We start from the raw sequence: 1,109,562 nt of genomic DNA on the forward strand, positions 1-1,109,562 counted from the left end.
TAACAGTTAGTCCGGCCTGCCTGATGCGCTCAAAGACCTTTTCCAGATTTAGACCTTAGCGTCCAAAATATGGGGGTTAGCATGAAAACCTCCAAGCTTAGTTACCAGCTTGGACCTGGTACCTGCTGCCACCACCCAAAAAATTAGAGTGTTTTGGGGCACTCTGGTCCCTCTGAAAAACCTTCCCTGGGGACCCCAAGACCCAAATCCCTTGAGTCTCACAACAAAGGGAAATAATCCTTTTTCCCTTCCCCCCTCCAGGTGCTCCTGGAGAGATACACAGACACAAGCTCTGTGAAACTACACAGAGAGACTCCCCTTCTCTGTTCCCAGTCCTGGAAACAAAAAGTACTTTCCTATTCCCCCAGAGGGAATGCAAAATCAGGCTAGCAATCCAACACACAGATCTCCCCGATTTCTTCCTCCCACCAATTCCCTGGTGAGTACAGACTCAATTTCCCTGAAGTAAAGAAAACTTCAACAGGTCTTAAAAGAAAGCTTTATATAAAAAGAAAGAAAAATACATACAAATGTGCTCTCTGTATTAAGATGACACAACACAGGGTCAATTGCTTAAAAGAATATTGAATAAACAGCCTTATTCAAAAAGAATACAAATCAAAGCACTCCAGCACTTATATTCATGCAAATACCAAAGAAAAGAAACCATATAACTTACTATCTGATCTCTTTGTCCTTACACTTAGAAACAGAAGATTAGAAAGTAGAACTACTTTTCCAAAGCTCAGAGAAAGCAGGAAAACAGACAAAAGACTCAGACACAAACTCCCTCCACCCAGAGTTGAAAAAATCCGGTTTCCTGATTGGTCCTCTGGTCAGGTGCTTCAGGTGGAAGAGACATTAACCCTTAGCTATCTGTTTATGACAGGCTGCACCCTGGAATATATAAAGGCATTAGACTCCAGTCCATGCCTTATGCGTCCCAGCACCTTGTTTGCTGTTTTGACTGCAGCTGCACATTGAGCTGCTGCATTGGCACCCAGGTCACTTTCTGAGCTGGTAGAGCCCTGTACAGTGTATGAGTAGTTCTGATGTTCCCCTCCAATGTGCATTACTTTGCATGTATCTACACTGAACGTGGGCAGACACTTGTCCCCGCATGGTGCACGGTTGTGAGTAAGAAGCTGTGCCCAGTGTGGTGGGGTGTGTCACTGGAGGAGGAGGGGTAAAGTTTGGCCAGGATCTACCAAGAGGCCCTGCTGACAGTTTGCACTGGGGCAGCCCAGCTAACACCTGCAGCATGTACTGCACAGACTGACAGCAGAGATGTATTTAGTGAGTATTTAAACAGGGCTTTGCAAAGCAGCAACTAAGAACTCAGTATCATTACTTATTTCACTAGTGCTGCCGGGGCAGTCAATACACCACAGATGCACTTAGGAAGTCAGCATTGTTCGAGAGCTTAGCTTTTCCAGCTGCACACCCCCGTCCATCTGCAGGAACCCACCAGACCTGGCCATCCACCAGCAAGGAAAAGCTTTCTAAGTTCTGAAGGTGTGAGCCGAGCCATCCAGACAAGAGCCTCCCTCTGAGCGCTACGATGGAGGCAGAGGCAGCAGGTGCAGACACACTGAGGATGACTGGGTGCGGTAGCTGCGGCATGTACATGGTCCTAGAGGGAGCACCTGAAAGGAGTTTCATCTGCATGAAGTGCCGCCTGATAGAGCTACTGGAGGAAAAGGTAAGGGGACTGGAGATGCAAGTGGAAACTCTGGCTGAGTTTAGAAGGGGATTTGAGCAGATGATGGAACACAGACATGATGAGGCACAGGGGACAAGCTCAGGCGAACGGATAAAAACAGGACCTAAGGACTCTGAGGAGGGACTGCTGGGTGAGGAAAGTGGACGGTGGAAGCATGTCACTAGGAGAACCAGGCAGAGGATAAGACGGGCCAGCGATGGACAAATAGAACTCAGGAATAGGTTTGCTGAGTTGGGAAATGAAGATGGAACACAGCAGGCTGCTGAAGGAGAAAGGGCGAGGAAGAAGAGGCAAGCAGCTAGTCCTGCAGATGGAGGGGAGCTGTCAGTGGAGGCGACATCAAGTACGAGCCCTAGGAGGATTGTAAGGGCGAATTCAAATCGAGAGGAATCGCGGCCAGCTGCTGTGGGGGATAGACCGGAGAATCGCACTGTCGCCAGGAAAAGGCAAGTCTACGTGATTGGAGACTCTTTACTGAGAAGAGTAGACAGGCCTGTAACTAGACCTGATCGGGAGAACAGAAGAGTGTGCTGTCTGCCAGGGGCTAAGATACAGGATGTGGACTTGAGGCTGAATACGATCTTAGCGGGAGCGGGAAAGAATCCGTTGATTATCCTTCATGTGGGAACGAATGACACGGCTAGTTACTCGCTGGACTGTATCAAGGAGGACTATGCCAGACTGGGGAAGAGGCTTAAAGACATCGAGGCTCAGGTGATCTTCAGTGGGATTCTGCCGGTTCCTAGAGCGGGGCGACGAAGGAGTGACAAGATTATGACGATCAACAGATGGCTCAGGGAGTGGTGTTATAAGGAGGGCTTTGGGATGTACGGTCACTGGGAAGCATTTACGGATAGACAACTGTTCGCTCAGGATGGACTTCATCTCAGCAAGGAGGGAAATAGAATTCTAGGATGGAGGCTCGCCGACCTCATCAAGAGAGCTTTAAACTAGGAGGTTGGGGGAGATGGTTGGGAGATGTTCGGGAGATCTCCACGCCAGAATATAACCTGGAGAGGGAAGTAAACAAAGTGAGAGGGGATACCCTTGCGGACCAAAGAATTGATCCAAGGAGGAATAGTGGAGTAGAAACCAGAGTAACGGGTGATGCTGGTGGTAGAAAGTTTGTGCACGACGGGGGAAAGAATGTCACTGACGCCAAACGCCGAAAATTAAAAGGTCTGTACACTAATGCGAGGAGCCTAGGTAACAAGATGGAGGAACTGGAGTTACTCGTGCAGGAAGTGAAGCCGGATATTGTAGGGATTACCGAAACCTGGTGGAATAGTACTCATGACTGGAGCACGGGTATTGAAGGCTATGTGCTGTTTAGAAAAGACAGGAAGAAAGGCAAAGGTGGTGGAGTAGCCTTGTACATCAATGATGAAATTAACTGTAGCGAAATAAGAAGCGATGGAATGGATAAGACAGAGTCTGTCTGGGCAAAAATCACACTGGGTAAAAAAGCAACTAGAGCTTCCCCTGAGATAGTGCTTGGGGTGTGCTACAGACTGCCGGGATAGGATTGGGATATGGATAGAGACCTCTTTAATGTCTTTAATGAAGTAAACACAAAGGGGAAATGTGTGATTATGGGGGACTTCAACTTCCCGGATATAGACTGGAGGACTAGTACTTGCACGAATAATAGGGGTCAGATTTTTCTGGATGTGATAGCAGATGGATTTCTTCATCAAGTAGTTGAAGCACCTACAAGAGGGGATGCCATTTTAGATTTGGTGTTGGTGAGCAGTGAGGACCTCATAGAAGAAATGGTAGTAGGGGACAACCTTGGTTCGAGTGATCATGAGCTGATTCAGTTCAAACTAGATGGAAGGATAAACAAATGTAGATCTGGGATTAGGGTTTTTGACTTCTCGAGGGCTAATTTTAAAGAGTTAAGGAAATTAGTTAGGGAAGTGGATTGGACGGAGGAATTAGTGGATTTAAATGTGGAGGAGGCCTGGAATTACTTTAAGTCACAGCTGCGGAGACTGTCGGAAGCCTGCATCCCGAGAAAGGGGAAAAGAACCATGGGCAGGAGATGTAGGCCAAACTGGATGAGCAAGCAACTCAGAGAGGGGATTAGACAAAAGCAGAAAGCTTACAGGGAGTGGAAGGAAGGCAGGATCAGTAAAGAAAGCTACCTTGCTGAGGTCAGAACATGTAGGGATAAAGTGAGGAAGGCTAAAAGCCACATTGAACTGGAACTTGCAAAGGGAATCAAAACCAATAGTAAAAGGTTCTACAGCCACATAAATAAGAAGAAAACAAAGAAAGAAGAAGTGGGGCCGCTATACACTGAGGATGGAATGGAGGTTAAGGATAACCTAGGCATGGCCCAATATCTAAACAAGTACTTTGCCTCAGTTTTTAATAAGACTAGTGAGGAACCTTGCAATGATGGAGGGATGATAAACGGGAATGTGGATATGGAAGTGGATATTACCGCAACTGAGGTAGAGGCCGAACTTGAACAGCTCGATGGGACGAAGTCGGAGGGCCCGGACAATCTCCATCCGAGGATATTAAAGGAACTGGCGCGTGAAATTGCAAGCCCGTTAGCGAGAATTTTTAAGCAATTGATAAACTCGGGGGTTGTGCCGTATGACTGGAGGATTGCTAATGTAGTTCCTATTTTTAAGAAAGGAAATAAGAGTGATCCGGGTAATTATAGGCCTGTTAGCTTGACATCTGTAGTATGTAAGGTCTTGGAAAAAATTTTAAGGGAGAAAGTAGTTAAGGACATAGAGGTCAATGGTAATTGTGACGAATTGCAACACGGATTTACTAAAGGTAGATCGTGCCAAACCAATCTGATCTCCTTCTTTGAGAAGGTGACGGATTACTTAGATAAAGGAAATGCGGTAGATATAATTTACCTAGATTTCAGTAAGGCGTTCGACACGGTTCCACACGGGGAGCTGTTAGTTAAATTGGAAAAGCTGGGAGTGAATATGAAAGTTGTAAGGTGGATAAGGAACTGGTTAAAGGGGAGACTCCAGAGGGTCGTATTGAAAGGTGAACTGTCGGGCTGGAAGGAGGTCACCAGTGGAGTCCCTCAAGGATCGGTTTTGGGACCGATCTTATTTAACCTTTTTATTACTGACCTTGGCACAAAGAGCGGGAATGTGCTAATAAAGTTTGCGGATGACACGAAGCTGGGGGGTATTGCTAACACGGAGAAGGACAGGGATACTATTCAGGAAGATCTGAACCACCTTGTAAACTGGAGTAATAGAAATAGGATGAAATACAATAGTGAAAAGTGCAAGGTCATGCATTTAGGAATTAATAATAAGAATTTTGGATATACGTTGGGAGCGCATCAGTTGGAAGCGACGGAGGAGGAGAAGGACCTTGGGGTACTGGTTGATAGCAGGATGACTATGAGTCGCCAATGTGACATGGCTGTTAAAAAAGCAAATGCGATTTTGGGATGCATCAGGCGGGGTATTTCCTGCAAGGATAAGGATGTGTTAGTACCGTTATATAAGGCGTTGGTGAGACCCCATCTGGAATACTGTGTGCAGTTCTGGTGTCCCATGTTCAAGAAGGATGAATTCAAACTGGAACAGGTTCAGAGACGGGCTACAAGGATGATCCGAGGAATGGAAAAACTGCCTTATGAAAGGAGACTCAAAGAGCTTGGCTTGTTTAGCCTGGCCAAAAGAAGGCTGAGGGGGGATATGCTCGCTCTATATAAATATATCAAGGGGGTTAACTTTAGGGAGGGAGAGGAATTATTTAAGTTTAGTACTAATGTAGACACGAGGACGAATGGGTATAAACTGGATATTAGGAAGTTTAGACTTGAAATTAGACGAAGGTTTCTGACCATTAGGGGAGTGAAGTTCTGGAATAGCCTTCCAAGGGAAGTAGTAGGGGCAAAAGACTTTCCTGGCTTTAAGACAAAGCTTGATAAGTATATGGAGGGGATGTTATGATAGGATCGTTAATTTGGGCAACTGATCTTGAATTACTACCAGACAGGTCTGCTCAATGGTCTGCGGGGAGATGTTGGATGCGATGGGTACTGAGTTGCTGCGGAGAATTCCTTCTTGGGTGCTGGCTGGTGACTCTTGCCCACATGCTCAGGGTTTAGCTGATCGCCATATTTGGGGTCGGGAAGGAATTTTCCTCCAGGGCGGATTGGCAGGTGCCCTGGAGGTTTTTCGCCTTCCCCTGCGGTGTGGGGCACGGGTCGCTTGCTGGTGGATTCTCTGCAGCTTGAGGTCTTCAAACCATTTTTGAGGATTTCAATAACTCAGTCCTGGGATAGGGGTTGTTATAAAATTGGATGGGTGGGGTTCTGTGGCCTGCCTTGTGCAGGAGGTCAGACTAGATGATCAGATTGGTCCCTTCTGACTTATGAGTCTATGAGTCTATGAGTGTGACGGCAATGGGGACACCTTGCCAGAGAAGTCAGCCTGCTGCAAAGGGTGAGGCCTTTGAAAACAATTCTCCTCCCGTGTAATTCTAATGTAGTCACTTCCTGTGGGCACAGTGGATTTGAATGAGGAATAGGGGGTGCCTGTCTGAGGCTCATAAACTCCCTGCGGCTGGTATCAGCGTTCTTCAGTGGTGGGGAACGCCAGGGAGCCTGAGTGCCCAAGTAGCCATAGGAGAGCAAGGTGCATTGGAAGATTTTAACATCAGACGAGAACATAATCATTAAATTGTGCATTATTCCTACTCTGAATATGTCTTGCTCCAGCTTCCAGCCCTGAGATCTTGTTCTGCGTTTGTCTGCTAGGGTAAAGAGGCCTGTGCTATCAGAAATCTCCCCCTGTAAGTACTTATAGACCATGGTCAAGTCACTGCTCAACCTGTCTCTCACTCTAAGGCATGTTTCCCAGACCTTGAAACGTTCTCATAGCTCTTTGCCTAATACTTGCCAATTTATCAATATCCTTATGGAAGTGCAGGCCCAGAACTGGATACAGTATCCAGCAATGGTCTCACGAAACCTGTATATATAGGTAATATATAGTCCTGCCTGATATCCCCTTGCTAACACAGCCAAAGATCACATGTACTCTCCTAGCACAGCATTGCCCTGGGAGTTCATTTCAGTTGGTTTCTACTGTGACCCGTAAGTCCTTGTCAGAGGCCCTGCTTTCCAGTCCCCCGCTGGTACGTGTGACCTCCATTCTTTGTTTCTAGCTCTGCAGCTGATGGCAGTGTGGGAGGGGACTGGGCCGTGATTTTGCTTTTACCTCCCTCTCTCCCAGCTCCCCAGACTCATTCTTTCCCATCCGGCTGGCTCTTCAAGGCAATTGCCCATGTGGATCCACAAAGTCAGGGTGAACGCTCGCACAACAGGCAAGGTCGGAATCCCTAAAAACAGCATCCTTTGGGGCCACTCATCCAGGCTTTCAAACGCACAAATGGACCCCAAACATCCTGTATGCCCTCCTACTCTGCGAATGCTTCCCCAAGACTCGGGAGGAAGGGAGCAGGGTCATAATTACTCCGGTGAGGAATCATTTTTATTCTTTGAGAACTGTCCCATAGATTCCCATGCTGGGCAATGGACAAGCAGTCCTGGGCCTCTAGGAGCACTAGCTACAAAGCGCCTGTGCCTTTGGCATCAGCTTGAGGGAGTCGCACTGCGTAAGGGGGGTGTAGCACTGCAAAGTGTGGCTTTGTGTACATCAGTGAGGGAGCCAATGTGGAGGCTTTGGCCCTAGCTTAGTGTGCACTGATCTCCTCAGGTGGCTGAACAGCAGCCAGGTGAGAACAACTGAGGTACAGTCCAATTCATTTGTACCACCTGGGAGTGACTGAATTGGCCTCACCCCTCCATGTCACAAAGGGGTGAGGCCCTTGCAGATACATTTGATCCCACATACAACGTAACTGAAGCGCTGCAGGCAGGCCCAGCCTCCCTGGGCGTGAGGCTTTTGAGAAACACCAAGGGGCTAATGACCGGAAAGAGCCCAGGTAGCTGAAGCAAAGGGCTGCCACTCAGGAGCTCTGGATTCAATTCTGGCTCTGCCACAGATGTCCTGTGTGCCTCAGTTACCCATGGCAACACAGGAGCCAGACTGTCTACCATCACTCCTTTCCCCACGCCTCACATTGATCTTGGCTGCAGAACTGTGGTTGCAGGAAACCAGGGGCTGAAAGGGACTCACAGGAGAGCAGGACACTGCATGCTCCCCTCACCATCCTTGTCCTTTCAGTCGCCACCTCTGTGGGGTTGCAGATTATTTGAGGAAGGTGCATGCAGCGGGGGATGGATGAACATACAGATGGGCCCCTATGAGCAGCCTCTACAGGGCCTCCATGTGTGTGACGTTGGCCTGCTGCCTGAGCAGCGCTGAGACATCTAGGCACATGCCTCAGTTCCTGGGGAGAAGCCGGGACACTGGTGCCTTCCAAGGGCCCTAGGCTAAACAGACCAGAAGGGCAGCCAGAGGGAAATTCAACACATGTAATGCATACGTGGTCTGGGTCACTCAGATCACTGTCCCTCAGTGCACAGGCTCTGCTGGTCCCCTCCAGCCACTACATTCCCCCCCCAGAGGTGGAGTCAAGACCCTTCTTCCCAGTTTGTCTCAGTCATTCTTTAAGTCCTAGGCAATTCCAGGCCTCTGGGGTGCAGACAGGGCCGAGACAGCTGGTGGGGAGGGGCTGCTCTTTTTGTGACGGGTGTGGGTGTATATCTTTGGAGGGATCAGTAGTTTCAGAACAATTACTGGTCTGCGGGGATAACTGGCTTTGGGGAGATTAATTTGTGGGGGATAAATGGCTTTGTGGGTGAGGGATGGTCTGTGTGGGCTCACTGGTTCTGGGAGAATGGCTGGCTTTGGGGAGATGTAGGGTGTCTCTGGGGGTTCGTAGGGTGGTTCAGGGGGTATGTAAGGTGGCTCCAGGGGGGCAACTGGCTCAGGGGGTATGTAGGGTGGCTCTGGAGGTATGTAGGGTGGCTTCAGGGGGGCAACTAACTCAGGTGGTATGTAGGGTGGCTCTGGAGGTATGTAGGGTGGTTGCAGGGGGATGACTGGATCGGGGGGTACATAGGGTGGCTCTGAAGGTATGTAGGGTGGCTCCAGGGGGGCGACTGGCTCTTGCAGGACAGGGAGAAGGACAGGTGCAAGTTTGGTGGCAGCAGCAGGAGACTGGAGGGGCACGATCTGTGGTGGCAGAATCTCCTCAGGCGTCGTCTTCTCCTCAGGCTCCAGGAACCCAGTGTTCGCCAGGATCCACTCCAGAAAGGGCTGGGTAGAGGTGTATAGGACCAGCTTGTAGGCCTGGGCACAGTCTTGGCCCCAGCTGGTGATGCCAATCACGTAATATCGGGATGTGACCTCATCTTTGCACATTAATGGTCCCCCACTGTCCCCCTGCAGAAAGAGGAAAGGAGTGTTACTGAGGGCTTGTGACCTTCTCCAACTCCTTAGCACCAGCTGCAGCCCCTCAAGCCCACGCAGCCCTGATATCTACAGAGCTCAGCTCTCCCCCGGCCCTGTGCTCATTTCTGGGGGAGTGGGTGTTACTTGGGGGGCAGGGCCTGTGTACCTGGCAGCGGTTGCTGGCTGGGGACAGGCTGGTGATGCCCAAGGAGGGCAGGGGGAGAGGGACTAGAGCTGGGGTGGGGGCTGTGCAGTGAGAGGGCTCCAGCCTGCGTACCTGGCAGCTGTCGATGCCTCCTTGCTCATACCCTGCACACAGGTTGTTGCTGGCGATGGCCCCCTTGTACCAGCGGCTGCTGTTACAGGTTGTGATGTCAATGAGCTGCACCTTGGCCTCCTGCAAGATGTCGGCTGTCTCCACGGCTACAGGGAAGGAGAAGGTTTCAGCTCTGTCCCTGTTCATCCAGCCCGGATCCCGCTCGCAGCTCTGCCCCTCCCTTGTGTGCCCTTGCACCCCCTCCCCTCCCTGGCGTCGTGTCTCAATGCCCCGGCACAGGCCAGTTCTGGCTCCAGGAGTTCTCCCCATGGGCCCCAGGAACTGTCATTCTGACTCCTGTTCCAGCATGGAACCATAGAAAATCAGGGTTGGAAGGGATCTCAGGTCATCTAGTCCAACCCCTGCTCAAAGCAGGACCAATTCCCAACTAAATCATCCCAGCCAGGGCTTTGTCAAGCCTGACCTAAAAACCTCTAAGGAAGGAGATTTCACCCCCTCCCTAGGGAACCCATTCCAGTGCTTCACCACCCTCCTAGTGAAATAGTGTTTCCTAATATCCAACCTAAACCTCCCCCACTGCAACTTGAGACCATTGCTCCTTGTTCTGCCATCTGCCACCACTGAGAACAGTCTAGATCCATCCTCTTTGGAACCCCCTTTCAGGTAGTTGAAAGCAGCTATCAAATCCCCCCTCATTCTTCTCTTCTGCAGACTAAACAATCCCAGTTCCCTCAGCCTCTCCTCATAAGTCATGTGCCCCAGCCTCCTAATCATTTTTGTTGCCCTCCCCTGGACTCTCTCCAATTTTTCCACATCCTTCTTGTCTTGTGCATCCAAAAACTGGACACAGTACTCCAGATGAGGCCTCACTAATCTCAAATAACGGAGAATGATCACGTCCCTTGATCTGCTGGCAATGCCGCTACTTATAAAGCCCAAAATGCCACTGGCCTTCTTGGTAACAAGCGCACACTGTCGACTCATATCCAGCTTCTCATCCACTGTAACCCCTAGGTCCTTTTCTGCAGAACTGCTGCCTAGCCAGTCGGTCCCTAGTCTGTAACAGTGAATGGGATTCTTCCATCCTAAGTGCAGGACTCTGCACTTGTCCTTGTTGAACCTCATCAGGTTTCTTTTGGCCCAGTCCTCTAATTTGTCTAGGTCCCTCTGTATCCTAGCGCTACCCTCCAGTGTATCTACCACTCCTCCCAGTTTAGTGTCATCTGCAAACTTGCTGAGGGTGCAGTCCACGCCATCCTCCAGATCATTAATGAAGATGCTGAACAAAACCAGCCCCAGGACCGACCCTTGGGACACTCCGCTTGATACCAGCTGCCAGCTAGACATGGAGCCGTTGATCACTGCCTGTTGAGCCCGACGATCTAGCCATCTTTCTATCCACTTTATAGTCCATTCATCCAGCCCATACTTCTTTAACTTGCCAGCAAGAATACTTTGGGAGACCGTATCAAAAGCTTTGCTAAAGTTAAGGAATAACACATCCACTGCTTTCCCCTCATCCACAGACCCAGTTATCTCCTCATAGAAGGCGATCACGTTGGTCAGGCATGACTTGCCCTTGGTGGATCCATGCTGACTGTTCCTGATCACTTTCCTCTCCTCTAAGTGCTTCAGAATTGATTCCTTGAGGACCTGCTCCATGATTTTTCCACGGACTGAGGTGAGGCTGACTGGCCTGTAGTTCCCCAGATCCTCCTTCTTCCCTTTTTTTAAAGATGGGAACTACATTAGGGCCCAAAGGCAACGGCTGCGGGGGAAGGGGTGGCAGCCTAGGCCCCTCTCAACCACTGTCCTATTCCCCCTCCCATTGCCATGAGTAACTGTCAAGTCATCACTAGTCGGTCACCCCAGGGATGGCACGCCTCCCAGCCACGGCACCCAACAAGGCCAGAGCCAACTGGCCACCAAGACCCACACAGGGCACCTGGGGATTTTAGTGATTGTTTCCATCTCTTTCTCCCCACGGCAGCTGGGGTGAGGCGAAGACGTGACTCTAACTCTTGAGGCTGCTGTGAGATCTGTGCTCATTTGCCTTTCCTCACTAATGGGCCACAACACCTCGTCCCAGCTGCCCAGAAAGCCTGGCTTCTGCTTCACAGGCTTTCTCCGTGTGGCTGACAGCGCATAGGTGTCATGGACACGTGCTCTCGGCGGTATCTGGCACCAGTTCTGTGGAGGACCTTGAAGATTAACCCTGAGACCATGAAATGGGCTGGGCCCGCCAAGGTAGCCATGCCGTGAGCATAGCATGAGGCAGAGGTGTGTGCATACGTGCATGGTGCCTGATGCATGCTGGACTGAGGCTGAGTGCGTGTAGCTCTGTACAACAAGTGGTGAGAGCCCAGCCTGACTCACAGAGCCTGGAGCACCGCAGCCAGGTTGGTTTGGTGTAGCTGAATTGGAGCATGTTTGTGGCCACGGCTGGCCTTGTGTCCAGGCTGAATGAGGCGGACAAAGGATGCTGGCTACTGTGATGCTGTGTGAGTAGCTCCCATCCATGGAGGGCTCCAAGCCCTCTGCCTGCCAGCTTGGCCCTGCTTTTCCCAGCTCTGGCTTCAGCCTCCTCTCTGGTGCTCTCTGGCCTGGATAGGGGTTGTTGTGAATGTGGGTACAGAGCTTTATGGGACAGCGCCAGGGCAGCAGGACAGTTACCCATCACCACTGTTTGTGAGCGTGCTCACCGGCAGCAGTGGAGCTATTCTCTGACTTTCCGTCACCCCCTGCTAGGTCTCCAAGGCAGGTCAATGGGCCATGGTCCTGGTGTTAAATCCCATTGGCAGATGAAGCCGAAAGTGCTGTCTGAGCAGGAGGCGGCCATCCACCAGTGCTCCCGGCACTGTGTCCACTGCAGGTAGGGCCTCACTGGGCCGTGGACCATGCAGCCATTAAGCAAAAAAGACAGAAAGTCCCTGCCCCGGGAGTTTAACGCTGTTATTGCTATTTATGTGAACGGTGGGAGTGCCTATGCATGCCAGACCCAGGTCCGGGTCTCACTGCCAGGTGCTGTTCAAATGCAGACCAATGAGCCAGTCCCTGCCCCAGGAGCTCCCCCTCTAAGACCAAAAGACAACAGGTGGCTTCAGGGAGAGCAGTGAGACAACGCTGGTCAGCAGGACGAGCCAAGGGGCCAGTTCCCCCACTGCCTAGCTGATGCTGAGGGTTTGCAGGCCTCCTGGCAGAAGAGAGGTTTGATCTGCTGTCAACTGGCAGGGCGGGAGGGTTGAAGGGAAAAGGGGAACTAGAGAAGGTAACAATTGTGTTTCACACTAAGCAGTACTCCTGGCAGGTCAGCCTTCCAACAACCTATCCTCTGCTGGCTGACAGGTTTCTCTGTCCCAGTCATTCTTCTGAATCCCTCCATGACTTATATGTCTCCCCTCTAAGGCAAGAGACAATCCCAGTCTCTCTTCACAGATCTGCTGGTTCTCGGCCCGTCTTTGAATGTCCCTCCCTCCCAACCCAGTGACCAGTATAGCACAGTTCCCGGAGGAGGGCACTCCAGTTGCTGCACTAACAATCCAGTTACGTGCTATCCCGTACCTTATGCACCCGAACAGACCCTTTGCGGCTGCGGTGGCTGCTGCACATTGAGCAGAAGTTTCACTGGGCTGCAGGGCTCTGTGGTTACAGTTAGGTTAGAACCCAGCAAGGCGTGAGCTGGTCCAGTTAGCCCTTCCACCGTGCAGCGCCCAGCACTGACTTCCATCTGCCTTCGTGCTGCCCATGCCCAGCTGGCTCCGGTCCCTCTGACGGGCCTCACTGTCTTCTCTGGAACTGACTGTGTCAGCTGCAAGACCTGCCCCTTGCTGCACAGCCCCCTTTCCAGAACCTGCCCCAGTCCTGGTACAGCTCCCTGCTGCTCGCCTTCAGCCAGGATGAAAGATGACCATTTAGTTGTTCTTGTCTCTTAGCCAGTTTCTCATCCAAGACAGCACTCAGCCTCTCCCCCCAGGACTGGCTGACTTTCCCTAACACTCTTTCCAGAGGACCCCATCAAAGGCCTCTGGAAAGTCCAAAGAAATCAGCTGGTTCCTCATTATCCATTGTTTTAGTGTCACACAGAAAGCATGTTAATAGCCTGGAGAAGTGCACTTTGCTATGTAGAACCTGCAGACGAGAAAGCAGAGACACTGGGGAAAGCGGCTAATGCTCTATGGGCAGGTTAATGCCACTGAAGAGCCAGGGGTTGGAGCTGCAGCTGCCAGATGCAGGGAGGAGGCAGCCCTGGCTGGGTAGGGACTGGTGCAGAGGATGGCACAGTGCCTCCTCACCTGCCCCACCCCTAGTAAACAGACTTGTGGTGTCTGGTCAGTAGATGAGAAGTGGGACTATGGGGAGTAGCTTAGGTCAGGTCCTATATGGCAATTTCAGTAATGACCTACAGCAGGGAAGCAAACATGAACTTCAAGAACTAGGCAGAAGATACTCAATTCCCACGGACTCCGATAGGGCCAGGCCTTCACCTGCACTGGAAGCAGTTGCAAATACTAGTGTAGAAGGGAGGGGGAGGGGAAGAGCAGCGAGTGACAGGGAGAGGGGGAGAGGAGTGAACAGGGGGTGAAGACTCAGGAGGAAGGGGCGGGGTGGGGCGAGACCTTGGGGGAAGAGACAGGGCAAGGTGAGACCTGGGGGGAATGGCAGGGCAGGGGTGGGTCCTAGGGGGGACAAGGCAGGACTGGAGTGGGGCCTCAGGGGAAGGGACAGAGCTTCTGGCACTACTGCTAGAGTGTCTGTGTTTTATCTATTAGAAAGTTGGCCACCCTAGTGTCTGTCTGCCAGCCACATGGTTTTAGGGTTACCTTACTTCCGGATTATCCCAGACATGTCCGGATTTGGGGGGTTTAAATAGCCGTCTGGGAGGACTTTGTAAAAATCTAAAAAGGTCTGGGATTTCCCTCCCAATGCAGAGCGCGGCGCGGCTGACAGGGCGGCCTGGCCGGATTGAGCCGCTTGGATTGGGGCCTCCAGCAGCCAGACCCCGTCCCCTGCTCCCCGCTCCCCCGCAGCCTACCACAAGACACACAACAGGGACAGAAGTTACACCCGTAACTGGCACATCACTCGGTGCTCGCTTTGTGAAGAGCAGCACCCTGCTAGCTTTTCTCCAGGCTCCCTTAGAAGGAGCTGGCACGTGTTCAGTCAGTCCACTGGCTAATTCTGCTCCAGCCTGCAAAGGCCAGTGAGCGGCGCAGACAGAACTGCTCTCTCACATGGGACCAAGTTCCCAAAAGTCACCATCGGAGAGGGCTCCAGTCACCATGCGGACAGTAGCTCAGAAACAACAACCCCAAATCTCTTCTCCAAACCCTCTGCTTCGGGTTTCTCACAGGTTCCAGTAGCCCTTCGCCATGGCTCCATTGGGCCATTCTGTCCTTTGGCACATTCCCTGCCTGCAGGGCCATCTCTCGGCGTTGTGGGGCCCGAGGCAGAAGTGATCGATTCATCTTTCTGGGACCGACCATGGTGGCCAATCGCACCAGCCCACAGGGCCCCACAAAGCATGGGACCCAGAGCGGTCACCTCGATTTGCCCTATCCAAGAGATAGCTCTGCCTGCCTGGGCTTCTTGTTCCCAGACAGGCTGTTTAACCTGGCCCCCGACTGACCAACACTATCCTCCCCAGCCAGCTCCTCCCTGAGCAGTGGGACACCCCTGACAGACAAGGGGGTAGAAAAGGGATTTTCTAACTCTGGCCACCCCAACCACAGTCACAGCCCAGCTCCTTTCATATAGGTTCTTTGTGCGGCCTGTTAAGAAGCTAACAGCACCTGCTGGCGTGCCTTGGCAGGTGACTGTGCCCAGAGCAAAATGCCCAGTGCAGACTCCTGACCAGCCAGCAGCTTGTCTGATTCCTGGCGTGTTAGGGGCTCAGTAGGATTTGGTACTGCAGGATGGCACGGTACAGGAACCCCCTGGTGTCACTGCCATGCAAATTCACCCTGATGGACAAATTGACCATGAATGATAACACCCCCCACCAATAACGGCTGCAGCTCCATGCCACTGCCCAGCACTGTGTGTCACCTACACCTGTGCAGAGCAGGTGGCAAGTATTCTCAGCCCAGCATTCACCATTCACACCACTGGAGTAGCTGGCCAGCAATAGCTCAGGTACAGTGCCAGGCAGCACCTGCCTCTCTGTCCACACAAGAGGAGTAAGTGAGCCTCATCCAAGGGGCTACTGGCAGTATGGGGCAGGAGGGACGTGCAATGCATTTTCCAACCCCTGTGTGTGCCCCCATTCATAACTGCAATGCATGCATGTGGCCATGAGGGTATCTGCATGTGTGGTACCCGCACATGTATTTGCATGTGCATCCCCATGCAACTAGCTGAGTGTGCGTGTCCCCGTGTGTGGCTGATCTAGGGCAGCCCAGCAGTAAGGGCTGGGTCTGTCTCTCTCCTAGACCCCCCCAGGGTAAGAAGGTGGCACCCGCGCACACAGCCCCTCACTGTTCTGGGTGGTGGTGCCCCAACCACTGACGTAGCAGGGGGAGAAGGTGGTGACAGCCATGTGTGCGCTGGGCAGGCAAGCCGGCTGTGTGAGGTCATCAAAGGTCACAGGACGGTCAAGCTGGATGAGGGCGATGTCATTTGTCTCCTTGCGTGGATTGTACTCCTGATGCAGCACAGCCCTGTGCACTGAGCGGATCTGCGCTAAGGCTGACAGGTGGGAGAGCTCTGAGATGCCAATCACAATCCTCCACCGAGCCAGAAGCCTAGACATGCACGTACAGCTGGGTTAGTGCACAGACCTGGGCACCACAAACTCCTAACACGCGCTGTACATCACACACACACAGCTGGTTAGTGCACAGACCCAGGCCTATGGATTCCTAACACCCACCGTACGTCTCACACATACAGCTGCTTAGTGCATAGGCCCAGGCCTATGGATTCCTAACACCCACTGTACGTCTCACACATACAGCTGCTTAGTGCATAGGCCCAGGCCTATGGATTCCTAACACCAATCGTATGTCTCTCACACAGCTGGTTAGTGCACAGACCCGGGCACCACAAACTCCTAACACCCACCGTACGTCACACACACAGCTGGGTTAGTGCACAGACCCAGGCCTATGGATTCCTAACACCCATCGTACATCATACACCCTGTGACAATGCGGTTCTGGTGGGACCCAACTGAGAGTGCCAATTCAGGACCAATTTCAGTTACAGCCCTAGGCTGGGGTTTTTCCACTTCTAAGGCAAACCAAACCAGCCAGACAGAGAGGACTTTGATTTCACCCCACTGGCTAACCACAAGTCACACAAGCAATTTCCTTAGACACTCCAGTTTCCCAGTATGACCACCAGTGCCACCCGTCCTAGGGATGAACGATTATGAAAACCAACACCCCAGTAAACGAAAAAGGTTCTCTCGATCCCAAAGGACCAAGCCCCAGACCCAGGTCAATATACACATCAGATCTTACCCACAAATCACGCTGTTGCCAATCCTCTAGAATCTAAAATCTAAAGGTTTATTCATAAAAGGAAAAAGATAGAGATGAGAGCTAGAGTTGGTTAAATGGAATCAATTAAATACAGTAATGGCAAAGTTCTTAGTTCAGGCTTGTAGCAGTGATGGAGTAAACTGCAGGTTCAAATCAAGTCTCTGGAGTACATCCCCCGCTGGGATAGGTCATCAGTCCTTTGTGCAGAGCTTCAGTTTGTAGCAAAGTCCCTCCAGAGGTAAGAAGCAGGATTGAAGACAAGATGGAGATGAGGCATCAGCCTTATATAGGCACTTCCAGGTGTAAGAACACTTCTTTGTTCTTACTGTGGAAAATTACAGCAAAATGGAGTTTGCAGTCACATGGGCCAGTTCCTGCACACCCTGCTGAGTTACAAGACGTATCTGCCTCCTCTCAATGGGTCAGTTGTGTAGCTGATGGTCCTTAATGGGCCATCAAGCCGGCTAAGCAGAGGTAACACCAACTTGTCTGGGGTGTTTCCCAGAACTGCAGCACCAATTTGAAATACAGACAGTATACAGCCAATACTTATAACTTCAACTACATAATGATACAGACATACAGACAGCATAATCATAACCAGTAACCCATAACCTGGTCTTAGACACCTCATATGACCCCCTTTACATAGGATCTGGTGCCACTACAGGACCTTGGTTGCAACCCATGTTCTATATGGTCCCAGTTTATATCAATAACATCACACCCCCAACGCAAAATTGATGCAGGAAGGGATGACACAAACATCACTGACTGCATCCCAAGAGCCCCCTATCCTGAGTTCTGTCTTATTACAGCTTGTCCTGGGTTAGAAGCTATATCAATGTATAACAGAAATGCTTTACCAAACTCATGTTCAATAATATGATTGAATCTCTTTACAAACTTAAGGTAAAACTTGGTTAGAACAATAGTGGATTGGATCTGCTTTTGCAGCAGGATTCCTGTATGTCTCATATGATCTTCCCAAGAGCTAAAGAAACTAGCTATTTTATCTATACAAGCTCTGGCAAATGTTTGGAACCAAATTAACGTCAAATTAACATAGATATTAATGTTGTTTATAGTGTAGGAATCTTGGCATTTAGCCATGAAAGCAATATGGTAGTGTGCCTCAGTTTCCCTTTTCATACAGTACATCCGGTCTGGAATGTCTTTTCTTCTGTGAAAAGTTCCAAGACTGTTTACAGGCACTAGCAGTGAAACATCAGTATAACAAGGCCTTTTAACATAAAGTATGTTCTCATGTACTGCTTTCAACATGTTCAAGGGACTTTCCAAAGGATTGGGCACATGGTACATTCTTACAATTCTTGGTAATAGCAACACATTAGTTACAAAAATCACCATTAGCAATAACAACAAATTCATTGCAAGTGTCCATTTACAATTATGTTTGTTATGCCAGACCTTTGGCTCAATACCATTGGAGTTTGGGAATTTTAGAGTTAACTTTTGGCTTCTCTTTGCAAAATTCAGTTTTCTTTTTTCTCCTTGTCCTGCAGGATCAAACCCTGATTCCTCTTGCTTAACCACATTCACTGGCTGATGGGGTGGGCTCTCTGTGCTAACAGCTATTAGCAGGTCTTTTTTCTCCCTGCCAGCCAGGTAATTTGCATTAACACAAACCCCAGCTTTTAATTTCTTAGCTGCTACCAATTCCAAGGCTGGACTCTGTCTTACAGTGATACCACACAAATCCAAAGGGTCTGACAGTGAGAGTTTGCTTGCTCTTCCCTGCATCCTCAAGCCTTTATCCATAAAATTATTCTGCTCTGAAACACCAGTAACCCAATCTGTTCTCAGATCCTGAAGCACAAACTGCTCGCTTACAGAATTAGCATGGAGACATTCCAACACCATTGTCATCCCAACAAGCTGGCTACACACAGCCACGCGGTTATAGGGCTGCTCAACTTTCTTAACAGCTTCTACTCCATCTGAGACCTTTTCAAAGCTACCCCCACTGGATCTTTCAAAAGGAAAGTCAGTGGATCCATTCACAACAGAAAAGTTCTGGCTGTTAGGAACTGAAACTTCCTTGATTAAATCACTTTTACACCCTTCAGTTGCAGTAAACTGTTCGCACAGATTACCCTGAGGATTCCTTTCCCCAGGAGCTTTTCTAAGCAGCAATTCATCCCTCTCAGAACTTTTGCCCTTACCCTCTTTACCTAGGGCTTGCTCTAAAGGAACACTTTCCTGAGCAACCACAGGCTCTTTTTGGGCCTCACTTACATTTAGAATCACCTCAGGCCCATCAGGCAGATTCCTACACAATTCCTTTTTAGGAAAACTTATAGACTTTCTAGATAACAGGTTAGAAGCATTCTCCTTCCCTTGGCCATGAAGAAGTTTAGGAATATTTTTCTTCTTACTACAAGTCGTCAAACTGTCAGTAAGTAACACAATTAAATCACCTTTTTGCTCTCCTTGTGTCCTGGCTAGGGTATCACCCTGATTAGACAGAGTTGCTACACCCTTTTCCAACCACACATTAGCAACTGGCAAACTACAAGCACCAGATTTATCTGATCTCTGGGATTTTGCTAAGACACTAACTGGATGCAACCTAGTCACAGTGCCATTCTTCCCAGCAGACACAAACTTAAGACCATTCCCTTCCTGGGCTTCAGCTGTATTTACAGCCTGTGACGAACTGGGAAAGTTCTTAATGTTTTCTCTGAATACTGTGTTGGTGCCTCAGTGTCCCCATGGCAGTTCGTAAGTATCTGGCAGAGCAAAGGGCCAGTGCATCTAAATGCCTGACACTCTGTCTCCTAGCAACTGATGGCCTGGGCCCCTCCTCTGCAAAGGTGCCAGCTGAAGGTGTTGGAGACAAAGGGATCAGGTGACCTCCTGGCCCGGGAAAGGGGCTGAGGAGAGAGGAGGGGCTGGGAGGGGTTGTTAGTCTGGAGCTGGCTGGGGTCAAGGGTGGAGGGCAGACCTGGGGGTCTGGCTCACTGCCCCCTAGAATGGACCCGGCCGAGGGGTCCGGTTCGCTGTATCTACAAGCTCTGTTTTAGACCCTGTTCCTGTCATCGAATAAACCTCTGTTTTACTGGCTGGCTGAGAGTCACGTCTGACTGCAAAGTGGGGGTGCAGGACCCGGTGGCTTCCCCAGGACCCCGCTGGGGTGGACTCGCTGTGGGAAGCGCACGGAGGGGCAGAGGATGCTGAATGCTCCAAGGAGAGACCCAGGAGGTGAAGACGTGTGAGCTTCTTGCCCTGAACAAGTCTGCTCCAAGGGAGAGGAGGCTCCCCAAAGTCCTGACTGGCTTGGTGGGGAGCAGTTCCAGAGCATCGCCCGGTGACTCCGTGACAACTGGTGGCAGTGGTGGGATGTACTGCACCCCGTGAATGGCGCTGCTTGCAGTAAGTGACTGGGGAGCAGTAAAACAAAGGAGGGATAATGAGGACCAGGCGTGCTGAAGGCTCAGAGAGGGACGGTTTCAGGGGGCAGTTAACCTCTGGGAGTGTGTGACCAGCGAGAAGGACTGTTGGAGTAACAGGGTCCCCCTGAGGACTGCAGCGAGCAGTCTCAGGGGCGGAGGAGCTTGCCGCTCGACCCTGGGAGAGAGAAGGATTTTTGCAGTAGCAGGGTTCCCCGGGGGATTGCAGGAGCAGTCCCAGGGGCGGAGGAGTCTGCAGCTCGACCCTGGCAAAGAGGTGGTGATCACAAGAAGGGCTGGCACACCAGGGGTTCTTCCTGGAAACCATGGGGGAGCCAAGAGCACACAGGCCTGTGAGTCCAGAGCCACTTGGGAATGGTGAAGTGATGGCCTATCACCATCTCCTTGAGAAGGACATTGTGATCCTGTGCACAAAGAGAGGGTTACGCATGGGGAAATTCACCAAGGCACAGTTAATCGTGCAGTTGAAGGAGAAGCACCGCTCTGAGGAGCAGATTCCTGGCCCAGATGGGGCTACAAGAGGATCTGAGAGCAGCTGGAGCATCAGCCAGGCATCCCCGGGAGTCTGGTCCCCAATCAGACGAGGGTCTTCACGATTGGGTTCCCCATCAGGAGATTGGAGACGGATGGGATGGGAGCAGAGCCCGAGAGAGCGAGAGGACCGTGAAAGAGAGCAAGAGCCCGAGGAAAAGCTGCAGGAGAAGCAGCAGCAGCGTGGACTGGTGATGGTGGAGCAGACAGACATAGGGGGCTGCCCAGGGGTCAGTGGGGAAACACACCTGCAGGGGCGAGACCCTAGGACAGAGAGAACTGTGGTGGTGCAGCCCCAGATGCTGAGGGACTGTGGAACCTGGGTGAAGGTCCCTGGGGTGAAGCCCCTCGCCCTGCCTATGGCCCAGATCCCTGTACAGACCCAGAAGGGGTCGGGCTGGCTGGTAGTTGGGGTTCTCCAGGATATCGGCTGGGAGGCCCTGTTGGGGGGTGACTGTCTCCCCATGGGACAGGATCCAGGCCCCACTCCTGTAACGGCCGAGGGTTTGAATTCAAATCCAGGGAACCAATTGGCTAGGATGGAAATGGTCAGTGAAAATGCAAATGACCTGTCTGGCAGGGGGGAGGGACTGCTGGGCTCAGGATACCTGCCTACCTGTAACCAGCCCCCTGGGGCTGAGTGGGAGGGAGAGATGCTCCCCGCCCCCCTGCACACCGGAGACGGGGCTCACGCTGGCTCTGATGCTGTGACCAGAGCAGAGAGCTCGCAGCCTGCCCCCACTGGGACAGCAAGGGCAGTGCTGAGCACGGGGGGAGCTGAGACCCCAGCTGAGTGGGGGGACACCCAGGCAGGGCAGGTCAGCTGCCAAACAGGTTTGCCTGGTCCAGACGTGCTGCTGGGAAGTGATTACACAGCAGGGAGGGAGCTACCAGGGACAAGGCTCAGGTGGGCTGTGACTCCAGGCCCAGCCAGCGAGAGGGAGCAGGTCCCACTCCCTTCCCCAGCCGCTGAATCCCAGACTGAGCTGCAGAGGGATCCCTCCTTGGAGAAGCTGAGGGAACTTGCTGGCCACAGCACTGCAAACCCCCTTGGGGAAGGCTGCAGGGACAGAGTCCTGCAGGAGAAGGGATTCCTGTACCGGGAATGGGCTCCCCAAGGGGAAGTAGAACTGGGGGGAATCGGGAGGCAGCTGGTGGTACCCCAGGAATCCACAGGGTTCTTCCCGTTCGAGCTCCTGGATGGGAGGAGAGTGAGGGGACCCCTGGACCTGAAGAGGGAGGATTGGATGGAGAAGGGGGAAGACCCCCAGGGGGATCTCTTCCCTGAGGTGGGAGCCAATCTCCCCATCAGGTGTTCCCCATTCAGAGTCACTGGGAAAGCAGCCCAGAACCTGGAGAGAGAGGTCAAGGACCTGCTGGCTTTAGATGGGATCCAGCCGTTTTACAGCCCATGGGCCTCACCCGTGGGGCTGATCCCCAAGCGAGACAGGATGATCTGGTTTTGTGGGGGCTATCAGAAGCTTAAAGCCATCACAGTGTCCGATGCCGACCCCATGCCTAGGCCTGGGGAGATTCTAAACAAGCAAAGGGCAATGGAGAACTTGGCCCTGGCAGACACTGATAACATGTGCATCTTTAGCCAGACCTGGGAGGAACAGGTGTCCCAGGTGAAGAGGGGGCTGGGCTGCCTCAAGGAGGTGGGACTGACGATAAAAGCTGGAAAGTGCAAGGGGGGACGGCAGAGGTGTTGTGTCTGGGCCACAAAGTGGGAAGCGGCTGCCCAAGCCCAGAGCTGGCCAAGGCCAAGATGGGGGCTCTTAACCAAGAGACCCTGAATTGCAGCCCAGAGTGCTGGGAGAAGACCCCGTCCCAGTTTGAACCCCAGGGGTATTGGGGTAGCAAAAGGGTTCAAGCCGCATAAACCTTCCCACATGGGGCCTGCAAGTGCCATCGAGCACACCCGACCTAAGGGAGGGCGTGAGACTGGACTGTCCTGGTGTAACTCACACCGAGGAATGGGAGAGATGCTGGGGCATCCATGGGAACGTTGGTGGGTTCGAACTTCCCCAGGTCACTGGCTGGAGTGACCTCGCTCAGTTCGGTCTCGAAGGAGGGAGAGATGTGACGAACTGGGAAAGTTCTTAATGTTTTCTCTGAATACTGTGTTGGTGCCTCAGTGTCCCCATGGCAGTTCGTAAGTATCTGGCAGAGCAAAGGGCCAGTGCATCTAAATGCCTGACACTCTGTCTCCTAGCAACTGATGGCCTGGGCCCCTCCTCTGCAAAGGTGCCAGCTGAAGGTGTTGGAGACAAAGGGATCAGGTGACCTCCTGGCCCGGGAAAGGGGCTGAGGAGAGAGGAGGGGCTGGGAGGGGTTGTTAGTCTGGAGCTGGCTGGGGTCAAGGGTGGAGGGCAGACCTGGGGGTCTGGCTCACTGCCCCCCAGAATGGACCCGGCCGAGGGGTCCGGTTCGCTGTATCTACAAGCTCTGTTTTAGACCCTGTTCCTGTCATCGAATAAACCTCTGTTTTACTGGCTGGCTGAGAGTCACGTCTGACTGCAAAGTGGGGGTGCAGGACCCGGTGGCTTCCCCAGAACCCCGCTGGGGTGGACTCGCTGTGGGAAGCGCACGGAGGGGCAGAGGATGCTGAATGCTCCAAGGAGAGACCCAGGAGGTGAAGACGTGTGAGCTTCTTGCCCTGAACAAGTCTGCTCCAAGGGAGAGGAGGCTCCCCAAAGTCCTGACTGGCTTGGTGGGGAGCAGTTCCAGAGCATCGCCCGGTGACTCCGTGACACAGCCAACTCTGAGACAACTGCACTATACTCAACCATCACAGGCTGCAAGGCACCTTCTGTCTGCTCCACAGACACAGAAGAGCCGGAGACACATTCTCCTTCACCAGACACACAGCTTGGGATCTCATTTCCCTTATCCCAGCACACAGGGCTGTTCACAGACAACTGCTTGGAGACCAGGGTAGCTTCCTCCATAGGCAAGTCAATACCCCTGACAGACACAGGCACATTCCCCTCACTGTCACATTTCTCCACACAGGAAACAGGTAAGGGATAGGGACACTCATCTTCCACTATCCTTGTCTTCCCACACTGCTGACTAGACAAAGCCATTAGCTCACAAGGCTACCTAGGCTTCTCCAAACTTTTCCTCCCAGGCACATTGCCACGCCCAACAGATAAGCTGCTGCTTTTTTCACTACACTGAGCTACTTCCAGCAAACCACAGTTACCCATTTCAGGTTCACTTTTACAAGCTGCACTAGCCACCAATCCATCACCCATCACCAATCTACCCTTTCCTTCCTCAGTTAGGGCTTCCACCTGACCATTTACTTGAATCTGCTCCTGAGAAACATTTTCCTCCCCAATGAGATCTTTCTGCACTTGATCTAACTCCAGATTCACTTCTGAGACATTAGACAGACATTCAGAAATTCCACTCACAGACACACTGCTTTCTTGCACAGACAAACCTTTGGAGCAACCCTCCTCAGGCATTTCAGACAAACCGTCACCTGATTCATCTTGAGAGACACTCTCTGTCTGTTCGCCGTCCCCCTCACTGCCATCAGTCAGGGCATCTACCACAGACCCAAACTTCCTCTGTGACCTGGTCACCACATTCACTTGGCCAGGCACCCCCAGTATGTTATTTCCTACCAAAACATCAGCCGGAATTAAATCTCGGACTGCAGCCTTCACGTCCCCTTTAAAGCCGTCCCACTCAAGGTGGATTCTAGCCATCGGCAGGTCCACAGAGTACGCAGATAGTGCCACTACCATTACATATTCCCCAGGCAACATGTCCTCTGGCTTCACCAGATGTCCCTTGACTATAGTTACACCCAAGCCAGTGTCTCGCCATCCCATGCATTCAACACCATTGACCTTTGCCTCCATAATAAACCTCTCACTTCCTTGCCAAGCCTCAGTTCTGACATAGCTGGTGAGCTGATCCCCTCCTCCCAGAGCACTGGAGACGAGGGGGTTGGCATTAGCCACTGCTCTGCTTGCCCCTGGACTTAAGGGGGTGCTGTTGTGGCTTGGCTCAGCCTGGGTGCTCAGGGTAATGGAATTGGAATCTACTGTGGCTTTTGGGGTTGCTGGTTTTCGGCTGCCCTTTAGGGTTGGACAATCTGGTCTTATGTGGCCAAGCATCCCACAGTGATAGCATGTAATCTGCTTATGTTTGGGGTGAGAGTTCCCACCCTCTGCGCCCCCGTGAGCCACCTTACAAGAGTCAGGGCCAGGTTTACCTGTAAATCCTTCCCTCCTCTTAAACTGGGGAGAATGGTGACTGCTTTTCCCTTGGGGTTTATACCCTTCCCGAGCCCTGTTTCGGGTATGGGCATCCGCAATCTCTGCAGCCCGTAGGACTAACTCGGGGTCCCTATCACACACAGCTGCTCTCATGTGGTCAGGCACAACATTTAAGAACTGTTCCAAAGTGATTAAATCCAGCAGCTTTTCAAAACTCCCATGTGCCTTGGCTCCCATTACCCACTTTTTAACAAAACCCACCAGCTTATGAGCACATTCTACAAAAGTACAATCATTCGACATCTCAAACTTTCTAAACTTAACTCTGTAAGACTCAAGAGTCACCTTGAACCGCCTTAACACTGAATCTTTAAACCGCCCGTAATCCAAGGTTTCTTGTTCCCCCAAATCATTAAATACCTCCCTGGCTTTTCCAGTCAGTCTGGTCAGCAGGACAGGCATTCGCTGATCATCAGGGATCTGGTACAGATTGCAGAGGCGCTCAAAGGTGGACAAAAACTTCTCTATATCCTCCGTATCATTGTAAATGGGACACATCTTTTCCCAGTTCTTCTCCTGGCGGTGGGTATGTGGAGTACCAGGTGGCAATGACTTTCTCCGCTCTTCCATTACTCGGAGCTGCAGTCTGACCGTCTCCTGTTCCATCTTGTGAGTCTCCTGTTGCCTCTGTCAAGCTCTCTCCTCAGCAGCCAGTAATTCCAGACGCCCCTTACGAGCTTTTTCTTCTCTCTCATCAGCCTCCTTCTTTCGTTCAGCAGCTTCTTTCTGTCTTTCAGCAGCTTCTCTTTCTAATTCAGCTATTTTCTGCCTTTCCAGCAATCGCAGGTCTGCTAGTTTCTGTTCATGCTCGAACTGCAGTTTATTCGCTGCCTCTTTCATTCGAATTGCTTCTGCAGTCTCTGTAGTATCAGGTAAGGGCTGTGCTCCTGCCTCCTGATCACTGGCCATTAACAGCTCTCTCAGTTCTTGATTTGTAGCGTCTTTCTAAAGCTTATTCCCTTTTCTGAACACAAATCTTCCAGGGCTTTTTTGTCAAGACCCTCATATGCTCCTTGCTCACCCATTGCAACTGCTCTTCAACCAACCAAACTCTCAATCCCGAATTTCAAATTTGGATACAGTGGGGTTCTGACCCAAAGCTTAATTGACCTGGTTCTGTGGATCCTGCTGACTATGCCACTGTGATGATGCGGTTCTGGTGGGACCCAACTGAGAGTGCCAATTCAGGATCAATTGCTCAAACAGGGCAGTCACAGTCCTAGGCTGGGGTTTTTCCACCTCTAAGGCAAACCAAACCAGCCAGACAAAAAGGACTTCGGTTTCACCCCACTGGCTAACCACAAGTCACACAAGCAATTTCCTTAGACACTCCAGTTTCCCAGCATGACCACCAGTGCCACCCGTCCTAGGGATGAACGGTTATGAAAACCAATACCCCAGTAAAAGAAAAAGGTTCTCTCGATCCCAAAGGACCAAGCCCCAGACCCAGGTCAATATACACATCAGATCTTACCCACAAATCACGCTGTTGCCAATCCTCTAGAATCTAAAATCTAAAGGTTTATTCATAAAAGGAAAAAGATAGAGATGAGAACTAGAGTTGGTTAAATGGAATCAATTACATACAGTAATGGCAAAGTTCTTAGTTCAGGCTTATAGCAATGATGGAGTAAACTGCAGGTTCAAATCAAGTCTCTGGAGAACATCCCCCGCTGGGATAGGTTATCAGTCCTTTGTGTAGAGCTTCAGTTTGTAGCAAAGTCCCTCCAGAGGTAAGAAGCAGGATTGAAGACAAGATGGAGATGAGGCATCAGCCTTATATAGGCACTTCCAGGTGTAAGAACACTTCTTTGTTCTTACTGTGGAAAATTACAGCAAAATGGAGTCTGGAGTCACATGGGCAAGTCCCTGCATACTTTGCTGAGTTACAAGGCGTATCTGCCTCCTCTCAGTGGGTCAACTGTGTAGCTGATGGTCCTTATTGGGCCATCAAGCCGGCTAAGCAGAGGTAACACCAACTTGTCTGGGGTGTTTCCCAGAACTGCAGCACCAATTTGAAATACAGACAGTATACAGCCAATACTTGTAACTTCAACTACATAATGATACAGACATACAGACAGCATAATAATAACCTGTAACCCATAACCTGGTCTTAGACACCTTATATGACCCCCTTTACATAGGATCTGGTGCCACTACAGGACCTTGGTTGCAATCCATGTTCTATATGGTCCCAGTTTATATCAATAACATCACACACACCCAGAGCTGGGTTAGTGCACAGACCCAGGCCTATGGATTCCTAACACCCAGCGTACGTCACACAGACAGCTGGTTAGTGCACAGACCCAGGTCTATGGATTCCTAACACCCACCGTACATCTCACATACAGCTGAGCTAGTGCACAGACCCGGGCACCACAAACTCCTAACACGCACCGTATGTCTCACACACAGCTGGGTTAGTGCACAGACCCGGGCACCACAAACTCCTAACACCCATCATACGTCACACACACTGCTGGTTAGTGCACAGACCCAGGCCTATGGATTCCTTACACCTACCGTACGTCACACACACTGCTGGTTAGTGCATAGACCCAGGCCTATGGATTGCTAATACCCATCGTACGTCACACACACATATCTGGGTTAGTTCACAGACCCGGACACCACAAACTCCTAACACCCACCATACGTCACACACACACACACACAGCTAGGTTAGTGCACAGACCCGGGCACCACAAACTCCTAACACCCACCATACGTCACACACACAGAGCTGGGTTAGTGCACAGACCCTGGCACCACAAACTCCTAACACCCACCATACGTCACACACACACACACACACACACAGCTAGGTTAGTGCACAGACCCGGGCACCACAAACTCCTAACACCCACCATACGTCTCACACACACACACACAGCTAGGTTAGTGCACAGACCGAGGCCTATGGATTCCTAACACCCATCGGTACGTCACACACACAGCTGGTTAGTGCATAGACCCGAGCACCACAAACTCCTAACACCCATCGTACGTCTCACACACACACACAGCTGGGTTAGTGCATAGACCCGGACACAACAAACCCCAATACCCACCGTACGTCGCATGCACACAGCTGGTTAGTGCACAGACCCAGACACAACAAACCCCTAACACCCACCATATGTCACACACACAGCTGGTTAGTGCACAGACCTGGGCACCACAAACTCCTAACACACACAGTACGTCACACACACACAGCTGAGTTAGTGCACAGACCCGGGCACCACAAACTCCTAACACCCACCGTATGTCTCACACACACACAGCTGGTTAGTGCATAGACCCAGGCCTATGGATTCCTAACACCCACTGTCCATCACACACACACAGCTGGTTAGTGCACAGACCTGGGCACCACAAACACCTAACACCCACCACACATCACATACACACGGCTGGTTAGTGCACAGACCCAGGCACCACAAACTCCTAACACCCACCGTACATCACACACACATATCTGGGTTAGTGCACAGACCCGGGCACCACAAACTCCTAACACCCACCATATGTCACACGCACACAGCTGGTTAGCGCACGGACCCGGGCACCACAAACTCCTAATACCCACTGTCCATCACACACACACACAGCTGGTTAGTGCACAGACCCGGGCACCGCAAATGCCTAACACCCACCGTACGTCTCACACACATACATCTGGGTTAGTGAACAGACCCGGTCACCTCAAACTCTTAACGCCCACCTACGTCACACGCACACAGCTGGTTAGCGCACAGACCCAGGCACTGCAAACGCCTAACACCCAACGTACGTCACAGGCACACAGCTGGATTAGTGCACAGACCAGGGCACTGCAAACCTGTAACACCCACCGTACGTCACACACACACACAGCTGGGTTAGTGCATAGACCGAGGCCTGTGGATTCCTAACACCCACCGTACGTCACACACACACTTGGTTAGTGCACAGAACCAGACCTATGGATTCCTAACACCCACAGTACGTCACACAGACAGCTGGTTAGTGCACAGACCCAGGCCTATGGATTCCTAACACTCACCGTACATCACACACACACACAGCTGGTTAGTGCACAGACCACGGCCTGCAAACCCCTAACACCCACCATACATCTCACACACACAGCTGGTTAGCCCACAGACACGGGCACTGCAAACCCCTAACACTCACCGTACAGCACACACACACAGCTGAGTTAGTGCACAGACCCGAGCACCACAAACTCCTAACACCCACCGTACGTTACACATACACAGCTGGGTTAATGCACAGACCAGGGCACCGCAAAACCCCTAACACCCACCGTATGTCGCGCGCACGCACACGCGCGCGCGCACACACACACACACACAGAGCTGTGTTAGTGCACAGACCCGGGCACCACAAACCCCTAACACCCACTGTACGTCACACACACACAGCTGATTAGTGCACAGACCCGGGATCTGTGGATCCGCAATACCCACCATATGTCTCACACACACACAGCTGATTAGTGCACAAACCGGGGCCCCGCAAACCCATAACACCCACCGTATGTCTCACACACACACTGAGCTCAGTTAGTGAACAGACCCGGGCTCCGTGGATCTGTAACACCCACCACATGTCACATGCACAGCTGGTTAATGCACAGATGTGGGCCCCACAGACCCACAACACCCACCATATGTCACATACATAGAGCTGGGTTAGTCGCACAGAGCTACAGGTGTGGGTCCCACAGATCTGTAACATCCAATGTACGTCACACACCCACAGCTATTGACTGGGTTCTGTCAGTGTTACAAGTGAGATTGAACCTGGGACATCTGGAGCTAAATGCATGAGCCTCTACTGCATGAACTGAAAAACACATGGCCCTTAGCAAAGGCTGTAGCAGACTCGTTAATCTCTAAGTGGTCTTGGTGCCACTAGAGGGGAGAGAGCACCACCCACAGGAGGTGTGTGGGGTACACATGCACAGCGAGCTTACTGCACAGACCAAGTTTGACACAGTAGCTCAAGCTACCGGGACTCCCACCCCTAGCTTCAAGGGTAGATGGATCTTTGGAAAGAGACAGCCTGTTTTAATTTAAAGACTCCAACTCATGGAGAATCCACCACGTCAGTTCTTCCAGTGGGTCATCGCCCCACTCACACAGCTGCACCACATGTTTAGTTTCAATTTCCATTTCCAGCTACTGGGGCACCACCCCTTGGGCACTTTGCTAAACCTAATGACAGCGAATAATGAGTGCTTAATTGGCACAGTATAATACGAGCTAGTTGGAAGGGACATGGGAATTTCCAGCAATATTTTTATGACCGATTTGTATGACTCCATACCTGTCACCGTGGTACTGCTACCCAGTGGGTGCAGCAGGGTTAAAATGCTGCTCCTGGGACAAAGCAGGAAACACAAGGTGTTTTCTTGGGGTGTTATGAATGGATTGTCAGGGACTGGCTGGGACCAGCCCATATAGCATATCGGGATTAGGGACTAACCTAGTGAGGAGGCCTTTAAACTAGGATTGGTGGGGGCAGGTGACAAAAGCCCACAGGTAAGTCAAAAGCATGAAGACCTGGGAGAAGGGTCAGAATATGGGGACGGGGGGGTGGGATGGGCCATTACAGCCATGATAGGGGAGAGACAAGAGAGAACATGGGGGGAAATCCAATCAAATCTTAGGTGTCTGTTAACTAATGCGAGAAATATGGGGAATAAGCAGGAAGAACTAGAAATGCTAGTTAATAAACACAGCTGTGACATAGCTGACATCACAGACTTGGTAGGATAATACACAACTGGAATATTGGTGTCGAAGGGTACAGCTTGCTCAGGAAGGACAGGCAGGTTAAAAAGGGAGGAGCTGTTGGACGGAGGCTGAGATGGAAACAGGAGACAGACCTGTTGAACATCGATGGTTTAGGGATAAAAGGGCTAAAAAATAAGTGTGATGTCATAGATGCTGACTCCATGGGTGCTCCAGGGCTCAAGCACCCATGGAAAAAAATAGGGAGTGCTCAGCACCCACCAGCCAGTAGTTACAGGCCCCGGGGCTGGACACTGATCAGCTATTTGGTGGCCCTGGGGCTAGCCACAGATCAGTTGTTTAGGGCCCTGGGGCTGACCGCAGATCAGCAAGCAGCCGGCAGGAGGCACTCGGGGAAGGGGAGGAGACAGAGAGGAACAAGCAGCAGGTGGATGGATGGGAGCCCGCGGGGGAGGGGGTGGAGTGGGGTTGGGAAGAGGAAGAATGAGGGCAGGGCCATGGGGGAAGAGGCCAAATGGGAGCAGGGCTTGGGGTGGAACACGGGTGGAGCACCCACTGCACTGGGAAAAACAAACATTAGTGCCTGTGGTCTACTACAGACCACCTAACCAGGAAGAAGAGGTGGATGAGGCTTTTTTTAAACTAACCTCTCGAAGTCCCTTCCAGTCCCAGAGTCTATGAATCTATGAATCTATAACAAAATCATCCACAGCACAGGACTTGGTGGTGATGGGGGACTTCAACTATCTAGACATCTGTTGGGAAAACAGTATAGCAGGGCACAGATTACCCAACAAGCTCTTGGAATGTATTGGAGACAATTTTTTATTTCAGATGGCGGCAGGAGCGGCTGCAGGCAGCAGCACGCCAAGTGCGTGCCTGGGGTGGCAAGCCACGGGGGGCGCTCTGCTGGTTGCTGCGAGGGCGGCAGGCAGGTTGCCTTCAGCGGCATGCCTGCAGAGGGTCTGCTGGTCCCGCGGCTTCGGCGGACCTCCCACAAGCATGCCGCTGAATCCGCGGAACCGGGGACCTCCCGCAGGCAAGCTGCCAAAGGCAGCCTGCCTGCCGTGCTTGGGGCAGCAAAATATCTAGAGCCGCTCCTGGAAGGCAGAGAAAGCTGCTGGGGGAAGGCTGTTCTAGATTTGATTTTGACAAATAGGGCGGAACTGGTTAAGAATTTGAAAGTGGCAAAGGCAGTTTGGGTGAAAGTGATCATGAAATGGTAGAGTTCATGATTCTAAGGAATGGTAGAAAGGAAAACAGCAAAATAAAGATAATGGATTTCAAGAAGGCAGACTTCAGCAAACTCAGGGAGTTGGTAGATAAGATCCCATGGGAAGAAGTCTAAGGGGAAAAATAGCTGAAGAGAGTCGGCCATTTTTTCAAAGACACATTATTAATGGCACAAAAGCAACTATTCCACTCCATAGGTAATTTAGAAAGTATGGTCAGAGACCACCGTGGCTTAACTAGAAGATCTTCAATTATCTGAAACTCAAAAGAGTCCTAAAAAAAGTGGAAACTAGGTCAAATTACAAAAGAGGAATATAAACAAGTAACACAAGTATGTAGGGACAAAATTAGAAAGGCCAAGGCACAAAACAAGATTAAACTAGCTAGAGACATAAAGGGTAACAAGAAAACATTCTACAAATACATTAGAAGCAAGAGGAAGACCAAGGATAGAATAGGCCCATTACTCAATGGGAGTGGTGGGGGGAGGGAAACAATATCAGAAAATGTGGAAATGACAGAGGTGCTTAATGACTTTCTTGTTTTGATTTTCACCAAAAAGGTTAGTAGCGACTGGATGTCTAACGTAGTGAAATGCCAATGAAAATAAGATAGGATCAGAGGCTAAAGTAGGGAAAGAACAAGTTAAAATTTACTTAGACAAGTTAGATGTCTTCAAGTCACCAGGGCCTGATGAAATACATCCTAGAATGTTCAAGGAGATGACTGAGGAGACATCTGAGCCATTAGCAATTATCTTCAAAAAGTCATGGAAGAAAGGAGAGATTCCAGGGGACTGGAAAAGGGCAAATCTAGTGCCCAACTATAAAAAGGGAAATAAAGACAACCCGGGGAATTACAGACCAGTAAGTTTAACTTCAGTATCTGGAAAGATAAAGGAGCAAATAACTAAGCAATCAATTTGCAAACATCTAGAAGATAATAGAGGTGATAAGAAACAGTCAGCACGTATTTGTCATGAATGAATCATGTCAAACCAACCTAACAGCTTGCTTTGACAGGGTAACAAGCCTTGTAGATAGGGGGAAGTGGTAGATGTGGTATATCTTGACTTTAGTAAGGCTTTTGATACTGTCTCACATGACATGCTCATAAACAAACTAGGCAAATGCAACCTAGATGGAGCTACTATAAGGTGGATGCATAACTGGTTGGAAAACCCTTCCCAGAGAGTAGTTATCAGTGGTTCACAGTCAAGCTGGAAGAGCACATCAAGTGGGATCCTGAAGGAATCAATTCTGGGTCTGGTTCTGTTCAATATCTTCATCAATGATTTAGATAATGACATAGAGAGTACACTTATAAAGTTTGTGGACAATACTAAGATGGGAAGGGTTGCAAGTGCTGTGGAAGATAGGATTAAAATTCAAAATGATCTGCACAAACTGGAGAAATGGTTTGAAGTAAATAGGATGAAATTCAATAAGGACAAATGCACAGTACTCCACGTAGGAAGGAACAATCAGTTGCACACATACAACTGGGCAATGAATGCCTAGGAAAAAGTACTGCGGAAAGGGATCTGGGGATCATAGTGGACCACAAGCTAAATATGAATCAACAGTGTAACATTGTTGCAAAAAAGCAAACATCCTTCTGGGATATGTTAGCCGGAGTGTTGTAAGCAAGACACGAGAAGTAATTCTTCTGCTCTACTCCGTGCTGATTAGGTCTCAGCTGGAGTATTGTGTTCAGCTCTGGGTGCCACATTTCAGGAAAGATGAAGACTTATTGGAGAAAGTCCAGAGAAGAGCAACAAAACTGATTAAAGGTCTAAAAAACATGACCTATGAGGAAAGATTGAAAAAATTGTGTTTGTTTAGTCTGGAGAAGAGAAGACTGAGGGGGAACATGATAACAGTTTTCAAGTACATTAAAAATTGTTACAAGAAGGAGGATGAAAAATTGTTCTCATTAACCTTGGAGGACAGGACTAGAGCAATGGGCATAAATTGTAGCATGTGACGGTTTAGGCTGAACGTTAGGAAAAGCTTTCTAACTCTCAGGATAGTTAATTACTGGAATAACTTGCCTAGGGAAGCTGTGGCATCTCTGTTATGGGAGATGTTTAAGAGCAGGTTGGACAAACACTCCAGAGCTGATCCAGAGAACAGAAGGGTGTGCTGTTTGCCAGGTGCTAAGACACGGGACGTGGACCTGAGGCTGAAGAGGATCCTAATGGGAGAGGGAAATAATCCACTGATTGTCCTTCATATGAGAATGAATGATACAGCTAGATTCTCACTAGAACGTATCAAGGAAGACTATGCCAGGCTGAGGAAGATGCTTAAGGAAATCGAGGCTCAGGTGATCTTCAGTGGGATTCTGCCTGTTCCTAGAGAAGGACAACAATGGTGTGACAAGATTATGACGATGAACAGATGTCTCAGGCAGTGGTACCATAAGGAGGGCTTTGGGATGTATGCCCACTGGGAGGCATTCACAGAGAGAGGACTGTTCTCTTGGGATGGACTTCACCTGAGTAAGGAGGGAAATAGACTTCTAGGACAGAGGCTGGCACAACTGATTAAGAGAGCTTTAAACTAGGAACTGGGGGGAGATGGTTGGGAGATGTCCAGGTAATCTCCACGCCGGATTTTAACATTGAAAGGGAAGAAGACGAAGCAAGAGAGGATACAGCCGTGGGTAGGAGAATGGACGTATGGAGGAAGGGGAGTGTAGATACCAGTCTAATAGGGGATATTGGCGGTAGAATGTCTGTGCCTAATCGGGTAAATGTCAGTGAAGCCAAACAGCAAAAATTAAGATATTTGTACACTAATGCGAGGAGCCTAGTAAACAAAATGGAGGAACTAGAGCTACTGATGCAGGAAGTGAAACCGGATGTTATACGGATAACAGAAACATAGTGGAATAGTAGTCATGACTGGAGTACAGGTATTGAAGGCTATGTGCTGTTTAGAAAAGACAGAAATAAAGGCAAAGGTGGTGAAGTAGCACTGTATATCAATGATGAGGTTAACTGTAAATAAATAAGAAGCAATGGAATGGATAAGACAGAGTCTGTCTGGGCAAAAATCACATTGGGGAAGGAAGCTACCAGAGCCTCCCCTGGAATAGTGCTTTGGGTGTGCTACAGACCGCCGGGATCTGATTTGGATATGGATAGAGACCTCTTTAATGTTTTTAATGGAGTAAATACTAATGGGAATTGTGTAATCATGGGAGACTTTAACTCCCCAGATATAGACTGGAGGACAAGTGCTAGTAATAATCATAGGGCTCAGATTTTCCTAGATGCGACAGCTGATGGATTCCTTGCTAAATCAACAAGAGGGGATGCAATTTTAGATTTGGTTTTGGTGAGTAGTGAGGAGCTCATAGAAGAAATGGTTGTAGGGGACAACCTTGGTTCGAGCGATCATGAGCTACTTCAGTTCAAACTAAATGGAAGGATAAACAAAAATAGATCTGGGACTAGGGTTTTTTATTTCAAAAGGGTTAACTTAAAAAAATTAAGGAAATTAGTTAGGAAAGTGGATTGAACTGAAGAACTTGTGAATCTATTGGTGGAGGAGGCCTGGAATTACTTCAAGTCAAAGTTGCAGAAACTTTCAGAAGCCTGCATCCCAAGAAAGGGGAAAAAAAATCATAGGCAGGAGTTGTAGACCAAGCTGGATGAGCAAGCACCTCAGAGAGACAATTAAGAAAAAGCAGAATGCCTACAAGGAGTGGAAGTTGGGAAGGATTAGCAAGGAAAGCTACCTTATTGAGGTCAGAACATGTAGGGATAAAGTGAGAAAGGCCAAAAGCCATGTAGAGTTGGACCTTACAAAGGGAATTAAAACCAATAGTAAAAGGTTCTACAGCCATATAAATAAGAAGAAAACAAAGAAAGAAGAAGTGGGGCTGCTAAACACTGAGGATGGAGTGGAGGTTAAGGATAACCTAGGCATGGCCCAATATCTAAACAAATACTTTAATGAGGCTAGTGAGGAGCTTAGGGATAATGGAAGGATGACAAATGGGAATGAGGATATGGAGGTAGATATTACCACATCCGAGGTAGAAGCCAAACTCGACCAGCTTAATGGGACAAAATCAGGGGGCCCAGATACACTTCATCCAAGACTATTAAAGAAATAGGCACATGAAATTACAAGCCCATTAGCAAGAATTTTTAATGAATCTGTAATCTCAGGGGTTGTACCGTATGACTGGAGAATTGCTAACATAGTTCCTATTTTTAAGAAAGGGAAAAAGAGTGATCTGAGTAACTATAGGCCTGTTAGTTTGACATCTGTAGTATGTAAAATCTTGAGAAAATTTTTGAAGGCGAAAGTAGTTAAGGACATTGAGGTCAATGTTAATTGGGACAAAACACAACATGGTTTTACAAAAGGTAGATAGTGCCAAACCATCCTCATCTCCTTCTTTGAGAAGGTAACAGATTTTCTAGACAAAGGAAAGCAGTGGATCTAATTTACCTTGATTTCACTAAGGCATTTGATACGGTTCCACAGGGGAATTATTAGCTAAATTAGAAAAGATGGGGATCAATATGAAAATTGAAAGGTGGATAAGAACCTGGTTAAAGGGGAGACTACAATGGGTCATACTGAAAGGTGAACTGTCAGGCTGGAGGGAGGTTACGAGTGGAGTTCCTCAGAGATCAGTTTTGGGACCAATCTTTTTTAATCTTTTTATTACTGACCTTGGCACAAAAAGTGGAAATGTGCTAATAAAGTTTGCGGATAACACAAAGATTGGAGATATTGCCAATATAGAGAAGGACCAGGATATTACACAGGAAGATCTGATGACCTTGTAAACTGGAATAATAGTAATAGGATGAAATTTAATAGTGAAAAGTGCAAGGTCATGCATTTAGAGATTAATAACAAGAACTATTGTTATAAGCTAGGGAGGCATCAGTTGGAAGGAACAGAGGAGGAGAAGGACCTTGGAGTATTAGTTGATCACAGGCTGACTATGAGCAGCCAATGTGATATGGCTGTGAAAAAAAGCTAATGTGGTCTTGGAATGCATCAAAAGAGGTATTTCCAGTAGAGATAAGGAGGTGTTAGTACCATTATACAAGGCAAACTGGAACAGGTACAGAGAAGGGCTACCAGGATGATCCGAGGAATGAAAAATCTGTCTTATGAAAGGAGACTCAAAGAGCTTGGCTTGTTTAGCCTAACCAAAAGAAGGCTGAGGGGAGCTATGATTGCTCTCTATAAATAGATTAGAGGGATAAATACCAGAGAGGGAGAGGATTTATTTAAGTTCAGTACCAATGTTGACACAAGAACAAACGGATATCAACTAACCATCAGGAAGTTTAGACTTGAAATTAGACAAAGGTTTCTAACCATCAGAGGCGTGAAGTTCTGGAACAGCCTTCCAAGAGGAGCAGTGGGGGCAAAAGACATATCTGGCTTCAAGACTAAGCTTGATAAGTTTATGGAGGAGATGGTATAATGGGATAGCCTAATTTTGGCAATTAATTGGTGTTTGACTATTAGAGGTAAATATGCCCAATGGTCTGTGATGAGATGTTAGATGTGGGTGGGATCTGAGTTACTACAGAGAATTCTTTCCTGGGTGCTGGCTGGTGAGTTTTCCCCACATGCTTAGGGTTTAACTGATCTCCATACTTTTCTTCCGGGGCAGATTGGCAGAGGCCCTGGGGGTTTTTTGCCTTCCTCTGCTGCGTGGGGCACGGATCAGTTGCTGGAGGATTCTCTGCACCTTGAGGTCTTTAAACCATGATTTGAGGACTTCAGTGGCTCAGACATAGGTTTGATACAGGAGTGGGTGGGTAAGATTCTGTGGCCTGCATTGTGGAGGAGGTCAGACTAGATGATCATAATGGTCCCTTCTGACCTTAAAGTCTATGATTCTATGATTCTATGAAACACCTGTCAAGGATGGTCTAGATAATACTGAGTTCTGCAATGAGTGCAGGGGACCGGACTAGATGACCTCTCAAGGTCCTTTCCAGTCCTATGATTCTATATCAGTGGAAGACCCTACAGAGACAATGGGAACCCCAAGGGCTGAACAACTGACACATGTCTGTGGGATGCTCCAGTGGGCTGAACATGTGAATTTAGCCCAGCATTGCAGCAGGAGAACAATGGGGGAAGGTGACAGGAAGGGGCCATAAAGAGGTGGGCTCACAAAGACGTGGGTCTCTTACCTGGAACTGAGACACAAGGAACAGAGAGAAAGCGAAGGTGGTTCCTACAGCAGCATGGCTCAAGGGAGCCCTAGCCTTGGCCAGTCTGAACTCTTCTTATCCTTTGCCTCTCTGTTAACCTAATGGCTTCCCAATGCTTTGCCCAGGTGACTAATAAACCCGACTGTTTTGAAAAGGCTGCATGGAGTTGCGGCAGATACCTGCTAAGGTGCCTTGATCAGGAAGACTGGAAGAAAGTTAATGTTGTGCCAAGATTTAAAAAAGATAAATGGGGTGGCTCCGATAATTACAGGCCTGTCAGCCAGACATCAATCCCAGGCAAGAAAATGGCATGCCTGATACAGTCCGATTAATAAAGAAATAAAGGGGGGGCAATATAATTAATGTCAAGCAATAAACATAAGAAAGCACAAAATCATCAGTGATCAAGTTTGCAAATGACATAGATGTGGGGAGTAGTCAATAGTGAAAAGGCAGGTCACTGATCCAGAGCAATCTGGTTTGCTTGGTAAACTGGGTTCAAGCAAACCATATGCATTCGAATGTGGCTAAATACACATCAGGGAACAAAGAATGTCGACCAGATGTACAGGCTGGGGGATGCTCTCCTGGGAAGCAGTGACTGACAAAGATTTGGGGGCAGAGGGGGACAATCAGCTGAACAGGAGCTCTCAATGTGACACTGTGCCCAAGACAGCTAATGGGATCCTGGGCTGCATAAACAGGGGCATCTCAAATATGAGCAGAGAGATTATTTTACCTCTCTATTGGGCACTGATGTGACCACTGCTGTCATCCTGTGTCCAGCTGTGCTGGCCACAAGTCAAGAGGGATGCTGACAAATTGGACAGGGCTCAGAGAAGAGCCACAAGAATGATCAAAGGACTAGAAAACCTGCTGATAGCAATAGACCCAAGGAGCTCAATCATTAGCGTAACAAAGAGAAGGTTCAGGGGTGACGATCACACTCTATAAGTACCGATGGGGGAACAAATATTTAATAACAGGCTCTTCGATCTAGCAAACAATGGTCTAACGTGATCCAGTGGTTGGAAGTTGAAGCTAGACAAATTCAGAGTGGAAATAAGTGTAAATTGTTCACGGTGACAGTAATTACCCATTGGAAAAATTTACTAAGGGTCAAGGTGGTTTCTCCGTCAGTGACAATTTTTAAATCAAGATTGGAAGATTGTCTGAAAGCTCTGCTCTAGTCTGTTAATCTATAAGGTGCCACAGGATTCTTTGCTGCTTTTACTGCTCTAGGAATTAATTTGGGGGCAGGTCTCTGGCCTGTTTACACAGGAGGTCAGACTAGATTCTCCCAGGGACCCTTCTGGCTTTGGAAGCTATGAATCCCTGACTAGGATAAAAGTCTCTGAACAGGAGTCTGCTTCAGGCAAACTCTCCGGGCAGAGTTCACAGGGAGGAGCAGGAGTGCTGCAGCCTGGAGACATGGTCTGGCAGGCGCTGAGGCTGCATGGCCTACCCCTATGGAAAGGTGTGACCTCCCGGGGGTCTGGCACACTCAAAGCGTTCTCCCAAGGGAGCGCTGACAATCCAGGGCATAGGGGCAGGCCCTGTCCATCTGCAGCACTAGTGCCAAGCAGCTTTGTGGTGCTAGCAATTTCCAAATACACTTTCCAGGAGTCCGCTTTATCCAAGTGCCCCTCAGCCCACAGTTCTGACCCTCACTGAGGCCATGTCTGCATGAGTGGAGTGTGTCATTCAGAAAATGTGTTGTCATGACTTAGCCTCCAATGTAGACCGAGGTGGGCGACAGTGAAAGCTTCATAGCTGGTTGTGGCTAATCTGGGGCACCCCTTTCTAAAATGTTCCACTTTCCCAAGGCAGGCATGGCCTGTGTGCAGAACCGCAGCGCTTGGCAGCACATCTCATGTGAACAGTGAATGAGGTGCAGCAACCAGGGAAAGGGGTCCCCCCCAGATCCACACCCTTCCCCTCACCCTCTTTATGCAGGCTTGAGGGGAAAGAGATAGCCAGCAGCCCACAGCTAGCACAGCGTCAGATCTACAGTAAAGGTGAGTGAGGAGCTCTTCCCCGTCTCACTCGCCAATGCACCCAGGCCTTCCCCCAGTACTGGGCCTGATGCCATTCACCATTTTCAGCAGTGCTCTGGTAGTGAATATCAAATCGCTGCTGGTACAACTTAGGGATGCCCCAGAGATGGGTGGAGTGGTAAATAATGATGAGGCAAGGGGAGCCATACAGAGCGATCAGGATCGTTTGGTCAACTGGGCCCATTCAAACAACATACATTTTAATACAGCCAAATGGAAAGTTATGCACCTAGGAACAAGAAATGCAGACCATAGCTACAGAATGGGGGCCTGTGACATTGAACAGGATTTAGGGGTCATAGTGGACAAGTAATTGAACATGTGCTCCCAGTGTGATGCTGTAACAAAAGGGCTACTGTGATCTTTGGATGTATAAACTGGGGAGAAGTGAGTAGGAGCTGGGAGCAGATTTTACTTCTGTTTGCAGCATTGGTGAGTCCCATGCTGAACACTGCATTCAGTTCTAGTGTCCGCATTTTAAAAAGAATGTTGAAAAATTGGCGAGGGTGCAGACAAGAGCCACAGAAGTGATTCAAGGGCTGTAGAAAATGCCTGACAGTGAGAGACACAGAGCTCTGTGCTCAGCCTAGACTGAGAAGTGACTCAAGTACAGTGCATATAGGCCTTCAGGGAGAGAAAGGACCAGGCAATGACACCTATTCAATCTAGCAGAGAATGGCAGAACAAAAACTAGTTGCTGGAAGCAGAAGCCAGACAAATTCAAATGAGAAATTAGGCCCAAACAGTCAACAATGAAGGTGACTAAGAACTGGAACAAATTCCCAAGGGCAGTGGTGGATTCTCCATCTCATGGTGTCTCCGGATCCAGACTAATAATAACATATGCCTGTCTCACAGAACTGGAAGGGACCTTGGAAGGTCATTGAGTCCAGACCCCTGCCTTTGCTAGCAGGACCAACTATGGATTTTGCCCCAGATCCCTAAATGGCCCCCTCAAGGATGGAACTCACAGCCCTGGGATTAACAGGCCAAGGCTCAAAGCACTGAGCTATCCTTCCCCCCACAAAAACATGTGATGCTTCTGGAAAATGTTTTAGCCGAACCCAAGTTATTGGGCTTAATACAAGGGGTCAGACTAGAGGTTCTAATGGTCCCTACTGTCCTTACATTCTATGGATCAGCTGCTCATGCTCCCCAAGTGTCTTCCAGCCTCCCCCCCCCACCCGCACTGTCTCCCTAAGGTCCTGGCACAGACTGCCCCTGTCTCACCTTCTCTTGACTTTGAAGCAGTGAGCTGCTGTGAGGACCCAGCGAGTGCTGATGAGGGACCCACCACATGAATGCCGGGGGCCCATTCGGGTGGGGATCTGGATGCTGACGAGCCAAGGCCAGGCCCCCGGCAGAGCATCTGCACCACCCACGATCCGCATCCCGCTGTAGCCAGACATCAGGGGGCGGCGCCCACAGGCTGTGGAGAAGATCAAAGACAGGGTCTGTGTGTGAAAAGGAATTGCTGGGCTGTGTGAGCCTGAAGGGACCCATCAAGGGCATGAAGGAAATATACACCCCCAAGCAGTTCTCCAGAGCCATTTCCACTCCCCGGACAGCAGAGATTCAGTCAACAAAGAACCCGAGATCAGAGGTGCCTCCACACCTGAGTTCTGCCAACCTGCAGCTCCTTAATTTCCCAGGCCTGGGATCCATCACTCCTGCCCCCAAGCTCTGCCAATGCCCCTTAAATCCAACCCCCAGCCCACAGCTACCCCTGCCCTCAGCTCCATCCCCCTGCCCCAGCTCTGCCAACACCCCTCAATCCAACCCACAGCCCCCTGCCACCCCTGCCCTCAGACCCATCCCCCTGCCCCAGCTCTGCCAACACCCCTCAATCCAACCCACAGCCCCCTGCCACCCCTGCCCTCAGCTCCATCCCCCTGCCCCAGCTCTGCCAACACCCCTCAATCCAACCCACAGCCCCCTGCTAACCCTACCCTGGGCTCCATCCCCCTGCCCCAGCTCTGCCAACACCCCTCAATCCAACCCACAGCCTCCTGCCACCCCTGCCCTGGGCTCCATCCCCCTGCCCCAGCTCTGCCAACACCCCTCAATCCAACCCACAACCCCTTGCCACCCCTGCCCTGGGCTCCCCACCTCTGGCACAAGGGCCTCACGGGAGTTAAAGCTGCTCAGATGAATTAGTGGGAGGCAACAGCGTCCCCTTGTCTCCCTATGGGCAAAGGCCTCAGCCCCTCAACACCTCCCTCTCTGCTCTCCTCCCCTTTCCCCTGTAAAGGAAGGGCTTGGCCTCACTGCCTCCTCTCCTGCTTGGAGCACGGGAGGGGCTGGGGCTCCCCCACGGAGTGTGTCTGGGCATTGGTGCATGGGCAGGCCCCACCATGCGGCTGTGCTCATGGCATGAGTGGGGGCAGGAGCCCCTGGCCACCTCCATGGGAGCCCCTCACACATAGGTGCTGGAACTAAGGTGCTGGGGGTGGTCCAGCACCCCCTGCGTTGAAGTGGTTTCCATTACATACAGGATTCACAATTTGGTTCATTGGCTCTCAGCACCCCCATTATACAAATTGTTCCAGCGCCCCTGGCCCCACATCCCGCTCACACTTCGAGCTGTATCCCTGCGTCGCCAGGAGCAGAAGGGGCAGGAGCCCCATGGACAGCCACGCCAGGGACCCCATCGCCAAGCCCGGCTCCTGGGCACCATTGTGACATCACCAGGCCTTGCCTTGGGCTAGAGGAGCCACATTCTCCCACGTTATGCTAGGAGATGGTTGGAATGAGCTGAGCCCACAGCTGGACTTTGCCTCCCCGAGGGGCTGGGCCAAGCTGAACCAGCCTGGAGAAGAGGCCGGGGGTACAAGCCAGCCTGGGATGGGGGAGCTAAGCAGACCAGAGGGCAGGGTCATAGATTTTTTAAGGCCAAAAGGGACCATTAGATCATCTTGTCTGACCTCCTGTAGGACCCAGGCCAGCCTCTGTTACCCGTTACCCCGTATGATGAAGTGGCAATTTTCTCTAATATTTTCATTAATCCAAGGCATGCCTCAGTTTCCCTGTGCTACCTGCTCCTGGAACAGCACAGGGACAGGAGATGAGTGTGTGTGCCCTAGCAGTCCGGGTGGAATGACTGGGTTTTTAAGGAACTTGTTGAACCTGACCCAGACCTCCAGAGGATCCAGTAAGACAAAGAGACACACACACACCCCTCCAAGTGACTGAACAATCAACATGTAAGAGCAGGAAACCGTGGCAAGCGGGATGTGAACTAAACTGTAATCAGGCCTGCCCCTGAAGGACTTTGGCTCTCTCACCTGGGAACTGAGTGAAAGGAAGGAAGTCAGAGAGAGCACCAGAGTCTGAAAATGGAGCGTGCCGCAGCTTGGCTGCTGAACTGCTCTGGGCTGATCAGAATGGACTATGCTTTATTTTGCCTGTCTCTGTGCTGACCTAAGGACTTCCAATGCTACATTCCCGCTGACCAATAAACCCGACTGTTTTGAAAATGCTGCTTGTGTGTCACTGCAAATATCTGCTAGGCTGCATTCATCCCTGAAGTCTCTGCTGAGGTCTGTCTCAGCTGGAGTAGCTGGCCAGAGCTCACGATGTGAAGCAGGAGGTCTGAAGCCCCAGAAGTTTAGTCTAGGGGGGATGAGGCTGTGTGGCTCACCCTGTGGGGGTTCCTCCAAGAGTCTGTTCCGAAACTGGGGTGTAGCACTGAGCCTGTGGAACTGTGAAACCCTCTCTCAATGCGTTTGGCTAAAGCATCTTCCAGAAAGGCATTGGTGTCAGCTCAAAAGCATGAATCCCAACCTCGGGGCAGGCTGCTAGGAACTAGGGCACAATCCCAGACTGGCTGTGAGTGCTAGATTTTGATTTCACCAACCAATTATCCAGTGTAAACTGCTCAGACACCATAACAGCTGTAACGGAGTAAGCAACAGTCCCCTCGGTATGCCGATCTGCCTGCTACCCACCTGAGCCTGCCCTAGGGCTTGTCTACACTGGCAATTTACAGCGCTGCAATTTTCTCACTCAGGGGTGTGAAAAAACAGCCCCCAAGAGCAGCAAGTTTCAGCGCTGTAAACTGGTAGTGTAAACAGTGCCCCAGCGCTGGGAGCTACGCCTCTCATGCAGCTGGTTTGTTTAGATCACTGGAAGAGCTCCCCCCCAGTGCTCTGCCGTGACGACACAAGCCACATTAAAGTGCTGCCACGGCAGCGTTTTAGCGTTGCCAGTGTCGACTAGCCCTTGGTGATAGATGGCCCCTTGTGCCAAATATCAGAGCAATATTCAGGCTACTCTATCCCAAAAGATTGATCACTCACCCCAGGTCCAGTGCACTTCAGATCTCACACCCCAGACAACACCAGTGTAACCAACTGTATAATAAACTATCTAAAGATTTATTAACAGGCAAAGGAAACCAGAGAGTTATTTACAAGGTTAAAGCAGGCAGACATATGCATACAAATGAGTTACAATCTTAAGTTTCCAAAAAGTAATAGATGTTTCAATGATAAGCAAACTCTACGTGTCCTTTAGGGCTAACCCAGGCTAAGCAGTGGGGACTTTTGCTTATGCCTGTGATGGGTTGCTATCCCCGGGGTGCAGTCTGGGAGCCGTGAGAATTGCTGTGTCTCTCTAAGACACACAGCTGGGCTGGGGACACAGCCAGCCTCACCCAGGCCCTGCTATCACCCAACACGGCAGCAGGTGGTGCCACTCACCCAAACTGGGCTACCTGAGTGCCAACAGCAGACACCAGCCAGTTTCCCAGGCATGCACCCCCCTTCTGGAGTGTAAACCCCAAATTACATCATTGTGCACTGCACAGGGATTTATACAGTGTAAGCTCACTAATATGTCTGCCCCCCTCCCTCAACATGGAGAGGAATAAGCACAATGCGCTTGCATTAAACCACGCTGAGATTTTCTCCAGACACTTCAGTCAAAGTCACACTGGTTTAAATTAAAACATAAACCAGTTTATTAACTACAAAAGGATAGATTTTAAGTGATTATAAGTGACAGCAAACAGTTCAAAGCAGATCACCTAGTAAATAAACAAAACTGAAAACTAAGCCAAAGACACTAGAAAGATAGGATATGAATTAGCAAATTCTCACCCTGGCTGATCATAGAATCATAGAATATCAGGGTTGGAAGGGACCTCAGGAGGTCATCTAGTCTAATCCCCTGCTCAAAGCAGGACCAACACCAACTAAATCATCCCAGCCAGGGCTTTGTCAAACCAGGCCTTAAAAACCTCTAAGGATGGAGATTCCACCACCTCCCTAGGGAACCCATTCCAGTGCTTCACCACCCTCCTAGTGAAATAGTGTTTCCCAATATCCAACCTAGATCTCCCCCACTGCAACTTGAGACCATTGCTCCTTGTTCTGTCACCTACCACCACTGAGACCAGCCGAGCTCCATCCTCTTTGGAAACCCCGTTCAGGTAGTTGAAGACTGCTATCAAATCCCCCCTCACTCTTCTCTTCTGCAGACTAAACAAGCCCAATTCCCTCAGCCTCTCCTCATAAATCATGTGCTCCAGCACTCTGATAATTTTCCTCTGCTGGACTCTCTCCAATCTGTCCACATCCTTTCTGTAATGGGCAGCCCAAAACTGGATGCATTACTCCAGGTGTGGCCTCACCAGTGCCGAATAGAGGGGAACAATCACCTCCCTCGATCTGCTGGCAATGCTCCTACTAATGCAGCCCAAAATGCCGTTAGCCTTCTTGGCAACAAGGGCACACTGCTGACTCATATCCAGCTTGTCGTCCACTGTAACCCCTAGGTCCTTTTCCGCAGAACTGTTTCCTAGCCAGTCGGTCCCTAGTCTGTAACAGTGAATGGGATTCTTCTATCCTAAGTGCAGGACTCTTTTAGAAAACTGGACGAGCACAAATCCATGGGGCTGGATGCTCTGCATCGAGGGTGCTAAAGGAGTTGGCGAATGTGATTGCAGAGACATTGGCCATTATCTTTGAAAACTCATGGCGAACGGGGGAGGTCCCAGATGACTGGAAAAAGGCTAATGTAGTGCCCATCTTTAAAAAAGGGAAGGAGGAGGATCCGGGGAACTACAGGCCAGTCAACCTCACCTCAGTCCCTGGAAAAATCATGGAGCAGGTCCTGAAGGAATCAATTCTGAAGCACTTCGAGGAGAGGAAAGTGATCAGGAACAGTCAGCATGGGTTCACCAAGGGCAAGTCATGCCTGACTAACCTAATTGCCTTCTATGAGGAGATAACTGGGTCTGTGGATGAGGGGAAAGCAGTGGATGTGTTATTCCTTGACTTTAGCAAAGCTTTTGATATGGTCTCCCACAGTATTCTTGCCGGCAAGTTAAAGTATGGGCTGGATGAATGGACTATAAGGTGGATAGAAAGCTGGCTATATCTTCGGGCTCAACGGTAGTGACCAACGGCTCCATGTCTAGTTGGCAGCTGGTATCAAGCGGAGTGCCCCAAGGGTCGGTCCTGGGGCCGGTTTTGTTCAATATCTTCATTAATGATCTGGCGGATGGGATGGACAGCACTCTCAGCAAGTTTACAGATGACACTAAACTGGGAGGAGTGGTAGATATGCTGGAGGATAGGGACATGATACAGAGGGACCAGGGCCAATGCAAAGATGTTTTGCGCCCTAGGCAAAAATGCCACCTTGTGCCTCCCGTGCCCCCTCCCTGAGGCGCCCCCCTTGCGGCAGCTCCTGAGGTACCTGTCCGCCTCAGCTCACCCCTGCTCTGCGCACGAGCACCCCGAGAACGCCGTGGCTGCTTCACTTCTCCTGCCTCTCAGGCTTGCAGCTTCTAAGTTGATTGGCACCGCAAGCCTGGGAGGCAGGAGAAGTGAAGCAGCTCACCCCTGCTCCTTCTCCTCCTCCTCCTCCTCCCCGAGCACGCCGTTGCTGCTTCACTTCTCCCGCCTCCCAGGCTTGCGATGCCAATCAGCTTAGGTGCCGCAAGCCTAGGAGGCAGGAGAAGTGAAGCAGCCACGGCGTGCTCGGGGAGGAGGAGGGGCAGGGGTGAACTGGGGCGAGGAGTTCCCCTGAATGCCTTCCCCCCCACACACTTGCTGCAGGCGGCCCTCCCTGCGCTCCCCTGCCCCAGCTCCCTCCGCCTAAATGCAGGAGGCGACTGGGGCAGCTGAAGATCCAGTCGCTGCCAAAGAAAATGGCACCCCCACCAAATCTCAGCGACCTAGGCGACCACCTAGGTCGCCCAAATGGCTGCACCGGCCCTGAGAGGGACCTAGACAAATTAGAGGATTGGGCCAAAAGAAACCTGATGAGGTTCAACAAGGACAAGGGCAGAAGGGGAGGGATAGCTCAGTGGTTTGAGCATTGGCCTGCTAAACCCAGGGTTGAGAGTTCAACCCTTGAGGGAGCCACTTAGGGATCTACGGCAAAAATCAGTACTTGGTCCTGCTCGTGAAGCCAGGGGGCTGGACTTGATGACCTTTCAAGGTCCCTTCCAGTTCTACAAGAAAGGTATATCCCAATTATAAAAAAGAAAGAGTTCTGCACTTAGGATGGAAGAATCCCATTCGCTGTTATAGACTAGAGACCAAATGGCTAGGCAGCAGTTCTGCAGAAAAGAACCTAGGGGTTACAGAGGACAAGAAGCTGGATATGAGTCAGCAGGGTGCCTTTGTTGCCAAGAAGGCTAATGGCATTTTGGGCTGTATAAGTCGGGGCATTGCCAACAGATCGAGGGATGTGATCATTCCCATCTATTCAACATTGGTGAGGCCTCATCTGGAGTACTGTGTCCAGTTTTGGACCCCACACTACAAGAAGGATGTGGAAAAATTGGAAAGAATCCAGCGGAGGGCAACAAAAATGATTCGGGGGCTGGAGCACATAACTTATGAGGAGAGGCTGAGGGAACTGGGATTGTTTAGTCTGCGGAAGAGAAGAATGAGGGGAGATTTGATAGCTGCTTTCAACTACCTGAAAGGGGTTTCTAAAGAGGATGGATCTAGACTGTTCTCAGTGGTGCCAGATGACAGAACAAGGAGTAATGGTCTCAAGTTGCAGTGGGGGAGGTTCAGGTTGGATATTAGGAAAAGCTTTTTCACTAGGAGGGTGATGAAGCACTGGAATGGGTTCCCTAGGGAGGTGGTGGACTCTCCTTCCTTAGAGGTTTTTAAGGTCAGGCTTGATGAAGCCCTGGCTTGGATGATTTAGTTGGGGTTAGTCCTGCTTTGAGCAGGGGGTTGGACTAGATGGCCTCCTGAGGTCCCTTGCAACCCTGATACTCTATGATTCTATGATCACTGGTCCAAAGGCAACCACCTGCTTCCAGGCCAGAGATTAATTCATCTGTACATGTCACAGTGAGGTCCGAAGCAGAACTTCCTCACGGCCGGTGCTACACTTTTAGTATTAGAAAATTGTATCTTTAACGTTTAGAGACTCCAATGCTGTGTTACTACTGGCTGCACAAGACATCCAGCCTGTCTCTCAAACTGCAGGCCCCCATAACATCACAGTGTTTTTTTCCACGCATTACAGACAGGTGCCTGAGGAGAGACTCATCCTGTTTTCTGCTGTGATTCAGTCATCTGTAACAGACCCCCACCAGGTCACTCTTAGTGAGAACCTTGATCCATATGTATTCGAGAGCCCATGGTTTGACTTATCAATAATCCTAAAGCAGGTAATGGTGTCTTTAATGTAGAAAGTCACCTTCCCCAGCCCTTTTACGCAGTCTGCCCTTCCTATAGGACCGGAGAGTTTAACATTCCACTCAGGAATTGTCCTTCCAGGTTTCAGCAATGTCAGTTACATCCAATTTCTTCTCAGATGTGAGAATGACTAGTTCTGCTTGCTTATTACCCTAGCCCCTAGCTTTGGTATATAAACAACTGACAAATGTATTCCTGTCTCGTCCTTTGCCACTTCAGTTCAATTTGTTCATGACACAGAGTGTGAATTAAGCGCCCTCCCTTGCATTCTTAGTGTAGAGCCCCTCTCTACTTGGTTACCTCCTTTAATGGCAATCCGCTTACAGGTTTTGAGGGACAGGTCTGGGTTCTTTTGGATCCCGCCACCCACTCAGCAGGGTGAATCTTTTTTCTTTTTTGCTATGAAATTATTTGGCGGTGCCTCCACCCCCCTCACTCCTTCCTGGCAGGGTCACCAGGGCAGCTTGGGTGGAAAATTCTAACTACAGAGTAATCCCCACTTACTTGCCAGATAGTTGGAGACTTCCAAGAAATAACACAACACCTAAAAATATATTCAACACAATATTTATATTAAACAGGCAACAAATACAACATAACAGGGTGAAACATTATTTTTAGGGTCACCAGTGCCCACACTTAAAATACCCGTGACTTGATGTAAAAAGTGTAAAATTAGTGTCCTGTTGGTACACGTACTTTGCTGGGGCCCTTGATGACCTATAAAATTCTCTGTGGTGGTTTAGCAGTATGGCTGACTGGGTTCAGTACAGCTCAAAGGACTCACAAGTGGGAGGAGGTGGTGAATCCCTCCACAGGTGTAATAAGCAGCAGGTTATAAAATCCTCAAACCCTCACTCCCTGGCTTGAGGACACCGATCAGGGAGTTGTGGGGGGGGGTCCCCAAAACAAATTCCCTGACTGACTAACTAAAATCTGGTGCACTCACGAACTCCATGAATGATCTTCAGGTTTGAAGATGACGCTGGACTCCTCAGTCACTGCAAAGGGGCTGCTGTCTACTGTCAGGGATTCTCCTCAGGCAGGAGCCAGGCTGCATCGGTCCCAGGATCTCCCCTCATCACAAAGGGGTGCAGGGTTCAAGGTGCAGGTTAAACAACTACCCTCACATCCAAACTGTCGTCTCCTAGTCCAGCCTCCAGTCACACACTCAGCAGGCAGCTTCCCTGGACTAGCAGAGCTGACCATGCGGGACTAGTCTCACCAGGGGAGCTGGAGGTGAACCCAGCCTGGCTGGGGAAATTTCTCAGCAAACATAACAATTGGGAATCATCCATGGGGAAGGAAAACCCAGCTGGGGGATCTGCTGTCAGGTCCCTAGAAGCCAGTTCTCAGGAAGAACCCTGCTTGCAGGCCTGGGACTCCCCAGCTCCCCACACAGCCAGTCCTGCCCTTGCCCTGGCTGGCTCCAGCCTCTCCAAAAATGGCTTCTCCCCGGGGAGGGGCATCTCACTCCCTGTTGTTTGGCAGGCAGACTCTGAGTTTGCTTTGGCTCCCCCTCCCTGAGCTGACAGCAGACAGAGCCCCAGGAATCTATGTAATCTCCTTGGGGGTACATTAGTTTAACTCCAGTATTTTCTGCTTTCTGCTTTCTCTTGCTCGTGGGACTGGAAGGATCTCTGAGGAGATCACATGGACCTGCCTTTTCTTCAGCTCCATTCCTAGATCCCTGAAGTCTTCAATAATCTGTGTAGTTCCACCTGATGCCAACCCTGTGGTTCCACAATGTATCGTCACCAGTGGAAACTTGCAGCTGGCTTCACAGTCCTGTCCAATCTTGCACTTACATCTTGTGTCTTCACTCCCGGGAGACAGCACCCAGTCCTGCTGTCCTTGCATCCCATGCTGAATTCTCTCTCCACTCTTCTTACTATGGAGTGCCTTCAAGGGATGGGTGAAGAATGGCTCTTGGTAGCTGCTTGCTTCATACCCCAAGGACACCCATCGGGTACATCTCCTGTAGCTTTCTGCTCAGTTCCTCTGGAAGACAGTTCCTTGGTAGATGTCTCACTGAGTATCTTCAGTGCTGCTTCTTCACAAGCCCCAGGGCCGGGCAGAGAGCCAAGTGGGCCTGGAGCGGGGCAGCAGGCAGAGAGCTGAGCAGGTCTGCAGTGGGGATGGGGCAGGGGCCAAGAAGGCCTGGAGAGGGAAAGGACAGGTGCCAAACTGTCTGCCCACCTACATCCTTATTTGGACCCATCCTCAGCAGCCTGGTGCAGCCCATATATATTCAATAATGGTAATGACCTTATTCGCTCCCTGTGCTAAGCACCATGCAGGGAGGGTATTGGTAAGAGGGCTGGGTCTGGGGGTAGAGGGGAAGGGAGCGGTGTGTTGTGGGTCTGGTTCTGCATGAACAGCTTAATAATGCTCAGCTAACCCTGGGCTTGTGTCAGGATTCTCAGGCTCAGATCCCAGTTCTGCCACGTAGGGTTGCCAGATATCCGGGTTTTGACCAGAATGTCCGGACAAAAAGGGACTCTGGTGGCTCCAGTCAGCACTGCTGACCGGGCTGTTAAAGGTCTGGTCGGCAGCACAGTGGGGCTAAGGCAGGCTCCTTGCCTTCCCTGGCTCCACGTGGCTCCTGGAAACAGATGCCAGGTCCCTACAGCCCCTAGGCACATGGGTGGAAGCTCCATGGGCTGCCCCTGCCCCAAGTGGTCAGGAACTGCGACCAATGGGAGCTGTGGGTCAGTGTCCGCGGGCAGCACGCAGAACCTCCCTGGCCGCCCATGCACCTAGGAGGCTGCAGGGACCTGGCAGTCGCTTCCTGGGAGCCTCAGTAAGTGCCACCGGGAAACCCACACCCCAAGCCCCCTCCCACATCCCACCCCCTGCCCCAGCCCAGAGTCCCCCTTCTGCACCCCAGACTCCTCATCCCTGTCCCACCTTAGAGCCCACATCCCCAGCCAGAGCCCTGAAGCCCCTGCATCCCAGCCCTCTGCCCTGTCCTGCACCCCAGACCCTTCATCCTTGCCCCACCCCAGAGCTCATAACCCCAGCTGGAACCCTCACCCCCCCACACACACCTGAATCCCCTGCTCCATCCCAGAGCCCTGTCCCTCATTGCTGGCCCCACCCGGAACACCCCACACACACTGCCTGGAGCCCTCACCGCCACTCCCACCCTAGACAAGAGCCTCTCCCATACCCCCCACCCCAACCGCAGAGCCCTCACCCTCACACACACACCCTAACCCCCCACCCCAGCCCAGTGAAAGTGAGTGTGAGGGAGAGTGAGTGATGGAGGGAAGGGAGATGGAGAAAGCAGGAGCAGGGCCCTGGGGAAGGGGTGAGGAAGGAGGCGGAGCAGGGGTATTCAGTTTTGTGCGATTAGAAGGCTGGCAACCCTACTGCCGGGCACCCTTGGACAAGACACTGCTCTTCTCCGGGCCCATAAGAACGGCCGTACTGGGTCAGACCAAAGGTCCATCTGTCATAAACAGATAGCTAAGGGTTAATGACTCTTTCACCTGAAGCACCTGACCAGAGGACCAATCAGAAAACCGGATTTTTTCAACTCTGGGTGGAGGGAAGTTTGTGTCTGAGTCTTTTGTCTGTCTGCCTGCTTTCTCTGAGCTTTGGAGAAGTAGTTTCTACTTTCTAGTCTTCTGTTTCTAAGTGTAAGGACAAAGAGATCAGATAGTAAGTTCTATGGTTTCTTTTCTTTGGTATTTGCATGAATATAAGTGCTGGAGTGCTTTGATTTGTATTCTTTTTGAATAAGGCTGTTTATTCAATATTCTTTTAAGCAATCGACCCTGTATTTTATCACCTTAATACAGAGAGACCATTTGTATGTATTTTTCCTTTCTTTTTTATATAAAGCTTTCTTTTAAGACTTGTTGAAGTTTTCTTTACTGGGAAATTTCAGGGAAATTGAGTCTGTACTCACCAGGGAATTGGTGGGAGAAAGAAATCGGGGAGATCTGTGTATTGGATTTGCTAGCCTGATTTTGCATTCCCTCTGGGGGAATAGGAAAGTGCTTTTGGTTTCCAGGACTGGGAACGGAGAGGGGGAGTCACTCTGTTTGGATTCACAGAGCTTGTGTCTGTGTATCTCTCCAGGAGCACCTGGAGGGGGGAAGGGAAAAAGGATTATTTCCCTTGGTTGTGAGACTCAAGGGATTTGGGTCTTGGGGTCCCCAGGGAAGGTTTTTCAGGGGGACCAGAGTGCCCCAAAACACTCTAATTTTTTGGGTGGTGGCAGCAGGTACCAGGTCCAAGCTGGTAACTAAGCTTGGAGGTTTTCATGCTAACCCCCATATTTTGGACGCTAAGGTCCAAATCTGGGACTAAGGTTATGACATGGTGTAGCAGCGGGTGGGATATAGACAGAATCCAGAAGCCAGTAGGAATATTATATTTTTCTTTTCTCTGCTAAGGGCTTTTTAGCAGAGAGAAACAGTTTGGTTTTAAAAGGGAACCAAAGAGAATTTTTTTTCTGCTCTCTCTGGCAGTCTGTGGCTTGCATGTTAAGCAAGAAGCCATTACCAGACTGTTAAGGGTCTTTTGTCACACAATAGCACTCCCATTGAGAGTCATTACCAGCACTATATATATGCAAATAAAGTGGTTTTTTCAGGTTTACTTAACATTGAAAATTAGCTAAAGGCACTGTTGCTAGGCAGACTCCAGGAGGCAACAAAGCCTGCAGTTCAGAAGATAAACACCGGAGGGCACCCTAACACAAGAAAACAGGAACCATGACTTCTAAGGCAAAAATTGAGGCCGAAGAACAAATCAAAGAAGCTGAACACAGGCGAGAGATGGAAAAACACAAACAGGAACTAGAAATAAAACAAAAAGAGATGGAGCTGAAAGAAAAGGAAGAAAGCATCAAACTGGCAGCCTTCCAAAGAGAACAGGCAGCCAAAGAGGCAGCACACAAAAGAAAACTAGAAGAAGAAGAGGTGGCCCACCGCCGAGAAATGGAAAAACAACAAAAAGAGAATGAAGAAAAGGAAAAACAGAGAAAACATGAACTGGAGTTGGCAAAAGCTGGGCTGCATGTGCCAGCCAACCCTAACAACCCGGCGCCAATTATTGCTCCACAGCACAGGAAATTTCCCACCTACAAGGCAGGTGATGACACCGAGGCCTTCTTGGAAAATTTTGAAAGAGCCTGTCTTGGGTACAGCATCCCCGAAGACCAGTACATGGTAGAATTGAGGTCACAGCTCAGTGGACCTTTAGCAGAGGTGGCAGCTGAAATGCCTAAGCAGCAAATGAATGACTATAAACTTTTTCAAACCAAGGCCAGATACAAAATGGGGATAACCCCAGATCATGCCCGTCGGCGCTTCAGAACCCAAAAGTGGAAACCAGAGGTGTCATTTCCCAAACACGCCTACTACATTGCAAAAAACTATGAGGCCTGGATAACAGGAAACAACGTTCAAACCTTGGAAGAACTGCACCTCCTCATACAAATGGAGCAGTTCTTGGATGGTGTTCCTGAAGACATCACACGGTACATACAAGATGGAAAACCCAAAGATCTCGCTGAGGCGGGGGAGATTGGAGCCAAATGGATGGAACTGGCAGAAAGCAAGAAAGCTACTGTCAAGGGGAACGATTACCCCAGGGGGCACACAGACCATAAACCCTACAACCGAGGACAGCCAAAGACCCCACATACCACCCAAGTAAAGCCACAGACACCCTACCCTTCCACCTCACCAGTCTCCAGTAACTCACCTCGGCCCAGTGACCCATCAGATGGAAGATGCTTTAAGTGTAATGAACTGGGACATATCAAGGCCAACTGTCCAAAGAACACCATGCGAGTGCAATTCATTACACCACCATCACACCAAAGATCCCCAGGCCCAGATGCCTCTCAAATACCCTTGGAGCGAAGGGAAAATTTGAGAGTGGGCGGAAAGAAGGTTACTGCGTGGAGAGACACTGGGGCACAAGTGTCAGCTATCCACCAATCCTTTGTTGACCCCAAATTCATCAACCCAAAGGCCAAAGTTACAATTTACCCCTTCATGTCACAAGCTGTAGACTTGCCTACAGCTCAACTGCCTGTCCAGTACAAAGGCTGGTCAGGAATGTGGACTTTTGCAGTCTATGACAATTATCCTATCCCCATGCTACTGGGGGAAGACTTGGCCAACCAGGTGAGGCGGGCCAAGAGAGTGGGAATGGTTACACGTAGCCAAACCAGGCAAGCTTCCAGACCCATTCCTGTTCCTGAGCCGTCCACAGAGGCCCAGACAGAGGTAGTGGACCCGGATTCCCTGCCTACCACTGAAACAGCCACAGCATCTCCAGTCCCAGGCCCAGAACTGGAACAGCAATCAGCACCAGCAAGTGCAACCACATCTTCAAACTCAACCCCAGAGGGCACCAGCGAGCCAGAACTGGCAGAAGCAACAGCCAGCCATACCCAAAAGGCTCAGCCAGAGCCTGAAATACCCTCAGGTGCACCAGCGGAGAGCGGTTCACCAGCAACGGAAACAACCCCATCACCTACATCGCTTCCAGAGGGACCAAGCCCAAGTCCACAGTCTGAGAAAGAACGGCCGTACAGGGTCAGACCAAAGGTCCATCTAGCCCAGTATCTGTCTACCGACAGTGGCCAATGCCAGGTGCCCCAGAGGGAGTGACCCTGACAGACAATGATCAAATGATCTCTCTCCTGCCATCCATCTCCATCCTCTGACAAACAGAGGCTAGGGACACCATTCTTTACCTATCCTCGCTAATAGCCATTTACGGACTTCACCTCCATGAATTTATCCAGTTCTCTTTTATTCATATTCATCTAAATTCAAAATTCATCTAGCTCAAGGGCAGAAGGTACCCCTGTGCTCACCTGGTGCATTACACAGGGCAGAGACCCTCCCCCAGTGAGTCCAGCCGCCAGCCCATCCCTGCTGGCTGAGCTATGGAGTGACTTGTAGACAGATGGCCAATCCTGATTTAAAGATGCCACATGACAGCAAATCCATTGTGTCCCAGGTCAGTTAACTCCTCTCACTGTAAAGAAAAATTGCATATTATTTCTAGCAGAATGTGTTTCACGGCAGGGTCCAGCCACTGGATCTTGTGCTGCCTTTGTCTGCTGTACTGAAGAGCCCTCTGCTATCAGACATCTTCTCCCCTGCTAATCAGCTGTGATCAAGGCACCTCTTACCCAACTCTTTGACAAGCTAAACAGACTGAGGTGCTTTCTGGGAGACAGATTTTCCAGAATCAGAGGGGTAGCCGTATTAGTCTGGATCTGTAAAAGCAGCAAAGAGTCCTGTGGCACCTTATAGACTAACAGACGTTTTGGAGCATGAGCTTTCGTGGGTGAATACCCACTTCGTCTGCTGCTTTTACAGATTTTCCAGAACTCATCTTGTTCTTGTCTTTTCTGGATCTTATTCTTCTCCAGTTTATCAACATCCTTTTTCAAGTGGGGACACCAGCTCAGCACACAGGCTGCAGTGATGCCATATACAGAGGTACTTGCATCTTTCTGCTCCTAGGCAGTAGGATCCTGCTTGTACCGGAAAGGATCACCTCTGCTCTCTTAGCCACCGGATCACACGGTGAGCACATGCTCACTTGGTTTCCACCTGGAGCCCCTAAATCCTTTTCACATGGGTGGAGATGGGGGAAATGGGGGGGGGCGTCCTGTGCTCCCCAACCTGCAAGTCTCAGGCAGACAGTGTGCAGTGTAATGAGTTCTGCAGAGGAGACAGGAGTTGTGCTGCTCCCAGCTTGTGCCTCTCAGGCAGGGAGTCAGAATTTTGTTTATAAACAGAGGAATTAAGCGGTGATTAAGATAAGAAAGGGCTGTTAGGATGTTTCCTAAAGTTAAACAATCTGTTCCAAGCCTGGTGAACTGCAAAAAAGAAATAGCCTAGATGATAGAAAGTTATTGTAGATTTTTCTACAATAGTTTCAGTTGTATTCAAGAGGTAGTAACAAAGATACTAATATCTTTCTTTGAGATGATAACTGATTTATTAGACAAAAGAAATGCAGTATATCTAATTTACCTGGATTTCAGTACAGCATTTGATACAGTTCTACATGAGAAATTACTAGTTAAATTGGAGAAGATGAGGATTAATGAGTGAACTGAAAGGGGGATAAGGATCTGGTTAAAGGGTAGACCACAACCCGTCACACTGAAAGGTGAACTGTCAGGCTGGAGGGAGGCTACTAGTGGAGTTCCTTAGGGATCATTCTTGAGACCAATCTTATTTAACATTTCCATTCACGAGCTTGGCATAAAAAGTGGGAGCGTGATGATAAAATTTGCAGAGGACACAAAGTTGGGAAGTATTGCCAACACGGAGCAGGACCGGAATATCATACAAGAAAATCTGGATGACCTTGTAAACTGGAGTAATAGAAATAGGATGATATTTAATAGTGCAAAGTGCATGGTCATGGATTTAGGGACTAACACAAATTTTTGCTATAAGCTGGGGACTTATCAGTTGGAAGTGACAGAGGAGGAGAAAGACCGTGGCGTATTGATTGATCACAGGATGACTATGAGACATCAATGTGATATGGCCGTGAAAAAGGCTAATGCAATCCAGGGTGCATCAGGCAAGGTATTTCCATTAGAGACAGGGATGTGTTAGAATCATTAAACAAGGCACTGGTGAGACCTCATATGGAATACTGTGAGCATTTCTAGTTTCCCATGTTCAAGAAAGAATAATTCAAACTGGAACAGATGCAGAGAAGGGCTACTAGGATGATCCAAGGAATATAGAATCTACCTTAAGGAGACTCAAAGAGCTTGGCTTGCTTAGCCTTATCAAATGAAGGCTGAGGGGAGATCTGTTTGCTCTGTATAAATACATGAGAGGGATAAATACCAGGGAGGGAGAGGAGTTATTTAAGTTAAGCGCTAATGTGGTCTCCACAACAAATGGATATAAACTGGCCATCAACAAGTTTAGGCTTGAAAGTAAATGAAGGTTTCTAACCATCGGAAGAGTAAAGTTCTGGAACAGCCTCCCAAGGGGAGCAGTGGGGGCAAAATACATAACTGGCTTCAAGACTGAGCTTGATAAGTTTATGGAGAGGATGGTATGACAGGACTTCCTGCAACGGTGTGTGGCCCAACAGCACCAGCCTGTAACAAAAATCCTGAATGGCCAGAGACAGGACATTCGATGGGCAGGGTTTTCCCAGGTGTCTGGCTCGGGGGGGGAGGGGTCTTGCCCACATGCTCAGGGTCTAACTGGTCACCACATTTGGGGTCAGGAAGGAATTTTCCCCTATATCAGATTGGTAGAGACCCTGGGGATTTTTTGTCTTCCTCTGCAGTGTGAAGCACTTGCTGGTCTAAATTAGTGTCAGTGGTGTGTTCTCTGTAACCTGAAGTCTTTAAACCATGATTTGAGGGCTTCAGTGACTCAGCCAGAGGTTAGGGGTCTATTCCAGCAGTGGGTGGGTGAGGTTCTATATCCTGCGATGTGCAGAAGGTCAGACTAGATGAGCATGATGATCCCTTTGGACATTAGGAAGAGTCTCTGAGTGAGAATATACATTACAATGTTAAACCTAACCAGTGTAAGCAGAGTCAGGATGAGCTCTACCCTGACATCTGGTGGTGAATTATGGGGAGTGCAGAAAGGAATTTCAAGTATTTGCATTGGCACACCCACCTCACCTAGCATAGCCCACGGCAGCCTGGGATGGTTATTTTGACAGCACTGGGATCCCCAATTTCTTTGTTATTGGGGTAGGAGGAATAAAGTGTTGTCACTCTGATTATGTGAATGAGGAACTATGAGACTGCTTTATGACAGAGATGACTCAACCTCAATTCAGTAGTACTTGCTAGACAAGGGACATGGGTTCCAAACCTCAGTGAACTGAGAGAGGTTGGGGACTGGTGTGTGTGTGTCTGATGGTATGGGCCCCTTTTGAGGGCCTGGAACACCAGTTGCACATCCGCCTCTCTCCACTGTTAAAGAGTAGAGCTTATTTTGATTCTATTAGGAGTCCATCTAAAGGCTGCTGAGCTGAATTCATGTTGGGCCAATGGTGCACCAGCACGGGGCTCCCCTACTACAAGCTGAGATCACTGAGTGCTGTGTTAACTAGTGGGGGGAGCCTGAAGACCTATCGCTAAGCGGCTGGCAGAGCGGAGCAGTTTGCAGCATGTTGGAACAGCCCATGGAACAGTGAGCGGAGTGGAGCAGTTTGCAGGGAGGCTGGAGTGGCTCAAGGGTTGGCTGGAGGAGTGGCACAGCTGGTGTAGTGGAGCTGGTTGTGGTGAAGGCTGCAGCAGAACTCCATGGAGAGGCGGAGCAGTTGGCCTTGGCCTATGTAAGATGCCTCTTACCACCGTGTGTGGGCCCCATCACCCTGTGTGGCCCCCCCTCATTTCCACCCAGGCTGGGGGGGGTAAAACTCTTCAGATAAACTTCTGAACTCTGGGGTGGCACTGACCAGAGACTTTTGGGTTGTTGGACTTTGGGCTGATTGGACTTAAGACCCTAAGGGGGAAAGGACATTGCCAAACGTACTTGGAGGTGGGTTTTTGCTTATGGTTTGTGTTATAATCCTGTTTGTGGTGTTTCTCCAATGTGATGCCGCATTGTTTCCTTCCTTTATTAAAAGGATTTTGCTACACTCAGACTCCGTGCTTGCGAGAGGGGAAGTATTGCCTCCTAGAGGCACCCGGGGGGTGTATGTAAGTGTCTCAGGTCACTGGGTGGGGGCTCGAACCAGTTTTGCGTTGTGTTATTGAAACAGAGCCCCTGGATACTGAACCCGGCCCTTGTTGCTGCCAACTCAGAGGGGCAGAAGGGTTACACCAGTGTCCCATACATGACTTGCCACAAGATGTCAGAACGTGTTACTATTAGAGCTGAGTGGGTCTAATGTTTATTTCTTTCTTGATATAGGAATTAGATACAATGCTCCTGTTGATAATTTTTAAGTTATTATCAGCAAAAAAAAAACCAACCAAACCTAGAGTGTTCGGGGCATAAGTAGCCCCTGGAATCATGGTTTCAATTGCCTCCCACATCCTAAAAATTTATGAAATGGCACCTCTGTGGGCAGGCATGGAATCTGCAGCCCCTCCCCCCCACACTTGGCCCCATTGGCCTGAGTGGAGCCACACCCACGAAATAGAGAAGTCAAACTACACCTATGGTTTTTCAGAGTCTCGGTTTTCCAAAGTACTGTCCACCATCCTGTAACTGTGACCTATACTCTGGGTGTCCCCTTCCAGTTAGCTGCATTTGTTCAGCTGAGCGCAGAGTGTGCAATCCATCTGACACTGTGTAACTGACTTGTCTCATCCTTATTTATCACACAGCCCATTTGTTTGTCATCTGCAAACTTTACCAAAAAGGATTTTATATTTCCTACACAGCATTAGTAAAGGCTCTGACTAGCATTGCGCTAAGAACAGATACCTGCGGGATCCCACTAGAAATACCTCCAATGGCTGAGAAGTCCTCACTTACCATCACTTTTTGAGATCTATCAGCCAATTCATAATGTTTAATGTAGGCTGCACTGATTTTGTATAGCGCTAAATTTAAGCAGAATAGCATGTGATACTAAATCAAACTTGTAAGCTTGTGAAAAAACCACTGTCAAGACCTATTTTCCATTAACTGATGTTTGCTTAGCACTAACTATGTTGACATCCTTTAACTCTTTGATTGCATCGAGTGTCAGTCTTTCCATGATTTTATCCAGGATCCAAGTCAAGTGGTCTGTTGTTATCTAGGTCATTTCATTTACCGTTTTTAAATATTGACATTTTTTCCCAAGTCTTCTGGGACAGGCCCAGCGTTCCAATATTTGTTAAGAATCAACAATGGCTCAGCGAGCGCCCCAGCAATTTCTTTTAAAATGCTTGTATGCAAGTTACCAGGTACCACAGACTTAGGAAGTGTTAGTTTTAGCACTTGCTGTTTAACGAAATTAGTTAGAATTGAAGGGATTTCATTTGTACGGTAAGCTGGGAGTTTGTCTCAGAGAGGATTATTTCTTGAGCACGTTTGCCTTTTGTGCATCAGGATGGACCATTTTCCTGGGCTGCTCCAATTGCGGCCCTAGACCATGGTGGCATTTTGTTTGCTCCCTGTTTATTTTTAAAACCCTTATTGTCCGGGCTAGTTACATTGCTCAGTGCATGGGGGTGTTCACATGCCGGTAAGGAGCACGAGCGAAGCACCTAAGCCTGGTAAGATTCCATAGGTGTCGTGCTGGGGCATGAAAGAGCCCCGTGGAGCAGCCCAGCCCAAGGCTTAACCCCATTTATTATTGTTTAAAAGGAGGAAATTTCATTGCTCTGGGGTAAAAAGGTCTAAGTAGAGAGCGACAGGGACACAGCTGGGCAGTGAACCAGGGAGCTGCCCATGTGCCTTCTGTGGCAGGGGAGGGGGTACTCACCCCTCACCTGCAGCATGGCCCCAATGCAGCGCTAGGGTGGGGGCACAGGAGGGGTGCGGTCCCCTGATAATGCAGCACAGGGGCCTGCTATACTACATGGAGCAGGGGAGGGGGCTCAGCTCTGCTTTGAGTTCCTACAGGGAGGCAACTATGGAAATCTCCCCCCTCCTGGTTATTTTGCCCCCTTTACTCACAGGAGCCCTGGGGGTAGGTGTTGCACCTTGTGGGTCCAATAGCCCCCTGTGAGCACCAAGGGATGGGGATGACTCTCCATCCTCAACCCCTGCCTGGCGGGTCACAGAGCTGTGAGCTAAGCACCTAAGCCTCCCCCCTACCCCTTCCCAGCATTTCCAGCCTGGCTGGCTTGGGCAGCTCCCCACTCAATAGGCTGGTTTCTGAGTATTATTCCAAGGTGCCTAACTTGGGGCTGTGAGTCCCTCCAGGCAGTCCCAGACCTACCTGGGAGGCGTTGCACTACCCAGGTCCCCTTTGTGGATCCAGCCCCAAGGTTTGGGGCAGTGAAACACGCTACGACTCAGCCTGGCCACGCGTGTGGAGTCACTTGTAACAATAGACGCACGGGCCGATAGCCCAGCTATCTCGTGCAGAGGGCTCCCAAGGGAAATTACCTATTTGGCAAGTGGCTCCCGTTTCCTGCAGGGGGCGCTGCCTGTGGGGGAGGTAGGGCAGGTCTCGCATATGCCCAGGCTGCGAAAGGTGTGCCCTGAATTACTCCAACACTTTCCAGCACAGCTGTGTAAACAGTCTATCCCACCGACTGACGGATGTATTCTTTCCAAGGCTCAGAGGCATTAAAGGTGGATAAACTCTTTCACGGCCCAGCATGATACAAAGAGGTCTGAGGGTTTTCTATAGAGACGCTGGTTTACTCGTTTCTTGGCAAATGCCCAAAAGCAGAGTCACTCCAAAGCTGAACCTGTGTTGATCAAACAAGAAATTAAAACAAGCATTTGTATTGAAACTGAAATTGAGCGATTATGCAAACAATTAAAACCTTTACAGTCTCTCTCCTTTGGGAGGCAAAATATCAGTCTCTTATTTTCAAAACACCCTTTCTTTGTTGAAATGGAAGGATTAATTTTACTTTCCATGCTGGTGTGTGAAGGATATTCACCTCTGTTTCTAGCAGCCAGCCAGCAAGACACAAGGTGGAGGAGAGAGAAAATAGAAAAGGTGGGAGAATTACAACTTTTGTCGATGTCTTTGGAACACTGGATGCCTGGTCAGACATGAACAGATGCTTTGGCTGGCAGGCCAAACGCAGCTCCTATTGCTTCGACGTGGGGTCACTTTCCAGTCAGGAAGGTCACCTGGTTGGGTTCTTTCTCCCCAGACAGGGTGGACTGGGGTGAAAGCCGTTCAGTTGGTTTTTAAAAGCAGCAAAGAATCCTGTGGCACCTTATAGACTAACAGACATTTTGGAGCATGATCTTTCGCGGGTGAATACCCACTTCGTCAGATGCATGTAGTGGAAATTTCCAGGGGCAGGTATACATATGAAAGCAAGAAACGGGCTAGAGATAACAAGGTTAGTTCAATCAGGGAGGATGAGGCTCTCTTACAGCAGTGGAGGTGTGAAAACCAAGGGAGGAGAAGCTGGTTTTGTAGTTGGCAAGCCATTCACAGTCTTCGTTTAATCCTGAGCTGATGGTGTCAAATTTGCAGATGAACTGAAGCTCAGCAGTTTCTCTTTGAAGTCTGGTCCTGAAGTTTTTTTGCTGCAGGATGGCCACCTTAAGGTCTGCTATAGTGTGGCCAGGGAGGTTGAAGTGTTCTCCTACAGGTTTTTGTATATTGCCATTCCTAATGTCTGATTTGTGTCCATTTATCTTTTTCCGCAGAGACTGTCCAGTTTGGCCGATGTACATAGCAGAGGGGCATTGCTGGCACATGATGGCGTATATTACATTGGTGGACGTGCAGGTGAATGAACCGGTGATTGTGTGGCTGATCTGGTTAGGTCCTGTGATGGTGTCGCTGGTGTAGATATGTGGGCAGAGCTGGCATCGAGGTTTGTTGCATGGATTGGTTCCTGAGCTAGAGTTACTATGGTGCGGTGTGCAGTTACTGGTGAGAATATGTTTCAGGTTGGCAGGTTGTCTGTGGGCAAGGACTGGCCTGCCACCCAAGGCCTGTGAAAGTGTGGGATCATTGTCCAGGATGGGTTGTAGATCCCTGATGATGCATTGGAGGGGTTTTAGCTGGGGACTGTATGTGATGGCCAGTGGAGTCTTGTTGGTTTCTTTCTTGGGTTTGTTTTGCAGTAGGAGACTTCTGGGTACACGTCTGGCTCTGTTGATCTGTTTCCTTATTTCCTCGTGCGGGAATTGTAGTTTTGAGAATGCTTGGTGGAGATTTTGTAGGTGTTGGTCTCTGTCTGAGGGGTTAGAGCAGATGCGATTGTACCTCAGTGCTTGGCTGTAGACAATGGATAGTGTGATGTGCCCGGGATGGAAGCTGGAGGCATGAAGGTAGGCATAGTGGTCGGTGGGTTTTTGGTATAGGGTGGTGTTGATGTGACCATCACTTATTTCCACCGTGGTGTCCAGGAAGTGGACCTCCCGTGTAGATTGGTCCAGGCTGAGGTTGATGGTGGGGTGGAAGCTGTTGAAATCGTGGTGGAATTGTTCCAGAGTCTCCTTCCCATGGGTCCAGATGATGAAGATGTCATCAATGTAGCGTAGGTAGAGAAGGGGCGTGAGTGGACGAGAGCCGAGGAAGCGTTGTTCCAGGTCGGCCATAAAGATATTGGCATATTGTGGGGCCATGCGGGTGCCCATAGCGGTGCCACTGATCTGGAGATATATATTGTCATCAAATTTGAAATAGTTGTGTGTGAGGATAAAGGCACAGAGCTCAGCATCCAGTTGTGCTGTGGCATCATCAGGGATACTGTTCCTGACAGCTTGTATTCCATCTGTGTGTGGGATGTTCGCGTAGAGAGCCTCTATATCCATGGTGACTAGGATGGTGTTTTCTGGAAGGTCACCAATGCATTGCAGTTTCCTCAGGAATTCAGTGGTGTCACGGAGATAGCTGGGAGTGCTGATGGCATAGGGTCTGAGTAGAGAGTCCACATATCCAGACAGTCCTTCAGTGAGAGTGTCAATGCCCGAGATGATGGGGCGTCCAGGATTTCCGGGTTTGTGGATCTTGGGTAGTAGATAGAATAACCCTGGTCGGGGCTCTAAGGGTATGTTGATTTGTTCCAGTGTTAGTGTAGGGAGTGTCCTGAGTAGATGTTGCAGTTCCTTAGTGTATTCCTCAGTGGGATCTGAGGGAAGTGGCCTGTAGAATTTGGTGTTGGAGAGTTGTCTGGCGGCCTCTTTTTGGTAGTCAGACCTGTTCATGATGACAACAGCACCTCCTTTATCAGCCTCTTTGATGATAATGTCAGGGTGGTTTCTGAGGCTGTGGATGGCATTGCGTTCTGCACAACTTAGGTTATGAGGCAAGTAATGTTGTTGTTCCACGATTTCTGCCTGTGCACGTCGGCGGAAGCATTCAATGTATAGGTCCAGACTGTCATTTCGACCCTCAGGAGGAGTCCATGTGGAGTTCTTCTTCTTGTGCTGTTGGTGGGAGGGTACCTGTGTATCAGTGCACTGTTCAGTGTTGTCCTGGAAGTATTCTTTGAGTCGGAGACGGCGAAAGTAGGCTTCCAGATCGCCGCAGAACTGTATCATGTTGGTGGGGGTGGCAGGGCAGAAAGAGAGTCCCTGAGATAGGACAGACTTTTCTTCTGGGCTGAGTGTGTAGTTGGATAGATTGACGATATTGCTGGGTGGGTTGGGAGTACCACGGTTGTGGCCCCACGAGGCAGGTAGGAGTTTAGACAGCTTACCGTCCTTTTTCCTTTGTAGAGAGGTGAAATGAGTAATGTAGATCTCCTGTCTTATTTTAGTGAAGTCCGTTTGTATGGAAGTTTGGTTATTAATGAGAGTCTCCAGGTTGGAGAGCTCTTTTTTGATGTTTTCCTGTTTGCTGTATAAGATGCTGATCAGGTGGTTCCTCAGTTTCTTTGATAGAGTATGGCATAATCTCTCACTGTGGTCTGTGTAGTATGTAGATAGCAGTGGATTTTTTACCTTTAGTCCATTTGGTATGATGTCCATCCATTTGCATTTGGAAAGGAAGATGATATCTGTCTGTATTTGTGCAAGTTTCTTCATGAGGTTGATGGGTTTCCACTCCATACGGCTAAATGCAGTGCCTTGCATGGTGTCAAGAATCAGAGGGTTGGTTTTTAGAATTTGATCAAATGCTGAGAGAGAGAGAGAGAGAGAGAGAGAGGATAAGAGGAAAGAAACAGTGGAGCAGAAAGTTACACAACAGGGAAGGGTGGCAAACCAAGAACTTACATGTTTCTGTAAGCTGGCGGAGGGTAGATGTCATGATGATTTTCAGCATGCATGATGAAAATACAGCTCCTTAAACCAGACCAAGGCCAGCTGCCATCCTCCTCGGAGAAAGTTATTCTGGCTGGTCTGTGCCCTCTAGTTCATGGTCAGAGCTGGGCTGAGCTAGGATGAAAGACAAGACGAGAGATGAAAATGTTTTTTTCCAATGTCCTTTTTTAAGTAAACCACAAAAGAGGGAAAGTGGCTGAATAGTTCATCCTCCACCTTATTTTGTCCACCAACTAGGCTTAATATCTGTCACACCGATTTCGGTCCTGTAACTTCTGGCTTCCACAGGGTCTGTTTATACCAAGCATGATTTCAGCAGGTCATTTTCATTTGGCCACTTGTAGGCCCAACTATCCCAATGTGCCCTTCCTTGAGGGACATGGGAATGCTCACAGAAGACTCGTTACACATCACAGTGTTTATTGGTATGATCCCATCCCCTGAGGGGCACCACGCTCTTTACCAAGCAAGCCAAAGCCAGGGATCTGCCCCTGGAACTCACAGCCAAAGACACCCAGGGGCCAGCTTGGGCAGTATTTAAAGTCCCAGCGCCTAATGTCCTAGAATTACAAAAGACTCTCCTTCTGATAGGAAGCAAGGCAGGTTCTGGCCTTCCTGCTTGGGGAGGAAAGCTGGAAATCGTGAGCCAAGTGCAGCCAAAGGCGCCAACACCAGTGTAGGAAAGAAGCCAAAAAGTTTATCTTTAAACATCACATGACTGTGGGGATGGGCTGACGCGCGAGTTCTGAAGTGCTTGGGATTGGCAAGGCTGGGCACCGTGAGCTAGGGGACAGGCAAGCCAAAGGGGCAGAGTGGACAGTTATTTGGCTGAGGCCACATGCACCCTGAAGAGGGGCATAACCCCACAGCTGAAATCAGGGCTGTGGACCCCCTCCCAGCATTAGCTGAGATGCTGCCCAGAGATTCCGAGGTCTCTTCCAAATAAGAACAAAGCCACATTGCAAAATATCTAAATTCACAGCTTCAAGGCCAGCAGGGACCATTGTGACCATCTAGTCTGACTCCCTGCCCCACAATAATTCCTAGAGCAGATCTGTTAGACGAACATCCAGTCTGGACTTTAAAATTGTTAGTGATGGAGAATCCACCACGACCCTTGGTAAATTGTTCCAAGGGGCAATTACTGTCACCAGCAAAAATGTACCCCTTATTTCCCATTTCCGTTTCTGCCACTGCAGAGAAACTAAATGAATTCTTTGCGTCGATCTTCACAGTTGAGAATGTGAGGGAGATTCCCAAACCTGAGCCATTCTTTTTAGGTGACAAATCTGAGGAACTGTCCCAGATTGAGGTGTCATTAGAGGAGGTTTTGGAACAAATTCATAAACTAAACAGTAATAAGTCACCAGGATCAGGTGGTATTCACCCAAGAGTTCCGAAGGAACTCAAATGTGAAATTGCAGAACTACTAACTGTAGTCTGCAACTTATCATTTAAATCAGCTTCTGTATCAAAATGACTGGAGGATAGCTAATGTGATGCCAATTTTTAAACAGGGCTCCAAAGGTGATCCTGGCAATTACAGGCCTGTAAGCCTGACTTCAGTACCAGGCAAACTGGTTGAAACTATAATAAAAAACAATATTGTCAGAAACAGATGAACATAATTTGTTGGGGAAGAGTCAACATGGTTTTAGTAAAGAGAAATTGCACCTCACCAATCTACTGCTGCATGGGGCAGCACAGCATGGGGAGGAGGTGACCAGCCCTCTGTGGAGAAAGAAGTGGTTCGGGACTATTTAGAAAAGCTGGACGAGCACAAATCCGTGGGGCCGGATGTGCTGCATCCGAGGGTGCTAAAGGAGGTGGCAGATGTGATTGCAGAGCCATTGGCCATTATCTTTGAAAACTCCTGGCGAATGGGGGAGGTCCCGGATGACTGGAAAAAGGCTAATGTAGTGCCCATGGTGACAAACTGGGAATGTTCTTAATGTTTTCTCTGAATACTGTGTTGGTGCCTCAGTGTCCCCACGGCAGTTCTTAAGTATCTGGCAGAGTAAAGGGCCAGTGCACCTAAATGCCTGACACTCTGTCTCCTAGCAACTGATGGCCTGGGCCCCTCCTCTGCAAAGGTGCCAGCTGAAGGTGTTGGACACAGAGGGATCAGGTGACCTCCTGGCCCAGGAAAGGAACTGAGCAGAAAAGGGCAGGGGTCTGAAGGGGTTTTGAGTCTGGAGCTGGCTGGAGAGGAGGAGTGAAGTGCAGATGTGGGGGTCTGACTCACTGCCCCCCAGAACAGACCCAGCCAAGGGGTCCGGTTCACTGTACCAAGCTCTGTTTTAGACCCTGTTCCTGTTATCTAATAAACCTCTGTGTTACTGGCTGGCTGAGAGTCACGTCTGACTGCAAAGTGGGGGTGCAGGACCCTGTGGCTTCCCCAGGACCCTGCCTGGGTGGGCTCGCTGTGGGAAGCGCCTGGAGGGGCAGAGGATGCTGAATGCTCCAAGGAGAAACCCAGGAGGTGAAGATGTGTGAGCTTCTTGCCCTGAAACTGTCTGCTCCAAGGGAGAGGAGGCTCCCCAAAGTCCTGCCTGGCTTGGTGGGGAGCAGTTCCAGAGCATTGCCCAGGGACTCTGTGAGAATTGGTGGCAGGGGTGGGATGTACTGCACCCCGTGAATGGTGCTGCTTGCAGTAAGTGACTGGGGAGCAGTAAAACAAAGAGGGGATAATGAGAACCAGGCGTGCTGAAGGCTCAGAGAGGGACGGTTTCAGGGGGCAGTTAACCTCTGGGAGTGTGTGACCAGCGAGAAGGACTGTTGAAGTAACGGGGTCCCCCTGAGGACTGCAGCGAGCGGTCTCAGGGACGGAGGAGCTTGCCGCTCGACCCTGGGAGAGAGAAGGATTTTTGCAGTAGCAGGGTTCCCCTGGGGATTGCAGGAGCAGTCCCAGGGGCGGAGGAGTCTGCAGCTCGACCCTGGCAAAGAGGTGGTGATCACGAGAAGGGCTGGCACACCAGGGGTTCTTTCTGGAAACCATGGGGGAGCCAAGAGCACACAGGCCTGTGAGTCCAGAGCCACTTGGGAATGGTGAAGTGATGGCCTATCACCATCTCCTTGAGAAGGACATTGTGATCCTGTGCACAAAGAGAGGGTTACGCATGGGAAAGTTCACCAAGGCACTGTTAATCGTGCAGCTGGAGGAGGAGGACGGCTCTGAGGAGCAGATTCCTGGCCCAGATGGGGCTACAAGAGGATCTGAGAGCAGCTGGAGGAGCAGCCAGGCATCCCCGGGAGTCTGGTCCCCAACCAGACAAGGGTCTTCACGATCGGGTTCCCCATCAGGGGATCAGAGACGGATGGGATGGGAGCAGAGCCCGAGAGAGCGAGAGGACCGTGACAGAGACCAAGAGCCTGAGGAAAAGCTGCAGGAGAAGCAGCAGCAGCAGCATGGACTGGCGATGGGGGAGCGGAGAGGCATGGGGGGTTCCCAGGGGTCAGTGGGGAGACACGCCTGGGGTGACGAGACCCTGGGACAGAGAGAAGTGTGGTGGTGCAGCCGCAGCTGCTGAGGGGCTGTGGGACCTGGGTGAAGGTCCCTGGGGTGAAGCCCCTCGCCCTGCCTATGGCCCGGATCCCTGTGCAGATCCAGGACGGGTTGGGGAGGCTGGTCATTGGGGTTCTCCAGGACATCGGCTGGGAGATCCTGTTGGGGGGGTGACTGTGTCTCTTTGTCTCTCTGCCACTGGATAAGAGGGAAGGTTCTCTCATGGGTCGGTAACTGGTTAAAAGACAGGAAATAAAGGATAGGAATAAATGGTCAGTTTTCAGAATGGAGACAGGTAAATAGTGGTGTTCCCCAGGGGTCTGTACTGGGCCCAGCCCTATTCAACATATTCATAAATTATCTGGGAAAAGGGGGTAAACAGTGAGGTGGCAAAATTTGCAGATGATACAAAATTACTCAAGATAGTTAAGAGCCAGACAGACTGTGAAGAGCTACAAAAGGATCTCTCAAAACTGAGTAACTGGGCAACAAAATGGGAGATAAAATTCAATGTTGATAAATGCAAAGTAATGCACATTGGAAAATGTCATCCCAACTATACATATAAAATGATGGGGTCTAAATTAGCTGTTACCACTCAGGAAAGAGATCTTGGAGTCATTGTGGATAGTTCTCTGAAAACATCCACTCAGTGTGCAGCGGCAGTCAAAAAAGCAAACAGAATGCTGGGCATGATTAAGAAAGGGATAGGTAATAGTACAGAAAATATCATGTTGCCTCTATATAAATCCATAGTACGCCCACTTCTTGAATACTGTGTGCAGATGTGGTCGTTCCATCTCAAAAAAGATATATTGGAATTGGAAAAGGTTCAGAAAAGGGCAACAAAAATTATTAAGGGTATGGAACCCTTCCTTATGAGGAGAGATTAATAAGGGTATGGCTACATTTGGAATTTCAAAGGGCTAACCCGGCAGCGCTGCGGGAGTGCTGCTGCAGCAGCACTTTGAAGTGTGAGTGTAGTCGAAGCGGCAGCGCTGGGAGAGAGCTCTCCCAGCGCTGCACGTAAACCACATCCCTTACGGGTGTAGCGTGCAGCGCTGTACAGCGCTGTATCTTGCAGCGCTCAGGGGGGTGTTTTTTCACACCCCTGAGAGCGAAAGTTGCAGCGCTGTAAAGTGTGAGTGTAGCCATGGCCTCAGTCATATTCTCCCCCGCTCCCCCAGTCTCTATTCCAAGCTTAAAAGTCCCAGTCTTAGGCTAAGGCTACACTTGGAGATGTGCAGAGCTGGGAGTTACAGCTGTGTTTGTACAGCTGTGTAGGGAAAGCGCTGCAGGGTGGCCACACTGACAGCTACCAGCGTTGCAGTGTGGCCACATTTGCAGCGCTGTTGGGAGTGGTGCATTGTGGGCAGCTATCCCAGCGTTCAAGTGGCTGCAACGTGCTTTTCAAAAGAGGGGAGTGGGGTGGAGTGTGACAGGGAGCGTGGGGGAGACAGAGAGAGTGGATTTTTGGAGCTGACACTGTTCTCAGCTCCCTGCCTTGCAAGTTCTAAGGACTGGAAGATACACAGTGCCTACCTTCAATCATTTTAAAAGTTTTGACCTTTCCCCCACCTCTTATTCACTAAATGCAAATTATGCACTCCTAAATAGTCTTTAGACCATATAAGCAGCTGCTCAACACGGACTCCCCCCTCCCCTCAAGCAAACAGCTGTGAACATTCCAAAGCAATTCCCCTGCCTCCACTCGCTCGCTCGCTGGAGCAAAGAGCAGCTGTGTTTGTTTTTTAGCTAAGTAACTACGGGGAGATGGAGTTCAGCCATTCTTCCGGTTTGTTGTGGACAGGAATTCTGGGATACCTCCTAATACCCTGGAGGCCAATAACAGCGCTTTTGGTGGCTACACTTGATGACCAGCGCTGCATCACCAGCGCTGCAATCGTTACACCCCAAGCAAACCAGGTGTACAGCCAGCGCTGCAACCAGGGAGTTGCAGCACGGGCCGTGCTTTGCAAGTGTGGAGACAGAGTGAGTTGCAGTGCTGTAACCCCATCACCAGCGCTGCAACTCTCCAGTGTAGCCATGCCCAAAGAAAAGGAAGTATTTCTTCACACAACACACAGTAAACCTGAGTAACTCCTTGCCAGAGGATGTTGCGAAGGCAACAACCATAACAGGGTAAAAAAAGAACTAGATAATTCATGGCAGATAGCCATTGATGGACCTATTAGCCAGGATGGGTAGGGATGGTGTCCCTAACCTCTGTTTGCCGGAAGCTGGGAATGGGCGACAGGGGATGGATCACTTGATACCCATCTGTTCATTCCCTCTGGGGCACCTGGAACTGGCCACTGTCAGAGCACAAGATACTGGGCTAGATGGACCTTTGGTCTGACCCAGTCTGGCCATTCTTATGATCGTCCTTTGCTAGATTGAAGGGCCCATTTTAAATATTTCTTCTCCATGTCAGTACTTACAGACTGTGATCAAGTCACCGCCTAACCTTCCATTTGTTAAACTAAACAGATTGAGCTCCTTGAGTCCACCCCAGCAAGGCAGGTTTCTAATCCTTTACTCATTCTTATAGCTCTTCTCTGAGCCCTCTCCAACTTACCATCATCCTTCTTGAACTGTGGACACCAGAACGGGACACAGGATTCCAGCAGTGGTCGCACCAGTCCTCAATGCAGAGGTAAAATAACCTCTGTGCTCCTGGTCGAGATTCCTCTAGGCATGCATCCCAGGATAGTATTAGCCCTTTTGGCCCCAGCCTCACCCTGGGAGCTCATGTTTAGTTGATTATCCATCACGACCCCCAAATCTTTTTCAATCACTGCTTCCCACGATAGACTCCCACATCCTCTAATTGGGCCTTTTCTTTGTCCTGGATTTATACACTGGAACACATATTGTTTGCTTGCACCTCATTTACTGAGTGCTCCAAATCGCTCTGTACCAGTGACAGGGCCTCTTCCTTATTTACCACTCCCCCAATTGTTGTGTCATTTGCAAACTTTATCAGTGATGATTTTATGTTTGCTTCCAGGTCACTGATACAAATGTTAAACAGCACAGGGCCAAGAACCAATCCCTGCAGGCCCCTACTGGAAACACAACCTGTCAATTCCCTATTTACAAGTAAATGTTGTGACCTATCAGTTAGCCAGTTTTTAATCCATTTAATGTGTGCCATGTTAATTTCATATTGTTCTAATTTTTATTTAAAATGTCATGTGATCCAAGTCCAATGGCTTCCAGAAGTCGAATATATTCATCATCACTACATTACCTTTACCAAACTAGTAATCGCATCCAGAAAAACTATCAAGTTAGTTTGACAGGATCCGTCTGCCCTAAACCCATGTTGATTGAATCCTCCATGAAAGGGATGCACCTTTCTCGACAGAGCCCTCGTCACGTCTCCAGCTGAAGCCACAGTAGCGTGAGCAAATTCACTCCCTTCCATCCCATCAGCACTACCGTCTTGGGGACCCCTTTTGGCTGGTCTCCACCCACAAGCTGCACTAGTTTCACTAAAACTGTTTTATATTGATTGTAAGTTTCACAAATGCCTGCGTGGACACTGCTAATTCAATTCAAGCCTGGCTTGAATCAGTTTCAGATACCTCAGTATAAACCAGGTTGAGATCCAATTAGTGTAACACAGGGGGTTGCACTGGTGTAATCTGCATCCATTCAAAGCCCACAGCTTGGCTCCAGCCCCAGCCCCAGCCCCTGATGAGTTCCTGTTGGACCCAGCACCGCCTGTTCTGTGGAGAGCTGCACAATGCCCTGCTCACATTGTAGCTTCACACTGACATTAATAAGTGCTGCCCACGCCAGTACAGCTCCTGGCGCTCTCTGAAAACGCATCAGAGCTCCACACGGCATCTCCCGTCAGAAGAACGGTACAAAATGTGAGAAGAAAGAGCGCTAGGAAATTAACCCAGGAGCAAGTGCCTTGTCCTAGCTCCCAGGCCTGGCATGGAGCTTGAGCTTTCACCCACATCTCCGTTTGCAAGGCTCCGGCCCTACAGCACCTGCGTTTGGAGCACAGTTCTCACCGCCTTTCCTACCCAGCATCCAGCCACCTTCTGCTAAGGAGTCAAGTGTTTCGGTAATTAACACTAATGCTGACTCAGCCTCTTAATAGTCCTTCCCTGCGCACCAGCTCTGTGCTGGGCTCTGCCCAAGGAGCTGACTGTCCCTCTCTCACATGCATGCGGCCGCAGGATGCCATGGGCACCCAAGGGTGGGAAGGATTTCAGGTTCAGGAGTCTCCTCCCGCAATGATAAGAAATGGATTCAGTAACACCATGTTTTAACCATTATTTATGAGGTGCCAGGCACTTTCTAAACACTCCAATACGGTTTGTCCCTGCCCCAAGGACACAGGTCAAACCCAGACAGACAGACAGAGCCTGTTTAGGGAAGGTTGTGCATCAGGAGGAGTCACGGTGTAAAGCCCTTCCCTCCCTCCCCATATAGATCCCCATCCATCCAGCTCAGGTACCCACATGGCGCTGATCCCCGGAGCACAACGCCTAGGCACAGACACACCCAAACCCCACAGCGCATCACCCAACAATAGTGGCCTCTGTTCTCACTTGGCCAGGGTCTAGCTGCCTGTGTGACAATTGAGGGGGTTCCCCAAGGTGCCTGGGGCGAATCGTTACCCTGTTACAGCATGAGGGAGTCCTGTCCGTGCCCACCAGGGATGTGCTCCCAAAGCTACCAGGGGCAGGTTACACAAGTTCTCTATGCTGGGTTGTGAGCGTGGCGGCGTTTCTGCTCCTGGAATGTTGACGCCAGAGGCGCTAGCAGGGAATGCAGCTCGCCTATTCAGCAGACCATGATGTTGTCATAAGGAACGACCAAAGGCTCGGTTTGGTGGCGACGGTGCTTGGCCAGGTTTATTGTCAATGAAGCATGGTCCTAGCGCCCCAGCCTGGTGGTGACAGGTACACTAAAGTGTAGGCCCATGCCAGTGGCATTGGCTCAGTCAGGACACCAGGATTCTGGCACAAAGGTGCCCCTCCTATGACTTCTCCTTTTATACATTGATATAAACAAGGTACATATCACGCTCCAGATGTTGTGTTACCAGCCTTCTCCGTGTACCTGCTAGTTCCTTCTCCATTATCCTGCCATTCCCTCCTTATCTTACAAGGGGGCAGTGCATTCCTGTGCCAGTCTGGAAGGTGCTGACTTGGTGTTAGCTAACACCACATAAGAACAGCCATACTGGGTCAGACCAAAGATCCACCTAGCCCAGGATCGTGTCTTCCAACAGTGGTCAATGCCAGGTGCTTCAGAGGGAATGAACAGAACCAGGAATCATCAAGTGATCCATCCCTGTTGCTCATTCCCAGCTTATGACAAACAGAGGTTAGGGACACCATCCCTGCCCCTCCTGGCTAATAGCCATTGATGGAACTATCCTCCATGAACTTAACTAGTTCTTTTTGAATCCTGTTATAGTCATGGCCTTCACAACATCCGCTGGCAACGAGTTCCACAGGTTGACTGTGCACTGTGTGAAGAAATACTTCCTTTTATTTGTTTTAAATCTGCTGCCTATTAATTTCATTTAGTGACTCATAGACTCATAGGTCAGAAGGGACCAATCTGATCATCTAGTCTGACCTCCTGCACAAGGCAGGCCACAGAACCCCACCCATCCAATTTTATAACAACCCCTATCCCAGGACCGAGTTATTGAAATCCTCAAAATTGGTTTGAAGACCTCAAGCTGCAGAGAAACCACCAGCAAGCGACCCGTGCCCCACGCTGCAGGGGAAGGCGAAAAACCTCCAGGGCCCCTGCCAATCCGCCCTGGAGGAAAATTCCTTCCCGACCCCAAATATGGCGATCAGCTAAACCCTGAGCATGTGGGCAAGACTCACCAGCCAGCACCCAAGAAGGAATTCTCTGCAGCAACTCAGTTCCCATCCCATCCAACATCTCCCCGCAGACCATTGAGCAGACCTATCTGGTGGTAATCCAAGATCAATTGCCCAAATTAACGATCCTATCATAACATCCCCTCCATATACTTATCAAGCTTTGTCTTAAAGCCAGGGAAGTCTTTTGCCCCTACTACTTCCCTCAGAAGGCTGTACCAGAACTTCACTCCCCTAATGGTTAGAAACCTTCGTCTAATTTCAAGTCTAAACTTCCTAATATCCAGTTTATACCCATTCGTCCTCGTGCCTACATTAGTACTAAACTTAAATAATTCCTCTCCCTCCCTAACGTTAACCCCCCTGATATATTTATATAGAGAGAGCATAGCCCCCCGCAGCCTTCTTTTGGCCAGGCTAAACAAGCCAAGCTCTTTGAGTCTCCTTTCATAAGGCAGTTTTTCCATTCCTCGGATCATCCTTGTAGCCCGTCTCTGAACCTGTTCCAGTTTGAATTCATCCTTCTTGAACATGGGACACCAGAACTGCACACAGTATTCCAGATGGGGTCTCACCAACGCCTTATATAACGGTACTAACACCTCCTTATCCTTGCAGGAAATACCCCGCCTGATGCATCCCAAAATCGCATTTGCTTTTTTAACAGCCGTATCACATTGGCGACTCATAGTCATCCTGCTATCAACCAGTACCCCAAGGTCTTTCTCCTCCTCCGTCGCTTCCAACTGATGCGCTCCCAACGTATATCCAAAATTCTTATTATTAATTCCTAAATGCATGACCTTGCACTTTTCACTATTGTATTTCATCCTATTTCTATTACTCCAGTTTACAAGGTGGTTCAGATCTTCCTGAATAGTATCCCTGTCCTTCTCCGTGTTAGCAATACCCCCCAGCTTCGTGTCATCCGCAAACTTTATTAGCACATTAACGCTCTTTGTGCCAAGGTCAGTAATAAAAAGGTTAAATAAGATCGGTCCCAAAACCAATCCTTGAGGGACTCCACTAGTGACCTCCTTCCAGCCCGACAGTTCACCTTTCAATACGACCCTCTGGAGTCTCCCCTTTAACCAGTTCCTTATCCACCTTACAACTTTCATATTCATTCCCATCTTTTCCAATTTAACTAACAGTTCCCTGTGCGGAACCGTGTCGAACGCCTTACTGAAATCTAGGTAAATTATATCTACCGCATTTCCTTTATCTAAGTAATCCGTCACCTTCTCAAAGAAGGAGATCAGACTGGTTTGACACGATCTACCTTTAGTAAATCCGTGTTGCAATTCGTCCCAATTACCATTGACCTCTATGTCCTTAACTACTTTCTCCCTTAAAATTTTTTCCAAGACCTTACATACTACAGACGTCAAGCTAACAGGCCTATAATTACCTGGATCACTTTTATTCCCTTTCTTAAAAATAGGAACTACATTAGCAATCCTCCAGTCATACGGCACAACCCCCGAGTTTATCGATTGCTTAAAAATTCTCGCTAACGGGCTCGCAATTTCACGCACCAGTTCCTTTAATATCCTCGGATGGAGATTGTCCGGGCCCTCCGACTTCGTCCCATCGAGCTGTTCAAGTACGGCCTCTACCTCAGTTGCGGTAATATCCACTTCCATATCCACATTCCCGTTTATCATCCCTTCATCATCGCAAGGTTCCTCACTAGTCTTATTAAAAACTGAGGCAAAGTACTTGTTTAGATGTTGGGCCATGCCTAGGTTATCCTTAACCTCCATTCCATCCTCAGTGTATAGCGGCCCCACTTCTTCTTTCTTTGTTTTCTTCTTATTTATGTGGCTGTAGAACCTTTTACTATTGGTTTTGATTCCCTTTGCAAGGTCCAGTTCAATGCGGCTTTTAGCCTTCCTCACTTTATCCCTACATGTTCTGACCTCGCCAAGGTAGCTTTCCTTACTGATCCTGCCTTTCTTCCACTCCCTGTAAGCTTTCTGCTTTTGTCTAATCCCCTCTCTGAGTTGCTTGCTCATCCAGTTTGGCCTACAACTCCTGCCCATGTTTTTTTTCCCCTTTCTTGGGATGCAGGCTTCCGACAGTCTCCGCAGCTGCGACTTAAAGTAATTCCAGGCCTCCTCCGCATTTAAATCCACTAATTCCTCTGTCCAATCCACTTCCCTAACTAATTTCCTTAACTCTTTAAAATTAGCCCTCGAGAAGTCAAAAACCCTAATCCCAGATCTACATTTGTTTATCCTTCCATCTAGTTTGAACTGAATCAGCTCATGATCACTCGAACCAAGGTTGTCCCCTACCACCATTTCTTCTACGAGGTCCTCACTGCTCACCAACACCAAATCTAAAATGGCATCCCCTCTCGTAGGTACTTCAACTACTTGATGAAGAAATCCATCCACTATCACATCCAGAAAAATCTGACCCCTATTATTCTTGCAAGTACTCGTCCTCCAGTCTATATCCGGGAAGTTGAAGTCCCCCATAATCACACATTTCCCCTTTGTGTTTACTTCATTAAAGACATTAAAGAGGTCTCTATCCATATCCCAATCAGATCCCAGCGGTCTGTAGCACACCCCAAGCACTATCTCAGGGGAAGCTCTAGTTGCTTTTTTACCCAGTGTGATTTTTGCCCAGACAGACTCTGTCTTATCCATTCCATCGCTTCTTATTTCGCTACAGTTAATTTCATCATTGATGTACAAGGCTACTCCACCACCGTTGCCTTTCTTCCTGTCTTTTCTAAACAGCACATAGCCTTCAATACCCGTGCTCCAGTCATGAGTACTATTCCACCAGGTTTCGGTAATCCCTATAATATCCGGTTTCACTTCCTGCACCAGTAGCTCCAGTTCCTCCATCTTGCTACCTAGGCTCCCTGCATTAGCGTACAGACCTTTTAATTTTCGGCGTTTGGCGTCAGTGACATTCTTTCCCCCGTCGTGCACAGACCTTCTACCACCAGCATCACCCGTTACTCTGGTTTCTACTCCACTATTCCTCCTTGGATCAAATCTTGGGACCGCAAGGGTATCCCCTCTCACTTTGTTTACTTCCCTCTCCAGGTTATATTCCGGCGTGGAGATCTCCCGAACATCTCCCAACCATCTCCCCCAACTTCCTAGTTTAAAGCTCTCTTGATGAGGTCGGCGAGCCTCCATCCTAGAATTCTATTTCCCTCCTTGCTTAGATGAAGTCCATCCTGAGCGAACAGTCGTCTATCCGTAAACGCTTCCCAGTGACCGTACATCCCAAAGCCCTCCTTATAACACCACTCCCTGAGCCATCTGTTGATCGCCATAATCTTGTCACTCCTTCGTCACCCTGCTCTAGGAACCAGCAGAATCCCACTGAAGATCACCTGAGCCTCGATGTCTTTGAGCCTCTTCCCCAGTCTGGCATAGTCCTCCTTGATACAGTCCAGCGAGTAACTAGCCGTATCATTCGTTCCCACATGAAGGATAATCAACGGATTCTTTCCCGCTCCCGCTAAGATCGTATTCAGCCTCAGGTCCACATCCTGTATCTTAGCCCCTGGCAGACAGCACACCCTTCTGTTCTCCCGATCAGGTCTAGTTACAGACCTGTCTACTCTTCTCAGTAAAGAGTCTCCAATCACGTAGACTTGCCTTTTCCTGGCGACAGTGCAATTCTGCGGTCTATCCCCCACAGCAGCTGGCCGCAATTCCTCTCGATTTGTATTCGCCCTTACAAATTCCTCTCGATTTGTATTCGACCTCTAGTTCTTGTGCTATGAGACGTAGTAAACAACACTTCCTTGTCTACTTTCTCTATATCGGTCATGATTTTATAGACCTCAATCGTATCTCCCTAGCCTCCCTTTTCCAAGCTGCAACGCACCAAACGAAAACTCTAGTCGACGATGCGACTGGGCAAGTGTCAGATTTCTGCTCCCTGCAGCACATCTGGCCAGCTCCAAACCGTGTCCACACCTGACATGGAAGATACACACTGTAGTGGTGGCTCAGTCATCCCTTCCTCTCTGGGTCGGAGGGAGAGCACACTGCATCACTACACACATACTTACACCAGAGATGGAATTGAGAGAATCGCAGAACTGCACCTGTGGCGGGGTGCAAACTGTCAGACAAATCACAGATGACTGTCCAATCTATGCTCATCCTGGAGGCAGCAGAGCCCTTCACATGGTTACCCCCTCAGCTCTGGATAGGATAAGAACCCTTACGATCCAGCCGTTGCGTTTACTGATTCACTATCGCCACACGAAAAAAGAATTCCACCTAGTGTGTTGTTATTCTGGCCAGGCCAGGCCTGCGCTGGTTCACAGCCTTTGTTCACACTGCTAGTTATGCCTACGGATCCAGCAAGACTACATGGGCTACTGCAAGCCCCACTCTTCCCCCTCTGTGGGCTACAATTTACACACCCCACCGCCCAGTCCCTTATCTTCTGCACATGCACAATGGACACCTATTAGCTGCTTCCCGTTTACTGGCATTGCTTCAGTTCAACACAAGGCACCTGGACGTGTCTACAGTAAAACCACATTTCAGTTTATTTAACAGAGCTCGGGTTACAGATTTGAATAAAAGCAAGGAAGAGAGTTTGGAAACATGAGGTTACAGGTAGAAGAAAAACATAAAATGTAACCTAGAGTCTGTACTTGTTAGCGAGTCCCTTTCCTGTCTAAGCAGCCATTTGTCATCCTGTAATCAGTGTGTCCAGTTCAGAGAGCGAGGATCCACTTTTCAGGGGACGCTCCCCTGGCAGAGAGCCCTCCGTAATGGATAACATCTTGTGCCCTTTCTTCTTCTCCTATACATCCCCCAACTTGGTCTCTCTTCATGATCAGCAGCTCAGTCCTGAGGGTCCCCGTGGCAGTTTCTCTCCTTGGGGTTCTTTCGTCTGTCAATGCTGCGGCCTGGATCCAGTCCAGACTGTACATACAGCTCTGAGCTGGGTCGGAAAGCGCTGATTGGTCTCAATCTTGAGTTTGCCAAGACCCATCCCACCACAGACAGTGTGCTTCTGCCCCAGTAGCTGTGGAACGTTACATCTCAGAATATTTCCAGTACAAATGTCCTGCAAGACCCATGGCAATCAGCTACCTTAGCTCAGCAGTGACCACACATGACCCGCCCCCTTCGGTAAAGCATGGAGAAGCTGGTAAAGCCGGAGGGATAACATGCCTGTCTGGGCATGCGTGTCACAGCTCGTACCTGGCCCTTCTCTGCAGGATGCCAGCAGCTTCCTCCTTCCCTGGGTATCCCAAGCAGCTGCTTAGGCCCTCCTTGGCTGGGCCTACCCTGCTCTTCTCACAACTCTCACTCCTCGGGCAGGAGCACTGCCAAAGGGGCTCAGGACCAGCTCTGGGTTGGGAACCCTGGCTCCTTGGCCTGCCAGTGCACATAGATCTGGTCACACCTGCCCAGGGACTGCAAACACCAGCTGAGCCTGGAGGGCAGCCACGCCATGGACTCATTTTTCCTCATTTCACCCTTTAAACAAGCACAAGTCGTCTCCCAGAGCCACAGGTGGCTGCATCCACGCAGCTGAAGGGACCTGCCCCGGAGCTCTGCACAGCTACTCTCCTGACTGCAGAGTCATTTGTCAGTCCCCCATCCACAGGCTCCAGGCCAAGCACCCCAGCTGCTGCTACTGGCCCTGATCCTAGCGTCACACCCTACACTCCACCTCTGCGCCAGTATTGATACGGCTTGGCCCTCACTGCTGTGCCAGTCCCCCAGAGCTAGCCATGCTCCACTCCCTGGCCGTCCTGCTCCAGCCGGCTGGTACTGCCGGGCCCCTAGCTGGCTGCATTGGGGCGCTAGGCTCTGAGGGCGTGCCTTTTGCTTTGTTCCAGAGCCCAGTGGACTCCAGAGGGCTCCCTGCACTCAGTGCACCCCAGGAGAGAGCTGCGGTTTGTGTCAAATAGACAAAGACTCCCAGTGCAGAGGTAAAACACCCCACTCCCCAGGAACCTGAATGAGTGCCCCTTCCCCTCCTAGCAGCTCACCCCCACCCCCACGCAGCCAGCACATAGGGACCTCAGCATCAGGCCTGAGGAGCGGGAGTCTGGGGGCAGCTCCAATGGCCAGGGAAGCACCCCAACGCAGCGCACCCAGCTGCAGGCAGGTTTGGGGAGAGCAGCGGGGAGGCCAACGCAGGGACTTTAGAGAGTGGTAGCAGAGAGATGGGCACAGCAGCAGGAGGCTTTCGACAAGCAGGGGGGTTCCAGGCCGTGGCAAGAGGAGAATTAGAGGGTGCAATGCAGCAGGCAGACTAGGGGCAGTGGCAACAGGAGGGCTTGGGGGTGCAGTGGGGGGCACAGCAGGGCTGGAGGGCAAGGTCAGTGCCCTTCCCTATCTGGCTTTCCCCAAACTCCATGCGCTGGTCAAAGAGCGCCTTTTGCAGCTTGATCTCCTTCAGCACCCACAGCACCTCCAGCCCCACAGTACCACCCTGCAGCAGGTTATAGTTCTCTGCAGGGTCAGTTTCCAGGTCAAAGAGCAGTGGGGGCTCGTGGGGCGTCAGGGGCGTCAGCCCATGGCAGTCCGGGTCGGGGGTCGTCCCACTGTGGAAGGCACCTGGGAGACAAATGCAAACAGCAGCTGAAGCCACCTTCACTCAGCCGGGATCCCCAGGGCTCGGCTGGAACCACAACCAGAACCCTGACAAGGATGCAGGGACCGGGGGCCTGCCCATTCCACCCACATAGAGGTAGCTACCTTGTGTGAAGAAATGGGCCTTGTGCTTCCCGTATCTGACGGCAAAAACGCCAAGCAGCTCGCTGGGGCTGGGCGGGTAATAGAACATCATCTGCCGGGGACTCTGTGCAAGCAACCAGAGGCAGCGTCATGCAGGGCAGTGGCCGAGCCACGTATGGGGAGGAAAGGGCAGTGACTAAGCCATGGCCGGGCCAGCGGACACAAACAGGGAAGGAGATGGGCCGGGCCAGCGGCCATGGATAGGGGAAAGGAGACAGCAGAGGAGCCGGGCCGGGCCGGGCCGGGCCAGCGGCCACGGACAGGGAAGGGGCCAGACCAGGCAGGGATCTCAGAGCCCAGGCTCTAGCCCAAGGCTGAATGCCGAGACTGCAGTTTCAGAGCTCCGCAGCCCAAGCCCCAGGAGCCCGCACCAGCTGAACAAGGCTCAGACTCGGTGCTGCATTTGTTATTGCAGTGAAGACAGCCCGAGTCACGGATGCCCCTGGCCCACCCCTCTCCCGAGCAGCGTGCGGAGCACTCACGGGCAAGGGCAGCCTGTCAGACACTGGTGCCCCCTAAACCCCCATCCTCGCAGCATGACCGCGGCAGCACTGGCCTGGGGCACTCACCTTCCCACCTCCAAAGAGCACCGGGCTCAGGTCGTAGCCGTCCAACGGGACAGTGGGGAGAGGCACCTTAGCCAGGGCAGCCAGGGTTGGCAGGACATCCAGGGTGCTGGCCATCTCGTGGGTCACACCTGGCATCCAGCCACAGGGACAAGGAAAAAGGCTCAGGAGCCATCAGTCCCCTCCCTCACACCAGCGATATCCCCCGCCATCCCAAGAGCAGGCTGGTACCCTCCTCCCCCTCATCCAACGGCTTCCCGCAACCCCTCTGGCCCCTCCCTCACCCACTGCCCCCAAGCACCGCCCTGGGGCCTAGAGCAGAAGGGCTGAGGGGGCCTGGGGCGACAGCCTCCTCTGCCCAGAATTTGGGGTGCCAGGCCTACAGACACCACCCAGCCATAGGCACACATTGTTCCCCCTCTACAGGGGTGAGGCCTTTGGATCCTCCACCCTGCCAGCCCTGCACACTCCCTGGTCATCTCCCCCGCACGCCAAGCAGGGGTGTGGGGAGGACCCCCCCCGAGCTGTAGTTTGTAGCAATGCCAGGCTTACCCGGGGAGATCCGGCCTGGCCAATAAGCCACCGCAGGCTCCCGCATCCCGCCCTCATATGTCGTTCCCTTTCCGCACTTCAGGAGGCCCGAGCTGCCCCCACGGGCCATTCGCATGGTCTCAGGGCTGTGGGGTTGGGGAGAGCGCCCATCAGCAAGCACACAGGTTAACACTGTCCTGCCACGCGGCCCCTTCCCAGCCAGCTCCCTGTGGGCACCACAGCCCCACTAGGTATCTGTAGGGAAGGGCAGCACCGGGCTGGCAAAGACCCTTGGCTCTCTGGTCCCACAGGCAGGACAGGACAGTGGGTGTCGAGAGGGAGCCTGGAGGGACGTTCATGTTCCAGCACCAGACTGTGGATGTCCCTCGCCTGGGAAGTGGGGGTGTGGGTGGGGCCTTCCCCACCCTAGTGCTCCCCTCCCCCCGCACTGCCCCAAGAGCGTGCAGGGAGCTGTGGGGGTGGGGCAGGCGGGGTGGGGGGGGAGCACCCTGAGCAGCCCAACAACTTGCAAGTTATGGCGTTGATCTGATTTCATGTCATTCCAAATGTCCCCCACCAAGGGTCCATGTCACCCCCTTCCCCAAGCACCCGATCCCCACCTGCCCCAACCCCACAGCACCCCGAAACCTCAGCCCTCGAGCACCCCAAATCCCCCTGCCCCGAACACCCCCAAAACCTCCTTGTTCTATCCCTACCTACCCACAACCTCCCCAGCACCTCCCAAATCCCCCTGCCTCATCCCACCCCACCCCCCAGCATCCCCATATCCCTGAGAGTCCCACTCCCACCCCGGACACCACGCTCAGCCCCACAGCCTCCCGTCCCTGGGAGGAGGGGGGCTCCCCAGCTCGGTCACACTCACCCATTGTCCGCGGTGAAGAAGACCAGCGTGTTCCCCTCCAGGCCATTCTCCTGCAGTGCCTGGAGCAGGAGCCCCACTGAGCCGTCAAACTCCATGAGGGCGTCCCCAAAGGGGCCCCGCAGCGACTGGCCCACGTACTCCTGGCTCCCAAACTGGGGGTAGTGGGTGTGCTGGGCAAAGGAGCAGCCAGTGAGAGGGGATCCCTGCAGCAGACGGCAAAGCCAGGACCAGCCACCTCTCCCAGCAGAGCCAGGGGCTGCCAGGCTGGGGAGGCTTTTCCCTTCCTCCGGGAACCAAGCAGGGGCCATCCATCATGGCCAATGCTCTGTGCTGCAGGACAGGGGGTAAAGGTGCCCCCTCCTTGCCCTGCCCCCCAGTATCTCTAGGCCTACCCACCACCAGCCCAGGCCACGCCCAGCCTCCCCAGCACATCCAAGTGTCCACAACTACCCTCTATCCTGGCCAACCCCCAGGTCCCATGCCCACCCCAGGCCGCCTGCCCCGGCACCTACATGGGAGGCATAGTAGAGAAAGAAGGGGTGGCCCCGGCGGGCGCAGCCAGCAATGAAGTCGCGAGAGAACTTGTTGTAGAGCGGCACCAGCTGGGGGAAGGCAAGCGGCTGCTGCAGGATGCTCTGGTTTAGGAGCAGTGGGACGGGCACCACGCCCTGGTCGCATGTCCCAAAGCACTTGGTGTCTGGGGGGAAGCAGGTGAGATTCTGGCAGGGGCCCTGGAGTGAGAGGATAGACACTCTGCTCTGTATCCCCGCCTGGTGGCCAGCACGGTACCAGCCCCACACCTGAGCTCCAGCCCCTGAGATGCAGGCTCCTTCCCTTCCCACGCCCCAGGACCAGGCCACAGCCCAGTGCCCCAAGGACAAGGCTCAACTCCCACCCAATGACCAGTTCATACCCCGCAAATCACTCTGGAGAGTGGCAGTCCTCACATCTCCCCGCGTGGCCTGGACCCCATCCTGCCCCATAGGAACTCCTTCCCCACAGCACCCCACAACCCAACCCTTCCCCAGGGGGCAGGACCCCATTTCCCCTACAGCAACCCCTTCCCCACAGCATCCCAGTTTGTCACAGGGGATGTTCTTAATGTTTCCTCTGAATACTGTGTGGGTGCCTCAGTTTCTGGTTGACACTCCGCCGCCTGGCAACTAATGGCCTGGGCCCTTCCCCCCTGCAAGGGGATACTAAAGGTGTGGGAGAACAAAGAAGTCAGGTGAACCTCCTGGCCCGGGAAAGAGACAAAGCCCAGAAAGGAAGGGCTGGAGGGGGTTTCAGTTTGGAGCAAGCTGGGGATGGGAAGTGAGGGCAGACGGGGTTGTTCGGCTCGCTGGGCCCCAGAATGGACCCGGCTGAGGGGTCCCGTTCTCTGTATCTACAAGCTCTGTTTTAGACCCTGTTCCTGTCATCTAATAAAACCTCTGTTTTACTGGCTGGCTGAGAGTCACGTCTGACTGTGAAGTGAATTGGGGGTGTGTGCAGGACCCTCTGGTTTCCCTAGGACCCCACCTGGGCAGACTCGCTGTGGGAAGCTCACGGAGGGGCAGAGGATGCTGAATGCTCCAAGGAGAGACCCAGGAGGTGAAGCCGTGTGAGCTTCTTGCCCTGAACAAGTCTGCTCCAAGGGAGAGGAGGCTCCCCAAAGTCCTGTCTGGCTTTGACAACCCCAAACCCAATCCTTTCCAGGGGCCTGGACCCCATCCCACCCTACAGCAACCTGAATTCCCCCCTCCCCCACAGCACCCCAAACCCAACCCTTCCTCAGGGGCCCAAGGACTAGATCCCCACTAACCCAGGCACTGTCTCCCCCCCTCCGACACCTCACAGGGAAGAGGGCCCATTATTTCCTTTGTGCAGCACGCTAGGGACTGGCCAGGCATCTCCCCCGCTCCCCCCAGAAATGTAAACACTTCTGGGTTATTGGCATACACTGACCCCACCAGGAAAGGGGGAGCCCAGCCTGCCCCACCCAGCCTCACATCCAACTGCCCTCCAGACACTGACCCAGCCATCTCTCCCAATCCCCTTCACCCAGCCCATGCCCGCCTCCAGTCTCTCACCCACCCTGCTCCCCATTCACCCAGACTGTGCCCCCCAAAGACAGATCCAGCCTACCTCACCCATCCCCCAAGACACTGACCCAACCAACCCTCCCAACCCCCATTCACTTAGCATATGCCTCAAGAAACTGACCCAATGTGCCCCTCCCAGCCCCATATCAATGCAGCCCATACCCTCCTCCAGCCACTGACCTGCCCAGCACCCCCATTCACCTGCCCCCAGTCACTGATCCAACAATCCCTCCCAACCCCTATCCACCCAGGCCCTGCATCCCCCAGACACAGACTGCCTCACTCAGCCCCCATTTCAGAGATCCAGACCCAGCATGGCCCAGCCTCCTACCAGCCCAGCCACGCCACCAGCGCCCCATTCAGCTCCCCCTCTTGCCCCCATGGCAGAGCCTGGATCCCCTCCCAGCCACCATCAGCCTTCTGACCCAGCTCCCTCAGGCACCATCCCAAATCAGCCCCCAGCCTCCTGTTGCCCCAGACACTGTACCGATCCCTTCCTGGCCCCTAGACATGCTCCCAGCCCTGCCAGGAGGCCAGGACACCCCCCAGGCCTGTGCCCCAGGACACCAGACACTCACCTGGTCATGGGAGTACGGCACCCCCAGGAAGTGGTCAAAGCCCTGGTGGATGGGCAGGAAGGAGCCATTGGCCCCCAGTCCCAGGTGCCATTTGCCGACCATGGCTGTGGCATAGCCTCGAGCCTTCAGCACCTCCGCGATGGTGACTTCGGACAGCGGGAGGCCTCCCCGGGAGCCGGGGTAGAACACGCCAGGGTAGACCCCAGAGCGTGTCTGGTACCGACCCGTCAGCAGGGCCGCCCTGAGGATGAGAGGAGCCCATAAAAGCTGGAGCAGCCGGAGAAGTCCTGTGCCCACGCCCAAAGGGGCTGCCAAGCTCCCGGCCCAGTCCGAGGGGAAGGAGCCTAGTCGAGCCCCTGGAGCAGCGGGGGTGTGTGTGTGTGTGCAAACTTTTTGTCTCAAGGGCCACATCTGGGTGGGGAAATTGTATGCAGGGCCATTAATGTAGGGCTAGGGCAGGGGGGTGGGGTGCGGGAGGGGGTGCAGTGTGCAGGAAGGGGCTCAGGACAAGGGGTTGGGGCACAAGAGGGGGCACGGAGTGCAGGAGGGGGCTCAGGGCAGGGGTTAGGGATGCAGGCATGGGCTGTGGCATGGGGCTCAGGGAAGGGAGGGCTCAAGGTAGGGGTTTTGGGTGCAGGTTTGAAGCCTGTCATAGACTCTCCTTGGGATAACAAGCCTGGTACATATCAATTTCTTTGTTAAATTGATGATCTCATATAAGCTTGCAGCATCCAGCGGCCATAACTGGACACTGCAAGACGGAGGTTCCTAGGGTTGTGTCTGGGACTGGAGATATTGGCTAGTGTCACTCGGCTGCACAGTCCAAGGAGCAGCTTACATGCCACAGGCTGTGCGTAAACAGCCCAGGAATTGGGGTTCTCACAGCAGAGCAGGGTCAGGCTGGCTCCCGGAATCAAGGATTGGGGTAACCTAGCAGATCACCGGTCCAGACAGTACCAGAAGGGATCACCACAAGCATCTTCTCCTCACCCTTTCTGGCAGCCATGGGGAAAGTGCCCTAAAAACACCAAGCCCAGATTCCACAAGCTCTAGTTCTCGCTCTTCCCCAGATGGATGTGAACATTTCTGTCCCTTTGTGCGAGCCAAGGTGCCATACTCTGGGGTAACTCATTCCCCCCTTGGCATGTCAGCCAGCAGATCTCCCAGCATTTTACAAAGGAGGTGGGAGCTCCATGTGAGACACGGAAGCTGAAACACAGAGCAGGGAAGGGACTTGCCCAAGGTCACCCAGCAGGCCAGTGGCAGTCAGGAATGGAACCCAGCTCTCCTGCACCCTACTAGGACCACCCTTCACAAGGTCCCTTCAGGCTGAGCTGGGCTAGACTCCCCATCACTCATGCAGCACAGTCACAAGGCTCAGACATGTGGCCACACTGTCTGTCAAGAGCAAATTAGGTGCTAATGTAACCAACACTAGTGCCCTGCGGCTCAGTCACCCACTACAGAGAGCGATTCATGACACTGCTACTTTGCTGGGAGGGGGCTGGCTTGCTCCCTAGCGCTCCAGGTTTTCCAGCCAAAGCTTGCAGGTCCATTTCCCAACTCATGCCCCAATAACCCAAATGGGGTGTTGTTCCCCTGGGCCGCGCTGCCTGTAACCACTTGATCCTGCTCTGCTCCTGGAATGGACACAATTAATCTTGAGACCTGACGTTCTGCTGCGGCCTGCCATTCTTGTGTAACCCGCTGGCAGTGTGTGCTGTGTCTCCTGCAGGGGCTGATCCCCAATGAGGGTAAGAGCTTGGTGTCCCACCTCACAGGAGGAAGAAGTCTGCACTGTAAATCAGAAAACTATGAACTCAGGCTTGGTAAAAATACTTACCTTGGTATGCAAGTTAGCACCAGCACCCTCGGTGCGTAGACACTGCTGAACCGTGTGTCCTTAGAAGGGAATTTGGGTCTTGTGCTAATACTTGTTTTACTGACGCACTATTAGACGTGGTTAACGGGAGCTACTCCTTTAAGAACAGGCTGGGACAGACAGAGACACTATGTGCAGAAAGAGAACACGCTGCCTGGACATGCTTCAGATTTTAACACTTTTGCTTCCCCCAAACAGCCTCATTCCCCCAGGTGTGACATTAGCACCGCTGGGGCCTGGCTGCCTTGGGGTTTGCTCATGAGCTGCAGAGACTCCCAGCTGGAGCGCACCAGCCTGAATCCAGCCCCGCAGGAATTCACAGCAGCTCCCGTCTAAGGGGTGTAGGTGGAAGTCAGTTGGAGTCCTGGCTCCCACGTCTCTCACACCCACACCCCATTCCTTGCACTGCACTGTGAAGTCTCCAGGCAGGGACTGTCTGCCTCCGTACAGTGCCCGGAACAAGGGAGCCCCGATCTCGGCTGGGTCCTCGAGTTAGAGCTCCTGCAGAAAGCTCCATAGCTGCCGTTCCCTACAGTTCTACCTGTCTCACACACGACGGGGGAGGAGGTGAGACGATTTAACCTTTTAAACAATTTCACAGTCTCAGGGCTAGCCGCAGGGCCATTCGGTCACACAGCTGCTGCCAGCAGCATGGATGTGCAGCTGTCGGCTCACCCTGATCCTGTCTCTGCCCCTGCTGGCAGCAAAATCACCCACAGACATTACTACCAAGCCATTTATCCCCCTCCCACAGTTCAGTAGGGAGGACAAAAGACAGCCCCCTGTGGCCCCCATTCAGTTCTCTGCTGTTTCTCAGTGCCCTGCCTTCAGAGACCACCAGCCAGTTTACTGCTCTGTCCTGGGAGGGGCTGCAGACTGGGATGAAGCTGGACCTACCGCGAGGGGCTGCAGAGTGGACAGCTGGCATAGAAGTCGGTGAATCTTAGGCCCCTGGCCGCCATCTTGTCCAGGTTTGGCGTGGCTGAGGTGGGGTGCCCATAGCTTCCCAAATCTCCAAACCCCAGGTCATCCGCAAAGATTAACAGGATGTTGGGAGGGTTTGTGGATGCAGAGAGCAAGACCAGTGGGCCCAGGGGACAGAGGAGCCAGATACACGCCCACCTCATGTCCCCAGAGGCCCCCCGAGCATGGACAGGACTCTCTCAGCAGGCCCTCCTCTGGCCATCCAGATATCCCCAGCGGCCCACTGGCCCGGGCAGGGCCTCTCCACCCACGACCTGCCAGAGAAACCAGAGTTTAGCACACAGCAAAGTCTGCACTACATTAGCTAACTGCTTCTAGCAGCCAGCCCCAGTCCCAGCAACCCCAGGGTGCTCTGGGAGACAGAGGCACAAGGGCTCTCCAGCCCCTTTCTGCAGAGCAGGCAGCAGCAGAGCTAGGGACCCTGCCCCACCGGCTGCCAGGAAGGGCTATGGGAGCTCCCGGAGCAGGGGGCGAGATCCAGGGCAAAGCAGGCGGGGGACTCTGGCCTGCACACGGGCGCTCCATGCTCGCTGCAGAGGGAAGGGGGGAGTTTGAATCGGTCTCACTCCTTCCCTGGGGGCTTCAACGTGCAGGCCGGATCCCCGCCCCCCCGCCGGCCTTTCCCGGGACCTCGCTCTGCTCCGCCCGGCCGCCTGCGGAGCGGCCCCCTCCGAGCCCGGCTGTGGGGCAGGGCCCGGCCCTGCGGAGGAAGGGGCGGGGAGCCCCGGACCGGGCCGCCCTTACCCAGACTGGGCTCTCCCCGGCGGACACGTCTCCGCGCCCAGCCTGGACGCACGTGAGCCGCGCTCAGCTGGGCCGGTCACGTGTGCCCGAGGCATTCTGGGAGCTGTAGTCGCCAGGGCCGGTCTCCCTTAAAGGGGCCGCGCGTGCGAGGGGCAGGGGCTGCGCGGGGAGGGGCGGGGTCCCTGGGCTCTGGGGAGGGGGGGCACGGCCTGGGATGGGGCACGGAGTTTGGGGGCATCACCCCGCCAAGCAGGCTCACACATCACACGTGTACTTGTGAAACACACGTGTGCATTGCAGCGTGCGACTGGCAGACATGGCCTCGCCAAGGCCAGCTGCAGATTGACCATTTGCCATCACGTGCAGCATCCAGACCCCTGCGCAGAACGCACTGGCCAGCACTGTCCCAGGGCACAGCAGGTGAGATTTCCCTGGGGGCTGGGCCCTGGATTCGCCACCCAGGCTGTGGTGACTGCACAGCGCTGTACACTGGAGCACTCCAGCCGCCCCACGCAGACCCTGCCAGCACGCTGGGCACCTGCCAGAGCATGCCAATGCCAGGACGCCAGAGCATGCCACCCCGTGCAGACCCTGCCAGCACGCTGGGCACCTGCCAGAGCATGCCAATGCCAGGACGCCAGAGCATGCCACCTCGTGCACACCCTGCCAGCATGCTGGGCACCTGCCAGAGCATGCCAATGCCAGGACGCCAGAGCATGCCACCCCGTGCAGACCCTGCCAGCACGCTGGGCACCTGCCAGAGCATGCCAATGCCAGGACACCAGAGCATGCCACCCCGTGCAGACCCTGCCAGCACGCTGGGCACCTGCCAGAGCATGCCAATGCCAGGACACCAGAGCATGCCACCTCGTGCAGACCCTGCCAGCACGCTGGGTACCTGCCAGAGTATGCCAGTGCCAGGACACCAGAGCATGCCAACAAGGCCTGCACAGGGCACTGTGAGCACAACACCCTGCAGCTTATGCTCCTCCAGGCACCTGCTTGGCCCCTAGAGCCTAGGTAGGGCTGGGCACAAGGACGAGGGGCTGTTGTAATCATTAGGCCTGTAATGTGATCTAAACTGTGAAGAGGAAGTGAAACTTCAGACAGAGTCACAGTAACCTTGAGCGACCCAGGGAGACAGAAAGGTGGAAGTAGACCAGACAAAAAGGGCGACTGATATAACTCCAGGACTGTGTTAAGATCATGCCTGGTAGACAGGAGACATGTGGGACCAGAAATCGGTGAACCAAAATTGCTGTGTCAGATATTGGTCCTAACTGGTGGACAACATCATGGGGGACAGGCTATTTGGCCAGCCTGTCACTCCCTTTTGGGGTCCTCAGAAAGAGCCTCTGGACGGAAAGCTGGCTACTGCAAATGCTGGCTGAAAGACAAACAAAGGGGCAGGAGGGAGCTTCACCATCATGGCTGCAACTCCAAACTTCTCCTGGGACCCTGGGTTCTTCTGTGACAACACAGTCCCTTCTTCGTCCTGATCCTGAGAGGTGACGTGACCAGGCCAGGCCAGAGACAGGTATCACAATGACATCTTGTGACAGAGGGGGAATTCTCTGTAATATTTTGTATGATTACTGTGTGTGCCTTAGTTTCCCCTATGTGCTGCATGGTTTACTGGCAGTGGGGGAGGGGAAGGTTGCAGAGTTCCCGGTGTGACTGATGCCTGGCCATCCGGGGCCTGGGGCCCATGTCCATGGACAGTCCGAGAGGACAATGGCCACTCCAATTGCCTGGACATTTGGTACCTAGCAACTAGTGACCATGGAGGGCCGCCCCCTTTGCAGGAAGCCAGCTGTGTTTGCCCAGGAACAAGAACAAGGACTGAGGAGGGGCCTGCTGGTGGGTTGTTAAGTTCAGGCTACTGGAAGCTGGAGTCTCCTGAACCAGGACAGAAAAGGGGTCAGAGGGCTCTGGGCTGCCCAAGATGGACCAGGCTGTAACTTTCTGTTCTCTGTGCTAAGCAAGGACCATCTATGCCGTGTTCCAGACGTCTAACAAACCCGACTGCTTTTAGCTCACTGGCTGAGAGTCGCGGCAGGTGCTGGTGGTGGGTGCATGGCTCCCTCTGAGTGAACGAGTCTCTCTCTGGCGCCCAGCTCAAGAGGGCTTGCTGCAGGGAGCTCACAACGTGAAGGAGGGTTCCGAAGGCTCCAAGGGTTGGCCCAAAGAGGTAGTGAAGCCAAGTGGCTTGCCCTAGCGATGGAGCAAGACCTAAAGGGGCTGGCATACTGAAGGGGGCTCCAGGGCCGGCTCCAGGGTTTTTGCTGCCCCAAGCAGCACAAAAAAAAGAAAAAAGAATAAGAAGCCGCGATCACAATCTGCAGCTCTACCGCCACCGCTTCAGTCTTTGGCGCCAATTTGGCAGTTGATCCTTCACTCCGAGAGGGACCGAGGGACCCGCCACCAAATTTCCGCCAAAGACCCAGACGTGCCGCCCCTTCAACTTGGCCACCCCAAGCACCTGCTTGCTGGGTGGGTGCCTGGAGCCGGCTCTGGGGGTCTCCCAGGGACTGTTCCAGAGCTGCTCCAGAGCACTGGGCCTGTGGCTCCATGACACACCTCCACCACCTCTGGTTAAATCCCCGTCATCACCTGGGATAGCACACTTTGTCCTCCCTCCCATGTGTCCTTTTCTTTCGTCTCTCTCTCCTGTTTCCTTCTGTCTAATCAGACTCTAGTCCTGGCTGGCTGAGCCATCTATTTTGCAACATGGTTACCAGAACAGCCGTTCAAAGCAGTGCCCCAAACAGCCCGATGCTTGTACAAGTTTGCCAGGTCTCAGACTGGCTCATAAAACCATGTGCTGGCCTGGGTTTAGCAGTGAGCTTATAAATGAGACTCGTCACAGCTAAAGGCAGAAGCCGCATTTCCAGTCTTTGCTGCTTCCTCCTTGTCTGTACCTTGTTTGCCTTCAGGAAATGAGACCGGATTTTAACAGCAGCCCCAGCCCATCTCAACTCACTTCTTCTCTTCTCCCCAGGCGGCCAGTGCTTATCATGGAAGAGACTGTCAGACGTGGGGGGTTTCCTGGAAAGACTCTCTCCAGCTAATGGTAACGGGAACAAGAAAGATTGTTAAAATAAACCCTCACTTGCGTGCGCCGTTGCCCATGTGACCCAGATTGTGGTCGATGACCTGTCTTCTTCATCATTCACCACGCTCTGAGTCTTTGGCTCAGTTGTAAACTTTATCAGTGATGGTTTTATGTTTTCTTCCAGGTCTCTGGGAATACAGGGCGACTCCAGTTGGGTGGCAGGTTTCTCTTCACTTTCACAAAACACTATAAGCAGCTGCTTCTCCAGGGATGTTCAGCCAAGTCCCCGGGGCGAGCATGTGGGTTAAATGTCCTCTGCCTGGTGCCACAGGCTTTGGGCTAATTCCCAGCTGGATTCATTCCCAGTGAGGCACCTGCTCCGCCAAGCCACGGACACCTGCCAGGGAGCTGTGGGGGTAGGCAAGGCAGAGAGCTGTCATTCCAGCACTGCAGACAGAGCAGCCACAACCTCTGTGTGCCTAGCTGCATGCGTCAGGCTGGTTTTGATCCCTCACCTCCAGCCTGGTGCGCTGCTTATGCCAGTTTAACTTGCTCTGCTACTCATGGCTTGTGCTACTCAGAGTCAGTGGATCTGAAATTAGCCAAGCTGCACGCTGGGTCTGTTGCTCTTTGCACAGCAAATATAAGTGGAAGAAACAACATGGGCACAGTGGGCTCAAATCACCCTGTCTGCCAGCCTAGCTACATCCCGCCCTGCCTCTCTGCTGCAGGGGTTGGAACAGAGAAGACAGAGAGCAGCACTAGAGTGCTCACAAACTACTTCAAGGGATACTGGCCAATTCTTATTGACTACAGAGAGAGGCTGGACTGGGAGCAAGGGGACCTGTTGGGAGAGTTCATATCTGACGCCCCAAGGGCTGGTCAGAATCCAGGGAGTCCAGCATCTGCCCCTCACCCCCAGGCAGTCCAGCACCCATGTTCCTCAGAGTCCCCACACAAAGGTCCCCGTGAGCTGTGACCAGAACCCCTGCCCTTCTCAGAAAGCACCCTCCAGGCCCACTTCTCTGAAACATCCCAGCAACAGCTGGGCCAACTTTGTTCTCTCGCTTTTTTCTACAAAAAGTGGCTCTTTGAGTCAACAGAAAATTTCTTGCATAAATGTCCTTTAATGTTGGGATTAGGGTATCTGATAAATTAAGGGAGGGGGGGTAGCTCCCTTTTATGGACACCCAGCCAGCCAGTTAGCTATAAAATCCCTCTTGTAGCTGTTCTCCAGTTGATTTACCTGTAAAGGTTAAAAAGTCTCACTGCTATGCATAGGTAAAAGGAAATGAGTGGGCACCTGGCCAAAAGAGCCAATGGGAAGGCTAGAACTTTTTAAAATTGAAACAAGACTCCCCTTTTGTCTGTCTGTGGTTGTTCTCCTGGAGAGGAGACACAGGGCTTGTCTACACTACCTGCCGGATTGGCGGGCAGCAATCGATCCAGCAGGGGTCAATTTATTGCATCTAGTATAGATGCAATAAATCGACTGCTGACAGCTCCCATCAACTCCGGTACTCCACCTGAACGAGAAACACAAGTGGAGTCGGTGGTAGAGCGTCAGCTGTCGACTTACCACAGTGACGACACTACGGTAAGTAGGTCTAAGTACGTCGACTTCAGCTACGCTATTCGTGTAGCTGACGTTGCGTATCTTAGATCGACCCCGCACTGTAGTGTAGACAAGCCCACAGAGCAGCTGTCCCCAACAAAAAACAGCCTTTCCCCTCCTGCCACCAGCAAAACCTGGCCACTGAGCATCCCCCAGCAACTAAACTGGCCACCCCCCAGCGCCAACAGGAACAAGATGGCCCCTAGTGCTGACTACAGCTAGTGACTCCTAGCATTCAGAAAACACACACACAACTCAAGTATTTTCATGTTATTTTAGCATTTTTCTTTCCTTGTGCTAACATGGCGTCACAGCCTGGGCTGCCAGGCATGAATTGTAGCGTGCTCTAACATGTCCCCAGTGGAAACCCCAGCACAATCCTGTATGCAGCTGAGTGCTGCTAAATGGCCAGCTGGCACCCTCAGCTCCGGTGTCACTGTCCCAAACGCACCCTTGCTCCTCCCTCACCACGAATCACAGCCCAGGGTGCGCCAGAGACCATAGGTCACACTAGGAGGGTCTCAGCTCAGACAGGCCCTGCCTGTGCCAGCCTGGCGCCCAACCTGGCTGTTTTCTGGCCATGCTCTACACCATTGCTGTGGGACACTATCACACATCAGTTAGTCCCTGAGTAGGACAGCGCAGGCGGACATGGGTGGGTTTGGGTTGCGGCGGGAGAGAACTCACGACTGAAGGGAGGGGGGATTATGGGGCGAATGACTAGGAAAGATCCAACCAGGAGCAGCATGCGTGTATGTGCGTGAGAATGCGTGTGTCAGAAGTGCAGGTGTGAGAATGAGCGAGTGCTCGGTTGGGGGTGGGGGCTAGCCAACTTTGCGGGGGAGGGGACAGTGCGTATTTGTGCACTTTTGCATTCACATTGAGCTCATGGCTCCTGGGCTGGGCTGGGGAATTTCTCTGGCAGTTTAGCAAGGCAGAATGGAGCGTTTTAGTCCCTTGTCAGTGATGCAAAGGGCAGGGCCAGCTCCAGGCCCCAGCGCGCCAAGCGCGTGCTTGGGGCGGCATGCCACGGAGGGCGCTCTGCCGCTTGCCGAGAGGGCGGCAGGCGGCTCCGGTGGACCTCCCGCAGGCGTGCCTGCGGATGCTCCACCAGAGCCACGGGACCAGCGGACCGTCCGCAGGGACGCTTGCCGGAGGTCCACCGGAGCCGCAGGACCGGCGAGCGGCAGAGCGCCCCCCGTGGCATGCCCCCATGCTTGGGGCGGCGAAATGGCTAGAGCCGGCCCTGGCAAAGGGTCTCCAGACAGCCTGGGGCAGGGCTGGGGCTGGGGGCAACCTGAGTCCTGGAAGCTCCATGCTAGAGTGTTCCTGCCAGCAGGTGGCTCTCTGCAGGGGGTTCTCCATGAGACCCCAGGCCCTGAGCTGCTGTTCTGGTTCCTAGAACCCAGGCCCAAGCTGACCATCCATACCACTGCTGTGGGACGCTGGTGTCCCTCCTCCATGCCTGTGCCTACCTCATCAACCTGCCCTGGGGACAGGGGCAAGGCCTGGCTCCACTCACACACCTGTGCCAGTCCCACCTGCCCCTTGCACGCACCCTGCACTCGTCCCCAGCTCTGGGTGCAGGGGTTTGGCCCTTGCATGTCTATCTGCCTGGCTCTCAGCACACAATGGATCCAGCTGCTGCTAGCACTGTTTGCTGTGTCATCAATTATTCAGGGCCAAGAGGCAGAGCCAGGGGGTTGCTGCCGCATAAGGAATGAGGCTGCTGCAGAATTCCTGCCTCCCTCTAGCAGGGTCCGGAGCGAGTGAGTGGCAGCCTCCAGTGCTCGACCTTCCCCAGCACGCCCCAGCCAGAGAAAGGGCAGGGCCCACGGGTGGCCTGGGGATAAGGAGAGGGCTGGGGAGAGCACCGCATGGGGCCTAGCAGATGCTGTGCGTCACCAAGCTAGCAGTGCAAACCAGGAGGCACAAAGGCCAATCCAAATCCAGAGAGAAGCCACCGCCCAGCCAGCCACCCAGACCAGAAACTGGGCCATAAATACCCCCAGCCATTGTCCCAAACACAAGGGAGTGCGAGGGGGAGAGTGAGATATTCCCCGGAACTGCCAGGAATCGTGAGCCAGGCCTGAGGGAACAGCGATGAGGATGAATTGGGCCTGACTCTGAGACGGCCAGCGACGCAGAGATGGCCCCGCAGTGCATAGTCACCTGCCAGTGGGGCAGGAATGGACAGGAACGACAGACGGGCTCACACCTGAGGAGGGAGGGACGAGGACCCTACCCTGCACTCTGACGCTTTGCAACACTTGTACAGTGTGAACTGCCCATCAAGCCTCGGTGAACTGAGCTGAGCTGGGGGGAGCCCAAGCAATTGTGGTAACCATCTGCTAGCGGAGTTGGCAGCAACAGGGGCTACGTTCAATATGTAGGAGTTCCTCTAAACAATACAGCACAGAACCAGCTCAAGGCCCCACCCAGTAACCCGGGACAATTACACACCACCCCTAGGACCCCCAAGAGGCAATACTTCCCCCCTCGCAAACACAGAGTCTGAGCACAGAACAGAAACTCATGAGGAAAGGAGGGAAGTCACCTGACATTAATTTGGGAAAATGCCACAAGCAGGATTCATAAACATAAAACCATGAGCCAAACCCCTACCCCAGAGCTTGTTGGGCAGCATCTTTTTGCCTCAGGTTCCTAAGCCCAACAACCAAAAGTTCCTTTAATGCTCTGCTCCCTTCTCTGCATCCGACTCACTGATGATGTCCTTGGTCAATGAAGACCAAGAGTTCAGAGGTGCATCTTCCTAAGTTCACTCCACTCTGGCAGGGGCGGAGGGAAAGGCACCTTGGTTGCTCCACTATCCAGGTACTCACTCGAGTTTACCACTCACCATTCTGCCCTGCTAGCAGCTCCTCTGGCTTCTCTGCACTCTCTGGGATATCGTAAGGCAGGGGTCCCCAACGCAGTGTCTGCGGGCACCATGGCTCTCGCCGGGGCATCTCTGTGTGCCGGCGTACTGGCTGGCTGATGAGCATCTACCAAAATGCTGCCGACGAGCTGCGCCATCCAGAGGCGTTGCTGCAGATTTTCAGTGGCATTTCGGCGGTGACACCTCTGGAGGATGCTGCTTGGCAGCGGCATTTTGGGGCAACGCTTATTGCTGTTGCCACTTGTCAGTGGAATTTTTGGCAGATGCTCGTCTGCCACCACAGTCTTCTGTGGCTCATTGTCTGGCGCCCACCAGCTGGAAAAGGTTGGAGACCACTGTCTTAGGGTGCTACCGCTTAGCAAAGCCCTTACTGATTTCAGCAGTTATAGGATAATCTCTTCCATCAGAGACACTATCCTAAAGCAGGTCTAACATTTACACCTAGTTATCAGTGATTGCAGCCCCAAAGACCTGCAACAAAGGACTCTCCTTCTCCACCTCCACACCCAACTGTATATCATCACCTTCCCCCCACTAGCTGCTGGCATCCCTGTCCCCTGCCTAGCAAGTGCTGTTCAGTTCACGGTGATCCCTCAATCAGTTTATGACAAGCACAGTTCTGCTGCCCTGGATTCACACAACAAGGACAATGACCTTTAGTACCTCTGCACCTAATAACAAGGGGCCTTGCAATCCAGCACCTGCCAACAGTGATCACTGGGGCAAAGCAGCCCCATCACGCAGCTCCAGGGCCGACTCCAGGCCCCAGCGCGCCAAGCACATGCTTGGGGCAGCATGCCATGGAGGGCACTCTGCCGGTTGCCAGGAGGGCAGCAGGTGCCTCCGGTGGGCCTCCCGCAGGCATGCCTGTGGAGGGTCCGCTGGTCCCGCAGCTATGGTGGACCTCCCGCAGGCGTGTCTGCGGATGCTCCACTGGAGCCACGGGACCAGCGGACCCTCCTCAGGGACGCCTGCGGGAGGTCCACCGGAGCCGTAGGACCGGCAAGCGGCAGAGCACCTCCCACGGTGTGCCGCTGTGCTTGGGCGGCGAAACGGCTAGAGCCGGCCCTGCGCAGCTCACCTGGCAGGGTGGGCGTGCCTATGCAAACAAGGTTGGCTCCTGAAGTTCTCCCCCAGCTCACCACGAGATGTTAGGGGAGAGCTCATTCAGACCCTGCTTCCGTGTGCATGGGCATGGAAACACGCACGTGTGAAAACAGCAAGGAGTCCTTGTAGCACCTTGGAGACTAACAAATTTATTAAAATTATTAAATACATTTATTAGTCTCTAAGGTGCCACAAGGACTCCTTGCTGTTTTTGCTGATACAGACTAACACGGCTACCACTCTGAAACTTGTCATCATGCATGTGTGAGTGCAAATATATCTGTATGCATGTAAGTGTGCACATGTGAGTGTGTGTTCACCTTGTGTGTCTGTGCTGATGCATGTCCTGCTTCTGAGCTGCATCAGCCCCACCCCCACCCCCACCCACACGCTCACGCAATGCGGAGCAGCCCCAGAGCTTGCAGGGCCTGGCAGCCACCTGGCTCAGTGCTGACTCGGGAATTTTTTGTCCAAGCAGCCACAAGGGGGAGCAGCTGACTCGCATGAAGGGCCTGACACCCTCCATCGCCTGTCACCTGGATGGGGTCTGCGGCTGCTGCAAGCCCACCCCTCCCAAACCCCACACGAGCCCCCAGAGCCAGCGCTCGCCATAAACAGACTAAGGAGCGATTGCTTAGGGCCCAGAGCCGCTCAAAGGGGTCCACTATTTGCTTTTTATATAAGAACTTGGCTGTTTTACTGTGTTTGTGGGGGGGAATCCTGCTCAGTGCCCCCAATGAGCTAGTATTGGCATTGCCTTAACCCCTCCTGCACCTGCCTCCAATACCGCACACCAGCCCCAACTGCTCCCCCACCTGCCCCCAACACCAGCCCCAGCCCTAACCCTTCCCCCACCTATCTCCCACCCCCACACCAGCCCCAGCTGCTCCTCCACCTGCCCCCACACCAGCCCCCCACCCCTGACACCAACTCCAACCCTAACCCTTCCCCTACCTGTCCCCCACCAACAACCCTTCCCCATCACCCTCCAACACAAGCCCCATCCCCTGCACCATGTACACCCCACCCCTGACAACAGCCCCTCCCCCACTAATCCCCACCCCCCCCCACCAGCCCTAGGCCTAACCCCCCAGGGCCAGTGGCCCAGTCATGCCCCACACACACTCTGCCTGGGCCAGTGGGCAGGGGGCACACCCCACAGGCACCACGCAGGACCCCAGTGAACCCCAGGCATGGCCAGGCCGTGGGACTAGCCTCACCACCCCCAGAGCTCGGTGCCTGCAGCCACATTGGCCATCTGGCTGGCATGTGGCAATTCCCCAGCTGGGCTGTCAAGCAGCTGACCAGCCTGTTAGATCCCAGCCAGCGGGAAGCCAATTAGTGCTGTTTTCTGACAAGGACGCTGCGCTGCCTGATCGATGGCCCTGTCCATGCAGTGCGCCAGCAAAGGGGAGAGCGTGCGGCGGCTTAGCACCCAGCCAGCCAAGCCCCAAGCGAGGGCCTTTCAGTCCCGTGCTGGGCATCGCGTGCAGAGCCTGCCTCACCTGGGGCTGCAGCACACGGCCAGCCACGGCCAGCCAAGCTGGGGGGTCTCCACGGGGCAGGGAGCGTGGCCTGAGGCTCTGTGCACTGAATAACCCAGCGGAGGGGCCCCAACACTGGTTGGGGCAGGGCCCTGTTAATGGGGCAGGAGGGCAGTGCTGGGGGGAGAGGCTGAGACTGTGAGCACTGACTCCCCCAGGGGAGAGGCCCCCACGCAGTGGGGTGGGCAGGGCCCTTCTGCTCCCAGCTGTGCTGGGAATGGACTGATCAACCACCCGACATCGGCCCGAATGCCCCTCCCTGGTGGGTGGGCGCTGAGGGGTGCAGGCTCAGGGCAAATCCTGCCCTCCCCGAGCTAGGACTGAATTGGCTGGGCGATGGGGGGACGGGTTGGCGTTCCTTGTCTCATCGCCATGGCAATATGGGGCATGTGACTGCCGCGCAGAGGAGCCCATATTGACTGGGGGTTCATGCTGCATGCCAGGCCCATCACATCTCCCTCCTACCAGGGCCCCTGCCAGTCCCACGAGGAGCAGCACAGAATCAAACTGGGGTTAATGGCAATTAACAGGAGCCTCAGCTGGGGATGCTGCCTAGCCCGGGCCACCATCCCACTCTGTGATTGCTCAGGGGCTGCATGGGGAATGGGCTGCTATGGTTCTGCGAAGCAAAGCCCTGCCTGGAACAATGGCCTGGGTGCCCCCAGACCGGGCGTGGGGTGTGCTGAGACCTGGCAATGCCCCCCCCATCTCAGGGGCAGCTATACAGCTCCCCCAGCGCTGGATGCTCTGAAAGGGTTAAACCCAGCCAGCGAGAGTCCCTGAGCCCCTGGCACCTTGGGGTGGGGGAAGCTGGGCTGACTCTTTGCTGAGCAAGGGACAGCTGAGTGGGGCATGCAGGCCAGCATGGGTGGGAGGCAGGGCTCTGGAGACACCTTCTGCTGGGTTTCTCGCTGCACCCTTGGTCCCAGACGTTGCCCAGAGGCCAAAGCAATGCTGGGGCATGGGGGGGAGGCTCAAGGAGGGGCAGGTGTAAGTCTCCCTGCTGTGGGGTAAAGAGCAGGGCCATTGCGTGGGACTATGCCAGCAGGGCTGCTTGGACTCCATGGTGGGCTTCGCCCGGAGCATGGTCTAGGTGCCTAGGGTTGCCAACCTCCTACTTGCACAAAACCAAGCACCCTTGCCCTGCCCCCCTGCCCCGCCCTCCTCCAAGGTCCCACCCCCACCCCACCCCTTCTCCGAGCCTGGCCCAGCTCATTCCATCCCCCCTCCCTCTGTTACGTGCTCTCCCCATCCTCACTCACTTGTTCATTTTCACCAGGCTTGGGCAGGGGGTTGGGGTATGGGGTGGGGGGAGCACTCCAGCTGGGGGTGCTGGCTCTGGTGTGGGGCTGGAGCTGAGGGATTTGGGGTGCAGGAGGGGGCTTCAGGCTGGGGCTGAGGGTTTGGAGGGCTGGAGAAGGCTCTGGGCTGGGGCAGGGGGTTGAGGGGGGGATATGGAGTTTGGAGGGCAGGAGGAGGTTCTGGGCTGGGGCAGGGGGTTGGGGTGCATGGAGGGGCTCAGGGGGTGCAGGATCCGGATGGAGCTTACCTCAAGCAGTTCCTGGAAGCAGCAGCATGTCCCTTCTCCGGCTCCTACACGGATGCATGAGCAGGCGGCTCTACACGCTGCCCCGTCCGCAGGCGCCACCCCCACAGCTCCCATTGGCAGCGGTTCCCAGCCAATGGGAGCTACAGAGGTGGCGCTTGCAGCATGGAGCGCCTTCGGATGCCCCTACGCCTAGGAGCCAGAGGGGGGACATGCCGCTGAATCCAGGAGCCGCACGGAGCCACAATAGGCAGGGAGCCTGCCTTGTCCTGCTGCACAGCCGACCGAACTTTTAACAGCCTGGTCAGCAGTGCTGACCAGAGCCGCCAGGTCCCTTTTCGATCGAGCGTTCTGGTAAAAAACCAGACACCTGGCATCCCTATAGTTGCCGCTTGCCCTGACTGCTTTGTTGGAGGGCCCAGGGACGCTGGGGAGCTCAGAAACAAGCTCCCCAGGAGAGGGGGAGGGGGAAGGGGGTGCTCCCCATGCACAGACGGGCTCAGGGCCCTGAGGGGTTCCTCACTGCTCCTGGGAGATGAGAATCGGAGAGCAGGAATGGCCCTATCTGGCAATGTCAGGTGGCCCCAGTGGTCCAGGCCCTGGGGCTAGCTGGGTGTCCCGGGGAAGGGAAGCAGGAGAGACAAGGGCTGGCTGGGACGTTCCCCACTTGTGGAGTACAGCGGGGACTGACTCAGTGAACTCACCCCTAAGCGCTGACGGGATTGGCTAGGAAAAATGACACTCCCTTAGCTGGAGGCTCCTGGAGCAGAGAGGGCTGGAAAAAGAAGTGCCCATTCTAGAGAGCCAGGGAAAGGCCATAAACCATCCCAGGCCAGGCTCATTAGTCTCCTTCAGACCCAGGCGCTCGCAGAGCCGTGGCTCAGAGAGGGCTGGCAGCCCCAGGGGATGGCTACAGCCCCTTGGCTTTTCCAGGCCCAGGCTCAGAGCTGGGCTGCACTCCCTGGCTACATCTACACGGCGATTAAAGGAACAGCAGCACCGAGTCTCAGACCCCAGGTCAGCTCACCAGGCTGGGGCTGCAGGGCTGTAAAACTGCAATGGGTCGTTTGGGCAGGGGTTGGAGCCCTGGCTGTGGCACATGGCCCCCTTGGGGGGTCCCAGAGCCCAGGCTTCTGCCCAGGCCCAAATGTGCACGCTGCAATTTTACAGCCCCACGAGACTGAGTGTGCCTCCCTGGGCCAGCCGCAGCTGTGCCGGGGGCTTTGTCTTGCAGTGCAGACATCACTCTGAGGTCAGCGAGAGCAGCTGGGGGGTATGTGGCTAAGGCCTGTTGTGATAATTGGGCCTACAAGTTTACCCTAATTGTGAGCACAACTGTAAAACGTGCACATAAGTTCCTAGCATGTTGCACTATCAGAGTCCAATGAACATTGCTAGGAAAAGGTGCAAGGAGGACATAGAGTGAATCAGCCAAATAAAAAGACCTCGTGCTGTAACTCAGGGACTGTGTTCAGGTCACGCTGGATAAAGAGCCATGTGGGACCAAAAATCCACAAACCAAAATTGGTGTGTCAGAAATTAGGCCTATTGGTGGACAAACTAATGAGGGGCTGGGCTATTTGGCCTGTCACTCACCTTCAGGGGAGCCTCAGAAAGAGACTGTGGGGAAAATGGGGATGGATGGATCCAAAATGTTGGCTGGGGAAAGGGAAGGAACAAGCATCACCTCCTGGTGCCACTCGCACCGTCTTCTGGAACCCTGGGCCTTCGCCATCCTGTCTTGACCAGACGGGCCAGAGAGAGGGACCCAGGGACACCGCCCCTGGCTAAGTCCCAGACACCACCTGGGCTGGCCTGCACTGAAAGCTTGCATTGGCATAGCTGTGTCTCTCCGGGGTCTGAAAACCCTACCCTGAGAGCTGAAGCTCTGCCGCCCTAGCCCCTTGCACAGGCGCAGTTTGGGGGATGGATGTATTTTTCCATTGATGTAGCTACCACCTTCGGGAGGTGGATTACTTGTGCTGACCAGAAAACCCCTTCTGGCACTGTGGTGAGTGTCTACACCGACGCACAACAGCAGGTGCAGCTGCAGCACTGTGCCGCTGTAGCCTTCTAAGTGTAGACACAGCCAGAGACTTTGTCACCCCCATTCCATTCTGTCCATTTCCTTTCCCATTTCTTTTTTTCCTTTCCTTTCTTAGTGCTCTCCTCTTGCCTTCTGTTTAATGAGCGTCTGGCTTGGCTGCCCAAGACGGCGTGCTTTGTAAGAGCGCCGTGAGGCTGAGACCAGAGACAGCTGACAGCAAGGCAGCCCGATGCTGGTGCACAGTTGCTAAGTCTCAGAGTGGCTGATCACACCCTGTGCTGGGCCCGTGTTTCTCCTGCCATGAGGTTCCGAGTGTGAGTCGGTGCCAGAGACAGAAGCTGCATTTTCCTGCTTTGCTGTTTGTTTCCCTCTCCTTGTGTGTGTGTCTCATTGTGTTTTCTTAGGCAGTGGGATCTGCCGTTAACAACAGTCCATTTTCTCCTTTCCCCACAGGGACAATTAGCATCTAAGAGACTGTCAGACCAGGGCCTTTTCCTTCTCAAAACTCGCTCCAGTGAAAGGAACAAAGGCTGTTGTTGAAATAAAAGCCTCACTTTGTACTGAGATTTCCAACGCTTTAGCTGCTTTTCCTTCTTTTCTATCTCGCTGGTAGAAGATTAAAAGGATTTGTAGTGGGGTGTTTGCCCTGGCACTGAGCTGGCTGAGTTGCTGTGCACCAGCCCTGGACCTCGTTGAACACGGTTTAATGTTGAACAGTTTCAGGGTCATGTTAACACCTTTGACACTTTGGGCCCCTGCATTCCAAGTAAATTAATAGGCAGGGACTCAGGGAGCAGCGGTATCTCCCCCTGACTCTGCTGCAGTCTCCTGTCCCCTTGGACAAGGGCCGTGCAGGGGATCCTGCCCGGGGGTGGCAGGAGAGCTCAGGGCCCAGCTTTGGAGGACACATTAGAGATGGGGCCAATGCTGGAATTTCTGGGTGGGGGTTTCCCAGTGGCTGCGGGTCAGGGGTAGCATGGTCAGGCCTGGGTGACAGGGAAACTCCAGACATGGTAGAGGGACTCAGTGAGTAAGGGCAGGCCAGGCACAAGAAACAGGCTCTCCAAGGCGAGGTTACTGCAGCACAAACAGGACCATTCCCATACAGCTGGGCTAGGCCTGTGCTGGGAGGGGGAATTGTCTGTAACACAGTTATGACCCCTGTGTTCCAATCACTGTGGTATTGCTACCCAGGGTTACATGCTGCCCCGGGGCAGCGCAGGAGACAGGAGGTGAGTTCTCTGGGCTGGTCTGAATGGGTGGTTCAGGAGTGGCTGGGCCCAGCCCGTATCAGTGGAAGACCCGAGAGACACTGGAAACCCACAGGCTGAGCAATCGGTGCCTGTGAACGGGGGTTCCCAGCAGGCTGAACGTGTGACCTCAGCATGGTTTTGCAGCAAGGCCAATGGGCAGCGGTGGCAGGAGACATGCGGAGAACTGGCCTCCCCAATCTCTTACCTGGGTCAAAGACAAACAAACAGCTAGAGGGGGGAAGGTGGGGTGGATCCCACAGCAGCAAGACCAAAGGAGCCAGATGCCAGCTCGTCTGGACGATGTCTGAACCATTGCTTTGCTGCGCTGCCCGAAGACCATCCCACGCAGCGTCCCAGGTGACTAGGCCACGCCTCTGATTTGAAACAGGTTCACGGAGTGACTGCAGATACCTGCAGAGGAGCATTGACCCCTGAGGGAGCCAGAGTCTTTGACCAGGAATCGCTCACAGTTGGACTTGCTGGACAGCGCTCACGGGGAAAACTGGGGATACATCTACCCAGCAAGCCGAAATCCACAGCAGCAAGTCCCCGAGCCCAGGTCTACAGCAGAGGTCCCCAAACTGCCATTCAGGGGCACAGCGGGGCCAGGGCCAGCCCCACAGGGGGCGGGGAGGGAGCACCACTCAGTCCTGCTCTGCCCTCAGCTCTGCTCTGACCCCACCTCCAATCCCAGCCCCGGCCTCTGGCTCCTGACCCCGCTCCTCCACGCCACCCTCACCAAACCCCCGGCGCCTGGCCCCAGCTCCAGCCCCAAATGGCGGTCTGGCTCCGGCCCAGCGCCCAGCCCCAGCCGCGCCCCCACTCCCAGCCCTGGCTCCCAGCACTGGGGAGGCAGATTACATTGGGGTAAGAGAGGGCGGGATGTAAAACATTCGGGGAGCACCGGCCCGCAGTGTGGGGCTCTGGCAGGCCTTGGAGCTGAGACTAGCTGTGGGGTGCTCAGGCCTAGGGAAGCCAGAGGGCTTGAGACCCTGCGCACCCATGTCTACACAGCTGCTTTTAGCAGCGTAGCGTGAATCCCGCAGCCCACCGATGGGGAGCCAGGCTCTGAGATGTGCTGCCAAGGGCTCTGCTTGCAGTGTAGACGTACCCGAGAGCGCTGGAGTCCAAGACTCAGGCTAGGAGGCCAGGTGGCCTAGCCTTGTGGAAGAGTGGGACCCCCTGGGTGCTCCCAAGGGAGGGGATACCAGCTGGGGCACAGCACAGCCCCTGTGAGTGTGTGGCATCTCCCTGGGAGCACTGTGAGGGGAGGGGATGCTCTCAGTGGCCTCTGGCCATTAGATTACACTGCTCCCAGGACACCCCACTAGCCACCCCAGCCACACACCGCCCACGCCCCCGTCCCCGCCCGCTGGCTCCCTTGGCCTGGTCGCTTGCTAGGGTTGCCAACTTCCTATTTGCAGAAAACCGAACCCCTTTCCCCCCCCGCCCCGAGGCCACACCCCTGCTCACTCCATCCCCCCTCCCTCCTTCGCCCACTCGCCCCCACCCTCGCTACTCTCTCATTTTCACGGCTCTGGGGGGTTGGAGTGTGGGAGGGGGTATGGGCTCTGGGGTGGGGCCAAAGATGAAGGGTTTATGATGTGGGTGGGAGCTCAGGGCAGGGGTCAAGGGGTTCAGCATGTGGGGGGGGAGTGCGGGTGCTGGGCTCAGGTTTGGGTGCCAGAGGGGGCTCAGGGCTTGGGTCAAGGGGTTCAGTGTGTGTGGGGGGGTGCGGGTGCCGGGCTCAGGTCTGGGTGCCGGAGGGGGCTCAGGGCTGGGGTCAAGGGGTTCAGCGTGTGTGGGGGGTGCGGGTGCCAGGCTCAGATTTGGGTGCTGGAGGGGGCTCAGGGGTTGGGTCAAGGGGTTCAGTGTGTGTGGGGGGGGTGCGGGTGCCAGGCTCAGGTTTGGGTGCTGGAGGGGGCTCAGGGCTGGGGTCAAGGGGTTCAGCATGTGGGGGGGGGTGCGGGTGCCAGGCTCAGATTTGGGTGCCGGAGGGGGCTCAGGGCTGGGGTCAAGGGGTTCAACGTGTGTGGGGGGTGCGGGTGCCAGGCTCAGGTTTGGGTGCTGGAGGGGGCTCAGGGGTTGGGTCAAGGGGTTCAGTGTGTGTGTGGGGGGGTGCGGGTGCCAGGCTCAGGTTTGGGTGCCGGAGGGGGCTCAGGGCTGGGGTCAAGGGGTTCAGCATGTGGGGGGGGGTGCGGGTGCCAGGCTCAGATTTGGGTGCCGGAGGGGGCTCAGGGCTGGGGTCAAGGGGTTCAGCGTGTGGGGGGGTGCGGGTGCCAGGCTCAGGTTTGGGTGCCGGAGGGGCTCAGGGCTGGAGTCAAGGGGTTCAGCATGTGGGGGGGTGTGGGTGCCAAGCTCAGGTTTGGGTGCCAGAGGGGGCTCAAGGCTGGGGTCAAGGGGTTCAGCATGTGGGGGGGGGGAGTGCGGGTGCTGGGCTCAGGTTTGGGTGCCAGAGGGGGCTCAGGGCTTGGGTCAAGGGGTTCAGTGTGTGTGGGGGGGGCGGGTGCCGGGCTCAGGTCTGGGTGCCGGAGGGGGCTCAGGGCTGGGGTCAAGGGGTTCAGCGTGTGGGGGGGTGCGGGTGCCAGGCTCAGGTTTGGGTGCCGGAGGGGCTCAGGGCTGGAGTCAAGGGGTTCAGCATGTGGGGGGGTGCGGGTGCCAGGCTCAGGTTTGGGTGCCGGAGGGGGCTCAGGGCAGGGGTCAAGGGGTTCAGCATGTGAGGGGGGTGCGGGTGCCAGGCTCAGGTTTGGGTGCCCCGTGAGTCCAACCCCCTGTTCAAAGCAGGACCAACCTCACTTAATCCCCCACTTAAAATCGATCTTCTGGAGTTAATAAACTTCTTTTATGTTTTAATCCAAACCAGTGAGCTTTGACGAGTGCTTGGGCGAAATCTCTGCTTGGCTACCACAAGTGTGTTCCTCTTCACATGGAGGGAGAGGAGGGCCGGGTGTTAAAGCCCTAGACTGGGCAGGTTTGGCCAGGGCAGGACGTGCTGCTCTGGGTTCTGGGCTGGGTGGCTGGTCCTTACAGAGCCGGCATGTGACTGCAGCTGGGTGTGTCCCTGCCTGTGTGAATGCTGGCGAACGCATATGCTTGGAGGGCTTTGCAGTTTGTCACAGCAGCAAAGTGGGAGGGGGCCCAGGCTGCTGGGTCAGAAGGCTCAGTGATACCCCATTTCCAGGTGGCACCCGGGGGGAACCAGTCAGAGAGGTGTGAGGGGGAGATGGTGAGTTCCGTGAATTGACATGGGCAGGCAGCACTACATGGATCCCAGGAAGGCATGGAGTCATGGCCAGTGCCAGCTCTGTTTGGCGTGTGGCTTTTCCATGCGGAGCTAAGGCCTCGCTCATGCTGGATTCCCGGTGACTAATACAGGCTGGCTTGAGAAGGCTGCGCTGCACTGCTGCAGATGCTCACCACGTGCATCGCTCCTGTGGGGGTAGCAGATGCCAGCAGGAGCCTGAACAGCTCTGGACTCGCGGCGGGGCCCTGGCTGAGCGCATGCAGGGAGGTAGCCCTAAGACCCACTCCTGGAGCTGTTGGAAGCTAAGCCCAGGGCCTGGTGAACATGAAGGGGGCTCTGCGAAGGGACTGATGTGTGGGCCCAACAGGCTTGGGTAGATTTAGGACACCCCATGGCCATGCAAACTGGGCCGTCCCCTCCCCTGGGGCGAGAATTTCTAAAGAGTTCAGCAGCCAACAGCCCCTGAATTCTCCATGGAGGGGGCGGGGGGCAGGCTGTTCATTACACTCCATGGGGGGGGGCTGTTCTCCATTGAGATCTATCGGGGGGAGGCTGTTCTCCATTGAGATCCATGGCGGAGGCTATTCTCCCGTGCGCTCCATGGGGGGGGGCTGTTCTCCATTATGCTCCATGGGGGGGGGCTGTTCTCCACTGTGCTCCATGGGGGGGCTGTTCTCCATTGCACTCCACCTTGAGGTGGGCAGTTGGTCTCTGTGGTGCTCCGCACTGTGTGTGTGTGTGTGTGTGTGTGTGTGTGTGTGTGTGTGTGTGTGTTTTCTCCATTGCGCTCCATGGGGGAGAATATTCTCCACTGCGCTCCGTGGCAGCTGCTACACGCTCATCCCTGGTGCCTACTGGAAGCCCACGTGAAGGTGCTGTTCCCGGGACACTCATTTCCATCTGCTCATTTCTGACTCCGAATGCACCAGCTCCTGCTCCGTGCTCACACCGAGCATCTCCCTGGAGAAGCTAGCAGTTCAGGGGCAGGAATAGAAGGGAACTAATGAGATAAATGCAAATAACTGGACCTAGATCTGTCACAGCCCCGAGTTTTGCAGTGAAACTGAAACACTTTACAGGCTGTGTGAGGTGCAGAACTTTGAGCTCAGAGAATTTGCACCATTTTTAACCAGTGCTGGTGTCTTTCTGAAATGGTGGGATCAGCAGCCTCTCCCCCCACACGCACAAACACCAGCTTCTTCTTTATATCTGACACCTTTACCAGACCCATACAGAGCCCTGTGGGGGGAGCCCCGGCCTGGAGCAGCAGGTAAGGGCAGCTGTGGGTGGTCCCTGCAGAATGCTGGGTGAAGGGAGGAGAATAGCAGTGGGTATGGACTGGGCCGGGGCATGGCAGAGTAGGGCTGAGATAAGAGAAGGCTGCACGTGGGGACGAGGTGGAGCGATGGAGAAGAGCTGGGGAAAGCAGGGGGTGGACTGAAGAGCTGGGGGAAGAGCCCAGAGCTGGAATAATGGGGCTGTGGGTCAGGACTGAGGGGCCTTGCACGGTGCCTGCCTGTGGCATGCCTGGCTCAGCCAGCACTGACAGTCACCAGTGCCACCCTGGGACTCTCCTGAGTCGAATACTCTCATCAGACAGCTGCTGTGGCTATTAAATAGACAGCAGGGGGGGGGCATGGGGCCAAAGGAGGTGAGGCTGGGGGAATGGGGCCTGGTGCGGATGTGAGCAGAGGGGCTCAGCGAGGCAGGATGCAGGAAGCTGAGGCATGGGCAGGGGGGACAGGCAGGGGTGGGGTGCAATAAGTCAGGGGGGACAGGTGCGAGGGCATTGGTTGGAGAGGCAGGGGGGCCAGGCAGGGGGGATGGTAGGAGAAGGCAGAGGGGCCAGGCAGAGAGGGAGGGGTGTGGGTGGGATAAGGCAGGGGGGATAGGAAGGTGGGGTGTTGGTAGAAGAAGGCAAGGGGAGCTGGGGGGTGTCGGTAGGAGAAGACAGGGGGGCAGGTGGGGGGGTGTGGGTGGGAGAGGGCAGGGGGGCCAGGCAGGGGGGTCGGTAGGAGAAGGCAGGGGGGTCAGGCAGGGGGGTTGGTAGGAGAAGGCGGGGGCCAGACAGAGGGAGGGGTGTGCGTGGAAGAAGGTGGGGGGAACAGGCAGGGGGTTGGTTGGGAAGGCAGGGGGGCAGCGGGTGGGTGTCGGTAGGAGAAGGCAGGGGCCAGGCAGAGGGAGGGGTGTGGGTAGGAGAAGGTGAGGGGGTAGGCGGCGGGTGTCGATAGGAGAAGGCGGGGGCCAGGCAGATGGAGGGGTGTGGGTGGGAGAAGGTGAGGGGGTAGGCGGCGGGTGTCGATAGGAGAAGGCGGGGGCCAGGCAGATGGAGGGGTGTGGGTAGGAGAAGGCGGGGGGGCAGTGGGTGGGTGTCGGTAGGAGAAGGCGGGGGACAGGTAGAGGGAGGGGTGTGGGTGGGAGAAGGTGAGGGGATAGGCAGGGGGAGGGGTGTGGGTGGAAGAAGGCAGGGGAGGCACTCAGGGGGGGTTGGTAGGAGAAGGCGGGGGCCAGGCAGAGGGAGGGGTTTGGGTGGGAGAAAGTGACAGGGTAGGTGGGGGGTGTCGATAGGAGAAGGCGGGGGGCCAGGCAGAGGGAGGGGTGTGGGTGGGAGAAGGCAGGGGGGGCAGCGTGTGGGTGTCGGTAGTAGAAGGCGGGGGCCAGGCATAGGGAGGGGTGTGGGTAGGAGAAGGTGGGGGAACAGGCATGGGGGTGTCGATAGGAGAAGGCGGGGGCCAGGCAGAGGGAGGGGTGTGGGTAGGAGAAGGTGGGGGAACAGGCATGGGGGTGTCGATAGGAGAAGGCGGGGGCCAGGCAGAGGGAGGGGTGTGGGTGGGAGAAGGTGAGGAGGTAGGCGGGGGGTGTTGATAGGAGAAGGCGGGGGCTAGGCAGAGGGAGGGGTGTGGGTAGGAGAAGGTGGGGGGACAGGCAGGGGGCTGTCAGTAGGAGAAGGCAGGGGGGCAGAGGGAGGGGTGTGGGTGGAAGAAGGTGGGGGGACAGGCAGGGGGATGTCGGTAGGAGAAGGTGGGGGCTAGGCAGAGGGAGGGGTGTGGGTAGGAGAAGGTGGGGGGACAGGCAGGGGGGTGTGGGCAGGAGAAGGCGGGGGCCAGGCAGAGGGAGGGGTGTGGGTAGGAGAAGGTGGGGGGACAGGCAGGGGGCTGTCGGTAGGAGAAGGCAGGGGGGCAGAGGGAGGGGTGTGGGTGGAAGAAGGTGGGGGGACAGGCAGGGGGATGTCGGTAGGAGAAGGCGGGGGCCAGGCAGAGGGAGGGGTGTGGGTAGGAGAAGGTGGGGGGACAGGCAGGGGGGTGTGGGTAGGAGAAGGCGGGGGCCAGGCAGAGGGAGGGGTGTGGGTGGGAGAAGGCGGGGGCCAGGCAGAGGGAGGGGTGTGGGTAGGAGAAGGTGGGGGGAGAGGCAGGGGGGTGTCGGTAGGAGAAGGCGGGGGCCAGGCAGAGGGAGGGGTGTGGGTGGGAGAAGGTGGGGGGACAGGCAGGGGGGTGTGGGTAGGAGAAGGCAGGGGGAAGAGGGAGGGGTGTGGGTGGGAGAAGGCGGGGGCCAGGCAGAGGGAGGGGTGTGGGTAGGAGAAGGTGGGGGGACAGGCAGGGGGGTGTGGGTAGGAGAAGGTGGGGGCCAGGCAGAGGGAGGGGTGTGGGTAGGAGAAGGTGGGGGGACAGTCAGGGGGGTGTCGATAGGAGAAGGCAGGGGGGCAGAGGGAGGGGTCTGGGTGGAAGAAGGTGGGAGGATAGGCAGGGGGGTGTCGGTAGGAGAAGGCGGGGGCCAGGCAGAGGGAGGGGTGTGGGTAGGAGAAGGTGGGGGGACAGGCAAGGGGGTGTGGCTAGGAGAAGGCGGGGGTCAGGCAGAGGGAGGGGTGTGGGTGGGAGAAGGTGGGGGCCAGGCAGAGGGAAGGGTGTGGGTGGAAGAAGGTGGGGGGACAGGCAGGGGGGTGTGGGTAGGAGAAGGCGGGGGCCAGGCAGAGGGAGGGGTGTGGGTAGGAGAAGGTGGGGGGACAGGCAAGGGGGTGTGGGTAGGAGAAGGCGGGGGTCAGGCAGAGGGAGGGGTGTGGGTGGGAGAAGGTGGGGGGACAGGCAGGGGGGTGTGGGTAGGAGAAGGCAGGGGGCAGAGGGAGGGGTGTGGGTGGGAGAAGGCGGGGGCCAGGCAGAGGGAGGGGTGTGGGTAGGAGAAGGTGGGGGGACAGGCAAGGGGGTGTGGGTAGGAGAAGGCGGGGGTCAGGCAGAGGGAGGGGTGTGGGTAGGAGAAGGTGGGGGGACAGGCAAGGGGGTGTGGGTAGGAGAAGGCGGGGGTCAGGCAGAGGGAGGGGTGTGGGTGGGAGAAGGTGGGGGGACAGGCAGGGGGGTGTGGGTAGGAGAAGGCAGGGGGCAGAGGGAGGGGTGTGGGTGGGAGAAGGCGGGGGCCAGGCAGAGGGAGGGGTGTGGGTAGGAGAAGGTGGGGGGACAGGCAAGGGGTGTGGGTAGGAGAAGGCGGGGGTCAGGCAGAGGGAGGGGTGTGGGTGGGAGAAGGTGGGGGGACAGGCAGGGGGGTGTGGGTAGGAGAAGGCAGGGGGCAGAGGGAGGGGTGTGGGTGGGAGAAGGCGGGGGCCAGGCAGAGGGAGGGGTGTGGGTAGGAGAAGGTGGGGGGACAGGCAGGGGGGTGTGGGTAGGAGAAGGCGGGGGCCAGGCAGAGGGAGGGGTGTGGGTAGGAGAAGGTGGGGGGACAGTCAGGGGGGTGTCGATAGGAGAAGGCAGGGGGGCAGAGGGAGGGGTCTGGGTGGAAGAAGGTGGGAGGATAGGCAGGGGGGTGTCGGTAGGAGAAGGCGGGGGCCAGGCAGAGGGAGGGGTGTGGGTAGGAGAAGGCGGGGGCCAGGCAGAGGGAAGGGTGTGGGTGGAAGAAGGTGGGGGGGTAGGTGGGGGGTGTCGATAGGAGAAGGAGGGGGGACAGACGGGGGGGTTGGTTGGGAAGGCGGGGGGCCAGGCAGAGGGAGGGGTGTGGGTGGGAGAAGGCAGGGGGGCAGCGGGTGGGTGTCGGTAGGAGAAGGAAGGGGGGCCAGGCAGAGGGAGGGTGTGGGTAGGAGAAGGTGGGGGCCAGGCAGAGGGAGGGTGTGGGTAGGAGAAGGTGGGGGGACAGGCAGGGGGGTGTGGGCAGGAGAAGGCGGGGGCCAGGCAGAGGGAGGGGTGTGGGTAGGAGAAGGTGGGGGCTAGGCAGAGGGAGGGGTGTGGGTAGGAGAAGGTGGGGGGACAGGCAGGGGGGGTGTGGGCAGGAGAAGGCGGGGGCCAGGCAGAGGGAGGGGTGTGGGTAGGAGAAGGTGGGGGGATAGGCAGGGGGCTGTCGGTAGGAGAAGGCAGGGGGGCAGAGGGAGGGGTGTGGGTGGAAGAAGGTGGGGGGATAGGCAGGGGGATGTCGATAGGAGAAGGCGGGGGCCAGGCAGAGGGAGGGGTGTGGGTGGGAGAAGGTGGGGGGATAGGCAGGGGGTGTCGATAGGAGAAGGCGGGGGCCAGGCAGAGGGAGGGGTGTGGGTGGGAGACGGTGGGGGGAGAGGCAGGGGGGTGTCGATAGGAGAAGGCAGGGGGCAAAGGGAGGGGTGTGGGTGGAAGAAGGTGGGGGGATAGGCAGGGGGGTGTCGATAGGAGAAGGCAGGGGGCCAGGCAGAGGGAGGGGTGTGGGTAGGAGAAGGCGGGGGCCAGGCAGAGGGAGGGGTGTGGGTGGGAGAAGGCGGGGGCCAGGCAGAGGGAGGGGTGTGGGTGGGAGAAGGCGGGGGCCAGGCAGAGGGAGGGGTGTGGGTGGGAGAAGGCGGGGGCCAGGCAGAGGGAGGGGTGTGGGTGGGAGAAGGTGGGGGGAGAGGCAGGGGGGTGTCGATAGGAGAAGGCGGGGGCCAGGCAGAGGGAGGGGTGTGGGTAGGAGAAGGTGGGGGGACAGGCAGGGGCGTGTGGGTAGGAGAAGGCGGGGGCCAGGCAGAGGGAGGGGTGTGGGTAGGAGAAGGCGGGGGCCAGGCAGAGGGAGGGGTGTGGGTGGGAGAAGGCGGGGGCCAGGCAGAGGGAGGGGTGTGGGTAGGAGAAGGTGGGGGGATAGGCAGGGGGGTGTCGATAGGAGAAGGCAGGGGGGCAGAGGGAGGGGTGTGGGTGGAAGAAGGTGGGGGGATAGGCAGGGGGGTGTCGATAGGAGAAGGCGGGGGCCAGGCAGAGGGAGGGGTGTGGGTGGGAGAAGGTGGGGGGATAGGCAGGGGGATGTCGATAGGAGAAGGCGGGGGCCAGGCAGAGGGAGGGGTGTGGGTGGGAGAAGGTGGGGGGATAGGCAGGGGGGTGTCGATAGGAGAAGGCAGGGGGGCAGAGGGAGGGGTGTGGGTGGAAGAAGGTGGGGGGATAGGCAGGGGGATGTCGATAGGAGAAGGCGGGGGCCAGGCAGAGGGAGGGGTGTGGGTGGGAGAAGGTGGGGGGATAGGCAGGGGGGTGTCGATAGGAGAAGGCAGGGGGGCAGAGGGAGGGGTGTGGGTGGGAGAAGGTGGGGGGATAGGCAGGGGGATGTCGATAGGAGAAGGCGGGGGCCAGGCAGAGGGACGGGTGTGGGTGGGAGAAGGTGGGGGGATAGGCAGGGGGTGTCGATAGGAGAAGGCGGGGGCCAGGCAGAGGGACGGGTGTGGGTGGGAGAAGGTGGGGGGATAGGCAGGGGGTGTCGATAGGAGAAGGCGGGGGCCAGGCAGAGGGAGGGGTGTGGGTGGGAGAAGGTGGGGGGAGAGGCAGGGGGGTGTCGATAGGAGAAGGCAGGGGGGCAGAGGGAGGGGTGTGGGTGGAAGAAGGTGGGGGGATAGGCAGGGGGATGTCGATAGGAGAAGGCGGGGGCCAGGCAGAGGGAGGGGTGTGGGTGGGAGAAGGTGGGGGGAGAGGCAGGGGGGTGTCGATAGGAGAAGGCAGGGGGCAGATGGAGGGGTGTGGGTGGAAGAAGGTGGGGGGATAGGCAGGGGGATGTCGATAGGAGAAGGCGGGGGCCAGGCAGAGGGAGGGGTGTGGGTGGGAGAAGGTGGGGGGAGAGGCAGGGGGGTGTCGATAGGAGAAGGCAGGGGGGCAGAGGGAGGGGTGTGGGTAGGAGAAGGTGGGGGGACAGGCAGGGGGGTGTGGGTAGGAGAAGGCGGGGGTCAGGCAGAGGGAGGGGTGTGGGTGGGAGAAGGCGGGAGCCAGGCAGAGGGAGGGGTGTGGGTAGGAGAAGGTGGGGGGACAGGCAAGGGGGTGTGGGTGGGAGAAGGCGGGGGTCAGGCAGAGGGAGGGGTGTGGGTGGGAGAAGGTGGGGGGAGAGGCAGGGGGGTGTCGATAGGAGAAGGCAGGGGGGCAGAGGGAGGGGTGTGGGTGGAAGAAGGTGGGGGGATAGGCAGGGGGATGTCGATAGGAGAAGGCGGGGGCCAGGCAGAGGGAGGGGTGTGGGTGGGAGAAGGTGGGGGGATAGGCAGGGGGATGTCGATAGGAGAAGGCGGGGGCCAGGCAGAGGGACGGGTGTGGGTGGGAGAAGGTGGGGGGATAGGCAGGGGGATGTCGATAGGAGAAGGCGGGGGCCAGGCAGAGGGAGGGGTGTGGGTAGGAGAAGGTGGGGGGAGAGGCAGGGGGTGTCGATAGGAGAAGGCAGGGGGCAGAGGGAGGGGTGTGGGTGGGAGAAGGTGGGGGGAGAGGCAGGGGGGTGTCGATAGGAGAAGGCAGGGGGCCAGGCAGAGGGAGGGGTGTGGGTAGGAGAAGGTGGGGGGACAGGCAGGGGGGTGTGGGTAGGAGAAGGCGGGGGCCAGGCAGAGGGAGGGGTGTGGGTGGGAGAAGGCGGGGGCCAGGCAGAGGGAGGGGTGTGGGTGGGAGAAGGTGGGGGGAGAGGCAGGGGGGTGTCGATAGGAGAAGGCGGGGGCCAGGCAGAGGGAGGGGTGTGGGTAGGAGAAGGCGGGGGCCAGGCAGAGGGAGGGGTGTGGGTGGGAGAAGGCGGGGGCCAGGCAGAGGGAGGGGTGTGGGTAGGAGAAGGTGGGGGGACAGGCAGGGGGGTGTGGGTAGGAGAAGGCGGGGGCCAGGCAGAGGGAGGGGTGTGGGTAGGAGAAGGCGGGGGCCAGGCAGAGGGAGGGGTGTGGGTGGGAGAAGGCGGGGGCCAGGCAGAGGGAGAGGTGTGGGTAGGAGAAGGTGGGGGGATAGGCAGGGGGGTGTCGATAGGAGAAGGCGGGGGCCAGGCAGAGGGAGGGGTGTGGGTGGGAGAAGGTGGGGGGATAGGCAGGGGGGTGTCGATAGGAGAAGGCGGGGGCCAGGCAGAGGGAGGGGTGTGGGTGGGAGAAGGTGGGGGGATAGGCAGGGGGATGTCGATAGGAGAAGGCGGGGGCCAGGCAGAGGGAGGGGTGTGGGTGGGAGAAGGTGGGGGGATAGGCAGGGGGGTGTCGATAGGAGAAGGCGGGGGCCAGGCAGAGGGAGGGGTGTGGGTGGGAGAAGGTGGGGGGATAGGCAGGGGGGTGTCGATAGGAGAAGGCAGGGGGCCAGGCAGAGGGAGGGGTGTGGGTAGGAGAAGGTGGGGGGACAGGCAGGGGGGTGTGGGTGGGAGAAGGCGGGGGCCAGGCAGAGGGAGGGGTGTGGGTGGGAGAAGGCGGGGGCCAGGCAGAGGGAGGGGTGTGGGTGGGAGAAGGCGGGGGCCAGGCAGAGGGAGGGGTGTGGGTAGGAGAAGGTGGGGGGATAGGCAGGGGGATGTCGATAGGAGAAGGCGGGGGCCAGGCAGAGGGAGGGGTGTGGGTGGGAGAAGGTGGGGGAACAGGCAGGGGGGTGTCGATAGGAGAAGGCGGGGGCCAGGCAGAGGGAGGGGTGTGGGTGGGAGAAGGTGGGGGGATAGGCAGAGGGGTGTCGATAGGAGAAGGCGGGGGGCCAGGCAGAGGGAGGGGTGTCAGTGGGAGAAGGCAGGGGAACAGGCAGAGGGAGGGGTGTCGGTGGGAGAAGGCAGGGGAACAGGCAGAGGGAGGGGTGTCGGTGGGAGAAGGCAGGGGAACAGGCAGGGGGGTTGGTTGGGAAGACAGGGGGCCAGGCAGAGAGCGAGGGGCGTGAAGGTCCAGCAGCGGAGGGAGATGTGCTGGGGGCAGACATGGAGCCGGTGGGGCCTGGGTTGCAAGGCCCTGTGATACGTGCTGGGCAGTTCTTGGCGTCAGGGCTCTGATCCCCGAGGCTGGAACATACTTGGCGTCTCTGCCTTTCTGCTTCTGCTCCTGGTGTGGGGCTGGGCCCTGGGCCGGCTCTGGGGTGGCTGGGGAGGGTGGGCTGGGAGCTGGTCCAGTACAAACAGACATTTCATCCGCTCACCCACGCTCCCCGTCTGCACAAAGCCGCCTCTGATCCCGCTCCTCGGCTGCTCCCCCTAGAAGATGCTAATGGGACAGGGTGGTATTTCGGGAGGCAGTGCATCTCCGAGAAGGAGGGGGCCGCAGGGCAGAGAAAGCCCAGAGACCTCCTTGTCCAAGAGGGTGATGGGCAGAGGAGTCAGGACTAATTACAGTTAACAGACAGAGCTGGCGAAAGCAGCGCTATGAGCAACAAGCCCCTGCCAAGGGGCTGCCAGCCAGGGCCCGGCGAGAGGCACAGGCACAGGGAGCCGCCCATGGAGAGAATTCAGGTGTCCCCCCTTCCTAGAGGAGATGGGATGCAGAGGAGATGGGGCAGGTGTGTAGAGGTGCAGAGGAGATGGGGTGCAGAGGAGATGGGGCAGGTGTGTAGAGGTGCAGAGGAGACGTGGTGCAGAGGAGACGGGGTGCAGAGACCGGGGCAGGTGTATAGGGATGCAGAGGAGACGGGGGCAGAGGAGACAGGGGGCAGGTGTATAGGGGTGCAGAGGAGATAGGGGCAGAGGAGACAGGGCAGGAGTATAGGGGTGCAGAGGAGACGGGGCAGGTGTTTAAGGGTGCAGAGGAGACCGAGTGCAGAGATGGGGGGTAGGTGTATAGGAATGTAGAGGAGCTGGGGGGAAGAGGAGACAGGGGGCAGGTGTTTAGGGGTGCAGAGGAGACGGGGGGCAGAGGAGAAGGGGCAGGTGTTTAGGGGTGCAGAGGAGATGGGGGCAGGTGTATGGGGTGCAGAGGAGACGGGGTGCAGAGGAGACGGGTGCAGGTGTTTAGGAGTGCAGAGGAGACGGGGTGCAGAGGAGACGGGGCAGGTGTTTAGGGGTGCAGAGGAGATGGGGGGCAGAGGAGAAGGGGGCAGGTGTTTAGGGGTGCAGAGGAGATGGGGTGCAGGTGTTTAGGGGTGCAGAGGAGACAGGGTGCAGAGGAGACAGGGGGCAGGTGTTTAGGGGTGCAGAGGAGATGGGGTGCAGAGGAGATGGGGCAGCTGTATAGGGTTGCAGAGTAGACGGGGTGCAGAGGAGACAGGGGGCAGGTGTTTAGGGGTGCAGAGGAGATGGGGTGCAGAGGAGATGGGGCAGCTGTATAGGGTTGCAGAGGAGACGGGGTGCAGAGGAGATGGGAGCAGGTGTTTAGAGGTGCAGAGGAGATGGTGCAGAGGAGAAGGGCAGGTGTTTAGGGGTGCAGAGGAGATGAGGTGCAGAGGAGATGGGGGCAGGTGTGTAGGGGTGCAGAGGAGACGGGGGGCAGAGGAGATGAGGCAGGTGTATAGCAGTGTAGAGGAGATGGGGTGCAGAGGAGACTGGGTGCAGGTGTTTAGGGGTGCAGAGGAGATGAGATGCAGATGACATGGGGCAGGTGTTTAGGGGTGCAGAGGAAACGAGGTGCAGAGGAGATGAGGCAGGTGTATAGTGGGGCAGAGGAGATGGGGTGCAGAGGAGACAGGGCAGGTGTTTAGGGGTGCAGAGGAGACAGGGTACAGAGGAGACAGGAGCAGGTTTTTAGGGATGCAGAGGAGATGGGATGCAGGTGTTTGGGGTGCAGAGGAGATGGGATGCAGATGACATGGGGCAGGTGCTTAGGGGTTCAGAGGAGATGGGGTGCAGAGGAGATGAGGCAGGTGTATAGCGGTGCAGAGGAGAAGGGGTGCAGAGGAGACAGGGCAGGTGTTTAGGGGTGCAGAGGAGATGGGATGCAGGTGTTTAGGGGTGCAGAGGAGACAGGATGCAGAGGAGACAGGAGCAGGTTTTTAGGGGTGCAGAGGAGATGGGATGCAGGTGTTTAGGGGTGCAGAGACGGGGTGCAGAGGAGACAGGAGGTTTTTAGGGATGCAGAGGAGACGGGGGCAGGTGTTTAGGGGTGCAGAGGAGATGGGATGCAGGTGTTTAGGGGTGCAGAGGAGACAGGATGCAGAGGAGACAGGAGCAGGTTTTTAGGGGTGCAGAGGAGATGGGATGCAGGTGTTTAGGGGTGCATGACAGTTGGCGCTGGGGCTGTGGATGGCAGACTGGGTGCCAGCAGGTGGGAGAGGAAAGGGCCTGTGGCCTCTCTAGCCATCACCCTAAGCCACAGCGGCTTCAGGAGCTGAAGGCAGAACTGCAGGCAGCCCCAGCACCCAACTGGGGGAGAAGGGGGCAGGCAGGCAGCCCCGGACGGCCCGAGGCTCCAGCCTCGCATGCCCGGCAGTGACAGGCAGGGCAGCTGAGCCCCATAGGCTTTGCCCCATAAACGGTGACTTGTAGGGGTTGGGACAGGTATCATGGGGAAATAAACAGAAAGTGAGGCTGGAGCCAGGCAATTCCTTGTAGGCTGACCAGACGTCCTGGTTTTATAGGGACAGTCCCGGTTTTGTGTCTTTTTCTTATATAGGCTCCTATTACCCCCCACCCCCATTCCAATTTTTCACATTTGTTGTCTGGTCACCCTAATTTCTTGACAGTGAGACGCAGGAACTGGGAATCGCCCCTAGGGGGAAGGGCCAGGCCTGTCGCTCTCTGACACATGGATCCAGCTGGGAATCGCCCCTGGGGGGAAGAGCGAGGGCCCATCGCTCCCTGACAGGGGGTGCATCCAGGCGGGAATCTCCCCCCAGGAAGGGCCAGGACCTGTCGCCCTCTGATAGGAGGTGGATCCAGCCAGGAATCGCCCCCAGGGGAATGACCAGTCTGGTGCCCCCTCCCTGTCCAGCGCCCCTCTGCATTGGCATCTCCCCCCCATACTGTGTGCCCAGCCTAGTGCCCCCTCCCTGTCCAGCACCCCTCTGCATTGACATCTGCCCCAACACCAAACCAGCCCCTGCTGCAGCTTCTCCCAAACCCAGCTCCATCTATGCAGCCCCCCACCCTCACCCCCAGCAGCACCCCTGGGCACTAGCAGTGCCACCGCTGGGGTGGGCAAGCGGGACGGGCTGTGTGTGGGTGACTCACTATGGCTCTCTGCAGAGAGGGTTTCGCTGGCTGGGATCTGCCCTGTTCTGGCAGGGGGCTCTGACTGGGCACATGGGGGATGAGCCGGGGGCACAAGGCAGGGCCTGGCTGTCTGTGCCCTGGCAGCCCTGCTCAGCTGCTCCTTTCTTCTGCCCCGCCTCTGTGTGGCTGGCGAATTCCAGGCACAGCTGCCTGTGGAGAGCGAGCTGTGTCCCGCCGGTCAGGGCCAGGCTGCTGCGCGGGGGCAGCTGCCAATGGGCCGTGCTACACTGCGGGGACGGGGGCGGGGGGGAGCTCCCTACCTCCTGCTCTGCTCTGGCTGGCTCTCAGCGGCTGGTTTCTCTGCACCGAGCCCTGCAGCCACCTTGGGTTTCAGTGCCTGGGAGACAGGCTGAGGCCGGGAGAGGAGCTGCTGGCTGGGCTCAGCCTGCTCCCTCCCTGGCTCGTGCTAGGGAGTGGTGCCCAGCACATGGCAGCCCATCCCCTATCGCCTGTGGCTTCTCCGGGCATGGGCAGGACCCTTGCCGAGAGACCTGGGACCTTGCACCTCAGCTCCATCTCCAGGAGCGTTTGTCGGACCTGCCCCCGCCAGGCTGCCACAGGACAGGTAGGTGAAATTCCTCCTGCCCACTGCCCAGAGCCAGGTGCCCTGACTCAGTCCTGCCCACAGCAGCCCCCTCGGGGCTGGTGTGATCCCTGCAGTAGGGGACTGGGGGTGGCAAGCCAAGGACACGGCCCTGTGCTCTGCACTGCCTGCCCCACTCCTCTGCGGTCTGGCCTAGCCGGGGGGGAGAGAGGGGTTGACTCTGCCCTCACTGGGTGGGCGTGCAAGCCCAGCCGATCAGTGCGGGCAGGCGGTCCTCTGGCGGAGAAGCCGCCTGTTCCCCTCCCAGGCTCTGCTGTGTGCTGATGGGCAGGATCCTGGAACTCCCTTCGCCACGGGAAACTGCCAAGGTGCATTGTCACAGGGAGTTTTTAGTTTTTACACTGTGAGAAAACAAAACCATATACAGCAGAACCCGGGTTCTCCGCATTATCCGGCTCTCTGTACTAACTGAGCTGGGCTGGCAGCCCGAGTCCAGCGCTGGCAGGGTGCCTGCTGTCAGCCCCCGGGGACTCGCTGTCAGCCCCAGGCTGAGCCCCGCCACCCAGGGATGGCCAAGGGAGGGGCTCTAGGCTGCAACTCATTTTCCGCTTTTCCCCCTCAGGCCCCATCCCTCTCTTCTTGTCCCAGCAACCCGCCTCCCACCTGCCAGCCTCTTTCTCCTGCTTCTCCCACACCCTCCTGCCACCTCTGCGATGGCGCCAGGAGCCAGCTCCCTCCCAGCAGGGCCCGGCCAAGGGGCCGCAGGGATCCAGTCACGTCTGGTGCAGACACTGCCTGGGTGAGTCAGAGCCGGCAGGTCGTGCCTAGCACCCCTCGTAACTGCGGGACCCCACACACATTGTACCTACTGTCTAGCTAGGCCCTTGTCTCCCTCTGGCCGGATGCCTGGGTCACTGAGTGGGGCAGGCAGGGACTAGATAAGTTCATGGAGGAAGGTCCATCAATGGCTATTAGCCAGGATGGGCAGGGATGATGTCCCTAACCTCTGTTTGCCAGAAACTGGGAATGCGCGACAGGGGATGGATCACTTGATGATTCCCTCTTCTGTTCATTCCCTCTGGTGCACCTGGCATTGGCCACTGTCGGTAAACAGGATACTGGGCTAGAGAGATCTTTGGTCTGACTCAGTACGGCCGTTCTTATGACACCCTTCCTGTTAGCACTATTCAATGTCTGGCGGGATCTGCAACAGAGCCTCTGCAGGGCACAGGAAATGAGATGGGCCCAGCAAGAAACACCTCATGGTAAGCTGCCTCCTCAGTACACCCCCTTATGTCCAGGTGTGGCATTGCAGCAGCCATGCCTCAGTTTCCCCCACCTCATCCTTTGGCGTACTCCAACCATAGGAGCATTCTGGCTTTCCACCCAAACCCCTTTCCAGAGCCTCACCCCTTCTGGGGTCACAGAGGCCTTCACTGAAGCCCTTAAGTAACGGATAAAAAACAAACCTTCAGCCCAGCTGGGCTCAGCTGACCTACCCCTCGTCGCACGTGTAACTCTGCTGCTCTAGACTGGCCTTCTGTGCCTCCATCTGCCCCACAGTCTGGGGTGGCCTCTCCTCCTCTTACCCAGGGCTCAGGGAGGCTCCATTCACCCCAGAGAAACTGCTCTGCTCTCCTCCCTTTGACCTCCATAGCCATCCTTCAGGCTGCTTCTCAGAGAGCAGAAGCTCCCCCAGCCCTCCTCTCCTGCAGCTCTGCAATAACATTAATTAGCCCTGACCCACCCTCCCAGTCCCAGCAGGAAGCTTAATTAGGTCTCAGACCCAGATTAATCCCCTTATGGCATTTGCGGGATAAACACCCCATCACAACCCTGCCTGTGCCCCATAGTCCCCATCCGCAGCCCCTCTGCTATCCCAGCCCTGCCCCCTCCCAAGGGGGTCAGTGCCCCTCACTCACCACCCACAGCCCCCTGCTATCCCAGCCCTGCCCCCTCCCAAGGGGGTCAGTGCCCCTCACTCACCACCCACAGCCCCCTGCTATCCCAGCCCTGCCCCCCTGCTCTGCCATTGCCCCTCACTCCCCACCTGCAGCCCCCTGCTATCCCAGCCCTACCAGTGCCCCTCACTCCCGACCCGCAGCCCCTTTGCTATCCCAGCCCTGCCCCCTCCCAAGGGGGCCAGTGCTCCTCACTCACCACCCGCAGCCCCTCTGCTATCCCAGCCCTGCCCCCTCCCAGTCCTGCCAGTGCCCCTCACTCCCCACCCACAGCCCCTCTGCTATCCCAGCCCTGCCCCCTCCCAAGGGGGTCAGTGCCCCTCACTCACCACCCACAGCCCCCTGCTATCCCAGCCCTGCCCCCCTGCTCTGCCATTGCCCCTCACTCCCCACCTGCAGCCCCCTGCTATCCCAGCCCTACCAGTGCCCCTCACTCCCGACCTGCAGCCCCTTTGCTATCCCAGCCCTGCCCCCTCCCAGCCCTGCCATTGCCCTTCGCTCCCAACCCACAGCCCCTCAGCTATCCCAGCCCTGCCCCCTCCCACTCTGTCAGAGGCCCTCACTCCCCACCCACAGCCCCTCTGCTATCCTGGCCCTGCCCCCTCCCACTCTGCCAGTGCCCCTCACTTCCAACCCACAGCCCCCTGCTATCCCAGCCCTGCCCCCTCCCACTCTGCCATTGCCCCTCACTCCCAACCTGCAGCCCCTCTGCTATCCCAGCCCTGCCCCCTCCCACTCTGCCAGTGCCCCTCACTTCCAACCCACAGCCCCCTGCTATCCCAGCCCTGCCCTCCGCATTCTGCCAGTGCCCCTCACTTCCAACCCACAGCCCCCTGCTATCCCAGCCCTGCCCCCTCCCACTCTGCATTGCCCCTCACTCCCAACCTGCAGTCCCTCAGCTATCCCAGCCCTGCCCCCTCCCACTCTGCCATTGCCCCTCACTCCCAACTCGCAGCCCCTCTACTATCCCAGCCCTGGGCTCTCTCCCCACCTCCCCCCAGCTCTGTGGATGCACCTCAATCCTGACCTGCAGCCCTCCCTCCCATTATTCCTGTTCTGGTCTCCCCACGCACGCAGCCCCTCAGTCCCCCCCCGTTATTTCAGTCCTGCCTCCCCACTACACTAGCAGCTCCATGAATGCAGCTCGCTGCCTCTAGGAAGTGGCCCTGTTACAGGAGCAGCAGGGAAGGTGCACTTGAGGCACTTTTCTAGCCATGAATCACAGACACTGTGCTGGGGCTCCCAGAGAAGCAGCTTGTGCCTGGTCATTAAATAAAGGAGCCTCCACATCACTCCAAGAAGCAGGTTTATTCTAGAGCGAGTGAGGAGCTGCACAGAGGGAGCAGGAGAGGGCACAGATTGCTAGGGGCTGCTCTAAGCCCCACTCTCTGCAGTTCACCAGCCAGGGCCAGGCCTGGACCACTCTTGCCAAACGGGAAGGCATTGAACTCTTTCCCATGGGCCACGGGCAGGAGAAAGGCTCTAGCACTTCCTAGCCAAAAGCAGAGAGGCTGGAAGAGCCAGGGAGAGGGACCAAACCCTTGGGAGGTGGCAGGGCTGGCCGGCCAGCCGTGGGAGTCCAGGCCCAGACCCAGCCCTCGGGGGCAGGAGATGGGCTCATGGGCTGGCTGCCTAGATGGCGTGTGGGTAGGCAGAGTTAGCTAGTTAAGCCGTGCCATCCCCATGGTGATGGGGTAGGTGTGCTGGCTCAGAGAGCTGCCCAGGCTCTTACAGATGTGACGAAGTGGGAATGTTCTTCATGTTTTCTCTGAATACTGTGTGGGTGCCCCAGTTTCCCCTATTTCTCAAGTGTCTAGGGGTGTGTGATTGTTGCAGAGCCTTAGGGGACCAGTGTGATGCTGTCTGCACAGAGAATGGCAGACACACTGTATCCTGGCAAGTGATGGCCTGGGCCCCTCCTCTGCAAAGGTGCCAGCTGAAGGTGTTGGAGAACAAAGAGATCAGGTGACCTCCTGGCCAGGGAAGGGGACAAAGGCAGAGGAGGGGCTGGAGAGTTTCAGTTTGGAGCTGGCTGGAAAAATGGTGGGGAGGCTAAACAAACGTCCTGGTCTCCCCTGGCCCCCCAAGATGAACCTAACTAAAGGGGGTCCTGCTGTCTGTACCTGCAAGGCCTGTCTTGGACTGTGTTCCTGTTGTCTAAATAAACCTTCTGCTTTACTGGCTGGCTGAGAGTCATGGTGGATTGCAAGAAGCTGGGGGTGCAGGGCTCTGAATCCCCCAAACTCCATGACAGCAGGGTGCCTCAGAGCTGCCAGCCCGAGGGGCTCTGTGCAGGGTCTCTCTGTGTGCAGGCCCTCGGAAGCCAGCACCATGTGGGTTGGGCCAGGGCCTCTGGCTGGAGTCAGAGGCCTGGGGGAGCTCTGGTCTGGGACTGGCAGTTTGGACAAGGGGCCCTAGCTCACATTCTGGTGAGGGGATCCAGCGAATGGTCACTCGCTTTGGGGACAATGTGGGAGCAGCTCTGGCGGTGCCCGGGGTCCTCAGCCCTCCTGAGTGTGGGTCTGGCAGAGGCCATGTGGGGCTCCCCCTGGAGTCCATGCTTTCTTGGCAGCCAGCCACCCCCTTGTCCCCGGGGAGCTGCTGGCCCATCTCTGGTCCCTGGCAGATACAGACGCGGCTCCTGCTTTTCTCCTGTGTCCTCCCTGCCCCCCTCAGTGTGTAGGTGGGGTTCCTGGGGAGCCAGTGGGAGGGTGTCACGGTGTCCCCGGGCGATGCTCTGGAACTGCTCCCCACAAAGCCAGTCAGGACTTTGGGGAGTCTCCTCTCCCTTGGAACATTCAGCATATGTCCCTTCGTGCGCTTCCCACAGCGAGTCCGCCCCAGCGGGGTCCTGGGGAAGCCACAGGGTCCTGCACTCCCACTTTGCAGTCAGACGTGACTCTTAGCCAGCCAGTAAAACAGAGGTTTATTCGATGACAGGAACATGGTCTAACACAGAGCTTGTAGCGACCGCGAACCGGACCCCTCGGCTGGGTCCATCCTGGGGGGCAGTGAGCCAGACCCCCACTGTGACGAACTGGGAAAGTTCTTAATGTTTCTCTGAATACTGTGTTGGTGCCTCAGTGTCCCCATGGCAGTTCTTAAGTATCTGGTAGAGCAAAGGGCCAGTGCACCTAAATGCCTGACACTCTGTCTCCTAGCAACTGATGGCCTGGGCCCCCCCTCTGCAAAGGTGCCAGCTGAAGGTGTTGGAGACAAAGGGATCAGGTGACTTCGTGTCCCGGGAAAGGAGCTGAGGAGAGAGGAGGGGTTGTTGGTCTGGAGCTGGCTGGGGTCAAGGGTGGAGGGCAGACCTGGGGGTCTAGCTCACTGCCCCCCAGAATGGACCCAGCCGAGGGGTCCGGTTCGCTGTATCTACAAGCTCTGTTTTAGACCCTATTCCTGTCATCGAATAAACCTCTGTTTTACTGGCTGGCTGAGAGTCACGTCTGACTGCAAAGTGGGGGTGCAGAACCCGGTGGCTTCCTCAGGACCCCGCTGGGGTGGACTCGCTGTGGGAAGCGCACGGAGGGGCAGAGGATGCTGAATGCTCCAAGGAGAGACCCAGGAGGTGAAGCTGTGTGAGCTTCTTGCCCTGAACAAGTCTGCTCCAAGGGAGAGGAGGCTCCCCAAAGTCCTGACTGGCTTGGTGGGGAGCAGTTCCAGAGCATCGCCCGGTGACTCCGTGACAACTGGTGGCAGCGGCGGGACGTACTGCACCCCGTAAATGGCGCTGCTTGCAGTAAGTGACTGGGGAGCAGTAAAACAAAGGAGGGATAATGAGGACCAGGCGTGCTGAAGGCTCAGAGTGGGACGGTTTCAGGGGGCGGTTAACCTCTGGGAGTGTGTGACCAGCAAGAAGGACTGTTGGAGTAACAGGGTCCCCCTGAGGACTGCAGCCAGCAGTCTCAGGGGCGGAGGAGCTTGCCGCTCGACCCTGGGAGAGAGAAGGATTTTTGCAGTAGCAGGGTTCCCCGGGGGATTGCAGGAGCAGTCCCAGGGGCGGAGGAGTCTGCAGCTCGACCCTGGCAAAGAGGTGGTGATCACGAGAAGGGCTGGCACACCAGGGGTTCTTCCTGAAAACCATGGGGGAGCCAAGAGCACACAGGCCTGTGAGTCCAGAGCCACTTGGGAACGGTGAAGTGATGGCCTATCACCATCTCCTTGAGAAGGACATTGTGATCCTGTGCACAAAGAGAGGGTTACACATGGGGAAATTCACCAAGGCACAGTTAATCGTGCAGTTGGAGGAGAAGGACCGCTCTGAGGAGCAGATTCCTGGCCCAGATGGGGCTACAAGAGGATCTGAGAGCAGCTGGAGCATCAGCCAGGCATCCCCGGGAGTCTGGTCCCCAATCAGACGAGGGTCTTCACGATTGGGTTCCCCATCAGGAGATTGGAGACGGATGGGATGGGAGCAGAGCCTGAGAGAGCGAGAGGACCGTGAGAGAGAGCAAGAGCCCGAGGAAGAGCTGCAGGAAAAGCAGCAGCAGCGTGGACTGGTGATGGTGGATCAGAGAGACATAGGGGGCTGCCCAGGGGTTAGTGGGGAAACACGCCTGCGGGGGCGAGACCCTGGGACAGAGAGAACTGTGGTGGTGCAGCCCCAGATGCTGAGGGACTGTGGGACCTGGGTGAAGTTCCCTGGGGTGAAGCCCCTCGCCCTGCCTATGGCCCAGATCCCTGTGCAGACCCAGGAGGGGTTGGGCTGGCTGGTCGTTGGGGTTCTCCAGGATATCGGCTGGGAGGCCCTGTTGGGGGGTGACTGTCTCCCCATGGGACAGGATCCAGGCCCCGCTCCTGTAACGGCTGAGGGTTTGAATTCAAATCCAGGGAACCAATTGGCTAGGAGGCTGAGGGTTTGAATTCAAATCCAGGGAACCAATTGGCTAGGATGGAAATGGTCAGTGAAAATGCAAATAACCTGTCTGGCAGGGGGGAGGGACTGCTGGGCTCAGGATACCTGCCTACCTGTAACCAGCCCCCTGGGGCTGAGTGGGAGGGAGAGATGCTCCCCGCCCCCCTGCACACTGGAGAGGGGGCTCACGCTGGCTCTGATGCTGTGACCAGAGCAGAGAGCTCGCTGCCTGCCCCCACTGGGACAGCAAGGGCAGCGCTGAGCACGGGGGGAGCTGAGACCCCAGCTAAGTGGGGGGACACCCGGGCAGGGCAGGTCAGCTGCCAAACAGGTTTGCCTGGTCCAGACACGCTGCTGGGAAGTGATTACACAGCAGGGAGGGAGCTACCAGGGACAGGGCTCAGGGGGGCTGCGACCCCAGGCCCAGCCAGCGAAAGGGAGCAGGTCCCACTCCCTGCCCCAGCCGCTGAATCCCAGACCGAGCTGCAGAGGGATCCCTCCTTGAAGAAGCTGCAGGAACTTGCTGGCCACAGCGCTACAAACCCCCTTGGGGAAGGCTGCAGGGACAGAGTCCTGCAGGAGAAGGGATTCCTGTACCGGGAATGGGCTCCCCAAGGGGAAGTAGAACTGGGGGGAATCGGGAGGCAGCTGGTGGTACCCCAGGAATCCACAGGGTTCTTCCCGTTCAAGCTGCTGGATGGGAGGAGAGTGAGGGGACCCCTGGACCTGAAGAGGGAGGATTGGATGGAAAAGGGGGAAGACCCCCAGGGGGATCTCTTCCCTGAGGTGGGAGCCAATCTCCCCATCAGGTGTTCCCCATTCAGAGTCACTGGGAAAGCAGCCCAGAACCTGGAGAGAGAGGTCAAGGACCTGCTGGCTTTAAATGGAATCCAGCCGTTTTACAGCCCATGGGCCTCACCCATGGGGCTGAACCCCAAGGGAGACAGGATGATCTGGTTTTATGGGGGCTATCAAAAGCTTAAAGTCATCACAGTGTCTGGTGCCGACCCCATGCCTAGGCCTGGGGAGATTCTAGACAAGCAGAGGGCGATGGAGAACTTGGCCCTGGCAGACACTGATAACATGTGCATCTTTAGCCAGACCTGGGAGAAACAGGTGTCCCAGGTGAAGAGGGGGTTGGGCTGCCTCAAGGAGGTGGGACTGACCTTAAAAGCTGGAAAGTGTAAGGGGGAACGGCAGAGGTGTTGCGTCTGGGCCACAAAGTGGGAAGCGGCTGCCCAAGCCCAGAGCTGGCCAAGGCCAAGATGGGGGCTCTTAAGTGCTGGGAAAAGACCCCGTCCCAGTTTGAACCCCAAAGGTATTGGGGTAGCAAAAGGGTTCAAGCCACATAAACCTTCCCACATGCGGCCTGCAAGTGCCATCAAGCACACCCGACCTAAGGGAGGGCGTGAGACTGGACTGTCCTGGTGTAACTCACACCAAGGAATGGGAGAAATGCTGGGGCATCCATGGGAACGTTGGTGGGTTCGAACTTCCCCAGGTCACTGGCTGGAGTGACCTCGCTCAGTTCGGTCTCGAAGGGGGGAGAGATGTGACGAACTGGGAAAGTTCTTAATGTTTCTCTGAATACTGTGTTGGTGCCTCAGTGTCCCCATGGCAGTTCTTAAGTATCTGGTAGAGCAAAGGGCCAGTGCACCTAAATGCCTGACACTCTGTCTCCTAGCAACTGATGGCCTGGGCCCCTCCTCTGCAAAGGTGCCAGCTGAAGGTGTTGGAGACAAAGGGATCAGGTGACCTCGTGTCCCGGGAAAGGAGCTGAGGAGAGAGGAGGGGTTGTTGGTCTGGAGCTGGCTGGGGTCAAGGGTGGAGGGCAGACCTGGGGGTCTGGCTCACTGCCCCCCAGAATGGACCCAGCCGAGGGGTCCGGTTCGCTGTATCTACAAGCTCTGTTTTAGACCCTATTCCTGTCATCGAATAAACCTCTGTTTTACTGGCTGGCTGAGAGTCACGTCTGACTGCAAAGTGGGGGTGCAGAACCCGGTGGCTTCCTCAGGACCCCGCTGGGGTGGACTCGCTGTGGGAAGCGCACGGAGGGGCAGAGGATGCTGAATGCTCCAAGGAGAGACCCAGGAGGTGAAGCCGTGTGAGCTTCTTGCCCTGAACAAGTCTGCTCCAAGGGAGAGGAGGCTCCCCAAAGTCCTGACTGGCTTGGTGGGGAGCAGTTCCAGAGCATCGCCCGGTGACTCCGTGACACCCACGTCTGCACTTCCCTCCTCGTCCCCAGCCAGCTCCAGACTAACCACCCCTCCAGCCCCTCCTCTCTGCTCAGCCCCTTTCCTGGGCCAGGAGGTCACCTGATCTCTTTGTCTCCAACACCTTCAGCTGGCACCTTTGCAGGGGAGGGGCCCAGGCCATCAGTTGCTAGGAGACAGAGCATCAGGCATTTAGGTGCACTGGCCCTTTGCTCTGCAGCAATCGCACACCCTTATTCCACCACCTAGATACTTAAGAACTGCACAGGGGACAGTGAGGCACCAACGCTGTATTCAGAGAAAACATCAAGAACATTCCCAGTTCATCACAGGGGTTTGGGCTCTGGGGCCGTCCCAGAGCTCGGTGTCTCTGATGCACCAGAGCCAGGGGCACAGACCCCGCCAATGGCCCAGCCCTTCAGTCCCACCTGGCTGGGCGCTGGGATGAGCCGCTGTGCAGCACGACCAGCTCCCGCTGTGTTTCTGCAGCCACGGGATTGGCCAGGAGGGAACCAGTCTGGCAGTGACACAAGCAGCCTAGTGAATTTGAGCACTCTGATTGGCTGCCTGTCCCACTTTCCCCACCTCCTGAGCAGGGCCAGCTCCAGCTTTTTTGCCCCCTCAAGCAGCAAAGAAAAACAAACAAACACACAAAAAACCGATAAAGCCGCGATCGGCGGCACCACGGCAGCTTCATTCTTCAGCGACAATTCTTCAGTGGGTCCTTCGCTCCGAGAGGGACCAAGGGACCTGCCGCTGAATTGCCACTGAAGACCTGGACGTGCTGTCCCTTTCCAGGGGCCGCCCCAAGCACCTGCTTCCTGTGCTGGTGCCTGGAGCTGGCCCTGCTCCTGAGGCTGACCAACCAATCAGAGCTGCTGCAGGCCGAGAGCCTTCTCCTGCCATGCCCCACCGCTCCCCATTCACACTGGGGGGAAGGAAAGATCCCAGCAGCTCAGGGCAGCTCCTCCCCCCCATGAGCACCAGGAACGATGGTGACTCTGCCCTCCCTAGACCCAGCACAGGGAGGGCAGAGGGGACCCTGCTGCAGCTCCCAAGCCCCCTCCCCTCTGCTGCTCCAGGGCTCTTCACCTCCTCCCCCACCTGGGAACTGCTGGGGGGCTGCACCGCAGGAAGATGGGGGCGCTGGACTGAGGGGCAGGCTGGGCAGAACTGCTGCCAGGACAGGCTTGACTGGGAGGTGAGGGGCAGAATTAATGGCAGATGTTGGGGTGAGCACACGTGTTGGGATGAGCGCTCCTACCGCAGGGCCCAGTGCCAGAAAGCGTGGGAGGGGCAAGACTGAGCGTCTCACAGGCATGGGGTCAGGGATGGATGGAAGCAGCCGTTCGACAAACAAGAGACAGGCCAGAAACACAGTATTCGCTTTGTCAAAAATCTCTCGAGTTCCGGGGTCAATCTCAGATTTCCGGGACATGACTCCTGCTCTCTGGGGCTGGCAGCCCTGAAGTCGGCAGCCAGCGGGTTGTCAGGGTGAACCATGCAGCCTCCCTGCTCCTTTCCAGCTACCAGCCAAGCCTGTGGCTGCTCTTCTCCCCCTGGGGGGAAATCAGCTTCTGGGGACATTTGCAAGCTGCCCCCTGCCTGCAGCCCACCCTGGCAGCTAAGCCACTGTGCCATCAGGGCATACACAGTCTGTCCTCGGGACACAGTGAGCTTGCCCAGTCCCAGGGAGGCAGGTGATGGATGCTGGACTCCACTGGGGGTGAGTTTTCTGCTCCAGTGGGGCTGGGAGATAGTGCATCCCGCCTGAGAACCAATCCACTTTGGTACCCAGACCAGCGAGGGGCGACCAGCGTGGCCAGGACCCAGGCTCCCCTCTTATTCCCTGCAGGCTCAGCTCATCCAGGCAGCACCACACCAGCAGCTCTCCCCACAGATACCCTGGGCTGTAGGGCCCCAGTCCTGCCAGGGGCTGTGAAGCCCAAGGGAGCTCTGATTATATGGAGTCCCCAGGGCATAGCCAGCTTGTGCAGCTGAGCCCAGCCAGCCGACCGGGAGCCAGAGACCTGATCCACTTGTGAGACGGAACAGATCCTGGGAACAAGATACACCTGAAACCCAATGCCCGCCACATGCACCCTGAGCACCAGGGCAGGGAACGGCGCCACTATGGGGAGCCGTGGCCTGGGCATTGAGCCAGGCGGGGGGCACCAGTATCATGGCTTGAGGGGGAGCTGAGCCGGGGGGCTGTTACAATAGGGGCTGGGGGGCAGAGATCCCCACTTAATGTCTCCTGCTGCCCCTTGGCCCAGCTCTTCTCCCATCCCTCTCCCCACACAGGGCATGGAGAAACGGCGTCGGCAGCACGTGGGACCAGCCCTGCCCACCCACCCATAGGGCAGGGAGGAGAAATGTGGTCTCTAGGGGAGGCAGGGAAGGTTCGGGGCCAGGCTGCCTGACTCCCAGGCTTGGGGTAGACGCAAGCCCAAGCAGCAGTCCCAGGGCAGTAGGCTGAGGAGAGTCCAGGCTGCTCCCCCTGGCAGGGACATGGAGGAGGGCTCCCCTTTCAGCCATGGGGCCTGGCAGGATAGAAAGCCCCTCTTCATCTGGGGGAGCCCAGCTGGCTGGCTGCCTGAGGCAGGGAGTGGAGTGAGCCCTGGGGAAGGTCACAGACTCAGCTGGCTGGCTGGGGCTCTGGTGTTTTGCCCCAGGAAGAGGAGCCATCTCCCTCAGCCCAGGGAGGGAGCGTCCAGCAGAGGTGTAGCGAGTGCCCTCTGTACCCTCCAACCGGAGGGGGCCCCACAAGGAAGGGGGCCCCTAAAAGTGACAAAAAAAAGTAAGGTATAACTAGGTAAGTGACATTTATTGACGCTATTGCACAATCCATGTCGGTTTTACTGACAAAACCGTGAAGTCATTATGATACATCATAATGCTATTGGCTACATCAGTTGTCTGTCGGTCAGTTTCGAATTTTAGTTGGACCCATTCAAAGAATGTGTATTTGCGTTCATAATGGCGGTCGGTGGATCAATGTTATTAATTTAGTTGTTTAGTTTTTTATCGTTTCCAAGGTAGAAGCGTGCTTTGTGATGTCTAAGAGAATGTATAAGAGCAGAGCTAGTAAAGGAAAGGCAGCAAAAGATGCCGAGAAGGAACTTGAGAAAATTCCAAAGTTGTCAACATATTTTGCGCTGCAATCCAATGTACAGGTACAGGCACATGAAACGGACAGCGCTAGCAGCGATGAATCATATCCAGAAGTATCCAGAAGTGCTTCAAGTGAGGTCGAAGGTGAAGCCAGTTGTTCTACCAAACAAACTGTGACAGATATTCCAGCTGCTGCCGGGAAAGAAGTATCTGAATCTGAACCACTGACTGATGACCCAGGAGATTGGCCGTCTATAATATCGGACAGGCAAGTGTTTGACATTGTTGCACGTGGCCCACCGCAGCAGAATGAAAATTACGAATTTCCATTTAACGAGGAAAGACGGAGGTTCACAAGCACTCATTTCTATTGAACCATGGCAAATGGCGAGAAAATAAGACGTTCATGGTTAATGTACTCAGTTCAGAAAGATGCCATTTTTTGTTTTTGTTGTAAATTATTTGGCACTGGCGACACACCGCTACGTCGTGGAACATCTGCTTGGAAAGCACTGTCAAAAAGACTTCAGCAGCATGAAACTGGCAAAGGTCATCAAGACTGTATGGTGAAATGGTTTGACCTTCGGTCAGGCATAGTAAACTGTACATCTATTGACCAACTCAAATTGCAGGCTTTTCTGAAAGAAAGAGATTTCTGGAGAAATGTTGTCAAACGCATGGTTGATGTCATTATTTTCTTGTCCGAAAGAAACTTGGCATTTCGAGGAAGTAATGAAAAGCTCGGCGATCCTTCGAATGGCAACTTTTTGGGACTGTTTGAATTGCAAAGTATGATACTGTCCTCAGCGAACTTTTACAGAGATTAAGAAGGCAGAGACACATGTTCAGTACCTCAGTCCACAGATCCAAAATGAGCTGATTCAGCTTGTTGCCAGTAACATTCAAGAGGCCAACATAGCGCAGCTTCAAAAACCAAAATATTATTCAGTTATTTTGGACTGTACTCCCGACGTGTCACATGAAGAACAGATGTCTGTGGTGTTACGCTTTGTTGAATGCAACGGTGAAGATGGTGTCAATATTCGTGAAGTGTTTGTTGGTTTTCTTAATGTTCATGATACAACTGGTGAGGGCTTATTGGAAGCATTTCTTGAAAAGGCAAACAACTTAGGAATAGACATTGCTGACATGAGAGGCCAAGCTTATGATAACGGAGCAAATATGAGAGGAAAGAATAAAGGAGTTCAAGCCCACATGCAAGAAATAAATGACCGTGCCTTGTATGTACCATGTGGAGCTCACATTTGGAATCTTGTGATCTCAGATGTGGCAAAGTCATTGAAATATGCCGTTGACTTTTTCGGTCTGATTAACAGAATATACGTTATCTTTTCTTCTTCACCTTCATGTTGGGATATACTTCAAGAACATATGCCAATATCTGTTAAAGGGTTATCGGACACTCGTTGGGAGTCGAGAATTGATGCTGTGAAGCCATTGCGTTATCACCTTGAAGAATTGTGCAATGCTTTGTCATCTTTGCGAGAATATGCGCTCGAAGAGAAAGATGGCAATACAGCAACAGAAGCCGGTGCGCTTTTAGACCATGTTACTATGTGGCCTTCTGTTCTGACTGTTTACACGAGGTACGATATACTATTTCATGTCAATAAAACCAGCAAATTAATTCAGTCACCAGATGTGTCAATTGACGTACTGCAGGCAGAAGTCGGTGCTACAATGAAGTTTTTTGAAGACTATCGAAATACAGGATATAACTCTGTGGTCACAAATGCACGTGAAATAGCAGAGCATATGGGTATTGAGCAGGTGTTTCCAGAAACCAGGGTGCGACGTAAGAAGAGAATGTTTGATTACGAATGTGCTGATGATTCGAGTCATCTTTCTGCCGAAGAAAAATTCAAATCGCAATTCTTTCTTGTTCTCACTGATCAGGCCATATCTTCTGTTTTGTCGCGATTTGACCAACTCGTGGAGTGGTATAAGTTGTTTGGATTTCTGTACAACGCTAACAGCCTGAAGCAGTGTCACAGAGAAAATGAACTGGAGAATCACCGCAAAAATTTTGAAAGAAAAATGGGAGACATTGATGCCAACGAACTCATAATGGAATTGAATTGTTTTATTTATGTCATCGAGAAAGAGAGAGGACTTGTCACGGCAAACAATTTTTTAACGTACATATACAAGAACAGCCTTCAGGAGATATATCCGAATCTTTGCATTTGCATCAGAATTCTTCTGACCACACCAGTTACTGTCGCTGGTGCTGAAAGGAGCTTCAGCAGAATGAAACTGATCAAGAATATCCTGCGCTCAACCATGACAGATGACAGGCTTTCTGCGCTTGCAGTTATCTCAATCGAAAACAAGATTGCCAGATCTCTGGACTATGACGCATTGATTAACCAATTTGCGGAGAACAAGGCTCGAAAGAAGCGCTTTGTGTAAATACGGAATACATGTACACTGTAGGCCTATTTATACGTAATATGAACCCTGTATATTGTATAAAATAAATACCGCATTCCAGTTTCTGCATTGTAAGGGGCCCCGGACATATGTTCGGAGGGGGCCACGTTCTTTGTTGCTACGGCCCTGTCTAACCCCCCCTTCTCTCCAGCACCCACCTGGCAGGAGCAGAAGGGGGTGAAGAGCCCCCAGCAGCTGCAGTGGGGCTGGCTCCCTAGGTCTCTTAGCCTGCTGTCGTGGGAAAACTATACCCTGTCCCCTCTTGGAGCAGGGTTCTGGGGGTCATAACCTCATAATCAAGTGAGGCAGGCTACCCTCCACTCCTGAATGGAGGGGACCTAGTGGCCAAAGTCTATATGGTTGTCCCTGCCCTCAGAACTATGGGGCTTAGTGGCCAGAATCAATATGGCTGCCCTTGCTTTCAGGGCTGTGTGGCCTATTAGCCAGCATCAATGGGCTGCCACCCACAGGAGAGGGGGTGGCAGCCAGGGAAGGGGGACCCAGGCCCACCCTGCTCCACCAGGTCCCAGACCTGGGTCCTAGTGGCCACAGAGTGTTCCATCAGTGAAGCCCCAAGTGAAACACCCCAACTTCCCACAGCACTATAGCTAGTACCCTCCAGGCCACTTTCTATCATGTCTCTTGGAGCAACAGTCAGGACATTGCTGGGGTTTCTGGGCTCTTCAGCACATGCGGCTCCCAGTAACTCCAATCCCTCTCCAGCATCCACAGGTGCTATTGGGTGTTTGGCCTCCACTATCAGATGAGGAGGAGCTGCTGCTGGAGCATGCAATGTGCATCCTTCCCCCTCAGCACTCAGCCCAGACTGAGCTGAACTGCTCCCTCTTATACTAGTGCAGCAGCTGGAGCATGCTCAGGAGGTGTGAAGGGGTATGGCTTCCCCTGCCCAGAAGGAGGGTTTAACCCCTTCCTGATCAGTGTGGAGCAAGTATACCCCATCACATCTGTCCTGAGAGCAAACAGTATTTTTTCATCCACTGGCAACAATGCAATGCATAGGGTGAACTCAAGCACGCCTCGCTGTCATGTAAAAATGCTACAAAAATTCCCATATCATCACAACGGGTAGGCCAGAAACACATGATTTTATTATATCTCATGGGTTTTGGTCTCTGGAGGTTTGCAATATGTGGGATTGTGACAAAGTGGGACTGTTCTTAATGTTTCCTCTTGTCACAGGGTTCCTGGGTGATGCTCTGGAACTGCTCCCCACAAAGCCAGTCAGGACTTTGGGGAGCCTCCTCTCCCTTGGAGCAGACTGTCTCCAGGGCAAGAAGCTCACATGGCTTCACCTCCTGGGTCTCTCCTTGGAGCATTCAGCATCCTCTGCCCCTCCGTGCGCTTCCCACAGCGAGTCCACGCAGGCGGGTTCCTGGGGAAGCCACAGGGTCCCGCACACCCACTTCACAGTCAGACGTGACTCTCAGCCAGCCAGTAAAACAGAGGTTTATTAGATGACAGGAACACGATCTAAAACAGAGCTTGTAGGTACAGAGAACCGGACTCCTCAGCCGGGTCGATTCTGGGGCCCAGTGAGGCATACCCCCATGTCTGCCCTTGCTCTTCATCCCCAGGCAGCCTCAAACTGCAAAAACATCCTCCAGACCCTCCTTCTCTGCTGAGTTCCTTTCTCGGGCCAGGAGGTCACTTGACCTCTTTGTTCTCCCACACCTTTAGCATCCCCTTGCAGGGGGAAGGGCCTGGCCATTAGTTGCCAGAGAGACAGCGCATCAGCGATTTATATACAGTGGCCTTTATCCCACAACCTGGAGATTTAAGAAATGCATAGGGGACACTGAGGCACCTATACAGTATTCAGAGGAAACATTAAGAACAGTCCCACTTTGTCACACCTCTGAATACTGTGTGGGTGCCTCAGTGTCCTCTATGCATTTCTTAAGTCTCCAGTGTGCATAAATGGCCGACACCCTGTATCCTGGCAACAAATGGCTCAGGCCCTTCCACCTGCAAGGGAATAGCTAAAGGTGAACAAAAGGGGTAGGTAACCTCCTGGTCCGGGAAAGAGACAAAGGCCAGAAAGGAGGGGCTGGAGGGGGTTTCAGTTTGGAGCTGGCTGGGGACGGAAAGTGAGGGCAGACGTGTGTGTCTGGCTCACTGGGCCCCAGAATGAACCCAGCTGAGGGGTCCTGGTCTCGCTACCTACAAGCTCCGGTTTAGACAGAGCCCGGGCAGAGACAGATGCATCGTGGAGGTGAATGCCTGGCTGCGAAGATGGTGTCGGCAGGAGGGCTTTGGCTTCCTCGACTGTGGGATGCTATTCGAGGAAGGACTGCTCGGCACAGATGGCGTTCACCTTTCGAGGAGGGGAAAGGCCTTGTTTGCGCACAGACTGGCTAACCTAGTAAGGAGGGCTTTAAACTAGGTTCGACAGGGACAGGTGAGCAAACCCCACAGGTAAGTGGGGAACAAAACCTGGGAGATGGGTTGGAAACAGGAGGGAGCACGGGCTATAATGGCAGAGAGGAAGGAGGGTCAGGGCAAAGCTGGGAGGCAAGATCAAACCAGTATCTTAGATGCCTATATACAAATGCAAGAAGTATGGGTAATAAGCAGGAAGAACTGGAAGTGCTAATAAATAAATACAACTATGACATTGTTGGCATTACTGAAACTTGGTGGGATAATACACATGACTAGAATGTTGGTATGGATGGGTATAGTTTGCTCAGGAAGGATAGACAGGGGAAAAAGGGAGGAGGTGTTGCCTTATATATTAAAAATGTACACACTTGGACTGAGGTGGAGATGGACATAGGAGACGGAAGTGTTGAGAGTCTCTGGGTTAGGCTAAAAGGGGTAAAATACACGCGTGATGTCGTGCTGGGAGTCTACTACAGGCCACCTAATCAGGTGGAAGAGGTGGATGAGGCTTTTTTCAAACAACTAACAAAATCATCCAAAGCCCAAGATTTGGTGGTGATGGGGGACTTCAACTATCCAGATATATGTTGGGAAAATAACACCGCGGGGCACAGACTATCCAATAAGTTCCTGGACTGCATTGCAGACAACTTTTTATTTCAGAAAGTTGAAAAAGCTACTAGGGGGGAAGCTGTTCTAGACTTGATTTTAACAAATAGGGAGGAACTCGTTGAGAATTTGAAAGTAGAAGGAAGCTTGGGTGAAAGTGATCATGAAATCATAGAGTTTGCAATTCTAAGGAAGGGTAGAAGGGAGTCCAGCAAAATAGAGACAATGGATTTCAGGAAGGCGGATTTTGGTAAGCTCAGAGAGCTGATAGGTAAGGTCCCATGGGAATCAAGACTGAGGGGAAAAACAACTGAGGAGAGTTGGCAGTTTTTCAAAGGGACGCTATTAAGGGCCCAAAAGCAAGCTATTCCAATGGTTAGGAAAGATAGAAAATATGGCAAAAGAACACCTTGGCTTAACCACGAGATCTTGCATGACCTACAAAATAAAAAGGCGTCATATAAAAAATGGAAACTAGGTCAGATTACAAAGGACGAATATAGGCAAATAACACAGGAATGCAGAGGCAAGATTAGAAAGGCAAAGGCACAAAATGAGCTCAAACTAGCTATGGGAATAAAGGGAAACAAGAAGACTTTTTATCAATACATTAGAAGCAAGAGGAAGACCAAGGACAGGGTAGACCCACTGCTCAGTGAGGAGGGGGAAACAGTAACGGGAGACTTGAAAATGGCAGAGATGCTTCATGACTTCTTTGTTTCGGTCTTCACTGAGAAGTCTGAAGGAATGTCTAATATAGTGAATGCTTATGGGAAGAGGGTAGGTTTAGAAGATAAAATTTAAAAAGAGCAAGTAAAAAATCACTTAGAAAAGTTAGATGCCTGCAAGTCACCAGGGCCTGATGAAATGCATCCTAGAATACTCAAGGAGTTAATAGAGGAGGTATCTGAGCCTCTAGCTATTATCTTTGGGAAATCATGGGAGACGGGGGAGATTCCAGAAGACTGGAAGGGGGCAAATATAGTGCCCATCTATAAAAAGGGAAATAAAAACAACCCAGGAAACTACAGACCAGTTAGTTTAACTTCTGTGCCAGGGAAGATAATGGAGCAGGTAATCAAAGAAATCATCTGCAAACACTTGGAAGGTGGTAAGGTGATAGGGAATAGCCAGCATGGATTTGTAAAGAACAAATCGTGTCAAACTAATCTGATAGCATTCTTTGATAGGATAACGAGCCTTGTGGATAAGGGAGAAGCGGTGGATGTGATATACCTAGACTTTAGTAAGGCATTTGATACGGTCTCGCATGATATTCTTATAGATAAACTAGAAAAGTACAATTTAGATGGGTGTACTATAAGGTGGGTGCATAACTGGCTGGATAACCGTACTCAGAGAGTAGTTGTTAATGGCTCCCAATCCTGCTGGAAAGGTATAACAAGTGGGGTTCCGCAGGGGTCTGTTTTGGGACCGGTTCTGTTCAATATCTTCATCAACGATTTAGATGTTGGCATAGAAAGTACGCTTATTAAGTTTGCGGACGATACCAAACTGGGAGGGATTGCAACTGCTTTGGAGGACAGGGTCAAAATTCAAAATGATCTGGACAAATTGGAGAAATGGTCTGAGGTAAACAGGATGAAGTTCAATAAAGATAAATGCAAAGTGCTCCACTTAGGAAGGAACAATCAGTTTCACACATACAGAATGGGAAGAGACTGTCTAGGAAGGAGTATGGCAGAAAGAGATCTAGGGGTCATAGTGGACCACAAGCTTAATATGAGTCAACAGTGTGATACTGTTGCAAAAAAAGCAAACGTGATTCTGGGATGCATTAACAGGTGTGTTGTAAACAAGACACGAGAAGTCATTCTTCACGCTTTACTCTGCGCTGGTTAGGCCTCAACTGGAGTATTGTGTCCAGTTCTGGGCACCACATTTCAAGAAAGATGTGGAGAAATTGGAGAGGGTCCAGAGAAGAGCAACAAGAATGATTAAAGGTCTTGAGAACATGACCTATGAAGGAAGGCTGAAGGAATTGGGTTTGTTTAGTTTGGAAAAGAGAAGACTGAGAGGGGACATGATAGCAGTTTTCAGGTATCTAAAAGGGTGTCATCAGGAGGAGGGAGAAAACTTGTTCACCTTAGCCTCCAATGATAGAACAAGAAGCAATGGGCTTAAACTGCAGCAAGGGAGATTTAGGTTGGACATTAGGAAAAAGTTCCTAACTGTCAGGGTAGTTAAACATTGGAATAGATTGCCTAGGGAAGTTGTGGAATCTCCATCTCTGGAGATATTTAAGAGTAGGTTAGATAAATGTCTATTAGGGATGGTCTAGACAGTATTTGGTCCTGTCATGAGGGCAGGGGACTGGACTCGATGACCTCTTGAGGTCCCTTCCAGTCCTAGAGTCTATGAGTCTATGAGTCTAGACCATGTTCCTGTCATCAAATAAACCTCTGTTTTACTGGCTGGCTAAGAGTCACGTCTGACTGCCAAGTGGGGGTGCAGGACCCTGTGGCTTCCCCAGGACCCTGCCTGGGTGGACTTGTTGTGGGAAGCACATGGAGGGGCAGAGGATGCTGAATGCTCCAAGGAAAGACCCAGGAGGTGAAGCTGTGTGAGCTTCTTGGCCTGGAGACAGTCTGCTCTGAGGGAGAGGAGGCTCCCCAAAGTCCTGACTGGCTTTGTGGGGAACAGTTCCGAGTTCGTGACAGGGATGGACCAGGCGTTTGCTGCCCCCCTACTGGAGGTGCCCCTGCCTTGGCACACTCTTAGAAGCACCCCTTGTGGAGGAGAACAACAGCAAATTCAGACCTCCAGAGGTTACCTAGAGAGGCCTTCCAGGAACAGCAGCTGGTGGAACCAGCAAGACATGGTCCTCCAGTGGCTATAAGGGTTGGGAGCAGGTAGAGGCCAATCAAAGCCCTGCAGGCGAGATAAAAAAGGCTGAAGGAGGGTTGTGATACTGGCAGTGGGGCAGGTGTGGCCAGGCACTCACCTCTGACAGTGCTTTGGTTGGTGCAGTGCAGGTTTCACAGTGTGGGCTTTGCACCCAGGGCTTGGTGACATGAAGATGAGCTCGCTCTGCAGATCGCCCTGTGTCAGCTGCACCTCTGGCTGTTTAGTCCAAGATGGGCTCCTACTCTGTGGTGTCTGAGCTCCTTTCAGTTGTGCACTGAGCAATGTGACTGGCACACGTGGCTCACTCTCTCACCCTCTTCCCAGGGGGCTGGGCATGCTTTGAGTTGGCAAGATTTCACTCTGAGGGGTTTCACTTTATTTATGTCCATGCTGCTGTGTGTGTGTTAGGCAGGCCAGTCAGAGCAGAGCACCAGGCATGGAGTAGAAGGTGGGGAGGTCTGGGACTGTCTGTCCCTCCAGTGGGAGTGAGTGCAGTCCACCACGCTCTAGGGCTGGTCCTCAAGAAACCTCCGTCTCCTTAACACAGGAGCTCTGCCCTTGCTGTGGACCGCTCCATCGTGTCAGAGGAGAGCAGTTATTGAGCACACTCCTCAGCCCGGAGCTTTAGGTCGCTGAGCCCAGGCCATGGCGTGCCTGGGAGATAAGGAGTGAGCCTAGGAATCTGACATGGGGTCTTTGGGAAAGCTGTGTCAGGCTGGAGGCCAGGTGTGACATGCTGCATCATTCTGCACTAGCTGGATGTGCCGTTGTTGTAGCCCAACCAGGAGGTGACAAAAACATGAACAGTTGAGGCCAGGTCTCATGTGCTGTGATGGGGGGAGTCTCTGAGGCAACTGGAGCTGGTAGAAAGTATCCCTCCAGACACTGCTGTGTGAGTGTGTGGTATCCAGGAGGAATCCCAGTGCCCCCTGCCAATCCCAGACTGTGTGATGGCACCAGGGACAAGCTTCTGTGTCCTGTATTCTCTGCGCTGGTGCCAGGCATGGAGCCCCAGGTGCCCAAGGGCTGGTAGCCGGAGCTGACAGCAGGTATCCTGGGAACAGGCCTGGGACCCAGGCAGGCATGTGTGCAGCAGAAGGCAGCAGGGGCAGGATTAAGGAATCAGACACAGCTGTGCTCAGCTGTGTCCCCCCTGGATGAACGTCACCTGAGGATGGGCAGGCTAGAGACAAACTACACACCCTTGGGGAGTGTCTATACTAGGAGGCAGGGGAGCCCACTGTGTCCATTGTCCCACTAGTCTGTGTCTGGGGAGACATTTCCCCCCATGCCCCTCTCTGCTCCAGTAACTCCTCAGCAGGCAGCCTCTGCCCTTGCTCCCAGGCTCAAGGGGAAAGGGGAGTGGGAGTGGGAGCCAGGAGAGCTCTGGGGGAAGCCAGTGGTGCTGAGAGGGGTCTGGGGCAGGACAGAGATCCTGGTGCTAGCCCTTTCCCAAGGGGCAGTGGGGCAACCCTCCACACAGTGTCAGCCCCTCCTGGGAGATCTCCCCCTTCTCTGCACTGTGGCACCCACAGGGTTAACCCTGCTGTGACCCCTAGGTGTGAACTCTCAGGGGCTAGGCCCACTTGAGTGTCCTGGGCAGGAGCTGTGGCCTTTGTCCAGCAGGGGGAGCCCTGCTGCTTCTGCCTCCAGAGAACTGGGCAGGTGTGGCGGCACCCTCCCCTGTGCACAGGCTGGGGACCAAGCTGCCAGGTGCCCCTGCGTGTCCCAGCTCCCCCAACTCCCATGCGGGGAGCTGGATCCAAACACTCATGTTAGACCCGGGACAAGCCCAGAAATGTGTCTCCCTTGCATCTGGGGTCAAGCGTCTGGCTCCAAGCAGTCTGGCCATCTAATCCAGCCCCTATTGTCTCCCCAAGAAACTCCAGCACAGTCTAAAAATACAGCCTGTGCCATTGCTAGCCTTCTCCCACCTTCTATGAGCAAAGCAGGGTAAAAATAGCCATCTCCAGGGTTGGGCTGTGAGATGCAGCATCAATGAGGTGGCAGGGGGGAGCACCCCAAACAGCCTCAGACTGGAGCGGAGCTGGCTAGCACTGGAAACAGCAGCTCTCCAGGTAGCAAAGACCCCAGTGCCAGCCTGCTCCGAACTGCAGGAACAGCCTGGGAGGCAGGAGGGAGAGCCAGCCCCTATCGGCCCAGGGCCCAGTCCAGTGCAGAAGCCCCCTGACCAGGAGTGCCTCGACTCAGGGTGCGCATGGATGAGAAGGAGACTCTGAGATGGTGCACTGGGAAATGTCACGGAGTTCCTGGGCCATGCTTTGGAACTGCTCCCCACAAAGCCAGTCAGGACTTTGGGGAGCCTCCTCTCCCTTGGAGCAAACTGTCTGCAGGGCAAGAAGCTCACACGGCTTCACCTCCTGGGTCTGACCTTGGAGCATTCAGCATCCTCTGCCCCTCCGTGCGCTTCCCACAGCAAGTCCACCCAGGCAGGGTCCTGGGGAAGCCAGAGGGTCCTGCACGCACCCCCAATTCACTTCACAGTCAGACGTGACTCTCAGCCAGCCAGTAAAACAGAGGTTTATTCGATGACAGGAACACGATCTAAAACAGAGCTTGTAGGTACAGAGAACCAGACCCCTTAGCCGGGTCCATTCTGGGGCCCAGTGAGCCAGACAACCCCGTCTGCCCTCACTTCCCATCCCCAGTCAGTCCCAAACTGAAACCCCCTCCAGCCCTTCCTTTCTGGCCTTTGTCTCTTTCCCAGGCCAGGAGGTCACCTGATCTCTTTGTTCACCTTTAGCTATTCCCTTTCTGGCCATTTGTTGCCAGGATACAGTGTGTCAGCCATTTATGCACACTTGAGACTTAAGAAATGCATAAGGGAAACAGTATTCAGAGGAAACATTAAGAACTGTCCCACTTCGTCACAGGAGAGGTCAGGTTCTCTGGCTCTGTGATAAGTCTGGCACATCAGGCACTGTTACTGTTACTCAGAGAAGTGGTGGGCACAGTCCTGCTTTCCCCCAGGAAGTCAAGATCCTGCCCCGGGATCTCTGAGCAGAGACAGACACAGCGTGGCTGGTGCATATGCCTGGCCAGGGCTCTAGGCCTGCAGCTTGTCTCTGCTGAGTCCTCTCCCAGTGCCTAGGACCATAGGGCACCCACCAGCCCTCCCAGCTAGGAGGGTTTGGTTGTAAGCACTGAGAATCTGGAGGCCAGGGCCTGGCCTCTCTTGGCTGTGGGGTTCCCACTGTTCCCCATTCCCACTTAAATCAATTTGGAGCCCAGTAACCAAGCCAGGTCCCGTCAGAGGATTCCCCTCCAGTCCCTTCATGTGCACTTGCAGGAAAGGCTGAGGCATGGGGATGGGTCCTCCCAGGAACCAGCCAAGGCTCTGCTGCATGGGGTGCTGCATGGCACACCCTCTCCTGGCATTTCTCCCTGTGGCAGGGGACCGTGCAAACACCTGGCATCTCCGTGATTCAGGGAAATCCTCTGGCCTGCCTCACACAGCACCTCAGACTAAGGAATCACTGGTCCCTTCTGGCCTGAGACCCTCTGAAGCCTCTTGTAGGGTGCGGCCCCCCCGTGCTCTGCACATGGGGCCCCTTGGCCAGCTCCCCCACGTTGCACCTTCCCTCCTGCCCAGGGGCCACCTTTGTCACCAGTGACCTGAAGGCTGAAGCAGGGTGAGCAGGTGCAAGTGGCTGCCATAGTCACTGGGAGCCTCAACCTCCGGCAAGGCCAGGCCACGCAGGCCCCAACAGGCCACACTGTAAACAAGCTACAAGAAAAACAGACAGACAGACTGGCCCACTCACTCCAAGGATTCACTCTGCTTGTTCTTCAACAGGGGACCTCCCTCCATCTCAAAGCAGCTCAGTTTGGGCATTAGTCAGGTGCAGCAGGGTGGACTGCCAGCACCTGCATCCCCATCCTCTGGCTTCTCAGCACTTGTGCCCTGACTTTAATGATGATTTTACAGATTTGTTTTAAACTGACTTTCAGAATTTTTAAAAAGAAACTGCTCTCTGATTAATCCCAGAGCGAGCTGTAATCACATTGTAATAAGGCACAACTCCTGCTTATCTGAATGTGTAATCACTGCAATGAATAATACTCAGTACTTAGCATTTGGCTAATTAGCTCTGTCTAGGGGGTGCTGGGCTTTTCACAGATAGACCCTCTCCTGGGTTGCCCACCTGGGAGTCACAGCTCTGAGCAGGTAGGGGCAGAACCCAGCACCTGGTCAGTTATGAATGGTTAATAAGAACTGCTTGTATTTTGAAGGCCCCAGTAGAGGTGCTGGACTCTGTACAGGCACCTGGTGAGAGACAGTCCCTGCCCCAGGAGTTCCTGGTCTACTTAGACAAGGCAGGATTATTATTCCCGTATGACACATGGGAAACCAGGCACAGAGCTGCAGGGACTTTCCCAGTGTCACATGGAGAGTCTGTGACAAAGCCAGGAACTGAATCCAGCTCTTCCGAGTCCTAGTCCAGCCCCTGAACCTCTGATTCCTCCTCCCCCTACAGCCAGCGCTAATGGGCAGCCTGCACACAAGGTCTAGCTGTGTTCAGAACAGCTGCTGTGCACACCCCCCACTGCCACTCTGGGCAGCATCCTGCAAGAATCGTAGAACTGGAAGGGCCCTCAAGAGGACACCTAGTCCAGTCCCTTGCACTTATGGCAGGACTGAGTATTATCTAGAGCAGTGCTTCTCAAAGTCGGGCTGCTGCTTGTTCAGGGAAAGCCCTTGGCGGGCCGGGCCAGTTTGTTTACCTGCTGCATCCGCAGGTTAGGCCGATTGTGGCTCCCACTGGCCACGGTTCACCGCTCCAGGCCAATGGGGGCTGCAGGAAGGGTGGCCAGGCAGTGAACCGCGGCCAGTGGGAGCTGCGATTGGCCAAAAATGCGGATGCGGCAGATAAACAAACTGGCCCGGACCATCAGGGGCTTTCCCTGAACAAGCGGCGGCCCAAGTTTGAGAAGCAGGGATCTAGATTGTCTAGATTGTCTAACCTGCTCTTCAAAACTTCCAATGACAGAGAACCCACAACCTCCTGGGGCAATTTATTCCAGTGCTTGTCTACCCTCGCAGGAAGTTTTTCCTACTATCCAACGTAAACCTCCCTTGCTGCAGTTTAAGCCCATTGCTTCTTGTCCAATTCTCAGAGGTTAAGAAGAACAATTGAGCTCCCTCCTCCTTGTAACAACCTTTTATGTACAAATGCATTTTTTTCAGTCTTCCCTTTAATCATTTTCGTTGCTCTTCTCTGGACTTTCTCCACTTGGTCCACATCTTTCCTGAAATGTGGCTCCCAGAACTGGACACAATTCTCCAGCTGAGGCCTCATCCGCGCGGAGTAGAGCGGAAGAATTACTTCTCGTGTCTCGTTTACAATACTCCTGCTAATACAGCCCAGAATGATGTTCGCTTTTTTTTTGTAACAGTGTTACACTGTTGACTCACATTTAGTCTGTGGTCCACTATCACCCCCAGATTCCTTTCTGCAGTACTCCCTCCTAGGCAGTCATTTCCCATTTTATATGTGTGCAACTGATTGTTCCTTCCTAAATGGGGTACTTTGCACTTGTCCTTATTGAATTTCATCCTATTTATTTCAGATCATTTCTCCAGTTTGTACAGATCACCCCGAAGTTAGCGCCAGCTCAGGGGCTGTGTTGGGCACTGCACAGACACCCCCTGGGTCAGTGCCGGAAGGAGTCCTGCAGAAAGGGATCTGGGGGTCATAGTGGACCCCACTGCCACCTTCCACCCCACTGCTCCCAACCCCAGGGGATCCCAGCCCCACCCAGAGCAGGTCACTGCGACCCTCCCCCTGGAATCTCAGCCTTGACTAGAGCAGGTCACTGCCCCCCACAGGGGATCCCAGAGAAGATCCTTGACCCTCCCCACCAAGGGATCCCAGCCCCACCCAGAGACTGCCCCTGCAAGGGGACCCCAGAAAAGGTCCATGCCCCCTTCCACTAGTATCCTAGCCCTGCCAAGAGCAGGTCACTACCCCACACACACCAGGATCCTGCCCACAGCGGGTCACTGACATCCCCCACCACGCCATCCCCCGCCCCAGAGGATTCCACCAGCTTACCTAGTGAGGTAGGAGCTGGTTCCCAGGAGCTGAAAGGCTGGGACTGCTGCCCTCCTCTCGGCCAGCCAAGCTGTCCCCAAACCCACAGCTTGAATCTGAGTTGCAGAGGATGCCTAGTCGGGTTTGTCTGGCTAATTCACACATCAGGAGGCTCATGCCGCCCACCTGTGCAGAGGTTTATTACTCAGGGAAACGAGGCAGGACTTGTCCTTTTTGATTGACCATGACAGTTCCCTGTGCTCGTAGCCCTTCCCCAGGACTCTCCATCGCCCGTGCTCCAGGGAACATGCAATGACCAGCTGGTAGCTTGGCCTCACCCCTCAGCACATGGAGGCCCAGAATTAATAGCTGGGTCACAAGAATTCTCTTCGTCTTATGCTGGGGCTGTCACAGCTCAGAGACTACACTGTCACTCAGCGTCTAGGGCAATTCTATGGGCTCAGGCAGGGGTAACTGTGGGAAATCAGAACATAAGAATGGCCATATTGGGTCAGCTCAACAGTCCATCTAGCGAGTATCATGTCTTCTGACAGTGACTCATTGAGTCATAGATTTTGAGGTCAGAAGGGACCTTTATGATCGTCTAGTCTGACTCCCTGCACAACGCAGGCCACAGAATCTCACCCACCCACTCCCACAACAAACCCCTAACCTATGTCTGAGCCACTGAAGTCCTCACATCATGGTTTAAAGACTTCAAGGTGCAGAGAATCCTCCAGCAAGTGACCCATGCCCCAGGCTGCAGAGGAAGGCGAAAAAACCCCCAGGGCCTCTGCCAATGTGCCCTGTAGTAACTCAGATCCCGCCCCATCTAACATCCCATCACAAGGCATTGGGGATATTTATCGCTAATAGTCAAAGATCAATTAATTGCCAAAATTAGGCTATCCCATCACACCATCCCCTCCATAAACTTATCAAGCTCAGTCTTGAAGCCAGATATGTCTTTTGCCCCCACTGCTCTCCTTGGAAGGCTGTTCCAGAACTTCACTCCTCTAATGGTTAGAAACCTTCATCTAATTTCAAGTCTAAACTTCCTGTAGCCAATGCCAGGTGCCCAAGAAGGAATGAACAGAACAGGGAATCATCCAGTGATCTATCCCCTGTTCCTCGTTTCCAGCTTCTGGCAAACAGAGGCTAGGGACACCATCCCTGTAAATGTAACGGCCTGTGGTGTGCAGGAGGGCGGACTGGATGGTTTGATGGTCCCTTCTGGCCTTAGACTCTGTGACATGATGAAATCATTAGGTGCTCAGATATCTGAGTGCTACGAATGTCTAAATATCTCGCTAACTAGCTAGTGTCAGCACCATGGCTCCCTACCCAAGGATCTTATTTAACCAGGTCAGCTGATTTCAGATAAGGCAGATGGTGGGGCTTTCTTGACTAGTTCACTTTAGTAACTTAGCCAAATGCATTAACATGAAAACACCCGTGTGATCCTGACCCAATCCAGTGAGGCAAAGAGATGCAACCATTCCACCTTCCCTGTCCCGTTCATTATTCCATATCCTGCTGTCCTAGCCCCCCTTACTCATCTCCACTCTAAACTACAGTAGTCTTTCCAGGCTCCTAATCATTGGCATTGCCCATCTCTGAACCCCCTGTGATGCTGGCAGACCAGGTACCAGCTCAGGCCAAGGTCCCCTTGGCTCAGCTAAACACTGACAGGCCGGCTCACCAGGGTGTGTGTTGTTAAAACAGGTATAAGAATTACAAGAGCGTGTGTACTGTTTAGACTCTATAGAACATACGCACCCTACATTCTAAGGTGAAGCTTGCATGTTTGCATCATAAGGCTCAGTAACTGCAAATCACCGGAAAAAGAGAGACATTCACTAGGCTACAGCTAGCTAGAACCACTACGATGGGGCAGCTGCTGCTGTTCTGGTGGAGATGCTCTAAGCCAACAGCAGACAGCTTTTGTAATCACTCTACCTCCTGGGAGAGGCAGTAGCTGTGTTGGCGGGAGAAGCTCTCCTCTCAACATAGCGCTGTCCACACTGGCCCTTAGGGCGGTGTAACTACATCACTCGGGTGGATTATTCACACCCCTGAGCGACGTAAATTCTAGTGTAGACAAGGTCCTAGTGTAAAGTGCTGATCCCCAACAGAAGGTGTGACATCCTGGCCAACAAGGAAGGCCCATTTACAGTTAGGTTAGAACCCAGCAAGGCATGAGCTGGTCCAGTTAGTCCTTCCACCATGCAGCGCTCAGCACTGACTTCCATCTGCCTTCGTGCTGCCCATGCCCAGCTGGCTCCGGTCCCTCTGACGGCCTCACTGTCTTCTCTGGAACTGACTGTGTCAGCTGCAAGACCTGCCCCTTGCTGCACAGCCCCCTTTCCAGAACCTGCCCCAGTCCTGGTACAGCTCCCTGGGCCCTGCTGCTGACCTTCTGTCGGGGTGAAAGCTGACTATTCCTGCTCTCTGCTCTGTCATAGCCGGCTGCAGGCCCATGGAGCCCTTTTCCCTCTTGCCTCAGGACCGACTGACTGTTCTGAACCTCATCCAAGACCTCTGGTGAGGCCAGATAAATGACATCACCCCATCCCGCAGAGGGGTTCAGAGCTCTAGCAGAGGTCAGAGGCAGGTTCCCTCTGCAGACGCAGTGTGGTCAGACCCAGTCTCATCTACTCCCCGACTCTGAGGGGATGATTTCTGGTGCTATTAGCAGTTCAGCCTGTTTCATCTCTCCTCGCAGGTGAGAGCTCTGCAAGGGAGTGTCACACTCAGAGCTGCAGGACACCAGCCCCATCGGGGAACCTACGAGAGCTGAGTCTTCCCAGCCCAGCCCCACTGGGCAGGAGCAGCAACATGAGGCCCTCTGGGGCAGGTAGGTGAATTGCTGGGCCAGCAATGGCCGCCCTAGCTCTTCTGGGGAGGTGGGGCTGCATGGCTGCTCCAGGTGCCCAGGTCAGTGTTACTGGGCTACTTGCTGAAGGGATTAATGGGAATGTCTGTGCAAAGTTGATGTCCTGCACTTTGGGCCTGACTATGGAATCAGAGGGGTAGCGCCTCTGAGCACCCCCGTGTGTGTGGAGTGGGCTGGACTTGATCCGGTTCGGGGCTGCAGCATCCTGGACTGGGCCCTCCAACACAGCGCCCGCTCCAGTCCTTGGGAGATGCCCTGCGAGCGCTCTGTGCACACCCTTCCCCTCCCCCAGGGCCTCGATTCCCTCTCCCTGCACTAGGCTTTGCCAGGATGCGACATGAGGGCAGCCAGGTTCCCCAAGCCCCGATGCTGCACTGAGACTGCTACATGGCTGCTCCCCAGCCAGCTCTCGGGTCTCTCCTTCCCCCTCGCTGGCAGTCTCTCAGTGGGCCCAGGCTGGGAGCCTGGAAAGGGTTAAACCCAGCCAGAGCCCAGGCCACCCCAAGGCTTTCCCTCATGCCCAGGGAGTGTCAGGAACTGGCTGGTTTGCTCTGGGGACGCTCCTGCTCTCCGGTATTTCTGTAGAGGCAGCTGTTGTAGGGTGGAGCAGGCAGCACATGTCTCAGTCTGGAGCGCCAGAGGAGCGTGTCCCGTCGGGGCCCTGCTGCAGGCAGCTCTGCGGGGTGGAGGGCAAGGCTGAGCTAGCTGTCTGCTCGTGGGCTATCTCGGGGAACGGCCAGGAGCCCAGTGGCTCCAGGCCCTGGTCTGAGCATGGCCTGGGTGGGGCGGGTTTGAGCAGCAGGGTTTGGGACCAGGGCTGCTGTGCTCAGTGTCCATGCGAGCCTGACCCAGGACAGAGCAGGTGGGACACAGGCTGGGCCCCTCTCGCTGGCAGAAATGGCCTGTGTACAAAGCTGCAGCAGGAAAAGCCACTGGGATTCTGAGGTGATGGGCCAGAGATGCCTGTGAGTGACTGCAGGGAAGTGCAGGGTCCACCCTTTAAAGGGAAGGTATGGGACTGTAGGGGGAAGGGCCCAAGGTGCTAGCGCCCCCTCAAAATAATTAATTGTGGCGCTAACATGATGTTGTACACTGGGTAGAAACTCCCAAAGGGCAGGCCCTAGGGTGGCTCAGCCGGTGGGCCCGGGGGCTGGGCTGGCTCAGCTGGTGGGCCCAGGGGCTGGGCTGGCTCGGCCGGTGGGCCTTGGGGCCGGGGTAGGGCCTGGGCTGGCGTGGCCGCTGGGCCCTGGGGCTGATGGGCCTGGGGGCTGGGCTGGCTCGGCCGGTGGGCCCTGGGGCTGATGGGCCCGGGGGCTGGGCTGGCTCGGCCGGTGGGCCCTGGGGCTGGTGGGCCCGGGGGCTGGGCTGGCTCAGCTGGTGGGCCTGGGGGCTGGGCTGGCTCGGCCGGTGGGCCCTGGGGCTGATGGGCCCGGGGGCTGGGCTGGCTCGGCCGGTGGGCCCTGGGGCTGATGGGCCCGGGGGCTGGGCTGGCTCGGCCGGTGGGCCCTGGGGCTGGTGGGCCCGGGGGCTGGGCTGGCTCAGCTGGTGGGCCTGGGGGCTGGGCTGGCTCGGCCGGTGGGCCCTGGGGCTGGTGGGCCCGGGGGCTGGGCTGGCTCAGCTGGTGGGCCTGGGGGCTGGGCTGGCTCGGCCGGTGGGCCCTGGGTAGGGCCTGGTCTAGCTCGGCCGGTGGGCCCTGGGGCTGGTGGGCCCGGGGGCTGGGCTGACTCGGCCAGTGGGCCCTGGGGCTGCTGGGCCCTGGGGTCTGGCTGTCTCGGCCGGTAAGCCCTGGGGCCAGTGGGCCTGGGGGCCAGGCTGGCTCGCCTGCCCACAGAGCAGGACCCCAGGTTGGGGCAGGCCATGGGTCAATCTGCTCTGGTGGTTCCAATGTTATTTTAAGTCCCAATTTCAGCATGGAGAAGCTGCTGGGCTGGCTGGGTTCTGGGCTGGGCTGGCCTGGTGAGACGTGTGAGATCGAAGGTGTCTGAGCTTCTCCGGTGCAAACAGAAAGCTGGAAATGTGTCTGCCAGCTGGACATCCCCCTGCCCACTCATGCATAGCCCCTGCCTAACCCCTTACCGCTCTCCCCACTCCTTGGGCAGCTAAGTCCACCCTGGCTGCCTCTCCTGTCCTAGGGGCCCCAAGTCGCCTTGAGTGAAGGCCGCAGGAGAGTGCTCCAGCCCCAGAGCATCGTTTTGGAGGAAGTGGGGTCTCCGATGGCCCTGGAGGGAAGGGAAGTGAGGGTTGCGATGGGCCAGGGGGAGGGGAAGTGGAGACTGCAATGGCCCTTCGGGGGGATAGAGTGGGGGCTGCAATGGCCCTGGGGGGAAGGGAAGTGGGAGCTCCGATGGCCCTGGGGGGAAGGGAAGTGGGGGCTCTGATGGGCCAGGGGGAGGGGAAGTAGGGGCTCCGATGGCCCTGGGGGGGAAGGGAAATGGGGCTCTGATGGGCCGGGGGAGGGGAAGTGGCGGCTCTGATGGCCCGGGAGGGAAGGGAAGTGGGGGCTCCAATGGCCCTGGGGGGAAGGGAAGTGGGGGCTCTGATGGGCCGGGGGAGGGGAAGTGGGGGCTCTGATGGCCCTGGGGGGAAGGGAAGTGGGGGCTCTGATGGGCCAGGGGAAGGGGAAGTTGGGGCTCCGATGGCCCTGGGGGGGAAGGGAAGTGGGGCTCTGATGGGCCAGGGGGAGGGGAAGTGGGGACTCTGATGGCCCTGGGGGGAAGGGAAGTGGAGCTCTGATGGGCCAGGGGGAGGGGAAGTGGGGGCTCTGATGGCCCTGGGGTGAAGGGAAGTGGGGCTCTGATGGCCCTGGGGGGAAGGGAAGTGGGGGCTCTGATGGGCCAGGGGAAGGGGAAGCGGGGCTCCGATGGCCCTGGGGGGAAGGGAAGTGGGGGCTCTGATGGCCCTGTGGGGAAGGGAAGTGGGGGCTCTGATGGGCCAGGGGGAAGGGAAGTGGGGGCTCTGATGGGCCAGGGGAAGGGGAAGTTGGGGCTCCGATGGCCCTGGAGGGGAAGGGAAGTGGGGCTCTGATGGGCCAGGGAGAGGGGAAGTGGGGCTCTGATGGCCCTGGGGGAAAGGGAAGTGGGGGCTCTGATGGGCCAGGGGGAGGGGAAGTGGGGCTCTGATGGCCCTGGGGGGAAGGGAAGTGGGGGCTCCGATGGCCCTGGGGGGAAGGGAAGTGGGGCTCTGATGGGCCAGGGGGAGGGGAAGTGGGGGCTCCAATGGCCCTGGGGGGGAGGGGAAGTGGGGGCTCTGATGGGCCAGGGGGAAGGGAAGTGGGGGCTCCGATGGCCCTGGGGGGGGAGGAGAAGTGGGGGCTCTGATGGCCCTGGGAAAGAAGGGAAGTGGGGCTCTGATGGGCCTGGGGGGGGGAGGAAGTGGGGCTCCAATGGCCCTGGGGGGGGAGGGGAAGTGGGGGCTCTGATGGGCCAGGGGGAAGGGAAGTGGGGGCTCCGATGGCCCTGGGGGGGGAGGAGAAGTGGGGGCTCTGATGGCCCTGGGAAGGAAGGGAAGTGGGGCTCTGATGGGCCAGGGGGATGGGAAGTGGGGGCTCTGGTGGCCCTGGGGGGGGAAGGAAGTGGGGCTCCAATGGCCCTGGGGGGAAGGGAAGTGGGGGCTCTGATGGCCCTGGGCGGAAGGGAAGTGGGGGCTCTGATGGACCAGGGGGAAGGGAAATGGGGGCTCTGATGGCCCTGGGGGGAAGGGAAGTGGGGGCTCCGATGGCCCTGGGGGGAAGGGAAGGGCTCAGATTCTCTAGTGCAGCCAGCGAGAGGGTCTGGATTCACCTCACTAAGACCCAGGGGAGCTCAGGACAGCTGGTGACATGTGGCAGACACCACAGGTTGGGGGAGCGCCTCCTACACAGACTGCTGCTGAGGGGAATCACCCACTGGCTCTGCCTCCGCGGGCTGCCTGCCCTCCTGCTGGGCACGTCCATGGGGAACTCAGTGACTGCCTCGCTGGCCTTCACAGCAGCCCAGCCGGCAAAAACAGCAGCAGGGAGGCACTGACTCCACCCTCTGCCAGCTGCCTGCCTATGCCCCACTAGTCGTGTGCACTCGCCCTGGTACACTGCAAGGACCCACACCCTTGCACACACACCCTGGGCACAGAGCTGTACAGGTTGTGTGCCCCCCCCCAGATATGCACACATCCCGGGCACACACAGCTGGACAGGCTGTCCCCCTCCAGACATGCACACACCCCATTCACACACAACTGGACAGGCTGCCACCCACAGACATGTGCGCACACCCCATGCACACACAGCTGGACAGTTCCCCCCCCAATGTGCGTGCACACACAGCTGGACAGGCTTCCCCCCCGACATGCGTGCACACACAGATGGACAGGCTTCCCCCCCAGATGTGCACACACACATGCTTTGCTCATACATGCATTCACCTCGCTGCACACTTTCCTGCCACCCCCAGCATCCTCCCCTGCCTCCCCCGCGTGCCGTGCGTCACCAGCTGAGCTTCGCGCATCTCGCCTGAGCAGCCGTGAGCCAGGGATTGTCAGAAAACAAATGGAAATAGCATTGAAAACCTTGAGTTTTGCAGATTTTAGTGTGACCATGTGATGCTGTTGCCAGGACGACAAGTCATGTGCCCCCCAGCCGTGACTTACACCTGTTGCAGCCCAGGGGCTTCCCAGAGAACCAGGCTCTGGGTGCGTTCTGGTTCCCCCTCGCTGCATGGCCCTGTGTGCCCCTGGGAAGCCACGATTTGCCCACCCTTGCTAGGAGAGCCCCAGTCTTTAGGACCCTTCTTGTCCCACACAGCCCCCACGTCAGACAGGGGCACTCTGTGGCTCTGCAGCCCTCGGCCTGTCCCAAGGGCTGTTGTGACCAGCGCCAGGATGTCCAGCTGTACCAGCACTGGGGCTGTTGGGCCAGTACCACCAGGGCCTTCACTGCAACTCTTGGTAGCCCCCCTTAGGCCTCTCTGCCGCCACCTGGAGAAAGCCCCGCTTGCCTGAAATAACCAGGGCTCTGTTGCTGCCCAGGGCCCAGCCATGGCCACTGACCCAGGGAAATCACCCAGTGGCGGGCTCGGTGAGGATCAGAATCCAGCCAAGCCAGGGGGTCTGCTCCCCTGGGCCTGTTCAGGAGCATGACAGCCTATGTCTGACCCAGCCTGGCCTGGGAGAGTGGGACAATGAAGCAGAGGGGCCCAAAGGGGCTGCAGTGTGTGAGCAGACCTGGCTCTGCTCTGGCCCTGGAGCCCCCTCAGTGCTTTAGGCCTCTCCATAGAGAGCCTACAGCCTGGGTCAGGGGCCGCTCTCCCTCTCCAGATCTACCTGTGGGCAGGACTCGCTTGAAGTGCCAGCTAGGCTGTCCGGAGAACCTGAGGTGTGTGTGGGGTGTGTGGATGTCTTTGCAGGGGCGGCCAGGGCTCTGGGTCGCAATGACGGGGGGGCCTGGCCTTTACCACAGACCATGGGTGGAGCCTCCTTTGTGCATGGCCCAGAGACGGTTGCTTGCTGTTTGTAGCCACCTGAGCCATGCCCCATGGCAGAAGCTGTGGACTGGTTGGTATAGGCTGGGATGGGCCACCTGCCTTGTGGAGCATTGGCCCCAGTGGTGGCCTAGGATGGCTTCATGCTGCTCAGCACCTGGGTCCATGACACACTGGGACCAGGCCTGGTGCTCTCTGAGAAGCTGGCTTTGCGGAGATGCCCTTCCCAGTGGCCTGGGGCGCTTGCCTTGCTGCTAGTGCTCTGCTCCATGCAGATGCCTTTGATTCAGTAACTCACAGCCCTGGGAAGGCACCATCTGCAGCTGCACTGCCAAGCCTGTCCCTGCCACGTCTGCTCTGCCGCGTGACCAGTGATGCATCCTAGGAGCTGGGGATGGCCTGGCCCAGTGCAGCTACTCGTTCTGCAGCCATGCCTCTGTGCCAGGCACCAGCCAGTGCCCTGGGGACTCCGCTCACCCCCTGACTTGCTTGTCCTCTCCCGGAACTACATCTCCCTCTCCAGAACTCTGACCAGAGCTGGGATCCAGCTTCCTCTGGGCCCCGCAGCCTTATCCTGTGGTTGAGGGCTCCAGTTGCAGCTGCTCAGGGTATGTTCCATAACCGGGCCCCAGTCCATTCGTGACTTTACAGTGCAGAGCCTGCTCTGTGGACTCTGCTTAGCTCCTTGCACAGCCCCCCACTGCCCCATAGATGTCAAAGCCAGGAGGGACCATTAGGCTCATCTAGTCTGACCCCCTGCAAGACATATGGCAGAGAATCTCAGCCAGTGACGTCTGCATCCCGCTTATCTTTTCTGGCTGAGCCAGAGCCTCAGGAACAGCCAGTCTTGATTTAAAGACCTCAGGGGGAGAAGAGGAGGCCTGAACCCCAAAGAATAAACAATTGAATCAGCTGATTGTATAAAAGCTTATTAAACATGCCAGTGATCCTGGTGATTAATGTCACTGTGAAATGTCTGTATTAACACTCTGTGAGAGGTTATGGCTGCTCACTGATACTCTGCTTTAAAGTCTCTGGCCAAACAAAGGGAGAAACAGGTTTTCTCCTACACATGAAAGATGGTTATGACTCACTGCCTGTAGTTCAGCCAGTGTCTGACCCCCTGCAGCATTGTAATAGGAGAGGTGTGACCTTGGGAGCCCCTCAGTACCAACTGGCACAAGGCACCCCAGACTATAACTCATAGCAGGCCTGACACACACATTGTCCCAACACACTGGTGTCATAAAATGGAGATCAAAGGTGTCATGTAAGGCATCCAGTGTAAACTGGTGACATGCTGGTCCCCAAAATCACTGTGTGATGTATGTACAGATTGTGTACCAAGAACCATGGATGTGTGCTAGAAATATGTTCTTAAAATGTGTTAGGGAAACAGAGCATGAACCTAGCCTGCCCTAGACAAAGGAATGTGTGTTCACCTGTCTCACCAGGCTGGTTACAGGCTGAGGATGATGGCAGTACATCTCATGTAAGGTAAACAAAGCCATCAAGATAAATAGGCGGGGAAGAAATCCAGTTACAATCACGCCAGGGGACAGAATCTGCACCCCAGGAAGCCTTCCTGGCCCTTGAGGCAGAGACAATGGACTTTGAGTAACACAGGGAGCAAAACCACCTTTTAGTTACCCATTACAGAGGAGATGTAGGGTACAGAACCCTGTGAGCTTGTGAAAGTTGGATCCCCTAGTCTGCAGGACAAAGGATGCTGGAAACTGGATGTAAGTAAGAAAATTGCTTAGGCAAAGATTATAATGTGCTAACATTATATTTGAGTCTCTAGGAAGTGTGTTTCATTTTATACCTAGTGTGACAAAGTTCCTCCTCTACCTTGGTGGGTCTTGCATTTATTGGCAGATTTGCTCACCTCAGTGATCTTCCCCACAGTCTGGGTCAACTCCTCCTGTGTCTGATCAGGAGTTGGGAGGTTTGGGGGGAACCCGGGCCCGCCCTCTACTCTGGGTTCCAGCCCAGGGCCCTGTGGATTGCAGCTGTCTATAGTGCCTCCTGTAACAGCTGCATGACAGCTACACCTCCCTGGGCTACTTCCCCATGGCCTCCTCCAAACACCTTCCTTATCCTCAGGGCCGTCCTTAGGCATAGGCAACACAGGCAGCTGCGTAGGGCACCTGAAAATTTGGGGCACCACTGGGTCTTAGTGTCCACCCTCTTGTTTTCCTATCCCTGTTCTGACCCTTCCTGCAGGCTCCCAAAGATGGCTGCTCTAGCCTGGTGAGTCTTCCTTGGGAGGGAATCTAGTAGTCTGTATCAGCAAAAACAAGGACGAGTCCTTGTGTCACCTCAAAGACTAACAAATTATTTGGGCATAAGCTTTTGTGGACTAGAACCCATTTCATCAGATGTCCACGAAAGCTTATGCCCAAATAAAATTTTATACTGTCAGTTTCTGACTTTACTGACAAAAACAGTTGTGCATTAATGTAATATTTACACAGAACATGTCAGTCTACAGGACCTTAGTTTAAAATTTGGTTTAAAAATATTTCATTAGTGAGCTGGTGAAGATTATAAAATCACATTTCTAAAAAATGCTTGCATAGAGTTTTAGATGCACAATCATCTTTAGCCTTAAATGTGTGGATCTTCACACAGAGTTTTTTAAATAAATCCTTCAAAAGACCTCCCTTATCTAAAATACACATTTTAATTACTATAGTTAAAAAAAAAGTTCTTCCAAGTCTTCCTGTCCTTTCTGTCCATCCCTTCACCACCTCTCCCCCCACTCCGCACTGAAGAGAGCCCTTAAAGGGACAACAGTCCTTCCCTTCCAGATAGCTGGACAAAGAGTTCCCTTTCTTTGCTTCTGACTATCCGACAAACTAGTTTTAAAAGAACCCTCCGGCAAAATCAGTACCTTAGTAAGACAAAATCCTTGTTATACCTAAAATCTTTGGAAACATATTTTTTTAAAGTTGGTGAAATTTCATAACCATGTCTCTTGTTATGGAGATCACACAAAGTAAATTATTGTTCCCTTTTTCTAAAAGCAATGAACATTGTTATGAACACACTAAACCTCTCTGATTAATTTAAAAGAATGTCTTTGTTTCAGTGAGTTAAATATGTGGTAATCTGGAATGCTGGCTTAAGATTTGAGTACATTTAAAATATAAATTCAACTTAGAAATACTGATGAAGAAAATGTAAAACAGAGAAGAGCTGCATCATGTATTCCATTATATGTAATGTTGTATTCAGCAGGACAGCTGACTCACCCTTACTATGAAGTTTTTGCAAATAAATCTCTGACAAACTTCAGGGCATATCAAAAAACCTGTGACTGACATTTTTTATTCCCAAATTTTAGTGCTTTTAATTAGGTACTTTCTTCATGTCCATTCTGCATGAGGGAGAGTGCATGGAAGTCTCTGCGGGGATCTCCGCCACCATGAGGCAGGCTGGGCATCTCATTATCCTTTGCTGTCAAGTCCCTCCTCCCCCTCCCCCACCAGGCTGTGAGCTTGGGCTGCCATCCGGCATAGGGGCACCCGTTTAATAATACTGCGTAGGGCCCCATAAATCCTAAGGACGGCCCTGCTTATCCTCACCACAGGACCTTCCTCCTGGTGTCTGATAAAGCTTGTACTCCTTAGTCCTACAGCAGCACAGCCTCTCCCTCTCAGTTCCTTCTGGAAAAGCTGGAAAGAGTCCAGGGGAGGGCAACAAAGATGATCAGGGGTCTGGGGCACATGACTTCTGAGGAGAGGCTGAGGGAACTGGGGTTATTTAGTCTGCAGAACAGAAGAATGAGGGGGGATTTGATAGCAGCCTTCAACTACCTGAAGGGGGGGTTCCAGAGAGGATGGATCTAGACCAGGGGTCGGCAACCTTTCAGAAGTGGTGTGCCGAGTCTTCATTTATTCCCTCTAATTTAAGGTTTTGTGGGCCAGTAATACATTTTAACGTTTTTTAGAAGGTCTCTCTCCACAAGTCTATATATTATATAACTAGTGTTGTATTGTAAAATAAACAAGGTTTTCAAAATGTTAAAGAAGCTTCATTTAAAATTAAATTAAAATGTTGATCTTACGCCTCCGGCCCGCTCAGCCCGCTGCTGGTCTGGGGTTCTGTTCATCTAGGCCAGCAGTGGGCTGAGTGGGGCCTGCGGCCGGGACCCCAGCTGGGAAGGGTCTGGCAGCCAGAACCCCAGACTGGCAGCGGGCTGTGCGGGGCCGGCAGCAGGGACCCCAGACTGGCAGAGCAGCTTAGCCCACTGCTGTTCAGGGGTTCCATCCGCCGGCTCCTGCCAGCCGGGATCCCGGCTGCCGGACCAGCTCAGCCCGCTGCCAGTCTGGGGTCCCGGTCCTGCCCACATACAGTGGGTACCTACCTTCTCCCTGGTTCTGGCCCATTCTCTTCCTCTCTCTGCACTGAGCTAAGAGTTGGAGTGGACCGAGCACAGGGCTGGGGGTGAAGGGTCTGGCCAGGAGCTAGAATGAGGCTGGGGGCTCAGGGTTGGGGTGTGGGGACACTTACCTGGGTAGCTCCCATTTGGTGTGAGGGGTGCAGGTGGGAATGTGAGTGGGGGCGCAGGAGCTCCTGTTTGGTGCTCAGGGTGGGGATGGGGATGTACGGGGTGCATGGGATGTGGGGGGGGCTGAGAATGTGGGGGGTGCAAGAGTTAGGGCTGGGGTCATGCAGGGGGTGAAGGAGTCAGCAGAGGGCTGGGTGGTACAGGACTCACAGCAGGGACCTGGGGGTGTGTGGGGGTGCAGGGCTCAGGGCAGAGGGCTGAGTGTGTGTGTGGCGGGGGTCAGGGCTCAGGGCAGAGGGCTGGGTGACTGCCCCCCCCAGAACCCCCAACCCTCCTCGCTCCTTGTCCCGACTACCTTCTCCTGGGACCCCACCCCCTATCTAAGCCTCCCTGCCCCTTGTCCCCTGACTGCCCCCCTAGGACCCTACCCCCTACCTGTCCTCTGACTGCCCCAACCCTTAACCACACCCCCGCACGCAAACAGAACCCTCTGGACTCCCATGCCTATCTAACCACTCCCCGCCCCCTGACAGGACCCCCAGAACTCTGGACCCATACAACACCCCCCTGCTTCCTGCTTGCCCAACCCCTCTCCACACCCCCTACCTCTTGATAGCCCCTCTGAACTCCCAACCCCCCCCAGTTCCTTGTCCCTTGACCATCCCCTCCAGAGACCCCCCCTCCCTAACTGCCTCCCCAGGACCCTCCTTGCTCCCTGTTCCCTGACTGCCCTGACCCCTATCCACCTCCCACCCCCTAACAGACCCTAGGAACTCCCATGCCCCATCCAACCCCGCCCCCCGCTCCCTGACTGCCCCCTCCAGGGACCACCGCCCCTAACCACCACCCTGGGATCCCACCCCCCCATCCAACCCACCCTGCTCCCTGTCCCCTGACTGCTCCCACCCCTTATCCAGCCCCACCCCCCCCGGGCCCAAACCCCTTACCATGAGGTTCCCCGCTGATCTGGAGCCCTGCCACCACGCACGCAGCGCTGTGAGGGGAGGAACGGGGCTGCGCGAGGCGGTGGGGCTCCGGATGAGTGGGGAGAGTCTCTTCCACCCCATGGAGCCAAATGCTGCCCCACGGGAGCGCACAGCCCCAGCCCCAGCCCCCAGAGCGCTGTACGCAGCAGCATGGCTCGTGGGGAAGGGGCCGGCGGCTTGCTGCGCTCGGCCCGGTGCTTCAGCCCTGGAGCGCGGACCATGCAGTGTGCCGTGTCGGCAGGATTTTTAATGGCACAATGGGGTCCCAGCAGGCCTCAGTGTGCCAATAAAAATTGGCTTGCGTGCCATCGGTTGCCGACCCCTGATCTAGACTGTTCTCCATGGTAGCAGATGACAGAACAAGCAGCAATGGTCTCAAGTTGCAGTAGGGGAAGTTTAGGTTGGATATTGGGAAACACTATTTCACTGGGAGGGTGGTGAAGCACTGGAATGGGTTACCTGAGGAGGGATGCAGGAATCTCCTTCCTTAGAGGTCTTTAAGGTCAGGCTTGACAGAGCCCTGGCTGGGATGATTTAGTTGGTGTTGGTCCTGCTTTGAGCAGGGGGTTGGACTAGACACCTCCTGAGGTCTCTGATATTCTATGACTCTATGATCCATCAGAGCTGCTAAAGCTCATTCAGGTCCCTTTCCTGGTTGTGCCAGGTCTAGGCTTCCCAGAACTGGCGCTCCATGAGGGATGTGCGGTCACTCAGCCAGACTTCCCTTGGCCGTGCACGCCAGCTGCCCAGCTTCACGGTGCTGCCCACCTGACATGTGGCAGCAGCTCCAGCCTGGCACTCTCCCAAGCCAGGGTGGCCGGCTCTGTCCCTGCTCCATTCATGTGTGGATCTCACCCACAAGCTGGGGTGCAAAGGGTACATGGGAGCAGCACATGTCCCAAGGGAGCACCCAGCTGCCTCTTCCCTTAACGGGACAGTGACTCAGGGCACTGTTGCCAGAGTGCCTCCTGGGTGCTGGAGACAGGAAGGGGTGAGGTCTGGAGAGATGGGAGATGGCTTCCCGCAACTCAGGGAGTATCCTCCCCACAGAGGATTATACCTCCGTGCTGCTGTCAGGCCTGGTGCAAAGGTCCCCAAACTGGGGCGTGCCCCCTGAGGGGGTGCAGAGGAACATTCGGGGGCATTGCTGGGGCCCAAGCCAGCCCCCACAGGGGGCAGGGAAGGAGCACCACCCAGCTCTGCTCCTGGCCCAGCCCCCACCCCCTTGCCCCCAGTCCGCATCCCCTGTTCCCACAGCCATGGCCCCGCTCCCTGCTCTGGCCTTGGGGGGATGGACAGAGGTAAGGGGAGGCCTGATGTAAAAAGTTTGGGGACCATCAGCCTAGCGGGAAGCTCCTAAGAGTCTCTGAGGGCTGGAGGCCACAAGCAGGGCGGCTGAGTGAAGCAGCAAAGCTCTGCTCTGGGAGCTCAAATGTTGCAGGGGCAGCAGGCTCCCAGACTGTGGAACTGGGGCTCCAGTGAGCCCCACCATCCCCCAATCCCTGGTCTCTGGGTGCCTCTCTGAGCACCAGATTGGGGCTCCCAGACGGACCCTCCCCCGCCTGGCTCCATGCTCCCCTTCTGTTCCAAGAGACACCATTTCCTGCTGCCTCCCACTTGCTGTGCTTGGCTCCTGTTACGTATTCTCTGACCTTCAATTCAAGTAATACAGCCAGACATGCCAGGGAGCTCAGCACTTCACGTTGTCCCTGTGCAACCCCTCCCTGTGCAAAAATCCCTACGTAATACCCCCAGTGCAATCCCCCATGCAGCACCCCCCAAATCCTGCATAGCCTCCTCCATCCCCGGGCTGCGATCCCCAGCTGACCCCTCCCAAGAACTGAGAGCCCAAAGGTTTTGCTAAGAGAGAGGCACTGCAGAACTGCTCCTCCAGACATTTGCACACTCGCTGTAGTGCAGACACACATGTATGTTACACGTATGGGCACACTTGCACGCACACCTGCACCTCCACAGATTCATATCTATGCACAGACTTATGCACATCTATGCATGTTGGACACACTCCTCCAGGGTGCACTCAGGTAAATCTCAGATTTACACAGGGGCTGACAGGAGCCTGGCACCAAACACTCCTGGGCTTTCACTGGCATTGGGACACCAGGCTCCCTTAGGCCACAAGCACTTGTGCTTGTATGGAGTCACATGCATACACAGAGAGTCTGCAGGTGCATGCGCAGGCTAATGTAGTCACACCCACCCACTTGCACACACTTGTGCTCACAGTTGCACACAGTGACATAAGCCAATCCACGTACCCAGTGCCGCTCTCCTGCGCTGTAGGTCTCCTCTCTCTGCTTGCTCTGGGTCTATTTCCCATTTGGCTGGTCTCCAGGAAGCTGCCCATGTGCACTGAGACGGCTCCATGCTCAGCTCTGGCATGTCTGAGCTTTCCCGGTACAGAGTCTGAACCAGCGTATGAGCTGCCCCTTGACTCTCCCCAGCATGGGCCCAGGAAATGTGCTGTCCCATGCAGCCTCCCAGGACAGTCCCCATAATCCCTGGCACATACCTTACCCATGGGGTGACCTGCACTACTGGAGCAGAGCAGCTGCCATGGGTGGATTTATCCCCATCCTTGTCTGCCCATGACTGGCCTATGCTCCTGGCCCTTCCTGACATCACCCAGCTGCCCATCAGCCTCCTTCCCCCTTCTCATGCTGGGTCCCGTCTCCCCATCACTGCTCATGACAATAACGCCTTTAGCTGCCCTGACCCAGAGTTCTAAACTCTGTTCCTGCCCACCCCGGAGCATGGCCCTTGCTCACTCCCACTGGCTCTAACCTGCCCTGTCTGGGCCAGGGACCTGGCGGTGTCTCCATCACCGACATGCAGCCACCAGTCTGTGCTCCAGCTCCCTGCACGTTCCCCTAGCCTGCTGCTAACGAGGAGCCCAGAGTCGAGCCCGAGAGGCCAGGTGTGCACCGAGAGGGACAGTGCATGAGGCCTCTGCATGCTGATCAAAGTCGCATTGGCTTCCTCTGCAGCTGTGAGCCCAGGCAAACTCCTGCTCACTCTGCTGCCCCTCAGTCCCTCTCCATGGGGCTGCTCCTGAGCTTCTGGCCCCTCCGAGGTTCTGGGCTCTGGAGGGTTCCCCCCAGACAGCATGGCTGCCCTTTTCCAGATGAGTCTCTTTGTTCCATTCCCCTCACCCTCGCGGGTCCCATTGTTTGGTTTCTCTGGGTTGCCCCCAGCTTTGTGGCATCTGGAAAAGTCTTTCTCCCCTTTCAGGCCCTTGGTGAAGATATTCAAGGAGAGCAGCCTTGTCTGTCACAAAGCCAACTCTCCTTCACTAAGGCCAGTTCCTCAGAGGGATCCAGACTCCCATTGATTTCAGTGGCCATAAAGGCTAGTTACGTCTACCCAGCAATTAGCCGCCCGCAGCTGGGCCAGGCCAGCTGACTTGGGCTCGCAGGGCTTGGGCTGCAAAACTGCCATGTAGATGTTTGGCCTTGGTCTGGAGCTGGGGCTCTGGGACCCTCCCCATAGAGGTGGAAAATCCACACCTGAGCTGACCTAGTACCTGGACAGTGCTAGGTTGATGGCAGAATTCCTCCGTCGCTTGAGCTACCTCCTCTTGAGTATGCTGATGGGAGCATGCCTCCCGTCGCCGTAGTGAGCTCTACAGCTGTGCCATCAAAACATTTCAAGTGTAGACAAGCCCTTAACGTCTCAGCTCCTGGAGCCCTAGGATTGGGGGAAAAGTCTCAGATTTTGTTTAAGAAAAACAAAGCTGGGAAACACGGCCCCTAATGTCAAAGCTCAGAAGGCAAAGAAACCCTAAAACATATTGTTTAAAAAAATCTCCTGGTTTTTCAATAACTCTCAAGATGTAGAGGGCCTGGTGCCCAGTTCCCAAGCATGTGGGGCTGGTGGTACTGCATGAGCAAGGAAACAAACGTCTCCTGGTTACTGCAGCTGCTCTGGGAGCACAGGAACTGGGCCTGCGTGTCCTGGGTGGAGATGGACGAGGACTCAGGCACTGCAGCTGTCCTCAGCACTGGGGAGCAAACAGGGCCCTCCCAAGATTACAGCAGAAGGGGACATGGGGGTGGGGGTGGGGGTTTCAGGCCTAATCAGAGCCCACAGGGGCCTCGTGCTGGGCCAGAACAGCCTGGTGCTGGCTAGTCCACTACCACTGGTAGAGGACATTGTAGGAGCAGCTGACTCATGCTGAACAGGTGCCTGGAGCCTCTGGGAGGCTATTGTCAGCCAGGGAGAGGTTTGTGCTGGCTGGGCCCAGCCTCAGGGTGAGGTCTGGGCTGGCGTATCGGGAGGAGGACTGGGCTGGCGCCTTATGGGGAGGTCTGGGCTGCTGCCTCAGCGGGGGGACTGGGCCGGTGTCTCCGGGTGGGGACTGGGCTGGTGACTCCGGGTGGGGACTGGGCTGGCACCTTATGGGGAGGTCTGGGCTGGCGCCTCAGGGAGGAGGGGACTGGGCCAGTGTCTCTGGGTAGGGACTGGGCTGGTGCCTTGGTGGGAGGTCTGGGTCGGCGCCTTGCGGGGAGGTCTGGGCCGGCACCTTGCGGGGAGGTCTGGGCTGGTGCCTTGGGGTGGGGACTGGGCTGACGTCTCAGGGTGAGGAGTGGGCCGGCGTCACGGGGTGAGAACTGGGCTGGCACCTTGTGGGGAGGTCTGGGCCAGCGTCAGCGGGGGAGGTCTGGGCCGACGTCTCAGGGTAAGGACTGGGTCAGCGCCTTGCGGGGAGGTCTGGGCCGGCGCCTCGGGGTGGGGACTGGGCTGACGTCTCAGGGTGAGGAGTGGGCCAGTGTCAGCGGGGGAGGTCTGGGCTGACGTCTCAGGATAAGGACTGGGTCAGCATGTACATGCTGGGGAGGTCTGGGCCGGCGCCTCGGGGTGGGGACTGGGCTGGCACCTTGCGGGGAGGTCTGGGCCGGTGCCTCGGGGTGGGGACTGGACCGGCGTCTCAGGGTGGGGACTGGGCTGGCACCTTGCGGGGAGGTCTGGGCCGGCGCCTCGGGGTGGGGACTGGGCTGACACCTTGGGGTGGGGCCTGGGGGGTTGGGCTGTTGGGCACACGCCCGGCACAGGCGGGTGTACAACCAGATTGGTTAGGGTCTCTGCACTGATGACTCACGTGGCACAACCCTTGAACAGCTCGATGGGTCGAAGTCGGAGGGCCCGGACAATCTCCATCCGAGGATATTAAAGGAACTGGCGCGTGAAATTGCGAGCCCGTTAGCAAGAATTTTTAAGCAATCGATAAACTCGGGGGTTGTGCCATATGACTGGAGGATTGCTAATGTAGTTCCTATTTTTAAGAAAGGGAATAAGAGTGATCCGGGTAATTATAGGCCTGTTAGCTTGATGTCTGTAGTATGTAAGGTCTTGGAAAAAATTTTAAGGGAGAAAGTAGTTAAGGACATAGAGGTCAATGGTAATTGTGACGAATTGCAACACGGATTTACTAAAGGTAGATCGTGCCAAACCAATCTGATCTCCTTCTTTGAGAAGGTGACGGATTACTTAGATAAAGGAAATGCGGTAGATATAATTTACCTAGATTTCAGTAAGGCGTTCGACACGGTTCCGCACAGGGAGCTGTTAGTTAAATTGGAAAAGATGGGAGTGAATATGAAAGTTGTAAGGTGGATAAGGAACTGGTTAAAGGGGAGACTCCAGAGGATCGTATTGAAAGGTGAACTGTCGGGCTGGAAGGAGGTCACCAGTGGAGTCCCTCAAGGATCGGTTTTGGGACCGATCTTATTTAACCTTTTTATTACTGACCTTGGCACAAAGAGCGGGAATGTGCTAATAAAGTTTGCGGATGACACGAAGCTGGGGGGTATTGCTAACACGGAGAAGGACAGGGATACTATTCAGGAAGATCTGAACCACCTTGTAAACTGGAGTAATAGAAATAGGATGAAATACAACAGTGAAAAGTGCAAGGTCATGCATTTAGGAATTAATAATAAGAATTTTGGATATACGTTGGGGGCGCATCAGTTGGAAGCGACGGAGGAGGAGAAGGACCTTGGGGTACTGGTTGATAGCAGGATGACTATGAGTCGCCAATGTGATACGGCTGTTAAAAAAGCAAATGCGATTTTGGGATGCATCAGGCGGGGTATTTCCTGCAAGGATAAGGAGGTGTTAGTGCCGTTATATAAGGCGTTGGTGAGACCCCATCTGGAATACTGTGTGCAGTTCTGGTGTCCCATGTTCAAGAAGGATGAATTCAAACTGGAACAGGTTCAGAGACGGGCTACAAGGATGATCCGAGGAATGGAAAAACTGCCTTATGAAAGGAGACTCAAAGAGCTTGGCTTGTTTAGCCTGGCCAAAAGAAGGCTGAGGGGGGATATGCTCACTCTATATAAATATATCAAGGGGGTTAACGTTAGGGAGGGAGAGGAATTATTTAAGTTTAGTACTAATGTAGACACGAGGACGAATGGGTATAAACTGGATATTAGGAAGTTTAGACTTGAAATTAGACGAAGGTTTCTGACCATTAGGGGAGTGAAGTTCTGGAATAGCCTTCCGAGGGAAGTAGTAGGGGCAAAAGACTTTCCTGGCTTTAAGACAAAGCTTGATAAGTATATGGAGGGGATGTTATGATAGGATCGTTAATTTGGGCAATTGATCTTGAATTACCACCAGACAGGTCTGCTCAATGGTCTGCGGGGAGATGTTGGATGTGATGGGTACTGAGTTGCTGCAGAGAATTCCTTCTTGGGTGCTAGCTGGTGACTCTTGCCCACATGCTCAGGGTTTAGCTGATCGCCATATTTGGGGTCGGTAAGGAATTTTCCTCCAGGGCGGATTGGCAGGTGCGCTGGAGGTTTTTCGCCTTCCCCTGCAGCGTGGGGCACGGGTCGCTTGCTGGTGGTTTCTCTGCAGCTTGAGGTCTTCAAACCATTTTTGAGGATTTCAATAACTCGGTCCTGGGATTGGGGTTGTTACAAAAATGGATGGGTGGGGTTCTGTGGCCTGCCTTGTGCAGGAGGTCAGACTAGATGATCAGATTGGTCCCTTCTGACCTATGAGTCTATGAGTCTATGAGTCTATGACGGGCAGCATGTCTGGGTTCCTTTTGCTGAGACACAGACACGAGTCTCAGCCTCTATCCCGTGCTCCTCTCACAGGCGACAGGCCAGGTGGGCAGGGCTGGCCGTGGGATGGGAGGCCACCAGAGGCCACCGAGGGACTCCAGGGTGGAGTGCTGGGGATTGAGTAGGGGGCGCAGTCCCTGTGGGTCACTGCTAGCCCCACTGGTGTGAGCGGGCCCTCAGGACACGGTGCTGCTAGGGGAGTTGCCTTAAGGACTCCCTGAGTAGCTATGACCATCCTGCCTGGACCTACACATTCCATCCTGCCCCACACTTCCAGGCCAGCCCCACGTCTGCCCAGCTCCACACTCTGTCCTGCCCCCTCTCGGCTTGGCCCTACATGCTCCATCCTGCCCCCTCCTGGCTTGGCCCCACAGGCTCGGTCCTTTCCCTGCCCAGCCGCACACATTCCATCCTGCCCCACACCCTCAGGCTGTCCCTGCCACTGCCCAGCTCTGTACGCTCTGTCCTGTCCCCTGTTCACTCAGCCCCGCACGCTCCCCACACGCTCCGTCCTTTCCCTGCCCAGCCGCACACATTCCATCCTGCCCCACACCCTGAGGCTGGCTCTGCCTCTGCCCAGCTCCGCACACTCTGTCCTGCCCCCTCACATCTCGGCGCTACACACTCCATCCTGCCCTCTCCTGGCTTGGCCCCACAGGCTCGGTCCTTTCCCAGCCCAGCCCCACACATTCTATCCTGCCCCACCCCTTGAGGCCAGCTGCACCTCTGCCCAGTTCTGCATGCTCTGTTCTGCCCCTGCACACTCATCCCCACACACTCCATCCTTTCCCTGCCTGGACCCACAGGTTCCATCCTGCCCCACCCTCTCAGTCTGTCCCCACCCCTGCCCAGCCAATCCAGACCCTGGTTCATGTAATGAGCGCACCAGGCCTGGATGCAAACTGCCCCTCCCTGTGCCTGCTGCATTCCTATGGGGCTGACAGACTGTCCGGGGGGAGGAGGCTGCTCCCCATCATAGTCTGGGGGGCGGGGGGCAGTTCCTCTGGGCGCAGAGCAGGAGGAAGTGGAAATCACTGCTCTGGCAAGGTGCTTCCTGGCTGTGCAGATAGTCTGTGGAAAGCACATCCTGACTCTCCTGGTGTGTGTCCAGATTCCCTGGGAAGTGTGTGTGCACACGCGCACGCGCACACACATGCACACACACACACAGCACCTCCATCACGGGACATACCCCACGACACACATACATACAGACAGCCCTCTCAAGCCAGGCACACACCCAGCCCCCCAGCCCATCTCTGCCCAGCACCCCTACTTTGCCCTGCCTGTGGGCGTCTCTCCCCCGATGGCCAAAGGGCTCATTTGGTGTCTCTGCCTGGGGAGGCGGGTTCTGTCCTGTGGCTGGAGTGGGGGCAGGTGAAAGCCCGAAGGGACGTCCTCTTCCTGGCAGGAAAGGGGCAGAGCCAGCGGCTGTAGGTTTCCTTTTGGCCCTGGCCCTGAGCGAGGCTGGGAGCAGGAGTCGCTGTGGAGGTAAGGAGGCCACTGGCTGGGTCGGCAATGAGTTCTGGGCAGAGAGAACTGGCTAGGAGCTGAGCCTCCCTGGACGTGTTGGGGGGGCCACTGAGGCCAGGACAGACCCCTGCTTTGCGATGGTGGCTACTGCCCATTATGGGCCCGGCCTCCCGGGGCTCTGGCACCGCCCCACCTCCAGATGCCACTGTGCGTGGCTGTCCCGGCACAGCCACTCGTTCCCTGCCCCGAGGAGCTGCCACGCCAGGGCGGGCATGATGGGGAAGGGGCAACGGAGCAGCCAGGGCCCAGCTCATGCGCTCGCTGCAGGGGAGTGCTGGGCGCTCTGCCATTTGCTCTGCCCCGACAGGGTGGGGCTCCACGCTCTCCTGGGCTCCGCCGAAGCCCCATTGTTGGGCTCCAAGGGGAGCAGAGTCAAGCCCAGCTTTAGGGGCAGGGACCTGGCTGGCTCTGTGGCAAGGGCCATGAGGCGGGTGGGCAGAGCGCCTGGGCCAGGCTAGTGGCCAGGGCTCGCGCTGTGCTCAGAGAGCTTCCTGGTGAGCTCCCTCGGGGCGTGCACAGCTCAGTCCCGCACGCTCAGCTGCCGGCGGTAATTCCCGGGTGCGGCAGGGAAGTGGCTGCAGCCTCTCGCCCCTGCACGCCCTGAGATGGGCCATGCACTGGCCTCCTCCCCCTTCATTAGCTGCTCCAGCAAGCTGAATCCTGCCTGCAGACTTGTGCGTGGTGGGGGGAGTGGTGGGGCACGAGGAAGGTGGCAGGGGGACGGGCAGGAACAGATGGGAAGAGGGGGCTGAGAACATTTTAACTCGCACTGTGGAGACTGAATTTTGTGTTGTGGAAAGTCGGTTGATAAGGAGAGATTAAAAGAGCGAATGGCACCAAGCAATAAGGGTGTAGGTACAATCAGCTGCATTCCTGGAGCTCCCGTGTCACTGAGAGCGGAGAGCGACTGTTCAGAGCGAGTTCTACCTCCCCCAGCCCACACACTCCCATCCCCACACACGTACACACAGATGCATGCATCCCCACTACTCACACCACACATACACCCCCCCATAAACACACATACACGCAAACCCACACCCTCTACATCCACACCCCCACACACATGCACATACACCCCCCACACATGTACATGCAGATTCATGCACCTCCACATCCACACACATCACACATGTACACATACATGCAGATGCACAACCACCCACATACACACACATACACACAGACACACCCACACCCACATCAACACATCCCCACATACGCACACATACATGCAAACACACCCCACATAGCCACACGCACACACCTCACATACACACAGAGAGACATACGCACACAGACACCCAGCTCCCCCTCCCCCACACCCACACTCACACACACCTCGCTCTGGGCTGTGCAGTTCTTTGTACTTGTCAGAAAAGTGATGTTTACAGCCCCCGCTCCAGCCCCTAAAGGGCACCTGAGACTCCCCTGGAACAGGCGAGTGTCCCACACCCTTCCATAGTGTAGGAGGCGTGCAGAGGACACGCTGGGGCAGGAGGCAGCGTGGCCAGAGTGGACTGTGGCTGGCTGGTGATACTGCTCCTAGGGTTTGGTCCCAGTCAGATGAACTCAGAGCAGCCTTGGGTCTGCTTTCAGTTACATGCAGGGTCAGACTGGCCTACGGCAGCCACCGAGCCTGCCCCCCAGCTGCACTGAATGGAGCACTAGCATAGCAGAGGGCCTGTGTCTGGAGTAGGAAAAGCAGGGCATGCTGGGACAGGTGCTGTGTCTAGCGCTGGCTGCAGTTGCATTCTGCGAGTTGGGCTGCGCCTCTGACAGCCTGTGTGACCGGCCCTGGTGACGGGCCCTGGTGTACATTGGCCTTTTCTGAAGACGAGTCTGGTGGCAAATGCCTGTCTGATGTGCTGCTTCCAGCAGCAGGAGCTGTATTCAGCTCCTCATCCCTCAGTCTCAGGTCTGTGGGGGCTAAGATCTGGGCTGGAGTCCTGAGAAGCTGGACACTCTGGGCTGCTAAATCCAGGTGCTTTTCCTTGAGCCTCCCTGAACTTGGCGCCAGCTCCAGTCTGAATTTCTCTGGCTTCATTTCCCAGCTATTAGTTCTTGGTCTGCCTTTCTCCAGAGCTGCCAGCATGTGGGCATCCCCTGGCCTGTGGGAGCCTGGTGGGGAGCACTGCTGATTGGTGCCCTGGCCTATGACGGCAGGAACAGAGACTTGGGGTGTGCACGCTGCTGCGTAGACAGAACTATGAAGTGGTGGCTGGGGCTCTGGAGCCTAGGGAGGAGGCAGGGGGGCCTTGACCAGGGCTGGGAGGCTTGCTGCCCCAGGCTGTGTGGACATACTCCCTGAAACCACGCTGGAGATGGCCATTGCTGGGTGCTTGCCAAGGGACTGCCCCCCACTAGGGGGGTCAGGGTTAAGAGATGTGGGGGGGCAGGGTGGATGTGGGCTGAGGGGGCAGGGTTAATAGATGTGGTGGTGGGGGCAGGGTGGATGTGGGGCCGGGGGTGCAGGGTAGATGTGGGGCCGAGGGGGCAGGGTTAAGCGATGTAGTGGTGGGGGCAGGGTGGATGTGGGGCCAGGGGGGCAGGGGTAAAGGATGTAATGGTGGGGGCAGGGTGGATGTGGGGCCGGGGGGGCAGGGTAGATGTAGGTCCGGGGGGGGCAGGGCTAAGAGATGTGGTGGTGGGGGCAGGGTGGATGTAGGGTTGCGGGGGCAGGTTTAAGAGATGTGGTACTGTGGGGCAGGAGGTCTATGTTGAGGGCTCAGGGGGCTATGGTAATCCTACCATAACTGGCAGTAATTAACATCAACTGCTATTTGTGTTCTTGCGTCCTGCGTTATCCAGCAGCATTTTACATGGGTGTTTCCCTGGGGTAGAGGGTGCTGCCTGCAGGGGATGGATAGGGCAGAGGCTCCTGACTTGTAGGCACCCCATGTGGAGCCCCAAACTACCCACCGTGGCCAAGGCATGGTCATGCAGAGCCCCCACCCTCTGGCTCCCCTCGCCCCAGGGCAGGGCGTGGCTGTGGGCACAGTCCCCTGCACCCCTCCCCCAGGGCAGCATGTGGTCCTGGGCAGAGCCCCCAGCTCCCCCCCATGGCATGGCCATGACCAGACCCCCTAGCTCCCCTCCCCCCAGGGCAGGGCGTGGCCATGGTCAGAGCCCCAGCTCCCCCCCAGGGCAGGGCGTGGCCATGGTCAGAGCCCCAGCTCCCCCCAGGGCAGGGTGTGGCCGTGGACAGAGCCCCCAGCTCCCCCCCCAGGGCAGAGTGTGGCCGTGGGCAGAGCCCTGAGCTTCCCCCTACAAGGGCAGGGTGTGGCTTAGCACAGAGCTGCCTCCACACAGGGGTGTACCATGCCTGCATGCACACAGTGTACCATGCCCACCGTCCACACCCTGGGGTGTACTGTGCCCTCTGCCTGCACTCAGGGTGCACTGTGCCCACTGCACACGCACAGGGGCTGCACTCAGGTTTGTACCATGCCCACTGCTCGCACTCGGGTGCACTGTGCCCACTGCTCAAACTCAGGGATGCACCATGCCCACTGCACACACACGGGGGCTGCACTCAGGGGTGTACTGTGCCTTCCATCCACATTCAGGGGTATACCGTGCCCTCTGCCTGCACCAGGGGTGCATCGTGCCCACTGCCCACGCACAGGGGTCCACTCGGGTGTACCGTGCCCACAGGGGTGCACCGTGCTGATGTGCACATAGGTGTGCTGTGCTGACCCATGCATAGGGGCTTTGGGGGAAGCAGGGCCTGATGGGAGAGGTTTAGACCCCCCTCTGACTCTGGGAGGCATCACAACGCCATGCAGAGTCCCCGCTCACTCTGCTCGGGGCTGCCGGGCACCGCCTCGGGTCCCTCTCATGTGCGCAGAGGGTGTGTGCGAACCAGACGGGCAGTGTCCTGGGCTGATGTGCCCCTGCATGTTCCCAGGCCCCTCCACAGAAACCCCCACCTGGCTGCTTTGGCCGAGGGGGCTGGGGCAGTGCTCCTGCTCCGGCCCCCTGCACGCTGCCCAGCGTTTGTGAGAGGGTGGCCCCCCCACGGGAGCAGGCCCCAGTGGGCCCGGGCTGGGGACGGCCAGGACTTGCCCTGTGCACCCCGCCCCCACCAGGCAAGTGACACCCCGTGGCCAGGGCAGCTTTCGTCCCGAGGTGTGGGGCTGGGGGGCCAGTGGGGCTGGCTCCCAGTGGGGAGGGGGATTTAGAGGGAAGGGCACCTGGCAGCTGGCTGTCCCCTCAAAAGGCAGCGAGCTCCAGGGCAGAGGTCGTGTTTCTGAGGGCTGCTGGGGAGGGGGTGGCACCTGCTGAGAACCCCCCAGGAGACCCAGCAATCACCCCCCAGCCCCGCCCGGCTGGCTTTGAACTTTCCTTCCTTCTCCCTCTCTCCTCACACATACTCTGGTTGCCATGACAACACCTTAAACTAACACTCGGCTCCCCAGGCTGTGCGGGGGGCTGAGTTCGCAGGAGAAATTTATCTTTCTTGTTCCTCTCCCGAATCCCTTCCGCCCCCACCCCCAGCACTCCTCGCTCGCTGGCTGGCTTGCTGGCTCGCTGGCTCACTCGCACGCTGGCGGGCTCCCGGCGCTCGCTAGCGCTGCTATGGTTACTTGGGCCCTGCCATCCTATCCCTGTGCCGTGAACAGGCTCTGCTCCAAAGGTAAGAGCTGTGCTGGCCCCGCGGGCAGAGCACCGGGATCCTCCCGCTGCCCACTCGGCAAACTAGCCACACGTGGGGTTTCCTCGGCCAGGGCATGGGAGGAGGGTGGGGAGCCCTTCAGAACTAATTAAACACAGCGGCTGTAATGAACAGGGGCACGGACAGAGTGGGGAGCGCATGTGCTGGTGGGCATGTGTGCCCAGGTGTGTGTGCCAGGGAATAGCCATCGTGTTTGCACATGTGAGAGTGTGGGCACAAGCGGCTAGAGGCTGTGCTTTCGCAGTGCGCGTGCCAGCAGAGGGGGGGCATGTGGGAGTGCTTATGTTGGTGAATGGGGGACATGTTTGCACAGGGTAGATGTGGGAGTACGTATGCTGGGAAATACGAGCTGTGCTTTCACATGGTGGGAGTTGGTGACTAAGGGCTATACTTTCACGGGGTACACGTGGGAGTGCATGCGCTGGTGAGTAGGGGCCACACTTGCATAGCACATACACGCATGTACTGGTAAATAGGGCCCGGGAATTAACAGGGTACATGTGGGAATATGTGCATTGGTGAATGGGGCTGTGATTTTATCGGGTACACATGGTAGTGTGCGTGCCAGTGAATAAGGGCTGTGCTTTCACAGCGCACACAGGAGTGTGTGTGCACTAGTGAATAGAGGCAGTTGCTTTACAGCGCACACATGGGAATATGTGCACAGGTGAGGAGGGGCTGTGCTTTCACAGGGCACACATGGGAGTGCTTGTGCTGATGAATTGTGGCCATGCTTTCACAGGGCACCTGTGGTAGTATATATGTTGGTGAACAGCAGTTGTTCTTGCACAGGGCACACATGGGAGTGTGCGCTGGTGAATAGGGCTGTGCACAGAAGAAGCAGCAGAGTCTTTTCTCAGGTGCAGGGTGTCCTTTGGTGGCTGTGTGTTACTGAGTGTTTGCCGTTGTGGGTTGTGGTGCACACATGACCGCCCATCTCACTGCTGGTACATGTGTCTGTGGGTAGGTGCCTAAGGTGTCATTTTTCCTGTGAGTGTAACAGACTTCCTGCGTGCCACACCATTGCCTGCCCCAAGCGTTCCAAAATCACAGGCAGGTCCACAAACGTGCAAGGTTGTTCCAGTGGAAATGTTGGGACCTTCCTATTTGCCTGTTTGATTCTGACCCTTCCGACTGCACTCAGGTCTCGCTTTGGGCTTTTCTCTGCAAGCGCGTGGGCCATGCTAAAGTCGAGATTCTCCTGTAATTGCCTCCTTGTGGAGCTGGGCCAGGTGCAACACAACGCTCGGCTAAATCAGTGGAGTTGTGTGTGGGCGTATGTTTGTCTGAGCATGCATGCATGCCGTTGTGTGCACATGTGTGAGTATATCTGTAATCAGACAGGAGTGCAACAACAGGGGTCCCAGGCTTTCCCTTGGCCATAGACCAACACTACTGCAAATTCACTGTCCCGGTCTCTCTGGGGAAGGGGAGGGGAGAGAGATCCCAGCCAATCCCCGTATCTGTGGTGGGAAGGAAGTGGAGAGAGGTCCCAGCCAGTCCCTGTCTCTCTGGTAGGAGGGGATGGGAGAGAGGTCCCAGCCAGTCCTGGTCTCTCTGGTGGGAAGGGAGTGGGGAGAGATCCCAGCTGGTCCCCGTCTCTATGGTGAGAGGGGAGTGGGGAGAGGTCCCAGCCGGTTCCAGTCTCTCTGAGGGGAGGGCAGGCAGGAGAGGTCTTCAGCCAGGCTCCCTGCTTCCCAGAACCCTGGGCTGCCATCTTCTCACACGACTTCCTCCACCTCTTGTGCTTCTGGGCCTGCTCCAGAAGGAGAGATGGTGGCTTGGCGAGGACTTGCGTGGCAACGTAAAGGGGGGGAAGGGAACGCCGTGTGCATGCGTGCGCCTCCCAGAATGCATTGCATGCACACAGCAGGATTCCGCTGATGAGGAAGTTGGGACGTAACACATGCTGTGACCTTTGCTCCTGGATAGGTAACCTGGGAACTGCCCCTCGGGCCCTCTCCTGAGGAGAATTCTGGTGGCACCTCTGATTTCAGGGCACTAGCATAGAGGGAGAACGGCCTTGAGGAAGCAGACTGGGCTAAAATAGCAGCCCAGCCTCCTGTCCCTAGCTTTTAAGCCAAGGCAGGAGCTCTTCAAAGCCTTCGGTGATGTACAGATTATATCAGTCTGTGGCAAGACATCATGGGGAATGTAGTTGAACATGGAGGAAATTTTTGTGGTCCTGCCTGTGGCTAGGCCTGGTGGGAAAACAGGGGGTGAGTAGTAGAGAACCAGTGCCCTTGGCAGTCCTAGGGGGAGACTGAAGGGAGGGCTTTGTGGGCAGAGGGAGGGCTAGCTGAGTGGTTTGAGCATTGGCCTGTTAAATGCAGAGTTAGGAGTTCAATCCTTGAAGGAGCCATTTAGTGATCTGGGGCAAAAATCTGTCTGGGGATTAGTCCTGCTTTGAGCAGTGGGTTGGACTAGATGATCTTCTGAGGTCCCTTCTAACCTGGATATTCTTTTCTATAATTCCTTGGTGCAGTGAAGGGCTCAAGGTGTGATGTGACCTCTAGGACTGACCTTCCTCCAGGCATCCATTCTTCTCTGGGTTTGTTCTTCCTTTGTGTATTTCTTTTTCCTCTTCAAGTGATCACACATGTCCATTCTGCTTCAGGGGTGTGTGTGTCCAGCACACCAAAGTCAGGTACCCACCAGGGCAGCACATGCATCCTCTGCACACTCATGCCACTAGCTGATTTAGGAAGAGAGGAGCTGCCCTGACCTCCCTCAGTTCCTTCTCACTAGCCGTGATTGGTAGTTGAAGCCCGTGTGTCACACAAGTTCCTGTTTCTCACAGAGAAAATGTCTTTACGCTGCTGTCAATAGTGAGCATAGTGGGTTTAGCGTTCGTTTTAGGTAGTGGTGCTCGCTTGGCTTTTTGTTTTATTGTTTTGATATTTCAGCTTTTACTTCATGTCATTGACACTTGGGACCAGGAAATGCCTATGTCCCTGGAATTTAAATGCTGCTCTGTCTGTAATTAATCTCTGCCAGTCAGTGATCCCCACCTCCGCGGTCTAAAGTGTTTGGGAGAGGGGCATGTTTGGGGTAAGCGCCTGATCTGCAGGAGGTTCAAGACTAGGCCCAGGAAATCCAGAGATGTGATGGTTTGGCACCCGGGAACGGAAGTGGGAGTACATCAGAACTCAGCTACTCGGTACACAGAGCCACCGATTCCACTGTGCCTCAGAGTGCCCCTCTGCACAATGCGCTTCCGGGGACTTGAGAAGGAAGCTTCATTCTCCATCTCTGGTGCTGCACAAGAGACAGAAGTCAGACAATCCACATTCTTCAAAGCCTAAGAGACCTTCCTTGTCCAGAAGACCCCAGTGCCTGGCAAACTAGGGAAATATAGCTTAGACAAACCTGCTATAAGGTGGGTGCATAACTGTATGGGAAACCATGCTCAGAGAATAGTTATCAATGATTAACAGTCTAGCTGGAAGGGTATATTGAGTGGGGTCCTGAGGGGTCTGTCTTGGATAATGGCATAGACAGTACACTTACAACAAGCTGGGAGGGGTTGCAAGTGCTTTGGAGGATAGGATTAGAATTCAAAATGGTCCTGACAAACTGGAGAAATGGTCTGAAGTAAATAGGATGAAATTCAATACGGACAAATGCAAAGTACTCCACTTAGGAAAGAATAATTAATGGTACAAATACAAAATGGCAAATGACTGCCTAGGAAGGAGTTCTGCAGAAAAGGATCTGGGTGTTATAGCAGATCACAGACTAAATCTTAGTCAACAGTGTAACACGTTTGCAAAAAGAGCAAATGTCATTCTGAGCTGTATTAGCAGGAGTGTCGTAAGCAAGACACAAGAAGTAATTCTTCCGCTCTACTCCATGCTGATTAGGCCTCAGCTGGAGTATTGTGTCCAGTTCTGGGTGCCATGCTTTGGGAAAGATTGAACAAACTGGAGGAAGTCCAGAGGAGAGCAAGAAAAATGATTAAAGGTCTAGAAAACATGACCTACAAGGACAGAATGAAAAAATTGGGTTTCTTTAGTTTGTAGAAGAGAAGATTGAGGGGGGACATGATAACAGTCTTCAAGTACGTAAAAGCTTGTTATAAAGATGGTGATAAATTGTTCTCCTTAGCCACTGAAGGAAGCACAAGAAGCAATGGGCTTAAATTGCAGCAAGGGAGATTTAGGTTAGACAACAGGAAAAACTTCCTAACTATCAGGGCAGTTAAGCACTGGAACAGATTACCTAGAGCAGTGGCTTTCAACTTTTTTTTCATTTTTGGACCCTTAAAAGATTTCGAATGGAGGTGCGGACCTCACTGTTCTAAGGAAATGACAAACCTACCAAGAGTTATGAAAAAGAGAGGGTAGCTGTGTGGGTGTGCAGGTAGAAATGGTGCAGGGGAATTCATGTAAATTGCTGGATATCTTGCATGCTTCAGGGCCTGGTGGAGTAACTCTATCAATTAGTGAAGCCATCTTGGAGCCCACAAAAAATGTGACAAACCCTGGCATCTCTTCCACCCATGCTGAGAGAACAGAGGGGAGATACCAAGCACCATCCCAAGGTCCCAAGTACTTCTACATGCAGCCCACCCTTGTTCTTTGGTGGCGACTGCACTCAACGAGAAATCACATCACGGATGTTCCAAATCTACCCCTAAGGATAAAAAGTCAAAAAAGCTTGATTTTTTTGGTAGAAAAATTTATTCATGCTCAGGGTTACAATTTAGAATTGCAAACTACCCAGCTGTCTTAACCAGGGCTGGCTCCAGGCACCATCCAAGCAAGCTCGTGTTTGGGGCAGCAGATTCTACGGGGTGGCTTCTGCCCAATCCTAGGGCGGCATGGCCGCTTTTATTTTTTTTGTTGTTCGCTGCTCCGGCCACCCTGTAGGGTGCAGCGGCGCAGAGGAGGGGAGCGCCCTGCAGCAAACTTGGCAGGGCAGCTCGGGTCCTTCCCTGCCTGCCGACCGGAGCAGCACGGAGGCCTCCCGGCAGGTGGCGCAGCAGTCGGGGCCGCGGGGTGAGTGCCCCGCTGAAGTGCTGGCTGCCCCCCTTCTCTCTCTCGCCCCCCGCTCCCCTCCCATTAGACCGGGCGCACACTCTGCAGCACTGGGAGTCTCCCTGCATCCTGGCTCCGGTCGCCCTGTAGGGTTTTTTGTTGTTTTTTTCCCCTGCTTTGCCAGCCACGCCGTTTCCCCTTCCCCCTGCCCCGGCTTTGCCACTCCAACCGCACCGCACTTTTATTTCCCCCCTGCTTTGCCGCTCCAGCAGCACCGTTTTTTTGTTGTTTTTTTTTGGCTTGGGGTGGCAAAAAAGCCAGAGCCGGCCCTGGTCTCAACCAGATATGATTTCTCCATGTGGGACAATATGGCTAAATTCATTGTCAACTGCTAGACAAGGCTAAGCAAGAATATCAGGCCATGCTGAAGGAAGGTTGTCTGGTAGCCAGAGCCTTGCCTCAGTCAGCTGTGGATGGTGCAGACTCTGTGCCAGGAGTGACCACATCGGTGGTCACGATGCGACGCTCCTCTGGGCTGCAGCCTGGAACACCAGCTAAGGACCAGCAGATGAGTGAGGATTTCCCAGTGGAGGGTGCTAGTTTGTTTTGGGGAAATGGACAAAGCACTGCATTCCCTAGAAGGCTCTAGGGCAGCTCTGAAGTCTCTGGGTGTTTACACCGGGGTCCTAAGAGGAAGCAGTTTCATCCTCAGACTCAGCAGAGGTACCAGGGCAGCCTGAGCATATGAAGAGGTGCCATAAATCCCAAAGAGCGAGACTTTGCCAACTCTTCCTCTTGCAATAGCTCCATGGAGATAACCCACGGCAGCTACACAGTCTGTCTGACTCCTTAGTCAAGGCCAGCGTACCACCTTGTTGGGATCGGATCTCTCTCCCTCCCTCTGGCAGCAGGTTGTCCCGCTTGCTAGGTGCTTGGTGCCATATTACCACTGATTATTGGGTTCGGGTTCTATCCTGCAGCTTGTCACTGTTCCCCCACGCCTCTCAGTTCCCTGTCCCTCTTCAGGGACTGATCTCCCAGGCCTGCTCTCATTCCAGAAGTGCAGTCTCTTTGCAATCAGAGGCTATAGAACTGGTACCTCCTCAGCACAGGGGGAGGGATTTTCCCATCTCAAAGTCCAAGGGAGGCCTCAGACCTATTCTTGATCTGCGAAACCTGAACAAATACATAACAAAGAGAAAGTTTTGCATGATTATCCGGCCTGTGTTATCCTGTCCCTAGATCCCGATGATTGGTATGCTGCCCTCAGTTTAAAGGATGCTTACATACAGCTGGCCATCCTCCAGAGTCACAGGATCATTGAGGCAAGGGCTCCTTGTGGCAAAGGTCTATTATCAATTCACAGCCCCCCTGTTTAGTCTGCCCTCAGTCCCTCGAGCCCTCACAAAGCGCATGGCAGTGGCGGTGCTACCTCTCAGGAGAGCAGACAGGCAGGTGTTCCTGTCCTGGGTGACTGGCTGGTATAAGGATGATCCAGGTATCAGGTGGAGATCAGTATCGAGCAGATCCAGTCCCTCTTTCATTCCTTGGGCCTGTTGATCACCAAGGACAAGCTTCCTGTGCAAACAGGTTTCTCTCCAACCAAGAGACGCAGAGCTCTGTCCTCGTTCCTGAACAACATTGGTTCTCTGACCTCTTGAATCTTTCCGTCCAGGAGCCCATGACTCTTCCTCAAGTCACAGACATAATTTCACAGAACCACAGCCAGCTGCTGCAGCCCAGCCCTTCCAGCCTTCATCTGACAGCTGGGATGTTCAGTGGTTACCAGTTCAGAGTTCCCGAGAGGTTCAGAACATTCTCCTAACCCACAGAAAGCCATCCCCCAGGTCTACCTACCTTTCTTGGTGTGGCCCATCAGCGGGGTCCACCTCCTGTGCACTGTTCTCCTTGCTTATTGGAGCGTTTACACTACGTTAAAGTAACGGGGCTCTCTGAGGGTGCAGCTGGTGCCAGTTGCTGCATTCCATCCACTACAGAGGGTAGGTCTGTATTTTGCAACCCCATCACTGTATGATTCTCAAAAGGATTGGACAGGCACTTTCCACTGGTAGAGACCTCACACCTCCATGGGGTCTACATTTGGTTTTGTTGGCATTAATATGTTGAGCTCTTGAACCTATGGCTCTGGGTTCATTTCTGCCTCTCTCCACGAAAGTAGCGATTACTTCCACCAGGAGTAGCTGGTGTCACAGACTCACAGGTCGTCCCCACTCTTGGCCCTGTGTGGTCCCTGGGGGACCCCCTTCAGTGAGACAGCCCTTCTCTGGGGTCCACTCTCTCTCTCAGGGTTAGGCCCCTCCACCTCCTGGAGCCGCACCTCTGTGAGCCTTAGCACACCCGTTTCTTGCTGTGGGCCACCTCAGGGAGTCCACTTGCTCTGGACCCCCGGGGCCTCCACCCCCAGGGGGAATAATGCCCCCCTATTCCCTAGACCAGAGTGACTCTCAGCCAGCGTAAAACAGGAAGGTATATTGAGCATCAGAACACAGCATAGGAAACTCTCAGGGCCCTCAGGGCTGGCCTCCCTCAGCACAGTACATCCAAGTCCCCCCGAATTCAGGTGGGCTCTGCCTGCTCCCCCTCTCCAGCCCAGAGTCCCCCTGCTTCCCAGTTGGGCATCTGATATCCCCGGCCCCAAACCCCCTCTGTCCATTGTCTTCTGTCCAGGCAAATAAGGTCGCTTGGGCCTTCTCTCCCCTTTCTGTCCTCTGGCCCCTCTGGCTGGAACCGGCTGGTCAGGTCACTGGGGTCCTCTCTTCACAGCCCATTGTCCTCCCCTGGGCCGGAACTGGCTGTGACTCCTGAGCTGGGCCTCTGGGTCACCAGGTCGCCAGGTCACCAGTCACTGGGGTATCCATTCTCCAGGCCACTGGCAGGGGTCTCAAGTTCCATCGCCAGTCCTCTGCAACAACAAACTCCCTCTCCCCTCACCTGGTTAAACCAGTAACACCCAGGGAAACTGAGTCCCACCACCTCTGCATGAAAACCATTGGAAAAACAAGGGAAAAACAAGAAAATCCCCCACTTCGTCACAGCTGGGCTTTGGGCAGACCCCCATACACAACTTATTATAACGACAAGTTATATTTATGTCCACATCCTAAATTTCTGACTACAGTGGGCCAGGATTTCTACCTTCATCCATCTATCTATCTATCTATTTACCAACCTTTTTCCCCAAAACCTCCTTCATCTAAGGAGAAAGTGAAGCTTCACAGTCTGGACGTCCACAAGGCTTTAGCGTTGTACCTAGACAGGACTAAGCAGTTTACAGGGACCCCTCAGCTCTTTGTTTCCTTCGCTGATCAAATGAAGGTGGTGCCTGTCCTGTCACAGAGAATGCCTTCCTGGATTGCATCCTGGCTTCTGTTGTGCTGTGGTACTGCTAACAGACCTTCACTGGGAGAGTTTCAGCGCACTCTACCAGGGCTCAGCAGTCCCAGCAGTGTTGGACAAGTGCGCATCAGTAGCATATGCAGAGCTGCAACCTGGCCACTGGGGCATATGTTCACTAGCCACTGTGCTCTCTCCCAAGCCTCGAGAGCTGAGGCTAGATTTGAGAGGGTTGAGCTGCAATTGTGGCTCTGAAACCCTCCTCCTCCTGAATTGGTTGTGAGTCATCTAATGTGGAATGGACAAGTGCAGTCCCTTGAAGAATTAAAAGAATTAAAATTAAAATGGGCAACCCATCTCAAAGAATAACAGTTACGGGGCAGAGAAGTAACCACTTTTCTTTGGGCTCTGCCTGTCCTGCTGCTGTGAGGCTGGGTAATGGCAGGCCTTGGGGAGCCTGTGGCCAAGGTGATGGAGTGCACTTGTGTGCACATTTCACATGGCTAGTTATGCCCTGCTGTGCAGCAGCATGTGACTGTCAGGGAGCCGACAGGTTGGGTGTGAATATGGGCTGTGAATGTGTCTGTGTGTGCTGTTGGGAGTGAGCTGGTGAGGTATGTGTGTGTGTGCCTGCCTGCCCATGTGTGCCCCCTTGTGCCTGTGTGCCCGTATGTTGTGTGTGCCTGCATGCCGGTATGTGCATGTGCTGCAGGGTGAGTGCATGAGTGCCTGTGTGCTGGGTTGTGCTTGTGCATGTGTGTGTGACTTTGTGCTGGGTTGTGCTTGTGCATGTGTGCCTGCGTGCTGAGTTGTGCATGTGCTGCATGTGTGTGCGTGTGCATGTTGGGTTGTACGTGTGTGTGCATGTGTGCTTGTGTGCTGGGTTATGTGTGTGCTGCCTGTGTGTGCCTGTGAGTTGGGTTGTGCATGTGTGCATGTGTGTTCATGTGTGCCTGCATGCTGGGTTGTATGTGTGCGTATGTGCCTGTGGGCTGAGTTGTGCATGTGAGTGTGTGCCTGCGTGTTGGGTTGTATGTGTGTGTGTGCGCATGTGTGCCTCCGTGCTGGGTTATGCGTGTGCTGCGTGTGTGTCCATGTGTGCCTGTGTGTTGGTTGTATGTGTGCATGGCTGTGTGCTGGGTTGTGCGTGTGCATGTGTGCCTGCATGCTGGATTGTGCATGTCTGCCCGCGGGCTGGGTTGTGCATGTGCGTGTGTCTGTGTGTGTGCCTATGTGTTGGGTTGTAAGTGTGTGTGTGCCTGTATGTTGGGTTGTACGTGTGCGTGTGTGCCGAGGGCTGGGTTGTGCATGTGCGTGTGTGCCTGCATGCTGGGTTGTGCATGTGCGTGTGTCTGTGTGTGTGCCTATGTGTTGGGTTGTAAGTGTGTGCATGCCCGTATGCTGGGTTGTGCATGTGCGTGTGTGCCTGCATGCTGGGTTGTACGTGTGCGTGTGTGCCTGCATGTTGGGTTGTGCATGTGCTGCGCATGTGTGTGTGTGACAGGCAGGGCTTTGTTAGCTGAGCTGAGTGAAGGGTTCTTATGGCAGCTGTGTCAGGTGCATGCGGAGCTATCAGTCCCAGCAGGAGCTGGGGACTGGAGCAGGAGGCACTGGGCAGGCTCTCTGGGTTGTGCATTGCAGACTGGACCTTCCTAGTCTTGCAGTCAGTGAATCTCTTCTGAGCTGCTGTGGATTAGAAGGGACCCAGGTCCGTTAGCTGTGCAGCTGCACTGGGCCTGCCACCCTGACTGATAGCAGGGCCTTGACGAGCTCTGACAGAGACCAGGGATGGAGCCATGGAGGGGAGAGCTCACGCAGGCCTGGAGCCTGGGTTTCCTGCGCTCCTTCGGGCAGCGTTATGGGAGAGGGGGTGTTGGCAAAGGAGGTGGCCCTTCCCGCTGAGCTCAGCATGTCTGTGCAGTACCAGGGTGTGGGAGCCCCTCCGATCTCTGGGATGGGGAGCCAGCCTGGTCACTCTGATGCCTATCTAGCTGTGGTGCTCCAGTCCCTGCCCTGATGTGTGTTAAACTAGGTTCGACGGGGACAGGTGAGCAAAGCCCACAGGTAGTGGGGAACAAGACCTGGGAGATGGGTTGGAAACAGGAGGGAGCACGGGCTATAATGGCAGAGAGGAAGGAGGGTCAGGGCAAAGCTGGGAGGCAAGATCAAACCAGTATCTTAGATGCCTATATACAAATGCAAGAAGTATGGGTAATAAGCAGGAAGAACTGGAAGTGCTAAATAAATAAATACAACTATGACATTATTGGCATTACTGAAACTTGGTGGGATAATACACACGACTGGAATGTTGGTGTGGATGGGTATAGTTTGCTCAGGAAGGATAGACAGGGGAAAAAGGGAGGAGGTGTTGCCTTATATATTAAAAATGTACACACTTGAACTGAGGTGGAGATGGACATAGGAGACGGAAGGGTGGAGAGTCTCTGGGTTAGGCTAAAAGGGGTAAAAAACACAGGTGATGTCGTGCTGGGAGTCTTCTACAGGCCACCTAATCAGGTGGAAGAGGTGGATGAGGCTTTTTTCAAACAACTAACAAAATCATCCAGGGCCCAAGATTTGGTGGTGATGGGGGACTTCAACTATCCAGATATATGTTGGGAAAATAACACTGCGGGGCACAGACTCTCCAATAAGTTCCTGGACTGCACTGCAGACAACTTTTTATTTCAGAAAGTTGAAAAAGCTACTAGGGGGGAAGCTGTTCTAGACTTGATTTTAACAAATAGGGAGGAACTCGTTGAGAATTTGAAAGTAGAAGGAAGCTTGGGTGAAAGTGATCATGAAATCATAGAATTTGCAATTCTAAGGAAGGGTAGAAGGGAGTACAGCAGAATAGAGACAATGGATTTCAGGAAGGCGGATTTTGGTAAGCTCAGAGAGCTGATAGGTAAGGTCCCATGGGAATTAAGACTGAGGGGAAAAACAACTGAGGAAAGTTGGCAGTTTTTCAAAGGGATGCTATTAAGGGCCCAAAAGCAAGTTATTCCGATGGTTAGGAAAGATAGAAAATGTGGCAAAAGACCACCTTGGCTTACCCTTGAGATCTTGCGTGACCTACAAAATAAAAAGGCGTCATATAAAAAATGGAAACTAGGTCAGATCATGAAGGATGAATATAGGCAAATAACACAGGAATGCAGAGGCAAGATTAGAAAAGCAAAGGCACAAAATGAACTCAAACTAGCTATGGGAATAAAGGGAAACAAGAAGACTTTTTATCAATACATTAGAAGCAAGAGGAAGACTAAGGACAGGGTAGGCCCACTGCTCAATGAGGAGGGGGAAACAGTAACGGGAGACTTGGAAATGGCAGAGATGCTTAATGACTTCTTTGTTTCGGTCTTCACTGAGAAGTCTGAAGGAATGTCTAGTATAGTGAATGCTTACGGGAAGAGGGTAGGTTTAGAAGAGAAAATAAGGAAAGAGCAAGTAAAAAATCACTTAGAAAAGTTAGATGCCTGCAAGTCACCAGGGCCTGATGAAATGCATCCTAGAATACTCAAGGAGTTAATAGAAGAGGTATCTGAGCCTCTAGCTATTGTCTTTGGGAAATCATGGGAGACGGGGGAGATTCCAGAAGACTGGAAGGGGGCAAATATAGTGCCCATCTATAAAAAGGGAAATAAAAACAACCCAGGAAACTACAGACCAGTTAGTTTAACTTCTGTGCCAAGGAAGATAATGGAGCAGGTAATCAAAGAAATCATCTGCAAACACTTGGAAGGTGGTAAGGTGATAGGGAATAGCCAGCATGGATTTGTAAAGAACAAATCGTGTCAAACTAATCTGATAGCGTTCTTTGATAGGATAACGAGCCTTGTGGATAAGGGAGAAGCGGTGGATGTGATATACCTAGACTTTAGTAAGGCATTTGATACGGTCTCGCATGATATTCTTATAGATAAACTAGGAAAGTACAATTTAGATGGGGCTACTATAAGGTGGGTGCATAACTGGCTGGATAACCGTACTCAGAGAGTAGTTGTTAATGGCTCCCAATCCTGCTGGAAAGGTATAACAAGTGGGGTTCCGCAGGGGTCTGTTTTGGGACCGGTTCTGTTCAATATCTTCATCAACGATTTAGATGTTGGCATAGAAAGTACGCTTATTAAGTTTGCGGACGATACCAAACTGGGAGGGATTGCAACTGCTTTGGAGGACAGGGTCAAAATTCAAAATGATCTGGACAAATTGGAGAAATGGTCTGAGGTAAACAGGATGAAGTTCAATAAAGATAAATGCAAAGTGCTCCACTTAGGAAGGAACAATCAGTTTCACACATACAGAATGGGAAGAGACTGTCTAGGAAGGAGTATGGCAGAAAGAGATCTAGGGGTCATAGTGGACCACAAGCTTAATATGAGTCAACAGTGTGATACTGTTGCAAAAAAAGCAAACATGATTCTGGGATGCATTAACAGGTGTGTTGTAAACAAGTCACGAGAAGTCATTCTTCCGCTTTACTCTGCACTGGTTAGGCCTCAACTGGAGTATTGTGTCCAGTTCTGGGCACCACATTTCAAGAAAGATGTGGAGAAATTGGAGAGGGTCCAGAGAAGAGCAACAAGAATGATTAAAGGTCTTGAGAACATGACCTATGAAGGAAGGCTGAAGGAATTGGGTTTGTTTAGTTTGGAAAAGAGAAGACTGAGAGGGGACATGATAGCAGTTTTCAGGTATCTAAAAGGGTGTCATCAGGAGGAGGTAGAAAACTTGTTCACCTTAGCCTCCAATGATAGAACAAGAAGCAATGGGCTTAAACTGCAGCAAGGGAGATTTAGGTTGGATATTAGGAAAAAGTTCCTAACTGTCAGGGTAGTTAAACACTGGAATAGATTGCCTAGGGAAGTTGTGGAATCTCCATCTCTGGAGATATTTAAGAGTAGGTTAGATAAATGTCTATTAGGGATGGTCTAGACAGTATTTGGTCCTGCCATGAGGGCAGGGGACTGGACTCGATGACCTCTCGAGGTCCCTTCCAGTCCTAGAGTCTATGAGTCTATGGAGTGGAAGAAGCTGGTGGACTGACTTCTCTGGGCATTATGGTACTGTGCCTCCGGAGACGTCAGGGCCCCACTCTGCTGCGGCGTGGGATTGGAGCTGCCACCAGCACATGCATCCACTCTGAGAAGGGGCAGGGCAGGGGTAGGGCCTCAGAGAAATGGGGGGGCAAGGGTGTTCGTTTTTCTGCAAATAGAAAGTTGGCAACCCTAGGGCTGCTGCAATGTATTCTGGGCATGTGGGGCTGCCATGGGGCGAGGGCTGCCACAGTGCATTCTGGGCCTGGGAGGCCTGCCATGGCGTGGGGGCTGCTGCAGTGCATTCTGGGCCTGTGCATTGACAGTGCACCCCCTACCGTGAGGTGGGGGCTGCCCCAGTGCATTCTGGGCCTGGGACAGGGCTGCTGTGGGGTGGGGGCTGCTGCAGTGCATTCTGAGCCTGGGACAGGGCTGCTGTTGGGTGGGGGCTGCTGCAGTGCATTCTGGGCCTGAGACAGGGCTGCTGTGGGGTGGGAGCTGCTGCAGTGCGTTCTGGACGAGGGTACTGCTATGGGACAGAGGCTGCTGTGGGGTGAGGGCTGCCGCAGTGCATTCTGGGCCTGAGACAGGGCTGCTGTGGGGTGGGAGCTGCTGCAGTGCATCTGGACGGGGGTACTGCTGTGGGACAGAGGCTGCTGCAGTTAGGGTTGCCAACTTGGTAATATTTAAAAACCAAACACTTCCTGTAAAGCCCCACCCCTGCCCCACCTCTTCTCCCCAAAGCCTGCCCCATCCCATCTCTTCCCTGAGGCCCCACCCGCCTGTGGCTTGCTGCTTTTCCCCTCTCACTCCTCTTGCCCTGGTCGGGAGGGACTTGCCTGTGGAACCGTTGTTGGGAGCTGCAGCCACGGGACGCAGGCAGGAAGCAGCCCTGGCTGAGTAGGAGCTGGGGCAGGTGATGACCCAGCTGCCCCACCCCCCCACACAGTAACTGGACTTCGGGTGTCCTGTCAGTAGACCTGACTGGACACTGGTAGGTCCCTTTTTCGACCAGACTTTCTGGTCGAACACTGGGCACCTGGCCACCCTATCTGCAGTGCATTCTGGGCTGGGACAGGGCTGCCATGGGGTGGGGGCTGCCGCAGTGCATTCTGGATGGGAGTGGGCTGCTCTGGGGCTGAGGCTGCCGCAATGCATTCTGGGCTGGGATAGGGCTGCTGTGGGGTGAGGGCTGCTGCAGTGCATATTGGGCTGGGACAGGGCTGCTGTGGGGTGAGGGCTGCTGCAGTGCATATTGGGCTGGGACAGGGCTGCTGTGGGGCTGAGGCTGCCGCAGTGCATTCTGGATGGGGGTGGGCTGCTATGAGACTGAGGCAGCCGCAGTGCATATTGGGCTGGGACAGGGCTGCTGTGGGGTGGGGGTGCTGCAGTGCATTCTGGGCTGCAGGGTGCTCACCATGGGACAGGAAGCTTGTTTGAGCTCGTGCTGCAGTGTGTCCGGAGACACTGAGCCGTAGCGTGGGGCCAGCACAAGCGGGAGGTTAGGCAGCCTCCAGTACAGCCAATGTTTATCTCAGGACTGGGTGTTTTCGTAAGAGATCTGGTTCAAAGAGGAATTATTTGGAGCAATCTCTGGCCTGTGTCACACAGGAGGTCAGACTAGATGATCACAGTGGTTTCTTTGGGCCTTGGAATGCATTACTAGTCTATGACAAAGCTGGAGCGAAGTTGCTGTCCTGGCCGAAGATGCAGCTGAGTCTGCGTAACTCTGGCAACAGGCAAAGACTCTGGTTCAATGGCGGCTTGGCTTCCGTCAGCAGTGTGGCACCAGAGATCCAGCTCCACAGGGCTGATTTAAACCCTTCCTGAGAGTCAAATGTTTGTGCAAACCCTTACAGATAATCTGCCCCAGCTCCCTGTCACAGGTGGCTGGGGGGACGGGCCTCGTGTAATGTGAGAAGCAGGTTAATCAGGAGACTCTATTGTATCATTAAATATTGAAATAGCCTTCCCAGCTTCAGTGAACTCTCCTCTCAGCAACGGTGTCTCTGTGTTCGTGACTTGGGGGAGTTTGGTACCGCCCAGGCTGCTGGCCGGGAATGGGGATTGTGCTGAGCCTGTGACTGTATGGTAAGAAGCGTCCTGTTGCAGGGAGTCCTCTCCCCATGCCGTGCGGCGTCCTCCAGTCCAATGGGCTGGATGGTTCCCCCACAGCAGTGACTCGTCACCACAGTTTTCCCCAGGAGGGAGGAGCATTCCTCTTTCAGCCCCCCATTTTCAGGAGAACCTTGTTCTTGGGCTGCTCTTTCTCCACTTGTTCCCAGTCCAGGGCAGGGCAGTGGAAAATGGCTGTGAGGAGCAAGGGGTGTTTCCCCAGTGGACTGACCCGGCCCCTTGGGTTCTGGGCTATGCTGCGCCTTCCCGAAGCTCACTCCCAGCCCTGGAGCCTGCAGGTCTCTTGCTCGGGAAGAGGCCGATATTCTTAGCTCATTTAAGGAGTGGTTTGAATTTCCGACTGGATCCATCTGCTTTGTATAGACCCCCTCAGGGAGTGCAAAGAATGGCAGGAAAAGCTGCAGATTGGTAAGCGCGTCGCCCAGAAAGCTATTGTTCAGGTTGTGACGGAAGCCAGCTCCAGCCAGACAAGGCTGGGGCAACTCTTCTGGTTTGCGGGAGGCTAGTGCCTGGTGCTTGTAGCACAGATTTCTGCAGCCCACAGCATCCCTTGCCTTGGGTACAGAGGTGCGGTCTACCAAGACGACAGTTCCCAACCTGCAATGCAAAGGCAGGGCAAGGTGGTGCACTGCATGCTGGGACTGTGGGCCCAACCTCTGGAAGGTGAGGGCAGCTGGAGTGCTCTCGGTTTGACACGTGATGGGTGCGCTTCAGAGGCTGCCCACAGGTTGCCAATGAGGCCCCGGGGGCTGTGGCAGTCACTGCCTGATGACACATATTAGTACTGTTATACAAGGCACTGGTGAGACCTCATCTGGAATACTGTGTGCAGTTCTGGTCTCCCAGGTTTAAGAAGAATGAATTCAAACTGGAACAGGTACAGTGACGGGCTACTGGGATGATCCGAGGAATGGAAAACTTGTCATATGAAAGGAGACTCAAAGAGCTTGGCTTGTTTAGCCTGACCAAAAGAAGGCTGAGGGGAGATGTGATTGCTCTCTATAAATATATCAGAAGGACAAATATCAGGGAGGGAGAGGAATTATTTAAGCTCAGTACCAGTGTGGACGCAAGAACAAATGGATATAAACTGGACACTAGGAAGTTTAGACTTGAAATTAGACAAAGGTTTCTAACCATCAGAGGAGTGAAGTTCTGGAACAGCCTCCCAAGGGGAGCAGTGGGGGCAAAAGACATATCTGGCTTCAAGACTGAGTTTGATAAGTTTACGGAGGGAATGGTGTGATGGGATAGCCTAATTTTGGCAATTAATTGATCTTTGATTATTAGCAGGTAAATATGCCCAGTGGTCTGTGATGAGATGTTAGATGGGGTGGGATCTGAGTTACTACAGAGAATTCTTTCCTGGGTGCTGGCTGGTGAGTCTTGCCCACATGCTCAGGGATTAACTCAGGGGTCAGCAACCTTTGAAAGAAGTGGTGTGTCAAGTCTTCATTTATTCACTCTAATTTAAGGTTTCGCGTGCCAGTAATACATTTTAATATTTTTAGAAGGTCTCTTTCTATAAGTCTATAATATATAACTAAACTATTGTTGTATGTAAAGTAAATAAGGTTTTTAAAATTTTTAAGAAGCTTCATTTAAAATTAAATTAAAATGCAGAGCCCCCCGGACTGGTGGCCAGGACTCGGGCAGTGTCAGTGCCACTGAAAATCAGCTCGTGTGCTGCCTTTGGCACACGTGCCATAGGTTGCCTATCCCTGGTTTAACTGATTGCCATATTTGAGGCCGGGAAGGAATTTTCCTCCAGGGCACATTGGCAGAGGCCCTGGAGGTTTTTCACCTTCCTCTGCAGCGTGGGGCACGGGTCACTTGCTGGGGGATTCTCTGCACCTTGAGGTCTTTAAACCATGATTTGAGGACTTCAATAACTCAGACATAGGTTAGGAGTTTGTTAAAAGAGTGGGTGGGTGAGATTCTGTGGCCTGCACTGTGCAGGGGGTCAGACTAGATGATAATAATGGTCCCTTCTGACCTTAAAGTCTATGAGTCTATGTCATAGGACTTGCTGGTGCAGGTCAGTCATTTGCTCCTCGCCCGTCTCTGGGGAGCAGCAAATCTGGGAACTGAGGCAGAGAGGCTTAAGGGTGTGGGCTGAGCAGTCTGGGAGGAGGAGCTCTTGGGGACGCCAAACCTGGGGAGAAGGTCTGAGCTGGATGCTCCATGGTGGTGGTAAGGTTTGTGCTCATAAGGCCAGGCTCTGGGCCTGGGGAGTCTGGCCCCTGCCTGGAGGTAGGGAGTGGCTCCTGCTCCTGGGGCTTGGCTTAGGGCATCAGCTTTTAGTTTTTTCCTGGAGTGTCACCAAAAGTGTCCACTTTCTCCCTATTTCTAGTGTCCTGGGCCTGTGGGGACAAGTGAGCGGTGTGGCGGCCCAGTCTTCACTGGCCTGCCTTGCTCTAGGTGGTAGCTGGAGAAGGGGCTGAGGGACAGGCTAGTAGCTGGCCAAGATGTTGCCTCTGATGTCCTGAGTGCTGGGAAGGCCGCTGCATGTCTCAGGGAGCGTGGGGAGGTTCCTGGGTCTCATGGGGCTACAGGCGGCCTCACTGGCCGCACCAGCCACAGGCGACCCAGCTGTTCTCCACTGGCCACACCAGCCACAGGTGGCCCAGCTGTTCCCCCTTGGCCGCACCAGCCACAGGTGGCCCAGCTGTTCCCCCCGGCTGCACCAGCCACAGGCGGCCCAGCTGTTCCCCCCGGCCGCACCAGCCACAGGCGGCCCAGCTGTTCTCCACTGGCCACACCAGACACAGGCAGCCCAGCTGTTCCCCACTGGCCGCACCAGCCACAGGCGACCCAGCTGTTCCCCCCGGCCGCACCAGCCACAGACGGCCCAGCTGTTCTCCACTGGCCGCACCAGCCACAGGCGACCCAGCTGTTCCCTCCGGCCGCACCAGGCACAGACAGCCCAGCTGTTCTCCACTGGCCACACCAGCCACAGGCGGCCCAGCTGTTCCCCACTGGCCGCACCAGCCACAGGCGGCCCAGCTGTTCCCCCCGGCCGCACCAGCCACAGACGGCCCAGCTGTTCTCCACTGGCCGCACCAGCCACAGGCGACCCAGCTGTTCCCCCCGGCTGCACCAGCCGCAGGCGGCCCAGCTGTTCTCCACTGGCCGCACCAGCCACAGGCGACCCAGCTGTTCTCCACTGGCCGCACCAGCCACAGATGGCCCAGCTGTTCTCCACTGGCCGCACCAGCCACAGGCGGCCCAGCTGTTCCCCACTGGCCGCACCAGCCACAGACGGCCCAGCTGTTCTCCACTGGCCGCACCAGCCACAGGCTGCCCAGCTGTTCCCCCCGGCTGCACCAGCCGCAGGCGGCCCAGCTGTTCTCCACTGACCTCACTAGCCACAGGCGACCTGTGACGGTGCTGCCCGTGGGAGCCAGCTGAGGTCACTCAGTCAGGGTGAACTGCAACAAACAGACAAACCCCAAACGCTGGTGGATATTCCAATACTTAAATTTACCAAGCCAGCACGAAACAGCTTCTATAGTACCTCACTGGTTAGTGAGAAGTCCAAACAATGCAGTTCCCTTAAACTACCCAGCCTCAGGCCTCCGTCCAGACACACCTGTCAGATATGATGATTATTACTGAAAATCTTACTTCATCATATAAAAGAAAAGGTTCTTCCAATCCCAAATGATCCGCCACATACCCAGGTCCAATTATAACTTAGATCTTACCCAAAATACACGCTACAGCCAATTCTTATTAACTAAGCTAAAACTTACTAAAAAAGAAAATAGAGAGAGTTGGTTAAAAGATCAATATACAGACAGACTTGAATTCAATTTTTGAGGTTCAGATACAGAGCAGAGATGAGTTTGTAGTTGCCAAAAGTCCTTTTAAAAATAGTCCAGAGGTTATAGTCCAATGTCCATATTCAGGGTGACTCCAGTCAGTAACTGGGGATCTCAATCCTTGTGGCGTAAGGTTTCCCCCTCTTGAAACCCAAAGCAGATCTGAGATGAAGCAGGATCGTGTCCCAGGGTTCTTATACATTTCCAGCAGCCTTTCGGCCTGAGAAAACAATAGGCTTAACTCTCCTTCCAAACATCCTGGCAATTAGCACAGGGTAATTTATCCATTAAACAGTTCAGACACAGGTGACCACAACCTTCAAAGAGACACATAGACAATAATGCTATTTTACTCAAGTATCATCACAAATGTTAATATTCCTTTTTTGATCTTCCAATCAAAGCTATAGCGATAGACAAGATTTGTTTGATTATATCACAAGACCTGAGCAAACACCTCCCCTTCTATCTCTAACAATGCAGACTTGAATTTCAAAGCTCTGTTCATTTACATATCTTCCTAACCAGTCCTTAAGGTTCACCCGTGGGTCAGGTCAGTCTGAGTTAATTAACTCTTTCTGGCCCTGTTACCTTCCAATGAAATATTACCTTACACTCATAACATCAAACGGCCCAGCTGTTCCACACTGGTCTCACTAGCCACAAATGGCCCAGCTGTTCCCCACTGGCCATACCAGCAACAAGCATCCTACCTGTTTTCCACTGGCCTATCATAACCTTAGTCCCAGATTTGGACCTTAGCGTCCAAAATATGGGGGTTAGCATGAAAACCTCCAAGCTTAGTTACCAGCTTGGACCTGGTACTTGCTGCCACCACCCAAAAAATTAGAGTGTTTTGGGGCACTCTGGTCCCCCTGAAAAACCTTCCCTGGGGACCCCAAGACCCAAATCCCTTGAGTCTCACAACAAAGGGAAATAATCCTTTTTCCCTTCCCCCCTCCAGGTGCTCCTGGAGAGATACATAGACACAAGCTCTGTGAAACTACACAGAGTGACTCCCCCTCTCTGTTTCCAGTCCTGGAAACAAAAAGTACTTTTCTATTCCCCCAGAGGGAATGCAAAATCAGGCTAGCAATCCAACACACAGATTTCCCCTTGATTTCTTCCTCCCACCAATTCCCTGGTGAGTACAGACTCAATTTCCCTGAAGTAAAGAAAACTCCAACAGGTCTTAAAAGAAAGCTTTATATAAAAAAAGAAAGAAAAATACATACCAATGGTCTCTCTGTATTAAGATGATACAATACAGGGTCAATTGCTTAAAAGAATATTGAATAAACAGCCTTATTCAAAAAGAATACAAATCAAAGCACTCCAGCACTTATATTCATGCAAATACCAAAGAAAAGAAACCATATAACTTACTATCTGATCTCTTTGTCCTTACACTTAGAAACAGAAGACTAGAAAGTAGAAACTACTTCTCCAAAGCTCAGAGAAAGCAGGCAGACAGACAAAAGACTCAGACACTAAATTCCCTCCACCCAAAGTTGAAAAAATCCGGTTTCCTGATTGGTCCTCTGGTCAGGTGCTTCAGGTGGAAGAGACATTAACCCTTAGCTATCTGTTTATGACATGGCCTCACTAGCCACAGGCGGTCCAGCTGTTCTCCATTGGCCTCACCAGCCACGGGCAGCCCAGCTGCTCCCCACTGGCCTCACCAGCCACAGACGGCCCAGCTGTTCTCCACTGGCTTCACCAGCCACAGGCTACCCAGCTGTTCCCCACTGGCCGCACCAGCCACAGGCGGCCCAGCTGCTCCCCACTGGCCGCATCAGCCACAGGCGACCCAGCTGTTCCCCACTGGCCGCACCAGCCACAGGCAACCCAGCTGCTCCCCACTGGCCGCATCAGCCACAGGCGGCCCAGCTGCTCCCCACTGGCCGCACCAGGCACAGGCGGCCCAGCTGCTCCCCACTGGCCGCATCAGCCACAGGCGGCCCGGCTGTTCCCCACTGGCTTCACCAGCCACAGGCGGCCCAGCTGCTCCCCGCTGGCCGCACCAGCCACAGGCGGCCCAGCTGCTCCCCACTGGCGTCACCAGCCACAGGCGGCCCAGCTGTTCTCCACAGGCGTCACCAGCCACAGGCGGCCCAGCTGTTCTCCACTGGCCGCACCAGCCACAGACGGCCCAGCTGTTCTCCACTGGCTTCACCAGCCACAGGCGGCCCAGCTGTTCCCCACTGGCGTCACCAGCCACAGGCGACCCAGTTGTTCCCCACTGGCCGCACCAGCCACAGACGGCTCAGCTGTTCTCCACTGGCCTCACCAGCCACAGGCATCCCAGCTGCTCCCCACTGGCCGCACTAGCCACAGGTGGCCCAGCTGCTCCCCACTGGCTGCACCAGCCACACGTGGCCCAGCTGCTCCCCACTGGCCTCACCAGCCACAGACGGCCCAGCTGTTCTCCACTGACCTCACTAGCCACATGTGGCCCAGCTGTTCCCCACTGGCCGCACCAGCCACACGTGGCCCAGCTGTTCCCCACTGGCCTCACCAGCCACACGTGGCCCAGCTGTTCCCCACTGGCCTCACCAGCCACACGTGGCCCAGCTGCTCCCCACTGGCCTCACCAGCCACAGGCGGCCCAGCTGTTCCCCACTGGCCTCATTAGCCACAGGTGTCCCAAGTGTACACCTCTCCCTGTGGGTTTGACCAGCTTCTTTTCTGGCCCGAGTCTGCTCAGGTGAGAGCTTTCCCCAGGGGTGGCATGTGGGCTGCAGTTGGCCCAGGCAGTCCAGGGTCCATGCCCTGGGATAGTGCCACTGCCAGGGTTTATTGGCTGCATTGACAGAGAAGAGGGGTCTGTGCTCCCCTTGCAGGGGTGCCCTGAGTTACTGAATCAGAGCTCACACTGGGGATAGACTTGGCTTTCCACAAGGCGGGTAAGAAGTGGCTGGAGTCCCCATCACTTGAAATCTTTGAATCACACCTGGGAGTATCCGAAGAGCTCTAGGGATTTTGCCGCCCCAAGCATGGCAGGGAGGCTGCCTCCGGCGGTTTGCCTGCGGAGGGTATGCTGGTCCTGTGGCTTCGGCATGCCTGCGGGAGGTCTGCCGAAGCCGCGGGACCAGCGGAGCCTGCGCAGGCAAGCCGCCGAAGGCAGCCTGCCTTCCGCTCTCACGGCACCGGCAGAGTGCCCCCTGCGGCTTGCTGCCCCAGGCACGTGCTTGGCGTGCTGGGGCCTGGAGCCGCCCCTGCCGAAGAGCCGCTCTCGCTAGGCCAGGAGCTGCGGGCTGTGTGGGCAGCACTGGGTGGGAGGGATAGTCTGGTCTGTGGGAGGATGCAGGGGTCTGACCGGATCCTAAGGAGAATGGGACCTAGTGCACATCTCATGCCCTGTGCACTGCTCTCTCCAGCTCCCTTGCTCCAGTAGGTGTAGGTGGTCTGGTCTGGTCAGCATGGCCCCTTTTTGGCAGTGTTGGAGGTTGCTGAGCACTGGGATCTGTGGTTCAGGGTTTGGGGACAAGCCTGTTTGCTCTGCATTCTCCCTCTTCTCATGATGCTGTTCTGAAGAGGTGCTGGTGGCTGCCAGCAAGCCTGTCTATGATATATGGGCAATAACAGAAGCTGATGGGCGTGCTTGCCATCTTTCATTCAGGTTAAATGGAAGAAGTAATTAGCTCCTTTATGCAGTAAAAGAGCAGAAACAATGGAAGCCATTACCCAAGGGACTGGCCACAGGGTTAGTCCTGAGCAAGAGAGGTGTCTCTGGGGACTGACCCTGATCGCAGCGGCTAGGGCATTGACTGGTTGCAGTGTGTGTATCTGTGCTGGTGTCAGGGAAGCCAGAGAAGCTGTCAGGAGCATGGCCCTGAAAGGGATCGGAGGCAGAGTTCTTTGGGCCACAGGACAGACTGGTGAGGTAGGCTTGGAAAGTGTGATTGTAAACAAACAGGCTTGCATCAAAGAAATACCTGGCTCATATAATCAGTTTCTCCTCCTAATGGAAACAACCCGGCAAGGCCCAGGATTTTGGCTAACGTCTCAGGCCGAGGGGCAACAGTACTAAGCCAGCACAGCGACGCCACGGGTCCCAGGGCCTGCACTTGCCAGAGGTGAAAACAGAGGCAACTGATAGTTGTACTAGGATCCTTCTCATGTTGAGCACCTGTGTTATTGTGTCTGTCCCAGGGGCTCTCAAACTTCCTTGCACCGCGACTCACTTCAGACAGCAAAGTTATGACATGACCTGGGGGAGGAAGGGATACCCAAGGGTGGGGGAAGAGGGGGCTGGAGCCTGAGCCCCACCACCCTGGGTGGGAGTGGAGCTCAGGCTTCAGCTTCAGACATGGGTTCCAGCAAGTCCAATGCTGGTCCTGGCAACCCCATTAAAATAGGGTCGTGACCCACATTTTGAGAACCGCTGGTATCTGAACCAATGCAATGACACAGAGCAGAGCACGTCTCCTAGGGTAGATCTACACAGCAGCAGCGAGTCTCAGAGCCCAAGTCAACTGACTTGTGCTGCAGAGGTACAAATAGCAGAGCAGGTGTCCCTGCTCCTGCTGGAGCCAGGCTCTGACACCTGCTGAGGAGAGGGGCATAGGCCAGGCTCCAGCCGCAGTGAGACAGGCCACATGGCTGGTTGTAGCCTCATAGTGCGAGCCGCACAAGCCCAAGCCAGCTGTCCTGGGCTCTGAGCCTTAATGCCGTGGGTTTTTGTACTAGGTCACTCCCCCCATTCTGTGGCAGGGACAAGCTCTCCATGTGCTCTCTGCTGGATCAGGGTCCTTGATCTCTTTGCCCACTGCTCAGATTGGGTTTCTGGGGCTCAGTGAATGGCACAAGCTGCCACAGTTGCTGTGAGTGTGCAGTGCCAAGGTCGTATCCCAGAGGGGGAAAGGGTGTGAAGGAAGGCAGGAATCAGGGTGCTGAAATGCCTGACCCTGTCAGGTGCCGTCCAGTGAGGAAATGTGCTGCAGCAGCTGGCGGCTCTAGCAATCCCTGGGCAGACGCTGTCAGCAGCCAGCTCAGGCCACCTGCCTCTTGTGCGTAGTAAAGGAACCACTGAACTTAGAAAAACTCCTGGTAAAGTCTGTGCGAGAACACAGTGGTTCTTCTCTGCTGCACCAGCCTGAGCTGGCCTGCAGGCCAGGGCTGCTGGTCTCAGCTGACAGGCCCATCCTTGCAGATTTAAAGGTGTAATACATTGAAAATAAAAGCATAAGTTATAATCAAAATACATCATAGCTCATCTGCATAATTTATTCTCCTCTGAAGAGTTTAATCTATCAACTCCAATAATAAACTCATCAATCCCCTTCACTAGTCGGCAGGGCTGCATTTTATGGTTCTGAGGAGACGCTAATGTTATGAGCATTGAATTTATCTCTGGAATCGCCTCCTCTGCAGATGAATGCCTTTGACAACATTGAATGTATATTTAGCCAACGCCACGTTCTGCAGGGCCAGACATCTTCATTTGTAACTTGGAGCCAAAACCTGGTGCCTAACTGGGCCCAGCTTGTCAGAGGAGTTCAGAGCCTGGGGCGAACGTCGGGGAGGAGGTGTTAGTTGTGCTGCGCCTGGGTCACTGGGAAATGGGGGCTGAGGGGCAGAAGCAGTGGGATGTGTCAAACTGGATGGGATCCCCATCTGCTGGGGCATTTAAAACTGGTCCCCACACATGTGGGGAACCTTCCGTTAGCAATGGCCAGGTTGGATCAGACCCCACAGGCAGATGCTGCAGAGGAAAGTGTAAGAACCCTGCAGGAGCAGATAAGGGATAATCTGCCCCCGATAAAGATCTCACCTTGGTCTCTAAAAGAGTTTGGTGGAAGCCCTGAAGCAGGAAGTTCAGTGTCCCTTCCAAAACTTGTCATCATTAATTAAGAACCTAAGAACAGCCACACTGAGTCAGACCAGAGGTCCATCTAGCCCAGTGTCCTGTCTTCTGAGAATGAACAAAACAGGGCAATTTATTGAGTGATCCACCCCCTGTTATCTGGTTCCAGCTTCTGGCAGTCAGAGGTTTAGGGACACCCATAACATGGGGTTGCATCCCTGACCGTCCTGGCAATAGCCATTGATGGACCTATCCTCCAGACACTTACCTAGTTCTTTTTTGAATCCTGTTATACTTTTGGCCTTCACAACGTCCCCTGGCAAGGAGTTCCACAGGGTGACTAAGTGCTGTGTAAAGAAATACTTCCTTGTGTTTATTTTAAACCTTCTTCCTATTAATTTCATTGGGTGACCCCTGGTTCTTGTGTTATGTGAAGGGGTAAATAACACTTCCCCAGTCACTCTCTCCACACCAGTCATGATTTTGCCAGAAACAGACAGGAGTGGAGAAGCTTTGTCGCTGCCCTAAATGCCAGAGGGGTAATGGGAACATGATGATGATGATACATGATTTTATAGACCTCTATCATATACCCCCTTTTGATGAACAGTCCAGGCCTTTGTAATCTCTCCTTATATGGAAGCTGTTCCATACCCTTAATCATTTTTCTTGTCCTCTGTACTTTTTCCAATTCTAATATATCTTTTCTGAGATGGGGTGAACAGAGCTGCACACAGTATTCAAGGTGTGGGCATACCATGGATTTATATAGTGGCATTATTATATTTTCTGTCGTATTATCTATCCCTTACCTAACATGCTGTTAGCTTTTTTCACTGTTGCTGCACTTTGAGCAGATGTTTTCAGAGAACTATACACGATGACTCCAAGATCCCTTTCTTGAGTGGTAACAGCTAATTTAGACTCCATCATTTTGTATGTGTGGCCAGGGCCAGTGCAAGGAAGTTTTGCACCCTAGGCGAAACTTCCACCTTGCGCCCGCCACCCCCAGCCCTGCGGCAGCTCCTCCCCACGCCCTGAGGTGCCCACCCCGCAGCAGCTCCCCCCGCCGGGGAGCCATGCAGCACCTCCCCACCCCAGCTCACCTCTGCTCCGTGTCCTCCCCGAGCACACCGCCTCCGCTCTAATTCTCCTCCCAGGCTTGTGGCGCCAAACAGATGATTGGCGCTGCAAGCCTGGGAGGCAGGAGAAGTGAAGCAGCGACCGCGCGCTCCGGGAGGAACCACTGTAAAAAAAAACCGGGGCATCGCTTTTTGGTGCCCCCAAATCTGATGTTTTACAATGTGCCTTACTTTGCATTTATCAACAATGAATTTCATCTGCTATTTTCTTTCCCAGTCACCCAGTTTTGTGAGATCCCTTTGTAACGCATCACAGTCTGCTTTGGACTTAACTAGCTTGAGTAATTTTGTATCGTCTGCAAATTTTGCCATCTCACTGTTTACCCCTTTTTCCAGTTCATTTATTCATAGACTCATAGACTCATAGACTCCAGGACTGGAAGGGACCTCGAGAGGTCATCGAGTCCTGTCCCCTGCCCTCATGGCAGGACCAAATATTGTCTAGACCATCCCTAATAGACATTTATCTAACCTACTCTTAAATATCTCCAGAGATGGAGATTCCACAACTTCCCTAGGCAATCTATTCCAGTGTTTAACTACCCTGACAGTTAGGAACTTTTTCCTAATGTCCAACCTAAATCTCCCTTGCTGCAGTTTAAGCCCATTGCTTCTTGTTCTATCATTGGAGGCTAAGGTGAACAAGTTTTCTCCCTCCTCCTGATGACACCCTTTTAGATACCTGAAAAAAACACGTTGAACAGCACAGGTCCCAGTATAGATCTCTGGGGAACTCCATTATTTACCTGTCTCCACTGTAAAAACTGACCATTTATTCCTATCCTTTGTTTCTTCTTTGAGTGCTGTCCCTGTGGGTGCTCCACTTCCGATGTCGGTGCGTCCCGGCGCCGCTGATTGGAGATTTTCGGTAGCAGTGCCTGGTCAGGACGCATGTGCACAGTAACCGTCTCATGGTGCTGTTGGTGATTCAACTAGTGCCCACATGTCCCATCTCCCTCAGTTCCTTCTCAGCCATCCTCAGCTGTACATGGAACTCCAACAGCAGTGTCACAAAATCATCTAGAAAAGAGTTAGAAATAGTTGTTAGTTAAGTTTAGTTCTCAGTTACTTTATAGTTGATCTAGGTTTCCATTTTAACCAGTTAGATTCCCTAACAAAAAAACAAAACAAAACAAAATAAACGCTTTTGTCATGCAGTTTACAACAGGGACGTTTTCAGATATACCTGTCTCCCAGGTTTTAAAAGGTGCACTTCTTGCAAAGATGCAATGCCAATCTCTGATGGACACTCTCTTTGTGTCTGATGCTTAGGTGAGTTGCACATACCACAGAAGTGCACTCACGGCAAAAATCTGAAGGCTGGGGCAAGGAGAGATAGGGACCTTCGACTCAAACTCATTTTAATGGAGAAATCCCTAATGCCTACATTGGACCCTGGACAGACCACGACAAGGAACTCTCTGGGCGCAGCCTCCATTGACAGACAGTAAAATTGAGGAAAAGGGCTACATCATCACCAAGCTGAGAACTGTGAAAAAAAACCAAACATTCTTTGGCGAGATCTCTGCCCGCAGTGCTGATCTCATCCAGAGCAAGCACCTTTGATGCACTGGGCACCTCCGGCAGAATGAAGGAGTCGAGGGGCAAGCACAAAATGGCCTCCTCCTCCACGGCACTGACTACCCCTGCAAAGGGCTCAATACCACAACCTCTACCACACAATTGCTCCCCCTCCGGCACCGCGTTCATTGGTGCCAACCACGGAAACGCCAGAACCAACGATTGTGGCACCTAGGAAGGCTACCACCAAAGATCTGCACCAACCTCACTTCCACATGAGGAGGCGACACAGAAGGATATGGCACCGTTTATGTTGGCACCGATCACCCTAATACAGACATCTGACATGCAAGTGTCATCTACACCCGAATCTCCACTACTCGACACTGTTTGCTCACCAGTACTGACGGCATGGGCCAACCTGATTCTCCCATTGGCACACCTTTCTCAAGTGATGAGAATGATAATGCGGAGGAGGCAAACTTCTCTTCAGGACACTCCTCCCCCACAGGCACTGAACCTCATTATAGACCCAGGGAAGAGAGCACCAGGGACCTGCCACCATGGCTCGCTAACCCCTGGATATGCCCTCCCATGCCATTTCCTGGCCAATGGCCACAATGGGATCCATGGGCAGCCTACACGTCTTAATTCCACAGACTTCCCTCTTCCCACAGGAAGCCTGTACGCTCTGCACCAATGTCAGTACCCAAACCCTCTGAGGTAGCAGAGGAGGGAAAGGAAGAGAGGAATGACACTTCAGAACAGGAGGCCTCCCCAGAGCACAAGTCCTCTTCTTCCCCGACAAAGCAGTTATGCCCCCACCTCCAGCTACTATAGATGACTTTAAACAATTTCAGGAGCTATTCCGGTGGGTGGCTCAGAGTCAGAACATTCCTCTTGAAGAGGTACAGGAGACACAACACCAACTCCTTAAGATCCTACACACTTCCTCCATGTCGAAGATTGCATTGTCCATCAATGACGCCTTGCTGGAATGGGCAGACATAGTGTGGCAAACTCCTGCCACCATTTCCCCAACCAATAAACGTATGGACAGGAAATACCATGTACCAAATAAAGGAATGGATTTCCTGAACTCACACCCAGAACCAAACTCATTCATAGTGGAGGCAGTTAACCGATGGGGCAAACAATCTCAATTCAAATCCACATCCCTGGACAAGGATTGGAAGAGATTAGACTTCATAGGACGCAAAGAGTGCACTTCAGCGACCCTACAATTCCACACGGCTAACTATACAGCACTATTCTCAAACTATGACCATGACAACTACACCAAATTGACAGAATTTGTACAGGATGTCCCTGAGGAAAAAAGAGAACAATTTTGGGCCATTATCAATGAGTGACAGCTTATTGTTAGAACAGTGCTTCAGGCATCCCTCAACGTGGCAGACACTGCAGCGCACACAACGGTGACAGCCATTGTCATGCACAGAGCATCATGGGTTTATTCATTGGGCATCCCCAGAGAACTACAACACAAGGTTGAAGACCTTCCCTGTAACAGAGACAAGCTCTTCTCTGCTAAGGCAGACGTGGTCCTCCACTCCATGAAGGACACTAGAGTGACACTAAGAACCCTCGGGATATACACGCCTCCCCAGCTGGAGATGCTGATATCAACCATACAGTCAGAACAGAGACAACACGTTGCAGCGCCAACAGAGACTATACGATGGACAAAGACAAAGAAACAGACCATAGAGATGTCTCCATAACCAATCTCAGACTGCGACCTTCCAACTGCCACCAAACAAACTGCAGTTTTGAAACGTTGGTTGAGGGTCTGACCGACCTCCTGTGACCAGCAGCACCACTAGAACGAGCAACCCAAATTTTTGGTCATCGACTCCAACCATTCTACTATATGTGGAACACTATCACCATGGACCACTGGGTTTTGGAGATCATCCAGATGGGTTGTACCATCCCCTTTACTTCCATCCCACCTACCCACTCCTCCCATGTCCCTCGTCAGGGACCCTTCTCATGAGCACCTATTGAGAAAAGAAGTAGATCACCCCCTCTACAATTAGGGGCTGTGGAACAAGTTCCAACACAACACAGAGGGAAAGGGTTTTACTCCCATTATTTCCTGACTCAAAAGAAAAACGGAGGTTAGAGACCCATACTAGATCTCAGAAAACTGAACAAATTTGTCCGCACCCGCAGATTCAGAATGGTGACACTGAACTCGATCATCCCAGCTCTGGAAAAGGGGCCTGGTTCTCAGCCCTCGACCTACAAGATGCGTATTTCCACATTACCATCCATCCTGCTCACAGACAGTTCTTATAATTCACAGTGGGACAAGATCACTTCCAATACAGAGTACTGTCATTCTGACTGTCGACAGTTCCACGAGTCTTTACCAAAACCCTTGTGGTGGTAGCTGCTCATCGGCACAGACAGGGAATATTGAAATTCCCATCCTTGGACAATTGGGGGATGATTTTCTCATCAAATGGAATGCTCCTTTCCAATACGCATGCCCACCAATACCTCTGATCTCCAAAGTGATACACAAAATATGAAACAACAAGCCAAAATAATACTCATAGTACCAACGTGTCCCAGACAGACTTGGTTCCCTTACCTGACGACCCGCATGGTGATCTGCACACCGTTCACTCTCCCTCACCTACAGAATCTTCTCTCTCAGGACAATGGTCAAAGTCCTCCACCTGAGACTTCACCTGAAGGTATGGCTACTTCATGGCGCTGCCCCTACGAACTGGCTGCTCAGAACAGGTAGGACAAGTGGTAATAAACAGTAGGAAGCACAACACGCATACTACCTACCTCCAAGAATGGAAAAGATTTTCTGTGGTGCCAAAATAAACAGATATCTGCAAGTCAGGCACCACTTCCACTGATCATGGATTATTTATTACTCCGAAAGAACTCAGGGCTTGCTCCGAGTTTTCTTAGAGTTCACCTTGTGGCCATCACAGCTTTCCAACAGGTAGACGGGATGTCAGTATTTGCCCACCAGATTACCAAGCGAAAAGACCCGAAAACACCTGACCTGAGCCTGAGTGAGACCCAACCTGAACCAGACCCGACCCTTCCCCCAATCCTGAGTCAGCACCACCACTGCCTTGTCCTTGGAGCTGGGCCTAGAAGCTGGGCCATGCCACAGGCAGGAGGCTGTGAGCAGACACCACCCAAGCCAGGCGGGTCTGGTTGTTTTCTGACATGACCTGAACCTGACACTTGGAGTTGGGTTCTCTCAGGTTGGGTTGCAGAGCCCTAAATCACAGCCCCTGGCCTTGCCTGGCATGGGGCCACCACAGACCCTCAATGCCTGGACACAGGAGAGCTGCCTCATTCACTGGTGCAGCTGTAGCTGCTGGGACCCAAGCATTGTTTTTATTAAGTCCTACATAAATAGTGGTGAGTGTTTTCCTTAGCTATTGCAATGTATAGGTTCTGGTACTCCCAAGGGCTCTTCCTTGGGATAGCAGTAGGACGGGAGCAGGGGATCACAGCTGGGCCATGTGCGGGATGGGGGTCACAGCAGGGCTGTACATGAGGGGGCTCACAGCTGCACTGTACACGGGGGTGGGAGGGACACAGCTGGGCTGTACACAGAATGGGGGTCACAGCTAGGCCGTACATGGGGGGGATCACAACTGGACCATATGTGGGGGTGGGGGGGTCACAGCTGGGCTGTACACAGGATGGGAGTCACAGCTGGACCGTATGTGGGGGTGGGAGGGTCTCAGCTGGGCTCTACACAGGATGGATGTCACAGCTAGGCCATACATGGGGGGGATCACAGCTGGACCGTATGTAGGGGTGGGGGGGTCACAGCTGGGCTGTACACAGGATGGGGTCACAGCTGGACCATACGTGGGGGGGGATCACAGCTGGACCGTATGTGGGGGTGGGGGGGTCACAGCTGTCCTGTACACAGGATGGAGGTCACAGCTGGACCATACGTGGGCGGGGGGGCCACAGCTAGGCCATACACAGGATGGGGATCACAGCTGGACCGTACGTGGGGTGGGAGGGGTCACAGCTGGGCTGTACACAGGATGGGGATCACGGATGGACCGTACGTGCAGGTGGGGGGGGTCACAGCTTTGCTGTACACAGGATGGAGGTCACAGCTGGACCGTACGTGGGGTGGGGGGGTCACAGCTGGGCTGTACACAGGATGGGGATCACAGCTGGACCGTATGTACAGGTGGGGGGGGTCACAGCTTTGCTGTACACAGGATGGGGGTCACAGCTGGACCGTACGTGGGGTGGGGGGGGTCACAGCTGGGCTGTACACAGGATGGGGATCACAGCTGGACCGTACGTGGGGTGGGGGGGTCACAGCTGGGCTGTACACAGGATGGGGGTCACAGCTGGACCATACGTGGGCGGGGGGGCCACAGCTAGGCCATACACAGGATGGGGATCACAGCTGGACCGTACGTGGGGTGGGAGGGGTCACAGCTGGGCTGTACACAGGATGGGGATCACAGCTGGACCGTACGTGCAGGTGGGGGGGGGGTCACAGCTTTGCTGTACACAGGATGGGGGTCACAGCTGGACCGTACGTGGGGTGGGGGGGCCACAGCTGGGCTGTACACAGGATGGGGATCACAGCTGGACTGTATGTACAGGGGGGGGTCACAGCTTTGCTGTACACAGGATGGGGGTCACAGCTGGACCGTACGTGGGGTGGGGGGGGTCACAGCTGGGCTGTACACAGGATGGGGATCACAGCTGGACCGTATGTACAGGTGGGGGGGGTCACAGCTTTGCTGTACACAGGATGGGGGTCACAGCTGGACCGTACGTGGGGTGGGGGGTCACAGCTGGGCTGTACACAGGATGGGGGTCACAGCTGGACCGTACGTGGGGTGGGGGGGTCACAGCTGGGCTGTACACAGGATGGGGATCACAGCTGGACCGTACGTGCAGGTGAGGGGGGTCACAGCTTTGCTGTACACAGGATGGGGGTCACAGCTGGACCGTACGTGGGGTTGGGGGGGTCACAGCTGGGCTGTACACAGGATGGGGGTCACAGCTAGGCCGTACATGAGGGGGATCACAGCTGGACCGTATGTGGGGATGGGGTGGGGGTCGCAGCTGGGCTGTATACATCATGCTGCACACAAAAAGAGGGCACTAAATATTTCAGAGGAAGGAATCTCAGTTCATGTGATTTCTCTGCCAGTGGATTCTAGAGTGAAACTTATAAATTGTTAAAAGCCTGCTGGAGGACTGAGCATCCGCACTGAGCCCCTGACGGAGCCTCTGAGAGTCGGGCTCCACCCCCACCCCTCTGCTGACCGTGCGCTCTGGAGCCGGGACCCTCCCACCCCCCGCTAACCCCTGGCAGTGCTAGCCTGTTTGGTCCACGAGCTGGAAGGTGTTTGGGGAGCCCCAGACCTGTGAGCTCGAGCCAGGTCCCTCTGCTGCTGCCCGCCAGTGTCTGTGCCCGTGCAATGCCGCAGGCCAGGCCCGTTCAGTGTGCTCGCTCGGTCTGTCTCAGACATGCCCTTCGTCGTGTCTTTCTCCTGCATGGCGGCTGAATGTCCGGCCCTGCCTGGGGCTGACCTGGGCCTGGTGATGAGTGACAGTCCATGCTGATCCCTCTAGACCTGCCTGCTGCCAGGGATAGGCCAGGACGTCTGGCGGGGCGGTGCAGGTTCCAGACAGGACTAGGCTGGGGGCTCTGTCCCTCCCCGGGGGGTCGGTGCAGGTTCCAGACAGGGCTGGGCTGGGGCCTCTGTCCCTCCCTGGGGGGTCGGTGCAGGTTCCAGACGGGGCTGGGGGCTCTGTCCCTCCCCAGGGGGTCGGTGCAGGTTCCAGATGGGGCTGGGGGCTCTGTCCTTCCCCGGGGGGTCGGTGCAGGTTCCAGACGGGGCTGGGGGCTCTGTCCCTCCCCGGGGGGTCGGTGCAGGTTCCAGACGGGGCTGGGGGCTCTGTCCCTCCCCAGGGGGTCGGTGCAGGTTCCAGATGGGGCTGGGGGCTCTGTCCCTCCCCAGGGGGTCGGTGCAGGTTCCAGATGGGGCTGGGGGCTCTGTCCTTCCCCGGGGGGTCGGTGCAGGCTCCAGACGGGGCTGGGGGCTCTGTCCCTCCCCGGGGGGTCGGTGCAGGTTCCAGACGGGGCTGGGGGCTCTGTCCCTCCCCAGGGGGTCGGTGCAGGTTCCAGATGGGGCTGGGGGCTCTGTCCTTCCCCGGGGGGTCGGTGCAGGTTCCAGACGGGGCTGGGGGCTCTGTCCCTCCCCGGGGGGTCGGTGCAGGTTCCAGACAGGGCTGGGGCTCTGTCCCTCCCCGGGGGGTCGGTGCAGGTTCCAGACAGGGCTGGGCTTGTTGCCTTGAGAAGTGAGGGGGGGATTGCTCCCACCTCCCTATGCTAGGGACACCCCAGCTCTGCTCTCTCCCCACCCCTGCTCAGTGCGCAGGTGAGGTCCCTGGGCAGACGGGGAGGGGCTGGGGCTGGGTGCTCAGCTCCTGTGTGCCAGTTCGTCCTATCCACACTGCTGCCTGACAGAGCCCCTGCTTATCTTGCCCCTGTCTGTCTGCACTGCCCTCTGGCTCCGGGGTGGGTGCAAGGGGCACTGCATACTATTGACCTCCTGCCCTCTGTGCGTGTTCTCACCCCTAGGTAGATGAAGAGGGATTTCCATGAATCTCAAGCCTGTGACGTTCTCATCAGGTAGGTCCCCGCCTGTAACCCTCTGGGGAGCAGCCCTTCGGGATGGCCCAGACCGCCCAGGCGGGAGTGAGGGGGAGCCTGGCGGGAGCCCATGGCAGAGCTCAGGCAGGCAGCTGGAGAGGGATGGAGAGATATGGGTGGGTGGGACAGTGCAGAGCCCAGAAGGGAGGCTGGGGGACGTGAGCTTGCTGCAGTGGGGGAGTGGGGGGCTGGTGAGCACTGGAATGGGGGGTGGGGATGGATGTGCCCGGAGCAGTGCTGGGAGGGAGATCCAGTGAAGGGGCTGAAGAGGAATCAGGAAGGCAGGCGGAGAGGGGGCCAGTACTGGGGTGGGGGAAAAGGCCTGGCCTGGTCCAGGCTCTGAGCAGCCAGGAGGGAGGGGATGTGGTGGCATTTGGGCAGGTTGTAAAGGAAGCAGAGACGGGATCTCTGCATGTTGCACGTACACGGTGGGAACTGACTGCCTAGGAAGGAGAACCGTGGGAAGGGATCGGGGGGTCAGAGGGGATCACAAGGTAAATAGGAGTCAACGGTGTGACACTGTTGCAAAAAAGCAAACATCCTTCTGGGCTGTATTAGCAGTAGTATTGTAAGCAAGACTTGAGAAGTAATTCTTCTGCTCTGCTCCGCGCCGATTAGCCCTCAAAAAGAGCAATGCCGAGGTTCTCAAACTGTGGTCTGTGGGCTCCGTTCCATTGGTTCATGGACAGTTCCCTCTAAGCTGTGTGCCTGGGCAGCCGCACACGAGAAAATGAAGAGCCACTAGTTAGGTGCCTGGACCCTGGAGAAGACGCTCATGTAAGGTCAGGTGGTGGCCTTAGGGGGAGTAGGGGGTAGGTGGACGGGGGCAGGGGGTGAAAAGGAGGGTGGGGGGAATTTGGGACCTGGAGGGCTGTGGTGGCCAGAGAAAGAGGCGACTTTCCCCAGCTCCAAGGCTGCAGCTACCGGGGAAAGACCCCCCCACTCCTTCCCAGCCCCAGCTCTGTGGCTGCTGTGGTGGAGAGATCCCCCCTCCTTTCCAGCCCCAGCTCTGTGGCTGCCGTGGTGGGGGAGAGACCCCCCCTCCTTCCTAGCCTCAGCTCTGTGGCTGCTGTGGTGGAGAGACCCCCCCTCCTTCCCAGCCCCAGCTCTGTGGCTGACATGGAGGGGGAGAGGGCACATCCCTCGCGTTAGAAAGGTAAGACGACTGATATTAAAATATGAGTTGTGGGCTTTTATTTGTAGAACAAAAAAAGTTCATTATTATTAAGGGTTTTTTATATAGCACTCTATCCAAACCTTTACAACAGTTAGCTAACAGTACAAACAACATTTGGAAAGTATCGGGAGTAGCCGTGTTACTCTGTGTCCACAAAAACATCTGATGAAGTGGGGTTTTTACCCACCAAAGCTTATGCCTGAATAAATCTGTTAGTCTTTAAGGTGCGACCAGACGCCTTGTTGTTTTTGTGTAACATCTGGAAAGATTAAGTCGTCCGCTGAGACCTTCAGCAATTTTCAAGTGGTCCGCGAAAAAAAAAAGTTTGAGAACTACTGGAGTATTGTGTCCAGTTCTGGGTGCCACATTTCAGGAAAGATGTGGACAAGAAGCAATGGGCTTAAATTGCAGCAAGGGCAGTTTAGGTTGGACATTAGGAAAAACTTCCTCACTGTCAGGGTGGTTAAGCACAGGAATAAATTGCCCAGGGAAGTTGTGGAATCTCCGTCATTGGAGATGTTTAAGAGCAGTTTGGACAAACACGAGTCAGGGATGGTCTAGATAATACTTAGTCCTACCTTAGTGCAGGGGACTGGGCTAGCGACCTCTGGAGGGCCCTTCCAGTCCTACAGTTCTATGATCTGACAGGTGCCTGGATGTGCTTCACCCCAGAGCAGAGTGCAGGTGTGTGCCAGCCCCACCCCGAGCAGCACCCGGCAACCAGCAGGGACGGTGGAGGCAGAGGGAGGTAGCAGCCGCCTGGGCTGTGCTGGCAGGAGGGTGTAACAATGCTGGTTCTGGTGGGACCCAACTGAGAGTGTTAGTTCAGGACAAATTGCTTAGAGCAGGGCAGTTACATCCCAAGGCTGGGTTCCTTTGCACATCAAGGCAAACCAAACCAGCCAGACAGAGAGGACTTCGGTTTCACCCCACTGGCTAACCACAAGTCACACAAGCAATTCCCTTAGACACTCCAGTCTCCCCGTATCCCCACCAGTGCCACTCGTCCTGGGGATGAATGGTTATGAAAACCAACACCCCAGTAAAAGAAAACGGTTCTCTCGATCCCAAAGGACCAAGCCCCAGACCCAGGTCAATATACACATCAGATCTTACCCACAAATCATGCTGTTGCCAATCCTTTAGAATCTAAAATCTAAAGGTTTATTCATAAAAGTAAAAAGATAGAGATGAGAGCTAGAATTGGTTAAATGGAATCAATTACATACAGTGATGGCAAAGTTCTTAGTTCAGGCTCGTAGCAGAGATGGAATAAACTGCAGGTTCAAATCAAGTCTCTGGAGAACATCCCCCGCTGGGATGGGTCATCAGTCCTCTGTGTAGAGCTTCCGTTTGTAGCAAAGTCCCTCCAGAGGTAAGAAGCAGGATTGAAGACAGGATGGAGGAGCTGCAGCAGCTCTTTATAGTCTCTTGCCATGTGGTCTCTGCTTTCTTTGTCCCAAAGACAATCATTCCAGCACATGGCCTGGAAAAACCTGAGTTCTGTGCATAGGCAAGTCCCTGCCTTGCTGAGTCACAGGGTGTACCTGCCTTCTCTCAATGGGTCAGTTGTATAGCTGATGGACCTTAATGGGCCATCAAGCAGGCTAGGAAGCAGGTTAGGCAGAGCTAACACCAACTTGTCTGGGTGTCATCAGAAGCACAGCATAAGTTTGAAATACAGACAGTATAGAGCCAAAATTCATAACTTCAACTACAAAATTGATACACACATATAGACAGCATAACCATAACCAGCAACCCATAACCTTGTCGTAGACGCCTTATTTGACCCCCTTTATACAAGACTTGGTGCCACTACAGGACCCTGGTTGCAACAATGATCTATACGGTCCCAGTTCATGTCAGTAACGTCATAGAGGGGAAATGTGGGGCAGAGCTGTGGAGGTGGTAGGGAATTAAAGGAGATATGGGGAGCTGAGAGCGGTGCCGGGGGGTGGCATGTGTGTATATGCTGGCTGTTACAGCACAGGAGCCAGCGGGGAGCCAGTGTCTGATCTGATTTGTGAGGTGAGTGTGTATGTCTGTTTGTGTCTCTCTGTGTGTCTGCCTGTGTCTCTGTGTGTGTTTGTGTCGCTGCATGTGTGTCTGTGTGTGTGTCTATGTCTCTGCATGTGTGTGTCTGTGTGTCTGTGCATGTGTGTCTGTGTGTGTATGTCTCTGCATGTGTGTCTGTGTGTGTCTATGTCTCTGCGTGTGTGTGTGTGTGTCTGTGCATGTGTGTCTGTGTGTATGTCTCTGCATGTGTGTCTGTGTGTGTCTATGTCTCTGCGTGTGTGTGTGTTTGTGTGTGTCTATGTCTCTGTGTGTGTGTGTTTGTCTGTCTGTGTGTGTCTATGTCTCTGCGTGTGTGTGTTATGCATGGGGATTAGGGTGTGGAGTGTTTGGGCAGATTTAGGAGCTGACAGGTCCAGCCCCGCCAGTTACACTACCCCAGCGGGAGTGGCCGTTGCCTGTGTGTTCTGGGAGACGGGATGAGCAGTAGCGGGTCTGCCCCGCGTTGTTTGTTCCTAGGTCCCCTCTCCTTGGTCTCCGTGGACATTGTACTGGGTCTGGTGTTACTCTCTGTTCCGTTCCTTACGTATCCTCTTGCTCTGTTTGCTTTTGGGACAGCACCGTTTGCAGGTTCTGTGCTGTGCCAGCTTTTCAATGTGCCCTTGAAGGAGCCCTCCAGGGGTCCCAGTCTCCCTTACGAGCAGGCCACAGGCCTTAACACTCCCAAGGCTGAGCAGCTGGGCTCCAGCCCTACTCTTTCACCCCATGAGCTCTGCCCGGCAATTCGAGCTGAGACAGGCTCTGGCTCAGGGACCCATGCACCATAACAGTGACACCAGGCAGCCTTTCCAAACAGAGGAGGGTTTAGGGGTCCCCTGGAGCACGGCCTGGGGAGCCCGTAGACCAGCGTAGGGCAGCAAAGAAACAGTCCAGACCGGCCAATGCCAAGGCTCCCTTTTGCTATAGGAACCACCTCGGTTTCCATTCTCTGCGTCTGGTCCATCGAAAGAGCTGTGTCTTTCCAGGGTGTGCAGATCCACACCTTGGAGAGACATGGCTGCTCCAACCTAACCCCCAGGGGACCGAGCTATGGCCTCTCGGGGAAGGGGAGTACCTAAGCCAGAGAGAACCCCTCCCATCAACCTGGTAGCGTTGTGAGTGCAGACATACCCACAGCCACCTCCCCCATTGTCCTCCTCCTGCCCACCTGTTGTGCTCACATGTGCTGCCTGCCAGAATTGCCCCTGAATGGGGTCAGTAGCTCAGTTCCTGGGGTTCCCACGGTCTTTCCGCAGTCTCCATGGATCTGGGTCAGTTCCGGCCAGTCCCGAACAAGCCGTTCATACCATCCCAGACAAACATCTCCTGTCTTCTGCTTTCCTGCAGGGGCAGCATTTTAACCCTTCGACTCCTAAGTCACTGCCATGTGTCTCGCTGTCTAGAGCGGTTCACAGCCGTGAGTGCTAGCCTCAGGGCAGACTGTCGGAAGCTGGGCAGACGCCCCAAACCAGTCGTGTATTCTGTGATTAGATTTCACCAACCCAGCAACAAGTGTGAACTTCTGAAGCACTGGAACAGTCTTACCATGGAGTCACAGACAGGCCTCGGGGCCCTCCAGTCTGTCTGCCACCCACATCTCATACAAAAACAATGCTGGTAGCCAGTCCTACAGCAAACTAACGCAGGATTTATTAGCTAGGGAAAAGAAACGAGAGAGTTATTTACACGTTAAAGCAGGCAACATGTCCACACCAATGAGTTACAGTCTCTAAGGCGAGAGAGTTGTAGCAATCTGTCAGCACTGATAGGCCTAACCCTGGTTGACGCTGGTGATCTCTGCTTCCCTTCCCTAGCTCCAGCCCTGGGAGAGTCCAAACAGCAAAGAGTGACATGAACAATTTTCTTGCAGTCCTATTTTGTTCCCTTCTTCCAGCATTCAAGCTGATGGGACAGGCTTTCCTGCACTTAACGCCTGCATGGGTGTGAGAGTGCCCGTAACCAAGTCTTTGTATCCTGATGTTCTACAAGGGCCCATTGAGTTCTGATCATCCTTTCTGATGGGCGGTGGACCATTCCTCCTGCCTGGGTTCACAGGCATTTCTGCAGTTATAAAGCAAAGCTTACATATCACCCTGTAGCATGGGATACAGACATTACCAGTGAGATTAACTCAGGCAGCAGCGTACGAGCGTTCCACGCGGTCTAAACGCTGAACACATTCTTGTAAGTCTCACCCCTAACTTGGACAACACCAACATACAGGAGAGCTGCACTGGTGTCCAGCTATGAATTTGTCAGTGCTGAGCTGACACCTGCAGCCTTGGCACGAGCTGGTACCTGCTCTGCCAGCATCACACCCTGCACATCAGTCATAACAATATGACAGAGGATTCCCACTTCATCCCACTCGCCGTCACGTATTGCTCTGTTTGCTTTTGTGACAGCCCCTCCGCCGAGCAGGGTTTTCACAGAGCTCTCCACAGAGAAGCCTCTGGTGACGGGGAGGCAGAGTCTCTTTCCTGAGTGGTTACAGTGTCCGTTTCCTATAGGCCCAGGCTGAGGGTGGTCTGGTGAGCCAGATGCTGGTCCCCAGGAAGCTGATGAGATGCTGCCTGAGGGCTTGGGTTGACAGGTACTTTGGGGAGGCTTAAATAGCCAGCTGGCCCAGTGGACACCAGTCTCCCAGTGAGAGGCCCTGGGCTCGGCTGTGTGCATGCTCCCTCCCGTAGGAGACTTCCCCGCTCCCTGACCCCCCCAGTAGTGCTCCCAGCCCCTGTTCCCCCATAGGAGAGCTCCCAGCCCCCTGTACCTGAGGTCCCCTGTCCCCCTTGCCTCTACTCCCCATAGGAGAGCCCCCCACCTTCTGGCTCCTCCATCCAGCAGCATCCCTCTTGTTCCCATGACAAGCGGGTAATCAGTTCCGCCTCACGCAGGCCCAGGCCAAGGGAAGGGGTTAGGGTTTGAGCGAGCTTGGCAAAGGCTCTCCAGCCATGCACAGGGCAGTGATTTCAACCACAACGGTTGTTAAAAGCAAAAGGAAAGTGATGTTAAGGAGAAAACTGCTTTGCTTCATTCTTCCCACAGCTCTGGACCCAGCAGGCTCAGCTCAGCTCCCTGGAGAGCGTCACAGGACCACCCTCCCTTCGCCTCATCACTGGGATTAATAGCTGTCTTTCAAAGCCTTACTGATCCTGGCCAGACCAGATTGTTTGGCCGTAGCTCCTTTTAGTCAGGCCTCAGAGCACTACCCTGCTGCCCACCATGGAAGTATCTGAGCACGGTCCCAGAGCTTTTCACACCCCTCTTGGCAGAGAGCCTGGGCGGGGGATTGAGGCCCCATCTGAACAATGTGGCTCAGTTAACGCCTCTGTAGGAACTTTAACATTTGCATGTATCCACTTGTTTAACTGCCCACCTGCAGCGCTGTTTGCAGAGCGAGAGCTCTTGGCTGGTTAATACAGTGGCCATTGCAATGGGCCAGGCAAGGTGCTCCAGCTATTCCCCCTCCCCTGGCCCGCCGAGAACACTGGGGGCAACAGGCCTGTTCCCCCCTGGGCTTCTTGCAGTGACTCGCTGGAAGTGGCAGGTTTCTGCAAGGCTGGATGGGCCTAGCATGGGGCTAGCAGGATCCTGGCCACCGAACAGCAGAAGGAGAACCCTAAAGCTTCAGGCATGCAGCACATGGCAGATGGAGAGCCCATGCTGCCTACCCACGCACGTATGCACAGCCCAGAACCACCCCAAGTTTAGCTCGGAGCAGCCACCATCTCACATTCACACTGGAGTGCATCTGTGCCAGGGACAGTTTGCAAAAAGGTACCTTAAAAGTATGCGAGCACAGTGATTCAATGTGCAAATACAACAGTGCCTTTGCTCACTCATTTCTGTGTGCGCACTGCTGAGAATCAGGCTGAAGCATCTCTTCCCTCTGTGATCTTCTGTCCCTCAGGCTATGGGAGGGGGAGGGTCAGGGCAGCTGGGTCCCAGTGAGCAGAAGGAGTGGGAGGATCAGCGCAACTGGGTCTCAGGGAGGGAGAGGGTCAGTGCAGCCAGGTCCCAGGGAGGGGAAGAGTCATTAAAGAGGGGTCCCAGAGAGGGGGAGGGTCAATGCAACAGGATCCTAGAAAGCGGAGGGAGGGTGAGGGTCAGTGCAGAGGGGTTACCTATTATTTCATAGACTCATAGAATATCAGGGTTGGAAGGGACCTCAGGAGGTCATCTAGTCCAACCCCCTGCTCAAAGCTGGACCAACACTAACTAAATCATCCCAGCCAGGGCTTTGTCAAGCCTGACCTTAAAAACCTCTAAGGAAGGAGATTCCACCACCTCCCTAGGTAACCCATTTCAGTGCTTCACCACCCTCCTAGTGAAATAGTGTTTCCTAATATCCAACCTAGACCTCCCCCACTGCAACTTGAGACCATTGCTCCTTGATCTGTCAGCTGCCACCACTGAGAACAGCCTAGCTCCATCCTCTATGGAGCCTCCTTTCAGGTAGTTGAAAGCAGCTCTCAAATCCCCCCTCATTCTTCTCTTCTGCAGACTAAACAATCCCGGTTCCCTCAGCCTCTCCTCATAAGTCATGTGCTCCAGCCCCTGAATCATTTTTGTTGCCCTCTGCTGGACTCTTTCCAATTTTTCCACATCCTTCTTGTAATGCAGGGTGTCACGGAGTGTGGGGAGTCCAGTCCTGCACCCCTCATCCTGGGACCCACAGTGACTCTTAGCCAGCCAGTAAAACAGAAGGTTTATTGGACAACAGGAACACAGGTTACAGCAGAGCTTGCAGGCACAGTCAGGACCCCTCCATCGAGTCTTTCTGGGCTTTCCGGGTGCTTGGATCCTAGCTAGGATACCCTGAATTCCGCCCACACAGCCCCAAGCCCAAACTCAAACTGCTTCCCTCCTACCACTCCCTTCCTTTGTCCCCCTTCCCAGGCAAAGGTGTTGACCTTTCCCCTCCCTTACCTAGCTCAGGTTACAGGCTCCGGTATCGTCCATCCCCTAAAGTCCTCCCCTGCTCTCCCATTCCCCACACAGACAGCCCCTACTCCATCACACAGGGCCCAAAACTGGACACAGTACTCCAGATGAGGCCTCACCAATGTCAAATAGAGGGGAATGATCACATCCCTTGATCTGCTGGCAGTGCCCCGACTTATACAGCCCAAAATTCTGTTAGCCTTCTTGGCAACAAGGGCACACTGTTGACTCAAATCCAGCTTCTTGTCCACTGTAACCCCTATGTCCTTTTCTACAGAACTGCTGCCTAGCCATTCGGTCCCTAGTCTGTAGCAGTGCATGGGATTCTTCCGTCCTAAGGGCAGGACTCTGCACTTGTCCTTGTTGAACCTCATCAGGTTTCTTTTGGCCCTATCCTCTAATTTTTCTGGGTCCCTCTGTATCCTATCCCTGCCCTCCAGCGTATCCACCTCTCCTTCCAGTTTAGTGTCACTTGCAGACTTGCTGAAAGTGCAGTCCATGCCATCCTCCAAATCATTCATGAAGATATTGAACAAAACCAGCCCCAGGACCGACCCTTGTGGCACTCTGCTTGATACCGGCTGCCAACTAGACATGGAGCCGTTGATCATTACCCATTGAGCCTGCCGATCTAGCCAGTTTTCTATCCACCTTATAGTCCATTCATCCAGCCCATACTTTTTTAACTTGCTGGCAAGAATACTGTGGGAGACCATATCAAAAGCTTTGCTAAAGTCAAGGAATAACATGTCCACTGCTTTCCCTTCATCCACAGACCCAGTTATCTCCTCATAGAAGGCAATTAGGTTAGTCAGGCATGACTTGCCCTTGGTGAATCCATGCTGACTGTTCCTGATCACTTTCCTCTCCTCTAAGTGCTTCAGAATTGATTCCTTGAGGACCTGCTCCATGATTTTTCCAGGGACTGAGGTGAGGCTGACTGGCCTGTAGTTCCCTGGATCCTCCTTCTTCCCTTTTTTAAAGATGGGCACTACATTACCCTTTTTCGAGTCATCCAGTACCTCCTCTGTTCTCCATGAGTTTTCAAAGATAATGGCCAATGTCTCTGCAATCACATCCGCCAACTCCTTTAGCACCTCGGATGCAGCACATCCGGCCCCATGGACTTGTGCTCGTCCAGCTTTTCTAAATAGTCCCAAACCACTTCTTTCTCCACGGAGGGCTGGTCACTTCCTCCCCAAATATCAGCAGTTTCTCGTCAAACCATCCAAGCAAATCCCCCCTGTGCTGTGTCTGAGACACGAACTTGTCCCTAGTGGGACCCAGGTGGTCAGCTGGCCTGTTGCCTTTGCTGTGAGTCCCGGCGGGGCAGCCGGACTGTCATGGGCATTCTGTGCCCTGCTGTGCTGGTCCCTGGATGGTGAGGGCAGAGGGCAGGCCCAGGCTAACCGCCCAGCTGTGCTATGTTCTGCCTGGCTCCGAGCACGCCTTTGGCTCTAATACATGGGATGGCAGGCTGGGGGTCCTTTGTTATTTGTGTCACAGCGAAGTGACTTTGTACCCCAGGCCAGGATTGGGTTCTCCTATGATTGCCCAGTGTCCCAGGAGTCTCTGCAGGACCCTGATTTGTGCCAGTTCTTCGTTCCATAAAACTGCTTTGTTCTGCTCATTGAAGGCGTGTTGCTGCAGTGAGTCCAAGGCACCGGGGGTCTGCTGGGACGGCTGGCCCCAGGGAGGGTGTTCAGGGAGAGGAACTGGGTTTGGTGACTGTCTGAGCTGTGCTGTTGCTCCAAGCGTGGGTTGACAGCACTTATTCAGTTTTTCCTTCAGATGTGTCCTGGAAGAGAGCCGCCATCCCAGGAAATACCCCTGTGTCACTGCTGGGTCAGCTGGTGGCAGCTGGCACACCAGAATATAGTCCCTGGCTGGCTAACTTGCAGCCCTGAGCATAGAAACTGGCCTGACTTTTGACATGGATTGTTTGGTCATCTCTTAGTGCAGCAGGTGGCAAAGGTCCAGCCCCATGGCACAGGGAGTCGCACAGGCCCTGCCCCAAAGGGCCTGCAGCCAGAACAGCTTTCCCCCAATGTCACCACAGGAAACGGGGGCAGAGACACACAATGACTTGCCACGTGCTGCCTGGCAGGGAATTGAACCCAGCTCACCAGGCCAGTGCCCCAACCACATGGCCACCCTCCCTGTCAGCCTGGCTCCCTGACAGGCCCAGTGGGCAGCATCGGGCAGAGACTGCCCCAGAAGTGCCAGGTCATCCTAACAGTCCCCCTGGGGCTGGTGCAGGCTGTCCTTAGCAGCTGTCCTTAAAGGGAGCCATGCCCAGGTCAGGGATGTGAGGGGATGATCCCGCCCCTCCTGAAGGGCTGGTAGCTGGTGCGTGCAGGGAGGGACAGGGACAGCACGGCTGCAGGGAGGTAGATTAGCCTGGCAGGCCCAGATGAACAGATGGAGGCAGCGTGATCCTATTACAGTGGCTAAGCAGAGGCAGCCGTGCTGAGGCTCTGTTGACTGACCGGCCGGTTCTCTGGGCTCCTGTAGCCGCAGCCACCTGGTCTCTGCTCTGGCTGGAGTCTCAGGAGCTCTGCGTCTCAGTGACACTCCTCCTGTGAGTACAGGTCAGAATTCCTTTTCTAGCACACTGTACAGGCTGGCCAGCAGCACCCCAGGCCCTTGGCTCTGCCACCTGGAGCACTGGCACTTTGCCAGCTGGGAACACTGCGGCTCCCCCAGCTTCTGGCATTGGCCCTTGGCCAGCCAAGGGACTCTGGGAGCAGGAAACCGCTGGCTCTGGGACTTTGCTGGCTGGGGTCCAGGGCCGGCGCTTCCATTTAGGCGACCTAGGCGGTCGCCTAGGGTGCCAGGATTTGGGGGGCAGCATTTTGCCATCCTCAGCGGCAGTTCGGCAGCAGGGAGTCCTTCCGCACTCCGGGTCTTCAGCGGCAATTCTGCGGCGGGTCCTTCACTGGCTCCGGGCCCTGCCACTGAAGTGCCCCGAAGACCGGGAGCACGGAAGGACCCGCCCCCCGCCGCAGAATTGCCGCCAATGACCAGGGGCGCAGAAGGACCCCCGCTTAGGGCACCAAAAACCCTGGCACCTCTCCTGCTGGGGTCACAAGGCTGCTGTGAGCCATCAGCAGTGGCATTCAGCTAGCGGTTGGCATGAGGATCCTTCCAGCCTAGGGGTTTTGGTCCCTGGGTCTTGGCCAGCTGGTGTCTCCGGGAATTTTCTAGCATGAGCCCTGGAGATTGGCCAGCCAGGAACTCCGGGACTTGGTAGCTCCAGTCACTGAGACCCAGCAGGATGTGGAGAGTCATGGGCCAGGGAGCATGGGGGCTCTGCCAGCTCCAGCTATGGGCACTGGGAGTTTGCTGCAAACATCTGTGTGACTGCTGCTCCCATTGCATGGCAGCCTCATTACTTGTACTCTTCTGTATGACATGCAGTGGTTCCTGGCTCTGAGGCTGGGCACATTGCAGCATGGGCCATGCCCTCTGCCCACATGGCTCTGCGGGCTTCATGCTGCAATGTGCCCATATGGCTTGTCGGCCAGGGTGGTCCAGTGCCCCATGCCCCTATCTCATCAGGCTCAGTGCCCGGGGACTGCCGGGGCAGGGCTCTGTGCATTTTGCTTACAAGGGAAGGCCATGCCTATGCCTGCACAGGGCTGTTTGCACAGGGGTTGGTGTCTATTTGGAGGTCCAAGACTCACGTCCCATTTCTGTGCTGGCCCAGGGTGCATCTCATGCACGCGTGTGGCTGTGTTTGTGTAGGAGCTGTGCCCTGAGGCTGGGTGGGGAATGTGCCTTATGCCCCATGTCTGTGCTGATGCAGACTGCTCGGCCTTACCTCTGCACCACATGGGCACTTCGTGTCCCAGGGAGAGTAGGTGGCTAATTGAGGACCTGCAGAGTGTGCATCTCTTGTGTGGATGGCTTGAAGTGAAGGCCTCAGATCCTGGCTGCATGGTAGCACTTGGCGGTGGGGCCAGGGGTTCCCTCTGGGCTGCATGGGGCATCTTAGCTGGAAAGGAAACTGTAGCCGATTGTGGGGTGTTGCCCTGGCTCCCTCAGCACTGCTCGAATGCAGGACAGACTCTACGTGCCCGTGCAGCTCCAGCGTGGCCCTGTGGCGTGGATGTGGTGCAGACAGGGCTGTTCAGAGGGGCCCATGCCTCCACCCTGACCACCAACAGGCGGGGCGCTGAAGAGCTTCTGCAAACGCCCAGTGAATTGGCTTGGATCCTTTGAGAAAGTGACCCATTGGGCCTGCTCCAGCCAGCCCAGAGGGACTCGGAGCCTGCTCCAGGGTGATGGGCTGACAGAGGGTGGGTAAGGCCCAGAGCTAGGACTTGGGGGATCTGGTTTCAAGTCCTGGCATTGCCGTCAACTCCTGAGCACAATGACCAGGTGGGAAATGCCAATTTGCCAAACCTGAAGCCGTTTGCAGGGAAGGGTCAGTGCTGATAGATTTCTCCATTGTCAATTACTGAGTGTTTTTCCCAGGATGTGAAACTATTTACTGTCCCCATCTGCTGCACAAATCTGGCTGTCTCTGGGCCCTCATTCCCCATCTGTTACATGGGCAGGGTGATACTTCTATTTGTCTGCCTTGTCCTTTTAGGGTACAAGTTCCTGGGGCCAGGGCTTGTCTTTCACCGTGTGTCTGGACAGCACTTGGTACAACAGGGCCCTCATCTCAGCTGGGCAGGGCCTGTCTCCCTCTGTGTGTCTGGGCAGCGCCCGGCGTGACGGGGCCCTGGTCTAAGCTGTGCAGGGCCTGTCTCCCTGTGTGTGTCTGGGCAGCGCCCAGCGTGACAGGGCCCTGGTCTCAGCTGGGCAGGGCCTGTCTCCCTGTGTGTGTCTGGGCAGCGCCCGGCATGACGGGGCCCTGGTCTCAGCTGGGCAGGGCCTGTCTCCCTCTCTGTCTGTGCAGCGCCGGGCATGATGGGGCCCTGGTCTCAACTGGGCAGAGCCTGTCTCCCTTTCTGTGTCTGGGCAGCGTCTGGCATGACGGGGCCCTGGTCTCAGTTAGAACTTCCAGAAACTCGTGTAATACACACAATAAATAACCATCTCGATAGCCTGACCCCATGGGGCTGGCCCGAAAGATGTCAGTTCCCCATTAGTACAGGGAAGATGGGTGAGAACAGGGTCAGTGGGCCTGGGAACCAGGGAAACACCAGGTGAAATTGTGGGGAGTGTGGAAGCCCAGCAGGTGCCCTGAGAGAGGGGCAATGGAGGGCCTCGTGGAGAAGGGTCTGCCCTGGAGGACCTGCTGGGTGCAGGGACTGCAAATGGCCCCACTGCTTGGTCAGGGCCCAGGGTGCCCAGTGACGGCTCCGGATTGCCCAGGGGTTTACATGGGGCTCCGTTAAACCATGCGGTTGTGGTTACCGAGGTAACTGTGTTAACTGATGTTCCTATGGCTACGAGTGTTCATGATGCTCTAGTGCTGAGCTGTATGAATCCACCCTCTCCCCGCAGCCCTGGTGATTCCCGGTGATGCAACAACGCTGGCTGTTACTGTAGTGACTGGGCGGGAAGTGGGATAACCAGAGTGGAGGCTGTGAATTGTAGCTGTGGACACACAGCCCCCACAGACTGCCCACTCCAATGGCTGGACCCCCACCCCAGATCCCGCGTATGCATCGAACTGGGGGCCTGGAGGAGCAGATTCAGCAGTTGTATCATGCCTGGGAGGGTGAGCCCTCAGGGTCTGGCTGGGGCACAGGGGCTGATTTCTGCATTCTCTGTCATGCACTGAGAGCTCCCTGTGCTGTAGGGACCTGTGTGCCCAAGCACCTTTGGACAAGGGCCTGTCCCCTCCTCACACAGCCCAGCCAGGCCCCTCCAGGAGAGCAAGCACCCCCAGATTCACTGTCCCCACTCTACCTCGTGCTGCTTTCATCTCCACCACCTCCTCTCTCACCTCCTCAGAGCAGCCAGCTCCCTCCTCCATCCCACTGCAGAACAAGTGGGCTCTCCCTTGGGGCTCACTGGGGTGTCAGAGCACCAGGCGCCCATCAGCACTGCCATGGAGAGCCGGAGCTTTGGGTGCAGCAGGATGCTGTGGGACTCCATGGGGTGACAGTCCAGAGCACAGGTGAGGTGCTGCAGCGGATGCTGAGGGTGGCTGCTCTCTGCACTGTCTGGGCAGGTAGGGGCGCCCTGGGCTGTCCTGTGGGGGTGGGGGGCAGATGTAATGCAGTAGGGAGTGAGGTGGATTGACCTGGGAATGTCATCTAGTTTTACTGGGACTGTCTGCATGGGGGTTGGGAGAGCAGGGGGTGACTTTATGTAAGAGACAGTACCTGAGCCAGGAGGGGGGTGGGGCCAGGTGACACCTTTTCCCAGGTAATGGACAAAGGGAGAGGAGGAGCCAGGGGGAGGGGAGTGAGTTGGCTGGAGGGGGTGGGGTCAGTTTTGGGCTGGCTGGGAAGAGGCAGGGAACCCCACAAAGCCAGGCAGGACTTTGGGGAGCTGCCTCTCCCTTGGAGCAGACTGTCTCCAGGGCAAGAAGCTCCCACGGCTTCACCTCCTGGGTCTCTCCTTGGAGCATTCAGCATCCTCTGCCCCTCCGTGCGCTTCCCACAGTGAGACCGCCCCAGTGGGGTCCTGGGGAAGCCACAGGGTCCTGCACCCCCACTTCGCAGTCAGACGTGACTCTCAGCCAGCCAGTAAAACAGAGGTTTATTAGATGACAGGAACAGGGTCTAAAACAGAGCTTGTAGGTACCATGAACTGGACCCCTCGGCCGGATCCATTCTGGGGGGCAGTGAGCCAAACTCCCACGTCTGCACTTCACTCCTTGTCCCCAGCCAGCTCCAGACCTAACAACCCCCTCCAGCCCCTTCTTTCTGCTCAGCCCCTTTCCCGGGCCAGGAGGTCACCTGATCCCTTTGTCTCCAACACCTTCAGCTGGCACCTTTGCAGAGGAGAGGCCCAGGCCATCAGTTGCTAGGAGACAGAGCGCCAGGCATTTAGGTGCACTGGCCCTTTGCTTCGTAGCAATCACACACCCTTATCCTACCACTTAGATACTTAAGAACTGCATGGGGGAAACTGAGGCACCCACACAGTATTCAGAGAAAACATTAAGAACGTTCCTAGTTCGTCACAGGGCGGGTCCCTTACCAGCCTGTTCTCCCGTAGCCCTGGCCACATTCTCCCCAGCCCTGTAGGCCAGACACCCCGGTCAGGAGCTTCAGGCTGGGTCTGGCTGCTGGGCAATGACAAGTTTGTGAAAACTTCATCCCAGCCTGGCCCAGGAGCAAGCGCACTCCTGGTTCCACCCCTGGCTGTGACATTTGCTCTCACACAAGCTCCCGGTCTCCAGACGGGTGGGAGTGAGAGTCATGGGGGGAGGGTCAGAGCTAACCCTACATTTCTGTCGAGGGTGCTGAAGATGTAAAGGTCTCTTGAAATGCTGGTGTTAGGATCAGGTCTCAGACACTGGCCTGCTCAGCAGCCAAAAGCAGATGTGATTTGATGTCATTATGAGCAGATCCCTGGCCGGCCAGCAGGATCTGGTCACACTATACTCAGCCCCCTGGGAACACTGTTAAATGACAAGAGCCTCAGAACCTCTAGGGGTTTTTCCAGCTCTCAGGCCACCTCCAGAATCCCTGGCCAGGTTGAACAGAACAGAACTTCAGCTTGAGTGACACAAGCTGGAGGCCGCGTGCTGCCAGTCCTAACAACCCTTGGGATTCCTAAACGGTACAGATGGCAATTTCCTAACACACACAGTGTTGCAGCCAACACGGGGGATTCTATATCAGACCTCACTTTGACAGATAAAGATAGAGGGGAACGGATCACAGAACTAAAAATGAATGGTAGCTTAGGTACCAATGATCATGACGTGGTCACATTTATAATGTGTAAAGTCCAAACCAGTAATAAATATACTTGGTGTTTTAAAAGGGCTAATTTCACAAAGCTGAAAATGATTATGAGCCAAATCAGCTGGGAGGAAGAGTTTAATCAGAAAAATGTGAATATTGTTTGGCAATTGTTTAAGAAAACTTTATTAGGTGCCCAGAAAGCCAAAATTTAGGAAGAAGGTCATGTTGGTAAAAAAAATGACCCGGTTTAGAGGGGGAGTTAAGGTCTGTCTAAAATAAATGGAATGAATGGAAATTGATAGTAATGAATATAAATTAGAAGCTAGGAATGGTAGAAAATTGATAAGGGAAGCCAAGGGACACAAGGAGACCTCTATGACCAACAGCATTAAGGACAATAAGAAATTTTTAAAATATATTAGGAACTAAAATAATCCTGAGAATGGTAGTGGTCCACTATTAGATGGAAATGGTAGAATTATTAATAATAATGTAGAAAACACAGATGTGTTAAATAAATATTTTTGTTCTATATCTGGAGGGGAAAAACCCTCTGTAGCCTCATCATATGATAACAGTTTCTATTCCACTAGTACCTCAGGAGAATGTTAAACAGAAACTACTAAAGATGGACATTTTTAAATCAGCAGTTCCAAGTAGCTTGCATACAAGAGTTTTAAAAGAGCTGGATGAGGAGCGCACTGGATAATTCATCTTGATTTCCAGTCTCTTAAAACACTGGGCAACACTGGAAGAAAGCTAATGTGCCAATATATAAAAAGAGTAAACAAGCTGTCCGGGGTAATTATAGGCCTGTCAGTCTGACATCGATCTCCAGCAATAGAATGGATCAGTTTATACTGGACTCGATTAATAAAGAATTAAGGGAGGGCATATAATTGATTCCAGTCAACATGGATTTATGGAAAATAGATCCTGTCAAACTAACAGGATATTTTATTTTGATGAGATTACAAAAATTTGGTTGATAAAGGTAATTCTATGTAATATACCTAGAGATTTGTATGGTATTTGATTTGTGCCACGGAGTCCCTGGGCGATGCTCTGGAACAGCTCCCCACAAAGCAAGGCAGGACTTTGGGGAGCCTCCTCTCCCTTGGAGCAGACTTGTTCAGGGCAAGAAGCTCACACGTCTTCACCTCCTGGGTCTCTCCTTGGAGCATTCAGCATCCTCTGCCCCTCCGTGCGCTTCCCACAGCGAGCCTGCCCCAGCGGGGTCCTGGGGAAGCCACAGGGTCCTGTACCCCCACTGCGCAGTCAGACGTGACTCTTAGCCAGCCAGTAAAACAGAGGTTTATTCGATGACAGGAACAGGGTCTAAAACAGAGCTTGTAGATACAGCGAACCGGACCCCCTCAGCCGGGTCCATTCTGGGGGGCAGTGAGCCAGACCCCCACGTCTGCCCTCAGCCAGCTCCAGACTAACAATCCCTTCCAGCCCCTCCTTTCTGCTCCGCTCCTTTCCCGGGCCAGGAGGTCACCTGATCCCTTTGTCTCCAACACCTTCAGTTGGCACCTTTGCAGGGGAGGGGCCCAGGCCATCAGTTGCTAGGAGACAGAGGATCAGGCATTTAGGTGCACTGGCCCTTGCTCTGCCAGATACTTAAGAACTGCCTAGGGGACACTGAGGCACCAACACAATATTCAGAGAAAACATTAAGAACATTCCCAGTTCGTCACAATTTGGTACTGCATAATATTTTGAGTAAAAAACTGGAATGATTTAAAGTTAGAATGACACATATTAAGTGGATTATAACTGACTAACTGATAGGTCTCAAAATGTCATTGTAAACAGAGAATTATCATCAAGCAGATGCATTTCTAGTGGGGTCCTGCAAGGATTGGTTCTTGGCCTTTTGCTATTTAACTTTTTTCTGGAAGAAAATGTAAAATCATTACTGATAACGTTTACAGATGACACAAACACTGGGGCAAATCATAAAGAGGACAGGTCACTAATACAAAGTGATCTGGATTGCTTGGTAAACTGAGTGCAAGCAAATAATATGAATTTTAATACACCTGAACATAATTGTATCCATCTAGGACAGTGGTCACCAACCCATCAATCACAATTGACTGGTTAATCCTGGAGACTTTCCCAGTCAGTCGTGATCTCCGGCTGTGGCGACGCAGTGGGGCTCCCTGCCTGCTGCGGCCCCACTCTGCTCCCGTGGCGGGGATAGACAGGGGTCTCTGTGTGCTGCTTCTGCCTGTAAGCACCACCCCTACGGCCCAGGAACAGGATGCTGGCTGCGGGGGTGGTGTCCGCAGAGAGTGGCAGCGTGCGGAGGCATGTGCTCCGCAGGGGCATGTTGGCCCCTTATGGAGTGGCGTGGCCACATGGTGCACTCCTGGCTGGCAGGGTGGGGGATGGCCTGGCTCATGATGGGCAAGTGGTGCTGATGTGCCTGAGTGTGGCCAGGGCAGGCAAGGAGCCTGCCTTAGCCCTGCTGCGCCAGCAACTGGGAGCCAACCGAGATAAGTGCCCCCCAGCAGGATCCTGCAACCCAGCCCTTAGCCCCCTCCCGGAGCCAACACCCCATATCCCCTCCTGCACCTCTAGCTGCTGCCCCAGCCCTCAACCCCTTCCCAGAGCCAGCACCTCAAACCCCCTTCTGCACCCTAACACTCAGCCTGGAGCCCCCTCCCACATTGCAAACCCCTTGGCCCCAGCCCAGAGCCCCCACCTCCAACCAAACCCCAACCCCCTGTCCCAGCCGAGTGAAAGTGAGTGAGGGTGGAGGAGAGTGAGCGGGGGTGGGGGGGAATGGAGTGAGTGGGGTGGGGCTTCGGGGAAGGGGCAGGGTAGATCCTGGGTTGCCCTTAAATGCAAAAAGTAATCTTGGGCATGAAAAGGTGGGAGAGCACTGATCTAGGAACAAAGAATGCAGGCCATATTCATGGGGTGAGAGGATCTGTCCTGGACACATAGACTCTGAGAAAAGATTTGGGGATCATGATGGATAATCAACTGACCCTGAGCTCCCAATGTGATGCTGTGGCCAAAAGGACTAATGCAATCCTGGGACGATAAACAGGGAAATCTCAAGCAAGAGCAGAGAGGTTATTTTATCTCTGTATTTGGCACTGGTGCGACCACTCCTGGAATCCTGTGCCCAGCTCTGGTATCCACAGTTCAGGAAGGATGTTGATAAGTGGAGAGGGGTCAGAGAAGAGCCACGAGAATGGTTAAGGGATTAGAAAACCTGCCTTAGAGGGATAGACTCAAGCACAATCTGTTTAGTTTAACGAAGGTTAAAGGGTGGTTTGATCACACTCTATAGGTACCTACCTGGGGAACAAATATTTAATAACGGGCTCTTCAGTCTAGCAGAGAAAGGTCTAACCCAATCCAATGGCTGGGAGTTGAAGCTAGACAAATTCAGCCTGAAAATAAGGAGCAAATTGTTAATGATGAGAGTAATTAACCGCTGGCACAACTTACCAAGGGCTGGAGCGTATCCTCCATCACTGACCATTTTTAACACAAGCCTGGCTGTTGTCTAAAAGCTCTGCTCTAGAAATGATTTGGGGGCAGCTCCCCAGCCTGTGCGATGCAGAGGGTGAGACTAGATGCTCACAAGGATCCCTTCTGGCCTTGGGCTCTATCACGCTAAGAGGGGGGAAAACTGAATCCTGGCCAAGCAGCTGGCTTCTGGGCCAGAGGCTGAAGTGGGGAGCAGCAGTTCCCCTGGCAGTGACCATGCGGGAGGGGATTGGAGGGGCCAGGGATTTCCCATTGCGGGGTGCAGGGATCCAGCACTACACCCAGACCTGCTGGAGGCAAGCTGGATGCAGAGCTGAGATGCGATCCCTCAATGCTACCCTGCATTCACTGCAGGTTCTCTTCCCTTCCTCATGCGCCATGCTGTGGGGTCTCTCTTCCCATGTGGGGATCCTTGGTTGAAGTCAGGGCCAGAAGCATTACATGCCACTCACTTGGAGGCTGCAGGGATCAGGCCTCTAGGAGCAAAGCTCAGGGCCCCATGCAGGACACCACTGCCCCAAAGCCCTGCTGCTCACACAGCTGGGTGCCACAACTTTCCTGTCCCCAGCCACTCAGCGACCAAGGAGCCCAGTGCAGATCTCAGAGTGGGGAACAACCTTGTCTTGGCTCCCAGGGGCTGTGACATAGCCAAGAGGACACCATCATGTCTCAGTGCTGGGGGGTTCCAGGGGCTGTGACGTAGCCAAGGGGACACAGTCGTGTCTCAGTGTTACTGTCCTGCCACTTCCCTCATAGTGACTGCAGCCTCTTTGCCCTTGCCTCAGGGCCTCAGCCTGAAAATCCCAGCAGCCAGACAGGAGCTGTCTCCTGCTCCCTTGCTCCTGTTAGCAGCCCTGATGTGTCCAGTGGGCTAGCTTCCTTCTCCCTGCTAGACACCCAGTTCTCCCTCTGTGAGCTCCAGAGAGTAACTGGCTCTGGTCTGCCCTGCAGCTCTTCTTATATGGGCCTTCTGGGCCCCGACTGGCTGTTCCTTGCAGCCCCTCTCCTATTGGAAGTTTCCTGTACAGCCTCCCTAGGGTCCTATTAACCTTTTGCGTACCAGTGTGGGGCAGACTCCCCATCACAACCCTTTATGTCTCTAGCTAGTTTAATCTCATTTGGGGTCTGGGCCTTTCAAATGTTGTCCTTACATGCTTGTGGGTTTTTTATATTCATCCTTCGTAATTTGACCTAGTTTCCACTTTTCTCAGACTCTTGAGTTTCAGATCATTGAAGACCTCCTGGTTAAGCCAAGGGGGTCTCTTGCCATACTTCCTCTTTCCTACGCAGTAGGATGATTTGCTATTGTGCCCTTAATAATGTCTCATTGAAAAACTGCCAACTCTTTTGAACTATTTTACCCTTAGACTTGCTTCCCTGGACTTTACTAAAGGCAGCATTCTTGAAATCCAGTATCTTTATTGTGCTGTTTTCCCTCCTACCATTCCTTAGAATCGTGAGCTCTCATTCCATGATCACCTTCACACAAGCTGCCTTCACTTTCAAATTCTAAATCCTTTCCTCCCTATTTATTCTGTACCCTTGCTGGGAGTTCCTGGGGGCTGTGATGTAGCAGAGAGGATGCAGTCGTGTTTCATTGCTGGAGGTGCCAGGGGCCCAGGGCCATCCCTAGCTATTCTGGGACCCTACGCAGCCCCCGCCATGGAGGTGTGTGTCGGACCCCAAGTCTCCAGGGGGCAGGGAGGCTGACCCCAGGAGTCCACGGGCTGGCTTGGGGGCAGGAGGGAACCGCTCCCCAGTACTCACTGGTGGTGCGGCTGGAGCCAGGTCACAGCACTTCCCGCCACTGGGGGGTGTAAGCTTGACCCTGCAGCAGAGCTCAGGGGAGTGGGAGCAGGGCTGGGGTGGAACAGGGGCAGGGCGAGAGCTTTGGGGAAGGGGTGGAGTGGGGGTGGGGCTAGGGTGGAGCAGGGGCAGGAAGAGGTGGGGCTGAGCGGAGCAGGAGCTGGAGGAGCACGCAGCTGCGCAGGGCACCAAATTTCCTGCTACCCTACATAGCTGCATACTTGGCATATCAGTAGGGACAGCCCTACTGTGGGCTGTGACGTAGTCAAGGGGATGCAGTCGTGTCTCAGTGCTGGGGGGTCCTGGGGGCTGTGACGTAGCAGAGGGGACGCAGTCGTGTCTCAGTGCTGGGGATACCCAGGGGCTGTAAAGTAGCTGAGGGGACGCAGTCATGTCTCAGTGCTGGGGGGTCCCGGGGTGTGACGAAATGGGAATGTTCAAAATGTTTTCTCTGAATACGGCGTTGGTGCCTCAGTGTCCCCTATGCAGTTCTTAAGTATCTAGGTGGTGGAATAAGGGTGTGCGGTTGCTGCAGAGCAAAGGGCCAGTGCTCCTAATTGCCTGACGCTCTGTCTCCTAGCAACTGTTGGCCTGGGCCCCTCCTCTGCAAAGGTGCGAGCTGAAGGTGTGGGAGACAAAGAGATCAGGTGACCTCCTGGCCCGGGAAAGGGGCTGAGCAGAGGAAGAGGGGCTGGAGGGGGTTTCAGTCTGGAGCTGTCTGGGGATGAGGAGCAAAGTGCAGATGTGGGGGTCTGGCTCACTGCCCCCCAGGATGGACCCGGCCGAGGGGTCCGATTCTCCGTACCTACAAGCAGGAGCGGCGCCAGGGTTTTTGGTGCCCTAGGCGGGGGTCCTTCCGCACTCCCGGCAATTCTGCGGCAGGGGGGTCCTTCCGCACTCCCGGTCTTCAGGGCACTTCGGCGGCGGGTCCCGGAGCGAGTGAAGGACCCGCCGCAGAATTGCCGCCACCGAACCAGAGCGCGGAAGGACCCCCAGCCACCAAATAGCCGCCCAGGACGGCAAAATGCCACCCTCCCAAATCCTGGCGCCCTAGGCGACCACCTAGGTTGCCTAAATGGAAGCGCTGGCCCTGCCTACAAGCTCTGTTTTAGACCGTGTTCCTGTCATCAAATCAACCTCTGTGTTACTGGCTGGCTGAGAGTCACGTCTGACTGTGAAGCGGGGGTGCAGGACCCTGTGGCTTCCCCAGGACCCCGCTGGGGCAGGATCACTGGGGGAAGCGCATGGAGGGGCAGAGGATGCTGAATGCTCCAAGGAGAGACCCAGGAGGTGAAGCTGTGTGAGCTTCTTGCCCTAGAGACAGTCTGCTCCAAGGGAGAGGAGGCTCCCCAAAGTCCTGACTGGCTTGGTGGGGAGCAGTTCCAAAGCATCGCCCAGGGACTCCGTGACACGGGAGCTGTGACATAGCAGAGGAGTCGCAGTTGTGTCTCAGTGCTGGGGGTATCCGGGGGCTGTGATGGAACGAGGAGACGCAGTCGTGTCTCGGAGCTGGGGGTATCCGGGGGCTGTGACGGAGCAGGGGAGACGCAGTCATGTCTCGGTGCTGGGGGTACCCAGGGGCTGTGACAGAGCAGAGGGGATGCAGTCGTGTCTCAGTGCTGGGCGTATCTGGGGGCTGTGACATAGCAGAGGAGACGCAGTCGTGTCTCGGTCCTGGGAGTACCCGGGGGGCTGTGATGGAACAGAGGAGACGCAGTCGTATTTCGGTGCTGGGGAGTCCCGGGGGCTGTGATGGAACAGAGGAGACTCAGTCATGTCTCGGTGCTGGGGGTACCTGGGAGCTGTGACATAGCAGAGGAGACGCAGTCGTGTCTCGGTCCTGGGAGTACCCAGGGGCTGTGACATAGCAGAGGGGACACAGTCGTGTCTCCGTGCTGGGGGGTCCCGGGGCTGTGACATAGCAGAGGGGATGCAGTCATGTCTCAGTGCTGGGGGGTCCCGGGGGCTGTGATGAAACAGAGGAGACACTGTCGTGTCTCGGTGCTGGGGGTACCTGGGGGCTGTGACATAGCAGAGGGGACACAGTGTGTCTCGGTGCTGGGGGATCCTGGGGGCTGTGATGGAACAGAGGAGACACAGTCATATCTCGGTGCCAGGAGTACCCAGGGGCTGTGATGGAACAGAGGAGACGCAGTCGTGTCTCAGTGCTGGGGGTATCCGAGGGCTGTGACGGAACAGAGGAGACGCAATCGTGTCTCGGTGCTGGGGAGTCCCGGGGGCTGTGACAGAACAGAGGAGACGCAGTCGTGTCTCGGTGCTAGGGGTACCCAGGGGCTGTGATGGAACAGAGGAGACGCAGTCGTGTCTCAGTGCTGGGGGTACTCGGGGCCTGTGATGGAATGAGGAGACGCAGTCGTGTCTCAGTGCTGGGAGTACCTGGAGCCTGTGATGGAACGAGGAGACGCAGTCGTGTCTCAGTGCTAGGGGTACCCAGGGGCTGTGATGGAACAGAGGAGACGCAGTCATGTCTCAGTGCTGGGAGTACCCGGGGCCTGTGATGGAATGAGGAGACGCAGTCGTGTCTCGGTGCTGGGGGTACCCAGGGGCTGTGATGGAACAGAGGAGACGCAGTCATGTCTCAGTGCTGGGAGTACCCGGGGCCTGTGATGGAACGAGAAGACACAGTCGTGTCTCAGTGCTGGGAGTATCCAGGGGCTGTGATGGAATGAGGAGATGCAGTCGTGTCTCGGTGCTGGGGGTACCCAGGGGCTGTGATGGAACGAGAAGACGCAGTTGTGTCTCAGTGCTGGGGGTACTCGGGGCCTGTGATGGAACGAGAAGACACAGTCGTGTCTCAGTGCTGGGAGTATCCAGGGGCTGTGATGGAATGAGGAGATGCAGTCGTGTCTCAGTGCTGGGAGTACCCAGGGGCTGTGATGGAACAGAGGAGACACAGTCGTGTGTCGGTGCTGGGAGTACCCAGGGGCTGTGATGGAACGAGGAGACATAGTCGTGTCTCGGTGCTGGGAGTACCTGGGGGATGTGATGGAACAGAGGAGACGCAGTCGTGTCTCGGTGCTGGGAGTACCCGGGGCCTGTGATGGAACGAGGAGACGCAGTCGTGTCTCAGTGCTGGGAGTACCCAGGGGCTGTGATGGAACAGAGGAGACACAGTCGTGTGTCGGTGCTGGGAGTACCCAGGGGCTGTGATGGAACAGAGGAGATGCAGTCGTGTCTCAGTGCTGGGGGTACCTGGGGGCTGTGACGGAACAGAGGAGATGCAGTCGTGTCTCGGTCCTGGGAGTACCCGGGGTCTGTGATGGAGCACAGGAGACACAGTCGTGTCTCGGTGCTGGGAGTACCCGGGGGCTGTGACATAGCAGAGGGGACACAGTCGTGTCTCGGTGCTGAGAGGACCCGGGTGCTGTGATGCATAGAGGGGACCTTGAGGCCAGGGTAGAGATGTGCTCTCACTGGATGCCTTTAGTTGGCTTCTGGTCTCCCTTGGGATCTGCGTCCCCTTTTGTGGTCATGCTGCTGGGACCCTTGTAACGAACTGGGAATGTTCTTAATGTTTTCTTTGAATACTGTGTGGGTGCCTGTGACGCAGCAGGGAGAGGGGAGCATTGACCTGGGAATGTTGCAGGGGGGTTTTGTAGGGACTGTCTGCCTTGAGGATGGGACTGGAGGGAGTTTCAGTTTGGAGCTGGCTAGGGACATGGAGTGAATGCAAACGTGGTTGTCTGGCTCACTGCCCCCCAAAATGGACCCAGCCGAGAGGTCCTGTTGTCTGTACCTGAAAGACCTGTCTTGGACTGGGTTCCTGTCATCTAAATAAACCTTCTGTTTTACCAACTGGCTGAGATCATGGGCAGTCGCAGGAGGCTGGGCCTTGTCTCCCCCACACTCTGTGACAACCCTAGAGTTCTCTAGAGAGGTTCTCGCACAGAAAGCACCTGGCTTTGCAGAGAAGAGATTCTCTTGGTCTCTCCTCGCCTGGCCTGGCCTTCTCAGCAGCCCCGCGGAACTGATGAGGCCTCCCTTGCTCCTTTCAGTCCCCATCAGCAGAGAGCGCTTGGTGGCTCACCCAGGGCTTTGTTGCCTTCAGCTCCAATGAGCCTGGGCAGTAGACATGTTCCACTGAGCTGAAAGTGACAGGACTTTCCCTTTAATCAGCCACATGTCCCTGGCGACCCCCTAACCTTGGCAAGCAGAGAGAAGGAAAATCAATTGGCTGTGGAATTACCCATCAGGCCTTGGAGGATGTTCTGTAGCCGGGAGTAAAGGTTGATCAATGCTCTTGTTGATCTGCTTTCATCTCCTCTCTCTACAATGCTGCTGAAGTGGCTGTGGCCGGGTGGTGTGGGAGGGATGGCTCAGAGCACTGGACAGCCCAATTAGCTATGGCATACAGCCGCCCTCCCCAGAAGGGCCAGGAGAATGCAGCCCCGGACTCCTCATCTCACACAGACCCACCCACCTGTGGTTCCCCAGGCAATGCTGCATATATCCCGCTCCAGCCCTGAGTTTTATCCCTTGCTCCCCTGGCAGGGCTCCCCTGCTCCTCGGAGAGCCTCAGTCACATAACCTGGAGTGGGAGCCATCCTTCTGCAGCTCAGCCATGGGGTCAGCCGAGATGGCAGGGGGCGGGCAGGTCGTGGCCATGCCTCTGGCTGTAGATTCTGCCAGGAGCCGGGAATCGTGGTGCAGAGCTGCTTCAGAGAGTGATGAGAAGGAGTCTGAGCTGCCCTGGGACGCAGAAACAAGAGGGTCCGTCATGCCAAGGTGTGCCGGCCAGTTCAATACCAGACAGAGCAGGGACACCACAGACCTTGGCATCCTGCAATGGCAGGCCTGGCAAGAGGATGGGCTGCTGGGGGAGGGCAGGTAGGTGCCAGTGTCCCTTGGCAGTGGGGAAGAGTGCGAGTTCAGGGCCTTACCCACCAGGGCAAGTCTGGCCAAGATTGCCGCTGTTTCCCTCGCTTGCTGCTGTTCCTAGGGCAGTCACCTCATGGGCCCAGCTGGCCAGGGAACAAACACCTGGTGGAACCGGGCCCCTAGCACGGAATCATCCCCTTTCTCATCCCTGCTGCCCCTAGGCACTTCTAAGGGAGTTAATGGGGGGCAGCCCCGTGTGATGCAGGAGGCCAGGCTGGGTGGTCCCTGCTGGCCTTGGAATGTCTGAATCCATAGCGCATGGACTGTGCCCTCCCTCCCTGCCCTCCGGTGCAGGCAGAGTCTGCTCAGCTCCCTTCCAATTCTCTTGGAGCCAGGCGTGACTGGGTTGGATCTCACTCAGCCCCTGGCCCGCAGCATTCCCAGGGCTCCTCTTGGCTCCCTCTCCAGCTGGTCAGTCTGTCTGAGATGGAGAAGCCTGGAGCTGAGCACAGAGCCTGGGGGAGTCGGGTGGTGTCTCCCTAGAGCTGCGTAGCCAGAGACCATCCATTTGCTGCTTCACGATGCAAGGCCCCAAAGCACAGTGCCCCCTCTGTGAGCGTAGGTCTCTCCTCCCTGCCCGGCAGAGGGTCCGTTTACCTCAGGCATCTTGGCCACCCGGCTGGCCCGAATCTCACTTGGTGCCCAGCTGACTTGGTCCCTGGTGGACTGGTGCTTTTCAGACTTTGTTTGTTGGGTGTTACTGAAGGACCAGACTGTGACCAGAGCAGGGTGTCCCTGACCCTGGAGACCCCAGCCCCGGGCTTGCAACCCTCCACCCTCACAGACCAGCCTGCAGGAGAGGGGGAAGGTGCTGGGGGCATGAAACACGCTTCCTTTCCTGTGTGAGATGGAACCTGGAAAGCCGTTACCAGCTTCCCCCAGCCATGTCCCTCCTGCCACTGCAGAATAACACGGCTCCAGCGAGGCCGGGGCTCTCTGCTCAGCCTGCGCTCAGCCACGCAGCCCAGGGAGCCTCCCACGCTGCTAGCACCCCCTGCCGGGGAGGCCAATGCCCAGCTCGCGCTAGGTGATTCCTGCCCTCTGACAGGGAGCTGTGTACAAGGGCAGGCGGGCGCATGCTGCTTGCTGGGACACAGCTCACGTGGAGCTGGGCTGGTGCCACAGCAAACAGCCCCGCTCCCGCATTGTATTCCTCCTGATACAGAGCACAGCGCCGGCTGCTCCGTGTGCCAGGGCTCCGTCTCTGCCCTGGCTGAGTGCAGAGGTGCCCTTGGCCCACCAGCTGACTGGGCGGCTGGCAGGATACGCTAGCCCCGAGCTCTTGGATTAGCAGGAGACTGACAGAGGAAAAGCCCTTGAGTCCCAACGACCACGCAGTGTCTGTGCTTAGAGGGGAGGCGATTGTGGCCACACACCATCAGTCCTCCCCACATGGGGAGACACTGCTCCCAGGATTCCCACGCCTGCCTTCCACCCAGTCTGAAATCATTGACCTCACCACCCAGCCTGGGCCCCTTGGCCTCCGGTAACTGAGTGACGTGCTCACCCGGGCAGGGACGCCAGGCTGCAGCCTGCCCTGGCCCAGGTACAGAGTGCCGTGGATGCAGGCCTTGGTCCTGTGTGGCAGGATTTGGGGGCTGGGTGGGGGCATTTGCCTGCCAGTGGAATGGTGGCTGGGGAAGGTAGGGCGTGATACCTGGGGCTGCGGGGGACTCTTGGGGACAGCAGGAAGTTGGGATGGTGAGGGGCTGTCTCTGCTTTGTGCCTGCAGGGTCTCAGGCAGGCAGTCTGGCTGGCGCTGACTGGGTGGGGGTTGTTGGTCTCTTCCTGTCCCCTGGCACTAAGTGCCAGCCGAGCGGGCGGAGGGGCCAGCTTTGAGGAAGGCTCTTTAGGATGGTGCTTGCAGATGAGAAACTCCTTGGGGCAGGGCTTTGTGTGGTGCTTGCACTGGGCCCTTGGCCTGGCTTGTCTTATGGTGTTACTGCAATAGCAGTGCCCCCGGCGCAGAGCCCCCCGGTCCAGGCACCCCTCTGCCGAGGGGGCTGGCTGCTGGAGCCTGTTCAGGTGCCCAGGTGAGGTGAAGTGCAGGGACCCCAGGAATTCCCCTTGCTGAGGGGCCTGGCTGCACAGCTGGAGCCTGCTCGGGTACCCAGATGAGGCGAGCTGTAGCCCAATGGATGGCCTGTTAATGAATGAGGATGGGGGCCAGGCTGAAATCACAATGATCCTAGAGGGACTGCACTGCTTTAGCAAACTGGCCTGCACAGAGGAAAAGCAGTTTGACCAAAGAGGCCTGGTCAGCATGGCTGTTGGTGAAGGGCATCTAAGGGAATACCTGGGGATGGCCAGGGCCCATCTCCCGGCTCACAAGGCCCAGCACCAGCTGCTTCAGGGGAAGGAGCAAAAAATCCCTTAATGGGCAAGTCTGGAATAACCACCCATGGGGACAAGTTTCAGGGGGCAGCCGTGTTAGTCTGTATCCACAAAAACAACAAGGAGTCCAGTGGCACCTTAAAGACTAACGGATTTATTTGGGCATGAGCGAAGTGAGTTTTTTTACCCACGAAAGCTTATTCCCAAATAAATTCGTTATTCTTTAAGGTGCCGTCACGAAGTGTGGGGGAGTCAGGGCCCCGCACCCCCGGCTTCCTGCAGTTCCCCGGGACTCTCCGCCAGCCAGTAAAGCAGCAGGTTTATTCAGACGACAGGAACACAGTCCAAGACAGGCCTTGCAGGTACAGACAACAGGACCCGCCCCCAGTTAGGTTCATCTTGGGGCCCCAAGGGGGGGTCAGAGCCTCATCTCGGCTCCCCTCCATTACACCAGCCAGCTCCTGAAACTTAACTCCCTCCAGCGTCTCTCACCCTGGCTCCTCCCCCAGCCTTTTCCCAGTTTCCTGGGCAGAGGTGTCACCTGGCCTCCAACCCCCTTCCTGGGTTCTCGTGTTACATGCTCAGGTATCCTCCCTCAAGGCCAGTCTCCCGTCCCCCAATGCAGACAGTCCCAGCCAAACTCCCCTGCAACCTTCCCCGGCCAACACTCCCCACTCAGCATTCAAAGACCACATTAAGAACAGTCCCAGTTCATCACAGGTGCCACCAGACTGCTTGTTGTTCTTTGTGCACCCACGGGGATCTTCTCCCAGCCTAGCAGCCAGGGGTACGTTTCATTACATCCTATGTAATGTGATCGGGGAGGGACCCACTCCCCATAAATGGCTGGCCCGTTCTTGAATCCTGCTGATCCCTTGGCCTCCATGATGTTTTGTGGCAGAGAGGTCCTCAGGCTAGCTACGCATTGTGTGAGAAATACTTGTACCACTTTTAATGTGCTGCCTTTCCATTTCACTGGCTGTCCCCTTTGTGTGAGAGAGGGGGCAGCCAAGCAGCCTTATCCAGCCCAGTCATGTTTTAAAATTCCTCTAGCGGGATCCCTTACCGAGGTTCTCTCCCAACCAAACATTCAGTATTTCCTCTCCCACTCCTTAGACAGCCTCATATGTCAACTCTGCTTCAGGCTGTTGCACTGCACCTTGAGCAGATGTTTTGCTGAGCTGCCCCTGGTGCCAGGCAGGTCTCTTTGCTCTGTGGCGCGTCAGAGCCCAGCCAGGTGTGAGTGTTTGAACGATTCCTTCCAATGTGCATTGCCAATACTGAACTCCCATTCCGCTAACTCAGTTGCGTGCTTGTGACAAGCGGGCCCCACTCCCCTTGACTTCCAGCCATGCATCTGCCTTGGTTTCTCTCCTCTGGTCCATATGCTATGCCCACCCCAGGCCATCCTAGGAATCATCATTAAAAAATTTTTTTCTCCCAGGGAATTCCTTCCTCCCTCTCTGCAAGCTCCCAGCCTGACGCCTCCAGCCCACATCAGTGCTGTAATCCAGGAGGTCTTTCTTAGTCTTCGGTAGATGTGCTCAAAGAATTGTAACAGATTAGTGAGGCGTGAGTTTCCTTTCCATAACCATTCTGGTGAACCTCGATCATATCACGTTCATCGTGATGGTTCATAAGTCTCTATTTTTTCAGCCTGTTCTCCTGGTATTGAAGTAAGGCTCACTGGTTTGTAATCCCGAGGATCACCATACCATCTTTTTTAAAGATAGTTAAGTTTGCTTCCCTCTACTTCAGTAGCTGATTTTAATGAGAGAAAGCAGCAGGCCTGGATTCAGAGTCTTCTGGGAGTTATTGAATACATTTACTGAGCTATTGGCAGTTGTATTTTAAACGTTGTGGGGGACTAATGAGGTACCAGAGGATTGGTAAAAGAAAAAGTGATCCTGACTATTATCATCTGGTAAATCTAATGTCTCTCCCCAGTGAAATAACGCGACAGATATGAAAAGAAATGAAATCTGTAAGTGACAAGAGGCAGACAGAACCATGCGCAGTAAGCAGCTGACTCAGATAGAACAAATCTGCTCAGATGTCACTGCCTTGTCAGACTAAATGACAGTTTCAGTGAAGGATGGGAGCCCACTTGGTGTCATGTCTCTGAACCTTAGTAATGCATTTGATACAGGCTCCCATGTCTTCTCACACGCTTAACTCCAGCCAGCTTGGTTATGAATCTGTGGAATGGACGGCTGAGTAGTGCCAGAGGACAGCAGGGAGCCAGGCTGGGGGCAAGGGAGCCAGGAAATGCAGGGTCCAACTTTATCATCACTCTTGCCCAAACCCCTCATTAATGGTCTGGAAGCAGTGTTGACTAGACTGTTAGTGACATGTCTGGATGCTGCAAACAGCAGGGAGCCATGTGCTCTGGTGCCCACTAACAGAAAAGGACATCAGTGGGCCAAGCGATTAGAGGTGTGGGGCAGAAAACACCATGGAGACCCTCTCATGGGGCAGTCCCCATGTCATGGTGGGTTTGCCCCCACCTCCATGGACTGGGCAGTGACTCCACAGCACAGCCCCTTGGAAGTGACTGGGAAAGCCCAGGACCTGGTGCCTCAGTGCAGCCTGTCTCTCCGCAGTCCAAGGATCCGGCGTGTCGCTGTCTCTCAGCTCCCTTCGATGTCTAACGCCATTCCAGGCAGGGCCGTGCCCAGAGCAGCGTGCAGTGTCCCAGAACAGGCGCCACGTGCAACCTGGGGGTGCCGGTGCCATGTGACGTCCCTCCCTGCTCCATGGCATGAACCATCAGCCCAAGGACCTGGTGGGTTTCCATAACACACAGCAAAAAGGTCTAATTTGCTGCCCACTCTCATGCCTGAGCCTCTTTCAGTCTTCCCGCCCCTCCAGGGTGTGAGCACACCCAGCGCCTGCCTTAGCAATCGTTTGTCCTGACCTACTAGCTGCCTTTTTCCAAGCTGAATTTTGTGCTGTTCTTTCCCGCCCTTGTTTCCAAGCTCTTTAGGGCCTTTTATATTAATTTTCCTGCCTCTTTGCTGGTTACAGCTCTTCCCAATTTAAGAGCAACTGCAAATTTCATTCATGTGCTTTTTACTCCTTTCCATCAGATCATTAATAAAAAATCCAGGCTGGGCCCAGAGCCGCCGCCTGGCCCCTGCCAGGCATCTCCTCCCAGCTTCACCTGGTGTGTTTCCTGGGAGGCTGCATCCCTCCAAACAGCAGGTTCCCCTAGAGTCTCATCGCACAGTGAAGGTTGCCTGCCTGTGTGTGGAGTAGTGACACTGCTAGCACCAGAGAGAACTTTCAAATGGGATCCTAGCCCCTCTTGGGGTGCATTGCTGGGGGACTGGGATTCCCCCCAGGGATGCATTACTACAGGGCTGGAATTCCCCTGGGGGTGTATAGCTGGGGGTCCGGGATCCCCCCTGGGGTGCATTGCTGGGGGGAGCTGAGATCCCCCGGGGGTGCATTGCTGGGGCATTGGCCCCAGAGCCAGGAGAATCTTCCCATGTGCATCCACTGCCACTTCCGTCCATCACCCATCTCTGGCCAAGTCACTCCTGTTCATATGGCTCAGCCCCCTCCCCACATCCTGCTCATCCTGTAGCTGCTAGGGCCCGAGGTGAGGGCTCCTTACGCAGCTGTAACTCCATCCTTCTCAGGTGATCTCCCACAGACTCCAGAGAGAAAGGCCCCCGAGGCTCACAAGTGGCCACATAGTTTGGATGCCTCAGCATCCCGGGTGCTCTCCAGGAGACCCTTGGTCCTGGTTTTCCGAGGCGCTGAGCACTTGCCTCTGGTGGTGCTCTGTGCGAGAGGCAGGCCTGCCTGTGTCTCTGGCCAGTGTGAGCGTGCCCAGCTGGCGATGCCAGGAACCCGCTGCCCTCCTTTCTGCTGCTGTCACCATTTCCCCACCGGCCATGCCCCCTCCTGGCTAGCTGCACTCTGAGATCATTAGCTGTCTCTTAGGGTGAGAATTCCCCTGTGCGCAAACTTAGGCAGCGCTTTGCTCCCACTCGCCCTGGGGATGCAAAGCTTTCCACTGTCCCTCCACACAGGGCAAGTTTCATCTTTGCTGCATCCAGCGCAGAGCAGCTGCCTTTCATGCTCCTACTTCCCCTGTATTCCCTCCCCAGCCCTTTGTTCTGCAGCTATCTTTGTCTGCTCCTCCTCGCTCCCTCCCTGGCCAAACTTCTGCCTTTATCTTTGTTCTGCAGGGAGACCTCAGACAGGAGCTTGGGTCTCAGCCCTGTGTGAGTCACTGGCCATTTCATCCTCCTTCTCACGTGCTACTACCAGGCAGCCCTACTTTCGCCCTGGTGTTTCTGCCTACAAGCCCTCTTTCCCACCCCCTCACTCTGCTTCTTGCCCAGTGCCCCTGAGATCTTCTCCTCCAGGACAGGTCTCTCCATGTCCCAGACCCATGAGCCACCTGGCGACTCCTGCTTCTTCTCTGCATTCTTCCTCTGCACAGGAACTGTCACCTTGCCGTGCCCTTGTCCACAGGGCCAGCTCTAGCTTTTTTGCCACCCCAAGCGGTGAAGGAAAAAAAACCATAATTGAGCTGCTGCCAGAGTGGAAGATAGGGAGCGAAGGTCCCGCTGCCGAATTGCCACCGAAGACCGGGACGTGCCGCCCCTTTTTATTGGCTGCCCCAGGCACCTGCTTCCTTCACTGGTGCCTGGAGCCAGCCCTACTTGTTCAGGGGCTGGCAGAGGGCTACAGCCTGTGGGAGCTGCACAGGGTGCCTGGCCATGTGCTGAGCTCTGCATGGTGAGAATTTTCCCAGGGGTTCTCCCTTGCTTCTCTCCGTTGCACCTTCCTCACTAGGTCCCTTCCAGAGGCAGGGGGTCCCAGGGTCCCAGGAGATGCTTCTCCACTCCCTGGGAGGTGCTAGGCTGATGTAGGCCTGGGACCTGTGGTTCTGGGCTTTTCCTTCGCCTGAGCAATGGCAGGTTTGCGCTGGCTGCTCTGGAGCTGGGCAGAGGCTGTCATAGCTGCCACGCCCCATAGGAGCCTCTGTGTCCTGCTGATCATGCTGGCCCTGTCATGGAGTGTGGGGGAGTCTGGGCCCTGCATCCCCCCCCACTTCCTGTGATTCACCGGGACGCTCAGCCAGCCAGTAAAACAGAAGGTTTGTTAGGGTGTGGCTACACTTGCACTTCAAAGCGCTGCCGAGTGTGGTTGAGGCACCAGCGACCTCCCAGCGCTGCACATCTCCCAGTCTCCCAGTGCTGGACGTACTCCACCTCCTCACGGGGATTAGTTTGCAGCGCTGAGGGCCGTGCTCCCAGCACTGCGGCACTGTTTACACTGGCGCTTTGCAGCGCTGCATCTTGCAGTGCTCAGGGGTGTGTTTTTTTCACACCCCTGAGCAAGAAAGTTGTAGCGCTGTAAAGCGCCAGTGTAGCCAAGGCCTTAGACAACAGGAACACAGTCCCAAGCAGGGCTTGTAGGTACAACCAGGACCCCCCCAGCCAGGTCCGTCTGGGGGGCAAGGAGCTTAGACCCCAGACTTGGGGTTCTCTGCACCTTCCCAGCCAGCCCAAAACTGAAACCAAACCCTCCTCCAGCAGGCTCTCTCCCCTCCCCCCGGCTCCTCCTCTCCTTTTATCAAGTTTACCTGGCCAAGGTGTTGACTCCCCACCCCCTCCTGGCTCAGGTTACAGGCTCAGGTACCGTCCCTCACCTAAAGTCACCCCCTGCTCTCCCCTCCCCCATGCAGACAGTCCCAGTGAAAGTAAATGACATTCCCAGGTCAATCCACCCGCTCCCTCCTGCCCACCCCTGGGCGGGGCCTGCGCTGTGCAATTGCGAGGAGCCCTGGAGAAGTGCCAGCCCTCAAGTGATTTCCAGCTGACCCAGGGAAAGCCCCTTCTAATTGTCTGCCTTTTTCCTGCCTCCTGGGGGAGAGCAGCCAACCAGAGCTGCTGCAAGAGCCAGGAAGGGCTCGCCCACCCCCCAGGGGAGGGAGCAGAAAGACCAGCTGCTCAAGTGGCTCTGCTCCCCACCCAGAGCAGAGAATCATCCCTGGAGCTGGCGGGTGGGGGGCAGAAATAACTGCTGGGTAGGAGGCAGGTCTGGGGATGGGGGCACAGAACGAATGAGCATTTGGGGGCTCAGGAGAAGATGGAAGCTCTGCACAATTCAGCGGCTGTGAGAGCTCCTGCTCCAGGGCCAGAGCCATCTCACTCGTGCATGTGGGAGGTTAGCAGAGCCATAACTGCCCCACACTCATGGCGGGAGATGGGGGAACCCAGACAGTTCAAAGCACACACAATCATAGACTCATAGAAGATCAGGGTTGGAAGGGCCCTCAGGAGCTCATCTAGTCCAACCCCCTTCTCAAAGCAGGACCAGTTCCCAACTAAATCATCCCAGCCAGGGCTTTGTCAAGCCGGGCCTCAAAAACCTCTAAGAAAGGAGATTCCACCACCTCCCTAGGTAACCCATTCCAGTGCTTCACCACCCTCCTAGTGAAATAGTGTTTCCTAATATCCAGCCTAGCCCTCCCCCACTGCAACTCGAGACCGTTACTCCTTGTTCCGTCATCTGCCACCACTGAGAACAGTCAAGATCCATCCTCTTTGGGACCCCCCTTCAGGTAGTTGAAAGCAGCTATCAAATCCCCCCTCACTCTTCTCTTCTGCAGACTAAATATTCCCAGTTCCCTCAGCCTTTCCTCGTGCTCCAGCCCCCTAATCATTTTTGTTGCCCTCCACTGGACTCTCCAATTTTTCCACATCCTTCGTGTAGTGTGGGGCCCAAAACTGGACATATACTCCAGATGAGGCCTCACCAATGTCAAATAGAGGGGAAAGATTATGTCCTTTGATTTCTTGGCAATGCCCCTACTTATACAGCCCAAAATGCCGTTAGCCTTCTTGGCAATAAGGGCACACTGTCAACTCATATCCAGCTTCTCGTCCACTGTAACCCTAGGTTCTTTTCTGCAGAACTGTTGCCTAGCATTGCGAGTCCTGGCCTAATCTCGTGGTTCTTTGGCATCTGACTTATGATTTTGAGCTTCTGGGGCCTCTGGGGCACATGCACAGGGGACCAAGACACGCATACTCGCCGGGGCCCATTGGCTTTCAGTGTCCACAGATGCTGCCTCTCAGGGAATGATCTTCCCATCCCTTCTCCCTGGTGACGGTTTTCCCAGCAGACCCTGCACCAGCCAGGAGAGCCAGGCTAAATCTGGGGTCAAGCTTTCATTGACGCCAACCCAGGCAGTTCCCCGGCCTCTGGGCTGGCTGGCTTGGGGTAGGGCCATTCTTTCCTCAACAGATCCAGGCCATCCATAAATCTCCTCAGCTCTTTGACACAAAGTGGATTAACAACTTGAGCTCCTTCTCCTGAAGGGCAGAGTCCTTTGATCTCTGCTCAGCTGGGCCTTCGTGGCAGTGGGGATTGCCCCAGCTACAGTCATGGGTGGCAGCTGCTTGGCACGAGGTTAAGTGCATAGGTGCAGAGAGAGACTTTGCATGTCTGCATTAGCAGTTCCCTGGGTACCGCCCAGGGGTACCACTCCCAGAGGTACCAGCGGCTGTAACTGGGGCAAACCCCACCCCACCGAGAAAGGTTTGGGGTCAGGGGCTGGTGTGGTCAGGGGGAGGGGCGGAGTCAGGGGCTAGTGGGGGCATGGGGAGGGGCAGAGTGGGGGGCTGGCGTGCCAGTGGGGAGGAGCAGAGTCGGGGGCTGGTGTGGGGATGGGGAGGGGGGAAGTCGGGGGTTGGCGTGGCTTTGGGGAGGGGCGGAGTCGGGGGCTGGCATGGGGAGGAGCAGAGTCGGGGGCTGGTGTGTGGATGGGGGCTGGTGTGTGGATGGGGGGCTGGCGTGGCCGTGGGGAGGAGCAGAGTCGGGGCTGGTTTGGGGCTGGGGAGGGGCAGAGTCGGGGGCTGGCGTGGCTGTGGGGAGGGGTAGAGTCGGGGGCTGGTGTGGGGATGGGGGGTGGCGGAGTCGGGGGTTGGCGTGGCCGTGGGGAGAGGCAGAGTCGGGGGCTGGTGTGGGGATGGGGAGGTGCGGAGTTGGGGGTTGGCGTGGCCGTGGGGAGGGGCGGAGTCGGGGGCTGGTGTGTGGATGGGGGGTGGCGGAGTCGGGGGCTGGCGTGGCCGTGGGGAGGGGCAGAGTCGGGGGCCGGTGTGGGGCTGGAGAGTGGCGGAGTCGGGGGCTGGCGTGGCCGTGGGGAAGGGCAGAGTCGGGGGCTGGTGTGTGGATGGGGGGGGTGGAGTCGGGGGCGGGCGTGGCCGTGGGGAGGGACGGAGTCGGGGGCTGGTGTGTGGATGGGGGGTGGTGGAGTCGGGGGCTGGCGTGGCTGTGGGGAGGGGCGGAGTCGGGGGCTGGCGTGGCTGTGGGGAGGGGCGGAGTCGGGGGCTGGCGTGGCCGTGGGGAGGGGTAGAGTCGGGGCTGGTTTGGGGCTGGGGAGTGGCAGAGTCGGGGGCTGGCATGGCCGTGGGGAGGGGCAGAGTCGGGGGCAGGCGTGGCTGTGGGGAGGGGCGGAGTCAGGGGCTGGCGTGGCCGTGGGGAGGGGCAGAGTTGGGGGCGGGCGTGGCCGTGGGGAGGGGAGGAGTCGGGGGCTGGTGTGTGGATGGGGGGTGGCGGAGTCGGGGGCTGGCGTGGCCGTGGGGAGGGGCAGAGTCGGGGGCTGGTGTGTGGATGGGGGGTGGCGGAGTCGGGGGCTGGCGTGGTTGTGGGGAGGGGCGGAGTCGGGGGCTGGCGTGGCCGTGGGGAGGGGTAGAGTCGGGGCTGGTTTGGGGCTGGGGAGTGGCAGAGTCGGGGGCTGGCATGGCCGTGGGGAGGGGCAGAGTCGGGGGCAGGCGTGGCTGTGGGGAGGGGCGGAGTCAGGGGCTGGCGTGGCCGTGGGGAGGGGTAGAGTCGGGGGCTGGTGTGGGGCTGGGGAGTGGCAGAGTCGGGGGCAGGAGTGGCCGTGGGGAGGGGCAGAGTTGGGGGCGGGTGTGGCCGTGGGGAGGGGCGGAGTCGGGGGCAGGCGTGGCTGTGGGGAGGGGTGGAGTCAGGGGCTGGCATGGCCGTGGGGAGGGGCAGAGTTGGGGGCGGGCGTGGCCGTGGGGAGGGGAGGAGTCGGGGGCTGGTGTGTGGATGGGGGGTGGCGGAGTCGGGGGCTGGCATGGCCGTGGGGAGAGGCTCCATGCAATGCAGTAACCCGTGGGGCTGGGAGGGTGACTCGTCATTATGCACAGTGCTCCGGGGTCACTGTTTTCCTCACTGCAGGAGTCGCTCCCGCTTTTGCTTAGTGGCTGGTAACATTCAGGCAGTGAAAGAATTAACAGATGCCAGAGTCCAAGTTCAGCCTTGGAGGTCATTTTCTGGAGCTGATAGCACCTGTCACTGTGGCCTCTGGCCTCCCAGCAGCCTGGTCCCTCCAGGAGATTTCTCTGCAGGGAGAGAGGAGGGCAGAAAGGAGGAAGCAGAGGGATGGAGGGAAGGAATGGGCCCCCTTTCCTGACTCTCTTTCCATCACCAGAAGGGGTGTGAGGAATCAGAGAGGTTCAAAGAGGGGCAGCAGGAACGATCGGGGGCCTGGAGAGGCTGACAGGACTGGCCCTGCTTTCCTCTGTGGGGAGCCAAATGAGCAGGGATGCGATGGGCGTACCAGCTAATGGAGAAAGAGTGTTTCACTCTCCCCCAGTGCAGGGAGACAAGGGGCCCTGACATCCCACAACAGCTCAGGCCTGGACTCCGCTGAGCCGCATCAATGAAAGGGGCAAATTCAAAACTGACACAAGGAAACACTTTTTCGCACAACACACAGCCGGCCTGTGGAACTCACTGCCACAGGACAGCAGTGAGGCCAACAATTTAGCAGGATTCAACCAAGGCTAAAACGCTGACTTGGGTAACAAGAGCATCCCCACTAACAGTACATATTAAAATAGACCAGAGTTTGGGGAGGGCTGTAAAACACCCTGCCCCTAGCCAGGGGCCAGCCTGATTATTGGGGGTCAGGAGGAACCAAGCTAGCCCACTGCTGCCCGTTCCCAGCCTCAGTTGGAGACCAGAGGATGGGCTAGGTGGGTCCTGGCCTGATCCAGGCTGGCCATCCCCATGAACTTGAGAGAGGAGAGCTAGCAGAGCCCCAGGGAACTGAGGGACAGAGGCTGGCCCCAGAGCCGGGAGGTATCCCACAAGAGTTCCCCAGGGGGTGCAGTGCTGGGTGGGCTAGGGTTCCCCCAAGAGGGGGTGCATTCCTGGGGAGGCAGTACTGGGGGGATGGGGATTCCTCCTAGGCAGTTGTGGGATTCCCCAGAGTGTGCAGTGTTGGGGGGAGATCCTGGGGGGTGCAGTGATGGGGGAGCTGAGATCTCTGTGGGGGGGGTGCAGTGTCAGGTGGGCTGGGATCCCCCCAAGGGTGCAGTGCCAGGAGGGTGGGGATCTCCGGTGTGTGTGTGTGTGTGTGTGTGTGTGTGTGTGCGCGCGCGCAGTGCCAGGGGGGCTGGGATCGCCAGTGGATGAAGTGCCAGGGGAGCTGAGATCCTGGGGGGGGGTGTAATGCTGGGGGGGAGGGGCTGGGATCCCCCTGGGGTGCAGTGCTGGGATTCTTCAGAGGGTGCAGTGATGGGGGATTGGGATCCCCTGGAGATGCAGTGCCAGATGTGAAGTGCTGTGATCTCACAGGGGGTGCAGTGCCATGGGGCTGAGATCCCTTGGGGGTCACTTTTGGGGTGGGGCTGGGATCCCTAGAGGGGGTGAAGTGATGGGGATGGTTCGGACTCCCCTGGGGTGCAGGGCTGGGATCCGCAAGGCACAGTGCCAGGAGGGCGGGGATCCCCAGTGGGGTGTACTGCTCGGATTCCCCAGAGGGTGCAGTGCCAGGGGGCTGAGATTCCCCAGGAGTCACTGCGGGAAGCAGGGGGCTAGGATCCCTTGGGGGGCAGTACCAGGGGGCTGGGATCCCCCGAGGGTGCAGTGCCAGGAGGGTCGGGATCCCCCCCAGGCAGTGCAGTGTTGGGGGGTGGGATCCCCATGGGTGTAGTGATAGGAGGGGCTGAGATCCCTCCAGGGGGTGCAGTGCCAGGAGGGTTGGGATCCCTCTCAGCGGGTGCAATGCTGCAGGGGTGCAGTGGGCGGGGGGCTGGGATCCTCATGGGTGCAGTGAAGGGGAGCTTGGATCCCCCCAGAGGCGCAGTGCTGGGGGGGCTGGGATCCCCGTGGGTGCAGTGCAGAGGTGCTGGGATCCCCCCAGGGGGTGCAGTGTGGAGGGGCTGGGATCCACCCAGGGGGTGCAGTGTGTGTAGGGGGGGCTGGGATCCCTGTGAGTGCAGTGCAGGGGGGCCGGGATCCCTCCAGAGGGTGCAGTGATGGGGGGCTGAGATCTCTGTGGTTGCCATGCAGGGGGGCTGGGACCCCCCCAGGGGGTGCAGTGTTGGGGAGGCTGGGATCCTCCCAGGGGGTGCAGTGCAGGGGGGCTGGGATCCCCCCAGGGGGTGCAGTGCTGGGGGAGGCTGAGATCCCCATGGATGCAGTGCAGGGGGGCTGGGATCCCCCTGGGGGTGCAGTGCTGGGGGGGCCTGGGATCCCCGTGGGTGCAGTTCAGGGGAGCTGGGATCCCCCCAGGGGGTGCAGTGGGGGGGCTGGGATCCCCATGGGTGCAGTGCTGGGGGGGCTGAGATCCCCATGGATGCAGTGCAGGGGGGCTGGGCTCCCCCCAGGGGGTGCAGTGTTGGGAGGGGCTGGGATCCCTGTGGTTGCAGTGCAGGGGGGCTGGGATCCCCCCAGGGGGTGCAGTGAAGGGGGGCTGGGATCCCCCAGGGGGTGCCGTGCTGGGGGGCTGGGATCCCCCCCAGGGGGTGCAGTGCTGGAGGGGGCTGGGATCCCCACGGTGGATGCAGTGCAGGGGGGCTGGGATCCCCCAGGGGGTGCAGTGCAGGGGGGCTGAGATCCCTGTGGTGGGTGCAGTGCAGGGGGGCTGGGATCCCTCGGGGGGTGCAGTGCTGGAGGGGGGCTGAGATCCCCCCTAGGGGGTACAGTGCAGGGGGGCTGGGATCCCCCGGGGGTGCAGTGCGGGGGGGCTGGGATCCCCCGGGTGGATGCAGTGCTGGGGGGCTGGGATCCCCCAGGGGGTGCAGTGCAGGGGGGCTGAGATCCCCGTGGTGGGTGCAGTGGGGGGGCTGGTATCCCCCCGGGGGGTGCAGTGCAGAGGGACTGGGATCCCCGCGGTGGGTGCAGTGTGGCGGGGGCTGGGATACCCCCGGGGGGTGCAGTGCAGGGGAGCTGGGATCCCCCCGGGGTGGATGCAGTGCTGGGGGGCTGGGATATCCCAGGGGGTGCAGTGCAGGGGGGCTGGGATCCCCAGGGGGTGCAGTGCTGGGGGGGGCTGGGATCCCCGTGGGTGCAGTGCAGGGGGGCTGGGATCCCCGGGGGGTGCAGTGCTGGAGGGGGGCTGAGATCCCCCCCAGGGGGTACAGTGCAGGGGAGCTGGGATCCCCCCGGGGGGTGCAGTGCTGGGGGGCTGGGATCCCCCGGGGGGATGCAGTGCTGGGGGGCTGGGATCCCCAAAGAGGTGCAGTGCTGGGGGGCTGAGATCCCCGCGGTGGGTGCAGTGTGGCGGGGGCTGGGATCCCCCGGGTGGGTGCAGTGCAGGGGCGCTGGGATCCCCGGGGGGGTGCAGTGCAGGGGGGCTGGGATCCCCGCGATGGGTGCAGTGGGGGGGCTGGGATCCTCGTGTGTGCAGTGCAGGGGGGCTGAGATCCCCGCGGTGGGTGCAGTGCAGAGGGGCTGGTATCCCCCCGGGGGGTGCAGTGCAGAGGGGCTGGGATCCCCCGGGGGGTGCAGTGCTGGGGGGCTGGGATATCCCAGGGGGTGCAGTGCTGGAGGGCTGAGATCCCAGTGGTGGGTGCAGTGTGGCGGGGGCTGGGATCCCCCGGGTGGGTGCAGTGCAGGGGGGCTGGGATCCCCGCGGTGGGTGCAGTGCAGGGGGGGCTGGGATCCCCCTGGGGGGTGCAGTGCGTGGGGGGTCTGGTATCCCCCTGGGGGGTGCAGTGCAGAGGGGCTGGGATCCCCCGGGGGGTGCAGTGCTGGGGGGCTGGGATATCCCAGGGGGTGCAGTGCAGGGGGCTGAGATCCCCGCGATGGGTGCAGTGGGGGGGGGCTGGGATCCCCGCGGTGGGTGCAGTGCTGGGGGGGGCTGGTATCCCCGTGGGTGCAGTGCTGGGGGGGGGCTGGTATCCCCGTGGGTGCAGTGCTGGGGGGGGGCTGGGATCCCCCCGGGGGTAGCGGGGGGCGCTGCCCCGGCCCGGCGGTAACTCTCTCTCTCTCTCTCCCGGCCCAGCGCTGCGCTGTGCGGGCTCCAGGTCCCGCGGCCCCGCCGCCTCCGCGCCCCCCGCCCGCACGGACCATGCCGCTGCCGCCGCCGCCCGCCGCCGCCAAACATGAGACTCCGGAGCCGCCGCCGCCAGAGCAGCTGCCGCCGCCGCCGCGCCCGCCCCGCGCGGTGCAGGCGGATCCGGGGGACCCCGCGGGCCGCCCCCGGGACGAGACCCCCTATGCCACCATCGAGCCCCCGGCCCCCCGCGCCGAGCCGCCGCCGGCCCGCATGGAGGAAGCCGCCGCCAGCGCCATCGTGGTGCGCATCGGGATCCCCGACCTGCAGCAGACGGTGAGTGGGGCGGGACCGGGACCGGGACCAGGACGGGACCGGCTGCTCCCTGCGCGGCTGGCCCGGCCCGGCCCCGGATCGGGACCACCACGCCGCCCCGGATCGGGGCCGGCCGGCCGGCAGCCTCCCTCCCCCGGGACCCGCTGGCCACAAGTTTCCCGCAAAGGGGCTGTGACAGCTGCTGCTTAACCCCTGCGCTGCTGGAGCCCCGCGGCAGTTCCAGCTGAACACAGCACTTGCCGCCTGGCTAAACTTTGCACCAACTGCAGCCGCTGGTGAGAGCTGGATGGAGGAGGGGAGAGGGTCCCCGCCCAGACCCTTCCAGCCAGAGTCCATCTGGGGCCCAGCTGCCTCCGGCCGGGTCTGTGGCAGGGGAACCCCCTCCCCGGCCGGGCGTGTGGCATGGGAAACCCCCTCCCCAGCCAGGCGTGTGGCATGGGGAACCCCCTCCCCGCCTGGGCGTGTGGCAGGGGGAACCCCCTCCCCGGCCGGGCGTGTGGCATGGGGAACCCTCTCCCTGGCCTGGCGTGTGGCATGGGGAACCCCCTCCCCGCCTGGCCGTGTGGCAGGGGAACCCCCTCCCCGCCTGGCCGTGTGGCATGGGGAACCCCCTCTCCGGCCGGGCGTGTGGCATGGGGAACCCCCTCCCCGGCCGGGCGTGTGGCAGGGGAACCCCCTCCCCGGCCGGGCGTGTGGCAGGGGAACCCCCTCCCCGGCTGGCCGTGTGGCAGGGGAACCCCCTCCCCGGCCGGCCGTGTGGCATGGGGAACCCCCTCCCCGGCCGGGCGTGTGGCATGGGAAACCCCCTCCCCGGCCAGGCGTGTGGCATGGGGAACCCCCTCCCCGGCCGGGCGTGTGGCATGGGGAACCCTCTCCCCGCCTGGGCGTGTGGCATGGGGAACCCCCTCCCCGGCTGGCCGTGTGGCAGGGGAACCCCCTCCCCGGCCAGGCGTGTGGCATGGGGAACCCCCTCCCCGGCCGGGCGTGTGGCATGGGGAACCCTCTCCCCGCCTGGGCGTGTGGCATGGGGAACCCCCTCCCCGGCTGGCCGTGTGGCAGGGGAACCCCCTCCCCGGCTGGCCGTGTGGCATGGGGAACCCCCTCCCCGGCCGGGCGTGTGGCATGGGGAACCCCCTCCCCGGCCAGGCGTGTGGCATGGGGAACCCCCTCCCCGGCCGGGCGTGTGGCATGGGGAACCCCCTCCCCGCCTGGTTGCGCGCCTGCCACTGGAAGTGGTGCAGCCAGCCCTACACCCAGGTGGTGGGACCAGGAGAGTGGCCATGACAAGCTCCATCAGGCCCGGTCTCCTCCATCCCCCCAGCCTGGCTCCTCAGGGCTGGCCTGGAGTATGCCCCAGTCCCTGGGAGCAGGGGACTCAGCCCTGGACTCTGGCTCGCTCACCTCCCCCCATCCCCCAGTGCTGCTGGCAGGGAGAGCTGCCGAGTCTGGAAAGCCAGGAGCAAATTCCCAGGTAAAAATTCCCAGCTAATCAGGGCCCCTTGTGCCTGCCAAGCACAAGGCCAGTCCCAGCTGGGGACTTGAAGGAGCTGGCATCCCCTCAGTGCCCCTGTGAAGTGCAGTGTGCCTGATGGTGAGGACTGGTTCCGGGTTCTCCCTCATTCTGCCCCAGCCAGCTGGCTCCAGGGCTGGGGCTCTCACTTGCCTTTGCATCTGCCTGACAAGATGCAGTGGTCTTGCATAATGAGCTCCAGTGCTGGGACAGGCAGTACTGCGGGTGGGAGAGGCCCTGGGTGGCTGCACAGAGCTGCTTAGGAGAAAGAAACTGCTTGGGATTGGAGCCTGCTGCACATTAGGACATGGCTCCTAAGTCAATGCAGCGTCCTACTGCCTCAGAGCACAGGCAGGGCTGTGTGCAGCCTGCGCTGACAGCAGGAGGAATGGAGCCAAGAGAGGAGCTGAGTTACGGTAGCACAGATTGAAACAAGTTACCGCTGATCTGATACCTCACGGTGCATGATAAAGAGGGATTCTGCTGAGATAGGGCTTGGTGAGTAGAGAGCTACAGAGGGTGTTAGTGCAGGGCATGGTGTATCAGTGAGGGGGTGTGACACAGCGGATGTTAGAGCAGGGCACGGGGTATCTATCAGTGAGGGGGTGTGACACAGTGGATGTTAGAGCAGGGCACGGTGTATCTATCAGTGAGGGTGTGAGATACACCATGTTCTGCACTAACACCTGCTGTATCAGTGAAGGAGTGTGATACAGCTAGGTGTTAGAGCAGGGCACGGTGTATCTATCAGTGAGGGGGTGTGACACAGCAGGTGTTATAGCAGGGCATGGTGTATCTATCAGTGAGAATGGAGTGACACAGTGGGTGTTAGAGCAGGGCACGGTGTGTCACTGATGGCAGGTGTTGGAGCTGGTTGAGGGGTGTCAGCGAGAGTGGGTGATGGAGCTGGGCCCCGGGCGTCGGCAGGCAATGGAGCCTGGTGTCAGTTGAGTGCGGGTGTTGGACCAAGGCACGATGTGTCTGTGGGTTTAGTTAGGCGGGACCTGTTTTGCTGGTGGTTGCCAGGTGTTGCATGGCAGTGAGGGTGTGTCTACACTGCAATAAAACACCTGCGGCTGGCCCACGTGAGCTGATCCAGGTTTGCAGGGCTCAGCCTGCAGGGCTCTAAACTTGCTGCGTAGACATTCCAACTCTGGGAACCCTCGAGTGGGAGGGTCCCAGAGCCTGGGCTCCAGCATGAGCCCATGTGTCTACCCTGCAGTTTTAGAGCCCTGCACCCTGAGCGCTGTGAACCTGTCAGCTGCCGCGGGTGTTGCAATGCGAACATACTCTGCATAGCTCTCCTAGCAGGCTGTGGTCTGGTAGCCAGCAGCGGGGGCTTGGAGATGAGGGTTTGAAGCACTCAGTGCTCTCAGCTCTGCAGAACATCTGCCGTGTGCTGGACAGAGCTATGGAGGCAGAGAAGGGATGCTGGCTGCCTTTGCTGTCGAAGAATCGACTTTGTGTTTTAATGAGAACTGACCTTGTGCTGTAGGAGAAGCCTAAGCACACGCTTGCTGGCACCAAGCAGTTCCTGCCTGAGCCTCTGCTGGGATTCTGAGCCAGGAGGCTCTCCCACGGCCTTTGTGGACTGCTCTCCTTCCCTTCCTGGCTGGAGGTGCAGAGTGCCTTGGTGCCCCCACCTCTCCCTCTCACCAGCCTGTATGTTGGCTGTCTCATGCTAACCCTTCCGCCTTCCCCAAACTGATCTGTAGGGCCACAGCCCCCTCTTGCCTGCCAGCCTCTGCCCTGGAGCCTGCTGTGTCACACGATGCCGCCAGCAATGGTCCGGTGGGATTGTCAGTATGATGGAGTCACACTCAGCATCATTGTCAGGATGTGGTGAGCCCACCTCTCGTTAGCTATTCCCCTTCCCTGGTGCTCTCTTCTCTTATGAGCACCCATTCAGCTTCCTGCTGCCCCGCATGGCCCTAACGCAGCCCTGCAAGGGGACAATCCCAGAAATGGGGTGCAGGAGCCTTGCTAGGCCATCCAGTCCAGAGCTGGTGCAACCATTTAGGTGACTAGGCGGTCGCCTAGGGCGCTAGGATTTGGGGGGCACCATTTTCTTTGGCAGCGACCGTAGTGGCCAGATCTTCGGCCACCCCAGTCGCCGCCGGCATTTAGGCGGAGTGAGCTGGGGCACAGGAGCGCGAGGAGGGCGGCCTGTAGCAAGTAAGGGGGGAGTGGCACACAGGGGAACTCCCCACCCCAGCTCACCCCTGCCCCGCCTCCTCCCCGAGCACGCCATGGCCGCTTCACTTCTCCCGCCTCCCAGGCTTGGGGTGCCTAAGCTGATTGGCACCGCAAGCCTGGGAGGTGGGAGAAGTGAAGCAGTGATGGCGTGCTCGGGGAGGAGGCGGGGCAGGGGTAAGCTAGGGCGAGGGGGTGCCTCAGGGCGGAGGGTGGGAGCTGCTACGGGAGGGTGTGCCTCAGGGCGGGGGCTCAGGAACGGGGGAGGGCGCAAGGTGGAAGTTTTACCTAGGGCACGAAACATCCTTGCACCGGCCCTGATCCAGTCCCTCTCCAGAGTGGGGTAGTCACTACCTTGCCCAGACTGGCTCCTCTTGTGAGCCCCAGGGTCAATTGTGCATCAGGAGGCCTGCGGGGAGAACTGGGTGCTGCTCTGGCCCCATCACCAGAGAACATGTGCATCTCTACAGGCCCAAGCAAGGAGACACCACCTTCCCTAAGGAGAATCTCTGCACACAGGCAGGAAGCAGAGAGCCCGCAGCTCTGCCTAGGAACAGGCTGTGCATGGGGCCCATGGGGCTGTTCCACCACTGGCCCCATGGTGCTGGGGCTCAGGTTAGCTCTGCAGGCCCAAGAGGCAGGGTGGCGATGTTCCCGCTGGGGAAGGTGGTGGCGTTTAACGTGCAGGCAGGGATGTGAAGCTGTGGCCGAGGGGGTGTGCAGGGCACGGGCTGCTGCGCACTGATAAGAGCACAGAGGTGCTTGCATTCCACCAGGCAAGGTCTGCTCACACCACATGCCTGGTTAATGTTTAGAGGAATTCTCTGCAGTCTCGGCTCTGGCTCAGGGCACAGGCACCTGGCAGTGTTTACAGCTGGAGCTAGGAAGCTCCCAGTGTGGTCACGCACACAGCACCAGGAGGATAACAGTCCCGTTTCCACCCAGAACTGAGAGCACAAAGACTCTGCACCCGCCAACTCCAGAGCTGTAACTCAGTGGGGCGGTGAGTGGGAGACAATGTGCTGCTGAATAGGCCAGGCTGCTGCCTGTGCCGTGTCACCCACTGTCAGCCTGAGTGATGCCTTACCCCTGGGGAAGCACAGCAGTGGGGTCTGCTAGGGCAGATGCTGCCTCTCCTCGGGGATAAGGAAAGAGTTCTGAAATACTGCCCCATGGCACCCCCACATTATCACCCAGCAATGTCCTGCATTCTCACAGGCTGGGAATGGACTATAGCACCCCCTGCAGAGCTCTCTCCAGCACCTCAGTGTTAGCTCAGCCCTGCCTGGGGCCTTACCCCATATTGCCCCATACAGAATTTCCATCAGATGTCCCCATTCATGAGAGTTGAGACAGATTCCTGCTGATTTCTTCATTCTTTGTGAAATTTGTCCCAGCCCCTTCTAAGCCAGCCACAGGGTTTTTCTTTTTCTACCACACAGCTCGGGGGCCTCTTCCTGCAAGCAGGAGCTATTAAATCAGTGGGACCTGTCTCAGTGGGGAGAGCATCGCCGAGGAGTCTAAGGCACTAGTGCCAGGGATTCCAACGCTGAGCTGTACGGCTCCATCCGCTGTGTGAACAGGTCTGGGCAGGAGATGTCCCTGATGGACAGTCCTGTGCGGGAGGAGCCCCTCTGTGGCTCTTCGTAGCGAAGGCCCATGGAGAGGTAGCAGCTTATCCCATAGTCCCATTTATCTTCCATAGCAGTGTTTAGAGGTTACTGTTTACTAGGTGTGTGGCCATAGCGCTGTGGCTCCCAGCAGAGATCAGGGCCCATTGTGGCAGGCACGGTACAGACCCAGAGTGAGAGGCAGCCCCTCTGTGGACTTCCATCCACCCTGAGAATTAACCCTTTAGGGCCTGGGAACTGGGATATTACAGGCACCATGTGGTTGTGGCTGACCTGGAGCAATAGGGACCCAGGTGACTTTAAAGGGTTTTGTGCTGTTTCTCTATAGCCGGCTCCTAACTTAGAGCCTGGCCTCCTGCAGGGCAAAGCTTCCTGTCTGGGTTCCCTGCACACTAGGGTGACCATTTTGGTGGGGACAGTCCCTTTTTTAAGCCCTGCCCCGGCCATCCCGACTTTTTTGGCAGATGTGTGTATTTGTCCCATTTGTCCTTGCCCATGGGATCAGTAGGCCAGAGCAAATGGGACAGATGCCTACATTTGTCAAAAATCTGGGGTGTGGAGGCAGGGCTTTGGAGCGGAGCCTGGAGCTGGAGCATGGACCAGTAGATTTTATGCCTGGAGCTGGAGTGGAGCTGGAGCAAAGCAATTCAAAAATTTGATTGCTCCAAATAGTTGGAGATTGGTCCTGCTTTGAGCAAGGGATTGGACTAGATACCTCCTGAGGTCTCTTCCAACCCTGATATTCTGTGATTCTAAGTGATCCATTCCTTGTCTCCCTTTCCCAGCTTCTGGCAAGCAGAGGCTAGGGACACCATCCCTGCCCATCCTGGCTAATAGCCATTGATGGACCTGTCCTCCATGAATTTATCTAGTTCTTTTTTGAACCCTGTTATAGTCTTGGCCTTCACCACATCCTCTGGCAGGGAGTTGCACAGGTTGACAGTGTGGTCTGTGAAAAAATACTTCCTTTTTTTTTGTTTTAAACCTGCTGCCTATTAATTTCATTTGGTGACGCCTAGTTCTTGTGTTATGAGAAGGAGTAAATAACACTTCCTTACCTACTTTCTCCAAACCAGTCATGATTTTATAGACCTGAATCCTATCACCCACTAGCTGTCTCTTTTCTAAGCTGAAAAGTCCCAGTCTTATTAATCTCTCCTCATACGGAAGCTGTTTCATACCCCTAATCATTTTTTTTGCTCTTTTCTGGACCTTTTCCAATTCCAGTGTATCTTTTTTGAGAAGGGGCAACCACATGTGCATGTAGTATTCAAGATGTGGGCGTACCATGGATTTATATAGAGGCAATGTGATATTTTCTGTCTTATTATCTATCCCTTTCTTAATGTTTCTCAACATTCAGTTTTCAGAGAACGATCCGCAATGACTCCAAAATCTCTTTCTTGAGCGGTAACAGCTAATTTACATTCCATCATTTTATATGTATAGTTGGGATTGTGTTTTCCAAGGTGCATTACTTTGCATTCATCAACACTGAATTTCATCTGACATTTTGTTGTCCAGTCACCCAGTTTTGGGAGATCCCTTTGTAGCTCTCCACACTCTTCCTGTGTCTGAACTATCTGGAATAGTTTTGTATCATCTGCAAATTTTGCCACCTCACTGTTTACCCCTTTTTCCAGATCATTTATGAATATTTTGAATAGGACTGGCCCCAGTACAGACCCCTGGGGGGACGTTATTTGCCTCTCTCCATTCTGAAAACTGACCACTTATCAGTGAGGGGATGTGATACACAGGTGTTAGAGCAGGGCTCGGTGTATCTATCAGTGAGAGGATGTGATACAGCTGGGTGTTAGAGCAGGGCATGGGGTATCACTGATACTGTATCAGTTACCTTTGTTTCCTATCTTTTAACCAGTTACAAATCTATGAGAGGACCTTCTCTCTTATCCCGTGGCATCTTACTTTGCTTAAGAGCCTTTGGTGAGGGACCCTGTCAAAGGCTTTCTGAAAATCTAAGTACACTATATCCACTGGATTCTTCTTGTCCACCTGCTTGTTAACCCCCTCAAAGAATTCTAATAGGTTGGTGAGGCATGATTTCCCTTTACAAAAACCATGTTGGTTCTTCCCCAACAAATTATGTTAATCTATGTGTCTGACGATTTTGTGCTTTACTATCATTTCAACCAGTTTGCCTGGTACTGAAATCAGGCTTACTGGCCTGTAATTGCCAGGGTCACCTCTGGAGCCTGGAGGTGACCCCGGTGGGTCAGTGATTCCTGGAGAGGGGATGTGCTGGATCCTGCCTTGTTGACCTCAGTAAAGCTTTAGATCAGGGTTTCTCAAACTTCATTGCACTGCTACCCCCTTCCTACAACAAAAATTATTAGATGACCCCGGGAAGGGGGAGCGAAGCCTGAGCCCCGCTGCACAGGGCAGGGGAGCCAAAGCCTGAAGGCTTCAGTCATGGATGGTGGGGCTCAGACTTTGGCTTCAGCCCCGAGCTCCAGCAAGTCTGACACCAGCTCTGGTGATCCCCTTAAAATGGGATTGCGACCCACTTTGGGGTCCCAGCCTACAGTTGGAGAACTGCTTCATTATACCAAGCACCGTGTGCATAAATGCTTGATTCTGAGACCGACCAGCCAGGATCTGACACAAAGCTATGTAAATCAGAGACCAAATTGGTTACATGTTGTGACAGATTAGAAACCATCTGTCCAGGACTCACCTGTTCTATCACTTGAAATCACCAGCAGAGCGGAGGTTAATAATAATGGTTAATAACAAACACAGGAAAGTGTTTTTTCACTCAGCGCACTGTCATCCTCTGGAACTCCTTGCCAGAGGGTGTTGTGAAGGAACACACAGAAGGAAGGGGTTGCTCAGATTGCCAGCTAAGTCCCTACCCCTAGGTTTATGGGAGACTCTGAGCCAGAGAGCAGGTAGGAGGGCCAGCTGGGGACAATTAACACAGACAGGGAGAGGAAGCAGGCTGAATCAAGAACAGACAGTCCCCTTAGCGGGAAGATGCTAAATTGGGATGAAAGACAAAAAGCAGTTTGTGGGGGCGACCCTGATCTGTGGACAAGCTCCTTTTGGTACTGCCGCTTCAGTGCAAACAAGTCTACATCTCTCAGGAGCTGCAGGTAACCAGAGATCCAGAACTGTCCATGGCAGCCGATGTCATTGGCAACGACTCTGGACCTTGCAGGACTGGAGCAAGGAGCAGGAGGTGGCCACAGCTCTCCTCAGGGTCACCCCTTGCATTTCAGAAATGTTGAGGATCTGTAACCAAGATGGCTCTGGGGAGGCACTCTTAGGGGCTAAGAGCTGGACTCCAGTGCGAAGGGTCACAGGACTACTGGGAGCGACGATGGGTGCTCTAGAAATGTGACTGTCATATTTGCTGATTTCTTGTCTGTAGCTTCAGTGTTCTGGGCCTCTTAGGATCAGCTCAAGGAGTCTCAGGCCGATGAATAGCGTGTGTGACCCAGGCTGTTTCAGTGTGAGTAGGAATTGCTAATTCCTGTCCTGATGAACCACGTTTGAATGCCGTCTCTGCTGTTCCATAGTGATTGAGAAATTCATTCAGGCCTTTCCTGCTGAGGGGATTAAGCTTTTGATCTTTTTCAGAGATTCCAAGGCCTCAAGGGACAATTGCAATCTGACCTTCTGCATGTAGCACAGATTATAGAATTTTTCAACAATAATTCCTAGATCCAAGCTTTTAGAAAAACATTCAGTCTGGATTTAAAAATTGTCAGTGGTGGAGAATCCACCACCACCCTTGGTAAATTGTTCCAATGGTTAATAACAAACACAGGAAAGTGTTTTTTCACTCAGCGCACTGTCATCCTCTGGAACTCCTTGCCAGAGGGTGTTGTGAAGGTCAATACTATAACGGGGTTTAAAAGGGAACTGGATAGATTCATGGAAGATAGGTCCATCAATGGCTATAAGCCAGGCTGGGCAGGAATGGTGTCCCCAGTCAGATGGTAACCTGTCTGTTCATTCTCTTTGGGGCACCTGGCATTGGCCACTGTCAGAGGACAGGATACTGGGCTTGATGGACCTTTGGTGTGACCCAGTATGGTCCATTCTTGTGTTCTTCTGTAATAACTGTCACTGTTAAAAATGTACCCCTTATTTCCAGGCTGAATTTATTTACCTTCAGCTTCCAGCCATTGGATTGGGTTAGACCTTTCTGTGCTACATTGAAGAGCCCAGTATCAAATATTTGTTCCCCATGTATGAGCTTTCCAGACTATGATCAGATTACCACTTAATCTTCTCTTTGTTAAGCTAAATAGATTGATCTCCTTGAGCCCGTCACTATGGGCATGCCTGCACTGCAGCCAAGAGCCAGCCCCTAACCTGCTAAAAACAGCCATGTGGACATGGGTGCTTAGGTTGTGGCTTGGGTTCGTCAGGGCCGGGGAGGCTTGACTGTAAGTATTAGGGAGGGAAAGACTCTATAGCCTGGTGGTTCGGGTGCCCACTTGGGAGGTGGCAGAGCAGGGTCCAGTCCCCCTGCTCCAGTCCCTCCTCAATTATTTATTCAAACTGGAACAACTTCAATGGGAGAGAGTGAGGGAGTCCCACATCAGAGTATCCCCATCGCCCAGTGCTTAGAGCTTTCTCCGTAGAGGTGGGAGACATCTGTACAAATCCTTTCTCCCTATCAAGCAGAAGGGGGAGAACCTGGGTCTCCCACGTCTCAGCTGATTGCTCTAACCAAAGGGCAGTCATTACCACCACCTCCTTCTCTTGCTCTGGCCGTTTCGCTTGGAGCTGGGTGTCTGCTTACATCATTCTTACAAGAAGTGGCTTAGGTGCCCACGCTGCCTGGCTGCCAAACGCACATGCAACACACTCTGCATCCCCTCCTCGCACATCACCCTCCATTGCAGCCACGTGTGTGGAGTGGGGTTCCTGTTCATGAATCTCTAGCAGAGATAGGTGCCTCCCTGCAGCCTGGATCTAGGTGCCTGTATCCCTGAGGGGGAGGAGCTTAAAACATGCTTTTCATTGGAATCTCTCACTGGCTATCTTAAGCAGCTACCTGCCTAGTGTGCTGGCTTCTCTGAATCATACCTTACGGTGCCTATCTCTCCCCATGCTTTGTGCAGGGAGACTAGGCACCTAACAGGCTTTGCAAACTGCAGCCTGTTCCTGTGATTTTTCTAGTTGCCTAAAAATGAAGCATTGAAATGCTCAGCATCACAATGCCTAAATACCCGTTGTCTCACCAGGTCTTTGCAAGCAGAGCTCTCAAGTCCTGGAGAGCAAAGCTCCTTCTTTTAATGTTCTTTTCCTTTTAACATAGTTCCCTGTCATGTATCTTTATTCAAAAAAATAAAAAGGGGAAAGAGAGAATTGAGGAAATTTCACACAACGCACATTTCTGCATCATTAAAGCTTCCCACTTAAACACTCAAATGCCAAAGTTAAGGTTTCCTGTTGAGCCTTCCTGTAACCCTGCCCCCTCTTGAGCATTCGTGACTGAACAGTGTTTAATTACACAGTCACATACGGTTTTTCAAACAGTACATAGCGTATCGTGCAGGGTTTTTTCTACAGCCTTACAAACATTCTTGTAGCATCTTGAAGTGCTGTGTGCAGCTCTGTGTATGAGACATGCTAGGAGTGAGGAGACCATGGTGAGTGCAGCTTAAATGCCTAGCTATACTGAGCCTATGGATATAGCTTATATGAAAAGGACATTGGAGATCATACTTACAATTTATTGCAGGTTAAATGTCTGTCAGAGAGTAAGAGTGAGAATGTGCTGGTATACACAGCCCACTTAAATTCACAGCCACGTTAGCTTTGCAATGAACTTCTTCGTTCCCAGTATTGCACCTTTGTAAACTCTGATCTTGGTTGAAAAGAGGATATCGACCAGATTGGTACTGATAAAAGCCTTAGTCAGTAATGATCTGTTGGAGGATCCTTGCACCTGCACAGAGCTCACTATGGGCCTAACTGATAAAAATGCAGACCGTAGAGAGAGAAAGACTTACCACATAAACAGTGAGACAACACGGGTGAGAAAATATCTTTTATTGGACCAACTTCTGTTGATGAAAGAGACAAGCTTTCAAGACTAGAGGAGAAGCTCTGGGGAGCTCGAAAGTTTGTCTCTTTCACCAGCAGAAGTTGGTTCAATAACTTTCAAGCTCCACAGAGCTCTTCTTGGGTTTCAGCTCTTTGGAGCTTAAAAGCTTGTCTTTTTCACTAACAGAAGCTGGTCAAATAAAGTTTGTACTTCACTCACCTTGTCTCTCTCTTAGCCTGGAACCAGCATGGCTACAACAACACTACAAACATAAACTTGTGTAATTCATAAAGATACATGGTACTATTTAATTGCAAGGAATTGCATTTTTCTCTGTATGAAATAATATTAGTAGCTGATTGTGATGGGATCCCAGGGGTACAACCTGGAACTGTGGGACCACTGTGCCCCCTTAACTTTTCAGCCTGAGCTGTCTCACACAATGCTATGCCAGTGATGAGCAGTAAAACCCCTCCAGGTGCTGTCATCACTGAGCAGTCAGCATGTGGAGACCCACGCCCAATTAAATTGCATGAATGCTCCCTGAGCCACTGAATTATACAGAGAGAAGCACCAGCCAATCACCCCATCCCCAGCAATATACCATTTTACACTGCTCAAGACTCGCTTGGACAGTGCAAACTAATTAATTAGTTTGCTACTTCAACAAAGGAAAGTGGACATGCACCAGCCTTTGTCATCTGAGATGAGATTCCCTAAGCACTTCAACCAAAAGCACACTGTTTTAGCTCAAATATAAAACAGATTTATTAACTACAAAAATATAGATTTTAAATAATTGTAAGTAATAGGCATAGAAATCAAAGTTGGTTACATAAGAAACAAAATAAATTTGCAGTCTAAATTCTACAAAGTAAGCAAGATTTGAATCCATCAGTCTCTTACCCTAGTAGATGTTACTGGCAGTGCACGGTTCTCACTGCACAGGCTGGATTCCCTTCCCAACTGGGATCAATCTCCCCAGGTCAAAGTCTTTGTCTTCCAGACATGCTTCCAGGTGTTGAGATGTGTGGGGCGGGGAAGAGAGGCCCTGTGATGATGTCACTATCCTTCTTTTAGAATTTCTTCCAGCTGCTGGAAAGGTCTTTGCTGTGACATGGGGGTCAGGCAGTGTCTCCATTGCGTAAGTGCCCTGTCTTAAGGAGCCTCTGGGAGAGTGGATTCTTCTTGATCGGCCATCAATGCATGTCTGGCCTGTTATGGTTGCCCCTTTGTCCTTACTGAAAGGCCAGCACTCGGCGTCTCCCAACCTCACAACACATTTCAGTAACACATATAGTAATACTTCATAACTTCACATACAATGACACCACATACAATTCAACAGAATATTAAGGTTCAACAGACCAAAACTTTTAAAATGATAGCTCACAAGGCATACAGTGTACAAAACATGTCGTAATCATATGACAGTGGTGAATATTGGGGTTCCAGGGTGCTACTTTGAGATACAGAGTGCCACACTGCTGCACAAGTGTATCTGAGGCGAAGGAAAAATAGTCTGATCTCCTGTTGTAGTCTTTGAGCAGTAATGTGATTGTGTAATACAGACGGGAAGGTAATGTGCCCACAAGGGGGCAGAATTACAGTGTTCTGCATGGAACAAATGTCTTAAATGGGGTAAAGACTGATAATGGCATTCTGTCCCATTGTGGTGACAGAGCTAATGTTCAGAGAGATGTAGCACGTGACTGGATAGGTCTGGGAAATGGCTGGCAGAGTGTAGCATGTGTAAATGCAACATGAGGATGTATTTACATTCTAAACAAAGAAAGGGTGTGATGGGCTGTGCAGATCCTGTACTGAGCCAAGACGGGAAGGGATGAATGGTCTATCCTAGTGAGAGAGATTTAAATCTATGTCTGCAGGACTCACCAGAAGAGCTGAGCCTGGAGACAGGGGTTCCAGCTGTGGTTAATTACAGGAGACAGGCACACTGCACCAGGCTGTAGGTTCTAGTGCAGGGTTTTGTCTATTTCCCTAGAACCCTGAGACCTCTAGTCTCCTCCCCCCATAGCCAGTGACAGAGAGCAGAAGTGCTCAAATGCTGCTGTTCAACAGGAGGGGAGCGGGAGTGAGGAGGATCAAGTGGAAGAATTCCCACAGCTCTTTCTCAGGGGAGAAGGGCAGATTGAGAAACGTTCAGAAGTGGTGCATCTGGAGCTGCTGCTCCTTCCAGAGTGAAGAGTAAAGCAGACCAGGTGCAGGAGGAGAGGGGCAGGAGCCACACACTCAGTTCCCGGAGTGCAATAGGATCTGTGTGCTCCTTCTTCAAGTGCACTAGTGCCCAGAGTTCAGCTCCATTGCACACTGCTCAGATGTGGTGTTAATGTTTCACTCCACTGACCCATTTCATATGGTAACTGTAGGGTATGGAGTTGATTTGTTTTGACAGTCCAGGCTGCTGCGCTCTGCACTGTTCTCATCATCCAGAGACAGTAATTTACTCAGAGTTTGGTGACCTAGAATCACAGCCTCCTCTTTTAATGCTGCTCTGTGTGAGCTGCTGGTATGGGCCCTGGGGGTGGAGGAAAGCAGATGGGCTCTTATAGTAGACCAAGGATTCCTTTTAATTACTGATGCAATGGCTGCTTGGCATCTGTCTGCCTCTGTGCTCGGCCTCTTGCTGTTCCAAATTGTCGGAGAAAAACTCAGTTCTCGCTTTTAGTTTGGGTGCAGCAAAATCAAATACTTCATTATTTCTCAAGCAATATTAATTGAGGGAGGGAGTGCCCTAGGACACTGGGTTGCCCCAGTCCCGGACAGGTCTCTCCACAGGTAAACAATTACAGCAAGCATTTATTCCTTTGTTACAGACAATAGCAAGCAATATTACAGACAATGATGAGCAACAGATGCATTTTGTTTATGCATAGGCCATCCTGCTATCTTATTTTTCTCAGCTTCTGGGCGCCAGCCTACGTATTTAATTATCAGTGCAAGGTCGTAATAACTTCTCACACAGTTCTTTTCTGCTCGCCTCACACAATCCTCGCTTCTACAAGTCTCACATCATTGGGGTTACAGCTGGCCTAACTCTTGTTAACAAACTGACATGCATTAAGATCCCCTACAAATCCTTGTCAGTTCTTTCCCTTCTTCCACAGGTAGGCAGAGACCGGAGCCCTTTCAGCCAGGCTCTGTTCTGTACTTGGCAATGTGCAGGAGAGGTTGATGGAGAGGAAGTGAGGACCTGTGTAAAATTTCTCAAAAGGGATCCTATGTCCCATTTTACAAGTTGATTCAGGTACTTAGGAGCCAGAGTCTCATTAAAAGTCCTTTTGATTTAAGCCTTCTGGTCAATGAGGTGCTTTTGAAAATGTTACTCTCAGTCTCTCACAACAGGAACACTTAGCAATTGTGATCTCAGCCGCTGCTTGGAGGAGGCCCTGGTACAGAGAAGAATGGGACCATAGAAATGATCACAGTGGAAAGCACTAAGGGTCCCTCTAGTATTCAGTCCAGTGTCCTCTCTCTGCTAGTGATATGTGCTGGAGAGATTGTCAGGCTGGCTAGATTGTTGGGCTCAACAGGCATTGATCAACGGCTCGATGTCTATCTGGCAGCCGATATCAAGCAGCATGCCCCAGGGGTTGGTCCTGGGCCCAGTTTTGTTCAACATCTTCATTAATGATCTGGATGATGGGATTAATTGCACCCTCCGCAAGTTCACAGATGACACTGAACTGGGGGGAGAGGTAGCTACGTTGAAGGGTAGGGATAGGGTCCAGAGTGAGCTAGACAAATTGGAGGATTTGGGCCAAAAGAAATCTACTGAGGTTCAACAAGGAGAAGTGCAGACTCCTGCACTTAGGAAGGAAGAATCCCATTCACTGCTACAGGCTTAGGATTGAGTGGCTAGGAGGCAGTTCTGCATAAAAAGATCTAGGGGTTGCAGTGGATGAAAAGCTGGATATGAGTCAGCAGTGTGCCCTTGTTGCCAAGAATGACAACGGCATATTGGGCTATATTAGTAGAAGCATAGCCAGTAGATTGAGGGAAGTGATTATTCCCCTCTGTTCGACACTGGTGAAGCCACACCTGGAGTACTGTGTCCAGTTTTGGTCCCAACACTACAGAAGGGATGTGGACAAATTGGAAAGAGTCTAGGGAAGGGCAACAAAAATGATTACGGGTCTGGGGCACATGACTTGCGAGGAGAGGCTGAGGGAACTGGGGTTATTTAGTCTGTAGAAGAGAAGAGTAAGGGGGGATTTGATAGCTGCTTTCAACTACCTGAAGGGGGGTTCCAAAGAAGATGGAGCTAAACTGTTGTCAGTGGTGGCAGATGACAGAACAAGGAGCAATGGTCTCAAGTTGCAGTGGGGGAGGTCTAGGTTGGATATTAGGAAACACTGTTTCACTAGGAGGGTGGTGAAGCACTGGAATGGGTTACCTAGGGAGGTGGTGGAATCTCCTTCCTTAGAGGTTTTTGAGGCCCGGCTTGACAAAGCCCTGGCTGGGATGATTTAGTTGGTGTTGGCCCTGCTTTGAGCAGGGGATTGGACTAGATGACCTCCTGAGATCCCTTCTAACCTAAATATTCTATGATTCTATGAATATCACCCCCATTCTACAGAGTGGGAATGGAGGCACGGAGGCACAGACCCACAAAGGTACTTAAGCTCCTAACCACCACTGATTTTCAATGGAAGTCTGGAGCATCAATAGCTTTGTGGATGTGTGTCTGACAGGCTACGGCCCTGATCCACCAAAGGGACTTCGGCATTGCATTTTTGCACTTAGGAGAGCACAAACCTGTGAGGCGCCTAGGTTCTCATACAATGAATGGGGCGAGAGAGTGCCTTGCAACGCAAGGCACAAGCCAGTACGCTAGGCAGGGAGCTGACTAATGTAGCCAGTGGGAGATGCTGGTGGGAATGGAGGGTGTGCTAAGTCCAGGGGCGGCTCTAGCTTTTTTGCTGCCCCAAGCACGGTAGGCAGGCTGCTTTTGGTGGCACGCCTGCGGGAGGTCCCCGGTCCCGCGGATTCGGAAGCACACCTATGGGAGGTCCAGTGGTCTCTCAGCTTCAGTGTACCTGCCGCTGAATTGCTGCCGAATCCACGGGACCAGTGGACTTCCCGGAAGCAAGTTGCCAAAGGCTGCCTGACTGGCACCCAAGGCACACGCTTGGCGCGCTGGTGCCTGGAGCCGCCGCTGGCTAAGTCCCACCCCCTCACAGAGAGCCCTAACCACTAGAGTCAGTCTTACTCTTTCCCTGGCCCAATTACTCTTGAATTATTCCATTAAATAATTAAAGTGGAACAACTTTGATCTGAGAGATTGAGGAGACCCATAGCAGGCTATTCTCTAGCCCAATGCTTAGGGCACTTACCTGAGAGGCAGCAGGGCCCTGTTCTATCCCTTCTCCTCATTGGGCTGAAGGAGAATTTGAACTGGTAGTCTCCCACATCCCAAGTGAGTGCTCTAACCCCTGAGCTAAGTGTTATGAGGGAGGCCCTGCCAGCCTCAGAGCTGTTCTTGTGTGGCGTAAGGAGCAGGCCCCACATGCAATTTAAGCAAAGAAGTTCTTGTCTTACCCCCATTTATGGAGCTTTCTGGGGCTCAGGCAGGAGGGGCTGGTACCTGAGGCTGGCAGGGGGCAGGGGGGTTGGGAAGCGGTGCAGGAGGGGCTGGTACCTGAGGCTGGCAGGGGGCAGGGGGGGTTGGGAAGCGGTGCAGGAGGGGCTGGTACCTCAGGCTGGCAGGGGGCAGGGGGGGTTGGGAAGCGGTGCAGGAGGGGCTGGTACCTCAGGCTGGCAGGGGGCAGGGGGGGTTGGGAAGCGGTGCAGGAGGGGCTGGTACCTCGGGCTGGCAGGGGGCAGGGGGGCTGGGAAGCGGTGCAGGAGGGCTGGTACCTCAGGCTGGCAGGGGGGGTTGGGAAGTGGTGCAGGAGGGGCTGGCACCTCAGGCTGGCAGAGGGTAGGGGGGGTTGGGAAGCGGTGCAGGAGGGGCTGGTACCTCAGGCTGGCAGGGGGCAGGGGGGGTTGGGAAGCGGTGCAGGAGGGGCTGGTACCTCAGGCTGGCAGAGGGTAGGGGGGGTTGGGAAGCGTTGCAGGAGGGGCTGGTACCTGAGGCTGGGAGAGGGTAGGGGGGGTTGGGAAGCGGTGCAGGAGGGGCTGGTACCTCGGGCTGGGAAGCGGTGCAGGAGGGGCTGGTACCTCAGGCTGGCAGGGGGCAGGGGGGGTTGGGAAGCGGTGCAGGAGGGGCTGGTACCTCAGGCTGGCAGGGGGCAGGGGGGGTTGGGAAGCGGTGCAGGAGGGGCTGGTACCTCGGGCTGGGAAGCGGTGCAGGAGGGCTGGTACCTCAGGCTGGCAGGGGGCAGGGGGGGTTGGGAAGCGGTGCAGGAGGGGCTGGTACCTCAGGCTGGCAGAGGGTAGGGGGGGTTGGGAAGCGTTGCAGGAGGGGCTGGTACCTCGGGCTGGCAGGGGGCAGGGGGGCTGGGAAGCGGTGCAGGAGGGGCTGGCACCTCAGGCTAGGCTCAGGGTGGGTCCGTGAGAAGGAGCCATGTGTCACGGAGTCCCCGGGCGATGCTCTGGAACTGCTCCCCACCAAGCCAGTCAGGACTTTGGGGAGCCTCCTCTCCCGTGGAGCAGACTTGTTCAGGGCAAGAAGCTCACACAGCTTCACCTCCTGGGTCTCTCCTTGGAGCATTCAGCATCCTCTGCCCCTCCGTGCGCTTCCCACAGCGAGTCCGCCCCAGCGGGGTCCTGGGGAAGCCACCAGGTTCTGCACCCCCACTTTGCAGTCAGACGTGACTCTCAGCCAGCCAGTAACACAGAGGTTTATTCGATGACAGGAACAGGGTCTAAAACAGAGCTTGTAGATACAGCGAACCGGACCCCTCGGCTGGGTCCATTCTGCGGGGCAGAGAGCCAGACCCCCAGGTCTGCCCTCCACCCTTGACCCCAGCCAGCTCCAGACTAACAACCCCTCCCAGCCCCTTTCCCGGGTCAGGAGGTCACCTGATCCCTTTGTCTCCAACACCTTCAGCTGGCACCTTTGCAGAGGAGGGGCCCAGGCCATCAGTTGCTAGGAGACAGAGTGTCAGGCATTTAGATGCACTGGCCCTTTGCTCTGCCAGATACTTACGAACTGCCATGGGGACACTGAGGCACCAACACAGTATTCAGAGAAAACATTAAGAACTTTCCCAGTTCGTCACACCATGTTGGGGGTAGATTGCTGGTGTCAGTGATCTCTCTGATCCCAGACGGCTCAGGTTTCGTTGTCCGACCACAAAGAGACGGGCAAGGACCAGCAAGCATCCCACTATCAAGTTCTTTATTGTAGCATGCCATACAAGAGAGAACTGCCCATCTCACTCCATACAGAGCCAGCCCCCTTCACGAATTCAAACTGCCTTTTATTAGCTATTCCGTTGCGTCATCACTTACGTCGCGTCATCATTGTGCCTTCCCAGCATTTGTTTGCAGCATACAAAACAAAGAACAACTGTTACTTCTTGATAACTTCATTCTTAGTAGAAAAAAGAATGCATGTTACTTTCGAAAGTGTCTGTAAGCATTTTTCTTTCCCAGCCTCTACAAGCATTCTCTTATCTAGCAAGGTCACACAGATGTCTGTGCTGTCCTGTCTACCCCAGCCATTAAATTAACCAGTAGGCCTTGCTATGTTATTGCTAAGCTGAACTGGGGTGCTAAACAGAACTAGGCCAGAACCACGCATCAGTGGGGAAATCCTTCCTGGTGTCTGAGAGATATGAGCTGACATTCGAGGTCTGCACAGGGCGTGGGGGGTCTTGGGCCAGTGGCATAGGGAAGGAGGCAACCTCTCTTGTTGTGGGGGGAGGAGCTGGGGGAATTGCCCCTGTTTAGAAATGGGAGACTCAGTGACCCGGCGTGGACAGGGAGCACAGTGCGCAGGCCAGAGACAGCACGTATGTCCAGGGGGAAATGGGAAGGTGGGTCTGGCTCAGCTCCAGAGTCGGCCTGACGTGGAGAGATCTACCAAGCTGCTGGCCTGGCTCCGACTGTACTGACAGAGACAAGAGGGATTTATAAAACCCCCATGCCAGAGCCTGTCAGCGGCAGGGAGCTACTCCCGTTCACCCTCAGAGGCTGCCAGAGATGTCAGGGGGTTCACTCCACCCCTAGGCCTCCAGAGCCTGCCAGAGAAGAGAGATTTCCCAACAGAGAGAATTCAGAGTAAAAACCATGATAAAACCTGGGAAGACGCAAACGTAATGCGTGTGAGTGCGAGGGCTTGGGCCCTTGGGGTGCAAGGGCAGGGGGCAGAGAGAGTGTGTGTGTGAGAGAGAGATAGGGAAGGTTTAGTTTCTGCATTTCTTGGGTATGTGATGTGGCTGGAGCAGGAAGGCCATCTGCTACTATCGGATACTTTGGCTACAGTCAAGATTATTGCAGGGTTTGGCCCTAGAGCAGTGGTTTTGACAACCATTCATTTGCAAACCCCTAAAATTTTTGAATGGAGTTGTGGACCCCTTTGGAAATCTTAGACACAGTCTGCAGACCTCCAGGGGTCCGCAGACCACAGGCTGAAAATCACTGCCCTAGAGAATTATAGTCTCTGAAAACTATGGCGGCGTAGCTTCCACATTGTGTATATGTCCATGTGACATTTTATGCATATTATATATAAGGTCATTTAAATATCTGCAACTAATTTGAATACAACTGTAAAATCTGTTTGTTTTTTAAATTGTGTGGATTGAGTGCTCTTGCAGTCCCAGTGAATGAAATTTTCTGTTTGTCTACAGTGCACAGTAGCACAAGCTTCCTGCATATTCTGCTTTGCCAGCATTTTTTACCACTGATGTGGGAAACCTTCCTCTAGGGATAGCCAGGAGAGTTCAGTTTCCATGGCTTGTGAAGTTCTTGGCCTCTCACCCCAGCCAGCCAAATAGTGCCAAGCATGGCGATAAGTTTATGCTTTGAGAGCTGGAACTGGGACACACCAACCTCAGATAGGGACTATCAAGCATCCGTTTGATGGGAACAATTTCTAATCCCTATTGAGTTTTCTGGTTTCACACTGGGGTGACAAGAAAGCAAAAGGCTCTGAAGCTCTTTAGTGACATTTCAAGGTACCGAGTCCCTAATGAGAACTAATGTTACAGTTTCAGGAGTGAAGCTTGCTTTCTGGAAACATAACTTTATCAAATTAAGTTCTGACCTTTTTGAAGTTTGCACGGACAAGCTCTTCTATTCTGCTCACACTCGTATATACTGTTGTCTTCTTCAGACAAAGGCTGTAATATGTGCCCAACTCTGTTCTTAAGGGGACAATTAAAATGCATATACTACAAATGCAGCAATAAAACAAATGTTAGTACAGTATTCAAAGTCACCTCTAAATATGTTTTGCAGTACTGTATAAGATGATTTCAACAACTTTTTCCAGAGTCCTCATATTAATTTATATTTACCTTCTGTTCACATGGGTCATCAGATGCATAGCACGGACCATTTTGCTGCACGAATAATTGGTGTGGGAGGTTTATTTTATAGTTAACCTCTATGAGAAGCAGCCCATAGAAGGAGACATGTTTTATCACTGGGTTCCACAACTATTGGTGAGCTGGCAATAAATGCTGGGCATTAGAGTTCCTTGGCTCTGGATGCAGGGTATATTAGAGGCATCATAGCGATGTGCAGAATTTAACATAAGGTTGATGGGAATTGGCTGAGACCTGGGCAGCATCCACTGTGAATCCCAGCAGCATTCACTGAGCTGGACAAGGGCGGACCCAGCTAGCAATTCCCTGTCCCTGCTAACCATGCTTTGATGGTGTTCAGTTTATTAACCACTTTCTCCTCACTAGGGAGGCTCTTGATTCCCTCACTCCTGTGATGGAGTAGGGGCTATCTGTGTGGGGGATGGGGGAGCCGGGGATTACTTTAGGTGAGGGACAAGTGCTCAGCCTGTAACCTGAGCCAGGGAGCAGGGAAGTGTGTCAGCACCTTTGCCCAGGAAGCTGGACAAAGGAAGGGGCCAGCTGGAGGGAGTGGAGTTTAGTTTCGGTTTTGGGCTGGGTGGTTGGAATTCAGGGGACTAAGCTTCCTGGACCCCAGAGGGGCTTGATTGAGGGGTCCTGGCTGTGCCTACAAGCTCTGCTGTATCCTGCGTTCCTGTTGTTCAATAAACCTTGTGTTTTACTGACTGGCTGAGAGTCACTGTGAGTCCCAGGAAGAGGGGTGCAGGACCAGACTCCCCCACACTCCGTGACAACTCCCAATTGACCAGGTTCCTCGCTGTCTTTGGCACATCAACAACTTTGAAGTCACCTTTCTTTCTGGGATTTGCCAAACCCACCATTAGCACCTATGGTGAAAGTTGCTGTCACTTTGACAGTTCCCTTTGCATTTTCTGCCTGAGATCAGGCTGAGATCCAGTTCTGTATTCAGAACATACTAGTCTTGGGGCGTAGAGGCAGCTGTGAGAAAGACAGACTTCTGAGATGACTCAGGCCCTGCAGGGAATTGCCTCCTTATACAGTTTTGGGCAGATGCTCTAGGGCAGTGGGTCTCCATCACTTCTGTTCTTTTGGACCAGTTTGTAAGATAGAGATCCCCATGCACCTCCTCATTTCTCAGTATTCCAGTGCATGGTTTGTGAAATGTTTCATTCTTCAGGCCACAGTTAATGATCTGTAGGTGACTGGGCTGGAGTTTGAAGGGCTGGAGATACATACGGTAGTGTGCAAGGCTGGTAGCATGGTAAAATGTGTATGTGGGACATGTGCCAACCAAGGAGAACAGAGCCTCTACCAATGTGAGTGAGATTTTCATTAAATGTTTTTTCTCACTTCCTGCTGTAGAACGAAGTCTCTGCTTCCTGTCTCTGCATTCCTTATCAAAAGAGGGTATACATTCTCCTTGATGAGTTGTTAATTTCATTCTAGCTGGTCAGTAGCTGCTGTTTTAACAACTCTGCTTTTATTTCAATGTCTTTGATTCCTGAATGGAACAGGCAGAGTGAATGATGGACCAGAGAGGACCATGAGGAATGAAGGGAGGGTCAGCAACAGTCCATAAGGAAGGGAGGCTGGGAGAGAGATGGGCTAGAGAGTGCCATAGGAAGGGGCAGGGATCAGATATAACATAATAAAATTGGTGAGGAAGGATTTCAGAATAAACAAAGTATAAAGGATTTAATGGGCATATTGTTCTGGGGTTAAATAGTCAAAATCAAGGTTTTCCTTTTTCTGTATGGGCTCTGTTTCTTAACCTTGCTGTGGCCTACACTTCTGGAATCTAACCGTGTTGCCAGAACTCTGAGGAGTTTTTCTCCAGCTCTAGGACTTGAATCCCTATCCAAGTCCATTGCAGATGGAGAGGGGTGGACTTCCCAGTCTCTCAGAGAGAAGATTCTTTTAGAATGTCCTGTGTCAATTCAGTCTGTACTCACTGGATTCTTTACTGGGGCCTGGTTGTGTATGTACATGAGTTTTTAAACATATATTCTTGAGATATATTTGAAGAAGAACACATCAGTGTAGCCCTCCCTCTCCTTCTCCAGCCTATGCCTAGAGGACTTAGTGAGTGTAATTGAGCCATAATTCAGTGTTACTGGAGAAAAAACCTGAGCCATAATGTGGGAAGCAGCGTTGCAGCTCTATATTACAGCCATCTCCAGGGGAGATTATTTTTATTAAAATCTGGGTTGATGGCAAACGCTGAGATTAACTTCATTTTTAATGTATGGTTCCCCATGGATCCATCTGAAAAGAGGCTTTTAATGGTTCGCAAGTAATGCCCAGCAGGTCTGTGATGTAAGACCCTGCTCGCTGGAGATGCCCAGATCCAATGCATGTCCAAAATTAATTGTCAGCATTTCTAAAAAACCCAAACATACCAGCCCCTAAGTAAAGAGGGCTGGCTCAAGCAAGCCATATTATCAGAAACGTACATTAAACATAAGCAAAACAACAGCCTTGCTTCCCCATCAACCTCTTCCTCCTCTGGCATGAACACAAAATAAGCAAAGAGTGAATCGGGAGATGGAAACCTCACTTCCAGAGAAGGGAACTTCCCCACCTCCTGGGAATTTAGCACAGAATTGTAGGAACTAGGAAAGGAAAATCCTCTAAAGCTCACATCTAGTCCATCTTCCTTGGAACGATGGAGGGACGGGCAGGATTGTGCTTTGCCCACAGTCTGTTATCCAGCACTCCATGCTTGCTCTAGTTTTACACGTTCCAAGTGAAAGAGTGTTCTCTCTGCTACCCTTTGGAGGCAGTTACACAGCCTAGGGCATTGGTTCTCAACCTTTCCAGACTACTGTACCCCATTCAGGAGTCTGTTTTTAGCCCCAGGCAGCATGGCTTGGGCTTCAGCTTCAGCATGTATCTTAACTTCGTGGGGCCTCTGCTTGTTACCCCTTAACGCCAGCCCCGTACTTGCGACCATAAACCCATCTTGTGACCCCATAGGGACTGCCACGCTTTGAGAAACACTGATGTAGTACACAGAGTGGGATAACAAGTCATTGTTTGTATGAATTTTTAGTTTGTACTGACTTGCCTAGTTCTTTTTATGTAACCTGTTGTAAAACCAGGGAAATATCTAGATGAGTTGATGTACCCCCGGAAGACCTCTGCATACCCCCAGGGATAAGCGTACCCAGGTTGAGAACCACTGGCCTCTGGGACTTGCAGCCGTCAAAGGTTTCCTGATTTTACTCAAAAATATTTGTTTTTTGAGGCCTGTTCTCCACACACAAACTGCAGCAATTTAACTAAGTTGGTTTCTAAATTGTTTTTGTTAAATTTGTGCAATCCAATTAAAAATGGGCTAGGCTCTCCCCAAATCAGATGATATTAGAATGAAATAAGAGGGTCTACACACAAACTTGCATTGGTTTATCTAAATTGGTCTAAAAACTGATTTAAATTAAACTGATGCAACTTCTGTGTGTACATAAAGCTTAAGAGTGTCTACACACAGGAGTTACAAACTTATATCAGTATAGACGAGGCCTTAGTTATCACTGTCCCCTTCTTTGTGATTGTCATGTGGTCAAGCAGCTGTTTATGGGTGAAGTTGGAAAACAATTTCCATTATAACACTCCTATTTTTATGTACGTTTCCTAAACACACCTCTTCTGAGACAAATTCTATGTTTTTTCTCTCTGGCCTTTTCCCCCTCAATTGTGTTTGGTGATATGAGTCTGGAAAAATATGCTCTTTCTTGGGCTGAGTATCACTATTTTTCCTTTTAAACAAAAAACAACTAAAAATTTTCTAAGCTTTGAGATTCAGATTTTGGGCTATATCCAAGGAGTGTGCTGTGCATTTCAGGAAGGAGCACATAAAAAAGAGACTATAAGCTTGATCTGGCTCTGCACTGGATTGGTCCCTTGGTGTAACTTAGAGTAGTTTAAGCACTGATCTGGCTTCCAGTGCCCCATGGCTCCTTATACTTGGCCTTACCTCCAATGCTGGCAATGGCAGAGTGGGATACAGGGCTGGCTGTACCATGAGGCGAACTGAGGCGGTCCCCTAAGGTGCCAGACTGTGGGGGGGTGCCACTAGGACCCAGAGTGTAGAAAGTTGTGTCTGCTGCTGGTGCATATGTATTCTCTCTGCTCTAGATGCACAGAGATGGTGAGTGCTGTGCTGGAAGAAGGAGGGCACAAGTAGGGTGATCAAACAGCAAGTGTGAAAAATCAGGATGGGGGTGGGGGGTAATAGGCACCTATATACAGGGCTGGCTCCAGGCACCAGCTAAGGAAGCAGGTGCTTGGGGCGGCCAATACCAAGGGGCGGCATTCCAGCCGCTATGGGGGCAGCACATCCGGGTCTTCGGCAGCGGGTCCCTCAGTCCCTCTCGGAGCAAAGGACCTGCCGCCTAATTGCCACTGAAGAGTGGAGCTGTGTGATCGCGCTGCTGCAGCTTTTTTTTTTTTTTTTTTTGCTGCTTGGGGCGGCAGTAAACCTGGAGCCAGCCCTGCCTATATAAGACAAAGCCCCCCAAAATTGGGACTGTCCCTATAAAATCGGGACATCTGGGCACAGGAGACATAACAGGCAGACAGGAGAAAGGGTGAGAGGGAATAACAGAAAGCAGCAGGAGCTGCAGGGAGAGAGAGGGAGGAGCCTCTTATGTACCTCTCGTGCACCCCCAGGAGCCTGGACTGATTCACACCAGCTTCTCAGAGAGCTTCCTGGTTCGTGCTGCTTCCCTGAACCCACTTGAGGAGAACAGGCAGTCAGCTGAAGTAGCAGGAGCCAGTAAGGCCCTTAAGACACTGATATCTTCCCTCACTCAGGCCTGCTACCAGCCTGCTTATTTGTCCCCTTCAACTGCATGTTAAGAGCCACTATAGCTGGCACAGAACAGCCGTCACGAGTGAAAGAAGAAAACGCCCCTCGGGTGCAGCGTTCAGAAAAAGAAAGCAAGCAAAGGAAGCTTTTCTGTCTAAGCAGGAAGGAGCTCTCCTGAGATACATAGACATAAATGTTCACGGTGAGCCTTCCAGCCCCAGTGAGGATGTGAGTGGTGAGGAGATGCCTGATCTTCCAGTTAGTCAGAGTGCAGGTGACCTGGCAGCTACTGCAGCATCCATATCTCCATCCCAAATGGATGTAACCATGCACATTCCTGAAGAAAAGTGTAGATCAGAGAAATGTGGTGAAGGCACAAGAAACAGCTGCTGCTGAGTTTAGTTCCTTAAGTCTAGATGATTCAGGACTGTGGACCCACTTGAGCAGTAGCCTGGGGGACTTCCTTGTACTGCATGGGCCACATCAAGTGAAAAACTTCATGTTCCCCAAAGACAATGAAGATAGAAGTTTCCATCCAACACATTACTGGTGTGAAATCCCCAGTGGTGACAAAGTGGAGAGGCCATGGCTTATGTACTTGAAAACCCAGAATGCTGCATAGTGTTTTCGTTGCAAATTCTTCCAGTCTAATGTTCCAGACAGATTGGGTTCCACAGGAACAAAGTACTGGAAAAATCTGGCTAGAAATCTGGCATGCCATGAGAAGGCAGTAAATCACCAGAGAGCATTCCATAGGTGGAAAGAGCTTGAGGTGAGACTAAGGTTAAAGGCCACCATAGATGATCAGCATCAAGAGAAGATTGCATCAGAGTCTCTTTACTGGCAAAATGTTCTGAAAAGCCTCATTGCCATTGTGAGAATGCTTGCTACCCAAAACCTAGCACTGGTGGCACTTCCGATCAGCTGTATGTGCCAAACAATGGAAACTTCCTTAAAATTGTGGAGTTGATGGCTGAGTTTGATGCTGTACTCCAGGATCATCTAAGAAGAGTCACCACCCAAGAAATGGACACACACCACTACCATGGAAAAAACATTCAAAATGAGATCACACAGTTATTGGCAACAAAACGCAAACAGAAGATTGTGGCAAAGCTGAAGTCAGCAAGGTACTCTGTTATTCTGGGCTGCACACCTGACATCAGCCATATGGAACAAATGACCTTAATGGTGCGTTTTGTAACAACAACAGAACCTAGTGACAATGTCCCTGCAATGGTGACTGTCAGAGAGCATTTTCTAGAATTTATTGACATTGATGATACTACAGGAGCTGGTATGACAAATGTGCTTCTTAAAAAGCTGGAAGATACGGGAATTGCGATCAAGGCTACGATAATGGTGCCAACATGAGAGGAAAGGACAGAGGAGTGCAGACGCGGATCCGAGAGTTAAACTCTCAAGCTTTTTTTGTCCCATGCAGTTCTCAGTCATTGAACTTGGTGGTCAGTGATGCAGCATCAGCTTCTAGTGAGGCTGCTGAATTTTTGAATGTAATTCAAATCATCTATGTATTTTTCTCTGCATCTATTCATCAATGGCAAATTTTGAAGCAACATCTGACATCCTTTCTGACACTGAAATCACTGAGTGCCACCTGATGGGAAAGTCGAGTGGAGGCGATAATGCCTATCCAACGCCAAATTGGGAAGCTAGATGATGCCCTAGTTGCCATTATGGAGGATCATGCTATGACAGGAACTGTTCCTGAGAGAACAGTGGCAGAGGGAAATGGAATCACCAAAAGCATACAGAACTTCAAATTTCTGTGTGGCTTAGTGTTGTGGCATGACTTACTGTTTGAAATAAATGTTGACCTTGATATATCTGAAGCAATGGAACAACTGGACAAAGCAAAGTCATACCTACAGTCTTACCGGTCAGATGAGGCATTTCAAAATGTTCTGAAGAGTGCACAGAAGTTGGCAGAGGAACTTCACACTGAAGCTATTTTGCCACCCATTTAAGAACACAAGAGTTACCGAAGAAGAAGATATTTTGATTATGAGGCACGGGATTGTCATAACCTATTCCCAGATTTGGACCTTAGCGTCCAAAATATGGGAGTTAGCATGAAAACCTCCAAGCTTAGTTACCAGCTTGGACCTGGTAAAACTGCCACCACCCAAAAATTTAGAGTGTTTTGGGGCACTCTGGTCCCCCCAAAAACCTTCCCTGGGGACCCCAAGACCCAAATTCCTTGAGTCTCACAACAAAGGGGAATAAACCATTTCCCTTCCCCCTTCCAGGGGGGAAAACTCCAACAGGTCTTAAAAAGAAAGCTTTATGTAAAAAGAAAGAAAAATACATAAAAATGGTCTCTCTGTATTAAGGTGACAAATACAGGGTCAATTGCTTAAAAGAAATATGAATAAACAGCCTTATTCAAAAAGAATACAATTCAAAACACTCCAGCAACTACACACATGTAAATACAAAAAAACATATAAATCACTATCTAATCTTTTGTACTTACAACTGGGAAACAGAAGATTAGAAAGGCAGGAGACAGAAAAAATCACTTCTCATAGCCAAGAGGAACAGACACAAGACCAAGAACAAAGGACTCACACAAAAACTTCCCTCCACCGAGATTTGAAAAAGTCTTGTTTCCTGATTGGTCCTCTGGTCAGGTGTTTCAGGTTACTCCTTTCCAGGTGAAAGAGACATTAACCCTTAGCTATCTGTTGGAGTTTTTCTTTAGTGGGGAACTCCAGGGAACTGGGTCTGTGCTCACCAGGGAATTGGTGGGAGGAAGAAGTCAGGGGGAAATCTGTGTGTGTTAGATTTACTAGCCTGACTTTGCGTACCCTCTGGGTGAAGAGGGAAGTGCTTGTGTTTCCAGGACTGGAAATAGGGAGGGTGAAGTCCCTCTGTATAGATTCACGGAGCTTGCTTCTGTGTACCTCTCCAGGCACCCAGGGAGGGAACACTTGGAGGGGGGAAGGGAAATGGTTTATTCCCCTTTGTTGTGAGACTCAAGGAATTTGGGTCTTGGGGTCCCCAGGGAAGGTTTTTGGGGGGACCAGAGTGCCCCAAAACACTCTAAATTTTTGGGTGGTGGCAGCTTTACCAGGTCCAAGCTGGTAACTAAGCTTGGAGGTTTTCATGCTAACCCCCATATTTTGGACGCTAAGGTCCAAATCTGGGAATAGGTTATGACAGGGATAATCTCATAAGAAACCCCAAACAATTCGAAGTTGAATTCTTTAACCAGGTGCTAGATTGTGCAATACAGTCAGTTGAAGAACATTTCATGCAGCTCAAGGAACACAGCAGTATATTTGGGATGTTGTATGATATTCCAAAACTCCTCACTATACCTGAAGAAGACCTACACCAGCAATGCAGGGCACTAGAGACAGTGTTGACACATGATGACGTGCACAATATTGATGTGAGTGATTTAGGTGATGAACTGAAAACCCTTTCAAGATACATTTCAACGGGATCAACTCCAAAGGCTGTTCTGGAATATATGTGCACAAATAAGATGACCACCCTCTTTCCAAATGCTTTTGTCGCTCTGCACATACTTCTAACACTTCCTGTAACAGTTGCGAGTGGAGAACGCAGCTTCTCCAAGCTGAAGTTAGTAAAAAACACATCTACGCTCCACAACAACACAGGAGAGGCCAGTCAGCCTTGCAACTATCTCGGTAGAGCATGAGCTGGCCCAGACTGTGGACCTTCAGGAAGCAGTTGAAATCTTTGCAGCCAAGAAGGCACGGAAAGCACCACTTTGATTATTCAAACAGATAAAAATGCCAATGTTTACTATGCGGACAAGAAAAGTTACATTTGCTGTTCAGCCGTTTGAAAGTTAAGTGTTACTTAAAATTTTTGAACAAGGCATTTTAAATTGTTAATTCTCCTTTATTGTGGTAGGTAGCAGAGCAGTACCATGAGAGGAGCAGAACAGGAGGAAGGCAGAATTGAGACCTTTCAAAGTTTTGGCCCAAGCAAGGAGGCATGGGGGCGTCATTTGAGCTCCTCGCCTCAGATGCCAGAATGTTGTGGGCCGGCCCTGGTGGGATAGCTTAGTGATTCTCTGAGGTGAGCCTTCCATGGTAGACCTCACCAGCTTTAAGTCTTGTATCTTCCATCAGTGAGGTGCAAAGCAGTCACACCTCAAGGGAGACATTATAAAACTGTAATGCTGCCTCAATACAATTTTGCATTTAATACATACCATGCCTAGTTCTCTTAATAGTTCCTCCCTTTTCAAGTGATTGCACATGTCCATTCTGTTCAGGTGTGCGCTCCCAGTGCACTGAAGCTGAAGAACTTTTTCCCGTAGCGATACCTGCTGGGGCAGCGCATGCACTTTCTACATGCTCCTACTGCCAGCTAATTGCATAAAGAGGCAGAGCTGTCCCGACTCTCCCTCAGTTCATTCTCACTGCTGTGGTTGTTAGTCAGAGCATGTGTGGATTACAATACTTTCCCCTTTTCACTAAAAGAAAAGTTTTCCTCAAATTGTTGCTGTATATAGTTAGCTAATTCACGTTAGTGTAGTTATAGTTAGTGGTACTTGTTTTTAGATAAATGTTTTTTTTTGTTTTTGTTTGGAGCATATGACACTCAGTATTGGGACATGCCGAAGTCCTGGTGTTTAAATGCTGTTCTGGCTGTAATAACTCTCTGCCAGTCAGTGATCCTCACTCCTGTTGTTTGGGAAAAGGACACATTAGGCAAAAGTGCCCTATATGCAGCGGGTTTAAATCCAGGACTAAAAAGTCGAGGGAGGTTGAGGTTGGCACGCTTAGTGCCTCCCACCCTTGGAACCAAGTAGTGTGAGGTAATATCTTCTGTTGGACCAACTTCTGTTGGTGAGGGAGACAAACTTTTGAGCTTACACAGAGCTTTTCTTCAGATCTAGGAAAGGTAACCAGAGTATCACAGCTAAATACAAGGTGAAAAGATTGTTATGGATACGGGGTTAACATGTATTGCAAGAAACCACTTAAAATGAAATGGGCAATTGACATCTCTGCATCACAGGAGGTGTCTGTCAGTGTAAATTCAATAGTGATCAGATTTGTGGACAACAGTGCAGTTGGAGCGGTAACAAACACACACGTGAGGAGAATCAAACTACAAAGTGAGCTAGAGAGAGAGAACATGAGTTTATAGTGGGGTGGTTTCAGTGCTGATAAAATGAAAGAAAGAGGAAATAGTCCAAATGCAAAATGGGAGGTTGTTAGTAAGCAGCAACACTCACTGCAATAAAGCAAATGTGTTTTCATCTTTCCCCACAGTAATGTCCCAACATTAATTTTTCATATAACCAAACATTAGAGTTGCTACAGGGAAAGTGGAATTGAGGCTGAGAGATGAGGTGTCCCCAAGAGGGTCTCAGCCCGCAATAAGGAAGTTTGAGAACTATGTCTGCAGATGTCTACAGAATTGCTCTGTTAATAATGTTTTCAGCTGTGTTTTGTTTTTAACTTACTGGATTGTAATTAGCAGGTTTGCTCTTTTTAAAAAAAAATATTGGTATCATATTTGCTATTACTAAACTTTTGGTATCTCCCAGTTCTCTGACTTTTCAAAAATAATTGTCAGTGTTCAGTAAGTATGCGGCTAATTCTAGTGAAACCTCAGAATGAATGTTTGCTGGGCCATGTGATCTGTCCACATTTTCAAGTATTCTTGAGTGTGCTGTTTGGCCTCAGTTGAGCAAAACTCTGAAACACACTGAAGTAAGTGGGATTTAAGCATGTGTTTATGTGTTTCTCTGTGACAAGGTGATGTCATGGTTATGGGATTAGCCTAGGACTGGGGAAACCAGGCTTCAATTCCCTGCTGCACTTCAGAGTTCCTGTGTGATCTTGGGCAAAAAAGGGCGGGATTCATAAAGTACTTAGTTGCCTCAGTCTCATTTTCAGTCACCGCTGCGACCCACAAAACTCGTGCTTGTGCCTAACCCTGTACATGCCGAAACTCACCTGGACTCCAAGCTTTTGCCGTAAAAGTTTCCTATGTTTCAACCTTGGAGCACATGCACTGTTGCCTCACTCTGGGTGTCTCAGTGCCTACCTCCTGCCTGAGCCCCAGAAAGCTCCATTAATGGGGGGAAGACAGGAACTTCTTTGCTTAAATTGCATGTGGGGCCTGCTCCTTACGCCACACAAGAACAGCTCTGAGGCTGGCAGGGCCTCCCTCATAACACTTAGCTCAGGGGTTAGAGCACTCACTTGGGATGTGGGAGACTACCAGTTCAAATTCTCCTTCAGCCCAATGAGGAGAAGGGATAGAACAGGGCCCTGCTACCTCTCAGGTAAGTGCCCTAAGCATTGGGCTAGAGAATAGCCTGCTATGGGTCTCCTCAATCTCTCAGATCAAAGTTGTTCCACTTTAATTATTTAATGGAATAATTCAAGAGTAATTGGGCCAGGGAAAGAGTAAGACTGACTCTAGTGGTTAGGGCTCTCTGTGAGGGGGTGGGACTTAGCCAGCGGCGGCTCCAGGCACCAGCGCGCCAAGCGTGTGCCTTGGGCGGCAGTCAGGCAGCCTTTGGCAACTTGCTTCCGGGAAGTCCACTGGTCCCGTGGATTCGGCAGCAATTCAGCGGCAGGTACACTGAAGCTGAGAGACCACTGGACCTCCCATAGGTGTGCTTCCGAATCCGCGGGACCGGGGACCTCCCGCAGGCGTGCCACCAAAAGCAGCCTGCCTACCGTGCTTGGGGCAGCAAAAAAGCTAGAGCCGCCCCTGGACTTAGCACACCCTCCATTCCCACCAGCATCTCCCACTGGCTACATTAGTCAGCTCCCTGCCTAGCGTACTGGCTTGTGCCTTGCGTTGCAAGGCACTCTCTCGCCCCATTCATTGTATGAGAACCTAGGCGCCTCACAGGTTTGTGCTCTCCTAAGTGCAAAAATGCAATGCCGAAGTCCCTTTGGTGGATCAGGACCGTAGCCTGTCAGACACACATCCACAAAGCTATTGATGCTCCAGACTTCCATTGAAAATCAATGGTGGTTAGGAGCTGTGATGGAGTAGGGGCTGTCTGTGTGGGGAATGGGAGAGCAGGGGAGGACTTTAGGGGATGGACGATACCGGAGCCTGTAATCTGAGCTAGGTAAGGGAGGGGAAAGGTCAACACCTTTGCCTGGGAAGGGGAACAAAGGAAGGGAGTGGCAGGAGGGAAGCAGTTTGAGTTTGGGCTTCGGGCTGGATGGGCGGAATTCAAGGTATCCTAGCTAGGATCCAAGCACCCGGAAAGCCCAGAAGGACTCGATGGAGGGGTCCTGACTGTGCCTGCAAGCTCTGCTGTAACCTGTGTTCCTGTTGTCCAATAAACCTTCTGTTTTACTGGCTGGCTGAGAGTCACTGTGGGTCCCAGGAAGAGGGGTGCAGGGCCAGACTCCCCCACACTCCGTGACAACTGGTGGCAGAGGTGGGATATACTGCACCCCATGGACAACGCTTCCTGCAGTAAGTGACTGGGGAGCAGTAAAACGAAGGGGTGATTAACCCCTGGGAGTGTGTGCCCAGTGAGAAGGACTTTGCAGTAACAGGGTCCCCCTGGGGATTGCAGCGAGCGGTCCCAGGGGCGGAGGAGTCTACAGCTCGACCCTGGCAGAGAGGTGGTGACCTCAAGAAGGGCTGATGCACTAGGGGTCCCCCTGGAAACCGTGGGGAGCGGCGAGCACCCCGGCCTGTGAGTGGCCAGCAGGAAGATGTATGCCAAGCGGCGCAAGTGCGACCTGCTGGAGCTGTGCAAGCAGAGGGGGCTGCACCCAGGGAGACTCACCAATAACCAGCTGATTGCCCAGCTGGAGCAGGGAGACCGCATGAATGAACGGAGCCCTGTCTCTGAGGGAAGCAGCCGGGCAGATGCAGCGCAGGCAGCAGTGTCTGTCCCCGCTGGGAGTGGTCAGCCGGCGGCTGAGGACTTCCCGAGACCCCCCCTTCCTATGCCTAGAGGAAGGGCAAGGAGGAGCCCAGTGAATATCGAGGGCACCGTGACCCCCCTGGCCAGCAGCGGATCCTCCCGGCGAAGCTTACCCCCCAGCAGGGGATCCTCCCAGCAACGCTCGGCATCCGTGGAGTGGATGTGGCTGGAATATGAAAGGGAGCTGAAACGGGAGGAGCTCAAGTTAAAGAGGCAAGAGCTGGAGGAGAAGGTGAAACAGCGTAAACATGAGGAGAACCAGCGCCAGCGTGAGTGGGAGGAGAAGGAGAACCAGCGTAAACATGAGCGGGAGGAGAAGGAGAAACAGCGTAAACATGAGCTGGACCTGGCCCAGCTGAGGAGAAGTGAGGCCCCGGCTGCGGTGAGTGAAGGGGGACCCAAGCCTACAAAGAGCTTTGATAAGCACTTGCTGCCCCGGCGTAAGGAGGGGGAGGACATAGATACCTTCCTGACGGCCTTTGAGAATGCCTGCGAGCTGCACAGGGTTGACCCTGCAGACAGGATCTCAGTTCTCACCCCCTTACTGGACTCCACAGCCGTGGAGGTGTACAGCCGACTGAAAGGGGTGGAGGCAGGGGACTACGAACTGTTCAAACAGGCCCTGCTCCGCGAGTTTGGGCTGACTCCTGAGATGTACCGGAAAAAGTTCCGGAGCCAGCGTAAAACCCGTGAGGTCACATACCTACAACTGGTCAACCGGGCGCAGGGGTATGCCCGCAAGTGGACAGCTGGGGCCCAAACTAAAGAGGACCTGCTTAACCTATTCATACTGGAGCACCTGTATGAGCAGTGCCCGTCTGACTTGAGGCTGTGGTTGATGGACCAGAAGCCGGAGAACTCACAGAACACAGGCCAGCTGGCCGACCAATTTGTGGACAGTCGGGCAGGGGATGGCAGGGAGGAGTCTCGAAGGAGCAGGCCTGCCTCAACGCAGAGAGAGAGTCATCATGGGACCTCCCAAAGGGGGCCTATGGAGAACCCCTCCAAAAGGGGAACATCCAGCGTCAGGTCTCTCCGACCCACTCAAGGGGACCCACGAGACATGGGCTGCTATCGCTGTGGCCAACGAGGTCACATACGGGCCCAATGTCCCAAACTCAGGGACAGACCAAGCAGACTCAACCCGTCAGAGCGTGGACTGGGTAAAAACCCAATCGGAGGAGGGGCTACATTCCCAGGAAAGGGGGGCTGGCAACATACCACCTGTGGATGCTCCAGGCTCCGGGTGTTTGGTTTACCGGGTTGGCGCGAGGCTGCCCCTCCGGAAAGAGTGCATTGTTTCCCTGGAGGTAGATGAGAGGAAGGTCACTGGGTACTGGGACACGGGCGCAGAGGTGACGCTGGCCTGGCCCGAGGTGGTGGCCTCAGATCGGATGGTGCCCGACACCTACCTGACCCTGATGGGCGTGGGTGGGACCCCATTCAAAGTGCCCGTGGCAAGGGTAGACCTGAAGTGGGGGGCCAAGGAGGGCCCCAAGGATGTGGGGGTACACCAATATTTGCCCACGGACGTGTTAATGGGAGGGGACCTCGAGGACTGTCCTAATAACACCCAGAGTGCCCTTGTCGTGACTCGTAGTCAGAGTCGGCAAAGGGCACTGCACCCCGACAGTGGGGAAGGTACTCGACCCGAGGTGCAGGACCCTAACCCAGGGAGCGGGGAACGCCCAGGGGCATGGTTCAGAGAGGCTGCGGCCTCAGACCCAGCCAGCAAGAGAGAGCCGGTCCCCATCCCTGTCCCAGCTGCTGAGTTCCAGGCCGAGTTGCAGAAAGATCCATCCTTGCAGAAGCCCAGGAACCGGGCTGACCTCAGTGCAGTACAGAGCATGAGGAGAGGTTGCAAGGAGAGGTTCCTGTGGGAGAAGGGGTTCCTGTAACGAGAATGGGCTCCCCCAGGGGAAGTAGAGACATGGGGGATCAGGAGGCAGCTGGTGGTCCCCCAGAAGTTTCGCCACAAGCTGCTGTACCTGGCCCATGACATCCCTCTCGCAGGGCACCAGGGAATCCGACGCACAAGGCAGAGGCTGCTAGAGAATGTTTACTGGCCTGGGGTCTTTACCCAGGTCCGACAGTACTGCCAATCCTGTGACCCCTGCCAGAGGGTGGGAAAGGCCCGGGACAAGGGGAAAGCGGCTTTGCGGCCTTTACCCATCATAGAAGAACCTTTCCAGAAGGTGGCCATGGACATAGTGGGACCCCTCAGCAAGACGACCCGGTCAGGGAAGAAATATATCCTGGTGGTGGTGGATTTTGCCACTCGCTACCCCGAGGCGGTGGCCTTGTCCTCTATCGAAGCAGACACAGTGGCAGATGCGCTGCTGACAATTTTCAGCCGGATGGGGTTCCCCAAGGAGGTCTTAACGGATCAGGGGTCCAACTTCATGTCAGCCCTGCTCCGGTCCTTATGGCAGAAATGTGGGGTCCAGCACAACTGGGCCTCAGCGTATCACCCCCAGTCCAACGGGCTGGTGGAAAGGTTCAACAGGACGCTGAAGATGATGCTACAAACATTTATGAACCAGCACCCGCAGGATTGGGACAAGTACTTACCTCACTTGCTGTTCGCGTACAGGGAGGTACCCCAGGAATCTACCGGGTTTTCACCTTTCGAACTGTTGTATGGAAGGCGGGTAAGGGGGCCCCTAGACCTGATGAGGGACGAATGGGAGGGGAAGGCCGCTCCCGAGGGAGAGTCAGTGGTGGAGTATGTCCTGACCTTCCGGGAAAGACTGGCCGAGCTGATGGGCCTGGCCAGGGAGAATTTGGCCCGAGCCCAGAGGAGGCAGAAGGTCTGGTATGACCGCACTGCACGGGCCCGTGCCTTCGCCACCAGGGATCAGGTGATGGTTCTCATCCCCGTGAGGAGAAACAAACTCCAGGCTGCCTGGGAAGGGCCCTTCAAGGTTATCAAGCAACTGAATGAGGTAAACTATGTGGTGGAGCTGTCAAACCGGGCACATCACCCTCGGGTGTACCATGTGAACATGATGAAACCATACTATGACAGGGGGAATGTGGTGTTGGCCGTGTATGGACATTGGGAGGGGCAGGGAGATGACCTCTTAGTGGATCTATTCCCTGGGACAAAAGCTGGTTCCCCCCTGGAGGCGATTCCCCTCTCGGATCAGCTGACCCCGGGCCAGCACGCTGAGATCAGAGGGGTGCTGCATCTGTACCGACAGCTGTTTTCCAACCAGCCTGGACGCACTAATTTGACTGTCCACCGGGTGGAGACCGGGTCACATCCCCCTATAAGATGCTCCCCTTTTCGGGTCACTGGTAAAACTGCCCAGGATCTTGAAAGAGAGGTCAGGGACATGCTGGCTTTGGGGGTGATCCTGCCGTCTTCCAGCCCTTGGGCCTCGCCAGTGGTGCTGGTCCCCAAGAAGGATGGGTCAATCCGGTTCTGTGTGGACTATCGAAAGCTCAATGCCATCACCGTATCTGATGCCTACCCCATGCCCAGGCCTGACGAGCTCCTAGACAAGCTGGGAGGTGCTCGGTACCTCACCACTATGGATCTTACAAAGGGCTACTGGCAAGTGCTGCTGGACTCAGATGCCAGGCTGAAATCGGCCTTTATCACCCCTCTGGGGCTCTACGAGTTTCTGACCCTGCCCTTCGGCCTCAAGGGAGCGCCGGCCACCTTCCAGCGCCTGGTGGATCAGCTACTGAGGGGGATGGAGAGTTTTGCCGTGGCGTATATTGACGACATCTGCATCTTCAGCCAGACCTGGGAGGACCACATGTCCCAGGTTAAACAAGTCCTGGACCGACTCCTAAAGGCTGGGTTAACAGTAAAGGCTGAGAAGTGCAAGGTGGGGATGGCTGAAGTATCTTACCTGGGCCATCGGGTGGGGAGCGTCTGCCTAAAGCCGGAACCAGCCAAGGTGGAGGTGACCAGAAACTGGCCTGCTCCCCAAACCAAAAAGCAGGTCCAGGCCTTTATTGGGATGGCGGGGTACTATCGAAGGTTCGTGCCCCACTTTAGTGCCATAGCCGGCCCCATCACTGAACTGTGCAAAAAGGGGAAGCCAGACAAGGTAGTCTGGACCGAGCAGTGCCAGGAGGCTCTCTGGGCGCTGAAGGAGGCTCTGGTTAGTGGCCCAGTTCTGGCAAACCCAGATTTTGACAAACCCTTTATGGTGTTCACCGACTCCTCAGACACGGGACTGGGGGCGGTGTTAATGCAAGAGGATGAAAAGGTGGAGAGATACCCCATTGTGTACCTGAGTAAGAAGCTGCTACCCCGGGAGCAGAACTACGCGGCCATCGAGAAGGAATGCCTGGCCATGGTGTGGGCCCTTAAGAATCTAGAGCCATATCTCTTTGGGCGACACTTCACCGTGTACACCGACCACTCTCCCCTGACCTGGCTGCACCAGATGAAAGGAGCCAACGCCAAGCTCCTGAGGTGGAGCCTGCTCCTGCAGGACTATGACATGGACGTGGTCCATGTGAAGGGAAGTGCCAACCTGATAGCGGACGCGTTGTCCCGGAGAGGGGGCCCTGAACTTCCCCAGGTCACTGGGCAGAGTGACCCCGCTCAGTTCAGTCTCGAAGGGGGGAGAGATATGATGGAGTACAGGCTGTCTGTGTGGGGAATGGGAGAGCAGGGGAGGACTTTAGGGGATGGACGATACCAGAGCCTGTAATCTGAGCTAGGTAAGGGAGGGGAAAGGTCAACACCTTTGCCTGGGAAGGGGAACAAAGGAAGGGAGTGGCAGGAGGGAAGCAGTTTTGAGTTTGGGCTTGGGGCTGGATGGGTGGAATTCAGGGTATCCTAGCTAGGATCCAAGCACCCTGAAATCCCAGAAGGACTCGATGGAGGGGTCCTGACTGTGCCTGCAAGCTCTGCTGTAACCTGTGTTCCTGTTGTCCAATAAACCTTCTGTTTTAATGGCTGGCTAAGAGTCACTGTGGGTCCCAGGAAGAGGGGTGCAGGGCCGGACTCCCCCACACTCCGTGACAGGAGCTTAAGTACCTTTGTGGGTCTGTGCCTCCGTGCCTCCATTCCCACTCTGTAGAATGGGGATGATATTCATAGAATCATAGAATAGGTTAGAAGGGATCTCAGGAGGTCATCTAGTCCAATCCCCTGCTCAAAGCAGGGCCAATACCAACTAAATCATCCCAGCCAGGGCTTTGTCAAGCCGGGCCTCAAAAACCTCTAAGGAAGGAGATTCCACCACCTCCCTAAGGAACCCATTCCAGTGCTTCACCACACTCCTAGTGAAATAGTGTTTCCTAATATCCAACCTAGACCTCCCCTACTGCAACTTGAGACCATTGCTCCTTGTTCTGTCATCTGCCACCACTGACAACAGTTTAGCTCCATCTTCTTTGGAACCCCCCTTCAGGTAGTTGAAGACTGCTATCAAATCCCCCCTTACTCTTCTCTTCTACAGACTAAATAACCCCAGTTCCCTCAGCCTCTCCTCGCAAGTCATGTGCCCCAGACCCGTAATCATTTTTGTTGCCCTTCCCTAGACTCTTTCCAATTTGTCCACATCCCTTCTGTAGTGTTGGGACCAAAACTGGACACAGTACTCCAGGTGTGGCTTCACCAGTGTCGAACAGAGGGGAATAATCACTTCCCTCGATCTACTGGCAATGCTTCTACTAATACAGCCCAATATGCGTTGTCATTCTTGGCAACAAGGGCACACTGCTGACTCATATCCAACTTCTCATCCTCTGTAACCCCTAGATCTTTTTATGCAGAACTGCCTCCTAGCCACTCAATCCTCAGCCTGTAGCAGTGAATGGGATTCTTCCTTCCTAAGTGCAGGAGTCTGCACTTCTCCTTGTTGAACCTCAGTAGATTTCTTTTGGCCCAAATCCTCCAATTTGTCTAGCTCACTCTGGACCCTATCCCTACCCTCCAGCGTAGCTAACTCTCCCCCCAGCTTAGTGTCATCTGCGAACTTGCTGAAGGTGCAATCAATCCCATCATCCAGATCATTAATGAAGATGTTCAACAAAACCGGCCCCAGGACCAACCCCTGGGGCACGCTGCTTGATACCGGCTGCCAGATAGACATTGAGCCGTTGATCACTACCTGTTGAGCCTTGCAATGTAGCTAGATTTCTATCCACCTGATAGTCCATTCATCCAATCCATACTTTTTTAACTTGTTGGCAAGCATACTGTGGGAGACCATATCAAAAGCTTTGCTAAAGTCAAGATATATCACATCCACCGCTTTTGCCATATCCACAAAAACAGTTATCTCATCATAGAAGACAATCAGGTTGGTCAGGCATGACTTGCCCTTGTTGAAACCATGTTGACTGTTCCTGATCACCTTCCTCTCTTCCAAGTGCTTCAGAATGGATTCCTTGAGGACCTGCTCCATGCTTTTGCCAGGAACTGAAGTGAGACTGACTGGTCTGTAATTCTCCGGGTTCTCTTTCTTCCCTTTTTAAAATATGGGCACTACATTACCCTTTTTCCAATATTCTGGGAGTGTTGTGAAGATAAAACACATTAAAAATTGTAAAGTTCTTTGAGATCTACTGATGAAAAACACTATAGAAGAGCTAGGTATTATTGTTGTTATCATCAGAGCCTTTATGACTGTAAAGTATCAGAGGGGTAGCCGTGTTAGTCTGGATCTGTTAGTCTATAAGGTGCCACAGGATTCTTTGCTGCTTTTATGACTGTATTTACAAGGTCTTTGTTACTTGCTAAGTCCAATTATTTTTCGTGTTAAAATCTAGATAAATCTTAAAAAGCAGTTCAGTAACTGAATGTTTTAAAAATATTCAGCATTCATTTCACCTACCTTGTATTTATGTTCCAATTTTCTTTTTCCTGTTTCTTTGCCCCCATTTTCCCTCCCTTTGTTATTGGTAAGAACCTCTTCTTATTACTCTTTTAGCCTTTGGCAGGATTGACTCATTCTGCTTTATTGCTGTCCTTATCTCCCCCCTGCAATATATCAAAGTTAACCATAGATTTGAAACTGATTAATCTTTCCATGGTCAGTGACCATTTTTATACCTGAGAAGCACAACTCAGAGAGTACATCAGAGAGTTGCAGTTTTTGTCTAATACAATTGCCCACTTTTAGCCCATTACATTTCCAACATTCTTAGTGCCAGGGCATGTTCAGTCCATCTCTTTCCTTTAACTGTTGTGTTTAGGGTCCAAGGTTACTAGCTTGAAGTTTCCACCAAAGTCATTGCATCATGACCACGGATCTTACAAATCTGTTTGCCATGGAAAAGTGTGGAATTTGCATTTTTACAGAGAATCTTTAGGTTTTACATTTTGTGAAAAAATGAAAATATATACAGCAAAACCCTTTTTATCTGATCCTCCATTATCCGGCTCTCTATGTTAACCGAACCACCAGCCCCTTCGGGATGACAGTGGCAGAGGCCGGGCTATGAGCCCCAGGCGGCTGGTGGTTTGATTAATATGGAGAGCCAGGTAATGGAGGCTCGGATAAATGGGGTTCTGCTGTATATCAATAAAACATTGTGTTCAACTGATACTTATATGTATTGTGGCTAGGGAAACTAAAGTTGAGCGTTTCATTGTAATCATGGAAAAACATGGATTTTAATTTTTTTTACTAGAGAATTTTGTTTTTTTTGTCTCAGAAAACTAGGATCCCTGATCGTGACCTAGCCCCTTCATACTCTATAGCTAGTTTGACTTGCATTCTTCGGCAGGCTCTTTGGTTCCACAGCAGTCCAGAGCAACAGACTGGAAATTGTGTGGCAGCTTCAGAACAAATTTAAAATGGAATTTCTTTGGTAAGTGGTTGTAGATGTGTATTCCACTCAGGTGTTTGTGTCAGATGCACTGAGAGCTGGAGACTTTCTTCCTGCAGCAGTATCCTCTAGGGCAGTGCACACATCCTGCACCTCCTTGTGGTCTCTTCAGAGGCTATATAAGGGCAGCAATGCCCCACTCCTACTCAGTTCTTTCTTACTGCCAGTGGCCTAAGTCTGATCTCCTCATGTGGTTCTGTCTTCACAGTTTGTTTTCTGTGTCACAGCTACTTCATGAATTTTTGTAGTATAAGTAGTTAGTAGAAGTTAGTACCAGTAATGTAGTGTGGATTAGTTGGTTTTAGTAGGTTATGCAGTTTTTATCTAATTCTTGTTTGAACCCTGATGTACTTTTGGACCTCACAACATCTACTGGCAATGAGTTCCACAGGTTAGCTGTGTGTTGTGTCAAAAAGTACTTTCTTATGTTTGTGTTAAATTTAATGCCCGTTAATTTTATTTGGTGACCCCTGGTTCTTGTGTTAGGTGAAGGAGTAAATAATACTCCCTTATTCACTTTTTCAACAGCATTCACGGTTTTATAGACCTCTATCATATCCTCCCCTTAGTCATCTCTTTTCTAAGCTGACTGGTCACAGTCTTTTTAATCTCTCCTCATATGTCAGCCATTCCATACCCCTAGTAATTTTCTTTGCCCTTCTCTGTACCTTCACCAATTCTATCTTTTTTTTTTGAGATGGGGTGACCAGAACTGCATGCATTAGTCAAGATGTGGGCGTACCATGGATTTATATAGTGGCATTATGATATTTACTGTCTTACTATCTATCCATTTCCTAGTGGTTCCTAACATTGTTAGCTTTTTTGACTGCTGCTGTATGTTGAATAGATGTTTTCAGAGAACTATCTATGATGACTCTAAAATCTCTTTCTTGAGTGCTAGTTTAGACCCCATCATTTTGTCTGTATGGTTGTAATTATGTTTTCCTGTGTGCATTATTTTGCAGTTACCAACATTGAATTTCATCTGCCATTTTCTTGCCCAGTCGCCCAGTTTTGAGAAATCCCCTTGTAACTCTTTGTAGTCTGCTTTGGACTTACCTATCTTGAGTAATTTTGTATCATCTGCAAACTTGCCACCTGTTTACCCTTTTTTCCAAATCCTTTATGAATATGTTAAACAGCACTGATTCCAGTATAGATCATTGGGGGGCCTCATTATTTACCCCTCTCCATTGTGTAAACTACCATTTATTCCTACTCTTTATTTTCTGTCTTTTAACCACATACTGATCCATGAGAGGATTTGCCCTCTTATCTCATGACTGCCTACTTTGCTTGAGAGCGTTTGGTGAGGGGTCTTGTCAAAGACTTTCTGAAAGTCCTAGTACACGATATCGACTGGATCGCCCGTGTCCATCTGTTTGTTGAAACCCTCAAAGAATTTGAATAGATTGGTGAGGGATGATTTACCTTTACAAAAGCTGTGCTGACTCTTTCCCATCAAATTGTGTTACATAACATAAGAACATAAGAACGGCCATACTGGGTCAGACCAAAAGTCCACCTAGCCCAGTATCCTGTCTACCAACAGTGGCCAATGACAAGTGCCCCAGAGGGAGTGAACCTAACAGGTAATGATCAAGTGATCTCTCTCCTGCCATCCATCTCCACCCTCTGACAAACAGAGTCTAGAGACACCATTCCTTACCCATCCTGGCTAATAGCCATTAATGGACTTAACCTCCATGAATTTATCCAGTTCTCTTTTAAACCCTGTTATAGTCCCAGCCTTCACAACCTCCTCAGGCAAGGCGTTCCACAAGTTGACTGTGCGCTGTGTGAAGAAGAACTTCCTTTTATTTGTTTTAAATCTGCTGCCCATTAATTTCATTTGGTGACCCCTCGTTCTTGTATTACGGGAATAAGTAAATAACTTTTCCTTATCTACTTTCTCCACATCACTCATGATTTTATAGACCTCTATCATATCCCGCCTTAGTCTCCTCTTCTCCAAGCTGAAAAGTCCCAGCCTCTTTAATCTCTCCTCATAAGAGATGTTAATCTACGTGTCTGATAATTCTGTTCTTTATTATAGTTTCAACCACTTTGCCTGGTACTGAAGTTAGGCTTACTGGTCTGTAATTGCCAGAATCGCCTCTGGAGCCTTTTTTAAAAACCTGCATTACATTAGCTATCGTCCAGTCATCTGGTAGAAGAGACTTGTTTAAGCAATAGATCACATATCATATATCACAATTAGTTGTTCTGCAAACCTCCCCCATTGACACCTGAATCTGGGACAGTTCCTCAGATTTGTTACCTAAAAAAAATGGCTCAGGTGTGGGATCTTCCTCAGATCCTCTGTAGTGAACACTGATGCAAAGAATTCGTTTAGTTTTTGCACAATGGCCTTGTTTTCCTTGAGTGCACCTTTAGCACCTCGATCGTCCAGTGGCCACATTGATTGTTTGCAGGCTTCCTGCTTCTGATGTACTTCAGATAAATTTCCTGTTAGATTTTGTGTCTTTTGCTGGTTGCTCTTCATTCTTTTTTGTCCTTTCTATTTTCCTTTGTAGGATTTCACTTCCAATTTTTAAAGGATGCCTTTTTGCCTCCAACTTCCATTTTTATTCTGTTGCTTTAGCCATGGTTTCATTTTTTCAGTCCTCTTACTATTTTTTTTATTTGGGTTATGGCACTTCTGGAACCCCGTATTCACTACTGGCATATAATTATGATATGTTTCATACAAAGCATGCTGTGTAAGATATTATATTGTAACCCTTCTGCCCCTCTGAGTTGGCAGCAACAAGGGCCGGGTTCAGTATCCAGGGGTTCCGTTTCAGTAACACAATGCATAACCGGCTCGAGCCCCCACCCAGTGACCTGGGACACTCACATACCACACCCCCCTGGGCGCCTCTAGGAGGCAATACTTCCCCTCTCGCAAGCACGGAGTCTTGAGTGTAGCAAAATCTTTTTAATAAAGGAAGGAATCAATGTGGCATCCCATTGGAGAAACACCACAAACAGGGTTATAACACAAACCATAAACAAAAACCCACCTCCAAGTACGTTTGGCACTGTCCTTTTTCCCCTTAGGGTTTTAAGTCCAATCACCCCAAAGTCCAACAACCCAAAAGTCTCTGGTCAATGCCACCCCAGAGTTCAAGAGTTATCTGTAGAGGTCCCTCCCCCCAGCCTGGGTAGAAAGGGGCACCTTACGTGGTCCAGGGCCAACTGCCCTGCCTCTCCGTGGGTTCTGCTTCCGCCTTCTCCACGAACTGCTCCGCTTTACCAGCTGCTCCACTCTGCTCCTCCAGCCGTCCTCAGGAACTGCTCCGCTCCACCAGCTGCTCTGCTCCATGAGCCGCTCTGCAAAACTGCTCAGCTCCACTCGCTCTGTGGGCCGCTCCACTTGTCCCACAGCTACTCCGCTCTGCCAGCCGCTCTGCTGCCACCAGCTGTCCCGTGATCTGCGCCAGCCGTCCCCGCAACTGCTCCACTCCGCCAGCTGCTCTGTTCCACAGTATATCTTCAGGCTCCCCCACTAGTTAGCACAATGCTCAGTGCTCTCAGCTCAGTCATTTCAGCTCTTTTGTGATTTCAACTCTTAGTGATCTCAGGTCTTAGTGGGGGAGCCCCAGTGCTAGTGCACCATTAGCCCAAAGTGCATTCAGCTCAGTAATCTGTATTTAGATTCTTGAGGGAATAAAAAAAATCAGCTCTGACATTCCACAGTGGAGAGAAGAGGGGGTGCAACTGGTGCTTCTGGCTCCACAAGGCACCTGCACCCCCAGGCACAGATACCTGTCCCCACCCTCTCTCAGTTCACTGGGTTTTGGAACCCATGTCCCTTGTCTAGCAAGTACCACCCAACTGAGGGTGAGTCATTTGTCACCAAGCACTCCCACCGCTCAGCAGTCTGGGATAGGGTAGGCGTGCCTATGCAAATACACTCTCTGACATTCTTTCCACCAGATGTCAGGATAGAGCTTATCCTGACTCTGCTTACAATATGAAAAGTCATGATCTGCTGAAAGCAATTGTTCTGTCCAAATGTGTATATCATTAGTGTGTATCAAGTTATGAGATTTTGCTGTGTGGTTGTTACTGAAATATGTTGTAAGTTTGCATATAAAGAAAGCAAACCACTCAAAGAAGGGTACTCAGGACAGAGTGTACTCAGTGACTATTAACAAGCAGGAGAATTGTAATCAGGGGATTTACAATTCAAGGACAGTTATGGAAGCACCCACACTGGGGGGATTGCTCAACTGGGCAACTCAGGGAAGCCCTCCAGGACCTGCCAAGACAAGTGTCTTCTAGGCACAGGGATTATGAATATAGAAAAGGGAACAGTGGCCGCATGGCTTGGCCTGACTCCCTCCACAACTCAACACCTGGAAACATGTCTGGAAGGGGGAAGGTGGTCCAGGGTTGGAGGAGAATTCCAGCCTGTGTACTGAAGATCTGTAACCTTCTTGTACTATCCGGGTGAGGCACTGCTCGATTCAAATTCTGTTTAGTTTACAGAGCTTAGATTGTGCACGTACTTTTATTTTCTTTGGTAATCATCTCTATCCTTTTATGCCTAAATCTATCTTTCTGTAGTTAATAAACCTGTTTAATAGTTTACCTAAAACTGTGTGTTTTGGTTGAAGTGCTTGAGAAATCCGCTCAGGAACAACAGCTGGTGCATTCCCTCTTCATGTTGAGGGAGGGGTGATGGGGTTATAAAAGTATGCTGGTCAGGCTTCTGACCAGGGAAGGCTGGTACAGCCCCGGGACCAAAGATGGGGAGCTGGGGGAGTTGGCTGGAGCCTCTCTATTGTTAGTTCAAGAGTGGCTGGGAGAAGCATTCATGTAACTCAGTTGGCTGTGGATGTCTGTGTGAATGCAGGACCTATCAGAGGTTTGCAGCTTGTCACGGCATTGCTTGGTGAGAGGAAGCACAGGTTGGAGGAAGAGAGGGCTTAGCAGTACCCCAGTTCCAGGCCGCACACCAGGAAGGCCTCTCACAGTTAGTTTGCGCCTTGTGTTATTAAATCATCTCCATGTAGTTTGCAGGCATTTCACTCTTGTGACTGTTCTTTTTAATTTCCATTTAACAAGCCTCTTCATTTGTGTAGTTCCCCTTTATGAAGATAAAAGCCGCTGTGGTGAGTTTCTTTGGTATTTTCTCCCCTCCAAGGATGTTAAATGCAGGGCTGGTGCAACCATTTAGGCGACCTAGGAGGTCGCCTAGGGCGCTGGCATTTGGGGGGCGCCATTTTCTTCGGCAGCGACTGCGGCGGCCGGCTCTTTGGCCACCCCGGTCGCCGCTGGCATTTAGGCAGAGGGAGCTGGGGCATGGGAGCGCAGGGAGGGCCGCCTGCAGCCTGTAAGGTGTGCGGGGGCGGCATGCAGGGGAACTCCCCATCCCAGCTCACCCCTGCCCCGCCTCCTCCCCAGGCACGCTGTGGCTGCTTCACTTCTCCCGCCTCCCAGGCTTGCGGCGCCAATCAGCTTAGGCGCCGCAAGCCTGCAAGGCAGAAGAAGTGAAGCAGCGACGGCGTGCTCATGCTCGTGTGCGGAGCAGGGGTGAGCTGGGGCGGGGGGGGTGCCTCATGGCAGAGGGTATGGGGTGGGCAGCTGCCGTAAAGGGGTCTCCTCAGGGTGTAGGGGGGGAGCTGCCACAAGGGGTGGGGACGCCTCAAGGCGGGAGTGCGAGGGGTGGGGAGGGCGCAAGGTGGAAGTTTCGCCTAGGGCTCAAAGCATCCTTGCACTGGCCCTGGTTAAATGTAGTTATGTTATGTTCTCTATTACTGATCAGTTCAGCTATATTCATCTCTTGGACCAGATCCTGTGCACCATGTAGACCTAAATCAAGAACTGCCTCTCCCCTTGTGGGTTCCAGGACTAGCTGCTTCAAGAAGCAGTCATAAATGGTGTCTAGAAATGTTACGTAGAGCTCTGCCTCCTTTTTCAAGGCCTCTCTTTCCAATGGTTAAAGACCTTTCTGGGTTCCTTCATTGTCCCTAATTGAACTTGCAGTCTACAACCTTGCAAAATCATTTGTCTCTGTTTATATTTGTGAGATCTCTCCACTTCTGGATGTCCAGTAGAGCCTCTGCACCCTTCCACAGGGATATTTATGCTGAATAATGGAGAAAACTTCCTGACAGTGAATTGTGTGGTATTAGGCCATGGAATACTCTCCTGGACATCCCATTACTTGAAACATTTATTTGCAGACAGAATAAAACCCTGTAGATTAGATTGCAGAAAATTATTTTGCCCTGGCATCACAGGAGATAGAGAAGATAGGACCTAATGGATCTTTTCCTCCCTAATTTCTGCAGATTATCTATTTCTACTTACTCACTGCCATGGAAAAGGTTATAGATTTCCTGTTCTAAGCTTGTTCCATGGCCTCACCACTGTTGTTCTTGGATGTGATTATGGAATTACAGAAATGCTGGGTTGCCATCCCCTAATCATTCTCTCTTTCTCTCCATAGAAATGTATGCGGCTAAATCCTGATGTTCCTGTCTGGGTCTCCAAACAGCGCATTCTCTGTACCTTGAACCACAGCCTGAAGGATGTTCTGAACTATGGGCTTTTCCAGCCAGCCTTCAATGGCAGGGCTGGAAAGTTCCTGGACGAGGAGCGACTGCTGAGGGAATACCCTCTGAATCCAGACACTCCTGTCCCGTACCTGGAGGTATCTATCTGCTTTTTTTATCTGGCTTCTTTGGTCTCTGTCATGGTAGTGTCTGAGTGCCTCAGAAGTACTAAAAAAGAGTAAGAAAAATCTCTCTTTTTTTTTTTTTTTGCCAGTGGGAGTGAAAACATGAATATACCATAACAATTTGGGTGTGTGGGTGGGTGAGTGTGTTTGCTTCTGTGAAGAAGTTTGGAGGGCAAGCTGAGTCACAGAAACGAGCTTGACATTTAGTTCTCAGTGTGCCGAGCCTCCTGGTCATTGTTTGTCTTTGCTGGCAGTGGGCTCCACAGAGTTGATCCTGCTCATTTAAAAGTTCTGTCCCTTTTGATCAATTGCTTCAAGTGGAGCATAGCTGTTGTGGAAAGCCAAAGGTGGGAGAAGGAGTGTGTCAGATAGCTAGGGACTGTCTCACGGAGAACTGGGAATATCAGAACAGAGACCTTGAATTTGACGTTGTATTCAAAAGGTGTCCATTGCAGAGACATCTTTGTAACACTCTCCTTTCCTGCACCTCAGTTTAACTCTTTGCTGAAACACAGATCAGAGTTCTGTCACTTCAGGACTTTTCAGAAAGCATTACACAGTTAACCCTTATGGACTGTTACATAGGTAATCATGAACATAGGTTTTAATAACAGTTTCCTGTCAGCTGCAGTGAGAAAGGGCAATGCTACTTCTTAGTAAACACTTCATACACAGAAAAACATTTTGATCTGTATTTGGAATGCTTAATAGCATTTATCTGAAAGCTATTATTTAGTAAATCCACCAGTCTTCCTTAGACAGACTTTCACCACTTAGCTGCTGTTAAATATATTTCAATATAAGGTTTCAAAATAACTTGCATAATTTAGCACACATGCATAATCACATCCCCTCTGATCTTCTTTCAGAGATAATTTCTCAGTTTCTGTCATATGGCCATAACATGCAGTGTGTGGCACTTGGATTCTTCAGACCTTGGGCAGAATAGCAGCTTCTGAGTTATTCTCCAAACACTTCAAAGCCTTGTCAGTAAACAAAAGCCTGGGATTCCAACAGGAAGCAGCATTCCAGCCCTTGGGTTAATAGCTGACTTGTTCTACTCAGTTTCTGGTGAGATCAGGAATCTGTAGGCTGTAGCCAAAGTTATACAGGTATTGGGATCAGCATATAGAATATCCATTTCCTGGCTTTCCCCATAAGCTCAGCTGAGTCAGATAAAGATTTACAACCCCTCATGTTGCTGAGTCTGCCCCTGTTCTTTCTTTATCTAAGACAATATCCTAATTTCTTCTTCCAGTGTCTGTCTGCGGATCTCACTCGTGGTGCGCATGCGCCGCTTGCCCAGGATTATGGAATGTATTCACCAGCAATGTCCATGAGGGGTCGTGCATGCACCTGGCACACCCTCATCCTTCCCTCCCAATGGCAGAAAGGGCAGAGCGACTCCAGCTCCCACTCTGAGCACCCCTTGGCAGAAACTCAGAACAACCTCCGTCTCCCATAAGAGTTAGTTTACTGTAGTTTCTGTAGTTATTAGTTTGTTTCATAGTGTTTCATTTTGACCCTGCTGTCAAAAAAAAAAAAAAGGAAGTATTTCTGTAGATATAATTTAGTAGTTAGGATACCTGGTGTCTGAACCCATATCTCCACACTTCAAGACCTGTCCTTCATGTTTGAGGGGTAATTCCCCTTAATGACTGACATATTGCTTAGGAGAGAGTCATATTCCTTCTAAGTGTGCAATTTCTAACTGATTCAAAAAATACACACAAAAGGCTAGGGAATCTTGGCTAAAACTTTACCGCCTGGAATAATCTGTGGGCATGATCAGACTCAGAAGTGGTTCAGAAGGAAGAAGTTAAGAGATTAGATACTTCCCTAGAAACACATGCAGCTAGTGTTCAGCCACTATTATCGCTCCTGGATTGAAGGAGTCAAAGAGAGCTCCCTCCTCCTCCATGAGCTTGTAAATGGCACCACAGACACTGTTGCAACAGTCCATGATCTGTGCTAGCCGCAGGAGAAAGGAGATCACCTCTAATTTTGCCTCTTGTTTTGCTACTGTTTTCCTTCTCTGAGTACCAAGCAAAAGGAAACCACAGAGCCATAGATCTATGGACATGGCTAAGTCGGCACAATGCATTTGGCCCTGCAAAAGTAATTGGACTCGGCACAGGAACAACTCTGAGCTAAGAAGGCACCCACTGATCTGTTCACAGTACCTATGACTTGGGTCCCTCCAGCTAAACCTGCAGCACTGAGAGCTCTTTTGACACAACTCTTTGAGTGCCAGCACGCTCACTGTGAGCTCATTTGATGTAGATTCATTTAGCATGGGCTCAGTCAGTGCCGACACACTCACCAGCCACTGGCTCATTCAACACTGTGCCAGATTTCTGTGGTGTTCAGACCTCCTGTACCAGCAAGACCTATAGAAATATCATTACTACCTAGGCAGTGTCACGAGTCACTCTGGAACTGAAATCTCCTCTGGTAGATGTCACCTTTTAATTACTGTCTTTGAACCCTTTTCAGTACCAGGGCCACAGGTACCAGGGTTTTTTTTGTTTGTTTGTTTGGGTTTTTTTGCTCTGTCAGTTTACAGAAAGATCCATGAGTTCACCTCGGGTGCCGGAATCCCCCGAGTATATCTCCTCTGGAAGTTTTCTTGTCCTCCTCTCTGTCTCCTATTTGAAGTAGAAACCCTTCCCCCATCCTGGCTCAATTCTCTGTGGGCCAGTCCAGGGATATAGAATAGCATAGGAAGTATTCTTGCTATTTTTCATACAGCGGTCATGTTCCTCAGCCTCTCCATGCTTGTTGGATGCCTCTTTCTTGGCCTGGTATGGCTGCATGGATTCCAGACCTGGCTATTTAGCCATATTAGTTTCATTTTCAGGGACAATTTTCATCACCTTCTCCAAGGTCCAGAGACAAATCTCCTAAACCTGAGTTGCCAAAGTCTCTCACTCACCTGCAAGGGAAATCGTTCAAGAAGAGCTGCAGCAGATGGCTCTATATCATCTTCTTCATTCATCAGGAAGACCCATCCGCACGTCCTCTTTTTTCATCATTCTCATCAGATGAGGCTATGACTCCTTCTGTCCCTGCTGCCATAGATGACTTTAATGCATTTCAGGAGTTGCTCAAGAGGGTGGCTGGAACCTTCTAGGTTCCTCTGGAGATGGCATGAGAAAAGGCATATAAACTATTTCCTGTTGTGCAGCCTACATATCAGAGTATGGCAGTATTGCAAATCCAGGAGGGAATTTTAGATCTGTGGGCTATTCGAGCTTCAATCTCTGCCACATCAGAACATGTGAATTTGAAACATGAAGTTCCAACAAAGGGTTTGGAATTTTAGTTTTTTTTTGCTTGATGTCATCCTTAGTAGTAACTGCAGCCAAGGAAAGATCCAAGCAGTCAGTGAAATATAGGCTGGAGTATAAAACCCCCCAAAATTGGGTCTTTGGGGGAGAAAAATCTACTCCTTTGCTAGCCTGCAGGTCAAGATAGACCATGATTACATCATGTTGGGCAGATAGGATTTATCTGCAGTGAGATTACACCAGAGAACCATAAAGAGGTGTTCAGCTCCATTTGGACAGAGGGTCAGTTAGTTACCAGGATTTTCTCACAAGCTGTTTTGATGCTGTAGACATGGGAGTGAGGTCAATGGTAACAATTGAGTGAGATCAATGGAGTGACAATGAGAAGAACTTCATGGTTCTCCGAGTGGTTCCAGATGTGCACTCCGCTCAGGTGTGTGTTTGTCCAACATGGCAAATCTGGAGAGCTTTGCTTAGCAGTACCGATTGAGGTGACGATCGTGCCCTCTGGCCCTTGTAGCCTTTCCCATGGCACTGCCCCGATCCCTGTCACTTCCCTCTCACCATCTGTGATCTGAGTCGGAGCTTTTCTTGGGGTTCTACTGCATGATTACTGATGACAACAGTGAGATTGCCTGTGAGCTTTTGTAAATAGTTAATTAGTGCCACTGTACTTATTTAGTTAGCTCGATAGTTAGTTACTGTTTACTGTATTACCTGGTGCTATGCCCTCACCAGGTTTTATGTGGGATGGGTCTTCTGAGAACTGGAATTCCCCAAGTGGACATGTTCTCCTCTAACAGGAATAAGAAATGTCACATTTTCTGTTCCTGAGGGAGAAAAAAGCCTGGTGTCTAAAGCAAATGTTTTCATGATTCCCTGCTCAAATCACCAAGTCTGCGCTTTTCCATCTTGCGTTTTTGTTCTCAGTGTGTTGTAGAAAATGAGACAGGACAATGCTTGGATCATCCCAATAGCTACAGCCTGTCCTCACCAAGTCTGGTACTCAGACCTATTGCTTCTCTCCAACCAGTGATTCATAACTCTACCTAATCAGGCAGACACAGTCTCCCAGAATTCCGGCCTAATTCTTCACCCAGGCCCTGCTTGGATGGTTTGGAGGCTATGTGGACGTCATCAGTAGAGAGTAGTTGATCGTTGGAAATTCAAGATCTCTTGTTACAGAGTAGAAAACCCTTCACTAGGAGAACCTACATGGCCAAATGGAAATATTTTTCCATCTGGTCATCATCACATGGCTATGCTCCGTTACAAGTTTCTACACTTATGATTCTAGACTATTTACTGTCTTGGAAGTAATCGGGATTGTCCATTAATTCAATCAAGGTTCACTTAGCAGCAATTTCGGCCTTCTATCCACCATTACAGGGAGCCTTAGTATTTTTGCATCAGATGGTTCATGATGTATAAAGGGTCCTGTAAGGAATCTGTAAGGCAAATAGCTGCACCATGGGATTTGCACATGGTACTCTCATCCCTTATAGATCTTGAACCAATGTTGTCTTGCTTGTTGCCTCATTTGTCAGTGAAAACAGCAATCATTTCAGCGCACAGAATGAGAGATTCAGTCTCTGATGGCAACCCTCCATATACAATATTTCATGCAGATAGGGTAACAATGAGACCTCGCCCTAAATTTATTCTGAGAGTGATGTCGGATTTCTGTATTAGTTATTAAATCCATTTGCCAATGTTTTTTCCAAGGCCTCATTTATCTGTGGGAGAGATGAAACTATACACCTTGGATTTTAAAAGGGCACTTCGGTATTATCTTCACAGGGCAAGACATATGTGTAAATCACCTAGGCTGTTTATATCATTTGTTATTAGATCCAAAGTGAAGGCTTTTTCAGCACAAAGACTCTAAATGGGTTTCTGACTTTATTAGAACAGCCTGTGCCGTTGATAAGCTGAGCCTTCTACATCATAGTAGAACTCGGTCTACCAGAGGCTAGGTTGCTTCAGCAGCCTGCTATAGCAGCAACATGATCTTCCGCTCACACGTTCACTCAAAATTATGCTCTGCTGGCGGCTTCTAGCTCAGATGCCCCATTTGGTAGGATGGTGCCACCAAATGTTCAGATGAACTCCTATCTTCCATCCTGTGTAGCAGTCAGCTGCTGGCTAATTTCCATGAGCAGGATCCATGGATACAGATATGCAGAGAAAACATGGTTACTTACTGTACAGTAACTCCGATTCTTTAAGATGCTCTGCACATGCGGATCCCGTGAGCCACCCTCTTTTCCCGCAGCTCAGAATTTAACATATGAATTCTGGATGCTGAAGGAACTGAGTGCTGGTTGGGGTCACTCCATCTTTTGTGTCCTTGGGACGGGAAGAGCAAGGGTGTGCCAGTTGCATTTGCCACCCCAATGGGTGCTGCTGATGAGAACATTCCAAACTCCTGTGCGTAGGGCATGTGCACGATGACTAAGATGGACAGAACATCTTGAAGAAACACAGTTACTGTCAGGTAAGCTAACTTCTGTAAAAGATGGTTACCAATAGTTAAATGTAAACTCCATAGGTTTTATAGCCTCTAGGACTGACAGAAGTTCCCCTCCTGGATATCCCTGTAGGACCATAAAACTCAATGCAGTGGACCATAAATTGTCCTGAGAGCTTCCCTTGATTTTTTCTTTCTTCTGAAGAAGCTGATGCTGGCTGCTGTCACAGGTGGGATACTGAATTAGATGAGCCATGAGTCTGATCCAGTGTGGCAATTCCTATATCCTATGCCTGTACTAGCCAGGCATTGAACCTAGATCAGTTCCACCTGTTACTTTAGCAGAGGTCTCTGTTTTCTGGGGATAGAGTACAGGCCTTCTTGTTTACTATCTAAAGGTCTCTGTCCAAAATGAGCCTTACTTCTCAAAGGAGTTAATGTTAAACAATATTTACTAGGGATAAGTATTTTTAAATCGGCAGGCCTGGCTAACTTGTACACGAGAGACCTAAAAAAGTTGACTGAAGAGCTCTGTGGCCCGCTGATATTAATTTTTAATAAATCTTGGATTCTGGGGAAGTTCCAGAAGACTGGAAGAGTGCTAATGTTGTGTCAATATTCAAAAAAGGCAAATGGGATGACCCGAGTAGCTATAGGACGGTGAGCATGACATTAATCCTGGGCAAAATAACAGGAAATCTGGTTCAGGAGTCAGTTAATAAAGGGAGTATAGTTAATGCCAGTCAACATGGTTTTATGGAAAATAAATCTTGTCAAACAAATGTGATTTCATTCTTTGAGATTACAAATTTGGTTGATAAAGGTAACTGTGTAGATGTAATATACTTAGACTTACGTAAAGTGTTTGACTTAGTACCGCATGACATTCTGATTAAAAATTAGCCCAATACAGTATAAATAGAGCACACGTTACATGGATTAAGATCTGGCTAAGCAGTACCTCAAAATATAGTTTTCAGTGGAGAATCCTCATCGCATGGGGGTGCGATGTTTCGCAGGGATCAGTAGTAGGCCTGCTGCTATTCAGTTTTCATCAGTGATCTGGAGATAATTATAAAATCACTGCTGATACAATTTGCAGATGACCCAAAGAAGGCAGAGTAGCAAATAATGATAAGGACAAGGTAGTCAAACAAAGTGATTAGGATTGTTTGGTAAACTTAGCCCATTAAAAAATGTATTTTAGAACAGCTAAATCCAAAATTGCACTTCTAGGAAAAAGGAATTCAGGCCACATCTGCAGAATGGGGAACTGTAACCTGGAAAGCCATGACACTGAAAAGGATTTAGGGGTCATAGCAGACAAGCAAATGAACAAGAGCTCCCAGTGCAAAATTGTGGCAAAAAGGGCTATTGTGATTTTGGGATGTATGAACAGGGGAATAATGAGTAGGAGTTGGGAGGGATTTTATCCATAGATATGGCACAGGTGAGATTGATACTGGGATCATTGTGGATAGTTCTTTGAAAACATCTGCTCCATGTGCGGGAGCAGTGAAAAAAGCTAAAGGAATATTAGGAACAGTTAGGAAAAGGATAGATAATAAGAAAGAAAATATCATAATGCCACTATATAAATCCATGGTACACCCACACCTTGAATACTGCATGTAGTTCTGGTCCCGCCCTCTTAAAAAGATATATTGGAATTGAAAAAGATGTGGAGAAGGGAAACAAAAATTATTAGGAGTACGGAACAGCTTCCATGTGAGGATAGATTAAAAAGGCTGGGATTGTTCAGCTTTGAAAAGAGACAACTAAGGTGGAAATGATAAAGATCTATAAAATCATAACCGGTGTGGAGAAAGTGAATAGGGAAGTGTTATTTACCCCTTCACATAACAGGAGAATTGGGGATCACCCAATGAAATTAATAGATAGAAGATTTAAAACAAACAAAAGGAAGTACTTCTTCACACAACGCACAGTCAACTGGTGTAACTCATTGCCGTGGAATGTTGAGAAGACCAAAAATATAACAGGGTTCAAGAAAGAATTAGATAAGTTCATGGAGGACAGGTCCATCAGTGGCTATTAGCCAAGATGGTCATGGATGCAGCCCCATGCTCCAAGTGTCCCTAAATCTCTGACTTCCAGAAGCTGGGACTGGACGATGGGGTGGATCGCTTGATAAATTGCCCTGTTCTGTTCATTCTCTCTGAAGTGTCTGGCACTGGCCACTGTTGGAAGACAGGACACTTGGCTAGATGGAGCTTTGGTCTGACCCAGTACGGCCATTCTTATGTTCTGGTGTTCACCCTTTAAGAAGGTTGTTGAAAAACAAATGGGTGCAGAAAAGAGCCACAAAAATTATTCAAGGGCTGGAAAAAATGACTTACAGTGAGAGACTCAAATTGCTCTGTCTGGTTAGCTTATTAAAATGAAGATTGAGAGGTGTCTTGATTACAGTGTCTAAGTACCTTATGGGGAGAAAATACCAGGTGCTAAAGGACTCTTTAATCTAGTGGAGAAAGGTAGAACCAGTGCCTGGAAGCTGAAGCCAGACAAATTCAAATTGGAAATAAGGCACAGATTTTCAACAGTGCGGGTGATTAACCACTGAAACAAACAGTCAAGGGAAGTGCTGGATATTTCATCTCTTTACGTCTTCAGATCCAAACTGGATGCCTTTCTGGAAAAGATACTTTAGCCAAACACAAGTTATTAGGCTCAGTACAATGTTAACTGGAAAAATTCTATGGCCTGTCATGTAGAGGGGGGCAGACTAGATCCTCTGATGGTCCTTTCAAGACCTAAAATCTGTATTAAACAAAGGCTGTTTAACCCGTGAAATGACATGAGATCTAGAATAATAGAATCATAGAAGTGCAGGATTGGAAGGGACCTTGAGAAGTCATCTAGTCCTGCACCCTGCGCTGAGGCAGGACCAAGTAAACCTAGACCTTCCCTGACAGTTGTTTGTCTAATAACTTGTTCTTAAAAACCTCCAATGACGGGGATTCCACAACCTCCCTGGGAAGCCTATTCCAGTACTTAATCACCCTTATAGTTAGAAAGTTTTCCCTAATATCTAACCTAAATCTTACTTGCTGTAGATTAAGCCCATTGCTTCTTGTCTGACTTTCAGTGGACATGGAGAACAGTTGATCACCACCCTCCCATTGCTGTCCTGAGTGGCTACACTGAAGTGCTGTAATGGTGCAGCTGCAATGGTTTAAGTGTAAACATGGCCTAAACATGCACAGTTTTCATTAAACCTTTCCTCATAGAGCAGGTTTGCTAAACCTTTAGTCATTTGTATTGCTCTCCTCTAGACTCGCTCCAGTTTGTCCACATTTTTCTTCAAGTGTGATGCCCAGAGCTGGACTCAATATTCCAGCTGAGGCTTCACCGTGCTACAGAGAGCAGGACGATTACCTCCTGTGTCTTAGATAATGTCTGCCGCATGAGCCAGGAGTGTTGTTTCCCCTGCTTAGGTACATATGCTCGGAGTAGCTCGATGAGACCGATTGTGAATATAAATAACAGTGTAACCATGGCAGCAGTGAAATGACTGAGCTGTACCTAGTACCTACCCACCAGTTTCAGGCAGGTTTGTACTTGGCACAGCACAGCCATGCTTTCGCTGATGCTGCCTGTGCTGCTGCAGCTACACTGCAATGTATAATTGTGCGAGCTCTCACTGAACTACTGCAAGTGTGTGCACAAGAGCAGAGGAATTACACTCCCAACTTGTCGTGTCAACATAGCCTTACATACAAGACTCCTGTTAATATGCGCAAGAATATTAGCCTTTTATGCAACTGCATTACATCGTTGGCTCCTATTCAGTTTGTGATCCATTTTAACCCCCAGACCTTTTTCAACAGTACTGCCGCCTAGGCAGTCCTTCTCCATTTTGTATTTGTGCATTTGATTTTTTCCTTCCTAAGTGAAGTACTTTGCACTTGTCTTTATTGAATTTCGTCTTGTTGATTTCAGACCAGTTCTCCAATTTGTCAAGGTCATTTTGAATTCTAATCCTGTCCTCCAAAGTGCTTGCAACCCCACCCAGGTTGGTGTCCTCACAAATTTTATAAGCATATTCTCCACTCCATTATTCAAATCATTAATGAAAATATTGACTAGCACTGGGCCCAGGATTGACCCATGTGGGACCCCACTAGATGTGTTCCCCCACTTTGACAGCAAGCCATTCATAACTACTCTTTGAGTACGGTCTTTAAGCCAGTTTTGCCCCCACTATATAGTAATTTCATCGAGACCACATTCCCCTGTATTGCCCTTGGCTTTTGTTCAGTTTTTGTGTCTGACCACCTTCCCTTCTCCTCTCCAGTTTCGTTACAAGAGGCGTGTGTACACCCAGAGTCTGCTGGATGACAAGCAGTTTGCCAAGCTCCACACAAAGGTAAGACTGGCATTTGGCCTCAGGGAGCTCAAAGTCTGTATAGCATAATCCATATTGACAGCCTATCCAGATAAATCATAGTCTGTCGGAGAGAATCTCGCTGGCAAAGAGAGTGTCAGAGAAAAAGAGATCTGTGTACATTCCAGACTTCCCCCTTTGCCAAATCTCAAATTCCCCACTAAAAATGTGTGTTGATTGCCAAGGGCTGGGTTATGTTACTTAGTGATCCGAGCTGAAGGCCCCCCCATGGAACTGTGGCTGGAAGCCCACCTGATGTAATTGAACTGGTTCCATACTCTCAGCAATCAGTTGTGCAGCTGGATTGAATTCTGAGAGGGAGGTCAGGGCTAAGCCTCTCTGGGATGGTGAGGCTGGGAGAAACACATGATGGGCCAGCTGAAGAGCTGCTTTATTTTCTGATATTGATGAGTCACTGAATACCAGTACAGCACAATGCCGTACATTGACAAGCAGCCTTCCTCTCCCCTGGCAGACACTGTAGGGCTTCTCTTCCTCACATACAGAAACAGTATTGCACTGTCTTGCCCACAGGCTTTAACCCATGTGTGTATCTGGACAGGAGCATCGGATTTCTTTGGGGACTAGTCATCTGGCTTGAACTAAGTTCAGAGTGGAGACTCTTTAGTAAAAAGAGCAGAATAATTTTTTGTGACTGTTTCCTGGAAAGGAATGTACATTCCAAGTCCTCCACTTCCCAAGTACACTGCAGATGGGTGGTGTGTGTGTGTGTGTGTGAGAGAGAGAGTTCAAACATTACACTTGGAAGAACTTTTTTTTTCAGGAAACTTGCTGAAAATCGCATATCCTTTTCTCCATAGTACTTCACAATTCAGACTATAAGAAACTCAAGGTACTATAGTAGAGAGGACTAGGGCTTCTTCAGGATTTCCCCAGGATCAGGCCCTCACTCCCTGGGCTGGGATACCCCTCTTGTCACCAGCAAGCAGGGACTCTCACCCAGCAGAGCTGGGGGATTCAAATATTACTGACAGGCAAAGACACCCCTTCTTTTCCCCGAGCCTGAGCCTCCCCCACAGGCCAAGGTATCCTTAACTGTTGTTGATTTGTATAGTGATAGTCCATAGAGGGCCAATCAGGATCGGGCCCAGGTGTGCTGGATGCTGCACAAGGACTTAGAAAGACAGGATTTCCGGTTCTGAAGAGCTTAGGGTTTAACTGGAAGCAAGATGCAATCAGCAAGTATGAGAACAATGGATGCTAAAAGAGGAATGAGGACGAGACTGCCTGTCCCACAGCTCCAGAGGTTAGCTGGGTATAGAGCTTGCTTGATGGTTCCAACACATTTGAAAGTATTAAGAATATAAATAAACAAACAGTGTGAGCTACTCCTGACTCCCTGCAGTCTGGCCGTCAATAAGGGCTGATTTCTTATAAGAGTCACAGGAGAAGAGGGACTTAAGGAGGAGAGAGTAGTGGCTTTATGGAGAAGCTCATGATGGGTGTTCTTCCCCACATGCCATCATTTGACTCTGACCTGCTTGGATGGGGACCCCTTGTATCTACTCTCAGGGCTAGACTCTGAGCTACTCAAGCTGGGGCTGCCTTGAGCCATCTCCAGGCATGGCCTCTTCAGCTGCCTGTCACTCTTGCAGCGTGAAATGGAAGGTGTATTATTAGTGCAGGGTGGAGTTTCCTTCAGACACATGCCATTTGTCCCTGTTTTTTCCTCAGTGCCCATGGCAATGCTGGAGTCTGTTTTTGGCCTTCATCTTTAGGCGTCCTCAGTTCAGCTCCTGGCACAATTCCTCGGGGCAGTGTGGGGATGTTGGGATCTTTGATGCTGCTGACTTATGCTGCTGGGCAGAGGGGCAGAACGGGGTCAATTGGTCTGTAAAACAGCAGCAGCTGAATGAGAGGACCTCTGAGCAGATCCTAAGCAGAAGGAGAGAAAACAATCTCCCCAAAAGGCTTGTTCTTCCAGATGGGACCCTCTATCCCGGGAAGAAGGAATTACGGCCCTTCCGTTAGCCTTCACAGGTTTGCCGCAACATGGGACTAACTGTGTCTGTGGAATGACATAAGGGAGAGATTTTGTGCAGTGAGTAACATGATGTTTGACATAGGAACATCTGTGCAATGGACATGAGTGTCCTGTACTTTCCTAGTGGCAAGGAGTTCAAGTCACTATTGCATGGCACAAGTGGACTATGCAACTTGAGGGCCATGTTTCTAGAAAGGCGGGGCCTGAGGATTAGTGTATAGTGGGGGCACATTTGAGCTTGTGTGCAATGTGCTGCCCCCAAAGATGTATGGGGAAGTATATAGTGTGACAGACCCAGGCCAGTGGGGTACAGGAGTCTGGTAGAGGGCAAATATACTGGTCACTGGCTGAGTAGTTTTCTGTTCCCTGAGTGACCAGAGCAGGGGCTGCACTAGAGTAATCAGGAACCTGCTAGAACCAGTTCAGGCAGACAGGCTGATTAGAACACCTGCAGCCAATCAAGGCAGGCTAATCAGGGCACCTGGGTTTAAAAAGGAGCTCACTCCAGTCAGGGAGGGGGGAGCCATAGGAGAGGAAGTGCATGTGAGGAGCTGGGAGCAAGAGGCACAAGGAGCTGAGAGGGAGAGGCTGTGCTGCTGGAGGGCTAAGGAGTACAAGTGTTATCAGACACCGGGAGGAAGGTCCTGTGGTGAGGATAAAGAAGGTGTTTGGAGGAGGCCATGGGAAAGTAGCCCAGGGAGGTGTAGCTGTCATGCAGCTGTTACAGGAGGTACTGTAGACAGCTGTGATCCACAGGGTCCTGGGCTGGAACCCAGAGTAGAGGGCGGGCCCGGGTTCCCTCCAAACCTCCCAACTCCTGATCAGACACAGGAGGATTTGACCCAGACTGTGGGGAAGATCACTGAGGTGAGCAAATCTGCCAGTAAGTGCAGAACCCACCAAGGTAGAGGAGAAACTTTGTCACAATAGACACTTTGCAGGCAAACCTCTATTAAAAATAATCCCTTTGTGTTGGATCTTCTTTTGTTCCCCAAACTGTACTGAATCTGTCCCTTAGTATCCAGACAGAGCAGTGCAATGAGAAGCTGAGCCTCCAGTCCCACCTGATTTCTGTGGGGAAGATGCTGACTTGTGCATTTAATTTATTTAGCATTTTTCTGTGTATGTGTGTTGCATCCACTGATGTGTTGCTCCGAGGTCGTGAGGATCAGGCAGCAAAGGAGAAGCCCATATCCAGCAGCCAACCAGAGAAACTGCTCCTTGTGAGGGACAGAGAAATAGAGTGGCAAAGAGAGAGGGAGAGACTGTCACATAGCGAGACAAAAGTGTGAGTGTGACATGCACGCCTGCTGCTCACTTGAGGAGAGCACAGTCCTGAAAGCCAGCGCTGATGTAACTTGTACCCTCGGCACAGACTGCTGCTGCTTTACTTGGAAAGAATAAGATTGTGGAATGCACGTGTTTGCAAGCTCCACATCCCAGTGTGGAGCCTGCTCTGGCCTGAGACAGCCGGGACTGAGAGACCGGAGTGAGAAAGGAGAGGGGCAGAGTGAGGGACATGGGTTCCTCCCTAGGAAGAAAACTGACTGAACAGAAAGGCAAAAGGCAAACTTCAGGGGCTAGCAGGTCCAGAGTGAAGAGCAAGGTACCCTCTTCTTCTGTCCTCATCTCCTATTCCATTCTCACAATTACAGCCCTAGGCATCTCTCTCTCTGTGAGTAGGGTCGTGGCGTGTTGGTGCCAGGACGGTCCTCGTGTGCTGTGGCATTGTGGCAGATGGATGTGATGGATCTCACAGGAGCGTTGGATTTGGGTGAGAGGTTTTGTGTTTGAGAAACACTTTTTGTGGAATATGTCTGAGGGCAGAGTTTATTTCCCTGTGGTGTGACCACTGTATGTAGTTGGCTTACATTTCTAAGCAAACTGGTGTGTATATTGATATTCCTTCCTTTGTGTGGGTTGAGGCATCAGTTTTGAGGCTATTTCCCTTGGGAAAATGGATGCACATAGCTGATTTCTTTTGGGCACAGTATATAGTGTACAGCTCTCTCAGGACAATGACATGAAAACAGAACTGATTCTACTTGGTTTGTGGTGCTGTGGGATCTCGTAGTGCTGTAGTGCATAGCATATTTCTAGAGGCAGTTGTTTTGAATACTATAAGAGATTTGTCCATTTGTTCAGCAGAGTACAAGACTACATCTCCGTGGCCAGCCGCATTTGGTATTACAGAGTAGGGGAGGGAGGAGGGAAAGGAAAGGAGGATCCTTGTATTCCGTACCTTCCCTGCATTCTAAATATACTTGTGTTTGTGGCTGTGAGTCTCTCATGGCAGTGATGGTTAGGATATCTCTGGAGGTAGTGTTGGGTGGTGTCTTCTGTGGTACTGGAATTTGGTATTCTCTCTTCAACAAAACTATTATGGATGTTGGTTGGGGTGTCAAGGATTTTCCCTTGTGTGACAATACAGACTGGTGACAGTTTGGTGCTGCTTAGTTTTGTTTAAAAATCTGCCTTCTATATGCTCATAACTTTTTTTCATAAATGACCCTGGTTTGGGCTGAATTGTCTCATGACTCAGTCTCGCCAACTCTGCAATTTTATTGCTAGTCCTTAAATTTTTTTAAAGACCCAGCTCCCAGTTCCATATGATTGTGTGAGAATGTCAGCTTCCATTTCAGAATAAAGCAAATTTTAGTTCTTGTGGTTGCAGAGAAAAGCCTGAAAATGTGTACTGTAGTATTCAGAAACCCGAAGACAAATGAAAAGAACATAGTTAATTTTTTTTTAATTCTCATGATGTCGACCAATCTCTTGGTTTTGGGGGCCTGATTCGTGCCCCCAAAAGCTTGGTGTTGGTAATACTGAACTGTGACTTTGTAGCATTCTGTTTGTGAGTTATCAGCATGTTGTGCAAGAAGCTACTATAGAGGCAGAAAAACATGAAAGGTTGGAAATATTTCTGCCACTGGGGTTCTGGGCAGCTGGGAAGGTCTAGTCAAGTCAGGCACTTGTCCGGGGGAAGGTTGGGAGAGGGCATGAAATCTCCTAGATGATGTTTAGTTCTGTGGTTTCTATTTACTTAATTGCTTAGACATTCTGGTCTGTTATTTGTCTCAGAAGCTGAGAGGCCTGATCACCCAGATGGGGAGAGATAGAAAGCAGCCATTCAAGCAAGTCTCCTGTGGGCTCAACCTTATTCATCCTCATACTGATGCCCCCTGCTCTCTCTGTGAGGATGGAGAGAAAGGTGCAAGGGGCAGGGGGTCTCCCTGCTGGACATCTCTTGCTGTTATTTAGCATTTATCTGTATTACAGCAGTGCCCAGAATGGCCAGTGGAGGTTAGGGCTCCTGGTACTCCTATCAGAGCCTGCCCCTGCCCCAAAGGGTTTGTAATCTAAGTGAAAAGAAGAATCAACAAATGGGTGTAAGAAACAAGTGGAAGATGTTGAGGTGGGATATTGAGGGGAAAAGTGACAGGAATGTGGACTACCTAGGGACAGGAAGATGGGCTACCTAGACTGACTGTGCACAATTAGCGGGACTGAGGGTTTCATACAGGTAAATAAGAGACTTTGATGATATCAGTTACCCTGACATTTAAAATAATAGAATCATAGAATATCAGGGTTGAAAGGGACCTCAGGAGATCATCTAGTCCAACCCTCTGCTCAAAGCAGGACCAATTCCCAACTAAATCACCCTTTTTGCATGGACCACCTTCTCTGAGCCTGTAACAATTTTATGTCTGGGAAGAAAATATCTCTGGCAGACTTTCCCGTGGATTCTGGGAAGTGTAACATCCCAGCACACAGATGTGCTTATTTGTTAACGGAGTTTCACCTCTGTGTGCAGTTTTCAGACTCCATGCTCTGTAATACATTAATTGGATAACTCAGGAGATCTATACTGCGTGAGGCAACTACCCCTGCTGAGGCATGCTAGGCGTTTTCCTCCTGGGGCAGTTAACCAAAGCTTGTCCTCTTTCACAGCCAGACTCCAAGTAATATTAGTGTTTCCATCTCATAATAAAGATACAATGAAAAATTTCCTATTGTGTTACAGTTAATGTCACCTACAGAAATGCATGCGCCTCTGAGGTGGAACGCAGCAGCTGTTTAACAGCAGGTTTAGGTCAGGAAGCAAAGGACAAAACTGTGTCCAGCTGAGGTTATGGTGGGTGGGGGGAATTGGGTCAGTAGAATCACAGAATGTACTTAGCTGAGTTAGAAATTGGCTGGGACATCAGGGTTAACACCATGACACTTGCCAAAAACACCATGGATTGCTAATGTATATGAGTGGCCAGGGACTTGGGGATTGATCACTGCTGATGGTACCATCCTTTGGTTGCGACATAAGACTAACACTGCAGTGAGGCTTTGGGGTCAGTGCTAACTCCAAAGGGAATGTGCTCACATAGACACCCACACTATCAGCTGCTCCCAGCATCCCCTATCACTGTGCCAGACATAATCCATTGTGGTTCATACTGATTCGGTGGGGACAGGGCTTCCACTGAAAGACTCATGCTATTCCTTGTGGCACACTTCTCCTTTCCACTGTGCAGAGGCTGTTACTGACTCTGAAACAAGAGCTGCCTGTTCAGAGTCAACCATACCACTCCCTTTAGCACAGCACCACCCAGAGCACAAAGTCAGAGGGGAGAGTGCTCTCAATGGATTCTGCTACTGAGGGATAGAATGGTTTCCACAGAATCACCAAAACTACTAGGTGTTCTTTAGAGAGCTCTAGCCGAGTCTTGACCCTACTTCGCATATGGGATTGGTCTGGGTCACAGCCCAAAGTGATGGTCTGGCTTCATCTCTCCGAACCCAGTCTGGGATTCTTCATGCAGAGTTAGAGAATCATTCACTGAGCCTCCAGAGAGGACAGTTAAACCCTCTTTGTATATGTAAGAAAATGGATAATTTGACATCTTGTAGTAGGAGTGAATGAAATCTCTGTTTGTTGATGTCTAATAGTCTATGTGAAACCTGTCAGATCACTGGTATTTCAACTACACCCTGCTAGCAACTGGAAATGTGACCAAATGGCACCCCACTCCCCCCTGCTCTTGGGAGCTGGATGCTTTTGTTACAGTTCTTGCCAGCATTCCGGCCAAACTGAGCCCTGAAAAAGATGTTTGTTTTATGCTGAAATTGCTCATGAGCCACAGGAAGGCCTTTGAAGCAGAAGCCTCCAGGTGTGCCTTATGTTAAGGGAATATTGTCTTCTCACGCCCGGAAAGTATGGTCGTACCCCTCACTTCTCATAAGAATGTCCATACTGGGTCAGACCAAAGGTCCATCTAGCCCAGTGTCCTGTGTCAGTGTCCCAGATAATCATCAATTTCCCATTTCCAGCTTGTGGCAGACAGAGGCTAGGGACACCATCCCTGTCCATCCTGGCTAATAGGTCCATTAATGGCTATCTTCCATGAATTTATCTAGTTCATTTTTTAGCCCTGTCATAGTCTTGGCCTTCACAACATCCTTTTGCAAGGAGTTCCACAGGTTGACTGTGCATTGTGTGAAAAAATACTTCCTTTTGTTTGTTTTAAACTTGTTGCCTGTTAATTTAATGTGGTGATCCCTAGTTCTTGTGTTATGAGAGAGTAAATAACATTTACTTTCTCCACACTAGTCATGATTGTATACATCTCTATCATATCCCCCCTTAGTTGTCTCTTTTCCAAACTGAAAAGTCCCACTCTTATTAATCTCTTGTCATATGTCAGCCGTTCCATACCCCAATCAATTTTGTTGCCCTTTTCTGAACCTTTTCCAATTCCAATATATCTTTTTGGAGATGGAGCGACCACATCCGCATGCAGTATTCAAGGTGTGGGTGTACCATGGATTTATATAGAGGAGATATGATATTTTCTGTCTTATCTATACCTTTCTTAATGATTCCCAACATTCTGTTCACTTTTTTGACTGCCACTGCACATTGAGTGGATGTTTTCAGAGAACTATCCACAATGACTCCAAGATCTCTTTCTTGAGTGGTAACAGCTAATTTAGACCTCATCATTTTATATGTATAGTTAGGATTATGTTTTCCAGTGTGCATTACTTTGCATTTATCAACATTGAATTTTATCTGCCATTTTGTTGCTCAGTCACTTAGTTTGGTGAGATCCTTTTGTAGCTCTTCGCACTCTTCCTGGGTGTAAGGGGGTCTGCTGTCAAGAGAGGGGCTCCTCGTTCTCTGGGGCGCCTGGGAGCCAGGCCGCCTCACTACACCAAGCAAGCAGTTCAGTCTGTGCAGCCCAGGCCCTGGGTTCAGGGCGGGGCAGCAAACACAGCAAAGTCAAATAGGCTCAGGCCTTTAAGCAGGGCTGAGCAATAACAGTTCTCGGCTTTGGCCTCCTCAGGCCCAGGGAGAGGGGGAGGCTGCCACCCAGACCTTGGGTGGCAGGGGGGTGCAGGCCCTCCCACTCCACTGCGTCCCAGCCTGGGGCCCTAGCAGCGGCAGGCAGTCTGCTGCTGTGTCAGCGGGGTTCCTGGCCGCAACACACTGACATTGGCTGTGGCAACTCTGCAGCCTGACTGGGGTCGGCTGCCCCCGGGCTGCTTCCGTACTCCCCCTCGGGGCCTACCTGGGTCGTGGTGGTGTCAGTGTAGGGGTCAGCCACCATCGGCTCCTCAAGGTGAGCGTCCACGGGCAGCTCAGCGGGTCCTCGGGGTAGGCGGCGAAAGTAGGCTCAGCTCCTCGTCGGCGCAGTGAGCGCGGATCCAGTTTGGCTCCACCTCCAGGCAGCTGGAGTGGGGCAGGCTCGGCCAGGCCTCCCCTGCGGGAGCTCGGTCGCAGACGTCCGGCCCCTCCGACGGCGGGGTCCTCACTGAGCTCGGCGGGCCTGCCTTTATACTTCCGGGTCGGCGCCTGACCCTTTGCGGGGCGGGCTCAGAGCTCCGTAGCTCCGCCCAGTCTGGCTTCTGGCTGGGCTCTTCGTTCTCCGGGGCGCCTGGGAGCCAGGCCGCCTCACTACACTGAGTAGTTTTGTATCATCTGCAAATTTTGGCATCTCGCTGTTTATCCCCTTTTCCAGATCATTTATTAAAATATTGAATAGGAATGATACCAGCACAGACCCCTGGGCGGACATTATTTACCTCTCTCTTTTCTGAAAACTTACCATTTATTCCTACTCTTTGTTTCCTATCTTTTAACCAATTACTGTTCCATGAGAGGACCTTCTCTCTTATTCCGTGACAGATTACTTTGCTTAAGAGCCTTTGGTAAGGGATCTTGTCAAAGTCTTTCTGAAAATCTAAGTACACTATATCCACTGGATCCCCCTTGTCCACATACTTGTTGACCCTCTTGAAGGATTCTAGTCAATTGGTGAAGCATGAGTTCCCTTTACAAAAACCATGTTGATTCTTCCCCAACAAATTATGTTCATCTATGTGTCTGACAATTTTGTTCTTTACTGTAGTTTCAACCTGTTTTCTGGTACTAAAGTCAGGTTTACCGGCATAGTAATTGCCAGGCTCACCTCTGGAGCCCTTTTTAAAAATTGGCATCACATCAGCTGTCCGCCAGTCATTTGGTACAGAAGCTGATTTAAATGGGAGGTTACAGACTACAGTTAGTAGTTCTGCAATTTCACATTTGAGTTCCTTCAGAACTCTTGGGTGAATATCATCTGGTCCTGGTGACTTATTACTGTTTAGTTTATGAATTTGTTCCAACACCTCCTCTAATGACACCTCAATCTGGGACAGTTCTGACAATTTGTCACCTAAAAAGAATGGCTCAGGTTTGGGAATCTCCCTCACATCCTCAATCGTGAAGACCGATGCAAAGATTTCATTCAGTTTGTACACAATGGCCTTATTGTCCTTGAGTACTCCTTTAGCATCTCGATTGTCCAGTGGCCCCACTGGTTGTTTAGCAGGCTTCCTGCTTCTGATGTACTTAAACAAATTTTTGCTATTACTTTTTGAGTCGTTGACTAGCTGTTCTTCAAACTCTTTTTTGGTCTTCCTAATTATATTTTTACATTTCATTTTCCAGGGTTTATGCTCCTTTCTCTTTTCCTCAGTAGGATTTAACTTCCACTTTTTAAAGGATGCCTTTTTGCCTCTCGCTGCTTCTTTTACTTCGTTGTTTAGCCACGGTGGCTGTTTTTTGGTTCTCTTGCTATGTTTTTTAATTTGGGGTATACATTTAAGTTGAGCCTCTATTATGGTGTCTTTAAAAATTTCCCTGCAGCTTTCAGGGATTTCATGTTTGGCGCAGTACCTTTTAATTTCTGTTTAACTAACTTCCTCGTTTTTGTGTAGTTCCCCTTTCTGAAATTAAATGCTACGCTGTTGGGCTGCTGTGGTGTTTTCCCCAACACAGGGATGTTAAATTTAATTATATCATGGTCAGTATTACCAAGCAGTCCAGCTATATTCATTCACCTGTTGGACCAGATCCTGTGCTCCACTTAGGACTAAAATCAAGAATTGCCTCTCCTCTTGTGTGTTCCAGGACTAGCTGCTCTAAGAAGGAGTCATTTAAGTTCCTTGACAACTTTATCTCTGCATCCTGTCCTGAGGTGACATGTACCCAGTCAATATGGGAATGGTTGAAATCCCCCATTATGACATTGGAGTAATTTCTCTATAAGAAGAATATCTCATTTATTTTCTTTCATTTCAAGGAAGAGGATCTCCACTCCCTTGTATCATTTCCTCTCAAGGATCTTTTTTCTGGAGGCTGCTGATTTTTCTTATAATTTCTTGCTAATGGAGGATAATGGACTGCAGCACAGTGGGTTGCCAGCTGGACTGCTGTGTGCTAAACAACCTCCTCCTCCCTGCACAAGCACATTCCTGATGCTTAACCTCATTCCCACTTTTGCAAACATGCCTCAAACTTACTTAGCAAAATCATCTACTGGTACTGAGCATTGTGGATACTGATATGCAGCTTGCACTGAAGCACAAGAAACTATGCTTTGTAGTCATGTCAAGAGGAGCTAGAGTGAGAGGTTTCATTTGTTGAATATCTTCATTAATGATCTGGAGGATGGGATGGACTGCACCCTCAGCAAGTTCGCAGATGACACTAAGCTAGGGGGAGAGGTAGATACGCTGGATGGTAGGGATAGGGTCCAGCGTGAGCTAGACAAATTGGAGGTTCAACAAAGACAAGTGCAGAGTCCTACACTTAGGGCAGAAGAATCACATGCATTGCTACAGGCTGGGGACCGAATGGCTAGGAAGCAGTTCTGCATAAAAGGACCTGGGGATTACAGTGGACAAGAAGCTGGATATGAGTCAGCAATGTGTCCTTGTTGCCAAGAAGGATAATGGCATATTGGGATGTATTAGTAGGAGCACTGCCAGCAGATCAAGGGAAGTGATCATTCCCCTCTATTTGGTACTGGTGAGGCCACATCTGGAGTATTGTGTCCAGTTTTGATCCCCCCCACTACAGAAGGGATGTGGAGAAATTGGAGAGAGTTCAGTGGAGGGCAACAAAAATGATTAGGGGTCTGGGGCACATGACTTGTGAGGAGAGGCTGAGGGAACTGGGGTTATTAAGTCTGCAGAAGAGAAGAGTGAGGGGACATTTGATAGCAGCCTTCAACTACCTGAAGGGGGGTTCCTGAGAAGATGGAGCTAGGCTGTTCTCAGTGGTGACAGATGACAGAACAGGAAGCAGTGGTCTCAAGTTGCCGTGGGAGAGGTCTAGGTTGGATATTGGGAAACACTATTTCACTAGGAGGGTGGTGAAGCATTGGAATGGGTTCCCTAGGGAGGTGGTGGAATCCCCATCATTAGAGGTTTTTAAAGCCTGTCTTGACAAAGCCCTGGCTGGGATGATTTAGTTGGTGTTGGTCCTGCTTTGAGCAAGGGGTTGGACTAGATGACCTCCTGAGGTTTCTTCCAACACTAACCTTCTATGATTCTATGTTTCCAGTGGCCATGAGGTCTCCAAGGCAGTGGTCTTGGGTATGTATCTTTTCAAATGTGTCTTGCAAATAAGGAAATAATCCTAGAATTCATGGATTGCAAGGCTGGAAGGATCCATTATGGTCATCTAGTCTGACCTCCTGTATAACACAGGCCATAGAACGTCTTCAAAATAATTCCTAAGGTGCATCTTTTAGAATAGCATCTGATCTTGATTTAAAATTGTGAGGTGATGGTGAATCCTGTCACCTCAGGAAGGGATCCACCTTAAATGACTGCTTCTTGGAGCAGCTAATCCTGGAACCCACAAGAGGAGAGGCAATTCTTGATTTAGTCCTAAGTGGAGCACAGGATCTGATCCAGGAGGTGAATATAGCTGGACCGCTTGGTAACAGTGACCATAACATGATAAAATTTAATATCCCTGTGGCGGGGAAAACACCACAGCAGCCCAACAGCGTAGCATTTAATTTCAGAAAGGGGAACTACACAAAAATGAGGAAGTTAGTTAAACAAAAATTAAAAGGTACAGTGCCAAAATCCCTGAAAGCTGCATGGAAACTTTTTAAAGACACCATAATAGAGGCTCAGCTTAAATGTATACCCCAAATTAAGAAAACATAGCAAGAGAACCAAAAAACAGCCACCGTGGCTAAACAACAAAGTAAAAGAAGCAGAGAGAGGCAAAAAGACATCCTTTAAGAAGTGGAAGTGAAATCCGAACGAGATAAAGAGAGAGGAGCATACACTCTAGAAAATAAAATGTAAAAATATAATTAGGAAGATCAAAAAAGAGTTTGAAGAACAGCTAGTCAATGACTCAAAAAGTAATAGCAAAAATTTGTTTAAGTACGTCAGAAGCAGGAAGCCTGCTAAACAACCAGTGGGGCTACTGGACAATCGAGATGCTAAAGGAGCACTCAAGGACAATAAGGCCATTGTGGAGAAACTAAATGAATTTTTTGCATCGGGGTGGGCGGGGGGAAGGTTCTCTCATGGATTGGTAACTTGGTAAAAGATAGGAAACAAAGGGTAGGAATAAATGGTCCGTTCTCAGACTGGAGAGAGGTAAATAGTTGTGTCCCTCAAGGATCTGTACTGGGCCCAGTCCTATTTATGATATTCCTAAATGATCTGGAAACAGGGATAAACAGCGAGGTGACAAAATTTGCAGAGGATACAAAACTACTCAAGATAGTTAAATCACAGACAGACTGCGAAGAGCTACAAAAGGATCTCTCAAAACTGAGTAACAGAGCAACAGAATGGCAGATGAAATTCAATACTGATAAATGCAAAGTAATGCACATTGGAAAACATAATCCCAACTACACGTATAAAATTATGAGATCTAAATTACCACTGAAGAAAGAGATCTTGGAGTCATTTTGGATAGTTCTCTGAAAACATCCACTCAATGTGCAGTGGCAGTCAAAAAAGTGAGCAAAATGTTGGGAATCGTTAACAAAAGTATAGATAATAAGATGGAAAATGTCATATTGCCTCTATATAAATCCATTGTACACCTGCATCTTGAATACTGCGTGCAGATGTGGTTACCCCATCTCCAAAAAGATATATTGGAATTGTAAAACGTTCAGAAAAGGGCAAGAAAAATGATTAGGAGTGAAGAACGGCTGCCGTATGAGGAGAGATTAATAAGACTCTGACTGTTCGGCATGGAAAAAAGATGACTAAGAGGGGATATGATAAAGGTCTGTAAAATCATGACTGTGATGGAAACATGAAAACAACCTGTGGAACTCCTTGCCAGAGGATGTTATGAAGGCCAAAACTGTAACAGGGTTAAAAAAAGAACTAGATAAATTCATGGAAGATAGGTTCATCAGTGGCTATTAGCCAGGATGGGCAAGGATGGTGTCCCTAGCCTCTGTTTTTCAGAGGCTGAGAATAGGTGACAGGGGATGAATCACTTGATGATTACCTGTTCTGTTCACCTAGGGCACTTGACATTGGCCACTGTCAGAGGACAGGATACTGGGCTAGATGGACCTTTGGTCTGACCCAATATGTGCATTCTTATGTATCACGAGCCTGGATAAATTGTCCCAATGATTAATTACTCTCACTGTTAAATGTTACACCTTATTTCCAGTCTGAATTTGTTTAGCTTCAGCTTCCAGTCATTGGATGGTGTTATATCTTTCTCTGCTAGATTGAAGAAACCATTTTAAAATATTTGTTCCCTGTGTAGATATTTATAGACTGTAATCAAGTCCCTCATCAACTGTCTCTTCGTTAAACTAGCTAGATAGACTCAGGGAGCTCAGTCACAATAAAGCAGGCTTTCTTATCCTTTAATCATTCTTTTGGCTCTGCTCTGAACCCTGTCCTGTTTGTCAGCATCCTTCTTGACTTGTGGATACCAGAACTGGGCTTAGCATCCCAGCAGCTGGGTGCAGCAGTGCCAAATACAGAGGGAAAATAATGTGTCTACTCCTACTTGGGACTGTAGAAGCTGGAGACAGAAAACCTTACAGGCGGGGCCTGCTTTAGGAGGTGCAGGGCCCAATTCAAACAGTTTCGATGGGGCCCTGGCAGAGATGACTAAAAAAAAAAAACACGTAAAAAAACACATGGGGCTTGTACTCACTGGGCGGTGTTCCAAGTCTTTGGCAGCACTTCGGCGGCAGGTCCTTCACTCACTCCAGGTCTTCAGCGGCACTGAAGGACCCACCGCCAAAGTGCCATCGAAGATCCAGAGCAAGCGAAGGACCCGCCGCCGAAGTGCCGTTGAAGACCCGGTGCGCCGCCAGATGAGTAACAATTAAAAAGGCGCCTCCGGCCAGGGAAGAGATTCTCACTGGGCGCGGGGCCCTCTGAGGCGCGGGGCCCAATTCGGGGGAATTGGTGCAATAGGACTAACGGCGGCCCTGCTTACAGGGTTCATCGAAGTCATTTCCTCGGGACTAAAGCAGGATTCTTCCCCCTACAACATTTCATACTGGGCTAGCTGTAAGAAAAGGTGGTGTTTGCTCACAGGCCTTGTCAGGCTGCTCTGCAGAAACTTAAGAGCCTGAGTATCAACCTCAGGGCAGACAGTTAAGAACCAGGGCACAAACCCCAACCAGTTGGGGAGTTCTGTACTTAGATTTCACCAACCAATTAAGTGTAAACTCCTCAGGCCCTATAACAACTGTAACATGGGGTCACCGAGAATCCCAAAGATAGCACTTGTAGCCAGTTTTATAATAAACTATCTAAAGATTTATTAACAGGCAAAGGAAACCAGAGAGTTATTTACAAGGTTAAAGCAGGTAGACATATGCACACAAATGAGTTACAATCTTAAGTTTCCAAAAAGTAATAGATGTTTCTATGGTAAGCAAACTCTACATGTCCTTCAGGGCTCAGCAGTGGGGATCTTTTGCTTATGTCTAGTAATCCTTGCTCTCCAGAATCAAAGAAGCAATGAGATACAGTTCTTCCTGGTTTGGAGGTTTTATTCCCTTCCCACTTCATCTTTGAGTGCAAACTCAGCTGAGGGGAGGAATACACTTGTAAAACTCATCTTCATACAGGTGGGAAGAGTAGACAGCGAAGTCTTTTGTCATCTTTTATGTTCTGCTCTAGTCAGTCTGGTGTCAATGGGCCCGAAGACAGCAATTCACACTAGTTAATGTCTCTCTCCTGTTGGGAGATTTACACAGTTACAGAGGCTCACAATGCAAATGTTTAACTATTACCTTACACTATGTTATAAATTTTATACACAGGTGTAATAAATGAGCAGACAGCAGCTCACAAGCATTCAATAAAGTCTAAACACTAAACTCATTCTTATAACTCTAATCCTATTTTAACAATACTAACACCCAGGTGAGCCAAACTGATTCCAGTTCTGTCTTTGTTGGTATTCCATTGAGGTATGGGGACCTTGGCCTGAGCTGGTAACTGGTCTGCCAGCATTACAGACCTTGAGTAACAAGAAGCACTTTCTAACCTCAGGTTTCAGAGTAGCAGCCGTGTTAGTCTGTATCCGCAAAAAGAACAGGAATACTTGTGGCACCTTAGAGGCTAACAAATTTATTTGAGCATAAGCTTTCATGGGCTACAGCCTACTACAGGACAGGCCCAACAAAGAAAATAACAGAACGACACTAGCTGTCACCTTCAGCCCCCAACTAAAAGCTTTCCAGCACATCATCAAAGATCTACAACCTATCCTGAAAGATGATCCCTCACTCTCACAGATCTTGGGAGACAGGCCAGTCCTTGCTTACAGGCAGCCCCCCAACCTGAAGCAAATACTCACCAGCAACCGCACACCATACAACAGAAACACTAACCCAGGAACCTGTCCTTGCAACAAAGCCCGATGCCAGCTCTGTCCACATATCTATTCAAGTGACACCATCATAGGACCTAATCACATCAGCCACACCATCAAGGGCTCATTCACCTGCACATCTACCAATGCGATATATGCCATCATGTGCCAGCAATGCCCCTCTGCCATATACATTGGCCAAACCGGACAGTCTCTACGCTAAAGAATAAATGGACACAAATCTGACATCAGGAATCATAACATTCAACAAACAGTGGGAGAATACTTCAGCCTCTCTAACCACCAAGTGACAGACTTGAAGGTGGCAATTTTGCAACAAAAAAATCAAAAACAGACTCCACAGAGAGAGTGCTGAACTTGAATTAATATGCAAATTAGATACAATTAACTTAGGTTTAAACAGAGACTGGGAATGGTTGGGTCATTACACTAATTGAATCTATTTCCCCATGTTAAGTTCTCCTCACACCTTCTATGGGTCATCTCGATTATCACTTCAAAGGTTTTTTTTTTCCTACTGACGATCCTCATCTCAGTTGATTGGTCTCTTACAGTTGGCATGGCTACTTCCACCTTTTCATGTTCTCTGTATGTATACATATCTTCTTTCTGTGTGTTCCATTCTATGCATCCAAAGAGGCTGTAGCCCACGAAAGCTTATGCTCAAATAAATGTGTTAGTCTCTTAGGTGCCACAAGTATTCCTGTTCTTTTTTCTAACCTCAGTTTGGTGTTCACAGCCCAAACTCCAAGGCTCAGTTCCTCCTCTCTCATCCCCACTGTGTGCAACTAGCCTACTGGCAGTGGAGAATACAGATTCAGAGGCAACCAGAGCCCTATAATAAGTATCCCACAAATCTTACGTTGTGAGACACCTTGCTTCTAGCAGTGACTTTTGGACACAGGACAGCCACTATGAGACAGTTTCAAAAAGCTGTACTTTCTGTTTGCTCTGCTTTATCCAGTGAGTCCAGTTTCCAGCATACCAGAATAGTGTGGGTGAGGGTCTCCATACAAGCTGAGCCTGTTATCTTTTCATGTAAGGGGAGGCCAGGTGGGAGTTAACTGTCCAAATATGACTGAGAATGGGGTTCGCCAACACATGGATACTTAACATTGGTTTTAAACCAATTTAAATTAAACTAATGTAGTTAAACTTTGTGTGTGTGCAATGATATTGGTTAAAACCTGGCTTCTATCAGTTTAGCATGTACCAAACTGATATAAGAGGATATAAGAATGTTCGGACACAAAGTTGCGCCAGTTTAGTTAAACAGGTTTAAAAATCAGATGTGTAGTAAAACCAGTTATTTGTGTGTAGACCAGGTCTCCTTTGCAAGAGCTTTTGAAGAGAAGAGTAAATTCCAGTGAAGAGTTCTGCCTCTGCCACCTCCTTACTGACACCTACAGTAGAGCACAGATTATTTCATTGGTGCGCCACAGATCTTCTCATAATTCTTCTCCAAAGACTTTAAAACAAATTGGAGGATATCTTTGGGGCTGAGCAGCAATTTGAGTGTGGTGCCTTCAGCATTCTTGGGTTATTAGGCTTTAATCCATGAAAACAAGATAATAAGGGGTCTTTATGGATGACTATTCCTGGATGCTGTCTCATCTGATTATACTGGTTTGAAGTGACTGGATATCATGCCTGGCAACTTGCTGTTCTACCTCTTATCTACTCTAATTGATTTTATTTACCTTATCTATCTGACTATCAAGATAGTTATACCGCCCCATCCATGAAATATCGGAGGACCTCTCAAGTGTTTAAATACTGAATAGCAATCTCTGTCTCTCTTCCATCCCTGTAAAATTGCTGCTGCCGCTATTATTATTATTCACTTATTTTGTGAAAACCTTGCTGAGGGAAAGCCAAGTTAGAGATGCATTTTGCATTCAATGCCAAAAGTTCCAGTATCACATTCTGGACTAAATAACTTTCCCTTTTCATCACGTGACCTGTTTTTGGCCTTTATGATGTAGGCCTCATTGTTCACCAGTCCACTTGCAATTTTTGGCACTAAAGCATGTTTTGTTTTTCTTGCATGGGTATGACCTGTAGGGAGCAGTTCTGTGCATGAGAGGTAAATCAGTAAGGGAGAGAGAAAGTCATGGAAGCGACTTTACAGCTGATATGCTTAGCATCTAAAGCTAATGGCGCCACAGTTGTCAATGAGCACTTATTCGAGTTCTAACTCGTATACATTCAAATAAACATAATGAGAAAGAGCATTTGCAGTAAACATTAACTGGTAACTCCTGAAAATGTTACATCACTCACAAGTCATACTCTGTCACTACTGTACTTGACAAATACTGCATTCTCCAGATGGAATGGACCACTCCCTATTCCCTCATAAGTCTCTGTTTTCATTCTTACTTTTTCTATTTTATTTGCTGACCTCATGTAGTGCGGTTGCCCGTTCGGTCAGCAGGCCTGTTGATCAGAGCCTGCTCCTCTAGTCTCACTTTCAGTTCAGTGCGTCAGGCGCTCCCTGAATGGGGTTCAGCTGGGTCAGCTTTCTTGTTGGTAAGCCCTAGTCCTGTCCGTCTCAGTGCTAGGTATAGGGAAATCTGGGGTGGATAAGGGGACCTGGGTCCTCCTGCTCCATCAGATCCTGGCCCAGGGCCCTGAAAGTGTGACAGCATGAGCTGGGCTACACTTGGCCCACTTCCTGTTCATCTTCCCCTTCCTCGCTCAGGGTGTGGCTACACTTGCAGCTGTACAGCGCTGGGAGTTATAGCTGTCTTCGTACAGCTGTGTAGGGAAAGCTCTGCAGTGTGGCCACACTGACAGCTACCAGCGCTGCAGTGTGGCCACATTTGCAGCATTTGCAGTGCTGTTGGGAGTGGCTGAACAGGCATTCTGGGATACCTCCGAATACCTCTGGAGGCCAATTACAGCGCTTTTGGTGGCCACACTGGCGGAGCAGCGCTGCATCACCAGCGCTGCAATCATTATACCCCTGGCAAAGCAGGAGTACAGCCAGCGCTGCAGCCAGGGAGATGCAGCGCTGTATGTGCCTTGCAAGTGTGGACGGTGAGTAAGTTGCAGCGCTGTAAACCCACCACCAGCACTGCAACTCTCCAGTGTAGCCAAGCCCTCAGTGTCTCAGCTTGGGGCATGGCTGCTGTTCGTAGCGCTTTGATCCAAACTCCCAGAGTCTCAGGGCTGGCGCAGGTAACCCTCTGGTGCCTCACATGTGGTTCTCCCTACCTCTGGGGTGATGTCTCAAAGGGGATAGGGAACGATGCACAGCCAGGCCACCTCAGTAAGAGGCCATGCCTGGCTTGCGGGAGCTCTCTTTATTCCGGTTCTTTCCTCAGTACTGCTCCAGCCTTTCCCCTGCCTCAGCCTTAGTGAGAGGTTTGTTAACCCCATCACCCCCCCAATAATGTAAGTGCTCAGTTTGTAAGAGATGATCCCTGCCACCGGGGGATTGCAGTAACACAGTGTTGTACCATGCCTTACCCACTAAACTTGTGTTGCAGCTCACATCTCTTGCTATTGTAGGAGATGCTGGTTACTCACTTAGCATGGTTCAGTGCCTCAGGATCCTCCTAACACAATCAAACCCAGTTGTTTGGATTGTTAGCGAGTACTGTGGTATAGTATTGTCATGAGAGATCCAACATAGCCTCATTTCCATCTCTATCTGTTATATCAATCCAATGATCTCTTGGGCCTCAAGGAGCACTGCATTTGACTAGGTCATTGGATGATGAGCCACAAAATCTTCCAGAAAGGAGGCAAATCCAACCTCCCTCCCCATTCCCCCCAAACCAGTCAAAACCCAGCCACTTTACTGCATGCCCTTTCTTGGTGTTTCTTCCGGGGAGGAGGAGGATGCAGCTTTTCTGGCTGTTTACAATCAGATGCCATGGTGCTAAGTGCAGTAAATATATTTAGACAAGACTCTCCCCTGTGGCCTGCCTGGCAGACTCAGTTCTGGAGACAGTGAGGCAGCCTGAGGTCTTCTGAAAGTCACACCTCTCAGCCAATGTGTGGGACAGATATTGGTTGTTGGTTTGAAACATTGGGCCTGTTGCTTCTGCAGTCATGGGTGGAGTGGGAGAAAGAGGTTGGAGGAGGAGGCTGGTGGAGGTGAGGTGGGAGGGGTTATTGAGATTGGTTAGATATTGCTACCATGCTGGTGACTAGGGCTTTCTTTGAATCATGTCTTTTTGAATCAAGAGATGTCTTTCTGAAAGTGACTGGATTGGCTCCTTGGTCCATTAACTGAATGGCAAAGGGATATTGTAGCACAGAGAGGATCTCTGAGCTGTGGTTCAGTCAGAGGTAGCGAAAATGGCAGTGTCTGGAAGAGTAGTGTCCCATAATAGTGTTCTGCTGGGGGTGAGGCTGTATGTGCTGGGAGACAGAACAGTTGTGATTTGCATCAGTTTGTCCTGACTGTGTTTGAATTGGCTTCAGTGGATAAAAATCACGATTAACACAATTATAAATGTTTTAAAACTTAAAAAATATTTTTAAAAATTTAAAAAAATTAAGATGTTTTTAATTTACATGTTGCTAGTTCTTTACTTTCTTCATGTTTTGTAGTCTTAAATTGCTACAGTGGATGTTTTGTGCTTTGTTCCTTTAATTTCCTAATTCTTAGAATTTCAGATTGTACAGAGATTTTTTTTTCTACTAAGATGTTTCACATTTAAAATACTCATCTAGGCTGAAAAAGACAATTCCAGGGCCTCCTTAACATTCTGGCTGTGAGAACAACACAGACTCAGACACAACACTGATAAGTGAATAGGCTGTATTTTATTTGCAGCCAACAATGCTCTAAGCTGTATTGAGCTTCCACCAGTTAAGAAAGCTGCAGTGTCCTGAGCAGAGTGCCTGCTTCTGTCAGAATTTGCAGCCTGAACTGAAAGGGATTTATGCTCTTAAGGCACATAGGCCCAGATTTTTAAAGGTATTTAAGTCTTGTTGTCGTCAGCATTACAACACCTAAGTGATATACGAGTCTAAATCTCATTTTTAAAAGGAAGTTAGGCACTTAGGACCTAACTCCCATCTACTGTCAATGGGATTTTGGCTCCTAAGCACCTAAATCCCGTTTGAAAATGAGATTTGGGCTCCAGAATCAATTAGGCATTAGGTGTTGCTGTGCTCAGACTTGCAAATACATTTAAAAATCTGGGCTTTATGTGCTTTAGAAAATTCTACTCTTAGGTGCCTATACATAGACCTGGGAACCTAACTTTAGGTTCCTATTTTTAAAAATTTGGCCTGTATGTATAAATTAATATTAACTTTGTTAATATATTGGAAGTCTAAATAGCTTTTCATTAACATTGAAGCAATTTTGTTTTGAATTGATAAAGTTTTGTGCCACTAGGAGAAAAGTTTTCAATAAAACCAATGCAGTTTCAGGCCCTGATGGTGCAAACATTTAAGCACAAGTGGTCCAATTGACTGTTAATGTGAGTAAAGTGTTTGCAGGGCTGCACCATATTTTGGTTTTTGCCTGTAGCAATTTTGTAAAATTCAAGTGAAACCAGTAGTGGCATTTAAAGAAACCAACATTTATAATTTAATTCTGTATAAATTTGAACTCAAAATTGCATTAGCACAAATTTTCAAATTTGATTTACAAAACCTCAACCTAATTTAAAAAAAAATCAAGTGATTTTAAATCACTGAGCAAATTATTTAAATTACTGCACTCTGCTTCAACGAAATAACTCCTGATTTACACCAGCATAAAAATCTAAAATCTATGACTATATAAACAAGGGGGAATAAGGCTCCTTATTTTCTTACAGCTCCCAAAATTATACTATTTGCTTTACAAAGAAACCAAACCATTACATTCGTTACCATGTTGTGTTTAGGATCTAGAGGAAAGACAAAGTGGTCTGAGTGTCAGTAGTAACAGTAGGGTAGGCATAAAAACTAAAGTGGACAAAGACTACAAAAACAAGGTGGTACAGTTAGTTTGGTGATGTGCATGTCCTTATGGTTGTGATGTGTGTCTGTATGCAAATATGTGTGCACAAGCATTTGTAAATGATTTTCAATTCCCTGGTTTTTATTGGGAACCTTTCTCTGGACTGCAGAGCTGCTGCTGGAGTGGGCTATGATTTGAGGCTGATATAGGGTCTGTTTTCTCCAGCTGGAAGTTACACCTTCCAGTTTCAGTGTCAACAGACCCTGTCATAAACAGATAAGTAAGAGTTAATGGAACAGAAGTACTTCATATCTCTTTTGCCTGTAAAGGGTTAACAAGAACAGTGAGCCTGGCTGTCACCTGACCAGAGGACCAATCGGGGACAGGATACTTTCAAATCTTGAGGGAGGGAAGTTTGTGTGTGTGCTGTTAGTTTTTGGTTGTTGTTCACTCTGGGGGCTCAGAGGGACCAGACGTGCAACTGTAGATTGCCACGTACTTTTAGGGGCGAAAGAAAAATGCAGACCTGTTATTTACCAGGCTGCACGTGGCAATAGACTGTATAGGTAAGGGATGCAAGGAGGGTATGGGTCACGATGCAAACTGCAGGCACGCACACAACTAAAATTAATTAATTAAAAGTTTTATTGGGGATAGTTACAAGGGGTAGGGGAGCAGCGTATGATTAGCTAATAGGATTAATGGAACTTAAAACATACAATGGCTAAAGTATTTACTATCAAACAATATTTATAAACAAAGATGCAGTAAACAATATTTATAAACACGGATGCAGCATTTAGTAATAACCAATACTTACGAATACAAACCAACTCATAACGACCGGCAAACGTAGAAACTCTGCTTAAAACACGTGAGCTGAGAGAGGCTTCGAGGTGATCAGGCTCGGTTACGGGTGTGCACAAGGTACACAGGATTCGTTTTTCTTTCTCCTCTTCTGCCTGCACATGGCAGACCAGCCTAAAATACCCACTATGACATCATAGAAGTGTCATAGGGGACGGGGCCCAAAAACTGTGTGTGTTCGTTTCTGATTGGTACAAGCAAAGTTTACACCAAGTAGGGGAGCAGGTGCCTGAAAGTCTGGCTTCGCCCCCAAAAGGTGAGGAAATGCATATAGTTCAGAATGCCTTTAACACTGACTGACAAAGGAAGAGGCCAGGGCAATACCGGTATGGGCAAGTCTTTTAGGATGCAGACAGGAACTTATCTTAACAGCAACCAGGTTTGTCTCCAATCTCTCTGATACAGGCTCTTATAAGGTCAGAATAGTGAGTAGTAGATAGATAAAGCGAGTTAGGCTTATGGTTGTTTTCTTTATTTGCAAATGTGTATTTGGCTGAAAGGAGTTTAAATTGGTATTTTGCTGAAAAGATTTTAATTTGTACTTGTATACTTAGGCTGGGAGGGTGTTCCCAGTGTCTATAGCTGAAAGACCCTGTACCTATTCCATTTTTTAAATTTACAAAGATAATTTTTACTATTTTTTTCTTTCTTTAATTAAAAGCTTTTCTTGTTTAAGTACCTGATTGTTTTTTTGTTCTGGTGAGACCCCGGGGGACTGGGTCTGGATCCACCAGGGAATTGGTGGGGAGAAAGGAGGGAAGGGGGAGAGAGAGGCTTATTTCTCTCTGTGTTAGGATTACTGTCTCTCTCAGGGAGAGTCTGGGAGGAGGAGAGAGAAGGAGGGGGGAAGGTGGATTTTCCTCTCTGTTTTAAGATTCAAAGAGTTTGAATCACAGTGATCTTCCAGGGTAGCCCAGGGAGGGGAAGCCTGGGAGAGGCAACGGTGAGGGAAAGGGTTTACTTTCCTTGTGTTAAGATCCAGAGGGACTGGGTCTTGGGGGCCCCGGGCAAGGTTTTAGGGGGACCAGAGTGTACCAGGCACTGGAATTCCTGGTTGGTGGCAGCACTACAAGTACTAAGCTGGTAATTGAGCTTAGAGGAATTCATGCTGGTACCCCATCTTTTGGACACTAAGGTTCCGAGTGGGGAATTATACCATGACAAACCCATAGAATGCTATGTTGGTGAGGTGCAAGTTTGTGGAGTTTTCAGTGGTTTTGCTGATCTGGCCCCAGACCAGAGTCAGGATCTCCTGTATTAGCTGATCTGGTCCAAGCCAAGTATTCACCCTTCGCTGGCCAGGATTGAAGGAGCTGAGGATGATGTTGCAGTGTTTTTTTCTTATCTGACCTGTGTTCTGTGTTAGCCTTCACCTGTTACTCTCAAGCACTTTGAAACTTCCACTGAATTACTGACTGCCTCAATGTACCAGTGTAACACACACACCTCCTAGGTGTGGTGTTCTGTCCCCTCTAGTCGCACCAAAACCACTTAGAGATTAATGAGTCTGCTACAGCCTTTGCTGACAGCTATCTGGCTTTTAGCTTATGTATTAAAGGCTCATCTATTTAGCTCCAGAGGTCCCAGGTTTGATTCCGCCCACCAAGGACAGGGCTCTGTTGGTTCTACACCAGCAGCATGTATTTGAGCTGGAGTCCTCAAAGTGGAGAGGCTTCTGATGTCTTGTCTGTTTGCCTATCAGAGAGTTACTGGTACCAGGGTGTCTGTGGGCACCTCCCTGCCTTTCATGAAGAGTGAGCCAAGGTTCTGTGTGGTAGTGGGGAGCTCAGCTGATGAGATATAGATATAGATATTATTTGTATTGCAGAAGTGCCTAAGGGTACCAGTCATGGACCAGGCCCCCATTGTGCTAAGTGCTGTAGTAACACAGAACAAAATCAAAGAACTATGGTGCAAGTATCAGAGAAAAGACAACAGTGAGGCAGTTTTGGGCTGCATGCTGGGGAATGGTCTTATTACATCAGCTGCCTATCCGTGAATGATGAAGTTTGGTACCAAGAATGCAATAGAGGCATGATGAGAAGAAATTGTTCTGTTTCCTGGTCCCTGTTGTGTGACAGAGGTCTGGGTTACACAAGGTTATACTCTCATCTTGTGGCCAAGAAGAATATGCCCTGACTGCAGTGGCTACTGCTGAGTCTTCCCTTAAAAAAATCATATAGAAATAAACTAGGGCATTCCACCCCACCCCATAAGCATCCTGATTTCCCCTGCAATGGCAGGGGCTTTGTGTGTACCCCATTCCAGCCATTTGACTCCATTAACCTTTCCCTCTCTACTAGCATCCCCCAGTTACCCCCCACTCACTTCCACCTCCCTCCCCCACACCAGAAGCTCTGGGTGGCCTTCCTTTCCTCACTGCCAGGACTCCATTCCCCTTTCATGGCAGGGGCTCTGTGTGTGCATCCATTCTCTCTTCCTTTCAGTAGCCGGGTCCCCCAATCTCCATCCCTGCCAGGAGGTCTGACTGCTGCTCTCTTTCCTTACTCCACCTCTTTCAAATTTTCCCATTCTCCCCCCATCAGGGATTCTGTCCCCCCTGCAATTCTCACCTTTCCCTTTCTGCTTGGGGTTCTGTAGGCTCCCTTGCAGGGAAGGCTAGTTCAGTGGTTTGAGCATTGGCTTGCTAAACCCAGGGTTGTGAGTTCAATCCTTGAGGGGGCCATTTGGGGGAAAAATCAGTACTTGGTCCTGCTAGTGAAGGCAGGGGGCTGGACTCAATGACCCTTTAAGGTCCCTTCCAGTTCTAGGAGGTAGGTATATCTCCTATTATTCTCTCCTCCCCTCCACCAGGGACTATGTGAGTGTCCCCATTTTTCCCTTCCCCATATGCCCCCCCCCACCATTCTTCTTTCTGTGCCAGCTTGCTAAACTCTATTAAGAGGATAGGCAGAGATGAAATAGGTGTATTGTTATTCTGCAAGGCATTAAAGGGTACCACCAACCAGCTGTTTGATATATAGAGAATTGCAGAGGAACTTGAAGGGGTGGGTGTGCTAAAGAGCTGCCAGAGCTTATGTTCCTCCATTCTCCCCATTTGGTTTTTGTTTTCCCCTCAAATCAATAGGGATCTGGACATTGATGCCTAGAACATTTCCTGAAATGCTGGAATTGATCAGATGTAGCATTCAAAAGTTGTCATGGTACAAAGATATAGCAGATAGTCAGAGAATGCCATTGAGTTGAGTGCAAGCTGGTCAAACATACTGGTCAAAAACAACAATCACAGATGAATGCAGGCAATTGGCAAAAGATACCAGTGGAGAAGTCATGCTAGATGACCTGAACTCCCTGACAGACAAGAGGATTATTCTTCCTTTTATTGGAGATATGTTGACAAATACTATCTTTGAATCTCTGGCTTCTGATCTCATAGCCCTTTCTTACTTCCAGAACAGTTCCTTCTGCTGTGGTCTGTTCAGCCACAGAAGTGGGTCTTCCAATTGGAACCTGTATTTGCTACTACTCAGTTGTCTGTGACTGGGTGGGGATATTCTATTTCTGTCAGTTCATGAACACTTCTATAGGATTTAGAATTTCTTTGAGGAATAAAGCCAGCATCTTCCTTCGTTTAATTTAGATGTTGTCCGTTCCTCCTTTAGGACTGATGCCCAGGGGTAGTTATGGTGTAAGTTGTTGAGAAGGGTATAGCTGTTTACTCGGTAGGCTGCCAGATGCTTCCTGTTTGGGGCCTAGCATTCTCTCCCATGTGGAATGGGATTAACTGTTCGGCATTCTTGTCATCTCTCTTCTGTTTTCTGGTGCATAATTCTTTGTAATTACGTCAGGGTTAACTGTCTGTCCCTGAAGGGACTTGTTAGATCTTGGCCCTAAGGTATTTGTTCTTTTGCCATGTGTCTCTGTACCAGTGTTTCCAATAAGGACTTGTGAGTACTGTTGTGTTATTCTAAAAGTTCTAAACATGGATCTCTTGACACTGCCAGGGAATATTTAAATCAAATTCTGTTTGTTCTGACTTTTTGGTATTCCATTCGACTGTGTTTACGACAGACTTGTTATGGTGTGCTTGAAGTCATATAGTGAAAAGAATTGCCAGAATGAGTCAATTGTGACTTTTTAAGGGCATTATATATTATGGCTGCATACAGACTGGATCAGACTTGTGGTCTATCTAGTCCAGTATCCGGTTTCCAAAAGTGGTCAGAACCGGATGCTTCATAGGAAGGTGCAAGATAACCTGCATCTTAATAATTGATGTGGAATTTCATGGCAAGAAAACTGTGATTTACAGTGTCCAACAGCTCCATTAAAAAAATGGTGGTTTGCTGATAAGTAATCTTCACTGTTCCATTCAAATAGATCTGCACCAGCCTTATGCCAAGAGTGATCAGGAATCTCATTTAGCTTTGTTGGCTTCTTCTCTCTCCTCCTTTACTCCTACCCCCCCATCTTGTATATTCTGCCTCCCTCTGTTCCTCCCCATCCCCTCCTCCAGCTCCTGCTATTAACCCCCCTCCCCTCCAAGCTTCTGCCCCTGTTCTCATCTGTCTGCTTTAGAATCAGGCTGCTTCTTTCCTTCTCCCCACTGTCTGGTGCTAGCAGAGGGAGCACAGAGGAAAGACAGCCTTCTGCTCTCAGTTCTGTGCTCAGTGCTATAGCAGCCCAGAGTGGCCTGGACCAGCAATTGCCTGGAAAGTCTGTCTCGGCTCCTCCATCCAAGGTCAGCACGTAGGAGCTGTGAGGGGATGGAGCGTGCTCAGTGCTGGCAAAATCTGCAGAGAATTTAGCAGCCAAACTAACAGATCTCTACTGAGACTGTGCAAATTGTGATTTTTTTCAGAGGCTTATAACTTGGGCACACTTGGGTGAGTTTTCATGGAGACAGCAAAAGGCACATCCTTGACACAAAAACCACCCCAAATTCCATCTCTTTGCTCCAAAGCATGAGGCTGGTGGATGTTCTCAGAGAAATGATTGTCAGAGGCTATTTTTAACATGGCTAAAACTGTATATTTTCCTCCAACATAATTCTCAGAAAGAACTGGTTTGTTTTAGCTGAACACCACCCTTCCAGTTCAGCTTGAGGCAGGCACCTGGCATGGAAATCTTCATTCCAAATGGGTAAAGCTGACAAAATTATAAGTAACTGAAAACAGGGTCTCATAATGGGGAGTGTTGAGCAACCATCGATAATCAAATGGTTCTGAACCAGCAAGTTGTGTGACTAACCTATGCAATCAAGTGATCTTCATATTGTAACCTTCATCCCTGTTCTTTGTTACGCTCACTGCTGCATCCTGTTTCAAATTAGTACGTAAGGAGATAAACGTCTGCGGCGTGTTCTAAAGCCCGAATGCTGTTCCCTTGCCCAGCAGCACTGCAGCCTCTTCCCTCACCCGTTCCTTTCACGCTCTCTAATGGAAAAAGTTACTTTCCAGGAGCTTCCTACGACTGGTATTTCATGAACCAGCTCTTCTGACCATGGAGACTCCCAGTCCAATTAGGAAGCAGACCTGGGCTCACAGAGCAGAGAGCCAAGGATCTGAGGGATTTAATTCTTTACTTGCAAAATTAATGCTAGAACAGCAACACTTCTGAGAGTAAATTGGAGTTACGTGTAGCTGCATTGAAGAATCACCTGGCAGAGCAGCCCAGAGTGTTGTAGTGCCTGGTGTGTGCAATTTGTCTCTCCAGTGAAGGAGCAGATGAGTACTAAGAATGAGTTCCCTGTTTTCTGTCAAGTGCCTTATTAATAAAAAACATGTATTTTTATGTGCGACCGCAACAGAATGATTTGCTTTGAATTGTTCCCTGTCCCTCTGCTTCTTGTCTTGGCCCACACAGCCTGCTCTCTCCCCATCTAGGCCAGTAGCAGACCTTGCCCACATTTATATTTAGCAAGCACAGATTCTCCCAGATTACAGCTAGTGACTGCCAACAGAACATGTGTCAGGGACTCAGGGTCTTAAACCCTGGCCCACATAGGTGCTTTGGAACTCGTACACCCCAGCCTGCTACTCAGTGACCTGCTAACTGTTGTGGGAATAGGAGCTAAACTCTGACAGAGGACCCCAGTCCTGGGAGCTGATTGGCGGAATGCTGAGGGTCCTGACTGGTTCACAGTTCCTATTTAAACCCAGCACAGGAACAGAATTTTGTCCATGCAACTGGGTTCACCCTGCTTTGGACTGTTTCCACTGGAATACCTACTCCTCCTGCCTGCTGCTGATCTCCTGGTACCCTGCCCTGCCTGTCTCCTGGTTTGTCCTCTGGCATGTCTCGGGCTCTGATCTCCAGGTATCTGACCCAGCCTAACTCCCATCCAATGTCACAGGATGCACCTTGGGAAAAAAACGCTATGTTCACTTCTTGGATCTTGTTGGCTTTCCTCAGCAGAAAAGAAACAGGTTACTCTGAGGAGAGAGGTTTCTCAAGACATATGTTGTCCCAGTTAAAACTAGATAATCTTGATCTATACTCTGAAGGTCACCAGCACAGATCTCAAAGTTGTTCCGGAAAAAAGTGGGTGTAATGGTATCATGAACCTCAAAAACCTCAGTTCATGCTGCACTTCAAGCTCTGCAGCAGGAGTTTGGTTTTGCACTTTTTGTTCCAAACAGAGGACACAATGCAATCAGAGAAGAATCCTTCTGCCTCTCAGAATTTTGCAGCCTGTGGTGAGGGTCTGAAAGAAGCTGGTGTTTTCATAGATCTTAACAATTCCTACCTTTAACGCGTCACTAGTGAGCTGCTCCCTCTGCCCCTGGTGGCTGTCGGTGTGGTAGTGTCCTACGGCATGAATTCTTCTCTGCGAAGAGAGTGAGGGTTTATTATCTGATGAGTCAATGACTACTATTACTGTATTAATAAATCAAACTTTAATTAGACCACCAAGATACTCAGTTTAGGCACCTGCCACCCTTTGTGCTGCTATTGCTGTGACCCTTCTTCCTCCTCTTCCCTTCGGCATGTCACCTTCTCTTCACCTCACGTCAGCATTTCGATTGGAAGCTCTATGTGCAGGAACCGTGTGTTGTGTTTTGGTTTAGGAAAAAACCCAGAGTGTGGACAGAGTGAAAATAAAAACCCCTAATAGAATAGCACCCAGTACATGGAAGGTGTTTTATGGGGGGAGAGTAAGACAAGTGTATGCCTGGGGGCACATGCAGGCTGAATGGACAACATACAGACAAATATGGACTCAGGAGTAGAGGAAAAAGCAAACAGGCAATGGGGATGGTACAATGTGCATCACATTAGCACCATGGTTTATTGAAACACTAAAATTTTTACTTGTTTATAGCGAATTAAAGGCACATTTCTGGGATTATAGAAAGAGGTGGTTCTGAAGAGGGATTTGAAGGATGACATGGAGATTGTCTGGTAGTTGAAGTGGGGAACAGAATCAGGGAATAAGGGGAATGAGAGGGACGATGGAATTGTTGGAGTCTAGATTGTGAACAGGAGAATGGATGGAAGTGCATGAATGCAGCACTATCATGCTTGGCTCTCGATCCTGCTGTGCTCAGAGCACAGGAGTCTGGATCCAGCACTAGTGTGCTGGGTTCTGGATCCTGCTGCGGTCAATTGGTGGGAGCAAGACCCTCGTCTTTAGTGTGTCAACATTGTTTAAGATGAAGGTGAATATTAAACTGTTGTTTGATGACATTGCATCATGCAGAATCCTGGAGTGAAATCTTTCCCCACTAAAGTGAATGGGAGTTTTGTCTTTCCATGGGACTTCTGTGCAGTGGGATTTCAGCCCTGCTCTGTAGTGACAACCTGCTTAGCTGGATGGAGTTGCAGGTTGAAAGAGAGCGGGAGAAGAAAGCAGAGGGAAAGGATTTGGAAGGGTGTCTGAGGGTCCTTTGCCAGACATTAAAGAACATGCAGCTGGCATATTCTCATTAATATTTAAGAATGAAATCTGCCCGGGAAGAGAAACTAGAGCAGACTCAAGCTGTTTGGGACTAGCAAGGAAAGAGACATAGTGGAGAGGCGCTCTTGTAATCCCAAAGACTCCAGGAAGAGTACAAAGCAGCCTCTTGACAGCTGTGCAGGAAGTTTACTCGCTTCCAATGGGAGGGTTGTTGTCCTGTTTTTGTGTATGTGCTGCCATCCTGTGGAATGAAGTGTAAAAGAGGAGAGTCTGACTGGAGCCTGGAAATGTGCAAGCTATTGCTAATACATGTGGAAAAAGCCCACAGAGCCTCGGCGACAAGGGGAGAGTACGTTTGCAGTGTGATGAGACAGAAAAATGGCCAATGCAGTTTTGGGTTCCTGAGGAATCATACCATGTGTGCACACCCTTTGCCTGTGCCCACACTGACTATTTTTTCTCCCAGATTTCCCACTCTTGCTAACCCCAGTTCAGCTCCAGGGGCTCAGGCACCAGTAGGAGTACTAGTGTATGTGACCGTGTGCTGGCCACCACTGTTTTTACCACCAGGTCATTTATAATTGCCTTGGGAAGGATTAGAGACATGGTGATAAGAAAATTGGTGATAGCTGGCATCTTTTCTATGCTAGTGCTCCTCCTATGGGGCATTCTCAGTGTGGGCAGCAATGAGAAACTTTAGAGGAAAATTTCTGTATACAAGAGGTAGATGGTTCTGGTGCAAGGTACTGAAATATATTGAAATTGGAGGGTGTGGGCCTTGGGTGATCAGAGTAAAATCAGTACAGTTTGGATAAGTTGTGGATGGGAAGAATGTTGTAACAGTGTGGAAATATCTGAAGAAGTTTGGGAAGGGGCTTGGAGGGTTTATTTCTCTTCTGATGTTGGGGAGTGAGGAGATCTGTGGGGAATGGTTCACTGATGTCGAGGAGCAGGTGAAGTTTGAGAGGTGTTTCACTATAGTTAGGAGGCAGGGAGGTTTGGGGCATCCAGAAGTTGGTTCCATGTCCTTCTCTCCAGCAGCGCTCACTCTATCATACTGTTTGTACGCAGGAACATGATATCCTGGTAAGCTTTGCCAGCACCATCCAGTCCTAATGAGCTGGATCTTCTTTCCTTTCTGAGCTGCTTCTCATGTCCTAGTGAGCCAGCCACTGTGTTACTCTGCTTAATTTGGCGCTCATTTCAGCTGTTGTCATAGGCTGCTTTTCCTTGGCTGATGATCAGAGAATGTCTCAATGAGGGGCCTCTTGGGAAGCTGGGGCGGGACCTGGACTTGGAAGGTAGGGTGATCAGGCTTCAGGTTCAGCACTCTCTAATAAACCAGGAATTCCTCTCCTCTGCCTTTGTCTGTGGCCCTTCTCTGTTGCTCTGCCACTCAGAGTATCAGAATGTGCTGCAACTGAACTTGCACATCGATTTCTTCAAGCTTCAGGTTTTGGTGTCTCGTCAAACTGACTCCTCGGTATGTCTTCGCTTTCTTGGCCTTTCACTGGGGTTGATTGAATAAATGGCATTTAAGTGTTACTCCAGGTTCAGAGCTGCAGCACTTGCTGTGGTGGCTGTTGGGAAGGAGAGCAACAACAGATGTATGTTACGTTCCCAGGGTCTCATTTTCCTAGACTCTAATTTCTCATGCTGAACTGGGGCTGGTTCTCAGTTGGTTTTAGGGGCTTGCTCTAGGTGCCAGCATAGATTTAGAAAAATATTTTGATATCCTTTGGCCCTGTCTGCACTGACTAGCTAAATCACATATGATCCTGGTTTAAACTGAGTTCAAAGCCCCATGCAGATTCACTTCAACTGGATCACTTTCAAGTTTTATTGCATTGGTGACTGTATCCAGCTGACTTCCCTCCACCATCTTCCCAGCAAGGAGAGTGCTGCTGGATGCCGATTGCTGGTGGAGCCATGAGGGCTCTTTTGGTCTTTGCTTGCAGAGTTTGGGGTGGTTTCCTTGAACCCTGTAGACAGAGTTATTTGTTCTGAGACTCATACTATCCAGATCATTATTAATATTATTCCTTTTGTGGTAGGCACTGCCCCAAAGACCTTGCACACTTCCTTCAAAGCTGGCTGTTGCAGGGTTTGATAACACGCGTCTCAGAGGAAGAAATTTCTGTGACACAGATCTGGGAAGCTGAACTAAAGCCCCTTGGGGAATGAGCACATTCAAGCTCTGTGGTGCTCATGTAGGTCTGCTGTCTGTCTGCTTGGGGCTGCCTCCTCAAATCAGCAACTTCTGGAACCTATGCATTTGTGTGGAATTTGCTTAAATAAATATATTTGCTAAACATTATAATTCAAAAAAACCCACAATCTTAAAAGGAGGGCCTGTGTGCAGCTGAGAAAAGACAACCCCCTTGAGAACAGGTCTAATTGCTGGCCCCGTTTGGGAGGCCCACGGCTGAAAGTGACATCAATAGTAAAAGCACAGTTACGAAGTAGAGAGTAAAAGCGACAGTGACTCCAGTTATTAAAACTCACAATAAGAGTCAGTGTTCAAGGAGCCTGATCTCATCTAATGTAAGCGCTTTAAGTTCAAGAGGCAGATAGATGGATTATACCACTTTAAAATGTTGACTGGGGACAACATAGTGTAAACAGAGATACAAATAAAGCCATCCGCCATACATTTTACACGCGTCAGCTTGACTTTGCTGCCTAACAGGAAGCTGGTATGTCGCCTTAGGTTTCAAGCAGTGTGTGGTCTTGCTGGAGAAGTTGTTGCTAAAAATCACGTAACTGTTGAGACTTCAGTTTATAGTGTGTCTGTGTCACAGTTGTATATACTGTATATGTTTCAATTTATGGTGTATATGAATAGAAGATATCTAGTGGGAGGGTAGAGATGTGTCTTGGGGACTTGGGTGGGGGGCAGCGGGAGATAGTTATTTGCCCCAGTGGCTCTGGCTTCCGTGATACGCTTCATCTGTCCCCAATATCTGGGGCAGGAAATGTGTCCCTGGTAGCTCATCTGCTGTATGCCTTCTGACTGGTTTACAGTGCTGGGAGTGAATATGTGCCCCGCTGGCTCTGGTGGATGTTTCCAGTATACCTTGGGTCTCCAGGAAGGGTGTGTTTTCCCTCAGTGGCTTTTTTCTTCAGTAACAGGGTGTTAACATTGTGTGTTGTGTATTTTCCTGGGATGTCATGGCTGCAGGCAAATCTGAAGAAGTTCATGGAGTACGTGCAAATACTAAATGTGGAGAAGGTCTGCAGACTGCTGGAGAAGGGACTGGACCCCAACTTCCATGATCCGGACACTGGAGGTGAGACTAGCCTACCCAGAGATGGGGAATGGCAGAAGAGGGTTGGAGGCAGCTGGTTGCTTTGGGGATACAGTGGGATTTTTGGGGAGTAGTAGTTTGCTTGAGAGGATAGCAAGTGGCATTAGGGGAAAGGTCGGAGTTGGGTTTTGAGTTTCAGGGGCCCTTAGCAAAGAGTCCCAGTCATGTGTTTTTATGATGTTTCTCTTGCGGGGGTTGGAGCCTTGGTTTCTTAAGCTGGAAAGGACTGTCTTTGGGAGATACAGAGGCCTGGAATTGCCAGGCTAGATGAAAACATAGGACAGGCAAGGGTTCTCTAGATGAGGCAGTCATGGGGATCAGAAGTATTCTCAGGATAGATTAGATGGATCCTGGCTTCTGAGTCCTTCAGGAATTGCCCACCTATGTGAGAAGCACATACATCCCTGACAGTGTGTTGAACCCTCCACAAAAGTAGTGACTGTTGGCGCTGGGTTCATGGTCCCTGACACATCCAGATGTTTGATACTGAAGGTGTGAAAGGAGCTGCAGCACTGGTCCCAGCTAGTACTTTTCTCACTGCTTCTGTAGTGAGTATGGAGCTCTCACTCTTTCCCCACCTTTGTTGTGTCCTTTAGTGTAGGTCTGGGATAGGATTAGTCATGCTCTTATTTCTGTATTAAAATAATAGTGTGAAGTGTATTACTTTTAGTACAGAGTATGCTCTGTGCCTGCTGCATGGCTTAGGCAGATTTCCAACCAATCAGTGTGTCAAGCTGTTCTGCAGAGAAATAAGAGCGTGAGTACCAACCCCAGGGCTGACTGGGGGGAAACAGGGTACAAACCCCAAACTGGTTGTGAGTGCTATACTTCGATTTCACTACGCAATTATGAAGGGTAAACTCATCATCCTTAATGTGGACTCACAGACTGTCCCCTTGCGTACTGTAATCTGTCTTGCTACCCAGGTGAGCCTACCTTTGGGAGAAATGTCCCTTACACTAACCATCATAGCAAAATTCAGGTTACTCCCAGTGCCAAAGGACCAGTAACTTACCCCAGGTCAGTTGCACCTTAGATCTCACATCAAAAACAACGCATGTAGCCAATCCTGTAATAAACTGTATGCAGATTTATTAAATAGGAAAAGGAAACTGGAGAATTATTTACAGGGTTAAAGGAGATAAACAGAGATATAAAAATTAGTTACAGTCTTAAATTTCAAAAGGTTATAGAAGCTTCTATAATAACCGAGCTCTATGGGGCCTGATGCAAGTGCAGGGCTCAGAACAGGTGGAGGTCTGATTGGGATGCCTCAGAACTGAGTGTCCTGGTTCTTGTACAGAGATAGCCTGCTTCCTCATTACACTCATACTTTAAATCTGAGTCCTGAGCTGACTAAATTACTTGGAAGTTTATGACATTAGAGCATTGTTCGCATTCATAGAGTTTAAGGCCAGAAAGGACCATTAGATCAGCTAGTCTGACCTTCTGTATGTCCGAGGCCATTAAATTTCATCCACTTACCCCCTATTGAACTCAATAACTTGTGTTTGACTAAAGAATATAAAAGCAGCAAAGAGTCCTGTGGCACCTTATAGACTAACAGACTAACATGAGCTTTCATGGGTGAATACCCACTTTGTCAGCCGAAGTGGGTATTCACATCTGACGAAGTGGGTATTCACCTACGAAAGCTCATGCTCCAAAACATCTGTTAGTCTATAAGGTGCCACAGGACCCTTTTGCTGCTTTTACAGATCCAGACTAACACAGCTACCCCTCTGATACTAAAGAATATGTTAAAGAAACACATCCAGTGTTAATCTGAAGACATCAAGACATGGAGAATCCACCACTTCCCTTGGAAGTTTGTTCCAGCAGTTTGTGCCTAACTTCTAATTTGAATTTGTCTGGCTTCAGCTTCCATCCATTGGTTCTTGTTCTGCCTTTTCCGCTAGATCACAGAGCTCTTCAGTACCCAGTATTTTCACCCCAGGAAGGTACTTATACACAGTAATCAAGTCATCTCTGTCTTCTTTTTGACAGGCTAATAAGATATCCTTAAGTCTCTCACTGTAGGGCATTTTCTCAGCCCATGGATATTTTTTGTGGCTCTTTTCTGAACCCTCTCCAATTTCTCAACATCCTTTTAAAAATATGGGCGTCAGAGGTGGGCATGGTATTCCATTATTGGTCTCACAGGTGCCATGGAGAGAGTTAAAATCATGTCCTTACTCCTACCCATTACTCCCTGTTTATACATCCACAAATTACATTAGCCCTTTTGGCCATGGCACCACACTGGGAGCTCATAATCCACCATGGTCCCCAATTTTTTTCCAGGATCACTGCTTCCCAGGGTAGATTCCCCCCATACTGTAGTATAGTCTGTAGTCATTTTCCTACATGAATGACTTTACGTTTGGCCATATTGAAACACATATTGTTTGCTTGTGCCCAGTTTACCAAGCAACCCAGATCACTTTATATCAGTGACCTGTCCTCTTCATTATTTACTACTCCCCCAATCTTTGTATTGTCTGCAAACCTTATTAATGATGATTTTATGATTTCTTTCAGGTTATTGATAAAAATGTTGTATGCAGACAAGAACTGGTCCCTGTGGGATGCCCCTAGAAACACACCTGCTTGTAAATGATTCCCTATTAACAATTACATTTTGAGATCTATCAGTCAGCCAGTTTTTAATCAATTTAGTATGTGCCATGTTGAATTTGTATTGTTCTAGTTTCTTAATCAAAATGTTATGTGATACCAAGTCAAATGCCTTACAGAAGTCTATTATGTCAATACTATTAGCTTTCTCAGCCAAACACTGTATTCTCATTAAAAAAATTGAGTTAGGTTGACAGGATCCATTTTTCATAAACCTATCGAGATTAGCATAAATTATTTTACCTTGCTTTAATTTTTTATTAATCAAGTCCTGTATCAGCTGTTCCATTATTTTCCCCCAGGATCGACATCAGGCAACAGGCTTATAATTACCTCAGTAATCCCATTAACCCGTTTTTTAAGTATTGGTACAATATAAATTTTTTTCCCCCTAGTGCTCTGGAACTTCCCCAGTGTTCACAATTTATTGAAAATCAACATTAACAATCCGGAGGGTTCATTGGTCAGCCCTTTTAAAATGCTTGGATGCAAGTTATCTGGGTCTCCTTATTTAGAAAATATCTAGCTTCAGTAGTTGCTGTTTAATATCCTCATGAGTTGCTGCTGGATGGAAAGTATTTTATCATTATATGATATTAATACATCGTGTGGCTTTTCCCCAGATATGGAATAGAAATGTTTATGGAAAACTTCTGCCTTTTCTGCGTTGTCATTGACAATTCTACCATTTCCATCTAGTAATGTACCAGTACCGTTGCTAGGACTCTTTTTGTTTCTAATATACTTTAAACGCTTCTTTTTATTTTCCTTAACTCTGCTGGCCATTTATTTCTCCTTGTATCCTTTGGATTCCTTTACAGGCTTTCTACATTTCCTAGCTTCTGATTTGTATTAATCACTATCAACTTTCCCCCCTTCTCCATTTGTTATGTTTTTTTAAGAAATATTTTTTTATTTCTCTGCTTGGTCAGATTATTTTTTAAACCACATAGCGTTCTTCCTCAATTGTAGGATTGTGGATTTAGGGGGATCTAAAGAAATGTTCTTTCAACAGTTCCAAATTGTCACTCATGTTTTTCTGTTTAAACTCTTTCTTTCAGCTGATTTGGCTCATAATTGTTTTCAGTTTTGTGCAACTGCCCCTCCTTATGTGGGGTCCTTCTACCTCCTCCTCTTCTTCTCTGAGCACTGTTCTATCATTTATCTGAGGGATAGCTGTGTTAGTCTGGATCTGTAAAAGCAGCAAAGAGTCCTGTGGCATCTTATAGATTAACAGACATATTGGAGCATGAGCTTTCGTGGGTGAATACCCACTTTGTCAGATGCATGTCACATGCATCTGACAAAGTGGGTATTCACCCACGAAAGCTCATGCTCCAATACGTCTGTTAGTCTATGGCCTGGTCTATGCTACGCGTTTATACCGAATTTAGCCATGTTAAACCAATTTAACCCTGCACCCATCCACACAACAAAGCCCTTTATATCGATATAGAGGGCTCTTAAAACTGATTTCTGTATTCCTCCCCAATGAGGGGAGTAGCGCTGAAATCGGTATTGCCATGTCGGATTAAGGTTAGTGTGACCGCAATTCGATGGTATTGGCCTCCGGGCGGTATCCCACAGTGCGCCATTGTGACCGCTCTGGAAAGTAATCTGAACTCGGATGCACTGGCCAGGTAGACAGGAAAAGCCCCGCGAACATTTGAATTTCATTTCCTGTTTGTCCAGCATGGAGCGCTGATCAGCACAGGTGGCCATGCAGTCCCAAATCCAAAAAGAGCTCCGGCGTGGACTATATGGGAGAAACTGGATCTGATCGCTGTATAGGGAGACAAATCTGTTCTATCAGAGCTCCCTTCCAGAAGACGAAATGCCAAAGCATTTGAAAAAATCTCCAGGTTATGACAGACAGAGGCCACAGCAGGGACTCAACACAGTGCTGTGTGACAAGTGTAATGGAAAGCCAAAGAATCAAATGGACGCTCATGGAGGGAGGGAGGGGGGACTGAGGACTGGAGCTATCCCACAGTTCCTGCAGTTTCCGAAAGGCATTTGCATTCTTGGCTGAGCTTCCAGTGCCTGAAGGGTCAAAAACATTGTTGCCAGTGGTTCAGGGAATATGTTGTCAATTTACCCCTCTTCCCCTCCTTCAAAGAAAAGGGAAAGAAATAATTTCTCGCCTCTTTTCAGTGTCACCGTATGTCTACTAGATGCTGCTGGTAGACGGCGTGCTGCAGCGCTAAACAGCAGCATCCCCTCCCGTCCCCTCCCCGGTGGCAGACGGTATGGCACAATATGACTGATAGCCATCCTCGACATCATCCTGTGAGTGCTCCTGGCTGGCCTCGGTGAGGTCCGCCAGAGGCGCCTGGGCAAAAATGGGAATGACTCCCGGTCATTCCCTTTTTTAAGCTTTGTGTCCTGGAGATTCAGTCCTGGCAGATGGTGCAATAGGGCTGGTAACCGTCCTCATCATAGCAGCTGGAGGCTGAGCGCCTCTCCACCCCTCCTTTCATGTCTAATGGAGACTCTGGACTATCATAGCAGCTGGAGGTTGAGCTCCTCTCCACCCTCCTTTCATGTCTAATGGAGACTCTGGACTATCATAGCAGCGGGAGGCTGAGCTCCTCTCCACCCTCCTTTCATGTCTAATGGAAATTCTGGACTATCATAGCAGTGGGAGGCTGTGCTCCTCTCCCCACCGCTCCCTTTAATGAGTAATGGAGATGTCATGCCTGGAATATCATAGCAGCTGGAGGCTGCCTCCCACTCATTTTATCTCACTAAGAAGTCAGTGTTTCTTATTCCTGCATTCTTTATTACCTCATCACACAAATGGAGGGACACTGCCACGGTAGCCCAGGAGGGGTGTGGGAGGAGGGAAGCAACGGGTGGAGTTGTTGCAGGGGCACCCCCTAGAATGGCATGCAGCTCATCATTTCTGCGGGATATCTGGGGCTTTGACCTGGAGCAGCTGTGCTCTCTGGTTCTCTAGTAGACTTGCCCCATATTCTAGGCAGGACTGACTCTATTTTTAGAAAAAACATAAAGAAGGGAATGACCTGGGAAGTCATTTCCATTTTTGTCCATGCGCCACCGGCCGACCTCAGCGAGGCCAGCCAGGAGCACCCATGACAGCAGCAGATGGTACAATATGACTGGTAACTGTCATCGCCAATTTCCAAAGCAGCAGACAGTGCAATAGGGCTGGTAATCGTCTCTGCTACCTTGCAAAGGCAAATGAATGCTGCTGTGTAGCACTGCAGTACCGCCTCTGTCAGCAGCATCCAGTATGCATATGGTGACAGTGAAAAAAGGCTAAACAGGCTCTGTGGTTACCATGCTATGGCGTCTGCCAGGGCAATCCTGAGAAAAAGGGTGCGAAATGATTGTCTGCCATTGCTTTCATGGAGGAAGGATTGAGTGACAACATTTACCCAGAATCACCCGTGACACTGTTTTTGCTCCATCATGCATTGTGATCTCAACCCAGAATTCCAATGGGTAGAGGAGATAGCTACTCACAGTGCAACACTCTGGAAATTGACTCTAGCCTCGGTACATGGACGCACACTGCCAAATTAATATGCTTAGTGTGGCCGCGTGCGCTCAACTTCATACAATCTGTTTTTAAAAAAACAGTTTCTGTAAAATTGGAATAATCACGTAGTGTAGACATACCCTATAAGGTGCCACAGGACTCTTTGCTGTTCTATCATTGTTCATCAGTTTGGGAGTCCTCTCAGGATAGCAGGGCTCAGGTTTGAGGACTGTTGAAGTTGACCTCACCTTTGTCTGGGATGCCTTGAATCCAGGCAGTTCCAGGTATGGAATTTTCTGAGGACAAAGGCCTTGCTACAATCATAGAATCGTAGAACGAAAAGGACCTCAAGAGATCATCTAGTCCAATTCCCTGAACTGAGGCAGGACTAAGTATTATCTAGACCATCCCTGACAGGTGGTTGTCTAATCTGCTCTAAAAAACCTCCAATGATGGAGGTTCCACAACCTCCCTGGGCAATTTATTCCAGCGCTTAACCACCCTGACAGTTAGGAAGCTTTTCCTAATGTCTAACCTAAACTTTCCTTGCTGCTATTTAAGCCCATTGCTTGTCCTGTCCTCAGTGATTAAGGAGAACAGTTTTTCTCCCTCTTCCTTGTAACAACCTTTTATGTACTTGAAAACTGTTCTCGTGTCCCCTCTCAGTCAGAGAAAGTCTCCTTGGTAGTCTGATCTATTTTGCGACCCCAGTGAGCATACCTTTAGGAGAGATGTCCCTTACACCAAGAATTACAGCCAAATTCTGGTTACTCCCAGTCCCAAAGGACTAGTTATTTACCGCAGGTCAGCTGCATCTTAGATCTCACACCAAAGACAATGCTTGTAGCCAATCCTATAATTATTTATATACAGATTTATTAAATATGAAAAGGAAACCAGAGAACTGTTTACAAAGTTAAAGCAGGTAAACACTGTAACTCATTTGTGTATCTCTCTTAAGTTTCAAAAGGTGTTGGAAGCTTCCGTAATTAGCAAGCTCTGTATGTCCTTTAGGATAAACCCAGGCTAAGCAGCTGGGGATGTCTTGCTAGTGCCTGGAAAAACCTTGCCCCACAGAGTCCAAGCAGCATAGAGATACCTAGTTCCATTTGTTTGAGGTTTATATCCCTTTTCTGCCATGTGCTCTTTTGGTCCGTTGAGTCACAGAGACTCTCTTGGGACTGTCACCTGAGACTACCTCTGAGCCCGTTTTCCCTGCCAGCTTGGGACTTCAGTATCCTGTCTTGTTGAGCCAGACACGCTAGGCTGCTGCAAACACAGACCGAGGTCTGAACCATGCCCCCCCATAACTGCAGACTTAACTGAACACAGCTTAAAAAGTGCTCTTGTCTCCATCATCCAGATACACAGTTCCCAATGGGGTCCAAACCCCAAATAAATCCGTATAAAGCTTATACAGGGTAAACTCATAAATTGTCCACCCTGTGTAAGACTGATAGAGAGAGATGCACAGCTGTTTGCTCCCCTAGGAATTAATTACTTACTCTGGGTTCAATAATAAGCAAAAGTGATTTTTATTAAATATAATAACTAAGATTTAAGTGGTTCCAAGTAATAACAGACAGAACAAAGTAAGTTACCAAGAAAAATAAAACAAAAACATGCAAGTCTAAGCCTAATACATTAAGAAACTGATTACAAATAAAATCTCACCCTCAGAGATGTTCCAATAAGCTTCTTTCACAGACTAGACTCCTTTCTAGTCTGGGCCCAATCCTTTCCCCTGGTGCAGTCCTTGTTCCAGCTCAGGTGGTAGCTAGGGGATTTCTCATGACTGCAGCCCCCTTTATTCTGTTACAACCCCTTTTATAGCTTTGGCACAAGGTGGGAATCTTTTGTCTATCTGGGTCCCCACCCCTCCTTCTAAATGGAAAAGCACCAGGTTTAAGATGGATTACAGTGCCAGGTGACATGGTCACATGTCCTGTGAGACCCCAAGCCTTCATCGTTCCGGCCTGACTCACAGGAAGGCTTGCAAGTAAACAGAACCATCTACAGTCAGTTGTCCTGGTTAATGAGAGCCATCAAGATTCCAAACCACCATTAATGACCCACACTTTGCATAATTACAATAGGACCTCAGAGTTGGCTTCATATTTCTAGTTTCAGATACAAGAATGATACAGTTATACAAATAGGTTGATCACACTCAGTGGATTATAAACTTTGTAATGATACATTACAAGAGACCTTTTACATGAAGCGTATTCCAGTTGCATTATATTCACACTTATTAGCATATTTTCATTAAAGCTTGTAGAGTGCAACATCACAGCTCTAAGTTGCAAACTCAGCTGATGGGAGGAATCCACTTGAATGGCTTATCTTCTTGAATGGGGGAGCAGAACAACAAACATCTTTAATGCCCACAATAGTCCTACTGTCATTGGACCTTTCCCATTGGGGAGGACATTGCACTTTCTGTTGAAGATCAACCCATCACCCTAATTAACATCTCTCTCCTGTCTGATGATTTACGCATGACAGAGGCTCACAATGCATCCTCTCGGATGTTACCTCGCAGTGTGGGATACAGATGTTACAAGTGTGAGCAATGCTGGCAGCAACTCACAAGTGTCAAAAGGTGTAAGCACATTCTTAGAATTCTGTTACCTGTTTTGACAGTGCCAACACACAGGGGAGCTAGCCTGGTTCCAGCTGTGTATTTGTCAGTTTGGACACAGGGATGTTGGCAGGAGCTGGCATCTAGTCTGCCAGTGCCACAGTCCCTGCCCGGAAGAGTTTACAATATAAATGATTACATGAGAGACTAGTTAATATATAAAGTGTGCCAGGAAGGGGAGGGGAATGAAGAGAGACATCAATTGCAGAGATATGATTTCAGTGGTAAATTTAGACAGAACTACATCTTGGCCGATCGGGCTGTGGGGCTGTAACATTACTGTAACATTGGGGCTCCGGCTAGAGCCCGAGCTCTGGGATTCCATGAGGGGGAAGGGTCCTAGAGCTCAGGCTTCACTCTGAACCCAAATGTCTGCACTGCAGTTTTTAGCTCTGCAGCCTGAGCCCTGTGAGGCTGAGACAGCTGACTCGGGCCAGCTGCGTCCATTCTGCAGGTATTTTATTCAGTGTAGATGTGCCCTAATAGTCTCATGCCTGGGTGCACACAAACTTGCACCAGTTTTACTGAAAATGTGATGTTAAATCAGTATACTGAAACCAATGCACTTTGTATGCAGACAATCTTACATCAGGCAAGCTAAACCAATGTAAGCCAGGTTTAAACTAACACAAGAGTGTCTACACTCAGAGTTGCATCACACCTGGATAACATAACATCTATGCAGTAAAGTTGCACTGGTATAATTTGCCAATATAGTTAAACCTGTACAAGATACTGTGTAAATGCTCTTATTTCAGAATAAGAATGGCTGATTTCAGTTCTGGTCAAATTGACCAAATAGAGTCACTCATATCAGAATAAGAGAGTCCACACATTCTTTGGCACCAGTTCAACTATATCTGTTTCAGAGTCAATTCAAGATATTCTGTGGCAGCTTTCTCATGTAGGCAACTTGTGTGTGCAGACAAGTCCCAGTGAGAAGGCAAGATCAGGATGGACACCTAGATCTAGACCTCTTGATAAACATGTCAAAAAAGGACATTTGAGGAAGGAAGACACACTTACTGGTAGGACCCTACCAAATTCACAGCCATGAAAAGCATGTCATGGACTGTGAAATCTGGTCTTTTGTGTGCTTTTATTCTATTCTATACTATACAGATTTCATGGGAGAGATCACCATTTCTCGAAGTGGGGCTCCTGACCCAAAAGGGAGTTGCGGGGGGGGGGTCACAAGGTTATTTTTTGGGGGGGGAGGGGTTACACTGTCTTCAGAGCTGGGCGGCTGGGAAGTGGCTGCCGTTGGCCAGGCGCCCACCTCTGAAGGCAGCGCCCCACCAGCAGCAGTGCAGACATAAGGGTGGCAATAGCATACCATGCCACCCTTACTTCCATTGCTGCCTTTGGAGTTGGGCGGCCAGAGCGTGGTGGCTGCTGACTGAGGGCCCAGCTGTGCAGGCAGCAGCGCAGAAGTACAGGTAATACCATACCATGCCATCTTTACTTCTGCACTGCTGCTGACAGTGGATCTGGCTTCAAACTTGGGCTTCTGGCCAGCAGCTGCCGCTCTCCAGCTGCCAAGCTCTGAAGGCAGTGCCGCCACCAGCAGCAGCAAAGATGTGAGGATAACAGTACTGCAACCCCACTACAATAACCTTACGTTCCCCCACCCCAGCTCTTTTTGGGTCAGGATGCCTATAATTCCAACACCATGAAATTTCAGATTTAAATAGCTGAAATCATGAAATTTATTATTTTAAAAATCATATGATTGTGAAATTGAGCAAAATGGACCCTGAATTTGGTAGAGCCCAGCTTATCAGTGATGTTGCAGTTCAGCGTTGCTGCAGCACACAGTTGATAATTACAAGAGGTGGGTCAACATTGATATTTAGTTTATATATCCAATTAAAAAAAACAACTTTGCATAATGCACAACTATTTTAACTGAGTAACTATATAACCTTATTGTGTAACTCATGTCCTTTCTTCTTATCACCTATGTATGGTTTTGTTGCTCAGTTTCATCATGTCATAGCTGAACTAGATTGTAAACTCTGTGGGCATTTTTATTGGTACTTGAGGGTGCTATAAAATAATATTACCAGGCAATGTTGGTGAGAGAGAATTATTTCCCTCAGGATGTTCTGTTCCCCTTTCTATTCCTCATTCTTATACTCCTTCTTCATAGTCTATGAGTGCTTTCCAGTAGTGCATTAAGTAATGTGACTGATGTCTGTAATGTGTGGTTCATTTTTTTGTCATCCCCTCCCCAAGAGACAACTAATGTGTGCAGTTTCCTATTTTGTGGTGATAGGCTTTAAAATAGAAATATTATTATATGTCCAGGCTGCTCTCTGTTTATCTTAGAGAAGGCCGGTCAAAGAAGTGTGCCTTGGAGAGGAAGGAGATGAGATTTGGAATGGTCCTTAGTTTATTCCATAATCTGGAACCAGATCCCAAGAAAAACCAGATCCCAAGAAAATTCTGTCTCCTGCACAAACCAGATTCATAACAAGAGTGAACAGTTCCATTGTTCCTAAGGAGTAGAGTCCTCATTTTGGAGTGTTAATCGATCTTTAGATCTCCTGGGCAAAGACTGTTGAGCACCTTGAAGATAAAGACTGAGACCAGGAACTTGGTTTGATATTCTATGTCACAGTAAAGAAAGGAGGACAAGTGAGACATGCTCATGGTTGCCTCGATTGCTGAGGAGATACACTGAAGTCTTTTGTACTAGTTAGAATTTCTTAAGAGCTGATGGTTTCATGGCCAAGCAGATTGCATTGTTGTAGTTCACAAGAGAAGTGACACAGGATGCATAACTGAGGCCAAGTCATCCATCCGCCAGGATGGGATGGAGGCCCTAGCCAACCAAAGATGGTAGAAAGCGTCACTTGTGTATGCTGCTATGTGAGAGCTCTGTGTTAGCAAGGAATCCAGGAGCCTCCTAAACTATAGAACGAATTGACCAATTGCTGGCATGAACACATAACCAAAGGAGATTGCATAGCGACTGCAAACTCCCCAAGATTCCTTCCTTTGTTGGCAGCATCACCTCTGCCTTTGCGTTCTGCTTCAAACAGCTGTTCTTCATCCAGAAGTTGACCTTGGCTAAGCATTGTTCTATCTCAATGCAGGTCTAAGACAGAAACATTTGCTGATATAATGTCAATTAGGGATGTGATTTTGTTGTTTTAAACAATATTTTTATACCAGCAAAAGCCCTAGTATAGATCCAGTTATCCAGCAAAAAAGTGTTTTTGCTAGTAGCTAGCTTATTTAGTTTATGAAATTGGTATAAGCCATTGTCTCTCAGCCTTTCCTGACAACTGTACCCCTATCAGGAGTCTGATTTGTCTTATGTACCCCCAAGTTTCACCTCACTTGAAAACTACTTGCTTACACAGTCAGACCTAAAAATACAAAAGTGTCACAGCACACTATTTCTGAAAAATTCCTTACTTTCTCATTTTTATCGATTGGAATATAAATATTGTACTTACATTTCAGTGTATGATATATAGAGCAGTATAAACAAGTCATTTTCTCTATGAAATTTTAGTTTGTACTGACTTTGCTAGTGCTTTTTTTGCAGCCTATTGCAAAACTAGGCAAATATCTAAATGAGTTGATGTACTCCCTGGAAGACCTCTGTGTACCCCCAGGGATATGTGTATCCCTGATTGAGAACCACTAGTATAAGCTATCTGCAAGCAAAAGCACATTTTTTTGCCCATTAGAACGGCATTTCTCAAACTGAGGGGGGTTTCAACCCCAAAGGGGGTCATAAGACTATTATAGGGGGGTTGCAAAATTGGTCGCTGCTGGCTGAGGAGCCAGCTGTGAAGGCAGCACTGCCGCCAGCAGCAGCAGAGAAGTAAGGGTGGCAATACCATACTATGCCATTCTTACTTCTCCGATGCTGCTGGCGGGCGATGCTGTTTTCAAAGCTAGGCACTTGGGCAGAAGCCGCTGCCCTCTGCTGTGCCTTCACAGCTAGGTATTCCATGACAACAAGGCCATATTGATTTTGTCACTTCCCTAAGCAACAGATTTGTTGTCATGAAACGTGGTCTATCACTTTTGTAGTGTATCATTGAAGTTGGACAGCCTTCACTCTAACAGCAGGAAAAAATAGGTAGCAAAAGTGAAAAATATACAGTATTATAATTTCTGAAACAAGCAAATTAATTTTGTTAAAACAACTGATCGTTGTACATGGCATGAAGAGGGGAAGCTGAAACCAATGTAAATGGTAGAGAACAGGAGTCATAACTGCAATAAAACAACACCCCCCCTTCACCCTCCAAAAAAATACTGCAGTTCTTATTTGGCATTTGGATTTATTTACACTGACTCAGAAGACAATCCAAGTCCCCAGTGTGTTTTATGCAGTGAAGTTTTGGTCAATAACAGCCTAAAACCAAATAAACTCTGGCGACATTTACAGACAAAACACCTGACCTATGTGGAGATGTCTGGGGAATTTTTTGAAAGAAAACATCAGCCAGAAGAACTGTTGTACATAAAGGAGAAGCGATGACTACCAGAACCCTGGAGGTGTCCTACGCTGTTTCACTTTTAATCTCCCTGGCAAAAACGCTGCACAACATTGCTGAATCTCTCATTCTTCCCACAGCTAAACAAATGTCTGATATTATTGATTGGCAAAGATGCTGCTGCTCAGCTGAGCTCTGTTACATTATCAAACGATAGGGAGTCGTTGTGTTGAGGATATGTCCAGTGACAGACAACAGCAAGTGGTGGAAAGGGTTAAAAAGAGCAAATTCTTTACATATTGATGAATTCACCAATGTTTCAGGGGCAGCACAGTTACTGATCTACATTCGCTACATTTGGGAAACACAGTAAAAGCTGCAAAGCACTGCCAGCATGTACTAAGGGAGAGGAAATATTTAAGGTCCCTCACACCTTTATAATGGGGGAACACAGTAACTGGAATAGCTGTGTAGGGCTCTGCAGTGATGCTGCGAAGCTATGTCTGGTACCAAGAGTGGGCTTGTCAGACTTAAAGAAGTGGCCCCAGAAGCCCAATGGACACACTGCATGATCCATAGGGAGCCTCTGGCTGGCAGGAACATGGATCCTAATGTTAAATCAATTTTAAGTCAAGCTGGAGCAATCATTAATTTTATTAAAGCAAAGCTGCTGAATTCCTGACTTTGTAATAGTCTCTGTGGAGAAATGGTATTGGAGAATCAGCACTTTTTACTACACACAGAGGCTCACTGGCTGTCGCGTGGAAGAGTTCTAACCCATCTCTTTAAATTCAGAGATTAGGTGCATTTGTTTCTGACTGAAGTGGATTCTACCCCGAAGAAGCCTTTAAGTGACATCAAACGGTTGGCAGCACTCTCGTATCTAGCAAATATTTTGGTGTTTAAATTCATTGAATGAGTCACTACAAGGAAGAGAAACAAACATTCTCAAACACAACAACAAAATTTATGCCTTTTCTAAAAAACTGGATCTTTGGCAATAACAAGTCAACAACAAAAATTTTCAAATGTTTTCAGCACTGATCTCCTGGAAATCTCATCCAGTGATGTCACTGTTGGAGATATATAAGAGCACGTAGCTGAACACCTCTCTGCACTGAACCAGGTATTTGCTGCTTGGCACTGGGTGCTGCACACCTGAGGTGACAAGGCATCCTCATAGATCCATACCTTGAGGACTAGTTTCCAAAAGCACCATTTCCCTGAGCTGGTCCTTCAAACAGCATTAGCCTTTTTTCCCGTCTGTAGGGCCAAGTCTAAATCTGGAGAAGGCCTTGTGTTTGCTCCAAGTCATAGGGTGGAATTCATAGGAGCTGTCCTGAACTCTGCCACACGGCAAGGCTTCTCCCCAGCTTCCAAACACGCATTGTGTCGCTCAGTCGCCTGTAAATAGGTTTATATTTTTCAAACATAAACAAACCTAACACAAACTGCTGCTCAGCTCCCCCTTCTCAGCTAACTCCCTTCTCTTCTCTAGCACTGGTCCCAGTACTGCCTTGCTGAGCCTCAGGGCCCCACCACAGGATTTAGTTCTACTCTGTTGATGCTCTCTTCAGGCACAGCCTGTCCTAATGACTCTCTCCTTCCTGCCCCTGACAGGACTTTATAGCCCCAGGTGTAGCCAGGCTCCCTTATTGGTCAGTTCTCGCTCCAGGTTTGAGCATTGCTGTTTCTTTTTCTCACCCTCCACCTGAACCCAGGCTAACTCTTGTTCCATATCTACAAACTGCTAAATAATCTTCCCTCCTCCAGCTTTTGTTGAGTCCTCTTAAGCTGCTCCCGCAAGCCTTGGGGATGGTCGGGAGCTCTCTCGGCTTTCTTTGCTCTTGGCTTTGTCAGTGTATCATGAAGAGGCAATAGTCTCTCCGTAGTCAGGACTGACTGCTTTACCCAGGGGTGTGTCTTCAGTGCAGAATTAAGTCCTGTTACCTACAGTCAAGTTAGCCCAGCCTGGGTGACAGCCGCTGCACTGTGAAATGGCACTCCAGCTGCTAGGTCCAGTTCAGGGCTGCACTCACTCAGGTGAGGCACTAAGACCTCTGGGGCATATCCCAGGATCCTTAGAGCTGCAGCAAGCTGAGCCACTCTATGAATTCTGTCCCAGTGAATTGTGGGATAACTGGTCTGTCATGCTGAGTGCACATGGGGAATTCTGGGAAGGATTAGCCGTACTCAGGTGGTGTCTGTCACCTTGGCAGGGTGGTCATGCTGCAGCTGACCAGTTGTGCTATGCAAGCTTCAGCCTCTACCTACTGGCAGGCCAGCCAACTTGAGGGAAATGCACCACATCACTCATGGCACGCAGTTCTGTGTGTGAAAGGGAACAGTCGGGGCAACCCTATGAAGACAAGCTGTGGTAGGGGCTGGTTATAATGCTGATTTTTGACACTCTTCCGCCATATAGCTGTTTTTAAATGTCCAGTTAATCCCACTGACAACCAGGACAGGTTCTGAAAACAGGGGTAAATGCAATAACTTTTCTTTATTTAAAATGCCTTTAAAAGAGCTTATTATACAATTTATTGCAAAATGTCTAGTTTATTTATGTCCCTCTGTCTGCCTGATGAAATTGCATTACATCACAAATTGAAACCAATGCTAGATTTTTAGACTGGGTTGTGCAGCAGGTAGTTTTCAAGAGTAATATTAATCATGTTTAAGATACTGCCATTAATCTAAAATTAGATCCAAGTCTCTGTTGTAGACCGAGATTGAGAAATATGAACCAGTGGTGAGTGCACTGTACTGTGACCAGCAGGGTGCAAGGAGAGAACAAGTGAAGACAGTTTTGTTCATACCGAAATTATAAAGGCTACTGGACAGTATTGGGTAGTGCCAGTCAGGGTCTCTTACATAATGTGGGAGCAAGTAACAGCTACTTCCACGGCAGAGGTAAATGTGGCAAAGACTGAAGAAGCCGAGGTGTGGATATTTGCCCTGCTGCACACCTAAGCTCTGTCACAGGAGAGTGTGGAAATCTGCAAGGGAGTCCCCTCCTCCAGCAAGTTCTCTGGTACTGCTGGTCAGCTGTGCCCCACACTCCTTGCCAGTCACAGCACATTCCCTCTTTCCCCCCATAACTGCCTAAAGTCTGCAGGAGCCTGGCATGGAGCACTCAGAAGAGAAATGCATATTGGTTCATTAACCACTGGAATAATTTACATAGGGATGTGGTGGACTCTGTTATCTGAAGTCTTTAAATCCAGGCTGGATGTCTTTCTAAAAGCTATGCTTTAGCTCATCCAGAAGTTATGGCCTTGATGAAGGAGCCACTTGGAGAAATTCTGTGGTCTGTCTTCTGCAGAATTAGATAGAATAGAACAGGGGTTCTTAAATTTCATTGCACTGCGATCCCCTTCTGACAACAAATATTACCCCTAGAGGGGTGACCAAAGGCTGAACTTGCTTGAACCCTGCTGCCCTGGGTGGCGGGGCCAAAGACTAAGCCTGAGCCCCGCTGCCCCAGGCAGGGGGGCCAGAGCCAAAGTCCATGTCCCGCTGTCCAGGGCTGAAGTCCTTGGGTGGAGGGGCTAGGGCTTTAGCTTCAGCCCCAGGCAATGAGGCTCAGGCTTCAGCTTTGGCCCCAGGCCCAGAAAGCCTAACGCCAGCCCTGGTTACTCAATTAAAATGGGGTTGCAATCCACTTTGGGGTTGTGGCCCACAGTTTGAGAACCGCTGGACTAGATGATCCAAATGGTCCCTTAAAAACTTTTAATCTAATTACTTGGAACTTTTGGCTGACAAATCAGCGACACCTTATTGAACTCACTTCAATGTGTCGGGTGAATTATGAACAATTCATCTGCACTCAGCTGAAAGCGTATGCTGCGTTGGTGACATGACACTGTGTACATAGGCACCATCTTCTGCTCCTGCCAGTGGCTGCTTGACCCACCTCTGCCCCTGGCCCCACCCCAACTCCACCCCTGCCCCATCCCCTCCTGTCCCCACCCCGCCCCCATTCCAACCCCTTCCCCAAAGTCCCCACCCCAACTCTGCCCCCACCCTGGCCCTATTCTGACTCCTTCCGTAAATCCCCGTCCCGGCCACGCCTCTTCCCTGCCACCTCCCCTGAGCGTGCCATGTTCCCAGTCCTCCTCCTCCTTCCCAGCATGCTGCCAAACAGCAGGTAGGCAAAGGAGCAGGGATGCAGCACACTCAGGGGAGGAGGTGGAGGAGGAGATGGGTCACGGGAGGGGAGGAGAAAGGAGATCTTGGCTGCCGGTGGGTGCAGAGCACCCACTAATTTTTCCCCATGAGTGCACCAGCCCTGAAGCTACTGGTGACATGTGTCCAGTTTTGGCCCCACGCTACAAGAAGGATGTGGAAAAATTGGAAAGAGTCCAGCGGAGAGCAACAAAAATGATTAGGGGTCTGGAGCACATGACTTATGAGGAGAGGCTGAGGGAACTGGGATTGTTTAGTCTGCAGAAGAGAAGAGTGAGGGGAGATTTGATAGCTGCTTTCAACTACCTGAAGGCGAGTTCCAAAGAGGATGGAGCTCAGCTGTTCTCAGTGGTGGCCGATGACAGAACAAGGAGCAATGGTCTCAAGTTGCAGTGGGGGAGGTCGAGGATGGATATTAGGAAACACTATTTCACTAGGAGGGTGGTGAAGCACTGGAATGGGTTACGTAGGGAGGTTGTGGAATCTCCTTCCTTCTCCTTCCTTAGAGGTTTTTAAGGTCAGACATGACAAAGCCCTGGCAGGGATGATTTAGTTGGGAATTGGTCCTGCTTTGAGCAGGGGGTTGGACTAGATGACCTCCAGAGGTCCCTTCCAACCCTGATATTCTGTGATTCTATATGTTGCTTGTGGGCTGTGCATATCAGGGACAGATTCTTCCTATGACAATGGCAAAAACTATGGGAGCATTATAGGAAGTCTCTTGTCTCTCTTTAGTAAGATTGCAGCCAGGCTTCCAAGTCAAGGCTGATTTATCATCTTGAATTAATTTAGGGAAGTCCTCTGGCCAGGTCCCCTCTAGCCTTATGATTTATGAATCTATGCTTGTAACTTGGAAAAACAGCTTCATATTTTCTAAATGCTAAAGTTAACTCTCAAGGGGAAGTGGATTTTTCCCTTCTGACAATATGAATGAAATTGAACATATTCATTCCAGGAAGAGAGATTATAAAATAGTTTCTTTCTGTTGCATTTTGAAGTGTCTCTTAATATTTTCTGTAAAGCCAGACCTTGGGAATCCCTTGGTAAATAATTTTCAGCATAGTCTTGAAACAATCATTGTGATTTATTAACACTGGGGTAGCTCCCTCAGTACCCCGTTAGGATAGGGGTATGGTTGTTCTGGGTGCTATACAGATATACAAGAAGTAGTAGTGGCTGCCCGCAAAGAACATGCAAACTAAAGAAAAGATGTAACAAAAAAATGTGACAAACAGGAAGAGGGATGGAGGAAAGAAAGGATGAGGGGGTAACAGCATTGAGGCCTCTCGTTAGTGGAGTGCTCATCTTGCTGGTTCTAAATCCTTGGCAAGTTTAAATAAATAAATGTCAGCTCTCCCCAGCTGATGTTCCAGCTGCCATTGTTAGTTGGTGGATTTCTTGTGTGCATCACAGCAGAGTTGGTATGGAGGAGGGCTTAGAAGATTGTTAGTTTTCAAACAAAAATATATTTTTGAGGGATATCAATTAATCACAGTTAACTCACATAATTAACTCAAAAAATTAATCACCATTAAAAAATTAATCATGATTAATCGCATTGTTAAACAATAGAATACCAGTTAAAATGTATTAAATATTTTGGAAGTTTTTCTACATTTTCAGATATATTGATTTCAATTACAACACAGGCTAGAATGTGTACAGTGCTCACTTTATATTTATTTTTTATTATATATGCACTGTTAAAATTATAAACAAAGAAATAGTATTTTTCAATTCACATCATGAAAGCATAACTTACAAATGTAGATTTTTTGTTACATAATTGCACTCAGAACAAAACAATGTAAAACTTTAGAGCTTACAAGTCCACTAAGTCCTATTTCTTGTTCAGCCAATCGCTAAGACAAACAAGTTTGTTTACATTTACAGGAGATACTGCTTCATGCTTTTTATTTACAATGTCACCTGAAAAAGAGAACAAATATTCACATGGCACTTTAGTAGCCAGCGTTGCAAGGTATTTACGTGCCAGTTATGTTAAACATTCGTATGCACCTTCATGCTTCGGCCATCATTCTAGAGGCCATGCTTCCATGCTGATTATGCTCATTAAAAAAAATGTGTTAATTAAATTTGTGATTGTACTCCTTTGGGGAGAATTGTATGTCTCCTGTTCTGTTTCACCCACATTCTGCCATATACTTCATGTTATAGCAGTCTCGGATGATGACTCAGCACACTTTAAGAACACTTTCACTGCAGATTTCACAAAATGTAAAGGAGATACCAATGTGAGATTTCTAAAAATAGCTTCAGCACTTGAATCTGAAGTGCTGTCCAAAATGAGAGGGATGAGGTGTGGAGCATGCTTTCAGAAGTCTGAAAAGAGCAACACTCAGATGTGGAAATTACAGAACTCGAACCACCAAAAAATAAAATTAACCTTCTGCTGATGGCATCTGACTCAGATGATGAAAATGAACATGCATCGGTCCGCTCTGCTTTGGATCATTATTGAGCAGAACCCGACATCAGCATGGACACATGTCCTCTGGAATGGTGATTGAAGCATGAAGGGACATATGAATCTTTAGTGCATCTGGCATGTAAATATCTTGTGACGCTGGCTACAACAGTGCCATGGGAACGCCTATTCTAACTTTCAGGTGACGTAAACAAGAAGCGGCAGCAAATTGTAACCAACCTTGTTTATCTGAGTGTTTGGCTGAAGTACAACTGAGTGGACTTGCAGGCTCTAAAGTTTTACATTATTTTATTTTTGAATGCAGTTATTTTCTGTACATAATTCTACATTTGTCAGTTCAACTTTCATGTTAAATAGATTGCATTACAGCACTTGTATTAGGTGAATTGAAAAATACTATTTTTTTTTATAGTGCAAATACATATAATAAAAATAAATATAAAGTGGGCACTGTACACTTTGTATTCTGTATTGTCATTGAAATCAATATATTTGAAAATGTAGAAAACATCCAAAAATTTTTAAATAAATGGTATTCTAGTATTAACATCACGATTAGTCATAATTAATTTCTTAATTGTGCGATTAATCACAATTAATTTTTTTACTTGCTTAACAGCCCTAATATTGTCATAATTAACATTAAAAAAAATAGCAGTGTGTCTCCATCATCAAAACTGACGGAGAGAAAAGCATGCAGATGGATAATATTTAAAGCATCAAAGCCAGTATAAAATGGGTCCCCCTTTTTGCTAGAGAATAATCCACTGTGAACAATCTTTACATAGAAAATGTTATATAAGGATCATTTTGGACCTACTGTCCTTTTCACAGGAAAAAATATACATTGCAGTTGGTTGGAGAAGGAGATTTTCTAGGAGAATTGTCTCCTGAAAATGTTGAACTTCAGCACAATAATATGTGTCCTGACGGTCCGAGTTCTTCTCTTGCTAATCAAGAGTAAGGTCCCTGTTCTACATCCCCTCCCTTCTGACCAAGTATATGTGATGCTTCTCAAATCCTCAAAGGAAACTACACCCCGTAGAAGCTCAGCAGACCCAATCCATACGATACTTCTGAGTTGTTTTGAGGCATGTGCTGTTATAAATGGAAGGCGTTTTATCACATGTGGAATGATGCGCATAAAGGCCGTCACCTTTGTCTTGGTCGGGTTAGCACAAAGCAGATACTTATCGTAATACATTCAGAGGTTGCTCAGTGTACGTCATCTGTTCTTGAGCAGCAAAATCCTTCTCCTGTGATGTAATGCATAGATCATCAGCAAATATAAAGCTCCGCGTATTTCTCTGTATGGGCGAGTGATTGGTATATCTGTTGAAGAGGATTGGTTCCAACGCACAGCCCTGCGGGAGGTCATTTCATTGTTGTCTCCAGTGGGTCTGTTTTTTGCACAGTTTTATGTAAAAACATCTCTTCTCCAGTTCTCCAGAAGAGATGATGAGCTGCACTAGGCAGTCATATCGTAGACTTTGGCAAGGAAGTTTTGGTGGTTGACTGTATCATATGCCACTGATAGATCTAGGAACATAGTGCCTGTTATCATCCCTCTCTCAAGTCCATCTTCTCTGTGCTGAGTGATATTTAATATTTGGCCAGTACAGGACTTGCCTAATCTAAATCTGGCTTGTCCAGTATTAGATGCTGTTTGATATGAGGTGAAAGGCGATAGAGAATGAGAAGAACCAGCTTCGCGCCAACAAGACATAGGTGACAGCCTTTCACCTACACCATCGAGAAGCCAAGCTGAAACGAAACACAGAATCCCACTGGCTGATCACCCAAACCCCGTCTACCTGGGGTTGACATTGGACCGGACACTTTTCTCAAAGTACCTGTAGAGAAGACAAAAGGGAAAGTTAGCTCCCATCAAAAACATCCTCTGAAAATCGATCACCCCAGTTACTTTGCGAACCACTGCTATTGCTTGTGCTACTCCATAGCAGAGTATTCATATCCAGTGTGGAAACAATCTATCCATGCTAAAGAACTAGACTCTGTTCTAACCAACAGTTGTCCTGGAATAACAGGATATCTAAAGCCAGCACCAAAGGATAACCTGTACTTACTGTCTGGCATTGCACCACTTGATCTCAGGGGGAAGGTAGCAAGCCAAAGGGAAAGATCATGTCAGGTGGAAGATCTAAGGCATCCATTATATGGTCATATAGGAGTAATCAAACTCCTTAAATTGTGAAAGAATTTTATAACCAGTGTTATGCCTTTGGATACGACAGCTGGAAAGGTACAACTGAGGTTATGGAATTAAAGACTATGTGCAGTCGAACGCACTGAAATAGACGTGGAACCCGAGAAAGACCTTCCCATAGGGGACAACACAGACTGATCAATGCGACAATGCCTGAACCACCTGTGTGAGCAAACTGATTGATCAAAGACTAATATGATCAAATGGGCTAGTTTAATGACACAAATATATGTGAGTGCGGTGCAGATCATGGACCACCTGCTCTTTTGCCGACTCTTTGGGGAGACCTGTATGAAGGAGGACCTTGCTGCAGCGATGGAAGAGCCATTGCTTGTGCATAGTTCTGATAAAATATCTAGTTAGTGACAAGGATAAAAGAAGAAGAAGATGCCCATAAACCTTTATTGGCTGGAAATAGCTCAGCACATATAGTTTTATGCACATAACACTTCATTCAGTGAAAATATTCCAACATGTAAAAACTTATGTAAAGAAATACTTAAAAAATAAAGATTAACTAACTGGTGCTATTAGGGTAAATTTGTAGGCCCAGTTATCACAATTGTAAGCTCAACTGTAAACAGTGAGTGAAAGTTCACAAAATGTCACACTAATCTATAACAACAAAAGTTGATGGGGAAAAAGTGTAAAAAGGAGACAGAAAAAACTTAATTAGTACAAACAAAAAAGGCCTACTGAAATAACTAAAGACCTGTGTTAAGGTGATGCCTGGTAAACAAGAAAAGTGTGTGACTGAAAATTAATGAACCAAAATTGGTGTTTCAGAAATTAGATCTAATTGGTGAACAAAATAATGAGGGGATGGGCTGTTCCTCCCGTCACTCCCTTTGGAGTCCTAAGAGAAAAGACTTCGGAGAAAATCAAAATCAAGAAAAGAAACAACTGTAACTCTGGCTAACTAAAAGATGAGGGAACAGGAAGGAGTGAGCTTCACCGTTATGGCTGCCACCCCCACAGTCTCCTGGGGCCATGGGATCTACTGTTACATTGCTGGGCCTTTATCCTCCTTATCCGGAGATGTCCTGATCAGACCTGGCTAGAGCGAGGGACCCAGATGCCATTGCCACCTTCACTGGCTTTCATTGAATCCCAGGCGTGACTTTGTCTTCTCCTCCTCCCCCAATCTGCTTCCCCCACATTCTGTGTGTTTTCCTTCCCCACCTTGTTTTTCTCTTTCTATGCCTCCCTTTTGCCTTCTGTGTAGTTTGCAGCACTGCAGTGAGCCTGTAACCAGAAAGAGGCAGCCAGATGCAGTGCACTAAACAGCCTGATAGTGGGTAAAGTTTGCCAGGTCTTGGAATGGCTGATAGGATCATGTGCTTGGCCTGAGTTTCTCCATTAGTGAGGTGGTTGTGAGTGAGAGTCAACGCCAAAGATAGAAGCTGTGTTTTCTCTCCTTTTGTGTGTTTTTGTCTTGTTCTGTCTTTAGGAATTGGGATCGGCCTTTAACAATGGCAATGACAGCAACTCCAGCCCATCTCAACTAATTCTTCTTTTTTCCCCAAGGAAGATGGTTATGACCATTTTTAATACCATCTGAAGCATCCCCACTGTTTGGCCTCACTATCACTCTTGGAAAGACACAGATCTTTTTCCAGCCAGCATCTCATTCCAATGCCCCGGTACCAGCCATCTTCATCCAAGGCACACAGCTGAAAAATGTGGATCAGTTCAAGTATTTGGGCAGCACCATCTTGAGTGATGATTCCCTTGATAAGGAAATTTCCTCAAGAATTTGTAAAGCCAGCCAGGCCCTTGGCCGACTCCAAACAAAAGTCCTTACCTAACACAACATTCATCTCGCCACCAAACTGAAGATCTACAGTGCAGTGGTTCTAACACTTCTCTGTATGGATCTGAGTCATGGATTCTTTATAGACAGTGCATTAAACAACTTGTGCAATTTCTTCCGCTCGGTAATGACCATTTACTGGCAGGATAGAGTGATGAATATTAAGATCCTTGAAAGAGCAAACACAACCAGAATTGAGGAAATGCTACTGAGAGCACAACTTAGGTGGACCGAACACGTTATCAGAATGGAAGACCACCATCTCCCAAAACAGACCCTGTGTGGGGAGCTGAGGAAGGGCAAAAGAAAGGAGGGTCATCTGTATAAGAGCTTTACAGATAACATGAAGAGCTGGCATACAGTGGGCTGGCATCAGTCTTAAAGTACTGGAGCAAATGGCTCAGAGCTGGACTCACTTGACGGTCCATGACAAAATCAGCATGCCACAGGTTTGAGCAGGACTGAGGAAATCATCTCTATGCTGCATGTGAAAGGCGCCACAGAACTGCATCATCAAACATCATAGATATAGACTTCCCATGCCCTCAGTGTGGCCAACTCTGTGCATCAGGGTTCGGACTTTGGAGTCATATGCGTAGCCACAGATGAGAAGTGAGACAATATCATCATCATTGTCAGCGATGGACTACCAACACCACCTGAATAACTGTCAGATTCAGTGTGTGTGTGTTCCAGCCAATGGGAACAAAAGATGTTGTTAAAACAAAAGCCTTATTTAATCACTTTATATTTCATATGTTTTAATGTTTTTCCTTCTTTTTCTGTATCTTTAATAAAAAGTTTTAAAAAGATGTTTAAAGTTTTGCTTGCCATGGTACTAAGCAGGCTTAAGTTTCTATATGCTAGACCTCGAACTTTGGGCAGTAACGGGGTATGTCTATACTATGGGATTATTCCGATTTTACAGAAACTGGTTTTTTAAAATAGATTGTATAAAGTTGAGTGCACGCGGCCACACTAAGCACATTAATTCGGCGGTGTGCATCCATGTACCGAGGCTAGTGTCGATTTCCGGAGCGTTGCATTGTGGGTAGCTATTCCATAGCTATCCCATAGTTCCTGCAGTCTCCCCCGCCCATTGGAATTCTGGGTTGAGATCCGAGTGCCTGATGGGGCAAAAACATTGTCGCTGGTTGTTCTGGGTACAGCCTCACTTTCCCTCCGTGCAAGTAGCAGACAACCGTTTCATGCCTTTTTTCCTGAGTGAACTGTGCAGATACCATAGCACAGCAAGCATGGAGCCTGCTCAGCTCAAGACAGCAATCATAGACGTAGTAAACACCTCACGCATTCTCGTGCAGTCTGTGCGGAACCAGGACCTGCAAAACCAGGCGAGGAGGAGGCAGCTACAGCAGCGCGACGACGAGAGTGATGAGGACATGGATATAGAATTCTCTCAAACCGCGGGCCCCTGCGCTTTGGAGATCATGCTGGTAATGGGGCAGGTTCTAGCCATTGAACACCGATTTTGAGCCTGGGAAACAAGCATAGACTGGTGGCACCGCATAGTGTTGCAGGTGTGGGACGATTCCCGGTAGCTGCGAAACTTTTGCATGCGTAAGGGCACTTTCATGGAACTTTGTGACTTGCTTTCCCCTGCCCTGAAACGCCAGAATACCAAGATGAGAGAAGCGCTCACAGTTGAGAAGCGAGTGGCGATAACCCTCTGGAAGCTTGCAATGCCAGACAGCTACCGGTCAGTTGGGAATCAATTTGGAATGGGCCAATCTACTGTGGGGGTTGCTGTGATGCAAATAGCCAAAGCAGTCATTAAGCTGCTGCTACGAAAGGTAGTTACTCTGGGAAATGTGCAGGTCATAGTGGATGGCTTTGCTGCAATGGGATTCCCTAACTGTGGTGGGGCGATAGATGGAACCCATATCCCTATCTTGGCACCGGAGCACCAGGGCACCCAGTACATAAACTGGAAGGGGTACTTTTCCATGGTTCTGCAAGCACTGGTGGATCACAAGGGACGTTTCACCAACATCCACGTGGGATGACCGGGAAGGGTTCATGATGCTCGCGTCTTCAGGAACACTACTCTGTTTAAACAGCTGCAGCAAGGGAATTACTTCTCAGACCAGAAAATAACAGTTGGGGATGTGGAAATGCCTGTAGTTATCCTTGGGGACCCAGCCTACCCCTTGATGCCATGGCTTATGACGCCATACACAGGCAGCCTGGACAGTAGTCAGGATTTGTTTAACTACAGGCTGAACAAGTGCAGAATGGTGGTAGAATGTGCATTTGGCTGTTTAAAGGTGCGCTGGTGCACATTACTGACTTGCTCAGACCTCAGCCAAACCAATGTCCCCTTTGTTATTGCTGCTTGCTGTGTGCTCCACAGTCTGTGTGAGAGTAAGGGGGAGACCTTTATGACGGGGTGGGAGGTTGAGGCAAATCACCTGGCCACTGATTACGTGCAGACAGACACCAGGGCGATTAGAAGAGCACACCAGGAAGCGGTGCACATCAGAGAAGCTTTGAAAACCAGTTTCATCACGGGCCAGGGTACGGTGTGACTGTTGTGTTTGTTTCTCCTTGATGAAACCCCCCTTTATTGACTCATTCCCTGTAAGCCACCCACCCTCGCCCTTCGATTACCGCTTGCTTTCTAAGGAAATAAAGTCACTCTCGTTTAAAAATCATGTATTCTTTATTAATTAATTATAAAAAGAGGGAGAGAACTGTCAAGGTAGCCCAGGTGGGGTTTGGGAGGAGGATAGGAGGGAAGGAAAAGGCCACTAAAAAAATTTCAAAATAATGACAGCCTATTGATTGGGCTGTCCACTGGGGTGGAATGAGCGAGTGCACAGATCCTCCCCGCATGCGTTCTTACTTGTCTGCTGGGTGAGGAGGCTAAGGAACATGGTGAGGGGGGAGGGTGGTTATAGAGGGGCTGCAGCAGCACTCTGTGATCCTGCTGCCGTTCCTGAAGCTCCACCAGACACCGGAGCATGTCAGTTTGATCACGCAGCAGCCCCAGAGTTGCATCCTGCCACCGCTGATCTTCCTGCCAACACCTCTGATCTTCCTGCCTCCACTTCTCATCTTGAGCATCTCTCCTCTCCTCACATTTGTCCTTCCTGTCCTCACGGTCACTGGCATCTTTCTTGTACTTTGATACCATGCATTCAGATAAGCTCTTTCATTGTGGGTCACTTCCATGATTTCTGAGAACATTTCCTCTCGCGTCTTTTTTTTCCACCACCTTATCTGAGATAGCCTTTGGGACGGAGGAGGGAGACTTGAAAAATTTGCAGCTGCAGGAGGGAGGGAAAAAAGAGAGAGAAGTATTTAAAAAGATACATTTTACAGATCAATGGTTATACTCTTTCTCGGTGAACAACACTATTCACATTACATAGCACGTGTGATCTCAGTACAAGGTTGCATTTTGCATCTTAATATTGAGTGCCTGCGGCTTTGGTGTTAGAGATCACAGACGCAGGTCCGGGCAGCAGAATTCGGCTTGCATGCAGCCATGGTAAGCCATTGTCTTTCGGCTTCTGCAGCCTTCATATATCCAGCGCCCTCCTTTCCCAAATAGCAAGGAAAGCCCATTGAGTGCTGCTTCTTTCCTTTTAATGTGCAGCATCAGAACCGCCCCCATCCAATTCTCTGGGATGATTGCTTTACCCCTCCCCCCACCACGTGGCTGGTAGCAGGGAAGATCCTAGCTAGCCAAACGCGAAAAAGCTCAGTGCCAGTCACCCCCGTCTCCCCCTGTTTGGCTAACTGCAGGGAAGGATTTCTTTTAAGCCACAGGCAAACAGCCCAACCATCTCTGTCCCCTTAATTAAATTCCTGTATTTCAGCCAGGTTACCTTGAACGATATCACTCTCCTGAGGATAACACAGCGAGATAAAGAACGGATGTTGCTTGAATGCCAGCAATCACCGGGACCATACGTAGCTAGGCTTTGTCATGCAATGATACCAGATTACTTGCTACATGCATGACGTGGTCAAGTGTCCTACCATGGAGGACCGAATAAGGCTGCCCTGCCCAGAAATCTTCTGCAAAGGCTTTTGGAGTACCTCCAGGAGTGCTTCATGGAGATGTCCCTGGAGGATTTCCGCTCCATCCCCAGACATGTTAACAGACTTTTCCAGTAACTGTACTGGCCGCGAATGCATCCCTAGTCCTCAGGGCAAATTAATCATTAAAAAGCGCTTGCTTTTAAACCTTGTTTTATATTTACAGAGGTGCACTCACCAGAGGTCCCTTCCATGGCTTCATTGTCTGGGATAGTGGCTTGGGAGGGCTGGGAGGGTACTTCTGTCAGGCTGAGAGAAAGCTCCTGGCTGTTGGGGAGAACAGAGTGCTGTGTGCTCTCTGCAAGCTCGTCCTCCTCTTCCTCCTCCTCATCTTCCCCGTCTGCAGAATCCTCAGACGCGGCTAAGATTACCCCCACCTGGTAATACACAGATGGGTGGGGTACTGGTGGTGGACCCCCCTAGAATTGCATGCAGCTCAGCATAGAAGCGGCATGTTTGCAGCCCTGCCCCGGACCTTCCGTTTGCTTCTTTAGTTTTCTAGTAGGCTTGTCTGAGCTCCTTAACTTTCACTCTGCACTGTACTGAGTCCCTGGTGTGACCTTTCTCCATCATAGCCTTGGAAATTTTTTCAAATGTTTTTTCATTTATTCTTTTGGAACGGAGTTCTGTTAGCACGGAATCCTCTCCCCATATAACGATCAGATCCAGTACCTCCCGTGCGGTCCATGCTGGAGCTCTTTTTCGATTCTCAGACTGCATAGTTACCTGTGTTGATGAGCTCTGCTTGGTCACCTGTGCTGATCAGCGCTCCACACTGGGCAAACAGGAAATTAAATGCAAAATTTTGCGAGGCTTTTCCTGTCTACCTGGCCAGTGCATCCGACTCCAGATTGCTGTCCAGAGCAGTCACAGTGGTGCACTGTGGGATAGCTCCCGGAGGCCAATACCGTTGAATTGCGGCCACACTAACCCTAATCTGAAATGGCAATACCGATTTGAGCGCTACTCCCCTCGTCGGGGAGGAGTACACATATCAACATTAAGAGCCCTTTATATCCAAATAAAGGGCTTCGTTGTGTGGACGGGTGCAGGATTAATTTGGTTTAACACTGCTAAATTTGGTATAAACGCGTAGTGTAGACCAGGCCAGGGTTGTTAACATCTTTTTCTCTTTGGGCCCATATATTCCATCTACATTAATACAACAGATCTTGGAATCTAAGAGTATGTATAGTAACCTTTTTATTACTGACCTTGGCACAAAAAGCAGAAATGTGCTAATAAAGTTTGCAGATGACACAAAGCTGGGAGGTATTGCTAGCACAGAGAAGGACTGGGATATCATACAGGAAGATCTGGATGACCTTGTAAACTGGAGTAATAGTAATAGAATGAAATTTAATAGTGAAAAGTGCAAGGTCATGCATTTAGGGATTAATAACAAGAATTTTAGTTATAAATTGGGGACACATCAGTTGAAAGTAACAGAGGAGGAGAAGGACCTCAGAATATTGGTTGATCACAGGATGACTATGAGCCGCCAATGTGATATGGCCATTAAAAAAGCTAATGCAGTTTTAGGATGCATCAGGCGAGGTATTTCCAGCAAAGATAAGGAGATGTTAGTACCGTTATGTAAGGCGCTGGTGAGACCTCACCTGGAATACTGTGTGCAGTTCTGGTCTCCCATGTTTAAGAAGGATGAATTCAAACTGGAACAGGTTCAGAGACGGCCTGCTAGGATGATCCGAAGAATGGAAAACCTGCCTTATGAAAGGAGACTCAAAGAGCTTGGCTTGTTTAGCCTAACCAAAAGAAGGTTGAGGGGGGATATGATTGCTCAGTATAAATATATCAGAGGGATTAATATCAGGGAAGAAGAGGAATTATTTAAGCTTAGTACCAATGTGGACACAAGAACAAATGGATATAAACTGGACACTAGGAAGTTTAGACTTGAAATTAGATGAAGGTTTCTAACCATTAGAGGAGTTAAGTTCTGGAACAGCCTTCCAAGGGGAGCAGTGTGGGCAAAAGACATATCTGGCTTTAAGACTAAGCTTAATAAGTTTATGGAGGGGATGGTATGATGGGATAGCCTAATTATGGCAATTAATTTAACAATTGATCTTTGATTATCAGCAGGTAAGTATGCCCAGTGGTCTGTGATGGGAAGTTAGATGGGTTGGGATCTGAGTTACTATAGAGAATTCTTTCCTGGCTGCTGGCTGGTGAGTCTTGCCCACATGCTCAGGGTTTAACTGATCGCCATATTTGGGGTCGGGAAAGAATTTTCCTCCAGGGCAGATTGGCAGAGGCCCTGGAGGCTTTTCACCTTCCTCTGCAGCATGGGGCACGGGTCGCTTGCTGGAGGATTCTCTGCAACTTGAGGTCTTCAAACCACAATTTGAGGACTTCAGTAATTCAGACATAGGTTAGGGGTTTGTTATAGAAGTGGATGGGTGAGATTCTGTGGCCTGTGTTGTGCAGCAGGTCAGATTAGGTGAGCATAATGGTCCCTTCTGACCTTAAAGTCTATGTTTCTATGTTTCTGTCTGTGGATGCTGATTGTCGTGTTCTGATTTGGCCTTTTTGATGTGGTCGCACCCGTGTACCAGTTCCCACTGGTATATAGCTGGGACTTCAGCACAGAAAACTGAATACCACTATGCACATTGTGTTAAGTGTCTTAAAACCATAGGAGAGAGAATCTATTTCCTCTCTATATCCAATGTTATCTCTTTTGCTATAATGGGTGCGGCAGGTAACCCACATCCTGCAACATTCCAGCCAACCCTGTAACTGCTCCTCACCCCTGCCTCACCCTCTCACTCCCAGCCCTTCTCTTCCACTTTCTGCTGTTCAGGACTCCCAGCCTCACCAAAATCTGGGTGTTTGGGTCCAGAAACTGATGATGAGTTTTAAATCAGATCCTAGTTCAGCTTCCTACTGTCAAGGGATCTTCAAACAGTGCAGCTGCTGCTGTCCACCGCTGGGCTAGGAGAGGAGGTGAAGTGTCCCTTTGCTGTCTCCCTGGAGAAGCAGGGGTTATATAGCATCATGCAGAGCTGGGATGAGGGAATATGACTGAACTCGAAGGGAGACAGCTCATTAAAAGGGAAAGTGATGCAAACAACTACTAGATACCATTGGGGTGAAGGAATGGGCATGAGGCACTTCTACCGAACTGCCCAGGCAACACCTGTGGTCAGCTACAGGGAACTGAGGAGAAAAGTATTTCATTATGTTTCTCAGACGTTCCTCTTCTTTTTCCTGGGTGCGTGGGTGCTTCAGAATGCCCTCTGACAATGGCAGCCCAGCTGGAGCACAGTGCCGAGGTGATCAAAGCGCTGAAGAATGGAGGAGCACATCTGGATTTCAGGACTCGAGAGGGAATGACAGCTCTTCATAAGGCCATCCGGTGCCGGAACCACATTGCCCTGATGGTGAGTCCTTGGGAAGGCGATATGTGCTAGGAGGGCCACCTGGCCCTGAAGGAGTCAGACGGGGAAGGGACTCCTATCCCTTCCACTTTCCTACTACTCCCAAGATGTATGCTGCCCTCTCCTTAAGTTACTCTGCTTTCCAGCCGTCCCCCTCTCCTCCTTTGTTTATGGTCTAGGTAGAACCTAAGCTCTCTGCAGCCAGGATGTTGTCTTCAGACCTCTCTGGAACACATAGTGCACAGCTGTTCATAACTAATTGTAAGCTGATTAAGTGAGCTCTGGGATGGAGTGAGTCCTGCACTCTGCTACGGCTAGAGACATCTATCCCCTCCCTTCCCCTGCAGGTTTTGTACTGTGATGTTCTCAGCGGTGGCTCTAGGCATATTGCTGCCCCAAGCACGGCAGGCAGGCTGCCTTCGGTGGCTTGCCTGCGGAGGATCCGCTGGTCCTGCGGCTTCGGAGGACTGTGCGGGAGGTCGTCCAAAGCCGCGGAACCAGCGGACCCTCCGCAGGCAAGCCACCGAAGGCAGCCTGCCTGCCGTGCTTGGGGCAGCAATATGCCTAGAGCCACCGCTGAGAACATCACAGTACAAAACCTGCAGGGGAAGGGAGGGGATAGATGTCTCTAGCCGTAGCAGAGTGCAGGACTCACTCCATCCCAGAGCTCACTTAATCAGCTTACAATTAGTTATGAACAGCTGTGCACTATGTGTTCCAGAGAGGTCTGAAGACAACATCCTGGCTGCAGAGAGCTTAGGTTCTACCTAGACCATAAACAAAGGAGGAGAGGGGGACGGCTGGAAAGCAGAGTAACTTAAGGAGAGGGCAGCATACATCTTGGGAGTAGTAGGAAAGTGGAAGGGACAGGAGTGCCCCAGATCTCCTCTTCCCAGTCTGACCCCCCGGCAGAGTGTCCCCTCAGGCTTGCTGGCCCAAGCACATGCTTGGCGTGCTGGGGCCTGGAGCCGCCCCTGGTTGTTCTTGATCTTTATAACATTCAGACCCCAGAGAAATCCCTAGTGAATCTTGCACTCTTCCTGCAGACACTGTTAGACCTGGGTGCCTCCCCCGATTACAAGGACAGCCGAGGATTAACTCCTTTGTACCACAGTGCCATGGTTGGAGGGGACCCATACTGCTGTGAGCTTCTGCTTCATGACTATGCCAAGGTGGGCTGTGTAGATGAGAATGGCTGGCAAGAAATCCACCAGGTGAGTCTAGAAGAGTGGCATGATGGAAGCCACTTAGATTAGAGCCTTATATTTTATGGTTGTCCATGTGAATGTATTCTTAAAATAGGTTATGGTTTAGGCACCCTCACAATAAATGCTTTTCTGTTGTCAGTGGATTGAGTTTTCCCCAAATAAGAATTCTTCCCATACTCAAGCATTTCTGACAGCCAGGACACCTATTGCTAGCATGAGAAACAAGATGCTTTTTACTGCATTAGTCAATACAGAGATGCCTCCATCGTGTGTTCTTCATTGCAGCTCTTTGCAGTTGCCCCTTGTGACACTCAGTCTGGAATCACTATATAGACCAGAGCTAGAAGTGAGAAACTACTCAGTAACCTAGAGATTCTGGCTTCCTGTCATCGTCCTTCCCCTTCTGTATCTTAGGGCTTGTTTTCACTAGGAAATTACACTGTTAAAGTAGATGAGGTTTACCTAGGAGCAGCTGATGCAACATTGGCCACACTGGCTACAAAGTTGTGGTCAGTTTTCTGTTGGTTAACATGACTCCTCAAGGACATGTTCTACCTCGATGTAAGTTCTCTATGCATCTCTGTATTGACTAATTACTTCTTGTGTCTTGAAACAAAACATGAGAAGTAAGTCTTCTGCTCTGCTGCATACTGATTAGGCCTCAGATGGAGTATAGTGTCCAGTTCTGGGTGCCATATTTCAGGAAAGATGTGAACATGTTGGAGAAAATCCAGAGAAGAGCAACAAAAATGATTGAATGTCTAGAAAACGTGACTTATGAAGGAAGATTGAAAGAATTGGGTTTGTTTAGTCTGGAGAAGAGAAGACTGAGGGGGGAACATAACAGTTTTCAAGTACATGAAAGGTTGTTAAAAGGAGGAGGGAGAAAAATTGTTCTTGTTAACCTCTGAGAATAGGACAAGAAGCAATGGGCTTAAACTGTAGCAAGAAGGTTTAGGTGGACATTAGGAATAAATTGCCTAGAGAGGTTGTGGAATCTCCATCATTAGAAGTTTTTAAAAGCAGATTAGATAAACACCTGTCAGGGAGGGTCTAGATAATAGTCCTGCCATGACATGCAAGGAACTGGACTAGATGACATCTCGAGGTTCCTTCGATTCTATGATTCTGTAATATAATTGTTTAGTGAAGATAAGACAACAGGAGGATGGGTCTGACTTTCGCTGCAGGGTGAAAGGCAGCTGTTAAAGTCTGAAAGGTGTTTGAGAACAGAATAGTTATGATTTGCTTGGCCTGGCTTGTTCCGTACCCTCCCATGTGGCTGTATTCACAAGCCATTTCCAAATTACTTTCAAATCTGTGTGAATGGGTCCAAAACGTTCTTGTTCTTTCTTATCGTCTTTCTCTTTTTCTCTGTGTCATTGTTTCTCTGTTCCTTTTTGAGCAGGCGTGTCGCTATGGCCATGTGCAGCACCTGGAGCATCTTCTCTTCTATGGAGCCGACATGACTTCACAGAACGCCTCAGGAAACACGGCGCTCCATATCTGCGCTCTGTATAATCAGGTGAGGAGAAAGTCATGAGGCACATGGGCATGATAACAGGGGGATATGACTGTAGTCACCAGGGCAGGGGGCATACAGACCAACAGGGAGGGGACATGTGGGTAGAGAATACATAGGCTTGGATATATCCTCTTGATGTTATTCCTAAACCCTGAGCTGGAAACGAGCTGTTGGGTCCAATTTAGTTCTCTGTCCTTGGCCAGTGCAGGATTGACCTGTTTCTACATGTTGTCCAGTCTAATTTGAAATTTCCCAAGGGATAGATCTCCCAACCCTTCCCTTGGGGAGATGATTCCACTGTCTAGTATGTACCATTGCCAAGGAATGTTTCCTGATATTCTATCTTCTTCCTTAATTGCTCATAGTTAAAACTCTGGTATGCCAAATGAATGACGAAAGAGTGGCAGGAGTAGAGGCCTCCATCGTAAAGCAGGAAGGGATAGTTCTTTTCTAAATAGCTCTGGTGTCACCACATCTGGAATATTATATTCGGTTTAGATACAATAAACTAAAGAAAATCTATAGAATAGCAAGTGAACTGCTTGGAGGATTGGAGGGACTTCATTCTCTAGAGAGATGATACAGAGTTTCAATCTTTTAGTTTGTCAAGAAGTTGTGAGGAAACTAGAGGTGTCGATTAATCACAGTTAACTCAAGCGATTAACTCAAAAAACTTAATCGCGATAAAAAAAATTAAATGCAATTAATCACAGTTTTAATCGCACTGTTAAACAATAGAATACCAATTGAAATTTATTAAATATTTTGGATGCTTTTCAACATTTTCATGTATATTGTATTCTGTGTTGTAACTGAAATCAGTGTATATGATTTTTAACTACAAATTTTTGCACTGTAAAAATGATAAACAAAAGAAATAGTATTTTTCAATTCACCTCATACAAGTACCATAGTGCAATCTCTTTTTCGTGAAAGTACAACTTACAAATGTAGATTTTTTTTGTTACATAAGTGCATTCAAAAACAAAAAAATGTAAAACTTCAGCGCCTACAAGTCCACTCAGTCCTACTTCTTGTTCAGCCAATCGCTAAGACAAACACGTTTGTTTACATTTACAGGAGATAATGCTGCCCTCTTCTTATTTACAATGTCACCAGAAAGTGAGAACAGGCATTTCTATGGCACTTTTGTAGCTGTCATTGCAAGGTATTTACGTCCCAGATATGCTAAACATTCATATGCCCCTTCATGCTTCGGCCACCATTCCAGAGACATGCTTCCATGCTGATGATGCTTATTTAAAAAAAATGTGTTAATTAAATTTGTGACTGAACTCCTTGTGGGAGAATTGTATGTCCCCTGCTCTGTTTTACCTGTATTCTGCCATATATTTCATATTATAGCAGTCTTGGATGATGACCCAGCACGTTTTAAGAATACTTTCATTGCAGATTTCACAAAATGTAAAGAAGGTACCTGTGATGCAGTAGGGACTGTCTGTGTGGGGAGTGGGAGAGCAGGGGAGGACTTTAGGAGATGGACGATGCCAGAGCCTGTAACCTGAGCTAGGTAAGGGAGGGGAAAGGTCAACACCTTTGCCCGGGAAGGGGACAAAGGAAGGGAGTGGCAGGAGGGAAGCAGTTGGAGTTTGGGCTTGGGGCTGTGTGGGCGGAATTCAGGGTATCCTAGCTAGGATCCAAGCACCCTGAAAGCCCAGAAGGACTCGGTGGAGGGGTCCTGACTGAGCCTGCAAGCTCTGCTGTAACCTGTGTTCCTGTTGTCCAATAAACCTTCTGTTTTACTGGCTGGCTGAGAGTCACTGTGGGTCCCAGGAAGAGGGGTGCAGGGCCGGACTCCCCCACACTCCGTGACAACTGGTGGCAGCGGCGGGAGATACTGCACCCCGTGGACGGCGCTTCCTGCAGTAAGTGACTGGGGAGCAGTAAAACGAAGGGGTGGTTAACCCCTGGGAGTGTGTGCCCAGTGAGAAGGACTTTGCAGTAACAGGGTCCCCCGGGGGATTGCAGCGAGCGGTCCCAGGGGCGGAGGAGTCTGCAGCTCGACCCTGGCAGAGAGGTGGTGACCTCAAGAAGGGCTGGTGCACTAGGGGTCCCCCTGGAAACCGTGGGGAGCGGCGAGCACCCCGGCCTGTGAGTGGTCAGCAGGAGGATGTATGCCAAGCGGCGCAAGTGTGACCTGCTAGAGCTGTGCAAGCAGAGGGGGCTGCACCCAGGGAGACGCACCAAGGACCAGCTGATTGCCCAGCTGGAGGAGGGAGACCGCATGAATGAACGGAGCCCTGTCTCTGAGGGAAGCAGCCGAGCAGATGCAGCGCAGGCACCAGTGTCTGTCCCCGCTGGGAGTGGTCAGCCGGCGGACGAGGGCTTCCCGAGACCCCCCCTTCCTAGGCGTAGAGGAAGGGCGGGGAGGAGCCCAGTGTATACCGAGGGCACCGTGACACCCCCGGCCAGCAGGGGATCTGCCCGGCGAAGCCCACCCCCCAGCAGGGGATCCTCCCGGCAACGCTCGGCATCCGTGGAGCGGATGCGGCTGGAATATGAAAGGGAGCTGAGACGGGAGGAGCTTGAGTTAAAAAGGCGTGAACATGAGGAGAACCAGCGTAAACATGAGGAGAACCAGCGCCAGCGTGAGTGGGAGGAGAAGGAGAAACAGCGTAAACATGAGCTGGACCTGGCCCAGCTGAGGAGCAGTGAGGCCCCAGCTGCGGTGAGTGAGGGGGGGCCCAAGCCTACAAAGAGCTTTGATAAGCACTTGCTGCCCCGGCGTAAGGAGGGGGAGGACATAGATACCTTCCTGACGGCCTTTGAGAATGCCTGCGAGCTGCACAGGGTTGACCCTGCAGACAGGATTGCAGTTCTCACCCCCTTACTGGACTCCACAGCCGTGGAGGTGTACAGCCGACTGAAAGGGGCGGAGGCAGGGGACTATGAACTGTTCAAACAGGCCCTGCTCCGCGAGTTTGGGCTGACTCCTGAGATGTACCGGAAAAAGTTCCGGAGCCAGCGTAAAACCCGTGAGGTCACATACCTACAACTGGTCAACCGGGCGCAGGGGTATGCCCGCAAGTGGACAGCTGGGGCCCAAACTAAAGAGGACCTGCTTGACCTATTCATACTGGAGCACCTGTACGAGCAGTGCCCGTCCGACCTGAGGCTGTGGTTGATGGACCAGAAGCCGGAGAACCCACAGCACGCAGGCCAGCTGGCCGACCAATTTGTGGACAGTCGGGCAGGGGATGGCAGGGAGGAGTCTCGAAGGAGCAGGCCTGCCTCAACGCAGAGAGAGAGTCAACATGGGACCTCCCAAAGGGGGCCTATGGAGAACCCCCCCAAAAGGGGAACATCCAGCGGCAGGTCCCTCCGACCCACTCAAGGGGACCCACGAGATATGGGCTGCTATCGCTGTGGCCAACGAGGTCACATACGGGCCCAGTGCCCCAAGCTCAGGGACAGACCAAGCGGACCCAACCCGCAGAGGGTGGACTGGGTAAAAACCCAATCGGAGGAGGGGCTACATTCCCAGGAAAGGGGGGTTGGCAACATACCACCTATGGATGCTCCCAGTTCCGGGTTTTTGGTTTACCGGGTGGGCGCGGGGCTGCCCCTCCGGAAAGAGTGCATTGTTTCCCTGGAAGTGGATGGGAGGAAGGTCACTGGGTACTGGGACACGGGCGCAGAGGTGACGCTGGCCCGGCCCGAGGTGGTGGCCTCAGATCGGATGGTGCCCGACACCTACCTGACCCTGATGGGCGTGGGCGGGACCCCATTCAAGGTACCCGTGGCAAGGGTACACCTGAAATGGGGGGCCAAGGAGGGCCCCAAAGATGTGGGGGTACACCAATATTTGCCCACTGACGTGTTAATGGGAGGGGACCTTGAGGACTGGCCTAGTAACACCCAGAGTGCCCTGGTCGTGACTCGTAGTCAGAGTCGGCAAATGGCACTGCACCCCGAAAACGGGGAAGGTACTCGACCTGAGGTGCAGGACCCTAACTCAGGGAGCGGGGAACGCCCAGGGGCACGGTGCAGAGAGGCTGCGGCCTCAGACCCAGCCAGCAAGAGAGAGCCGGTCCCCATTTCTGTCCCAGCTGCTGAGTTCCAGGCCGAGTTGCAGAAAGATCCCTCCTTGCGGAAGCACAGGGACCGGGCTGACCTTAGTGCGGTACAGACCATGAGGAGAGGTTGCAAGGAGAGGTTCCTGTGGGAGAAGGGGTTCCTGTACCGAGAATGGGCTCCCCCAGGGGAAGTAGAGTCATGGGGGATCGGGAGGCAGCTGGTGGTTCCCCAGAAGTTCCGTCACAAGCTGTTGTACCTGGCCCATGACATCCCTCTCGCAGGGCACCAGGGAATCCGGCGCACCAGGCAGAGGCTGCTACAGAACTTTTACTGGCCTGGGGTCTTTACCCATGTCCGACAGTACTGCCAATCCTGTGACCCCTGCCAGAGGGTGGGGAAGGCCCGGGACAAGGGGAAAGCGGCTTTGAGGCCTTTACCCATCATAGAAGAACCTTTCCAGAAGGTGGCCATGGACATAGTGGGACCTCTCAGCAAGATGACCCGGTCAGGGAAGAAATACATCCTGGTGGTGGTGGATTTTGCCACTCGCTACCCCGAGGCGGTGGCCTTGTCCTCTATCGAAGCAGACACAGTGGCAGATGCGCTGCTGACAATTTTCAGCCGGGTGGGGTTCCCCAAGGAGGTCTTAACGGACCAGGGGTCCAACTTCATGTCGGCCCTGCTCCGGTCCTTATGGCAGAAATGTGGGGTCCAGCACAACTGGGCCTCAGCGTATCACCCCCAGTCCAACGGGCTGGTAGAAAGGTTCAACGGGACGCTGAAGATGATGCTAAAAACATTTATGAACCAGCATCCGCAAGATTGGGACAAGTACTTACCTCACCTGCTGTTTGCGTACAGGGAGGTACCCCAGGAATCTACCGGGTTTTCACCTTTCGAACTGTTGTATGGAAGGCGGGTGAGGGGGCCCCTAGACCTGATGAGGGACGAATGGGAGGGGAAGGCCTCTCCCGAGGGAGAGTCAGTGGTGGAGTATGTCCTGACCTTCCGGGAAAGACTGGCCGAGCTGATGGGCCTGGCCAGGGAGAATCTGGCCCGAGCCCAGAGGAGGCAGAAGGTCTGGTATGACCGCACAGCACGAGCCCGTGCCTTCGCCACCGGGGATCAGGTGATGGTTCTTATCCCCGTGAGGAGAAACAAACTCCAGGCCACCTGGGAAGGGCCCTTCAAGGTTATCAAGCAACTGAATGAGGTAAACTATGTGGTGGAGCTGTCAAACCGGGCACATCACCGTCGGGTGTACCATGTGAACATGATGAAACCATACTATGACAGGGGGAATGTGGTGTTGGCCGTGTGTGGACATTGGGAGGGGCAGGGAGATGACCCCTTAGTGGATCTATTCCCTGGGACAAAAGCTGGTTCCCCCCTGGAGGCGATTCCCCTCTCTGAGCAACTGACCCCGGGCCAGCACGCTGAGATCAGAGGGGTGCTGCATCTGTACCGACAGCTGTTTTCCAACCAGCCTGGACGCACTAATTTGACTGTCCACCGGGTGGAGACGGGGTCACACCCCCCTATAAGATGCTCCCCTTTTCGGGTCACTGGTAAAACTGCCCAGGATCTTGAAAGAGAGGTCAGGGACATGCTGGCTTTGGGGGTGATCCAGCCGTCTTCCAGCCCTTGGGCCTCGCCAGTAGTGCTGGTTCCCAAGAAGGATGGGTCAATCCGGTTCTGTGTGGACTATCGAAAGCTCAATGCCATCACCGTATCTGATGCCTACCCTATGCCCAGGCCTGACGAGCTCCTAGACAAGCTGGGAGGTGCACGGTACCTCACCACTATGGATCTTACCAAAGGCTACTGGCAAGTGCCGCTGGACGCAGATGCCAGGCTGAAATCGGCCTTTATCACCCCTCTGGGGCTCTATGAGTTTTTGACCCTGCCCTTCGGCCTCAAGGGAGCGCCGGCCACCTTCCAGCGCCTGGTGGATCAGCTACTGAGGGGGATGGAGAGTTTTGCCGTGGCGTATATTGACGACATCTGCGTCTTCAGCCAGACCTGGGAGGACCACGTGTCCCAGGTTAAACAAGTCCTGGACCGACTCCGAAAGGCTGGGTTAACAGTAAAGGCTGAGAAGTGCAAGGTGGGGATGGCTGAAGTATCTTACCTGGGCCATCGGGTGGGGAGCGGCTGCCTGAAGCCGGAACCAGCCAAGGTGGAGGTGATCAGAGACTGGCCTGCTCCCCAAACCAAAAAGCAGGTCCAGGCCTGTATTGGGATGGCGGGGTACTATCGAAGGTTCGTGCCCCACTTCAGTGCCATAGCCGGCCCCATCACTGAACTGTGCAAAAAGGGGAAGCCAGACAAAGTGATCTGGACTGAGCAGTGCCAGGAGGCTTTCCGGGCGCTGAAGGAGGCTCTGGTTAGCGACCCAGTTCTGGCAAACCCAGATTTTGACAAACCCTTTATGGTGTTCACCGATGCCTCAGACACGGGACTGGGGGCGGTGTTAATGCAGGAGGATGAAAAGGGGGAGAGACACCCTATCGTGTACCTGAGTAAGAAGCTGCTACCCCGGGAACAAAGCTACGCGGCCATCGAGAAGGAATGCCTGGCCATGGTGTGGGCCCTTAAGAAGCTAGAGCCATATCTCTTTGGGCGACACTTCACCGTGTACACCGACCACTCTCCCCTGACCTGGCTGCACCAGATGAAAGGAGCCAACGCCAAGCTCCTGAGGTGGAGCCTGCTCCTGCAGGACTATGACATGGACGTGGTCCATGTGAAGGGAAGTGCCAACCTGACAGCGGATGCGTTGTCCCGGAGAGGGGACCCTGAACTTCCCCAGGTCACTGGGCAGAGTGACCCCGCTCAGTTCAGTCTCGAAGGGGGGAGAGATGTGATGCAGTAGGGACTGTCTGTGTGGGGAGTGGGAGAGCAGGGGAGGACTTTAGGAGATGGACGATGCCAGAGCCTGTAACCTGAGCTAGGTAAGGGAGGGGAAAGGTCAACACCTTTGCCCGGGAAGGGGACAAAGGAAGGGAGTGGCAGGAGGGAAGCAGTTGGAGTTTGGGCTTGGGGCTGTGTGGGCGGAATTCAGGGTATCCTAGCTAGGATCCAAGCACCCTGAAAGCCCAGAAGGACTTGGTGGAGGGGTCCTGACTGTGCCTGCAAGCTCTGCTGTAACCTGTGTTCCTGTTGTCCAATAAACCTTCTGTTTTACTGGCTGGCTGAGAGTCACTGTGGGTCCCAGGAAGAGGGGTGCAGGGCCGGACTCCCCCACACTCCGTGACAGTACCAATGTGAGATTTATAAAGATAGCTACAGCACCTGACCCAAGGTTTAAGAATCTGAAGTGCCTTCCAAAATCTGAGATGGACGAGGTGTGGAGCATGCTTTCAGAAGTCTTAAAAAAGCATCACTCAGATGTGGAAACTACAGAACCCAAACCACCAAAAAACTAAAATCAGCGTTCTGCTGGTGTCATCTGACTCAGTTAATGAAAATGGACATGCATCGGTCCCCACTTCTTTGGATTATTATTGAGCAGAACCTGTCATCAGCATGGACTCATGTCCCTGGGAATGGTGGTTGAAGCATGAAGGGACATATGAATCTTTAGCGCATCTGGCACCGTAAATACCTTGCGAAGCGGGCTACAACAGTGCCATGCGAACGCCTTTTCTCGCTTTCAGGTGAACTTGTAAACAAGACGCGGGCAGCTATCTCCTGCAAATGTAAACAAACCTGTTAGTCTGAGCGATTGGCTGAACAAGGAGTTGGACTGATCATTTTTTTTTGTACATAATTCTACATTTGTAAGTTCAACTTTCATGATAAAGAGATTGCACTACAAGACGTGTATTAGGTCAATTGAAAAATGCAATTTTTTTTACAGTGCAAATACTTGTAATCAAAAATAAATATAAAGTAAGCACTGTACGCTTTGTATTCTGTGTTATAATTGAAATAAGTATATTTGAAAATGTAGAAAACATCCAAAATATTTAAATAAATGGTATTCTATTGTTGTTTAACAGTGCCATTAATTGCAGTTATGTTTTTTAATCCATTGATGGCAGTAGAGGAAACATAAATCTGCAGCCATCCAAAGTGTGTAAATATCAGGGAGGGAGGGTAATCTTTGACTTTGTTACAAGGGGAGTAGCTTGGAGTAAATGGTAAACTAAGAAAGGGTAAATTAAGGGTGGATACCAGGAAAAAGCTCTCGCCAGTGAGACCTGCGGGGACAGTGTGTGCTGTGAGAGGCCAGGAGGTGTTGTCAATTTGTGTGCCGTCTTCTTTCTTTCTGAGAGTGAGTCTTAAAAATCGAGAGGGGGAGATAAAAGGGTATGAATCCATGAGTGACAGAGACCCTTGGGGATAAGGGTAGGGATGGTCTTGAATTCTTCCCTCTGCTGTTTCTGTGAGAGTGAGACTGGTGGGGTAGGGTGCAGAGACCATGGGAGTCAGTGCTTGTGCTGTGTGCCTCTCTCTTTGGCTGTAGTGGCAGTGCAGTTCTAGGGAAAGGGAGGACACACTGCTTGGAGTAATGAGGGGAATGTTTGTTTTGACGTGGATGGCATTATAGGGCACGAGAGGGCCTTAGCTAGGAGACACAGTGGCTAGCTAGTGAATGGGTTCTAGGTTAGGAAGGGAATTTTAGTTTAAGATGTCTCTTGCAGCGAGCCCTGGAGGGAGTGGGGGGTGTCACTCTTTGGGTACTCAACCACAGCAGCTATGTCCCTTCGGTGGCTAAGGCTAAGTGACTGAGAAGATGGAACAATGCTGCTATACGCTGGGAATGTGGAGGCCCAGGACTTGGTATGGTTGCAGGTAGTTGCATTCCTCAGTCCCTGTGGTAGTTAGAAGGGAGGGACATGGTAATAAATAGGTAAGGAGACTGTGTAAACCAGGAGCAGTATGTTTAATTTTTCCCCTTTGGTTTTACCTTCTGAAGAGGGGGCATTGTTGGGAGACAAGGCTACTGGCCTTTGGTTCATGATGATTAATGCTTAGTCAGAGGGAAATAAAACATCAGCTGTCTGTAATTTAATAAAAAACAACACCCCTGGCTTCCTGTGCATGGCCACAATCTGGATGGAGGGCGTGGCGGGGCCTGTCCTGGCACAGGTGTCATCAGCTGGGTATTCGGTACCTCATGAACCCCAGGAGAAATCAACAGGGAGGAGGTGTGGCTGTGCAGAATGTATCCAGCCTACAGTGCAGAAAGCCTCCCTGTCTAAAATTGGGTCTGGCAGGGTGTCCAGTCAGTATGTGGATCTTGACGTGGGATTAAGATGGGCCTGGGCACTGCTCGCCCTGCTCCACTGCCAAGTCATTTCATCAGCAGTCTGAATTCCTCATTACAATGGCAATGGGAATGCAGAGTTTGAGTGATCCCTTCCGTGGGAAAGAAGATGCATCTTCTACTACTGCACATCCAGATTCCCTGGCCACCATGATGACCATAGGCACATCCAAGATATTTACTGGTCTGACCCAGACAGCTAGCCACACGTTGGACCTAGTTTTGAACTGGGATTGGAGGTGAGGCAACCAGACCTTAACCTGTGCCATGGACTGATCATATACTCCTCCACTTTGAGATTGGGGCTCATCTCTCCTACTGAGAAGAGGGACCTCAGTCCTTGGAGATCAGTGGAACCAGAAAGGTTCCAGACAGTTTAGGAGAATCTTGTTCCACTGACAGACCATTCCTTCTGTGTTTTGGTAGGACACCATAATACTCTTTTCCCTCTACCATTGATAAGGTGGCCCTAGGCACCCTCTTTACTGGCTTCATTCTCATAGGTCACCCTGGTTTATGGATGACCTTCAGTAAACGAAGTGAGTGGGAAATGGCTATAGCACTAGTGGCAAAAGTCTCATGTCAATCAGTCGCAGCATAAAGGTTTTTTTAAACTCTTACGTTGTGCCTGTATGTCATATCAGATACTCTGGTAACTCTGGACTTTCTCAGTTCGGTAACTGGTCTGAGACTCTCCTGGTGTGAGGAAATTACTTATTGTTTTGGGGACAGAACTGATCAGATTAGGGATAGCAGCAAAGAATCCTGTGGCACCTTACAGACTATCAGACGTTTTGGAGCATGAGCTTTTGTGGGTGAATACCCACTTCGTCAGATGCATGTAGTAGAAATTTCCAGGGGCAGGTATATATATGCAAGCAAGCTAGAGATAACGAGGTTAGTTCAATCAGGGTGGACGAGGCCCTGTTCTAGCAGTTGAGGTGTGAAAACCAAGGGAGGAGAAACTGGTTTTGTAGTTGGCAAGCCATTCACAGTCTTTGTTGAATCCTGAGCTGATGGTGTCAAATTTGCAGATGAACTGAAGCTCAGCAGTTTCTCTTTGAAGTCTGGTCCTGAAGTTTTTTTGCTGCAGTATGGCCACCTTAAGATCTGCTGTTGTGTGGCCAGGGAGGTTGAAGTGCTCTCCTACAGGTTTTTGTATATTGCCATTCCTAATATCTGATTTGTGTCCATTTATCCTTTTCCGTAGAGACTGTCCAGTTTGGCCGATGTACATAGCAGAGGTGCATTGCTGGCATATGATGACGTATATTACATTGGTGGATGTGCAGGTGAATGAACCGGTGATGATGTGGGCTGATCTGGTTAGGTCCTGTGATGGTGTCGCTGGTGTAGATATGTGGGCAGAGTTGGCATCGAGGTTTGTTGCATGGATTGCTTCCTGAGCTAGAGTTATTATGGTGCGGTGTGCAGTTACTGGTGAGAATATGTTTCAGGTTGGCAGGTTGCCTGTGGGTGAGGACTGGCCTGCCACCCAAGGCCTGTGAAAGTGTGGGATCATTGTCCAGGATGGGTTGTAGATCCCTGATGATGCATTGGAGGAGTTTTAGCTGGGGACTGTATGTGATGGCCAGTGGAGTCCTGTTAGTTTCTCTTTTGGGTTTGTCTTGCAGTAGGAGGCTTCTGGGTACATGTCTGGCTCTGTTGATCTGTTTCCTTATTTCCTCGTGCGGGAATTGTAGTTTTGAGAATGCTTGGTGGAGATTTTGTAGCTGTTGGTCTCTATCTGAGGGATTAGAGCAGATGCGATTGTATTAGAGATAGGCTGTCAGCTTCTGGGGTGGCAGAGCAGGGTCTTCAGGGAACAAGAGCCTTGTCTTCTCTGCTAGAGTCCCAGCTGTGATGCTCACTGAGGAACTGGAAATGTTGGGAGAACTTCATCCCACAGCCTGTCCTTTGGATCCGTGTCCCTGCTGGCTGGTGGGAAAGTGATGCGCCCCGGCTTGTGGCGCTTAGAGAGGGCAGGCTACACATTGCCCTGAAGGAAGCAATAGGGCAGCCTTTACTCAAGAAGTCATCGCCTGACACTGAAAACCTTGTTGTTTTTCCTGATGCAGACTAACAGGGCTACCGCTCTGAAAACTAAAAATCTAGTTAATTAATGACAGTATGCTGATAACATCTACCCTATGTCTCTGTCTCATATGACATGAACAATGTCCTTTCCTCAGCTGGAGAGAACAAGACTTGCAGCATGTGGCCAGAGAGCCTGCTGCTGTTGAGAGAGCACAAAGCCCATCAGGGAAGATTGTCGCAATGATGTCTTGCCTTCCTGCCTGCACAGTGTGTGTCATCCATTGCGCTCGCTGTCCCAGCTGCTCTGGGGAGAACATTGATGTGATCCCAGCACTAACCGCACAAGGGCCTGCTGGAGGAACTCCCTAGAGGGAGCAGCAGAGCCATTCCATCAGGACCAGCCTCCCCTGGTTGTTTTTCTGGGCTATGTAGGTTTAGAATCAGGTTTCCCCAAGATTCTGTTCCTTTTGTTGCCTATTGTAAATGGAGTTTTCAGTTTCCCCTGTTTAGGTGGCTAAAAGACCCCCGTCATGAGAAATGATATGTTGTGTTTATTTCTTATTAAACAGATAGTGTTACATTACCAATGATTTATAGCTTGTGGAGTGGTAGGTCCATTAACTCTATAGCTGGGAGACTGTTCTGTCCAGAGGTCTGTCCCTAGGGAACATAAGCCTTTATGGAAGTGATGGAAGAACATTGGCTTCAAACCACAATATTGCCTAAACTTTGCTGTGTTTTGACAGAAGCACAGCACCCCCAAAGAGGTAGAAAGGGATGGAACATGACCAGATTATAGGGAGCAGCCACCCCCCCTCCCCAAGGCACAGTTGTCAAGGTTCCTTCCCCACTCTGAACTCTAGGGTACAGATATGAGGACCTGCATGAGAACCCCTAAGCTTAATTACCAGCTTAGATCTGGTTTTGCTGCCACCACCCAAATCATTTAAGAGTTTTTTTGGAAACTCTGTCTACCTCCCCCTAGAATATCTCCCTCCCAAGTACTATAACCCTTCCCTGGATAGCCCTGAGAGACTTCACCAATTCCCTGGTGAACACCGATCCAAACCCTTGGCTCTTAAAACAAGGAGAAATTAACCATTCCCCCTCCTTTCCCCCCACCAATTCCTGGTGAGTCCAGATCCAACCCCCTTGGATCTTAAAACAAGGAAAAGTCAATCTGGTTCTTAAAAAATAAGGCTTTTAATTAAAGAAAAAAAGGTAAAAAATCATTTTTGTAAAATCAGGATGGAAAATAACTTTACAGGGTAATCAGATTCAAAGAGCCCAGAGGAACCCTCTCTAGTCTTAGGTTCACAGTTACAGCAAACAGAGATAAATCCTCTTATCAAAAAGGAATATTTACAAGTTGAGAAAACAAAGATAAACCTAACACACCTTGCCTGGCTGTTACTTACAAGTTTGAAATATTAGAGACTGGTTCAGAAAGATTTGGAAAGCATGGATTGATGTCCGGGCCCTCTTAGTCCTAAGAGCGAAGAACCCCCAAAACAAAGAGCATACAAACACAAGCCTTCCCCCCACCAAGATTTGGAAGTATCTTGTCCCCTTATTGGTTCTTTGGGTCAGGTGTCAGCCAGGTTACCTGAGCTTCTTAACTCTTTACAGGTAAAAGGATTTTGGTGTCTCGGGCCAGGAGGGATTTTATAGTATTGTACACAGGAGGGCTGTTACCCTTTCCTTCATAGTTATGACAACAGTGTATGATGAGAGCACTTCCTGCCGCTGTGCCCCTGAATGCTAAGTGGGTATTTGAAGACATGGAGCTTGACTGGGTTGTGGGTGGGCAGGAGGGCAGTTCCCCTGAAGCCGTGATGAGGTCAGGAGAGGTGGAATTGGAGAGACTTGGTCTAAGGCTGTAGAAGTAAATTCTGACATTCTTACCTTATTTCTCTCCCTTGCAATAGGAAGCTCTCTACTCCTGAATGAACCAAGGTCACCTCTTTCCTCATATCAGTGCTAATAATTTCCTTCTTTCTTCTCTGGTTTTCTTCTCGTAGGAGAGTTGTGCCCGGGTCCTCCTGTTCCGTGGTGCAAGCAAAGAGATTCGGAACTACAACAGCCAGACAGCGTTCCAGGTAAGAGAGTGTGAGGCCTTTGTTGATGATGGAAAAGTGCCTTGTTTTAGAGAGCACTGGGAAAGAGTATTAGTAGATAAAGCATAGGTGTGTGCCCAGCGAAGAAGGAGAGTCTAGTCACATGTGGGTGTAACCCTTCTGCCATGTGGAGCCAGCAGCCACAAGGGCCTGGTTTAATACCTCGGAGCTTCTCTTAACATTACAAAACTAAGCCAACTTTGAGCCACAATCCTGAAACCTGGAAAAACTAGACACCAACCCATGGCACCTCTATGAGGCAATACTTCCCCACTGGCAAGTGTTGACTCTATGTAGAACAAGAGAAGACTTGTACTAAGAGGAGAAGGAACACTACATTAACAAAAACAATGATTCAAAATGATACAAACAGCAAGTAAACACCTAGATTCAAACAGTAAGTAAGCTCCTGTGTGTATCTGCATCTGATCGTTGAGACACAAAAATAATCTGTGGATATAATGCGGATATCCATAGATTTGGAGGGCTCTAGATACAAAATTTGTATCCACATCTGATCTGCGATCTGTAAAAATGGTCTGCTGATGCAGATATCTGCAGCTATAAAGTGGATATCCATGGATTTGAAGGGCACTGTAAACACCCACCCTACCGTATCTCTGGCAGTGTCCTTTGCCTTAAGTTTCCCATCTTGAGGTGTGAAAGTCCAACAGACTAATGCCCTTTTAATGTGCCCCTCCCCCTTTCAGTCACTGTACCACACTCACAGTTTGTTGTCTGAGGTCAGCGAAGTCCCAGAGTCCGGGGCTGCATTCAGGGGGGGTTCACTTTCTGCCCCCGAGGGGGTGGGGCTGGAGCATTACCTCTGCGTCTGTTGCTGCTCATCACTTGCCGCTGCAGCTGCTTATCGCTGCTGCTGCCCTTTTAGTTGTCTTGCTGTTTCCTGAGGTTCCACCTGGCCCAGCCCTTTGTGATTTCAGCTCTTAGTGATTTCCCTGGCTGGTGGGGAACCTCACCCACACCAGATCTAAGGCTTAGCACCCTAGCCCAGCTTACTAGTGACTGCAGCTCTGGTCATCCTTGAGAAGACACGAGGACTCTCAGTAGACTCTAACTAGTTCTGTCTTTAAACACTGGAGAGGAAGGGTCACATGGCACATAGACCATTTCAGTGGAGTCTATACCACCAAGTAGGAACACCTGTCATCCACACCCCCTGCACACACACTTTTACTTGTATTTGGCAGCATCTTGCGCTCGCTCTCACCCACACACCCTTAGTGAGTGACATTACAGTTAGGGTTACCACCCTCAATTAGGACATACTGAGTACAGTTCTGCTGCACTTTAGTCATACAGTAAGGATAACAATAGTTCACTACCTCTGCGTCCAATACTGAAGTTAGTTTTAACCCAAAACAGTCAAAATTGATCACTTTGGCAAAGCAGAGATGTCTGTTGATCACCTACGCAAAGTAGGTGTGTCTAGGCAAATACAGTCTGCTCGTGGGGTCTTCTGTTCCAGCTAATTAATAGATGGCACAGGAGAGCTCATTCAAATCACTGGTTTACATGAGGATGGGGATTACTGGAACAAACTCTAGCCCCATCTTCCTTATTCTGGAATTGGTTCAGTCCCTGGAGCGACTGGGGGAGGCAGCGCACACGCACACACGGTAAATGCTGCATTCTTCTTCTTTTTATTGTTAAACTTGTAGCTCTCCTTTCACACACTTGCTTACACACATTCGCTCACATATCCTCATTCAGAAAAGACTGAAAACCATGGTCCTGATTATCAAAGATCTCCTGATATCTTTCCCAAGGGCAGGGGATATTAACTCCAACTTGGGTAGATACAGTCTGCCTCCCCAAATTCCCTCTGCAGTTGCTATTCGGAAACTTGCTTCCTCACTTCCTTTTCCAGAGTGCTGTGTACAGAGGCTATAGGTTGTCTGAAGACTGTTATGTTCTACTACAAGGTGGTTGCATTTCAATGGCACATAAAATGATTTTTATCAAGCATGAGAATCTGACTTTTAAACAAATTAAGCAAACAGTTAACACGCAATGTTTCCAGTCCAATAGGTAATGTGCATGTACAATTACCATGATTGCATATGCAGATTAGGCCATTGTAGGGAAGACATATGCTGATGGCTTTTCAGAGAGCAGTGAGTCTCAAACTCTTTAGCTCTGTCACCCATGAAATGGCTCCAGATCATGCAGCGACCCTTTTGCACAGGATTGTGTGATTTGGGTCATGAGAAGAAACAATGGTCGGGGGCCCTGTAGAGTGGATGATGGAAATGATGATGAGTATAGTGCTTGTGAGGGTTGGTGGCTGCTGTGTTGGGGGATGCTGTGTTGGGGATATTTTTCTCCCCATCTCATTCTCCCTAACCTAACCTAACCTACAAAGCATTCAGTTTGTAGGAAGTAGGGGGCAAAGCAAAGGTGGGGAAACAGCAGCAGCAGCAGCAGCAGCAGGAGGGGAAGGGAATGAGATGCTCCTGTCCTGACCTCTCTTCCCTCCTGCTGTGTTCTAGTGACCTGGCAATTTTGCAGAATTTTGTTCTCAATCAGTGAGGTAAAACCCACCTGAAAATTCCACCCACAGGGTGAGAAACTGCCCTAGGTAACCCACTGTTGTATGTAGTCTAGTTTTAGCTGTCTTGATCCCAGGATATTAGAGAGACAAGATGAGTGAGGTAATTGTGACATTCCCCAGGGTACAGTCTGGACTGCTGGACTACTGTGTCCCCTCAGTTCTCCAACTTGGGGTGCCTTTTACACTACTTTGCTGTGAGAGCAACCATCCCTGGTCTGCTATCACACAGCCTCCAGCATGTAAATCGCTCCCAGTTATACTGTATGAGTGCTATAGCCAACCAGCTACTCTTGAATTACACTGCAAGGCATCACCAGCAAACTCTCAGTCCCAGGCTTTTCCCAGAAATGTGCATCTTGTACTGGCCAGCACACCCTTGGATAACACAAGCTCATAGAAAGTCCATCATTTCATTAATAGAAAACGATGTGCACAAATTCAATGTATCCCAGATGGAGTTTCCCAAACACTTCAGTCCAAACACACTGGTTAGATAATACAATAAAACAAGTTTATTAACTACAGAAAGATAGATTTTAAGTGATTACAAGTAATGAGGGATAAAAGTTAGAATTGGTTACAAAGAAATAAAAAGTAAAATGCATCCAACGCAAACTTAGCAAGCTAAGTTATTACAAAGCAAAAGTTTCTCTCACCACATTCTGTAGCAATCTGACTGGCTGAAGGCCTTTCAGCCAAGACCCTTCCCTAGTCTAGTGATGCTTCCTTTCTCCTTCAAGTATTATCGATGCCATGAATAGTGATGAAGGGAGAGATATCTTGAGGCATCTATCCCCCTTTCTTATAGCTCTCCTTTTCTTCGAAAATCATCTCCCTCTGGGGTCCAGGAGACAGGAGGTCTGGGAGGATGGGAACCTCCATCTGTTTCTTTGCCAAAATGTAAATTCCTTGCTTGCACTCCTTTTCCTGCCAAAGAATGGCGGCATAACCAGGTGATAATAGTCCATTTGATTTTGTTGAAATTGGGCTGAGGCATCAGTTTGCCTTTTGTCTTTGAGGAACTGGTTTGTGCCTGCTTTTCTAAACTTGGAGCATGTCCCAGTAATGTTATTCAGTAGAATTTTACAACTTTTCTATGTTGCCACACATTTTACCAAGACAATAATAATCAGCAAATTATTCATTTTTTCAAATGATACCTCACAAGGTATACTTTGAACAAAATCTATTATAGTTTTGTAAAATGTGTGAACATAGGAATACAGACCATCACAGTAATGTCTTTTATTGGACCAACTTCTGTTGGTGAGAGAGACAAGTTTGTCTGGAAAGGTATTCTGAGCCTCACAGCTAAATGCAAGAGGGAACAGATTGTTTAGCATAAGTGATTAGCACATATTGTAAGGGACCATTCAAGGTAGAGTGGCCCATTAGCACCTCTCCAGTCTCTGAACTGTTTGGATTCTGACAGAGCAGAATAACTGAGTGAGAAGATGGAGATCCCCAGAGTTAGTCTGGATAGCTCTGAGAGACTTTTGGGAAATTGGCAGATTACTACGTCTGCCACCGTTTGGAATTATAGATTGAGACTCACATGTATATCATAGAATCATAGACTATTAGGGTTGGAAGGGACCTCAGGAGGTCATCTAGTCCAACCCCCTGCTCCAAGCAGGACCAATCCCCAGATTTTTACCCCCGTTCCCTTAATGGCCCCCTCAGGGATTGAACTCACAACCCTGGGTTTAGTAGGCCAATGCTCAAACCCCTGAGCTATCCCTCCCCCCATAATATGGTTTTACTTGCTGTAACCTCTCAATAATTTTCTTTCCTTTTTCTTGGCTAATAAGTCTTTAGTTAGTTCACTATAGAATTGAATACCTGTATTGTCTTTGGATGCAAATTGATGTGGGTGAGTGAGTGACTGGTCTCTTGGGACTGGAATATTTGTGGATTTTGATTAACATGACCAGCTATCACATAGTCCAGTTTGCCTAAGTGGCAAGATAGACTGGAGTGTCTAAGGGGAGAAACCACTGAGCTTGAATTAATATGCAAACTAGATACTATTAACTTGTGTTTGAATAGAGACTGGGAGTGGCTGGGTCATTACACATATTGAGACTATTTCCCCATGTTAAGTATCCTTACACCTTCTTATCAACTGTGTAAAATGGGTCATCTTGATTATAACTACAAACGTTTTTTTAATTGATTAGCCTCTTACAGTTTGTGTGGCTACTTCATTTTTTTCATGTTCTCTGTATGTATATATATCTTCTTACTATATGTTCGTCTGTTCCATGCTGTGCATCTGATGAAGTGGGGCTGTAGCCCATGAAAGCTTATGCTCGAATAAATTTGTTAGTCTCTAAGGTGCCACAAGTACTCTTGTTCTTTTTGTGGATACAGGTTAACACGGCTGCTACTCTGAAATCTAAGGGGACTGTCTGTCACTCCATTATAAGACTATTATAGTACTTTGGGAGTTCACATTAGATGCTGGTGTGTGTGTGTGTGTATAATCTAATTGTAGAACACATGACCAGTTTGAAGTATCTGCCCTGCTTTTGACAGTCTGCACTGAGGTGGGCACTCACAGTCCTGAACCACTCTAGACAGTCTGACCATTGAACAGGACAGAAGATAATAACTGTATGGCTTATTACAACAATCTGTGTAACCCACTAACCCCCTCTTTTTGTCCTATGATTGCAGAGGTGTTAACGGGCCACTCTACCTTGAATGGCCCCTTAGAATATGTGCTAACTACTTACACTAAACAGTCTGTTCAAGCTTGCATTTAGCTGTGACACTCAGGGTGACTTTCCCAGACCTGAAGAATTACTCTGTGTGGCTCCAGAGCTTCCCTCTCACCAGCAGATACTGCTCCAGTAAATACATTTGTTAGTCTCTAAGGTGCCACAAGTACTCCTCGTTCTTTTTGCTCCAATAAAAGCTATTACCCCATCTCTTTAGATAACCTCGGCAGTTTGTAGATATCCTACAGACATCTTGTTCCAAATGAAGTGATGAGTATCAGAGTCCTGTGCTCCTGTCATTGCCCATTCCTCATCAAGAAACTCTGTAATATTTGCTTAAGATGTCAGCATGTCTTTAACTCACTGACTGAGAAGGTTTGATTTTGCTGTGGCAAGTAATCCCCTAGAAATGGCACCAAGGGACATCACATATATTGTCTTGCAGTGGCTGTATCTCATGTGCTTAATGTTTACAAGCACAAACTAATTTATTTTTAAGTTCCAGCCCAGGAAACTCAGCCTGGGTTCTGCGAGTCTCCTGTTTCCTACTTAAACATCATCCCCAGTAATATCGAAAATGCTGACTTGGTGACACCTGTCCAACCCCATGGCCTTCAGTGCTGTGAGCATTGATGGTCACACCAATCATAACCATCTTGCTGTCTGAGACAGTGAGGTTAAAAAACACACAGTGAATAAACCATTTAATTAACCAGTTACCTCCGCTAGGTTTTTCTCCCTATCCTTTAGCTAAAGAACAGACTGGAGAATTATTATACCTTTATGAGTTAAATTAGAAAAAAATAGCTTTTAAAGCAAGTAAGAAATTATAGAAAGCAGAATGAAGATGCTAGCTGACATTGTGAACACTCAAAAATTGAACTGAACCTGAGAAGTTACAATTATCAAGAGTTAATAAATCAGTTCAATTAATTCAGTATAGTTCTGTACTAGCCTAGGCAGGTAATTTTGTTATGAACATGAAATCATGGATCTTTAAATATAGATCATTTTAATCAATTTTATATGCCTGTGGATTATTGCACATTAAACCCAAATATAATATGCAGGTAATTATTTTTATGCTATTCTAATTTTTCTGGATTATCACCAGCACTACAAGATCTTATGTCACTTTAACCAAAGATTCAAATAGTGGTAAAACCTTTCATTTACGGCCAGATCAAAGCTTCTTCCTCTTTTTATCTATGTCTATGAAGCTATCAGTTCTTTTGACCACAACATCTGTGATTTCTAGGCTGAGCTCTTTGAAACACTAAGGGTTTCTCACAATACTTTTTGCTGTAGATGAGCATAATTTCCTGTTATATAGTATCAGAGGGTAGCCGTGTTAGTCTGGATCTGTAAAAGCAGCAAAGAATCCTGTGGCACCTTATAGACTAACAGACGTTTTGGAGCATGAGCTTTCGTGGGTGAATACATCTGAGGAAGTGGGTATTCACCCACGAAAGCTCATGCTCCAAAACGTCTGTTTTGCTGCTGTTATATAGTGAGTTTCTCCAGCCTCAACATCTGAATTACTTTTTGATTTTAGCCTAGTTTCTAGAAAACTAAGATTAAACTTGTTAGTGAAACACATACACATCATACATCTTAGTTTTCAGAGGGTTTTAACTGAGGTATACAGTTTCTGAGAAGCATTTAGCCCAGGGGTCGGCAACCTTTCAGAAGTGGTGTGCTGAGTCTTCTTTATTCACTCTAATTTAAGGCTTTGCATGCCAGTAATACATTTTAATGTTTTTAGAAGGTCTCTTTCTGTAAGTCTATAATATATAACTAAACTATTGTTGTATGTAAAGTAAATAAGGTATTTAAAATGTTTAAGAAGCTTCATTTAAAATTAAATTAAAATGCAGAGCCCCGTGGACCAGTGGCCAGGACCCAGGCAATGTGAGTACCACTGAAAATCAGTTCATGTGCCGCCTTTGGCATGCGTGCCATAGGTTGCCTACCCTTGATTTAGCCTAACATAATTCAGTTGCCACTTGGTAAGCATTGATATACAATAAACAGTAAGACATATATTTATCCCATGCCAAGAGTCCTAGACCATTGTGTTGTCAGAGGTAAGTCAAACAATCACCACCTTCACTCTACAGCTAATTTACATGCAACAATTTCATAGGGATATGAGGGAGACTGCACAGATAGTTTTCAGAGTAGCAGCTGTGTTGGTCTGTATCTGCACAAAGAACAGGAGCACTTGTGGCACCTTAGAGACTAACAAATTTATTTGAGCATAAGCTTTCGTGAGCTACAGCCCACGTCATCGGATGCATGTAGTGGAAAATACAGCAGGAAGAGATATATATAGATATAGATATAGAGATATACACACACACACACACACACACACACACACAGTGATAGACCCAGGCCAATTGGGAACAGCAGAGTAGTAGAAGGGAGATATACTGGCCACTGGATAAGCAGTTTTGTATTCCCTGAGTGACCAGAGCAGGGGCTGCTCCAGGCTAATGAGAACACCTGACTCCAATTAACCTGCTAAGAGTCAGGTGAGGCTGTTAAGCACCTGACTCTAATCAAGGCCCCTCTGATGCTATAAAAGGGCTGACTCCAGTCAAGCCAAAGGGAACCAGGGAAACAGAAGAGAGGAAGTGCGTGTGAGGAACTGGGAGCAAGAGGCGTGCGAGAAGCTGAGAGTGAGTAGGCATTCTGCTGGAGGACTGAGAAGTACAAGCATTATCAGACATCAGGAGGAAGGTCCGGTGGTGAGGATAAAGGAGGTGTTGGGAGGAGGCCGTGGGGAAGTAGCCCAGGGAGTTGTAGCTGTCACACAACTGTACCAGGAGGCACTCTAGACTGCTGCAGTCCACAAGGCCCTGGGCTGGAACCCGGAGTAGAGGGTGGGCCCGGGTTCCCCCCAAACCTCCCAACTCCTGATCAAACACAGGAGGAATTGACCTGGACTGTGAGTTCTACCAGAGCGGAAGGTCTCTGGTCTGTTTCCCGACCCACAGGCTGAATCTGTGAGGCAAATAAGTCCGCCAATAAGCGCAGGACCCACCAAGGTAGAGGAGGAACTTTGTCACAATACACAGAGAACATTAAACAATGGGTATTACCGTACACACTCTAATGAGAATGATCAGTTAAGGTGAGCTATTACCAGCAGGAGAGAAAAAAACTTTTTGTAGTGGTAATCAAAATGGTCCATTTGCAGCAGTTGACAAGAAGTTGTGAGGAATGGGGGGAGGGGGAGGGGAAATAAACATGGGGAAATAGTTTTACTTTGTGTAATGACCCATCCACTCCCAGGCTTTATTTAAGCCTAATTTAATGGTGTCCATTTTGCAAATTAATTCCAATTCAGCAGTCTCTCGTTGAGGTCTGTTTTTGAAGTATTTTTGTTGTAATATTGCAACTTTTAGGTCTGTAATCGAGTGACCAGGGAGATTGAAGTGTTCTCCAACTGGTTTTTGAATGTTATTATTCTTGACGTCTGATTTGTGTCCATTTATTCTTTTACGTAGAGACGGTCCGGTTTGGCCAATGTACAGATAGTGGATTACTTGGCCCAACTGCCGCCGTTCTTCAAAGGTTGATTCACCAGCCATACAACTTAAAACAAACTCCTCCATACAACTTTCACATCCAAAGAGATCAACACAATATCCCAACTGAACATCCACCCCCACACAAATCAATACAAATCTCCTAGCCCAACACAACACAAATCAGCACAAGCACCCAAGCATATACAAAACCAGCAGATGCAATAACCTCAAATGCAGATAGCTTCTCACTGTAGCACGCATCCCTTGTTTAGCACCCGCAAAAAATTAAACAAATCTCCCAGCACAACACACACACTCCCCCACCCCTATTCATATGCACCATAAAACCACAAACTTGAGTGGCAAACCTGTGGGTTAACACTAGTGAATGTATAAATATCGTTTGGCTATTTTAAGTGTCATGATAGTGAGTTCTCCAGCTTAGATTCACAGTCACAATTACAAGCATGTCGATATGGAGAGTTCATTCAGATGATTCACTCATGGTAGTGTGATAGTTGTATTACTGTTCTCTTCCTGGATTTCAAAGCAGTCTTCTTAGATAGGACTTGAACAGACAAAAGGGTGTTTGTCAATGATCAGGCTTTAGTTGTTACCGAGCAAGAGGCACTCTCACTGTCCTCAGCTTTCATTAGATTTTGTGAGATCTTGGTCTGCTAGAGTGAAGAGCCCTGTATTTTCAAAAGCAGCAAAGAGTCCTGTGCCACCTTATAGACTAACAGACGTATTGGAGCATGAGCTTTCGTGGGTGAATACCCACTTCGTCAGATGCATGTAGTGGAAATTTCCAGGGGCAGGTATATATATGCAAGCAAGAAGCGGGCTATAGATAACAAAGTTAGTTCAATCAGGGAGGATGAGGCTCTCTTACAGCAGTGGAGGTGTGAACACCAAGGGAGGAGAAACTGCCTTTGTAGTTGGCAAGCCATTCACAGTCTTTGTTGAATCCTGAGCTGATGGTGTCAAATTTGCAGATGAACTGAAGCTCAGCAGGTTGAAGTGTTCTCCTAACCCCTCAGACAGAGACCAACACCTACAAAATCTCCACCAAGCATTCTCAAAACTACAATACCCACACGAGGAAATAAGCAAACAGATCAACAGAGCCAGACGTGTACCCAGAAGCCTCCTACTGCAAGACAAACCCAAAAAAGAAACCAACAGGACTCCACTGGCCATCACATACAGTCCCCAGCTCAAACCCCTCCAATGCATCATCAGGGATCTACAACCCATCCTGGACAATGATCCCACACTTTCACAGGCCTTGGGTGGCAGGCCAGTCCTTGCCCACAGACAACCTGCCAACCTGAAACATATTCTCACCAGTAACTGCACACCACACCATAGTAACTCTAGCTCAGGAACGAATCCATGCAACAAACCTCGATGCCAACTCTGCCCACATATCTACACCAGCGACATCATCACAGGACATAACCAGATCAGCCACACCATCACCGGTTCATTCACCTGCACATCCACCAATGTAATATACGTCATCATATGCCAGCAATGCACCTCTGCTATGTACATCGGCCAAACCGGACAGTCCCTATGGAAAAGGATAAATGGACACAAATCAGATATTAGGAATGGCAATATACAAAAACCTGTAGGAAAACACTTCAACCTCCCTGGCCACAGTATAGCAGACCTTAAGGTGGCCATCCTGCAGCAAAAAAACTTCAGGACCAGACTTCAAAGAGAAACTGCTGAGCTTCAGTTCATCTGCAAATTTGACACAATCAGCTCAGGATTCAACAAAGACTGTGAATGGCTAGCCAACTACAAAGGCAGTTTCTCCTCCCTTGGTTTTCACACCTCAGCTGCTAGAAGAGGGCCTCATCCTCCCTGATTGAATCAACCTCATTATCTCTAGCTTGCTTGCATATATATACCTGCCCCTGGAAATTTCCACTACATGCATCCGACGAAGTGGGTATTCACCCACGAAAGCTCATGCTCCAAAACGTCTATTAGTCTATAAGGTGCCACAGGATTCTTTGCTGCTTTTACAGATCCAGACTAACACGGCTGCCCCTCTGATACTCTATTTTCAAATTTCTGTTCCCCATGTAGGTACTAATAGACTGTGATCATGTCGCTTCTTGGTTAAACTAAAGAGACTGATTTTGAGTCTGTTACTCTAAGGCAGGTTTTCCAATCATTTATACATTCTTGTAGCTGTTCTCTGAACTCTGTCCAATTTATCACCAACATCCTTCTTGAATTGTGGGCACCAGGACTGGATGCAGTATTTCAGTAGTGGTTGCACCAGTACAAAATACAGAGCTAATAGAACCTCCCTCCTGCTACTCCGTATTCCCCTGTCTGGCAGTGTACATATCTGGCATCAACTTTGGAGATTGACCTGCAAAAATGAGCAAGCTGCTCACTTACCTGTGCTACTGGGAGGCTGCTCAGGCCCAATTGTGTCAATCTGGTAAGGTGCAAGTCCAATTTTGGAGTTCTGCCAGCCAAAATGGCTTATGCCCAACTTAAACAACATCCAGGTCCCCAATCTTCTCCAGCTGACAGAGCCCAGTGTCAAAGTCTGGCACAGTCAACATGGCACCAAGGTCCCTGAATTTGTCTGGGTCAACCTAATCTGGCACCAAAGTACTAGATCCCTCCAGGTTGACCTAACTCAGTGCCAGGACCTGGCACTATCAACTCTAGTCAACCAGCCGGGTTTGGTACCTACTATAAGTAGAACTAAAGTCCCGGGATCCATCCGAGTTGACAGAAGCTAGAGCCTAGGATCTAGCACCATGGACTGTGGTGAACCGCTTGATAAAACAGTCCAGTGCCCTTTATACATGATCTTAACGTTCCTACAGCTGTCAGGGGTGTCAGGTGCAGTGTCAAGGTTTTGGCAGAATTAAATATTGTCCCACTTATTTGAAATGCTGCGAAGGTTTCTGACCATTAGGGGAGTGAAGTTCTGGAATAGCCTTCCGAGGGAAGTAGTAGGGGCAAAAGACTTTCTGGCTTTAAGACAAAGCTTGATAAGTATATGGAGGGGATGTTATGATAGGATCGTTAATTTGGGCAATTGATCTTGAATTACCACCAGACAGGTCTGCTCAATGGTCTGCGGGGAGATGTTGGATGCGATGGGTACTGAGTTGCTGCGGAGAATTCCTTCTTGGGTGCTGGCTGGTGACTCTTGCCCACATGCTCAGGGTTTAGCTGATCGCCATATTTGGGGTCGGGAAGGAATTTTCCTCCAGGGCGGATTGGCAGGTGCCCTGGAGGTTTTTCGCCTTCCCCTGCAGCGTGGGGCACGGGTCGCTTGCTGGTGGTTTCCCTGCAGCTTGAGGTCTTCAAACCATTTTTGAGGATTTCAATAACTCGGTCCTGGGATAGGGGTTGTTATAAAATTGGATGGGTGGGGTTCTGTGGCCTGCCTTGTGCAGGAGGTCAGACTAGATGATCAGATTGGTCCCTTCTGACCTATGAGTCTATGAGTCTATCAATATTCTTGGATCAGGTTCCTGGATCTGTCTTGGATGACCACATCTGTTGCTGAGAATCTGGCAAAATTGACTCTGTTGACCCACTTTGCTGTATAGCTGTAAGACCTCTGGATTCCACCAATGCTGAAGATACAGCACTGGTGACTTTTTTAAACCACTAACTGAAGAGGTTCTGTATCCCTCTCAGAGGACAATAGGGATCCTCAGATCCATCTATAAAAACAACAAGGAGTCCTTGTGACACCTTAGAGACTAACACATTTATTTGGATGGGAGTTGCCTTACCAAGTGGATGGTCAGTGCTAACGAGGCCAATTCAATTAAGGTGGAAGTGACCTATTCTCAATAGTTGACATGAATTCACCCCTTCTTGTCAACTCAGGTGAACCATTTGTCAAAGTGGTTTAGTGCCTGGTATCAGCAATATCCAAGCCCCTAGTCCCTTTTCCAGGTCAGCAGGGTCCAGTGTAAGCCCTGTGGACTGTCTCTGAAGTTCCACTTACTAGAGAGGTGTTATAGCTTATCTGAGTGTGGTCAGAGTTCCTGATCCGTCCAGGTTGGCTGCGTCTGAAGGTGTGGCACCCTTGATTTTCTAACACCATCGATCCTATGCTGAGCAGACCAGTGCTGAGGATCCAGCACTGCAGATTCAGGCAAACCACATTCAGTGAGGCTCCATGTCTGGCATCCATGGCTCACAGGCCCCAAGTCTAGCTAAATTGACTTTAGGCTATATGTACACTACTACCTTTGTTGGCATAGTTTAGGTTGCTCAAGGGGGCAAATAGATCACCCCCCTAACCCCCCGAGTGACATAAGTTACGCTGACGTAAGTGCTGTTGTGGATAGTGCTACGTCGGCAGAAGAGCTTCTCCCGCTGGCATAACTACTGCTGCTCGTGGGGGCTAGAGTAGTTAAGCTGATGGGAGAGCTCTCTCTCAACAGCTTAGAGCAGCTACATTAGAGAACCTACAGTGGCGCAGCTACATTGGTGCTGTAAACTCTCTAATGTAGCCATGCCCCGAGTCTGGTGCTATGAACTTGACACCATTGCCTCTCTGGTTTATAGGTGGCATCATCATCTCCCTTACCCTTTGGGGTCTACTGAGTTGGCACCTCTAAATCTGGATCTCCTGTCCCAGAGTCTTTCCAGTGTCAGACACTTAGTCTCACGTAAACACTACTCAGAGTTGAGGTCTACAGATAATTTACTCCTAGGGCCTGCAGGGATAGTGAAATGAGGCTCTAGTCGATCTTTTTGTGGAAGTCCCTCCAGATTCAATAGAACCGTCACATTTGAAGACTGGGGTTCTAGTAGGATCCAGAAAGGTCTCTGTTGGCTCTGAAAGCTTTTAACTGGATTCCCTAGCCAAGGTGTCCTAGACATCCTCAACACTAAAATCTTGGAAACTATTCCCAGGCCCAGCCTGAGGTAGCTCCAGTAACTTCTGGATCTCATCCAGTGCCATCATGCTTACTGGTTCTTCAAATGACTGAGTTCTAATCTGCTGCTGATGGCTTGACTTTGAAACCATTCATGGCCATTCCTGCTTGGAGACACCCAGGTTCCAAACATCGGTTTCCATGCTTTGTTTCTGAAGACAGGCCATAAAGAACTTACCTGGAGTCTGCTCCAATATCGCCTGCTTATACTGAATCACTGAATCTGTAGGCTTTGCCTATTTCTGTGCAGTCCAACTGTGCTTCGCCATCCCCCTGAGCTTCTAGGAAGCAAGAATTAAAAAAAAAATAGAGACATTTAGGCAGCCACTTCTGGAACCACACTGGCACCAAAGGTCTTGATTCTGATTGGACTGGGCTTCCTAGTGCCTCATCTCTGATGCTTTTAGTCCTGGGACCTGTTCTGCTGTATTGGAAAGGTGGCTGGAGCACATGATTTATGAGGAGAGGCTGAGGGATCTGGGATTGTTGAGTCTGCACAAGAGCAGAATGAGGTGGGATTTGATAGCTACATTCAACTACCTGAAATTGGGTTCCAAAGAGGATGGATCTAGACTGTTCTCAGGGGTACCAGATGACAAAATAAGGAGTAATGGTCCTAAGTTGCAGTGTGGGATTTTTAGGTTGGATATTAGGAAAAACTTTTTCACTAGGAGTGTGGTGAAGCACTGGAATGGGTTACCTAGGGAGGTGGTGGAATCTCCTTCCTTAGAGGTTTTTAAGGTCAGGCTTGACAAAGCCCTGGCTGGGATGATTTAGTTGGGAATTGGTCCTGCTTTGAGCAGGGGGTTGGATTACATGACCTCCTGAGGTCTCTTCCAACCCTGATATTCTGTGATTCTATGATAAGCCATGAGGTTACATTTTCAGCCTCATAACTAGATACATGAAATTATAACCTTACTATAACATTACTGTAATGATTACTATAACATCGCTATAACAACCATGCTCAGTATTTCATGAGCCTTCTGAAGACATCCGACATGACAACTTTGCATGGGATACCACATAATCATTTTATAAAGATGAACATGGGGGTGTAGGGTGTTTCCCCGAGGTACAAAGCATCACAAACATTCCTTCACACACCATAAATTTTACTTCTCACAGATTCTGCCCATACAAAGAACAAAGGCTGGAACAATTTAACTCCTGGTAACTTTCCACAGTAAAGCTTGACATGAGTACAACGTATTCTAGGAAACAGGGTTTAAACTTATACAACTTAGTGTAAATACAAAATCATCTAGAAATGTATATTAGCTAATAATAGTGTGCTTGAGCTTGGGGCAGCATGGTGGGTCCTCAAGGCCTTTCACCCATCTCTGTAGGACTGAGTAGTACAAGTGCTGAAGAACATCACAGTAGCCGTGACCCATATAAACAAGGTGGGAGGAGTGCAGTCCCAGCTCCTGTCTGTAGAAGCATGAAAATTGTGGCTGTGGTACTTTCAGAATCTGCTTCATCCCACGGCTCTACCCCTTGTGGGGGAGGAAGATGGAAACGTTCAGCGGGAGGACTCAGGATCAATGCAAATAAGCTGTAAAGCCAATGGTGTCCAGAGCACTATTTCTCAAATGGAGCTGCCCAAAGAGAGACCACCAAGTACCATCAGTACTGCACCAGGCAGAGAAGGGCAAAATCTCTCTCTCAAACATGTTTCTGTGGGATTGGAGCCAAGCTCTCCTGCATGCTTCCCTTCTCATACCCCTTAATATATAGGATTGTAAGAAATATTGACAGACAGCAGTAACATCCTATTGATAGCTCCAAGGCAGCCTTTCCAGCATTGGTATTCAGACCTTCAACATATGTCTGAAGAGACACCATATCTGATGCTTCTCTCTCCAGACCTCCTGTCTCAACAGCAAAGGTGAATTCTGTATCCCAATCCAGAGTCACCCCATCTCACAGTGTGGAAGATAATTTACTAACTAATGTAGCCCATTTCTGCTCCCAGAGAGCCCAGACACTCCTGTTGCAGTCTAGGAAAGGCTCTGTCCTTAAATGCTATAAGAACCAATGGCCATGGTTCTCTTTCTGGGCCAATAATGAGGGAATAAGCCTGTCTTAAACTGGAGTCCCTGCAGTCTAGAATACATTACATTTAAAGTCTCAGGGCTTAGCCAGGGCCTCTTTAAAAGTCCATTTGGCAGTATATCTGCCTGTCATGTATACATTAAGAACAAGTCTTATTTTCTCTCGCCCAAGTGTCTCTAGATTCCTGAAAGCATGACAATTGCATTCCCTTCTATCAGGGAACCCTCTGCATCCTGGGACTTGCGTCTCATTGTCGCAAACCTGATAGCCCCCGTATGAGCTTCTTGCACAAGTCTTGCTAGAGCACTTCCTATTCTTCTTTGAGTGCTCGTTCATATCAGTTCCAGTCAGCTGTGCACGTGCCCCGTGCGCGATCATCGGAAAGTTTTCCCTTAGCAGCTCCTGTTGGGTTAACTATGGAACCCCCTGGAGTGGCACCTTTATGTGCTTCCCTTAGCTTGTTCGTTAGTTTAGCTTAGATTTCAGTTCTTAGTTCAGCATAGTTTAGAGTTATATTTCTGGTTAGGGACCAGGGTTCCACCCTATCGCTTTCCTTCCCTCGGCTCTGGGGCCCTGCTGTAAGCCTATGCCAATGGGTGACCCCCACGATGCATGCCTGAAGTGTCTGGGGGAAGAGCACCAAACAGACAGGTATAAAATCTGCAGGTCCTTTCGACCCAGAATGAAAAAAGAGTGGCACTTCCATCTGAAACAGCTTTTGATGAGAGTGTGCTCTATGTCCTCAACCCACCTCAGAGCATGGGATCCCGGCGCTGAGTGAATCGGTGCATGATACAGCAGTGAGGAGAGAGTCCAGAGACCCTCAGCACCGCTCCCTAACACCGTTCCCACTCGATGGTATGCACAAGCGGAAGAAAATGGGCAGAGGCCGCTCACCGAGGTTGAAGGTGTCTCAGCCTCCAGGTGTATCAACAGTGCGTCCCAAGAAGGAGCACTCAGCACCCAAGGATCAAGAGTTGGCACCGTTGACTTTGGTTCCCCGGGGAGGACCGTTGAGTCCAGCGCCCAGTGTCTCCCTGGACAGGCAGTGCCAGGTGGAGGACTTGGAGCTCCCCTCCACCCTGGACACTTTTGAAGCTGCCAGGGAGTTGACAGCACCGCAACCCGTGGTGGTCAGGGACAAGCCCTCTGTACCTCCACACCTGGCGCCATCTGGGGGAAAGCCAGCTATGATGCGGTATTCTCCTTCTCCTGCACGGCGCTGTTCTCGTCTGCACCACTCCCGCTCGCCATCGCCCATGCACCAGCAGCCATCTCGAGACCCCTTACACTTCTCCCTGGTGCCGGCCAGGCAATCCAGATCTCCGGCACTGGGGCGGCACCAACCTACAGCACCGATGGAGTGGCACCAATCTCTGGCGCCCAGCCCTTGGCACCGACCCCCTGTGCAATACCGGTCGGCACCACCATGGTCGTCCAAGTCCACATCGGGGTCGTCGGACTCGGATGCAGAATCATTTTATTTCCACCACAGTGAGTGCTGTTCCCACAGACATAGGAGTGAGGCATCTGTAGCTTGGCCTCTGTGCTGGCAGCCTCAGCTTTTGGACCCACTGGGCTTGTCACCAGGCCCAGGGTTCATTCTCCAGGGCTCTCATTTGGTCATTTCCAAACCCAGGCCACCTCAACTGCCTAGGGATTGCCCAGGCCCTAAGGAATCAGAGACAGGTACTTCCCATGAGCAGGCAGCCCAAGTCATCACAGAGGCTGCCACGGCAACAACACCGATGGTGGACCAGGCTACCATCGCCGCAACGAGGGTCAGCCCACGGGGCCCAGATATCAAACAAGAGGAGGTCAGAGAGCTTCAGTGATAAGAGGACTCTGTGCCACCTCTAGCCTCATCATCCTTGTCCCTGATGAGGCAGTGGAAAGGGCCTCGGCTGCTGGGCCTCCACCAATAGACCATAGGTCACACCAAGATCTCTGGCGCAGGATCGCTCGCAACGTGAGATTTCAGGCGGAGGGTTATCAAACCTAAGGACCGTATGGTCAATATCCTAATGCTGGAGGGTCCGTCCAGAGTCGCTCTGCCCCTGATTAAAACTGTACAGAGCAACATGAAAAAGCTCTGGCAGACCCTGGCATCCATCCCTCCACTGCAAAGGGCATCGAATGCAAGTACTTTGTCCCGTCCAAGGAATATGAGTATTTGTTTTCTCATCCACAGCCATGTTCTCTGGTGGTCGCCGTGGTTAATGAGACAGAAACAAGGGGCAACAGGCCGACTCCAAAGTCAAAGGAGTCAAAACGGTTAGACCTATTCGGTAGGAAGGTCTGTTCAGCTGGGGGCCTGCAGCTAAGGATAGCTAGTCAACAAGCTATCCTTAGTAGATACCACTTCAACTCATGGGCCTCCATGTTGAAGTATAAGGAATTTATACCATCAGACTCCAGAGCCAAATTTACGGCTATTGTTGAAGTAGGGAAGTCGGTAGCGAGGACCTCCCTTCAAGCTTCTCTGGATGCCGTGGACTTTTACGCCTGCACAATTTCGTCTGGTCTAGCCATGAGAAGGGGTGCCTGGGTGCAGGCGTCTGGTCTACTTCCAGAAGTGCAGCAAACCCTGCAGGACCTATCAGCCGAGGGTTCAGGGTTATTCTAAGCTGCACAGTTTAAAAGACTCTTGGGCAACAATGAAGTCGCTGGGGATACATATCCCAGCAAAAACATTTCAAGCCCCAGCCCCAATGGCAACAGTCCTACCCTCCTTGCCCTAGACAAGACTTTTACAGACAGCGGCCTAGAAATTCTAGGCACAAACCAGCCCACTCCCAGTCAGGACAAGGCCAGGGCCTGACCAAGCCATAGTCGGGCTCAACGCAGGCCTTTTGAAGGGGTGCCCAAGGATGATGTACCTGACATGACACTGGATCCTCCCCCTTACTTTTTAAATCACTCATTCTACGTCTACCATGCATGGTCCCTAATAACATTGGACCACTGGGTTCTTTGCATGGTAGAGGTGGGATATTCTCTCCACTTCTGCTCCTTCCCTCCCACCCCACTTCCCCGTCCCTCTTCAGGGACCCTTCTCATGAGCAACTCCTTATCCAGGAGGTGCAATCGCTCCTAGATGTAGAGGCAGAGGAGGAGGTTCTTCAGGAACAAAGGGGCAAGGGATTCTAATCCCATTATTTCCTCATTCCCAAGGCAAAGGAGGGGTCTCCATTTTAGACTTGCATGGACTCAACAGGTTCATGGTAAAGTTGAAATTCCACATGGTCTCCCTGAGCACAATTATCCCTTCCCTGGATCTGGGCAACTGGTACGCTGCCTTCAAAATGAAAGACACGTACTTCCACATAACCATTCAATCTCAGCACAGACAGCTTCTGCCGTTTGTGGTCAGCCACAAACATTACCAGGTCATGGTCCTCCTATTCGGCCTATCCACTGTGCCCCGGATATTCGCCAGGTGCATGTCGGTAGCAGCAGTCTTTCTCCGCAGGAGGCAGTTACAGATATATCCCTACCTAGACGACTGGCTGCTGCGGGGCCATTCCAGGGAGCAGGTGGAGACTCACGTCCGACTAGTCAAATCCACATTTCAGAGACTAGGACTCCTTCTCATCATGAACAAATCAACCCTATCACCGACCCAGAGAACAGAATTCATCAGGATGGCGCTGGACTTGGTACAAGTGAAAGTGTACCTACCAGAGACATGATTTCAAGCCATAGTGGGCATCATTCAGAGCATCATGCAGTACCCCACCACTACTGCTCAGGACTGCCTGGCCCTCCTCTGCCATGGTGGTCAGGTATGCCAGGTTCAGGCCACTCCAAGCGTGGCTCGCTTCTGTATATTGCCCATGGCGTGCCAGGCTGGACTCAGTACTTACGTTGCCACAGCAAGTACTCCAGTCCCTCCAGTGGTGGCTCGACCCCCATACAGTGTGCGAGGGAATTCCTTTCAACAGCCCACAGCCCACCTTGAGCCTGGTAACAGATGCATCATCGTTGGGTTGGGGGGCACACCTGGGGGACTGCCAGACACGGGCTATGGTCGCAAGATGAACTCTCTCTTCCCATCAATATCAGAAAGCTCAGAGCGATACGATTGGCCTGCCAAGCGTTCTTGTGCATACTGCAAGGCCAGTGTGTGGCAGTGATGACAGACAACACTACAGCCATGTTTTACATCAACAAGCAGGGGGGAGCACGTTCCTCTCCACTATGTCAAGAAGCCCTTCAACTTTGGGAGTTTTGCATAGCCCACTCCATTCACATGGAGGCATCCTATCTCCCATGAGTGCAGAACAAACTAGCGGACCACCTCAGCAGATCATTCCACAATCACAAGGGGTCCATGCGACCGGATGTCACGCGCACACCTGATTGGAATGGACGTGAACAACACATCTCAAAGAACAAAAGTTATGAGAAGGAGAGTAACCTTCTCTTTTTGAAGATGATCTTCCTCATTACAGTCATCTCTGCTGGGGAGTTAGTGAGCTCAGTGCATTAAGGGCTCCCCTGCCTGCCGCTATGGTCTAGGACAAGATGTCGATGCTTCCTCGCTCCACACCTAAGGTGTTGTCCAACTTGCATCTTTTTCAATATATTTCCTACTCTATGTTCTTCCCAAATCTCTATTAACATCCAAGGGAAGCACATCTTCATATCCTAGATGTGAAATTATGCTCTGTTTTTAACTAGAGGAGACCAAGACCTTTAGAAAAAATGACAGGTAAATGCTGGGGAGACCCACTTATTTCCTAATAAAGGGTATCACAACTTATTAAGAAGTTGTATAGAGCACTGTTCTGTCTGAGCTAGGACACCAGTTCTTCCCTCTGCACTCCATTAGAGGCCCTCCTCTGCAGCACTGGTAGATTGCCTAGATGCGTATTGCTGGTGGACACCTGCAAAGCAGCAAGCTGGAGTTCAGTGCATACTTTCACCCAGCACTATTCTCTGGCCTTGGTTCTGATGCCTGTTTTGGAGAGAGTGGTGCTGCAGTGCATATTCCATTAAAGAACTGCTTGCCTACCTTCTGTTTAAGGGGCACTGCTCCCTAACTCCCACAAGTGTGAAAACACAGAGGCCTTGAAGAAAGGGAGGTTTAGTTACCAGTAATTGTTGTTCTTTGATAGTCACTTCTGTACATTCACACTTGCCCCTCACCAACTGCTCTACCTTGGAGATCTCTATACAGTCAGGACCTGAGTTTATTCAGGGAGTGCTCCCCAATGCAGAATACGATGCCACTGTTATGCACACGTGATCCCCCAACAAACACAGCTTTTGAAGGCACTTGCACAGTGCTACACCAGGAGCACAGTATCCCACAAGCATGAATGCAAAGGCGATGCTTGAAACGTAGCAAGGACTGATAAGGGAGCTGTCTTCATTGCATGATGTTGCTACAAGGCAGAATTAATGTTGTTTGGGTGTTTGTTTCTGTCCAGGTCTGCCATGCCATTGCCTGTCTGTGACGAGCATCAATACAGTGAGGTTTCCTCTTTGAACCTGTGGGATTTAGTCTCTGCTGGGTTGTATTGTCTGTCTCAAGTGACCTGTGGTTTGCCCCTCTTCTCAGAGGAAACTGCAGTGTCCTTTAGTGAAAATTCCCAGGAAGAACAGAGACTGTGTCTACACAGCCACTTTCAGGGGAGTGAAAAAACACCCCCCTGAGCGACAAAAGTTTTAGCCCTGAAAAGCACCAGTATAGACAGCGCTTTATCACCAGGAGCTGTGGTCCCAGCGATAAAACTACCACCACTCGTTCAGGATGGTTAGTTTTTTATCGCTGGGAGAGCTGTCCCCCAGCAATAAAGTGTGACTACACTGCCCATGTCACAGTGCTGCCATGGCCACGCTGTAACGTGGGAAGTGTAGACATACCCAGAGATGCGACCCTCTTGACCATTCCAGATGTGTGGGAGAGACAATAAGTCCAGTTCAGAGCACAACTCAGTTTGCAGGGCCTGAGGAAATAGAGAGCAAAAACACTAGTATAAATTATGAGGAGACTGAAAAATCCCTTCTAAGGAAATCCCTCTGTGACACCAAAGCCACCGCTGCTGACAGAGAGAGAAAGGCAGGACTGGGGGTGGCCTCAGTGGGTAGGTCTACTCTGCAATTAGACACCTGCGGCTGGCCCCTGCCAGCTGAGTCCGGCTCGAGCTGTGGAGCTGTTAAACTGTGGTGTAGTCATTCTGGCTCGGGCTGAAGCTCAGGCTCTGGGATCCTCCCACCTCACAGGGTCCTAGAGCTCAGGGTCCCACCCAAGCCCAGACATCTATACTGTAGTTAAAAAGTCTCTTAGCCTGAGTCCTGAGCCCAAGTCAGCTGGCAGGAGCCAGCTGCAGGTTTTTAATTGCAGTGTAGACATACCCAATGGGAGCTGCCAGAAACCATCACAGCAACAAGTGTAGAGCAATTGGAGCAGCCCCAAGGCATGGATGGAAAAGATTCCCTAATATAGCCAGCGACTGGCATAATTGAGGAAGCTCATGCTGCCATGGGCCAACCTGCCATGGGTCTGAGGTGGGGGGAAACTCATCCTGCCACATGCCTGGCTGCCATGGGGGCCAGGATCTGTCATTATTTCTTTCTGTAGACTAGAGTTTTCTGGTTTGATATTTGGGACCGTTCAGTAAAACGCTGCTGTGCTGCTTCTGCTAATAGGAAGTGAGATCCATAGTTTGCAGATGGTCTCTTAGAGCATTACGTTTTGGCAGGACATTACAGTACTATTGATAAACCCTGGGCTATTTTTATCCCAGGCCTGTGTCAGCATATCTCCCATGTGGAGAGCAGCAGAGGCTGAGGGAATCTTCTCATTCTTCTTCGAGTGCTTGCTCATATCCATTCCAATTAGGTGTGTGCGCGCCGCGTGCATGTTCGTCGGAGACTTTTTACCCTAGCAACACTCGGTGGGCCGGCAGGTCACCCCCTGGAGTGGCGCCGGTATGGCGCCTGATATATACCCCTGCTGGCCCGCCCGATCCTCAGTTCTTTCTTACTGCCCGTGTCGGTCGTTGGAACAGTGGAGCATGGCTAGCCATTCTCCACCTCCCTAGCGTTTCACTCTTCTACAGTATAGTGTATATAGTTCTGTAATTATAGTAATAGTTGTAGTTATAAAGTTAGTTAAGTGTAGTTTGTAAATAGTTATACAGAGGATCAGGAGTTTGCCCCCTTTTCCTCCCCGCGGTGCCGGGGCCCATGCCGGGTTCACCCGGGTTTAAGCCTTGTGCGGCCTGTCATCGGCCGATGCCCACAGGAGATCCGCACGACTCCTGCCTGAGGTGCCTAGGCGAGTCCCACCTTGCGGACAAGTGCCGGATCTGCAAAGCGTTCAAGCCCCGAACGAAGAAGGAGCAGGACAGTCGCCTGAAGCAGATCCTGATGGAGGCAGCGCTGACTCCCTCACTGTCAGCACCGACTCCGGCACTGGGACCAAGTGTCGCCTCCGCTCCGGACCGCCCGGCGCCGGCAAAGGCTTCAACTTCCCGCTCGGCACCGGCCCGGCACCCTAGCCGGCACCGCTCCCCCTCCCCGAGGAGCAAGAAGCACAGGGCTCCTGCGGTGCCTGCAACTCCACCGCAGTCAGAGCGTGCCTCCAAACCTGACCGCCCGGCACCGTCATCCGCCGCGGCACCGAGCGTCGTCGCACCGTCGACTCCGGCTCCTCAGGGACCGTTGAGTCCGGTGCCTCTCAGCTCCCCAGTGAGAACAGCGGTTGAGCTTGTCGCGCCCTCCATGCCGGAGACCTTCTCCGTTGAACGCGACCTCATCGCCCTGACAGAGCCCGAGCTGCCCCAATCCCCGGCACCGACGGTGCGGGTTCTCCAATCGATGGGCAAGCCCGCCATGGTACAGCCGCATTCGCCAGGCACTACTGGGCATCGGTCCCATTCCAAATCGAGGGACCACTCTCAGCATCGCCGCTCGAGATCCAGACACCGCTCGCAGTCCCGGGACCGCTACCTGCGGCACCGGTCGTACTCGCGGCACCGTTCAAGATCCTGGTCGCCGTCGTACTACTCTCGGCACCGGTCTAGATCGCGGCACCGACGTTCCTGCCGCAGCCGATCCCGGCACGGCAGCGTATGGCACCGGTCGACCTCCAAGCACCGAGCTGGTAGCAGATCCCGGTCCAGATTGAGGTACCGCCATGGCTCCTGGTACCGCTCACCGGCACCGCGCAGCAACGTCGGGATGCGCAGAGGCCTGCCGCAGTCATCGACGGCTCCTCCATGGCCTTCAAGGCACTCGTCCGCTTCTTCCCATATGGACAGCGCCTCTTATGGGGGTTCGGATGTTCAGGCCCGCCCGGACCAGAGACCACCTCAATGGTCCTTTTGGACGCCCTGGGCATGCCACCAAGCCCAGGGCGAACCTTCGGGCCCAGTTCACTCCAGCCAATTGGAGCATCGTGCACCAGAGGCCACAGTCAGTCGGCCCCCCCTCCCTCAGGTATGGAGGAAGACCCTACGGATCCCCTGGCGCAGCAGGATGCCCAGGAAGCGGAGGTCCCTCTGGACGAGGCTTCAGTTCAGGAACCACTCCTCCCTGAGGTGTCTTCTTCCTCGTCCCCAGATGAGGCGGTAGCGGGCACATCTTCATCAGGGCCCCTGCCGATTGATCTCCGGGCACATCAGGACGTTTTGAGGCGAGTTGCCCAGAACATAAACCTTCCTGTAGAGGAAGTCCCGGAAGTAGAGGACCCAGTGGTAAGCATCCTCTCTGCAGAGGCACCGACCAGGGTAGCCCTTCCCTTCATCAAGTCGATCCAGGCGAAGGCGGACACCATCTGGCAGTCTCCGGCCTCCATTCCACCCGCTGCCCGCGGCGTGGAAAGGGAGTATATGGTACCATCCAAGGGGTATGAGTACCTCTATGTACACCCCGCTCCCTGCTCCTTGGTGGTACAATCAGTCAGTGAGCGGGAACGACATGGCCAACAAACTCCTGCACCAAAATCCAGGGAAGCCAGGCGCATGGACTTGCTGGGCCGCAAGATTTATTCTGCTGGAGGCCTTCAGCTCCGTGTGGCGAACCAGCAAGCCCTCCTGAGCCGTTACAGCCACAACACCTGGGAGGCTGTCGGCAAATTTACAGAGCTGCTTCCCCAGGACTCACACCAGGAATTTTCATCTCTCCTGGAAGAGGGCAGGAGGGTCACCAGGACCTCCCTACAAGCGTCCTTAGATGCCGCAGATTCGGCAGCAAGAACACTGGCGTCGGGCGTAGCCATGCTCTGTATATCGTGGCTGCAGTCTTCTGGACTACCGCTGGAGCTACAGTACACGATCCAGGACCTGCCATTCGACGGGCAGGGCCTCTTCTCTGAGAAGATGGATCCCAGGCTACAGAGCCTGAAGGATAACCGGGTCATCGTGCGTTCACTGGCAGTGCACACGCCGCAGACTCAGAGAAGGCCATTCCGCCCCTACCATCAGCGCACTTACCCCCCGCCTCGCCCCAGACAAGATTTTAACCGGAGGCGAGGCTGGCCGAACCGTAGACGTCAGTCAGGTCCTCAAAGGGGTAACACTTCTGGGTCTGACAAGCCACCGCAGGGACCCGAGGCGAACTTTTGAAGGTGCACCCGAGAGCAGCTTACCAATCCCTTCCCTGGATCCACTTCATTTCCTCAACCGCCTCCGCCCCTTCCTGCCATCATGGTCCCAGCTAACTTCGGATCGTTGGGTCCTGCGCACGGTGCAGTTTGGTTACCATCTTCAGTTTATTTCTCCCCCCCCATCCTCCCTCCTCGTCCCTCTTCAGGGACCCCTCTCACGAGCAACTTATCGTCCAGGAGGTTCACAAGCTCCTGCTCATTGGAGCTATAGATGAGGTGCCAAGGGAGCTAAGGGGCAAGGGGTTTTATTCCCGGTACTTCTTAATCCCCAAGTCAAAAGGGGGCCTTCGACCCATCCTGGACCTGCGAGGCCTGAACAAATTCATCAAAAAGTTCAAGTTCCGCATGGTAACCTTAGGAACCATCATTCCTTCCCTGGATCCCGGAGATTGGTACACCGCTCTCGACATGAAGGACGCTTACTTCCACATTGCGATCTTCCCCCCGCACAGGCGATATCTTCGCTTTGGGGTAAATCAGGACCACTGCCAATTCACGGTCCTCCCCTTTGGGCTCTCCTCGGCCCCCCGGGTATTCACCAAGTGTATGGCGGTCGTCGCTGCTGCCCTGCGCTGTCGTCGTATCCATGTCTTCCCTTACCTCGACGACTGGCTCATTTGAGGCACGTCAGAGGCGCAGGTGACCGGGCACATCACCATCATCACGGAGCTGTTTGCGAGTCTAGGTTTGACCATCAACCCTGACAAGTCCACTCTGGTGCCTACGCAGAGCATAGAGTTCATCGGGGCAGTGCTGGACTCCAACCTCACGACGGCCAGCCTCCCCCGGCACCGATTCCAAGCCATAGTGTCCATGGTCACAAGCCTACAGGCCTTCCCGACCATGTCTGCTCGAACGTGCCTCGCTCTCCTGGGGCACATGGTCGCATGCACCTTCGTCACCAAGCATGCAAGACTCCTCATGCGCCCGCTGCAGACCTGGCTCGCGTCGGTCTATCAACCAGGCAGGGACGCCATAGACACAATCGTAACGATTCCACCGAATGTTCTAGGTTCCCTAGGCTGGTGGACAACGCCCTCCCAAGTGTGTGCGGGCTTACCGTTTCATGCCCCTCAGCCCTCAGTGTCCCTGACAACGGACGCGTCATCGCTGGGCTGGGGTGCGCACCTGAGGACCCTGCGTACACAGGGTCTATGGTCTCAGAGAGAGTTGACTCTTCACATCAATGTGCGGGAGCTATGGGCAGTTCACCTAGCATGCCAGACATTCCAACGCCATTTGCACGGCCGTTGTGTCGCGGTATTCACGAACAACACAACGGCCATGTATTACATCAACAAGCAGGGCGGGACTCGGTCCTCCCCGCTGTGTCAGGAAGCAATATGTCTGTGGGACTTTTGCATAGCCCACTCTATTCATCTAGTGGCCTCCTTTCTCCCGGGAGTGCGGAACACCCTTGCGGATCACCTGAGCAGATCCTTTCTGTCCCACGAATGGTCCATCCATCCGGACATCCTCTATGTCGTTTTCCGAAGGTGGGGGTTTCCCCAGATAGATCTGTTCGCCTCCAGATTGAACAGGAAATGCCAGGTGTTCTGCTCTCTACAGGGTCGCTCCCCGGGCTCCCTGTCGGACGCGTTCCTCATTCCGTGGACGGGTCGTCTTTGCTACGCCTTTCCACCCTTCCCTCTCATCCACCGAGTCCTGATCAAGGTCCGGAGAGACAAGGCCCGCCTCATCCTGATCGCTCCGGCATGGCCGCGGCAGCCTTGGTACACCATGCTGCTCGATCTGTCCCTGGCGAATCCAATTGCCCTACCTCTTTGGCCGGACCTGATCACACAGGACTTCGGCAGGATGCGCCATCCAGATCTACAATCCCTCCATCTGTCTGCATGGCTCCTGGCTGGTTAAGCCAGTCCGAGTTGCGATGCTCTGATGCAGTACAACAAGTGTTGTTGGGCAGCAGGAAGCCTTCCACGCGTTCAACCTACCTAGCGAAATGGAAACGCTTCTGCTGCTGGTGTAGCCAGCACGGCCACGACCCACTCTCCATGCTAGTCCCCACCATTTTGGACTACATGTGGTCTCTCAAGTAGCAGGGCTTGGCGATCTCCTCTCTGCGCGTCCATCTCGTGGCTATATCCACCTTCCATCCAGGCGAGGCTGGCAAGTCTGTGTTTTCTCACCCTATGGTGTCAAGATTCATCAAGGGCCTGGAGCGACTATACCCTCAGGTCAAACGGCCTACCCCTACTTGGGACCTGAACTTTGTCTTGGCCAGGCTCATGGCGCCCCCCTTCGAACCCTTAGCCACATGCTCGCTGCTGTACCTGTCCTGGAAGGTGGCCTTCCTAGTCGCTATCACGTCGGCTTGGCGAGTCTCGGAGCTTCGGGCTCTGACCGTGGACCCTCCGTACACGGTGTTCCATAAGGACAAGGTACAGCTGCGACCACACCCGGCGTTCCTCCCTAAGGTCGTCTCCGCCTTCCATATTAACCAAGACGTCTTCCTGCCAGTCTTTTACCCAAAACCGCATTCATCCCGAAGGGAGCAACAGCTCCACTCCTTGGATGTCCGAAGGGCTCTCGCGTTCTACATTGAGAGAACTAAACCCTTCCGACGTTCACCACAATTGTTTGTGGCAGTAGCGGAACGCATGAGAGTCATGGCAATCTCCTCCCAGCGTATCGCATCCTGGGTCACGTCCTGCCTCAGGACATGTTACTACTAGGCCCGCGTACCAACGGGAGCCCTTACCGCCCATTCTACCAGGGCTCAGGCTTCGTCGGCCGCGTTTTTGGCTCATGTCCCCATACAGGAAATTTGCCGTGCGGCCATCTGGTCTTCTGTGCACAGCTTCGCATCACACTATGCACTGGTCCAGCAAGCTAGAGACGATGCCGCTTTCGGCGCAGCGGTTTTATAGTCCGCAACGTCTCGCTCTGACCCCACTGCCTAGGTAAGGCTTGGGAATCACCTAATTGGAATGGATATGAGCAAGCACTCGAAGAAGAAAAGACGGTTACTCACCTTTGTAACTGTTGTTCTTCGAGATGTGTTGCTCATATCCATTCCACACCCGCCCTCCTTCCCCACTGTCGGAGTAGCCGGCAAGAAGGAACTGAGGAGCGGGCGGGCCAGCAGGGGTATATATCAGGCGCCATGGCGGCGCCACTCCAGGGGGCGACCTGCCGGCCCACCGAGTGTTGCTAGGGTAAAAAGTCTCCGACGAACGTGCACGCGGCGCGCGCACACCTAACTGGAATGGATATGAGCAACATATCTCAAAGAACAACAGTTACAAAGGTGAGTAACCGTCTTTTCCTGTTACAGAACGGATTACGCACAGGTGAAACTGTGATTATTAATGTATGTTGCAAATAGACAGCAAATTGCAGTGGCGGCCTGACCACCGCATCCTTGCTGAACGGGAGCCATGCTTTGGGGACAGGAAATAGGCAGAAGAGGGGATTCAAGAAAAGGTGTGTCTCCAGTCAGTCCCCCAGGGTCTGTGTCCTGCCCCATTGGTGGGGAGAGGTACCTCATGCACAGGGGTAGCATCAGCTTCAAACAGCATGTCTTCACTTGCAGGTAAACATCCTCACAGACACAGTGCAGCCCTCCTCACTGGGTCAGAAATGGGGTGCATTGGCTGAGCTGGATGTGCATGGGGAAGGGTTGGAATAGCAGAGTGGGCGGTAGCACAAGAACCAAGCTGGAGTAAAAGGTGGCTGAGGGTCCTGAAGCTGTGCATTGACAAAGCTCGAGGAGTGCTTAAGAACATAAGGACGGCCATACTGGGTCAGACCAAAGATCCATCTAGCCCAGTATCCTGTCTGCCGATAGGTGTCCCAGAAGGAGTGAACCTAACAGGTAATGATCAAGTGATCTCTCTCCTGCCATCCAGCTCCACGCTCTGACAAACAGAGGCTAGGGACACCATTTCTTACTCATCCTGGCTAATTGCCATTATTGGTCTTAACCTCCATGAATTTATCTCGTTCTCTTTTAGGGTTTGGGTTTGGGTTTGAATAGTAGAGGATCCTGCAGGTTGGGTGTCCCGTACTGTAGCAAAACTGTGTGTGGAGTGACTCGTGCAATTCCTGCCTTCACTGAATCTGGCTTAAATGCCAGAGCTGCTGGCCTCTCCCTGTTGTATAGCTACTTTTGAATGGCTCCTTCTGTTCTTTGCTCTGAATTTTAAAATGGCTCCTTCATAGGGTTGCATGAGTGCATCCTCACTTTTGGATTGTCCTTAGGTCTGGATGCATGGACCATTGTATTGTGTGAAAGCAGTTAGCCTTTAGGGGGCTTGGCCTCAGGCATGGATCTGAGCCTTCTATTCCTTGGCATTAGATACAGACCCTCTTGCCCAAATGTCCTGTGTTTCACTGATTGGAAGTGCAGGGACAGCTCCTTTTTGAGGCTTGGGAGTCAATAAATCACAGTGATCCTACAGTACCGTGGGAGGGGAAAGAATGTTCAGTCCCCAGTGGGAGGAAAAACGGTGGTTAGATTGGAAGAAAAAATTAGGAGCTTCACAGAGGAGATGAAGCACCCTATTCCAAATCTCATGAAATAAGCCAGCTGTCCAGCGCTAGGAATCCTTTCTTAAAGTCACTGCAGATGTTATTAATCTCACTGCAGTAAGGCTGCTCAAAGAGCATGTCTCATTGGATTTGGTCCTCTTTGCACTATGGCTATCTGTCATTTTGGATTCCAGAAAATGCAACGTGGTACAATTCTATAAAATGCTACCCTTTTGCACTGTGTAGAACATACAGGAATATCAAGGGCATGAGAAATATGAAGGATTAGCTCTTGGAATGCCTTTACAGCCCCTGCCAAAAGACTACTTGAATCTACAGATGCTGAGGAACTCTCCCTCCTGCTATGCCTACCCCCATACTCTGTTCTCGTAAGACACTGGTTGGGTGAAATCCACCTGAAAGCAATACACCAAGTTTTGCAGTGACATTCAGTGGAATTGGTTTGTATTTTCCCAGTTGCCTTTTCTCAAGGAAGCGTAGCATGGTAAACTAAGTGCCATCATCCTCTTCCTGCTTTGTCAGGACTAAGTTGAGCACTGTACCTTTCAGATCTATCCTTACATATCTCAATAAAGCACTGCGAATTGAGTACCAGGATAGTACCTCCTCTCAGCTGCTTCCCTTATCTTCACCAAGCATCCAGGAATGTTGTCTGCTCATCTTTGTCAGCAAGGTCTCGGGTGACAGACTCATGCAAATTCAATATGTGAAGGGCTGAGCCAGTTTTTTGAAGACCCCCTTCTCTTGTGGAGGAAGCTAAAGCCCAGCATAAGTTTATGAATATCTTTCTTGGAGCCTACCGAGAGACTCCCTGGAGTCTATGCTGCAGAGCACTTTCTGTTTGCCTGCTCTGAAAGTATTTTCTGGAAATGTAGAAAGTTACCAAGCCAGTTATTACCCACCTGAAATTCAGTCATATCCTGCCTCTGAATTTCAGGCTTATAGCCTCTAGCATGGCAGCCTCCTTCTTTGTCAGTTTAAAAATGTGACCTTGCCATGCTTAGCTAAAATGTCTCTATACAGCAAGTTGGGTCAAGCTTAGGAGAATTGTGTGTGGTCCTCCCCCTGTCTGTTAATTCCTGCTATCGTGGCCTGTTCCTCAGAATGGGCTCCAACAGTTTCCTTTTTTCCACCCATCACTGGTATTTGGAAGAGATTCCTCCAAGCCTTCAATGGCTGGGGAGCTCATAGAACCTGGTCTCTTAAACGATGTCTTTGCTGAGAAAGGAAAAATGGCAGAGATTCTTACAGGCAATACGGAATTACCAAGTGGAAAAGAGACAGGGAATAATGCATATGAAATCCAATAACCCTGTAAGCTGTTCTGTGGCAGGGCAGGAAAACCTTCTAACGGACAACCTGATTTGCAGATATTTCCATCAGCATGAGTGGTGTTGGACAGAGTCAGTGATGAATCAGATTTTCCTCTTGTTTCATGAAGAAGTGAGCAGGACTTGAGGAGCCCATTCAGATGCCTTTGTGCTCTGTTTGCCCTGAGGTCTCCTTTTTGCTTCTCCCTTATTTCTTCTGCTCCCTTCAGGGCTTCCAAAAGTGAAGCAAGAGATGATTCATTTAACTGTGGTGGCCCTAGCTTGGGCAGACACTGGTGTTCAGATTTCTTTTGCAAATAAGTTACTTTGGATATCACCAGTGTCCCCAGATTCATCTCAAAGCTAAGGTCCCTTCTCCTAGTGAGTTGGATCTTGGCACCTTAATGGATGAGGATTTGGACTGCTCAGGAGAACTCTGTCAGGTTTCACTGGCATCTTTAAACCAGGGTGTCCGAAGCGTGGCTCTGTGTCCCTTGAGGGTGCCTCTATTAAGGAGTTCTTCCTAGTACTTTTCTGTAGGGATGAGGGCATGAGTGGGTCAGACCTCAGGGTTAGAGAGTCGGGATCCAGGAACCAGAGCCGGGGACAGAGTCAGGAGTCAAGCCAGGGGTTGAAGCTGTAGTCGTCATCAGGGGTAGGACTCTAGACTATTCATCTGATCTCTTCTGACAGATTGCGCCACATCTCGAGTCTTTCAACAGAGAGTGCTTTGTCTCCAGCTCTCACGTGCTTTGTCTAGGCTTTGTGATTGAATTCAGTCTTTGATATAACAGGGCATGAGCCATTAATTGCTTTGAAAATTAGGACCAAAGCCTTAAACTGGCTTCAGAAGCTGACCAGGAGTCAATGGAGGGACTTGAGCACATGCTGGATGTGCTCATGATGGTCTAGGCCATGGAGGAGGCAGGCAGCTGCCTTCTGTGCCAGCTGGAGCCTCTACCTCATCTTCACATTTAATTTCTGTTACAGGGAATTACAGTAATCCAGCCGACAGGTGACAAATGCATATTGTACTGTAACCAGGCCCTCATTCAGGAGGGAGGGACGAAGTTTCTTAGTGAGCGGCTGGTGGAAGAAGGCATTTTTAGTCACTGGTCATCCAGGCTTAGGCCTGGTCTGCATTGGCGGGGGAGGGGTGTAGCTGAAGTCGATGTATCTTAGATCGACTTACATTGACGTACTTCGCGTCCTTGCGGCATGGCATCGACAGCCGCTGCTCCGTTGACTCCGCTTCCGCCTCTTGCCCTGATGGAGTTCCGGAGTCGACGGGGAGAGCGTTCGGGGATCGAGATATCGTGTCTAGACGAGACGCAATACATCAATCCCCGTTAGATTGATCACTACCTGCTGATCCAGTGGGTATTGTAGACATAGTCTTAGTGAGGAGTCAAACGGGACTCTGAGGCTTTGCACCACTTTGATGAATGGGGGCTGTACAATGTCAATGAAAGGTGGAGCCATGGCTTGACCAGCTCTTTAAAGCATTTCCTTTTATCAGCATCACTTTGGTCTTGCCTGGGGTCAGCTTGAGCCAGGTGCTCTGTATCCGAGAGCTGATCTCATACAGGGAGGCAAGGCTGGAGGCTGCTGTGGTAGGGTCAGGTTTCAGAAGAGAGCTAGATTGGTGTGGGACCAGAGGTGCAGAAATACAGATCTGGGTCTGGTGAGTGGGGGCCAACAGCAGAGCCTCATCATAAAGCTATTTTTCTAACACCTCTGCCTGTTTGCAGCATCCCTTATTGCTAATTAAACACCTGTCTCTCGTTCTTCAAAGAAGCTGCCTTTGCATATTTAATCTCCTTGCTTATCTTCCCCTATTCCTTAGAGGTTTTCTATATCTGTGGATTCTAGTGTTCCTGTAAAGGAACTGAGGGAATTGGGGCTGTACCTTTCTTGGGCACTTAATGTTCATTGCCACACAACAGCATTTGTGCAGTCCCCGTAGTCACACGTTCCCAGAAAGTTCCAGCATCTTGTGTAGCAGGGGGTACCTTCCCAGGAGGGTATATGCAACGAGAATCACGCAGAAAGAACTATAGTTACTGGTAAATAGCCTTTGTGTGTGTACCCAGCAATCTGTCGGGGCATCATTTGCTTGGGATTTGAACATAATTCTACTTGGCTCATGGGTTTCATCCTTTAAACTTTTCACAGACTTTGCTTTTTTGTCACCTATCTCTGAAGATAGCATTTCTGGTGGCAATAACATGTGCCTGAACTGTGAGAGTGATTCAGCATCTCGTGGTTCGTGTGCCCATTACAAGTGATTACAAGGATAAAATTGTTATGACCTAAATTCTTGCTTAGAGTGCTGTCAAACTTTCATCTGCAGCAAACAATTATCCTGCCAATCTTGCTTCTGAAGCCACATAGGCCAGACTATGTAACTGGTTTTTTAGATGAGGGAAATGCAGATCTAATATACTTGGACTTCAGCAAAGCATTTAACCTAGTTCCGCACAGGAAATTTTTAGTTAGAGAAGATGGGGATCAGTACAACAATTGTATGGTGGATAAGGGACTGGCTAAAGGGAGATGGCAAGGGCTTGTGCTAAAAGATGAACTGTCGGACTGGAGAAAGGTTACTAGTGGAATTCTCCTAGCTGGGATTGGAACCAATCTTATTCAATATTTTTTTAATAACCTTAACACAAACAGTAGGAGTGTGCTGATATTTGCTGATGATACAAAGTTGGGAGGCACCATCAATACACAGGAGGATCAGAACGGTGCAAGGGGATCTGGATGACTTTGAAGACCTGGAATGACAGAAATGGGATGAAATTCAGTAGTACAAAATTCAAGGTTATACGCTTGGGTCTAATGAGAATTTCTGCTACAAATTAGGAGTTCTTCAGTTGGAAGTGACAGAAGAGAAGAGAAACCTGGGTGTGGGGGTCAATCAGTGGGTGACTCTGAGCCACCAATGTGATGCAGCTGTGCAGAAAGGCAAATGTGATCCTAGGGTGTATCAGGTGAGGCATTTCCTGGGCACCCATGTTCAAGAAAGATGACTTTAAACTGGACCAGGTGCAGAGAAGAGCTACTAGGATGATCAGAGGAATGGAGGGCCTGTCTTAGGAGAGGAAGTGGAGGAGATTGGCTTGTTTAGCCTGGCAAACAGAAAACTGAGTGAGGGTGAGGTGCGAATCTGATTGGTCTCAATAAACGGGGGGTAAACCCCAGGGAGGGTGATGAGCTCTTGAGGCTGAAGGGCAGTGTTGGCACAGCCATAGACACTAACTTTTCTTTTTCCCTGGGGGTATTCCACCCCCTCTCTACCCTGAGGCCCTGCCCCTACTCAGCTCCCTCTCCGAGGCCCTGCTCTCTCTGCGCCTCTTCCCCCACCCCAGCTCCTCCCCTCCCTGAACAAACTTACACTGGAACAAACCCAAACAAACCTGGCCATGAACAAACTCAGGCTGGAAATTAGAAGCAGGTTTCTAACCATCAGAGGAGTGAGATTCTGGGGCAGCCTCCCAGTACAAGTTGTGGGGGGCAAGCAACGTAATTAGTTTTAAGAGAGAGCAGGACAAATGCAAGAGTGTGATGGCATGACAGGACAGTTGGTGGTAGTAGGGGTCAAGGCTCAGTAGTTCGGGGGCTCACTTTAAGCTTATGCCTTAATTCCTAACAATCTCATGCTTCAGGCTGAGATTGTTCACTGCAGGGGTCATGAAGGGATCCTCTGGCCAATGCATCATGGTGGTTTTTGTCTCCTCCTCTGAAGCATCAGGAATGGCCTCGTTTGGAGATGGGACACTGGGCTGAGTGGTCTAGCGCTCCCAGATGGCACTGAATATTCTCTCTCTCAGGTGCATGGCTGGCTGGCTCTTGCCCACATGCTCAGTCTCACTGATCATCGTATGTGGGGCTGGGAAGGAATTGTCCCCCAAGTCAGACTGGCGGTGACCTTGGAGCTTTTTCCCCATCCTCTCCACATGTGGGTGTGGGTCACTGCCAGGTTATCTGCGTATATGTCACTTAATCATTTCCTTCCCATTGCAGTGGCCTCAGGCACTGGTGCCCTGCGGTCCCTCCTGTTCTTTCCCTGTGGCACAGCACAATCTAGTCTCTGAGGATTGTGATGCTTTGGTCTGATTTGGGCTGTAGGGTTTAATGTGCAGAAGCTGGGTGGGGTTGGTGGCCTGTGATGTACAGGAGGTCAGACTGGATGATCTGGCGGTCCCTCTGGCCTTACGCTCTCTGACCCTGTTTAAAGGGACTGTAAATTACTCCCATGGGCAGGATTAAGCCTTTTTGCAAATCATCCTGGTGGGTTGTTGCATGTGGAGCTAAGTCTAACGAGCAAGAGATTTTTGGCCCAGAGGCTGTTTAAACAGATGACATTTTATGTTCAGACTTGTTGCAGCCAGAAAGGGTTGCAGGTACCAGACATTAGGACTCACTGTGCTCGGCAGTACCAACTCTGGCAGCTTGTCTTTGTAATGCTTTAATAGTCTGAACGTGTAAGAAGGCTCTACATAGAGTTCAATTCATACTTTTCCTCTGCTGTCTCAATTGGATGCTCATTTCTGGAGACTAATCCTTCACTTGCTGTCTACTTAATCACATATTAGCCCTCCTGAGGATTGCTAGTGGTGTCTAGTTTCCCAGGAGTGAGGATGAGTAGCAGCAATTCCTTGAAGAAGAAAAAGGCATCCTAAATAGTAATTAGAATTCTCTGCATGTGTTTCCTGTTCAGATCTACATTCAACCTCCCTTCTTTCCTTGCTCCTTTGAGTGTTATGAGAATCTTTGCCATACTACAAGCTGGTTAATAGGCAGGTCTTTATTTAGTCTTGGTTTAGAGTGTTGTGGCCATTGTCTGGAGCAGGCTGCCCGCAACAGTTACCTGCTTTGAAGAGGTTCCACGGCCTGCACAGCTTGGAACAAGCATATCACAGGTCTGTGGCTTTGCCAAGGCAAGACCTGCAGAGAGTTCCGTTACTGGGAAATAACCAAGAGTAAATGTTTTCCTAACAAGCTCCAGGTGTGAGAATTTTTCAGCAGCAACTACAAGACCCAAATTTAATTCTCAGCTAGTAGTGGAAGCATCACTACTCAGCCTCCTCTGAGCTCTGCGTTCTCTGTCACTTCTGAATGTAGGAGTCATTGCAGGAGGAATGTGGGTCGCTGTTGGCACCAGGATGCCACCTCAAAGGTGCTGGCTGTGTATGCTACTTTTGGGCCAAGCCAGGAGGAGTGCTGGCTGTGGCAGTCTGCCACAGCGAATGGCTGTTGCCAGCCCATGTGGTATAGCAGTTTCCTCTGTGCTAGTAGGCCTGGTCTTTCCTGGGGAATAGTGCAGCTCAGAATCATTCACTCCTCCTCCCTTCCTCTCTTTTCAGGTGGCCATCATTGCAGGAAATTTTGAACTAGCTGAAATCATCAAAACCCACAAAGAGTCCGACGTTGGTGAGTTTGGCCTTTCACTCTATTTTCCCCTCTTATCTTACTTTAGGTCCTGTGATATTTCAGTGGTTCTCATTTCCCAGCGCTGCCTAGGGAAACCAGTGGAGCTACTGTAACAGGGGTCTGGCACTCCCTGTGGGTTTTTGGGTGCTGGAACTTGCGTGGGTGGTTGCTGTGTCCGTGTTTGTGCTGTCCATGGCGATAAGGAGGGGTTGACTGTGTCAGTCAGTGTGGCAGCCTGAAACCATCACTGTTTGGTGGACGGTTTACTGTGGCTGTTTCAGTTGCCGTACCAAAGAGTATAAACAGACTGTCAGGCATTCAGCAGGTTGGACTGTCTCTCCAAAACGCTGTTTTTCAATTCCACATCCTCTCTTGTGTGCTTGGGGCAGTTAGTCACCACGGGGAATCTCTCATGCTAAAGCCCTGCAGCTGGACTCAGTGCAGGGGGGAGGAATGCTGCCCACCTCAGGTCACCATTGCTGGGCTGCTATTGCTGCAGCAGCCTCCATGCTAGTTGCACTGACCCTGGGCTCTTCCTCACGTTTGCAGGGAATGTGCTAAGTCCTGGAGGGAGGGATAGCTCAGTGATTTGAGCATTGCCCTGCTAAACCCAGGGTTGTGAGTTCAATCCTTGAGGGGGCCATTTAGGGATCTGGGGCAAAAAAAATCTGTCAGGGGATTGGTTCTGCTTTGAGCAGGGGGTTGGACTAGATTCCAGCCCTGATATTCTGTGATTCACTGGGGCATCCCCATTCTTTGCAATATCTCTGCAGCTCTACACAGAGAACCTCTGCAGAGCTGAGCTCAATACTGTGCATAAAGCCAGGCCCCATGCTGAACTTCCTCCAGTTCTCTCCCTGAGAAATTGGTGGCACCAGAGTCCTTTAGAGCAATGGAGGAGCTGACAGGATTTACTCACAGGAGAGGGTTAACTCCACACAGTGGGTCAAATGCCTGCTCCGAGCAGAGGGCCCAGAGGTGTCCAGGCAAAAGGAGATGTTGTGGTGGGCTTCCTGGAATATGGACCTTCAAGTAGATGTTCAAGCAAATATTGGGCTACCACCTTAGTCTCTCAGGAATCCTGGGCCTCACTCCTCCTCCTTTGACTTTCCTAAAACCTCCACTGCAGCTGTCACTTCCGAGCTTTTCTTTCTGTTCATTTCATTCATATGCTCACTGAAGAGCGTTGGCCTAATACTGGTAAAACAAGCTCACATCATTTGTGAAAAGGGGTGTTAATGCTGCCAAACGGCTTCGGGGAAATCTGAAGTCTCCATATAAGTATATCAAGCAGAAGTACTGGCAGGAAAGCAAACAAAATAATGAATGACGAATGAGATTGCATTCATGATTATTATAGAATGGCTGAGCTACTGAACTGCTTTATTAAATCTCTTTCTGTTGAGAAAAGTTGTAGGAAATCATCTGATCAATTAAGAAGAAAATGCTGACTTTGTGTGTACTGTATAGCTGCTGATATAAAGTAGGTCAGATAATACTTGGGATACTGAACATATACAAACGGCAGGTCCAGATGGCATGCACCTGCAAGTCAAGGGAATTAGCTAATGAACTTTCCAAACACTAGAAATTATTTTTTAAACGTCCATGGAGAACTGGGAAGATACCAAAGGATTAGAAAAAAGCAAAGATGGTGTTGATCATGAAGAAGGGGGGAGAGCATGAACTGGCTAGTTATCATCTCATTTGCCTACTATCAATGTCTAGTTAGGTAATGGAACATATACTAAAAGAAAGAAAAGTTCACTGCATTTCTAGGTTAATGGAGCCCTGAGCAATAAGAGCAGGAACTTATAAAGGATAATTTTGGGATAATGCTTCTACAGGTCCCCACTGTCAGGGCTGCACATGTCTGGCTGTGTGCCAAGAACTGCCAGTGGAGCTGTGAACACAAGCCATGGACCTCGCAAATGAGACCAACCATGTATGGCAGTAAAAGGGGTCATGATCAGCAATCACCGCCATAACTTTCTGCGTCTGGACACTCTCCTAGCTCAGAACCCATCAGGCTGTCCTCTAGGTTCTTACTTTCTTTTTTAGAGAGATTCAGCCCCTTGAATTTGATTTGTACACCTTTGATCTGGGGCAGGGCAGTGTAGAGTTCAGGGTAGAGGAGAGGGAAGCTGTTTATTTCACCAGATTCACGGGGTTGAAGCTGCTTCTACTGAAAATGTGTCTGTGACTCCAGGTGAAGCTGGTTGGTTCTGATCCTGTCAGCTCATCTTTCTTGGCATGGACGGCTTGAAATCCTCTGACAGTGGATATGCCCTGTGAGGAAAGAGATCTTTGCAGACACTGTTGAAGTTGGGCTAGTCTGTCATTTCTGTCCCACTCTTTGAGGGTCTGCAGAAGAGGAGAGGTGGGAATAGGAACTGCTTTCTTCTCTCCGGTTGATTAGAACTGGGAGGCTGGATCATACATAGAATCTCGTCACTACCAACATGATCACTCTCCAGGACCCCTCCGCACTATCAGTACATTGGATTGTGGAGGAGGTACAGACTCTGCCTGACCTGAACTGCGACCTTCAGTGACACAGTGCAGAGGTGAAGATAACTTCTTATTCCCTTGATTCTCCTCATTTAAGGAGTGTGTGTGTGATGAGGTGGGGGAGAAGGACTGAGATTTAGAGAATCATAGAAATCTAATCTTGAGAAGTACCAAGTCCAGCCCTCTGCACTGAGGCGGGACCAATAAACCTAGACCACTGGTTCTCAACCCTGGCCCAGTCAGCATACAGCTGCAGCCTATGTGATATCCTCAGGGCCATACATGTAGTGTATATATTGTGTGTATGCGGCCCACGTAACACACAGAGAGCTACATATATGGCCCGCAGTGGTAAATATATCGAGAACCACTGACCTAAACCAATCTGTTTGTCCAGTCTGTACTTAAAATCCTCCAGTTAATTAGTTCAACAGATATTAAAAGGTACAGCGCCAAAAGTGAAATCCTTGCAAACTACATGGAAACTTTTTAAAGACACCATAATAGAGGCTCAACTTAAATGTATACCCCAAATTAAAAAACATAGAAGAGAACCCAAAAGGTGCCACTATGGCTAACAACAAAGTAAAACAAGCAGTGAGAGGCAGAAAGGCATAATTTTAAAAATGGAAGTAAAGTCTAGTGAGGAAAATAGAAAGGAGCATAAACTCTGGCAAGTGAAGTGTAAAAATATAATTATGCAGGACAAAAAAGAATGTGGAGAACAGCTAGCTAAAGACCCAAAAAGTAATAGCAAAAATTTTTTTTAAGTACATCAGAAGCAGGAAGCCTGCTAAACAACCAGTGGGGCCACTGGATGACCGAGGTGCTAAAGGAGCACACAAGGACAATGAGGCCATTGTGGAGAAACTAAATTAATTCTTTGCATTGGTCTTCATGCCTGAGGATGTGAGGGAGATTCCAAAACCTGAGCCATTCTTTTTAGGTGACAAATCTGAGGAACTGTCCCAGGTTGAGGTGTCATTAGAGGAGGTTTTGGAACAATTTAATAAATGTAACAGTAATAAGTCACCAGAACCAGCTGGTATTTACCCTAGAGTTCTGAAGGAACTCAAACGTGAAATTGAAGAACTACTAACTGAAGGATTGCTAATGTGATGCCAATTTTTAAAAAGGGCTCCAGAGCTGATCCCGACAATTACAGGCTGATAAGCCTTACTATATTAAAGAACAGAATTATCAGACACACAGATGACCATTTGTTGGGGAACAGTCAACATGGTTTCTGTAAAGGGAAATCGTGCCTCACCAATCTATTAGAATTCTTTGAGGGGCTCAACTTGCATGTGGACAAGGGAGATCAAGTGGATATAGTGTACTTAGATTTCCAGAAAGCCTTTGACAAGATTCCTCACCAAAGGCTCTTAAGCAAAGTAAGCTGCCACGGGATAAGAGGGAAGGTCCTCTCATGAATTGGTAACTGGTTAAAAAAAATAGGAAACAAAGGATAGGAATAAATAAATGTTAAGTTTTCAGAATGGAGTGAGGTAAATAATGGTGTCCTCCAGGGGTCTGTACTGGGACCTGTCCTACTCAACATATTCATAAATGAACTGGAAAAAGGGGTAAACAGTGAGGTCCCAAAAGTTTCAGATGAGACAAAACTACTGAAGATAGTTAAGTCCAAAGCAGACTGCGAAGAGCTGCAAAGGTATCTCACAAAACTGGGTGAATGGGCAACAAAATGGCAGATGAAATTCAGTGTTGATAAATGCAAAGTAATGCACATTGGAAAACATAATCCCCACTATACATATACAATGATGGGGTCTCATTTAGCTCTTAACACTGAAGAAAAAGGTCTTGGAGTCAAGAAAGAGATCTTGGAGTCATTGGATAGTTCTCTGAAAATATCCGCTCAAAGTGCAGTGCCAGTCAATTTGGGAATCATTAACAAAGGGATAGATAATAAGACAGAAAATATCATATTGCCTCTATATAAATCCATGGTACGCCCACATCTTGAATGCTGTGTGCACATGTGGTCGTCCCATCTCAAAAAAGATGTATTGGAACTGGAAAAGGTTCAGAAAAGGGCAACAAAATGATCGGGCTTTCGTATGAGGAGAGATTAATAAGATTGGGACTTCTCAGCTTGGAAAAGAGACCACTAAGCAGGGATATGATAGAAGTCTATAAAATCATTACTGATGTGGAGAAAGTAAATGTTATTTACTCCTTCTTGTAGCACAAGAACTAGGGATCACCAAATGAAATTAATAGGCAGCAGGTTTAAAACAAACAAAAGGAAGTATTTCTTCACACAACGCACAGTCAACCTGTGGAACTCTTTGCCAGAAGTTGTTGCGAAGGCCAAGACTATAACAGGGTTCAAAAAAGGACTAGATAAATTCCTGGAGGATATGTCCATCAATGGCTGTTAGCCAGGAGGGGCAGGGATGGTGTTCCTAGCCTCTGTTTTCCAGAAACTGTGAATGTGCGACAGGGGATGGATCACTTGATGATTCCATGTTCTGTTCATTCCCTCTGGGGCACCTGGCATTGGCCACTTGTGGAAGACCGGATACTGGGCTAGATGGACCTTTGGTCTGACCCACTATGGCCGTTTTTATGTTCTGAATTTGTCTTGGTCCATTTGAATTCTAATCCTGTCTTCCAAAGTATTTGTAACCTCTCTCAGCTTGGTGTCATCTGAAAAATTTATAAGTATACTCTCCACTCCATTATCCAAGTCATTAGTGAAAATCTTAAATGGCACTGGACCCAGGACTCATTTCTATGGGACCCCACTAGAGGCTCCCTCGCAGTTTGCCAGTGAGCCATTCATAATTACTCTTTAATTAAAGTCTTTCAATCAGTTGTGCAGATTTGTGTTGTGCATATGTGGTACAGAGAGATTGTACGCCCACCTTTTAGTCATTTCATCTAGATCTCATTTCCCTAGTTTCCTTATGAGAATGTCACATGGGACTACATCAAATACCTTACTAAAATAAAACTGCATCACATTTCCTGCGTCTGCCCTATCTACTAGACCGTTAACCTTATCAAAGAAGGAACTTAGAAAGATTTGCTTTTGTTGTTTTTGACAAATCCATCCTGGCTATTCCTTATAACTCTGTTATTCCCTGCATGTATACAGATTGATTATTTAGTAATTTGTCCCAGTATCTTTCCAGGTATTGCAGTTAGACTGACTGGTCTTTAATTCTCCAGATCCCCTTTGATCCTCTTTAGATCATAGACAGATACTATATGTTTCTCCTTCTCCAGTCCTCTGGGACCTCCCCTGCCCTCATGAGTTCTCAGAGATAATTGCTAACAGTTCCAAGATTGGGTCAGTTAGTTTCTTAAGTACCCTAGATGCATTTTTTCAGGTCTGGCCAACTTGAATACATCTAACTTATCTAAATAGTCTTTAACCTGTTTTTGCCCTGTTTTGGTTTGCATTCCTTCCCACCTGTTTTTATTATTAATTGTGTTGAGTATCTCTTTTTAGTGAAGCAAGACGCAAAATAGGCATTAAATATCTCAGCCTTCTTGATATCAGTTATTAGCTCTCTTTCTCCACTAAGTTGAGGACCAACACTTTCCTATGCCTTTCTCTTGGTCCCACTGTATTAAAGAACCTCCTTATTCTGTTTAATTTCTCTTCCTAGGAGTAATTCAGTTTGTGCCTTAGTTTTTCTGATTTTGCCCCTATGTGCTTGTGCTATTTTTTTTTCTACTCATCCTTTGCAATTAGTTCATATTTCCTCCTTCTGTAGGATACCTTTTAGATTTTCAGATCATTAATGAGGTCCTGATGGAATCACATTGCCCTTTTATTTTTCTTCCTATCTTTTCTTCACATTGGGATTGTTTCCAGTTGTGCCTTTAATATTGTCATCTTGAGAAACTGCCAACTCTCCTGAACTCCTTTTTTCCCTTAGATTTTCTTCCCATGGGACTGTTGTATGGATAGTGATCTAAAAGGCTTAAAAGAGTTTCAGGTTTTTATACACTGTTTCGCTGTCCAACGTTAAACAGTAATAGATAGGTTTGGGTTTCAATAATTTTAAACAGAGGCCTTGGTTTTACTTGGTTACTTGGGAAATACCCAGAAGCATTCATTCAGAATGAAAGTTTGTTGATTAAACACAAGAAAGAACAAGAAATTAAAACAAACATGTTGAAATTGTGGTGGCGTGATTATGCACAACAAACTTAGAGCTTTTCAGAGTCTCTCTACTTTTGGAGTCAAAGTATCAGTGTTTCATATTTTCAGAAGAACCTTTCTTTGATGACAATGAAAAGGTTAATTTTATTATCTCCTGATGTGAAGGGCATGCACTTGTCCTGTTCTTAACAAACAAGTAGACACAAGGTGGAAGAGAGAGAGGATAGAAAAACTGGTTGAAATATGGCCTTTGGTGATGTTTTTGTGTCACTGCTGGTTAGTTTTGAGTGGATGCTCTGGCTGGCAAGTTGTCCACAACACCTGCTACTTGGACCCTGGTTAGTTATTGTCTGTTAGGGCTGTCATCTGTCTGGTTGGATTCTTTCTCCTTCGACAAGGCAAGTTTGGATGAACGCAATATAGTTGATTTCAGGATTCAATAAAAAGCCAAGAGAGGGAGATAAGATAAGAGGCAAGAAATAGTGGGGTAGAAAATAACACAAGAAGGGAAGGTAATACAATACCAGATCTTACTTGCCCCTGCAGCACTGCTAATTAGGTCTCCCCACTGGTGAAGGAGGACTAGGTGTCATGATGATGTGATGACTTTTAGCATTTACAGGTGAAAACAAAGTTTCTCAAACAAGGGCAAGGCCAGCTGGCCTACCTATCAGAAAGAAAGTCCATTAGATAAGTCGAGGTGAGCTGCAGTGCTGGAAGGGCAGGGGATGAGCCAGGTGAAGATGACTCTTTTTTTTAAAAAAGTCTTTTTAAGAAGCCAAAAAAATTAGTAAAAGTGGGTGGCGTATTTTAGCCTCCTTATGGAAATTGATTGAATTGGTGGTTGAAATAAGGTCAAACTTCGGAGAGGTAACTCTGTTCCCACATTTCTTGTTTACTAAGTAGGATCTCACCACTTTCCTTTACTTATATCTGTAGGTCATTTTATTTGGACTAATACAGTTTCCTCTGTGGTTTTCTTGCATTTGTAACAACTTGATCTATTGTTCATGGCTATTGTATTTGGATACAGACTGGCTAACCTAGTGTGGAGGACTAGGTGGTGGAGGCAGGTGACAAAAGCCCACAGGTAAGTCAAAAAGATGGAGACCTGGGAGAAGGGTCGGAATTGAGAGTGGTAGGAGGGTCAGGCATGGGCTGTTATAGCCGGGATAAGGGAGAGGAGACCAGAGAGAACATGGTGGGGGGAATCAAATCAATATCTTAGGTGTCTGTATACTAATGCAAGATGTATGGAGAATAAGCAAGAAGAACTAGAAATGCTAGTTAATAAACACAACTATAACATAGCTGACATCACAGCGATTTGGTGGGACAATACGCATGGCTGGAATATTGGTACGAAGGGTACAGCTTGCTCATGAAGGACAGGCAGGGGAAAAAGGGAGGAAATGTTGCCTTATATATTAAAAATGTATACAGTTGTTCTGAGGTTGACCTGGAAATAAGAGACAGACTGTTTGAAAGTCTCTGGGTAAGGATAAAAGGGGTAAAAAACAAGGGTGATGTCATGGTAGGGGTTTACCACAGACCACCTAACCAGGAAGAAGAGGTGGGTGAGGCTTTTTATAAACTAACAAAACCATCCAAAGCACAGGACTTGGTGGTGACTGGGGACTTCAACTACCTAGACATTTCTTGGGAAAATAACACAGCAGGGCACAGATTATCCAACAAGTTCTTGGTATGTATTGGAGACAATTTTTATTTCAGAAGGTGGAGAAAGCTACTAGGGCAGAGGCTGTTCTAGATTTGATTTTCACAAATAGAGAGGAACTGGTTGAGAATTTGAAAGTGGCAAAGGAAGCTTAGGTGAAAGTGATCATGAAGTAAGAGTTCACAATTCTAAGGAATGGTAAGAGGGAAAACAGTACAATAAAGATAATGGATTTCAAGAAAGCAGACTTTAGCAAACTCAGGGAAAGTCTAAAGGGAAAAACAGTTCAAGAGAGTTGGCAGTTTTTCTAAGACACATTATTAAGGACTCAGGAGCAAACTATCCCACTGCGTGGGAAAGACAGGAAGTATGGCAAGAGGCCACCCTGGCTTAAGCAGGAGATTTTCAATGATCTGAAACTCAAAAAAGAGTAATACAAAAAAAGGAAATTAGGGCAAATAACAAAGGATGACTGTAAACAAATAACACAATTATGTAAGGACAAAATTAGAAAGGCCAAGGACAAAATGAGATTGAACTAGCTAAAGACACAAAAGGTAACAAGAAAATATTCTACAGATACATTAGAAGCAAGAGGAAGACTAAGGACAGGGTAAGCCCATTATTCAGTGATGAAGGGGAAAACAATAACAGAAAATGTGGAAGTGGCAGAGGTGCTAAATGACTTCTTTGTTTTGGTTTTCACCAAAAAGGTGAGTAGCGACTGGACGTCTAACATAGTGAAAGTCAGTGAAAATGAGTTAGGATCAGAGGCTAAAATAGGAAAAGAACGAGTTAAAATTACTTAGACAAGATAGATATCTTCAAGTTACCAGGGCCTGATTAAATGTATCCAAGAATGCTCAAGGAGCTGAATGAGGAGGTATCTGTGCCATTAGCAATTATCTCTGAAAAGGCATGGAAGACAGGAGAAATTACAGAGGACTGGAAAAGGGCAAATATAGTGCCAACCAAAAAAGGGAAATAAAGACAACCCAGGGAATTACAGACCAGTCAAAGTACTCCACTTAGGAAGGAACAATCAGTTGCATACACACAAAATGGAAAATGACTGCTTAGGAAGGAGTCCTGCGGAAAGGAATCTGGAATTATAGTAGTTCACAACTTAATATTTTGCAAAAAAAGCAGACATAATTCTGTGATGTATTAGCAGCAGTGTTGTAAGCAAGACATTAGAAACAATTCTTCCTCTCTAGTCCAGGCTAATTAGGCCTCAGCCAGAGTATTGTGTCCTGTTCTGGGCACCGCATTTCAGGAAAGATATGGACAAATTGGAGAAAGTCCAGAGAAGAGCAACAAAAATGATTGAAGGTCTAGAAAATATGACCTATGAGGGAAGATTGAAAAAATTAGGTTTGTTTAGTCTGGAGAAGAGAAGACTGAGATGAAGAGAGTTTTCAAGTACATAAAAGGTTGTTACAAGGAGGAGGGAGATAAATTGTTCTCCTTAACCTCTGAGGATAGGACAAGAAGCAATGGGGTTAAATTGCAGCAAAGGAGGTTTAGATTGGACATTAGGAAAAACTTCCTGTCAGGGTGGTTAAACACTAGAATAAATTGCCCAGGGGAAGTTGTGGAATCTCCATCACTGAAGATTTTTAAGAGATTTTTAAGACAAACACCTGTCAGGGATGGTCTAGATAATACTTAGTCCTGCCTTGGTGTAGGTGACTGGACTAGATGATCTCTTGAGGGCCTCTCCAGTTCTAGGATTCTATGAGTCTATTGTAGCATCATATGAGCTTTCACATACATTTTAGAGTTGAGCTTAGGTTAACTTTTGTAGGTTCAAAAATCACAACAAAACCTTACCTACCAGTTCTATGAGTCCATTTTATTGAAGTCCATTGTCCTTATTCTGATGCTCTAACTCTTTCGTTGCCTTAGAATCATGAAATCTCTCATTTCACAATCGTTTTCACCCGAATTGCCTTCCACCTTCAAATTCACTTCCAATTCCTCCCTGTTGGTTGGAATCAAATTTAAAATGGCTGTTCCCCTGGTTACTTCCTTTTCTTTCTGAAACAAAAAGTTGCCCACATATTTTTCCAACAGATATCTGGGTAGTTCAAGTCCCCCAGGTAGAGCAACTGGTTCTCCTTCCTCCTCTGGTGTTGCTGTAGTCACCTGTAGTCAGCTAGCATCCTCCATCCCAGATGTTTCCACGTGTGTCCCTTCACTGGAGTCATTGTACTCCCACATGCTATGCAAATTAACCACTTCACCCTGTAGCTCTCTAACCTGCTTCCTGAGGGGGGGATCCTAGAGACACCTCTCACGCCAGCGATTCCCCCTGACTGGCTTTTGTTGTTAGGGACACGCAGGCTGCATTCCCAGCAAGTTAAGACCAGAGTCTGGGTGGAAGCCTCCAGGGTGAGGTTGTGTGTCAGGTGAGGGCCCCACAGGTACAGGCAGAGGAAGAGCTAGCAGTGTTGTTCATGACATGGCGTTCTCATCTCATGGCAGGTTCTTCTTTGTAGAGCAGCTGCAAGTTAGAGAAAGGAAAAAAAAATCAACACACCACCACACCTCCCTGCCTTCCTGCTCTGACAAACTCAACTAGGTAACTCCATTTATCTCACCAGCCATTTGTCTTACCAGCCATTGTGAGTTTCTGTGCTTTTGAAAACCTGAGCCCCACACACTCCTGGAATGGGTGACACAACCCCTCTCACTCAGCCGCCTCTATTCACAGGCCTCGCTGATCAAAAACTGCACTGCACTGCTCTCACTTCAAAGAGCCCTGCTAGAAACAGATGCTAACACCCAGCGGCAGGGCAATCTCACCTTTATAGTCAGCAACCTAGCCTTGATTTCAGAACACAGCAAGCAATCCGGATTCATACCAAAATCAGTGACAAGTTCCCAGCACCAAAAGTACTCCTTTCTTGTTCCTCAAAGTTAATCAAATAGCAATAAGACAGAACTTCCCAACATACTCACCAGCTGGCTATCTTCATTAGTCTCCCAGCTGCCTTCGTCTCACCATCCATATCTTCTCTAGGTGGATTTGGAAAAGGGTTTCAGTTGAGAGCTATTATACCCCAGCTGGGGGTAGATTAGAGTAGCCGTCCTTGGTGTGCTTAGCTCTCATAGGAGGCCTTACTGCTTCTTCAGGGGAAACATCCATTTCTATTTGTCTTCATTTCTTGTAGTTCTTTGGAAGCCAGTCTTTTCACCTTCCATTATTTATGCCAGCCCGTTAACCTCTACCACCTTTATGGGTCTTGTGGTCTTGCACGTTCTCTGGTGCCGCTGCCACAGCAGTTCTCAATAGATCTGTCTTAGAAGAATCTGGTTCAAGACTGAGAATCAAGACTCTCTTCCCCACAGCATCATGAGGCTCCCCACTCACATATGAGAGAATATTGCCTTATGTGATTAGAATGGCTGTTCTGACTTAGGCTTTGAAGGTGAATTAAAAATTGATCAAAGGAAATGCTTTTCACACAATGCCTAATTAGCCTGTGAAAGTCATTGTCAGAGGAAATCATTAAGACTAGGAACTTAGCCAAATTCAAAGAGGGATTGAACATTTATATGGGTATCAAGAATATCCAGGTATTATAACGAAAGTGATAACATTTTTGGAAGGGATATTAAACATCATGCTCCAGGGCTTAAGCTGTTCTATTACTATTAGAAAGCAGGATGAGACTGTATGTGGGCAGCTGATGTCCCACATATGCTATTTCAGGGTTCTTACACCTTCCTCTGAAGCATCTGGTAGTGGCCATCATCAGAGACAGGATACTGGAGTAAGTGGATGTTGGGTCTAATCCAGTCTGGCCGCGGCTATGCTCTTGTGGAGAAGAGTGCATAGAATCATAGAGTTTATGCCAGAAAGGACCATTCGATCATCTATCGTAGGCCATTCATTTAATCAATGTATGCCCCCTCTATTGAACCCAGTAACTAGTATTGGACTAAAGAATGTCTTCCAGAATGGCATCCAGTTTCCATGTGAAGATTTCAAGAGATGGAGAATCCACCATTTCCCTTGGTAGTTGATTCCAGTGCTTAATTGCCCACACTGTTAAAAATTTGTGTCTTATTTCTAATTTGAATATGTCTGGTTGCAGCTTCCAGCCATTTTGATTCTTGTTCTGCTTTTCTCCTCTAGATTAAAGAGCCCTTTAGAATCCCGTACGTCCACTCTGGGAAGATTCTCATACACTGTAATCAAGTCAACTCTCGATCTTGCTTTTTATAAGCTAAATAGATTAAGCTCTTTAAGTCTCTCCCCTCTAGGCATTTTTCCAGTGCTCAGCCATTTTTGTTTCTCTTTTCTGCATCCTCTCCAGTTTTCACCGTATTTTTTAAGACTTAAGGGACATCATCAGACATCAGTGAAAAGCTTGGCATGGCTAAGGGTAGTAAGAATATGTTTTTAAAGTGTATTAGCAACAAAAGAAATCCTGGCAATGGTATAGACCCGTTACTAAATGGAGATGGTAAGATTAGTGTTAATGTTCCAAAAAAATAGAATTATTCAATAAATATTTTAGTTTTGAGCAAAAGAAGTGGGATGATGTACTACTATCACATGAGGATGATTAAATACTTTCCAGTCCATTAGTAACCGAGAAGGATGTTAAACAACATCTACTAGGGATAAATATTTTTAAATCATCAGGCCAAGATAAATTGCACCCAAGAGTCCTTAAAGCATTGGCTGAGGAGATCTCTGGCTCACCAATGTCATTTTTAATACACTGGAGTACTGTGGAACTTCCAGAAAACTGGAAGATTGTGTGTGTTATGCCAATATTCAGAAAGGGCAAATGGGATGACCTGGTTAACTTTTGGCTGGTTAGCATGACATCCATACCAGGCAAAATAATAAAAAAGCTGATATGGGATTCAATTGATAAGGAATTATAGGATAGGAATGTAATTAATGTCAATCAACATTGAAGTCAATAGGAGTTAGACAACTACGTGATTTTGAAAATTCCACTAGGCACCTATCTACTTCTTCAGTTGCCAATAAACCTGTAAAAATCTTGCCTGCTGTCTTTCCTGAACAAGTATAGCAGAGTTCTATCTGATGCAGATGACCCAGCTGCTCAGTCATCAAATTCCCCTTCTCCAAGACTGTTGTTTGTACCAAGATATGTTAGGAGAATGATCTGAAGCTCTGGTATTTCCATGGTCAGATAGCTCAGAAAAATCCCACAAACTGCTTGACATTTTAGAGCTCATACAAAAGAATAAAATATTCCTCATTAACAAGGATCTTTTGGAGCCCGTCCAAGATCTGTGGTTTAAATGATCCTTGATATACTTTAATCTTGATAAATATATGAATGGGATTATCTGATGGGGTATCCTGCAATAGCAGAGAACTACACTCAATAACTCAGGAGGTCACTTCCAGTCCTATGTTCTATGGACCCCTGGCAATAGTAACAAAGGTGGACAGGCTGTACCAAATATCACCACTGCACTATGACTCTGTCTATCAGAACTCAATGTCAGGGGCTCTTGTGATCTCTGTGAGAGTGAACAAATCAAAATTTTCTAGTTCTGCCAAGACTCTTCCAGCAGCTCAGGACTTAAGGGACAAGGGCTATAAATTCTAATCCCCTGAGCACTAGGGTTGCACATGGCCACTTGCCAAGCTCTTATAGACTCTTTATAACTTCATGTGAAATAAAATGTCATTTTGGTGGCACATATTCCTGAAAATGGTTGCAATAAGGGCAATCTCCGAATTAGGGCTTCAATCAGCACTTGCTCATGCTTCTTCTGATGCTATAGAATGAAGACCACTGCTGTGACTAGCTGACCTCATGCGAGGCTCAGGATATCTCAAATGCCTGATTCCATGTTCCCAATCTGATTTGTTGAGACAGAAACCCAGGGAGCCTTTGGGTCGGATAAGTCTGCTTTGGTTCTGCCTGTCTTGAGGCAGCAGATTTGATATTTCAGCAGAGAACCTGAACCAATTTCAAAAGGAGATACTTCATTTTCCTTGTCCTCTCTGGAGCCACTTTGGCACCTTCAGAACAGCACGGCATGGAATTACTTCAGGTAGATAAGATGTATTAGAAGTAGAAAAGACCAGTTCCTTGCCATGCCAACTACTCACCTTCCTTCTCAGTTCCTTTTCAAGCTTCTTACTACAAAGTGCTGAAGGATGACATTGTGCACTGTTTTAGGCAGAAGCCTTGTAGTGGTAGACTCAAAGAGCTCTAGCTATTTAGCTTAACAAAGAGAAGGTTAAGGGGTGACTTGATCACAGTCTATAAGTACCTACATGGGGAACAAACATTAAATCATGATTGCTTCAGTCTACCATAGAAAGACATAACCCAATCCAGTGAATGGAAGTTGAAGCTAGACAGAGTCAGAGTGAAAATAAGGCATAATTTTTTACCCATTGGAACAATTTGCTAAGAGTTGTAGAGGCAATTATTAAATCAAGATTGGATGTTTTTTCTAAAAGATAGACTCTAGTTCAAAAGGAATTATTACTGGGGGGCAGCTCTCTGGCCTGTTTCACACAGGAGGTCAGATTAGATTATCACAATGGTCCTTTCTGGCCTTGGAATTTATGAATCTATAAAATATTGAATTCTAGTTGGCTAAAAGATGTTGGCTTGTTTTTAAATGTGGAGAAATTGGAGAGGGTCCAGAGAAGAGCAACAAGAATGATTAAAGGTCTTGAGAACATGACCTATGAAGGAAGGCTGAAACAATTGGGTTTGTTTAGTTTGGAAAAGAGAAGACTGAGAAGGGACATGATAGCAGTTTTCAGGTATCTAAAAGGATGTCATCAGGAGGAGGGAGAAAACTTGTTCACCTTAGCCTCTATTGATAGAACAAGAGGCAATGGGCTTAAACTGCAGCAAGGGAGATTTAGGTTGGACATTAGGAAAAAGTTCCTAACTGTCAGGGTGGTTGAACACTGGAATAAATTGCCTAGGAAGGTTGTGGAATCTCCATCTCTGGAGATATTTAAGAGTAGGTTAGATAAATGTCTATCAGGGATGGTCTAGACAGTATTTGGTCCTGCCATGAGGGCAGGGGACTGGACTCGATGACCTCTCGAGGTCCCTTCCGGTCCTTGAATCTATGAATCTATGAAACAAGCCGTCAGTGTCACTGCAAAACACCTGCTGGCTGTGCAGCTCCAAGAGGGTTCAGTCTCCAACAGCAGGTTCATACTATTTTGGACCTAGCTGAAGGAGCCACAGTGAGAATCCGAGGTACTGAAGCCGGCAGCTTCAGAATAGTGGAGGAGGGGGCCCCTCCTTTGAAAACAGTGGAGGCCTAGGGCTTAGCACTAAATGTTTACCCTCCCAGAGAGGCTGAATACAGCTCTGTGGCCTAACGCACTATGTGAACCTCTGACAGCCTTCATGAAGATGCAATGGCACACAGGTGTCAACTTTCCAATGTGCCGGGGGGTGCTCCACCCCTGCCCTGCCTTTTCCCACCTCTGCTCCACCCTGCCTCTTCCCTCCCCCGAGTGCGTTGCATCCTCGCTCCCCTCCCCCCCTGAGCCTCCTGCATGCCTCAAAACAGCTGATTGTGGTGGGCAGGAGGCATGGGGAGGGAGGGGATGGCACAGATGGGTGGGGCCCACTGGGGGGGGCTGATAGAGGGGCTGCCAGTGGGTGTTCAGCACGCACCATTTTTTCCCATGGTTGCTCCAGCCCCAGAGCACCCATGGAGTTAGCGCTTATGCAGCAGCATTGCTGCTGAGCCATACTAGTAGTTTGGTTCAAACCAGGATATAAACAGTTTTGGTGTCTCTCTCAGGTGCAGAGAGAACTGGGAAAGAAAAGTTCTGGAGGAAATATCCTAGTACAACCAGGCTTGGAGAGAAAGCTTAGGCTAAAATCTGTTTGGGGTTGGTATATGAGTTACCAGTAAAGCCAGAATCCAGGAAGAGGATAATTTTGGACCCTATTTGTTCACTTTATTAGGAGCAAGGTTAGAAACTCTGCCTGTTTGCACTGTTATTTCTCTCTTCTGCCTGCACCCAATCTTGGATTCGAGAGGTCTACACAGATGCATCACAAAACTCAGATTCCATATGGTGAAGTATTGGCAGCTATCAGTCCTTTGTGCCCACAAGACTGGTTTGGGGTGCTTGACTTGAGAGATGCCTATTTCCACATCTCAGTCAGGCCATGTTGCAGGAAATAGCTACATTTGTATAGGAGAAGATCAGTACACCATCCTTTCTTTAGGGTTGTCCACAGTCCATGGCCTCTTCACCAAATGTACTCTGTGAAGCTAAGGAGCCAGAGTAGTTGCAGCTGTCCCTGCTTTAATAAATAGCTTAGTCACCTTCGAGGGACAACCTTATCTTTCCACACAACTTTATCACTGATGCCAAAGGTTGGATCTTTAGAAAAATTGAGAGACATCCATATTAATTTCTAACTTGGAGTTCAGTTTTCATTGGAGCCATGCAAGGTGCTTTCAGAGTGCTTGCTACCTGCCCTCTGGAAAATATCAAAATATGAAAAGTCTAATAACTGCTCTTTTCAAAGAACCTTGGGTAATTGTGAGGACATTGTCACCATGGTCCTTCATGCACAGGTGACTGTATACCTGAAGTGACAGTTCTGAGTTCATCTGGGACTGTGTGTCACCTTCTTACCCCTTGCCTCCAGCGTGAGGGTGTCTTGGCCGTGCCTGACTGGGTGTCACCACCCGCCTTTCAGCCACTTAAGCACTCGCCTCTGGGCTGTGCCAGTCCTGTCTTGGCCTTGCATATTAACATTAGGTCACCCTAGTCAGTGAGTACCTTTGAATGGTTCCCTTTGTAATACCCAGCCCCTGACACTGGCCACTCAGAGACATCCCAGATCGTCTGCCCCCAAAGGCTCATTGTACCCCAGTTTAATAATTGTACCTTAAATCACTACTCCTGTATAACCCAGAGCACTTGTGTTCACTTACAATGACAAGTGGGTTTATGTAAGAAGGGGTAAAGATTTAACTAGAAATGAGAGAGAGCGGTGGAAACAAATGGTTACAACACAAAACAGAATCATAAAATGCGAACCTGGCTCTACAGTTAATAGTTACCTTTCCTGTGTAATGAAGTAGGCCCCTCCCCTCTCACCAATTCCAGTCTGCTGCAGAGCTGCTTTTTTTCATGAAACCCAGGATCCAAGGGCTTTCTTCAGTGAACGAATACAGAGAGATTCTCCATCCTCTGTGTAATACTAAAAACAGCCTTTTGTTTCTATTCACAGACAGGGAAACCCAAGTCCCTTTTGTACTTTCAAGTGGTTTGGATTGTTTGCCGTGGCCTCTGATGAACTTCCAGTGGAAGTCTTAGTATTGCACAAGGCTAAACAATTGAGCCTTGCATTGCATCACTGGCTAAACAGGGCAGGATGACAACTCCCCCCTGCCCATACGGGCCATCATCGAGGCACATTATCTCCTGGTGACTAATTTTTACTGAGTCCTCAAAGCATACTTTCAATATAAATATACTATTCTTTAAAAATTACCCATACATACACCTCTCAAGGGTCATGAATTTTGACATGTCACGAGCTTTCTGTAGACTCTGTGGGGATAAATATCCTGTAAGACATGTGTTTGGTATAGTGAGTATGTCAAGTCTGAGGTGAGAGTTGTTTGCAAAGACCAGGAGACCCTTTGCCAAGAAGACTCTGTATCACACCTTGCTCAAAGTGAGTCTACTTCAGAGTTTGGTTAAACACTGTCCAGTTTCAGTTTGAAATTCTCAATCATCTCCATAAACATTGATTCACAGATTTCAGCAGGGAGCATTATGATCATCTAGTCCTATCTTTCGTGCATAACACAGGCTGTACAGTCCCACCCAGTAATGCCTGAATCAAGCCTATAACTTCTGTTGGTCTATGATCTATCTTTTCCAAAGACAATCCAGTCTTGCTTGAAAGACTTCAAGTGATGAGGAACCCAGCACATGCCTGAGTGAATTGTTCCAATGGTTAATTAGCCTCACAGTTAAAAAATGTGCAATTTATCTCTAGTCTGAATGTGTGTGGGTTCAGGTTCCAGCCTTTAGATCTCATTCTACTCTTTTCTGCTAGTTTAGAGAGCGATCGGCGATTGGAAATCTCCTCCCCATTCCAGTGTCTGTAGATCATGATCAAGTCACCTCTTACCTTTCTCTTGGATAAACTATGTAGATTGAGCTTCTTTAATCTCTAACTGTAAAACAAGTTTACCAGACCTCAAATTATTCTTGTACCTCTTTTTAATTCTTTTCAGGTTTTTTTAACATCCCTTTTGAAGTGTGGACACCAGAATTGGATACAATGTGGTCTCAGTATCTTAGAGGTTTTTAAGGTCAGGCTTGACAAAGCCCTGGCTGGGATGATTTAGTTGGGGTTGTTCCTGCTTTGAGCAGGGGGTGGGACTAGATGACCTCCTGAGGTTCCTTCCAACCCTGATATTCTATGATTCTATGATCTTAATAAAATATAAGCTTTAACCCAGCATCTATGGTCTTTGTATGCAGGGAGGTCTGGCTGGATGGTGTCAGTGGCACCCTCTGGCCTTGGAAGCTGTGATCTGTGAGTATCCCTATTTATCCCCTTTCTTCATAGTCTGTAGGGAGAAGAGGACTGCCTGCATTGCCCTCAACATGCTTTTAACATTTGCAGCTCTGCATTAAGATAATGACTCATAGACTCAGACTCATAGGTCAGAAGGGACCAATATGATCATCTAGTCTGACCTCCTGCACAAGGCAGGCCACAGAACCCCACCCATCCAATTTTATAACAACCCCTAACCCAGGACTGAGTTATTGAAATCCTCAAAATTGGTTTGAAGACCTCAAGCTGCAGAGAATCCACCAGCAAGCGACCCGTGCCCCACGCTGCAGGGGAAGGCGAAATTAAATCTCAGGCTGCAGGGCTTCAGATGGTCAGGGGGTCAGGAAGGAATGTTTTTTCCCTAGTGCACATTTGCCTGGATGTATTCTGTTGAGTTTTTGTTTTTCACCTTACTCTGAAGCATCAGACATTCTCCAGAGCTGGAGAAAGGACATCAGTGCTCTGAGGTCATATAGAGCAGTGGTTCTCAAACTTTTTTCATTTGCCGACCCCTCAAAAATTTCTAGTGGAGGTGCGGAAACTTTAGGCATAGTCAGCGGATCCCCAGGGTTCAGTGGACCACAGTTGAGTTGAGAACCACTGGTCCATCTACCCCAGTGTCCTGTCTTCCAACACTGGCCAGTGCCAGACACTTTAGAGGGAATGAACAGATCAGGACAATTTATCAAGTGATCCATCCCCTATCATCCATGCCCAGCTTCTGACAGTCAGAGGATTAGGGACACACAAAGCATGGGGTTGCATCCCTGACCACCTTGGCTAACAGCCATTGATGAATCTATGCTCCATTCCTCTTTGAACCCAGTTATACTTTTGGCCTTCACAATATCCCCTGCCAGTGAGTTCCGCAGGTTGAGTGTCCATGATGTGAACAGGTACTTCCTTAAGTTTGTTTTAAATCTGCTACTTATTAATTTATAATCAAAGAGGCGGATAAAGGAGGTGCTGTTGTCATCATGAACAGATCTGACTACCAAAAGGAGGCCGCCAGACAACTCTCCAATACCAAATTCTACAGGCCACTTCCCTCAGATCCCACAGAGGAATACACTAAGAAACTGCACCATCTACTCAGGACACTCCCTACACTAACACTGGAACAAATCAACGTACCCTTAGAGCCCCAACCAGGACTATTCTATTTCCTGCCCAAGATCCACAAACCCGGAAATCCTGGATGCCCCATCATCTCAGGCATTGTCACTCTCACTGAAGGACTGTCTGGATATGTGAACTCTCTACTCAGACCCTATGCCACCAGCACTCCCAGCTATCTCTGTGACACCACTAATTTCCTGAGAAAACTGCAATGCATTGGTGACCTTCCAGAAAACACCATCCTAGCCGCAATGGATGTAGAGGCTCTCTACACAAACATCCCACACACAGATGGAATAAAAGCTGTCAGGAACAGTATCCCTGATGATGCCACAGCACAACTGGCTGCTGAGCTCTGTGCCTTTATCCTCACACACAACTGTTTCAAATTTGATGTCAATATATACCTCCATATCAGTGGCACCGCTATGGGCACCTGCATGGCCCCACAATATGCCAACATTTTTATGGCTGACCTGGAACAACGCTTCCACAGTTCTCGTCCACTCACGCCCCTTCTTTACCTACACTACATTGATAACATCTTCATCATCTGGACCCATGGGAAGGAAACTGGAAAAATTCCACCACGATTTCAACAGCTTCCACCCCACCATCAACCTCAGCCTGGACCAATCTACACGGGAGTTCCACTTCCTAGATACCACGGTGCAAATAAGTGATGGTCACGTTAACACCACCCTATACCAGAAGCCTACCGACTGCTATGCCTACCTTCATACCTCCAGCTTCCATCCCGGGCACGCCACACGATCCATTGACTACAGCCAAGCCCTAAGATACAACCGCATCTGCTCTCACCTCTCAGACAGAGACCAACACCTACAAAATCTCCACCAAGCATTCTCAAAACTACAATACCCACATGAGGAAATAAGGAAACAGATCAATAGAGCCAGACGTGTACCCAGAAGCCTCCTACTGCAAGACAAACCCAAGAAAGAAGCTAACAGAACTCCACTGGCCATTACATACAGCCCCCAGCTAAAACCCCTCCAACGCATCATCAAGGATCTTAACCCATGGTGGACAATGATCCCTCACTTTCACAGACCTTGGATGACAGGCCAGTTCTCGCTCACAGACAACCTGCCAACCTGAAGTATATTCTCACCAGTAACTGCACACTGCACCATAGCAACTCTAACTCAGGAACCAATCCATGCAACAAACCTTGATACCAGCTCTGTCCACATATCTACACCAGCAACACCATCACAGGACTTAACCAGATCAGCCACACTATCACCGGTTCATTCACCTGCACGTCCACCAGTGTAATATACGCCATCATATGCCAGCAATGCCCCTCTGCTATGTACATCGGCCAAACTGGATAGTCCCTACGGAAAAGGATAAATGGACACAAATCAGATATTAGGAATGGCAGTATACAAAAACCTGTAGGAGAACACTTCAATCTCCCTGGACACACAATAGCAGATTCAAAGGTAGCCATCCTGCAGCAAAAAAATTTCAAGACCAGACTTCAAAGAGAAACTGCTGAGCTTCAGTTCATCTGCAAATTTGACACCATCAGCTCAGGTTTCAGCAAAGACAGTGAATGGCTTGCCAACTACAAAACCAGCTTCTCCTCCCTTGGTTTTCACACCTCAACTGCTAGAACACGGCCTTGTCCACCCTGATTGAACTAACCTCGTTATCTCTAGCTTGCCTTTATATATATACCTGCCCCTGGAAATTTCCACTACATGCATTTGACGAAGTGGGTATTCACCCACAAAAGCTCATACTGTAATACATCTGTTAGTCTATAAGGTGCCACAGGACACTCTGCTGCTTTTACAGATCCAGACTAACACAGCTACCCCTCTGATACTTAATTTCATTGTGTCACTCCTGGTTCGTACGTTATGTGAAGGGGTCAATAACAGTTTCTTATTCACTTTCTTCACACCATTCATGATTTTATAGCCCTCTATCATATCCCTTTTCAGTTCTCTCTTTTAAACTGAACAGTCCCAGTCTTTTTACTCTGACCTTATATGGAAGCTGTTCCATACTCCTGATCATTTTTGTTTCAATTCTCTGTACTTTTTCTAGTTATGTCCTTTTTGAGATGGAGTGTCTGGAACTACATGCACTATTCAAGATGTGGGAATACATGGATTTATATATTGGCAGTATGATTTTTTTTGTCTTATTATCTATCCCTGAGTGATTCTTAACATTCTGTTAGCTTTTTGGACTGCCACTGCACACTGAGCAGATACGTTCAGAGAACTTTCTACAATGACTCCAAGATATCTTTCTTCAATGATAAGAGCTAATTTTGGCCCCATCTTTTGGTCTGCATAGGTGGGATTATGTTTTCCAATGTCTATTACTTTGCATTGGTCAAGTAATTTCATCTGCCATTTTGTTGCCCAGTCTCCCAGTTTTGTGAGATCCTTTTGTAACTATTCACAATCTGCTTTGGACTTAACTCTCTTGAATAATTTTGTATTGTCTGCAATACTTTGCCACCTTGCTGCTTACCGCTTTTTCTAGATTATTTATGAATATGTTGAACAGCACAGGTCCCAGCATAGAAAGTTGGGGGACTCTGCTATTTACCGCTCTCCACTGTGAAAACTCACCATTTGTTCCTAACCTTTGTTTCCCATCTTTTAACCAGTTACTGATTCATGAGAGGACCTTCCCTTTTATCCCATGACAGCTTACTTTGCTTGAGAACCTTTGGTGAGGGACCTTGTCAAAGGCTTTCAGAGAGTCCAAGTTCATTATATCCACTGAATGATCCTTGTCCACACTTGCTGACCCCCTCAAAGAATGTGAATAGATTGGTGAAGCATGATTTCCCTTTACAAAAGCCATGTTGACTCTTCCCCATCATACTGTGTTCATCTGTGTATCTGATAATTATATTCTTACTATAGTTTCAACCAGTTTTCCTTGTACTGAAGTTAGGCTCACCAACCTGTAATTGCCAGGATTGCTTCTGGAGCCTTTTAAAAAAATTGGTGTGACTGGTTTGGTGCTGGAATTACCTCTGAGCCCGTTTTCCACTGCCAGCTTCGAACTCCAGAACCCTGTCTTGTTGAGCCAGACATACTAGTCTGCTGCAACAGACCCAGGTTTGCCCCCAAAGCTGCAGACTTTAAGCAAAAACTGCTCAGCAAGTCACCTATCTCCAGCACCCAGACACTCAGTTCCAGTTGGGATCCAAATCCCAAATACATCTGTTTTACTCTGCATAAAGTTTATACAGGGTAAACTCATAAATTGTATGCTCTCTATAACACTGATAGAGAGATATGCACAGCTGTTTGCTCCCCCAGGTATTAATCACTTACTCTGGATTTACTAATAAACAAAAGTGATTTTATTAAGTATGAAAAGTAGGATTTAAGTGGTTTCAAGTAGTAACAGACAGAACAAAGTAAGTTACCAAGCAAAATAAAACAAAGCACGCAAGTCTAAGCCTAATACATTTAAAAAACTGAATGCAGGTAAATCTCACCCTCAGAGATGTTCCAATAAGCTGCTTTCAGAGACTAGACTCCTTCTTCGTCTGGGCCCAATCCTCTCCCCTGGTACAGACCTTGTTAGTTCCAGCTCAGATGATAACTTGGGGATTTCTCATGACTGGCAGCCCCCTTTGTTCTGTTCCACCCCCTTTTATAGCTTTGGCACAAGGTGGGGATCTTTTGTGTCTCTGGGTCCCCACCCCTCCTTCTAAATGGAATAGCACCTGGTTTAGTATGGATTCCAGTACCAAGTGACATGATCACATGTCACTATAAGACCTCATTTTCCATTCTTTCAGGGCTGGCCTGCACGTACCCAGGAAGGTTGGTGAGTAAACAGAGCCATTCACAACCAGTTGTCTTAGTTAATGGGAATCATCAAGATTCCAAGCCACCATTAACAGCTCACACTTTCCATAGTTACAGTGGGACTTCAGAGTAATACTTCATATTTCTAGCTTCAGATACAAGAATAATACATTCATACAAATAAGATGAACACCCTCAGTAGATTATAAGCTTTGTAATGATACCTTTCAAGAGACTTTTTGCGTAAAGCATATTCCAGTTACGTTATATTCTCACTCATAAGCATATTTCCATACACATACGGAGTGCAACGTCACAATTGGCATTTACATTAGCTTTCCAGCAGTCATCTGGTAAAGAGGTTGATAGGTTACAAACCACATTTGTTAGTTCTTCTTCGAGTGATTGCTCATATCCATTCCAGTTAGGTGTGTGCGCCGCACGTGCACGTTCATCGGAAGACTTTTTACCCTAGCAACTCCAGTGGGCCGGCACGTCGCCCCCTAGAGTAGCGCCGCCATGGTGCTCAATATATACCCCTGCCGGCCCACCCGCTCCTCAGTTCCTTCTTACCGCCGTGTCGGTCCTTGGAACTGTGGAACGCAGCATAGCTGTCCTCCACGTCCCTAGCTCTCCTTCATTTCACTGTTCTCATAGTTGTAGATAGTTGTAAATTGTAGTTAGTTATTGTTAATTGTAGTATAGTTGTATATACTTATTAGCGGGTTTGGGCTGTAGCCTTTCCCTGCGCCCGGCACCGGGCACATGCCTGGTTCGCCGGGGTTCAAACAATGCTTGACCTGTAAAAAGCCAATGCCGACCAGCAGTCCCCACGACGCCTGTCTGAAGTGCCTGGGGGAATCGCACATTTCAGACAAGTGCCGCATCTGTAAGGCTTTTAAGCCTCGGACAAAAAAGGAGGGGGACCAGAGGTTAAGGACTCTTCCAATGGAAGCGGCACTTAACCCTGTGGCCTCAACGGAGAGCGCTGGCTCCGCGCCGGCACCGGAAAGATGCCCTGGCACCGACCTTCCCCGGCACCAGGACCCAACGCAAGACCCTCGAAGTCTGCGACTCCATCCTCGCAGGCTCTAGCGGAGCGCCCGGCACCTACCTCTGCCGTGGCACCACCAGCAGGGATTCCGTCGACTCCGGGCCCCGGAGGTCCGTCGAGTCCAGTCCCTCCTAGCTCCCCTATAAGATCTGGGGTTGAGCTGTTGGTCCCTTCGACGCCAGAGACATTCACTTCGGCGCGGGACCTAATTGCTCTCACGGAGCCTACCCAGCCTCAACCCCTGGTACCCCCGGTGCGGGTCATATCTAGAGGCAAGCCTGCGACAATGCTAGCGCCGTCTCCGGACTCGCCCAGCTGGCACTGATCCCCTTTGAGGTCCCGGCACCGTGGATGTTCTCGCTCCAGGCGCCGCTCACAGTCCCGGCACCGCTCCCCTCGGCGGTACCGGTCGCACTCGCGGCGCCGATCATCTTCCAGACAGTCTTGCTACTCCCGGCACTGGTCTGGATCAAGTCGCTGCTACCGGCACCGAGACTCCAGGAGCCGTTCCCGTTGGTGGTCAGCACCCCGGTTGACCTCCCGGCACCGAGCTGGTGGCAGGTCCCGGTCCCGGTCGACCTCCCGGAACCACGTCAGCAGCAGGTCCCGATCGACCTCCCGGCACTGTGCTGGTGGCAGGTCCCGGTCCCGATCCCGGCACCGGTACGATTCCCAGTACCGGTCCCCGGCATCAAGAAGATCGTCGACGTCGAGACCGAGGGAGCCCTACCAGCCACGTTCGGCCCCACCATGGCCCTCCCGGCAGCCATCTGTCTCATTGCAGACAGACAGCATGTACGCCCTAGACACAGACAGACCTGTGGCCCTCTTCCATGACCCTCCTCCGCAGGATCAGGGACCGCAGCAGTGGGGTTTCTGGACGCCCTGGGCTTACCATCAAGCCCAGGGCCTTCAACACATTCCACCTCAACCTGTGGCGTCTGAGCGCAGGGCTCCGGAGGCCTCGTTGTCTTGCCCTCCCCCCTCTCCGGTGGGGGAAGACCGATCCAACCAGCAGGACCCGAGCTCCCTCCAGAATCAGAGGCGCTGGTACAGATGGAGCCCCCTGTGGACCTGCTCCTACCGGGGGTCTCCTCGTCGTCCTCCCCCGATGAGGCAGTGGCGGGAACGTCATCCTCCAGTCCTCCCCCACTCGACCTCAGGGCGCACCAGGACCTCCTCAGGCATGTAGCGCAAAACATGAACTTGCAGGCTGAGGAGGTCTCGGAACTCAAAGATCCTGTGATGAGCATTCTCTCAGCGGATGCTCCCACCAGAGTCGCCCTTCCCTTTATCAGGACTATTCAAGCCAATGCTAATACCATCTGGCAATCACCGGCTTCCATCCCTCCGGCTGCACGCGGGGTGGAGCGCAAGTATATGGCACCCTCCAAAGGATATGAGTACCTGCATGTACACCCAACCCCATGCTCCCTCGTCGTGCAGTCTGTGAACGAGAGGGGGTGCCACGGGCAGCAGGCCCCAGCACCAAAGTCCAAGGAGGCGAGGCGTATGGACCTGCTAGGCCGGAAGGTCTACTCAGCGGGCCCCCTCCAACTCAGGGTCTCTAACCAACAGGCCCTCCTTAGCCGCTATGCCTATAACTCCTGGGTGGCAGCGGATAAGTTCAAGGAGTTGTTGCCTCAGGATGCGCTTCAAGAATTCGCGGCAATTCTTGATGAAGGCAAGAAGGTCGCAAGAACTTCATTGCAGGCATCCTTGGACGCGGCAGACTCGGCAACCAGAACTCTGGCTTCAGGGGTTACAATGTGCCGCATCTCCTGGCTACAGGTTTCTGGCCTTCCTCCGGAGCTCCAACACACCATCCAGGACTTCCCGTTTGAAGGTCAAGGCCTGTTTTCAGAGAAGACGGACCCCAGGCTGAAAAGCCTGAAAGACAATAGGGTCATCATGCGCTCTCTAAGGATGCACATGCCTGGGACGCAGCGCAGACCCTTCCGGCCGCAACAGCAACAGCAGCGCCGGCCCTATCCCCAGTACCGCCAGCAACAGGACTTTAGTAGATGCCGAAGCAGGAATGGCCAGCGCAGACAATCGGGCAACCAAGGGGGACAGAATCAGGGCTCCTCCAAAGCCCCACCTGGCCCAAAACCTTCGTTTTGAAGGTGCGCCCGAGGACGCTGTACCAGTTTCCCCCACGGATCCGTACCCCCCGTTTTCCAACCGCCTTTCGTTCTTCCTCCCAGCGTGGACCCAAATAACTTCTGACCGTTGGGTCTTACGGACTGTGTAAACGGGATACCATCTGCAATTTATTTCACACCCTCCCTCCCGCCCCCCCACCCTCGTCCCTCTTCAGGGACCCCTCTCACGAGCAATTCCTCCTTCAGGAGGTGCGGACACTCCTCGACAAAGGAGCCATAGAGGTGGTTCCGGAGAACGAGAAGGGCAAGGTGTTTTATTCCCGCTACTTTCTGATCCCCAAGGCCAAGGGAGGCCTCAGACCTATCCTCGACCTGCGGAAACTGAACAAACATATGGTGAAGTTGAAATTCCGCATGGTATCCCTGGGGACCATTATCCCATCTCTGGATCCTGGAGACTGGTACGTCGCCCTCGACATGCAGGACGCTTATTTTCATATAGCCATTTTTCCGCAACACAGACGCTTCCTTCGGTTCGTGGTCGACCGCCACCATTATCAATTTGCGGTCCTCCCATTTGGCCTCTCCACGCCCCGAGGGTATTAATGAAATGCATGGCGGTCGTCGCATATCTTCGGCGCAGTCGCATGCACATATTCCCCTACCTTGACGACTGGCTGATTCGAGGCACGTTAGAGTCGCAGGTCCGCAACCACGTCCGCAAGATCAGCAGACTCTTTGGAGCTTTGGGCCTCATTATCAACGTAGACAAGTCCACTCTGCTCCCCACGCAGAGGATAGAGTTCATCGGGGCCATTCTGGACTCCACCTTGGCCAGGGCCGTTCTGCTGCTGCCCAGGTTCCAGTCACTGTCGGCCATCATTTGGCGCCTACAGACGGCCCCCTTGACCTCTATAAGGATGTGCCTAACCCTCTTAGGCCACATGGCGGCCTGCACCTTTGTAACGGGTTATGCGCAGCTTTGCATGAGGCCCCTCCAGTCTTGGCTTATCACACAATGCCGTCTGGCCAGGCATCTGCTGGACGCGGTTATCACCATCCCCCAGGAGGTATTGGATTCCCTCCGGTGGTGGCTAGACCAGTCCGTAGTGTGTGCGGGGCTCCCGTTTCATCCACCCCAACCCTCGGTATCCCTAACAACGGATACCTCAGACCTGGGCTGGGGGGCCCACCTCGGAACCCTGAGGACGCAGGGCCAGTGGTCCCCTCAGGAAGTGGCCTTCCACATCAACATACGGGAGTTGAGAGCAGTCCGTCTTGCTTGCCAAGCGTTCTCCCATCAGCTTCAAGGTCGCTGTGTCTCGGTATTCACCGACAACCATGTACTATATCAACAAGCAGGGCGGCATGAGATCCTCTCCCCTATGTCAGGAGGCCATGCAGCTCATGGACTTTTGTATAGCCTACTCCATTCACCTTATGGCTTCCTTTCTCCCCGGAGTACGGAACACGCTGGCAGACCGTCTGAGCAGATCATTCCTTTCGCACGAATGATCCCTTCGCCCGGACGTCGCCCTCTCACTCTTCCAGAGGTGGGGTTGTCCCCGGCTGGACCTCTTCGCGTCCAAAGGGAACAGGAAATGCCAGATGTTCTGCTCTTTTCACGGGTGGGAACCAGGGTCGGTAGCGGATGCCTTCCTTATCCCGTGGACGACACACCTGCTCTATGCATTCCCTCCATTCGCGCTTGTCCACAAGGTCCTTCTGAAGGTACGCAGGGACAGGGCCCGCTTGATTATGATTGCTCCAGCGTGGCCCAGGCAGCATTGGTATCCGATGTTGCTGGACCTGTCTCTGGCCGACGCTGTCCACCTGCCCCTTTACCTGGACCTGATCACCCAGGACCACGGCAGGCTCCATCACCCGGACCTCCAGTCTCTACACCTCACGGCGTGGCTCCTGAGTGGCTGACCAGGTCGGAACTACGGTGCTCTACCCCTGTACGTCAGGTACTACTGGGCAGCAGGAAACCTTCCACTAGAGCGACGTACTCGGCCAAGTGGAAGCGTTTCTCCTGTTGGTGCCCGGAGAGGGGTTCCCTCCCTATGGAGGTTTCTATCGCCAGTATTCTTGATTACATCTGGTCCCTTAAGCAGCAGGGCCTGGCGATATCATCCCTTCGAGTTCACCTGGCGGCTATCTCCACCTTTCATCTGGGAGGAGACAGCCATTCGGTTTTCTCTCACCCTACAGTGACTAGATTCCTGAAAGGACTAGAACGTCTCTACCCCCAGGTTCGACCCTCTGCCCCACCTGGGATCTCAACCTGGTTCTGACTCGGCTCATGGGCCCTCTATTTGAACCGTTAGCGACTTGCTCCCTGCTCTATCTCTCCTGGAAGACTGCTTTCCTGGTGTCCATTACCTCAGCCAGACGGGTGTCAGAACTCCGGGCCCTCACAGTAGATCCCCCGTATACAGTCTTCCATAAAGACAAGGTGCAGCTGAGACCACACCCTGCCTTTCTCCCCAAGGTGGTCTCAGTCTTTCATGTCAACCAGGAGATCTTTCTCCCCGTCTTTTTCCCAAAGCCCCATTCGTCCCGCAGGGAGCAACAACTCCACTCGCTTGATGTCCGTCGGGCTCTTCCGTTTTATGTGGAGAGGACCAAACCGTTCCGCAAATCCCCCCAGCTCTTCGTGGCAGTAGTGGACCGAATCAAAGGGCTTCCCATTTCCTCACAGAGTGTATCCTCGTGGGTAACGTCCTGTATCAGGACCTGTTATGACTTGGCTCACACCCGTACGGGCCATGTGACTGTGCACTCCACCAGGGCACAAGCATCATCGATGGCTTTCCTCGCCCGCGTGCCCATGCAGGAGATCTGTAGGGCGGCGACCTGGTCCTCCGTCCACACCTTCGCTTCCCATTATGCCCTGGTCTAGCAGTCCAGAGATGACGCAGCCTTCAGCTCTGCAGTGCTTCATGCCGCGGCTTCTCACTCCGACCCCACCGCCTAGGTAAGGCTTGGGAATCACCTACCTGGAATGGATATGAGCAAGCACTCAAAGAAGAAAAGACGGTTACTCACCTTTGTAACTGTTGTTCTTCGAGATGTGTTGCTCACATCCATTCCACACCCGCCCTCCTTCCCCACTGTCGGAGTAGCCGGCAAGAAGGAACTGAGGAGCGGGTGGGCCGGCAGGGGTATATATCGAGCACCATGGCGGCGCCACTCTAGGGGGCGACCTGCCGGCCCACTGGAGTTGCTAGGGTAAAAAGTCTTCCGACGAACATGCACGCGCGGCACGCACACCTAACTGGAATGGATATGAGCAACACATCTGGAAGAACAACAGTTACAAAGGTGAGTAGCCATCTTTTCTGCAGTTTCATATTTGAGTTCCTTTAGAACTCTTGTGTGAATACCATCTGATCCTTGTAACTTATTACTGTTTAATTTATCAGTTTGTTCCAAAACTTCCTCTATCTGGGACATTTCCTCATATTTATCACCTAAAAAGAATGGCTAAGGTGTGGGTATCTCCCTCACATCATCCACAGTGAATATGGATGCAAAGAATTAATTTAGCTTCTCTGCAATGGCCTTGTCCTCCTTGAGTGTTCCTTTAGCACTTTGGTCATCCAGTGGCATCACTGATTATTTGGCAGACCTCCTGCTTCTGATGTAATTAAAATATTTATTTCTGTTATTTTTGTATCTTTTGCTAGTTGCTCTTCAGATTCATTTTTGGCCAGCTAAATATACTTTTATACTTGATTTGCCAGAGTTTATGCTCCTTTCTATTTTCCTTTGTAGTATTTGACTTCCAATTTTGAAAGAATTTTTTTTTGTCTCTAACTGCCTCTTTTACTCTGTTGGTTAGCCATGATGGTGTTTTTATGGCCCTCTTACTGTTTTGTTTTTTTTATTATTTGGGGTACACATTTCATTTGAGCCTCTGTAATGGTGCTTTAAGATAGTTTCCATGCAGCTTGTAAGCACAAGAACATAAGAACAGCCAGACTGAGTCAGACCAAAGGTCCATCAAGCCCAGTATCCTGTCCTCTGACAGCGGCCAATGGCAGGTGCCCCAAAGGGAATGAACAGACAGGTTATCATCAAGTGATCTATGCCCTGTCACCCAATCCCAGCTTCTGGCAAACAGAGGCTAGGGACACCATTCCTGCCCGCCCTGGCTAATAGCCAATGATGGACCTATCTGCCATAGTCTATCTAGCTCCCTTTTGAACCCAAAGGAACCCCTAGATACTGAACCCGGCCATTGTTGCTGCTGGCTCCACCTGGCAGAAAGGTCTTGTGACTGTTCCTTTTAATTTGAAGTTAAATGCTACTGTGGTGGGTTTCTTTGGTATTTTCCCCCATAGCATTGTTAGATTTAATTACATTATGGCTGCAATTGCTGTGAGGTTTGGCTATATTCACCTCTTGGACCATTTCCTGTGTGTTACTTAGAACTAAATCAGGAATTGCCTCTCACCTTTAAGAAGCAGTTGTTAATGGTGGCTAGAAATTTTGTCTTGCATTCCATCTTGAGGTATCATGTACCAGTCAATATGGGGATAGTTGAAATCCCCTATTATGATTGAGTTTTCTGTTTTTGTAGCTTCTCTAATCTCTGTGAGCATTTCACAATCAAAAGGGACATTCTGTTTATACCCTTTTAAAAGCTGGCACAACTCTGGCTTCTTCCAATCCTTGGGAAATTCTGATGAACTACAAATTAACATCAACAGTTCAGAACGCTCCTTGGCTGACTTTTTGAAAACTTTTGGGTTCAAGTTATCCAGACCTGCTGATTTAAAGATGCATAACTTTTAGTTTGAGTAAATACTGTTTACCACCTTCATTAGTTTCTGGTAGAGAAGACGTAGTTTGTCATTTATGCAATGTGTGTTGTGGCAAAGTACCTGTCTCTCCTCTCCTAGCTCAGTCCTTCTCAGCCTTGCAGACACAGGCTTGGGCAAAGCAAAAGCCCTTCACAGTCGCGCAGGGTCTTGCTGATCCCTTCTCAGTCAGGCCCTTGTTCTGTTGTCCTCTCCTTCTGGAGAGAGTGCAACCTGCCTTGCAAGAAAAGTTTTAGAGTTCAGCTGCCTCTACTCACTGGCAGCTACTCTACTTCTCTCCTCCCCCCTGCTTCCCTGCCAGGGAGGGTTTAAAAAGGTCTCCAGCCATTGGGGCCAGCTGAAACTAATTACCTCCCTGGTAACCCCTGTTCCAGCTGAACCTTATTCCTCCATGGTTAAGCCTTCTGGGACTAATTACTACCTCTCTCTTGGTAGCTAAGTGTCCTGAGTTTGCCGCAGTGTATATACATCATTGTTCTTGTTTCCAGTCATTTCTTCCTTTTCTGTATCTGTCCATTAATAGATTTGTGGTATTGTTAGGATTTCTTTTGTGGGGTTCCTGGTAGGATTTCTGAGGGGCAAGAGGGTGAAACAGAGCAGAGGAAAAAGATATCATAAGCTGCAAATGAGAGAGAATTTCCTGACAGTAAGATGCATCAGTCTGTGGAATAATCTCCCAAGAGAAGGCGTGAAAGCCTCATGTTTAAGTTATTTAAAATGGAACTGGACAAAGCCTTGGAGAATTGCCTTCAGGGAATAGTTATCAATTAAATTAAATATCTATAATGGCTTAAATGTACACTGCACTTTGATGAGTGAGACCAATTGCCAGCTTTGAGAGGCTCACAGTCTCTGTAAGGTCAGAAAAACAAGGAATTGCCATTTGGGTGAGGGGAGAGGAGAAGCTGAGAGACAGTTTTGGAAAAGGTGAGTTACATGAAGTGACTTGAGAGGGGCTGTGGTGGAAGGAAGTGGCTTTGGAGGACTCTGCCAAGGCGAAGAGTCATAGGGGATAAAATTGTATTGCTGAGAGGACAAAGGAGAGATGATTGGAGGAAGAGGAGATTTTTTAAAAATTTAAATGAAAAAAATATTAGGCATTTGGGTAGTGCTTCTTTGCAGAGGACTTGTCAGTGGTGGTGTGGACTGGATGGCCTCTACTGCCAGTGGGCTGCTCCCAGGCTGCTCCTGGTTTCTTGCAGGAAGTCTGCCTGCCTACCAGTATTTCAGTCATTCATCTTTTCAGTGTAGGGGCCTGGGATAATTCCTGGAAAGTCTGTTTCCAGTGGCCTCTCTCCCCTCCCTGGAGTGGAGGAGTAGTGAGTAAATGTGCAGCAGCCATATGGCATGGGATTGCGTCAGGGGAGTTTGCAGATAGCCATGTGTGTGCATTCTCTGTGCTCCATTTTGTAATTTTCCTCTATTAAAATGTAAATGTGGCCTCCCGCCTTGGAACTGTGGAAACATTTGCTCTTGGTTTATTTTTGCTCTTGTAGATGAATATTTAACACTGGGCCCGAAAATCTCTGAATAACTGAACAATGATTGCATCTCGGCTCATTAGACTGCTGGCCTGGCATTGGCTGCTGCTTGGTCCCGCTGCTGCAGAAGTGACACTAAATTGTCTCAAATGCCGGGAGTTCCCTAGAGAAGCCCAGTTTAGTTTCCTCCCTTACCCCTCGCCAAACGGGACGGAGCTTCTTCAAATCAAAGGCAAGGCACTTCCGCTCCTGAAGAGCAAAAGGCAAACAAGGAAGTGGCAGATTAACCAGACTGGCTAGAGCAGTGTTGTCATGGCAACTGGAGTGATTCATTTTGCCGCTAAAACCCACTCAACATACTTTGATTAAACTCTTGAGACGAAACAGAAAATAATCATCAAACCAGATTGTGTGAACTGAGCAAAGTGTTTCGCTTTGGACACCCCATTTAGTGCCCAGGCTACCCTCCCCCCCCCCGGGTGGCAACAGCTTGTGGCTTTTGGGGTGGGGTAGGGTGGGTGACCACACTGTGGGGTTTGTTAGCTGGAGAAAACATGGCTGAAAACTGCTTTCTGATGAACAGCAGTCTGATTTCTGGCTGGTAGGCTTCTCCATCCTGGTCGTTTCCACTGGATTGGTGCATACAGGGAATCTGGTTTGTAAATCCCCACGGTGCTGTGAGACGAAGGTTCTGTTCCTGGAGGCAGGTTTATGGATTTCACTGCACACTCAGACTTATACATCTATCGTTTCAGTTGCTTTCCATAGTAACTTACTCTGCGTGTTTATTCTCTGCCCTACAGTACAGGACATAAGAACGGCCATACTAGGTCAGACCAAAGGTCCATTAATCCCAGTATCCTGTCCTCTGACGGTGGCCAATGGCAGATGCCCCAAAGGGAATGAACAGAACAGGTTATCATCAAGTGATCTGTGCCCTGTCACCCAGTCCCAGCTTCTGGCAAACAGAGGCTAGGGACACCATCCCTGCCCATCCTGGCTAATAGCCATTGATGGACCTATCTTCCATGAATCTATCTAGCTCCCTTTTGAACGCCATTACAGTATTGGCCTTCACAACACCCTCTGGCAAGGAGTTCCAGAGGCTGACAGAGCGTTGTATGAAAAAAGACTTTTGTGTGTTCATTTTAAACCTGCTACCTATGAATATCATTTGGTGGCCCCTTGTTCTTGTATTATGAGAAGGCGTAAATAACACTTCCTTATTTACTTTCTCTGTACCACTCATGATTTTATAGACTTCTATCATATCCCCCCCTTAATCACCTCTATTCCAAGCTGAAAAGTCACTGTCTTATTAATCTCTTCTCATACAGAAGCCGTTCTATACCCGTAATCATTTTTGTTGCCCTTTTCTGAACCTTTTCCAATTCCAATATATCTTTTGAGATAGAGTGACCACATCTATATGCAGTATTCTAGGTGTGGGCTTACCATGGATTTATATAGAGGCAATATGATATTTTCTGTTTTATTATCTATCCCTTTCTAGATGATTCCCAACATTCTGATCGCTTTTTTGACTGCCACTGCACATTGAGTGGATGGACTCAGCCCTTTGCCCAGAACCCCAGGCAGGCGGAGACTGCCCATGGCTTTATAACATCTCAGTATCACCATCTCCAGATCCATAATCTTTCCCCCATAGGATGTGTGCAGCCCTTTATCCATAAATCTTTGGCTATATCTAGGCAGCTCTAAGGAACTTCTGAAATCTCCTGTGCTGCAGTAAGACAGTAACCACTCTTCTTCCCCACTGGGCACATCCAACCTGATTAGTGTTTGCAGAGATCCCAGAAGGCATTCTTACATGCAGTGGCCATCACTCTGGAGGTCTGTGCTGTGTCTTTTCTAAAGTTCCATGTTTCTGGGCTGCACTCTTGTTGTTGAGGCAGCTTGACTGCTTGGCTCCTGACTTATCATTGCACATTGTTTCCTCCTTGTTCCAAAGATGCCCCTTCCCCACCACTTCTGCCACCATTGGGGAATCTGAGGACTTACAGGATTACACTTGTAGTCAGACTGGATTTTTACTCCCCTTCTCCTTAGCTCTCCTGGGGTGCTTGCTTGAATTTCTGTCTCTCTCCTTTCTTCCTGATTCTCCTCTTCTATGTTAACCTTCCTCTTCCTTGTGCCCTTTCTCTCCCTCCCCAGTACGTTTGTCAGCAGGCTTTGTGTAGCGATGCTGCTTCTGAACGGTTCAGTGATAAAGAGAGACCAAGCTGCCACTCTCCCAGCTCTGCATAGCCCCGAGACAAGAATCCCCAGTATGTCCGCCAGCAGCTGCCATGACCTTGTGTTGTGCCCTGGAATTTTAACATCGCTGCCCCTGCTACAAATCTTGCAGCAATACACTGTATCCTTCCACAGTACAGCAGACAGCACCCGCACAAGCCTCATCACACATCCCATATGCTCTGCCATAAGGTCCGGGGTACTGTGTTACTAGATCCGACCAGTGGCCCATCCAGTCCAGTATCGTGTCTCTGGCAGCAGCCAGCACCAGATGCTTCAGAGGAAGATACAGAGAACCTCACAGTGGGCAACTATGGAATAACCTGCCCACAGGGTACCTTTTTACAATGCCACCATGAGCCTCATTCTGCTTCCTACCATCCTTATAGCCTTCCACTCCATCAAGGTCAGAGCTAGTGTGCAACCTATTGTGCCTCCCTCATGCCCTGCTTCATGCCCTGGCATTGGACACAGTGTCATCTTCACACCTCCAGCATCATCTTTATCTTTTTACTAGCTCTTCTGATTTCAGCAGCCTCTAAATTCCATGGTGGTAAAATGCATGAGAGAGGATGGTCCAGATCAGAATAGAATGGGGTAAAATCACCCTTTAATATCTGCATAGTGGTTTAGTGATTTCTGCTACCACCAGCATCTGTGACATTTTGGAGTTTCACCCAGACCAGTAAGGGGTTGTGTCACCACTTGCCCTGTAACTGTGGATGGTTCTATGCTGTGCTGTGCTGCTTTGGCTCAGAGCCCTGACTCCAGCCATTTGCTCACCATCCAATGATCTCACCCTGGCTTTCACCAGCCTGGGTACTCCTTGCAGGGTGACGACAGCAGCCATTCAGGCTCAAGTCTCCCCAGAATTACCTCCACTGCAGTGTCTGGTCCATCTTGCTGGAAACCCGATGTCAGTTACCAAATTCACTGCCTCCAAAGAAACAGAACCTGCTCCTGTCTGTTAGTTTGGCCGCAGATTCATATTTCAATTTTGCACACAGCACTGAGATGGTTTTGTAACAAAACAAGAATTATTTTCTTAACAAAGAACATAGGGTAAGTGATTTTAGGTAAGAATGAAAGAGAGGGAAGAATAGAAATAAAACAAAACAAAACGTGCTTTCTAGTGACTAAAACTTAATTCTAGGAAGTTACAGTCTTTGCCTAAGCAGTTTCCTTACTTACATCAAGTTATCAGCCTCCCTCATAGAATCATAGAATCAGAGAATATCAGGGTTGGAAGAGACCTCAGGAGGTCATCTAGTCCAACCCCCTGCTCAAAGCAGGACCAACGCCAACTAAATCATCCCAGCCAGGACTTTGTCAAGCCTGACCTTAAAAACCTCTAAGGAAGAAGATTCCACCACCTCCCTAGGTAACCCATTCCAGTGCTTCACCACCCTCCGAGTGAAATAGTGTTTCCTAATATCCAACCTAGACCTTTCCCACTGCAACTTGACACCATTACTCCTTGTTCTGTCATTTGCCATCACTGAGAACAGCCTAGCTCCCTCCTTCAGGCAGTTCTCCAGACCAGGGGACCCAACTTCCATAGGCTCGAAGGGTGCTGTACTCTAGCAGCCCCTCACTGATGGATGGCAAAATGGCTTTTTGCCTCTGCTTGTATCTTCGCAAAGTTTGTTGACCCTGTTTCAAGAGGCAGGCAGGCTTCCCCGGGGGTGCAAGCTCCATCACGCATCGAGATTGTTAAGAGGACATCTTCCCCCGCTTGCTCTCCTGAAGGTTTTTTTTTTTTTTTTTGCCATGCATGGAAAGAATGGCTTCTTTTCCCTTTCATTTGCATACAAACTATCCTTTCTTCCATGCACCATCTGGTGCCTGCCTGCCACGAGTCATTCCCCATCTGAAATAAACCTTCTGAGCCAAGGGCCTTTCATCTGGAGCTTCTCCCCAACTCGCCACTACAGAAACACCTCCTGGGAAGGGAAGACAGGTCCCTGTCAGGACAGGAGACTCAACTATTCTTGAATAAGCCTGTAGGGACAACAGAGACTGTGGGAGTTCTCTCACCAACCTCCTTGCTGGCTTATGATGGAAAGGGCTCAGTAGACTGTACCCTGGCCCTAGAGAGAGAATGGCTATGTGGGGGGTCGCAGTGAGCCACTGAGGCTAGCGTAAACCGCCTGGAAGCGCGAGAGCCACAGCGACAAGGTTGGAGCTCTGCCAGTTTCTAGGATCCTTGAGAAACCCTAGACTTCTGCACAATACTACTGCTAAATAGCCATGTTCTTCTGTCTTACCCATGGGCCTTGGATCCTTTTGTGGGGTCAGTGGAAAGACAACATCTTTCCTTGCCAATCTTTTCATAGGAAAGTGGGTCCCAGAGCCAGGGCCAGGAATTCAGAAAGCCCAAGTCAAGAAGAGGAGGAAGAAGTGAATCTGGAAAAGCTCATGCACATCCCAGAAAAGGGTCACCAGAGAAAAAGTGTATTAGTAACACCAAAGAAGTCATCATCACTCTTGGTAAAATTAGGACAAGATTTGCAACAACATTGGTTGCCTCTTCCTCCTTCATCCCCTTTTCCACTTCCTAGTGCCCAGGGTCTGAGAACGCTGTGAGACCTGTCTACAGGGTGAAAAAAGATTTAGTTGGGATTGGTCTTGCTTTGAGCAGGGACTTGGACTAGATGACCTCCTGAGGTTTCTTCCAACCCTGATATTCTATGATTCTATGAAAAAGGGTTTTTCAATCAAGTTTACTTCACTGGGTTGAACACCACCACCACCACCACCCCATACCCATGTGGACACAATTTAACATCTTTAGGATCATTTGAATGGGTCGTGTTAAAGGGCATGTATGTCTCTGTCAGATTATACTGACTTGGCTGAAAAAGCCGTTGTATGCTCGTGTAGGCAGGTCCCAGGGGATTGTTTCATCAGCTACTGATTTCTTTTCTCATAAAAGATTTTAATGTGTGTAACGATAAAAATCTAATTATGGAGCTGGGGGAGATGCTTGGGAGTATGGCAGGGGTCAGTGTGAGGCCTTCATGTATTAATATTATTCATTGACTTGTGTTGTGATAACATGTAGGAGCCCCGCCACAGGTCAGGGCACCACTCTGCTGGTGCTTTACAAAGAGACAGTTCCAGCTGTGAAAAACTCACATGTTAAGTGTAAAATACGATTGTGTCTATATGTGGAGATAGGGTGTGGTTCCCAACTCAAACAAATGTATTCACGCTAGCGCTAATCCAGCCAGTGCACTAAGAATAGCAGTGTCACTGCTGTAGCATGAGCAGCAGTGGGAGGGTTTCCTGAGCTGCAGGAGTATGTTCTGGGGACCGGCACTGCGACCACACTATTTGTAGAGGGCTGGGTCAATGAGAGCTGGCAGCAGTATGTCTGAGTGAACTAGCAAGTGTGGATGTAGCTCAAGAGATGACATGTGGCTACAGTGAACGGGGAGCACAAGGAAATAAGATGATAACACAAATCAGCGTGATAAGCAACACTCACAGCTCACCAGCTGCCTAACTGGACCATCTTCACTGGTGGCCTGGACAAGAGAGGGTGTAAGCAGCACATCAGTGAAATACGCAGCTGAAGCCAAACTGAGCGGAGCTAAAAATGCCAGTGAGGGGAGAGGATAACCTCGAGGAGCCGAGAGATGTTAGAGACAACAGGGGAGCCATTGTCTCTCTCTGCAGCCCAGATCCTCAGTGAGGGGAGAAACCCGAGGAGCGGCCATGGCTGAGAGAGGGCGAGAGCGTACCAGGGGATACAATCGCTGAAGAGGCAGATGCAGTTTTGTATTGCATAGCAGAGGCCTCATGGAACAGGGGCAGGAGAGTACCAGCCCTCTCTTTAGGGCTCTGATGTAGCCTCACCTGCAATGCTGTGCTCAGAACTGAGCACCTTGGGATTGGGCAGGTGCTGACAAGGTGGAGGGGAAGCAGCAAAACATGGCGTGGGCCCTGCCCCCAGGATTGACTCATGAGGAAGATTAAAGGAGCTGTACATTTCTGTAGCTTGGCTAAGTGACAGTGAAAGGGAAATAGGTTAGCAGTAAGCAAATACCTCAGGGAGAGGGTTTGTATACTATAGTGCCTTGTGCATTTGTACAGATAGCGACATTATATGCACTAGTAAAACACTCCAGGGAACAACTCTGCTTTGGTTCCTTGGGGCGTGAACTAGAAAGGACCTAACGGGTTTTTTCTGCCTTTAGTTCTGTGACTCAGTGGGTATGTCTACACTGTAGCTGGGTTGGAGCCCCTTGGTCTGAGCTCGGGTAGCTAACCTGAGCTGTGCTCGAGCCCCAGCCTCCACATGCTATTTTTAGTGTGCTAGCTTGAGTCTGTCTTCCTGGGCTGGGCAGCATGCTCCCCACTGTTGTGCCTCAGGTGCCTGCAGATATGACTCGGAGCAGTTTATGCCTGCAGCAGACACAATTTGGATTTAGTGGTCACAGTCCCATTGAACGTCCTGTCGTCCCTGACGTGGTGAATGGACCCGCAATCAGTGTAGCCTCACTCCCATCGGTGATGGTGATCTCCAACGCTCGGATCTGGGGTGGGGATCCCACTTCGGCAACCTCAGTACCCAGAGTCTCTGGTTCCAGGAGGATCACTTCACCCATATAAATGTCAGGGAACTCAGGGTGATATGCTTGGTCTGTCAGGCGTTCCGTCCCTATCTAAAGGGCAGAGTGGTGCAGATCTTGATGGACGACATGACCGCAATGTTCTACATCAAGAAGTAAGGTGGAACCCACTCGTCAGCCGTGTGTCAAGAGGCTATCTGGTTGTGGGACTTCTGTGTGCAGCATGTCAATCGTCTTGAGGTGTCGCACTTCCCAGGCACCTGGAATTCGCTGACAGATCTCCTCAGCAGGTCCTTCTCTTCTCGCCACGAGTGGTCACTCCACCCAGAAGTTGTCAACATGATCCCCCATTGCTCCTTGTTCTGTCATCTGGTACCACTGAGAACAGCTGAGCTCCATCCTCTTTGGAACCCCCCTTCAGGTAGGTGAAGGCTGCTATCAAATCCTCCCTCACTCTTCTCTTCTGCAGACTAAACGAGCACAGTGCCCTCAGCCTGTCCTCATAAATCATGTGCTGCAGCCCCCTGATCATTTCTGTTGCCCTTCACTGGACTCTCTCCAATTTGTCCACATCCTTTCTGTAGTGGGGGGCCCAAAACTGAACGTAGTACTCCAGGTGTGGCCTCACCAGTGCCAAATAGAGGGAATAATCACTTCTCTTTATCTACTGGCAACGCTTCTACTATTACAGCCCAATATGCCGTTGGCCTTCTTGGCAACAAAGGCACGCTGGTGACTCATATCCAGCTTCTCGGCCACTGTAATCCCTCTGGTTCATAGCTGGCCTGGCAGGCTACGGGGGAGGGACAGCATTTATAGATGCAAAGTAGTGACAGCTCCAGGGAGCTCCAATTGGACAGTGCAGGATCCTTGGTGTTAGGGAACAAGAAAACAGCACAGCACAGACATGACTGGGGCCATCTACTGCAGCCTTCTGGCCAGGAGCAGAGTGAGACGCCTTGACCTTGCTCCCTTCCAAACCTGCGTTTGAACCCGGGTGTCCCGAGTCTCTACATTTTTCTGCTGTCTCCGAATAGCTGTGAAACCCACTGACAAAGTGTATTTCTCATCCCTCTCTAATGGCTGGTCCACAAAGAGGATAATAGCATGGATTATGGGTGGCAAATAGTATGTAATCACATAATTAAAGACTATACAGGACTGGCCTTACCATGAGGCAAAATGAGGCGGCTGCCTCGGTGCCAGACTGTAGGGGGGTGCCACTAGGACCCAGAGTGTAGAAAATTGTGTCTGCTGCTGGTGCATATGTATTCTCTCTGCTTGAGATGCACAGGGATGGTGGAGTGCTGTGCTGGACGAAGGAGGGCACAAAAGACATAACAGGCAGGCAGGAGAAAAGGTGAGAGGGGCTAACAGAAAGCAGCAGGAGCCACAGGGAGAGAGAGGGAAGGAGCCTCTTATGTACCTCTCCAGCACCCCCAGGAGCCTGGACTGATTCACACCAGCTTCTCAGAGAGCTTCCTGGTTCGTGCTGCTTCCCTGAACCCACTTGAGGAGAACAGGCAGTCAGCTGAAGTAGTAGAGCCAGTTAGGCCCTTAAGATGCTGATATCTTCCCTCACTCAGGCCTGCGACCAGCCTGCTTATTTGTCCCCTTCAACTGAGTGTTGAGAGCCACTCGAGCTGGCACAGAACAGCCGTCATGAGTGAAAGAAGAAAACGCCCTTTGGGGCAGCATTCAGAAAAAGAAAGAAAGCAGAGAAAGCTTTTCTATCTAAGGAGCTCTCCTGAGATACATAGGCACAAATGTTCACAGTGAGCCTTCTGGTCCCAGTGAGGATGTGAGTGGTGAGGAGATGCCTGATCTTCCAGTTAGTCAAAGTGCAGGTGACCTGGCAGCTACTGCAGCATCCATATCTCCATCTCAGATGGTTGTAACCATGCACATTCCTGAAGAAAAGTGTAGATCAGAGAAATGTGGTGGAGGCACAAGAAACAGCTGCTGCTGAGTTTAGTTCCTTAAGTCTAGATGATCCAGGACTGTGGACCCACTTGAGCAGTAGCCTGGGGGACTTCCTTGTACTGCATGGGCCACAGCAAGTGAAAAACTTCATGTTCCCCAAAGACAATGAAAATAGAAGTTTCCATCCAACACATTACTGGTGTGAAATCTCCAATGGTGACAAAGTGGAGAGGCCATGGCTTATGTACTCAAAACCCAAGAATGCTGCATAATGTTTTCATTGCAAACTCTTCCAGTCTAATGTTCCAACCACACTGGGTTCTACAGGAACAAAGGACTGGAAAAATCTGGCTAGAAGTCTGGCATGCCATGAGAAGGCAGCAAATCACCAGAGAGCATTCCATAGGTGGAAAGAGCTTGAGGTGAGACTAAGGTTAAAGGCCACCATAGATGATCAGCATCAAGAGAAGTTTACATCAGAGTCTCTTTACTGGCAAAATATTCTGAAAGGGCTCATTGCCATTGTGAGAATGCTTGCTACCCAAAACCTAGCACTGTGTGGCACTTCCGATCAGCTGTATGTGCCAAACAATGGAAACTTCCTTAAAATTGTGGAGCTGATGGCTGAGTTTGATGCTGTACTCCAGGATCATCTAAGAAGAGTCACCACTCAAGAAATGTACATACACCACTACCTTGGAAAAAACATTCAAAATGAGATCCTACAGTTATTGGCAACAAAAGTCAAACAGAAGATTGTGGCAGATCTGAAGTCTGACTTTAATGGTGCATTTTGTAACAACAACAGAACCTAGTGAAAATGTCTCTGCAATGGTGACGGTCAGAAAGCATTTTCTAGAATTTATTGACATTGATGATACTACAGGAGCTGGTATGACAAATGTGCTTCTTAAAAAGCTGGAAGATATGGGAATTGTGATAGCTGACATGAGGGGTAAGGATTACGATAATGGTACCATCATGAGAGGAAAGGACAGAGGAGTGCAGACATGGATCCTAGAGTCAAACCCTCGAGCTTTTTTTGTCCCATGCAATTCTCATTCATTGAACTTGGTGGTCAGTGATGCAGCATCAGCTTCTAGTGAGGCTGCTGAATTTTTTAATGTAATTCAGAGCATCTGTATATTTTTGTCTGCATCAACTCATCAATGTCAAATTCTGAAGCAACATCTGGGAACATCCCTCTGATACTGAAATCACTGAGTGCCACTGATGGAAAAGTTGAGTGGAGGTGATAAAGCCTATCAAACACCAAATTGGGAAGCTAGATGATGCCTTAGTTGCCATTATGGAGGACAATGCTATGACAGGAACTGTTTGTGGGAGAACAGTGGCAAGAGACATGGAATAACCAGAAACATACAGAACTTCAAATTTCTGTGTGGCTTAGAGTTGTGGCATGACTTAATGTTTGAAATAAATGTTCTAAGCAAGAGACTGTAAGGTTTTGACCTTGATATTTCTGGAGCAATGGAACAACTGGACAAAGCAAAGTCATACCCACAGTCTTACCGGTCAGATGACGGATTTCAAAACATTCTGAAGAGTGCACAGAAGTTGGCAGAGGAACTTCACACTGAAGCTATTTTTCCACCCATTTAAGAATACAAGAGTTACCGAAGAAGAAGACATTTTGATTACGAGGCACGGGATAATCCCACAAGAGACCCCAAACAACAATTCAAAGTTGAATTCTTTAACCAGGTGCTAGATTGTGCAATACAGTCAGATGAAGAACGTTTCATGCAGCTCAAGGAACACAGCAGTATATTTGGGATGTTGTATGATATTCCAAAACTCCTCACTATACCTGAAGAAGACCTACACCAGCAATGCAGGGCACTAGAGACAGTGTTGACACATGATGACGTGCACAATATTGATGTGAGTGATTTAGGTGATGAACTGAAAACCCTTTCAAGATACATTTCAACGGGATCAACTCCAAAGGCTGTTTTGGAATATATGTGCACAATAAGATGACCACCTTCTTTCCAAATGCTTTTGTTGCTCTGCGCATACTTCTAACACTTCCTGTAAGAGCTGCCAGCGGAGAATGCAGCTTTTCCAAGCTGAAGTTAATAAAAGACACATCTACGCTCCGCAATGATACAAGAGAGGCTGGTCGGCCTTGCAACCATCTCAGTAGAGCATGAGCTGGCCCAGACTGTGGACCTTCAGGAAGCAGTTGAAATCTTTGCAGCCAAGAAGGCACGGAAAGCACCACTTTGATTATTCAAACAGATAAAAATGTCAGTGTTTACTATGCAGACAAGATAAGTTATATTTGCTGTTCAGGCGTTTGAAAGTTAAGCGTTACTTAAATTTTTTTAACAAGGCATTTTAAACTGTTAGTTCTTTATTGTGGTAAGTAGCAGAGCAATACCATGAGAGGAGTAGAACAAGAGGAAGGCAGAAGTGAAACCTTTCAAAGTTTTGGCCCAAGCGAGGGATCATGGCGGCATCATTTGAGCTCCTCATCTCAGGTGCCAAAATGTTGTGGGCTGGCCCCAAGACTATATTATAATGCAGAGGTCAAGAGGGATGAATTAAGGTTTCACAGGCAGCCTTAATTCTGGCATTTCCTAACTTTCAAGTGTTTGACTTTGTAACATTCCTTTAATTTAGCTTTTTGGATGTTATGCCGACTCACATTCTGCCTGAGTCGTATAAGCTGGCCCTGGACAAACCACTGGTAGCTGCCTCAATTAGATGGAGTGATCCTGTACCTAATTTGAGGTATCTTTGGCCTGCCTTTCGGATGCTGAGCCCTACAGGTCTGCTAAAGTCAGTGGGAGCTGTGGATGCTCAGTACCTCTGAAACTGAAGCCCCACCTGTCTCACGTGGGGCACACAGAATCAGTGGCCAGTGTTGAAGAGCCTCCAACCTCGCATACTCAGTCATGCTGTGTAGGGAGTGAGAACATTTCAGGCACATATCGCATCCCTTTGTACTCAGACCTCCAAGTGGTTAAGCCCAGAGACTGTGTGTTCTTTTTGCTCCCTAGCATGGAGTCCAAATGTTCAGCCCATTGACAGCGACCCTTTGAGGTAATGAGACAGGTAGGACCAGTTAATTATGAAATGATGGAACCTGATGCAAGGAAAATGAAACAGATCTACCTTGTAAACATTTTCAAATCCTGAAAAGTACAAAAGGTTTTCTTCATAGCCTCCTGACCTCGTGAGGCAGAGCGGGGACCCTAGTGCCCTGTGACAAAGCCCCAGGCTCTGTACAGGTTGAGGAAAAACCAACAGAGCAAAACACCCAGCTGCAACACCTGCTGGACCCCTACCCAACAGTGTTTTCGGCTTGTATGGCAGGAACTCCAAACTATGTTGGGGCCTGGGGTTATAGGTAAATCCCATAGTGACTGGAGGAGCCATATTGTCTTGGTCCCCAATCTGGATGGCACCACCTAATTTTGTGTTGATTTTAGAAAAATAAATGCCATTTCTAAGTTGTATGTATATCCCAAGATCAGCTGGGGTGAAGCCCAATATATTACCACATCTGACCTCACAAAGGGATATTAGCAAATTCCTCTGATACCTTGGTCCCATGAAAAGACTGCCTTCATCGCTGCTTACGGGCTCTCTCAGTTCTGCGCCATTTCGCCTCCATGGAGCACCCGCAACTTTTCAAAGGTTAATGGATTGGGTCATCGACCCAATTGGCTGGTGTGTCGCAGCATACTTGGGTGATATGGTTATTTGTATGTGTGATTGGGAGGATCACCTAAAGCATGTAGTGGTCATTGTCCTGTCCCTAGAAGATGCTGGGCTGACAACAAACCCCACTCAGTGCCAGATAGGAAGAGATGAGACTTTATATGTGGGGTATACATTGGGGAAGGGCCACTCATCGAGAAGGTGGAGAAAAGCCACCCATCTTTTTCACAAGTGGTCTCTGAAGTACTCAGTACTGTCTCAATTTTTTCAGACATGGGGAGTTCCTCCAGGATATTTTTGTGACCCAGGAAAATATAAAGTGTCCTAACTTTTATCATCTCCCCTACTTAATCACACTCAGGCCTTCTCTACACTACAAACTTAAATTGACTTCAGTTACATCAGTGTATGGCCATCACACTGATTTAACCACTGTTGCATGTCCACACTATGCTGCTTGTGTCAGCAGAGCGCATCCACACTAGCAGGTCTTGCATTGATACAGAGAGCAGTGTACTGTGGGTATCTATCTCACGGCGCAACCGGTCACAGGGTTCTTTGGGAAGGGTTTGCAATGCCTCATAGGACAGGTTTCACACAATGCAAGTTTCTCAACCTCATCATTCCATGGGCATCCTACTAGCTTTCGAATCAATTTTCAACTGCCCTAGTAACCTGCGAGCCAGCCATCTGTGTCAGAAAGCTTAGATCCTGCACTGCTGTTCAGCATTGTGCTGTGTGTTATGAACACAAGGCTATAGGATGAGCCCAGTTGGGGGCTGTTTGGCTGAGGGAGGTGTTGAAGGAGCAGTTTAACACTGTGCCACAGTAATGCGTGTTGCTGTAGTGTGCTAAGCCTGGGATTGTTTGTTTGCACCATGCTGTGAACCTTGTAATGATTGCTGTGTGTGCCTGACTAGTACAATACACATGCACCTGTGGATCTTAGCAGTAGCCATCATGTGATGGAGAATAATGAAGATAAATTCAGTTTTCCTAAGTAGATTTTTCTTCCACACCCATGCAAACATACTTTTGTAACTCTGAAGTAAACATCATACATGCAGGGGAAAGTATCTGTAAAGAGGAGGGAAAAGGGGATTCACAAGCACATACACTAAGGAGGCTCTCACAGCTGGATGTATGTGCGGCTGTCATGTGTAATCTCCCGCGGAATGGAGTGCCTGCGATACTGCTGTGGCCCTGGAAGATACGTGGAATGTGGGAGGGGAGAGGAGGGAAAGTGTATGGAGGTCCTGGAATGCTGTTTTTTTTTCTAATTAAGCTTCGTATGATTGGAGCTGGTTTCAGCCAGAATTAAAACAAACCTCAAACATAGGAATTTGTTTCACAGAATTTATTTACATTTTTATCTACTGATTTCTTGTAGAGTGTGTACCTCACATGCAGCGCACTGCAGAATGAGAAGTACGGAGAACTCCCTTGTGATTCTTTCCACAGTCATTTCTCTTTGTTTCAGGACTTGTGCATCTATGCCAAGAGGAAAGCTTTTGATCCCCTTTGCTTATGATTTCTCTGTGGCTACTAGCGCTTATGAATTCTGTTGTAAAAACATTTGAGTAATACAACACCAATACAGAACTGAGCCAAAAGAGCATATCAGAGCAAAAATAACTACAGATGCAGTGGAAAGACAGAGATTCTTGAAATTGGAGGCACTGTACCAGGTTTTTTTTCTGAAACCTGTTTGCTTTTGAGACACTCCTCTCCTTGACAGAGGTGAGAGTCCAAAGGATACCACTGTGCATCTGTGATCACAGTGGAGGTAGAGACCTAAGTCATATTGTCCAGATAACAAAAGTTCATTCCAATTCTGAATCTGTACAATGTAATGGCAGTACATTATCTGTCCACATGACACTGACTCACTTTTAATTATGCTGTACAGAGCCATGAAATGCTGCAATTTATTTTAACATAAAGTAACATATTTACTGAAGTAAAGATGTCTTGAAAATGGGATATTGTTTTAACACAAAAACCTTCCTCAGGAGATGTAAATCTCTTTTCTTTAATGAATAATCTACAGTGGGCATACAGAAATTGTACCAATTTCCCACCCCCCGTCAGTATTTTAGCCCTGTGCAGTTTACAGCAATATGAAAAAGTGAATGCCAGTGGCATCTGTTTATACTTATCCAGAGGAAGTTTTAATTCTATTTCTTTTCATTCTTTCTTAAAACCATTCCCTCTTTTCCTACAGCGTGAGGCTAAGCACTCTGACCCCCATGCTGACTGCTCCTCCACCAGCCCTCTACACATATACCCCCACTCTGACCCCAAATCCCACTTTCCCCCAGAACCTCCACCCTATCTGCTCCCCCTACCAGCCCTCCACCTATATACCACTACCCTGACCCAAGCCCCCACCTTCCTCCACAGGCACCACCCAGGTTCAGATTTCCAATTAGTCACAGTAGGCACATGCCTAGGGGCGCCAGTGTTCTAGTGGTGCCTAAAAGTTTAAAGTGGGTTACGAGTTAGAAAGTTAACACATACGTGGTTAAAAGTGGTTAGCGTACGCTTATTTTTAAAAATGATAAACAACTCAAGGATAAAATGACATGGGAAACCGTGGAAACACTATGCCTGGATTTCATATTGCATGTGGTACCAGCTCTGCTTGTTTGTAATTGGCCAACATCGGCGCTGTCTGTAGACGCTCATGTATATGCACTACGTTTAGTTACCAGCCCACATCTGTGCTTGCAGCTCTATTCGTGCATGTACACAAATGCTATTTCTACCTTTACCATAGTATATTGCAGCCAACACAGATTTGATACGATACGAAATAAGTTTCATGTTTGTATTGGTGCAGGTATTTTTTGTGACAATGGGCGAACCAAAGAAGAAATTGAGTGGTTATCAAAATAAGATTAAGAGAGAAGCGGAACATAAAAAGACAAGTTCTGAAAATCGATGTTTATTTTGGTAGTCAGGCCAGTTCAAAGCATCGTGATAAAACTGTGAATGCTGAAGAGGAAGAATGTAGTGATAATGATAAGAGTATATTAGGGACAGTGGATGAAGAAACTGATATTCATGACAATTCTATGCTTCCTGTGTCTGATAGAAAGAATACAGAAATGAAACAGTGGCTGAAAATGTGTGTGATCTTACAACTGCGATGTTTAGCATTAGTATTGATCCCGCTGAGTGGATAATTAATGATAAAACACGAGATTTTATAGCAATGCATGGTGCACATCAGAATACTGAAATAGACTTTGACAAATCAAAGTGAGTTTATGGAGACAATACATAAAGATTTTGTTCAGATGAACTTTTTAAAAGGAAGCTAAAGAGTGGCGAAGTAAAAGTAAGAGCATGGCTAGTTTATTCAGAAAATAAAGGGGGTGTGTTTTCTGTACCGTGCCTTCTTTTAGACAACAAACTAAACGCATTTTCTACGGGATTCAGCAACTGGAAGAATGGTGCAATGCATATTCTACAGCACAAAAATTCACCTTACCACAAGTCATGTGTTGCTGCTTTCAAAATAAGAGGAACTGCTAAGGGGCGAGTCGACAGAATCCTTTTGCAACAGTTGGAAAGGGAATGGCAGTAATGGAGAAGTGTTTTAAGATGTGTATCTGCAACCGTCAAATCTCTTTAGATTTGCAGACTGCCATTTTGAGGTGATGATGAGCATTTTGGTAGTAGGCACAACAGCAATTACTGTGGAACGTTGAAACTGATTGCACAATTTGATTCATTTCTATCAGTACACATGCAGCGGTATGGAAATGTGGGCAGTGGGCATACTTTGTATATCTCTAAAACTGTTCAGCTAACGAATGATTAACTACACAAATGAAGTAAAGACTGCAAACGATTATGGAATAAGCTTTGATTTGACTCCAGACATTTCACATGTGGACCAGTTAACGTTCATAATAAGATACGTAAAAGAAGATGGCCCAGCCATAGAACGATTTGTGGGCTTTATACCCAATGCAGGGCATAAATCTTAACAGCTCGCAGAGACTGTACTGAATACTTTGGACACATGTGGCCTAGACATAAGGGTCTGCCATGGTCAGTCTTACAATAACGCAAGCAATATATCTGGTGCATACTCAGGAGTACAAGCTAGAATAAGGGAAGTGAATGAGTGGGCTCAGTACATCCTGTGTGCAGCTCACTCACTTAACCTCATGGGATCATATGCCGCCAGGTGCTGCAATGAAACAACGTCTTATATGTGTACTTTGCAGTAGCTGTACAAATTTTTCACAGCTTCCACCCATTGTTGGGGCATATTAATGTCTTGTATCAAACCTGGTATACATGTAGTTAAAAGCTTATCTCAAACATGTTGGTCACCGAGACAAGATCCATGCCAGGCTCTTCAAGAAGGTTAGACTGATATTATTAATGCCCTTTAACATATCTCAGATGATGCCACTGAAAAGGCAATGTCACAAAATGAATCGAGGGGTATTCTTGATAAACTCAAAAACTTGGAGACTGTAGTAATGACAAACATCTGGGGAACCATACTTCAACGGTTCAAAGCAGTTGATGTAAAGTTGCAGAATGTCCACATTGATTTGGGAACAATTGTTCAGCTTTACAGTTCTCTTTTCGAATTTGTAACAAGCGTAAGAGACAATTTCGATCATTACGAACAATTCGCTAAATCGGTACCCGACTTAATGAATATGAGTATGACCATAAGCAGAAGAAGAAATGTAACCCCAGGTTTGATGATAACAAAGAAGATGAATAACCGAAAACAGGTTGAGTCAACTATCATATTAATACATTGTACTGATGGATAGACTACATGAAGAGTTGCAGTTGATGAAGTGAAGCTTACAACATATTGTTTGAACACTTCAGTTTTCTAGAAAAGTTAGACATTGACTATACTGGAAATCTCGACAGGTGTTGCTAATTTGTTAGTGGAGTTCAGTGAGGACTTGGAAGATTCATTTACAGATGAATTCTTCCACCTCAACGGGCAACTGAAGAAGTTGATGGAGGAGACGACAATCCCACAGTTATGCAGTATGTTGCTTGAGAAGGACTTGCAGGATACTTATCTGAATGTTTAGATTGCCCTTTGCATTTTTCTCTCAACTCCAGCGATGAACTGTTCCGGGGAGCACAGTTGCCAACTTTCACGTGGTAAATAAGCACCCCAACATTCACAATAAGCCCAAAATCAAGCTAATCCAATTTCAAAACAAGGCTCAAACAAGCCAATCCCTAAGAACCCAAACACTCTATGTGACTAGGTCCCCGTGGCGTGCAGTCTGGGACTGTGGTGGGCCTACTGTGCACCCCGACTCTCTCCTCCTTTGCCCGTACTAGCCAGGAGCCGATCGAAAAAAAGAAGCAACAAGCTACAAGCCAAACAAGCAACAAACTAAAAGCAAAAAAAAAAAAAAAAACTAGCCAATAAGCAACTCACAAGCCAATTAAGCCAAAAACAAGCCCAATTTCTGTTTTTTTTCCCCATGGGTTTGGCATGTCTGCCAGGGAGTGACCCTTTCCCACTCAGAAGAGTTGAAAACGACTTGTGGGAATCTGTGGTGCAGAAATGATTACATGCACTCTCCCTTCGAACTATTGAAGGAGAATGTTTAAAAGATATGGATTGCGAGGATGTCATTAGTGCGTTCGCGGATCAGAAGTTAAGGAAGAAACGTGCATGTACAGTAAAGTAGCACCTGCCTGCAACCTATGAGATTCTTTTAATTACATATATTTTTGTTATTGTATTGAATATTTAAATGATCATTTATATTTCTTTTCATTTTATTTTGTATGGAAAACACGAAGGTCAGCTGTCGGTGGTGGTGGTGGGCGCCGAAGATGCTGTGCCTAGAGTCATGTAAGGTGTAAATCCAGCCATGATCCCACCCTGACTGCTCCTCCACCAGCCACCCCCCCATATGCCACTACTCTGACCTCAGCACCCTCCTTTTAGAAGCAGCATATCTGGGGCTCCTCACCAGAGCCTTTCTTGCCTTCTGGTGTGCCTGCCGCAGCTCTTTGATTGTACCAGTCCTTCTTCATCATGCCTGTGAGTGCACAGCCTCCTCTCCCCACTGCCCCAGAGGATGCACCCCCTCCTATGTGCTTCAAGCAGGAGTGTGGTTGCTGTGTGGAGCCAGCATGCTCAGCTGGGCAGTAGCTATCTGAGCTCTCCATATGGAGCAAACAGGAAGAGCAAGTTAAAACTTCCCAGGGCTTTAAAAGGGGAGAGGCGCATGCTGGTGTACCTGGCTGCAGGGCAGTGAAGTTCAAACTGGTGATCAGACCAGTCATGGTGGACACTCTGGGACACCTCTTAGAGGCCACTTAGGTGAACGTAAGCTCTAGGCTTCTCGTCTGAGTGGCTTTATTAGATTGGCTTAGCAGGCAAGTTAAAGCGGCGGGAGTAGAATTGTAGTGTGTACACCTCCATACGCCTGCCTTACGTTGACTTAACTTTGTAGTGTAGACAAGCTCTCAGTCTCATGGCCACTTGTAGCATGGGCCCTTTCTCGGGTTTTAACCCTTTCATGCAGCTGATGATCTTAGAGTTAATCACCAAACCAAGAGTGTCAGTACCAGAACAGTTTATCTCAGAGGCAGACATGACTCCCCTCTGAACTCTTCTTTTATATATGATCTGAGGCTGGAAAGTGGTTCTGGGTTTGACTTGCTGTGAAGACTGCCCTCCCACTCCCGCAGTGAGATAATAAAATGGGTGCTTGCTTCATTTGCTGCTTAAATGATAATTTAATGGTTGAGACATTGGGAAAGTCATCGCGAATGTGTAAGGGAGATGGACATGTGATATGCGAACAGAGCGGCTAACAGGGGAGTTTCAGTGGGAGTGCTGTTGGAGGAGCAGGCTTTTGTGGTTTGTGGTGTTTGTGTGTGAGTGAGTGTGTGTGCAGGCTGCTAGGGGCTGTGTGCTGAGAGCGAGGCTGAGCCCTGAGTTGGGGGCGGGGCTTACCTGATTAGGGGTCCTATATAAGGAGCCAGGCACTCAGGCAGCGGCACAGTCAGCTGCAGCGGCACAGGAGGCGGCGAACAGAGCGGCTAACAGGGGAGTTTCAGTGGGAGGTTGCAGGGGAGACCAAGGGAGAGGAACCGGGAAGGCTGACCAGGGAAGAGGCAGGGGTCTGCCAGCAGCCCTGCGCTGTCGGTGGCCTGTGGTGCGGTGTGAGCTGTGGATTGCCAGGCACAGAGTGGCAGCGCTACGATGGAGGCAGAGGCAGCAGGTGCAGACACACTGAGGATGACTGGGTGCGGCAGCTGCGGCATGTACATGGTCCTAGAGGGAGCACCTGAAAGGAGTTTCATCTGCATGAAGTGTCGTCTGATAGAGCTGCTGGAGGAAAAGGTAAGGGGACTGGAGATGCAAGTGGAAACTCTGGCTGAGTTTAGAAGGGGATTTGAGCAGATGATGGAACACAGACATGATGACGCACAGGGGACAAGCTCAGACGAGCAGACAGAAGCGGGACCTAAGGACTCTGAGGAGGGGCTGCTGGGTGAGGAAAGTGGACGGTGGAAGCATGTCACTAGGAGAACCAGGCAGAGGAAAAGACGGGCCAGCGATGGACAAATAGAACTCAGGAACAGGTTTGCTGAGTTGGGAAATGAAGATGGAACACAGCAGGCTGCTGAAGGAGAAAGGGCGAGGAAGAAGAGGCAAGCAGCTAGTCCTGCAGAAGGAGGGGAGCAGTCACTGGAGGCGACATCAAGTACGAGCCCTAGGAGGATTGTAAGGGCGAATTCAAATCGAGAGGAATCGCGGCCAGCTGCTGTGGGGGATAGACCGGAGAATCGCACTGTCGCCAGGAAAAGGCAAGTCCACGTGATTGGAGACTCTTTACTGAGAAGAGTAGACAGGCCTGTAACTAGACCTGATCGGGAGAACAGAAGGGTGTGCTGTATGCCAGGGGCTAAGATACAGGATGTGGACTTGAGGCTGAATATGATCTTAGCGGGAGCGGGAAAGAATCCGTTGGTTATCCTTCATGTGGGAACGAATGACACGGCTAGTTACTCGCTGGACTGTATCAAGGAGGACTATGCCAGACTGGGGAAGAGGCTTAAAGACATCGAGGCTCAGGTGATCTTCAGTGGGATTCTGCCGGTTCCTAGAGCGGGGCGACGAAGGAGTGACAAGATTATGGCGATCAACAGATGACTCAGGGAGTGGTGTTATAAGGAGGGCTTTGGGATGTACAGTCACTGGGAAGCATTTACGGATAGACGACTGTTCGCTCAGGATGGACTTCATCTCAGCAAGGAGGGAAATAGAATTCTAGGATGGAGGCTCGCCGACCTCATCAAGAGGGCTTTAAACTAGGAAGTTGGGGGAGATGGTTGGGAGATGTTCGGGAGATCTCCACGCCAGAATATAACCTGGAGAGGGAAGTAAACAAAGTGAGCGGAGATACCCTTGCGACCCCAAGATTTGATCCAAGGAGGAATAGTGGAGTAGAAACCAGAGTAACGGGTGATGCTGGTGGTAGAAAGTTTGTGCACGACGAGGGAAAGAATGTCACTGACGCCAAACGCCGAAAATTAAAAAGTCTGTACACTAATGCGAGGAGCCTAGGTAACAAGATGGAGGAACTGGAGTTACTAGTGCAGGAAGTGAAGCCGGATATTATAGGGATTACCGAAACCTGGTGGAATAGTACTCATGACTGGAGCACGGGTATTGAAGGCTATGTGCTGTTTAGAAAAGACAGGAAGAAAGGCAAAGGTGGTGGAGTAGCCTTGTACATCAATGATGAAATTAAATGTAGCGAAATAAGAAGCGATGGAATAGATAAGACAGAGTCTGTCTGGGCAAAAATCACACTGGGTAAAAAAGCAACTAGAGCTTCCCCTGAGATAGTGCTTGGGGTGTGCTACAGACCGCCGGGATCGGATTGGGATATGGATAGAGACCTCTTTAATGTCTTTAATGAAGTAAACACAAAGGGGAAATGTGTGATTATGGGGGACTTCAACTTCCCGGATATAGACTGGAGGACGAGTTCTTGCAAGAATAATAGGGGTCAGATTTTTCTGGATGTGTTAGCGGATGGATTTCTTCATCAAGTAGTTGAAGCACCTACGAGAGGGGATGCCATTTTAGATTTGGTGTTGGTGAGCAGTGAGGACCTCGTAGAAGAAATGGTGGTAGGGGACAACCTTGGTTCGAGTGATCATGAGCTGATTCAGTTCATACTAGATGGAAGGATAAACAAATGTAGATCTGGGATTAGGGTTTTTGACTTCTCGAGGGCTAATTTTAAAGAGTTAAGGAAATTAGTTAGGGAAGTGGATTGGATGGAGGAATTAGTGGACTTAAATGTGGAGGAGGCCTGGAATTACTTTAAGTCACAGCTGCGGAGACTGTCGGAAGCCTGCATCCCGAGAAAGGGGAAAAAAAACCATGGGCAGGAGTGGTAGGCCAAACTGGATGAGCAAACAACTCAGAGAGGGGATTAGACAAAAGCAGAAAGCTTACAGGGAGTGGAAGGAAGGCAGGATCAGTAAGGAAAGCTACCTTGCTGAGGTCAGAACATGTAGGGATAAAGTGAGGAAGGCTAAAAGCCACATTGAACTGGAACTTGCAAAGGGAATCAAAACCAATAGTAAAAGGTTCTACAGCCACATAAATAAGAAGAAAACGAAGAAAGAAGAAGTGGGGCCGCTATACACTGAGGATGGAATGGAGGTTAAGGATAACCTAGGCATGGCCCAACATCTAAACAAGTACTTTGCCTCAGTTTTTAATAAGACTAGTGAGGAACCTTGCGATGATGGAGGGATGATAAACGGGAATGTGGATATGGAAGTGGATATTACCGCAACTGAGGTAGAGGCCGTACTTGAACAGCTCGATGGGACGAAGTCGGAGGGCCCGGACAATCTCCATCCGAGGATATTAAAGGAACTGGCGCGTGAAATTGCGAGCCCGTTAGCGAGAATTTTTAAGCAATCGATAAACTCGGGGGTTGTGCCGTATGACTGGAGGATTGCTAATGTAGTTCCTATTTTTAAGAAAGGGAATAAGAGTGATCCGGGTAATTATAGGCCTGTTAGCTTGACGTCTGTAGTATGTAAGGTCTTGGAAAAAATTTTAAGGGAGAAAGTAGTTAAGGACATAGAGGTCAATGGTAATTGTGACGAATTGCAACACGGATTTATTAAAGGTAGATCATGCCAAACCAATCTGATCTCCTTCTTTGAGAAGCTGACGGATTACTTGGATAAAGGAAATGCGGTAGATATAATTTACCTAGATTTCAGTAAGGCGTTTGACACGGTTCCGCACGGGGAGCTGTTAGTTAAATTGGAAAAGCTGGGAGTGAATATGAAAGTTGTAAGGTGGATAAGGAACTGGTTAAAGGGGAGACTCCAGAGGGTCGTATTGAAAGGTGAACTGTCGGGCTGGAAGGAGGTCACCAGTGGAGTCCCTCAAGGATCGGTTTTGGGACCGATCTTATTTAACCTTTTTATTACTGACCTTGGCACAAAGAGCGGGAATGTGCTAATAAAGTTTGCGGATGACACGAAGCTGGGGGGTATTGCTAACACGGAGAAGGACAGGGATACTATTCAGGAAGATCTGAACCACCTTGTAAACTGGAGTGATAGAAATAGGATGAAATACAACAGTGAAAAGTGCAAGGTCATGCATTTAGGAATTAATAATAAGAATTTTGGATATACGTTGGGGGCGCATCAGTTGGAAGCGACGGAGGAGGAGAAGGACCTTGGGGTACTGGTTGATAGCAGGATGACTATGAGTCGCCAATGTGATACGGCTGTTAAAAAAACAAATGCGATTTTGGGATGCATCAGGCGGGGTATTTCCTGCAAGGACAAGGAGGTGTTAGTACCGTTATATAAGGCGTTGGTGAGACCCCATCTGGAATACTGTGTGCAGTTCTGGTGTCCCATGTTCAAGAAGGATGAATTCAAACTGGAACAGGTTCAGAGACGGGCTACGAGGATGATCCGAGGAATGGAAAAACTGCCTTATGAAAGGAGACTCAAAGAGCTTGGCTTGTTTAGCCTGGCCAAAAGAAGGCTGAGGGGGGATATGCTCGCTCTATATAAATATATCAAGGGGGTTAACGTTAGGGAGGGAGAGGAATTATTTAAGTTTAGTACTAATGTAGGCACGAGGACGAATGGGTATAAACTGGATATTAGGAAGTTTAGACTTGAAATTAGACGAAGGTTTCTGACCATTAGGGGAGTGAAGTTCTGGAATAGCCTTCCGAGGGAAGTAGTAGGGGCAAAAGACTTTCCTGGCTTTAAGACAAAGCTTGATAAGTATATGGAGGGGATGTTATGATAGGATCGTTAATTTGGGCAATTGATCTTGAATTACCACCAGACAGGTCTGCTCAATGGTCTGCGGGGAGATGTTGGATGCGATGGGTACTGAGTTGCTGCGGAGAATTCCTTCTTGGGTGCTGGCTGGTGACTCTTGCCCACATGCTCAGGGTTTAGCTGATCGCCATATTTGGGGTCGGGAAGGAATTTTCCTCCAGGGCAGATTGGCAGGTGCCCTGGAGGTTTTTCGCCTTCCCCTGCAGCGTGGGGCACGGGTCGCTTGCTGGTGGTTTCCCTGCAGCTTGAGGTCTTCAAACCATTTTTGAGGATTTCAATAACTCGGTCCTGGGATAGGGGTTGTTATAAAATTGGATGGGTGGGGTTCTGTGGCCTGCCTTGTGCAGGAGGTCAGACTAGATGATCAGATTGGTCCCTTCTGACCTATGAGTCTATGAGTCTATGAGTCTATGCTCTTACATTCTAGACTGAGGCAGAGGGAGTGCTGTCAGTAAAGAGGCCTAGTTGAGGCAAGTGGAGGCATGGTCACCCTTTTTGGCAGTAGCATTCATGTAAAGGGTGTGAAAACAGGTGTCAAGATGACTAACTTGAGTGCCAAGTCTGTGCAATAGCACTACCCAGCCAGGAACCCTCCTGTTGCCTTGTAGTGTGCCGGACTCCAGTGATTCCCAGCCTGTTCCTCATCCAGTTCCTGCCACGGCCCCCACCCTGGCCCAAGCCCTGTTCCAGTCCTGGCCTTGCCCTGCCCCAAACTTACTCCAGCCCTATTACTGGCGTGCTCCATTCTTGCCTCCACTGCCTGATTCTCCCTGGACCCTTGGACTCTGACCACCAGACCTGGACCTTTGGCTTGTATCTAGACCCTAGCTATGATCCTGACTTCGCTTGTCCCTGGACTCTGACCACCTGGCTTGGACCCCTAGCTTGCTCCAGAACTTCAGCCGTGGCATTATTCTAGCTTGTCTACAGATTCTGAGCTCAGTTCTGACCCTGGCATGCAGCTGGATCTCGACTCCAGCACCATCCTTGGCTGAGTCCTGACTGGATGTCCTGCTTCAACCTCCACTCCAACCACTAGGCCTGGCTACCAGGAGGCAGCACCTGACACAGTGTCCCATTTATATGCTGAATGCATGTTAGTCACAGTGGAGAAGGCAGGGACTGAGACCAGCCCGTTGTATTTAAGCTCAAATTCGTGGGTATCTAAGACAGCTATAGATAGAGTCCTGCCAGAGACTAAACTTTTTACCCAATTGATGTATTTATTCCTTCCCAGCTTCTCGTTTGAGGAGGTATCTTCTCTCTTCCTAAAAACCTCACCTCTGCCTTAAACACTAACAGTGTTGCCCAAGGTATTCCAAATTATTCCCCTAGAAAGTCTTGTGAGAAACACTTCCCAAAACTACATAAAGAGTTGTGACTTTGCCTGGGGCTGAGTCCTGCAAGGCACATGCCCCCCCCACCCCCGCCACCCTCTGCAGAGTCCAGTTCTACTGGAAGCAGAGTAGCAAAAACAGCTCACTTGCAGACAAGAGCACATTAAAGGGATCTGGAATACAATCAATGAAACATACAATTATACATTTCCCCTAAGCAATTAGCATCAAGAGACTAATAATTACCTTGTACAGCACATTTACAGCAAAACCCAAACCAAACTGCTGCTCTCCCAGGAGCGTCTCCGTCCCTTAGTTTTGCGTCTGCATTCCTACTTCCTGCCCTTCCCCCGCTTTGGTTCCCTATCAGATAGCATGAGGATGAGCGCAACATAGAACCTAGAGAGACAAGATAGATACATACCTCGCTAGAAGCTTGGCCCTGCAGACACTGTCATGTATGAGTAATCCTTGTGCTTGGAGGTAGCCCTGTTTACTTCAGAGGGAGGAAGGGGCAGCAGGATAAGGCCTGTGGACTGTATAATGCCATATGGCCCCAGGGTCAAATTCTAGCCCTGGGTTACTCCGATGCACCTTCCTGAAGTCAACAGGATACACAGGTAATCTGGCTTCTGGTCTCAGAAATCTATAAAGTGCCACGTGCTTCAAGGGCACTTACATAAACTAATATTTGGATCAAGTTATCCACTGCATTCAAATCCTCCTGGGTGCAGCAAAAAAAGGAGGCTGTCAGGAAGGTTTTCCAGAATCCAAATCATTCTTGTAGCTCTTTGCTGAACCCTTTCCAATTGGAAAATATCCTTTATTAAAGTATGGGCACCAGTCCTGGACACAGTATTCTGTAATGGTCTCACTAATGCCGTATATAGAGGTCATACCACCTTCCTAGTCCTACTTCCAATTCTTGCTTATACAGCCCAGGAGTGCATTAGCTCTTAGCCACCATGTTGCACTAGGAGCTCACATTCATTTAGTTACCACCATGTTCTTTGAGTGATTGCTCATATCAATTCCAGTTAGGTTTGTGCGCTCGCCACGTGCACGGATATCGGAAACTTTTTCCCTAGCAGCTACCCGTTGGGCCGGCTGGAGAGCCCCCTTGAGTGGTGCCGATATGGCGTTCTGTATAAGATCCTGGCAGCCCAACCTCCCTTCAGTTCCTTCTTACTACCCGTGATGGTTGTTGGAACAATGGTCTCTTGTCTCAACTCCTAGCTTCTTTTATCTTGATTGTCGATTAATTATTATTAGTGTTAAGTGTTTCCTATAGCGTAGTTTAGTAGTTGAGGGCAGTCCCATCAACGACTGCCCTGTGGGGCTCTGGGACATGTCATCCCAGGCCTTCAAGCCTTGCAACTGTTGCAACAAACCCATGCCTACGGGCAACCCTCACGATTCCTGTCTCAGGTGTCTGGGGGAGGGCCATCAGGTGGACAAGTGTAGAATCTGTAAACTGTTCAAGCCCCAGATGCAAAAAGAGAGGGAGATTTGACTCAAGCAACTCCTCATGGAGTCTGCTTTGTGGCCCTCTCAAGACGCAGGCACCGCAGAAGATCCTGCGCTCATCTTGGGACCAGTGATCTCCCAGGCCCAAAAAACGCGCGCCTCGGCATCCCTCCCATTCCCCGGTTGCTGGCAAGAAGCAAGCCTAGGGGCGAAGCAGTTGTCCCGGTCCTGACTGAGCAAGACTCTAACCAGGCCTCTAAGCAGGACAAGGCCACCAGGCCCAGATCTGCTCATCCCAGCCCTGCACAAGGGACAGTGCAAGTGGAAGAGATTACATTACCTTCCAGGCCACCAGAGGGCTCATCGAAATGACGGCTCTGATGCCTCTGGCCCGATCACCAGCCCCAACCCAAGTCCAGGTACCGTTCAAGGGTAAACTGGTGATGTTCAGAATGGCAGCCCTCAGACCAGCATCTCCACGCTGCTCGGAGTCCCAGTGCCATTCCGAGTCCCAGCACCGCCACAGGTACCTGTCTGACTCACGGCACTGGTTAGACTCGCGGCTCTTGTCTCGCTGTCCCGATCCTCGGAGCCATTCCCGCTTGAGGTCGCTATCGACTGCTGGGTCATGGTCCTGCTCCAGATCCAGGTCATGAGTGGAGACCTTGTGGCACCGTTTGGACCAGTGCAGTGTGGAACTCTGATCCTCGCATTGACTGTTGCACCGGCCCACGGCCTGCCACTGATCTACTTGTCGGCACCGCTCTCCATTGCAGCACCACTCTCCATAGTGGCACCAATGCCGTCGCAGCACTACTCTCCGTCGCGGCACTGCTCATCAGCTCGGCGCCACTCACTATCGCGGCACCGTTCACCAGCGCAGCACCGTTCAGCAGCATGGCACCCCTCTTCATCGCGGCACTGCTCTACTGCCCGGCATCGCTCTTCATCGTGGCACCGGTTGCGGTTGCAGTCAGCCTTGCGGCACCGATCCCCACATGACCTGTGCCTACCAAGGGACTTGGTGCCACCTTTGCTTCACTTGTGCACCGCTCCTCCTTGGCCATCGCGATCTCAGTCTCCTTCTGGCAGGTTGGAGAGAGTATCAGGGTTCTCAGACATTCACCAGTTGGGCCCGGGGAGCCTCAGCCAAGATCCCTCAGCACCCAACTGGCAGCCCCAGTGGCAATTTTGGACCCCTTGGGCATATCGCCAGGCCCAGGACCCGCTCTCCCCCCCAGTTGCCCGGCCATTGTCAGGATTGAGCACCCAGTCCCCCGAGGCAACTCTCAGCTGCCCCGCTCCAGACCCAGACCAACCTGCAGAGCCAGCGCCCATGGTAGGGGCTACCCCAGGCACCCAAGAGGACCCACCCATGCCCAACCAGGAGACTATCTCTGCACTGGCCCTTCCAGTGGAGTCATCTTTGTCCTCCCCTGATGAGGCTGTGGCTGGCACATCCACGTTTGGTTCACTCCCAATGGACTTTAGGGTCCTTCAAGAGGTATTGAGGTGCGTGGCCCTCAATATGAACCTCCAAATTGAGAAGGTTGTGGAGGAAGACCCTAGGGTGGACATTCTAGGCCCTAAGGGGCCTTCCAGGGTGACCTTCCCCATGAATAAAACCATCCAGAACAACGCCAAGTCTCTCTGGCAAACCCGGGCCTCCATCCCTCCCACAGCTAAGGGGGTAGAGAGGAAGTACTTTGTCCCCACCAGGGATCATGAATACCTTTTTACCCACCCTGCCCCATGCTCGCTTGTGGTGAACACGGTGAATGCTAAGGAAAAGCAGGGCCTACAAGGGCCTGCTCCCAAGTCAAAGAACGCTAAGTGGCTGGACCTTTTGGGAAGAAAAATTTATTTTACTGGGGTTCTCTCGCTGCGGATTGCTAACCAGCTAGCGATCCTCAGTAGGTATACTTTTAACTCTTGGTCTGTGGTCCTCAGATTTCAAGAGCTTCTCCCAGCAGAGGCTCGTACAGAACTGGGGGCCATTGCTGAGGAGGGTAAATTGGTTGCTCGGACCTCCCTCCAGGGTTCCCTCGATGCTGCAGACATGGCTGCACACACTCTGGCATCAGGTATCGCCATGCAGTGGAACACCTGGCTTCAGTCTTCAGGCCTCCCGCCTGAGGTTCAGCATACTATCCAGGACTTCCCCTTTGATGGCCAGGGCTTGTTTGTGGAACAAACTGATTCCTGTCTGCATACCTTAAAGGACGCAAGGAATACTATTAAATCCTGAGGTATGCATATCCCGCTAACCAAAGGAAGCCATTTAAACCCCAGACCACCCAGCAATGCCCCTTCCCTCCTAGACCGAGGCAGGACTTTTCTCGTTGAAGAAGTAGATACTCTCGACGTAGACCGTCTCGCCCCTCCTCCAGGCAAGGTCAAGCACAGTCCAAGCCACCGCTGGGTCCTAAGCACCCATTTTGAAGGTGCGACAGAGGACGCAATACCAGCTCTTACCCCGGACAATTATCCCTTTCTGAACCATCTATCCTGTTTCTACCATGCCTGGTCTCATATCACATTGGACCGTTGGGTCCTCCACATGGTGCAGACGGGATATTCTATCAATTTCCATGCCATCTTGCCTTCCCAACCCCCTTCCCCATCCCTCTTCAGAGATCCTTCTCACGAGCAACTCCTCATTCATAGGGGCAGTGGAGGAGGTTCCTCAGGAGCTCAGGGGCAAGGGTTTCTATTCCAGCTTTTTCCTTGTCCCCAAGGCAAAGGGAGGCCTAAGACCTATTCTGAACCTCAGAGAGCTCAACAAGTACATCATCAACCTGAAGTTCCGTATGGTCTCCTTGGCAACTATCATTCCCTCACTGGATCTGGGAGACTGGTATGCGGCCTTCGATATGAAAGATGCGTACTTTCACATTTCAATTACTCCACCTCACAGACGTTTCCTCCGCTTCGTGGTGAGCAAGATGCACTGTCAGTTCACAGCCCTCCCGTTCGGCTTGTGCACAGCCCCTCGAGTCTTTACCAAGTGCATGGCGGTCGTGGCAGCCTTTCTTCGCCGACACTACGTGCATGTCTTCCTGTACCTCGATGACTGGTTTATACAGGGCTGGTCTCACCATCATGTCCAGTCTCGGGTACATCTAATCACAGACACATTCACTCGCTTGGGTATCATGGTAAACGTCAGCAAATCCATCCTTGCACCTACTCAAACAATAGAGTTCATAGGTGCAGTCCTGGACGCAAACTAAGCGAAGGCTTTCCTCCTGGAAGCACAGCGTCTGGCTATAGCAGGCATAATTACCAGCCTCTGCAAGATTCCCACCACCACAGCAAGGTAGTGTCTCAGGTTGCTGGGTCACATGGCTTCCTGTACCCACGCGGTGCAGCACGCCTGACTAATACTCAGGCTGCTACAGACGTGGTTGGCTTCAGCCTGCTGACCTGAACGCGACAGTCCAGAAATGATCCTCATGGTCCCGAACTGCACACTCGACTCCCTACAGTGGTGGCTGGATCCTTGGATGGTGGCTGCCGGGGTCCTGTTTTATTCCCCCGAACCCACCCTTACCCTGGTCACAGAAGCATCTGCCCTGGGATGGGGGGACCACCTCGGGAACCTGACAATGCAGGGCTTCTGGCACTAGAGTGAGCTGTCATTGCACATCAACATCAAAGAGCTCAGGGCGATTCGCCTTGCGTGCCAAACCTTCTCCTCCACTTGCAGGGCTGCTGCGTAGCAGTCCTAACGGACAATACCATGGCCATGTTCTACCTGAACAAGCAATGTGGTGCCCGGTCATCGCTGGTCTATCAAGAAGTCCTTGTTCTGTGGGACTTCTGCTTAGCCCAGTCCATCAACCTTCAGACCTCGTACCTGCTGGGTGTCCAGAACATTCTGGCAGACAGCTAGAGCAGGCATTTTCTTACTTACGTATGGTCGATACATCTGGATGTCATTCATTCCATTTTCTGCACCTGGGGGTTTCCCCGGGTCGACATGTTCGCTTTGCGGTCCAACAGGAAGTGCCCAGCCTTCTGTTCCTTCTGGGGCCACAGTCCGGGCTCGGTAGCAGACACCTTCCAGATCACACGGTCGGGTCAGTTGCTTTGTGCCTTCCCTCCGTTCCTGTTGGTACACAGGGTGCTCCTCAAGGTCTGCCGGCACAAGGCAGATGTCATTCTGGTAGCCCCTGCCTGACTGCGTCGATGTTGGTACCCGTTCCTGCTGAACGTGCCTATTCGGACACGGTAAGGCGGGTGCTTCTCGAAAGTCACAAGCCATCAACCAGGCTTACCTACGAAGCCAAGAGGAAGAGGTTTTCCAGCTGGTGCGCTAAGCGGCAGGTTCCCCCGCTTCAGGCTCCAGGTCTGTACATGTTGGACTACCTGATATTCCTAAAGGACCAGCACCTAGCCTTTGCATCCCATAAGGTCCACCTCACGGCCATCTCTGCGTTTCACCCAGGCGCGGCTGGGCACTCCATGTTAGCACACCCGTTCGTGCGGCGTTTTCTCAAAGGCCTGGAGAAAATCCATCCTCTAACGAAGCCTCCCGTGCCTGCATGGGACCTCAACTTGGTCCTCACTTGCCTTATAGGCCCTCCTTTTGAACCGCTGGCCTCCTGCTCACGTCTCTGTCTCTCCTGGAAGGTCGCCTTCCTCATGGCCATCACTTCCGGACGTCGGGTGCCTGAACTACAGGCTGTCGTGTGTGAGCCGCCTTGTACTGTCTTTCATAAAGATAAAGTTCAACTAAGACCTCACCCGGCTTTACTACCAAAAATGATGTCGTGCTTCCATGGGAGCCAGGATATCTTCCTATCCGTTTTCTACCCAAAACCGCATGCTGACCTTCATGAACAACGTCTCCATTCTCTTGACATTCGAAGGGCACTCACCTTGTATATAGACTGGACAAGGCCCTTTCGTAAAACAACCCAGTTGTTTGTCGCCAAGGCGCCCCAGTTTTCTCTCAATGAATATATTTGTGGATCACTGAGTGCATTCATGCTTGCTATAACCTGGCAAACGTCCCTCCGCCTGCTGTTATAGCTCACTCCACGAGAGCTCAGGCGTCATCAGCTGCCTTCCTGGCACACATTCCTCTCCAGGAAATCTGCAGGGCTGCCACGTGGGCCTCGGTTCACACCTTCACGCCCCACTATGCCATCGTCCAGCACTCACGGGATGATGCAGCCTTTGGCAGAGCAATCCTCCAATCTGCAGTTCCTTGACTCTGACCCCACCTCCGAGGTAAGGCTTGGGAGTCAGCTAACTGGAATTGATATGAGCAATCACTCGAAGAAGAAGAAATAGTTACTTACCTTTCTGTAACTGTTGTTCTTCGAGATGTGTTGCTCCTATCTATTCCATTCCCCTCCACCTTCCCCTCTGTCAGAGTAGCCGGCAGGAAGGAACTGAAAGGGGAGTCAGGCTGGCAGGGGCTTATATGGATCACCATTTCGGCGCCATTCCATGGGGCTCCCCAGCTGGCCCGACGGGCAGCTGCTAGGGAAAAAGCTTCCGACATCCGTGCACACAGCGTACGCACACACCTAACTGGAATAGATATGAGCAACACGTCTCGAAGAACAACAGTTACAAAAAGGTGAGTAACCGTTTTATCACTAAAACGCTTTCAGAGGTACTGGTTTCCAAAATACAATCCCCAGCCTGTTAACATGACGAACATTGTTGGTGCCTAGATGCATGCCCTTGTATTTAACTATACTAAAATGCATGTTGTTCAGATGAGTCCTCATTACAAAACTATCTGGGGTGGTCTATACAATTGATCTATCCTGTCATTATTTACCACTCTAGCAATGTTTGTATCAGCTGGAAACTTTACCAGCAATGACTTTTTGTATTTTCTTTTAGATCTTTGATTAATGTATTGAACAGCATTGGGCCAAGAAAAGATCCCTGCAGGACCCCACTAAAAACACCCCATTGGATGATAATTTCCACTTTACACTTACTCTTTTAGCTCTGTCAGTTAGTTAGTTCTTAATTCATTTAATATGTGCTGCACTGATTCTGAATGGTGCTTTTTTCAAAATCAGAATATTGTGTAGTACAAAGCCAACTGCCTCAAAGAAGTCTCAGTACATTTTGGCAACAGTTATCTTTGTTAACCAAATCTGCAGTAATATAAAAATATTATCAAGTTTTCTATATTTCCTATTTTTCATAAAACAATGGCAATTTGGATAATTATGTTGCCAGCCTTTAAAATCTTTACCAGTTGCATCCTGCATCAGCCTTGCCATGATTTTTCCTGGGATTAATGTCAAGCTAACTGGTCTGTAGTTATCCAGGTCATCCTTTTTGTGCTTTTTGACTCCAGAGCGCAATAAAATTACACCAGGGGTGAATTTGACCCATGGGTGTGGTCTCCTTGCCCACTAGCAGTTGTCTTCAGTTGTTCTCACTTGTGTCTTTAATTCTCTGTCTGTGAGCTGGCACAACAGCAGTGGCTATTAACCCTACTTTGAAACTGGAATTGGTGACTGAGCACTAGGGGACTTGTAATGCCCGGCAGTAGGGTGCACACAGGCACTTAGTGTGCTGCAGGCTAGTTCAGGGTAGATATACATCCCAGTTTGCCATAAACTAAGTGTTTGTATAGACAAACCCTTCTAAAATCCAAGGGGAAGAAGACTCCTCCTTTTACTTCCTGCTGTCCTCCACCTCTTCTCCTGGTGCTCTGCTGTCTCCAGTTCGCACATCTGAGAGCCTGATGGTACACATGGAAACCACCTAAGCAGGAAGGAGGAGGAGAGCGCTATGAACTCAACTGAGGAGACGTGTAGGGGCCTGCTCTTAGGTACCAATGGCTGAAGAATAGTCTGGTCTCTATTCTGGAAACTCGCCTCCCCTCCCCCTCTTCCATCCCATGTAAGTGCAGGATACAGACTGAATGGGGCTTAGTCACCACTGTGAACTCTGACACCTTGAAGTGAAATTCCAGAACCATGTGACTAAAACCAGAGAGAATAAGTGCATCAAGTTGCTATGGCAACGGGAAGGTTTTTACCGGAGCGTGAAAGTTATATATTTTGAACATAAAAGAGTCTTCTGTGAACTAAGCGGAGTGTCTGGTTGTGTGGCACAGCTGGTAATGCCCCAGGGCTTTGAGTTCAGGTTGAAAAGAGCCATAAGGCTTCCGTAAAGGCAGGGAAAGATACCCTACTCTCCCTGCCCGCCCCCTTCCCTGAAACCTGTCAGGCGGCATGATTAGGCCACCTTCAGAGCGTACACTCTGCGTTTCTACATTGAACGTGTCTTCGTTGCTATGGAAATAGTGACATTAGGATGGATGGAACCGAGGGATGTGAGTCAGTGCAGAATAGAGTAAAGGCATTTCTGCTGAGCAGCTCACGCCATTTCGCTGGTCTGCTCTAGACTAAGACGAAAGGTGATTTCATGTGCATTAACTAACATGTTTTAAACCAGGAGTCTTAAACTCAAATGACCACGAGGGCCACATGAAGACTAGTACATTGGCCCGAGGGCCACATTACTGACACCTCCCCCCCACCGCCCTCAGCCCTGCCCCCACTCCACTCTTTCCATGAAGCTCCACCCCTGTCCCACCTCTTCCCACCCCTTCCCTGCCCCCATTCCGACCCCTTCCCCGAAATCCCCACCCCAGCTCTGCCCCCTCCCTGTCCCCAGGGGGTGCAGGAGGGATGTGGGGTGTGGCAGGGGCTCAGGGCAGGGAGTTGGGGAGTGGGGTGCAGGAGGGATGAGGAGTGCGGCAGGGGGTCAGGGCAGGGGGATGGGGTGCAGGAGAGGTGCGGCAGGGGGTCAGGGCAGTGGGTTCGGTGCGGAGTGCGGCACGCAGCTCAGGGAAGTGGGTCAGGGCGCAGGGTACAGTAGGGGGTTGAGGTGTGGCGGGGGCTCAGGGCAGGGGGTTGGGGTGCAGGAGGGGTGCGGGGTGCAGCGGGGGGCTCGGCAGGGGGTCAGGGTGCAGGGTACAGCAGGGGGTTGAGGTGTGGCGGGGGCTCAGGGCAGGGGGTTGGGGTGCAGGAGGGGTGCGGGGTGCAGCGGGGGGCTTAGGGCAGGGGGTCAGGGTGCAGGGTACAGCAGGGGGTTGAGGTGTGGCAGGGGCTCAGGGCAGGGGGTTGGGGTGCAGGAGGGGTGCGGGGTGCAGTGGGGGGCTCAGGGCAGGGGGTCAGGGTGCAGGGTACAGCAAGGGGTTGAGGTGTGGCGGGATCTCAGGGCAGGGGGTTGGGGTGCAGGAGGGGTGCAGGATGCAGCGGGGGGCTCAGGGCAGGGGGTCAGGGTGCAGGGTACAGCAGGGGGTTGAGGTGTGGCGGGGGCTCAGGGCAGGGGGTTGGGTGCAGGAGGGGTGCGGGGTGCAGCGGGGGGCTCAGGGCAGGGGGTCAGGGTGCAGGATACAGCAGGGGGTTGAGGTGTGGCGGGGGCTCAGGGCAGGGGGTTGGGGTGCAGGAGGGGTGCAGGGTGCAGCGGGGGGCTCAGGGCAGGGGGTCAGGGTGCAGGGTACAGCAGGGGGTTGGGGTGTGGCGGGGGCTCAGGGCAGGGGGTTGGGGTGCAGGAGGGGTGCGGGGTGCAGCGGGGGGCTCAGGGCAGGGGGTCAGGGTGCAGGGTACAGCAGGGGGTTGGGGTGTGGCGGGGGCTCAGGGCAGGGGGTTGGGGTGCAGGAGGGGTGCGGGGTGCAGCGGGGGGCTCAGGGCAGGGGGTCAGGGTGCAGGGTACAGCAGGGGGTTGAGGTGTGGCGGGGGCTCAGGGCAGGGGGTTGGGGTGCAGGAGGGGTGCGGGGTGCAGCGGGGGGCTCAGGGCAGGGGGTCAGGGTGCAGGGTACAGCAGGGGGTTGGGGTGTGGCAGGGGCTCAGGGCAGGGGGTTGGGGTGCAGGGTGCAGCGGGGGGCTCAGGGCAGGGGGTCAGGGTGCAGGGTACAGCAGGGGGTTGGGGTGTGGCAGGGGCTCAGGGCAGTGGGTTGGGGTGCAGGAGGGTTGCAGGGTGCAGCGGGGGGCTCAGGGCAGGGGGTCAGGGTGCAGGGTACAGCAGGGGGTTGAGGTGTGGCGGGGGCTCAGGGCAGGGGGTTGGGGTGCAGGAGGGGTGCGGGGTGCAGCGGGGGGCTTAGGGCAGGGGGTCAGGGTGCAGGGTACAGCAGGGGGTTGGGGTGTGGCGGGGGCTCAGGGCAGGGGGTTGGGGTGCAGGAGGGGTGCGGGGTGCAGCAGGGGGCTCAGGGCAGAGGGTTCGACTGCATGAGGAGTTTGGGGGGCGGGCTCTGGCCTGGCGTGCACCGGGGGCAGGGCAGGCTCCCTGCCTGCCTGCCCTGCCCCCGCGCCTCTCCAGGAAGTGGCTGGAATGTGGGGGAGCAGGGGCACAGGAGTGTGTGTTGCTGTTGCTTCAGGCACCGGCCCCAGCATCTCCCATTGGCCAGGAATGGGGAACCACGGCCAATGGGAGCCACTGGGGGCGGTGCCTGAAGCAACATCAGCACACACCCCTGTGCCTCTTCTCCCCCAAGTTCTGTCTGCTTCCGGGAGCGGCATGGGGGCAGGGCAGGCAGGCAGGGAGCCTGTCTTGCCCCCGGTGCGCACCGGGCCAGAGCCGCTCTAGGTAAACACTGGGGGAGGGCAGGGGGGCCGTGAGAAGCTCACAGGCTGCAGAAAATGCGGCCCGCGGGCCATGTGTTTGCGACCCCTCTTTTAAACACTAGCTGCCTCGTATAGACAGAACTTGACCTTTAAAAATGTGTGAGAGGTGAGCTGATCAAGGTCAGCCCTAGGCTGCCCACTAGAATTGTCCACAACCAGCTAACAGGTTTTTAAAGGAAATAAACCACGTCTGCACTGACTTACATATGTGTTAGTTGACACAGTGTAGAAAACACCTTTTCTGCTAGGGTTTGTCTACCCAGGGGTTTAATCCACAGCTTTTGGCTGCGTGTTGGGTAAGTGCAGGGTGCAAGCCTCGGTAACAGCGTGCACCGGACGGTGTGCCTTCTATCAGTGTGCCTTATTGTGTACACACCAAACAGTTTATTCTGAACTGAGGGCATAGTGTTCTCTAAGGGTAGCACATATTCCTTTGCTTCGATGCTAAGCAGTGTACATGCTGGGCCTTTTCCCGCTGTGCATTGTGGGAGGCTTGGCGAAAGCCAGATGCATTCACATTTTTTAAAAATCCCCTGATTCATCTATCTCCGCCCTGAGCTTCCTTTCTGGGTGGGCTAGTGCCATTTCCGACTTGCATTTGGCCAGCGTGGACCCACCAATGCTTCGTGCCTTGATGCTGGCAATCTTAAATACACAAAGCTGCTTGGGCAGTATTTCAGCAGTCAAAACTGAATGAATTTGGCTTGGGTCTTTGCCTACTGCTCTACCAGGCAGATGATGTGGCGGCAGCAGCAGGAGGGTCTTCAGCAGTAGTGGAACCAGGATGTGGAAGAGGAAGAACAGGAATACACTGAGCAATTGGTGTAAAGGACCCATTCCTGGAGCAACTTCACAGCATGCAGCACCATGTTTGGGCTTAGGAAATCAGCATGGAGTGGTGGGATGGAATTGTTCTGCAGACCTGGGGTAAACAGGTGTGGTGAGGGAATTTCAGCACGAGGAAGGCAACCTTCCTGGAGATATGTGCTGAACAAACCCAGGAGCTGCAGTAGCAGTGTACCAACGTACAGTGCCCCATACCCGTGGATAAGCACGTCAGTATTGCTATCTGGAAACTGGCCAGCCCCACATACTGCCAGTCCGTAGTGCACCAATTTGGCACGGGAAGATCAGCTGTTGGGGCCATCATGCAGGTGTGTGATGCCATGGAAAAGGTACGGTTGAACTGAGTTAGAAGGATCGGTAGTGGTCAGGAGGTATTGATGGCTTTGCTGTCCTGGGTTTCACAGAAAGTATTGGAGTGATTGATGGAACCCATCTGCTTGTTCACCACCACCACCAGGCCTAGAACTCATAAACAGAGAGGGATATTTCTTCAGGGTGATACAAGGGCTTGTTGGTGGATGGGTGGTCTGGAAGGGGCCACCATGCTATGATCTTTCATCTCTCTTTACATTAATGGAGAAAGGACTCTATCCCCAGGAATGTGGTGGACATTAATGAGGTGACCATTGCTCTGGTTTTCTGGGGAGGCAGAGGTCCAGAGACTTGCTCAGCGCTTGCAGCAGCTGGTGTCCCATACAAAATGCAAACAGCCTGGGCATTGTTGTGAGGGATGCCTTTTGCTCTTATGTTTAGTCTCAGGCCTGAAATTGTGCAGTTGTACATCCCATGAAGGTGTAGGGGCTGGAAGTTCTTCTGCGTTCAGTGTTGTGTATGGGCAGTTGATTTGAAATGTTGTGGCAGTCCCCGTTGTACCTTGTGCCTTTGCCTACATGTGTTTGTAAAACCTTATGAATTAGTGCAAACAAGGATTTTCAATGTAAAATGAACAGGCCATGTCTTCATGAATGCAATTGTAAAGGTTTTTATTATTAAACAATCTATTAAATAACAAGCATAAATGAACCTGCAACTGAAACAACTGCTTTTAATTATGAAACAATGTGTTAAAAACCAATCTATCATCTATCTACAAAAAACCCCTTTTAATTAAACCGGCAGTGAAACAAAACAGAATAAGAATATAAAAACGGCCGTACCGGGTCAGACCAAAGGTCCGTCTAGCCCAGTATCTGTCTACCGACAGTGGCCAAAGCCAGGTGCCCCAGAGGGAGTGAAGCTAACAGGCAATGATCAAGTGATCTCCTCCCATTCCCCTCCACCCTCTGACAAGCAGAGGCTAGGGACACCATTCCTTACCCAGCCTGGCTAATAGACATTTATGGACTTAGCCACCATGAATTTATCCAGTTCTCTTTTAAATGCTGTTATAGTCCAGCCTTCACAGCCTCCTCAGGCAAGGAGTTCCACAAGTTGACTGTGCGCTGTGTGAAGAACTTCCTTTTATTTGTTTTAAACCTGCTGCCCATTAATTTCATTTGGTGGCCCCTAGTTCTTGTATTATGGGAACAAGTAAATAACTTTTCCTTATCCACTTTCTCTACATCACTCATGATTTTATACACCTCTGTCATATCCCCCCTTAGTCTCCTCTTTTCCAAGCTGAAGAGTCCTAACCTCTTTAATCTTTCCTCATATGGGACGCTCTCCAAACTCCTAATCATTTTAGTTGCCCTTTTCTGAACCTTTTCTAGTGCTAGAATATCTTTTTTGAGGTGAGGAGACCACATCTGTACGCAGTATTCAAGATGTGGGCGTACCATGGATTTATATAAGGGCAATAATATACTCTCAGTCTTATTCTCTATCCCCTTTTTAATAATTCCTAACATCCTGTTTGCTTTTTTGACTGCCGCTGCACACTGTGTGGACATCTTCAGAGAACTCTCCACGATGACTCCAAGATCTTTCTCCTGACTCGTTGTAGCTAAATTAGCCCCCATCATATTGTATGTATAGTTGGGGTTATTTTTTCCAATGTGCATTACTTTACATGTATCCACATTAAATTTCATTTGCCATTTTGTTGCCCAGTCCCTTAGTTTTGTGAGCAAACAGCAAAGTATGAGAGCGCAGTGCAAGGAACGACCGAGAGGTGGGGCAGGTTAAAGTCAAAGGCGGTACACGTCTTGGCTCTGCTTGTTTTGGTTCGTGAGGCTTCTGGTGTGCAGTGTTGATGCTCAAAGGTCCCAGGAGCAATGGAGGGCTCAGAAGAGCTGTGTCCAGGTGCTATTGTTCTCAGCTGGCTCTGGGGGGGAAATGGCATGTGGGAGCCATGCTGCAGGGGTGCAGCAGGGGAGAAGAGCTCTGTGCCCAGGAGCCTGTCCAGGGGCTGCGTAACATGGCTGGGCGTTGGCTTACAGCACTAACGTGTGCTACAATAGGGCATCTTGGCTTTGTATTGCCTCTAGGATCTGCATCTCCCTTTCTTCTGGGCATGGTAATTCTTTCCTTGACAACTGCCATGCAGTCCTTTGCCACTGCCGTTATCTCCCTGGAAAGCACCTTGTCAGATCCCCAGTCCGCCCTCAGATACTGCCACCACCGCTCCACGTTTTTGGTTTTTCTTTGGGGCTGTATCATCATATCTGTGAGAATTTCATCACCAGTTTTCCATTTTCTCCCCTCGGATTTACTTGCCATTCCCATGTTGATAAGGGCCGTGGGCTTGAGAGTCTGGCCAGTGCAGGCTCCATAAATGTGGGGGTATTTAACAGAAATGGCAAGGAGGTATTGTTCATGTTCTAGGGAGGCTGTGATGGCATTTTTTACATGCATTGCTGCCTTTACCTCCTTGACATTTTTCTCAGTCGTGGGTGAGCCTCTGAGATGATGAGTAGTGTGTGGGTTTTTTACCCGTGCAATATATGCTGTTTGGCTTGGCTGTGGTGCCGTGGAGGCCAGAAGGTGGGAAGGGATGGGTTGGGATTTGTAACCGCAGTCTGTGGATGGTGTTGGGAATTGAGTTCCCCATCTGGCTTTGCAGTTGTGTTGTGCCTGGACGATGCTTTCATGGTGTTGGGGCATTAGCCAGGTGAACCTGGGAGTGAGCTGGATAGTAATCCCCGTTACAGCCCTTGTAGGCTGACCTGACCTGAACAACATTACACTGAGGCAGGTGACAGGAAAGACAGTGGCCTTACTCAGAAGGGCAGACCAGCGAGAAAGACGCTGTGAAGTTATGCACCAGGATGCCGCCCCCCTGCCCAGGAGTGCTGCAGAAGTAAAATGGCGTCACCCAGGCTATACCGGGGAATAATCCCTCATAATCTCTGAACAAAAATTGGACAGTTTTTCCGTTTTAGATTTTGTTTGTATCACACCTGCAGACATGGTAAAAGTGCAGAGCAGAATAGCTAGTTTCTGCACTGATTGCTTGACGCATTTCTCCAGGTAAGCCTGTGAAAAGCCTGGAAGAGCTTTGCTAACCCCAGAGCAAAGCTATGTTACTGTAAGAATGCACATAGGGCATTTATCCCTTGGCGGGGAGCTGTACTCATTGCACTTTTACCGGGGGCGGTGTCCATTTCGACCTCATGTGTAAAATGAGACTGCTGGCCAGACTCTCTCTCCTGTAATCACTGTCTCACCAAACATTTACATTTCACACAAAAGCATGTTTTCACTATTAAAATCTGCCATAGGGTGGTGGTGGTACAGGCTGCAGCTGGACATGCTGCTCCTTGCCCTTTTGAGCTGGTGAACCAGGTTGGGTGGGCGGGGGGTGTTCTTCGAGTGCTTGCTCATGTCGATTCCATTCTAGGTGTGTGCGTGCCTACGTGCACAGTCATCAGAGATATTTGCCATAGTGGTATCCATAGGGTCAGCTGTGGTGCCCTCTAGAGAGCCACACACCTGCATCGGTACAGTAGGCGCCATTGGCCCTATGCCCTCTCAGTTCCCTCATATCAACTGGGATGCTTGGTCGGAGCACTTTCCCCTGGCCTCATAGACTCATAGACTCATAGACTCCAGGACTGGAAGGGACCTCGAGAGGTCATCGAGTCCAGTCCCCTGCCCTCATGGCAGGACCAAATATTGTCTAGACCATCCCTAATAGACATTTATCTAACCTACTCTTAAATATCTCCAGAGATGGAGATTCCACAACTTCCCTAGGCAATCTATTCCAGTGTTTAACTACCCTGACAGTTAGGAACTTTTTCCTAATGTCCAACCTAAATCTCCCTTGCTGCAGTTTAAGCCCATTGCTTCTTGTTCTATCATTGGAGGCTAAGGTGAACAAGTTTTTTCCCTCCTCCTGATGACACCCTTTTAGATACCTGAAAACTGCTATCATGTCCCCTCTCAGTCTTCTCTTTTCCAAACTAAACAAACCCAATTCCTTCAGCCTTCCTTCATAGGTCATGTTCTCAAGACCTTTAATCATTCTTGTTGCTCTTCTCTGGATCCTCTCCAATTTTTCCACATCTTTCTTGAAATGCGGTGCCCAGAACTGGACACAATACTCCAGCTGAGGCCTGACCAGCGCAGAGTAAAGCGGAAGAATGACTTCTCGTGTCTTGTTTACAACACACCTGTTAATGCATCCCAGAATCACGTTTGCTTTTTTTGCAACAGTATCACACTGTTGACGCATATTAAGCTTATGGTCTACTATGACCCCTAGATCTCTTTCTGCCATACTCCTTCCTAGACAGTCTCTTCCCATTCTTATGTGTGAAACTGATTGTTCCTTCCTAAGTGGAGCACTTTGCATTTATCTTTATTGAACTTCATCCTGTTTACCTCAGACCATTTCTCCAATTTGTCCAGATCATTTTGAATTTTGACCCTGTCCTCCAAAGCAGTTGCAATCCCTCCCAGTTTGGTATCGTCCGCAAACTTAATAAGCGTACTTTCTATGCCAACATCTAAATCGTTGATGAAGATATTGAACAGAACCGGTCCCAAAACAGACCCCTGCGGAACCCCACTTGTTATACCTTTCCAGCAGGATTGGGAGCCATTAACAACTACTCTCTGAGTACGGTTATCCAGCCAGTTATGCACCCACCTTATAGTAGCCCCATCTAAATTGTACTTTCCTAGTTTATCTATAAGAATATCATGCGAGACCGTATCAAATGCCTCACTAAAGTCTAGGTATATCACATCCACCGCTTCTCCCTTATCCACAAGGCTCGTTATCCTATCAAAGAACGCTATCAGATTAGTTTGACACGATTTGTTCTTTACAAATCCATGCTGGCTATTCCCTATCACCTTACCACCTTCCAAGTGTTTGCAGATGATTTCTTTAATTACCTGCTCCATTATCTTCCCTGGCACAGAAGTTAAATTAACTGGTCTGTAGTTTCCTGGGTTGTTTTTATTTCCCTTTTTATAGATAGGCACTATATTTGGCCCCTTCCAGTCTTCTGGAATCTCCCCTGTCTCCCATGATTTCCCAAAGATAATAGCTAGAGGCTCAGATACCTCCTCTATTAACTCCTTGAGTATTCTAGGATGCATTTCATCAGGCCCTGGTGACTTGCAGGCATTTAACCTTTCTAAGTGATTTTTTACTTGCTCTTTTTTTATTTTATCTTCTAAACTTACCCTCTTCCTGTAAGCATTCACTATATTAGACATTCCTTCAGACTTCTCAGTGAAGACCGAAACAAAGAAGTCATTAAGCATCTCTGCCATTTCCAAGTCTCCCGTTACTGTTTCCCCCTCCTTACTGAGCAGTGGGCCTACCCTGTCCTTGGTCTTCCTCTTGCTTCTAATGTATTGATAAAAAGTCTTCTTGTTTCCCTTTATTCCCATAGCTAGTTTGAGTTCATTTTGTGCCTTTGCCTTTCTAATCTTGCCTCTGCATTCCTGTGTTATTTGCCTATATTCATCCTTTGTAATCTGACCTAGTTTCCATTTTTTATACGATGCCGTTTTATTTTGTAGGTCACGCAAGATCTCAAGGGTAAGCCAAGGTGGTCTTTTGCCACATTTTCTATCTTTCCTACCCATCGGAATAGCTTGCTTTTGGGCCCTTAATAGCATCTCTTTGAAAAACTGCCAACTCTCCTCAGTTGTTTTTCCCCTCAGTCTTGATTCCCATGGGACCTTACCTATCAGCTCTCTGAGCTTACCAAAATCCGCCTTCCTGAAATCCATTGTCTCTATTTTGCTGTACTCCCTTCTACCCTTCCTTAGAATTGCAAACTCTATGATTTCATGATCACTTTCACCCAAGTGGATAGCGGTATTCTCTCTAACTCTCATAACTGTTAGCTTTGCACATAGTTTGTTTACAGTAGTTAGTCAGTAAGATGGTGTTAAGTAGAATTAGTTAGTAAGTTAGAGTTCCAGCGGGGACTTAACCCCGGAACGGGTCATGGCCTGATCCTCAGGTTTTAAGCCTTTTTCTGCCTGCAATAGGCCTATGCCCATTAACTCCTATAGCAGCTGCCTAAAGTGCTTGTGGGAGTCACATGTGAAGGACAAGGGTCGAATTTGCAAGAACTTTTGTTCTAGAACTCAAAAGGAGCGTGATATTCGTCTAAGGGCCCTCCTCACTGAGGCTGTGCTTTGCCTGGCGTTGGAGCCTTCTCGCTCTGACTCTGTACCCAGCACCTCGTCTTCAGTGCGCAGTGCACCGCAGCACCGGGCTCTGCCCAGCACCGCTCCCCTTCACCAGTACCCAAGATGCGGCTGAAGAAGCGAGACTCCCCAGCACCAAGCAAGAAAGGTCAAGGGGCGTTGGGCAAAGGACCCAGTTCTGAGTTCCCGCCCACACCGGAACCACAGAGGGGTACCTCTCCTGTTGGATCCCCCAGGCCCTTGAGGGGTTCCACTCCCAGGAGTGGAAGGGGACCCAGACACCTAGTGGAGCCGTCGACATCTGAGGCCCTCCTTTCCTGCGGTGAGGGACCAGAGAGCTCTCCAGGTGCCGCCAGTACCACGCATGGCATTGGACCCAGCTAAGGGTCCCCATGGGGGTAAGCCAGCCATGAGACCTCCCCAGCGGGCAGTCAGATGCCATTGGTCCCTGGAGCAGAGGTAGCGTTGCCTGTCTCCATGGCCGAGATCCCCGACTCTGTAGCCTAGGTCTCCCGTTAGATGACCTAGGATGCTAGTACTGTGCTTGCGGTCACCATCAACTGGGGCTGGATTGCCTATGGGGAGATATTGGTCACCGTACATCTGGCACCGATCATCCTCCTGCCAGCCCACGCCTCATCGGTGCATTGTTCCCCTTGACTACGGGACCGGTCACTGGGGCAGCACCGGTCTTCCTGCTCCTGGTACCGATCCCTAAAAAGACGGTCTTCCTATTTGAGACATCACTCCCCCACCGTTACGGTCAGCTGTCAGACACAAGCTCGGATGGCCGCACCCTGGTCACCAGAGGGGATTCAGCTGGGTCAGAACTTCAGCCTCTCACCACAAGAGCAGTGGTCCTCGTGTGCACCTGAGGACTCCTCGGCTCCCACGATGACGACCTGGCAGCAGGGCCAGTGGCCTGTACAGTGGCCATACTGGACTGTGCAGGGCATGCCTATGCTGATGCCCTTCTCGTACCACTCCTCCCTTGCTGCCACAGAGAAGCAACCCCCAGACTGACGGCATTGTGCTTGGTGTGCGGAGCTGAATCCAGCACAATTGGAGGAGCGGATGCACACTCCAAAAGAACCTTCCCCCGCGGGTGACAATGTCCCAAAGCTTCCGCTGATGGTTCAATCCTCATCCTCATCTCTGGACAAGGCAGTGGCAGGGCCTTTCACACCAACCCACCTGATGACTTTAAGGAACACCAAGTCTTACTCAGAAAGGTGGCTCAGAATTTGGGCCTGGAGGTGGAGGAAATGGCAGAGCAGTCTGACACTGTATTCAATGTACTCTCGGTGGCAGCCCCGTCACGAGTTGCACTGCCTGTGCACGACAGGGTTTTAAAAATAGGTAAAGCCCTCCGGCTAACCCCCTCCTCTATCCCACCCACCTCCAAGCGGGCCAAAAAGAATTATTTAATCCCTGATAAGGGGTTTGAATAACTTTATACCCATCAATCCCTAGGGTCACTGGTTGTATCTGCAGCCAATGAGAGAGAGAGACAAGGGCAAGCAAGTTCTACCCCCACAAATAAAGATACCAAGAGGCTGGACCTTTTTGGGAGGAAAGTCTATTCAATGGCCATCTTTTAGTTTAGGGTGGCAAACCACCAGGCTTTATTGGGGAGGTATAACTTTTATCTGTAGGACTCCCTCCAGAAATTCAAAGACTTTCTGCCCCACGACTTGGCCCCAGGACTTGGCCTAGGACTCCCCAGCATGGGGAGGAGGTGACCAGCCCTCTGTGGAAAAAGAAGTGGTTCAGGATTATTTAGAAAATCTGAACAAGCACAAGTCCATGGGGCCGGATGCGCTGCATCCGAGGGTGCTAACGGAGTTGGCAGATGTGATTGCAGAGCCATTGACCATTATCTTTGAAAACTCATGGCAATCGGGGGAGGTCCCTGATGACTGCAAAAAGGCCAATATAATGCCTATCTTTAAAAAAGGGAAAAAGGAGGATCTGAGGAACTACAGGCCAGTCAGCCTCACCTCAGTCCCTGGAAAAATCATGGAGCAGTTCCTCAAAGAATCAATTCTGAAGCACTTAGAGAAGAGGAAAGTGATCAGGAACAGTCAGCATGCATTCCCCATGGGCAAGTCATGCCTGACCAACCTGATTGCCTTCTATGAGGAGATAACTGGCTCTGTGGATGAGGGGAAAGCAGTGGACATGTTATTCCCTTACTTTAGCAAAGCTTTTGAAATGGTCTCCCACAGTATTCTTGCCGGCAAGTTAAAGAAGTCTGGGCTGGATGAATGAACTATAAGGTGGATAGAAAGCTGGCTAGATCGGCAGGCTCAGTGGGTAGTGATCAATGGCTCCATGTCTAGCTGGCATCCGGTATCAAGCGGAGTGCCCCAAGGGTCTGTCCTGGGGCTGGTTTTGTTCAATATCTTCATTAATGATCTGGAGGATGGCGTGGACTGCACCCTTAGCAGGTTTCCAGATGACAGTAAACTGTGAGGAGTGGCAGATACGCTGGACGGTAGGGATAGGATACAGAGGGACCTAGATAAATTAGAGGACTGTGTGATGCAGTAGGGACTGTCTGTGTGGGGAGTGGGAGAGCAGGGGAGGACTTTAGGGGATGGACGATGCCAGAGCCTGTAACCTGAGCTAGGTAAGGGAGGGGAAAGGTCAACACCTTTGCCCGGGAAGGGGAAAAAGGAAGGGAGTGGCAGGAGGGAAGCAGTTTGAGTTTGGGCTTGGGGCTGTGTGGGCGGAATTCAGGGGATCCTAGCTAGGATCCAAGCACCCTGAAAGCCCAGAAGGACTCGAGGGAGGGGTCCTGACTGTGCCTGCAAGCTCTGCTGTAACCTGTGTTCCTGTTGTCCAATAAACCTTCTGTTTTACTGGCTGGCTGAGAGTCACTGTGGGTCCCAGGCAGAGGGGTGCAGGGCCGGACTCCCCCACACTCCGTGACAACTGGTGGCAGCGGCGGGAGATACTGCACCCCGTGGACGGCGCTTCCTGCAGTAAGTGACTGGGGAGCAGTAAAACGAAGGGGTGGTTAACCCCTGGGAGTGTGTGTCCAGTGAGAAGGACTTTGCAGTAACAGGGTCCCCCGGGGGATCACAGCGAGCGGTCCCAGGGGCGGAGGAGTCTGCAGCTCGACCCTGGCAGAGAGGTGGTGACCTCAAGAAGGGCTGGTGCACTAGAGGTCCCCCTGGAAACCGTGGGGAGCGGTGAGCACCCCGGCCTGTGAGTGGCCAGCAGGAAGATGTATGCCAAGCGGCGCAAGTGTGACCTGGTGGAGCTGTGCAAGCAGAGGGGGCTGCACCCAGGGAGGCTCAGCAAGGACCAGCTGATTGCCCAGCTGGAGCAGGGAGACCGCATGAATGAACGGAGCCCTGTCTCTGAGGGAAGCAGCCGAGCAGATGCAGCGCAGGCACCAGTGACTGTCCCTGCGGGGAGTGGTCACCCAGCGGACGAGGGCTTCCCGAGACCCCCCCCTTCCTAGGCGTAGAGGAAGGGCGGGGAGGAGCCCAGTGTATACCGAGGGCACCGTGACACCCCCGGCCAGCAGGGGAGCATCACGGCGAAGCTCACCCCCCAGCAGGGGATCCTCCCGGCAACGCTCGGCATCCGTGGAGCGGATGCGGCTGGAATATGAAAGGGAGCTGAGACGGGAGGAGCTCGAGTTAAAGAGGCGAGAGCTGGAGGAGAAGGCAAAACAGCGTGAACATGAGGAGAACCAGCGTAAACATGAGGAGAACCAGTGTAAACATGAGGAGAACCAGCGTAAACATGAGGAGAACCAGCGCCAGCGTGAGTGGGAGGAGAAGGAGAAACAGCGTAAACATGAGCTGGACCTGGCCCAGCTGAGGAGCAGTGGGGCCCCGGCTGCAGTGAGTGAGGGGGGACCCAAGCCTACAAAGAGCTTTGATAAGCACTTGCTGCCCCGGCGTAAGGAGGGGGAGGACATAGATACCTTCCTGACGGCCTTTGAGAATGCCTGCGAGCTGCACAGGGTTGACCCTGCAGACAGGATCGCAGTTCTCACCCCCTTACTGGACTCCACAGCCGTGGAGGTGTACAGCCGACTGAAAGGGGCGGAGGCAGGGGACTACGAACTGTTCAAACAGGCCCTGCTCCGCGAGTTTGGGCTGACTCCTGAGATGTACCGGAAAAAGTTCCGGAGCCAGCGTAAAACCCGTGAGGTCACATACCTACAACTGGTCAACCGGGCGCAGGGGTATGCCCGCAAGTGGACAGCTGGGGCCCAAACTAAATAGGACCTGCTTGACCTATTCATACTGGAGCACCTGTACGAGCAGTGCCCGTCCGACCTGAGGCTGTGGTTGATGGACCAGAAGCCGGAGAACCCGCAGCATGCAGGCCAGCTGGCCGACCAATTTGTGGACAGTCGGGCAGGGGATGGCAGGGAGGAGTCTCGAAGGAGCAGGCCTGCCTCAACGCAGAGAGAGAGTCATCATGGGACCTCCCAAAGGGGGCCTATGGAGAACCCCCCCAAAAGGGGAACATCCAGCGGCAGGTCCCTTCGACCCACTCAAGGGGACCCACGAGATATGGACTGCTATCGCTGTGGCCAACGAGGTCACATACGGGCCCAGTGCCCCAAGCTCAGGGACAGACCAAGCAGACCCAACCCGCAGAGGGTGGACTGGGTAAAAACCCAATCGGAGGAGGGGCTACATTCCCAGGAAAGGGGGGTTGGCAACATACCACCTGTGGATGCTCCCGGTTCCGGGTTTTTGGTTTACCGGGTGGGCGCGGGGCTGCCCCTCCGGAAAGAGTGCATTGTTTCCCTGGAAGTGGATGGGAGGAAGGTCACTGGGTACTGGGACACGGGCGCAGAGGTGACGCTGGCCCGGCCCGAGGTGGTGGCCTCAGATCGGATGGTGCCCGACACCTACCTGACCCTGATGGGCGTGGGCGGGACCCCATTCAAGGTACTCGTGGCAAGGGTACACCTGAAATGGGGGGCCAAGGAGGGCCCCAAGGATGTGGGGGTGCACCAATATTTGCCCACTGACGTGTTAATGGGAGGGGACCTTGAGGACTGGCCTAGTAACACCCAGAGTGCCCTGGTCGTGACTCGTAGTCAGAGTCGGCAAATGGCACTGCTGTCCGACAACGGGGAAGGTACTCGACCTGAGGTGCAGGACCCTAACTCAGGGAGCGGGGAACGCCCAGGGGCGCGGTGCAGAGAGGCTGCAGCCTCAGACCCAGCCAGCAAGAGAGAGCCGGTCCCCATTCCTGTCCCAGCTGCTGAGTTCCAGGCCGAGTTGCAGAAAGATCCCTCCTTGCGGAAGCACAGGGACCGGGCTGACCTTAGTGCGGTACAGACCATGAGGAGAGGTTGCAAGGAGAGGTTCCTGTGGGAGAAGGGGTTCCTGTACCGAGAATGGGCTCCCCCAGGGGAAGTAGAGTCATGGGGGATCAGGAGGCAGCTGGTGGTTCCCCAGAAGTTCCGTCACAAGCTGTTGTACCTGGCCCATGACATCCCTCTCGCAGGGCACCAGGGAATCCGGCGCACCAGGCAGAGGCTGCCACAGAACTTTTACTGGCCTGGGGTCTTTACCCATGTCCGACAGTACTGCCAATCCTGTGACCCCTGCCAGAGGGTGGGGAAGGCCCGGGACAAGGGGAAAGCGGCTTTGAGGCCTTTACCCATCATAGAAGAACCTTTCCAGAAGGTAGCCATGGACATAGTGGGACCTCTCAGCAAGACGACCCGGTCAGGGAAGAAATACATCCTGGTGGTGGTGGATTTTGCCACTCGCTACCCCGAGGCGGTGGCCTTGTCCTCTATCGAAGCAGACACAGTGGCAGATGCGCTGCTGACAATTTTCAGCCGGGTGGGGTTCCCCAAGGAGGTCTTAACGGACCAGGGGTCCAACTTCATGTCGGCCCTGCTCCGGTCCTTATGGCAGAAATGTGGGGTCCAGCACAACTGGGCCTCAGCGTATCACCCCCAGTCCAACGGGCTGGTAGAAAGGTTCAACGGGACGCTGAAGATGATGCTAAAAACATTTATGAACCAGCATCCGCAAGATTGGGACAAGTACTTACCTTACCTGCTGTTTGCGTACAGGGAGGTACCCCAGGAATCTACCGGGTTTTCACCTTTCGAACTGTTGTACGGAAGGCGGGTGAGGGGGCCCCTAGACCTGATGAGGGACGAATGGGAGGGGAAGGCCGCTCCCGAGGGAGAGTCAGTGGTGGAGTATGTCCTCACCTTCCGGGAAAGACTGGCCGAGCTGATGGGCCTGGCCAGGGAGAATCTGGCCCGAGCCCAGAGGAGGCAGAAGGTCTGGTATGACCGCACAGCACGAGCCCGTGCCTTCGCCACCGGGGATCAGGTTATGGTTCTTATCCCCGTGAGGAGAAACAAACTCCAGGCCGCCTGGGAAGGGCCCTTCAAGGTTATCAAGCAACTGAATGAGGTAAACTATGTGGTGAGAGCTGTCAAACCGGGCACATCACCGTCGGGTGTACCATGTGAACATGATGAAACCATACTATGACAGGGGGAATGTGGTGTTGGCCGTGTGTGGACATTGGGAGGGGCAGGGAGATGACCCCTTAGTGGATCTATTCCCTGGGACAAAAGCTGGTTCCCCCCTGGAGGCGATTCCCCTCTCGGATCAACTGACCCCGGGCCAGCACGCTGAGATCAGAGGGGTGCTGCATCTGTACCGACAGCTGTTTTCCAACCAGCCTGGACGCACTAATTTGACTGTCCACCGGGTGGAGACCGGGTCACATGCCCCTATAAGATGCTCCCCTTTTCGGGTCACTGGTAAAACTGCCCAGGATCTTGAAAGAGAGGTCAGGGACATGCTGGCTTTGGGGGTGATCCAGCCGTCTTCCAGCCCTTGGGCCTCACCAGTGGTGCTAGTCCCCAAGAAGGATGGGTCAATCCGGTTCTGTGTGGACTATCGAAAGCTCAATGCCATCACCGTATCTGATGCCTACCCTATGCCCAGGCCTGACGAGCTCCTAGACAAGCTAGGAGGTGCTCGGTACCTCACCACTATGGATCTTACCAAAGGCTACTGGCAAGTGCCGCTGGACGCAGATGCCAGGCTGAAATCGGCCTTTATCACCCCTCTGGGGCTCTATGAGTTTCTGACCCTGCCCTTCGGCCTCAAGGGAGCGCCGGCCACCTTCCAGCCCCTGGTGGATCAGCTACTGAGGGGGATGGAGAGTTTTGCCGTGGCGTATATTGACGACATCTGCATCTTCAGCCAGACCTGGGAGGACCACCTGTCCCAGGTTAAACAAGTCCTAGACCGACTCCGAAAGGCTGGGTTAACAGTAAAGGCTGAGAAGTGCAAGGTGGGGATGGCTGAAGTATCTTACCTGGGCCATCGGGTGGGGAGCGGCTGCCTGAAGCCGGAACCAGCCAAGGTGGAGGTGATCAGAGACTGGCCTGCTCCCCAAACCAAAAAGCAGGTCCAGGCCTTTATTGGGATGGCGGGGTACTATCGAAGGTTCGTGCCCCACTTTAGTGCCATAGCCGGCCCCATCACTGAACTGTGCAAAAAGGGGAAGCCAGACAAGGTGATCTGGACTGAGCAGTGCCAGGAGGCTTTCCGGGCGCTGAAGGAGGCTCTGGTTAGTGGCCCAGTTCTGGCAAACCCAGATTTTGACAAACCCTTTATGGTGTTCACCGATGCCTCAGACACGGGACTGGGGGCGGTGTTAATGCAGGAGGATGAAAAGGGGGAGAGACACCCCATCGTGTACCTGAGTAAGAAGCTGCTACCCCGGGAACAAAGCTACGCGGCCATCGAGAAGGAATGCCTGGCCATGGTGTGGGCCCTTAAGAAACTAGAGCCATATCTCTTTGGGCGACACTTCACCGTGTACACCGACCACTCTCCCCTGACCTGGCTGCACCAGATGAAAGGAGCCAACGCCAAGCTCCTGAGGTGGAGCCTGCTCCTGCAGGACTATGACATGGACGTGATCCATGTGAAAGGAAGTGCCAACCTGACAGCGGATGCGTTGTCCCGGAGAGGGGGCCCTGAACTTCCCCAGGTCACTGGGCAGAGTGACCCCGCTCAGTTCAGTCTCGAAGGGGGGAGAGATGTGATGCAGTAGGGACTGTCTGTGTGGGGAGTGGGAGAGCAGGGGAGGACTTTAGGGGATGGACGATGCCAGAGCCTGTAACCTGAGCTAGGTAAGGGAGGGGAAAGGTCAACACCTTTGCCCGGGAAGGGGCACAAAGGAAGGGAGTGGCAGGAGGGAAGCAGTTTGAGTTTGGGCTTGGGGCTGTGTGGGCGGAATTCAGGGGATCCTAGCTAGGATCCAAGCACCCTGAAAGCCCAGAAGGACTCGAGGGAGGGGTCCTGACTGTGCCTGCAAGCTCTGCTGTAACCTGTGTTCCTGTTGTCCAATAAACCTTCTGTTTTACTGGCTGGCTGAGAGTCACTGTGGGTCCCAGGAAGAGGGGTGCAGGGCCGGACTCCCCCACACTCCGTGACAGACTGGACCAAAAGAAATCTGATGAGGTTCAACAAGGACAAATTCAGAGTCCTGCACTTAGGAAGGAAGAATCCCATGCACCGCTACAGACTAGGTACCGAATGGCTAGGAAGCAGTTCAGCAGAAAAGGACCTAGGGGTTACAGTGGATGAGAAGCTGGATATGAGTCAACAGTGTGCCCTTGTTGCCAAGAAGGCTAATGGCATTTTGGGCTGTATAAGTCGGGGCATTGCCAGCAGATCAAGGGACGTGATCATTCCCCTCTATTCGACATTGGTGAGGCCTCATCTGGAGTACTGTGTCCGGTTTTGGGCCCTACACTACAAGAAGGATGTGGAAAAATTGGAAAGAGTCCAGTAGAGGGCAACAAAAATGATTGGGGGTCTGGAGCACATGACTTATGAAGAGAGGCTGTGGGAACTGGGATTGTTTAGTCTGCAGAAGAGAAGAATGAGGGGGGATTTGATAGCTGCTTTTAACTACCTGAAAGGGGGTTCCAAAGAGGATGGATCTAGACTGTTCTTCATGGTAGCAGCTGGCAGAACAAGGAGCAATGGTCTCAAGTTGCAGTGGGGGAGGTCTAGGTTGGATATTAGCAAAAACACTATTTCACTAGGAGCGTGGTGAAGTACTGGAATGGGTTGCCTAGGGAGGTGATGGAGTTTCCTTTCTTAGAGGCTTTTAAGATCAGGCTTGACAAAGCCCTGGCTGGGATGATTTAGTTGGGGATTGGTCCTGCTTTGAGCAGGGGGTGGGATTAGATGACCTCCTGAGATCCCTTCCAACCCTGATATTCTACGATTCTATGATTCACTGCCTTTGTAGAGGAGAGTACAGCAGCGGCAAGGAGCTCCCTCCGGATGGCTTGGGATGCAGGTGATTTGGCAGCCAGGGTGGTTGCCTCGGCTGTGGTTAAGAGGCACGATTCCTGGCTTCAAACCATGAGCCTGTCCCAGGAGATGCCGTCCTCCATCTAAGACCTCCTGTTTAATGGGAACAGATTCTTCTCTGGGCGGACAGATGCAAGACTGCATGGGGTCAAGGACATTCAAGCCACCTGCCACTCGCTGGGCCTGCATACTCAGCAAATGGCGAGCAAGCAGTTGAGACAGCCGCCACCTCCTAGACCTTGCCGTTCTCAGCAGGGCTGCACTAGGAGAAGAGACAGAGACATGGGTTTTAGTCATCACTGTCTCTTTACCTCCTGTTCAGTACTCAGTCTGGCCCGGTGAAATATCATGAGGGCTAGAAGCGCTTGATTTGAGGCTGCACTCAAGAGCAATGGCCCAGTCAGTTTCCTGGATCCATCTTACTCTTTCCTTAACCACCTACGCCACTACCATTCAGCCTGGTTGTGAATGACCTGGGAACGCTGGGTGCTCGGCATTTTATCTCTGAGCTACATCCTGCAATTCTCTGCTCCCCCTCTGTCCCACCCTCCTCCTCCATCCCTCCTCAGGGACCCTTCTCACGAACAACTCCTCACTCTGGAAGTGGAAAGGCTCCTACAGCCTTGAGCAGTGGAGGAAGTCCCTTGAGAAATGAGGGAGAAAGGGTTCTATTCCTGCTATTTCCTAATTCTGAAAGTGAAACGGGACCTAAGACCCATCTTGGATCTGCGACACCTCAACAAATATCTCAAGAAGTTGAAGTTTCGCATAGTCTCACAAGCCTCCATCATTCTTGTTAGAGGGCTTTCCCTTCACCCTCTCCCCAGGTTCTTGCCACGCAGACAGAAAGCAGAAGACCAGAAGTCCAAAGTGTAGAATATATGATATTTATTGGGGTTAATGTCCTGCAAACATATATTCCATAACTCTGATACCCCAGAGCCTTGTCTCGTCCCCACCTCCTCAGGAGGCATAATTATACCTGAAATGCATGCCCACAGTCTCACCCTTTACAACTTAGGATCATGTTCCATTATGGGCCTGGGGTCTTCATCCCACTTCTTTTGCACCCCATAGGAGAGGTAAGGAGTGAGGTTGTACTGCAGTCAGGGAGAGGCATTTATTTGGTCTTTTAGTGTTTTATACCTCCCCCACCACAAGCCGCTTTGCTCCTCCCAACTGGTTGCTTGATTTTGCCTTGAGATAGGAATTGAGGCAATCTTAAAGTGTGCTCTGAGTAACTCTTTAACTGCTCTTATCTATTCCCATTGTACTAACAAATCCATCTGACTAGGCAGAAGCAACATCGCAGTGTCTTTGTCCTTTGTTTACACATATTGGTATAAGAGTATCAATAACTCAAACCTAAAATTCTATCCTAGGCTTACAAACAGACCTATATACTAACAATTCCCTCCGTGGATCCTGGAGACTGGTACGCCGCCTTCGACTTGAAGGATGCATATTTTCATATCTCCATCTTCCAAGGGCAGAGACAGTTCTTCTCTTTTGTAGTGGGTCTGTGCCACTTCCAATTCATGGTGCTCCCCTTTGGACTCTCGTTGGTCCCACAACTGTTTAAAAAAGGTATGGTGCTGGTGGCTGCTTATCTGAGGTGTCGAGATGTCCAAGTCTATATGTATTTTGACGATTGGCTCATCAAGGGCAGAACTTGGGATCAAGTGCAATGGAGCCTCAATCTGGTACTATCTACGTGCCATGACCTGACCCTGTTAATAAACTAAAAGAAATCAACCCTAATACTGGTACAATGGATAAAATTCATAGGAGAGGTCCTTGACTTCATGCAGGCCAGGGCCTTCCTCCTGGAGGCCCATTTCCGAGCCATGACAGACCTGATCTGTCATGTAAGGGCCCACCCACTCACCATCGTTCACATGTGCCTGAGGTTGTTAGGCCACATGGTGACATGTACTTACGTGGTCCATTATGCTCAGCTCCATCTCCAGTCACTGCAAGCTACATCCCCAACAGGCATGATCTAGATTGGGTAGTCAGGGTGCCAGATCACATATGGTCATCCCTGGAATGTTCGTTAGACTCCAGATCAGTGTTGGAGGGAATTCCCTTTGTGGCTCCTTCCCCGTCTCTGAACTTGGTCTCTGATGCCTTGGACCTGGGCTGGGAGCCCACTTGGGCGAGCACAGTATACAAGACCGCTGGTTGCGGGATGATCGCTCCCTCCATGTAAATGTGAGGGAGCTCAAAGCGGTGTACGTGGCCTGCCAGGCTTTCCTGCCCCACCTTGAGGGCAAGGTGGTAGAAATCCTGATGGACAACACTGCTGTGATGTTTTACATCAACTAGCATGGTGGAACCCGATCGTCAGCCCTCTGCCAAGAAGTTCTCTGTCTCTGGGACTTCTGTGTGCAGCATGTCATTCATCTTGTGGCCACACACCTTCCTGGGGACAGGAAAGTGTTAGCAGATCACCTCAGCAGATCTTTTCTCCCCACAAATGGTCACTCCATCCAGAGGTGTTCAGTGCAATCTTCCAAAAGTGGGAGACTTCCCAGGTGGACTTGTTTAGGTCTCGACAGAACAGGAAGTGCCTCATGTTCTGCTCAGTTCGAGGGCTCTGATGTATGCCTTCATGCGAGTGCCCTTAATCCACAGTGTCCTCATGAAGATCAAACAGGACAAGGTGAAGGTAATACTGATAGCTCTGGCTTGGCCTCGCCAACACTGGTTTTGCACATTGCTGGACCTTTCGGTGGCCACCCCACTGCCTCTCTGGCCGGATCTGCTGTCCCAGAACCATGGCAGTCTTCTGCACCTGAACTTGGCGGCGTTGCACTTGATGGCCTGGCTGCTGCATGGTTGAATGGTGCATGGTGCTTGGCCTGTGTCTAGCAGGTACTGTTGGGTAGCAGAAAGCCTTCCATGAGGTTGATCTTCCTGGCCAAATGGAGAGGGTTCATGTGCTGGACCTCAGACCAGGTTATTCGGACTAAGCAGGCCTTATTGCAGGTGATCTTGGGCTACCTTCTAGGGAGGGATAGCTCAGTGGTTTGAGCATTGGTCTACTGAACCTGTGTTGTGAGTTCAATCCTTGAGAGGGCTATTTGGGGATTGGGGCTATTTGGGGATTGGTCCTGCTTTGAGCAGGGGGTTGGACTAGATGATCTCTTGAGGTCCCTTCCAACCCTAAAAATCTATGATCTCAAGCTCCAGGGCCTGTCCCATTAAGGTCCACTTGGCTGCTGTCTTGGCCTTACACTCTCTATTCCTGGGCAGGTTGGTCTTTGCTCAAGGATGATGGTCTGTTTTTTGAAGGGTGTAGAATGAATCTATCCCCAGATCCGTGACCCCGTCCCTCCTTGGGACCCAAATCTTGTGCTGTTGCGGCTCCTGGGTCCCCCCTTTGAGCCTTTGACTTCCTGCTCCTTTTGTCTGCTCTCCTGAAAGGTCTCATTCCTGGTGGCAATAATGTAAGCCCGCAGAGTCTCTGAGATTAGGGTGCTTACCTCGGAGTTGCCCTATACAAGGACAAGGTCCAGCTACGGCTGCACCTGGCTTTCCTGCCCAAGGGAGTCTCACAATTTCATACAAGCCAGGACATATACTTAGAATATTAGAATACTTATCTGTCTCCTTTCCCAAACCTTGAAAGTCAGAAGAGGAGCGCAGGTTACACTCTCTGGATGTCAGGAGGGTGCCGTTCCATAAGTCGACGCAGTTGTTCATCATGATGGTGGACAGAGTGAAAAGTCTTCCACTGTCCACCCAGAGAATTTCATCATGGATCATTGCCTGCATCTATTTCTGCTATGATCTGGTGAAAGTGCTTCCACCAGCAATTGTAAGTGCTCACTCAACCAGGGTGCAAACCTCAGAGGCAGCCTTTCTGGGCCAAGTGCAAATTCAAGTCATCTGCAAGGTGGTCCATCCAGACGTTTACATCTCATTACATACTGACCCTGCAGGCCCAAGATGATGCTGGCTTTGGTAGAGCAGTATTGGAAGCTGCGTGACCGTGAACTCTGAGCTCACCTCCAGGTATACTGCTTGTGAGTTAACTAACATGGAATCGATATGAGCAAGAACTCGAAGAATTAAAAACAGTTACCTACCTTTTGTAACTGTTGTTCTTTCAAGATGTGTTGTCCACGTTCATTCCATTACCCGCCCTCCTGCCCCTCTGTTGGAGTTGCTGTCAAGAAGGAATTGGGAGAGCGTAGGGCCAGCAGTGCTAATATACTGACTCATGGGCGTGGCACTCCAGAGGGCGCCACTGCCAACCCTATGGATGCTGCTAAGGCAAAAATCTCACATGTGGACGTGCGCACACCTAGAATGGAATTGATGTGAGCAACACATCTCGAAGAACAGTTACGAAAGGTAGGTAACCATTTTTTTTGCTGGGCAGGACAGATGAGGGAAGAGAAGAGGAAATAGGTATATGATTATGTGCCCTCCACAGCATGGGCCTGGACACGGTCAGTACTCAGTGCCTTTCCACTCTATATTTTTGCTCAATGGAGCAGTCACTGTTTTGGAAAGGTGATTGTGCAGGGGCTGAATGGACAGCATGGGCTGAGGGAGGGAGGGGGCAGGGATCTTGCACATGGAAAAGCTTCTAACTCGCTTCCGTCTACAGTGATTGCAGCTGGGGTCACCCAGAATAGAAGGTACATGGCAGTGTAGCTTACTAATAATAAATTAAAATGTAAATAGTAAATTAGTAACAAAGTAACAGGAAAACTCATATGCTGAGGTTCTCTCCACAAGATCAGCTACCTCAGCTCTGGTCTGGGAATTGGGGTTGGTTGCTTCAGGGAGGGAATCAGGATTTCCTTCCACGTCTCCTGCATCAAAGAGGTCTCCTAAGGTCTCTTCTGACCCTAATCTTCTATGATTCTAAGAGCCAAGTCCCGAAGGGATCCCGGCAGTATGTGGAGATCTTTTCACTGGCCTCCTCATGCTCATCCCCCCAGGACTTTTGCTGACCATCCTTGGGGGAAGGTGGCCAGCAGGCGCCACGAGCTGCCGGGGTTCAGTGGTCATGGAATTTGCAAAATCTTGTCCAGCGCCTCAAATAATGGACAGGTTACATGTCCCCTTGTCATCCCTCCTTCTTGTCGTTCCTCGTTTTAATGAGGTGCTCCTGAGCTGTCTTCTCCTTATATAGCACTGTCCTGCATCCTGGGCATGGCCTAGCTACGTCCGCAAGCTCTTCCTGCACCAACGCTTCTCCCCAGATCGCAATGAGATCTGGGGTCTCAGTGCAGCTCCACGCAGCAGCTCCAGGCATTTTGTAGGGCTGCTAGAATATTTCTGAAGCTGTTGTGATAAACTGGAATCCAGTAGTGAATGGACAAAATTTGGCAGTGCCCCAGCTTATAAATGGGGTGACGGGACATCCGATCAGCATGACTTGAGAGCAGAGGAGGGCCCACAGGGAAATAGATCAGAAACAGTCACTCACAAAGCAGAGGGGGTCAGCTGTTGGAAGACTGTCAAAGGAGTTTGCAGCACGGTTTTATGCACATGACTAATAGCCCAGACTAACTCGCTTTGCAGTTTGAAAGAGAACTCCAGAGCTTGAGATAAATGCAGAGTCAGTGATCTATGATGGATTGCGTTGCATGTAAACAAGCGGTTTCAAACTGGACTAAGTAAAAAGCTGCATATTAAACCACCTGTGTAGACAAGCCCCTAGTGTAGACAAGGCCTCTGATGCTTCTGCTACCTCCATGTCCATCTGTCCAGTCCCTACAGTATCCATAATGTTTTCTTCATTGAGGTAGAAGGTGGCTCTTTCAGTAGCTGCCTGAGTGTTATGGTTTCCATTCACACTCCATGCAAAGGAGCACAGGAGGAGGTGGGGATGCTGGAGGGCTCGGACAGTGGAGTGGTGCGGGAGTGGGGACAGAGGCGGGAGTGGTGGACTCGGGCTGAGGAGACTGTTGGGTGACGTGCTCAGTTAATGGTGTGTTATGTAGGGAGTTGTTGGGACGTCAGACCTGTGCTTTGGACCTGAGGCAGCGGTCCAACCATTGAGGACTCCTAAGGCCCTTTGCGTTTCTGGGAACTGCTGTGGGATGTTAGCGGGATTCTAGCAGTCAGGTGATAGCTGTTTGGTAGGAGTGCTAAGGCTTGCCAGCTGGAGGAGGGCTGTTTCGGACCTGGTGGGAGGGACTCTAAATTAGCTCATTCATGGGTTCGTTCATCAAGTCTGGAGCTTCCTGGGGTGTTTGTGCAGTGGCCTGGGAAGAGCACCCATTGTTTTTATCAGTGAGCTCTCCACACCTGAGAACAGGACCTTGGAATGAGAGAGCAAAGTAAGGGATGAGAGGAGGTGCAATTTCCAAGTGCAAACCTTGGGGGTGGCAGCAGCTGCCCCGAGCCTGGGGCACAGGGAACGTGGGGTCATGACAGGGCACTTGAGTCAGTGTGGTGAGAGTTGTGGAGGAGTTGGAGGGAGAGTACACTCTACACACCTCCCCATGAATGGTCAGTTTTCCTCCCGGTGAAAGGCTAATAGGCAGATGTCTGGAGTGCTGTCAGAGCCGGGATTCTGGACTCGATGGATGAACCATGAGCCTGACCCAGTTTGGCAATTCCTATGTTCCCTCTAAAGGACTTCCACGCTTCTTCCCAGCCTGGGGGGTTGCAGCAGGCCCTGCACCTTCAGCATCTTTCTAGCCAGACAGTCCTGGGTGAGACTCATCTTCGTTCCATTATCCTGAACCCTAATTAACAGAAACATGGCATGATGGGTGACCTGTATCTCCAGGAACTCACTATGCTGCTTCTCAGCACCGGCTCTCAGCACCTGGTAACCCTAGGAGGAAGAGGCCAGCACTGGAAATAAACCAGACCACGCATTTTCTCATGGCAATCAACATCATTATTGGTAGAAATGAATGTTTTCAGGGACGCTGAGCACTGCAAAGCTGCGTTTAGGTTCGTGTGCGGTTAGTAACTGATGGGACTCTCTTTGCTTGGTTTCTTGCAGTGCCTTTTAGAGAAACTCCCAGCTACACAAAGAGGAGACGGATCCCTGGCGCAGGCGGCCTCTCCTCCCCCCGCATGCTGCAGCGTTCTGCCAGCGACAACAATTTGAAAGCCGAGAGCCACCCGTCCTACTCACCAGTGCCCTCGCTCCGCAGCCTGCCCCCACAGCTGCTGGCACAGATGCAGGAAGCTGCTGTTGGGGCAGGGGTGGGGGACAGTAGCCTGGCGAGCACGGGCAGCTCCCGGAGCACTCACAGCCGCTCCCCATCTCTGCAGCGCGTGCAGGAAGAGAAGGAGGCCGACATGCACACACTCAGGAGAAGCAGCCGAGGCAAGGCCAGGTAAGAGAGAGCATGGGGATGAGGGAGATAGGTCGCTTGGTGCTCTCCCGGCAGCCCACTGTGGTTCCTTGCTGAGTTTGCGAGCTCCTGTGCTGGAGTTGTGAGAGAACTGGAAGGGGCTGCAGGGTTTGTGTGCATGGGCTGGTGGGATCTCAGCCTCAGCAAAGCTGATATTGGACCAGGCCCATCTCCTTCAGTGGGGTGTGCTGTGAAAGGTGGTCCTGGGTGTAGCTGAGCTGACAAGCAGCACAGCCACCATATGTGTTGGTGTTCCTCGGAAGTCCCAGCTCCTGGAGCTAACTGGGGACCCTACTTTGTCTCTCCATGGTTGCGAGGGAGCAGTGACATTGTCTGAGTGGGAACAGGCTGACCAGTGGAGTATGAAGATACAGTGCAGTAACCTGGTCTCTGAGGCTCTGCATCGTCCTAACCAAGCACCTCGGAGAACAGGAGCTGTCCTGGATTCCAAAGGGGCACGTGCCCAGAGTTAATACAGCAGGGGTTGGTTTCCTTTTCTCTCCTCCCACCCGCACCCCAATCTATTTCCATGCCTCAGGAACCCCTTAGTACATCAGCTGCCATTGTTGACTTTGTTGTTGCTATGACAATGGAGCATATTTTGAGAACAAAGACATTGAGATGGCATATTGCAAACAATCGAACAATCACTAGAGCCAAACTGACTTCCTGGCAGTACTCACTCACTCCTGCCTAGAAGTAGGTACAATTCTATTGTCCTGTAGAACCCAGCACCAGCCTTCACCCCCTCCGCCATGCCTGGGCTCGGTCCTGTTTGATGGGAACTCTGCCATCTCGCTAACGGAGCAGTGGAGATCCGGGTGAAGTTGAGCAATTTCCAGGCAGACAGACACTGCTAGAGTCACATGGGAAAGCTTCTAGATGCTGTTTCAGATAGTTTTATTGAACTGAATACATGGGAACAATGTAACACACATTCTCTACTCTTATTTCCCAGTCACACATTGGTCTTTCGGGGGGTGAGCCTCAGGTCTGACACCAACTCCTCATTGGCTGGAATTTCTCTTTGTAAAGATGCTGGTGAGAATCCTGGGAACAACAAACACAGGAGCATCACCTGGGCACCAGGGAAGATGACTAAGACTGTAATTAAGGACATAAGAACAGCCATACTGGGCCACAGTGATGTCCATCTAGCTCAGTATCCTGTCTCTGACAGTGGCCAGGTGCTTCAGAGGGAATAAACAGAACAGGGCAATTTCAAGGGACCCACCCCATCATAAAGTCCCAGCTTCTGGCAGTTGGAGGTTTAGGGACACCCAGAGCATGGGATTGAATCACGGACCATACTGGCTAATAGCCATTCATGTATCTGTCCTCCATGAACTTATCTATTTCATTTTTTAACCCAATTATACGTTTGCGCTTTACAACATTCCCTAACAAGAAGTTCCACTGGTTGACAGTGTGTTGTGTGAAGAAGTTCTTCCTTTTGTAAGTTTTAAACCTGCCGCTTATTGATAGGGTACTTGGACTTTTGGAAAGCCTTTGACCTCCACGTCTGTCTGTCCAGTACATAGTTTGTTTACAGTAATTAGTCAGTAAGCTGGTGTTAAGTAGTGTTAGTTAGTGAGTTAGGGTACACTATATTGACTGGATCACCCTTGTCCAAATGCTTGTTGCTACCCTCAAAGAAATCTAATAGATTGGTGAGGCATGATTTCCCTTTACAAAAACTGTGTTGACTCTTGTCCAACAAATCATGTTCATCTGTGTGGCTGATAATTCTGTTCCTTACAATAGTTTTAACTAATTTGTCTGGTACTGAAGTTAGGCTTACCGGCCTGTATTTGCCAGAATCACCTCTGAAGCCTTTTTAAAAAATCAGCTTACCTTAGCTACCCTTCAGCCATCTGGTACAAAGGCTGATTTAAATGATAGGTTACATACCGCAGTTAGTAGTTCTGCAATTTTGTATTAGAGTTTCTTTAGTTCTTTTGGATGAATACCTGCTGGTCCTGCTGGTGATGTCGTGCTGGGAGTCTACTGCAGGCCACCTAATCAGATGGAAGAGGTGGATGAGGCTTTTTTCAAACAACTAACAAAATCGTCCAAAGCCCAAGATTTGATGGTGATGGGGGACTTCAACTATCCAGATATATGTTGGGAAAATAACACCGCGGGGCACAGATTATCCAATAAGTTCCTGGACTGCATTGCAGACAACTTTTTATTTCAGAAAGTTGAAAAAGCTACTAGGAGGGAAGCTGTTCTAGACTTGATTTTAACAAATAAGGAGGAACTCGTTGAGAATTTGAAAGTAGAAGGAAGCTTGGGTGAAAGTGATCATGAAATCATAGAGTTTGCAATTCTAAGGAAGGGTAGAAGGGAGTCCAGCAAAATAGAGACAATGGATTTCAGGATGGCGGATTTTGGTAAGCTCAGAGAGCTGATAGGTAAGGTTCCGTGGGAATCAAGACTGAGGGGAAGAACAACTGAGGAGAGTTGGCAGTTTTTCAAAGCGACACTATTATGGGCCCAAAAGCAAGCTATTCCGATGGTTAGGAAAGATAGAAAATGTGGCAAAAGACCACTTTGGCTTAACCACGAGATCTTGTGTGACCTACAAAATAAAAAGGCGTCATATAAAAAATGGAAACTAGGTCAGATTACAAAGGATGAATATAGGCAAATAACACAGGAATGCAGACGCAAGATTAGAGAGGCAAAGGCACAAAATGAGCTCAAACTAGCTATGGGAATAAAGGGAAACAAGTAGACTTTTTATCAATACATTAGAAGCAAGAGGAAGACCAAGGACAGGGTAGGCCCACTGCTCAGTGAGGAGTGGGAAACAGTAACGGGAGACTTGGAAATGGCAGAGATGCTTAATGACTTCTTTGTTTCGGTCTTCACTGAGAAGTCTGAAGGATGTCTAATATAGTGAATGCTTACAGGAAGAGGGTAGATTTAGAAGATAAAATTAAAAAAGAGCAAGTAAAAAAACACTTAGAAAGGTTAGATGCCTGCAAGTCACCAGGGCCTGATGAAATGCATCCTAGAATACTCAAGGAGTTAATAGAGGAGGTATCTGAGCCTATAGCTCTTATCTTTGGGAAATCATGAGAGACGAGGGAGATTCCAAAAGACTGGAAAAGGGCAAATATAGTGTCCATCTATAAAAAGGGAAATAAAAACAACCCAGGAAACTACAGACCAGTTAATTTAACTTCTGTGCCAGGGAAGATAATGGAGCAAGTAATTAAAGAAATCATCTGCAAACACTTGGAAGGTGGTAAGGTGATAGGGAATAGCCAGCATGGATTTGTAAAGAACAAATCATGTCAAACTAATCTAATAGCATTCTTTGATAGGATAACGAGCCTTGTGGATAAGGGAGAAGAAGTGGATGTGATATACCTAGACTTTAGTAAGGCATTTGATACGGTCTCGCATGATATTCTTATAGATAAACTAGGAAAGTGCAATTTAGATGGGGCTACTATAAGGTGGGTGCATAACTGGCTGGATAACCGTACTCAGAGAATAGTTATTAATGGCTCCCAATCCTGCTGGAAATGTATAACAAGTGGGGTTCCGCAGGGGTCTGTTTCGGGACCGGCTCTGTTCAATATCTTCATCAACGATTTAGATGTTGGCATAGAAAGTACGCTTATTAAGTTTGCGTACGATACCAAACTGGGAGGGATTGCAACTGCTTTGGAGGACAGGGTCAAAATTCAAAATGATCTGGACAAATTGGAGAAATGGTCTGAGGTAAACAGGATGAAGTTCAATAAAGATAAATGCAAAGTGCTCCACTTAGGAAGGAACAATCAGTTTCACACATACAGAATGGGAAGAAACTGTTTAGGAAGGAGTATGGCAGAAAGAGATCTAGGGGTCATAGTAGACCACAAGCTTAATATGCGTCAACAGTGTGATACTGTTGCTAAAAAAGCAAACGTGATTCTTGGATGCATTAACAGGTGTGTTGTAAAGAAGACACAAGAAGTCATTCTTCCGCTTTACTCTGTGCTGGTTAAGCCTCAACTGGAGTATTATGTCCAATTCTGGGCACCGCATTTCAAGAAAGTTGTGGAGAAATTGGAGAGGGTCCAGAGAAGAGCAACAAGAATGATTCAAGGTCTTGAGAACATGACCTATGAAGGAAGGCTGAAGGAATTGGGTTTGTTTAGTTTGGAAAAGAGAAGACTGAGAGGGGACATGATAGCAGTTTTCAGGTATCTAAAAGGGTGTGATCAGGAGGAGGGAAAATACTTGTTCATCTTAGCCTCCAATGATAGAACAAGAAGCAATGGGCTTAAACTGCAGCAAGGGAGATTTAGATTGGACATTAGGAAAAAGTTCCTAACTGTCAGGGTAGTTAAACACTGGAATAGATTGCCTAGGGAAGTTGTGGAATCTCCATCTCTGGAGATATTTAAGAGTAGGTTAGATAAATGTCTATCAGGGATGGTCTAGACAGTATTTGGTCCTGCCATGAGGGCAGGGAACTGGACTCGATGACCTCTCGAGGTCCCTTCCAGTCCTAGAGTCTATGAGTCTATGAGTCCTGGTTGTGATGGGATTCCTGGGGCGCAGCCTGGGATTGTGAGACTGTTGTGCCCCCTTAACTCTCTCCAGCCTGGGCTGTCTCTCACAATGCCTTGTTAGTGACCAGCAGCACCCTCCTCCCGGCGCTGTGATCACTCAGCACAACAGCATGTGGAGCCCCACACCCAGCTACATTGCATTAATGCTCCCAGAGCTGGTCATGAATCACACAGAGAAAGGCACCAGCCAAATCCCCCCAGCTCCCAGCACTGTACATCAGGAATATGCCGTCTTGCGCAGCTCAAGACAAGCAGTGCAGATTTATTAATTGGTTCACCACTTCATCAATGGAAAATGGATGTACACCAGCCTTTGCAAACCTGAGCAGTTTTGCCGCACACTTCCTTCAAACTCACTGGTAAAGATAAACAGTTAAACACATTTATTGACTACAAAAGATAGATTTTAAGTGATTATACATGATAGGCAAAAAGTCAGAGTTAGTTGCCAAAATAAAATAAAATACAACCACGCAGTCTAAACTCTGAACCCTATTAGACTGGGCAACATCTAGATTAAGCAGTTTTTCTCATCCCACTGGACAGTACAGTCCTTAATATACAGATTTGTCCCTTGAACCTGGTCCAGCCTCCTCTGTTAACATAAGAACATAAGAACGGCCGTACCGGGTCAGACCAAAGGTCCATCTAGCCCAGTATCTGTCTACCGACAGTGGCCAATGCCAGGTGCCCCAGAGGGAGTGAAGCTAACAGGCAATGATCAAGTGATCTGTCTCCTGCCATCCATCTCCATCCTCTGATGAACAGAGGCTAGGGACACCATTCTTTACCCTTCCTGGCTAATAGCCATTTATGGACTTAGCCACCATGAATTTATCCAGTTCCCTTTTAAACATTGTTATATTCTCAGCCTTCACAACCTCCTCAGGCAAGGAGTTCCACAGGTTGACTGTGCGCTGTGTGAAGAACTTCCTTTTATTTGTTTTAAACCTGCTACCTATTAATTTCATTTGGTGGCCCCTAGTTCTTGTATTATGGGAACAAGTAAATAACTTTTCCTTATCCACTTTCTCCACATCACTCATGATTTTATACACCTCTGTCATATCCCCCCATAGTCTCCTCTTTTCCAAGCTGAAGAGGCCTAGCCTCTTTAATCTTTCCTGGTATGGGACCCTCTCCAAGCCTGTAATCATTTTAGTTGCCCTTTTCTGAACCTTTTCTAATGCCAGTTTATCTTTTTTGAGGTGAGGAGACCACATCTGTACACAGTATTCGAGATGTGGGCGTTCCATGGATTTATATAAGAGCAAGAAGATATTCTCTGTCTTATTCTCTATCCCCTTTTTAATGATTCCTAACATCCTGTTTGCTTTTTTGACCATCTCTGCGCACTGCGTGGACATCTTCAGAGAACTATCCACGATGATGCCAAGATCTTTCTCCTGACTAGTTGTAGCTAAATTACCCCCCATCATATTGTATGTATAGTTGGGGTTATTTTTTCCAATGTGCATTACTTTACATTTATCCACATTAAATTTCATTTGCCATTTTGTTACCCAATCACTTAGTTTTGTGAGATCTTTTTGAAGTTCTTCACAATCTGCTTTGGTCTTAACTATCTTGAGTAGTTTAATCATCTGCAAACTTTGCCACCTCACTATTTACCCCTTTCTCCAGATCATTTATGAATAAATTGAATAGGATTGGTCCTAGGACTGACCCCTGGGGAACACCACTAGTTACCCCTCTCCATTCTGAGAATTTACCTTTAATTCCTATCCTTTGTTCCCTGTCTTTTTACCAGTTCTCAGACCATGAAAGGACATTCCCTTTTATCCCATGACAGCTTAATTTATGTAAGAGCCTTTGGTGAGGGACCTTGTCAAAGGCTTTCTGGAAATCTAAGTACTATGTCCACTGGATCCCGCTTGTCCACATGTTTGTTGACCCCTTCAAAGAACTCTAATAGATTAGTAAGACACGATTTCCCTTTACAGAAACCATGTTGACTATTGCTCAACAGTTTATGTTTTTCTATATGTCTGACAATTTTATTCTTAACTATTGTTTCGACTAATTTGCCCGGTACCGACGTTAGACTTACCGGTCTGTAATTGCCGGGATCACCTCTAGAGCCCTTTTTAAATATTGGTGTTACATTAGCTAACATCCAGTCATTGGGTACCGAAGCCGATTTAAAAGACAGGTTACAAACCTTAGTTAATAGTTCCACAACTTCACATTTGAGTTCTTTCAGAACTCTTGGGTGAATGCCATCTGGTCCCAGTGACTTGTTAATGTTGAGTTTATCAATTAATTCTGAAACCTCCTCTAGTGACACTTCAGTCTGTGACAGTTCCTCAGATTTGTCACCTACAAAAGCCGGCTCAGGTTTGGGAATCTCCCTAACATCCTCAGCCGTGAAGGCTGAAGCAACGAATCCATTTAGTTTCTCTGCAATGATTTTATCGTCTTTAGGCGCTCCTTTTGTATCTCGATCATCCAGGGGCCCCACTGCTTGTTTAGCAGGCTTCCTGCTTCTGATGTACTTAAAAAACATTTTGTTATTACCTTTGGAGTTTTTGGCTAGCCGTTCTTCAAACTCCTCTTTGGCTTTTCTTATTACTCTCTTGCACTTAAGCTGGCAGTGTTTATGCTCCTTTCTATTTGCCTCACTAGGATTTGACTTCCACTTTTTAAAGGAAGTCTTTTTATCTCTCACTGCTTCTTTTACATGGTTGTTAAGCCACGGTGGCTCTTTTTTAGTTCTTTTACTGTGTTTCTTAATTTGAGGTATACATTGAAGTTGGGCCTCTATTATGGAGTCTTTAAAAAGGGCCCATGCAGCTTGCAGGGATTTCACTTTAGTCACTGTACCTTTTAACTTTTGTTTAACTAACCCCCTCATTTTTGTATAGTTTCCCCCTTTTGAAATTAAGTGCCACAGTGTTGGGCTGTTGAGGTGTTCTTCCTCACACAGGGATGTTGAATGCTATTGTATTATGGTCACTATTTCCAAGTGGTTCTGCTATAATTACCTCTTGGACCAGCTCCTGCGCTCCACTCAGGATTAAATCTAGAGATGCCTCTCCCCTTGTGGGTTCCCGTACCAGCTGCTCCATGAAGCAGTCATTTAAAGTATTGAGAAATTTTATCCCTGCATTTTGTCCTGAAGTGAAATGTTCCCAGTCAGTATGGGGATAATTGAAATCCCCCACTATTATTGGGCTCTTAATTTTGATAGCCTCTCTGATTTCCCTTAGCATTTCATCATCACTATTACTGTCCTGGTCAGGTGGTCGATAATAGATCCCTAATGTTATATTTTTATTGTAGCATGAAATTTCTATCCATAGAGATTCTATGGAATATGTGGATTCGCTTAAGATTTTTACTTCATTTGAATCTACATTTTCTTTCACATATAGTGCCAGTCCTCCCCCTGCACGACCTGTTCTGTCCTTCCGATATATTTTGTACCCCGGAATGATTGTGTCCCATTGATTGTCCTCAGTCCACCAGGTTTCTGTGATGCCTATTATATCAATAATCTGTTGGAGTCTTCAGTCTTCCTCTGAGTGTCTTGATTGCTTGCAGCATGGGAGTGGCAGAAGAAAAACCAAGCATGGAGCCCCTGTGTTCTGTTTTATACCCTCAGGCTACGTCCAGACTACCCGCCGTATCGGTGGGTTAAAATCGATAGCTCGGGGATCGATATATCGCGTCTAATCTAGACGCGATATATCGATCCCCGAGCGCGCTTATATCGATTCCGGAACTCCATCAACCCCAACGGAGTTCCGGAATCGGCAGGGAGAGCCGCAAACATCGATCCCGCGCGGTGTGGACGGGTGAGTAATCCGATCTTAGATATTCGACTTCAGCTACGTTATTCACGTAGCTGAAGTTGCGTATCTAAGATCGATTTCCCCCCCGTAGTGTGGACCAGCCCATAGTCCCATGTGCTTGTAGAACACAAGTCCAGGCATGTCTGGGGGGCATTGCTGAGTCCCTAGGCCAGATTGAGCAGTTCCCCTGGTGGGGCTTCATGCAGGTGAGATACTAAATTGTAGCTCCCTTGCTGGACAATGGCTGTTGATGGGTAGTTTGGCACCCCACCCAGGCACTGATTACTTTCCTTGCTGTTGTCTCTGGCTGATTTCCCAACTTATACAATGTTTTAGTGACAACTATACAACACAATCTCATAACTTCATGTGCACTAAAGATATACGTATTTAGATAGAACAGTGACTTTCAGCTGATCATAACCTTTTCCTTGATACCTCAGATAGCCTGCTTTATAAGCAAGATCACAATTGTATATAAATGAGGAACATGGGGTTACAGGGTGCACCCCCAGGATACAGAATGTCACACTGGTAACTTATTACTATTTAATTTATAAATTTGTTCCAAAACCTCCTCTCCTGACACCTCAGCCTGGGACAATTCATCAGTTTTGTCATCTAAGAAGAATGGCTTCAATGCGGGCTCCACACTACAAGAAGGATGTGGAAAAATTGGAAAGAGTCCAGTGAGGGCAACAGAAGTGATAAGGGAGTTGGAGCACATGACTTATGAGGAGAGGCTGAGGGAACTGGGATTGTTTAATCTGCAGAAGAGAAGAATGAGGGGGGATTTGTTGTCTGCTTTCAACTACCTGAAAGGGGGTTCCAAAGAGGATGGATCTAGACTATGCTCAGTGGTACCTGATGACAGAACAAGGAGTAATGGTCTCATGTTGCAGTGGGGGAGGTTTAGGTTGGATATTAGGAAAAACTTTTTCATTAGGAGGGTGGTGAAGTACTGGAATGGGTTTCCTAGGGAGGTTGTGGAATCTCCTTCCTTAGAGGTTTTTAAGGTCAGGCTTGACAAAGCCCTGGCAGGGATGATTTAGTTGGGAATTGGTCCTGCTTTGAGCAGGAGGTTGGACTAGATACCTGCTGAGATCCCTTCCAACCCTGATATTCTATGAGTCTGTGAGGGGATCTCCTGCACATCCTCTGCCGTGAAGACCAATGCAAAGAATTCAGTTAGCCTCTCTGCAATGGCCTGATCTTCCTTGAGTGCTCCGTTAACACCTCGATCGTCCAGTTGTCCCATTGACTTCTTTGGCAGGTTTCTTATGTTCTTAACATATATTTTGCTGTTTGTTTTTGTGTCCTTAGCCAGTTGCTCTTCAGATTCTTTCTTGGCCTGCCTTATTATACTTTTACCCTTTACTAGCCAGAGTTTATGCTCCTTTCTATTTTCCTCTGTAGGAATAGATTTCCAATTTTTAAAGGGTGTCTTTTTGCCACTAGCTTCCTCTTTTACTCTGCCGTATAGCTGTGGTGGCATTTTTTTTTTGTTCTCCTTCTCTTTTTTTTATTGGGGTATACATTTAGTTTGAGCAGCTGTTACGGAGTTTTTAAATAGTTTACATGCAGCTTGTTGACATTTCACCCTTTTGACTGTTCCTTTTAATCTTTGTTTAACTAGCTTCCTCAGTTTTGTGTAGTTCCCCTTTTTGAAGTAGAATGCTACTGTAGTGGGTTTCTTTGACATATTGCCCCTTACAAGGATGTTAAATTTAATTACATTATGGTCAATATTACTGAGTGGTCCAGCTACATTCACCTCTTGGACTAGATCCTGTGCTCCACTTAGGGCTAAATCGAGAATTACCTCTCCTCTGGTGGGTTGCAGGACTAGCTGCTCCAAGAAGCAGTCATTTAAGGTGTCAGAAACTTTATCTCTGCATCCCGTGCTGAGGTGACATGTACCCAGTCAATATGGGGATAGTTGAAATCCCCAGTCATTATTGAGTTTTTTATTTTTATAGCCTCTCTAATCTCCCTGAGCATTTCACAGTCACTGTCACCATCCTGGTCAGGTGGATGGTAATAGATCCCTACTGCTATATTCTTATTATTCGAGCATGGAATTACTATCCAAAGAGATTCTATGGTACAGTTTGGTTCCTGTAAAATTTTTACTTCATTTGATTCTACACTTTCTTTCACATATAGTGCCACTCCCCCACCAGCACGACCTGTTCTGTCCTTCTTATTTATTCTGTGCCCTGATTTACCCCGTTCCATTGATTATCATTTGTCCATCAAATTTCTGCATTGCCTATTATATCAATATTCTCATTTAATGCCAGGAACTCTAGTTCACTCAGATTAGTATTTATACTTCTAGCATTTGTATATAAGCACGGGCACATTTTGTCAGTGTTCAGTTGTTTGCCTTCATGTGTTTTATTTAAATAGGACTCTTTTGTGTTTGACTACTCCTACCTGTACATTACCAACTTCTTTCCTATCCTCTTTACTAGGATGTAGAGTTCCCTCTTCAATAAATTCATCCCTAAGAAATGGCTCTGCCCAACCCATATATTCCTCTGCACTTGTCGGCTTTTTCATAGCCTTTAGTTTAAAAACTGCTCTACACCCTTTTTGCTTTTACAAGTCAGCAATCTGGTTCCATTTTGGTTTAGGTGGAACCCATCCTTTCTGTGTAGGCTCCTCCTTTCCCTGAATTTTCCCCAATTCCTAATAAACCTAAACCCTTCCTCCTTACATCATTGTCTGATCCATGTATTGAGATCCTGGAACTGTACTTGTCTTCCTGGCCCTGTGTGTGGAACTGGAAGCATTTCAGAGAATGCTATTGTGGGGGCCCCAGACTTTTATCTCTTACCTAGCAGCTTACATTTGGCATCCAGGACCTCTGTCCTACTTTTGCTTATGTCACCGGTACCCACATGTATCATGATTACCGGCTGCTCCCCAGCTCTGCACATAAGTCTGTCTAGATGTCTTGTGAGATCTGCAACCTTTGCACCCCTTAGGCAATTCACCCTTCGGGTCTCCTAGTCATCACAAATCCAACTATCAATATTTCTAATAATCAGATCCCCCATTACTATTACCTGGCTCTTCCTAGTACCTGAGATTCCCTCCCTAGGACAGGTATCCTTAGGGCAAGAGCATACCATGACATCAGCTGGAGAGAGCGTCCCAGCAATGGGATTGTTTTCCTTTGCTCTAGCTTGGCGTTTTCCTTTCCTAGCCTCTCATTCTTCTCAGCAGCACAAAGGCTGTCAGAACGGGGGTGGAACCGCTCTGCTGTGTCCCGGAAAGTCTCATCTATGTACCACTGTGTCTCCCTGTGCTCCTCCAGCTCAGCCACCCTGACCTCAAGAACCTGTGCTGTGTCTCTGAGGACCATGAGCTGCTTGTACCACATGCTCATACATGCTGCCTGCCCATGAGGCTGGTAATTGTACATGCTGCATTCAGTGCAATAAACCGGAGAGCTACCTCTGCCGCTGGACTTTAGCCTGTGTTATTTTACTCTTGCAAGGGTTGTTTTGGAGGGGGGTGGGGTGGAGGGTTACTAGCCTAAAATTACAATATATTTGTTGGTATACTTGCCTCTGACACACCCTTGCCAAACTGCCCTGTTTGCTGCTCCTGTTCGCTAACCCCTCTGGATGCTTAGGAGCTGGTTTTTTTAAACCCCTGTTCTCAAGGTATCCTAAAGGGTTTAGGGATCAAGGATAGCAGGCTAGAGCCTCATCAGTGAGCTCTCTGCCTAGCTTAACAGGCCACCTGGTTCAGCACACAGACCCCCAAAACAAACCTCACTCTAATCTTCGATGAAGCAAGCACATGACTAGTAAACAGACAGACGAACTCACCTCGAGGATCACATAATCTTTTCCACTTCACCTGGGGAACTCCCTCTGCATGGGCTGCCCCATGGATGTGTGTAATCTGACAGGGTCAGAGCAGCTCTTCATCTCCGAAGGGAAGTCGTGTCTCTCCGACACACTTGCGGTTTCATTTTTTAAATTATTAACAAAGTAGAGAACATTGACTTGGCTTTTCAAAAGGCTTCAGGAATATAAATAACTATGAGGTATGGTTTGATGTGTCAAAAACTGGCTAGGAAACAGAAAGGAAAGAGTAAGAATAAATGAGAGACAGGGTGGGTGAGGTAATAACTTTTACTGGACCAACTTCTGTTAGTGAGAGACAAGCTTTTCAGCTTACGTGTTTTGGGTTAGGGATCCTGAAGAAGAGCTCTGTTTGGCTCGAAAGCTTGTCTATCTCACTAACAGAAGTTGCTCCAATAAAAGATATTATGTCAACTACACTGCCTGCAACGATAGGAATAAATGGTCAGTTTTCACCATGGCGAAAGGGTAACAGCAGGGCCTTTAGGGTGTCATACTCTGCCCATAGTTTAGTGTCTTTATTAGTGACTTGGAAATGGGAGGAGCAGTTATGTAGCAAATGTTGCAAAAGCTAAATTTCATAGACTCATAGAATATCAGGGCTGGAAGGGACCTCAGGAGGTATCTAGTCCAACCCCCTGCTCAAAGCAGGACCATACACTAAATCATCCCAGTCAGGGCTTGTCAAGTCTGACCTTAAAAACCTCTAAGGAAGGAGATTCCACCACCTCCCTAGGTAACCCATTCCAGTGCTTCACCACCCTCCTAGTGAAATAGTGTTTCCTGATATCCAGCCTAGCCCTCCCCCACTGCAACTCGAGACCATTAATCCTTGTTCTGTCATCTGCCACCACTGAGAACAGTCAAGATCCATCCTCTTTGGAACCCCCCTTTCAGGTAGTTGAAAGCAGCTATCAAATCCCCCCTCACTCTTCTCTTCTGCAGACTAAACAATCCCAGTTCCCTCAGCCTCTCCTCATAAGTCACATGCTCCAGCCCCCTAATCATTTTTGTTGCCCTCCGCTGGACCCTTTCCAGTTTTTCCACATCCTTCTTATAGTATTGGGCCACAAACTGGACCCAGTATTCCAGATGTGGCCTTACCAGTATCAAATAGAGGGGAATGATCACGTCCCTTGATCTGCTGGCAATGCAGAAGCCCCAAATGCCATTAGCCTTCTTGGCAACAAGGGCCCACTGCTCACTCATATCCACCTTCTCATCCACTGTAACCCCAGGTCCTTTTCTGCAGAACTGCTGCCTAGCCATTCGGTCCCTAGTCTGTAACAGTGCATGGGATTCTTCTGTCCTAAGTGCAGGACTCTGCACTTGTCCTTGTTGAACCTCATCAGATTTCTTTTGGTCCAGTCCTCTATTTTGTCTAGGTCCCTCTGTATCCTAGCCCTACCCTCCAGCGTATCTACCACTCCTCCCAGTTTAGTGTCATCTGCAAACTTGCTGAGAGTGCTGTCCATGCCATCCTCCAGATCATTAATGAAGATATTGAACAACACCAGCCCCAGGACCAACCCTTGGGGCACTCCGCTTGAAACGAGCTGCCAACTAGACATGGAGCCGTTGATCACTACCCATTGAGCCTGCCGATCTAGCCAGCTTTCTATCCACCTTATAGTCCATTCATCCAGCCCATACTTCTTTAACTTGTTGCTAAAATTACTGTGGGAGACCATATCAAAAACTTTGCTAAAGTCAAGGAATAACACATCCACTGCTTTCCCCTCATCCACAGAGCCAGTTATCTCCTCATAGAAGGCAATTAGGTTAGTCAGGTATGAGTTGCCCTTGGTGAATCCATGCTGACTATTCCTGATCACTTTCCTCTCCTCTAAGTGCTTCAGAATTGATTCCCTGAGGACCTGCTCCATGATTTTTCCAGGGACTGAGGTGAGTCTGACTGGCCTGTAGTTCCCCGGATCCTCCTCCTTCCCTTTTTTAAAGATGGGCACTACAGTAGCCTTTTTGCAGTCACCCAGGACCTCCCCAATCGCCATGAGTTTTCAGAGATAATGGCCAACGGCTCTGCAATCACATCCGCCAACTCCTTTAGCACCCTCGGATGCAATGCAAGTTATTTATGTTCGTCACCATGGAGGTCTGTGAGGAACTTCAGAAAGACCTCCTGTATCTCAAACAACCCCGCTGTCCAGGGACTCGCATGCTCTTCCCCTCACTCCAGGGTTCAGGTGGGCTGCCTCTCATCAGCTCCAGCTTGACCTGGGAGTAGCCTGTCTTCTCTTTTTCTCTTTCTGCTTCTCCTTTCAGGCTGCTGCCCAAAGAGAGGGCACTTCCCAGCTCCTCTCCGCTGGGCCTCTCCACTCCAGCTGGGCCCATCCAGCTCTTCATGGAAATCCCCTGCTCACCCCCCTGCTTGTTCTGATCACTGAGTGGAGCCACCTGAGCTGCAGTTAGTCACAGGAGCTGAGGTGGTGGCAGCTGTTCTGTCATAGACCAAAGCCTTAAGGGCAAGTCCGCCTATGATACTGTCTCATCACATGAGAACAAGGGAACATGCAGTGAAATAAAAAGGTGGTGAATTTCTAACTCATAAAAGGAAACACATTTTCACACAGCATGTGATTAGACTGTGGAACTCATTGCAAGAAGAAATTGTTGAAGCCAGGAGCTTAGTAAGATTCAAAAAAGGATGGAACATTTATAGGGGTAGCAGGAATACTTGAAGTGTTATAATTAATGAAAGCATTTTCAAAATGGTCTGAAGCAACTGATGCTGGCCCCCTCTGGAGGCAGGATGCTGGCTTCTATGGACCTTGAGTCTGATCCAGTCTGGCCATTCCTATGTTCCGGTGTAAGGCATGAAGGCCTGATGAGCAGCAGTTCCCAAAGGTGTAGTAAATAGAGAGGAGTTAATAGTGGGAGACTCCATAGTCTCTCCTAGACCAGTGGTAGGGAGTGGAGTTCACACCAGTGGATACATTAGAGATCTGGAGGAGGAGGTGGGCAGTGACTTGGTTAGCTTTGCTGATGACACTGCTTGAGCAGTCATTGTCCTGTTTGCCTGCCCTGCTTTTTATGTGTTGAGTGCCTACAAAATGGTGGATTGGCTTTAAATTTAGCCTATTGCTGCAGGCCCTGAATTCTTAGTTCTTGCACTCAAGCACCTCCGTATTGAGGGGTCCTGCTGTGGTGTTTAAAGTGGGCAGGTGGTTGGGTCTGTTCTGTGACGGGTCTTACTGTGAGGAACCCACTCCCCCGATGTCCATCTCAGCTCTAATATTGAAGGAATTATAAGTACCTGAAAAGAACGGGATAGCCCCTCCCTCCTCCTCTTCCTTCCTTCCAACCCCTGGTTGCTTTTATAGCCCCCTTCCTCCCACAATGTGGGGAATGTTTAAAGTTTTATAGGGAGTGGGTTTTTCTCCTACTCTAATGATTTTGTTGTGTTCTGTTTAATGTTTTTACTGTGCTATTGTGAGGTACCCTGAACCCCTTTGGAAGGGGGAAGTGGGGAGCTGTGCTGAGGACTCTGAGACTGTCTGTTGCACTGGGGTTTGAGGCACTGCAGTGGCAGGTGAAACCCATGCTGTACATTGGTTAAAGTACTCATAGTTTTCCATATAATAACAAGCTCTGAATTGGCAGGTTCCTTTAGAGTCAGGCTGGGACTCTAGGAGGCTGCCTGCCCTCTTCATAGGTGCTGTTAGAAAAGTAAAGAAAGGGCTCAGAAATAGACAATGTGGAATCAAGTGATGGGAGACCTTCCTCTATGGTCTTGTGTTCTGCTAGGTCACCTCCCCTTGAGATTGGAAAGATCAGTGGTTAGAAATGTGGGCAGCATTTCCATAGGATCTTAGCAGAAACCAATAGTTTATTGTGTGGTGTTACCATAGAGTCATAGACATATAGGGCTGGAAGAGACCTTGAGAGGGACCAGTCCCGTGTGCTGATGCAGGGCTAAGTAAACCTAGACCATCCATGACAGGTGTTTGTCCAACCTGTTCTTAAAAACCTCCAGTGATGGGGATTCCACAACCTCCCTTGGGAGCCTGTTCCAGAGCTTCACTGCCCTGAGAGTTAGAAAGTTTCTCGTAATATAAATAATAAAAATATTATAATATATGGAGATATACCTATCTCATAGAGCTGGAAGGGACTCCAAAAGGTCATTGAGTCCAGCCCCCTGCCTTTACTGGCAAGACCAAGTACTGATTTTGCCCCAGGATCCTTAAGCAACTCCCTCAAGGATTGAACTCACAACCCTGGGGTTAGCAGGCCAATGTTCAAACCACTGAGCTGTCCCTCACCTACAACCTGAAGCTGTCTTGCTGCAGATTAAACCTTTTACTTCTTGTCCTTCCTTCAGGGGACATAGAGAACAAATGATCATAACCCTCTTTATAACAGCCCTTAACATATTGGAAGACTATCAGATCCCCCTGCAGTTGTCTTTGTCAAGACTAAATTTGCACAGATTTTTTACCTTTTCTCATAGGTTTTCTAAACTTTTTATCATTTTTGTTTCTCTCCTCTGGACTCTCTGCAATTCGAGGGGTGAAGGAAATGCCGTACATTGTATGTCTACACAGTGGCTGGGATGGTGCTTCCAACCTGAGGAGACAGAGCCGCTAGGTCTGCTCAAGCTAGCATACTAAAATAGCAGGGTGAGTGGTGCTATGGGCTAGGCACCTGAATAGTCCCACCTGACACCCTGGGTATGTACTCAGGCAGCAAGCCTGAGCTGTCCCCAGGGTTCCCTCTAATTTTTCTCTCCCATGTGCAGAATGGATTTTGTTATGTGCACCAGTATGGAGGTGATGTGTGACACGACCCTGTGTGACACATCACCTCCATATTGGTGCTCATAAAAAAATTCATGTGGTGGGGGTGGGGCCGAGGGGTTCAGAGTGTGGGAGGGAGCTCAGGGCTGGGGCAGAGAGTTGGGGTACAGGGGTGTGAGGGCTTGGGCTGGGGCGGCAGGATAGGTGCCCCTCTCCTGGCCCCAGCAGGTCCAGGCTGAAGCTGGATTTGGGCTGGAAAAGGGACACCCCAGCCATGCCTGGGTCTGGGTAACCGGGCCGAGCCTGGGTCTGGGCCAGGCTGCGACACTCCAGCTGTGCCTGGGTCTAGGCTGTGCCGCCCTGGTCAAACCTGGATTTGGGCTAGGCCTGGGTCCAGGCTGGGTCGCCCTGGCCGTGGCAGGTTGGGAGCTGGGCTGGGTTAGGGGAGAGGGGTGCCCCTCCACTGGCTGTGGCAGGTCCCCAGGCAGGTTCCCTGAGCGCCTGCATGATGCTAAATAGGCTGTTGTGTGGGAATGTAGGCTGCCACCTGTGCTGCCGTGGCCACACTTATTTTTAGCACACCAGCTCAAGCAACATCACACTGAGAGATACAACCAGGTAGACACGGGTCTCTTGGTGACAACAGAACTTACTGGCTTAATGTCAGAAGAAAGTAAAAGCTGGGTGGACTTTCAAGGGCTCTGGTCTGCTCCAAGTAAAAGCCCAAGGATCTTTTAATGTTGACCTTATAAACCTAGGATAGGCAGGCGGATACAGGGAAACTATGTAAAGAATTTAGTATACTCTCAGTCCCCAGACCCATAGCTCACTTACTCTGCATGTCACTGTCCCAGGAAAATGGCCTTCCTTGTAAAGAACTTGACCTTACAAGTAAAATGGGCATCAAAGGGAGGTTTCATTAATGTGGACAGAACCGTATTAGTATCAATAACACAATATGGGAGGTGAGTTTAAATTTCTCAAGCCCTTGTAGAGATTCTGTCAAGTCTTGCCAATTTTCGGTACTGGAGCCCTGTATGAAGGTGCAGGATAAATGTAGCTGGTACTATTGGCAGATATATCTTGATAATTCCAATCAGAGTATAAAAGGAGTTGGTCTTTCTCTCTCTCTCTCTGGGTAGAGGGAAATGGAGGGCTGAAACAGAGAAGGTCATGTGGTGAAATCCTGAAAGTTTAGGCTTAAGTCTGTGTTTGAATTATTAGAAAAGCCAGACTACCAGAGGTAGGTAAGTTTGAGTTGTATATAGTCTGAATATTCTTATCAGAGCAATGTGTGACTCCACCTCCTTACAGCCTTCATGAATCTGAAGACAGGGGCCTGCCAAGAAAATTCTGTGCCCTCTTCATATTCACCAAAGGTCAGAATAGCTGCTGATTGGTTTTCACGTTGATTTTAAAGGTAATGGTTTTGATTGATAAAGGTTGAAATGGCCTGGGACTTACCTGTCTAAGAGACCACCTCTCTCTCTGAGCCAGAGTGCTGCAGCTGTCATCACCATCGGTGCCTAAACTGGAACTTTAGGTTGGTTCTCCATAGGATTTTATACCATAGTCATTGCCAGAGTGCGAGCACCTTCCAGTCATAGAGTAAGCAGCATGACTAACACCTCTCTTGTGCTCTCTTCGGGGGAAGGGGAGAGTTGTGCATGCAGTGTGGTATTTTGGTAGGCTTATTTAAAAAGTATAGACACACTGCTATGTGCTTATAGTTGCAAAGGCCAGCAGAGAAATGTGTCTGGCACTTGGAGCAGAAAGTGGTGAGGTTTTGGTGGTTCTCAGTTCCTGTGGGATTTCGTTTGTGCCACAGTCTGAGACTGGCCCCCAGAAAGCTCCATCTCCTGCCCGGATTAGCTTTACCCATGTGGTGGACAGTTCCCTGTGACTAAGAAATGGAGCTGTGGACCATGATACTCATCCCAGAGCTCCAGGTGATCTTTTAGGTATGCGGGCCCAGGCCCTGGGACACCTTGGGGTGAAGGACCAGGACCTTGAACTTGACTTGATATTCTATGGGAAGCTAGTATAGAGAGTGGCAGACAACGGGTATGAGGTGGGGTCTGCTGCCAGGGTGTCCCCATGCCCTGGAAGTTTGTTCTTCCCTTGGTCCATAATTACCTGACCTTGTTAACTTTGTGGGCATGCTACAAGGCTCATCTTTTTTCCTGAGCTTGTCTTGTGTGGGAAGAATGGAGAGTATGTGTAGGGAGGGATGTCTGGAGAGGACTCCGCTGCAGGAAGAAGGAGAGGATACGTTTTGTTAGACCTTTACTGCTGCCAACATATTATTTTTATGGGATAACTGAAGGAGTCTGCTGATTTCACTGTGTCGGGTACAGTTCTAGATAGACTGTCAGAGCCGGGGATAGGCCCATTTTCATTTAATGTAAATAAATGAATTCAAAGGCAGAGACGTAATCTGTGAAAGAAAGGACATCCAAGCCCACTTTGTGTGGAGCTTATCAACAGCTTCACATGGGTCTCGTTTCAGCAGGCTACAGACCTATTCCACTTTGTGTCGGAGCTGGACTGCGCTGCAAGACCAGTGTGAGTTAGTGACATTTTAAAATGGTGACATTTGATTGGAGTGAAGCAGAGAGAAAGAGATGCAAGTTTCTTGGCCCTCCCATGAGTGAAGGTGGAAGCTGTAAGGATGTGCCGAGATGAGGTTATATTCCTGAAAGTTGGCAGTAAAGGTGTTGGCTGGAGAAGCTGGACACATTTTGACCCACAGAGACTGGGATAGTCCTGAGGTGGGGTTGTGGCTGAGTTAGCTCAGCTGGCCCTGCACACCAGGACTGGGGCAGCCGGTACTGGTTGGCCAAGCACTGAACCTTTTTCTCTTACAGACTTGAGGGAAAGGGCTTATTTGCTGGGGAAGCCTAGGATATGATTTCTAAGATACACATTGCTTTTGTTTTGTCTTTTGGTACCATATTTGTACTAAGTAAATGCTTCCACACTGGGGCATATGGGCTTGTAATACATTTGGGGCACCTAATCTGTCAATACTGACACACACATCAATGCGTGTGGCTGTTCTGAAAGGGTCTTTCTGCGTATGTTGGGATACCTGCTTGGAAACGCCAATCTTCTCCATTTCTACCCTGCTTTCACTACATGCTGACACAGGTTGGCTCTAGCAAGTCCTCTCTGCTGGCCTACAGCCTTCTAGGGCAGGAAGGTTTTGAGATGAGCCATGTGTACCAGGACTTCTGTACATCAGTTAACTCTGGGGAATTAGATGGGACTTTGTCATGAACCCTCGTGTCTCTAGAACTGTGATGGAGGCACGGACTGATTCCTGGTACCCTTTGAGCAGCTTATCCTCTAGGAGAGAGTTTCCACATGTCAGTCATGGGTACTTCTATGCAATTATATATTGATTTGTGTGAACTAATATAGAGGTGGTCCCGTTCCTATATTATAATCCTGATTAATGTAATGTGACAAAGTCAGACTTGGCTGCTAACAGAGTGGTTGGTGGAAGGCAGGTATATCAGCCTAGAATGAAGGTAACTTTTCCTATGAACTGAAAGAGGTTACATTCATTTAAAAGCTACTGATGACTTCTAAAAACCGCTCTTCCAGTAGGAGAATGGGAGGAGGGATGAGAAACAAGCTGCAGCTGGGAGAAAAGGCTTTTCCTAGATGGAGGGCCATTCTCTCTACAGGGGAAACACTGCACTTACCTCTGCTTGGTGAAGGCTGGCGACAGGAAGCCAGAATGCTCAGTGCTCCAGTGGGGGCATGAAGAAAGCCCTGGCTGGGATGATTTAGTTGGGATTGGTCCTGCTTTGAGCAGGAGATTGGACTAGATGACCTCCTGAGGTCTCTTCCAACCCTGATCTTCTATGAGTCTATGTACATCTTTGTGTTGTGGGTTTCTCACTTAAGAGAGCTCCTCCAGCCTGCCCTGAGGCCTGCCCTGTCACTACTGTAAATAAACCAAAGTGAAGAATTTGGGAGTAAGTTTACTGCAGGTCCAGCTCCCCCAAGCCAGCAGGAGAAACGCTCAGTCTGATGTGGTGAAAGAGGTGTCCTGCCACGCTGGGAATGTTTTGATGAACCTGTCCTTAAGACTGAAAGAATCGATCTCATATTTCAGCCCTGAGCCCTTTGCAAATATTCACCGGGCACTTCCAAGTTAATGTTCCACTTCGCAAACTCCCCCCCTGACTCAGACAGTGGAGGTTCCACTGTAAGGAGAGATGTACTGGAAATGTCATGCTCCTCTCTGGGCTCCCAGACAAACACATCGCGACCCACTTCAGTCCACAGAGAAGCAGTCACTAATGTTCTTTCATAGCTCTCCACTCGTAACTGTTAGAGGATGAGGAATCACTTAACAGGCCATATTTTAAGATGCTTTTCATCACGTTCAAAGATCTGCATAACTCAGCCATTCCCTGCTTATCCTCCTCACCGAGCTTCGTATTGTCCCTCACTCCACCAGTGTTCCCAACCTTGTCCACCTACATGTCAGCCTCTTGCACAGCCCCCCCGTGCGCCTTCTTCCACGCCCCCACCCCTTGCGCCTTCTTGCACTGAGGTAGTCTGACTATTGGCCATGTAATGAGTATTTGGGACAAATGACTATGGGTCGTCAAGCAACTTAAATACAAAGTTCTTCTTCGAGTGATTGCTCATATCCATTCCAGTTAGGTGTGCGCGCCGTGCCTGCACGTTCGTCGGAAACTTTTTACCCTAGCAACTCCAATGGGCCGGCAGGTCGCCCCCTAGAGTGGCGCCGCCATGGCGCTCGATATATACCCCTGCCGGCCCACCCGCTCCTCAGTTCCTTTTTACCGCTGTGTCGGTCGTTGGAACTGTGGAGCGCGGCATTGCTGTCCTCCACGTCCCTAGCTCTCCTTCGTTTTACAGTTCATAGTTGTAGTTAGTAGTAAATAGTTGTTAAGTATAGTCAGTTAATTGGTGCATTGTAAATAGTTGTAAATAGTTGTTAGCGGGTTTGGGCCGTAGCCCTTCCCGGCACCCGGCACCGGGCCTATGCCTGGTTCGCCGGGCTTCAAACAATGCGCGGCCTGTAAGAAGCCGATGCCGACCAGCGATCCCCACGACGCGTGCCTAAAGTGCCTGGGGGAATCGCACATTTCGGACAAGTGCCACATTTGCAAGGCTTTTAAGCCTCGGACAAAAAAGGAGAGGGACCAGAGATTAAGGACTCTCCTTATGGAAGCAGCACTCAACTCGGCAGCTTCGCAGACCGTCGCCTCTACACCGGCACCGGACCGCGCCGGCACCGGAAAGACACCCTGGCACTGTCCTTCCCGGCACCGGGACCCGAAGCAAGGCCCTCGAAGTCTGCGACTCCATCCAGGCAGATTCGAGTGGATCGCCCGGCACCTACCTCGGCCGCGGCACCACAAGCAGGGATCCTGTCGACTCCGGGCCCGAAGGGTCCATCGAGTCCGGTCCCTCCTAGCTCCCCCATAAGATCTGGGGTTGAGCTATTGGTCCCATCGACGCCGGAGACTTTTGCTTCGGCACGGGACCTGATCGCTCTTACAGAGCCAACTCAGCCTCCACCCCTGGTACCCCCGGTGTGGGTTGTGTCCAGAGGCAAGCCGACGATGAGAGCACCGTCTCGGGACTCACGTTCGCTGTCAAGGCCCCGTCACCGTGGACGCTCCCACTCCCGGCGCCGCTCGCAGTCCCGGCACCGCTCCCCTCAGCGGTACCGGTCGCACTCGCGGCGCCGGTCATCCTCCAAACAGTCCCGGTCTGGTTCAAGTCACCGCTACCGGCACCGGGACTCTAGGAGCCATTCCCACCGGCGATCAACTCACCGGTCGACCTCCCGGCACCGAACTGGTGGCAGGTCCCGATCCCGGTCGACCTCCCGGCACCGTGTCGGTGGCAGGTCCCGGTCCCGATCCCAGCACCGAGTTGAAGGCAGGCCCCGGTCCCGATCTCGGCACCGGTATGATTCCCGGTACCGGTCCCCGGCACCGAGAACATCTTCGGCGTCAGGATGAGGGATCCCTACCAGCCGCGTTCGGCCCCTCCATGGCCTTCCAGACAGCCGTCTGTGTCGTCACAGGCAGACAGTGTTTATGCGATGGACACAGACAGGCACGTGGCCCTTTTTCAGGATCCTCCTCCGCAGGACCAGGGACCGCAGCAGTGGGGGTTCTGGACACCTTGGGTATACCACCAAGCCCAGGGCCCCGAGCAACTTCCTCCTAGGCCTGCGACAGCTGAGCACAGAGCACCGGAGGCATCGCTGTCTCGCCCCCCTCCCTCTCCGGACGGGGAGGACAGGTCCAAACAGCAGGACCCTGAGCTCCCTCTGGAGTCAGAGGCGCGGGCTCAGACAGACCCCTCCATGGACACTCTCTTGCCAGGGGTCTCCTCATCGTCCTCTCCCGATGAGGCAGTGGCAAGCACATCTTCCACCAGCCCTCCCTCACTCGACCTCAGGGCGCACCAGGAGCTACTCAGGCGCGTAGCGCAGGACTTAAACCTGCAAGCTGAGGAGGTCTCCGAGATCGAAGATCCCGTGGTGAGCATCCTCTCCTCAGATGCTCCCACCAGGGTCGCCCTGCCCTTTATTCGGACTATCCAGGCCAACGCCAATATGATCTGGCAGTCGCCGGCCTCCATCCCCCCTGCTGCACGAGGCGTGGAGCGTAAGTACATGGCCCCCTCCAGGGGCTATGAATACCTCCATGTTCACCCGACACTGTGCTCCCTCGTAGTGCAGTCGGTGAACGAGAGGGAGCGCCATGGACAAGAGGCCCCAGCTCCCAAGTCCACGGAGGCCAGGCGTATGGACCTCCTCGGCCGCAAGGTCTATTCGGCAGGGGCCCTTCAGCTCAGGGTTTCCAACCAACAAGCCCTCCTTAGCCGCTACGCCTTTAACTCCTGGGTGGCAGCGGATAAGTTTAAGGAGCTGTTGCCACAGGAGGCGCGTCAAGAATTTGCCGCAATTCTTGACGAGGGCAAGAAGGTCGCAAGAACCTCGTTGCAGGCCTCCTTGGACACAGCAGACTCGGCCACTCGTACCCTCGCCTCAGGGGTTACAATGCACCGCATCTCCTGGCTTCAGGTTTCTGGCCTTCCACCGGAGCTCCAATATAGCATCCAGGACCTCCCGTTCGAAGGTCAAGGCCTGTTCTCAGAGAAGACAGACCCCAGGCTAAAAAGTCTGAAGGACAATCGGGTCATTATGTGCTCCTTTGGGATGCACACGCCCGGGACACAACACAGACCCTTCCGGCCGCAACAACAGCAGCAGCGCCGGCCGTACCCCCAGTTCCGCCAGCGCAGGACCTCAGTAGGCGCCGTGGCAGGAATGGCAGGCGCAGACAGTCGGGCAACCAAAGGGGGCAGAACCAGAGCTCCTCCAAAGCCCCACCTGGGCCAAAACCTTTGTTTTGAAGGTGCACCCGAGGGCACGGTACCAGTTTCCCCCACGGATCCTTTCCCCCCCGTTTTCCAACCGCCTTTCGTTTTTCCTCCAGGCGTGGACCCAAATAACATCCGACCGCTGGGTCTTACGCACTGTGCAGACGGGATACCGTCTGCAGTTTACATCTTTCCCTCCCTCCCACCCCCCGCCCTCGTCCCTCTTCAGGGACCCCTCTCACGAGCAATTCCTCCGCCAGGAGGTGCAGACGCTCCTCGACAAAGGAGCCATAGAGGCGGTTCCGGAGAACGAGAAGGGCAAGGGGTTTTATTCCCGCTACTTCCTGATCCCCAAGGCCAAGGGAGGCCTCAGACCTATCCTCGACCTGCGGGAACTCAACAAACATATGGTGAAGTTGAAGTTCTGCATAGTATCCCTGAGGACCATTATCCCATCTCTGGATCCTGGAGACTGGTACACCGCCCTCGACATGCAGGACGCTTACTTTCATATCGCCATATTGCCACAACACAGACGTTTCCTTTGGTTCGTGGTCGACCGCCATCATTACCAATTTGCAGTCCTCCCGTTTGGCCTCTCCACAGCCCCGAGGGTATTCCCCAAATGCATGGCTGTCGTCATCGCATATCTTCGGCACAGTCGCATTCACGTGTTCCCTTACCTCGACGATTGGCTGATTCGGGGCACATCAGAACTGCAGGTCCGCAACCACGTCCGCAGAATCAGCGGCCTCTTTACTACCTTGGGCCTCATTATCAACGTGGACAAGTCCACTCTGCTCCCCACGCAGAGGATAGAGTTCATCGGGGCCGTTCTGGACTCCACCTTGGCCAGGGCCCTTCTACCACTGCCCAGGTTCCAGACGCTGTCTGCCATCATTCAGCGCTTGCTGGCGGCCCCCCTGACCTCTATAAGGACATGCCTAACCCTCTTAGGCCACATGGCGGCCTGCACATTTGTGACAGGTTATGCGCGGCTCCGCATGAGGCCCCTCCAATCTTGGCTCATTGCGCAGTACCGGCCGACCAGACATTCGCTGGACACAGTTGTCACCATCCCCCAGGGGGTATTGGATTCCCTCCGCTGGTGGCTAGACCAGTCCGTCGTGTGTGCAGGGCTCCCGTTTCATCCGCCCCAACCCTCGGTGTCCCTAACAACGGATGTCTCAGACCTGGGCTGGGGGGCCCACCTGGGAACCCTGAGGACACAGGGCCTCTGGTCCCCTCAGGAGGTGGATCTCCACATCAACATACGGGAGTTGAGAGCGGTCCATCTTGCTTATCAAACATTCTCCAATCAGCTTCGAGGTCGTTGTGTCGCGGTGTTCACCGACAACACGACGACCATGTACTATATCAACAAGCAGGGTGGCACGAGATCCTCTCCCCTATGTCAAGAGGCGATGCGGCTCTGGGACTTTTGTATAGCCCACTCCATTCACCTCACGGCTTCCTTCCTTCCCGCAGTACGGGACACGTTGGCAGACTGTCTGAGCAGATCCTTCCGCTCACACGAGTGGTCCCTTCGCCCGGACGTCGCCCTCACACTCTTCCAGAGGTGGGGTTGTCCCCGCGTGGACCTCTTCGCGTCCAGGGGGAACAGGAAATGCCAGGCGTTCTGCTCCTTTCAGGGCCAGGAACCCGGGTCGGTAGCGGACGCCTTCCTTATCCCGTGGACAACCCACTTGTTCTACGCGTTCCCTCCGTTCCCATTGGTCCGCAAGGTCCTTCTGAAGGTGCGCAGGGACAGGGCCCGCATGATTATGATAGCTCCAGCGTGGCCTAGGCAACACTGGTACCCCATGTTGCTGGACCTGGCCATAGCCAGCCCAGTCCCCCTGCCCCTTCACCCGGACCTGATCACCCAGGACCATGGCAGACTCTGTCACCCGGACCTACAGTCGCTGCACCTTGCGGCATGGCTCCTGCATGGCTGTCCAGATCCGAATTACACTGCTCTACCCCGGTACATGAAGTACTCTTGGGCAGCAGGAAGCCTTCCACCAGAGCGACGTACTCGGCCAAGTGGAAACATTTCTCGTGTTGGTGCACAGAGAGTGGTTTCCTCCCTATGGAGGTTTCGGTCACCAATATTTTGGACTACATCTGGTCCCTCAAGCAACAGGGCCTGGCGATATCGTCCCTTCAGGTTCACCTGGCGGCTATCTCCACCTTTCATCCTTGTGGGGATGGTCGCTCGGTTTTCTCTCACCCGACGGTGACTAGATTCCTGAAGGGACTAGAACGTCTTTACCCCAACATCCGACTCCCTGCCCCTACCTGGGATCTCAACCTGGTTCTGGCTCGGCTCATGGGGCCTCCTTTTGAGCCGTTAGCGACTTGTTCCCTGCTCTATCTTTCCTGGAAGACTGCCTTTCTAGTGGCCATCACCTCAGCTAGACGGGTGTCGGAACTCCGTGCCCTCACGGTAGATCCCCCATATACGATCTTCCATAAAGATAAGGTACAGCTGAGACCGCACCCTGCCTTTCTCGTGGTCTCAGCCTTTCACGTCAACCAGGAGATCTTCCTCCCCATTTTTTTCCCGAAGCCTCTTTTGTCACGCAGGGAGCAACAACTCCACTCGCTTGATGTCCGTCGGGCTCTCGCGTTTTATGTGCACAGAACCAAACCGTTCAGCAAATCCCCCCAGCTTTTTGTGGCAGTAGCGGACCGAATTAAGGGGCTTCCCATTTCCTCACAGAGGTTATCCTCGTGGGTAACGTCCTGTATCAGGACCTGCTATGACTTGGCTCACGTCCCTACGGGCCGTGTGACTGCGCACTCTATCAGGGCGCAGGCGTCGTCCCTGGCTTTCCTCGCCTGCGTGCCCATCCAAGAGATCTGTCGGGCAGCGACCGGGTCATCAGTCCACACCTTTGCTTCCCACTCTACGCCCTGGTCCAGCAGTCCAGAGATGACGCAGCCTTCGGCTCTGCAGTGCTCCATGCCGCTACTTCTCACTCCGACCCCACCGCCTAGGTAAGGCTTGGGATTCACCTAACTGGAATGGATATGAGCAATCACTCGAAGAAGAAAAGACGGTTACTCACCTTTGTAACTGTTGTTCTTTGAGATATGTTGCTCATATCCATTCCACACCCACCCTCCTTCCCCACTGTCGGAGTAGCCGGCAAGAAGGAACTGAGGAGCAGGTGGGCCGGCAGGGGTATATATCAAGCGCCATGGCAGCGCCACTCTAGGGGCTACCTGCCGGCCCACTGGAGTTGCTAGGGTCAAAAGTTTCCGACGAACGTGCATGCGCAGCGCGCACACCTATCTGGAATGGATATGAGCAACACATCTCGAAGAACAACAGTTACAAAGGTGAGTAACCGTCTTTTTTCATCAGTGTTTTCATGTGCAAGAGCAGGAGAGGCCAGGAGCATCTATCCAGTTGTTTTGTAATCACTGAGGCAAGGGCGCAGCATCTCATTAGAGCTGCAGAGCCTGTTTCCAACAGGGTACTTGGTCACTATTAGTGCACATTCATTCTGAAAGAAACTCCAGGGGAGTCTCACGTTTGTCCATTGAAGATTCTTATCCCAACTGTTAAACAGTTCTAAGAGCCACAATAGTGGCACTTCTTTTGTCTGTAATGACCCTTTGCATAGCTTTAACAACATAATTTCTCTTGCCCTTAGAAACAACAGCATCCGACGAAGTGGGTATTCACCCACGAAAGCTCATGCTCCAATACGTCTGTTAGCCTATAAGGCGCCACAGGACTCTTTGCTGCTTTTACAGCTGCTTTGTGATCTCCAATGCCTGCTTGCCTCTGCAGACTCCTACTTCTAACACTGCCTGTGTCATCAAGACAAGTATGTTTCTTCCCATGGATTTTGTATATTGTACATGTCATTTTATTTTCCTCTGCTCTGAAATGCAGCCAAGCATAGTAATGAAGCCACAGTTCAGAAAATCCTCTCTCTGGCCTCTTTACCATGTGGATTTTTGGACTGATAACTGGAGGAGCTGATGGGTGACATGATTAACAATCTCAGCACCAGTATTACATCTGGCACTGGCAACCTCATTAGTATTCCGGTCCTCACCACTAACTTTAGCCCATTCAAGTAAACCATGTCCAGCAACAGAGGGGTGTGTTTTCTTTGTTTGCCCTTGACAGCAGGAATCTTTGAAAGGGGAGATGTCAAACTACAAAAGTAAAACTGGCCGCTCCATGGCACATGTTCACAGACTGGAGTATGTCGGACCACAGTAGGATAGTGCCCTTTCCAGATATATTTTATAAATGTATATATGATGGAAACAACCTCTCCTTGCCCTTTTCAATTGCAAAAGAAGTGTAGACACCCTCTCCCCTTTTCTAGACCCCTCTCCTGAAGAATTCTGGCAACTGCTTTCACGAGCAAATTACAGATTTTTAAGATGCTAAGACTTCAGTTTTATTACAACAACCAAAGCCCAGGAATTTGATTTTTAATCTTCTCTGACCCATCCCCAGCGGTTTTAACAAAATGACTTCCCTATATCAGCCTTGTGTACTTTTTTTAACAATATGAATTAATTCACTGTTCCCATAGCTTTTATTTTACTTCAGCGGTCTGAATGAGAGCTCTGTCCCCAGTGCTGCGTGGTTGGTTGATTGGTTGGTTTTTATAAAATCAGTGTGCTGTATGCTCCTGGCTTATGAGAGGATTTGAATCGATTGGTTTTGTTCTCTCTGCTTTGAGAGAGTGTGTGTGTGTGTGTGTGTGTGTGTGTGTGTGTGTGAACACCACAATTTGCTCTTCTTTGAGTGACTGCGCATGTGTGATCCGCTTTGGTGTGCACGCATCCCATGCGCAGTCACTGGAAACTTCCTCATCAATGGTACCCATCAGGGCAGCACATGCACCCTCTTCTGCCAAGTACCACTGGAGTTGGTATAAAGGACCTGGCTGACCTTGAGCCCCCTCAGTTTCTTCTTACCGCCGCTGGGGTTTCTGGAACAGCTCTTCACGTATTTGCAAGTTCTTTCAGTGGACTGGGCTCTCTTGTATTGTAAATAGTTTGTTACTAAGGTTATTGTATTTAGTTAGAATTGTTCCAAGTTTCGGTTGACTCCCAGTGCCAAAGGATGCCTCTGTCACCGAGCTCCGAGCCCTGTGTTTCTGGTAATAAGGCTTGAGGTGCTGTGGGGAGGCTCAGATTGGAGAGAGCGTTGCCAAATTTGTAGGGACTTTAAGCCTCGCAGAAATAAAGTTTGTGAAGTCAGGCTAAAGTTTCTACTCACGGGCATGGCTTCGAGACCTTCATCTGAACCAGACTGGTCACCAGTGTCAGTGTGCCTTAGCCTACGCAGAGTCCATCGAGTCTGGAGGAGCACTGCACCGTACCGACACTATCTTGGTACAAAGCATGCCAGAGGCGTATGCAGCTACCAGGATCCATCTGACCCTGTCGGTGCCATTATCACTGTCAGTACAAGAATTGGTGTTATTGGGGCTGGTGGACATGGGAGAACGGATATGATTTCTGCAACACTTGGTACCATGCCAGTTTCATGTACTCTGATGACTCACCCTTCAGTACCGTCAAAGGGAAAACCCATGATGCTCGCTTATCTCTGGGCTTCTCCAGCTTGGCACTGATGGCTGGCACCATCTGGAACTGCTTCTCCATGGTCAGCAGAAAGAGTCGTCATCTTTTGAATCGGAGGTTGGGGCCTACATTTCTCATCCTCAGAGCCACTCTTGCTCCAGACGTTTCCACCCTGCCACGTATCCTGTCACTGGAATATCATTCAATGGTTGGCAGGAGGTCACAGGGGGATTATGCCTGTCTAGTGGCCTTTTTAGAATCCATGGAGCTTTTCTGTAGTTTCCAGGTTGTATTCAAAGTTGGTGACCTCAGAAAGGCATGTAGCTCTTACTTTCTGGGCAGCACAGTTCCTGACTCCAGGACTGAGCCTGGTACGGGACTCCAAAAGCCAGCTCAACAGCATCCTGCAGGTCAAGAGAGGAGGGAAGAACATCCAGAGCCAGTGCTAGCCTCCTCTTCCTCCTCCTCTGATGAAGCAGTCTTGGGGAGTGGGGCCTGTTGCCTCCCCCAGATGACTAGAAGGTGCCCCAGGAATTGTTAAAGAGGTTGCCTTAAGTCTGGCATACATGTGGAAGAAATAAAATAATCCTTTCATGTCCTGGTTGATATTTTAGTCACTGCAGGTCTTTCCAGATTGGCCCTGCCTCTCAATAAGGCCAAAATGGGTGCAGTTAAGGGGCTGTGGCAGACACCTGACTCCCTATTCAAGGTGGGCTGAGCACAACTATTATGTGCCCATCCCAGGATTCGGAGTTTCTTTACTCCTACTCCCCTCTCCCCAGGTTGCTGCTGGTATCTGCTGCCACTGAGAGGAAAAGGGAGGGGCCTTAGGGTGCAACCCCAAAATCAAAAGACTCAGAGAAGTTAGACATGTTTGATAGGAAAATTTATTCTGTGGGGAGGAGGAAGGGGTTTGTAGTTCAGGATTGCAAACCAGCATGGACTTTTGGGCAGGTGTGACTTTACCACACCAGGTGTGACTCTACCTAGGCATTACAGTGGACGAGAAGCTGGATATGAGTCAACATTGTGCCCTTGTTGCCAAGGAGGCTAACGGAATTTTAGGCTGTATAAGTTGGGGCATTGTCAGCAGATCGAGGGATGTGATCATTCCCCTCTATTTGACATTGGTGAGGCCTCATTTGGAGTACTGTGTCCAGTTTTGGGCCCCACACTAAAGAAGGATGTGGAAAAATTGGAAAGAGTCCAGCGGAGGGCAACAAAAATGGTTAGGGGGAAGGAGCACATGACTTACGAGGAGAGGCTGAGAGAACTGGGATTGTTTAGTCTGCAGAAGAAAAGAGTGATGGGAGGATTTGATAGCTCCTTTCAGCTACCTGAAAGGGGGTTCCAAAGAGGATGGAGCTCCGCTGTTCTCAGTGGTGGCAGATGGCAGAACAAGGAATAATGGTCTCAAGTTGCAGTGCGAGAGGTCTCGGTTGGATATTAGGAAACAATATTTCACTAGGAGTGTGGTGAAGCACTGGAATGGGTTCCCTAAGGTGGTGGTGGAATCTCCTTCCTTAGAGGTTTTTAAGGTCAGGCTTGACAAAGCCCTGGCTGGGATGATTTAGTTGGAGTTGGTCCTGCTTTGAGCAGGGAGTTGGACTAGATAACCTCCTGCGGTTCCTTCGAGCCCTGATATTCTATGATTCATATGGAGCTCTATGCTGAAATTTAAAGACATGCTCCCAGAAAAGGCTAAGCAGGAGTTTACCTCGCTAGTGGATGAGAGAAAATCAGTCACAAGGATATCACTGCAAGCTGCTCTGGGAGCTGCTGACTTGGTCATCAGGTCCATGGCTTCAGAAGTGGTCATGTATAGGAGCTCCTGGTCGCAGTCCTCTGGGGTCCCTCAGGAGGTCCAACAGACTGTGCAGAACCTTGTCTTTGAGGGATCCTTGCTCTTTTCAGAGCAGAATGATGCTAAGCTCCCTTGAGTTGTACACCCTAGACCCTTCCAGGAAGCACTCCAGGCCTCAGCAGCCCCTGCAGTATTATGCTCTGGCTGTCCAACGGGACCTGCAGAGAAAGAAGAGTTTAGGACATAGGCTTATACCACCTCCTCTTTCAATCGCTGTCTACCCCATCTTGACATCCAGGGGGTTTTAAGCATGTGTTTTGATGGGAGGCTTCAGGATGCTGCACCAGTTACCAGGAGTCCAGACCCCATTTTTCCTTTGTTTGCAAACTGCCTTTCCCATTTCCTCAGTGCTTTAAGTCCTGTCACCATGGACCATTCAACACTGAGCACTGTAGAAGTCAGATAAACCCTCCAATTTAATGTCTACCCCTCCTTCCCACCCTCCTTCCCTGTTCCTTTTCAGGGACCCTTCTCACAAAGAACTTCTGATCCAGGAGGTTCAGTGTCTCCTTCAGATGGGGGCGGTAGAGGAGTTTTCACAGAATGTAAGAGGGAAGGGTTTCTACTCCTGTTGTTTCCTAATTCAGAAAGCCAACAGAGGTCTCAGACTTATTTTAGATCTGCGTCAGCTCAACAACTATCTCAAAAAAATAGATCCCAGAGACTGGTACACAACTGATTTAGGAGACACCTATTTTCATATGTCAGTATATCAAGGTCACAAAAAGTTCTGCAGATTTGTAGTGAAGCACTCAACTTACCAGTTCATGGGGGTGCTTCCATCTGCAACTCGTTGGCTGTTCACAAAATATATGGCCATGGTATCAAGTATCAGAGGGGTAGCCGTGTTAGTCTGGATCTGTAAAAGCAGCAAAGAATCCTGTGGCACCTTATAGACTAACAGACGTTTTGGAGCATGAGCTTTCGTGGGTGAATACCCAGTTCCTCAGATGCATGTAGTGGGAATTTCCAGGGGCAGGTATATATATGCTAGCAAGCAAGCTAGAGATAACGAGGTCAGTTCAATCAGGGAGGATGAGGCCCTGTTCTAGCAGTTGAGGTGTGAAAACCAAGAGAGGAGAAACTGGTTCTGTAGTTGGCAAGCCATTCACAGTCTTTGTTCAGTCCTGAGCTGATGGTGTCAAATTTGCAAATGAACTGAAGCTCAGCAGTTTCTCTTTGAAGTCTGGTCCTGAAGTTTTTGGTGTAGGATGGCCACCTTAAGGTCTGCTATAGTGTGGCCAAGGAGGTTGAAGTGCTCTCCTACAGGTTTTTGTATATTGCCATTCCTAATGTCTGATTTGTGTCCATTTATCCTTTTCCGTAGAGACTGTCCAGTTTGGCTGATGTACATAGCAGAGGGGCATTGCTGGCATATGATGGCGTATATTACATTGGTAGATGTGCAGGTGAATGAACCGGTGATGGTATGGCTGATCTGGTTAGGTCCTGTGATGGTGTCGCTAGTGTAGATATGTGGGCAGAGTTGGCATCGAGGTTTGTTGCATGGATTGGTTCCTGAGCTAGAGTTATTATGGTGCGGTGTGCAGTTACTGGTGAGAATATGTTTCAGGTTGGCAAGTTGTCTGTGGGCAAGGACTGGCCCACCAACAGCACAAGAAGAAGAACTCCACATGGACTCCTCCTGAGGGTCGAAATGACAGTCTGGACCTATACATTGAATGCTTCTGTCGGCATGCACAGGCAGAAATCGTGGAACAACAACATCGCTTGCCTCATAACCTAAGTTGTGCAGAATGCAATGCCATCCACAGCCTCAGAAACCACCCTGACATTATCATCAAAGAGGCTGATAAAGGAGGTGCCGTTGTCATCATGAACTGGTCTGACTACCAAAAGGAGGCCGCCAGACAACTCTCCAATACCAAATTCTACAGGCCACTTCCCTCAGATCCCACTGAGGAATACACTAAGAAACTACAACATCTATTCAGGACACTCCCTACACTAACACCAGAAGAAATCAACATACACCTAGAGCCCCGACCAGGGTTATTCTATCTACTACCCAAGATCCACAAACCCGGAAATCCTGGACACCCCATCATCTCGGGCATTGGCACTCTCACTGAAGGACTGTCTGGATATATGGACTCTCTATTCAGACCCTATGCCACCAGCACTCCCAGCTATCTCCGTGACACCACTGATTTCCTGAGGAAACTACAATGCATTGGTCACCTCCCAGAAAACACCATCCTAGCCACCATGGATGTAGAGACTCTCTACACAAACATCCCACACACAGATGGAATACAAGCTGTCAGGAACAGTATCCCTGATGATGCCACAGCACAACTGGCTGCTGAGCTCTGTGCCTTTATATTTACACACAACTATTTCAAATTTGATGACAATATATATCTCCAGATCAGTGGCACTGCTATGGGCACCTGCATGGCCCCACAATATGCCAATATCTTTATGACCGACCTGGAACAATGCTTCCTCAGCTCTCGTCCACTCACGTCCCTTCTCTACCTACGCTACATTTATGACATCTTCATCATCTGGACCCATGGGATGGAGTCTCTGGAAAAATTCCATCATGATTTCAACAGCTTCCACCCCACCATCAACCTCAGCCTGGACCAATCTACACGGGAGGTCCACTTTCTTGACACCACGGTGCAAATAAGTGATAGTCACATTACCACCACCCTATATCGAAAACCTACCGACCGCTATGCCTACCTTCATGCCTCCAGCTTCCATCCCGGACACATCACACGATCCATTGTCTACAGCCAAGCACTGAGGTACAACTGCATCTGCTCTAACCCCTCAGACAGAGACCAACACCTACAAAATCTCCACCAAGCATTCTCAAAACTACAATACCTGCACGAGGGAATAAGGAAACAGATCAACAGAGCCAGACGTGTGCCCAGAAGCCTCCTACTGCAAGACAAACCCAAGAAAGAAACCAACAGAACTCCACTGGCCATCACATACAGTCCCCAGCTAAAACCCCTCCAACGCATCATCAAGGATCTACAACCCATCCTGGACAATGATCCCACACTGTCACAGGCCTTGGGTGGCAGGCCAGTCCTTGCCCACAGACAACCTGCCAACCTGAAACATATTCTCACCAGTAACTGCACACCGCACCATAATAACTCTAGCTCAGGAACCAATCCATGCAACAAACCTCAATGCCAACTCTGCCCACATATCTACACTAGCGACACCATCACAGGACCTAACCAGATCAGCCACACCATCACCGGTTCATTCACCTGCACATCTACCAATGTAATATACGCCATCATATGCCAGCAATGCCCCTCTGCTATGTACATCGGCCAAACTGGACAGTCTCTGGTCCAAATGCTCCTGTCCATGGGAGCGATCGAGGAGGTTCCAAGGGAGCTAAGGTGCAGGGGCTTTTACTCCTGCCACTTCCTAATCCCCAAGCCCAAGGGTGGGCTTCGACCCATCCTCAATTTGCTTGGACTCAATGAATTCATGGTATAGTTAAAGTTCCGCATGGTTTCATTGGGGACCATTATTCTTTCCCTGGATCCTGGAGACTGGTACGCCTCCCTAGACATGAAGGATGCGTACTTCCACATAGTGACTTAACCAGCGCACAGACGCTTCCTTCGCTTTGTGGTCAGTCACTAACGCTGCCAATTTGCTGTCTTCCCTTCGGCCTGTCTATGGCTCCCAGAGCGTTCACCAAATGTATCGCTGTCTTGGCAGCCTAACTTCGTCGACAACGGATCCAAGTGTTTCCGTATCTCAACGACTGGCTCTTCAGGGCCACACCAGGGACCAAGTACAATCCCACGTTCGACGCACTCTAAGCATGTTCCGCCAGCTGGGCCTCCTGCTCAACAATGAAAAGTTGACTCTGGAACCAACCCAGAGAATAGAGTTTATCAGGGCAGTCTTAGACTCCAGACTTCCACAAGCCCGCCTGCCGGACGCACACTTTCAGTCAATGGCGAACATCATCCGCAGCCTTCAAAACTTCCCAACTTCCGTGGTAAAGACGTGCCTCAGCCTTCTGGAGCACATGGCTTCATGCACTTACGTAACCAGGCATGCCAGACTTCGGCTTCACCTGCTTCAGGCCTTGTTATCAACAGTTTATTGACCAGGTCGAGACAGGCTGAGCATGGTGGTCACTGTGCCGGAATCGGTTTTGACCTCCTTCCATTGGTGGTTAGACCCCATGTCGGTGTGTGAAGGGGTACCATTTCACACCCCGCAACCTACCTTGTACCTAATCACAGATGCATCAACTCTGGGATGGGGCACCCACCTTGGGGAACTCCAAATGCAGGGCCTTTGGACCACATCCGAACTAATTCTGCACATCAATGTACGAGAACTGATGGCAGTACACCTAGCACGTCAGGCATTTCGTGAGAACCTACGTGGCCGTTGTGTGGCTGTACTCACAGACAACACCACAGCCATGTTCTACACCAACAAGCAAGGGGGAGCCCAGTCGTCCCCCCATGCCAGGAGGCCGTTCGCCTGTGGGAGTTCTGCATAGTCAGCTCGATACATCTGGTGGCGTGTTTTCTCCCGGGGGTCCAGAACATGCTGGCAGACCACCTCAGCAGGTCCTTCCAACCTCACGAGTGGTTGATTCGCCCAGACATCATCCTCTCTGTCTTCCTGAGGTGGAGGTTTCCCCAGGTTGACCTATTTGCCTCACGCAACAATCAGAAGTGCCAAATGTTCTGTTCTCTCCAGGGACGTTTCCTGGGTTCCCTAACAGACGTTTTTCTACTTCCATGGAAGGACCACCTGTTCTACGCTTTCCTTCCATTCCCGCTAGTCCACAGGCTCCTGCTCAAGTTACGCAGGGACAGGGCACGTATGATTCTGGTTGCCCCATCATGGCCCAGGTAACACTGGTATACCACACTCATGGAGTTATCGGTAGAGCCTCTGATCACACTCCTGCTGTGGCCAAACCTGATCTCACAAGACCACGAGTGCCTTTGTCATCCTGACCTGCAATCGCTCCACCTTTACAGCGTGGATGCTACATGGCTAACTCGGTCAGAATTACTCTGCTCACAATCGGTGCAGCAGGTTGTGTTAGGCAGCAGGAAGCCCTCCGCTCAAGCCACGTACCTAGCCATATGGAAGTGATTCTCCTGTTGGTGCGAGTAGCGCGCCACGCCTCCCTTACAGACATTGATACCGCTTATACTAGACTATCTCTGTCATAACATATTCCCAGATTTGGACCTTAGCGTCCAAAATATGGGTGTTGGCATGAAAACCTCCAAGCTTAGTTACCAGCTTGGACCTGATAAAGCTGCCACCACCCAAAAAATTAGAGTGTTTTGGGGCACTCCGGTCCCTCCAACAACCTTCCCTGGGGACCCCAAGACCCAAATTCCTTGAGTCTTATAACAAAGGGGAATAAACCATTCCCCCCCCCCTTCTCCCTTCCAGGTGTTCCCTCCCTGGGTTCCTGGAGAGATACACAGAAGCAAGCTCCGTGAATCTAAACAGAGGGACCCCACCCTCCCCGTTTCCAGGAGAAACAGAAGTACCGAGAGCTAATCTCTCTTCCCTCCTCACCCAGAGTGAATGCAAAGTCAGGCTAGTAAATCTAACACACACAGATTTCCCCCTGACTTCTTCCTCCCACCAATTCCCTGGTGAGCACAGACTCAATTCCCTGGAGTTCCCCACTAAAGAAAAACTCCCAACAGGTCTTAAAAAGAAAGCTTTATGTAAAAAGAAAGAAAAAATACATAAAAATGGTCTCTCTGTATTAAGGTGACAAATACAGGGTCAATGGCTTACAAGAAATATGAATAAACAGCCTTATTCAAAAGAACACAATTCAAACCACTCCAGCAACTACACACATGTAAATACAAAATAAAAACCATATAAATCACTATCTTATCTTTTGTACTTACAACTGGGAAACAGAAGATTAGAAAAGCAGGAGGCAGAAAAATCCTCTCGTAGCCGAGAGATTACAGGCAGAAACCAAAGAACAAAGGACTCACACACAAACTTCCCTCCACCCAGATTTGAAAAAGTCTTGTTCTTCTTCGAGTGATTGCTCATATGCATTCCAGTTAGGTGTGCGCGCGCCGCGTGCACGTTCGTCGGAGAAACTTTTACCCTAGCAACCCAGTCGGGTCGGCTGGGCGCCCCCTGGAGTGGCGCCGCCATGGCGCCCAATATATATCCCAGCCGACCCGGCCACCCTTCAGTTCCTTCTTACCGCTGGTCAGGTGTTTCAGGTTACTCCTTTCCAGGTAAAAGAACATTAACCCTTAGCTATCTGTTTATGACAATCTCTTATCCCTAAAGCAGCAGGGCCTGGCGATATCATCTGTCAGGGTGCACCTGGCAGCCATCTCGGCTTTCCATCCAGGAAAACATGCTTCCTCTGTCTTCTTCAATCCGATGGTCATTAGATTTCTGAAGGATTTAGATCACTGCTAGCCTCAAGTACTTAAGAATGGCCATACTGGATCAGACCAAAGGTCCATCTAGCCGAGTATCCTGTCTACCGACAGTGGCCAATACCAGGTGCCCCAGAGAGAGTGAACCTAACAGGTAATGATCAAGTGATCTCTCTCCTGCCATCCATCTCCACCCTCTGACCAACAGAGGCTAGGGGCACCATTCCTTACCCATCCTGGCTAATAGCCATTAATGGACTTACCCACCATGAATTTATCCAGTTCTCTTTTAAATGCTGTTATAGTCCAGCCTTCACAACCTCCTCAGGCAAGGAATTCCACAAGTTGACTGTGCGCTGTGTGAAGAAGAACTTCCTTTTATTTATTTTAAACCTGCTACCTATTAATTTCGTTTGGTGGCCCCTAGTTCTTGTATTATGGGAATAAGTAAAATAACTTTTCCTTATCTGCTTTCTGAACATCACTCATAATTTTATATACCGCTATCATATCCCCATCTTAGTCTCCTCTCTTCCAAGCTGAAGAGTCCTAGCCTGTTCAGTCTCTCCTCATATGGGACCCTCTCCAAACCCCTAATCATTTTAGTTGCCCTTCTCTGAATCTTTTCTAGTGCCAGTATATATTTTTTGAGATGAGACGACCACATCTGTACACAGTATTCGAGATGTGGGCGTACCATGGATTCACATAAGGGCAATAAAATATTCTCTGTGTTATTCTCTATCCCTTTTTTAATGATTCCTAACAGCCTGTTTGCTTTTTTGACCGCCGCTGCGCACTGCGTGGACATCTTCAGAGAACTATCCACGGTGACTCCAAGATCTTTTTCCTGATTTGTTGTAGCTAAATTAGCTCCCATCATATTGTATGTATAGTTGGGGGTATGACAACTGGTTCCGGCATGGGACCTTAACCTGGTCCTTTCCAGACTCACAGAGCCCCCATTTGAGCTGATGGCTACCTGCTCACTTCTTCACCTATCTTGGACGACAACCTTCCTTGTAGCCATCACTTCAGTGAGACGCGTGTCTGAGATCAGAGCCCTCCCATCTGAGCCACCATATACAGTTTCCCACAAAGACAAGGTGCAGCTTTGCCCCCATCCTGCCTTTCTCCCCAAGGTGGTATCAGCTTTTCACGTGAACCAGGACATTTTCCTCCCAGTCTTTTATCCGAGGCCGCACGCTCCATGGCAGAATCAACATATGCACTCCCTTGATGTTCGTAGGGCTCTAGCCTTCTATATGGAGCACACTAAGCTGTTCAGGAAAACGACCCAACTCTTCATTGCAGTGGCCGACTGGATGAAAGGTGTACTAGTCTCCTTGCAACACATCTCCTCATGGATCACGGCCTGTATCTGTGATTGCTACAGCTTGGCCGGTGTCCCGAACCCGCACCTCACCACCCACTCCACGAGGGCTCAAGCCTCATAGGCTGCTTTCCTGGCCCGGGTCCCAATAGAGGAGATCTGTAGAGCTGCCATTTGGTCATCGGTACTTACCTTTGCCGCTCACTGTGCGTTAGTTCAGCAGTCTAGAAACGATGCTGCATTTAGTTCAGTGGTTCTGCACTCAGCAAAGTCTCACTCTGACCCCACCGCCTAGGTAAGGCTTGGGAGTCACCTAATTGGAATGGATATGAGCAAGCACTCAAAGAAGAAAAGACGGTTACTCACCTTTGTAACTGTTGTTCTTCGAGATGTGTTGCTCATGTCCATTCCAAACTCGCCCTGCTTCCCCTCCGTTGGAGCAGCCGGCAAGAAGGAACTGAGGGAGCGCCATTAAGGTGGCGCTCCAGGGGGCTCCACAGCCAACTCACTGGGTGTTGCTAGGGTAAAAATTCTCCGACGATCATGCGTGAGGCGCGCGCACACCTAATTGGAATGGACATGAGCAACACATCTCGAAGAACAACAGTTACAAAGGTGAGTAACCGTCTTTTCTCCTTTCACTGCAAGCAGCTGTTGTGATTGCAGTACCACCTGCCAGAGAGTGAATGAGCTCCAGCTTCAATGGCTGGTCCTCCCTTCCTGGTTTTCCTCTGGGCAAAGTTTTCCAGTGCCCTCATATTAAATTGTTTCCAAAAAGGGAGTCTGATTTCCACTGGATCATCCATCTCCACATGTTCTTCCCCAGACTTCATTCTCATCCTATGCAGTTACAGTCTCAAAGACTTCATTATGGTCATCCAGTCTGACCTCCTGCACAATGCAGGCCACAGAATCTCACTCACCCACTCCTGTAACAACCCCTAACCTATGTCTGAGTTATTGAAGTCCTCAAAACGTGGTTTAAAGACCTCAAGGTGCAGAGAATCCTCCAGCAAGTGACTCATGCCACATGCTGCAGAGAAAGGCTAAAGACCTCCAGGGCCTCTGCCAATCTGCCCTGGAAGAAAATTCCTTTGACCTCAAATATGGTGATCAGTTAAACCCTGAGCATGCATGCAAGACTCACCAGCCAGCACCTATGGAAGAATTCTCTGTAGTAACTCAGATCCCAACCCATTTAACATCCCATCCCAGACCATTGGGCATATTTACCTGCTAATAATCAAAGATCAATTAATTGCCAAAATTAGGCTATCCCATCATACCATCCCCTCCATAAACGTATCAAGCTTAATCTTAAAGCCAGATATGTCTTTCGTCACCACTGCTCCTCTTGGAAGGCTGTTCCAGAACTTCACTCCTCTAATGGTTAGAAACCTTCGTCCAATTTCAAGTCTAAACTTCTTAGTGTCCATTTTATATCCATTTGTTCTTGTGTCCACATTGGTACTAAGCTTAAATAATTCCTCACCCTCCCTGGTATTTATTCCTCTAATATATTTATAAAGAACAAGCATATCCCCCCTCAACCTTCTTTTGGTCAGGCTAAACAAGCCAAGCTCTTTGAGTCTTCTTTCATAAGACAGGTTTTCCATTCCTCAGATCATCCTAGCAGGCCGTCTCTGAACCTGTTCCAGTTTGAATTCAGCCTTCTTAAACATGGGAGACCAGAATTGCACACAGTATTCCAGATGAGGTCTCACCAGCGCCTTGTATAACGATACTAACACCTCCTTATCTTTGCTGGAAATACCTTGCCTGATGCATCTTAAAACCACATTAGCTTTTTTAACGGCCATATCACATTGGCGGCTCATAGTCATCCTGTGATCAACCAATACTCCAAGGTCCTTCTCCTCCTCTGTTACTTCCAACTGATGTGTCCCCAATTTATAACCAAAATTCTTGTTATTAAGCCCTAAATGCATGAACTTGCACTTTTCACTATTAAATTTCATTCTATTACTATTACTCCAGTTTACAAGGTCATCCAGATCTTCCTGTATGATACCCTAGTCCTTCTCTGTGTTAGCAATGCCTCCCAGCTTTGTGTCATCCGCAAACTTTATTAGCACGTTTCCATTTTTTGTAATAAAAGAGTAATAAAAAGATTAAATAAGTTTGATCCCAAAACCAGTCCCTGAGGAACTCCACTCGTAACCTCCTTCCAGCCTGACAGTTCACCTTTCAGTATGACCCTTTGTAGTTTCCCCTTTAACCAGTTCCTTATCCACCTTTCAATTTTCATGTTGATCCCCATTTTTTCCAATTTAACTAATAATTCCCCATGTGGAACCGTATCAAATGCCTTACTGAAATCTCCACTGCTTTTCTTTTATCTAAAAAATCTGTTATCTTCTCAAAGAAGGAGATGAGGATGGTTTGGCACAATCTACCTTTTGTAAAACCATGTTGTGTTCTGTCCTAATTACCATTGACCTGAATGTCCTTAACTACTTTCTCCTTCAAAAATTTTTCGAAGACCTTACATACTAGAGATATCAAACGAACAGACCTGTAGTTACTCGGATCACTTTTTTTCCCGTTCTTAAAAATAGGAACAATGTTAGCAATTCTCCAGTCGTACGGGTGTCATAAGAGTTTTGGAGTCTTATTTGCATAGGACAAAATTGCTTAGAAAATCACTGAGGTTTTTTGTATCCTTTGGCAGTCACTCTAGGGGACATGCATCTCCACTCAGCTACCTAATTGCATTAGGATATGGCTCTGTCTACACTAGAGAGCTTATGGCGAGGCAGTCAAGTATCAGAGGGGTAGCCGTGTTATTTTGGATCTGTAAAAGCAGCAAAGAATCCTGTGGCACCTTATAAACTAACAGACCTTTTGGAGCAGGAGCTTTCGTGGGTGAATACTCACTTCGTCAGACGCATGTATTCACCCACGAAAGCTCATGCTCCAAAACGTCTGTTAGTCTATAAGGTGCCACAGGATTCTTTGCTGCTTTTATGGCGAGGCAGTGCATGTGCTTCGCTGTAAACCCTCTAATAGAGCCACTCTAAACTGACAGAGCTCTGTCTTGTTGGCTTCATTACTCAGCCCCCACGAACAGCAGTAGCTGTGTTGGCAGGAGAAGCTCTCCCGCTGACTTAGCCCTATCCACACTGGCACTTAACTTGGCATAAATTATGTCACTCTGGGGGAGTGGCTAGTTCACAACCCTGAGCGACATAATTTATGTTTACTTAAGCTGTAGTGTAGCCATAGGCTACGCACTGAGTCCCTATTAAACCTGTTATCCATTAGCCAGGGTCAGACGGTACATCCAGACTATCCGCCCTATCGGCGGGTAGCGATCGATTTCTCGAGGATCGATATATCGTGTCTCATCTAGACACAATATATTGATCCCCGAATGCGCTCCCCATCGACTCCGGAACTCCACCGGAGCCAGCAGCGGTAGCAGAGTCGATGGGGGATGTCGTGGACATCGATCCCGCGCCGTGAGGACCCGAGATAAATTGATCTAAGATACGCAACTTCAGCTACATGAATAACGTAGCTGAAGTTGAAGTATCTTAGATCGACACCCCCCTCAGTGTAGACTAGCCCTCAGTACCTCAGGTCTGGCTGCACTAGGGCTAAGATTGATTTTCTGGCATGTGTCCATAATGTTTCCAGTTGAGAGCTCTCTGGCGAGCCAGTCAGGAGTTCTGTACATCTACCTTCTCATCCGAGCATCCAGGACACTGCTGTGTGCTTCGGGAGGACAATTCTGCGCCCTTGTTCAGTAAGAACTCCTCAGTCCACCTTTGCAAAGTTTGGTCTGCTAGCTCCCGTATGAATACACAGACTCCCTGAAGAGGAGGGAGAGAATATTTGGAGCCAATCTAGGCAGTGACGTGGTCCTCATCACCACAGTATCTGAACTCCTCCATCATTAGTGGATTTTATCATCACATCATCTCTGAGGTAGGAAAGGACCATCCCACTGTTAAAGATGGGCAGCTGAAACACCAAGATTTAACCGGAGTCACACAGGAAATCTGTGGGGGGCCCTGGCAATTGTACACAGGCTTCTGACCCCCAGTGCTGTGCTTTATCCACTTACTTATCCTCTCACCCTATAGTCACACTCCCTGTCTGTCTTCCTTGGAGTTCTGTTCCCTGGGAGTCTGGGGCATAGTAGAGGGAGTGGATTTGGTGGGTTCATAGAGACCTGGTTTAAGCTGGGCCCACACTGGGTTGTGCTTTCCGGAAGTTCTTGAACCTCACTCAGCAGCTCTAGGAGGACAGCCCTCAGGTGTGTGCCTCGGTGATGCTCTTAATGAGCGACAGTGCTGAGGAAAAAAGAACAGGGGCACTTGTGGCACCTTAGAGACTAATAAGTTGATTTGAGCATAAGCTTTCGTGGGCTACAGCCCCACTTCATCGGACGCATGTAGTGGAAAATATAGTAGGAGGATATATATACACACAGAGAACATGCAACAATGGGTGTTACCATACACACTCTAAGGAGAGTGATCAGTTAAGGTGAGCGATTATCAGCAGGAGAGAAAAAGAACTGTTTGTAGTGGTAATGAAAATGGCCCATTTCCAGCAATTGACAAGGAGATGTAAGGAACAGGGGGGCGGGAATAAACATGAGGAAATAGTTTTACTGCGTGTAATGGCCCATCCACTCCCAGTCTTTATTCAAGCCTAGTTTGATGGTGTCCAGTTTGAAATTAATTCCAATTCAGCAGTCTCTCGTTGGAGTCTGTTTTTGAAGTTTTTTTTGTTGTAATATTGCGACTTTTAGGTCTGTAATCAAGTGACCAGGGAGATTGAAGTGTTCTCCAACTGGTTTTGGAATGTTATAATTCTTGACGTCTGATTTGTGTCCATTTATTCTTTAGCGTAGAGACGGTCCGGTTTGGCCAATGTACATGGCAGAGGGGCATTGCTGGCACATGCTGGCGTAGATCACATTGGTAGATGTGCGGGTGAACCAGCCCCTGATGGCGTGGCTGATGTGATTAGGTCCTGGGGGAAGTTACCTTTCTGCTGAGTTCCTGTCCCCTCTCTTGTTCCAGTGTGTCGCAGAGCCTGCTGTTTCAGGCAGTCTCTGTGTCTGGCTGAAGAAGTTACTTTGATTTCAGCGTTCTCTCATGGCCTTGTTAAGCTGGTCACTTGAGCCAGCATCATGTTTTACATGCACATGTGAGAGATCAACCTCTCTGGTGGTTCCCCAGGCCTCTACATCGGAAACTCTGGTTCCAGGAAGTTGTCAGTCCCTCTCAAAGCATCTCAGGCTGGCCCCTGCTGTCTTTACATTCAGGAGGGCTCTGAGTCCATCCCGAGGGATCAGGCACAGACAAAGAATGGAGACTACAGACAATCTGACAGTTACTTTTTTATCCCTTTTGTTACCGTAGCACCTAGGACTGCTAGTCATGGACTAGGAGCCCATCGCGCTAGGTGCTGTACGAACACAAGACAAAGAGACAGTCCTTGCCCAAAGAGCCGACTGCCTAAGTATGAGACAAGAGACACCAGCTGGACACAGATGAGGGAAGGCAAGTGAACAACGAGCCAGTGCTGGTCAGCATGACAGGCCATGGTCTCCGCACACCAGCAGCTGAGCCATTGTCATGTTTTTTGTAGGCATCAGGCAAAGAAGAATTTTGAGGAAGGATTTGAAGGAGGATAACAAGGTGACTTTGTGGATGTCTCTGGGGAGTGCCTCCCAAACGTATGGGGCTGTGTGGGAGAAAGCACAAAGGTGCTTGTCTGAAAAGTTTGACAAGTGGCCAGTGGAACTTACCATCATGGCTAAATTTTCTTGACTAAATTCCAGTTTGGATAATTATACTCTGCCTATCTAAATTCCCTCTGCTGTTTTGACTTAATATGATGTTCTTCTTCACTGCCTGTACTAAGCCTTGAATGAAAGATCCTACAGAAGTGCAAAATATTATTAAGAGTCATCGATTCCAGGGCCAGAAGGGACTACTGTTATCATCTGGTCTGACTTGCTGCACGACACAGGCCAGAGGATTCCCGTGAACTCATTCCTGGAGTAGTGTTACCAGCAGCATGAGCAGTAACCAGCCTCTTTCAGTAATGGTGCTGGGGCCAAGATACCATTGCTGTGGAGCCCATAACTCTGTTGTGTTTCTGTGCTTACTGCATTTTGAAAGCTATGCCTATGAATCAGCCAGGCATATGGAATTGGTGCCACACACAGTGAGATAGGTCTGTGTCCCTGAGTGCAGGAATTGGGCCAGTCAGGTGCAATATCCCTGTGTGAGGTTTTTACATATCTCCGATGGAAACCTTGGCTAAGGACTTAGGCAGATGGGCAGGCAAGAGGGCGGGAGCTGGTGCAATGTTCTGTTCTGCAGGGATGGTGAGGGGTTAGCTGTGAGTGTTTTGTTTTGCCTTCTGTCTCTTTGCAATTTGCAGAGTCGGTGGGAGAGACTGTCTAAAGGAAATTGTCATGTGGAGCCTTGGCAGAGACCCAGAGTAGGGGAAGTGCATGTTGGACGGCACTAGTGATGACCTTTTCATGGGAGCTGCGGTAAATACTACATCCTACCACTTTATTTTGTACAGCAAGTGTCCTTCCCAAAATGCTTTACAGAGTGTGTCATACAGAACGGTGTACATACTTTTATACAGAGATTGACTGAAGTGCAGCTGTCAGTCATAAGGAAGGCAAGGAAAAGAGAGAAGTTGGAAGGTCATATTTGTAAGTGGATGGTGCGTTAACGAGATGGCGAGTAATAGGAAGACTGCTCCAGATGGCAGGAGCTGCAGAGGAGATGTTTCTGTCACTGATATTGTGTGAAGGGGCTGAGAGGAGGAATGTAACCATGGGAAGGCAGTAAAATAAAGGTCTCTTTTCTCCTGGATTCTGAGATTAGTGGGAAGCTAGTGGAGTTGTTTGAAGGCAGGGTGTCTTCTGGCTTTCTTTGAATCTGTGAGCAGATGAGGCAGCAGCATCCTGCATATCTGGAGCACTGGAAAATTGAGAGACTGGGTAAGGGAGCTGCAGTAGTTAAGGTGAGGGGACCTGAAGTCTGGAGGAGGAATCCAGCAGAGAAGGAGTCGAAGAGCATGGGCCGGAGACCTAGCTCTGGATGGGGATTTCAGCAGAAGTAGTTCTGAGGCTGTGCTGTTCCATAAGGCAATTTGTCGGAGCTGACAAGGCATAGTTACAGGTGTAAGTGATGCAGGAGGAAGAGCTCATGGACAGCAGAGGCATATGGGATGCCTGAGTTGAGGAGGATGGTGGGGTAATGCTTGGAGGTGCTCCTCTTGCACGTGAGATACTCTTCTGACTTCAAAGACATGTAGCTGAAAAATTCCGAGAAAAGCCCCAAATGTGTATGAAGCGTAGAAACCAAAGGCGGCAGCTCCCTGGGACAGCACAGAATTGACAGAGGATGAGGAGGGGCAGTGGCAGAAGCGAGGAGTTCATTAGCTACAGAGAGGAGAGCCATTCCTGTCTGTGACTAGAGTAACCCCCAGACTGTGCTGCGGCAAAGCTGTTATTTGGATGGGTTATTTCTATAGCACATACAGTAACGGGAGAGCAGAGAGGGAGACTTTCCGGCCCTCTGCTTGGGAAGGGAGGTTTGGAGACGGGGTGTTAGTATAAGGGCCGTGCTCTGGGATGGGTTTATGAGGTGGCCAGGGGTAGATTTCTGGGGCAAAGGTCAGGTCACTGACTAAGGCTGACAAAAGGAAGGGAATTCCTCACACCTAACGGGAGGGACGCGCCGGCCAATTTGCACTGAAGTCAGTCAGAAAAGGCTGCTCTGTAGATGCTTTGTGCGACATGTTCATAACGTCAGTTGTTTCAAACCCAAATCTTCGTGATTTTAGCAAAGCTCATATTCCTCCTTGAGGACGAGACACACACAGGGCCAGTGCTTCCATTAGGCGACCGACCCTAGGCAGTCGTTTAGGGCACCAAGATTCAGGGGGGCAGCATTTTGTGCGCTCCCCATGGGGCGCACGAGAGCTTCCGGTTCCACTCCCGTAACACCGCCGAAGAAAGGACCTTCTGCTGACGTGCTGCGGAAAACAGCAGCAGGCAATTGAGCAGCTCTGTGACTGGAGATTTCAGCTTTCGGCAGAGGGTCCTTCTTCGGCGGCACGATGGGAGTGGAATTGGAAGCTCCCGCGTGCCCCATGGGGAGCACACAAAATGCTGCCCCCCGAATTCTGCCTAGGGCGCCAGAAAGTCTGGTGCCGCTCCTGGGCACACACCAAGGCTGAACCACCAAGATTAGGTTAGTTTTGACTTAGGACTGCAAAACCCAGCTGAACAGTGTTTGGAAGTGCGATGGGCCAGATTCTCCTCTGAGTTCAGGCCACTTTACGCCCTAGTACACAAACAATGCGGCCATACATCTGGTGTAGTGGACATAGGAGAGTCATCCTATGGGGAACATCCCATACGATACCCCTCCCTGCAGTTGGAGAGAGGTGTTGACTGGATCCTTGCACCCCAGTCATCCCTGGCTACCATAACAGCACCCTAAGGCCACATTGGCAGTGGTGTGATATAGAGCATTTTTAAGCTACTCTGCTTTATGCTGGGGATCAAACCAGCACCCAGCTGGCTCAAGGTTGTGGTAGTGAGTTTTTTACATGTAGATAACTCTGTAGGGTTTAGCTTTAAACCTTTGTGGTTACATCAAGGTTAAGACATTTCAGTCTGAAGATTTTTTTCTGATAACATTACAAGCAATTGAAAATAGCAGTTTAGAATGAATATGCTCAACTTATCGGTAACTAAAGCAGAGCAGCCTGGGGTCTAGAGTCAGGCGGGGGGTGTCAGAGAAGGATGTTAATGAGGGTTGGGGTGGAGAATTTAAGTCAGGAAATTCAAAGTGGCTCCCACAGCAACTGTGACTCAGCGACTCTGTGGGCAGGTCATTTCTGAATGTGAAATGTGTTGGTAATAGCTTGATATTCATGATTGCAGGCAGACCACCTGGTGCTGTGATCTTTTCAGCTCCCACAAGCTAAATAGGCTTAGGGCTGGTGTGTACTGGGAGGAGGAAAGGCAGGAGGGTACTGGGCATTGCCTTGGTAGCAGTCTCTGTTCCCTCCAAGGTGATAATGACCTAATGCCAGGTACAAGGTGCACTGTGCTGGTGGAAAGGAACAGTCTGATTCAGCCCAGGCAGAGATGAGGTAAAGATGGCTTACACCACCTTTGCACTGCTCAGACTGTGAGCTGCCCGGGGCCAGTGCAGTTCCTGGGTGTAAATTAGTGGCTTCAGGGTTGCTGTAATTTGCAGTAGTCTCTCCGTTGAGCTGTGTCTTACCCCAGAATTTACCCCCCCATGCTGCTCATGCCCCGAGACAGTAAATAGGAGATGCAGCGAGGGGCAAGGAGATCTCTCCTGTAGTATTTTCAATACTGAGAATCTCTCTCATATCTGTAGTGCAGTTCATCTGAGCTCGTGTAGGTGTTTTAAAAATCCACTCCGACATCTGCAAATAAGTATAACTATCTGTTCCCACTTTGCAGAGGCTAATAGTGCGGAACAAAGGGGTGGGGAGATGTGGCCAAGGTCACATGGTGAGTCAACAGCTGAGCCAGGAACAGAAGGAAGGTTTCTCCCTTCCCCTCCTCCCAGACACCTGCTCTAAACCATAGATTCACTCCCTCCCCTACCTGACAGGGATGTTTGGAGGATTAATTCATGTTTCAGAACACGCTGAAAATATAAAGAGCAACATTATTAGTGCTTGTTATTCATTTGCAGTGATTTATTACTAGCATCCCTGCCTCCTTGTGCTGCACACTTGGGGTATTAAGGAGCCTGTGTAATTTTTTGTTCTGACTAAATTCAGTCCTCCTAAATCTATAATGACCACATGTCCCAGTTTTTCTAGGGCAGTTTCAGTTTTCCAGATGTCTCTATGGGCCAGGAATTTCTTTCAGGACTCTTGAAGTGTCCTGGTTTGGTTTTTTTAGATCAGTCAAACAATTTTTTTTAAAATAACTACAAAATGTTTGTTCAGGGTGACTTGCGGCACTGAGTAGCGTTTGCTCTGTTTGCCAGGAATAGACAGGCCAGTGGAATGAGCAGTGTGATGAACAGTGTTTGGAGTGAAGACAGAAGTCAAAGGAATGCAGACACAATCAAAGATGTCCTTTTGCTGCAGGTCTGAAGTTAGCAGCACTAGTACAGGGTTTCAGGATAAATTCATTCAGAGAGTAAGTTACTGGAAAAAATCTTCCACTCTTAGGAATGTGGCTGTGCTGCCACTGAGTCATCCACCAGCGCGTTTTAAAAAAAGAGTAAATATCTGTGTTGCTATTTCATGACCCTAGAAAACATTGCTCCAAAAGCACCTAATTTATGGCCACTGTACCTACATTAGCTCTGCAGTTTCACTTGGTTATGGGAGTCTTCTTTTCCTGTCCTGCTCCTGCTCCATCTGAGAGATGGCTGGTCTTTGGTGGTTGTTAGGTGATTCCTAAATTTGTAAACTACCTTGAGACCCTTTGGGATGAAAAGTGTAATAATGATAATTGCTCATCCTTTTAATACAATGGCCACGTTTTCCTGTTGTTTCTGTGGGAAACACAACTGAACTTTCTTTCCTGTGCATCCCACACGTGGGTACACATGTGCACCATGCGCCTGGGTCTGGAGATTTTTAGTAAGTAGTGTCCATTGGGCCGCACACAGGTAGTTGTTTTCCTCATGCTCTGAACCGACGGCATAAGGGTGGGGCGTACCTGCACCTTTCCAATTCCTTCTTACCACTACGTGGCCTGAGTTGGGATCTTCTGTGTGCACGGCTTCTTCCTTCAACAGCTTCAGTTTGTAAATATATTTTAAAGAATTGTATTTTCTTGTAGTCTTTTTGTCTGAAATACTAATGTTGTTAGTTAGCTGTATTTCCCTGCCCTGGAGAAATCCTCCCTGGGAGCTGGGATTATGCCCAGAGCTCTGGGGTTCAAATATTGCATCTCCTGCCCCCATTCGTTTTCAGTGTGTGATGAACACCAGTGCTGCCTGCACTGCCTAGCCAAGGCTCACATCCTGGCTACATGCAGCATTTGCCGCTCCTTCCCTCGCAGCATGCATGGGGGTCGAGATGTAGAGAACACCTGATGGAGATGACTGTAAGATCTCAATCAGATCTGGGCTGGGGAGACCCCTGTACATCAGCCTCAGTCAACAGGCGGCACCCTTCCAAGCACAGGAGTCGAGGCCAAGACTTCCAGGCCTAAGGAGATGACTTCTTATGTGAGTAAGGGGCACTCTTATCAGCTTAGCGACAAACCTTCTTCCAAAGCTGCACTGAGGATAAGAGATCCCTCCCAGTCTCCTTCAAAGTCAGGAGAGTCCTTGCACTAGAGTCTTAAAGATTTAGGCCCCAAAAAACCTTCTGAGCAGGAGAAAGTGTCACAAATAGATCTGTCAGTTTGGGTACCGGTTCCAAGGTGTAAATGGAAAGATGTCCATCAGTCGCCACTCCTACCGACATCCAGACAGACTCTGTGCTGAGGTTATCACAGCCCCAGAGGGATCCAACATCCACTGTGACCAGAAAAGCTCTGGATCCAACGGCTCCACTAGCTGGTTCCCACGTACATTGGGGCAGTCCAAGGCCTATGTCTCTGTCACATCTTGGGGTGCACCCAGACCAATGAGGGGCTGTGTCACCGCCTGCTCTGTAATGCTGAGTGCCACAAAATGTTGCAATGCTGTGATTCTCCTGTCTGCACACTTCCAGCCAGCATAGAAGCGTGCAGTCTGCCGTGTGTCTGTGAGCTGTGCAGCCCTGGTTCAGTGCTCTGACCCCAACAGCCTGCCTTCAACATAAGTCCCACTCTCATCTCTGTCACCCAGTGACCTTACACAGGCATGGCCCCAACACACTCCCAGTCCTGAACTTTCCCAGAACTGTGAGCTCTGCAACATCCAGCCCTCTTCTGGACCCCTCAGAGAGTTAGTAAGGTTCATTTGGCTCCTCCAAAGATTCCCTACCCAGCAGCTTGCCACATTAAATGGAGTTAACGTTCACTTTAAATCACACCCAGCACTGGGTTGGTTTAAATGAAAAGTAAAATACGTTTATTAACAAAAGGAGATGGGATTTTAATTGAGTTCAAGCATAAAGGCTAGAGTAAGAAATGGTTACAAGCAAATAAAAGTGAAAAATGCTTTCTAGAGCAGTGCTTCTCAAAGCCAGTCCGCCGCTTGTTCAGGGAAAGCCCCTGGCAGTCCGGGCCAGTTTGTGTACCTGCCGCGTCTGCAGGTTCAGTTGATCATGGCTCCCACTGGCTGCTGTTCGCTGCTCCAGGCGAATGGGGGCTGCGGGAAGCGGTGCGGACTGAGGGATGTACTGGCCGCGCTTCCCGCAGCCCCCATTGGCCTGGAGCGGTGAACTGCGGCCAGTGGGAGCTGTGATCGGCCGAACCTGCAAACGTGGGAGGTACACAACCTGGCCCGGATTGCCAGCGCTTTCCCTGAACAAGCGGTGGAAAGGCTTTGAGAAGCACTGTTCTAGAGGCTAAGACTTAACAAAACAAGCCACGGCCTTCGTGCAAGGCAGTTTCCTTACCGGCCTGCCTTCCAGCAATGGCTGACCAACCCTCTGGTCAGGATCTCCTACAAAGTCCAGAGTGCTCGGTTTCTTTATCATCTCAAGTGAAAGATACCAGGGGCGGGGCGTTGCCCCTCTCTTCAGTGAATCTTTTAAATGGATTCTTCAGATGGTTACACCTCTCAGTAAAGTTCAGTCAAGCTGTGAAGAAGGAGACGTGGAGTCTCCTGCTAAAGGAAGTTTCATGCTGTTTACTTCCTCCGCTGGTGTTTGCTGAACTGCAAATTGATCTGTGCCTGCAGTCTCCTTCCTCTGCTATCTTGATGGTCCTGTGTACTTCTAGGTTGTTTGCATTCCCATTTTCTCTTAACGTACCCGGAAAATCCCATATTTCTTTCTCTAGGATGGAGTAATTTCAGCCTTACCTGACAGAGGCATTTTGGGAACATCATTCCCAATGTGGTTGTAAGTTTGAATTTGCCCTCCATACGTACATCACAAAATAATATTACTGATCAGTGTTGTTAGCTTTCTATTGATCTCTTACATGACACCTCTTAGATACCCCAACTCATGAATGTCACAAGCTGTTATGTTCAACTGATGAGGCAGCTGAAACTCCTACTGGATACCAGTCGCTCGCCTTCTTGCACTGGGGTGCTGTTAGGATCAGTCGCTCTGGAGGGTGTTTTCACTCTCTCATCTGCATTCCTCCCTCCTCTCGACTCTGTCTTTGTTCAGAGACATAGTTACTCCTCATGTGTTAAAAGCCAAGTGAGCTAGTTCTAGTTTCTTATCCAGCTCCAAAGTCACTGGGCACAGGGGGTGCACTAGGCAACATTGACAGCCTGTCACAATCCTCAGCTAATATACCATAGTGGTCTGACAGCCAGATAGAAACGTTACCTAGAGATTGTGGGGAGGAAGAACAGCCTCCAAAGTGCCTTCGTGTCAGTAGCAGACGTTTCTGCCGATGCTGTGAAGAGCAGAGTGAAGTGGGATGAGCTAAACCCCATCATGTTGCCAGAGAGAGAGAGAGAGAGAGAGAGAGAGAGAGAGTCTGTATTGCAGGGCCCAATAAATGAGTTTCACAGAGAGCATTTCCCCAATGAAACAAAGTTTTGTCAACATTGTGCTTCCTGCATGGTTCACACCCCAGCCTGTGCAAGGGGCGTCAGCCTCACAGCCTGATGTGATGGAGCTGGAGAAGCAGACTGGCCCCATGTGACCCTCCTCTCAGCTGAGAGATCTAATGGTGCCCAAATGTTTGCACTTACTTCAACCCCGCAGTGCTGGAGTGGGAAGACGGAGACACTTCCAGTAGACAAGCAGTAGACAACACTAATGTGGTTGACTTAATTACCCTCTCTACACACACACACAGGCCTCATAAATCATTTGAAAGCTTATGATGTCTTCTTTAAGAGGAGGTATGCCATGGAACTGTCAAGTGGTGCCGTTACCATAGAAATGAGGATTAACAATGACACCGTCAACATATTAGAATGACCACTTTGAAATATTTGCTATGGTTTCTGTTAGTTTAATGGCACTATGTATTATATTAAGACATACAATTAGATGTCTTTGAGACCTGAAAGCTTTGCAACAATAATCTAAAGGGTAAAACAAAATCTCATAATCAATGTGTTCAGGTATCATTGAAGTATAATAGTGCTGGTGACATTTCTAGTCTAGATAGATAATCATTATCATCATTCTGATGTCTGTTGACAGAGCATAGCTGATAATAATATATGGAGATAGACCTATCTTATAAAGGTGGTAGGGACCTTGAAAGGTCATTGAGTCCAGCCCCCTGTTTCACTAGCAGGACCAAGTACTAATTTTTGCTGCAGATCCTTAAGTGGCCCCCTCAAGAACTGAGCTCACAACTGTGGGTTTAGCAGGCCAATGCTCAAACCACTGAGCTATCCCTCCCCCCCCATCACAGCCTTCACTGGCTCGGCATGGACACAGTTCTGTGCAGGGAAGATTGTTTCGACTACAGATACCAGTGACCCCTTCTGGTACATGCATGAATAACTCAGACAGCATTGGGCCCTTGAAGCATACACAAAGTGGTAAATCAAGGTTGCAGTGGTGGTCCAATATTGGGTTCACTATGTGCAAAGACATCCAGATCTGTGTTTTTCAACATGGTCTTTTGACACGCTTGTTGGAACTGTCCTCATGCGGTGGGAGCTTGGCCAGTGACTTGCCCTTGTTAATGGCTAGATTGAGGCGCAAGCAAGTCACGTCTCTGAGGGGCTTCTTTCCCTTTCTGGTCATCCAGCACTGCTACCAACTTCCTTGCTGCAGAAATTGTGGCTTGTCTGTCACTTTCTCCCAATTTGGTAAGATCTCTGAAGCGGTAAGATGCCTTTGTTCAAAAAGGTCTCACAAAACTAAGTGATTGGGCAACAAAATGACAAATGAAATTTAATCTGGATAAATGTAAAGTAATGCACATTAGAAAAATAACCCCAACTATACATACAATATGATGGAGGCTAATGTAGTTACAACGCACCAGGAAAAAGATCTTGGAGTCACCGTGGATAGTTCTCTGAAGAAGTCCACGCAGTGTGCAGCGGCGGTCAAAAAAGCAAACAGGACGTTAGGAATCATTAAAACAGGGATAGAGAATAAGACAGAGAATATCTTATTGCCCTTATATAAATCCATGGTACGTCCACATCTTGAATACTGCATATAGATGTGGTCTTCTCATCTCAAAAAATATATACTGGCACTAGAAAAGGTTCAGAGAAGGGCAACTAAAATGAGTAGGGGTTTGGAGAGGGTCCCATATGAGGAAAGATTAAAGAGGCTAGGACTTTTCAGTTTGGAAAAGAGGAGACTAAGGTGGGATATGATAGAGGTATATAAAATCATGAGTGATGTGGAGAAAGTGAATAAGGAAAAGTTATTGAATTGTTCCCATAATACAAGAACGAAGGGTCACCAAATGAAATTAATGGGCAGCAGGTTTAAAACAAATCAAAGGACGTTCTTCTTCACACAGTGCACAGTCAACTTGTGGAACTCCTTGCCTGAGGAGGTTGTGAAGGCTAGGACTATAACAGTGTTTAAAAGAGAACTGGACAAACTCATGGTGGGTAAGTCCCTTAATGGCTGTTAGCCAGGATGGGTAAGGAATGGTGTCCCTAGACTCTGTGTGTCAGAAGGTGGAGGTGAATGGCAGGAGAGAGATCACTTGATCATTACCTGTTAGGTTCACTCCCTCTGGAGCACCTGGCATTGACCAGTGTCAGAAGACTGGATACTGGGCTAGATGGACCTTTGGCCTGACCTAGTATGGCCGTTCTTATGTGGGACTCCCCCCCCCGCCCCCCTGCCATTGATAATCTGGGTCTAGGACCAAGAGAAAGATATAATGGGGCTCGTGGATGGGGGCATAGACAAACACTAATGCAAGCTTCCCTAGTGGGTGCACGATCGGACCAGAGGGAAGAATTTACCTGCAGTGCATACATGGATCTGTAAAGCCCTATCCCAGTAAATGACAGGAACTAACAGCAGGGCCACACTGATTCAATGACAATAGCATTAGCAGACAAATTAGAATACCTGTTGATTATAGGACAGGATTGGCCAACCTTTCAGTACATTGTTTACAAACTGACCCAAGCCAGCATTGAGCCCTGGGACAGGCCCAGTCTGGGGTCTCCAAATACCCCCTGGAGGAGATGTCCTGGAGACCAGGGACGGCTGACGCTGGCCATGGACCTCGAGACCATCCTATAAAGGGGAAGCTTTATCCAAAAGCAGCATGACGACAACCCAAGGCTCATCCCCCCAGCTCGCCCCTCCTTGTCCCATCCCCCAAGGCCCTGCCCCACTCGCACTTCTTCTCCCCTAAGGTTGCCGCTGCTCAGGCCTCTTCGCCCCCTCCCTCAAGGCGCTACCCAGCAGCCACTCATGCCTATATGCTCCGGTCTCCGCCCTGAGCAGTAGGTTCTTGGGGGAAGAGACGGGGCAGGAAGAGGAGCAGCATGGGCAAGGCCTCAGGAGATGAGGACTAGTGGGTGGGGGCCTCAGGGAGGAGCGTGGGCAGGGTTACAGCCCGGACTCCCTTTTGGTGGTGGCACTCCAAAGGTGGCACGCTGGCATGCCTCCAGAGGGAGCTGCCCTGCATCCTGTTTATGGAGGCTGCTACACCAGCCGTGTAATTTCTGGGTGTGGCACTGAGCCAGGAAGGAGCATACAAATGCAGATTTTCTTTTCTCGGGAGATAGGGAATGAAGAAATGCTCAGGCAGGAAACCTTTCTGTACTTGAGGGGCACAGGTATGTGATGGGATGCCCCCATTCCACTGACAGCAAGCATACAGAGTGCCAGTCAGCACACCTGCAGAGCATGCTCTGCCTGGAGAAGGGGAGCTGACAAAGTTAAGGTGGCTGCAGAGCAGGGGGAGGAGTTTGCCCTAGAGGAGAAGCTGCTAAGAACTGCTAGGGAGCCCAGGAGCCAGGGGAGCCCAACTTGAGTCCAGTCTTCTCTTCCTCTGCCACCCCTGGTTAGGGCAGGTAGACACTACCGCCCTCCTCAGGTCCAGCTACAGGGCACTGATGGAGCAGCAACAGGGACTGGAGGTAATTGAACTCAGAAAGGACCCTGGGAGTGAGCTCAGCTCCCATGGAGAACAGTGAGCTTAACCGGGAGTGGGGGTTCCAGAGGGGTCCAGGGCAAGAGACCTCTCTCAGGCGGAGAGTCAGCTGACTGCAAACGTAGGAGCATGTTAAACAGAAGCTACTGTAGTTAGACATTCTAAAATCACCCAGTCCAGATAATCTGCACCCAAGAGTTTTAAAGAGCTGCTGAGGCACTCTGTGACCATTAATGTTGATTTTCAATAATTCTTGGAGCCCTGGGAAAGTTCCAGAGGACTGGAAGCAAATGTTGTCACAATATTTAAAAAGGGCAAATGGGATGGCCCAGGTAGTTGTAGACCTCTCAGTCTGACACTGATTCTGGGGAATGTAATAAACCAGTTGATATAGGACTCTGTTATTAAAAAAAATTAAAAGAGGGTAATTAATCCCAATGAACAGGGGCTTATGGCAAATAGATCTTGTTAAGCTAATTTGATACCTTTGTTTTGATGAGCTGACAGGTGTGGTTGATAAAGGCCGAAGTGTTGATGCAGTATACTTAGACTTTTGTGAGGCATTTGGCTTAGTACTGCATGACATTTTGATTAAAAAACTAGAATACAAAACTAATGTGACACATTAAGTGGATTAAAAGCTGGCCAACATAGGCCTTCAGGGAATTGTCATTGAACAGGGGTGATTCTGGTGGGTCCCTGCTGGGATTAGTTTTTGTCCCTACGCTACATAAAATTTTTATCAGTGACCTTGAAGAAAATGTAAAATCATCCCTGATAAAATTTGCAAGTGACACAAAGATTGGGAAAATAGTAACTAATGAATAGGGCAGATCACTGATACAAAATGATCTGGATCGTTTGGTAAACTAAATACAAGCAAACAATATGCATTTTAATAGCCCAAATGTTTGGTTGTACAAAGCATGTAGGCTGTACTTATGAGATGTGTGACTGTTCTGGGAAGCGGGGATTCTAAAAAGGGCTTGGGGATCATGGTGGATAATCAGCTGAGCATTAAAAGGGGCTACTGTGATCCTTGGATGTATAAACAGGGGCATCTCAAATAGGTGTAAGGGGAGGTTATCTTATCTCTGTATTTGGCACTGGTGCAACCTGGCTTTTCCATCAGATCAAAGGAGGGTTAGAGTTAGGGACCATAAAAATAAAGCAATACAAAAAAATGAGGATTTCACAGCCACAGCTATTGATAAAACAGGAGTACTTGTGGCACCTTGGAGAGTAACAAATTTGAGCACAAGCTCTTGTGGGCTAAAACCCACTTAATTGGATGCTTGCAGTGGAAAATACAGTAGGAAGATATATATACACACAGGACATGAAAAAATAATGTGTTGCCATACTAACAACAAGAAGAGTTATCAATTAAGATGGGCTATTAGCAAGAAAAAAAAACACACTTATGCTCAAATAAATGCATTAGTCTCTAAAGTGCCACAAGTACTCCTGTTCTTTTTGATGATACAGACTAACACGGCTGCCACTCTGAAACAGGTTACAAAATGTTAATTCTCACCCTAATGTTATGTAAGGCAGGTTGCAAAGTTTCTGTGGTTCAGAGTTCCAGTTATATTCCTTTTCAGACTGGACCCCTGTCTCAGTCTGGACTCCCCCCTTGCCTTCCCTTAAGGTGGCTTTAGCAGTCTCTCTTCTTGGGCAGACATGCCATGGAGAGGAGGAGTCCCATTTGCCTTCCTCCCCACCCTTTAAGAAGATTTACATAAGGCGGGAATCCTTTGTTTCCCAAACTTGATCCCCGCTTCCCTTCCAGTGGAAAGTTACAAGAAGTCCCAGGTAATGTTTAATCTCAGATGACAAGACCACCTGACTCAGTAGTATCACAGCATCCATGAGTAAGTGGCAGTATGGAGTGTCCGCAGGAAGGCCAAGCTTTTCATAGTCCATTGTCCTCACTGATGGGCCATCCACCCTGTCTGGCTTTTCCATTGTTGTACCTGAAGTGTTAGCAGTGGGTGTCACCCAAAATAGTATAGTTGAAATACAGATACATAGTCAATATTCCTAACTTCAGATACAGGCATACAGACTGGACAATCACATTCAGTAAATCATACCCTTTCCAACAATCTCACATGAGCCATCTTGCATAAAGTATCTCAGTTATGTTGCATTCCTATCATAAGCATGAAGGATATGGAGTGAAACACCACACTTCAGTAGGATGAACTGTCTAGGTCAGATCAGAGATGAGCGATGGAAGAGATCCGCCCAGGGAAGGACTCTGGCCTATAGTTACTACATTGCTGGTATTACTCTAATAGTTATAGGAGCAATGTGCTCACTGTTGTACAGAGCGCAGCACTGGAGACAATTCTTGGCCCAAGTGTTTGCAGCCTAAGTGACAGCTGTGGGGGAGGCCGGTAGGGGGCAGGAGTCAGCAGCCCTAGAACTCACTCCCAGTTTATGTCTTACGTTCCTAAAGGCTCAAGCTCCAGTGTATCGGCCAGCCACCTGAAGGGGTCAGGAAGGGATTTCCCCCACCCCAGTGTGTGCTGGGTTTTTATCATCTCCTTCCTCTGAAGCATCAGGATGGGCCATGGCTGGAGATGGGACAATGGGCAAGGTGAGCCAGGGCTCTCAGGAGCTTGGCTGGCCGATTCTTGTTCGCAAGCTTGGGGTGTAACTGATTGTCATATTTGCAGTTAGAAAGGAATTTTCCCCCAGGTCCAACTGACAGTGACCTTGGGAGTTTTCACTGTCCTCTGCAGTGTATGGAGGCGGGTCACTTGCCAGGATTATCTTGGTACTTCTCACTTAATCATTACCCTGCCATAGCAATGGCCTTAGGCCTTGAGGCATCTTGGTTCTTCCTGTTCTCTGCCAGAGGCATTTCCACTCCCTGGGTGCTGCACTGCATTGGTCTCTTTTTGGTTTTAGGTTTAGTGTGCAGATGCTGGCTAGTGATTTTAACTGATTTGGTCAGAGAGACTCCCCTCAAGACTGTCGCTTGATGAGCTGGGATACCACTGAGAAAAACCCTTCTGCTAGGACAGGCACTCATCCACTCCTGTCATGCTGAGTTAGACAATCCAGTCAGCTCCAGCACAGACCCAGAGGCTAGGCCACACACAAGAACAGCCATATTGGGTCAGACCAAGGGTCCATACAGCCCAGCATCCTGTCTGCCAACAGGGACCAATGCCAGGTGCCCCAGAGGGAGTGAACCTAACAGGCAATGATCAAGTGATCTCTCTCCTGCCATCCATCTCCACACCTCTCTGCAGTTCATTGAAACAGATTCATTCAGCCCAAGGGCTTCTCAGTTAACAGGGACTTTCCCAACACCCAATATTCAGCCTTTCTGGGAACCTGAACCCCAGATAAATCCATTGTACTCTGTATAAAGCTTATGCAGGGTAAATTCATAAATTGTTCACCCTCTATAACACTGATAGAGAGATATGCATAGCTGTTTGCTCCCCTAGGAATTAATCATTTACTCTGGGTTTATTAATAAGTCTTTTGTTTAAGTTGTTTCAAGTAATAACAGACAGAAAAAAGTAAGTTACCAAGCAAAATAAAACAAAAACATGCAAGTCTAAGCCTAATACTTTAAGAAACTGATTACAGTAAGAAACTGATTACAGGCAATATCTCACCCTCAAAGATGTTCCAATAAGCTTCTTTTACAGACTAGACTCCTTCCTAGTCTGGGCCCAATCCTCTCCCCTGGTGTAGTCCTTGTTAGTTCCAGGAGACGTCTCACAGACATCTCACATGTGTGACAAATCTGTCCTTGTCTCCATGGGTCCCACATTTCCTGGTGGATTTCACTAGCCTCAGAGGCTCACTGTGACCCTCCATGTAGCCCTTCTTGCTCTAGAGGCAGGGGTCACAGCCTACTGAGCCATTTTCATCATAAGCCAGCAAGGGAGGTGAGGAGAAACTATCCTCCCTTTCACAATCTCTTGTCTCCCAGTCTCAGTGATTAACCAGGGGGGCAAAGGGGGGAGCCCAGGCCCACCCTCTACTCCAGGCTCCAGCCCAGGGACCCTAATAGTAATAGCAGTATTTAGAAACAGGACACGTACAATTCCCAGGTTACTTCCCCACGGCAGCCCCCACTTCCTCAAGCTACACTTCACCCTTACCTCAGGGCCTCCTTCCTTATGCCTGATATGGTGTGTACAGCTCAGTCTCTCCAACAGCACAACTTCTCACAGCTCCTGCCATGCACACCCAGCCAGCTAACTGGGAGGCTTTTAACTAGTTTCAGCCAGCCCCTGATTGGTTTCAGGTGTCTTGATTAACCTGGAGCAACTGCTGTTTGGTTACCATGGTAACAGGGATTTGTTTAGCCTGGGGTTAACATACCTGTTTCTCACTACTTTCCTAGAGCCATCTGGCCTTGCCCTGTCACCGGTGGTAAGCAGGGGTTTTCTCATGACTGGCAGCCCCTTTTTTCCTGTTTCACCCCCTTTTATAGCTTTGTCTCGCTGGGTCCCCATCTCTCCTTCTAAGTGGAAAAGTACCAGGTTTAAGATAGATTTCGTTATCAGGTGACATGGTCACATGTCACTGTAAAACCCCTAGTCTCTATTCCCCATGGACTGGCCCACACGTAGGCAGGGAGGCTTTCAAGTAACTAAGGCCGTTTACAACTGATTGTTTCTGGAGCAACCTTAATGGCCTCCACTTAATATGTTTATATCAGTGAAACAAGTTTATATCTTACTTTCCTAACTTCAGACATAGAAATAATACATGCAAACCAATAGGATGAACACACTCAGTCGATTATAAACGTTGTAATGATACCTTACAAGGGACCTTTTGCATAAAGCATATTCCAATTATATCATATTCACATTCATAAGCATATTTTCATAAAGCATATGGAGTGCAACATCACAGAGATAGCAAGAGAGGATTATATCCACTGCACCTTTCCCTAGGCCCTCTTTATTCCATCAGAGAGAATCCCATCCTTGGTCACTCCCCTTCTAAGGTAGGGCTGAAGGTTCCTTTGGAACCAAAGATCTGCATCAGGTGGTGTGGCGAAGTGAGAGTTTTCTGTAATATTTTTAGGAATGATTTGCATGGCAGTGACTTACCTCAACTGGTGTTGTACTTAGTGGGTGCAGAAGGGTTAAAATGCTTGTGGGGCAGAGCAGGAGACAAGAGGTGTTTGTGGTCATGTAACTGTCTGGGGCGGCATGAATGGGTTGTTCAGGGCTGGCTAGAACCCGCCCATATCAATGGAGAATCCGGAATGACAACAGAAACCCCAGCAACTGAAGAACTGACACCTAACACTGGGAAGCTCTGCCAAGTGGAAAACGTGGACTCAGCAGAACTCTGCAGAAGGAGGACAATGGACCGAGAGGTGTCAGAGGTGAAAATACAGGAAACTCTCACCTGGGATTGACAGACAAAGGGACAGACACAGAGAAAAGAAACCAAGATGATTCCTACAGCAATATGGCTCAAGGGAACCCTGCTTTAGCCAGTATGGACTGTGTCCTAACCTTTATTTCTTGATGGTGTGACGAAATGGGAATATTTCATAAAATTCGTCTGGGTCCTGTTTATGCCTCAGTTCCTGCTATATGTTGCATTGCTCCATCCCAGTGGGTAGGAAAGGACAGTTTGCTTTCAGAGCAGGCAAAGTGGGTGTCACCCAGCTATCTGGGTATTAGTCTTCATATCAGTGGAGCATCTAAGAAAACAATGGCAAATCCAGTCACCAGGACATTGACACCTAGCAACCAATATCCCTGAGGAAAGAGGGTGAGCAACATTCATTGGCTGGAGAACAAAGGACTGGAAAGGCAAGAGTTGGGGGATCAGAGTTGGCTGCTGGAAGGAGTAGGTGCTCTCACCTGGTGTCTGACCAAAGAGATCAGACAGAGGGAGATGTACAGAACTTGGACACTGAGGGTCACTACAGCTTAGCTGGGCTCTGGATGACCAGAATTAGCCATGCTTTAACCTACAGTTCTCTAGGCTACCCAAAGAACGTCCTGTGCTGTGGGCCAGTGAACTAATAAACCTGACTGTTTTGACCACACTGTTTGAGTGTCACTGCAAGTGCCTGAAAAAGTGCATTAATCCCTGAAGAGTGGCCAAGTCTCCATCAGGGTCTGTCTCGTTAGGACTCGCTGAATGGAGCTCATGGTATGACACAGGGGTCTGCAGGCCCAGAGGTCCTGTGTCAGGACAGGAGGCAATGAAGTTGTGTGATTTATCCTGGACGAAGAGTGAGACTCCTAGGGGGTCTGTCACATTGAAGGGTTCCCCCTAGAGACTGTTGTAAATCTGGGGGCATGGCCCTGATGCTGTGGGCCTGTGAGAGATGGTAATCTCAGCACGTCCTGACGCTGTGTTCTTCTTTGAGTGATTGCTCAGGTGTATTCCACTATAGGTGTGCGTGCTCGCCACATGCACTGGTGCCAGAAGCTTTTCCCTTAGCAGTACCCGTAGTGGGAGAGCATTGCTGCGACCCCTAGAGTGGCACCTCTATATCGTGCCATAAAGAGGGCTGTGCGCTCCCCCCCACCCTCAGTTCCTTCTTGCCGCCAGTGAAGGTAGCTGGAACCTCGTGCTCCAGCTCTGCTGTAGCGCTTCTAGTCTTAGTAGTACAACTCTTCTTCGTAGATCGTTTTTTGTAGTTAGTTGCCTGACTCGGGGCATGCCCCATGCCCCAGGCCTCAAGTCATGCGACTCCTGTCGCACTTCTATGCCCAAAGCGATCCACACTCTCAGTGCCTTCGCTGTCTGGGCGAGACTCACGTAAGTGAGCGTTGCAAAATCTGCAGATCGTTCAAACCTCAAACGAAGAGTGAAAGAAATATTTGACTCCAGCCCTGCTAATGGAGTTGGCATTGGCCCCAGCCCTGGCCAGCTGATCCGACTCGGCTCCGGGCACCGCATCATCAGTGTGAAGCGAGGCTCCATCCACCAGTCGGCACCGCTCCCCTGCAAAGAAGCAAGGGAATACTCAGCAGTGCCGAGAGGACAGAGGTGAGGCTGGACCCGAGTTGGGCAGCCCATGATCCCCCTCAGGAGCCAGACCTCCAACTCACACTGAGTGGAGTAGGCCGGTTCCGTCCGCGCGTGCCTCTCCTGTGGTGAGAATGCTGTTGACACCAGAGGCAGCACAGGCAGCACGTGACATCCTCACCCTTCCAGTGCCAGGTGCGTCACCTGACACGGGCCCCTGATCCCAAGGGAAGCCACTGCTGGGATTTCATCAACCCTCCCTGGTCCGGCATAGCCCCCGCTCCAAGGATGAGATACCTACCCATTCTGTGCGGCTGTCCTGGAGCCTGCACCAGACTTCCATTCTGTTGGCCGATTCGCCTGAGTGGGAGTCTTGAGGGTCCTCCACTGCCCACAGAAGTCACAGGCACCGAGACAAGACGCGTCAACACTCGTCTTCCCACCGAAGCTATAGGAGCAGGTCTCAATGCCGTCGGCACCAACACTCAGATTCGAGTGTTCTCTCTGACAGACGTCATGCTAGGAATGCCCCTCGAGCATCATCAGCACCCAGGCATCATAGACATGATCGCCGGGGGGAATCTAGAAGTACACGTCTTCGTTGCTGAGATCTAAATTTTGAGGTCGGCACTGACACGGCCGTAGATGCTCCCAATGCTCGTACAGCACCATGCATTACTCAGCGACTTCGACTTAGGCACCCAGCCACCCATCCCTGGGCCGCGTTGCCCCCTGGGATCAAGCAGCTCTGCTTGGTCCCCAAATGGGTCAGTGGCAAGGGGCGCCTTAGCAGGGGCAGTGGTATCAGTGGGCACCATGGCCCCAACTCCCTGCACCAGCAAGGCCCCATTCAGTAGCCGGGGCATCACAGATACACTCTACGTCCCTGCCTCGGCACTGGGAAAAGTCAACCGGTACTGAACCAGCAGCACCGCACTTGGGCTTGGACTTGGGGGTTGAACCACCGGTACTGCCTGACGCCCTGGGGGCAGAACCAGTCCCCTCACAAGCACTAGAGGAATCCATAGTGGCGCCACCACCGGCCCTACAGGAAGATTTCAAGGCTCACCAAGAGCTCCTTAAGCAAGTGGCCTCGAATCTCTGTCTTCAGGCTGAGGAGATGGAGGAGCTGTCAGATACCTTGTTCAACGTGTTGTCCTTCTCGGCACTGGGCCGTGTGGCCTTATCTCTCCAGTAGGGGGTGGCCAACATATCGACTTCGCTTTGGTGAACCCTGGCCTCCTTGAGACCTATTTCTAAAAAGGCAGAGAGAGAGTATTTTGTGCCAGCAAAGGGGCACGAATACTTGTCCTCTCACCCAGCACCCAGCTCTCTGGTGGTGGAGTCTGTAAACCACCGGGAGAGGCATGGCCAACCTGCGCCCACCCCCAAGGATAAAGACGCCAGGAGACCGGATACCTTCAGCAGGAAGGTTAATTCAGGGGCGAGCTTCCAGCTCAGGGTGACAAATCACCAAGCCCTACTGAGCCAGTATGATTTTAATTTGTGGGGGTCCCTGCCAAAGTTTTAACCCCTTCTCCAGGAAAGAGACAAGAAGGAGTTCAGAGCCTTGGTCAACAAAGGAGCGGCAGCGGTGAAAGCACCTCTTCAAGCGGTTTTGGACACGGCGGAAACAGCGGCCTGTTCGATAGCCTTGGCCATTACCATGCACAGGGCGTTGTGGCTCTTGCTGTCGGGGCTGTCCGCGGAGTCCCAGTCCCTCATGCAGGACCTGGCCTTCGACGGGAAGGTCCTGTTTGCGGATCAAACAGACATCTGTCTGCATGGGATGAAAGACTCCTGCACCACCCTGCAAACTCTGGGCCTATATGTCCCACCAGTGAAGGACAAACCCAGGCCACAGACCTTGGCCCCTCCAGCTAGAGACAGATATGAGCCCCTACCTAAGAGGCCGAGGGAGCAGAGATGCAGGTCCCAGCGCCAGTCCCGCTCGGCCCCGCGTCCTGGTAGGGGAAGAGGTGTTTTTGACTCTTTGCGGCGGGTCACTGGGCCCATTGCCAGGGAAACCGCCCAGTTAATAAAGTTTGTGTTCTGCAACCGTTTATCTGCTTTCCAAGTGCAATGGTCTCGTATAATGTTGGACCAGTGGGTCCTCAGCACCATTTCCAAGGGCTACATATTGCTATTCGTTTCACCCCCTCCACCACCCCCTACCTCTGGAGGTCCCCAGGGATCTGGAGCACGCACTCCTTCTAAACCAGGAGGTGACACACCTCCTAACACTGGGCGTGGTGGAGAAGGTACCTCGGGAATTCCAGGGCAGAGGGTTTTGCTCCCAGTATTTCCTGATTCCAAAGGCAAAAGGCAGACTCAGGCCCATCCTCGACCTGCGGAATCTCAACCAATTTATGGTCCATTACAAGTTCCATATGGTTTCCCTAGCCTCTATTATCCCGTCCCTAGACCCAGGGGATTGGTTCTCAGCCCTGGACCTCCAGGATGCGTATATCCACATCCATATTTTCGAGGGTCACAGGCGCTTCCTCCACTTCTGGGTAGGACAGGACCATTACCAGTTTACGGTCCTTCCCTATGGCCTCTCCACGGCCCCCAGGGTTTTTACCAAATGCATGGCGGTATTGGCAGCCCACCTCAGGAGGAACAGGCTGCAATTTTTTCCCTACCTGGATGACTGGCTGCTCAAGGGCAAGTCCCGGTCCCAGGTGCAAGCCCAGATGGAATTTCTGCAGGCCACTTGCGAGAGTCTAGGCCTAGTAGTGAAAGAGGACAAGTCCACGTTAGTGCCGGTTCAGCATATACACTTCATAGGGACGCTATTAAACTCAGTGGTGACCACGGCCTCTTTCCCCTGGGACAGGTTGGAGACACTCAAAAGTCTCATAGCTTCAGTCAGGGCCTTCCCCGTGATGACGGCAAGGGTGTGCCTTCAAATATTAGGCCACATGGCAGCATGCACCTCCGTGGTGTGACATGCCAGACTCAGAATGAGGTCCCTCCAACTCTGGCTGGCCTCCTAATATTCCCAGGCCAGGGACGACCTGGACAAGGTGGTCACGTTACCTCCCAACGTAGTAGCCGACCTGCAATGGTGGTCCCTCCCGAGCAACATGTTACAAGGGATTCCCTTCCAAGAGACTCCTCCCTCACTAGATCTGGTGTCGGATGCCTCGGACCTGGGGTGGGGAGCCCATACGAGGAGCTTCCAAACCCAGGGCAGATAGTCGACCTCGGAATTGTCCCTGCACATAAACGTCAGGGAACTCAGGGCAGTACGCCTGGCGTGCATAGCTTTCAGCCCACACCTACGGGAAAAGATGTCAGCATCCTCACGAACAATATGGCCACGATGTATTACATCAACAGGCAAGAGGGCACACGCTCCTCGGCGTTGTGCCAGGAAGCCCTGGACCTATGGGGATTCTGCATAGCCCACGATCTCTCTCTGAGGGCTTTTCACCTACCCGGCACTCACAATACGTGAGCCGATCACCTCAGCAGGGTTTTCTCCCACCAATACGAGTGGTCACTGCACTGGGAGGTCACCCGGCAGCTCTTCTGAGAGTGGGGAGCTCCCCAGGTAGATCTCTTTACTACCGCCCAGAATCGTCTCCAGGGTGGGCAGGGAGGCGATCTCGGACGCTTTCCTGATTCTGTGGTCAGTCCACCTGTTCTATGCCTGTTCTATGCCTTTCTGCCATTTCTGCAAGGTCTTACAGAACGTGAAGGCAGACAAGTCGAGGGTTATCCTCATAGCCCTGGATTGGGCCCAGCAATACTGGTATGGAACCCTCCGGCAGCTTCTTGCAGCCCCCCCGCGCAGGCTGCCATGTCGGCCAGATCTCCTCTCCCAGGAGGGGGGATGCGTCCTCCATCCCAGCCTGGCCACGTTTCATCTGGCGTTCTTCGAGATGTGTTGCTCAGGTGTATTCCACATCCTGCTCTCCTTCCCCTCTGTCAGAGTTGTCTGGCAAGAGGGAACGGAGGGTGTGGGGAGCGCGCAGCTCCCCTTATAGTGCGATATAGAGGTGCCACTCTAGGGCTCACAGCGGTGCTCCCCCACTACGGGTATTGCTAAGGGAAAAACTTCCTGCACCGGTGCACGTGGCGAGCACGCACACCTACTCTGAAATAGACGTGAGCAACACATCTTGAAGAACGCCAGCTACGGAACAGGTAACTGTCCTTTCCTGTTGGCTAATAAACCTTATTGTGCTTTGAAAAGGCTGTATGACATCACTGCAAACACTTGCTGAGGTGCACTGATCCATGAAGAAGGTGAAAGCCTCGGAGCTGGAGTCTGGCTCAGATGGACTGGCTGGGCTGTGTGGCTGTCCGTAAAGAAGAGTGGGATCCCTTGGGGTCTGATGCAATAATAGGTACCTCCAAGGGAGCATTTAAAAGCCAGGGCACAGCACAGAACTTGTGGATCTAGGACAGGAGGTTTTTGGAGTCAGCCTCACTGCTATCCAGGATGGAGTCTGCAGCTCCCCCAAGGACACTTCGTACCCTATGCATCAAGCTTGGCCTTCCTGGCATCCACCTTCAGTATCAGGGACTTTGGTACAAGCCTCTCAAATGATGTTTAAACTCCCATTGGTACCAGATTTGCCCATTACCTTGGGATATGCTCATTTATTTGGGTTACTTTTCTGGGGAAGTGGATTCTGTAATTCTGTCAGTGTACTGCTTGTGTCACTTGTGTGTTCGTATGGAGCCCTGCTTCTCCCTTCTACCAGTCCCCTCCCAATGGAGCTATCCTGCAGGGCCTAGGTTCCCTAGGGCTGGGTTTCTCCAGCCCAAGAACCGGATGAGCACACACACACACACACCTACATTAACAGAGCAAGTCTGAGCGGACCAGGTCAATCAGCACTGTCAAGCTGACCCCTTCTATGTCCCTGGACTCACTGGGCTGGACGAAGCAGCACTTTCACGATGACTCTTCTTATGCCCCTGGGCTCCACGGACTGGGTCAAGCAGCACTTTCAAGCTGTTACCCTCATGTGTCCCAGATTCAGCACATCCCTATCCCCTCTCTCACAATACAATTGTGCTGGCAGTAACCTACCTGATGAGCAAACCCCACACTATTTTGGGCGCTGCAGGGATCTCTAGCATAGGTAAAAGAAGCGTTGCTGCAGAGTGAATAGGGGGAGCTAAAAACACAAAAGAGTGAGGTTCAGCCAGAGAGAGAGAAGCAACCAGCTTAACCATACAAGTTATTTATTGAATACAGGTGATAGCTACACAAGGAGGCTAAACCAACATAACATACATTATTACAGGTTAATACCTAAGGTAGAAAGGAAAAATGAAAAGAGAGAGAGAGAGAGAGAGAGAGAAGGGGATCTCACCACCCCCTGAAGCTTGGACTGGTCGGGATTCCCAGATGATGCTGGTAGTGGAGGGTCCTGAGGGCAGGAGGCAGGTAGAGTCCCCAGCACGATCAGTCAGGACAGTATGGAGTCCTAGTGGAGCTGATGCAGAGTTTGGATCTGAGCATCAGAACCCTCACTGGAGGGTGAGTGGGGATTTTTGTAGAGAAAATACAGTTGTTCAAGGGAGACCAATAGATTTGTTTATAGGTAAGGCTGATAACTCAAGGGTTTTCTTTAGACTAGGCAAAAGGAGCTGATCACTCTTGGCTATGGGTGGTGTTTTCTTCCAGGGAGCTCACAATGCAACTAGGCGGCTTCAATATTTGAATATCAATTAAGGATTCATTACTAGAATTGGTCTGATAATTGCTGAGCTGGGTGTGTGCAGACCTAGGTTCATTAGCATCTGGAGCAGAGATTCCCATGATGCAGTGTTTCCCTGCTTTTTCTGGTCCGAGAATTCAGTGTGGTTCTTGGTTCTCCATTCTGTATGCAAATTGAGATGTCTTCCTGTCCCATCTTTCATGCAGATGAGGCGAGGGGAGTTATCTCTGCTCTCCATTCTGTATGCTAATGGGGATGTCTTAATCTTGTCACCTTTGTCATGAGGGGTCTAGGTGTGTCTCCCAATGCCCATCACTGCTCTCTGCAAGTTCTTTTCTCTGATGGGTTTTGGTTTAAGCAGAGGCTGGGGGGTGAGGGGAGGAGTCTTTCATGAGTCAGGCTGGATACTGCACCCTGCTTCCCCAAGAACACAGAGGTGTCTGGTATCATCATGTCCTTGAACATTTTCGTGGGACATCACTACCTGAATTGTGGGGGAAAACAGAGCAGTACTCGTCCAGGCTCCACCCACAAACCATGTTCTGTCCTCTCTCTCTCAAGAGAGAGAGTGAGCTCACTGCAGACCGTACAGATGTTCAGAATGCTTGCTTTGCAGTGTCCTTGGGTCTTAGCTCTCCTGCAGTGAGATCCAGATACAACCAAGTACTCTGCTGGGCTTCCAAGGCCTGGCTGTCCCTTATGCTCTGCTCCTCCCCTTTTGGCTGTTAGGCTCCTGCTGGCAATTTAGAAAAGTAGAAGTGTAAGTAATCATTGGAGATATACCAATCTCCTAGAACTGGAAGGGACTTTGACAGGTCATTGAGTCCAGCCCCCTGCCTTCATTAGCAGGATCAAGTACTGATTTTACCCCAGCTCCCTAAGTGGCCCCTTCAAGGATTGAACTCACAACCCTGGGTTTAGCAGGCCAATGCTCAAACCACTGAGCTGTCCCTCCCCATGCTGGTGATACTGTTTCAGGTTGTGTTCACAGCCAGACAGAACATATTCATGGCACCAAAATGTGAGGTCAGTATCAGGCTGTGCAAATCATTATAATCTGATCATCTCTCTGCTTTTTGATTATTAGTGTTGATGCTATTAGGCTTTAGAGCAGGGGTCGGCAACCTTTCAGAAGTGCTGTGCCGAGTCTTCATTTATTCACTCTAATTTAAGGTTTCGCGTGCCAGTAATACATTTTAACAATTTTAGAAGGTCTCTTTCTATAAGTCTGTAATATATAACTAAACTATTGTTGTATATAAAGTAAGGTTTTTAAAATGTTTAAGAAGCTTTATTTAAAATTAAATTAAAATGCGGAGTCCCCCGGACCAGTGGCCAGGACCTGGGCAGTGTGAGTGCCACTGAAAATCAGCTTGAGTGCTGCCTTCGGCACACGTGCCATAGGTTGCCTACCCCTGCTTCAGAGATAATGATCCATTGGGATGAGGGGGGAGGCTCTGCTCTGGGGGCTTCTATTTCAGGGTGGCTATAGATTAGGGGAAAACACTGCATTTGTTTGACACTTTCCAGGTTATTTTCACAACCATAAGGGCTGAAAACATAATTTTTTTTTTAAGCATAGATTCAGGAGAAATATCCTGGGTCATTGAGCCTGCCCATCTTGGCCCCTTTGCAGCCCATTTATTCTCCTTTATCCTTATGGAAGCTGTTCTCCATGGGCTGAGAATTCCAAAAGATTTTTCCTCTTTCCATGGATGGGCACCTCTACAAAGAGATCCTGCTCTGGAGACCACCGAGTGCTTTCAGGGTTGCCCCAGGTAGGGTGAAGATCTGGTTGCCTAACAGATGCCTTCTTACTGGACTGCAGCAAATATCTGTATGGTTCTCCAGACTCAGTGACTCCCCGTGTGATCAAGAAATCTAATAGAACAAGGCTCACATTCTGCTGTTGCCCCAAATGGAGCAAGATATTTTTAGTACTTGGGGCATCTGTACCTAGCAGTGGAGTCACCTTTCTCTCCTTGTCTCTTCTGAACCTTCTGTCTCAACACCGAGGAGAAACACGTCAGTCAGATTTGAGGTCTCTGCTGTTAGAGGCTTGGTTCATATGCCCATGATCTTGTATGCTAATGATCTTGGGAGATCAAATTTTCTCATAAGAGTTCCTCTTGTTACTGTTGCAGAGTTAGAACCTTTCAACTGGAGAACTGTACGTAGCCAAATAGAAGACTTTCTATAGGGGCAGCATAGGATATATACCAGCGGTTCTCAAACTTTAGCAACCCGAGGATCCCCATTTTGATTTAAAATTTTTCGCAGACTCCCAAGCCGGCTTCTAATTTTCCTCAGGGATGCTCAACCCCCGCTCAGCCCCAGGCCCCACCCCACTCCACCCCTTCCCCCAAGGCCACACCCCAGCCCCACCTCTTCCCGCTCCTGCTCCACCCCTACCCCTCCTTTTCCTGCCCTCTCCCCTGAGCTCGCCCTGTCCCTGCTCTTCCCCTTCCCTTCCAGTGCCTCCTGAATGCCTCTGAACAGCTATTCCGTGGCATGCAGGAGAAACTGGGAGGGAGGGGGAGAAATTGATCAGCAGGGCCAGCGGCCCTGGACATGACTTGCTGATCCTCTGGAGCCAGACATGACTCATGGACCCCCAGAGTGCCCTTGTGGACCCCCAGGGGTCCCCAGACTCCAGTTCAAGAACCGCTGATATATACCACTTCTGTAAAGACCTGTTCCAAACCTTTTTGACTAATTACTGTGCTCTCTCTCACTCAACTGTCTTGAAGGTCATCTGCCCTCCAGGGCTACATATCATGCTTCAACACAGGGAACCTCTGAATCTGTACAGACCACTGTCAAGATGTCTCAAAAGAGACTATCTGATGTTTCCCACTTGAGGATGAGCAGGTGCTTTCCTATTAACCAAACTAATGAACTCCCTGCTGAAGACTCTGGGGAAGTGTTCTTTCTGTTACTGTCCCTGAAAATTGGAACCCCTGGGCTAAGGCAAGTTCTAGGCACTAGTGGTTGACCTGCCCTATACAGACATCCATTAGATTAAGGTGGTATTATGTCCTCATCCATTACGTACATCAGACTATTAATTTGCCTATTATCTTCCCCAAATGTCACCCACTCCCAGAGGAGATCAGATTTCACACTTTAGATATTAAGGGGACCCTTAGGTCCAGGTCTACAAAGGGATTTAGGAATTGTAACACCTAAGTTTCAGGCGCTTAGCCTCCCAGTGGAGGTCACAAACCCTGGGTTAAGCACCTGGGATCCCTGTACAATGCAGAGGGAGAGAGAGGCTCCTGAGTATGGGATCCACAAAAGCCAGCACACTATGCAGGAGTCACCTAGGCTAGCCAACAGCAGATGCTGATGAGAAGATGTGTCCCAACACTCATCCCTCACTGGGTCTTAGGTGACTATCTCTGCTTGGAATCCACAGCTGGAGTCAGGCATCTGTGCCATGTCTCGTAAGGACAGTGGTGGATGCACACCTATCTCCTAACAAAATGGGGTTGGGTGGCCTCCCCTGTCATCCTTTGCCCAGTGGTTAGGGAACTCAGCCAGGATGTGGGAGCTCCTAGGTCAGTTTTGCCCTCTGCAGTAAAGGGACTTGAAAATGGGTTTCTCCTACCTCTCAGGTTGAGTGCCCTAATCACCAGACCAGAGCTTCACTCTTCCTTGCTATCTCTGGCCCACTCCATTTAATTATTTATATAGAGTGGAACACCGACAATAGGAGAAAGTGAGAGAAGTCCACATCAGAATATCCCACACTCCAGTGGCTTGTGTATTCCTGTTAACTGTTTCTAAACCATTAAACTAGCATCTTAAAGGTGCTAAGAAACAGTATTATGTAAAGTAATAATGGCCATTTTGGGTCAGACCAGTGGTCCATCTAGTCCAGTATCCTGTCTCTGACAGTGGCCAGTGCCAGGTTCTTCAGAAAGAGTGAACAGAGCAAGGCACTTTATCAAATGATCCATCCTCTCTTGTTCAGTCCCAGTTTCTAGCAATTTTAGGGACACCCAGGACATGCGGTTGCATCCCTGACCATCTTGGCTAATAGCCACTGATGGACCTATCCTCCATGAACTTATCTAGTTCTTTTTTTAACCCACTTGTACTTTTGACCTTCACAACATCCCCTGTCAATGGGTTCCACAGGTTGACTGTGCATTGTGTGAAGAAGTACTTCCTTATGTTTATTTTAAACCTCCTTTTTATTACTTTCAGTGGGTGACCCTAGGTTCATGTGTTATGAGGAGGAGTAAATAACACTTCTTTATTCACTCTCTCCACACCATTCGTGATTTTATAGCCCTCTATCATATCATCCCTTAGTCGTCTCCTTTGTCGGCCTTTTTGATTGTGATGTCAGAGTTGTTCTTGAGGCTGTTGATGGCATTGTGTTCTGCATGGTATCACTTGCCCCATAACCTCAGCCGTGCCGAACACAATACCATCAACAGCCTCAAGAACAACTCTGACATCACAATCAAACAGGCTGACAAAGGAGGTGCTGTCGTCATCACGAATACGTCGGAATATGAACAAGAGGCTGCTAGGCAGCTCTCTAACTCCACATTCTACAGGCCATCACCCTCTGATCCCACTGAGGTGTACCAAAAGAAACTACACCATCTGCTCAGAAAACTCCCTGAGAAAGCACAGGAACAGATCTATACAGACACATGCCTAGAACCCTGACCAGGTGTATTCTATTTGCTATTCAAGATCCATAAACCTGGAAATCCTGGACGCCCCATCATCTCAGGCATTGGCACCTTAACAGCAGGATTGTCTGGTTATGTGGACTCTCTCGTCAGGCCCTATGCTACCAACACTCCCAGCTACCTTCGAGACACCACTGACTTCCTGAGGAAACTACAATCCATCGGTGATCTTCCAGAAAATACCATACTGGCCACTATGGACGTGGAAGTTCTCTACACCAACATTCCACACAAAGATGGACTACATGCCATCAGGAATAGTATCCCTGATAATATCACAGCTAACCTGGTGGCTGAACTTTGTGACTTTGTCCTCACCCCCAACTATTTCACATTTGGGGACAATATATACCTTCAAGTCAGTGGCACTGCTATGGGTACCCGCATGGCCCCACAGTATGCCAACATCTTTATGGCTGACTTAGAAAAACTCTTCCTTAGGTCTCGTCCCCTAATGCCCCTACTCTACTTGTGCTACATTGATGACATCTTCATCATCTGGACTCATGGAAAAGAAGCCCTCGAGGAATTCCACCATAATTTTAACAATTTCCATCCCACCATCAACCTCAGCCTAGACCAATCCACACAAGCAGTCCATTTCCTAGACACTACTGTGCTAATAAGCGATGATCACATAAACACCACCCTATACCGGAAACCCACTGATCGCTATACTTATCTACATGCCTCCAGCTTCCATCCAGGACACACCACACGATCCATTGTCTACAGCCAAGCTCTAAGATACAACTGCATTTGCTCCAATCCCTCAGACAGAGATAAACACCTACAAGATCTCTATCAAGCATTCTTAAAACTACAATACCCACCTGCTGAAGTGAAAAAACAGATTGACAGAGCCAGAAGAGTACCCAGAAGCCACCTACTACAGGACAGGGCCAACAAAGAAAATAACAGAATGCCATCACCTACAGCCCCCAAATAAAACCTCTCCAGCACATCATCAAAGATCTACAACCTATCCTTAAAGATGATCCCTCACTCTCACAGATTCTAGGAGACAGGCCAGTCCTCGCTTATAGACAGCCTCCCAACCTGAAGCAAATACTCACCAGCAACCGCACACCATACAACATAAACACTAACCCAGGAACCTGTCCTTGCAACAAAGCCTGATGCCAGCTCTGTCCACATATCTATTCAAGTGACACCATCATAGGACCTAATCACATCAGCCACACCATCAAGGGCTCACTCACCTGCACATCTACCAATGTGATATATGCCATCATGTGCCAGCAATGCCCCTCTGCCATATACATTGGCCAAACCGGACAGTCTCTACGCTAAAGAATAAATGGACACAAATCTGACATCAGGAATCATAACATTCAACAAACAGTGGGAGAACACTTCAGCCTCTTTAACCACTCAGTGACAGACTTGAAGGTGGCAATTTTGCAGCAATAATACTTCAAAAACAGACTCCAAAGAGAGAGTGCTGAACTTGAATTAATATGAAAATTAGATACAATTAACTTAGGTTTAAACAGAGACTGGGAATGGTTGGATCATTACACTAATTGAATCTATTTCCCTATGTTAAGTTCTCCTCACACCTTCTATGGGTCATCTTAATTATCAGTTCAAAAGTTTTTTTTTTCTCCTGCTGATGATAGCTCACCTCAATTGATTAGACTCTTCCTGTTGGTATGCGTACTTCCACCTTTTCATGTTCTCTATGTATAAATATCTCCTGTCTGTTTGTTCCAGTCTGTGCATCCGAAGAAGTGAGCTGTAGCTCATGAAATCTCATGCTGAAATTAATGTGTTAGTGTCTAAGGTGCCACAAATACTCCTGTTCTTTTTCCTCAGATTTATCACCTAAGAAGAATGGCTCAGATGTGGGAATCTCCCTCACATCCTCTGCAGTGAATTTTTTTAATCTCTCTGGAATGCACTTGTCTTCCTTGAGTGGTCCATTAGCATCCAGTGGCGGCCCCACTGCTTGTTTGGCAGCTTCCTTCTTCTGATGTACTTAAAAAAAAATTTCCTGTTAGTTTGTGTCTTTTGCTAGTTGCTCTTCAAATTCTTTTATGGCCTGCGTAATTATTCTTTTACCCTTGACTTGCCAGAGTTTATGCTCCTATTTTCCTCCGTATGATTGACTTCTGGGTTTTAGAAGGATGTCCTTTTGTCTCTAACTGCCTCTTTTACTCTGTTCTTCTTCGAGTGATTGCTCATGTGTATTCCACTATAGGTGTGCGTGCTCGCCACATGCACCGGTGCCAGAAGTTTTTCCCTTAGCAGTATCCGTACTGGGGGAGCACCGCTGCAATCCCTGGAGTGGCGCCGACATATCGCGCCATAAAGGGGGCTGCGCGCTCTCCCCACCCTCAGTTCCTTCTTGTCGCCAGTGAAGGCAGTTGGAACTTGCTGCAGCCTAGGCTGCAGCATTATAGCCTTAGTGGTATCCAGTTTTCCTGAAAACTCCTGGTGGCCATTTCGGCCTCCCACCCCATGGTGCAGGGCCTGTCTGTGTTCTTGCATCACATGGCGGCCCGGCTTCTGAAAGGGTTAGATCGGGCATTCCCATACACAGACCCCCGGTTCCGCTCTGGGACCTGAACCTGGTGCTGTCCTGCCTCACAGGGCCTCCTTTTGAGCCTTTAACCACGTTCTCGTGGTCCCACCTGCTGTGGAAGGTGGCATTCCTAGTTGCCATCACCTCAGCCCTCCAGATCTCGGAGCTCAGGGCCCTGACTTCTGAACCACCGTATACAGTCTTCCATAAGGCCAAGGTTCAGCTCTGCCCTCACTCCGCTTTTTTGCCGAAGGTAGTCTCGGCTTTTCACATGGATCAGGATATTTTCCTCCCGATCCTCTGTCCTAAACCCCATTCCTACAATGAGGAACATTGTATGCACACACTGGACATGCGCTGAGCGCTGGCCTTTTACCTGGACAGAACCAGGTCGTTTAGGAGGTTCCCTCAGGTTTTTATTGGTTTGGCCGAGCATATGAGGGGATGGCCGGTCTCCACCCAGCGGATCTCCCGCTGGATCACCTCATGCATTCGCATCTGTTATGACCTGGCAGGGGTTCCCCTGCCTCCTATTGTGAAAGCGCGTTCGACAGCCCAGGACTCGTCAGTGGCCTATGTGGCTCATGTCCCTATTCAGGACCTCTGTAGGGCTGCTACGTGGTCCTCCGTCCACACCTTTTCATCTCACTATGCGATTGTCTCCCAAACGAGAGATGACGCCGGGTTTGGTAGGGCAGTGCTCCACCCGGGTAACCCTTGAAACATTACATTTAAACTCCTACCAACCTCCATCAGGTATAGCTTGGAGTCACTACTGTGGAATACACAGGAGCAGTCACTCGAAGAAGAAAGGACAGTTACTTGTTCCGTAACTGGCGTTCTCCGAGATGTGTTGCTCAGGTGTGCTCCACGTCCCACCCTCCTTCCCCTCTGTCGGAGTTGTCTGGCAAGAAGGAACTGAGGATGTGCGGAGCTGTAGCTCCCCTTATAGTGCGATATAGGGGTGCCACTCTAGGGCTCACAGCAATGCTCCCCCACTACGGGTACTGCTAAGGGAAAAGCTTCAGGCACCAGTGCACGTGGCGAGCACACACACCTACTGTGAAATAAACAGGGGCAACACATCTTGAAGAACGCCTGTTATGGAACAGGTAACTGTCCTTTGTTTAGCCATAGTGGTGTGGGTTTTTTGGTCCTCTTGCTGCTTTTTATCTGGGATGTACATATATTTTGAGCCTTTTTATGTTACTTTTACATACTTCCCATATAGCTTTCAGGCATCTTACTCTTTTGACTGTTGGTTTTAATTTCTGTTTATCTAGCCGTCTCATTTTTATGCATTTCCCCTTTTTGAGTTTAAATATTATTGTGGTGAATTTCTGTGGTATTTTTCCTCTACAAGGATGTTTAATTTCATTACATTATTACCAAGTGGTTCAGCTATATTCACCTGTTGGACCAGATCCTGTGCTCCACTTCAGATTAAATCAAGAATTGCCTCTCCCCCTGTGGATTCCAGAACTAGCTGCTCCAAGAAGCAGTCATTCATGGTGTCCAGAAATTTTTGCTCTGCATCCCATTCTGAGATGACACATTCTCAGTCAGTAGTTGAAATTCCCCATTTTTATTGAGTTTTCTGTTTCTGTAGCCTCTATTCTCCCTGCGCATTTCATAATTACTGCCAACATTCTAGTCAGGTGGTAGGTCGTATATTTCTCTTGCTATGCTCTTTATTACTCAAGCATGGATTTTCTATCCATAAAGATTCTATATTAGTTTTATTCATGTACGATTTTTACTATATTTGACTCTATGCTTCCTTCTTCATATGGTGCCACTCCCTCACCAGTGCAACTACTCACTCATTCCTATATATTTTGTACCCTGGTATTACCATGTTCCATTGATTATGATTATTCCACCAACTTTCTGTGATGCTTGGTATATCGATATCCTCATTTAGTACCAGGCACTCAAGTTCACAAACACTTGTAAAATTTGTCAATATTTAGTTGTTTGTCTTCATGTAATGTAATTGAATGGGATTCTTTTTTTCATTTGTCTTTTTCTCTTCAGTTTCTACGTGTACTTTATCAACATCTATCCTCTCCTCTTTATAGAGTATCGTCTTTAATAAATCCTCCTCTAAGGGATGAGTCTGGCCAAGATACGTGCTCCTCCAAACCTGCTGGCTTTCCCCCAGCCCTTAGTTTAAAAACTTTATGACCTTTGTAATTTTACATGTCAGCCATCTGGTTCCATTTTGGTTTAGGTGGAGCCCATCCTTCCCATGTAGGCTCATCCTTTCCCCAAAAGTGCCCTAGTTCTTAATACACCTAAATCCCTCCTCCAAACATGATCGTCTCATCCATGTATCAAGACCCTGCAGTTCTAACTGCTCCTATGTGGAACTGGAAGCATTTAAAAGAATGCTACCAAGGAGTCCTGGACTGTAAACTCTTTCCTAGCAGCCTAAATTTGGCCGCAAGGACCTCTCTCCTACTTTTCCCTATATCATTGGTACCCACATGTACTACGACTGCTGGATCCTCCCTTCCACTGTGCATAAGGCTATCTAGATGTGTCGAGAAGTTCACAACCTTTGCACCTGGCAAGCAATTCACTATGTGGTTCTCCTGGTCATCACAAATCCAACTAGCTATTTCTAATCATCAAATCCCCATTACTATTTCTTCTACAGCTAGTAAAGGTGATACTAAGGTGCGATTTAGAACTCTTATTACAGAGTTTTATTTATTTATTTTGTATAAGCAGCATTTCGCTTCGGGGACTACAGCTTTGTACTGTACAAAGAGCACCAAGCTTTTGACCCGAGGCCCGCTTATTACAGAAAAATTCCCGCCCCACTACTACAGCATGTCTTGAGTTGAAGCCTGAGACTGGGAATGGGACCGAGTTGGATGAAAGGATTTCCTTAAATGGTGATTTCCAAGACACGAGGTCTTGCCATTTTGTTATGTGTTTTGTTTAAGTATTAACCATTCCTTCCCCTCTTCTCTGTATGGGGGTATCTGGGTGTTCATTGGTCGGTGATTTCGAGAACTATGCAAAATGCTTTCCTGTCCGTCCAGAATTTGCTGTCTTTCCAGAATTGCCTGTTATACCCCTCACCTGGTTGTCAATCCAAGGAATTACATAATCTGTATGTTTGAGTGATGCCTTTCAGTGTGGTACCTCTGAGAGCACCTGAAGGGCTAGCTTTTCTTTTAACCCTGGCAGGGTGCCCCCCTCAGTCAAGCAACTTTGAGCAGCAGCAGAGCCCAACACAGATGGGAAGACCGTGCTATTACCATCCCCCCCCCCCCGCCCCCCGCCTACTTTATTTGTCTGCATGGCCCTCCCACTTCCCCAGGGGCAGGAGGAGGCTGTCTCTGTGCTGAGGAGCATTTGGTTTGAGGCAGGTCTTTTTCCAGCCACTGTTCAGTGAATATAAGAGGTTACTATCAGAAGCCATGGAAGGCTGGGGGATCCTGAGGCCTAGCTTGAGGTCGAAGGGGGAGGGCAGTGCAGAGCAGCTGGCCAGAGGAGAGGGAGCCCAAAACATGGTGCTGAGAAGTTGGCTGGGAATCCTGTGCTATGCTCAGGGCCTTTCATCACCTTTCCCATTATTGCAAGCAGCTGGTTGGTGACTGATGTTGACCAGAGGAAACCAAAAACCCCTCCCTACGTTTACAGTCCCCAAGGCAGACAGCAGGAGGGCGGCCCTAGGAAGTCCAGGAGGCCTTGGGAACTGTGCTGCTGGGGTTGCAAAGCCCTTGAGAGCCACCAGGCCTGGGCCCCTGGAATGCTTCCAGCTGTCCCCTTTCCCTGCCAGGCCCCTCTCCTCCTGTGTCCCCCACTCCATGCCTCACCTTTCCCTGTGTGCCCCACCCTTCTCTCCCTGCCCGCTAGTCTGTCCCCTCGCTGCCAGGTTGTATTAGTATTCCACAGCCATCCCAGCCCAGGCTCCTGCTGCCATTCACAAGAGCCTGCGGGGCGGGAGCTGGAGCAGAGACAGGGAGGAAGCTCCGTTCTGCTGAAATAGGGAGGCTGGCTCAGTAAAGGGCAGGGCGGATTCCCATCACCCCCCCTTCGCAGAACCAGAGGGGCACAGAGTAAATTACACAAACCTTAACACAATAGGTGGGGCTGACATTCACACTCCCCAACCCCCATGCACTTCCCCCACCTCCCACACAAACCACCCGGCTCTGCCCCCTCCCACACCCCAGCACTGCCCCCACCTCCCACACAAACCACCAGGGCACTGCCCCCACCTCCCCCATAAACCACCAGGCCCTGCGCCCCCTGCATTGCCCCCAACTCCCCCATAAACCACCAGGCCCTGCTCCCCCCTGCACTGCCCACATCAATACCCACCACTGTTCTCCCAGCCCATGAGCTTCCCCCCAGCCCCCTCAATACCTGGGGCACTGCCCTCACCTCTGACAGTGCTCAGGCACTGCCCCCACACAAACCATCACCCCACCCTCCTCATGCCCAGCACAGCCTGCCAGCCCCCAGGCAGTGCCCCCCAGTCCCTGCCCCCCAACACCACAGCATTCCCCCCCGTCCCTGCCCCCCAGCACCACAGCATTCCCCCCCGTCCCTGCCCCCCAGCACCACAGCATTCCCCCCCGTGCCTGCACAACACCCTGGCCCTGCCCCCCAACATGCAGCGCTGCCCCCAGCTTTCAGCCAAACCCCGTCCCTGGCCCCGCGGCACCGCCCCCCATCTCCGGTCCCCGGGCCCCCGGCACCGCCCCCCATCTCCGGCCCCCGGCACCGCCCCCCAGCCGCGGCACGTGGCTCTGCCCCACGCCGCCGGGCCAGGGCCATGGCCAGGGCAGCGCTGGGCGGGCGGGGGCTGCCGGAGTCGCGGTGCCGCCGGGCCGGGCCGTGCAGATGGCGAGTCCCCGCCCGCCTCCCGCAGAGGGGGCGGAGCCGCGGCCGCCGAGAGGCACCTGGCGCCCGGCGCTGAGCGTGCGGCGGCGCCGGAGGGAGCCGAGCCCCGCGGGGCCCCGCGCCCGAGCCATGCGCCGGCGGCAGCCCGCAGGCAGCGCGGCGGGGCGGCGCCGAGCCATGGAGCCGCCCGCGGCCGGCGGCCCCCGGGGGCCGGGCCGGGCCGGTGCCGTGCGACGGCGGCCGCTGGCGGGGCTGCGCTGAGCCCCGCGCCATGGCGCTGCCCCCCGGCGGGCGGGGCTGCGCGCTGCCGGGCATCAGCACCATAACCTATGTCTTCGTTTACAGCCCCAGCGGCGGCCAGGGCGCCCCCCCGGGGCCGGGGCCGGGGCCCGGGGCCGAGCCCGCCCGCCACGCCGCGCCCGCCGCCCTCCGCGGGCCCAAGCGCAAGCTGTACAGCGCCGTGCCCGGCCGCAGGTTCATCGTGGTCAAGAGCTACACGCCGCAGGGCGAGGGGGAGATCCAGCTGAACCGGGGCGAAGCCATCAAGGGTGAGTGCGGGGCTCGGCGTGGGCGGGGGCACCCCGTGGGCAGCGCTGGGCGAGGGGTGCTGGGCACAGCTGGGTGGGAGCGAGTAGGGGCACCCCGTGGGCAGCGCTGGGCGAGGGGTGCTGGGCACAGCTGGGTGGGAGCGAGTAGGGGCACCCCGTGGGCAGCGCTGGGCGAGGGGTGCTGGGCACAGCTGGGTGGGAGCGAGTAGGGGCACCCCATGGGCAGCGCTGGGCGAGGGGTGTTTTGCACAGCTGGGCGGCAGGGGGTGGGAGCGAGTAGGGGCACCCCATGGGCAGCGCTGGTTGAGGGGCGCTGGGCACAGCGGGGGGGCAGGTGATGGGAGCAAGCAGGGGCACCCCATGGGTAGTGCTGATCAAGGGGTGCTGGGTACAGCTGGGGGCAGGGGCACCCTGCGGACAGCGCTGGTTGAGGGGTGCTGGGTACAGCTGGGGGCAGGGGGTGGAAGTGAGTAGGGGCACCCTGCGGACAGCACTGGTCGAGGGGTGCTGGGCACAGCTGGGGGGCAGGGGGTGGGAGCGAGCAGGGGCACCCCATGGGCAGTGCTGATCAAGGGGTGCTGGGTACAGCTGGGGAGCAAGGGCACCCTGTGGGCAGCGCTGGTCAAGGGGTGTTGGGCACAGCTGGAGGGCAGGGGCACCCTATGGGCAGTGCTGATCGAGAGGCCCTGGGCACAGCCGGGGTGCAGAGGGTGGGAGCGGATGTTGGGCGGCCCTGTAGTGGGGTAGGACAGCATGGGGCCCCACTGACCGTGGGCCCAGGGTGAAGCTGTGTGCAGGCAAAGTGCAGTCAGTAGCTGGCCAAGGGGCTGGCTCGGAATCGCTGCAGATCCCCTCTCGGCTCTGAGAGGGAAGGACAGTATGAGGATGGAGGAGCAAACAGAAGTTGGTCCCTTGCCTGGCTGGGACTATTGTTGTGCCTATTGGGGACCCGCTGCTTTTGGGGTGGCCCCATTGGATAGGCATTGGGTTAGTCATGTTTGTCTGTTGTGGGGTCTGCTTTGTACAGGCGGTTTCCCTTGGGATTACACACTCTGAGATAAGTGCAGCAAAAATGGTTTGGGGGACTACAGAAACTTACCATTGTCGCTGCAAATTCTTGCAGTGCTTCATGCATGTTTCAGGGCATGGGCATGAAGTCAGCGGGGCCCAGTGACCCCCAGCCTCTGCTCGCTGGGGTTTTGTCAGTATCAAGGGTTCACATATCTTCTGAGGTGATAAAGGGGAGACTGGAAGCTTCCTTTGCTTGGAAGCTGCTCCTAATAGGGTATCCCTGTCCTGCAGAGATGGTGGGGCCTTACCCTGGTGCGTATAAGTCCACAGATCACCTGACTTCTCTCTGAGATTTTAGAGGAATCTGGTAGCAGTAATCTACCCAGTAAGCAGAAGCTGAGTCTTGCATTTCCTTTTCTCTCCCTGTGGGCCTAATATCTTACCTGCCTGTCCTAAATCTCACCCTTGGCCTGGTTCTGCCTGCATTCATCCTTGTCTAGATTCCTAGTAATACTGCCTCCCTCTAGAACAGGAATATCTTTGGAAAGAGATGCTGTTGAACTGGATGGTTTTGGTCAGAATGCTGGGCAGTCTCCCTGAAGGATAGGTTTCAAGAATTGCCTGCTCCTGGCCCACGCCAGGGTATTGGGCAGGGGATTGTTTTGAGAGGAAACATTAAAGTGACTCTTAGTTTCCTTTTCTTTTTGTATGTTGATTGCTGAATGTTGCTTCACTTCATTGATATTTTCAAGTTTGTCATAAATGTCGCCAGACATGCGCGTTGATGGGAGAGATTCTGTTTGAAGTGCCACAGTTCTCCCCCTCCCTGAAATCCTGGGTTAATATAGTGCCTTGGATGTCTCCTTTCTATTTTTCTCTTATTTTTCGTATTTCCTCCTTCCATGTGTATCTCTGCTTTGTGCTTTCGATAGGTATATAAAATAATGGTTGGGATTGACAACATAGGTGCGTTTCTCTTATTTGTCCTCGTAACGCTGCCTGCAAGGACTCGAGCGCGAGTACCAACCTCAGGGCAGACTGTCAGGAAGCTGGGCACAAACCCCAGATTGTCTATGAGTTCTACGCTTTGATTTCATCAACCAATTATCAAGTGTAAACTCCTCAGGCACTATAACAGCCATGACATGGAGTTACAGACAGTCCCCTTGAGCACTCTATTCTGATCTACCTCGCCACCCAGGTGAATGTACATTTGTGATAGATTGTCCCTAATACCAATGGTAATACTCTAGTTACTCCCAGTCTCACTGGACCAGCCACCTACCCTTATGAGTTGTACCTTAGATCTCACACCAAAGACCACTCTTGTAGCTAATCCTGTAATATCTATTCAGATTTATTAACGAGGCAAAGGAAACCAGAGAGTTATTTACAAGGTTAAAGCAGCCAGACATAGATACACAAATAATTTACAGTTGTAAGTTTTGAAGGGTAATAGAAGCTTCTGTAATCAGCAAGCTCTCTATGTCCTTTAGGGCAAACCCCGGCTAAGCATCTGGGGATCTCCTGCCTATGCCAAAAAACATTAATCCCCCCCCCCCCCCCAGTCCCAGCAGCTCACGGAGATAGCAAGTTGCTTTTGTTTGGGTTGTTCTCCTCCTGCCATGTGCTCTGAGCTGAGCACTCAGCTGTTGGGTGGAGTGGTGGAGTCCACTTGCATGGCTCATCTTCCTGGGGAAGGGAGCAGAACAACAAATGTCTTTTGTTGATAGTATGTAGGGAAATTCCAGTGGCAGCCACCCACAATAGTCCATCTGGTCTTGATGGGCCTTTCCTGTAACAGAACACTTTCTTTTGAAGATCAGCTCTTCGCGTTAATTAACATCTGTCGCCTGTCTGGTGATTTACGCAGTCACAGAGATGTAGAACAGAACCACTCCTGTTCTATCTTACAGTATATGGTACAGATGTTATAAGCGACAGTAATGCGGGTAGCAACTGACAAGCATTCAATGAAGTCTAAACACATCCTTATCATTCTAATACCTATTTTAACAATGCTAACACCCAGGTGAGCCGGGCTGATTCCAGCTTTGTATTTGTCAGTGTCTCATTGAGATGTGGGGACCTTGGCAGGAACTGGCACCTCTCTGCCAGCGCCACAGTCCTCCCTCATAATACACAAACAAGGGGACAATCAGTTAAACTGAAACACAACACATATAAAGCTGATAAAAGGACATGCGTTTTGCACAAAACACAATCTCTGGGATAGACCTGCCCCAGTGTGTCAGGGAGGACAGAATTATAGCAGAATTCAAGGTAGGATTTGAGATTTATGGGATCTTGAGAACATCCTCAGTTACATTAGAAAGGATTTTTAAAAATCATGTAAGTGCTCCTCCTTCAGGGCAGAAGTCAGCCTCCCACTGACAAGGCTAGGAACAAACTTCCCCAATGAGCAAGAATCCCATCATTTTCACAGCAGGATTTCTTGAATCTTCCTAGAAAGCATTGTATGTTGGGCACTGTCAGAGAAAGGATACTGGGCTAGGCCCACTGGTCTGATCCACTGATAGTGTCTCTGTGCTCAGATTCTAGCCTGGCTCTGACCTGTTGAAAGGCTGAGGAGGGAAATATGCCCACTCTGTACTTTTGTTCCTGTTTCTGTTTATTTGTAGCCGTGAAAGGTGCCATCTTGACAAACCTGGAGACTGAAGTCCTTTGTCTACAGCAAGAGAGGCAGGGGGCAGGAATGGGCAGCTCTTTACTCTGACCCTATGGTGCTGTTTTGCTGTTCTTGTGGGAAGGAGAGGGATGATCTGATAGATATGGGGCTCTGCCCTTGTCGTTGCTCTTCGAGTTCACTCTCAGGTTCCCTACCCCGGCAGCAAAGTCTGCTGGGGGCTATCTAGACTGCTTTGGGAGATGTCTGGTCACTGGTTCGTGTACAAACCCGCCGTTCCCATTGCGAGCTGGGGCAGATGTCCGGCTATGGCTCTGGGTCTCTTCTGCCGGACCTGCAGGAGTGAGAGACGGTTCCTGGCTGACACGCTGGGGCACTCTGCTGGAGCTGGCTCTGACTAACATTCTTGCCAGAGCATCAGCTTCTCAAGAGACGCCTGGGGCTTGGGGGAGTCAGGATCCGACCAGAAGTAGGAGAGCAGCTGTCTAAGGTTGGGATAACGTTCATAGGGTGCCAATGGCCATGGAGTTTCCACAAATGGAAGTACTGAAAGGTGTTCGTGGGAGCATGAAATAGACGATCTCTCTGGGGATGGAGGTGCTGTACTGGGGGGAGTGGGAGCTGTCTGGGAGGAGGGTGCCTTAGGGAGCCAGAGAGAAGATGGGCGAGGTGTCCCTGGATGGCAGAAGATGAGCAGAGGAGCTCTCTGCAAACGGGTGCTGAACAAGGGAAGTGGGGTGGTCCTGCAGACGGGGGGCTGAGCAGGAGAAGGGGGAGCGGTCTGCAGACCGGGAGGTGGGGGGGAAGGCTGAATAGGATGTCACAGAGTGTGGGGAGTCCGGCCCTGCACCCCTCTTGCTGGGACCCACAGTGACTCTCAGCCAGCCAGTAAAACAGAAGGTTTATTGGACAACAGGAACACAGGTTACAGCAGAGCTTGCAGGCACAGTCAGGACCGACCCCTCCATCGAGTCCTTCTGGGCTTTCAGGGTGCTTGGATCCTAGCTAGGATACCCTGAATTCCGCCCACCCAGCCCCAAGCCCAAACTCAAACTGCTTCCCTCCTGCCACTCCCTTCCTTTGTGCCCCTTCCCGGGCAAAGGTGTTGACCTTTCCCCTCCCTTACCTAGCTCAGGTTACAGGCTCTGGTATCGTCCATCCCCTAAAGTCCTCCCCTGCTCTCCCACTCCCCACACAGACAACCCCTACTCCATCACACAGGAGAATGGGGAGTGATCTGCAGACGGGTCCTGAGCAGGAGAAGGGGGAGCGGTCTGCAGACCGGTGGGGCTGAGCAGGAGAAGGGGGAGCTGTCTGCAGACCGGTGGGGCTGAACAGGAGAAGCAGAAGCGGTCTGCGGGGGGAGGCTGAACAGGGAAAGGGGGAGTTCTTCGAGTGATTGCTCATATCCATTCCAGTTAGGTGTGCGCGCCGTGCGTGCACGTTCGTCGGAAGATTTTTACCCTAGCAACTCCGGTGGGTCGGCAGGTCGCTCCCTGGAGTGGCGCCGCTATGGCGCCTGATATATACCCCTGCCGGCCCGTCCGCTCCTCAGTTCCTTCTTACCGCCGTGTTGGTCATTGGAACTGTGGAGCGCAGCATAGCTGTCCTCCATGTACCTAGCTTCTCCTTGTTCATTTGTTGTATATAGTTGTTGTTAGTGTATAGAGTACTTAGTTCTTAGTTGTCAATTAGTTTTTGTGTATATAGTTTAGCGGGTTCGGGCCCTAGCCCTTCCCGGTGCCCGGGCTCATGCCCGGGTCGCCGGGATTCAAGCCGTGCTCGGCCTGCAAAAAGCTGATGCCCACGAGCAATCCCCACGACGCCTGCCTAAAGTGCCTTGGGGAATCGCACATATCCGAGAAGTGCCACATTTATAAGGCTTTCAAGCCGCGGACCAAGAAGGAGAGAGACCATCGGTTGAAGACTCTCCTCATGGAGTGAGCTCTCAACCCTCCTCCTTCGGCACCGAGTGCCGACACCGCGCCGGCACCGGACCGCGCTGGCACCGTGAAGACGCCTTGGCACCGGCCTTCCCCGGCAGTGGGTCCCGACAGACAAACATCAGCGGCTTCCACTCCTGCGACGCAGACTCGTGCGGACCGCCTGGCACCGACTCCTCCCGCGAACCCGATGCCAGTAATACTGTCGACTCCGGGCCCGAGAGGTCCGTCGAGTCTGGTCCTGGTCCGCTCCCCGGGGAGACCCATGGTAGAGCTAACAGTCCCATCTACTCCAGAGACATTCTCGTCGGCCAGGGACCTGATTGCGATGACCAAGTCTGCTCTGCCTCAACCCCCGGCACCGCCAGTGAGGGTTCTTCAATCTAGAGGCAAACCGGCAGCCATGAGACCTCCGTCCCGGAGTCGACGAGCCGGCACCGATCTCCACCTTGGTCCCGGCACCGCTCCAGGTCCCGTGGAAGATCTCGGTCGAGGTGCCGCTCGCAGTCCCGGCACCGCTCACCACGGCGGTACCTGTCGTACTCGCGGCGCAGATCCACCTCCCGGTATTCTCAGCACTGTTCCAGTTCTAGACACCACTACTGGCACCGAGACTCCTGCAGTTGCTCGCGACGTCGACGTTCCCAATCCCGGTCGACCTCCCGCCACCGAGCTGGTGGCAGGTCCCGGTTGAGGTCTCAGCACTGTTATGATTCCCGGTACCGGTCTCCAGCACCGAGAAGGTCTCCACCAACGGGGGCAAGGGGCCCGTACCAACTTCAGTTGGCCCCCCTCGGCTGTCTCGCCAACCGTCTGTGTCCTCCCAGACGGATAGCCTATATGCCCCGGACACGGATGTCCCGGCCATGTTGTTCCACAAACCCCAGCCCCAAGAGCATGGACCACAGCAGTGGGGGTTCTGGACACCTTGGGCGTACCATCAAGCCCAAGGCCTTCAGTCGGGGCCCCCGCGCTCCAATGTCTCGGAGCACAGGGTCCCTGAGGCCACAATTTCCCGTCCTCCTCCTCCTCCTACCATGGAGGAAAGGTTGTCCCAGCCTCAAGACCCAGAACCCCCTGTGGAGTTGGACGCAGTCCTTCAGACAGAGCCCTCCGCAGACCCACTCCTCCCGGGTCTCTCCTCGTCATCGCCTCCGGACGAGGCTGTCACTGGGACATCATCTACCAGCCCGCCTCCACTTGACCTTAGGGCACACCAGGACCTTCTCAGGCGTGTCGCACAGAACATGAACCTGCAGGCCGAGGAGGTCTCGGAGATACAAGATCCAGTGGTGGACATATTGTCAGCAGATGCCCCCACTCGGGTGGCCCTCCCGTTTATTAAAACCATCCAAGCCAACGCCACGACCATCTGGCATCTCCGGCTTCTGTTCCCCCCGCTGCACGAGGTGTGGAACGTAAATATATGGTCCCCTCAAAGGGGTATGAATACTTGTATGTCCACCCTTCCCCTTGTTCCCTCGTCGTCCAATCTGTGAATGAGAGGGAGCGACATGGTCAGCAGGCCCCAGCCCCGAAGTCCAAGGAGGCGAGACGCATGGACTTACTCGGCCGCAAGGTCTACTCTGCCGGGGCCCTCCAGCTCTGTGTCTCTAATCATCAGGCCCTCCTTAGCCGCTACAATTATAACACCTGAGCCGCAGTGGACAAATTTAAAGAGCTGCTCCTGCAGGACGCGCGTCAGGAGTTCTCCGCGATCCTGGATGAGGGCAAGAAGGTCGCGAGAACTTCCCTGCAGGCTGCTCTAGATGCTGTGGACTCAGCCTCACGTACTCTGGCATCTGGCGTTACTATGCGCTGTATCTCGTGGTTGCAGGTCTCCGGCCTTCCCTCGGAACTCCAATGTACCATCCAAGACCTCCCATTCCAGGGCCAAGGCCTGTTCTCCAACAAGACTGACCCTAGGCTACAAAGCCTGAAAGACAATAGGGTCGTTATGCACTCCGTGGTGATGCATACACCTGTAACCCAACGCAGACCCTTCCGGCCACAGCAGCAACGCCGGCCCTTCCCCCAACCCCGGCAGAGGCAGGCCTTCACCAGGCGGCGAAGCAGGAATGGTCGCCGCAGACAATCCGGCAACCAAGGGGGCCAAAACCAGAACCCCTCCAAGCCTTCTTCCGGGCCCAAACCTTCCTTTTGAAGGTGCACCCAAGGGCTTTGTACCAGTTTCGTTTATGGACCCATCCCCTCCTTTTTCCAACCGTCTTTCCCTTTTCCTCCCTGCATGGTCCCAGCTAACATCGGACTGCTGGGTCTTACGCATGGTGGAATCTGGATACCGCCTGCAATTTGCTTTAACTCCTCCCTCCCACCCACCCCCCTCGTCCCTCTTCAGGGACCCCTCTCACGAGCAACTCCTCCTACAGGAGGTGCAAGTGCTCCTCGCAAAGGAGCCATAGAGGAGGTTCCCGAGTTCGAGCAGGGCAAGGGGTTTTATTCCCGATACTTTCTAATCCCCAAGGCCAAGGGAGGTCTCAGACCTATTCTCAATCTGAGGGAACTCAACAGATACCTACTAAAGTTGAAGTTCTGTATGGTATCCCTGGGGACCATTATCCCATTCCTGGATACTGGTACGCCGCCCTTGACGTGCAAGATGCCTACTTCCATATAGCCATCTTCCCACCCCACAGGAGGTTCCTGCGGTTTGTGGTCAACCGGCAACGTTTCCAATTCGCGGTCCTCCCATTCGACCTGTCTACAGCCCCAAGAGTGTTCACCAAGTGTATGGCTGTAGTCGTCGCCCACCTTCGCCGCAGTCATATTCATGTATTCCCCTACCTGGACGACTGGCTTATCCGGGGGACTTCCGAGGCGCAAGTCCTCAGGCACATCCGCATGGTCACAAGCCTGTTCATAAGCCTAGGCCACTGATCAATGTGGAGAAATCAACGCTAATCCCCACACAGCGGATAGAGTTTATCGGCGCCACCCTGGACGCCACCCTTGCCACAGCCTCTCTGCCTCCCTCGAGGTTCCAAACTTTGGCAGCCATCATATGGAGACTGCAAGCAGCGCCCCTAACCTCGGTGTACACCTGCCTTACCCTCCTGGGCCACATGACGGCCTGCATGTTCGTAACGAACTATGCAAGGCTCCGCCTAAGACCCCTGCAGTCCTGGCTCAACGCCCAATACCGTCCAGCCAGAGACCCAATCGACATGATTGTCACAATTCTGCAACACGTCTTGGACTCCCTTCAGTGGTGGCTGGACCCTTCCGTGGTGTGTGCGGGGCTCCCATTCCATTCACCCCAACCCTCGGTGTCCCTGACAACAGACGCCTCCTCCTTGGGTTGGGGGGCTCACCTCGGGCTCCTGCAAACACAAGGCCTGTGGTCACCACGTGAACTAGCCCTCCACATCAACGTCCAGGAGTTGAAAGCAGTCCGCCTTGCTTGTCAAGCGTTCCGTCACCATCTGCAGGGCCGTTGTGTCTCCGTGCTCACCGACAACATGACAACCATGTATTATATAAACAAGCAGGGCGGCACGAGATCCTCCCCCATGTGTCAAGAGACCTTACGACATTGGGACTTTTGTATAGCACATTCAATTCACCTCATCGCATCCTTTCTCCCGGGGGTGCGGAACACGCTGGCGGATCATCTCAGCAGGTCCTTCCTGTCCCACGAATGGTCCCTTCGCCCGGATGTGGCTCTTCCGCTCTTCCGGAGGTGGGGGTTTCCCCAAATGGACCTCTTCGCATCCCACGGGAACAGGAAATGCCAGATGTTCTGCTCCTTCCAAGGCCTCTCACCGGGTTCGGTGGCGGACGCCTTCCTTGTTCCGTGGACGACGCACCTGCTATATGCCTTTCCACCATTTCCGCTCGTCCACAAGGTCCTGTTGAAGATGTGCAGGGACAGGGCCCACTTGATCATGATAGCTCCAGTGTGGCCTCGGCAGCACTGGTACTCCATGCTGCTGGACCTTTCCGTAGCTGACCCTGTCCCGCTGCCCTTTCATGTGGACTTGATCACTCAGAACCATGGCAAGCTCTGTCACCTGGACCTCCAATCGCTCCACCTCACGGCGTGGCTCCTGAGTGGCTGACCCAGTCTGAGCTCCGTTGCTCTACCCCAGTGCGGCAGGTGCTCCTGGGCAGCAGGAAGCCTTCCACCAGAGCGACGTATTCAGCCAAATGGAAACGCTTCACCTGCTGGTGTGTGGAACGGAGTTTCGTTCCAACCGAGGTCGCCATTGCTCAGATCTTAGACTACATCTGGTCTCTCAAGCAACAGGGCCTAGCGATATCATCTCTCCGGGTTCCCCTGGCAGCCATCTCCACCTTTCACCCAGGCGGGGATGGCTGCTCGGTGTTCTCTCACCCCATGGTGACTAGATTCCTTAAGGGCTTGGAGCGTCTCTACCCCCAGGTTCGCCACCCTGCCCCTACCTGGGACCTTATAGACTCATAGACTCTAGGACTGGAAGGGACCTCGAGAGGTCATCGAGTCCAGTCCCCTGCCCTCATGGCAGGACCAAATACTGTCTAGACCATCCCTAATAGACATTTATCTAACCTACTCTTAAATATCTCCAGAGATGGAGATTCCACAACTTCCCAAGGCAATCTATTCCAGTGTTTAACTACCCTGACAGTTAGGAACTTTTTCCTAATGTCCAACCTAAATCTCCCTTGCTGCAGTTTAAGCCAATTGCTTCTTGTTCTATCATTGGAGGCTAAGGTGAACAAGTTTTCTCCCTCCTCCTGATGACACCCTTTTAGATACCTGAAAACTGCTATCATGTCCCCTCTCAGTCTTCTCTTTTCCAAACTAAACAAACCCAATTCCTTCAGCCTTCCTTCATAGGTCATGTTCTCAAGACCTTTAATCATTCTTGTTGCTCTTCTCTGGACCCTCTCCAATTTCTCCACATCTTTCTTGAAATGCGGTGCCCAGAATTGGACACAATACTCCAGTTGAGGCTTAACTAGCACAGAGTAAAGCGGAAGAATGACTTCTCGTGTCTTGTTTACAACACACCTTAACCTGGTTCTGACCCGGCTCATGTCCCCTCCATTTGAACCTTTAGCGACTTGCTCCCTTCTCTACCTCTCATGGAAAACTGCTTTCCTGGTGGCCATCACGTCAGCGAGAAGGGTCTCGGAGCTTCGAGCCCTCATGGCAGATCCCCCGTATACCGTGTTCCATAGAGACAAGGTGCAGCTGAGACCACACCCAGCCTTCCTCCCCAAGGGTTTCCATCTTAACCAGGAGATCTTCCTACCTGTCTTCTTCCCGAAACCCCATTCGTCTTGCAGGGAGCAGCAGCTACACTCGCTGGCGTCCGTAGAGCGCTCGTCTTTTACATAGAAAGGACTAAGCCATTCCGCAAAACCCAACTCTTTGTTGCGGTGACGGAACGTGTCAAGGGGTTACCCGTCTCCTCGCAGAGGATTTCCTCGTGGGTAACGTCCTGCATCCGTGCCTGTTATGAATTGGCGCACGCCCCCCCGGGCCACGTGACTGTGCACTCCACCAGGGCTCAAGCCTCATCGGCTGGCTTTCTTGCTCACGTGCCCATTCAGGATATCTGCCTGGCAGCGACCTGGTCTTCTGTCCATACCTTCGCTTCCCACTACGCCCTGGTTCAGCAATCTAGAGATGACGCAGCCTTCGGCTCCGCCGTGTTGCACTCTGCGACATCTCTCTCTGACCCCACCGCTTAGGTAAGGCTTGAGAATCACCTAACTGGAATGGATATCAGCAATCACTCGAAGAAGAAGAAAAGACGGTTACTCACCTTTGTAACTGTTCTTCGAGATGTGTTGCTCATATCCATTCCACACCCGCCCTCCTTCCCCACTGTCGGAGTAGCTGGCAAGAAGTAACTGAGGAGCGGACGGGCCGGCAGGGGTGTATATCCAGCGCCATAGCGGCGCCACTCCATGGGGCGACCTGCCGACCCACCGGAGTTGCTAGGGTAAAAATCTTCCGACGAACGTGCACGCGCAGCGCGCACACCTAACTGGAATGGATATGAGCAATACATCTCGAAGAACAACAGTTGCAAAGGTGAGTAACCGTCTTTTGTCTCCAAATGGGGGGTGACTGCAGACCTGGCCAGGGGGAACTGAACAGGAGAATGGGTAGCAGTCTACAGACGGGGGTCCTGAGCAGAAAAGCGGAAGTGGTCTGCAGATGTGGGGGCTGAACAGGAGAAGGGGAGCGGTCTGCAGGCCGAGGGAGCTGAACGGGGAAGGGGAGCGGTCTGCAGACGGAGGCTGAACAAAGTAAGACAACGGGGAGAGTTGTTTAGGCAGGGCTTGGCAGGAGCGGGGCTGAGAGCATCATGGATGTGTAACGTTTCTCTGTGCGTCTTTCTCTGCGTCAGCAGCGTGGGACATGTGAGGGTGTCTCTGGCCTGGTCTACGCTGCAGGTGTGGGGGTTGATGTAAGATGTGCAACTTCAGCTACGGGAATACTGTAGCTGAAGTCGATATATCTTATTTCAACTTACCTCCCGTCCTCATGGCATGGAATCGACAGCTGCAGCTCCTCCGTCGACTCCACTACTGCTGCTCGCTCTGGTGGAGTTCCAGAGTCGACAGGAGCGTGTTCGGGGATCGATATATCACATCTAGATGAGATAAATCGATCGCTACCCGCCGATCCGGCGGGTCGTCTGGACGTCCCCTCTGTGTGAGAAGTAGCTGTTCAGCTGAAGGTATGTTGCCTGCTGCCATCTTACCCTGTACTGCTCCCTGTCTTTAGAACCTGTTGGGCCATCCTGAAGATGCCTGGGTTAAGTTCTTTATCAGAGCGTGTTTGCCTTTTCACAGTTTCTTCTAGGGCTGTTGAGGCTGCAGGGCAAAACCTCTGAGCAAGAGTCTGATCTGCTGGGCTTGGTGGCATCAGGAACCAGTAGAAGCGCTCCTTGCTTTTGAGCCTGCAGGGATTGTTCTCAGTCACAGAGCTAATCGCTTGCCCTCCAGATGATGAGAGTCCTGCCCTTCACTAGTTGATTTCCTGGGGCGTGTTCAGCACCACGTCGAAGCACATATGTGGGGGAGGGAGGGGACTAGGCAGGGGGGATTTTTCTGGGCTGTTATACCGGGGAGGCAGGGGGATTCATCAGGACTCTGGTACTCTAACTATCTTGAGGATGGCTGGTAATAATAACCACACATGAATCAGCATAGAGATTCCATGTGTTAAGTTACTTAAGGACAGAATCCAAGCAGAGGGGAATTCATCTTTGATCTGATTCATGCAGATAGGGAGGCATGGGGTGAGAATACTAGGTTAGTGATCATCATCTGCTGGAATTCAGCGTAGCAAGGATGTAGAAAGAAACAGTTGATAGACACAGCAGAACAAGGGGGTTCAACTTCAGGAACACAAACTCTGGGTGAATTTAGAAAACTTGGAAGCCTATTGTTTGAGTCTGGTGTGCTTTATACTCCCAGAATGATAGAGATTCCTAAGGACTCACCAGGATGTATAGTAATGGTTTGTCTGGCTTAGCGTTTCATATGGCCATTCATCAGCAAACTATCTAAGCAACTCCTGTGTAAAGCTGATAGCAATAGCTAAGTCCCTAGTGGAGTTCATGAACTCCTGCCTCTCCTCCCTTTTGGGGTTTTAAATCTTGCTTGTGGAGTGGTTGTAGTTTTGTTTGCTTGCTTGGTTTGGATTTCTGTGTTTTTATTTTTGTGTGTGTGTTTGAGTTTTGGGGGTGTGTAGGGTAGCTGTTACAGTGGTATCATTCTCGTGATGAAAAAGATTTTGTCAAAGCACAAGGGTTTGCAGTGTTTCCTAACAATAGACTCTGGATTTGCCGTCTCCTCTGGAAGATCTTTACACAGCCAGAGCCCCTAGGCAGAGAACGTTTGTTTTGGTCCCCGAGTGCTTCGTTTGTGATCTGTACCTTGCCAGAGGAATGCAGCTGTTTTAGTGTTTTGTAGATGGAGATGTGGTCACTGCAGTAGATGAGGCTTAATCCACAATTAGGACCAAGATCTTAAAATGCCATTTGAAACAGATTGGGAATGACTGGAGGGACTTGAGCACAGGTCTGACGTATCATGGGGGCCTAGGTCACGGAGGAGGCAGGCTGCTGCTTTCTATACCAGCTGCAGCTTGTGCATCGTCGTCATATTCAGCTTCAGACACAGTGAATTGCAGTGATCCAGCTGGGCAGTGATGAATGTATGGATCACAGGGGCTAGGTTCTCATCCACAATGGAAGGGGTGGAGTTGCCTGGAGAGCATGAAGTGAAAGAAGTCACTGAGGCCACCTGCTCCTCCAAGCTTAGTGAGGAGTCATGCAGGACCCCAAAACTTTGCATCACTTTGAGGAATGTGGTCTGTGCACCTGCAGGGGAAGGTGAAGACAGTCTTATGGGCAGCTCTTCAAAGCGTTTACTTCGGCCAGCCAGGATCACTTTGCTCTTATCTGGATTCAGCTTGAGCTGGCTGTCACAGCTTCAGGGTTAACTGTTCCTTTGACTCCCCTTCTGGTCTTCCTTGAGGGAGACCCACTTAAGGGTTTAGGCTTCCTAGCAGCCACCTCCTTGGGTCAGAGATCCACATCTCCCTCTTTTCGGACCGGGGGTTTAAGCTTGCAGTCGCTCTACGCTCCCTGTGATTTCCCAGCAGGTCTGACCGGGTTCCGGTGTCCATGGTTAACTCTTTCTCCGAGGGTTGTAACAGTGTATGCCAGTTGTCAAGCAGCTTTTACAAAGCATACTGCGTTGACTCTTGGGGGTGGGGGGGAATAAAAAAAATGTTTAAAAAAATAAAACCCAAATGCCTACAGTCATGCTAAAAGCATACCACAGGTCACCTCCAGCTCCGGCATAGAGCTCTGGTAGGTGTCAGTCTTTCAAACTCCAGCCTCAGTTTGCCCCTTTGATTGTAAGTTCATGTCAGTTTTTAGCTCAGAAACCAGACCCCGATTGGACAGTTCATCTGTTCCTTTGCATCGCTTGGGCCTTTGATCTCCAGTCTCTGGGGACAGGTAATCACTGGTCAGTGGCCCTCTCCTCTGAGTGGAGCTTCGAAAGGTTGAGCTTTTGCATAACCAGGCTTATGTAATTTGTGTTAACCACTCCCCAGAGACTCCCAGGAAACCCAGTTAACACTTAGTACCCAAAAGTCCTTGCCTGTCTGACACATTTCAGTATAGTCATTTGAACTCCTTCCACTTCCCAGATCTTGCCTCTGCCACACCAGCTGCTCCTCATCCAAGAACTGATTTCTTGTAGGCGTTTCGACGTGTTAAGAATGGCAGTCAGTGGAGAATGAGTTTCAGAGTGGAGTATCATTGGCATGCTGTTGCCAGCTGAGCCTATGGCATCTTACTGTCTCCCAGTCATCTCATGTAGGTATTGTAGAGAAAGGCACAGTATGGACCTCTCTGTGACCCTGAAGGCAAGACCCTTTGATGAGAACACTTTTTCCATTCCACGGATATCTCTTGAGGTTGTTAAACAGCAGCTAATAAAGTTAGACCTTTTAAATTTAGCAGGTCCAGATAATTTTCATCCAAGAGTTTTAAAACAGTCCCAGGAGCTCACTGAACTGTTAATGTTGATTTTCAGTAAGTCTTGGAGCTCTGGGGAAGTTCCAGAAGACTGGAAGAAAGCTAATGTGACAATTTTTAAAAAGGGTGAACAGGATGACCTGGGTAATTATAGGCCTGTCAGCCTGACATACATCCTAGGCAAAATAATGGAGCAGTTGACACAGGACTTGATTAATCAAGAATTAAAGGAGGGTAATGTAATTAATGCAAATCAACATGGGTTTATGGAAAATAGATCCTGTCAAACCAACTTAATACCTTATTTTGATGAGATGACAAGTTTGGTTGATAAAAGTATACCTCTACCCTGATATAATGCGGTCCTCGGGAGCCAAAAAATCTTACCATGTTATAGGTGAAACCGCGTTGTATCAAACTTGCTTTGGCCTCGAGCATTTCCATTATGAATAGTCAGCAAACATGCCTGGCCCTGCCCCCTATCTGACCCCCACCTACTTCCCGCCCCCTGACTGACCCCTCAGAACCCTCAACTCATCCAAACCCCCCACTCCTTGTCCCCTGACTGTCCCCTCCAGAGACTCCCCGCCCCTAACCACCCCTCCCAAGACCCCACCGCCTATCTAAGCCCCCCGCTCCTTGTCCCCTGACCACCCCCTCCAGAGACCCCACCCCATTCCTAATCACCCCTAGGACTCCCATGTCCTATCCAACGCCCCCATGCCCTGACCGCCCCACCCCCGATCCTCTGAACCATCCAACCCCCCTTCTCCCTGTCCCCTAACTGCCCCCCAAGACCCTTGGCCCCTTATCCAAGCCCTCTGCCCCGGCCCAGCACCCTTAACATGCCGCTCAGAGCAGTGTGTCGGAGCCTGACATGCTGATCCACCAGAGCGTGCAGCCCTGCCCCTCACAGCGCTGCTTTACCGTGTTATATCCAAATTCGTGTTATATTGGGTTGCGCTATATCGGGATAGAGGTGTAATAGTGTTGATGTAATAGACTTCTGTAAGGTGTTCGACTTGGTACCACACCATATTTCAAATGTATTTAAAACTGGCTAACTGATAGGTGTAAAAATGTAATTCTAAACAGGGAATTGTCCTCGAATGGATGTTTTGGTTTTTTTATCAGAGGGGTAGCCGTGTTAGTCTGGATCTGTAAAAGCAGCAAAGAATCCTGTGGCACCTTATAGACTAACAGACATTCTGGAGCATGATCTTTCGTGGGTGAATAGCCACTTCGTCAGATGCATGTAGTGGAAATTTCCAGGGGCAGGTATATATATACAGGCAACCTAGAGATAATGAGGTTAGTTCAATCAGGGAGGATGAGGCCCTGTTCTAGCAGTTGAGGTGTGAAAATCAAGGGAGGAGAAGCTGGTTTTGTAGTTGGCAAGTGTCAGTAACCTAGTCCCAGATTTGGACCTTAGCGTCCAAAATATGAGGGTTAGCATGAAAACCTCCAAGCTTAGTTACCAGCTTGGACCTGGTACTTGCTGCCACCACCCAAAAAATTAGAGTGTTTTGGGGCACTCTGGTCCCCCCAAAAACCTTCCCTGGGGACCCCAAGACCCAAATCCCTTGAGTCACACAACAAAGGGAAATAAACCTTTTCCCTTCCCCCACCTCCAGGTGTTCCTGTAGAGATACACAGAAGCAACCTTCGTGAATCTAAACAGAGGGATTCCACCCTCCCCGTTCCCAGCCTGGAGAACAGAATTACCGAGAGTCAATCTCTCTTCCCCCCTCTCCCAGAGTGAATGCAAAGTCAGGCTAGTACATCTAACACACACAGGTTTTCCCCCGACTTCTTCCTCCCACCAGTTCCCTGGTGAGCTGCAGACCCAATTCCCTGGAGTTCCTCACTAAAGAAAAACTCCAACAGGTCTTAAAAGAAAGAAAAATACATAAAAATGGTCTCTCTGTATTAAGGTGACAAATACAGGGTCAATTGCTTAAAAGAAATATGAATAAACAGCCTTATTCAAAAGAATACAATTTAAAGCACTGCAGCAACTATAGACATGTAAATACAAAAGAAAAAAAACCATATAACTCACTATTTGATCTCTTTGTACTTACAACTGGGAAACAGAAGATTAGAAAAGCAGGAAATAGAAAAATCCTTCCCTAGCTGAGAGAGGTTCAGGCAGAAGACAAAGAACCCAGACACAAACTTCCCTCCACCCAGAGTTGAAAAAAATCCTGTTTCCTGATTGGTCCTCTGGTCAGGTGCTTCAGGTTACTTTTTTTTCAGGTGAAAGAGACATTAACCCTTAGCTATCTGTTTATGACAGCAAGCCATTCACAGTCTTTGTTGAATCCTGAGCGGATGGTGTCAAATTTGCAGATGAACTGAAGCTCAGCAGTTTCTCTTTGAAGTCTGGTCCTGAAGTTTTTTTGCTGCAGGATAGCCACCTTAAAGTCTGCAATAGTGTGGCCAGGGAGGCTGAAGTGTTCTCCTACAGGTTTTTGTATATTGCCGTTCCTAATATCTGATTTGTGTCCGTTTATCCTTTTCCGTAGAGACTGTCCAGTTTGGCCGATGTACATAGCAGAGGGGCATTGCTGGCATATGATGGCGTATATTACATTGGTGGATGTGCAGGTGAATGAACCGGTGATGGTGTGGCTGATCTGGTTAGGTCCTGTGATGGTGTTGCTGGTGTAGATATGTGGGCAGAGTTGGCATCGAGGTTTGTTGCATGGATTGGTTCCTGAGCTAGAGTTACTATGGTGCGGTGTGCAGTTACTGGTGAGAATATGTTTCAGGTTGGCAGGTTGCCTGTGGGCGAGGACAGGCCTGACACCTAAGGCCTGTGAAAGTGTAGAATCGCTGTCCAGGATGGGTTAAGATCCCTGATGTTGCGTTGGAGGGGTTTTAGCTGGGGGCTGTATGTGATGGCCAGTGGAGTCGTGCTGGTTTCTTTCTTGGGTTTGTCTTGAAGTAGGAGGCTTCTGGGTACACGTCTGGCTCTGTTGATCTGTTTCCTTATTTCCTCGTGCGGGTATTGTAGTTTTGAGAATGCTTGGTGGAGATTTTGTAGGTGTTGGTCTCTGTCTGAGGGGTTAGAGGAGATGCGATTGTACCTCAGTGCTTGGCTGCAGACAATGGATCATGTGATGTGCCTGGGATGGAAGCATGAAGGCAGGCATAACGGTCGGTAGGTTTTCGGTATAGGGTGGTGTTAATGTGACCATCACTTATTTGGACCGTGGTGTCTAGGAAGTGGACCTCCCATGTAGATTGGTCCACCATCACATACAGTTTGATCATCCCCTCTCTGGATCCGGGAGACTGGTATGCTGCCCTCAACCTCAAGGATGGGTACTTCCACATCTCGATACGTCCTGCCCACAGATGTTTCCTCAGGTTTGTGGTCTACCACAAGTATTATCAATTCATGGTCCTCCCCTTTGGCGTGTCCACAGCCCCTCGTGTGTTCACCAAGTGCATGTTGGAGGCAGGTTCACGTATGTCCATACCTCGACAACTGGCTGCTCAGGGGACCCAGGGACCAAGTGAAGGCTCAGATCCGCTGCGTGAGATTCACCGTCGACAGGTTGGGTCTCCTTCTCAGCGAACAAAAATCAACCCTGTCACTGACTCAAAGGATAGAGTTTATCAGAGCAGTGTTGGACTCAGGCAGGGCCAGGGCCTCACTGCCGGAGGTCCATTTCCAGGCAGTGACGAACATCATACAAAGCCTCAGATGGTACCCTACTATCACAGCAGTGGGTTGCTACAGGCTCCTCGGCCACACAGGGGCACGTACCTATGTGGTGCAGCATGCGAGGCTGAGGCTGAAGTCTCTCCAAGCTTGTCTAGTGTCCGTCTACCGTCCAGGGCATAACTGCCTGAACACAATGGTCACCCTTTCAGTGCAGGTCCTCGAGTCCCTCCACTGGTGGCTCAACCCACAGATGTGCCAGGGAGTCTCCTTCAACAAACCCCAGCCCTTTCTGTCTCTAGTAACGGTGCATCAGCGCTGGGATGGGCTCTCACCTGGAAGAACTATGGACTCAGGGCCTGTGGCAAATCTTCCAAGCCCAATTGCAGGGGAAGTGTGTGGGGGTCATGACAGACAACACACCTGTGATGTTTTACGTAAACAAGCAGGGTTAGGCTCGTTCCTCTCTCCTGTGCCAGGAGGTCCTCAAGCTGTGAGACTTCTGTATAGTCCACTCTGTTCACATGGAAGCATCTTACCTTCCAGGTTCCCAGAATGAATTAACAGACTATCTCAGCAGATCCTTCCACAACCTCGAGTGTGCCATCCTGCCCAGACATGATACACAACATTTTCCAGAAGTGGGGAGTTTCCCAGATCAACCTGTTTGCCACACAGGGCAACAGAAAGTGCCTGCGAGTCTGCTCCTTCCCGGAATCACAGTCCTGGCTCGCTTGCAGATGCGTTTCACCTCCCCTGGGCAGACCATCTGTTGTACACATTCCCACTCATCCACAAGGTTCTGCTCAGGATCCGCAGAGACAAGGCAGCAGTCATACTGGTGGCACCAGCATGGCTCATCACCACTGGTACACCATGCTCCTGGAGCTGTCGGTGGAGACCCCAATCATATTGCCTGTGGTCTCAGACCTGATCACCCAAGACCATGGTCACTTTCACCACCCTGACCTCCAGTCCCTTCACCTCACAGCCTGGAAGCTTCATGGCTAAACCCCATGGAACTCATGTGCTTTGAGCCTGTTATAGAGGTCTTTCTTGGTAGCAGGAAACCCTCCACTAAGGTCACCTCCCTGGCCAAGTGGAAAAGGTTTGCAATCTGGTGCTCTCAGAGCCACTCATCTGGCAGCCGTTGCTGCTTTCCACTCAGGAGCAGCTGGGTGTTCCGTCTTCGCCAACCCTATGGTTGGCCATTTCCTAAAGGGGCCAGACAGGTGTAGCCACAGGTTAGACAACCGATCCCAGTGTGGGAACTTAACCTGGTCCTTTCCAGACTAATGGGGCCACGATTTGAACCCTTGGTGACTTGCTTACTCCTCTACCTGTCATGGAAATTGGACTTCCTAGTCGCCATTACTTTGGCAAAGATGGTATCGAATATAAAAGCCCTCACCTCCAGCCCTCCTCACACAGTTTTCTATAAGGACAAGGTGCAGCTTAGGCCTAACCCAGCCTTCCTTCCAAAGACTGTGTCCCAATTCCACTCCAACCAGGACATTTTCTACGTGTTTTTTTACCCTAAACCTCACACTGATAGCTGAGAAACAAAGGCTTCACTCCCTGGGGACGTTCGACGAGTGCTTGCCTTTTACATTGAATGCACAAAGCAGTTTTGTATGTTGAAGCAGCTGTTCCTGGCAGTGGCAAACCAGATAAAAGGACTCTTGATCTCGTTGCAGACAATCTCATCGTGGATCGCGTTCTGTATCTGGACATGCTATGAGTTAGCCAAAGTTTCAGCCCCTGCACTAACGGCACATGCCGCAAGAGTGCAGGCCTCCTTGGCGGCGTTCCTGGCCCAGGTCCTGATCCAGGAGATCTGCAGGGCGGCTACATGGTCCTCAGTTCACACTGTCACCTAGCATTACACAATTACCCAGCATACCAGAGACAGTGCAGCCTTTGGCAAAGTGGTGCTCCAGTCAGTGATTCCATAACTCCAACCTCACCTCCTGGGTAGGGCTTGGGACTCACTTAATTGGAATCAACATGAGCAAGCACTCAAACGGTTACTCACCTTCTTGTAACTGTTGTTCTTTGAGATGTCTTGCTCATTTCCATTCCAAACCCACCTGTCTTTCCCTCTGTCGGAGGAGCTAGCAAGAAAAAACTGAGGAGATGCCAAGTTGGCAAGGTCCTATATTCACCGCCATGGAGATGCCACTCCAGAGGGTTCCACAGCCACCCCAACAGACGCTGCTAGGGGAAAAACCTTCCAGTGATGGCACACGCACACTTAATTGAAATGGACATGAGCAACAGATCTCAAAGAGCAACAGTTATGAGAAGGTAACCGTTTTTTATCCCTCTAACTAAAGGAAGTGTGGGAAGCAGGGCCAACTATCACTTTACTGATGCCACTGAGACTTGTTCTGTTTTCATTGGCCCCAGAACCTCTACTGGAATGGTGGACCTTGGCTCCTGGGGCCCTGGTACAGGAAAGTGTTGCAACCATTGAGGATGGAGTTTGACGCTTGTACTGGAGTTTCTCAGTATCTTAAGTCAGTCTGTCCTTGCTGTCCTGGCTCTGCTGGGTCAATCTGCAGCAGAGGTCTTTATCATGGATCAGCATCTACTTCACCTGTGCCTTGCTCGTGAGCTCCTACTGACTGCTGGAGACCCACTGGGCTACCATCCTTCTCATGCAACCAGCTTTGCTTCCTCAGCTGCCATCTCAGTGTGAGGGGGTCAGTTGTTGAGGAGGGAAGAGTTTCAAGTGGCTGAAATGCAGAAAACATCTTCTTCAGCCATGTCTTCTCCAGCTGAGTTGTAGGCTCCTCATTGGTGGCTGCTTGCCTGCCTGGTGGCATGAAGGCTTGCAGGAGTGGAAGCCTTAGACCTAGCCCTTGCTATGGTTCAGGAGAAAACTCGCAGATTCATCAATCCATTGCAGCCAAGCAGCTATCTTGATAAACAAGCATACACTGAGCCATCAGAGGCCAGGCATACAGGTAGCAGTGGGGCCCTCCAAAAGGATAGGTGTATTCTCACGGTTGAGGTTATCCGATTCTATTGGCAGCAAGGCTGGCATTCGTGGGTTCATACCTAATAAGATACCAAGCATCTGGATCTGTTGAGGCATAAGATTTATTTCTTGGCCACTTTCTAGAATATTGTAGTTAGGACTGGCTGGAAAACAAGAACTGTGTTGGTTTTTGTTCCAATGCAGAATGAAAACAAAGGATGGAACCTCAAAATTCTTCACAAAATGGAATTCTTGGTTTCTGTTCAGGAATTCTTCTCTGTATTTCCTCTTCGTCTGTTTATCCAGTAGGTCATTTTGGAAGAGACAGGAAGGAGCCAAGATGCGGCTGTTAGCTGTGTCCTGGGATATGAAGATTTTACTTCTCTAACCTCCTGGAACTGCAACCTTGACTATGTTGGGGAGGAGGAGATTTTTTTTCCCAAATACTTTCTGAATTTTGTTATCCTCCTTCTGTAGCTGAGATTTTACACTGGCATTTGAATGGAATTCATAGATCCTAAGGCCAGAAGGGACTATCGTGATCATCTAGTCTGACCCCCGGCATACCGCAGGCCATAGAACTCCCCCCGACCCCCAAACCATTCCTAGAGCAGATCTTTTAGAAAAACATACAGTCTTGGTTTAAAAATTCAGTGGTGGAGAATCCAACATGACCTGTGGCAAATTATTCCAATAGCTAATTACCCTCATTGTTAAAAATGTACATTTTATTTCTAGTCTGGATTTGTCTAATTTCAATTTCCAACCGTTGGATCAGGTTAGATCTTAAATATTTGTTCCCTATGGAGATACTTACAGATTTTAATTGGGTCACCCCAGATTGAGCTCTTCGAGTCTGTTACTTGAAGGCATGTTCTCTGATTCTGTAATCATTCTTCTGGCTCTTTCTGAATTGATCAACATCTTTCTTGAATTATGGACACCAGAACTGGACACAGTATTGCAGCAGTAGCCACACCAGTGCCAGATACGGAGGTGAAATAACCTCTCGACTTGTACTTGAGATTCCTCGATTTCTGCATCTTAGGATTGTGTTACCTCGTTTGGACATGAAGTCACACTGGGAGCTCATTTTAAGCTGATTATCCATTACAACCCTCAGATCTTTTCCAGAGTCACTGCTCCGCAGATTTCTTGTTTCTCTCTGTGTTTAAGGCTAATGGTGGTAGATATTTCAAGCAAGCTTGCAAACATTATCCCTGTAAGCTGACAGCATCTCTGATTCTGTTAAATAAATCAGCTCCCAGTATCGTCACATCAGATTCCCCCTGAAATTCATCAAAGTGCAGTTCTATTGTGTGTGTACCATTTGTAAATCACATCGGTGCCCAGTGTTGAAAGTTGTATTATTGTAATTTACCATTAAAATGTCACTTCCTTTCTTTGGCATTGGTATGTAAGATATCAGCTTGTTACTCGTGAACAACTTTTCTGTCCCCAAGTCAACCAAATAAGAGACAATCAACACTCATTGCTTCTTAAGAGAAACTCACTACTGCTGCTCTGTGTTCCCTTGGGCTGGAAAGCGGTTGGTGTATATAGATCTCTCTTTGGGTTCAGCCATTGTGGAGTGGAAGAATATTTCAAAGTGGGCTACTTCTCTGAAACTGCAAAGGGGCAGCAGTTCTTGGCTCTTATGTGCTTGGCTGAATAGCTGGGGTCTGAAACTTTTTTAGCATTCCACTTCCCAAGAAAATACAAAAGTCACCTGTTTAAAGTGGACATTTGGGGAGATTTTCAAAATATTTTTGTAGTCTTTCCCTGGGACTTGTGCTTCTAGAATCCCTTAGGCACAGCTGAAAATCTCTCTGAACTACGCAGTAAAAATAGGTTTGTCTAAACCTTGCATCCAGCAACATGTTGGTCAAAAACTTGCACAATTTCAAAGCCAGCCTGGCGAGGGGCTACTGAGTCTTGGAACTTGCCAAATTCCTTTCTCAAAACTCTTTCTATCAAGTTAAAACACTCCTGAACTCACTGACATTAAATACAAATGCCTGATCTTACCTGTCTCACACATCACTTACCCTTCTCCTTGGCAAATCTAGGAAATGCATTTTCAATATACTCATGTACTGATCTTCACTCACTTTCAGCTTTGTATCAAACTTTGCTGCTGTTTGACTTATCTGCCAAGTGTCCTGGATCACCAACAGACATAAAAGCTGGCACCAAAATGGTATTTGATAATGCCATTCCCTCTCTTTGTGAGCCCGCAGCATCCCATTCCTGCAGCAGTGCCTGAGATTAACCAGTTCTCTGCTTGAACCCTTTCATCTTCTGTACCTGTGGTTGCTGTGGTACTGATGTGCCAGCTTCAGCTCTCTGAACCAAACTGTGCTCTCATCACAGTTAATCTCTCAGCAATCTTCCTGCTCTGCTCCTGCCACTCGCTAGCACAAGAGCCCTCTTTCTTCTTTTGTAACCTGCCTGTGGGCAGTTCTGCAGTTCACCAGATTTCCCAGAGCTATACAGTTTTTCTGCGTGTTCACACTGTGTGACTTTCTAAATGAATAGTCTCAGAATCTTCTGATACCTTTTCTGGTCTCTGATTTTCTGTGGCCAGTTGACTTGTTCTTTAATCTTAAGGGCCTTCATCTTTCCCTGTGCTCTTTGCCTTGTCCACATGCTGTATCTGCAGCTGCTGGGGGCAGCTTTCGCTGCATATCTGCCCAACATGGCGGGCGAGGGTTCATTTCCAAGCCAATCTTCTCCCTTTGGTGATAGCACCTCCCAGATCCTATTCCTGGGGAGAGCAGGAAGCCTGGCTGTGTCAGCCAGCCTTCCATGGCAGTTCTTTGGCTGAGTTGGCAGCATCTGAAAGGACCAGGAGGAGAGGAGGAGGGCATACTGCCCTGCAGCCTTTATTTTAAGAAGTTCTAATGATATGCTAAGATATGCCCTGATTGGAGCATATCCCTGAGAGCAAGAAGTAAGAGTTTTTTGAGACTTGTAGGGAGAATCAGGTGGTTGTAACGTGGTCTTGGAGGGCCTCTAATAACATGTCTGACTCAGTGCCTGGGTCTCTGGCTGGAACAACCCTTGTCTACAGGCACTCTTTGCTCTGGAGTTCTGTGGTAGAGCACAATTTCAGTAGCCTAGGCCCAAGTTATTCTCTGTGCAAGAAGCAGCAGTCCTTTTCCTGTTACTGGAGAGGCTAGCCCTTCCGCTCTTCAGGCAACTTACAGAGCCAGCCTGGTTTGCAACTCAGCAAATCTGAAAGATCGCCAGAGAGACAGAGCTGTTTCTTCCATCCATCTTGGGTCCATTGGCAGTGGGTCCATTGGCAGCTTCTTTTGGAAGCCAGAGCTTTAATGAAGGCTCTAGAACCAATTTTAATTTCAGCTCCTGAGTTTCCAAAGTTTACATGTGTGAAAAGATATCTCTTTGGATTAGTGGTTCATGGAGAATGTCAAATTGAAGAGCATCACATGACACCTACTGCTCTTCAACTAGGCAGTAAGGACAACAACCTAGCCAGCAACCTCAGCAAGAGACACACAGCTTGCTACAAGTGGGCCCAGGAGGACTCCATCCTTAAACCTCTTCAACAGGTGGGGCACGTTTCACGTAGATCTGTTTGCCATCTGCCAGGACAAGGAGTGAGAATTGGCCTGCTTTAGAGAGAGAAAAATCTGGCATCCATCCCAGAGTTCTTCCTCCCCTAATCTGGTTCCAGAGTCTTCTGTTTGCATTCTCCAGGGGCCATCTGAAATATCAGACGGAATAAAATCCCAGTGAGACTGATAACTGTGTCCTGGACATGGAGGTTCTAGTTCACAGGTGTGCTGGACTTGCTGGTGGGTCCTCCTATCCCATTACAGAGTGTCCCAGATTTCTTGTTTCAGAACCAGAGCCAGATTCACCACCCTGACCACCTGATGGCTTGTATAACACACAACCAGAGGTCACCCAATGAAATTAAGATAAGTTCATAGAGAATAGGTCCATGAGTGATCAAGGATGATAAGGGAGGAACTGCATGATCTGGGTGTCCTAAGCCTCTAACTTCTAGAAGCTGGGAGTAGGCGATGGGATGGATCACTTGATAACTGCCCTGTTCTATTCATTCTGTGTGAAGCACCTGGCATTGACCACTGTTGGAAGACAGGATACTGGACTAGATGGACCATTGTTCAAATTCTGTATGGCTGTTCTTATGTATGTTTCCCTGTGGGGCACAACAGATAAGTGGTGTTCTGAGGATGTCCAAGAGGTCCTAGCAGAAAAGCATTAATTGGTTCCCTTTACAGTTCGAGGTGAAAGAGATTATTGATATGGATAATGCCGAGGAAAACCCATTGCTGTAATTATAGACTGTCTCCTTTGCCTCAAATGATCAGGACTGTTAGTGCAGCCAGTGAACTCACGGGGCTCTCTGCTTCTCATCCCCCAGTATGAGCTCAGTTATTTTCTCAAACGCAATGGTATCCAGATTCTTTAAAGGTGTAGCCACCTGTTCAGGAGTCTCCCCCATCCTGAGATCTGACTAGAGGGGTAAAATCTGTAGGCCCAATTGTCAGCCTAAATCTAAAAAGTATGTGAAAGTTCATACGATTTTTACAATTACCTCTAATTTTGACTACTTGGAAATTAACATGGATAAATAGGTTGCGTTGTTTTCAGTAAATGAATATTGCAACCAAGTGCAAGAGAACCAGGCAAAGAAGCTGCCGTATGCCAAACACAAAGGACCTGTTGATATGATTCAAAGACTGTTGAAATCATACTGGGTAAAAATAGAAGATGTGGAATTGGTGTGACGAATATTAGGCCTAATTGGTGAACAAAATAATGAGTGAACTATGCCAACAGTTCTTCTTCTCTTTGGGTTTCTTGAAAAGAGACTTTGGAAAAAAAAATCATCTCCTATCCCAGTTCGTCTCATCTCATCTTCCCTGACCCTGAAATGGAAGAAGCAAATCTCACTGAAAGACTTCGTTTTTTCATTTGTGAGTTCTGAAAAATCATCATCATGTCCCATCCTCAGCCCATCAGTGGAGACACCTAATTTCCACTGTTGCAGAGGCTTCTAAGATTCTGTTTTGTCACCCTTCCTTTTGTGTTGTTCCGTCCTCCCTTCCTTCCTCTCTCTTATTCTCTCTCTCTCGTACTCAGCTTTTCATCAACCCTGAAATCAGTGGCACTGCATCAGCACAGCGAGATGAGCTGACCACAATCCTACCCTTTCTAAGGAGAAAAGGGGGCAACAGGTGATACCCTGACCGGAAAGTGAACCAGGCTCTAGGCAACAGGCTCTGTGGTCAACCTGCCAGCCAAAGCATCCGTTCATGACTGACCAGCCGCCCTAAGTTTCACAGATACCAGCAAAAGTCGTATTTCCCTCAACTTTTGTATCCTCTCTCTCCTCCATCTTGTATCTATTTGTCTGTTAGAAATAGAAGTGAATACCCTTCACACGTCAGGACTGAAAGTAAATATGATCCTTTCCTTTTCATCAAAGAAAGCTTGTTCTGAAAATGGGAGACTAATATTTTGCCTCTGAAACTAAAGAGACTTTAAAGGTTTTGATAGATGATGTGGAAAAAGCTGAAGTACTAAATGCTTTTTTTGCCTCGGTCTTCACAGACAAGGTCAGTTCCCAGACTGCCACACTGGGCAACACAGTATGGGGAGGAAGTGAGCTGCCCTTAGTGGTGAAAGAACAGGTTAAGGACTGTTTGGAGAAGCTGGACATGCACAAGTCCATGGGTCCAGATCTAATGCATCCAAGGGTGCTGAGGGAGTTGGCGGATGTGATTGCAGAACCATTGGCCATTATCTTTGAAAATTTGTGGTGATCGGGGAAGGTCCTGGACGACTGGAAAAAGGCAAATATAGTGCCCATATTTTAAAAAGGGAAGAAAGAGAACTTGGGGAACTACAGACCGGTCAGCCTCACTTCAGTCCCCGGCAAAACCATGGAGCAGGTCCCCAAGAAATCCTTTTTGAAGCACTTGGAGAAGAGGAAGATGATCAGGAACAGTCAACATGGATTCACCAGGAGCAAATCATGCCTGACCGACGTAATTGCCTTCTGCGATGAGATAACTGGCTCTGTGGCTACGGGGAAAGCGATGGATGTGATATACCTTGACTTTAGCAAAGCTTTTGATACGGTCTCCCACAGTATTCTTGCCAACAAATTAAAGTAGTACGGATTGGATGAATGGACTGTAAGGTGGATAGAAAGCTGGCTAGATTGTCGGACTCAACAGGTAGTGGTCAACAGCTTGATGTCTAGTTGGCAGCAGGTATCAAGTGGATTGCCCCCAGAGGTTGGTGCTGGGGCTGATTTTGTTCAACATCTTTATTAATGATCTGGATGATAGGATTAATTGCACCCTCAACAAGTTTGCAGGTGACACTAAACTGGAGGAGAGGTAGGTATGATGGAGGGTAGGGATAGGATCCAGAGTGACCTAGAAAAATTAGAGGATTGGGCCAAAATAAATCTGATGTCGTTTGAACAAGGACAAGTGCAGCGTCCTGCACTTGGGAAGGAAGAATCCCATGCACTGCTACAGGCTGGGATCTGAGTGGCTAGGCCACAGCTCTGTAGAAAAGGACTTGAGGATTACAATGGATGAGAAGTTGGATATGAGTCAGCAGTGTGCCCTTGTTGCCAAGAAGGCCAACGGCATATTGAGCTGCATTAGTAGGAGCATTGCCAGCAGATTGAGTGAAGTGATCATTCCCCTCTGTTCGGCACTGGTGAGGTCACACCTGGAGTATTGTGTCCAGTTTTGGGCCCCCCACTGCAGAAGGGATGTGGACACGTTGGAGAGAGTCAGCGGAGGGCAACAAAAATTATCAGGGGCCTGGGTCACATGACTTTCGAGGAGAGGCTGAGGGAATCACCTCCATTTCAGTTTCAGTATAAATGTTTGTTTTGATTTCTTGTTCCTTCTTTTGTTTGGACAATCATCTTTTATCTTTAGAATAGCGTTTTTTGGTGTTTGCCAAGAAATTGAGTAAACTAAGGTCCTAGGGGTGTGGAGGAGGGGATCAACTCAAACCCCTTTGTAGCGCTATTTTCATCCTGGAGGGTGGAAGAGTTTATTCCACCTTTAACTCCTTTCACTCTTTACATTAATACAACACATCTCAAGGTGCCCATAACAACACCTCTGGGGCTTCCCTTTGACCCAACAAAGGACTTCAACCCTGCATAGTCTGTCATGCCAATAAGGAATGCATTGCTGTGCAGTGTGAGCAAGACACAGGCCCTGATGGCTGACCCAACATAACAACAAGGCGGGGCTACATCTCCAATGTTTAACAGTGAAGTTAGCCATTTGAGCAATTTGCCAAGGGATGCAATGGATTTGCTGTCACTTGAAGTCTTCAAATCAACACTGGACATTAGTTCTAAAAGAGACACTAGCTCAATCCAAAGTTATAGGCTCAATGCAGGAATCTCTGGGTGAGATTCTTTGGCCTGTGTTAGGCAAACCAGAGTAGTGATCATAATGGCTCCCTCTGAATTCTAAATTTGTATCCAAGGGGCTCTGGTACTGCCACTTCCACCAGCCCATTAACCTGCCTGTGTAGTTTCCTAACTCCCATTTGCACCCTGGGAAGATGAGGTTACGCACACTAGATATTCTGCAGGCTCTCAGCTGTTACTAGGATATGACTAAATGTTTTCGCCAATCACCTCTCCTGTTTGTTGCTCACGGAGATAACATTCTACCCAAAGACTCTCCAACAAGTAGATAAGACCATGTATCCAAGCCTGCTGTGAACTGCCAGGACTCGTTAATGTTCTGGCATGAGGGCTCAATCTGCCAGATTTAAGGTAACTTTTATGAGCGTCTTAGAAGTGTCCAATTATAGACATAGCTAAAGCTGCGTTCAGGAGCTCTCTTTATGCTTTTACCTAGCTTCATTCTCTCGCTCTAATATCCAGGTCTGATGCTGGATTTGAGAAAATTGAGACTTCTCAAATTCTCTAGAAGTGACTGCTAACTAATCACCGGGGTGGGGGAGGAGGATCCACACAGACAATGCTCAGAGACGCTTAACAATGGTAAGTGGTGTTCTTTGACATTTCTGTCTGTGTGGATCCCTGCCATCCACCATCCCTTTCTGCTGCTCCAGTGTTTTACGCTATGGTGGTGTTTGAGTTAGGGAAGTGCTCAGTGGCAGTTGTTGGGGGTGCACCCACTTATACACCTTGGGCCACACGGTCATAGGCAAGGAGCATGTGCAGCCCTGTCAAATGCTGTTCTTCAAAGCTTCTGCACTTGTGCATGCACTGAAGTGCCATGCACGCTAAGTGTCCCAAAGAAGCACATTCACTGTAGATAAGTGATGCCAGTTCTTGCAACGCTAATCGAAGGTCTTTGGGAGCCTCTGGGGACCTGCTCCTTACTGTATCTGTCCCCCTGCGGTTATGACCTCTGCAGGGAGCATTTCAGAGCCACAGGGTTGGATGGAAGAGCCTTTCCTAAGGATGCAAAGAATCCTGTGGCACCTTATAGACTAACAGATGTTTTGGAGCATGAGCTTTTGTGGGTGAATACCCACTTCCTCAGATGCATGAGGATACATGCATCTGAGGAAGTGGGTATTCACCCACGAAAGCTCATGCTCCAAAACGTCTGTTAGTCTATAAGGTGCCACAGGATTCTTTGCTGCTTTTACAGATCCAGACTAACACGGTTACCCCTCTGATACTTTCCTAAGGATGATTTCCCAAAATCCCATCCCGAGTTCTTGTGGTGGTCTTGGATTGTCACTTAAATCAGACAGCTTTTCTTCTGATATTTTCCTCTGTCTCATGTTCTCCCTGGTTAAATATGATTCTACACCTTGGATGTTCAGGAAGCTTTGATATTTGACACAAAAAAGTCAGCCTTTTAAAAAATCTTCAAGGTTATTTGTATCGTCTGGTGAAATGAGCCAGTTCATTTCAGACCAGAGGTGATAGAAACGGATAACGTTCTCTATTCTGCTAGACGGTGTGCTCATTGAAATTCCTATGCTAGATAGACTGAGAGCATAAGAACGGCCATACTGAGTCAGACCAATGGTCCATCTAGCTCAGTATCCTGTTTTCTGACAATGGCCAGTGCTGAATGTTTCAGGGGAATGAACAGATCAGGTCAATTTTGAGTCATTCATGCCCTGTCATCCACTGACAGCTTCTGGCAGATGGAGGTTTAGAGACACCCGGAGCATGGGATTGTGTCCATGACCATCTTGGCTAATAACTATTGACGGACCTATCCTCCATGAACTTATCTAATTTTTTTAACCGTTATACTTTTGGCCTTCGTAATATCCTCTGGCAATGAGTTCCACAGGGTGACTGTGTATTGTGTGAAGAAGTATATCTTTTTTGTTTGTTTTGAACTTTCTGCCTATTAATTTCATTGAGTGACTCCTGGTTCTTGTGTTATGTGAAGGGGTAAATAACACTTCCCTGTTTTGCTTTCTTCACACCAGACCTCTGTTACATCACTCATAAGCTATCTTTTTTTTTTTTTAATAAGGTGAAAAGTCCCTGTCTTTTTAATCTCTCCTCGTATGGAAGCTGTTCCATACCATCATTTTTGTTGCCTTTCTCTGTATCTTTACCAGTTCCAATAAATCTTTTTTGAGATATGGAAAACAGAACTGCATAAAGCCCTCAAAGTGTGGGTGTAGCATGGATGTATGTAGGGGCATTGTGATATTTTCTGTCTGATCTATCCCTTTCCTAGTGGTTCCTAACAGTCTGTTAGCTCTTCCAATTGCTGCCGCACATCGGGCCGATGGTTTTCAGGGAACTAGCCACAATGACACTAAAACCTCTTTCTCGAGTTGTAACAGCCAATTTAGACCTGATTGTTTTATATGTGTAGTTGAGATTATTTTTTCCAATGTGCATTACTTTGTACTTACCAACATTGAATTTCATCTGCTCTTTTCTTTTCCAGTCACCTAGTTTAGTGAGACCCCTTTGTAAGTCTTTGCAGTCAGCTTTGGACGTAACTATCTTGAGTAATTTTTAGATATCAGAGGGATCACCATGTTAGTCTGGATCTGTAAAAAGCGACAGAGTCCTGTGGCACCTTACAGACTAACAGACGTATTGGAGCATGAGCTTTCATGAGTGAATACCCACTTCATCAGATGCATGCAATGAAGTGGGTATTCACCCATGAAAGCTTATGCTCCAATACGTCTGTTAGTCTATAAGGTGTCACAGGGCTCTTTGTCGCTTTTTGAGTAATTTTGTATTTTCCATAAACTGAAGGTTTTTCTGCTGTGGCTGGGAGGGTAACAGATTTTGCTACACCTGTTTGTTATGTGCAGACTGTTGAGGATCTGCACAATTACTACTTGGAATTCCATGCCCAGTTGTACAAGTATTATTCTCTCAGACTGGCTGGTCCATATGAGAGCAATGTTCAGTCACTTCTCAGGTGATTGTACGCCTCCATCCTGCCCCTGCGGAGGATCCCCATTAAGGAGGAATCTGTGAAGATGATACAGACATGAAGAAGAAAAGAGGTGACTTACCGAAGTAACATTTGTTCTACGAATACAGTGCCCCACTGACCATCCCTGCCTGCCTCTGCTTTGGAGATGTAAAGGCTATGCCTAGTGTTAGAAAGGAACGAAAAAGAGTTGAAGCAGAGAGCTTTTATAGAACCAAAGATATCTATACTGCTGGAACACAGGGTCAGGTACGTGTTTCCTCAAAGGCTAACTTATTTCAAATCAGTTCCATTGCTGCGTGGCATTTCATGTGCTCTCACAGCATGGATGTGCTGCATTTCGAGAACCAAAGTTACTTTGGTAAGTCTCTACTTTTCTTGCAGACTTTCTTCTTGCAAAAGAGTGAGCGAGCTCTATCTTCACTGGCTTATCCTCCCATCACTGAATTCCACAGGGATAGGATTCCCTGATGCAAGGGTCAGATTGGGGTACTCAAAGTGGGGTATTCTGTGATATTACATTCCATATTCTTTATAGAAATAGGCTTATGGTATGAATATGGCATAACTAAGATATATTTTATCCAAGATGGATCTTGTAAGATATCATTGGAAAGGATATGATTTACTGAATGAGATTATCCAATATGTGTGCTTCTATCATTTCTGTATCTAAAGTTAGGAATATTGACTATGTAGCGATTACAACTGTGTGTGTACTTGGGAAACACCCACCAAATAGCAGGCCATCAGCCTTGATAGGCCATTTTCATGGGCATGTTCATAGAGCTTAACAGTTCCTACCTTTAATGCTAAGGCAATAAGACTTTGAAGATACTAATCTCTCTCCTTCCTGACAAGTGTCCTAGGACGTTCCTTTGACACTACAAGGTCATGTCACCTGGTTCTAAACACCATCTTGGACTTCTAGTAATTTTTCCACTGAAAGGAGAGGGAGCTCAAGACTAGGAAACAAAAGGTTCCCGCCTTATGTAAATTCTATTTAAGACTGGGGAGTCAGTTGATCTAGGTTCTCTCTTCACTGAATCCCCACCCAGGATGAAGCTAAAGAGATCTGAGAAACAAAGACATGGGGGGTGTGAGGGGGTAAGTGTTGAGCCCTGGCTGGAAAAGGGATCTGGTCTATGAATATGATGTCTAAAGATTTATGCTGAAAGCAGGGCAGCTCACTTTCAAGAATTTCTGCAACCTGCCCAAAAGCAACATTTAGGGAGAGAAATTACCTCTTGAAACAGGTCTTTTTAAGATCTTAAGGTTAGTATTGTCATGGTACAATTCCCCACTCTGAACCTTAGCGTCCAAAAGATGGGGTACCAGCATGAATTCCTCTAAGCTCAATTACCAGCTTAGAACCTGTAGCGCTGCCACCAACCAGGAATTCCAGTGCCTGGTACACTCTGGTCCCCAGAAAACCTTGCCTGGGGACCCCCAAGACCCATACCCTCTGGATCTTAACACAAGGAAAGTAAACCCTTTCCCTCACTATTGCCTCTCCCAGGCTTCCCCTCCCTGGGTTACCCTGGAAGATCACTGTGTGATTCACAAAACAGAGAGGACAATTCACCTTCCCCCGTCCTTCTCTCTCCCCCTCCCAGACTCTCCCTGAGAGAGACAGTAATCCGAACACAGAGAGAATTTAACCTTCCTCTCCCCCTTCCCTCCTTTCTCCCCACCAATTCCCTGGTGGATCTAGACCCCGTCCCCTGGGGTCTCACCAGAATAAAAAAAAACCAATCAAGTTCTTAAACAAGAAAAGCTTTTAATTAAAGAAAGAAAAAACAGTAAAAATTATCTTTGTAAATTTAAAAAATGGAATAGGTACAGGGTCTTTCAGCTATAGACACTGGGAACACCCTCCCAGCCTAAGTATACAAGTACAAATTAAAATCTTTTCAGCAAAATACCAATTTGAACTCCTCCCAGCCAAATACACATTTGCAAATAAAGAAAACAACCATAAGCCTAACTCGCTTTATCTACCTAGTACTTACTATTCTGGATTTATAAGAAACTGTATCAGGGAGATTAGAGAGAAACTTGGTTGCACGTCTGGTCCCTCTGAGCCCCCAGAGTGAACAACAACCAAACACTAACAGCACACACACAAACTTCCCTCCCTCAAGATTTGAAAGTATCCTGTCCCCAATTGGTCCTCTGGTCAGGTGACAGCCAGGCTCACTGATCTTGTTAACCCTTTCCAGCCAAAGAGATATGAAGCACTTCTGAGCTATAAACTCTTACTTATCTGTTTATGACAAGTATGCATGTTTATTTGCTTAGTACTGTTTGATATTCCTTATAATCACTTAAAATCTGCCTTTTGTAGTTAATTTGTTTTTGTTTATTATAAAAGCCAGTTTGTGCAATTTATAACTGAGGAAGGGGGGCAAGAAGCTGTATAGATCTTCCTCCACATTGAGGGAGGGGGCGGATTTATGAACGTACACTCTACAGATTTCTCCTCAGCACAAGACAATATTGTTTTGGGTGCCCTCTCCAGAGAGGAGCTGCACTTAAGTGCTGGGCAGTTTCCTAGCTGTTTGCCGTCTCTATGTGATTCTCTAGCTGGGGGGTGTGTGCGAGCCTAATTCAGCAAAACAGGGAGAGGGAGTCCAGGCTGGTGGAGCAGGAGGGGCTCAGTGAAACCTCAGTACAGCAGGTGGCATTCCAAAAGGGGGGTCCAACCTGTCACACTCTCCCAAGCTCCATCCAGGTGAGCTATCAAAACAAGACACTATTCTCAGTAGATAATGTTGATCTTCGAGATACATTTGGCTCTCCCTCCACTTTCTTCTGTGTTTTGAACTGTAGTGCAGTAGCTAACGATGCAGGCATTTAGGCTACCATCACTAGGCTTCATGGTTAACGTTCCACTATGTTGAGGTAAGGCTGCTCTGAGTTCACATGCTGCTCTGAGTTTTTCTGTCAGGTTCTCACCACGCTCAAGCCGCCATCACTGCATCAGTTTAGTTTCAGTTCACATTTTAAAGACAATCTTCCATAAAGGCGGTAAACTGATGTCTTTTTATAATCAAAGTGAAGATTTTGAAGCACAAGATGACAGCTTCCAGAAGCAATACCAGCTCTCTGAGCCTGGCCCAATTTAATCTCTGATTTTATGTCCTTCTCCCAGACCTTAAGTGATAACTTGATTCCACCTTAACAAAGCCACTTACCTCTGATCTTCTGTCTGAAACCTTCATTCCTTGGGGCGTTCCGTTCCTCCTGCTTTTATGTCTCAAGTGCAGCTCTTCATCTTTACTGGGCTACGGCTTTGTCTACACTAGCACTCTGTTGGTCCAGGCTGTGAAAAAAACACCCCCGTGCCCCACTAAGATTTCATCGACTAAGGCGCTGGTGTGAACAGTGCGATGTCGATGGGAGACGCTCTCTGCTAACATAGCTACCGATATTCATTGGGGTGGCTTAATTATGTGGTGGGAGAGCTCTTGCATGCCAGCATAGAGTGGCTACGCAGGAGACCTTGCCATGCAGTCCATAGTGCAGACCTAGCCTAAGACTTTTAGAAAGTCTGCTAGACTTTTTGTGGCTGCTGGGCTCACTGAAAGGGGATTTCCATCTCCACCCAATGTCTGTTCCCATGGAGCAGAGTCTGTATGGAGAGGATAGGTAGCGAGGCTGTATTTGAGAGGCAGAAGGCCTATTCTGGCAGAGCTAAGGCAGAATCAGTGCATATCAGAGCTCCGTAGGATTACGGAACAACAGTAGTGTGCTCGTGATATGTTCTCTAGATCTCGCCCACTCTCGCTTCGGGAGGGCAGGGCTGGAACAGTTTGTACAGTGGGGGTGTTGAGAGCCATTGAACCAAACTGTAAACCCAGTTTATATAATGGAAACCTCTTCACGCCATGGGGTGCTGCAGTCCCCCCCTCCACCGCACTCCTTGTTCCAGCACCTATGTCTACCTCTTTGTTTAACTAGAACTTTTCAGCTCCCCTTTGGGGGGGCTCACAGGATTCCTCCTTGTGGAAATATACAGAGCTCACCATGAAGAAAGACAGCAACTGCCAGCCCTTGTGAATATTGAATCTGCTGTGATAGACCCAGGCCAGATGGGAACAGCAGAGTAGTAAAAGGGAACCAGAAAACAGAGGAGAGGATGTGTGTGCGAGGAACTGGGAGCAGGGGCTGTGCAAGAAGCTGAGAGTGAGTAGGCATCCTGCTGGAGGACTGAGAAGTACAAGCGTTATCAGACACCAGGAGGAAGATCCTGTGGTGAGGATAAAGAAGGTGTTGGGAGAAGGCCATGGGGAAGTAGCCCAGGGAGTTGTAGCTGTCACGTAGCTGTACCAAGAAGCACTGTAGACTGCTGCAGTCCACAGGGCCTTGGGCTGGAACCCGGAGTAGAGGGTGGGCTCGGGTTCCCCTCGAAACCTCCCAACTCCTGATCAAACACAGGAGGAAATGACCTGGACTGTGGTTTCTACCAGAGGGGAAGGTCTCTGGGCTGTTTCCCGACCCACATGGTGAATCTGTGAGGTGATCAAATCCGCCGATAAGCTCAGGAGCCACCAAGGTAGAGGAGGAACTTTGTTACACTGCACATATATTTATTTCATAGGCAGGCCCAAAGGAAGTGCCTGTGGAGCCCCAGCGGGTCACTGCTTTCTAGATGGTTCCCAGAACTCAGCAGTGCCAGGCACACAGCTCACAGTGGGAATTTGCAGAGGCAGATCTCAAAGAACCTGCTCTACTGTGAAGTAATCTTCCTTTACCAGAGCAAAAGCACCCTGAACCCAAAATATGAGCTCCTGCTGCACTTGAAGCTCTGCAGCTAAGAGTTTGGGGCACAGTTCTTGCACATTTTGTTCCACACACAGGACATGATGCAATCAGACAAATATTGCGCTGAAACAGTTGTTGGTTTCCTTCTGTCTCTGGTGAGGGTCTGAAAGGAGCTGGCGTTTTCATAGAGCTTGACAATTCCTACCTTTAACGCGTCACTAGTGAGCTGCTCCCTCTTCCCCTGGTGGCTGTCGGTGTGGTAGTGTCCTACGGCATGAATTCTTCTCTGCGAAGAGGGTGAGGGTTTATTATCTGATGAGTCAATGACACTATTACTGTATTAATAAATCAGACTTTAATTAGACCACCAAGATACACAGGTGCCTAAACTGAATCCTTTTAAGATGATATTGCTGGGACCCTGCCCTCCCTTGCCCTTCCCTTCCCTATATTGTGTCACTCTCACGTCTGCATTTAGATTGGAGGCTCTCTGGGTAGCGACCATGCCTTGTGTTGTTTCTGTGAAGTGCCCAGAGCATGGGCAGAGTGAAAATAAAAACAAATAATATAATAGCAGCCAGTCCATGCTTTACAGGCACAGAGTAAGATGAGTTTTTGCACGTGCAGTCCAAGTGGACCTTTTCAGTTAATCATTTCCCCTTTCAGTTAATCAGGATTCCCATTTTGGGGATCTGGAATGTCCCAGTCACCTGTAGAGTATTACCAGAAAAAAACCTGAATTTTTAATGTTAAAACAAGCAAACAGATAAAGCCAACAATGTTTTTTTTGAAGGGAGAACCCCTTCTTGGAGCGTTGTCCGTGTTGGTGACCCACACACTGGGCATGCAGGCTCGGAAGCTTCTCGTCACAATATCCGTTAGGACTGTGCCTCCGTGTGGCCTTCCGCCTACCGGCACGTAAGGAGGCTCAGCTCTACCTGCTACTCAGGCACTTTTATCATCCGGGGTGCAAGCTGGCACTCCCTGGGGCTTGCCTCCTGTCTGCACTTGACTGCAGAACTGTACTGCATGTTCTTGGTGCTGTCGTAACAGGCACGGCAATTTCCTGCCATCTCTTCGGGAGATCTTACTGTGTGAAGTTATTGTACCATTGAGGGCAGGACCGGAAGGGACAATTCCTTGCCTGCCGTAACAGGTTCTGTGAGATGTTTGTGTGGATCCGTTCTGCTCAGCCTCCTCTGGCTTCTGTGGAGTGTCTCAGCGCTCTAGAGTCCGGATTAGTGAAGGAGCTGAGTGGCAGTTGGGCCACTCAAGTGGGGATTACAGGGAAGCCGGGGTAGGGGGCATGTGCTGCTGGAGCTTCCAGACTTGCCCATGTGTGGCACACGCACACAGCGAGTGGGACCCAGACAGACAGTGCTGGAAGAGCTATGCGGAAATCACTGGTTTTGCCAGGTGTTCTCTCTCCAACATAAAGCAGCAAAAAAGAACTCAAGTCTCCTCCCCCTTCCCGCACTCTCTCTCATCCTTTGCAGGCCAGGTGTGTAGGTTTTGCATTGGCAGTGGGAGAGTGTGTCTGAGCTAGGAGGAGACGTGAAGTCCCCTGACATCTCTCACTGCTCATTTCCACGCTTCTAGCTGTAACATTCCTTGGCAAACACAGAGCAACCTTCCCTTCAAGTGCAGCCAGTGCATCTCCTGCAACTGGGGGTGTGATGGAGTAGGGGCTGTCTGTGTGGGGGATGGGAGAGCCGGGGATGTCTTTAGGTGAGGGACAGGATCTTTAAGCCTGTAACCTGAGCCAGGTAGGGGGAAGGGGGTTAGCACCTTGGCCTGGGAAGCTGGACAAAGGAATCCGCCGGCTGGAGGAGGGGCAGTTCAGTTTCGGTTGTGGGCTGGGTGAGGGGTATTCAGGGGATCCTATGCTGGACCCAAGCACCCTGAAACTCCAGAAGGACTCGATTGAGGGTTCCTGACTGTGCCTGCAAGCTCTGCTGTAACCTGCATTCCTGTTGTCCAATAAACCTTCTGTTTTACTGGCTGGCTGAGAGTCACTGTGGGTCCCAGGAAGAGGGGTTCAGGACCGGACCCCCCCCACACACTCCGTGACAGGGGGAATGGGATAAAAGCCCAGAGCCTAGGCAAGTGGAGTGAGAGACCTTGGAAGACACGATGTAACCACACACAAACCAGCCAGCTTCTGCTTAGAGCTACCTGGCTGGAGACATCCCATTATGGAGCGAGCAGGGTGTGTGGGGTGGTGTTGTTTCTCTTCACAGCCCTGGGGCCACCAAACCTGGGATGTAGGGGTCAGCTGTTGGCATCTCAGTAGCTAGGAGATGGCGAAGAATTGGAGGGAGTTCAGGCATGAATTCACATGACCAGGGTGCGTCTCAGCAAATCAGTGATTCGGGATTTAACAGCAGTGTGCAGTATCTGAAGGGGGTGGGCTCCACAGAGGAAGAAGGACTGAATGTGGGGATAGGACTAGCAGAGACGGGGTGACATTAAAAATGGGGAACATTATTCTGGATACGAGGAAACCTCCTGACTGTGAGATGCATTTGCTCTGTTGTCGTTTGGAGACTTTAACAGCTGTCACTTTTAAAACTCTGCTGGGCAAAACGGACAAAAGTCTGTCAGGGTAGCATTTTCTAAAGTGCCCAAGTCCCATGGCAGCCTAAGGCCTATTGATTTTCAGCACTATTTTAGGCACTCTAGCAAATGGGACTTAGGTGCTTGTGAAAATGTTACCCACTGTCTGTCAATCTTTATACAGCTAGTTGGTGCACCTGGCAGTGTCTGGGCAAGAGAGGGGCAAGACACAAGGGCTGGCAATCTATGTGAGACTGAAAATACAGCAAGCCAGGGAGGGGGCGGCATTCAGAATGAGATGCTGTGTTGCTGGAGGTGGGGGTGGAGAGTTGTCTGATGGGTTTTGTTCATTTCTTTTTGGATTTTGTTGTATTTAACTTCTGAAAAACAATAATATTCTCTTCTCTGGTATATACTGGGTAGGAAGCTTTGCAGAGGGGGAGTTTTGGGAGGAAGGGAGAAGGTGTAAACTAGCCCCATGGCATGGGGTGGAAGGAAGGAGGAGACTACATAAGGCCCATGGAAGGGGCGAGTTAGGCCCATGTGGGATAGGGAACGGTGAATCAGGCCCATGGGGTGGAGGGGAGGGAAGGGGTTGGTCTGGGAATGTTTCTCCGGATAAATCTACTGGCTTGTTATAAAGCAGATCATTGAACCGCCCTCTCAGGGCCCTTTGGGGGTTGCTATTTTGGTTCCTGATGAAGAGTGAAAGGGGTGAAATTGTGGGCCATGGGCGATGATGCCCTGTAACCATGCGGAGGGAGGACAGGAGGGTTGTAGATATGCCACGGTGACCAGACTCCATTTGTCTCTGACGTTCTACTTTGTTGTCAGCTGGAGCCTGTCCCATCATTCTCTTTTCTTTTTCATTTTCATTCATGCTCCACCCTAGATGATCTGCTCCATGATCTAGGTAATTATGGTTTTTCATTCTCCCACGACCTTCAGCTCCGCCACCCCTGTTGCCGTCCCTTCCCTTGGTGAGACCCAGGAGGCTTCTGGGAGCAGGGGGCAAATCTTTCCTTTTCTTTCCTCGCTTGCGCACTCTCAGTACCAAGCAACTCCAGCCCAGATGGGTGGACCAAAGCACAAGACGTCGGGGCTTCCCTTCCCAGCCTGCTCTCTGTCCTGCAGTCCCCAAAGCTCCTCTCCTCTCCTGCTTCATGTCCCTTTGGGAGGTCCTCAGAGATGCCAACAAGGGTGGCACTGTTGCTTCCCAGAAGAATGGAGACGAGTTCCGACGGTGCCTGGTCCAAAGCTCAGGGAAGCAGCAAAGCAGGAGCATCCCAAAGCAGGCATCTGTCTGTCGGTTAAGCCAATGGCTAAACCTCTTCTTGCTGCTCAGTGGTGAGGAGGCCTGTGGCGGGGGGAAGCGCTGAGGCCAGACTCTGCTCTGGAAGAAATGGCAGGCAGCACGTGGGGCCCACTCTGGCCTCCTAGGTGTGGCAAGCTTGAGTTTCCACCCTTTCCCAAGCTGGGGCATGGATGTGTATCAGTGAGAGGCACATGGTCCCCTCTTCTGTTTCCCTCTCTCTCACTGGCCTGTGAGGTCGTGCACTCACAGAGCACCTGGCCAGAGGTCCAACCCCAGGAGCCATCTTCCATCTGTCCCCAACACAGGGACTGCCAGACTGCATCCGACTGAGTTCTCCTATCTCTGTCAGTGCCAGGTAACCATCTGCTGTACAGCAAATGTAAGAAATAAATAACCTGTTAGTGGCTGGCTTGCCCTGAAGTGTCACCACAGCTCATAGTTATAGGTGGGGCAGGCAGTGATGCCCATAGTTAAGGTTGCTCTGCACTTCCCATTATAAGACCTTATTTTCGTTTGCTTATAACTTTGCCAAACTTTAATTGTTTTGGCCAAAATTTCCAGGCTTCATATCTGCCTCAGATGACTTATTTTTTAACGTTTGTTTCAGCTAAAAAGGTCCAGCCTTTTCTCAGCACAAAGATAAAGGAAAGTGTATTGTTTTAGCATTGTTAAAAAAAAATCTACCATTTCACTGAGCTCTAGCACCCCCAGGATTGCCCTGGTGGCATAGATATGCCGTCTGCAGTCTGCCCACATTTTGCCAAGTTATTAACCGCTGAAAAATCTCAATTTGCACTTGCTTGGAAGAGACTGGTTAGTTTGGCAGATAAATTATCTGAAGACTTTGACTGACTAGACATGCAGCGTCCCCTCAGCTCCTCCCACAGAACGACTCTGCATGCTCCACACTGGGACTGCAAGGGCTGAGCTGGCTTCTGCTGCCACTGTTCCTTCCAGCCACCACCAGGCTGCGGTGGTACCAGAACTCAGACTATCCTGTGCTCTCACTGCCCCCTCCAGCTGGCACACAAACAGAGTGGAGGAGGAGAAGGGGAGCAGGATAGGAACAGAAGAGTGGATTGGGCTGGTGTGGAGAGAGGACGTTAGGGGACAGGAGCAAAGGGGGGAGGTCAGGGCTGGGGCAGTAACCGAGGAGAGAAGTGGAGAGAGGAGCAGGAGGTGAGGGAGGGAAAGGGGCAGCACTCAGATAGGGAATGCCAGAGTTAAGGTTTTAAAACCAGTGATCCCTGCACAGACCCCTTTGTCACTTGAGCGGATGGAGTAACTGAGAGCTGTTATGGGCTGTTCTCCTCCCGTGGAGCAGACACCGGAGGGCTTCGCAGCTGTTTGCCAGACAGCAGAGGAATGCTGAGACTTGGGAACCCTGAGTTCTCTTCTGGGTTGTGGAAGGAAGCGTGATCTACTGCTTACACATTCTGCACTCCCTGTCTCCTCTGCCTGTATCCTATACTCCTAGCATGTGCTCCCCTAGTCTGCTTGGCTGGCTGTGTGTATTCAGATGAATAAATGGGCCAAAGGTGTTAACTTCACCCAAAAACAGCAAAGAATCCTGTGGCACCTTATATAGACTAACAGACGTTTTGGAGCATGAGCTTTCGTGGGTGAATACCCACTTCTTCAGATGCATGTGGTGGAAATATCCAGGGGCAGGTATATATATGCTAGCAAGCAAGCTAGAGATATCGAGGTCAGTTCAATCAGGGAGGATGAGGCCCTGTTCTAGTAGTTGAGGTGTGAAAACCAAGAGAGGAGAAACTGGTTCTGTAGTTGGCAAGCCATTCACAGTCTTTGTTCAATCCTGAGCTGATGGTGTCAAATTTGCAAATGAACTGAAGCTCAGCAGTTTCTCTTTGAAGCCTGGTCCTGAAGTTTTTTTGCTGCAGGATGGCCACCTTAAGGTCTGCTATAGTGTGGCCAGGGAGGTTGAAGTGCTCTCCTACAGGTTTTTGTATACATTAGGAATGGCAATATACAAAAACCTGTAGGAGAGCACTTCAACCTCCCTGGCCACACTATAGCAGACCTTAAGGTGGCCATCCTGCAGCAAAAAAACTTCAGGACCAGGCTTCAAAGAGAAACTGCTGAGCTTCAGTTCATCTGCAAATTTGACACCATCAGCTCAGGATTGAACAAAGACTGTGAATGGCTTGCCAACTACAGAACCAGTTTCTCCTCTCTTGGTTTTCACACCTCAACTACTAGAACAGGGCCTCATCCTCCCTGATTGAACTGACCTCGATATCTCTAGCTTGCTTGCTAGCATATATATACCTGCCCCTGGATATTTCCACCACATGCATCTGAAGAAGTGGGTATTCACCCACGAAAGCTCATGCTCCAAAACGTCTGTTAGTCTATAAGGTGCTACAGGATTCTTTGCTGCTTTTACAGATCCAGACTAACACGGCTACCCCTCTGATACTTAACTTCACCCAGTCACTGTCCAACATTAAGTCATGTTAAACAAGTTTTTGGGTTTGTTATACAGAGACCTCCACCTGCTTAGCACCGTGGCAAACAGACCAGGAAAAAATATTTTAACCTTTTGTTAATGATACCGAAAAAAATGAAAATCCAGTTAATGCATTTGAAATGTAAAGTATTAAGTAAGGCTTTTATTTTAACAATGTTCCTTGTTTTCCCTTTTTAGCTGCAGGGAGTTTCAAAAGGGAAAAAAAGCCCTTGTTTGACAGTCTGTGAGATGGCATTAAAGGTTGTATCTACTGTCCTTTGGGGTCTCAGGGAAGAAATACAGCTGGCATGCGCTGGAGTTACCGCTGTTTGTTGACGTTTTTAAAACTCTCATTGCGGGTGAAGAGGAGTTACATGAGATGGGCTGGAGGGGTCGCTGCTGCTGCTGTCGTTAAAGTTCAGTTCCATTGTTGAGGAAAACAGAACAAGACAAACACACACACACAAAAGGGGAGAGGAGAGAACAGCAAAGAGAAAGTGCAGCTTCTGTCTCTGGTGCTGCCTCTCACTTTCAGCCCCGCTGCTGGAGAGACGCATGGCACGTAATCTCAGCAGGCACTCCGAGACCTGGAAAACTTGTACCAGCATCAGCTTGTTTAGGGCATTGCTTCAAGCTCCCTCTTTCTGGTCTCAGGCTCACAGCAGCATTGCAGAATATACAGTCTTGGCTGGCTAAGGCAGACTCTTCTTAGATAGAAGGAAAAAGGAGAGAGGATAGGGAAGGAAAAGAACGCACACTGCAGGGTGGTGTGGGGTGGGGTGGTGTGGGGGAGAGTTTCACATCCCCGTGGTGGTTGGGATTTAGCTGGTGCCTGCAGGAGGAGGGCGAGGTCATTTGGGTCCCTCTCTCTGGATCGGTCTGGTCAAGATGCTGAAGGCCTCGGGTCCCAGGAGATGATGGGGGTGGGAGCCATGATGGTGACGCTCGTTCCAATAGTCTCCATTGGTTCTTCTTCGAGTGCTTGCTCATATCCATTCCAGTTAGGTGTGTGCGCGCCGCGTGCACATTCGTCGGAGAAACTTTTACCCTAGCAACACTCGGTGGGCCGGCAGGTCGCCCCCTGGAATGGCGCCGGTATGGTGCCTGATATATACCCCTGCTGGCCCGCCCGCTCCTCAGTTCCTTCTTACCGCCCGTGTCGGTCGTTGGAACTGTGGAGCACGGCTAGCCATTCTCCACCTCCCTAGCGTTTCACTCTTCTACAGTATAGTGTATATAGTTCTGTAATTATAGTAATAGTTGTAGTTATAAAGTTAGTTAAGTGTAGTTTGTAAATAGTTATACAGAGGATCGGGGGTTCGCCCCCTTTTCCTCCCCGCGGTGCCGGGGCCCATGCCGGGTTCACCCGGGTTTAAGCGTTGTGCGGCCTGTCATCGGCCGATGCCCACAGGAGATCCGCATGGCTCCTGCCTGAGGTGCCCTGGCGAGTACCACCTTGCGGACAAGTGTCGGATCTGCAAGGCGTTCAAGCCCCGAACGAAGAAGGAGCAGGATAGTCGCCTGAAGCAGATCCTGATGGAGGCAGCGCTGACTCCCCCACTGTCTTCACCGACTCCGGCACCGGGACCAAGTGTCGCCTCCGCTCCGGACCGCCCGGCGCCGGCAAAGGCTTCAACTTCCCGCTTGGCACCGGCCCGGCACCCTAGCCGACACCGCTCCCCCTCCCCGAGGAGCAAGAAGCACAGGGCTCCTGCGGTACCTGCAACTGCACCGCAGTCAGAGTGTGCCTCCAAACCTGACTGCCCAGCACCGTCATCCACCGCGGCACCGAGCGTCGTCGCACCGTCGACTCCGGCTCCTCAGGGACCGTTGAGTCCCGTACCTCTCAGCTCCCCAGTGAGAACAGCGGTTGAGCTTGTCGCCGGAGACCTTCTCCGTTGCACACGACCTCATCGCCCTGACAGAACCCGAGCTGCCCCAACTCCCGGCACCGCCGGTGCGGGTTATCCAATCAATGGGCAAGCCCGCCATGGTACGGCCGCATTCGCCAGGCACTACTGGGCATCGGTCCCATTCCAAATCGAGGGACCACTCTCAGCGTCGCCGCTCAAGATCCAGACGCCGCTCGCAGTCCCGGGACCGCTCCCTGTGGCACCGGTCGTACTCACGGCACCGATCAAGATCCCGGTCGCCCTCGTATTACTCTCGGCACCGGTCTAGATCACGGCACCGACGTTCCTACCGCAGCCGATCCCGGCACAACAGCGTACGGCACCGGTTGACCTCCTGGCACCGAGCTGGTAGCATGTCGCGGTCCAGATTGAGGTACCGCCATGACTCCCGGTACCGCTCGCCGGCACCGTGCAGAGATGACATCGGGATGCGCAGAGGCCTGCCGCAGTCATCGACGGCTCCTCCATGGCCTTCACGGCACTCGTCTGCTTCTTGTCTATGGACAGCGCCTCTTACGGGGGTTCGGATATTCAGGCCCGCCCAGACCAGGGACCACCACAATGGTCCTTTTGAACGCCCTGGGCATACCACCAAGCCCAGAGCAAACCTTCAGGCCCAGCTCGCTCCAGCCAATCGGAGCATCGTGCACCAGAGGCCACAGTCAGCCAGCCTCCCCCCTCAGGTATGGAGGAAGACCCTGCGGATCCCCTGGCGCAGCAGGATGTCCAGAAAGTGGAGGTCCCTCTGGACGAGGCTTCCGTTCAGGAACCACTCCTCCCTGGGGTGTCTTCTTCCTCGTCCCCAGATGAGGCGGTAGCGGACACATCTTCATCAGGGCCCCTGCCGATTGATCTCCGGGCACATCAGGACCTTCTAAGGCGAGTTGCCCAGAACATAAACCTTCCTGTAGAGGAAGTCCCGGAAGTAGAGGACCCAGTGGTAAGCATGCTCTCTGCGGAGGCACCGACCAGGGTAGCCCTCCCCTTCATCAAGTCGATCCAGGCGAAGGCGGACACCATCTGGCAGTCTCCGGCCTCCATTCCACCCACTGCCCACGGAGTGGAAAGGAAATATATGGTACCATCCAAAGGGTATGAGTACCTCTATGTACACCCCGCTCCCTGCTCCTTGGTGGTACAATCAGTCAATGAATGGGAACGACATGGCCAACAAGCTCCTGCGCCAAAATCCAGAGAAGCCAGGCGCATGGACTTGCTAGGCTGCAAGATTTATTCTGCGGGAAGCCTTCAGCTCCGTGTGGCGAACCAGCAGGCCCTCCTGAGCCGTTACAGCCACAACACCTGGGAGGCTGTCGACAAATTTACAGAGCTGCTTCCCCAGGACTCACACCAGGAATTTTCATCTCTCCTGGAAGAGGGCAGGAGGGTCGTCAGGACCTCCCTACAAGCGTCCTTAGATGCCGCAGATTCGGCAGAAAGAACACTGGCGTCGGGCGTAGCCATGCTCTGTATATCGTGGCTGCAGTCTTCTGGACTACCGCTGGAGCTACAGTACACGATCCAGGACCTGCCATTCGACGGGCAGGGCCTCTTTTCTGAAAAGACGTATCCCAGGCTACAGAGCCTGAAGGATAACCGGGTCATCGTGCGTTCGCTGGGAATGCACACGCCCCAGACTCAGAGAAGGCCATTCTGCGCCTACCATCAGCACACTTACCCCCCGCCTCACCCCAGACAAGATTTCAACCGGAGGCGAGGTCGGCCAAACCGTAGACGTCAGTCAGGTCCTCAAAGGGGTAACACTTCTGGGTCCGACAAGCCACCGCAGGGACCCAAGGCGAACTTTTGAAGGTGCACCCGAGAGCAGCTTACCAATCCCTTCCCTGGATCCACTTCATTTCCTCAACCGCCTCCGCCTCTTCCTGCTGTCATGGTCCCAGCTAACTTCGGATCGTTTGGTCCTGCACACGGTGGAGTTTGGTTACCATCTTGAGTTTATTTCTCCACCCCCCCATCCTCCCTCCTCGTCCCTCTTCAGGGACCCCTCTCACGAGCAACTTATCGTCCAGGAGGTTCGCAAGCTCCTGCTCATAGGAGCTATAGAGGAGGTGCCAAGGGAGCTAAAGGGCAAGGGGTTTTATTCCCGGTACTTCTTAATCCCCAAGTCAAAAGGGGGCCTACGACCCATCCTGGACCTGCGAGGACTGAACAAATTCATCAAAAAGTTCAAGTTCCGTATGGTAACCTTAGGAACCATCATTCCTTCCCTGGGTCCTGGAGATTGGTACACCGCTCTTGATATGAAGGACGCTTACTTCCACATTGTGATCTTTCCCCCGCACAGGCGGTATCTTCGCTTTGTGGTAAATCAGGACCACTACCAATTCACAGTCCTCCCCTTTGGGCTCTCCTCGGCCCCCCGGGTATTCACCAAGTGTATGGCGGTCTTCGCCGCTGCCCTGCGCCATCGTCGTATCCATGTCTTCCCTTACCTCAACGACTGGCTCATTCGAGGCACATCGGAGGCGCAGGTGTCCGGGCACATGTCATAACCTTAGTCCCAGATTTGGACCTTAGCGTCCAAAATATGGGAGTTAGCATGAAAACCTCCAAGCTTAGTTACCAGCTTGGACATGGTACTTGCTGCCACCACCCAAAAAATTAGAGTGTTTTGGGGCACTCTGGTCCCCCTGAAAAACCTTCCCTGGGGACCCCAAGACCCAAATCCCTTGAGTCTCACAACAAAGGGAAATAATCCTTTTTCCCTTCCCCCCTCCAGGTGCTCCTGGAGAGATACACAGACACAAGCTCTGTGAATCCAAACAGAGTGACTCCCCCTCTCCGTTCCCAGTCCTGGAAACCAAAAGCACTTTCCTATTCCCGCAGAGGGAATGCAAAATCAGGCTAGCACATCCAACACACAGATCTCCCCCTGATTTCTTCCTCCCACCAATTCCCTGATGAGTACAGACTCAATTTCCCTGAAATTTCCCAGTAAAGAAAAACTCCCAACAGGTCTTAAAAGAAAGCTTTATATAAAAAGAGAGAAAAATACATACAAATGGTCTCTCTGTATTAAGGTGACACAATACAGGGTCAATTGCTTAAAAGAATATTGAATAAACAGCCTTATTCAAAAAGAATACAAATTAAAGCACTCCAGCACTTATATTCATGCAAATACCAAAGAAAAGAAACCATATAACTTACTATCTGATCTCTTTATCCTTACACTTAGAAACAGAAGATTAGAAAGTAAAACTACTTCTCCAAAGCTCCGAGACAGCAGCCAGACAGACAGCAAAGACTCAGACACAAACTTCCCTCCACCCAGAGTTGAAAAAATCCGGTTTCCTGATTGGTCCTCTGGTCAGGTGCTTCAGGTGGAAGAGACATTAACCCTTAGCTATCTGTTTATGACAGCACATCACCATCATCACGGAGCTGTTTGCGAGTCTAGGCTTGAGCATCAACCCGGACAAGTCCACTCTGGTGCCTACGCGGAGCATAGAATTCATCGGGGCAATGCTGGACTCCAACCTCGCGATGGTCAGCCTCCCCCGGCACCGATTCCAGGCCATAGTGTCCATGGTCACAAGCCTACAGGCCTTCCCGACCACATCTGCTCGAACGTGCTTCACTCTCCTGGGGCACATGGCCGCATGCACCTTCGTCACCAAGCATGCAAGACTCCGCATGCGCCCGCTGCAAACCTGGCTCACGTCGGTCTATCGACCGGGCAGGGACGCCATAGACACAATCGTAACGATTCCACTGAAGATTCTAGGTTCCCTAGGCTGGTGGACAACGCCCTCTCAAATGTGTACAGGCCTACCGTTTCACGCCCCTTAGCCCTCAGTGTCCCTGACAACGGACGCGTCATCGCTGGGCTGGGGTGCTCACCTGGGGGCCCTGCGTACACAGGGTCTATGGTCACAAAGAGAGTTGACTCTTCACATCAATGTGCGGGAGCGGCGGGCAGTTCGCCTAGCATGCCAGACGTTCCAACGCCATTTGCACGGTCGTTGTGTTGCGGTATTCACGGACAACACAACTGCCATGTATTACATCAACAAGCAAGGCGGGACCCGGTCCTCCCCGCTGTGTCAGGAAGCAATACGTCTGTGGGACTTTTGCATAGCCCACTCTATTCATCTAGTGGCCTCCTTTCTCTCGGGTGTGCGGAACACCCTTGCGGATCACCTGAGCAGATCCTTTCTGTCTCACGAATGGTCCGTCCGTCTGGACGTCCTCTCTTCCATTTTCCGGAGGTAGAGGTTTCCCCAGATAGATCTGTTCGCCTCCAGATCGAAGAGGAAATGCCAGGTGTTCTGCTCTCTACAGGGTCGCTCCCCGGGCTCCCTGTTGGACGCGTTCCTCATTCCGTGGACGGGATGTCTTTGCTACGCCTTTCCACTCTTCCCTCTCGTCCACCGAGTCCTGATCAAGGTCCAGAGAGACAAGGCCTGCCTCATCCTGATCGCTCTGGCTTGACCGCAGCAGCCTTGGTACACCATGCTGCTCGATCTGTCCCTGGCGAATCCAATTGCCCTACCTCCTTGGCCGGATCTGATTACACAGGACTTCGGCAGGATGCGCCATCCGGATCTACAGTCCCTCCACCTGTCTGCATGGCTCCTGGCTGGTTAAGCCAGTCCGAGTTGCGCTGTTCTGACGCAGTACAACAAGTGGTGTTGGGCAGCAGGAAGCCTTCCACGCGTTCAGCCTACCTAGCGAAATGGAAATGCTTCTGCTGCTGGTGCAACCAGCACGGCCACGACCCACTCTCTGTGCTAGTCCTCACCATTTTGGACTACGTGTGGTCTCTCTAGCAGCAGGGCTTGGCGGTCTCCTCTCTGCGCGTCCATCTCGCAGCTATATCCACTTTCGATCCAGGCGAGGCTGGCAAGTCCGTGTTTTCCCACCGTATGGTGTCAAGATTCATCAAGGGCCTGGAGCGATTATACCCTCAGGTCAAACGGCCTAACCCTACTTGGGACCTGAACCTTGTCTTGACCAGGCTCATGGCGCCCCCCTTCGAACTCTTAGCCATATGCTCGCTGCTGTACCTGTCCTGGAAAGTGGCCTTCCTAGTCGCTATCACGTCGGCTCGGCAAGTCTTGGAGCTTCGGGCTCTGACCGTGGACCCTCCGTACACGGTGTTCCATAAGGACAAGGTACAGCTGCGACCACACCTGGCGTTCCTCCCTAAGGTCGTCTCCGCCTTCCATATTTGCCAAGACGTCTTCCTGCCAGTTTTTTACCCAAAGCTGCATTCATCCCGAAGAGAGCAACAGGTCCATTCCTTGGATGTCCGAAGGGCTCTCGCGTTCTACATTGAGAGAACTAATCCCTTCCGACGTTCACCACAATTGTTTGTGGCAGTAGCGGAACGCGTGAGAGGCATGGCAATCTCCAGCGTATTGCATCCTGGGTCACGTCCTGCAACAGGACATGTTACGACTTGGCCCGTGTGCCAACAGGGGCCCTTACCGCCCATTCTACCAGGGCTCAAGCTTCGTCGGCCGCGTTTTTGGCTCATGTCCCCATACAGGAAATCTGCCGTGCGGCCACCTGGTCTTCTGTGCACACCTTCGCATCACACTATGCACTGATCCAGCAAGTTAGAGACGATGCCGCTTTCGGTGCAGCGGTTTTACAGTCCGCAATGTCTCGCTCTGACCCCACCGCCTAGGTAAGGCTTGGGAATCACCTAATTGGAATGGATATGAGCAAGCACTCGAAGAAGAAAAGACGGTTACTCACCTTTGTAACTGTTGTTCTTCGAGATGTGTTGCTCATATCCATTCCACACCCGCCCTCCTTCCCCACTGTCGGAGTAGCCGGCAAGAAGGAACTGAGGAGTGGGTGGGCCAGGAGGGGTATATATCAGGCGCCATACCGGCGTCACTCCAGGGGGCGACCTGCTAGCCCACCGAGTGTTGCTAGGGTAAAAAGTCTCCGACGAACGTGCACGCGCGGCGCGCACACCTAACTGGAATGGATGTGAGCAACACATCTCGAAGAACAACAGTTACAAAGGTGAGTAACCGTCTTTTCTTTCATTTTCAGTTTGGGGAAGATGAGTTGAGCTGGGTTCTGAAGCTGACAGGTTGGCTCGGATGTTTCTTTGAAGTCTCCTTTTTAAGGACTCTAAAAGGGAGCGAGGGACAGTAGAATAAATCCCCTCATCATTTTACTCTCCAATTAAATCCATTTACGAAAGGCTGAATTTGGCAGAGGTAACTTCATTTCCATGTTTTCATATTAACCAAGTTTGATCTCCCCTAGTCCTTGGACTATAGCACAGGCCCTGGTTGTTTCAGCTAACGGTTTCTCTGTCTGGTTTTCTTGCACTTGTTATAACATTCATCGTTGTCAGCAACTTGACCCATTTGTCATGGTTATTGTAACATCTTAGGAATTTTTAAGTCCCTTGCACTGAGGCAGGACTAAGTATTATCTGGACCATCCTTGACAGGTGTTTGTCCAACCTGCTCTTAACCATTTCCAATGATGGAGATTCCACAGCTTCCATAGGAAATTTATTCCAGGGCTTAACCACCCTAACAGGAAGTTTTTGCTAATGTCCAACCTAGACCATCCTGGCTGCAATTTAAGCCCATTGCTTCTTGTCCTATCCTCAGAAGTTAAGAACAATTCTTCTCCCTCCTCCTTGTAGCAACCATTTATGTACTTGAAAACTGTTCTTATGTCCCCTCTCAGTCTTCTCTTCTCCAGACTAAACAAACCCAATTTTTTCAATCTTCCCTCATAGGTCATGTTTTCTAGACCTTCAGTCGTTTTTGTTGCTCTTCTCTTAACTTTCTCCACATCTTTCTTGAAATGTGACACCCAGAACTGGACACAACACTCCCAGTTGAGGCCTAATCAGCGCGGAGTAGAGCGGAAGAATTACTTCTCGAGTCTTGCTTACAACACTCCTGCTAATACAGCCCAGAAGGATGTTTGCTTTTTTTTTAACAGTGTTACACTGTTGACCCATTTATCTTGTGATCCACTGTGATCCCCATATCCCTTTCCGCAGTGCTCCTTCCTAGGCAGTCATTTCCCATTTGTATGTGTGCAACTGATTGTTTCTTCCTAAGGGGAGTACTTTGCATTTGTCCTTATTGAATTTCATCCTATTTGCTTCAGACCATTTCTCCAGTTTGTGCAGATAATTTTGAATTTTAATGCTATCCTCCAAAGCACTTGCAACCCATCCCACCTTGGTATAATCTGTAGACTTCAGCATACTTTCTATGCCATTATCTAAATTATTGATGAAGATATTGAACAGATCTGGACCCAGAAACAATCCCTGCAGGACCCCACTCATTATACCCTTCCAGCTTGACTGTGAACCACTGATAACTACTCTCTGGGAACGGTTTTCCAACCAGTTTTGCACCCATCTTATAGTAGCTCCATCTAGGCTGTATTTCCCTAGTTTGTTTATGAGAAGGTTTCTAACTATTAGAGCAGTGAAGTTCTGGAACAGCCTTCCAAGGGGAGTAGTGGGGGCAAAAGACATATCTGGCTTTAAGACTAAGCTTGATAAGTTTATGGAAGGGATGATATGATGGGATAGCTTAATTTTGGCAATTGATCTTTGATTATCAGCAGATAAGTATGCCCAGTGGTCTGTGATGGGATGTTGGATGAGATGGGATCTGAGTTACTGCAGAGAATTCTTTCCTGAGTGCTGGCAGGTGAGTCTTGCCCACATTCTCAGGGTTTAGCTGATCGCCATATTTGGGGTCGGGAAGGAATTTTCCTCCATGGCAGATTGGCAGAAGCCCTGGAGGTTTTTTGCCTTCCTCTGCAGCGTGGGGCATGGGTCACTTGCTGGTGGATTCTCTGCAGCTTGAGGTCTTCAAACCACAATTTGAAAACTTCAATAACTCGGACATAGGTTAGGGGTTTGTTATAGAAGTGGATGGGTAGGGTTCTATGGCCTACTTTGTGCAGGAGGTCAGACTAGATGATCATATTGGTCCCTTCTGACCCTAAAGTCTATGAGAAGGTCATGCAAGACAATATCAAAAGCTTTACTAAAGTCAAGGTGTACCACATCTACTGCTTCCCTCCATCCAGAAGGCTTGTAACCCTGTCAAAGGAAGCTGTCAGATTGGTTTGACTTGATTTGTTCGTGACAGATCCATTCTGACTGTTAAAACTTATCACCTTATTATCTTCTAGGTGTTTGCAAATTGATTGCTTAATTATTTGCTCCGTTATCTTTCCAGGTACTGAAGTTAAGATGACTGGTCTCTAATTTCCTGGCTTGTCCTTATTCCCATTTTTATATTTTGGCCCTATAGTTGCCCATTTCCACTCTTCTGGAATCTCTCCCACCTTCCACAACTTTTTGAAGACAATCACTAATGACTCAGATATCTCCTCAGTAAGCTCCTTGAGTATTCCAGGATGTATTTCATCAGGCCCTGGTGACATGAAGACATCTAACTTGTCCAAGTAATTTTTAACTTGGTCTTTCCCTATTTTCGCCTCTGATCCTACCTCATTTTCACATACTCTTTACAACTGAGCCTAGGTTAAGTTACTAAGTCCAGTAATGACCAGAGGCCCTATCCCCTAGTCTCTGTCCCCAGTGCAGCCTCTCTTTCTCCTCTGCCTGCCCCTTGCAGCTTGTCTCTTTTGCCTCTGCTCTGTCCTCCCTACAGTTTGTCTTTACCCACCTGCTTTCTCTTCACGCTGGATGCCAGCTTGGGGAACACTCACAGGAGAGACAGACTCCCCCTTGAGTGGGGAGGGATAGCTCAGTGGTTTGAGCATGGACCTGCTAAACCCAGGGTTGTGAGTTCAATCCTTGGGGGGGCCATTTAGGGAACTGGTGTAAAAATCTGTCTGGGGATTGGTCCTGCTTTGAGCAGGGGGTTGGACGACATACCTCCTGAGGTCCCTTCCAACCCTGATATTCTATGATTCCTGCTTCCCATGCCTGTTGCCACAATGACCTGTCGGGGCTAGAAGGGGTTACTGCAGGGAAGGGTGTGTTCAGCTCAGTGGTGAGCTGGGGCTGGTTCGCAAGAACCACTTGTTAAATTCAGAAGCTGGTGTAGAACTGGTTATTAAAGGGGCCGGCGGGTGGGCAAACTCCGGTCCACAGGCCACATCTGGCCGCGGGACCGTCCTCTCTGGCCTGCCTGAGTTCCCAGCTGGGGAGGCTCCCCCCGGCCCCTTCCCCGCTTCCCCCCCCACTTGCAGAGCCCCAGCGCGCCACGCCGCCAGCGCTGTGGGCAGCTCTGCAGCTCCTGGCGCTTTGAGTGCCATGGTAAGGGGGTGGGGCTGTGAGCTCCAGCGGACTGCGCGGCATCCATACACGCTGCCCTGAGCAGCATGGTAAGGGTCCGGGCCGGGGCTGGGAGGGGGTGGAGGTTCTGGGGGGCGGGTGGTCAGGGGATGGGAAATGAGGGGGGGGTTGGGTAGATGTGAGATTTCCAGGGGTCTGTCGGGGTGGTGGTGGGTGAGGTCGGGGCAGTCAGAGGACAGGAAGTGGGGTGAGTTGGGTAAGGGGTGGGGTCCTGGGGGGCAGTTAGGTTGAGGTGGTCTCGGGAGGGGGTGGTCAGGGAACAAGGAGCGGGGGGAGGGTTGATGGGTTGCAGGTCTGAGGGGAGCAGACGGGGGCAGGATGTGGATTGGGGTCAGATGGGTGTGAGGGGAGGAGACAAGCACATGGGGCTTGTGCTCACCGCGCAGTTCCCTACCGGGTCTTCAGCAGCACTTTGGCAGCTGAGGGGTGTGTCTTCACTCATTCCAGGTGAAGGACCCGCTGCCGAAATGCCTCCGAAAACCCGGAGCGAGTGAAGACACACACACCAGTTATTAGGATTTTGGGAGTTCATCACTGGTTCAGCCCCAGGATCGGACATGGTGCGTGGACAGTGTGGAGGAGCTGTGGGGGATAGAGCATTCCCAATAAGGGTGGTATCTTCAGATCAGTTACTTGCCAAACCTCTGCTGAGCATGTGTGAACCTTTTTTTCAGTAGCTTTTGATTTCGCCAAATCCTTGTGGATTCTCAGAGGGATTGCAAAAGGCAAGTTCCGGATACTGTGGTGTCCCCCCCAGTCAAATTACAAGGACCTGCTCCAACTAGAGCTTCTCACTGAAATGACTGAGAATTTTTAACATTGGTAGGACAGCAGGTTTTTCCTGGTTTTTTTCTCAAGGAGCAGCTGAATCATTTTAGCTGAAACATTAACAAAGAAAAAAATTCAGTCTGCGACAGGCAGCCAGCATGGAAATTTCGTCCTAAGCAGTTTGTCTGGCAAGACAAAGGCAATTGAAAAAAGGATCTTATAATAAAAGGTGCAGGACAACCTTACCTATAGGCATTGTTATCAGCTCTGCCTAAAATAACTTCTGTTGTAACAAGCCGGCAGCGTTCTGTTAGCAGGTGCTGATTCTACTTGTGGTCTGCTGACTCCCCGAGGCAGGTGGTTTGATGTCCCACCTGCGTATTGTATGGATGCTGGGACTAGAAACTGGGTCTGTCGAGCCTGGGATGGCTGGGGTTCCCACAGCGCCACCAGGAGGCCATGCAGAGCCATACCCAGGGAGCACTTCGGAGAATAGGCGCCACAGGAAGTACTGCCTAAGGGATCCAGAGTAATAATACCCTGCAGTCCTCTGATTGGCCAACCACTCTGTTTACCTGCAGGGGTTGCCCTGGGAAGTTGTCTGGGTAGCAGCATGGACTTCGGGCCTGCTGCAACTCCAGACCTCATCTCACTTCCTGATCTCTGGCTTCCAATCCCAGCCTGACTCTGACCCCGACTCCTGTCTCCCATTCCAGCCCAATACTGCCTCTGATCTCTGGTCTCCAGCCCCAGCCTGACTTTGACCCCAAGTCTTGCTTATTGAACCTGGATCTAGCAATTCCTCTGACTCCTGCTCACTGGCTGCCATCTCTGCTGTGTGACCTCCAGTCCCTCTGCGACCGCTAGACCAGGCTGCCTATTCTTCAGCCCTTGCACATATGAAAGAAGTGGGAATAGGTCTCTGAGGGAGAGAAAGTCAGAAGCTTGGAGGGAGGAGCCAAGCCTGGGGAGAAGGTCTGATTCAAAATATGTTGTGCTGTTAATAAAACCAAACCCCAGAATAGGGAGGTCTCTACTTCTGTTTACACTCTGAGAGCACCTGCCCACAATTCTCTGCTGTAGCTGTGGATGTTCCCATTATCCATGTAAGCTGTTGATTCTTATTTCAATCCTCCTAAACTCTTGGCCTCCACGATAAATTGTGGTAATGAGTTCCACTGGCTAAATATATCGTCTATAATTTTTTTTTAAGTTTTAAATGATTTCCATTCCGTTTAATTGGATGCCCCTTTTTTCTTGCATTATGAGAAGGGGTAAATAAGAGCCTTTAATGTAACTTCTCTACCCATTTGTTACTTCTGTATTTCTCTGTCATGTCTTCTCTTATTCACCTCTTCTTTAACCAGGGCCAGGTTTTTCAGTCTCTCTCCATACAAATATCTTTTCAGGCCTGTGATGATTTTAGTTACCATCTCTGACACTGTTCTAATTCCATAAATATCCTTTGTGAGACAAGGTGACCAGTACTGCACACAGTGGGTATCCCATTGATTTGTATGGTGACATCATATTTTTCATATTCTGCGTCACATTTTGGGGTGTCGATTTTTTTGTTCTGTTTTGTTTTGTTTTTGTGTGTGCTTGTGGTGGCTGCCTCCCTCACATTGAGCAGAGGTTTCTTTCTTTCTGTGGTTACAGTTAGATTAGAATCCAGCCAGGGGTGAGCTGTTCAAGTTATTCAGAGAAATGTCAGGCTGAAAGTGACCTCGAGAGACTGTCTAGTCCAGCCCCCTGTACTGAGACAGGACCAAGTCACCCTAGACCATCCCTGACAGGTGTTTGTCCAACCTGCTCTTAAAACCTCCAGTGACGAGGATTCCCCAGCCTCCCATGGAATCCTGTTCCAGAGCTTAAATTATTCTAGTAGCTTGAAGGTTTTCCTAATATTTAACCTGAATCTCCCTTTCTGCACCTAGAGCCAATTACTTCTTTTCCTGCCGTCAGTCGAGGTGCAGAACAATTGATCACAGTCCTCTTTATAATGGCCCTTAACATATTTGAAGTCTGGCCCCCCTCAGTCTTCTTTTCTCAAGACTAAACATACCCACTCTTTTTAACCTTTCCTCATAGCTCAGGCTTTCCAAACTTTTTATCATTGTTACTGCTCATTTTGAAAGTGTGCCCGGAACAGAACACAGTATTCTAACTGAGGCCTTACCAGTGCCGAGTAGAGTGGGACAATTACATACAACCCTCCTGTTAACATACCCAAGAATGAGATTAACCTTTTTAGCAACCGTATCACATTGTTGACTCATATTCAAATTGTGATCCCCTAGAACCCCCAGATCCTTTCCAGCAGTGCTGCCACCTAGTCCGTTAGTACCTAGTTTGTAGTTGTGCATTTGATTTTTTGCTTCCTAAGTGATTTTGCACTTGTCTTTATTGAATTTCATCTTGTTGATTTCAGACCAGTTCTCCAATTTGTCAAGGTCATTTTGAATTCTAATCCTGGCCTCCAAAGTGCTTGCAACCTCTCCCAGCGTGGTGTCATCTGTAGATTTTATAAGCATACCTTCCACTCTATTATCTAGGTCATTAGTAAAAATATTGAATAGTTCCGGACCCAGGACTGTCCTCTGAGGGACCCCACTAGATACATATCCCCAGGTTGACAGCAAACCATTGATAATTACTCTGAGTAGGGTCTTTCATCAAGTTTTGCACCCGTCTTATAGTAACTTCATTTAGACCTGATTTCTCTAGTTTATGAGAATGTCATATGGAACTTTGTTGAAAACCTTACTACAATCAAGATATATCATGTCTACTACTTCCACCATATCCGCCAGGCCAGTGCCCCCTTCAAAGAATGAAGTTGGCTTGGCATGATTTATTCTTGACAAATCCATGCTGGCTATTCCTTATTCTCCTTGAGGGGTGATTGCAAATAGATTAATAATTTGTTCCAGTGTCTTTCAGGTATCAAAATTAGGCTGACTGGTCTGTAAAGTCCCCAAGTTTCTTTGTTCCCCTTTTTACAGAGGGGTACTATATTTGCCCTTCCTAGTCTTCTGGGACCTCACCCATCCACTATGGGATTTGAAAGATAATCAGTAATGGTTCTGAGATTGCTTCAGCAAATTTCTTAAGTACCCTAGGATGAATTTCATTAGGCCCTGCTGACTTGAATACATCTAACTTATCTAAATATTTGTAGCCTGTTCTTTCCCTATTTTGGTTTGTGTTCCCTTCTGCTTGTTATGAATTTTATTACATTTTCCTTTTCAGTGAAGAGCAAAGCAAAATAGGCATTAAATACCTGAGCCTCCTGGATATTGTCCATTCTTAGATCTCTTTCCCTGCTAAGTAGAGGACCTACACGTTCCTTTCAGTGTGCAGTGTCTCGGCTGGCTACGCTGGACTCGTGTTAGTCAGAGAACGAGAGAAGAGAGACAGGAAGGAGAGGGAATCCCGTGGGAAGGGAAAATGACACATGAGGAAGAGGATGAAGCTCAGGAACCCAGCCTTAACATTCCAGGCATTCAGGCTTTAGCCAGAGCTAGTGGAGGTGCTGATGTCATCTGGGGTCTCTCTTGGACCCACTATGACACATCATCTCTCAGGATCAGTATGATGAAAGCCCAATCATGCAGTGGAGGATCCTGGGATCCAAGGAGGTTGTATGGTGGCAGCCATGATGGTAAAGCTGGAGTACACATCTGGAGTACAGTGTCCAGTTTTGGGCCTTACACTACGAGAAGAATGTGGAAAAATTGGGACGAGTCCAGCGGAAGACAGCAAAAATGATAAGGGGGCTGGAGCACATGATTTATGAGGAGAGGCTGAGGGAACTGGGATTGTTTAGTCTGCAGAAGAGAAGAATGAGCTGGGATTTGATAGCTGCTTTCAACTACCTGAAAGGGGGTTCCAAAGAGAATGGATCTAGACTGTTCTCAGTGGTGGCAGATGACAGAACAAGGAATAATGGTCTCAAGTTGCAGTGGGGGAGGTTTAGGTTGGATATTAGAAAAGCTTTTTCACTAGGAGCGTGGTGAAGCACTGGAATGGGTTACGTAGGGAGGTGGTGGAATCTCCTTCCTTGACAAAGCCCTGGCTGGGATGATTTAGTTGGGAATTGGTCCTGCTTTGAGCAGGGGGTTGGACTAGATGACCTCCTGAGGTCCCTTCCAACCCTGATATTCTATGATTCTGTGATTCTATGGAAGCTCACTTCTTCCAGGCCCCAGGTCTCCCCATCTCCTGTTTAGTGACCCTGATAAATGCTGCCCTAGAAGGAGTGGCAGCCTCGCCCATTAACACTCGCCAACCCAAACACATAGTGGTGATTTCTGTTCTAAATGTTCTCTCCCATTGCTTGACTTTCCTCTCATTGCCATGCCAATCCCTGAGTTTATCAGCACCTTAGACCAATGGTTCCCAACCAGAGGTATGCAGAGGTCTTCCAGGGGGTAGATATTTGCCTGGTTTTACAACAGGCTGCATAAAAAACACTAGCGAAAGTCAGTACAAACTAAGATTTCATACAAACAATGACTTGTTTATACTGCTCTGTATACTATATCAGTGTTTCTCAAACTCTAGCGACCCCCAGGAGGTCACGGGATGGGTTTGGGGGGTTGCAGGTGTGGTGCTGGCATTAAGGGGTGGCAAGCAGAGGCCCTGTAAAGCTAAGCTACATGCTGAAGCTGAAGGCCAAGCCCTGCTGATTGGGGCTGAAAACAGACTCCTGAATGGGGTACAGCAGTCTGGAAAGGTGGAGAACCACTGCTTTAGGCCCCATAGCACTGTTCTCTTAATCTAAACAAGCCTCTTTGTACAAGTCTTTGTGTCCATCTTTTGCTGACTGTTATAAGCAATGTGTGGTAAGGGGCTGAACTGGACTCTTGTTACCTTAGACACCTTAAAGAGCTGGCCTGTGTGTAGCTGGTGAGTGGTGCAGTGAAGTGTAGGTTGCCTGTGGGGATATCGCGGGACTTTGAGAGTGCCTCTTTAACATGGCATGTAGAGCCGGGTAAGGGTCTCCCCAAAGCTGTGCGGCGTCTCTGCACATGCCCAGGGCTTGCAGAAAGTACAGCCACAATGAAGCAGAGAAGTTACAAGCTGCTTTTTACTGCACTGGCTGCAGAACCAGCATCTGTCACGTGTCCGCCGTTGGTCAGTGGTGCCAGAAACTGCAGCAGCAGCTCATTTTTCTCTGCCCTGGCTGGGGTCCTCTCATCTCTCTGTGGCCGCGGTAGCAGCCTGCTGCGGGGGCGGCTGCTAATCAGAAATGAATTCTTCCTTTTGTCTACTCCGTTCCCTCATTTATTTTTGTGTGGGTGTTTCTGTCTCAGGAAAATTGGAAATTGCGGGTTGATGAAGCAAAGCCCCTGGGAACCGTGGTGAACCGGGCTCCAGGACTCAAGCAGACGGCTGGGTAGAGCCAACAGCTTCAGAATAACAACCATAGGCATGGTCCCCTACACCCCCTGGAAGGAGCTGAGAGCTGCACGTTCAGGGACCCTGCATGGGCTGCTGGGGCCAATGCAGAGCGGAGAGGCTGTTCCCCTAGAGCTCCCTTTGCCCACTCCCCCCAGAGAGACCAGGAGCTGAGAGGAACAGGGGCCTAGGGCCTGGTTGCTTTAGAGGCTGTGTAGTGTAGGGCATAGAGCAGGGGTGGGCAAACCTTTTGGCCTGAGGGCCTCAGCAGGGATGCAGAACTGTATGGAGGGCCAGATAGGGAAGGCTGGCTTCCGCCCTCTCCCAATGACTGCCCCTCTCAGAACTCCCAACTCATCCAACTTCGCTGCTTCTAGTCCCCCGACCGCCCCCTCCTGGGACACCGTCCCCTATCAACCCCTCCCCCCCACTCCCTGACCCCTATCCAACCCCCTGCCACTAACCGCCCCCTAGGACCTCACCTCTATCCAACCCCCTCTGCTCCCTGTCCCCTGACTGCCCCGACCCCTATCCACCCTCCCACCCCAACGGCTCCCCCCGGGACCCCACCCCCATCCAACCCCCTCTGTTCCCTGTCTTCTGAGTACCCCGACCCTTATCCTCCCCCACCCCTAACCAGCCCCCGGGACCTCACCCCCATCCAACGCCCTCTGCTCCCTGTCCCCTGACTGCCCTGACCCCTATCCACCCCCAGGGAGTCCCATGCCTATCCAAACCCCTCTGTTCCCCGTCCCCTGGCCGTCCCCCTCCCCCCCGCCAGAACCCATGACCCATCCAACCCCCCCTGCTCCCTGTCCCCTGATTGCCCTGACCGCTATCCAACCCCCCGCCGCTAACCGCCCCCTAGGACCTCACCCCCATCCAACCCCCTCTGCTCCCTGTCCCCTGACTGCCCCGACCCCTATCCACCCTCCCACCCCAACGGCTCCCCCCGGGACCCCACCCCCATCCAACCCCCTCTGTTCCCTGTCTCCTGAGTACCCCGACCCTTATCCGCCCCCCCACCCCTAACCAGCCCCCGGGACCCCACCCCCATCCAACGCCCTCTGCTCCCTGTCCCCTGACTGCCCTGACCCCTATCCACCCCCAGGGAGTCCCATGCCTATCCAAACCCCCCTGTTCCCCGTCCCCTGGCCGTCCCCCTCCCCCCCGCCAGAACCCATGACCCATTCAACCCCCCCTGCTCCCTGTCCCCTGACTGACCCAATCCCTCCTAGGACCCCCTGCTCCTAACCGCCCCCCACCGCTCTCCAGCCCCCCTATCCCCTGACTGGCCTGACCCCTAGCCACACCCTCGCCCCCTGACAGGCCCCACAGGACTCTCATGCTTATCCAGCCGCCCCCTGCTCCCTGCCCCTTTACCCTGCCACTCAGCAGCACGAGCTTTCAGCCTGGCCGGAGCCAGCCATGCTGCCCGCACTGCCCAGCAAATTCATCCCTGTGCCGCTCTGCCTTGTGGATTGCTATGGCCTGCCTGCAGGAAAGCTGCCAGGGAGCCCCGCGAGTGACAGGTGTGGGGCCTGGACAGACGGCTCCAGCACTGCAAGCACAAGACACAGTTGTTCAGGACGGGGGTTGAGGGGCTGTCTCCTGACATAACAAAACAGCTGAAGTCCTTCTTTGAGAATCGACTGCATGGACCCCTCGAGAGGGGCTGCATGCCCCCTCAGCTTGCCAGTGCAGAGTTTCTGGGCAGTGGAGTCCACTGAAGCTGTGGCCCCACCCTGTCTGTGCCCCAGTGTCTCTACTCAGGGACATATAAGAGGACCCCACCCTAATGGCGTTCAGTTTCTTCTCACAGCTGAAGGCAGCAAACAGGAGCTCATTGGTGCCTGTAGCTACCATGAGCTGGCTGAACCAGCTTCACCAAGTTCTTGGTCCTGCTGGACGCTCACCCCCTGGACTCCATCATGCCTTCCTCTCTCCATTATGGGCACCTTCTCTATGGGAGGGCGAAGGCCAAACCACCAGCTCTGTGCCATGTCCCTTGTGTGGTGGCGCAGCGTCCTTGACAGATAAACACACCACAGCCCTCTGGTCTCAGGGAAGATCAGAACCCTGATGCTCTCTTTGTAGAGCTGTCACCAGTAGACTTGCTGGTCTCCACCTCCTGAGGTAGCCATGTGGCCATTGTGCCTGGTGCTAGATAACAAGGTCAACTCAGTGTCAAGATTTCAGCCCTCTGCTGACCGTGGTGCCAGGAGCTGAGTAGTTCAGTGTTCAGCAGCTCGGTCCTCGGGGTGAGTTCCAGTGCAGAGAGTAAAAGTACCATTGAGTGGCTGCCCCTTTTGTGTTGAGGGCTCTCCCTAGTCCGTCATGCAGTGGGGACTGCAAGAATTCAACTCTTAAGCACCCTATCACTCTGCTGTCAAACTCTGGTAGGACATGTAAGAAATCCTGGATTCTGCTATAAGGGGCAAGCATAATAAAGTCTGGTCCAATAATGAATAGACTTAGTGGTTTAATAGGGCCAGTTTCACAAAGCTGGTGGAACTCCATCACCTCAGTGATGGTCTGAGAGCCCCGGTACTTCAGCAGTGCAGTATGCTTGAGCTATTTAAGCTCATAGTAATGCTGAATTTATTTAATGCTGCCCCAAAATGTTTCGTTTTCAATGTGCCGCAGAATTGTATTTTGGAAATGCGTAAGCGCATTGTAGAACTTGTGGGTCTGGGGTGGCTGAGTAGGGGATGGAGGGGCTTGTGGCATTTGCAGTGATGTGGGGATGTGGCTTTGGGGTGTGTATTCGCTGCCTATTTCTGCGTAGTTGATCAGCATTGAGTAGTGAAGAGTGTTAACAGCCCATTGAGATGAGTGGGACAGTTCGCACTTCTCGCAGCGACTACGTCAGGCGGCCTGAAGACTCGGGCAAACAGCCGTGCATCTCTGGGCCCTTGAGTCCTGTTGAGAAGGTTTTCCTCATAACTGTAAGGGCTTCCAAGTGAAAGGTCCCAGTGGTGCAGGAGCATTCTTCAGTGAGGGATGAGTTCTCTAGCAAGTTCCTCAGCTTTGGAATCACGGAGACCTGGGGGATGTGCAGGGGCTCCTAGCCCCAGCTTCGGTTTTCCAGGGAACCTCCCATCCCTCTGCCCAGCCGAGGGGCAGATTCTGGAGTGCCTGCATCTGTAGGGAATGCCTCCAACTCACTCTTCTGCAGTGCACACTTCTGGTACTTGCAGAGGGCAGTGGGGAGGCTGACATCTCGCAAGGGTAGAGTTAAGGTGGTTTGGATGTGCAAGCCACCACAGCATTTCCTGGTTTCCTGACACCTGAGTTTTGTTTAACTTCCAATGCACATTTTGGGCAGCAACCTTAACTAACTCCAGCCTTAACAGTTGAATGGCTGTGAGAAAGAAGAGTCGAGCCTGCACCAGCCCAGAGGTGTACCTTGCCTGTATTTGCCATGAGTCCGTTGTGACAGCGAGGAGTTGGAGCAGGATTCCTTCCCCTTAGGCTTCTCACTCCTTTGCAGCTCTGGGTTTTCTTTGCAGTCGTTGCTGTGAATGGATCTGAGCATTTCCTAATCCATCTCTCCTTAAAGGCCCTTTCTCAGCTAGAGCTGTAACGGAGAATTGTGATTGCGAGTCCTCTTGTAAGCGTCTGAGTGGGGCTCGTTCAGTGAGGGCTTGGAAAATCGCATCAGCCTGCAATAACTTTCCAGATGCTTACTCGCTTTTCTTTGAGAAGGCATTTCAGATCTCTGAGTGGAGTTAATACAGCAACACGTGTCACAGCATTTCTGTGGGGAGGGATTCAGGCAGCAGACAATGGGCTTGGCTGAAACCTAGGGCTCTGTCTGGGATCCTCCCCCTCCAGGAGGATAGCACTTAGTTGGGAGGTGTTAGAACAGAACTGGCAGCAAGGTAAAGGATTTCTCCTCTCCCCCAGGTGCAGGGGGCTAGTTCCTGGTCCTGGCTGAGGCCAGTAGAAGTTCTAAGGGGGTGGGAATGCCGAGTGCTGAGTGCCCTCTCCAACTGAGCGTTAGGACTCCCAGCCTGCCTGCCTGTTGGGCTTTCAAAGAGCTGATATCACCATGTAAGTCAAGACCCTACATGTCCCCACTTTGCACTGCCAATGAACATACCCAGAGTGGCAGCATATTAACATTCACAGGAGGGCAGGGGCAGCGCTGGGGCTGCTGTAAGCCTGCTTTAAGCTCCGTAAGGGCCCTGGTCCTCGCTTTGATTGCCCACCCACGGGAGGCTTGGCAACCAGAGGACAAAGGCATTTAAAATGATAATGAGATAAGGGGAAAGAAACATCTCATCTCATGCTGAGGAGAAGCCCTGAGCCAAGTTGCTGGCAGGGAAGGGAAGGGGGAGTGCTGACTCGTTCTGTGTGTGTACGGCATGCTGTGTTACAGTGCCCAGAGGAAATAGTTCTGTTCAGAGCTCAACAGAATCCTCCCTGTATCTTTGGACTGCTGAGATTGGCTCTTGAATTCTGAAAGTCACCCAGTTGTAGGGCTGCTGAGTAGTAAAAGCTCCAGTGCCGGGGCTGAGGAATGAGCAGAGTGGGGGCTCGGTTCTCCCGATCAGCTGTGTTGCAGTTAGTGGGGGCTGCATGCCCTGCTCATGCGTCATCTGGCCCTAGAAGTTCAACTAAACAGGCTGGTAACTAGCTAAAGCAGCGCACAGAACATAGGGGCTCTGCTCCTTATCCCCTCCACTCTCCCCAGTCTTGGAAAAGCAGCCGCCCATCTCCATCCTGTGGGGTTATCATATCCTGCTCCTCGCTGCGGTATCTCAGCGCCTTCCAGCAGCGTGTTACATGACGTGACTCACATGTGTCCTGGGTTGGTCTCTCTTTCTCTCTCCCTCTCTGCAGGCAGAAAATGGGTGGGATATTTTATTGAATATATTACACGTATGCTATAGGCTGTGTTTATAATAGCAAGGTCAAGGTCAAAGTCAATAAGTAGTAGAGGAAGGAAACTCCTGCTCCATACCGTAGGAGGGGCACAGGAGGGACTCTCTGCTCATGCAGAAGTTTGAGGAGGAAAGAACATAAGAACACAAGAACGGTCATACTGGATCAGACCAAAGATCCATCTAGCCCAGTATCTTGTGTTCTGACAGTGGCCAGTGCCAGCTGCCCCAGAGGGAATGAACAGAACAGGGAATCATCAAGTGATCCATCCCCTGTCGCTCATTCCCAGCTTTTGACAAACAGTGTCTAGCGACACCATCCCTTCCCATCCTGGCTAATAACCATTGATGGACTTATCGTTCATGAACTTATCTAGTTCTTTTTAGAACCCTGTTATAGTCTTGGCCTTCAGAACATCCTCTGGCAGGGAGTTCCACAGGTTAACTGTGTGTTGTGTGAAGAAATACTTCCTTTTGTTTGTTTTAAACCTGCTGCCCAGCTCTGAAACACCTGAGGAGCTCTGCTGTGAGAGAGGTGCACAGTGTGCTTGCACTTGGAGTGCAAACCGGGGAGGTTTGTGTTGCCTTTGTAGCTCCGGAGGGACATCATTCCATACTCTGGGGCCAGAGGGCAACGAAAATGAGTAGGGGGCTGGGGCACATGACTTACGAGGAGAGGCTGAGGGAACTGGGGTTATTTAGTCTGCAGAAGAGAAGAATGAGCGGGGATTTGATAGCTGCTTTCAACTACCTGAAAGGGGGCTCCAAAGAGGATGGATCTAGACTGTTCTCAGTGGTGGCAGATGACAGAACAAGAATTAATGGTCTCGAGTTGCAGCGGGGGAGGTCTAGGTTGGATATTGGGAAACACTATTTCACTAGGAGGGTGGTGAAGCACTGGAATGGGTTCCCTAGGGAGGTGGTGGAACCTCCTTCCTTATTGGTTTTTAAGGTCAGGCTTGGTGAAGCCCTGGCTGGGATGATTTAGTTGGAGTTGGTCCTGCTTTGAGCAGTGGGTTGGACTAGATCAGTGGTCCCCAACCTTTTTGTCTGGCGTGCACCAGGCGAAGAACCGTGGCGGTGGCGGCGGAGCATCCGCCGAAATGCCGCCGAGTGACAGCAAGCAGTGTCATCGAGAGGCGTCACCACCGAAATGCCACAGTAATTCGGTGGCATTTTGGCAGATGCTCCACCGCCGGCCAGGATGCGGGTGCATTTAGATGGCGCCCGTGGGCACCGCGTTGGGGACCCCTGGACTAGATGACCACCTGAGGTCTCTTCCAACCCTATTCTGTGATTCTGTGATTCTGCGAAATGGCTCCAGGCAGCAGGCTAACCAGGGGTTAATGTGGTCACATCTGTGCAAGATAAGGAGAGATCAGTGCTGGAGAGGTGGGGGCAAAGCGGAGTGGACAATGGCTGGGGGGTGGCAGGGCAGGAGGAAGCTGTATTTGCAAGTGTCTCAGCTTCACTTCTGGTCCTTGTTTCCAAGCACCATATTGATCCAAGCTGCACCTGGGCCCTGCCTTTGCAATCATCTCGTTAGTTCCAAGGGATTAATGAACTATCAATGTGAAAAGTCCTCATTAATTTTTGGAATAAATTAATTCCCCCCCCTTTCCCCACCCAAGCCTGGCTGACTTTGATTGGCACCTCTTTTTTACGCAAAAGTTTAATTAAAGGCATAATGAGTGTAAAATCAGCTCAGCAGCTAGAGATGAGAGATGGGAGTAGCTTGGGAGCAGCCAGAGCCACAGGCTCTCTTAGCACGTACTGTGATTTGTATTCCACAGGCAGTGCCAATGGCACGGCATGTGTCAGGAGACATGGTCCCTGCAGCAGAGCACTCTGGGGAACAATACAGCTTGGGAGGGAAGCGCTGGGTAATGCAAATACGTAATGTTAGCGACGGGTGGGGTCTCCATTTCTTCATGGGTAATGAATGCCTAGCCACTCTTGCTGGACAGATTCCTGTGAGTGTGGTGAGAGAGGAGGCAGTCTTGGGGAATACAGAGTGCAGCCAAGGGCAGTGGGTTGTGCTCGACCTGGGTATACACAGTGACTGATACGCTCCGGAGAACAGATTTGCTGAGGAATAGGTACCCCAGCTACTTTCCCCAGTCTAACCTCAAAGCAGCATCTGTAGGCACCACATTCTGCCTTATACAACTGGCTAGGAGACTGTGTCTTGTCCTGGTGGACAATGACCTACCTCAGGTCTTCACACTGCTGGACCTCAGCAGTGTGGTATGCCTGGGCATGACGCCCTTAGGAACCACCAGCTAGTCCAGAACGCTGCAGCACGACTCTTCAGCTGCACTGGCTATCATAGGCACATCACTTGTCCTCCGCTCGCTACACTGGCTTCCCAGAGAACACTGGGTCCAGTTCAAGGCCTCACTCCTCTCCCCTCAGCCCCCCCCCCCCCCCCAAGCCATGCTGTCTGCAGAAATTACCACCCAGAGAGGGAGGAGAGAGCTGTTAGCGGTGCACTGCTGGAAGGCACCAGGTGCCCTGATGATGGGGCAGTGCAAGAATAGAAATGCCCCAGGGCTTCTCTGTCGTTTTTCTTGGGATGCTCCCAGGACTGTGCCAGGCTGAGGACTGTGTGTCCTGGCTCTTGTTGTTGTGCTTCTGGGCACAGATTTCTGCTGTGGCTTCTGTACCAGCTCTCACGTGAATACCATCTGCTCCTGGAGACATGTCAGATCCCTGAGGCTGGAGCTGAATTGCTGTTACTTGCCTGCTGCTGGAGCTACTCAGGAAAGCAAAGGCAGTCAGTGGCAGATGGCTTCTGAAAGTGATCTCTGCCCTCTCCCCCTACCCCGTTCTCTCCGTGTCCCCATTGTGGGTCATGTCCCAGTCTGTCTCATAATGCTGTCACGTCCTCCAGGGCTGGTTTCTTACCCCAAATCCTATTTAGAGCCATCAGTGCTGCTCTGTCTCTTAGGTGCATTTCTAGCTCTCCTCCTCACAGCCAGGCACCCCCAGGCTACAGAAGGGACCCTGCAGTGCAGAGGAGATGGGGCTTGTTCAGCGTCACTCAGGGAGTCTGTGACACAGCAGGGAACTGAGCCCAGATCTCTGGAGTCCTAGGCCAGTGCTCTCAGCACAGAATGGAGTCCTGATGGCATCCCCTGTCTCTCCATGGGGCTGCGACCTTGCTTAGCTTTGAGGCACTTTCTTCATCGGGTGATTTCATCCTCAGTCTCTTCCTCGGATTTAGGAGATGTTTCTCCTTCTCTTCGGCATTTAAACTCTCCATTCTCGGGCCCCTCCCAGCCCATCCTGTCCCTTCCATCTGATGGCTGCAGTCTCCTCTTCCCAGCTATGTTGGATCTCTTGGCCCTACAGGTTCATCGGCCTCTGGCCCCACATCCCCTGATGTCACTACTGACAGGCTGGCAGAAGCTGGGCATTTGTATTTGATTTCAGATGTTCTCAGATGCAATGTTCTTGTTCTTCTGACTATGGGCGCACTTCCAGAAGGGGCTGTCTCTGACTCCCGGGCAGGGAGCGGATGAGACAGCGGGTTACTGATGCAGATGCTAAAATGGGAGGAATGGGGAGTGCAGTGGGGACAGAGAAACAATCCAGAGGAGCTGCCTCTTTAGTCTCGAGAGTCACAGGGTATGTCTGCCCTTGAGCTGGAGGGAGTTCTGTGTGCAAGCTGTGATTGAGCTACTGCACTAAAATAGACATGAGCCATGGGTGAGCGGGCAGTAGGACAGGCTGGCCCCCTGAGTAAGCGCTGACGGTCCTGGGCAGGACTGTACTAGGGGTGGCTAGGCTGTGCCATCACCCTGCCCGCCATGGCGACACTTCTGTTGCTAGCATGCTAGCTCAATCCAGTGCATCGACCCGTGATGGATGTTATACCTTCAGCTTGAATGTAGGTGTACCCAGAGCCGAGCGGCTAATCTTGCTGTCCTCCTGCTGCTAACTGCTTTCCACCCCTACCATTGTCCTCGCAGTCAGAGAGGTCAGTACTAGAGCAGGGATGGCTGGAAACGTCTTTTCCTTCCATGACTTCTCCAGATGAGTTTGTGGGCTCCTAGATTCATAGATAAGAAACCAGAAGGGACCATTCTGATCTTCTAGTCTGGCCTCTTGCATTACACTGGCCATAGGACTTTCCCCAAGTAATTCCTGTGTGAATTAGAGCAGATCTTTTAAAAAAATAGTCAATCTTGATTTAAAAATCTCCAGTGATGGAGGATCCTCCATGACCCTTGGTGAATTGTTCCAGTAGTTAATTACTCTCCGTTGGAAACGTGCGCCTTATTTCCAGTGTGAATTTGTCTAGCTTCAACTTCCAGCCATTGGATCATGTTCAGGAGTTCTCTATTAGCAAATTCCTTTTCTCCATGTAGATAATTGCAGGCTATGATCAAGTCACCCCTTAACCTTTTCTTTGCTCAGCTGAACAGATTGAGCTCCTTGAGTCTAGCACTCTAAGGCAGGTTTTCTAACCCTTTAACCAGTCTCGTGGCTCTTCTCTGACCCCTCTCCAATTATCAACATCCTTCTGGAATTGTGGACTTGCTAGGGTCTGCAAGGGGGGGAGGAGCAGAGATGAAGAGCACCTCTGCTGTTCGCCTTAGGAGGAGGGGAACTCCACTCATGCAGAAAGTTGAAGGAGAGAGCCCAGATCCGAAATACCTGAGGGCGGGGCTGTGCACCCGTGGGCGGGAGCAGGTATGCTTGCAGGCGGGGCAGTGTACCTGTGTGTGAATGCGGATATGTCTGCGGGCGGGGCTGTGCACCCGTGGGCGGGAGCGGGTATGCTTGCAGGTGGGGCTGTGTACCTGTGTGTGAATGTGAGTACGCCTGCGGGCGGGGCTGTGTACCTGTGTGTGTGAATGTGGGTATGCCTGCGGGCGGGGCTGTGTACCCGTGTGTGTGAATGTGGGTATGCCTGCGGGTGGGGCTGTGTACCTGTGTGTGTGAATGTGGGTATGCCTGCGGGCGGGGCTGTGTACCTGTGTGTGTGAATGTGGGTATGCCTGCGGGTGGGGCTGTGTACCTGTGTGTGTGAATGTGGGTATGCCTGCGGGCGGGGCTGTGTACCCATGTGTGAATGTGGGTATGCCTGCGGGTGGGGCTGTGTACCTGTGTGTGTGAATGTGGGTATGCCTGCGGGCGGGGCTGTGTACCCATGTGTGAATGTGGGTATGCCTGCGGGCGGGACTGTGTACCTGTGTGTGTGAATGTGGGTATGCCTGCGGGCGGGGCTGTGTACCTGTGTGTGTGAATGTGGGTATGCCTGGGGGCGGGGCTGTGTACCTGTGTGTGTGAATGTGGGTATGCCTGCGGACGGGGCTGTGTACCTGTGTGTGAATGTGGGTATGCCTGCGGGCGGGGCTGTGTACCTGTGTGTGTGAATGTGGGTATGCCTGCTGCCGGGGCTGTGTACCTGTGTGTGTGAATGTGGGTATGCCTGCTGCCGGGGCTGTGTACCCGTGTGTGAATGTGGGCACGCCTGCGGGCGGGGCTGTGTACCCGTGTGTGTGAATGTGGGCACGCCTGCGGGCGGGGCTGTGTACCCGTGTGTGTGAATGTGGGCACGCCTGCGGGCGGGGCTGTGTACCCGTGTGTGAATGTGGGTACGCCTGCGGGCGGGGCTGTGTACCCGTGTGTGTGAATGTGGGCACGCCTGCGGGCGGGGCTGTGTACCCGTGTGTGTGAATGTGGGCACGCCTGCGGGCGGGGCTGTGTACCCGTGTGTGTGAATGTGGGCACGCCTGCGGGCGGGGCTGTGTACCCGTGTGTGTGAATGTGGGCACGCCTGCGGGCGGGGCTGTGTACCCGTGTGTGTGAATGTGGGCACGCCTGCGGGCGGGGCTGTGTACCCGTGGGTGAATGTGGGCACGCCTGCGGGCGGGGCTGTGTACCCGTGGGTGAATGTGGGCACGCCTGCGGGCGGGGCTGTGTACCCGTGGGTGAATGTGGGTACGCCTGCGGGCGGCGCTGTGTACCCGTGGGCGAGGGCGAGTACGCCTGAGGGCGGGGCTGTGTACCCGTGGATGAGGACGAGTACGCCTGTGGGCAGGGCTGTGTAACTGTGAGTGGGGACGGGTGCGCCTGTGGGCAAGGCTGTGTACCTGTGTGTGTGAATGTGAGTACGCCTGCGGGCGGGACTGTGTACCTGTGTGTGTGTGAGAGAGAATGTGTGCCCCCCTGCGGGCGGGGCTGTGTGCCCATGTGTGAATGTGGGTACCCCTGCGGGCAGGGCTGTGTGCCCGTGTGTGAATGTGGGTAATCCTGCGGGCGGGGCTGTGTGCCCGTGTGTGAATGTGGGTACTCCTGCGGGCGGGGCTGTGTGCCTGTATGTGAATGTGGGTACGCCTGCGGGCGGCGCTGTGTACCCGTGGGCAAGGGGGGTACCCCTGCGGGCGGGGCTGTGTGCCTGTGTGTGTGTGAATGTGGGTACCCCTGCGGGCGGGGCTGTGTGCCTGTGTGTGTGTGAATGTGGGTACCCCTGCGGGCGGGGCTGTGTGCCTGTGTGTGTGAATGTGGGTACCCCTGCGGGCGGGGCTGTGTGCCCGTGCGTGAATGTGGGTACTCCTGCGGGCGGGGCTGTGTACCTGTGTGTGAATGTGGGTACGCCTGCGGGCGGCGCTGTGTACCCGTGGGCCAGGGGGGTACCCCTGCGGGCGGGGCTGTGTGCCTGTGTGTGTGTGAATGTGGGTACTCCTGCGGGTGGGGCTGTGTGCCTGTGTGTGTGTGAATGTGTGCCCCCCTGCACGCGGGGCTGTGTGCCCGTGCGGGTGAATGTGGGTACCCCTGTGCGTGGGGCTGTGTGCCCGTGCGTGAATGTGGGTACCCCTGTGCGTGGGGCTGTGTGCCCGTGTGTGAATGTGGGTACCCCTGCAGGCGAGGCTGTGTACCCGTGTGTAAAGGCGCGTGGGGATGTGGCCTGTTCCCAGAGTTCAGTTTGTGACCTGTTCCCAGAGTTCAGTTTGTGACCTGTTCCATCCTTGACGTCTGCTGAGGTTGCCAGCAGGGGAGCAGATCGGGTGATGCCAGTGGCTGCTCAGCGTGAACTGGACTGACACCCAGGGGCTGCCAGTCACTTGTGTGTAAAGGCAGATGGGCTGGTCACTGTCCCTGCTGGCCCAGGTGGCCTAGTAACAAGGATCTTTCTAGTTTCCCTGATTGCATTGGCTGCCGGCTCGTCTCTCCCCGATCCCCTGATTAACAAACCCCAATGAAATCAGGCATTGTGCTGAAAGGCCCTGCAAACACCTGCCAGAGGCCCGGTGCGCAGCCAGCGTATTACTGTAATTGGGCATTTTACATTTTAATTTGCTAGCAAGCGAAGCTGCTGTGCCAAATGAAATGCAGGGCCAGCGAGTCATGGGCGGGGCACTGGCTGCCTTGGAAAAGGGCATGTGGGCTTCAAGGTTTGACCCTATCAGTGACCCTTGGGCTTCAAGTGGTCAGAGGGCCCCAGAGGCTCCAAACTCTGCCGTTTGGAAGGACCGCAGCCTCCAAGCTGTGAGGGCCAACAGCCGATCGCGCTCGCTCTGCCCAGTCATTCCAGGGACTCTCAGTGCAGAGGGCAGTTCCTTCTGCTCTTTAAAAGTTTCTTACCGGACACTTCCAGCACCAGTGCTGGGTCATGCTGGTGCAATTGGCATGTATGCAATTGTATATTTGTCTGTGCATAGCCATGCGAGACGACGTGGTCATGCCTGGGTGTGTGTGTCAGTTTGTGCATGTGTGCTTGTGTGTGTCCGTGCAGGTGGCAGTCAGCAGAGCCAGGGCAGAGGAGGCAAAGCCAGGGGGAGTTTACCTGTCCAAGGTGCTGGGCTTGCTCCCAGTTTCACAGGGACACTGAACGGCGAGGGAACACGCTCTCTTTCAACAGCAAGAAGCGCAGAGCCCGAGGGGCCCAGGAAGAAGTGTAAGGTCACAGTGCACTCCTAGGCTACTGCTCAGGCATGGCACTGAGGTGGAAACCGGGTCAGGCAGTGAAAGCTTTTCAGGGCTGAGCCTCAGGAATTCGTGACTCGCACTGAGCCACTTTGTGCCTGGAGTATGTTGCAGGGAGTTCCCGTGGCTCTGGATCCCTGCCGAGAATGCTGGGAGGTGGGGTCTCCAGCACCTGGCCAAAGGAGGAAGGGATAGGGGAGAGGCTGCATTGTCTCTCCTGGGTCCCCTCAGGGAGATATGGATGCCATCTAGAGCACCTGGGACAGGGTTTTCAAACTTCATTGCACCGCGACCCCCATCTGACAACAAAAATTACTACATGACCCGGGAAGGGGGACCAAAGACTGAGCCCCTCTGCCCCAGGCAAGTGGGCCAAAGCAGAAGCCTGAACGGGTGGATGGGAGGGGGCTGTAACCGGAGCCCTGCCGGTCAGGGCTGAAGCCCTCGGGTTTTGGCTCCAGCTCTTGGCGGTGGGGCTCAGACTTTTGGCTTCAGCCCCAGGCCCCAGCAAGTCTAACGCCAGCCCTGATGACTCCATTAAAGCAGGTTTGCGACCCACTTTGGGGTCCCGACCCATAGTTTGAGAACTGCTGACCTAGGAGAGATGGGAATTCTCGGTGGCATGGGATTCCAGTGTAATCTGATGCTGCCTCGCTGTAGAGGAGCTAATGTGGCCTTTAGTCCCTGCTGGTCATATGACAGGACTGGTGGCGAGGCGGCCACTTGCAGTGATGGCCCTGACTGGACCAGAGAGGAGGTGGCCGCCCTGTCTCTAGCCCATCCCTCAGTTCATCACACTGGAGCTGGCTGGCTGCAGGGAAGAGCCTATGACCTGGACACTTCTGGGGCTCCCACTCTCTGTCAGGAGGATAAGGGCTCCTTCTCCTCTGAGCCTCAGCCCTCTGCCCTAGACCTCCTTTCCTTGAGTTGCCTTATGCTGTAGAGAGCTAGTGTGGTGAGGGGATGTGCTGCAGCCTGCCCTCAGGCCAGCCCCCATCTCCCAGGCTTCTGGCGACAGCTGCTATGTGTGGACCAGCGGTTTACACCTTCCCCCCTCACCTCTTCCAGCCCCCCCCCATCCTGCCTCCCCCCCATGCTAATCTTACACACCCTCCCTAACCTCTGATCTCTGCTTGTTTCTCCGTCCTGCGCTGTGTTGGGAGCCGGGAGGAGTCGCTTGGGGGTGCCGTCACTCTGGGTGCAGTCTGTTTTAAGAATGCACCGTGAACAGTTGCTGTTTGAGCACCATAACTTGCAGAACAGGTGCAGAGTAGGCTCGTAGGGTGATCTGAGAAATGGAAAACCTACCTTCTGGGAGGAGGCTCAAAGAGCTTGGCTTGTTCAGCCGAACCAGACGCAGGCTGAGGGGAGCTTTGATTGCTCTCTATAAACACATCAGAGGGATAAATACCAGGGAGGGAGAGGAATTATTTAAATTAGGGGGTGATGTTGTCACAAGAAGAAATTGATATAAACTGACCAGCACCAAATTTAGGCTTGAAATTAGACGAAGGTTTCTAACCACCAGAGGAGTGAAGTTCTGGAGCAGTCTCCCAAGGGGAGCAGTGGGGACAAAAAACCCAACTGGCTTCAAGATGGAGCTTGATAAGTTTATGGAGGGGATGGGATGATGTGACTGCCTGCAATGGCACTTAGCCGATCTGTGACTGCTAGCAGCAAATATCTCCAACGGCCAGAGACGGGAGACTAGAAGGGGAGAGCTCTGAGTTACTGGAGAATTCGCTCCCAGGTTTCTGGCTGGTGGGTCTTGCCCACATGCCATATTCAGGGTTGGGAAGGAATTTCCCCCCAGGTCAGACTAACAGAGACCCTGGAGGTCTTTCACCTTCCCCACAGCACAGGGCGTGGGTGACCTGCAGGTTTAAACTAGAGTGAATGGTGGATTCTCTGTAACTTGAAGTCTTTAAACCATAATGTGAGGATTTCAGCCAGAGGTTAGGGATCTATTTCAGCAGTGGATGGGTGAGGTTCTGTGTCCTGTGATGTGCAGGAGGTCAGACTAGATGATCATGATGGTCCCTTCTGGCCTTAGTCTACGAGTCTCTTGACTTAGTTGTACCTCTGAGACTGCTCAATTGGGAGCAGCCCTTGAACACCTCCAGGGCTTCTGAAAATGCTGCTGGGATATCCATCCCACAGATCATGTCCCACCGGGGTCCTGGGGAGAGCTCAGGCCACTAGCTGCTCAGGACACTTGGGCTTGCCCAGCCACCAGCTTTGAAAGTCTCCTGGACTCAGCATCCATGTTACTCCTGCGATAGGCACCCACGGCTATTTGTGCTGGTCTAATCTATTATCAATTTAGGCCTGAATCTGCCTGTGCCTTGGTTTCTCAGTGTGTGAAATGGGGATAATGGTGTTTCCAAACCTCCCAAGGGTGTGAGGACTTGGCTGTGAGGGTGATAGGAGCCACAGAAACGCCATAAATACGTAACACACCAGGGTGGGTCCCAGTTTGTAACTCAGTGTCTCTGTCAGGCGGAAGTGGTGCGTCAGGGATATGAGAATCCATGTGAACCCAGCTGGGCTCAGCACGGGGCACTGGCAGGAGGTGAGACAGAGAGGGAATAGCTGAGTGTTGCTGATGCAGCCTTGAGGGGTCTTTAATGAGCATCTCCATGTTAGTGCACTCCGAGGCGGTATGGGTGGAGGCTGTGTGTCCTTGGGAGTACGTCCATGAAATGTCATGCAATCACTAGGAGGGCCAGGCCCCTGACGGCAGCAGAGAGGAGCCGCAGGAGTGATTTGTGTGGGGAGCCCAGGACATGAGTAGCAGAGGGAGCAACTGGTCCTCCGAGCTGTCTCAGTCCCCTTCTCCCTGGTTGGGTGGGTCAGTGATGCTCCAAGCGTTGGTACTGCCTCGCTCCCTCCTCCCCCGCAGGCGCAGGAGCAGCTGAGACATTACTCAATTGATCTTGTGTTGCCATGAGGGCATGGACACAATGGGATACAAATACACCTCGCAATCCCTGCCATTGATACTAACCAAGGGAGTGCTGGGAAGCACCAGTACTGGAGCCAGCAAACACATGGAACGGTCAGCAGACTTCAGCTGACCCCAGATGGGCATGAGCGTCCGGGAGCTGAGACCATGTTGACAGGTGCTTTAGATACACTTTACATAGAGCTGCCACCGGAAGGAGAGCTCAGGAGCGTGAACGCTCGTGAATGGTGACAGTAGTGAAATAAAATGTGCACTAGGCAGAATTACCCCTCCTTGGAGAATACATCTCTCCAGCTGCTGCTGTTCTCCGCCCCATGGCAGAGCCGTGCATCCTCCTTGAGCACGGCTACCACAAGCAGAGGATTGGGGGTGGCTGGCTGCACTAGAGCTACTAATAGGGCTCTGCTCCCTCACAGCCCAGCCTGCACTAACCTTCTCAGAATCCCAGAGGGCCCCCCCGGAGAAAGGAGCCCTTTGTTTCCACTCTGGCCAGCGCTTATTGCTAGACCGGCCTACACGAGGGGAAGAATAACACCTGAACCAAACCCTGCAGACGGCTGTGAGCAAGGTACTCCTGCCCTGGGACCGTGGCCTCCAGCCATGACAGTGCTCGCTGCCCCCGGGTGCGGACGCGCGTATTCATTTAGATGGAATAAATGGGCCCAAAGAGTCAAAGGTGTTGCCATCGCCCAGTCACTGCTCAACTGTCAACCAATTTTAAAATCAGTTGTGTGGTTTGATATGCAGAGACCTCAGCCTGCTTAGTACCGTGCAAACAGACCATGAAAAACCCTCTTAACCTTTTATTAAAGTTACAGAAAAAGAAGGAAAAGCAGCTAAAGCATGTGAAATGGGAAGTGTTAAGTAAGGCTTTTATTAGAATAGTCTCCCTGTAGCTATAGTCTTCTCTTAGCTAGAGAGTCTTTAGAAGGGGAAAAATCCCTGTTTGACAGTTGTAGATGGAAACAGCTGTCCTTTTGGGGCGCAGAGGAAGGGAAAACGTTAGCTGGAATGGGCTGGAGCTGTCGCTGCTGCTGTTGTCTGATCCTGTTTTCTAAAAGACAAAGCAAGACAAATGGGGAGCAAACGAACAGCAGAGAGAGAAAATGCAGTTTCTGCGTCTGGTGCTGACATTCGCATGGAACCTCACTGCCGGAAAAACGCAGGCATGGCCTATGGTCTTAATCAGCCCCCAAGACCTGACTAACTTGTACCAGCATCAGACTGTTTACGGCACTGCTTTTAGGTGCCTCATTGGTCACAGTCTTACAGCAGTGCTGCAAAATATCCCCTCTTAGCTGCCTAAGCTGGATCTTAGTGAACAGAAGACAAGAGGTGGGTAGGAAAGAGAAGATGGGAAAGGAAAGGACACATGAGGGGGTGGGTGTGACAGTCTCACATACCATGTAGTGTTCAGGATTTCGCTGGAGCTGGTGGAGGCAACAGTGTTATTTGAGTCCCTCTCTCTGGCCTGGTCTGATCAGGACATCTTGCAGGATGAGGATGACAAAGGTCCAGTGGGTGTCACTGTGGATCCCGGTGTCCCAGCACACAGCTGGGGTGGCAGTCATGTTGGTGAAGCTTGTTTCTTGTCCACCCATCTCCCAGCCAGCTAGTGTTGTCTGACAGCTTGAATCACATTTCTCTCCCAAAGTCTTTTCTTTTAAAAATCTCTGAAGAGAGTGATGAATGGAACAACCCATTCCCCTCCTTATTTTGTCCACAATTAAACCTCATTTCTGACACCAGTTTTGCTTCATTGGTTTCTGCTCCCACACTGTTCTTGTTTGCCAGGCATGATCTTAACACAGTTCTTGCATTATATTAGTAGGCCCCCTTCTTTGGAGTATTTCTACTTTGCTGTCTTGGTTTGCACCTTTTTCATGACTATTTATGGTTATAGGTTATTGTGACACCCGATGAACTTTCACTTACATCTCACAGTTAGGTTAAAGTTGTAGGCCCAATTATTGCACCGCTCAGCTCTGACCCACCCTCTGCTATCGTGTTTGCCTGCAGCCATTATAGGACATAGCCCCTCAGTACCCATACGTTAAAATATGGTTAAAGAATAGTTTGATGCATTAGATGTATTCAGCTCCGCAGGACCTGATAAAATTCGTAATAATTTACTTAGGGAACTACCTGAAGCAGTTTCTGAACTATTAGCAATTATCTATGAGAACTTATGGAGGACAGGAGAGATCCAAGAGGCCCGGGGAAGGGCAAACCTAAGAACGTAAGAACGGCCGGGTCAGACCAAAGGTCCGTCTAGCCCAGTATCCTGTCTACCAACAGTGGCCAATGCCAGGTGCCCAGAGGGAGTGAACAGAACAGGGAATCATCAAGTGATCTCACTCCTGCCATCCATCTCCACCCTCTGACAAACAGGCTAGGGACACCATTCCTTACCCATCCTGGCTAACAGCCATTAATGGACTTAACCTCCATGAATTTATCCAGTTCTCTTTTAAACCCTGTTATAGTCCAGCCTTCACAACCTCCTCAGGCAAGGAGTTCCACAGGTTGACTGTGCGCTGTGTGAAGAAGAACTTCCTTTTATTTGTTTTAAATCTGCTGCCCATTAATTTCATTTGCTGGCCCCTAGTTCTTGTATTATGGGAATAACTAAATAACTTTTCTTTATTCACTTTCTTCACACCACTCAGGATTTTATAGACCTTTATCATACCCCCCTTAGTCTCCTCTTTTCCAAGCTGAAGTGTCCTAGCCTCTTTAATCTCTCCTCATATGGGACCCGTTCCAAACTCCTAATCATTTTAGTTGCCCTTTTCTGAATTTTTCTAATGCCAGTATATCTTTTTTGAGTTGAGACCACATCTGTACGCAGTATTCGAGATATGGGCGTACATAGCAGCATTCAATAGGGTGATAAATAATAGCCTACATGGATTTGTCAAGAACCAGTCATGCCAAATCAACCTAAATTCCTTCTTGGACATGGTCACTGGCCTAGTGGATGAGGGAAGCTGTAGTCGTGATATATCATTACTTTATAGTAAAGCTTCTGACACACTCCCACACGCCGTTCTCAGAAACAAACTAGGACAATATGGTCTAGATTAAATTACTATAAAATGTATAAAATCCCCCCTCATTCTTCTCTTCTGCAGACTAAACAATCCCAGTTCCCACAGCCTCTCCTCATAAATCATGTGCTCCAGCCCCCTAGTCATTTTTGTTGTCCCCCCGCTGGACTCTCTCCAATTTGTCCACATCCCTTCTGTAGTGAGAGGACCAAAACTGGATGTAATACTCCAGATGTGGGCTCACCAGTGCCAAACAGAGGGGAACAATCACTTCCCTCGATCTACTGGCAATGCTTCTACTAATACAGCCCAATGTGCTGTTGGCCTTCTTGACAACAAGGGCACACTGATAACTCATATCCAGCTTTTCATCCACTGTAATCCCCAGGTCCTTTTCTGCAGAACTGCTGCCTAGCCATTCGGTCCCTAGTCTCTAGCAGTGCATAGGATTCTTCCATCCTAAGTTCAGGACGCTGCACTTGTCCTTGTTGAACCTCATCAGGTTTCTTTTGGCCCAATCCTCCAATTTGTCTAGGTCACTCTGGATCCTGTCCCTACCCTCCAGCGTATCTACCTCTCCCCCCAATTTAGTGTCATCTACAAACTTGCTGAGGGTGCAATTAATCCCATCATCCAGATCATTAATAAAGATGTTGAACAATAGAAGATGAAATTTAATACAGACCAATGCAAAGTACCACATGTAGGAAGGAGAAATCATATCCATAACTACAAAAAGGAGAATAACTGGCCAGGTGATAATACTGCCAGAAAGGATCTGGTGATTATAGTGGATCACAGATTGCATATGAGCCAACAACATGATGCAGCTGACTAATCACTCTAGGGTATATTAACTGGACTGTTGTATGTTAGACGTGGGTGGTAGTAGTTCCACTCTGTTTGGCACTGGTTAGGCGCCAGTGGAGTGTTGTGTCCAGTTATGGGCACCATGCTTTAAGACAGTGGTTTCCAGTCTGTGGATCTCTGGTTGTCTGCAGACTATGTCTAAGATTTCCAGAGGGGTCTGCTCCTCCATTTGAATTTTGTTAGGGATCTGCAAATGAAAAGGTAGTTTGAAAACCACTACTTTAAGAAATATGGGACAAACTGGAGAGTCCAGAAGAGAGCAACAATAATGCTAAAAGGTTTAGAAAACCTGACCTGTGAGGAAAGGTTAAAACGGGTTCTCAAACAGGGGGTCGCAAGGTTTCTATATGGGGGGGTTGCGAGCTGTCAGCCTGCACCCTAAACCCCACTTCGCATCCAGCATTTATAACGGTGTTAAATATATAAAGAACTGTTCTTAATTTACAGGGGGAGGTTGCACTCAGAGGGCTGCTGTGTGAAAGGGATCACCAGTATAAAAGTTTGAGAACCACTGAGTTAAAACAACTGGGCAAGTTTAGGGTTGAGAAGGAAAGCCTGAGGTGGAAGATAACAGAGCTGTTAGAAAGAGAAGGTGAATGACTGTTCTCCATGTCCACTGCAGGTAGGACCAGAAGTAATGGACTTAATCTGCAGCCAAGGAGTGTGAAAAGGCGATTGGTCCCTTTAAGAGGGAGCAGAGCCTGTGCACCTGTAACTCGTCAGCTGACCCCAGTTAGATTGAAAAGATGGCACCGGAGCACAGGAGAAAGAGAGACAGGGTGAGTGAGAGACCTGCGAGAAGCAGCAATAGGTGACAGCAAAACCAGAGAGGTTCTCTGAGAGGAGAGGCAGTGAGACCCTGATGAGGAAAAGCTCTGGGTGGCAGTGCTCTGTGAACAGAGCATGGATGGTTCCCACATAAAACGGGAAGGACTGAAAGGTAAAGGAGAAGTTACGTTGGATCTGTGTAGCCCAGGGTGGACTGAGGGCTTATTACGTGCGGAGAATGCAAGCATAGTGATTGCCCCTGAAATGAGGGGAAAGTGATCAAATGGGGTGTGTCGGGGGGGGGGGGGGGGAGATGGCATGTGTGGAAGCTGCCTGAGTTGAAGAAGAGTCTCTCCTTCCAAGCTGGCATATGGTGGGACGCAAGTGGCTGCTGGTGGCAGCCAGACTGGAGAAGCACGAGGAGCTGTGGAAAGGATTGGTGCTGGAGGAGCAGCAGTGGTACCTCCAGGAGCTAGGTCCTGCACAAGGAGAGAGGAGCTCATGGATATGAGGTTTCAGGCCCAGCAGAGGATGTGTTTGGCAAGTGGATCACATAGGGAGTGTTTGCCCCCACGTGGATGTTAGTACTGGTTATGCTGAGCAAAGCACAGAAGAAACGGGAGAGATTCTGAACAATACCTTCATGGGAGGCCTGGGGGTTGTATGTTTTCACTGTGCTGTTGCCCCACAAAGATCTCAGACTGGAGGAAGTCTGGACACGGAAGGTTTGGGTGCCCCATGGGAGTTTGCAGACCAAGGCATGTACTCACCCCGGGAGAGAGACCAAGAGAGAGGGTGCAGCAGATCCTAATTACAGAGATCAGTAGATCTAAAGGCCAAGAAGCAGTCTGCAGCGCCAGAATCTCCTGGGGCAGGAAAGGGCTGTAACCTGCTTGCTGCAGTACAAGGGCAGGAGAGCCAGACACCTCCCCTTGCCGAGGCTGAGGAGAGGGAATTGAACCAGAAAGTTGAGCTGGAGACAGTGATGAAGTGGACACAGCATCACAGACTGTAATAAGACACGTCTATAGTTTTGTCCCAGCAACGGAGAATGCCCCCGAAATGGCATGGCACGGTCTTCTCCGAGAGGGTCGCTTGAGTGAGCATGTGCTCCTCCGAGGAGAAACAGCCTATTTTCCTGGGGGTGCTTGTCCTTGTCAGCTCAGTGTATGCGCTGGGCCAGTTGTCCTTGTCAGCCTGGTGCCTGGCTGGGAGCTCACAGTGCTGGGATTGGAGGCAGGCAGGAAGGCAGCAGGAAAAGGAAAGTGGAACAGGGATAAGGATAGCTCAGTGCTTTGCACATTGGCCTGCTAAACCCAGGTCTCACCTGCCTGGCCTGTTCTATAGGCAGCATGACAGAGGTGAGCCGTACAGCTGGGCTGGAAGGAGGCTTGGGATGTAGACGTTTGGATTTTTCTCAGGGTGTTTTCCCCAAGCATACAGGGCTATGTGGGAGTCAGGAGAAGTTGACCGGTAGGCAGAGAAGGTGTCATAAACAGATAGCTAAGGGTTAATGTCTCTTTCACCTGAAGCACCTGACCAGAGGACCAATCAGGAAACCGGATTTTTTCAACTTTGGGTGGAGGGAAGTTTGTGTCTGAGTCTTTGTCTGTCTGCCTGCTTTCTCTGAGCTTTGGAGAAGTAGTTTCTACTTTCTAGTCTTCTGTTTCTAAGTGTAAGGACAAAGAGATCAGATAGTAAGTTATATGGTTTCTTTTCTTTGGTATTTGCATGAATATAAGTGCTGGAGTGCGTTGGTTTGTATTCTTTTTGAATAAGGCTGTTTATTCAATATTCTTTTAAGCAATTAACTCTGTATTTCGTCACCTTAATACAGAGAGACCATTTGTATGTATTTTTCTTTCTTTTTATATAAAGCTTTCTTTTAAGACCTGTTGGAGTTTTTCTTTACTTCAGGGAAATTGAGTCTGTACTCACCAGGGAATTGGTGGGAGGAAGAAATCAGGGGGAGATCTGTGTGTGTTGGATTTGCTAGCCTGATTTTGCATTCCCTCTGGGGGAATAGGAAAGTGCTTTTGGTTTCCAGGACTGGGAACAGAGAGGGGGAGTCACTCTGTGTAGTTTCACAGAGCTTGTGTCTGTGTATCTCTCCAGGAGCACCTGGAGGGGGGAAGGGAAAAAGGATTATTTCCCTTTGTTGTGAGACTCAAGGGATTTGGGTCTTGGGGTCCCCAGGGAAGGTTTTTCAGGGGGACCAGAGTGCCCCAAAACAATGACAGAAGGCTGGGAATGAAGGCAAAGTGAAGGCAGGGTGGCATCAGTCCGGGTTCCTAGGTCAGCTGCATAGGACAGAGACGGTTCAGATGGGCTGAAAGGTGAAGGCCAGACTCATGGGTGTGGGAAGCTAAAGGGGAGCCTATAGAGAACCCAAGGAGGTGGCTGTGTGTGGCTGAAGCGACAGGCCGAGGACACTCCAGCAGCAGAAACTTTCTGAATAGACTTGCGAGGAACCAGGTTGTAGATGTCAAGGCCAGAAAAGTGGAGGCTGCTGAAGTCAAGACATGAGGTGAGGAGGACTCGAGCAAGTTCTGCCGGTTGGACAGAGGAGAGGCTAGAGATTTCTGGGGTAAGAAATTGGCAAGATTTAGAAGTGGGCTGAGCAGGTGGGTCCAGTGAGGGGTGAGTCAAAGCTGAAACCCAGGTTACAAGCCTGAGTGGGTGGGAGCATGGTGATGGTGTCCACAAGGATAGAGTGGGGGAGAGGGCAGGCCTTGCCGGACATTCACGATCTTCAGTTGGGAGCGTCACCTCATCTGGCCCAGAGTTCAGGCAGTACATACAGAGGGTAGCTACGGAGAGCACCGGAGCAGGTCTGGTGTCTTGCAGACACCCAACATGGAGAGTGCAGGGCATACATTTCACACTCCACAAGACGAGTGATGCTTTGTGACCCTTCCCTCAGGAATACCTGGTGTATCACAGTCAGACCCTGCTCGCTCCCCAGTATGGAATTGTCCTTGTATAGGAACTTCCTACCCAGCAGGCATCTCTTGGTCCTGTCCCTATGTGGGTGGCCAGAGTTACCAGAAAGCATCAGTCAAGCCATTTGAGATCACCGAGAGCCTTGGCTAAGACAGGCTAGGCTTGACATGTGAACGAACACCCATGCTCTTCGTCCATTTCTGGGCACGATGCAAGGAGTGGGATGTTGTGAAACCGCCCTGTGCTCCCCAGGAACCAGAACTTGGATTCTGCCAAAGGACACACGGGGAAACCTCTGGCAAGCAGAGTTAAGGACAATAAGGAGTTTTAAAGTATATTAGGAACAAAAAGAATCCCCTGACGATGGTATTGGTCCATTCCCAGCTGGCAGTGGTAGGGCAGTGATAATGCAGCAAAGGCAAACGTGTTCAATAAATAATTCTGTTCTGCCTTGGGGTGGGGGCAGGAATGGACAGATAATGTAGTGGTATCATAACGCTCTTTCCATTCCACTAATCTCAATGAAACAGCTGCTACTGAAGTTCGACATTTTTAAATATTGGCAAAATATTAGCTTTCTTCTGGGACTTCCTCCATGTTCCAAGACGTATCGAAAATCAACATTAATGGTCCAGCGAGCTCCTCAGCCAGCTTTTAAAACTCTTGGTTTTCCTTGCTAGGGGCCCAAATGACCCCAGTCACTCCAATTTTATTCACAGATTCCAAGGCCACCAGAGACCCTACTGTGATCTAGTCCCGCCTCCAGTCTAAGACAGGTCATAGACCTTCCCCACAAAAATAGCTAGAGCAGATCTTCTACAAAACACAGCCAATCTTGATTTAAACATGGTCAGTGATGGAAAATTGACCGCAACCTCTGGAAAATTGTTCCCATGGTACATTTTTAATGGTAAGGGTAATTCATACCTTACTTCCAGTCTGAATTGTCTGGCTCCAACTTCCAGCCACTGGCTAGTGTGATCCCTTTCTCTGCTAGCCCAAAGAGTCTATTATCTAATATTTGTTCCCCATGTAGATACTTGTAGACTGTAATCAAGTCACCTCTTAGCCTCCTCTTTGTTAAGCTAAATAGATTGAGATCCTTTAGTCTATCAAAAAGCAGGTTTTCTAATCCTTTTATCAGGCTTTCCTGACTGAGACACTAGAAATGGATACTCATATTGAGAGGAACTGATCACAGAACTAAAAATTAATGTTTGTCGGACACTCTGTTTCCTTCTCCAGATCTGAGGAAGACCTCTGTTAGCTCAAAAGCTTATGGGGTCATTTCCATCAACAGAAGTTGGTTCAATAGAAGATATTACCTCATCTATCTTGTCTCTAAAAAATAATGGTAACTTAGGTGCCAGGGATCATGATTCAATGACCTTTATAATGTGCAAACAGAACAGAGTCCAAACCAGTGACTGACGGATGAAGTATCAAGTATATGTATTTAAGAGGACTAATTTCACAAGCTGAAAACAATATGAGCCAAATAAGCTCGGAGAAAAAATGTAATCAGAAAAATATGAATGATAATCAGAAACTGTTTAAGAACACCATACTAGTTGCCCAAAATGCCACAACCAAGGAAGAAGGCCGTGTTGGTTAAAAGAAACTGGTTTGGAGGGGGAGTGAAGGCAGCTATAAAAAAATTTAATCTATAGTAAGTGGAAGAAACGGGAAGTTGGCCAATGGATAGTAATGAATATAAATCAAAAGCTAGAAGCTGGGAAGCCAACGGACACACAGAAAATAAAATGTATGGCCAGCAGAATTAAAGACAATAAGGAGGTTAAGTATATTAGGAACAAAAAGAGCCCGGACAGTGCTTTTGGTCCATGACCAGATGGTAGTGGTAGAATTATCACTAACAATGCAGAATAGACATTTTTAAATCAGCTGGCCTGGATAACTTGAATCTCTAGAGCAGAAAACAGGCTGAACTATTCATTCTCTATAGGAATCAGTGTCTGGGCGTAATTAGGGCCTGCAGTACGAAGCCTCCTTCTCATGGAGTTTGCGCGGATTAGAGTAGGGCAGTATTAGTTTATAAGTTATGCTAATATGTGGTGTTTGTTATGTAATAACAGGTGTGCACCATGGTGAAGGGCACAGAAATGATGCTAACTAATAGTAACTCTAGCTGCTAAACTCTTCCAAGGGTCTTGTATTAGGAGGAGGCGAGAGTCTGCATGTCCTGGAGGGGATGGCTACCCAGGGGTACAGGAGGTGGATTTGAATTTGAGAAGGCAAGCTCTTCAGAAGACCGTGTTGCTTGCAATGCTGCAACTTTCTACTTGGTGCAGCACAGGGGCTGGGAGAGCCCAGGTGTGGGGATGGGCATGATAAAGCAGCAAGGCTGGGGAGATGCTGTCTCAGGACAGGTAAAGAGAAGCCACTTTCTTCAAGAGGCTTTTACCACCTCGGCCGTGAGACATGGTTGCTCCCATTATGACAGCAAAATAAAACAAAGGGCCCTCGGGAGGTGAATTGCAAGGGGAGGAAATAACAGGAGATTGAGTGTGAATAACACAGTGAATCCACATGAAGCCCAAATACGAATGGGAGCCAGAACCAGTGTGCTGGGCCTGACTGGCCCAGCAGGAGAGCTGGGAGCAGAGTGACGCAGCTAGTGAGCAGCCCATGATTGCACTCCTGTAAACCTCTCCTTCCTACCAGTGGTGCCATGGTGAAACTGAGGCCACGTCTACACAGGAACACTCAGAGTTAAGCCAGGTTAACTATAGGTGTGAATTCAAAGTGCTTTAAACTTGTATATGGATGCTGTCCGTCAGAGGTAAAGTGATCTTAATTCACTTTAGTTTCAGAAGCAAAATAAGGCAACCTTTCTTGGGAATGGGAGTGTTCACATGGGGGCTTAATTCATTTTAAGTTAATTCCATTCAAGCTAAATGGAAGGATAAACAAAAATATGTCTGCAACTTCTTTTTTTTTATTTTTTCAGAAGGACAAACTTAAAAAATGATGAGAATTAGTTAGGGGAAGCTGGATGGGCTGAAGAGCTCACGGATCTGACCATGAAGGAGGCTTCGCATTACTTCAGGTTAAAGTTGCAGAGACCGTCAGGAGCCTGGATTGTGAAAAAAAGGGGGGAAATCTCCTAGGGAAGGGTTGCAGACCAAACTAGATGAACAAGCATCTCAAACAGGTTATTAAGAGAGAGCCTTCAAGGAGTGGAAGAAGGGAGGGATCAGCAAGGAAAGCTGCCGCTTGGAGATCAGGAAGTGTAGGGATAAAGTGAAAACTGCCTGCAGCCAAGCAGAGTTGGACCTTGCAAAGGAAATTAAAACCAATAGTAAAAAATGCTTTAGCCATATGGGCCCACGGAGGAGATTAAAGATAGTCCAGGCATGGCCAACACCTAAATGGATACTTTGCTTCAGTTTTTATTGAGGGCGATAGGAAACTTGGGGTCAGTAGCAGGGTGGCTAATTGGAACAAGGATATGCAAGTAAAAATTACCACATCCTAAGTGGAAACCACACTCAGACACCCTAATGGGACCAAATTGGGAGGGAGAGTTCAGGGTCGGCTCCAGGCACCAGCGAAGGAAGCACGTGCCTGGGGCAGCACATGCTAAGGGCGGCACAGTCCAAGTGGCTTTTTATTTTATTTTATTTTATTTTTTATTTTTGCTTGGGGTTGCAAAAATGGTAGAGCCGGCCCTGGGACAGTTAATCTCTATGCAAGGATACTAAAGGAGTTGGCACATACAATTGCAGGCAGAGCCCTATGTGGGACTAGCATAGAGCCCTGCAGTGGGACTGGGATCCCCCAGGTCCCACAGGATCTACTGCCATAATAGCGGGAGCAGAATTAAAAATAGCCCCGCACAGGGCTCTAATTGCAAGCCCAGCAGTCAGGATTTCTAATGAATCTGTAAACTCAGGAGTTGTACCCTGTGACTTGAGAATTGTGTCTTTGGTACCTGTATTTAAGAAAGGGGGAGTGGGGAAGGGATGCGGGAAGCTAAAGGCCCATTAGGTTGACCTCAGTTGTATGCCAGGTCTTAGGACAGTCTTTGAAAGAGAGGCATGGAGGTAAATGGTAACTGGTAGATTGTGCCAGCAGCCAGGCCAAGCTGATCTGTCTTTGGGAAGAGAACTGGTTCTTTAGAACGAGGAAATGGAGTAGGGGTAATCTATCAGGATGTCAGTGCAGCATTGGATACAGTTCCACATGAGAAATTATCTGTTATGTTGGAGAAGATGGGGGTTAATATGAGAACTGAGGGGTGGCTAAGGAACTGGTTAAAGGGGAGACTACAGTGGGTTACACTGAAAGGTGAACTGTCAGGCTGGAAGATGGTTACTAGTGGAGTTCCTCAGGGATCGGTCTTGAGACCAATCTTCATTACGGTTTTTATATTGACCTTGGCACAAAACTTTGCAGATGCACAAAGTTGGGAGGTATTGCCAATATGGAGAAGAACCAGAATATCTGACTATGGCAGGGCACTGCTGGGCAGCCTCAATCAGCTCCTGCCACCCTGGCCCCAGGCAGGGGGAATGGACTGGGGCTGGTAAATAGCCTAGGTTTGCCTCATCACTGACTGCACCTGCCAGCCTCAGTAGGCAGGAGCTATAAGGCTGGGAGGAAGGGAGTGAAAGAGGAGTTGGGGACAGAGACCAGGAGGGAGGGGAGGCTCAGTGAGAGATAGGAGCCTGCTACTCTGTTGCTGACCAGGCCTGGGTCACGCCAAGCCACTGTAAATATCCCCTGTATATAGTAGGAAACTGGTGGTGAAACGGACAAATAAAGAGCGTGAGTGTTGCACCAGTGTGGAGTGTCCCTGAGTCAGTGAGGAGCGGGGCCAAGGGGCTGGGTATGCAGGGGCGTGCTGTACACCCCTTTACACATACAAGAAGATTTGGACGACCCTGAAAATGGGAGAATAGAAGTGGGATGAAATTTAATGGTGCAAAGTGCAAGGTCATGCATAGAGAGACTAAACGAGAGTTTTTTCCTCTAAGCTGGGGATTTACCAGTTAGAAGTAATGGTGGGGAAAGACCTGATGTATTGGTCGATCACAGGATGATTGAGCTGCCAATGTGGTGTGGCCATGAAAAAGGCGAATTCCTCACCCAGCGCATCCCAGGATTACGTTTCCAGCAGAGAGAGAGAAAGAGAGAAGTGTTATTACTATTGTACAAGGCACAGCATCTGGAACACTGTCTGCAATTCTAGTGTCGCATGTTTAAGAAAGATGAATTCAAACTGGAACTCGTACAGAGAAGAGCTGCGAGGATGACAAGAGGAATGGAGAATCTGCCTTATGAGATGAGACTTAGGGGGCTTGGCTTGTTCGATTGCTCTTTGTAAATACACCAGGGAGGATGTGATGTTTCCCTCTGGTGTTATCCGGACTGGTGGTCTGCTAGGTCACCCCAATCCTCTACTGTGGGAGCCAGCCTGACCTTGCTCTGCTGTGAGAACCCCACTCCTGGGCTGTTCACACACAGCCTCTGGCATGTAAGCTGCTCCTTGGATTGCGCAACCGAATGACACTAGCCAATATCTCCTGTCGCAGAGACAACCCAAGGAACCTCCGTCTTGCAGTGTCAGTTATGCCTGCTGGACACTGCAAGCTTATGAGAGTTCATCAATTTAACAAAGAAATTGAGATGAACCAAGTTTGTTATCCCAAAGGGAGACTCTGACATGCTTCAACCCAAACACACTGCTTCAGGTAGAACAAACAAACAAATGTATTAACTATAAAGATAGATTTGAAGTGATTGTAAGTCAAAGCACAAGAAGTCAGAGTGGTTACCAAAATAAAATAAAACTTAAGCATGCAGTGTACTCTCTCAACCCTGTTAGATTGGGCAACATCTAGATGAAGCAGTTTTTCTCACCCTACGGGCTATTGCAGTCCTTAATATACAGGTTTGTTCCTTAAACCTGGGCCAGTCTCCTGTGTTGGAGTCTTGTCTTCTCAGTGTCCTGGTTACTTGCCGTGAAGGTGGGGCAGAAGAATGGCCCAGTATGTATCCGCTCTGTCTGTTTTATACCCTCAGTCCATGTGCTTGTAGAACACAAGTCCAGGCATGTCTGTGGGACATTGTTGAGTCTCTTCCAGCAATTTTGAGCAATTCCCCTGGTGTCACCTCATGCAAGTGAGACATTGCATTGTAGTTCCCTTGCTGGACAATGGCTGTCAATGGGTTGTTTGACACCCCACCCAGGCGTTGGTTACTATCCTTGCTGTTGCCTTTGGGGAGCTAATGTCAGGCTGATTTCCCAACTTATAGCATGTTTTAGTGACCACCATACGACACAATTCTCATAACTTCCTATGCAGTAATGATACACATACATGGATAGAGACATGACTTTCAGCAGATCCTAACCGTTCCCCTGATACCGTACAAGGCATGCTTTATCTGTAAGATCACGATTATATGAAAATGAGAAACATGGGGGCTACAGTACGCTCCCCCAAGGTACAGAATGTCACAGAGAGAGAGGTTCCATTTAAGTTATGGGGTGGTGATGACACAAGAGAAAATGGGTATAAACTGGCCATTGACAAGTTTAGGGTTGAAATTAGACAAAGGTTTCTAACTATCAGAGGAGTGAAGTTCTGGAGCAGCCTCCTAAGGGGAGCAGTGGAGACTGAGTAAGTTTATGGAGGGGATGGCATGAAGAGTTGGCTCCACTGGCCTGTGCTCCTTCTGTGACTGCGATTAGCAAATATCTCCGGTAGCCAGAGAAGGGTCACTAGATGGGGAGGGCTCTGTGTTACTACAGAGAATTCTTTCCCAGGTGTCTGGCTGGTGGGTCTTGCCCCCATGCTCGGGGGCCTGACTGCCATATTTGGGATCAGGAAGGAACTTTCTTCCACGTCAGACTGGCAGAGACCTTGGAGGGTTTCCCTTCACCACTCTGCAGCATGGATCATGAGTCACTTGCTGGTTTGAATTATTAAATTAAATTAAATCTTGATTTAGTCCTAAGTGGAACACAGGATCTGATCCTAGAGGTGAATATAGCTGGATTGCTTACTAATCGTGACCATATTATAATAAATTTTAACATCCCTGTGATGGGGAAAACACTGCAGCAGCCCGCCATGGAAGCGTTTCATTTCAGAAAGGGGAACTACACCAAAATGAAGAAGTTAGTTAAACAGAAATTAAAATGTACAGTGCCAAAAATGAAATCCCTGCAAGCTGCATGGAAACTTTTTAGGCACCATAACAGAGGCTCAGCTTAAATGTATACACCAAATTAAAAAACATAAGAGCCAGAAAAGTGCCACTGTGGCTAAACAATAAAGTAAAAGTATCAGTGAGAGGCAAAAAGGCATCCTTTAAAAAGGTGAAAGTTAAATCCTAGTGAAAGAAATAGAAAGGAGCATAAACTCTGACAAGGGACATTTAAAAATATAATTAGGAAGGCCAAAAAAGAATTTAAAGAACATCTAACCAAAGACTCAAAAAGTAACAGCAATTTTTTTTTACATACATCAGAAGCAGGAAGTGGGGTCACTGGACAATCGAGATGCTAAAGGAGACTCAAGGGCTTTGTTTGCAGGGATGATCCCTCACTTTCACAGACCTTGGGAGACAGGCCAGTCCTCACTTACAGACACCCAACCTGAAGCAAATACTCACCAGCAACTACACACCACACAATAGAAACACTTACCCAGGTACCAATCCCTGAAACAAACCCCGTTGCCAACTCTGTCAGCATATCTATTCAAGGGACGCCATAATAGGACCTAACCGCATCAGCCACACCATTGGGTTCATTCACCTGCACATCTGCCAATGTGATATGTGCCATCATGTGCCAGCAGTGTCCCTCTGCCATGTGCATTGGCCAAACCGGACAGTCTCTATGCGAAAGAATAAATGAATACAAATTAGATATCAACCTGTACACTTGTACTGATTTTGGCCTTTGTTGCTGCAGTAACGTATGGGAATCAGTGAGGTGTAGCCGACCAGTGCCCTGGCTTGATCAGGAAAGGGCTGCTGGCAAGATGCCAGCGAGGGATCCTTGGCTCTGGAATTTACTTCTGCCCTTGGCCTGCTCTTCCGGAGCTATTTCCAGGCTTCTCTGTTTTTCTGGGCTATTGGGAGCAGGTGACTTGGGAAGGGAAGGTTATTAGTTAGTCCTGATGGGTCAGGAGGATTTTGCCACTGATGCTGAAGTGCTCTGATAGTAGGTAAGACATCTAGGCTGTACCTTAACTCAGGTTAAAAGTGCCGCGAGGACAAGGCCACTCAGGTCTTAACTCAGGTGAGCAGCTTGAGTTCAGCCCCAGGCTCCTATATTGGCTGTAACCTGAGTTAAAACCTGAGTGGCCTTGGCCTCACTGCTGTTTAACCTACGTTAGCTAGCTCGAGTTAAGAACACAGTATGGCCTCTCTTTGCAGGGAAGATGCACTCTTAGAGGCAGCGTTTTCTAGTTCAGGGAGCACAAGACTGGGTGCCAGACTCCTGGGATCTAATTCCAGCTCTGATACTGACTTGCTCTTCGGCTTTGGGAAAATCAGTGTCCTCTCGGTGCCTCCGTTTCCCTGTTTGTAAAATACTGGCAGTGCTTCCCTGCCTGCAGGAGACTTCTGAACACATTCATTATGTTGAGATCTTGTTTCCAACCCCCCCTGACGTCTCTGGAAAACCCTGGCTTCCCTTCCACTGCTTCCTGTAAACAGGGTGGATGCTCCTGGCGCTCTCTGCAAACGTATCACTGCACGCACCTCAGGTCTCTCGCTTTCTAACTAAGGAGGCTGGAAGGACAAAAGACAACCCTTTCCAAGAGCTCTTAGGTGGCTCCTTCCCCAGTGTCCAGGCTCAGACTCTAGACTTGTTTCCTAGGTTGTGGACATCCAAAGACCATGTACTTGGGCATGGTAATTCTGTACTCTGCACTGCCCCCTTCCCTGTTCTGAGCTGTATGTCTGTTTCTCTTTCCGTAGTGCTCAGCATTGGTGAGGGTGGCTTCTGGGAAGGAACCGTGAAAGGACGGACCGGTTGGTTCCCGGCAGAATGCGTTGAGGAAGTGCAGATGCGACAGTATGATTCACGGCAAGGTAAGCTTTCCTGCTCGGGTAGGGTGACTGTCTCAGATGCTGGGCTGAGCGCCTCCTCTGCAAGGCAACTGTGTCCAGCCCCCAGCAATTCAGACTTGTTGGCTTCCACTTACACAGAACTCCCAGGCTGCCCATCTTCTGCCCTTGGTGCCCAGCCCGTAAACTGAAACCCACAAAATAACAGAAGTTACAGTCTAGTCAATTTGTCAGTGATTCTCTTGCTGCTCCCGGTCTAGAGTTCCCACCTTCAGCACGTTCAGTTTCATGACCTGCGTGCTTGCCGCCCTCTGGGAACATTTAGTCACACAGGACAGTGGCTTCAAATCTGACCACTGGCTCTTTGGGTGCCAAACTGGAGATAATTTGGATGTCCCCCCTGAGTGGCTGTAGCTCTTTCAGCAGTGCCTGTCAGTATGATACAACCTGTGACTCACAGGAGATCCTGTCCCCTTAATCAGGGCTCAGCTTATGGTTGCGTAAGAAGCTGGCTCCCGTGTGCATCTCATGCTTTCCTCCGGCCATTCAAACACAGGACGCCCTGAGAACAAAGCAGCTGCGTGACATGGAGCCGGTTTGCTTCCCCTGCCAAGTGCCTTCTTCAGTGCCACGTGCAGACATTGGTTTAGTGAGCAGTTGCTCACCTCAGGAAGCTCTGGCCTCCTGGAACAGCGTCTAGCACGGCACAAGTGGCTAGCAAGGGGCCAGTCCATTTGGTGCTTTCCATACATCTGAAAAAAGACACAAGTTACATCTGATCCTCCAGAGAGGCTCCACATGTGGGCAGGGCCTTCTGGGTAGGAGGTGTGGTCATGGCAGAAGCCTTCCAAGAGCTGTGTAAAACGGGCAGCTGGCTTCCTGTGCGCACAGGGCTGTGGCAGGTGCTGGCGAGGAGTCCTGGAGTGCTGTGGGCTGCACTGTTTGATGAACATCCTGCAAGGCTCATCTGTTGCACCAGTTCTGCTAGAATTCAGACTGAGAAGCCCTTTCTATTCAAAGGGTCACTCTTCTAATTGTGCTAAGATGCACCTGCTTACTCAGATTGCCTTGGTGTGTGGTATGCCTCATGGGGTGTGGGGTAGGGGGAGTGACCCAAACTTGGGGTCACTTGAGCGAGGCATTCCTGAAGTACAGCTCCCCCCACCAGGTCTGGAGGTTGACAGATTCTACCAATGTTTTTTGCACACACCAGAGGCTCAAACTGTGGCTCTGATTGTCCCTCGTTTGATCTCAATTGCCTGACATTGGTCCCAGCTAGTGCATGGTTCCCACAGCCTCTTGGAGGAAACAAAATAGAAACATTATTAAGGGAAGAGCTTAGCTCTCTGTGTTAGCACGTGCTAAACACTCCCACAGCAGACTGCCATGCCTGCATGCAGAAAGACTAGCCAAGAGTTTCAGACCAGCCGGCTTTCACGGGACCTGTGTGGCTTAGGTGCATGCTGTGGCTGGGCTTAAGCCTCTGTCAGGCACTGCCAGTTCAAACCCCACCCGTGGCAGAAATCCGAAAATGAAATGTCGACTTGTTGCTCCAAGCTGCCTCTAGCAAATGGTGAGGGGTGGAGTCTGAGCAGAAATTCAGGAGCTGCTGAAACTATTCTAATTACATGTGAATTTTTGCAGGGAGGGGGATAAATGGGGTTGGGTTGGGTTGGGTGAGGGAAGGGACGCTGGAGGAGTGATATGGGGCTGGGTTGCAGGGTGCATGGGGGGAGCTATGTCAGCCCCACATTCTCCCCTAATGTGAGTGTGTGCTGGGGCCCGGGAGGCCTGCCCCATGGGACCTCTGTTCTTACTGCCATGTATTACTGGGATCTGTGTCCCTTTCCCTGCCCTCTGTTGTGAGCTGGGCTCGGGGGATTCCTGCCCATCGAGGGTGTCTAAGCCCCTCTCCCTGCCCCATGAGAGTGAAGGCTGTCAGTCCGAGGGGTTGGAACCCCTCTCCATGTGAGCCCTGCTTCTTTGTGTGGGAGGTTCACCAAGTTGAGAGTGGGCATGCTTGGGGAATGACACCAGCTACAAGCGCCCTCACTTGGCTGAGGCGTGAGAATGCCCACAGAGATGAATGGAGCAGTTTGTGTGCCTCGGGGCCATGGTTCCAGGCTGTATTCATCTCCAAGGGGGTCCTTGCTCAGCCACTTCGCTCTCAGAGTCTCACAGTTTCAGGAAGGCGGATTTTGGTAAGCTCAGAGAGCTGAAAGGCAAGGTCCCATGGGAATTAAGACTGAGGGGAAAAACAACTGAGGAGAGTTGGCAGTTTTTCAAAGGGACACTATTAAGGGCCCAAAAGCAAGTGATTCCGATGGTTAGGAAAGATAGAAAATGTGGCAAAAGACCACCTTGGCTTAACCACAAGATCTTGCATGACCTACAAAATAAAAAGGCGTCATATAAAAAATGGAAACTAGGTCAGATCACGAAGGATGAATATAGGCAAATAACACAGGAATGCAGAGGCAAGATTAGAAAAGCAAAGGCACAAAATGAACTCAAACTAGCTATGGGAATAAAGGGAAACAAGAAGACTTTTTATCAATACATTAGAAGCAAGAGGAAGACTAAGGACAGGGTAGGCCCACTGCTCAGTGAGGAGGGGGAAACAGTAACGGGAGACTTGGAAATGGCAGAGATGCTTAATGACTTCTTTGTTTCAGTCTTCACTGAGAAGTCTGAAGGAATGTCTAGTATAGTGAATGCTTACGGGAAGAGGGTAGGTTTAGAAGAGAAAATAAGGAAAGAGCAAGTAAAAAATCACTTAGAAAAGTTAGATGCCTGCAAGTCACCAGGGCCTGATGAAATGCATCCTAGAATACTCAGGGAGTTAATAGAAGAGGTATCTGAGCCTCTAGCTATTATCTTTGGGAAATCATGGGAGACGGGGGAGATTCCAGAAGACTGGAAGGGGGCAAATATAGTGTCCATCTATAAAAAGGGAAATAAAAACAACCCAGGAAACTACAGACCAGTTAGTTTAACTTCTGTGCCAGGGAAGATAATGGAGCAGGTAATCAAAGAAATCATCTGCAAACACTTGGAAGGTGGTAAGGTGATAGGGAATAGCCAGCATGGATTTGTAAAGAACAAATCGTGTCAAACTAATCTGATAGCTTTCTTTGATAGGATAACGAGCCTTGTGGATAAGGGAGAAGCGGTGGATGTGATATATCTAGACTTTAGTAAGGCATTTGATACAGTCTCGCATGATATTCTTATAGATAAACTAGGAAAGTACAATTTAGATGGGGCTACTATAAGGTGGGTGCATAACTGGCTGGATAACCGTACTCAGAGAGTAGTTGTTAATGGCTCCCAATCCTACTGGAAAGGTATAACAAGTGGGGTTCCACAGGGGTCTGTTTTGGGACCGGTTCTGTTCAATATCTTCATCAACGATTTAGATGTTGGCATAGAAAGTACGCTTATTAAGTTTGCGGACGATACCAAACTGGGAGGGATTGCAACTGCTTTGGAGGACAGGGTCAAAATTCAAAATGATCTGGACAAATTGGAGAAATGGTCTGAGGTAAACAGGATGAAGTTCAATAAAGATAAATGCAAAGTGCTCCACTTAGGAAGGAACAATCAGTTTCACACATACAGAATGGGAAGAGACTGTCTAGGAAGGAGTATGGCAGAAAGAGATCTAGGGGTCATAGTAGACCACAAGCTTAATATGAGACAACAGTGTGATACTGTTGCAAAAAAAGCAAACATGATTCTGGGATGCATTAACAGGTGTGTTGTAAACAAGACACGAGAAGTCATTCTTCCGCTTTACTCTGCGCTGGTCAGGCCTCAGCTGGAGTATTGTGTCCAGTTCTGGGCACCGCATTTCAAGAAAGATGTGGAGAAACTGGAGAGGGTCCAGAGAAGAGCAACAAGAATGATTAAAGGTCTTGAGAACATGACCTATGAAGGAAGGCTGAAGGAATTGGGTTTGTTTAGTTTGGAAAAGAGAAGACTGAGAGGGGACATGATAGCAGTTTTCAGGTATCTAAAAGGGTGTCATCAGGAGGAGGGAGAAAACTTGTTCACCTTAGCCTCCAATGATAGAACAAGAAGCAATGGGCTTAAACTGCAGCAAGGGAGATTTAGGTTGGACATTAGGAAAAAGTTCCTAACTGTCAGGGTAGTTAAACACTGGAATAGATTGCCTAGGGAAGTTGTGGAATCTCCATCTCTGGAGATATTTAAGAGTAGGTTAAATAAATGTCTATCAGGGATGGTCTAGACAATATTTGGTCCTGCCATGAGGGCAGGGGACTGGACTCGATGACCTCTCGAGGTCCCTTCCAGTCCTAGAGTCTATGAATCTATGAATCTATGTTCTGCAGCTGTATGTGTGCAGCTCATTCCCACCATCCTTCCCATGTTCTTTCTCAAATGTCCCATCTTAGGACTGGCCAGTGCCACACGCCTGAGCACAGCAAAGCAGGTGCTGATTCATTTCGTGCAGTAGCTTACTGGAGTGCCAGCTCCACTTGAGTTCGGGTTGAAAAACTCTGACTGTTCTAAAGGGGGGACTTTTCTAAGTGCGGTGAAATCCATGTGCCTTGGAGTTTGCTGTGCCTCCTGGCAGTGCAGGGTAGGGTTAATGAGCCAAATCTGGGTTCATTTGAGCCAATGGTTCCTGACACGTATGCTTCCAAAAACACCATTTCACAAAATCCACAGATTCCGCCTGCCTGGGTGTGTGTTTGCTTGTTGCACATGTGGGGCTCAAACTAAAGCTCTGAGCATCCCCAGTTGATCGATATTCATCCCAGTTAGTGCCTGGCACCAACAGCCCCACTGGGGAAGTCAAAGGTTGACACTGCCTCTTTCAGAGGGAAGAGGCCAGTGCACTGGTGGTCAGCTGACCCCATTTCACCTTAAAAGAGGGTCAGGAGGTGGTAGGTGAGAGCTGCCTGGGAGTAAGAGATTAACAGGTGAGAGCTGCTGGAGATCAGAAGAGGTCCCTGAAGGAAGCTGTAGCTGAAGGCCGGGCAACGGTGGAGGGACTTAGCCACTGATGTCTCCATGCTGGAGAGCTAGAGCCAGAGGGTTGGAAACGGGAGGGAGCTGGGGAAGGGAGGGTCCTGCTGCAGATGATCTCACAGCAGAGAGGCTCCTCTTGCTGGGAGTAGCAGGGCTGCACTCCAGCTGGTGGTGTGGAGAAGGCCAAAGAGGAGCCTTTGAAATGTGAAGTATTGGACAAGACTTTCCTTGGAACAGCCTCCCTTGTTCCCGCCCCCTGTAGCTGGAGAGAGTCTTAGAAGGAAAAGCCCCTGGTTTGACAGTCTCGCCGATGGTGCTAATTGTCATTGTGGGGAACAGAGATGCTAGCTGAGATGGGTGGAGCTGCCCTTTCTGCTGCTGCTACTGATAAATCCAAACCCATTTTATCTGCGGTGGTGGTTGGGATTCAGCTGGAGTGGTGATGTCATGTGGGTCCCTTTCAGTGGGACAGGAAGCTGGTCAAGATGTCCCTCAGAAATGGTCCAGGGGCCCATGAGGTGGAGTGGGGGCATCCATGATGGGGGAACTCGCTTCAATAGTCTGCCTCTGTTCTTCCCCGTTCTTCTTGCTGTTCTTTTTCCCACAGTCCTCTTTGTTCTCTTAAGACCCAAAAAGGGAATGATGGGTAGAATAGCCCCTCTCCTCATTAGTTTGTCTTCCAGCTAGGCCCAGTATCCAGCTACCAATATTGGGTTAATTAATTTCTGATCCTGTCTCGTCTTCTGTTTTTACCAAGCATAAGTTCAATATAATCCTTGAATTCTGTCAGCGTGAATTAATTCAGTCTGTCTGGTTGTCTTCCACCTGTTTATAACACTTTTCACTGAAAATAACTTGACCTGCTTTCCATAGTAAATTCTGAATCGGGCCAAAGTTAGAGACTAATTGTCACAATAGCCCAGCAGGGGGAATCTGTTCTGAATACCTTGGACTGTGTGAAGTTTTTAAGGAGCCTTGAGAAGGGGAGACTGAGGCAGGGCTGCTGTAGCACGACCACAGGCCACAAGGGGGCACTCTGGAGGGAGCATACCCAATTACGATTATAGGGTAGTGCTGGTTCCACTGTATGGTTCAGCACCACTTTATGTTTAAAGGATGCCTCTCCTAATTTCTCTAAACTCAGCATGCTTACTGAGAGTGGGGTTGGGTTGGGCTGGGTGGGGGAAGGGACGCTGGAGGAGTGATGCAGGGCTGAAATGTATCTGACAAAGTGGGTATTCACCCATGAAAGCTCATGCTCCAAAACGTCTGTTAGTCTATAAGGTGCCACAGGATTCTTTGTCGCTTTTTACAGATCCAGACTAATGTGACTGCCACTCTGATGCTTGAAATGTTCTGTGACTTATGGGAGGGTGAATGGTCCAAATTTGGGTTCATTTGAGCAAAAAGATCCTGAGATATAGCTCCCTGAGGGGTGGAAAACAGTATTTTACAAAATCAGCAGGTTCTGACAACTTTACATAGATCTGGCTCTGATTTGTCCATCACTTTCCCTTGCCTCAGCGAGTGCATGGCACCCACTGCCCCTTTGGGGAAGCAGCACTAGAAGTTATTAAAGGAAGAATTCAGTTCTCTAGAATGGGGTTTGCAGTCAGTTGTGTGCTGAGACTGAAAGGTGCCCGCGCAGCCAGACGAGGAAGGGGATTGGCAGCCAGTCTGTGGTCATGGAACCTGCACTATACCCACGCAATCAATGTGAATTCAAGCCTTACCTGGGGCAGAAATTGTGAGAACGCTCCTGTCCTCTGCTTTCCAGGGTTCGGTACTTCAGGGAATGTGCCCCGCTGACTTGCATGGCTGATGTACGAGGGGCTCTTTTCTGGAAGATGATAAATCACACGTGCTGCACAGAAACATGAGAACAATTTGTGGTCATGCTGCTATTTCCCACCTGCTGATTGATTATAGCACAGCGCCGTGTTGAGTCACAGCATCGTATAGTCTCAGGCCAGTGAGGATCCGTGTGATTAATCTGATCTGACTCCTGTATAATACAGGCTGTAGGATTTCCCTGCGTTAACTCCTGTTTGAGCTAGAGCCTGTCACTTAGAAAACGATCCAGGTGCCTTGAACTGCAAGTCACCGTATTACCCCCTGCCTCTCGTGCACGGTAGCCTTGCCTGTGTCTGGTCGGGAGCCAGCTCCCTACCACCACAGACTCTCAGGTCCTCTTCTCTGAGCTAGGCCAGCCCTGTCCTTTCCTTGCAGGTTACCAAGGGGGCACCTGAGTTCCTTTGAATTGTTCCCTGTGAGATCCAGCTCCTGAGACTGGTTCCTCACAGAAATCCCCATCCTCTGCCCCCAAAGGAGGGATTGGTCCTGCTTTGAGCAGGGGGCTGGACTAGATACCTCCTGAGCTCCTTCCAACCCTGAGATTCTGTGATTCCAAAGGAGCAGCGTAGCCCGGTTTTACACACAGCACGTGTGAGCAGTTACAATAAAACAAAAGTCCATTTCATTAGGAAAGACTGGAGGGTTAAGTGGAGGTGTGAAGAGGTGGAAACGTGGTTACATTACAAAACAGATTCATAACTCAAACCTGCATCTACACTGGGTAGTCACCTTTCCTATCTAACCAAGCACATCTCTCTTCCCTCACCCACTTCCCAAACAGATTGAGTCTGTGGCAGAGGTGCATGGTTTCCCAGGAAGCAGGATCCATTTTTTCAAGAGAACATCCTTGCTCCCCAAGATATCTTCTCCAGGAAAGGCTAGAGTGCTTTTCCCCTCCCTATTTACGGGAATGGTCTTGTGGCTTCCATCAGAGTCAGGGTGGCTCTCTGTCTGCTGTGCTGTTTCTCTCGTCTCTCCCTGTGGTTGTGATGGTTTGTGGTTGTCCCTGCAGGTTTATCATTGAAAGTCTCGGGATGGATCAGGGCTAGACAGCTGAGCCTTGGGTTCCATCACCAGCGAACGATGACTGGGTGGCAGCTCCCCACTGCCTGAATGGGCCATCACCAAGATAGCCCCTGGTGGCTGACTTTGAGTCCATAGAGCGCACTTCCACTCGAAATACATTATTCCTTAAATATTACCTCCACGTAGGTCTTGCTTGCTGTAGGTACCTTGCATGCCCCTCTTTGTGGAGAAATGCTCTGCAAGACAGGTTTGTTGGAGTGAGATTGTCTGGTATGGGATAAGAGCTGTTTGTCAAGGAGGTTTAAAAATGGTTAGTGATGGAGAATCTACCACAGCCTTGGGTCAGTTGTTCCACTGGCTCATTGCCCTCACGGTTCTAAACAAATTAATAAAAACATGTTCTTTCTAGTCTGAATTTGTCTCAGTTCAACTTTCAGCCATTTGTCCTTCTCTTGACTGATGGATCAAAAGTTCTTCTGTTGCCATACTTCTGTTCCTCATGGAGGCACTTACAGACTGTAAGGAAGTCATCACTTAACCTTCTCTTTTATAAGCTTAATCTCTTGAGCTCCTTGAGACTCTCCCTATGGCATGCTTTCCAATCCTTTGATCATTCTTGTGATATTTTTATGAACCTCTCAAATCTTTCAACACCCTTCTTTGAAGAGTGGGCACCAGAACTGGCACAGTATTTCAGTAGTGACTGCATCCATGCCAAATATGGGGCGATAGATCCTTTTTACCCCTAGTCAATAGTTCCTGTGTAGACAGCCAAGGATCACATTAGTGTGTGTGGCCATAGCATTGTATTGGGCCCTTATGTTTAGCTGGTTATCCACCATGACTGCCAAGTTGCCTTCAGAGCCCCTGCTCTCCAGGATAGACTTCCCCGTCCTCCATGCAGGGCCTTACAATTAGCTATACTGAAATGCACATTGTTTGCTTGTTACCAGCTCACTAAGCGCTCCAGATCGCTCTGTTTTAGTGACCTGGCCTAGTATGTGCCCTTGTCACAGCCTCACCACTGTCCTACCTGCCTGGGGTCCCATCACGCTTACTAAGGGCATGGAGTGGCAAGGAGGAGGATCTAGCTGATTTGACTGCACATGCAGATAATTCGCAATGGCTATTTCTAGGTTCAGCGCAGGGTAAAGGCTGTGCTGGCAGTCTGTGAGGAGCTCTGCAGGATTGACAACAAACACGGTTTGCGGCAGAGTGTGGTGGAGGGACAGAGAAAGTCCAACTGCACAGACCCAGGTATTGGCCCCACAGTTGTAGAAATGACCCTTTCCCTGCCCCAAACACGAGCTGCTGGGTGAGTGCTCAGAAACTTCTCCTGGCCTCAGGCTGTGAAGTAGCACATTCTGTGGGTAGCAGTGAGCTGAGAGTGGGTATGTAGCCACTAGAGCTCTGAACACCAGCTTCGGGTGACATACAACCGACAGTGTTTCTGACTCTCCTAGTTATCCTCAAAGCAGTGGTCCCCAAACTGTGGGGTAGGGGTGCAGAGGAATGTTTGCGGCGCATGTGGCGGGGCCCACGCCAGCCCCCATGGGGGTTAGGGGGCAAATGTCATGCTTCCAGCCCCGCTCCCTCCCTAGACCAGCTCCACCCCTAGTCCCATTCAGCCTCCAGCCCCAGCTCCACCTCCAGACCAGCTCCGCCTCAGGTTGCCAGTTTTGGTTGATGTATTCCTGGAGGTTACATCACCTGACATAATCTTTAATTAAATATTAATTCCTGGGGACTCCAGGACAATCCTGGAGGGTTGGCCACCCTAGTTCCGCCTCTAGCCTCACTCCTCCCCCCACCCCATTCAGCCGTCAGTCCTGCTCTGCCTCCAGGCCCAGGCTAGCCTCCATGGGGGATGGGGAGAGAGCACCCCAGTTCCAGCCCCACTGCACCCCAGTCCCATTCCACCCCAACTCTGCCTCAATGCCCATCTCCTCCCGCAGCCCTGCCTTCAGTCCTGCTCTGCTGCTGAGGAAGCCTGGGCTGTGCAGTAATGTGGCAGGGAGTGGATAGATGCCGTTAATGGCATGGGGGAGGTCAACAGGAAGAGTTTGCACACCACTGCCTCGAAGGGATCTGGATACCACCTGTGATGCCCAATGGGAAAGACTCCATGGCATAGAGCCCTGGCATAATGTGGTGTTGCTGCTGCCCAATCTCAGGGTTTTCTACTGCTGCCCAACACTGTAGAACTGAAGTGCCTCCCACATAAAAACTATAGCAATCGCAAAGTCCGTAGAGGCCCTTCTGGGGCCTCTGATGCTCCTCCCTTTTCAGGATAAGGACTGTTTGGGGTAGGGCTTGTCAATTTATTTTATTAAAAAAATCCTATGTACTTTGGGTTGGAGGGCTTTAGGCTGGGTTGGGGGGCATTGGTTGGTTTGGGATTTGAGGCGTAGAAGTGAGGGCACTATGTTATGAGTGTTGTTGCCATGATGTAAAAGCCTTTTTGAAGAAGATATTGCAGCTTTTCCTAAAGGGAGTCAGATTTTGGGGTCACCTAATTTCTGGATCTGTACCAGCTTTCACATGCTTTGTCCTACGCTTTTTGTCTGTGTTTTCCCAGAGCGGCGCAGCGATCATGATGGCTCATAGATTGAAATTTAGGGTGGCCATTCATAGAATGGAAGCTGATCTTTCATATGGCTGGGGTTCGTTCCATTACTTACCTTGAAAATTAGAACCAATACATTAAACTCGCACTTGAACTGGCTGGGAGCCAGTGTATGGACTTGAGCACAGGCTGCATATGCTCATGGTGGCCTAGATCATGGAGGAGGCAGGCAGGCACATTCTGTACCATCTGTAGCCTGTGCATCATCTTCACATTCAGCTTCAGATGCACAATAAGCGGCACTGATCCAGGTAACAAACGCATGTTTTACCATGGCCTGTTCCTTGTTTGAGAGGAGGAGACGAAGTTTCCTAGCAAGGTGAAACTTTCACCCAGGTTGTGAATGAAGGTGGTTTTTAGGTTCAGATGCTACCTGTTTTCCCAGCTTAGTGAAGAGTCAAACAGGACCCCAACTCTTCACACTATTTTGATAAGTGGAGTCTGTGCACTTTCAATGGATGGTGAGGACAGTGTCCCAGCTAGTTCTTTGAAGTACTTTCTCCTTCCCAGCCAGCATCACTTCAATTTTACCTGCATTCAGCTTGAGCCAGCTGCTTTCTCTCCAAGAGCTGATTTCTTGTAGAATTCGGACGTGTCGGTAATGGCCACATCGCATCAGTGGAGAAGGAGATGTAGGGTTGAGTGTCATGGGCGTACTGTTGACAGCTCGCTGTTGGCAGCTCGTTGTCGCTCAGTTCTCATGTGGATACTGGAGAGAAGTAGACAGTATGGACCCCTCTGCAGGCAAGGGAGTGCTTGCCCATCACTCTTCTGAGCTCTTCTGGTGAAGAAGACTAGAGCCACTGCAGTGCTGGGCCATTCATTCTGGCTGTGTCTTGTCGGTGGGTTAGCAGTACCTTGCAGTCTCCTGGGTCAGAGGCTGCAGAGAGGCCCAGTAGTCTGTGCATGGAGCACTTGCCTGTCCATGGCCCATATGAGGAGTAGCATTTAGTGCTGCTAGAGCCATCTCTGTGCTGTGCCCTGGTCTGAAGCCTGATTGGGAGGCATCCGGGATGGTGGCTGATGTCACTTATTGCTGGAGCTTGGTGGTTATGACTTTCTCAGTTATTTTCCCCGGGAATGGAAGGTTAGCGAGAGATGGCCATTTCAGAGAGCTTAATGATCGAGCAAGGCTTCGTGAAGAGAGGGTGAGCTATTGTGCATTTGAAGGTGTTTGATAGAAGCATTGCTCTGAAGGAGCCATTGACTGTTTCCATTAATAATGGATGTAGTTCTTCTTCACCATCTTCCACCAGCCAGGAAGGGCATAGATCCTTTTCACTGGTGGTGGCACCAATATTTTTCAGAATTTCTTGAGTTTTGGCATGTGTAATGGGGCCAAGCCCAGATAGGGGTAGTGGGGTAGATAATACGAGCTGTTGAGGGGTGGAACTTTGTTTCCTATTTTCATATGTATTTGGTTGTTCTGATCAACAAAGTATACTGACAGCTCCTCACAGCAGGAGATGAGATGCCGGGGTCTGGTGTCTGGGCTACAAAGTGGGTTGATTAGCTGGCTTAATATGCAAAATAATGGTGACCTTGATTCTGTGTCGCTGATTGTGTAGGAGGAAGAGACTTGTTTTACCTCCTTTACTGCAGTGGTGAAATCCTGTCAGAGTTGTTTGTGGGGCATTCAGAATACTTGCTGTGCTACCAGCGTTTTAAGTTCCCTGTGCACGACACCTGCCATAGTTGATCTATGAACTGTGGTGATCTTTTCGGTCATTGGAGTAGGGGAGAGCTGGCAGCTTGAGGCCAAGGCATCTGTGGCAGTGGCCATCTGGTGACGTGTTGTGGTACTAACTCATCTGTGCCTTGGGCTGCTTCTTGTAGGGCAAGTTGGAAACCTAGCAGTTCAGGAATCTTGGGAGGCACCAGCTTTGGCTGTTCGCTACCCTGGAGGGGAGGAGGGAAGTCTCTGAGCTCTGCATGGATATTGGAGCTGTCAACAACAGGAGAGGGGTATGTTGGTGACATCTCCAATATTTAGTCCTAAGCCAAAGATAGGATCCAGCGTCTGTCTGGCTGCACGTGTAGATCCAGAGACTGCCTGTGAGAATGCCATACTTCCGTGTGCTCAATGAGGTCAGGTACTATTGCATCTTTTGCATTGTCTATATGGAGACTGAAGTCACCAGGCCATGAATTCTGGGGGACTCCAGTACTGTGCTGGGCAAAAGCTCTGGGAGAGCATCAAGAAAATAGACCAAGTTTCTGTCTGGAGGTCTGTATGCCATTAGGAGCTGTAGGTCCCTCTTTGTCCTTTGCCTCACAGAACACAGAGATATACTTAAATGTGTTTGTTGCTGGGGTGGATCATCTTCTGCATCTGAGTTTGGAGAGAAACAGGATTGCTTCTCTGTCTCTTCTTTTTTTCATGGTGCATTCTGGGGTCTCTCTTGGCCTGAGACGTATGGAGTATCCTCTGGGAGGCTTGCTGTGTTGGGTAGGAATGGAGGTGGCATTGAACCATGTCTGTGATGCAAGTAAGCACGGGACATCATCCAAAATGGGATAATGCATGGTCTAGTGAGGAGCTGGTGTGGCCAGTAGCCTGGCTGATGAGACCCTTTAGGAAGCCCTCTAGGCACACAGAGGCAGTGCAATTGCTGGTCGCGGTAGTGTCCCTGCTGGTCATATGACAGGACTGGTGGAAAGACGGCCGCTTGCAGTGATGGCCTTGACTGGACCAGAGAGGAGGTGGCCGCCCTGTTTCTAGCCCATCCCTCAGCTCATCACACTGGATGTAGATGGCTTCAGGGAAGAGCCTATGATCTGGGCATTTCTGAAGTCAGTGAAGCTCTCTGAGGGTGTCTACACTACAGGCATTAGAGCAGCACAGCTATGGCACAACTGTTCTGCCACTATAGCTCCATAGTGCAGGCACTTCCTACGGCAATGGAAGGGTTTTTTGTTGCTGTAGGAAATCCAGCTCCCCGAGTGGCAGTACCTAGGTCTGCAGAAGCATTCTACCATCAGTCCAGCTGTCAGGACACCAGGAGTTACGTTGGGCTAGCTTTGAAAGTCTCCTGGACTCAGCTTCCGTCCTTCCCACGATAGCACCTCATGGCTGTTTTGTGCTAGCCTAATCCAGTAAGAGTTTTGGCCTTAGTGGCTATTTTCTGTGAATGTTCTGCATTTAGAGGCATTGAGGATCTATCCTTTTCCAAGCACTCCCAGAGATTCAGCACAGTGTGGTTCGGTAAACTGGGTTTGAAGCACCCAAGCCCAGCTCTCAGCTTCCATGTCCCTTTCCGTGTCTGACCTCATGTACGTCCTTATTTCCACACTCCATTAGCCTAATGTGGAATTATGTGTTGCTGTCACCTAAAATAGACTCCCAAAAGCCTGTCTGATTCACATCTGACTTATTACTAATGGGGAAAAAAAATCTCGTCTCTTTTTCTGTTCAAGAGCTGAGCGACTGCACTTAGGAGCGGGAGTAGGAGCAGTATGATTGGAAATGAAAGATTCCCTGTCTTGGCTATTTGAAATTTCCAATTCCAATGCTGAAAATGGAAAGCTCTGGTTGAATATTGATAAGTGCAGAATTTGTAGTTTGTCTTTTCTGTGAATATGTGCAGGAGGCAGTCTGAGAATTCTTATGGAAAGGACTCCTGGAATGGGCATCTGTTCCTAGATAAAAACAACGAGGAGTCCTTGTGGCACCTTAGAGACTAACAGATTTATTTGGGCATAAGTTTTCATGGGCTAAAACCCACTTCACTGGATGCATGCAGTGGAAAATACAGTAAGCAGTGTATACATACAGTATATATACACAGCACATGAAAAGATGGGAGTTGCCTTACCAAGTGGGGGGTCAGTACTGATGAGGCCAATTCAGTTAAGGTGGAGGTGGAAGGATTCGGGATATGAAACAGCTTTCACATGAGGAGAAGTTAAAAAGACTGGGGGTGTGTCTTCACTTCTGGCCGAATCGGTGGGCAGCCATCGATCCAGCAGGGATCGATTCAGACGCAATAAATCGATCCCCGAGCATTCTCCCATCGATTCCTGTACTCCAGCTCGGCGAGAGGCGCCGGCAGAGTTGACAGGGGAGTGGCAGCAGTTGAGTCACTGTAGTGAAGACACTGCGGTAAGTAGACCCAAATACGTTGACTTCAGCTACGTTATTCATGTAGCTGAAGTTGCGTAACTTAGATCGATCCCCCTCCCCTAGTGTAGAGCAGGCCTGGTACTAGTGAGCTTGGAAAAGAGATGGTTAAGGGTGAATGTGGGAAAGGTGTATGAAATCAACAATGGTGTGGAGAAAGTGAATAGAGAAGTGTTATTTATCCCTTCATGTAACATGAGAACCAGGAGTCACCCAATGAAATTAATAGGCAGCAGGTTTAAAACAAACAAAAGGAAGTATTTCTTCACACAATACACAGTCAACCTGAGGAACTCGTTGCCAAGGGATGTTGTGAAGGCCAAAAGTATAACTGGGTTAAAAAAAAGAATTAGATAAATTTGTGGCGAACAGGTCCATCAATGGCCGGTAGCCAAGGTGGACAGAGATGTAACCCTGTGCTCTTGGTGTCCCTAAACCTCTAACTGCCAGAAGCTGGATCTGGATGACAGGGGATGGATTGCTCTGTAATTGCCCTGTTCTGTGCATTGCCTCTGAAGCACCTGGCACTGGCCATTGTCACATTGGATACTGGGCTAGATGGACCATTGGTCTGACCCGATGTGGTCGTGCTTGTGGTTCTCATTCAAATGCCTCCTCAAGACCCACTTCTTCAACATCTATCAAAACCATGCTCTGGATTCTGCCTACACTACATTAGCAATTCAGAGAGGGCTTAGGCTGCTGCAGAGGAGCAGTGGAGGGTGTCTCTTGCTTAGGGCAATCCGTGTGTGGTGTGTCAGTCTCCTGGGCCTCTCTGTCATGGGAGATGTGCTGGGAGTAGGATGGGGCACAGCTGAAGCTGTTTTAACTTGCACCAAGGGGGGATCAGGCTGCAGAGAGGGGACAATGGCTCAGTTCCACTAATGAGCCCCTATCTCTGCAGTGCACTTGATAGAGCACTGGGGACTGAGTCTTCTACTTAATTTTCTCAGGTATTTTTCCTCTGGGTGAACTGCTAATTTATGGGGAAGGAACTGATTAGCCATGGTCTATCCCCCCCACCCTGATCCCTTTGCACGTGCTGTATGCTTTGTAACTTCTTCCACACCTCGCCCCCCAGCCGGCGAGGTCTGCGGGACAGGAAGGGCTGCTTCCTCCATTTGGAAAGTGCCTAGTGCCTGACTCATGCTAGGACGGCAGTTTGTAGTGGGAGTGGCTATTGCACCTACAGTTCCTGAAATCAGAATTCAAGCTTAAGGTCACAATTCAGATGAGTTTAATAGTCCCGTTTGAATACCCTGAATGTGACCTTGTCTGAATCAGTCTCCGTGCAGGAGAAGCCCATGGTGGACATAGCGGTGGTGCTGCAGGTCAGGACAGATCTGTCAGCCGAGCGGCATAGTTCTCGGGGTTCTGTACGTCAGGAGTGAGGTGCACTGAAATCAGAAGGGGACTTGCAGGAATCCAGAACTGAGTTGCTCCAGCAGAGGTCTGTGGAACTCAGCATGGGAGTAACTGGGGTGTTACAAGCCAGGATTTTGGAATTGCTTCCCCCTGAGTCATTGCCTGGAGTGCTGGCAGACTTCACTATGTTACAAGCTTGGGCCGTGGGGATAACTGTAGCTATGTGCTCTGAGATTACTGGGATACAGCGGCTGAGGTAGCAGTCCCTTGGGGCCTAGTCTGGGCTCCTTCAGAAGGATGATCGTTCTCTGGAAACTGTGAAGCCAGAGTTCCCTGATATGTTGAGAGCTTTGCAGCAGACTGGGCTCCCAGCTGGAGTTGTGTATGCAGCCCAGGCACATGTGGAAACGTGCACAGAAAGGGCTGAGGGCTGGGAACAATGGAGCAGCCGATTGCAGAGCATTGATTGACAAAGCCGACCAGCTGCCTGGGAAAGTGGACAAATTAAAAACCATCTTCTGAAAGCACTGATAACCTCTCAGCTCCCCGCAGGGCTGGCTCGCTAGCCGAATCCCAAGCAGGGCTGCTCCCCACCGCTGACAGTCATTGCTTGCGTCACAGAAGAAGTGGGAATGAGCCCTGCAGCTGCTTGGTTCAGTGCTTTGAAAATCCCTTCATTTGTCTTCCACTTTGCTGGCTCTCATCTCCAGCTCCACCTCATGTCCTCGACCTCCTCCTCAACACAGGTCTCCTGTTCGGCTGCGTTACCTGTAGCCTGGACTCCCTTCTTGACCCTGAACTCTCCTCCTCCTTCATCTCATTGGGTGGGCTACCTCTGCACTACTACCTTCCTACACCATGGCCATGCATCGCCAGCACAGCCTCTCTCTCCTCTTGCCTAGCTCTACTAAACTCCTCAAGCAGGCCTCCATCTCTCCTTAGTCTGAGTCCGACTTTAGTGAATGCTTCAACTCCCCTTGCATGTACAAAGCGTGACCCCATCACAGACTATCTCAGACCTTTTATGTCTTCCAGCTTTAGGTTGGCTGTTCAGAGGCTCCTGAGTCTCTGGGCAAGCCCCATGCCCTGAAGGGAATGAAGACTATGGAGCAGCATGGTGTGGAGCAAGTGGGTGATAGGGCGTGGGGCAGAGGCAGCTGGTGCAGCAGCATGGAAGTGATTAGAGGGGAGGTGGGCTTGGTCACCCTGCAGCAAGTGATGTGACGTGAGGGGGTGAGAAAGGCAACCACAAGGGAGAGAGCAGAGGGAGAATTACTGAGGCTGTTGTTTGGCCAGGACCCCTGGGTTTGCACCCAAATCCTTGTGCAGAAAGGGTTAAAAGACCCACTAGAACTTTAATTCCTAGCCAGGCATGTGCTGCGCAACCTCTTGGCTTTCTGCCTCACTGGGCTGCACAGATTTTATGTATTTATGTTTTAACACAAACAGTTTTGATCCAACTTTGTAATATTTTGGTCAAACTGCAGTTCCCAGAGTAGAGATGGTCCTAGGGCACCAGCGGTTTCCTTGGGGCTTTTAAGTCCCTCCTCCTCTTGTAAGGAAAAATCCGAGGGGAGTGGGTGATGTGCTCAAGTAACCTGGGGATTTATTTGTATAAACAGGGAAATGCATATTCACCAAATACATCATTTGCTTAAAACTCCAGATTTCTGGACCTTCAGCCTTAACAAGTATGTTGTGTGGACAGCTGTGGCACAATGTATCCACATTAACAGATATTCTTCTTCGAGTGATTGCTCACATCCACTCCAGTTAGGTGTGCGCGCCGCGCGTGCACGTTTGCAGGAAACTTTTTACCCTAGCAACCCCAGTGGGCCGGCAGGTCGCCCCCTAGAGTGGCGCCACTATGGCACTAGATATATACCCCTGCCGGCCTGCCCGCTCCTCAGTTCCTTCTTACCGCCGTGTCGGTTGCTGGAACTGTGGAGTGCGGCTTGCTGTCCTCCACGTACCTAGCTCTCCTGTACACTGTACGTAGTCGTAGTTGTAAATAGTTTTATAGACAGTTTGAAGTAGTATATTAGTTAGTTGTTTATTATATATAGTTGTTTAACTTGTTCGCAGGTGGGCCGTTGCCCTTCCCGGCGCCCGGCACCGGGCTCATGCCTGGTTCGCCGGGCTTCAAGCAGTGCTCGGCATGCAAGAAGCCGATGCCGACTAGCGATCCCCACGACGCGTGCCTCAAGTGCCTGGGGGAATCGCACATCAGTGAGAAGTGTCGTATCTGCAAGGCCTTTAAGCCTCGCACAAAGAAGGAGAGGGATCAAATACTCCGTGCTCTCCTAATGGAAGCGGCACTGACTCCGGCACCGGCGGCGCAACTGGCCTCTTCTACTCCGGCACCGGACCGCGCTGGCACTGGCAAGACTCCCCGGCACCGTCCATCCCCGGCACCGGGAGCAGATCCAAGACCCTCGACGTCTGCAACACCATCGAGGCAGGCTCGAGTGGAACGCCCGGCACCTACCTTGGCCGCGACACCGCCTGCAGGGCTGCTGTCGACTCCGGGTCCAGAAGGTCCGTCGAGTCCAGCCCCTCCTAGCTCCCCCTTGAGATCAGGGGTCGAGCTGTTAGTCCCATCTACGCCAGAGACCTTTGCCTCGGCACGGGACTTGATAGCGCTAACGGAGCCATCGCAGCCTCAGACGGCACCCCCAGGACGGGTAATGTCCAGAGGCAAACCGATGCTGAGAGCGCTGTCTCCGGAGTCCCGGCACCGATCGTCCCGGAGACGTGAACGCTCGCGCTCGGGGCGCCGCTCGCAGTCCCGGCACCGTTCTCCCCGGCGGTACCGGTCCTACTCGCGGCGCCGATCAGCATCTGCACGGTCCCAGTCTGGCTCCTCTTATCACCGGCACCGAGACTCTAGGAGCCATTCACCTCGGCGTTCAGCTCCTCGTTCGACCTCCCGGCACCGAGCCGGTGGTAGGTCCCGATCCCGGTCGACCTCCCGGCACCGCATCGGTGGCAGGTCCCGGTCCCCACTGCCATCCCGGCACCGCGCTGAATGAAGCGGTCCCACTCTCGGCACCGACCTCGAGGCAGATCCCGAGCCGGATCCCGGCACCGACTACCATGCCGTTCCTGGTCCCGATCCCGGCACCGGTACGGGTCGCGGCACCGATCCTCGGCACCGAGGAGAGCGTCGGCATATAGAGACCTATGCGTTGGGCCAGGACAGACACTCGGCCCTGTTTCAGGACCCTCCACCTCAGGAACGAGGGCCTCAACAGTGGGGGTTTTGGACCCCATGGGCGTACCGCCAAGCCCAGGGTCCACAACATATTACTCCCCGCCCTGCGCCGGAACGCAGGCCACCAGAGGCAACAGTGTCTAGACCCCCACCCTCCCCGGAAGGAGAAGACAGGTCCAGTCACCAGGACCCAGAGCTCCCTCCAGCGACGGAGGTGCAGCCCCAGATGGAACCCCCTGTGGACACTCTGTTGCCGGGGGTTTCCTCGTTGTCTTCCCCGGATGAGGCAGTGGCGGGTACCTCATCCTCCAGCCCTCCCCCTCTAGATCTTAGGGCACACCAGGACCTCCTCCAACGCGTGGCACAAAACCTGGACATTCAAGCAGAGGAGGTCTCTGAAATCGAGGACCCTGTGGTGAGCATCCTCTCCGCCGATGCGCCCACCAGAGTGGCCCTGCCTTTTATCAAGACTATTCAGGCCAATGCCGCTACTATCTGGCAGTCTCCGGCCTCCATCCCTCCAACCGCTCGAGGAGTGGAAAGGAAGTACATGGCCCCCTCGAAGGGCTATGAATACCTGCACGTTCACCCGACACCCTGCTCCCTTGTGGTCCAGTCGGTGAACGACAGGGAGCGCCACGGTCAAGAGGCCCCGGCGCCCAAGTCTAAGGAGGCGAGGCGGATGGACCTCCTGGGCCGCAAGGTCTATTGAGCGGGGGCGCTACAGCTCAGGGTCTCGAACCAGCAGGCCCTCCTTAGCCGCTACTCCTTTAACTCTTGGGTAGCGGCGGGAAAATTTGCAGAGCTGTTACCACAGGACGCCCGTCAGGAGTTTACCACCATCCTGGATGAGGGCAAAAAGGTAGCAAGGACCTCGCTACAAGCCTCTTTAGATGCTGCGGACTCGGCCGCTCGGACCCTTGCCTCGGGGCTTACGATGCGCCGAATTTCCTGGCTTCAGGTCTCTGGCCTTCCGCCAGAGCTCCAGCATACTATCCAGGACCTCCCCTTGGAAGGCCAGGGCCTGTTTTCCGCTAAAACAGACCCCAGACTAAAGGACCTTAAAGACAATAGGGTCATAATACGGTCTTTGGGGATGCATATGCCTGCGACACAGCGCAGGCCATTCCGGCAGCAGAACCAACAACAGCAGCGTCGGCCGTATCCTCAGTTCCGTCCGCGGCAGGAACAACCGACGCAGACAGTCGGGTGGCCAAACGGGGCAAAACCAAGGCTCCGCCAAGGCCCCTCCTGGACCCAAGCCTTCATTTTGAAGGTGCGCCCAAGGGCGCAGTACCAGTTTCCCCTCCAGATCCTTGCCCGCAGTTTTCCAACCGTCTTTCATTTTTCCTACCGGCGTGGACCCAAATAACATCGGACCGTTGGGTCTTGCGTACTGTGCAGGCCGGTTATCGCCTGCAGTTTTCATCGCTCCCTCCCTCCCACCCACCATCCTCGTCCCTCTTCAGGGACCCCTCTCAAGAGCAATTCCTCCGTCAGGAGGTGCAGACACTCCTCGTCAAGGGAGCCATAGAGGAGGTTCCATAGAGCGAGAAGGGGAAGGGGTTTTATTCCCGCTACTTTCTAATCCCCAAGTCCAAGGGGGGCCTCAGGCCTATCCTCGACCTGCGGGAACTCAGCAAGTATATGGTAAAGTTGAAGTTCTGTATGGTATCCCTTGGAACCATCATCCCATCCCTGGATCCCAGAGACTGGTACACCGCCCTCGACATGCAGGACGCTTACTTCCATATCGCCATATTCCCCCAGCACAGGCGTTTCCTCCGCTTTGTGGTCAACCGCCAACATTATCAATTTGCGGTCCTCCCGTTTGGCCTCTCTACGGCCCCGAGGGTGTTCACGAAATGCATGGCAGTCGTCATCGCACACCTTCGGCGCAGCCGCGTTCACGTGTTCCCCTACCTCGACGACTGGCTGATCTGAGGCACATCGGAGCTGCAGGTCCGCGACCACATCCGCAGGATCAGCAGCCTCTTTGCTGCCCTAGGCCTCGTGATCAACGTGGACAAGTCTACTCTGCTCCCCACGCAGAGGATAGAGTTCATCGGGGCCGTTCTGGACTCTACCCTAGCCAGGGCCTTGCTGCCCTGGCCCAGGTTCCAGTCGCTGTCGGCCATCATTCTGCGCTTGCAGGCGGCCCCGCTGACCTCTCTAAGAACATGTCTGGCCCTCCTGGGACATATGGCGGCCTGTACGTTCGTGACAGCGTATGCCCGACTCCGCATGAGGCCTCTTCAATCTTGGCTCATCACGCAGTACCGGCCGGCCAGACATTCGTTGGACACAGTTGTCACCGTTCCCCAAAGGGTACTGGACTCCCTTCGGTGGTGGCTGGACCAGTCCGTAGTCTGTGTGGGACTCCCGTTTCATCCGCCCCAGCCCTCGGAATCCCTGACTACGGACACCTCAGATCTGGGCTGGGGGGCGCACTGCGGCGCCCGAAGAACTCAGGGCTTGTGGACCCCTCAGGAGCTGGACCTCCACATCAACATACGGGAGTTGAGAGCGGTCCGTCTTGCTTGTCAAGCATTCGTCCATCACCTTCAAGGTCGTTGTGTCGCGGTGTTCACCGACAACACGACGACCATGTTCTACATCAACAAGCAGGGCGGCACCAGGTCCTCTCCCCTATGTCTTGAGGCGATGCGTCTCTGGGAGTTTTGTATAGCCCATGCCGTTCATCTTTCCACCTCCTATCTCCCGGGAGTACGAAACACTCTAGCGGATTGACTGAGCAGGTCCTTCCGCTCGCACGAATGGTCCCTCCGTCCAGACGTCACCCTCTCACTCTTCCAGAGGTGGGGTCGTCCCCGGATGGACCTCTTCGCTTCCAGGGAGAACAGGAAATGTCGAACATTCTGCTCCTTTCAGGGTCAGGAGCCCGGGTCTATAGCGGATGCCTTCCTGATCCCATGGGCGACCCACCTGTTCTACGCGTTCCCTCCCGTTCCGCTGATACACAGGGTCCTCCTCAAGGTGCGCAGAGACAGAGCTCGTGTGATTCTCGTAGCTCCAGCGTGGGCCAGACAACATTGGTACCCCATGTTGCTGGACCTCTCAATAGCCAACCCAGTTGCCCTGCCCCTACATCCGGACCTGATCACCCAGGACCACGGCAGGCTCTGTCACCCGGACCTTCCGTCTCTGCACCTTACGGCATGGCTCCTGCGTGATTGACAGGCTCCGAGTTACACTGCTCTACCCCGGTTTGGGAGGTTCTCCTGGGCAGTAGAAAGCCTTCCACCAGGGCTACTTACTCGGCTAAGTGGAAGCGTTTCTCCTGTTGGTGTTCGGAGAAAGGTCTTCTCCCTATGGATTCCCATCACCACTATTCTAGACTACATCTGGTCCCTCAAGGCCCAGGGTCTGGCGTTGTCGTCCCTCCGGGTCCACCTAGCGGCTATCTCCGCGTTTCATCCTGGAGGGGACGGATGTTCCGTCTTCTCCCACCCTATGGTGGCGAGATTCCTGAAGGGACTGGAGCGTCTCTATCCACAGATCCGCCCTCCTGCCCCTTCATGGGATCTCAACCTGGTCCTAACTCAGCTCATGGGTCCTCCATTCGAGCCGTTAGCTACTTGCTCCCTGCTCTATCTCTCATGGAAGACCGCCTTCCTAGTGGCCATCACCTCAGCTAGACGGGTGTCAGAACTACAGGCCCTCACAGTAGATCCCCCGTATACGGTCTTCCATAAAGACCAGGTGCAGCTGAGACCACACCCTGCCTTTCTTCCCAAGGTAGTCTCAGCTTTCCACATTAACCAGGAGATCTTTCTCCCCGTCTTTTTCCCAAAGCCCCATTCGTCCCGCAGGGAGCAACAGCTCCACTCGCTAGATGTCCGTCGGGCGCTAGCATTTTATGTGGACAGGACCAAACCGTTCTGCAAGTCCCCCCAGTTATTCGTGGCGGTAGCGGACCAGGTCAAGGGGCTACCGATTTCCTCGCAGAGGATATCTTCCTGGGTTACCTCCTGTATCAGGACCTGTTATGACCTGGCCAACGTTCCGACGGGCCGTGTGACTGCTCACTCCACCAGAGCACAGGCGTCATTGCTGGCTTTCCTTGCCCGCGTGCCAATCCTAGAGATTTGTAGGGCGGCGACCTGGTCATCGGTCCACACATTCGCTTCCCATTACGCCCTGGTTCAGCAGTCCAGAGATGATGCGGCCTTTGGCTCTGCAGTGCTCCAGGCCGCGACTTCTCACTCCGACCCCACCGCCTAGGTAAGGCTTGGGAATCACCTACCTGGAATGGATATGAGCAGTCACTCGAAGAAGAAAAGACGGTTACTCACCTTGTAACTGGTGTTCTTCGAGATGTGTTGCTCATATCCATTCCACACCCGCCCTCCTTCCCCACTGTCGGAGTAGCCAGCAAGAAGGAACTGAGGAGCGGGGGGGCCGGCAGGGGTATATATCTAGTGCCATAGTGGCGCCACTCTAGGGGGCGACCTGCCGGCCCACTGGAGTTGCTAGGGTAAAAAGTTTCCGGCAAACGTGCACGCGCGGCGCGTACACCTACCTGGAATGGATGTGAGCAACACATCTCGAAGAACACCAGTTACAAGGTGAGTAACCGTCTTTTCTCCCCAGCAAAGTTGGTTAACTTCAGGCTGTTCATTTGATTTAATAACCCTTCTACATATCTAACAAGAACCTTTCATTGAAAAACCCTCCTCTTGAAAACAGTTCTGCTGCTAGTGTGCCGAGACCATTGTCTGTCATGCTGACTCGGCCTGATCTGGCTGCATACATCTGTTTTCTCTTGGCTTAGATTTAGTCGTAAGCTGCTTGGGACAGGGACTGTTTTTTTGTTTTGTGTTTGTGCAGCACCAAACACAACAGCTTTCTAGGCTACAGTAATACAAATAATAAGCTCTTAAAAGTATGGAAGTTGCCAGTTACAGTTCATACCTGCAAAGAACAACAATGCTGATGTTTACAATTCGATTCTACAAACTATCTTGTTTTTGACTCTTGAAGCTGGGACCTCGGCATCATTCCTGACACTGGTGAGAATTCTGTGCCGTAGAAGCAAAGAGGCTTATAGTTTAGCCAGTTAAGCGCTTTGACACTTGAAGATTTGTGTGTACAACTTTGAGATAGTGAACCACTAACCCCTAATAACGTGTAATCCATAAACACGGATTTCCCTGATGATGAAAAGGGAGAAACTTGGTTCTTTGAAAGTGGGTTTTTTCAAAGCTGTCCCATGGAGGAGTGTACGTGTGTAAGTTTAGTAACCATTGCATTTTGGAAGCAGGGAGGAGAGAGAGCCTTGCATTTCTTTTTTTTTTTAAAGGTGACATTTGTAAGTCCTTGTAATTTGAATGAAGTTGTAACTGCAGGAGGAAAAACTAGAACTTCCTATGATTAAGGACAAAGATTTCAGAGGACAGTGTTATTTCTGTAGGAAGTGAGTGGGGTAGAGGGGTCAGGGGAAAGCTAATAAGGGAAGCCTGGCTACACCCACTGCTGTGGAGTCACAACTAACACCTCCATAACACTAGGGTACCTATCCTTGTTCAGTCATTGAGGATTTGTTTCAGAATTCATCTCATTTGTTTTTTCTGTTGTCTATTGACACTGTAATAGCTGTTGCCAGTTAACTATTACAGCGTAAGAAGAGATACCGGAAACTTTTTCAGGAACAGTAATCACTTTACTTAACTGTTGCTAAGAACTGCACAGGTGCATTATGTTGGCTTGCCTGTTTGGCTCCAAGGGCCAGCAAAGTGTATTTGCAGATAAAGCTCGCTACCTAATGATTCCCAGAAGTAACAGGAGTATCAGTGTCCCATTGTTTTCTGTATTCAAAATGAGCATTTGTGATTCAGGTTTCTGAGTTGGACGTTCACACAGTCTGTTTTACCATATTTTCATTCTCCTCCTGCTCAATTATTTTAGTGCTCCCCTAATCCTGTCCATTTCTTCTACAGATATCTCCATCCTCTATCTCAACAAGATAAGATCTTGGAGCACTTATGTGTCACTCAATCGCCTTTGCAAGTTTCCGTGCTCCTATTAGATCAGTACAAACAATCTCTCAGTTTTCCAGGAGTGATAAAGGCTTTGTTCTGCTTGACTTGTCTCAGTTTTAGCTGGTTTGTATTGCTCCTTGTAACAGCGTGGATTGCATCAGTTTTAAAGTTGGCAATCTGATCCTTAGACATCTTCCCATGAGGAGTTGAGTAGGTGATGCGCAGTCTGCCAGTGATGTATTCCCATAGCCCAACAGGCAAAGATAGTAGGGTCTACGTTATCAAAACTAGATTTTTTTCTGGATCCTTTTTACAATTCCATTCAGTTGAGGAAACAATGGACTTGAAATTTTGTGAATAAATTTCCATTGCTTTGCAAAAGGTTTAAAGTCTCTGGAGCAAAACTGTGACCCATTTGTCACTAATGAGTTCTCCAGGCATGCCATGCCTTGGAAACATAGACTTCTGGTGTCTGATGGCAGAAGCACTTGGTTTTCTGAAGCGGGCAGATTTCTAAGTATTTTAAATAATATTCATCCGGAATAAGATAATCTGCACCTTGAAACTCAGACAGGTCAGTGACAAGTTTCTGCCAACGTCTGTTTGGTACCTCATGTGCTAGCATTGGTTCCTCTGGATTTTCGTTTTTGAAGGTTTGACATGTATTGCAAGACTGTACCATGTCCTCAATTTGACTACACGTGCATGACCAACAGATAGCGTCTCAAGCTCTCCTTTTCCGTAGTTCTGTTCCCAGGTGACTTTCATGAATAATAGCCAAGCTTTCTTTTCTGAGACTTGCCAGCACTATAATGTTGTCACTTTTAAAGACAAGTCCATCTTGCACTTAGTTCCTCTCTGTATGACCAATAACCATGAATATCTTTTGGTACTGCAGGTTTCTTGTCTGGCCACCCTTGCAAAATAGTTTGTCTTAAAGTTTGTACCATGACATCATTTGCAGCAGCTGCTTGAAATTCCTTTGATTTCTCTCTAAAATAGGCAAATAAGGACATTGTGAGCTGCACTGCTCCATCAGCTGCCTCTGAACTTTCTCCTTCACTATGCTGCATGAATGTGTAGTGCCAGCAGACCCTGGTCGTTGGCGGGCGGGATCGAAGCGGGGACTTCTGGCGCTCAGTGCATGAGGCTCTACGGCATGAGCTCAAAGCCAACTGGTTCTTAGCTAAGGCTGTCGAGCAGACTCATTAATCAATCTCTCTCTCTCTCTCTCTCTCTCTCTCTCAGAGGTCTTGGGACAGAGCACCACACCCAGGAGGTGTGTGGATTACAAATGCTCTGGATGAAGCATTAGCAGTTGCGAACTCTTTCCCTGGTCTGTATCCAGCCTCCATTTGATATTTCTGGAGCCTTGGCTACCATCTTTAAACTCTTGGTGGAGCAATGTACAAAGCTTTCCTGAAGATGGCCTGAAGTGGTTTGTGGTTTGTTTCCACAGCTACTTTCCCCCCATAGATAAAGTGATGAAATCAAGTACAACCAAACACTGTCACCAGCATTTCTCTTTCTATATGGGAATAGTTCTGCAGTCTAGTTGTCAGACCTCTGGAGCCATCTTTTGTAGCAGTACAGCCCCAATCCAGTAGAACTTGCATCCACTGACACAGTGACTGGTTCTTCGACATTAAAGTAGCTTCAGCCCTTGTAAGCAGTTCTTTCAAGTGTTGTTCTGCCACCTCGGGTATTGGCACCCAGGCAAACTTGATCTGTTTTCCCAACAGCTGTCTTAGAGGAGTTGCTGCTGTTGACACGTGTGAGATAAATGTCCTGAGGTAAGTAACTATTCCAAGAAATCTTTGCAATTCAGCCTGTCACTAATTGCAGCAGTTTTTGAGTAGTCAGGTTTTAGGCCTTCTTTGGCCAGCTGAAGCCCCAAATGTTTGATTTCTGTCAGAGCCTGTTTTCATTTGCTTACATTCAGTTTCAGGTTCCTTTCATGAGGCCTGCCTAGAACTCTCTTCTGCCTTTCATCATGCGTCATGCTATTTCCTCACACCAGGTTTTCATCTATATAACTTTCAGCTCCTTCCAGACCTTCAGATATCTGTTGGATCATTCCTTGGTGCACTCCAGGAGCGGAGCAGGTGTCAGAGGGCAGCCTGGTGAACCTGTACCTGCCAGACGGTGGGCTGGGCGTACAGACTCTCTACAACTTTAGTCATCCACCTCTATTCGTCAAAATGTGCCACTGGCATCTATGGGTGAAAATTATAGCTCTCACCAGCTGGCTGGTGATTCCTTCTCCTGTAGGCAGCTGCAACCGTTCCCTTCGTATTGCTTTTCTCAGATCCCCTAGCACAGGAGTCGGCAACCTTTCAGAAGTGCTGTGCCGAGTCTTCATTTATTCACTCTAATTGAAGCTGTTGCATGCCAGTAATACAATTTAACGTTTTTAGAAGGTCCCTTTCTAAAAGTCTATAATATATAACTAAACTATTGCTGTATGTAAAGTAAATAAGGCTTTTTAAATGTTTAAGAAGCTTCATTTAAAACTAAATTAAAATGCAGAGCCCCCCGGACTGGTGGCCAGGACTTGGGCAGTGTGAGTGCCACTGAAAATCAGCTCACGTGCCACCTTCGGCACCTGTGCCATAGGTTGCCTACCCCTGTCCTAGCATCTCAACCTCATCTGTCTACACCTGCTATAGAATTGACCCATTTTGTAAGTTCTTGCACTTTTGCAACAGTTCCATGTGGTGCAGTTTTTTCTGCTTTCTCTCTTCATGCCACTGGCACTTTGTGAGGTGTATGAATCACAGGTGGTGCTGGTGAGTTCATCTTTATGGTGTACTTACCTGGCAAGTACCCTAAACCTTCAAAGACAGCCTTGCAGTCTTTAAATATATCCCACTTACCTTCTGGTTCTTCCTTCTTTGCACTAAGTTTAAACTTGTCACAGCCTGTAAACCCAGGTTGTGAGTCAGATTCCACTGTTCAGCAATGCTTCCTTATCCTGATACTCACAGTCCAAGTTGCATTTACCAGGAGCTTGCTTCCCATGAGCAGATTATCAGTCAGATAAGTGAGCCGCAAAGGGGTTTGGCCCTTAAAGTGTAGTATAATGTGACCCTGGGGTGCATAAGCAGGGGACTCTTGAGTAGGAGCAGAGAGGTTATTTTACCTCTGTATTTGGCACTGGTGCAACTGCTGCTGGAATCCTGTGTCCAGCTCTGGTGTCTACAATTTAAGAAGGATGTTGATAATTGGCGAGAGTTCAGAGAGGAGCCATGAGAACGATTAAAGTATCAGAAAACCTGCCCTGTAGTGACAGACTCCAGGATCTCAATCTGTTTAGTTTAAGAAAGAGAAGGTTAAGGGGTGGTTTGCTTATAGTTGATAGGCACCTACCTAGGGAACAGATATTTGATAACAGGCTCTTCAGTCTAGCAGACGAAGATCTACCATGATCCAGTGGCTGGAAGTTGAAGCTGGACAAATTCACGCTGGAAATAAGATGTACTTTTTTAACGGTGACAGTAATTAACCACTGGAACCGTTCACCCAGGCTTGTGGTGGATTCTCCATCACTGGCAATTTTTGACTCTGGAGATTGGGTGTTTTTTCTCAAAGTTCCGCTCTAGAAATTATTTGGGAAAGTTCTGCAGCCTGTGTTATGGCAGATCAGACGAGATGATCACTGAGGCCCCATCTGCCTTAGAATCTATGAGTCACTTTAGAGTCACGTTGGCCTGTCTCCCAGTATCGATTTTAAAACTCAGTTTTGTGATTATTAACAAGCAAATCACCATTCTACTCATCCTTGGCAGGCTCAGTTCTCAGCATACTAAGGAACAGATGTTGTGAGTGCTCATTGCCTCTGTGACGGTAAAACATCCGTTTGCCCTGGGCCTTTCCAGAGTTTCACATTTTGGCAAAATAAGTGCATTTGGCACTGCTTTGGCATTCTTGCCCATATGCAGGACATTCCTTCTGGCATGGCCACAGCTGTATTTATAACAAATCTTAGTTGCCACTGACTGGTAGGTCTTTCTTCTCCTGATCGTAGGCTTTTATTAGCACCAGGACACCATCCAGTCCATGGCTGCTTATGCAGGGGCTTACTAACGGGGGAATTTATGCTGCAATGTGTGCACATGTTTTTCCTGTGCAGAGACATGGAGGAGTCAACTGAAATCCATTTCTCCTCCCCACTGCTTCTCTTCTTTCCTTTGTACTTAGGAAAAAATAGAGTATTGCAATGGAAGCATGTGGGTTGCACAGCTCATTTTAAATAACACAGTGTTAAACACAATGTTGCCCTTAGGGTGGGCAAGAACTATCATTGGTTTTAAGTTTTATTTCATAGAATCATAGAACATCAGGAGGTATCTAATCCAACCCCCTGCTCAAAGCAGGACTAATCCCCAGTTCCCTAAGTGGCCCTCTCAAGAATTGAACTCACAACCCTGGGTTTAGCAGGGCAATGCTCAAACCACTTGGCTATCTCCCCCCGTGTTAGCTTGTCATGGTTAACCCTAGTCTCTTCCCATTGCCTGCTTCTTACAGCGTGGCCCAGTTCCCCTCCAAGTGTGCAACCAGGCTGTTGTGAGGGGGCCCAATCACTGGGTCCCACATGTAGCTCTGCCAGCTGGGTCTGGGTAGAGTCTAGTCACTGCTTTTAGCTCTGGGTCTGTATGCTCACACCTCTTGTCTGAGCCCTTCCCTGAGACAGGGTACTCTGAAGTCCAGCCTCCCCAGACCTGGAATCGGAGCCCTGTCACTTTACATGCTCTCCAGCAGAGCTCCTCCTTAGCTGGGGGCACTCAGGGTTTCTAGTCTAACCTCTTTGGAAGCAGTGTGGCAGGAAAACCAGCACCACAGGCTTACCAATGGAAGTTTTCAACCACAGAAACCTCTCTTGGAAGCACTCGTTACAGATCTGTTAAAACAGCAACAGCCCTGAGACTCACCCTCCCCGCGTCAGAGCTCACCCTTCTGTGAGGTCACGGTCTGTTACCATCTCAGCCTGGGCTGAGTATCTCCTGCTGTCTTATTCCTGCAAACCCTTCTCTTTGGGGGCCATAGTCAGCCCCCTGTTCAGAGCAGCACTCCTTCTTAAATGTGATCTGTCTCCTTGCCATGTGCGCAGCTGGTAAGCTCCGACTCCTCCCCAGTCATCAGGATTGGCCCCACCTGTGTAGAAGACTCATTGTTCCAAGGATGTGGACCAGTAGTTGAGTCATTCACAGCTGATAGTTCGTTGTCCCTGTCCCCCCTTTCTGGCTTTTTGTGATAGTCCCTCAATGAGTGTGACGATGCGGTTCTGGCGGGACCCAACTGAGAGTGCCAATTCAGGACCAATTGCTTAAACAGGACAGTCACAGCCCTAGGCTGGGGTTTTTCCACCTCTAAGGCAAACCAAACCAGCCAGACAAAAATGGCTTCGGTTTCACCCCACTGGCTAACCACGTCACACAAGCAATTTCCTTAGACACTCCAGTCTCCCAGTATCACCACCAGTGCCACCTGTCCTGGGGATGAATGGTTATGAAAACCAACACCCCAGTAAAAGAAAACGGTTCTCTCGATCCCAAAGGACCAAGCCCCAGACCCAGGTCAATAAACACATCAGATCTTACCCACAAATCACGCTGTTGCCAATCCTTTAGAATCTAAAATCTAAAGATTTATTCATAAAAGGAAAAAGAGATGAGAGCTAGAATTGGTTAAATGGAACCAATTCCATACAGTAATGGCAGAGTTCTTAGTTCAGGCTTGTAGCAGTGATGGAATAAACTGCAGGTTCAAATCAAGTCTCTGGAGTACATCCCCCGCTGGGATGGGTCATCAGTCCTTTGTGTCAAAGAATCCTGTGGCACCTTATAGACTAACAGACGTTTTGGAGCATGAGCTTTCGTGGGTGAATACCCACTTCGTCAGATGCATGTAGTGGACATTTCCAGGGGCAGGGGTGTGTGTGTGTGTGTGTGTGTGTGTGTGTGTGTGTATACACACACACACACACACACACACCCACCCCTGCCCCTGGAAATGTCCACTACATGCATCTGACGAAGTGGGTATTCACCCAAGAAAGCTCATGCTCCAAAACGTCTGTTAGTCTATAAGGTGCCACAGGACTCTTCGCTGCTTTTACAGATCCAGACTAACACGGCTACCCCTCTGATACTTGAGTCCTTTGTGTGGAGCCTCAGTTTGTAGCAAAGTCCCTCCAGAGGTAGGAAGCAGGACTGAAGACAAGATGGAGATGAGGCATCAGCCTTATATAGGCACTTCCAGGTGTAAGAACACTTCTTTGTTCTTACTGTGGAAAATTACAGCAAAATGGAGTCTGGAGTCACATGGGCCAGTTCCTGCACACCCTGCTGAGTTACAAGGCATATCTGCCTCCTCTCAATGGGTCAGTTGTGTAGCTGATGGTCCTTAATGGGCCATCAAGCAGGCTAAGCAGAGATAACACCAACTTGTCTGGGGTGTCACCCAGAACTACAGCACCAATTTGGAATACAGACAGTATACAGCCAATATTCATAACTTCAACTACAAAATGATACAGACATACAGACAGCATAATCATAACCAGCAACCCATAACCTGGTCTTAGACATCTTATATGACCCCCTTTACATAAGATTTGGTGCCACTACAGGACCTTGGTTGCAACCATGTTCTATATGGTCCCAGTTTATATCAATAACGTCACAATGAGGTATTAAACCCCTTTCCTGGGGGAGGGGAGGTGAGGGGGGGCTGTGTAGAAAGCAATTCAGTAGGTCTGTCTCAGCAAGTTTAGCCTGTGTTCAGCACCTAATACAAAATGGAGCTCACAGTTTTGTTCAGATGTATCCCACTTGTCACGCCCGACCCAGTGATGCAGAAAAGGCACGACATGTATTTAGGTGCCTGAAGAAGTGCTGAAGAGCCTGACTTTAGGTACCTCTTTTTGGAAGTCACAGCCTTAATCAACTATCAGAACTGTCAAAACCTCGGGAGTGGTCGGTGGATTGCAGTGACCTCTGTGCAATGTCTTTGGCAGAGAGAGAGAACAGATGATAGGACCTAACATGTCTTTTCCTCCTATTTTCTGTATAAAGCTTCCTGTTCATGTTAATGGCTCAGGCTGGGTTACTTACTGTTGCTCTTTCCTGCCACTCCTTTCCCCCTGTGTCTCCTGGTGTTCAGCTCTGATGGGCAGACTGCAGGCAGCCAGATCATCCAATTGTGATAGTTACAGTTCTCCCAAGGATATGAGCCCAGCGTGACTTCTACCCATGTAACTGAGGTCACAGACCTACTGGCTGGCGTTTGGCTAATACAATTGTTAATGTAAATATCTGTAAGAAACCGATGAATAGTTCTCATCCTATCCCAGGAGTATTTTTGTCTTATCGTGTCCCTCCCTCCCCTCTCCTCTGATTAAGTGAAAAGAGAGGAAGACCTCCACCCAGAGCCAGACATACCACAGAGGCAAAGGACCTGGTAAAAGGATGTTAGTTCTCGGACCCTGCATAGTTCTTCTGCTAGTATACTGTGTGCTGGCAGGTCAGACTGATTAGTTCTAACCGAGAAGGATAAAAGGTTTTGGTTTCAAATGTCTCTGCTGACAAGGGAAATAGGGACAGGGATGTGGGGAACACAAGAAACTACTGAACTCAGGAGCCATTTATGGCTAAAATATACGTGTTGCTCTTTAAATTGATTGTGGTCACAGGGTACCCAGCAATCCTTCTTCGAGTGCTTGTCTGTATATGCTGCTCCCCACAAAGCCAGTCAGGACTTTGGGGAGCCTCCTCACCCTTGGAGCAGACTGTCTTCAGGGCAAGAAGCTCACACGGCTTCACCTCCTGGGTCTCTCCTTGGAGCATTCAGCATCCTCTGCCCCTCCGTGCGCTTCCCACAGCAAGCCCACCCAGACAGGGTCCTGGGGAAGCCAGAGGGTCCTGCCCTCCACCCCACTTCGCAGTCAGACGTGACTCTTAGCCAGCCAGTAAAACAGGAGGTTTATTTAGATGACAGTAACACAGTCCAAAACAGGTCTTGCCGGTACAGACAACAGGACCCCCTTTAGTTACGTCCATCTGGGGCCCCCAAGGAGGCTACAGCCCCGTTGGGAAGCCCAAGCCCTGTCAGGGCCCCTCTCCATTTCTAGCCAGCTTCAAACTGAAACTCCCTCCAGCCTCTCACTCAGCCTCTCCCCAGGTCCTCCCCCAGCCTTTGTGTCCTTTGTTGAGTGTCCAGGGCAGAGGTGTCACCTGGCCTCCAACCCCCATCCTGGGTCTAGGTTACATGCTCAGGTATGGTCCCTTCCCCAAGGCAGCCAGTCCCAGCACAACCCTCTGCAACCTTCCCAGGTCAATGCTCCCCACTCAGCATTCACAGAACACAGCCAGAACAGTCCCACTTCGTCACAGTCGTAGTTACAGTATATTGTAACTTATCTGATCCTTCATAGTGTGTTTTGGTTTTTTGTTTTTTTTTCCAGTTTATGAAACTTCCCTCATGTTTCCTCAAAACTCCTCAGGTTTTAAATTTGTTTTGTCATGTGGGATCGCTATGCCCCTTAATTACACCTTCTCCATTTGTTCTTTACTGCCTAGTTGAGGTACATGGCAGGGGAAAATGTAAGGAATGTTTGGCCCTTACACATCACACATCATGTGATGGTCCCTAGTGTATTCCACAGGCAAACCATGCGTCTGGAGCTAGAGAATTTGAAAGTGGCAGCCATTGGTCCACACATGCATCCTGACTCGCCTCAGGGTTTCGTCCGAGCTACCGTGTCTCCAGTTCCTTCTCACTGCCGCATGGTCTGGACCGGAGCTATCAGTGTCCTCTTGCAGGTGATGCAGTCGTATATAGTTAGTTTTACAGATGTTTTCACTGTTTTGCTGTTTTATATAGTTTTTAGTAGTTTTAGCAATTTTAGGAGTTGAATGGGTAGTTCGGGGGTTTGTTTTCTCGTAAACTCCCCCATGCTGAAGACCTCAGGCTTTAAAATCTACGCCTCCTGCTTGTGCTCTTTCTTGGTCAGCGACAAACATCAATGCTGCTTCTACTGCTCTGGAAAAGGCCGCGTCACATCCAGGTGCATCATCTGCCAGTCCTTCCCCACCTGTACTCGCAAATCTCGAGGTCTCTGGGATTCTATCCAGCCTATTTCCTGATACCCTCTGGAAGCACCTAATGGAAGTCGCCATGAGGCCTCATTCAGATCCAGGCTGGGGAACACCCCTGTACATCAGCCTGGGACAGCCAGGAGTGCACCTTCAGCTACAGAATCCAGGTCCTGCACTGGTGGTACCACCACTATGGACCCCGCCACAGGGCCTACTCAGGAGGTAAGAAAGCACGTCCATAAGCATGGCATTAAGCCTTCCTCCAAACCCAAGAAAGGGGACGCTCCTTCCACAAGATCTAGTCATGGAGGAAGAAAGCGCTCTAAGCCACACAACCATGAGAAGAATTCTCACAAGATGACGGATTCACCGGTATTGAGTACTGAACTACTGACATCTTCGACATCAGCACCCCATAAGGTGTGAGACCCTCCCACTTCAGGGAAGTCCACTGCTCCGGCACCAGTACCAGATAGTAAGAAAGAAAGAGTACCCTTAACACCGGGGAGATCTGGGAGAGTGCCAGAACCCCAGGAAGTGTTTGCCCTGGGGGAGCCGACATCTCCACGCCTTTTGGGACCCTCCACTTCCAGGGAGATTATACCTCCCTCTCAGGACATGCCAGTTATGACACTCTTCACCTCCCACTCTGATTATCTACTTGCTTCCACCAGCTCTGATGGTACTGTTGATGGAACTGGTGTCTGAGTTTTTGTCTTCAGAGGAGTCGAATGATGGGCAGGGACCATCCATCCCATACTGCCAATACGAGTACTCCAGGAGACCAGCTACGTTGTGGCAATATCCTCCACTGCTTCCCCACGCTGTGGGGTCCACTGCAGCACTCTCCGAATCTGACATACTGGTCCTACTGGCGACCTTGGCCCTGATACCCACCCTTGAGACCCACCCAGTCCACGAGGGAAACCTTGCCGATCTCCCCATCTTGTGAGCCTTTCTGTAGATGCTCCAAGCAGGTGATGGAAGAAGAGCTGCTCAGCCTGTTTCTGAAGGTATCGCCAGAGCAGGAGAGATTCCCGTCATCCTCACCAGATGTGTCAATGGCTTCAGCATCCCTTTGCCTCCAGATGACTTCCGTCAATTCCAAGATCTCCTATGTAAAGTGACAGAGGAGCTTCACATCCCCCTGGAGAAGGTTGAAGATAATCAGCATCAGCTCTTAGGCATCCTTCACTCGTTGGCACCAGGTAGAGTTGCATTGCCCATCAACAATGCCATCTTTGAGCCAACCAGGACAGTCTGGCCATGCATGCACGTACCCCTACAGGGGCAGAAAAGTCTAGTTATGTACAGGGCCGGCTCTAGCCATTTTGCCACCCCAAGAACTGCAGCATGCCGCGGGGGGCGCTTTGCCACTCGCCGGTCCTGCGGCTCTGGTTGACCTCCGCAGGCATGCGGGACCAGCGGACCCTCCACAGGCACGCCTGCGGGAGGTCCACTGGAGCCGCCTGCCGCCCACCCGGCAACCAGCAGAGCACTCCCCGCGGCATGCCGACCCAAGCGCGCACTTGGCGCCCTGGGGCCTAGAGCCGACCCTGGTTATGTACCTGTTGAGGGGTCTGTGTTTCTTTTTTCTCCCCTCCCACAACTTGCAGTCCAGATAGCAATGGAACAGTCCAGGCAGCAACATCCATGCTCCACTTCATCTGATAAGGAGGGCACAAGGTCATCTTGTCAGCTGTCCTTCAATTCTGGATCTCGAACTACCAAGCGCTGCTTGCCAAGTATGATTTCCTGAATTATTGCAAACTGGACATATCTGCTGAAAAACTACCACAGCAAGACTGGGCCAACTTCCAAGCAATCATAGAGAACGATAAACTGGTAGGAAGGCCAATGCTTCAGTCAGTGTAGACGTGCCAGATACTTCCTCGCGATCCACAGCAATGGGCATAGTCATGTGGATGGAACCATGGCTCCACTCTTCTGGCTTCCCCAGAGAGGTAAAAGTACCAGCAAAGAGCCCCTTTTTAGTTAATCCCATCTCTTTAACCAGAAAACGGAAGGTTCCCTCTACACCCTCAAGGATTTCAGAGTTACTCTGTGTTCCTTGGGTATTTTACTGGCCTGCACCAAAGCACAGATTCCACAGCAAGACATGCCATACACAACATTACATGAATACCCAGTTCTTCCATCAGGGGCCCTACGAAACAAAAAGTTCCTGGATTGTCTGTACACTGCTGTATTGATCTCCCAGCAGATGTCAGGGTGATTGAGATCCCCCATGAGAACTAGGGCCTGTGATCTGGAAACTTCTGTTCGTTGTCCGAACAAAGCCTCGTGTACCTCATCCTCCTGGTCTGATAGTCTATAGCAGATGCCCACCACGACTTCAGCCTTGTTGCTCTTGTCTCTAAACTTAACCCAAAGACTCTCAACAGGCTTTTCTCCAGTTTCATACTGGAGTTCTGAGCATTCATACTGCTCTCTTACATACAATGCAAGTCCTCCACCTTTTCTCCCTCACCTGTTCTTCCTGAACAGTTTATACTCATCCATGACAGTGCTCCAGTCATGTGAGTTACCCCATCAAGTCTCTGTTATTCCAGTCATATCATAGTTCCTTGACTGTGCCAGGACTTCCAATTCTTCCTGCTTGTTTCTCAGGTTTCTTGCGTTCATGTAAAGGCACCTAAGATACCTAACCGATTGCCCTACTTTCTTAGTATGAATCCGGAGGCCTCCCCTTTTGCACTGTCCTCCTTGTGTTTCCTCCCGGTATCCCACTTCCCCACTTACCTCAGGGCTTAGATCTCCATGCTCCAGCAAACTTAGTTTAAAGCCCTCCTCACTAGGTTAGCCAGCCTGCCTGTGAAGATGCTCTTCCCTCTCTTTGTAGATGAATCCCATCTCTTCCAACAATCCTTCTTCCTGGAACAAAATCACATGGTCAAAGAATCCAAACCCCTCTCTCCAACACCAACTGAGTAACCACACATTTACCTCCACAGTTCGATGGTCCCTACCTGGGTCTTTTCCTTGAACAGGGAGGATGGACGAAAACATGACTTGCGTCTCAAACTCCTTTATCCTTCTTCCCAGAGACACATAGTCTGCAGTAATCCACTTAAGGTCATTCTTGGCAGTATCGTTGGTGCCCACGTAGAGGAGTAGGAAGGGATAGTGGTCCGAGGGCTTGATCAGTCTTGGCAGACACTGCCACATCCTGAATTCTAGTTACAGGAACTAGTTTCCCACCAGTTCACCAGTCTCGAGTTTCCCAGTCTGGATGGCAGATGGATGACTCTGTCCCCCTTAGGGAGAGAGTCCCCGAAAACCACCACCCAACTTCTCCTCTTGGAAATGGTGGTTATGGAACCACCATCCCTAGGACAAAGCATCACACACCTTCCGTCAATGGAGTCATCAGAAAATAAGAAGGGCCATACTGTGTCAGACCAAAGGTCCATCTAGCCCAGTATCCTGTCTTCCAACAGTGGCCAATGCCAGGCGCACCAGAAGGAATGAACAGAACAGAGAATCATCAAGTAATCCATCCCCTGTTGCCCATTCCCAGCTTCTGGCAAACAGAGGCTCAGGACACCATCCCTACCCATCCTGGCTAATAGCCATTGATGGACCTATTCTCCATGAATTTATCTAATTCTTTTTTTGAATCCTGTTATAATCTTGACTTTCACACCGTCCTCTGGCAAGGAGTTCCACAAGTTGACTGTGTGTTTTGTGAAAAAATATTTCCTTTTGTTTCTCTGATTCAGCGCAGGATTGATACTTGGGTCTCTAGCCCTTTAGCCTTCTCTTCCAATATGGAGACTACTCATCACGTCATGGACCTCATGCTGACAGTTCCCCCCCAAATTAATCTCACTCCTTCTCATCCTGCGTAGGGGTTCCAATCCTCCACTCCTCCCCAGACAAGATGATTATCATCCATGCATCCCTCTTAGGGAACCCTGGGACTCTTCAGGAGTCCAAAATGCCTATCAGCATTTTGGAGCTCTGAGCTGCAAGGAAAGCATGTCAAGCCTTTCTCCTACTCATCCATTCCCATAATATTCTCATCCTGTTTGATAACACCACAACTGTTTGCTACATCAGCAAACGAGGGCACGAGGTCAACAGCTATATGCACAGAAACAGTCACTCTTTGGAACTGGTGCATCGCCCACCAGATCATCTTGTCTGCAGCCTGTCTCAAAGGGACAAAGAATGTGATTATAGACTCACTCAGCAGGCAGTTTGTGACCAACCATGACACCATAGTACCAGACGTCTTCAACAAATGGAGAACTCCAGTCAGAGACCTCTTCACATCCCCAGTGAACAGATAATGCAGCACATATTGCTCCAGATAGGGTCTGGGGCACCACTCTCAGGGCGATGCTGTCCTCCTCCCCTGATCAGACCAACTCAACCGCACCTTCCCTCCTCTCCCACTCCTACCACAAGTACTTCACAAGATCAGATGAGACAAAGCATCATCTTGATGGCCTCCTACTGGCCCAGACAGTTTTGGTTTCCCAATCTCCTTCATATGTCTGTCCATCCCCCAATTCTCATCCCCTCTCTCCCCAATCTCCTGACCCAGCACAGTGTCAGCATCAGCCATCCCAATCCATAGGCACTTCACCTCAGAGTGTGGTATTTGGATGAGCATCTTCTGTAGAAGGGGTGTGCTCATCAGACATGCACAACATCCTCCCCAGGAGCAGGAAGAAATCCACTAGGCATTGTTACTGAGCCAAGTGGTTTGCTTCATCTCCTGGGAAAAGCACAAGGGTCTTTCTCCAGAAGCAGTGGGGATTCTCCTCCTCCTGAACTACCTCCTGTCCTTGAAGGCATTGGGCCTTGCCCTCAGCTCTCTCTAGGTCCACTAGTGGCAATTAGTGCCTTTCACTCCCTCTCCCCCCCTATGGAAGGACACTTGTCTTTAACTGCTAGGTTTTGGAAGGGCCTCATGAGAACCTTCCCACTTGTTCAACCCATCAGTCCCCAGTGGGAACTCAACCTGGCTCTATCCGTACTGCCTTCCTTGGTGCTATCACTTTGTTGAGCCTGCTCAGTGAATTTGTGGCCATGATGCCTGACCCCCATTTCATGACTTTCTGTAAAGATAAAGTCTCCTTTCACCTGCATTCCAAATCTTTGCCAAAGGTTATCTTTGTCAAAGTTAATGTTCCACATTAATCCGTCCATTCACTTACTTGCTTTCTTCCCAAAGCCTTCCTCTAAAGAGGAACAATGACTCCACTCCCTCAGTGTCTGTTGTGCCTTGGCCTTCCACCATCTTGCACAAAACTGTTTGAAAGAGTTAAAGGGCAAGCAATCTCTACACAACGGATCTCCAAGTGCATTTTGGGATGCATTACACTCTATCAATTATTTGACCTCCCACCGTTGTTGGGGGTTTGGGCCCATTCCACGAGAGACCAGACTTTGACTATGGCCTCCTGCCATGATGTGCTGCTTCAGGATAGCTGTAAACGTGGAGTTCAGTACTCGCCTTTGCTTCGCATTACGCCTTGGTGCAGGACTCAGCGGCGGATGTCTCTCAGCACGGCTGTCCTCTGCTCAGCCCTTCCATCTTCATCCTCACACCCTCTTCTGACTTAGGTACTCCTTGTTAATCGGCTTCAGTGGAATACAGTGGGGCCGTCACTTGAAGAAGGAGAGGAGGTTACTTTCTTCAAGTATGTGTGGAGGTCCTTCAAGATGTGTGGTCCCTATCTATATTTCACTCCCCACCCTCCTTCCCCTCTGCTGCAGAGCTGTTGGATTTGTAGTGGAGAAGGAACTGGAGATGCAGTCGGTCCATCTTCATCACCTCAGACAAAACCACAAGGTTAATCAGGGTGCATGCGTGGACCAACGGATGCTACTTTCAAATTTGTTGACTCTGCATGGTGCACATGCACAAACCCTCAGTGGAATACAGATAGGGACCACACATCTCGAAGAACTTCCAGTTACAGGTAAGTAACCTCTTCTTACTGAACAGGTAAGTAACTTCTCTCTCTTCTATCCTGGATAGACCAGAGATCAAAACTCAAGTCTTCAGTTGAGCAGGAAGCCAGCATTGCCATCAGGATCCACCCATGTAAACTCATTACTCTAGCCAGATTTCCAGACATCCTCAGAAAAAAAAACCCAACCACCTGACAAGCAGAGAGTGGAAGAACTTGTGAAACATTTATGACCACTCCCCACACATACTTTCCCTGTTGCTCCCCCAGTCTGTTGTTGTTAGCACAAAACATAGGCAGATATAGATAGTCTTCATTGTAAGAATCTGCTGGAATCTTACTCTGCAGCTAAAGTAGAGTCTAAGAAGTGTTTTTCCTTCTCTGCTATTGCAGTCACTAACTCCTGATCAGCTGAACTCTTCCCGACTGTATCCCTCTGACAGCCCCAATTGTCTCCACATAACCCCAGAACACAACCCCTTTTGTGAAGATCTGTAGAGCTTCGTAGCGATACCAAGTTTCAGAGGGGTAGCCGTCTGGATCTGTAAAAGGGTGACCTGATCTGTGTGCAGCGTTCACCAGGGACCAGCAACACAGCCGGACACGAATACAAGGATCCGGGGTACAAATGTTGAGATTCCCCAAGAGCCGATGACAATATTTCAGCAGATCCCTGGGATCCTGTCTCCGTTCACTCAGCCTGTAAGGCCAGGACACGTCCGAGAAGATCTGATAGAGTTAATGATGATACAAAATGCCCAGATGCATCAGGTGATCATGAACAACTTGACCATGGCCACACTGGCATCCTTTGGATTCAGCCCAGCTCCCGCTGCTGCCCAGGGACAACAAACAAATGTTGTTTCCCTTTTGGTGGACGCAGCATTTGTGGCCAGTGTTTGTTGCTAAATAACTGTCATATCCAGCGACACCATCACAGGACCTAACCAGATCAGCAACACCATCACTGGTTCATTCACCTGCACGTCCACCAATGTAATATACGCCATCATATGCCAGCAATGCCCCTCTGCTATGTACATCGGCCAAACTGGACAGTCGCTATGGAAAAGGATAAACGGACACAAATCAGACATTAGGAATGGCAATATACAAAAACCTGTAGGAGAATGCTTCAACCTCCCTGGCCACACTATAACAGATCTTAAGGTGGCCATCCTGCAGCAAAAACACTTCAGGACCAGACTTCAAAGAGAAACTGCTGAGCTTCAGTTCATCTGCAAATTTGACACCATCAGCTCAGGATTGAACAAAGACTGTGAATGGCTTGCCAACTACAGAACCAGTTTCTCCTCCCTTGGTTTTCACACCTCAACTGCTAGAACAGGGCCTCATCCTCCCTGACTGAACTACCTCATTATCTCTAGCTTGCTTGCTAGCATATATATACCCACCCCTGGAAATTTCCACTACATGCATCTGAGGAAGTGGGTATTCACCCACGAAAGCTCATGCTCCAAAACGTCTGTTAGTCTATAAGGTGCCACAGGATTCTTTGCTGCTTTTGTAGCGATACCAGTATCCCTGTCACCATAGCTAGAGAACAAGAACTGTACTTGGAGCTCCAGGATAAAATTATCAAAAGCTCCTGCATGTGTTCGGAGCCTACGCTCCATTTTCAGACGTGACTTAAGCACTTAGGAGTCTCTCCGTGAAAGTCAAGGGGTGTTAAGCGTCCAAGTGCCTGAGTCACTTTTGAAAATGAGACATAGAGGCACTTTTGATAACTTTACCCCAGGCCCGAAAACGCCTCTCCCCATTTTTTCAGAATTCAGCCTATTCACACAATGCGATACTTGAAGCAATCCAAGAAATCAGTGACTACATGTGACAGTCCCACACCTTTCTCTGTTAATGCAGGATACTGAGGTCACCTACTGACTGAGATTATCAGTGCCACTATTTTGAGAGAGAAATGTCCTCCCACTCCTTACCATGTCACAGTCCAGCCACTCAGTTCGGTGTTTCTAGACTCATCAGACCAACTAGCGCCTGGTATCAAATCTTCCATTCCTGAACAAGATAACTGGAAAACAAGCCAAGAGCTGCTTTCAGATGTTCACCCCCAATATTCTGGATCCTTCCCAGTCACACGCTGTGGCCATGAGCAAGGGGAAGATGTCCATTCTGATATTGCTAGTTTTCTTTGTGATATTTGCTGTTGATCATCCTGTACTGCCTTCTGCAGAGCGGTCAGTATAGGTGTGGCTCTGTGACGGGTTGTACCCAGGCCCTTTCAGGTCACCTGCTGGAGTCCTTGTGGTCCTACCACACCCCGCCCCAGGCAAAGAGGAGCCAATCCGAGCACAGCAGGCTCAGTTAAAAGGAGCTTCAGGGCCTGGACAGGTTAGCTGCTGGTGGGGACCAGAAGAGCAAGGACGGGGCTCCTTGCTGGCTGCTGGAGCTCAGGGGAGAACCAGAAGACTGGTTCTTGTGGCATTAATGGTGAAACAGAAGAAGCTGTGTGGGAAGTGGCCCATGGAATAGCAGCAGCAGTTATTAAATGTGGCTGGTATTTGTAGGGTCACTGAATTGGGACGCAGAGTAGTGGTCAGTCCCGGGTCCCCCCATCAGCCACTCTCAGGATGGCCTAAGACCCGAGAAGGGGGTACGACTTGTTTAGAGTCCCATGTGAAGAACAGGACTTAAAGGGACACTAAAGAATGGCAAAAGGAGTTAGAGTCTCCAGGGAGGAAGCCCGGGAGGCCCTCTTTTGTACCAGGACCGACACGGACTTATAGCTAGCCCAGAAGGGGCTGAGGACTGAGCCCAGAGACAGGGCTGCAGACATTACTGAGGGCACAGGGACAGGCCATCTTGGGCCTTTTACCCCAGAGAGGTGCCTTCATATGCTAGACTGTGTCATTTAGCCAGAGGGCTGAGCACTGAAGACCCATCTGACGAAGGCAACAGCCAACGGGGGGCAACAGGAAAAGAAAGAATGCAGGTTTGCACTCGGCCAACATGATAGGTGAGTGTCCCCCGTCACAGGCCCGGAGGTTGTTCCAGTCATTCCTTTGAGTTCATGCCCAGAGAGTGGTGATGGGCAACTGCTTTTCTGTCACCAGAGTGCTCACTGACAGAATTCAACCAGCTTTCGTCCTTTTTCCCATCCTAATTCATATCTGCGAAGGGAAATTGTGGGACATTGTTTACTTGAACACCAACAGTGCACAGATAACATCCAGCTTTGTCCATCGTGTGCTACTGCTGCTGATACGTAATTGCCTAGCTATCCCAATGCTGGCCAAGACCAGCTCCTGGATGACAGACAGCTGGGGGAATCTGAGCCCAGGCAAAGTGACGGTGGGAAGAGAAGAACGTTTGGAAAATTGAACCACCCCCAGTTTCTGTGGAGGGAGTCTGCCCTGTTTCTTTCCAGAACCTCACTGCTGCTCAGGACTCAAATAGCTGCAGCTGCTAACAGGTCATGGTGGTATGGGAATGGGAGAGATGGAACAGAAAGGAGGACAGCTAGAGAAGTAGAAGTTCTGTGTGAATTGCGGTACTATCCCTGAAAGTGTGATCAGTTAAACTGACGCATCTGAGTTTTCTTTCTGCGGCTTCGGCTAGTGTTTGTCACTGGAGTTTGGAAGTGCGTTGGGAGCCTGGGGCTGTGAGCTGCAAATACGACTTATGCCCCTCGTGATTAGCAGTTTCCAGTGGGATTGGTATAGAGACTGAATTGATACATCTCAGTCTCCAGCAATGGATGAAAAGTAAGTGTCCATGCCGCTGCTTCTGGAATGTCAGCTGCCTTTGCTGCTGCTTACCATAAAGTATTGTTGTCATGCCAACAGACCTTGGTGCCCTACTGCTCCGCATGGTGTCAAGTATCAGAGGGGTAGCTGTGTTAGTCTGGATCTGTAAAAAGCGGCAAGGAGTCCTGTGGCACCTTATAGACTAACAGACGTATTGGAGCATGAGCTTTCGTGGGTGAATACGTCTGACGAAGTGAGTATTCACCCATGAAAGCTCATGCTCCAATACGTCTTTTAGTCTATAAGGTGCCACAGGACTCTTTGCCGCTTTTTACCATACTGCTCGTGTGTCTTCATTCTTTACTTTCTCTGAAGAAACAGAAATCAGTACTGAGCAAGTGCTTGTCTGCTGATACTGTTCTGTTGTGTAATCTCTCCTCGGGAGAGCTGGGGTAAGGACAGAGGGGACCCCTGATCCTCCAGTCTCACCCCTTGCATATCACAAGTCATAGGACTTCCCTGAATGAATTCCTACTTGGAGTCGAGTGGGTGTGTTTTGAGCTAGAGCATATCTTTTTAGAAAAATACCCAGTCTTGATTGTAAGGATTTCCAGCAATGGAGAATCCACCACAGCCCTTGGGTATGTTGTTCCAGTGGTTAGTTACTCTCACTGTTAAAGAATTGTGCCTAATTTCTAGTGTGAATTTGTCTAACTTCAGCTTCCAACCCTTGGCTCTTGTTATAGTGCTGTCCCCTAGACTGAAAGGCCCACTATTGTCAAATTTCTGCTTCCTGTGTAGGTGCTTACAGACTGTGCTCACATCGCCCCTTAACCTTCCCATTGTTAGACTGAAGGAGTTCAGTCTATTTAGCTTATCACTACAAGGCAGGTTTTCCAGTCCTTTTCTTCTTCTCATAGCTCCTCAGGGAACCCTCTCCAGTGTAGCATTGCCCTTGAACTATGAACATCGTCTTCCAGTAGTTGTTCAACCAGTGCCAAATACAGAGGTAAAATAATCTCCCTACTTCTACGCGATATCCCCCTATTTATACATCCAGGGATCATATTAGCCCTTTTGGGCACATGTCACAGTGGGTGGTGTTAAGCTGATTGATTATCCACCATAACTCCCAAATCCTTTCCAGAGTCCCTGCTTCCCAGGATAGAATGCTCCATCCTGTAATTGTGGCCTTCAGTTTTTGTTCCGAAATGTATGACTTTTACATTTGGCTGTATGAAAATGCGTATTGATTTGCATCCAACTTACAGTGATCCAGACCACTCTGTATCAGTGACCTGTCCTCTTCACTATTTAACACTCACCCCCCAGGGTTTAAGTCATTGATGATAATGTTAATAGTGTAGGACCAAGGACTGATCCCTGCAGGACCCCACTAATCCATTTAAGTGTGCTGTGTTAATTTTGCAGTGTTCTAGTTTTTTAATCAAAATGTCATGCAATACTTAGTCTCGAAATGCCGTGCAGAAGTCTAATTATATTACATCAACTCTATTACCATTTATCAACCAAACATGTAGCCTAATAAAAAGATAAGTTATTTTCCTTATGTCCATGTTGATGGGCATTAATTATATTATTCTGCTTTAACAGAGATCCACATTAGCCATTCTATCATTTTGCCTGGGCTCAATGTCAGGTTGACAGGTCTATAATTACCTGAGTCATTCTGTTTGCCTTTTTAAAATATTGTCACAACGTTAGGTTTCTTCCTATCTTCTGTAAGTTCCACAGTGTTCTGAGACTTATGGGAAATGAACACTAACAGTCCAGACTGCTCCGCAGCCAGCTCTTTAAAAACTCTTGGGTGCAAGTTATTTTAAAATGTCTAACTTTAGTTGCTGTTGTTTAACACCCTCCTGAGTGGCTGTTGGAACTGAAAGTGTTTTATCACATGTTGTGACTACATCAAACCCAGAACAGAAATATCTGTTAAACACTTCTGCCTTTTCTGCATTGTTATTGACAGTTCTACCATTTCCATCTAGTAATGTACCAGGACCATTGCTAGGACACCTTTTGTTCCTAATATACTTTTAAAACACCTCTTAATGCTGCAGGTCATAGATTTTGCCTTGTGTCCTTTTATTATTTTTTTTACTAGTAGGTGAAAGCCCATACTGTCTGTACAGGTGGGGCAGCTGGTTCAATTAATCCACCATCTATGCAGACCAGTGAAATTGCTGTATGTAAATTAGCTGTAGAGTGAGGGCAGTGATTGTTTGAGTTACCTCTGATATCACAGTGGTCTAGGAGTCTTGGTGTGGCGTAGATACATGTCTCACTGTAGCTGTACTCTGCATGGGTGTAATCCATAAAGTCAAAATGACTGAAAACTTAAAAATTGAATGGTAACAGGCTGTGAATCCCAGTGATGATTGAACCTGGTGATACTCGACAAAAAGAGCTCTCAGCCATACTCATGCTTGTATCCATCACTTCACACTGACTCAACAGACATTCTAGGTTTCTGAGTGACACAGACAGTGACAATCCTGGAATTTTATTATATAGATTATTTGTATTGCTGCATCACCTAGGAGCCTTTGTCATGAACCAGAACCCTGTTTGCTAGGTGCTGTGCAAACACTGAACCAAAAGGTGGTCCTTTTGCTTTCCTTATCAAATGGATGCGTGAAGCAAGATGAAAGTGACTCCATCTACCCGTGCTAGGTCATGTTGCTAATGAGCACCATTTCAGTCTGCAGTGTTGGAATGCTGAGAAGTGTCCAGGAAAATGAGCATGACCATTTACTCTGTGTACACTGATGATCAGCTCTTCTCTCAGTACTGGGGAGTGCTTCCTCCAGGCCAAGCACTCAGCCAGAGCATCTCATAATTGTCAATAAGATTGATGAGATTATCTTCTTCCTCACGTGAACCCAGCTTGGGACAGAACAGAGTTCTTTCACCCAGAAAGTTAATTTACATTTGAAGCTCTCATTTATTACGTCAGTGATTGAGCACTGTCGGGTCCAGAGGGTCAGTGCACTAGTCTGCTGACATTTTGCTGGTGTGTCTGCTATTACGAAGGAGACTGTGGTGGGGAGTCACTCAAAAGGAATCCTGTTTTCATCTCCCCCAATCTTTTGGAGATTGAACTAATTTGTTTTCAGGGCCAGGCCTCTAGTTTTAACTGGGCGACTGCCACTTACCTCAGTGGACATTGTCCCACTATAAACGTGTAGGACTCTAAGCCCATTAAATCTATCTGCATGATGAAGTGTGGTCATTGCTGAGCAATGTTCAGTGCACACACTTTTTTTTATAAATGCAGGATGTATGAAAATCTGCCTTATGTGGCCCCTGGTCTCTGTGGTCTTCTTCCCTCTTTCAGGGGTGGTATCTGCTTTCTGTACATCACAGTGGCCAGCTACAGTAGCTTGTCTGGAGCAAATGTCCCATTAAGTGCCAGAGGATCTGGCCCTTTAGTTGGTTGGTGCGCTGCTTGCAAACCTGCAAAGGGGGAGCTTGAGAGACAGTGAGCTCACCCCTATCGAAGGTGGTTGGTGAGGTAACTCTCTTAACAGCATGAAGGATTGACTGGTTCAGTCTGCAGAAGGCCAGAGCAGCATAGACAAAAATGAAAAAGTTTTCAAAGTAGAAACAAATGTTCAAATTATCTGGTGAGTGAAATGACTGTAGGATTTGACTGGAGACTAGCAAGTGTAGAACCTATATGTAAGAAAGGGAGAAATTGATCTGAGCAACTACACACCCGTAAGTTTGAGCTTAGTAGTATGGAAGGGTTTAGAATACATTTTGAATGAGAATAATTAAAAAGGAGGTAAATGGAAAATGGGATAAAATGCAACATGGCTTTACCTAAGGTAGATCATGCCTGATTAACCTGATTCCTCCTCTGATAAGATAACTGATTTTTTTTAAAGGGAAATGTGGTAGATCTGCTCTAGCTGGACTTCAGTAAAGCATTTGATACTTTACCACATGAGAAATTATTAGTTAAGCTGGAAAAGATGGGGATTAGTACAAGAATTGTAAGGTGAGAAAGGAACTGGCAAAAGGGTTGTGCTGACAGGAGAACTATCAGGCGGGAAGATGGTTACTAGAGGAATTCTTCAAGGATAGGTCTTGGGACCAATCTTTTTTTAATATTTTCATTAATGACAGTGGCACAAAAGTAGGAGTATGCTAATGAAATTTGCCGATAACAGAAAGTTGGGAGCTTTTGTCAACACAGAGGAGGATCAGAATATCACATGGGAAGAACTGGATGATCTTAGGAACTGGAGTAACAGAAATGGGATGAAATCTAATAGTACGAAGTGCAGAGTCAAGCACTTAGGGACTAATAATGAGAATTTCTGCTATAAAGTGCGGGCTTCTCAGTTGGAAGTGACAGGAGAAGAGAAAGACCCCTGTTATTAGTTGATCACAGGAAGACAGAGTTACGGTTGCGGTCACAAAAAGGGAAAGACACCCTAGGATCACATCAGGCAAGGTGTTTTCAGTGGAGATAGGGAAGTAGTATTACATACGGCACTGGGCAGACCTCACGGAGCCTGGTGTACAGTTCTGGTCAGCCATGTTTAAGAAAGATTAATTCCAACTGAAATAGGTGCAGAGAAGGGCTATCAGGTTGGCTAACCTTACGAGAGGAGGCTAAAAGAGCGTGATTGAGCTGGAACATGAGTGCTCTCTGCAAATGCACACAGTGGGGAGACACCAGGGAAGGAGAATAGCCATTTAAGCTAAAGCCAATGGGAATCAACTGGCCATGAACAAAGTTAGGTTGCGAATTAGAAGAAAGTTTCTAACTGCATTGGAGCAAGTTTCTGGAACAGGAGGAGTGGGGGCAAACAACCTAGCTAGTTTTAAAATGGAGTGTGATAAATTTATTATGAAAAGGTTGGTGTGATGGGGTTGCTGGTAATAGCCAGAGATCCCTTCCTTTTCTGTGTTCAGGATGAGTGGTGAGGGGTTTGGCTGCAGACCTTTGTGGGGAGGAGTGACGAGGAAAGACCCTAGGGATTCAGGGACTTCACCTGGAAATGGTACTGCCTCCGAGCAGTGACACAGCTGAGCTGGGAACAACTTTTCTGATGTTTAATTCTGGGGCTGGCGTAGCGTTGAAACGTTCACTCATCCTTCAGTCCCCTTGGTATCTCCCCAGTATTTATGTTCCTCCTCTGTGGATGCTGCTGCCATCCACTTGCAGAAATCATTGTGTGACCTGTGTCCTTGAGCCCAGAGCAGTCTTGGAGCAGCTCTCCAATCAGGTTCTGTTTCACATGACTTTATTGAGAAGCTGGACAAGTGTTGCCAAAGCAGGGGAAAAGAGAGAGCGAGAGACCTCTCAGGCCTCCGTCTGCGGACGGTAGGGTGTGGCTTTGATCTGCTGTATCGGCTTGTCGGTGGCATCCATTCTGGTCTCATGGCAGGTGGCTACATAGCACAATGCGGGGTTTGTGTCCATCTCTCTCCCTCCTTTTCTGCCAGGTTCAGGCAGCTTTTTATCAGCACTTTTTAGGAGCCCTGTAATTCCTTATCGTTTGAGGAACTAGTTTCTAGCATTTGTTTGTTTTTCAGACTTTGGAGGAGAAAGCAGCTCTCTGCCCCAGTCTCTCCTGGGTCACACTTGTTGCACATTTTCTCCTTGTTGGGTTTGGACTGTACAGTACATTGTCGCTATAACACCCTTCATAAGAGCAGACCTTTGGCACTAATGAACTTGGTCCCTGGATCTCCCCTCCAGGAGGGTCCGTGGACAGCTCCTCCAGCTCCAGGGCCATGGCCCCCACTCCAGCCCCAGCAGCCCCCACCCCCGGCAGCAGGGTTCTTTCACTAGAACAAACCCCTGGCTATAACAAACAAATGGCCTGGTTCCTCAGGGGTTCATTATAGCGAGGGTGTACTGTGCTTCATACCTCCCAATTTACACCTCTACTTTCTGATCACTGATTATGTTTTTGGTGAGAACCTACCTTAGCTTTGCATACTCAATTGAGACGGGACTGGGTCTTAGCAGCCAGGCTGCAGGGTATGACAGGGCAGTTTTACTACCAGAGCAGGCCCAGTGCAATGGCAGAAACTCTGTTCTCTCCCAGGTTCTGAAGTAACCCACTGCAGCAGAACTGACCCCAGAAAGGCCCAGAGCAGTTTCTAGAATTTCTGGGGAGTTTTCTCGTCTGATAACAAGGCCCTCTATAAAAAGTTCCTAGAGAGGAGAGAATGTGCCAGAGATGATCTTGTGGCTTTGATTACTCCCTTCTCTGCACAGTTTCTAGTTAGGAGGGAGAGTCTCCTGAGAGTTCAGTGTTCAGTAAAACACCTCCAACAGTGGGTCATGCAGTCTCGTATTCCACTACTTCCTGCAGCAGCCAGTAGCTGCTTCGACGGAAGATGAAAACCTCCATCATGCACTTGGCCAATTGTGCCAGGCTGCAATAATTAACCTGATGGGTACCAATCTTCTGGCTTAAAATGTCGTGTTTTCTGGGGCAGTTTTAAAGGGGATAGGAGAGGGGGAAGGGGAGCTTTCACTTAATTTAAAACATTTGACACATTTTTCCTATTTAAAATAAAAAGCAGATGGTCTACAATCGATGAATAATAAGAATAAAGAAGTATTTGTGCACTTGGCTGTCTGTACACAAATACAAGGAGCACAGGAAATAAACAAGAGCAACTAGGAGTGCCATTGAATGCTGAAGATTATGCCAAGAGGGCAAAACTGAAACCTAGTGGGATGAATCTTGTGTCTGGTATGTTACTAGTGATGGCAGCGGTCTTCAGCAAACTGTGTTGGAAGAATAGAAGAGACTGGCATGGTGTTATATGTAAAAATATTCACAAAACTAGTGTGACACAAATTGGTACTGGAGATAATGACATTCTTAGGTAAATTTAAAAGGAATGAAAATCAAAGGTGAAACAGCTGAGTATGTATGCTGCAGATTGCTGGGACCAGAAATATGTAGGGTTGTGCTGAATTCCAGACACAAATCCACTCACCGTAGCAATGAGCATAGTATAAAAACTTAAGAGTTCTCGTCTTTGGATTAATTGATTCTTGAACACACCTCTGCCCTATGGGCCACTTCACCTGGAATGGTTATTTGAAATCCATAACTACTTATGCTAAACAATCTGTTCCATCTTGTATTTAGCTGTGGCGCTCTGAGTAAATTTCCCAGACCTGAAGAACTCTGTGTAGCTTGAAAGCTTGTCTCTCTCACCAACAGAAGTTGGTCCAATTAAAGATATTATCTCACCCACTTTGTCTCCCTGATATCCTGGCACTGACACAGCTACAACAACGCTGCTTACAGTTTCTAAGCTAGTTTGAGGTTTTTCAAGTTTGTCAGGTTGCTCTCAGTTTTGCTGCATCACCAGCTCCGAATGCTTTGCTGTTTGTATTGCTGTGACTAGGACAATTATAGTTGCTGAATGGTTTTTATATATTAACCCAATAACAGCCTGTCTGTGATATATTTTCATGATTTGCATTCCCCAAAATCACAATTGTTAGCCAACGCGCACAGAGCTCTTATAAAACGTTCAAGATTTATTTCCCCCAGTTCTTGAAGTCTCTGGTGAAAATGTGATCTTTCATAAGCCATATTTATCTGAGATATAAAGTAGGATCGAACAGAGAACCTTTTCCTAGTTATATTTTTGACTGTCTTCAGTAAAGTCAAAGGATTTAAAGATAACACTCTGCTTGCTTCCCCAAAGCATAACCAAATAAGATACCTGAATATCATCAGTTTCCTCAAGGAGCTTGGTAACAAATATTGTTACCAGTCTGTCCATTCTGAAGGTTTGTCAGAGCTGACGTTCTCCGGGGCATGTGGATTAGATTCTGCAACCTTTGTTGATTTGATCCTTCTGTCTGCAAACTTTATTCCTGTTTTCCTTCTGTTCTCTTCTTAGTTTACACCAGACACTATGTCACATCCTTCTGTACCAGATATGGACTGGTCACAGAATTTGCTTATACACCCCAGATGTGCTCGTCATAAGATCCTTAATTCTCTGCTAGGCATGGTCGAGGTTCGTTTAAATGAGGTATTGTACGTGGCGCTGCCTAGTGGCTGAACGGTATCATATAGAGTGGTATTCCATGATGCCTTGGCCCCATGTCTGGCAGGAGAGTGAACTCTGCATTGAGTTCCTGGAACAAAAGAGCATCGGTCCCATATTTTTACCCCATATCAAATGGCTGGGAAAAGTAAAGGACCCCAAATTCTCCAGGACTCACAGAGGAGAGGAGAGGGGAGGGCTGTGAGGTTTCTGTTCACTAGGAAAGTGAAATCACAAGACTGAGGAGCACACGTTTTCCGTAATCCCGAGGCTGCGGAGAAGTAGAGGCTGTACAATAATTTGAGGCAATCTCTGAAAAGAGAGAATGGAAACTACTACTGAGAGAGGTTGAAGAGTGATGACAAGTTAGCGATTTCTCCACAACAAGGGTAGTGAGAACTAGAGCCCTAGGAATTAGAAATGAAAGATTTATTTAGCTCTCTGGTCTGTCAACAGACAGTGCAGAATTACAGCATGTTTTCTAACGTTTGTCCTGGCCAAGTTTATGTGAGCCAGGGGATGGGGTTTCCACCATTTCCCACAGGAAGCTTTTTTAGCTTAACAAATTGTACCATAAGCAAGTTTTTCCTGACACTCCTCCTACATTTTCCCTTTCTTAATGTCATCCCATTCCTTCTTGTTCATTCATTAGTTCATTTAAAGACAGAAGGGTCACTTTGGCCTCTGCTTAACACGGGCCCGATTTCACCCAATTGTTCCTGCAGATCGGGGAATTATTCTCCTTTGCTATGTAAATAAATGCTGTTGATCCCCATAACTGAGACTGAATGAGAATGAATCTTTTATAGAGACATCCCATTTCAGATTAAAGACTCCGGGTGGTGAGATGTTTCAACTATTAAGTCCATCATTGTTAAAAAGTTGCATCTTATTTCCAATTTGATTTATTTTTATTTCAACTTCTAGCTTCCATATGTCACTATAAACAATTCCTCTCCCTTCAAGTACTTGCAAATGAATCTCCCTGCCCCTCCCTCCCCCCACCCCCACATTAGTCATCATTGAAGTAAGCGAAGTTTATGTGACATTCTTAGGCTTGGACTGCACTGTGAAATTTTACTACCTCACACCATTATAGGACAGAAGTGTTCAGGAGTTTGTCATCGAAATGTGATTTAAACTGTCACTCAGGTTCTTCTTCGAGTGATTGCTCATATGCATTCCAGTTAGGTGTGCGCGCGCCGCGTGCACGTTCGTCGGAGAAACTTTTACCCTAGCAACCCAGTCGGGTCGGCTGGGCGCCCCCTGGAGTGGCGCCGCCATGGCGCCCAATATATATCCCAGCCGACCCGGCCACCCTTCAGTTCCTTCTTACCGCCCGTGTCGGTCGTTGGAACTGTGGAGCGCGGCTTCGCTGATCTCCACACTCCCTAGCAGCTCATTTAGCTTTCGTTGTACATAGTTAATTATTGTATATAGATAGTTTATAGTTATCAATAGTCAGTAATTTAGTGTTGTTAGTTTAGTTTTTAGTGGTAGCGAGGGGATCGGGGTACCCCCCCCCTCCCCCACACGGGGAGCCGGAGCCCATGCCCGGCTCCTCCGGTTTCAAGCCCTGTTCGGCTTGTCACAAACCTATGCCTGTGGGAGACCCTCATGACTCCTGCTTAAAATGCCTAGGGGAGTCGCACTTAACTGCTAAGTGCTCAATCTGCAAGTCCTTTAAACCAAGGACCAAAAAGGAGCGGGACATCAGATTAAGACAGCTCCTAATGGAAGCGGCCTTGACACCTTCGCCCTCGGCTCAGAGCGCAAGCAAGCCGGTGAGCAAGGGCACCGCGGCACCGAGTACCTCCTCCAAGAAGGCGGCACCGAAACCGGGCCAGAGCCGCTCCACCTCCCCGAGACCGAAGGCGGCGAAGGCACAAATCGTCTCACCATCAGCCGCCCCGCAGCCAGACCCTGCGCAGAAGGCGGATTGCCCGGCACCGATACCGACCGCGGCACCGCCCAAACCGGTACCGTCGACTCCGGCCCCGCGAGGTCCGTCGAGTCCGGCACCTGGTAGCTCCCCGGTGCACACAGTGGTAGAGCTCTCCACACCTACTACCCCGGAGACATTTGCCGCGGCGAGAGAGCTGATCGCCATTACGGAGGCACCCATGCCCTTACCCCCGGCACCGCCGGTGCGGGTCCTGTGTTCTATGGGCAAGCCGACCCTGACCAGACCAACTTCAGTCAGTGTAACAGACCGGCACCGCTCCAGGTCGCGGTCCGGCAGACGCTCAGCTTCAAGACGCCGTTCAGGCTCACGGCGTCGGTCCCGATCCCGATCCCGGTACCGATCGGGCTCCCGGCACCGATCACCTCGACGGCGATCGCCTAGGCACCGGTCGAGCTCTCGGCACCGATCACCCCGGTACCGCTCAGGCTCCCGGCACCGGTCAGGCTCCCGGCACCGGTCGACGTCACGTGCGTCAACTTTGTACTCCCGGCACCGCTCCAGCTCACGGCACCGCAGGGAGCACCGTGCCTATAGAAGCAGATCCAGACAACGGCACTCGCGATCCCGGTCGACCTCCCGGCACCGAGCCGGTCGCAGGTCCCGGTCTCGCTCTCCCCACCGATACCAGCACCGGTCGCCAGTATCCAGAGGTGTGAGGTCGGTCGGCACCTCGGCACCGACCTTTGCAGCACCACCGTGGCCATCAAGAGGCACGTCGGCATCCTCCCATGCTGGTAGCTATTACGAACCCGAAGTACCACTGGGAGAGTTTCAAGACCCACACACACAGGACACGAGTGCCCAACAGTGGGGTTTCTGGACACCATGGGCTTACCAACAGACCCAGGGTGCCCCCCTACCTCAGCCACGTCCCACTACTGCAGAGCATCGGGTGCCAGAGGCCACTGTTTCCCGACCTCCCGTGATTGAGTCGGACAAACAGCCGCGTCCAGACTCACCGGGCTGTCACGAGCAGGAACCAGAGGAACAACGAGACGCCGCACAGGATGACCTCATCCCCGGAGTCTCCTCCTCCTCCTCGCCGGACGAGGCAGTGGCCGGGACTTCAACATCGGGTCCTCCACCAATAGATCTCAGGGCCCACCAGGACCTCCTCCGTAGGGTGGCCCTTAATATCAACCTTCCCGTGGAGGAAGTCTCAGAGGTTCAGGACCCGGTGGTGAGCATCCTATCGGCAGATGCCCCTACCCGAGTAGCTCTACCGTTTATACGGACTATTCAGTCTACCACCGAAAACCTGTGGCAGTCACCAGCCTCCATCCCGCCGACAGCTAAAGGGGTGGAGAGGAAGTACATGGTACCCTCTCGAGGGTACGAGTACCTGTATGTACACCCTCCCCCCTCCTCCCTCGTGGCCCAGTCGGTCAACGACAGGGAACGACATGGACAACAGGCACCGGCCCCCAAGTCCAAGGAGGCTAAGCGCATGGACCTCATGGGTCGCAAGGTCTACTCAGCGGGGGCCTTGCAACTCCGTGTGGCCAACCAGCAGGCCCTTCTAGGACGTTATAACCACAACATATGGGTGGAGGTGGGTAAGTTCGCAGAACTGCTACCCCAGGACTCACGCCCAGAATTCAACGCATTCCTGGAGGAAGGTAAGAAGGTGGCCAGGACTGCCCTCCAGGCCTCCCTCGATGCAGCTGATTCGGCAGCCAGAACCATTGCGTCAGGAATAACCATGCGGCGCATCTCATGGCTGCAAGCCTCCACACTACCTCCAGAACTACAATACACTATCCAAGACCTACCCTTTGATGGGAAAGGGTTGTTCTCGGAGAAGACGGACTCAAAATTGCAAAATCTAAAAGACAATCGGGTCATTATTCGCTCTCTGGGGATGCATACCCCGTCCACCCAGCGTAGACCCTTCAGGCCCCAAACACGGCGCCCATACTTCCCACCCCGTCAGAGGCAAGACCTCAATAGACGGCGTGGACGCGGGGGACGCAGACGCCAACCCAGCTCCCAGGGAGGCCAGAACCAAGGGCCCTCCAAGTCACAACCGGGCCCCAAGTCCGGGTTTTGAAGGTGCGCCCGGGGACGGCTTATCAGTCTCAATTCAGGATCCTTTCCCTACCTTCTACAACCGCCTCTCCCACTTCCTCCCGGCGTGGTCTCAATTAACGTCAGACCGTTGGGTACTACGCACAGTAAAGCATGGATACCATCTACAATTTGCTTCTTCACCCCCTTCCCGCCCCCCTTCCCAGTCCCTCTTCAGGGACCCCTCTCACGAGCAAACCCTCCTACAGGAGGTTCGTTCCCTCCTGGCGGCGGGGGCCATAGAGGAAGTACCTCTAGCCGAGAGAGGCAAGGGATTCTACTCCCGATATTTCCTGATTCCCAAATCCAAGGGAGGTCTCAGACCCATCCTAGACCTTCGGGGCCTCAACAAGTGGATGCTCAAGTTGAAGTTCCGTATGATCTCCCTGGGAACCATTATCCCATCCCTGGATCCTGGAGACTGGTACGCCGCCCTCGACATGAAAGACGCGTACTTCCATATTGCCATCTTCCCACCGCACAGGAAGTACCTCCGCTTCACGGTCGCACATCAGCACTTCCAATTCACAGTTCTACCCTTCGGTCTCTCGACGGCCCCGAGGGTGTTCACCAAGTGCATGGCCGTCGTAGCTGCCTACCTCCGTCGGCGGAAAATCCATGTCTTTCCATACCTAGACGACTGGCTCCTGAAAGGTTCCTCCCAGTCGCAGGTACGACGACATGTAGAGGCCGCCACGGACCTCTTTTCCCGACTGGGACTGCTTGTCAATACCGAGAAGTCCAGCCTGGTTCCAACACAGAGGTTGGACTTCATAGGTGCGACCCTGGACTCGATTCAGGCCAGGGTCTTCTTACCTCAACCCCGCTTCCAGGCGATCGGTGCGATCATCCGGAGCTTGCAAGCATCCCCTCTCACCTCTGCTCGAGTATGCCTCACACTCCTCGGTCATATGGCCGCTTGCACTTACGTGACAAAGCATGCCAGACTCAGAATGAGGCCCCTCCAAACGTGGCTTCATTCAGTATACCGACCGAGCAGAGACCACCCGGATGTGTTAGTGACGGTGCCCCCCGACCCTCTTCGCTCCCTCGACTGGTGGCTGACCCCATCGTTGGTATGCGCGGGGATGCCATTCCATCCGCAACAGCCATCGATAACTCTAACAACCGATGCGTCATCCCTGGGGTGGGGAGCTCACTTAGAAAACCTTCGCACCCAGGGCCTATGGTCGTCCCACGAGCTAACACTCCACATAAATGTCCGGGAGCTAAGAGCAGTCCGCCTTGCCTGCCGGGCATTTCTCAGTCACCTGCAAGGCCGTTGTGTTTCCGTACTCACGGACAACACAACGGCCATGTATTATATCAACAAACAGGGGGGAACCCGGTCGTCTCCCCTTTGCCAAGAGGCCATTCGACTCTGGGACTTCTGTATAGCCCACTCGATAGACTTAGTGGCATCCTTTCTCCCAGGGGTCGAGAACACGCTGGCGGACAACCTCAGCCGATCCTTCCTCTGCCACGAATGGTCGATCAGACCGGACGTCATCCATTCCATCTTCCAGAGGTGGGGATTTCCCCGCATAGACCTCTTCGCAACCAGGTCCAACAGGAAGTGCCAGGAGTTTTGCTCCTTTCAAGGTCTCTCCCCGGGGTCGATCACGGACGCTTTTCTCCTGCCGTGGACCCGCCATCTCCTGTATGCCTTCCCTCCGTTCCCCCTGGTACACAAGGTCCTGTTGAAGCTGCGCAGAGACAAGGCGCACCTGATCCTGATCGCACCTGCGTGGCCCAGACAGCACTGGTTCACCGCCTTGCTGGACCTATCTGTGGCCCCCCCAATTCACCTTCCTCTCCATCCAGACCTGATTACCCAGAATCATGGCACGCTTCACCACCCGGACCTGCGAGCCCTGCATCTCACGGCGTGGCTCCTGCATGGCTGAGCTCGGCGGAGCTCAGCTGCTCTGCACCGGTCCAACATATACTTCTTAACAGCAGGAAGCCCTCCACTCGCTCTACGTACAGGGCCAAGTGGAAGCGTTTCTCTTGCTGGTGCGCTTCTCAAGGGGTGAACCCTACACAATCCCCAGTTTCCATAATCCTCGACTACCTCTGGTACCTTAAGCAGCAAGACCTAGCAACTTCCTCCTTAAAGGTGCACTTGGCGGCCATTTCAGCCTTCCGACCAGGCGAAGATGGCCGCTCCATATTCTCTCATCCCTTAGTCACCAGATTTCTTAAAGGACTGGAGCGACTATACCCCCCTGTACGCCGCCCTGCCCCTACTTGGGACCTCAACGTAGTCCTGAACAGGCTCATGCTCCCACCATTCGAGCCACTGGCGACGTGCTCGCTCACACACCTATCATGGAAGACGGCTTTCCTGGTAGCCATAACATCGGCCAGACGGGTCTCAGAGCTGAAAGCTCTCACAGTGGACTCACCCTACACCGTCTTCCATAAAGACAAAGTACATCTACGACCCCACCCGACGTTCCTCCCTAAGGTGGTGTCCGCCTTCCATACAAACCAGGACATCTTCCTCCCCGTCTTCTTTCCGAAACCACACTCTTCTCGGCGGGAGCAACAGCTACACTCCTTGGACGTACGTAGAGCGCTTGCTTTCTACATCGAGAGGACCAAGGGGTTTCGGAAGTCCCCTCAGCTGTTCGTGGCGATCGCAGAACGCATGAGAGGGCAACCTATATCCTCTCAGAGGATCTCCTCCTGGGTAACTGCTTGCATCCGCGCATGCTACGACTTAGCTCGTGTCCCCTCTGGCCACCTCACAGCACACTCCACAAGAGCCCAGGCGACATCGGTGGCCTTCCTGGCGCACGTGCCTATACAGGAGATATGTCGTGCGGCGACCTGGTCATCGGTACACACTTTCACCGATCACTATGCATTAGTCAGACAATCTAGAGATGATGCGGCCTTTGGCGTAGCAGTTTTAAATACCGCCACATCTCGCTCCGACCCCACCGCCTAGGTAAGGCTTGGGAATCACCTAACTGGAATGCATATGAGCAATCACTCGAAGAAGAAAAGACGGTTACTTACCTTTGTAACTGTTGTTCTTCGAGATGTGTTGCTCATATCCATTCCAAACCCACCCTCCTTCCCCACTGTCGGAGTAGCCGGCAAGAAGGAACTGAAGGGTGGCCGGGTCGGCTGGGATATATATTGGGCGCCATGGCGGCGCCACTCCAGGGGGCGCCCAGCCGACCCGACTGGGTTGCTAGGGTAAAAGTTTCTCCGACGAACGTGCACGCGGCGCGCGCACACCTAACTGGAATGGATATGAGCAACACATCTCGAAGAACAACAGTTACAAAGGTAAGTAACCGTCTTTTTTAGTCATGTTAGCTGACATAATCTTATATCTGTTAAGCATATGTTGCTGCTCATGACCCTATAATCTGAGCATCTGAAAACAGTGTCTTTTGGTGTACATTGACTGGGTCTTGATCCTGACTGGGACATCTCGGTATTAAGGTAATATAAACATCAACTCACCACCACCAACTGGTAGTACTATATATTTATAGTTTGTAAAGGTCTAAACTGCCTCAGTCTTCAGACATCCATTCCAATTCCACAGGGCGGATTTGAACTCCTCCAGTGTTTTAGATTTGGATCTAGGGTTCTTCTTGTATATTCAAAGTCACACCAAATAATCCAGTTTCCATTGCAGCTGGGTCTGAGCACAGTATGATGGATTCCCACACAGGTCACGTTTAAAAATGAAAACACCACCACACAGTATGCAAATACTGAATCAACTCAGATAATGCGGAGTCTCAGAGTGAAGTTTGTGGCCTCTAGCACTGTTGGACTGTTCCCAGTTGTGCAAATGCACTTTGCTCTCACAGTGGCTTGATATTTGGTGTCGCTAGTGTGTGATGGTGACTATAGACGCTGACTCTGTGAGTGCTCTGGGGCTGGAGCACCCACGGGGAAAAAAAATAGTGGCTTCTCAGCACCCGCCAGCCACAGCTGTTCAGGTGGCTCCTGCCAATCAGCTGTTCAGGTGGCTGGGACAGACGCTTAGGGGAGGATTGAGAGCAGTGGGCGGGCAAGGCCTTGGGGGAGCGGTTGAAGTGGGGTGGGAAGAGGCCGAGCAAGGCTGGGCCTTTGAAGGAGGGGGTGGAAAGAGGTGGAGGGAGGGCAGAATCTTGGGGGACAGGTAGAGTGGGGGCAGGGCTTTGGGGTGGAGCAGGGGTGGAGCACCCCCAGGGAAAAAGAAAACTCAGTGCCTATGGTGGTGAATCATCTGAATGGGTCCAGTGCAGCCCCACACTGAAATGGGTGCACAAGCACCAGAGATTGCCTGGTTGTTGTTGGGAATTCAGTGACAGCAGTGTAAATTTGGAAGTTCAGAGTCCCTGATGGAGAATGCTCTGCCAACAACTCCTTCTCTTTAAAACCCTGTTGGCTCCTCTGTAGGACCCAGTGATTGAAATCTTCATCAGATGAAGATGCCACATCCACATTGCAGTGCTGGGTGAATGAATGGACATGTGTCCACACAGCCGCATCGCATATCTTGTCACAAGATCTATTTCCGTCTGTCCCAGAGGCTGCCCCTGAGCACTCACTCCATATCTCAGCACATGCCACCCAAAAGCAGCAGCGACAGTGAAGTCTCTAGAGGACTCTGTGGGTGCCGTGGGGCTGGGTTTTCTCTTGGTTTGTCTGAGTTGGTTAGTTGATTTGTTTGTTTCTTCTTCGAGTGGTTGTTCATGTCCATTCAGAGTAGGTGTGCACGTGCCGCGTGCATGCCAACCAGAAGATTTTCCCTAGCAGCGTCCGTAGGGTCAGCCCAGGCGCCCCTTGGAGTGGCTCCACCACAGCACCCTATAAAGGGGCCCGTCGACCCTCCATCCCCTCAGTTCCTTCTTAGCGCCGGTGACAGCTAGCTGGAACTTCTCTTGCGCATAGAAAGTTGGCAGTGTCCTATCCTTACTCGTCCTATCCTTACGAGTCCGTGTATTCAGTTACATTATAGTTAAAGTAGATCTTTGTATATAGTTCTTCGTACTTGGGGGGTTCCCCCTCCACCTGAGTCTTCATCACTCGCTGGGGCATGCCCGGGTCTCCCGGGTTCAAACTCTGCAAGTACTGTGGGAAATTCATGCCGAAGAGTGACCTGCACTCTGCTTGTTTGAGGTGCCTCGGAGAGAGCCACCAAAAGGACCGCTGCTCTATCTGTAGAGGCTTCCACCTGTGAACTCTTAAGGACAGGGCTCAAAGACTTAGAGTCCTCTTGATAGAGGTGGCCCTGCGGCCACCCTCAGACCCGGAACCGGCCGAGGCGGTGCCCAGCTTGTCGTCCTCGATGCGGAGTGCCCCGGCATCAGCATCAGGACTTAGGGCCCAGCCCAAGTCATCAAAAACCCGGCACCGGACGGAGTCGGGTCATAGGAAGTTGGCTTCAGTGTGGCATCGCTCACCTTAGCTGGTGCCCGCCAAGAGAAGGAAGCTGGTAAGGGATCAGTCACCCCACCAGGATCTGAGGCCGATGCCGTCTGTGGCTACAAGTGGACAGGCTGGGCTACAGCCCTTGGCGGTTCAGTCGACTCCTGCACCGCGGAGAGGGCAGTCGAGTCCGGACCAGCCTAATTCCCCGGACCTGAGCGGAGACATACGCCCCCCGTCGATGCCAGAGGCGTTTGAGGCGGCCTCAGATCTAATGAGTCTCCCGGCGCCGGCCTTCCCACATTGTAGGGAGTTGCCTACTGTGGTCCATCCCCCAGTGCAATCTAGGGGCAAGCCGGCCATGCTGTCGCCTCCCTCCCTGCACCGCGCCATGAAGGCGGCACCGGACCAGATGAGAGGCTCCTCGCCGCCTCCGCACCATTCTCCATCGGCACCGGGCACTGCTCCCCCTAGATCCTCATACTCAGAGACCTCAGACTCAGAGGCAGACTCCTATCGCTCCAGTCGGTCGCGGAGCAGGAGATCGGTTTCGGGGGCGAGCCACCAACGTTACCCGCAGTTGCAGCAGCAATGGCAGCCGCCCTTGCAGTGGCCGTTTTGGACTCCCTGGGCCTACCATCAGTCGGTGGGCCAGACGTTTGGTCCTCGGTCACAGTTGACCTCGGTGTCCTCAACGTCGGTGGCCCCGGCGCAGCTGCTTCCTCCACTGGCACCATCACCGGGCAGGGGTGTGCCATTGTCAAGTTCAGCCCTATCCAGGCAGCAGCACCAGCAGCGGCTTCAGTTCGGGCTCCGCTGGCACCGCATGATACGCCAAACTGCTCACTGGCGACCCCGGTACCGGTCGCGGTGCCGCCAGGGCTGGTGCAAGGAATTTTCGCGCTCTAGGCGAAACTTCCACCTTGCACTCCCCCCATCAGCTAATCCCGCCTCCCCCCACGGCAGCTAACTCAGCCCCCCACCCGGGAAGACCCCCCCGCAGCAGCTACCCCCCCACCATGACAGTTAACACCTCTCCCCCTCTTGCCCCCATTGGCAACTAACCCTGCCTGGGGAGACTTTCCCCCTTCCCCCACTCCGACAGATAACCCTGCCTCAGGAGACTTCCCCCCTTCTGCCCCCCGCCCCCGGCAGCTAACCCTGCCTGGGGAGACTTCCCCCCCCAGCAACTAACCCTGCCTGAGGAGACTTCCCCCTTTCTCCACCCCCCCGGCAGCTAACCCTGCCTCGGGAGACTTACCCCCTTCTGCCCCTCCCCCGGCAGCTAACCCTGCCTGGGAGACGTCCCCCCTCCCCCCCACCACGGCAGCTAACCCTGCCTGGGGAGACTTCCCCCCCCCGGCAACTAACCCTGCCTGGGTAGCTGGCCCCAGCTCACCTCGGCTCTGCCTCCTCCACTGAGCACGCCGGCGCTGCTCTAATTCTCCTCCCCGCCAGGCTTGCGGCGCTCACTGGAGGAGACTCAGAGCTGGGCTGTGTGCTCAGCGGTGCCCCTTTGCGCCCCCCCCCCTCGTTATTGTGGGCAACCCTCCCCACATGCCCCCCCACCCAGCTCACCTCCACCTCCTCGCCTGAGGGGCCTTTTAGGCACCCCCAACCACTAGGCGCCCTAGGCGGCCGCCTAATTTGCCTAAATGGTTGCATCGGCCCTGGGTGCCGCATTTAGACTTGGAACCGGCACTGCAACCTCAATATCGTGTGCCGCAGGACCCCGAGGGGCTGCTCCATGTAATCTCCTCATCGTCCTCCCTGGACGAGGCGGTCTCAGGCACGGCTGCGGCACCGGCCCTAGAGGACACTCAAATCCTCCAACAGTTGCTTCAACGAGCAGCTCAGAGCCTCGCAGTCTAAGCGGAGGAAATCAAGGTGGACGCGGACCCTGTAATGGACATCCTGGCTCCCTCAGGGCCATCCAGGGTGGCCCTTCCGCCGATAAAGACTACAACGGATACGTCCCGCACCCTATGGCAAACACCAGCCTCACTGGCCCCTACTGCCAAGAGGACGGAGCGGCGCTACTTGGTCCCCTCTAAAGGGCACAAACACCTGTACACCCACCCTCCCCCTGACTCCCTGATAGTAGATGCGGCTAACCAGCGGGACCGTCAAGGGTTTCAGGGGTCAACACCGAAGAGCAGGGACGCGAAAAGACTTGAGCTCTTTGGCAGGAAGGTGTACTCCGCAGGGGGCCTACAACTCCGCATTGCCAACCAGCAGGCAATAGCGAGCCGTTATGGCCACAACATGTGTTCGGCCACGTCGAAGTTTGTGGAGCTTCTTCCCCAGGACTCGAGGTCAGAGTTTTCGGCCCTAGTGGAGGAGGGCAAGCTGATCTCCCGAGCCTCTCTCCAGGCCACCCTAGATGCGGCGGACTCAGCCTCTTGCACCCTGGCCACGGGCCTGGTCATGCGATGGGGAGCCTGGCTCCAGGTCTCGGGCCTGCCCTATGAGATCCAGCAGACAATTCAAGACCTCTCCTTCGAAGGGCAGATGCTGTTTTCGGAGAAAACGGACAAACATCTGCATAGCTTATAGGCCTCGAGGGCCACGCTTTGCTCGCTGGGGCTTGCATACCGCTGCAACCCAGCGCAGACAATTTAGGCCGCAGGCGGCCCCTCGCCCATACCAGCCACAGACTCGCCAGGAGCTGGGGCGCAGGCGGGGCAGAAATGGTAGGAGGCGTCACCAACACCACCCCTCCGGCCAGGCGTCTGGCCAATCGAGACCACCATCAGGGCCTAGACCCCCTATTTGATGGTACGGTCAAGGGCGACCTACGAATCGAGACTCTGGATCCTTCCACCCCTGCCTTTGGGTCACATCTGTCCCACTTCTGCCGTGCCTGGTCCCGAATCACGTCAGACAGATGGGTGCTCCGCACGGTGTAGAGGGGATATTCTATCCAGTTCTCCTCCCTTCTGCCCCGCCAACCCCCCTCCCCGTCCCTCTTCCGGGACCCATCTCACGAGCAACTTCTAATTCAAGAAGTGCAGTCCCTCACGAAGGCAGGGGCGGTGGAGGAAGTCCCGCGGGAGCTCAGGGGCAAAGGCTTCTACTCCCGGTATTTCCTAACACCGAAGGTGAAAGGGGGCCTGAGACCCATCCTAGACTTGCGCGGCTGAACAAGTTTGTGCGAAAACTCAAGTTCCGCATGGTCTCCCTGTCCTCGATTATCCCCTCCCTGGATCCAGAAGATTGGTATGCCGCCCTCGACTTACAGGACGCCTATTTCCACATTGCCATAATTCCACGGCACTGTCAGTACCTCAGGGTCGTCATGGCCGGTGCCCATCTGCAGTTCCCGGTGCTCCTGTTTGGCCTGTCAGCTGCTCCCAGGGTCTTCACGAAGTGTATGGCGGTCATGGCGGCCTTCCTGTGCAGATGGGGCATCCAGGTATTCCCCTACCTGGAAGGCTGGCTCATAAAGGGCCGCTCCAAGGAGCAGGTAGAGACCCAGGTGTTGTTCATCAGGTGGACCTTTCTCAATCTCGGCCTCCTTTTGAATGAAGCCAAGTCCACCCTGTCTCCGACACAACGAATAGAGTTCATAGGAGCGGTTCTGGACTCCACCCACGCCAAAGCGTACCTGCCAGAGTCCAGGTTCTGTGCAATTTCCGAGCTCATCCTTGGGCTGCACCATGCCCCGGTTACTCACAGTGCGAGTTTGCCTCCAGCTGTTGGGCCACATGGTGGTGTGCACCTATGTGGTGGTTCATGCCAGACTCCAGCTTCTCCCACTACAGTCCTGGTTAGCGACAGTTTATTGCCCAGCCAGGGACCCCCTGGACTCAGTGGTGTACATTCCCCACTTGGTGCTGAGCTCGCTGCAGTGGTGGCTCGACCCACGGAAAGTCTGCATGGGTGTCCCCTTTGCTGCTCCGCAGCCCTCCCTCTCCCTGGTGACGGACGCCTCGAATTGAGGTTGGGGGGTGCAGCTGGGAAACCTCAGGACTTAGGGCTTGTGGTCACCAGAGGATCTCGAGTTGCATATCAATGTCAGGGAGCTGAGAGCGGTCCGCCTGGCGTGTTTGACATTCCGGTCTCACCTGGCTAGCAGGTGTGTTTCAGTCTTTCGGACAACACGGCAGCAGTAGAATTATGTAAAGAAGAAAAACTGCACTTAACAATAAAACAATGTAAAACTTTAGAGCCTACAAGTCCACTGAGTCCTACTTCTTGTTCAGCCAATCGCTCAGACAAACAAGCTTTCAGTGTTGGGGGAGGACGGGATGGGGGAAGTAAGCAATGACTTGTGCAGGAGGAAGGTGACGAAGGTGTTTTGCTGCTGCTTCTGGAAGGGTGGTTTCTGGTACTGGGCTCGCCTCCTTTTACTGAGCTAGGTGGGCTCCCTTCAGCTGAGTGAACCCTTGTTTGCAAGGGAGGGTGGGTTTTACCTCAGGGACTCATCATAGAACTGGAAGGGACCTCGAGAGGTCATCTAGTCAGGTCCACTGCACTCCTGGCAGGACTAAGCATTATCTAGACCAGAGATGAGCAAACTACAGCCTGTGTGCCACATCCAGCCCGCCGGACCCTCCTATCCAGCCCCTGGGTCTCTTTTATGGCCTGCTGCCATTATAGGCTTTTCCTTCTAGAGAGAATGGTATGGTAGATCTCAAATCAATGAAGGCTACACTCAGAAAGACCTCAATATGCTGCTCAAACAGTTTCACTTTTGTTTCTACTGCCTGTCCCACCCTTCTCACATTTATCTCCAGACTTCTCCTTGTCCAGATCTATTCCACCCCCAACAATCTTCTGTTCATTGAACTTTTTGAAACTTTGCACTTTTAGAGAGAGGTAAGGGATTGACTCTGTGTACAAAAATTTGCAGAGGGACAATAGGGTTGAGGTCTGTTATTTCTCACCTCTATGTATTATTCATTTAAAAACATTTTTGCTATTAACAAGCATGTTACCTCTGGAGACACAAATCCACACTTTGAGAACTGCAAAACTAAACACCTCTGATGGTCTCTTCTAGACTGAGCACTGAGTACCACTGGGTAGATAGAAAGATTAACTTAAATAATCGATACAGGATCCCCTGAGACCCCGAAAGATTGGGTTCCTAATCCATGAACTATTGGAACTCTTCTACAAAACTCTTCTTAAACATGACATGAATATATTATCTCATACTATAGAATTAGAATTTATAATCCTAATTCCATGATGAGATATCTTTGAGCTATAATGTATCTTAATTAAAATGATTTTTAGATAGGTTTTTTCCTCAGAAAGAATTTTATCAAAAAAATCTGATTTAAATTAAAAAAATCTGATTTTTTTATTATTTTTATTTTTTTAAATAATTGATTTTTATCCACCCTGCTTCTCCAGTCTAAACAAACCCATTTTTTTCAGTTATCCCTTATGAGTCATGTTTTCTGAACCTTTAGTCATTTTTGTTGCTCTTTGGACTTTCTCCAGTTTGTCCACATCCTTCCTGAAATGTGGCTTCCAGAACTGGACACAACACTCCAGTTGAGGCCTAATCAGAACAGAGTAGAGCGGAAGAATTACTTCTCATATCTTGCTTACAACACTGCTGCTAATACATCATAGACTCATAGAATATCAGGGTTGGAAGGGACCTCAGGAGGTCATCTAGTCCACCCATCCAAATCCTTGAAAGCATGAAAACAAGTTATGGTAAAAGTTTCCAGCATTCCTGGCCATCTCCCCTAGAAGCAGATTGAGGCGGAGGGATAGCTCAGTGGTTTGAGCATTGGCCTGCTAAACCCAGGGTTGTAAGTTCAGTCCTTGAGGGGGCCATTTAGAGATTTGGGGATTGAGTTGGGGATTGGTTCTGCTTTGAGCAGGGGGTTGGACTGGATGACCTCCTGAGGTCCTTCCAACCCTGATATTCTATGAGAACAGGGGCAGGTGATGGGAGTAAAGAAGGACAGGAGAGGACTGAATTGTCCCACACAAAGGGGCCAAATTAAGGTTGCACAGGCAACTTTAATTCTGGCATTTCTTAATTGTGACCACAGCCAGCCCAATCTGCTTCAGAGGAAGGCATCTGACCTCATTGTGGGCTGGTAACTGGGCTTTCCTCTCTGTCAGTTGTTGCAGCTTGGTAACATGAAAAGTGCTGCCCTTCTTTGAGTGATTGCACATGTCCTTTCCACTCTTGGTATCTGTGCTGCCATGCACCACCATGTGCCACCCCTAGAACCTCTCCACTCTTCCTTGCTGCCTGTGAGTCATTGGAACCTGTGTTCATTGCCAGAACAGTTTCTCTCAGTTCTGTATATAACAAAGTTTAGTTAATATTATAGTTAGGACATGGCTAGATTTTTGCAAAAAAGTGTTTTACAGGTAAGTTGAACTTTTTCCCTTTCTGTGGTTCTAACACCAGCAACAAGGCATGTACCAGTTGCCGGCTCCAAGCCGTGTGCTGCTTGCCCAAAGCCTGTGCTGGTGAATGACTCACACAGCAGTCTGAAGTGCCCAGGCAAATCACATGTGAAAGACTCGTGCCAGCGTTGCTGGGAATTCAAGCCTAGAATAAAGGAGGATAGGCTGAAATTCCTGCCGATGGAGATGGCCTTGGAGCTGTCCCGGTCTGACTCAGTGTCAAGTCCTGCTGCTTCAGTGAGCAGCGTGCCTCCAATGCTGTTGGAGTCCTAGCCCCTATCTCCCTCACCCGTGCTGGAGAAGGAATATTTGCCTTCTAAAGAGGCTCCCACAGGGTACGAGCTCCCCTCTCCAAGTCTGGTAGAGGCATGAGAAGGAGTTGAGTAGAGTATATGAAATCCAAGCATTCCTCCTCCAATCAGTGCCCAAGTCAGCACCGTTGGCTTTGGGGCCAGAAAGGGCACCATTGAACTGGTGCCAGAAGCAGCATGGTCAACATCATTGGCAGCATAGCAAGATACGGTCTCCATGCTGACTACCCTGGAGGCATTGACAGCTGCAAGGAACTTGCTCTGGCTCTCTATGCCGGAGTCGCCAGCAGCACAGGAGTCCAATCCCTTGGCACAGTTGCCCCATCCGGCACCAATACCAATAGTGCAACTTGCGGTATTTCAGCTGCCTACTTCCTGGACACTGGACCCATTGATGGCGTTGCTCCACCCATCCCCGGGGTCTCAGCATCGGTCCCTGGCACCACAGGAACATCATCTAGATGGTCAGGGGAGTCTTCGTCATCGGACTTGGAGATGGGATCTTACATCTCACAGGCCTGAATCAGAACCCACCAGTCCCCTTGCAGATCCTCCCTCGCTGCCTGTCATCATGATCCCATGATGGGAGCTTCCATGGGAATGTGGCCAGGATATCACTGAGATCTGGCACCCTATCACGGGCCTTCCCCCCAGCTCCCAGATCCTCCCCTCACTGGGTCTAGTCAGTGCCCTCATCTGAGTAGGGGGAGTTTGTATGCCAACCTGCCCTGTCTCCAGAATCTGGTACCAAGTATCAGGAAGAGCTGGAAGCAGAGGAACAGCCTCTGAAAGAAATTCATATGACTCAGACTCTAGGACTGGAAGGGACCTCGAGAGGTCATCAAGTCCAGTCCCCTGCCATCATGGCAGGACCAAATACTGTCTAGACCATCCCTGATAGACATTTATCTAACCTACTCTTAAATATCTCCAGAGATGGAGATTCCACAACTTCCCTAGGCAATCTATTCCAGTGTTTAACTACCCTGACAGTTAGGAACTTTTTCCTAATGTCCAACCTAAATCTCCCTTGCTGCAGTTTAAGCCCATTGCTTCTTGTTCTATCATTGGAGGCTAAGGTGAACAAGTTTTCTCCCTCCTCCTGATGACACCCTTTTAGATACCTGAAAACTGCTATCATGTCCCCTCTCAGTCTTCTCTTTTCCAAACTAAACAAACCCAATTCCTTCAGCCTTCCTTCATAGGTCATGTTCTCAAGACCTTGAATCATTCTTGTTGCTCTTCTCTGGACCCTCTCCAGTTTCTCCACATCTTTCTTGAAATGCGGTGCCCAGAACTGGACACAATACTCCAGTTGAGGCCTAACCAGCGCAGAGTAAAGCGGAAGAATGACTTCTCGTGTCTTGTTTACAACACACCTGTTAATGCATCCCAGAATCACGTTTGCTTTTTTTGCAACAGTATCACACTGTTGACTCATATTAAGCTTGTGGTCCACTATGACCCCTAGATCTCTTTCTGCCATACTCCTTCCTAGACAGTCTCTTCCCATTCTGTATGTGTGAAACTGATTGTTCCTTCCTAAGTGGAGCACTTTGCATTTATCTTTATTGAACTTCATCCTGTTTACCTCAGACCATTTCTCCAACTTGTCCAGATCATTTTGAATTTTGACCCTGTCCTCCAAAGCAGTTGCAATCCCTCCCAGTTTGGTATCGTCCGCAAACTTAATAAGCGTACTTTCTATGCCAACATCTAAATCGTTGATGAAGATATTGAACAGAACCGGTCCCAAAACAGAACCCTGCGGAACCCCACTTGTTATACCTTTCCAGCAGGATTGGGAGCCATTAACAACTACTCTCTGAGTACGGTTATCCAGCCAGTTATGCACCCACCTTATAGTAGCCCCATCTAAATTGTACTTTCGTAGCTTATCTATAAGAATATCATGCGAGACCGTATCAAATGCCTTACTGAAGTCTAGATATATCACATCCACCGCTTCTCCCTTATCCACAAGGCTCGTTATCCTATCAAAGAACGTTATCAGATTAGTTTGACACGATTTGTTCTTTACAAATCCATGCTGGCTATTCCCTATCACCTTACCAACTTCCAAGTGTTTGCAGATGATTTCTTTGATTACCTGCTCCATTATCTTCCCTGGCACAGAAGTTAAACTAACTGGTCTGTAGTTTCCTGGGTTGTTTTTATTTCCCTTTTTATAGATGGGCACTATATTTGCCCCCTTCCAGTCTTCTGGAATCTCCCCCGTCTCCCATGATTTCCCAAAGATAATAGCTAGAGGCTCAGATACCTATTCTATTAACTCCTTGAGTATTCTAGGATGCATTTCATCAGGCCCTGGTGACTTGCAGGCATCTAACTTTTCTAAGTGATATTTAACTTGCTCTTTCCTTATTTTCTCTTCTAAATCTACCCTCTTCCCGTAAGCATTCACTATACTAGACATTCCTTCAGACTTCTCAGTGAAGACCGAAACAAAGAAGTCATTAAGCATCTCTGCCATTTCCAAGTCTCCCGTTACTGTTACCCCCTCCTCATTGAGCAGTGGGCCTACCCTGTCCTTAGTCTTCCTCTTGCTTCTAATGTATTGATAATGTATTCAGCTGCTTCCAGTCTTGGCTTCCTCTTTCTCTTCTCCAGGCGAGGTGGTTTCCTCAGAAGAAATTCCCCTCCCCCCCCCCAATTATTTTAAAGCTGATCAGGAATTGTTAAAGAGGTTGGCTGCAGAGATGGGCATTCAGGTCAAGGAGGTCAGAGATCCTGACACCGCCTGATTGACATTGGATCGATGGCATGTCCCTCTAGGCTGGCCCTGCTAATTAACGAGGCAGTACTAGAGCCTGTCAAAGCGCTATGGGAGACAGCATCTACATTGCCTCCCACCTCAAAGAGAGCAGAGCGAAAGTACTGTGTGCCCGCCTAACACTTTACACTCACCCTCTTCCAGGGTTGCTAGTCATTACAGCAGTGAATGAGAGAGAGCAACGAGGCATCAGGCTGCCACCCCCAAGTCAAAGGACGCAGAGATTGGACTTGTTTGGTAGGAAGATTTATTCAGCTGGGAAACTGCATCTTCACATTTCCAACCAACAGGCTCTGCTGTGGCATTGTGATTGTAATGTGTGGGGCTCCAGGAGAAGTGCGAAGAACAGCTGCCTGGGAACATGAAGTAGGAATTCTGTTCCCGGGTGAATGAGGGCAGACTAATCCGAAAGCAACGCTGCTGAACGCAGCAGACTCAGCAGCTAGAGCCATGGCGTCTGCAATTGCCATGCAGAGATCTTCCCACGTACAATCTTTTCGTCTCCCTGGTGAAGTCCAGCATACTAGTCTGGTCTTTCTGTTCGAGGCTCCTTCTCTGTTCTCAGACCAGACAGGGAGCAAGGACCATGAGCTTACAGACTCAAGGGCCTTGGGTTAGTACACGCCTGCCCCAGTCAGAAATCACAGTCTATCCCAGCAAACACAGCACTTTTCTGCTCCAGCGCTTCATCCGAACCTGTCAGAAAAGAAGTTATGGGTTATGGGGGCAGGCCTCCTCCTCCTGCTGCTGCATCAGCTCCAGCTCTGGGCCCTTCAAGACCCTCAGGAAGTGCCAGACAGTCATTTGATGGGCCTGTTGAGGTCGTCATACCAGTCTCCGTCTCTCCAGACCCAAATCCCCCCACCTTTGCAAACCCTCTGTCCCAGTTCCAAAGTGCTTGAATTACTTCAGACCAGTGGGTCTTGATACTGTGGAGATGCGATATGCCCTTCAGTTTGTTCCCACGCCCCCCCATCCTTCCCCTTTTCAGGGACCACTCTCACAAGGAGCTTTGCGTTGTCCAGACTTATGAGTTCCCCATTTGAATCTTTGGCTACTTGCTCTATGCTGCTTCTGTCAATGAAGGTTGCATTTTCAGTGGCCAGAAGGGTAGAAGAGCTGCATGCCTTCATATTCAGGCCTCCATATACAATATTCTTTGAGGACAAGGTGTCCTTGCATCCTGACATCTGTCATCTTTCCATATCAGCCCGCCTGTTTATTTCCATGCATTCTACCCAGAGCTGCATTTAAGCAGGGAAGAGGAGCATTTACATATCTGGGATGTCAGAAGAGCTCTGGCGTTCTTTCCGGATGGTACCAGGCATTTCTGTAAGTCCAGGGCTGGATTAACCTTTTGTGGGCCCTGTGTCAAACCTGTTTGTGGGCCCCACATGAGGAACAATTGTAAAAGCCGGGAGAGCAACACAGACGTCGTATTTGACACAGTGCACAACTGCACAGCTTTTATAAGGTAAAGTTGCAGCAATGGCAGCCCGAGAGCAAAGAGACACACACACGTCTACGTCAAATACACGGTACAGGAAAAAATACAAAATCCGGTGGGTAAAAACAGTGAACAAAAGCCAAAACAGCCAAAGCACTAGCCACGTGCTGCTGCCATGAAAAGGGAACTCGCGCCCTTCACACGAACTGCAACGGTGTGAGTTACATTTCTGTGTGAAATTGAGGCGGATTTAAAACATTTTAAAAATTAAAAAATTGAAAATTATTACATTTTATTTACAGTGTTGTTATTCATAGTGGCCTTGCTTGGCCTTCCCTGCAGACAGAGAAGCATAGAGACTAGGATCAGGGCCAGCTCTGCCCCCAAAAGACTGGGCCAACTCTCCAAATCAGACCAGACCCACATCCCTCCGCACAGCGACCCACCTGAACTGGACCAGACCCGCACCGCTACCCAGACCAAAGCCCCCCAAATGGATTAGACCACTTTCCAGCCTGAACCAGATCAGACCCTTCTGCGAACTGACCCCTCTCAACCCAGACCTCCCCACTGCCTGCCAGAACAGGGCTCCTCCAGGACCGAGATATTTCAGCATCATCGTAGCCGGGCTGGGCCAAGCTATTTTGGCAGCGGCGTAGCCGGGCTGGGCCGAGCTGTTATGGCAGCGGCGTAGCCAGGCTGGACCGAGCTGTTTTGGCTGTTTCAGGGCAGAGATTGGCTAAGTGAGTCACCTCTTGCATTTGCCTAAGTTATTCTGTGGCTAGGGCCCCCCTCCTGTAGGGTCCATGCTACACGAGCCCATGCCACCTAAGCAGCATGGCTTAGTCACTTGGAGTTACATCGGTCTGGTGAAGAGCTCCCTGACCCACCGTCCTCTGTCGGGGCACTGCTCAGTACGCTCCCACCAGAGGGTGAATACACAGGGGCCCTTGAAAAAGAAAGAGGTTACTTGCTGCTATGTATTGTTCTTTGAGAGACACCTCATGCATTCAGACTCCCTACCCACCTTCCCCTTGGCCTCAGAGTTCTCTTCCCACTGCGGGACTCTGCTGTGCTCAGGAGAAAGAATTAAGGTGCGTAGGGGCTGCGCTTCCTGTGTCCGCTCAGATGCTGGCAGCTGGGGTCAGTAGGGGGCATGGCTAAGGCAGAGGTTCGAGAACTTGATACTTGGGGGCACCACATCACATACGAGTGAATGCACGGCAGCAGTAAGTGACCTTTCTTCATCCCCGTTTCACAGATTGAATGGAGGCACACAGAGGGGAATGAGATACCAAACAGGAATTTCTGCCCATGGCAGAGCCAGGACTAGAAATCAGAGTCCCAGCTCATTGCTGTAAACTGCACAGCCACCCTTTCCTGCTGTTAACACAGCTCTGTGCATGTATTTATCTGAGACAGCTTGTGAGATATCATAACAAGCTGCTTGTCAGAGCTGGATCCACCTGCAAAGGGAATCAAAAATATCCTGCACAGGGGTTAATAATGGCTCTTAGCAGCCGGATCCGTGATGGGAAAGAGGAGGAACCCTGCCTGAGTAGTCTGCAAGTGTTAGGCCTTTGAAATCCATCAGCCCTCCAGAGGAGTGAAGGGAGTGTGGGCAGAGGTGGTAAACAAGGGAAAACTGCACCCATGCTGGCAGGCCAGGGATGGGGTGGGTAAAGACCCTGCCCCTGCCCCATCTCTTTGGACACTAATACTGCTGTCAGAAGAGTTGCAAAAGCCAGTTGCTTCTGAGCACTGGGAGCTAGATAATCCCAAAGTCTCCCGTAGGCATGCTGTTGGGGGAAGGCTCGCAGTACCCCATCCCAGTCGAGGACAGTGTGGCCTTAGTGCAGAGAGAATTATTTTAAATACAATATTGAGGGAGAGAGAGAGAGAGAGAGACGGCCCTTCTGACAATGAAGTGTGACAAATCTTACATATTGCTACAGATATGGATCTAAGCTGCTTAGCAAATAATCTGAGATGCTCTTTTATTGTCTGAGGAGTAGTCTGTGATTGTGTAATGAATATGCCCAAGGGGCAGAGTTAAGGTTATACAGGCAGCCTTCACTTTGGCATTTCCTGAGTGTTCGCTGCTTAACCATGGGACGTTAATGTTCTTATATTTATTTGCATTTAATTAGATATACGTATTAAACTACATGCCTAGGGAGAATTGTCTTTGAAAAGCTTTGCAAAAGCAATTTGTTTTAAGGAGTGATTTAAGTAAGAGAGTGCTGGAGTGAAGCCTATAACCCCTGAGTCTGTCTGCCCTGTCTGGTTTTCAGGCTGTAGATTTTCAGGGTCTCCTCTGTTTGTTTATTCCCACACCCGTTTCCCTACTTGAGACTCTCCCTTGCAGGCTGCCCTGGCCCTCCTCATGCATATCAATGAACTGCCACCTCCGTGTGAGCACAGCTCCACCCTGGGAGCTACCCCGGCATTTCTCCTAGCTGCTCTGTCAGCTGCCACACTAGGGTCCTCTTGCTCTGTCTCCTCTAAATATAGAGCCTCCCCCTCCACACCTATATCCAAGTGGCTCTTTTCTCTCCATCCATCAGCCATCGTCCCTGGTGCCTACTTGACGGCTTCATTAACCACAAGCTCAGCAGCAGCTATATTTAGAAGTTGGGAGGAGAATGTGCTTTCGGGCTGCGGACAGCCCATTAATCCAGCTCCCTCGTGCAATCACGGTTCTCTGCTCTGATCTGGAGTGAGATCAATAGCAGTGTTTTCAGATGAGGAACAAGCATCTGTGAGCAGAGGGCAGGAGATGAGGGAACAGGTAGACGGGAAAGAGAGCTGAGGAGGAAATGGAAGCCGAGGAGCTGGGGAGAGTGCAGAGGGCAAAGAGGGGGCCAACAAAGCATAAACGGGGGCACAAAGTGAGAGAACAGGCAAGACTCGAGGGAAAGAAGGGTCCCGAAGGAGGCATTGTCCTCTCTTCCCACCATGAGTGACTGACTACTAATATATCGCAGCCGAAGAGTAGGTCCCTGCATACAACAGGCAGAGACTTGGGAAGTCTGGGGAAGGAGCCGGGGACAGATAGAGAGAAGAATGGAGAAGGAACCACAGATGTGGTGTCTTTTATCCCTTGGACTAGGAGTCTGGCCATTGGGTGCCAGCCAGCTCTATTCTGACTGTCCCACAGTTTGGCCTGGTTCTCATCAGTCACTGCTGATCGACTGACTCCAGTCCCACTCCCCACTCCAAAGAACTTTTAACAGTGGGGCTAAAGCAGCAAAGAGGGGCTGCGACCAGGGGCACATCCACCCCATGGCCCCACCCCAGGCAGCCGGGTGGGGCTGCGACCAGGGGCACATCCACCCCATGGCCCCACCCCAGGCACCGGGTGGGGCTGGCACCAATGTCACACCAACCCGTGGCCCTGGCCCAGGCAGCCAGGTGGGGCTAGCACCGGAGTCATGCCCACTCTGTGGCCCCGCCCCAGGCAGCTGGGGACATGCCCAGCCCATGCCCCTGCCCCAGGTGCCACTCTCAGCTAATTCTGTAATGTTTCTTGTTTACTTTCATGCCCAGCCTGCTGAGGGCTTGATCTAGAGACCATGTGCTGGGCAGCTGGGGCTCTGCACTCTGCCGTACTCCAGCATTTGTCGAGATCTCTGACCCCTGCCTCAATGGCAGCTCTTTCTGGGCAGCCTTGGACAAGACTTTGCTTTTCCCAAGCCATGGAGCTTTGATCTTCTTGCGTTACAACAAGTCTGCCCACCTCTCCCATCCCCTTTCATATATAGCTGCATCCTTTCTCCCTGCCAGCGGCTCTCTTCTTCCCTGCCCCCGTCCACCTGGCTCTTGCTCGTCTCCCTTCTTGTTGGCCTCTCTCTTGGTCATGATCCATATCACATTGTAAACTCGAGCGCTGTAGGAGCCAGCATGTTCCAAGTGGGCCATGGGTCCCTAGACATGTCTGTTATACAGAGAGAAGCTGCAAGGATAGTGCCCATCTCAGAAGCCTCTTGCTCCTCCTGCTGGTTTGCCCCACGCTCTTGATGAGAGGGAATGCAGGAGCATAATTACGCAGGCCAAGAAAGAATCTGAAGAGCCTGCTAAAAAATCGTTGGGGCCACTGGACGATCGAGGTGCTGTCAGAGCACTCAAGGAAAACAAGGCCATTGCAGAGAAGTTAAATGAATTATTTACATTGGTCTTCACTGCAAAAGATGTAAAGGAGATTCCCACACCTGAGCCATTTTTTTTAGGTGACAAATCTGAGGAACTGTGCTAGACTGAGGTGTCGAGAGAGGAAGTTTTGGAACAAATGGATAAATTAAAAAGTAATAAGGCACTAGGACCAGATGGGATTCACCCAGGAGTTCTGAAGGAACTCAGATGTGAAATTGCAGAACTACTAATTGTGATATGTAATCTATTGCTTAAATCAGCCTCTGTACCAGATGACAGGAGGATAGCTAATGTAATACTCATTTTTAATAAAAGACTCCAGAGGCGATCCTGGCAACTACAGTCCAGTAAGCCTAATTTCAGTACCAGGGAACTAGATTGAAACTATAGTAAAGAGCAGAATTACCAGACACGTAGATGAATACAGTATGTTGGAGAAGAGTCAATATGGCTTTTGTAAAGGAAAGTCGTGCCTCACTAATCTACTAGAATTCTTTGAAGGGGGACAACAAACGTGGATAAAAGCAATCCAGTGGATACAATGTACTTAGACTTTCAGCAAGCCTTTGATAAGGTCCCTCATCAAAGGCTCTTAAGCAAACTAAGCAGTCATTGGATAAGGGGGTATGTCCTCTCCTGGATCAGTAACTGGTTAAAAGACAGGAAACAAACGGTAGCAATAAATGATCAGATTTCACAATGGAAAGAGGTAAATAGTGGGGTGCCCTAGGGATCTATGCAGGGACCAGTGCTGTTCAAAGTTTTCATAAATGATCTGGGAAAGGAGGTAAACAGTGAGGAGCCAAAATTTGCAGATAATTCAAAACTACTCAAGATAGTTAAGTCCAAAGCAGACTGCAAAGAGTTACAAAGAGATCTCACAAAACTGGGTGATTGAATAGCAAAATGGCAAATGAAATTAACTGTTGATAAATGCAAAGTAATGCATATTAGAAAAACTAATCCCAACTATACATACAAAATAATGGCATCTAAATTAGCTGTTACCACTTAAGAAAGGGATCTTGGAGTCATCGTGGATAGTTCTCTGAAAACATCTGTTCAACATGCAGCAGCAGTCAAAAAAGCTGACAAAATGTTAGGAACCCTTAGAAATGGGATAGAAAATAAGACAGAAAATATAAAGCAGCTGTATAAATCTCTGGTACGCCCACACCTTGAATACTTCATGCAGTTCTGGTCACCCCATCTCATAAAAGATATATTAGACTTGGAAAAAGTACAGAGACGGCAGCAGAAATGATAAGAGGGATGAAACAGGATTAAAAAGACTGGGACTATTCAGCTTCGAAAAGAGATAACTAAGGGGCATATGCTAGCGGTCTATAAAATCATGACTGGGATGAAGAAAGTGAATAGGGAAGTGTTATTTACTCTTTCACATAACACAATGAAATTAATAGGTAGCAGGTTTAAAACAACCATAAGGAAGTATTTCTTCACACAATACACAGTCAACCTGTGGAACTCACTGCCAGGGGATGTTGTGAGTTCAAAATTGTAGCTGGGTTAAAAAATGTAAGATAATTGAGGATAGGTCCATCAATGGCTGTTAGTCAAGATGGTCAGGGATGCAACTCCATACTCTGGGTGTCCCTAAACCTCTGGCTGCCCAAAGCTGGGGCTGGACGACAAGGGGGCGGATCACTCACTAATTGCCCTGTTCTGTTCATATTCTCTGAAGCAATTTGTGCAGGCCACTGTTGGAAGACAGGACACTGGGCTAGTGGTACCATTGGCCATTCCTATGTTCTCACTTTGCCCCTAATATAGAGACAGAAGCTGGTGAAGAGTTTCTGGTAACAGGCTGCTAAGTGATCCCTGCAGTTGCTGCCTGGACACTTCCGTTCCAGTAGTTTGGAGGGGAGAGGGGAGTCAGTCAGTGATGGCCAATGCAGCTACTCCTCTGAGGGCATGAGCAGGTGCCCTTCGCAAATTCTTCAGACATTCTTCATCCAAGGCTGCATCGTGTTTCTTGATGTTCTGTCACAAGCAGAGTTCATGGATGTGTTTCCAGGAATACAGGCTGAGGGGGGCACCTAGGATGACCAGATAGCAAGGGGCCAGGGGGTGGGAGGTAATAGGTGCTTATACATGACAAAGCCCTGAATATCGGGACTGTCCCTATAAAATTGGGATATTTGGTCACCCTAGGGGCACCTGTTCCCAGGGCTGAATGTGAGCTGGATGGCGAGTCGCTGTGAGTGATCTGGGAGTCAGGACAACAGCAACCTTTTTGCAGCTGTCTGTTCACCGTTTACATCACGTTATTGCCCTAGCAAGCTGTTAACATCTTCATCTCCAGACACAAAGTGACCTCTTGCCAATAAGCGTGTTGTTAATTCCTTGGCTCTCGGAGCCAGCTTTCCCCAGGATTGCAGGGATGAGACTCAGTGGAGGATCAGCCAGGCACAGGACTGTGAGGATTCACGTGGCGGCCTCAGCCCCCGTCGCACCTGTGTCCATCTCCAGGAAGTCTCTCTCGGGATTAGGTAAACGTCTTCCACTAATTAGCCCAGCAACAGGACCAAAGAAGGCAAAATAATGAGTCAGACAGCGGTGGCAGCCGAGTTGACAAGGCTGGTTTTGTGCAGAGCATTCGCATGCAGTGTGACTATGACTGTGCAGTTCTGTCACTTCAAGCTCGTCACAGAGTCTGATACACTCAGGACCTGCGGGACCACTGCAGGCATCTGCCAGGCTGCCACTGTGGACTTGCCACCTACGTGGGACGGCGCCAGGTGCCTGCCCTGCTCACTGAGCTCTCACCGTCTCTTTGCACCCAGTGTGGGTATCCGAAGTATTTCTGCCACTGCGTCTTCTGCACGCTGCGTGCGCCATCCTGCCAGTTCATCACCACGCTGCAGGTGTGCACGTGTCAGCAGCACAGCATGGCTGTTTCTTCTAGACTTGTCATGTGCACCAGGCCATTGTATGCATTAGCCGCGTTCTCACTGTGCACTGCCCCTCACACTGGGGTTCCGTGCATGTGGGCACTTGCCTGCCCGATGGGATCACAGAAAGCACCTGCCTCACGCTCGCCACCTGCTCCAGAGCACCGGCTGCATCAGGGCATCCCCATGTAGGTGGGACGCTGCTGAAATCTGTTGTACTCTCACTGTGTTCTCACTGCACGCAGCAACCTACTGGTGAATTGGGGCACTGGCCCTCGAGATGGCATCCCCTTGGGCATGGCTGTGCCCTCACTACACACTTGCCATCGTACTCTGTTGCTCTGCTGCTATAGAGATGGGTGCGGTATAAATACCTAGGGTGATGGATGCAGAGAGATGTGTGTCTGCTGTGATTGCCACCTGAGACATTTCTGTCACATCTGCCCTAGTCTATGTTCTGTTTAGGCTCTTATGCTGTGCTTGTCATTGTGGTATCTGGGCACTTTCAGTAACTTGTTGAGTAACGAGACTAGTGTCTTTCACATGTGGGTCTTTCACCATTTCTCTTGCTGGACGGTGACTTGCACTGTGTATTTGTAGTCTGTAAGTATGGTAGTACTTGTGGCACCTTAGAGACTAAACTAGTCTCTAAGGTGCCACAGGTACTCCTGTTCTTTTTGTGGATGCAGACTAACATGGCTGCTACTCTGAAACCTGTAAGTATGGTGTGATACGTGTGTTAATTTGCTGTTGTGCCCATTCTGCCAGCCTGGACAGGCCCCCCCACCGGTGCCCACTCTGCTGTCCCACTGCACTGTACAGGCCCTGTTCACCAGTGCCTGATCTCCACAGGTGTGTTCTCACCACTTGCATGGAGTGGATGTGACTGTAAAGCAATCACTACCCTCTCCAGGCTCATCCCAGCTACTGCCTGGATTGCTCATTATGCACAAGAACAGCCACTGTGACCACTCACCCATGCTGACCCGGCACATGTCAACCATGGGAACCCAGAGAAGGTGTTACCTGCATGCAGGCCATGCAGAGCTGTTCAGAGGCAGAAACTATCTGCTTTCCTGGACAGACCCCTTCTGTCAGCCCAGGCTGATAACAGGCTCTATTTGGAACATCTGCTTGATCAAGACTTGCTGATTATCCGAGCTGCTGAGACAGGAACTGGAAGGTCAGAAGGTTAAATGTCTGACTAAACAGCAGCAGCAGCAGCTTTGGAGGTTCCCAAAGTCTCTCAGCTGTGGGGTGAGATTACCCTCTGCTGGTGACAGGGAGACACTGCATTGTCATCACTAGAGGGCAAAGGAAATACACCTCCTGCTGCACCACTCAGTGCCCGAATGGGCCTTTCTAGCTCCTGGGACAAGGGACCATTCACAGCTCTTAGCACAGGAAGGAGATGAATGGGGACCAGTCCTAGTATTCCACAGATCACAGCTGGTCGTGCATGGCTGCGGCTAGCACACTTCAGAGGATGTGGAGGGGCATGGTTTGGTATGCAGGGGGCAGCAGGCACAGAGCATCACACGCCTGGGGGACCGGGATGAGTGTGCTGGGGTTGGGACACACAGAGGAGCATCACCTGAGTGTCCACACCACGAAAGGAAGACGTTGCTGTGAGATTTCAGTCCCCGCCCCACCTCTTTTCAGGCAAAGCGTTTAGCCAACAAATTCTACCTAGATGCAGGAAGGATCGTTGTGTCATGATCAGCGGAAATGGAGTCAGAGGGTACATGTCCCCTGAAGGGACTGTTGTTGATGGGACACAGGGAACTGGGGAGCTGGGCTGGAAGCAAACAGCCACGTGGGAAGAGCAGTGCACAGAGTTTAACAAAGTCCCACTTGTTCAATTTCACTTTCATTCGGCTTCACACGTTACCAATAAAACACGGTGTCAGTGTCTGAGCAGTGCACTCTCTGTGCGCTCTCTGGAGTGCAGCAGCTGGCAGCGTGAGCCCTGAAGCGCAGTCTGAAGTCCTGGGGTTTGCAGACGCAAACCTAGGTCAGCGATGGAGCCAGTGGAACTGGCCATGCAGGAGAGCAAAGTCCTTGTTTTCCCTTATTGGGGAACAAGACAGAGATGTCTACACCACTCTAAAGCTCCTCACTTGCCTTAGAGCAATCCTGGAGCCCTGGACCCATTGCTGCCCAGAGTGGAAGGGATCTGTGGAGCAGCACAGGTATCTCACTGGAGACAAAACCGAAGGGGAGGGGATAGACTCCTGGGTTACTGCCTCACGCACAGTGGCTGCTACATGCAGTTCTGAGGACTCCCTAATTCAGGCACTTAGGGGCATTCAGGCACCATGTGCAGGAGCAGCTGCTCCAGGAGGTCAGTCTCACACTACACAGGTGCCTAGACATGGGGTGTGCAGCCGAAAGCCTCAAGAGGAAGGATGGAAACCCTGGGAGGCATGACACCCCCAGAAGTACACGCGGGAAGAGCAGGCGGCCAGGGTTCCATACCCATAGCGAGATGCATTGACTGTGGGAAACAGCCTGAGCTGATAAAGGAGACGTGCCCTGCACTAGGCCAGCATTGCAAGGAACGTGGCAGGTTGAATCGTATGAGCCATGTGTGCAAGAGCAGAGGAAGGTCTCAGAATGATTCAGTCAGACAAGTACAAGTGGGGGCTGGCACATCAACCAGCAGTGATGACATCATGACTCTCTCAAGTCTAAGAGCATATCATGTTCAGGCTGTTGCGACAGGAAACCAAGAAGGAATGATACCAACTTCCATGCATAATAGAGAAACAGCCGAGGCAGTTTCACTGGATAGAAGGACCTTCTGCAGCGCGGTTCCTTGGGGTGAACTGGATTCAATCACCCCCATGAAAAAGACAGTGGCAATCTAATAATGTACAATACGAGCATAATGCAGCTCGCAGGAGAATGAGATCTCATAGTAACTCTCCTGAAAAATGACAAACGGGCAGCTGAAGTTTGTGATGGTGGATAGGAAGCACCTCATTTCTCTTGTGGGGAATACTGCCATACAAGCCATGGACCTAGTCAGGGTGCAGCATCAGAACTTTATAGCTGCAGTGCAAGAAGCAAAAGGGGCGCTTCCATGGACAATGGAGACAATTTTAAAAGCCCACAGGCACGTTTTCAAAGGCAATGGGTGCCTGTAAGGGAAGCTGTGACTGGAAGTAGGCCCCACAGTGAAACCTGTGCTTACCAGGAAGGAAAATTCCAGTGGCACTATGTAATCCTGCATGCCTGGAACATGACCATCTACAGAGCCAGGGTATCGTAGCACCTGCAGGGGCCAGTGGGGCCTGGGTAAGCAGAATGATGGTGATAAAGGAGCCATCAGGCAATTATGTATCTGCACAGGCCCAATGCTGGTGAACCAGGCCTTGGGAAGATACCACTATCCACTGCCTATCATTGATGACATCTTGCCAGAACTGCCCAAAGGCAGAATCCTTACAGTATATGGTGTAAGGAAATGGGTTTTGGCACATCAGCCTGGATAAAGAGTCCAGCATGCTGACAGCCTTCGCAACCCCATTTGATTGCTACAGATGGCTGTGCATGCCAGTAGGTATAAGCCCTGCACCGGAGAAATTCCAGAGAAGGCTCAGACAAGCATTGGAAGAATTGGCTGGGGTGAGAGTAATTGCAGATAATATCCTTGTCGTAGGCGAAGGGAGTAATGACAGAACAAGACCACAACACAAAACTACAAGCTTTTTTGCAGCTATGCAGGGATAAGAACATAAACTCAAGCCAGAAAAAATCTGACTTCAACAGTGTACTTCTGGCAAGGAGAGCCACTGCTACTCCAGTGTGATAAATTGGGAAATGGATTGAGTATAGCTCTTTTGTAGGAGCAGCCAGTCACTTAGCCAGTTGAATCCTGTCAGAGAAAGAACAAGGAGATACCAAAATAGTAAAAGACCTTCTGGCTGTGGCATTTGGAGTGGAGCAATTCCATCAGTGCCCCTAGGGCTGCCCAGCAATAGTGCCATCAGACCACTAATCACTAGAGATAATCATGGCAAAGCCCCTTCTGAGGGCTCCAGAGAGATTGCAGTGCATGTGGATGCACCTCCAGCACTATCAGGGAGAGCTCCGATCTTGTCCAGGATGATTACTGGAGTTAGCTGGCAGCCCGAGCTGGCCATATATACCCAGCATTGGTGAGTTGGGGGAAGGGGATCAGAACATAGTGCAGTGTGTTAATGGAGTCAATCTCCAGTTTCAGCAGTGAAACTGATGGAAACCAAAGAGGCTATGGAAAAGGGCACCCAGCTACAGCCAGTCAGGAAAGTGATACTAGCAGGTGGCCAGAAGACAAAATCCGGGTACTCTAGGAGTACAATCCTATGTTCACAATAAAGATGAATTGAATGTGTAGGGTGGAATGATGTTTCGAGGACAGAAATGTGCTGTCTCACCTCATTACCTAAGGATGTTGTGCAGAAAATGCACACCTCACACCTAGGCATTGACAGCTACCCTAGATGGCCTCGAGAGTGAGTTATTGGCTGGGAACGAATACCCAACTTTGCAGCTTTATAGAGGGGAGTGATACCCCCCTGTTGGGTGATGACTGCCAGCAGAAGCAGAGTCCATTGCCACAGGAGCTGCCCACCCGGCCAGAGGAAAAGGTGGTAGCGGACTTACTTACCTCCAGGAAAAAGCAGAGCTTGACTACAGTGGACTACTTCTCAGATTTTTGGGAGGTTGCTGCCCTGCATGATACAAGAAGCAGGCCACTGATTGGCAAACTAAATGTAAATTTGTCCATCTAGGAACAAAGAGTGAAGGCCATATTTACACAATGGAGGACTCTATTCTGGAAGCAGTGACTCTGTAAAAGATGTGGGGGGTCATGATGGATAATCAGTGATCATGCGCTCCCAGTGCAATGCTGTGGCCAAAAGGGCTAAAGTGATCCTTGGGTGCATAAGCAAGTGAATCTCAAGGAGAAGCAGAGAAGTTATTTGACATCTGTGTTTGGCACTGGTGTGACTGCTGCTGGAATGTGTCTACTACTGGTGTCCGTAATTCAAGACGGGGTGTTGATAAATTGGTGAGAGTTCAGAGAAGATCGATAGGAATGATTAAAGTGTTAGAAAACATGCCCTATAGCTTAACAAAGAGAAGGTTAAAGGGTGACTTGATTGCAGTTTACAAATACGTAGATGAGGAACAAATATTTAATAATGAGCCAAGAAACCTACAACACAATCCAATGGCTGGAAGTTGAAGTTAGAGAAATTCAGACTGGAAATAAAGCAGTTTTTTGACAGTGAGAATAATTAACCATTGAAGCGATTTACCAAGGGTTGTGGTGGATTCTCCATCACTGACAGTTTTTAAATCCAGATTGGATGTTTGTCTTAAAAAAACTGCCCTGGGAATCATTTGGGGGCAGTTCTCTGGCCAGTGTCACAGGAGGTCACAATAGATTATCACAATGGTCCCTTCTGGCCTGGTAAGGTTCATATGTATCTATGAACAACTGAAGGCTGTCTTTATGAGATGTGGCATTCCGGACACTATATTCACTGACAACATTCAACAAACCCCAATCTACCATGGAAGAATTCAAGTAATTTGCACAAAGGTGGGAGTTTGGCCACAACACCTCCTTCCCAGCACACCCACAGAGTAATGGTAAGGTGGAATCAGCTGTGAAAACAACCAAGAGGCTGTTTCTTCTGGATCAGATCACTTGTTAGCATTTTTGGCACACAGGAATACCAAAACAGGCCAGCACAGGCGGTGTGGGGAAGGAACAAAATCCTGGTATCAAGGAGAGGAGACCTCTTGCAGCAAGAAGGATGAAGATGCCGCTCAGAGGAGCTGGCCAACAGAGAAAGCATGAACTAGAGTGTGACAGGTCAGCCAAGGACCTGCCAGCCTTCGAGACAGGCACTTCTGTGAAGATTCAGCCATTAGAGAGACACCAGCAGAAGTGGACTAAAAGAGTTGTGAGGGGTCCAGATCCTACAAAGTGACTACATAAGAGGGACACGTGAACTGAAGGAACAGGAGACACTTAGGAGCCAGCAGACACAGCCCCTAGAGAGAGCTGACAGAAATACAGAGCTCATCACTGGATGGATAAAGAGAGAACCACCCAGAGGCAGCCCCACAGGGAAGAGGGAGACTCCACAGAGAGACAGAGATAGGTCACTTCTGGTGAGAAGACCATTTATCTCAAAGACTGTGTAAGCAGCTGAGTCTGTGTTACAGACGAGACACCAGCGCGGGTATGCTGGACTAGATACCTCCTGAGGTCCCTCCCAACCCTGATATTCTATGATTCTATGTGCTAGCAATCTCTGGCCAAAGGGGCACGGGGTAAGGGTCTGGACATCAGTTATTTGTTTTTAATGATTGTTAAAATGTTCAAAAATAGGGAAGATGTATCGTGATTCATGGGACTGGAGTTGGAGGGCCCATGTTCCGTGGAGGGACTGTTATTGGCAGGACACAAGGAAGACACAGGGAATGCTGGAGGCAACTCGGCCAGAGGTACAGAGCAGTGCACCGGGGTTAATGAAGTTCCACTTGTCCAACGTAACCTGCACTCATAGACTCATAGACTCATAGACTCATAGGTCAGAAGGGACCAATCTGATCATCTAGTCTGACCTCCTGCACAAGGCAGGCCACAGAACCCCACCCATCCAATTTTATAACAACCCCTATCCCAGGACCGAGTTATTGAAATCCTCAAAAATGGTTTGAAGACCTCAAGCTGCAGAGACACCACCAGCAAGCGACTCGTGCCCCACGCTGCAGGGGAAGGCGAAAAACCTCCAGGGCACCTGCCAATCCGCCCTGGAGGAAAATTCCTTCCCGACCCCAAATATGGCGATCAGCTAAACCCTGAGCATGTGGGCAAGAGTCACCAGCCAGCACCCAAGAAGGAATTCTCCGCAGCAACTCAGTACCCATCGCATGCAGCATCTCCCCGCAGACCATTGAGCAGACCTGTCTGGTGGTAATTCAAGATCAATTGCCCAAATTAACGATCCTATCATAACATCCCCTCCATATACTTATCAAGCTTTGTCTTAAAGCCAGGAAAGTCTTTTGCCCCTACTACTTCCCTCGGAAGGCTATTCCAGAACTTCACTCCCCTAATGGTCAGAAACCTTCGTCTAATTTCAAGTCTAAACTTCCTAATATCCAGTTTATACCCATTCGTCCTCGTGCCTACATTAGTACTAAACTTAAATAATTCCTCTCCCTCCCTAACGTTAACCCCCTTGATATATTTATATAGGGCGAGCATATCCCCCCTCAGCCTTCTTTTGGCCAGGCTAAACAAGCCAAGCTCTTTGAGTCTCCTTTCATAAGACAGTTTTTCCATTCCTCGGATCATCCTTGTAGCCCGTCTCTGAACCTGTTCCAGTTTGAATTCATCCTTCTTGAACATGGGACACCAGAACTGCACACAGTATTCCAGATGGGGTCTCACCAACGCCGTATACAACGGTACTAACACATCCTTATCCTTGCAGGAAATACCCCGCCTGATGCATCCCAAAATCGCATTTGCTTTTTTAACAGCCGTATCACATTGGCGTCACTCTTTTCTAATGAAACAGTCGTAAGGCAGGAAGCTGGAGTTGTGAATGCTTCGGTGGAGCCCCATCCTGTCAGCGTACCCAAGAGATGCTAGGGTTTGACTCTGATCTGTGAGGGTCGGTCAGTGCAGCCCTTTGCTAAGCTGCACGTTGATGGGATGGGTACCCCAAACCGGTGAGCAGGGACCGCCTCATTCCTGAGCTGCTGTTCCTGGAAGGGTGTGTTTTTGATCCCCGCCTCTGAGAGTCAGGCCAGGGCTGTTCCTGTCCTAGAGGGCCACTCAAAGGTCTAACTGCCCTGGTCCCACAACTGGGCTCGTCAAAGTTTTCATCAGGCAGTTCATATCTTAACAGCGAGATCATCCCGGACACCTGCCCCCCTTCACCATTGCACAGAGCACGTCCTCTCCCATTCCTGGTTACTCAGCATCCCTGGGACAGACAAAGGCAGCTGCTTATTTAGCAGATGTGTGTTTCTGAATGTTTTGAATATAAGAAATGTTTGTTGTGTCCTTTGTGGAGGAAAAGCACCTCTCGCTGTCTAGTTTTGTCCTTCAGTTCATCCTCCCTTCCCATCCGGTTTGTTCTTCTCCCTCTCCCTGCCCCTCTCCACATGCTGTGGAACATGGGAGCTGCCAGGTTAGATCAGACCAGTGCTCCTTTAATGTAGTATCTGGTTTCTGAGAGTGACCAGAACCAGCTGTTCAGAGGGAGGGACAAGAAACTCTGTACTGGGCAATTTACTGAATAACCTGATCACAGGGAAGCCTCTCACAGGCCCCATCAGTAGGCTGTTGGCTTATGCCCCGAAGCAGGCGGGTTTATATCTTTGCTTTAAAGACTCCGTGTCTCAAGTAACCATAGAGGCTCTCATTCTGTGTAACCATCAATCCATTTTTGAATCCTATTTACGTCTTGGCCTCAATTGCATCTTACGGCAGCGAGTCCTGCAGATTAATTATGGGTCGTGTAAGTAAAATAGTGCTTGCTTCTATAGTTTTAAATTGTTGCTTTGTAGCATTTCTTTGGAGTTCCAGTAACTGTGTTAGGAGAGAGGGTGAATAGAAGCGGCTGATTTACCTTCTCTCTCTGTCATTTTGTATCTCTCTGTCATGTCACGTCTTAACACAGTTCATATCTTTTCCAGCTCCCCAACAGGGAAGTTTCTTCAGCTTTCTAATCATTTTTCTTGCACCCTCTGTTTCTGTTAGGTGTTTTTTGAGGTGCTGTGACCAAAACCAGGTGCAGCAGCCCAGTGTAGAGTGCCCCGTAGATTGCTAGAATAACACCGGCATTGGCATTATTACTTTCTATCTGCTTTGTTGGGGTTGGTCTACCCTGAAAACTTACATCGGCATAGCAGCGTCTCTTGGGTGTGAACAGCCTAGACCCCGAGAGCCATAGTCATGCAGCCTAATCCCCGGTGTATTCCCTGCAAGACTGACAGACGCATTCTTCCAGCAGCCTGCTTACCGTCACTTGAGGAGGCAGATTAACTACAGCAAAGGAGGACTCCCCTCGTGGTTGGAGAGTGGCTACACTGAAGCGCTAGGGTGCAGCTGTGCTGCTGAAGTGTTTTAGTTGGTGTTGCTTTCATTCACTGTCTTTGCATTCTGAGCTGCCCTGGCCCGTAGCCTCCTCTCCCTGCATGTACTGTAGCCACTTCTCTTGGCCGTTCGTCCCCCACAGGTGGCTGAGGTCACTTCTCTTAGCAGCAGTGTCTTCCACAAGAAGCAGCGAGTTCTGCTGCCCACAGTTCAAGAAAGATGCTGATGAATTGGAGAGGGGTCAGAGAAGAGCCAGGAGAATGACCACGATTATAGTAATAAGCTACATAGATTGAGCTCACTGAATCTAACAAAGCAAAGGTGAGGGAGTGACTTCTTTCTAAGTGCCTGCATGGGGAACAGATAGTTAGTAACGGGCTCTTCAGTCTATCAGACAAAGGTGTGACACAGTCCAGTGCCTGCAAGCTGAAGCTAGACAGATTCAGCCTGGAAATAAGGGGTAAATTGTTGACGGTGAGAGTAATTAACCACTGGAACAATTCACCCAGGATCCCAGAGAATTTTTAAACCCAAACTGGCTGTTTTTTCTATAAGTTCTGCTCTAGGAATTATTGTGGGGCAGGTCTGTGGCCTGTGCTGTGCAGGGGGTCAGACGAGAGGATCACAGTGGTCCCTTCTGGCCTTGGAATCTATGGGCATGTCTGCGCCTGCAGCAGGCCCATGTCAGCTGACTTAGGGTCACAGGGCTCGGGCTGCAGGCCTATGAAATTGCAGTGTAGAGGTTTGGGCTTGCACTGGAGCCTGGGTTCTGGGCCCGACGAGGGAGCTGGCCCCAGAAGCTAGGCTCCAGCCTAAGCATGGATGTCTGCATTGCATTTTTATCACCCTCAGTGCAAGCCCAGGCCAGCCACAGATGTTTTATTGCAACAGTTTCTACACCCACCAAATGTGTTTGAACTTAAACTCCAGACCTAAGGGCCTGGTCCGACTCCCAGTGACATCAGTGGGAGGTGGATCAACGGCATATGAGAATGTGTCTTGCCTGCACCTTATTCCATGTGGGTTTCTGAACATTCAATATGTTTTGGGACAAACCTTTATAATAAATAATTGGAGAGATACCAATCTCCTAGAACTGGAAGGGACCTTGAAAGGTCTTGGAGTCCAGCCCCTGCCTTCACTAGCAGGACCAATTTTTGCCCCAAATCCCTAAGCGGCCGCCTCAGGGATTGAACTCACAACCCTAGGTTTAAGCAGGCCAATGCTCAAACCAGTGAGCTATCCCTCCTGCCCCTTTGATGCTTGTCAGTCAGTAGATTGGAAGCTGTATTGAAAAGTCCTTGTAGAAAACTCTTTTCTGTTGTGTGCATGTGAATCTGTGCTCAGAGACACTTTAAGAAGTGAAGAGTGCATGTGTGTCTGTATGGACACATTCTGAGACAGAGGAGTATGCGTGTGGGATCTCTGCAAATGAGTCTGTATGGGTACGTATGGAGATGAAGAGGCGTATGTATGCATGAATGGGTGTCTGTGTAGACACGTACCTGGAGGGAGCAGGTAGAGGAGCATGTGCATGTCTGCTCACACAGTCACGTACTTTCAGGAAGATGGTTCTGATCCCATCTTTCAGCAGCATGAGAAATCTCTGCTTTTTTCTTACAGAAACAAGAGAGGATAGGACAAAGCGTCTCTTCCGACATTACACTGTGGGTTCATATGACAACTTCACTTCCCACAGGTAAGTGCCAGGCTACCTCTCGGTGAGAGATGAGAAAATGGGGTATAGTTAAAGCCCATGGGACTGGTATCTCCTTGATTTGTGTTGCAGTAGATCATGGGAAGGGAGCTTCCTTCAGTCAATCCACATTCTACACTGACAGTCCAGGAGCGGAGTTCTTTAGGAAAAAGGCTGAGATAAGTGATGACTATGAGATTGGTGCCCGAGATTAGGAATAAAAGTACTTTTGGTGGCAGAGGGGTAGGGGTCAGAGAAGTGTCTTTTTTTTTTCCTAGTGACTCATGTTGGGGAATTGTGTTGGGCGTCCTGGGGGCTGGAGCCTGAGCATTAGGCAGGGATGGAGAGCTCTGGTTCTCTGCTGGAGAAGGACAGAAAGGATGCTGTGTGCATGTGTGAGATAAAACAGTGAGAGGTATGTTAGAAATGCCATCGTTTAGATAGGGCTGGAGTGTTCTGGGGCTGGAGGTCTGGAGGTGGTGTGTGGTTTGCTGCATTTGAGACAACCCCAAGATAAAATGTAAGCAGTTACAGCACTCAGCATGGAAATAGAGAAGAGAACGGGGTCTCTGTTGTTATACAGCCATGCTTGGCCTGGGCGACGTGTGGCTGGGAGACATTAGGAATGGAAGGGGTCCTAGGACTTGGTTTGGTGTTTGAATGCAAAGCTGCCCCTGGAGCTGGGTTTTTATGTGAGGTGTTTGACTGTCTAGGGAAGGGGATAGGCATGGTGGTGCTTTGAGGATGTGATCTCTGCTTGCTCCTAGGCACCCATGCTTGTATAAGGTATTGGTCGGTGCAGGAGAATGGGCTAGGCATTACAGAACACGATATGAACAAATTGTCACAGCTCTTTATAGGAAAACAATCTCTCCAACTGCTTTGAAATCCTTCACGTGTGTCAACAAAAGAGTGAATGTTATTCTGTTGAGGTTCTGATAACAAGACCATCAGTGCGGCGTCTGGGCAGCTGGCGTCTGGGGAGAACTGGTAGATGTAATTTATATGAATTTTCAACAACAAAAAAGCCTTTGACAAAGTCCCTCAAGACGGGCTGGTAAGGGGACTATGTGGTCATGGGTACGAAGCAAATCTGCCATAGATCAGAAACTGACTAAGAGACAGAAAATGGCAGTATGTCAATAGTGGGGATTCCCCAGGGTCTGTGCTAGGTCTAATGTTGCATTTCTTTGGTATCTTAACATCTTGAAAAAAGCTGTGAATAATGAGTGGCAATTTGCAAATGACACAAAATTATTTAAGCCAGTGGACAGTGGGACTTAACCAAGCTAGGTGAATAGTCAGATGAGTGGCAGATGGAATTCACTTTTGACAAATGCAGGGTACTGAACATCAGAAGGGTCCATCTGAACTGCTCATACGTATTACTGAGTTATAACTTCATTGTGATCACTTAAGACTAAAGACCTGGTATCATTGTGAGCAGCTCAGTGAAAACATCGGCTTGGTGCACAGTGGCAGTCAAAAAGCAAACAAAATGTTAGGTTGTATAAAGAAAGGAACAGAAGATATTACTGAAATTGTTGTAATATCGTTATATAAGTGGAAGATACAGCTTGGAATGCTGTATTCAGTTCTGGTCATTCCATCTCAAATGAGAGCGAGAGTGAGAGCGCAAAAACAGAAAGGGCCCAGTGGTGAAAATGACCAAGAGCATGGAAAGACTTTGGAATGAGAAGAGAGTGTATAAGTTATGGCTAACCTGGATACTTCTATTTACTCTCTAATAATAGAATAACACAAAGGCTTAGCCTGTGCTATAAAGTTTTGCTGGCATCACTGTGTTGACAAGAAATGTGAAAAAAAAATCACACCTCCTAGCTGACTTCGCTGTTCTGGGAAAACCCATCATGTCGATGAGGCTTTGCCAACAGCAGAGTACTTCTGTCAACTTAATTAGTGTCCTGTGGGGCAGTGGTTTGGCTAAGCCGTCAGAATTCCTTCTCCTGTCAGCTTAACCGGTGACTCCAGCAGGGGGCTCTGCCGACAAAGGCATACCGATATAACGTTATTAGCAAAGCATTTGTAGCATAGACCAGCCTGCAGATGCTCAATGAAACTGAAATACTGTGTGTTCAAAACTGATAAAACAAAATACTTTTTACATAAAACATAATGAACTCAGACATGTTAAACTCAAAGCCACAAGTTATCATTTAGATCAAGAGTTTAGCAAGATTGCAGAAAGGATTAGGTATTACTTTAGATAGGATGAAAGCGATAAAACATTCATGCTTCCGAGAATAAGCCAAATGCTTACTAACAAGGAGAAAAAGTCAAATATGAGCCAATTATTCCAAAACTGTTGGGTATGTGGTTTCTTGTACATTCTCCTGAAGCAGCTGATATTTAGCACTATCAGAGATGGGAGACTGGGTTAGATGGACCATAGGTCTGGTCCAGTGCAGCAATTCCTGTGAAGTATCAGAGGGGTGGCCGTGTTAGTCTGAATCTGTGAAAGCAGCAGAGAGTCCTGTGGTGCCTTATAGACTAACAGACGTTTTGGAGCACGAGCTTTCGTGGGTGAATACCCACTTCGTCGGCTGCACCCTGTGAAGTCACTGTGGGTGGCTAGTGTTTGGTAACAGATTGAGTTGCACTGAGGGAAACCTGGCTGGGTAGTGCTGAGTCACAACAGTTAGGTTAGTATTAGGATGAGGAGACTGTTTCGGATGTTGGGATTATGTTTGGGCCATTGATGCTTCAATTGGTGTTGAAGGTTCTGGGAGGAGGCGGTTTCCGTGACATAGCTGGTTTGGGCATGTGGCAAATAGCTCTTGTTGCCTTAGAGAGACAGGCTGGAAAGGGTGTTAGGATTATTATAGGACGAGGATTGGAATGGAGAATGAAAAGAACTGGGGCTGGTGTTGAGTAGCGTGGTACACCCATTTGCCTGGCTGCCCATCACCACTGATAAAGTTTGCAGATAATACAAAAATTGGGGGAGTGGTAAATAATGAAGGAGACGCATCACTGGTGCAAAGCAATCTGGATCACTTGGTAAACTGGGTGCAAGCAAACAATATCAAAAAAACACAATAGGAGAACCAAAAGAATACCACCGTGGCTAAACAGCAGAGTAATGGAGGCTGTTAAAGGGAGGAAGGCATCCTTTGAAATATGGAAGTCAGTCCTAATAAGGAAAATAGGAAGGAGCATACACTCTGGCAAGTCAAATGTAGAAGTGTAATAAGACCGGCCAATACAGAATTCAAGAAGCACTTGCTGAAGATGCAAAAATTGGTAAAAATTTTAAAGTACATCAGGAGCAGGTTGCCTGCGGGTCACGTTGTAGTGGGGTTACTTGATGGCAAATGTTTTAAAGAAAAACCCCACAGACAAGGCCACTGCAGAGAAGCAAAAGGAACTCTTTGCGTTGGTCTTGATTTCAGAGGATGTGGGGGAGAAACTCACAATCAGAGCTTTTCTTTTTGAGCAACAAATCTGAAGTACTGTCCCACATCGATGTGTCAATGGAAGAGATTTTAGAACAAATGGATAAATTAAACAGTAATAAGTTATCAGGACCAGCTGGGATTCACCCAAGAATTCTGAAGGAACTCAAATATGAAATTACAAAACTACTGGCTGTGGTATTTAACCTATCGCTGAAATCAGCCTCTGTACCAGATGACAGAAAGGTAACTAATGTAACACTGATTTTTAAAATGGGCTCCAGGGGAGCTCCTGGTAACTACAGACTGGTGAGTCTAACTTTAGTACTGGGCCAATTGGTTGAAACAGTAATAAAGAACAGAATTTTCAGACACGGAGATAAACACGATTTGTTGGGAGAGAGTCAACATGGCTTTTGTAAAAGGAAATCATGCCTCACTGATCTGTTAGAATTCTTTGAGGGAGTCAGCAAGCATGTGGATTCTTTGAGGGAGTCAGAAGGACTTTGATCCAATTCCAAAGATCCAATTCTAAAGACTCTTAAGTAAATGAAGTAGCCTTGGGATAAGATGGAAGGTCCTCTCATGGATCATAACTGATTGAAAGATAGGAAATGAAATATAGTTGTGAAGGCCAAAAATATAACTGACTTCGAAAAAGAACAGAATAAGTTCATGAAGGATAGGTCCATCAAGGACTCTTAGCCAGGATGGTCAGGACGCAACCCCATGGTCTGAGTGTCCCTAAGCCTCTGGCTGCCTGAAGCTGGGAGTGGAAGACAGGGGTGGATCACTCCATGACGACCCTCTTCTGTCCACTCCCGCTGAAGCTCTGATATGTGCCAATGTCAGAGACAAGATACTGGCCAAGATGGACCATGGTCTGACCCACTATGGCAGCTCTTGTGTTCTTAATGTGCATTTTAATACGGATAAATGCATACGTCTCGGAACAAAGAATGAGCGCATGCTTGCAGAATATCCCGGGAAGCAGTGACACTGAAAAAGATTTGGGGGTCATGATGGTTAATAAGCTAAACAAGAGTGCTGCTGTGGCCAACAGAGCTAATGTGATCCTGGAGTGCATAAACGAGGGAATCTCTGGTAGGAGCAGAGAGGTTATTTTACCTCTGTCTCTGGAATTGGTGTGAACGGCTGGAATCCTGCGTCCAGTTCTGGTGCCCACAGTTCAAGAAAGATGTTGATAAATTTGAGTGGGTTCAGAGAAGAGCCGTGAGAATGATTAAAGGATTAGAAAGCATACTGTATAGTGATAGACTCAAAGAGCTCAATTTATTTAGCTAAACAAAGAGAAGGTTAAGGGGTGACTTAATTACAGTCTGTAAGTATCTGCACGGGGACAAGTATTTAATGGGCTCCTTGGTGGAGCAGAGAAAGGCATGTTCCAAGGTCTGTAATTCGAAGTTAGACTGGAAATAAGGTGTAATTTTTTAACAATGGCAGTAATTAACCATTGGAACATTTTACCAAGGGTTGGGGTAGATTCTCCAGCACTGACAATTTTTAATTCAAGAGTGGCTGTTTTTTCTAAAAGCTCTGCTCTAGGAATTATTGCAGGGCAGGCCTCTGACCTGTGCTGTACAGGAGGTCAGACTAAATGATCACAATGGCCCCTTCTGGCATTGGAATCTGTGACTCTATAATCAATAATATGAGGTTGGTATTGCTGTGATTTTCTTTGGAAAATAGAAATATCCCAGATATTGAGAACTTGTTTCCCCTCTTGGCCACAGCAGCTCCTTTAGAGCAGAGATCTTTTCTTCTGAAAGCATCTTTCCAGCCAAGGAGAGCAGTAGACAGATACAGTGGTCTACAGGTGCATCCCCCCAAGTGGCTGATATGGAGAGCCCCTGTTGGGGAAACCCAGAAGGGTTGAACCAAATATTATGGATTAAGGTGCCGTGAACCAATAGTATATAGGAGAAGGGAAATTCTGATTTCAGACTGGGCCAGAGAGCAGCCAAGTCTCTCTGGAGGAAGGAAAACTCTGATTTCACATCTGAGCACTCCAAGCTCACTAGCTTTCAAAGGTAGTGGCCTAGGATGGAATTGCTGATACCTGTTCCCGGCAGGCCATGACAGCATCCCTAGGAGTGCGTAGGTTGGCTTGGCCTGACAAGCTAGTATATATGAACCTCATTTGTTTCAGAAGCAGTACAGCAAACTGAAGAGTGCAGAGATGGTGAGATAATATCTAAGGTACTGTCTGCTCAGTACAGCAAAGCAGATTAAAACAATTTGAAGGAGAGCCCTTATCCCGCCATCCCTCACTTCACTGGAGATCTCGAGAGTGGAAAAAGATCAACTCAATGACGTTGTTTAAGGAAAGACTTCAAGGTGCTTGAGAAAATTATATATTATCTAGCTTAAATTGCAGGGAAAGTCTTTGTAATAGTTTCCAGGTGTGAATGGATGTCCCCCAGCGTGCAGTATGGAACAGCTGGATCAGAGCGAAATAGCAGGTTTGTGGGCTTAGATTTACTCATCCGCCTCTTAGTTTAATAAATTGCAAGAAGAGCCTAAGAGCCAGGCTGTGGTGGCAGCCCCGCCTATTGGTAAGGGTCTGCGGCAATGCATGAGGAGGGGAACCCAGGCCCCCCTACTCCACCAGGTTCCAGTGCAGGAGCTCTTGTGTGTATCATAGGCAGCAGTCCATTACCTGCGGTCCAGCTAACACTCTCCCCTGGACTCTTCCTACCTCTCTGCCCCTCCTCTGGCTGTGTCAGGGCTGGCAGTTGTCCTCGGCAATCTGTCCCACAAGTCTCAGTGGGGAGCCCCAGCTCTGAGCAGTAGGCCTTTCCCTGGGAATGCCTTCCTGGCATGGTCCTGCTGCAGGGTGCTTCTCTCCACCTGCCACCCTGCTGTGCTGCAGAGACTCTCTGTGTGAAGTCCCTTCCTCAGGCCCGTCAGAGCTGGGCTTCCCAGGCCCAGAGCTGCTCCTGCCCCTTAACTCTCCAGTGGGAGATTTACCGCTCATCACATATCTGCAAACTTGATTTTATGTTCTCTTCCAGGCCATTAATAAAAATGCTAAAGAGCATAGGGCCAAGACCTGTTAGCTGAGAGACTGCACTGGAAACAGACCGCTCAGTGATGGTTCCCTATTTACAATCACATCTGGGGATCTATCCGTTAGCCTGCTTTCAATCCATTTAATATGGGCCATGTGAATTTTATCTTTCTAGTTTTTAATCAGAATGTCATGCACCATCAAATCAAACGCCTTACAGAAGTCTAAGTATATTACATCAACTCTGTTGTCTTTATCAGTCAAACTTGTGATCTCATCAAAACAAGCTTGTTAGTTTGACAGGATCTATTTTCCATAGAACCCTGTTGATTGGCATTAATTAAATAATCTCCTTTAATACTTTATTAATTAAGTTCCATATCAGGTTGTCTTGCCCGAGTCTGATGTCAGACTGACAGGCTAGCCAGGTCCTCCCATTTACCCTTTTTAAGTACTAACACATTAGCTGCCTTCTGGAACTTCCCCAGTGTCCTGACGTTTATTGAAAATCAGCACTGAAGGTCCAGCGAGCTGCTTAGCCAGCACTTTTACAGATCAAGTGCAGGGGGGATGTCAGAGTGTGTGATTAATAAAAACAGTGACCCTACTCAGCCGGGGCGACGGCCCTGCTCCTCTTCCTGGCTGTGCCCATGTATCCCTGTTGTTTCCCCTCCCCAGTTTCAGTTTGGCTGGTTTCGTTTCCCACCTCTTCCCCAGTCCCACACTGCACATGTTTCTTGGGGATGAGACCCACAGCTCTCACTTTTCCACCTCCCTCAAACTTTGAGTTTTCTCTAGGGCCCAGCACTGTAGTGTCTAAAAGGCAGTTCCTCATGGCACTGGGTTCCAGTCCAAGTCCAGCCCATCTTTGAAGAGATCGGGGTAGAGAGACTCCTTTCCATCTCCTTCACTGGATTGCTTCTGCACTTTCCTTTCCTAAGGAGTCATGTGTGTCCCTCCACCCCTCCAGTCCTCTAGAACGGCACAGCTGGTAGGCAGCGTATGTGCAAAGAGCTTGACGCCAGTGTTCCATTCAGGATTATATAAAAAGAATCTCACCCAGACTCCTCCTCCAATCTTTCTGAGCTGATGTATGTGGCCTTAGAGCAGAGATCGGCAACCTTCGGAACACGGCCCATCAGGGAAAGCCGCCAGGAGGCCGTAATGGTTTGTTTATCTGCTGCATCCTCAGGTTCAGCCGATCGCAGGTCCCACTGGCCGCTGTTCGCTGCTCCAGTCCAATGGGGGCTGCAGAAGCAATGGCCAGCACATCCCTCAGCCTGCACCGCTACCCGCCACCCCCATTGGCCTGGAGCGGCAAACCACAGCCAGTGGGAGCCACGATTGGCCAAACCTGCAGATGCTGCAGGTAAACAAACCATCCAGGCCTGCCAGCAGCTTTCCCTGATGGGACGCATTCCAAAGGTTGCCGATCCCTGCCTCAGAGCAAACTCTTCTGTCCTTCTCTGGGCATACACCTTATTTCTTGTCAAGTTTTGACCCAGTGGGTCCGTAGTTCATTATTTGGAAGTAGTGACTGAGATGTGCTGGACACAGTGCAAATATAGTGCCTGGTCTTTGCAGAGGGCGGGGGTGAAGAATGAGACACTACTGCAGAAGTTGCTGGCATTGTTCTGCCCTTCTGCCTAGACATTACTAGCTAGTCAGCTGTTTGTAGGCATTGTGATATAAGTGGTTCTCAAGGAGGAATTTGAGAGAGGCCAGGGTCGTTCAGCTGAGCATCCATGTGAAAAAGGGCTAATGTTCAATAGCTAGTGTGACAAAAGCTGAGTCTTTGACAGACTTTTCCTGTAGTTTTAGTTGTATGTTTGTCGAGCAGTCTTGGCTGGTCTGCGTAAGATGCCTGCTTTGAGGAAGTGTTTGTTTTAAAAGAGCTAATTTGTATTAGACCAGGTATCCCAAATTTTTCGTTCCATTCTGAGATGCTGGCTAGATTGTCAGGCTCAATGGGTAGTGATCAAGAGCTTGATGTCTAGCTGGCAGCCAGTATCAAGCGGCGTGCCCCAGGGGTCGGTCCTGGAGCTGGTTTTGTATAACATCTTTATTAATGATCTGGATGATGGGATTAATTGCACCCTCAGCAAGTTCGCAGATGACACTAAGCTAGGGGGAGAAGTAGATACGCTGGAGGGTAGCGATGGGGTCCAGCTTGACATAGACAAATTGGAGGATTTGGGCCAAAAGAAATCTGATGAGGTTCAACAAGGACAGGTGCAGAGTCCTGCACTTAGGAAGGAAGATTTCCATGCACTGCTACAGGCCGGGGACCGACTGGCTGAGCAGCAGTTCTGCAGAAAAGGACCTGGGGGTTACAGTGGATCAGAAACTGGATATGATTCAACAGTGTGCCCTTGTTGCCAAGAAAGATAATGGCATATTGGGCTGTATTAGCAGGAGCATTGCCAGCAGATCGATGGAAGTGATTATGCCCCTCTATTTGGCACTGGTGATGCCACACCTGGAGTATTGCATACAGTTTTGGTTCCCCCATGACAGAAGGGATGTGGACAATTTGGAGAAAGTCCAGCGGAGAACAATGAAAATTATTAGGAGGCTGGGGCACGTGACTTACGAGGAGAGGCTGAGGGAACTAGGATTATTCAGTCTGCAGAGGAGAAGAGTAAGGGTGGGATTTGAAAGCAGCCTTCAACTACCTGAAAGGAGGTTCCAAAGAAGATGGAGCTAGGCTGTTCTCAGTGGTGGCAGATGACAGAACGAGGAGTAATGCTCTCAAGGTGCAGTGGGAAGGTCTAGGTTGGATATTAGGAAACACTATTTCACTAGGAGGGTGGTGAAGCACTGGAATGGGTTCCCTAGGGAGGTGGTGGAATCTCCTTCCTTAGAGATTTTTAAGGTCAGACTTGACAAAGCCTTGGCTGGGATTGACCTCCTGAGGTCTCTTCCAACCCTAATAGTCTATGATTCTATTCTATGATTCTATGCTGCCCTTACTTGAGAGGGCAGGACCCCAGGACAATGGCAGCAGAGTTAATTAAACTGATCGTGTGAAATACCCCCAAAATTATCCTTCCAACAAGGGTGGAGCTGGGAAAGGCACCTGTAAGAGTCCCAGTGGCTCTGAGAGAACAAGCAGAGAGAGGGGCAGCAAGTTATCTATCGCAGGTGTTTCTGTAGCAGTCATTCACTGAAATGCTTAAGCACTGAATAAGCAAATTAGATCTGTGTGGCAGAGTCCACGCTGGACTCCATAGAGGACTCTGCTTTTCATCCATTTGGGAGGTAGGAAACCCTACTTGCTTTCCACTTACCCATGAGTTGGACAGCTTTAAAAAACAGGTGAGGCTTGCAAACTGTTCTACGAATAGTCAGCTTTTGGGCTAACCTAATCTCATCTAAAGAAAAGAATGAGGAGTACTTGTGGCACCTTAGAGGCTAACAAATTTATTTGGGCATAAGCTTCGCCGGCTAAAACCCAGTTCATTGGATGCATGCAGTGGAAAATACAGGTGGATGATATATATACACAGAGAACATAAAAAAATGGGTGTTGCCATACCAGCTATAACGAGACTACTCAGTTAAGGTGGGCTCTTATCAGCAGGAGGAAAAAAAACTTTTGTAGTGATAATCAGGATGGCCCATTTCCAACAGTTGACAAGAAGGTGTGAGTAACAGTAGAGGAAAAAATTAGCATGGGGAAATAGTTGCACTTTGTGTAATTGTTACCGAAATATCGGGTCTGCCTAGCTGAGAGCCAATTAACAACCTGACAGGGATAAGGAAAAATGCTTTATTCTGCAGAAGAAGGAGAGCCTGTACCTTGGTACAAAAGACTCTGTCTTACACAGATTTCACAAACCTTTTATACACATTCAGACAAAGACCCTTGCGTGTTAATACTTGATTGGTAAGTGTAAAATCTCATGTTCCCCTTATCTGGGTAGTACTGACTGGTTTGGAGCAGGATCTTCCTGCTTTGAGGCAGAGGAAAAGAGATAGTGAAAAAGTTCAGGCTACTGTGTCCATGAGCAGTACTCACCCCGCCCCCACCAGCCGGCCGCTTGTAGTCTATTAAGGGGGATCAGCCAGCTTTCACATAATGACCCATCTACTCCCAGTCTTTATTCAAGCCTAATTTAATGGTGTCTAGTTTGCGAATTAATTCAAATTCAGCAGTTTCTGGTTGGAGTCTGTTTTTTAAATTTTTTTGTTGTAATATTGCGACTTTTAGGTCTGTAATCGAGTGGCCAGGGAGGTTGAAGTGTTCTCCAACTGTTTTTTTATTGTTATAATTCTTGACATCTGATTTGTGTCAACTTATTATTTTGCGTAGAGACGGTCCGGTTTGGCCAATGTACATGGCAGAGGGGCATTGCTAGCACATGCTGGCATATATCACATTGGTAGATGTGCAGGTGAACGAGCCCCTGATGGCGTGGCTGATGTGGTTAGGTCCTGTGATTGTGTCCCCTGAATAGATATGTGGACAGAGTTGGCAATCTCATCTAGTAGCTCATTCTACAATTGAGCAACCTCAGCAAAGAGGGCTTTATCTCTGGTTCTCCCAAGAAGAATTGTATGCCTAGCACAGTTCTCTACCTGCATAGCCACAAATGTTCTAAAAGCAAATGCACCCAATAACTCTAAATTAACATAATGTCCAGGAGTGGCACTAACAGCACTCCCTCCCACCCAGCCCAGCCCTTCAGAGAAAGCGTCAGAAGAGTACGGGTTCAAATGTCAATTCTAAAGGGGTGGACATTAACTTCATAATTGCTCAAAGTCTAAATGGAAAAATAATTTACTCTTTGGCAAAGAATCTTGGATGTGTCTTATCTTTAATTTAAAAGCAAGAAAATGTTGCATTCTCTCTCTCTCTTTCTTTCTTTTAATTGTCACAATCCCAGTGACCTGTAAAAGAGTCCTTCGGAATGTAAAACTTTCTAGGAAAGCAATGCTGAATTTTTAATAGGAGCTTCTATTGTAATATACATGATGAATATACATACATCACCCCTGAAGGCCAGCCTATCTCATCTGGAGACACAGTAAGGGAGTGGTTCTCAACCAGGGGTATATGTATCCCTGGGGGTATGCAGAGGTCTTCCAGGAAGTACATCAACTCATCTAAATATTTGCCTAGTTCTTGTGTTTTGAGAAGGAGTAAATAACACTTCCTTATTTACTTTCTCCACACCAGTCATGATTTTATAGACCACTCTCTTATCCCCCCTTAGTTGTCTCTTTTCCAAGATGAAAAGTTCCTCTCTTGTTAATCTCTCCTCATACAGCAAACGTTCCATACCCCTAATAATTTTTGTTGCCCGTTTCTGAACCTTTTCCAATTCCAATATATCTTTTTTGAGATGGGGTGACCCACATCTGCATGCAGTACTCAAGCTGTGGGCGTACTATGGATTTATATAGAGGAAATATGATATTTTCTGTCTTATCTATCCCTTTCTTAATGATTCCCAACATTCTGTTCACTTTTTTGACTGCTGCTGCACATTGAGTGGATGATTTCAGAGAATTATCCGCAGTGACTCCAGGATCTCTTTCCTGAGTGGTAACAGCTAATTTAGACCCATCATTTTATATGGATAATTTTATGGGGTTATGTTTTCCAGTATGCATTACTTTGCATTTAATTTCATCTGCCTTTTGTAGCTCTTCACAGTCTGCTTTGGACTTAACTATCTTGAGTAGTTTTGTATCATCTGCAAATTTTGCCACCTCACTGTTTACGCCTTTTCCCAGATCATTTATGAATATGTTGAATAGGTCTGGGCCCAGTACAGACCCCTGGGGAACACCACTATTTACCTCTCTCCATTCTGAAATCTGACCGTTTATTCCTACTCTTTGTTTCCTGTGTTTTAACCAGTTACCAGTCTATGAGAGGACCCTCTCATTTATCCCAGGACAGCTTACTTTGCTTAAAAGCCTTTGGTGAGGGACCTTGTCAGAGCTTTTCTGAAAACCTAAGTACACTATATCCACTGGATCCCTCTTGTCCACATGCTTGTTGATCTCTCAAAGAATTCTAGTAGATTGGTGAGGCCTGATTTCCCTTTACAAAAACCATGTTGAGTCTTCCCCAACAAATTATATTAATCTGTGTCTGACAATTTTATTCTTTACTATAGTTTCAACCAGTTTTTCCGGTCCTGAAGTAAGGCTTAGCGGCCTATAATTGCTGGGATCACCTCTGGAGCCGTTTTTAAAAATTGGCATCACATTAGCTATCCTCCAGTCATTTGGTACAGAAGCTGATTTAAATGGGAGGTTACAGACTACAGTTAGTAGTTTGGCAATTTCACATTTGAGTTCCTTCAGAACTCTTGGGTGAATCCCACCTGGTCCTGGTGACTCATTATTGTTTAGTTTCTCAATTTGTTCCCAAACCTCCTCTAAAGACACCTCAGTCTGGGACAATTCCTCAGATTTGTCACCTAAAAAGAATGGCTCAGGTTTTGGAATCTCCTCCATGTCCTCAGCTGTGAAGACCAATGCATTGAATTTATTTAGTTTCTCCACAATGACCTTATTGTCCTTGAGTGCTCCTTTAGCATTTCAGTCGTCCCGTGGCCCCACTGGTTGTTTAGCAGGCTTTCTGATTTTGATGTACTTACAAAAATTTTGCTGTTACTCTTTGAGGCTTTGGCTGGCTGCTCTTCAAATTCTTTTTTGGCCTGCCTAATTATATTTTTACACTTCATTTGCCAGAGTTTATGCTCCTTTCTATTTTCCTCACTAGGATTTAACTTCTACTTTTTAAAGGATGCCTTTTTGCCTCTCACTGCTTCTTTTACTTTGTTGTTTAGTTATGGTGGCTCTTCTTTGGTTCTCATATTATGTTTTTTAATTTGGGCTATACATTTAAGTTGAGCCTCTATTATGGTGTCTTTAAAAAGTTTCCATGCAGCTTTCAGGGATTTTGGCATGGTACCTTTTAATTTCTGTTTAACTAACTTCCTCATTTTTGTGTTTCCCCAGTTCCTAATAAATCTAAATCCCTCCTCCCTACACCATCGTCTCATCCACTCATTGAGACCATGCAGTTCTGCCTGTCTAACTGGCCCTACATGTGGAACTGGAAGCATTTCAGAGAATGGCTCCCATGGAGGTCTTGGACCTCAATCTCTGCCTAGCAGCCATTAATTTGGCCTCCATGACCTCTCTCCTACCCTTCCGTATGTCGTTGGTACCTACATGTACCACGACCACCGGTTCCTCCCCAGCACTACACATAAGTATGTCTAGATGTCTCGAGAGATCCGCAACCTTCGCACCTGGCAGGCAAATCACCATGTGGCTCTCCCAGTCATCGCAAACCCAGCTATCTATGTTTCTAATGATCAAATCCCCCATAACTGTTACCTGTCTCTTCCCAATAACCAGAGTGCCCTTCCCCGGAGAGGTGTCCTAAGTGCAAGAGGATATCATGACATCATCTGGACGGAGGGTCCCAACTGTGAGATCATTTTCCTCTGCTCCAGTTAGATTCTCTCCTTCCCTGAGACTTTCATCCTCCTCAACAGCACAGAGGCTGTCAGACCGGGGATAGGACCATTCTCGTGTGTCCCCAAAAGTCTCATCTATGTACCTCTCTGTCTCCCTCAGCTCCTCCAGCTCAGCCACTCTGGTCTCCAAAGCCCATACACGGTCTCTGAGGGCCAGGAGCTCCTTGCACCAAACGCACACGTATGCTGCCTGCCCACAGGGAAAGTAATCAGATATGCTGCATTGGGTGCAATAAATTGGATAGCCCCCACTCTTGCTTGACTTCTACCTGCAATCTCTTTTTATTCCTGCAGCTCATTCCTTTGTTGATGTTTTGTTTTTATTGGGGGGGGGTTGGCTTTAAGTGTAAAGAATGTTAAGTGTATCTAGCTCCCCCCTCCCACTTCTCCTCTGAACACACACACTACAGACAACAGACTTACCCGAAGGGTCACGTAATCGCTCCTCCTTCACTGGAGAACTTCCTCGCAAAACTCCCCTGTTAGCCGCTCCTGGCCGCTAGCTCCTTTGGTTGCTTAGGAGCGGGCTTTTTAAACAGGGCCGGCTCTACAGTTTTCGCCGCCCCAAGCAGCACGCCGAATTGCCGCCACGGGCGGTGGGGGCAGTCCGTGTGCCCTTAGGGCAGCAGGTGCGTTTCCGCGGCGGCGGCAATTCGACGGCAGCTTCTATCTGTAGCTGAAGCTGCCGTGAAAACACGCCTGCTGCCCGAACGGCACACAGACTGCCCCCACCGCCCACGGCGGCAATTCGGCGTGCCGCTTGCGGGCAAAACAAGGGGGGCTGCTGCCCCTTGCAGATTGCTGCCCCAAGCACCAGCTTGGAATGCTGGTGCCTGGAGCCGGCCCTGTTTTTAAAGCCCTGGTCTTCCTGAGTAGTCCCGCCCCCTAGTTAAGGGTTATGGAGGGCTAACGGGCTTAGGGATCACAGCCTTGTTAAGAAGCTCTTAGCCTTACCTAGCAGTCCGCTAGCCTCAGCACACGGTCTCCCAAAGAAAGAGACAACATGGTATATTTCAGTCAAGCAGCAAGCACAACACAAACACAGATACGCACACCTCAGATAACAAACTTACCCCAAGGGTCACGTAATCGCTCCTCCTTCACCTGGAGAACTTCCTCGCCAAAGTCCCCTGTTAGCCACTCCTGTTCGCTTGCTCCTGTGACCTGTCGTCATGTAGTTCCTTAATAAAGATCTTGAGTAGTGCTGAGTCACGCACCGATCCCCGCTCATTCATAGCCCTTCATTAACAATTACGTTTTGAGATCTCTCGGTGAGCCAGTTTTTAATCCATCCAATGTGCACCCTGTTAGGGCCACATTATGCACGTTTTTAATCAAAATATCATGTGGTAATAAGTCAAATGCCTTGGAGAAATCCAAGCTTATTGTATCAACACAGTGATCTTTATCAACCAGAACTGTAATCCTGTCAAAAAAAAGACAACTGCTTTGTTTGACAAGACCTCGCTTCCATGAAACCATGCTGACTGGCAGTAATTATACATTTCTAGCCTCCATTCTCTGTTGATGAGTCCTGAATTAACTTTGCCACTATTTTACCCAGTATGGACATCAGGCTAACTAGTCTGTAGTTCCCTATGGTTTCCCTTTTACCTTTTTACAAGATTGGAATTATGTTGGCAGTCCTCCAGGTCGGTGGAATTCCTCCGTTTCCAAGGATTTGTTAAGAATTAGCATTAGAGATTCAGAGAGTGCCACAGTTAGTGCCTTTGCCTTGGGGTGATGTTGCCCATGCCCATTGGTTTGGAAATGTTCAGTTTCAGCAGATGCTGGCTCACATCCTCCATTGTTACAAATGGTAAGCTTTTTATTCCATGCATAGAATCCTCCTGCTTTGTTCCAAGCACAGAACAGAAATATCTCTTGAACATTTCTGCCTTTTCTAGATCACTATTTACGGTTTTGCCATCTGCGTCATATACCTGACCTGACGGTATTTTTTGTGGACAAGCGCCCTCCTTGCATGGAGATATTGTAGAAGCCATTGAGCGTATTTCAGTACCCAAGCGTTTCTTTGGCTGCACTCCATCTCTCTAACAATGGAATCAGACTTCAGAGAAATAACAGAGCTCAAAACACTGAACAAAGATACAAAATATCTCTGGCCACACGGCAACCCTCACAGTCACCATCTCAGGGCATTTAGTCACCTTAACCTGTGTTAAGGAGATGAGATGTATGTTCGCTTTCCAGCGAGGCTGTGACACAGTATGCCCTGTGTTTGATTACAAGATACTGCTGTTACAGGGCTCTTCCATTTTTTTTTTAAAACCCCTCAGCAAATCCCTGCCAAGACATTTTTATGCCAATGATGCTGCAGCACCTTTGTGAACAAATGGATCTGATTTGAGATGGCATTCAGATCAGAGCTCAGCCAGAAATGCAGTTCTGAAAGCCAACAGACTACAACTCTTCCACTGAACCAACACAGCCTTGTGATTAACTTCAAGAGCAACGGCAAACACATGTCCAGATCCCTGCCCCATTGGGCATGCTCACTAGAAGAGTTTTTGTCTCTTCAGAAAATAGCTGAGAACCTCTGATTAACCCTGTCTACCCAATCCCTGCTGAAACTACTGTGAGGAATAGTCTCCTACACAGAAATGCTTTTCTGTGCAAATTTCATCTGAGATTGTTGCAGCTGGGACCAGAGGGATTCCACTTACTTTCATGTGCAAAGTACCAGGGTTGATCAATTTAGTAGACAAAGGCATACCCATATCCAATGAGTGCAAGCTGAAATTAGACAAATTCAAACTAAAATTAAGGTACTTTTTTTTAACAGTGAGTATAACTAATCTTTAAACAACTAATTTATGGATGTGGTGGATTCTCCTCTTTTAATCTTGAAACTGAGATTGGATGCCTTTTTAAAAGATCTGCCCTAGCTCATCCAGAAGTTTGGGCTTGCAGGAATCACTCTGCAAGATTCTGTGGCCTGTCTTACAAAAGAGGTCAGACGAGATGAGCATAATGGTCCTTTCTGGCGTTACGATAAATGGAAGACTAACCATCTGGGTCATCAGGACAATTCTGTCGAAGGTAACTATCATCTTTCTAGATTCTTATAGCTCACCCATTGGAGCACCTTCCAGCAATCCATACAGTGAGGTGTCACATCAGATTCCTTCTCAGTTTCTGTCCCTGGGGGAACGTGCATACATTGTTCTTTTTGTAGGGTTGGCGAGCCAGGGGTGGTGGTGGTGGTAATGATCTGATAGATGAATTTTTCAGTTACAGGAGGGTTACAGAAGTACAGCTTGCCCTTGAATCAGAGAGTAGGACGCTGGAGGTGGTTTTGGGGGAGTTAGTTCTGTACAGTCATGGACCAGCCCCCGGAAAGTGCTGTCTGTTGCACAAACACTGTTACAGTAGACAATCCCATTGTGTCTGGGTGAGAGTTGTCATGGGAGATGGAGGTCTCCGTGCTCCAGGCAATCTTTTAGGTGTCCTGGACCCATTCTGTTCATATCTTGAAGATAAAAACTGAAGTCTTGCATTTGATGTGATGATTTTGGGGAGACGGTGTCGCGAGTGGAGGGCAGGTCTGATGTGTTCATGACAATCCATGCTGCTGATGAGAAGGGCTACCACGTTGTTCTCAAGGGTGGAACAGAGCCTTCTAGCCAAGCGGAGCTGGAACACGCTACTTACAGGTGTGGCAACTTGGGAGCTCAGTGACAGTGAGGAATCTGGTAGTCTTCCAAACTATAGACTGACTTGACCGGCTGTGATTGTGAGTTTTCATCCTGGGAGACTGCACCAGGGCTGCAAACTCCTCAAATCATTTTTCCCTCTGTCAGCCAATATCGCATGCAATGGATTAACTTCAATCAGTTCTGCAGAAGCTGAACTCCAAGAGCTGAACTCAGCCAAATAGTGGGTGACCGTGGTATTGTTTCATGTTCTATTGCGCAGAGAGAGCTGTGTGTTACCCCTGCATTGTTGGCATTTAAGTCTGTGTTGTCTCAGTAGGGGTATGGGACCAGAGAGAACTGATCTTTGTGGGACACTGCACATGAAAGGCTAGGTGTCAGAAGAGCGGTTTCTTTTCGCTCTCCTTTGGAGTGAGTCCTTCTAGTAGGGATTCAGATCATTTGGATGCATTCCTCTGGAATCCTGCTGGCTCCTTCAGGTGAGAGAGCAGCATCTCATGATCAGCAGTGACGAGTGCTGCCTGTACTTCAGGGACGGAAGAGCAGTTGCTTGCCCTCCATCCACTGACACAACAAGAGATAAACCATCAGTGCCACTTGTCGTCAGATATTTGGCTTGCATGTGTGCTCTCTCTGCGTGCTGTACTGACTCCGTGATTTGCCCTGAATCCAGTTTATGCAGAATCCTGTATATTGAATCAGCTAGCTAGGCTTGAAGGTAACTTTTAGCTACCTTCTCTGTGAGCATCCTGAGGAATAGAATTTTTGATGCTACATACTTTGTTAGCTGGGTGTGATGCTTCAGTGATGATGGTCACACAACTGTCAGACGGTCCTTCACTGAATGAGGCACTGGCTGTTTCACTCAGAAGAGAAACAAATTGCTCATGGGTCTCAATAACCAGCCAGGAGGGGCTGGGGCCTCATTCACAGGTAGTGAATCGTGCCTCCATTAGTGTGAGAGCAACAGAATGAGGACAGACGACTTCAGCAGTCTCAGAGAACTGGTAGGTGTAGATAAGGTCCTGTGGGAAGAAAAAACTAAGGGAAAAGGGAATTCAGAGGAGCTGGCAGTTTCTCAAGGAGACAATATTAAAGATACAACTGAAAACTATCCCTATGTGAAGAAGAGTCAGAGCCACATTGGCTGTGTTCTGTTCATCCTATCAGGAGCTCTTTAATGACCTGAAAATATATGGAGATACACCTTTCTGATAGAACTGGAAGGGACCCTGAAAGGTCATTGAGTCCAGCCCCTTGCCTTCGCTAGCAGGACCAGGTACTGATTTTTGCCCCAGATTCCTAAGTGGCCCCCTCAAGGATTGAACTCTCGACTCTGGGTTTAGTAGGCCAGTGCCCAAACCACTGAGCTCAAACCAGTCCCCCCCCAAATGATGATAAAAAACAACTGCTACAAAAAGCCTGAATGAATTGCAGAGAAGTGTAAAAGGGCAGCACGAGCATGTAAGGACAAATGGGTTACACCCAACCAAGGGATATAAAAGGCAATAAGAAGAGTTTCTTTAAATACACTGAGAGCAAGAGAAAAAGGAAAGAAAGTGCAGGTCCTCCACTTAGGGAGGAGAGGAGCCAATAACTGATGACATCAGGAAGGCTGAGGTGTTTAATGCCTGTTTTGCTTTGGTTTTCAGTAAAAGGGTTGAGGTGACCAGTCACTCAGTACAATTAACATTATCAAAGGGGAAGGAATACAAGCCGAAGTAGGGAAAGAACTGGTTAAAGGGTATTTAATTAAGTTAGAAATATTCAAGTGAGCAGTGCCTAATGAAATTCATCATGAGATACTTAGGGAGCTGGCTGAAGCAATCTTGGCACCATTAGCAGTTATCTTTGAGACCTGATTGGAATGGATTTGGTCCCTGAGGCCTGGAGAGGGCAAACATAGTACCTGTCTTTAAAGAAGGGAACAGAGAGGATGCAGGGAATTACAGACTGGTGAGCCCTGACTTCTGTACCTGGAGAAATAGTGGAATACATTATTAAACGATCAATTTGTAAGCACCTAGAGCAGTGGTGGGCAACCAGCGGGCCGCAGGCTGCACACAGCCCATCAGGGTAATCCACTGAGAGTTTACAGACAGTTTGTTTACATTTGGATGGCTGCCTGCAGCTTCCAGTGGCTGTGGTTTGCCGTTCCCAGCCAATGAGAGCTGGGGGAAGCGGAGGCCAGCGCGTCCCTGTGGCCTGTGCCGCTTCCCACAGCTCCCATTGGCCGGATAATGGAGTGGAAAATATTGCTTATAAAATCTGCAAATGACACCAAGCTGGGAGGGATTGCAAGCACTTCAGAGAACAGGATTAAAATTCTAAATGACCTTGACAAATTGGAGAATTGGTCTAAAACCAATAAGATGAAATTCAGTAAAGATAAGAACCATAAAAGATCAGGGTTGGAAGGTACCTCAGAAGTCTAACCTGCTGCTCAAAGCAGGACCAATCCCCAGAAAGATTTTTACCCCAGTTCCCTAAATGACCCCCTCAAGCATTGAACTCACAACCCTGGTTTAAGCAGGCCAATGCTCAAACCACTGAGCTATCCCTCCCCCCTGAAGTACTTCATGTAGGAGGGAAAAATCAAATGTACAGCTACAAAATGAGGAATAAAGAGCTATCTGGTAGCACTGCTGAAAAGAATCTGGGAGTTAGTGGATCACTGAAGTACTTGATGCTTTTTTTGCCTCCACCTTCACAGACAGGGCAGCTCCCAGACTGTTGCACTGGGCAGCACAGCATGGGGAGGAGGTGAGTAGCCATCAGTGGTGAAAGAACAGGTTGTGACGTTATTGATATAAACTGGGACCATATAGAACAGGGTTGCAACCAAGGTCCTGTAGTGGCACCAAATCTTATGTAAAGGGGGTCATATAAGGTGTCTAAGACCAGGTTATGTGTTGCTGGTTATGATTATGCTGTCTGTGTGCATGTATCATTTTGTAGTTGAAATTATGAATATTGTCTCTATACTGTCTGTACTTCAAAAGTGTGCTGTGCTTCTAGGTGACATCCCAGACAAGTTGGTGTTGTCTCTGCCTAGCCTGCTTGATGGCCCATTAAGGACCATCAGCTACACAATTGACCCATTGAGAGAAGGCAGATACGTCTTGTAACTCAGCAGGGTGTGCAGGGACTTGCCCATGTGACTCCAGACTCCATTTTGCTGTAATTTTCCACAGTAAGAACAAAGTGTTCTTACACCTGGAAAAAGCTATAAAAGGCTGATGCCTCATCTCCATCTGGTCTTCAATGCTGTTTCTTTCCCCTGGAGGGACTTTGCTACAAACTGAAGCTCTGCACAAAGGACTGATGACCCATCCCAGCGGGGGATGTACTCCAGAGACTTCATTTGAACCTGCAGTTTATTCTATCACTGCTACAAGCCTGAACCAAGAACTTTGCCATCACTGTATGTAATTGATTCCATTTAACCAATTCTAGCTCTCATCTCTATCTTTTTCCCTTTATGAATAAACCTTTAGATTTTAGATTCTAGAGGATTGGCAACAGTGTGATTTGTGGGTAAGATCTGATATGTATATTGACCTGGATCTGGGGCTTGATTCTTTGGGATTGAGAGAACCTTTTTCCTTTATTGAGGTGTTGGTTTTCATAACCACTTGTCCCCATAACGAGTGGCACTGGTGGTGATACTAGAGAACTGGAGTGTCTAAGGGAATTGCTTGTGTGACTTGTGGTTAGTCGGTGGAGTGAGACCTAAGTCCTCTTTATCTGGCTGGTTTGGTTTGCCTTAGAGGTGGAAAAACCCCAGCCTAGGGCTGTAACTGCCCTGTTTAAGCGATTTGTCCTGAATTGGCACTCTCAGTTGGGTCCCGCCAGAACTGCATCGTCACACAGGTTAAGGCCTGTAGCTGGGTGGTCACCCAGTCCTGCCCTGTGGGGTTTAGGGACAGCCCTGGGAGAGGGCTGTGGCAGGGGAAAAAGCTGCTAGGCTGATTGGGGAAGTAGCTGCAGCTGGGCCATGCCCCAATCAGGCCCCTGCTGACCTGCATAAAGAGGCTGGGAGCCAGGAGCTCAGCAGTCTTCCCCTGCCTGTAGAGGGAGAAGGGCCTTGCTGCAGGGAACTAGAGACCGGGTACCAGAGTGGAGCAGGGCTGGAGAAAGGCAGAGGAGCTGGGGAGCTCCAGCCTGGAAAGCCCCAGGCTGTGGCCTAGCAGAAGGCAAATAGGTATTGGGGGTTGCAGAGGGCAGCCCGGGGTAGACAAAGGCAGCAGGTCCAAACCCTCCTTGCCAGTGATGAGTGGCTGACACTGGAGTCGGCCCCAGGACGTGGGTGCTAAATGACGACTGGCAGTGACCTTAAACCGAGGTGAGATGGGGATAGTGGGTGGGGGTTCCCTGGGGAGGGGTGACTCTAAGACCGAGGGGATTACTGCTAGGGGGCAGCACCCCATGGTGGCCAAGAGGCAGTGAGACACCGGCTTGCAGAGGGCACGCTGGAGGCCGGAGAGCTAATTCCCGGAAGAGACCAGCAGGAGGCGCCTCAGGGGGGAGTCTTCCCCCTTACAAGGACTATTTAGAAAAGTTGGAGATGAACAAGTCCATGGGGCCAGATGTGCTGCATCCGAGGGTGCTAAAGGAGTTGGCTGATGTGATTGCAGAGCCATTGACCGTTATCTTTGAAAACCCATGGCAATCAGGGGAGGTCCTGGATGACTGGAAAAAGGCAAATAGTGCCCATCTTTAAAAGAGGAAAGAAAGAGAATCCGGGGACCTGCAGACCGGTCAGCCTCACCTCAGTACCTGGGAAGATCATGTAGCCGGTCCTCAAAGAATCCAGTTTGAAGCACTTGGAGGAGAGGAAGGTGATCAGGAACAGTCAACATGGATTCACCAAGGGCAAGTCATGCCTGACGGACCTGATTGCCTTCTATGATGAGATAACTGGCTCTGTGAATATGGGGAAAGTGCTGGACGTGATATACTTGATTTTAGCAAAGCTTTTGATACGGTCTCCCACAATGTTCTTGCCAGCAAGTTAAAGAAGTATGGGCTGGATGAATGGACTATAAAGTGGATAGAAAGCTGGTTAGATCGTCGGGCTCAATAGGTAGTGATCAATGGCTCAATGTCTAGTTGGCAGCCGGGATCAAGCAGAGTGCCCCGGGGCTCGGTCCTGGCTTCGGTTTTGTTCAACATCTTTATTAATGATCTGGATGATGGGATGGATTACACCCTCAGCAAGTTTGCAGATGACACTAAAGTGAGGAGCGAGGTAGATATGCTAGAGGGTAAGGATAGGATACAGAGGGACCTAGACAAATTGGAGGATTGGTCCAAAAGAAATCTGAGGAGGTTCAATAAGGACAACTACAGAGTCCTGAAACTAGGACACAAGACTTCCATGGGCTGCTACAGGCTGGGGACTGACTGGCTAGGCAGCAGTTCTGCAGAAAAGGACCTGGGGATTACAGTGGACAAGAAGCTGGTTATGAGTCAGCAGTGTGCCCTTGTTATCAAGAATGCCAACGGCATTTTGGGCTGTATAAGTAGGGACATTGCCAGCTGATCAAGGGAGGCGATTATTTCCCTCTATTCATGTGATGGAGTAAGGGCTGTCTGGCTGGGAGATGGGAGAGCCGGGGATGTCTTTAGGTGAGGGACAGGATCTTTAAGCCTGTAACATGAGCCAGGTAGGGGGAAGGGGGTTAGCATCTTGGCCCGGGAAGCTGGACAAAGGAATCGGCCGGCTGGAGGAGGGGCAGTTCAGTTTTGGTTGTGGGCTGGGTGAGGGGAATTCAGGGGATCCTATGCTGGACCCAAGCACCCTGAAACTCCAGAAGGACTCGATTGAGGGGTCCTGACTGTGCCTGCAAGCTCTGCTGTAACCTGCATTCCTGTTGTCCAATAAACCTTCTGTTTTACTGGCTGGCTGAGAGTCACTGTGGGTCCCAGTTAGAGGGGTGCCGGACCGGACTCCCCAACACTCCATGACAGCTGGTGGCAGCAGCGGGAGATACTGCACCCCATGGATGGCGCTTCCTGCAGTAAGTGACTGGGGAGCAGTAAAACGAAGGGGTGATTAACCCCTGGGAGTGTGTGCCCAGCGAGAAGGACTTTGCAGTAACAGGGTCCCCCGGGGGATTGCAGCGAGCGGTCCCAGGGGCGGAGGAGTCTGCAGCTCGACCCTGGCAGAGAGGTGGTGACCTCAAGAAGGGCTAGTGCACTTAGGGGTCCCACTGGAAACCATGGGGAGCGGCGAGCACCCCGGCCTGTGAGTGGCCAGCAGGAAGATGTATGCCAAGCGGCGCAAGTGTGACCTGGTGGAGCTGTGCAAGCAGAGGGGGCTGCACCCAGGGAGGCTCAGCAAGGACCAGCTGATTGCCCAGCTGGAGCAGGGAGACCGCATGAATGAACAGAGCCCTGTCTCTGAGGGAAGCAGCCGGGCAGATTCAGCGCAGGCACCAGTGTCTGTCCCTGCTGGGAGTGGTCAGCCGGCGGCTGAGGGCTTCCCGAGACCCCCCCTTCCTATGCCTAGGGGAAGGGCGGGGAGGAGCCCAGAGGCGACCAGGATACCGTGACCCCCCCTGCCCAGCAGAGGATCCTCCCGGCGAAGCTCACCCTCCAGCAGGGGATCCTCCCAGCAACGCTCGGCATCCGTGGAACGGATGCGGCTGGAATATGACAGGGAGCTGAAACGGGAAGAGCTCGAGTTACGGAGGCAAGAACTGAAGGAGCGGGAGATCCAGCATAAACATGAGCTGGAGGAGAAGGAGAAACAGCGTAAACATGAGCTGGACCTGGCCCAGCTGAGGAGAAGTGAGGCCCTGGCTGCCGTGAGTGGGGGGGGACCCAAGCCTACAAAGAGCTTTGATAAAGGCTTGCTGGCCCGACGTAAGGAGGTGGAGGACATAGATACCTTCCTGACGGCCTTTGAGAATGCCTGCGAGCTGCACAGGGTTGACCCTGCAGACAGGATCGCAGTTCTCACCCCCTTACTGGACTCCACAGCCGTGGAGGTGTACAGCCGAAATTAAAAGAGGTGGAGGCAGGGGACTACAAACTGTTCAAACAGGCCCTGCTCCACGAGTTTGGGCTGACTCTGGAGATGTACCGGAAAAGGTTCCGGAGTCAGCGTAAAACCCGTGAGGTCACATACTTACAACTGGTCAACCGGGCGCAAGTGGACAGCTGGGGCCCAACCTAAAGAGGACCTGCTTGACCTATTCATACTAGAGCACCTGTACAAGCAGTGCCCGTCCGACCTGAGGCTGTGGTTGATGGGCCAGAAGCCGGAGAACCCGCAGCACGCAGGCCAGCTGGCTGACCAATTTGTGGACAGTCGAGCAGGGGACAACAGGGAGGAGTCTTGAAGGAGCAGGCCTGCCTCAACGCAGAGAGAGAGTCACCATGGGACCTCCCAGCGGGGGCCTATGGAGAACCCCCCCAAAAGGGGAACATCCAGCGTCAGGTCCATCCAACCCACTTGAGGGGACTCACGAGACATGGGCTGCTATCGCTGTGGCCAACGAGGCCACATACGGGCCCAATGCCACAATCTCAGGGACAGACCGAGCAGACCCAACCCGCAGAGGGTTGACTGGGTAAAGACCCAGTCGGAGGAGGGGCAACGTTCCCAGGAAAGGGGGGCTGGCAGCGTATCCCTGTGAAGGAGGGAGGAGGTCCCCAGATCAGCTCCTCTGGGGGGCTGGATGCTCCAGGCTCTGGGTGTTTGGTTTACAGGGTAAGTGCAGTGCTGCCCCTCCGGAAAGAGTGCCTTGTTTCCCTGGAAGTGGATGGGAGGAAGGTCACTGGGTACTGGGACATGGGCGCAGAGATGACGCTGGCTCGGCCCGAGGTGGTGGCCTGAGATCGGATGGTGCCCAACACCTACCTGACCCTGATGGGCGTGGGTGGGACCCCATTCAAGGTGCCTGTGGCGAAGGTAAACCTGAAGTGGGGGGCCAAGGAGGGCCACAAAGATGTGGGGGTACACCCACATTTGCCCACGGATGTGTTAATGGGAGGGGACCTTGAGGACTGGCCAAGTAACACCCAGAGTGCCCTAGTCGTGACTCGCAGTCAGAGTCAGCGAAGGGAACTGCGCCCCAACAACAGGGAAGGGACTCTGCCTGAGGTGCACGACCCTAACCTGGTGGGGGGGAACGCTCAGGAACATGGCTCAGAGAGGCTGGGGCCTCAGACCCAGCCAGCGAGAGAGAGCAGGTCCCCATCCATGTCCCAGCTGCTGAGTTCCAGGCCGAGTTGCAGAAAGATCCCTCCTTGTGGAAGCCCAGGGACCGGGCTGACCTCAGCGCGGTACAGTCCATGAGGAGAGGTTGCAAGGAGAGGTTCCTGTGGGAGAAGGGGTTCCTGTACTGAGAATGGGCTCCCCCAGGGGAAGTAGAGTCATGGGGGATCAGGAGGCAGCTGGTGGTTCCCCAGAAGTTTTGCCACAAGCTACTGTGCCTGGCCCATGACATCCCTCTCACAGGGCACCAGGGAATCTGGTGCACCAGGCAGAGGCTGCTACAGAACTTTTACTGGCCTGGGGTCTTTACCCAGGTCCGACAGTACTGCCAATCCTGTGACCCCTGCCAGAGGGTGGGGAAGGCCCGGGACAAGGGGAAAGCGGCTTTGAGGCCTTTACCCATCATAGAAGAACCTTTCCAGAAGGTGGCCATGGACATAGTGGGACCCCTCAGCAAGACGACCCGGTCGGGGAAGAAATACATCCTGGTGGTGGTGGATTTTGCCACTCGCTACCCCGAGGTGGTGGCCTTGTCCTCTATCGAGGCAGACACCGTGACAAATGCACTGCTGACAATTTTCAGCCTTGTGGGGTTCCCCAAGGAAGTCTTAACGGACCAGGTGTCTAACTTCATGTCGGCCCTGCTCCGGTCCTTATGGCAGAAATGTGGGGTCCAGCACAACTGGTCCTCAGCGTATCACCCCCAGTCCAACGGGCTGGTGGAAAGGTTCAACGGGACGCTGAAGATGATGCTCAAACATTTATGAACCAGCACCCGCAGGATTGGGACAAGTACTTACCTCACCTGCTGTTCGCATACAGGGAAGTACCCCAGGAATCTACCGGGTTTTCGCCTTTCAAACTGTTGTATGGAAGGCAGTTAAGGGGGCCCCTGGCCCTGATGAGAGATGAATGGGAGGGGAAGGCTACTCCTGAGGGAGACTCAGTGGTGGAGTATATCCTGACCTTCCGGGAAAGACTGGCCAAGTTCATAGGCCTGGCCAGGGAGAATCTGACCCGAGCCCAGAGGGAGCAGAAGGTCTGGTGTGACCGCACGGCGCGGGCCCGCGCCTTCGCCACCGGAGATCAGGTGATGGTTCTCATCCCTGTGAGGAGAAACAAACTCCAGGCCGCCTGGGAAGGGCCCTTCAAGGTTATCAAGCAACTAAATGAAGTAAACTATGTGGTGGAGCTGTTGAATTGGGCACATCACCGTTGGGTGTACCATGTGAACATGATGAAACCATACTATGACGGGGAATGTGGGGTTGGCTGTGTGTGGACATTGGGAGGAGCAGGGAGATGACCCTCTCTGATCAGCTGACCCCGGGCCAGCACGCTGAGATCAGAGGGGTGCTGCATCTATACCGACAGCTGTTTTCCAACCAGCCTGGACGCACTAATTTGACTGTCCACCGGGTGGATACCGGGTCACATCCCCCTATAAGATGCTCCCCTTTTCAGGTCACTGGGAAAACTGCCCAGGACCTAGAAAGAGAGGTCAGGGACATGCTGGCTTTGGGGGTGATCCAGCCGTCTTCCAACCCTTCGGCCTCGCCAGTGGTGCTGGTCCCCAAAAAGGACGGGTCAGTCCGGTTCTGTGTGGACTATCGAAAGCTCACTGCCATCACTGTATCTGATGCCTACCCCATGCCCAGGCCTGACAAGCTCCTGGACAAGCTGGGAGGTGCTCGGTACTTCACCACCATTTATCTTACAAAGGGCTACTGGCAAGTGCCACTGGATGCAGATGCCAGGCTGAAATCGGCCTTTATCACCCCTCTGGGGCTCTACGAGTTTCTGACCCTGCCCTTCGGCCTCAAGGGAGCACCGGCCACCTTCCAGCGCCTGGTGGATCAGCTACTGAGGGGGATGGAGAGTTTTGCCGTGGCGTATATTGACGACATCTGCGTCTTCAGCCAGACCTGGGAGGACCATGTGTCCCACGTTAAAAAAGTGCTGAACCAACTCCGGGAGGCTGGGTTAACCGTAAAGGCTGAGAAGTGCAAGGTGGGGATGGCTGAAGTATCTTACCTGGGCCACTGGATGGGGAGCGTCTGCCTAAAGCCGGAACCAGCCAAGGTGGAGGTGATCAGAGACTGGCCCACTCCTGTCATAGTATAATTCCCAACTCTGGACCTTAGCGTCCAGGATATCGGTACTAGCCTAAAGTCCTCTAAGCTTAATTACCAACTTAGATTCTGTAGCGCTGCCACCAATCAGGAATTCCAGGGCCTGATACCCTCTGGTCCCCCCAAACGCTTCACTGGGGACCCCCAAGACCCAGATTCCTTGAGTCTCACAACAAAGGGGAATAAACCATTTCCCTTCCCCCTCCTTTCTTCCTCCTTAGCAAGGGCTAAAGAGTGTCGGAGGGTGTTTTGTAGGTTGCTTACAAAGTCTAGAATGTTAGTTCCTGGAGAAGGCGTAAACCCCTCCCATTGCTGCTTCACCAACTGTAATGGCCCCTTAACCTCGTGGCCATACACAAGTTCAAATAGTGAAAACCCTAAACTGGGATGTGGTACAGCCCTGTAGGCAAAAAGTAACTGCTGCAACACTAGGTCCCAATTATTGGAGTATTCATTGACGAATTTACGTATCATCGCCCCCAAAGTTCCATTAAAACTTTCGACCAGGCCATTGGTTTGATGGTGGTAAGGGGTGGCAACCAAGTGATTCACCCCATGAGTTTCCCACAGTTCTTTCATGGTTCCTGCCAGGAAATTAGATCCTGAATCTGTAAGGATGTCTGAGGGCCAACCTACCCTGGCAAAAATGTCTGTTAGAGCCTGGCATACCGCGTCAGCCCTGGTGTTGCCTAGAGCTACTGCTTCCGACCATCGGGTAGCAAAGTCCACAAAAGTTAATATGTACTGCTTTCCTCTGGGTGTCTTTTTTTTGGGAAAGGACCCAGAATATCCACAGCTACTGGGTGAAATGGGACCTCAATTATGGGGAGTGGCTGGAGAGGGGCCTTGACCTTGTCTTGGGGTTTTCCCACTTTTTGGCACACCCCACAAGACCAGACATACTTGACAACGTCCTTGCCCATCCCCTCCCAGTGGAAGGACTTCCCCAACCGGTCTTTTGTTCTGTTCACCCCAGCATGGCCACTGGGATGATCATGGGCTAAGCGTAAGAGCTTCCCCCGGTACTTAGTTGGAACCACCAACTGTTTTCGCGGCTGCCATTCTTCCTGGTGTCCGCCAGAAAGAGTCTCCTTGTATAAAAGTCCTTGTTCTATTACAAACCGGGATTGGTTAGAAGAGCTGAGAGGTAGTGGGGTGCTCCTGGCCGCCGCCCAAGCTTTCTTCAGGCTGTCATCTGCTTCCTGCTCAGTCTGGAACTGTTCCTTTGAAGCTGGAGACACCAGTTCTTCCTTAGACTGAGGACTTGGGTTTGGTCCCTCTGGAAGCGATGTAGGTGATGGGGTTGTTTCCGTTGCTGGTGAGCCGCTCTCCGCTGGTGCACCAGGGGGTATTTCCGGCTCTGGCTGTGCCTTTTGGGTGTGGTTGTTTGCTGCTTTTGCCAGTTCAGGCTCGCTGGCGCCCTCTGGCGTTGGGGTTGAAGATGGATTTGCAAGCGCTGGCGTCAGTGCCGGCAACGGTTCTGGTGCTGGCTGCTTTTCCAGTTCCTGGTCTGGGACTGGAAGCACTGTGGCTGTTTCCGTTGTTGGCACGGGATCCGGGTCCACTACCTCTGTCTGGGTCTCTTGTAACACAGACGGGGCCCCTTTGGACGGCTCAGGAACAGGAATGGGTCTGGAAGCTTGTCTGGTTTGGCTGCATGTAACCATTCCCACTCGCTTGGCCCACTTCACCTGGCTGGCCAAATCTTCCCCCAGTAGCATGGGGATGGAATAATTGTCATAGACTGCAAAAGTCCACATTCCTGACCAGCCTTTGTACTGGACAGGCAGTTCAGCTGTAGGCAAGTCTACAGCTTGTGACATAAAGGGGTAAATTGTCACTTGGGCCTTTGGGTTGATGAATTTGGGGTCTACGAAGGATTGGTGGATAGCTGACACTTGTGCCCCCGTGTCTCTCCACGCAGTAACCCTCTTTCCACCCACTCTCAAAGTTTCCCTTCACTCCAAGGGTATTTGAGAGGCATCTGGGCCTGGGGATCTTTGGTGTGATGGTGGTGTAATGAACTGCATTCAGTTGAGGTTCTTTGGGCAGTTGGCCTTTATATGTCCCAGTTCATTACACTTAAAGCATCTTCCAGCTGACTGGTCACTGGGTCGAGGTGGGTTACTGGAGACTGGTGAGGTGGAAGAATAGGGTGTCTGTGGCTTTCCTTGGGTTGTAGGTGGGTTCTTTGGCTGCCCTCGGTTGTAGGGTTTATTGTCGGTGTGCCCCCTAGGGTATTCATTCCCCTTGACATTAGGTTTTTTCTTTTCTGTCACTTCCATCCATTTGGCTCCAATCTCCCCTGCCTTGATTACCGTTTTGGGCTTTCCATCTAGGATGTACCTTTCTATTTCCTCAGGAACACCATCTAAGAACTGCTCCATTTGTATCAGGAGGTGCATTTCGTCCAGATTGTTAACCTTTGTTCCTGATATCCAGGCTTCATAATTCTTTGCAATGTGTTAGGCGTGTTGGGGGAATGACACATCTGGTTTCCATTTTAGGGCTCTGAACCACCGACGGGCATGTTTAGGTGTGATCCCCATTCTGTATCTGGCCTTGGTTTGAAAAAGTTTATAGTCGTTCATTTTCTCCTTCGGCATTTCAGCCGCCACCTCTGCTAAGGGTCCACTGAGCTGTGGTCTCAGCTCTATCATGTACTGGTCTTCAGAGATGCTGTACGCAAGGCAGGCTCTTTCAAAATTTTCTAAGCCCTCGTCCAGACTAACCCGCGGCATCGGCGGGTTAAAATCGATTGCTCGGGGATCGATATATCGCGTCTAGTCTGGACGCGATGTATCGATCCCCGAGCGCGCTTACATCGATTCCGGAACTCCATCAACCCGAACGGAGTTCCGGAATCGACACGGAGAGCCGCGGACATCGATGCAGCGCCGTCCAGACGGGTGAGTAACTCGATTTTAGAAATTCGACTTCAGCTACGTTATTCCCGTAGCTGAAGTTGCGTATCTAAAATCGATTTTAATTCCTAGTCTGGACGTGGCCTAAGAAGGCATCAGTGTCATCACCTGCCTTGTAGGTGGGAAATTTCTTGGGATGTGGAACAACAACTTGAGAAGGGTTGTTAGGATTGGCTGGGTTCTGTTGTTTAGCCCGTTCTAATTCCAGGGTCTGCCTCTGGAGTTCCAACTCTTTCTCTTTTATCTCCAGCTCTCTCCTGTGGGCAGCCTCTCTTTCTCTTTCTCTTAGCTCCATCTCTTTTTGTTTTATTTCTAGTTCTTGTAGTTTTTTTTCCATGTCTCGCTTGTGCTCTGCGTCTTTGATTTGTTCCTCTGCCTCCAGTCTCGCTCCTTCCTGTTTCAGGGCATCCTTGGTAGTCATGGTTCCTGCTTTCTTGTGTTGGGGTGCCCTCTGGTGTTTGTTGCCTGAACTGCAGCTTTTCTGTTGCTTCTCAGGTTGCCTAGCAACAATGCCTTTCTAACTAGCCTTCCCAGATAAAACTAGAACAAAAAGAAACCCTTCATTTGCATGTGTGTTCTGCTGGTGTAGTTGACTCACAGCTGGAGTTCTATTGTCTAACAAAAGACCCTTGTTAAACTTAATGGTCGTAAAGACTGAGAAGTGCAAGGTGGGGATGGCTGAAGTATCTTACCTGGGCCATCGGGTGGGGTGCGGCTGCCTGAAGCCGGAACCAGCCAAGGTGGAGGTGATCAGAGACTGGCCTGCTCCCCAAACCAAAAAGCAAGTCCAGGCCTTTATTGGGATGGCGGGGTACTATTGAAGGTTCGTGCCCCACTTTAGTGCCATAGCCGGCCCCATCACTGAACTGTGCAAAAAGGGGAAGCCAGACCAGGTGATCTGGACCGAGCAGTGCCAGGAGGCTTTCCGGGCGCTGAAGGGGGCTCTGGTTAGTGGCCCAGTTCTGGCAAACCCAGATTTTGACAAACCCTTTATGGTGTTCACCGACGCCTCAGACACGGGACTAGGGGCGGTGTTAATGCAGGAGGATGAAAAGGGGGAGAGACACCCCATCGTGTACCTGAGCAAGAAGTTAATACCTCAAGAGCAGAACTACACGGCCATCGAGAAGGAATGCCTGGCCATGGTGTGGGCCCTTAAGAAGCTAGAGCCATATGTCTTTGGGCGACACTTCACCGTGTACACCGACCACTCTCCCCTGACCTGGCTACACCAGATGAAAGGAGCCAACGCCAAGCTCCTGAGGTGGAGCCTGCTCCTGCAGGACTATGACATGGACGTGGTCCATGTGAAGGGAAGTGCCAACCTGATAGCGGACACGTTGTCCCGGAGAGGGGGCCCTGAACTTCCCCAGGTCACTGGGCAGAGTGACCCCACTCAGTTCAGTCTCGAAGGGGGGAGAGCCAGGGATGTCTTTAGGTGAGGGACAGGATCTTTAAGCCTGTAACCTGAGCCAGGTAGGGGGGAAGGGGTTAGCACCTTGGCCTGGGAAGCTGGACAAAGGAATCAGCCAGCTGGAGGAGGGGCAGTTCAGTTTCGGTTGTGGGCTGGGTGAGGGGAATTCAGGGGATCCTATGCTGGACCCAAGCACCCTGAAACTCCAGAAGGACTCAATGGAGGGGTCCTGACTGTGCCTGCAAGCTCTGCTGTAACCTGCGTTCCTGTTGTCCAATAAACCTTCTGTTTTACTGGCTGGCTGAGAGTCACTGTGGGTCCCAGGAAGAGGGGTGCAGGACTAGACTCCCACACACTCCGTGACAATTCGGCACTGGTGAGGCCACATCTGGAGTATTGCGTCCAGTTGTGGTCCCTTCTAGCCCTGTGGGTCTGTGATTCAGATCCCTTCTGGAATCTCCCTTCTTCCCCTGAGAGTTGTTTTCAGCCCAGCCTGCGTCTGCCTTCAAGTGCTTTGAAAGATTTGCATCAAAGATGTGCTGTATCAAAGTTATCTGCCTGCGGATAGAGACCCAGCTTTCCTGGAGCAGGTAATCTGCTCCTATTGTCTCGAAATGATCTGCATTGCTTGTGTCAAGCAGACGTCTCTGAAGTGCGTTGAGGTCTCAGTGCACTGGGTGGATCCGGGTATGCAATCTGTGCTGTGCTGCCGTTTACTCAACGAGACACTCACCCATTTCTGCGGTAAGCATGGATTGCCTCCATTGAAGAACTGAGTGCAGCAGGTGCTGAGTATGAGCTGTCTCCAGCCAGCTCCGCACGGACACCACTGGTACCCCTCTTCGCTGTGTGTAGGATGGAGCTGAGGAACCTCACTGGAAGTGTATGCTGCAGGGTTTTGCTAAGTTTACTGGGTTCATTGCTGAGGCTGTCTTGTGAGAAGCTGTACTGCCTTTGATGCACAATCCAGCGGACTCTGCACTGAGTCTGTCGCAGATCCCAGCACAGTGAAAAGAATCTTTGCTCTGAGAGTTTGCTTTCTTGGCACAGGCCACACGGTGGCCCCCTGCACTGAGGGCTCAGCACAGTGACGGTTAATGTTTCTTCAGCCCTTCACTCAAGCACCATCGTGAGTGGTCTGAGCAGGATGACAGGGTTGTTCCTCTGGAGGAGGGCTGTTCGCTCTGATGAGTCCTCTGCACTGTCAGTGTAAGTGAGCCCTCCGCTGCAACAGAATAGGTGGGACTCTCCTTTAGGTAATCCAGCCTCTTCTACAGAAATTGGCCAGGCACATCCCCAGCGGTCATCTGCATGCTCCTCTGTCCATGGGCCTATGAACCCCTCTCCCAGAGAACACCCTGCCGGGAAATACCTCCAACTGCCAGACTTCCTGTCCAGGCTTGGGACTGTGGCTCTTGGGGCATCTGCTGAAGTGTTCTTAGACAAGCTCGTTATCCTTTGCATTTTCTGATTCAGCTCTTCCTCCCAGCTGATCTGGCCCATGATTAAGGCTGCGAGTCTGTCATGGAAGTCACCGATTCTGTGACTTTACAGAAACTCTGTGACTTCTGCAACTGGCAGGAGTGACTGACCCCAGGACCACCCAGCTTGGATGGCCCTGTGCCAGCCACACCGACCTCCTCACTCCTCCAGCAGTGGCAGTGGTCCCGGGCTGCTCCTTGCCAGCAGCAGCTGTGGCAGTCCCAGGCCAGCGAGGCTGCCCCCAGCCAGCCATGGTGGCGGTAGTCCCAGGCCGCCTTGCCCTACCCTGAGCACTAGTGGGTACCCCAGAGTCCCCCTCACCCAAGCACCAGGGTGCACCCTGGAGGACCCCCCCCAGCACCAGTGGGTGCCCCAGAGCCCCCCCTCCACAGCAGCAGCAGCACCCTCGGAGTCCCCAGAGCACCCAAATGCACACGTCATGGACAGGTCATGGGACCATGAATTTTTGTTTATTGCCCGTGATCTGTCCATGACTTTTACTAAAAATTCCCATGACTAAATCTTAGCCTTACTCATAATCATTTTCAGTTTTGTGAAATTGGCCCTCTTAAAGCACCAAGTATCTGTATGACTGGTCTGTACTTTTTTCTGCTTGCACATTATAGATGTGAACAAGTCATGATCACTTGTACCTCACTGCCATTCATTTTGGTTCTGTGATCAGTTCCTCTGTCTGTCAAGATGAGGTCTAATAAAGAGTTCCTGTTTGGGATGCTCTACTCTTTGAGTTTGGAAATTGTCTGCTATAATATTTAGAAATTCCCCGGGATGTTCTAGTAGCGACAGCGTGAGACCGCCAGCATATGCCACTCACATTGAAATCCCCAATGGTCATAGAGGTTTTTAACCCTACACGTTATAGGCAGGTGCATGAAGAGGTTCTCACCCTGTTCCCTTCTGTGGTTTGGGAGTCGGTAACAGACACTTTCAAGAGCATTTTCTTCTAAGTTATCAGTGGCTTGGGAACCGGTAATGCCATTTTTGACTCTCTCTGCCCTTTTGTCCACTTGAGCCTTTGTAAATAGATTTCTTACCGTTGCTTTTAACTGTCCAGTCACGAAAACCATCGCAGCAGGTCCCAGTAAGATGGAAAGATGCACCAAGAATGTTTCCTTCTTTCCAAGGTGGTTTTTTTTTAAATTGCCATCTCGTCAGAGCTGATCCGAGTTTAGACTAAATCCTGGCAGACAAATGAGTGGGGAGAGGGCAGGCAAACTGACCAAAGGTGCCCAGTGAAGTTGCACATGAATAACTGCAGTTTGTCCTGGACTAAAACTTCCACATCTGGACTGTACGAAGAGGTGCAGGTAAATAGTTTTCCGTGTTGTGCACTTTTAACCACCTCACTGACAACCTGCTCTCTGAGCCATTCCCAGCAGGGCTAATCCTAACACTCCAAACGCTGGACAGCTTCCCTCAGACCCAACTTCAGGTAAAAACGCTAGTTTGTGTAGCAAAAGTTGCCTGCTTCCTCTCCTGTGGCACTGTGGAATTTGCCCCCATGCCAGGTGCCTTATGAATCCCTGGTGGATGGGAGCTGCTTACCATGGGAAAAGGGAGAGGTACCTGGATGTGGTGGATTCTTCATCACTGGAAGTCTGGCAGTCAAGACTGGGTGTTTTTCTAAAAGATCTGCTCTTGCTCAAACCAGAAGTCATGGGCTTGATGCAGGAATCACCAGGTGGCTTCTCCGCTCTGTGTAATGCAGGATGATCAGAATGAACCCACCTGTGAGTCTCTCCCCAGAAGGGTGCACGTCGCTTTTGTCTGGGTTTAGTGGGTGCCTTGTCCTGGAAGGGGACTAATGGATTGAAGGAGGGAAAGGATTCTGTGCATATTGGAGAGCGTATTTCCTAAGGAGATGTGGGTTCTTCTTCGAGTGATTGCTCACATCCATTCCAGTTAGGTGTGCGCGCCGCGCGTGCACGTTCGTCGGAAACTTTTTACCCTAGCAACTCCAGTGGGCCGGCAGGTCGCCCCCTGGAGTGGCGCCGCCATGGCGCCCAATATATATCCCTGCCGGCCCACCCGCTCCTCAGTTCCTTCTTACCGCCGTGTCGGTCGTTGGAACTGTGGAGCGCGGCATAGCTGTCCTCCACGTCCCTAGCTCTCCTTGTTTTTCTATCGTTATCTCTATTGTAGTTGTTAATTAGACTGTTAGTTAGATAGTAGTAGTTAAGTGTTAAGTAGTTGTAAATAGTTTTTCGCCGGGGGCTTAGCCCTTCCCGGCACCCGGCACCGGGCTCATGCCTGGTTCGCCGGGCTTCAAGCAGTGTGCGGCCTGCAAGAAGCCTATGCCCACGAGCGACCCCCACGACGCGTGCCTGAAGTGCCTGGGGGAATCGCATAGATCCGACAAGTGCCGCATCTGCAAGGCTTTTAAGCCAAGGACTAAGAAGGAGAGGGATCAAAGGCTCCGGACTCTCCTCCTGGAGGCGGCACTTGACCCGGCGGCTTCGCAGGCCGTGATGTCGGCGCCGGCACCGGATCGCGCCGGCACCGAGAAGACTCCCCGGCACCGACCTTCTCCGGCACCGGGGACAGAGCCTAGGCCGTCGAAGTCCACTACTCCGGCCAGGCACACCCGAGTGGAGCGCCCGGCCTCAGTATCGGCCGCGGCGCCGCCGGCACCGTCGACTCCGGGCCCGGCGGGTCCGTCGAGTCCGGTGCCGCCAAGCTCCCCCATGACATCTGGGGTTGAGATAGTGGTGCCATCTACACCAGAGGCCTTTGCCTCGGCACGGGACCTCATAGCCCTGACCGAGCCCACGCAGCTACCACCCCCGGTACCTCCGGTGCGGGTTGTGTCCAGAGGCAAGCCTATGATGTCGGCACCGTCCCGGGACTCTCGTTCTCGCTCCAGGTCCCGACGTCAAGGTCGCTCCAGATCCCGCCGCCGCTCGCAGTCCCGGCACCGCTCCCCTCAGCGGTACCGGTCGCACTCGCGGCGCCGGTCGACACCGAGACGATCGCGGTCGGACTCCAGCCGCCGTTACCGGCACCGCGAGTCCAGGAGCCGATCCAGACGTTCGCCGCACCGGTCGACCTCCCGGCGCCGAGCTGGTGGCAGGTCCCGGTCCCGGTCGACCTCCCGGTACCGAACCGGTGGCAGGTCCCGATCCCGGCACCGAAGCGGCGCCCGGTACCGATCCAGATCCCGGCACCGTGGCAGAACTCGGTCCCGCTCCCGGCACCGTTACGACTCCCGGCACCGGTCCCCGGCACCGAGACGATCGCCCGTGCCGGCCCGCGCGGACCATTACCATCCAGGGTCCGCTCCGCCATGGCCCTCGAGGCAGCCGTCCGTGTCTTCGCTGGCGGACAGTGGCTACGCGCTGGGCACCGACCGGCAGGCGGCGCTGTTCAGCGAGCCTCCACAGCAGGACGCAGCCCCACAGCAATGGGGTTTCTGGACACCCTGGGCGTATCATCAGGCCCAGGGCCCCCAACAGCTCCCTGCTAGGCCGCCGACTGCAGAGCGCAGGGCACCTGAGGCCTCGTTGTCTCGCCCCCCTCCCTCCCCGGATGGGGAGGAAGGATCCAAGCAACAGGACTCCACTTTGGCTCCTGAGGCAGAGGCGAGGGCCGAGGGAGACCCCCCTTTAGACACCCTCTTGCCGGGGGTCTCCTCATCTTCTTCCCCTGATGAAGCGGTGGCTGGGACCTCCTCCAACAGCCCCCCCCCCGCTGGACCTCAGGGCGCACCAGGACCTCCTCCGGCGAGTAGCCCAAAACCTGAGTCTACAAGCCGAGGAGGTCTCGGAGGTAGAGGACCCTATTGTCACCATCCTCTCCGCAGACGCTCCCACCAGGGTCGCCCTGCCGTTCATACGGACCATCCAGGCCAACGCCACCACCATCTGGCAGTCCCCGGCCTCCATTCCTCCCACTGCGAAGGGCGTCGAAAGGAAGTACATGGCTCCTTCTAAGGGCTACGAGTACCTCCACGTACACCCGACTCCGTGTTCCCTGGTGGTCCAATCTGTCAATGATAAGGAGCGTCATGGCCAGGAGGCTCCAGCCCCCAAATCCAGGGAGGCTAGGCGGATGGACCTCCTCGGCCGTAAGGTGTACTCGGCGGGGGCGCTGCAACTCAGGGTCTCCAACCAACAGGCCCTGTTAAGTAGATACGCCTTTAACTCCTGGGTGGCAGCAGACAAATTCAAGGAGCTGTTGCCACAAGACGCTCGTCAGGAGTTTGCGGCCATTTTAGAGGAAGGCAAGAGGGTCGCACGCACGTCCTTGCAAGCCTCTCTGGACGCTGCGGATTCGGCTGCCCGTACCCTCGCGTCGGGTGTAACGATGCGTCGCCTCTCCTGGCTGCAGGTTTCCGGCCTTCCGCCGGAGCTCCAGCACACAATACAGGACCTTCCTTTTGAAGGCCAAGGGCTGTTTTCGGATAAGACAGACCCTAGACTAAAGAATCTAAAAGACAACCGCGTCATCATGAGGTCACTGGGGATGCACACTCCAGTGACGCAGCGCAGACCCTTCCGGCCGCAGCAACAGCAACAACAGCGCAGGCCGTATCTCCAGTTCCGCCAGCGGCAGGACCTTAACAGGCGCCGCGGCAGGAACGGAAGGCGCAGGCATTCGGGGAACCAAGGGGGCCAAAACCAAGGCTCCTCTAAGCCCCCGCCTGGTCCCAAGCCTTCATTTTGAAGGTGCGCCCGAGGGCGCAGTAACAGTTTCCCCATTGGATCCTTTCCCCCCGTTTTCCAACCGCCTTTCTTTTTTCCTCCCGGCGTGGTCCCTAATAACATCAGACCGCTGGGTTTTACGCACGGTGCAGTCGGGATACCGCCTGCAGTTTGTTTCATTTCCTCCTCCCCGCCCCCCTTCCTCGTCCCTCTTCAGGGACCCCTCTCACGAGCAATTCCTTCGGCAGGAGGTGCAGACGCTCCTCCGCAAAGGGGCTATAGAGGCGGTGCCGGAGAACGAGAAAGGCAAGGGGTTTTATTCCCGCTACTTTCTGATCCCCAAGGCCAAGGGAGGCCTCAGGCCCATCCTCGACCTGCGAGAGCTCAACAAGTACCTGGTGAAATTGAAGTTCCGCATGGTTTCCTTGGGGACCATTATCCCATCCCTGGATCCGGGAGACTGGTACGCCGCCCTCGACATGCAGGACGCGTATTTCCACATTGCTATCTGGCCACCCCACAGACGTTTCCTTCGCTTCCTTGTGGGGTCTCTGCATTACCAATTTGCAGTCCTCCCATTTGGCTTGTCCACGGCCCCGAGAGTGTTTACAAAATGCATGGCAGTTGTTGTGGCGCAGCTTCGGCGCAGTCGTATCCACGTGTTCCCGTATCTAGACGATTGGTTGATTCGGGGCACGTCGGAACAACAAGTCTGCAACCATGTCCGTGTGATCACCGACATGTTCGCCACTCTGGGCCTCTTGGTGAACACAGACAAGTCCACCCTGGCCCCCACACAAAGGGTGGAATTCATCGGGGCCGTCCTGGACGCCACTGTGGGCAGGGCCTTGCTGCCATTGCAGCGGTTCCAGGCCTTGTCGGCAATCGTGCAACGACTACAGACAGCCCCCCTGACGTCAGTGAGGACGTGTCTAACCCTGTTAGGCCACATGGCGGCCTGTACTTTCGTGACCAATTACGCTCGGCTCCGCATGAGGCCACTCCAGTTGTGGCTCATCAGTCATTACAGGCCGACAAGACAGCCACTAGATATGTTAATCACGATCCCCCAGAGGGTCTTAGATTCTCTCAGCTGGTGGCTGGACCAGTCAGTGTTGTGTGCGGGTCTCCCCTTCCACCCATCTCAGCCCTCGGTGTCCCTAACAACAGATGCCTCAGATCTCGGCTGGGGGGCCCACGCAGGGACCCTGAGGACGCAGGGCCTGTGGTCCCAGGAGGAGGTGGGGCTACACATCAACATGCGGGAGTTGAGAGCGGTCCGTCTTGCTTGTCAAACGTTCTGTCATCAGCTCCAGGGTCGTTGTGTCGCGGTGTTCACCGACAACACGACGACCATGTATTATATCAACAAGCAGGGCGGCACCAGATCCTCCTCCCTGTGCCACGAGGCGATACGACTCTGGGACTTTTGTGTAGCCCACTCCATTCACCTCATGGCTTCCTTCCTCCCCGGAGTACGGAACACGCTGGCGGATCGATTGAGCAGATCCTTCCTGTCACACGAGTGGTCCCTTCGCCCGGACGTCGCCCTCTCCATCTTCCGGAGGTGGGGTTATCCCCGGGTGGACCTCTTCGCGGCCAAGGGGAACAGGAAGTGCCAAGCGTTCTGCTCCTTTCAGGGCAGGGAACCCGGGTCGATAGCGGATGCCTTCCTCATCCAGTGGTCGACCCACCTGTACTATGCATTTCCCCCATTCCCGTTGGTCCACAGGGTCCTTCTGAAGGTGCGCAGGGACAGGGCTCATGTGATCATGGTAGCCCCGGCGTGGCCCAGACAGCACTGGTACCCCATGCTGCTGGACCTGGCCATAGCCGACCCAGTTCCCCTGCCCCTTCATCCGGACCTGATTACCCAGGAGCACGGGACCCTCTGTCACCCGGACCTGCAGTCGCTGCACCTAGCGGCGTGGCTCCTGCGTGGCTGACTGGCTCTGAGCTGCGCTGTTCCACGCCGGTGAGGGAGGTGCTCTTGGGCAGCAGAAAGCCGTCCACAAGGGCGACATATTTGGCCAAATGGAAGCGCTTCTCCTATTGGTGCGTGGAGAGAAATCTCCGCCCTATGGAAGTTTCAGTAGCCAACATCTTAGACTACATTTGGTCCCTCAAAGGGCAAGGTCTGGCCATATCGTCGTTACGAGTCCACCTAGCGGCTATCTCCACCTTTCACCCGGGTGCGGATGGTCACTCTGTTTTTTCCCACCCGACGGTGTCTAGATTCCTTAAGGGGCTGGAACGTTTATACCCTAACGTCCGTCCCCCTGCTCCAACCTGGGATCTTAACCTGGTGTTGTCCCGACTCATGGGGGCCCCCTTTGAGCCGTTAGCTACTTGCTCCCTGCTTTATCTCTCTTGGAAGACGGCCTTTCTAGTAGCTATCACCTCAGCTAGACGGGTGTCGGAACTCCGGGCTCTTGTGGTAGACCCCCCATACACGGTCTTCCACAAGGACAAGGTGCAGCTGAGACCACACCCTGCTTTTCTCCCCAAGGTGGTCTCAGCCTTCCACGTCAACCAAGAGATATTCCTCCCGGTTTTTTTCCCGAAACCTCACTCCTCAGGCAGGGAGCAGCAGCTCCACTCGCTTGATGTCCGTAGGGCTCTCGCGTTCTACGTGGAGAGGACCAAGCCCTTCCGCAAATCCCCCCAGCTTTTCGTGGCAGTAGCGGACCGCATGAAAGGGCTTCCTATCTCCTCCCAGAGGTTATCCTCTTGGGTAACGTCCTGCATCAGGACCTGCTATGACTTGGCCCACGTCCCTACGGGCCGTGTGACTGCGCATTCTACCAGGGCGCAGGCGTCGTCGCTGGCTTTCCTCGCCCGTGTGCCCATCCAGGAAATCTGTCGGGCAGCGACCTGGTCATCGGTCCACACCTTCGCGTCCCACTACGCCCTGGTCCAGCAGTCTAGAGAGGATGCGGCCTTCGGATCTGCTGTGCTCCATGCCGCGACTTCTCACTCCGACCCCACCGCCTAGGTATGGCTTGGGATTCACCTAACTGGAATGGATGTGAGCAATCACTCGAAGAAGAAAAGACGGTTACTCACCTTTGTAACTGTTGTTCTTCGAGATGTGTTGCTCACATCCATTCCACACCCGCCCTCCTTCCCCACTGTCGGAGTCGCCGGCAAGAAGGAACTGAGGAGCGGGTGGGCCGGCAGGGATATATATTGGGCGCCATGGCGGCGCCACTCCAGGGGGCGACCTGCCGGCCCACTGGAGTTGCTAGGGTAAAAAGTTTCCGACGAACGTGCACGCGCGGCGCGCACACCTAACTGGAATGGATGTGAGCAACACATCTCGAAGAACAACAGTTACAAAGGTGAGTAACCGTCTTTTTGAAAGGTAAGTAACCACTTGATTTCACTTAGGAGGGGATGATTGGTGCAGTGGGCAGGCTGCTAGCCTCTTCGTACCTTTGCCAAAGTCCTGATCTGCCCCAGACTTTCTGTGTGCCTTGGGGCAGATTCATAAAGGACCATAGGTGCATAACTGCCTCCTTAGTGCAACATCACTGACATTCACAAACCCACCACTCAGCTTCTGCCTAGCCTGGGGTGCCGACATCCGCAGAGAGACCTCAGTTTCCACTTGTAGACGTGCAAAGCCACCTAAGTCTTGATGCCGTTGCACAGCTAATGACCTAGTGAGAACTTGCACTCACACCCAAGCCCTGGCATGATACTCAAGCCCTGACGTCCACTCATACTGCCTGGGGAGCTGATCCAGTCGGTGCGCTCAGGGCAGGTCTAACCCACCTCAGAGATCACTGGGGCAAGCCGGTCAGAATGGTGGGGACTGGCTCTTTGTGTGTCCTCCAGAATACACAGCAACCCAGTCATTAGGGCATTCAGCTGGGGTATGGGAAACCAGTGTTCAAATCTGCCCTCCATTTAATTACTTACACACTGGGACAGCTTCCACAGGCAAAACTCAGCCCCACCCACACTACCCCCACCCCCGCCCTGCCTGGGGGTTCAGGCACTTGCTTAGAAGGGGGGAGACCTGGGCTTAAGTCTCTTCTCCAAATGAGTCTGGAGGGGATTTGAAAACCGGTCTTCCCAGAGCAGGGGAGAGCCCGGCCACAGAACTGTGGGCTGTAATGGGGCAGGTCTTTCGCTCATTTTTCCTGTGACAGGGCTGCCCTAACTCCAGGGGAGGGGTGGGGATCAGTGCCTCCCTCCACCGGCCCAGATCCCTGGGAGCTTCTGTACCTTTGTGGATTTGGGCTCTCAGCCCCATGCCTTTCTCCTGCATTTCACTCCTGGCTGGCTTGGGTGCCTCCTCGCTCAGCTCACTGGCTTCTGAGACTCTTTCTTAGGCACCTAACACTCCCCATACCGTGAGGGGGGAGCCCCGGGGCCTAGCTCGGGGCTGTGAATTCCTCTGGCCAGAAGAGCACGGCATAGTCAGGCCCTGCAACATCTAAGTCCCCTTTGTGAATCTACCCCATACCTGCCCCCTGCTCCTGGGTAACAGCACTGCCTGGCCTCACAGAGCGTTGGAAGGATAAATACTTTAAAGTGTGAGGAGTTCTCAGGCACTACAGGAATGGGGGTCGAATCAGTGCCCTAGAGGGATTTGTTTGTGATCCTCATCCACCCATCCTCATTCACTGCGGCTCTCACTGGGTGACACATCTGCCTTCAGAGGGTAGGAACGGTGTCTTGTGTGTATGTGCTGTGCGCAGCATGTTTGGGCACTTCTGGCTTATAACTCATAATGTTATTAGTCATGTGTTTGCTCTAGCTGAGGCCTGCATCACTGGATCCATAAATATGGCACCTTACCTTACAAATGCAGGGATAAAAAACCCAAAAAATTGTTGGTCTGTAAAATCTGTGGCCTGTTTTCTCCCTGCTGCCCCTTGTGCCTGGGGAGTGCTCCCCTTAAACTTCAGCAATGCCACCTCATCATGCACCTTCCAAACCCTCCTCACTACTCTCCTTTGCCAGGATCCCTGCAAAAATCTGACAGCAGTTAGGCCACTGCCTGCCATGCTGCCAGCAGCGTCTCCTTGTGCTCCCCCATCAGTCTGTGGCCAGCCGGTGTCTCTCGTCTTCACTTGTAAGCTAGCATGGGAGTGCGAGTCCATGACAGGGACTCCTGGAGCTACAGTAGCGGTACTGCCCCTACTCATCAATCCTACGGAATTCCTAGGGGTGTCTTTGGGTATGTCTACATCTACAATTTTGCAGCGCTGGTTGTTACAGCTGTATTAGTACAGCTGTATAGGGCCAGCGCTGCAGAGTGGCCACACTTACAGCAACCAGCGCTGCAAGTGGTGTTAGATGTGGCCACACTGCAGCGCTGTTGGGCGGCTTCAAGGGGGGTTCGGGGAACGCGAGAGCAAACCGGGGAAGGAGACCTGCTTGCACGGGGGTTTGGGGAACGCGAGAGCAAACCGGGGAAGGAGACCTGCTTGCACGGGGGTTCGGGGAACGCGAGAGCAAACCGCGGGGAAGGAGACCTGCTTCCCCGCGGTTTGCTCTCGCGTTCCCCGAACCCCCCTGCAAACCGCAGGGAAGGAGACCTGCTTGCTCGGGGGTTCGGGGAACGCGAGAGCAAACCGGGGAAGGAGACCTGCTTGCACGGGGGTTCGGGGAACGCGAGAGCAAACCGGGGAAGGAGACCTGCTTGATTACCAGAGAGGCTTCCTCAGGTATGCTGCGATACCTGCTTATTCCACGGAGGTCAAGAAAAGTGCTGGTAAGTGTCTACACTTGATTACCAGCGCTGGATCACCAGCGCTGGATCCTCTATACCCGAGACAAAACGGGAGTACGGCCAGCGCTGCAAACAGGGAGTTGCAGCGCTGGTGATGCCCTGCAGATGTGTACACCTCCTAAGTTGCAGCGCTGTAACCCCCTCACCAGCGCTGCAACTTTGTGATGTAGACAAGCCCTTTATAACATGCCACACACCTCTGTATCTCTTACATAGCTACAGTGCCTGCATTTTCCTGGCGTGTGTGTATGTGTGTGTGTGTCTGTGTGTGGCAATCCATGGCTCCATCTAACTATATACCGGCAGCATGGGAATCAAATGTGTGGACTTCTGCTTCAGAACCCAAGTGTTTCTCCAGCGAGCGGAGACAGCTGCTCCACTGACTCAGCTAGCAGAGAGGATTGAAAAATACGCTTGTAAAGCCCTTTTATTTCTGGTGGTTCCTTCTGACAGTAAGGACATTTCCACAGCTCGTGTAGCTGCATCATCATTCCAGCCCGTGAAGGTATCCGTGCCCAGCACACTGTAAGAGCTCCTAGGTCTCCCAGGAGAAATGAATACGATATAGTTCCTCTGTAGAAAACTTTTTCTCAGATTTGAATAAGTTTGTCCACATCCTGGACACTCACAGATGGATTAAAAACAACTTCTGGCCCCTCCTCCTGCCTGACAGTTTGTGTTTATAGTTCAGCACTTGTAGATAAGCAGCTCTTCAGTGATGCATCCAAAGTTGTTTCACATCAGAATAGTCAAAAGGTTCCACAAGGTGTAAATCAGACCCAATCTGTATTTACACCGTTCTTAGCATTTGAGCCCTGCGAATCTGCAGAGACCTGCTGACCATGTATCCAGATTGCAGATCAGATGTGGATACAGTTTTGTATCTGCGCAGGGCTCTACTCAGAATCATGGTATCCAAATGCAGATGGAGCCAAATTGCCTAGATGAGAAACGATCCAGGGCAATGAGCTGAACATAACGAGCCAGAGGGTACCAGTGTAATCAGGTCTGATCAGCTCTGTATTGGAGACTCAAGTATGTTCTGTAGCTCTTCCCAAACAAATGGCAGTGAAAACAGCAGATTCCTTCCCCACATCGGTCACTTTATTTTTTTTTTCAGTACTTATCCCTCCTGTGGTTTGGGAAACAGGTGTTTATAGAACAGGGGCACTTGTGGCACCTTAGAGACTAACAAATTTATTTGAGCATAAGCTTTTGTGGGCTACAGCCCCACTTCATCGGATGCATACAGTGGAAAATACGGTAGGAAGATATATATATATATACACAGAGAACATGAAACAATGGGTGTTACCATACACAGTCTAAGGAGAGTGATCAGTTAAGGTGAGCGATTATCAGCAGGAGAGAAAAAATCTTTTTGTAGTGATAATGAAAATGGTCCATTTGCAGCAGTTGACAAGAAGTTGGGGGTAATAAACATGGGGAAATAGTTTTACTTTGTGTACTTGAATAAAGACTGTGACTGGATGGGTCATTACACCCACGAAACACCCATTGTTTCATGTTCTCTGTGTGTATATAGATCTTCCTACTGTATTTTCACTGCATGCATCTGATGAAGTGGGGCCGTAGCCCATGAAAGTTTACGCTCAAATAAATTTGTTAGTCTCTAAGGTGCCACAATTGCTCCTGCTCTTTTTGCAGATACGGACTAACATGGCTCCTACTCTGAAACCTGAGAGGTGTTTATGCAACTCTGTGTATTTACCTTTGTTAGTGGTTGTATTTATTAGTATCTGGTGATTCTAGCAGGAACCTGAAGTTGTGTCCCCTCCATTAAGGGGTGTCTACGAGCACACCCACGCTGCTGGCAGGTTTGGCTACACTCAGTGCAGAATATAAAGGGCCACCTACTAATTCAAACACTGGTCTGCAGTGGCTTATGGCTGGGCAGATGCTATTGCCACAGTACCAGCTAAGTGGCCACTGCATGCACCTTGAAGTGTAGCACTTGGAACCCACCCCCTTTTCAGTCCAGAAAGATAGCTCTCTTCTTACTCTGACTCTGGCACACGGCTCCTGCTGTGATGGCGGTGATTTACGAACCTGGCGACAGCGGAGCAATTCCACACGCTGAGTCGGCAAACTGGGAAATCCTTGATCAGCTGTGATACTCAGTCCAGGCAGTAGCGGGCAGCAGCACACCGATCCAGCACTCTGTGTAGTGTGTGTATGTTCAGGGGTGTGTGTCTCTGTATGCAGCGCATGCATCTGGGTGTGTTGAGGGAGTTTCTACTGCAGTGTGTGTGTGTGTGCGCGTGTACACTCTGTCTGTCTTGCACAGGTGTCTGTCTGTAGCACTCCCCTTTCCCTCTGGTGCACAGGAACCACACGGACATGTCCCGGGAGGTTTACTTCTCCAGGCAGTGCCTGGATGCTTTGGCTCTTTGTTTCTCTGTTGCTGCACTCGGGGTGTATCAGCCTGAATGGCTACACACATGTAGTTGTGGATTTGGGGCTGGCACATTCCCTGCCCTCTTGCTGTGCCTTTGGTGTGTAAAACTCCTGCGCTGTGCTGCTGAGAAGCACTGAGATCTCTGATTAATTCCACTCTGATGTCAGACATGCGGCTCTGCTGGGAGGGATTTACAGAGCTGCATTTATAAGCTCGTTCGCTGAGAGAATCTTTCTCTGTTTCTTCCCTCCCCCCTTCCCCTTTCCAGCCCCCCTCCCAGCTCTCTGAAAATGTGTAGACATTTTTCTGTTGAAAGGGTCGCTAAGGCTTGGGGTCGGTTCAGAGCTTCGCGTTTGATTCCCTCTCCTTATCACTGGATATTTCTTCATTCTTCTCATCTAGCTGCCATTGAGGACGGAGAGAGCAGCTTTGTTAGAACAGGACAATGAAATGAGCACCCCCCCTTTTTTCCCCTAATGACAGCCCGTTACTTAGCAACGGGGGGGGGATTTTAACAGAAGATCAGAGCATCAGGATGAGGAGATAAACTCTGTCATTCTCTCTCCCAGGAAACTTACTAAAGAGCCACCTTCCCTTTTGTCAGGCTCCTGATTTTTCCCCCCAAGAGCCAGTAGGAAAGTCTCAGAGAGAATCCTCCCTGATGGCTGGCTGGCTGCCTCCCCCGGCAACTCCTCTGCTCGGGCGCCCCACTCTTCAGTTCCATGCTAAGGGCATCATGTAAAGGGAAGCCCAGTGTGGGATCAGTAAGCTCTCTGCAAACACATGCAGGTGACTGAGAGGGGGATCTGTGGGCAGAAGGGAGAGCCAGGCGGCCAGGGCTGACCCCTACCCACTCAGGGAGGGAAACGAGCATTCGCCTTTTTGTTCTGACAGTGGGCAAGGGAGGGAGGGAGAGAGACTGTGCCCAGCTCCGTGCTGAGAGCGATGGTTGCTCTGAAGAGGTCTCCGTGTGAAAGGCAGAGAGGCCACCTGCGCCTGGCAGCATGGTGCTGAAATCTAACCCTAGCATCATTCTCTTGTGCTCTTTCCTGCCCAGTGACTACATCATCGAGGAGAAGACGGCCGTGCTGCAGAAGAGGGAGCATGAGGGATTCGGGTTTGTGTTGCGAGGGGCCAAAGGTAAGGGCTGTTTTGTTTCACTCGGGGCTGGGGCTGGGAGGGGAGGGTCCGTGTCTACAGGGCCCTGCTCTGGCTGGCTGCACTGACATTACACATTGCCAGCCCGTGGGCCCCTGTCCAGCAGGGCTCTCCAGGGGCTCTCCCGCCCCATGTCTCGTGCCCAGGCACATTAGAGTTTAACTCTGTTGATGTGCATTGTCTATGGCTGGCGTTTGCACTGACTGGTAGTTCTCTGATTGACTCTGCACTGTGTCTGAAGCTCTGCATGCCAAGGAGCTTCCCTTCAGCTATTGCATGTGGATAGTGTGCATGCCCTGTGCTCTGTGCATGCGTGATTCAGACTGGGAGCCCCTCAGAGCAGGGCCCGTGTGCAGTCCCAGGCCCCCATGTTGACTGTGAATTTGGAGCCCGGTTACTACAATCCCTGGCTGGGTTGGGGCATAACTCCAAGCTGGGGAGAAGGATCATGCTGGTGATGCCCCTGTTCTGAGGCAGCTACTTGTGGTACTGTGCTGTCACCACACCCCCAGCCCTGCCTGATCAGGGTCTCCCCTGCCGGCATCAAGGGGACATTTCCAATCCCCACACACCGTCTTGGGGAATTCCGCGTCTCACGCTGCCAGTGCATCTGGCCCACGCGGTAGCTATTGTGGTTCACATTGCTAGGAATTGTTACCAGAAAGAATCCCTCTGGGACGGAGCGTGATTGAGCTCATATATTGGCATTGAATAACCAGCGTTAGCCCTGAGCTGCAAGCATGTGGAAGGCAGGGGACTCCTAGGTTAGAGGGTCATTTTTCCAGCAATCTCAGGTTGAAGACTGGGGCAGACCCAGCACTGAAGTGTACTGAGGGATCAGATCAGTATGGGAGAACATAGCCACAGTGATGTCTGTCTGTGTCCCCTCTTGCTGCACAGGAGACATGGTACCTATAGGGAAGGCTTGGAGAGTGGCTGCCAGCTTTGCGTAGGAGATCTGCTCTTTTTTGAGACCTTGCTGTGGATGGAGACCCTTTTGATTTGGGTTGGAGCCCCACAAGTGATTTCCTCATAGCATTCATTGATTGCCTTTTTCTGCATGTATCACAGAAGGGTTTTGTGTGCAAGTGGGTGTGTCTCTCAGTACATTTGTATTTGTGTGTGTGTGTGTGTGTGTCCCCTACTCACATCTGCTAGTCTGCAAATTGTGTAATGAAACTTTCCCGCCCTCAGCATGACATCTCCCTTTCTCATGGGTTCAGTTGTCATGGTGCGGGGTTACTCCCATAATGACCAGCTTTTCTCCTATTCTCTCAGGCTTTCTCTGTTTCCTCTCCTCAAGTTTGTATGCTCTGTATTTTCTTGTGTCTGCTGATAGCTGGTGGAAGAGACTCCAGGCAGATTAGACAATGGGCATTTGGCTATGGGGCTCTGCAGCCAAATGAGTCTTTGTGGGATTTTTGGTATAAATATGGCTTAGCATCTGTATGACTCTAGGGACCACAACACTGCTGTCAGAGGCCAGGGGGAAGCATATGGCTCTGGAGGGTCATGGGCTGAAGGTAGCTTTGAGGGCAGGCCTTGTAGGGGTGAAGGTCTCTGATTAGTGAGGTGAGGATTGGCTCACTTGGGAACCCATCACCCTCCCATAGTCACAAACTGTTAATCCAGGAGTCATCCTTGATCCCTCTCTCTCCTTTACCTTCCCCTGCTTAAAGCTACTGCCAAACCTGCTTCTTCCTCTGCAACATGCCCCAATCCACTCCTCCTCCTTTCCCACTCCCAGGAGCCTTGCCCAGGCCCTGGTGTCACCCAGCCTGGGCTGCAGGCTCCATCTTTCTGGATAACCCGCTCACCCCTCCCACCTGTTTATGTGACCGTAGAAAACATAGAAAAGCCCCCATCCCTTCCTGTGCCCAAAGTTATCACAATGAGCTTAAAGGGTGTTTCCCGCTCCCAGAGTAATGGCACGCACAGACAAGGCACTGATGTCTGTTCACCCCACAGCAGCCATAACTTTATTATTGATTTGGCACGTCCTTGGACCAGGTGCTAGGTAGACATACAGGAACAGGTGGGCCCTGCCTCAGGGACTTTGCCATCTAAACGAGGGCTCGGCAGTTAGATGAATAGTGAAAACATCCCCAGCTAGGTGAATCAGAGTGAAAAAACCAGATGGGTTATGAGCCCCCATGCTTGAAGGCAGGCCACAGCCACTAGCTGACTTGGTTGGGGGAGAAGCAGCCCCACTCAGCAGGTTATTCCCTATGCGGTTTTTGTACTTTCCTATGAAGCAGCTGGTCCCGAGTCTGGTTGGAGCTGGGATCTGGGGCTGATCCTGTTCCTGTTTGTCTTCCAAATGCAGTTGCTGAACTCCTCTTCTTGTCCTGCCTCTCTGAACCTGTCATCTGCCCTCTTCCTATTTCAAGTCCCTTCATTGGCTCTACCAGTCTCAGATTCAAACTCTTTTTCCTTACTGTCAGATCTCAGCCCAGCTCTGCCCTTGCCTGCCTCTCCTCTCTCATCACTTGCTGCATCCTGGCCCAGGACCTGCACTCTAGCAACTCCACTTGCCTCCATCTACCATGAGCACTTCCACCTTCCCTTACTCTCCTCTGTGCCTGGAATAACTACAGGCCACACAATATCCTTCTCTTCAAATCCCAGTGTTGTATGTCCGATGCCGAGCCACACACTTGCACCAAACTAATTATTGAGAAGTAAACAAAGCACAAATGGAAGACATATCTCTAATGTGGTGCATCCACTGCAGAGTCAAAGGAAAGGATGGTGCCGTGGTTAGGATGCTAGTCGGGGACTCTGGAACCATAATTCACAGATTCCAAGGCCACAAGGGACCATTGTGATCCTCTATATCACAGGCCATCGAGCTTCCCCAAAATAATTAACTCCTTCCTTCGTCACAGACTTCCTGTCTGGCCATGAGCAAGTCTCTGTGAGCCTTTCTGTACTCTGAGATGACTGAACTTTCCAACCTCACAGGGTGATGTAGGATAAATCTGTTACAGATTGTGAGATGTTGTGGTACTTCAGTGATAGATACGCCTTATTTCGTTACGCCATCCCCTCCTAACCCACTGACCTCTGTCTTTTGTCATCTTCATCGTTTGTGTGGAAGAGGCTTAAAGTTTGGTACTTGATGTCCTGTTTTGGGGGTTACACTCTTTGCGGGGCTGCATGATGCATAGCCACAGTGATGAAGTAGCACTTCCCAGTGCAGGGAGTAGATGCACTAGCAATATAGAAATATTCAAAGAACTGTGAAATAGCAGCTTAAGAAATCCAGTCATCAGCAGTAGTCCAGGTGGAATCCCCTGGTCTCATTTGTGATCAGAATTCTGGGACAACGGGAATAAGACTCATACCTGCAGCTCATGGTATTAGCATACAGTTGGTTTTTGTAAATTCACCACCATCCTCAATTTAATGGTGACTGAGACACTTGACCTTCCTGGAACTTCTTTAGTTCATGCTTCTGGCCCTGCTTTGTCTTTGAGCCTTTGTCCAGAGAGGTAGTGGAACCAGTTCGGAGTGGGTGTGACCATGCATACTTTGTCTGTCCTCACCTGTATCGGGCACCCCACCCTCAATGTGGTCTCCCTTAGTATATGAGTCCTAGAATGAAATAAACACTGGAGTTGTCTTAGTTACAGGGTAAGCACCCTGGTCCCTGAGATTCCTCTCCTGCCTGGTGATTTATCTGATCTGTTTTTGGAATTGAGATGAATTGCTCCGAATGAGTTCAGTTGTTCTCACCAACTCAAACTCTTCTGTGCATTTTCTCTGTATCTCACGGCTTCCATGGCAACTTTTAGACTATACTAGGTCATTCTAGGCTCAGTCATCACCTGGTGGCGGGATGCAACTCTCTGATCTTCACAGTGGAAGATGTGGACTTTGGAGATGTGAAAATGACATATCCCCTCTTCCTCCACACCACCACCTCTTCTAGGCTGAGGCCAAGAATTCCCCTCATGCCTGAGGAGATGGACGTGCTAGTTTCAGTGCCTGCCCTAGGAGGCTGATAGGCACAGCTGATTCCAGACATTTCTGGGGCTATGTTTAGAGTGATGGTGAGGGGTATGATTTCCCTGCTCATGTACTCATGCTCACACTAGCTGTCATCAGGCTAGTGCAAGTACAAATAGCAGCGTATCCACGGTAGCAGGGGTAGCAGCAGCAGAGGCACGGCTTAGCCATGCCAACTATACACCCAGCAGTTTCAGGTGGGTTTCTACTTGGCATGGCTAAGCCATGGCACTGCAGCGACACTGCTCTTTATACCCACACTAGCTCAATGAGTGTACGCGAGCAGAAGAAATCACACCTCTAGCTCATAGGATATACCTCGCCCGAGGCAAGAGACGCTCTCCTCTCCCACAGAACCACTCTGCCCAGGGTGGGGTCTGCATCATCCCACATTTCAGGTAAGTTTGTCCCAGTGCACCAACTTGGAATCTTCTAGAGAGCAAAGTTCATTAGAGCTACTCGCCTCCCCTTCCTCCTCTTTTCCTGCAGAGCTCGAGGGTGAAAGGGGGACTTGCCTTGGGCGATGGCCGAAGGTGCAGTGGGCTCAGAATTCATTCACTTACATTCTTGGCCTCCCTCATGTGTTTTTCTTTTACCCCACTGGAGCCTCTTGTTGTGTATGTGTAGTGTGTCAGTCAGCTTGCCTTTTACAGCAAAGAAACACAAAACGTGAGTGAGAAGCCAGGCAAGGGTGCCTCTGTGTTGTGGGCTTTGTACAGACCTGCAATGATCACAAGGGCCACCTCAGACCTCTTCTGACCAAGGGAGGCTCGTCAAACCCAGTTGGCTCTGCTGGTTACTGTGCAACCAGCATCAGCTTTGGAGAACCACTTGCCCAAATGGTTCTGTGCCCAGCATAAGCCATCCCTAGATATCTGGGTTGATGTTGAGATCCTCTGTCTTTCTGTGCTGACTGAATTCAGTGCTGGGGGTCTGGATTTAAGGATTTATGTGGATGGCACTGCCAAGGGGCATGGCCACTCCCCAGAATGTCCAAATGATCTTCATGGGGGATTTCAGTTTGAGTGACACATGCTGGAGGTCTCATGGTGCCAGTAGTAAAACACCCTGGGAATTTCTAAACATTACAGGTGACAATTTCTTAACTCAGAAAGTGTTGCCGCCAGCATAAGGGAATCCTTTGTTAGACCTTGTCTTAACGGATAAAGAGGACCTGATCACAGGACTAAAAATTAATGGTAGATTAGGTACAAATGATCATGACTAAGGCAAGGATTTAGTCAGGGATATTTTTAGTACAGGTCATGGACAGGTCAGAGGCCATAAACTTTTGTTTATGGCCCCTGACAGTCCATGACTTGTACTAAAAATACCTCTGACTAAATCTTATCTGCTTTGGGGGTTGACCTGGGACCGTTTTGCTCTAGCAGTCCCTGAAGCCAGCCACACCTACTGCAGCAACTGCAGAAATCCCAGAGGTCTCGGAAAGTCACGACATCCATGACCACTGTGACAGACTCACAGTCTTAACCATGACTTGGTCATATTTATAATGTGCAAGTAGATTAAAGTCCAGACTAGTTATATATAAACTTGGTGCTTTAATAGTATAATTCCCAATTATCATTCACATTTTTCTGATTACATTCTTCCTCTTAGCTGATCTGGCTCATTTTTTTCAGTTCTGTGAAATTGGCCCTGTTAAAGCACCAAGTGTGTGTGTGTGTGTGTGTGTATGTATATGGAAGAAGGAGAAGGTTGATAGCAATTACTATAATTCAGAAGTTAGGAATTGTAGAAAATTGGATAAGGGGGAAGCAAAAAGACACAAGGAGAAAGCTGTAGCCAGCAGAGTTAAGGACAATAAGAAGGAGTTTTTTAAATATATTAGGACCAAAAGAATTCCTGACAATACTGTTGATCCATTATTAGATGGAAGTGGCAGAATTATCAATAATAATACAGAAAAAGGCAGACGGGTTCAATAAATATTTCTGTTCTCTATTTGGGAGGAAATTAGATGATATAGTCTCATCATGTGGTGATGACACACTCTTTCCATTCCACTAATAAGATGTTAAACAGAAGCTACTAAAGTTAGACATTTTGAAATCAGGAGGTTCAGATAGCTTGCATCCAAGAGTTTTAAAAGAGCCAGTGGAGAAGCTCACTGGACCATTAATGTTGATTTTCAATATGTTTGCAATACCAGGGAAGTTCCAGAAGACTGGAAGAAAGTGAATGTTGAGTCAATTTTTTAAAAAGGGAAGATGAGATGACCTGGGGAATTATATGCCTGTCATCAATCCCAGACAAGATAATGAAGTGGCTGGTATGGGACTTGATTAATAAAGAATTAACAGAGGATAATGTACTTACTGCAAATCAACATGGGTGTATGGAAAATAGATCCTCTCAAACTAATTTGATCTTTTTGATGAGGTTATAAATTTGGTAGACAAAGGTAGTAATGGTGATGTAATATACTTAGACTTCTGTAAGGAGTTTGACTTGGTACCGCACGACATATTGACATTAAAAAGCATAATAATATGACATTTACATGTCACACATTAATGGACTAAAACTGGCTAACTGATAGATCACAGAATGTAATTGTAAATGGGAAAATCTTCATTCAGTGGTGTGTTTCCAGTGGAGTCCAACATATTTCTATCAATGACATGGAAGAAAACAAAATCATCACTGATTAAGTTTGTAGATAACACAAAACTTGGAGAGTGGTAAATAATGAAGAGAACAGGTCACTCATTCAGACCGATCTAGATCACTTGGTAAACTGGGTGCAAGCAAACAATAAATATACATTTTAATACGGCTAAATGGAAATGTGCACAATCTAGGAACAAGAAAAGAAGGCCACACTTACAGGATGGTGGACTCTATACTGGGTAGCAATGTCTCTGACAAAGATTTGGGGGCTGGGGTGAATGAACAGCTGAACAGGAGCTCTCAGTGTGATGCTCTGTCCAAAAGAACTAATACAAGCATGGGATGCATAAACAGGGGAATCTCAAGTTGGAGTAGAATCAACTTCTGTCTTTGGCACTGTGTGACCATCGCTGAAATCCTGGGTCCTGTTCTGGCGCCCACAATTCAAGAATGATGTTGATAAATTGCAGTGGGGTCAGAGAAGAGCCATGAGAATGATTAAAGGATTAGAAAATATGCCTGACAGTGATAGGCTCAAAGAGCTCGATCTTTTTATCTTGATAAAGAGATTAAGAGGTTGACTTGATTACAGTCTGTGAGTATTTACATGGTGAACATATATTTAATAATGGCTCTTCGATCAGCAGAAAAAGGTGTAACAGGATCCAATGGCTTGAACTTGGAGCAGACCTAGTCAGACTGGAAATAAAGCATACATTTTTAACAATGAGTGTAATTAATCATTGAAACAATTTACCAAATGCTGTGATGAGTTCTCCATCAATGGCAATTTTCAAATCACGATTGGCTGTTTTTTCTATAAGCTCTGCTCCAGGAATTATTTTGGGGAAGTTCTCTGGTTTGTGCTATACAGGAGGTCAAACTAGATTATCACAATGGTTCCTTCTGGCCTTCGGTTCTATGAATTTTTGGAGCCCCTTCCTGTCCCATGAGGGAAGGAAGATAGAAGGCAAAGGATTCTGGAAGTGAACACTGCAGAGTTAAGTGGTGTAAGGTAGAGGGTTTTGGTTTTATGGATCATCTGCTTCCCTTCTGTGGGGAGAGAGAGCTGAATACTTTAGGTGGTCTCCATCTCAGTAAAAGGGGGACCAAGTTCCTCGAGGACAACTGGCTAGAGTAGTCAGAAGGGGATTGAACTAATAACAAAAGAGGAGAGTGAAAACAGAGAACAAATGAGCACGCAGCACAAAATGTAGATGTTGAGAACAAAATTAATCAAGATACCAAAGTACATAAGGAGAAGAAATTCTTTAATTGCTGATACACCAACGCTAGGAGCTTGGGTAACAAACGAGAATTGGAATTGCTAATTTAGTAGCATAAATTCGATCGAGTTGGTATTACTGAAACCTGGTGGGATGGTTCACCATGATTGGAATGTGAAAATCAATAGTTATAATCTGTTTAGGAAGGATTGAGTGGGCCAACAGGGAGTGGCGCTCTGTCAAAAAAATAACACTGCCTGTTTCCAAGGCATTAGAATCATAAAATCATAGAAGATCAGGGTTGGAAGGGACCTCAGGAGGTCATCGAGTCCCACACCTGCTCAAAGCAGGACCAACACCAACTAAATCATCCCAGCCAGGGCTTTGTCAAGCCGGGCCTTAAAAACCTCTAAGGAAGGAGATTCCACCACCTCCCTAGGGAACCAAGCCTTGTCTGGATGAACTTTAGTTCCCAGCACCCTGAGGTGTGCATGTACCTGCAATAGCTTGCTGCACACGTAGGGTTCGTTACACTGCAGTGAAACACTGGCCGCACGGACACTGCTGGTCCAGCTCAGCTGACTGGGGCTCACAGGGCTAATAGTTTAAATGTAGATGTTTGGGCTTGGGCTGGAGGTCTGAGGTCTTAGAGTCTGGGCTGCAGCCTGAGCCCAAATGTCTACACTGCAGTTTTTTGCCCCACAGCCTAAGACCTGTGAGCCCAAATCAGTTGGCCCAGGCTCTGAGATTCAGTGCTATGGGTATTTGATTTCAGTGTGACATGCCCTAAGTGTCTGTGTGGACCCTGCCTCCATGCACTTAAAATTCCCTACTGCACTTGAATCTGTCCCCGTTTCACAGCGAGTTTGATCAAAGCGGCCTAGGGAACTTCTGGTGCGGCAGCAGGGTCCACGCAGATACGTAGTGCACTGCAGGCGCTGTAACTTTACACCCAGATTGCCACAAACTAAGTGTTCGTACAGACAGGCCCCAAGTCACTGCCGGCACGGAGGAAAATAACCATGAATCAGTGTCCTAACAGATAGGGCACGAGGTTGGGTACTAGAGGGTGTTTGCTTACAGATGACCAATTCCATTAGGAAAGCATAGAATATCAAGGTTGGAAGGGACCTCAGGAGATCATCTAGTCCAGCTCCCTGCTCAAAGCAGGACCAATCCCCAGGCAGATTTTTACCCCACTTCCCTAAGTGGCCTCCTCAAGGACTGAGCTCATAACCCTGGGTTTAGCAGGTCAACGCTGAAACCACTGAGCTGTCCCTCCCATTGGGGAGCAGGCTGACTCATCCCTAAAGTCCCTGTCCTAATGTGCAGGAAAACAGCTCTGTGCCCATAGGGGGCTTCAGTCTGAACGCCACATGCTGGAGGTCTCCTGCCAGCACTAACACCCAGAATTATAGATGACCATTCTCTCTTGAGTGATTGTGCACATACATACTCCACTGCAGGTGTTTGTGTGCCCAGTACACTCGCGTCCAAGAGTTTTGCCAGCAGTACCACTAGTGCTCTCAGATAAAGGCATAAAAAGGGCATATTCGCTGCCTCCCTCTCGCATCCTTCTTACTATCCATGGTGAGAGTTGAAGGCCCCTGTAGCACTTGCTTTGGTTGGCCAGAGTTTCCAAGTTCCTGTCGTGTACATAGTTACAGATAGTCGTGTTTACAGTAGTATGGCCAATTGACTTATAGTATTTGTCATACGTACCTGGTGGATTTATTGTGAAAAAAATCCCCAAATTTCCAGCAGTGTGCAGCATGCAGGGCTGCTTCCCCTGTGATGAGTAAGAACAAGAGCTTCTGGGTTTGCCTTGGCGAGGGCTATGTTGGGACAGATGCCCTATTTGCACCTCCTTATTCACCAGGACAAAAAAACAGAGGGATTTCTACCCCAAAGTTCCCCTTGTGAAAGAGGTGATGCATTACATCTCGGAACCGAGGCCTGACCGCAAAGTAGTGAGTCCACAAGGATTGCTCCTCCGGCTGCACAAGTCAGATGAGAAATGTCTCTTCTCCCTCACCAGCAGCTGCCTCAGAAGTGCTCCAAGCATTCTGATGATAAGTGCTCAAAGCCTCAGTCTCCAAAAAGGATTTCCAGTAAGACCTCCAGTACTCGTTTGAGACACCACAAATCTAGACTTTCACCAGCTCCATGTGAGGCGACACTCTTGACTCCAGCTATGGATGCCGGAGTCTTCACTCTTTCTGGCTCCATCTTCATTGTTCCAACCTTAACGTCACTATCAGCGCCGACTGACAGATACTTACCTATTTGGATGCCTTCTCCACTGCAGGCCTTGCTGGCCAGGAATCTTTGGTGTCTCCCCTACTGGAGACTCTTTGGTGACTCTCTTTGCTAAAATCAGCTCCTGTTAAGACAACTTTGGTATCTTCAGCACCCCTGGAATCATAGAATCATAGAATATCAGGGTTGGAAGGGACCTCAGGAGATCATCTAGTTCAACCCCCTGCTCAGAGCAGGACCAATTCCCAACTAAATCATCCCAGCCAGGGCTTTGTCAAGCCTGACCTTAAAAACCTCTAAGGAAGGAGATTCCACCACCTCCCTAGGTAATTCCAGTGCTTCACCACGCTTCTAGTGAAAAAGTTTTTCTAATATCCAGGCTAGCCCTCCCCCACTGCAAATTGAGACCATTACTCCTTGTTCTGTCATCTGCCACCACTGAGAACAGTCTAGATCCATCCTCTTTGGAACCCCCTTTCAGGTAGTTGAAAGCAGCTATCAAATCCCCCCTCATTCTTCTCTTCTGCAGACTAAACAATCCCAGTTCCCTCAGCCTCTCCTCATAAGTCATGTGCTCCAGACCCCTAATCATTTTTGTTGCTCTCCGCTGGACTCTTTCCAATTTTTCCACATCCTTCTTGTAGTGTGGGGCCCAGAACTGCACACAGTACTCCAGGTGAGGCCTCACCAATGTCGAATAGAGGGGAATGATCACATCCCTCGATCTGCTGGCAATGCCCCTACTTATACAGCCCAAAATGCCGTTAGCCTTCTTGGCAGCAAGGGCACACTATTGACTCATATCCAGCTTCTCGTCCACTGTAACCCCTAGGTCCTTTTCTGCAGAACTGCTTCCTAGCCAGTCGGTCCCTAGTCTGTAACAGTGAATGGGATTCTTCTGTCCTAAGTGCCGGACTCTGCACTTGTCCTTGTTCAACCTCATCAGGTTTCTTTTGGCCCAGTCTTCTAATTTGTCTAGGTCCCTCTGTATCCTATCCCTACCCTCCAGCGTATCTACCACTCCTCCAAGTGTAGTATCATCTGCAAACTTGCTGAGAGTGCAGTCCACGCCATCCTCCAGATCATTAATGAAGATATTGAACAAAACCAGCCCCAGGACCAACCTTTGGGCCACTTTACTTGAAACCGGCTGCCAACTAGACATGGAGCCATTGATCACTACCTGTTGAGCCCGACGATCTAGCCAGCTTTCTATCCACCTTATAGTCCATTCATCCAGCCCACACGTCTTTAACTTGCTGGCAAGAATACTGTGGGAGACCATATCAAAAGCTTTGCTAAAGTCATGGAATAACACATCCACTGCTTTCCTCTCATCCACAGAGCCAGTTATCTCCTCATAGAAGGCAATTAGGTTAGTCAGGCATGACTTGCCCTTGGTAAATCCATGCTGACTGTTCCTGATCACGTTCCTCTCCTCTAAGTGCTTCAGAATTGATACCTTGAGGACCTGCTCCATGATTTTTCCAGGGACTGAGGTGAGGCTGACTGGCCTGTAGTTCCCTGGATCCTCCTCCTTCCCTTTTTTAAAGATGGGCACTACATTAGCCTTTTTCTAGTCATCCGGGACCTCCCCCAGTCGCCATGAGTTTTCAGAGATAATGGCCAATGGCTCTGCAATCACATCCGCCAACTCCTTTAGCACCCTTGGATGCAGCGCATCTGGCCACATGGACTTGTGCTCGTCCAGTTTTTCTAAATAGACCCGAACCACTTCTTTCTCCACAGAAGGCTGGTCACCTCCTCCCCATGCTGTGCTGCCCCGTGCAGCAGTCTGGGAGCTGACCTTGTTCAGGAAGATAGAGGCAAAAATATCATTGAGTACATTAGCTTTTTCCACATCCTCTGTCACTAGGTTGCCTCCCTCATTCAGTAAGGGGCCCACCCTTTCCTTCACTTTCTTCTTGTTGCTAACACACCTGAAGAAACCCTTCTTGTTACTCTTAACATCTCTTGCTGGCTGCAACTCCAAGTGTGATTTGTCCTCCTGATTTCACTCCTGCAGCCTGAGCAATATTTTTATACTCCTCTCTGGTCATTTGTCCAATCTTCCACTTCTTGTAAGCTTCTTTTTAGCGTTCAAGATCAGCAAGGATTTCACTGTTAAGCCAAGCTGGTCCCCTGACATATTAACTATTCTTCCTACACATCGGGATGGTTTGTTTCTGCAACCTTAATAAAGATTCTTTAAAATACAGCCAACTTTCCTGGACTCCTTTCCCCCTCATGTTATTTTCCCAGGGGATCCTGCCCATCAGCTCCCTGAGGGAGTCAAAGTCTGCTTTTCTGAAGTCCAGGGTCCGTATTTTGCTGCTCTCCTTTCTTCCTTGTATCAGGATCCTGAACTCGACCATCTCATGGTCACTGCCTCCCAGGTTCCCATCCACTTTTGCTTCCCCTACTAACTCTTCTCTGTTTGTGAGCAGCAGGTCAAGAAGAGCTCTGCCCCTAGTTGATTCCTCCAGCACTTGGACCTCCAGGGGTGGAGCACATGGTGCTGCCGATGCATTGCCAACAAACTTGGCACTACCTTTTATGTCATCTGGAGAGACAGTACCGTGTCTCCAACCCATTGTGCTGGTACTGCCAGCACCAATCCTTGGATCAGTGTTCCAACCATCTCAGCCCTCAGTTATGTTGAACCCCCAGGTATCTCCTGTAGCCAGAGCACCAGGAACCCCAAAAGGGACCACTCCCTATGTCACCCTTGAGGTCTTTTAGCAATCCTTGCAGACCTCCTACTAAGGTTATGGACCAAGTCTAGTTTTCTTATAAAGAGGCTCAAGCATGGTGTCCCCACCTTGGATGACTCAGACAATGCAATATCCTTTGTGGCCTGACTGGTCTTGGGCTACTCCAAGGCATTCTCCACCACAATCACACTGTAGGAGGAAGTCCCCTCCTCCCCTAGTGCAGGAAACCTCTACCCAGAATTCTGCTACCGTCCCTCCACCCACTGTACTGGACCCTATGGAGGACAGAGAAGTAGTGAAGGACCCCCTGATTGTTTCCAACCATATTTTATCGTCTTCTCCAGAGTCAACATCTTCCGCCACAGCCCCCTTGAGGACTTCAGGGTCTTCCAGGACCTTATGAGGAGGGTGCCACTTCCCTAGGAGAACATGCCGAACGTGAGCAAGAAAACCTGCACAGCTTCCTTAATATTTTGCAGACTCCTGCCCCATGAAGCATTGCTCTTCCCATCAGTGAAGCCTTGCTGGAGACAGCATGAACCCTCTGACAAACCCCAGCCTCTATACGATCTATAGCCAAGCAAGGGGATATCAAGTTCCTCAACAAGATTAGCCATGCCACCTGATTGGATGCAGAGGTCAGCAGGCTGGCTCTTAAGCCAGCAGCATCAGCAGCTCACTGGCTTCTCAATGCTCATACCCATCTCTGTGCGTGCTCCTGCATTACCTGGTTCTTCTTCGAGTGATGGTTGCTATCTGTATTCCAAACGTGGGTGCGCATGCACACCATGCACCAGAGCCGAAAGTTTTCAGCAGCTGTGTCTGTTGAACTGCACGTGTCTTGCATGCTCCAAGCGAGGTTATAAGTTCCCTCTTACAACATGGTCATAGTCGGAATCTTCTCTCCTCATGCTTGTAGCTTTTACGAGAGCACTCAAATCCGTTGTGTATAGTTAGTTTAGTTGTTTTCTTTGTTGTGTACGTACCTATAGTTAGAGTAGATTGTTGCCCCTTTGGGGCACCATCAACTCCCACACCAACCATGCTACGCAGCAGCCCTCTGAGGCACACCCCTCCATCTTGGCAGGAGTCCCCACACTCCACTCTGCACACACCTGCCACCAATTTGGTGGGCAGCAGGACATGCCCTGTACACCCAGACAGGCTGAACCTGTGACAATGCACCTTAACTTGCCATACATGCTCTCCCCACTTCTCTCAGGTCCACAACCACCTACACCGGCAGATGCACCACTCTTCCTGGTCCAGGATCTGCATTCGGCAACCACTGGACTGCCTGCACCACCAGTCCTGTCATTGCCAGAGGCCTCTTCAGATTTGGAGGGTTTTTCCATGGAGGAGCCATCATTCTCCCCGGTGCCCAGGTGCAGCACAGACCCCCGAGTGCGTCCACCACTTGTCCAGCTGCAGTGGTACACTTATTCCTGGGGCCCACAGTATCCACCAAACCCAGCCCCATGGCTACACTGTCCCACGTGGGATCCGCACCATTGCCTATACCTACCCCCACCAGCCTCACACCATTCCATCCATACCCCTCTGCTGGAACCGTCCAGCTCAGACCCAGAGGTGAACTCAGAATGCGGCCCATTAATGCACATAAAGTTATGAGGTGGTGGTGTATGGTTGTCACTAAAACATGCTGTAAGTTGGGGAATCAGCCAGACATTAGCTTCCCAAAGGCGGCAGCAGCAAGGAAAGTAACCAACGCCCGGGCGGGGTGTCAATCAACCCATCGACAGCCATTGTCCCGCAAGGGAGCTACAATTCAATGACTCACCTGAATGAGGCCCCAGCAGAGGAATTGCTCAACCTTGTCTGGACACTCAGCAATGCCCCCAGACATGCCTTGATGTGTGCTCTCCAAGCACATGGACTGAGGGTCTAAAACGGAACACAAGGGGCCCAGGCTTGGCCTTTCTCCTTCACCCACCTATGCTGCAAGCAACAAGGACACTCTGAAGACTCCAACTGAGGGGACTGGCCCAGATTTCAAGGATGAAATCTGTATACTATGGACTGCAGTATCCAGTGGGGTGAGAAAAGCTGCTTAATCTAGATGTTGCCCAGTCTAATAGGGTTCAGAATTTAGACTGCGTGGTTGTATTTTATTTTATTTTGGCAACTTAACTCTGATTTTTTGTCTATCACTTAATATCACTTAAAATCTATCTTTTGTAGTCAATACACTTCTTTTAGTGTTTATCTTTACCAGTGAGTTTGTATAAAGTGTGTGGCAAGTGAGCTCAGGTCTGCAAAGGCTGGTGTACATCCGCTTTCCATTGATGAAAGTGGGGAACCAATTAATAAACCTGCACTGCTCGTCTTGAGCAGCGCAAGACGGCATATTCCTGATGTACAGTGCTGGGAGCTGGGGGATTTGGCTGGTGCCTTTCTCTGTGTGATTCATGACCAGCTCTGGGAGCATTCATGCAATGTAGCTGGGTGTGGGGTCTCCACATGCGGTTATGCTGAGTGATCACAGTGCCAGGATGGCTTTGCAGCTGCTCACTAGCAGGGCATTGTAAGAGACAACCCGAGCTATTTTTAAGGCAGGTTTATGAATGGGATGGTATGAGCGGCTGCCTGTGACAGCAGGGATGGGACTCGATGGCCCAGAAGGTTCCTTCCAGCTCTATGTCCAATGTTCCTATGTGCCAGTCTTGTCCCCAGCCACATGAGCTAAGGGAGAAAGAAATTCCCATAGAGTCAGAGAGAGCCCCTGGCAGCCATAGACTGCACCAGCAGCAGCCAGAGCCCAGGAGGAGTGCTCCAGCTGCAACAAGCCCCTGTTTTTCCATCAGGGACCTAGATCCCAGTGAGGCAGGCAGCAGCAACCCAGCCAAGGCCTTTGCTGCAGGGGTCTCAAACTTCACTGCACCACGACCCCCTTCTGACAACAAAAATTACTACACGACCCCAGGAGAGCGGACTGAATCCTGAGCCTGCCTCCCTGGATGGGGTGGAGGGGGCAAAGCCCAAGGGATTCTGCCCCAGGCAGGTGGCCTGTAACCTGAGCCCCATCCCCTAAGGCTGAAGCATTCAGGCTTCAGCTTCAGCTGCAGTTGATGGGGCTTCCGTTTTGGCCCTGGGCAGTGGGCTTGGGGTTTGGCTTCAGCACCAGTAATGCCAGCCCTGGTGACCACATTAAAACAAAGTCATGGCCCGTGCTGGGGTCCTGACCCACAGTTTGAGAACTGCTGCCCTGCGGCATTCCTGGAGGTGGTATTTTTCTCTCTGTTCCTGGATACCTGCAACGGTCTCCTTTTTGGGGATCAGACAGCATACCCTCGCCTTCTCCCCACACTGCTCCACACCAGGGAGCAATCCGTATTTTCCCCCAATCCCCCAGTGATGGTTCCCAGTACCTCCTAGGCAAAATGACTCACCATGGCTGGACAGCGAAGTCGGATTGGGTGGGTGAGGATGGGATGTAAGGGAGCAGGGGGTAGAGGCTGGAAGGAGATTTTGGTTGGTTGGTGGGGAGGAATTTTCATGTGTATTGGGGGCCGTATTTCCTAGCCAGACGTCTGGTTAAAGTCTAAGTAAGCATGGACCTTCTTTCTGTAGGTACGTGGCTTAGGGAGAGGGACTGGGGTGAGTGGCTGTGGGCATCTTGTGGAGGATGAATGCGACTCTGTGTGTGAGGTAAATGTGGCTCTGGGAGGCCATTAGCAGGTTGTACAGTGATGAACATCACAGAAATGACTGTACATAAATAGCATTACACCATGCTGCAAGGGAAGTGGTCAGGTGCTCAGCAGACACACCTCGGCTTGGTCTCTGAGCCAGTAAAGCTCCTGGAGAGCTTTTTCCTAGACGTCACTGAATGTTCTGTTGCCTCCCTCCTGCGTACTGCTAATTGGGGCTCGATCTTTCTCTTTCAGCGGAGACTCCAATTGAGGAGTTCACCCCGACTCCAGCCTTCCCAGCGCTCCAGTACCTGGAGTCAGTGGATGTGGAAGGTGTGGCCTGGAAAGCAGGACTTCGCACGGGAGACTTTCTGATTGAGGTAAGTGCCAGAGGCTGAGGAGAGCTAGGTGTGCTCATTACTAAGGTTAAGATTCTGTCACGGTTATTTTTAGTAAAAGTCATGGACAGGTCATGGGCTATAAACAAAAATTCATGGAAGCCAATGACCCGTCCCGGACTTGTACTAAAAATAACCAGGACAAAAGGGGGCTGACATGGTAGGGGAGGAGATGAGAGCCTGAACACCACTGCAGAAAGGCAGGGGTCCAGCACCTACTGCCCATGGCGGCTCGGAGCTGTGGGGGCCCCCTGCTGCCCACAGCGGCTCAGAGCGCCAGGGGCCCTGCCAGCTGACTGCTCTGGCCCATCACCCTGGGGCTGGAAAATTTCACGTAGGTCTCTGTATGTCATGGAATCCGTGAGCTCTGTGACATAATCTTCCCCTTACTCATTACTTAAATCTCTGAATCTGCCTCCTGTCTCGGCTCCTCTAGTAAACCCTCCAGCTTCTCCAGATGTGACAATGCAGCCAGGGAAGTCATGCAAGCAGCTATGTGCTTCCCATTCCACCAGTCAGGAAACAGGCTGACTTGGCTGTGATGGGAGGTACCCTGGGGTGAAGCCTGGAAGCTGTTGGAACCGCTGTGCCCCCTGACTAGTCAGCTGGGTTGGCCTCTCACACTGCGTTAGCTGGTGACACACAGCCAGCCCTTCTGGGCTCTATCACCACGCAACATGACAGCAGGTGGCACCACACCCCCAGCTGAGTTACCTGCGTGCTTTACCCGGGCCATTCATGGACCAACAATGGAGGCACCAGCCAGTTTCCCAGCTCCCCAGCCTTGCCCTCCTACTGGAGCAGAAACCCAGAATTATTCCGTCCTACACCGGTCAGGGGTCTGTACGGTGCAAGCTGAGTAATTAACCTGCTTCCCCATCGCTGTGGGGAAGATACGCACCAGCCTTTGTCACAGAGCTGAGATTCCCTAGCGCTTCACTCGGACACACGGGTTCAGATCAAACAGGTTTATTAACTACAGAAAGATAGATTTTAAGTGATTATAAGTGATAGCAAACAGATCTAAGTAAATTACCCTGCAGATAAACAAAAACCTCAATCTAAGCCTAATATACTAGATAAGATTTGAATCAAACAGTGTCTCAGCTGTTAGCTAGTACAAGCAGTTTGTAGATGTTCTATACACAGGCAGGAATCCCCTCTTCCAGCCTGGGAGCAGCACTTCCCCCAGTTCACTCATTGTTTCTAAAGTGTTTCCAGGCATTGAGCTGTAGAGGGAGTGAGGCCCCTTGGTGATGTCACTTCCCCCTTTTATAGTTTCTTCCATAGGGCGGGAACCCCTTTGTTCCAAGACAAGTTCCCAGCCCACTTTATGGAAAAATACAGGTAGCAAAATGGAGTTCAGTATCATCCGGTCTAGTCACATGCCCTGGCATCTTGATGAGTCATGGCAGCCATTATCCATAGGCTGTCTGAAGTGTTCCCTGGTGAGGACAAGTCTTTTCCATGGCCGTTGTTTTTGTTGATGGACCATTAGCACTGTCTAGCTCAGGGGTGGGCAAACAATGGCCCAGGGGCCGCATCCGGCCCTTCAGTTATTTTAATCCAGCCCTCAAGCTCCCATCGGGAGCAGGATCTGGGGCTTGCCCCACTCCAGCTGAGGAGTGGGGTTGGGGGCTTGCCCCCCTCCACGTGCTGTGGCTCCGCATGGCTCCTGGAAGCGGCAGCATGTTCCCCCTCCAGCTGCTATGCGTAGGGGCAGCCAGGGGGTTCCACACGCTACCCCCACCCAAGCGCCATCCCTGCAGCTCCCATTGGCCAGGAACCACGGCCAGTGGGAACTGCAGGGGTGGCACCTGCAGACCAGGCAGCACACATAGGAGCCGGAGGGGGCACATACCATTACTTCTGGGAGTTGCTTGAGGTAAGCGCCACCTGGAGCCTGCACCCCTGACTTCCTCCCACTCCCCAACCCCCTGCCCCAGCCCTCATCCCCTTCCTGCCTTCCAAACCACCCTCCTGCACCCCCAACCCCTTATCCCCAGCCCCACCACAGAGCTCGCACTCCCAGCCTGAGCCCTTCCCCCCTGCTCCCCAGCCCTCTGCCCCAGCCCAGAGCTCCCTCCCACACCCTGAACTCCCCATTTCTGGCCTCATGCCAGAGTCCGCACCCCCCAGCCAGGGTCCTCACACTCTCCTGCACCCCAACCCCCAGTTTCATGAGCATTCATGGCCCGCCATACAATTTCTATTCCCAGATGTGTCCCTTGAGCCAAAAAGTTTGCTCACCTCTGGTCTAGCTTCTTCACTGTTGCATGTGAAAGGCTAATTGTGGGCTTTTCCAGCTTCACAACATCTTTCAGTAACACACACAAAGCACACAACAAAACTTCACATACAATGACAGCACGTGCAATCCAACCGGATATTATTGTTCACAGACCCAGGCTTTTAGAGTGATACGTCACAAGGCAGACTTTGTACAAAACAGCCTAATTATAGGACAGTGGTGAATATGAGGGTGTGAGGGTGTCACAATGTCCCCTGCCACTAACCAGGAATCATAATAATAATTGAGGTTAGAAATAGAAATGGTCCACTGGATGCCATCCAGTCCCTCTCCTGGAGGCCAGTGCAGAATTGTTCACCACAGGACATTTACTGGAGCAGTTTGAAATATCACAGCTCCTGGGGCTTCCAGCCAGGTATTGTGTTGAGCTGATACAGAGCGTTGCACTCTTCCAGCGCCACGCTGTAGGCTCCAGCAGTTTCGGCAGAAAGTCAGAGACAATCAGTAGATAACTGTGCTCTGCCATTCATCCGCCTTAATGACATTTTTGTATGTGGAATTCCCTGATTTTGTTAAAACAACAACCACCAAACTTGAACTTTTGTGGTATTGTTTCCTAATGCTGCTGTACAGATAGTTAGGTATTAGAATGAAGAAAGTCTTGTTACCGCATATGCTAGTGTGTAAACAGATGCTCAGAATCCGGCCACACCGATCAGTAAAGAAAACAAAAAAACCCTGACCAGCCTTTACGCTGACATGGCTTGTGTGTCCATGGCTGGAGCTGGGGCATAGCAAGACATCCTGTCTGGGGAGCCCAGCCCTTGAGTCGGGGACGGTGAGTTACCTGGTGTGGGAAGCATACAGCAGCTTTGTCAACATTATTTAGTATTCATACAACATTCACTCCCCGAGCCACTGGTGCTGATGAGAACCCCAGTGTGCTGGGTGCTGTGTTAACACACAGGCTGACACAAGGTGTGGGGAGGATAATTGGATGGATTCACAAGAGGGTGAGCTGGGCAGGGTTAGAAAAGTAACTGCCAAGCCACTATGAGTCCATATTTCATTATGTTAGGGGGCTTATTCCTTACCCTCTCACTTCCCTGGTCCTTCTCGCATGAACAGAGAGCAACAAAACCCAAAGTCCAAAGGCGCAAACAATTCGATGTTTATTGGGGTGAACTTCCAGCAAGTATGATTCCAGTTTCCTTCCTTAGTGTCCCCCTTCCCAGCTCTAACACCTCAGAGCCTTGCCTGTGTCCCTGTTCCTGTTCCCATCCCCGTTCCCATTTCCCCCTTAGCAAGACATGATCCCAGTTCCCCCATCCCCGGTCCCTGTTCCCATTCCCCCCCTTACTTCCTGATTGACTGCAGACTATATAGTAAAACCTGAGTTTTGCTTAGCTATACCTTAACCAATTATTTTACTGAAATTTAACTAATCAATCCTAACATACTGTAACAAGGTTATTTAACCAATTATATTTCACCACCTTTATTGGTTTACACTCAACAAAATTAATTATACAGCAGACAGAAACAATCACAGAACCAGACAGAGACCATGCAAATAAACATACAAAACAATACAGAAGTGAGGATTTCACAACTACATCTATACAGATGTAAGGGTTTTCCAGCTGTGTCTATTGATACGTGAGTTCTTGCCAGACAGGATGCGATCAAACTAAGTTTCCTTTTACATCTTCTAGGCTCTTCCCTTCCTCTGGAGGTGATAGGAATATCAGGGCAGGATTGTATTCCCAATAGCCCAATAGCACCTTATTTCAATGTGACTAGTTTGGAATGTGAGGATGTGACCATACACTTCCCAGCTTATGGCTGCCTAACTACATCTTAGCTGAAGGCCTCAGACTGTCACAGTAAGAAAAGGCCATTGCACAGACACTGATTTTGATTCTTTCTTTTATACCTCTATAACTAGCCAAGTGATAAGAATACACCTACATTCTTAAAGTATAGGCCTTTGCAGACAGGCCTGATCTATATCCTAACACATTATCCATATTGAGCTTGAACTATTCCCTACTTCGTCGATTCCAAGGCCAGCAGGGACCACTGTGATCATCTCATCTGACCCCTGCACAGCACAGGCCAGAGACCTGCCCCACAATAATATTGGATCTGGGTGGTTGGTTCTGGCACTTTCCTTGAAACCATCACACCTTTGGTGCCAGTTGAGTCTCTGCTCTAGCTCAGACTGGTGCCAGCATCACAGCTGTGGGGTCTGTTACTCTGACTGTTGCCGAGTTTGGTTTAGTGGAGTTCTTAGATCTGAGAAAAGCTAGTTACACCCAGTTCAGTTCCTGCTGCTCATAGAGAGCCAGACAGTGGAGCAGGGACTTCGTCTGATCCTTATTTACATCCTTGGACTGTTCTTGGGTACGCTACCCTTGGTGGGCCACCTGGGCCTCCCACTTCAGTAACAGCATGAAAGAGATGTGCATCCAAGCCAAAGTCACCGCCTCTTAAAAAGGGAAGGAAACTTGTGGAGGCATCCCAGCTCCTTCTCGCGTATCCCCTGCAATGTGGTAGGGGCAAATGTGGTTTCTGCCGGTCAGAAGAGAAGGAGGAAGAACCAGTGAGTGGAGTGAAACAGAAACTTCCCCACTGGACAGGTTATCCCATAAGAGGCCATCATTGGGTTTCTTAACCTTCCTCTGAAGCATTTTGCAGTGTTGCTTGTCAGAGACAGGCTACTGGGCTAGATAGTCTGACCAGTAGGACAATTCCTTTGGTCTGACATGGCCTCTTGGGCCCAATTTATACCAGAGGAAAATAGGCTGGAGTTTCTTGAACTCTTTCAGAAGGGCTAGAAGGAGTCAAAGCACTCTTTGATGGCTTCCTTTCCCATCTCCGATACCAAAACCAGGTCTTCGGCCACAACTATGACTTTTCCATTCCAAGGCTGAGGAGGTTTTTAAAAACTGAAGGGCCCTCAAGGCAAGAGCCAGGCATTCGGACCTGAGCCAGCCCACCGTGTGAGGGCTGTCAGCCTCCTGTTCCAGCTGTTCTCAGGGATGGCACAACCCAGAGCTAGACATCAGGGAAGCTAGACAGACCTTGCAGGGGCATTTGGGAGCCTCCCCTCTGCATCTCTTCAGCCTCAGTGGGCGCTGTGTCTAGGACTGAGGATATATTTAGGCTTGGCAGAATTCACTTTCTATTTTTATATCATTTTGACAGATAAAATCAGGGTTTATTTTAAGCATTTTTTTCTACAGTTGTGAAAAATTATGTGTGGGGGGGGAGGTCAGACAATTATTTAATGACAGCAAAAGTTGAGAGTCAAGAAGTTAGAGCTCTGCAAACTGTTAAACAAACATTACATGTCCAAATATACAGAGCCAATGTCCATGAATCCGCAAATCCCAACCGGTTTTACAGTTCATTCACTAGTCCATTTGCAACAAGCCTAAATCAGAATTCTACATCACTGGGTATTGACTCTAATAATTTCTGAAGCAGCATTTTTCTAACTTTGCCTATCTGTACATTTCTGTTGTTACTGATGGAAATATTTTTTGTTGGTTTCTGCCTGCACAGTGAAATTGATGTTAACCAACATATCCTGATACAAATCTAAGTCTTCCAAGCCTAGATATACTGGAAGGCTCAGAGACAGCTCTGAAGTTAGATCTGCCTTCTCCATTTAGCTCACCTTTTGGGGAATGCTTAACCCAACTTTTTCAAGCATGGCAGAAGATCTGTTCGGACTGTTGGGTCCTGGAGATCATCACCCAGTTTTGTGAGATCCTTTTGTAGCTCTTTGCAGTCTGCCTGGGACTTAACTATCTTGATTAGTTTTGTATCATCTGCAAATTTTGCCACCTTTACCCCTTTTTCCAGATCATTTATGAATATATTGAATAGGTCTGAGCCCAGTACAGACCCCTGGGGAACACCACTATTTACCTCTTTCTGTTCTGAAAACTGACCATTTATTTCAACCCTTTGTTTCCTGTCTTTTAACCAGTTACCATCCATGAGAGGACCTTCCCTCTTATCCCATGACAGCTTACTTTGCTTAACAGCCTTTGGTGAGGAACCTTGTCAAAGCTTTTCTGAAAATCTAAGTACACAATATCCACTGGATCCCCTTGTCCACATGTTTGTTGACCCCCTCAAAGAATTCTAGTAGATCGGTGAGGCATGATTTATCTTTGCAGAAAGTATGTTGACTCTTCCCCAACAAATTATGTTAATCTATGTGTCAGACAATTTTACTATAGTCAGGCTTACCGCCCTGTAATTGCCAGGATCACCTCTGGAGCCCTTTTTAAAAATTAGCTATCCTCCAGTCATTTGATACAGAAGCTGATTTAAATGATAAGTTGCAGACTACAGTTAGCAGTTCTGCAATTTCACATTTGAGTTCCTTCAGAACTCTTGGGTGAATACCACCTGGTCCTGGTGACTTATTACTGTTTAGTTTATGAATTTGTTCCAAAACCTCCTCTAATGACACCTCAATCTGGGACAGTTCCTCAGATTTGTCACCTAAAAAGAATGGCTTAGGTTTGGGAATCTCCCTCACATCCTCAGCCTTGAAGACTGATGCAAAGATTTCATCTAGTTTCTCCGCAAAGTCTTATTGTCCTTGAGTTCTCCTTTAGCATCTCAATCGTCCAGTGGCCCCACTGGTTGTTTAGCAGCTTCCTGCTTCTGATGCACTTAAAAAGTAAGAACAATTTTTTTTAAGTCTTTGGCTAGCTGTTCTTCAAATTCTTTTTTGGCCTTCTGTAGCATGCCGCCAACTCACCGGTGTGGTGACTCCTGCTGGTCAGTCTGGGAATTAGCTCATCCAGCTCAGGAGCGCCCTTCTCTGGCCAGTTTCTCCCCTGCCCTTACTTGCCCCTCTGCAGTCTCTTTATCTCCTGCAGTTCAGGCCACGCGTCCTTCTGAACCATGGTGCCCCATACCTTGGGGTACTGCCCCCCCAGCAGTATCCCCACACTATGGGTCTCTCGTCCTCAGGGGAACCCCAACCCCCCTATACCTAGCTTGTGTCAGTGGCTACTGCCAGTCATCATCCAGCCCCTTCTTTCAGGGGCAAACTGCAGTCTGTAATGGCCACTCATCACTGGCAAGGGGGTTGGACCTGCTGCCTTTCTAGCCCCAGCTGTCTCCTTTCAGCCTAGTAATTCCCTGAGCCTGGGGAGTCACCAGGACAGAGCTCCTCAGCTCTGCCTGTCCTTCCCCAGCCCTGCTTGCTCTCCCAAGCAGCATGGTCCTCTCTGCTCCCCAGCTGGAGCAAGAGTCTCTACAAGGCAGCTAGGTCCTTCTTGCTCCACTGCTGGAGCAAGACTCACTTCCTTTCCCCAGGAGCCCTTCTTATACTGGCCCATCTGAACATTTTTGAAGCCGTTCTCAACTGCCCCTCAGTCATCAATGATGAGGCCATTGACAAGATGCCTAAGGTTGCAGTCAGTGACTCCATGGGCCTTCTTTTCCTTTGGCTGCTCACGCTGGTGCAGTCCTGTGGGCACAGCTTTCCAGGGGGTGCCAGAGCCCAGCAGTGCTGCAAGACCCACCTCACTCAGGTGTGGCTGCTCTGCGCACAGCTACGCGGCCAGGAGCTGGGTGTTCTGGAGCCAAGCGTGCTGTTACTGCTCATGCCCCAGGCTGTAGGGACAGTTTCCCCACGCGAATCCCATGACTCCTGCCGACTCTCCTGCTCTGGTCTCCACCCCTCCAGTCTACCAGTAGCCACGCCTGCAGCCCTGACTTTCCACACTGAGATCAGACTGAGAGTGGTGGCGCCAGCGCCGTGACCCTCAGCTGCCCAGCCTCCCTGGCAGTTAGACCAGCCGGAGGCCTACTGGAAAGGTTGCCATTAGCGTGAGCTCCATAATGGAGCTGGGGCTGGCAAAAAATGGCACACCATGGGGGTCAGCTCCACCGCATGGCTGATATGCCATTCCCCCTTTCTGACACGGCAGGGGGAAGGGGGTGCAGGAGGTGGCTACTCCAGTGCAGATTCACCTCCCCTCCAGGGACACTTTGTGCCACATCACGGGGGTATCTGGGCGTTGTAATGGCCTGTGATACACAAAAGGTCAGACAGCGTGAGCTGGTGGCTGTTTTCGGCATAAACTCTGTGAAGGTATTAAATTGTTGTTAATGATGCAGAAAATCATTAAATCTCAGGAAAAATTTCCTGTCAGAGCAGTCAGACAATGGACCAGATGCCTCGGGAGGTCGTGGAAGCTCCTTCACTGGAGGGTTTTAGGAGCAGGCTGAAGAGCCATCTGTCTTGGATGGTTTAGACACAGCACATCCTGCATCTTGACAGGGGGTTATACTGGAGGACCCTTGTGGTCCCGTCTAACCCTGTGGGTCTGTGATTCTGTGGAAAGGCAGACGTGTTCAATAACTGTTCCTGGTCTGTATTTGTAAATATACAGGATGATCTAATCGTATCACATGAGGATGATGTAGTATTTCCATTCAGTAGTAACAGAGCAGGATATTGGATAACTTCTACTAGGGAGAAACATTTTCAAACCTGCAGGTCCAGGTAACTTGCACTCCTACAAGAGTTCACTGAGGAGCTCTCTGGCCCACAGATGTTAATTTTTAATAAATATTGGAATACCAGGAACACTCCAGAAGAGTGGATGCTAATGTTGTGCTGGTAGTCAAACGGGGCAAGTGGCATGACCCGGACACGTGTAGGCCGGTTAGTCTATCAGTTCTAGGCAGAATAACAGAAAAACCAATACAGGATTCAATTAATTAAGGCTTAAAGGATAGGAATGTAATTAATGCCAGCTAGCGTGGTTTTATGGAGCATCGATCTGGTCCCACAAACCAGATTTAGTTCTAGGATGCGATTACAAGTTTGGTTCATGAAGATGACTGTGTAGATGTAATATACTTAGACTTTTGTACAGCATTTGACTTAGTACCACAGGACATTCTGATTACAGAATTGGCACTGTGCAGGTCGATAGAGCACATGGTAAATGGATTAAGGAGTGGCTAACTGATAGACCTCAGACAGCTGTTGTCAGTGGTGAATCAACATTGCATGGGAGTGCTCCTAGTGACGTGCCACAGGGATCGAGTCTAGGCCTGATGCTATTCACCATCTCCATCAGTGATCTGGGAGTGAAACATGAAATCACAGCTGATACAATTTGTGAATGACGCAGAGGTTGGTGGAGTGGTGTATAGTGACGAGGACAGGGCAGTCATACAACGCGATCTTGATCACTTAATAAGCTGGGCCCACTCAAAAAAAATGCCTTGTAATACAGCCAAATGCAAAGTTATATATCTAGGAACAAGGAATGCTGGCAATGCCTATAGACTGGGCCTGTGTCCTGGAAAGCTGCAAAGGATTTAGGGGTCGGAATGCACAAGCAGCTCAACTTGCTCTCCTAATGCTATGCGATTGCCAAAAAAACCAAAAAAAAACAAAAAGGCTAATGCAGTTCTTAGATGTATAAATAGGGGAGTAGTGAGAATTTGATTTTACCTGTGTATATGGCATTGGTGAGACCAATAGTGGAATATTGTGTACAGGTCTGGTGTCCACATTTTTAAAAGGATGTTGAAAAATTGGAGACTATGACCTCCTGAATATCACAGGCCTTTTCATTTTGCCCAGTTACTCCTGTATTTCACCCAATAGTTTATATTTGGCTAGAGCATCTCTTCCAGAAAGGCATCTAGGCCATCTAAAAGATGGAATATCCACCACTTCTCTTTGGAGTTTGTTCCAGTGGTTAATCACCTGCACTGTTAATAAATCTAATGGATCTGTTTTTAGTTTCAGGCCATTGGTTCTTATTATGCCTTCCTCTGCCTTTAGTACCTGGCATTTTGTCTCCGTGAAGGTACTTACACAGTGTAATCAAGTCACCTTTCAATCTTATTTTTGGTAAGCTAGACAGATTGAACTCCTTCAATCTCTCACTGTAAGGCGGTTTTCCAGATCTCATCTTTTTCTTTTTTTATGTTCTCTGCAGCCTCCAATTTTTCAACACCATTTTAAAAATGTTGACATCAGATTTCTGTGCAGTTATTCCCACACTGGTCTCATCAGTGCAGCGTAGAGAGGTAAAATCACCCCCCTTCTACCATGCTCCTCTTGTCACACAGGGTTGATGTGGATATAAATTCCTTTAATGTTTGAGAGTCTCTCAGATGCTCTGTGGATGAGCACCATAGAGAAGACCACGAGGAAATGAATAATGCACTATTCAGGGCAGGCTTTGGCTGGTGTCCAGTACATAAGGCAAGGGTCACTAAAAGAAATGTGAAGAAAAATACTGCACAGCTGTTCATTCTGTGCACTGAATGAGCCAGCGCCCCTGTGGACGACGGTCTTGTAATGCATGTGCACAAGGGGGCAGAATGAATGTTGCACAGGCAACATAAACTGGCTTGATTTTGCAACCTGAATAGTGTTCTTTTATCATACAGATTTTCTTTTTAAAAATGTATTTTGTTTCAATTCTATTACCAATAGATAAAGTGTCAACCATCCTCATCTGCCCGCCATCTAGACCCCGTTAATGAACTCACTGGTGGTTCTTGGAGTATACGGCACTTTTCATCAGTAGCTGTCAAAGCACTTTACAAAAGTGGGTCCTCAGTGATGCCCAACCTCTGTGTTACAAAGGAGGTGACTGAGTCACAGGGAGCTTGAGGCCAACACTTCCAAGCAAAGTGCCTAGAGCTGGGCATACTGATCCAGGCTTAGGCGCCTAGATCTGTGCTCTGATTTTCAAAGGCGCTGTGCACCTCCACTTACAAGGTTCCTGTGCCCAGCACCTCTCAAATTCAGGCCACTTGTTTAAGTGACTAACGGGTGCCTGATTTTTTCATTTCTTCCATTTCGTGCTAGTCTACATCATATTGCATGTCATGAGGCCTCGGATCACAACCAGACTCTTTCTGGCCCAAGAAGTCTTTAAAAAGCTGGATACCAGCACTGGAAACTTGGTGAAGAATGATACCTAACATGTCACCTACTGATTGCTGAAGAGATTTACCAAACATGCTGATAAGGGAGAAAATTCTGGGGAATTAAACTCAGGGCTAGAAACCCAAAATTCCTGGGTTCTCCTTTGAGTGATTGTCCATACACATATTCCACTTATGGTGCGCGTGCTTCCCATGTGCCAGAGGTCAGAGTTGTTTGCCCAGCAATGTCCAGCGTGGCCACGGATGTTACAGTTCATTACTGTGCCTGTTGGTGTCACAGTAGTAGATTGTTCAGAGTAGGTTCCTTTTTACCAGCAGACTGCTTATTTTTCTTCCTGGTACCAGCATGCCTAGTTCTAAGTCTCCTGGTTTCAAACACTGGCCCTTATGTTTGGGGGAGTCGTCGTCCATGGTAAATGTGCGATATGTAAGTCATATACACCTAGGTCCTGACAGGGAGGCCCATCTCCAGATATTTCTAATGGACACATCAATGAGACAGGCTTTGGCCCCCGGGTCATTTGACCCCACTGTACACGAGCTGACTGTATCCGAGTGCTTCTGTTAGCATGGTCTCTACAACATCTGAAAGCCCATCAGCTATGGCTTCAAACCTGACCCTGACTCCCTCTGTGATCTTGGACAGTTCACATCACCTGTCAGCCTCAGTTTCCCCATCTGTTAACTATTAACTACAGAACAGTAAAGAGGCTCTATGCAGGTGACCTGGGTTTCCTGTCCCCGACCCTGCTTCATGATGCACACACATCACCAGTGTGCTCTGCAAGTTCAGAATGCAGCCTGGAACCCCTAAGCCCCCTTTGTCCGTGCTGCCTGCTTGCTGTGGTCTGGGCAGCAATTGTGCTGATCAGTGTCTCTTTGTGTCCCAGGTGAATGGTGTGAATGTGGTAAAGGTAGGGCACAAGCAAGTGGTGTCGTTGATCCGGCAGGGGGGAAACCACCTGGTGATGAAAGTCGTCTCCGTCAGCCGCAAGCCAGAATCAGAAGACGTCGTCCGAAAGAAGGGTAGGTGTGAAATGGCCTGGTGTTTCTGAGCCGTGAACAAGTGAGCTCCGTCTCATTCTGCAGGTTGTCCCTCTGGCTCAGCCTAGTCATTCGTTATGCTGGGTTCAGTCTCCCACCAGCCCAAGCTCTCGGTACCTCTGGAAGCCTTTCTCTGCTGCCAGGACCTGTTATCCTGCTGGCCCGGCTCAGCTGCCTCTTCCCCTGGGGCCCTTACCTCACCAGCCTGGCTCATTTAACCCGGAGGGAGCTGGCTGACCACCGAATTGAACCTCCAGAGCTAAAAGCGTGAGTGGCTGCAGTGTGTGCTGTAGAGCTGTACCCCTGGTGCAGGCACCATAACCACTCGAATCCTTGCCAGATGGCACAGCATGGCCCTTGGACTCGTGGATGATTCTTTGCCGCTCGTTACCCAGGGCCCGTTTACTGCCCTGGCCCAGCCCAGCGAAGGTGAGAGCCGCTGCCTGCTGCTCCCTGGTGACAGGAGACTGGCTCCTGTCTGTGAAGCTAGATGGGGGTTTCACAGCAACAGTGGGATGGAAGTGAAGGTGAGTGGCTCTCCAGGTGCAGCCTGAGCTAAACCAGGCCGGAGGTGCTTACCAGCGGCGAGACCAGCCAGCCTGCGCAGACACTTCTGGGCTGCATTTAGCACAGGAGACACTGCAGCACGCAGCACAGGCCTGTGGGCACCACGTCGGCCGGAGCACTGGACTGCACAAAGCAGGATAAGGTGTCCCAGCACAGGATAAGTCTCAGGCTGGTGGCTCCAGCCAGGACAGAATGAACAGCGTGTCAGAGACCAGTGGTACCGGGCACCCCGGGCTCAGGATGGCACATCCAGGGTTCCCCCTTGGGCTGAGAGAACCACCCGGACTTTGGTTCCATAGGGCATTCTGAAGTGCCCCCTCTAGCTTCTGCCAGGCCAGGCCCTCCACTGTTCACCAAGAGATCGAGGGCTGGAATCTCCACTCAGAGCTCAGGGGAATTAGGGGAGGGGGGCCACAGGGAGCCAGGCGTGGCTTCCTAATTCTGAGCCACGGAGGCCCTTGGGCCCTGTAGCCAATGGAGGACAGGGCAGAGCCCCTTTGCCCTGTGCCTCACCCCTTTCACAGACCTTGGGGTGCCTGGCAGCTTTATGCAGGGGAATTATTCGTGGACCATCTACGTAAGCAGCTGTAGAGGACTGGAGAATTCAGCCCTGAGTTTACAGGCTTTCCTTGGCAAGGTGTTGCACCCACACGCCACCCAGCATGGACCCAAAGACACAGGAGGCTTTGGCAATTCCCAGGCTCTGTGCAGGAGGAGCTCTTTGCAAAGTGCTTGTCAGGAGAAGGGAATTTCTTCTAGAGGTTTTCCCAGTCTGGCCAAAGGGGCTTTTCTTCAAGGGTGGAGAGGTTTCAGGAGTGGATTGTGCCCCTAGCCTGGAGTGGGAGGTGCCAGGTGCGGCTCATGCCCCCAGCCCCGAGGGAGAGGTCCTGGGTGGGGTTCGTGCCCCCGCCCGCAGGGGGAGGTGCCGGGTGGGGATCATGCCCTTGGCCTGGAAGAGGAGGTGCAGATCACGTCCCTGGCACAGAGAGCAGATTCCAGGTGGGGTCATGCCCCCGGCCCGCAGGGGGAGGTGCTGGGTGGGGGTCATGCCTCCAGCCCGCAGGGGGAGGTGCCTGGTGGGGCTCGTGCCTCTGGCCCACAAGGGGAGGTACCGGGTGGGGGTTGTGCCTCCGGCCTACAGGGGGAGGTGCCGGGTGGGGATCATGCCCTTGGCCTGGAAGAGGAGGTGCAGATCACGTCCCTGGCACAGAGAGCAGATTCCAGGTGGGGTCATGCCCCCGGCCCGCAAGGGGAGGTGCTGGATGGGGGTCGTGCCTCCGGCCCGCAGGGGGAGGTGCCGGGTGGGGCTCGTGCCTCTGGCCTCAGGGGGAGGTGCCGGGTGGGGCTCGTGCCCCCTGCCCGCAGGGGGAGGTGCCGGGTGGGGCTCGTGCCCCCTGCCCGCAGGGGGAGGTGCCGGGTGGGGCTCGTGCCCCCGGCCCGCAGGGGGAGGTGCCGGGTGGGGCTCGTGCCCCCTGCCCGCAGGGGGAGGTGCCGGGTGGGGCTCGTGCCCCCTGCCCGCAGGGAGAGGTGCCGGCTGGGGCTCGTGCCTCCAGCCTGCAAGGGGAGGTGCCAGGTGCGGATTGTCTCCCGCTCTGAGCCAGGGAGGTGTCTGGGGCACATGGAGCGTCGGGAGGCTGTTAGAGGAGGAGGGTGGTTGCAGGGGAGAGGCCCCTCTTTCCCCCAGGCGTGGGACCCGTGTGGACCTTCCAGCCGGCAGCAGCTCCCTGGGGAGGTTTGAGCAATCTGCTCCCCTGGCAGTCGGGCCGAGGGGAGGCAGCTGCCAGCGCAGGTGGTGGACTGGGGGGCAGGTCGGAGCGAGTGCTGGTTTAGCAGTCGGGGGCTGTGTGGCGAAGGAGCCCGGGGCGCGGAGCCTGTTCTGGTGTGGAGTGTGGCTGGGCGCCAGGCGCTGAGGGAAAGGGAGGACTGAGGCGCTCGGAAAGCAAGACACGAGGAGAGGGGGAGGGAGGCAGCTCTGCGCTGACACTAAGAGCTGTAATTATATTGTCACTGCTCGAGAGCACGAGTCGTGGGAAAGACTGAGGCTCAGGAGCTGGTGCTGGGATCTCTGCCGGGGCCGCTTCCGCCTCCTCTTCCCACGCCTCCAGCCTCTTCTTCCGCTGCTCTCCGGCACCAGCTTCCTCCCCAGGCCTGCTGTGGGACCCTGCCTCAGGCTGGCAGCGGCTGCTAGGAACCGGACACCTGCTCTTTCTAGCAGAGTGTATGTGGGCTGGAACCCGGGTCCTGGCATTCACCGAGCCGGCTGGTACCCAGGCCCTGGCCTCACCGAGCCAGCTGGCACCCGGGCCCTGGCCTCACCGAGCCAGCTGGCACCCGGGCCCTGGCCTCACTGAGCCAGCTGGCACCCGGGTCCTGGCATTCACCGAGCCGGCTGGCACCCAGGCCCTGGCCTCACCGAGCCGGCTGGCACCCGGGCCCTGGCCTCACCGAGCCGGCTGGCACCCGGGCCCTGGCCTCACCGAGCCGGCTGGTACCTGGGTCCTGGCATTCACCGAGCCGGCTGGTACCCGGGCCCTGGCCTCACCGAGCCGGCTGGCACCCGGGCCCTGGCCTCACCGAGCCGGCTGGCACCTGGGTCCTGGCATTCACCGAACCGGCTGGTACCTGGGTCCTGGCATTCACCGAGCTGGCTGGTACCCAGGCCCTGGCCTCACCGAGCCGGCTGGCACCCGAGCCCTGGCCTCACTGAGCCGGCTGGTACCCAGGTCCTATCATTCACCAAGCTAGCTGGTACCCGGGCCCTGACCTCACTGAGCCGGCTGGTACCCGGGCCCTGGCCTCACCAAGCCGGCTGGCACCTGCGCCCTGGCAGGCTCCCCTTGGCTGGAGGAATATTGCTTCTGCAAGGCTCTGATTGCCCAGAGGCCCAGGCTGCTGTGCCCTCTGCCGCAGAGCTCTGGCCGTGCTGCCCTCCTCTCCTCCCGGCCCAGGTCTGCCTGTTTTCCTGGCGAGTGGAGGCCTGTGTGGGAACAGCGTTTTCCGCCTGAATCCGCCCCTGTTGGGGTCTCTGATGCAGGCAGCTCGGCACCAGCCTGAAGCTCTGGTTCCCATGGTAACGCCTGAGCGTTGAATCCTGCATTGTTCCAGCCGAGCAGGCGAGGAGGAGGCACCTGAAGTGAAGAGGAAAAGCCTTCAACTCGTCTCCACTCCCGTGAGCCCATGGCATGGCACCTCTCTCCGGCAGACCCACCGGCGGGCCTGGCTAGGGAGCCCCTCTCCCCAGCCCTGCCCCTCGCCACAGCACCCACTGCTCGTGGGCTTTGCCACATGCGCCACGTGGCCCCTCAGCTTGGCACAGAGACGTCAATCTCCAGCCCTTCGCTGGGGCCCTGACACCGCAGCCGGGCCTGGATCCAGCCTGAGTTCAGAGACGGGGCGAGGTGGGCGCTGGGCACTGCAGGATGGACACCCCCCCAGGAGCTGGGCAGTGAGAGGCTGAGAGCCCGGACTCTGTCCCCCTCTCCCACCCTCCGCCCATGGCGTGCACGGAGGGGAAGCAGCCAGCCAAGCTGTTTGCCGAGTCACACAGGCAGCCAGCTGCCTGAGGGTGAATTTGAGAGAGGCTTTCACAACCTGAGCATCTCCTGGCACTTCAGGAGTGCGAGCAGCCCAGGGACCATGGCTTGGACTCTCGCATGCTGAGGGTCTGTGGTCACCTGGGCACAGGACACTCCCTTGCAGACCTCAGCAGCCCCTCAGTCCCGGGGCTGCCCTGTGCCCTTGGGAGCCTGTGACCTGGACAATGAAGAAGTTTGCTTCCACACGCAGCCTTAATAAGATTCTGCAGCAGTGCGACTCCTCGTCCCGCGAGTACGAGGAGATCCAGGCTGTGGAGAAGAAGTGGCACCTGCACTTGGCCACTCCTCGCAAGTTCCTGGACAAGAAGTGCAAAATGCCATCTCTCTTCCTTTCAGCCCCTCCGCCTCCCAAGAGAGCCCCCAGCACCACCCTGACGCTGCGCTCCAAGTCCATGACGGCCGAGCTGGAGGAACTAGGTAAGCAAGGGGCACGGGGGCAGCCGCAGGAATGCCAAGGTGCATGAGGAGCATGTGCAGGACATGGAAAGTGCAGGGACACACCCAGCAGGAAGCCACACGCAGCACACGCTTCCCGGGGTGGGGTAGGGCAGGGGGGAGCTTGGAGGGACGCATGCACCACTCCACACACGGCAGTTTCTGCATTGCTTGGTCCTGTGCAAAGCGTCACTGCTGCCAGCGCAGACAAGCCAGCAGGAGCAGAAAACCTGCGCAGAACCACCCGATCCCCAGCGTCGGCACTGCGCGGGCTGGGGGGTGGGACCCTCCAAGAGTGCTTCCAGGCAGCCGCGCATCCCCCCAGCTTGCACACGTGCTGTTCCCGGCAGCCCCCACCCCCTGTATTTGTCTTCTGCCTTCCTGCCCTTCCAGGGGGACCCCACCTGCTTCCGGGGGTTACCACAGAGCCCCCCTCCCCCCACCCACTTCTTGGGGGTCACCACGCAGCCTGCCTTCCCCCACCCACTTCCTGGGGTCACCACGGAGCCCCCTTCCCCCCCACTTGCTCGGGGTCACCACAGAGCTCCCCTCCCCCCAATTCCTGGGGGTCACCAGAGAGCCCCCCTCCCCCTACCCACTTCCTGGGGTCACTACAGAGTCCCCACCCCCACTTCTGGGTGTCACCACGGAACCCCCCCTCCCCCGCCCACTTCTGGGGGTCACCACAGAGCCCCCCACCCCCCACTTCCTGGTGTCACCACAGAGCCCCCCACCCCCACCCACTTCCTGGGGTCACCACAGATCCCCCTCTTCCCCCCAGTTCCTGGAGTCACCACAGAGACCCCCTGTCCCCCACACTTCCAGGTATCACCACAGAGCCCCCCCCCCCCGTCACTTCAGGGTGTCATCATGGACCCTCCCCCTCCCCCCACGGTTCCTGGGGTCACCTCAGAGCCCCCCCTTCCGTGGCTGCTTCCAAGTGCTCCAGGGAGACCCCAAGCGCGTCCCGTCCGTCCTCGTGGAGCCCTCACCAATTCCAGGAGCTCAGACATTCCTGCAGAGGCCCCTGATCCCATGGCCGCCTGCCGTCCCCCTGCACACACTTCCACGTGTGTCAGGGCTTCCACAGCCTGGGGGGGTCACAGTTTGTTTCCTATGCATAGAAGTGATCCCGTTCCAAGCCAGAGTCTGCCCAGTGCCCTGCGGGGCAGCTCCAGTGGTGCCTTCCTGGGGTGTGCACGTCGGCTGGGTCAGAGACACGGACCTGTGCAGGTGCTAGCTAGCCGCAGGCACCAGAGGTAGTGAGGAGTCTCCTTACCCCCTGTGTCCCCAGTTGTGTTGCACGCCCATTTGGCACGACGGATGGGTGCTGTTCAGGGGCCCGGGGCTGGAAGCGAGGCACCTGCTGAGCGCTGGAGCCAGGAGCTCTGAGTGGAGCAATCTGTCACAGTACCTGCCTGCCCCGGGCCCGGCTCATCGTTGTCTGGACACTGAAACGTAGCCATGTGTCCACCGCTGCCTCTCTGAGCGTCATGCAGTGGGAGGAGAGACACTGGGGTGGGGAGGGTCTCCCTGTCCCAGCCCCTCCCTCTAGCATGGCTTTCTCACCCAGCTGTGGCCGTGGCTGCCTTTAGACTGGCCCTGCTTCCTTGCCCCCGCCAGGGGAGGCGCTGGCTTTGAACAGCCTCGGGCCAGTCTGGGTCATCCCCTCTTTCTTGCTTTTCCCTTTGAACATGTGGGCCCCAGCTGCGCAGTGTTGGTGGTCACAGGATTCTGCCCCAGGCCTCCTGCCCTGACAGGCCTTCTGATTAACCTGATGAGGGTCCCTGAGGATGGTGAATGCACGCTGACAGGGAGCGCGCAGCTGGGCCATGGCAGGCCGTCATCGGAGACTGGCGTGTTCCGCGCATGTGCACTGCTCTCGCACGTTGATGGGGACACGCCAGCCTAGGCACTCACCCAGCAAGTCACTGTGCACACATACAGGATGGGCGTGCGAACCTGTACTTACGCCTGTGTGAGGGCAGGCACAGCTCTCTATGCATGGGGGGTGCAGACTCGCAGCATGGAAAGGGAAGTCCCCAGAAAGGCAGGAATTGTCTCTCTGTGCGGGGAGATTTAGGGAGAGTCCCCGCTCTGATCTGCCTGGGGGGTCATTGACAGCCAGTCCCTCCATCAGGCCTCAGGGCAGAAGGAGTGGGGAGGTTAGGGGCTGGTCTCTGTCCCCCAACCTCTCCCAGGGGGAAGTTAAGGGCTGGTTTCTGTCCCCCCATCTCTCGGCTGGTCTCTGTCCCCCCACCTTTCCCAGCAGGGGTTAGTGACTGGTCTCTGTCCCCCCACCTCTTCCAGGGGGAATAGTGGCTGGTCTCTGTCCCTCCACCTTTCCCAGGACGTGTTAGAGGCTAGTCTCTGTCCCCTCACCTCTCCCAGGGGGGTTAGTGGGTGGTCTCTGTCCCTCCACCTCTCTCGTGGGGGAGGTTAAAGGCTGGTCTCTGTGCCCCCACCTCTCCCGGGGGGAGGGTAAGGGCTGGTCTCTGTCCCCCCACCTCTCCCAGGGGGAGGTTAAGGGCTGGTCTCTGTCCCCCCACCTCTCCCAGGGGGAGGTTAAGGGCTGGTCTCTGTCCCCCCACCTCTCCCAGGGGGAGGTTAAGGGCTGGTCTCTGTCCTCCCACCTCTCCCAGGGGGAAGTTAAGGGCTGGTCTCTGTCCCCCCACCTCTCCCGGGGGGTGGTTAAGGGCTGGTCTCTGTCCCTCCATCTCTCCCAGGGGGGAGGTTAAGGGCTGGTCTCTGTCCCCCCACCTTTCCCAGCGGGGGTTAGGGGCTGGTCTCTGTCCCCCCACCTCTCCCAGGGGGAAGTTAAGGGCTGGTCTCTGTCCCTCCATCTCTCCCAGGGGGGAGGTTAAGGGCTGGTCTCTGTCCCCCCACCTCTCCCGGGGGGGAGGTTAGGAGCTGGTCTCTGCTCTGGGTCTCACAGATCAGTCCATGTACCCAAGGCGAGTGCCCCTGATGGGGGGGCGCACCCTCGGGCCGCTCATGGGTTCTGTGACCATACCATTTCAGCCCAGTGGAGAAAGGTAGATTCCTCGTGAGCCCCCGTGAGCACTGGGGGCTAAAGTCGCCTCCTTCCGAGAGGCCTTTCTTGGTGTTTGTCTTCTCCAGGACTTCAGACATCCAACCCTGTCCAGGCCTCCCTCCACTCCTCTTCTGCCATCATCTCTCCTTCTGGGCTAGCGCTGGCCAGAGAGGGCTGGGCTCAGGTCTGCCTGGGCATGAGGGTGGGACATGGGAGAGTCGGCCTGGCCTCATGTCCTGTCATGCTGCGAGTCGCGGTGCCACACCATGGCCCTCCCACTCCCACGGAGGGGCTGCAAAGAGCCCCAATATCGTGTGCTGGCCCCACACTGGAGGCGTGAGCATGGGTCAGACCCCTGGGCTGTCTGAGCCCTGATACACTGCGCTCCCCATTGCAGAAGCTAGGAGGTAACTGCATGGAGAGCTGCCCCTTGCCTGGCCAGAGCTGGGTTCCTGCCAGGTGGGCCCAGTGTGCCCCCAGGGGTTGAGAAACCGGGAGCGTGGGGCAGAGTAGGGAGGGCAGCTGGCGAGGAGCGAGTGGGACAGGGAGCAGGGACTGTGCATGCCATTCATATCCTGTGTTCTGTTTCTTCATTCCAAGCCTCGATACGGAGGAGAAAAGGGGGTGAGTGAAACTGCCCAGCCTGGGAGCTTGTCCCATCCCTGCTGAACCCCACAACCTCCCTGGCTTTAATCCCCCCAGAAACCCCTTGCTGCTCCCCCCATCCCTTCAGAAAGTGAGTCAGGGCTGCCCTACCCTCAGTTCTCAGCAGGGCTGAGGTTCCCATGCACGACAACAGAGCAGAGTGCAGCAGCAGAGAGGTGACTAGCCCCGTGACCAGATGCTCAGAACGGGGAATTCCCTTGTCAGCTAGATTCCCAGAATCCCAGGCCCTGGTCCTTCCCTGCCTTACGTCATTCATGCCTGCACAGGGTGGGGGTAAAGCTGATAGGCCACAATCTTCCATTGGCTTCAGTGTGCTTTGTGCCTGGCCTGTGGCCCAGCGAAACCAGCCCCTGAAGGATCATCATGCATAGGGGACCATTGGGTGCTATCCCATCCTGGCCCCTGGAACTCACAGCTGGATGAAATAATGACCACTAACCTGGCCACACTGACTACTAGGTGCAAACCCTCTGCCTTGCCTGCATGGACAGGCTGGCAGGGCGAGGCCCATCCCATGGTGCTGCGTTTCTGTGCGCTGACACCCCAAACCATGGAGGGAGGCAGGCAGCAGGCGTAGCGCTGGAGCAGGAGGATGTTACCAAATCTCCAGCTCTCCTGGAAGTTTGATGCCAGCTATAATGGTTACAAAGGTAGAACTCTGCTGCTGCAGCAGGAATGTAGAGCAACATGATGTGGGGGACCAACATCCTCTCTCCTTCCCTGCGAGGGAGGGGCCAGCTAAGCACCAGGGAAATGCCCAGTCTTGGTCACAAGTACAGAAATTGGGGTGCCCTTGAGTATCCCCTCTGACTTTCAGAGAGAGGAAGAGGGGATGCACAGAGAGGGAGGGGCTGTTTAAGGGGGATCCCTGGGAGGACAGGGAGGAAAATGAGGACATTGAGTTGCTGTTTGGTAATGCTCAGCTCTGTCAGCTGGGGAAATGTCCCTCTGGGCAGGAGGGGGGGAGCCCTTCTCCTGGGATCTCCATTGAACTAACTGGGCTCTGCCTTGGCAGACGTTCTCGGCTGCAGGGCACACCCGAGGCGTGACTTCATGGGGCTTTTCTAGCTCGTGCCAGGGCACCACAGAGGCATGTGGCTGTTAATGACAGTTCTCTCCTCCCACTCTCGTGGCACCACCAAACTGTAATTCATTACAGGAGATTTGGAAGGACAACTATGATGCTTCACGGGCACTCAGGCCCGCGAGGCACCTGGCTACCCCCCGCTCTGAACGTAAGGGAGTCTTGTCAGTGCCTGCCAGCAGTCAGCTCCCCGACCCTAATGGCCACGAGCAACACAAGCACTTCCCTCCCAGGCCACGCAGCTCCACTGTCCCTCGTGCAGGCTACCGCCAGACACTCCTCTCCTGCAAGTGCTCCAAGCAGCCCCTGCAGGCCCATCCCTGACCCACAAGCTGCTCACGGAATTGCCAGTCCTGATGTTCCCAAAGGTACACAACACAGCAGCTTACGTGTGACACCTGGATCATAGCCCCGCTTACCACACAGCATCTACGTTGTGTTTAGTTAACAAAGATCCAAGTCGCGTGATGGCAGAGGGGATATTGGAAACGAAGGGTTGTCCAATAAGGTCCTGCTCGCCCCAAAGGCCTTCTCACAGCGTCTTTCACCAGGATGGCTGAGACCCTTCCTTCATGGGCCCAAACCCCCTGGCAGCTTGCTCCCCCCCCCATGAAGGGTGCCAGGGTGTCTTTCTGTACCCCGGATATGTCAGCCCAGACCACTGAGCTTCACCTAAAAACAGGGTACCCTGCCTCCTGCTGTTTACCTCTTCCTGTTAATTTTCCTTCCAAAGACCCCTATTTGACTCAGTGAGAGAATAGACTTCTGTTGTAAGCCACACAACATGCAGTGGCTAGCCAGGGAGATGTGTGACTCCTGTCTGGAGACATCTGTCTCAAAGCACACTGCCTCCGAGAGACCTGCCGTTAACGTCAGAATGTCCGGTAGATACAGGGATCTCCTTACGTACTGCCTGCGTGTGCGCCACAAAGGTGTGGAGATGTCTGTCTCAAAGCACACTGCCTCCGAGAGACCTGCTGTTAACGACGAGGCCTCAGGAACAGAATGTCCAGTAGATACAGGGATCTCCTTACGTACTGCCTGCATGCGCGCCACAAAGGTTATGCCAGCTAATACAGTTTGGCACGGGACTATTTTTTAATCCCGCTCCTGTCCCGCCCACAATACCCACTCGCACTCCTCCTCGCTCCCGCATTGCCTCTTGCATTTTTATCGCACTCCTAGCTGCCAAAACCTAGGATCCCACAAATCCCGCAAGAGAGACAGATTCTCCCACTCTACTAACAAAACAAAAACACCCAAATACGTTAATATGAATTCAAACACAATTTTTACCACTAAAAGAGTAAAACAAATCTTGCGTAAACCAGGTAAAAAAGTACTTTAACTCCTATTATAATAGACTTCAAATTGCTTTCTATCCCTCACTTAAATTAAGTATTAAACCCTTTATTTGAAAAACAAAGAAAAGCTTTCTTTCCATTGCTGAAATTCCATTTGTGACAAACTGGCGAGATTTAGTGTTTTCCCGGAAATCACCACAGGCTGGGGGTTTTGCCCACCAGTCCTGCCTCCAACAAAGTACATTTTACCTGCTCCTGCTTTTGTGGCAGTGGGGCTGCGGGTTCCCAGTCCCCCTGCAGGGCTCTACAGCCCAGCTTCAGTCGAGAGCTTGCCTGACACTTGGGTGAACTAGAATGTACATACCAGAGCCCGGGGAGCCCTGTGAGCCTCTGCACTTGCTGTCAAGAGGCCCTTCGGTCACAGGGACAACGCCCAGACTTGAATCAGGCTTTCCTGGTGGGAGTGTCCAGGGCTCAAAGCCTCACTGTCATGTCGCTTGTGTCATCAGCCCCAGCGTTGTACCCTCGCAGGTGCCAGCGATGCCGATGAGGCACATTTCCAATCTCCTCGGTTCAGCAGAGAATTTAGCGCATGGCCGTCCTCTCCTGCTGTCTTCTGGTGTTCCGCTTTGTGCAGCCGTAGAGGGGGCACTTGCTGTCCTGTCCACTGGCCAGCCCTGCAGATGGTTTGGCTCATGCCAGGAGGGGCCAGCAGAGAGTCACCTGGGCTCAGTGGGTGGGACTGTGCACAACACTCCTGCCGTGACTCTGCGGCTGTTGAGATGGGCACAGTGCCTGGTCCTGACTGTCCCCACAGGAAGTGTAGTTCCAGCATGCAGAGAGAGGCGCTAAATCGGAGTTCCACGGCTGTCTTCTGGGGTGGGCCACCCTCCTCCTCAGGCTCGCCCAGGCCAAGTCCTTGGCTTTCAGATGTTCTGGAGCCGCCTTTGTCCACCACCCCAGAGAGGCATTGCACATGGCCAGTGCCTCCCATCCCATCAGTCTCTGGCTCCTGACTGCTCTCTCCGTCTGTCAGGTAGTGGCGCCAGGGGTCTGCCCCAGAGAGTTTGCAGTTGGGTGACCAGCCCAGCAGGGATCTAGTAGCTCTTCAAGCTTCCACGCCTGTGGAAACCTAGAGCCGTGGTCCCGTGCCTTTCCAACCCCCCAAGCTGGAGTGGGAGTGGAGTAGTGGCTCCAGTGAGTGAGAGGAGGATGCAGACAGAGGGAAGGGGCCCAGGCTGGACAGGAGCGGGGGCGGGGCCAGGAGCAAAGCTGGCACTCCTTCCCTGCCCCTATGGGGGCTGGGCCAGGCCCCATCCATGCTCCCCCAAATGGAGTACGCCCCACAGTTTGGGGAGCTCTGACCTAGAGGCTCTGTGCCATGGGCACCCCAGGGACTTGTCATCATGGCACGCCAATGCTCACTGGGGGCGGAGGGGGCGTGAGTTCTAAAGCGTAGCGACATGCTGTGCAGGGACTCACCTGCGTGGTCCCCACTGATGCGAACTGTAAGGCAGCTCTGATTCACTAGTGCAAACGGCTGCACCAGGTAGACAAAGCCTCTGGGACTGAGCTGTGTTCATGGAGAGATGGCAGTCTCCCTGGAGTCAAGGCGGTGAGTAGCTTTCAGGCAGACTTAGTCTGAAGCTCTCTGCCTGAGATGGCAGCTGTGGTTGCTGCTGGCAGAGGATTCATGGGTTTGATTGCTGTCACGGGCCCCACTGCAGACCAGATTGCTGGAAATTTGAGGGGTTTTCAAGTTTTCTCGTTTTTTCCCCCATCTAAAAGCAAGAATTATTGGCCTAGCAATGCCAAACGTGGCTCGTTTTGCTGCCCTCAGTGAGCACTGCTGCATTTGCCTAGCCAGTGCATTCAGTGTGGAGTTGTTCCATGTGATTTTTTTGAACCTCTGAGCTGTCTGTGTTCTTTATAGACGCTGCAACCGTGACATTCAAAACTCTACACCTTTCCTAAAGCTTCTGTTTGACTGGCCAGGCCTACAGAGCTAAAGACCTAGGTTCAGCAGCCAGGCTGGACAGAGCCTAGACATTTATCTGTGCCACATGGGTGCTGACCAAGCCTGGCAGCACCACCTGGACAGTCAGTCTTTTCAATAGACGGATTTTTAAAATCTCAAGAATTGCCTAGATGAAGGGCATCACTGGTAACCTAGGGAAAAGAACTGCAGCAACACTTGGCAGTTAAAAAAGCAACCCAGCCTGGCTGTTGGCCAGCCAGAAAGTGTAAATAAGGTGAAACTTTAGAAATTCCTGTTGTTTGGAAGGGCGACAATACAGACGTGGCCTGGGCAGTGCATGGTGGAATGGCGCTGGGACATACTGGCTAGTGCTGCCTTCACACATGAGCCTGTACCCGGATGTAATGCAGGCAAATGACTTGGGGGCGGGGGGTGCTTCGTTAGGATTGCAGGACTTAGAGCATAGGAGGAGAGTGAGCAGGAGCTGCCACAAACTCCACCTGATCTGTAGCCCGTCCCCAAGTGCAGAGTTCAGACTGGCCCCTGCCACACACCCAAGGCTGGGTCTGCCCCAGGAAAGCTGCCTGGGAGTGAGGGGCCCTATTAACTGGGTTGGCTTTATGTCTGAATTTCCAGAGAAACTGGATGAGATCTTGGCAGCAGCTGAGCCCTCGCTGAGAGCAGACATTGTTGAAGCAGATTCCAGGGCAGCCACTGTGAAGCAGCGACCCACGAGCCGGCGCATCACGCCAGCGGAGATCAGTGTGAGACAGGAGGGCGTCTGAGCGCGGGAGGGGGTTCTGCTTCCTGGCCTCCAGCAAGGACACAGGATGTTATGACAAGTGTCTAGCTGTGGGGAAGCAGATGTGCAAAGGAGCCAGAGCAGGGAGAGGTTTTCTTGGGCTGGAATGGGGATGGGTGGGTAGATCGGCTGAGAGGACAAGGGTGGGCATAGTGAGTGGAAGGAGGCCAGAGGTTGCAGGGGAGATGGGGGGGGAGAGGTTGCAGGGGAGATGGGGGATTGGAGGGGGAAAGAGGTTGCATGAGAGGTGGGGGAGCAGAGGGGAGGCCAGAGGTTGCAGGGGATCATGTCAGGGAGATATCTGCAAAGCCAGTCACAATGCTGAGTGTGACTGAGCGATGGACGGTCACCCAGTGACCAGTGCTCCAGGTCTGTGCGGAGTGAGAGTGCAGGCTGGCTGCAGCATGTCAGGGCACTGGGGAGTTGAGTCTGGGATCTAGGGAAGATGATAAAGGAGGGAAGACAGTCCAAGAGGTAATTGGAGCAGGAGTGGGGACTCAGGCTCCGGAGACGAGGCTGGACAGGACATTGGGACTGCTGGAGGACTCCAGATAAAAGAAGGGCATGAGAGAAGTGCGAAGGCTGAGGCAGTTTTAGATGGAGGATCTCAGTGTCTGGAGCAGACAGCGATGCAGCTGAGGTGCTGGGGAAGCCCCATGTGCCCTCACTGCAGCGGGGTTGGGGGGTGGTAGTGCAGCGGTGAAATGGGCATGTGGGAGGGAGGCGCAGCTAATGGCCGAGGGTTCTGAGATGTTCTGGGGAGAGAAGAGAACCAGAGCCAGAGCTCGGGGGAGAGTGGGCCCCTGAGGCTGTGAGCTTTGCACCGTACATTCGCTATAAGCGCTATGGATGGGGCTTCTTCCTGTTACGCTCCAGGGGCCGCAGCCTGCTCCCAGTGACATCAGTGAGGCTTTGGCTGTCAGCCTCAGCGGGAGCCAAGAGGGAAGGGAACGCATGTCCCCTGGACTGCTGTGTTAGTGAAGGGTCGCCGCCCCAGGCTGTGTGAAGGCCCCACTGCATCAGGGCACGGCACACACACAGCCAGAGACGGGCTTTGCCCAGAGTTCTGGCCTGACCTTAGTGCCCCGCTTGTCCTTCACACCATGTAGCAGAGTTGGACGGTGCTGTGGGTGAAGCTTTTGTTTCCGTTCGTGGAGTCCGGTGTCAGAGTGACGTTCCCATCTTTGTTTCTTTCCTAGTCGCTCTTCGAACGCCAGGGAATGGCCGCTCACTCGGGAGTTCTCCCGGGAGCCGAGAAACCCCACGTGTCCCTACGCAAAGGAATTCCCCGGACAAAATCTGTAGGTAAGGCAAATGAGAGGGCGGTCCGTTCTTAGAGACGGTGAGCTCTGGGAAGGGTCTGCTGCAGACCACGAGAGCTTCATGAGCCAGCAGATAACACTCTGCCCTCCTCCAGCACCTTCCTTCCCAAGAGCTCAACAGCCTGGTCAGATACTACTGATTAAGAACTCACAGCCTTGCGGGAGGTAGGAAAATGTCAGCATCCCGTTCACCAGGAAGCCAGGCCCAGGCATGAAATTACTGTGTGGTACAGTGGTGTCCGAAGGGCCCAGGGCCAGGCTTGAAGCCCTGTTGTGCTGCAAAGACGTTACAGTGAGGCTGCCTCTGTGGCTGACATGCCAGGGATGGACCGGGGACCTCTAGAGCTAAAACAGGAGTTGCTCCCGCTAGCACTGAAGGGGCTATCACATCTCATGTCTGCTGTGGATTGGCGCAGAGGGGGACCTGTAACCCACACGCACCCCAGCCCAAAGAGAATACAGTCTAGATCAGTGGTCCCCAAACTTTTAAGGGCTGTGCCCCCCGCCCCAATCCCTGTCCACACACACCCACCTCCCTAGAGCTGGGGCCATAGTTGGAGGGTGGGGACATGGACGGAGTAAGGGGGCCAAGGCTGGGGCTGCAGCTGGGCATGGGTCTGTGGCCAGGAGCAGGGCTGCACCCAGGAGCTGAGGCTGAGGGCGAGGGCAGATCCACAGACAAGCTGTGTTGGGGGCTGGTAACCGGGCCCGTGACCAGTTGCAGCTCTGTTCCTGGTCTCCCCCTCAGTGTCGGCCCCAGGCCAGGAACAGAAACAGGGCCAGAAACCAAAGCTGGGGGCTGGCGCAGGGCTGGGCACGAGGTTGGGAGCTGGGAATGCAACTAGGGGAGGGATCAGAGCAGAGCTGGTGGCTGGGTGGTGGTCCCTCCCTGCCCCCACTGGGTGCTGTCCTGGGCCCCGCTGCACCCTCCAAGTCTGGGGACCTTTCCTCTGGATAGAGACCAAAGCAGACTCAGGCTATGGGGTACAACTGAGGAGCTAAGTGATCCGGGTGGTGGCAGGAGAAGCAGGTCAATTCCATGTCTGTTTTTGTTTTTTTCTTGGTAATTATAAATATATTTGTTTTATTTCTATGCCAAACCCTTAGTTGTGGGGACTTGTTGGGGGCAGTCAGGTTTGGAGTGGGGAAGGGGAGAGGTTGTTTCATAAGAGAGAGAAGCTGAGGGGGAAAGAGGTAGGAAGGAGAGAGAGAAGAGTAGTGGATACTGACCCCTACCATGTAACAGGGGTATTAACCTACAATAACCTTGATCCATCCCTGTTACGGGGACAAGAGAGAAAGTTCTCTCTCTTACCAGCACCCCCGTGTGTTACATCCTTATTTACATGCTGCCAGAAGAAAACATGCTCTCTGGCAAAAATGGGAGCAAATGAACCACCAGAACCTCCCAGTCTGGAAATGAGCCTGGCAGAAAATTGAAGGATGTGGTTGCAGCACTCCCAGATTCTCCTGGAAGCAAGTTACATTGCAAAGAAATCTGAGGGTGCCTGGTTCAACAGGCGGAGAGAATCTGCAGCGTATCGTCGTGGAGGCATGAGGAGAAGTGCAGATTGCTAGACAGAGCCATTCCCATGTCAGATACCCCAGAGGGTCACACAGAAAGGGCTTGTTTGTTTTACTAGGAACCAGCTACACAGTGAGAGCGTTTCCAACCTGCGGAATATGCTAAGGCATGTCAATTTGAGCAATTAAACAGTGGACCAATTGGAGACTGAGTTATTGTGGTTTAATAACTAGCTCAAAACAAGGTTATTGCAAGAAGTGGACTTGCCTTTGCCAGAAACAGGAGATATTTACAGGACGAGCAAAAACTGCTTCCCACCAGAAAGTGGTAACAAGTGGAGAATGACCTGCAGTATATCCAGGTATAAGGACAGAATACAGAGACCAGCTTTGTTTGCAGTAAATGTGGAAGCAATCACAACACTATGCTAAGGTATCCAGTATGCAGGGAGTGAAATGCAAAGCAGCCATTTTATCAAAGTACATCTGACCCTGAATCGCAAAGAAACACAAAACAGGTTCATGAGTGTACAGCTAAAGGACAGAGCGATGATGATGATGATGAAGAAAACAGAATTCTTGGTTGGGTCCCGTAAGATATTTACAAGGCAAGATTCTACAACTGATGGGGGTTGTTCAGCACTGGAAATAAATGAATGAAAAGTAAACTTCAGTATAATCACAACAAGCTTTTACAGAGTTAATTGTGACCACCCAATGTTAAAATAAAAAAAGGAGCTTCTTTCATTTAATGGACATGAAATTAACCCACATGGCAATGCCTCAGGGGAATGTTTATACAAGGACAAGTTCCACATGTTCCCATGCGAGCTTAGGTTGAAGAGCAGTATGCAAATATAGATGATCAAATGTGTATATAACTTGTCTGCAAAACAGAATGCCACAGATATCTAAGAATTTGTTGAGGTGTTTAATAGACTGGTATGGAATAAGGATATAATACACCACATTAGAGTAGGTCCTAAAGTGCCACCAAAAATACATGTATGAAGTACCATTTGCACTAAGAAAATGTAAAAGCTGAACTTGAATGGATGGTAAAATAAGATATTGGAAGCAAATAAAGGTACCAGCTGACTGGGTTTAGAGTACAATCACCATAATAAACCAAACAAGCCAAGGATTTGCATAGATCCAAAAGATTGGAATAAGCCCACAGCTAGACTTCAGAATGCAAGAGTATTTTCAATTTTGAATGCAAGCCAAGACTTTTAGCAGGTCGACTCGATAAAGGATGGGCAAAACTCTGTGCCATGAACTCTCCTTTTGGTAGATATATGTTCAGATTACTTCCTTTTGGGGTGGCCTCACCACCTGAGAACACCAAAGCATCATGCCTCATATCTCTGGGGATCTGCGTGGGGTGGAACTACTTGCTGATTGGTTAATTTTGGTTAAAAAAAAGATCAGTAATACATTGAGAGACTGTAAGGTTCTGCTCTGTGCCAAAGAAAATCTATTTAAAGTGAAGAAAAACAAATATCATATGGAGCTAAATCTGAGCATAACTGAGTAGGAACATAAGAGCCGCCATACTGGGTCAGACGAAAGGTCCATCGAGCCCAGTATCCTGTCTTCCAACAGTGGCCAATGCCAGGTGCTTCAGAGGGAATGAACAGAACAGGGAATCATCAAGTGATCCATCCCTTGTCCACTCCCAGTGTCTGGCAGCCAGAGGCTAGGGACACTCAGAGCATGGGGTTGTAGCCCGACCATCTTGGCTATGGACCTATGCTCCATGAGTACAAGCCAAGAAGGGTGAAGGTACAAATGAGTGTGAATAGATACAAGGAGTGAAGCAGCACGTGATTCCTGATCATCCTTAGTCCAAGGTTGGCACAGATGTATTTGAATTAAACAGGAATAATACTTTGTATTAGTGAACTGCTACTCAGATTTGTGTGAATTCAGCCGTTTCGCTTCTCATCGAGTAGCAGTGTGTGCTGGCAATCACAAAGGCCTCACTCTGCATGGAATTCCAAGTGAGCTAGTAAGAGCTGTTAGCCACAGTCAGAAGTGTCTTATTGCAGAAATTCTCTTTGGTCTCTCAGTCCAAGCCCACCCTGGCAAGCCCATGCCATGCGCAGGCAAACATGTTACTGGAAAAAATGTACAAAGAGCAACAAACTTGTTGATAAATAAAGAATGCTGGTGGTTTGAAGGGACCCACAGTTAGCACTGTTAGACTATCACAGCACACCTCGTAGCTAGTGCTGACTATTAGAATCACCAGCTCAAGACTCATGGGTGAAAACCTCAGTGTCAACATACAACAAGTATCAGAGGAGTCACCGTGTTAGTCTGGATCTGTAAAAGCAACAAAGAGTCCTGTGGCACCTTATAAGCTAACAGACGAATTGGAGCATGAGCTTTTGTGGGTGAATACCCACTTGGTCGGATGCATGTCAATGCGGGTGATGCATGTGACTCTTTGTCACTTTTAACATACAAAAGGTTTCTTGAGCCAAAGAGCCGGAGGGGTTTACAGAAGAGCTCTGTATGCCTGGAAAGCAGAACAGAAGAAGAAGACGAAATGTTAGGGACTGTTAGATCCCAAGCCATCTGCCCCAAGGTCATTGGTCCTAAGGCCAGTCCTGCAGGATGGACAGATGACATCTAAATGAAACCAAAGAGGACACTGGCTCTACTTCCTGAGGACATTCATGATTTCAGAGGGAGTTAAGCACCTAAATACCTTTACAAGTTTGGCCCTTAGGCACTAGGAGTTTCGGTCCCCTTGACTTCACTTAGGATAATAAGGCCCAGATCATCAAAGACATTGGGTGGCCTGCCACCTATGCAGCTAGGCCCCCAGGCTACGGAGAGAGACAGGCACCTAAGAAAGGGATCCTTAGAAGCCAGCAGGCTGTGTGGGGAGCCGCCTAAGCTAGCCAGGAGTGAAATGCCAAGGAGAGTAGGCTTAGGCACCTAAGCAGCTGACTGATGCTCCTGACCGATGGACCAGAGAAGATACCTGCCTGTGCTCGGGTACCTCAACTGTGAACTCCCTCCTGGAGTCAGGCACCTGAGCCCAGGTCAGCTGCTTGGGCAGCCCATGCCCTATCAGCCAAAACAGCCTCTTCCATCTCTGTCTCCCTCTCTCAAGCTCGCCCTGCCTTGCCCTGTGCCCTAACTGTCTGTGATGCAGGTTTGTGCATTGGTGGCCTGCATCCGGCCCTCTCCCTGCGGGATCTGACAGGTGCCTGTGGAGTTAAATGGAAGCTGAGTGCCAGATTTGAAAATGTCAGTGGTGCCTAAATGGTGGATTTAGGCACCTGAAGAGGCAGAGAGGTGCCTAAATAGCTTTGAGGACCAGGGTCCATGTGCCTCAGTCACGTCTGAAAATGGGACTTAATGCCTTAGACTTTGCAATACTTAGCCAAGCAGGATCTAAATACCTTTAAAATCTGGGCCCTAGTGTGTCTATCACTGAGGTGCTGAGCTGTAAAAGGAGGGTACTAATGCTTCCCTGCCTCAGACGGTGTTGGGAGGACAAATGCAGCACATCACACATGGCGCTCGGTTACTGCGGGGCCAGGGGCCACATCCCTAAGGCAGAGAGGGTCCCAAGCACTCTTGGCTCTTGCACCATCTAAGAAGGGAATGTGGCCGGTGGGAACTCAGCCAAGGCTTTCTGGTTGTAGCATCGGCTGAATTCTGTGAAGGAAGGAGTTGTGTGGTGGGTTTGGCGTATGCTAGCAAAGTCTGGATTCCAGAAAGACAGTCCCAGATGGCAGTGATATTCTCTGTGAAGCAAGTAGAAAGAAGATATTCCTTGCAGTGCTGTGCTGGGTTCTGGAACAGAACAGAAACAGTCTACATTGATAGAGCACGGTACAGTCTGCCATAGCTGAGTTGGGTACAGCGCTGCAGCTGCTCTGGCTGAAAAGAAAGATCCTGTGGCCTCCTCTGTGGCTTTGGTGTAGGACTGTAGAATGTCCTTCTGTCTTTGCTTTTCCTTGATTGTGAGCAGTTTTGCCACCAATGGCCAGTTCTGCTGTCTTACCATTTCCTCTGTTACGGGTTCTGAGAGCCATGGTGCCCTGGTGGGGAAGGTGGAAGGAAAGGATGTGCTTCATTAATCCCAGTGTCCTACCTGATTCTCCATAGCTGGACCTCTCAATTATCTGTCTTTCTGGGTTCTTATCTGAGGGCCCAGGGCATAGCTTTCTTTTAGGATTACTACAAGCTATTGAAGTGTGACCCATCACCGCTTGGCCACCAGCGCAGAGCTCTGTTTTTGCCTAGGAGAAGCTGGGGATCTGTCTGTGCTAGTGGTTCTTGTATTGCCTATGTCCATATCCAGAATAAAGATCAGATCATGTCTGGGACTGTCTCCATCCAGCAGTTCAGAGGCATTATCTACCTGGTGCTGAAGTCTAGGGGATTCCACCACCATGCTGGTTGGTCTAATACCACAGTTCGTTTTGTATCTTCTGTCCCAGAGCAGTTGGATGCATTTCCAGGACTAGTGTTCCTGGTGGGGCTTTTCCTGGGTTTGATGTCAGACTGGAATACTGTGCCTACTCCTCCTCCAGATTCTCCTTTCCCCATTCCATACATTTTACTTCTGGGATTATAATGGAAGGAGTATCTTGGGGAGGAGGTAGGCCAGCCTTGGGCCTGTGGTATGGTCAAGCCACTCCTCCGGTATGCAGGCAAAGTCTACGTTTTTCTTTTGATATCTGATTCTCCGGAGGTATCTAGAGATAGTCTTCCCCCTTTGGCCTTTTCTGGTCTCTTGAGGACTCGTCCACTTTGACCAAGGCTCATCACCCTGTCGGACCTTTTATACCTTGCCCTAAGTGGCCCATCTGGCATCAGCTTTCTTATGCCCTCCCTTGTAATGGAATTCCTACTACAGCAGAGCTGCTGTATCGTAATCTGCCCTTCCCTAGACTGGCAAAGGGATACAAGTACTGCTTCTCAGAGAAACATGTCCTCTGCTTTGAGCCAGATCATGAGCCGTCTGAGTCAGATGAACAGGGGGAATGGAGAAACCCGGCCCCAGTCCCAGACCAGTGTTCTCTGGCTTCAGTGATCACTGCCTTCTCGTCTCCTACACATGACTGTGAACAGCTTCAGACATTGCTGGTTTGTCTGACAGAAGCACCTCAACTTGCATGTTAGGCATCAGGGAAAGATCCCACAAAGACAGGTGGAAGTTTCTATTCCCTATCAGAAATGGAGGCCTGGAACCAGCTGGGGATATTTGGAGCACGTGTGCCCATCATGCAACAAAAAGGCTACTAACTGGTGGTTCAGGATGCAGAAGGTGAGGGATCAGACCCAGGGACAAGATTGCACAGCTGTCATTAAAGGTGTATGCTCAGCATGGAAGTTCTTGTTGTTGGCTTATTTGTTTTCCATCATAGATAATATAAACAAATGAAATAAAGTGAAACAATTTGGTTGGCGCACGTGTTTTGGCATCACAGTAGAAGTGAGCCGTGGAAGATCAGAATGAGGTGAGGGGAGCATCACAGCAAACTAGCTCAAGGTTTGCAGAAAGGCATGAAGCAGGCTGTGGGGACATGGACACCTGGGGCATCAGACTTGGCATCATCAACAGAGTGTCCAGGGCCATGCGACGAGGAACGAGGTCGGATAAATAGATGGGGTGCAGTTCTGCGGGGCTTAGAAGGCAGCACGGTGGAGCTGTGTTGGAATGGTGGTGGGGACAGAATGGAGAAAGTGTCTTGTCTCCCACCCTCCTTCCCAGTCCCTTTTCAGGGTCCTTCTAAGCCCTGGGCACTTTCTCTCTAGCATGTAAGCAACAGAAGAAGTTCCTGAGCAGTTTGCGGGGGATACAGGTCATCCCTGGTACTTTTAGTAGCCTTGTGGTGAAGGCACTTGGCCAGGCACTCAGGAGAGCTGGGCTCAAGCCCCAGCTCTTCCACCAAGTCCCTGAGTGGGCAAATCGCTGACTCCTGCTCGGCCTCTCTCCGCATCTCGGCCATGGAGTTAATGAGGCTTCTCTGCCCTATTTGAAAAATAAAATGAGACATCAGCACAGGAGATGGAAATAAAATATAGAAGTGGGTGGGGGTTAAAAGGAATAGAAACAGGTGTTTAAAATACAAATGAAACAAAAATGAGTGGGCATGGGGTGAACACTCCTGGGGCTCGTCTGCACAGAGCATTAGTGCCTGGCAAGCTGAAGTATTACTCAGTAGCTCACTAGCCTTCGGGGTCACTGGAGCACAGTGAAGGGCCTGCCCAGCACAGTACGCAGCTGCCTTAGAAAAGCAGACTGGATGTGTGGGTGCATTAAAGAACAGGATAAAAAATAGCAAAAGTAACTGACATGCCAGGCTGTGGCATGCCCTCATCTTCAGTGCTCGCTCGGATTAGTTACTCCTGTTGAGGAAGATCTAGCTGGGGCTGACAAGAGCCAGGAAGGCAAATGATGACTTGAGGTGGTAAGGTGGGTTGGGGTAGGAGGGGCCAGATTCACAGGAGAGACCAGGAAGAGTCTAAATTGGTGTAACTCACATCTTCGTTCGGCCCCCTCAATGTCCACGTTACATCAGTTTATTCTCCCCCAGACTGCCTTTGCCACCCCAGGCTCAGATATCCTTTTATTGAGTGGTACCTTAGCCAGAAAACAGTCTCACTGAGTATTCCTGGAGGAAGTTACCCTAGTAACACTAGAGTAGTGGAGAGAGACATTTGTCTGTAGTTATGTACTTATTTACCAGCACAGAATCTAGATCCCTCGGAAACATTCCCCTGAGTTTCAATGTGTATAATTCACTCCGAGGAGGGAGAGAAGCGTGCATGTGTGTGTGTGTGTGTGTGTGTGTGTGCGTGTTACATTGTAGCAGGCCACCCCTGGGTATAATGAGCCCTAAGTGAAGCCCCCGTGCACACTGGTAATTGGTGACTACGTCCAAGGAGTCTGTGTCTAATTACAGCATCTCTGGATTTGGCCCTGGGATTATTTAGCCTGGCCAGGGAAGAGGTGGAAAGGCCTGACTGAGGGATTTACAATAAATTGATGAAGGACATAGTGAGAACCAGTCACTGCCTGCTCTGCACCCTGTCTTGTCATACAAGGGAGCAAGCTGCGGAATTAGTGGCTAGTCATGTAGCATAAAGATGAGGAGAGTCGCTTCAAAACTAGAACTGCAGTGGAAGGTGGAATCCCTCCCTAGGGCACCAGACATCCAGCTTGCAGTGCCCAGGGAAAGACTGAATTCTCAGCAGCGCCCATCTCCCTTTGTTCTGGGATTCTGACTTTGCTGTTCTTCTGGTTTCCTAGGTGAAGATGAGAAACTTGCTGCTTCTTTGATGGATGGGAAGTTTCCTCGGAGCACGTCAATGCAAGACACTGTCAGGGAAGGCCACGGAATCCCACCCCCACCTCAGACAGCTCCGCCCCCTCCTCCGTCTCCATATTACTTTGACACAGGCCCTCCCCCATCCTTCTCCCCACCTCCACCTCCGGGAAGGGTTTATGATACCATAAGATCGAGCTTTAAGCCAAGCCTGGAGGCCAAACTCCATGGCCTCCCCCAGGTTATCAGTGCAACTGAGATGTATGACCAGGCCAGGACTTCTATCCCATATCCTGAAAGGCAAAAGAGAGCTCGATCCATGATAATCCTGCAGGACTCCTCTCATCTTCCTGTGGAGCCAACAGAGATCCCTCGGCCTGGCCCTTCCGCCACGCCCCCGGAGAAGCTGAAAAGGAAAGGACGAGTGATTGATAACCCTTACGCCAACATGGGCCAGTTCAACGTCAGCCTCTTTGCTCCCACCAAGCCCCAGAGGAAGAAGAGCCCTTTAGTGAAGCAGCTGCAAGTAGAGGACGCTCAGGAAAGAGCAGCTTTATCCATCACAGGAGGTTTTACGCGGGAGCCCTCTCCCACCCGCCGGAGCCATCGCATGAGTGGCATAGAGTATCAGCACCACGCGGGCATCGCTCAGGTCGACCCCTCGAGCATCCCCTTTGCCACTGCCATCGCTGGAGTCATGAAGGACAGAGAGCGTCGTCTTGATGAGAGGCGGAAATCCACTGTCTTCCTCTCGGTTGGGGCCATCGAAGGGAGCCCTCCCAGCATTGACATGCCATCACTGCAGCAGTCCAGGTCTATTGATGAGCGGTTGCTAGGAAGCCGAGATGTGCTGCTTCCTTCACCTGTCTCAGCTTTAAAGCCATTAATTAGCAGCTCATCCTCAACATTCATCCACCCCCTAACAGGAAAGCCTCTAGATCCAAACTCACCACTGGCGCTTGCGCTGGCCGCAAGGGAGCGGGCCCTGTCCACTCAAGTCCCATCCAGGTCGCCCACCCCAATCCACAGCCCAGATTCAGACCGAGCAGTACCCCTGTTTGTGGATGTCCAAACCAAAGAACCAGAAAGGGGGGAGCTAGAGAGCCTAGTGTCACCTGCATATTCGCCTGGAGCCAAAGGGGCAGCAGGGGCAGCTCCTGGGACTTTGGCCCCTACAAAAAGCCACTGGGGGACTCCAACAACACTGAGAAAAGAGACTGAGACAAGAGCAGAAACACCTGTGAAAGAAGAGAAAAAACATGAAGACAAGAAATCTATGATCATTAGTATTATGGACACATCACAGCAGAAGACAGCCGGCCTCATCATGGTCCATGCAACAAGTAATGGCCAAGAGGAAATAGGACTTGAGATGAAAGAGGAGAAACCAGATGTTCCTGAAGCAAGCATGGAGCCGGCAGAGCTGCCCAAAACGGAGACTGAGCCCAGCCCTGTGGGGAAGTCTCCGGTTAGCCCAGCATCTGACAAGGCACTTGGTCAAGGAAGTTCAGAGGAGGAAGTGGAGCCCTACACAGTTACCCTCCCACCAGCTCAGCTGTCTTCAAGTGATGAAGAGACCAGGGAGGAACTGGCCAAGATTGGGCTGGTGCCTCCGCCAGATGAGTTTGCAAATGGGGTACTAGTCACCACCCCTGGCACACCGATCAGCCAACTGGCTAAGCCTAGCACGCCATCCATACCAGCGGCAGCAGTAGCACCTTCTACCACTGGTGGAACACCCTCAGGGAAGCCCTCTGATGCCCCCGTAGCCCCAGAGTCTGCTGCAGACTCAGGAGTAGAAGAGGTGGACACCAGAAGTTCAAGTGACCATCACTTGGAGACCACAAGCACCATCTCTACAGTCTCCAGTATGTCTACATTGTCCTCTGAAAGTGGGGAGCCTACTGACACATACACTTCCTTTGCGGATGGACAAACTTTTATACTCGAGAAGCCACCAGTGCCTCCAAAGCCAAAACTCAAGTCCCAGCTCAGCAAGGGGCCAGTTACTTTCAGGGACCCACTTTTGAAGCAGTCTTCGGACAGTGAGCTCATCTCCCAGCAACATGCGGCTACTCTGGCTTCAGCCAGTGTTGGTCGGCCACGCTACCTCTTTCAGAGAAGATCCAAGCTATGGGGAGACCCCATGGAAAGCAGGCCAGTCCACGGGGCTGAGGATGACAAACCAACTGTGATCAGTGAGCTAAGTTCCCGGTTACAACAGCTGAATAAGGATACACGATCACTGGGGGAGGAACCTGTCGGGCCCCCTTTAGATCCTGGGAAGAAGTCACCTGTGGTCGCAGCACGGTAAGACTTACGCTGGTCAGGGGAGGGGATTGGTGCAGAGTTTAGGCACTCCAGGAAGATAGGGAAACTCAACAGCAATGGTGGCTTTTAAATATGCTGTATAATCACAAGATGCATTTTGAGGAACATTTCAGAGATGTCAGAATTCCTCAGCTGCATAGAGGAGAGAAAAGCTGAGACAGACATCCTAGAAATTGTCATGTTTGGTTTTGGGGCGTCTCCTTAATCCTACCCACAAACACGGACCTTTCTCACTGTCTCCTTTCCTCTTCAAGTTGCCTTTCTGTTGTTTCATGTTGCTTCTCTCTCTGTCTTGATTCTTTTGTTAAATTGCTGTATTTGGTTGTGGGTTCCTCTTTTAAGTGTTTTCTCCTGAACAGTTAACAATTATTTGAATTTCTCTAGTGCCTTTTGTCCCAAAGGATCCCAAATGCTCTCAGACTAAGTACATAGGAACTGTGTAACCCATCAGTGAAAACAAGCCACCTCTGAAGTGGGATGGGGCAGCCTTTGAACAGGCCACAGGAACATTGCACACTATCTCTATAACATGAAATGCAAATTAATCCCGTATCCAATTGAAACTGCAGAGGGAATTTAGACTGGCTGAAAGTTGGCAGGAAAAATGCCATGTGAGTGGTCAGGGACTCAGTTTTACATCACATCTGTCAACATTGCACCATCAATAACACGGGTCTCCCTAGCACCATGACGCAGTCACCCATGCTCCTCCCTGCAGCACAGCCCCTCCTGTCTGGGGGGGGGGCTTTGAGACTGTCGCTGACTCAGAGGGGAGAACGCCCCCACTGCGGCATCCACACCACTACCCACATTACCCTAGGTTTTTCTCTTCAGGTCTCGCATTCAAGTACAGACCTGGCCAGACATTATGTAACTTGTGAGCTCTGACAAGATTGCAGCCCCAGAAGATAGGGATAAGAAGCCCATAGAAGCTTCTTTCTCAGTCCCAGCTATATTAGATTCCTTCACCCTCGCGATGCCCAGGAGACACCAGCTTCCACCCACACATCAGTGACCTCCATACTCCCTAAGTGGTACCAACCTCTCCCCATTCCTCACAGGCCTCAAGGGACTCCAACCCCAGTCCACCCCTGCCCACGCAGTTTCCCCAGAGACTCTCAGGGACACAAGCCTCCCACCACCCAGCCTCTTCTCTCAAGGGCCCTTAGCAGTGTCAGCCTCCCCATTCCCTGAGTTCTGCCCACTGCCCACACACCCTTCCTGGCCCGCAAGTGTCCCTGGCTGCCCATCGCCTCCCTCCCATGGGCTGAAGCCTGGATTTCTAGCTCACACTTGGATTGTGCTGGCAGAGCTGTAGAGGGAAGGCCACGTCGGCCTCTCTCTGTCCAGCAGTTTAAATATCTCAGGATGCTGTGCTGAGGGCTTTGAGCATGACCAGTGCCTCCTCTCCTCCCTTCCACTCCCCCACCTTGGGTTCCAAGAGACACCAGCTTTCCTCAGTCTTTCACAGCCTGAGAGACAACAGCTTTCCCAGCCCCACATGCCCCTCGGATGTACCAACTCCAGCTAAACACCCCGCGACCTCCACTGCTCCCTGAGGAACAGACAGCTCTCTCCATCCCCCACATTCCCTGAAAAATGCCATCCCCCTTCTGCCAGACCGACCCTCGCCCGTCACATTCCTCCTCTGTCTCACAAAGGCACTGAGATACCAGCTCACCCTCTGCTGCCCACAGGCCTTAAATGGCTGCAGCCTGCCTCTCCACTGTACCTGCCACCAGAGACACCAGTTCTCCCCAGCCCCAGCTCTGTCCATCTCTACGTATTCTGGGACACCAGACTCTTCTGTCCATCATGCTTCAAGAGATGCTGACTTCCCACTGCCTCCCATGCTCCCTGACAGACATCCTCCCAGATCCCAGCCCTTTTCCCAGAGAGTCCCCTCACTGTGCTCCATGAAATCAGTTCCTGCACTGCACTCTTCTGTTTCCCACGGCCCCTCAAAGTCCTGTGCCCTGCCGGAGAGCCGCCAGCACCTCACCCTCCCCCACACTGTCACAGGGGGATGCTGCTCATTCCCCAGGCGTTTAACATCTTTTGCTGGTCTTGTAGAGTTAAATGTATCTCATTCACTTTTTATGAAAGTTGTGGCCTTTCCTCTCTGAAATTGGGTGCACTTGGTGGGTGTCCAAGAACTGGAAATATTTCCCAGGAAGTCAGCTGTAAATAGACTATTCTAGAGTGATATGAGGTGCTCTCTTCCATTGTGCTAATTCCCTCTCTTTTATTCAACTCCTGTCAGTTCAGAAATGAATGTAGAGAATAATTTACAAATATACAAATGGAGCCCACTTCCTCACACTTTCCAGTCCCTGTGCTTGATTCTAAGAGAGAAATTACCACCTGAAGCTTCCACAGCACACTGCCCTTAAATCCCTCCAGTGCTGTGACGAAGGGCAGGAGAACCAGGACCAGCTAAAGCTGCTGCTGCCACCACCAGTGATGGCCCTTGAATGCTCCTGATTGCTGAAGAATAGTGAGGTCCCACCTGCCAGAGATGACCCTAAATCCACAGTTGCTGCTACTGCCGTCAGAAACAGCCTTTGGACCCTGCAGTTCTGCATAAGGGGTGAAGGTGCTGCTGCCAAGGCCTCTCCTGCAGCTGCTGGTGCTGTCATCCTTGAGCTCGTCCTTGCTTCAGGAGGGCAATGAGGGCCCTTTGCCAGGGGCCAAACTGAAGCCATGTCTCCAGGAGTTGCCCAAGAATTGCCCTGTGATTTGAGAGAGACAGTGCACTCGCTGCTCCCAGAAGCTGTCCCAGCACAGCTGCTGCTATTGCCAGAGATTCTCCTTAGACGAGAGCCCGGGAGCTGGAGGAACGGCTGAGTAAGCAGACCTGGTGGTGGACAGTTTTGTTTGTTCCTGATCCTATTAATTTCTGACTATACAACAGGCAGGCCCTGGTACATCTCTCTTCCAGAGGTTTATAGAGTTTTGGCCAGGGAGCTCCAGGGATGAAAGACAGAAACTGGGTTCTCTGACTGTCTTCTTGCAAAACAGTCTCCCCAAGGAGGATGTTTGACGAGAGTCACTGAAAAAGAGGTCAAGATGCTGATGATGAAGAGAACACAATGTCAGAGTTAAGGAAATCAGTAGTGAGAACATTCCTGCTTTCCTCCCCGTTCTTAGGCCAGTGCTGAATAGGGTGAGGAAGGCTGTGCTTGGCCTGTACATCACGTGCTCTATGCACGGATGAAGATTTTGGACAACAGTGGCAAAACGGCAGCTCTTCTCCGTCCCCAGAGGCAGCACACAGCCTGCAGTACAGTGCTCAGAACAGCACCATAGAGTCTGGCAGGAGATCCTGGCAGAGCCGTGTGGCAGCTTCCAGTCATGGAGTCTCGCTGGCATGTGTTGCACCCAGACTTTGCTCAATCCTCAACCACACTGGCAATTGCAAGGAGCCCATGGAACCTAAGAAGCACAGTATAAAGTTCGAGGCAGCCACCTTCATCTTTAATGTGGATGTGGCCCTTGGAGATGGCAGGTCCCAACATCTAGTGTTCTGAGCAGCAAGGAAACATGCCAGTGCCATGAAATAGCATGAGGTGAGCTAACTTCTGAGTTACCTTGTGATCGCTCCTAAGGCAGCATGAGCTGTCATATGGTAGCTCCACTGGAGTGCCAGCCGTACATTGGCTCATAGAAGGCTTATGAAGAGCTTGCAATTGAAGGACGCTCTCTGGACAATACAGTGGAATCACTGTGTGACATGCATTATCACAAGACAGCTCCGAAGTTAATTCCTGATCCCTGCGTTCCCTGATCAGTGAGCGGTAGGCCTAGTAAGTCATAGCGAGCTGTGAAAAGGCAGCTGGAGACCTGTATCCTAGCACCAGAGGCTGAAAGCTTAGCCCTACGGAGCGAACCTCACCTGTTACATGTACAACATTAAAACATATGTTTAAAATGGCATTCTCGTTTAATGTCCTTGTGTCATGTGACTCTGGCCATGGCCATCCAGTGTCATCAGGGTTGTGCCATTTCTCATTGGGTGTAGTGAACCTGGACCTAACCATCCCACCTCTGCTGATTAGCTGTGCTGTGACAGTGGTCATCTGGACCTCAAGGCGTATCTGTGAACAAGTGTTCAACTCAAGCCAGGATTGTTCAGTAGTGTCGACACAGTTTCAATTTTAAGTGCCAGCTAATACAGTGGAGAATCCAGGTTAGAGGGTTCTCTGCACAGGTTTTTGGTTCTTATGTCTAAGCAACAACAGAACATGCCAGATGTATCATTTGAAGCAAATTTGTAGATGCAAAACTGAGTTTTTCAGGTGCTGTTCTGGAAACCCACAACTGCTTTGTATTTCTACAGATCTGAAAGAGAGAGAGAAGAAAAATAAGCCCTTTAGGCATTTAGCTCCTAGGGTAAAGCTACCTCTTTCTATATAAACTCATCAATTAATTCTGTTTCAGTCAAATGGTGTAACATTTCTGGTGTAAGCTTTCCGCCACTGCAGTTACAACCCCCTGTTTCCTTGTAGGCTTTTTATCTCTTCATTGTGTCTAAGCTTATGCACAAAAAAGAACTGAAGTTTCATTCCACAGCCTGGGCAGATTCCTATGGAGAGCTGATTCAGAGGCTCAGGTTTGTCAAGTCAAAGATGAATTAGATCCATTTTTTTCAGGCCCTTTCCTAATGGGGATCCCCTGGTGTGTAGGTACAAATGACACAACCATTTCTACTCCTGTTTGGAGAGAACGTGGCCTTTTCAGGTCAGGGTCTGAATCCAGTGCAGGAGTACAGACAGGAGTTTCAGAATTAGGTGAAGTGAGAAACTAAACTCCCCCCTAGCCCCTCAGGAAGATGGTCCCCCTAGGCTGGGAATAGGGTCCAATGGTGAAGTAGAACAAAGAATGCCAGTATTAGATGAACAAATCTGTCTTCCCCTCCCTCCCCAGGAAAAGGTGGTCCCACTGCCTCCTGGCGGGGCATGTGGGTTTAAGGAGTATGGGAAAAGCCTGTGATCAATTGAGCTAGAAACTGAGGCTCTGTCCAGAGCTGGATTGTGTTGGTGGAGCAGGATGCTGTACTGCAGGGGTAGGCAACCTATGGCACACATGCCGAAGGCGGCACACGAGCTGATTTTCAGTGGCACTCAGATCTGGGGGCCTCTGCATTTTAATTTAATTTTAAATGAAGCTTCTTAAACATTTTTAAAACCTTATTTACTTTACATACAACAATAGTTTAGTTATATATTATAGACATAGATAGAGACCTTCTAAAAACGTTAAAATGTATTACAGGCACGCAAAACCTTAAATCTGCGTGAATAAATGAAGACTCAGCACACCACTTCTGAAAGTTTGCCAACCCCTGCTGTACTGTGAGTGTTAGAGCTGAAGAACATCCCACCCATTCAGTCGTGCTCTCTTCTTCTCACACTGGCCTGGATCCTGCACTATTGAAAATGGGGCAAAATTCCTTGATTTCAGTGGAAGCAGAATGGGTCCCATATTCTCTTAGAGGCCATCCTTCACTTCAGGAGAGCCCCCAATGTTTGGCAATGTGGAGAGGCCCCTGTTCGCACTACATTTCAATTAGACACTCGCGGCTGGCCCGTGCCAGCTGACACGGGATAAGGGGCTGTTTAATTGCTGTGTAGATGTTCTGGCTCCGGCTGCACCCTGAGGTCTGGGACCCTCCTGCCTCGCGGGTCTTAGAGTCCGGCTTCCAGCCCGAGTCCACCAGGACAGGCCAGCCGTGGGTGTCTAATTGCAGTGTAGACATACCCTCTGTGATCTGAAACTCAGTGTGGCCCAGCCCTCCCCTGCCTGGTGTGTGTCAGAGGGATAAGGCCTTGCTCGTGAGCAAACTCAAATGGTAGGAAGTTGACCAGACATCAAGCGCTAGAGTGTTAAGGAAGCCATCACTAGGTAAGAGTGTTGAAACTCGTCTTACCCGCAAACTTGCTGGGTGCTGATATGTTGTTTTCCATTGGTCCCTAAACTATGCCATCGTCCAAAGATGTTTTCAGTTAGGCGGATGCTGTGGCATTCCTGAAACCAGTCTGTCTCTGTCTCAGTCGTTGAGGTTTCCCTTCTAGGCTTGGCAGTGCAGACAACAATAGAACATGATAGCATATGTCCTGTAGGGACACAGCTGTGGAGACCGGGGTATCTGGAGAGTACAAGCCGTGTTTCTAGGTTAGTCGATGAAGAACTAGTGATTCGTGTGGTAGTCACCCCGCAAAGAAATTAGCCCTTTGATCCTGAGCAGACACACTAATCTGAAACCAATCAAAGACTTCCTTCCCTGGAAGAATGGGAAATGTTGATGTGCATTGCCTACAAGGAGACAGGGGCATTGTGGGTAATAAGTCTCAGCATGTGTTCATATCACAGCAAGCACAGCTGGCTTCACCTCATCTGATCACTAACATACTAATCACAGCTCATGCACCCATTACTCTGATGAGTGAATAGAAGAGCAAACCTTGACTTCAGCTCGTTTATGCCCATGGGGTTATCACATAGGAATGAGTCTCTCAAATATGTTACCTACACAGCAGTAAGAAACCTACCCATGCCCCTGACAGATTATTTCACTGTCAAAGTGGCCAGAAAAATCAGGAATTAAACCTTACAAAGCTTTCTTCCCTGTTGATTTCAGCACTGAGAGCATCCTGAGATGAAGTTTTGTTTCATACAAATTATTGCCTAGGTAGAGGGGAATAGAGTCTCTGCTCCAGGGAGAGGGCTGTTCCTGCCAACTTTACGACTGGAAATGAAAGTCACAAAAAGGAAGCTAAAGGAATGCAGGACTTTCCCGCTTCTAGATCAGCCTCCAAAGAGCCACATTTCAGCTGTAAGGCTACGGTCAGTGAACAGGTTGCCAAGCAGAAGAAAGAAGCAGTCAACGTAGAAAGCTCCCTGCAAGCCAGTTTAGAGTGGCTCTGTAGGAGTCCCTCCATGTTCACTCAAACTCTATGTGTAGGTATATTAAGAGATTGGCTTGAAGAGTCCCAGAGGTTGAATACATGGGGAATAGAAAAAAGCCCTTCTCCCATCAGGAGAGGCCGGGCCTTCTAGAGGAGGGTTGAAGTCTGCTGTGGAAGAACCATGAGCAGTGAAGTGCTTAAGGATTAGACCCGAATTCCCTTCTCACCAGCAAGGGCAGAGCTGAGGCACACGGGTGGGGCAGTAAGCAATGTCGTGGTAACATTCATGGTTATCATGGATGTTGTGTTTATAAGTCTCCTATTCCTAATGCAGATTTGCTGTTGTCCATGATTTCGATTGAAATACAGTTTTTGGTTCTTATTTCTCTCTGTTTCACCACTCCGCAGATTGTGACGAAGAGACACAGCAGTGTCAGGAGTCAGAAAGACTTTCACTTGACTTACGGGGGTTCTGCAATCATGTCATGGTGTTTGAAATTGCCCAAGAAAAGCTAGGGAAGCCGTTTCATGCCCAGTCCTTCTTACATTAGAAGAATGGGAGGGACATTTTTCAAAAAGAGCTTGGAAGTCCTCTTGCTCTTCTACTTCATTCTAGCAAGCACAGCAGAGTTGTTACTGTGACATCCAGCTGGGACGGCACTCTCTTTAGAAACCCCTAAAACTCACAGATGCTCACTAGGGGAATGGCCACAGTACTTTGTAAGCCAGACAGATGTGTTTGTGGGGCTCGCTCTGTGCATTGACTCTGAGTTGCTCTGCAGCTTAATAAGGATCTTGGGTAGCCTCCACCAATGCCAGCCTCACTTGATCCTGGCTTTTGTGTACGGTATTGAGTGCTAGCCAGTACATTTCACTTGCTGTCTCTCATTTGGCAGAAGACAGTTATGTCTGAAATGATGTTACTGATTAAATTGTTTGTTTCTCTCTCTCCCTCTGGAATCTGATGCAGGCAGGAGAGCTATATGTTCAATGCAACATTCTTGTGAACTTTGTTCCATTATGAGTGCAACCTCTTTCCTTGTAGAAACTTTTAATTAATCCAAGGCTAAGCCCCTGTGTTCATAGCACCAATACTAGCTTGAAATATTAACTAAAGCCTCTGATACAGTGAGAAAAACTTCAGGAAACAAGGAAGTTTCTGGAAATGGGAGACAGGAAGAGTTTCGGTTAGGGAGAGAGATACTGTGAGCTGTGTTCTCAGCTGAGTTCCTGTCCTCTCAGATCCACTGGGGAGCCATTTGACTTTGGAATATACAAAGGGAATGGTTAGGAGTTCCTCTTAGGAGTTAAACAGAAGCAGGATTCCACTGGGATGAGAGCGGACAACTCTCCTGAGCTTTTCGTGTCACTCAATCTGGCCCAGCTATTTTCTGGAAACCAGATGTCGAGCTCAATCTAATTTTCTGAAGAGAAATTCTTGGTGTCCCTGGGTGAGCAGGAAAAATCTACAATTTATGGCAGGCTCTCAGGTAGGGATTAAACCAAACTTCCATACCCAGGGAACCTGGGGTTGCAGTAGCTCTCTCTCAAGTGATCATGAACTGTCTGTTGGCCATTAGTTCTAGTTACTGTTCTCACAACTGTCAAAAATCAAACCATTGAAGCAAATTTCTGGTTCAGTCAGATAAAATGTTGAATTGTATTTACTGCTCTCATTCTCTTGTTCTTTCTGTCGAGCATTCTCTCCCGTGCACGTGTTCTTTCTCCCTCTCTTATTCTCCCCTCCCCCATCTCTCTCTATTTCCCAAACTCCCCTTCCCTCCCATTCCCTACTCCCTATCTTTAGGAATACCACTGTCAGATTGTCTCCGGCTTTGGCTGTTGAATTCATGTGATTATGAATGTCCCATTTTCTCTAGTAAATGCAGGAATGTGAACTCAATGAATACTGAACTGGCTCCCCGAATCCATTTGGTTCCAATCACCTGGATCCCCTTTAACATCTCCCCGAGAACCACACACAGCCCCCTCTGGTCTGCTGCATCACAGTAAACGTCAAACTCAGTCAGAGCATCCAAGCCTCGCTCATGCCACTTGCAGAGCTCAAATACTTTCTGTTCTGCCTTGTCTTTGGAGATGAGGGGCTGAGACTATTGTACATACACAAAACCAGAGAGAGCTGGTGCACACAGCCCTGGGGAATGCACCAAACTGTTTGATGTCAGGCTTATGCCTGATACCCAGCAGTGAAAGAGCTGTGAGGGAGTCACCAAACCCTGCAGTGCTAATCAATTATAAGTGTAGTACTTAGAGAACTGCTTTTCTACCATAGACTTCAGTGCATTTCTGTGAGATGGGGAGAAGGCCCCACTTCAGTAGAGCAAGGACTGCCCACATATTCGCTCCTCAATACAGCTGCAGCCACCCTCCCACTGTTGCTGAGTTGGTCATTCTTCTCAGCATCTTCCACCAGCGGAGAGCTCTGCAATGGGAGGGAAGTGTGAGGAACCAGCCCTTTGGCCCAGCATGGGTTTCTGGGAGTCACAGTGGTTCTGGAATGGTTTGGGATGAAGTCTGTTCATTCTCTGTGTTGTTATTGCGCCCCGGATTGAAGCTAACATTCTCTCTCATTGCCTCTCTTCCTGCTCTCACATCTGCATGTCCGCGCTGCTCTGTCTAGAACCGCCTCAGGCCTCAGGAGGGTGGGCGAGTTGTGTAAGTGAGCATGCTCTCATCTCATAGCAAACCCATGTTGTCCTCCCCGTGCTGCTGTGTGTCACGTGCCAGTCACTCTCCCTTCTTGTCCCACAACCCTTGGGATGTGGGAGTGGAGGGAGTGGAGCTTGCTGTGAACCGTGAACTTCAACCCTCCCCTTACCCTCTTGTGCCCCAGTAGCATGTCTGTGTCCCTGTGCTGTGATATTATGTGCCGCTGATTTCTAGGAGGAAACTGAGGAAATTCCCTTCTGGCTTCGACATGGTTCAAACTATGGCTTGAGAGAGCCCTCCCACTCGAAATCACTGCTCCCAGGGGGCAGCCAGCAGAGGATGCACAGGGACGGGGGGCAATTTCAAGTCACTCTGCAAGTTTTCAATCAAGTATTCACATTTGTAAGGTTTCTGGAAAAGGCAGAGTCTGAATTAGCTGGCAGCTCCTCCACAGCCAGCATTTGCTCCTCCTGCACCTTTCCCAACAGCTCCCTGAGAGCTGACCACATTCCCTTTGTCAGAACTGGAGGAGCCCAGCGCCCCAAATGTCTTTTCCTTTGAGTACAAGTTTCCCCATCCTAGGTTGTCTTTAGCTCACTGCCTGGGCTCTGGAGCAGACTGTCAGGTGAGAGGTGGTTGTGAGATGGGGAAAATAGCATTTTATCCTATTTCAGCTCCTGAAATGAAATAACATTTCTAGATGTGGGACAAAATGGCAGACAGAGAAGGGGCTGTCCAGGCTGGGCAGCAGGAGGATGCTATCCTCTCTGCCAGGTGGCTGAGCAGTGACAGGGCAACTGAGGTGGTTGTGTCAGGTTCTTGTCTTGATTCTAAGGGAATAAATGTGAAGCCTTGTTCCATGCAGATCCTAGTACAGACACCATCATCAGTGACCAGTGTCTGCATGGAGCAGTCACGGAGGAATCTCAGCTCGAAGACCCTGTCTGAGCCCAGCACAGACCCTGGTGGTGACCAGTACCTGTTGAGGACATTGACAAGCAAATGGCTGATCAGTTTAATGTAGCTACCTGGCAGGAACAGGCAATAGGGCCCTAAGCAAGCAGGTTCATTTTTAAACAATACCATTTTCACTGCAGAGTGACAAGAAGAAAATCCCAAGCATGAGCTGAATGTGACCTGCCAGATGGTGACCTGGGGCCAGGAGTAGGGGAGGGAAGCTTTGAATTGTGACGTGCTCCAGAGTCCAGAGGGCCAACCCGGTGAATTTCCCCAGAGTGCATGCCTCACTGTTCCAGTTGTGCGACTGCTGTGTCTGTCTATCCCTCTGTCTCTCACCAGCAGCATAAATCGGAGTCCAGCTCACTACCTGTGTGCTGCCCCCATGTGTGAAGGCAGCTCCAGAACACAAGCGAAGTTCTGTGCAGACTCATACTGGTTTTTACTTGTCTCATTTTCTGCTGATTGCTGAAATTCCAAGGCTGCCTCTCCATCCCAGGGCCCAGCCGTGCTGGGCCAGAACCCCAGGACACCCAATGCAACACCTAAGGAATCTCCCAGTCCCATCCCTTCCAACCAGACACACAACTCACCTCCACAGGGACCAGAGATGCTCCAGTCCCACAGTTTCTGATGCACAGGAATTCTTAACAGAGATATAGGAAATGCAGAAGCCCATCTGCCTCTGGGCTGCCTACAAAACAATTTTAAAGCCCTTCAACCCTCAAGTGTACCAGGAGACCCTGGCTGATAAGTGTGCTCCTCAGCTTATGCAGAACGAATCTTGTTCAGTGTGCCCATGGCCAGCGAGGGAGGGGCCTCCTCAGGTCAGAGTTCACTCCACATGTCCATGTTTTCATGCATTCAGTCCTGTTGACTCTGTGACTGGTGTTACACAATGTCTGAGTGTTTAGGGCATTATCGTGTGGACTCAGGAAAAACTGGGCTCTGGCATCCAGATGTGGAGCCAAACATTTCTCAAAATTCCCAACTGAGGCAGATACCCTGGACCTCCCTCATCCTGATGCTACAGAGAGAGAGGAGGGGTCTGAACATAGCTGTTGCTTAGACCCTTCACTTCCAAACACCTGATACTCCCAGAATATTGCCAGCCTGCTGGCAGCACCAAAGACATTAGAAAGCATCAAAGTGATCAGCTTTGCTTGGAGTGGGTGGAGCTGGTGTCATCCTCTTCCAATTGAGTATGGGTGTCAGATGATGTCTGAACAGGAGGTTCAGATAGTGCTTTGATCTCGATCTCAATCTCTCTCACACACACACAACATGACTGAACGTGAGTGTCAGCTGTTGTTTCCATTACACAGCCCTGTTTGTTTATGTGAGACTTTATTGGGTGTTGTTTCTTCTGAGCCCAGCATCCCCATCTGACTGTGAGCATAAGCTTCAAGCAGTGCTGTGTGTCAGCCCCATCCAGTTGTTCATGAGTTTTGAACAATATTTTGTCTCTGCCCCACAGCCCCATCTGTTGCTCATGAACTGCAGACAGTGCTCAGGCACAACTCCAAGAGGGTGAAACCTTTGGCTGATTCTTGTCATCGTGCCATATCGCATCCAAGTATACATGAGCTTCATACAAAGCTTAGTCTCCATCCTACTGCCTCATCCTTCTTAACATGACCATGATTTCTGTGCTACCCAACTCTATGGGAAGAGCTCCTTAATAATAATCCTAGTTTCTTCTTTGAGTGTTCTCTGCATATTCCCACTTTTTGGATATATGTCGACTGCTGTCACTCAAGGGTGCAGCCTTCTACTAGTAATGCCTAGTAGAGTGCTCATGTCCCCCTCCCAACTCCCCTCCTTCCCCCCCAGCTTTGAGCACATTCTGAGAGTGGAGCTATAAAAGAGGGTGTAGCACTGGTCACCTCAGTTTCTTCGAGTCACTGGCCATACGTGAATGTGAACCTTCTTGGGAGTCAAGATCCTTACCAAGGTGTCTTACCTTTTTAATTGTTAGATAGTTAGGTGTAAATAGACTGCTCTACATCATCTTTAAACGTGAGGATAGCTAACTGCCTAGCCAGTTTCACTTGTAGGATAAGAGTTCACTCTTCACCAAGAATCCACCTGATGAGCATTGCAGACTGATAATGCCCTATTAAGGAGGACCATAATGGTGCTGAGCATGCACTGAGAGCACCGTTTGTTGTCTCTAGTGCATCTTCAACACTGATAGCTGCAGTGATAGCTGTCTGAAGACAAGCATGGCTATGCTCGTCCGCTTTTCCCTACCTAACAAGGTCAAGGAGTGAAGAACTTCTGCTTGAAAGGGATAGACTTTTTAGCTCTAAAATGGATGGAGGATTGGAGAAAATGAAAGAAACAAGATCAACAGCTAGCTCGCTAGATCTCTTGTAACCTTTCAAGAGAAGAATTCTTACAGCTGCCTTCAGATATCCAAGGCAATATTATCCACCTTATTCTTCATCTTCATATTTCAACAAAGGCAGACAACACTACCAACAGCAACAGCAATCCTCTGCTTCTCAGCAGCAATATAAAGGATGTCCCTTTAAATCCAAGATGAGACAAAAGAATTTGTCCTCCACTTCTTCTTTCCTTACAATTAAACTTCAGGTTTGACATGAAGATGGAGAGCCACAAACCCAGCCTTAATTCTCTCCCCCTAACCGTTGGTGAATGTTTATGCCATTTGGGCACTATAGTTTTGGACACTATGAAACACAGTTGTATGATCCAGTTTGAGAATCTCCCTCCATACCAATCTGCCCTGTCAGGATCCCTCTTCCAATTCAGTGTTAAGAACAAAAATCAACGCTCCACTAAGGAAGAAAGTAATAGAAGAGATTCCAGTAAATCTGAGAAATCGGGGTTTCTACTCCTGCTATTTCCTAATTCCTAAGAAAGATGGAGGTCTTTGTCCAGTCCTGGATCTGAAGAGGCTAAACCGATAGATCCAAAGGTTTCACATCAGAAAGTTAACTTTAGGATTCATTATCCTTTCCTTGTCCTATTTAGATTGGTTTGCTGCTCTCTATCTCAAAGTATCTTACTTTCATATTTTGATAAGCCCGTTACATGGGAAGTACTTTAATTTTGCCATAGGGCATTTCCAAGATGGGTGTCACACCTTTGACTTTTCTGCTGTACCCCAAGCCTTTACAAAGTGTCTATCTGTACTGGCAACTTTTCTGAGAAGATGGGATTTTTATTTTACCATATTTCAGTGATTGGCTCCTAAAAGCAGCTGCCAAAGATGAAATGAAGGGAGTCACTCAATTTCCATGCTCTCCATTAGAAAGGTTGAGATTTTTGATAAACGAAAAGAAATCTCTATTGACGTTTCTCACAAAATATCCTTTTCATAGGAGCACTTGACTCTAGAATGGCGAGAGCTTACCTTCCAAAGGAGAAATTCCTGAAGATGAAATCTACCATTCAGTCTCTACTTTAAAGTCCTTCTCAGAATGTAAAGTTCTTCCTCTCCCTACTGGGTCTCATAGCACCACCACATATGTTACCCCTTACGTAAGACTAAGAATGAGACCCTCCCCTTCAGCACTGATTGGCAAGAAACTTCAGACCTGCAGTACAGGATATGAATCGAATACTTAACATTCCAACAAGCTTCCAGAAAGCTCTTTTGTGGTGGATGAACCAGGAACACGTACGGCGGGGGCATGAATGTCAGCCTTTCCTCTCCTTTCATGATAATTACAACAGATGCCTCTAAAACAGGATGGGGTGAACATCTCAGCAGTCATTTAACAAGAGTTCTCTGGAATCATAAAGGTGACCCTCTGGCTATCAGTGTCCTGGAGTGAAGAGCAACTCATTTGGCGCTCAGATCTTTCCTCCCTCAGGTGCAACTATCTGTGGTTCAAATGGCCATGGACACTATGACAGCAATGTACTATGTGTACAAACAGGGAGGAGCCTACTCCTCACTGCTTTGCAAGGAGGCTTTGATGACTGGTGTATTCTTCACCAGAACTGTCCAGTTGCTTTGCATGTGGCACAATCATTCAACCAGTTAGCAGACCAATAAAGTAGAGACTCTTCCCAGATGCAAGAATGGTACTTCTTCAAGATTGTGATCCAGGACATTTTTTTCTCTTTGGGGTGCTCCAAAAATAGACCTGCTTGCCACAAAATTCAGCACCAAGTGCTATTGCTTTTGTTAAAAAGTGAGCATATACTTCTGCCCTTGAATAGATGCATTCCTCCGCAGTTGGGGTGCAGATCTACTGTATGCTTCTCCACCATTCCCTTGAAGGTTGAAGGACTCAGCAAGGATTATATTGATCACCTCTGCATGGCTGAGACAACAGTGGTACATGGACTTGCTCCTTCTTTCCAAAGGGAACTGCAGGTGCTTACCTGTGTCTCCAGACCTTCTGTGATAGCAGCATGGGAAAGTACCACCTAGATCCACTTTCACTGCATCTAACAGCGTGGGCACTAGGGCTCTGACAGAAGTAGAGAATTGCTCTCTATTGGTGTACATGTTTTACTTAACGCTAGAAGATGGTCTAGGAAATGTTACCATTTAAAATGGAAAAGATTTTCACTGTGGGTATCTGTTAAGGTTATTGATTCTGAGTCGGCTCCTATTCAATCCATATTAAAGTATTTGCTGTTACTGAAGAATAAGGGTGTATCTGGTACATCACTCATGGTACATCTAGCTGCAGTTGCGGCTTTTTATATACCAGTAGATAGTCAATCTATATTCTTGCATGATGATACTGAGGTTTCTGAAAGGCTAAATCGTTATCCCCTGTGAGACAGCCTGTTCCCTCATGAGATCTGGACTTAGTGCTAGCAGACCTTGTCTCCACCCTTCGAACTTTCTCTTCTTGCTCTCTATTACATCTTCTGACTAAACTGCATTTGTTATAGCGATAATGTCAGCCAGGAGGTTTAGCGAACTTCATGCCTTAATGACTCACCTTCCAGTTACAATTTTTCATAAAGATAAAGTAGTTCTTCATCCTCACCAAAAAATTTATACAAAAAATAATTTCTTATTTCCCTGTCAGTCAATCCATTACTCTTCCAGACTACATTCAAATAAGGGCAAGTCAAAGCTACACTGTTTGGATGCTAAGACTGTTACATTTCTATTTCAGTAGGACTATAGATTTTAGATCTTCATGCAAGCTTTTCTTTTATACATGGATACCTGTAAATGAAATCCCATTTCCACACAAACTGATCTCGCTGGGTCAGACTGTGTATAGTAGAAAAGGGATAAAAATGCCTCATGGGTTCCCTTGCTCTGCTGAGAGCACACTCCACAAGAGCAATGGCTGCTTCTGTTGCATGTTTCAAGCATGTCCCACTAATTGAAAATTGTAAAGCAGCCCTGTGGAGTTGAATACAAATGTTTACCTCAATCAGATGCCCGGTTAGGTAGCTTGATACTGCCTTCCTTGTTCTAATTAGGACTCCTTACCCACCATGCATCTTTCAGGATATACTGACTACACTGTCCCGAGAATGGGAATTTGCAAAGGACACTCAGAGAAATGCAGGTAACTTACTTGTCACCAAGATTCTTCAAGATGGACTCTGCATATTCACACTCTTTCTCCTTCTTCCCCTCTTCTGCGGAGCTGTAACTCCTCATGGCTCTACACTACCAGTGAAAGGAATTGAGGCAGCAACTGCCACTATGCCTCCTTTTCTAGCCTCGTGCTCACTGAGGGGAGGTGTGGGAGGGGGCATGTGAGTGCTCTGCTACTAGCAGAAGGCTGCACCATTCAACGGCTCCAGTTGATGCATATCCCAAGAGTGGAGATGTGCAGAGTCCCTCCCAAAGAACCTTGGTTACAAGTAAGTAACCTTCATTTACTTTTTGAACTGGGGCTGTATAGCAAGGACTCTTCCCATAAGCAGCACAGGTGGGAGGCAGGCATTGCTCATATATAAAGCACTTTATGAAGATGTAGTTCTACTTAATATTTAAAAAAGTAAAATAGTGTATCATCATAACGGGGCAGAGTCCAGGTTGTATATTCAACCTTAACATTTGCTTTGCCTGACTCCGGCTTAGCTGTGCAGCCTTAACATTGCCTTATTGTAACTTTTTGCATTTAATTTCTTAAGTTTTTTAAAGATAGAAGCTTTAAAAAAAATAATAAAAAGGCCCAATTCTAAAACCAACCAGGACCAGTCAACACAGAGTCCCAGGTGTCTGCTAATACTGAAGACTAGGTACACATTTCCAGACCTGCACATATCCGTGTCTATAATACTGTACTACACCCTGTGAGGTGCCCCACTGTCAGCAGTGTTAAAACATTCCTGGGCAAAATTTTGCTCTCACTTGTACCTATGTAAAACCAGACTGATTCCACTGAAGTTAATGGATTTACTTCAGATTTACACCAGTGTAACTCAGAACAGAATGTGACTCATATAACTTTAAAACATCAGAACCATACGTGGCTTAGCACATCCATCTCTGTGAGATTTACAAAACAAGCCAGACTTGAAGGAAATCAGTCCAGTAGCTTGAGTGCTACAATCATTTATCAAAGGGGTAGCCGTGTTAGTCTGGATCTCTAAAAGCAGCGAAGAGTCCTGTGGTGCCTTGTAGACTAACAGACGTTTTGGAGCATGAGCTCCAATTGGAGCATACATCTGACGAAGTGAGTATTAACCCACGGAAGCTCATGCTCCAATACGTCTGTCTCTAAGGTGCCACAGGACTCTTTGCTGCGTTTGCAATCATTTATGTAAGCAAACCAGCTGCCTCCTGTTACCCAGCTTTGAAACATGCTGACTTTCTGAACTGTCTCCCATTGAGTGTGCACCTCCTGGCTTAATGAAAAATAGCTATTGCCTGTGCTCAGTGCACGGTTTGGCTTTATTTAAACCGTTATTTTCAAATCAGCTGAAGTGTCTACTCATTCCTAAGGACTAGAGCCAACTGCAGGAGTCAGACTTTGGCCATTTTGGGTGTTCCATGAGATGGTTAGAATTTTCAAAGCAGCAAAAAGTGTATTTTTCCACACCTATAACTCAAATGCAGAGAAAGGGATCTTAATGAAACTCCCTAGACAAACTGGACACAAACAAGGAGTTTCAGCTCAGTGTCTTGGGTAAATTTCTCAGAAGTATCTTAGCACGTGAAAAAAGGAGGCTAGAATGGAAGCTGTTTTTCAACCTTAATGTACAGTTCTACCCTCCTACTGTAGTCCCCTGTCTAGGGCCATCTGACTGCCCCCCCTCACAGGAGCTTCTCGGTACCAGTATGCCCTCTTCCAGGACCAGCAAACTGCCCACATAATGCAGCTCCTCTAGGGATCAGTATAACAACCCTCAAAATGCATCCCTTTGGGAACCACCTGACCTACCTTGAAGATGATACAGTGGCTGCCCATAAGCAAAGGAAACAAGCTCCAGAGAACAGATAAATATACAGCTGGGTGTCATAGACGGGGATGTAGGTTGTCAGAGCAGGAGTCAGAAGCTAGGAAGCAGAGACCGAGTCAGGAGTCAAGCCAAGAAGGAGGTGTAGAGCATGGTCTGGAACAAGTCAGGTGGTCAGGAATGGGACAAGAAGGCAGAAATCAGGAATAGGGTAAGGCCCAGGAGCCAGGCAAGAGGGAGCTTCCAATGTAGCAGCCATCCAGGAATTCATCTAGTTGTTCACACAACTTCCTGTGCCTCCCGTCTTATATAGTGAGTCCGAGCTAATTGGAGAAGCCAGATGTCTCCTCCAATTGGGAGCTTTGTGGGCAGTGACTATGATAAGCAATGTTCTACCAGCCCATACTTGCTGCTGGTACTAGCAAGCTGCTGGATGGTGGCTGTGGTCTGGGGACCTGCAGACCCAGGTTCAGAACCCATGATCCTTCACACTGGGGCAATTGATGATTCAACTCCAGCACAAGAAACTTCTAGTTCTTCTTCGAGATGTGTTGCTCACATCCATTCCAGTTAGGTGTGCGCGCGCCGCGTGCACGTTCGTCGGAGACTTTTTACCCTAGCAACACTCGGTGGGCCGGCAGGTCGCCCCCTGGAGTGGCGCCGGTATGGCGCCTGATATATACCCCTGCCGGCCCACCCACTCCTCAGTTCTTTCTTACCGCTGTGTCGGTCGTTGGAACTGTGGAGCACGGCATAGCTGTCCTCCACCTCCCTAGCGTTTCACTCTTCTGCAGTTTAGTGTATATAGTTCTGTTATTATAGTAATAGTTGTAGTTATAAAGTTACTTAAGTGTAGTTTGTAAATAGTTATACAGAGGATCGGGGGTTCGCCCATTTTCCTCCCCGCGGTGCCGGGGCCCATGCCCGGTTCACCCGGCTTTAAGCCTTGTGCGGCCTGTCATCAGCCGATGCCCACAGGAGATCCGCATCACTCCTGCCTGAGGTTCCTTGGCGAGTACCACCTTGCGGACAAGTGTCGGATCTGCAAGGCGTTCAAGCCCCGAACGAAGAAGGAGCGGGACAGTCGCCTGAAGCAGATCCTGATGGAGGCAGCGCTGACTCCCCCACCGTCGGCACCGACTCCAGCACCGGGGCCAAGTGTCGCCTCTGCTCCGGACCGCCCGGCACCGGCAAAGGCTTCGACTTCCCGCTCGGCACCAGCCCAGCACCCTAGCCGACACCGCTCCCTCTCCCCGAGGAGCAAGAAGCACAGGGCTCCTGCGGTGCCTACAACTGCACCGCAGTCGGAGCGTGCCTCCAAACCTGACCACCCGGCACCGTCATCCACCGCGGCACCGAGCTTCGTCGCACCGTCGACTCCGGCTCCTCAGGGACCGTTGAGTCCGGTGCATCTCAGCTCCCCAGTGAGAACAGCGGTTGAGCTCGTCGCACCCTCCACGCCGGAGACCTTCTCCGTTGCACGCGACCTCATCGTTATGACAGAGCCCGAGCTGCCCCAACACCTGGCACCGCCGGTGCGGGTTCTCCAATCGATGGGCAAGCCCGCCATGGTGCAGCCGCATTCGCCGGGCACTACTGAGCATCGGTCCCGTTCCAGGTCGAGGGACCACTCTCAACGACGCCGCTCGAGATCCAGACGCCGCTCGCAGTCCCGGGACCGCTACCTGTGGCACCGGTCGTACTCGCGGCACCGTTCAAGATCCCGGTCACCGTCGTACTACTCTCGGCACTGGTCTAGATCGCGGCACCGACGTTCCTACCGCAGCTGATCCCGGCACGGCAGCGTACGGCACCGGTCGACCTCCCGGCACCGAGCTAGTAGCAGGTCCCGGTCCAGATCAAGGTACCACCATGACTCCCGGTACCGCTCGCCGGCACCGCGCAGCGACGTCAGGGTGCGCAGAGGCCTGTCGCAGTCATCGACGGCTCCTCCATGGCCTTCAAGGCACTCGTCCACTTCTTCCCAAATGGACAGCGCCTCTTACGGGGGTTCAGATATGCAGGTCCACCCAGACCAGGGACCACCACAATGGTCCTTTTGGACGCCCTGGGCATACAACCAAGCCCAGGGCGAACCTTCGGGCCCCGCTCGCTCCGGCCAATCGGAGCATCGGGCACCGGAGGCCACGGTCAGCCGGCCCCCCCCTCAGGTATGGAGGAAGTCCCTATGGATCCCCTGGCGCAGCAGGATGCTCAGGAAGTGGAGGTCCCTCTGGACGAGGCTTCAGTTCAGGAACCACTCCTCCCTGGGGTGTCTTCTTTCTCGTCCCCAGATGAGGCGGTTGCGGGCACATCTTCATCAGGGCCCCCGCCGATTGATCTCCGGGCACACCAGGACCTTCTGAGGCGAGTTGCCCAGAACATAAACCTTCCTGTCGAGGAAGTCCCGGAAGTGAAGAACCCAGTGGTAAGCATCCTTTCTGTGGAGGCACTGACCAGGGTAGCCCTCCCCTTCATCAAGTCGATCCAGGCGAAGGCGGACACCATCTGGCAGTCTCTGGCCTCCATTCCACCCACTGCCCGCGGAGTGGAAAGGAAATATATGGTACCATCCAAGGGGTATGAGTACCTCTGTGTACACCCCGCTCCCTGCTCCTTGGTGGTACAGTCAGTCAGTGAGCGGGAACGCCACGGCCAACAAGCTCCTGCGCCAAAATCCAGGGAAGCCAGGCGCATGGACTTCCTGGGCCGCAAGGTGTACTCCGCGGGAGGCCTTCAGCTCCATGTGGCGAACCAGCAAGCCCTCCTGAGCCGTTACAGCCACAACACCTGGGAGGCTGTCGGCAAATTTACGGAGCTGCTTCCTCAGGACTCACGCCAGGAATTTTCATCTCTCCTGGAAGAGGGCAGGAGGGTCGCCAGGACCTCCCTACAAGCGTCCTTAGATGCCGCAGATTCGGCAGCAAGAACACTGGCATCGGGCGTAGCCATGCGCCATATATCGTGACTGCAGTCTTCCGGACTACCGCCGGAGCTACAGTACACGATTCAGGACCTGCCATTCGATGGGCAGGGCCTTTTCTCTGAAAAGACAGATCCCAGGCTACAGAGCCTGAAGGATAACCGAGTCATCATGTGTTCACTGGGAATGCACACGCCGCAGACTCAGAGAAGGCCATTCCGGCCCTATCATCAGCGCACTTACCCCTCGCCTCGCCCCAGACAAGATTTCAACCAGAGGCGAGGTCGGCCGAACCGTAGACGTCAACCAGGTCCTCAAAGGGGTAATACTTCCGGGTCCGACAAGCCACCGCAGGGACCCAAGGCAAACTTTTGAAGGTGCGCCTGAGAGCAGCTTACCAATCCCTTCCCTGGATCCACTTCATTTCCTCAACCGCCTCCGCCCCTTCCTGCCGTCATGGTCCCAGCTAACCTCGGATCGTTGGGTCCTGCGCACGGTGCAGTTTGGTTACCATCTTCAGTTTATTTCTCCCTCCCCCATCCTCCCTCCTCGTCCCTCTTCAGGGACCCCTCTCACGAGCAACTTATCCTCCAGGAGGTTCACAAGCTCCTGCTCATTGGAGCTATAGAGGAGGTGCCAAGGGAGCTAAGGGGCAAGGAGTTTTATTCCCGGTACTTCTTAATCCCCAAGTCAAAAGGGGGCCTTCCACCCATCCTGGACCTGCGAGGACTGAACAAATTCATCAAAAAGTTCAAGTTCCGCATGGTAACCTTAGGAACCATCATTCCCTCCTTGGATCCCGGAGATTGGTACGCCGCTCTCGACATAAAGGATGCATACTTCCACATTGTGATCTTTCCCCCGCACAGGCGGTATCTTCGCTTTGTGGTAAATCAGGACCACTACCAGTTCACAGTCCTCCCCTTTGGGCTCTCCTCGGCCCCCCGGGTATTCACCAAGTGTATGGCGGTCGTCGCCGCTGCCCTGCGCCGTCGTCGTATCCATGTCTTCCCTTAACTCGACGACTGGCTCATTCGAGGCACGTCGGAGGCGCAGGTGACCGGGCACATCACCATCATCAGGGAGCTGTTTGCGAGCCTAGGTCTGACCATCAACCCGGACAAGTCCACTCTGGTGCCTACGCAGAGCATAGAGTTCATCGGGGCAGTGCTGGACTCCAACCTCGCGACGGCCAGCCTCCCCCGGCACCGATTCCAAGCCATAGTGTCCATGGTCACAAGCCTGCAGGCCTTCCCGACCACGTCTGCTCGAACATGCCTCGCTCTCCTGGGGCACATGGCCACATGCACCTTCGTCACCAGACATGCAAGACTCCGCATGCGTCCGCTGCAGACCTGGCTCGCGTCGGTCTATCGACCAGGCAGGGATGCCATACATACAATCGTAACGATTCCACCGATTGTTCTAGGTTCCCTAGGCTGGTGGACAACGCCCTCCCAAGTGTGTGCGGGCCTACCGTTTCACGCCCCTCAGCCCTCAGTGTCCCTGACAACGGACGCGTCATCGCTGGGCTGGGGCGCGCACCTGGGGACCCTGCGTACACAGGGTCTATGGTCACAGAGAGAGTTGACTCTTCACATCAATGTGCGGGAGCTATGGGCAGTTCACCTAGCATGCCAGACATTCCAACGCCATTTGCACGGCCGTTGTGTTGCGGTATTCACGGACAACACAACAGCCATGTATTACATCAACAAGCAGGGCGGGACCCGGTCCTCCCCGCTGTGTCAGGAAGCAATACGTCTGTGGGACTTTTGCATAGCCCACTCTATTCATCTAGTGGCCTCCTTTCTCCCGGGAGTGCGGAACACCCTTGAGGATCACCTGAGCAGATCCTTCCTGTCCCACGAATGGTCCATCCGTCCGGACGTCCTCTATGTCGTTTTCCGAAGGTGGGGGTTTCCCCAGATAGGTCTGTTCACCTCCAGATTGAACAGAAAATGCCAGGTGTTCTGCTCTCCACAGGATCGCTCCCTGGGCTCCCTGTCGGACGCGTTCCTCATTCCGTGGACGGGTCGTCTTTGCTACGCCTTTCCACCCTTCCCTCTCGTCCACCGAGTCCTGATCAAGGTCCGGAGAGACAAGGCCCGCCTCATCCTGATCGCTCCGGCGTGGCCGCGGCAGCCTTGGTACACCATGCTGCTCGATCTGTCCCTGGCGAATCCGATTGCCCTACCTCTTTGGCCGGACGTGATCACACAGGACTTCGGCAGGATGCGCCATCCGGATCTACAATCCCTCCATCTGTCTGCATGGCTCCTGGCTGGCTAAGCCAGTCTGAGTTGCGCTGTTCCAATGCAGTACAACAAGTGTTGTTGGGCAGCAGGAAGCCTTCCACGCGGTCAACCTACCTAGCGAAATGGAAACGCTTCTGCTGCTGGTGTAGCCAGCACGGCCACGACCCACTCGCCGTGCTAGTCCCCACCATTCTGGACTACGTGTGGTCTCTCAAGCAGCAGGGCTTGGCGATCTCCTCTCTGCGCGTCCACCTCGCGGCTATATCCACCTTCCATCCAGGCGAGGCTGGCAAGTCCGTGTTTTCTCACCGGATGGTGTCTAGGTTTATCAAGGGCCTGGAGCGACTATACCCTCAGGTCAAACGGCCTGCCCCTACTTGGGACCTGAACCTTGTCCTGACCAGGCTCATGGCGTCCCCCTTCGAACCCTTAGCCACATGCTCGCTGCTGTACCTGTCCTGGAAGGTGGCCTTCCTAGTCGCTATCACGTCGGCTTGGCGAGTCTCGGAGCTTCGGGCTCTGACCGTGGACCCTCCGTACACGGTGTTCCATAAGGACAAGGTACAGCTGCGACCGCACCCGGCGTTCCTCCCTAAGGTCGTCTCCGCCTTCCATATTAACCAAGACGTCTTCCTGCCAGTCTTTTACCCGAAGCCGCATTCATCCCGAAGAGAGCAACGGCTCCACTCCTTGGATGTCCGAAGGGCCCTCGCGTTCTACATTGAGAGAACTAAACCCTTCCGACGTTCACCACAATTGTTTGTGGCAGTAGCGGAATGAATGAGAGGCATGGCAATCTCCTCCCAGCGTATCGCATCCTGGGTCACGTCCTGCATCAGGACATGCTACGACTTGGCCCGTGTGCTAACGGGGCCCCTTACGACCCATTCTACCAGGGCTCAAGCTTCGTCGGCCGCATTTTTGGCTCACGTCCCCATACAGGAAATCTGCCGTGCGGCCACATGGTCTTCTGTACACACCTTCGCATCACACTATGCGCTGGTCCAGCAAGCTAGAGACGATGCCGCTTTCGGTGCAGCGGTTTTACAGTCTGCAACGTCTCGCTCCGACCCCACCGCCTAGGTAAGGCTTGGGAATCACCTAATTGGAATGGATATGAGCAAGCACTTGAAGAAGAAAAGACGGTTACTCACCTTTGTAACTGTTGTTCTTCGAGATGCGTTGCTCATATCCATTCCACACCCGCCCTCCTTCCCCTCTGTCGGAGTAGCCGGCAAGAAGGAACTGAGGAGCGGGCGGGCCAGCAGGGGTATATATCAGGCGCCATACCGGCGTCGTTCCAGGGGGCGACCTGCTGGCCCACCGAGTGTTGCTAGGGTAAAAGTTTCTCCGACGAACGTGCACGCGGCGCGCACACACCTAACTGGAATGGATATGAGCAACACATCTCGAAGAACAACAGTTACAAAGGTGAGTAACCGTCTTTTTCCGTTAAGTAACGTGTCAGCACAGGACCCGCTCTGGGGATGCACTTGCACCAAAGCCTCTGGGAAGCTGTGACTGTTGGGGATGCATACACCCTATCTTGTTCTACCAAATGTTCTAGCAGAGGTTATATAGCCACATGGCCTACCACTACCCCTTCTCTTTCTAGCCACCAAACAGCCAGGTTGGAACTTCCTTGCTCCCTTCCTAACACACATTGCCCTGCCTGCAGTTCTCTGTCAGGCCTGTCTTTGTATTTCTAGGTAGTACTTCAGATGGCATGAGAGAATCAGGTGGAACCAGGTAATTCCCACTGCCCCGTTCCCTTGCTGCTATCACACCCTCACCAATGAGATGGTCTCAGAGAATGGCTCTCCTGGCTGATTGTATTTCAGGACAGGGGCATCTGATACAATATGTGGCAGCGTGTCAAATGTTTGCTGGTGGGGAACTGCACAGTTCCACTCAAAATCCTGCCTGCTGATGTATATCCTCTACTCCTGGACAGAACATTTCTCAGTCCTGTGAAGTGCTGTCTCCCTTTCACATCCAGTGAAGCTGCTGTGTCTCTGACTGCCTTGGTCTTGCTGGGATCTGCTTTCAGCCTCCTTGTTGTGAGCAAGCGTTGCATGTACATCACTTCTCGCTGTGTGAAATGATTTGTTTTCTGGGATCAGTTTTACATTCTTGTCCCTGCCTAGTTGTAGAAAAGGTTGTAGTTTTCTGTCATGGTCTCATTTAGCTTCTGTACCATTGCTCCCTTCTCCTGCAAGGGGATGTCATCTGCAGTTATTTTCAACCTGGGCCGTCCTTCCCTCATTTGGTGTTTCTCTGGAACACCTCTGGTGCTGGGCTTGTGCCCATCTGCATGTACAGCCATCTATAGCCACCTACTGCTGTTGCAAAGGGTGTCAGCATGCTGGGCTCTTATCCAGGTGTCTGCGCCATTCCTCCCCTCACAGACCATGAAGATGCTGGCATTGGAAAGTGCAGGCAACATGTCATCAGTTGTGGACAGTGGCTGTTGGCATCTTCATAGTGCCCAGTCCAGTGAATTTGGGCCTGAAGTCCCCTTTGCCACCCTCATGCTGCTTCCCCAGGCCATGCTGGCCTCTCCAGGTGCTGTGCTGCCCCTGTTTGCAAGCTGAGGTCCCTGGTTCGCACTGGCAGCTGCTCCACTGCAGAGAACGCACTGCTCAGGTGCTGCCACCATGCATTGTTCACAAAGAGAGATGCTGAATGCAGGTTGGGTTAAGCAAGTGGAATTTCATTAAACTGTGTAGAACTGGAGGAGGGTGAGAGAAGAGTGATCAGAATGATCAAAGCCTGGAAAAACTCTCAGAGAGAGATTGAAAAGATTTAGATGTTACTTTACAGAGGAGACGAATGAGATGGGGTACCATTAAACATATATGAAATACTAAATGGTTTAGAGACGAGAGACTGGGAACTTCTGTTCTTGTCACATAGCACAAAAAAGGGGGCATGCAATGAAATGAAAAGGTGGCAAGTTCATAATAGATGAAATAGTTCTTCACAACGCATGATTAAACAGTGGAACTCATTGCCACCGTGTGTCTGTTTTAGAAAGGTTCTTATGCCAACCTCATCACCATGGTCTCTGAGCACTTTCCAGCATGCTTTAAGCAACGTGATTAACTCCTGTCACATGTGGCTGATTCCCTCTCATCCTCTCCCCAGGGAGAGAATTTGTGTGCAGTTGAGTGGGTTGTTTCGACAGCGTTTTGTTTCACTGAGTTTTCTATTTTTTTTCTTTCTTTTCTTTCTTTTTTTCTTTATTGTGCATATAATTCTCACTGTCAGTGAGGTCAAGAATTTAGTGAGGTTCCAAAATGGATTGAGCGTTTCTATGGCTAACAGGACTAGCCATTGGTAGAGCAGCTATTTCTAACACATTGTGGCAGGGGTGCATAACTCTGTGCTTTAGGGCTTAAAACTCTAATGATTGGAGATCATAATGAGAGCTTCCTGGGGATCAGATTATCCCATATCTGCTACTGGGGGATTCTCAGACCTCCTCTGAAGCAGCTAATGCTGGTTACTGAACTAGTCAGGCAATTTCTATGTTGCTGAGGAGACTCTGTTCTAGTTGTAGTTCCCTCAGGGCTGACAATGTCATGTACAAGGTGGTGGAAAACCAGGGGGATCTGCCATGGGAAGGAGGGCCTGTTGGGTGCCAGCATGGTGGTGTTTGAGGTTAGCATAAGCCGTTGTAATGCACCACTCCTTGCCATATGTACCCGTCTTTGGCCTGGTGGGGAAGTGTGGCCGGTTTTCTGCATGCCCTTTAATTTGGAAGGGTCAATGAGCCTCTGTGGATAAGCCAGAATTGTGGACCTTTTGAGTTCCATAGATCTGTGAGAGCTCAGACCACAGCGTGAATGTGCAAGAAACGGACTAGCCTCTGGGCTGGTCTACACTACGGGGGAAAATCGATCTCAGATACGCAACAAGTCGAAGTATCTAAGATCGAATTACCGTCCTCACAGCTCGGGATCGATGTCTGCGGCTCCCCATGTCGACTCCGCAACTCCGTTGGGGTTGGTGGAGTTCTGGAATTGGTATAAGTGCGTTCGGGGATCGATATATTGCATCTAAATGAGACGCGATATATCGATCCCCAAGCAATCAATTGCTACCCACCGATACGGCGGATAGTGAAGATGTAGCCTCTGACACTCTCTATATCAACATCTCATCCAAAGAGCAGGTGTAGGATGTGACCAGCTGTATGGGCGGGTGATGACCTGCCAGAGTCCTAAGAAAGCAAGCAATGAAATAAATTTGGGAGGTTTTGCATCTGATGCCTTGTTGATGTGGATGTAGAAGTCCCCCAAGGCAACAAGCCATGGGTGTTTCATTACCAAGGTCACAATCAGGGCCTTTATGAGCCATGCAGCCTTTGGCAGCCTGTACCTAAGAACTAAGTCAGCATTCACTGTGTTTCTGGTTTCTACCGTTGGGTGGGTGAATTTAAATGATTTGGTTTTACCTGTCTCTCTTTTGGATCTAAAGTTGGAGGAGAAGAATCCTGTTCCACCTGCCCCCCTGCACTTTCGTGGCTTGTGATGGGCTCAGCAGCCTGGAGGTGACAAGAGGGGCTGGCTTGGGGCTCGGTGTCATCCTGCCAGGTCTCAATGCAGGCTGCATTGTGAGCTTCATCAGTCATAACAGCATAGACTGCTGTCTGTTTGCTGACCACCATCGGTTTGTGTTCTTGGGACTTTGTAGCCCCTGCCGTGTGTATGTCTAGGCAGTGGCTCTGAGTAGGGACTAGGCAGTAAATATCTGCCATAAGACATCCTATATCTGACATGTCTTTTTTCTCTTGGGCCATTCCCAGTTTGGACTGTGATAAGTGATGAGCTGGGTTGAATCAAGGACCCTTCTGAGTGGTGCTGGGTTTCTGGTTCCCAGAACCTGTGATTACAACAGACCCGTTTGACACTCAGCTAGCTGAGTCCTTGGAGGAGAGGAATCTTGGTGTAGTCTGCTCCAAAGGAGTCATGGTTATGGAGAATGGCATGGCAAGTAGTGGAAGGTTTTTGCCTTCTTCATGTTCAGGTTAGTCTTCAGTCTATGCAAGTAGAAGCTTCTCTCCAACTATTCTTCCAGAGCCTTCAGTCCCACCAGTAGCCACTGGTCACCCTTGCTGCCAGCCACACAAAGGCTGAGGCATGTGGGGCCTTTTGAACATCTTACTCCTTGTGTATTAAAAACAAAATATTTCCTTGTATCAGTTTTAAATGTGTTGCCTTTCAGTGTCATTGTGTATCCCCTGGTTCTTGCATTGTGAGAGAGGGTAAACATGAGTGTCAGATCTGCCCTCTCCAATGGGAGTGCTGGCCCACGGGGATTCCCCAAAGCCCACTCCCAGGAGAAGGTTGTGAGACAATTAGAACACCTTGGATGTAAGCGCTCTTGTTCACCAACTCCTCCGCTAAAGGTGGAAATCATCAGGCACCACTACCCCCGTAATGATTCCCTAATGTGGGATCAGATGACCCTCCTTTCAGATCACTTTGCAGAAGGCCATTGAAGGACAAAGGATGGCCCAACATTCCCTGAAGGCAGCTCTTAACACTTCAGATAAAGCAGCTCCATCTGTTGCTACTGCTGTTACTATGCAGAGAGCAGCATGACCGCAGTGGCAAAGTCATCCTGCAGGTTTGCTGTCTGCAGAGAATACTAACCTTTGGAGGGCCGGAGTTTTTCAATTCCTGCAGGGTTAGACTGGTTCAACTTTGTGATCTTTGGGCATTTATCAAGCATTCTTCAGGAAGCATCCTGACAGTAGGGTACATCCTTCCAATGTCAGAGGCAACCCCAGCCTCCTCCATCTACAAACCACCAGAGGAAAACCTTGCAGCAAGATCTAAATCTCAGACAGAAAACAGTGACTTCTCCTTCCACTTCTGGACTCTCATCATTTGTGACAGAGATTATCTGAAAGCTTCTGACTGGTTCCAGTGAATTTCTTCATCTTTCCTGTCTCTTTTGAAAACCGTTGGCAGCATGCAGTGAATGGGTTTTTGCAGATCACCCAGAAATGCTTTTTTCCATTCAATTCTGCCCCAAACCACTCCCTTTTGCCCTCACTTTTCAGGGATAACTCTTGTGAGAATGTTCTGAGGCTCAGTCACCACCCTCCTTCAGGCGGGGAGCAGCAGAAGTGAGACTTCAGCCCAGCAGTGTCAGGGAGGGAGATTACTATGCCCATTATTTTCTCAGCTCGGAGATGCCAGGATGCCTTCATCCCCGTATGGACCTAAGAGGACAACCCCTTCCCTAAATCCACTGGCCTCCGCTCACCCTCACCTTTGCTACAGTGAGATCACTATAACTACAAAAAGCGACAAAGAGTCCTCAGGCACCTTATAGACTAACAGACATATTGGAGCATGAGCTTTCATGGGTGAATACCCACTTAATCGACATGTATCCGACGAAGTGGATATTCACCCACAAAAGCTCATGCTCCAATTCATCTGTTAGTCTATAAGGTGCCACAGGACTCTTCGTCACTTTTTACAGATCCAGACTAACACGGCTACCCCTCTGATACTTATAACTACAAAGTTCAACATTTTGTCTTTACACTGCACCAAGTTTTCGTGACAGATCACATAAGAAGGCAGGGAATTCGCATCTCCCCATACCTCAGCAATTGGTTGGTGCATGTCCTCACCTAGACCTGAAATCTTGGCAACTGGCAGCATGGTTAATGCAATCTTGATAAGAGGAGTTGAGGATTACTTATTGCAGGTATGAAAGCACCTGCTGGAGAGTAAAGAAAACAGTGACTGGAAAGTCTTACTAAGCTAAGTGGGAAAAGGTTTTCTCACTGAACTGGTTAAAAGCTCAGCACTCCAGTCTCGGCATCTGTCCCTAACATCCTGGATTATTTGTTACTTTTGAAGAAATCTGGATTGAGCCTCTTGAGTTCATTAATAGGACACAACTGTGTCAGCTCACCATGATTCCGGTCAAGGAACCTGTGTTTGGACACCCTCCTGTAAAATGATTCTTAAACAGGTTAGCCAGGCTCTTCCCAGCTGTATGGAATTCAGGTCCCTCATGACTCTTACACTTAGTTTTCACTAAGCTGATGCTCCTTTGCAACCTTTTGGAGGCTGGCTCCTACAGGCCCTTTTCTTCCACCTGAATTAAAGTCAGTGGGAATCTCTCCTATCCTGTGGTGGGAGAATCAGGCCCTATCTTACTTGTTTCCAAAGACTGCATACCTCATACCAATAGCATTAGGCTGGAGAGCCTGCTAACTCCAAGCCGTAGTGGCTAGCCACATGGCCTCCCACTCACTCCCAGCACATGGTATTCCCTGAGGATGAAGGTAGTAGAGCTCGTTCTCCCTGGCCTGCCTCACGTCTGCAAAACATTTCTGTGGTGGAGATAAGCAGCACTGCCAGCTGGAGCTCCACCCATCCCCTTACACAGCATCAGTCTCATGGCCTGGCCTCCAGGTCTGATGCCAATTTGGGAGAGCAATCCTGCAATCGCTTTTGAATGACTCCTCTTCTCACACCCTTCTCTCTGGGGATTTGGTACTGCATATCAGTGTCCCCAGAGCGTGGATGTGTGCCGACAGTGCTCACCTCAGAACATACGTTTGCCCACCAGTAACTGTGGCTCTTTGAGTAACTCAACAGCCCAGATCTCCACCCACCACATTGTTGCAGCATCTCCTAGATTCAAAGTGAAAGGAACTGAGAGGTGGGAACCACCAGGCCTTGTGAAAGGCTGAGTAGAACTGGGCAAAATTGTTATGGCAAATTATTTGCCAAAAATGCAGTTCTTGGTCAACCAAAACTCTTCATGAATTCCGGTTCAATTCAGCAAATACTTTCAGCTGGAAAAAAATGGGTAGCAGGAGGGAATCCTGGAAAAACAAAAACATTTTTATTTTGAAATGATGTTTTGTTTAGAAAATTAGCTAGATTTGATGAGAAAAACTCAACAAAAGCAAACAAAAAACTCAAAAATGAAACATTTAATTTTGGGTTGAACAAAATATTTCATTCAACTCTAAACTATTTTATTTGTTTGTTTGTTTATATATTTATTTATTGGGGGGTTGTTTTGGCAAGAAAAACTGGAAAATTGTCATTTGGGGTTAACATGAAATGAATTTTGGGGGGAATTTTTCCATTCGGCCACTGAACTAAAAACTCAAGTTATTTGCCAACTCTAGTGTTGAGGGAGTGTATGTGGGGACCCCAATGGTCACAGCTGTCCAGAAGGTTCCAGCCCGTGGTGCTTTACACAGAGATATCCCAGTCTGCTCTGATACCCCCAGGGGCAGGTGAGTGACTGCTCTTTCCAACCAAGAAGCCAAAGCTAGAATTGCCCAGGCAGCAACAGAGAGACGGGAAGGGTAAAATGTCACACAGCATCAGAACGAGCTGCACAGTGGCTGTGACCAAAGGGGGGCTCTGTCCTAAGAGCCCCAGGCTATTAATTCTGCCCTTCAGCTGGATTGGCTGCAGGCCTGCACAGTCTCCCATCCCTATAGCTGTGTTAAAGAGGCTGCTTCATCCACATCACACAAAGGTGCATCTGTTTCTCAAAGAAGATTGGGTAGTGAAGGAAGCACCATGGCCTAGCTACGTTCACCCTCACTCCATCCTTTAGCATTTCATCCCAGGATTAGCTGTTATGTTTTGTGTCCGTGGAGCACAGAAACAGAGCCATGGGGTGACTTTGATCACCTCTCTGAACTCTGATTCCAGCCCCAGGTGCACTCTTGCATCTGCCCCACTCCCCGTTAGTGACCTGGTACAGCTTTTAGTGGAATGGGAACATCTGACAAGAACTGACAATCAGCTCTGTTATTGTGCAGTGACTATTCATTGAGCCTCTCCTGGGGCCACCAAAACAGACCTCAGTGCACTGCACAGACCATTCTTCAGTCCCAGGATGTTAGTGTTTCAGTTTAAATACTCTCTTTAATGCTTGCACAAATTATTCTGATCCCAAGGTTAATCCTGGATAGAGGTGGCTGGTTTTCTACCCCCAGCACCAAGCTCTGCCCCCACCCAGGCAGATGTCATGTGCGGTTGCTCACTACCCGCCCACCGCAGCAGGAGGCGTAGAACTACCTGGTGGTGTTAAACAGCTGTAATTGCATTGCATTTCACCCATTCTATCTGGTGGGCCATGCTCCATGATATTGAGATACCCAGACCTGAGCTCGTGGAGCCAAGGATCCAGCTGAGGGATGTCTCGACCCATCCCAGGGGTACCAACCTACCCAGCCTGAGGATCTCTGGACCCACCTGTGAAGTCGAGCTACCTGGCATGAGGCTACCTGGACCCATGGCAGTGGCAGCAAGCTAGCCAACATGGGGACCAGGAGCTGAGCCAGTGAGGCCTTGCTTCTCTGCTCAGGGACCCTCAAAGCAGAATCAATCTGCCATGATTTCCTTCACAGGAACATTCAGAGCTGTGCCACATTGATTCACAACCTGTACCTTTGGCAATGCGAGAACTGGCCTTTCCTCGTGAGTCTGGCGCAGAGCCTGGAGTGTGTACAGCAAGAGAAGTGAACCTTCTCTGGTTCCACCCACCCACCACAAATAGCCACCTAGGAGGAGGGAGGGAATAAACACAAGCAGGAAAGAAAAACATTCTTAAAAGAAGAGGCCTTGACTATAGCACGCAGTGTAGCCTTCAGTGTCATGTAAACCTCACAGCTTCTAGAGGAGCAGGAGGCATGCTCCGCTTGCTCTGTCCATGCCCCTCATTCACGCATTACCCACACGGACGACCTCACACCCTGCATTAATGGGCCAAGAGAAACAGTCAAAATACCTTGTGTGCAACTTGTACCCTACATACCTGAGCCCCAGTACTTAGCTGTCTCACTTCCCCCTGGTGACTCGCACCCTGCTCGATACCACCTCACCGTGCAGGAGCTTTACTCCCATTCACAGCCCATGATACCCCTGATACAACCCCAGCTGGGTCCATCTTCTCCCAGGCTTGGCTCTGCCCTCTGAGATGGCAGAGTGTGCGCAGGAGGTTTCTGTTACTTTCTGATAGCGTGGTGGGATGCCATGTCAAAGGCAGATTTACATCGTTGGCAGGGGAAGCTGCAGAGATGACAGGCTGTGTGGTGAGGAGGCTCGAGTTGTCTCAGCCTGTGACCACGGTGTAATGCAGGAGTCAGGTTAACAAGCTGCAGAAGCTCTGCATGTGTATGTAGGGAGCATCAGGGCCTACCTGGTGGATCTCCACAGGCATCAAGAGTTATTGCACCTGGGCTGCGTTCGAGCAGGATGTGGAGACTTGCAGACACCTATGATACTTCCTCCGGAAACTGCTCTTCAGGGCTTTCCCGAGAATCTTGGCTAAAACACTCCAGGCTTGATGCTACCCCAAGAATAGCATCCCCTTGACTGCTACATAGAACTACTCCTCCAGTCCCAGGCTGACCCTGTTCTCCAGCAGCTGGCTGCTTCCCCCATGTATACTGTATCTGTATGTTCTTGTGTCTCGGGAGCGCCACCTCACCCCTGCCCTTTGCTCTCTCTCTCCCTCTCTCTCTCTCTCTCTCCCTGTATCTCTCTTTCCACAGACTTTTCAGTAGTTTAGGAGAACTCAGCACCATTTCCCAGCGGAGCTCCGGAACCACCTACACAGTTCGACCTGGCAGCCGCTACCCTGTAACCCGACGTACTCCCAGTCCAGTGAAGCCTGCCCTGGATAGGACAGACCCTCTCAGCACCGTGCGGCCCTATGGATTGACACCTCCCACCATCCTCAAATCTTCCAGCCTCTCCATCCCGCATGAGCCCAAGGAGGTGCGCTTTGTGGTGCGGAGCGTGAGTGCTCGGAGCCGCTCCCCATCCCCCTCGCCCTCTCCTGGGCCTCCCCTGCACACTCTGCACCCACCGCGGCCCTTCATGCAGAAACCCCTCCACCTGTGGAACAAATACGATGTAGGGGACTGGCTGGAAAGCATCAATTTGGTGGAGCATCGAGACAAGTTTGAGGACAATGAGATTGAGGGCACACACTTACCTGCTCTCACCAAGGAGGACTTTGTGGAGTTGGGGGTGACACGTGTAGGGCACCGCATGAACATTGAGCGAGCACTCAAACAGCTGGTAGACAGTTGACCATCCTAGGCAGTGCTGGCCTCTTCCAGAGCCAACTTATGGGGGAAGGGGGGCATTTCTACTAGACGAATAAAACCAATTTGATTCTCTTTCTATTCTGACCACTGCACTGAAGGGCGAAGAGCTGAGGAGCGCCCACTCACTCCATACACCCAGAGCCCCAGGTGTGCACAAACACACATGGACACACGCACATGCACACACACGAACACATGCTCAGCCCCTACTCAACCGTGCACCAGCCAACACCGCCTTTGGGAAAAGGAATGTTGCATGAAATACACCCCCTTTTCTGTACTCTTGAAGAGTCAGGCCTGTATAGTGCTTGATGTGCCTTTCCCCAGGGGCGCTGCTGGTGGCAGGAGGCAGTGGGCCCTGCCCGGATTGGCCCATGCTCCCCAGTCTGTGATTGAACTTTGTTCACCTGCGTGGAGCAGGCTGTGGAATGTATTCTGATCAAAGGGCTGTGGAGAGGAGGGGAGTGGTCAGTGTTACTGGTGCAAATTAGGAACCATAGCTCAGGTAGGGTGATGGGGTTGTGAGCTAAAGGGGCTCAGCTGTGTTGCAATGGTCGTTTTGTGACCCAGGAACTGAACTGATCTGTATGTGATACAAGGTGCGCGTTTGTTTGAATGTCAATCGAGTCCCCGTTTCCTGAGCTACATCCTGCCAAGCTGCCACTCACCAGTCCCGCGGGAGTGGCTGACTCTGGTACTCAGGTCAGGGGTCCTCTGTGCACCTGGAGGAGCTGCTGAATAGCATGGGGGTGGTGATGGGAGTCTTGGAGGGGCCATGTGGAGAGTGCAGTGCTGGCACTCACAGCCCCTGATGCCAGCTCAGAGACTGGTGAGGGCAGGCAGGCACCGAGGTGCAGGTCCCTAGGCCCAGCAGTGCAGTGGGAGCAGTGTCAGGGGTTCTGGGAGCAGGCAACCTGTTTCCCAAAGGCTGTGAGCAAAGCCTGCGCTGGCATGCGGGCACCTGGCACTACTGGTGGGCTCCAGCTCAGACAGACCCTAGTGGCCGTGGCAGCAAGCAGGGCCATTCTGATTCAATGGCCAAGATGCAGAGTTAGGAATGCCCTGCAAGGAGAACCGGATCTGCAGCCTCTAGCCAATTGCTGCCCCTTCACTCTAGGCTCCTTCAGCAGCTTCCACCCCAAAGCAGAGCAAGCCTGTTGCCATGCAAACAAGAAACCTGAGATGGCCTTGCCGAGAAAGCCGAGCCTTCGGACTCTGTTCCTTTGCCCTGTTGCCCTGGGCTGCCCTGGTGAGAGAGGAAGTGAAGCTGCATGGATAGAAAGAAGCATGTTTGGGGATGTCTGAGGGAGGCTGGTGGGGAATCAAGCAGAAAATGCTTTGCCAACGTTCAAAGGGGGTGGGGGGTGGGGGGAGTCTTCTTTTGCCTCTTGGTTTGGCGTCTTGTTCCCAAGGGGGACACACTGATGGCTAATATATAATCTCCATGAATTTATGTAGAGCAGCTGATGATCAACAAGAGATGATGCTAAACTCCAGGATTCCCATGCCATCCTAGTCATCCTTATTTTGCATCTTTTTAATCAGCTATATATTTGAAAAGAGAAGAGAAAAAATATCTATATATCTATATCTGTAGCACCTGAGTTTGTTAGCATTTTACTAAATCTCTGTATCTCTAGACTTACTGAGCGGCTCCCTTTCCCTGGGATGCTCGTGACTTGGTGAGTTTAATGACTGACTGAACGAATGTTTAAGTCTTTTCATAGACTCATAGATTCATAGACTCTAGGACTGGAAGGGACCTCGAGAGGTCATCGAGTCCAGTCCCCTGCCCTCATGGCAGGACCAAATACTGTTTAGACCATCCCTGATAGACATTTATCTAACCTACTCTTAAATATCTCCAGAGATGGAGATTCCACAACCTCCCTAGGCAATTTATTCTAGTGTTTAACTACCCTGACAGTTAGGAACTTTTTCCTAATATCCAACCTAAATCTCCCTTGCTGCAGTTTAAGCCCATTGCTTCTTGTTCTATCATTAGAGGCTAAGGTGAACTAGTTTTCTCCCTCCTCCTGATGACACCCTTTTAGATACCTGAAAACTGCTATCATGTCCCCTCTCAGTCTTCTCTTTTCCATACAAAACAAACCCAATTCTTTCAGCCTTCCTTCATAGGTCATGTTCTCAAGACCTTTAATCATTCTTGTTGCTCTTCTCTGGACCTTCTCCAATGTCTCCACATCTTTCTTGAAATGCGGTGCCCAGAACTGGACACAATACTCCAGTTGAGGCCTAACCAGCGCAGAGTAAAGCGGAAGAATGACTTCTCGTGTCTTGTTTACAACACACCTGTTAATGCATCCCAGAATCACGTTTGCTTTTTTTGCAACAGTATCACACTGTTGACTCATATTTAGCTTGTGGTCCACTATGACCCCTAGATCTCTTTCTGCCATACTCCTTCCTAGACAGTCTCTTCCCATTCTGTATGTGTGAAACTGAGTGTTCCTTCCTTTTCAAGAATCTCTATCTCCTTTCGGACTCTCAGGATTTTAAAGATTTAGAAATAGAGAATAGAACATGGGTTTGGGGCACGCCAAGTCTCCCATTCCCAGGCCAAGCTGAACAGAGCTGCAGCTTCCCTGGCACTGCTGCAGTCCTGGGGTGTCCGGTGCAGCAGCTCCTCCCCTGCCTCCCATCCCGAGGAACAGGCATTATCGTCTGAGTGCAGGGAGGCTAGAGGCCCACACCCAGCCAGCAGGGCAAGGAGGCAGGCACCCTTTGGCTGCTCCCACAGGACTTGAGGGTCAGGGATGAGGCTGGGGAGGACGACAAAGAAGGGCCCTTTCAGGACAGAGACTGGGAGGTGGAAGGAAATGCACCCCTCCCCATTCCAGGGCTGGGTGTGGCTGGACAGGAGGAAGGCCTGCTCGGAGGGCAGCTGGGAGGAGATGCTCGCTCTGGGCAAAGGGCAAGTCCCCACTTGGTTGCAGGAGCAGTGTCCCTCCCAGCCTGGGGGGGAGACCCTGGGAGGAGCAGCATTCCTTTATAATGCCGGGATGAGCCCAGGAGGCCGTCGCAGCCAGGGAGATCTGCGGCTAGCCTTGGCTGGTTCTTGTCCCTTCCCTCCTGGTGCACTGAGTTGTATCAGGTCTCATGTCTGCCACCATACCCTCTGGCCCACCTTCAGACATGAGAGCATGCACGTGAGAGGCGGGGGGAATTACAGGAAAAGAAAATAGGCAGGGAGGGGGCTGTCCTGCAGGGCCACCCCAGCTTGTCCTGCAAATGTCGCACGCTGGCTTTTCACCTGTCTTTGATCTCTCACTCATACGGCCAGTCCCACCGTTTCTAGGTGCCCCATCTGGGGCGGAGGGGGGTCAGCCCCTGCCCTCTCGGATGGCTGGTGTGCCCAAAAAGCCAAGTGCCCTCGTGAGGCATTAACGCTTCTGGTGTTAGAGAGAAGGACAAGGAGGTTCCTCTCCAACCCTCACACATCTTGGAACCTTACAGCCATCAGCTGGTGCAGACTCAAGCCATGTGCTGAGGCACTGCAGCCCCATGGTGTGCTGGGGCCGGGGGCTCTGGAAGCTAGCTCCTGACGTACTCTGAGGGTGCTGTCTCCCCTTCCCTGAGCTGTCACTCGCGTTGGGCTCAGAGGAGCAAACCCAGCCCATGCCCTAGACCACCCTCTCCAGAGGACACTACTCTGTTTCCTTCCATGTGGGCATTGCACCAATTTGGCCCATGCTGCATCTCAGAGCTTGCAACGTGGGGCACTGCCATGGGGAAGGGACATAGAGGGGCTGGGCATCTGTAGTCATATTAGTCTGGAAAGAAAATCCTACTGTGCACCCTTTATGGACCCCAAACACACACCGGCTAATCCCATGCCCTGACCCAGCCACAACCCAATCGCCCCATTCTCCCAAGACCCCATGGCGCATACCCTGAGCCAAGAACACAGCCGCAGATACCCTACCCAGTGCTCATCCCCCATCCCAGTACAGCAGCCCTGCGACAGCCACCATTCCAACTCTGCTCAAGTGCCCAGCCCCACATCCCAGCCACCAGCCCTTCATACCTAGCCGCACGTCCCAGCCACCGGCCCTTCATACCCAGCCCCACGTCCCAGCCACCAGCCCTTCATACCCAGCCCCACGTCCCAGCCACCAGCCCCACATCCCAGCCCCCAGCCTTTCATACCCAGCCACCAGCCCTTCATACCTAGCCGCACGTCCCAGCCACCAGCCCCACATCCCAGCCCCCAGCCTTTCATACCCAGCCACCAGCCCTTCATACCTAGCCGCACGTCCCAGCCACCAGCCCTTCATACCCAGCCCCATGTCCCAGCCACCAGCCCTTCATACCCAGCCCCACGTCCCAGCCACCAGCCCCACATCCCAGCCCCCAGCCTTTCATACCCAGCCACCAGCCCTTCATACCTAGCCGCACGTCCCAGCCACCAGCCCTTCATACCCAGCCCCACGTCCCAGCCACCAGCCCTTCATACCTAGCCGCACGTCCCAGCCACCAGCCCCACATCCCAGCCAGCAGCCTTTCATACCCAGCCCCACGTCCCAGCCACCAGCCCTTCATACCTAGCCGCACATCCCAGCCACCAGCCCCACATCCCAGCCACCAGCCTTTCATACCCAACCCCACGTCCCAGCCACCAGTCACACATCCCAGCCACCAGCCTTTCATACCCAGCCCCACGTCCCAGCCACCAGCCCCACATCCCAGCCACCAGCCTTTCATACCCAGCCCCACGTCCCAGCCACCAGCCCTTCATACCTAGCCGCATGTCCCAGCCACCAGCCACACATCCCAGCCACCAGTCCTTCATACCTAGCCGCACGTCCCAGCCACCAGCCCCACATCCCAGCCCCCAGCCTTTCATACCCAGCCCCACGTCCCAGCCACCAGCCCTTCATACCTAGCCGCATGTCCCAGCCACCAGCCCTTCATACCTAGCCGCACGTCCCAGCCACCAGCCCTTCATACCTAGCCGCACATCCCAGCCACCAGCCCCACATCCCAGCCACCAGCCTTTCATACCCAACCCCACGTCCCAGCCACCAGCCCTTCATACCCAGCCACACATCCCAACCACCAGCCCCACATCCCAGTCCCCAGCCTTTCATACCCAGCCCCATGTCCCAGCCACCAGTCCTTCATACCTAGCCGCACGTCCCAGCCACCAGCCCTTCATACCCAGCCCCACGTCCCAGCCACCAGCCACACATCCCAGCCACCAGTCCTTCATACCTAGCCGCACGTCCCAGCCACCAGCCCCACATCCCAGCCCCCAGCCTTTCATACCCAGCCCCACGTCCCAGCCACCAGCCCTTCATACCTAGCCGCACGTCCCAGCCACCAGCCCCACATCCCAGCCACCAGCCTTTCATACCCAGCCCCACGTCCCAGCCACCAGCCCTTCATACCTAGCCGCACGTCCCAGCCACCAGCCCCACATCCCAGCCACCAGCCTTTCATACCCAACCCCACGTCCCAGCCACCAGTCACACATCCCAGCCACCAGTCCTTCATACCCAGCCACACATCCCAACCACCAGCCCCACATCCCAGTCCCCAGCCTTTCATACCCAGCCCCATGTCCCAGCCACCAGCCCTTCATACCTAGCCCCACGTCCCAGCCACCAGCCCTTCATACCTAGCCACACGTCCCAGCCACCAGCCCCACATCCCAGCCACCAGCCTTTCATACCTAGCCCCACGTCCAAGCCACCAGGCCCACGTCCCAGCCACCAGCCCTTCATACCTAGCCGCACGTCCCAGCCACCAGCCCCACATCTCAGCCATCAGCCTTTCATACCCAGCCCCACGTCCCAGCCACCAGCCCCACATCCCAGCCACCAGCCTTTCATACCCAACCCCACGTCCCAGCCACCAGCCCTTCATACCTAGCCGCACGTCCCAGCCACCAGCCCCACATCCCAGCCACCAGCCTTTCATACCCAACCCCACGTCCCAGCCACCAGTCACACATCCCAGCCACCAGTCCTTCATACCCAGCCACACATCCCAGTCCCCAGCCTTTCATACCCAGCCCCATGTCCCAGCCACCAGCCCTTCATACCTAGCCGCACGTCCCAGCCACCAGCCCTTCATACCCAGCCCCACGTCCCAGCCACCAGCCACACATCCCAGCCACCAGCCCTTCATACCTAGCCGCACGTCCCAGCCACCAGCCCCACATCCCAGCCACCAGCCTTTCATACCCAGCCCCACGTCCCAGCCACCAGCCCTTCATACCTAGCCACACGTCCCAGCCACCAGCCCCACATCCCAGCCACCAGCCTTTCATACCTAGCCGCACGTCCCAGCCACCAGCCCTTCATACCTAGCCGCACGTCCCAGCCACCAGCCCCACATCCCAGCCACCAGCCTTTCATACCCAGCCCCATGTCCCAGCCACCAGCCACATAGCCCAGCCACCAGCCCTTCATAGCTAGTCACACGTCCCAGCCACCAGCCCCACATCCCAGCCACCAGCCTTTCATACCCAGCCCCATGTCCCAGCCATCAGCCACACATCCCAGCCAGCAGCCCTTCGTACCTAACCGCACGTCGCAGCCACAATCCCCACATCCCAGCCACCAGCCTTTCATACCCAGCCCCACGTCCCAGCCACCAGCCTTTCATACCCAGCCCCACGTCCCAGCCACCAGCCCTTCGTACCTAGCCGCACGTCCCAGCCACCAGCCCTTCGTACCTAGCCGCACGTCGCAGCCACAATCCCCACATCCCAGCCACCAGCCCTTCATACCTAACCGCACGTCCCAGCCACACATCCCAGCCAGCAGCCTTTCATACCCAGCCCCAAATCCCAGCCACCAGCCCTTCGTACTAAGCCCCTGTCATGAATATAGGGGGAAGGGTAGCAACTTTTATGTATCCTTGGCAACTGTACTGGATTGCCTTACCTGTAAAGGGTTAAGCAGTTCACGTAACCTAGTTGGCACTTGACCAGAAGGACCAATGAGGAAAGAAGATACTTTCAAATCTGGGGGGAAGGATTTGTTTGTTGTTCTGTGGGTTCTCTGGACAGAGGGAGAAGCCGAGCAGGTACAATATCTTCTGAAATTATACCTGGAATAATCCATCTGACGCCACAGACACTGTGAGTAGGGCAAGGAAATGTGCTAGGTTATCTTTTGTTTTGGCTTGTGAATTTTCCTATGCTACAGGGCTAGTTTCATTGAAGACAAAGGGTCTGGTCTATGCTTCTGGTTCAAAATGATCCCACCACTCTGCCACCACGCCCCCCTGCCCCACTCTGAACTCTGGGTACAGATGTGGGGACCCACATGAAAGACCACACCCCCAAGCTTATATTCTACCATCTTTGGTTAAAACTTCTCCAAGGCACAAATTCCTTTCCTTGTCCTTGGACGGTATTGCTGCCACCACCAAGTGATTTACAGAAACATTCCGGGAAGGGTCACTTGGAATCCCTGTCCCCTCAAAATACCCCCGCAAACCCCTTCACTCCTGTTCCTGGGGAGGCTTGGGAATAAACTACCAACCAGTTGCCTTAGCCATGTAAGCACAGACCAGACCCCTTGTATTAGGACACTGAAATCAGTCAGGTTCTTAAAAGAACTTTATTTATAAAGAAAAAAATAAAAGAATTACACCTGCAAAATCAGGATGGATGGTAACTTTACAGGGTAATAAAAAAATTTAAAACACAGAGGATTCCCCTCTGGCTCAGCTTCAGAGTTACAAAAACAGGAATGAAACTAGCCCTGTAGCATAGGAAAATTCACAAGCCAAAACAAAAGATAACCTAGCACATTTCCTTGCCCTACTCACAGTGTCTGTGGCGTCAGATGGATTATTCCAGGTATAATTTCAGAAGATATTGTACCTGCTCGGCTTCTCCCTCTGTCCAGAGAACCCACAGAACAACAAACAAATCCTTCCCCCCAGATTTGAAAGTATCTTCTTTCCTCATTGGTCCTTCTGGTCAAGTGCCAACTAGGTTACGTGAACTGCTTAACCCTTTACAGGTAAGGCAATCCAGTACAGTTGCCAAGGATACATAAAAGTTGCTACCCTTCCCCCTATATTCATGACAGCCCCACATCCCATTCACCAGCCCCACATCCCAGCCACCAGCCCGTTGAACTGAGCCCCACGTCCCATCCACCAGCCCCACATCCTAGCCATCAGCCCTTTGTACCCAGCCCCACGTCTCCATCCACCAATCATTCGTACCATCCACCAGCCCCACGTCCCAGCCACCAACCCTTCATACCCAGCCCCACATCCCACCCACCAGTCCTTTGTACCCAGTCCTACGTCCCCATCCACCAACCATTCATACCATCCACCAGTGCCACGTACCATCCACTAACCCTTCGTACCCAGGCCCATGTTCCAGCCACCAGCCCCACATCCTAGCCATCAGCCCTTTGTACCCAGCCCCACGTCCCCATCCACCAATCATTCGTACCATCCACCAGCCCCACGTCCCAGCCACCAGCCCTTCATACCCAGCCCCACATCCCACCCATCAGTCCTTTGTACCCAGCCCTACGTTCGCATCCTCCAACCATTCATACCATCCACCAGCGCCATGTACCATCCACTAACCCTTCATATCCAGGCCCACGTTCCAGCCACCAGCCCCACATCCCACCCACCAGCCCTTTGTACCCTGCCCCACATCCCCACACATGGTACTCCTGTACTCATCCCCAGCCACATATTCCAATGTACTCTACCCATACACCATAGCTGCAGCCCCACACACTGTATCTCCCAGAATACACATCTCCAGACACTGTAAATGCCCTCCCCTGCCCCATACTGCCATACATAACCAACCTCTATCCTCATACACTATACCCCAGCCCCGAGCCCCACACACTCTACCCCCCAATCCCCATACATTGTACCACAGCCCTGTATCCTCATATACTGTATCCCAGCCCCAAGCCCCACACACTCTACCCCCCATCCCTATACATTGTACCCCAGCCCTGTAGCCTCATACACCGTATCCCAGCCCCAAGCGCCAGCTCTTCGTACATTGTAGCCTCCAACCCCTATCCTCACACACCATACCCACAACACTATCCCCATACACTGTACCCCCCAACCCCTATCCTCATATACTGTATCCCCTCCATACATGACATCTAGCCCCATATCCAACTCATCTACATCCCTTCCCAATCCCCCATACCCCATGTCCTATATACTGTGCCGCCACCACCGTCATATGTGATATCACACACAGTATCCATGCCCATACCAGCACCCTCCACATACATCCACGCTGTCAGCATCCAGCCCCGCTCACCTGCAAATGCTGCTGCCTCCCTGCAGGCTGCACAATCCCCCTTCATGCAGCCTGTGTTCAGTGCTAAACATCCTGCAGCCTTGCCTGTCTCACCAGAGCCCCTTGCTAATCTTTCTCCCCAGTACTCAACAGTAAGATTTGAGGGTATCCTGTTGTTTGCCCCAGGCCTGACAATTGCTACCAGACAAGATTTCCCATTCCAGCCCTGACCCTTCACCCAGTGCCTCAGTTCCCATGGTAGGCCTTGCTTCCATTCACACCACAGCGTCTGGCACACCCAGCGCAACTCCCCAGCCGTGACCCCAGCACTTAGCCCTGAGATGCAAACTCTGCCCAGAGCTCCCAGCAGACCGTCAGTTGCAGACTGCAGCCGTGTCATCATGCCCCAGGCTGAGGGGGTGATCCCCAAGCCTGCTGAACAACGAGTCAGAAAAGCAAACTTTCCTCTTTGGCATGGATCATACGCTTCTCCCCACCTGTCCTTGCAAGCCCCATCCTGGATCTCTGGGCCCCCCTTGGCAGCTCACAGGTCTTTTCTGGCTCTTGGGCACCTGAGGGGTGGGTTGCAGTATTGCTGGTTGTGTTAGCCTGAGTGCAGGCTGAATTCTAGTTCATGCTCTGGGTCTTTGTCCCTTCTGCAGCTGTTTCTGGGGCAAATCTGTTGAGACCCTTCCTGCACCCTGCCTCCTGCTTGAGGAGGCCACAAGCCTGCAGACCATACATTGTCTGCAACGTGTTCAGCCTGGGACAGGGAAAGCTGAAGACCTTCACCCATTTCCCACACGCCCTCCCCCGTAGCGTTCTTAGTCCATGAGAGGGCTGGAAATGGCAGAAGCAGCAGCTCTGCTGACTGCACAGCGCCGCCCAGGTGCTTCTCAGCTTCCATCCCACTAAGCAGCTGCAGCCGTACCTGTGTTAGCAAACACTGCGTGATTTCCTGACACTAGACTGAGGCCTCTGAAGCTATCAGTCCTGGGAACACCACGGCTAGTCCCAGGTAGGCATAACATAAAAGAAAGAAACTTCCAACCAAAGTGGCTAAACTCTTTCCTGCGCTGGAAGCATCTCCGGCCAACAAAGGCCTACCCAGCTCTATCAGCCAACACCCGTTTCCCTGCCCACCCAGTACATGCAGCATGGCACCAACTGGCCCATCCGAAAGGCCCTTCCCTGGTTATGGGTCACCCTCCCTTCCAGGACAAGATTGGCTGTTTCCTCTTATTACCCTCCCACCCTCTGCCCCTGGTGCATGATTGTAGTTAAATGTGTCAGCTCTGCCGCACGGACACAGCACCCTCTCAGTACATGCTAGATGTCCCAAAGGCATGTGCTTTTGTTGAGGCACCGTAGCGTTCTGGAGCTGTCTCACCGCAGCAGATGCCTGCAGAATGCAGCCCCGATGCAAGGAAGTCCCATTAGGCTGCAGTGTGACCAGCTGGGCTGGGTGTCTCTTGTGATGGGTGTTAATTTCCAAAGGCAATTTGCTGCCGTTGATGCTTAACCTAAGGCAGTGACAGGCTGAGGCTAGACCAATAGCTCTGCTTCCTTCTTCCTGGCGTCAGACGACAGAATCTCCTTTTGTAGCAGGCGAGATGCAGTCAGAAACCCCCACTTCTGGTGAACACAGGACTCTTGAGGGAGGGGCTCCCCTGTCTTGGCTGCCCAGTGAAAGCCATGGGTTATGTTGAGGTCTGTACAGAGCTTTGGTTGCATCACAGTTTCATTGACTTCTTGGGGAGTCACATCCCATAGTTAAGCACCATTTGCCCAGGGCTCATTCTTGAGAGCCCCATCTGTGGGCTGCTGGCTGTGACGACTGTCTCGTGCATTATTTGCACCCACAGAAGTCCAGTTCAGAGCTGGCCACCTTCCCCTGCTGGCCCCCAGGGGCCTTGTCCCATGGTCATTTATAGACTCTCGTTGGCAGAAGTGTAACTTGCCACAGCTGCTGCTCCAGAACCATGTTTTCTCAGCTGAAGCAAAGGGGATATTTTCCATGTGTAGTTAGCGTTTTCCTGACTTTATACCTAGTCTAGCTGCATTGGCATCTCTGTTCTCACCGTCCCCAGGCAGGGTGGAACAGCTCATCCCGAAAAGCCATTTGAGGGGAGGCTGAGTGACCCAGGAAAAGGGAGCCAACCAAGACACGTTAGCATCAGGTTCATGTAAAAAACAAACGCACCCATCTGTCAGGACATCCTGAGCGACTCAGGATTTGCCATGTGCTGAGGTGACTGTGATTGCTCCTGGCTTCTCAATGACTTTTGGTATCTTCTGTGTAAACTGAGGACAACGTTTTTGCTTTGGTTTTTTTTGTTTGTTTTTTTAAAGGTGTCAATTTTTATTTTTATTTTTTGGTCCAGACTAAATTCATCAATTTTTTGTTATTCATGCTCTTCTGTTTGTATTTCTAGACATTAAAACAAGGACGACTCAAAACCCTGAACACTTTGCTCCTGATGGTTAAAAGCTTTTCCAGCTACAACTGCTTGGAACTAGAAACAAAGTGTGGGTTAATGTTTCCAGTCTCACACGCGCACACGCACACGCACACATGCCCCTACCAACACACACTCTCACACACACACGCGCGTGCGCAAGCGCGCGCCCTGTTCTTTCACCCAGACAAACTCACCTGTGGGTTTTTGGTTTGGTTTTTTAAATTTTACAGGGTCAGTTTGACTTCACACCTTATTTTGTATGGATTTTCGGAGATTTCTCCTTCTCCAGAGTCATGGAGGTGTGGCCCATGCACCTCCTGCCCCTCAGCGTTGTGATACACACACCCCACAGAGATCTATGTTTCTTATATTATTATTATTATTATAATATTATTATTATGTAATAAATTTATAAGAAACCTTTTGTTGTGTTGTGGGCAGTATCGTTGCTTTGCTCTTACTAGCTTGGGACCAGGGTGAGCAGTTCAGGGAGCAGCACCCCTGGACAGAGAGTCTGTGGGCATCTGTTTACGCCTCATCACATCCCTACGCATGGGTGTAGAACAGTGACACTCAGACCTCAGAGGCTCAGGGGCCAAATTAGCCATCCACATGCCCCGAAGAGCCGCAGGTGTGGGAATTCAGTGTCTCGTTTACTGTTAGTGCTATAGAGTCATTTTACCCATATGATGGGAAAGATGTAGTTTATCTCTATCGTTCTCACAGCAAACTAACTGACCAAATATTGTTATTTTATCAACTACAAGTGGCTAGTGACATAGTAGCTGCATCCTGATTCAGCATGGTTAGTAATTCAGTCACCCAGCGCGTCAACATCATGCGCTGCTAAGAGCCACAGGAGATACCTTAACAAGCCACTCACGGCTCCCGCGCTGCAGCTGGAGGTTCTCACTGGGATAGAATCATCACTGACCCAATAGAGGCACAACACCAATCCCACCCTGCCCAACCCCCTGCAGTAAATCCCCGCAGGTGACAGCATTACCTCGCCCACACCCTAGCCAGCCACAGTCAAGCGTCCTGACTCCAAGGCCAGGCCGGACTGTTGCTTCCCACACCACACCCTAAAGGCTCCCAAAAGTGGGCTTTGCTGGGCTGCAGGATGGCATGAAGTCCAGCACCAGGGGGCCCTGAGCTGGGACGGTTGGACCCGTGGTTTGGAGCTCTGCCCGTGGGTGAGGACAGACAGCGAGAGCACTCCCAGACCAGCAGGTAGGGGTGTGAGCCTGGGGCGTCTGACCCAGTCCCTGGAGGTGGTGTACATGGGATGGCATGAGAAAGTGGCCGGGCATGCTGATGTCAGCCCTACACAGTACAGCAGCAGGCCCCGCAGGTCCTCAGCCAGGTGCCCACTATGCAGTGCACATTGCCCCAGGGAAAGAGCCAGGAGTCTGAGGCGGGCTCCACACCAGCAAGGCAGGAGAGGTTTCCCCCAGATGGCTGACCCATGCCCCACAGTCCCTAGCTCAGGGCTTGCAGAGAGTCTTCAAGACCCTTGGAGTCACCTGGGGGCATTGCCCATGTTCTCCCCAGGGTCGGTCAGAGCCGCTGGGCTGGCGCCATTCCAGCCAGCAGTGCCAGTGCCTGAGCTGCACTGGGCTTCAGCCCCACCCCCCGTGTTCAGCCAGCAGCCTCGCTTGGCCAAGCGTAGGGGGACCAAGGAAACGGCACAGGCCAGCCAGGACCCAAAGCTTAATGTCAGCTGCCCAGTGTAGGAACTGGAGCCGAAACCCCTCATACGTGTCCAGCTGTGGCACCCGCTGGCTGGACGGGGGGAGCCCTTGTGGGGGGAAGGGAATGCCCAACTGGGACTGCAATCCAGTCACCAGCCCTTGTGTCTAGCTGCCACCACATGAGTACAGGATCCAAATGCCTCAGCAAGGTGCCTGGTCTCCGCCTGCCATGACCAGGGTGGCCATGTTACTGCCCTCCTCAGGCCTTACTGAGGGCCAAAGCCTGGTGGAGCTGAGACCACAGGCTCCTCACCCAGCTCTCACCAGCCCTGCGGGCCAATGGCTGCTGAGTGAGGCCCAGCCTCCACTAGGGACATGTGCCTGCCACATGCCCCTCCTGCCCTGACGTGGGGGGGGGGCACAGCACCAGCCTCGCATTAGCCAGCTTTGTGCCAATGGCTGCAAGCCCAGTGCAGGCCTGGGAGCTCAGGCAGGAGCTGGGAGACAGTGACGGGGGGGGGGGGCCTGTCCCCATGGCTCCTACACTAGGCCAGCTTGGGAGTCACACATTCACAGGCCCTCATCTTGGGGTTGAAAGGTCCCAGACGGCTGTGGGAGGCGACATGCGTGGCTCAGCCAAGGCTCGAGCACACACACACACTGGGACGGGAATTAGTGGCAATGAAAGCAGGCGTTGTCATGCTGCAGAGTTGCTGTCGTGCGCTGGAGGGCAACACTGAAAGCACCAGGGCCTGGGAGTGCCCAGCAAGCACCTGGCTAGATTCCCATGCAGCTAGGCCTCGCCTTGCACTGTGCCAAGTGAGCTGGCAGAGCAAGGGCACAGCAAGCGAGCTAGACTGGCTGCCCTGGCTGGAAGGTTCCAGGGCAAAGACGTGTTCAGAGCAACTTGAGAAAATATACCGAGGGCTGGTGACCTGGGGACCATAAACAGGCTGACTAAGGCGTTTCTGAGACAAAACAGGACCATAAGCCCCCCCCCAGTGTAAACTTGGAGCCAGGCAACCCCGCCCAGGGTGAGAGGCAGAAGACGGACATGCTGATGGCTCAGAGAGGTGCGATTCCAGAAGATGGAAGGGCCTATGGCGTGAACCCTGAGAGTGCCCCCCCTGCCCCCCTGCGAGAAGGGCTGTCACACTGAGGGGGATTGTATGGCGCCAAGCGAGCACAGGGCCTGTGAGTCCGTGCCAGATCTCAGTGTAATGTTACACAGGGGCTTGTCCACCAGTGGGGCTGTTTCCTGTGGGGGGCCCACAGGGATTAGGCCTTGGCCCTTCCACATATTGGGGCATGGTGGGCGGTGACAAGGCCAGGCCCCAGCCACAGAGCTTGGTGAGCTGGCCACACGCAAACTACACACGTGTCACGGTGGCCACATGCATGGCCATGCAACTACCAGCACGGCTAGCCCATGTTGTTTTCCCTCCAGCTCCTGGCCTCCAGCACCACCGGCACCTTGGAGCCCTGCAGAGCCGTGTCTGCAGGAGGGAGTTGTACCAACGGGCCAGGCTTGCTTCCAGTCCCGCGCTCTGTAAATCCAGAGTCACTCAGCTGGAGTCAGAGTCCACACGCTCTGGACCCCCAGAGCCTCCACCCCCGAGGGAACAATGCCTCTGATCTCTAGACCGGAGTGAGTCTCAGCCAGCGTCAAACAGGAAGGTTTATTGAGCATCTGAACCCAGCACAGGCAACTCACTGGGCCCTTGGGCTTAGCACTCCTCAGCCCAGCACATCCAGGTCTCTCCTCCATCAAGGTGGGCTCTGGCCGCTCCCACCTTCCAGCCGATATCATCTCCCCCACCTGTCCTTTGTCTTCAGTCCCAGGTAAACAGGTCACTGGGGCCCTCGCTCTTCCATCCTTTGTTCCCCACTGGCTGGAACCGGCCGGTCAGGTCACAGGGTCCTCCCTCCTCAGCCCTTTGTCCTCCCACTGGCCAGAGCCGGCTGACTGCCAAGCTGGGGTGGGCCTCCTGGTCACTAGGGTCCCCATCTCCAGGCCATTGTCCAGGATCCCAACGGCTAGGCGAGGTCACACCTGGTCCCCTGCAACAACAAACCCTCTCCCACCCCCTTGTTACACACACAGCACATGGGGAACCGGAGCCCCACACAGTGGTCATGCCAAGCACTAAGACACTCCCACACTGGCAAGCCCCATTTGCCCTGCCGTGTTGGGCTTTGCTCAGTGGCCACCAGGGACTGACCTGGGAGGCAGGTGCGGGCATCAAGGGTGTGAGTCAGGAAGGCTGTGGGGCAGCGGGCTTGTGTGGCATGAGGCTTGGGCTCTGTGGCCTCTGCTGAGGGGCCCCCGTTGTCAGAGACCATGGAAGATGTGCGCCAGTGGTGAGGGGCACATGCTGCAGGCTGTGGCCAGGCTGAACATGCCAAAGATGCCAACCCTGCAGAGGGGAACTGCCCAAGGATCCAAGCTAGGGACACCTGTAAGGACAAGTGTGTGGTGGGGCTGCCTGTGAGAGGGATACAGGAGGAGACCCTGTTAGCTACACCCCTGCCCCCGACCCGTACAGGTGGGGCTAGGTGGGGTCTGACAGGTGGCCCCCTTGCCAATGGGCCGGTTACCCACCCACTAGCTGCCATCCCTCACGCTGCACCTGCTGGGCTCTCTTGCAACTCAGCTGGGCCGGGCTGCCCCAGGCTTGGCTCGATGCTGGCAAACCAGCTGATTGCCCAGCCAGCTGCCGGCCAAGCACTATGAGGGGGCTGCAGCATGTGACCGCCCCTCTCCCCCACCCCGACATGGCTTCAGCCTGTCTGGCTGCACCAGCTAGAGTAAAATGGCTCTGGCCTTTCGGCCAGTGTCTGCGTGACAAAGTGGGAATCTTCATATGTTTTCTCTGACTACTGTGTGAGTGCCTCAGTTTCCCCTATGCAGTGCCTAAGTATCTAGGTGGTGGGAGGAGGGGTGCGATTGTTGCAGAGCCCTAGAGGGCAGCTGTGAGGCTGGCTGGACAGAGAATGCCAGACACCCTGTCTCCTGATGATCTGGGCCTCTCCTCTGCAAGGTGCCAGCTGAAGGTGCTGGCAACCTCCTGGCCGGGGAGAGGGACAAAGCCCAGAGGAGGAGGGGCTGGAGAGTCAGGCTGGAGCTGACTGAGGATGAAAAGTGAGGGCAGATGTGGGTGTCCAGCTCGCTTGGCCCCAGGCTGGACCCGGCCGAGGGGTCTGGTTCGCTGTATCTACAAGCTCTGTTCTGGGCAGGTGAGTTTCCTGACGCTGACACACCGACGGAGGAACGGGCATGAACTAGAGGGGGGAGCCTAGTTTGCACGTACAGTGACACACGTCCGTCCGAAGGACCGAGCCCGGAGGCCTGGCTGCCCCCAAGCGCTGAGCGGGGTGCCCTGCTGGCTGCGCAGACAGACGGCCCAGCCCGCGGGCGCACACCAAGCAGATATTTATTGAAAGACCAACGCCAGGTGAGGGGAGACTCTTGCCCCGGGGTTTTGTACAAGTCACGGTCGCTCGGGAGTTCCCGTGGTGGCTGGAGTTAACGATAAATAGTGGGACACAGAGCAGTGGGGCGATGGGCACTAGGCTAGCACGGAGCGGAGATACACGCGGGCTGGCAAGCGGCAGAAATGACCAGGCACAGCAGTGGGGCGAGGACAGCAGGGCCGAGGAGCTGGGCCCAAAGGCAGCTGCAGGAGCACAGCTCACAGGCCCTATTTCCCCACCCCGGGGCTCCGGACAGAGTGCTGGCTTCGTAGCCACGGGCTAGTGACTTGGGCTACTGGGGTGTCTGTTGTAACCGCCTGAGCTGCTCCGGTGGGGATGCAGGACGGGGTCGCCACGAACCAGTCCCCTCGCTCCCTGGTGACCCCCGCAGAAGTGCAAAGCCCCTCCTGCACCCCAGCCCCCTCAGCCCGGCCCCATGCCTCTGGGCCAGCCCCACGTGGCTACGGCAGGTGCCCTGAAGGGGACATTGGCCGGGGAGGGGCCAGTCAGGGCAAGGTGCTGAGCAAAGCAGAGGCCAAGTGGCCCAGGGGTCAGTGCCGCACCTTCTGGGGAGGGGGACACGGCTTGCCAGGTGCATGTGGCGAGTGGGGGGGGAGGGGAATGACTCAGCCCAGGGGTTGGAGCCATTGGAGGCGGGAGGGTCGTGGGGGGTGAGCCAGCCGGGGCCGTTGGGGGGGGTCATGGGGGATGAGCCGGCCCAGGGGCCGTTGTGGGGGGTTGGGGGATGAGCCGGCCCAGAGGCCGTTGGGGGATGAGCCAGCCCAGGGGCCGTGGAGGGGGGGTCGTGGGGGATAAGCCGGCCCAGGGGCCATTGTGGGGGGGGGTTGTAGGGGATAAGCCGGCCCAGGGGCCGTTGTGGGGGGGTTGTGGGGGATAAGCCGGCCCAGGAGCCATTGGGGGGGGTCGTGGGGGATGAGCCAGCTGAGGGGCCGTTGGGGGGGGATTGGGGGATGAGCCGGCCCAGGGGCTGTTGTGGGGGGTTGAGGGATGATCTGGCCAGGGGGGCAGCGCTGTGGGGGGGGTGATGCCTGAGGTAAGTCTGGCAGGTGCCCAGATCATGCTCCCCTTTGTGCCAGGCACCCCTCCCCCACTCTCTGCACCCTCCCCTTCCCCTGCCGGCCCCTCCCCCACTCCCTGTGCCCTCCCCCTTCCCCTGCCAGCCCCTCCCCCACTCCCTGTGCTCTCTCCCTCCCCCGCCGGCCCCTCCCCAGGGGAGCCTGCTGCAGGATGCAGCCGCCCTGGCCCAGCCCTTGTGCCCTCCCTGCCTTAGCTTTGGTCATTGAGGCAGGTGCCCTGCAGGTGCAGTCTCTCCTCAGGCCCCCGGGCACCACTCCCAGCAGCTGCCGGAAAGGGGCCAGGCCAGGGTGGGGTGCCCCACACCTGGGACAGGCCTGCGCTCCTGCCGGCTCAGGGAGGGAGCAGTCAGCTCGCCGGGCCCCAGCGAGAAGCAGTGAGAATGTGCAGCAAGTCTGTCGGGTTGGGGGGCCGGTGCATGTGCAGGAGGAGGGTCCAAGCCGGCTGGTTGTGGGGTCAGACAGAGTCTCTGGCCATCTGTGGGGCTGGATGTGGGGGGGAGAAGAAGCAGGAGACGCAGTGACTTGCTCCCTTACTCCAGGTAAATGTCCTCTGTGGGGCAGGCATACTCCAGGTGCTCCTGGTAATATTCCTGAAACGCCCGGCTGCAAGGCAAGGGACACGGTGAGCCACAGGCCAGGGCGAACCCTGGGGGGGGGGGGTGGGGGGCACGCTGCAGGCCAGCCACGGGCCAGGGCGAACCCCGTGGGGACCCACGCTGCAGGCAGTCACAGGCCAGGGCAAACACATGGGGGGGGAGTACGCTGCAGGCCAGCCACAGGCCAGGGCAAACCCCGTGTGGGGACCACGCTGCAGGCCAGCCACAGGCCAGGGTGAACCCTGTGGGGGGTGGGGCCACGCTACAGGCCAGTCACGGACCAGGGCAAACCCCGTGGGGGGGAGTACGCTGCAGGCCAGCCACGGGCCAGGGAAAACCCTGTGGGGGGGAGTACGCTGCAGGCCAGCCACGGGCCAGGGCAAACCCTGTGATGGGGGGCACACTGCAGGCCAGGGCAAACCCCGTGGGGACCCACGCTGCAGGCCAGCCACGGGCCAGGGTGAACCCTGTGCGGGGGGGGCACGCTGCAGGCCAGCCTCCGGGAAGGGCAAACCCCATGGGGTCGGGGGGGCACGCTGCAGGCCAGGCATGGGCCACGGTGAGCCTCGTGGGCACGCTGCAGGCCAGCCTCCGGCCAGAGCAAACCCTGGGGCCCATAACTCCAGCTCCAGGCTCCCCACGGCCCCGGCTCACCCGACACACTCGGCGACGTGCCGCATGGACTCCTGGGAGACGAAGACGTGGCAGGCAAAGCGGCTGAGCACGGGGTGTTTGGTGATGAACCCGAAGTAACTGCAGCACAAAGTGCAGGGTCAGAGCAGAGCCCCAGCCAGGCACCAGGGCCTGCCTGCTTGCTGTGGGGTTAGCAGAGCCCAGGAACCCAGGGCTGCCCCACAGGGCTGTGGGCACAACCAGTGGGGAAGTCAGCACAGGGGCCGCGTGGGAGACATGGGCTGGAGAAGACCCATGATCCCCAAAGGCCCCCTTGCACCCCAGGTTTGCACAACAGCAGACAAGGAGCCAAGGCAACTGCAATAACCTATTTCCAGGGCTCCGGGATGTGATTCCCCCATCTCGGCAAACCGGGGATGGGGCGTCCCCAGGGCACAGGCTGGGCAGGGCAGCAGTGGGGGCTCTTGGGCTGGGCAGGGCAGAGCTGGGGGCGCTTACCAGAGTCTGGGCAGGGCAGAGGTGGGGGTCTCGGGCTGGGCAAGGCAGAGGTGGGGGCTCTCGAGGGGCTGGTCAGAGCAGAGGTGGGGGTCTCGGGCTGGGCAGGGCAGAGATGGGGGGTGGTTCTCGGGTTAGGCAGGGCAGAGATGGGGGGGCTCTCGAGAATCTGGGCAGGGCAGAGGTGGGGGGGCTCTTGAGAGTCTGGGCAGGGCAGAGGTGCGGGGGGCTCTCGAGGGGCTGGGCAGGGCAGAGGTGGGGAGGATGTCGAGGGGCTGAGCAGGGCAGAGGTGGGGGGCTCTTGCGCTGGGCAGGGCAGCAGTGGGGGGGCTCTTGGGCTGGGCAGGGCAAGAGGTCGGGGCTCTCCGGCTGGGCGGGGCATAGGTGGGGGCTCTCGAGGGGCTGAGCAGGGCAGAGGTGGGGGGCTGTCGAGGGGCTGGGCAGGGCAGTGGTGGGGACTCTCAGGCTGGGCAGGGCAGAGGTGGGTGCTCTCGAGCTGAGCAGAGAAGAGGTATGGGGGTGTCGGGGGGCTGGGCAGGGCAGAGGTGGGGGCTGTCGAGCTGAGCAGAGAAGAGGTATGGGGGTGTCGGGGGGCTGGGCAGGGCAGAGGTGGGGGCTGTCGAGGGGCTGGGCAGGGCAGAGGTGGGGGCTCTCGGGCTGAGCAGGGCAGAGGTGGGACGCTCTTGAGAGGCTGGGCAGGGCAGAGGTTGGGGGACTGTCGAGGGGCTGAGCAGGGCAGAGGTGGGGGCTCTCAGGCTGGGTAGGGCAGAGGTGGGGGGGGCTCTCAGGCTGAGCAGGGCAGAGGTGGGGCGCTCTCGAGGGGCTGGGCAGGGCAGAGGTGGGGGGACTGTCGAGGGGCTGGGCAGGGCAAAGGTGGGGGGCTCTCAGGCTGGGCAGGGCAGAGGTGGGGGGCTGTCAAGGGGCTGGGCAGGGCAGCAGTGGGAGCTCTCAGGTTGGGCAGGGCAGAGGTGGGGGGGCTCTCGAGGGGCTGGGCAGGGCAGCGGTGGGGGCTCAGGCTTGGCAGGGAAGAGGTGGGGGGCTCTCGAGGGGCTGGGAAGGGCAGCGGTGGGGGCTCAGGTTGGGCAGGGCAGAGGTGGGGGGCTGTCAAGGGGCTGGGCAGGGCAGCGGTGGGAGCTCTCAGGTTGGGCAGGGCAAAGGTGGGGGGCTGTCGAGGGGCTGGGCAGGGCAGAGGTGGGGGGCTCTCAGGCTGGGCAGGGCAGAGGTGGGGGGCTCTCGAGGGGCTGGGCAGGGCAGCGGTGGGAGCTCTCAGGTTGGGCAGAGCAGAGGTGGGGGGCTGTCGAGGGGCTGGGCAGGGCAGCGGTGGGAGCTCTCAGGCTGGGCAGGGCAGAGGTGGGGGGGCTCTTGGGCTGAGCAGGGCAGAGGTGGGGGGCTGTCGAGGGGCTGGGCAGGGCAGAGGTGGGGGGGCTCTTGGGCTGAGCAGGGCAGAGGTGGGGGGCTGTCGAGGGGCTGGGCAGGGCAGCGGTGGGAGCTCTCAGGTTGGGCAGGGCAGAGGTGGGGGGGCTCTCGAGGGGCTGGGCAGGGCAGCAGTGGGGGCTCAGGCTGGGCAGGGAAGAGGTGGGTGCTCTTGAGCTGAGCAGAGAAGAGGTGTGGGGGTGTCGGGGGGCTGGGCAGGAGCAGGGGGGTGCTCTTGAGGGCTGGGCAGTACAGGGTAGGCTGTGTGTGTTGTACTGGAGGCCACCTCCAGAGCCCTGACCCTGGGTAGCCAGCTGCTGTGCTGGGCTGGGCTGTGCTGGGCTGTGCTGTGCTGTGCTGTGCTGGGCTGTGCTGGGCTGGGCTGTGGGTTTGCCCCCTTTCCCGGCTGGACAGGGGCCTCTCACCAGCTGTTCCTGGGGTGGCAGCCGCAGAAGGAGATGTTCTTCATCTGGAAGAAGTGGCTGCATCGCTCAGACTGAAAAGGAAGCAGCGATCAGAGATGATCTGAGCCCTGGGGCCCCCAGTCTGCAGAGAGTGAGCTGCCCCCGCTAGTGCCAGGGCACCCCCCTCCATCCGTCCGTCCGTCAGACCCCCCCCCACCCAATCAGCGCGTCTCTTCCCCCCTTGTACCAGCTTTAACCGTATTTGGTGTGTGTCTAACCCTCCTGCTGTCATCTCCTGCCTGACTCTGTCTCATGGCACACGAGCCCCTCTGGCCCCGTCTCTCTGCCTCAAGCTGGGCCCCATGTCTCTGTGTCATGCCAGACCCCCCAGTGCTGGCCCAGTCTCTTCCCCCTCGGGCCGGGCCCCCATCTCTCTCTGCCTCGGGCTGGGCCCCGTCTCTCTGCCTCGGGCCAGGCCCCAGTGCTGGTCTAGTCTCTTCCCCTCTCAGGCCAGGCCCCCATCTCTCTCCGCCTCGAGCCAGGCCCTGTCTCTCCGCCTCGGGCTGGGCCCCGTCTCTCTGCCTCAGGCCAGGCCCCCCGTGCTGGCCCAATCTCTTCCCCCCTCGGGCCAGGCCCCCATCTCTCTCTGCCTCGAGCCAGGCCCTGTCTCTCTGCCTCGGGCTGGGCCCTCAGTGCTGGCCCAGTCTCTTCCCCCTTGGGCCGGGCCCCCATCTCTCTCCGCCTCGAGCCAGGCCCTGTCTCTCCACCTCTGGCTGGGCTCTACTGCAAAGCTCTCTTCTGCCAGACATGGGGACAAGGGTTTGGCCTGTGTCACTTTCCAGAGCCTGCCCCTGGCCTGACTCCAGCTGGGCCAAATCTCCTGTTGCTGCATCTCGGTCTAATCCTTGTGTACTTCCTGCATGAGGCCATGGGCACCCCTTGCCACACTTCAGACCATTTGTCCAGATCAGTCTGAATTTTAATCATATCCTTCAAAGCACTTGCAACCCCTCCCAGCTTGGTATCAGCCTCAAACTTTATCAGTGTACTCTCTATGCCATTATCTAAATCATTGATGAAGATATTGAACAGATCTGGACCCAGAAACAATCCCTGCGGGACCCCACTCATTATGCCCTTCCAGCTTGACCGTGAACCACTGACAACTACTCTCTGGGAACAGTTTTCCAACCCGTTATGCACCCACTTTAGAGTAGCTCCATCTAGGCTGTATTTCCCTAGTTTGTTTATGAGAAGGTCATGCAGGACAGTATCAAAAGCTTTACTAAAGTCAGGATGTACCACATCTACCGCTTCCCCTCATCCACAAGGCCTGTCACCCTGCCAAAGGAAGCTCTCAGGTTGGTTTGACATGATTTTTTCTTCAGAAATCCAGGCTCACTCTAAGTGTTACTTATCACCTTATTATCTTTTAGGCATCTGAAGCCACTCAAGTGGCCAAGGGGCCCGTCCCCCCACCTTGCCCCAGCCCAGAGCTCCCCAGCCTCCCTCACCTCCTCGTCCCGGCTGTGCTCATTCACGGTCAGGATCAGCTTGATGCCCTGCAGCGTTATCCTCAGGTCACAGGTTGCCGGCGGGCGCAAATGCACCGTCAGCTTCCTGGTGGTGGCAATCTGAAAATGCCCATGGAGAGGGTAAGCGGGAGGAAGGGGCCAGGCTGGGAGCAATGGAAGCAGGTTGCTAGTCAGGAAAGGCCGCATGCACTGGACCCACCTTCTGCAGGCGCCTTTCCCACCACCCAGTGCCCCTGGCAGCCAGACCAGACAGGCGTTGCCGGAAGCTCCCCAGCAGCTAGCACTCCTGCCCCACTCCCTGCAGTGCCTCTCCAGTCAGAAACTGAGTCTGACCCCCTGGGTAATTGTGACCTTATGAGTGTAATATAATATCTCACTGAAAGGTGACAGGGCCAGAAAGAGTTAATTACCTCCCAGACTGACCTGACCCAGGGCTGAACTTTAGAGACTGGTTAGGAAGAGCTGTAAATGACTAGAGCTTTGAAATGCAGCCTGCAGTGTTAGAGGTAGAAGGGTAGATGTTTGCTCAGGGCTTGTGATGCAAGCAAACAAGTCTTGTCTATTACTGTAGTTTTAATTCAAAGATCAAAAAAGAAATATTAACATTTATGATACTTGAGTGAAATAGTGTTATTGTCTATATGTCTCTGTGAAGGTTGTGGTAACCTGTATCTGAACTGTTTAATGGAGAAATTACCCTGTGCTAATTGCCAGGAAGTTTGGAAGGTGAGTTAAGCCTATTTTGGAAATGTATAAGAACCATGGGATACGATCCTGTTTCATCTCAGATCTGCTTTGGGTTTCAAGAGAGGGAAACCTTAAGCCACAAGGATTGAGGTCCCCAGTCACTGACTGGAGTCACCCTGAATATGGACATTGGACTGTAACCTCTGGACTATTTCTAAACGGACTTTTGGCAACTACAAACTCACCTCTGCTGTGTATCTGAACCTCAAGAATTGAATTCAAGTCTGTCTGTATATTGATCTTTTAACCAACACTCTCTCTCTTCTCTTTTTAAATAAATTTTAGCTCAGTTAATAAGAATTGGCTGCAGTGTGTATTCTGGGTATAATCTAAGTTGTAATTGGACCTGGGTATGTGGCTGACCCTTTGGGATTGGAAGAACCTGTTCTTTTATATGATGCGATCAGATTTTCAGTAATCACGTCTGGACGGAGGCCTGAGGCTGGGTACTTTAAGGGAACTGCGTTGGTTGGACTTCTGAGTAACCAGTGAGGTGCTGTAGAAGCTGTTTTGTGCTGGTTGGTAAATCTAAGTATTGGAATAACCACCAGCGTTTGGGGTTTGTCTGCCCCGTTTTGTTTGCAGTTCAGCCTAATTGAGTGGCCTCAGCTGGCTCCCACGGGCACTATCGTCACAGTAACACCGACTAGAGACCCTTGCTCTGTGCTTCCTGCATCCAGCCCAACCCTTCTGGCTGAGTGTCTGAGACAGCCCCACCCGATCTCCGAGTGAGGAGGAAGGCACCAGGACCCTGGTAAATTGTTCCAGTGGTTAACCACCCTCACTGGTAAAAGCTGAATGTGCCTAGCTCCAAGCTGCTAGCCACTGGATGTGTTGTGTCTTTGCTAGACTCAAGAGCTGTCAGCTAGGAAAACCCTTCTGCCAAGGAAGATACTTGTAAACAGACTGCGGCCAAGTCACCCCTTCACCTTCTCTGTTGAGCTCTCACCCTTTAGTCAGTCTGCTGGCTCTTCTCTGGACCCTCTCCCGTTTCTCCACACCCTTTCAATGTGTGGACATGAGAACTGGGCCCCGCCTTTCCTCCCGGGACTGTCTGACTGATCGTGGCAGCACCTCTGTACGACTCACTACTCTGCCCCTTGTATGGCTGGGGACTGCACTGGCTTTCTTAGCGACAACATCACCCTGGGAGCTCACACATGGCTACTGGAACCAGGGTGCTGGGCTGCGGCAGCAGCCCCAGGCTTGGAGTAATAATAGCAACCAAATGCCTGGCTTCCATCACTGAAAGGGCCCGTGGTTTTGTTCAATGGCTTTCAGCTCCCACGGGTGACCAAACAACCCAATGTTATCAGGACCATCCCGATATTAGGGGCTTTGTCTTAGATAGGCAACTATTTCCCTCCCCCCTTCATCCTGATTTTTCACATTTGCTGTCTGGTCACCCTACAGCATCCTGGAGCTCACATTCAGCAGGTTTCCATCACAACCTGTAAGCCCCTGGCAGAGTCACTGCTTTGCAAAGTCCAGTCCCCCAGCCTACGAGTGTGCCTGCCATTCTTGGCTCCTAAAGCCTGCTCTTGCATTTCACTGTGTTAAAACACGTGGTTCAGTGCAGCAGAGAGCACTCTGGGACCTGCGCGGCCCCACCACAAGGTACTGGCGCAGCACTGTCTGTATCTTCTGCAAATGTCACTCACCATTACTTGGTGTTTTCTTCCTGATCACTGACAAAGATAATGAGTAGCACTGGGCCTGGAGCAGATCCCTGCAGGACCCCCCTAGAAACAGCCACTGGATGCTGATTCCCCACTCACAATCACTTTTCCAGCTCGCTCAGTAATGGTTTAGTGTGGGCTGTACGGATTTTATAGTAGTGCTCTGTTGTTTTTTATCAGAACATGCTGAAGTACAAAGTCCAGTGTCTTGCAGAGGCCAAGTACATTATGTCAACAGCCAAACTCTTCATCAGCCAAACTTTGCATCATCAAAAATGATATCAGATTTGATTGACAAGCCCTACCTCCCATAAAACCATTTTGAATGGCTTTTATTATGCTGCCACCCTTGGGAGAGGCCAGGAGCGCCCCCCACAGCCAGTGCTTCTGCCCTATCCTCTACAGCAACCCCTGCTGGGAGAGGCTGGGACTGGAACAGCAGGGAGCGCCTCCCCCACACACACACACACCCAGCCAGGGCTCCTGCCCCGCTCCTCACAGCACCCCCTGCTGGGAGAGGCTGGGACTGGAGTATCAGGGAGAGCCCCCCACCCCGCCCAGCCAGGGCTCCTGTCCTGCTCCTCACAGCGCCCCCTGCTGGGAGAGGCTGGGACTGGAATAGCAGGGAGCGCCTCCCCCCACACACACACCCAGCCAGGGCTCCTGCCCCGCTCCTCACAGCACCCCCTGCTGGGAGAGGCTGGGACTGGAATAGCAGGGAGCGCCTCTCCACCTACACCCAGCCAGGGCTCCTGCCCTGCTCCTCGCAGCGCCCCCTGCTGGGAGAGGCTGGGACTGGAACAGTAGGGAGCGCCTCCCCGCCCACACCCAGCCAGGGTTCCTGCCCTGCTCCTCGCAGCGCCCCCTGCTGGGACAGGCTGGGACTGGAATAGCAGGGAGCGCCCCTCCCCGCCCAGCCAGGGCTCCTGCCCTGCTCCTCACAGCGCCCCCTGCTGGGAGAGGCTGGGACTGGAACAGTAGGGAGCGCCCCCCCCCGCCCAGCCAGGGCTCCTGCCCTGCTCCTCGCAGCGCCCCCTGCTGGGACAGGCTGGGACTGGAATAGCAGGGAGCGCCCCTCCCCGCCCAGCCAGGGCTCCTGCCCTGCTCCTCACAGCGCCCCCTGCTGGGAGAGGCTGGGACTGGAATAGCAGGGAGCGCCCCTCCCCGCCCAGCCAGGGCTCCTGCCCTGCTCCTCGCAGCGCCCCCTGCTGGGACAGGCTGGGACTGGAATAGCAGGGAGCGCCCCTCCCCGCCCAGCCAGGGCTCCTGCCCTGCTCCTCACAGCGCCCCCTGCTGGGAGAGGCTGGGACTGGAACAGTAGGGAGCGCCCCCCCCCGCCCAGTCAGGGCTCCTGCCCTGCTCCTCGCAGCGCCCCCTGCTGGGACAGGCTGGGACTGGAATAGCAGGGAGCGCCCCCCTCCCCCGCCCAGCCAGGGCTCCTGCCCTGCTCCTCGCAGCGCCCCCTGCTGGGACAGGCTGGGACTGGAATAGCAGGGAGCGCCCCTCCCCGCCCAGCCAGGGCTCCTGCCCTGCTCCTCACAGCGCCCCCTGCTGGGAGAGGCTGGGACTGGAACAGTAGGGAGCGCCTCCCCGCCCACACCCAGCCAGGGCTCCTGCCCTGCTCCTCGCAGCGCCCCCTGCTGGGACAGGCTGGGACCAGGGTAACTGGAGCACCCCCCACAGCCTGTGATCCTGCCCCATCCCCTATGGTGCCCCCTGCTGGGAGAGGCTAGACCGAGGCAGCTAGGAGGCCCCTCCCCCCAAGCCCAATGCTGCTGGGTTATCACATCAATTCCCTGGGAAGTACAATGTCATGTCCCTTGACTCCAGCTACCCATTTTGCTTGGCCCGCCCCCTGCAGGCTCCCTGCAGAGTGTGTTGCCTCACCTTCTGCATGGCTGCACACAGGATGCCATTTCCCTGATGGTATGGGACCTCCACAGAGCCCAGGAACTGCACGCTGAACCTCTCCACCCAGGAAGGGTTCCTCTTCAGCCCTGAAAACAAAGTCATGCAAGCCCTGGAGAAACCCATCAGCACCAAAGGGTTGAGGGGAGTAGGGGTTTATCCCAGCCAGCAGCCCCCCACTGAGTGGGGAGGGAGCCAGAGGCATTGCACGTGCTGAGCTGGAAGCAGGGCCGCAGGATACCTGCAGGCGGGCTGGGCACTAGGGAGTGCTGGCGTCCTGGGAGGCAGAGCTGCCTGCTGTTTGGCCGACAGAAGCATGCACATCAGAGACAGGAAGAACCCACCGGGTATGTTCTCTAGTGCCCTGCCCTACGGACCCCCACCTTCTCCCAGTGCCCCTCAGTGCCAAGGAGCTTCAGCCCACTCCTCTGAGATACCCCTCGCACCAAAACCTGCCCCATAACAGCAGTGCCCTTTCCCCCCACTGCGGCCTGACCGCTGTGCTACTCCCTCAGTCGCTCTCAGCCAGGCCAGCTCCTGGCTTCCTCCCCCCTCTGAGGATCTGGGCTGGGTTGTTCTTGCCCAGGGCTCTGACCTCCCGCAGCCCCACTGGGTTCTCTACTTCTTCTGATTTAGAATCACAGAATCATAGAATTGGAAGGGCCCTCGAGAGGTTGCTAGCCCAGTCCCCTGCACTCATGGCAGGACTAAGTATTATCGAGACCATCCCTGACAGGTGTTTGTCCAATCTGCTCTTAAACATCTCCAATGACGGAGATTCCACAACCTCCCTGGGCAATGTATTCCCGTGCTTAACCACCCTGACAGTTAGGAAGTTTTTCCTAATGTCCAACCTAAACTGTCCTTGCTGCAGTTTAAGCCCATTGCTTCTTGTCCAATTCTCAGAGGTTAAGAAGAACCATTTATCTGCCTCCTCCTTGTAAGAACCGTTTATGTACTTGACTTAGTATCATCTGTATGTGTCAGCAACGGGCTAGTGAAGATGCTAAACAAGCCTGGACCTAATGGAACCCCCACGAGGCTCTGCTCCCAGGTCCCTATCGTCTGTTCTGCACAGGCTACTCCCTATCAGTGCCACTCCTGCCCCGCTGGAGCCCCTGCTGCATCACGTGAGCCCGGGTGGGAGGGCAGGGCTCCTGTACTTGATGTGATAATGGGGCACAAGCTTACCCCAGCTGTAAGCTCGGCTGCAGAGGAAGGGCAAGTTTACATGGTGGTACAGAAACCTGTGACAAGAAAGGTCGGTGGGGAAAGGGGTAGAAAAGAGAGCGACTGAATTAGCCCAAACAAAAAGGTGCCTGACAGAACTCCCGGGCCAGGTTAAGATCATGCTGCTGCAGGAGAAGTGTGGGACTGGAAATCCGGGCACTGAAACTGGTGTGCTGGAAATTTGATCTAACTGGTGCACACAATAACGAGGGCTGTTTCGCTTTCACCGGCTTCTGGGGTCCTTACAAGAAAAGAGATTTGGGGGGAGGGTGAAAATGACCAGAGGGGAGCTGCTGGGTCCCATGATACTGGATGACTGACAGATGAGATGGGGAAGCAGCAAGCTTCCCAATCATGGCTGCACCTCTCACCATCTCCTGGGACCCCAGATCCCGATCCTTACAAGGGGCCTGACCAGACCGGGCCGGAAGGAGGGACCCAGATGACATCATCTCACCACCGGCTCCAGCCTAATCCTGGACACTGCTTGAGACATGAGACATCATCTCCCCTGTCCCCCTAAAGCGTGTCCTGTCCCCTTCCTGCCTCGTTTCTCCTCCTTCCTCTCCCTTCTGTCTAACAAGAGTCTGGCTTAGACAGCCAAGACTGCATAGTTTGGAACACTGCTGTGAACCGTGACCAGAAAGCGTCTGCTAAAAGCAGTGCCCTGAAGCAGTGGTTCTCAACAAGAGGTACGCGTATCCCTGGGGGATGCAGAGCTCTTCCATGGGGTACGTCAACTCAGCTAAAGATTTGCCTAGTTTTACAACAGGCTACATAAAAAGCATCAGCAAAGTCAGTACAAACAAAAATTTCATACAGACAATGACTTGTTCACACTGCTCTATCTACTATACACTGAAATGTAAGTACAATATTTATATTCCAGTTGATTTGTTTTACAGTTCTATGATAAAAAGGAGAAAGCTAGCCATTGCTCAGTAACAGTGTGCTATGACACTTCTGTATTTTTATGTCTGATTTTGTCAGCAAGTAGTTTTTAAGTGAGGTGAAACTTGGGGTATGCAAGACAAATCAGCTTCCCAAAAGGGGAACAGTCGTCCGGAAAGGTTGAGAGCCACTGCCCTAAACTCTTTGATGCTGGTAGAAGTTGCCGGTCTCAGAGAGGCTGATCAGACCGGGTGCTGGGCCTGTATTTTCCCAGCAGTGAGGTTGCAAGTGCAAGTCAGCACCAGAGGCAGACGCCTCATTTTCTCTCTTTGCTGTTCTTTCCCCTCCCCTTGTGGGTTTGTCTTGTTTTGGCTTCTGGGAGCCAATATGGGATGTTAACAGGAGCAGCAATGCCAGATCCAGCTCAGCTCCAAGACTTCTCTTTTCCCCAAAAGGGAACAGACACCATTGTTAGAACCAGGTAAGAGGCTGCCAGACATGAGGTTTTTCTTGCTAGAGGCTCTCTGCGGCTGAAGAGAAAGGGAACCCGGGGTGCTGTGAAATGAAAGCCTTACTCAATACTTTATCTTTCAAACAGTTTAACTGGGTTTCCTTCTTTTCTTTGTCTTTACGAAAGGGTTCAAAGGAGTTGTCAGGGTCTGTTTCCCATGTACTAAGCAGGTGGAGGTCTCTGTGTACTCACAGACCTGGTTTAAAACTCTTTAGTCTGGACGGTTTCAGGGTCATGTTAACACCTTTGACTCTTTGGCCCCTTTATTCCATCTAACTCAGTGGTTTGCAACCTTTTTTCATTTGCGGACCCCTAAACATTTCAAATGTAGGTGTGGCCCCCTTTGGAAATCTTAGACATAGTCTGCAAACCTCCATGAGTCCATGGACGACAGCTTGGAAAGCACTGCTCTGGGGGTAGATAGCCATGCAGCCAAGAGCAATATAGAACGGTTACTCCTCTGTCCGCGGCAGCTGTTCTTCACCATGTGTTGCACGTCTCCATTCCACGTTAGGTGTGTGCGCGCCCTGTGCACCAAAGCTGGAGGCTGTTCCCACAGCGGTTCCTGTCGGGGTGGCACATGTACCCAGGGTCTGACCATGCTCCCAGTGCAGGGTATAAAGGGAGGAGCCACCCTGGGTACCAGCGCTGCCTGGGCCAAGCAGGGGTTATTAAGATCAACTTGGTGCCGTCCTGCTTGAGTCTGAGAATCACCTTAGGAATTAAAGGCATGGGAGGGAATGCACAGCGTAGACTGTCTTTCCTCGGGAATAGCAGTCCATCCAGGATGGAGCCCGGACTAAAACCTGCTCTGCAGCAGAACTGATGGCACTTCCTAATCTGCTTTATGGTGAACAGATCTACTACAGGTGTCCATCGAGTGTGAAACAGCAACCAGAGCACTTTGGTTTTCAGACACCAGTCATGGCCCATCCTGAAGGACCTGCCAAGATGGTCTGTAAGGCGGCTCTGTATTCCCAGAAGGAGTGGCCCTTTGAACATTACTGCATGTCTGATGCAGGACTTTGAAAGGTTCGCTGCTTCCTGTCACACATGGCACTGCCCTGTCTGTTCAAATAAAGCATGGCTGTGGTGTTGTCCATGTGGACGTGCAAAGGGCTGCCTTTGATGTGGGGCAGGAAGACCTGGCCTGCCTGCCATACTGTGCAAAGCTTGAGAACATTTATGTGTAGGGATAGGGACTAAGTCCTTGGGAGGATGTTTCTGTGGCTAGGCTCATGGAGGGAAGGGGCGGTGAGAAGGAAACTCTCCTGCACAAGCTGGACAGGTTCACCCATCAATTCAAGGAAGCTAGAACCCTTGCAGGCATGTGAACTAGCATGCCCAGTGGATGTCTCGATGGATGGTAGAGAGACTTCAGGCACCCCTGCACACACCTCATGTGACGACTGCCATACCGAGTCATGTATGCACAAGCTGTCACATGCCCGAGGTGGCTCAGGCAATTTCTTACAGGAGTCTGAGGTTGAGCTGGGAGAGCAGCACACAGGTCCAGAGCCACTTGGAACCTGATCTGAGGCATGTAGGCTGTTGTCAAAGTGAGAACTGCCTTGATAAACTCTATCCTTTGCAGAGTACAGGACTAAGGCGTCAAACTGGGACTGGATTTGTCTGTTGTCCTCTGCTTGCTATCTGGGGCAGCCTCGGATGCACCAGCAGTCCAGACACAGGAATATTGGAACACTGATCTTCCAGAGGTAAGCAGCCGCCACTGCCATGCACTTGGGGCTCACAACAGGGTGAAGGGGGGACTGTAAACTGGTAGTGAACATGTACAACAATGAACCCGGGGGACCTTCTTTGGCCCAGGTGGATAGCCACATGAAAATCAGCGTCTCTCAAGCAGAGAGCACCATGCCAATCAACAAGATCTATGGAAAGCATACGGGGAACCAGGGAAACCAGGCAAAACATTATCTTCTTGATGAATCTATTCAAGTTTCCTAGATTGAAGATAAACCTCAGGTCCCCTGGACTTTGCTTTGAGGGAATAGAGAGAGTTAAACTCCTTTCACCAGTGTTGTGCCAGTACCTCCTCTATGACTCCTAACCCGAGTAGAGTATGTTCTCTTGTTTGAGAACAGCCTGATGAGATTGCCCACTGAAAAGGGATGGAGAGAAACTGCAGCATGTAGCCCAGTCCCACAGTTCTTAGCACCCACCAGTCTGTTGCAATGGCACTCCAAGCACTGAGGAAGTGAGACAGCCTGTTTCCAAAGGGAGCAGTGGGACAAGGAATAGCCCCATGAATGGATATGGTGGCCTCAACTGAAGAGTCAAAGAGCCTGCTTCAAACTAGAGAGTTGCTGAGAAGAAGCAGAGATGGAAGGAGGAGGTGGGCTCCTTCTCTAAAATTTAGGTCTCCTTCTAGCCTGGTCAGGTTGCTGGGGGGACAGAATGTCTGTCTCTGCTGGCGTTGAGGATGGCACCGTTTCCTCTTTGGTACTAGAGCACAGATGCCCAACAACCCACAAGTCGCTCCAGAATCCTTGAGCGAATGTAGAGCCTTGTCCATTTTTTCAGAGATGGTTCTTTTCTCAACGGGCAGGTCTTCAATTGTTCGTTGGACTTCACAAATATGTCAGCAGATTACAGCGAAGAACAGGAGCGCATGGTTACCGCCATCGCTCTGACTGCTGAGTCAGCCGATCTAGAGCTACTTGGAGGGATGCTCTTGCCACCCAAGGGCTTTCAGCGAGCATCACCTGGAACTCCTTCTCGGGCTTCTTTGTCAGTTTGTCCAGGCACATGATCGTCATATCCCAGTTCAAGAAGTTGTGCCTAGCCAAGGGTGCTAGATGACTGGCTACATGAACTTGCAGTCCTGGTGCTGAATACATTTTTTGACCACATAAGTCCAACTTTTTCAAGTCTCTGTCCCTGAGGGTAGGTTTTGAGTTTTCTCACTAACTGCAGTGACCATCAAGGACCCTGGGGGTTCGGTGGGAGTAAAAATCTTCATGCCCTTGTAAGGGGACCTGATACCTACTCTCAGTCCTTTTAGCCATGGGAGACAAAGACAAGGGTGTCTGCCAGAAAATCTGTATTAGTTCCTGTATAGCGTCATTAATGGACAATGACACCCTGTCTGGAGTGGCTGCGTAGAGCTGTCCACCAATCTGTGGTGATTTTTTCCGAACTAACTCCACCTGTATGCCCATGGAATGAGCCCCCTCTGTAGCAATACTTGATACATTTTCCAGTCATCAGGAAACCCCAAACCAGAGCCCCATCTGGGGATGATGAGTATGCATTTATGGGAGTTGGAGTAACTTCAGTAAGTGCTGGTAGTTTCCAATGGTCCAGTTGCACAGACCCAAGTGCCAAAGGAGACACGTGCTCAATAAAGGTGGTACCGAGGTCGGTACCGGAATTGGTATCAGGCACAGTTGACCCCCTTTGAGGCAACCTAGACTTAAATTTAATGAGAGAGGCTGATCTCAAAGTAGTGGGCATATGGCATGGCCAATAAAATCAACATGGAACATGATGGGGCATAAGAGACCAATTATATTGACTCCACGAAGTTCTGTCTCTGGATCTACTTATGCATTTGTGCCTGGCATGTACAAGAATGGGAGGGGGGGAAACCTGGGACCTCCTTTAATATGAACAGGAGACACATGATCCAACCTCCAACTCCAACAAACAGGTGGAACCATCCACTAGACAGGATGGCCCAGCACCAAGCGGGAGTTGCTGGGGAACCGGAGTGGGGCTGATGGGTGGAGGTAACGTTGCAGTTGATGAGTGATCAGTGCCACTTGTCGTCCTTGAGTTTGCACCAGTGGCTTCTTCACAGCTGACGCTGAGGTCAGGGCTGGCTGTGCTGCTGGCTCTGTGACAGTGGGCGCTGATGCTGGTACTGGCAGCTGCGCTGGCATTTGCACTGTGGAAAGAGGAGGTGCCAAAGTGTCCAGGTCAGTTTGAAGCACGGGGGAGTCCAGGTCTGAGAAGCACAAAAGGTCCTTGGCTGCTTCAGACACCTCTGGTGTCGCTGGTTGCACAGCCCTGTGCGGCGGTGCTGACGCTGAGGCTGGTTCCATGATGTGGTATAGATGGTGTCAGCCTCAACGGTACCAAGGACTGCACCATAGTCGACAATTCCAACACAGGAGTCTCTAACCCTCAGCACCCGGGAGCACCACGCTGGCATTCAAGCCCTAACACCAGCACCCAAACAGCTCTGCAAGGTATCAGCCGAGGCAGAACAACGTTCCTTGGTGGCCCCGAAGGAGGTTTTCTTAGACCTCTATTCCAGAGGCTGCTCTGAAGCTCTTCTACCTCTTGCTCATGGGCCCCCGAGAGGGAGACTGTTGTCTTCTATCGTGCTCTGCTTGACAAGGAGAGTCCGACAAGTCAGGAGAACCACTCCTGAGCTGCTGCCCTGCACTGATCACCCGGTACCCAAGCCGGACGTAAAGCACACTCCATCCGAAAGTCTCGCAGTCTCGCCTCCCTTGACTTCTGAGTTCTGGTCTTGAAGCCCCTGCAGCTGTGGCTCTTGTCTCTGATACGGCCCTCTCCAAACATTTTAAATAGCAGCACTGAGGGGCCCTGCTGGGCACAGCTACTGTACAGACAGCAGAGCTGGTAACCAGGAGACTAATGCATTGCTAAGTCCTGGTCCCAGGCACCTGACACCCAGAGCAAACTAGTAAAAAGAGAACAAAAGTGAAAAAACCAGCTAGGACAAAACGTGAATCCTATTAACTTCCTAGAAAGATTTCTAAATGATTTACAACGGGAAATAATCCCCTTCAGAGCAAGAGGGTCGTGTGCTCCTGTGCGTGGGATACTCTGCCCACCAACCCCAGGCAGTGAGAAGAAACCAAAGCGGGGGTCGAGGCAGCTCTGTCCCTTATGGCCTTGGCTGGGAGCCGACACAGGCTGCCTGCACTGCCCCGACAGGTCCTTGTGTAGGACAAATCTCTGTCTTCGGCACACTGGGCACACACACCTAACGTGCAATGGACATGTGCAGTCACTGGAAGAAAAACCTGGGGTTCCTCCGACCCCACGGCCAGGGCAGGGGGTCTGACTCACTCTGCTCCTGGCATGGAGGCTGCAGCAGGCATGTCTGTGCCGTGTCTGTGCCATGCTGCTTTCCCTGGTCCCTAACACCGAGGATCCTGCGCTGTCCCACTGCAGCTCCCTGGAGCAGTCACTCCTTTGCTGCCTCTCCCCTGTAGCCTGCCAGCCTGGCTATGAACTGCAGCCTCCCAGCGCCACATTAAGCTGGCTATCGCCTGGCCCTCCTGGCCTGTCTCCCTCTCCCAGCTCTGGGTACAGACACTTCAGTCCGTTCAGGCTCTTCTGCAGCGTCAGGGTCAGAGCGACTCCACCTGCTGCTTTACTGCATCCACGGGGCAGGACCGGCCCCATTACCAGAATGGAGGAAAACTCCTTTCTCTCCCCTGCCAGCTTGAAAACCTCCTACCGGGCCCTGTCTGCCAGGGACCAGGATTCCTCCTGCTCTGGTGGAGACGGTCAGAGCCAGGATGGCTCTCAGCACAGGAGTTGTGCTCCTCTCCCCCCGCCCCCCTCACAGGTGCCAGGCACTGGAAGGTCACTGGGAAGTTCCCTGTATCACCCCCATCTCCACTCCTTTCACCAGGGCCCTGAACCTGCTGCAGGAGCTTCCCAGCATGCTTTGGGGAACACAGACCGTCCTGCCTGAAGCATCAACTGCCCTGGCACAGCATCTACTCCCTGTCAGGGAAGCCACAGGTCTCTTGGTCAGGTTCCTCACTACAATGCTTCTGTCTCGCTGGTGACTCCCTGTCGCGCTCACCTCCGCTCAGACATCTCCTCTCCTGGCAAGGACAGCGGGTGTTGCAGGGATCAGCACCTATTCCCTGCTGCCTCTCCTTCCATGCCTCCCTCTCCTGCCACCGTCCCACGAGCTGTGTCTCTCTGATGGGCTCAGCTACTTGTGCAGACAGAAACACCTGCCGGAGTCAGCTGGGCGCCCTTTGCCTCTGGCAGAGACCCCAGCAGCTGTTCAGGCTCCCAGAGCACTAACAGATGTGGATCCTTGGTGGTCTCGTCTCCACTCAGAGACGGGACCACTATGCACTGGGCAGGCTGGACCATCAACAACCAGCCTCCATCACCCAACTGTTGCACATGGCAGGCCCTCCTGTGCAACTGTCTGCTCCCCTGATAGCTGCCCCCCATGTGCTCGCCTGCCCCCTCCACAGACTCTGAATGTTCGGGACACTCCATATGGATTCATGCCCTCTTCTGTTCATAAGAGCATAACAGCGGCCATGCTGGGTCAGACCAAAGGTCCATCCAGCTCAGTATCCTGTCTACCGACTGTGGCCAGTGCCAGGTGCCCCAGAGGGAGTGAACAGAACAGGGAATCATCAAGTGATCCATCCCGTCGCCCATTCCCAGATTCTGCTGCTGCACTCAGCCTGCAGCTGTCAAGCGACCCCAGTGGCTTGTGGGTTTGCTCTCACTCTGTTCTTTGCTGGCCGCTCAGAGCTCCAGAGCCCAGGACAGGCTCTTGGTGGGGACAGGGGGGTGAGTGGGGGATTCCTGGCTGCTTTCTCAGTGATTACACAGTATGATCTAGGGGCACTGGGGCAGCAGGATGGGGTCAATGCTCACCCATCTGGGCGTGTCTGTGAGGGGGTGAGAGGGGGTTTATGTGGGGAGGGTCTCCCTGGCAGCCCTCCCCATCTGCAGCAGAGCGCTCTGGGTCACTGCCAGCCTGCCACTCGCTCAGACATGGCCCGAAACTGGCAGTGCTGTGAGCTGGCTATTGCTGTCCCGGCAGGGCCCATGGGAGCACCGAGGGCTGCAGGTGCTCAGGGCTCCCACACCACACGGAGGGAGGAGAGGGGAGATGCCTACCTATGACCTCCTTTGCTTGGCTCACCACCTCGTGGGCATAGAACGCCGGGAAGATGCCTCTCTCTCCAGTCCGCATGTTGTAGCCTCGGTACCAGTAATCATCCTCCTCCAGCTCCACCAGGATTGGGTCATCCACATCCAGCTCCAGCTCGTCCTCATGGCGAGGGATAAACCTGCGAGCAGAGGAGGCAGTGCCAGGATGGGGGGAAGGGGTGTTGGGTGGGGGAGGAGGGCAGAGGAAATGTGAGACAAAGAGAGAGACAGAGATGAAGATGGGCGAGGATGCTCTTGCATACAGCAGCCAGAGGCACCGTGCCTGGTTCCTGGCAGCCCCCTTGGGCCTTTCCGCCACAGCAGGGGGCAGGACAATCATAGGCAGACTCAGGACTCCTTGGTACCAGCTGGACCACCATCCTATAAACGTATCTAATAGGAAACGGGGGGGCTGCCCCGACAAGGCACGCTGCCTGCCTCACCCCTGTTCATGGCCCTGGGGCTGTGTATTGATCAGCTGCTCAGTCCTGGGGATGAAGCTGTTTCCTCCTCTCAGTGTCAGGTAGACCCCAACTTGTTCCTGGCCACGCGCCCACAGGGGCAGCGTTGGTGCGGCCCTGGGGTCCAGGCTAGGGTGCTCTTCTCACCTGAAGACAGCCCGGTGAGTCTGCTCCCGTTCTTCCCCATTCACCATGCAGGAGAACAGCCCAAAGGACTCTGTACCTACGGAGCAGAGGAGAGGTCACTGCAGCATGGCGGGAGGAGGACACGCAGGAGGCACCTTTGCCAGCCAAGCAAAGGACAAGAGACCTGAACCATTCAAGCCTCGCTCCTCAGCGGGGAACGCCTGGCCCCGAGCCACTCGGGCCTCGCTTCTCAGGGAGAATATCCAGGTCAGAGCCAATCGGGGCTGCCCTTCCTCTCTCAATTCAGCCCCCTCAGGCTGTGGGGAGAGGAAGGAAGGAAGGAAGATGGCCTACCAGTTAGTGCACTAACCCTGCTCCATCGCAGACTTCTTGTGTGACTCATCGACAGGGCCCCGCAGTCAGCGTACGGGGATGTGATTACAGCACACACCCCACTGCTGTGCGGAACTGCCCTCGTGGATGTTGCTGGCAGGAATTCAAAGGTACCTTGTCCATGCTAACGCAGTCCTGTTTGAAGAGGACGATGTTAACACAAACTAGGTACCTTTGAGTTCTGCCCGCAGTGTGACACGGGGCAGTTACAGACCAGCTCTTTGGTGCGCACTGCAATTCACACCCTCGTCGTCTGGATAGACGCAGTCTTTGTCTGTCTGTGTCTGTACAGTGAGGAGTATAGCATTGCCCTGCCTTCCGGGGTGAGGTGAGGACACAGGTACTGAAGAGAGTGAGGTGTTTAGACATTGGTGGCTAGGCAAGGGCCCTACCTGGTGAAAGAAGTAGGTTTAGGGGTGGCCTAGTCTGGACGTGTGACTCTCCTACAGGTATAGACATGGCTGACCCCTCTCTGGGGCGGGCAGAGGAATTGGTACTTACTGGAGGAGCGGGATGTGCTATTGACAAAGACATTGAGGAACTTTTTGGAGAACTGGAGGTCGGCTTCGGGGGAGGAGTCCTCCGAGGAGCTCTGCCCGTCCTGTGCTGTCAGCCCCTCCCCAAACTCATCCTCATCCTCCAGGTCGCAGTTGTCGCAGGCTCTCAGCAGCTCACTGTCGTCGCTCAGCACCGAGGTGCAGCGCTTCAGGCTCACCAGCTCCAGCTGCGTGTTCTCATCCACCACCAGAGTGTATTTGATGGAGTCGTAGACCAGGGACTCATCCAGTGGCCGTGGCTCCTGGGCCACGGGGGGCGGAGGAAGTGGCAGGTCCTCCTCAAAGCTCTCCAGGTCATCGTGGAAGGGGGAGCCCTTCAGGCTGCCGAAATAGGGCACGTCATCCTCGTCTGTGGAGTAAGTCAGGTTAAAGCACCGGTTGGTCTTGGCCGTAGAGACATCGAGCAGGGGCAGGAAGGCGTCAGGGTTCCTGCCCAAGTTCTCTAACCGGATGTCATCGATCATGCCATTGTCCTCCAGGATCCCCGAGTCCAGGTCCTTATCGATGGCCCAATCCTCTGGCCCAGCTGCTGGCTCCACCTGTGGGCCCTGTTCTCTGGACGCTGGGTCCGAGCCCTCTGTGCTGGCGGGGGAGGTGAAAGAGAAGCTTTTGATGGGCCCCGTGCAGCAGCCAAAGTTTGCCAGCACCCTCGAGCTTCCCAGTCTGTCGATGGAGAGAGGGTGCCCCAGGAACACTGGTGTGATAGTGTCATTGGTTGGGTTGCTCATGAATAAATAAGGGCCCGAGTCACTTCCTGGAGGTGAGGACTCTGTGGCAGGGCTCGTGCTTGTGGGTTTCTCGTCCTCGGCGCTCTGCAGTGAGCTGCGCAGAGTCTCCATGTCCACCAGCTCGATGCTTTGCTGGGAGCAGGACAGCTTGGCCGGCTCTGCTTCGCTCCCTGGGGAGTCCCGCAAGCTGGGCTGCACATCCAGGGACTCGCTGAGAATCTCGGGCTCCAGGTCAGAGGCTGGGGAGATGGTGTCGCAGAGGGAGTGGGCCTGCTGGAAGCACTCGTCCGGGCACTTGAGGGGATACGAGCCCTCCAAGATCATCTTGTTGACGAGGTTGCTGAGCAGCCAGGGTGAGTCCGAGTCCTCGCTCAGGTCAGGTTCCGACTCGGAGTCAGAGTCGTACTCGCTGTTACCCTCATCGTCCACCTCTGGCAGGAGTTTGGGCCCGATGGGCAGGTAGAAGGAGCGGCGGATGCTCTCCAGGCTGTGATCTGGGTCAATCTTTAGATCCAGGGGACTGGACCCAGACACATCTGTCTGGTCGATGGGGGCGCAAGAGTCCTCCGGGTTCAAGGTGTCGTAATAACCCTCCATCTTCAGGTCGGCCAGGCTCTCTCTCCTGACCATGTTCCTGTCCCTCAAGTGGCTCTCCGGCAGCTCCCCCTCCAGGGTCACCTCCTCCTCCTCCTTGCACTTATCCAGCAGCAGGGAGTCCTTGATGCCCATGAGCCCCTGGCCTTCAAGCTCTGTCTCCAGCTCAGCCTCCGAGGTGGGGGAGCTGGCCTCCTCGATGGAGTTAGTGAGGTGGGAGGACCTGCCACTGCTGCTGTCGCTGCTGAGATCCAGCTCCGTCTCCGAGATGGAGGAAATCATGTTGCTGACCAGGCGGCCACCACAAGCAAAAGCGGCCTCGATTTCCCCCTCCACATCTGAGTCAGAACCTGGGGAGCTGAGGTCGTCACTGTGCCGGCTGCGGGGCAGGAACTGCTTCGAGTTCCTGCTGGTGAGATCTGCCTCAATGCCCGGGTCGGACGACGGAGACGTGGTCTCAGAGGAGCCTGAAGGGAGCCCACGCATGCTGGCAGCCCTACTGCAGTGGGGACCCTCCCCTTCAGAGCTCAGCTGCTCTGTCAGCTCCCTCAGGCAGACGTAGGCACCCGGAGTGCACCCCACTTCCCCATCGCTCCGATCAGAGAAGACTCCAACTTCACTGTCTCCATAGCCCTTAGGCAGCTCTTCCTCAGACAATGGGGTGCTGGACTGGCCAAGGAGGGCGATGGGGGAGCCATGACTAAGAGCCAGGCCTGCTCCCCCCCCAGTGCCATCTGCAGGGGGACCCTTCTTACTGGGCTTTTGTCCTTTCCTGTCGCTGGCTGCCTCGGGCTTGAGCTTCGCACAGTCGCTTTCGGTGGCTTTGGGCTGCCGGGAGTTGGCTTCGCAGGTCTGGGGCTCCTTGCTGGCTTCTGAATGAGTGGCTATGTTAGGAGGAGCAGCAGGCCCTGTTGGAGAGAGAGACTGTTTAGGAGACGACTGGCGGAGATGAGATGGGGAATGTGGTGAGCATGGTGCAGAGGAGATGATATTCATATTATAATCTTCCCCGGCTCTCTCTGGCGGTTGGTTACCATATGCCCTAGACCCATGTCTGTTGCCTTCCAAGTCATAGAAGGAGGGTTTGAGCTGAGTCTGGGCCTGCCCTGTTTCCTCAGGGGTCAGCCTCAGGCCGTTCTGACTGTCCAAGCAGGGGCCGTCTTGGACACAAGGGTGAGAAGGAGACAGGTGCCCTGCAAAGAAAAAGCAAAGAGCCTGAGATTAGAACTTTGAACCAGTTCCCGCCCCCCTGGCTAGGGTCCCGCATCCTCCCTCTGATTCACTGGGAAAGCTGGCAGGAGAGTCCCCAAGCCCAGCTCTGATCCCTGCTGGATAGTGCCTCACACACGTGGGAGGAGGGAGAAGCTGGCTTGGCTCTTTCTGTGGAGCCACATCTTCACCGGCTGGAGGGGAAGGGTCCCCCAAGCCGAGCCCCTGAGGATGAGCAAGACAGGCCCTAAATGCCAGTCCAGAGAGGTACAACCAGGGCCCGTGCGCTCGGCAGCATGTTGACGCACAACATGGCAGTGACTCTTTCCAGCGATGACCAGTGTGGAGGACAGATTGTTTTGCTGTGTTCTCCAGGCACCCAGCTCTATGGGCCTCAGCAGTTAGGCTGGTGTCTGGGAGCCCGGCTCAGAGTCTCCTTCCTCTGCCCCACATGTGCCGGGGAGGTGGGCTGAGAAGTTCACCTTCTCCGCTCCCCAGAGCTCAGCTGCTGCTCTGTTCTCCAGGCAGCTGGGCTGCCCAACCTGCACAGTTGGCTCCCTGGCCCCCTCCGCCTGGCGCTGTAGGACAGTGCTGGCAGCAGGCACTGTCATCCACCCAACGATCCCTTGTGGGGAAAGGTGCAGCACCAGAGGCAGCTGCAGGCAGAAAACGGTGCCAGGAACCTGGTGCAGCAGAGTAACGAATCCTACAGCAAAAATACGACATTCTGTGGGATCTTGGGAAATGCCGAATTCCAGGGCCCTCTTGTCACTGAGCCCACGGGCCCCTGTGTCCATCCGCCCCTCTCTGAGCCCTGGACTCTGAGCAGTCACACTTGGGTCCCATGTTCGAGGACTGAGAGCAAAGTGCCTTCCGGGTACGAGCCGAGCTCCCAGACATCAGGCAGCCCTGGAAACAGCCCAAGGGGAGCAGTGTGGGGAGGAGGCGCAGAGGAAGCACAAATTTCCCCAACACAGAGCTCAGACTCAGCCCTGGGGGAGAAGCTGGGCCTGTAACCCTCCAAGGAGCAGCTCACCCCATCCCCTGAACATCCAGCCTCAGTTTCCCTCCCCATCCCAGGGCCCAGAGCAGAGCCTGGCTCTTAGGGCAGCCACACAGCTGAGCTCAGATGCCCTTCTGCTGGTGGAGGTGGGGGCTGTAGCAGGTGAGGGAGGGGGTATGCTCACCAGTGTGTGAGGAAGAGGAGGAGGAGGGGGAGTGGAGAAGGCTCTCCTGCCAGGTGGCCCGCTGAGCAAGGGAGGGAGGAGGGTAGCTGCCGTTGTTGTTCAGGGAATCCTGATCAGAAAAAGAAGAGCCAATGAGTTTAGAAATGAGGGCAGGAGGTGTCCGGGCCGAGGGAGGAGGGGGAACAAAGAAGTGAGAGCACGTCTACACTGGCTGTGCTTTACAGGTATCGGCCGGCCAGGCTCCAGGGCTCCCAGCTCGGCAAAGCTGGGCTGTGCTCGGGATAGTACAACACCCCGTGAGTGACACAAGCAGCAAAAGCCCCTGGGGATCCCGCCTCTAACCCCCGCAGAGAGAGAGAGCTGAGCTGTGCCGGCCAAAGTCTGGAGCCTTCCTCTGCTCTGAGGGGAAGCAAAGGCTAAGTCCACATGCAGCCAGATGAGGTCTTTGCAAAAGGCCCCTCTGTCCCCACTCAGACACGAGCTCCCCCCAAGGAATGACCCCCAGCTGCCGCTGCACATGCTGGGTGAACGACAGGTCAGACTGCGTCTCCTAAACTCTGAAAGATGAGTCCTGAGTCAGCAACCCTGTCAACTCCCTATCCTCACACGTTCCCCCCTCCCCCAGCTAGCCCCTTCTCCCCCCACCCCCACACCCCTGATGCCCAGTGCTCCAGGAAACTTCAAACATGGGGCAGCTCCTCACATGCCAGGGGGACTCCCGTCCCTGTCTGCCATGCCTGGGGAGGAGCGAACCAGCCACACCAGGGATAGTATCAGCACTGCCAGCTGGGTTAGCACCACTGACATGAATGGTGCAGTTCACACCACACAGCAATTGTTTTAGGCTCTCTGAAAACTCAGCATCGGGCACCCAGGGTCACAATGGGAAGGTTTTCACCACACGTGTAACAGCTAGAGACTGACTTGTTACACTGAGAGCTGAGACTTTGAAGGAGAACCCAGAGGTCCATTGGCTCCCCGCATCAGGCTTTGTGTCCCCCAGAGGACAAGTCCCCCAGGTGGGGAAACACTGATGAAAGACATGCTGCCAGCACCACACAATCTTCCCCTGACAATCTGACACACATACAGGCACATGCAGACACACATGCACAGAGACACAGACACACAGACACACATACACAGGCACACACAGACACATGCACAGAGACACAGACACACACACAGACACACATGCATAGGGACTCAGAGGAACACACAGAGACACAGACACACAGAGACATATATACACAAAAGTATCAGAGAGCCGTGTTAGTCTGGATCTGTAAAAGCAGTAACACACAGACATACACACAGGCACACATAGACACACATGCACAGAGACACACAGATAGACACACACACAGAGACACAGACACACACATGCACACACACACAGAGACATAGACTGACACACAGAGACAGAGACACACACATGCACAGACACAGACACACATACACACAAGCAGACACACATGCACAGAGACAGACAAACAAATAGACACACAGAGACACAGACACACACACGAACAGACACACACACACAGCAGAACAAAGGCAAACGCTGCAGATGGGGTGAGGGGAATGCGATGAGGCTATTGTGACTCCACCGAGGAAAAGCAGGACAAGCGGGGGATGGATCCCGCTCTGCAGGGCTGTGCAATAGCAGAGAGACTCAGATCTGCGCCAGACTCCACCTTGTAGAAGGGAGAAAAGCCATTCTGCTCGATCTGCTCTGGTTCTCACCCAGTGCCCTCCACTGGGTACTGGGACCCTGGCCTGTCCAGACAGTTGGTGAGTCAGGACAATGCTGCACCAAGAAGTGAGCAGCGACTCAGAGATGGGGGCAAAGCAAATGTAGTGTTTCTGTCTCAAAAAAAGTGACTAGAATGATTGCACATACCCAATGGGAACTGACTGCCTAGGAAGGAGAACCGTGGGAAGGGATCGGGGGGTCAGAGGGGATCACAAGCTAAATAGGAGTCAACAGTGTGACACTATTGCAAAAAAAGCAAATATCCTTCTGGGCTGTATCAGCACGAGTGTTGTAAGCAAGATGCAAGCAGCAATTCTTTCACTCTGCTCCGCGCTGATTAGACCTCAACTGCAGTGTCGTGTCCAGTTCTGGGTGCCACATTTCATGAAGGATGTGGACAAATTGGAGAGAGTCCAGAGAAGAGCAACAAAAATGATTAAAGGTTCAGAAAACATGACCTATGAGGGAAGATTGAAAAAATCGGGTTTGTTCAGTCTGGAGAAGAGAAGAGTGAGAGGGGACATGAGAACAGTTTTCAAGTACATAAAAGGTTGCTCCAATAGGAGGGAGAAAAATTGTTCTCGTTAACCTCTGAGGACAGGACAAGAAGCAATAGGCTTAAATTGCAGCAAGGGCAGTTTAGGTTGGACATTAGGAAAAATTGTCACTGTCAAGGTGGTTAAACACTGGAATAAATTGCCCAGGGAGGTTGTGGAATCTCCATCATTGGGGATTTTTAAAAGCAGGTTAGACAAACACCTGTTAGGGATGGTGTGGGTAATACTTAGTCCTGCCATGAGTGCAGGAGACCGGCCTAGAGACCTCTCGAGGGCCCTTCCAGTCCTGTGATTCTATGATCCTGGCAATGACTGTCCCTACCTCACTCCACAGGAGAAGAATGGTACAAGCTGCGTGAGGTACTGAGTTCCTTCATCTACTGACAGCAAAGGGAGTCCAGGGGCAGTTTGGGCCCTTACAAGAAAAGGTCACCGAGGATGGACTGGAGGTAGCAGTGCTGCGAGTTGCTCAAAATCAGCTTTGCCAGATGTACTGGGTGACTCTACTATTAGTATTCACCTGCAGGACGAGAGCTGTGTCAGCAGCAGACACGTGTAATACAGCATCTCCTAGGGGGCTTGGTTGGGGCACAGTCACTGAAGACTTGCTGAAAGGTTGTAAACAAATTGTTCTGGAAGCAGCAGAGAGGGACCTGGGGGAGCATCTGGCTCAGCCCCGGCCCCAGCACAAGAGGGTTTAACAACATTTGCAGATTAGACTCTGAGAGGAGCTGTGAGTGCAAGAGGGGATAGAGCTCTAATCCTGGGGCTGAGAGATTAGAGATGTGGGCAGGAAACAAGAAGAGATTGGGCAAATCCAGTGAATCCAGCTGGGGACAGATCCCAGATCTGTGATGGGGAGAGAAACATGGAGAGCAGCCATGGTTCTGCTGCATGACCGGGGGCAGCGAACCAGCCCGGAGTTTGGCAGGGAATATGGCTGCAGATGAAGGCAATGAGATTCTATGCTGCATGTCCTGGAGCAGGGGAAGGCTGAGCAGAGAATCCTACACTCCCAGAGGCCACCTTGTTCTGGGGAGCAGATAAAGGAGAGTCCCTTTCTCTACAGCCCTGGGGACACTGGATTTAACTCTGGGTGCCTCCTCTCCAGAATGCTATGCAAACCGCTCAATTTGCCCGGCGTGGCTGCGTGATGTCCAAGGAGGGCACATGACCCCAGTCTGCAGAGGCAGAAGACCTCCAGGATTACTTGAGCAGGAAATTAGTAAATAAATGATCAGAGTGATACCTGGAGCGGAGCTCGGGATAATGGGATAGAATTAAGGAAAGAATAATTTATATGGAATCTCAACTCTCTCAGCAACTGACAGGGGATCTGGCCAGAAATCCCCGCAAAGGGAAGGGCCAGGTGTCCGTCACTCCCTGACAGGGGGTGAATCTGGCTGGGAATCGTCCCCGGGGAAGGGCTGGGGCCTCGTCGCTCCCCAACAGGGGGTGGATCAAGATGTGGCAGGGCTTCTATCGAGGGTGGAAAGAAATGTTTGATACTCTCAAGCCCCGTTCTGAAGGGGTTGGCCAACGGCTGGTGCCTCCTCATGGCCAGGCCTGGCGTGGCAGCTCTCTCCCCTATGCTCTGCGGCCACTGGCTGCTCCTCTTCTGGAGTGGCCTGCCTCTTCCTGTGTCTTGGCCATCCGGCCGGCGCACTTCCAAGTCTCTCCCCTTCTGGGGTTGGCTGTGAACAAAAGCCAGGGGAATTAACACCAACAAACAGAGTTAGTGAGAGAGAAAGGAACGTCTCCCTTGCAGGGCGTATCACGACTGGGCCCTCCTGTCCCTCAGGGAAGGGCCTCCAGGCAGTGCTTAGCGAGGAAGCTCCTGCCTTATCTCAGCCCTCTCCTCAGGGCTGAGGGTCTGGTCCCATCCCTGGGCTGCCCACAAGTGAGCTGTTCTGCTCCCGTTACTGCCTTCTCCAGCCCTGTGGGTGTGGGGTGGCGGGGCTGGCTGAGCCTGGGGCAGCTCCAAACCCCTTGTTATCCAGCATGGGGTTTGTGTGCCCCATCACTCCCCCTCCCCCACAATGGCACCCAGGGAACCAGGCCCAGCGGACGGTTCACCCTGCCTCCCTGGAAAACCAAATAAGCCTTTTGGTGGGCTTTCCCCGCTCCACGCTGCACTGGGAAGGTATAACGCGGGGCAGGGGGCATCTTTTGTGGCATGTGATCATCTCAAGGGGGAGTGGTCGGTGAATAGATTTCACTAGAGGTACTATCAGTGCAAGTCCACAGCCTGTTTCACAGTGAGACCTTCCTTCTCTATTATGGATTATGCCGTTCTTCTTCGAGTGATTGCTCACATCCATTCCAGTTAGGTGCGCGCGCCGCGCGTGCACGTTCGTCGGAAACTTTTTTACCCTAGCAACTCCAGTGGGCCGGCAGGTCGCCCCCTGGAGTGGCGCCGCCATGGCGCTCGATATATACCCCTGCCGGCCCACCCGCTCCTCAGTTTCTTCTTACCGCCGTGTCGGTCGTTGGAACTGTGGAGCGCGGCATAGCTGTCCTCCACGTCCCTAGCTCTCCTTGTTATCTCTCGTTATCTCTCGTATTGTTATAGTTGTTAGTTAGATTGTTAAGTATAGATAGTAGTAATTAAGTGTAAATAGGTTGTAAATAGTTGTTCGCTGGGGGCTTAGCCCTTCCCGGCACCCGGCACCGGGCTCATGCCTGGTTCGCCGGGCTTCAAGCAGTGTGCGGCCTGCAAGAAGCCTATGCCCACCAGCGACCCCCACGACGCGTGCCTGAAGTGCCTGGGGGAATCGCACAGATCGGACAAGTGCCGCATCTGCAAGGCTTTTAAGCCAAGAACAAAAAAGGAGAGAGATCAAAGACTCCGGACTCTCCTTATGGAGGCGGCACTTGACCCGGCGGCTTCGCAGGCCGTGATCTCGGCGCCGGCACCGGATCGCACCGGCACCGAAAAGACTCCCCGGCACCGACCTTCCCCGGCACCGGGGACAGAACCAAGACCGTCGAAGTCTGCTACTCCAGCCAGGCAGACCCGACTGGAGCACCCGGCCTCAACATCGGCCGCGGCGCCGCAGGCACCGTCGACTCCGGGCCCGGCGGGTCCGTCGAGTCCGGTGCCGCCAAGCTCCCCCATGAGATCTGGGGTTGAGATATTGGTCCCATCCACGCCGGAGACCTTCGCCTCGGCTCGGGACCTCATTGCCTTAACTGAGCCTACTCAGTTGCCACCCCCGGTACCTCCGGTGCGGGTCGTGTCTAGAGGCAAGCCCATGATGTCGGCACCGTCTCGGGACTCGCGCTCACGGTCCAGGTCCCGACGTCATGGCAGATCGAGATCTCATCGCCGCTCGCAGTCCCGGCACCGCTCTCCTCGGCAGTACCGGTCGCACTCGCGGCACCGGTCGACCTCAAGGCGGTCGCGGTCGGACTCCAGCCGCCGATACCGGCACCGTGACTCCAGGAGCCAGTCCCGCCGTCACTCGCCGCACCGGTCGACCTCCCGGCACCGAGCTGGTGGCAGGTCCTGGTCCCGGTCGACCTCCCGGCACCGAGCTGGTGGCAGGTCCCGGTCCCGATCCTGGCACCAAAGCGGCGGCCGGTACCGGTCCAGATCCCGGCACCGAGACAGAACCCGGTCCCGGTCCCGATACCGATATGACTCCCGGTACCGATCCCCGGCACCGAGAAGATCGTCCCTGCCGACCCGCGCAGACCCTTACCAACCAGGGTCTGCCCCGCCGTGGCCTTCTAGACAGCCGTCGGTCTCCTCCCAAACGGACAGCGGGTACGCGTTGGGCACCGACCGGCAGGCGGCGCTATTTCACGACCCGCCACAACACGACCAAGGCCCGCAGCAATGGGGGTTTTGGACACCCTGGGCATACCATCAAGCCCAGGGGCCCCAACAGCTTCCTGCTAGGCCTGCGACGGCGGAGCACAGGGTGCCGGAAGCCTCATTGTCTCGCCCCCCTCCCTCCCCGGATGGGGAGGAAGGGTCCAAGCAGCAAGACTCCGCTCTGGCTCCTGAGACAGAGGCGAGGGCTGAGGGAGACCCTCCATTAGACACTTTCTTGCCGGGGGTCTCCTCATCCTCCTCCCCTGATGAAGCGGTGGCTGGTACCTCCTCCAGTAGCCCCCCCCCCCCGCTGGATCTCAGGGCGCACCAAGACCTCCTCAGGCGAGTAGCTCAGAATCTGAGCCTACAAGCCGAGGAGGTCTCAGAAATAGAGGATCCGATCGTTACCATCCTCTCATCGGATGCTCCCACCAGGGTCGCCCTACCCTTCATAAGGACCATCCAGGCCAACGCCAATACCATCTGGCAGTCTCCAGCCTCCATCCCCCCTACGGCGAGGGCCGTCGAGAGGAAGTACATGGCCCCTTCTAAAGGCTATGAGTACCTCCATATACACCCGACACCGTGTTCCCTGGTGGTACAATCCGTAAATGACAAAGAGCGTCATGGGCAGGAAGCTCCAGCCCCCAAATCCAGGGAGGCCAGGCGAATGGACCTCCTCGGCCGTAAAGTATACTCGGCTGGGGCGCTGCAACTCAGGGTTGTGAACCAGCAGGCCCTGCTCAGCAGGTACGCCTTCAACTCCTGGGTGGCAGCAGACAAATTTAAGGAGCTGCTGCCGCAAGACGCCCGCCAGGAATTTGCAGCCATCTTAGATGAGGGCAAGAAGGTTGCACGTACATCTTTGCAAGCTTCTTTGGACGCTGCAGCCTCGGCTGCCCGCACCCTCGCGTCGGGAGTAACGATGCGCCGCATCTCCTGGCTGCAGGTCTCTGGCCTTCCTCCGGAGCTCCAGCATACCATCCAGGACCTCCCATTCGAAGGCCAGGGCCTGTTTTCCGAAAAGACAGACCCCAGACTCAAGAGTCTGAAGGACAATCGGGTCATTATGCGCTCCCTCGGGATGCACACACCGGGAACGCAACGCAGACCCTTCCGGCCACAGCAACAACAGCAGCGCAGGCCATATTCCCAGTTCCGCCAACGGCAGGACCTTAACAGGCGCCGTGGCAGGAATGGAAGGCGCAGGCATTCGGGGAACCAAGGGGGGCAAAACCAAGGCTCCTCTAAGCCCCCGCCTGGACCCAAGCCTTCATTTTGAAGGTGCGCCCGAGGGCGCAGTAACAGTTTCCCCCATGGATCCTTCCCCCCCGTTTTCCAACCGCCTTTCGTTTTTCCTCCCGGCGTGGACCCAAATAACATCGGACCGCTGGGTCTTACGCACGGTGCAGACGGGATACCGCCTGCAGTTTGTATCATTTCCTCCTTCCCGCCCCCCTTCCTCGTCCCTCTTCAGGGACCCCTCTCACGAGCAATTCCTTCGGCAGGAGGTACAGACGCTCCTCAGCAAAGGAGCTATAGAGGCGGTTCCGGAAAACGAGAAAGGCAGGGGGTTTTATTCCCGTTATTTTCTGATCCCCAAGGCCAAGGGAGGCCTCAGGCCTATCCTCGACCTGCGAGAGCTCAACAAATACCTGGTGAAGTTGAAGTTCTGCATGGTATCCCTGGGGACCATTATCCCATCCCTGGATCCGGGAGACTGGTACGCCGCCCTCGACATGCAGGACGCGTATTTTCACATTGCCATTTGGCCACACCACAGACGTTTCCTTCGCTTCGTGGTGGGCCCCCTTCATTACCAATTTGCAGTCCTCCCATTTGGCCTTTCTACGGCCCCGAGGGTGTTTACAAAATGCATGGCAGCTGTTGTGGCACATCTTCGACGCAGTCGTATCCACGTGTTCCCTTATCTAGACGATTGGTTGATTCGGGGCACGTCGGAACGGCAAGTCTGCAGCCATGTCCGCGTGATCACCGGCATGTTTGCTACGTTGGGCCTCTTGATAAACATGGACAAGTCCACTCTGATCCCCACGCAGAGGGTGGAATTCATCGGGGCCGTCCTGGACGCCACTGTGGCCAGGGCCTTGCTGCCGTCGCAGAGGTTCCAGGCATTGTCGGCGATCGTTCAGTGACTGCGGGCAGCCCCCTTGACATCGGTGCGGACATGTCTAGCCCTGTTAGGCCACATGGCGGCTTGCACCTTTTGACCGGTTATGCTCGGCTCCGCATGAGGCCCCTCCAGTTGTGGCTCATCGATCATTACCGGCCGGCAAGACAGCCGCTAGACATGCTGATCACGATCCCCCAAGGGGTGTTAGATTCTCTCGACTGGTGGCTAGACCAGTCCGTAGTGTGTGCGGGGCTCCCTTTCCACCCACCTCAGCCCTCGGTGTCCCTCACGACGGATGCCTCAGATCTGGGCTGGGGGGCCCACCTGGGGACCATGAGAACGCAGGGCCTGTGGTCCCAGAAGGAGGTGGGGTTGCACATCAACATGCGGGAGTTGAGAGCGGTCCGCCTCGCTTGTCAAACGTTCTGCCATCAGCTTCAAGGTCGTTGTGTCGCGGTGTTTACCGACAACACGACGACCATGTACTATATCAACAAGCAAGGCGGCACCAGATCCTCTCCCCTGTGTCACGAGGCGATGCGACTCTGGGACTTTTGTGTAGCCCACTCCATTCACCTCACGGCTTCCTTCCTCCCCGGAGTACGGAACACGTTGGCGGATCGCTTGAGCAGATCCTTCCTGTCGCACGAGTGGTCCCTTCGCCCGGACGTCGCCCTCTCCATCTTCCGGAGGTGGGGTTATCCCCGGGTGGACCTCTTCGCGTCCGGGGGGAACAGGAAGTGCCAAGCGTTCTGCTCCTTTCAGGGCAGGGAGCCCGGGTCGATAGCGGATGCCTTCCTTATTCCGTGGTCGACCCACTTGTACTACGCGTTTCCCCCGTTCCCTCTGGTCCACAGGGTCCTTCTGAAGGTGCGCAGGGACAGGGCTCGTGTGATCATGGTAGCCCCGGCATGGCCCAGGCAACATTGGTACCCCATGCTGCTGGACCTGACCATAGCCGATCCAGTTCCCCTGCCCCTTCACCCGGACCTGATTACCCAGGAGCACGGGACCCTCTGTCACCCAGACCTGCAGTCGCTGCACCTAGCGGCGTGGCTCCTGCGTGGCTGACCGGTTCTGAGCTGCGCTGCTCCACACCGGTGAGGGAGGTGCTTTTGGGCAGCAGGAAGCCTTCCACGAGAGCGACATATTCGGCCAAGTGGAAGCGTTTCTCCTGTTGGTGCGTGGAGAGAAATCTCCGCCCTATGGAAGTTTCGGTGGCCGATATCTTAGACTACGTTTGGTCCCTCAAACAGCAAGGCCTGGCGATATCGTCGTTGCGAGTCCACCTGGCAGCTATCTCCACCTTTCACCCGGGTGCGGATGGTCGCTCTATTTTTTCTCACCCGACGGTGTCTAGATTCCTTAAGGGACTGGAACGTTTATACCCTAACGTCCGTCTCCCTGCTCCAACCTGGGATCTTAACCTGGTGTTGTCCCGGCTCATGGGACCCCCCTTTGAACCGTTAGCTACTTGCTCCCTGCTTTACCTCTCTTGGAGGACTGCCTTTCTAGTAGCTATCACCTCAGCTAGGCGGGTGTCGGAACTCCGGGCTCTTGTGGTAGACCCCCCATATACAGTCTTCCACAAAGATAAGGTGCAGCTGAGGCCACACCCTGCCTTTCTCCCCAAGGTAGTCTCGTCCTTCCACATCAGCCAAGAGATATTCCTTCCGGTTTTTTTCCCGAAACCTCACTCCTCAGGCAGGGAGCAGCAGCTCCACTCGCTTGATGTCCGTAGGGCTCTCGCGTTCTACGTGGAGAGGACCAAACCCTTCCGCAAATCCCCCCAGCTTTTCGTGGCGGTAGCGGACCGCATGAAGGGGCTTCCTATCTCCTCCCAGAGGTTATCCTCATGGGTAACGTCCTGTATCAGGACCTGCTATGACTTGGCCCACGTTCCTACGGGCCGTGTGACTGCGCATTCTACCAGGGCGCAGGCATCGTCGCTGGCTTTCCTCGCCCGTGTGCCCATCCAGGAAATCTGTCGGGCAGCGACCTGGTCATCGGTCCACACCTTTGCTTCCCACTACGCCCTGGTCCAGCAGTCAAGAGAGGGCGCGGCCTTCGGATCTGCAGTGCTCCATGCCGCGACTTCTCACTCCGACCCCACCGCCTAGGTATGGCTTGGGATTCACCTAACTGGAATGGATGTGAGCAATCACTCGAAGAAGAAAAGACGGTTACTCACCTTTGTAACTGTTGTTCTTCGAGATGTGTTGCTCACATCCATTCCACACCCGCCCTCCTTCCCCACTGTCGGAGTAGCCGGCAAGAAGGAACTGAGGAGCGGGGGGGCCGGCAGGGGTATATATCAAGCGCCATGGCGGCGCCACTCCAGGGGGCGACCTGCCGGCCCACTGGAGTTGCTAGGGTAAAAAGTTTCCGACAGACGTGCACGCGCGGCGCGTACACCTACCTGGAATGGATGTGAGCAACACATCTCGAAGAACAACAGTTACAAAGGTGAGTAACCGTCTTTTCCCCAGGGCCCAGTCTGCCGCTCCAACAGAGCACGGGATGTTCCTCTCTGCTTCCTGGGACAATTCTGCACTTGAGCTGGTTTGTAAAACAAGCTTTTTGGAGAGGTCAGGACTGGCCATGTCTGACTCTTTACACGGGTGTTTTTTCAACTGCTGAAAGGCCTTCTCACAGGCCTTGGGCCAGCACACCTTCCTGGGGCTACTGTCCTTAACTGGGTCCCTGAGGGGAGCTGCTAGCATTGAAAACCCTGGCAACAAAGAAGCAGCCGTAGCCTACAGGCCCCCAAAACCTTTGGACTTTCATCTTTGTGGCTGAGCATGGGCACGTTGTGAGGGCCTGGACTTCGCCAACAAGAGGCTAGACTTGGCCTTCCCCAGAATATATATCCCAGGGAGATGGTCTCTTTTTTCTCCCCTTTGCACTTTGCCAGTTTGCAGGCAGCCCAGCCCCATCGCAGGGGCCAAAGCACATCAGCAACCTGTGCTAGATGCTCCTCCCACTCTTGGCTGCAGATGGACCATGTCACCTAATTGGGCTGTTGCCTGTAAGCCAGGAGGTGAAGAACTTGATCCGTGAGCTGTCGGAACATTGCATGGAGAACAAAGGGAATAGTCTGAAATTGACAGAGGCCAATTTGGCAACGGTGGTTTTCTCCTGTGATTCCAGTGTGAATGGGATCTCTCTGTTTCCCTTTGTTACTTCTAACATGGTGCTATACCGGGCCTCATCCAGCTTGTCCACTCAGGGGATGGGGTGGGCATCAAATTTAGAAATAGCACTGACCTTTCTGCAGAACTGCATAGTGTCATCCAGCTTTAGGACCAATACAACCAGGCTTCGCCATTCACTGCAGGATTCTTCCATGACCCCTAGATCCAACATTGTCTGGACCTCTTGCCTCCTAGCCTCCCACATTTTTGGATGGAGTGGCCATGGATTCTTCCAGATGAATTGCCAAGATTCCATTTGACAATGGTAGTGCACAAGAGAGCTGGGCTCTCTGTTCCAGTAAGAGGTGTTCCCCCATCTGTATAGCATCTGGATCTGGTGAGGTGAGCGCTAGGGGCCCCAGTTCTGGCTTAGGGGAAAAGGAGCAATAAATAAGCCCCGTCGCTCCTTCCCTGGCTTCAGAAGGTTAACATGGTGAGTTTCCTCTTCTCAGTCTGCCTGATTTCATAGTTAACTGGCCCTACTTGTCAAACTACCTCATATGGTCCTTGCCATTCAGCAAGTGACTTGGACTCCGTCCTTGGGAGTAGAGTTAGTGTCCAATTGCTTTAATATGCACGTACCTGCCCCCTGCTGTTGGCTCGCTCTTGGGTCTGTTGAGCATTGAAGATCTTTTCTTTGGCAAAAGCCCCTAGGGTTTTGAGGTGATGGGAGAGGGAGTTTGTTGTTGCAGAGGACTGGCGACGGAACTTGGGATCCAGGCCAATGGCCTGGAGGATGGAGACCCCAGTGACCGGTGACCTGGCGACCTGGTGACCCAGAGGCCCGGCTCAGGAGTCACAGCCGGGTCTGGCCAGTGGGAGGACAATGGACTGCGGGGGAGGACCCCGTTGACCTGACCAGCCAGTTCCAGCTGGAGGGGCCAGAGGACAGACGAGAGGAGAAGAGGCCCAGGCGACCCTGTTTACCTAAATGGAAGACAATGGACAGAGGCAGAGCTTGGGACCGGTGATCTCAGATGCCCAGCTGGGAAGGAGGGGGGCTGGGGCTGGAGTGGGGAGCAGGCAGAGCCCACCTGGATGCAGGGGAGACTTGGATATGCTGTGCTGAGGGAGGCCAGGCCTGAGGTCCTGAGAGTTTCCTATGCTCTGTTCAGACGCTCAATAAACCCTCCTGTTTTACGCTGGCTGAAGAGTCACTCTGGTCTAGAGATCAGGGCTGCATTATTCCCTGTGGGGGTGGAGGCCCCAGGGGGTCCAGAATGAGTGGACTCCCTGAGGGGGCCCACGCGAGAGACAGGTGTGCCAAGGCTCAGAGAGGTGCAGCACCAGGAGGTGCAGGGGCCTAACCCCGAGAGAGAGTGGACTCCCGAGAAGGGCTGTCTCACTGAAGGGGGTTCCCCCGAGGGACCGCACAGGGCCAAGAGTGGGCATGATCTGTGAGTCCGTGACAAACGTCGACAATGGGGAGTGTGACCATAGGGGCTTCTATACCCCCTCAGGTCCTAGGAGCTTGCATTTGGGGCAGAGCTGCACAAGGATTTAACGTCTTGGTGAATTCTGGGCCAAAAGAAGTGATCTAAAATCCTGGCCAGGGTCTTCTCAGGACCAAGGTGACCCCCAGAAGGGATAGCGTGAGCCCATTGCAGGGCTTCTTCCCTAAGGTCATGGAATTGAGGAGTTGCAACCAAACGTCCTCCATCGGTTGGTCTTTCTCCAGCTGGTGCGGTTGCTCTGCCTGGAGCTCAAACCATGGTGCTACTCTGCTTGCTGTGAGTCTGGCACAAAGTTTCATCCTCCCTCTGGTTCTTTATGAAGTCTGTCTCTCTGGTTAGGATGTCCCTCTCCTGGGGGAGGGCCACTGTTGCTTCGTTGTTAAGGGGCCTTCTGGAGAAGCTTCCCTCTGGCTGGATCCTACCTCCCCAGGGTCCTCACCAACACCTGCCAATGTCATAGGTTTGGGGCTCCCGTCTCCCCAGGTCTGCTCAGCTGCTTGCTCCAGGGTCCCTGGGGTTGGTTTAAATTCCCTCGATACCTCTCAGAAATGCTCCCAATCCTGTCCCAAGACCATGGGGAAGGATATTGTTGAGGCCAGCCCCATTATAAGCCACTTGGTGTTTTCCCCTACAGCCAACGGCACACTTCTCCGTGGGGCACACCCAGAATCCACTAGGCCCGTGACCTCAGCTCCATTTATCTGCATAGGAACCATTTGTGGCGAATTGGGAATGTTCTTGTTTTCTCTGAATACTGGGTTGGTGCCTCAGTGTCCCCCATCCAGTTCTTAAGTATCTAGGTGGTGGAATAAGGGTGTGTGATTGCTGCAGAGCAAAGGGCCAGTGCCCCTAAATGCCTGACGCTCTGTCTCCTAGCAACTGATGGCCTGGGCCCCTCCTCTGCAAAGGTGCCAGCTGAAGGTGTTGGAGACAGAGAGATCAGGTGACCTCCTGGCCCGGGAAAGGAGCTGAGCAGAGGAGTTGGGGCTGGAGGGGGTTGTTAGTCTGGAGCTGGCTGAGGACAGACGTGGGGGTCTGGCTCACTGCCCCCCAGAATGGACCCAGCCAAGGGGTCCAGTACACTGTATCTACAAGCTCTGTTTTAGACCCTGTTCCTGTCATTGAATAAACCTGTTTTACTGGCTGGCTGAGAGTCACATCTGATTGCAAAGTGGGGGTGCAGGACCCTGTGGCTTCCCCAGGACCCCGCTGGGGCGGGCTCGCTGTGGGAAGCACACGGAGGGGCAGAGGATGCAGACTGCTCCAAGGAGAGACCCAGGAGGTGAAGCCATGTGAGCTTCTTGCCCTGGAGACAGTCTGCTCCAACGGAGAGGAGGCTCCCCAAAGTCCTGCCTGGCTTTGTGGGGAGCAGTTCCAGAGCATCGCCCGGGGACTCCGTGATACCATTACTTCAGCTGGAATTCGTTTATGGGCCCAGCATTCTGCCGTCCACACCTGTGCATAGCCACATACCTTATGGGGCAATCGTGGTACCAGGGACCTGGGGGCCCACATGAAAAGCAAGTCCCTGCTGCTGGCCGAGTGGCCGCTGGCCCCGGGGCCCGCTATTTGAGATAGCCCTTCCCTATATGCCTTGTCTACTCCCCCTCCATAGGGTCCCAAGGGCCTTTGTTCAGACTGGGGTCTGAGATGCTGGGGTTTGCTGCCAGGGCCCAGTCCAGGGCTCAGCGACCTGCTGGGCACCTTAGAGGCTGGTGGTTGCAAGATCCCCCTGTCTGATTGCTGGCTCCCTGGGGGGGCTCTCCCTTGAGCTGAGGTGCCCTTGGCCTCAGGCAGTTGCTCACATGAAGCAGTTAGAGCCATCTCTGCAGCTAAATAATTCTCCAGCAGCCAGGCGCATTGGCTAGGGACTCTGGCCAGCGTCTGAGCACCCAGCCCCTGCCCTCACACAGAAGAATGGGATTGAACTGCTCCACCACACTGAGCTCGGCCACCTCCACTGCAGTCTGAGTCTCCGGCTATTGCCATTTCTCCCCAAGGAACCTCTGGGAGGCCTCCCCAAACCCCCTCAGCGCCTCACACAGAGACTCCCCCAACACCCCTCAGTGCCTCACGCAGAGACTCCCCCAAACCCCCTCAATGCCTCACGCAGAGACCCCCCCAAACCCCCTCAGCGCCTCACACAGAGACTCCCCCAACACCCCTCAGTGCCTCACGCAGAGACCCCCCCAAACCCCCTCAGCGCCTCACACAGAGACTCCCCCAACACCCCTCAGTGCCTCACGCAGAGACCCCCCCAAACCCCCTCAGCACCTCACACAGAGACTCCCCCAAACCCCCTCAGCACCTCATGCAGAAACCCCTGCAAGCCTCCTCAGCGCCTCACGCAGAGACCCCCCCAAACCCCCTCAGTGCCTCACACAGAGACTCCCCCAACACCCCTCAGTGCCTCACGCAGAGACCCCCCAAACCCCCTCAGCGCCTCACACAGAGACTCCCCCAACACCCCTCAGTGCCTCACGCAGAGACTCCCCCAAACCCCCTCAGTGCCTCACGCAGAGACCCCCCCAAACCCCCTCAGCGCCTCACACAGAGACTCCCCCAACACCCCTCAGTGCCTCACGCAGAGACTCCCCCAAACCCCCTCAGTGCCTCACGCAGAGACCCCCCCAAACCCCCTCAGCACCTCACACAGAGACTCCCCCAAACCCCCTCAGCACCTCATGCAGAAACCCCTGCAAGCCTCCTCAGCGCCTCACGCAGAGACCCCCCCAAACCCCCTCAGTGCCTCATGCAGAGACTCCCCCAAACCCCCTCAGCACCTCATGCAGAGACTCCCCCAAACCCCCTCAGCACCTCATGCAGAAACCCCTGCAAGCCTCCTCAGAGCCTCACGCAGAGACCCCCCCAAACCCCCTCAGCGCCTCATGCAGAGACCCCCCCAAACCCCCTCAGCGCCTCACGCAGAGACCCCTCCAAAGCCCCTCAGCGCCTCACACAGAGACCCCCAACCCCTCAGTGCTGTATGCAGAGACCCCCCCAAATCCCTCAGCGCCTCATGCAAAGATCCCCCGACCCCTCAGTGCCGTATGCAGAGACCCCCCCAACCCCTCAGTGCTGTATGCAGAGAAACCCCCAAACCCATCAGTGCCTCATGCAGAGATCCCCCGACCCCTCAGCACCTCACACAGAGACCCCCCCAAACCCCTCAGCGCCTCATGCAGAGACCCCCCGACCCCTCAGCACCTCACGCAGAGACCCCCCGACCCCTCAGCACCTCACGCAGAGACCCCCCAACCCCTCAGTGCTGTATGCAGAGACCCCCCCAAACCCCTCAGCGCCTCATGCAGAGACCCCCCGACCCCTCAGCACCTCACGCAGAGACCCCCCAACCCCTCAGTGCTGTATGCAGAGACCCCCCCAAACCCCTCAGCGCCTCATGCAGAGACCCCCCGACCCCTCAGCACCTCACGCAGAGACCCCCCCAACCCCTCAGTGCTGTATGCAGAGATCCCCCCAAATCCCTCAGCGCCTCATGCAGAGATCCCCCAACCCCTCAGCACCTCACACAGAGACCCCCCCAACCCCTCAGTGCTGTATGCAGAGACCCCCCCAAATCCCTCAGCGCCTCATGCAGAGACCCCCCCAACCCCTCAGCGCTGCCCACGGTGACCCCACCCAGCCCCCGTCTCAGCGGAGCTGCAGGCCCCTCACCTGGGCCCCTGGCACGCTCAGGCTCAGGGTGCTGGGCCGGGGTTTCTGCGTCTCCTCGGTGCTGGGCGAGGGGATGGGGGAGGCCGAAGGCGAGGGAGGCACGTCCAGTCCGGTCCCATCTGGCTCCTCCTCGTCCTCGTTGTCATCGATCATCTCAAACTCCTGGAAATCCTCCGAGAAGGTGCAGATGGGGTGGGGCTGCTCACAGCGCTCCAGCACCAGGCCGTCCTGGGGGGCACACAGGGGTTAGGGGGCAAGGCTCCATCATCTGACTGTCCTGGGGGGGCACAGGGGTTGGGGGCAGGGCTCCATGACCCAGCTGTCCTGGGGGGGCACACAGGGATTAGGGGGCAGGGCTCCATCACCCAGCTGTCCTGGGGGGGCACACAGGGATTAGGGGGCAGGGCTCCATAACCTGGCTGTCCTGGGGGGGCACATAGGGGTTAGGGGGCAGTGCTCCAGCACCATGCCATCCTGGGGGGCACACAGGGGTTAGGGGGCAGGGCTCCATCACCCAGCTGTCCTGGGGGGCACACAGGGGTTAGGGGGCAGGGCTCCATCACCCGGCTGTCCTGGGGGGCACACCGGGGTTAGGGGGCAGTGCTCCAGCACCAGGCCATCCTGCGGGGCACACAGGTGTTAGGGGGCAGGGGGCCATCATCTGGCTGTCCTGGGGGCACACAGGGGTTAGGGGGAAGGGCTCCATAACCTGGCTGTCCTGGGGGGGCACCTAGGGGTTAGGGGGCAGTGCTCCAGCACCAGGCCATCCTGGGGGGCACACAGGGATTAGGGGGCAGGGCTCCATCACCCAGCTGTCCTGGGGGGCACAGGGGTTAGGGGGCAGGGCTCCATCACCCGGCTGTCCTCGGGGGACACAGGGGTTAGGGGGCAGCGCTTCAGCACCAGGCCATCCTGGGGGGCACAAGGGAGTTAGGGGGCAGGGCTCCATCACCCGGCTGTCCTGGGGTGGGCACAGGGGCTAGGGAGCAGCGCTTCAGCCCTGGGGGGCTGTGACATTATGAGTGCAATATATCTCATTGAAAGGTGACAGGGCCAGAAAGAGTTAATTAACTCACAGGCTGACCTGACCCATGGCCAAACTTTAGAGACTCATTAGGAAGATATTAAATGAACAGAGCTTTGACATGCAGCTGCATTGTTAGAGGTAGAAGGGGAGGTGTTTGCTCAGGGCTTGGGATGTAAGCAAACAAATCTTGTCTATTGCTGTAGCTCGGATTCAAAGATCAAAAAAGGAGTATTAGTGTTTAGGAAGCCACTTGAGTGAAATAGTGTTACTGTCTATGTCTCTGTGACGGTTGGGGTAACCTGTATCTGAACTCTTTAATGGAAAATTCTCCTGTGCTAATTGCCAGGATGTTTGGAAGGAGAGTTAAGCTCATTGTTTTCTCAGGCCAAAAGGCTGCTGGAAATATATAAGAACCCTGGGACACGATCCTGCTTCATCTCAGATCTGCTTTGGGTTTCAAAAGGGGGAACCTTAAGCCACAAGGATTGAGGTCCCCAGTCACTGACTGGAGTCACCCTGAATATGGACATCGGACTATAACCTATGGACTGTTTCTAAAAGGACTTTTGGCAACTACAAGCTCATCTCTGCTATGTATCTGAACCTCAAGAATTGAATTCAAGTCTGTCTGTATATCGATCTTTTAACCAACTCTCTCTTTTATAATAAATTTTAGTTTAGTTAACAAGAATTGGCTATCAGTGTGTATTTTAGGTAAGACCTAAGTTATCATTTGACCTGGGTCTGGGGCTTCATCCTCTGGGATCAGGAAAACCTTTTCTTTTATATTGGTAAGATTTTCAGAATTTATCATCATATGTTTGACAGGTGTGTCTGGACAGAGGCCTGAGGCTGGGCACTTTCAGGGAACTGCAGTGTTCGAACTTCCAAGTAACCAGTGAGGTGCTGTAGAAGCTTCTTCTGTCCTGGTTGGTAAATCTAAGTCTTGGAATATCCACCAGCATTTGGGGTTTGTCTGCCCCGTTCTGTTTGCAGTTCAGCCTGATTGAGTGACCACAGCTGGCTCCCATGGGACACACAGGGGTTAGAGGGCAGTGCTTCAGCACCAGGCTGTCCTGGGGGGCGGGAGGGCACAGGGGTTGGGGGCAGCGCTTCAGCACCAGGCTGTCCTGGGGGGAGGGCACTGGGGTTAGGGGGCAGCGCTTCAGCACCAGGCTGTCCTTGGGTGGGGGGCACAGTTTAAATCTGAAATGGTGCCTCTGCCCAAACCCTGAAATGTGAGTGAATGGAGGGAACAGTGACCCACTGAACTGGGAGGCTGCAGCCACATGTCTGTCTGGCCCTGTGTGTCCCCCCATGTGTGTACATGGCCGGTGGGTATAAGAGGCCGGGGGAGCCTAAGCCTCCCCAAATAAGATGGGGTGCACCTCCCACTGCAGGCTCCCCGACCCGCCATGTTTGGAGCACTGCTGGTGAAAGGGTGCCTGGGCCATAGCCTCATCTGTGCTGCTCCTCTTCCTGCCCTCTCTCCGCCTCTTCCTCCGAGGCCCCACTCCCTCTCCCTCTCCACCTCTTCCCCCAAGGCCCCGCCCTCATTCCACCTCTTCCCCTGAGGCCCCGCCCCCTCTCCGCCTCTTCCCCCAAGGCCCCGCCCTCATTCCACCTCTTCCCCGAGGCCCCGCCCCCTCTCCGCCTCTTCCCCCAAGGCCCCGCCCTCATTCCACCTCTTCCCCCAAGGCCCCACCCCCTCTCCGCCTCTTCCCCCAAGGCACCGCCCTCATTCCACCTCTTCCCCCAAGGCCCCACCCTCATTCCACCTCTTCCCCCGAGGCCCCACCCCCTCTCCGCCTCTTCCCCCAAGGCCCCGCCCTCATTCCACCTCTTCCCCGAGGCCCCGCCCCCTCTCCGCCTCTTCCCCCAAGGCCCCGCCCTCATTCCACCTCTTCCCCCAAGGCCCCACCCTCATTCCACCTCTTCCCCCGAGGCCCCGCCCCCTCTCCGCCTCTTCCCCCAAGGCCCCGCCCTCATTCCACCTCTTCCCCTGAGGCCCCGCCCCCTCTCCGCCTCTTCCCCCAAGGCCCCGCCCTCATTCCACCTCTTCCCTGAGGCCCCGCCCCCTCTCCGCCTCTTCCCCCAAGGCCCCGCCCTCATTCCACCTCTTCCCCCAAGGCCCCACCCTCATTCCACCTCTTCCCCCGAGGCCCTGCCCCCTCTCCGCCTCTTCCCCCAAGGCCCCGCCCTCATTCCACCTCTTCCCCCGAGGCCCCGCCCTCATTCTGCCTCTTCCCCCAAGGCCCCGCCCTCATTCTGCCTCTTCCCCCGAGGCCTCACCCTCGCTCCACATCTTTTCCCCAAGGCCCCGCCCCTCTCCACCTCTTCCCCACAGCCCCGCCCTCGCTCTGCCCCCTCCCCCAAGGCTGGGGGAGACCGAGAGCCACAAGTGATGGGAGGGGGGACTTAAGGGGAGGGGGAAAGAGGCACAAGCAGCAGAGGTCCTCAGGGGAGGGGGCAAAAAAGCACGGGCGGGTTGGCTTTGGGGGAGGGGGCCAAGCAGGATCAGGGCATGGGGCAAAGGGATCGTGGAGCTGGGCCTTTGGGGAGGCAGCCTCGGGGTAGAACAGGTGATGGGGCAACAATCTGGGCAGTGCAGGCCCCCCAAATGCAGTAGGCACGTGCTGCCCATGTCCGTCTGTCTGGCCCAATGTCCCCCCTGTGTCTGTCTGTCTCTATGTGCCCCCCCGTGTCTGGCCCCATGTCCCCCCTGCGTCCCTCTGTCTGGCCCCATGTCCTCTCTCATCCGTCTGTCTGTCCCCAGATGCCTCCCCATCTGTCTGGCCCCATGTCCCCCCTGTGTCTATGTGTCTGGCCCCAGGTGCCCCCCCATCTGTCTGTCTCCATGTGCCCTCCCATGTCTGTCTGGTCCTGTGTCTCCCCCATTCTCTCCCTTCTCTTTTGCCCCCTCTCCTCACCTTTGCTGCTGGTGTCTGGGCTGAGCCCAACATCAGTGTCCCTGCCTGCCTGCCTTCTGCGGCTTCCCTCTCCCTCCCTGCACCATCCTGGGCCTGGAGTTGCTGAGTAAGCCCAGCCGGAGCTCTGAGTCACTGCTGTCTCCAGGCGCCTGTCCCCCAGCTGGCTCGGCCAGAGGAACAGATCAGGGCACTCAGCAATCCTGGCATGTCTGTGCTAGCTGAATTCGTGGCTGGCTTTCAGCACCTGCCAGTTGCACCCCTGGCACCAGCCACGGGCAGGATCCCAGCGTGGCAGGGTTGCTGCTCTACCACCACGTGCTTTGGCCCTGCTCTTGGGTGACCGTGCAGTAGGGGAGCCGGGATCCTCTCTGCATGAGCAGTTTAGCAACAGCACCCCAGGACTTGTGCTAGCAGGGGCTGGAATATGCTCACAGATTAGAGAGGCAGAAGGGACCACAATGAGAACATAAGAGTAGCCGTACTGGGTCAGACCAAAGGTCCATCTAGCCCAGTGTCCTGTCTTCCCACAGTGACCAATAACAGGTGCCCGAGGAAATGAACAGAGCAGGGCAATCATTGAGTGACCCATCCCCTGTCATCCAGTCCCAGTGTCTGGCAGTCAGAGGTTTAGGGACACCCAGAGCATGGGGCTGCATCCCTGACCAAAACCTGTGTTGACTCTTCCTCAACTAATTGTGTTCATCTATGTGTCTGACAATTCTGTTCTTTACTCCAGTTTCAGGCAATTCGCCTGCTATTGGAGTTAGGCTACCCAGCCTGTAATTGTCAGGACTGACTCTGAAACCTTTTAAAAAACATTGGTGTACATCTGGTACAGAAGCTGATTTAAATGCTGGTTTATAAACCACAGTTAGTAGTTCTGCAATTTCACGAGTTCCTTCTGAACTCTTGGGTGAATCCCACCTGGTCCTGGTGACTTTTTACTGTTGAGTGTGTTTAGTTTAGTACTGTTTAGTTTGTTCCAAAACCACCTATAATGACACCTCATTCTGGGACAGTTCCTCAGATCTGTCACCTAAAAAGAATGTCTCAGGTGTGGAAATCTCCCTCTCATTCTCTGCAGTGATGACTGACACAAATAAGGGCGTGGCTACACTGGAGAGTTGCAGCGCTGGTGGTGGGTTTACAGGGCTGCAGCTTAGTAACTGTCCACACCTACAAGGCACATCCAGCGCTGCAACTCCCTGGCTGCAGCGCTGGCTGTACACCTGGTCTGCTTGGGGTGTAACGATTGCAGCGCTGGTGATGCAGCGCTGCTCATCAAGTGTGGCCACCAAAAGTGCTGTTATTGGCCTCCAGGGTATTAGGAGGTATCCCAGAATGCCTGCTCACAACAAACCGGAAGAATGGCTGAACTCCGAGCTCCCCCGAGCTGCTTAACTAAAAAATAAACAAAGCTCCTGTTTGCTCCATCGAGCAGAGGCAGGCAGGGGAATTGCTTTGGAAGGTTCACAGCTGTTTGCTTGAAGAGAGAAACTGTACGCTCACACGGCAGAGGGGAAGGGGGAAGTCCGTGTTGAGCAGCTGGTTATGTGGTCTGACGGCTATTTAGGAGTGCATAATTTGCATTTAGTGAATAAGAGAGGGGTGGGGGAAGGGCTCGAAACTTTTAAATTGATTGCAGGTTGGTGATGTGTATGTTCCAGTCCTTAGAACTTGCAAGGCAGGGAGCTGACAGCTCCAAAAATCCACTCTCTCTCTCCCCCCACGTTCCCCCTCACCTCCCCTCTTTTGAAAAGCACGTTGCAGCCACCTGAACACTGGGATAGCTGCCCACAATGCACCACTCCCAACAGCGCTGCAAATGCTGCAAACGTGGCCACATTGCAGCGCTGGTAGCTGTCAGTGTGGCCACACTGCAGCGCTTTCCCTACACAACTGTACGAAGACAGCTGTAGCTCCCAGCGCTGTACAACTGTAAGGGCTGGTCTACACTACGGGGGAAAATCAATCTTAGATACGTAACTTCAGCTACGTGAATAACGTAGCTGAAGTCGAAGTATCTAAGATCGAATTACTCACTGTCCTTACGGCGTGGGATTGATGTCCGCGGCTCCCCTTGTCGATTCTGCAACTCCGTTCAGGTTGGTGGAGTTCCGTAATCGATATAAGTGCGTTCAGGGATTGAAATATCGCGTCTAGATGAGACACGATATATCGATCCCCAAGCAATCGATTGCTACCCGCCGATACGGCGGGTAGTGAAGACGTACCCTAAGCCCTCGTCCAGACTAACCCGCGGCATCGGCGGGTTAAAATCGATTGCTCGGGGATCGATATATCGCGTCTAGTCTGGACGCGGTGTATCGATCCCCGAGCGCGCTTACATCGATTCCGGAACTCCATCAATCCGAACGGAGTTCCGGAATCGACGCGGAGAGCCGCGGACATCGATGGCGCCCCGTCCAGACTGGTGAGTATCTCGATTTTAGAAATTCGACTTCAGCTACGTTATTCACGTAGCTGAAGTTGCGTATCTAAAATCGATTTTAATTTCTAGTCTGGACGTGGCCTAAGTGTAGCCATATCCTAATTCATTTAGCTTCTCTGCCGTGCTCTGTGATCATCTAGTCTGACCCCTCATGTAACACAGGGCAGAGACCTTCCCTGAGATAATTCCTGTCTGAAGTAGAGCAGATCTGCTAGGAAAAAAATCCCATTGATTTAGAATTGCCAGTGGTGAAGAACCCACGCCAGCTGTGGGGAAGCTGCCCCAGTGGTTAATAACCCTTACTTACAAAACTGCACCTTATTTCTAGTCTGAATTTACCTGGCTTCAACTGCCAGTGCTGGATCTTGGTACACCTGGCTTTGCTAAACTCACCAGCCTTCTATTATGATCAATTCACCCTTTAATCTTCTCTATTAGCTGAACAGATTGAGCTCCTCGAGTCTACTACTACAAGACCTATTTTCCAAACTTTCAATCACTCTCGTTTCTCTTCTGGGACCCCTCTCCAGCTTACCAACAGCTGTCACAAATTGTGGGCATGGAACTTCACACAGGATCCCAGCAGTGGTCTCCCCAATGCCAAACATAGAGATGAAATAACCTCTTTGCTACTCAAGATTCCCTGCTTACGCACCCCAACGTAGTGTCGAGTCGCTCTCTCCTCCACAAGCAGGAGGAGAAACCAGGAAGCCACTGCACAGGATTCTCTAACGTTATGAGACGTTATTGACATAAACTGTGACCGTATAGATAATTGCTGCAACCACTGTTATATATTTGCAGCAAATATTGTACAAAGGTTGTTGTATAAAGTGTCTAGAAAAAGGTTAGAATTTGCTGGTTATGATTATATTACCTGTATGTGCGTATCATTTTTGTAGTTGAAGTTATGAATATTGGCTCTGTACTTGTATCTCAATGTGTTTGATTCTAAGTAGCATTAGTGAAGCATTTGGTCAGCTTCTTAAGAAAGGAATTTGCAGACTAAGTGCCCAGTCAAGAAACACTTAACTGACAATGGATCTTGGGAGACTCGAATCCACATGAGAAGTCTGCCTGGGGAAGTTCAAGGTAGCATGTGAGCAATGGCTGCTCTCCCTGTAAAGAACTGAGTCACGCATGGACATGTGACTTGCCCATATGACTCCAAACTCCATCTTGCTGTTGTGATTTTCCACAGTAAGAACAAAGGGATCCTTCCAGGGGGCAGAGAATATAAAAGTCCCTGAAAACTCCTCCATGTTATCTTCAATCCTGCTTCTGACCTCTGGAGGAACCTTGCTTCAAACTGAAGCTCTGAATAAAGGACTGATGACCCATTCCAGCTGGGGATGTTCCAGAGACTTGATTTGAACCTGCAGTTTATTCCATCAGTGCTACAAGCCTGAACCAAGAACTTTTCCATTACTGTATGGAATTGATTCCATTTAACCAATTTTAGCTCTCATTTATATTTCTTTCTTTCTATGAATAAACCTTTAGATTTCAGATTCTAAAGGACTGGCAACAGCGTGATTTGTGGGTAAGATCTGACTTGTATATTGACCTGGGTCTGGGGCTTGGTCCTTTGGGATTGGGAGAACCCTTTTTTCTTTTACTGGGTTGTTGGTTTTCATAACTGTGACGAACTGGGAATGTTCTCGATGTGTTCTTTGAAGGCTAAGTGAGGAGTGTTGGCCGGGGAAGGCTGCAGGGGCATTTTGCTGGGACTGTCTGCATTGGGGATGGGAGACTGGCCTTGAAGGAGGATACCTGAGCACGGAACATAAGAACCCAGGAAGGGGATTGCAGGCCAGATGACATCTCTGCCCGGAAAACTGGACAAAGGGTGGGGGAGGAGCCGGGGGAGGCTGAGTGAGATGGTTGGAGGGGGTTTCAGTTTAGAGCTGGCTGGAAGAATGGAGGGGAGTCCAGATGGGGCTCTGGTCTTCCAATGCGGCTCTGGCCTCCCTGGTCCCCCAGATGGACCTAACTGAGGGGGTCCTGTTGTCTGTACCAGCAAGGCCTGTCTTGGACTGTGTTCCTGTCGTCTAAATAACCCTTCTGCTTTACTGTCTGGCTGAGAGTCCCGGTGAATTGCAGGAAGCCGGGGGTGCAGGGCCTGGTGTTCCCCCACACTCCGTGACAATAAACATTCATCCCCATAACGAGTGGCTGCTGCTGGTGATACTGGGAAACTGGAGTGTCTAAAGAAATTGCTTGTATGACTTGTGGTTAGCCAGTGGGGTGAGACTGAAGTTCTCTCTGTTTGACTGGTTTGGTGCCTTAGGAACCCAGCCTGGGGCTGTGACTGCCCTGCTCTAAGCAATTTGTCCTGAATTGATACTCTCACTTGGGTCCCGCCACAGGCCACATCATTACAGTGGTGCAGTCGGTAGGATCCAGAGCACCAGGTCAATTAAGCTTTGGGTCATAACCCCACGCTATCCAAATTGGAATGTTGGTATTGAGAGTTTGGTTGGTTAAAGAGCAGTTGCAATGGGTGAGCAAAGAGCATATGAGGCCTTGACAAAAAAGCCCTGGAAAACTTGTGTTCAGAAAGGGAATAAGCTTTAGAAAGACGCTACAGATCAAGAACTGAGAGATCTGTTAATGGCCAGTGAGCAGGAGGCAGGAGCGCAGCCCTTACCTGAGGCTACAGAAGCTGGAGAAGCAATTGGAATGCAAAAGGTAGCAAGTAAACTGCAACTGGAGCATGAACAGAGACTAGCAGATCTGCGATTGCTGGAAAGGCAGAAGATCGCTGAGACAGAGAAAGAAGCTAAGGAAAGGAATGGCTGAATTAGAAAAAGCTGCTGCTGAAAGAGAGGTAAGGGCTTGTAGAAACAAATGGAATGAATGACTGGCTGCTGAGGAGAGAGTTGCCAGACTTAGGCTCCAAGTCAAAAAAGCAAGGGAAGAACAGCAGAAACTGTATCATCTTGAAAGTTCAGTATATAACAATGTTGGTATTTTGTAGAACTCTGAGCAGTTGTCTGTATTTAACCCATTATGCTATCGCCAGGGGGAGGGGGACCCCTATCTGGTGGGAAATAACTGTTTGCCTGTGCAAAAAAGCTGTTTGTCTGTGAATGAAGTTTCTGAATGTCTGTCTAATGCAGGGGTCAGCAACCTTTCAGAAGTGCTGTGCCGAGTCTTCATTTATTCACTCTCATTTAAGGTTTCATGTGCCGGTAATACATGTTAATGTTTTTAGATGGTCTCTTTCTATAAGTCTATAATATATAACTAAACTATTGTTGTATGTAAAGTAAATAAGGTTTTTAAAATGTTTAAGAAGCTTCATTTAAAATTAAATTAAAATGCAGAGCCCCCCGGACCGGTGGCCAGGACCCGGGCAGTGTGAGTGCCACTGAAAATCAGCTTGCATGCCGTCTTTGGCACGCGTGCCATAGGTCACCTACCCCAGTTTAATGTCTCAGAAGTGAATCTGGAATTAGATCAAGCACAGAGAGAACTCATTGGTCAGGAAAATGTTTCTCAGGAGCAGATTAAAGGGGATGGTCAGGTGGAAGCCCTAGCTGAGGAAGCAAAGGGTAGAGTTCTGCTGGGTGATGGATTGGTGGCTAGTACAGCTTGTAAAAGTGAACCTGGAAAGGGTAACTGTGATTTGCTGGGAGTACCTCAGTGTAGTGAAAAAAGCAGCAGTTTATCTGTGGCGAGTGGCCATGTGCCTGGTAAGGAAAGTCTGGGGCCCAGGAAGCCTTGTGAGCCGATGGCTTTGTCTAGTCAGCAGTTTGGGAAGACAAGGATAGTGGAAGATGAGTGTCCCTATCCCTTACCTGTTACCTGTGTGGAGAATTGGGATAGTGAAGGAAATGTGCCTGTGTCCGTTAGGAGTAATGACTTGCCCATGGAGCTATCCCAGTCTCCAAGCAGCTATTTGTGGACAGCCCTGTGTGCTGGGATAATGGAAATGAGATCCCGAGCTGTGTGTCTGGTGAAGGAGAAGGTTTCTATGACGCAATAGGGAGTGAGATGGCTGCAGTGGAGTTTGAGTTTTGGGCTGGCTGGGGAATCAGAGGGAACCCCAAGGCTGGGGTCTAAGATCCGAACCCCCCAGAAGGTCCTGACTGAGGGGTCCTGTTTATGCCTACAAGCTCTGGTTTGGACTGTGTTCCTGTCCTCTAATAAACAATCTGTTCTACTGTCTGGCTGAGAGTCATGGTGAATCACAGGAAGCTGGGGGTGCAGGGCCTTGTCTCCCCCAAACTCTGAGACAACTGGTGGTAGAGGTGGGATCTACTGCACCCCATGAAAAGTGCTTCCTGCAGTAAGTGACTGGGGAGCAGTAAAACAAAGGGGGATTGACAGGGACCAGGTGTGCTGAAGAGTCGGCGAGGAATGGTTTTGGAGGGTGGAGGAGCTACGCTTAACCCCAAGAAGTGGTGACCTGGAAAAGGGCTGGCACGCTAGGGGTCTCCTTGGAATCTGTGGGGAGCGGTGACCACACAGGCCTAGGAGCGGCCAGCAGGAAGATGTATGCCAAGCACCTTAAGGGAGACCTGGTGGAGCTGTGCAGGCAGAGGGCAAAGAAAGGAATGTTGAATTAGAAAAGACCAGCTGATTGCCCGGCTGGAGGAGGGAGATCGCTTGAATGAACTGATCCCTGTCTCTGAGGGAAGCAGCCCGGCAGATGCAGCGCAGGTACTGATGTCTGTTCCAGCTGGGAGCGGTCAGCCGGTGGCTGAGGGCTTCCCGAGACCCCTCCTACCTATGCCTAGGGGAAGGGCAGGGAGGAGCCCAGCGAATGCCAAGGGCACTGTGACCCCCCCGACCAGCAGGGGATCCTCCCGGCAGAGCTCCCCATTGCTGGAGCTGAGGCGGCTGGAATGGGAGAAGGAGATAAAACTGAAAGAGCTGGAGTTGAGGCAGCAGGAACTGATGGAGGAGCGAGCAGAACGAGAGAGACAGAGACAGCAAGAGCTGGAGGAGTGAGCAGAACGCGATGCGCAGGAGAGCTGGCCAACAAGTTTGTGAACAGCCGGTTGGGGGGTGTCAGGAAGGAGTCTCAAGGAACAGGTCCTCCATGATGCAGAGAGAGTGTCACTCTGGGACCTCCCAAAGGGAGAACATGGAGAACCCCCTCCCAAGGGGAACATACAGCGTCAGTACCAACTGACTGGGTCGAGGGGACCAACGAGACATGAGCTGCTATTACTGTGGCCAGAGAGGCCACATATGGACCCAGTGCCCCAAACTCAGGGCTAGACCGAGCAGACCGATCCCACACAAAGTTAACTGGGTAGGGACCCAGCTGGATGAGGGGCTGGCTTCCCAAGCAAGGGGGGCTGACAACTCCCCAACTGCTCAGCAGGGAGGAGGGCCCCAGGCCATCTTCTCTGGGGGGCTGGATGCCCCGGACACAAAGTTCTTCATTTACAGGGTGTGCACAGGGCGGTCCCTGTGGAGCGAGTGCCTTGTTCCCCTGGAAGCGGATGGGAGGAAGGTCAATCGATACTGCGATATGGGTGCGGAGGTGACACTGGCCCAGTCAGAGCTGGTAGCTCCAGATCAGGTGATGCCCAATACCTATCTGACTCTGACGAGGGTGGGCGGGACCCCATTCAAGGTGCCCATGGAGAGGGTACATCTAAAATGGGGGGCTAAGGAGGGCCCCAAGGATGTGGGGGTGCACCATTTTCCCACTGAGGTGTTGGGGAGGGGGGACCTAGAGGACCGGCCAAGCAACCCCCAGAACACCCTGGTCGTGACCCGCAGCCAGAGCCGGTGAGGGACACTGAGCCCTGACCTTGGAAAGGATACCACACCAGAGGCACAGAACCCCACGCTGGTGGGGAGGGAGCCCCAGGGACAAGGCTCAGAGGGGTTGCGGCTTCAGACCCAGCTGGTGAGAGAGAGCAGATCCCCATCCCTGTCCCAGCCGCTGAGTTCCGGGTTGAGTTACAGAAAGAGCCCTCCTAGCGGAAGCTAAGGGACCTGGCCGACCTCAGTGCAGTACCTATCATGGGGAGAGGTTGCCAGGAGAGGTTCCTGTGGGAGAAGGGGTTCCTGTACCGAGAATGGGCTCCCCCAGGGGAAGTAGAGTCATGGGGGATCAGGAGGCAGCTGGTGGTTCCCCAGAAGTATCGCCACAAGCTATTGTACCTGACTCATGACATCCCTCGCAGGGCACCAGGAGATCTGGCATACCAGGCAGAGGCTGTGTCATAAACAGATAGCTAAGGGTTAATGTGTCTTTCACCTGGAAAAAAAGTAACCTGAAGCACCTGACCAGAGGACCAATCAGGAAACAAGACTTTTTCAAATCTGGGTGGAGGGTTTTTTTGTGTGTGAGTCTTTTGTTCTTGGGGTCTTCTGCCTGACTCCCTCTCGGCTATGAGGGGATTTCTATTTCCTGCTTTCTAATCTTCTGTTTCCAAATTGTGAGTACAGAGATCATAAAAACAATAGGGGTTATTGTTTTTTTCTTTTGTATTTACATGTCTATAGTTGCTGGAGTGCTTTAAATTGTATTCTTTTTGAATAAGGCTGTTTATTCAATATTCTTTTAAGCAAATGACCCTGTATTTGTCACCTTAATACAGAGAGACCATTTTTATGTATTTTTCTTTCTTTTTATATAAAGCTTTCTTTTAAGACCTGTTGGAGTTTTTCTTTAGTGGGGAACTCCAGGGAATTGAGTCTGCAGCTCACCAGGGAATTGGTGGGAGGAAGAAGTCAGGGGGAAATCTGTGTGTGTTAGATTTACTAGCCTGACTTTGTATTCCCTCTGGGTGAAGAGGGAAGTGCTTGTGTTTCCAGGACTGGAAATAGAGAGGGTGGACTCCCTCTGTTTAGATTCACAGAGCTTGCTTCTGTGTCTCTCTCCAGGAACACCTGGGGGGGGGGAAGGGAAAAGGTTTATTTCCCTTTGTTGTGAGACTCAAGGGATTTGGGTCTTGGGGTCCCCAGGGAAGGTTTGGGGGGACCAGAGTGCCCCAAAGCACTCTAATTTTTTGGGTGGTGACAGCTTTACCAGGTCCAAGCTGGTAACTAAGCTTGGAGGTTTTCATGCTAACCCCCATATTTTGGATGCTAAGGTCCAAATCTGGGACTAGGTTTATGACAGGCTGCTACAGAACTTTTATTGGCCCGGGGTCTTTACTAAGGTCCAACAGTACTGCCAATCCTGTGACCCCTGTCAGAGGGTGGCAAAGGCCCGGGACAAGGGGAAAGCGGCTTTGAGACCTTTGCCCATCATAGAGGAATCTTTCCAGAAGGTGGCTATGGACACAGTGGGACCTCTCAGCAAGAATGACCCGGTCAGGGAAGAAATACATCCTGGTGGTGGTAGATTTCGCCACCTGCTACCCCAAGGCAGTGCCCTTAGCTTCCATTGAAGCAGACACTGTGGCAGATGCGCTGCTGACAATTTTCAAACGAGTGGAGTTCCCCAAGGAAGTCTTGACAGACCAAGGGTCCAACTTCATGTTGGTCCTGCTCCGGTGCTTGTGGGAAAAGTGTGGGTCCAGCACACCTGGGCCTCAGCATATCACCCCTAGTCTAATGGGCTGGTGGAGAGGTTCAATGGGACACTAAAAATGGAGAGAGGGATAGCTCAGTGGTTGAGCATTGGCCTGCTAAACCCAAGGTTGAGCTCAGTCCTTGAGGGGACCACTTATAGATCTGGGGCAAAATCAGCACTCGGTCCTGCTAGTGAAGGCAGGGGGCTGGACTTGATGACCTTTCAAGGTCCCTTCCAGTTCGAGGAGATACGATATCTCCATTAATGTATTTCATGATGCTAAAAACCTTTATGAACCAGCACCCACAGGACTGTGACAAGTACTTACCTCACCTGCTGTTCACGTACAGGAGTCTACCGGGTTTTCACCCTTCAAACTGTTATACAACAGGAGGGTAAGGGGGTCCCTAGACCTGATGAGAGACGAATGGGAGGGGAAGGCCACTCTCAATGGACAGTCAGTGGTGGAGTATGTCCTGACCTTCCAGGAAAGACTTGCTGAGCTCATGGGCGTGGCCAGGGAGAATCTGGCAAGAGCCCAGATGAAGCAGAAGGTCTGGTATGATCGCACGGCACGGGCCTGCGCCTTCGCCTCCGGGGATCAGACGATGGTTCTCATCCCCGTGAGGAAAAACAAACTCCAGGCTGCTTGGGAAGGGCCCTTCAAGGTTGTCAAGTAGCTAAATGAGGTAAACCAAGTGGTGGAGCTGTCTAACTGGGCTCATCACCGTCGGGTGTACCATGTGAATAAGATGAAGCCACACTATGACAGGGGGAATGTGGTGTTGGCCGTGTGTGGACATTGGGAGGAGCAGGGAGATGACTCTTTAGTAGATCTCTTCCCTGGGACAAGAGCTGGTTCCTCCCAGAAACAATTCCACTCTCTGATCGGCTGACCGTTGCCCAGCAAGCTGAGATCAGAGGGGTGCTGCATCTGTACTGACAGCTGTTTTCCAGCCAGCCTGGACACAATAACCTGACTGTCCACCGGGTGCGGACAGGATTGCATCCCCCTATAACAGTAGTCCCCAATCTTTTCGTCTGGCGGGCGCCAGATGAAGGACCGCGGCGGCGGTTGAGCATCCGCTGAAATGCTGCCAAAATGCTGCCGACAAGCAGTGTCATTGAGAGGCATTTCGGCGGATGCTTGACTGCCGGCCAGGACGCGGGCACATTTAGATGCCCTCGTGGGCATCATGACACCTGTGGGCACCGCGTTGGGGACCCCTGCCCTATAAGATGCTCCCCCTTCCACATCACAGGGAAAACTGCTCAGGATCTGGAAAGAGAGGTCAGGTACATGCTGGCTTTGGGGGTGACCCAGCCGTCTTCCAGCCCTTGGGCCTCGCCAGTGGTGCTGGTCCCCAAAAGGGATGGGTCGATCTGGTTCTGTGTGGACTATCGAAAGCTCAATGCCATCACCGTATCTGATGGCTACCCCATGCCCAGGCCTGACGAGCTCCTAGACAAGCTGGGAGGCGCTTGGTACCTCACCACCATGGATCTTACAAAGAGCTACTGGCAAGTGCCACTGGATGCAGATGCCAGGCTGAAATCGGCCTTTATCACCCCTCTGGGGCTCTACGAGTTTCTGACCCTGCCCTTCGGCCTCAAGGGAATGCCGGCCACCTTCCAGCGCCTGGTGGATCAGCTACTGCGGGGGATGGAGAGTTTTGCTGTGGTGTATATTGACAACATCTGCGTCTTCAGCCATAGACTCATAGACTCATAGGTCAGAAGGGACCAATCTGATCATCTAGTCTGACCTCCTGCACAAGGCAGGCCACAGAACCCCACCCATCCAATTTTATACACCCCTATCCCAGGACCGAGTTATTGAAGTCCTCAAAAATGGTTTGAAGACCTCAAGCTGCAGAGACACCACCAGCAAGCGACCCGTGCCCCACGCTGCAGGGGAAGGCGAAAAACCTCCAGGGCACCTGCCAATCCGCCCTGGAGGAAAATTCCTTCCCGACCCCAAATATGGCGATCAGCTAAACCCTGAGCATGTGGGCAAGAGTCTCCAGCCAGCACCCAAGAAGGAGTTCTCCGCAGCAACTCAGTACCCATCGCATGCAACATCTCCCCGCAGACCATTGAGCAGACCTGTCTGGTGGTAATTCAAGATTAATTGCCCAAATTAACGATCCTATCATAACATCCCCTCCATATACTTATCAAGCTTTGTCTTAAAGCCAGGAAAGTCTTTTGCCCCCACTACTTCCCTCGGAAGGCTATTCCAGAACTTCACTCCCCTAATGGTCAGAAACCTTCGTCTAATTTCAAGTCTAAACTTCCTAATATCCAGTTTATACCCATTCGTCCTCGTGGCTACATTAGTACTAAACTTAAATAATTCCTCTCCCTCCCTAACGTTAACCCCCTTGATATATTTATATAGGGCGAGCATATCCCCCCTCAGCCTTCTTTTGGCCAGGCTAAACAAGCCAAGCTCTTTGAGTCTCCTTTCATAAGGCAGTCCTTCCATTCCTCGGATCATCCTCGTAGCCCGTCTCTGAACCTGTTCCAGTTTGAATTCATCCTTCTTGAACATGGGACACCAGAACTGCACACAGTATTCCAGATGGGGTCTCACCAACGCCGTATACAACGGTACTAACACCTCCTTATCCTTGCAGGAAATACCCCGCCTGATGCATCCCAAAATCGCATTTGCTTTTTTAACAGCCGTATCACATTGGCGACTCATAGTCATCCTGCTATCAACCAGTACCCCAAGGTCCTTCTCTTCCTCCGTCGCTTCCAACTGATGCGCCCCCAACGTATATCCAAAATTCTTATTATTAATTCCTAAATGCATGACCTTGCACTTTTCACTATTGTATTTCATCCTATTTCTATTACTCCAGTTTACAAGGTGGTTCAGATCTTCCTGAATAGTATCCCTGTCCTTCTCCGTGTTAGCAATACCCCCCAGCTTCGTGTCATCCGCAAACTTTATTAGCACATTCCCGCTCTTTGTGCCAAGGTCAGTAATAAAAAGGTTAAATAAGATCGGTCCCAAAACCGATCCTTGAGGGACTCCACTGGTGACCTCCTTCCAGTCCGACAGTTCACCTTTCAATACGACCCGCTGGAGTCTCCCCTTTAACCAGTTCCTTATCCACCTTACAACTTTCATATTCACTCCCAGCTTTTCCAATTTAACTAACAGCTCCCCGTGCGGGACCGTGTCGAACGCCTTACTGAAATCTAGGTAAATTATATCTACCGCATTTCCTTTATCTAAGTAATCCGTCACCTTCTCAAAGAAGGAGATCAGATTGGTTTGGCACGATCTACCTTTAGTAAATCCGTGTTGCAATTCGTCCCAATTACCATTGACCTCTATGTCCTTAACTACTTTCTCTCTTAAAATTTTTTCCAAGACCTTACATACTACAGACGTCAAGCTAACAGGCCTATAATTACCCGGATCACTCTTTTTCCCTTTCTTAAAAATAGGAACTACATTAGCAATCCTCCAGTCATACGGCACAACACCCGAGATTATCGATCGCTTAAAAATTCTCGCTAACGGGCTCGCAATTTCACGCGCCAGTTCCTTTAATATCCTCGGGTGAAGATTGTCCGGGCCCTCCGACTTCGACCCATCGAGCTGTTCAAGTACGGCCTCTACCTCAGTTGCAGTAATATCCACTTCCATATCCACATTCCCGTTTATCATCCCTCCATCATCGCAAGGTTCCTCACTAGTCTTATTAAAAACCGAGGCAAAGTACTTGTTTAGATGTTGGGCCATGCCTAGGTTATCCTTAACCTCCATTCCATCCTCAGTGTATAGCGGCCCCACTTCTTCTTTCTTTGTTTTCTTCTTATTTATGTGGCTGTAGAACCTTTTACTATTGGTTTTGATTCCCTTTGCAAGTTCCAGTTCAATGCGGCTTTTAGCCTTCCTCACTTTATCCCTACATGTTCTGACCTCAGCAAGGTAGCTTTCTTTACTGATCCTGCCTTCCTTCCACTCCCTGTAAGCTTTCTGCTTTTGTCTAATCCCCTCTCTGAGTTGCTTGCTCATCCAGTTTGGCCTGCAACTCCTGCCCATGGTTCTTTTCCCCTTTCTCGGGATGCAGGCTTCCGACAGTCTCCGCAGCTGTGACAAAGTAATTCCAGGCCTCCTCCACATTTAAATCCACTAATTCCTCCATCCAATCCACTTCCCTAACTAATTTCCTTAACTTTTTAAAATTAGCCCTCGAGAAGTCAAAAACCCTAATCGCAGATCTACATTTGTTTATCCTTCCATCTAGTTTGAACTGAATCAGCTCATGATCACTCGAACCAAGGTTGTCCCCTACCACCATTTCTTCTACGAGGTCCTCACTGCTCACCAACACCAAGTCTAAAATGGCATCCCCTCTCGTAGGTGCTTCAACTACTTGATGAAGAAATCCATCCGCTATCACATCCAGAAAAATCTGACCCCTATTATTCGTGCAAGTACTCGTCCTCCAGTCTATATCCGGGAAGTTGAAGTCCCCCATAATCACACATTTCCCCTTTGTGTTTACTTCATTAAAGACATTAAAGAGGTCTCTATCCATATCCCAATCCGATCCCGGCGGTCTGTAGCACACCCCAAGCACTATCTCAGGGGAAGCTCTAGTTGCTTTTTTACCCAGCGTGATTTTTGCCCAAACGGACTCCGTCTTATCCATTCCATCGCATCTTATTTCGCTACATTTAATTTCATCATTGATGTACAAGGCTACTCCCCCACCTTTGCCTTTCTTCCTGTCTTTTCTGAACAGCACATAGCCTTCAATACCCGTGCTCCAGTCATGAGTACTATTCCACCAGGTTTCGGTAATCCCTATAATATCCGGCTTCACTTCCTGCACGAGTAACTCCAGTTCCTCCATCTTGTTACCTAGGCTCCTCGCATTAGTGTACAAACCTTTTAATTTTCGGCGTTTGGCGTCAGTGACATTCTTTCCCCCGTCGTGCACAAACTGTCTGCCACCAGCATCACCCGTTACTCTGGTTTCTACTCCACTATTCCTCCTTGGATCAAATCTTGGGGCCGCAAGGGTATCCCCGCTCACTTTGTTTACTTCCCTCTCCAGGTTATGTTCTGGCGTGGAGATCTCCCGAACATTTCCCAACCATCTCCCCCAACTTTCTAGTTTAAAGCCCTCTTGATGAGGTCGGCGAGCCTCCATCCTAGAATCCTATTTCCCTCCTTGCTGAGATGAAGTCCATCCTGAGCAAACAGTCGTCTATCCGTAAATGCGTCCCAGTGACCGTACATCCCAAAGCCCTCCTTATAACACCACTCCCTGAGCCATCTGTTGATCGCCATAATCTTGTCCCTCCTTCGTCGCCCCGCTCTAGGAACCGGCAGAATCCCACTGAAGATCACCTGAGCCTCGATGTCTTTAAGCCTCTTCCCCAGTCTGAAATAGTCCTCCTTGATACAGTCCAGTGAGTAACTAGCTGTATCGTTCGTTCCCACATGAAGGATAATCAACGGATTTTTTCCCGCTCCCGCTAAGATCGTATTCAGGCTCAAGTCCACATCCTGTATCTTAGCCCCCGGCAGACAGCACACTCTTCTGTTCTCCCGATCTGGTCTAGTTACAGGCCTGTCTACTCTTCTCAGTAGAGAGTCTCCAATCACGTAGACTTGCCTTTTCCTGGTGACAATGCGATTCTGCGGTCTGTCCCCCACAGCAGCTGGCCGTGATTCCTCCTGATTTGTATTCGACCTCCCAATCCTCCTAGGGCTCGTACTTGATGTCGCCTCCACTGACTGCTCCCCTCCATCTGCAGGACTAACTGCTTGCCTCTTCTTCCTTGCCGTTACTCCTTCAGCAGCCCGCTGTGTTCCATCTTCATTTCCCAACTCAGCAAACCTATTCCTGAGTTCTATTTGTCCATCGCTGGCCCGTCTTATCCTCTGTCTGGTTCTCCTAGTGACATGCTTCCACCGTCCACTTTCCTCACCCAGCAGTCCCTCCTCAGAGTCCTTAGGTCCTGCTTTTGTCCGCTCGCCTGAGCTTGTCCCCTGTGCCTCATCATGTCTGTGTTCCATCATCTGCTCAAATCCCCTTCTAAACTCAGCCAGAGTTTCCACTTGCATCTCCAGTCCCCTTACCTTTTCCTCCAGCAGCTCTATCAGACGGCACTTCATGCAGATGAAACTCCTTTCAGGTGCTCCCTCTAGGACCATGTACATGCCGCAGCTGCCGCACCCAGTCATCCTCAGCGTGTCTGCACCTGCTGCCTCTGCCTCCATCGTAGCGCTGCAACTCTGTGCCTGGCAATCCACAGCTCACACCGCAGACCTGGGAGGACCACGTGTCCCAGGTTAAACAAGTGCTGGACCGACTCCGAAAGGCTGGGTTAACCGTAAAGGCTGAGAAGTGCAAGGTGGGGATGGCTGAAGTATCTTACCTGGGCCATCGGGTGGGGAGAAGCTGCCTGAAGCCAGAACCAGCCAAGGTGGAGGTGATCAGAGACTGGCCCACTCCCCAAACCAAAAAGCAGGTCCAGGCCTTTATTGGGATGGTGGGGTACTATCGAAGGTTTGTGCCCCACTTTAGCACCATAGCCGGCCCCATCACTGAACTGTGCAAAAAGGGGAAGCCAGACAAGCTGATCTGGACTGAGCAGTGCCAGGATGCTCTCTGTGCGCTGAAGGAGGCTCTGGTCAGTGGCCCAGTTCTGGCAAACCCAGACTTTGACAAGCCCTTTATGGTGTTCACCGATGCCTCAGACACGGGACTGGGGGCGGTGCTAACGCAGGAGAATGAAAAGGGAGAGAGACACCCCATTGTGTACCTGAGCAAGAAGTTGCTACCCCGGGAGCAGAGCTACGCGGCCATCGAGAAGGAATGCCTGGCCATGGTATGGGCCCTTAAGAAACTAGAGCCATATCTCTTTGGGCGACGCTTCACCGTGTACACCGACCACTCTCCCCTGACCTGGCTGCACCAGATGAAAGGAGCCAACGCCAAGCTCCTGAGGTGGAGCCTGCTCCTGCAGGACTATGACATGGATGTGGTCCATGTGAAGGGAAGTGCCAACACGATAGTGGATGCGTTGTCCCGGAGAGGGGGCCCTGAACTTCCCCAGGTCACTGGGCAAAGTGACCCCGCTCAGTTCAGTCTCGAAGGGGGGAAAGATGTGACGTAGTAGGGAGTGAGATGGCTGCAGTGGAGTTTGAGTTTTGGGCTGGCTGGGGAATTAGAGGGAACCCCAAGGCTGGGGTCTAAGATCCGAACCCCCCAGAAGGACCTGACTGAGGGGTCCTGTTTATGCCTACAAGCTCTGGTTTGGACTACGTTCCTGTCTTCTAATAAACCTTCTGTTCTACTGTCTGGCTGAGAGTCATGGTGAATCACAGGAAGCTGGGGGTGCAGGGCCTTGTCTCCCCCAAACTCTGTGATAGTTTCTCCAGCTCTTCTTTGTCTGTGGAGCAGACAGAAGGTGCCTTTCAGCCTGTGATGGTTGAGAATAGTGCAGTAGTTTCAGAGTTGGTTCTGGATTCAACTAAAGCCCAGGAAAGGAATGGTCCTCAGTTTGTGTCTGCTGGGGAGAATGGCACTGTGACTAGAGGTTGCATCCAGTTTATGTCTCAGCAAAATCCCAGAGACCAGACAATTCTGGTGCTTGTATTTTGCCTGTTACTAATGTGTGGCTGGAAAAGGGTGTAGCAACTCTGTCTGATCAGGGTGATACCCCAGCTGGGGCACAAGGAGAGCATAAAGGTGATTTGATTGTGTTACCTACTGACAGTCTGGAAACTTGTAGCAAGAAGGAAAAGATTCCTGAGCTTGTGTGTGGCAAAGGGAAGGAAAACGATTCTGACCCTTTGCCTGACAGGGGATTGTGTAGGAATCTGCCTGATGAGCCAGTGGTGATCCTGGACGTAAGTGAGATCCAGAGTCTGTTGTTGCTCAGGGAAGTGTTCCTTTAGAGCAAGCCCTGGGTGAAGAGGGTAAGGGCAAAATTTGTCCAATGAGTGAATTGTTACTTGGAGAAGCTCCCAGGGAAAGGAATCCTCATGGTAATCTGTGCAAGCAGTTTGCTGCAACTGAAGGGTGTGGAAGTGATTTGATCAAGAAAGTTTCAGTTCCTAACAGCCAGAAATTTTCTGTTGTAAATGGATCCACTGACTTTCCTTTTGAAAGATCCAGTGGGGGTAGCTCTGAGAAGGTCTCATATGGAGTAAAAGCTGTTAAGAAAGTTTAACCACCCTATAACCAAGTGGCTGTGCTTGACTAGTTTGTTGAGGAGACAAGGTTATTGAGAAAGAAATGTCTCCATGCTAATTCTGTGTGTGAGCAGTCTGTGCTTCAGGGTCTGAGGACAGATTTGGTTACTGGTGTTTCAGAACAGAACACAGTTTTATGACTAAATGCTTAAGGATGCAGGGGAGAGCAAGCAAACTCTCAACCTCAGACTCTTTGGATCTGTGTGGTATCTCTCTGAGCAGGGGGTTGGACTAGATGAGCTCCTGAGGTCCCTTCCAACCCTGATATTCTATGATTCTTTAAGACAGAGTCCAGCCTTGGAATTGGTAGCAATTAAGGATCTGAAAACTGGTGAACAGGCTCCTGTCTGTGTTGATGTAAATTACCTGGCTGTCAGGGAGAAGAAAGACTTGCTAATAGCGGTTAGCACAGAGAGCCCACCCCTTCAGCCAGGGACTTCTGTTAAGCGAGAGAAATCAGGGTTTGATCCTTCAGGAGAAGAAGGAAAGAGAGAACTTATTTTTGCCAAAGGAAGCCACAGGTTAATCCTAAAATGCCCAAACTCCAATGGTATTGGGCCAAAGGTGTGGCATGACAAACACGATTGTAGGTGGACATCTGCAATGAATTTATTGTTATTGCTAATGGTGATTTTTGTAACTCATGTGTTGCTATTATCAAGAGCTGTAAAAATGTACAATGTGCCTAATCTTTTAAAAACCTTTAAACATGTCAAGAGTAATCCATAAGAACATACTTTACGTTAAAAGGCCTTGTAAAGCTAATGTTGCACAGTTAATGCCTCTAAACAGTCTTGGAATTTTTCACAGAAAAGACATTCCAGATCTGAGGTGCTGTATGGAAAAGAGAAACTGAGGCACACTACCATATTGCTTTCATGGCTAAATGCCAAGATTTCTATACTATGGATAACATTCATATCTACATTGACTTGATGTTAATTGGGTTCCAAACATTTGCCAGAGCTTGTATGGATAAAGTAGCTAGTTTCTTTAGCTCTTGGCAAGATCACGTGAGACATACAGGAACCTGCTGCAAGAGCAGATCCAATCCACTATTGTTCTAACCAAGTTTTACCTTGAGTTTGTAACGCGATTCAATCACATTATTGAACATGATTTTGATAAACCATTTCTGTTACACACTGGTACGGCTTCTAACCCAACACAAGCTGTAAGACAGAATCAAGGATGGGGAGCTCTTGGGATGCAGTCAGTGATGTTTGTGTCATCCCGTCCTGCATCAATTTTGTGTTGGAGGTGTGACGTTATTGACAAACTGTGACCACATAGATCATTGTTGCAACCATTGTTATATATTTGCAGCAAATACTGAACAAAGGTTGTTGTGAGGTGTCTAGAAAAAGGTTCTGATTTGCTGGTTATGATTATGCTGTCTGTATGTGCGTATCATTTTTGCAGTTGAAGTTATGAATATTGGCTCTGTATTTGTATCTCAGGCCTTGGCTACACTGGTGCTTACAGCGCTGCAACTTTCGCGCTCAGGGGTGTGAAAAAACACCCCCCTGAGCGCTGCAAGATACAGCGCTGTAAAGCCTCAGTGTAAACAGTGCCGCAGCGCTGGGAGTGCAGCTTCCAGTGCTGCAAGCTACACCCATAAGGGATGTGGTTTATGTGCAGCGCTGGGAGAGCTCTCTCCCAGGGCTGGCGCTCCAACCACACTCACATTTCAAAGCGCTGCCACGGCAGCGCTTTGAAATTTCAAGTGTAGCCATAGCCTCAATGTGTTTGATTCTAAGTAGCATTAGTGAAGCATTTGGTCAGCTTCTTGAGAAAGGAATTTGCAGACTAAGTGCCCAGTCAAGAAACACTTAACTGACAATGGATCTTGGGAGACTCGAATCCACATGAGAAGTCTGCCTGGGGAAGTTCAAGGTAGCATGTGAGCAATGGCTGCTCTCCCTGTAAAGAACTGAGTCACGCATGGACATGTGACTTGCCCATGTGACTCCAAACTCCATCTTGCTGTTGTGATTTTCCACAGTAAGAACAAAGGGATCCTTCCAGGGGGCAGAGAATATAAAAGTCCCTGAAAACTCCTCCATGTTATCTTCAATCCTGCTTCTGACCTCTGGAGGAACCTTGCTTCAAACTGAAGCTCTACACAAAGGACTGATGAGCCACCCCAGCTGGGAATGTTCCAGAGACTTGATTTGAACCTGCAGTTCATTCCATCACTGCTACAAGCCTGAACCAAGAACTTTTCCATTACCGTATGGAATTGATTCCATTTAACCAATTTTAGCTCTCATTTACATTTCTATGAATAAACCTTTAGATTCTAAAGTATTGGCAGCAGCATGATTTGTGGGCAAGATTTGACTTGTATATTGACCTGGGTCTGGGCCCTGGTCCTTTGGGATCAGGAGAACCCTTTTTCTTTTACTGGAGTGTTGATTTTCATAACCATTTATGCCCATAACAAGTGGCTGCTGCTGGTGATACTGGGAGACTGGAGTGCCTAAGGGAATTGTTTGTATGACTTGTGGTTAGCCAGTGGGATGAGACCAAAGTCCTCTCTGTTTGGCTGGTTTGGTTTGCCTTAGGGAATGTAACTTTGCTGCTCTAAGCAATTTGTCCTGAATTGATACTCTCAGTTATGTCCCATCAGAGACCGCATCATTACACCCTTCGTCAGACATTGCTGGGGTGAGGGGCTGGCAGACCTGGAGGAATGGGAGGTGCTGCAGGCTGAGATTGAGGGGCATCAGCAGAGCCATAGATGTCAAGGTCAGCAGGGACCATTGTGATCTGTATCCAGGACCTGCCCCACAATCACTCCAACAGCACATCTCTGAAAAACGAGCAATCTGGTTCCAACCCAGGATGGAAAGAGGCTGGGGTGCTGCTGGTCGGGATTGAGGGGCATCAGCCGAAGTGTATGCACGTCTGTGTGTGCGTGTGCACGTGCCGGCACACACATGCTTGAAGCGACCGGAGCAGGGCTCAGGGCAGAGGTCTGGGGTAACAAGGCATTTCACTTCTGCCATCTGAACTTTCCCCATTGGGATTTACCTGGGGGAATAGGGGGGAATCGCTGGTTAAGAGCTTGAGCTCAGTTGTGCTCACCCTGCACTAGCCTCCCATTTCTGGGTGGCAGCACATCACCCTGTTGGCACACGCGGGCACCAGGGTCTCTGCCTGTCTCAGCCCCGCCTTCCCCCTCTCACCTTCTCATAATGGTCCGAGTCATAGTTCAGGCCAATGCCACAGTCATCTGTGATTTCCGAGAGGTCCTCGTCGTCAAACTCCTCCAGGCTGATGTCCTGCGGGGGCCTGGGCAAAGAGAGAGCAAGCAGAGATCAGGTCTCCTGGGCCACCCCCACACATCCATCCCCTACTCCGTCCTGTGTCCAGCAGGGAGGCAGAACCGGACACTGGGGGCCTCTGGGCTGGGGAAGGGCAGACAGGGGGCCTGTCAGGCCTCAAGGGGCAAAGTCCCAACCCCTTTGGGGTGGAAGGAGGAGCTGGAGAGGAGAGAAGACATTGAGGACACCCCACCCCAAACCGCAGGAACAAGCCTGTTCGCACATGCTGCCCCTTGCACGTGGAGTCCCCCTTTCCCACCCATCGGTTCACAGAGCCACCATCCAACAGCCTCACACATGCCAGCTCAGCTGGGATCCCCACGGGAGCCAGCCTGAGAGCAGACGGCAGGGCCGGGCCTGGTCAGGGTCATGTCTCCCAGCCACAGCCCCTGTTCAGCCCTCCAGCCTGCACCCAAACAAATGTGTGAGCCCTTGTCTTCCTCTCGCTGCCCCCTGGCGCTCCCACCGGGGGGTCTCCTAGGGTTGAGCTCTCCTGGGCAGGGACTGGCTCCTTCCGTACGTGCCCAGCACCCAGCACAATGGGGCCCGACCCTGCCAGGGTCTCTGGGTGCTGTCAGCACACACATCAGCGGGATGGGTAAGAGGAGGGCCCTTGGCTGCAGCGTGGGATGCGCCCATGGGTGGGGCAGAGGGAAGGGGTCAGAGATGCACGCTGGCATCCCCGGTGGGGTTCCATTTGAAGTCTTATTTTTAACCCCTTCTAGCTTTCTCAGCCAGAGCCAAGGCAGAGAGACCCCCTCCCTTCAGGGTGTGTCCTCTGGCTGCTCTGGCTCCGGCTCAGGGTTTTTGCCTGTGGAGCTGACGGGGCACTGGGGGAAGTTCCTGGGGGCTCAGAGCTGCCACAGGGATTTTGCTCTGTCATCACTAGAAAAGAATTTCTCCCCCCTGTGCTCTGGGCCCCGTCAGGCTTGGGTTAGTAACGCCTGCAGCGAGTGCACTTGGCTGAGGGGGGAGCTCTGCGGGAGTCAGACCAGCAGCTTTTCACATCCCAGGAGTGGGGCTTTTCCTTGGAGCCCCCGTCTCTGAGAGCAGGGGGTTCTGAAGGGGAGCTCCCTGCAAACAGCCGCCCAACCTCCTGGTGCGCCTTCAAATCCCTCCTTTGCCCTGCTGCCTACAAAACGCTCCAGAGCCCAGCCTGTGACGCTGACCAGTCCTCTCTGCTTCCTCGTGCTTCCCTGACAGCCTGACTCCCGTCTGACACTTCGACTGCCAGCTCCCTGGGCAGGGGCGGTCCTTTGTTCTGTCTGCCCAGCGCCAGGCACGGGGGGGGGGGGGGGGGAGAGGGTCTGGTCCAGGGCTGGTCGGCAGCGGGACACGGCCGATAGGCTGGCCTGGAAGGAGCAGCCCAGATTCTGTCTCACTCCAAAGCGAGTGACTGCACCTGGGGCTGGCTAATCGGGCTTTGCGCCCATGGATAGGGCTGTGAAGGCCAGCGCAGCGGAACCGAGTCAGGTTGTTGCTCCTCATCAGAGAAGCCATTGTGTCCAGAAACTGCACTTTACCCACCACTGCCATGCAGCCACCTCTGGGGAACAACATGGAAGCTGCTGAACAGCAACAGTGCACAGGAATTTAGACCAGGAAGTGCAAACGCCTCTTGTATCTGACTGAGGCTGCAGGGGGGTGTAGGGAGGCAGAATGGAGCCATCCAGTTTGGAATGTGGCATGAATATCTGTGAAAAGCAAATTCCCAAGTGTGAGTTGTCATGGAAACTCAACTTTAAACTCACACTGCACTTGCCTGTGCACCCAGCCAGGCAGGGCACAGAAACAGGAGCATGAGCACAGCTCAGCAGCCAGCCCTGACCCCAGATTCTTCCCGTGTGCCAAACAAAACTGGCCAAGTGTGTGGAGTGGGGAATAAATGGGTGGTGGCTGTGACCTGCTCCTGGCCACGGCTTTCAGCAAGCTCTCTTGTCCTACCTCTACCAGTGCACCGGCCACATGCGACCCTGGGCTCGCTCCTCTCGCTGGCAGCTGCCTCTCTGATGGCCAGGCCACCCCCTCTCTCGGGTCCAACCATGACCTGCTCTAGAAACTCCCTCCTGCCCTCTGCCTTCCAGTGCTTCTCTGGGCCCTGTTCCAGCTGCATGCCCCGCTCCCGTCCCTTCATGTGACCCTCCCTGGGAGGATTTGCACAATACATGACCTCAGGGAGCAGGCCCTGCTGCATGCCCCCCCTCCCATGTGCTCTGGAGGCATGGAGCAGCTTTCCAGTCTGCAAAGCAGTACATGGATAATATAATATATGGAGATATACTTAGCTCATAGAGCTGGAAGAGACCTTGAAAGGTCATTGAGTCCAGCCCCTGCCTTCACTAGCAGGACCAAGTACGGATTTTGCCCCAGATCCCTAAGTGGCTCCCTCAAAGACTGAACTCACAACCCTGGGTTTAGCAGCCCAATGCTCAAACCACTGAGCTATCCCTCCCCACCCGAGGAGGCCAGCTCTGTTATCTGCTGGGAACTATTCACTCAGCTCAGCCAAGAACAAAGTCTGAGCAGTCTCCTCCCCCCGTCTCTTTTCCTGCTACTAAAGCAAAGGACTCTGGGGAATGGCTGAGTTTGCACTAAAAGGGGTGAGATGCAAACTCAGCAGGGCTGGACCCTCTCACCGGCAGGGTCTCTGGGGAATGAGAGGCCCGGGGTCAGAGTCCCTGCAATGCAGATATCAGAGGGGTGAGCCCTTCTCCCTGGTCTAGCTGGAGACAAACCACCATCCTGATCCTCCCGGGCTGGGTCTGCCACCCAATCCATGCCACCATAGTCAGTATGGGAGAGAAGACAAGCGCGAGGTGCTCCTGGTGCTGCCAGACAGAGACATGGGGCTGCACTCTGCCCTGCCTCACCGGTCCCAATGGGAGGAGGCTCCGTGCTGCCCAGAGGAGTCTCAGCCACTCGCAAACCCTGCACCTGTTCGCTCTGCAGCTGCGCTAGGCCCTGCAGGGACGCCACGTCGCCAACCCCACATGCGGAACATCGCCAGATGGGCCCAGGAATCAGCAGATTGTTTCAAAACAACCCACTGGGTGATTTTTCATTTGCCTTCTGCCCCTTGGGAGTCACTCAGGTCATGTGTTCAGACTTCTCGCCTCGGCCACGAGGGCTGGAAACGTACTGTTCTTTCTAACGGAAGCCGAGATTCTCATGGGATCCCAGGACTCCAGGAGCTGGAGCTGCCAGAAAACACCCCAAGCAGCGCTAGACTCCTGGCTGAACCGTGAACCTTCGCACTCCGGGGAATGTGTGGTCACAGAGGGTCCACTGGTGTGTCCTGAAGCCCACGGAGCCGTTAGGCCTCATTCTCCCACAAGCCCAGGGGATACCAATGGCCACAAAGGTCAGGCCAGGCCAGGCCATCTGAAGGTTCCCAAGAGAAAAGTCTTGTTAAATTGGAGCGAAGGGAACAGTTTCAGCGACTGAGGGCACATCTACACGACAAGAACAGCCCACGGCAGCAAGTCTCAGACCCTGGGTCAGCGGACTGGGGCTTGCACCTGGGGGCTCGAACTAGTAATGTAGCTGTTCCAGCTCAGATCGGAGCCTGGGCTCTCAGACCCTCTCCCCTCACTGGGTTCAGGGCCTGGGCGGGAACGGCGACACTGCTACAAGCCTCGCTGCCGGCAGGTCTTTTTGGCAGTGCAGACATCCCCCGAGAGGTTAGAGAGCTCCCGAGAAGGCTGCAGTTACCCCAAACCAGCCAGAACGGAAGGGACTGAAGGAAAGGTTAAATTCGGACTAACCCCAGCACTGGCAAGGATGGCCACAGACCCGGTTCCCCTACACCTAGCCCTGTGGTTGCTGTGGCAAGCCATGGCCCAAGGAAAGGGAGGTAGCGGAGAGCTAGATCATGGGGGAGAGCCAGGACCCCGAGCCGTTCCAGGTCACTCACTGGGTGACAGTCATTTAACAGCCTGCTAACTAACGCCCAGAGCTCCTGGGCCAGGCCTGGCATTACAGTCAACACAGAACGTGTGCGTGGAACCCCTTCCTCCGGGAGCGCAGCCGTGCAGAGACTCTTACAAATGTCACAGCCCTTCGGAAAAACCCCAGAGAACCTGTGCTACACGGAAGGCCTGGGCCAAGACGGGAGCCGTGCTGGAGTGACCTGAACTGCACTTCTGCACTTCCTAGGCATTGGGGTTATTTTAACTCTAACCTGACCGGAATTCCCTACAATTCTGATCACTCTCAGGTACTTCTCTGGCCCTCACAAGTACAGCACCTGAGCACCCTGGCTTTCCTCTGCACACACTCCTGGGGGAGGGTCACTTTTGTAACTGCAGCAGTCTTGCAGGAGGGGTTATTCTGCAGTTCCTGCTCTTTTCCCCGCCTCTCTCAGCTCAATACGATGTTCATGGTGCGACGCGCCAGACAAGTGTTACCAATGTGTTAAAAAGAAAAAACAAAAGTGAGGCAGAGCTGGTCAAAACACGTAGAACTAACATTTCCCTGCCAGACAACAGGATTTCACTGAAACTGTCTTCAAGAAAAGGTCACTTCCAGCAGCATTTTCTCTCAGGAAAGTTGACACAAAATGTTTTGGGTCAATATTAATCCCTGCCTCAGCATGGGCTGCTGCAGTGCCTCATGGGAGCTGTAGTTCCAAGGGCCTCCTGCTCCCTTTCCCCCGCTCTTGCTCTTGCTCTCTGGCCACACTACATCTGCCTTGACGCACTGTGGTCTTTCCCTGGGGCGGATCACAAGGCATTCTGGGAGATGTAATCCAACCAAGGAACGGCCCAGCCCAGAGAACGGCAGCATGAGAGACCCAGAAGGAGGACGCCCGGGAGGCCCCGGAGCAGCCCAGGCAGGCAGAGCTCACTGCCAGCCCTAACAAAAACTTTACAACATTTCTGAATCAACGTGTTTCTGACTTTTCCCTTCTGTGACAAGTTTGGCTGTTTGCCATGATCCCCTTTTCCAAGGAGCTGCAGGTGGAGCCCTCACACCCCTGCTGGGGTGCGTACGACTTGCCCAGGATGGAACTTCACAGGACACAGCGGGTTGGAGCCTCTGCACCCACTTGCCTTTGCTAGCCATTTCCGACAGCAGCATGGCCAGCCCCAAACATCCCCAAGTCAGGTCCCCACAATCACAGAACTGGCACAAAACCAGGAGATTTTACAAAAGAACAAATGTGGGGTTGTTTTTCTCTGCACTCAGCTCCAATCTTTAGTTCTTCCCCTCAGCTAGAGCACAGAGGGGACAGGCTGCTGCAGCGGAGTTGGCAGAGGGCAGGGCTGCTTCTGGGACCTGATCTCTCTCTCTCCTCAGAGCACTGCGTTGAACCGTGGTGCCTTGGGGCAGGGACCAGTCTCCATTTGCCTGGAAAACGCTGAGCACAGGCAGGGCAATAACCAACCCCCTGGAAATCCAACCCCTCCCTCTGTTCTGCTGGCAGATTCCCCGGCCAGCAAGGATGGAGAAAGAGAGGAGCATGGGGGCCAGGTCCCCATGTTAGCTTTCCCTAATGCTAAGTGCTGCTCCTCCCATCTGTGCCGGGCAGTCAGCCCTTGGGGAGCCATCCTGGAGACAGGGCTCTGATTGCCTGTTAGGGCCTGTCTACACTGCCCCAGACACCCACGCTGGCCCAGGCACCATGGTGGGAGGGAGACGTGCAATTGGGGAACTGACGGGCAAACACAAGATGATCTGGGACAGGTTCAGAATGGGAGGAGGAATGAAGTCGTTGGGGAAATGCAGACAAGGCCCTCAGAGGAAGCCATCCCGAACCCCAGTGACCAACAAGTACCATGGTGGAGGGAGATGCTGGGGGGGAAGAGAGGAGCTGGTGCTCCTCCCACCACAGGGGCTGTCATAGCCCCTACCCAGGTCTATGACTCTATTCCCCAGCTGTCTTATCATGCAGGGACCCTGGGGCTGGGGGAATCAGGTGATGAACAGCAGTGAATGCTGCCCAGTCTGGAGCAGAACCAGGAAAAGACATGCTCTGGTCTGGGTCATGCCCTAAGGCACTGCCCCCTCCATCCCAGCAGCCTAGCATCTCCTTCACTTCCTCCCACTTCCATCATACTGTCCTTATGCTGGCCCCAGGCACCCCCCATCCCAACCCATCTGCATGACTCGCTGCTTCCACCAGGCCCACAGACACAAGGAGAAAGATATTGGTGGGTGCAGACCCGCCCCCTATGTCTATCTGACCAGTGAATGTCGTGGGCATGCCACCCAGGGCTCAGCAACTGCCAGCATGGCTCTCCAAGTGCCAAGGCCCCAGCTCAGAGTCAGTCACGGTGCACGAGGAGCTGCTGAGCCCAGCTATTGCCTGAGCAGGCCAGCCCCAGCCTCACTGAATCATGGCTGTGACCCGAGCATGCAGAGCACAAGCTGCCCTTTTTGCAAGGGGGGAGGGAATGTTTCTCCCCTGGTGAGTAACTGTAGTTATTTGGGATGCCGGGCCCTACGGGTGTGCCACTCCAGGTGCCTGCGCCTCTCGAGCCCTCGGGCAGAGATTCCGAGCTGGCAGTGCCCATTCAGCCCCCGCAAGTGCCCAGTGCCTCCTCCTGGCAGACCCCAAGGCTGTATAAGGGTGTGTGGGCAAACCACTCTCATTCCTTAGAGAACAATGGAAGCAGAGAGGAAGGAGGGTGGGTCATGGAGCACCCACAGGGACATGCATCTCGACGAACTCCAGTTATTGCACAGGGTGAGTAACACTTCCTTCTCCTTTGGGTAGGCTCCCGCTGGGGGCTCCACTCCAGGCGGCTCCCGGGCAGTACCCCCAGAGGGAGGAGGGAGCGTCGGAACAGAGGCCAGAACTGAAGACAGTACTGCAGAGCCGAGGGCGTGGAGCAGAGTGTAGCACTTCGCAAACGTGTGGACTGAGCTCCAAGTGGCAGCTTTATATACCTCAGATACTGGGACATTCTTGAAAAACGCAGTGGACATTGCCTGTGCTCTGGCCGAACGTTCTTTCACCAGCAGATTTGGATCAGGTACAGATACAACCTACTATCCATTTCTAAAGCCTGCGAACAGAAATAGGAACCCCCTTATATCAGTCTGTGAAGGAGATGAAGAGTCCAGGTGATCTCCTAAACGGCTTAGTCCTATTCAGGTAGAGGGCCGAGGCCCTTCTAATGTCTAGGATATGGAACCAGGATTCCTGTTGGGAACTGTGAGGTTTTGGGAAAAGTACTGGTAGATGGATGAATGGATGAAGATGAAAATCTGACAAACTTTGGGAGGAACCTAGGATGCGGATGCAGAGAGACCTTTTTATCAAAAAAAACCACGGAAAAGGGGCATTTGCCATCAAGACTCCAGCCTCCATGACCCCACGAGCCAACATGATGGGAACTACGAAGGCCGTCTTCACAGATAAACGAAGTAGGGAGCAGGTCGCCATTGGTTCAAATGGAGATCTCGTGAGGTGGTTGAGAATCAGGTTGAGGTCCCAAGATAGGATGGGTGTCTAATGTGGGGGAAGTGGTTACCCAAACCCTTAATAAATCTGGATGATACCAGGTGAGCAAAAATGGAGAATCCCACAAAGGGATGAAAGGCTGAGATGGCAGCCAGGTGTATCCTGACCAAACTGATGGACAACCCGGATCCAGCAGGTAATCTAGGATGAGGGAAAAGGAAGCTGATTCCAGCTGGAGGTAGTGACAACCATACCAATGGATGAATCTCTTCCACTTTTGCTGGTATTTGTTTGCCCTGAACTGTAGGTCCAACTCTTGGAAGAGAGAAAGGGCCTTATGCATGTAGACAAGGATTGAGAACTGGTTAAAAGACAGGCAACAAAGGGTAGGAATTAATGGCAAATTCTCAGAATGGAGAGAGGTAAGTAGTGGTGTTCCCAAGGATCAATCCTAGGACCAATCCTATTCAACTTAGTCATAAATGTTCTGGAGAAAGGGGTAAACAGTGAGGTGGCAGAGTTTGCAGATGATACTAAACTGCTCAAGATAGTTAGACCAAAGCAGACTGTAACGAACTTCAAAAAGATCTCACAAAACTAAGGGATTGGGCAACAAAATGGCAAATGAAATGTAATGTGGCTAAATGTAAAGTAATGCACACTGGAAAAAATAACCCCAACTATACATACAATATGATGGGGGCTAATTTAGCTACAACTAATCAGGAAAAAGATCTTGGAGTCATCGTGGATAGTTCTCTGACGCTGTCCACGCAGTGTGCAGTGGCGGTCAAAAAAGCAAACAGGATGTTAGGAATCATTAAAAAAAGGGATAGACACTAAGGGCTTGGCTACACTCGAAACTTCAAAGCACTGCCGTGAGTGTGGTTGCGGCGCCAGCGCTCGGAGAGAGCTCTCCCAGCGCTGCATGTACTCCACTTCCTCACGGGAATTAGCTTGCAGCGCTGGGAGCGCTGCGGCACTGTTTACACTGAGGCTTTACAGTGCTGCATCTTGCAGTGCTCAGGGGGGTGTTTTTTTCACATCCCTGAGAGAGAAAGTTGCAGCGCTGTAAAGCGCCAGTGTAGCCATGGCCTTAGATGGAGAATATATTATTGCCCTTATATAAATCCATGGTACGCTCACATCCTGAATACTGTGTACAGATGTGGCCTCCTCACCTCAAAAAAGGTATTCTAGCACTAGAAAAGGTTCAGAAAAGGGCAACTAAAATGATTAGGGGTTTGGAGAGGGTCGCATAGGAGGAAAGATTAAAGAGGCTAGGACTTTTCAGCCTGGAAAAGAGGAGACTAAGGGGGGATACGATAGAGGTCTATAAAATCATGAGTGATGTGGAGAAAGTGAATAAGGAAAAGTTATTTACTTGTTCCCATAATACAAGAACTAGGGGTCACCAAATGAAATTAATAGGCAGCAGGTTTAAAATAAATAAAAGGAAGTTCTTCTTCACACAGCACACAGTCAACCTGTGGAACTCCTTGCCTGAGGAGGTTGTGAAGGCTGGACTATAACAGGGTTTAAAAGAGAACTGGATAAATTCATGGAGGTTAAGTCCATTAATGGCTATTAGCCAGGCTGGGTAAGGAATGGTGTCCCTAGCCTGTTTGTCAGAGGGTGGAGATGGGTGGCAGGAGAGAGAGATCACTTGATCACTGCCTGTTAGGTTCACTCCCTCTGGGGCACCTCTCGGCAGACAGGATACTGGGCTGGATGGACCTTTGGTCTTACCCAGTCTGGCCGTTCTTACGTTCTTAGACAATAACACTGCTGTGAAAGAGCAGCCTTTGAGCAGCCGGTTGTCGGGGTATGGGAAGACAAGACTCGCCTCCTGCCGAAGGCAAGCTGCCACTACTGCTAGGATCTTCGAAAACCCTCCTGGGGCCCAGGATAGGCCGAAAGGGAGCACTCGGTTCAAAAAACGATCTTGGCCTATGGTGAATTATAGGTATTTCCTGTGTGATAGGTGTATAGTTACCCTGAAGTAGGCCCAACCCAATCCCCTTCCTCTAGTGAAGGAATTTATAGTTGCCAGAGTCACCATGCTGAACTTCTGAGGCGTCATGAATTCGTTCAGCTGTCTTAGAGCCACGATCAGCCCCAACCTCTGTCCATCTTTGGCGCTAGGAATATTTTTAGTAGAACCCTCTGACCCTGTGAGGGGAAGGGAGTGACTGCTGTTTAGAGGACACTTGGGTGGTCATGGAGGGCAGCTGGGCAGCCCTCTTCCTCAGAGATCTGTCTCTCTTTCTGGGAGGTTCCATGGGCCAGTGGTACCCCATGCACTGAGCAGGCCATGACCTCTGGGCAGTTTCCTGCTCATATGTGCGTATATGCCCCAGGGATGTAGGGCAGTCCTGGAGTCCTTCAGCATGTGCAGGGAGTCATTTGTGGTCTCCAAGAAAGCGTTTGACCTTCAAAGGGGAGGTGCTCCACAGTGCTCTGAACATCTCTCCGACCCTGGAAATTGGAACCACGGTGTCCTGCACACAACTACTGCTGGCGAGATGGATCTAGCAGCAGTGTCCGCAGCATCTAGGGGCTCCTGGAGAGGCATTCTGGCCAACTGTTGGCCCTCCACAACTACGGACTGGAGTTGCTCCTGGCAGTCTCGTGGCAGCTGTTCAATAAATGCCATGAGCCTGTTGTAATGAGTAAAGCTGTATTTGGCCATGGACAGTCTGACAGCCCATGATCCGGAACTGCAGGGCTGCAGATGAGCAAGACTTTCCTCCAAAGAGATCCAGTCGCTTTGGTTCTTGTCATGGGGGAAGTTCTCAAACAGTGCTGCTTGCTCCACTCATTCACCACATTCACCACTGGGGGACTGCAGGAGGAGGTGTTGGAAAATAACAAGTGGAATCCTTCAGGGGCAAGGAGTGCTTCATAGCTGCCCTTTGATATGTCAGTGCAATAGTGGCCGGTCTCTGCCCTGCTGTTCGAGCCAGATCCAGGGGAGCCTCGTTACCAGATAGTGCCACACTGGAGGGTGGTGCCAAATGGAAAATATCTGCAGATCTTTGACCTCAACTGAGGGATCTGTAGGGCAATAGCTACCCTTCTAGTGAGGGTCTGAAACCATCTGAAGTCATTGGCCATGGAAGGTGATGGAGCCATAACTTCCGCATTAGGTGACAGAAATGGGAGCCTGCCTCACCTGCTGGAGCTGATGATACCGGTGACGATGGGTGTACTGCAGGCGCTGTAGATATCAGGCACCCATGCTTGCAGTGTCCCCCCGGCTGAGCTGCGTGGGTCGGTGCTGATGGCTGGGACAAGCCACACGATGGGACCAGCTGCTGAGGGGAGTGAGCTTGATGGGACCCGGTGCTTTCTCTCCTTATCGGTGCAGGTGCCCTCTCCTTGGAGCTCCAGGGCTTGGGGGGCTGCTGGTGCCGGAGGGAGAGTCCTTGGCCTCAGCTATACCCTCGGCAACGGCTCTCTGAGTTGCTCCTCAGAGTTAGAGTTCACGCTCCTCTTTTTGGCTTCCCTTTCGGAGGAGAAGCACACCCCAAGGCTGATGGGGTGCTTGGTCTGGCCGAGGACAGATGTACAGGCAGTGGGCAGGGACCTGGCCCAGAGGGTGGCTGCAGGGAACATCCAATGGCCAAAAGTCTGAGCTTCATCCCCCCATCCTTCCGAGCCCCAGACTAAAGAGCCAAGGAGAAGTAGCACTTCTGGGAGATGGGGGACGCCCCTCGGCAATGGACTGTCACACCCCAGCAAGAGAGGAAGCATTAGAAGCCTGGCAAACCAGGCACCCCCACCAGAAGGGGACAGGTGTCCTTGGGGAAACGAGAGGGAAGAAGCCGTACTCTCACCTTAGCTAACTATTACTATTCACTAAACAGTCACCTACAACCACTAACCGAAGAAGGAGAAAAGGCTGAGAATGCTCTACGAGGACCCGCTGCTGCTCCGTCTCGGGCCAAGGCGGTGGAGAAGGAACCGAGGGTGGTTCGCCCGCACACCCCTCCACAGCCTTGGTGTCTGCCAGGGGAAGGCACTGGGTGCATGCATGGGCTGAACGGACACTGCTAGCTAGAAATCTCCCAGTTAGGGCTGGAGAGATGCACGAGCCCCTGAAGTGGAGCACCCAGAAGGACAAACCCTGCTGAAGGCTCCATGTCTGGTCAACACCTCCTGATATGTCAAGGGACCTGCCTGCCACCCGCTTCCCACCTGGGGGCAGCTGAGACCTTAACCTAGGTTAGTAACCAAGGAAAAGCCCTGGCCAAGTCGCAGTCCGACAGCCCTTTGAACGCATACGTCCCACGTGGAGCTGTTCAGAACTTCACAGCTCTGCCCCGCTCCGAGTTCTCGAGGGGCTTGCTCCAAAGCCTGAGCCCAGCCCTAGCAGAGGAACACAAAGCAGGCTCCACACTCTCCGGCTCAGTCTCATTTCACAGAGAGGGGAAGAGACTCCCGCAAGGTCACAAGGAAATGGCAGCGCTGGGATGGGAACCAGGCGTCCTGATTCGCAGGGCCGGCTTAAGTGCAGGGCCCGATTCAAATACCTGGCGGTGGTCTGGGTCTTTGGCGGCACTTTAGCAGTGGGTCTTTCACTCACTCCGGGTCTTCCGTGGCACTGAAGGACTTGCTGCCGAAATGCCACCGAAGACCCAGAGCAAGTGAAGGACCCGCCGCTGAAGACCCGGACGGCCACTGGGTGAGATGAGCAAAAATTGAAAAGGCGCCTAAGTTAGGCGCTCTTCTTTAGGGCACGGGGCCTAATTCGGGGGAATCAGCCTAAAGCCAGCCCTGCCGGTGGGCACAGGGCCACCCTGCCACGTGCCAGTGAGCTCTGGAAGGTCAGGGACAATCCTGGGAACCTCCCTGCTCGAGGGACTGCAGTGGGCCTTACCCTGATCTCCTCTGCCCATATTCCCCCCCTTTCCTCAGCTTCCTGCTTCACCCTGGAGGACGAGGGAGCAGACGCAAGCCCAGCAGCTCCCCCACAGGAGGCTCGGAAGCTCCCCGGCCTGCTGGTGCCAGGATCGGTTCCCTGGCTGGGTAATGTACCCACCCACATGGGAGCAGAGAGCGGCTCCAGCCAGAGGAGTCTGGGCCAGCGTTGATCTCTGCAACGGGAGCTGTGGGCCCCTGGGAAAAGCCAGGAGTAACAATAAACAAACTGGAGCCAGACCACAGGAGAGCAAGAGATCGACTTCCCGGGAAAGATTAAACCGGCTAAATCTGTCAAGTTGAGCTTAACGGGGGTGGGGGAGGGGACGTGCTCAAAGCCTGCAAATCTCTGGAGGGCGTAAATCCCAAGGACACAGAGCATGACACGACGGGTGTAACTAGGGCAAGGACAGGCTGAGCAGCAGGATGACTTCCTGGCAGAGTATCCAACGGAACTAGGGAATCGCGCCAGGGAAGGGCCGGGCCGGCTGCTCCCTGACACGGGGTGTATCCGGCCAGGAATCGCCCCTGGGGGGAAGAACGAGGGCCCATTGCTCCCTGACAGGGGATGGATCCGGCCAGGAATCGCTCCCGGGGGAAGAGCCAGGGCCCATTGATCTCTGACATGGGGTGTATCCGGCCAGGAATAGCCCCTGAAGGGAAGAGTGAGGGCCCATCGCTCCCTGATAGGGGATGGATCCGGCCAGGAATCGCACCCAGGGGTAAGAGCCAGGGCCCGTCGTTCCCCAACAGGGCCGGGGGTCACAACCCTGGGGCATTCAGAGCCCTTGGGAATGGGCACTTGGGTGCGTCCCAGCCCTGTCCACAGATGGACGGGTGGGATGCATCTGGGCTTTTGGTCTCTAGTTTCTGAGCTTCCAGGATAGGAGGGGCGGGATCAGCCCTATGCCTGCCGAGGGCAGGGGCTCCCCGTCTCTGCCGTCCATCACACCATGGGGCTAAGCTGTCGGCCTGTGGCTTGGCCCTCAGAAGTGGGGTCTGTGTCTTGGATGCTGCCCTGCCCCCTTGTTTAGGATCCACTCCCCAAATCCACCATCTTCTGATAACATCAGTGGGGATGGACTCCCGCTCTCCCCCCCATACCCCCAGGGAACCAGCCACTAGAAGAGGTCTCAGTCCTGGGAAACAGGATGAGTCCTGGGGGCCAAAAGAAAAGGGGACAGAGAGTGAGGCTCAGAGGCTCTGAAGGCCCCACCCCACAAGCTCACTACCTTTGGGGGCAGCTCCCTCATACACACACCAGCTGATGGCCCCTGTGGGGCTAGACCCAGCTCCTGCCATGGGGCAGGGGAACTGGGAGCACAGAAACCAGCTGTCAAGCCCATGAAGTGAAGGCCCTGGGCTACTGGGCTTAGTGCCGAGAGCTGGGGCCCGGGCCAGCTTTGGGACAGGTCCCTGCAGCCCGAGGGCTTGTGCTCTGGGAGGCAGGGGCCCACTAGCTGGGCATGGGGTAGGCTCTGACCTGGCCTCTCCTCAGGGGGTCCCTGGGAAGCCTGACCCCATAGACACTTCCCCCTGCTCGTCCCAGGCCAAGGGGAGCTGGCTGGGCAGGGCAGACCTGGGGGAGCTGCACCTTGCACAGGGCAGGGGCCTTCTCGGAGCCCCCTGCCCAGCCCAGCCCATGGGCAGTGCTGTCCCAAGCCCTTCACCCAGTCCCCCTTGGGGCAGGCCTGGGACACCAGCCCTGTGGCCCTGCTGGGGAGCTGGGCCAGGCCTGGCCCTGCCCGAGCATTGCAGCAGCTGCCTGGGCCAGTGCGCCCCGGGTGGGGGGGGACTAAAGCCCAGGGGGGAGGGGTGCAGGGAAAGGCCCAGCCCAGGGGTGGGGGACTGGAGGAGGAAGGGAAAGACCTCGGGGGGAGGGGAAGGGGAGGCAGAGACCCAGCCCAGGGGGCGAGGAGGGTAGGCAGAGGCCTGGTGGGGGGGGGGCGGAGGGGCAGAGACCTGGGGGGGGCAGGCGGGGGGGACAGGCACAGACCCAGCCCGGAGGGGGGCAGGCAGAGACCCAGCCCGGGGGGGGTAAGGGGGGCAGGCAGGGACGCAGCCCGAGGGGGCAGGAAGGGACCCGGGGGGGGGGGCAGGAAGGGACCCGGGGGGGGGGGCAGGCAGAGGCCGGGGGGGGCAGGCGGGGGGGCAGGCAGGAACCCAGCCCGGGGGGGCAGGGGGGTCAGGCAGGGACCCAGCCCGGGGGCGACAGGAAGGGGCAGGCAGAGCCCCAGCGGGAGGGGTGGGGGGCAGGCACAGACCCCGGGGGGGGCAGGGGGCAGGCAGAGTCCCAGCGGGGGGGGGCGGGGGGCAGGCACAGACCCGGAGGGGGCAGGGGGCAGGCAGAGACTCGGCGGGGGGGGCAGGCACAGACCCGGGGGGGGCAGGGGGCAGGCAGAGTCCCGGGGGAGGGCGGGGGGCAGGCACAGACCCGGGGGGGCAGGGGGCAGGCAGAGACTCGGCGGGGGAGGGGGGCAGGCAGAGGCTCGGCGGGGGAGGGGGGCAGGCAGAGGCTCGGCGGGGGGCAGGGGGCAGGCAGAGTCCCGGGGGGGGGGGCAGGCACAGACCCGGGGGGGGCAGGGGGCAGGCAGAGTCCCGGGGGGGGGCGGGGGGCAGGCACAGACCCGGGGGGGGCAGGGGGCAGGCAGAGTCCCGGGGGGGCAGGGGGCAGGCAGAGACTCGGCGGGGGAGGGGGGCAGGCAGAGGCTCGGCGGGGGGGGGCAGGCACAGACCCGGGGGGGGCGGGGGGCAGGCAGAGTCCCGGCGGGGGGGGGCAGGCACAGACCCGGGGGGGGGCGGGGGGCAGGCAGAGTCCCGGCGGGGGGGGGCAGGCACAGACCCAGCCCCCCCGTGCCGGCCGGGCTGGGGGCGGGGGTGTCCGGGCCCCTCTTACCTGCAGCCCGGCGGGGAGAGCGCGTGGAAGGTGGCGAGGGAGAACATCTCCGCCCGGTCCGCCATCTTCTCCAGCGCCGAGCCCGACTGCGGAGCGAGCCTGGCGCGGGCGGGGGCGGGGCAGGGCCGGGAGCTGCGGGGCGCAGAGCGGCCGGGGAGCTGTATGGGGGAGCTGGGGGGCGGGGAGCTGGGGGGAGAGATGTATGGGGGGCGGGGAGCTGTATGGGGGAGCTGGGGGGCGGGGAGCTGGGGGGCTGGGCGGGGAGATGTACGGGGGAGCTGGGGGGCCGGGCGGAGAGATGTATGGGGGGCGGGGAGATGTACGGGGGAGCTGGGGCGGGGAGCTGGGGGGCCGGGCGGGGAGATGTACGGGGGGCGGGGAGATGTATGGGGGAGCTGGGGGGCCGGGCGGGGAGCTGTATGGGGGAGCTGGGGGGCGGGGAGATGTACGGGGGAGCTGGGGCGGGGAGCTGGGGGGCAGGGCGGGGAGATGTACGGGGGGCGGGGAGATGTATGGGGGAGCTGGGGGGCTGGGCGGGGAGCTGTATGGGGGAGCTGGGGCGGGGAGCTGGGGGGCAGGGCGGGGAGATGTACGGGGGCGGGGAGATGTATGGGGGAGCTGGGGGGCCGGGCGGGGAGCTGTATGGGGGAGCTGGGGGGCGGGGAGCTGGGGGGCCGGGCGGGGAGCTGTATGGGGGAGCTGGGGGGCGGGGAGCTGGGGGGCAGGGCGGGGAGATGTACGGGGGGCGGGGAGATGTATGGGGGAGCTGGGGGGCCGGGCGGGGAGATGTATGGGGGAGCTGGGGGGCGGGGAGCTGGGGGGCCGGGCGGGGAGATGTATGGGGGAGCTGGGGGGCGGGGAGCTGGGGGGCCGGGCGGGGAGATGTACGGGGGGCGGGGAGATGTATGGGGGAGCTGGGGGGCCGGGCGGGGAGCTGTATGGGGGAGCTGGGGGGCAGGGAGCTGGGGGGCCGGGCGGGGAGATGTACGGGGGGCGGGGAGATGTATGGGGGAGCTGGGGGGCCGGGCGGGGAGCTGTATGGGGGAGCTGGGGGGCAGGGAGCTGGGGGGCCGGGCGGGGAGATGTACGGGGGGCGGGGAGATGTATGGGGGAGCTGGGGGGCCGGGCGGGGAGATGTACGGGGGGCGGAGAGCTGTATGGGGGAGCTGGGGGGCCGGGCGGGGAGATGTATGGGGGAGCTGGGGGGCGGGGAGCTGGGGGGCCGGGCGGGGAGATGTATGGGGGAGCTGGGGGGCGGGGAGCTGGGGGGCCGGGCGGGGAGATGTATGGGGGAGCTGGGGGGCGGGGAGCTGGGGGGCAGGGCGGGGAGATGTACGGGGGGCGGACAGATGTATGGGGGAGCTGGGGGGCGGGGAGCTGGGGGGCAGGGCGGGGAGATGTACGGGGGGCGGGGAGATGTATGGGGGAGCTGGGGGGCAGGGCGGGGAGATGTACGGGGGAGCTGGGGGGCCGGGCGGAGAGATGTATGGGGGGCGGGGAGATGTATGGGGGAGCTGGGGCGGGGAGCTGGGGGGCTGGGCGGGGAGATGTACGGGGGGCGGGGAGATGTATGGGGGAGCTGGGGGGCCGGGCGGAGAGATGTATGGGGGGCGGGGAGATGTATGGGGGAGCTGGGGCGGGGAGCTGGGGGGCAGGGCGGGGAGATGTACGGGGGAGCTGGGGGGCGGGGAGCTGGGGGGCCGGGCGGGGAGCTGTACGGGGGTGGAGGCTGCGCTCCCCTTACTGCAGACCCCGGCCCGGGCGCTTTGCCGGGTCCATCCCCCGCCGAAGGCGGAGCCCGCGGGCCGAGCCCGCAGCCAGGACGGCCGGTGCAGCGCCCGGGGTCCCGCCTGGCCGCGGCGGGAGCTGTCCGCAGCCGGGTGCTGATCAGCCGGGCGCTGCCGCAGGGCGGAGCTGGCGGGGCTCAGCCCGGCCCGGGGGAAGGGCCGAGCGGGGCCCCGCAGCCCGGCTCCTGCTGCGGCAGCGGGGCCGGGAATTGCTCCCCCCCGGCGGCGCTGGGGGAAGGAGCCCGGCCCGGCGGGCGGGCGGGGACCCAGGGTCAGGCCCGGGGCTGGGCTCCATCGTGGGGGGCTCAGCCCCACTCGCTCCCTCGGGGCAGGGGAAATCCTGGCTGGGGAAGGGGCTGCTGCAGGCAGGGCCCAGGGCAGCCTGGCCTGGCCCCAGGCTGGGGGGTGGCAGATACCCCCGCCCGGGGCCTGGCTGAGGCTCACCCCCAGAGACAGGGGCTGCCTTTTCTCTCCCCCGTTTGCATGTGTTTGGCTCCTAAGGCCCAGTCCTCCCTTGCCCCCAGCGCCATGCTGCCCGGGCCTGGCAGGCGGGGGTCTCGGTCCTGCCACGCTCCCGCCAGCCAGGGGAGCACAGGGCCTGGCGAAATGCAACTCTGACCTAGTATGTGACATTTCTCCTGCATGCCTGGCTGCACCCTCCTTCCCGTGCTGGAGGGCTGCCGGGGTGTTTAATGGGGTGTTTGCCGTGGGGCTAAGCGGCCAGAGGTGGCTGTGGACCAAACCCTCCTTCACTCGGTTTAATGGTGGATGGTTATGGTGGCACATTAACACCTTTGCCTCTTCGGGGTCCTCTGGTCCATCAGAATTAACACAGATCGTCCGGCCCCCTGGAGCCGGGGTTCGCCTAGGCCGGGCAAGGGGGCAGTTTGCTGGGCCTGTCCCAGAGCTGGGGGACAGTGTGAGGTGGGGGTTTCCCACCAGAGCTGGAGGACAGTGTGGGGGGGCTGTCCCAGAGCTGGGGGACAGTGTATGTGTGTGTGGGGGGTTTCCCAGAGCTGGGGGACAGTGTGATTTGGGGGCCTGTCCTAGAGCTGGGGGACAGTGTGTGTGTGGGGGGGGTTTCCCAGAGCTGGGGGACAGTGTGAGGTGGGGGTTTCCCACCAGAGCTGGAGGACAGTGTGTGTGGGGGGGGGGTTCCCAGAGCTGGGGGACAGTGTGAGGTGGGGGTTTCCCACCAGAGCTGGAGGACAGTGTGTGGGAGGTGGGAGGGGGTTCCCAGAGCTGGGGGACAGTGTGAGGTGGGGGGCCTGTCCCAGAGCTGGGAGACAGTGTGTGTGTGTGTGTGTGTGTGGGGTCCCAGAGCTGGGTGACAGTGTGTGTGTGTGGGGAGTTCCCAGAGCTGGGTGGACAGTGTGTGTAAGGGGGGGTCCCAGAGCTGGGGGACGGTGTGTGGTGGGGGCCTGCCCCAGAGCTGGGGGACAGTGTGTGTGTGTGTGGGGGGGGGGTTTCCCAGAGCTGGGGGGACAGTGTGTGTGTGTGGGTGGTTCACAGAGCTGAGGGACAGTGTTTGTAAAGGGGGTTCCCAGAGCTGGGGGACAGTGTGTGTGTGTGAGAGGGGGTTCCCAGAGCTGGGGGGACAGTGTGTGTAAGGGGGGGTCCCAGAGCTGGAGGACAGTGTGAGGTGGGGGGGTTTCCCACCAGAGCTGGGGGACAGTGTGGGGAGGGGGGCCTGTCCCAGAGCTGGGGGACAGTGTGAGGTGGGGGAGGGGGTTCCCACTAGAGCTGGGGGACAGTGTGGGGAGGGGGACCTGTCCCAGAGCTGGAGGACAGTGTTTGTAGGGGGGGTTCCCAGAGCTGGGGGACAGGGTGTGTGTGTGTGGGTTCCCACCAGAGCTGGGGGACAGTGGGGGGAAGGGGGAGGAGCTGGCAGCACTCGGGTTGCTGCACCAGCCCCTTAGCTGCAGCTGTGTTTGTCGGTGCCTCGGGGAGGGCAGGGCCGGAGCTGTGTACAATGTGCTGACTGCCTCCTCTCCCGGTCCCTGGGGTGTGCGTTGCCATAGCGCTGCAGCTGGGGACTGTTAGACCCACAATACAGCCTTGTCAGGTGTTTTCTGCTCCTGTAAGCACTGAAAGCTCCTCTATAATACGGGCAGAAGTTGCTGCTCCAGGCCAGCCCCAAGGGACAGGGCAGCAGCTAGGTGGCTGCAGGCTCCCTGGGGCCCTGATGCTAACACCAGCTGTACCTGTGCTGCAGTAAGAGAGGCTGATTCCCACTCCTTGGCTCCTGGGTTCAACTCAGGAAACCTCCCCTGATTGCTCAGGTGTAAATTGTCTCCCTGCAGAGCTGATGTGCTGCAAACCCACTGCAGAGCTGCTGCTAATGTGCCAGGGACACTGCTACCAGTGGTACAATTGTAACCTACGCCGGCCTCGCCAGTCCCAGCAGAGACCTCCCCTGCCAGTCCTGGGTCCATCATCATTGAAAGGACACAGACCCTGCTGAGCTCCCCGTCCTGAACTCCTCAGCCAGGGAATTCCGGTTCCAGTGCATCGCTTTGCCATTTCTCCTCTGATTTAGTGTTTGTAGCAGAGCGGAGGGCTGGCCCCACACAGCCCTGGAGAAGGAGGCCTCCTGCCCCTCCTCTGCACAACACCACCCTGACCCCCAGCTTTTAATTCAAGTGCCCTTAGCTGGTTGAAGTCAATCCTACAACCCCCAGCCATCTCCACAAGCTACGCTGAGAGAAAGCTGCCAGCGCCGTGTTTCCACGGGGATTTCACACTGGGATCGCTCTCACCAGTATAAAAACAATCTTCCTTTGGAAGGAGCAAAGCCCTGAGGTACAGCACAGGCCTAATCACCTTCCCACCTGTGCCAGGACCATGGGTACCTGAAAGGCGGGGGCGGGGTGGGTCTGAGTGCCAGTAGCCGTCAGGACAAGAGGAGAGAGGAGCCTGAGAGGAGGCCTGGCAGTTGGTAACCACCAGAGGCAAGAGATCCCAGCAGCATTGTGCATGGCTGGAGACAGATGAGGATAGGGGGAGCGGGGCCATCATGGAGAAGAGACTCAGGAGGAATTTCATGCAACTAGAAGTTTCAAATCGATACCAAGTCCTCAATGTGAACACTGTGGAAGATACCGCTCAAGTTCCAGCAGGTCCCAGGGATGGAGAGCTGTACAGGACATGGGATGGACAACAGCTGTAAGAAAATCAAGTTCACCCACAAAGAGTTCTCCAGCCATCCAAGGTAGACACACAATCCTTGTTGGAGATGAAATATGCAGAGTCAAAAGAACATTCTGCAAGGAACAAGTGGAGAAACCAGACATGCGCTGCCTTCCCAGCGTCAGGACACGAGACATCACTCTCAGTCCGGACAGGTTTCTGAAATCAATGGGCAAGGATCCATCAGAGATGGTTCATATCAGCACTAAGGACGCGGCATCGCAGGATTGCTCACAGATAACAGACACTCCAGGGAACTTGGAAGCCTGCTGAAGAAGAATGACCTTGTCCTGTGAGCCCAGGAAGGCAGAAGCTGGAAGACGCTGGAAATGGTGCAGGGCTTTGGTTTTGTGGAACGTTGGCCCATGTTCTACAGGGAGAAGGGGTGGGATAGTTTGACTGGCCTCCATCTCAGTAGAAGGAGGACCAAGAAGCAAAGAAAGAAGGGGGACCGCTAAAAACTGAAGATGGAATGGAGGTTACGGATAATCTAGGCATGACCCAATATCTAAACAAATACTTTGCCTCCGTCTTTAATAAGGCTAATGAGCTTAGGGATAATGGTAGAATGACAAATGGGAATGGGGATATGGAGGTGGATATTAATGGGACAAAATCGGGGGGCCCAGATAATCTTCATCCGAGAATATTAAAGGAACTGGCACATGAAATTGCAAACCCATTAGCAAGAATTTTTAATGAATCGGTAAACTCAGGGGTTGTACCGTATGACTGGAGAATTGCTAATGTAGTTCCTATTTTTAAGAAAGGAAAAAAAGTGATCTGAGTAACTACAGGCCTGTTAGTTTGACATCTGTAGTATGTAAGGTCTTGGAAAAAATTTTGAAGGCGAAAGTAGTTAAGGACATTGAGGTCAATGGTAATTGGGACAAATTACAACATGGTTTTACAAAAGGTAGAACGTGCCAAACCAACCTGATCTCCTTCTTTGAGAAGGTAACAGATTTTTTAGACAAAGGAAACACAGTGAATCTAGTTTACCTTGATTTCAGTAAGGCATTTGATATGGTTCCACAGGGGGAATTATTAACTAAATTGGAAAAGATGAGGATCAATATGAAAATTGAAAGGTGGATAAGGAACTGGTTAAAGGGGAGACAACAACGGGTAAGTATGCCCAGGGTTCTATGATGGGATGTTAGATGGAGTAGGATCTAAGTTACTACATAGAATTCTTTCCTGAGTGCTGGCTGGTGAGTCTTGCCCACATGCTCAGGGTCTAACTGATCGCCATATTTGGGACCGGAAAGGAATTTTCCTCCAGCGCAGATTGGCAGAGGCCCTAGAGATTTTTCACCTTCCTCTGCAGCGTGGGGCACGGGTCACTTGCTGGAGGATTCTCTGCAGCTTGAGGTCTTCAAACCACAATTTGAGGACTTCAGTAACTCAGACATAGGTTAGGGGTTTGTTACAGGAATCGGTGGGTGAGATTCTGTGGCCTGCATTGTGCAGGCGGTCAGACTAGATCATGATGGTCCCTTCTGACTTTAAAGTCTATGAGTTGTACTGAAAGGTGAACTGTCAGGCTGGAAGGAGGTTATTAGTGGAGTTCCCCAGGGATTGGTTTTGAGACCAAGCTTATTTAATCTTGTTATTACTGACCTTGGCACAAAAAGTGGGAATGATCAGGTGGGCAAAAGGGAACTGGCATTATCTGTTTTCAAGTCACTGATAACATGGAAGAAAATTATCATGAAAACATACGGATCAATGTCCTAACAGATAAAGTCCTAGCTGGTGTCTGCTGCAGACCCCCAAATCACACTAGAGAGCAGGAGGACCTCTTCCTTAGACACTTACCCACAGTGTGTAGGGAAAAACCTACTTGATCATGGGAGGTTTCAGTCTGAGTGACATATGCTTGAGGTCTCATTTTGCCAGTGCTAAACACATCCTTGAAATTTCTCAACTTTCTGTAAGACATTTCCTAACTCAAAAATGTTGCGGCCAACACAGGCAAATTCTATATTAGAGTTCATCTTAACAGATAAAGAGGAACTGATCACAGAATTAGAAATTAATGACAGCTTAGGTACAAGTGATTGTGCCTTAATCACAGTCATAATGTGCAAGCACAATGAAGTCCAGACCAGTTATATAGAAACTTGGTGCTTTTGTAGGGCCAATTTCACAAAGCCAAAAACAATTATGAGCAAGATCTGCTGGGGGAAGGGGGGACAATTTAATCAGAAAAATGTGAATGATAATTGGGAATCATTTAAGAATATCTTACTAGATGCAAAAAAAGCCACAACTGAGGAAGAAGGCTGTGCTGGTTTAAAAAAACAAAAACAAAAAAACACAATAATCTGGTTTAAAGGGGAAGTGAAGGCAACTGTAAAAATTATATATATATATATATATATATATATATATATATATATATATATATATATATATATATATATATATATATATATATATATATATATATATATATATATATATATATATATATATATATATACACACACACTAAATAGGAGATAGCAAGAAAGTGATCATAATGATTATAAATCAGAAGTGAGAATTGGTAGAAAATTGATAAGGGAAGCCAAGGGACACAAGGATACCTCTTTGGCTATGTGACAGAGTGCTCTGCTCATCACTGGATTGTGCTTCCCACTGGCTGTTACAGGGATTAGCTTCATGAGGTCAGCACCCCATCCTGCAGTTGCACACGGTCTCTCTGCCTTGCTCTTTCAGTCTACAGCCCCTCTCTTATTCCACAAGCTGCTGCTGCCTGCTTGTGACTCAGCCCTCCAGCCAAGTCACTCTATGCATTTTCCCCTTCCAGGGTACCACAGTCTTCCTTTAGGAATCCTGTGAAGTCTTCTGAATCCCTGCCACATAGTGTCATGCTCTCAGTGGCTGGCAGGGGAACCTGGGCCCACCCTCTACTCCAGGTTCTGGCTCATGACCCCTCTAGTGATCAGTCAAGAGCTGTTCCCTTCTAGACCTTACAGTCTTCCCCTGAGCCCTTTCCTTACCATCTGACACTCCTCCTCCCTCCAGCTCCCATCCCAGGGGGTAACTGTAGGCTACTTGTCTCTGCAGCCTTCTCCCAGGGAGTGACTGGAGCCTTTCCCAGCAGCCCCCTTCTGCTGCCAATATCCTGCCTTTGTAAGTCCAGCCCACCTTGTTCCTCCTCAGCTGGGCTCCCTCACTCAGCCCAGGGATTCCCCTCTGCTGTACCTTGTTGGGTTAATTAGCCCCCTTCTCATCCTGCATTAACTCTTTCAGGGCAAGTGTGGGGTGACCACTCCATTCCAGCCCAGCTGACTTATGGATAATAGTAATGAGAGTTTTAAAAATATAGAGTCATAGACATAGAGTCATAGACTTTAAGGTCAGAAGGGACCATTATGATCATCTAGTCTGACCTGCACAACACAGGGCACGGAAACTCACCCATCCACTCCTGTAATAATCCCCTAACCTATGTCTGAGTTATTGAAGTCCTCAAATTGTGATTTGAAGACCTCAAGCTGCGGAGAATCCTCCAGCAAGTGACCCATGACCCATGCTGCAGAGGAAGGCGAAAAACCTCCAGGGCCTCTGCCAATCTGCCCTGGAGGCAGATTCCTTCCCGATCCCAAATATGGCGATCAGCTAAACCCTGAGCATGTAGGCAAGACTCACCAGCCAGCACTCAGGAAAGAATTCCCTGTAGTAACTCAGATCCCACCCACACCTAACATCTCATCACAAACCACTGGGCATATTTACCTGCTGATAATCAGAGATCAATTAGCAAATTAATTGCCAAAATTAGGCTATCCCATCATACCATCCCCTCCATAAACTTATTAAGCTTAGTCTTAAAGCCAGATATGTCTTTTGCCCACACTGCTCCCTTTGGAAGGCTGTTCCAGAACTTCACTCCTCTAATGGTTAGAAACCTTCATCTAATTTCAAGTCTAAACTTCCTAGTGTCCAGTTTATATCCATTTGTTCTTGTATCTACATTGGTACTAAGCTTAAAAAATTCCTCTCCTTCCCTGATATTTAACCCTCTGATATATTTATAGAAAGCAATCATATCTCCCCTCAGCCTTCTTTTGGTTAGGCTAAACAAGCCAAGCTCTTTGAGTCTCCTTTCATAAGACAGGTTTTCCATTCCTCGGATCATCCTAACAGGCCGTCTCTGAACCTGTTCCAGTTTGAATTCATCCTTCTTAAACATGGGAGACCAGAACTGCACACAGTATTCCAGATGAGATCTCACCAGTGCCTTGTATAACGGTACTAACACCTCCTTATCTTTGCTGGAAATACCTTGCCTGATGCATCCTAAAACTGCACTAGCTTTTTTAACGGCCATATCACATTGGCGGCTCATAGTCATCCTGTGATCAACCAATACTCCAAGAATCTTCTCCTCCTCTGTTACTTCCAACTTATGTGTCCCCAATTTATAACCAAAATTCTTGTTATTCATCCGTAAATGCATGACCTTGCACTTTTCACTATTAAATTTCATCCTATTACTGTTACTCTAGTTTACAAGGTCATCCAGATCTTCCTGTAGGATATCCCGGTCCTTCTCTGTATTAGCAATACCTCCCAGCTTTGTGTCATCTGCAAACTTTATTAGCACATTTCCACTTTTTGTGCCAAGGTCAGTAGTAAAAAGATTAAATAAGATTGGTCCCAAAACCGATCCCTGAGGAATCCACTAGTAACCTCCTTCCAGCCTGACAGTTGTCAAAGTTAGAATCAGGACTCACAATTTGTCAGACCACTCTGTTTATTAGCGCAGCGCTCCACCAATAACATTCAGAATATGTGAGTGGCCATGTAAGGCCCGAACAGTCATATTTATACAGATAAAAGAGCGGGAATTTAGACAAAGGGACAAAGAAATCAAAACAGTAAAATTCACCTGGGGCACAGCATGCATATCCTATTTCCTTACTAACTGTTATCGATCTAAGGCAACGGTGCAATTGTTCTATGTTAATGTCTGTATTCCTGACACCTGGTTGCAACATTCCAACAACTTTGCTTAAAGGTACAGACAACATTTCTTTAATCCTTTCTATTCTTACTATATAATTTATTCTACTTTCACAATCCCTCCTTTTGGTCCGGCGTACGCCATGACCAACCTTTACTGAGTTTCACAAATTAACTGTTCCTTATCTCTTAGTTCATCAGCGATATTCAAAATCATCATATTAGCACTCTGTTTTGGAGCAGCCATCTGGGTGACACAATTCTGGATACAACAGGAGATTAACTGAAAGCATACAAAAATCACTAAGATTCCAAACAGGATAGTTAGGGCTCCCTGAAACAACCAGTTTCCTATGCCAGAGAAATTGAACAGGTTACTTAGCCACTTCCATAAAGAACTCAGCTCTTCATGAGGAAGATATGCAATTTGTTCTAAGTGGCTAGCGTGATCTATTACCTCATTGGTATTGTCAGGTATAAACACACAACATTCTTTTCCAATGAGAGCACAGGTCCCTCCTTTGGCCGCCAGCACTAGGTCTAATGCTTGACGGTTTTGGAGGGCAACCTGTCTGATCACCCCTGTTTCTTTGGCCAGGGTTTTTAAACTTTCTCCGGTTTTATTTGCCATTATTTTAACCACTGCTTGTAACCTTAGGAGTCTTTTTGCGTGGTGTATTACTCCCCCAAGTGGGATAAAGGAACTGCCAATAGCCTCTTCCCAGGTGTCATTACTGTTCCATATTGTGTTAAATGGACAAGGTCCTCCAGTGAGGTCTGGGGAATTGAGTGGGATAGCCAGGACAGTAACACCAGTTTGAGAGTGGGCTGGGATGTGGCTGCAGACCCAGCATTTAGAAATAATAAGGGTCTGAGCTATCCAAACTTGCTGCTGGATAAAAGAATTGTCATTGTGGATTCCCCAGACCTTAAGACACCAGCAACCGAAGAACAGGCACCACCAGAGGCGCATGTTGGAGGCAGGGCCCTTCTGGTTCTGACAACCTCAACTGAGGGAACTGCAGTTACAGTTTTATGTCCACCAGGCAGCAGGCGCTAGGCTCACTACTGCTTCTTCTTGGGCCTTGGTTTATGTAGTCATCTGCTTCTGGCAACCCTTACGAGAGTGTAGATTGTAAGGTATTGCAGGTTGTTCCTCTACGTCTTCTTCTGGAGTCAAAAAATTGACTCTGCGTGGTCCTGAGGTGGTGGTTGGTTTACTGGGGGTGGTGCATTCTTACACTGCGAAGCATGTATCCACTCTGAGAGGCCAGACAGTTTAACAGCTGTCCCTTGACTCTGGCTATAACAATGGCCTTCACACCTTATCTTTTCCTGATGCATACATTCCTCATTCACACAAATAGATTGAGAATACAAACAGTAGTATTTTATATCGAACAAAAAAAACATTGCAAATTAAACCTTGCTAAGTTTTACAATTGATAACTAAGACAATGTACATTGAGACCCAGGCCTTCAATGTTTCTCTAATTTACTTAACATAGACACAATAGAGAATCCTGTCTCTTACTATCTAAGTTTTAAAACAAAGAGTTAGAGGGGGCCCAATTTGTAATGCATATGGGAAAACAGAATCTTATAGTCCCAGGGGGTCATTTATTTCTGCTATTTAAAAAAAGTGGCTAGCAGGATGAAATCAAATTATACTTTAATTCTTATGGGACATTATAAAATTCTGCAACACAGGCTTGACTTTTGGATTTAAAGCCATAAGCAGAGCTCAGAGACTCTGTCTTAACACACAGGGATCTGAAAAAGAAAAAAAAACAGCCTATTGCGGTTTTTTTTGGAGCCCTAATAGGATTTTAATTCAGCAGCATGTTTTATTTGCATTTTTTTTACCCCTTTTTACAATATACACCGCACATGTCCGAGGGAAAATGCACATTTCTTTTATACTATAACTTTTTAAAAACATTAGCCATATTAATTTTTACATAAGGTGTAACTTTTTTTTTGTTTTTACAGAGTTTTTATGTATTCTTATTAAAATGACAGTTTGATTTCAAAGAGCCATTTTAAGGCTCAGTGTTTTTAACATTGCTTTTTTTTGTTTTGTGCACCTTACCTCTGCTGTTGCTTCAGAGGGTTACTGTTAATTTTTTATTTTTTTCACTACAGCTCTTATTTGCTATTGTTACAAAAAAAAAAAACAAACCAAACAAACAAACAGACTCCAGAATTTTTACCTATTTTTCTGATTTTGACTGCCCTATTGCAGCCATGACTTGGTCTTTATTTAAAAACATTTTAATTTTTGTAAAGAATGAAGTTACCCCTTAAGGGTTAAATGCTAAATCCCAAAGCCAAACAACACTAATTGCCCGTGTTTTGCAAAAAAGTCTGTTAGTTTTGCAACTTTGAATTAGAGTTAAATGAATTTGTAGTGGCATTAAAAACAAAAACAAAATTAATTTATTTTACCCCTACAAAACAGGAGTTTTACAAACCAGATGTGCTGGTTTAGATTTTTAGAACTTTACATATTTTTACAGACAAATAGATACATACACTTTTTTTTTTCTTAACATTTTTTTACACTACTTTGTTTTTACATAGCTGTATATATATTTGGATGATTTACAGGCATTCTTCTGGAAAAGGGCCCATTTTTTTTTTAGAATGGCTGCAAAGAAACCAAGAATTTTTTTTTTTAACATGGTTCTTTTTAACATTTTTTACAAAGTTTAACTGCTTAATTTTTTTTAGCCTTTGTAGAGTTAACTTTTTACTTTTTTTCCTTAAATTACTTGTTTATGTTTCAAAATGACACCTTTATTACCTTAGATTTTACCATTTTAAGTATTGTTCCAGGGGTTCATGCCTGCACTTACTGCTTTTCTTACTCCTGACACTATGCCCTTAGGGCTTCCAACCTGTTTTTTAGTTTTTTTATTTGTTGCTTGCCTGCTTTTCTGGGCCCGATTCTGCTTTTTTTTTTTTTTTTTCAATGAACCGTTTGTGAGTGCTATTGTGGTTACTTTACAATTTTGAAAGAACTGTTTAAGGAAAGGGACCAGGAAGGGTGGGGGCTAGTTGAGGAGTCCCCCCTCTTGCTGAATTAGTAGTGGAACATTAACAAATCAGTTTCTGAGGCAGACAAAGGGGAGCAGAACAAGGAGCTTTTTGTCCTTTTTACAATGAGATGGGAGTATGAAGGGGGTTGGATCGATCCGGGGTTTGGAGAACGGGGTAAAGGGGAGCGCTCGGTCTGGTGGTGGGAGAGGAGGCTTTTAATAAAGCTTTTAACTTATTATTTGAATAATTGAGAGATGCCAGTTTTGATTTTGTTCACCTACGATTTGCTTTTTTCCACCACTGCATGAAACAATTAACCTCTCCTTTAGCCAATTTAGTTTTAGGTTGGCCGAGTTTGTTCTTTAAGACGTTCACTCAGTCTTTGTTTCAAGATTTTAACAGTGGCCACTGAGTTTTGGGATCCCCCTGAGTTAGCCTAGACCATTTTCCCAGAAATTTACAAGAGTCTGGACCCTTTTTACAGGAGTCTGGACCCATCCTAAATACATAAAATGAGCCGGCGTTCATTTAGGGAACTGTCCCGACTTAGACGTCTGGTTACCCATACAGGAGGACTTCACACACCAATCACACAAGAAGGAAATTCGGGTTAATCAAAGCGATGCCCAGTGCAACACACAAAAGGAGCCCACAGACTACTGCCTCAATCGCCCTTGCTTTTATACCAGGGGTTTTACCCAAAGTGCAGTGCGGCTGCGATTGTGCAGATTCCACTTACTCAGACTGTGGGGACAGGAACCCCTTGGTCGGCCGATCCCCAGACAGAGACGGCACCCAGACTTAAACACTTCACAAGAGGACAGATAGACACAGAGACAGAACAGTCCTTAGTCCGGACAAAACACAGAAATAATTACCTGACCAGATTCCTGATGTCAGATCCTGGGGTCCCTACCAGAACAGAGTGGGAACCAACAGGTTCGATGGCGTAGACCTCACTGTGGCTGTGCGCCTTTCCGCTCTAGTGGGGGACCACTTGGGCCAAATGCCCAGGTGCCGGCTGCCACGGTCATCCCACAAAAACAGTCAGGAATTACACAGCCCCAGTGAAGACGGTTGCCATCTCGGTGGAACCTCCAAATTGTCAAAGTTAGAATCAGGACTCACAATTTGTCAGACCACTCTGTTTATTAGTGCAGCACTCCGCCAATAACATTCAGAATATGTGAGTGGCCATGCAAGGCCCAAACAGTCTTATTTATACAGATAAAAGAGCGGGAATTTAGACAAAGGGACAAAGAAATCAAAACAGTAAAATTCACCTGGGGCACAGCATGCATATCCTATTTCCTTACTAACTGTTATCGATCTAAGGCTAATGCTTCACCAATTGCCCTTAAACGGTGCAATTGTTCTATGTTAATGTCTGTACTCCTGAAACCTGGCTGCAACATTCCAACAACTTTGCTTAAAGGTACAGACAACATTTCTTTAATCCTTTCTATTCTTACTATATAATTTATTCTACTTTCACACAGTTCACCTTTTAGTACGACCTGTTGTAGTCTCCCCTTTAACCAGTTCCTTATCCACCTTTCAATTTTCATGTTGATCCCCATCTTTTCCAATTTAACTAATAATTTCCCATGTAGAACCGTATCAAATGCCTTACTGAAATCAAGATAAATTAGATCCACTGCGTTTCCTTTGTCTAAAAAAATCTCTTACCTTCTCAAAGAAGGAGATCAGGTTGGTTTGGCAAGATCTACCTTTAGTAAAACCATGTTGTATTTTGTCCCAATTACCATTGACCTCAATGTCCTTAACTGCTTTCTCCTTCAAAATTTTTTCCAAGACCTTACATACTACAGATGTCAAACTAACAGGCCTGTAGTTACTTGGATCACGTTTTTTCCCTTTCTTAAAAATAGGAACTATGTTAGCAATTCTCCAGTCGTACGGTACAACCCCTGAGTTTACTGATTCATTAAACATTCTTGCTAATGGACTTGCAATTTCATGTGTCAGTTCCTTTAGTATTCTTAGATGAAGATTATCTGGGCCCCCCAATTTTGTTCCATTAAGCTGTTTAAGTCTGGCTTCTACCTTGGATGTGGTAATATCCACCTCCATAGCCTCATTCCCGTTTGTCATCCTTCCATTATCCCTAAGCTACGTTTGCAGGTCTTTAACAATTGAGGACAAATTAGGAGAAATAGAAGGCAAAGAAATGCAACATTTATTAGCAAACTCGGGATATACTTCAGCAAATTTAGTACAAAATGAGGAAGATTGTAACAAATATTGAATCATTAATCTATTTTGAATACTATACTGAACAAGGGAATTTAACTGCTAATTAACTAATGAGAGGTCTTTGGCCGTAGTATTAGCAAGCATTTCAATAGAAAGGGATTGAAACAGCACTTGATCACGTAACATCATATAACCGACAGGGTTAAAACTAACAACAGAGGAGGCAAGGGAGGAAGCTGCTGTTTGCAAACGAGTCCAAAACGAGTGGGTACTACAACGGTGTCGGTGGCTAGATGGCAAGGTATAAATACCTCCCCCCGTAGATACAAGGTGCCAATGGTGCATATACCCCGGGGGCTAGGAGGAAGCACAGCAAATGCGACATTACCGCAAATCCAAAAATGACCGGGTCTTAAGGAAGAAATTGTGGTATGGCTCCACCTATTATTGTCCATGGAGAAAAAGCTGGATGCACGATTGATACATGCAGCCTCAGCATGATGCATGTGCTGGGCATGGAACAGATACGTATGTGTTATGGAGGTAGAGAAGGTTCCAAAAGGAATGTTATAATTAAGACGATAAGAACAATGAAGGGGAGGGGGGTAGGTGTAAGTAACAGTGGGTTTAGTTAGGGAGGTATTAGCATAAGAGAAACTCCACATAGAACAATTAGAATAAGTACCCTCACAAGTAGGGGCTGGGGTTAAACTATTACCAACAAAAACCCAGCAATGAGATGCTGGAACTCTAATACTGTCATTTAAAGGAAAGCTATGATCACTTCCACCTGAAGCATTAAGAACTGGAAACACATAAGAATTAAATTGTGAAGAACAATTATTCCAAACACTAGAAGCAGCCCACTGCACATAGGGGGAAGAACAATTTACATTAGACAAATTAAATGAAGAAAAATGATAAACTCTTGGTACAAATTGAAAGGGTAATGGATATTTAGGTGAGAACTGAGTAGAGCAAACAAGACAATCTTCTGGATTCAGCGCTGACAGGGGCTGGTTTCCGCTGACCTCCTGCACCCAGTAGGCGGTGAGCCATGTTTGTAGTCCACCTTCTCCTAAGGGTTCTGTGGGCAAAGATGTTGTGAGGAAGGGCAGTATAACCTGTAAAACAGAATAATGGGAGCCCTGCTCAGGGGCATTAGTTTGTTTATTAAGAACTACATTTGCTGAGCCAGTTATGATGAACTAGCTTGTTACCGGGGTACTTGTAGCTACTAAGTAGGTGTTAGGGTACTTGCCGGCCCGGAGAATGGTGGTTTTTATAGGTTTTCGATGGCCAGAGGCTTGGGGTTCTGTAAGCCAAACCAGTTGGCCAGTGTTAAACATGGGGGACCAAGGCGGCTTAGGTGTAGGTGAAATGTGAGGCCAGCGAGAGTAACTTTTGTTGAGTGCGATAAGTACCTGGGGTAAAAATGAGCTCCAGTTTTTAAAATCAGGGTTGGGGTTTGCTGTTCGCAACATAGTTTTAAGGACTGCGATTTTTCGCTCTACCACACCATTGCTTTGAGGATGATATTTAGTATGGATGTGAAGGGAAGCCCCCCCACCCGAAAATGAGCTGTTCAATGCTTTTGCTGGTAAAGGGTGGTCCACCGTCTGCTTGGACTTCAGTGGGAGTGCCCCAGGCAGCTGCTGTTTGCTTAAGAGCCACAGCGACAGAAGCAGCATTGGTTTTATTAAGAGGAACACAAAAGGTTTGTCGAGACCCCAGATCGACAGTAACTAAGGCTTTTGGAAAACGACGAGCACCTGGCAAGGGTCCTATTAAGTCAACTTGCCACGTACTACCTGGGGCAAAGTGTTCTGCAGCGTATGCAGAGCGCTCCTATCGGGGACGATTCATAGTTTTTACCTGCACACACTGCAAGCAGGACTGAACAATGAACTCGCACTGACTGTGGCTAACGTCAGGCTGTTGGTTAGAAAAGCTAGATAACAGGCCGTACAATTTTGTGGGTGGTAAGTGTCCCCATTCTTTGTGGAGCCAGCGCAACAGTGGGTCTGCCTGTAGGGCGGGATTTGCCATATGAACTTGGGAGAGCTCTCTCATTCTTTGATCAAGACTGGAATGCAGGGGGTTAGAGTCTGGTCGATGGGAGGGACAGTGCGTAACGAACCAAGGGTGAGAGAATTTACAAATTGGGCAAAAATTTGGCTCCACAATTTAACAAAAGCTGAGGGAGAGGCTTGCTCAATTAAAATGTCTAAACAAAATTGAGAATCGATACCTAAAACAACTTGCTTGTTGGCAGAGTGGGCATTAGCAACATGTTGGGCAGCTAAAAGAACGCCCTGCACCTCGCATTCTTGTGCGGAGCAGGAGGGGGGCAGCAACTGCACATTAAAGTGATTACATGTGGAACAAAGAACTCCTGCCCTAGGGGATGGTGAGGTGCCCCCGTCAGACACAACCCAGGGATCATATTTTACTTCAACGCATAACGGTTGGTGAAGAGGGTGGGCTAAGATGTTATCGCTGGGAGTTAGGGTCCATGCCTGCCAAGCTACCTCAATCTGGAAACATAGAAGCTGCCAGGTGCGAGTAGTGCCATGAAACTCGGGTGGAGGGGTACTTGTAAACCATGGGATTAAATGAACACATGGTCCAGACCGGGTACCTGGGATAGGGAGTTGGGACCAGTGATGCGCACTGGATGCAGCCAGTAGCATTTTTCCCACTAGACCGTAGTTGTACTGGGGTCCAGAGAGGCGATGGGCCCAATTGTAAATAGCATTACCATGTTGCAGTACAGTGAACCCTACATGGTGTTTTCTAATAAACAAATTAATGTTGAGGGGTTCTCGGGAATTAAAACGGGCGAGGTGGGGGTTAGAGGCGAACCAGCCAGCTAGTTTCTCTAAGCTTTGTTGTGCTGATGCGTTCCATACTTCTCGGGAGCGTTTAGAAGAGAGAGAGCTTTGTAGGATTTCTAGGTTAAAAATTAGCTGTGCCGGGATATATTGGCGGTGATAATTAAGGAGACCTAGTAGCTGCTGAAGCTCTCGTTTATTTTGTGGAGGGGCTTCTGTCCAAGGGTCTAATACACTGGCTGGGGCTTGGGTGTGAGTGGTGGGAGTGAAATGGAGTCCCAGGAATGAGAATTGCTGGCTGGCCTGCAGGTGGCTCTTTGTTTTGTTAATTTGCCACTCATCTGCTTCTAATGCATCAATTATCATTTGGGTGGTACTTTGAACTGCTTGTGGATTGGGCCCACAAATGACAATGTCATCTACATAGGTTAGCACATACACATCCTGTAGCGGTTTTACCTTTTGTAATGTGATATTGAGATGGGACGATGCAAGTGCAGGAGAATTACAGAACCCCTGTGGGCAAACTTTCCATTTATATTGGACGCCCTTAAAAGCAAAGTTTAAGATTCCTTGTGTGTCCTGGAGTGGGATTTGGTAAAACATATTTTTTAAATCAAGAGTACATGCCCACTGATTACTTGCATCGCTTAGTTGCCGCTGTATTTCGGGAATGGTGACAGAGCTCGAAAATGCGATAGTCTTTACATGGCTGTTAGCTTGTCTGTAATCAATGACAAGGCGATATTTAGAGGGATCGCCGGGCTTGGGAATACCCCAACCCGTGGACAGAAAGGTGGATGCAGTGACCCTTTCTATTTTTTTTTCTTCTAGAAGCTGAGTTGAGCAAAGCTTCAATAAGGGGAAGCCCTTCGGATTTTGTGGGAATAGGGGAAAATTTCCATGGCTGGGAGTTAACTACTTAGGGGGTTGTGACGTTGCAGTTCTGGCGGGACCCAACTGAGAGTGCCAATTCAGGACCAATTGCTCAAACAGGGCATTCACAGCCCAAGGCTGGGGTTTTCCACCTCTAAGGCAAACCAAACCAGCCAGACAAAAAGGACTTCGGTTTTACCCCACTGGCTAACCACAAGTCACACAAGCAATTTCCTTAGACACACCAGTCTCCCAGTATCACCACCAGTGCCACCCGTCCTGGGATGAATGGTTATGAAAACCAACACCCCAGTAAAAGAAAAAGGTTCTCTCGATCCCAAAGGACCAAGCCCCAGACCCAGGTCAATATACACATTAGATCTTACCCACAAATCACGCTGTTGCCAATCCTTTAGAATCTAAAATCTAAAGGTTTATTCATAAAGGGAAAAAGGTAGAAATGAGAGCTAGAATTGGTTAAATGAAATCAATTACATACAGTAATGGCAAAGTTCTTAGTTCAGGCTTGTAGCAGTGATGGAGTAAACTGCAGGTGCAAATCAAGTCTCTGGAGAACATCCCCCACTGGGATGGGTCCTCAGTCCCTTGTGTAGAGCTTCAGCTTGTAGCAAAGTCCCTCCAGAGGTAAGAAGCAGGACTAAAGACAAAATGGAGATGAGGCCTCTGCCTTATATATGCTTTTCCAAGTGTAAGAACACTCCTTTGTTCCTGCTGTGGAAAGTTACAGCAAAATGGAGTTTGCAGTCACATGGGCCAGTTTCTGCACACCCTGCTGAGTCACAGGGCGTAACCGCCTTCTCTTGATGGGACAGTTGTGTAGGTGATGGTCCTTAATGGGCCATCAAGCAGGCTAAACAGAGCTGACACCAACTTGTCTTGGATCTTTCCCAGTAACACAACACAAGTTTGCAATACAGACAGCATACAGCCAATATTCATAACTTCAACTACCAAAATGCTACAGACATACAGACAGCATAATCATAACCAGTAATCTGTAACCTGGTCTTAGACACCTTATATGACCCCCTTTACCTAGGATTTGGTGCCACTACAGGACCTTGGTTGCAACCCATGTTCTATATGGTCCCAGTTTATATCAATAACGTCACAGGGGTATAGGGGGAATGATCGCCTACGGTTATAGGGAGGGCTTGCAGAATTTGATCATACAGTTTAAATTTTTTAATATCTGAGACACCTAGCAGATTTTTTGATCCCAACAAGGCTTTTATTTTTCTTACGTATTTTCCGTGGGCAATTTTAACCCAAACCACGGGTTTTTCTTGTACTACATTGAGACCTTGAACAAACATAAAGGAGCCAGTAGGACAGTGGGGAATGTTGGGCTCAATAACGCTAACTTGAGCTCCAGTGTCTAATAAAAAGGAAGTGGGGGTGTCACCGTTAACTAACAGGGTGGCGTATGGGCGTTCATCGGTGGGATCTTTAATTTGGGCCGGGCAGCACCTGACCCCTATTCGTTTTCTGTCCTAACATAGTCCTCCCAATTTTTCCAGCCTAGCTGTTCGGCTACATTTTGCTGCCCTTGGTTTGACATTTTACGCAGGGCTTCTTTGGGGATCCCTTTGTTAAGAAGGAAGCCAAATAGTGCCCGTTCAGCTTTAGTTCGCTCAGGATATTTTTGGGGATTAAACTGACTTTTTGGAGGGTTTTTTGGTGGCAAATCAACTGGGAGAACAACAGGCGGGGGTGGCAGTAACAACTTAATTTTACTAACCACTTCAAATAACGTTAAGATGGGTCTGCGAACGGCCGCATGCAAGTGCTGCATGACACCGGTGTCAGCTCCAGGGGCAGCTTCTAATGCCAAATTAACCGCCTCTGCTGAGACAGGAATTTGGGTGGGATCAGTAACGTGTATAAAGGGTGTGGCCACCAATTGCTGTTGAATAGTTAAATTAAGTGGATTTTGTAGTGGATCCCACAGGGCTATGGACGCTCCTGCAATTGCCCATATTAGATCGTGTGGAGTAACTAAAGTTCCCGGAGGGATATATAATCCTTTAAAACTGCCTTTCATTGCTAAAATGGCAGCTGCCGGGGTGGTAAGTGGCCAAATGCGATTATTTAATAAAGCGTGACCCGGGAAGCCTCGTGCCCAATTGGCCGTTTTGGCTAAGGTGCCGGCCTCCTCGCGGTCCACCAATTCTGCTCCATGTTCTAAGGCTAGCCGCCCGACCCAAACCATGGGTGCCTCGTCGGCTTTTCGTTGCGTTTCCTTTAAAAACTCTTTAAGTTCGGCCTTAGTACGTGTTCGCAGTTCAGTAACCTGCGTGGTGTTGCCTGTTTGTGCGTCTGTTTTAGTTTTAGTTATTGCAATAGGCAAAGCTTCTGCTATGGTTTCAGACTCTGCAGATTCTGGGGCTGTTGGCAGAGCTGGATACAGAGGAGTTTTAGGAGCTTCATATGAGGGTGGCAACATTTTCCGAGAGGGACTTGGGGGGGGGTAGTGATGGGCTCTACCTTCTCTGTCTTCTTCTCATTATTACCTTTAGGAGAGCCTGGGGCTGCCTGTTTAGCTGCAGACATTGTGCCTCCATGGAGGACAGAGCACAGATCGAGGGCCTTGCATATCATGCTAAACAGGACGGTGGAAACGTCCTCAGATTTATATTCATCGGGTCGCAATTCTTTGGTTTTCTTAATCAAATTTAATTCTTTTATCATTTGGCATAATAATTTATGTGCCGGATCACAGGTATTACCCGAGGTGGGGGAATTAATTTGGAAACGGTGCCTCCAGATTTTCTAACAAGGCGGCTACATTCTCTCCAAAGTTGAGAGGGATCTGCAGCACCGAGGTTTTCCACAGTCTCCGTGCACTGAGGCTGCAGGGAACAATCGGCTGGCTGACTCCTAAAGCTCGGGTGGCACCGAAGGAGGCATCCCATATCAGCCAGGGTTAATGGTACAGTATAACCTTTTAGAGTTTTGCCCGAGCCAAGAGAACAGATCCATTCTATTTTTGGATTAGTCGAATTTTGGCTAGTAAGAAGGTGAAACTGCAAATGTTGGAACTGTTCAGTTTCATTATCTGCGCGATCTGCAGTGTGCCACGGGCATGGCCCAACCTCCGTGCATCCTGTTCGTGACGCCATATAGATTGCTACGTACTTTTAGGGGTGAAAGAAAAATGCAGAGCTGTTATTTACCAGGCTGCACGTGGCAATAGACTGTATAGGTAAGGGATGCAAGGAGGGTATGGGTCACGATGCAAACTGCAGGCACGCACACAACTAAAATTAATTAATTAAAAGTTTTATTGGGGATAGTTACAAGGGGTAGGGGAGCAGCGTATGATTAGCTAATAGGGTTAATGGAACTTAAAACATACAATGGCTAAAGTATTTATTATCAAACAATGTTTATAAACAAAGATGCAGTAAACAATATTTATAAACACAAAAGCAGCATTTAGTAATAACCAATACTTACGAATACAAACCAACTCATAACGACTGGCAAATGTAGAAACTCTGCTTAAAACCCGTGAGCTGAGAGAGGCTTCGAGGTGATCAGGCTCGGTTACGGGTGTGCACAAGGTACACAGGATTCATTTTTCTTTCTCTTCTTCTGCCTGCACATGGCAGACTAGCCTAAAGTACCCACTATGACATCATAGAAGTGTCATAGGGCACGGGGCCCAAAAACTGTGTGTGTTCGTTTCTGATTGGTACAAGCAAAGTTTACACCAAGTAAGGGAGCAGGTGCCTGAAAGTCTGGCTTCGCCCCCAAAAGGTGAGGAAATGCATATAGTTTAGAATGCATTTAACACTGAATGACAAAAGAAGAGGCCAGGGCAATACCAGTATGGGCAAGTTTTTAGGATGCAGACAGGAACTTATCTTAACAAGCTCCTCATTAGCCTCATTAAAGTATTTGTTTAGTTATTGGGCCATGCCTAGGTTATCCTTAACCTCCACTCCATCCTCAGTGTATAGCGGCCCCACTTCTTCTTTCTTTGTTTTCTTCTTATTTATATGGCTGTAGAACCTTTTACTATTGGTTTTAATTCCCTTTGCAAGGTCCAACTCTGTATGGCTTTTGGCCTTTCTCACTACTAGGAACAAAAAGAATCCTGACAATGGTATTGGGCGACTACTAGATGGAAATGAAAAATTATCAATAATAATGCAGAAAGGCAAACGTGTTCAATAAATATTTCTGTTTTGTATTTTGGGGAAAAAGGATCATAGAGTCTCATCGCATGGTGATGTTAACACTCTGTCCATTTGTGACGCAGCAGGGACTGTCTGCATGGGGGAGGGGAGAGCAGGGGGTGACTTTAGGTGAGGGACGGTACCTGCGCCTGTAACCTGAGCCAGGAAGGGGGTGGGGGGCAAGGCAACACCTTTGCCTGGGAAGCTGGACAAAGGGAGAGAGCCTGCTGGAGCGGTTTTTGGTTTCAGTTTTGGGCTGGCTGGGAAGGTGCAGGGAACCGCAAGTCTGGGGTCTAAGCTCCTTGCCCCCCAGAGGGACCTGGCTGGGGGGGTCCTGGTTGGGACTGTGTTCCTGTCGTCTAATAAACCTTCTGTGTTACTGGCTGGCTGAGAGTCCCGGTGCATCGCAGGAAGTGGGGTGCAGGGCCCTGACTCCCCCACACTCCATGATGCCACTCCACTAGTATCTCAGGAGATGTTAAATAGAAGCTACTAAATCAGACGTTTTTAAATCAGCAGGTCCAGAAGACTTGGCATCCAAGAGTTTTACAAGAGCTGGCATAGGAGCTCGCTGGACCATTAACATTGATGTTCAATAAGTCTTGGTGCACTGGGGAAGTTCCAGAAGAAAGCTGCTCTTATGTCAATATTTAACAAGGGGAAACAGCGTGACCCGAGTAGTTATTGGCTTGTCAGCCTGATGTCAATTCTGGGAAAGACAATGGAGCGGCTGATAAGTGACTCAATTAATAAATGGAGGATAATGTAAGTAATGCAAATTAACATGGGTTTATGGGAAATAGATCTTCAAACTTACTTGATACCTTTTTTGGGGGATGAGATGACAAGTTTGGTTGATGAAGGTAAGAGTGTGACGTAATAGACTTCTGAAAGGCACTTGACTTGGTACTGCAGGACATTTTGATTAAAAAAGCAGAATGATATAAACTGAGCACGGACACATTCAGTGTAATAAAAACTGACTGACTGATAGGTCTCTGAATGTAATGGGAAATGGAATTGTTATTGAGTGGTCCCTGTGGGGATTGGTTCTGAGCCCTGTGCTAGTTAACATAATAATAATTGGAGATATACCCATCTCATAGAACTGGAAGGGACCTTAAAAGGTCATCAAATCCAGCCCCCTGCCTTTGCTAGTAGGACCAAGTGCTGATTTTGCCCCAGATCCCTAAGCGGCCCTGTCAAGGTTTCTTCCCCACTCTGAACTTTAGGGTACAAATGTGGGGACCTGCATGGACACTTCTAAGCTTAATTACTAGCTTAGATCTGGTAACTCTGTCACCATTCAGAATTCCAATGTCTGGGGAACTTCCTGTCCACCAAAACTCTCCCCTCTCTGGGTGGCCTTGAGGGACTTCACCAATTTCCTGGTGAACACAGATCCAAACCCCTTGGATATAAAACAAGCAGAAATTAACCATCCCTCCTCCTTTCCCCCCACCAATCCCTGGTGAGTCCAGATCCAATCCCCTTGGATCTTAAAACAAGGAAAAATTAATCAGGTTCTTAAAAAGAAAGCTTTTAATTAAAGAAGAAAGGTAAAAATCATCTCTGTAAAATCAGGATGGAAAATACTTTACAGGGTAATCAAATTCGTATAACCCAGAGGAACCCCCTCTAGCCTTAGGTTCAAAGTTACAGCAAACAGAGATAAAATCCTTTCAGCAAAAAAGGACATTTACAAGTTGAGAAAAAACAAAACTAATCCACCTTGCCTGGCTGTTACTTACAATTTTGAAACATGAGAGACTGATTCAGAAAGATTTGGAGAGCCTGGACTGATGTCTGGTCTCTCTTAGTCCCAAGAGCGAACAACCCCCAAAACAAAGAGCACCAACAAAGATTTCCCTCCACCAAGATTTGAAAGTATCTTGTTCCCTTATTGGTCCTCTGGTCAGGTGTCAGCCAGGTTCACTGAGCTTCTTAACCCTTTACAGGTAAAAGAGACATTAACCCTTAACCATCTGTTTATGACATGCCCCCCAAATCTCAGACAGTGTGGAACCACACTGGCGGTGATTTCTTCCTAGAACTTTAGAATAAACAGATTAATAAAACACATGCACCTTTACATATACTACTAATTATGTAAAATGACAAGATTTTTCACATTTTAAGGACAATTTTTAACCAGTTGATTCTGGGAAACTTCCACGGCAGAGTGCATTAGCTACTTTGTTAGAAGCTTCTGAAATGTGTCAAATTTCGAAATCAAAATCTTGGAGAGCTAAACTCCATCGAAGAAGTTTTTTGTTGTTCCCCTTGGCAGTATGAAGCCACTTTAGTGCAGCATGGTCAGTCTGTAGCTGGAAAAGCCGTCCCCAAACGTATGGGCGTAGCTTTTCCAGGGCGTACACAATGGCATAGCATTCTTTTTCACTGATTGACCAGTGACTTTCCCTCTCAGACAGTTTCTTGCTGAGAAACACGACAGGGTGGCAGTTGTGATCCGGTCCTTCCTGCATTAAAACTGCTCCTACACCACGCTCAGACGCATCTGTAGTTACTAGGAATGGTTTGTCAAAGTCTGGGCCACTTAGCACAGGGCCAGACATGAGTTTTGCCTTAAGCTGGTTAAAGCCCTTCTGACACTCATCAGTCCACTTAACTGCATTTGGCTGGGTCTTTTTGGTCAGGTCGGTCAGTGGGGCAGCGATTTGGCTGTAGTGTGGTACAAATTGCCTGTAATATCCGGCCAAGCCTAGAAGGATTGGACCTGTTTCTTTGACTTTGGGACAGGCCACTTTTGGATAGCATCCACCTTGGCCTGTAGGGGGTTTATGGTTCCTTGACCCACCTGGCGTCCCAGGTAAGTCACTCTGTTTTGGCCTATTTGACACTTTTTAGCCTTAACAGTTTGTCCTGCCTGCCTGATGCGCTCAAAGACTTTTTCCAGGTGCTCCAGGTGTTCTGCCCAGGAATCAGAAAAAATGGCCACATCATCGAGTTAGGCAGCTGCAGATTCTCCCAATCCTGCTAGGAGACCATCTACAAGTCTTTGGAAGGTGGTGGGTGCATTTCACAGCCCGAAGAGAAGCACATTAAATTCATACACCCCTGCACGGGTGATGAAGGCTGACCTTTCCTTGGTGGGTTCATCTAGCGGTACTTGCCAGTATCCCTTGGTTAAGTCTATTGTAGAGATGAACTGGGCACGTCCCAATTTCTTCAATAGCTCATCGGTGCGTGGCATTGGATAGATGTCAAGACGAGTTACAGCATTTAGCTTACGGTAGTCCACGCAAAAGCGTATTTCCCCATCTGGTTTGGGAACTAGAACCACTGGAGATGCCCATGCATTGGTAGAGGGGCGGATTATACCCATCTGTAGCATGCTTTGGATCTCCTGCTCTATAGCAGCTTAGGCGGGAGGGTGTAGGGTGGGGTTCTTATTGGGTGAGCATTACCTGTGTCAATGGAGTGGTATGCCCGTTCAGTCCATCCTGGGGTGGCTGAGAACAATGGGGTGAAGCTAGTGCACAGCTCCTTGATCTGTTGCCGCTGCAGACGTTCCAGGATTGTGGAGAGGTTCACCTCTTTCACGCCACCGTCACTTTTTCCTTCATAGTAGACACCGTCAGGCCACTCAGCATCATCTCCTCCCTGGGCTATAAACTGACAAACCTGTAAGTCTCTGGAATAAAAGGGCTTGAGAGAATTAACATGGTACACTCTGGGCTTTAGGGAGGAATTGGGAAATGCTATGAGATAGTTAACAGCTCCCAGGTGCTCTTGGACCGTGAATGGCCCTTCCTATGACGCTTCCATCTTATGGGCCTGTTGCGCCTTCAAGACCATTACCTGGTCCCCTACTTTGAAGGAACGCTTTCTGGTATGTTTATCATACCAGGCCTTTTGCTCTTCTTGAGCATCGTTTAGGTTTTCTTTAGCAAGGGCTAAAGAGTGTCGGAGGGTGTTTTGTAGGTTGCTTACAAAGTCCAGAATGTTAGTTCCTGGAGAAGGCGTAAACCCCTCCCATTGCTGCTTCACCAACTGTAATGGCCCCTTAACCTCATGGCCATACACAAGCTTGAATGGTGAAAACCTCAAACTGGGATATGGTACAGCCCTGTAGGCAAAAAGCAACTGCTGCAACACTAGGGCCATGGCTACATTGGCGCTTTACAGCGCTGCAACTTTTGCACTCAGGGGGGTGAAAAAAACACCCCCCTGAGCGCTGCAAGATACAGCGCTGTAAAGCCTCAGTGTAATCAGGGCAGCAGTGCTGGAAGCGCGGCTCCCAGCGCTGCACGCTACACCCGTGAGGGATGTGGTTTACGTGCAGCGCTGGGGGAGCTCTCTCCCAGCGCTGGCTCTCCGACCACACTCACACTTCAAAGCGCTGCCACGGCACCGCTCCCGCAGAGCTGCCGCGGTAACGCATTGAAATGTCAAGTGTAGCCATACCCTAGGTCCCAGTCATTGGAGTGTTCATTCACGAATTTACGTATCATGGCCCTCAAAGCTCCATTAAACCTCTCCATCAGGCCATTGGTTTGATGGTGGTAAGGGTTGGCAATCAAGTGATTCACCCCATGAGTTTCCCACAGTTTTTGCATGGTCCCTGCCAGGAAATTAGTTCCCGAATCTGTAAGGATGTCGGAGGGCCAACCTACCCTGGCAAAAATGTCTGCTAAGGCCTGGCACACAGTTTTAGCCCTGGTGTTGCTTAGAGCTACTGCTTCCAGCCATCTGGTAGCAAAATCCATGAAAGTCAGTATGTACTGCTTTCCTCTGGGGGTTTTTTTTGGGAAAGGACCCAGAATATCCACAGCTACTCGCTGAAATGGGACCTCAATTACGAGGAGTGGCTGGAGAGGGGCTTTGACCTGGTCTTGGGGCTTCCCCACTCTTTGGCACACCTCACAAGACCGGACATAATTAGCAACATCCTTGCCCATTCCCTCCCAGCGGAAGGACTTCCCCAACCTGTCTTTGGTTCCGTTCACCCCAGCATGGCCACTGGGATGATCATGGGATAAGCTCAAGAGCTTTACCTGGTACTTTGTTGGAACTACCAACTGTCTTTGAGGACGCCAGTCTTCCTAATGTCCACCAGAAAGAGTTTCCTTGTATAAAAGTCCTTGTTCTACAACAAACCAGGATTGGTTAGAAGAGCTGAGAGGCGGTGGGGTGCTCCGTGCCGCCGCCCAAGCTTTCTGAAGGCTGTCATCTGCTTCCTGCTCAGTCTGGAACTATTCCCTTGAGGCTGGAGACACCAGTTCCTCCTTAGACTGTGGACTTGGGCTTGGTCCCTCTGGAAGCGAAGTAGGTGATGGGGTTGTGTTTGTTGATGGTGAGCCGCTCTCTGCTAGTGCACTACGTGATATTTCAGGCTCGGGCTGAGCCTCTTGGGTAGGGTTGTCTGCTGCTTCTGCCAGTTCAGGCCCGCTGGACCCCTCTGGCGTTGGAGTTATAGATGGGTTTGCAAGCACTGGAGTCAGTGCTGGCAACGGTTCTGGTGCTGGTTGCTTTTCCAGTTCCGGTTCTGGGAGTGGATGCACTACGGCTGTTGCAGTTGTTGGCAGGGCATCCGGTTCCACCACCTTTGTCTGCGTCTCTTGTAACACAGACGGGGCCCCTGTGGACGGCTCAGTAACAGGGATGGGTGTGGAAGCTTGCCTGGCTTGGCTGCGTTTGACCATTCCCACCCACTTGGCCCACTTCACCTGGTTGGCCAAGTCTTCCCCCAGTAGCATGGGGATGGGATAATTGTCATAGACTGCAAAAGTCCACATTCCTGACCAGCCTTTGTACTGGACAGGCAGTTCAGCTGTAGGCAAGTTTACAGATTTGACATGAATGGGTGAATTGTCACTTGGGCCTCTGGGTTGATGAATTTGGGGTCCACTAAGGATTGGTGGATAGCTGACACTTGTGCCCCTGTGTCTCTCCACGCGATAACTTTCTTTCCGTCCACTCTCAAGTAGTCAGGTGTCAGCCAGGTTTACTGAGCTTCTTAACCCTTTACAGGTAAAAGAGACATTAACCCTTAACTATCTGTTTATCATAGAACTGGAAGGGACCTTAAAAGGTCATCAAATCCAGCCCCCTGCCTTTGCTAGTAGGACCAAGTGCTGATTTTTCCTCAAATCCCTAAGTGGCCCCCTCAAGAACTGAGCTCATAACCCTGGGTTTAGCAGGCCAATGCACAAACCACTGAGCTATCCCTTGCCCCTCTTCTTTAGCAATGATGTAGAAAGAAACATAAATCATCATTGATAGAAGTTGCAGATGACACAAAAATTGGGGGAGGGGGTAAATAGTCACTGGTCCAGAGCGATCTGGATCTCCTATGGAGAGCTAACTGTAAATGCAGACATCCAGGAACAAAGAACTTAGGCCAGACTTACAGGCGGGGGGACTCTATCCTGGGAAGCAGGGACTCTGAAAAAGATTTGGGGTTCATGGTTGACAATTAGCTGAACAGGATCTCCCAATGTGGCCCTGTTGCCAAAAGAGCTAATGCGATTCTGGGATGCGCAAACGGGGAATCTTGAGTGGGAGCAGAGAGGTTATTTTACCTTTGTATTGCACTAGTGTGCCTGCTGAAGACGACCTTGTCCAGTTCTAGTGTCTGCAATTCAAGAACTATGTTGATATGTTGGAGAGGGTTCAGAGGCAATCCACAAGAATGATTAATGGATTAGAAAACCCGCCTTGTAGTTCTAAGCTAAGTAGATAGAGTGCCTTAAAAAAGAGATGGCTGGAGTGACCCGATCACAGTCTATAAGTACCATGGAGAACAAATATTTGATAATGGTCTCTTTAGTTTAGCAGAGGAAGGTCTAACATGGTCCAGTGGCTGGAAGTTGAAGCTAGACTAATTCAGCCGAGGAATAAGGTGTATATTTTTAACGGTGAGAGTTGTTAACCACTGGCAATTTTCAAATCACGATTGAATGTTTTTCTAAACGCTCTGCTCTGGGAATTATTGGGCAGTTCTGTGGCCTCTGCTATGCAGGGGGTCAGATTAAATGATCACAGTGTTTCTGCTCTGCTCTGCGTTGACACGGCCTCACCTGGAGTGTTGTGTCCAGTTCTGGGCGCTGCATTTCAGGAAGGATGTGGATCAATTGGAGAAAATCTAGAGAAGAGCAACAAAAATGATGAAAGGTCCAGAAAACATGAAACGTGAACTCTGAGGGCAGATTGAAAAAATCGGGTTTGTTCAGTCTGGAGAAGAGAAGAGTGAGAGGGGACATGAGAACAGTTTTCAAGTACATAAAAGGTTGCTCCAAGAGGAGGGAGAAAAATTGTTCTCGTTAACCTCTGAGGACAGGACAAGAAGCAATGGGCTAAATTGCAGCAAGGGCAGTTTAGGTTGGACATTAGGAAAAACTTCCTCACTGTCAGGATGGTTAAGCACTGGAATAAATTGCCCAGGGAGTGGTGGAATCTTTGTTATCTGAGGCTTTTAAGAGCAGGTTAGACCAACACCTGTCAGGGACGGTCTAGGGGTCGGGATGGCTGGTACTTGGGGTTCTCCGGGATGTCAGCTTTGGGGGAATGACTGTGTCACTTTAAGGCAAAGTTCAGTTCCTGTTCCTGCACCAGCCCATGGTCTGAACCAGGAGAGCACAGTTAGCAGGATACAAAGCACCTCCCCCTGGCCCCTCCCAGGGTCTGAACCAAGCCAGGTAGGAGGCTCGGAGGGAAGAAGTCATTGGCAGGCTGGGAGGGGCAGGGGATTTTCTCTCTGGCTCATCTGGACGAGCTCTCCCCAACAGCTGGCAGCACAATGGGGCAAGGGGCTTCAGGACAGCCCGTATCTGAACTCTGGGTCTCCATCCAGCGTCTGAGGGCAGGGATCTGTACGTGGGGTGCAGTGGAGGGGACTGTTCAAGGGACACTGGTCCCTGGGCCCCAGAGCCCTGGAGGTAGGGCTGGGTCAAGACCAAATGCTCCAGGGGTCTCTCCCTGCCCTCTCCTAGGGTCAGGACACCCCAGCTGCAGCAATGAGAGCTGACACATAGAAGCAGGTGGGCCACTGCCTCCCTCACTCCCTGGCAGACAAGGGGGAGGAGCAGTGGCAGGACCTCAGCATGGTCTCAAGCCCAAAGGTTTTGGGGTGGAGAAAGGGTCCGGGCCGCATGAAAACTCCCCCTGTGCCGGCCCCCGTCCGCGAGTGCCGCGACCAGCCCAGACGTGACACTGCTCTGAACCAGGTCTTGGAACAGTTTGAGTGAATGGTGACTGTACTGTAAGATCTCGGGGCAGCGTCAAGGGGAGGGGAAAGCGGCTGCTGAATCTCTGGCTAACATTGGTCAGTTCCAACTTCCCCAGGTCACTGGTTAAAATGGCCCTGCTCAGTTTGTTCTCAAAGGGGGAAGAAATGTGACAAAAAGGGACTTTTCTGTAATATTTTTACAACCCGATGTGTGCCTCAGTTTCCCCAATATTTGGTCTGGCTACCCAGCAGGGAATTAGGGGTCTGGAAAGAATGGCTAGCAGGCTATGAGACACGCCAGGCTCTCTGACCCTGAATGGGTCACTACAAATCTCTGGCCAAGGCCCACCCCATCTCAGGGCAGAATCCAAGGGGACAACGGTACATGGGCACCTAGCAACCCAGAGGGACGTGGATTTCCCTGAACACAATCCCTGCTGGAGAACACGGGACTGGGGAGGTGGGAGGTAGGGGTGGGAGGTAGCTGCTGGAAGGAGGCGGCTGCTGACCTGGGAACCAACCAAGGAGCTCAGAGGGAGACAGACAGAGCTTCAACATGGGGGCAATGAGAACGGACGATGCTTTAACCTTCAGTTCTCTGTGCTACCCCAGGGGCATCCTGCGCAGGATAAACCTGCCTGTTCTGACAGTACTGGGGGAGCGTCCCTGCCCACGCTGGGCGAGGTGCATTAATCCCTGCGGAGTGGGCACATCTCAGCTGGATTTCCCAACTGGAGCTCAAGGGGTGAAGCAGGAGGCCTGGAGCCCCCGAGGTTCAGTCTAAGGAGGTGGTGAGGCCACGCGGGTCCCCCTGGAGGAAGAGAGACCCCGGGGGTCTGAGCTCCTGACGCGTTCCTCCTGGAGACTTGTCCAAGGCTGGGGGCATGGCACCTCCCTTTGGGATGAGATTTGGGGTCTCTTGGTTACGAGAACCTGCCATGGCCACCCTCTTACCTGGCCTCTCTGTTACCAGCAGCCGCCTCCCAGATGCTTTCCCCTTCTCTGGGGCTTCCCTCACCCATGGGCAGGTGCCACTGCCCGACCCAGGCTCAGCCAGCTGTCCTGAGCTTCGCTGTCTTCCCTGGCTGTTGCAGGCAAGTGGGGAAAGCCCCCTCCATCCTGCCAGCGCTTGGCTCAGGCCTTGGCTCTTACAGGGAAGGGCGACCGACTGAGCCGTGTCGCAGGGTGATACAGTCATTCCCGAGGAGGATGTTAAATGTGAGGTCATGGAGATACCCTGACTACCAGCCACCCCGATCCCTCCTGTGTTTGCCCAGGAAGCTGAGCCATGGGCAGGATTTGGAGCCTTGACCCAGCCCTTGATGGGGCTCTACCACGCCAGGTTTGATGAGGGGCTTCTCTGTCCCTGAAACTCTGCGCCCCCGAATGTCTCCCCATTAACCAACATCTTCCGCTCCCGCAGGGGGTCAGATGTGTCTGAGCCCAGGAGAGTACAGCAGGACACGTGTACACCTACTTGTGCCGTTTTCCTACAGATGTTGCCCCGCAGGTCTGTGAGATCCTGTAGCGGGTGTATCATAACCTAGTCCCAGATTTGGACCTTAGCGTCCAAAATATGGGGGTTAGCATGAAAACCTCCAAGCTTAGTTACTTAGCTTGGACCTGGTAAAGCTGCCACCACCCAAAAAATTAGAGTGTTTTGGGGCACTCTGGTCCCCCCAAACCTTCCCTGGGGATCCCAAGACCCAAATCCCTTGAGTCTCACAACAAAGGGAAATAAACCTTTTCCCTCCCCCCCCCTCCAGGTGTTCCTGGAGAGACACACAGAAGCAAGCTCCGTGAATCTAAACAGAGGGATTCCACCCTCCCCGTTCCCAGCCTTGGAAAACAGAAGTACCGAGAGCTAATCTCTCTTCCCCCCTCACCCAGAGGGAATGCAAAGTCAGGCTAGTAAATCTAACACACACAGATTTCCCCCTGACTTCTTCCTCCCACCAATTCCCTGGTGAGCACAGACTCAATTCCCTGGAGTTCCCCACTAAAGAAAAACTCCAACAGGTCTTAAAAAGAAAGCTTTATGTAAAAAGAAAGAAAAAATACATACAAATGGTCTCTCTGTATTAAGGTGACAAATACAGGGTCAATTGCTTAAAAGAAATATGAATAAACAGCCCTATTCAAACAGAATACAATTCAAAGCACTCCAGCAACTATACCCAGGTAAAAAACAAAAGAAAACAATAGAAACCTTACTGCCTTACTATATTTGTACTTACAACTTGGAAACAGAAGATTAGAAAGCAGTAAACAGAAATCCTCTCATAGCCGAGAGAGCATACAGGCAGAAGACCAAAGAACAAAGGACTCACACACCAACTTCCCTCCACCCAGATCTGAAAAAGTCTTGTTTCCTGATTGGTCCTCTGGTCAGGTGTTTCAGGTACTTCTTTCCAGGTGTAAGAGACATTAACCCTTAGCTATCTGTTTATGACATGCCCTCCAAATTGCAGACAGTGGGGAAGCTCACTGGCGGCGATTTCCTTCTAGAACTTTAAAATAAACAGATGAATACAACACATGCACCTTTACATATATCACTAAGTATATAACTAACAGACTTCTACATTTTAAGAACACTGTTTAACTACTGGATTTTGGGAAACTCTCACGGGAGAGTGCATCAGCTACTTTGTTAGAAACTTCTGAGATGTGCTGAATTTTAAAATTAAAATTTTGGAGAGCTAAACTTTAACGAAGAAGTTTTTTGTTGTTCCCCTTGGCAGTATGAAGCCACTTTAGTGCAGCATGGTCAGTTTGTAGCTGGAACCGCTGTTTCCAAACATATGGGCGTAGCTTTTCCAGAGCGTACACAATGGCATAGAATTTTTTTCACTGACTTTCAGACAGTTTTTTGCTGAGAAACACGACAGGATGGAAGTTGTGATTCATTGCTTCCTGCATGAGAACTGCACCTATACCACGCTTAGATGCATCCGTGGTTACTAGGAATGGCTTGTCAAAGTCCAGGGCCCTGAGCACAGAGTCAGACATGAGCGTTGCCTTAAGTTGGGTAAAGGCCTTTTGACACTCATCAGTCCCGTTAACTAAAAATATAATATTCCTACTGGCTTCTGGATTCTATCTTTCCCACAATGCTGCCACCATATCATAACCTAGTCCCAGATTTGGACCTTAGCGTCCAAAATATGGGGGTTAGCATGAAAACCTCCAAGCTTAGTTACCAGCTTGGACCTGGTAAAGCTGCCACCACCCAAAAAATTAGAGTGTTTTGGGGCACTCTGGTCCCCCCAAACCTTCCCTGGGGACCCCAAGACCCAATCCCTTGAGTCTCACAACAGAGGGAAATAAACCTTTTCCCTTCCCCCCCCACTCCAGGTGTTCCTGGAGAGACACACAGAAGCAAGCTCCGTGAATCTAAACAGAGGGATTCCACCCTCCCCGTTCCCAGCCTTGGAAAACAGAAGTACCAAGAGCTAATCTCTCTTCCTCCCTCACCCAGAGGGAATGCAAAGTCAGGCTAGTAAATCTAACACACACAGATTTCCCCCTGACTTCTTCCTCCCACCAATTCCCTGGTGAGCACAGACTCAATTCCCTGGAGTTCCCCACTAAAGAGAAACTCCAACAGGTGGTGGAGTAGCCTTGTACATCAATGATGAGATTAACTGTAATGAAATAAAAAGCGATGGAATGGATAAGACAGAGTCTGTCTAGGCAAAAATCACACTGCGTAAAAAAGCAACTAGAGCTTCCCCTGAGATAGTGCTTGGGGTGTGCTATAGACCACCGGGATCTGATTTGGATATGGATAGAGACCTCTTTAATGTCTTTAATGAAGTAAACACAAAGGGGAAATGTGTGATTATGGGAGACTTCAACTTCCCGGATACAGACTGGAGGACGAGTGCTTGCAAGAATAATAGGGGTCAGATTTTTCTGGATGTGATAGCAGATGGATTTCTTCATCAAGTAGTTGAAGTACCTACGAGAGGGGATGCCATTTTAGATTTGGTGTTGGTGAGCAGTGAGGACCTCGTAGAAGAAATGGTTGTAGGGGACAACCTTGGTTCAAGTGATCATGAGCTGATTCAGTTCAAACTAGATGGAAGGATAAACAAATGTAGATCTGGGATTAGGATTTTCGACTTCTCGAGGGCTAATTTTAAAGAGTTAAGGAAATTAGTTAGGGAAGTGGATTGGACGGAGGAACTTGTGGATTTAAATGCAGAGGAGGCCTGGAATTACTTTATGTCGCAGCTGCGGAAATTGTCGGAAGCCTGCATCCCAAGAAAGGGGAAAAAAACCATGGGCAGGAGTTGTAGGCCAAGCTGGATGAGCAAGCAACTCAGAGAGGGGATTAGGAAAAAGCAGAAAGCTTACAGGGAGTGGAAGAAACGCGGGATTAGCAAGGGAAGCTACCTTGGTGAGGTCAGAACATGTAGGGATAAAGTGAGGAAGGCTAAAAGCCGCATTGAACTGGACCTTGCAAAGGGAATCAAAACCAATAGTAAAAGGTTCTACAGCCACATAAATAAGAAGAAAACAAAGAAAGAAGAAGTGGGGCCGCTATACACTGAGGATGGAATGGAGGTTAAGGATAACCTAGGCATGGCCCAATATCTGAACAAGTACTTTGCCTCAGTTTTTAATAAGACTAGTGAGGAGTTTAGCGATGATGGAGGGACGATAAACGGGAATGTGGATATGGAGATGGATATTACCACAACTGAGGTAGAGGCCAAACTTGAACAGCTTAATGGGACAAAATCGGAGGGCCCGGACAATCTCCATCCGAGGATATTAAAGGAACTGGCACGTGAAATTGCGAGCCCGTTAGCGAGAATTTTTAAGCAATCGATAAACTCGGGGGTTGTGCCGTACGACTGGAGGATTGCTAACGTAGTTCCTATTTTTAAGAAAGGGAATAAAAGTGATCCAAGTAATTATAGGCCTGTTAGCTTGATGTCTGTAGTACGTAAGGTCTTGGAAAAAATTTTAAGGGAGAAAGTAGTTAAGGACATAGAGGTCAATGGTAATTGGGACGAATTGCAACACGGATTTACTAAAGGTAGCTCGTGCCAAACCAATCTGATCTCCTTCTTTGAGAAGGTGACGGATTACTTAGATAAAGGAAATGCGGTAGATATAATTTACCTAGATTTCAGTAAGGCGTTTGACACGGTTCCGCACGGGGAGCTGTTAGTTAAATTGGAAAAGATGGGGATGAATATGAAAGTTGTAAGGTGGATAAGGAACTGGTTAAAGGGGAGACTCCAGCGGGTCGTATTGAAAGGTGAACTGTCAGGCTGGAAGGAGGTCACTAGTGGAGTCCCTCAAGGATCGGTTTTGGGACCGATCTTATTTAACCTTTTTATTACTGACCTTGGCACAAAGAGCGGGAATGTGCTAATAAAGTTTGCGGATGACACAAAGCTGGGGGGTATTGCTAACATGGAGAAGGACAGGGATACTATTCAGGAAGATCTGGACCACCTTGTAAACTGGAGTAATAGTAATAGGATGAAATACAATAGTCAAAAGTGCAAGGTCATGCACTTAGGGATTAATAATAAGAATTTTAGATATACATTGGGGACGCATCAGTTGGAAGCGAGAGAGGAGGAGAAGGACCTTGGGGTATTGGCTGATAGCAGGATGACTATGAGCCGCCAATGCGATACGGCTGTTAAAAAAGCAAATGCGATTTTAGGATGCATCAGGCGAGGTATTTCCAGCAAGGGTAAGGAGGTGTTAGTACTGTTATATAAGGCGCCGGTGAGACCTCATCTGGAATACTGTGTGCAGTTCTGGTGTCCCATGTTCAAGAAGGATGAATTCAAACTGGAACAAGTCCAGAGACGGGCTACTAGGATGATCCGAGGAATGGAAAACCTGCCTTATGAAAGGAGACTCAAAGGGCTTGGCTTGTTTAGCCTGGCCAGAAGAAGGCTGCGGGGGGATATGCTTGCTCTATATAAATATATCAGGGGGGTTAACGTTAGGGAGGGAGAGGAATTATTTAAGTTTAGTACTAATGTAGGCACGAGGACGAATGGGTACAAACTGGATGTAAGGAAGTTTAGACTAGAAATTAGACGAAGGTTTCTAACCATTGGGGGAGTGAAGTTCTGGAACAGCCTTCCGAGGGAAGTAGTGGGGGCAAAAGACTTTTCTGGCTTTAAGACTAAGCTTGATAAGTATATGGAGGGGATGTTATGATAGGATAGTTTAATTTGGGCAATTGATCTTGGATTATCACCAGATAAGTCTGCTCAGTGGTCTGCGGGGAGATGTTGGATGGGATGGGAACTGAGTTACTGCAGAGAATTCCTTCTTGGGTGCTGACTGGTGAGTCTTGCCCACATGCTCAGGGTTTAGCTGATCGCCATATTTGGGGTCGGGAAGGAATTTTCCTCCAGGGCGGATTGGCAGGTGCCCTGGAGGTTTTTCGCCTTCCCCTGCAGCGTGGGGCATGGGTCGCTTGCTGGTGGATTCTCTGCAGCTTAAGGTCTTCAAACCAATTTTGAGGATTTCAATAACTCAGTCCTGGGTTAGGGGTTGTTATAAAAGTGGATGGGTGGGGTTCTGTGGCCTGCCTTGTGCAGGAGGTCAGACTAGATGATCATATTTGTCCCTTCTGACCTATGAGTCTATGAGGTCTTAAAAAGAAAGCTTTATGTAAAAAGAAAGAAAAAATACATAAAAATGGTCTCTCTGTATTAAGGTGACAAATACAGGGTCAATTACTTAAAAGAAATATGAATAAACAGCCTTATTCAAACAGAATACAATTCAAAGCACTCCAGCAACTATACCCAGGTAAATACAAAAGAAAACAATAGAAACCTTACTGCCTTACTATATTTGTACTTACAACTTGGAAACAGAAGATTAGAAAGCAGTAAACAGAAATCCTCTCATAGCCGAGAGAGCATACAGGCAGAAGACCAAAGAACAAAGGACTCACACACCAACTTCCCTCCACCCAGATCTGAAAAAGTCTGGTTTCCTGATTGGTCCTCTGGTCAGGTGTTTCAGGTACTTCTTTCCAGGTGTAAGAGACATTAACCTTTAGTTATCTGTTTATGACAGGGTGTCTACTGCGGGGACGGCTGCTCCCCCAACTTTGGGTTTACCCAAAGTCCCACTTCTGGGGTGCCTCCACTGGTTCAGAGTCCCCAGTATTGGCTCTATCCATCTGGCTGCATATATCTGTAGCTCTGGGTCTGAGTAAGGGGTGAGACAGCGGAGCTGGTCTGCAGGGTCAGCGTGGTGCAAATCACAGGTCTTCTCAAAGGCAGTAAGGCGGGCATCAGTTTCCACCTCCCTTAAACTGGGGCAGCAATTTGGTATCGAGGCTCCCTGCAGAATTGGTTTCCTGTGGTCTCCTCCCACTTACTCCTTTTGCTCCCAATTCTCCATCTCCAGTTCATGCTGTCACTACTCTTCCTGGTTTTTCCGTTGTTCTTGTGTTTTCACTGCTTCTCGTGGACAGTTCAGTCCCTTGCATGGTCCGCTAGTCTGTCGCTCTAGCGCAGGGGTAGTTGACCTATGGCACAGGTGCTGAAGGCAGCACGCGAGCTGATTTTCCGTGGCACTTACACTGCCCGGGTCCTGGCCATCAGTCCAGGGGGCTCTGCATTTTAATTTAATTTTAAATGAAGCTTCTTAAACATTTTAAAAACCTTCTTTACTTTACATACAAGAATAGTTTACTTATATATTATAGACTTATAGAAAGAGACCTTCTAAAAACGTTAAAATGTATGACTGGCACCTGAAACCTTAAATCAGAGTGAATAAATGAAGACTTGGCACAGCACTTCTGAAAGGTTGCCGACCCCTGATCTGGAGGAAGCTCCTGCACTTCCACCTCCAACTCCCACCACTTCAAATCTATCAATGAGGAACCAGGTTGGGAGAGGCTCTATTGCATGGGAACTGAGTCATGAGAACACCCGGCTACTGCCATGACTGCTGCCTCTCTCATCCTGGGACCCTCTCAGGAACCCCGCCTGGGTCTGGTTCTTGGTCCGATCATCCTTCTCCAGCTGTGCAATCAGCTGCACCTTGTTTAATCCTCTCCCTCTGCACAGCTCTGTGACGCTCTTGTTAGGGGGGTGGTTATATGCTATTTTGTCACTGTTTCCTTTGACTAACATTGTTTTTACTGCTGCAAGTCACTTATTGCAAAATACTACTGCTGCATGCAATATCCCAATCCTGCCATCAGCTGTCACTGAGCCACAGGGTCTGGGCTATATCCCAGCTTTTAAATGGTTCCTAGATTTGTACGTTCCCAAGCCAGAAGGGACCATTTTGATCATCTAATCTGGCTGCCTGTGTAACATAGGCCAGAGAACTGCCCTGCAATAATTCCTAGAGCAGCTTTTAGAAAAACAGCCAATTGTGACCTAAAAATTGTCAGTGATGGAGAATTCACCCCAACTCTTGGTCAGTTATCCCCATAGTTAATGACTCTCCTTGTTAACTGTTGACGTCTTATTTCCAGTCTGTGCCAGAAGCTGACACCCCTTCAGTTAACGCTTGGTCCTTGAGGGCTTGGTTGTTGGAGCTGGTAACCAGCCTAGTTCCTCCGGCCTCCCTTCCTGCCCCAGCCCCAGAACAGAGCAGATACAATGATGCTCTCACCTGCTGATACGTTCTGCTAACTGCAGCTTTTTAAGAGACATGCTTTGTTCCCAGGGCCGGAGCCAGGACAGAGGGGAAGCACATTACACATGCTCCAAGCTGCTGCAGCCGCCTCCCCCGTCACAGGGTCCCAGAGCCCAGGGGAACCAGCCCGAACATCTACGCTGCAGTTTGCACCCCTGGCAGCTTGAGTCCCATGAGCCAAGTCAGCTGACATGGGCCACCCACAATGTAGACGTACCCAGAGAGCCCAGCCAGGAGTAGGGGGCTGGGGCCTGCTCCCAGGGAGCCCTGCAGCAGGTTGGCTAAAGGTTCTCTGGCACCATGAATAATCCATGCTGTGTCAATCCGAGGCTGCACGGTCTGAGCTGGGGCGGGATCCCAGCCTAGGGCCTGGAACGGGGCAGAGCCAAGCCTGTGGGCTGTGTGTGGGGCACAGAGAGCAGGGAGGGGTCTGCGCTCTGTACAAGGGGGTTGCCCTACATGGGGGGAGCTGTGACCTGTCCCCAGCTGTCAGCACCACAAGGGGCTTCCTGGTGAAGTGTCTCAGGGGTCATGCTCCAACGTCAGCCTGCAGGGAATTCCCCTTGTGCAGACTCCAGTGGGACGGAGGCACGGCTTGGAGGTACTGGGCCATACACTGCCCCTGCAGCCGGTGAACGCTGCCTCCCCCGGGTGGGTGGTTGTTCTACACAGGATGGAGCAGCACCACTCTGCTCTCGGGATCTTTTGCGGGGAGAGTTGCAGGCTCAGCTGCTCTCACCCTGCCCCAGCCCTCGTCTGTTGGGACACGCCGAGCCCTCGTTCTGTGATGTGACTCACCCACTATGTTCAAAGCCCAGGCTGTCCGTGCCCCAGAGCCTGGGAGTGTCACATGGGGTCAGAGGCCCACGCTGGGCCCCTTGGCACCGTTCGGGGTGACTGAAGACCCAGCCTGACTCCCGGCATCGATGGGAGTCAAAAGGCAACTGTGCATCCACCCCGAGGGAACCGAAAAGTGGCATCCCCCAGGTGGGGCCTGTCTCCTAGGATGCTCAGCACCAAGCTACGACATCTTGGCAAGCCCACTCCCAGCAGGTGAGCTGCACAGCCGCAGGCCCTGCTGACACCCAGCTGGGCTACGTTAGCATGTATGGGCCCTGGAGGATAAAGCCACCACAGCCGCCTCATCCTCCACCCATGGGACACTCCAGGCTAGCTGCAGGGTGTGTAATCACCTCCCCCAAAAGCCCATGGCTGCTCTCCTTGTGTCCCTAGGCGGAGCCGCTGCCAGCCCTTTCCCTGTGCTCCTCACGCTGTTATAACAACATAAGAACGGCCGGACCGGGTCAGACCAAAGGTCCATCTAGCCCAGTATCTGTCTACCGACAGTGGCCACTGCCAGGTGCCCCAGAGGGAGTGAAGCTAACAGGCAATGATCAAGTGATCTCCTGCCATTCCCCTCCACCCTCTGACAAACAGAGTCTAGGGACACTATTCCTTACCCAGCCTGGCTAATAGCCATTTATGGACTTAGCCACCATGAATTTATCCAGTTTCCTTTTAAACACTGTTATAGTCCCAGCCTTCACAGCCTCCTCAGGCAAGGAGTTCCACAGGTTGACCGTGCGCTGTGTGAAGAAGAACTTCCTTTGATTTGTTTTAAACCTGCTGCCCATTAATTTCATTTGGTGGCGCCTAGTTCTTGAATTATGGGAATAAGCAAACAACTTTTCCTTATCCGCTTTCTCAACATCACTCATGATTTTGCAAGCAGTATGGCTCCAGGGCAGCCCGGCTGGTGTTTGCAGGCCATTGTGGGGCAGGATCTGGCTGAATTCAAAGGCCAGAGCAGAATCCTAAGACTGGAAGGGCCCTTGAGAGGTCATCTAGGCCAGGCCCCTGCACCCATGGCTAGGCGGGTGCTCTGCCATCTCCTCAGAGAAGCTGGATGAAGCCTGGTCTCACTCACACAAGGTAGATGGGGATCTGTGCCCAGCTCCAGCCCATGCCATAGCATGGCATGAGGGTCAAGGGCGGGTACTTCTCCCAGCTCCTTGTGCCTCCAGCTCCTCTCCTGCAACTGCTATCGTCCTGTGAGGCTTTGGGGGCAGCCTGGGGGCTCTACTCCCTACCCCACTCTGCATGCAGCCCCCCATGGGCTCAATGGAGATATACCTCTCTCCTAGAACTGGAAGGGACCCCGAAGGGTCACTGAGTCCAGCCCCCTGCCTTCTCTAGCAGGACCAAGTACTGATTTTGCCCCAGACCCCTAAGTGGTCCCTTCAAGGACTGAAATCCCAACCCTGGGTTTAGCAGGCCAATGCTCAAACCACTGAGCTATCCCTCCCCAAATCGCTGAGGAAGGGCCCTGGATGCAGAGGAGAGGGTCCCCCTTGGGGGCCTGGGAGTGCATGTGTTGGTTTGTGCTTTAAAGATACTCCTGGATCCCCATTCCCTCTGCTGTGCCAGGGTCCTTCTCTAGCGAGGCAGGGCGAACACATGCCCGAGGCCACAAAGGGAGGCGAGGCAGGCACAGAACCCCGGTGTCCTGGCTCTCAAGTGCCAGCACTCCTCCCCCAGCCACCACCAGGCTCCACATCGGTTATTGCAGCTCAAGCAAGACGACAGAGCTGTTGTACCAGGTGGTTTATTAAGGACAGGGACCCCTCCCCAGGCCCCTCACCCCAGGTAAGGTGGGCATGGGATCCCCCTTGCTGAAGGAGATGCACTCAGAGAGGCTGGGGAGGGGAGGGGAGACCCTGCTACCCCAGCTGCAGGGTTGGGGAAGGGCAGTACCTGTGGCCTCGCCCCGAAGAAGGAGCAGAGGAAGATGAGGGAAGAAGATTCTCGCTTCATCCCTCAGGGGCTGCATTCTTCCCCAGTCTCGGGCGCGGAGGGTTTACCCCCCTCTGTGCCCCAGGGGTAGGAATCCCCCTCAGGTTGCATGTAGCTGATGAGTGGGGTGTACGGCTAGGAAGTGGGGGGGCAAAGACGATGAGCCGGGGCACAGGTTCCTAGGTGGGACTCCCTTCTGCTAGGAGAAGGTCCAGATAGGCCCCAGCGACCAGATCCTCCTCCTGGACCCCCAGCTCCTCCATCAGCCTCCGGGCCACGCGCTCACCATCCTCAGGGCTCTGTTGCTCACTCAGCACCACCTGCAGAGGGCACAAAGGGCTTGGGTCAGAGCAGGTTGGCAGGGAAAGCCCCTGGAGCGAGTGGCACTCCACCCCACGACAGCAGGTGAGGTGACCCCTTCACAGCCTGTGGGCTGAAATGCAGGATCCGGCGCTTGGCTCACCTCCAGCTCCAGGAAATCACCCAGCCCCTCCACACGGTCCAAGTGCACGCGGGTCTGTCCCACCACATAAAGACGACGTTCCTTCTTCACCACGCCCTGCACTCCAAGCGCCTGTGACAGCACAGCCTGCAGAGACATCGGGTCAGGACAGATCAGCCAGCTACAGAGTTCTCCCAGATCCACCTCCCCCGGGCCACGAACTGATGTCCCTATGACACTGCCTGGCACCACCATGGGCTCAGCGCGGAGACTGAAACCTGGCCATCCTGCTGATCCGCCTGGGTCCCAGCCTCACCCACCAGGGAGCGCTGGTCCAAGGGGCCATGGACAGGATCCAAGGGGTTTTCCTGCAGCACCGTGATCCCAGGCAGGGCTGGCAGGAATCCATCTCCTCTGTGACCGGGAGCATCCCAGCAGAGGAGCAGCAGCTCTTACCACGGGGTTGGCTGCGTGGATAGGGGCAGCCAGTGTCATGGGTGGGGGGCGGGGAGGCTCTTATCACCGGAAGCAATGTGTGTCCAGCACCATGCCTGTCTTGCTGATCTACTACAATTCTCTGGACATCTCAGTGAAGTGGGGGCGAAGCAGCACTGGGTGACATAACGGATAGATTCCAAAATGCCTTTGAAAAGATCTCTCCGAAGAGGCTCATTATGTGGTGGGAAGCAACACGACTGTCATGGATCAGAACTGGCTGAGAGAGAGACCCAAAGAGCAGGGTGGAACAGGCCCTTTTCATCCCATCAGAAGGTGGGAAGAGGGGCCTCAAAGGGCTGTACCAGGTCCCATGTTTATTACCAGTGAGGAGGCAAAGTTTGCAGAGGACACAACATTCAGGACCAGAGAAGACGGTGAAAAATCAATCCCAAGCAAGCCAGGGAAAGGGCAACGCTGTGGCCAATGAAATTCAACGTCAGTGAGTGCAAAGTAAAGCACATTGGAGGGGGAAATTTCAACTACTCACATACCTTACAGCAGTGGTTTTTAAACTTTTTTTCTTGTGACCCAGTGGAAGAAAATTGTTAATGCCTGCGACACAACGGAGTTGGGGATGAGGGGTTTGGGAGGGGCTCAGGGCTGGAGCAGAGGGTTGGGGTGCAGTGGTGAGGGCTGCAGGGTGGCGCTGGGGGGTTTGGGGTGCAGGACGGGAATCTGGGTTTGAGAGGGGCTCAGGGCTGGGGGGGTGGGAGCGGATTCAGGCTCTGGGCTGAGGATGCAGGCTCTGGGGTGGGCCAGGGATGAGGTTTGGGGTGCGGGAGGGGCTCAGGGCTGGGGCAGAGGGTTGGGGTGCAGGGGTGAGCGCTGTGGGGTGGGGCCAAGAATGAGGGGTTTGGGGTGCAGGAGGGGGCTCCGGGTTTCGGGGGGGACTCAGGGCTGGGGATTGGCAGCTGCTGGTCAGTGGTGCGGCTGGGGCACAGAGGCAGGCTTCCTGCCTGTTCTGGCACTGCAGACAGCGCTGTGCCCCAGAAGTGACCAGCAGCAGGTCCGGCTCCTGGGCAGAGGCGCACCATGGGAGTGCAGAGCTGGTTCTTGGGATGGGGGCAGAGCGGAGTCCCACTTCCCCCTCCCCTGCCTAGGAGCTGGACCTGCTGCTGGCTACTTCCAGGGCGCAGCGTGGTGTCAGAACAGCTAAGGACTAGCCTGCCTTAGCCAGCTTGGTGGTGCTGACCAGAGCCGCCACGACCCAGTGCTTGACATTCCGCGACCCAATACTGGGTCATGACTCACAGACTCTGGGACTGGAAGGGACCTCGAGAGGTCATCGAGTCCAGTCCCCTGCCCTCATGGCAGGACCAAATACTGTCTAGACCATCCCTAATAGACATTTATCTAACCTACTCTTAAATATCTCCAGAGATGGAGATTCCACAACTTCCCTAGGCAATCTATTCCAGTGTTTAACTACCCTGACAGTTAGGAACTTTTTCCTAATGTCCAACCTAAATCTCCCTTGCTGCAGTTTAAGCCCATTGCTTCTTGTTCTATCATTGGAGGCTAAAGTGAACAAGTTTTCTCCCTCTTCCTGATGACACCCTTTTAGATACCTGAAAACTGCTATCATGTCCCCTCTCAGTCTTCTCTTTTCCAAACTAAACAAACCCAATTCCTTCAGCCTTCCTTCATAGGTCATGTTCTCAAGACCTTTAATCATTCTTGTTGCTCTTCTCTGGACCCTCTCCAATTTCTACACATCTTTCTTGAAATGCGGTGCCCAGAACTGGACACAATACTATAGTTGAGGCCTAACCAGCGCAGAGTAAAGCGGAAGAATGACTTCTCGTGTCTTGTTTACAACACACTTGTTAATGCATCCCAGAATCACGTTTGCTTTTTTTGCAACAGTATCACACTGTTGACTCATATTAAGCTTGTGGTCTACTATGACCCCTAGATCTCTTTCTGCCATACTCCTTCCTAGACAGTCTCTTCCCATTCTTATGTGTGAAACTGATTGTTCCTTCCTAAGTGGAGCACTTTGCATTTATCTTTATTGAACTTCATCCTGTTTACCTCAGACCATTTCTCCAATTTGTCCAGATCATTTTGAATTTTGACCCTGTCCTCCAAAGCAGTTGCAATCCCTCCCGGTTTGGTATCGTCCGCAAACTTAATAAGCGTACTTTCTATGCCAACATCTAAATCATTGATGAAGATATTGAACAGAGCCGGTCCCAAAACAGACCCCTGCGGAACCCCACTTGTTATACCTTTCCAGCAGGATTGGGAGCCATTAATAACTACTCTCTGAGTACGGTTATCCAGCCAGTTATGCACCCACCTTATAGTACACCCATCTAAATTGTACTTTCCTAGTTTATCTATAAGAATATCATGCGAGACCGTATCAAATGCCTTACTAAAGTCTAGGTATATCACATCCACCGCTTCTCCCTTATCCACAAGGCTCATCCTATCAAAGAATGGTATCAGATTAGTTTGACACGATTTGTTCTTTACAAATCCATGCTGGCTATTCCCTATCACCTTACCACCTTCCAAGTGTTTGCAGATGATTTCTTTAATTACCTGCTCCATTATCTTCCCTGGCACAGAAGTTAAACTAACTGGTCTGTAGTTTCCTGGGTTGTTTTTATTTCCCTTTTTATAGATGGGCACTATATTTGCCCCCTTCCAGTCTTCTGGAATCTCCCCCGTCTCCCATGATTTCCCAAAGATAATAGCTAGAGGCTCAGATACCTCCTCTATTAACTCCTTGAGTATTCTAGGATGCATTTCATCAGGCCCTCGTGACTTGCAGGCATCTAACTTTTCTAAGTGATTTTTTACTTGCTCTTTTTTTATTTTATCTTCTAAACCTACCCTCTTCCCGTAAGCATTCACTATAGTAGACATTCCTTCAGACTTCTCAGTGAAGACCGAAACACAGAAGTCATTAAGCATATCTGCCATTTCCAAGTCTCCCGTTACTGTTTCCCCCTCCTCACTGAGCAGTGGGCCTACCCTGTCCTTGGTCTTCCTCTTGCTTCTAATGTATTGATAAAAAGTCTTCTTGTTTCCCTTTATTCCCATAGCTAGTTTGAGCTCATTTTGTGCCTTTGCCTTTCTAATCTTGCCTCTGCATTCCTGTGTTATTTGCCTATATTCATCCTTTGTAACCTGACCTAGTTTCCATTTTTTATATGACGCCTTTTTGTTTTGTAGGTCACGCAAGATCTCATGGTTAAGCCAAGGTGGTCTTTTGCCACATTTTCTATCTTTCCTAACCATCGGAATAGCTTGCTTTTGGGCCCTTAATAGCGTCCCTTTGAAAAACTGCCAACTCTCCTCAGTTGTTTTTCCCCTCAGTCTTGATTCCCATGGGACCTTACCTATCAGCTCTCTGAGCTTACCAAAATCCGCCATCCTGAAATCCATTGTCTCTATTTTGCTGTACTCCCTTCTACCCTTCCTTAGAATTGCAAACGCTATGATTTCATGATCACTTTCACCCAACCTTCCTTCTACTTTCAAATTCTCAACAAGTTCCTCTCTATTTGTTAAAATCAAGTCTAGAACAGCTTCCCCCCTAGTAGCTTTTTCAACTTTCTGAAATCAGAAGTTGTCTGCAATGCAGTCCAGGAACTTATTGGATAGTCTGTGCCCCGCGGTGTTATTTTCCCAACATATATCTGGATAGTTGAAGTCCCCCATCACCACCAAATCTTGGGCTTTGGATGATTTTGTTAGTTGTTTGAAAAAAGCCTCATCCACCTCTTCCACCTGATTAGGCGGCCTGTAGTAGACTCCCAGCATGACATCACCCGTGTTTTTTACCCCTTTTAGCCTAACCCACAGACTCTCAACACTTCCATCTCCTATGTCCATCTCCACCTCAGTCCAAGTGTGTACATTTTTAATATACAAGGCAACACCTCCTCCCTTTTTCCCCTGTCTATCCTTCCTGAGCAAACTATACCCATCCACACCAACATTCCAGTCGTATTATCCCACCAAGTTTCAGTAATGCCAACAATGTCATAGTTGTATTTATTTATTAGCACTTCCAGTTCTTCCTGCTAATTACCCATACTTCTTGCATTTGTATATAGGCATCTAAGATACTGGTTTGATCTTGCCTCCCAGCTTTGCCCTGAACCTCCTTTCTCTCTGCCATTATAGCCCGTGCTCCCTCCTGTTTCCGACCCATCTCCCAGGTCTTGTTCCCCACTTACCTGTGGGCTTTGCTCACCTGTCCCCGTCGAACCTAGTTTAAAGCCCTCCTTACTAGGTTAGCCAGTCTGTGCGCAAATAAGGCCTTTCCCCTCCTCGAAAGGTGAACGCCATCTGTGCCTACCAGTCCTTCCTCGACCCCCCGTTTGAAAACCAAGTGACCCTAGAGCCCCCCGACAGGTGATTGTTCAACCTGCTGTTAAAACCCTTCAGTGACAGGGATTCCACAACTTCCTTGGGAGCCTGTTCCAGAGCTCCCTGCCCCGAAGGTTAGAAAGTTTCGCCTAATATGGAACCTAACTCTCCTTTGCTGCAGATTGAGCCCATTGCTGCTTGTCCTGCCTTCAGTGGGCATGGAGACAATTGATCCCCGTCCTCTTTACATCAGTACCTGACATTTGGGTAGGCTGTTCTCAGGTCCCCCCTCAGCCTCTTTTCTCAGAGCTAAACATGCCCAGTTTGTTTGACCTTTCCCTGTAGCTCAGGTTCTCTAAACCTTTCATCATTTCTGTGCTCTCCTCTGGACTCTCTCCAATTTGTCCTTATCTTTCCTAAAGTGCAGCACCCAGCCCTGGACAACACATCCAGCTGAGGCCTCCGCAGTGCCAAGCAGAGTGGGACAATTACCTCCTGTTTCTGACACACAACACTCTTGTTAATACACCCCTGAATATTAACCTTTTTCACAACTGCATCACATTGCTGAATCCTATTTGATCGGTGATCCACTAGAAGCCCCTGCTCCTTGGCAGCAGTGCGGCCACCTGCCCATTATTCCCCAGTTTGGAGCTGAACATTTGATTTTTCCTTCCTGAGTGTAGTACTTTGCATTTGTCTTTACTGAATTTCATCCTGGTAATTTCAGACCAGTTCTCCAATTTTTCAGTCACTTTGAATTCTAATCCAGCCCTCCAAAATGTCAGCAACCTCTGCCAGCTTGATGTCATCTGCAAATTTTATAAGCAGCCTTTCCATCCTATTATTTAAGTCATTAATGAAGATATTGACTGGTACTGAACCCAGACTAGACGATCTTGATTTAAAAACGGCCAGAGACAGAGAATCCTCTACCAACTTCGGTAAATTGTTCCAAGGGTTAATTACCCTCAATGTCAAACATCTATTCCTCATTTCCAGTCTTGGGCTAGCTTCAACTTCTAGCCACTCGATCATGTTAGAGCTTTTTCTTCTAGACTGAAGAATCCATGAGCCCCGTGTATGTAACTTACAGACTGTGATCAAGGCACCCCTTAGCCTTCTCTTTCTTACGATAAACAGCTTGAGCTCCTTGAGTCTGTGTGTCAGGGATCTGGGCCTGCAGCATCTCCAATCTCCAGGAAACCCAGTGAGCACAGCTGGCCTGTGGCAGGCTGCCTGAGAGTGGGAAGAGGCAGCAGAGATCAGTGACTGCTCAAAGATTTGCCCATGACCGTGACAGCCCCTATGATTGCTGGTTCACAGCACTGCCTCACTCCAGGTAACCCATCTCTGACCATGGGCTCTGACATCTGACCCAGGCTCTGCCTCTAACCATCAGGCCTCACTGGCCATATCCAGGTATCTGAGTCTATCACTCTAAGGCAGGTTTTCTAATCTTTTAACCATTCTCATGGCTCTTCTCTGACCCCTCTCCAATTATCAACATCCTTCCTGAACTGCAGACACCAGAACTGGGCACAGGACTCCAGCAGTGGGTGCACCAGTGCCAAACACAGAGGTAAAATAACCTCTCTGCTCCTTGAGGTTCCCCTGGTTATGCACCCCAGGATCCCATTTGCTCTTCTGGCCCTAATTGCACTGGGAACCCATGTTGAGCGGATTATCCACCACAATCATAGATCCCTGCTTACCAGGACAGAGTCCTCCATCCTGTAAGTGTGGTCTGCATTCTTAGTTCCTAGACGGATATGCTGACATTTCGCTGTATTAAAATGCAGACTCTTTGCTTGCGCCCAGTTTACCAAGTGCTCCACACTGTGGTTTCAGTGACTTGTCCTCTTCATTATTCAACACTCCCCAATTGTGTCATCTGCAAATCTCTGGCAGTGATGATTTTATGTTTTCTTCCAGCTCATTGATAAAGATGTTAAATGGCTTAAGGCCAACAACTGATCCCCGCAGGACACCACCAGAAATAGTCCCACTCGACGAGTCCTTATTTACAATTACACATTGAGATCTGTCAGCCAGTTTTTAATCCATTTCATGTTACTGGGCAGTGCAGAACTAGAGGGGTTCAGAAAAGAGAGACAAGGATGATCAAGGATTTCGAAAAACTGTTACATGAAGCGAGATTGAACAGATTGGGACTGTTACCTGTGAGAAGGGACATGGTCTAGAGAAGGGGAATTAAGTGTTTCTGTTCTCCCTGTCTCAGCACAAGAAAAGGGGGGTGAGCACTAAAACTGGAAGATGGCAAATTCAAAATGGATAAAAAGAAATACTTTTCCTGCCACCGTGGAACGCACTGCCACTGGAAGCTGGTGAGGCCAAGAACTTCGCAAAAGTCAAAAGAGGATTGGACAGTGACCTCGGTAACAACAATAGCCAGTTAGAAAAGCTAATGCTACAAACAATTCTGGAGTGGACATTGAACATCCTGTTTAAGGGCGTTAGCCAAGCTAATGATTAGAGAACAGGGTTAGATGTACTGTGGGGGCTAATTATCCCACATCTGCTACCACAAGGTTCTTAGCCTTAGTTTATATTTCGACAGCTCACATAGGTACGGCACTCCCACCCACGTGTCGCAGCTAGGTCGCCAGAAGAATTCTTCCATCGACCTAGTTACTGTCACTCGGAGAGGTGACCTACCGCATTGGACAAACCCCTTCCGTCACTAGTCTGCATCTGGCTCTGGTGCTGTCGCTATGCCGCTGGAGAGCTCCTAGAGCAGACGTGGCCTTACTCCTTTCTTTGCGGGGTCTGCCACTGCCCACTGTTAGAAACGCACACTGGACTAGAGAGCCTTGGGGCTTATCCAGCCACTCACGCCAATGCTCCTGTGGGAACAGTGCAGACAGTGTCAGGCTGGGAAAGGCTCTTACCACCAGGCCTGCAGGGTCGGCTGTCGGGCAGATGGAGTAATGAGAAAGTTTGGGACCTTCAGAGTCAGGACGCTCATAAAATATCAGCTGCCCCCAGCCATCCTGAAAAGGGAACAGAGAAGTGCGTCAGAGTGCGAGGCAACCGCATGGTTGCCCTACCCACGGGCCCAGACATACTCCGAGTTGGTGGGTTCAGGAGAGCCCAGAAACACTCAGGGGAGGGTGGGAGTGACAAAAGCTGTCTGGTTTGGCTCAGACATGCCCATGGGGACCCAGAACACCCTGCAGTTATACAAGGGAGTAGCCACACTGAGCGAGCTCCAGGCCCTACAACCAGGGGAATCAGCAGGGCAGGCGTGACGATGTGGGAGATTTTCTTGTTTTTCCAATGGTTTGCATGCAGAGGGAGGGGGAAGCAGTGTCCCCGGGCGATGGACTGGAGGATGGAGACCCCAGCGACTGGTGACATGGTAACCCGGAGACCTGGCTCAGGCGTCACAGCCGGTTCTGGCCAGTGGGAGGACAATGGGCTGCGAAGAGAGGACCCCAGTGACCTGATCAGCCAGTTCCAGCCAGAGAGCTGAGAGAAGAGAAGACCCAGGCGACTGGAGAGAAGACAATGGACAGAGGGGGGGTTGGGGCCGGGGATATTGGAGGCCCAGCTGGGAAGCAGGGGGGCTCTGGGCTGGAGAGGGGGGAGCAGGCAGAGGAGGAGATGCAGGGGAGACTGGGATGAGCTGGGCTGAGGGTTGCTAAGCCTGAGAGTTTCCTGTGCTGTGTTCAACACTCAAGGCTCAGGGCTGGGGGTAGAGGGGACTCAGGACTGGGGGAGTGCAGGTTCAGGGCTGAGGGTTGGGTGCAGAAGGGGGGCTCAGGGCTGGGGTGCAGGAGGGGGGCTGGGGGTTGGGGTGCAGAAGGGGGGCTCAGGGCTGGGGTGCAGAAGGGGGCTGGGGGGTGCAGGAAGGGGGCTGGGGGTTGGGGTGCAGAAGGGGGGCTCAGGGCTGGGGTGCAGAAGGGGGGCTGGGAGGTGCAGGAAGGGGGCTGCGGGTTGGGGTGCAGGCTCAGGACTGGGGGTGCAGGAGGGGAGCTCAGGGCTGGGGTGCAGGAGGGGGCTCAGGGGTGAGAGTTGGGATGCAGGCTCAGGAATAGGAGTTGGGGTGCAGGAGGGGGGTTCAGGGGTGGGGGTTCAGAGCTAGGGGTTGGGTGCAGGCTCAGGACTAGGGGGTGCAGGGGGGCTGGGGGTTGGGTTGCAGGTTCAGGACTAGTGGGTGCAGGAGGGGGACTCAGGGGTGGGGGCTCAGGACTTGGGGTTGGAGTGCAGGGGGCTCAGGTGCTGGGGTGCAGGATGGAATTCAGGGGTAGGAGTTGGGGTGCAGAAGGAGGAAGGAGAGCGCAGGGCTGGGGATTGGGGTGCAGGAGGGGGGCTCAGGGCTGGGGATTGGGGTGCAGGCTCAGGACTAGGGGGGCAGGAGAGGGCTCAGGGCTAGGGGGGTAGGGTGCAGGCTCTGAACTAGAGGCTTAGGGCTGCGGGCTCAGGGCTGGGAGCTCAGGGCGGTGGGGGGCAGCCAGGACGGGGGGGGCAGGAGGGGGCTGAGGGTTGGGGGGCACCCAGGACGGGGGGGCAGGGCTGGGAGCTCAGTGCTGGGGGGCAGGAGGGGGGCTCAGGGCTGGGGGGCACCCAGGACGGGGGGCAGGAGGGGGCTGAGGGTTGGGGGGCTCAGGGCGGTGGGGGGCAGGGCTGGGGGGCAGGAGGGGGCTGAGGGTTGGGGGGCAGGAGGGGGGCTCAGGGCTGGGGGGCACCCAGGACGGGGGGTGCAGGGCTCAGGGCTAGGTGGAGGGGCTCAGGGTTGGGGGGTAGGATGCAGGCTCTGAACTAGAGGCTTAGGGCTGCGGGCTCAGGGCGGTGGGGGGCAGGGGGGGGGGCTCAGGGCTGGGGGACAGGAGGGGGCTGAGGGTTGGGGGGCTCAGGGCGGTGGGGGGCAGGAGGGGGGCTCAGGGCTGGGGGACAGGAGGGGGCTGAGGGTTGGGGGGCAGGAGGGGGGCTCAGGGCTGGGGGGCACCCAGGACGGGGGGTGCAGGGCTCAGGGCTAGGTGGAGGGGCTCGGGGTTGGGGGGTAGGATGCAGGCTCTGAACTAGAGGCTTAGGGCTGCGGGCTCAGGGCGGTGGGGGGCAGGAGGGGGGCTCAGGGCTGGGGGACAGGAGGGGGCTGAGGGTTGGGGGGCTCAGGGCGGTGGGGGGCAGGAGGGGGGCTCAGGGCGGTGGGGGGCAGGAGGGGGGCTCAGGGCTGGGGGGCACCCAGGACGGGGGGGCAGGAGGGGGCTGAGGGTTGGGGGGCTCAGGGCGGTGGGGGGCAGGGCTGGGGGGCAGGAGGGGGCTGAGGGTTGGGGGGCAGGAGGGGGGCTCAGGGTTGGGGGGCACCCAGGACGGGGGGTGCAGGGCTCAGGGCTAGGTGGAGGGGCTCAGGGTTGGGGGGTAGGATGCAGGCTCTGAACTAGAGGCTTAGGGCTGCGGGCTCAGGGCTGGGGGGCAGGAGGGGGCTGAGGGTTGGGGGGCTCAGGGCGGTGGGGGGCAGGAGGGGGGCTCAGGGCTGGGGGGCAGGAGGGGGCTGAGGGTTGGGGGGCTCAGGGCGGTGGGGGGCAGGAGGGGGGCTCAGGGCTGGGGGGCAGGAGGGGGCTGAGGGTTGGGGGGCTCAGGGCGGTGGGGGGCAGGGCTGGGGGGCAGGAGGGGGGCTCAGGGCTGGGAGCTCAGGACGGGGGGGCAGGAGGGGGCTGAGGGTTGGGGGGCTCAGGGCGGTGGGGGGCAGGGCTGGGGGGCAGGAGGGGGGCTCAGTGCTGGGTGACCGGCCCGGCCCCCCCGCGCGCACCCCGAAGTCGCGCAGCTTGAGGCGGCCGCGCGGCGCGCGCAGGAAGGTGTCGGTCTGGGTCAGCGCGCGGCCCGCGCTCCCGCTAAGCCGCTCGGCGACGCGCTCCGCGCGCGCCAGGTCCCGGCCGCGCGCCTTGAGCTCCACGTTCCGCGGCATCCTGCGGCTCCCCGCCCCGCTGCCCATTGGCTGCAGCTCGCACGCGTCCCGCCCACTGGTCTGGCGGCCTTAGCTACGGTACCTAGGTCCTGATTGGCTGCCACTGCCAAAGGCTCCGCGACGATTGGCTGATTCAGGCTTCCCCTGCCGGCCCGTCTCGCCAATCACAATGGTAAGTCCGCGAGCCTCGCCGACACTAGACCAATCGGGCCTCCAGAGGCGCCGTGAGGAGAAGGCGCTTATTGGCGGAACGTGAGAGAATGTATGAGACAAAGGGCGCGTCGATTGGCGCAGGCCGGCGGGAGTGGGCGACGATTGGCGGAAACCGGCGGGAGCAGGCGCTGATTGGTCGGAGCCGGCGGCGATTGGTGGAGGCCGACAGGGGCGGGCGGTGATTGGCTGGAGCCGGTGGAGCTTGACAGGGGCGGGCGGCGATTGGTCAGGGCCTGCGGCGATTGGTGGAAGCCGACGGTGGCGGGCGGTGATTTGCTGGCGTGGGTGGGCGGTGATTGGCGGAGGCCGGCTTGGACGTGCGGTGATTGGTCTGAGCCGGAGAGGACCCGCGGTGATTGGTCGGAGTCGGCGGGGGCGGGCTGTGATTGGTCGCAGCCGGCGGGAGCGGGCGGTGATTGGCGGAGGCCGGCGAGGGCGGGCGGTGATTGGTCGGAGCCGGCGGGAGCGGGCGGTGATTGGTGGAGGCCGACAGGGCCGGGCGGTGATTGGTGGAGCCGGCGGAAGCAGGCGCTGATTAGTCGGAACAGGCGGCGATTGGTGGAGGCCGACGGGGGCGGGCGGTGATTGGTGGAGCCGGCGGAGATTGGCCGGGGCCGCCGGGGGGCTGGCGGCGATTGGTCGGAGCCGGCGGAGGCGGGGGGTGATTGGCGGAGGCCGGCGGAGGCGGGGGGGTGATTGGCCGGGGCCGCCGGGGGGCTGGCGGCGATTGGTCAGGGCCGGCGGGGGCGGGCGGTGATTCGCGGAGGCCGGCGAGGGCGGGCGGTGATTGGCCGGCCCGGCGGCAAGCAGGTGATGGAGGCAGAGGACCCCGGCGCGCGGTGCCCGGGCGATGGCGAGTGCGCGGTTCCCGGCTCCCCTCGCGGCGCCGCCCCGCCCGCGCGCACCCGGCTCCGCGCCTTCCTGTGGTGCCGCGAGTTCCTGGCCGGCTCCTGGAAGCTGATCGCGCCCGAGGAGTTCGGCATCAGCCCGGTCAGGTACCGGGCGGGGCGGGGCGGGGCGGGGCTGGTGGGACCGGTCCGGACCGGGAGGGGCGGGGCTGGCGGGACCGGACCGGGAGGGGCGGGGCGGGGCGGGGCTGGCGGGACCGGACCGGACCGGGAGGGGCGGGGCTGGCGGGACCGGACCGGGCGGGGCGGGGCGGGGCGGGGCTGGGGGGACCGGTCCGGACCGGGCGGGGCGGGGCGGGGCGGGGCTGGGGGGACCGGACCGGGATCGATCCTCGTGCCCGCGGCGCGGTGCCGTCGTTAGGGTTCCGGGTTAACAGCCCCGCTCTGCGGCCAGTCGAGCCGGCGGGTCTCGTGCGGCCCCGCGGAAGCCGCGCGCTGGAGCCCCGGGGGGCGGGGGGCGCACTCGGCTCACGGGACCCCCGGCCCGCCCCGCCCACGGCGCAGGGCGGCTCCTGCTAGAGGCCAGTGGGGCCCGCTGCTGCCCCTCCCCGTGCGCGGCGCTGTACGGCTCATGCCCTGGCCGCGGGGGCAGAGCCCTGCCTGGGCCTGGGCCGGAGGGGGGAGCCCCGGCCCCGAGCTGTGGGGCAGGGCCGGGGCCAGGCTGCGTGTGCCCGTGCAGGGGTGGGAGCCTGGGGCCCCTCGGCCGGGCCGTGCTCGGGGACGGGTGGGAACCGCTTCCCCCCCCGGCAGGAGCTCGCTTGTGCGGGCTCAGGCTGAAATTGCCTGGGGGGATGCGCAAGGCTTCCGGGCTGTGCCCCGTGCTGCTGCCCTGCCCGGTGCCGGCCCCTGGCCTCTGATCTGGGCTCTGCTCCCTTTGCAGCGGGGGGCTCAGTAACCTGCTGTACAAGTGCAGCCTCCCGGACCGCGTCCTGAGCGTGGGCGATGAGCCCCGGCAGGTGCTGCTGCGCGTCTACGGGGCCATTCTGCAGGTGAGGCTCCCCCAGCAACCCGCGTCCTGCGCCCTGCTCGGCTGGGGCCAGCGACTGGGGGAACTGGCCCGACCCGGCCTGAGCTTGTCAGCCCAGCGACAGGCTCCGTGCGAGCCACTGGGGCCAACGGGGGGGGCTGTAATCCACCCCGCCCCCAGGTGAGGCCAGGGTCTAGGCCAGCGCTGCCCCCTCCCAGGTGGGGCCAGTGCCCTGTAGTCCTCACCCGCAGCCCCCTGCTATCCCAGCCCTGCCCCCTGCCACTCTGCCAGTGCCCCTCACCCGCAGCCCCCTGCTATCCCAGCCCTGCCCCCTGCCACTCTGCCAGTGCCCCATGGTCCCCACCCGCAGCCCACTCCTTTCCCAGCCCTGCCCCTTCCCACTCTGCCAGTGCCCCTCACCCGCAGCCCCCTGCTATCCCAGCCCTGCCCCCTCCCACTCTGCCAGTGCCCCATGGTCCCCACCCGCAGCCCACTGCTTTCCCAGCCCTGCCCCCTCCCACTCTGCCAGTGCCCCATGGTCCCCACCCGCAGCCCACTCCTTTCCCAGCCCTGCCCCCTCCCACTCTGCCAGTGCCCCTCACCCACAGCCCGCTGCTTTCCCAGCCCTGCCCCCTCCCACTCTGCCAGTGCCCCTCACCCACAGCCCGCTGCTTTCCCAGCCCTGCCCCCTCCCACTCTGCCAGTGCCCCATGGTCCCCACCCGCAGCCCACTGCTTTCCCAGCCCTGCCCCCTCCCACTCTGCCAGTGCCCCATGGTCCCCACCCGCAGCCCACTGCTTTCCCAGCCCTGCCCCCTCCCACTCTGCCAGTGCCCCATGGTCCCCACCCGCAGCCCACTCCTTTCCCAGCCCTGCCCCCTCCCACTCTGCCAGTGCCCCTCACCCACAGCCCGCTGCTTTCCCAGCCCTGCCCCCTGCCACTCTGCCAGTGCCCCATGGTCCCCACCCACACCTCCCTGCTATCCCAGCCCTGCCCCCTCCCACTCTGCCAGTGCCCCTCACCCGCAGCCCGCTGCTTTCCCAGCCCTGCCCCCTCCCACTCTGCCAGTGCCCCTCACCCACAGCCCGCTGCTTTCCCAGCCCTGCCCCCTCCCACTCTGCCAGTGCCCCATGGTCCCCACCCACATCTACCTGCAATCGCAGCCCTGCCCCCTCCCACTCTGCCAGTGCCCCTCACCCGCAGCCCGCTGCTTTCCCAGCCCTGCCTCCTCCCACTCTGCCAGTGCCCCTCACCCACAGCCCACTGCTTTCCCAGCCCTGCCCCCTCCCACTCTGCCAGTGCCCCTCACCCGCAGCCCGCTGCTTTCCCAGCCCTGCCCCCTCCCACTCTGCCAGTGCCCCTCACCCGCAGCCCCCTGCTATCCCAGCCCTGCCCCCTGCCACTCTGCCAGTGCCCCATGGTCCCCACCCACACCTCCCTGCTATCCCAGCCCTGCCCCCTCCCACTCTGCCAGTGCCCCTCACCCACAGCCCGCTGCTTTCCCAGCCCTGCCCCCTCCCACTCTGCCAGTGCCCCATGGTCCCCACCCACATCTACCTGCAATCGCAGCCCTGCCCCCTCCCACTCTGCCAGTGCCCCTCACCCGCAGCCCGCTGCTTTCCCAGCCCTGCCCCCTCCCACTCTGCCAGTGCCCCTCACCCACAGCCCACTGCTTTCCCAGCCCTGCCCCCTCCCACTCTGCCAGTGCCCCTCACCCGCAGCCCGCTGCTTTCCCAGCCCTGCCCCCTCCCACTCTGCCAGTGCCCCTCACCCGCAGCCCCCTGCTATCCCAGCCCTGCCCCCTGCCACTCTGCCAGTGCCCCATGGTCCCCACCCGCAGCCCACTCCTTTCCCAGCCCTGCCCCTTCCCACTCTGCCAGTGCCCCTCATCCGCAGCCCACTGCTTTCCCAGCCCTGCCCCCTCCCACTCTGCCAGTGCCCCATGGTCCCCACCCGCAGCCCCGTGCTATCCCAGCCCCCTGCTATCCCAGCGCTACCCCCTCCCACTCTTCCATTGCCTCTCATTTCTCACCCACAGCCCCCTGCTTTCCCAGCCCTGCCCCCCCCCCCACTCTGCCATTGCCCCATGGTCCACACCCACACCTCCCTGCTATCCTTGCCCTGCCCCCTCCTGGGAGGTCAGTGCCCCATAGTCGCCACCCGCAGCCCCCTGCTATCCCAGCCCTACCCCCTCCCACTCTTCCATTGCCTCTCATTTCTCACCCGCAGCCCCCTGCTTTCCCAGCCCTGCCCTCTCCCACTCTGCCATTGCCCCATGGTCCGCACCCACACTTCCCTGCTATCCCTGCCCTGCCCCCTCCTGGGAGGTCAGTGCCCTGTAGTCCCCACCTGCTATCCCAGCCCTGCCATTGCCTCATAGTCCCCACCCACACCTCCCTGCTATCCCTGTCCTGCCCCCCCCCACTCTGCCATTGCCCCATGGTCTGCACCCACACCTCCCTGCTATCCCTGCCCTGCCCCCTCCTGGGAGGTCAGTGCTCTGTAGTCCCCACCCACAGCCCCCTGCTATCCCAGCTCTGCTCCTTCCCACTCTGCCATTGCCCCTCACTCACCACCCACAGCCCCCTGCTATCCCAGCCCTACCAGTACCCCTCACTCCCAACCTGCAGCCCCTCTGCTATCCCAGCTTTGCACCCCAGTCCCCACCTGCGGCTCCTTGCTATCCCAGCCCTGCCGCCCAGCTCTGCCAGTGCCCTGTAGTCCCCACCCGCAGCCCCTTTGCCATCCCAGCCCTGCCCCCTCCCAGCCCTGCCAGTGCCCCTCACTCCCAACCCGCAGCCCCTCGGCTATCCCAGCCCTGCAGCACCCTCCGGGCTAGAGAAACACCTCTGTCCAGCTTGCTGCTGCTGGATGCTGATTCCTGGGAGCTTTTTGCATGGGCCAGTGAAGGGTTTAAGGCTGGGGGGATTAATGCTGTTCCCTCTTCTCTGGTGGGGGTTCCTGAGGACTGTGCATTTGGGGTGGATTGTGGGTTTGCTGCCTCCCCACCCTGGCATCAAGCAGTGTGTGGGGGTCACTCCCCCCCTATTATGCAGGGTTGGGAGGTTCCCAGGGTCACCACCTCCCCCTCCGGAGATTGTGCAGGCTTGGGGAGTCCCAGGGTCCACCACCCCCGCCAGGATTGTGCAGGGTTGGGGAGTCCCAGAGTCTGCTCCCCCCCCGGATTGTGCAGGGTGTGGGGATCTCGGGGTCACGGCCCCTCTCCCGGCTGCGCAGGTTTGGGGGTGGGTGCCCCTCACTCATGCCTCTGTCTCTGCAGGGCGTGGACTCGCTGGTTCTGGAGAGCGTGATGTTTGCCATCCTGGCAGAGCGGGCCCTGGGGCCGCGGCTCTACGGGGTCTTTCCCCAGGGGCGCCTGGAGCAGTACATTCCGGTATGGGCCTCGCTGGGTGGCCTACCCTTTGTCCTTCCCCCACGCAGGACCCCTGGCCCCCAACGGGCTGGCCACAGACCTCCCTGCCTGACTTCAAGGGCTGATGAGGCCCAAATGGCTGCCGCACGGGGCAGGTGCCTGGCCGTGCCCTGGCTCTGTGCCCATCCTGGCTGGCTTGGCTCAGACCTGTGGGTTCCCGGGGGTGCTGAGCGGGCCTGCCCTTCCCCCGGCACTGGAGGTTCCATGCCAGGCCAAGCAAGCCCTGGGCTCCCTGCTGCCCACGTCCCATTCCCTGGAGGCCAGGCTGTCTCATGCCTGCCGTGTCCCCCCAGAGCCGGCGTCTGCGCACGGAGGACCTGCAGGACCCCGACATCTCCAGGGAGATTGCAATGAAGATGTCCCGCTTCCACGGCATGGTGATGCCCTTCAACAAGGAGCCCAAGTGGCTGTTTGGGACCATGGAACGGTAACTTCTTCCCTAGCACTGCTCCGGGGTTCTCTGGCCTGCAGGCTGGGTCGTCCCGGATGGCCCCTCTGAGCACCAGCTGCGTCCCCCCAGGGGGCCCTTCCCCTGCAGCAGTGGGGGCCTAGAGTGTGGCTGGCAAGGAGTCACCCCCCATCACTTTGCAGTAATAGCCCAGAGGGGAGCACCCCTCGATGCAGTGCCATGGGACCAGGAGAGAGAATAATGGGCACTGTCTTATGGCGAGCGGAGGGGCCCCTCCCCATCTCACTGCTGGGGTGGGGGACTGAGTGGGGGATGTCTCCTCATCTCCTCACTTCTCCCAGGGGAGGCCAGTGGGGGGGGGGGGGGGTCTCATGAGGGAGAGGAGTGAGTGTTGGGGGAATCCCCATCTCACTGCTCCCGGAGGTGGGAGGGGTCTCCCCTGCTTCCAGAGGCTGGGGTGCGGGGGTTTCCCTTGCTCCCAGGGGACGAGGGCTGGGGGGCCTTGCCCTGTGAAGGTGACAGGACCCTGTGCTCCAGGTACCTGCTCCCAGAGGCTGGGGTGCGGGGGTTTCCCTTGCTCCCAGGGGGCGAGGGCTGGGGGGCCTTGCCCTGTGAAGGTGACAGGACCCTGTGCTCCAGGTACCTGCTCCCAGAGGCTGGGGTGCGGGGGTTTCCCTTGCTCCCAGGGGACGAGGGCTGGGGGGCCTTGCCCTGTGAAGGTGACAGGACCCTGTGCTCCAGGTACCTGAAGCAGATTGCCGAGCTCACCTTCCCCCAGGAAGCCCAGTGGAAGAAGTTCAACCAGCTCAAAGCCTATAACCTGCAGCAGGAAATGGGGAGCCTCAGGTGAGCCCAGGGCCCAAGGGGCGGCCATAGCCATGTGGGGGTGGGGGAGGGCAAACTGCTGTTGGGGCTGGCTGGAAAGGTGCCCCCCCAGCCCTCTGGGGTGCCTCTCACTGCTGGTTCCCCCAGCTCTGCACTGCAGCAGGCCCATGGGCCCATCCCCCGTCGCCCATCCTGCTCCGGTTCCCCGGCGGGTGGGCACCGGCTGCCCTCCCTGTTCCTGCGGGTGGGCTCTGGCTCCTCTGCCCAGAGGTGGGTGGGTCTCTGCCTGGCACCGCTGAGCACAGCGGGTGGCAGAAGCTAGCAGCGTCAGAGCTGCTCTTCTTGGGGCTCCCCGTCACAGCGCCCCGTGCTGGAGAGCCTGGGGGACTGGAAGCGATGAAGCGGGCTGTCTGCTGACGTCTCTCTCCGCTCAATTCCAGGGAGCTGCTGGAGTCCACACCCTCCCCTGTGGTCTTCTGCCACAATGACGTGCAGGAAGGTGAGTGGCAGGGGGGTGAGATGCCCCTGTCGCTGATTAGCGGTCGGTACAGCGCTGCTCTGCTCTGGGGTCAGGTCAGGGGAACCTCGCTGGCCTAGGCACAGCATGCCCCGGGGAGCAGCCTAAGCTCTGCCCAGGGACTAACCTGCTTCAGCCCCAGGCCAGGGCTATGTGGGACCTGAGGGGCTCCCCAAGGCAGACGTTCTCACCTGGTCTTTCCCTTCCCAGGGAACATCCTGCTGCTGGCTGGGCGTGAGTCACATCCCACTGACAAGCTGATGCTGATTGACTTTGAATACAGCAGCTACAACTACAGGTGGGTGATGGGAGGCAGGGGCAGGGTGGGTGTGCCTAAACTGGCGTGTATAGGGCCTCCACTGCCCAGCCCGGTGCTCTCCCTGGGCTGTGTCGCCCACGTGGGGCTGTCAGGCCGGCTCTGGGGACGGCTGCCCGGCCTGGTGCTCTCCCGGGGCCATGCAACCTACACAGGTGTGATGGTGCTGCCCGTGGGAGCCAGCTGAGGTCACTCAATCAGGTTGAACTGCAAACAGAACGGGGCAGACAAACCCCAAATGCTGGTGGATATTCCAAGACTTAGATTTACCAACCAGCACAAAACAGCTTCTGTAGTACCTCACTGGTTACTCAGAAGTTCAAACAACACAGTTCCCTTAAAGTGCCCAGCCTCAGGCCTCCGTCCAGACACACGTCAAACATATGATGACAAATTCTGAAAATCTTATCTCATCATAAGAATTTAAGAACGGCCGTACTGGGTCTGACCAAAGGTCCATCTAGCCCAGTATCTGTCTACCGCCAGTGGCCAGTGCCAGGTGCCCCAGAGGGAGTGAAGCTAACAGGTAATGATCAAGTGATCTCTCTCCTGCCATCCATCTCCATCCTCTGACACAGTCTAGGGACACCATTCCTTACCCAACCTGGCTAATAGCCATTTATGGACTTCACCACCATGAATTTGTCCAGTTCTCTTTTAAACACTGTTATAGTCCAGCCTTCACAACCTCCTCAGATAAGGAGTTCCACAAGTTGACTGTGCGCTGTGTAAAGAAGAACTACCTTTCGTTTGTTTTAAAGCTGCTGCCCATTAATTTCATTTGGTGACCCCTAGTTCTTGTGTTATGGGAATAAGTAAATAACTTTTCCTTATCCACTTTCTCCACATCACTCATGATTTTATACACCTCTATCATATCCCCCCTTAGTCTCCTTTTTTCCAAGCTGAAGAGGCCTAGCCTCTTTAATCTTTCCTCATATGGGACGCTGTCCAAACCCCTAATCATTTTAGTTGCCCTTTTCTGAACCTTTTCTAGTGCTAGAATATCTTTTTAGAGGTGAGGAGACCACATCTGTACACAGTATTCGAGATGTGGGCGTACCATGGATTTATATAAGGGCAATAAGATACTCTCAGTCTTATTCTCTATCCCCTTTTTTATGATTCCTAACATCCTGTTTGCTTTTTTGACCACGTCTGCACACTGGGTGGACATCTTCAGAGAACTATCCACGATGACTCCAAGATCTTTTTCCTGACTTGTTTTAACTAAATTAGCCCCCATCATATTGTATGTATAGTTGGGGTTATTTTTTCCAATGTGCATTACTTTACATTTAGCCACATTACTTTTCATTTGCCATTTTGTTGCCCAATCACTTAGTTTTGTGAGATCTTTTTCAAGTTCTTCACAGTCTGCTTTGGTCTTAACTATCTTGAGCAGTTTAGTATCATCTGCAAACTTTGCCACCTCACTGTTTACCCCTTTCTCCAGATCATTTATGAATAAGTTGAATAGGATTGGTCCTAGGACTGACCCTTGGGGAACACCACTAGTTACCTCTCTCCATTCTGAGAATTTACCATTTATTCCTACCCTTTGTTCCCGGTCTTTTAACCAGTTCTCAATCTATGAAAGGACCTTCTCTCTTATTCCATGGCAATTTAATTTACATAACAGCCTTTGGTGAGGGACCTTGTCAAAGGCTTTCTGGGAATCTAAGTACATATGTATGGAAATCATATAAAAGAAAAGGTTTTCCTGATCCCAAAGGACCAAGCCCCAGACCCAGGTCAAATGGTAACTTAGATCTTACCCAAAATACACGCTTAGAGCCAATTCTTGTTAACTAAACTAAAATTTATTAGAAAAGAAGAGAGGGAGAGAGTTGGTTAAAAGATCAATATACAGACAGACTTGAATTCAATTCTTGAGGTTCAGATACATAGTAGAGATGAGCTTGTAGTTGCCAAAAGTCCTTTTAGAAATAGTCCAGAGGTTGTGGTCCAATGTCCATATTCAGGGTGACTCCAGTCAGTGACTGGGGATCTCAATCCTTGTGGCTTAAGGTTTCCCCCTCTTGAAACCCAAAGCAGATCTGAGATGAAGTAGGATCGTGTCCTAGCGTTCTTATACATTTCCAGCAGCCTTTTGGCCTGAGAAAACAATGGGCTTAACTCTCCTTCCAAACATCCTGGCAATTAGCGCAGGGGAATTTATCCCTTAAACAGTTCAGATACAGGTTACCCCAACCTTCATGGAGACATAGAGACAATAACACTATTTCACTCAAATATCTTCCTAAATGTTAATACTCCTTTTTTGATCTTTGAATCAGAGCTATAGCATAGACAAGACTTGTTTGCTTACATCCCAAGCCCTGAGCAAATACCTCCCCTTCTACCTCTAACAATGCCGACTTGCATTTCGAAGCTCTGCTCATTTACATATCTTCCTAACAAGTCTCGAAGTCGGCCCTGGGTCAGGTCAGTCTGGGAGGTAATTAACTCTTTCTGGCCCTGTCACCTTCAATGAAAGATTATATTACACTCATAATGTCACAATGGGGTTGTTGGGGCAGCTCTGGGGGTGGCTGCCCAGGCCAGTGCTCCCTTGTCTGTGGGACCCATATGGGGCTATTGGAGCAGCTCTGCTGCGGCTGCCTGCTGGGGTGGGATCAGGGCCACGAGGAGGCTGGCACCCTGCAAGCATGGAAGCGCCTAACCCCCCCTCTTCCTGCAGGGGCTTTGACATTGGCAATCACTTCTGTGAGTGGGTGTACGACTACACCCACGACACGTGGCCCTACTACCAGGCCTCCATGGAGAACTACCCGACGCGCCAGCAGCAGGTAACCAAGCTGCCCGGCTAGGGGAGCCCCGGGGGGGGGCAGGCGGGCAGTGAGTCCGATCCTTGCCAGGCTGCTGCCCTATGGGGCGAGGTGCTTGCGCGCTGGTTGGTGGGGCTGTAACTGTTGGGATTGTTGCTGGGTGTGGGGCCTAGTTCTGAGCCCCGTGCCCCGGGGAGCTCCGCCGCTCCCGGGGGATTTCTGCACCAAAACCTTGAATTCTGTGCAAAATATTGTAAAATTCTGCAAAATTTTGCATATTTTGTCAAAGTAACAGTATAATCATGCCAGTTTCAGTTGTTTTGGTAATGGATTTCAAAATACCAGTCAGCAAGTGTGTCTGTAACAGTACAGAGAACACACAAGCTTCAGGAAACGTTTCTTGACAAATAGGTCCTCGCTAGGCTTGTTGATACAGACTTTTGAGTAATTGATTTCTACTCTAATACAGAACTGGATTCCCGCCCCCCTCAGGGGCAGTGCAGAGGCTGTGGGGAGTCAGGGTAACGGAGGAGCTGAGAGAGTGGGAATGAGCCTGGGAATGAACCTGGTGGATTGGTGGGTGTGGCTGGGAGAAGGTTTTGTGGGGGGAGAATTGTTAGGGAGTTGGGGAGCCTCCCCCATGCAGGCTCTGGGTGACCCCTAGCCTCTCCCATTCAGCCAGGAACATCTGCCCCAATCCCCACATGAGCCTGCACGCTCCACTCAGCCACCCCTCTCCCCTCATCCCCTTGTGGCCCTGCACCCCACTCCCATTCAGCCCCTGGGTCAGTGCTGTCACCCCACTAGCCTTTCTGAACCCCAGTCTGTGTGACCACTTGCACCCTGTGTGCCATGTGCTGATCCCCTCCCAATATCCCATGCCTCCTCACCTGGCCTCGCAGGCAGGGCGCTGTGAAGAATGCAGCCTCTCCGCCTCCCTCTCCACGGCTGGCTGCTCCGCCCCGAGCCAGCTGCCCACTCTTCTGGGTCCACAACAGTCTCTGGTGCATAAAAAGTGAAATTGCAGCACCTCCCCGGCAGAATCTATCATTCTGTGGGGGACATGAATTCTGTGCATGTGCAGTGGTGCAGAATTCCCCCAGGAGTACCCAGCTCGCTCTGGGCAGGTAGGCAGAACCCTAGTTTCCCCATCCCCTGTACACCCCAGCTCCCCACCCGGCGTTCGGGGCCTGATGCTGAGACTTGCTTGCCCTGCCTGCAGCTTCACTTCATCCGGCACTACCTGTGGGAGGACTCGGGCCGGCGCGGGGACACCACGCACGAGGAGCAGGCCCACATCGAGGAGGAGATGCTCACTGAGATCAGCCGGTGAGTGAGTGACTGGGGGCAGCAAGGGGAGACCCCTCCTATTTCCCCCACACGGAGCTGGTGCAGGAGGACCCCCACCCTGCTGCCCTTCTCAAGGACAGATCTGCTCTTTAAAGAGCCCTCCAGTGCAGTCAGGCATCTGTTGCAGGCTCCTTCTCCCAGCCTTGCTGCACAGCCTGGGGGTGCCCGAGGGGCTCTGGAAGAGAAGCCAGGTGCCCTGGGGACTGGGGGGGCTGTGCAGGCTTGGGGTGGAGTCTGGGACATGGCACAGGGAGGGGGTCTCTCCCAGCGTCTCCCCAATGGCTGATCTCTCCCCTCAGGTTTGCTCTGGCCTCTCACTTCTTTTGGGGCCTCTGGTCCATCCTGCAGGCGAAGATCTCCACCATTGAGTTCGGCTACCTGGTGAGCACAGGGCAGGGGCGACTCTGCCCCTTGACTCCCACAGGGCACTGCCCAGGGCTGCCTGCTGAGACGGGGCACAGATCAGGGGGGCCCAGCCTGGCAGCCTGGTTCGGTGTCTCGAGGGGCGTCTGTCCTAAGCTCTCCCTTTGCAGGACAGGAGGGACCTGCCCTGCTGAGCACTGTGGGTACCTGCTGCCTCCCTGTGCCAGGCCCTCAGTGCAGCTGCATGTGGGTCCTTGTGTTCTGGCTCTGCCCCCACGCCTGGGGGGGGCTGCGTGGGACGACTGGGCTCCCTTGCCCCCACGCCTGAGGGGGTCTGCAGGGTCTCTGTTCTGGCCCTGCCCCCACACCTGGGGGGGCCGCGTGGGGCGACTGGGATCCTCTGCCCCCACGCCTGGGGACCTCTGCGGGGTTCCTGTTCTGGCCCTGCCCCCAGGCTTGGGGGTGTTGTGTGGGGCGACTGGGCTCCCCTGCCGCCATGCCTGGGGGGGCTGCATGGGGTCCCAGTTCTGGCCTTGCCCCCATGCCTGGGGGGGCTGCGCGGGGTCCCTGGGTTCTCCTGCCCCCACACCAAGGGGGCTCTGGGGGGTCCCTGCCCCAGCCTGACGCTCTCTCCCTGTGCAGGATTACGCGCTGTGTCGTTTCGAGGCCTACTTCCAGCAGAAGGCGCAGTGCCCGTGACCGGCCCGGCTCTGCCTGCCCTGCGCTCGCCTGCCTCAGGCCCCGGGGCTGGCTGTGCTGCAGACACGTGGGGCCTGGCCGGAGCAGCGCAGTGGCCCCTCCCCGCCAAGGGGACAGCAGCTGGCAAGGACCCCAAGGGACCAATGCCCCCAGACCAGCCTCCCTTGCCTCCTGGGACGGGGGAGTGCCCTGGCTGGCCAGTGAGCAGGGGTGGGATTTGGGGGTCTCCCTGCAGGCGTTTGGGGGCAGGGCTGGGCTGTCGGGGAGGGAAACGGTTCATATTCCGGTTTGGGGAGTGAGGATCCCCACCCCCTCCAGGGTGGGCTGTGTGGGGCCGGCTCTCCCCACTGCCCATTGGCGGATGTTCTGTGTGGCTGTGGGGGTCCCGCTCAGCAGGGCGGCTGCAGCCTCGGCCCCTCTCTGGGGCCGGAGGGGCTCGGCTACCCTGGGTTCCCTGCGAGTGCACTTGGGGCTGCACACTGGGAGGTGGGGCCTGGGAGCTGAATTTGCCACATGTGCGTCTGCCTCTGTCCCTACATCTCTGCCTCCCCTGGCCTGCGGCGCTGCCCAGCTCTGCCGCCCTAGTGCCCTTCCTGCCTGCCGATGTAACCTGGGGGCCCCCTGGGGCTCAGCGAGCGTGGGCTGCGGGGGGAGACATGGGTGCTCTGCCCCTGCCCCCCGCAGGGCCTTTTTCTGGAGAAGCAGGGGGTGTTTGTAGGGCAGTGCTGGCCTGGCTCCAGCGCCTTTCCCGCTGCTGGGAATGCGGGGTGGGCTCTAGCGGGGTGTCCCCTGCTCCGGCTGGGGAAGGGAGTGTGGGGAGCGTGTGCTGCAACCCTGCCCCAAAGCTCCTCCCTGCCTGGGCCCTGTGGCCGGAGCTCTGCACTCGCTTTCTCTGCCAGTCCCCAGCGCCTGCTGCTGCCGCCCCCTCGGAGCCGAGCCCCGGCAGGGCCCTCCGCTGCCCAGCAATGGACTGTGAACTCTGCACTCAGACCAATAAATGCCTGGTGCTGTCTGCCTGTGTCCGTCTGTCTGGCTGTCCCTCCTCCTGCCCAGGGCACTCAGTGTCCTGGGGGCCGGCTGCCAGGCCAGGGCAGTGGGGGGGGTTCAGGCCTGCACATGGGCACTGATGCTGGCAGAGGGAGGGGAGGCTGGTGCCATCAGGCCCTTATCGTGCTTGGGAGAGGCGCAGCGCAGCGTAGCCCTAATGCCCCAGCCCCCCAGCTCTGGCAGTGTGGAAGGGGGCAGCGTGTTTGGAGCTGTCATGGCCCCCGCCTGCCACGGGGCTCTGCTGCTGGGCCCCTGGCCGTGCTGGTGCTCCCCGGCTACCAGCTGGAGTGGCGTGGCTGCGATCCACTGTGGTGCCCGCTCCTGCCTAGGGCGGGCTCCACAGCCATGTCTTGCTGTCCTCCCAAGCCTAGCCTGCTGCTCCAGGCTGCATCGGTGACAGGCGGCCAAAGGCTGGGGTGCCACCCACGGCCCGCTCTGCCTGGCTCCGTTCCCTCCCCCAGTGCCCAGCCTGCAGGAGCCACTTGTGGAGCCTGGGCGCTCCCCTTCCTGTGCTGCTCTGCTTGGCCAGAGGCCCTGCTGCCTGCGCGCTGGCATGGGGCACCGATGGGCTGGGGCCTAGGGGGGGCTCAGCTTTCCTGCTCGCTGGCTGGGAGCAGGTTAAAAATAGCTCGGCTCCGAGATTCCTGTGCTGCCGAGCGCCAGCACTGCCGGCTGCCCCACGCTCAGCCGGGCCGAGCTGTGGGACGTTCCTGCAGGAGCTGCCGCTGGCCATGCCCCGCAGGGCCCTCTGTGCCACTCTGCGCAGCCAGAGGTGGGTAGAGGAAGGCTTGTGGGCTGCAGCCTGGCACGCCGTGACTCACCCCCCGAGGGCTGCGGCTGGCTGGGCTCTGAGCTGCCTCCTGTGCTTCCTTCGCACCCTGACGACCTTCTTCCTGCTGCCCAGCAAGGGACCAGGTGGCCTGGCACCACGGGCAGAGCCCTGGGAGAGCAGCCCTGAGCAGAGGGTCTACTGGAGCCGAGGGGCAGGGCTGCCCCTCATTACCGTCCAGACGGATCCCTGTGCCTTCCAGGTATGCTGCCCAAAATACCACCTTCCTGGTGCTGTGCCAGTCGCTCCCGGGGCCTGCAGCCCCCACAAATGCCATTGCACAGGCTGCGTGTTACTGCTTGGGGGCCTGGGCGTCCTGCAGGGCAGGGTGCACTCTGGGGCCCCTGGCCCCTTACCCATGAGCTGAGCCCTGTCCTGTGGGCTGGCTGGGACTGGGTGCATGCAGCGCCAGTGCCTCAGCCTGCCATCCCTGGCTCTGGCAGGGCCTGTGCCCAGTGGAGCAGAGCGTCCTGCGAGCCCCTCCCCATTGGCACGAAGGGGGTGGGTCTCCCCCAGGGCTCTGTGCCCAGCAGCTTGCAGCCCAAAGCACCCGTTGGGTCCCTTCTGCCCTTGTCCCTGGGTGAGCCAAGGTGCCCTCAGGCTGCAGGTCCCAGCCTCCACTCGCATGGATTCCTGCTGGCTGCCACCCTCACGGGCCAGGCCTGTGGTGATGGGCTCATCCCAGCGATGGGCCGGCCCGGGCCTGAGAACGCACTGGGGCCCAGCCCGGCCCCGACAAGGGGCTGGCTGGGACCACGGAGGCCTGTCTGTGGCTAGACTAACACCATGGGTGGGTCTGCAGCCCCCGCCTGGAGATGCCCCCCTTGTGCTGTGGGGCGAGGCCTGGGCTGCGCTCAGTGCCTGCCTCCAGTGCAGTGTGTCAAGCGGGGGCCCTGGTGTGGGGTGATGAGATCAGGGCCAAGGACCCTGGCACCCCAGAGCTACCCCCTCCCATCTGGGAACAGCCCCCCATGCCCAGAGCCTGTAGCACCAGGGAGCAGGCATGAGGGGAGCCCCTGCCTCGCAGTTCCCTCTTGAGCCCCACCCCCTCTCATTTCCCCCATCCCTTGTCCCCGGCCTGCCTCTGCCCCAAGGAGCTGCCCGCTGGGCCCCTGAGAGCTGCTGGTGCGGCCCCACTGCCTGCGGGCAGAGACGGGGGCAGGCTGAGCCCGCTGGGCCTGGTGCCTGCTGGGGATAAATGGACAGGAGTCTGTAGACGTTCTGCCTCGAGGGAGCTGGCGTCCCCCTGCTCAGCATGGCATTGCCCCCAGCCCCTGACTCCTTACCCGAGCTGGGCCAGGTCTCTTGGTGCCTGCAGGTGGAGTTGGCCCGGCTGGCTGAGGAGAGCGCGTATTTCAGGGCACTGGCCCGCTCCCAGATGCAGGAGGCTGCAGAGAGGCGGCTGGTGCTGGAGCACGTCCCATCGGGCGCCTTCCGCGCCATCCTGGAGTTTGTCTTCCTGGGGCACTTTGGGCTGGGCGAGGAGGAGCTGCTGCCCGCCATCCAGGCTGCCAGCTACTTGCTGGTGCCCTCCTTCCTGGAGCAGTGCTGGCTGGCCCTGCGCACCCTCCTGCGCCCCCACAACTGCCTGTCCTACCTGCACTTTGCCGAGGCCATCGGCTGCCCGGAGATGCGGGCTGTCTTGTGCCAGTACCTGAGTGCCCAGCTCCTGGAGCTGGCGCCCGTCACGGGGCAGCTGGCCCCGGCGCTGCAGGAGGAGCTGGCAGGGCTCCGGACGCGGGGCCCCCAGCAGCTGTGTGTGCTCCGCAAGGAGAACCTGAGGGCCCCGGCCACCCCCGCCACGGAGCCCCTGCATGGCCTCTACTGCCTCCCCCTGACCCAGGGGGGCACCTGGCACCGGGCCACCGAGCTGCCCTTCCGGGCCGACAAGTGGAGCTTCAGCACCGCCCAGCTGCTCAACTACCTGTTCCTCCTCGGCGGCTACCGGGAGCGCTGCGGGGCCCGCGGGTTCGCCTTCCGCATGGCGGCCTTCCGCTACAACCCGCTGGCCGGCAGCTGGCAGCCCACCGCCCCGCTGCTGAAGGTCAGTGCCCTGGTACCCCCCACTGCTCCCTCCCCCACTGCTGGCAGCCCACTGCCCGCTGCTGAAGGTCAGTGCCCTGGTACCCCCCACTGCTCCCTCCCCCACTGCTGGCAGCCCACTGCCCCGCTGCTGAAGGTCAGTGCCCTGGTACCCCCCCACTGCTCCCTCCCCCATTGCTGGCAGCCCACTGCCCCGCTGCTGAAGGTCAGTGCCCTGGTACCCCCCCACTGCTCCCTCCCCCACTGCTGGCAGCCCACTGCCCCGCTGCTGAAGGTCAGTGCCCTGGTACCCCCCACTGCTCCCTCCCCCATTGCTGGCAGCCCACTGCCCGCTGCTGAAGGTCAGTGCGCTGGCACCCCCTCCTGCAACTGCTCCCTCCCCAACCGCTGGCAGCCCACCGCCTGCTGCTGAAGGTCAGTGCCCCATGCCCTGGTACCCCCTGTCATGGAGTCCCCGGGTGATGGTCTGGAACTGCTCCCCACCAAGCCAGGCAGGACTTTGGGGAGCCTCTTCTCCCTTGGAGCAGACTGTGAGCTTCTTGCCCTGCAGACACGGCTTCACCTCCTGGGTCTCTCCTTGGAGCATTCAGCATCCTCTGCCCCTCCGTGCGCTTCCCACAGCGAGTCCACCCCAGTGCGGTCCTGGGGGGGGCCACAGGGTCCTGCACCCCCACTTTGCAGTCAGACGTGACTCTCAGCCAGCCAGTAACACAGAGGTTTATTCGATGACAGGAACAGGGTCTAAAACAGAGCTTGTAGCGACCGCGAACCGGACCCCTCGGCCGGGTCCATTCTGGGGGGCAGTGAGCCAGACCCCCATGTTTGCACTTCACTCCTCGACCCCAGCCAGCTCCAGACTAACAACCCCCTCCAGCCCCTCCTCCGCTCAGCCCCTTTCCCGGGCCAGGAGGTCACCTGATCCCTTTGTCTCCAACACCTTCAGCTGGCACCTTTGCAGGGGAGGGGCCCAGGCCATCAGTTGCTAGGAGACAGAGCATCAGGCATTTAGGGGCACTGGCCCTTTGCTCTGCAGCAATCACACACCCTGATTCCATCACCTAGATACTTAAGAACTGCCATGGGGACACTGAGGCACCAACACAGTATTCAGAGCAAACATTAAGAACATTCCTAGTTCATCACACCCCCATGTCCTGGTACTGCTCCCTCCCCCACTGCTGCCAGCCCCCCGCCCCGCTGCTGAAGGTCAGTGCCCTGAGCCCTGGTCCCCCCTCCTGCTACAGATCCCTCATCCAGCACCGCTGCCAGCCCACCGCCTGCTCGTGGTTAGTGCCCCGTGCCTTGGGGACCCCCTGTCACAGACTCAGGCCTGGAACTGCTCTGTATGAAGCCAGCCAGGACTTGGGCACTGGGACACCCCCAGGGCAAGGAGCCTTTCCGCCTATGGCCTTCCTGGGACTGACCTGGGAGCACTCAGCCCCCTGTTCCCGCTGGGCACTTCCCCTTGGCAGGGCCTCCAGGGCGGGACCCCTGGGGAAGCCAGAGGGGCCCTGTGCCCCCTCCCCCCGATCCACAGTCAGCCGTGACTCCCAGGCAGCTTGTGACACAGGCGGGTTGTTAGTCGATGGGAACAGAGCTTGTTACCCAGAAAGCAAGAGCTTTCAGCCAAGTCCATCTTGGGGACCCCCAGCGCATGGTGCCCCTGGACTCCCCACTCTGGGTCCCAAACAGGAGACTGACCCCTCCAGCAGCCCGACCTCTGCCATGCCCACTGCCCCTCCTCTGGTCTGTCTCGCTTCCAGGGCAAAGTGTCACCTGGCCACATCCCCCTCCTGGGTCTCTGGTTATGAAGGGCACCGGCTATCGCCTACTTGTAGGCAGCTGGAGCTGCCTCACCTGCCCCCAAGGGCCTCAGCAAAAGTCACAGACCCTTATCCCCACCACCGAGGCATCACTGCAATCCACAGGGAAACTGAGGCACACAGTATTCATGTAGAAGAGTAAGACTCAGGCTCACATACAACATAATGAGGGGAACCCTGCCCCACACTCCGTCACATGCCCCCCCTGTTCTCTCACCCAACACTGAAGGTCAGTGCCGTGGTACCCCTCACCCCTCTGGTACCGCACCCTCACCCACCACCCCCTGCTGCTAGAGGTCAGTGGCTGGTACCCTGGTACCCCTGTGCCTGGTACCCCCCTCCTACCGCTCCCTCACCCAGCACTGGCAGCCCATCCCCCACTCATGGGCAGTGCCCTGGTACCCCCGTGTCTGTACCCCCACAGTACTGCTCCTTCACCCACCGCTGGCAGCCCCCTACCCTACTGCTAAAGGTCAGTTCCCTGGTACCCTCGTGCCTGGTACCCCTCCCCCTGCTACAGATCCCTCCCCCAGCACTGGCAGTCCCCTCCCTGCTGGCACTCGTTGGCTCCCCCGTGAAGGCCCCATTCTGAGGGCCCCTGGCACTTGCAGCTGGATGGGATATGGGACCAGCTGCCCCAGGCTCGGAGTCTCCCAGGGCCATGCTCCCACCCCCAGTTCTCAGCCTGGACCCCCAGGCCAGATGCTGCCCCCCCGCTCCCCCCCCGGGAGCTGCATGGCGTGGGGCTGGGCTCGGCCTGCTGCACCCAGACACCAGGGTGAGGGGCTCCCGGCGGGGTCAGCCCTGAGTTCCCAGACCCCCGCCCCGCTCTCTCCTCGCAGCGCCGGCGGCACTTCAGCACAGCGGTGGTGGGACAGCGGATTTATGCCATCGGGGGCTGGTATCTGGACACGCTCCTGGCGCCGGACGGCGGCACGGCTCTGTACGCGGCCGTGGAGCGCTACGACCCCTGGAGCGACTCGTGGGCCTTCGTCTCCTCGCTGCCCCTCACCGACTTCACCTTCGCCCTCTCGCTGTCCCACGACCTGCCGCTCTGCGCGGCTCACGCCGGCAGCATCTACGCCCTGGGCAGCGTGCAGAGGACGGGCGAGAAGCTGCTGCTGCGTTACGACGTCGGGGCAGGTGAGCAGAGCCAGCGCCTGGCACTGCCCGGGCAGGGGACCAGCCGCCCTGGGGAGAGAGCCCCTGCCCCAGGGGCCCAGCCGTGCCACATGGAGCCTCGTCCCCATCTCAGCCCCATCTCCAGCCACCTGCTCCTCCCTGCGGCTGGGCTGCGATCAGAGACGGCCGAGTTCCTGGCCCGTTCCCGGCATCTGCTGGGCTCTCTCAGGGAGCCTCCCAGCTCCCAGACCACTGGGCCTCGCAGGGTGCAGAGGGAAGGGGGAGGAGGCTGGGGGGGTGTTGGTCGATGGGTAGGGTGAGGCTGGGGCAAGGGTGTGGGTGAGGAAGGGTTGGGGGTGGGGCGAGGTCCAGGCAGGGTGGGGACAGGTGGGGGAGAGGCTGGGGTTAGGTGAAGGATGGGCAGGGGTGAGGGTGGGTGTGGGCGGGGTGGGGTGTGGTGAGATCTGGCAGAGTGAGGACAGGTGTGGGGGTGGACAGGGTGAGGATGGGTGTGGGTGTGGGGGGTGAGGGTGAGGATGAGGGGGGATGTGTGGGGGTGGGCGGGGTGGAACGAGGTCCAGGCAGGGTGGGGACAGGTGTGGGGGTGGGCGGGGTGAGGTGCACAGGGTGAGGATGGATGGGGGGACAGGTGTGGGGGTGGGTGGGGTGTGGTGAGATCTGGCAGAGTGAGAACAGGTGTGGGGGTGGGTGGGGTGAGGTGCACAGGGTGAGGGTGGGTGTGGGGGGTGAGGGTGGGGGGACAGGTGTGGGGGTGGGCAGGGTGAGGATGGATCCAGGCCAGGTGGGCAAGGTCTGGACTGGTGCAGGGGCGGCACAGTCCCACCTGCGCGCTCTCGTTGCAGACACATGGCAGGAGCTGCTCCCAACGCTGACGCGAGCCGACGCCAACCTGCCCGGCTTCTATTTCCTGGGGGGCTCAGAGCCCCTCTACGTGGTGGGGGGCAACGCCCAGGAGAACGTGGTGATTTCCTTCAGCCCAGGGGCCCGGCTCTGGGGCCCTGCGCGGAGCCTGCCCAAGTGCACCCTGGCGGGGCAGGGCGTGGCCCTGGGCAGCCGCCTCTTCATGGCAGCTCCGGAGCTGGGCACGGTGCTGGCCCTGGAGCTGGGCTCGCTGTCCTGCTGCCCGCTGCCCGCCCCGCCCTTCCCCCTCTCCTATGAGGCCCTATTCTTCCTGCACTTCTCCGCGCCCCCCTCGCCCCGTGGGGAGCTGGGCAGTGAGCAGGGGCAGGCGGGGGCCGGCCGGGGCACTGAGGGGCCCCTCCCCCTGGTGGGCAGGACCCCCTCGTGGTGAGCCCGGGGTTCATGCCCTGCCACGAGTGGAGTGTGGCACCCGCCGGGGGAGGGGGCGCTCGTCTGCCCACTGATGACCTGCTGGCTCGTTGAGGACCTGGCACCGGTGCTGCGGCTGCTGCCCGGCGTTTGCACCTGCGGCGGGATCTCCTCAGGCGAAGGATGGACAGAGGCTGACACAGGAGCCCGGGGGGTCCCAAGCTCCAGGGACCCTTCGTCCTGGTCAGAGGCTGCAGCGGGGGAGGACTGGGGGGTCTCCATAGTGCCAGCCCAGCGGGGGGAGCCAGCCTGGATCTGGGGCTGGGCGTCCCTCACAAGCCTCCAGTTCCCGGGGCACTGACCCATGGGGGAGGAACTCGCAGGGACCCCAGGCGGGTGCTGCCTGTTCCTGGGAGGGTAAGGGAGGGGCTAAGCCTGGTGCCTCCATTGTTGCTGCCATTTGCCCCCCCCGACCTCCTGCTCCCAGCCCCCTTCCTCCTTATTTATCAAGCTGCCCTTTCACCCACATACCAGCTGCTATTTCTGGGGCTGGCTCTGAGCCCAGGGCAAGCTCCTGGGGGGGCTCTGGGCTGGGCGGGGGGCATCATTGGGGGTGTCCCTGGGCTCAGCAGGCAGCACTGCCACCTTCTTACTGCCCAAAGCCAGGGCGGAGTGCCCCCACCCCTCCCCCACTTCTTCCAGCCCTCGCTGGGTGTGGGTGGGTGCGGCTGGTGCCCTGTTCTCATGGCCCAGCCTGGCAGGGATGGGGTGGGGTTGGGCTGTGATTAGTCCCAGTTTCTGAGGGGCCCCATGTGAGGTTATTGATATAATCTGGGACCATATAGAACATGGGTTGCAACCAAGGTCTTGTAGTGGCACCAAATCTTATGTAAAGGGGGTCATATAAGGTGTCTGAGACCAGGTTCTGGGTTGCTGGTTATGATTATGCTGTCTGTATGTCTGTATCATTTTGTAGTTGAAGTTACAAGTATTGGCTGTGTACTGTCTGTATTTCAAATTGGTGCTGTAGTTCTGGGAAAAATCCCAGACAAGTGAGTGTTAGCTCTGCCTAGCCTGCTTGTTGGCCCATTAAGGACCATCAGCTACACAATTGACCCATTGAGAGGAGGCAGATATGCCTTGTAACTCAGCAGGGTGTGCAGGGACTTGCCCATGTGACTCCAGACTCCATTTTGCTGTAATTTTCCACAGTAAGAACAAAGAAGTGTTCTTACACCTGGAAGTGCCTATATAAGGCTGATGCCTCATCTCCATCTGGTCTTCAGTCCTGCTTCCTACCTCTGGAGGGACTTTGCTACAAACTGAAGCTCTGCACAAAGGACTGATGACCCATCCCAGCGGGGGATGTTCTCCAGAGACTTGATTTGAACCTGCAGTTTACTCCATCACTGCTACAAGCCTGAACTAAGAACTTTGCTGTTGGGTCTAAACTTTTGGTGAACTTTGGGGAGCCAAAACACACCCAGACTGGCTGTCTCTGCATAATCCTTCCTGAACCCTTTTGAACAAAGCACTGACCTGCAAACTACTCATGACACCCCCTTTTTCTCAAATAGCCATTAGCCTTTATCTCTATGCATTTACTTGTTAACTTGCTTTTCCTGTAAAATCTTGATTGATTATGCATGACCATTATCTTTTGTTAATCACTTTGTTTACTTCTGTGTATAAATATTGATGCTCACCCCTAATAAAGGGGCCACACTTAATCTAAAGCTTTTAGAGCTAAGGATAGTGTGAGCCCGTTGATCAACGCATTGGTGTCTGGTCTCTGACAGAATTGTGTGCCCCATACCAACTCCGCACGAACTCGGGTGCTGGAGAGGTGAGTGAGGACTTGCTTTATTTACCTAACAATTTGGGGGCTCGTCCGGGATTCCTTCTGGTGCGGTACCTCTGTCCAGTGGTCAGACCACTCATATATGAATTGGCAAGGCGCCACAGGAGATTTCTCCCAGCCAATTCAATATTGAGGGGTCGTGTATTGGACAGCAGGGTAAACGCCAGTTGGAGGGCTCCTGTCAGACACCATGGGTCAAGGGACTAGCGTGCCTCTTGAGAGTCCGTTGGGGATTGTAAATAAGTTATGGAACGAAGGGAAACTCCCAGTACAGACAGGAATGTCTAGGAAGAAGTTGTACACACTATGTGTAAGGAATTGGACTGGGTATACCACGGTATTGGCCGACCCGGAGATGAGGTGGCCTTCGTATGGCTCTTTCGAACAGGCTGCCTTAAGAGGAGTAAAGAGCCAGATCGAAAAAGACCATCCGGGACAGTTATGTTACTGGTTTTGTTGGGACACAGCAGCAGAGCTGTGGAAATCTTTAAAAATTATGGCAGTCAGGTACTCTCCCGAGAGTGAACCCCCTCCAGGTTATTTCGATGAAGGGTGTAGACCACGGCGTGTTTTGACTCGTCAGCTGGTCCCCTCTGCACCTGCCCCTATTCCTCCGCAGGGGGACTCTCTCCATGTAGCAGAGGGGAATCTGCAGGATCCCAGATTGGAATTTCTGCAGAAGGATGAGGAGGAAATGAAGGGGCAAACCTCGGGAGGAGTAGTTACTAGGCTAATGTCCAAGCAGATACAGCAGGGTGCATGCCCCCCCCCTGAGGATAGCCCAGAGGATGTCCCCGTCAAATCTCTTGCGAGTAATAAAAGTATAGTTAGAGAGATGCCTTTACAGGTGCACGATCAACCTTATATGGGCAATGATGGACGGTTACAACATGCTAATATTGTGGAATATAAAGGATGGCTAGAATGGGATTTGAAAGAGTGGGGACGGTTGTCGGGGTCTTTTGGGGAAAATCCCCGAAAGATCATAGAACTTCTAGAAAGATTGTTTTTAAGTTATAATCCTACTTATACGGATGTGGATCAGTTGTTAAGTAGAGTTTTGACCGGAGAGGAACGTAGTAGATTGTGGATGGCAGAAAGGACATGGGGAGATAGCAATACAGTTAATCTTACTTGGATGGATAGGCGGGATCTGGCCGCTGGCTGGAATCCCCTAGACTGGACTCAGCCAAGGCTGACTCAGCTGCGAACAGATCGAGAGCGATTGTTAGAGAGACTCAAGGAAATGGCTCGCCGCTCGCCTAATCAGGCTAAGTTCATGCAGATTCGGCAGGAATCTGATGAGCCACCCAGAAAGTTCTGGTCGAGGCTATTGGAGGGGGCCCGAATGTTCACTCAGATGGATCCCGAGAGAGAAGCAGACCACCCTACTCTTATTTCGTTTTTTGTGAATCAGTCGGTGCCCCCTGTAAGGGATTACTTCTTAAAGTTTCGCCCTGGTTGGGGAGGTGAGTCAGTCACTTCAGTGTTGGACGTAGCTGATTTTACCTGGGAGAAAGAAAGGGAAAGTAGTAAAAAGAAAGAGAAAAAGGAAGAATATAAGCTGATGGCTTTAGCTTTTCACGGCGGTGTTCGAGGCAAAGGCCGTGGCCATGGCAGGGGATTCCAGGGTACTCGGGGAAGAGGGTCCTGGCGACCCCAGCCATGAGGAAATTGTTTTCAGTGCGGACAGCCCGGTCACTTTAAACGTGAATGCCCCTGGGGACGCCCAGAGGGTCTGGTTGCATCCGCAGATGCTTACACAAGTGAGGAATACACCCCTGCACCACCAGCTCAGCCCATTCCCCAGGCCTGGATCAACTACGGGAAACAGCAGCAGCCGCAGCAAACTCAGCCTCCTCAATGACGGTACCCCGGGGGCGAAGGCAAACAATGTGATGGTCTTATTTCCTTAATGTCTTTAGCCGGCTCCTTTCTCACTTTCTCCCCTCCCAGCAAAGAGCCTCGTTTAACCCTTTCAGTCCAGGGACTGCCTGTCTCTTTCCTCATTGATACTGGGGCTACTTTCTCTCTTTTAAATCATGCCCCCTCTCCCTGGCTATCCTCTGAGGTTAAAACTGCGACTGGGGTGGAGGGCAACCCACAGTCTCTGGGACTCACTTTGCCTTTGAATGTTATTTATGCTGATAAATGTTTTCCTCACCGTTTTCTTTTTTCCCCAGCTTGTCCGATCCCTTTGATGGGCCGGGATTTACTCTGTAAGCTTGAGGCTACTTTAACCTGCACTCCTGAAGGGGTAGGATTATTGATGACAGTGTTAGGAGATTCGGCCCCTACTCAGGGTAATTGGGAAACACCCCCCTCTCTTTCCCCTGACCTCACTGACTTGCCTTCAACCCTCTGGGGAATTTCTGACACTGATGTTGGCCTGCTCCTTTCGGCAGAGCCCGTAAGGATTCAGGTGAAGCCTTCCTTAACCCCCCCGTCAGTCCCTCAATACCCCCTGTCGCTGGAAGCCCGGCAGGGCATCCGCCCCATTATCGAGGGATTCATTGCACAAAAGCTAGTCCGCCCTCAGCGCACTCCCTGTAACACCCCTATACTGCCTGTCAAAAAGCCTCCTAAAAAGGACGGAGACCCTGTTCGTTGGCGCTTTGTACAGGATCTACGAGTTGTTAATCAATATGTGGTCCCTCTTCATGCAGTAGTTCCTGACCCAGCTACTATCATCAGCCAAATCCCCTGGGATGCTGAGTGGTTCACTGTTATTGACTTAAAATCAGCTTTTTTCAGCATTCCTGTGCACCCAGACTCTCAGTATCTCTTTGGTTTCACCTGGGAGGGACAAAGTTATGTCTGGCAACGACTTCCTCAAGGCTACAGAGACAGCCCCACGATTTTCAGCCAGTGCCTCCGCCACGACTTGGAAGGTTTCACCAGTCCGCAGGGATCCACATTGGTCCTATACGTAGATGACATCCTATTAGGTAATCGCGAAGAAGCTGCCCTCCGCATCGATGGTAAGGCACTTTTATTATACCTACACACCAGAGGCCACAAGGTAGACCCTAAAAAGATTCAGTGGGTCTCACAGAAGGTCCGATATCTGGGCTTCCTGTTAACCCCAGAGGGAAGACAGACGGACCCAGCCCGCATAAAGACTATTCAAAACTGCCCTCTACCGAACACCAAGAAACAACTTCGAGGTTTCTTAGGATTAATTGGCTTCTGTCGCCCCTGGTTGCCGTCCTGCGGGGAGTTAAGCAAACCGCTCCACCGACTCACTGCTAACCTTGCTCCTGACCCTTTGCAGTGGTCCCCGGACACTATTCAAGCCTTTCAGTTACTCAAGGACAGTGTGGCCTCCTCCATGTCTCTCCGCCCCCCCAATTACAGCAAACCCTTTCACCTTTTTGTCCACGAGAGGGGCGGAATTGCTAGTGGTGTCCTTACCCAGCTGAGCGGGCCCCACCATTTCCCGCTTGCTTTTTACTCTCAGCAAATCGACCCTGTCGCTCAGGGAACCCCATCCTGCACCCGGACTCTGGCAGCAGCTGCCCTGCTGATCACAAAGGCAAAGAGCCTAACCCTGGGTCATTTTACCACGGTTTGGACCTCTCATGCCTTGTCAGCCCTTCTGCGTAGGGGCACAACCCAAGTCTTTTCGGCCCATCGTCAGCAACAGCTAGAGGCCGAACTCTTAGAAGACACTAACCTAATTTTTGAAAGGTGTGGACCCCTTAATCCAGCTACCTTGCTTCCTGACCTGCCAGTCCTCCAGGATCAGCACGACTGTGTGGAAGTAGTTTACAGCATCTTACAGATAAGAGACAACCTGTTTGACGTGCCACTGGACAATCCCGATTGCATCCTCTTCTCGGACGGAAGCTCCTTCTATGTTGATGGCAAGCGTTTCACTGGTTATGCTGTCACCTCTGAATGGGACATTCAAGAGGCCGCCTCACTGCCAGGCAACTGGGGAGCCCAAGCCGCTGAACTCTATGCCCTGGCCCGAGCTTGCCAGTTGGCCGCTGGTAAGACCGTTACCATTTTTACTGATAGCAAATATGCTTTTGGAGTTGTGCATTGTCATATCCACCTCTGGAAGTTTCGAGGTTTCCAGACAGCTGCCGGTAAACCCATTCAGCACCTCCCCCTCATCCACAAGCTTTTGGACGCCCTCCAAAAACCCTCTGTCCTGGCTGTAGTTCACTGCCGGGCCCATACTAAAGATAGTAGCCCCGTTACCCGTGGGAATGCCCTGGCTGACGCCTCCGCCAAGAAGGCTGCCACCTTACCTTTAGCCATGCCCACCTTGGCTATTGCAGCCTCCTCCTTTACTCCACCGCACCCCGTACCAGTACCTGCTGCTGAACTACAATCGTGGGAGAGCCTCGGGGCCACTCTGGTCAAAGGGACCTGGCTTATGCCAGATGGCCGAGCCTGCCTCCCTCGCTCCACATACCCCGTGGCAGTTCGCTGGCACCATGATAAAGGGGGTCACTACGGCACGCACGCCCTCGTGGACACCATCGCTCGCTTTTGGTATGCTCCAGGCATTCAACCCTATTGCCTATCAATAGTGAAAGCATGCAGCACATGTCAGCGTAATGGACCTGCTCCGCCTCTTAACAAAATTAAGGGTGGAAGACCTCCGCCTGCTGCTCCATTTCAACATCTTCAAATTGACTTTGCAGATATGCCAAAGGCTTTTGGGAAAAAGCACCTCCTTGTTTTGGTTTGCCCTCTGACTTCCTGGGTCGAAGCTTTTCCTACTGCTAATTGTACTGCTGCCACAGTGGCGAAGATTCTCCTTAGAGACATTGTACCCCGTTTTGGCATCCCTCTTGTGCTCGACTCAGATCGCGGACCTCACTTTACTGGTCATGTCCTTGGCCGTTTAGAACAAGGACTGGGCATTTCACACTCCTTTCATACACCCTACCACCCCCAGTCTAGCGGGAAAGTTGAGCGTATGAATAGGGAACTTAAGTTTACATTGGCTAAATACTGTCAGGAAACAGGATTAAAGTGGCCTCAGGTACTTCCCTTGGTCCTGTTTCACCTTCGTACTCGCCCAACCCGCGCATTGGGATTATCCCCCTTTGAACTGCTCTATGGACACCCCCCTTTCAAAGGCGGGGCGCTACCACGTGCTGATGTTTCACTATTGGGAGGGGATCATATGACCGCGTGTCAGTTTCTCTCCCTACAGGTTCGCCTCCGTACCCTTTGGAAAGCCTCGCAGTTTTCCCAGACCGTGCCGCTGGAGGAACAGATCCACCCGTTCCAACCAGGGGACTTCGTCTGGGCCAAAAAGTTCGTTCGTGACGACACCCTCCAGCCAAGGTTTACTGGACCCCACCAGGTTCTTTTGACAACCCAGACTGCAGTGTTCCTGGAAGGACGCAAATCTTGGATCCACCACTCCCACATCAAGCCAGCCGTAGTGGACCACAGTGACGGACCAGCAGCTCCTGTCACCACTGAGGACACTGCCTTCGACCAGTGGACCAGCTTACCTCTCTCAGACATTAGACTTAAATTGACTCGAAAAAAATGAGAGGACCCTTTATTCTGACAACTGTATGTTTTTTTTTATGCTTTTTTAGTTTATTTTCTGCTTATGAAGATAATGCTTTTATTAGATATTCCCACAAGGTTAAAACTCGTATTTTAGGAAATAGAAGTAATTGCTGGGTATGTACTCAATTTCCAGTAAATGCAGCACAGGGACTCCCCTTCACACCCATTCCCCTAACCACTGCTAATATGACTTGGATGCCACCGACTAGAATAAAAGATCCAGTCCAACCCAATCTTACATGGGACAAAACAGGAGTGCCAATTAACAAATATCTCAGGGTAACCAATCAAACAGGATCACTGTGTTTTGTTAAAGGAAAAGGGTCAACTTTTGTGGGAACAAGTAAATGCAACATATATTTTAATGGCACCGCCTTTAGTAAAAATCTTGGCTTCAAGCCTTGCGCATCCCACTTATCCCATATGTGGATCCCTCACCCCGATCCAACCTTTTCAACTTTTTCATGGAGGGGCAGGTTTTCAGAGTCAGTTTTTAAAAAGCCCTGCTCAGATCTCAAGGGTGTCCAACTAATTGTTAAAGGATACACAATTGCCTTCTACAACTGCTCAAGCAGTACTACACTGCCCTTTGAGAACAACACTACCAAATTGTGCCTCTGCAGTTCACACAACGACCCCTCTGCGTTACCAGGGGAACAGTGGTACAACGGGTGGTGGGTTACCTCCTACTTTGAGAAATGGAATACCCAAAACGCATTATATGGAACATACTGGGTGTGCGGGCCCAAAGCTTATTATTTTCTCTCCCCTGATTGGGCAGGGTCATGTTATTTGGCATGGCTAGCACCGCCTTCTCGCATCTCCCTCACTCCCCCTCATTTTCCCCACGTTCGTAACATCCGTGAAACTGACAGAGATATTAATCTCCGTGATGGTTTGTCCTGGCAGTGGTGGGCTGGTCACACTAGCTTGAAGGGTGCTATCATCCGCCTACAGGGACTATTAGAATCTTTGACCAATGAAACTGCAACCCTATTTGAAAATCAGGCCGGGGAAATGTCCCAGCTGCGCCAGTTAGCTTTGCAAAACAGAATGGCTTTAGACATAATGTTAGCAGCCCAGGGAGGAACTTGCGCCCTCATAAATGAAGAATGCTGTGTTTTTGTAAATGACACCTACTCTGACACTTTTCAACGTACCAAACACCTAAGGGAAATGGCTAAAAACTACTCCTCTGGCCAGCCACCTTATGATTGGTGGGGAGCCTTATGGAATTGGCTGCCCGGATTTGGGTGGGTTAAAAAACTCTTGGTGGGTGTTGTTGGGGCCATAGTAGTCCTTATAATACTGTGTTGCTGTATTCAGTGTGTCCCCTCCCTCATAAACTCATGTAAGTCAGTTTATTCTTTTCCCACTTCAGCTAAAAGCCTTACTCTCTTCGAATTGGCCCAGGCTGAAATTGCCAAGCGGCCCTTGAGATCTTGAAATAGGGTGTAGCTTTTTGATTAATAGTTATCCCAAAGCTACAAATGGAGGAATGTTGGGTCTAAACTTTTGGTGAACTTTGGGGAGCCAAAACACACCCAGACTGGCTGTCTCTGCATAATCCTTCCTGAACCCTTTTGAACAAAGCACTGACCTGCAAACTACTCATGACACCCCCTTTTTCTCAAATAGCCATTAGCCTTTATCTCTATGCATTTACTTGTTAACTTGCTTTTCCTGTAAAATCTTGATTGATTATGCATGACCATTATCTTTTGTTAATCACTTTGTTTACTTCTGTGTATAAATATTGATGCTCACCCCTAATAAAGGGGCCACACTTAATCTAAAGCTTTTAGAGCTAAGGATAGTGTGAGCCCGTTGATCAACGCATTGGTGTCTGGTCTCTGACAGAATTGTGTGCCCCATACCAACTCCGCACGAACTCGGGTGCTGGAGAGGTGAGTGAGGACTTGCTTTATTTACCTAACAATTTCAACGCATTGGTGTCTGGTCTCTGACAGAATTGTGTGCCCCATACCAACTCCGCACGAACTCGGGTGCTGGAGAGGTGAGTGAGGACTTGCTTTATTTACCTAACATTGCCATTACTGTATGTAATTGTTTCCATTTAACCAATTCTAGCTCTCATCTCTACCTTTTTCCCTTTATGAATAAACCTTTAGATTTTAGATTCTAAAGGATTGGCAACAGCGTGATTTGTGGGTAAGATCTGATGTGTATATTGACCTGGGTCTGGGGCTTGGTCCTTTGGGATCAAGAGAACCATTTTCTTTTATTGGGGTGTTGGTTTTCATAACCATTCATCCCCAGGACGAGTGGGACTGGTGGTGAGACTGGAGTGTCTAAGGAAATTGCTTGTGTGACTTGTGGTTAGCCAGTGGGGTGAGACCGAAGTCATTTTTGTCTGGCTGGTTTGGTTTGCCTTAGAGGTGGAAAAACCCCAGCCTAGGGCTGTAACTGCCTTGTTTGAAGTGTTTTGTCCTGAACTGGCACTCTCAGTCGGGTCCCGCCACAACCGCATCATCACACCCCCCGCACTGGGAGTTGCTGAGTGTCTTGGTGAGTGTGTCGACTTCCTTCGGGCAGGGAGGGAAGGGAACGGACCTGGCCCACACCTGGGCATGCTCGCACATATATATATGCATACACACATGCGCACACACACACGTACATACTCAAACACATACACACGTGTGCACACACATGCGCACACACACCTGCTTACTCATGTGCATGCTCACTCACATGCTTGTACATGGATGCTCACTCACACACTTGTACACACGCCATGCCCCCACACATGCACATGCTCACACACACTTGTACACACGGTCACACATGCACATGCCCACCCACCTGGCATCTCCCCCTCAGGCTGCACTGAATCCCCCGGGGCCGTACCCTACTCAGCTGCCCCCCCCCCACA

The 1,109,562-nt window shown here is 51.4% G+C and overlaps 6 protein-coding genes and 7 long non-coding RNA genes across 24 annotated transcripts; 3 read left to right on the forward strand and 10 right to left on the reverse strand.

Annotated features, from left to right (window-relative positions):
* Window positions 1-8,304: 8,304 nt before the first annotated feature.
* On the reverse strand, window positions 8,305-43,025 carry LOC127039198 (acrosin-like). The gene is made up of 5 exons (XM_050932501.1): window positions 42,950-43,025; window positions 41,605-41,803; window positions 15,836-16,101; window positions 9,362-9,507; window positions 8,305-9,075 (listed from the first exon to the last, which is right to left on the reverse strand). The coding sequence occupies exons 1-5, from the start codon at window positions 43,023-43,025 to the stop codon at window positions 8,305-8,307; spliced, it is 1,458 nt and encodes a 485-aa protein (XP_050788458.1).
* A 38,233-nt stretch (window positions 43,026-81,258) lies between these two features.
* Window positions 81,259-90,309, reverse strand: ARSA (arylsulfatase A). The gene is made up of 9 exons (XM_050953156.1): window positions 90,261-90,309; window positions 89,430-89,770; window positions 86,651-86,891; window positions 84,501-84,719; window positions 83,989-84,158; window positions 83,127-83,251; window positions 82,578-82,705; window positions 81,970-82,072; window positions 81,259-81,828 (listed from the first exon to the last, which is right to left on the reverse strand). Exons 2-9 carry the CDS (start codon window positions 89,657-89,659, stop codon window positions 81,524-81,526), a joined length of 1,521 nt encoding a protein of 506 aa, XP_050809113.1. The 5' UTR covers window positions 89,660-89,770; window positions 90,261-90,309; the 3' UTR covers window positions 81,259-81,523.
* Window positions 90,310-251,679: 161,370 nt separating this feature from the next.
* On the forward strand, window positions 251,680-924,817 carry SHANK3 (SH3 and multiple ankyrin repeat domains 3). Its single transcript, XM_050953559.1, has 24 exons — window positions 251,680-251,758; window positions 299,588-299,791; window positions 309,897-309,968; window positions 344,009-344,117; window positions 375,382-375,533; window positions 376,577-376,744; window positions 378,147-378,263; window positions 391,635-391,712; window positions 428,388-428,454; window positions 521,777-521,970; window positions 541,779-541,797; window positions 569,304-569,345; window positions 578,791-578,810; window positions 604,081-604,267; window positions 697,377-697,490; window positions 787,672-787,747; window positions 835,439-835,521; window positions 852,292-852,416; window positions 864,537-864,672; window positions 869,190-869,270; window positions 877,991-878,118; window positions 879,356-879,461; window positions 888,288-890,613; window positions 924,274-924,817. Exons 1-24 carry the CDS (start codon window positions 251,696-251,698, stop codon window positions 924,815-924,817), a joined length of 5,211 nt encoding a protein of 1,736 aa, XP_050809516.1. The 5' UTR covers window positions 251,680-251,695.
* Window positions 268,797-269,547, reverse strand: LOC127051334 (uncharacterized). Of its 5 annotated transcripts, none has more exons than XR_007774474.1 (4): window positions 269,448-269,547; window positions 269,304-269,358; window positions 269,049-269,213; window positions 268,797-268,947 (listed from the first exon to the last, which is right to left on the reverse strand). It is a non-coding gene; the product is annotated as an uncharacterized LOC127051334 (long non-coding RNA). The 5 variants fall into 5 exon arrangements; XR_007774472.1 differs by lacking the exon at window positions 269,304-269,358 and adding an exon at window positions 269,359-269,413; XR_007774471.1 differs by having other exon boundaries at window positions 269,304-269,413.
* Window positions 273,087-508,541, reverse strand: LOC127051371 (uncharacterized). The gene is made up of 3 exons (XR_007774485.1): window positions 508,524-508,541; window positions 284,655-284,945; window positions 273,087-273,202 (listed from the first exon to the last, which is right to left on the reverse strand). It is a non-coding gene; the product is annotated as an uncharacterized LOC127051371 (long non-coding RNA).
* LOC127051377 (uncharacterized) lies at window positions 549,556-655,322 on the reverse strand. The gene is made up of 3 exons (XR_007774493.1): window positions 655,245-655,322; window positions 615,587-615,642; window positions 549,556-549,577 (listed from the first exon to the last, which is right to left on the reverse strand). It is a non-coding gene; the product is annotated as an uncharacterized LOC127051377 (long non-coding RNA).
* A 5,649-nt stretch (window positions 924,818-930,466) lies between the features above and the next one.
* On the reverse strand, window positions 930,467-931,744 carry LOC127051364 (uncharacterized). The gene is made up of 3 exons (XR_007774480.1): window positions 931,592-931,744; window positions 930,936-931,131; window positions 930,467-930,529 (listed from the first exon to the last, which is right to left on the reverse strand). It is a non-coding gene; the product is annotated as an uncharacterized LOC127051364 (long non-coding RNA).
* Window positions 931,745-942,945: 11,201 nt separating this feature from the next.
* On the reverse strand, window positions 942,946-1,024,426 carry MAPK8IP2 (mitogen-activated protein kinase 8 interacting protein 2). Of its 5 annotated transcripts, none has more exons than XM_050952631.1 (13): window positions 1,024,340-1,024,426; window positions 1,008,975-1,009,080; window positions 984,191-984,218; window positions 983,647-983,894; window positions 967,057-967,165; window positions 963,283-965,853; window positions 962,410-962,485; window positions 961,769-961,941; window positions 952,231-952,340; window positions 947,897-948,016; window positions 946,404-946,474; window positions 944,092-944,190; window positions 942,946-943,444 (listed from the first exon to the last, which is right to left on the reverse strand). In XM_050952631.1, exons 1-13 carry the CDS (start codon window positions 1,024,402-1,024,404, stop codon window positions 943,372-943,374), a joined length of 3,849 nt encoding a protein of 1,282 aa, XP_050808588.1. In that variant the 5' UTR covers window positions 1,024,405-1,024,426; the 3' UTR covers window positions 942,946-943,371. The 5 variants fall into 5 exon arrangements, with proteins under 5 accessions (XP_050808588.1, XP_050808578.1, XP_050808598.1 ...); XM_050952621.1 differs by lacking the exon at window positions 984,191-984,218 and adding an exon at window positions 984,483-984,510; XM_050952641.1 differs by lacking the exon at window positions 984,191-984,218 and adding an exon at window positions 984,580-984,607.
* Window positions 1,024,427-1,079,334: 54,908 nt separating this feature from the next.
* Window positions 1,079,335-1,091,919, forward strand: CHKB (choline kinase beta). 2 transcript variants are annotated; one of them, XM_050953250.1, is made up of 11 exons: window positions 1,079,335-1,079,520; window positions 1,080,314-1,080,422; window positions 1,083,681-1,083,794; window positions 1,084,127-1,084,260; window positions 1,084,984-1,085,088; window positions 1,085,508-1,085,566; window positions 1,085,795-1,085,882; window positions 1,088,605-1,088,713; window positions 1,089,915-1,090,021; window positions 1,090,342-1,090,423; window positions 1,091,048-1,091,915. In XM_050953250.1, exons 1-11 carry the CDS (start codon window positions 1,079,339-1,079,341, stop codon window positions 1,091,102-1,091,104), a joined length of 1,146 nt encoding a protein of 381 aa, XP_050809207.1. In that variant the 5' UTR covers window positions 1,079,335-1,079,338; the 3' UTR covers window positions 1,091,105-1,091,915. The 2 variants fall into 2 exon arrangements, with proteins under 2 accessions (XP_050809207.1, XP_050809216.1); XM_050953259.1 differs by lacking the exon at window positions 1,089,915-1,090,021 and having other exon boundaries at window positions 1,091,048-1,091,919.
* On the reverse strand, window positions 1,080,784-1,082,363 carry LOC127051347 (uncharacterized). Its single transcript, XR_007774475.1, has 3 exons — window positions 1,082,302-1,082,363; window positions 1,081,133-1,081,257; window positions 1,080,784-1,080,956 (listed from the first exon to the last, which is right to left on the reverse strand). It is a non-coding gene; the product is annotated as an uncharacterized LOC127051347 (long non-coding RNA).
* On the reverse strand, window positions 1,087,755-1,093,071 carry LOC127051359 (uncharacterized). Its single transcript, XR_007774478.1, has 3 exons — window positions 1,092,973-1,093,071; window positions 1,089,583-1,089,693; window positions 1,087,755-1,088,018 (listed from the first exon to the last, which is right to left on the reverse strand). It is a non-coding gene; the product is annotated as an uncharacterized LOC127051359 (long non-coding RNA).
* LOC127050978 (kelch-like protein 42) lies at window positions 1,091,961-1,100,690 on the forward strand. Of its 2 annotated transcripts, none has more exons than XM_050952773.1 (4): window positions 1,091,961-1,093,182; window positions 1,094,299-1,095,024; window positions 1,097,689-1,097,989; window positions 1,100,471-1,100,690. In XM_050952773.1, exons 1-4 carry the CDS (start codon window positions 1,092,883-1,092,885, stop codon window positions 1,100,602-1,100,604), a joined length of 1,461 nt encoding a protein of 486 aa, XP_050808730.1. In that variant the 5' UTR covers window positions 1,091,961-1,092,882; the 3' UTR covers window positions 1,100,605-1,100,690. The 2 variants fall into 2 exon arrangements, with proteins under 2 accessions (XP_050808730.1, XP_050808726.1); XM_050952769.1 differs by having other exon boundaries at window positions 1,098,832-1,100,550.
* On the reverse strand, window positions 1,094,990-1,096,592 carry LOC127051352 (uncharacterized). 2 transcript variants are annotated; one of them, XR_007774476.1, is made up of 3 exons: window positions 1,096,266-1,096,592; window positions 1,095,253-1,095,326; window positions 1,094,990-1,095,053 (listed from the first exon to the last, which is right to left on the reverse strand). It is a non-coding gene; the product is annotated as an uncharacterized LOC127051352 (long non-coding RNA). The 2 variants fall into 2 exon arrangements; XR_007774477.1 differs by lacking the exon at window positions 1,094,990-1,095,053 and adding an exon at window positions 1,095,081-1,095,120.
* Window positions 1,100,691-1,109,562: the final 8,872 nt, after the last annotated feature.

This window comes from Gopherus flavomarginatus, chromosome 1 (genome assembly GCF_025201925.1).
Source record: "Gopherus flavomarginatus isolate rGopFla2 chromosome 1, rGopFla2.mat.asm, whole genome shotgun sequence".
NCBI classification, from domain to species: domain Eukaryota; kingdom Metazoa; phylum Chordata; order Testudines; family Testudinidae; genus Gopherus; species Gopherus flavomarginatus.

Bases quoted from the DNA above. Each gene is read 5' to 3' on its own strand.
- ARSA (XM_050953156.1), bottom strand. From the start codon at position 89,659: ATGAGGTGGGCGTGTATCTGGCTCCTCTGTCCCCTGGGCCCACTGGTC. The intron at 86,892-89,429 runs GTAGGTCCAGCT...TCTCATCCTCAG, and splicing joins CCACTCTGCAGCCCCTCGCG to GGCGGCCCTGCTGACGGGTC. The intron at 81,829-81,969 runs GTAGCTACCTCT...TTTGTCTCCCAG, and splicing joins GGCCCATTTCTTCACACAAG to GTGCCTTCCACAGTGGGACG.
- SHANK3 (XM_050953559.1), top strand. From the start codon at position 251,696: ATGGAGGAAGCCGCCGCCAGCGCCATCGTGGTGCGCATCGGGATCCCC. The intron at 428,455-521,776 runs GTGAGTTTGGCC...GGTTTCTTGCAG, and splicing joins CCACAAAGAGTCCGACGTTG to TGCCTTTTAGAGAAACTCCC. The intron at 864,673-869,189 runs GTAGGTGTGAAA...TCTTCCTTTCAG, and splicing joins AGACGTCGTCCGAAAGAAGG to CCCCTCCGCCTCCCAAGAGA.
- LOC127039198 (XM_050932501.1), bottom strand. From the start codon at position 43,025: ATGGGGTCCCTGGCGTGGCTGTCCATGGGGCTCCTGCCCCTTCTGCTC. The intron at 9,508-15,835 runs GTGAGGGGCTGT...CCTTCCCTGTAG, and splicing joins GGGCACCACCACCCAGAACA to CCGTGGAGACAGCCGACATC. The intron at 9,076-9,361 runs GTACGCAGGCTG...CTCTTTCTGCAG, and splicing joins GAGGCATCGACAGCTGCCAG to GGGGACAGTGGGGGACCATT.
- LOC127050978 (XM_050952769.1), top strand. From the start codon at position 1,092,883: ATGCCCCGCAGGGCCCTCTGTGCCACTCTGCGCAGCCAGAGGTGGGTA. The intron at 1,095,025-1,097,688 runs GTCAGTGCCCTG...CTCTCCTCGCAG, and splicing joins CCACCGCCCCGCTGCTGAAG to CGCCGGCGGCACTTCAGCAC. The intron at 1,097,990-1,098,831 runs GTGAGCAGAGCC...CTCTCGTTGCAG, and splicing joins GCGTTACGACGTCGGGGCAG to ACACATGGCAGGAGCTGCTC.
- CHKB (XM_050953250.1), top strand. From the start codon at position 1,079,339: ATGGAGGCAGAGGACCCCGGCGCGCGGTGCCCGGGCGATGGCGAGTGC. The intron at 1,085,883-1,088,604 runs GTGGGTGATGGG...CTCTTCCTGCAG, and splicing joins TACAGCAGCTACAACTACAG to GGGCTTTGACATTGGCAATC. The intron at 1,090,022-1,090,341 runs GTGAGTGAGTGA...CTCTCCCCTCAG, and splicing joins ATGCTCACTGAGATCAGCCG to GTTTGCTCTGGCCTCTCACT.
- MAPK8IP2 (XM_050952631.1), bottom strand. From the start codon at position 1,024,404: ATGGCGGACCGGGCGGAGATGTTCTCCCTCGCCACCTTCCACGCGCTC. The intron at 946,475-947,896 runs GTGAGGGAGGCT...CTTCCTTTTCAG, and splicing joins AGCACAGCCGGGACGAGGAG to TCTGAGCGATGCAGCCACTT. The intron at 944,191-946,403 runs GTGAGAGGCCCC...TTTGTGCTGCAG, and splicing joins TGCCACCCCAGGAACAGCTG to TTACTTCGGGTTCATCACCA.